General features: G+C 44.5%; 1 protein-coding gene, 1 long non-coding RNA gene and 1 pseudogene across 39 annotated transcripts; 1 reads left to right on the top strand and 2 right to left on the bottom strand.

Annotated features, from left to right (window-relative positions):
- Positions 1–331,943: 331,943 nt before the first annotated feature.
- GFRA2 (GDNF family receptor alpha 2) lies at positions 331,944–742,913 on the bottom strand. Of its 38 annotated transcripts, none has more exons than XM_064368853.1 (31): positions 741,831–742,913; positions 733,299–733,463; positions 731,602–731,694; positions 700,289–700,556; positions 682,202–682,446; positions 680,229–680,383; positions 677,817–677,884; positions 670,131–670,296; positions 657,891–658,068; positions 652,835–653,001; positions 645,708–645,815; positions 644,862–645,044; positions 636,704–636,826; positions 618,676–622,987; positions 612,218–613,941; positions 609,913–610,626; positions 607,945–608,025; positions 577,159–577,285; positions 571,427–571,554; positions 510,571–510,700; positions 508,396–508,458; positions 446,080–446,182; positions 429,337–429,411; positions 423,858–424,172; positions 416,085–416,168; positions 388,230–388,584; positions 348,086–348,195; positions 347,144–347,284; positions 345,008–345,180; positions 335,877–335,930; positions 334,403–334,971 (listed from the first exon to the last, which is right to left on the bottom strand). In XM_064368853.1, exons 23-31 carry the CDS (start codon positions 429,374–429,376, stop codon positions 334,849–334,851), a joined length of 1,395 nt encoding a protein of 464 aa, XP_064224923.1. In that variant the 5' UTR covers positions 429,377–429,411; positions 446,080–446,182; positions 508,396–508,458; positions 510,571–510,700; positions 571,427–571,554; positions 577,159–577,285; positions 607,945–608,025; positions 609,913–610,626; positions 612,218–613,941; positions 618,676–622,987; positions 636,704–636,826; positions 644,862–645,044; positions 645,708–645,815; positions 652,835–653,001; positions 657,891–658,068; positions 670,131–670,296; positions 677,817–677,884; positions 680,229–680,383; positions 682,202–682,446; positions 700,289–700,556; positions 731,602–731,694; positions 733,299–733,463; positions 741,831–742,913; the 3' UTR covers positions 334,403–334,848. The 38 variants fall into 38 exon arrangements, with proteins under 38 accessions (XP_064224956.1, XP_012290780.1, XP_064224923.1 ...); XM_064368852.1 differs by lacking the exon at positions 657,891–658,068 and adding an exon at positions 484,076–484,217; XM_064368857.1 differs by lacking the exon at positions 657,891–658,068 and having other exon boundaries at positions 609,913–609,969; positions 610,491–610,626.
- Positions 511,341–518,319, top strand: LOC135271450 (small ribosomal subunit protein uS19-like; annotated as a pseudogene).
- Positions 742,914–744,986: 2,073 nt separating the features above from the next.
- LOC105705429 (uncharacterized) lies at positions 744,987–1,002,667 on the bottom strand. The gene is made up of 5 exons (XR_010339627.1): positions 1,002,513–1,002,667; positions 782,686–782,873; positions 772,130–772,222; positions 770,842–770,898; positions 744,987–745,043 (listed from the first exon to the last, which is right to left on the bottom strand). It is a non-coding gene; the product is annotated as an uncharacterized LOC105705429 (long non-coding RNA).
- Between the last annotated feature and the right edge of the window lie 150,766 nt (positions 1,002,668–1,153,433).

Raw genomic sequence — 1,153,433 nt, 5'->3', positions numbered from 1 at the left:
AAGGAGAAGCCCCAGCCAATGATCACACCAACACACTTGATGAAGAAATGCCTCACTGTCACAGTAAGGTTCTTGAAGGTTGAATGCAGCCACCTGAGTCCACGCAAGGTCAGCAGATGACCCAACCAATCCACAGAGCCAAGAGAAAGAATAAGCAGACCGGCCAGCGAATCCACAGAAATAATAAGCAGTTGTTGTTTCCATTTAAGCCATGTTTCGGGGGTGGTTTGTTACACAAGATTCTGTTATTGACATAATCCTCCTCTTCATTTTATATTCTAATTCTCTGCTGGATTAAAGGGTTAAATAGTAGATATTGACTACCACTGATGGAAAGGCATGAAGCAGAAACATTTCACAGTTTATCCTTTTCCACAAGACTGGGAAAACTTCATGTAATCCTGGAGAAGCCAGAAATGATTCAACACCATCATTTTACAGATGAAGGCACAGATACAGAAGATGATTTGTCCAAAAAGTCTGCAGGGCAGGTAGTTCTAATAGCCTTATGGATCCAGGTTGATAACAAATCCAGAGGTGAAATATAAGATTCTGACTTTTAATCTAGGGCTATTCTCAGTAATCACATAGTTTTTTTTTTTTTGAGATGGAATTTTGCTCTTTCGCCTAGGCTGGAGTGCAGTGGCACGATCTCGGCTCACTGCAACCTCCGCCTTCTGGTTTCAAGCAATTCTCCTACCTCAGCTTCCTGAGTAGCTGGGATTACAGGCGCCTGCCACCACACCCAGCTAATTTTTGTATTTTATAGTACAGACAGGGTTTCACCATGTTGGCAAGGCTGGTCTCGAACTCCTGACCGTGATCTGCCCACCTCAGCCTCCGAAAGTGCTGGGATTACAGGCGTGAGCCACCTTGCCCGCTCACATGGCTTCTTAACCAAGAAATGTCATTGCAGGAAAACTGGAGTGTTAAAAAAAAATAAAGTTTTAAAAAAATTTTAAAACTTCCATGTTTCCTAAATCATTTAGAAATGTAGGTGACTGAGAGTAATCCAAAACACAACAGTGGTCTAATGAGGTATGGTTTTTTTTTTCCTCTCATAATAAGAATTCATGCCGGGTGCAGTAGCTTACGCCTGTAATCCCAGCACTTTGGGAGGCCGAGGAGGGCGGATCACCTGAGGTAAGGAGTTCGAGACCAGCCTGGCCAACATGGTGAACCCCGCCTCTACTAAAAGTACAAAAATTAGCTGGACATGGTGGCACACACTTATAATCCCAGCTACTCGGGAGGCTGAGGCAGAAGAATCACTTGAACCCAGGAGACAGAGATTGCAGTGAGCTGAGACTGCGCCATTGCACTCCAGTCTGGGTGGCAGAGTGAAACTCCATCTCAAAAAAACTATAAAATTTAAAAATTAAAAAAAGAATTCAGGGTAGCAGAGCAGCTGTCTAGCATGGCTACACAAAACTGTCACCTGCGATCCAGGCTCCATCTATCTTTCTGCTCTCTCATCTTTAATATAGAGCTTTCATTCTCACCCTCATGGTCACAAAAAGGCTGCTGCGCCTCCAAACACTGTTTCTATACTGCAAACGGGAAAAGGGAGATAAGTCAAAAGTATACAATGAAATCTTCCTTCTTACAAGGCTTGGTGTTTTTATCCAGGAATGGAAGCTTTCTCTGGAATCTGCCAACAGACAATTGTCCAGAATGATGCCTCATGGTAATGCTGATAATAAGTGAAGCTAGAAATGTAGGTACTTTATTTTGCTTTCTAGGATCTATAGGACAGAAAGACAAGGGAGAAGGAAGTAAAATAGGCCTTAAGTGAAGCAATCAGTAGTATCCATCATAAATCTTCCAAAAGAGGAAAAGCAAACCCACCAGTGAGAAGAGAAGGTAGGCACTATCCCCCAGTCTTCTGCGTCATTATCTCTAATTCTTGAACTCACCAGGGGATGGCCAGGTGATTTGGATGAACCACTTGGCCTGCCTCCAAAAGGGACTGTATGTGTCATGTGCAAAAAGTCACAGGGGTGGTGGGGAACGGGCACAGAGTTCTACTGAGAAAGGCCTCAGATGCACAGTACTAACGCCCCTACGGATTCATGGAAGCCCCTGCATTATGTATATGTCAATAAATCATCATCGTGTTGGGAGTAAGCAAAGAGACCACTAAATTTACAATAAATTTCAAATTCACCTAAATTATACATGCCTGATAAATGGGACCCTTTCATGAAGCAAGAAGCCCTGTCTGTGAAACATTCAGCTCCTGGTCTCTGGGGCAGAATATAACTTAAGAGGAACACTGGATTGTCAGAGCTTAGTTTCCCACATCATCCTCTAACAATCCCCATTCAGCATCCAGTGGCCTGACCGGATCCCATCCTTCATCAGCACCATTTAGGAGAGGCGCAGAAACTTCTGTTCCTTGGCATATGGCTAACGTGTGTGAATATCAAGATGAAGTGTTACCGGAGGGACAGATAGAAGCTCAAGAAAGATCTACTATAAAAACAAAAAAAGAGGAAGACAGCCAGCTGGGGAGCCAGCAATCATCATTGTATAGTTAATGAGGCCAACAATGGAAAAGCACTTAACTCCGGATGGAAGCTAGAAATTAGCCACATTCCAGCCCAGGGAGCGCAGGCCCGACCTGGGGACCAGTTCCGGGATGGAGCACCAGACCCTGGGGAAGAAGGGACAGTGAATACCTCCTGACGACCTTTCAATGGTCCTTGGTGTTGGCAAGTCACAGGCTCCTGAAAAGCCAGTTGTCCTGAGAGGATCACCTCCAAATGAGAAACATGGAGGTTTTGAGTCATCCATGTGTTCTGCCTCTGAACTCCTCCCAGCACCTCAGCTCCCAGGAAGCTACTATAACCTGCAATTAATAGATGGCACTACTTCCCCACAGCCAGCCAGAGCCAGGCATGAACGAGGAGTAGTCCCAAAAATGCCTCAGGCCTTGTCCTCCCCTCCAGGAGCCAACAGCCCAGCTGGGGTGGCAAGACACACAGCCCCAGAAGATAATTAACAGTGAGCTGGCAGAAGGAACATGGCCCAGGTCAGAAGACTCAACTTCTCATCTCGGCTCACTCACTAATTGGCCATATGACCTTGGAAAGGTCAGACCCTCCACCTCTCTGGACTTCAGTTTCATTGTTTATAAAGTGAGCTGGCTAAACTAGCATCAGTGGACATGAAACTTTGCTAAGAGTGGGACCAATTTTTTCGAGAGGGAACTTTTCGAGGAAACTAATAAATGAAACAGACGAAAGGAAAACTGATGTTTTGAAGCAGGAGCCCACAGCCAGAATGGTGCAGTCTCTCCAGAAGATGGTTTGGAAAGCACCGAAATAGGGTTCCTTCCAGCTCTAAATGGTCTGGAGATCCACCAACTTCAGTCTACTGCAACCGTACATGCTAAATGTGCAGCGATGGTGCTCGAGAGGTCAGAAACCCAACCCACAGGCCACCTGAGCAGAGCAGCAGTAAGCAGACTCCAGGTCCAAAGATTTGGAAGGACACTCATTAATCCCAGATAGACCTTTACCAGCATTACCTATAGATGCAGGGTCCTGCTTCATCCAGCTCAGCTGATCATCTGCTCAAGAGATTCCTCATTCCGGAACACTGTCTAGCTCCCAGGTTCTAGCCTGCCCCTAGGCCAAGTTCTGCTCTCTTGAACACCCCAAAGCAGTGCTGTACAATGGAACTGTCTGTGATGAAGGAATTGTTTCTATTCTGTGCTGTCTAATACAATCCATTCGCCAATATTCACCTTATGTGGCTATGGAGCACTTAAAGTGTGGCTCTTTTCACTGAGGAATGAATTTTTTATTTCATTTTACATAAACTTAATTAGCCACTTGGGGCTAGCAGCTACCACATTGGCCAGCACAGCATTTACAGATCTGTGTTTCCTCTCCAACCCCACCTTCTTTCCACCCTTAATCTAAATTGCATCACTGACAGGCCCACTCAGAAAGCAGTAGTATGAGTCTCCCAGCCCTGGAGTGTGTGGTCCTCAGACCTGCAGCATCAGCATCACCCAGGGGCTATGGGAAATGCAGAATCTCCAGCCTCCCCCCAGTCCTCCTGGGTCATCACCTGTATTTTAACAAGATGCCTCAGTGACTTGTAGCCATATGAACATTGAAGAAGCACCATTCTAGGCCACTGAGGGGGGCAGGACACATGAAGAAACAGGCCCAGACAATGTGAACAGCTCACCAAGACTCACACAGCCAAAAATGGGTTGAAATAATGCTTCTAACCCACATCATCTGATTTCAGTTCAATGGACAGTTTATAGCCTCTCCTTATTTATCTGTCCTTTGCTTCTGCCCAGGAGGAGCCATTATCAATTTTTTAACAGGAGTCATTTAGTCTCCCAGACTGCCAGCTTACCCATTACCACTAAACTGTTAACACTTAAGCCCAGCCATTAACAAAGTTATTTAGCATAAACAGAAGGAGGCGTCCTGGCCTCCAACACAGGAGTTAGTGTAGCTAGACTAGTGGTTTTCAAATGGGGAGATACTTCAGGGGCTTTGCAAACATTTGATTCATATTATAAATAGATATTTAAAATATTTTTAAAAGCACAGTGCGAAACAGCACAAGAATGAAAACGTGTAGCATAATACATCTTAGCACTTAGAAGACCACCAAGACCACTGTGTACATTTGTGACGCCAGGTTAAATCGTATTTTTTCAGAACTCAGAATAATTTCTGCACCTGACAAATATCCAGACTTCTGGTACATGCATTGTTGATTAGGAACACTGTTTTGCCTTGGAGCAATTTTCATGTCGTTTTTTGGTTTTTAACTTAGATCTTCACGTTTCTTTGCATGAGGCAGTTTAAGAAACACATTACTGCTCTGCGTGTGTTCCCCAAGCTGTTCAATACCAGGCAAGGCTCAGGCTTTATGCTGGGGCATCTTGTTTCTTGACATAAGCTTCATGCAATAACTAGTGAAGAGTGATTCGCAGCATTAAGGTAACATCATGCAACGATGGCGGAAGTGCTTGTGATAATTTATGGATGATTTTTAGTTGATATCGAGTCCTTTCTATTGAGAAATTTTCATACAATGAAATGCATAGACCTCCACTGTATAACTGATAAGTTTTGACAAACGTGTAGACACCTGTGTAAATAACAACCAAATTAAATACAGAACATTTCTGTCACCCAAGAAGGTTGCCTTATGTCCTCTTCCAATCAATCCTCATGCCCTATGCCTGATTTCTACTACTACAGATTAGTTGCATTCTGTTCTTGAACGTCATGTAGATGGAATCACACAACATGTACTCTTTTTTTTTTTTTTTTTTTTTTTTTGAGATGGAGTTTCACTCTTGTTACCCAGGCTGGAGTGCAATGGCACGATCTAGGCTCACCGCAACCTCCGCCTCCTGGGTTCAGGCAATTCTCCTGCCTCAGCCTCATGAGTAGCTGGGATTACAGGCATGCACCACCGTGCCCAGCTAATTTTTTTTGTATTTTTAGTAGAGATGGGGTTTCATCATGTCAACCAGGGTGGTCTCGATCTCTTGACCTCGTGATCCACCCACCTCGGCCTCCCAAAGTGCTGGGATTACAGGCGTGAGCCACCGTGCCCAGTCCCAACATGTACTCTTGTGTCTGTCTGCTTTCACTCAGAGAGCCCAGGTCCCAGGTACATTCACTTCTTTTCCCACGGGTTATTGGGGTACAGGTGGTATTTGTTTACATAAGTTCTTTAGTGGTGATTTGTAAAATTTTGATGCACCCATCACCTGAGCAGTATACACTACACTTTACTTGTAGTATTTTATCCCTCACCACCCCCCACCCTTCCTCTCAAGTCCCCAAAGTCCATTGTATCATTCCTATGCCTTTGTGTTCTCATAGCTTGGCTTCCACGTATCAGTGAGAACATATGGTGTTTGGTTTTCCATTCCTGAGTTACCTCACTTAGAATAATAGTCTCCAATCTCATCCAGGTTGCTGCAAATGCCTTTAATTCATCCTTTTTATGGCTGAGTAGTATTCCATCATATATCTATAGCTATATATCTACAGATAGATATAGATATATAGACACAGATATATATCTCACAGTTCATCCACTCGTTGATTGACGGCATTTGGGTTGGTTCCACGATTTTGCAATTGCGAATTGTGCCGCTGTAAATATGCGTGTACAAGTATCCTTTTTGTATAATGACTTCTTTTCCTCTGGGTAGATAACCCATAGTGAAATTGCAGGAGCAAATGTTAGTTCTATTTTTAGTTCTTTAAGGAATCTCCTTGCATTGGGCTTCACTTTTCTCTGATGCCTCCCTGATCAGCTTAATAACTAACCTCCTGAGTTCTTTTTCAAGTAAATCAGGGATTTCTTCTTGGTTTGGATTCGTTGCTGGTGAGCTAGTATGATTTTGGGGAGTGTTAAAGAGCCTTGTTTTGTCATATTACCAGAGTTGGTTTTCTGTTTCTTTCTCATTTGGGTAGGCTCTATCAGAGAGAAGGTCTAGGGCTGAAGGTTGTTGTTCAGATTCTTTTGTCCTATCCGGTGTTCCTTTGATGAAGTACTCTCCCCACTTTCCTATGGATGTGGCTTCCTGTGAGCGAAGCTGCAGTGACTGTTATCTCTCGTCTCTTGCCACCCAGCAAGTCTACCTGGCTCCAGGCTGGTACTGGGGGTTGTCTGCACAGAATTCTGTGATGTGAACTCTCTATGGGTTTCTCAGTCATAGTTACCAGCACCTGTTCCACTGGAGGTGGCAGGGGGTGAAATGGACTCTGTAAGTGTTCTTAGCTTTAGTGGTTTAATGTTCTATTTTTCTGCTGGTTGGCTTCTTGCTGGGAAGTGGTGCTTTCCAGAGAGTATCAGCTGTGGGATTATGGAGAGGAACCAGCAGAGGGAGGGGCCCTAGAACTCCCAAGAATGTATACCTTTATCTCCAACTACCAACTACCAGGGTTAGGCATGTCTCCTTGGCAGGTCTTGCTGCGGCTGAGTATTTGGGTCATCTCCCAGGTCCTGCAGGAGCAGTCCACTTCCTTCAGAGGGTCTGTGGTCCTCTTGGGATTCCTGGTTTGTTCTTACAGTTGTTTTGGAGCTAAAAGTCATGATGTGAGCCTCTGTTCTGTCCATCCCAGTCAGAGCTGCAATCTCGTCCTGCCTCCCATCCACCCTCATGAGCCCCTGAATTTTCCCAGGTGTATTCACTTTATTGTTCAGTCATATCCCATGATATTAATATGTCATATTTTGTTTATCCACTCACCTGGAGATGAATTGTCTCCAGTTTGCGTTCTTGTGACTAAAACTACTATATTCTCTTACAAGTATTTTTCCAAACTTAGATTTTCATTTCCCTTGAGAAAATACCCAGAAACTGAATTGCTAGGTCATAGAAGAGGTAAATGCCTAACCTTGTATGAAACTCTCAAGCAGTTTTCCACAGAGGTTGGAATATACCCACCAAAAAAGTATGAATGCTCAAGTCAGTCCGAATCCTCGCTAGCACTTGGTGTTGTCAGTCTCATTTTTCTGTTTTCCTGGGTACCATGAGGCAGATCATGTGGGGTTTGTGGTTTTGTTTTAGCAAGCACATTTTTGCTATATTTATTGAGCATTTCCATACCTCCTTTTGTGAAGTAGCCTTCATGTCCTTTGCTCATTTATCAGAGGCTTGCCTCTTAACTCTTGATGAATGAGAGTCGTTTTTTAAATGACAGGCTTTTGTCAGATATGTGTGTTACGACTATTTTCTCCCAGTCCATGGCTTGCCTTTTTAACTTCTTAATGGAATTTTTATTTTTTATTTCTGAAAATGCAGATGGTGTTATGTATTGTTAACATTTAACTTTGATATAACAAATTTTTACTCTCCGCTTTCTAAGTCTCTGGAGGTATTCTGAAAAAATAAAGGTAGGAGTTAGTGGGGAAGGAGGGATGAGTAGACAGAGCACAGAGGACTTTCAGGGCAGTGAACAGTGAAGCTACTCTGGATGACACTACAATGGTAAGTACGTGTCATTATACATTTGTCAAAACCCATAAAATGCACAACACCAAGAATGAACCTGAATGTAAACTTCGGACTTTGGGTGATAATGGCCTGTCCACGTAGGATCTTCAGTTGTAACAAATGCAGCACTCTGGGGGGAGGTCACCAGTAGGGGAGGTTGTTGGGGGAATGTGCAGGGGATACATAGAGACTCTGCAATTTCCATTCAATTTGTCTGCGAACCTAAAACTGCTCTAGAAAATAAAATCTATGTAAAAATATTTTAGAATAAAATAAAGGAAATTGTTACCATTTACAACTGTGTATTCATGTAGATTTTTGTAACTGCTCTCGTTGTCTGGCTTTATAAGAAGTCAATAATAAGCTCTTGCCATTTTATCTAACAAAGTAATAACTCTAACAATTTATATATCCTAATTTCCTATTATAATTTATATTAAACCTTCTGCTATTAAAACACACAAAACATTGTTTTTAGTGTTAGATTCAAGGGGTATGTGTGCAGGTTTGTTACGTGGATGTATTGCATGACGCTGAGGTTTGGTCTGCTAGTGATCCTGTTGCCCAAGTAGTGAACAGAGCTTCCCATAGGTAGTTTTTCAACCCTTGCCCACCTTCCTCCCTCTCCCTTTTGGAATCACTAGAGCTTACTGTCCGCATATTCGTGTCCATGTGTACCTAATATTTAGCTCCCACTTACAAGGGAGAGCATGTAGCATTTGGTTTTCCTTTTCTGCATTAATTCACTTAAGATAATGATCTCCAGGTGCATCCATGTTGATGCAAAAGGCATAATTTTGCTCTTTTTATGATTACATAGTATTCCATATGTGTATGTACCACATTTTCTTTATCTATTCCACTGTTAATGGGTACCTGGGTTGATTCCATGTTTTTGCTATTATAAATAGTGCTGTGATAAACATATGAATGCAGGTATGTTTTTGGTAGAACAATTTATTTTCCTTTGGGTATATACCCAGTAATGGGATTGCTGAGGTGAATGGTAATTCTATTTTTAGTTCTTTGAGAAATCTCCAAACTGCTTTCCACAGGGGTTGAACTAATTCACATTTCACCAACATTGTATAAATGTTCCCTTTTCTCTGTACCTTGCCAGCATGTTATTTTTTGGCTTTTTAGGGATAGCCATTATGACTAGTGCAAGATGGTATCTCATCGTGGTTTTGATTTTCATCTCACTGATGATTAGTGATGCTGAGCGTTTTTGCAGGTTTCTTGGCTGCTTGTATGTCTTCTTTTGAGAAGTGTCTGCTCACGCCTTTTGCCCACTTTTTATGGAGTTGTTTTTTCTTAAGTTTTTAATAGAATCTGGATATTACTCCTTTGTCTGAATGTCTAGTTTCCAAATATTTTCTCCCATTGTGTAGGTTGGCTGTTTACTCTGTTGATAGTTTCTTTTGCTGTGCAGACGCTCTTTAGTTTAAGTCCCATTTGTCTATTTTTAATTTTGTTGCATTTACTTTTGGGGTCTTCATCATAAATCCTTGGCTGTGCCAGTGTCTAGAAGAAGATTTCCTAGGTTTTCTTCTAGAATTCTTATAGTTTGACGTCTTACATTTAAGTCTTTAATCCGTCTTGAGTTAACTTTTATATCTGCTGAATGGTGGGGATCCTAGTTTAATTCTGCATATGGTTAGCCAATTTTCCCAGCACCATTCACTGAATGAGGTATCCTTTCCCTACTGTTTATTTGTGTCTACCTTGTTGAAGCTTAGTTGGTTGTAGGTGTGTGGCCTTATTTCAGGAGTCTCTACTCTGATCTTTCAGTCTGTGTGTCTATTTTTGTAGCAGTACCATGCTGTTTTGATTACATAGCCCCGTAGTTCAGTTTGAAGACTGGGAATGTACTTCTGACTTTGCTCTTTTTGCTTAGGATTGTCTTGGCTATTCCGGTTCTTTTTATTCCATAAGAATTTTAGAATAGTTCTAATTCTGTGAAAAATGATATTGGTAATGTGATAGGAATTGTGTTGAATCTGTAGATTGCTTTGGGCAGTATAGACATTTTAACAATATTGATTTTTCCAATCCATGAGAACAGAATGCTTTTCCATTTGTTTGTGTCATCTCTGACTTTTTTCATCAATGTTCTGTAGTTCTTCTCATAGAGATTTTTCACCTCCTTGGTTAAGTATATTCCTAGATATTTTCTGGATGTGTGCAGCTATTGTTGGGGTGTTAGGTTAGGTTGGACACATTGCTTGGTTAGGTATATTCCTGGGTATTTGGGGATGTGTGCGGGATTGCATTTTTGATTTGGCTCTCAGCTGGAATGTTACTGGTGTGTAGAAATGTTACTGACTTTTGTATATCGATTTTGTATCCTGAGAAATTACTGAAGTCATCTATTCTTTTATGCTGAAGTCATTTATTCATTTAGAAATTTTTGGCAGAATCTTCAGGGTTTTCCAGGTATAGAATCATATTAGCAGCAAGGAGAAACAATTTGACTTTCTCTTTTCCTATTCGAATGAGATGACTTTTATTTCTTTCACTCGCCTAATCTCTCTGGCTAGCCAGTACTGTGTTGAATAAGAAGGGTGAGAGTAGACATCCTTGTCTTGTTCCACTTTTTAAGGATAATGTTTCTAGTTTTTGGATATTCAGTATAGTGTTAGTTCTGGGTTTGTCATACATGGATTTTATTTTGAAATAAGTCCCTTCTGTGCCTAGTGGGTTGAAAGGTTTTGTCATGTAGAAATGTTGGATTTTATTAAGTGCTTTTTTATGTCTATTGAGATGATGATATGGCTTTTGTTTTTAATTGTTTATAAAAAAAAACAATTTTTAAGACATCCAAAAAAACATAGGTATACATAGGCTACAGTGTCCACTCTGGCTGACTATAGAAATGTGTTTATTCTCTTCATGCTCGTAATTCTTCTCTTATTCACCACCAACTAAATAAAAACACCTCTATACAAACACACACATTCTGCATCACCATGTATTTCAATTACAGAACACGAAGTAGCAAATGCTTTATGCAGTTTCTAGACTCTCAATCAGTTTGTATGGTTCTTGTGGCCCTGGATCCTTTATTAAGTCACTTGCTGCCAGTCATCGCCAACACCAGCAGTCCTTTCAGGCCTCAACAAGGACAACTTCTGGATTCCAAGGTTCTAAAACTTCTCATGAGGACAAGTTGTGTCTTCCCGACTGGGAAAACCTATTCAACATTGTAAATTCATTGTGTTTGGGATGTATTGATCATGGACCAAGAGAAGGCAGAAACATACTTCAGCCAAACTCTTGGGGTCTTCTCTCTCAAAAATTGTCCTTGACCTACCAAAAATTTAATTTCTCAAAACAGAAGAGCCACATTTTTATGTGGGAGATATATTCTAAAGTCAAAGTGAAAAAGGAAATTGAATATGGACAATATTACCCTTGTAAATTCCTTATATTTTCTATAAAATACATTATTCAGTGTTTGTAAAATGCAGCTGTGTATAGCATTATATAAGCACAAATGGAATATATATATCATCTATGTTACATACAGTATTACATGTAAAATATTACACATAGATAAAATGGCAATGATGGTGAAGAGGTGAGGATGTGGAGCAATGAAAATTCTCATTCTTTGCCAATAAGATTATAAGTTAGGTCAGCAACTTTAACAGTTGGCATTACCTAGTAACTTGAACAGGCACATATCCTATATCCCAGAAATACCACTCCCAAGTAGAACCCTTAATGAACTCACATACAGGTACACCAGGAGCCATGTAAAGAATGCTGACACAGCTGGGTGCAGTGGCTCACGCCTGTCATCCCAGCACTTTGGGAGGCCGAGGAGGGCAAATGATGAGGTCAAGAGATCAAGAGCATCCTGGCCCACATGATGAAACCTCATCTCTACTAAAAACACAAAAATTAGTTGGGCGTGGTGTCATGCTCTGTAGTTCCAGCTACTTGGGAGGCTGAGGCAGGAGAATTGCTTGAACCCAGGAGGCAGAGATTGTAGTGAGCTGAGATTGCGCCACTGCACTCCAGCCTGGGGAACAGAGTCAGACTCTGTATCAAAAAAAAAAAAAAAAAAAGAAAAGAAAAGAAAAAAAAATGCTCACACTAGCATTGTTTTCTATGGTAAAATATTGCAAAGCACACAAATGTCTGTCAACAGTAGAGCTGATGAGAGAATAATGGTGCGGTCATGCAATGGCACAGCATACTGCCACCAAATGAGCTGGCTAAAGCCACAAACCCAGCATAGAGCCAAGAAGGTGGTCACAAAAAAGAATGCAGGCAGCATGATTCTCTTTATAAACCAGACAAAACCGCAAAACACTCAACAATATACTATTTAGCGATATGTGAATAGGTGGGAAAACTGTAAAGAAAAGCAAGGGGATGAGATCAGAAAAGTCACCTAGTAGTTGCCTCAGAAGGAACAAAGGGAATGAGACTGGAAGGGACACAGTGAGCTTTAAGATACAGGCACTAGCCTGTTTCTTAACCTGGATGGAAACGTTGTGTTCTTTCTCCTCTTTCCCCTTCTCCTCCTCCTTCTCCTCCTCCTTTTCCTTATTTTTTAAATTGTATGGGGGAGTCCTCTATACATATTTTCTGATTTTACAATACACAGCAATTCATCATGACATACTATGTCTTAGTTCAGGCTGCTATTACAAAAATACTGTAGACCCAGTGGCTTAAACAACAGGAATTTAATTCTTCATAGTTTGAGGCTGAGCAGTCCAAGATAGAAGTGCTGACTGATTCCAATCCTGGTGAAGACCCTCTTCCTGGCTTGCCCAGAGACACATTTCCTTACTCTCATGTGCCAGAAAAAGGACTCTCGTCCCTTCAATTCCTTATAAGGGCAGCAGTCCCATTATGGTGGCCCTACGTTCATAACTTCATCTAACTCTAATTACCTTGCAAAGGCCCCACCTCCAAATACCCTTGCATTAGAAATTAAGGTTTCAACATATGAATGTGGGAGGGATATAAACATTCAATCCACAGCATGCAGTGTGTGACCAAGGGCTTCCATGCAAACTACAACTTTACAGGACCGTGTCTTTATGCCCTAGAATCACCTGAAACCAAAGCAAGGCTCACGCAATGAGAGGACGAGGGGAGGAAACTGAGAACAACCAGGAAAACCGCGGTTGATGTCTCCCATCTCAGGCTGACTCTGGACATAAGCTCCTTCTGTGAAATGGCTGCTGGAATGGGCTGCATTATTTACACTGCCTCCCCTGAGAGCTTTTAGCAACATTCCTGTACTTTCGATATGCATGTGAGAAAACCTCACGGTGACAGGAATCCTGGTCCTCAAAGCTGCTTAGTCTTCTACTTGCTCCACTGCACAAGGTCCATGAGCTGCCAGCTATGCACAGACTCAAGACCTCTCAGGACCTTTTCCTTCCAAGGGCAGGTACAGCAGAGTATAGAGAGATGAAAGTCAAGACCAGTATTGAGACCCTGGGAATGTCACTTTAGGCCAGTCATACCTCTTTGTGTAATAAAGTCTGGTTTTCATTTCTACCCTTTCTCCTGTTTCTGTGTATCCTCTTTACAGTAAGATACCTACAGCTAGCCACTCAAATGTCCCTTGTTCTACTGTCTCTTTCATGCTTCATGACAGGCACGGTACCGTGCCTACGTGGAGGAGGCATTTGCTCTGCACTGTGGGGCTCTTCACTGCCTTTCTCTACACTCGGCACCTTTTCTGCCCTATTTCTAGATGTCACCACTTGCCCTCAGTTCCCTTTAGATGCCCTCCTCCCATCCCCACCTGCTTTTCCCTCCCTCGACATTTCCCTTGCATCCTTTTTTTTTTTTTTTATTTTGAGACAGTCTCGCTCTGTCACCAGGCTGGAGTGCAGTGGTGTGATCTCGGCTCACTGCAATCTCCCCCTCCTGGGTTCAAGAGATTCTTCTGCCTCAGCCTCCCGAGTAGCCAGGATAACAGGCATGCGCCACCACATCCAGCTAATTTTTGTATTTTTAGTAGAGACAGAGTTTTACCATGCTGGCCAGGATGGTCTCGATCTCCTGACCTCGTGATCTGCCCACTTCAGCCTCCCAAAGTGCCGGGATTACAGGTGTGAACCATCATGCTCGGCCTCATTTCCCTGCTTTTAATAGAGCTCCCCAGGAATTTTCTCACCCCGGATAGGGTCTCCTCCTCTTTGCCCCGTGCCTCTTCCCTTTCTTATCTTACTCTGTCCCAGTTCTGTATTAAGTGTGTTCCATATCTTAAAATTAAATTCTCTCCACCCTAGGGAGCGGGTGTTATTACCCACACCTTACAGAGGAGGATGCTGACATGCAAAAGGGTTGCATAAAACACCCTTGATCACAGCTGGAGTGAAAGCTGCTGTGTTCCAGCCCTCCTGCCGTCTGCCACTGACTGGTGCTGTTGCTTCTGCCACTAGCCCCCCGCCAACAGATCCACCTGGCTCCCTGCGACAAGCACCAGGGGAGTGGCCAGCACATCTCGGGCTGACACCGGCCATCCCAGTGCCAAGTGGTTTGCATCTTTCCCTGGGTCTGTCAACAGTTTACAGTATCTTTTCAAAGCAGACACAATGCCTCCTAGAGCCAGTGTTTCATTTCTTGAAGGGAAAGAGTGCAGCCTTTAGCCTTGGTCTGATCTATTCAATCACCTCAATTTCTCCCACAGCTCAGATCCTTTTCCTCCTGATACAGTGTCCAAAATAAATCCAATTTCTTTGCTGGTCTGAAGCTCACATCAAACTCCTTACTTCCAGGCATGTGAATTACCACAAATAGATCCCTTGGGTCTGTCCCAATTGAGCTACCTGACTCACAGTGCTGACAATTTCGTCTCTTGGAAAGAAAAGGATGTAAGAAAGGAGCTGCTACTCTGGACTTAATTCTGACCAACAAGGAAGAACAAATTGGTGAAGTAGAAATGACGGGAACCTTGGGAGAAAGGGGCTGTGTCATGTTAGGGGTTGCTATTGCAAACAAAAGGAGCATTAGATAGAGTCAGACACGTTGCTTTTAAAAAAGCAGGCTTCAAAACAGTCACACATGCCTGGTGCCACAGACAGACTATTAAAAAAAAAACAGTGACCATATCTCCAAACCCAAAATCAGGATGTGTCATAGGACAACAGATTTCATATTGCAACCAGGGCAACGAGCACTCCAAGAAAAAGAAGACTGGATGTCAAAATGGTGCTTCTAAACACATGCCAGTGGCCTATGGGAATAGCAGTCAGACTATCTCAATATTGGTGTCTCACTTTATGTATATTGGAATATGGAAAGAAATATTGGGAAGCCCTAAAATAAGAAATTCTCAGAATGCAAGTTTAGTGGATGCCAATTGAAAAGACACAGACATCTAAAGAAAACCCAAAGTGTCTGTACAGGGAGCTCTTTGATGAACATTGATTTCAAAAGGATGGGGAGAGGGAGCAGAGGAAGGGATGAGAGGAAGGATGACTTTGGCTGAAAAGCATAGAAGGTACCCACTCAAATTAACTTAAAAGGAATGAAAGGTGTGACACCCTAGAAATTCATCAGGCAGGTGGGCTCCAGGTGTGGGTGGAGAGAGCACAAGATCCGTTTTTCTGTGACTCCCTTGCTCTCGCTCTTATCCTTTCCTGTGAGTTGGCTTCATCCTCAGGCTGCACAAAATTGGACCATGGGGTCTCTGTCAGTTTGAGCTGCTATGATAACTTACCATAGCCTACGTGGCTTATACAACAATTTATTTCTTATGGTTCTGGAGGCTGGGAAGTCCATCAGGGTGCCGGCAGATCCAGTGTCTGGTGAGGGCCTGCTTCCTCGTTTGCAAATAGCTACCTTCTCGCTGTGTCCTCACATGGAGGGGGAGAGCAAAGAGAGAGAAAGCAAGCTGTCTCCTGTCTCTTCTTATAAGGGCACTAATCCCATCATGAGGGCTCCACCCTCATGACTAATTATTTCTCATAGCCCCAGCTCCTCCCATACATTCCATTGGAAGTGGATATTTCAACATGTGAATTTAAGATGGACACAAACATGCAGTCCATAACACGTGGTCATCCCTATACCCATCAATGGCAAAAGCTGTTTCATAAAATCATAGTAGAATTATCTAGGATTTAATGGAAATTGCAAAATCAGCTGCAATAATTACTACAAATGGGCACATCACCAGGGAGAAATGCCAGAGCAGTGTATACCAAAAAGAGCAGGCTCTAGAGGCACAGCTAATAATGAGCTATGGTGACACTAGAAAGGGCGATGCGAATGGTCTCCCAGACACATTTGTACTAATGGGGGAGGGACGCCCTGCTTGGGGCAGATGGCGCAATGTCAACCAAAGGTTGCAGACCAGCACTGCCACTCAGTCACCTCTTTGCCTCTGTCCCTGTTGGAAAGACAGAGCAAACATCAGTCAGAAGACACTGGTCAGGGGATGGGGTAAGAAAGGCATCCCCAGATATTCTCAGTGAGTTTTGGGTTTACATTCGGGCCAATTTCATCACAGAGCAATGAAAGAACTTGCCATTGGGTGTACAGGACCTCTAATTATGTATTTAAAGAATCAAAGATAAAGGCACAAGTTGCTTGATTTTCTAAATCATTTCCGGAAAAGATACGTTCTAGAAATCCACTGCCATGAACCACCAACTTCAATTTTTCAGTAATTCTCTCCCTCACTGTCAAACTCTCCTTCTGCCCTTATTCTTTCCAAATGATTTACAAAAATGCCCTGATATCTCCCATTCTTTAAAAACCCTCATTTTGTTCCTTGTCCCGCTCCAGTTAACACTTCATTTCTGTGCTTCTCTTGAGGGCCAAATTTCTGGCGGGGACTGATAACTCTGTGCCACCCAGAAGGAAGGCTATGAATGACCCTGGCTCCCTCTGGGGCCTCCAGGTGCAATCAACCCTGCCCTGCTGGCTTTCCCAGCAGGAGCATGTGACTTCCCTGAGCACCTAGCATCCAAGCTCCAACAGGACTACATTTTACAAAAGCTGATAAAAAAGCAGAGAGGTAGGGGGTGGCATCCTTCTCCTTGGCAAAACCTAGGATCCTGATAGACTGGAGTACTGCATGGCACAGCTGCAGAACCTCTGCCCATGAATTCTGACTTGTCTGGACTCTTTGCTTGTCCCAGAGGTTGGCTAAAGTCATTTGTGTGGGGTTTGCTAAGTTGCAATAAGGAGTTTGGATTTTATTCATGGTGCAAAGGGAAACCACTGAAAGGTTTTGAGCCAGGAAGTAACAAAATCCGATTTATGTTTTGAAACTCCCACTTTGCTTGCTGTATGGAATGGGTTCTATGAGGATGAGTCAAAGCAGAAGATCCAGTTGGAAGGCTGTTGAATTAGCCCAGATGAGAGAAAGTGGCTGGGCAAGAGAGCTCATGCTTGGAATGGGGAGCAATAAACAAATTCTACATATTTAGGAAGTAGAAATAATATGAGTTACTAATAGATCGGATGTGGGCAGTATGTGGAGAAATAACTCAAACATAAATGCCCAGATATCTGGCTTAAGCCACTGTCCGAGTCAGATATCTGGGCATGATGCGGGGAGTCTATGGGGGTCCCATTTACATAGACGGGGAGAATGAAGAAGAAGTCATTTTAAGAGAGAAAAGAATGGGTTTCCCCTTTATAAATGTGAAGTTTGAGATTATCTGTAAGACATTCAAATGGAGATGTTAAGTTGGCTGTAGGAGGTATCAACATGGAGTCTAAAAGAGGGGTTGGGGTTAGAGATACAAATTTTGGAACATGCATTGTTTAGATGATGAATATAGAGAGATGAGAGTCAAGACCAGTATTGAGACCCTGGGAATGTCAACATAGGTCAGAAGAGAAGACTGAGAAAGCAAGAGGAAAATAAGGAGAGAGAGAGGAAGAGATGGGGAGGGAGAGGGAGGGAGAGAAAGAGAGAGAGAGAGAGAGAGAATCAATAGAAGACTGACTCATGAAGTAAGAGGAAATTCCAGAGTATTAGGATTTAGGAGCATGTTTAGGAAGGAAGTCCTGGTAACCACATGTAATACCAGTAAGACTCAGAGAAAGTGGGGCAGAGAAGCGAGCAGCACATTTTAGAATTTGGATGTCAGACACCTTGACAGCAACAATTTCAGCACTGGGAGCCAGAACCAGCTTGAGGTGGGTGTGAAGAGAATAGAGGAGGAAAAACAGGAGTAGTATACTGCAGGGTAGAAAAAGCAATATATCTTCCTTACCCATCACAAGGTTCATTGCTGACATCCCTATAATAAAAGACAGATTAACAAGAGAAAAGCATAATAAATGTATTTAACCAATGTTTTACATGATACAGGAGTCTTCAGAACTGAAGACTCAAAGACCCAGAGAAAACTCTATTTTTATGTTAAGTCTGATGAATGAAGTATATAGTTGTGCGGGAAAAGAAGAGGGTATAACCTAATGGTAATAACCTGGGGAGAACTTAGCAAGGCCTGTTAGTTTAGATTCTTCTTGGCCTTTGGGTATGGGGCATGGCCCCATTAGAATGAGAGTCTCATGAACTACTTTCAGATGAGGTAGGTTAGAGAATTCCTTTATGACCATGCTTCAGGGGACAAAGGTGGGAGAAAGGCAGGAGGACCCCAGAGTACCTTCTTGCTTCTGTGGTTTTCTCAAATGCCAAGGTGCCATATTTTTGGGTATCATTTTGTTGTTGTTGTTTGTTTGTTTTGTTTTGAGACAGAGTCTAGCTCTGTCACCCAGCTGGAGTGCAGTGGCACCATCTCAGTTCATTGCAACCTCCGCCTCCTGGGTTCCAGTGATTCTCCCATCTCAGCTTCCCAAGTAGCTGGGATTACAGGTGCACATCACCACGCCCAGCTAAATTTTTGTATTTTTAGTAGAGATGGGGTTTCACCATGTTGGCCAGGCCTTGTCTTGAACTCCTGACCTCAAGTGATCCACTCACCTCGGCCTCCCTAAGTGTTGGGATTACAGGTGTGAGTCATTGCACCTAGTTGGGATATCATGTTTTGAGCCCCAAAATTTGTAGAAGATTTTTGAGAGAAGTTTGGCCCTAAAGGGAAGCATAGAAACAAAATGTTAACTGGAGAGAGACAGGGAACTAAATGAGGGTCTTTAAAGAATAAAAGGTATCAGGGCATTTTTGTAAACCATTCAGAAAGATGAAAGAGAGAAGGAGAATTTGATAGTGAAGGAGGGAATTACTGAAACATTGAAGTCAGTGGTTCATGTCAATGGATTTCCAGGACGTATCTTTTCCTGAAATCATTTAGAAAATTAAGCAGCTTGGCTCTCCCCAGGCAGCACGGGGAGGATCCTGCTTGGTGCTCACAGCGTATCCTGCTTGTGTCTGCACAGCCTCCAGCCCCAGCTCAGGACCTACCTCCTTGGTCACAGTGCTCCAGCTCCACTGGCAACTAGTCTCCTTTCAGCCTTCCAACACCAAGCCACCAGCCCCCACCCTACCAGAACCACCAGAACCACCACACCTGCTGTTCTCTCTGCCTGGGGTGCTCTATCCCAGACCTTCCTCGTGACTGGCTCCTTCATATTCTTCCTGCCTACATATTTCCCCTCCTCTCTATTCATATTCCGCATACACGTTTGGGTGGTCTTGGAGTGTGAGATCTTCCTCCCTTTTCTCAGGGGCTCCCCCTCCTGCTCATGGCTGGCTGCTCACCTAAATCAGCTAAAATGTCACCTCTTCAAAAGGCCTTTCCTAACCACCTCCATTATACTCTACTCTGCACCACTCAATTTCCTTCATAACAAGTATCACTACATGTTCTTTCTATTCATTCCTTTGTTTCTTTGCTTAAGGTCTGACTCTCATGAGATTACAAACCCCGTGAGGGTAAGGATCATACGCTTTGCTTTCTGAAATGATGATATGATGGCAGAAAATTTTTTTAAACTTTTTTTTTTTGTAAAACTACCAGTTGAAAAAAGAACTCCTGTTTGTGTAACCCCCCTCATTCTTTATTATTTTTATTGATTTTTACTGATTCACTAAATTAAAATTTCTGGAATCTTTATTAAGATCTTGACCAATCCACTAAATTAAAAATTCTGGAATCAGCAAGGCTAGACAGTAGTACATTTTGGTATATTTATAGTCTAGGCAAATAACCTAGCACACAAAAAAGTAAATAAATTGATAGATGTAAACCTATGTGAAGGACATGAAGAGCTTATGGTCATGAAACATTTTTCATTCACCATAATATTCCCAATGTGTAAGGCAGGTTATCCAGCAGATATTAGGCATTCAATAAATATTTGTTGAATTAGAGAGACTAATGAGGCATGCCTCAAGAATCTGTTTCTACCCCAGCCCTGTACAACATTTTTATCAACATGATGCAACTCTGTTCAATGTTTTTATCAATTAGTTGAATAAAGACTTGGATGGTAAGTCTGTCAAATTCACGGACAATACAGAACTGGGAAGATAATACAGTGAATAAGAAATCAAGATTCAGCCATGTGCTATGGCTCATACCTGTAATCCTAGCACTCTGGAGGCCGAGACGGATAGATCTCTTGAGTCCAGTAGTTTAAAACCAGCCTAGGCAACATGGCAAAACCCTGTCTCTACAAAAAATTTAAAAACTAACCAAATGTGGTGGTACGTGCCTATAGTCCCTGCTACTCCAAGGGCTGAGGCAAGAGGATTGAGCATGGGAGGTGGAGGTTGCAATGATTGAAATCATATCAATGCACTCCAGCCTGGGTGACAGAGCAAGACCCTGTTTCAATAAAAAATAAATAAATAGACAAAGAGAAATCAAGATTCAAGACCTTGTCAGAGTAGAATAATGGGTTGACCCCAACATGATAAAATTAAGTCATTCTTTAGCTTCAGAAGATAAATTACACAAGAATGACACATTATAACATGATTTAAAACACAGTGGCTCCTTCTACTGGTTTAATGAATTACACGAAAAAATGATACTGGGAGAAGTATTACTCAGAAATGTGGGAATCCTCAGTTCTTAGTCTTACTTGGGAGAAAGAATTTAGCCAAGAAACTAATTAGTAATCTAAGCAAAATGTTTATTAAGGAGGTAAGAGGACATTCCAAGAAGGGACCTGGCTGGGAACAGCAGCAGCAGTGTTTACTTAAAGGGACAGTGTACCCTGAAAGATAAGGCAGGGGGTATTCCTGAAAGAGAATGAACCAGCAGCAGGCCTGAGAGTTCTGCATTGGGTTTTTATGATCTTGGATTTTTTCCTGAAGTTCTTCCTTCTGTCTTAAGTGCCTACCTTTTTTTTTTTTTTTTTTTTTTTTTTGAGATGGAGTTTCACTCTTGTTGCCCGGGCTGGAGTGCAGCAGCAAGATCTCAGGTCACTGAAACCTCCACCTCCCGGGTTCAAGCAATTCTCCTGCCTCAGCCTCCCAAGTAGCTGGGATTACATGTGCATGCCACCATGCCTGGCTAATTTTGTATTTTTAGTAGAGACGGGATTTCACCATGGTGGTCAGGTTGGTCTTGAACTCCTGACCTAAGGTGATCTGCCCACCTTGGTCTCTCAAAGTGCTGGGTTTACAGGAGTGAGCCACCATACCCAGCCTCCACCCTTTTTCTTTGTCTAGTTTTCCTGCTCCTGCCTTAAATCTGCCTTTGTACCCACCCAGTTCCCACCCAGGCTTGTGAGATTCTTCCCGACTGTCAGTGGGTATGCATATGCAGCCGGTGTTGGATAGGAATCTACCTAATAGCTGCATTGCTCGTTGCAGTCATCCCAGTTGTGCAGCGATTAAATTCACACTCATTATGCCTATGTATTTCTTAGGAATTTCTTCTTTACCCTCCTCCCCTCCTTATCAGCATGTAGCTGGCTATATTCTAGCAGTTTGACTGCCGAGTGGATGATGATGGGGGCATCTTAACAGACGTTCCTTCCTGCCTACGTATTTCCCTTCCTCTCTACTCATATTCAGCATGCACGTTTGGGTGGTCTTGGGGTGTGAGATCTTCCTCCCTTTTCTCAGGGGCTCCCCCTCCTGCTCATGGCTGGCTGCTCGCCTACTCTACCAGATGGAGCACAAGGGTGTGAGATAAGCTGCAAGACCATAAAGATGATGGAATGAGGGGACTATTGTGAGTGCCGTTGACATGTTAAAGAGTGTTGTGGCTCAAAAAACAACACCCCAGAATGAAAGCCTCCAAAGCAGTCTCAGAAGCAAATTTTTTCTCCAACCTTCTCCTGCCCTCCTGTCCCTCAGTTCCATTCTCCCCCAAGGGTAACCATAGAAACTAGAATTCCTCCTTCCCGAGGGAGGTCATAGAAACCAGGACCCCTTTTCCCCAAAGCCAGCCACAAAACTTAAAAACATGACTCTAACTTTCTCCCTGCCTTTCTGTGTAAAAAGTGATCATAAGAAAGTTATCTGACCTACATTGTTTGGCTGTAGGTCCTAAGATCCCCATTCCAGAGAGGATCCTGCCCCATACCCAGAAGGGGGCAATGCTGCTCAGAGACACCAGGAAGAATCTAGACAGACAGGCTTTGCTGGGTTTCCCCACTCACTCTATTTGCACTAGATCACGCCCTGTTTGTCTAGCCATATTTCTTTTTTTCTTTTTTTTTTTTTTTTGAGACGGAGTCTCGCTCTTGTTACCCAGGCTGGAGTGCAATGGCGCGATCTCGGCTCACCGCAACCTCCGCCTCCTGGGTTCAGGCAATTCTCCTGCCTCAGCCTCCTGAGTAGCTGGGATTACAGGCACGCGCCACCGTGCCCAGCTAATTTTTTTGTATTAATAGAGACGGGGTTTCACCATGTTGACCAGGATGGTCTCGATCTCTCGACCTCGTGATCCACCCGCCTCGGCCTCCCAAAGTGCTGGGATTACAGGCGTGAGCCACCGCGCCCGGCCTGTCTAGCCATATTTCTACACGATTGTCCATATTTGTTGAACCTAGGCATAAAAATGGACAATTTCCCCTACAGTCTTTGGGTCTTCAGTCTGAAAGTTCCCGTGTGTACACATTAAATAAATTGTATGCCTTTTCTCCAATTAATCTGCCTTTTGTGAGTTGATTTTTCAGTGAAACTTCAGAGGGTGAAGGGGAACTTTCTCTATGATCCCTACAAGAGCAGTATCGACACGCTTAGTGAGATTCATCACCAATTCAAGAAAAAACGTGAAAGCCAGAGGGTCTCCTTAGCAGGATTTAAGAAACCCCTAATGTACTGCAGCTACTGAGCAAACAGAGTAGAGAACTGGGCTCAGGAGCTCAAAAGAGATGCAGAGGAAGTCGAATCCCCAGTCCAGTAGGTCTTTTATGCAAAAGTCAGGGCTCCCGTCAGGAACGTTTGGGACCCCGAGACTTGGAATGGGGGATATGAATATTTACGTTTGAGAATCTTGAACACCCAGGTTCCCGAGAACTTGCTAAACATGCAAAGTGGCCCACTCTATTAGAAGAAAGTGAATGCCCCTTGCTTAAAGACCATTCAGGAGCCTCCGGTGAGTCTGGTGCTTTATAATACTTGTTCCTCTCAGGATCTACCCCACCTCCCCTCCCATCAGCCAGACCAAAAACATCAAATCACATAACTGGCAGAACCTCCAAGAGGTCCATCCTACTGACCATAGAGAATGAGCAAGATGTGGCAAGTACAATGGAGGCCTCAGTAAGATAAACCCTTCTAAGATTCAGGGGCCGGATATATCAGTAAGGTTTTTATAGCCAGGGATTTGAGACATACCTGATGCTCTCCAAAGTAAAGGACACATGATTGCATTTCATAATGTCCCTAAGTAAAAAGCACAACCTGTTTATGGGCCTCTTTGAGTTCAAGAGACTGCATGCGCAACCCATTTATTGGGTGACACAGAAACCTATAAGCTCTCTGTGGTGCCTGGAGCAGGAAACGGCTCTGCAGCAGGTTAAGGCTGCAGCACCAGCAGCTCTTGCTACTTAGGCCTTATGACCCCATAGAAGCAAGATCTCCGGAAGCAAGGCCCAAGAGAGTCCTGAAGAAGCTATTTCCAGATGGACCGAACTTACCCGAAGAAGCAAGTGTATGTGAGCAGTGTGAGGGGTGGCTTGAGTGGATGTCATGTTGCCCCACCAGCTTCCCTCTATTAGGCCAAGGTACTCAGCCCACAGCTGCTAGAAATATCAGCTGCTAAGAGCTCAAAGCTGTGTCCCTCAGTGGAATCATTGTTCGGCCCAAGACACTTTTTCACTCAGAGACCAGCCTGTTACCAATGAGGACCTGGAGTGATAAGGAAAAACAAAGGCTTGGCACTCCTTCCTCAATTCAGAACAATTCCGAGGGGCTGTCCGGCTCCAGAACTCCATGTGGGATCTGCTAAGACCTCCGTCGCAGCCACACCACAGGTGAGCTTTCCCTCTGCCCATTTCTGCCTTCCTGGCTTCCACAGAGGGTTAACCCTGAGAGCACTGCAACTAGCCCACTGCACACAACTCTCCCCTGCGGAATCTGTTACAGGCAATGTGACCAAAAGTGGCAGTTCCTGTCACCTTGTCTGTCATCAAGACTATATCATTGCACTTTTCCATTTTGTTTTGCATGATTTCTTCAAGCCACCATGTCACTGTTCCCCGTTACTTTCATTCTAGTTTTACGGCCTTTAATGCGGCTTTCGTCTCCGTAATGTTTTTGTTTCATCTCCCATTTTCTTCAGGAGCTCTACTAACTTACATGCCATTTCTTTCTGTTATTTTTTCTTTGACCCATCTATTTCTTCAAGATATTCTTTGACATTTTCTTCTAAAAATCTTAAACTTTTATCTTCCCTGTTTAAGACCTTTATCCATGTGGAATTAATTTTTTTGTGTATGGAATAAAATAGGAATCTATTTTCATTTTTTTAAGTCTGAATAACTAGTATCCTGTTCTGAAGAGCCTGTCTTTTCCCCACTGATAAACTCTCACCTATCAGTTTCCACATATGCCTGATTTAGAAGCTCTTTATTGTGTTCCACTGGTCTATTTTTCCATCCCTGTCAAAACCTCTCTCTTTATTTCTGTAGCATTAACATTTTGTGCTGTTATCTGATAGGGCAACGATCCCACTCCTCCCTTGTTTTTATTTTTCAGGAATACATGGGCTCTTCTTGACCTTTGGCTTACCCATATAAATTTTAAAATTAGCTTATCAGGTTCCATGAAAATTCTGTTGGGATTTTCATGGGAACTGTATACCAATTTTGGGAGAATTGTTATTTTTATGATACCAAATCATCTTACTTACAATCATGGCATGTGTCTTTTTTTTTCAGACCTCTTTGATGTTTTTCAATAAAATGCTATCATTTTCTCCAAAAAGGAAATTATAGAATAGCAGTTAAGAGCATATATTCTACAAACAGATGTTGGGTTTGAATCCCTACTCTGCAATTTATTAACTATGGAATATAAAACAACTTATGTGATCTCTTTGGGTCTCAGTTTCCTCAGTTGTAAGTGGAACTAATTAACAGTACTCATCTCATACGGTTGTTATAAGGATGCATGGACTTTTGTGTATTTATATATATATAACATACATACACACAAAAGAAAACATATAAATCAAAAATATCATGTAGTTATAAAACAAAATATATCTAGGATATTAAAAGCAAAGACTTTATATGGTACTTGTCATGGGCCATGTACTATTATGAACTATTTTATTTATATGTAAAGTGTTTTGAATAGTGCATAGCCCATTGTAAGTGCCATATAAGTCTGCTTTTATCATCTCTAGATACATTAGATTTTATTTTCCTCACATAAATAGTATTTTAATTGCATTTATGCATTAACTGATTTATACATGTGTCTGTATACACAGACAATTGACATTTTGTTAATCAAAATCTGAAAACTGTTCAGATGCTCTCATTAATTCTAAGGATTCTTGTACATTATTTTGAGCATTTTAGCAGATTATCTGCTAATAATATGGCTTCATCCACTCTATTTCTTGTAAATTTGATTTTTTTTCTTCTCATTGCATTAGCTAATACTGCCATGTATATGGTTGTATATGGTTGAATACAAATTATAGTGGCAAAAATCCTTTCTTGTTCCTAACTTTAAATAAAGATAATTTTATATTTAATGACTGAATGAAATTTTGGCTATAGATTTCAGGTAGATATAGTATATCAGGCTAAGGAGAGTTTCTTCTTCTATTTTGAGTTTGCAAAAAATTTTTATCATAAAAAAATGATTCTTTCATTAACTAATGTGACAAATATTTATTTATTTTTTAAATGTTGGACTAACATTATATTCCTGTAACCATATGAACTTGGTCCTGGTATATTATCTTTGATTTTAGATTCAATCTGCTAATATTTTGTTTCAAAGGTTTAATCAATAATAAACTGTTAAATTGCCCTATAACTTTCCTTTCTTGTACTGACTTTGTTAAATTTTCATATTAAAGAAATGCTGGCCTCTTTTTGATTGACTTTCTGAAATATTATATAAGTTTGCAATTATTTGTTCCTTAAAACATTACCTAATATATAAAACTCTTTGTGCCTGGTGTCTTCTTTGAAGAGATGTTTTAAAATATTGATTCAGTACCTTAATGGCTATAAAATCATTTCTTACTCAGTTTTAGGAATTTTTAATTTCCTAAGAATGTACTCATATTGTCTGAATTTTTAAATTATTATTTGAGTTTTTATTATTTTCTTTACTTTTTAATCTCTGTGGCCTCAGAGCATAGTTATGTCTCTTTCATTCTAAATGCTGTTTACCTGTTTATTCTCATTATATCCTTATCAGTCTTGCAGAAATGTGCCAATTTTATTAGGATTTTCAAAGAAGCAGGTTTTATTCGTAATTTCTGACCTTGTCTTTACTACTTCCTAACTTCTTTCATTTCTATTATTATTTTCTACCATTTAAGGTAGGATGCTTAACTCACCTCTTTTCAGCCCCTCTTTTTTTTTTTTTACAATACAAACATTTATAGCAATAATTTTATTTGTAGGCACCAATTAAGCTGAACCCTCACAAGATTTGATTTATAATATTTTCACGATGATGTTTTTGCTACATATTCACAAATCTTCTTTAATTTCTTTTATGTTTTTCTTCATTTTTATTCATTTATAACATAACTTTGCTGTTGCCTAAGAATGTGGTTTATAAAACATATGTTCATTAAAATGCAGATAGTCTAGTACTTGATCAATTATTATAAATGCTCTATGTGCACCTGAAAAGAATATGTATTCTTCAATTGTTGGTAAGTGTTCTGTATACATTTCTCAAATCAAGCTTGTTAAATGTGTTTTTCAGATCTTCTCTGCCATTGCTGATTTTTTTTTTATCTGCTTGACCAGATCAAAAAAAAAATCACTGAGTCAGTCACTGAGAACAGGATGTGAAAATATCCCACTTAGGTTGTCAATTTGTCAATTTGTCCTTATAGTTGCATCAATTTTTGCATTATATATTTTGAAGCTATATTGTTAGATACATTCAAATTTAGAATTGGTATATATTGAAACTTTATTAATTTGTAGTGAGCTTTTTATCTCTAAAAATGTTTGGCCTTAAAGGCTATTATGAGATTTATATACTATACTAGCTTTCTTTAGCATTTATCTAGTTATGATTTTTTTCTTATCCTTTAATTTCAACCTTTCTCTATTCTTGGATTTTGGTGTATATTTCATAAATAGCATATATCTGGATTTCTGTTTTGTTATGCTTTTTAGATCCAGTTTGGCATTCTTTATCTTTAAACTGGGCATTTGGCCCTTTTATATGGGCCAAATTTGTCATACATTTAAGTTTACCTCTACCATCTTATCTTCAACTTTTTTTTTTTTTTTTTTTTTTTTTTTTTTGGGACGGAGTTTTGCTCTTGTTACCCAGGCTGGAGTGCGATGGCGCGATCTCGGCTCACTGCAACCTCCGCCTCCTGGGTTCAGGCAATTCTCCTGCCTCAGCCTCCTGAGTAGCTGGGATTACAGGCATGCGCCACCATGCCCAGCTAATTTTTTGTATTTTTAGTAGAGACGGGGTTTCACCATGTTGACCAGGATGGTCTCGATCTCTTGACCTCGTGATCCACCTGCCTCGGCCTCCCAAAGTGCTGGGGTTACAGGCGTGAGCCACCGCGCCTGGCCTATCTTCAACTTTTAAAAAACATTTTCTTCCTTCTTAATTTAGTTCTATTTCTATTCCAGTTTTTCTTATATTAGTTTTGGAAGTTACTCATTTTACAGTTGTTAAATGTGTTAAGTTTAACAGTTATTAAAGTGAAAAGCTAATTGTCATAGTTTGGGCTCCCTGATTAACAGAATCTAATACAAGGGCTTGAAGGCAGATAATAAATTTGGCAGGGAACCAAAAAAGCAAAGGGGTGGAGAGTGGTGGGAGGAAGAGGAAAAACCCCTAGCAAGGGTCATTATCAAGTCACTACCATGAGAAATGATAGGTTTTCTGCCATGACAGAATTCTGCCAGGTTTTCTGAGAAACATGAAAAAAGATTTGTAGAATTTCCCATCTGAACGAATGACTTCTAGAATTGTCCATCTAGAAGTACAGGCAGTTATCTATCACTTCCCATTCCTCATTAGTTGAGGGTTTCCCCCAGGGTCAATAATCCCCCAAACCTCTATTCTGCACTTGCACAAGGGCCTGTTGGTCTCCTGTGGCTTTGAAGAAAGTTTTTCAGCATAAAGAGGACAGGAACATGGTGCGTCCAGGTTGCATGCTTTCAGCATGAGTTCAAGGTCATACATCACCATCTACCCCAGCTGCAACTGAAGAGAAAGAGAACAGGGCTGCCTGCTGTGTAAATTATCTTTACTCTTCTCTCAAAAAAAACGAGGATCATAGAATGCTTTAAATTCAACCACTCCCATTCTGACTTATTTGTAATTGTCCAGGATTGTGGTTCTATTTTACTCCACAAATTAGGTATATTGATACTGTTTACTATAGTCAATGTTTGTTTCAATTTACCCATCTATTATTTTCTTGGCTCACCCATCTAACTAGTATTCTAGGCCCACCTTTTAAAATCATTTTCCTTCTTCCTAAATTAAAAATCCTTGCAAGTTCCTTTAGAGAAGGCTGCTGTCAAAAAATGCTCCCTGTGCCTGGTTGTCTGAAAATTTCTTTTTGTTGTTCTTTTTCTTGAATAGGACCCTATATCAAATGATAGGGCTCACCTGTCCTGCATCAATAGAACCCTATATTCAAATGATATATATATATATTCAAATGATACAGGGTCCTATTGATGCAGGACAGATGAGCCCCAAAATTGGGGCTTAGTCTGGGAGAGTTCTTGGCTTCACCCAAGAAAGAATTCAAGGGTGAGTCAGGGTGTTAGACAGCAACTTTTATTGAAGCAGCAGTGCCCGGCAGTGGCAGAGAGACTGCTCCTTGTGGAGCAGGGCTTCCCACAGGCAGTGTGCCCAGAGTACCAGCTCAGAGGCAGGTCTGCACTCATTTATACCCACTTTTAATTATATGCAAATTAAGGGACAGTTTATGAAGAAATTTCTAGGAAAAGGGTGGCAACTTTTGGGTTGCCACAGTCATTGCCATGGAAACATGTGGGGTACCATGGTAACTTCTAGGTGTTGCCATGGCAATGGTAAACTGGCATGGCACACTGGTGGGCATGTCTTATGGAAAGCTGCTTCCACCCTGGACCCATTTTAGCTAGTCCTCAATTTGGTCCAGTGTCTGAGCCCCACTTCTGGAGCAGAGTCCTGCCTCCTGTACTTCATTATGTTGACAGTTCCTAAAGTGTGAAAATCTCATTTCCCTAGGTTCAGAGTTTGATTGTTGGTGTTGAGAGGTTATCACAATGGAATTTTCATTCCTTTAAGGTAATTTGTCTTTTGTTCCTGGCTGCCTTTAAGATCTCTGTCTTTGATGTCCTGTAGTTTTACTGTGGTATGCCTGGGTGTGGATTTACTCAATGTAGGCTTTGATGTCTTTTATCAAATTGGAAAAATTTTCAATCATTGTATATCTCAGAGTAGCCTCTTTCCTCTTCTTTTTCTCCTTTTTATATTCCAATGATAGAGATCCTGGACTCTCTCATTCTACCATCCATGACTCTCAACATCTTTTGCAGGTCTCCTTCAGATCTATCTTTCACTTCACTAATCTTGTCTTCAACTGTCCACTAAATTTTAACTTTATTTATAATGATTTCTTATTTTTAGAAGTTCTATGTGGCTACTTTTCAATCCTGCCTGATCAATTTGAATAATCTCTTGATGGGTTTTAATTCCTTCTTTTACTCCTTCAAATGAATTAAACATCTTTGAACTGAATTATCTTTCTGATAGTTCCAACGTTTACAGTTGTGGTTCTGATTGTACAGTTGGTTGTTTCTGCTGACTCTCCCTAATGGTGGTTTGTTTTCTCATGTATTTATCAATTTCTCATTGTGAGCTTATGTTCCTAGGATCTTTATCTGTGGGAGTTTTCCAGGCCTGTGGTTAGAATTTTTCTCCAGAGATTGTTTATATTTGTTGTTTCAAAATATCCGGGGTCATTACCCAACTGAAAATGAAATTTTCAGCACATCATTTTTCAGGTCACACATGTAAAAAAAATTCAAACCACTAAATATGCATGAAAGCATGAGGGAGGGCTTGTGAATAAAAGATCTCAGAGGAGAAATATTATTCTGTTCTACCTACAGCCAAACAGTCAGGTTTTCTCATTGTCTCTCTCTATGGGGTGGGTAACTTTTTCAGGTCACTCACTGAAAGAATTGGAGTTACCAAGGAGGAGCAATATATAAGCCATTGTGTCCTAATAACCCAGAAGACAATGGATAGCTATCATCTGGCCAGGCTGAAAAACTTAGGGTTGGGGGAGACAAGGGGAAGGCAGGAGAGCTCTGGAAACTAATCCATTATCTAGAGATGGAAAGCGGTAGGGATAGAAATTAAAGAAAGAGACACATATCAGTGTTGGGTATGGGGGGGTTAGTTGGCTAGAGGGTAACAAGAGTTTCCCTAGGAACATTCAGAGGGCATTTGGGTGAGCAGTATGAAGAGATAGACAGGATACTTAATAAAAACCACAGTGTCTTAACTAATGTCCTAAAGCCCATCCCTGCCACAGGGAGAACCATAAATGAAAGGCATGTATAAAATGTGCATATTTCACATTAGAGCCATAGAAATCAACCAGTTTCATTCCCTTAGATAAGGAAACTGGGAAACTGAACGCAGACAGCTGATGATATTTGTCCAAGATCACATTGTGGGTGTTTGAGCCTATGTCTTCAGATTCCCAATGCCAACATTCTTTTTGTCTCCTAACAGATCTCAACATTTTTGTCCCCCAACATGGTGTGTTCATACAGAACCCTAGTTACAGAAAGTATTACAGTGTCATTCGAAAAAAAGTTAAGTAGTCTGATATGACTGGGAGACACCGAGGTGAACAGAATAAAGTACATTTGGGAAGATTCTTTTAATCCCTTTTAGTGTGGAAGAACTGTGATATGTGATGCTCAAAGGTGGGGTACAGGATATAGGCTTTCCCAAATGTATTTAACTATGAGATCTGTTTCATAATTGAACATCTCAAGGGATCAATGTTCAGAAGAAAACAATTTGGGAGATATTAAGCTACGCCATACTGCTCTTCTAATTCTCTAACTTCCAAAATGTTTGTAGAATTCATAACAACAAGCATTTGTTAAGCACAGACCAGCTGCCCAGCACTGCGCTAAAGCAGTGGAGGACACTGGAATGAACAAGGTCCCTGACCCCAGGATGCTTATATTTTCCTAACAATAGTCAGGCATATGCATGTATAATTGTAAGCCTGTACAGAATATGATTAAGTACCTCTGGGAAATTAGGATCATGTTTTGGAGGTTAAAAGGTTGGAAGCTTCACTGCTGAACAGAATCTTCACATCACATCTAACAAACACCTAAAGTTAACTTTTCCAAAACCGAGTCTCTGATCCTAAACCTGCTCCTTCATTAGTCTTCCCCATCTTGGGCCATGACATCTTTCTGTTTTCTCAGGCTAAAACCATTATAATCACCCTTGACTGTTCTTTTATTCTCTTACCGAACAACCAATCCTTTAGATGATTTTGTTGGCTCTAGCCTCAAAATAAATTCAGAATACAAACACTCCTCATCACCTTCATTACCACACAAGTGTACATTATGATCATCTCTCACCTAGGTCACAACCGCCGTGTCCTCACTGGTCTCCCTGCCTCCACCCTTGCATCCCTGTAACTTTCAATAGGGAAGGAGATGGAATCCCTTTAAAGTCCAAGTCAGATCATGTGATCCCTTGGTTCAGAAAAATTCAGTAGCTCCCCTATTCACCCAAGTGTAAGGGCAAGGTTTTACAATGACCTGTATGGTCCTGAGTGATTTGGTCCCATTATCTCTTTGGCCACATATTACTCCTCTCCTCCTTAAACCATTTTCGATTAAAAAAAAAAAAGTGAAGCTCACTGCCAGTGCTCATTTAATTTTACATAAACATAGTCTTTGAGGCTGAAGTAAATCTGACCGATTTTAAATGTGAAAATAAAATATAAAAACTGTTCTTGGAGTTGTTTCCAAACAGAACTTGTCTCTAATCCTAACATAACAGAAATGTATATGATGTTACATTAGGATTAGAGACCAAGAGTATTCTTGGGGAAAACGGAAAATGGGTTAACCCCTCATTCCGGCTACACCATCCTCTTCACTCTTCCTTATACTCTGAGCACACTCCTGCCTCTGCACTGTTGCATTTTCTGCTCCCTCTGCCTGGATCATTCTCCAGGTGGACACACACATGGTCTTTCCTTGCACCCAACGCCGTCTTCATTAAATGTCTTAAAAGTGCTTGAATGTCATCTTCTCAGCAAGAGAACACCTATTTCAATTACAAGCCCCACTCCCTCGCATTCCTTCCCCTGACTTGTTTTTTCAGCAAACACTTATCTAATACACTGAATAATCTAATTATTCATTTGTTTATTGTTTCTCTCTCCGCATTAGAATAGAAGCTTCATAAGAGCAAAGATTTTCATCTGATATGTTTCCTGCTGCTTCTCCTGCACATAAACCAGTGCCCAGCATATAACTCAATGAATACTTGTTGAATAAAAAATGAGCAGAACAAGTTGTAGGTATTGAGAAAGGCTTAATGAAGAAGGTGGCATTTGGGAGAAGCCTGGGAAGAAGGGGCTGAGTGAACAGAATACTGAGAAGTCTCCCGAGCTGCTTGCATCCTGGTACAGCTCTGTCAGGGGCTGCTGTCTGACCTTGGCCAAGCCGAAGCCTCTGTCAGTTGCACTTTGATTGATCAGGGATTTCAGGATGGGATTCCTGATAGGGTCTTGGGTGTCTGGGGAGAAAAGGGAGCATGTGGCCCTGCCCCTGTTTCCAGCAGAGTGGCTCTACACGTCTCTCATGGACAGGTGGCATCCTGCACACGACTGCATTTGAAAAGCATTCCATGGCCAACAATAGAAAGCTTGAAAACCATTGCTATTGGTGGTCTCTAAGGCACCTGCCCCTCTTTAGTATGACATCACTGAACAACCCAGGCAAAGAGGATGAAAGCGGATGGGCCTGCTGGGTGGCAGAAAACTATCCCTTAGATCCGTCTGATTGGAAAGCGAAGGGTTGAAGCCCATAACCTACAGCAAGCAGCCTATGTTCTGAATCCTGAGTCCTGCCACACCCAAGCTACGCACCCCAAAGGCTGGGTGTGGGAGACCTTCAAAGCCAACGTCCCATCCTGTCGCTTAGCCGGGATGAGCAGAGCAGACAGCCCCGCTTGGGAAATTCAGCAGGTGTCAGAATTCAGTTTGTTCAACTTCCTGGATAAATTAAGAGCCCAGGATTCCAGCCTCACACTAATTAAATCATAAGAGAAAATGATAGAGTGAAGAAAGATGACGCTGGAGTGGTTGAAAGCTGCGGAAAGTCGGTGCTAATGATAGCTGATTCTACATTAGCATGAATGCCTTCGGTTGCCCGTGGAAATGTGCTGAAGCAGAGGCTTTTGTCAGGCCAAACACATCTGTGAATAATTGAACAATATTCATGTCGAAGGAGTCAGCAATTTATCACCAACTTGGCCTCTACTTTTAGGAGTGAATAACTTTTGAGAGAGGAGATTAAAACTGTGTACATACTCACATACTACTGTTGCTGCAAAATAAAGTTCAGATCTGACAGCTCTTGTATGTGACAACTTACAATATTAACTTGAAATATTCTGAATTTTATTTATGCAAGACTCAGAATCAGATGCAACGAAGTTGAACACTCTCCACACCTCACCCTCTTCAGCACACATACCCACTCAGAATCCCCTACCCCAGAGGCAGCTGCTTTTGCTGTGTCCGTCTCGGCAACTCAAGTCAACCCCTCCACACACTTCCCCAAGGGATCCTCAGACTGCACGGTCACAGCTCAGGCCTGAAGGACTCTTCCCTAGGTAGAGTGTCCTGTCAGGTGTGCCTTGAGCAGCTGTCAGCACTCAGCTACCGGCCCCCATGCACCTGGGAACTCAGAGGAGGGCATTCCCTGAGCAGCGCTGAGGCCAGCCAGCCGACCAGGAGAACCACTGGGAGGAGCCCGGCTGTGAAAATCAACTGAATACCAAGAGAAGAGACTAGGAATTCAAAGCCAAGAAACATAAAGATCGACTGAGCACAGCAGAGCCAGCATTTGACAGCAGGGGGTGGGGGGTCAGGGAGGGATAGCATGGGAGAAATGCCAGATTAGGTGATGGGGAGGAAGGCAGCAAACCACACTGCCATGTGTGTACCTATGCAACAATCTTACGTGTTCTTCACATGTACCCCAAAATCTAAAATGCAATTAAAAAAAAAAAAGAAACCCAAGGCCTGGAGAAGGATAGTGACTTGCTCAAGGTGCAAGAGGAGCAGAGCCACACGGTGCCCCCCAGCGTCCTCGTGTCGTTCAGACAAACGGACTCAGTCCTCATCTCTGCAAGCAGAAAGGTGTTCTGCAAAGCAGGAAACATTTCACTAAACACTGAACAGGAGAGGTGTGGAAACATCGGGAGGAATGAACTGGAACCTCCTGTACACATGGCAGAGCCCTGGCTGAGCAGGCCCCTGGGGCTCTCAGTAACTCATTCCTGTGGAATGGTTCCCTAGAGGGAGAAGGGAGAGAAAAGGCAGTCCTCAAGTTGACTTTTCCCACCCTCCTCTGTATGCATGTGTGTGGGTTTGTGTATATGCATGTGTATATGTATGCATGTGTATGGGCATGTGTGTATATACACGCAGAGGTGCATATGTGTATATGTATATACATATGTGTATGTATCTATGTACATGTGTGTGCATGCATTGTGCATATATGCACGTCTATGTGTGTGCTTGCATGCCTGTATGTGGAGGGGGCATATGTGTATGTATTTATATCCTTGATCATTTCCTTCAAAGGATCAGAGACAATCTAGACCTTGGGTGAGGAAACTGCCTTCCTCAGGGAGTGATGCTGAGAGCATGACCCTGGTATTGGTCTCAGCAAAGCTTGGTCTTGCCATTCAGGTTGTACAAGCTGCTCCCTCCCTGATGACTCTCTCATGCCTGGTACTACCCTCCCTGGCCACCAACCCACAGCCTATTTCCTCCCAGAGCCACAGCCAGGGCTGCCCTCACGCCCAGCCGCTAATGAAGCTCCTTTCCTCTCAGCTCAGAGGAAGAATGAGAGGCCAAGAGGAGGGGGCCAGCTCCAGATGGAGCCAGCAGTAATGTGATGGGGTAAAAATAGAGGCGGCGGTGGCTGGCTTTAAAAGTAAATCTCTGCAGGGGCACCTTTTGATTTGGGACCTTGGAAGATGTCAAGTCCTCCCTTCCCAGGCTCCACCCCTCCCCCAACCCTACCCCCAGCACTGTCTCCCTCCCTGCTGCCTGCTTTTTCCAAGAAGAATGCCCACATCAGTTGGTTTCCCAACCCAACGGCTCTGTGCCTGGAACTATCAGGCTGGAATAAAGAATACGCCTCCAACCCACTGTGTAGTCCTGGATCAGTCATGGTCCTCCCGGGACCTCGACTTTCATAGACATTTTAAATGAGGAGTTGGGTTCCCACCAGCATTTTCCTCTCCTCCTCTAAATCACAAAGAGTATAGTGAGGGGCCCAGGCAAGGGGCTGCCCTCCCTCTTAGCAGCCTTGGGCTGGGCCTGTCCTCCAGAGCTCCTTTTATGCCACCTTCATCGCCCCACTCTGCTATCCAATTCACCTAGCAGTGGTCATCACTGCAGCCTTCAGAACTCTTTCATGGTTGCAAGTAACAAACCACAACAGAAAGGAGAAAAATAGAACCTATCGCCTTGCCCAATAGAGAGGTCTGAGGATTGAGAGCTTCACACCAGATGCATCCAGAGGCTTGGGCGGCAGCATCAGGACCCTGCTCACCATGTCCAGGTTTGGGAATGATGGTCTGGGAGTCATTCCCAGACAGTCTTCCTTCAGGGTGGCTCTGTGGCTGCTGAAGTCTGTGTATTCTTTCTGCTTCAATTCCAAGAGGAAATAAAGGGCTTCTCTTCCAGGAGCTCCACAAAGTTCTAGATTTGCTGAGTAGATGAGCAGAGGTTGGGAGCCCAGCCCTGGGATAGAAGAGGCCTTAGAGGGAGGAACTTGAGTACACGTCAATGTCATGGCTCAGGATCCCTCAAAGAGAGCTTGGAACCCAGGACAAATAAGCAACTGCTGAAGGGGGATATGGATACTATGACTCTGGGATTTTGGTAATACAATTTTGTATCAAAAAAATGGGAAATGACCTGTCTGAGGCAAAGGGGCCACAGCTACTGAATGAGACCTGGAAAATGAGAACTCTGCCTGATACATGCTGAAGAAGGGAGGTCAGAATCCCTCAGGAAAAATGGCGAGAGTAGGCACCAAAGAGAGGCGCACACATGCACGCACTGCAGAGTGGATGGTGCATTCCGGACCCACCAACAGGGGGCATCACCACTGCTCATCCCTGTTTGCTAACTGGACCTGTGGCATGTCCCTGAACCAGGTGGCTGGATCTTGTGAAGGCCACACTAAAGGCTCCACCACCCCCACCTTCTGTCCCAGTCGGCCACCCTCTGTCACTTGCAGCCTTCCTTCCTGCCCCAGGCAGGGCTGCTCTGGGCTCCTTCAAAGGCATCTACAGCCACAGAGCGAGTGAATCAGAATCGAAAGAAATCTCACTCCAACATCAGACCTGCCTCTTTGCCCAGAAATCTCAATTTGTTTTCCTGCTGAACATTCCAGTTTGTAAATAACATAAAATAAATATATGTTGTTGTTTTTTTACACTTAATACCGTGACAGCTGAAGAAAGCTGAGAGTGGCAGTCTGCACCAGGCAAGCAGCTTACACTTAGAAAGGCAGCAGGGGAAAGCAGAAACACATAACAAGTCTCCAGTGGGGCCGAAGGGGAATTGCTGCCCCGCCCCCGGTCTCTTTGCCCAGCATGCACAGCTTTGATCCCCCAAATAAGAGTCTGCACATCCCCCAGACCTCCAACCAATAAAATACCAGTGGACACATTGGATGGATGGCATCCTTGTCCTTCCCTTGTACTCCTGGCAGGCAACACACAGGCACGCACACACACACACACAGACACACACACACACACACACACACACACACACAGTCTTGCCATCGCATGCTCTTCTGAAACCACATCCTGATATGTTCCTTCTTCCTGCCTCCCCCTTACCCCTCTCCTCCACCATTTTGAACCTTGTCCCCCTGACAAAGATCCTTTCCCAGGAAGCTGCCTCTGCCTTCCCCAGGCCCCAGAGAGTTCATTTCTTAGGAATTCCCATTGCACCTTATATGTGTACACTCCTTCAATGCCTCCAGGTGCTGGTATTTTTCCAGCATCGCACTGCAGCACACACGGGGGCAGGATAACCTAGCAGGCAGAGTGCAGTTAGCTTCACACTGGCCCTGGCTCTGCCATTTCATGGCTTTGCACCCTTGGGCAATTTGCTTACCCTTGCCGGACCTGTCTTTTCATCCGTACAATGGGAAGGATGACACACATGCTACCCAGCTGCTGGGCTGTTACAAGGACTCAGTGAATGACTCTCTGTAAAGCAGTCAGGCCAGCACCTGGCAGGTCAAAGCTGTCATCATCTACCCATTCTCCCAGCCACATTTTCGGCTCCCTGAGGGTTAGGACCCTCTTTCCTGTTGTCTCTAGAGAGCCTTGTTTACAACGCATGCTCAATACGTGTTTGTTGAATAAGCATCTGCCGTATACCTGGGAAGACACCTTGAGGACGCCTGGGTGTGGGGGTTGCGGTTACTTGGGCTCTTCTAGACCATCCCTGGTGAACCCGACAGTTGCTTCAAGGCCTGCTCCCTTGCCCCTCAGGGAGGTGTGCACATCCATTTCTGCCTGGTAGCCCCAGTGCCTTGGGGAGAAAGGATGGTCTTCGTGATGTTTACTTTAGAAGCTGTTTTCTTTATGTGCATCTGGGCCGTGACATCTCCAGCCCACAGAATCGCAAATACACTTTTTTAAATGAGCAGGCTATCGACAGAAACAATATTCATGACATTCATCTGGGAAGGCAGGAGGTAAATGATGAAATTAAAGGTATTCCTGGTGGGAGACAAAGAGCAGAGAAAGCCATGGAGTAGTGCGCGTGGGCTTGGGGGTTCACGGAGGCGGGGGAGCTGTGGGAGGTCTTGAGCAGGTACCCGCTGTTAGGGGATCAGGAACGGAGGCAAACCAGGGAGACGGGCTGAGATGCAAGGGGAGGGGAAGGAAGGGAAGTGGGAACAGAGAGGAAGGGGAGGCAAGAAGGGAAATCGGCACTCATTCCCAGGCAGAGGTTGTTGCTGCAAATTCAAGATCCCTCATTTGCCCTGCAATTAGATCTTGGTTAAGATAGGGTCGAGATAGCGCCAGACTTTGGCAAAAGAGGGGCTAGAGAAACAACAAACCTGGGTTCCCATAAACTGCTTATGACGACTAAATTCATTGTGATATTTAAAACATCCAGAACACAGTCAACGTTATTTACTCATTCTCCATCTCATCATCATTATTGGATTTATAATAGTGACATCTGTTCAGCAAACACGTGCAGTCCCTGTGTGGTGCAGAGACCAGGTATCCAGGACACACATGTGAATAAGAGGAAGTCCCTACTCTGATGAGGGAGGAAAGCAGGTATGAGGAAAGGTCAATCACCAGGCAGGTGAGGGCACAGGCTGGAGCCTGAGCAGGGAGCCCCTAAAGCTGCAGAGGTCGGACCTCTGGGGATGGTCTTTGTAGGATCAGCCTGTTTCCTCTTCTGTGCACCCAGAGCTGGGCTGGCAGAGTCTTGCTGGTCTGGCTGGGGCATTCTATGCCACTCAGACCTGCAGAGTCTGGTCAGGGCCAAGATGCTGCAACCCTTCATCCATCGTGGCTCCTCACTTAAAGCCAGCCTAAGCTGCCCTAGACCTTGGACGGGTTTCCTCTTATCAAGGTTGCTCTGGAAATTCTGCTTTCAAATTGTTTCCCTGGTTCAATCAACTTTCACATTCATAATACAACAGAGATCTACAGGGCCACTGAGCTGAAAGCAGCTGTGGCTTTTCATTTCCTGGCATGATTAGGGGGATAATCACTGTGCTTGGAAAAATAATAAAGCTGAAGTCTGAAGTGGGATCAAAGTGAAGAGTCTGGCCACACTCACAGGCCTGGAGAGACAGTGACACACAGGCTCAAGCCTTCCCCAAGGGGCAGGAGAAGGGGAGAGGCCCTGTCACGCAGTCAGCAGAGACAGCTGCAAATCAAACCTGCAGTTGCCCGCTCAGCACCCGCACTGATGGTTCCACCCACCCATCAAACTGGGAAAGCGGAGAGTTGAGGACAACAGCTAGAGGGAGAATTGCAGCAGCATCTCCACAGCAGGGAAGAGAGAGTGAAGATGAGGGGGCACTGACTGCCATCTGCTCAGCAGAAACTGCCCCCTGGTCACCAAGAAACAAGGAGAAGGTGCCCAGCCGGAGGAGCTGGGGACATGTACAGCTGTAAGTGCTCGGTGTGGGGCTCAGGTTAGCCACACCACACAGTCCCTAGACAAGAGACCTGGAGGTGTAAGTGAGAGAACACAGGAATGTATGCAAGTGCAGGCTCTGACCTTATAAGCAAGAGCCCATGCACCTCTGTTTCATTTGCCTGGTGGAGGGAGAAATTCCAGCCCTGCCTCCCCCATGCAACACTGAGAAGTAAGAAGCCAGACACCAATGTAAACTATTCATCCTGAGGGGCTGCAGGACATGAAAAGGACTCCAGCTGGCTGGCCAGACAGGGCTACTCCCAGAGGAACCAGGAGGGCGAACCAGGAGGGTAGACCATCTTGGGTCAAAGAGAATGCTCACTGGGACCCTGAGGTGGTGCCCTGGGTCTTGGAGGTGCAGGTGGCAGCTAGAGGCCGGGCAGGGAGGGCAGATTCCCATGCAAGCCCGAGGGAAGGACACTGAGTGTGCTGGGTAGGACAGACTGGCCGGAGAGTCAGGGCTGCATATCTAGCTCCTGCTTTGATCTTGACCCCTGCCTCTCCCAGCAAGTCACTGAGTCAGAAGAGCCAGTGCACTGCCAGCCATGTTTTCCTTTCCAGTCCTGGCCTTGGATCCCATGTTTGTGAAATGAAGGGATGTGTGAGCCCTGCCCCATCCAGAGTGTTCAGTGCAAGGCTCACTGAGGGAACTGTAGCTTTTTGGATAAGGCCTCCTTGGAGGGTTGGGGGTGGGGACATATAAATCTCTTCCACTATCAGGAGAGAAATCTGAGGGTCAGAGGCAAACTCCACACATGGTACCGTTCATCCCCAGGGTTAATGCAATAACATTTTATGATGAAATCCAGGCCAGGATAAAAGGAGAATGTGCCTTTAGCAAAACAAGGTCAAGGTTATTATGTCTCAAGGAATAGGGACACATTCACTGTTTTTTTTCCCCTAGGCTGGAGAGAGAAGTCCTCATGTAGCCTAAACTGGGTAGTCTATCAAGAAAATTTATTTTCAAGGAAGCAAGTTACATTTGCCTTCAGGACGCTCGGGAGGAAAACCAGTAGCAGCTCTGTGGGGGGAGACAGGGGTCTGAACTCGAAGCTGCAGAGGCTTTTTTTCACTCGGTGCCTCCCCCTTCCCTTTCTAAAGTAAGCAAAGGCTGAGCAGAGCAAGACCCCACTGGTTTTGGCTGGAGCCCGGGGGAGCAGTTCAAGCAAAGCACAGGGTGAAGCAGGGCTCACACCTGCTCGGATGGTTGTCAGTGAAGACCAGGGTGTCCCAGAGCAGAAGACCAAGGCCTGACTGGGGAGGATGTAGGGCACATTTGAGGAATGTCAGAGCTTAAAATGGAGCAGCTGGGAAAAAGAAGAACCCACTGGAACAAAAAATGGTAACTCCAGCACTTTGTGGGGCTGAGGCAGGAGGACCACTTGAGGCCAGGAGTTCAAGACCAACTGGGCAACATAGTAAGACCCTCATCTCTTAAAAAAAAATTAGCCAGGTATGGTGACACATGCTTATAGTTCCAGCTACTCAGGAGGCTGAGATGGGAGGATCACTTCAGCCCAGGAGTTCAAGGCTGCAGGGACCTATGATCACACCACTGCACTCCAGCCTGGGTGACACAGCGAGACTCTGTCTACAAAAATAAAAAGAAAGCAAAACAAAATCCCACCCTTGCATGAAACAAGGGGGCAAGTCAACCCTTAAACACTTCTATGGTAAAATAAAGGCTCAGGTTCCTACGGGAGGCCAGGGTGCACACACCCTGCAAGGGGAAGCCGGAGGCAGCAGAATTTGGGGAGGGGTAGCTCCTTCCACTCTCATGTGATGCACACAGGCTTAGCCCTGTGCTGGCCCCCAACCAGAAAGTGTTCCTACAGACAGTTTTGCAGTGAGGAGGACCTGGGCCTCAAAGGGTCTCCTCTGAATTTAAGTTTACTCATTCATAAAATGTGAGTGATAATACATGTCTATGTACACCAAGTATAGGGTGAATGTGGTAAGATACAGGGAGGTACTTTAGAAACACAAAGCCACTCATGAATAATGGGAACTATCACAGCAGTTTTCTTCTAAAAGTAGCTTTTGACTTGTTGGGGTTTTTTTTGGTTTTGTTTTGAGACAGAGTCTCACTCTGTCGCCCAGGCTGGGGTGCGATGACATGATCTCAGCTCATTGCAAACTCTGCCTGCTGGGTTCAAGCAATTCTCCTGCCTCAGCTTCCCAAGAATCTGGGATTACAGGTGTGCGCCACCACACCCAGCCAATTTTTTTTTGTATTTTTAGTAGAGATGGGGTTTTACCATGTTAGCCAGGCTAATCTTGAACTCCTAACCTCAAGTGATCCACCTGTCTTGGCCTCCCTAAGTGCTGGGATTACAGGTGTGAGCCACCATGCCCAGCCTTGACTTTGGCTGGGTTTTACAAAGAGAAAGAAGCCTGGGAAGTCCTGTTCTCAAGACATATTCATGTTCTCATCCTCTCTTCTCAGTATGCTCTCCCTGAGGAATCACATTCACCTTAGAGGTTCCAGATGCTCTCCAGGTGTTCTAACTGCCAAATCATCCCAGAATCTGGACAGCCTAGTGGACGTTCTCTACTTCGGTCTATCTTAAGGTCTAGATCAGTCTACTGAGGCTGCCATAACAAAGTACTGTGGACTAGGGCTTCAACAACATGAATTTATGTTCTCACAATTCTGGAGGCTGGAAGTCCAGATCAGGGTGTTGGCAACGTTGGTATTATCTGAGATGTCTCTCTTTGGGATGTAGATGTGTCTTCCATGGTCATCCCTCTGTGTGTGTCCGTGTCCTGCTCTCCTCTTCTTATAAAGACACCAGCCCTATTGCATGAGGGCCCAACATAGTGGCCACATTTTAACTCAGTCATCCTTTAAAGACCCTGTCCACAAATACAGTCACTTTCCAAGGTACTGGAGGTTAAGACTTCCACATAGAAACACAAGGAGAAAACAAAATTCAGCTTCAAGCAAGACCCATCTCTGCTGTCAGCAACTCCAGGGAGGCTTTCCTGAGCCTCCTGTATCAGGAGAGGTGGCCTTCTTGATGCTGCCTTTACATCTACATGGTTTGTCCCCTCCAAATCCCATGCTGAAATTTGATCCCCAGTGTTAGATGTGGGGCCTTACTGGTAAGTGTTCAGGTAGTAAGAGTGGATCCCTCATGAAGAGATAAGTGCCCTCCCTGAGGCAGGAGGCGGCCGGGGAAGCGAGTTCTGCTCTATTACAGGTTCTCACTGGTGCTGCCCCTACTTCTCTCTTGCCTCCTCCTCTCTTGCCTCCTCTCTCGCCGTGTGATCTCTGCACACACCAGCACCACTTTACTCTCCTCCTTGAGTGGAAGCAGTCTGAAGCCCCCACCAGAAGCAGATGCCAGAGCCACGCCATGCCGCTTATACAGTCTGCAAGATTGTGAACCAAATAAACCTCTTTCCTTTATCAATTTACCCAGCCTCAAGTATTCCTTTATAGCAACTCAAACAGACCAAGACGGCATCCTCTCACAGCACCTCTCACTGCTGAGCTATTTCCTGAGCCTGTGTCTCCTGCCGGACTCTGATCATCTGAGGGCAGGATCCTGACTCTTCCCTTCTGGGGCTTCAGCACCTTCCATACCTGAGAGACAGCAGGCATTCAAGACCTTTCCAGGGGTAAATGAGTGATTAAAGCTCCACCATGCCCACCTTGCTCAAAGAAGGAAGCTATCCCATAGCATTTAGAGAATGCCCATTCCCGCACACACTGTATTAGAGCCATGTAAAGGCCAGGTTTGATTTCTTGCTCCCTTTTATTGTGTGATCAATAACTTCTTTAAATCCTTAAAAATAAGCTGCAGGGCAAGACTAGGAAACATAGAAGTGGAGAAGAGGACAACGTCGAAGGAGCCTGTAGGAAGCACGATTAATATGATGTTGGCATTACAAGGATATCAATATTAATAGCAATATTAGTGCCAAGAAACATCAGCTTCAATATTTTGTAGTTACTTATAAACACCTTTAATGGGTGATGACAGATGGGTGATTCCTGGGTGGAACTGAAATGGACTATTATGAAGGCTGATGGGAGATGGAACCCAGACGTGTGCTTCTCCCTGAGAGAACCAGCCTTCACCTGGCTCCCCTATGTCTTCAGCAGACTGCAGGTTCCTTTCAGAAGCTCAGGCAGTATCCTGGATGCCCCCAGGGATTTTCCTCAGAGAGTGAAGGAAAAACAACTATCAATCTATGAACTATCAATGCCACTTGTGAACAAGGTGTTGATTGCAGGCTGAGGATGTGAATGTGGGTGTCCCACTTTAAGCAGGAAATGTGCTCCTGCAAAACATGATGGGGAACGTGGCCTATTTGAAATTGCCTCCTTATTGCACATACACCGGGAGAGGCCTCACCCTTTCAAGAGGTTCTTTAGCAAAATAATTTATATAGCCAAGAATTCTTTTGTGAAATGAATACAGGTGTGCACTCCCTTAAGCAAGTCTAATTTACAAATTCAATTTAATTCAACAAATGTTTATTGATTACTTTTTCTGTACTCAGGGCATTGTGCCAGTGCAGGTGATAAGATATTTAAGACAGGATCCCTGCCCTTCAGAAACTCATATTCTAACAGAGGGAGACAGACAAGTAAACAAATACCTCTACAAATGTGGTAAGTACTAGAGTGAAGACATAATTAAAATGATCTGAGTCTCAAGATAAAACAAACAATTTATTAATAATGGAATAGTCAGGTAAAGCTGCAGGGAAAGCAAGGGACAGTTAAAGGAAGGGGACAATTAGAATGGGCCTTGACATTTAAGTAAGAGTTCACCAGGCTGGAATGTGGCCACATCTCCCATGATAAGGAACCAGTGTGCCTATGCATAGAACACACAGGACTGGTGAAGGAAGGATCACAAAGGTGAAATAGAGGAGAAGGTTTTGGATTAACAGCACACTCTGTTAAAGGATTAGATTCAGCCAGACTCAAACCTCTATCGTTCACCCACTCAGCTGAGGTACCTAAGAAGTCCTCACAGGATTCCTGTAGCCAGACAGCTCTCCTGCTACACTTATGCTATGACTCTATCTACAAAGTGTTGATTTATGTCCATAAAGAAACTTACTGATTTCATGAAAAGAGGTACATTTGTGAGAAAACAATTGCCACGTCTGGGCATTCTCAGAGAATGCCGTAAAAGACGACGCTGCTGGAGCTTAGCGCTTGGCTGCGCAGTGCACGCAGGCAGTCCCAGGAAAGGGAGGCTCAGAACTGGAAAAAAGTCCATTTGAACAGAAAGTCTTCTAAATGTGTTAGAACAGAGTAAGGAAGGCACGAATCCACTCCCGGGAGGCTCATGGTATCTGCGTTAAGGAGATGGCAACCCACATTTCTCTGAATGCTCCTCTCCCCTGCGTGTAAATTGACGTCCTGGTAGATTTCAGACCTCAGGGTTCACAGATTTCCCACCTGTTCTGTTACCCTTTTCTGTCCACTGGCTGCTCTCCCCTATTTTCATTATTTTAAAAATTATACTGACAGCCAGATGGAGCAAAGTCATCTTTATCACTATCATCATGAACATCACCATCACTTTCTTGGCATGTAGTTTGAAATCTACACGCTCGCCCATTTGATTCTGGAAAGGATCCTGAGAGAGATGTACACTATGACCTCCAGGCTCTAGGAGAGGCATCCGTGGCTCAGAGAGATTGCTTAACTTGTCTGAGGTCTCACGGCAAATTATTTGCAGAGATAAACCTAAAGCCAGGTCTAGCAACCATCACAAGCTACCTCCTCTTATTGCACTCTTTCCAGTGAGGGTTGAGTCAGCCTCACAGGACGTCAAAGCAGCGAGCCAGCTATGGGGTGTGGACTGAGACCTTGGTAAGATCTCCTGCCTCCCAATATTTCCCTGTCTAGCCAGTCTCAAGGCATAGAGTTGCCTCATTTGGTATTATGTGTTAGGGGGAGGGGTAAAGATAAATAGCTTCAATTTATAGAGTTTTTAACTTTTCAGAAGTCCTTCTGCATGTTACACCATAAAATTCACCTCATGGTAGGGTAAAGCCTATCTATATCCAAGATGCTTTTCACTGCCAAGTACGAGAGACAGGCAGAAGTGTTCCATGCTATCTGAAACATAGATGTCTTTTATTTTTTTAATTGTACTTTAGGTTCTGCGGTACATGTGCAGATCATGCAGGGTTGTTGCATAGGTGCATATATAACCAGGTGGTTTGCTGCCTCCATTCCTCCTTCATCGATATCCAGCATTTTTTCCCATGTTATCCCTCCCCACCCTCCCCACCCACCACCGTCCCTCCCCTAGCCGCCCCAACTGACTCCAGTGTGTGATGTTCCTCTCCCTGAGTCCACATGTTCTCATTGTTCAACACCCGCCTATGAGTGAGAACATAAGGCGTTTGGTTTTCTGTTCTTGTGTCAGTTTGCTGAGAATGATGGTTTCCAGATTCATCCAAGATCCTACAAAGGACACGAACTCATCGTTTTTTATGACTGCGTAGTATTCCATGGTGTATATGTGCCACATTTTCTTTGTCTAATCTATCATCAGTGGGCATTTGGGTTGGTTCCAGGTTTTTGCTATTGTACACAGTGCCACAATGAACATACATGTGCATGTGTCTTTATAACAGAACAGTTTATAAGAGATGGAGTAGCTCCAGGCTGTCAATAAAGCCAGGCAAAGAGGTCACCCAGGCCTCAAGTTCTTCCTAACTTTCTGTTCTGCATCCTGGAAAGTTGACAGCTCCCCTCTTGGACACACAATGTCTGCAGTGGGTGGTTCCAGGCATCTCTTCCTCACATAGCTGAATCAGAAGGGAAACAAAGTGTATCCCAGAAAAGATGCTTACAGATACCCCCTGCCCAGTAAACTTTCTTTTACTTATCATTAGCTACAGCAGAACAACCGACTCATGCCTGATCCGTCCTGGCCAAAAAAATGGGATTGCACTGACTGGCTTCATCTGATCAGCGTTCTTCCCCTGCAAAAGGCAGGGCTCCATGAAGCCGTTTCTTGAATAAGATCTAGGTTCCATTAGTGGGAGGAAGGTGGAATTGCACCTGAATAGATGACTACCATCGTCTGCCACTTATTCCCAGGTTTCGATTCTTCTAGAGGCCCCATTGAGGAGCTGACACCACCCCACCCACTAGCATGCAGTTAAGCTATTATCAGCTTTACAGGAGCATAATTAAGTGTTGTAACACTATCAGCTATCAAGGCCTATGCTCCTTTATCAGCTATTATTAATCCTATTAGGTATCTGGTTAAAAAAAAAAAAGTCTTGTTGTAATTAATCCCACTAAGTTCTGAATATGTTTCTAAAAGACCACAAAACAAAGTGCCAAGAAGTGGATGCTAAGTTAGGCTGGTGATCCAGAGAACAGAAACCCATACCAAAAAGGGGCTGGGAGGATGTTCAGATGCCACACCATTGCAAAAGTGGCAAGAGGAAGGGGCCACAGAAATGTCACTTCACCCAGCACATCAGCCTAGGACTGACTGACCCCAGGGTACCCCAGGTGGGGCTGTGAAGTTGAGAAATGGAATCAGGTACACATTGATTATAGGAAACTCAGCAACTCTCAGGCCAGATGAAGCCAGACCTCTGGGGCTGACCCAGTTCTAAATGTTGTTGTCAGAACTGCCCTTTTTAATGATAAATACTTTCACCAGCAGCACCATATTACATCTCATGCTTTACCCAGTCCTCCCCTTTGCCTGTGTGCTTTTCTGATATTGCAATGTTGATGGTTGGTTTGAGTCAGGGCCAGCCCCAGAAGTGGAGAACATAACAGGTATAGGGATGCCCCGAACCTCTGGGGTAGAGTTTCCTAATTCCCAACAGACAGTCATCTACACAGTTTCAAAACAAGACATCAGAATTCACAGTAATTTTGGGGAGCACCCCCCATTCATAAGTTATCCCTAGTTTTCATAACACTTCATCTCTGTGTTTTTAAATAATAATGAATGAATACAATAATAAACAGTGAATCATTTTCAGGTCCTCACAGAAGTTTTTATTAAAAACATCATAAATGTTTTCTTATAATCATAAATGGTTTATTGTTATGAAAATATTTTATGACAAGATCATATACTGCAATAAGTATATACTTCAAGATGATATAATTGAAGAGTATAAACCTCAATATGTAAAAATGATCTCTCCCCGATAGAGATGTTTGATGATCAAAAACATTAAAAGAAGGGAAGGGAATATTAGCAGAAAATGAATGCCAAATAAAAGTCACTTAAAAATTTAAGAATGATAGCACAACATTTAATATTTAAATGCTCATTTAAATTCTCAAAATGAAATATTAAAACACACAATGCATTAATTGCCTTACCCAAAAGTTTTGATCTTTTTGTATGTGTGACAAATATTCTGGACAGAAAATGTCTTTCATTTTGTTCTGATGTTTTACAAATTGATAAGATTGTGTCCAAAAGAAACTTCAAGCCAGCATTAAGGTCCATGATGCTTTACAGAAGCTCATTTCCTTTTTAATGGCTAAAGCATTTTGTCTGCCTGATCTGACTTTGGTTTTGTCTTCGAATTCATTACTGCTTTTGCTAATTTAGATTTTTAAATCAGTTTCTACTTTTATGGTGTAGTATTCCCACAACATCCAAATCTTCTCTTTGCATTTCTGTTAAAGTATTTGCAAATAACTGTAATGTAACTTACAGCAAATATTCAAGCCATAAACATTTTGGGGAGTAATGTAATAAAATAACTTTTGGATCTCCTAGCAAGTGCTCCTAACAGCACCACACAGAATCACATGCTGAAATTGCCAATTTAATGACTTATTTCACTTCCAAAACATATTATTTCCTGAAATACCACCCACAGAATTTGTATAAAGTTATCCATGTGTATCAGCTTACTAATATTTATTTTATCTGCAACAAGCACTCACCAATAGCAGCACACAGGGCAAGGAACTCACTCTTCTCACATTGCAAAGACTGTCAGCACCTGGCTAGATTGACCGCTACTCTCCCACCTGCTCCTGTCCAGGTCCTGGAAACTTTGACCTTGAGCTTTAACTCCCAGGGTCAGCATGTCTTGTTCTTGTTTTCCACTTCATCTCAGTAGAGTCTTTCAAAGCAGTAACATCTTTATGTTGACTGTTAAACTTCAATCATTCTTGAAGGAGACCTGTGTAAGTTTTTACCATTTAACCAGTTTCTCAACTAATTTTTCTCAGCATTTGGAAACACATACACATTTCCTGAAAATTCTGGAAAAGAAGTCTTGTCTAGAATACTCTAGGGGGACATCACACCGGCAAGAGTAAAATCTCACCAGACACAGCTGGTCTAAGTCAGACACTGGATGCGGGTGTCTTGAGACCCTCACCCTGCTCCAGGCTGAAGGAAAATAGTACCAGTGTACCCCTTCTTGTTTGCCTCCAGTCCTCCCGCTGCCAAGATTCCTGCCCCCTCTCCAGCCAGTTCACCCAAGGCTCATCCAGAACTGCCTGCCCTTCTTCCCTATTTTCTCCAGCTCAAATTTACCCTGTTCCTTCCCTCTCCAGTCCCAGCCAACACACAAACACCTCCGCTTCCAATATTCCAATTTTCTCAGCAAAATCAGTATCAGCCAGGAGCTTGTCCTAATCACCACTGTGACAATTTAATTAATGCAATTCAGACTAAAGTATGAATCATACATAAATTTCCAGTTACTATCAATACAATGTTGGAATATCACCTCTTCATACTGAGCCTTGGTTTTTGGATCTAGAAAATGGGAGATTAAAATTTCCAGCTCATATTTTTGAGAAGATGAAATAATACAAGTGAAGCATAGAACTACTGTGTGCTCAGAAATTGTGAGTTTCTATCCTCCTTCTCCAAAGTAGTTGAATTTTAAAGGAAGAGCTTCTGAGTGCAAATGGGTCATATATCAGCCACTGGAATTGCAGGCACCATCCTCAGAGCAGAATCAGCTATTTTGTAAATCCAAACATGAAGTGTGGGAAAATTCCTCTCTTCTTGTTCCCCAACAGGTCTATATTTACTAACCCTGGGTCAATTCCAGTAACTTCCCACTCGGCATATTTGCAAAGTACGATTTAGATTAAGAGAATTGGCTCACTAGCCCAATGCCTGGCCCACTGCTGCTGCCCCGAGCGCCTGGACTAAAGTAAATGCACAATAAATGTTTGCCAAATTGAACTTCCTTCTCCCTGGATTAATCGGTGGCAGAAGAGAGGAGCTGGCTCCCTCTGGGTGGCTCCACTGCCCACAGCTTCATGACTCATGTCTTCGAAGGCCTTGCAGTGGCCACCCCCTTCCTTTGCCACTGACCTCTCCTGCTTCTTCAGCATGTTTATGGACATAATTACAGCGTGCTATTGATTTCCTGACAGCCGCCTTGATGTAACTATTTTACAGAATCAAGCTAATTTCATACATTGAGGTTTTTATGGTCTCTGGCAGACTCGACCCAAGAAGTCATTCTGTCTCCTCCCTGGGCGCTCCGGCCCCTTCTCAGAAAGCAGCCACTCCCGGCCCCTCCTCCCCTGAAGCTCTCTGGGCTCCCCTGCCATCCAGAGCCTCTGTCTTCTCTTGCTAGCCCCACCCTGATGGCCACATGAGTCAGCTGTGCCATAGGGAAATGGGGAAGTCTTCGAGGTCTCAGGAAGGCAGGTCAGTGCATCTGGGGGTAAGAGGGGACCGAGGGATTCTTCTCACTTTTAAAACCTGAGTGTGCCCCACTTCCCTCTCACACTCTGCATCTAGTCCTGGGCTCATTCCAACACATACTCTCTCTCTTTCTCTCTCTCTATATTTGTGTGTGTATGTGTGTGTGTGTGTATATATATATACATATACATATATATACACACACACACACACACATATATATAGTATTGCCATTAGGATATATATATGTCATTAGGATATATATCATAATGACAGCTTACAGCAGACCATAAGAGGCAATCTTATCTAATAACATACCAATCCTGTGGGTATGATATTTTGTCCATTTGACAGATGTGGAAAATGAGGCTGGAAAAACAAAGGCCTTGCAATGTAAAATATTAACAACTAGCCTTATATTCACACAAAGTCATCTCATGAGTATTATTCACACAAAAGCATCCCATGAGTATTCTTCTCCAGATAGAGATAAGGGGTTACAGCACCCAGATTTAGAAAACCACCTTCTCACGCCAAGCCCTTTCCTCACACTGCAGCTCCCTGCTGCAGCTAGGTCCCAGGCAAGCACTTCTCCTATACACTGCCTAGTCTTGCTGGCTACACTTACAAATCCAGACACAGCCCTCCTCTGCCTGCCAATCCAACTCTGATCTGTCCCTGAAGTTTCCTCTAGTGCCATCACTACCAGGGAAGCTTCCCTTATAACTACATCCTTCAGTAACCTCTCCTTACTCTTAACACAGTGTACCTGTTGTCTATGATATTAGATAATAAATGTACCAAAGTAGATACTTAATAACATGTAGTCCTATTCCCCTCACCCCTTAAAGTAGTGGACCTGGGTTGGTTCAATCTTCACCATTCATTTCTCCAATGCATGTAAATTGCTCCATTTCCCAATACCCCCTTTTTCTATTTGGGGAATGAGAGGACACCAGGAAAGCTGAATTCACCCCTAGTTCCAGAAGTGAAACCCCTAACCAAGGCCAGGCTAATCAGTACATTCATGTGATATAAGGTGGTCCAGTCAGAGGGAAGATCTAGATGGTTGCAAGGGATGCTGGACAAGAGACTTGCTTTTCCTGCTGGATATGAAAGAGAGAGAGAGGAGAGAGCCTACTTGCGGTAGAGCCAGAACTAAGGAAACAAAGTCAAGCATTGCAGAGAGAGACAGAGAAACTGAGTCTCGGTCAAACATTTTGGGCTGCAAGATCAAGCCTTGCCTGAAGCTAACACAGCCCTTTCTCTAAGACTTTTCAGACACATGAACCAATTCATTTCTCTGTTTAAGCCAACCAGTTTTAGTTAGGATTTCTGCACCCTAAGAGATTGTAGTGCATATACTTTTTTTGTGATGCATATAAATGCAAAGGCAGCATGATTCTCAATTCAGGCTTTGAATTTTTATGAGAATACCAAAATGCATTTAGTGCCATTGATTCTTTTATATGACTTATTGGATTTTTGTTTTATCTGATTACAAAATAGTACATGTTCATTAAAACACTTTAGAAATCCCATCATGGAAGATTACTACTAAAAACCAAGATATATTACTTTTATATTCATCCCATATATTACAAATTGGGATGAATCTCTCTCTCTCTCTCTCTCTCTCTCTCTCTCTCTCTGTGTGTGTGTGTGTGTGTGTGTGTGTGTGTGTGTAATTTTGAATCCTACTTTGGTCACTTAATGTTAGCAAGCTAGCACAACGGAAAAAGCAAAAGAAAGAAGCCAGAATGCCTGTGTTCAAATTTGTCCCTATCAATATCTATGTGACCGTGAACAAGTTACAGAAATCTCACCATGTCTCAGTGACTAGTGTGTGAGAAAAGTATAATGATAGTACTTGATTTAAAGAGGGTTTGCGAGGATTAAATAAGATTAAATTACATATTTAGTGTGGTACCTGTCATATAGTATGAGCTCAATTCTGCACAGGTTGAATCTCAGATGCTTATGGCTGTTCCAGAGTACCCACTGGTAAATATTTCTTGTTGTGGCAGACAGTCCTGGGCATTGTAAGATACCCTGCTTCATGCCTGACCTCTATGCACCAGACGCCTATAGTACCCTCATCTTTACAACCAAAAATATCTGAGACATTGCCAAGCCTCCCATAGAGGACACAATCACCTCACAGCCACCTCATCTGAAAACCAGTGCTGCATAGTGTTTCATTATATAGCTATCCCACAGTCCATTTTAATCCATTCTTCATTGTTGTGTAGCTAGAATGTACACGACACTGTTAGATGACAGTGGTATTGCAGTATCCTTATACTCTTCCAACTTTAATGGAAATCCTTTTTGTATTTTACCATCACATGTAATATTGAACAATTCATTTGTGATAAATGATCATATTATATCAATTTTTATTAAATTTTTACCAAGAAATTTTATGAACAAATGGCATTTTATCATATGTCACTGAGACATCAACTAAAATTTTATCTGCCTCACTTATTCCTGGATTGTATTAATAGAATTCCTAACATTAAATGGCTCTTACGTTCTTGAGAAATGCCTAACTGCATGTGGTATACTATTCTTTTCTTCTTTATCTCTCTCTTTCTCTCCTTCTTTTTTGAGACAGAGACTCTGTTGCCAGGCTGGAGTGCAGTGGCATGATCCTGGCTCACTGCAGCCTCTGCCTCTCAGGTTCAAGTAATTCTCCAGCCTCAGCCTCCCGAGTAGCTGGGATTACAGGTGCATCGCCATGCCCAGATAATTTTTTTATTTTTAGTAGAAACAGGGTTTCACCATGTTGGCCAGGATGGTCTCGATCTCTTGCCCTTGTGATCTGCTCACCTCAGCCTCCTAAAGTGCTGGGATTACAAGTTTTCTTTTCTTAATAGCAATGGATGACATTTAATTTAAGAATTTTTATTCTCATTTCATAAAAGAAATTAAACCATTACTGACTTTTGTTTTATTATAGGATTATGTTGTGTTCATAAAATAATTTTGAAAGATTTCCACTTTCATATATGATTAGAAATTGTTAATCTCTCCTTACAAATTACATATTTCTTGAAATTCAATCAACTGAATTACAAGAAGCCAAGAGCATTTTTTGGAAGGTAATTCTTTAGCAGCTTTTATCTTACAATTTCTTCAAATAATATGAGTTTTCTATTTGTAAGTCAATTTTGGTGATTAATATCTTGCTACAAAATTATGTCCTGTGATCAAAATTTTCTTAAAGTTTAGAATATTATATGTTAATATCATGAAACAGGCTATATTTTCACTGTCTGTAGCTGTGTTCACTTTCTAATATCTAAGGTTTTGTATTATTCTATTTTGTATTAAATATTATTTGTATTATTGTTAACTATTATATTGTAATTTTATTTTTGTATTATTATAATTGCCATTACTTTTAATGGCAAAAAACACAATTACTTTTGCAGCAATCTAATGTATTTGTTTTTTCCTTTTTCCCATTAGACTTTCTAGGTCTTTCTACTGCTATTCAAATTCAAGGATAGCTATCCTGTTTTTTTCTTTTATGTTCAGTTTCTTTGTTGCTTATTAAAATATTTTAATTAGTTCATTTTATTTCCAGTGTAATCATAAAAGCATTTAGCCTATGAATTTGCCCTTTTGTATAGCTTTTACTTTACCCCATAAGCTTTTATATAAATTATTCTTATTGTTTTTACTTTATAAATAGTCTACATTTCTTCTTTAACCCAACAATTAAGGTGAGAAGTTTTTAGTTTCCAAGATCTCAAGTCTGCCTTATTTAAGACTTGGTTATTGTTATCTAAGCTTTGGCTGTGGTCAGTGAATATGTTCTACATAAACACTGATTTTTAGTACTTACTAAACTTTTAAGTTTTTTCACTATTGTAAGAATAGTTGAAAGGAAGGTTTATGATGTCTTCACAGGGTAAAATTTTGTTACCCATTTTATTAAACAAAAGTTACTAATTCCATGGTCTACATACCCCACACTTTCATTCATTTTTTGCCCATTTCATCTGTCATGTTCTGAGAAAAAATATATTGCCATCCCTCCACCATTATTTTTTATTTTTCTCCTTATATTTTCTAATGCTTTCTCTTTGAATATTTTAATATTCAATTACTTTACATCATCTACTGTTTTATTTATGACTGCTACATTTTTATTCGGATTTTATTTCATCAATATTATACAATTCTCTCTGTGCTTCAGATTCTACTGTTGTTATATTAATATTGTCACTACTGCATTTTGTATGTCTTTTCTTGATATCTTTCACCCAGCCTTTTTTTCTTGTCTTCTGTTGATCATTGTAGATTAGACTTACGTCTTGTAAATGGCATAAAGTTGACATTTATTATTTGGCCTAATCTGAGAGTCTCTGTATTTCAATGGAAGGGTTGACCCTTTTATTTCTTGTCATAAATTATACATCTAGACTTAATGCTGTCACTTCATTTTATTATTTCTGCCTCTGAAACTTTCTCAACTTTTTTTATTTTCTTGACTTGTTTTTACCTTGTAATTTTCTTTCTTTTTATAATTTCTATTTACTGGAGAGAATGTAAATTGTTTTCTTCATGTTTTTTCCCCCTCTTACAGCGTGGATGGTGGAAAACATATTTTAAACTCTTAGTGGTTCTTTTGAGTTTTAGAAAATAATTTCTGAACTTTATTTTTCTAATAACCAATGTAAAAAATAAACAGTATCTATTAACTTCTCCCTATAAGATGGGGAAACTAGTATGCTTCTAATGGTTTCATCTTTTTTTTTTTTTACCCCATTCCTGGAATAAAATGTGTTTGGGTTTTTTTTTTTTTTTTTTCAATTTTGAGAATGACTTTTCACTTTCCATTTTACTTTGTAGCTATGTTAACAAGAATTGTTTAGATTTTCCTCCATGTTTAACTGATCTCAGTGCTTACCACTGAGATTTTTTGTTCATTTGTTTTTGGATTTTGTTTATTTGTTTGTTTGGTTTTTAAGATAAAATCTCACGCTGTCACCCAGGCTGGAGTGCAGTGGTGCGATCTGGGCTCGTGGCAACCTCCGTCTCCCGGATTCAAGCGATTCTCGTGCCTCAGCCCCCGGAGTAGCTGGGATTACAGGCACGCATCACTACACCCGGCTAATTTTTATATTTTTAGTAGAGACGGGGTTTTACTGCATTAGCAAGGCTGGTCTTGAAGTCCTGGCCTCAAGTGATCTACCCGCCTCAGCCTCCCAAATTGTTGAGATTACAGGCGTGAGCCACCATGCCCAGTCCCAACCTTTTTGTTTGGTAACTTCCTTGTTCTTAAATTCATTATTCTTTACATATCTCTATTAACTGGAGTATATTCCAGTACTTTTTCTCAGGAAGGAAATAGAACTGTTCTATATTCTGAACTCTTATGTTTCTGAAACTGTGTTTCTCTTGTGTTGATAGCTTGACTAAATTTTAAAAATACTTGAATCGGCCGGGCGCGGTGGCTCAAGCCTGTAATCCCAGCACTTTGGGAGGCCGAGACGGGTGGATCACGAGGTCAAGAGATCGAGACCATCCTGGTCAACATGGTGAAACCCCGTCTCTACTAATACAAAAAATTAGCTGGGCACGGTGGCGCGTGCCTGTAATCCCAGCTACTCAGGAGGCTGAGGCAGGAGAATTGCCTGAACCCAGGAGGCGGAGGTTGCGGTGAGCCGAGATCGCGCCATTGCGCTCCAGCCTGGGTATCAAGAGCGAAACTCCGCCTCAAAAAAAAAAAAAAAAAAAAAAAAAAAAAACTTGAATCATGATTATTTTCCCTTAAAATCTATAGCTCTTTACAGGAGAGCAAGCTAAATGCTCTAACAACCAACCTCAGAATTGCAGTGACTTATCACTCGTCAGAGTCCATTTTGAGGACCAGAGCCAGCCTTCTGTGACAAGGTTCAGGAATCCAGGCCCTTTCCATTTTAACCTGGTCTTCTGCTATGCCTTCGGCATCTGGCTGACTAACGAACAGAGAAAACGAGAGGAAGAAAGGGGGAGAATAGTAGATCTCACAGCAGATTTTAGGGGCTGGTCCAGAAGGGGCATATGTGGCTTCTGCTTGCATGTCATCAGACGGAACTAGTTACAAGACCACTTATATGCCAGGGGGCTGGGAAAGGTTGTCTTCCTATGTTTCCAGACAGAAACCGAAATTGTTTGATGAATACAAAGCCTTGTCTGGGCCACCAAATTACCCAATTGTCCTATATTTGCAGAAAAGTTGGAAGATATTGTCATTTTCATTTTATAACTGTATGTTCAAACTATTTGTTTCTATTTTTTCCCATCTTTGCAATTCAAAAATTTAGCCAGAAAATGTGTTGAAACCGTTCCCTTTAAATTTATTTTGCCTGCATGTTTAGGCCAGTTTGCAATATACATTTTCTTCAATTTTGACTTTGTTCTTTCTGTATAAATTGTTCCGGATTATTCTTCAGCAATACCTATGATTCCTAGATTGTATCTCCTTCTCTCCTCTCCGTTCCTATTATCTTCCCATCACTTTCATCTCTTTATTTTCTTTCCCCTCTGAATATAAGAAGCATTTGTTCTTCTCATCAATAATTTGAGTGTTAGCGGTGTTAACTCCTGCTTTACTGCCTGTCATATGAATTTTGTTTATTCTATTGCATTTAGGGACCCTTCAATTTTACTCATATTTCAGCCATCTTCTTTTCAATATGCTTTCATCTCAACCTATTTTCCTCCTTATTGTTTCTATTTCTCTTGGCATTTTTTTTCTTGGATCCTTGATAACACTTTTTCCCCTTCTGTTAATTCACTTCCAAACACGACATACACCACCCATACCAGCGGTGGCTGCCAGGCAGGACATGCGGTTTGCCCTTGGCCTTGCACAGTTTGGGATTGAGTAGGGTTGCAGAGAGTTTTGACACAACTACCAAATGGTAAGGCTCACTCTTTCATGTCCTATCTGTACTCAGCAGAGCAGCACATAGCCCAGTCTTAAAGAGACATCAAGCACATTCTGACATGAGTCTTTGCCATAGCATTCACCAGTGTCCTGGGCAGAAGCACAAATGCTATGCTGCTTAAAGGATAGGCATCAGCCTGTCAACTCTTGGGCATTTGTAGGAGCCTCTTCTTAGGCATAGCTACAAGCCATGCGTGCAATATCTACCCAACTTCCAGGGCCCCCAGACCATTGAGATAAAAGGTTCCAAGAGTCTCAGAAGGTAACCAAAAGACTTTCTCGGGATCTAAGAAGTTTTCCCCAAGAGTGTCCTCCTGCAAATTCAGCGGAGAGGAGGGGCATAGCTCCTCTGACTAACAGTGCATATCTCTGTGAGCCAAAGGTGACCTTCAGATGCTCCTGAAACAGCACCACACATGGTTGTCCTGCACCTTATTGATCATGTATCAAGAAATACTTACAAGGAGAATTTCATGTCATCAAAATCTGAGTTCACTTCCCACACTTAATATCTTTCTATCTCCATTTTAACTTTCCAGTAAAGTCAAAAATTAATTTTCTTCTGGTTCCTGGATGCTAAACAAACGGCTGCTTTATTAGGACATTGTTGAATAAATGAATGAATGAATGAGCAAGTAAATGAGCTGAGGAAACAAACCAACAACTAAGCCATGTCTGCCTGAGTGTAATGATCAGAGTCGGCTCCCCTTGTTTGTTTCTGTTTTTGTTTTTCTTTCTTGGAAGAAGGAATGAAGGAATCTGAAATTCCTCCTGATGCAAATATCAGGAAGGCCACTCAGAGACACCTCCTGAGTTCCCTCCCAGCTGGAGCATGTGGGAAGCTGGGCCAGCCACTCCTGCCTGCAACCCCAGCCCTTCTCCTAGCCACTGCCGGCCACAGCTGCTCCCAACTCTAAGACCCTACTGCACACAGCATCTGCAGCCGCCACCACTCCACACAGAACTGCCCTGTCCAGCTTCCCAGGGCTGAGGCTCCCTGTCCCTCCCCACCCTAGCTGTAGCCAGAGATCTTTCTCCTGGGTCTTATCCATCTCTCTTCCTGGGGGAAAAGAGGGCAGGGGGCACAAGGAGTGGGACTTGCTGCAGATATCGACACTTGCAGGTGCAGAAACACAAAGAACAAAGGAAAGATTTGGGTCAGGATCAGAGACCCACCATGAAGAATGGTGTGTTCTGTAAAAATGGCAGACTGTCAGCCCCTGAGTTTGTGGATCTGACAGCTAAATATGTGATCAAGGTGCCAAGGTGACATGATGACAGGTGCCTCTGACATAAACACAAGCCAGAATGTAATGAGGATGTCGCCAAACCACCAGCAAAGTCCCGGGCAGGATGCTCTACACAATACAAACTGAAGATCAGACAGGCAGCCCTCCTTCCTGATCAAGGTCACCTCTGCACAGGGTCAGTTAATGAGTTCAGAGGGCCGGGGAGGATGGCACTTTCCGAGCTGATAGGAGAAACTCTGACGGGGAGCGGAAGAACTGACAGGTAGCCCCGGGTCTTCCACTAACTAGCTGTGCAATCTCAGACCCGTGTTAACCCCCAAGGACTTGATATATTATCCCATGAAATGGGAGAAGCATATTTGTTCTATTTTTCATTAATGCCCACCAAGTCCTGTTGCATCTGCACCCTCCACAACTCACCTTTGGAGCTACTTAACCCACAAATGGACCCCTGCCCAGGACTGGCAGCCTACTGTGTCATCCGTTAGTGTCACTCTAAGGGTCCTAATTTAATAACACTAGTGATTGCATAAGAACTGTGACGCTGGCACTGGTCTAGCTGATTGACGTATAAACTAAATTAATCCTCAGAACACTGTGCTAAGGTATGTGCTGTCATTATTTCCACTGGAGGGTACTGAGGAGCAGAGATGTTGAGTAACCAGCCTAAGGTCACAATTAGCAGCAACAGAGCCACACTACACCACGCTGGCTCTGTGCTCTGGAGACTCAGCTGGAGTCAGATTTTCTGATAACCCAGCTCTCACTTTGGGCCCCAAGTGTGATTCCTGTTCTTCTGGCTTCTGCCAGAAACCACATTCCTACCTGATACTCCACATGAAGTAGTTGAATTCCATTCTTATTCCCTCCAGTTGGGACTCTGTATTTCTGATGTGCCTGGGACCCCTGTTCCTCTGAAACTGGGATCCCCTTTTTCCTTTGCTGGTTACGCACCCCACCCCATACCTCATTCAAGGACTGGAGTCCTGCACCAATTAAAGCTGTTCCCTGTGGTCCGCCTCTCTTATATTGACAGCCTCCCCAGGCTGGAAGCTGCTCCTGGTGGGGACTCCATGTAATTCATCCTCACTTGTGGGGCTAGCTCAGCATGGCCCAGGTCAAGGGCTCAGGTGAACTAGCTCAACTGGCTTCCTCCTTGATGCCTCCCCTACCTGTGAGCATCTCCCTAATGCTGGCAGTTCATCTGGCTGCCACCTGTGACCAGCCCTACACAGAAGTGCTTTCTATCCAAACAGTTGGCAGAAGACAGGCTTTGGGGACAGACACCTCTACTTGGGAATCATGTCTGTCTTCTATTTCATCTATTATTTTGTGTTTTATACTTTTTGGAGGTAAAGTTTACTTATAAGATGCATAGTTCTTATAGGTACAATTCAACAAGCTTTGCCAAATAGATACAGCCATGTGACTAACATCCCAGTCAAGACATAGAACATCTCAATATTCCTGGGCAAGATGGCCAAATAGGAACAGCTCTGGTCTGCAGCTCCCAGTGAGACCAATGCAGAAGGCAGGTGATTTCTGCATTTCCAACTGAGGTACCTGGTTCATCTCATTGGGACTGGTTAGATAGAAGGAGGGCAAGCAGAAGAAGCACAAAGGGTCAGGGAACTCCCTCCCCTAGCCAAGGGAAGCCATGAGGGACTGTGCTATCCTGGCCAGTTACTATGCTTTTCCCATGGTCTTCACAATCCACAGAAATACAAATCACTATCAGTGAATACTATAAACGTCTCTATGCAAATAAACTAGAAAATCTAGAAGAAATCGATAAATTACTAGACATATACACTCCCCCAAGATTAAACTAGGAAGACGTTGAATCCCTGAATAGATCAGCAACAAGTTATGAAGTTGAGGCAGTAATTAATAACATACCAACCAAAAAAACCCAGGACCAGACAGATTCACGGCCAAATTCTACCAGAGGTACAAAGACGAGCTGGTACCATTCCTTCTACAACTATTCCAAAATATAGGAAAAAAGGAATTCTTCTCTACTTCATTTATGAGGTCATCATCATCCTGATATCAAAACGTGGCAGAGACACAACAAAAAAAAGGAAATTTCAGGTCAATTTCCCTGATGAACATCGATGTAAAAATCCTCAATAAAATGCTGGCAAATGAAATCTAACAGCACATTAAAAAGCTTATCCGTCACGATCAAGTCGGCTTCATCCCTAGGCTGCAAGGCTGATTTAACATACACAAATAAATAAACGTAATCAATCACATAAACAGAACGAATGACAAAAAACACATGGTTATCTCAATAGATGCAGAAAAGGCCTTCAATAAAATTAAATACCCCTTCATGCTAAAAACACTCAATACACTAGGTATTGATGGAACGTATCTCAAAATCATAAGAGCTATTTGTGACAAACCCACAGCCAATATCATACTAAACGGGCAAAAGCTGGAAGCATTCTTTTTGACAACTGGCACAAAACAAGGATGCCCTCTCTCACCACTCCTATTCAACATAGTATTGGAAGTTCTGGCCTGGGCAATGAGGCAAGAGAAAGAAATACATGATATTAAAATAGGAAGAGAAGAAGGCAGATTATTTCTGTTTGCAGATGACATGATTGTATATTTAGAAAACCCCATCGTCTTAGCCCCAAAGCTCCTTAAACTGATAAGCAACTTCAGAAGTCTCAGGATACAAAATCAATGTGCAAAAATCACAAGCATTCCTATACACAGAGAGCCAAATCACGAATGAACTCCCATTCACAATTGCTACAAAGAGAATAAAATACCTAGGAATACAACTTACAAAGGATGTGAAGGACCTCTTCAAGGAAAACAACAAAACCGCTGCTCAAGGAAATAAGACAAGACACAAACAAATGAAAAAACATTCCATACTCATGGATAGGAAGAGTCAGTATCATGAAAATGGCCATATTGCCCAAAGTAATTTATAGATTCAATGGTATTTCCATCAAGCTACCATGGCCTTTCTTCATAGAATTAGAAAAAACCACTTTCAATTTCATATAGAATAAAAAAGAGCCCATATACCCAAGACAATCCTAAGCAAAAAGAACAAAGATGGAGGCATCACGCTACCTGACTTCAAACTATACTACAAGGTTACAATAACCAGAACAGCATGGTACTGGTACCAAAACATATAGTCCAATGGAACAGAACAGAGGCCTCAGAAATAACACCACACATCTACAACTATTTGATCTTTGACAAGCCTGACAAAAACAAGCAGGGGGAAAAAGATTCCCTATTTAATAAGTGGTGTTGGGAAAACTGGCTAGCCATATGCAGAAAGCTGAAACTAGACCCTTTCCTTACACCTTATACAAAAGTTAACTCAAGACGGATTAAAGACCTAAAACCATAAAAACCCTAGAAGAAAACCTAGGCAATACCATTCAGGACATAGGCATAGGCAAAGACTTCACAGCTAAAACACCAAAAACAATGGCAACAAAAGCCAAAATTGACAAATGGGATCTAATTAAACTAAAGAGCATCTACACAGCAAAAGAAACTATCATCGTAGTGAACAGGCAACCTGCAGAATGGGAGAACATTTTTGCAATACATCCATCTGACAAAAGGCTAATATCCAGAATTTACAAGGAACTTAAACAAATTTACAAGAAAAACACAAACAACCCCACCAAAAAGTGGGCAAAGGATATGAACAGACACTTTTCAAAAGAAGACATTTATGTGGCCAACAAACATATGACAAAACGCTCATCATCACTGGTCATTAGAGAAATTGAAATCAAAATCTCAGTGAGATACCACCTCATGCCAGTTAGAATGGCGATCATTAAAAAGTCAGGAAACAGGCCAGGCACAGTAGCTCACGTCTGTAATCCCAGCATATTGGGAGGCTGAGGTGAGCAGATCACAAGGTCAAAAGATTGAGACCATCCTGGCCAACATGGTGAAACCCCTTCTCTACTAAAAATACAAAAATTAGCTGGGCGTGGTGGTGCACACCTGTAATCCCAGCTACTTGGGAGGCTGAGGCAGGAGAATTGCTTGAACTCAGGAGGAGGAGGTTACAGTGAGTGGAGATGATGCCACTGCACTCTGACCTGGCAACAGAGCGAGACTCCATCTCAAAAAAAAAAAAAGTCAGGAAATAATAGGTGCTGGAGAGGATGTGCAGGAATGGGAACGCTTTTACACTGTTGGTGGGAGTGTAAATTAGTTCAACCATTGTGGAAGACAGTGTGGTGATTCTTCAAGGATCTAGAACTAGAAATACCATTAGACCCAGTCATCCCATTACTGGGTATATACCCAAAGGATTATAAATCATTCTACTATAAAGACACATGCACACATATGTTTATTGTAACACTATTCACAATAGCAAAGACTTGGAACCAACCCAAATGCCCATCAGTGATGGACTGGATAAAGAAAATGAGGCACATATACACCATGGAATACTATGCAGTCATAAAAAAGAATGAGTTCATGTCCTTGGTAGGGACATAGATGAAGCTGGAAACCATCATTCTCAGCTAACTAGCACAGGAACAGAAAACAAAACATCGTATATTCTCACCCCTAAGTGCAAGTTCAACAATGAGAACATATGGGCACAGGGAGGGGAACATCACAGATGGCGCCTGTCAGAGGGTAGGAAGAAAGGGGAGGGATAGCATTAGGAGAAATACCTAACGTAGATGACAGGTCAATGGGTTGCAGCAAAACACCATGGCACATGTATACCTATGTAACAAATCTGCACATTCCGCAAATGTATCCCAGAACTTAAATAATAATAATAAAGATGTAGAATATCTCCATCAACCCAGAAATTTCCTTTGGGATCCCTTTTAGTCAACCCCCACCTTCCATAGGCAAGAACAATTCTGAATGTTAACACTGTAGATTTAATCCAGTCTTGAATTTCCTAAATATCGCATACTATGAAAGAGAATGTTGTCTATTGTGTCAAGCTTCTTCTCCAAAACATATTGCTTTTGACTTTCCTCTCTTATTTTCTTTTTTCTTTTGCTGACTAGTGTCCCATTGTATACAGGAGAACAGGTGCAATGAACTTTGTGATCTTGGGAAAGTTATAGGACTCCCTCATTAATTCATTCACTCATTCATTCATTTAACAAGAATTTACTCTCTGCCTCAGTTTTATTTTCTATAAGATCACCTGTTGTTGTCTAAGCATTTGATCAAGATTACAGAGGCAAGTAGTTACGGGGGGATACTCGGAAGCTAGATGGCCACATTCGAGTCCTGGTTTCATCCTGCATTGGCTGCATGATCTCGGACAAAATACTCAACTTCTCTCTGCTTCTCTCTTCTGTGAAAGGTTTAAATGGGGCTGGATACAGTGGTTCACACCTGTAATCCTAGCACTTTCGGAGGCAGAGGTGAGCAGATCACTTGAACTCAGGAGTTCAAAACCAACCTGGCCAACATGGTGAAACCCTGTCTCTACTAAAAAAAAAAATACAAAAACAAAAATTAGCTGGATGTGGTGGCAGGCATCTGTAATCCTAGGTACTCAAGAGGCTGAGGCAGGATAATTACTTGAACCCAGGAGGCAGAGTTTGCAGTGAGCCAAGATTATGCCAATGCACTGCAGCCTGGGTAACAGAGTGAGACTCCATCTCAAAAAAAAAAAAAAAAAAAAAAAAAAAAAAAACGTTAAATGAGGATTAAACAAGTTAATGTTTGTAAAGTGCTTAGAACTGTAGTTGGCACACAGTAAGTGCTAAGAACATGTTGGCTATTATTACCAATTATGTGACATGCCATGAGCACTCACTAAATCATAGTTTTTGTTATATTATTCTTAAAGATGAGGTAAAATGGATGCACAGGCAGTTACCTGGAGTAGTTTAGTGCTGTGAGAAAGAAATCTATCAGTAGCCATTATAAGTCAACAGAGCGCTACCAGAACGAATGCGGCTACTCATCCCGGGACTTTCCTGGTTAGCACTGAAAATTCCAGGAGCGCTCCCTTAGCCGTAGGCAGGCTGGGAAAACTGGTCACCTAATCTGAACCTCACTCTCCTTGTCTGTCAAATGGCCATAATATACTTCACTGCCCTTCTCATAGGACTGCTGAAATGACATGTGTGAACGTGCTCTACCAAGGCAGTGGTGTTTGTCTATTTTTCCGGGTCTATTAGAAAAAGCACACCAAACCTTGAACTCCACTGTGGATTCAAACTTTAAATTCAATATCGAGTTTGAGTTGTGGCTTCTCAGCTTGGAAGCTGAGTAACACTGAGCCCTCAGCCCGGCCTCCCCTCTGGGATCCCACTCCCTCACCTGTATAGTACGAATGGCCACACTTAGCCTGTAAGGTTGGGGTGAGGTCCTGTATGAGAAAGTGCTATCTGCATTGAAAAGCACAATACAAATGAAATATCAGTTAAACTGGTGTGGGGGCCATGAGGGTAGTTGCCTCCATCCAAGAAGGCCACTCCAGAATGTGCTTCTCAGGGCTCTAGTCCCATTGATCCTGCTGCCTGACTCCAGGTTGCCTCAGCCCATCAGACTCTCTTGCCTATATCTGATTTCCTGGCCTCTGACCCTGACACTGGACCCTGATGGGCCCCGCAACTGCCTAGGCCTGGAGTAGGTTTCCCAGGGCTCAACCTAGCAGCTCCCTACCTACTCCTCCACCAAAGCCTGCAGCACAGCCCAGATACAGTTACTGGAATGGCGAGGCCTCAGCGGTAATCAGTGCATGGAGGCCTGAGGTAATGGAATCACCATGATGCAATTATCTATTGATTGCAAGTATTATGGCTGTCCCTGATTGCTTCTTATTGATACAAATCCACTGGGCTGCCTATTTGGATAAAACCAAGTGAGAACGAGAAGAGACAGAAGAGGAAATAGGAAGAGGGAATGGGAGGGAGGAGTGGGGGGAGGAAGGAGTGCAGCCTAATTGGTGACAAGTCTGTGGAAGCAGCCGAGGTGACCACCACCACAGAGGGGCCTGGGTGACGACACACATGTCAGAGGTTGGAGAGGATGTTTAGGAGTGGTGGCTGCCTCTGCCCACAGCCACAGCAGCCACGCTTGGGAAAAGAACCAAAGGCAACAAGCCAGCAGAACACATGTCCCAACAGGATCAAGGGACCATTAGGGCCCACAATGCAGAAGGGTCAGAGGTCAAGAGGCAAAGATTGCACAATCATGGGAGTCAGAGCGGGCAAATAGGGGGAGGTCTGGACACGTTCAAGAGTCAGCAAGGGACAGATCCATCTTATAAGTGACCCCTAGAGGGCTTTCCCCTACTTCAAGCAGGGAGTACAAATTATTCTGTTCTCAAGACAAATTATTGAGGTCTTCAATTGCACATTTATGTTGATGGGATAAACTCTGGTTTACCAGAGCAATGGTGTCATCCTGTGTCCGGAATGCCCTGGAAATCCTCACTCTGCACTCATGAGAGAACTAGAGTGGAAAAGTCAAATAATATCTCAGTACTATGGAAATAGTTTTGACCTTGTGGACCAGCTGAAGTGGTTTTGGAGACCAAGAGCTCCTGGACCCCACTCTGAGAACCACTGCCCTAGAGGTATGGCCGTCTTGTCACATGAGGCGTGGTGTGGAAACAAAATTGACACCTTGACCTTCAGCCATTAAACAGCAGTATGCACATCTCATCTAATCTGAACTAATTTTTACTTTTTTACACCTCACAATAAAGGGACATAAAAAGCTCTTTGTACTGTTAGATAAGCCAAAATACATACGTACATCATACGTGAATGCATGCATGCAGCTGGTCTTCATTATTCACCAACTCTGTACACCATAGAATTGATTCATAATCCTAAAACCAATGTTCAAAGCGCTACTTGGACATGCACAGAGTGGCAAAAACTTGGAGCTGCTGACATGCATGTTCCCAGTGGAGTTCCAACAAGGTAACAAACACTCTGCCTTTCTGCTTCAGCTCCCGTACTGCAAACAAGTGTCCTCTTTGCGGTCCACTGAGGGCCACGTCTTTTGTATATTCCTGCTCTTCATTGGTGATCTCACTATGTAAAACAGCCCCAAAGTGTAGTGTTGAATAGCTGCCTACAGTTCCCAAGCACAAGAAGGTTATAATATACCTTATAAAGAAATTGTGTATATTAGATAGGCTTTATTCAGCTATGAATAATATTGTTGGCTGTGATTCAATATTAATGAATCAATGATGCAAATTAAATATGGTATCTTTAAACAGAAACACATAAAACAATGTCTTGTATTGACTGATTGATGAAAATGTTATAAACAGAGGTTGTCAGGAACATAACCCTGTATTTCCCCTAGGAACAATGGGTCAGTACTGGCTAATTCTGTGTTCATGGGAACTTTGTAAAAACAGAACTATCATGAATAACCAGTATCAACTCTACAAGCAAACATAACAGCAAAAGCCCCAGAGTCTCCCTGTCTAGCTCTAGTTTCAAAAATAAAGGAAACCTCGAGCTTTCTTGTAAATGAATGACTCCCTAACAAGAACAGCTGTGCCCTGAATTTTCAAACCTGAAGGCTGAAGACTTGTCATAATCTTGGTAAGTATGATACTCATATGAGAAAATTGTTGTTTGTCCACCAAGAATAGACTGTCAACTTGACAACCTCAAAAATCTTGTGCTTTGTTATTTCCCTTTAAATATTGGTGGCCAGTCCTTTAAAAACCTTGTCTGCAAGTAAACTTCCTTCTGCTGTACATGCCTTAAATGCTTGTATCTTTGAGTTTTCCTCAGATTCTAAGTAGCCTGGGAGGAGGTGAGACCATATTAGTGGAAAGTCCACATCAAGCACCCATGAGTTCAGAGGACCCTGAGGCCGCACGCTCTTTGATTCTGTCCATGCAGCATCCTAGGAAATGTCTTGCATACCATAAAGGCATACTATGCAGGACCTCGTCCTAGTCAGGGTCCTTGATTGCAAGCAACAGGAACTAACCCAGTTAAATCAAACAAAAGCAATCATTGTAAAGCTGCTGGGCATCTCACAGAATTGACAAGGCAAATGGGTAGCACCCAAGGTGGTAAGGAGGCCAGACCCCAGCTACAGCCACCCAATGGGACAAGGGGTTTAGGATGCTGCCGACACCACTGCGGGCTAGAATATTCCCCAGCCCATGGCTGCCCCCTGCCTCATTGTGTGAATGAATACGCCGCTGCTGACGCAGCCACTGCAGCCAATTCCAAACTGTTCCCATTTCTTTGCAGCTCTTACTTCAACGTCTAAGTCCCAGATGGGAACATCCAATTGCCCAGGGTCCTAGGAGCACATGTCTAGATTTTTTAGTTTCCATGGGGAAACACTGAGCCTTTCCTCCCACCAAGACTCACCAGGGTGGCCTGGAATAAAGCATTGGTATTGAGAACGGGGAAACATAGGCAAATGGAAAAAACTGGAGAAAGAACTGACTTCGTTGGAAGATTGTCTGGATGTGGAGAGTGGTATGGGATCTGGGGTGATTCCAGGGTTTCTAGCTTGAACATCAGGATGTGGGAGGGTGACAATACTGAGTCAGGGAACACTGACAGACGGGAACAGCAAAGAAAACAGCTCACGTTGAACAACTTAAAGTTGAGGTGCTTGTGGCTGTTCGGTAGGAGCTCTGCAAACTCCAAAGCTCTATGCATTTGGAAAAGATTCTGTTGATGTTATTGATACTATTGCTGTCATTAAATATTCATGAAATGGTCTGGGCACAGTGGCTCATGCTTATAATACCAACACTTTGGGAGGCCAAGGCAAGAGGATTTCTTGAGCCCAGAATTTAGAGACCACCGTAGGCAACATAGCAAGACCCTGTCTCTACAAAAGCTTAAAGTTACCTGGGTATGGTGGTGCATGCCAGCGGTCCCAGCTTCTCGGGAGGCTGCAGCGAGCTATGATCGAGCCATTGCACTGTACCCTAGGCAACAAAGCAAGACCCTATCTCAAAAAAAAAAAAATTAATGAAGTTGCCTTTCTTAAAGAACTAAAGACAATTACTCTAATGAACTGGGAAGATAGCATTGCCTTTGTCAATAGATAAGAAAGGGAAGATCCAATTTTTAATCCTTTTTCTTATTTTGCCTTGGCTTCCCCTGGAAGACAGCCAGGCATCAGGGCAAGGCTGCCCCAGGCAAAATGGTAACCACCAATGACTTGAAAATAGGTAGCTAACAGCAATCACACATGTGAATTGGCAACCAAATCTAAAACTGTTATTTTAAGGCCTACAGGCTTTGTCCACAATGGAGACTATCTGGTGGCCACAGAGAGAAAATAGTCCAAGCATCTGCTTGGATGGTGCAAGGGTCTTAGGAGGCGAAAGTCTCAAGAACCTGTATCCTTCGCAACCCCTCTGCAGGTCAACTCAGAGCCTTCCCGCCCTCGCCTCTTATTCTCAAGGCTCTAGGGCTCACATATGGTGGGTCCCTGCCAGCAATATGGTACAATTATAAAGACTGGACCCTTTAATTTCCCAGAATGATTCTTGATGTAAATATTATAATATTTAATCTCCTCAAATCGTATACCTAGAGTTCTGACTCAGAAAATACGCTGCCCTAGACACTGAGAAAACAGTATAGGTGTCAGGAGACCTGAGATCAAGGTTCTGGTTTCACTACTGTCTGACCATCAGCATATTTTTTTAAATTTCCCAAACTGAGCCAAGGTTCTCTTATCTGTAGAGTGGGGCAAATACACCTACATGTGTTACAGAAAAGCTGTAAGAACCAAATGGGGGTAGAAACGGAGTAAGTGGTGAAGTACTGCACGTATGTTAATTATCTCAGCCTGTGATGGTTCATACCCAAGATCCCTTATTTGGAAAGTATCCTCAAGCTTCCCATAAAATCACTCACCCTGGTAGTAACACTTTTGACAAGAAGTAAATGCACTGGACCTTCTCAGTACAGTCGTCACTGGGGCGAGTTGGGAAGACGGCATGGCAGTATGTGAAATATGACACAGAAAGTTCCAGAAGAGCTAATGCTCTACACTCTCCACTCCCCAAAAAGAGAAAGTGAGAAGAGTGGGTGGCAAGTGGCGGGGACGAGGGGAAGATCTGTGAACTCCTTGCCCTAGTCTTTGGAGAAATGATGCATCCTTTTTTTCAGAGTTGTTTCCAGGACAAAAGGACTTATTTAATTGCCTGAAGTTTTTTTTTCTTTTAATTCTGCTGGTATCGCCAGCAGCCTAATAGAAAGCAGAGTGTGTCTTTAAAGCCAGTAAATAATTCAAAAAGAAATACATGAAAAGAAGTGCTTCGATTTGCTGGGGAAGTCCAATGCTCTCTAAATTCAAGGTGTGGCCTTCCAGTCTCCTGCCCACGGTGCCCAGCACCTCCTAAGTGGAGGTGCATTTCTTGACACCAGGCCATACATGATAGACAGGAGGGCAGAGGCAACTCCCCCACTTTTAACCCACTTCAGGCCTGGTGGTATTTATTTAGTACCTGCCTCCTACAGGAGGTGCCAAGACTCATGCCAGCATCTGTGCGTGAAGGACTTAGCACACAGTAGGCACTCAAGAAAGGCTGGCTTTCTTCCTTCTTGGCATCATGTCAATAGGAGGAGCGGGTATTTCATTCACGTTTGTGCACATCCTCTCCGTAAGCTAAGTATTGAACAAATCAGCTTTTTAAAAAATATTACCTCCATTTATTTTGCAAAAGACTTGCTGACAAGACACCCAGCAGCATCTGAAATTTCATCTAGACAAAGAGGCAGGGACAAGGGGAGCCAGGAGCTCTATTTTCTCATTCCGGGCTCCCCACTGCCTTCTTCCGACACCCGCACAGGCACACACATCTCAGCCCATGTGCACCACCGCGATAAGGAGACTTTCAAATGCCGCAATTCATCACCCTGGCCCTGGCTGGAAGCAGAGCGTGTGTGCGAGTGTGTGTGTGCGTGCCCGTGTGTCACACTCCCGCTCCCGTGCACCTGGAGAGCCTTTGTAGCTCGTCCGACAATGGAGCAGCAAGCCATAGAGCTTACAAAGAGAGAGGAAGAGGCAGGGAAGTAAAGAAAGACGCCCACTTGGGCTGCCTCCCTTCGGTTTTGGCTGCAAGATCTGAGCTGGTTAACCAGGTAACAATATGATAAAGGCTGGCAGAAAGGAGCCGAAGCTTCCAGCCTGGAGCCCTGATGAAGAATGAGATAAACATTAATCACTGCAATCCCGTGTGGGAGCTGGGGGTTTTTTCCTAAGGCCTTTCGGCGGGGAATGCAGGAAGTAGGTAAACGTGGATGTTAGTAATGCAAATCCCACTTCCCAGACTTCAGGGACTTTCATGCTAAACCTTGGCTAGTCAGAGTCAGCCTCACCTGGACACGTGTGCACACACATGCACACACGCACGCACTTGCACAGGCATGCATACGTGCTCCAAGGCCCCCACCTGGGGTGTTCCTCAGAGCCCACCACTTCTCTTTTGAAGATTCTTGTGAAAATAGGAATTAAATGAATATCCAGTTACTGAGACCTGCTCTGAGCCAGACACTTCCATTTGCTTACTTAAAGGCTCACAAGAGTACTGGGAAGATATTTCAGGTTATGACTCCACTTGCACAGACTCAGAAAACGAAGATATAGAGAGATTATGTGTTCTTGGTTTTCAGACAAATTCAAATCTAGGTCTTTTTTTCCATGCCCAACTACACATATGCAAAGTGAAAAATCTGATGTCTTTACATACACTGGTAAAGCCATCACCATGACTCAGATCATAAATATCTCCATCACCCCAAAAGTTTCCTCAAGTCCTTTTATAATCCTTCTTCTCCCTCCACCCCCAGCATCCCCTACACCATCAGGCCACCACTGACCTTTATGTCACTGTAAGTTAGTTTGCACTTTCTGTACTTTTATATAGAATATGGAATCATGCAGTATGTGTGTTTTTGATCTGGCTTCTATTGGTCAGCATAATTAGCTTGAGATTCATGTGTGTTCTTGCATGTATTCGGGTCCCCTTCTACTGCTGAGTAGATTCTATTCCAAGGATATGCCATTCAGTTGTTAGTGAGTATCTGTGTTGTTTCCAGTGTAAGGCTATTCCAAATGAGGCTTCTAGGAACATTCACATTCAAACTCTTAAACCTTAATAATAAGGGGAAAAAAAGTCTAAAAATCAGGAATATTTGAAAAGGCACTTCACCCACAAAAATATATCAATGGCAAATAATCACATGAAAAGATGCTTAACACCATTCACCACTGGAGAAATTCAGATTAAAACCTCAATGAGATATCCCTACACAAGTATTAGAGTGACTAAAATTTAAAAAGACCAACCACTGCAAGTGTTGGTGAGGATGTGGAGCTACTGGAATGCTTGTCCACTGCAGCTGGGAATATAAAATGACACAGCCACTTTGGAAAACACTTACAGTCTCTCAAAAAAGGTCAACATGCACCAATCATGTGAACCAGCTACTGCATTTTTAGGCGGTTACCCAAGAAAAATGAAAGCACCTGTGCACACAAACACCTGCTCATGTTCAGAGCAACTTTATGTTTAATAGGAATCTGTTTTGAAAAACACCCCAGGTGATTCTAATAATGAGGCAGGTTTTAGAACCATTGTGCTGGAAGACTCAGATATGTATGATTGCTTGAGAAAAATCCTCTTATTCCTCAATTAGCTATGTAAGTAGGGAAGGGGTTGAATTCCAAATTTAACCTGTTGGGGAAGGAATGCCATTTAATGAATCTATGTAATATTGGACAAATTACTTTGTTTCTCTTTCAACCTCTGTTTTGTACACTTGAACCCTAAGAGGGAAGTTCAGTGATTCGCAGCCTGCAGGATTCTGTACTTTGATGATCTCAGAGAACTCCATATTAAACCCACTCAGTGTCCCTGACAGGGTGGAATGAATCCCATGGAACAGTATATGGGCCATAGCTTTTCTGCCCATGGAGGCAGCTCTCTGTCCTTTCTGCCAGACACCCAGTCACACAACTAGGTATGCACACGAGTGCATGCACACACACACACGCACACACACGCACGCACACACACCCTACCTTTCAATTTTAAAATGTTAATGTCTCTGAGATTGAGGGTGCCAGAATTGTCATTAAACTATTCCAGACACAAAGGCCCTCTGCTGCTTTGCAGCCCACGTGAGGCTGCATTTTACTTATCTGGATCCCTTTTGTCTGGAATTATTTCTTTCCTTTGAATAACCTGCAAAATGTAAGGCTGAAGACAGAATCGTTGGCCTCCCTTATTTGGAAATGGATTTGTCATTTGCAGTCAGTACCTGTACCTGGGGCAGTTTGGATCAAAAACAGTTTTCAAGTCTTCATTTATTACCACTTTTTAAAGAATTCGCCCTTTGATCAAGAGCCCAGGGATTCCATGCTTTGCCCCCTCAAAATGTGCTCCCACCCCCAAGATCCCAGTGCTGTTTTTGTTTCTTTTGAAAGCCCTGTTTACTTCGGAAATTCAGCAATTGCTCCCGAAGTTCCTTTGATGTCTATTGAATTTAATATATTTCATTGCATTATGGAAAAGCTATTTCAGCTTTTGGTATCAGCTTCTTCTTGATATGCCGAGGGGTCTTTTTGTTGGGTTTTGTGTGTGTGGTTGTTGATATGCATTGTTGAATTTTTTTTTAAGAATGATTTGAAGATTTTTTTCTTTTTACTTTTTTTTAAAGATTAGCCAAAGGGTGAGGCAAACGATGAGACTGACACCTCCTAGAAACTAGATTCTCCACTGAACCAAGGGAGCAATGACAAGAAGAAATACTTTTTTCTGCCTCCTTGTTTTCCCTAATTCCCTTGCCTTAGCCTGTAGCCTCCACAAAAAACCCACAAAGGCCATCATTTTGCAACATTGTATCTATCAAGGATCAACTTCCTACTATGCTACACAAAATTTTATGCTAAATATAAAAGTCAAATAGCTCAAAATGTAATTGAGAGATGAGGTGTATTATACATCTGTACTGAGCAGAATAACATCTCCCTAAAACTTCATGTTCACTTGGAACCTGTAAATGTGCCTTATTTAGAAATAAGGTCAGCTGGGCGCAGTGGCTTATGCCTATAATCCCAGCACTCTGGGAAACTGAGGCTGGTGGATCACTTGACGTCAGGAGTTCGAGACCAGCCTGGCCAACATGGCAAAACCCCATCTCTACTAAAAATACAAAAATTAGCTTGGCATGGTGGCACGTGCCTGTAATCCCAGCTACTTGGGAGGCTGAGGTTGGACAGCTGCTTGAACCAGGGAGTTGGAGGTTGTAGTGAGCCAAGACTGTGCCACTGCACTCCAGCGAGACTCTGTCTCAAAAAAAAAAAAAAAAAAAAAAAAAAGAAAAGAAAAGAAAAGAAAAGAAATAAGGTATTTGAAAGGTAATCAAGTTAAAATGATGTCATGCTGGATTAGGATAAGCCCCTAATCCCATGACTGGTATCCTTATAAGGAGAGGAACATTTAGACAGACACACACACAGGGAAAACAGGCAAGTGAAAGCAGGGGCTGAGATTGAAGAGATGCTGTCACAAGCCAAGGATTACCAGGGGCCACCAGCTGCCAGCAGAAGCTAGAAGCTTCTACTGTAGAGTCTTTGGAGGGAGTGCAACCTTGCTGACACCTTGATTTCACCTTGTAGCCTCCAGAACTGTAAGAGAACACATTCCTGTTGTTTTTAAGCCTCCTAGCCTCCTAGTTTGTATTAGTTGGTCCAAAAGTAATTACAGTTTTTGGCATTTTTTTTTGCACCAACCTAATTAATACTAATTTGCTATGACAGCCCTAGGAAAATGAATGCGATATCCAGTATATTATTAACAAGAGATGCCTATACATATATTATCAGACACTAATCTAAGAGTTTTCACATATTTTATTTTTACAACCTCATAAAGTAGGTACTCTTCTCACCCTGTATTTAGAGTGACCGTATGATCTATTGGCCAAAACAAGACACTTTTGAGAGGAAAAGGGGAATACCATTAATAATTATACTCAGAAAACAGGTGTTAACCAAGAGTGCTGAGGATGTGTGGTTACCCTACCCACTTTACAGAAGAAGAAACTGAAGTACAGGCAAGTTCAACCAGTTGCCCAAGGACACACAGCTAGTAGGTGGCAGTAACAGGATTTGACCCCAGGCAGTCTGCGTTCAGAATATTTTCCCATAACCTCTACTCTATGGCATACTGAGTTTGCACAGCCTTCTGGGAACTAGCCATAAAAACAAAGAGCCACCTGAAAATATGCTTCAGCCATGACTCTGCCATTAGTACAGGCAGCACAACCACCACTGGCCCAGGGGTCTAAGACCTAAGAGGAAACAAGAAAATTCTCCAGGACCACAGTCCTATTACACAGAGTCATGGGACTAGAAGTTAAAAGATGTAGACTGTGGTTCCAATTCTGCCATCAATAACTGTCCTAGGGATAGTCACTTCCCCTCACTTCCTCCTTGCCCTGTACCAGTCTGCTGTCAGCCCTTCCAACTTCAGTTCTGCCCAGATGACCCCAATATGAATCAGTGACCCCAAAGTTAGGCTCAACTCAGTATCCCAAACAAGAAGAGGCCGTTGCAAGGACATTTAGGGGAGGGGAATCCTATTCTGCCTGTACCTGGGCTCTGGAACTTTTCTGTGGCTCCAAACCTAGGTTGTTTTGGTACTTTGGGGTGAACATGGCCTTTGGGTACATTTAAAGCAATAGGTAGACAAGTCTCCTTCCTGAATAACAGAAATTGGGGACAGTCTGAACAATGGGCTACATCCTGGGCCCTACACTAGTTCTGAAGTCAGGCTTGGAACCCTGAATTAGGCTGGGGTCCTCATATCATCATCCCCTCCCTGGGATCCCCTAGAAACTCTAACCCTGTGTCTTACCCTGCTCTCTCAGAATGACCCGTCGGATATCAAGGGGCCTGGACCAGGCATAAGTTTGCTCTGTCTCTGTGAATCTGGTGACTTGGGCCACCGGGGCCAGTGTCTCTGTCTGGGTTAGCTCTGCTTGACCTCTCCTTGCAGCTGGTCTCAGTCACTCTCTCCTCCTCATGGGAGTTTGCAGCGTGGCTCATGATCAGGACTAACAGCTCTGGACAACTGCCACGTCCCCTTGGTCACCACATCCTGCTGAATCTACTTCCCAAGTGCCTTTAATTTTAGACTCCCATCTCCACTCATGTGAGCAAGCGCATGCCAGCTGCTCTGTCTGGCTCTAGTCTCTTCCATGCACTCTCTTTTCATCTCCTCACAGACTCACCCTTCTTACTGCCATAGGAGGTATTACATTAAAACACACCTTGGATTACATCATCCCCTATGTGTAAACCTTTGATACATTCCCAGGGTAAAGTATTCTCAGTATATAGACCAAATCCCTAGCTGGGACTCAAGGCCTTCACCTCCTGGATGCAACCTGCCTTCTGACCTCCTCTTCTCACCTTCCCAGGCAGAGTCCTCCTGCTTCCCCAGAGCACTTCCCTGTGTTCCAGCTCCATCAGAGGAAGCACCGCCCCAAATGCTTCCAAGGTAATGCTTCCTCTGATTGACACGCAATTAGCACCTCCCTTTTCTCACTGCCCAGATGCCATCCCTTCCTTTGGTTAATTCTACCTCCTCCTCACCTGTTAAGGCATATCTCAAACATCACCTCTTGGTGTAGATCTCCCTGGCTCCCTCTTTCCAGTACCCAGCCCTTGTCGGAACCAGTTCCTTGCTGCTCAGCGACCCCAGTGCGCTTTGATAAAGCTTGTTCCTGCTCTCCCAAGCTGACTGGTAGTGCAATTCCCACAGTGCTTCTCTGGCTCTCAGAAACTGGAGCTTTTCTATGTTTAATCCCTGTAAGGCCGGTCGCCTCGCTGGGAGCTCAGACACGCCCAACTCCCTCCCTGCCTAGAAACCACATCACCACTCCACGCCCACTTCTGCACTCAGCATGCAAATCTGCACTCAACACTAGACTGCACTCAGCACCTAGCCAACCGTTGAAGAACCCCGCCAAAATTTAAAAGAAGCCCCGCCGAAACCTGCCCAATAGCATTTTGCCCCATCCAGGTCCCACTCCCCCTGGGTGGCCTGCTCACTGGAAATCCCGCCTACCTGCCAATGGCAGCTTGCCCCCGCCCACGTCCTGCTTCCCCACAACCAATCAAACGCCTTCACTCCCTATAAAAGCCCACGCCCAAGAGGAGTCAAGCGCGACTCATCCGGCCCCTCTTGTTGGACAGCCGAACCTCGCCCAGGAGCCTGTTAAATTTCTTTATTTCAATAACTGGCCTCAGTTGCCTCATTTGAACCTCGCTTGCTTCATTTAAACCTTACAATCCCCACAATGCCCAGCTCAGTGTACAGCACCTATAGGTGTATAGGTTGACTTTTGAGCTAGAGCCAAGAACAAACCTCTCACCTGGCTTCCTCCCTTCATCATGGCCCCTCAATGCGGTACAGGCTATAGGCAGCACCCTGAGAAAGACTCACAAGAGCCTCTGAAGAAACCCACTTAGAGAGGAGCTACGGATGCTATTAAGCTCCAAGATGGGGAAAGAAAGAATAAAAAAGAACGCATTTTGCTTTGTGCATGCCCCCTCCTTTGAAAGCTTTTTGCTGTCAGCCTTGTGGCAGTCTTTGCTGCTGAGTCCCTGTAGGAAGGTTCAGGGTTTTTCTCAACTCCTCCCTCTCTCCAGTGCTGCAGCCCTCTTGTGTTTGTTGCAATTTCGCTGCCAAGACTTTTTCAAATACACATCATTAATTCCGCTATACAGCCCAAGTGAGCTCAGGCATCTGAAAAAGGAAAGAAATGTGGAATTCAAGAGCTGGAGCTGCCACATGCAAAGATCATTGGGGAAAGCAAACCAAAGAGAGCCTTTATTTATTCTTTTGTTTTTCAACAGACACAAGGTCACTGCAAGCAGCAGCCATTAGCCTAATTAGACCTTTGGAATAAGAGAGGGGAGAGAGCACTTCGGTGTGGGAGACAGAGGGGAGGAGACAAAGACAGTAATTGAAGCCAAATAATGAATATCAAACTCTTGTAAGTAATATTTAATTAAGTTATCCTACAATTGAGGCATTTGACAATTATTACCATGGGATTTGAAGTAGTACATTAAGTACCCAAAAAATCACTAAGCAGGGAACACAGGTTGCCTTCTTTTCCTCTAGTCTGCTTAGCTATTTTATCTGTATCAGGGTTCCCTGGGCTGAAGGGTAAGGAGAGTTATAGAAACATGTGTCCCTGAGACCACTGTTCTTGGCCCCTATCCACAGCTCCCACATCACCCAACGTGGGACTGAAGCTTATCACCATATTAAAGTGGAAAACCTCAGCCGCACACAGTAGTACATTCCTGTAGTCCCAGCTACTCAAGAGGCTGAGATGAGAGGATCCTTTGAGCCCAAGAGTTGGAGTCCAGCCTGGGCAACATAGCAAGATTCCTTCTATTTCTCTGAAGACTGTTAAAAGTGGCAAAGACAACCCAAAACTTGAGAAAAGATGTTTGCAAGCCACATAACCAACTGAGGATAACTTTTTAGAATGTATAAAAGTCTATTACTAAAAGAGACAAATGGCTCGATAGAAAAATGGGCAAAAGATATGAACAGGCAATTCACAGAACAAAAAACTCGAGTAAAAATATGAAAAAAACAGAAAGATCCAAGCTCACTAGAAATCAGAAAAAAAAATGCACAATCTGAAATGCTACCATTTCATAACCATTAGATGAACAACAACAAAAGATGAATGTCTTATGACACTAAGTGTTGGTGAATAAAAAGGAAGGATAGGAAGGTGAATAGCATACAAATCAGTGCAATCGCAATGGAGATCAATTTGTCACTATACAATAAAAAGCTGCAGATGTACTGTATTAGCTCATTTTTACACTGCTATGAAGAAATATCCAACACTGGGTAATTTATAGAGGAAAGAGGTTTAATTGCCTCACAGTTCCTCATGGCTGGGGAGGCCTCAGAAAACAAAATCATGGTGGAAGGGGAAGCAGATATCTTCTTCACAAGGTGACAGGAGAGAGAAGAGTGTGTCAGAGCACAGGAAAAACTACCAATTATAAAACCATCAACTCTCATGAGAACTCACTCACTATCACAAGAACAGCATGGGGGAACCACCCCCGTAATCCAATCACTTCCCAGCAGGTCTGTATCTCCCTAAACACAATCAAGATGAGATTGGAGATTACAATCAAGATGAGACTTGGGTGGGAACACAAAGCCAGACTGTATCATGTACATACCCTCGGCTCAGGGAACCCATTACAAGGTATATATCCCAGATTCCTGGAAATGGGCACAGAAACATTTGAGGTAGCATTGTTTGTGGAGCAAAAATTACAAACAACCTGATATTCATCATCAAGAGAACAGAAATATAAATTGCATGCTTATACAATGAAAACTTATTTACCAGCAAAACCAAATCAATGTATCATGTGGATAGATTTTTAAAACATAATTTTGGCAAATATTAAAAACAAAATAAAAAGGAGTATCAGGATATATACATTATGGTACAAATTATGTAAAATTTTTAAATCTGGAGAACATAATATTTGGAGACACATACATATCTGTAAAAAATAAAATGAATGAGAATGATAAACAACAAATTCAAGGCAGAGGTTACCTGGGAAGATGCTGTGGGAAATATAAGAATGCCCAGAGCAATGCATGGGCATTCTTATATTAACCTGTAAAGCCTTTTCATATCTTAAATATTTCATAAAACATTTTTTAAAACATTACTAACAGTCATATTTTTAAAACAGATAGAAATATGCCTCAAGAAGATTATAAGCTTCTTAAGGGATGGAGCATGTAACAGTTATTAAAGAGAAGATCAGGTTTCATTAGTGGCCAAAATGCAAGGCACAGCTAGGATGCAGCAAAGGAGAGGGATTTTAGGAACCATGAAATGTTCTTATGCTGAAATCTCTACCCAAGAGCGAATGTGAATGTCAAATGGGTGGTTTCCTGCCATAGTACTGACCCACACCCAATATGAAGGGGCTGTCACCAAAGCCAGAGCAGGCAGGTTGGCATGGTGACCTACTCACTTGTCCTGAGGAGCAAAAGGACTTGAGGCTAGAGATGGAACCCACAAGCAAAGAAGAATCAATTAGATATTTCTTGCCAACTGAATCAGGATTCCACTTTCACCCTTTTCCCCATTCTATATTTGCTTAATACATATATACAAATTCAACTGCCCCAAAATATCAGAGCTTACAAAAACCTCACAAACCTTACTTATAGAGACGCTTACCATTGATGAGAAGATGGGTGAGATACACCAGAGCTATCAACAGAAATATCTGAGCCTCTTTTAGTTGGATTTAGTCTTGGAGAAGTCTCTTTGAGGAATCACAATAATTACTGCATATTTTTGTAAAAAAACAGCCATGATTATCACATCTTTAACTAGACTTCAGATTTATATAGAATATTATTATTATTATTATTATTATTATTTTATTTTATCCCCACAGAGGGATACCTGCTATCTTGTTTATTTATTGAAATAGGAAATAAATAGACCAGGCAGAAAATCTAATAAATTCTGTTATTAGCTTAACATGACATGTGTAACCCTCTCTCTCTCCAGGCACTAATAACTCCAGTTCTATAATTAGAGGATTGGTCCAGACATGGGACAGCCAGCTAGAGCCTACAGGCCGTTGGCCTGTTGCCTATTTTTGTACAGGCCTCAAGCACTACAATGGGAGACTTGGATAGTTGGGATTAGAGACCATTCAACCTATAAAGCCTAAAATATTTATTATCTGGCCTGTTGCAGGAAAAGTTTGCCAACCCCTGTCCAATAGATTAGATACAATGTGAGCCAACTGTGGGACATTAAATTTTCTGGTAGTTGCCTTAAAAAATAAGCCAGGCATAGTGGCTTACACCTGTAATCCTTGCACTTTGGGAGGCCAAGGAGGCAGATCTCTTGAGGTCAGGAGTTAGAGACCGGGCTGACCAACATGGTGAAACCCTGTGTCTACTAAAAATACAAAAATCAGCCAGGCGTGGTGATGCATGCCTGTAATCCCAGCTACTCGGGAGCCTGAGGAAGGAGAATCACTTGAACCCAGGAGGCAGAGGTTGCAGTGAGCCAAGATCGTGCCATTAAAAAAAAAAGCAGTAAAATAAAATTTAATGATATATTGCATTTAACCCAGTATGTCCCAAAAATACAATGTATAATTAATATGAAGAATTTTTAGGAGATATTTTACATTACTGTTTTCAAAGTCTTAAAACTTGGATTTATCTTTTGCATACTCCAGCGCATCACAGTTCAGCTAGCTACTACATTTCAAGGGCTCAATGGTCACATGTGGTTAATGGCTACTATACTTGACAGCATAGGGCCAGATTATCTCTAAGGTCCTTTTCAGCTTTTACATAATAAGATTATCTAAAATATGAATAGTCTTTTTAAAAATAAAAAATAAACTATCCATTTTCCAGCATCCAATTAGAGTTTGGACTCCTTAAATTCTTTCCTGATTCCTCTGATCCACATCAACCTTTTGCTCATGATATTCCAAGAGTACAGCACCCATCGAGGCATGGATGCCTTTATACCAGAACCCACAGAGGGACCACGGGTGCTCCCAACCTACTTCTGTGCCCTTGTTCATTCTGGCTTCCCTCTCATTCATTCTGCCCCTGACTTTCCCGTGGGTGTGAGCCTCTGCTCTCTCTGGCTCCTGCGCTGCTCTCCTCCTGGAGGTCTCTGCTTAGATTTTCTCCACTTCCCTGCTGTGAGATATCCTAGGAGTCCTTCAGGAAGCTCACTCCCAGCCCTGGCCAAATGACCAGCACCTCTCAGAAGAGGAGGGACATCAGGAATGGTGTAGCTATAGACAGGTAAAATGTGAGATGCAGACTGGGGTTTGAGAGAAAAATAGTCATCCCTCCGTATCTGTGGATGCTGCATCTATAGATTCAACCAACTGCAGATTGAAAATATTTTTTAAAAAAATTCCACAGAGTTCCAAAAAGCAAATTTTTACTTTGCCATGCATCAAGTACTACACTGAATTCTCAGGAATGAAGTGAGGTGTAGGCATTGCATCAGGTATTATGAGTAATCTAGAAATGACTTAAAGTGTACGGGAGGATTTCCTTAGGTTACATGCCAATACCACATCATTTTATATATAAAAAAAAAACTTGAGCATCTTTGGATTTGGGCATACACAGGAAGTCCTGGAGCCAATCCCCCATAGACACCAAGGGATGACTGTACTTAATCTGAAAAGGCAATTCAGGAAATTCAGAATTAAAGGAATAACAAGCTTTTGAGAAGGTATTTTTGGGTGAGAAATGGTAGGATTCCCAGGCGCTACCCAGGAGGACCACTGGTCATGAGTTCAGGGAGAGAACTGGAAATTGAACCAGAGGCAGAAGGAGTAGATCTGGGGCCCAGGCAAGAGAGGTCTGGCTTCTCTGGAGACCCAAAGGCAGCTGGTGGAACAGCCCCATCTAGGACCAGGGATGGGACACAGGGTGAGTCCTCACTGAGGCCTGAGACCCCAAGCTCAGGGGCCCAAGGAAGGAAATGGCACTGAAAGGAGGAGGGGGCAGGGGATGCCCACAAGGACTTAACACACTAGGGCTGGGTGTCCCCAAAGGGTGCATCTTAAGTCCTTCCTACAGAGCCTCTCCTGGGAGAAACATGTGGGGTCAATTAATCAGCCTGTGTGCTGGGCTGCAGTGTGGTGTGCTGGGCTGCAGAGGGTGGTGAGATTCTTTCTTTAAGTAAAATGCATTACTACTATAAAAATAAATGCTCATTATAACTTTTTCTAACAGTACATAGAAGTATAACAGAGAAAGAAATTACTTGAAATTTCTCAACCCTGAAATAATGACTTGGTGGCCATTCTCTCATACGCGTCTTTATGTATTGCCACACTATTTAATAGGATCATATCATACAAGCTCGGTTTGGGGAAGATTTACTCCTTCCCTTTCTCCCTCCACCTTTCATATAAGGAAGGTTGTCATTATTTTACAAAAGGATCATTTTTACACACTTCTCTGCACTTTGCTTGTTTCATATTTTGTAGATTTCTCCAAATGAGCAGCTTTGAAATTAATTTATTTTAATGTTTGCATAATATTTGTGATATGAAATGTACTATAATTTATTCAACTATTCCTACTGATGGACGTTTCCTCTGAGGCAGCCTTGCATATCTACCCTTACTCTTTGGTGCTTTTATTTCTGTGAAATAGGTTCCCAGAAGTGGGACTGCTGGGTAGAAGGGGATATACATTCTTTTTATTTTACAAGCTATTACGATGCCGTTTTCCAAAAAGGCTGAAACCATTTACATTTCCTCCAGCAGCATCTATGAATTCCCTCTGCCCTGCATCCCTTCCAACAATAGATATTATTGGTCTTCTTAATGTTTGCCAGTCTGATGGGTGGAAAGTGATAACTCAATGCTGCTTTAATTTGTATTTTCTAGTGAGCTTGAGCATTTCTTAATGTGTTTATTGGTCATTTAGATTTGCTTCTCTGTGAGCTGCTTATTCATATCCTTTGTCTGTTGTTTTGTTTGGTTATCTTTTTATTAATTTTTAAGAGCTCTTTGTATATTACAGGTATGAATCTTTTATGAATGTAAATATTTTTTCTAAATCTATTGTTAGACTTCATCTTTATTTTTGCAACCAAATTGCAGCACATTTTCTGGTTGACAGGACAGGGTAAGAATATGAGATTTGGAAGGGATAGGAGAGCAGAGGAGTTCAATGTTCCAGCTAGATCCCTTCTGGGGATGCTGTCTCAGTCTGCTCAGTCTGCCATAACAGGAAACCACAGATTGAGTGTCTTAACAGGAATTTATTGTTGCATAGTATGGAGTCCAAGATCAAAGCACCTCTTCCTGGCTTGCAGACAGCTGCCTTCTCATTGGGTCCTCACCTGGCCTTTCCTCTGTGCCCCTATGGAGAAGAGAAAGTTCTCAGGTGTCTCTTCCTTTTCGTATAAGGACCCTGTCCTATTGGATGAGGTCCCAAACTTACAACCTTATTTAACCTTCATTACTTCTCTAAGGGTCGTATTTCCAACTACAGTCACGTGGGTTGGGGGAGGTTTAGGGCTTCAACATATGGATTTGCAGGGGGACACATTTGAGTCCATAACAGATGAGTTCTACAGAAGTAGATACACCCAGAAAGGATGTGACAGCATGGTGCACCAAAGCCATATTCATCCTTACATGAATTTCACATTCCAGCATGGCAGGGAAGTAGCTGGATGGTTCCCATTCCCCAAAGAACAGCAGAGAAAGCAGAGGAGCCCCTAGACTTGAAGGCATCCTGGGCAGGATATCTCAGCAGATGCCTACATTCCAATGATTCAGTACCAGGTCAGGGTAATAGACAAGTCTCATTGAACACCTATGAGGATAGATGCCTATAAGGGTAGTATGACATTGCAATCTAATAAATGCAGTCATGCGTTCAACAGGATACATTCTAAGAAATGTGTCATTGTGCAACATTGTAGAGCATCCTTGCACAAACCTAGATGGTAGAGCCTACTCCACACCTAGGCTATATGGTAAGCCTATTGCTCTTAGGTTACAAACCTGGACAGCATATTACTTTACTGATACTGTAGACAATTATAACACATGTGTATGTTTAGAAAAGGTACAGCAAAAATACAGTATCATGGGAGCATAAGATGGGACCAGGGTCATATATCCAGTCTTCTGTTGGCCTAATCATCTTCTCACTCTACACAGGACTATATATTTTGGTCTTCCACCTGTTTCCTGACACTTAGCTCCTAAAGCCCTTGGAATCTCTGAAGTGAAGCATGCCTTTTTCTATGCTAATGGGCTGATGGTTAGGGCTCCAGGTTAGCCTCAGGATAGGGACTGTGCCAGGGAAACCAACCTTGTGACTAGAGGGTCAGAACTTTCAGCCCCATCCCCGGACCTCCCAGGAGGAAGAGGAGCTCAAGGTTGAGTTGATCACCAATGACCAATGATGTAATCAATCATGGTTCTATAAGGAAACCTCCATTAAAAACCCAAAAGGATAGGGTTCAGAGAACTTCTGGGTTGGTGAACAGGAACACATCAGCACGCTGGAAGGGTAGTGCACCCTAACTCCCTGGAGACAGAAGCCCTGTGCTCAGGACCCCTCACCATGCGTATCTCTTCAACTGGTGGTACATTTGAATCCTTTAAAATACCCTTTCTCATCATTGGTCGAAAATAGTAAGTAAACTGTTTACTGGGCTTCTCAAAGCTGCTCCAGCAAATTATTGAACCCAAAAAGGAGGTCAAGGGGACCTCCAATTGTAGCTGAGTCAGACAGAAGTGTGAGTGACCAGGGAACCTATGTCGGCATCTGAAATGGGGGCCAGTCTTATGGGACTGAGCCCTTAACCTGTGGGGTCTGCACTAACTCTGCTTAGCATCACAATTGAGTTGACTCGAACTGTAGGACACCAAGGTGGTGTCAGAGAATTGGTCAGACTGGTCAGTGTCGGGGGAAAAACTCTCATGGGCCAGGCATGGTAGCTTACAACTGTAATCCAGCACTTTGGGAGGTCTAGGCGGGTGGATCACCTGAGGTCAGGAGTTCGAGACCAGCCTGGCCAACCCAGTGAAACCCTGTCTCCACTAAAAATACAAAAATTAGCTGGGTGTGGTGCTGGGCACCTGTAATCCCAGCTACTTGGGAGGCTGAGGCAGGAGAATCACTTGAACCAGAGAGGCAGAGGTTGCAGTGAGCTGAAATTGTACCAGTGCACTCCAGTCTAGACAACACAGTGAGACTCTATCTCAAAAAAAACCCCCACATGGTTGACCCAAAGATATGTTTAGAAAAATAAAGGCAGTCCTCTCTCTGGAACACCTGTCATAGCTGCTGGGAGTGGCACCAGCAGAGGCCCAGCTGTTAGCTCCTGCGGAGGCTGATCAGCAGCAGAGCTGTATCACTCACAAATACGCCCCTCCCCGGAGTGCCCTCAACACAGTGACAGAAAAAGACCTGGCCATCTCAGCCCAATTCAGGGCAATTCTGTAGGTCATTTCAGCTCCAGGCTGTGCCTTGGGGTCTGCTGAGGGAATCAGTAGGTCACATTACACTGCGCTTTCCCCTCTGCCCAACCCCACTTCCTCCCTGCCCTTCCCCAGGTGTGGACCCCAGGCACCTCTTTAATTACCTATCTGCATCTCAGAGTCTGCTTATCAGGGACCCCTACCGAAGACAGCCTCTCACATGTGACACAGGCAGTGCATCACCAAGGTGAACTTGCAACAGAATGTGATTCAACAGCACGTGAGACAAAGCAGCCCTTGCCTGGGCAGTGCTGGCCTGATGCAAGGGGTGCAGGCGCCCCTGGAGCATGGACATTCAGCCTCCACTTCTCCAAGCAGGGCCTCCAACGAGACACCTCCTAATCTGCATCCACTGTTTCTGAGCCACCCAAGCCCTGCCAGCAATGGCCTTAATAGGAAGTGCAGGCCCCTGCTCCTTCTGCCAAATCTCCCTTGAAGGAACACACGACAAAATGCTTCCATGGGCTTATTTAACCTAACCTTCTAATTTATTTTCCATTAAGATAGTTACGTTAATTTAGTTATTTGTGTCTGTCAGGCAAACACGGAGAGGCCCTCTTGGCTTTGGGATGCAGTTCTCTGCTCCACCACACCAGTGCCCAGGGCCTTTCGCATGGCGAAGCACCAACACCTGTCCATATTTAAGAGCTCATCTGTAGCCCAGCAGAAAAACAAGGCATGATACATATTTGAGGTTTAACATCTTGATTCTCAGGCTTTATAACACTGGATGTTATTAGCAACACCATGAAACAAAGAAACAGGAACTTCTGCCCACTCCTCCAAATGTGACATTAGGAAATCAGCGTAGGGTAGTAAAGCACAAATCACTACACCTGGATTCTGCTGTCCTTGTTCCTTATGTGACCAAACAGGTATGTGATATTTCACAGTACTTCACCGCTCTAGGACTCAATTTCCTCATCTAAGCATGAGGAGAGTTGAACTTAAAGCCCTAATAGGTCAGGAATCTTAGGTTTCTGTGTTTTTTTATTACATCAGTGCTTCAGATATTGAGTTTTTTTCCAGAATTGACACATGGAAGCTCCTGGCCTACTCAGGTCCCTGGAGAAAGCTGAAGGTCACCGGCTTTTGCTTTCTTCTATTGGATCAGACCCATAATTCCTCCCGGACATTTATTTCCTGGAGTTTTACTTCTGAACATTCCAAAATGTTAATGTTTCTTGGAAGTAAGCTCCAAATATTACATCTGGAGCTGTTCTCTCTTAACAGTCTGCCCTCAATCTGAGAAGTTTATCAGTTCTGTCGGAGAGTCCCCATCGTGCTATTAGCATCTGATGTGGATGTCACAATTTGCAAACCTTTTTTTTTTAATCTTTGGGGAAAGCAGAGCAGGGAAAATGAGCCAGATCCCTTGGTCCCTGGCTCAGAGTTAGAAACTGATCTTATTTGTGAAATGGGCTTAATTTCACCATTGGAACAAGCAATGCAGGTGATGTTCTCAGTGTGAGCTGGTGACAAGCCTGCAATCGTCCCTGCGTGTATGAGTGTACACACTCATACACACGCTACACCTCGCGTGCACATGTGCGCACACACCTACCCACCTACTACAAAATGCTCTCAGTGCTATCATCATGGATGTAAACTGGAGTAGGAACATTTTTTGCAGGTCCCTGAGAAAAAACTTCATGGTTACCACAGACAAGGCATAAGAAGACTTAATATGAATCCCGCCCCACACTCACTCCTACAATGCCATATTGCTGGCCAGACATTTCCATGTGCACATCTTTTGACTGTTCACAGCTCAGGGGTACACACTCTTCCTTCTTGGACAATCCTTTTATATACCTGACCACACCCCACCCCAGGTGGGCCAATTTCTCCTTCCCAGATAAATCTTCTCTGACAACCCTATCTAGGTTAGGGCCCTCCCCACCATTAGGTATCGTAGCACTCTGTTTGCTTTGTATAGCATTTAATTACATTTTTTGTGTATTTACTTATTTACCTATTTATTATCAATCTCTCCCACTGACATTATAACCCCTTAAAAGATAGGAATGCAGTCTATCTTATTCATTCTGGATTACCTAGTATCCAAACAATGTCCAGCATACAGTCAATACTTCGTAAAGCCTTGTTGAATAAACCAACTTTATTTGCTCAAGAGTTCTACAGTTATCGTCATTTTCACAGATGAGGAAATAGGTTCATGGACGTTAGGTGACCTGCAAATTCCCAAAAACTGCTAAGTGGCAGAGCCAGGATTCTAATCTAACTTTACGCCATTTTCAGAACATCAAGCTATTAGAGTCAATCTTTGAACTACAAATTGTCCTTTAAACTCCACAATATCTCCCAGTCTCAGGAAAAGAAAAGGAAGTTTGATGTACACACATATGAATACATGCACAGGCACACACATACACACATGCTTTTGACTTTGCCCCGCTCTCCAAGTTTATTATCTACGAAGGACCAGGTGAATTTGACTTTCCCATATATGCTATACTCAAGTGTGCCTGACTTACAAATGACAATGTAAAAACAAGTATCATTTTCAGGGCCCTGAAGATGATGGGAATATATAAAGGAAATATGATAGAATGTTAGAATTAGAAAAAAACATTTTGTAGATAGGGAAACTGAGGCCCCATTGAGTGGGAATGAGTTTTCCAAGGTCATTTGTAGGAGAACCAGGACTAGAACCTAGGTCTGATTCTTGGTCCAGTGCTCATTTCCTAAGATGAATCACAGGAACACAGCAATAAATTATGTCTTGGGCATCCTCTAATCACCAGTAATCAACAATGACAGCTTTCTTCATCTGTCTTTTCAGAGCTTGGTCACAGAATAGTGTGTGCTGGGAAAGCCCACTCCAATTTTATGAAGCTCTTTAACATGTTAAGCTGGAATTCAGATGTTTTCTCAAGTTACCAAATGTCTCTCTAAAGCTACTGCTTCAAACTCAGTTCTTTTTCTCCATTCTCCCAACACAGACCCTCACATCCACCCAGTAGGCAACAGAGCAAGGCACTGTTTCCAAGCATACCTAAACTTTCAATTGATTAATGTTCTTTTTAATTAAGAAAATATAGTCAAAGAATGGCACATGCAAACACACACACACAAGTGCTACAAAGACCCCAGTCTAGACATGCAAAGGAAATCTGAATTGACTTGAGTGTCCTGCGTCAAAGGGTTGGAAGCTAAGAGGAGAGTTCCATAAAGAGGAAGGTGATCTGAAAAAGAACTTCAGAAACTTTGCTTCAGAAGTGTAGGCAAAAGACCCTACCAACTCAAGGACTGGCTCAGGTAGCTGGAGACAAAAGCCAGACTTGACCACACTCAGTAGAGAGGCTCTGTTTTAGGTTGGTGTATTAGTCCATTTCACACTGCTGATAAAAACATACCTGAGACAGGGTAATTTACCGAGAGAGAGAGAGAGAGAGAGAGAGGGAGGGAGGGAGGGAGGGAGGGAGGAGGGAGGGGGAGGGAAGGAAGGAAGGAGTGGGGGAGATTTTAGTGGACTTGCAGTTCCACATGGCTGGGGAGGCCTCACAATCATGGCTGAAGGCAAGGAGGAGCAAGTCATGTCTTACATGGATGGCAGCAGGCAAAGAGAGCTTGTGCAGGGAAACTCTACCTTCTGAAGCCATCAGACCTCATGAGACTTATTCACTATCATGAGAACAACACAGAAAAGACCTGCCCCCATGATTCAATTACTTCCCACTGGGTCTCTGCCACAACACATGAGAATTCAAGGTGAAATTTTGATAAGGACACAGCCAAACCACTTCAGTTGAATTTGAGACCCATTTTAAGAACAAGCATTACTGAGCTGGTGAGGGATCTGCTTGAACTGGTATACTGTGCATGGATGAATCCATTGCTTCTAAGAACATCACAGGCACTCACACATGCACACACCCATGCACACACACTGTTCTGTGTCCCTGTTTCTTTCCTCATGGTGTCACGTCTGCATGGAGCAGCCTTTCTACTTGGTGACCTAGAGAACCTCCTGGAGGCTCAGCTCCTGTGGCCTCTTCTCTGGAGCCCTCCCTGCTTCTTCTACCTCTTCCCAGTTTCCCTCCTCTGCTCTGTAATCCTGTAAAACTCGGTACCATCACCATCACTGTGTTGCACACCATCACCCCACAATTACTTGTCTGCATGACTGTGAGCTCCTCAGGAGGGAGGAAAGTGTTTTGTGTGTCTTTGTGTCTCCAGCACACAGCACAGTGCCAGGCACTGGTAGGCACTCAGCAAACAGTTGTTAAATGATTAAATAAAGGAATTTCCCTGCTTGGTACAGGGTAGAGATGCTAGGATTGTCCCACAGTTTCAATCACACACCAGGATCTGCTTTATCCTAAACCCAGGTAACGTTAACACAACCACCACACCACCAGGGGGGTTTCATCCCAATAAAATAAAGCTGCAGAGTCAAGTTAGGTAATGAGAAGAAAAACAAAGGGAAGAGAGGACATTCTTACTGTGTTCATTTCCTAGGGTGGCCGTAACAAAGTATCACAAACAAGGTGGCTTAAACAGAAATGTATCATCTCACAGAGGGCTGTGGGAAAGAATCTGTTCCAGGCTCTTGTCCTGGGTTCTGATGGTTGTTGGCATTCTTTGGGGTTCTGTGGCTTATGGATGCATCGCCCAGATCTCAGCCCTCACATGGTATTCTCTCTGAGTGTTTTCAGAGTCTTCCCCTGTGCATGTCTATCTCTCTATCCCAATTTCCCCTCTTTACAAGGACACCAGCCATATTGGATTAGGGTCTACCCTAATGACTTCATTTTAACTTCCTGACCTCTATAAAGGCCCCATTTCTAAATAAGGTCACACTCTGAGGTCACGGGGGCTAGAACTTCAACATATTTTGCAGGGGGACACAATTCAACCCCTGACAGTTTATACTCAGAACTGGCAGAACAAAGGCAGGGATGACTCCAAGCATAAGTATGTTCCTTGGAATGAGGCACAGGGGCTCACACCTGTAATCCCAGCACTTTTGGAGGCAAAGGCAGGTGAATCACTTGAGCCCAGGAGTTCGAGACCAGCCATGGCAGCATAGTGAAACCTCATCTCTGCCAAAAACACAAAAATTCGCCTGTCTCATAAGATGGTCTCAAAATAAATACATAGACTAAATTTTTAAAATAAAAATTAAAAAGTTAAAAATAAAATAAAAAGACCAGGCACAGTGGCTCACGCCTGTAATCCCAGCATTTTGGGAGGCCGAGGCCGTGGATCACTTGAGGTCAGGAGTTCAAGACCAGCCTGGCCAACATGGTGAAACCCTGTCTCTATTAAAAATACAAAAATTAGCCAGGCATGGTGCACACGACTGTAGTCCCAACTACTCAGAAGGCTGAGGCAGGAGAATCACTTGAAACCAGGCGGCAGAGGTTGTAGCGAGCCGAGATTGTGCCACTGCACTCCAGCCTGGGTGACAAAGCGAGACTGTGTCTCAAAAAAAAAAAAAAGTATGTTCATTGGCCATCCTCTGCCTCATTTTCCTCATTGGTAAAATCATGAGAGAATTTTTGCTGTACCAAATGGAGAATTTGCTGAAGTTTATTTCTGACATTCTTTCTTCCACCGTCTTTCCCCATATGTGGATTCCTCTGTTACTAGTTCACTGTTCCCTGGTTGCTTACAGTGCAATCCTTCCCAGAACACTTGCATATTAGTTCAGACTCATAAAGATAGAATAGACTTCAAGATCGAAGGAAGTTTCTCCATTATGGTGGTGTTTCAGACACTGAAGTAAAGCAGGTGTGTGTGCACAGGGTGTGAGAGGATCCAGAGGAACACATCATCGAGTAGCACCTGGAATGGCAAGGGCTGCCACGTGAGGTGTGCTCAGTCTGCACAGCTGTCCATGGGATGTGTTAATAGAAACACCTAGTCCCATTGGAGTGTCAGCTCAGAGCCCAGCCACAGGCAAGAACACTGGCCTGGGCTCTGGACATGGCCTCTGGTCCAGTGTCTCCACTGACCTGCTGTGTGCAGCTAGACCAGTCTCTTTTCCCTTCCCCTTACACTCAGCTTCCCTATCAGTGTAATGGGAGAAAGGGTGGCGTGGGAGTGGGATTAGAAGGCTGGTCTCCAGCCTCCTCGTCCCATCCACCCATCCTGTGAGCATCTGCAACCACCCCTTCTTGCCAAGAAAAACCATCGACACAACAGCAAACAGGGAGAGGACAATGAGCACCAGCCAAGCCTTCATCTACTCGCTCACTCTAAACAGAAATCACTTACCCTAAACAGCAATCAGTCCCCAATGGCCTCCTTTCCAAATGCCTTGTATGACAATGAGTGATTCATAACAACATCCAATCAAGCACACCTAACCTTGCTATAATTGCCTGTCCTTTTCAGCGTTCTTAAAAGCTTTCCAGTGGAAGAGAACTGAAGCTTCTTGTCAGACGCAGATTATTATACAGAGGAGAGAGACCCCCCCGCATTCCTTTCCTCCTTTCCAGCCCATCCCTGCACCCACCGGGATCTGCACACCCCCTGCAGAGGGACCAGCATCTGGCTGACATCTCCATGGGTGCAGCAACCATCTGCAGGTGTAAATTTCTCGGCTGTTCCATCCCCATCCAGGATCCTCCCTCTGCTCCAGGCAGGCCCAGCAGATTCCTGTCTTTCCTTACAGGTTGGAAGAGGTGACATCAGTAGCATTTTCAGTTCACACCAAATGTCATTATGAAAATCAGCAGAATGGAACAACAGAAAGGTCCAGGGACAGTCCCTAAGGTCACAGGGCAGGTGGGCAGGGCCATAGCTGAACTCCTCCACAGGCCTGGGTCCCCAACAAGTCACACACCCACACTCTGTGCTCTGAATGAATGGAAAAACAACACTCCTCAGCTGGTCTGGGGGTGGCACAAGTCCTGGGGGATCTCTCAGCCCCACCAACTGCCCTCGTCATCATGGCAGACAACTGTGAGAGCCAGGAGGAAGGCACACAGCTTAGAGACCTGGAATCAGAATCTCACCAAATCATCATCGTAAGAAGGGCAGAGAATGAACCAATGAGGTGGAGGTCCCAGAGGTAAAGAGAGGGACCGAAATTTTCCAAGAGAGAAAATCATAGGGAGACCACATACAAAAATCAGTGGCTGCATCATCTTCATCTGGAAAACACCAGTGATATCTCACTCTCCCAGACATGCCATGCTCACTCTGAATCCCTTGATTTTTCTTTGAACTTCCTGACTCATTCAACAAATGGTCTGTTGAGTCCCTCCAGGGCGAGAAGGGTGTGCTAGACACTGTAAGAAAAGTAGGGGTGCCTGTGCCATGGGCTTGCCCAGCCCTCAGTCTGATAGGGCATGCGAGGCTTTCTTCAGGTGACTAATGACTGATTGAGAATGATCTATGCTTACAAGAGGTACCGGGCCAGGGGCTCTCACAAGGAGAGATGGATGGCAGCAAGCTGGGAAGGGGGGTGGTTGGAAGCATGGAAGTCAGGGAACGGGGTATAGGAGGCACAATAGGCACAGCCTGAGCAAAGGCAGGTGGCAAGGGCTGGAGGCAGGGAGAGAGCACAGAAGAATAGAGGGACAGAGACAGCAATAAAGAAGTCAAAGCCTGTCTCATCACCAGAGCCAATAAGCACCCACAGAACTTCATTCAGACTTGTCCAGCCACTCAGGTGGCATGAAGGGTTCTGCCCTGAGGGTGTCAAAAGGGAAAGAAATGCCTCCTCGGAGTCTTTGCAAAATAGCAAATATTTTTCCCTCCAGATGAGGCTACTTTTCCAAGAATATTTTCCAATCCTGCATTCCCAACATCAGGTCCTATTCAATGGGCACTGGAGGTGAGGCAGCCCTGGACCTTCCTAACTAGTCCGGGAGGGAGAAAGCGTCTCTAAAACATTCCTCCTCCCCACCTCCCTGCACATAGCTGTTCCCTTGGCCTCTCTGCATCCTTCAGCCTGTGGAATGGTGCAGGAACTGCTTTCTCAGCTACTCGGTCCCAGATATCCTCTCTACCATCAGCCAAATCCTACTCTTCCTTTAAGGTCCATCTTCCAGAAGCCTTCCATGCTTGCCTGGTAGCCCAACCCACCCCACCCCACTCTCATCCCTCCCATCCTGGGCACATCTACATGTACAATTTGCACTGCCTGTCTGGCACTGGGTGCACTGTAAAGCTATTACCTAGTAACAAAGCTCCTTCCCCTCCCCAGTCAGACTGCCCCTACCTGTGGGTAGGGGCTTATATTCTACTTCCCTACGCCCTCTCCCCAATACTTAGCGCAGTGGCTTGCTTCTACTCGCTTCTGCTCTGAGTTTAAGAAACATATGTGAATTAATTGGCTGATGAAAGGTGCTGAAGATTGCTGGCAAGTCTGCCTTTTACCCATGGCCTTTGGGCTCAGGAGGGAATTCCACTTTCTTCATAACCTTATCTCTCATGAAAAGTTTACCATTTTAATCTGGTTCCTAAGCACAGTCCTTCCACCTGCCAGCCTTGTGAAGATGAGCACCTTCTCTACCATGGATGTCCATGCTCCAAACTCCTTCCAGGTGCCAGGCCCCTGGTGTTTTTGGAAGAAGGCCCCATAAAAGGATTGCTGACAGAGGCTGCACCAAGCCCAGCATGAGCGTAGTTGCAAAGCTGTTGACGTCCTTTGATGTTTTCCCACCACCACCTCTTACATCCATTCTGTCTTGACCTACCTGCTGCAGGTGGCCCACACTCCTGTTCTCCTATAACCTTCATTCTCTCTTACAGGGAAACAAGCTGGTGAACTCATTTCCACTAATGCCCACATCTGCACCTTTTTCCCCACTCCCAAATCCTGCCCAGGCTCTGAATCCCTTAAAGATAGAGGCTGTGTTTTTCTTATCTATATAACCCAAGAACCATGCATGGTTATTGGCATTAGTAGACACTTGAGAAATGAGGAAGGAGAGAAAAAGAAGGAATGAGTAAGAAATGAAGAAAGAAGCAAGGAAGGAAGAAAGGAGGAGAGGAAGAAATGCAGAGGAGAGGGAGAAATGGGGAGGAGAGGTGAGGGGAACAGAGAGAAGTGGTCCCAGGACTCAAATGATGGCCAAGCTCCAAGCAGAAATCTCTCTCTCTACATGACCCAGGGCAGAAGTCGCCCACATGAACAAGTGTATTAGTCCATTTTCACACTGCCATAAAGAACTACCTGTGATTCGGTAATTTATGGAAAAAAGAGATTCAATTAACTCACGGTTCTGCAGGCTTCACAGGTAGCATGGTTGGAAGGCCGAAGGAAACTTACCGTGGAAATCAAAAGCAAGCAAGTGCGTCTTTACCGTGGTGGAGCAGGAGAGAGGGAGAGCACGAAGCAGGAAGTGCCACACACTTTTCAAACAGCCAGATCTCGTGAGAACTCACTATCACAAGAACAGCAAGAGGGAAGTCCGCCCCCATGATTCAATCACCTCCCACCAGGCCCCTACCCGACAGGTGGAGATAACAATTGGAAATGAGATTTGAGCCAAACCCTATCAAACAGTATCAGTCTCTTTCAGCTTGCCTCTCTGTTTCCCAGTTTCCTAATCTTCAAAAACATGGATAATAGTGCCTACCTGAAGGAGTTGCTGTAAAGCGTCAATAAATGAATGCCTGTAAAGCTCGTTGAGTATCACCTGGTACAAGTTAAGGTATCCAGCCGCACAGGCCCACACCTGGTTACCAGATGCAACCTTCCCTTTCTTTGTAGATCCTTCCTCCAGGTGAAGCTAGGCAGTTTATTACTGCCTCCTATTGTGTGTACTTGACCTCATGATTTATCCGGCATAGCTGTATGTGTGCTTTGTGACTCCTGTCTTAATGATGTCACCAGTAACTGATTGCAAACACAGAACCACAAGAATGCCTGATTTATACCTCTTTGTTTGAAATCAAAGAAGTATTCTGGGTGAGCAAAGCTTCCAGATCACTGAAGATTATGATTCTAAGCACAATCTCCTATTACTCTGACCATTGTTGGTAACTCCGTCATTACCGTGGACCCTGTTGGTGGCAGCTGTGGTGTAGTGGAAATGGCACTGAACTCAAAACCAAAAGACTTGTGGTGAGTCCCTCTGCATCTTAGCATTCGCACATCCTTAAATCTCTCTAGACCTCACTTTCATGTATACAACGATGGCGTGTCCATCAGCCTCATACTTGTGGATGAATTCAAGGGTGTAACACCTGTGACAGGGCTTCAGAAACTCTGAAGTGCTGCGTACATGTTGGGCATCAACTCAGAGATGTCCTCAGGAATTATCAAGCCTAGAAGAGCCATGTGCCCCAATACAAAATAAACCCCACCCTGCTGAGCTACAAAGGAGTTTCTCCTAACTTCTCCATTGCTGTTAGCTTTTCCAGTAGTGTGTCTTCCACTCCCAACCCTGTTGCCCTGACAGTTGGCTTTTGGCATCTATTGCCACCACTTCTAGTTTATCACACCCTGTTCACCTACACAACTAAGGAAATGAGTGCCTAACGCATGAAACATTAACTATGATGCTTTTCCTGCAAAGGCAGAGAAATTGGGCACTCCTAGAGCTAAGCTGGGTCCTGGAAAACATCTAGTTCAATTCTTCAAGATGAGGAGTTGGAAGAAGAAATAACTTATCTAAGATTAAACAGGGAGCAGAGCTAGAACTAGAATTTTAATCTCTTGATTTTCAACCCAAGCAGTCCTTCTCTCTTGGTTTGAGAGAGGCTGTGTGGTAAAGGGCATGGACCTTGTTCTTTCTGTTGAGTTCATATTTATACCCAGGTTTGCAATCAAGATTCACATGGCTATGATGGTGCAACACCAGGAATAGTGAGGCTAGAAACTTCTCAGGCAGCCAAAAGAAGTCTGAGCTAAACTCTGAGGATGAATTCATCTAGTTTAGGGAGTCCTGACCAAAAATAGGTTTTGAACTATTCAAATCCGAGTTCTGCATCCATCCCATGTGTAATTGTCACATGCAAAATTCCCTGCCTAGACTATATATATGTGTGTGTGTATATATATATACCCAAGTTTAAGTCCTTTTAAGAGAACAGGACTTTGTACTAGTAGTTGTCCTGTTAAAGTTAGAAGGAAAAAGTCGTTGAGTAGTGTCAGCAAAGAGGGGAAAACCTCAATGCCTCAGAACGCCAAGGGTCTTCGCAGGATTCAAAAGGAGAAGAGGGAAAGTTGAATTGCTCGAGTTCAAAGCAGAGGATACCCCAGAGCCGAGTCAGGGACCAGGCACAATGGCAATGCTGCTCCCACCCGTGCTTGCAGACAGGCTCTGGGTCACATACGTCTGCACCCATCCTCCAGGGATGTGTGGCCAGCTCCCCTTCCTAAAGGGAAAGGCAGAGAGCTGGACCAACCCACCCTAACAGTAATCCCATGACCTCATTGGCCCTGCCCAACAAGCCAGAGACATGATCCCAAAGCATTGGCAAGTGAGCACATAATTAGGGTGATCAAGATTGTCCTCGTTTTAGCAATGAAAGTCAGGCATACTAAGAAAGCCCTCTGTCCCTAATCGGAACCTCACTCTTCTTACCTGTTAAATGGGCATAACACACAGAGCTGATTTTCTCACTGGGTTGCTCAGCTATATGGGTAAGGTAAGGTATTTGATTACGAACCCTTTACTTTCTACTTAAATTCTATTGTGAAGTGGAAATGAGAGCACAAGCAGAGAAAGAAAAAAAGGGAAGGTGAAGAAAAGCAGGGAATAGAAGGAGGAAGATACAGAGAGAAGAAAAGGAAAATGACAGATGGGAACAGCTCAATGCAGTGAAAAGGGAAGCCTAATGACAGACAGAGCACCTTCAGAGCCCACCTGCCTCTCCCTTTTATCTCTTCAAATCCTATGCAGCCTCCAAAGGCCCAGTCTGAGCTGGCCTCCTCCAAGAAGCCCTCCCTGACCAACAGGCCACAGAGGTCTCTTTTTCTCCTTTGGACTCCTAAAGAATGTAGGGTCTATGACATGCCATCAGCTCTGAGTCACCTACTTTTCTTTTACTCTAGGTATTTTACATATAAATTTCACTTCTCCCTGTCTAGTTCACACATGATTTGCTATTCCTATAGGAATGATAAGTCATTCCTTGTGCAGGAAAGAAATACAAATGATCATTAATTCCCTCCAAAGCATGCCTGCAATTGAGTGTCACATGCCTGCAACTGGGTGTCACCTGCCTGGCTTCACAAAGAAGAGATGACATGCACATGGTCTGGGATTCTGGGAACTTGGGATCCGGCCGAGCTCTTCCACTTCCCCAGCTAGGTGACTTGGGTCAAGCCATGTCCTCCCCTTCCCTGAGACTTCAGTTCTCTCCCCTGTAAAATATCAGCAGTGACTTGATCCTCACTTGTCTATGGAGCAGCAGCATCATCCAGCTGGGTGCTCTTTAGAAATGACAACCATAATCTCCACCCCACACCTGCCAATCAGGAGCTGCACATGGCCCCCAAGTGGCTCATAGGTTCCTTGTAGCTTGAGGAGCACTGAGTTCTCTGATGGCTCTGCATGCACCATTTCCCAGCTTCCTCTTGTCCCATCCTCAAGGACAGGTACAAGAGCCCCTAGAGACCCTACAGGGACTCATGAGCTGCCTGGTCTTCCCAGATCTTGCAAGGCAGTAGATCCGTTATCTGAAGCCTTTCACTTGCCTCTCCTGATGGGGGTGAGGTCGCTTCTCATAGGAAGTTTTCAGGATGAGAAAAGAAAAATTATCTCCTTCTACCGTGAAGAAAGCCATTACCAAAGCATTCAGACAAAAAGGAAGAGTTCACCAGCACACAAACCCCGATAAGCATCTCCACGCTTCCTAGACTTTTTCCATCCCTTACACACAATTCTTAATCTAGGAAAGTGACTTGGCTTTCAAGCGTGTTTAATCATCTCCCTGGGACCTTGTTGGGGAGTGCATGGAAGGTGGAAGTGCAATCCGCTTTCAAAGGATTCAGAGTTCAGAGTCACTGGGACTTCAAAGATTTCTCGAGCAGGGTACCGGGCTGGAGTTGGAGCAGGGCCTGATGTGATGGCTGAGGCTTTAGTGAGAGGAGAAACTCAGGCAGCCAAACTGCTCGCCAGCTGCCTTGTCGAAAGCCCCCAGGAGGAAAATCAGCATAAAGCCTTTATTACCGCTGGATCAGCACCTTCATGTTCTGAGATATTCCCAGATAACTGAAGTTTACCCTTGTAGACCCCGAATTCATTTTATCTTCACTGTTTAGGGTAGGCATTTTCCTAAATAGGATGACACTGTTTTCTGAAACTGAATATAGAGTGCACATTAATTCTGAGGGAGTTGTTCAGGCACATCACCACGAGGAAAGCTCCGTGAGGACAGGAACTTCTGTCTCTCTGCTCCCTGCTGTGTTCCCAGTGCCTAGAACAATGGGCCTGCAAGATGCTCACTCCACCTAAAGGAAGCTCTTTGCTATGCCAGGCACATGAAGCTCTGGCGATGTGGGGAAGAGTAGATGAAATGTCTCTCCTCCCAAGCAGAGCTCAAGGGCCAGACGGGGAATGTTGGAATGTCAGCTTCCAGCCACTGACAAGTGTGAGTTCTGCTGACTTTGCAACCTAGGCTGCACCTACTCTAAGGAGATTGTTTTGTTTTTATTTTTTAGAGATAGACTCTTGCTCTGTCACCCAGGCTGGAGTTTGGTGGTGTGAACATAGCTTACTGCAGCTTCTACCTCTTAGGCTGAAGCCATCCTCCTTCCTCAGTCTCCTGAGTAGCTGAGACTATAGTTGCATGCAACCACGCCTGGCTAGTTTTTTTCATATTTTGTAGAGATGGGTCTCACTATGTTGCCCAGGCTGGTCTTGAACTCCTAGCCTCAAGCAATCCTCCTGCCCCAGCCTCCCAAAGTGCTGGAATTATAGGCAAGAGCCATTGCACCCAGCCTGGAGGTTTTTAAGCCACGGTGTCAGTGTTTTTAAAATTACCTTTCTTTTCTTTCTGTTAGGCTGTCAGTTGTCACTTAAACTTGCGTGGAATTGTAAACGGGAGGGAAAGTTAGAACTCATTCTCAAGAAGAGCAAGCATATGTCACAGGTGCCCCCACCTGCAGCCTTTGGCGTGGAAGTCAGCACCTCTCAGCCAGGACAAGCTACTCCTCCAGTGCCTTGCCAGCCTCTTCCCATCTCAGGCTGTCGCTCCACTTGGAGGCCGTTGGCCTGAGAAGCATTTCATATCCTTGATCCAGTACAAGCACCACATTTGCAGGGTGAGGAAGCTGAGCTCCAGAGATGAGCTAATTTCCCAAGGTCAAGCAGTTAGGGTAGCCAATAAGACCAGGTCTTCTGATGCTTCTGCTCCCATCAGCTGTGTGCCTCCTCATGTTCTATCACATACACACTTCTGATTTCCTACTGGCTGGAAGGAAAAAATATAAACAGATAAATGAGCTTGTTAAAACTATTTCTAGAATGAAAATACATAGGCACTCTTCCTGTTTGCTCAACATCATATGTCCTTAGGGAACTACAAATTAAAACAAGATACCACTGCACATCTATTAGAATGGCTAAAATCCAAAACCCTGACAACACCAAATGCTGGGGAGGATACAGAGCAACGGGAACTCTCACTCATTGCTTGAGGGATGCAAAATGGCACAGCCACTTTAGAAGACAGTTTGGCAGTTTCCTACAAAACTAAATATACTCTTACCATATGATCCAGCAATCACGCTCCCTGGTATTTACTCAATTGAGTTGAAAACTTAGGTCCACGCAAAAACCTGGACAGGAATGTTTATAACAGCTTTATTCGTAATTGCCAAAACTTGGAAGCAACCAAGATGTCCTTCAGTAGGTGAACGGATAACAGACTGCGGTATGTGCATACAATGCCATACTATTCAGCAATATCAAGAAATGAACCGTCAAACCAGGAAAAGACATGGAGAAACCTTAAATGTGTATTACTACGTGCAAAAAGTCAATTTGAAAAGGCTACATACTATATGAATCTGACTATATGACTTCTTGGGAAAAAGGCAAATTACGGAGATAGTAAAAAGATTAGTAGTTCCTGGGAGTCTGTGGGGAGGGAAGAAAGGGATGATTGGTGGAGCACAGAGGATTTTTAGGGCAATGAAACTATTCTCTGTAACACTGGAATGGTGGATACAGGACATGCATTTTCCAAAACCTGTAAAATTATACAACACAAAGACTGTTCCCATACTATAATCTAAACCACGGACTTCAGTTAATAACAATGTGTCGATATTGGCTCACTGACTGTAACAAATGTAGCACATTCATGCAGGATAGGAATAGGGGAAACTGAGTGAAGGGGAGAGGAAATAGATGAGAACTCACTGTACTTTCTGATCAATTTGTCTTTAAACCTACAACTGCTCTAAAAAAGGAAGACTCCAAATTAAAAAAAAAACTATGCCTAAAGTGAAAATACAGAGGCACTGTTCTATTTGTAAAATGCATGGGCATTAGTGTCTGAATCGGTGTCACCTAACGGAGGAGCGGGGAGATTGGTCGTGCTCCAGCCTGGGCAGCAAGAGCAAAACTCTGTCTCAAAAATAATAAATAAATAAATAAAAAAGGCAAAGACCTTGAAATTTGTGGATCTGGGGGTCATTCTCCGAACGATACATGCTCTGCAGTAGCATCGCACAACTGGTCAGGGTCCCAGCTGTAACTGAAGCCAGCCTCTTAATTTTCACATTTGCAGAACTTACACTAAACCACCTTGATACTGAATCAGGAACCCTCAACCTGAGGTCATTCAGTCCTGGGTGCTACCTCCAAAGGACATCTTAAATGTCCCTTCCACCACATCAGTCAGCAGGAGAGATTCCCTCACTTCCCCAAGGAAGGTCTCTCAGGAGCTTATAATTGACAGAAGTAACTCCTGCTGCCTGCTCTGGGTCCCTGCCTGCAGGGAGACTCGCCCTTGCTCACCTCGCTTGATCTTTACTGGAACATTGATAAATAACTACGGGTTGTTCCACATCGAAACCCAACCTGTAGAGGAGGACTGGGAGCCCGACCTCCACGGCAGAAGCCATCGCAGGCTGCACCGAAGCTGCTGGGCTGACGGATCGACAGCAGTCACGTGCAGGCACGAGCATAAAAGCCTCATCATCTCACTAAAGCCCTGTTTATTCGTCCTGTATTTTTCCACACATTTCATTTCCCATCATGGCTGATTGCCTAAAGCATTCATGTGAAAATAGCAGATTTTTGCCTATGTTTGTTACTCCCCATCTCCTCCCAATAATGCAGTTTATTGGATTCTCAGAAATGACATAAACACTTGGCATGTCCGAAATGAAGAAACGAAGAGAAAAAGAAATAAAATAGCAGTGGTACTATCACGGAAAGGGGCTGGGGCCTGGCATTGCTGGGAGCACTGAAGTCAAAGGTGTCATGACTTGCTAGAAGGTCTCTTGAAGATGACCTCATTTTATAAATGGGGAAACTGAGGCCCAGAGAGATGAACTCCCCTAAATTCTGTATGTGGAAGATGATGACTGGTGGATGTTCTTGATGGGATTTCTTTCTCATCAGGCCCAAAATGCATGAAGAATTCTGAGCAGGGTGTCATGGAGTGGTAACAATAACTCACTGATCTATTTTTTTCATTGGGATCTTTTTGTGTCCTCTCTCCTGGCTCTTACTCACGGACTACAAGCTTATGGACCAGTAAGATGAGAGGCAGAATGTGAAGAAAAAGAGACAGGAATCAGCATACCTTGAGCTGCATGTCCAGCCATGGGCTAGAGATATTACATGTGTTAATTCAAGTTCCCAGAATCATCACACAAAAATCTTTCTAGAAAGAACTCCAGACTCTCAAAGCAGGAGACCCCAGGAAAGAGATATAACACTAGACAATATTGACTAAGGGCTTAGTATTTCTAGGCACTGGTTACACACTTACCTGCTCATTTAAATCTCACAGGGACGCCATGAGGCTGGTATATGGTCATTCTCCCACTTGACAGATGAGAAAGCTGAGGCAGCAGCAGGATATAGGACCTTTCTTGAAACCATGGTGGGGTTTCAAACCACCTTGATACTAAATCAAGAACCCTCAACCTGAGGTCATTCAGGCCTGGTTGCTGCCTCCAAATGGCATCTTAAATGTCCCTTCATGGTTTCAGTGAAGCCCATGGCTGGGCTTCATTCCAAAAGTCTTGCTCCAGTGCTGAGATGCTGTGTGCCCCTTTCTCTAGAAATGTCCATTCAACTCCATCTGGGCAGTGGCATGGACCCCTTTCATTGCCAGAACCCAGATGAGTTATTTTGAATGGTTTTTTTTTTATATCTCAGTTCATTTGATTCTCACCATACCCCTGCAAAGTGGGCAGAGCAAAGACAAAGCTTCCCATTTAACAAAGTAAAGAACCAAAGTTGAGAAAAGAGAAATGGGAGTCCCAGATCACACAGCTGTTAAGTGGCCAAGCACAGGTGTGTACCCTGGAGGCTTAACTTCATGGCTGTTTACACCAGGCCACTATGTCCCCAGACTCCACTCTGCCCAGGAGAACACCCCGAGTCTATCAGCAACCCTATGGAGACGTCGAGTGGAAAGGCAATGGAAGAGGCGAAGGGGTTTATCACGAACAGCCACACCCACCATCGATTTCATTTATATTTTCTCAGGGTTTGTTTGAAGAGGACATTTGACTTCACTGGGGCTGGTTTTGGGGAACTCTGGGAGAAAGAAGCCCAGCCATCTGTTCCTCAGGCTTCCCTTTCCTTTCTTTCTCCTCTCATCTTCTGGAGACATGCTTCCTCTTTCCTTCCTTCACAGCCACATGGCTTTTAAACAACCCCTGTCAGCCCGATGTGTTGGTAATTGTGCAGTTTGGGTGACATTTAAATGCACAGTCCTGAAAGAAATCGCATGGATTTGGATACGCCAGAACACTAAATTTAACCAACCTAGAGGACCCTGGGGGGAGTCGGGAAGGAGGAATGAGAGAAAAAGAGTTCATCCTGGGTACAGTTCTGCAAAACACAGGTGCTGGGTCACCCCTGGCCTGCCCTTCTCTGCTATCAGGACTTGGTAAATGGAGCTCCAATCAGCCCACATTCACCTCACACTATTATCAGGTGGTTGCTCTGAAAGGCCCTAATCATTTCCCCTATTGTCTGGTTTAATACAAAGCAGTGCAAAGCAGTGTCAAAGCTGCATCTCTCTCAGCAGAAAACCCTGAGGTATGTTGATATGTGTGTGTGTGCAGACGTGAATTCACACTCACCACCCCCACACATAGACACACACTCACACAGGTTAAGAGGGGATGTGGTAAAGGGAGGGACACAGAACACAACTGCCCCATCCCATCTCTGATCTTCCCTCCAGAGGGCAAGTAGTGAGAAGGATGCCCTGACTGTCAACCCCGCCAGCTCCTCAAACAGGCAGCTACCCCAAGACCCTGCATTGATGATGGGTGACCAGTGTGTCCTCATGCCAATTCAGGGAACATCTGTGGCTTAAGCATGTTAGAATTCAAAATCACCAGGATTTTTCTCCTTGCCTCAGTTTCTCTTTTTGGCCATCAGATCTTAAGCATTGACACAGTAACCCAGGTTCACCTCTTTTCTCCATTCAAGGGTCTCTTGGAAATTAAGCAGAACCCTTTGAAAATAAAGAGAGGCTAGACTTGCTCATAAGATTTGTCAAAGCAAATAAATGATCTACAAAAATGTCCTTTTCGTGTGGAAATGCTAAAACCCTTATAAAATGTCACACCCTGGGCGATGTTATTGCTCAATAAGATGCAAGGCAGGGGCCAGATGTAGCAGAGTGAAACAAATTATTGTCTTAACAGCTGGAACCAGGATGCCTCTTAGAGGAGGAACAGTCTTTGCTTAGAAAAATACTTCTTGAAAGACACGGTGTGATAGATGGATTGTAGTAGCAGCCCCGGCGTTTCACGGCTGTTGCATCCATGCCCTTGGGTGGTGCCTCCCACACTGACTCTGGGCTGAGCCGTGCGACTTGCCCGTGTGAAGGGGATGACAGAAAACTTGATGCAAACAGAGACCTGAAAAAGAACGCCTGCATGTTTCCACTCTCCCTTCAAGGATAATCCACCCAGAACATAACTGGAGGGGTACAGGAGACCCATGGCAGGGGCTGGTGCCCTTCTGGAGGGGTATGGGAGACCCCTGGCAGGGGCTGGTACCCTTCTGGAGGGGTATGTATGGAAGACCCATGGCAGGGGCTGGTACCCTTCTGGAGGCGTATGGGAGACCCATGGCAGGGGCTGGTACCCTTCTGGAGGCGTATGGGAGACCCATGGCAGGAGCTGGTACCCTTCTGGAGGGGTATGGGAGACCCTTGGCTGGGGCTGATACCCTTCTGGAGGGGTACGTACAGGAGACCCATGACAGAGGGGGGTCCTGCCACTCAAGGTTATCCCAGACCAGCTGTAAGGTAAACACACCTGACAGCAATAACTCCAGCATACCCTTAGAATGACCCTGTATGCCAGATGCACCTGAATATGTGTTTCGAGCTAGAAAATCCAGGCCTGGCCAACCTGGACAGGCATTCCTTGTCTATGAGGAATATCTAAGCCCCTGGCCTTTCCTGTGGAACACATGCCAGACAGGGGACTGAGGCCCTGAATTTTGGGTTAAACGAAGGGTGCCAGGTAGAGGTTATTAGTGGGAAGGTGTTCAGTGAAAATGCTACATAAACTGCATGGTGTTTGCAAGAGCTTGTCGCTTTCCTACACAGCCTACCTACCACCAGGGAGCCACGTGGTTTTCCTGCCCTGCCTGCCACTGCTAGGCCATGCAGTTACCTTGCCCAGCTACTGACACTGGGCTTTCTCCCCTGTATGTAAGCCCCTAAAAAATCCCCAAGTCTCCTCACCCCTGTAATCCCAGCAGTTTGGGAGGCCAAGACGGGCAGATCACTTGAGGTCAGGAGTTCAAGACCAGCCTGGCCAACATCATGAAACCATATCTCTACAAAAAATATGAAAATTAGCCAGGCGTGGTGGTACACGCCTGTAATCCCAGCTACTCAGGAGACTGAAGCAGGAGAATCGCTTGAACCCAAGAGGCAAAAGTTGCAGTGAGCTGAGATCGTGCCACTGCACTCCAGCCTGTGTGACAGAGTGAGACTCCATTGAAACAAATAAACAAACATAAAACCACAAACCATGTCTCATCTCGTTGCTGGCTCCGGGTCTCTGCTTCATCCTCTGGAGCCTGGTGCTTTTCCTACTGAGGTTAATACGGGACCAGCACAATACCAGGCACCCCCACAACCATCCACCAGTTGACAGCCTGAGCATAACCAAGCCCAGCCAAGATCAGCTGAGTCCAGCCACAATCAGCAGGGCCATCCCACTGATGCACAGACTCAACTGAAACAATAAATGACTACTGCTTAAGATACAGAATTTTGGCATGGTTTGTTACATGGCAACAGTCAGTTAACACACATGACCTGGGAGGTGAGTCCTGGAGGGCACCAAAGGGGTCACTAAGCTGCAAGGAACAAGAGTTAGGAGTAGAAGAGGAGACAGTAGAGAAGGAAAGAAGAGGGGAATGCCAAGAGCAATGGCAGAAGGAATAAGCATTCACAATTGCTCATATGCAATGCTAATTATCAGTGTTACTTAATACATCCATCCTTTATTCAGTGAAGTCTGCCTCATACATAAAGGCCTTGTGGGTATGAGTGAAGGAGTATGTTTATAAATCATAGAAGGAGGATGAGTTCCACGTCTGAGTCAACGCAGAATGCAACAGAGACATTGAGAAGATCTGTAACTAATTCGGTGGCAGCACAAGCTCAGAAGCAAAAGTGTTCATGAAGATGTAAGTCTTTCTGGAGGTTACAGATGACAGCATCGGCTCTCCGAAAAGCATGGAACTCTATATAATGGAGTTCATGCCAACCTCACCTAGACCTTAAACGCTGGATGCGGCCAGCTGTGGTGGCTCACGCCTTTAATCCCAGCACTTTGGGAGGCCGAGGCGGGCGGATCACCTGAGGTCAGGAGTTCAAGACCAGCCTGGCCAACGTGGTGAAATCCAGTCTCTACTAAAAATACAAAATTTAGCCAGGCATAGTGGCGTGCGCCTCTAATCCCAGCTACCTGCGAGGCTGAGGCAGGAGAATTGCTGGAACCCAGGAAGCAGAGGCTGCAGTGAGCCGAGATCATGCCGCTGCAGTGAGCCGAGATCATGCCACTGCACTCCTGGGCAACAAAGCAAGACTCCATCACAAAAAAAAAAAAAAAAAAAAAAAAAAATGGCTGGATGTTCCAGCTGACACCCAAGCCATGTGCCCAATGCATGCTCTTAGGACTCCTAATTTTGTGAGATCCATGCTAGGTAGGATGAGATTCAGGAAGTACCAGGCCTGCGTCCTCACTTATCCTAGTTCATCCTCCCAATGAGTCCAAAAAGCCAGCAGCATTTATGCAGTATATACACACACACTCATACACTCAATACACACGTGCCTTTCCTAAGCTTTCTGGAAATCTCCCAAACAAAAGGGAATTTATCATAAAACTAGTGAAGCTTAAGCTTCAGAGATCCTCACTACCCCTTCCAAGACCAGTATCCAATTTCATATGCACAATGTATTTTTTCCTTCAAAGATCATGCAAGTTTCAAGCTCCATAAAGCCTGGATTCACCCCTACTCTAAAAGTTCCAATCAAACATCTGGCTCCCAAGCCAAATTATTCTCACTTGGAACCACATGGCAGCACGGAGGGGCACCCCGCCCTGCCCAGCCATCAGGAGCAGGGCACCCAGACCCCTACTCCATGCCCCACATGTCTGCTGACATGTGAAGACATCCTCCATTTCCATCCACAATTAAGACCTCTTACACATCCCCACCCACAGGTGGGTAGAAGCAGATAGGGTCCTAGAACAATCAAAGATGCCAGAAAACCATGGGTCACATTTCCTTTCCCTTTCGCTTCCTTTCCTACCCTCCTCTCTCCTTTCTTTTTGCTACTCAATGCATTTTCCCAGGACCATCTCATTCACTCACATGGCTTCAAGCACATCTGCCCACAGATACCTAAATCTCAGCATATCCACAACTGAGGCATTTCTGCAAACACCTAAACATACTCCTGAATCCCCTCTCCCAGAGAGCACACAAGTCAGCACCAGGCACCCCGTCCATAGGCCTGGAGTGATACACTTCTTCCTCTGCCCCCTGCTCCATGTTCCACCAATGACAAAGCTTTTCCATTTTCTGTTCAAACACTCCTACAGCCCATTCCTACCAGTCCACACCATGACCACCTCTGTTCAGGCCTGCATTGTGTCTCCCCTGGGCCACTGTCTCTTGATGGGTCCCCATGACTTCAGTGTCACCTTCCCCCTCAATCATCCTCCATACGGAGCCAGGGGGCTTTCCCTGAAATGAAATGTTACTCCATCCTCCTGTAGGCAAAATTATTCAGCAGTCCTCCATCCACTACCAACATCCAAGCTCCTTTACTTGACATCAGAGGCCTTTTGTGACTCACACCACCACGACGACACCCCCACTCCCTTCCAGGTGCTGGTATCTACAGCCTCTCATATCCACCCTCCCATCCCCCTCTGGCTCCCGGGCCTCCAAGCTATCTTGCCATTTTCTGTCTCCCTGATACCCCCTCTTCATGAGGGGCCCTGCCCACCTCCATTTCCATTCTATCCATCAAGCAAACTCTTGCCCAACCTTCAAGACCCGACTCAAGCTCAGCCCACTCTGTGCAGTCTTCTCTGATGCTCACCCACACCTCCTTTCCCCACCCAAGCGAACTCATCACTCCCTTCTTTGAGCTCTGGCTTTATCTTGTACCTCTGCCATTATTGCTTCTGGTATTCGATACAAGTTGTGCGAACCACATGTCTCCTGAGATCATCCCTTTAACGTTGGCCTGGGCCCCAGTTCCTGGTTAGTGGAAATCTCAAGCCCACTTTTGGATTTCTATGAATTCCTGGGAAGCTGCATTCTCCTAGTCACCCATGATTCTGGGCTTTTTACCTTTATTGCCCTAAATGAATGACTGCATGTAAATAAATAAATATTCATGCAAATACCGATGAGTATTATACATTATTCCCTGAATGTCTTTCAGTTATACATACCTGGAACTTTTTATTACACCTTCACCAAGAATCTTCAACCTAAAGATTAACACCCATTCATTGGCTTCTATTTCTACCACCCTCCCACCTTCTCCCTCTTCACGTTCCTATCCCTCTCACACCCAGCAAGATTTCCACCAGGAGCCCCAAATTCTCCTCCTCTCATTGTACAGATCACTTCTTCATCCTAGGTCTGACAGCCAAACTCACTGCAGAATCATATCAATACAAAAACACCCACTAAGGGTCATCACTTCCTGAGACCAAAGTGGTGGCTATAAAAAGAAAAAAAATAATTTCCTCTCACACTGCCATCTTCCCCATAGACTCTGCCCTCCTGAGAGCACAGGGAGGTCTCATTCACCTTTCTATCCTCCCTGTATAGCACAGCAGCTGGCATGTAAAATGCATGCAAAACATATTTGTTGAATTAATCAATGAACGAATTCACAAATGATTCTACATGCCAGCCCAACCCTTACGCTTTGGTTGCCTGAACCACAGAAGTGACATGGTCTGAGCAGAGAGTGGAAGTCCGGGGAAAGATGGGTTTGAGATAGGAGGGAGCTCACAGGGAGAAACGCTTTTCCTCCCTCCACCTTCAAGGACCACGATTTCCCCTCCCGAAGAACAGTCTCTTCCCCATCAAATGCATCACCTCGGTCACCTTCAGTGGTGGTTCAGCATATTTCTGCGTGAAATAAATGTTATTTTCTGGTGCACCCAGGTTTCATTAGTCTTCCTGTCAGGGAAAATCAAAGCAAGAGGGGAGAGGCGCCTGGCAGAAAGTGGCTCTTGCTTACGCCAGGCGGAAAAGGATAATGTCACCCATGGCAAGAGAGGGAGGAAGAGAGAGAGAGATGGAAAACTAACTTCCTCATTTAATTAAGTCGAAACATGGATTATATGAGGTTGAAAAACAGTTACCTTGTTCTCGCACCAGTCTCTTGCTCTGTCTGGGGCTATAAAACCCTTTGTGATTTTATCTTTTCATAAACTTTTATTGAATCTGATGTTCAAGGGGCCATGGAGGATCATCCAATTAAACTCCCCCCTCTAATCCTACTCTTAAACTCCAGCACTAAACTGATGGGAGATTAAAAGCTAATAAAGATGACAAATGAGAGGTGATCAGCAGGTTGATAAGGAAAATGGAGTCAGGTGGGGATTTGCCAGAGAGGAGTGAGGCTCAATTCTGCAAAACACAGGGGTGGACGGAGCTTTCCTGGTGGCAAATGCAAAGAATTCTGAACAGATGCAATATGGATGCCCATGGCAAGGTCCTGCTCAGTGATGCTGCCATTTTGGGGTTAAGACAGGCGGCCCAGCGCAGGGTTATGTAGCAGGAAGAGGGTTGGAAGTGGCACAGAATTACCAGGGTTGAAATGACAGTACTGCTCATGCTAGCCATAAAGCCATGGGTGATGCTAACATGCTATTCATTGTACAAGTATTTTATCATAAGGACAGCCATAGAACCGTCCCATGTAAGGTGCCAACCACATGCCAGATGCTATCATATGCACTTTGCATTCGTTCTCCTGAGGATAGAAGTCATGTGTGAGTGGAATGCTCTCCCATTCCATACATTAGCAAACTAAGGTTCAGAGCAGGCAAACCTTTGCCAAGGCCCATCAGTAACTGGCAAAGCCAAGATTACATCCTGTCTTTCTGAGAAAATAATCCCCACCTCATGGGGTTGCATTAAGGATGTCATGAGAAAAGACAATGGTGCAGGCTTTGTGGTAGCCACTGAAAGTTTAGTTTGGTTTCTTAGACACGTATCTTGTGATTTGAACATCTCAGAAAAAATCCATATATTCCTCACCATCACCACTCCCAAAATGCAAGTTTTAACTATGAGGAAAGGGAGAGCAATTTTTTCAAACAGCATGCCAGATAGTTTATATCAATTCATTTACTCATTTTACAGGCATCTATGAAAACATTTCTTTGCCAGAGTGTTTCATAAATATGTATCAAACTAATTCTCACATCAGCCCTGAGAAATAGGAATTATTTCTTCATTTTAATTAATCAGTAAACAGAGGCTTAGAGAATCTAAATGATTCTCCTAGGATCGCAAACCTAGTAAGTGGCAGGGATGAAATTCAGACCCAGGTGTGCCCTGATGCTAAAGTCATAATTCTTTCCACTACACCTGCCTCATTGGTATCTGGTCCAGTAATGGGGGTGAGACAGAGATAGCATCAAATAACCAAATATAGCTGTGTGGCCTGCACCCTTCAAGATACACACAGTACCATCATCGTTTCTCCAAAGGAAGGCATTTCAAAAAAGGGTTCATGCAGAGGGAAGCATTGTTTTTTGGGCTTCTGGAGGTAGTGAGTTACAAATAATAGAGGGAAGGGGGGAAAACAGCATGAGCAGATGCACCGAGAAGGAAGGGGGCCTGTTGTGGGGTTTGTAGTGCCCCAGTGTGGCTGCACTGTGTGGGTTTCAAGAAGGGAAGACTGGGCATGTAAAGAGGTTGGGTGGAACCAGGAGGACCTTGACTATTATGGTAAGAGTTGAGAAAGCAAGTTAAAAGCTCCATGTCAGCCAGGTGTGGTGGCTCATGCCTGTAATCCCAGCACTTTGGGAGGCCAAGGCAGGTGGATCACCTGAGATCAGGAGTTTGAGACCAGCCTGGCCAACACGGTTAAACCCCATTTCTACTAAAAATACAAAAATTAGTGGTGCATGGTGGCGGGTGTCTATAATCCCAGCTGCTCGGGAGACTGAGACAGGAGAATTGCTTGAACCTGTGAGGCAGAGGTTACAGAGAGCAGTGATGGTGCCACTGTACTCCAGCCTGGGTGACAAAGTGAGATCCCATCTCCAAAAAAAAAAAATCTCCATGTCACACCATCGTTTCCTGCTTCTGGGGACATCATGTCTCCCAAGAAACCGTGGCTCAGGTGCCCTAGGAAACGAGCACAAGTGACAAGGCTCCTCACAGTGGGACAGAAAAGGCAAGTTTATCCTGAGTGGAATGAACCGAGCTGTGGTTGGAAATCAAGCAGTCGGGGCGTCCACTCTCAGACCCACCCCTCCCAGCCCACTCACTGTGTCTGCGGCTTTGCGCGGCTCACCACTTGGGATGTGTTCTTTTGTTCCTGTGGAAGACAGAAGGCTGAAGAGATGATCTCTTCTTGTGGGCAACAGCCAGGCCCCTGCAGTCGTCCAAATTCTCTGGCCCACATGCACTTGCGTCTAACAAAGGAAGAGAATCTAACTTTCTCTGAGCCGTGACTAGATACCAAGCCCCATCACCCATATGATCTCATTTTAACATCACAGATGCACCATGTAGCTTTGATTAACCTCATTTTTACAGACCAAAAGAAAAAAAAAACTCCCTGAAGCTCAAGGACACACAGCTAGTTCAAAGCCTCATTTGTCCGACTTCAGAAGCATAAATTGTTTTCACTACATCAATGATTCTCAGTCCTGGCTGGTTATTAGAATAACATGGGAAAGTCCCACCCCGGGCTAATCGCTGGCGGTGCAGGGCAGGCATTGGTAAGCTATAGAAGCCCCTCGGGTGATTCTATTTGCAGCCAAGGTTGGGAACCTCTGTGTTAATGTTTGCTTTTCTCTAAGGCAATAGCCCTTGAGTCTCATGGACCACAACCCCCATCCCTAGCCTCGGCCCCACCCACCAAGTAAACCTAGTCCAAGTCTCTGACTCTTTTTACAAGTTAATATTCATGTCATCACATTTAATTAACACAGGGAGACTGGAGCTGCCTCAGCTTCGCACCCAGCTAGCAGGAGCCCTCGCCTCCCTTGGAGTTCAATCACGGCACTGTCTTACGCAATTAGCTTCCTTCGCCCTGATCTGAAGGGTCCGTGCCCATAAATATCAACCAATTTTATTGATATTTGTAATTAAAACCACCCAACGGGTCACACTCAGTTGAGCAAGTTTGCAACACACACATCCATAATGGGAACATGAGCGCATTTGTATTTGACATTTGATAGATAATAATCCTGGCCATTTCTCATTTCAGAACATCCTGTGGGTACCAGCTAATTAAGCCCAGCGTGTCTCCTGGGACGGACGTTGTTCTTCAGACATACCCCTTTGACTGTCTTTGTTTCTGAAGTTTCAAGGAAACCAAGGACCAAAAAAGTGGGGTGACAGGCTAAAACTGTGGAGAGAAAGCCGCATGGGTACTAGGTCTAACCCTGCCATCTTTTCAAGTTTCTTCTCCAAACTTCTCTCTGTATCCTTCTAAGGATAAAACCAATGGCATTAAGAATGAGCTCCAGGCCACCCTTGGAAGCCCCAGTGCTATTTCTCTGGAGTTATCTCCTGCCTCCATTGATGCCTTCCATTCATAAAATCATAGAGACAAAGCCTAACTCATCTCTGAGTTCCAGTCTTCAGCTGGAGTAAGATCTGCCACCACCAGCAGCACCACAATCTCGTCTCCACGTTGGCCCAGTTGTAGCTACACCCACAGGCTGGTTGAGATCTGGATGGGTGGTTTTTACTGGAAATTACCAACCAGTTTATCTGTGAACTCCCTGGAGACGCTGAGCAGGACACTGCTGAAAGCTCCATGGTGGAGCATAGCCGGTTGCCGAGCATGGGCCCAGCATAGGCTGGGGTTATTACATCTGCCCACTTCTCATTTTCCCTTTGAAATCTCATCACTTGAATATACCCAGTGAGATTTAAGACCTTTTCCCAAATCCCCTAACAGCATTCTTATAAGAAACAATCAGTCTTCCAGTGAGTTAAAAGGAAGCTATTCTATCCTCAAGGGCAGCCTCTTGAGTGCCTTGGCAGGAGGATTATTTCTCTTGTGACCTAGAATAATCCCTGCATTTCCAAACCCCACAAGGGTAGAAGGGAATTCCAGCTGAGAGGAGGCAGGAAGAACAGGTGGAGAGAGATAGTATGGAGACAGATGAAGATACACTGCCAGGCAATGGTGGAGGAGGGCATTTTTACAGTATTATGACTTATGCCACACCTGTTTCCAGAAATGATTTGAGACCATTACAATAATAGGCACATATCCAATAAAGCCATTAAAATAGAAATAAGGAGTACCTATAAATGTCTGCAGAGGGTGACATTGAAGAAGTCATGATTCCCATTATCCCAAGAGCTCAAGTAGAAACAGTAGGTTGAGAGTGAGCATGAGGTGATTCATTGACCACTGGGACAACTAACTCAATTATTCAGGGACTAACGATTCAATTTGTGATTAATCTTGGCCTCTGGCATCAGCCCTTTCTCTCTTCTGCTGCCTAACTATGAGGAATTTTACTGTCCAGCATGCATCCACCCAAACATAGCCATGAAAAGGGATGAATCAGAGACTCTTACAGTTAGAAAGTATTTAATACACCACTTAGGAAGACTTCCTACTAAGCCCAGGAGTTGGTTGTAGAGCTGCTATTTCAGAAAGTTGTGCAGCGTCAATTTGAATACCTCTAAAGAAAGGACACTCACCATCAGATGAGGTATTTCTCATGAAGGTCCATTCTACTGCTAAACAATCCGATTACTAGAAACTTCTTCTTATATAAAGATAAAATCAAATCCCTTAAAAAAATCGAACCGTTATCCCAAACTTGATGAATCTTGAAAATGTCCTGGGATGCTTCTGAAAAGAGATTCTGGTGGAAGTACGGATTAGTACACCACTTTAGAAAACAGTGTGGCATTATCTACTAAAGCTGAACGTATGCACACCTATGACCCTACAGTTTGCTCCAGGACATACACGCAACACAAATACTTGCACATGTGCACCAAGAGGCCAGTCCCAAAACATTCTCAGCAGTGTTATTCGCAATAGTTAAAAACTGCAAGCAATCACAATGTCAACAGTAAAATGGGTAAATTTTGATATATTCATAAAATTGCACATCCTAGAGCAGAGCTGTCCAAAGGAACGTTGTATGATGATGGAAATGTTCTGTTCTGCACTGTCCAAGATGGCATCCATTCATCACATGAGGCCACTGAGTACTTGAAATAAGGCTCGTGCAAAAGAGAAACTGAATTGTTTAGTTTAATTAATTTAACTTCAATAGTCAGGGGTGGCTAGTGACTACTGTATTGGGTAGCACCGTGTTAGGGCAGGAGAGTGAAAAGAACAAACTGACCATACAGAGTAACATGAATGAAACTTACTCAGTGAAAGAAGTCAGATCCTCCCACAACGCCTACTTGTTACGACTACATTTATATAAAGTTCAAAAATCGATCAAATGAAATTAAATGTTTAGGGATGAAAAATTAAGGTCCAGCATTTGGGGATGCCTGCTGAAGTGGTAAACTTTGGATGAGAAGGAACACGAAGGGTCTCAGGGGAGCTCCTGGATCCTGGCAGTGCCCTATTTTGTGGCTGTGTAGGGACGACACAGGTGTTCACTTAGTGATAAATCATCAAGCCATCCTTTGTTCTGAGCACTTACCTACATGTGCTTGAAATTTCACAGTTTAAAAAAAAAGGGCTAAAATACAAACTGCTTTGGCAATGTTTTTATGAATCTAAAATTCTCTTTAGGTTATGAAGACATAATTATTTTTTTAAACATCCATTCCCAGTGCTCTGCTCCAGATGTGTTGAATCAAATTTTCTGGGGAATCCATATTTTTCAAAAGCCCTGGGGTAATTTTGTTGTGCAGCTTGATGGAGAAGCATGGTTTCTGCTCTATGAGGAAGCTCTTCAAGGCTGAAGGTCCCCAGAATCTTCTCCTATTCCTATAACGCTCGTGTTTCCAATCACTAAGCACCCAGGTGTCCCCTCTGGGCTCACTCTCATGGGTAATAACTCACTTTACTCTTCTTGGCCTGGGTCCTGTGGGTTCCTGCTCTGGCTGGCCCCTTCCACACAAGCCAAGGCAAACCCAGATTTGTGTTAACAGCTGGGGAAGGTTGAAAAGGAAGAAGCCTAAGGGTGACTGAGGGGGAGGTTAAAACTCCTGCTTAAAAGGAGAGTTAGGTCTGTTGGGGCGAAATAGGGGAGGGACAATGAGGGGTGGGGAGTTGGGGAGAGAGAACATGGGGAGAAATGGCAGATATAGGTGAAGGGGAGGAAGGCAGCAAATTACTCTGCCACGTATGCACCTATGCAACAATCTTGCATGTTCTTCACATGTACCCCAAAACCTAAAATGCAATAAAAAAAAAAAAAAGAATCTCATTTGTTCTGTGTCCCAGGCCTGATTAACCATAGACAATGGCACAGATTAGGAGTGTAACTTTCGACCCGTCCTCGGAGTGGGCAGATGCACGCAGTATCCTCATTTGTCCTGTGACCTGCTTGATCTTTCCATCCTGGAATCCAGCTCTCCTCCCCATGCGGTAAGTTGCCTCCTTCAAGCCCTTCCTTAAGGTGTGCATTTTCCAGATAAGCCCTGTTGCTCCAGCAAAGCCACAGATACTGGAAATGTTTCCACCTCTCTGTTGCACTTGGAAACTGCAGGTCTCAGGTATCAGGAAGGCAAGGTTGACGAGGAGGAGCAAGATCCAGGATTCCACTAGAGAGGGAGCTGATGGGCATATACCCTGAGCCACAGAGGCCAAAGGTCACACTGTAGGAAAATCAGCAAAAGCAAAGAGAAGCAGGCAGTAAATAATCACTGATCTTGTGTGACCCCATCAACTTGGAAGCAGGCAGGCTGGGCCACTGCTCTGCACAGCTCCGGCCCCCTGCCATCAGTCACAAGACATACTTGAATTGTACAGTGCGCAGCCTGTGCCGCGTATGTGGCTGCTCTGTAGGCTGGGTAGCTTTTTTTATTCCCATTATTAGAGGAAGAAACTGAGGATCAGAACAGCACTGGGCCTCACACCACGCCTCCTGGCTTCAGCCCTGTGCTGTTACAACCGCAATGCCCACTGCCCCACTGGACTCTGTTGACAGATCTGTGCTCACAGTCAGGAAGATGCCCCATAAAAACCCACTGGGCAGTGGCCAGCAACTCGCCTTCTCTAGGAAGGGAGAGGACGGAGGTAATGCCAGGGAGGCAGGCCTTCAGCGGTCATGGCGGCCTCCGTGCCTGGCTTCTGAAAACCATAGCTGGAGGCCAGTCAGGTTTCAGCATTAGGGAAAGAGCCTGGGGAATGTGTGGGGAGGGAAAGCCAGACTCCACCTGCATGGAACACACTCGCTGAAGGCAGAGCAGGGCATAATTAAGCCTAATTGTGTAAGCCCTGCCATGCCTTCGAGTGAGAGGGATGCCAAGGTCTCGTGTTCCCTTCCGTTCCATGCAGCCTGCATATCCCTACCCAAAGGTCACCCTCATTAATGCTGCCAAAAAAAGCCATCCCTCTCCATGTCCACTTGTTCCGCTAATAATAGGACCTCTTGCCTGCTGCCTGGGCAGATTAGGCCAGTGAATGCATGTATGTCGGTGTGTCGGTGTGTGGGTGCCCGTGTGTATGTCTGCGGCAGCGCGTGTGTCTTTCACAGCTGCATGTACTTTATTTTCTTCTGGTATTGTATGTGCTTACATAGTCAAAATTAATGGAATCAGGTTGAGATTCAGATGACATCACATGGGTGACTCACATCTTGATAGATGGATAGATTTTCCTCCTCTGTATTCCTTTCAAGGGACCTTGACTTGTCACACAACCACTGGGGGATGCCAGAAAGAGGGATTTTTTTTCATGGACATTTGACTTGGCTATCCCAGTTAACAATCCTGGCTGTGGGAAAAAGGGCAGGGAGTGAAGATCATGGCTAGTCCTCACCAGGGGCCGAGAGATGGGCTAATTAGTGGAGTCATCGCTCCACTAATTACAGGCAAATGCTGAGTACCCTGTGCCTCCTCTGCAGGTGGGGACCACCAAGGGGCCACTTCAGTGCAACCTGCATTGCTCTCACTCCCTGGAAATGACCTTTCTTCAGCCACCCTTTTTAGGGTTCACCCTTTCCTCCTGGAAAGTAAATAGGTACCGAAGGGGAAATAAGTAGTAACAGCAGCTGGAAAACACTGCAACAACAGAACAAGGTTGCAATTATGCAATCATTTCCGCCACTAGAATTGCTCTGAGGGAAATTTTCATTGGGAAAATGCAAAGGAGAGGGGCTGAGTCATACTCTTTTAAGACTCAACTCGCCCAGAATGCAGGAACCCACAGGTCGGACTGACAAGGCAGGGTGACCTCTAATTTTCAAAGACGAAAGCTACCAACAAAGTCTTTCTCTCTCCGCTCTTTCTGCCGGGTGTTTCTCCGTCTTTGCACCAGCTTACTTTTCCTGGGGCTTACTTTTCCTTCCTAAAACGTTAACTTGCAGACCCAGAGCCAAGTTAAATCAAGCGATCTAGGTTTTTGAAAACAAGCTGCTTGTTTGTTTGTTTTTATGCTAGACTAGCTCTAGAAGCAAAACCGTGTCTGCGTACACACAAGGCAGAGCAGTCAGCCTTTGTCATGCCGTTTTGGGCAATCATCGTCACCCTCATCACCTGGTAGAGAGGACACAGACACTCAGACTCCAGAACTGGAAGGCCTCTTCTGACCACCCCATGCAATTTCCTCTCCTTCCGGGTGAGGACACAGAGAGGTAAAATAGTCACACCACAGTGAGTGACATCTGAAGGATGAGAGTCCTGAGCTTCTGAAACCACCAGCATGGAGTTCTTCCACACATACTGTTCCGGATGCCCTAAACTCTCCACCTGCTTAGCAGCAATGAAAATACTCTGCAGTGACAGTTTCAAGAGCTCCCTCTGGCAAATCCCTAAAAGTGCCAAACTCTGTTTATAGCAGAGGTCAGGAAAGACCTGTGAGAATGAACCCAGAGAAAATGTGTAAGTTCGTCGAGGGGGAAAGGAACAAGTCTATATCCTATCCAAGAGCTCTAATCGAGTCAGGAAGTCTTTGTATTTCTGTCCACAAAGACCTGGCTCCATCAGTCCACCTTTCCCTGAGGAGAAGTCTCATTACTCCCTGAGGCAAGACTTCAGCCTCTGCTCATCCCCTATAGAACCATCAACAAGGCAGATGTCCCCAAGCCCTCCTACTTTTTCTTTCTACCCTTTTGTTGTCACCCCGATCCCACCTCCATGTCATGTATTCCCTGTGTCCAAACTGAAACTACCTTCTACATCTTCCCTGGAATCCACTCCATGCTCTTGACCTGAGCTCAGCCCCTATGTCAATATCCCAGCCTGTTATTAAGACCCGCTGCAAGCACCACATCCTCCCTGGAGCTTCCCTTAGTTTCCCAATTGGAGCCAATATGTCCTTCATTGTGTGTGTCTTGCCCCTTGTGTTTCCATCGTCATGTGATAAGTGGCTCCCCACGCAGAATTGACTTGTTGATGATGACATTCTTTACGAGAAGCTCCTTTCCTGGCCTGGCCATTTTTGGAGGAACCAGAATCTTAAGATTGATTCTCGGTAGCCTCCAACCTGGTAAGGTTCACACACACACACACACACACACACACACACACACACACGCAGGTATTTTCCTTAGGATTTTATGAAAATGACAACTAGATTGGTCAAAAGTGAATTCACACAAACTCTGAGGGACAACCAGGTTCATTGATCGCATATACTGGTCTAGAGAAAATTATCTGGCCATACAGAAATTCTGATATCCGTTTCAGCTTTTGCACCCTACGCAGGTAGGATTACCTTGAGCCACGGCACTAGCAGGAAGCCCCCTGCCCACTCAAGACTCCTTCTGCTGTGTAAAACAAGAGCCAGGTGGGCACCTCTTTCCTCAGGGCCCTCGATGCTGTGACTCAGCAGCTTGGTACTGGCCCCCGTACTTTCCCTTACTACACAATCTTCATCTGATTTTCTCCCCAGGCTTAGCTTGTCCCAGTGTTCCCGGCAAATTTGGCAGCTTCCTGCTTTTCTGAGATGGGAATGGCCATTTGATGCCGTAGCTCTCTGTCTGGGTTTCTGACAGCTCCCTTCTCTCTTCAGCATCCACAAGGTGAGGGAATGTCTAACTTGGTTTGGAAGGAACCCACTGCTTGAACCCTAAGGTGAAACAGATTCCCCGTTGTGCAAGGCACCACTACAGTACACTACCATTTCCCATGAAACATGTTTACACTCCTCCTAGACACAGGAGCTGGTCAGTGGTATTGTGTGTCCCATCAAGGCAAATATTGCTTGTAACAGCACTGAGTATAGTCTGCCCTACATAATAATAATAATAGTAAGTCTCTCCTTTCACTGTTGATAAAGAAATGACACTGCCATCCCATCGACAGGTTCTCAGAGCAGTCCTATGAGATATCAGTATTTCCATTTTACGGTTGACAAAACCCAGGCTCAGAGAGGCTGCATCAGATAGCAAGTGGCAGGATTAGAATGCAAACCCAAATCTTTCTGTCTTCAAATCCTTTATGTCACACTGCCATCTCTTTGTAGCTTCTTGAATCTGTCTTTTCCCAAATCTTAGAGGCCCCAAGTAGCCCCCCCTACACTGATACCATCCCTCATAGCATATAGGTCTTTTCTCTTCCATGTAGCATAGTAGGTCTATGTCTTCTTTAATCCATGTGTGATTCCACAAACATTTACCAGGGACCTGCTATGGAGACCGCACTAGGATAGGTACTGTGGGGCTTACAACCTAGCTATAAGATTCCCAAGGATCTTGAGCCAATAAATAAATCTATCCCCAAATATTGTTGATTGAGAGACAGTGAAGACCTCACCCACCCATGCACCCATTTCCAGGGATATTTTCATTTTAGCAGGGAAATTCTAGCACCCATGAGGACTTCCAGTGATGGGAATTCAGACTCTGGAGTAGGCTGCTGGAGGAGACAATTGGGGAAAAGGCTGCCTTTTAGATGTTTTGGATTTTTTCTTATACTTTAAGTTCTGGGATACATGTGCAGATGGTGCAGGATTGTTACATAGGTATACACATGCCATGTTGGTTTGCTGGATCCATCCCCCCCGTCATCTACATTAGGTAGTTCTCCTAATGTTATCCCTCCCCAATCCCTGCACCCCCTGATATCCCTCTCCTACCCCCCCGACCCCCCAACAGGCCCCATGTTCTCCTCGCTGTATCCATGTGTTCTCATTGTTCAACACCCACTTATGAGTGAGAACATGTGGTGTTTGGTTTTCTGTTCTTGTGTCAGTTTACTGAGAATGATAGTTTCCAGTGTCATCCATGTCCCTGCAAAGGACATGAACTCATCCCTTTTTATGGCTGTACAGTATTCCATGGTGGATATGTGCCAGATTTTCTTTATCCAGTCTATCCTAACTCATTTTATGAGACCAATATCATCCTAATACCAAAACCTGGCAGAGACACAACTGAAAAAGAAAATTTCAGGTCAATAGCCATGATGAACATTGATGCAAAAATCTTTAATAAAATACTGACAAACTGAATCCAACAGCACATCAAAAAGCTTATCTATTACGATCAAGTCGGCTTCATCCCTGGGATACAAGGCTGGTTTTGGGGTTTTTTTACAATAGAACTTTTCTCCTTTTTCTTGTCACACCCTCCACTGGCTATCTACCACTAAGAGCTCCTCTGCTTCTGTGATGGCTGGCCTTTGCTTTCTTTATTTCTGACTATACCCCCAGGGCTCCAGGCTCACTAACTTGGTTTGGAAGGACTCGCTTCTTGAGGCAAGATCTTAGCCTCTCTGGACACAAACAGATGGAGAAACATTCCATGTTCACGGTTAGGAAGAATCAATATCATGAAAATGGCCATACTGCCCAAAGCAATTTACAGATTCAACGCTATCCCCATCAAGCTACCAATGACCTTCTTCACAGAACTGGAAAAAACCACCTTAAACTTCATATGGAACCAAAAGGGAGCCCGCATAGCCAAGTCAATTCTAAGCAAAAAGAACAAGGCAGGAGGCATCACACTACCGGACATCAAACTATACTACAAGGCTACAGTAATCAAAACAGGATGGTACTGGTACCAAAACAGAGATATAGACCAATGGAACAGAACAGAGGCATCAGAGGCAACACAACATATCTACAACCATCCGATCTTTGACAAACCTGACAAAAACAAGCAATGGGGAAAGGATTCCCTGTTTAATAAGTGGTGTTGGGAAAACTGGCTAGCCATATGCAGAAAGCAGAAACTGGATCCTTTTCCTGACACCTTACACTAAAATTAACTCCAGATGGATTAAAGACTTAAACATAAGACCTAACACCAAAAAAACCCTAGAAGAAAATCTAGGCAAAACCATTCAGGACATACGCATAGGCAAGGACTTCATGACCAAAACACCAAAAGCGTTGGCAACAAAAGCCAAAATAGACAAATGGGACCTAATCAAACTCCACAGCTTCTGCACAGCGAAAGAAACAGTCAATAGAGTGAATCGGCAACCAACAGAATGGGAAAAAATTTTTGCAGCCTACGCATCTGACAAAGGGCTGATATCCAGAATTTACAACGAACTAAAACAGATTTACAAGAAAAAAAAAAAAAACAAGCCCATTCAAAAGTGGGTGAAGGATATGAACAGACATTTTACAAAAGAAGACATACATGAGGCCAACAAACATATGAAAAAATGCTCATCATCACTGGTCATTAGAGAAATGCAAATCAAAACTACATTGAGATACCATCTCATGCCAGTTAGAATGGCAATCATTAAAAAATCTGGAGACAACAGATGCTGGAGAGGATGTGGAGAAACAGGAACACTCTTACACTGTTGGTGGGAGTGTAAATTAGTTCAACCATTGTGGAAGACAGTGTGGTGATTCCTCAAGGACCTAGAAATAGAAATTCCATTTGACCCAGCAATCCCATTACTGGGCATATATCCAAAGGATTCTAAATCATTCTCCTATAAAGACACATGCACACGAATGTTCATAGCAGCACAGTTTATGATAGCAAAGACCTGGAACCAACCCAAATGCCCATCAATGATAGACTGGACAGGGAAAATGTGGTACATATACACCATGGAATATTATGCAGCCATCAAGAATGATGAGTTTGCGTCCTTTGTAGGGACATGGATGAACCTGGAAACCATCATTCTCAGCAAACTGACAGAGGAACACAAAATCAAACACCGCATGTTCTCACTCATAGGCGGGTGTTGAACAATGGGAACACATGGACACAGGGAAGGGAGCACTACACACTGGGGTCTGTTGGGGGGACATAGGGGAGGGACAGTGCGGGGTGGGAGGTTGGGGAGGGATAGCATGGGGAGAAATGGCAGATATAGGTGAAGGGGAGGAAGGCAGCAAATCACACTGCCATGTGTGCACCTATGCAACAATCTTGCATGTTCTTCATATGTACCCCAAAACCTAAAATGCAATTAAAAATAAATAAATAAAAAATAATAATAAAATAAAATAAAAAAAAGATCTTAGCCTCTCTGAAGCAAGAGAGCCTATCCTCCCAGAATCCAGAATGATTCTCAGGGGCAGGGCTTCTTAAGAAAGTTCCCTCCAAGGGCAAGCAGGGCATCTTCCACGGGCCTCCCCCTCTCTGTAGCCCCTGCCAAAAGCTGTGTCTTCTGATTACAGGAAGGAGCTGCTTCCTCCTTTTTTCTAACCAAAGCCCTTCTCTGACCCTAATAACAGAGCTGTTCAAATCAGCAGCTCCATTTTACACAGCCAGAACCACAGAAACTCACATCAGCAGGTCAACCACAGAGCCACATTTAGCAAGGGCAGGTAAGATTTAAGGAGAGAAATGCTGTAGAAAGGGAAGTGGGCAGGCAGTCAGCCACGAACTTGACTTCATAATGTTGTCCACAGCTAATGCCGATGATCGCTTTTACGCTCCTTAATAATCATAATAATAATCACCCTAACATTAGAGCTGGTTCCATCATCTTCTGCAATGATCCTGGTTTTTTTCTGAATTTATAATTTACAAGCACTTTGACCCACAGCATCTCATTTAATCCTCATAGCAATCTTGTAAGGCAAATATCATTATGGTTTTCCAAGAAATACAGTGAAAAGATGCAAAGAGCACAGGCCTCAGAGTCAGAGCCTGGGTTTCTGTCCTAGTTCTCTGTCTTTCCACGGGGTCGTTCTGCCTCCCAGACTATTAAAAAACCTCCATTTAATTACTCCTTGGAGATTCGGGAGATAGGATTCAGCTCCTTGCAGCTTAGGCAATGGTTTTGAGGGCTGTGAGACAGAGATGTATTTTGGGCCTTGTTCTTTTGAACATGCACCTGATGGCTTGTTACCACTCCTGGCTGTGTTGGCGTGCAGAACAGATAGGTAAGTATCCGCCTCTCTGCTGATGATAGCTGTTTATTACCCAGCGTGGGCATGGTTGCAACAAACAATCTGTCTGGTGAGCTCGTTTGGGTCAGAAAGAATGGCTTTAGATCAACCCCTCTAAAACCAAAATCATCTTTGCAGGAAAGCATCCTTCAGCATTCTGTTGCCTCAATGATTCTTTACTGCAGTTCAAATGGTTCGGTTACCAGGGAATACAATGTGTAAATAATTCATCTGGGTGGTTTTACCAGGAAACTACCCAACTCAAAATTTAAAATTCTAGTGGGCAGCATATCCCAAAGCATGTTCCAAGGATTCTTTGCAAAGGAGGTTTGCTAGGGGTTGACTTGCGTCCCCCCTGAAAGACATCGTGAAGTCCTACCCTTGCTTTCCCAAGTACCTGTGAATGTAAACTTATTAGAAAATAGGGCCTTTCGGCCAGGTCTGCCGGCCCATGCCTGTAATCCAAGAACTTTGGGAGGCTGAGGTGGGTGGAATACTTGAGGCCAGGAGTTCAAGACTAGCCTGGCCAACATGGTGAAACCCGTCTCTATTAAAAATACAAAAAAAAAAAAAAAAAAAATTAGCCAGGTGTGGTGGCATGCATCTGTAATCCCAGCTATTTGGGAGGCTAAGGCAGGAGAATCTCTTGAATCCAGGAGGCGAAGGTTGCAGTAAGCTGAGATCATGCCACTGCACTCCAGCCTGGGCGACAGAGTGAGACCCCTTCCCAAAAAATAAAAAATAAAAAAAAAAGACGGCCTTTGGAGATGTAATAAAGTTAAGGGGAGGTCATTGTGGATGGAGTAGGGTGAGAGCTTAACCCAATATGACTGGTGTCCTTATGAGAACAGGCAAGAGAGTTACAGGGGACAGCAAAGGCAGAGAACAGAGTGATGCAGCTGCAAGCCTCAGAATGGCAGGAATTGCCGGCCACGGCCAGAAGCCAGGAGAGAGGCCTGGAGCAGGCGTTCCCCTAGAGACTTTGAGAGAGCTCCGCCCTGCCAACACCTTGATTCTGGACTTCTGGTTCCAGAACTGGCAGACAAGGCAGATCTGTTGTTTTCAGCCACCCACCTTGTGGTACTTGGTTACAGCATCCCTGGGAACCTCACACAAGGTCTATGGCAAAGGGAATCTTTATAAATGATGAGTTCACGACTGCCCTGAACCCAAAGAACCTGAGCAAAAACTGATGCCCCATCCCAGACCAGGTCAATCAGAATCTCTGAGGGGTGGATATTTTTAAGTATTTCTCTTTTTTTTTTTTTTTTTTTTGAGATGGAGTTTTGCTGTTGTTTCCCAGGCTGGAGTGCAATGGCACAATCTCAGCTCACTGCAACCTCTACGTCGTGGGTTCGAGCTATTCTCCTGCCTCAGCCTTCTGAGTAACTGGGATTACAGGCACCCACCACCACGCCCAGCTAATTTTTGTATTTTTAGTAGAGAAGAGGTTTCGCCACGTTGGTCAGGCTGGTCTTGAACTCCTGGACCTCAGGTGATCTGCCCGTCTAGGCCTCCAAAGTGATTACAGGCATGAACCACCACACCTGGCATCTTTTAAGAATTCGTTAAGGCTCACTGGGACATTCTGATGCACAGTGAGAGTAGAAACTACTGAGCCACACAAAATGAAGCAGTTCTCCTTGCCTATATATTTTTTGGCACGCTAATATGCTGTAAATTACCAAGAGGATGTATTTAGGATGCAGAACTTCTCAAACTTATTTGATCACACAAAAAAACCATTTTTTTATTGACCATCTTCTTGAAGACACATGCTTTGCCAAACACCCTTTGGAAAACACTGCTACATTTTATTGGGCCTTTTACAGTGTCATGGAGTAACTGGTAACACCTGCCTTGAAATCTTCCCAGGTCAAAATTATTGCTGTGATGATCCATGTTATAGACCTTGGGCCTCTGGCACCTATGTGTGCATGTTCTGGAATAGATCAAAACAAATGGAAGATGCGTGAAAAGTACTGGGTCTGAAAAGCCAGTCATATGGCAGGGCACTGTGGCTCACACCTGTAATCCCAGCAATTTGGGAGGCCGAGCTGGGTGGATCATCAGTCATCAGGTCAAGAGATCAAGATCATCTTGGCCAATATGGGGAAACCCGGTCTCTACTAAAAATACCAAAAAAAACCACAAAAAACAAAAAACAAAAAACAAATTAGCTGAGCATGGTAGTGCGCAACTGTAGTCCCAGCTTCTCGGGAGGCTGAGGCAAGAGAATTGCTTGAACCCAGGAGGTGGAATTGACAGTAAGCCAAGATCACACTGCTGCACTCCAGCCTGGCAACACAGCAAGACTCCGTCTCAAAAAAAAAAAAGCCAGTCATACGTTTTGAACAGATTCCTATATTTTTCATAATATGCCTTGAACCTATTTCTGGTCTCATTGATTACCAAGGCATATGGTTCTGTCTTTAAATACTAATAGTGGCAAGCTATGCTCATCCCACTGAGACCAGAACTTTAAATAGCCTGTGTTCAATCTATCTCAGGCAGAGTTACAAAAATATGATGTATGTGATGTACATGTGGGCACATGCACCACATTTGTTTATGCAAGATGTCTCAGAGCTCATGCACTCCAGCCATCCCACCATACAAATATTCTTAACCTATGGTTTGTAGATTGAGAGAAGCCCATGAACTTAAAGAAGAAGAAAAAAATGTATCTTTCATTTTTCACCAACTTCCTTTAATTATGAATGTAGGTGACATATGACAGGAGGATTAGCAGTGCCTCAGACTCTGTCACAAATGAAAATAGCAGACTTTCATATCTTATCACATTACAGGGGTCGCAGGCATTTCAAAATATCATGTACGCTTGTCATTTCCTGAAAACTATTGTGGTTATTTGACCTGCTGCTAGATCTTGTGATTTAATGCATTAATGAGGAAGCACATGTATTATTTATTACAAATTTATTTTTGCCTAATATTTTGATCATTGTTTTTCAACATAATCGATTTCCTTTGCAATCATGTGTATTTGATTCTCTGCATTTAAAAATATTATTCTGGTTTGTAGGTATCACCTGACTGTCAAGGGTCCATGGCACAAAATAAAAGGTGAAGAATCCCTGTTCTAGATCGCCTCCTATACATAGGATCACCTAGAACACTTGAAAATACAGAGTCCTGGCTCTTACCCTCAGAGAATCCAATTCAGTTGGTCATAGGTGGGACCCAGGAATCTACATTTTTAAAGCATACCAGAAGATATTGGTGCAGATGTCTTGTGGACTGCATTTTGAGAAAAAGTACTCTACTTATTCTTAAATTTACTCTTGGGGTTGGCCAGGTGCAGTGGCTCACGCCTGTGATCCCAGCACTTTGGGAGGCCAAGGCAGGCGGGTCACATGGTCAGGAGTTCAAGACCAGCCTTGCCAATATGGTGAAACTCCATCTCTATTAACAATACAAAAATTAGCCAGGGATGGTGGCAGATGTCTATAATCCAAGCTACTCAGGAGGCTGAGGCAGGAAAACAGCTTGAAACCAGGAGGCAGAGGTTGCAGTGAGCTGAGATAGTGCCACTGCACTCCAGCCTGGGTGACAGAGCAAGACTCCGTCTCAAAAAAATAAATTTACTCTTGGGTCAATAAGATTATCAGAGTCAAGACCTTGAGTAATGCTGTCCTAACTTGCTCATTATTTTGGTAGTTTACACTTCATCATTGTGTCATTGGCACACTTAGAAGATAAGTAGTGGCTATGTGAAATTTGACTCTATGCCCATTGACAATATCTCCACATGTTAATCAACTTCATAACAGCATATTTCTATGAAGATCCCTGGCAGAACTCTTATGCATCTCAAATAAGAAAAAGTCAGGCTACCCCTAAGCAATTTTTTTAAAATCTTTGAACATTATTAATCCTGAAATGATTTTCCTTTTCACATTGGCCACGAGAAGCTTAAACTCAACTTTATGTCTTCTCTCTAGCAATCATATGGCATGCATTTGTAGCCATATAATATTTTCAATGGCTTTGTTCATTCTTCATTCAAGCCATACTAGAAGCCTTCATTTCCTACCTCTGGGAAGCATTGTTATAATTTTCTAAAAAAAAGCCGAGATTCAGTTTATGAGCTTCAGAATAGACTCATGGCAGAGGAAATAGATGAGAAAATACATTTTAAGTCTCATATCCAGGCACGTCAGTATCAAATGCCAACCCTAAAGAGATTATGGCAGAAAGTGTATGCTAGAAATAATAAATATGGAATAACTGGTGAAGCTTCACACTATCCTGTTCTGGAGTACTGTGGAGGGTGGGAATGTGGGCAGAGAAGCAAGCTGGTATACACCCAGAACTCTGGGTTCTGATACCTGTTCTCCTCAATTGGATTGTGGGTGCCAGAGAAGCAGAGACCTTGGTGCAGCCTACGAGGCAGCTCTCCATGCAAGGTCCCCTATCCCGCATGCCAGCATGCTAGGACAGCTGTAATGAAAAATGATCCCATCGCAGAAAAAGAGGGCCTGAGAGAGCTTCCTGGGTTCTCTGCAATTCCAGAACAATAGAGGAGAAGGTCTCAAATGCTCCTGTTCCCCACCCACAAATGCAGTTGACAGGGCTTCCATAGACCCAAAGAGGCAGCTGGTTCAGACAGAAGATGCCTTAGCTAATCCTGGCACAGATCAACATCAGAAACCAGGTGGAAACGTGTTACTGCTGCTAGAGCTTGTGATTTAATGCATTAATGAGGAAGCGCAGGGATTACATTCTCAGGCCGTGCAAGCAGGTATGCAAAAATGGAACTGTCTTAAGTTTTCCTAACTCATTTTCTGTTCCAAGCCTCTATTCTGCCTGGCTATGCAAATTGGCTTCTAGTCAATCCAGATTTTTCCAGCCCATTGGATGTATTTTCCCTCGCTCCCTTTTCTCACTGGGGTTGCCTAGATGTTCTCAGGAGCCCACACAGTGCTGGAGCAGGGAGCAGGCTGTGGTTTGAATATGTGCATCCCTCCAAAATTTATGTTGAAATGTAGTCCCTAATAAAATAGTGTTAAGAAGTGGGGCGTTCAGGAGGCGGTTAGGTCACGAGAGCTCCACCTTCATGAAAGGGATCAATATCCTTATAAAAGGGCTTGAGGGAGGTCGTTTGCCCCTTTTTGCCCTCTGCCTTCTGCCATGTGAGAACACAGCAAGAAGGCACCTCTTTGGGGCAGGGAATAAGCCCTCACCAGTCACTAAATCTGCTGGCACATTGGTGATAGACTTCTCAACCTCCAGAACTGTGAGAAATACATTTTTGTGGCTTATGGATTATCTAGATTAAAGTATTTTGTTATAGCAGCCAGAACAGACCGACAGAAGACGAGGGTCGCATCTATCAATAGCCCTGGTCACCAGTCCAGGTAGTGCCTCCCGTTGCATTCTTGTTTCTGTTGCTTTTTCACCATCACTCACACCCTCCTCATAGCTTCTGCTATGGCCACTGGCCTTACTGGGGAATAGAGCAGTGCCTGACCTCCATGACCACGTCAGCTTCTCCTGCCCTTAGCCTGAGAGAGTTCCGTGTAGTTGGGCTGAACAGCAGGGCTCCCCATCTGTTCTTTCCAGAAACCTTCTGCCCTGCATACTTCAGGCCTTTAACTTTTGATCCCAAGCACCCCCTTTCTCTGAAATGTTAGTCTTGGTTATATGTTTCAAAGATTTTGGAATGCCAGATCTGGCCTCAACGTTGACTGTGTCTCCATCTCTGCTTGTATGGATGGTGACCAGGCTGAGTGTTGGGGGTGGGGACGTAGGGGGTCTGAGCCAGGGAGATGGGAAGGAAGGAGACAGAGGGGTTATCAAGCATAAGACACTTGTCAATTAATGCCTTCAAATGCATTCCTGGTGCCTACCTCTGAGTGTCAGCCCACCCTACTCCTGTCTTTATTACCTTCCTACTTTTACCCTGACTTCATTTTATTCTCTTCATTAAATACATGAATTTAATGCATGTATTCACACACACACGTGTATGTGGGCATGTGCCTGTGTGTTTAACAGAGAGATTTGGCTCAAATCTTTTGCAGATTAAAGTGAAATACAGATAACAAAATGTAACATATCACAGGAAAAGCTCCCTAAGTTGTGGCTATAATATTATCCCTATTTTATAGCTAATTAATAATAGATGTTCACTAAATCGTGAGTATTTTGTTAACTCCCTGTTTCCAGCCAAGGAAATGAATCTAGGTGTTTCAGTGACTCGTTCAACATGATACAGCCCATGAGTGGAAGAACCAGGACACAAAATTAGACCTCTTCTGCCTCCAAACTCACACTGTTTCCACCGTAACACATTTGTCCTTCTCTAATGCTTTCTCAAGTGCTTTTACATGTAAGCATCCTGGGGGTTCATTACACTTTGCTACCTGGGTATTAAGATGGATCTTCAGATGATGTTTCTAAAGAACCTTAAATTTCCCAGGTGAAAATGCTCATTGAAAACAGCTGTATTGTCAGCTCTTAATTATTGGTGACAGCCTGAGACAGGGATAGAGCAGTTGGATGAGATTCATAATTAATACCTCCTTTGAGTCAAGAGTCTCAGCCTCCCTCTCCCATCGCTTCTCCTGCTGGAGCTGCCCACAGGGAGAAAATAATTTCCTCAGAGGCTCAACTTCCAAGACTTAAGCTGCAGAGATCTGTCCTGATCAGATGTCTGCATTAATGTGGCACTGAAACCACCATCCAGAGCAAAGGAGCACAAAGTAACTTAAGGAGAGAGTGGAGTGAGCCAAGGAAGAGAATTTCAAGACACAGTATTTCACCAGAAACAAATGCTCCAACCAATGTTGTGGGTCTGGGCAGAGCCTGGGCTACCACTCACTGTTTTTGGAATTAGTATCACCCTTGTTGGAGGGGAGGAGGGAGCTATCCAGCTGTCAGACACTCTGAAAAGAGTCAATAATCCAAAGCGTCTACCAAACACCTACTTTAGGTTATATTTGGGGAGTTACTGAACCAACCTCCATTTTTGAGTCTGGATTCCAAGAAGGAACCCCCCAAGGTCTTGGCCCGTGACAGTGGGAATGGCAGACAGAGCAGAAAGCTTGCTGCTTTGTTACAGAATTGTTCTTTCCAGAGCCTCAAACATTTACTAAGTGCCTACTATGTGACAGGTAGTGAAACCTATCAATTACTGCAAACACAGGAGTGCAAACACACACACACTCTGGCCTTTAGCATCAGAGCTTACAGAGGGACTAAGGGACTAAAAGGTATGTAATACATCACATATCAATCAATGTCTCCAAGTGCATTCCTGATGCATGTCTCTTGAACACCAGCTTTACCCCTGTATTCATTATCTTCCTCCTTTTCCCCTGACCTGTACCATGGATGCTGAAGATAAATAATCAAGAAGCCACAGGTCATACTAGTACAAAAGCCACACACTGCTCCCTTCTCCAGTTCTCCAGCAGGGAAGCTCATGGACTGTCTGCCTCTGCACTCTGTCCAAAGCTTTCGAATGAGATACAGCCCCACATCTCTGTGGCAGCTTCCCTTTAATCAGCTAACTTCAGCATCCGAGAGGGAATTGGACAAAGACATATCTGAACCCATCATAGCTGATGGCACTGACAAGAATGCAGAATTAATCATTGCAGGAGGACGACGAGCAAAAAGGCCAAGGGAACGACCTGGTCCAGCGCATCTACAGATTCGCCAGCCGCACACGCCCCAGGGCAATCTCACCTTCCAGCTGCTGCTCGCTAACTGGTCTCTGAAAGTCTCTAAGGTCTTAGAAAAGAGGCACCAGTTTCTTTATTTTTAGATCTGCTGTAGCATAGGTGTTTCTGACCTTCTGTCCATCTCCGTGATCTTAGGTGGAGCTGGGGAGGCCTATTCTGCCTCATCCCTGCCACCCATGTGATTGGGACCCAGCTCTGAGGCTGGCACCAGGAAGCTTTGGTTTTATTTCTCTGAAATAAATTAACCAAAAAAAAAAAAAAGACATGTAAATAGAAAATCAACTGTAGAAGGTAATTGCAAGGCTTCCCCTGACACATGTCACTTGCAAACCTCTACCGAATGATAACAGAGAAATTCCCTGGAAGAGGGCAAACGGCAGGCACATGTCCTAACTGTGCCTAGCACTGAATCCCAGTATTGGGTCCATGCTCTACCCAGCTGTTTTCTCGGGGAGTAAGAAATTGAAAGTCTGGCTTATGCTGGAAACTAAACTGAGATCTTCTGTCCCCAAGGAAAAGGACACAGGAAGGAGAGAAACGTTTCACTACCCCAGCTCTGTCCCCCTCTTAAGGACCGTGACCATGTTGATTTGGGGACCTCTCATCCACTGCTGTCATAGGGTATCTCCACATCTATCCAGGCTCTGAACTAGAAACATCAATTCTATCACAAAGCAGCAAGCTTCTTGCTCTCACTGCTATTCCCACTGTCACTGGCCAAGATTTTGGGGGTCCCATCTTGGAGATCCAGGCTCAGAAATGGAAATGCATTAGAATAGCCAAGCTTTGAGAGAAACTAACAAACAGGTGCACCTAAATGCGGTTATGAAACAGTTCATAAACTCCCAAGAGAAAGGAACTCTGAGTCAAACTAATGAAGCCTGATTCTGAACGTCACAGAAAATCCATGTTGCACTGGAGGGTTACAATCCCAGCTGGTGGCCTGATTATCTGTATACTTCTATACCTCTATGGTCTTTCTAAAGTTGTGTAGTCAATTAATCATAATCATGTAAGATAGGATTAAATATACCCTTTAAAGCAATCCATAACACTGATAAATCCTTTCCTCACTCCAGGCTGCCTCTGGACCTGTGTTCCTCAGTGGTCAAGAATGTCATGGAACTTTAGATCTTCCATGGGAAGAGGAAGATGAAGATGAAAAGAGGAGGAGGAGGAAAAATAAGAGAAAGAAGAAGAAGAAGAAAGAAGAAGAAGAAGAGGAAGAAGAAGAAGAAGAAAAAGATCTGTCCCTGGGGTCAGGTACAGTGGCTCACACCTGTAATCCCAACAATTTGGGAGGCTGAGGCGGGCAGATCACCTGAGGTCAGGAGTTTGAGACTAGCCTGGCCAACATGGTGAAACCCCATCTCTACTAAAAATACAAAAATTAGTCAGGTGTGGCAGCAGACACCACCTGGCATAGCCCATTGCCTGGCACATGGGAGGTCCTGGATAAATAATCGTCGAAGGCCACATAATAGAACAGGATGCCTTTACGAATCTCATTCATAGTAGAAGCTTCCTTGTGGTCCCTAATACTCCTACAGGCCCAGCTCCAACTGGGTCCTTTCTATATCTATCCCAGTTGGCCAGAGACCACGTGGGTGCCTGTATGTGGAAAGCATGGTCGGATGCTCTGTATTCTCTGAAATAGTCCTTTATCTGCCTGCTTCATTTCTGACCATCTTGTCCACAAGTTTTGCTTGTTCTCTGATTCTTCTTTTTACCACTACACTATGCTCTATGCCTGTGTAGGAAAGAAAGTATAATTTTGGTGTCAACAGCCATAGAAAAATTAGAGAGAATAGGAAGTTCCTCCCATTTGCTCTTTTTCCTCCCGAGAGGGAGAAAGTAGGGCTCCGAGTCCTAGAAACTGTGCTCCTTTGCCACATGGCAGGTTTAAAAGACTTTTGTTTCTTAAAGTGTATGATGTTGGAGACAAAAAAGTGGGTTTTCTGAAAAGAGGGTAATCCCAGGGGTTGGACTTGACAGCAGAGGGGCACAGTTAGACATTCAAGAGGACGGGAAAGATTTACAAGACTAAGAGGGGACAGAGATGGAGGGATCCAGGGATTAGCAAGGATCCACTTCCTGCTCTCTTGCCTGACCCCTGGGAGGTGCTGGAACCCTGGGAACACCTCTCTGGGATGCATCTATGTAGCTCAACCCTATGGTATGCAAAAGGACCTTGGTCATAGCAAAGGCCCTCGGTGCCAGCTTGCAGAGAGGCAGCTAAGCACCAAGGGACTCTGTGAGCTACAAAATTGGACATGTCCATGAGGACTGGAGACCAGAAGGTGTCCACCAAACATCGTGTGCTTTTAAAATGCTATGATCAACCCAAGGAAGGCATAGAGTTGGGAGAAAGTGTCCCCATTTTGGCTAAGATAGAATCTTTCATTGGCCTGGTAGAATGTGGGCTGGGAATAAATTAAGGAATCGGAGAAGGAAAAATGCTTACCTTATATCTCATGTTGTAGAGTAAAATTCACACCCATTAAACCTAGTTAAAGTTTGCCCCACCACAACCTACACGTGGTTTACACTTTTTATTTAAATCCCCACATGCCTCTGGCCTCATCTCCATTGGTTCTGATCTCAGGAAATGCCCACCCTGTGCCGACCTCCCCAGCAGCCCTGAACAGCCTCCGCAGGCTGATCCCAGACATTCCAAGGCAGATCTGCCTGTAAAATGCACAAGCCAACATTAGTTAGATGTTAACATCTCATGGGTTAACCCATTACTGTGCTGTGGCTTTAGAATGTCAGAGTCTTGAAGCTTTGCCAGGAATGCCGTCCGGCCTCCTCAGGGCCTCAGCTCTGAGCTGGCCCTGACTGTTCAAAAACGCCTTCTCATTTCAGTCTGTTTCTGCCTCAAAATTGCAAACTGCAGCCCTCAGAAGAGTTCGGTTTTGTCCCTGTATTTGCCATCTCTAAGGATTGAATCTGATATGTGATTATAAAGTAATGAGGCTGACTTTTCAACAAATCACAGCCCTTATGCATCCAGATGAGTGCTGGCCTTCAAAGATGTCACCTTGGGAGGCTGGACACACACTTACTGCAATGAGGCAGCCATGCCAGATGCCATGGCTGGAATTTCTTTATGGAAATTGCCTGCAGGGACAATTAGCCAATTACAGAAGAAAACAGAGAATCAGTTGCGCCCCTGGGCAGTAGCCATCACTCACTATTGGGGTTCACTGCTCATGTGTCAGCCTCCCCTGTAGTATGTGTTCCCTTTCAGAGCTTGCCTTGTGCATCTCTGCATACCCCAGGCAGTGCACAGAGCCTGGGTATACAGGAGGCATGTCACAAATCCTTGGCAAATAAACAATGGGCTCCTCATGGCTCAATGCCTTCTTCCTTTCCCCTTCTTTCATCTCTCCTATTAGACACCTAGTTATCTATATCCTCCTCCCTTTCTTGAAGCTTATGTTATAACAGAAAATACCAAGGGAAGAAGCTAGAACTGACTATAGGGCATGGAGAGACTGAGGGTCTGTGTACATCGAGACAGGCTGGGTTATGCTGTGGTAACCAAAAAACTCCTCAAAGTCTCAATAGCTTAAAACTGTAAAGGTTAAGCTATTCTTGGTACAGGTATGAAGTGTGGGGATAAGGATGAGGGGCTCTACTTCATGCAGTCATCGCTCATTCCTTACCCAGGCCAGAAGAAACAATCTCAACAGAGATCTCTGGGCTCACATAGTATGGGAGGAATGGAAAAACTAGAGGTATCCACTCCAGCGACTAAATTCTCTATCTGAAAATAACATAAGCTCTTTACCCACAACCCACAGGCCACAAGTAGTCTGGTCTTATAACTCCACTATAGGGGGGCAGGAAAGTAATTACAATCCTCCCTTAATCCTGGAAGAAGAGACCAAGACCAAAATAGGGATGAGTGTTAGAATTCCCTATTACAAATCATGTCTGGAAGCCAGCAAGAACAGATCAATGAGGATATCAAGAGTGGTAGATGGTTCCATTAATGGCCCCTGAATGGATACTGCCCCCTCAAATTGCATTCCCTTGTTTAATCCACCCCTCACATCAACTTTGAGCTCAGCCAAGTGGCTTTCTTCAGGCCAGTGGGACATCAGCTGATGTGACGCAAGCCAGGGATTTATAAATGCTTGCACACTGAGGTTTGCCCTCTTGGAACACTGCCAAGACAGTGTAGAAAGCCCAGGCTTTCTACTAGAGAAGCCACATGGAAAAGAACAGAGGCACCTCAGTTGCTAGCCCCTGCCAACTGGAATGAATGTGAGTGAGGCCATCTTGATCAACCAGCTCCCAGATGAACTGACAGCTGACCGCAAGCATATGACTGAGCCCAGCCAACATCATGTGGAACAGAGATAAGCCATCCAAGCTAAGCCTGCCCAAATTACTGAACCACAGAAGAGTGAGCAAATAAATGGTTCTTGTTTGAAACCACAAAAATTTGGAGTGATTTGTTGCACAGCAGTAGATAACTGCTAAAGCAATTTGTATCTAGTAAAAGCGCACCGCCATAACAAAAACCTAAAACATGTGGCATTGGCTCTGGGACAAGGCAGCAGATAGGAGCTGGGAAGTCACTGAGTAGGTCGTTACTGAAGGCTGGGAAAAATGGTGAACGATATTTCAGTATGCTAGAAAGGAAGTGAGGAAATTCTTATTAGAGGCTGGAAAAGGGAGCAACCCATGTTAAGTAGCAGCAGAATAATTGACAATGATGTTGTCTGCAGTAACTTGAAAGACAAACAGTACTTAATGAATGTATTGATTTAGTTAAGATCTCTAGGCAAAATGTTAAAAGCATCAGTTAGATGCTTTCAGCTGTGTAATGATAAGGTACTGCCAGAGAGGCATGTGCTAAAGAACCAGCTCTTCAGTTTTCATGAATGTTCTGGAAGAAATATAAAAGGCCCAGAATTTACTGGTTTAGAAAAATTAAACTAGTTCTGATCAAGGATGCACTTATAAAACCCTTTGGTAAACCTCTGAAAGGCAGTGACTAGGAGACCCTCTCCGCTAGACAAAGGGGTTTCTGACAATTTTAAATATATTGTCTCATGATAGATTAACACACCCAAAGAGAAAGGTCTGTTTCAAAAATAATTATGGATAGAGCTGTTGGGGGCATGGAGTGAACCCCAGTAAGATTCACAGGAAACTCACAAAATTTTTAAGGCCTTTTGTCAGTGAAAGTACTACAAGTTGGATTAAAAGTGAAAGAGGTAATTCAAATAGAAAAGAAGACTCTGAGACTCCACTTTCTATTAGCAAGAATCAGCTGGGTAAGCTACTTAGCTACCAACACAGATAATTTCCTATGAGAAAAAAGAATGCATCTCAGATGATAGAGAGCCACAGAAAACAAGGGCCTAGGTATCCCTCTCAGGGAGCAAAACCAGACTTAATCAAGGAATGTTCTCTGACCCTTATAAGGGAAGCCAACATGTAACCAGCTAGACTTCATAATTGCTGTGGACCAGCAACTGCTTTGTGGTTTCTGGTCTCCCCTTTAAATAGGACTGGCTCTTGTGTCTATCCAGTTCCTAAACCACTGCTGTGTTTTAGGGGTGCTGAGAAAGGATGCTTGTTATTTAAATTCAAAGTTTCTGAATCAAGAGAAGCCGTGCCTGGGGAGTCCCACTGAGAGGCCTTATCTACATCTGAACCTAATGCAGATCATGAGGTAACACACTTTAAGCTTGAAGCCATAATGAGATGAAACTTTTGTGGGTCCTGGGAAATGTAAATGTATGTTGCACATGACAGGGAGTGATGTGCTGAGGCTAGAGGGTGAACTGTGGTATGCCATTTCTACAGATGGCCCATTTCTTCCATCCATGTTGCACATCCCTTTGCAATGTGACTTTGAAGTTCCTACCACAGAAAGGTGAGGCTCACTTCTCCACCCCTTTAATCTCAGATGACATTGTGACTTGCTTTGGGCAGTCAAATGTAACAGAAGTTATATGTAACTTCTGAGCCCAGGCCATAAAAGGCTTAACAGCTTCCACTCCCATCTTGGAAAGTGGCCATCAACATGTAAAAGAAAAAAGATTATTCTGCTAAAAAAGGAGAAACCATGTGGAGGAGAACCAGACCCCTCAGCCAAAAGCCTTAGGTAAGGATGTGTAAGTGAGGCCAGACATGTGAGTGAATCCATCCTGGATCATCCAGCCCCAGTTCAGCTGCCAGGTCACTGCAACCATAAAAGTGGGCCCCAGAAAAACCAGTAGAAGAACCAGCCAGCTAAGCCTAGTCAACTTTTAGAAACTGTGAGGAAATAAATGATTGTTGCTTTAAACCATTAATTTTTTTGACACTGTTTGTTATGTATCAAGAAACAGACTAATGGTCCAGTTAACATTTTGTGCTATACAAAATCCAATAATTTGGCCAGGCGTGGTGGCTCATACCTGTAATCCCAGCACTTTGGGAGGCTGAGGCAGGTGGATCACCTGAGGTCAGGAGTTCGAGACCAGTCTGACCAATATGGTGAAACCCCATCTCTACTAAAAATACAAAAATTAGCTTGGCGTGGTGGCTGGCGCCTGTAGTCCCAGTTACTTGGGAGACCGAGACAGGAGAACTGCTTGAACCCGGGAGGTGGAGGTTGCAGTGAGCCAAGATCGTGCTACTGCACTCCAGTCTGGGCAACAAAGCGAGTCTCCATCTCAAAAAAAAAAAAAAAACAATTCATAAACTCTTTTAAATGCACGGTCTCATCTGATTTCCCCCTTGGTGTGTGTTATAGATGTTGCTATTATCTCCGTCTATAGATGCAGAAAGAGAGGCTTAGAGAGTTTAAGTAACTATTCAGGACTACAGAGCCTGTAAGTGAACCAGGATGCAAATTTTCCAATTCCAAAAGCCAAGGTACTACTTGTCTTTTAAATTCAAAGTCTCTAGAGTAAGTGGAGCTGCACCTGAGGATTCATGTTGGGGAAGTTTTATCTGCTGTTGAAACTGATGCAGATTGTGAGATAACGAACCTCAAGTCTGATACTATAATGAGGTATAACTTTTTTGCCATGCCACTGTTGTCTTTTAGATGCTACAGTTGGATAACATTAGTGTAGTCTGGAATGCAAGCCCCTAGAACTTGAAGAGTTTGCAAATAGAAGCTTATCTGTGAGTAGGTGGACTCGTACGAGATGCTAAACAGATAGATGTTAATAGGAGCAGCCAGGACACCCCTACCTTCAGGCCTTTGAACTCGCTCTTTCTTCTGCATGGACCATTCTCCAAGGTACCTCTGAAGCTTGTTCCTTTACCTCCTTAAAGTCTCTGTTCTACGTTGCCTTGTCTGCAAGGCCTTCCCTGGCTGTCTTTGTCCCTGCTTTGCTTTGCCCCATGGCACTTACCACCCTCTGACATGTTTTACTGGTTTACTTGTTAATCAATAGGATGTAAGCTCCATGAGGACAAGGATTTTTCATCTGTCTTGTTTAATAGTGCATCTCCAGTGCCTAGAGCAGTTCCCGGCATATGGTAAGTACCCCACATGCATGTGTTGAATGAAAGAATAAACAGAACCTGCTTTTTCACAGTTTCGCAGTAGCATTTATCTCCATGCCTCTCATGGGATTCTGTTTCGGTAGCCTCTAGTCAAACTAACCTCTCTTCATCCTCTGTCTTCTGAAGGAAACTGCTGCCTGTCTTTGGCTTCTAACAAATGGGGCTCTTTAGTCCTGTTGCCCAAGTATTCTGAGCCCTGGAAACTAGAATTTCAAGGCACTCATTTTTCTCTGTCTTCTTTTCCCGCTTTTCTGTATTTCCATCGGCCTTGGCCACTGCCCCAGCTCTTGTCTAACATGAGCTCCTGGCTCCATATAGAAAGACACAGGCAATGAGGTGATGAATAAGGAAAGGGGGAAACTTCCTTATAAATTCCAAACAATGAACATGGAGAAATAAGTATTTCTGGGTGCTTTCTTCCTGTAGCACAAATGGAGCTCCTGAGAAAAGAGGTGTGGACCCTTGGACAAACCCCGCCATAAGTGCTCGTTTCTGCCCTAGTACCTTTGCTTATGCTGCGCGTGCACACACACACACACACACACACACACACGCACATACCTCCCCCCACACCTATCTGAAATGCCAACCTCTAATGCCAGATCAACCCCATATCTCAAGACCCATGTCTTCCTTGCTGCTTATTCAGATCACACCACCTAACGCTGCATTTTCTTGTTTGAAATGCTCTAACATTTATGGTCTATAGCAATCTCTATCATTGAGGGTCCCAGCAGGAAACAGATGGCAACTCAGCAGGATATTTGGAGAGATGCTCTATGGAAGATCTGTTTACAGAGGTCAGAGCAAGGTTTAAAGGGACTGGATTATTCTGGGTGCTCTAAGAAGAAGATGCCAAGATACCATTAAACATGCAAGCATTTTTTTTTAGGGGAGATGCCTGTGAGAGAAAATGGGAAGGGGCCCAGGGAAAGCTGTAAGAACAGTCAGACCCTGATGCAAGTCTGACCTTAAAGGAAGGACAGAGGAATAGAAGGTTAGATGGATCCTAAAGAATGACACAATCTAAGGAAACTTCAGGAGTCCTCAAGCCAACATTGGTCACCAGAGGAGTCTCATGCCTCCCAAGAATGCATCTTCCTTAGTATACCTGACACATTTGTTCTTTAGCTGAAGGCAGCCCATGGGAAACGTGGCCTCTGTGAAAATGGGATTCTGGATCTCAGAGCCACAGCAGCTGCCATTCTTGGCTATTTGTGTGCCCTATAGTTAGAATTCCCCAAGGCATGTTCTCATGGCTGCTACAGTCCACCCCTTGCACTGAGCAAACCTTCTCCACACAGATTTGGGCAGCAGCTGATTTCATGATTTCATGAGTCCAGTGGGCCTTTCTTCCTAAGTAAGAATCAGTAGAGGGAGGTTAGTAGGATGAACTATTGCCTACTCTTTGCAATTGACCTTAGGGCCACAACTAATACCATTCACCCCTTTCCCCACTGTCCCTTTTAAAGTTTCCTCAACCTCAGCTATCTTGGTGGTTTACCTGGGTTCCACATGTATTCTTTCCTGTTCCCACTGTATAAAAGCAGATCTGATTCTTCCTACTAATCTAGGACACTGCCCCTGCAAGGATCGTGACTCCTCTCCTTGCCTACTGCCATGGGCACAATGAATCCAACCTGTAACTTGTAGTGCAATGGGATACTTCCTGTGACCTCTGGCAAGGGTGCAGCTTCTTCGGCAATCAGAACCTCCAACCCTGCAGACCCCAAGGTTTCAGGGACACAGAGCATCCCCCAGTGGGTCATTGGTATGATGGTAAGTGGAGCTGCTTCTACCTCTACAGCTTGGTTCTGGGGCCTTTGCTTCCTTCTTATAGAAGACATAGGGTCATAAATGCCAAGGGTTTAAAAAATGGACTACATCATGAATAATAATATCTCATTCCTTCAGAATGCTTCCTCTCAGCTGGGGCTTCAAATGTGCCTCTGGAGGGCTGTCCCAGTGTTGCAGTGTTGCAAGAGGATGGCTGCCTATGAGCAGGAGTCTGTGATAAAACCATTGGTTTCCTAGTCATAGTTCCACTCTCACACCTCATTCAGTGTGACATGGATCCTCTGGTCAGATGCTGTGCCATTGTGAGATTCCATGCCTATGAATCAGGTATTCTGAAAGCCCCCAAATAAAAATGCTGGCTGGGGTTTTGTGGGCAGGAAAGGCAAACCCATCCCCAGAAAAGGTATCTATCCATGGAGAAGGATTCACTGGCTCTTCCAGAATGCAAGGGAGCCAATGTAGACAATTTGTCACTAAGTAGCCAATCGGATTCCTTGAGAAATACTGCCTGGTTGAATTGGACTCTGTTGCTGACAATGTGGACCTTCAGAAGCAGCAGTAGCTAGATTAGCCTTGGTAAGTGGAAGTCCGTGATGTTAAGTTCACACATATCTTCCTGTCTAGTGCTGTGGCCACTCCACTCATAAGTCCATCATGTCAATCTGGGGTGGCTGGTGATGAAGGCTGGCAGCAAGGAATTGAATGTTTGTGCACCCCCACCCCTTGCAAAATTCATGTTTAAATCCTAACCTCCAAGGTGAGGGTATCAGGAGGTGGGTTCTTTGGGAGGGTAAATAGGTCATGAGGGTAGACCCCTTATGAATAGGTTAGTTGTTTTATAAAAGAAGCCCCAGACAGTTCATTCTCCTCTTCTACTACATAAGAGCACAGCAAGAAGGCACCATCTATGAACCAGTAAGTTGATCTTTATCAGCCATGGAATCTGCTGGTTCCCAGACTAGGACTTCACACCCTCCAGAACTGTGAGAAATAAATTTCTGTTGTTCATAAGCCACCCAGTTCATGGTATTTTGTCATAGCAGCCTCAACAGACTAAGACACTCGCCAATGTCAACAGGTCAAGTCCTTTATAGCAGATACTTAGCGGTGAGCATATGATTCAAAAACCTTTATACTTGGTACCTATTCCCATACATCTATCACATGCTTCTGCCTATGTCGCCTTGCCTCTAGTCCTTTGCTTTTCTGACCCCCAACCAGATAATTGGCCACTTTCCTTTCCATACAAAGCAGATTATCAGGTTCACTGCTCCAAGCTTCACCCACTGGAAAGATTTTCTCTCTCTACTGCCTTTTGGGGTCATCCTAAGTGTGGGGGAAATGCAGCCACTGTTCATTTTTGTCTTGCACCAATGCACTGAGTTGATCCACCTGTAAACCAAGAGCAAGCTATATTGCCTCCTCTTCCAACTACTCATACAGGATTCCTCTCTATGGCCACAGGCACAAGCTGGGAAAGCAACTGTGGTGGGTGACCAGGAGGTCTAGCAGTTTAGTCATGCCCTCAGGTCCTACTCAAGCTCTACTCCACATGTAATATTTCCACGCCACAATAGACGCCTACTGGGCCTGCCTGACTTTATAACTTGGTAGCTCTGACAGAGCCCAGCTCCTAATAGGCAGCTCTGGATGCACTGTCACTTGGTGTCCATGGCCAAGTGTTCTGTTTCCATTAGGACCCAGTAACATGCCAAGAGCTATTTCTCAAAGGACGCATGATTCTCTACTGCAGATACAGGGTCTCAAGGGCTTGCACTGTGGTTCTCCTGCCGGGGCTTGCCAAGGCCAAGGTCACCCCACCTACCTTTTCACATTTTCCTCACCCAAACCAATACTCCCTGTCCCCTTTCATCTTTTTTTTTTTTTTTTTTTTTAAATCTCAAGACTCTATTCATTGACCCATTTAACATTGTATTCATTTTGTGGGGTTTCTATAACAAAGTACCAAGTGGCTTAAACAACAGAAATTTATTGTCTCACAGTTCTGAAGGCAGGAATCGAGATCCAGGTGTGGGTAGTGTTGTTTTTTACTGAGGACTATGCAGGAGAATCTGTTCCATGCCTCTGTCCTAGCTTATGCTGCCATGCTGGCAAGCTTTGTGTTCATTGTCTTACAGAATCACTCCCTCAACTTCTACGTGAATCTTCACACGGCCTTCTCCCTTTTTAGAGGGATGCCAGCCACATTCGATTTCAGAGCCATCCGACTTCAGTATGACCTCATCATAACTAGTTACAACTGCAGCAATCCTGTTTCTGAATCAGGTCACATTCTAAGGCCATGTAGTTTAGGATATCAACATATGAATTTCAGGAGACACGATTTAACCTATGAAAAGCAACTTGATGTTTTCTCTCTCCCTCTGATGCTTCCTTTTCCCTGGGATGTAGACAACTGCCTCCCAGATCAGCCAGATGTTGCTTTTCTTCAAATGGGAAGCCCTCAGTTGGACTGGTAATGAGCAGGAAGCACCAGGGGCAATGGCCTTCAGAGCCCAGGCCAGGAGTCTCACCCACCACAGACCTCACCCTATCTAGACCCTCTCTATCCCAGGACAGTGGGATGCTGGGCCTCAGCACAGGTAATTCCCCACTGAGGCCTTTCTCCACACTTGACCTTATCATTCCACATTTCAATGTCTTCTTGCCAGACATAGTGTGAAAAGACATTTTGTAAAAGAAACTGGGCTGGGCGCAGTGGCGCATGCATGTAATCTCAGCACTTTGGGAGGCCAAGGCTAGGAGTTCAAGGCAGTGCAGTGAGCTATAATTGTGCCATTGCACTCCAGACGGGGTGACAGAGCAAGATCCTGTCTCAAAAAACTTGATTAAATAACTGACACTGTGTTATGGACTAAATGTCTCCCCTCAGCAACCCAAATTCATTTGTTGAAATCCTAAACCTCTCAGTGTGATGAAATTCATCTCCCCTCAGCAACCCAAATTCATTTGTTGAAATCCTAAACCCCCAATGTGATGATATTAGGAGATGGGGCCTCTGGGAGGTGATCAGGGTGCAGCTCTCATGATAGGATTAGTGCCTTATAAGAAGAAATTCTCTCTTCCTAAGTACCCATCAATGAAAGACTGAATAAAGACAGTGTGGTACATATACACCATGGAATACTCTGCAGCCATACAAGAGAACGAGATCATGTCCTTTGCAGGAAGATGGATGGAGCTGGAGGTCATTGTCCTTAGCAAACTAATGCAGGAACAGGAAACCAAATGCTGCATGTTCTCATTTATAAGTGGGAGCTAAATGAGGGGTAGGAGGAGGGAGAGGATCAGGAAAGATAACTAATGGGTACCAGGCTCAGTACCTGGGTGATGAAATAATCTGTACAACAAACCCCCATGACACAAGTCTACTTACGTGACAAACCTGCACATGTGCCCCCGAACTTCAAATAAAAGTTAAAAATGGCTGGGTGGGGTGGCTCACGCCTGTAATCCCAGTACTTTGTGAGGCCGAGGCGGGTGGATCATGAGGTCAGGAGTTCAAGTCCAGCCTGGCCAACATGGTGAAATCCTGTCTCTACTAAAAATACAAAAATTAGCTGGGCATGGTGGCAGGTGTCTGTAATCCAAGCTACTCGGGAGGCTGAGGCAGGAGAGAGTCACTTGAACCCAGGAAGCAGAGGTTGCAGTGAGCCGAGATCACACCATTGTACTCCAGCCTGGGGAACAAGAGTGAGACTCTGTTTCAAAAAAAAAAAAAGTTAAAAAGAAGAGAAGAAGAAATCTGAGAGAACTCACTTCCAATCTTCTCTCTGTTCTACCACGTTGATACAATGAGAAGACATCTGTCTGCAAACTAGAAAGCAGCCTTCCCCAGACACTGGATCTACAGGCAACTTGATCTAGGACTTTCCAGCTTCCAGAACTGTGAGAAATAGACATATGTTGTTTAAGACAGCCAGTCTGTGGTAATTTGTTATGGTAGCCTGAGTCGACTGAAACAAGCTATACCCCCCTAAAAACCATGCAGCTGGACAGAGCTATGAAAGAGCCCAGGTGACTTCAGAATCCCCACACACACCCTTTCATCATTCTCATCAGGCCTTCAGAAACTCCCATTTCAGGGAGTTGCCTGTCCCTAAACAGCATTATAAACAGGCAGCATAATATATTATAAAGAGAGCACTAAGCTAGGAATCAGGGTGCCTGGGGTCCAGCCCAGGCTCTGTCATTAGGCAGTGGGTGATGCTGGGCAAGTCACTTCAGCTCTGTGATTCTCCTCTGTAAAGCAAGAAGGTAGGCTCATGACTATTCTATGGTCTCTAAGTTGCCTAGCCTATCTGACTATTAATTTGTCCAAAGAGAAAGAGATATATTTGCATAGTCAGGGCAGCTTGCTTTTAAAATTGCCCCTTTTCTCTTAAAGTAATTGCGAAAGTGCAGAGAGAAGAGCCTTTGGTTCTTGTTTAAAATTCAAGATCTTGAATATTTTTCTTAAATATGCGTCCTAGTTATCTATTGCTGTATAACAAGCTATCCCATAATGTAGTGGCTCAAAACAAAGTATATTACCTTCCACAATTCTGTGGATTGACTGAGCTCAGTTGCACGGTTCTCGCTTGGGGTCCCTCATGCAGTTACAGGCAGGTAGAGCTGGAGCTGTGGTCACTGAAGGCTCAGTTGGGCTGGACGTCCAAGATCCCTTCCCAAAGGCTGGCACTTGATGCTGGCTGCCAGGCAACCTCTCAGCTGGGGCACTGAACAGAGCCCCTTCATGTGACCTCTCCATGTGTCCTGGGCTTCACCCACTGAGGGAGGGTTCCGAGAAGAAGTGTCCCCAAGGGTGAGTGTTTGCAGAAAAGATTCGGAAACCACAAAGCTCCTATAACCTGGCCTTGGAAAACCCCAAACACCATTTCCACCACATTCTGTTGATCAGGCAAGTCACTAAAGGCAACCCATATTCAAGGGGAGAGGAATTCATTCCACTTCTTAATGGAGAAGTGTCAAGGTCCTATTGCAGAAAAGTGTGCCCCTCTGAGCATCAAATTCTCCCTTTGCAAAATAGCAACTCTAAGTCAGAATCAGTCTCCCATCCCCTTTTATTCTACCAAGAAATTACTCCTGCCGCTCTTCAATCACCAAGAGAACCCTCTCTCCCTGACTGACTTCCCTGCTCCCCTACACACCCAATGTCACAGGTACCCTTTCTCTCTGCCCCTTCTTAACTTGGGCCATCTCCCTGGTCATCGCCTCTCCCAATGCCCCCTGGCCTTAGAATAAGAGCACCAGCACCACCTCTTCCTGCCTGGGGAGGTTAGGTCAGCAAGTGACTGGAGGCAAGGGTGTAGTAGGCACCTGTGATGGCCCAGGTGTGCCAGCAGTGTCCGGCAAGGCCACCCTTCTGAATCAAGAGCAGAATCCAGAGAAGGAAAGCATTTGTCTGTGATCATTTATTGTATGACAAGAGTGAGTGAGCAGGAAGCTTACGGCCACCATTAGTGTGCAATGAAGCAATTCCAGAGTTAATCTGTTTCAGCAATTTCGCGTCTACCAAACCCTCTGCCCAAGGGAAGCCAAAATCTTGTTCTGTGTGTGTGCGTGCACATGTGTGCTCAAGTTTCAGAAACTCCAAGTGTCTTTGGAATCTTCATATGGATCTAGGAATTCCATGGGGTCCTAAGCCCTAAGCCACATATCATGGAATTCTCTGATCATTGCCTTCCTGGAAGGCCACAAAATATCCAATCTTGCTCGCCGGATGAGCTCCCAGAGTTAGCCCCCCTGGCCAAGCCCTGGGAGTAATCTGATTATATCTCAGATGTCTCAAAAGTGTCCTGGTGAGAGCTGCACTGCCCTGCTAGTTTCAGCAGAAAGGATCCCTGTTCCCATCACCATTTCCTTGTAAAGAGGCCAGCCCCAGAGAATGCTTTTATTATCTAATCATCTTAACTTGCATAATTATTTCCCTAAAACTACAATTAGCAGATACACTTCAGGGATTTAAATATATAGATAGCACAGCCTAATAAAAATAATTGTATCACATAAGGGAAAAGAAGCTGAAAAAAAGAAGAAAAGAGAGATAGCAAAAGATTTAGGTAAAGACACAGGCAGAAGTGGGGAAACAGAGCAGTTGTGAGGAAAAGGGGGGAATGAATGGGAAAGGAGAAAGGCAGAGAGAGAGAGAGAGAGAGAGATGCTTAGAAGAGTAAGTGGTAAAACCCCATGGAAAAGCATTTCCAACCCTCCATCCCAGCAGCTTGCAGGGCCAGAGCCCCATGTGCTGGTCAGAGAACCCCATAAAAAGAATTGCAGCCAGGATCTCCAACTCAGGACACTGCTCCTTTTCCCACCGTCCTCTGCCTCCCCAGTGCCTTATCCCCAGTGCCTCCCTCACTGCCTCATCTCTCCAGGATGACAACATGTCTGATGATGAGGATGCTGCCTCCTAGACACCACCCTCAGTTCCAGAAACCAGAGCTTTTAGAGAAGTAATCTTTCCCACCCCAGTACCCTGGTGGGGCATATGGACACTGCACTGCAGGCTGAGCTCCATGTCCTGGGATCCCATGTGTCTGGGAATGGGCATCAAGCAGCCAATCCCACTTACTCCTCCTTCTTACAGCCCTAGAGAATATGAGCATGCAATTCAATATTGCATGGAGGACCAGAAGACCCATGGCAGTGATGAAGTTCCTCACTTCCTGCAGTCAGAGGAGACGTGGTGAAGACTAAGTCCAGGGTCTGACAGTAAGGGCTGCAGAGCTGTGGAGCCAGTTAATTCTCATCCCTACCAGACTTCTGCTGACAAGGAAAGGGTGCTGGTGAAGAAGCAGGGACACTCAGAAATCAGACGGGGAGTTTTAACTGACAGAGCAGACAAATTCCATCTGCCAAATTCCCCTGTACCTTCCTAGCTCTTCAGAATGGGGTGCTAACAGCTCCATGCAGCTGGCCCCAGGGCCACGCACCATCCAGCAAACGCTGCCCACACTGTTATAATCAGTCCCTTTGCAAATTAAGCATCTTAAAATTATCCCGGGGTGAATATGCCAGCTGTGTCTTGTGGGTGTCCTAACTGATACAGGCGTTAATAAATGTTAAGAGGGGAACGGAAAAGTCATGGCTAAACCTAACCAGGTTTTCCAACTGCAGAGTTTAGTCCAATATTAAAGGTACTGAGATATAAATGTGCTTTTTATTCCTGTTGCAGCAGGAGACTCAAAAGAAGAACTGGAAACCCTAATCCGAAACTAAGAAGTTGGAAGTTATGTAATCTTCCTCTCAGTCTGGTTCCCAGTGCCTCACAGTAGAGTTAAGAGTATTTTATGTTTCCAAGGAAAAACAACAACAGGGGCTGATACCAAACACATGAAAGGCAACCCCCAAGTGAGATTTAGTTCAAGAGGTGGAGACCAGCTAAAGTGAAGGGTAGGATTCCCCAAGCCCTTGGGTGATGTGTGCGGATAGACAGGGGTGGGCATCTTGGAGCAGCAGGACCTGAGCCCCAATCCCTACAGTTCCAGAGGGTAGTCCAAGTTCCCATGGAGGCTCCAGTATCCTGATGCCCAAGGGAAACAGACATGGAGTCAGTGGTCTGAGAACCTTGGCCAAGATCCCTGTGCCCAATGTTGGCATGGAAACAGCAGAGCCATCCACCGTGCAGGGCTCTCATCAGTGATCATGAGAGACCTGTGGCCAGAGGCTCATCCCCAAACTTCCTATGGCTGTCATCTCCCCAGAGACTCTGTGAAATCTCAGAGAAAAAAGAAACATGAATCTGATTGATGTGTTACCAGTCAGAGGGAATCAGAGGTCATCCCTAGATGTCTGGCTAAGGCCCCTGCATTCCATCATGGTGCAGGTGCATTCCATCAAGCCACAGATGCATTTCATCAAGGCACAGGTGCATTCCATCATGGTGCAGGTGTGTTCCATCATTGCAGGGGGCTCTTCTCAGTAGGGCTTCCAATCTACTCAGTTGATTTAATGGCTTAATTCCAATTGGTTGGAAATGTAAGCCCTAATGCAAGGATAATGGGCACAGATTTTAGGGGCAGTGTTCCTTTCTGTATTTGCCAGTCATAGCTCTCACTGTACAGTCCAAATGGCACAGCCCACTAATGTCCAAAACTGATAAATTAGATGCAAAAGCAACCAAGTGTTCCAATCACTCCTCATCAACTAAGATCTAGAAAGAAGAGCAGTTCTTACCTACCCACTTTATGGAAGTCTATTTTCCGGCCCCCTTTCCTCTGTCACAGAGGGATCTTCTGCTCCTTCTGCCCCAGGCTCAGCCTGGACTTGATAGTTCCATGTGGTAGACCTGGAGTTACTAATTAAGTCAACAGGTCTTCATGGAATGCCTGCCGTCTTAGGCAACAATAGGCATGTGACAGATTGCATAGTATTTTTTTTTTTTGTACCAAAATATATACTAGTTTTTCTGATTAAAATGCTAAATTGAACATGTGAAACCCTCTACAGGTACAAGTGTAATGTGATGAAATAAATGATAAAAGCCAGCAGGGACACAGAGAATGAGAGAGGAGTCAGCAGCAGAAAAGTGATTCCAATCCACTTTTTCAAGGTGCAGTGGGAAGAAAAGAGCAGCAACTGTCCTCGAGGAGCTGAGAAAGCTGCACTCCGAGAGCCTGCAGGGGGTGCCTGTGAGGTGGGAGCCGATTCACCCAGCAAAGACTGCAGAAAGTTTGGCATTGGGAGCCACTGGGTACCTCAGGGACAGTGGAGGGGCTGAGCTGAGAAGGAGATGTTGGTTGAAGTCAGTGTGCAGAACAATTAGATCCCCAGGTCTCCTCCAGCCCTGAAAAGCCACCTATTTGTCCTGCCCATATGGTGGAGCAGAGGTTGGTCCTCTACTTCTATTGAACTGGAAAAGCTACAGGTACAAGTGCAGGAACACCTGGAAAAGCAGAAGACAAGAGTCGAGCCTCAGAGTTAAAAACAGACATTAAATTCTCTATCTTGAATAGTGAGAAACATACTCTCTAACTCTGTCTTTCCACCCAGGTCCAAGAATCAAAACAGGTAGGTATAAAAATAACAATAGAGATGAGATAAAAGAAAGAGAGAGAGAGAGAGAGAGAGAGAGAGAGAGAGAGAGAGAGAGAGAGAGAGAGAGGTAGAGATCCTGGTAAGCAGCTGACTTTTCTGAAGAAACAGAATTATTATCCTGTCTCCTCACAACAAAAAATAAAAATATCTATATCCTGCTTGGTGCTTGATTACAGGAAAACCAATAATGAGTTCTCCTCCCTTAATACGCATCATACACACACACACAGAGACACAGAGACACACACACACACAGACACACACACACAGACACACACATACACACACACACACACACAGAGTTTCCAGTCATTTTTTGGATATAGGTGACAATCATGAAATATGGAAAACAACAACCAAAATTAACAGAACAAACAACTAAAGAAAACTGGACATGAGTCCCCTGTTTGAAATGGTTCTCCAATTGCCCAACTTTATAATAAACAAAGGCCTCACATCAAGGCTTCTCGTCATGAAATTTTAGGAAAACAGCTAAAGATAATCTCTTAAATTCTTCCAGAAAGGAAAAATATCACATCAAAAGACAAAATAAGAAAGACAACTGATTTTTCAATAACCACATGGGAAGTTAGAAAAATTCTGAGGAAAATTTATTTTCCACCTAGAATTAAATTTCCAACTAAACCACAAATCCAGTATGTGGATAAACTAAAGACACTTTTAGACCTCCAATGTATATTCAGCATCTCAGGAAGCTCCTAGTTACGTAGCAGAAGATATGGGGAAGAAATCCAAAAAGAGAAAAACATGGATCCCAGGAAACAGGGCTCCAGACAGAAGAATGGAAAAGCCAAGTCCTCAGATGATAGAAAAGGAGAGTCCTAGATGGTGGCTTTACAGCAGGCCCAGAGAGCAGTTCCAGATGGAACTTGTTCTATGGAACATTACAGAATCATAGCAATTGAAGGTCTAGTGTGATTTTCCAGTCTCCTATGGATGCACAGCATTGTGACCTCCATATGTGTCTGTGTTCCTCTCGCATTCACAGCCTTCCTTGATCTCCTTTAACTCTAACCTATTGCCTCTTGCTTCCCCTCACTGTCACCCTTCATAGGGGAAGAAGTGTCTGACTTCAAATTGTCTGGTTCAAAGCCAACCCCTTCACCTCTGCTCTTGATCATCCCTTCCCATCTCAATCACTTGTACCCATTGACTTTGCATTATATAAGCATCTCTCTCCCCACTTGCTCCTTCAAGTCTAAAAATCTATGTCACTTGTAATTGTCACCTTATCTTTCCCTTTCTCTTCTATTCTGAACTTCCGGGGGGGGGAGGTGTCCCCATATTCTTATCTCCTAGGCTTTCTTTTTTTAAAAAAATTATTTGCAGCACTTTACTTTTGTAGTTCATACACATTAATGTTTTTGCTTATTGATAGAAGCACATTGATTCACTTAGTCACTCAACAAATTTTTTTATTATACTTTAAGTTCTGGGGTACATTGTGCAGAACATGCATGTTTGTTACATAGGTATACACATGCCATGATGGTTTTCTGTACCCATCAACCCATCATCTACATTAGGTGTTTCTCCTAATGCTTGACAGGCCCCCGTGTGTGATGTTCCCCTCCCTGCGTCCATGTGTTCTCATTGTTCAACTCCCACTTATAAATGAGAACATGCGGTGTTTGGTTTTCTGTTCTTGTGTTACTTTGCTGAGAATGATGGTTTCTAGCTTCATCCATGTTCCTACAAAGGACATGAACTCATCCTTTTTTATAGCTGCATAGTATTTCATGGTGTATATGTGCTACATTTTCTTTATCCAGTCTATCATTGATGGGCATTTGGGTTGGTTCCAAGTCTTTGCTATTGTGAACAGTGTCACAATAAACATATGTGTGCATGTGCCTTTATAGTAGAATGATTTATAATCCTTTGGGTATATACCCAGTAATGGGATTGCTGGGTCAAATGGTATTTCTGGTTCTAGATTCTCTCACTCTTTAATGTAAACTCCCTGTGATGTGTTTCTGCCCACATCTAGCCAGGAACATTATTCTTGTCATGGACACCTCCCAACTCAAACAAATGCTTCTCAGTTCTTATCTGACTTCATTATTTGGTGCATGTGGTTCTTGTGACAATTCTTTCCTTTTTCTCTCCTTGTGAGCACATCCTTTTTTGCTTCTTTCTGCTTCCTTTTGGACAATCTATCAACTAATCCAGAACACAGTCATTGAGCACCTACTCTATGCAAGGTTGGGCACAGGAGCTCGCAGCCTGATGGAGGAAACAGCCATGGAAACCAGCAAATTCTGTAAAGTGCTGCAGGTGCAGCGATGGAGGTCACAGAGGATCCAGAGAAGCACAGAGGAGACAACTTTTCCCATTTATGGCAGAGCTTCGGAGGAAGCTGCAAGATGACTGAGCACCCTCCAGAAAGTCAAGGAGAGCTGTGCAACCCTGGAGGCATTGCTGAGGAAGCAAAGGTTGGTGGTTCGATATGGCCCAGGACCCCAGCCCTGGGGAGGTGTGTGGAGTGGCTATAGGACAAGGGTGAGAGGTCTTCTCATCCCCTGGTCCTCATCCTACACCAACTCCCTGAAGACACTGTCCCTTCATGGTCCCCCTTGACCCTCTTTTCTTCCCTGCTCAGAATCTACTCCCTGAGTGTCCCTCATTCACCACTTTCTGGATGCATGAAATGAAACCCATTCTCCTCTTGTGCTCTCTGTTATGGTTAATGGTATCATATCTCAGAGTGACCAAAGACACTTAGGAGTCATCTGGACTCCCCTTTCCTTCCACCCACACACTGCCCCAGCAATATCCAAGCCCGTCAATCCCCACATCCCTCACACATTCGCCCCATGGCCAGGCTCTCAGCATTTCCAAGGTGAACTATTATGAAGGCCCTTAAACGCCTCAAACCTCATCCTCCCTCTCCATGTGAGCCACCAGGGAATCTTTCTACAGCACAAAAAGGATAAGACTCGCCCCTTCACTTCCTCTCACTGCAGCAGGCCTCCACACGCTTTCCCGAGAGCTCTCCTAACCTAGCAGAGTTGGGGGCCATACTCTCTCTGAGGGGACCAGACTGGAGCCTAGTCTGAAAGTTCTGCCAGGATCCACCAGGCCGGTTCCAGAGTTATGGTAATACTTTAAATTACCTGTCTACAGAATCCCTCAACCTCCTCCCCAAGGATGTTTAAGTATAATTGATGCTCCAGGAAGATTGCTCTGCATTTATTTCTCCTGGGGCTTTCCATTCTCTTTGACACCCCGCCTCATGCCACCATATCCATCCATTTATTTTCCCCACTGAGGAGCAAAGGAATGCCAGCTTCTCAGACTAGCACACAGCCCCTTCCAGTCTGAACCATACCTGCCACTCCATTACCACCTCTCACCTCTCCCCACCTTGGACTCTGTTCCAGCAATACACTTCTATATCCTCAGACTCTAGAACTGGGCCTGTGTAGAAAAAATTTTCAGTAATTATTCTCTGGTTTGGGAATTGTCTTCAACCAGAGGGCCTCTCTGGCTTTAAAATTTCAGGGCTTCCAGCCTGCAATGGATTTCTAGAACACTCACCATGTTGTATTGTTACTTTCATTAAAGTAATAAATTTCTCACTTTTTATAAAGTATTCATTTTTTTTTTACAAAAGTAATACAAGAAAAAACAAAAAACGCAACAACCCTCAACCCTCAAACCCTCACTGCTGCCAGAATAAACCAATGTTAACACTTACACATCCTTTCAGACCCTCTTCTATTCTCATAGCTGTGTGATTTCTCATGTGTCCATCTGTAGCACAAAGCAGTGAGCTCCTTAGGGGCCTGGTCATACATGCCCAGCACCTGCAGACTGCTTGATGTATACACTGAGGGGTGGGGGCTCCCTGGGAGTCATGTCTCCGGCAGCAGGAAACCCCCTTCCTGCATGAGCCTCCCCCAGTTCATTGACCATCAGCTTTGAGCCTAAAGCCCTGGGCTTCTCCAGTCCCCCAGCTCCACCTCCCCACCACATCACCCACCCTCCCCACCTGTTGCCTAAGTTCTGCTCTGGGGTATAGATTTAGCAGATGAGACTCTGGAGGCCCTTCTAATTACAGGGGAGTTGACAAGGTGGGGTGGAGAAGTGTATATTTTCAGCCCTGGTGAAGAGAAGGGAGATCAAGAGAGAGAATATGGTCTATCAGAACTTTCCTCAGCTCCTTCTCCTGAGCTCAACAGGCTCCCAGGGTCTTGAACTTGAAAAGTTTTGAAATGAGAGCAAGAAAGAGAAAGCTCTGGGGAGCGAGGGGAGGAAAATGGTTAACACTGCTGTCAGAATATTTGTTTTGGAAAAATTTGCAAAACAGTGAAATGTGTTTACTGTTCAATGTGGGACCACTAACATGAAATAGACACAGAGGCAGCATGACGCTAACTGCCTTTGACACTGGTGATGGCCCTTTGGTTGGAATAAATTCACCCAGTGCCGAAATGGATTACTTTACACGTCTATTGTCTTGAGAGCCACCCTTTGCAAATATTCTAATGCCCAAGTTGGTTCATCGGTCCACTTATTGATTTATTTGAAGGCAGATTGGTGTGGAGAAGCATCAGGCAGGAAGAACCCTGCAAGGATCCAGAGCTGGAGGAGGGGAGGATGAGGTCAGCTGGTGGGAATCATACCCAGCTCCAGGCCCTTGGATCAGGTAGGGCATTGCACTCTAGGGCCATCTTGGGGCAACGATTCACAAGAATCATTCTGACCTGCCGGTCAGAACAATGCCATTCATTTAATTTTCACAACTATACAAGGGGGAGGGAACTCTTATCATCCCAATTTTATAGATAAAGAACAGAGGCATAAAGATATAATGTTGCCCAACATCAGTGACGCTGGTTGGTGGCAGAGTTGGCATGTTGACTGAAGTCCTATGCCCCCACTGCCTAACCCTGTCACATATCCTAATCCTTGAGAAAGGAAACCAAAGCCCTTCTCTCCAGTCAACAAAGCCGCACTTTGTCAACACAGCTCATGAAGGCCACACACACTCACCATCTCTCTCTTCCTGAGCCTGCAGTACTCCCCAACAGGCAACTGGACCCTGTTCCCAGTTTTCATACAGACACAGGGTTTCAATTTAAGGGGTCTGGAGATTAGGCTAATACTATTTATGATGATTAGAATAATAGCATATATTTACATCTTTCTAGTGATTGATTTTTTTCAATGCTTCAAGTATGTTTTTGAAAATAGGTAGCTATGATATAGGTCAGGAATGACAATCAGGTACCTACATCCATGACAACTCCCATTGACTGGTTAATAGCTTCCTGAGATGAGCTCTGAGTTGAGATGGGTTATGAATTCCAGGTTCTATGGGAAAGAGTCCTAGAGTTAATGCATACTATCTTCTATGAGCATGAAATGATTAAGGGATGGTTTGAGGACTGCATACAATAGAGTCACATTAGAAACAAATTTAACTCAGATGTATGCAATCGTTCAGATTTTACAAAAGGGCAGAGAGAAAGAGCAAAATTTTTAAGTGTGAGTGATTCTACCTACCCTTACATTCAGTTATCACACCCCTTTGAGTGAAGGAAGAATGGGCTGTCAAACTTCCTACACATCTCCTGGCCTGAGCATCTTACTACATTAAATGGGATTCTGGTGTTGTGGAAGAAATAGCAAGTATTTTTCTAAAACATAACTGATGAAACAAAACTCTGATAAAAGATATCAAAAACTAACTAAAGGAAGAGATGTCCCACGTTCATGGATAGGAAGACTCAAGGTTGTCAAAAAGTCAGTTGTTTCCAACTTGATCTCTACCATCAATGCAGTCTCAATTAGAATCCCATCAATTTGCTTTATGGATGCTGACAAACTGATTCTAAAGTTTATATGGAGAGGCAGAAGACCCAAAATGGCCAATGCAAAATTGGAGAAGAACAAAGTCAAAGGACTAAAACTACCTGACCTCAAGACTTACTATAAAGCTACAGTAGTGAAGACAATGGGCAAATAGATCAATGGAACAGAAGAGAGAATGTAGAAATAGACCCACACAAATTTAGTCATCCGATCTTTAACAAAGGAGCAATGGCAACACAATGGAGAAAAGACAGTCTTTGCAAAGGAGTGCAAATTAAAATAATAGGATACCTACTACCTATTACATTGGAGATTATTTTAATATGGAAGTTATGATAACATGCCTTGATAACAATTTTATAATACACACCATAACTTTTAAAATACCCATCAATTCCACTTTAATTATTGGTGATTTGTGTAATGTAAAATGACAAGAGATGTGAATAAAATTAAACTAATAGATATGTTCACAATAGCAACAATAACAATAATAGAAATTTCTAAAACAACCACAATACCCAATAATAAAAAGACAATTCAATTTAGTACTATGTACACAGTCATTAAAAATGATATTATAAATACTTAACAATCTGAGAAAACATTTATAATCTGGACAAAGCTATATTGCATTGTTGCTTTTGTGTAAATCCTGTAGGATTTTCTACATAGCTATACTGAGAAAAAAAAGTGTTACATCTTTCTTTACAATGTGAATGTTTTTATTTCTCTGTTTTTATTATTGCATTGGTTAGGCCTCTATGCAATGTTAAATAGAAATGGGGAGAGTTAACATAGCCTTGTTCCTGAATTTAGAAGAAAAGCATTTAGTATTTCACCATTCTTTGGCTTGTTCCTGATCTTAAGAGGAATGCACTTAGTATTTTGTCATTAAGTATGATGTCAGTTGTAGGAATTTTGTAAATGCCCTTTATCAAGTTAAATAAGCTCCCTTTGGATCCTAGTTTGCAGAGAGTTTTTATTAGGGACAGCAATGGATTTTATCAAACATTTTTTTCTGTATGTATTGAGATAAGCATATGGTTTTCCTTTTTAAGTTTGTTCATAGTGTGAATTACATTGATTAATTTTTAAATGTGAAACTAACCTGTGTTCCTGGAATAAACCTCACTTAGTCATAATGTTTTGTCCTTTTTATAATTTGTTGAATTTTATTTCTAAAATTTATTTAAAATTTCTTTACCTGTGTTCATGGGGGATGTTGACCTGTAGTTTTGTAATGCCTTATTCTGGTTTTGGTATCAGGGTAATGCCAGACCACAAAAACAATAAGGAAGTATTCTTGTTCTTCAATTTTCTGAGAAAATTTGCATAAAATCAGTATTGTTTCTTCTTTAAATACTTAGTAGTATTTATAAGTGAAGCCACCTGGCCATTCTGTAGAACAAATCTTTTATAATAACTATTTATATTTCTTTTATAGATAGAAAGTTTTTCAAGTGACCTGTTTCTTCCTGAGTAAGCATTGGTAGTTTTTATTTCTAGAAATTTATCCATTTTATCTAAGCTGCTGAATTTATCAGCATAAAGTTGATGATAATAATCCCTCATTATCCTTTTAACAACTGTAGAATCTGTAATGATGTCACCTCTTATTCATTATATCAGTAATACTAGGCTTCTCTCTTTCCTAATCTGTCTGACTAGAAGTTTATCAATTTTATTGATGTACTTAAGAATCCAACCTTAGTTTTTATTGATTTTTCTATTTTTATATTTTCTATTTTTTAAATTTCCTCTCTGATCTTCAATATTTTGTTATTGTTACTCTGCATTTACTTTAGTCTTTATTTGCTGGTATCTTAAGGTGAAATCTGGGCTCAATAATTTGAAATCTTCCTTTACTTCTAAAAAGACATTTGGTGCTACATCTTTCCCTGTAAGTATTGTTTTGGTGTCATCCTATAAATGTTGACATATTCTGTTTTTGTTTTTATTTGATTCAAAACACTGTCTTTTTTTTTTATTATTACTTTTACTCATCAGTTATTTGAAAGTGTATTATTTTAATTTCTAAGTATTTGGGGATTTCCCAAATGTCTTTCTGTTGTTGATTTCTAATTTGATTCTACTGCGATAATTTTAAATATATTTAGATGTGTTTTGTGGTCCATAATATGACCTACCTTGACAGAAGTCTCATATGAACTTGAAAATCATGTGTGTTGTGCTACTGTTGATTACAAAGTTTTATGAATATTAGGTCAATTTGTTTTGTTGTTTGGCTTCTATATTTTTACCGATTTTCTATCTACTTGTCCTGCCAATTATCAATAAGGGGATGTTAAAGTCTCCAAAAAGGATTGTGGATTTGCCTATTTCTGCTTGCAGTTGCTTTATGTATGTTAAAGCTTTGTTATTAGGTGCCTAAGTGTTTGTCTCCTTAAGAAAATGGCTCCTTTATCATATGAATGACATAAAATGATATCTTTACCATTGATAATAAATTTTCTCTGAACTCTACTTTCTCTGATATTAATATAACCACTCTAACTTCCTTTTCACTAATTTAGCATGATATATTGCCCATCTTTTAAACTATTCATTTCTATTTATGTATTTTTATTCATTTATTTATTTTTGTGATGATGTAATTTACTGATCATGTCTCTATATTTAATGTTGGTTTCTTATACACAGAATATTGTTGGATCTTGCTTTTATTCAATCTGATAATCTCTGCATTTTAATTGGATTATTAAGATTATTTACAGAGATCCAAGATGGCTGATTAGACACAACTCCAGTGCACAACACCCAGTGAGAGAGGCACAGAAATTCAGAGATCTCCTAGCTCCAACCGAGGTACCAGGTGCATTTCAATGGGTCAGGTCCAAGGGTGAGCAAAGCCCACTCATGGCAGACCAAGGCAGGGAGGGGTGCTGCTTCACCTAGAAAGTGCATCTGACTGGCAAGTCGGAGGCTCCCCTCTGGTGCTCCAGTCCAAATACAGCGCTTCCCTCAAAGTCACAGCAATACACAGAACAGGGGATCTTTGCCAGTCAAGCACTGGGAATTATAAGCACAAAATTGAATAAGAGCATGCGGACTGAGCTATCGCCCCCTCCCTCCACCTGGAGAGAGAGGGAGCTGTAAGCGGAAGCAGCTGGGCAGGCCCCTACCCCATGACCAGAGAGGAAGCTGGAAGAAGAAGATGGCCAGGTACGGCTGGGCGGGTTCCTACCCTCCCCTACAAATCCTGGAGGACTGAAGCTCTGATTCTAGTGGGTTGTGCAGCCAGTGCCACAGTCTGAGATGAACCCTGAATGATCCAGCCCAGTGGAAGAAGGGCACAACCCACCACTAGAGGGGTGGGACTGGGCTACATATTTTAACAAAAAACACAGGAAGCCTATGTAGCAATGGGACATCGTTCTTGACAACCCAGCAGCACCTACAGGTCAGCGGAAGAGGCAGGCCTAATTGCCCAGTATAAATAAAAAAGACACAGGAAGCTTCCCTAGTAAACCGAAGGAGTCCCTAGAAACCCAGTAGCACCTACACAGGCAGACAAGTGACCTCATCAAGCAACTCCCTGACAACACAGTCAGGTAAATCCACAAAGACGGGAAAAAAACAGGGCAAAAAAGATGAACCCATCAAAGACCAGATCACCTCTTCTCCTTCAAGGGATCACAACTCAACAACACAGGATCACAACTTGACCAAGGAGTATGACAAATTGACAGAAACAGGCTTCAGAAGGTGGATAACAACAAACTTTTCTGAGCTAAAGGAACATGGTCTAACTCAATGCAAAGAAACCAAAAACCTTGAAAAAAGGTTAAACAAAATGCTAACTAGAATAACCAGCTTAGAGAAGAACATAAACAACTTGATGGAGTTGAAAAACACAGCACGAGAACTACGTGAAGCAAACACAAGTTTTAATAGCCGAATCGATCAAGCAGAAGAAAAGATATCAGAGATTGAAGATCAACTCAATGAAATAAAAAGAGAAGGCAAGACAAGAGAAAAAAGAGTGAAAAGAAATGAACAAAGCCTCCAAGAAATATGGGATTATGTGAAAAGACCTAATCTATGCTTGATCAGTGTACCCGAATATGATGGGGAGAATGAATCCAAGCTGGAAAACATGCTCCAGGATATTATCCAGGAGAACTTCCCAAGCCTAGCAAGGCAGTCCAAATTTCAAATTCAAGAAATACAGAGAACTCCAGAAAGATATTCCTCAAGAAGAGCAACTCCAAGGCACATAATTGTCAGATTCACCAGGGTTGAAATGAAGTAAAAAATGCTAAGGGCAGCTAGAGAGAAAGGTCAAGTCACCCACAGAGGGAAGCCAATCAAACTCACAGCAGATCTCTCAGCAGAAACCCTACAAGCCAGAAGAGAGTGAGGGCCAATATTCAACATCCTTAAAGAAAAGGACTTTCAACCCAGAATCTCATATCCAGCCAAACTAAGCTTCGTAAGTGAAGGAGAAATAAAACCCTTTATGGACAAGCAAATATTGAGAGATTTTGTCACCACCAGACCTGCCCTACAAGAGCTCCTGAAAGAAACACTAAGCAGGGAAAGGAACAAGTGCCAGAAACCGCAAAAGCGAACCAGTTGGCAAAGAGCAAAAATGCAATGAAGAAAATGAGTCAACTAATGGGAAAGAAAACCAGCCAGTAACAAAATGCAGGATCAAATTCACACACAACAATATTAACATTGAATGTAAATGGCCTAAACGCCCTAATCAAAAGACACAGACTGGCAAACTGGATAAAAAGTCAGAACCCATCGGTGTGCTGTATTCAGGAAATCCATCTCACATACAAAGACACACATAGACTCAAAATAAAGGGATGGAAGAAGATTTACCAAGCAAATCGGGAACAAAAAAAAGCAGGGGTTGCAATCCTAGTCTCTGATAAAATGGACTTCAAACCAACAAAGATCAAAAGAAGGACACTACATAATGGTAAAAAGATCAATCCAACAGGAAGAGCTAACTATCCTAAGTATACATGCCCCCAACACAGGAGCACCCAGATACATAAAGCAAGTTCTTAATGACCTAAAACGAGATTTAGACTCCCACACAATAATAGTGGTAGACTTCAACCCTCCACTGTCAATATTAGACAGATCAACGAGACAGAAAATTAACAAGGATATCCAGGACTTGAATGAAGAGCTGGACCAAGCAGACCTAGTAGACATATACAGAATGCTCCACCCCAAATCCACAGAATATACATTTTTCTCAGCACCACATTGCACTTACTCTAAAATTGACCACATCACTGGAAGCAAATCACTCCTCAGCAAATTTAAAAGAAGAGAAACCATAACAGTCTATCAGACCACAGTACGATCAGACTAGAACTCAGGATCAAGAAACACATGCAAATCTGCACAACCACTTGGAAACTGAACAATTTGCTTCTGAGTGTCAACTGGATAAACAATGAAATGAAGGCAGAAAAAAGATGTTCTTCGAAACCAACCAGAATGAAGACACAACTTACCAGAATCTCTGGGACACTTTTAAAGCAGTGTCAAAAGGAAAATTTATAGCAATAAATGCCCACCAGAGAAGAGAGGAAAGATATAAAATCAACACCCTATCATCAAAATTGAAAGAGCTAGAGGAGCAAGATTAAAAAAAAAAAACCTCAAAAGCTAGCAGAAGACAAAAAATAACTAAGATCAGAGCAGAACTGAAGGAGATAGAGACACAAAAAAACCCTCCAAAAAATCAATAAATCCAGGAGCTTGTTTTTTGAAAAGATCAACAAAATAGACAGACCACCAGCCAGATTAATAAAATAGAACAGGGAGAAGAATCAAGTGATGCAATAAAAAACAATAAAGGGATATCACCACTGATCACACAGAAATACAAACTACCATCAGAGATTACTACAAACAGCTCTACTCACATAAACCAGTAAACCAGGAAGAAATGGATAAATTCCTAGACACTTGTACTCTACCAAGACTAAACCAAGAAGTTGAAACCCTGAATAGACCAATAACAAGGGCTGAAGTAGAGGCAGCAATCAATAGCCTACCAACCAAAAAAAGTTCAGGTCCAGACGGGTTCACAGCTGAATTCTACCAGATGTACAAAGAGGAGCTGGTTCCATTCCTTCTGAAACTGTATCAAACAATACAAAAGGAGGGAATCCTCCCTAACTCATTTTATGAGACCAACATCATCCTGATACCAAAACGAGGCAGAGACTCAACTAAAAAAGAAAACTTCAGGCCAATATCCATGAGAAGCATTGATGCAAAAATCTTCAATAAAATACTGGCAAACAGACTGCAACAGCACATCACGAAGCTTATTTGTCACAACCAAGTAGGCTTCATCCTGGGGATGCAAGGCTGGTTCAACATACACAAATCCATAAATATAGTCCATCACATAAACGGAATCAAAGACAAAAACCACATGATTATCTCAATAGATGCAGAGAAGGCCTTCGATAAAATTCAACAGCCCTTCATGCTAAAAACTCTCAATAAACTAGGTATTGACCGAACATATCATAAAATGATAAAACATATATATGACAAACCTACAGCCAATATCATACTGAACGGGCAAAAACTGGAAGAATTCCCTTTGAAATCAGACACTAGACAAGGATGCCCTCTCTCGCCAGTCCTATTCAACATAGTATTGGAAGTTGTAGCCAGAGAAATCAGGCAAGAAAAAGAAATAAAGGGTATTCAATTAGGAAAGGAGGAAGTCGAACTGTCTCTATTTGCAGATGACATGATTGTAAATCTAGAAGACCCCATTGTCTCAGCCCAAAATCTGAAACTGATAAGCAACTTCATTCAGCAAAGTCTCAGGATACAACTATATGTGCAGAAATCACAAGCATTCCTATATACCAATAAGAGACAAACAGAGAGCCAAATCAAGAGTGAACTCCCATTCACAATTGCTACAAAGAGAATAAAATACCTAGGAATTCAACTAACAAAAGATATAAAGGACCTCTTCAAGGAGAACTGCAAACCACTGCTCAACAAAATAAGAGAGGACACAAACAGAAGGAGAAACAGTCCATGCTCATGGTTAGGAAGAATCAATGTTGTGAAAATGGCCATACTGCCCAAAGTAATCTATAGATTCAGTGCTATCCCCATCAAGCTACCAATGACCTTCATCACAGAACCGGAAAAAACCACTTTAAACTTCATATGGAATCACAAAAGACCCCGCATAGCCAAGACAATCCTAGGCAAAAAGAACAAAGCTGGAGGCATCACACTGCTGGACTTCAAACTATACTACAAGGCTACAGTAATCAAAACAGCATGGTACTGTACCAAAACAGAGACACAGACCAATGGAACAGAACAGAGACCCCAGAAGAAACACCACACATCTACAACTATCTGATCTTTGACAAACCTGGCAAAAACAAGCAATGGGGAAAGGACTCCATGTTTAATAAATAGTGTTGGGAACACTGGCTAGCGATGTGCAGAAAGCAGAAACTGGACCCCTACCTGTCACCTTACACTAAAATTAACTCCAGATGGATCAAAGATTTAAATATAAAACCGAACACCATAAAAACACTAGAAGAAAACGTAGGCCAAACCATCCAGGACATAGGCATAGGCAAGGACTTCATGACTAAAACACCAAAAGCAATGGCAATAAAAGCCAAAATAGACAAATGGGATCTAATTAAACTCCAAAGCTTCTGTACAGCAAAAGAAACCATCATTAGAGCGAATTGGCAACCAACAGAATGGGAAAAAATTTTTGCAATCTACCCATCTGACAAAGGGCTAATATCCAGAATCTACAAGGAACTAAAACAGATATACAAGAAAAATCAAACAACCCCATTCAAAAGTGGGCAAAGGATATGAACAGACACTTTTCAAAAGAAGACATATATGAGGCCAACAAACATATGAAAAAACGCACATCATCACTGATCATTAGAGAAATGCAAACCAAAACCACACTGAGGTATCATCTCACGTCAGTTAGAATGGCGATCATTAAAAAATATGGAGACAACAGATGCTGGAGAGGATGTGGAGAAATAGGAACACTCTTACACAGTTGGTGGGAGTGAAAATTAGTTCAACCATTGTGGAAGACTGTGGCAATTTCTCAAGAATCTAGAAATAGAAATTCCATTTGACCCAGCAATCCCATTACTGGGTATATACCCAAAGAACTATAAATCATTCTACTTTAAAGACACATGCACACGTATGTTCATTGCAGCCCTGTGTACAATAGAAAAGACCTGGAACCAACCCAAATGCCCATCAATGATACACTGGACAAAGAAAATGTCGTACATATACACCATGGAATACTATGCAGCCATAAAAAACGATGAGTTTGTGTCCTTTGAAGGGACTTGGATGAATCTGGAAACCATCATTCTCAGCAAACTGACACAAGAACAGAAAGCCAAACACCGTACGTTCTCACTCATAGGTGAGTGTTGAACAATGAGAACACATGGACTCAGGGAGAGGAACATCACACACTGGGGGCAGTTGCGGGGGTAGGGGAGAGACCATGTGGGGTGGGGAGGGACAACATGGGGAGAAGTGCCAGATATAGTATGCACCTAAAGTAAAATAAATAAATTTAAAAAAAAGATTATTTACATTTTAAGTGATTATTAATGTGATTAGATTTCATCTGCCATCTTGCTATTTGGTTCTACTTCTATCTGGTCTTCAATCTACTCTTCTTACTTTTCTGTCCTTTTTTTGTATCAAGCAATTTTTATAATTTCATTTCTCTCCTTTGCTGGCTTACTAGCTATAATTGTGTAGATTTTTAGTGATAGTTTTAGAGCTAAAATAATACATTTTAACTTATTATATATTTTCAAATATATACAAGTTCATACATGGTATTAAAACCATAAAAAAGCATACTTTTATTCTCCCCTCCCAATATTTCTGCACAGTTTATTTCTACAAATTTGAGAAACTACACAATACATTGTTATTACTTTTGCATCAAACAATAAAGATATTTAAATAATAAGAAAAAAGACTTTTTTGTTTATCCCTGTAATTACCAGTTCCAGTACTCTTTATCTCTTTGTGTAGATCCAAATATTGATCTGGTATCATTTGTCTTCTGCCCAAAGGATTTCCTTTAACATTTCTCCTGTGCAGATCTGCTGATAATGAATTCCTCCAGCTGTTGTATGTCTGAAAAAGTCCTTATATTTCCTATATTTTTGACAAATATTTTCACTTGATTTAGAATTGTAAATATGAAACATGTTTCCTATATACTGTAAAATAGTATTTCACTGTCTTCTGGCTTATTTCCAACAGGAAGTCTGCTGTCATCCTTATCTTTGTTCCTCAGTATGTAACGTGTCTTTTTTGCCCCTGTCCGCTTTGAAGATTGTCTCTTTACCACTGGTTTTAACCGATTTGATTATTATGTGCTTTGCTGTATTTTTCTTCATATTTCTTATGCTAGGATTTCACTGAGGTTCTTGCATCTATGGGTTTATAGTTTTTATCAAATTTGGGAATTTTTTGGCTATCATTTTTTCAATTACTTTGTCTTTCCCCTACTACTCCTATTTTCCTTTAGGGACTACAATTACATGTCTATTAGACAGCTTAAAATCTTCCCATAGCTCACTGAAATGAAACTTTTTTTTTCAATTATTTTCTCATATGTTTCATTTTCAGTAGAGTCTATTATGATATCTTCAGGTTCATAAATCTTTTCTGCAATGCCCAATCTGCTATTCCTATCCAGTGTGTTATTCATATCACACATTATAGTCTTTATTTCTGGAACTTCAATTTGGATCTCTTTTTATCTTGAATGTCTCTAATGAACCTTATGAATTGTTCTTCTACCTTGTTGAATATATACATACAATATGCTAAGTGTATTAATGTCTCCATCTATTAATGCTACCATCTATGTTCTTTAGGAGTCAATTTAGATAGATTGATATTTCTCATTATTGTAGCTTCTATTGTCCTGCTTTTTTTTTTTTTTTTTTTTTTTTTTTTTTTTTTTGAGACGGAGTTTCGCTCTTGTTACCCAGGCTGGAGTGCAATGGCGCGATCTTGGCTCACCGCAACCTCCGCCTCCTGGGTTCAGGCAATTCTCCTGCCTCAGCCTCCTGAGTAGCTGGGATTACAGGCATGCGCCACCACGCCCAGCTAATTTTTTGTATTAGTAGAGACGGGGTTTCACCATGTTGACCAGGATGGTCTCGATCTCTTGACCTCGTGATCCACCCGCCTCGGCCTCCCAAAGTGCTGGGATTACAGGCTTGAGCCACCGCGCCCGGCCTTGTCCTGCTTTTTTGCATGCCTAGTAAATTTGTATTGAGTATTAATCATTGTGAACTTTGCATAGTTGGGTGTATATTTTCACATTCCAATAAATACTATTGAGTCATGTTCTAAGATGAAGGTATGATAGATAAAAATAGTTTGAATGTTCTAAGTATTGCTGTTAGCTTTTGTTAGGCAGGACCAGACCAATTTTTAGTATAGGTATAATTTTTTCCCATTAATAAAGTAAAGCTCTTCTGAGTACACTATCTTATACTCAATGAATTGTGTAGAGTAGTTTGGTGTGTGTGTGTGTGTGTATGGTGCTGTTGTTTATTTTTTACTCTTTCTGGTGGGAACAAGACTAATTCTGGCCCCCTGTGGGCTTTGATATTGCTTGTTCCTATTTTTTCAGGTCATTCCTTCTCCAGCTTCAATTGTTTTCTCATTCACATGTGCTGACAAGTACTCAGCTGAAGGCTGATGAGTGACCTACTGAAATTTTCAGGGCTCTCTCCCTCACTCCTTTCCGACTTTTAGGCACACCATGTACATGTTTGCGTACATGCACATTCATTCTCTCACTCTCCCCTACAACCCCACCCTGACAGGCACACTCTTTTCTCTCTGGAAATTGCCCTGGCCTAGCTTCCTTGATATCCACCAGCTCCCAGCTTCAAATTCTCAACTTAGGAGAACCCTGGGTTCCATGTGGTTTTTCTTCTCTCTATGCTATGGTCTGAAATCTCTCTTCAGGTAGTAAACTGGGGAACCAATAGAGATTTATCACTTGTTTCCCATCTCTCAAGGTTTGCTCTTGCCTGATCTGATGTCCAGTCTTGAAAACTGTGGTTTTGTATATATCACATGCACACACACGTGTAGATGTATATGTATGTATACATTCCTCCATACAGATGTGTATGTTTCTGTATATATATACATGTACATACACACATACATATAGTATTTTTTCCTTTTTTCCATTTGTTGCGGATAAGAGTATAAGTCGGGAACTTGTTTCTTTAGTCAGAAGCAGAGATCATGATTTGTATAATTTTATTCTTCAAGAGATATAAGTTCTTACAAGCTAATATAAAGAACTTTTGCCAAAGCAATTTTATATCTCAGCTTCTGAAAGAGAAAACCAGAGATTCTTTATGAAAAACTACTTTTGCAGTATACAAATTAGGACTACTTAAAACAGAGGAAACAGTTCAATGATAAAATTAAGGTGGCTGGCCTGTAATCCCAGAACTTTGTGAGGTCTATGTGGGCAGATAACCTGAGGTCAGGAGTTCGAGACCAGCTTGTCTAACATGGTGAATCTCCATCTCTACTAAAAATACAAAACTTAGCCATGTCTGGTGGCACATGCCTGTAATCCCAGCTACTCAGGAGGCTGAAGCAGGAGAATTACTTGAACTCAGATGGTGAAGTCTGCAGTGAGCTGAGATCGCGCCACTGCACTCCAGCCTGGGTGACAGAGCAAGACTCTATCTCAAAAAAGAAAAAATTAAAGTGGATGTAAGTAAAGGACATCATCAAAAAAGACAGTGTCCAGATAATAAAATGGTGGAAAATATTTGTAATGTATAAAACGGAAAAGCTAGTTTATAACTAGAGCTTCACTGTTCAATATGATAATTATTAGTTATATGTCTCTACTGAGCACTTGGAATGTGGCTAGTCCACATTGAGATGTGCAAAACGTAAAAGGTACACACCAGATACAAAACTGGTTGATTGCATATTGAAATTATAATATTTTACACATATTGTAGTAAATAAAATAGATTAAATAAAATATATTTTTGAAATAATTTCACTGGTTTCTTTTTAATCTTCAAATTTCAGTTTGCATGTGTGTACCTCACATTATATTTCTGTTGGACAAAGTTAATTCAGAATACAAAAGAACTCTTGAAAATCAACAATAAAAAGATGGGAATCTCAATAAAAAATGGGCAACAGATACAAGCAGTTTATTTATAGAAGGAAAAATGAAAAAGTAATTCAAAACAAGCATATGACTATCTGCTCAAAATAATTAAGAATAAGAAAAATGCAAATTAAGAAAACAAAAAAAATACTTTACAGACTAGAAAATGTAAGAAAATTGAATAATGCCAGCAGTCATTGGGGATTTAGAGAAGCAGGAACCTTCTCACACTGCTGGTGGAGTGTGGATGGGTGCAGCCATTGTAGTGTACCATCTGCCAATACATAGTCATATTCAGTATATACCTAGGCTATGGCCCCCAGATTCTACTTCTATGTCTATATACCCCAGATAAATTCTTTTTTTTTCATTTTGAGACAGACTCACTCTGCTACCCAGGCTGGAGTGCAGTTGATGCCATCTCAGCTCACTGGAACCTCCGCCTCCTGGGTTCAAGCAATTCTTTGCCTCATCCTCCCGAGTAGCTGGGATTACAGGTGCCTGCCACCATGCCCAGCTAATTTTTTTGTATTTTTAGAAAAGACAGGGTTTCATCATCTTGGCCAGGCTGGTCTTGAACTCCTGACCTCCTGACCTGCTTTGGCCTGCCAAAGTGCTGGAATTACAGGTGTGAGCCACTGCATCTGGCCTAGCCCAGATAAATTCTTATACAGTCACAAGGGCACGTATATAAAGATCTCTTTGCAGTGTTATTTGTGGTGGCCAGGAGTAGGAGGCAACCTGGGTGCACATCACTGGGAAAGAAGACATATGATATGTGGTAGTTATTCACCATAGGGAACTATGCAGCTGTTGAAAGCAGTAGGTTATACTTATATACAGCAATATGGATGATGAAGAATGTATGAAACAATGTATGTTGTATGTGTGTGCATAAAAAATAATACATAGGCCAGGAGCAGTGGTTCATGTTTGTAACCCCAGCACTTTAGGAGGCCAAGATGAGTGGATCACGAGGCCAGAAGTTCAAGACCAGCCTGGACAACATGGTAAAACCCTGTCTATACTAAAAATACAAAAAAAAAAAAAAAAAAATTAGCCAGGCATGGTGGCAGGGTCCTGTAATCCCAGCTACTGGGGAAGCTGAGACAGAGAACTGCTTGAACTCAGGAGGCAAAGGCTGCAGTGAGCCAAGATCTCACCACTGTACTCCAGCCTGAGCAACAGAGTGAGACTCCTTCTAAAAAAAAAAAAAATACACAGTTTCAGGAACATAGCTTAACATATATTAAATCCATTAGAGTATGGCTGCCTACAGGGTAGGGGAAATCATGAGGAATAAAAATAGAGTTTAGGGATAAAGGAGAATAAATAAATAAACATAGGCATACAAACCTTTCTGCTTACAACAGAGGGGCCTTGTCTGAACCAGTAATGATAATGTACCTGGAAATGGGAAATATAATAAATTCAACCCTCTATACCTTTGGTTGCCAAAAAAAAAAAAAAAGTAGGAGACAGCTATTTTTATCTATGTTTAGAAATAATACTCAAGAAATACTGCATTAAATACTGAGCAACTAATTTATCTGAATTTCTTCTCATCCGAGGCAAGAAGAGAAATACTTTGAGTTACAAATCTGGGTTATATCAAAATAAACACAACTATTTGTCAGACAAGTCAAATCTTGTCCTTGTAGTGAATTCCCGGAATAACATCTACCTTAGACTAGCATTAGTGACTTTTATGCTATGAGACCTTTAACAACGGATTGAGCAGGGGCATGTGAGGTGGTGGGTAAGGCAATAAAAAAATAAAAGCAGAGGGAGAGAAAAGACAAGGTCCAAAGGCCTCCAGCTTCCATCTAACCATATTGATCTATTACAGGTATTACATTTCCACATAAGCTTTTATTTGAAGAAAGGATTCTGTGATTAAAAAGGAAAAAAATGAGAGCCATTCTCCTAGGCCTCTATATAAGATATTGAACAACATAATGAACAGTATCTTCAACAGCAGTTATACAAAATTTACAGAGTATTCTTCATATCACTGCTTCTTTTATCTCAACACTAGATGGAAACTGAAAGCATAATATTAGATCACCATTTTCTGAAAAGACATTTCTATGAGAAGCTAAAATAATGTAGTATAGCATGCGTCTTCCTGGTAATGGAACTCGGTAGAGAGAGAATGCGCTTAGAGAACCCAGAATAATTGACGGTTAATGCCCTGTGGACTAACTCCCCAAGGTGCTTGTCAGGCTGCTTTCAGGAGGTTTAAGTAACAGGTAAATGCCCCAAGTTACATATATGTTCAATTGTTGACTGAAAGGGAGCCATCTATTTTAAAGAAAATTGAAATATTAGTAAACACAAAGAACTTTCTTTGTATTCTTACACAAATGGAAAGAAGCTCCCTAGCTCCCCTCAATACACCTACATGCGTGGACATAAACACACAAATCCCACACTCGTGCATGGAAGTGGATTGCAGAGGGACCTGCGGGTGGGGTCAAGCTTCTGGTAGGTATCTGTAGCAGCCTTCCATCTTCACAGGTACTTGAATAGTGGCTCAACTGAAGTCCTGTGAAACACCACCCAGTACAGGGAAAAGATGGGTTTTACCTAGGCAATTTTAAGAACAGCCATAACCAGTTAGTCGCCATGAGACCTAGAGAAGACCCTTGATGTGCCCTCATTCTTCCCATAGATCATCAGAGGGTGGGACACCAGACCCTAGGGTGGTGTCTGAGATGCTGGACTGGATTCAGGGAGTAAACATAACTGGACTGCAGGCTATGTTCAGCCATTTTGTGTTGCTATAAAGAAATACCTGAGGCTGGAGGCCAGGTGTGGTGGCTCACTCCTGTAATTCCAGCACTTTGGGAGGCTGAGGCAGGTGGATCACTCAAGGTCAGGAGTTCGAGACCAGCCTGGTCAACATGGTGAAACCCCATTTCTACTAAAAGTACATAAATCAGCTGGACATGGTGACATGCACCTGTGATCCTAGCTACTCAGGAGGCTAAGGCAGGAGACTAGCTTGAACCCAGAAGGTGGAAGTTGCAATGAGGCGAGAGAATACTACTGAGGTCCAGTCTGGGCCACAGAGCAAGATTCTGTTGAAAGAGAGGAAGAGAAAGAGAGAGAGAGAGAGGGAGAGAGAGAGGGAGAGAGAGAGAGAGAGAGAGAGAGAGAAACAGAGAAAGAAAAAAGAAAGAAAAGAAAGAAGGAAGGAAGGAAAGAAAGGAGGGAGGGAGGGAAGAAAGAAAAGAGAGAGAGAGAAAGAAAGAAAGAGAAAGAGAAAGAAAGAAAGAAGAAAGAAAGAAAGAAGGAAAAACAACCAGATCTCATGAGAACTTACTCACTATCATGAGGATGGTGCCAAGCCCTTCATGAGGAATCTGTCCCCATGACTTATACTCCTCCCACCAGGCCCCACCTTTAACATTAGGGGTTACATTTCTACATGAGATTTGGAGGGACAAACATCCAAACTATATCACAGGCAGCCAAGTGTTGACTCACGAGAGACAGAAAAGTTAGCCCGTGAACTTCAAGCTTGTGGTAATAATACAGCAGTTAGTATTGGACTAACCTCTATGCCAATAACAATTATTAATTCAAGATAATATCTATATTTTTAAAAACCTGTTTAAGGAACTTAGAGGTGTCAAAAACAAGGAGAAACAAGAGAGGATGTGACTTCATGAAAGAAAGTATACTGGTTTACTATAGTGGGTAAAGCAGTTTGGTAAACTGGGTACCTTAGCTCAGGCTGCTACAGCAAAGTGCCCTAGACTGGGTGGCTACAAATAACATAAATTTATTTCTTGCTGTTCTGGGGGCTGGAAGTCCAAGATCAAGGTCCCAGCATGGTTGGGTTCTAGTGAAGCCCTGCTTCCAGATTACAGACTGCCAACTTCTAGCTGTATCCACACATGGCAGGAAAGGGCATGAGAGGCCTTTAAGATCTCCTTAATAAGAGCACTAATCCCAGTCGTGAGGACCCCACCCTTATGACCTAATTACCTCCCAAAGATCCCACCTTCTAATTTCATCACATTGGGAGTTAATATCTCAACATATAAATTTGGGCAAGAATGGGGGGTGGACACAAATATTCAGTTCACAAAACTAGGCAGCTTAAAGAGCAGAAATGTATTATCTCACAGTTTCAGAAGCTAGAAGTCCAAAATCAAGGTACTGACAGTACTGGTCCCTCTCAAGGCTGTAAGGAAGTCTCTGCTGTATGCCCCTCCCCTAGCTTCTGGTGGTTTTCTGGCAGTCTTTGTCACTCCTTGGCTTGTAGAAGCTACTCCAATTTCTTGGTCACTCCTTGGCTTGCAGAAGCAATTCTAATTTCTGCCTTCACCTGCACATGGAGCTTTTTGAGGCATGGGTGAAGAATTTAACATATGAATTTTTGGGGACATAATTCAACTCACAGCAGTAAGCAAACTATGTAAGATCCACGTCACTGGTTTTTCCTCTGAAGGCATGCCCAGTCCATATGACATATGGTACACAGAGACCAAGCAGAAACCAACAGCCTTACTGAGCTGTAAAGTCAGAGATTGGAATGTAGTGTTGTCTAAGTGGATAGAAATTCAGAGGGGATATCTCAGAAAAGAGTGAGTCATTTTGGGGGAGAGTGGCACAAAATATGCAAACACACTGCCCTCAGAACCTTGCCTTGCTTCTGGACTACACATGCATTGAGGTGAGGCACTACGAAATCCAGAAGGTTGTAAGTGGAAGGTTAAAATGGCTAAGAAGATATTTTTTGTAGCTGCGTCATGCTGGGGGAACACAGTTCAGGCTTCAAATCTCACCAAAATTAGACATTTTTGGTAAACCCCAGAAGACTTTCTACTGAAACCCAAGAAGGGCCAGACTTTATGACTAGAAACAGCATTTGAGCCCTAAACTTAGGGGAAAACTGAAATAGAGCCTCCCTAGGAGAGCCTAAAATCAAACCTCCACAGTTTGAGGTGATCTGCAGGAATTTAGTTGCTTTAAAACAAAACTTAACACTCTTCAAAGTAAGAAAACAGAACCAAGGATGTCTAAATTATATCATCCATAATGCCCTGTATATAATTAAATGTTACTGGAAATGCAAAAAAGTAGAAAAATATGACAAATCATTGAAAAAAAATAGTCAATAGAAATAGACCCACAGACAACATAGATGTTAGAATAAGCAGAACTTTTCAATAACTGTAAGAAAAAGCTGGGGCTAAGATCAGATGAGTGAGGCACTTGCTTTGAGTGTAAAATTTAAGGAGGTGCCAAAAAAACTTGACGATCAATATAATACAATAAGGCATTATTTTAACAAGTCAAAATTATGCAAAAGAAATCCATGATGTACAAAATACCAAAATTTAAAATAAGGGCAAGATCAATAACAATGCTATACCAAGCCTTGCTGAAACTGGGGGGGGGAAATCAATAACACTGACCTTGTCTTCATTCAAATTTTTGTGGGAAAAAATGACAAAATGTTAGGCAAAAATTTTCCAAATACAAATAAAACAAACATAGATCCAAGAAACTAAGCAACACCCCCCCCAGAAAAAATATAATGAAAACCAAACTGATACATATCATAATCAAAATGCTGAAACAGTAAAGACAAAGGAAAAAAAAATCTCCAAAGAAGCCCAAGAAGGCACATTGCATGGAGAACAGCAACAAAAATAATGGCTGACTTCTCACCAGAAAGAGTGGAGAACAGAAAACGACAGAAGCATATCTTTAAAATGCTGAAAGGAAAACAAAACAAAATAAAACTTCAACTTTGATTCCACATCCAGCGAAAATATCCTTCAAAACGGAAGGTAATGTGAAGAAGGCATTTTCAGATCACTCAAAGTAGAAAGAATTCATTACTGACAGACCCGCACCACAAGAAATGCTAACCAAAGTTACTTGGGCTCAATGGAAATTATGCCAGATGGAAATTTGGATCTACAGAAAGGAATGAAGAATGCTGAAAATAATAAATACATTCATGCATCACTTAATGGTGGGGATATATGCTGAGAAATGCATGAAATGGTTAGGTAATTGTGTCATTGTGAGAACCTCAGAGAGTTTATTCACACAACCTAGTTAGTATAAACCTATCACACACCTAAGCAGTAGGATATAGCCTATTGCTCCTAGGCTACAAACCTATATAGTATGTTACTGTATTCAATACTGTAGCCAATTGTAACACAATGATAAGTATTTGTGTATCTAAGCCTAACTAAACATAGACAAGGTACAGTAAAAATATAGTATTACAATCTTATGGGCCCACCATCACATATGCAGTTTATAATTGTGTATGAGGCTGGGCGCGGTGGCTCACGCCTGTAATCCTAGCACTTTGGGAGGCCGAGGTGGGTGGATCACGAGGTCAAGAGATCAAGACCATCCTGGTCAACATGGTGAAACCCTGTCTCTACTAAAAATACAAAAAATTAGCTGGGCATGGTGGCACGTGCCTGTAATCCCAGCTACTCAGGAGGCTGAGGCAGGAGAATTGCCTGGACCTAGGAGGCGGAGGTTGTGGTGAGCCGAGATCATGCCATTGCACTCCAGCCTGGGTAACAAGAGCGAAACTCCGCCTCCAAAAAAAAAAAAAAAATTGTGTATGAGTAAATTTTTTAATTATTTTTTTCTCAGAGTCTTTTAAAAAAATGGAGTAAAGTAATAAAAATATATCATGGTGTTTATAAAATATGTAGAATTAAATATATGATAATAGAACAAAAGATATTGTGTGGTAAATAGAATTATACTTTAATTTTTACATTAAACCAAGAGCGGTATAACAATTTCAGAAAGACTGTGATTAAGTTAAAGTGGCATGTTACAATTTGTAGTCAATGATTTTTTTATTTATTTATTTATTTTTATTTTTTTAGTAGAGCTGGGATTTTGCCATGTTGGCCAGACTGGTCTCGAACTCCTGACCTTAAGTGATCTGCCTGCCTTGACCTCCCAAAGTGCTGGAATATACACTTTCAAAAGGTATATATAGAGAGATGTAGCTATAAAACTAATAGAGAAGATAGAATAAAATATTTTAAAATACTTTTTAACCCAAAAGGGGGCAGGAAAAGGAGGCAGAAAAGAAAAGCAGAGACCAAGTAAAAAATAAAAATAAAAATAAAATAACAAAAGATGATTCTCAGTGGCTACCTAAGTAGTGGTCTGAGGCCGATCAGGGTTTAAAACCTGGTTCCACCCCTTACCCTCTGAGTGACCTTTGTAGAGTCTGAACCTCTCAAAGCAGTTTCCTTATCAATAAATAATAGTACTTGCCTCCCAGGATTATTGCATGAAATATTTAAAACTGTGTCACTTAGCACAGCCCATGGCTTTAATAAGCTATCAATAAGTAAACAGTAGAGACAACACAAAAGAATTCAGTAGAAAGATGAAATCACATGAAAGATGAGGGGTAAAAATTATCTTTTCAAGACATTGCTCATATCTTGATAGCTCTGTGAAATCTTTACCAACTCCTCCATGAAGAAATAATGGATTCATTCCCAGGGCTCCCAAAGCATTTTATATATAACTCCATGATAGCACTTATTAAATTGAATTATACTTATTTTCTTTAATTAAACTTTTAATTTTCAGATCATTATGCATTCACATACAGTTGTAAGAATACAAAGAGACCTCAAGTACCTTTTACAAGGGAACAGTTCCTATTAATGGTAACATCTTTTAGAAAACTACAGTACACTATCACAATCAGAATATTTTCATTGATACAATCAAGATACAGAACATTTCTATCCTCACCAGTATCCCTCATGTTGCCCTGATATAGACACATCCACTTCCCTTAGTCCCTGGAACTACTCATTGGTTCTCCATTTCTATAATGTTGTCATTACAATGGTGTTACAAAATGGACTCATATAGTGTGTAACTTTTGGGGACTGTTTTTTATTCACTTAGAATAAATCTCTGAAGATTAATCCAAGTTGTTGTGTTTATCAGTAGATGTTCTTTTTTAGTGCTGAGTAGTGTTCCATGTTGTGAATATGCCACAGTTTAATCATCTGTTGAAGGACATCTGAGTTGTTTCCACTTTGGGACTATTATGAATAAAGCTGCTGTGAACAAATGCATACAGGTTTTTGTGTGGAAATAAATGTTCATTCTGGAATAAATGCCTACAAGTACCAATCTTGAATTGTATAGTAGTTGCATATTTGCTTTTTCAAGAAACTGCCAAATACTTTTCCCACGTGGCTGTACCATTTCACATTTCCACCAACAATGTAAGAGTGAGCCAGTTTTCCAGCATCCTCATCAGCATTTGGTGTTGTCACTATTTTTTATTTTAGCCATTCTGACAAGTGTATAGTGACATCTCATCTCACTGTGGTTCTCATTTAGATTTTCCTAATGGCTAATGAAGTGGAACATCTCTTCATCTATTTTAATCAGTATATCCTCTTGGTAAAATGCTTGCTCACATCTTTTGTCCATTTTTAATTGGATTGTATGAATTTGTTTTAGTTTTGAGCTTTGAATTATTTCTGTATTATAGATACTAGTCCTTTGTGATATATATGCTTTGCAAATATCTTCTCTCAGCCTGTAGCTTCTCTTTTTCATCCGTTTCATGGGGTCTGTTGCAGAGCAGAAGTATTTAATTTTGATGATGTTCCCTTTATCAATATTCCCTTTTATAGATTGTGCTTTTGATGTCAAGTGTAAGAATTCTTTGCCTGGCCCTAGTTTCCAAATGTTTTCTCCTATGATTTTTTAAAAGTTTTTAGACTTTACATTTTACATTCAGATTCATGGTTCATTTTGAGTTAATTTTTGTATAAAGGGTGAGATTTATGTCTAGGTTTAATTTTTTTCCTATGGCTATCAAATTGTGCCAGCACCATTTGTTGAAATGGTTATCCTTCCTCCATTCAATTGCTTTTTCCCTTTAGTCAAAAATCAGTTGGGCCTATTTATGGGGGTCTATTTCTGAGTGCTCTATTCTATTTCTATCTATGAGTCTATCCCCAAACTGATACCACACAGTCTTGATTAATTCCTCATATTTTAGAGGAAAATCTAAATAATAGGAAAATCTAAATAATAGGAAAATCTAAATAATTAAAATCAGTTAGATTAATTCCTCATATTTTACTCCTTTTTATTAAAAATTGTTTAGCTATTCTAGTTCCTTTGCATTTTCATATAAATTTTAAAATAATTTTGTGTATATTTACAAAACCCTTGCCGAAATTTTAATAGGAATTGCAGTAAGCTTATATACCAATTTGGGGAGAATTGATATCTTTAGTATGTTGACTCTTCCAATTCATGAACATGGTATGTCTCTCCAATTTAGATCTTTAATTTCTTTCAGTAGCATTTGCACTTTTCAGCATATTGATCCTATACATGTTTTCTCAGATTTACAACCTAAATATTACCTTTTGGGGGGATCAGAAATGGTATTTAATTTCTTATTTCAACATCATTTTATATTTATCTTATATCCTATAACCTTGCTAAATTCATTTATTAGTTCTAGGAGTTTTTGGTAGAGTCCTTGGGATTTTATAGAGAGACAATTATAAATTTGCAAACTGGGATTGTTTTTATTATTTTTTCCTTCCTAATCTGCATGCTTCTTATTTCCTTTGCTTCCCTTATTGTACTGCCTGTGTCTTCCAGTACTATGTTAATGAGATTGGTGAGATGAGACGTTTTTGCCTTGTTCCTAATTTCAGGGGAAATACGTTCTGTCTTTCACCATTAAGCATATTAGTTGTAGATTTTTTTATTTTTTATTTTTGACACGGAGTTTCATCTTGTTGCCCAAGCTGGAGTGCAATGGCGCCATCTCAGATCACCGCAACCTCTGCCTCCTGGGTTCAAGCTATTCTCCTGCCTCAGCCTTCTGAGTAGCTGAGAATATAGGCGTGTGCCACCACACCTGGCTAATTTTGTATTTTTAGTAGAGACAGGGTTTCACCATGTTGGCCAGGCTGGTCTCAAACTCTCGACCACAGGTGATCCACCCACCTCGGCCTCCCAAAGTGCTGGGATTACAGGCGTGAGCCACCGCGCCTGGCCTAATTGATTTTTTGTACATGCTCTTTATCAAGTTAAGAACATTCACTCTATTTCTATTTATCTGAGAATTTTTAAAATTAAGAATGGGCATTAAATTTTCTGCACTGATACATATGATCATGTGATTACATTATTTTTCATCTTTAGCCTGTTGATATGATGGATTACACTGTTTTATTTTTGAATATTGAATCAACCTTTTATCCCTGGAATAAACCCCACTTGGTCATGGTATATAATGCTTTTATATGCTGCTGAATTCTATTTGCTAATTGTTTTAGTCCATTTATGTTGCTATATATGAATACCTGAGGCTGGGTAATTTATTTTTAAAAAGAGCTTTATTTGGCTCACAGTTCTGCAGCTTGTACAAAAAACAAGGCACCAGGAGCTGTTTCTGGTGAGGGCCTTAGGCTGCTTCCATTAATGGCAGAAGGTAAAGGGGGACCCAGCATTTGCAGAGCTTATATGGCAAAACGAAAAGCTAGAAAGAAAAGGCTTTTTTTTTTTAACAACCAGCCCTTAAGGGAACTAATAAGAGTGAGAATACACTCACCATCACCCAGAGACAGCATTAATCTATTCACAAGCGATTCACCCCCATGACCCGAACATCTCCCATTAGGCCCCACATCCAACACTGGGGATCAGATCTTAGCATTCCACTGCTGTTCCCTCAAAACTCAGGTCTTTCTCATATTGTAAAATACAGTCATCTCTTCTCAACAGTTCCCAAAAGTTTTAACTTCTTCCAGCATCTACTCAAAAGTCCAAAGTCTCATCAAGAGTCAAGGTAAGTTTCTTATAGCTATGAGCCTGTGAAATCAAAATCAAGTTATTTACCTCCCAGAAACAATGGTTGTACAGGCGTTGAGTAAACGTTTCCATTCCAAAAGGGAGAAATCAGCCAAAAGAAAGGGATAACAGGCCCCGTGCAAGTCTCAAACACAGCAGGGTAGACATTAAGTCTTAAAGTTCCAAAACAATCTGACTCCATACCTCACATCCTGGGCACACTGGTGTGAGGTGTGGGCTCCCAAGGCAGACTTGCCCTTGTGGCTTTGCTGAGCACAGTCCACATGGCTGCTCTCATAGGTCAGAATTGAATACCCTTTCCAAGCTGAGGTTGCACGTTGCTGGTGGCTGGGATCTGGAGGGTGGTGGTTCCATTCCCACAGCTCCACCAGGCACTGCAATGGACTCGCTGCAGTGCCCCCACCCCTGCAGCAGGCTTCTGCCTGGGCCTCCCAGGCTTTCCAATACATAGCCTGAAATCTAGGTAGAAGCTGCTAAGCCTTCACCACTCTTGCATCTGAGTGGCTGCAGACTTAGCACCACGGGGACACCACCAAGACTTACAGCTTTTGCTCTCCAGAGTGGCAGCCCAACCAGTACCTGGAGCCATTTGAGCCCTGGCTCCAAAGGATGCCTGAGGTTGTGCAAGGCAGTGGAGCCCTGGCCTTCCCCTAAAACTATTCTGTCTTCCTAGGCCTCTGGGCCTGCTATGAGATGAGCGGCCTCAAAGATTTCTGAAATGCCTTTGGGACATTTTTCTTTTATCTGTGCTAATCTCTCTGGCAAGTGGTTATTCCCAAACACTCTTGGCTTCTTCTCCCGAAATTATTCTTTCTTTCTCTACCACATGGCCAGGCTGAAAATTTTTCAGATTTTTATGCTCTGCTTCCCTTTTAATTATAAATTCCACCTTTGAGTTATTCCTTTGCTGCTATATGTGATCAAAATCTGTGAAAAGCAGTCACACCACTTCTTGAACACTTTATGCTGCTGAGAAATTTTTTCCACCAGATACCCTAGGTCATCATTCTTAAGTTCAGCCTTCCACAAATCCCTAGGGTGTGGACACAATGCAGCCAAGTTTTTTTGCTATGGCATAACAAGGGGGACCTTTCCTCCAGTCCCCAATAAATTCCTCATTTTCATCTGAGACCTCATCAGCATGGAATTTACTGTCCATATTTCTATCTGGATTTTGGTCACAACCACTAAACCAATCTCTAAGAAGTTCCAAACTTTCCCTCATCTATTCTTCTTCTGAGCCCTCCAAACTCTTCTAACCTCTGCACATTGTTCGGGGCCAAAGCCCCTTCCACATTTTCAGGTGTCTTTGTAGCAACACCCTACTCCTTGGTACCAATTTTCTGTCTTAGTCCATTTTGTGTTGCTATAAAGGAACACCAGAGGCATGGTAATTTATAAATAAAAGAGATTTATTTGGCTTACAATTCTGTAGGCTGTACAAGAAGCAGAACACCAGCACCTGCTTCTAGTGAGGGTTAAAGCCTGCTTCCAGTCATGGTGGAAGGGGAAGGAGAGCTGGTGTATGCAGGGATCACAGGGGAGGAGAAGAAGCCAGAGAGAGCAGGGAGGTGACAGGTTTTTTTTAGCAACCAGCTCTCTCAAAAAACAGTAAGAGTGATAATTCACTCACTCACTTCCGCTGCCCTAGGGAGGCCATTAATCTGTTCATGAGAGATTCATCCCTATAACCCAAACGCCTCCCATTAGGTCCCACCTCCAACACTGGGGATCAAATTTCAACATGAGGTTCAGAGAGACAAACATATAAACCATAGCAAGTAGTTGCTGTCCAAAAGTTTTCTGTCTTGTTAATTGGTCTCTTTCTCAGTCCTTTGGGCAGAAGGAACAGGCTTTTGTTGGCTTTTTTCCTTTTTTTTTGCACCTGTTGGCATTTTGAGTTTCTTCATCTCCATGTCTGAGATATTCAAGACAAAAAGAAAACCCAGGAAACTCATCATAATCCTGTCCTTTCTTCTTTTCTTGATCTCTAGCAGTGTGCCTTTCCTCAACCTTTCAATGTCTCATTATTTTTTTATGTACAGTATCCAGGATTTTTCAAGGTACTTACTAGAAGGAATGGGGCAAAGTATAACTGCTCTATCTTCTCAGAAATGGACTGAGCAAATTGCACTTTGCTTTTTTATTTTTATTTTCAGATGGAGTCTTACTCTCTCACCCATGCTGGGGTACAGTGGTGTGATCTCAGCTCACTGCAACCTCCACCTCCCAGATTCAAGCGATTTTCCTGCCTCAGCCTCTGAAGTAGCTGGGACTACAGGTATGCTCCACCATGCCTGGCTAATTTTTTTTTTTTTTTTAATTTTTAGTAGAGATGGGGATTCACCATGTTAGCCATGCTGGTCTCAAATTCCTAACCTAAGGTGATCCACCTACCTCAGCCTCCCAAAGTATTGGATTACAGGTGTGAGCCAGTGTGCCCAGCCTGCACTTTGCTTTTAAACGATTTTCTCATCCACCGAAGTGTTTTGAGAGCAAGGAGCAAACTTTATTTACTTTAATTTCTTCAGCACCTAGCAAAGAGCATGTGTCCAATATACACCTGTTGAATGAATGTATGAATGAGTGTTGTGCCTAAGCACCTGTGCGTAATCCTATGTCATGCCCAGCTACTTCCACTCTACATTACAGCCTCTCAAATACTGAGACTGTGTCTGTAATTTACTTGGACTCTGAGCTTTCCTCATTTTGTGCTCAGGGCTTGCACTCTGGTTTGACCGTGTGCTGTACTGAAGGCCTACTATGGGAGATGAAGACCAAAGACAACTAAAGACCAAAGCCCACAGTTCTAAAGAGGGCACACCCTTGACACCTGGTATAGAGGTGGCAGAAAGCTCCCAGTGAAGAAAACACCAGAAAGTTTTCGGAGTGATTATGCCTGGCAGTTTTCATGTTGTCTCCCCATATGCTACCACTTCCAAAGCTGTTAGGTTGGAATCAGAGAAAACAAAGCACAAGAGCTTTTGGGATTTCCCAAATTGAAACAAAATTGCATCTCATTAAAATGTGCACACACACTCACACAGAGCATACTTGAGTTATGGGTTACACGAATTCCCAGATCACTGGGTAATTTATTTGGTTCCTATTCCTACACTGTTGAGAGGCGCTGAAGTACAAACCAGCAAACATAAATAACCAACAGCTTTAGTGCCTTTATCAATCATAAACATTGTGCTCAGTCCCTCAGGAGAGGCTTGTGATTACATTCTCCATTCATGGTTTGGGGTGCTCAGTCCCTATATGTGGGACTTGAAGGCCAGCCTCACTCCCTCCATGATATTATTCAAAGAGACAGGTCCCAGACCGTGCCTGCTTTTTAACCAAGAGCAGTCAGTCTAACACTCTCCTCCTGTCCTTCAGAGAAATAGATATGGCTAAACCAGGTCTGTACAACAGAAATATAATGTAGGCAACGTTAGGAAATTTTTAACATTTTAGTAGTCACATTTTTAAAAAGTAAAAAGAAATAGATGAAATTAACTTTTATAATACATGTTTATTACCTGTATACAAAATACTGTCATTTCAGTATGTAATCAATATTTTAAAAAATACTGATTACAAATCTTCAAAATCCAGTATGTATTTTATATTTATGGCTCATCTCATTTGAGACCAGCACATTTCAAGCATTCAATAGCTACACATGGCTAGCGGCTGCCATACTGAATAGAGCAGATATAAAACATGAGCAAGGAAAGAACGAATGAGTGAATAAGAGTCAGCAGATGAGTGAATAAATGAGTTAGTGAGCGAATGAATGAGTGAGCAGGAGACTCAGTGAATAAGTAAATGAGTAAGTGAATAAAAAGAGTCAGCAAGTGCGTAAATGAATGAGTGAATGATTTAGTGACTGAGTGAATGAATGAGGAAATGAGTAAGTGAATTAGTGAGTGCATGAGTGAACAAAATATTCAGTGAGTAAGTGAATAAATGAATGGTGAGTGAATGAATGAATGAGGGTCTTAATAAAAGAGTCAGCAAGTGAGTAAATGAATAAGTGAGTGAATGAATGAGTTAGTGATTGAGTGAATGAGTGAGCAAATGAGTTAGTGAGGGAATGAGTCTGTGAGCAAGTGAATGAATGAGTGAATAAAAGTAAGTGAGTAAATGAATAAGTGAATAAGTGAATTAGTAAATGAATAAGTGAATTAATGAATAAATGAGTAAGTGAAGGAATGAGTGAATAAATGAATGAATGAATGAGTGAGTAAATAAATGAGTTAGTGGGTGAGTGAATGAATGAGTGAGTGAATAAGTGTTAGTGAGTGAATGAATGAATACATGAGTGAGTGAAGGAATAAATGAGTGAAGGAATGCATGAGTGAATGAATACCTGAATGAGAGAGTGAGTAAAAGACTCTGAGGTTCCTGGCCAGCCCCTCACATCAATCCCACATGCTGGCTGGAGACATCAGGCAAGAGCTGGAAACTTTCCAATTATTACCAGTGTAAAAATGTCCTACCTTACACTTGTACAGCAGCAATTTACGCCTTCCTCAAGTTCTGTCACACACACTCTTTAGTCCTCATGACAGCCCTGTGAAGTGGGTAGGGGTCTGCAGGAGTCCCAGGATCCCAGCCCTGGCAGACAGCCCTGCTCCCACTCTGCTGCCCTCTCAGCTATGGACCAAAAGAAACGCACCACAACCACACCCACGAAGACCATGTGCTGTTAAAACTCCCCGCTTGGGTCTCCTCGGCAGAAGCTGCTCACCTCTGCTGACTGCATTTTGGGCTCTCCCATGTCTTTGCTTACTTGGAGAGAGACCCCTGGTTTGTACTCCGAAGGCAGCCAGCTGCTATGTGCTATGGAGGAACTGCCTCCCTGGAGCAGGTAACCATTCCCAGCCCTGTGCTGCACTGTAGTTTCCCAAGAACTTCCACACACATCCCTAGCTCCACCACTCCCAGAACCAGCCCAGTCCAGCTCAGCTGTACAAGCATAAGGCTCAGTCTGGAGGCCAATTCCAGGAAGGTTCTCAGAACCCAGGATGGAGTCAGGAAGGGTGTTGTATCCAGAGCGTAGGTGAAGGCCAGTGACTATGGGCAGGCACACAGGTTGGGGATCCCAAAACTCACGCATTTGTAAAACATGGATGAATCTGGAAACCATCATTCTTAGCAAACTGACACAAAAACAGAAAACCAAACACCACGTATTCTCACTCATAGGTGGGTGTTGAACAATGAGAACACATGGACACAGGGAGGGGAGCATCACACACTGGGGTCTGTTGGGGAGAGGGGAGGTTGGGGAGGGATAACATGGGGAGAAATGCCAGACATAGGTGACAGGGGGATGGAGGCAGCAAACCACCTTGCCATGTATGTACCTATGCAACAATCCAGCATGATCTGCACATGTACCCCAGAACCTAAAGTGCAATGAAAAAAAAAGAAAATAGAAAATGGAAAATACATATGAGAGAAAAAAAAAAAGAACTGGACAAAGGTCATATCAGAAGGGAAAACAGAACAAGATGCAGCTGGAGACAAAGGCAGGCCTGGGAAGTAAAATTAGTCCTAGAAATCCTATAGAGATAAAAAGCAGATTACAGGTTGCCATGGGCTGGCAGAAAAGAGAATGGGCAGTGACTGCTTAAGGGAATGGGGCTTCCTTTTAAGGGCTAAAAATGTTTTGAAACTAGATAGTGATGATGATCGCACAGCACTGTGAATATACCAAGTGCCACTAAACTGTAATCTTTAATAATGGTTAAAATAGCAGACTTCGTGTTATGAGTATTTCCACACAATTAAAAAAAAAATAGTGCTAGAACTCCAGCCCAGGGCTCCTCACTCAAGTCCAGCTCTCCTTCCCCAGCAGCTGTGGCTTACACAACCCAGCACAAACTCTTCCCCATGGGTTGAGAACATCTTTTAAGGACAGTCAAAAACAGACAACCCCTGAACGCGCCACCTTGTCTGCAGAGTGGAACACGCAATGAACATCAGAGCTTCTTGGCCAAAGAGACTGAGAATTACAAATATTCAGATCTGGAATATTCGGTTCTGCTCAGTACAGCAAGGAGCTTGCTTACTAAGTGAGTGTCGGATTAAGGGTCACGCCCTAAAATACTGACCTGCACTCTTTGGTTCATTAGGGAACTTTAATCTTTGAAATTTGTAAACGCTTCTTGAGGTTATTTACATGTTCCGCCTGTGCAGTGTCTCTGGGGATAGAGAGTTGCAGGATTTAATACTACTCCCTGAGTAAAGTAGGTTCCCTTTAGATCTCCTAAAATTATCTCCTGTCAAGTTTTACGGGGATGGAAGAGAAGGAGGAATTTAGGACTAAGATGTTAGAATTTTGACATACTCTCTATCTTTCCCAATTGAAAAGCTTTCATCCCATCCTCTCTCAGTCTTGATCTTTCCAGATTTAAGAATCCTAATTGCTGTCCTGTACCTATTGATCATTTTAGTTGCCTTTCCTACCACCTGTATATGTTTGTCCTCTCTCTTTCTCTCTCTGTCTCTGCAGGGGGAGTAATTAGAATGTCTTGAGATATTAGAAGAAGAGATAGAAGCAGCAGCATCTACGATCACTAAATCTACTCTCTGCTTGGCCCAGCAGATTCATAAAGGATTTGGAGACTCACATCCTCTTCCTGGTCCTATAGGCTCCCAGGCAGCACATGACCCAGCTCCTGCCTTGCTCTCCAGCCTCATCTCCATCACTTTGCTCCTCGCTCACAGTGCTCCAGGTGCCCTGGCTTCTTTCACTTTTCAAATGTGTCCAGAATCTTTGAACTTCAGAACTCCAGACATGCTCCTCACTTAACAGAAGCAAAGCTGTGCCTGTTACAGAGAAAATGTGCACCATGTAACAACTAAAACTTGACCCCATTCTGGGCTCTGGAAATTCAGAGATGAAAGAAACACAGTCTCTGCCCTCAAGGAACTCTCAATCTAGAGGCAAAGACAAGAAAGTAAAGCAATGAGCACAACAGCAAGCACCACTGCAGCCCAGTACTGCACTGGAAGCACAGAGTATTCGGGCAGCACAGAGAAAGATCATGGGGCCCAGGTCAGGGGCATCAAGAAAGGCTTCCTGGAGGAGGTGATATCCAGCATGAGCTTTGAAGGCTGAGTAGGGGCTCTCTACTGGTAGAGGAGACCCCTTCCAGGTAGAAACAACTGCATGGACAGAAGCACTAAGGAATGAGAGTGGTACAGGAGCCAAGAGTAAGTGGCCCCAGATGAGCTTAGGGGGAAGGGAATGAGTGAATTCAAGCAGCCAAGTCTTTTCAGAGCTTCCTGTGAGCCCAGCACCAAGACAAGAGCAAATGGGAACACCAGGGCACCTGCCTCCAAGAGCCTGGAGCCGAAAAATGGAGCTGCTGCTATTAACACTGTGGGCTGAGACGCCTTCTTTCATCTCCCCCTGGGGAGCAAACATGCCTTTGTCATCCAGGTCCTGAAGACAGTCGACACTAAATACCCACTTACTGGAGACTCGCAATGTGCCAGACACAAAACTAAGTGCTGGAGAAGATAAAAAGAAAATATTTCAGGGCAGCTTACATATGACACATTCACACACATGCACCCACACTCACATGCACACTCACGTTCACACACACACACACTCACACCATACAGGACCACAGCCTCAACCTCGCCTTCCAAACAGACAAACTGCCCCCTGCAAATGACAGCCAAAAGCCACAACTCCCCTGCTCCAAGTCCCCCACTCACTCCAATACCTCCTTAAAGATGCCTCAAGATCCATTAACCCGGAGAGAAGTTTCCATTTTACCATGAGAAAGAAGGTTTCAACTATAACCATGTGGGTAAGTCAACATCTCAGCTGAACATCTCTCACCCTGTGGTGTCAGTGAGCAAATCAATGATAACTTGATGGTTAAGTGTGGGTCCAACTCTCAAATCACGCTGTACATACCTGGAAGGCAAATCCTCTTAGCCCCCAAATCCACTTTTAGACACTGTCACCCATGTGTCTTGGGCAAGTGAGAGTGTGGTTCTGTGTGCACCCCTCTGCCTTTCTCATTGTCTTCCTGGGTTGCTGGCATCCCTCAATGTCAGACCTCCATGGTCACCACCACTGTGAAGGCCCCATCAGACCCCCTTGATGCTACCGGAGCACCTTGCACAGGCCTCTGCATGGCAAAGGTCCCATCTTGTCACTTTTGCTGATGTTCCCCTCCTAGACGGGCGATCCCCAAAGGGAGGGGCCCTGTCTCATTCATGTCTCTCTCCCCACAACATCAAACACCATGCCAGGTGCACTAGTGTCTTTTCACACTGCTGATAAAGACTGGGGAATTTAGAAAGAAAATGAGGTTTAATGAACTCACAGCTTCACATGGCTGGGGAGGCCTCACAAACATATAAGGGAAACCCCTTATAAAACCATCAGATCTCATGAGACTTATTCACTACGACAAGAATAGTATGGAGGAAAACAACCCCATGATTCAATTACCTCCATGGGGGTCCTTCCCACAACTCATGGGAATTATGAGAGCTACAATTCAAGATGAGATTTGGGTGGGGACACAGCCAAACCAGATCACCAGGCACATGGCAAAACTTGATTTTACAGTGTAAGATAAATGAATCATGCAAGTCAAAGAGGCATTGGTTTCTAGCTTGTCAAAAAGTTGCTGTAAGGTAGAGTCCAGTTCCCCAGTTGCCTCCGCGCCCACAGACCACGGTAGACACTTTTGTTGTAGCTCTGTTAGACAGCATGATTCCTAAAGATGGTAATCTCCGGTGACAGATGGGTTGGTTCACTGAACTGTCTCATACAATGCCACCTTCCTCTAGCAGCAGCAAGACCCTGGGCATGACCACACTGGGTCAGACTCTGTAGCACATAACCCACTGCCATATCCAGAAATAGCCTGAAGGGCTGATGCCACATAGAGGAGCCCATGGGACAATTGGAAGCATTATCCAGAGGGCGTGGCCCCTGCCCGTGATGCCACCACGAGCATCTGCTGTTCTCCTGTATTAGATCAAGGACCAGCACCTGCTAATTCCCCATCTGGCCATCCTAGGACAGAGCTTGAAAGCAAGACAAAGAGTGCAAGTTCAACAGCAAGATGCCATTAGCCCACTCCTCCTGTTTTCCTTCTCAAAGTAAAACTAAATGCTCTGCAAATAATTCAATAGACAATCACAAAAGGACTCTCAAAGGTGGAAAGAGGGCCACATAGGGACCTCAAGATCTGAAAAATGATACCACAGGAAGTCCTCTCAGCTTTATTTTTATCTCCTGCACATGCCAAATTGGGTACTGGAGAGGCCTGCACGCAGGACCACCAAGTATGGACAGAAGATTTAAAAAGAAAGGAAACAGGGGTTGGGTATGGTGGCTCACATCTGTAATCCCAGCACTTTGTGGAGACCGAGGCAGGCAGATCACTTGAGGTCAGGAGTTGAAGACCAGCATGGTCAACATGGTAAAACCCTGTCTCTATTAAAATACAAAAATTAGGTGGGCACGGTGGTGCATGCCTGTAATCCCAGCTACTCGGGAGGCTGAGGCAGGAGAATCACTTGAACCCAGGAGGTAGAGGTTGCAGTGAGCCGAGATCACAACAGGGACTGGGAGGGAGAAGCCCCAGGAGACTTGGCAGAAAAACCCACATCCCGTGGTGATGGTGCCCAACCTACCCACAGCAGCTTCATCAGCACGGCCGGAGCAGCCCAGCCCATCACTCCCCCATTAGGCAAGCTTGGTCACTGTCTACCCCCCTCCCACCCCACTGAAATGCCACACCTCAATCCCCTTGCAGGCGTGTGCTGCCCTCTCCTACCTGTTGGGGTTTCACGCTTCATTCCACAATCCTCCCGGGTCAGATCCCAGCCTGTTCCGGCTGTCCTACTGTAACACACCTGCCTGCTCTGGGTACCTCTTGGAGCCTTTGGGGGTGCCCATGCTGCAGCTGCCACCCGCTCTTATTCCATCCCAGACTATCAAGCTATTATGTTGGTGCAAAAGTAATTACAGTTTTGCCATTACTTTTAGTGGCAAAAACGGCAATGACTTTTGCACCAACCCGATATCTTTCTTCTTAGTGACACTCTTTTGCAGGGGTCCCCCAATTAGAGAATTTAAGGAAATACCCCAAAGCCTCTCCCTCCCCAAATATACGCATGCACCCCTGCCATATGGTTTGGCTGTATTTCCACCCAAATTTCAAACTCTAGCTCCCATAATTCCCATGTGTCATGGGAGGGACCTGGTGAGAGGTAACTGAATCATGGGGGCAGATCTTTCCTGTGCTGTTCTCACAATAGTGAATAAATCTCTTGAGATCTGATGGTTTTATAAAGGGGAGTTCCCCTGCACACACTCTCTTGCCTGCCACCATGTAAGACGTGCCTTTCACCTTCCACCATGATTGTGAGGCCTCCCCAGCCATGTGGAACTGTGAGTCCATTAAACCTCTTATTCTTTATAAATTACTCAGTCTTGGGTATGTCTTTTTAGCAGCATGAGAATAGACTAATACGGAAATAGGGTTGAGGGCTCAGAAATAATAGCCCCTACGCTCACCAAAACACTCCACGGGTCTCTGAGCCTCGAGTCCGCCTCTGAGTGCCTTCCTGGGATCCTGCCAGCCAGAGTCTGTTTTACACGGCTTCCTTTCCCACCTGGTAATTTGTCCTCTGCTTCCCAATCCCTGCTTTCAGTTTACCTGGCATATCTGATCACATCTGAACCTCAAATTTAGACATGGCGATAGTATCTTCCCCTACAAGAAGTTTCTAGCTACCATGTACGTCAGTGGATACAAATTTGATTTTCAGGGTTGCCCTGCAAATACTCCACATACAAAAATAAATCCCAATCTCACCTGCTGGCAACCGTGAACTCCTGCTACATGTTTAGCTTAGGTGGGTTTCTTCATATATAACCCCCATGTTTCCTGTAGAAAATTAGTCTGGCCCTTTAAAAAGGCAAGTTGCAAAGTCAATTCACCAGTCTCAGCTTGAGGAGCTCTTTGGAATCAATAGGAACAGAGTAGCAGCAGCCCAGGATGGCAGGGCAGAGAGGAGCCGGGGAAGATGCCTGCCCTCCCCAGGAAGCCATAGAGGGAGAGTTGCTCCAGCTCACAAGTTGAAAGTCTTCATTTTGAGAAATTTAATTATGGCTAATAGGGAGGATTAACTGCTTTTTACTGTGTTAGTATAAATACTTTCTTCATTTGTCTTTACACTGCTGTTTCAATCCCAAGCCCCAAGTTCATATGAGTATATTAGATAGATGTGTTCTACCTAGCTCACTCCAGTGGCTTAAACTAGATAAAGCAAGACCAGAAAACTCAGGGAGGCTGCTCCTGCCCTGGACTGCTGATGGGTAGCCAGTGACCTCATGTGGAAAGGTCTTGGACCGCTTACACATATTGTTGTAGGCTCACAGGTTTCACAAGTACCACTAAACCCTCTGTGTGCTGTAATCTCCTTTTGTTTGTCCTACAATTATAAGGCAATGTTTCTCAATGTGTGACCTACAGGCTTCCTGCAACAAAAACCACCCTGGGTTCTTGTTAAAAAGGAATATTTCTGGGTGCTACTGAGACCTTCTTAATCACGATCCCTGAGTGCATGGCCAGAACGTGACATTTTAAATAAGCTCCTCGGATATCCTAAGTGTTGGTCTATACTCTCAGTAATTTCTGACTCATGTTTCCTTCTTACAAGATCATGATGATGATGGAGGAAATGGGGAGGATGATGATGGTGGCAGTGATGGAAGATACAATAAAATCCCTTCATATGTCTTTGGCTCTCAACCATTTACAAAGCTCTTTCATTATTTCATTTAATTCTCACAAAGACTTGATTGTTACAATCCTATTTACAGATGAGGGAGGAGCTGAGATTTACAGAGAGGTTAGAAGACTTCTCAAGCTCAGCAAAGCATTTACCCTGGGTTGATTTCTAGAAATGACAGACTTATAGGAATCAAGTTACTCTTATCCTATCCCACCCCTCAAAAACCACAACCTAGGAGGTGCCAGGCCAGACCTGATTGGGTCTCAGCTTAGGCTCAGAGAATTGTTCTCCTGAAGGACTACACGCATGACCCTGAGTCATGTTTTACGCAGCCTGGAAGACTCCAACCTCCTGAGCCAACTGCTACTTATCTGGTAAAGGCCTATAAGCCTCCTCACCCCACACACTCATCAGAAAAACTACATGACAGTCAGAAGAACTGGTGTTAGTTGTGACTGTGCCTCTGCTAATTATGGCTAAATGTGTGTCCCTGGACAAGTCACCTAACTAAATCTCCTATAAAATGACAGGTTAGCAAGATTAAGTGAAAATAATGCTGTTGAATGTTCTTTGCAATTATAAAATGCATAAACGTTAGCTACTCTTATTGTCAATATCATTGCAATCTTTTGAGTTTCATGTTCAGACCTCCTTCCATGTTCTCCCTCCTTCCATCTCTCGCCACATTCTTCCTGGCCTGGCCACCACCATGTTTGCCCAAGCTGGGAGCCAGGAGTCCAGCCTCTCAGCAAAGGATGGCTCACAGTAATTCAAAGGCGGTTTTTCCTCTGCATTTTGTAGCAGTTCAGAAAGGCAAGTCACAGCCATAAATTGTGTACAGAAAGGACAGCCTGTCACCAAAGGGGCCATTACCTCCTTAGAAGTCAAGCAACATAGATTAGAATGAAAATTATTTGGGATCTTCATCAGTCGGCTGAAATTGTTCAAGGCTCAGCAATTCACTGAGGTTTGCCACCGGGTCATTGATTTTAGTAGTGTGTAGGGTGTGTGTGTGTGTGTGTGTGTACACACGCACACACTTCATCTTTTGTTATGGCTCAAAACAAGAAAGAACAACAGAGACCATGACAAGTTCTGTGGGCCTGAGATTGCTCCAAAGATCTGGGTCTGGTGCTTCTCAGCCTGATTTAGTCTAGCAAAGTTCTCCTGGGGGCACAGGAGGTCTCTACGGGGCCATGGAGGGAGAAGGCTCCATATGAGACTCTGAGAAACACCTGCTCAGAACACAGAAAAACCACAGGCAAGGACAGGATGACCTGGAAACCAAGGACATCTTTAGAGATGAGGCTTCAGACTCAGCACCATGGAGCTCAATGTACTCACCCTACATCTCAGTAGAACCTGGAAGCAGAGGAGCAGCCGTGGCCCTACCTGACCCAGGATCCAGCTGTCCAGTCCCATGTGTTGGACTCCTGTGTCAGGGCAGTCATGTAAAAGGAAAAACAAAAATAAACGCTGACGCTGATCACGTGCTCACTGTGTGCCAGGCCCTGTGCTAGGTATTTCATGTGCACCATCTCATTGGATCCTACAAAACCTCTAGGAACTAAATTCTAGTGTTAATACTATCTCCAGTTAACAGATGGGCAAACTGAGGTTCCCAATGATTAAGTGCCTTACTCAAGATGATCGAACCCATCATGGGGAAGCCACAATGCATACTCAGGTCTTCCTCTAGAACCACACACTTCACTCAGTTCTGCCACTCAGCCCTTTATGCAGGCCTTGGCCTAGAGGTTAAAAACTCAAGTTCCGGGGCTGGACTACCTAGATCAATGCCCTACTCTGCTATTGACTCTCTATGCACTTTCACCTCTCTGGACTATTTTTCTAGTTGTAAAATAGGTATAATCCACATCATAGAGCTTTGAATGGATCGATATGCAATGTCCTTCTTAGAGAACATGCAAATGTTCAATAATAGAGCATTTAAAACTGAGTGAGGGCCAGGCACAGTGGCTCACGCCTGTAATCCAGCACTTTGGGAGGCCAAGGCAGACAGATCACCTGAGGTTGTGAGTTTGAGACCAGCCTGGACAGCATGGTGAAACCCCATCTCTACTAAAAAAATACAAAAATTAACCAGGCGTGGTGGCAGGAGCCTGTAATCCCAGCTACTCAGGAAGCTGAGGCAGGAGTATTGCTTGAACATGGGAGGCAGAGGTTGCGGTGAGCCGAGATTGCACCATTGCACTCCAGCCTGGGCAACAGAACGAGACTGTCTCAAAAAAAAAAAAAAAAAAACCTGAGTGAATTTTAAGGAGGCCAAGAAGCCCAACAGAAGCAATGAGGCAACCAGAGATTAGCCATGGCAAACCACCACTTACATCCCTATGCTGGCAGGACAAAGGAGGCCTCTGGATTGAGGGACACAGGGGCCTGGTCACCTGGCAGACCTGTTCACTGGGTGCCAGAAACCTAGGATTGCAGTCAGTTCTGGAAATCTTGTCCAAGGCAGAAAAGGAGAAATGGCCTGGCTTCTTCCTCCCAGCTCCCAGCTCCTGCCAGTCTCCCATTGGCTGAGACCAGCTGGAAACCTGCTGAGCTAGGGGCTAGAAGACACAGTCTATGAGAGTCAGGCCCTGCCAAGCAGAGCAGAGTGAGGCCAGGACATGGAGTGAGTAGGAAAACAGCAGGCTTGGGATGGACACGCCCTGTTCTAAGGACAAAATCCCAACTCCTTAGCATGGTCTTTATAGCCCAGGCTGTGGGGCCCTGCAACCCTGCCTCTCTACTCTGTGGCTCCCCAGAGCCCAGCTCCTGCCTGCCTCGGGGGCTCCATGCATGCCTTTTCCTATCCTGCTTCTCATACACCTAGCTCTTCTCATCCCTACTCAACCTTCAAGTCTCAGCTTAAATGTCACTTCCTCTGAGGGACCTGTTCTCTGCTATCTAAAATAGGTCCCCCTTCCCACAAATTTTCAACTCAGCACTCTCTTTTTTCCCTTCATAGCATTTTTGCTCTTCACTTTTCCCAAACACCTAGCGTAGGGCCTGGTGCAGAACAGGTGTCAACACCTACTTGTTGAGTGAGTGAATGAGTATGGTAACCAGCCTTCACCCAGCAGGCCAGACGCATGCTCAGCAGAGCCAGCCACGGGGCCAGCTTCCCAGAGTTCCCAGGCCCCTGGGCTCCTCACAGCCTCTTTTAAATGCCCCAAGAGCACAACTCTACCTTGGGTCACTCAAGAAATGCCGCCACTCCCAAGAAATGCTGGCTATAGGCCAAGGGCAGAATCAGCTGGGTAGGACCTTCCCTCTCGGCTCATTCTACCCCTCACTCCCTCATTCACCCCCACCCATCCACCACGGTCCAAAGGAAAGCCCTTGGATCCATCACCTCGGGAGCACCCCAAGGCCTTCTCTATTTGCTTATATAGAATGTACCCTGGGTCAGCTTGTGGTCAGGATAATTCAGCTTTAGAAGCTCCTGGGGTCATTTGAAATCTTTGGGGTTCCTAGGAGTGCTGACTAGAGCCCTCAGAGGCCTATAGGGTGTCTTTTCTCATATAAATGGGAGGAGAGAGCAAGAAGAGAGAAAGGCAGGTGAGGGCAGCTGCCAGCTTACAGAGGAGAAGGAGGGATGGAGAGGGAGAGGGCATGCAGGCCAGGGAAAGTTGGAACAGCCTGTAAGTAGGCCAGAAGGGTCTGGGCTGAGCCTGTGATTAGCACCACTAATCATTTCACCAGCTCAGAATAGGTTCTCTCCTCTGAGACCAACCTACCAGGGTCAGCCCAAGCTCCTCATTAACCCAGGTTTCTGCTGTGCTGCTGTGAGAGAAAATAACCCATGGGAGGGCTGGAGGCATCCAGGAATCTAAAGTACCCAGAGGTCATTCCCCCAGCCTCCCAGCACGTCACTCCCAACCCCCAACACAGGCGTACGCTCCTGGGGTCACTGAGCCTCCTATTCCCTGGTGGGGTGCCCTGCCACGGGGTTAGTTCAAGCCCAATCCCACACAGCAGAGCCCAGCCAGCAGGAGAGGTAATTGGCAGGGCTTGGGGCCAGCCCCGAGGGGATAGTGATCTGGAAGAATATCCTGTCTTCCAGATGTCACCCTCACTTATTCTCAGGGTGCTGCAACCCCCAGAGTGCTCTCCAAGAGCTGTCTCACATCTGCTCTCAGAACAGCATCTGAAGTGATTAAAACTACACAGCCCCTCCGTTCACACTCCTGTCATCTCTCAGCTGGCCACCTGTCAGGCCACCAGACCAGACAGCCACTTTCCCTTCTCCTATAAGGACTCTTGTTCGACATGGTTGTTTGGAAAGGGGGGCCCTTGGGTGCAGAGACCCAGAATTACAGCAGCAGTTAATTGCCTCGGTAGCAGCATGGCCAAGGCAGCGGACATGTGTGCTCAGAAGCCAACTCGAGTTCTCTGCTGAAGGTCATTAGGAGGAGGCAGCACTTCAACGTCTTCATCCCATAAGGCCACATGGAAGATGACAAGTCTGCGGCCCAAGCATGGCGCAGCTTCAGATGCAGCAGTGGGCCTCTGCGGGGGCCTCAGGGCACGCCTCTCTCTGAGCCAGCTTCACTTGACGGGCACTATTAATTGGCAGCTGTGAGAATGCAGTGGAAGGACCATTTCCAAAAACATGTTCCTTAACTCGGAAGCTCCACACGCCCTCCTGCCACTCAGCCCTATCCTGCCTGGACTTGAGGGCCCACGTCCAGTCCCATCTCATTCTTAGAGCCTGTCCTGACCATACCACACAAGCTTACAGGGCCATTTATCCACCAGGAGGTAGGCTGTGCCTTTAAAAATGCAGGTAGGGGAGCTAGTTATGTGCTGGAGAAATGGCAGACAGTGTCAAGCAAGTTTAAGGCAAGGGCCAAATGGAGTGTCCGAATTGCCTCTGCCCCAAAGAGGTGACGAGTATGTGGCCCAGACCTTCAGTGAGTGTGGGGGTTGATGCCTGTAATGTGCAGCTGGGGAATAGGGATGTGGGAAAGTGCTACAGGCAGGCCCATGGTCCCAAAGGAGCCATCCACAGGCAGGTTACAAAATTCCAACAGGACCAATAAAGGAAGAGCCAGTAAGAGCCGAGGGACTGCAGGGAGCTGCTTCATGAAGCCCTTTGGAGTGGGTTGCCCAAAAGCCAGGCCCAGAGGAGTGGCCAGGGCGAAAGAGCAGGCAACAGCACCACTTCCCCATCTGCTTCTGTGGCCCCAGGGGAGGTCATCCTCTGAACCCTTAAAGGATATGCAGAGGAGACACCAAAGAGCCCAAAATGGGGTGGGCCAGAAATTGACAGGGCAGAAGACCCCAAAGCCAGGCAGTGTATCTTGGCTGTGCACAAGAGCCAATGCCTTCTGTTCCCTTCTCCCACCCCATCCCAGGGAACTTGGACAGGGAACATCAGCCATGCAGTCTTACCCATCTCCTGGTGAGATGCTGCCAGCCATAGAGCCTGGATTGGCATCTGCCCAGAGCTAGGGGTAGCTGCTTCCCAGTCCCACCCAGGCAAGGTACAAGGATGTCCTGGCAGCCCTTCAAGTGGCCAGCAGAAAATGTGTGTCTGGTGGGGGGGTCCATAAGGGCTGGCTGCTCTATCTAGCTAAGCCTCCATCTCGCAGCAGCGTGACTTTTGCCCCCTGAGATCATTGTTGGCAGGCTGGTCAGGCCAGCTGCTGCTACCCTCTAACAACTGCTTCAGCCAGAGGACAGCGAGGCAACTGACTGTCAGCTAGCTGCCCCAGGGCACACCACACAACCATGGGGCACAGGCATGTGTTTTTGCACACACATACAACACCACACACACACACACAAAATTGTGTAATACAGGTCCCTGCCCTATTCCACAGCCACAACTCCCAACAATGTCTCTCCACACACCGCGCAATGTGTACCCTGCTGACCAGCCCTAATTTCTAGATACTCCATCCTGATTATTTTAGGGATTTTGGTTTCCCTGTGAACTTTATCCCAAATATAAAAGCACCCTTTCAGAAAGCAACATCCCTTCACAATGGCCTCAGCATATAGATGAGTAAACTGGATCAGGAAACTCGTCCAAAACCACAAAAGCCTTTATATAGCCAAGCAAATATGAGTGGTCCAAGCCACTCATCTCTGAGGCATGGCGGGGAGCAGGGGGTGCCTAACATTGAATACTGTGTCAGAGCCCAACAGCTACATCACAGATAGTGTCCAGTGTTCTTGTAGATGCAGCCACAAACACACAAAATTACACTCTAAGGAGCAAAAGAGGTAAAATTAAGTCTGTCTGGAAGGTCTGAAACACCTTCACGGAACAGGTGCCATTGGAACTTAGTCGAGTGGAAGGGCCAGTGTGCAGGAAGGACTTCCCATGCAGCAAACACGAAGGCAGATTGGAATGCCTTCGTGCACCAGGTTTCATGGAAGACAACTTTTCCACAGTCCACGGTTAGGGGCCAGATGGTTTTGGGATGAGACTATTCCACTTCAGATCATCAGGCATTAGTTAGATTCTCATAAGAAATGTGCAACCGGCCAGGGGCAGTGGCTTACACCTGTAATCCCAGCAATTTGGGAGGTGGAGGTGAGCGGATCATTTGAGGTCAGGAGTTCGAGACCAGCCTGGCCAAGATCGTGAAACCCGGCTCTACTAAAAATACAAAAAAATGAGCCAGGTGTGGTGGCACGTGTCTGTAATCCTAGCTACTCAGGAGGCTGAGGCAAGAGCATTGCTTGAACCCAGGAGGCAGATGTTGTAGTGAACTGAGATCACACCACTGCACTCCAGCCTGGGTGACACAGCAAGACTCCATCTCAAAAAAAAAAAAAAAAAAAAAGAAAAGAAAAAGAAAAAAGAAAGCAAGAAACATGCAACCTAGATCTCTCACATGTGCAAGTCACAGTAGGGTTCATGCTCCTATGGGAATCTAATGCCGTTGCTGATCTGACAGAGCTCAGGTGGTAATGCGAGTGCTGGGAATGCGTTTAAATACAGACAAAGCTTTGCTTGCTTGCCCTTGCTCACCTCCTGCCGTGCAGCCCAGTTCCTAACAGACCGTGGCCCAGTACCCATCCATGGCCGGGGGTGTTGGGACCCTTGTCTTAGGGAATCTTCGCCTCATTCCCGTGAGGTGGGTGCTTTCCTGATTTCTACTTCACAGATGAGGACAGGAAGCCTTAGGGTGTGTAACCCAAGTCACGTTGCTAGGAGTAGACCAGGATTTGAACCTAGTCAGGGTGACTCCAGCACCAGCACTCTCGGTTGCCATGTCGTTTTGCATCCCAGAATGGGAAGCAAGAGCATTGCAGGAACAGCTGCCAGGTGGGAAACACGGGGAAGGGTCTTGAGGCAGAGGCAAGACATGTGCAAAGGCCAAGAGTGTGGACATCATGGTGTCCTTGGGAACCTGCAAGTAGGCCAAGCATGGCAAGGGCAGAAACTGTCACTCAAGAGGCAGGTGGCATCAGGTGATGGGGGCCTTGCAGGCTAGGAAATCTGGACTCAGACCTGTAGGTAATAAAGAGGAATTTAAGGAATTTAAGCAGGCAAGTAATATGGAAAATTTTGCATCTTGGCACGATCAGCTATGGATTAACAGGAGGCAAGGTTAGAAACAGGGAAATTAATGAAAAGCTTATAGCCGTGAATAAAGACAGTTACTCTACAATCAGATATTGGGAAAGAAAGTAATGTGAAGGAGTCTAAGATAACTCCTAGGGGCTGGCCCACAGAAGGAGGGGCAGGTTGAAGGAGGGCAATAACATGAGTCCAGGTTGCATGGGAGGAGAAGATTCAGGTGGAGCTATCTAGTGGGAAGTTCAATATAAGGTGTGTGGTGCAGGAGAGAGCTCTGGCCAGGAAAGATGTGTATGAATGGGTAGATGTGAAGTCATGGAGAGCCTTGGTCTGGTGCAGGAAGAATGAGAAGAAAGGGAAAGAGGATCCTAGGAAAGGAAGCTGAGAGATTACAGATGTGTACGTGCTGGGCAGAAGAAGAGGAACCAGCAAAGACACTGGGAGATGCTAGTCAGGGAGCTCAAGGGAGAACCAAGACAGAGAAATGGCTCAGGTCTACAAGGTTTTAAGAGAAGAGGAGTGGCTGACTGGTTAATGCCCCGGGAAAGTCAAGTGAGTTGTGGGCTGCAAAGGACACATTAGGAAATGGGGAGAACCAAGGCAGAGAAATGGTTCAGGTCTACAGGGTTTTAAGAGAAGAAGAATGGTTGATTAGTTAATGCCTCAGGAAAATAAGGTGAGGTATGGGCTGCAAATGGACACATTAGGGGTCACTGGGGGCTTTTGTCATTAGAATAGTAGCTTAAGGAGGAAACAAGAAATAAAGTTGAAGATGATGATCTTCAAGGAAGTTTCATCAAAAGGAAGAACAAGATGTTAGCATGGTTGAAGGAGAAATACTTTTATGTAAGTTGATTTTTTAAATTATTTAGTGATGGATACATGTGACAGAATATGTGTAAAGTACACATGAATGCTTCACTTAACCTAAGAACAAGAAGATCTCCAGGACAGCAGTTCCATACTCCATCACCTCTTTAGTAACTGTCCTGCAGGAAGAGCTTTTGAAGATGGGCTAAGCTGAAGCATGTTCAAGGACTATGAGGAAGGAACAGTAAATTGGGAAGAACTTGTGGAGTGCCTGAAGGAAGAAGAATAGGATAGGCTGTGGGTACGGGAGAGAAGAGTGAACAAAAAAATCATCCCTTGCCCTGAGCCAGGAGAAGAGGAGTGCGAACTGAAGTATATTTGGATGAGTTGAGTGAGAATGAAAATAGGAAGCTGAGACAGCACTTTCCAGATGACCCGCATCTGTTCTTCAATAGGATGATGACGATGATAATAAATGAGCCAGTGATGATGTTAGGACCTTGAGGGGAATAAGCTGACCGGAGACCCATAATGGATTCTTGCTAAGCAGCACCAAGGGCCTGCCTGATGGATCTGTAATGGCTCCTCCCACCCAATTGTGTCATCTCCAGTGGTTCTCAACAAACCCAGTCAGTAGAGGAATTGACAGACAGCTGGATAAACCCAAGATGCACAACTTATCTGGGTGGGTCTGGTCCAACTAGAACAAATACAGATTGATAAAGCAGCTTGTGAGAATTGGGTTGCACAATGCACCCTAGGATATTGGCTACCTAGAGAAGAATAGGAAAGGGGATGGGGCTGGCCTGGGGGCAAGGGAAGCATCAAGGGAAATGTACCTCTAAATGAGGTGGGAGAACAGATGACATAGTAAGGCACTGAGGTAAGTGTCAGATGAGCGCTGTCAAGTGCTAACTGAGTCTGCATCTGGCTGTGACAACTATCAGCTATGTGGCCTTGGGCAGATTTTTAACATCTTTGAACCCCCATGAACTTATTCATAATAATTCCTCTCTCAAGAGGTTGTCACCCTAAGCTCAAAGGAGGGAGCTGTGAAAGTTCATTGTAAGCTGTGTGCAAATGTCAGCAGCGATGAATCAGGCAAGCAGGTAAGACAGTCTGCAGGTTTCCGGCAGGACCGGGACTCAGTAAGTCATTCCTCCCTGTCCTTTGTGCGGCTGCTTTTCCTTTACTCTGCCCTTGTCCTTCCCGAATCTCATTTGGTTGGTTTCTGGCCAATCTCTAAAACCTACTGGAGTCAATTTGAATTCTAATCTGATCCTCCAAGGTGCCCCTCCAGCCTCAGCTGGGTGTCATCTATGAAATTAATGAGCGTGCTCTCTGTTTCATCATCTAGTTCGTCGCTGGAAACATCAAATAGCCCAGGGCTCCAGACTTTGAATTGTTCCAAATGGCCTCTCACGAGTCTCCAGTATTTTTGTTGTTTGGAGACATACACTGGGAAGCCAAACACTCCCTCTCTTGGATTTTAGCCACGACCCCACCACCACTACCACCACCACCATTCTCACCTGCAAATGTGGCCTTTCCATGAGGCACCAAAAAAAGACATCCTACAGTTTGCAATCAAAATAAGGCTCTCTGCACTTTCCTGAAGATCACACCACTTCCACCTCCTGAAGCATTCTTTAGGAGGCCCTGGACTTACTGCCTGGACTGTGGCTCCTGCCAGTGCCCCTGCCCCAGGGGCCTCTGGCCCATTATCCACTCAGTCCATGATGTTTAGTGTATGTCTCAGTCCATTTGGGCTGCTACGACAAAATACTTTCCACTGTGTAGTTTATAAACAACAGAAATTCATTGCTCACAGTTCTGGAGGCTGGGAAATCAAGACTAAAGTGCTGATTCTCCTGCCAGAGGAAGGCCTCTACAGATGATGCCTTCTATGTATCCTCACATGGCGGAAGAGGCAAATAGCTGCCTTGGGCCTCTTTTAAGAGGGCACTAATCCCATTATGACAACAGAACCTCCATGACCTAATCACATCCCAAAGACTCCAAGATTGTATGGGGGATTAGGTTTCAACATATGAATTTTGGGGAACAATAAGGCTCAGACCACAGTAATGTATCAGCAATAATTTACCACTGAGGAAGAATTCTTGGGGCATCACTTTGGAATGTGTTGAACATAAATGAGTCCCACTGATCTGCCTGCCCTCTGCCAGTTCTAAGATCCAGGTCCTGAAGGCAGCACACTTCTCCCACCCCCAGCATCTCTCTTTCCTCAACCTTCCTGTACGTGATATTTGAAGGACAACACCCAGGACTCATTCCTTTTTTATTGGTTACTTTTGAAGTGCTAGCCTCAGTCATCGGCACACAGCCATTAACAAAGGAAACATGATCTCCTCTGTCCCTATGGGTACTTCAGCCCAAACTCTGCCCTGCTCCCTGTCTCCCATGATGTCTCAAAATAGTAATTTCCCACCCCCCAACCCCTCAGATCCTATTTGACAAATCCTACACTGATTCTTCCCCCACGTGTTCGGGGAAAGTCACCTTCCACAGTTGATTTGTCCAAATTCCAGCTCCTGGCTCATGCTTAGTTTTCCACATGATCTTTGTCACCTTTTTTATTCCTTTGTGTGTCTCACCATCTCTCTATCCTGTGCCTAAGCAGGCATTCCTTCTTTTATAGCTGCGACCCTCTGTAGGAAGGTTGAGCCCTAACCAACCCTACTTCTACTTTCCCCTCGGTCCCCTTCTTGCCCACCTTCTGCTAATGGGTTGGCCAACATTAACGTCCATTTGCAAAGCAACTACTCTGAACCACTTGTCTTTGGCCCCACAGGGATCTGGCTTTGTCATTTCTGTAATTGGGGAGGAGGTTTGCCATCAAATTCTGGTGGTTTCCTGCCTCCTACCTAGACAGATCCAGGTTTCTTCTGGGGGAGGTTGGTGAGCACACCCCAGAATTTCCATCATGAGGAATGAGACTCAGTGCTTTTGGGTCTATTTGCTCATCCATCACTCAAAAGTCTTGGCTGTAGCTGTGCCTGACATGGTGCTAGGCACCAAGAATCCAGAGATGATTAAGACACACTATATTGTGTGAGGGTAAAAGAAAGGAATTCTTTTTTTTTTGAATTGAGGATATTGGAATGTTTCAGGGTTGACATGCAGAGACAAAAAAACCAATGGGGAAAGTATAAGCAATGATACTGGTTTTAACTTAGCAATCTGTCACCTCTGCAGATAAATATTTTTTACCTACCCTGCCGGTCTCACTGAGCAGCCGAGACACATGTGTGTGTGCAGGTGTCTGACATAGTTGACTCCATCTTGCTTCTAACCTCCAAGCTGTCCTTGGTTATTCCTGGGCATAGGCCAAGCTAACTTTGAGAGGAATTTGGTTTACAGTTTAACCTTAAAGCAAGGATAATAATAGCCCTTCCCAAAACTAAACCATTTTTGTAAAACTAATGAAAGGCCACAAGTTAGGATTATGACAGGGGCCTGAATTCTACTAAGATGTAGGCATAGTTAAGCAATAATCAGCCATTGTTCCAAAGGTCTTTATTCCCCAATTACTCCTGTAAATGACATCACTGTTGTGGAAACTAAGACTAGCCTTTTGAGATATTTGTTCAGACTTTTAGTTTTTTTTTGTTTTGTTTGGTTTTTTTTGTTTGTTTGTTTTGAGATGGCGTTTCACTCTTGTCACCCAGACTGGACTTCAGTGGTGTGATCTGCAACCTCCACCTCCCAGGTTCAAGTGATTCTCCTGCCTCAGCCTCCCGAGTAGCTGGGATTACAGGCATCTGCCAGCATGCCTGGCTAATTTTTTGTATTTTTAGTAGACACAGTGTTTCGCCATGTTGGGCAGGCTGGTCTCGAACTCTTGACCTCGTGATCCACTGCCTCGGCCTCCCAGAGTGCTGGAATTACAGGCCTGAGCCACCGCACCTGGCTAATTTTTTGTATTTTTAGTAGAGATGGGGTTTTGCCATGTTGGGCAGGCCAGTCTCAAACTTTTGACCTCGTGATCTGCCTGCCTCAGCCTTCCAAAGTGCTGGGATTACAGATATGAGCCACTGCACTCAGCCAGACTTTTATATTTCTGACAACCTGCTGACTCCACTCAGATCTGTGACTCATGACTCAATGAGTCTAGTTGCGTGATCCCACCCAGAAGCTGACTCTGTGCACAAGAACCATTTTCCATACACTCATGATTTCATCCCCAACTAATCAACATTTTCCACTCCCTAGCCTCCCTTCCACCAAACTATCCTTGAAAAACTCTCACCTTTGAGGAGACTGATTTGAGTAATAACTCCATCTCCTGTGTGGCCAGCCTCATATTAGTAATACTCTTTCTCTACTGCAATAGCACAATTTCAGTGATTTGGTGTTGTCTGTGCAGGGGGCAGGAAAAACTCATCGGGTAATTACACAAGTGTATGTCAGCCATGGAAGAAGGGGTTTGTGTGAGAGTTTCCTCTTAAACAATAGAAAAGCCAAAGAGGGATGAACTCAAAGGGTAAAAAGCAACGTCAGAGACCTCTGCTGGTCCCACCTTCAGCACCTCCCTCTCTGTTTTACCCCCATCTAACCAAGAGCCTAAAGGAGACCTCGTCAGTTACACCTTCTGAGCACCTCCTATGTCTTCTCTCTACATTGCTGTCACTACCTAACACAGACCCTGTCGTCTCCCATCTTGCTGACTGTAGCAGTCTCCCAACTGGTCTCCTGGCCTCCAACTTGACTCTTCCAGATGGTTCTCCCCACAGCGGCCATAGCATCCTTTCTAAAGCACAAATAATCCTTTCTCTTCCTCAGTAGCTCCCCAAGTGCCCTTTGCCTAGCAAGGCTCCCAAAGTCTGCCATATATGGCCCCCTGCTGATGGCTTCAGCCTCATATCTCACCACTCCCTCCCCAAGCCCAGATGGAATGTCCAAGCCATGCTGTGTTGCTCTCTCCTGCCTCCATGTCCCCACGCTCTCTACATGCTCCTATTTCCTGAAACATCTTGGCCCTTCCCACCCTCTCACCTCCTCTTTGCATGGCTGATTCATAGTCAATATCAAGGTCTCAACCTGGGCTTCCCTTCCTCTTTCCTGGCCCCATTCTAGGTTTCCTGGCCCCCATTATCATCATAGGATATCATGATTACCTGTTTGATCATCTGATTCTCATTAGATCATAGGCTCAGAGAAGGCAGAAACCACTCCTGTCTTGGAGACTGTTGCATCTGCTGCTCTAAATCAGTACTTGTTGAGTTAGCAGTGCTTGATATTTATTGAACAACTGAATACACTGTGATTCCTTAGTAAGGCTCCACATTCAGCATTGCCATCTCAACTAAAATGAAGCATTTTGGTGGTTTCTCCTGAAAAATAGATAGAGTCCCAAACTATCAAAGGTGGAGAGGACTTTAAAAGTCATCAACCTCAAATCTCAGGTGTCAGCTGAACAAATTGAGTACCAAATGGAGTAACAAAGGGAGAAGTGAATGACTTGGAGCTGTGAGGAAAATGGCCATGAATGTTGCTGTAACGTTATCTGTAGTGATGGGTGGTACCTGCCCCCACCCTACACAACTCAGCCTCCAAAGAGCCTTATCTGTTACTGACTGCAAAGCACGTTCCCACCCATTTTCTTATTTGAGCCACAGGACAACCCTACAACATTGATTGGAAAGGTGATATCAATGCCCCCATTGTACTGATCAGGGAATTGAGGCTTAAGAGCCCAAGTCACAAAAGTCACAACTCCCAGGGATAGAGGAAGGCCCCTCTGAATCCAGACTTCACACTCATCCCCCGTCACCACACAGAATCAGGCTCTGTTCCATCTCCCCACAATAGGATGGGAAGCCAGCAAGGAGCAGGACGATGCAGTCATGGCCGTGTTGCGTGGCTACACGTCTCCATCATGCTGGAGATTGCCCAGTAGGTCCACAGCATGAAAAACAAAGAGTCTCCTGTTTGTAGCTGGGGCTGACCCTACACTGTGCCCAGAGCTGCCTGGGTAGAGGGGCAGGCAGCAGCTCTCAAACTTGCCAGCGTTCAGCTAGGTGCTTGACTTTATTTAAGAAAATTATTTTTCACCCAGTCTCACAGGCAATGGAGTATGCCCTGACTTTTTAAAATGAGACTGGGAAGCTCGAGCTGACCTGACACATCCCTCCAGTTTCCCTGTGCACACTTAAACATTCTGCCAAAACTAATAACTTTATTCCTAAAACCTTCAATTCACATAGGGCAAGCAGTGTCTGCCCATGCTGTACAGAGCATGCACTTCAGTCTTTATATTACCCAGAGGAATGAGCTGCTATTATGAAATCATTAAATTAATAACTTGGTAATATAGGCAGATATATAAAACAATCTGTTCATAGAACAAAAGAAATTACTACGTTCCAAACATTCATAATTTAATTTAACAGAGAATTAAAGTAGCATACATAATTTTAGCCTCAAAATGTCAATAGAATTATGTAAATACAGCACCGAGTCCCATGGCTGTGTGTGTGTCTGTGCACCCGTGCACATGTGTAGTTGTGGGTGTGAACAGAGGGCAGAGTGCAGGCTTAACTCTTCCCTCCTGTAGGCCTCTCTTCTTCACAACAGAGAAGCAACTTACAGGAAGAGATGAGATGCCCAGCTTTTAATTAAGAATTTATTAAACATTCAGAGAGCTGTAGAGAAAAGCAGCAAGCAAGGCATGCTGCTTGCTGCCAGGATTAGGTGCTGAGCAAACAGAAAGAGTCACAGAGGGAAGGGATCCCACAGGGTTCCAGCAGGGCTCCCTGGGGAAATGCAAGCATCAGAGGCCCCTGGGTCTGGACCACGGAATCTAAGAAGCTCTAAGGATTTTACGAGTATGGAGATGAGACGATGGATTGGAGAGCTGCTGGCTAGTGTGACCTTATCTTGACGGAACAAGAAGGACAGGGGAACTATCTGCCTACCCCAGCATGTGACAAGAGCTAGCCTTGTCTGAGGGTGGGTAAAGGAGTGAAGCAATCAGGCAGGGCCCTGTCTCATTTCAGTCAACTCTACAAACCACCTGCCTCCTATGATGCAAAGCAGATGCAACCAGATGCAATTCTGTGCCAGGGATGAGTCACTTCATTGCAGAAGTTTTTGACTCCCCCTTCCTGGAAGCTGGGCACTGGTTCCTATTAAAGCAGGAAGAGTACAGAGGGCATCCTATGTGAGCAGACTTTGCCTCCACCCCTACCTTTTCCTGTTTCTAGGGTATTGTATCAATTGCTGCTGTCATGATTGTTTTTCTAAGGACAATGGGTATACTAGTCTTATGCACTTTCCACATTGGAAGGAACTTGTGAAGTCTAGTTTACCCCTTTAAAAAAATGCATGCATGCATTCACAGACAAAGAATTCAGCATGCAATTTCAAGGGCCTCATGCAGTGCACTGATGAACCCAATGTTAGAAATCTCTGGTTCAGCTGAAGACACTTAGCATGGAACTACCTGTATGAAGAGCAATGCATGTCTGGTGTCAAGGATATAAGATAAACAAGCAAGGCATGAGTTAACAGAGGGCTCCCTGGAGGAAGGAGAACAGGGAAATTGACCTTGAAGAAGACAGGAGGAGAAGAGATGGAGCAAAGGTGAAACAGCAGCCGTGCATAAGGGATGGTGAGTATTTCCGTAGGGGAGCACTAAAAGAAGGAAGAAGGCATTCTATAGGAAAAATCTCTAATAACAAAAAGTTTTGAAACCAAAGCATAGAAAGCTGTTATCCTCTTAGAAACATTGATTTTCTATATATTCATTCTGTTATGCATGAATAATAAACTAGAGGAGGAAAGATTTGGGCCAGGTAATCCAGTAGGTAAACCATTATAGTGGTTTAGGGATGTGGGGAGCTGCAAAGAGACTAAAATACTATAAATATGCATGGGAAGGAGGAGGCAAGGAGACGTATTGTTTGGCTGCTCTGAGAGGACATCTGAATTGCTGGTGGATTCATCTGCACAGGCTAATTGCTATATTAAACAACCACAAATCTAAGTAGCTCAACACAGTAAAGGCTTATTTCTCACTCGTATCACAGGAAAATGTGAGTGAATAAAGGGGCTTGATCCATGCAGTCATTCAGGGCCCAGACTCCTCCTGCCTTGTGGCTCCAACACAGTCCACATAGTCCTCCATGATATCCTCTGCATATGGCCAGAAGATAAGAGTAGATTGACAGCATGGAAGGTTGCATACAAGCTTCCACTGCAGGCCAGAAGATAACAAATACCTCTTCTGCCTGCATTTTGCTAGCCAGAACTCATTCATCTAACTGCTAGAAGACTGGGATAGATAGCCTGGCTGCCCAGGAGGATAAAGGAAAGTTTCCCAGTTTCTATAGCTGATTGGGAGGGAAAGGGACAGGAAGTCAAGAATGCCTATTCCCAGACCTGGGGACTAAAAGATTGATGGGAACATTGATACAAAACAGGAAAATTTAGGGGGGAAGGTATAAGGATTGCAAGCTTGGCATTGTATATCCCTGTATAGTATTTACAATAACCCTAGAGAGTTATAAAATAGATTTTGCTAAGACGTTAGTCACACCATTATCCCAGAAGCTTGGCATCACAATTTGACTCTCATGTGATACAGGAAGTGATGTGATTAGGTATAACACCAAAAATAGAGGCAATAAAACAAAAAATAGGTAATAGAGAGGATATCATCAAAATTAAAAACTTTTGTGCACCAAAAGACACTATCAAGAGAGTGAAAAGGCAACCCACAGAATGGGAGAATAAGAGAAAATATTTTACACATAGCATAAGGGATTAATATCCAGAATACACAAAGAACTCCTAAACTCTACAACAACAACAAAAATCCACACAACCCAATTTAAAAACAGGCAAAGAACTTGAGTTCAACATTTATCCAAAGATGTACAAATAGCCAGTAAGCACATGAAAAGATGCATAACATCACTAATTATCATAGAAATGTAAATCAAAACTATAATGAGGCAGGGCAAGGTGGCCCATGCCTGTATCCCAGCACTTTGAGAGGCTGAGGTGGGTGGATCACGAGGTCAAGAGATCAAGATCATACTGTCCAGCATGGTGAAACCCTATCTCTACTGAAAATACAAAAAGTAGCTGGTCATGGTGGTGTGTGCCTGTAGTCTCAGCTACTTGGAAGGGTGAGGCAGGAGAATCACTTGAACCCAGGAGGAGGAGGTTACATTGAGCCAAGATTGCTCCACTGCACACCAGCCTGGTGACAGAGTGAGACTCCGTCTCAAAAAAAAAAAAAAAAAAACTACAATGAGATATCCCTTAACATCCACTAGAATGGCTATTATCAACAACAACAAAGAAAGAAACAGAAAATAACAAGCATGGGCAAGGACGTGGAGAATTCAGAACCCTTGTGCATTGTTGGTGGGAATGTAACATGGTGCAGCTGCTGTAGAAAAGAGTATGGCTGCTTCTCAAAAAAATTAAACACTGACTTACCATATAATCCGGCGATTCCACTTCTGGGTGTATACACAAAAGAATTGAAAGTAGGGACTTGGACAGACATTTGTACACAAATGTTCACAGCAGCATTATTTACAATAGGCAAGAGGCGGAAGAGAGCCAAGTGTGTGTCAGAGGAAAGGATAAACAAAATATGGTTTATACACACAATAGAATACTATTTATCTTTAAAAGGAAGGATATTTGGACAAATTTGACAACATGGATGATTCTTGAAAACGTTAAGCTATATGAAATAAGCCAGTTACAAAAGGACGACTGTCTGATTCCACTTATGTGAGGCACATAGAGTAGTCAAATGTGTAGACAGAAAGTGGAATAATGGTGTCAGGGGCTGTGGGGAGGAAAGAATGGGGAGTGATTGCTGATTGGGCACAGAGTTTTAATTTGGGAGACAAAAGAGCTCTAGAGGTGGATGGTGGTGACGGTTGCACAACCCTGTGAATGCACTTAATGCCACTGAACCGTACAATCAGAAATGGTTAAAACTAGTGTAAGTGTATGTTAACTGTATTTTACCAAAATAAAAGAACCGATGTGGGTAAGTCCATCTCCCTAAAAGTGCACAATATATGGAGAATACCTGCTCAAACACAATTAGCTAACAAGATGCTCTCTGAACCCTCTCAATGACGTATCTGCTGCACAGTAAATCTATCGTTGTATCAGTTCTTCATCCCAACCCTGCTTCTCCTGAGTCCCTCATCTCTGTTGATATATAGTCATTCTCCCAGGATCCGGTTAGCAACCTTGACCTTATCTTGGCTTCCCCCAAGACCTGGCCCTTCCCTGTAAACCTCCAGGCCAATAGTCAAGTCTCTCAAGTCACCCTCCCCTTTTCTCTCATGGCCCCAGACTTTGCTTTCTTTTTGGCTTCCCAAAACCTTAGCTCACTGCCTCTCACATTGACAGTCCAAACAGCCTCCCTGCAAGACCCCTGCCTCTATGTCTCATCCAGGCTTCCTCTCACCATAGAGTCATCTTCCTACGCTCAGAGCAAGGTCTGGTTTTGTTACTGGAAAGGGGTTCTGATCCAGATCCCAAGAGAGGGTTCTTGGATCTTATGCTAGAAAGAATTCTGGGCAAGTCCACAGAGTAAAGTGAAAGCAAGTTCATTAGGAAAGTAAAGGAATAAAAGAACGGCTATTCCATAGGCAGAGCAGCCACAGGGCTTCCGTTTGGCTATTTTTAGGGGTATTTCTTGATTATATGCTAAACAAGGGGTGGATTGTTCACGAATAGGAAAGGGCAAGGAATTCCTAATACATAGGGTTTCTGTCTTCCTTTTAGAGTAGAGGTCCCCAACATTTCTGGCACCAGGGACGGGTTTCATGGGTTGGTGGGGGGCAGGGAGGGTGAATAGTTTCAGAATGAAACTATTCTACCTTAGATCATCAGGCATTAGTTAGATTCTCATAAAGAGTGAGCAACCTAGATCCTTCGAAGGTGCCATTCACAATTGAGTTTGCATTCCTATGAGAATCTAGTGCTGCTGCTGATCTGACAGCAGGCGGAACTCAGGCAGTGATGCTTGCTCACCTGCCACTCACCTCTTGCTGTGCGGCCCATTCCGAACAGACTCTGGACTGGTACTGGTCCTTGGCCCGGTGGTTGGGGACCCCTGTTTTAGACCATATAGAGTAACTTCCAGATGTTGCCAAAGTATTTGTAAACTGTCATGGCACTGGTGGGAGTGTCTTTTAGCATGCTAATTCATTATAATTAGCAGATAATGAGCAATGAGGACAACCAGAGATCACTTTTGTTGCCATCTTGGTTTGGGTGAATTTTGGCTAGCTTCTTTACCACATCCTTTTGTTATCAGTGGGGTCTTTGTGACCTGTATCTTATGACTGTCTATCTCATCCTGTGACTAAGCTTACTGCAAACTCCAGTTCCTGGACTCAAGAAATCCTTGTGCCGTGGCCTCCCAAAGTGCTCAGATTACAGGCGTGAGCCACCCAGCTGAGCCAGGCAGCTCACATTTAAGATTCAATCTCTCCAATGGCTTACAAGCAAGTGTTTTTAAAGGCAGGGGTAAATTTCAAGAAAGCAGAAGTTACAAGCAAAATTGTAAATTAATACATAGAGGTTAGACATTGCTGTGGCCTTAAAAGGCAGGGTATCTTGAAGCAGGGGCTTACAGGTTATAGGTGGATTTAAGGATTCTCTGATCTGTGATTGGTCAAGACAGCAAAGTTTTGTCTAAAAACTTAGGGCTAATAGAAGGGAATGCTAAGGTCTGGACTGTGGGCATGACTCTCTAGGCCCTTCAGGAAGAAATTTAGAACTTAGAATGGCAGTCAGAGTTCAGTCCTCTGTTTTCCCTAATCTAAGGTTAATGTGCCAGCAAATGGTCTTTTCTATTTGGTGGGTTTTGGTGGTGGGGGGTTGTTTTGTTTTTTGAGACAGAGTCTCATTCTGTCACCCAGGCTGGAGTGCAGTGGCACCATCTTGGCTCACTGCAACCTCCACCTCCCAAGTTCAAGCAATTCTCCTGCCTCACCCTCCAGAGTAGCTGGGGTTACAGGTGCATGCCACTATGCCCAGATAAGTTTTGTATTTTTAGTAGAGATAGGATTTCACCATGTTGGCCAGGCTGGTCTCAAACTCCTGACCTCAAGCAATCCATCCACCTTGGCCTCCTAGAATTCTGGGATTACGGGTGTGAGCCACTGTGCCCAGCCCAGAGGAGTCCAGGTTATTTAAACACAGGGACCTATGTTAGGATGTTGCCTTTTGTTTTTATAGGAGACAAAATGCTCGAGCTTTTTTAGCTATTATTTTATGCCGTTATTATCTTCTTTCTTATCAAGTTGCTCACTTACTTTTTAAGGATAGTAAGGTGCCTGAAATTTTCCTTGAAGAAACTCAAGAATTTCCTTTATTTCTATGTTTGAGGGAGCTGGCAGCCCCCAAAAGGGGTCCCTGCTCCATCTTAGACTGATCCCTTAACCTGTGGGGACTGCACTAATTCCAGGTAGTAAATGACAGAATCGAATTGACTCTTTGGACACCCAGGCAGTGTCTGGAGAATTGGTTATTGGTAGGATACACCCCACACACTTGGTGTCAGAAGTGTGAAAGGAGGGAAAGTTTTCACTTAGATGCCCACCCTGATATCCAAGACTCCTTTAGAATTCATTCATTAAACCAAATGTATCAAGTACTTTCTGCAGCCAGGCTCTGTGTCAAGTCCTGGGATATATTGGTAACATAGATCCCACTCTTCAAACAGTGTCAAGCAAGTGCTATTTTTTGCTCTTTGTCAATGGCTCCTTGGATTATCATGAACAATTTATATGTCTTTGTCACTACATCATGGGCTCCCAGAGGTCAAGATGACATCTTGTTAAACTCTGTGATCCTTTCCTCGTACCTTGATCTTCGTAGATAAAAAATGTATTCAATGAATCAATGTTTGAATGACTCAGTGGGCCCCACTGAACTACAGATCTCATGAAATAAAACTTAGCCTCCAGTGAGGCGTCATGAGCTGGAGGAATCGCCTTTCTGCACAACTGGCCTCTGCATCGTCTCCTAGATTTGCTGCCTTAGTTTTCCTACTGTTCATTTGCATAGCAGTCAACATTTTACATAATATTTTCACATCCATCTTCTCACTTGATTCTCTATGGTTGGGAAATATAATCTTTTGCATTGGCTTGAAATTAATTTTCTATATGTTTCATAAGCATATTTTGATTGCCTCTGATTAAGTTGTCAAATCAAAGACTTCTGAAATTAAACACGATATCCCTAGAGTAGTCATCTGGAGTGAGAGTGCCTGGGATCAACGTGTCTTGAAGCTGAATCTGCATCTGTGAAAAGGGAGCACCAACCTCCTAGCGCCCTCCTTAGGTCTAAGGTAGACAATGGGTACACACAGAACCTGGCCCAGAGTACACTCAATAAAGATAATAAAGGTAAGCTGCCTCTTTACTAATCAAAGCAGCAAGGTGAGAGCTATGTTGCTGAACAGATCAGGATACTGAGGCCCGAAGAATCTAAGTGTAAGTGACTTTCCCAAGTCCACAGAGTGAATTTCCCTTAAAACCAAATGTGAAGGTTATTCTTAGGCCTTCAGTCTTCCCTACAAGCATAACTCCTCATGGAATCCTGCCCATTTCCCACCCGGATCCTAACTCAAGCTCTAGACTACCCTTCCATATTCAAAAACTAACCGCTTCCTAGATCTGAGCGATTCAATCACAAGTTCCAGTTCAACAGACCAATTTGAAAGACATGATGTTTTCCACTGGTTTGCAATTAATTTGCTGTAATTCACACCAGTGTATTTTGATTGCTTTTGATTAAGTTTAACAAACTAAAGAAGTTTGCTGAAATTAAACATTGAACTACACAATCCTTTTGCTGAGGCACCTTGTGCATAATTATCAGCCTTGTCATTCTTGCCAAATATATCCATTATGTGGCAGCCCCTGTGCCTGGGTAGTGGTAATTAATATAGAATCCCAAAATCAATTACAGAGAAATCCTCTAAAATCAAGGGAAGCTCATTTGCATAACTTCTAAAATGCATGAATGAATTGTTTTGAAACCGGGATGAAAAAAAAATGGGCCTTTACAGGTCAGGGTTTCTTTATAAAAATAAATAAATAAAACTGGCTGCACATACTTAATATTGGGTTTGGTTTCAAAGAAAAATAGGTCTTTGGTGGAAAGTATGAATAAACAGGTAAATAGCTCTTTGGAGCTGTCACTTTACAGTAAGCCTCACCAATATTAAGGGCTAATAATTAACCGCCCAAACAACTAATGTGCTGAGAAAAGTTCACAGGCAGCTTTGTAGCATTGCTGAAAATGATGACAATTAAAGTTAATATCATTTTATTAAAATGTGGGAAAATCATTTAAATATTTTTATAAGGGGAATAAAAAGACCTCCCCATGCCTCCAATTATTTGTTTGTTTTCATCTAGGGAAATAGAGGGCAAAACCCAGTGTCTGAACACAGTATTCTTGCTGCAAAACTCTCTCTGCTGCTTAGAAGCTGAGTGACTCTGGACACAGGACCTAATCTGCTGAAGCTCTATGTCCTCATTGAACAATAGGGTGAGCTGGCTCTATGCCCAGCTCATTCTGAGGGGTGGAAGATACCAAGCATGTGAAAACATCAGGGCAGGGCCAGGTGCGAGCTGAGCACCCAGCTAGTGCTCAGTTCCTCTAACTGCAGCTCCTCTCCGTGCACATCAATTATTCATGATAATAATAAGAAACAGAATAACTAATATTTATCAAGAGCTTATCAGACCCTGTGCTAAGCACTTTTCTTGCATTATCGCTTTTAATCCTCCCAATAACCCTATAAGAAAGTTACTGTAAGTATCATCATTTTCTAAAAGTTTAAACAACTTTTCAAATGAGGAAACAAACCCCCAGAGAAAGCAGCTAGCTAAGTGACAAAGCAGGTTTCTAAACACACGGGCTCGTGTATTTATTTATTGTATTACGTGGTGGCCCAGGGGGACAGATTTCCAATCTGGACGTGCATGGATGAGCTTTGGGAGGCAACAAAATCTCTGGAACAATATAGAAAAGTGTTAGTGTGTGTGCATTTCGTGGGGAAGTGTGCAAAAACGTTCATCTGCTTCTATAAGGAGTTCTTGACCCTCAAAAGGTTAAGAGGTCCTGTACTCAATGTTTTCCATTGAACCAGACCCCGTGGCCCAGACTGCTTTGCTATTTGAATTGCGGTCCAGGGAACAGAAGCATCAGAATCATCTGGGAGCAAAGGCAAATCCTGGGCTTCATTGCAGACCCACATTGAATCAGAATCTTCCCAGGAGATTCCCATGCCCCTAATCCAGCCTGCAGGAGCAAGGAGGGCTGCCTGGAGGAAATGATATGTGAAATAAGTCCGAAAAGATGAGACAGAATCAGCCAAATGGCAAGGAGCTAGGTGAGGACATTTCAAGCAAAGGAAAATGCGCAGCCACAGGCATGAGGAAGGCAGTCGCATTCCTCACAACAGATGCTGTGGGGAGCTCCAAGCAGGTTGCATTGCTGGTGTGTGCGTTGTGAGGCTAAAGATAGAGACAGGGCCCAATCTTTTAGGCCATGCTAAAAGCTTGGAATTTATGCAAGGCAATGGGGAGCTGCTGGGAGTGGCTGTTTAAGCAAAAGGCTGAGGTGGTCAGATGCACATTATTTTTTTCATTATTATTTATTTATTTATAGATCCAGAGTCCTGCTCTGTCACCCAAGCTGGAGTACAGTGGCACAACCACAGCTCACTGTAGACTTGAACTCCTGGGCTCAAGTGATCTTCCCACCTCAGCTTCCCAAAGTACTGGGACTACAGGCATGAGCTGCTGCGCTGGCCTCAGATGCACATTTTAGAAACTCATTCAGGTGGCAGAATGGAGGGTGGACCAGAGGGGTGAGAACACAGCCAAGCCTGTGGATGTTACTAAAAAGAATTCATCACTTGTTTGCTCCCTAGCAAACTCACCCACATGGTGTCCAGTTTCTGCTCCCACATATCTATTTTGGAACATCCCCATGGGTCCCTCTGAATTATGACAAGACAGCTGACAAACGCCACAGCTGTTAGTATGGTGAGATGACAGCTCCCTGGGACAACGCCTGTGTCCGTCTCCTTGACCACTGTGTCCCCAGTCATAGAAGAGCGTCCAGCATTTAGTAAGTGCTCAATGAGGATTTGTTGAAAGAAAGAAGAAGAATGCGATGAAGTCAGGGCTTTTTCCAGGAGCACTTAACTTTCCCCGGGACTCTGGGATATGACTGAGGGGTCTTGGCCTCCTCCTGCAGGACTGCAGAATGCAAGAGCACACTAGAAATTCAGCAGACTCTCTGGTGTAGTGCATTTGGCTAGTTAACGAGGGCTGTGGACTTGAGGCTGGAAGGGGAGAATCCTGAGCAAGCTTTTTTGTTGCCCAATCACCCCTGTGGCTCAGAGGCTGCAGTTGGAAGGGTGAGAGGCTACATGGGCCATTTCTCAGCCACCCCCAGGGGTTCCAACTTGTACCCAGTAAGACATACATGTATTATGTACTTCTCATATGATAGGCAAGTGAAAGCAGAAGGCAAAGATAAAAAAAAGTGTGTGTGTGTGTGTGTGTGTGTGTGTGTGTGTAGAGATGGATGGATGGATGGATGGATAGATAGATAGATAGATAGATAGACAGACAGACATATATCTGAGATAATCTTACTCTGTTGCCCAGGCTGGAATGCAGTGGTGTGAACACAGCTCACTATAACTTTCACCTCCTAGGCTCAAGAGATCCTCCCTCTTCAGCCTCCCAAGTATCTGGGACCACAAACATGCGCCACCATGCCAGGCTATTTTTTTTTATTTTCTGTGGAAACGGGGTCTCATGTTGCTCAAGCTGGTCTCAAACTTCTGGCCTCAAGTGATCCTCCCACCTCGACCTCCCAAAGTGCCACAATTACAGATGTGAGCCACTGTGCCCAGCCGAGAAAAATACAAAGAGAAGAAAGTGGAAGTCCCTCTCCTCAAGGAGCCAACATTCACAGTGAACGATGGTGGCATATCCATGAAAAGAGAACGGTTCCTGTCTCCCTCTGGAAGATTCTGAACACAAGCTCCTTTGAAGCCAGCCTTGTAGCTCACCTGCCAATCATTGCCACGGCAGGAACTGCAGATGTTTAACATGAGGTTGGCTGCCTTCCTCCCTCACCTATGAGGCCGCTGCCAAACCAGGGTGAGGAATGGGACTCCCTCCCTCTACGAAGCTGCATTTGCCCTTGCGTGGTGCCCTGCTCCACCCAGAGGACGGTCCTTCTCTAACTCACAGGAAGGCACCTCACAGGTTGGTGGCTGCCCCGGCTCACATGGAACCTTCAGGAAAGACAGGACTCTGCTTGGGGAATGGAAATGAGCAGGAGAAATTTCATTTTGTGAGCATCTAGCATGGGCCATGTGCTGTGCTGCACGCGGTACACGCATTACTTATACCCACAACAACCCAGTGAACCCAGGGTTTTTTCATCTCTGCACGAGAAAAACTGAGGCATAGAGTAGTGGGATGGATTCCCAAGTCGTGGGTGGCTGAAGGGCACTGCTGGGATGGGACCTTGATCCCCCTACTCCAGCCCAGCTCCCGTGTCCCCAGCTTGGCAAGGCCGGGTTCCGCGCTGCTGCTTCCTGTTTCCTCTTTTATAGCAAACTCGAAACGAGAAAGTAAAATCAATGAGAAATAATAAGCTTAAAAAATGGCTCCATAAAAAGGCAAACTTAAAAACAGTAAAAACAGGAATATGGCTTTAAAAAACAATTGGGCAGAATCCACATGCGCACCGGGCGGCGGGCAGGGCAGGAGAGGAAATTCATTTGAATTTTTAAATCTCAAACAAGAAAATTGAGCTGAGAGGCAAGTCAGAGGCCCCGTCCAGGAAGCACGTGTTTTGCGAGAGGGAGGAGGTTTTAGAGGTTGTAAGCTAGTTCCTACCTACCTTCCCTTCATCTTAATGGGCAAAGTTAGCATTCACGGAAGTAGTGCAGGAAGGCTTCCTGGAGGAGAAGATCTTTTAGCTGACCTTTAAAGTTGGACTTCGGTTTTGAAGGGAGGTCTTCTCCGAAGAAGAGAACTATAAAGAACAAAGACATAAAGGCAAGAGATGATGTAAAATTTTAGAGGGATTAAGTGCCAATCAGCATGAGTGGAGCAAGGTATTCCCCTAGGGAAGGGGTGCTACGGAAGGGTCAGGAGTTGTTTTGGAACCAGCAGAGGAGAACCTCAAGCCCAGTCAGGAGTTTGGGTCAAGGTCAGGCAGCTGTTCCCTAGGGAACAAGGATGGAGGATAGACTGTACAATGGAATTCTATTGTACGTGACCTTATGGGGGTCTTTCCAGGAAGCCTGGGGGGCACCTGTGGCTTTGTCCCAGCTGGCAGGGCTGAAGGGCAGACTCACTGACTCAAGGTCACAAACCATGTGAGACACTCAAGCAGTGCCAGGCCCTGAGGGAGCTGAGTCCTTTGCTGCATAAGGACTTGGCCCAGTTTTGCTCCCCCGGAGTGACTGTGTGTCACAAGGATGCAAACCTCCTTTATGGAGGGACAATTCTTCTTGGCAGGAAGTGAGAAGTCTGGCAGGGTTGCTCACTGGCCTCTCCTTTGACCAGGGGATGGGGCTGGGAAGGCAGCTCAATGATGGCAATGGGAGTAGGGGAGAAGGGGAGGGAAATCATATAGGAGATGACGGGAGAGAAGGGACAGAGGGAGGAACGTACCTAGGAATGGGGGATGGGCTTCCAGCAGGTGAGGGTCCTATGGGTAATGTCCCCCTCTTCCACCCCCACCACTCACACACATCTATGGACATGCTCATTCATATGCTCAAAACACACACAGAGACACAGGTTCACCCACATGCGCGCTCACACGCACCATCAGCCAAGCTTCAGCTCAGATTAGTGAGGTTTGCATCGGCCTCAGCAAAATTAGTTACAAAAAAAAAAAAAAAGTCAGTGCAGTGACTTTTTCACAATGCTACATTTACTCAATTTAAAGGACTATATATGTCATTCTGAGATTATGTTTCTCTTCTTTGATTTGGGGTGGAGGGGTGTTAAAGTATTTGTTCTTTTCAGGAAGGATGGTGATAATAGATAGCAAGGGGGTTTTGGTTTTTTTAATCTTTGTGTCCTTTTGTGACAAAACACAAAGCTGGCAACCCTGTATTGATTTCCAGCTATGACTGTTTCTTATGGTCTATGAACTCCAAAGCCAGGAAATCACTGCCCTCAGTGAAACCACAGTTTCTGGAATAGACCAAAGCCCCTCCTGCCTCCAGGCCTTTGGGCTAGAAGCACCTTTTCCCCTTGTCTTCCTCAATCCTGGACTGGGCTGGTACCCTCTGATTGTTAATTCCCTCTGATGTCCCCAGCTCAGAGTGTCTCTGGCCCCTCCGGGAGCCCAGCCTCAGAAGCCCGGCCCTCTGAGCCCACGTCAGCAACACCACGTAAGGGATGGACGGTCCAGCAGAGTCTGCTGGTGATGGAAAGTTATTCCGATAGTGAAGGACTTAGTCTCTTACAGTGATGGAACGGGCTTATTAGCAATCTGACCTCCACATGGTGCTAAATCCAATCTCCCTTGGGGCATAGCAGATCCTTTAATGGCACCTTAGACAGATTCTATAGCTTTCTGGTCGATTTTGATTAGTAAAACCTCAGTTCATCTTAAGTTTCAATCTGGGTCCATTTTAAAGCTCTTTCACTCCCAAGCCCTGGACAGCTTTCAGCACAGGACCTGAAGGAGCAAGAGGATGTGGCTGGCCTTTCTTTTCCTCTCCCTGGAGTCCTGGATGGAGAGGTGAGGACCACCTGAAGATCCCCTCTCCCTCTTCCCCTGTGTTGGGGTGGGGAGGCAGAATGAGAGGCAGTGTCTTCCTAACTGGCTGCCTTCCAAGGGCAGGGAGGTTGTTATGGACCAAACTGAATCCCCACCAAAATTTGTACATTGAAACCCTAACCCCCAATGTGACTGCATTTAGACATAGGGCTTGTAATATGTTAGATTAAAGTTAAATGTGGTCATAAGGATGGAGCCCTCATCCTATAGGACTGATATTCTTTTAAGAAGAAAAAGACAACAGAGATCTCTCTCTTTCTCTCCTTCTGTCTCTTTCTCTCTGAACACACATAGGAAAGATCAGTTGAGGACATAGTCAGAAGGCAGCCATCTACAAGCCAGAAAAAGAGGCCTCACCAAAAACCAACCCTGCTGGCACCTTGATCTTGGACTTCTAGCCTCCAGAACCATGAGAAGATAAATGCCTGCTAGTCTGTGGTATCTGGTTAGGGCACCTAGTCTGTGGTATCTGGTTAGGGCAGCCTGAGCGGACTAAGACAGGGTGCTTCTGGGTCTCTCTCTCTGCCTCAGCCTGGCTCCATGGGCTATGGGCCACCTTTGTCTGAGTGCATAGTTTATTTTAGGGTATTTCACGCCAGTTAGGTCCTTTCTGGGTCACAACCAGATGCACTGAGGTTAGGGACAATTCTACAACATCACATGGCATGAATTAAGGAAACAGCTTTGTTGGAGAAAGGGAAAACTTAGCAAGTCGAAGTTGACCAGAGAAGAGAAGGAAGGCACAGACCTCCTTCCCGTCGCCCCACCAAGGTACCCAGGCTGGACCTGGAAGTGTGTCCCAACGCAGTGGACACAGGCCTCCCAGTATGCTCTCTCTTCGAATTGAGCAGATGTGAGGCAACATGGCTGGTGGTGAAAGAGAGTGCTCTGGTCCAGGTAGGTTGAGGGGGGCCTATTGTTTGCAGAACTGACCAGGGAAGTCAGACACTCAGCATCCAGAGAGCTCCTGGAATCTCTTTCTTGACAGTCTTGCTTGTTGTGCCGTGGGTGTTGTGCAGACTGGTTGCCCTTAATATCCTTCCCCCCTTTTCATTCCTCTTTTCCTTACCAACTCTACAGCCCCCACCCCTCTCCTTGGCAGAACAAATCCACATTTTCTTCTATTGATTTGCTCTCTCTGCATAAAGCGTGTGGAACAAGCACAGTGCACAATGTTCTTTCTGTTGGGCGGCCGTGCGGCTTGATGAATGTGCGGGACAGACACTGGCTGCTGTACAATGTCTGATGGCAGGGCATGCATATCTTCACTATGATTCAGGCGGTGGCATTCAATTGTGTATTTACACAGGCTGAGGATATTTATAGACAAGAGCGTCCACAGACTGTGGCTTATAGTGGCCTTGGCCCTCTGACCTGAAGTCGAAGGGGACCTCACAGAAATTATGCCACCTATTCTTGAAACACTTCTAAAAGGGAATGAGAAGAAACGTTTTCCCTGCTTTTCTAAGCAAAGACTGCTCAGAAGGACAATATTACCAGCTATCATTTATTGAACAGCTATTATGTGCTAGGGTTTTATAGATGTGACATCTAATCTTTTTAACAGAACTCTGAATAGATATTTGTATCCATAGTTTACAGACAAGGTTCAGATAGGTTAAGGAACTCCTCCTAAATCCTACAGAAGTCATTGGTGAGTCCAAGGCCAGAGCCTGTGCTCCTTCTGAAATATCATGGAGGAGGGCTCATATCACCTTAAACACAGAAGCCAGCCACAGCCAGTTTGTCTGTTCCTCATCATGAAATAGAAACTTGCCTCATCTTCATACATCTTTGTATTCTCCAAGCCCAGCACATTTTTCTGTGTATGAAAGATGCTCAATAAATGGTTATGGATAATGAGAACGCCACACAGGCAAACAAAATCTTGATTAACCAGAATCCTGCCAACTGAAACTCTCGAGTAACTAAAATAAAATTGTAGAGCTTCTATTTTAAGTGAAACAAGCAAATCACAGCACAATAAACTTGTGTCTGACTGTCACTTCAGGTCAGTGGACTAGGTAGGCAGTTGAATGGGTACATGGAGGAATGCAGGCAAGCTTGCAGTGGGTCAGTGTCCTGCCCAGTGTGTGTACCCACCCACTCTTATCTTGCTCAGAGAGAACTGATAGATACAAGCCTGACCCCAAGGCCCAAGTAAACTATCATTCAACAGAATCCAGGGTCAGGACTGGAGACCTACTATGTCCTTCAAATTGCGCCAATACGTGAGGGGAGTATGGAATTATAATTACGGTCCTAACATGTACATTACTTTTTAGTAATGGAGGCAGAAAATGGTCAGAGACATAAAGAAGACTTCAATAGTCAGGGTGGAAAAGTGCAGTGTATTGAGTTGATTCTCAGTTAACTTGACAATTCAATTACCCGAGTTAACCAGTCTCAGTTAATCAAGGTTACAATGCAATTGAGATTCACCCTATAGATTAGTTATACCTTGATGACCAAATGTTCCATAAATAAGTCCTTCCTCAATGTAAAATAGAAGTGTTGCTTTCACTTCTCATCAGTTTCACCCACTGGCCGCTTGTATCAGTGGCTCCTCAAATCCCCTAATATAGCTCTTTCTGCCTATGTTTCTGAGTGTGAGGAGGGGGTGAGAAGAGACCAGGCTACAGAGTTAGCCAGGTCTTCTCTTGACCTGGGCTGTCTACTTACTACTGCATGACACTGGGCAAACTTATCTGCCCTTTAGGGTCTCAATTTCCCCACCTTTAAAGTGAGGATGACAACACCCACTCCCTTGAGTTATTTATTTACTCATGTGGATCCTTACCTTGCTGTAGATGGGTTTTAAGGACATCGATGAGATTACATTAGAGCAACAAGCTAAAGGTTAAAACTGAGCAAGAGAAGAAAGGGAATTAAGGTAGGGATAATCAGAGACTGGAATACGAGGCTGGAAAAAGTGAGAATGACAAAGATCTAGGGGTTGCCCACCCACGTGACCCCAAGCATCATAGAAACCAGTGTAAAAAGGAAAGGCTGGGCCGGGCGTGGTGGCTCACGCCTGTAACCCCAGCACTTTGGGAGACCAAGGTAGGTGGATTATGATGTCAGGAGTTCGAGACCAGCCTGACCAACATGGTGAAACCCCATCTCTACCAAAAATACAAAGATTAGCCAAGCGTGGAGGTGCGCACCTGTAATCCCAGCTACCCAGGCTGAGGCAGGAGAATCACTTGAACCCAGGAGGTGGAAGTTGCAGTGAGCCCAAGTTGCGCCACTACGCTCCAGCCTGGGCAACAGAGTGACAAGACTCTGTCAAGAAAGGAAAGGAAAGGAAAGGAAAGGAAAGGGGAAAGGGGAAAGGGGAAAGAGGAAGGAAAGGAAAGGAAAAAGAAGAGAAAAGAAAGTCTGGTCTTTTATACAACTCACAGGGTTCCTAAGAGAAACACCAGGTAATCGGGACAGAGGTGCACTTGACCCTGAGACCAGAGGGGAAAATGCCTTCTTCTTAGACACCTCTGCAGGAGGCCCCTACGTGATGTAATGAGCAACATCCTTGAAGTAAACTCCCCAGGTTTTCATTTCAACCACTCCAGTGTGGGCTGGAAGCATCCCACTAAAGCCTTATTCATTAAAAGCTGCTGAATTCAGGGGAGAGCTCGGGGGAAGGACAGAGTGATGAGATTTCAGTGCCCAGCTCTAGTGGTACAACTTGATCTGGGACACAATTTAATCTATTGAGACTTTACACTCCAGATTGCTACTTGAAAACTTCTTTAAGGTATTGTTTCTCTTAACTGAGTTCTTTTTTTTTCTAGCTCGATATTCAACGATGAGCTCAGTGTTGTTTGCTCCCCAAAAGCACCTGTGGTGCTACAAACCTGGGCTGTACATAAAACCCTTGCACCTCAGCCAGCAGCAGAGCCAAGGGTAAAGGTAAAGTCCTCTTCTTAGAGCTGAGCTAAGCAGCCCTCAAGGAGAAGGGCTGAAGGAAGCCATCCCTCCTCCAACTGACAGTGCCATCCAAATGGCAAAGCCAAGATTTTCCTTTGTAAAGGAGTCTTGAGTCACTTTCAGCATGTAGATGAACAGGTGAGCAAGAACGGCCATAAGGATTTCAGCCTGGAATTTTTTAAAATTTCATTTAGTTTTAAGTTCTGGTATGCATGTGCAGGAAATGCAGGTTTGTTACATAGGTAAACACGTGCCATGGTGGTTGGCTGCACCTATCAACCCATCACCTAAGTATTAAGCCCAGCATGCATTAGCTATTATTCTTGATGGTCTCCTTCCTCCCACCACCCTCCACTAGGCCCCAGTGTGTGATGTTCCCCTCCCTGTGTCCATGTGTTCTCATTGTTTAGCTCCCACTTATAAGTGAGAACATGCGGTGTTTGGTTTTCTGTTCCTGCGTTAGTTTGCTGAAGATAATGGCTTCCAGCTCCATCCATGTCCCTGCAAAGGACATGATCTCATTCCTTTTATGGCTGCATAGTATTTCATGGTGTATATGTACCACATTTTCTTTATCCAGTCTATCACTGGTGAACATTTGGGTTGATATCATGTCTTTGCTATCGAGAATAGTGCTGCAATTTACATATTCATGCATGTCTCTTTGTAATAGAATGACTTATACCCAGTAATGGGATTGCTGGGTCAAATGGTATTTCTGGTTCTAGATCTTTGAGGAATTGCCACACTGTCTTCCATAATGGTTGAACTCATTTACATTCCCACTAACAGTGTAAAAGCATTTTTATTTCTTTACAGCCTTACCAGCATCTTTTGTTCTTTTTAATAATCACCATTCTGACTCAGCCCAGAATGTTTTAAGTTGATGTGCACAGGGGCAAAATGTTAGGCTTTCAAAGCAAACATTTCCATATGCCAACCTACTCTCAGAACCCAACCTACAATAAGCCACCACATAAGCTCACCAAGAAGGTAGGACCTATTACTGTTCACAGTGTACAGAAGAAGAAAACGAGCCACAGAACCACACAGCTAACAAGTGGCAAAACCTAGACTTGAACTCAAGCAGTTGTAACTAAAGTTCATGCTCCTAACCACACACTATTTTTGCTTATTAAGCAGTTGGAATACTAGAAAATCTATCAAAATTAGTAATGTTGCTTTTGTGATTGTTGCTCTGGAGGGCTCCTTCCAGCAGTTTGCTAGTAGCTATCAGACCTCTTGTCTCTCCAGCCCCCTCCAAGTTCAAGGCAGTAGAAAGCGTGATCTGAATATAAACGATGTATGTCTTTCCATTCATCATAGCAGGGGGCTCATGCCCTGCTCATCCAGGTAGGATATCAAATCATTAAGAAACAAATTGAAATGGTGGGGTTCAAAACACTTCTCTGATTTTACTGCTCCATCTACTGTCCCTGACCGTGATTATAAAGTAACAGTACCAAGAATGTTGAAGCATCAAGAACTGTGGGTCTTTGATGAGCTCATGTATTCATTCTTAATCAATATGAAGGCTTGGGAAGAGTCAACGAAAACCGCACATGATCGGATATTGCTCCTGGTGGACTTCACCACCAGGTGGTAATTCGTTAAAAACATGGTCTGTGGTTGAAAGACCTCTCAAAGAGCCTGTCTGCTTCTCACATAAAACACTGGTCTGGAAACCCCAGGCTTTGTGCTCATTCATCAAGCATACATTATCTATAAAATGTCCAAGGGAGAGAGATCCAAGATGGCTGATCACTAGCAGCTCAGGATTGTAGCTCCCAGAGAAAGTGCACAGAACAAGAGGAAGCCACACTTTCAGATGAATTTTTGTTACCCATGGACCGGAAGATTCCCAGCGGAGGAGCCCCACGGGTCACTAGCGCGACTCTTGTGGCTGGCGTTGCAGTTTTGATGGTGTGGTGCAGAGTAAACAGGACTGGGTCCCCTTTTGATCGATGTTTGGAGCTCCGGGAAGGCAGAGTCACCCATTTACCTAATTGAAGAAGGGACTCAAGAGGGAAGCCAGACTGGAGATTCCCAGGCAGAAAAGCACTACGAATCTTAATGCCGCTGTTTGGCTGGTGCAGTGGGTTGCTCAGATTTCGGTGCTGGGAATCAACAAGTTGGACATCCACTCAGAGACCTAATTTGAAAGTAGGCAATTACAAAGACGACAGGTGGATGAACTTACAATGATGGGGAAAAAACAGTGTAAAAAGGCTGAGAATACCCAAGATCAGAATGCCTCTCCTTCTACAGGTGATCACAGTTCCTCGTCAACAAGAGAACAAGGCCTGATGGAGAACAAGTGCGTTCCAATAACAGATGTAGGCTTCAGAAAGTGGATAATAAGGAACTTTAGTGAGCTAAAAGAACATGTTCTAGCCCAATGTAAAGAAACTAAGAACTTTGAAAAAAGGTTTGACGAAATGCTAACGAGAATTGACAACTTAGAGAGGAATATAAATGAATTAATGGAACTGAAGAACACAATATGAGAACTTTGCGAAGTATGCACACGTTTTAACAGTTGAATTGATCAAGCAGAAGAAAGGATATCAGAGGTCGAAGACCAACTTAATGAAATGAAACGAGAAGACAAGATTAGAGAAGAAAGAGTAAAAAGGAATGAGCAAAGTCTCCAAGAAATATGGGACTATGTGAAAAGACCTAATTTACGATTGATAGGTATACCTGAATGTCATGAAGAGAATGAATCGAAGTTGGAAAATATTCTTCAGGATATTATTCAGGAAAACTTTCCTAATCTACTAAGACAAGACAATACCCAACTCCAGCTAGTCCAGAGAACACCACAAAGATATTCCTCAAGTAGAGCAACTCCAAGACACATAATTGCTAGATTCACTAGGGTTGAAATAAAGGAGAAAATTCTAAGGGCAGCTAGAGAGAAAGGTCACATTACCCATAAAGGGAAGCTTATCAGACTCACAGCAGACCTCTCACTAGAAACCCTACAAATTAGAAGAGAGTGGGGGTCAATATTCAATATCCTCAAAGAAAAGAATTTTCAACCCAGAATCTCATATCCCACCAAACTAAGCTTCATAAGTGAAGGAAAAAGAAAATTTTTCGTGAACAAGCAAGCACTCAGAGATTTCATCACCATCAGGCCTGCTGTACAAGAGCTTCTGAAAGAAGCACTACAAACAGAAAGGAACAACCAGTATCAGTCATCCCAAAAACTTACCAAAACGTAAAGAGTATCTCTATAATGAAGAATCTACATCAACTAATGGGCAAAATAGCCAGCTAGCATTAAATGACAATATTGAACTCACAAATATTAATATTAAGTCTAAATTTAAATGGATTAAATGCCCCAATCAAAGACACAGACAGGTAAATTGAATAAAAAGTCAAAACCCATCGGTACGCTGTATCCAGATCTATTTCACAAGCAACGACATACAAAGACTCAAAACAAAGGGATGGAGGAAGATTCACCAATTAAATCGAGAGCAACAAAACAAAACAAAACAAAACAGGAGTTGTAACTTTCGTCTCTCACAAAATAGACTTTAATAGTAACAAAGACTAAAAGAAACAAAGAAGGATATTACATAATGGTAAAAGGATCAATGCAACAACAGGAGTTAATGATTATAAATATATATGCATCCAATACAGGAGCACCCAGATACATAAGACAAGTTCTTAATGACTTATAAAGAGACCTGGACTCCCGCACAACAATAGCGGGAGATTTTGACACCACATTGTTAATATTTGATGGATCAATGACATAGAAAATTAATAGGGACATCTATGATTTGAACTTAGACCTGGAATAAGTAAACTTAGTGAATATTTATAGAATTCTCCACCCCAGGTCCACAGAACATACATTTTTCTCAGTATCATATTACACCTATTTTGAAAGTGACTACATAATTGGAAGTAAATCACTCTTCAGCATTTGCGTAGCATTTTGCAGACTTAGATGAAATATAAGTTGGCTGTTTATTATTTTCTTCCCTTATTCCTTCCTGTCTCCGTTGTTAAGCACAATTATTGGCATAAAAGAGGTTTTTAATACCTATTTTTAGATTGCATTCCAGCCCGGGCAATAAGGCAAGAATCCTGTTCTCTCTCCCCCTTTTTCTTTCTCTTTCTTTCTTTCTCTCATAAAAAAAAAAATGTCCAAAAACTGATCAATATTTTGGGAAAAGTAGAGAGGTCTTGATGTGTGTGTGATGGGATAAAACACAATCACAGATTCAATAAAAGTGAGCAAGATAGTATGGCTTGGAACCCACCTTTCAGAAAGTTTATTGAGGCAGGCACAGTAGCTCATGTCTGTAATCCCAGCACTTTGGGAGGCCATGGTGGGTAGATTACTTGAGGCCAGGAGTTCAAGACCAGCCTGGCCAACATGGTGAAACCTAGTCTCTACTAAAAAATACAAAAATCAGTCGGGTGTAATGGCGCATGCCTGTAACCCTACATACTCGGGAGGCTGAGTCATGGGAATCACTTGAGCCTGGGAGGTGGAGGTTGCAGCGAGCTGAGATCACATCACTGCACTCCAGCCTGGGCAACAGAGTAAGATTCTGTCTAAAAAAAAACAAAAAGAAGAAGAAAGTGTATTAACAGCTCTGGGCACAAATGATCTTTCTCTGGTGTTATATTCAGCAACAGGTTTTAAATCAACTATACAACATGAGGGGCTGGACCAAGAACAAATTGGCCTCTTCAGAAATTGAGACAGATGCTTTTAAACCAGTGCCCCAGAGTCTTGGTCGCCAGGTTTGTGCCACAGGTAATTGTCCTAAAATCTGTTTTTATTGTCAGATCTATCAACCACATTCAGGTCATCTCACTAAATTTTACTACAACTAAATGTTCTCCAACCAGTGTAAAATTTATAACTGACTTTAAATTTGATAAGGTCCCAGTTGGACGCTTCTGGTTTTTTGTTTCCAAAGGTCTTTACCAATTCAGGCACCATTTTTCTACCCATTAAAAAGTTCTTTTCAAACTAGGCGCCAGGAGGATAAGCTCATTTTTACTGAAACACTTGGTACCTAAACCCAACTTGGCATTTTCTACATTCTGCTAGGAGTAAGATATCTACCTTAAGGGCTCACAGATAAAATATGTTGAAAGTCCAGAAAGTCAGAAAGCTCTTCTGCCTGTCCTATACTTCCCAACCTCTTAAACTTTCCAGGACAAAGTTGTGGACGTGTAGGCTCTAGGATAGCCATGCCTAAGGCTGGCACGAGAGAGCCATATTCCCAGGCCGGATGCCATGGCTCACACCTGTAATCCCAACACTGTGGGAGGTTGAAGCAGGCGGATCATCTGAGGTTGAGAGTTTGAGACCAGCCTGACCAACATGGACAAACCCCATCTCTACCAAACATACAAAATTAACCGGGTGTGGTGGCACATGCCTGTAATCCCAGTTACTTGAGAGACTGAGGCAGGAGAATCAGTTGAACCCGGGAGGCAGAGGTTGTGGTGAGCTGAGATCGCGTCATTGCACTCCAGCCTGGGCAACAAGAGCAAAACTCCGTCTCAAAAAAAAAAAAAAAAAAAAGAGAGAGAAAGAGGCATATTCCCTTTCTACCTGATCCAGATCTTACACGCTTTGGGTGCTGTAAACCCCAGATGGGCTGACAAACAAGAGAGTCAGTCACGCTAGAGGTAGCACAGCTGAGAAGAGATACAGGTAAAATTTTTCCCAGATGTATTCCACAATATACAACACCACGGGTTCTATGCATAACTGAGTTTGTAAGGAAACTTTTCTTTCAATGGATCCAACTCTCTCTCTCTAAAGATTTGTCCCACAGAGAAGTGAGTCACCCATCCCACAGGGAGCCCCAGTGAGGCTCAAGCGGACTAGCTGCCAAATCTAATGCTCAAGACCCCCAGAACAATCAGTCCCAAGATGAATAACAATAACGTTCAAGGCTGAAGGCAGTGGCTCACACCTATAATCCCAACACCCTAGGAGGCCTATGCAGGTGGATCATCTGAGGTCAGGAGTTCGAGACCAGCCTGGCCAACATGATGAAACCCTGTCTCTACTAAAAGATACAAAAATTAGCCGGGTGTGGTGACAGTCGCCTGCAATCCCAGCTACTTGGGAGGCTGAGGCAGGAGAATTGCTGGAACCCAAGAGGTGGAGCTTGCAGTGAACCAAGAATGCACCACTGCTCTCTAGCCCAGCCCAACAACAGCAAGACTCCGTCTCAAAAAAAAAAAAAAAGAACATTCAAAATAGCATTTTTAAAAGACCATGTGTCTAAACATGCTATGATGCACTGGCAGGGGAAGCTGAGTGTTAAGACAAATCACATCTAACTTGCCAGGAAACAGGATCAAGACTAGAAAAAAATATCCCTGTGATGTGAGCCAGGCAATCTGACAACATTTCCCCCAAGTTTGACAGAGATAAGAGTGGCCAGTCTACTTTTACTGCTGCCAAAGTTATTTTTTCCCTGATAGCTGGAGAGATAAAAGACCTAACATGGTAAATATGAGCAGGTGAATTTGTAAAATCCAGGTTACTTTCAAACAGAAAAGGTTTATTTAAAAAAACAAACAAACAAAAAGACAACTTCAAAACAGGAAAAACATCCCAGCTGTTCTCTTTAGGGCCCCAAATGGCCACATTCCCAGAAGGGAATTGTAACCACTGTGGAGCTCATTCCAGGATACGAACCAGGTCTAAACAATGCTGACATGGCTTAGGCTGGTTGACTGGGCACCTTCCAAGCTACTTCTTTCTAAGAAGCAACAGGCCTCCTACTTGCCAAGAACATCCCAGCCAAAGGGGAGGTTCTTCAAGGGATTGAGAGAACGCTGGAAGCATTAACTGGGGAGATGAACAGAGGAAAATGCTCACTGGCTCTTACCAGGAAGAGAAGAATCATGCACTCTGCAGAGAAGGCTGAGGGGTGGTAGTGACACCGTCCTCTATCAGGAATGAGCAGAAAAGAGGATATGTGGTTGTGTCTGATGGCAGCAAAGGGGAGGGTGATCACACCAGTTGAATGGTGGGGAGACCACAAGTGGAGAACTTCATGGAGACCTGATGGGGATTTGAAGTATGATTAGGGTGATTCAGAGCTAAAAGTGGATTGAGCTATCTATCAGGGACTCTGTCCTCCACTAGTGAATTAAGCTAGAGAACCCTGTTATTCACTTTCAGAGCTAACCTCATGCAGCGAGAGCACAAAGCACTATGTCTGTGATCTAGTAAAAGGAGAATACTGTCCCCTAAGAGCTGCCAGGAGCAAAGCTGGGAGCAGCCAATCCATTTTTAACAGCCCAAATCAGGATGACCATAGCTCCCATGCTACAGCAAAAGATCTGGGAAGAGCCATGATGTTGGGTGACCCTCCCATGGTTCAACCCAGAAAGGAGATGCAGCAACCAGACAATAGATTGGGGTGACTCTCAGGGATATCAGCACTATCTGGTTCTTCAGCAAGGCTGAGCAAGGGAAGTAACATGCATCTTCTCTCCCGGGATACAACTCCATCAAGCCAATCCTCCTGAATCACAACCTAATGATTGATGGGTATGTATCTTAGTCCACTCAAGCTGCCATAACAAAATGTCATAGACTAGGTGGCTTAAGCAACAAACATTTATTTTCTCACATTTCTGGAGGCTGAAAGCCTGAGATCAGGAAGTCTGAGATCAGGCTAGAAGTCTGAGAACTGACCAACATGGTCAGTTCCTGGTGAGACCTCTCTTCCTGGCTTGCAGACAGTCTCCCTCTCGCTGTGTATTCATACGGTGGAGAAAAAGGGAACAGGCTGTCTTGTGTCTCTTATAAAGGCACTAGCTCCATCATGAGCCCCACCCCCATGACCTTATCTAAATCTAATTCTCTCCCCAAAACTCCATCTCCAAATGCCATCACACTGGGGCAGGAATTCTGGAGGGACACAATTCAGTTCAAAGCAGCATGGTTTTCTGTGAATCCAATTATTCTCTGTGTTATGGGTCTTCACTGATAAGCTACACGGTTTCAACATGCTAACCTTGATGCTAGCATCATGAGGCTTATGGTTCTATGGTAGCATGAGAAGATATAATAGACAAAGCTATTGCATAAAATGTATGTTCATCAAATATTTGTCCCTCATCCCAACTGCCATCCCCTTTTCTTCCACAGCCTGTTTCCAGACCCTGTGTTCTGACCTTAAACCTCAAAGATCTTCCAGATTCTGGACATTCTGGCTCCTGAAAAGTTCAAAAGGGAAAGAACACCAGCCCCTGAAAGAGGGACTATTGGGGAAAACTTGAGCTAGAGGAAGAACAGGGGAATCTATTCACTCACAAGTTATCCAAACAGAAGAGACTCCAACCATCATGTATTTCTTGAGACTAGCCCTATGCCAGGTGCATAGTGGGAAACAGGGGAAGGCAGTCAAAGAGCTCACATAACCCAAAAAGGGGAACAATGACATTGTAACTTACATGGCACTAATGGCTCTAAGTACTAAAGGAACTTGGAGAAAGGAGAGATCTGGGTCAGCCACTGCAATCAGGGAATGAATTATGGGAGAAGAAATATGGGAGCTGGGGCTGGAAAGACAGAAAAACATTTCACAGAGGTAAGAGGAGGGTTTCATTAAGCAGAAACTAGCATGAGCAGAGGAGGACAGAGGCAGAGATCTGGCAGAAGGAGAAGAAATGAGGAGACAAGGGTAACTGGGTATTGGGATGCACTCATCTATTGACTCATCTTTTCATTCATTAATACATATTTATTGAGCACCTATTATATAACAGACACTATTATAGGTGAAAGGGACTCAGTAGTGAACCAAAAAAGTTCTGCTCTCATGGAACTTACATTCTAGTATGAATTTTAAAAACCCAAACAAATAAACATAAAACATCAGTGGTGACAACAATTATGAAGAAAAATAAAAGAAACCAGGGTTTCCAGTCAGAATGGAGTAAGGACCATGACCCTTCTTCCTGAGACCTTCAGATTATTTACAAAATAGAAAACACAATGGTTTTGAAGACACTGAACATTAGGCAACAAAAGACAATGATCCTGAGAGACAAGAAACAAAGTGAGCTCTACAGTAGTCCCAGCTTGAGATAATTTCTAGGTCAAGCACAAGGAGGAGGAACAGATGGAGCCCAGATGACATTTTTAGTTGAAGAGACAGAGAGCTTGGAGTCCAGGGAAACCAAGGCAGATAGTTTCCAAAATGGAGTAGAAACAGAGAGAGATGCAAGGAGAGATAACTTTGGAGATCAGGAGAAGGCTCTTACAGAGTAGTCAGCTGAGTACTGATCAGTACACATGTGTGTGGAAAATGTCCAAGACCAGGGAAAGAGCCATCTGAAAGGATTAGAGGAACAGTGCCACTGCTCATACAGGGCCAGGAACAGTGCCTATGCCCGTCAGCCACACTGTAAAACTTTGTAACTCAGAGTCTTGCCTCAGTAGTGAGGAATGCCTAGACTGAGCATTGCTTTGGTTCCATCTAGCAAACTTTAAGCCCAAGACCCAATAAAGGTCAAACTACTTCCAAGTCACTTGTCTCCATCATAAAACTAAGCTCAAAAATATTTATATGAAAACGCAAATATCCAGTACCTAACAAAGTAATATTTCCAATTACTGGCATCCAATCAAAAATTACCAGGCACACACAAAGAAACAGGAAAATATAACCCACAATGAGAAAAAAAAAATCAATCAAGATCAACTCAAAAATGACATAGAAATTAGAACTAGCAGATAAAAACGTTAAATGGTTATTATGACTGTAATTTGAAGAGTTAAGTAGAGACATAAATGATAAAAAGATAATTGGAATTTTATAGATGGAAACTACAATGTGTGAGATAAAATTACACAGTATAGGATTAATAACCCACTAGACATTTCAGAAGAAAACTGTAGAAAATTTTGAATACATATCAATAAAATCTATTCTAAATGAAACTCAGAGAGAAAAAATGACTTTACAAATAAACATAGCATTACTAAGTTATGGGATAACTTCAAGTGGTCTTATATATGTGTAATTGGAGTCAAAGAAGGAGAGGAAAAAAGGGAAGACAGAAAAACTATTTGAAAAAATAATGGCTAGAAAGTTTCCAAATTCAATATAGTCAAATTGTACAAAACCAACAATAAAGAGAAAACCTTGAAAACAGCCAGAAAAAAACCCCAGATGTTGTACACAGCAGAACAGGATACTACGGCAGCAGTTAGCTCATCAGAAATGATGCAAGCCAGAAAGCAGCGAAGCAATATTTTTAAGTTACTGAAAGAAAAATTTGTCAACCTAGAATTCTGCAGAAGCAAAAAATATCTTTTAAAACCAAAAGCAAAATAATAACTTTTGAGACATGAAAAAGCTGAGAGAATTTATCACCAGGAGATTCAGAGTACAAGGAATGTTAAAGAAAGTCCTACAAGCAGAAAAAAAATGATACTAGATGGAAATAGATATCTAGGGAAAAGAATGAAGAGCCCAGATATGGCAAATACATAGGGAAATATGTAAAATAGTTTTTTATTATTCAAATATCTTTTAAAGATAACTAATTATATAAAAATAATAACAATGTAGTGTGGGGTTCATAACATACGTTAAAGTAAACTGTGTAGCAGCAATAGCACAAAGAACATTAGAAGAGAAACAGAAGTGTACTATTATAAGAGAAATAGAAGTGTACTATTATAAGGCTCTTTTACTATACACGAGGTACTTATAGTATCACTTAAAGGTAGACTGATAAATTCAATATATATTATAAACCCTAAAATAACCACTAAAATAACAAAACAAAGAGTTATAGAAAATCACTTTATACATGGAATAATAAAAATAATCAATTACTCCAAAAGATAATAGAAAAGAAGAAAATAACAAAAAAAAAGAACAGATGAAACAAACAGAAAATAAGTAGCAAAATATTAGATTTAAGCAACTATATTGATAGTCACATTAAGTGCAAACGTCTGAATACTCCAACAAAAAGCAGAGATTTTCAGCTGTACACTGCTCACGAGAAACATTAAATATAAAGGCACAATTACATTAAAAGCAAAACCAAGGAAAAGGAAGTACTATGCTAACAGTAATCGAAAAACACTGCAGTGGCTATACTAATATCGAAGTAGATTATAGAGCAAAGAATATAATCAAAGGTAAAGTAGGTTATTTCATAAGGATAAAAGGGCCAATTCATCAAAAAGACATAGCAGTGCCAAAAAGGTGATGCACCTAATAATAAGGTTTTAAACTAGATAAAGCATAAACTGTCAACACTGTAAGAAGTAATAGACAAATCCACAATTTTAGTAAAGAATTTCAATGCTTATTTCTCAATAATTGGTAGAGCAGACAGGAAACTAGTAAGGACATAGACTACTTAAACAACAGTATCAACCAACTGTATCTAATTGATATTTATAGAAAAGTCCAGCCAAAATAAGTAGAAGAAATGAAATAATAAAGATCACAACAAAAACCAATGAACTAGAAAACAGAAAAGCAATATAAATATTAATAAAATCAAAAGATGGTTCTTTGAGATCAATAACATTGATGAATTTCTAGCCAGACTAATCAAGAAAAATGAGAGAAAACATGAAATACCAATATCAGGAACTAGAGAGGTTATAGAGGTTATATTACCACAGATTCTGCAGATATTAAAAGGATAATCAGAGAATATTATGAAAAACTTTGTGCCAATAACTAGGCAACTTAAATGAAATGGACATGTTCTTTGAAAGACAAAAACCATCAAAGCTCAATGAAGAAAAAATTGATAAGTAACCTTATATCTATTAAATAAACTTCTTCCCACAAAGAAAATTCCAGATGCAGATGATTTTGCTGGTATATTCTATCAAAATATTAGGGAAGAAATAATAACAATCCTATACAAACTCTCCCAGACAAGTGAAGAAGAGAAATAATTCCCAATCTATTCTCTGAGGTCAGTGTTACACTACCAAAACCAGATAAAGATATGTCAATAAAACTACAGACTAATATCCCAACAATTGGATGTCTATAGGCAAAAATAAATAAATAAACTCCAATCTATATCTTAGCATGATATACAACCTGCCTCATTTTCTTGACAGGTTGCATGTAGAAAGGGAGGAGAAGAGAGTCAAAAGGAAAGAAGTCAAAAATGATTCTAGTTAATTAAAAATGGATCATAAACCTAAATATAAAGCCTGAAATTATAAAACTTCTAGAAGAAAATACTATATAGGAAAAAACTTTTGTCTCTGGGTTAGACAAAGATCTCTTAGGTCTGACACCAAAAGCAATATCTATAAAGGAAGAAATTGATATATTAGACTTCAAAATCATGATGAACATCAATGCAAAAATCTTCAGTAAAATACTGGCAAACTGATTGCAACAACACTTCAAAAACTTATCCATCACGATCAAATAGGCTTCATCCCGGGGATACAAGGCTGGTTCAACATATGCAAGTCTATAAACGTAATCCATCACATAAACAGAACCAAAGACAAAAACCACATGATTATCTCAACAGATGTAAGGAAGGCCTTCAACAAAATTCAACAGTCCTTTATGCTAAAAACCCTCAATAAACTAAGTATCGATGGAACATAACACAAAGTAACAGAAGCTATTTACAAGTCCACAGCCAATATCACACGGAACGGGCAAAAACTGGAAGCATTCCCTTTGAAATCTGGCACTAGAAAAGGATGACCTCTCTTACCACTCCTATTCAATATAGTACTGGAAGTTCTAGCCAGAGCAATCAGGCAAGAAAAAGAAATAAAGGATATTCAATTAGGAAAGGAGAAAGTCAAATTGTCTCTATTTGCAGATGACATGATTGTATATTTAGAAGACTCCATCGTCTCAGCCCAAAATCTCCTTAAGCTGATAAGCAACTTTGGCAAAGTCTCAGGATACAAAATCAATGTGCAGAAATCACAAGCATTCCTATACACCAATAACAGAGAAACAGAGAGCCAAATCATGAACAAACTCCCATTCACAACTGCTACAAAGAGAATAAAATACCTAGGAATACAACTAACAAAGGATATAAAGGATCTCTTCAAGGAGCACTACAAACCACTCCTCAAGAAAATAAGAGAGGACACTAACAGATGGAAAAACACTTCATGTTCATGGTTAGGAAGAATTAATATCATGAAAATGGCCGTACTTCCCAAAGTAATTTGTAGATTCAACACTATCCCCGTCAAGTTACCAATGATCTTCTTAACAGAACTGGAAAAAACCATGATAAACTTCACATGGAACCGAAAGAGAGCCTGCATAGCCAAGACAATCCTAAGCAAAAAGAACAAAGCTGGAGGCATTGTGCTGCCTAACTTCAAACTGTACTACAAGGCTACAGTAATCAAAACAGTATGGTACTGGTACCAAAACAGAGATATAGACCAATGGAACAGAATAGAGGCCTCGGAAGCAATGCCACACATCTACAACCATCTGATCTTTGACAAACCTGACAAAAACAAGCCATGGGGAAAGGATTCCTGTTTAATAAATGGTGTTGGGAAAACTGGCTAGTCATGTGCAGAAAGCAGAAACTGGACCCCTTCCTGACACCTTACACTAAAATTAACTCCAGATGGATTAAAGATTTAAACATAAGACCTAACACCATAAAAACCCTAGAAGAAAACCTAGGCAAAACCATTCAGGACGTAGGCATGGGCAAGGACTTCATGACCAAAACACCAAAAGCAATGGCAACAAAAGCCAAAATAGACAAATGAGATCTAATTAAATTTCAGTGCTTCTGTACAGCAAAACAAACAATCATTAGAGTGAACTGGCAACTAACAGAATGAGAAAAAAATCTGCAATCTACCCATCTGACAAAGGGCTAATATCCAGAATCTACGAAGAACTAAAACAGATTTAAAGAAAAAAACAAATCTATTCAAAAGTAGGCAAAGGATATGAACAGACACTTTTCAAAAGAAGACATATATGAGGTCAACAAACATATGAAAAAAAGCTCATCATCACTGGTTACTAGAGAAATGCAAATCAAAACCACATTGAGATACCATCTTCCACCAGTCAGAATGGCAATCATTAAAAAATCTGGAGAAGAGAGATGCTGGAGAGGATGTGGAGAAATAGGAACACTTTTACATTGTTGGTGAGAGTGTAAATTAGTTCAACCATTGTGGAAGACAGTGTGGTGATTCCTCAAGGATCTAGAAATAGAAATGCCATTTGACCCAGCGATCCCATTACTGGGTATATACCCAAAGGATTATAAATCGTTCTATTATAAAGACACATGCACACGTATGTTCATCATGGCACTGTTTACAATAGCTAAGACCTGGAACCAACCCAAATGCCCATTAATGATAGACTGGACAAAGAAAATATGGTACATATACACCTATGCAGCCATAAAAAACAATGAGTTCATGTCCTTTGTAGGGACATGGATGAATCTGGAAACCATCATTCTCAGCAAACTGACACAAGAACAGAAAATCAAACATGGCATGTTCTCACTCACAGGCGGGTGTTGAATGACGAAAACACATGGACACAGGGAAGGGAACATCACACACTGGGCTATATTGGGGGGTCTAGGGGAGGGACAGTGGGGGGAAGGGGGAGGGATAACATGGGGAGAAATGCTAGGTATAGGTGATGGGGGGATGGAGGCAGCAAACCACTTTGCCATGTATGTACCTATGCAACAATCCTTCATGATCTGCACATGTACCCCAGAACCTAAAGTACAATTAAATAAATAAATAAATAAATGAAAACTTCCAATCTTTGAAAGAATGCTGTTTAAAGCAAGAGAAGACATGCCACAGACTGGGAGGAAAAGTGTACATCTGATACAGAATGTATATCCAGAGTATGCAAAGAACTCTCAAGACTGGAAAAGAAGAAAATAGATAACCCAGTAAAACAATGGATTGGACCTCCAATGAGTCATGCCCTGTTTTAATCACCTGCCTTTGAGTACACATAGAATCTGTGACTTGCTTTTAACCAATAGAATATGGCAAAGATGATGGGCTATCACTCCATGATTACCTTATGTTACATAAGGCTCTATCTTTACAGACTGCAAAGAGATTTGCCTGCTGGCCTTGAAGAAGCGAAAAGCCATGTTTTAAACTGCCTGTGGAGGGGGCCACATGGCAAGGTATGGCAGACAACCTCTAGTACCTAAGAGACAGCTAGTAGGAAGCTGGAGCCCTCAGTTATACTGCTGCAAGATAATGAATCCTGCCAACAACCTGATATGCCTGGAAGTGGATTTGTCCCTAGCCTAGTCATCAGATGAGAAAACAGCCTGGCTGACACCCTGATTGCAACTTGGTAAGACCCTGAGCAGAGGACCCAGCTAAACTGTGCCCAGACTCCCAATGCACAAAAACTGTGGGATAACAAATGTGTATTGTTTAAAGCCACTATGTTTGTGATAGTTTGTTATACAGCACCAGAAAACTAATACTCATGTACCACAAAACAATGTTTTGGTCAATGACAAATCACATATATGATGGTAGTCTCATAAGATTACAATACCATGTTCTTACTGCACCCCTTCTACTTTTAATACGTAAACACTTGCCATTATGTTACAGTTACCTAGAGTATTCAGAACAGTAACATGCTGTACAGGTTTGTAGCCTAGGAGCAATCAGCTATGCCATCTAGCCTAGGTGTGTGGGAAGCTATACAGGTTGAATATCTTTTATCTGAAATGCTTGGAACCAGAAGTGTTTCAGATTTCAGACTTCTTTAGATTTTGGAATATTTGCATGTACATAATGAGATATCTTGGGAATGGGACCTAAGTTGAAACACAAAATTCATTTATGTTTTATGTATACCTTACGTGACTAGCCTGAAGGTAATCTTACACATATTGTATGATAATGTCGTGCATAAAACAAAGTTTTGACTGCAACCTTGTCACATGAGGTCAGGTGAGGAATTTTCTACTTGTGGCATAAAGTCAGCCCTCTAAAAAAGTTTCAGATTTTGTAGCATTTCAGATTTCAAATTTTTAGATTAGGGATGCTCAGCCTGTGCCACTTCCGTTTATGTAAGTACACACTATGATGTATTCACAATGACAAAATCACCTAAGAATACATTTCTCAGAATGTATGCCCATCATTAAGCAATACATGACTACACAGGAACAAAAGTTCTGAATAGATGCTTCACCAAATGAAGTATAGGGATGGCAAATAAGCACATGAAAAGATGCTAAAAATAATTAGCAGTTAGAAAAATCCAAGTTAAAACCACCATGAGATATCACTACATACCTTTTAAAGTTGCTGAACGTGTTGGCGAGGACATGGAGGAACTGGAACTCGCTTTCGCTGCTGGTTGATCTGTAAAATGGTATAGCTACGTTGGAAAACGGTTTGACAGTTTCCTAGAAATTAAATATGCACCTACCATAAGACCCAGTCATTCCTCTCCTAGGCGTGTACCCAAGAGAAAGGAAAATGTGTGTTCATACAATGCCTTGGACATGAATGTCACAGCTTCTTTATTTGTAACAGCAAAAACTAGAAATGTCCCATACAGCAATAGGTGAATAGATACATATACAATAGAATACTACTCAGCAACAAAAAAGAATGAAATACCTGCTACAACATGGATAAATCTCTAAATAATTGTGCTGAGTGAAAGAAACCAGGCAAAAAAGAATATGCAGTTTGATTCCACATGTATTAAATTCTAGAAAATACAAACTAATCAATAGTGACAGAAAACAGATCCATAACTGCTTGTGTATGGGAGAGAGGCAGGAGGGAGGATTACAGAGCAGCACGAGTCAACATTTGCGAGTGATGGATAGGTTCATTATCATGATTGTGGGGATGGTGTTGCTGATGTATATGTACATCAAAACTTATCAAACGTAGTTTACTGTGCATCAATTATACCTCAATAAAGCTCTCAAATTTAAAATACAAAAAGAATAACTGGGGACTAGAGAACAACCAAAGGTGGTGTTTTTGATAGGCGGTTCATGGAAAGCTCTCTGGGAAGGTACCATTGGTGTAGACCCAAATGAAGTGAAGGAGTGAACACTGTGACTATCGTTGGAGAAGAACATTTCAGGTAGAGAGAAGAGCAGATGCGAAGGCCCTGGACTGGGAGCGTGCCGGGCACATTAGAGTATGATGTGGCTGCAAGAGAATGAACAAAGGGCAAAGGAGGTCAGAGAGCTAGAGAAGGCCCAGATCATGTAGAACATAATGTTTTTTCACCGACCGGTGAGGCAGGGAGACGAGCCCCAAGGGGCTCTTGTTTCTGGAGCCAAGCGCCCCAGCTGCACATTGGCCAGGCATGGCCCACTCTGGGCACAGTGCCAGATGAGGAGTTCGACTGGGGCGGTACACCTGTCAAACGGTAATGCAGGTGTCCTAACGCAGGGGTCCTAAGATGAGCTCAGGAAGGACAGAAACCTTCCATGGAGGAGAAGGGCAAAAGCTCACTTGATCTTGGTTTTCAGTTTGAATACAGACTGTGAAAGCAGAGCCTCACAATCCTTCTGACCTTTTGGGTTTTAAGCAGGAGGTGTCAGAAAAGTTATCACAGGGATAGACTAGATAAAGAAAATGTGGCACATATACACCATGGAATACTATGCAGCCATAAAAAAGAATGAGTTCATGTCCTTCGCAGGGACATGGATGAAGCTCTAAACCATGATCCTCAGCAAAGTAACAACAGGAACAGAAAACCAAACACTGCATATTCTCATATGCTATGTGGGAACAATGAGAACACATGGACACAAGGAAGGGAACATCACACATCAGTGCCTGTCGGGGGGTGGGGGGCAAGGAGAGGGAGAGCATTAGGACAAATACCTAATGCATGTGGGGCTTAAAACCTAGATGATGGGTTGTTAGGCGCAGCAAACCACCATGGTATATGTATACCTATGTAACAAACCTGCACGTTCAGCACATGTATCCCAGAACCTAAAGTAAATAAATGAATAAATGATATTGAAAAAAAATAAAATGCAATATTTCCTTGCAGAAGAAAAAAATAGAAATATATAGGGAATAAAATCTCAAATGCCTATGGGATGGCCAGTAACATAATACTGTTATAAAATAAGAGACTACAGTACAGTCTATGGCTAAATGCTCTGACTAAATGTATTAAAGTCAAAACAGGAGACGAAACAATATAGCAACCACAATATTTAAGCCAAAGAAAACATATTTGCAGCTTAAATTTGGACCCAAAGGCCACCAATTTTTATCCCTGGCATAGAGGTTCCCAACTAATAAACACTGGGAATATATAACTTATATTACAATAGTATATCCAATGTTGTCTTCAATATACTATTCATTTATGTTGTATTAAATAGTTGTCATTTTTCAAAAAAAAAAAAAAAAAAGAACTTATCCTGAAAGAGATGGGAATGGCTTGAATTGTTTCGCACAGTTGTGACATCCCTTTTATGTTTTAAAATTAACATCTAAACTCTATCATTCCACATTATAAGAAGGAAGGATGGAAGCAAGGAAACCAGTTAGTGGACTGTTGTAATTGTTAGGCAAGAGATCATGGTGACCTGCTCCAAATGACTATGGTGGAGGTCAGGAGAAGGGGAAAGACACAGGATTATTTCAAAGGTAGAGCTGCCTCATTTTTTTTTTTGACAGGTTGCATGTAGAGAGGGAGAGGAAGAGAGAAGTCAAAAATGATTCTTATATTTTTTTGATCTGGACATCTGGAAAAAAATAATTTTCCCATGACAAAGATGAGGAAGTGTGAGTTGTCAGTTTCTAAGATGCACTCAGATTTGTCTATGGTGAGTTCAAGGTGCCTGATAGAAAATCAAGCAGCAACACTAGGCAAGCTGGATATATCAGTCTGTAATCAGGAGAGGGAAGTCAGAGGTAGGGCTGGAGATGAAAATTTGGGGAGGAACCTAGAGAAGAGCTATTAGAACTGAGCGCTCTGGAGAACTCCAGCATTAAAAAATAAGGAAGATAAAGGAAAACCAGGAAAGACGGCTGTTAAAGAACCACAGTGAGCCAAGGGAAGAAAGTCTTTCAAGAAACACAGCGATTAGCTGTGACAAGTGCGGGTAGCAGGTCAGCAGGAGGACTCTGAGTTGACCACTGAAATTAGTAATGGGTAACCTTGCTAGGAGCCATTTCAGTGAGGTGGTAGGAATGAAAACTTGATGTGAATGGGTTCACGGGAGAATTAGAAGGGAGAAAGTGGATATGGGAAGTATCGACAAGTTTTGCTGTCAAAGCAAGCAGAGAAATTGAACAGTAATTGAAGAGGGACGTGGGGGTCAAAGGAGATTTTTTTTAAGATTGAAGATATTATGGCATGTTTGTATTCTGATGAGAACACTGCAACAGAGAGTAGAGAGGTAAAAATTAATGGTGCAGGAGAGAGAGAGGACAACTGCAAGGGGAAAAAAGTCCTTGAGCTTTGGGAGCTGTAGGAGATAAAGATGAAGGAGTGAGAATAATCTACACATGGAGAGCTCTTACTCAAATGTACCCCTCCAGATTTGGACCCAAGTGAAAGGGAAAAGATCAGGAAGCTAACACTGATGAGTGCCTATGACATCTCAGGCACTTCTTGGTTATTCTTCTCAACCAGAGTAGAATGGTTTCCTTTTAGCCTCTCTTTGCAGGTGAGGCAGCTGAGGCTCTAAGAGATGCAGTAACCTTCTGCATTGCCCATGGCCAATCCCAGCTATGCAGACGCTGCAAGAGGTCATCCTGAGCGCAAAGCAGCCTCCTCTTCACCCTCCATACTTCCAGGCCTGCTTACCATGAAGATGTTCAAACACTGAGCCTGGGTCTGAAACCAAGACTGTGCAAAGAACAGTTTGACTCTCCCTGCTTGGGCTGCAGTTCAGCTACACAGTGGGGCACGGACCACAGGTTTTCTTACCATCCTCTTTCCTCACAGCCATAAAACCATCGAACGCTAAAGCTAAAAGAGACCTCAGAGATCACTCAGCCCACCACCCCCATTTTCCTAGAAGGAAACTGAGGCACAAGGATACATAGGTCCAGGCTCAAAGACAAAGAAGAGACAACTGTCATCTCATGGCTCATGAGCTGTCAAACACCATTCCCCTCTCGTCCCCAGGGACATGAGTGCATGCACCCATGTGTACAAGACCGATTTGAAGATACAAATTGCCTACATCCAATTTCATCCAACTGTCCTCGAAATTTAAGAGCTCTGCTGACAAGCACAGAGCAAAGAGGAAATTGTTCCCCTGAGACAAATAGTCTTGGAAATGGCCTCGCCTGTCCCTGTCCAAGGTGCTAGGTGCGCAAAGGCCATGAGGAAGAAGCCTGTGTCTGCCAGGCCCAAATGCAACCTTCTTGTGAAAAGAGAGGGTAGGGAAGGCTAGGTTTTGGAGAGAAGGAAGATAAGGGACTCCCTGAAATCCCTTGGAATTGGAAACTGATTGGCACCTTTGCCCAGGACTTCCTGTGTACCTCCTGCAAGATTCCTTTCCGAGGTAACTAGGTGTTATTGCAGGAGATGCGTGCCGACCACTAGAGAATGTTCTTGCCCATTCCGGGTTTACAGAGAGAGAATGGAAGAAACAGAAGTTTGAAATGACATCACTACTTTCTTTTTATTTATTTTTTCTTACAAACCCTGCAGGTGGCATCTGAAGACAAAATTACTCTCAGGAAGACCCGGGCACATTCTCCATGTGCCAGGGCCTCCAACACAGGGTATTGGCTGCCCCAAAGCCTGACCCTCTGACATGCCAAATGGATTCACCCAAAAGTAGATAAATGAGAACTCCACAGATTAGATCAGTGGTTTTCAGACAGTCTTTTGGAAGGAGAAACATCATTTTAAACCAAATCTGCTCAGAAGATAGCAACCACTAAAGACACTGTGCTTGAAGCCAGAAGGGGGCTACGCAGCCTATGCCCTCCACCCACCCCATGCCTTGGACACACCTCTGTACAATGGTGGGGTTCTCAGACAAGTCAAAAGTCACTTGACTGCCAGGCACAGTGGTTCACATCTGTTGCTGAAACTACTTGGGAGGCCAAGGCAGAAGGATCACTTGAGCCCAGGAGTTTGTTTCCTGCCTGGGCAACATAGCAAGACCCCATCTCTTAAAAAAAAAAAAAACAACTTATTTAGGTTAACTCTCAAAAGGCTGTAGAGCCTGGCTCCACCTCACACTTTAGGAGGCAGATAGCCCTGCCCATTCCCAGTCTGTAACACACACACGGTCTCGTTCCACCCTGAGCAGTAAGACACTACCCTCCAGTTGCAAAAATCTTTGGTCACAAACAAACCTGGACTACACTACGTTTTTTTACATCACACTCTCCTTTTTCCTGTACCCTTCATTCAGTTTCTCAGTGACTGACATGGGCTTGCTTTCATTTCCAGCTTCCACCCTGCCCTGGCATGTGCCTAGGATGGACCTCCTGCCTCTCCGTCTTTGAATGGACCTCTGGTACCTCTCCATAGCAGATGATGCCAATGGCCTGTCCATATCCCTATGTTGGTACATGCCACTGGTATCCTGCTGCAAGCACATATACCTCCCTGCCTGAGAGATTTCTTTCAGTCTGAAAATCCACAGGAAATGCTGAGAGTCAATGTGCTTGAAGCAGCCATCAGCCAATAATCCTTGGGTAAAATAAGTCTGTGGAATGTTCTAATCTATTTCCAGCTTCCCAGTAGAATTGAGCTCAGATTCTCACGGTGGTAACTTATACAATAATACATCATTTTCAGCTTTCTTCCTTCCCCAACTCACTTCCCCACTTACCTACTGTGTTTCCAAGGATCATCTCCTAAATAAACTACATGCATTCGTCTACTTGGCTCAGGAAATGCTTCTCGGAGAACCCAATCTAAGATATTTGGTGCCAGAATAAGAGTAGGAAGCAGATCTTCAGCATAAGGTGCTAGAAAAGGATCACATGCCAACCCGGTGCTAACGGGGACCCCGGTGCTGGTGATAAGTGGGATGGGGTGGAGACAACCCTGGCATGCCGTAGCATCACAATTACTAAAATGCTCACCTGTGGTGAAAGGCACTGAGATGGAGTCCAAGTGGAAGGAGATGCAGTGGCTTATACAGTAGGTCTAGCACAGTGTTACTCAAAGTGTGGTCCATGGGCTTTCTTCAGTTTTTTTTTTAGAGACAGGGTCTGACTCTGTCACCCAGGCTGGAGTACAGTGGTACCATCATAGCTCACTGTAACCTCGAACTCCTGGGCTCAACTGATTCTCTCATCTCACCTTCCTGAGTAGCTAGGACTACAGGAACACATCACCAAGCCTGGCTAAAACTTTTTGTAGAGACAAGGTGTCACTATGCTGCCCAGGTTGGTCTCGGACTCCTGGCCTCAAGTGATCCTCCTGCCTCAGCCTTCAAAGATGCTGGGATTACAGGCATGAGTAATTGTGCCTAGCCATATGTCCTGTTTATTTTGTTTTTCTAGAAATTCATCAGTCCACAAAATATTTCTTAAATGATTCCTTTACAACAGATTGTCTGAGAAGCACTGGCCTGGACTTGAAAACAATGGGAGTAATTTCAGTTATGACTATTGTGAAGTTAGTTAAATGTTGTTAACTGCCCCAAAAGTTTTGAAGGAAAAATATGATAGGCTCAGTTCAACGAAGCCATCAACTTACAATTCAGAAGGTCTCTAGGAGCATATTAAAGAGAACCTCGTCTCCTCCAGCTGAGAGGCAGACTGAACAGAAATCGGGCTTCATGTATGGCCAACAGGGTGACAGAGATGCAAAGGAAGCTGCATTCACAGCCTTCAATGCTCACGGGACAGCCTCCATAGGAAATGAATGGGACCCTGAGACCTGTGATAAAGACATTTAGATTGAAGCACTTGAGAACCTTGAAGTCCCAGATTCTCCAAACCCCTTGGGCCAGCAGAAACACCACCTCCCCCATGCAGAGGAAACACTGTTTATTGGTCTGGATCCATGAAAAAGCCTCACTAAAAGCTAATAACTCAGAAAATGATGCTTACTGTCCTCCAGGGCTGCCTACACTTCCCCTTATTGTTTCTAAACCACTATCTAGGAACAAGTCTCAGCATGACTTGACTAGAGAAGTGCATCACTTCTTACGGAAGGAAATAGATTATTAAAAAAAAAAAAAAAAAAAAAAGAAGAGGCTGCTGCAAATCCAGGAGGAACTTGGAGAATATGCCTGGGAATTCATCTTGAGTGTCCTGGACTGATGGGTGGAATACAAGGTTAGGTTGTGGACAGTTCATTGACATGAGAACACTTTCCCATGACTCAGTACTGAATGCCCGGCAAAGACATTCAGAGCCGGTCCTAATGCACTGTTGGCATGGCTCCTTGAAGCTTGGAAACAATAACAGCCTATAGTATATGAGGTGGAAATGCCAGAACTGCCTCGGCAGGGTATTGAAGAAGGGAACAAAAGGCTCAGAGAGGCATCCTGTTGAACTGAATTTACTGTGTTAGGCCAGGGAACACGCTAACTAACTATGTTCTCCGGGAAGGCCTGGAGGCCATTGCCTTCAATAAAGCAAGAAAGAAATGGGCACTGTAATCAGCAGTTCAGAGGTGACTATTGTCTGAGGCCAGGGAAAGCAGTGGGAGATGCTGCCATGACTCCCAAATGTCAATGGAGCTAGGATTCTAGAATAGCCAGGATCACGTCAGAAGCAAAGTGAATGCAATTACATGATAAGCAGCAAGAGGGGAATGGCAACCAGGAGGTCACGGGGCCAGTAATCCTCCATGTTTCCAGAGGTCAGATAGATGTTTCTTGACAACAAAGGTATTGCTTGGCTTATATAACCTAAAATGATCAAGAGGGGATGAGCAGAAGGCTGATGTCAGTGGCTAGAACATTATAATTCTTCATCCAGTTTCCAGATCTGAGATGGTTCTTGGACTCATAGCCCATTGAGAAAAGAAGAGACCAGGGCTCCTTTGATAAAAGACACTGAAAATGCCACAGAAAATATGTATAGTACCAATGCTCCCATTCCTACCCTAAATGGACACTTGGCCATTTATCAGAGTAACTGTATACTGGGAAAAAGATAATGCCCAGAAATTTCAAAGACTGCCGGATACAGGATCTGCACAGATTGAAACTGATACCAAGGGACCCAAAGCACCATCCTATTTGAGTGGGAAGCATAGAAATATCATTTAATCAATGCACTCCCAGTAGATGTTCACTTCCTAGGTGGTCCAGGGGGATTACAGCCTCACTCTGTGGTCATTTCTCAGGTCCTTGTATGCAGAATCTGGATGAATGCACCTAGAAGTTGGCAGGCCTCTCACATTGGCTTCCTGGCCTGTGTAGTATTTATCAGAGTAGAGAAGGCCAAATGGAAGCCTCCCCACCTCTCCTGCCACCAACACACACCCACACAGTCACACACACACACTCTCACAAACATACCTACATACATACACTCACACCCACACACTTACACACACACACACACGCACACTCTCTTACCACTGCTATAGTTTGAATATTTTTGTCTCCTCCAAATTGCACACTGAAACTTAATCTTTAATCCAACAGTATTGGGAGGTGTGATCTTTTCGGAGGTGTTCAAGTCATGACAGCACCACCCTAATGAATGCATCAGTGCATCTTAAAAAGCCAGGAGTCATCTAATTTTGCTGGTGGAGTGGATTTTCTCTTCTGCTCTTTTACCACGCGGGGACACAGCATTTGTCCTCTTTTTGCCCTTCTGCCTTCTGCCACCTATGGATGCAGCAAGAAAATCCTCATCAGCTGCCAGTGCCTAGATCTTGGACTTCTCAGACACCAGAACTGTGAGAGAATAAATTTTTCTTCTGTAGAAATTGCCCCATCCGTGCTATTTTGTTACAGCAGCACAAAACAGACTAAGACATTCCCATATTCACACCCATACCTACACTCACACACTGAAATGCACACACATACACATAAGCACACACTCACTGGGCCAAGAGAGTAAAACAATACTACATCCTAGATGGAATGAAAAAGAGTAGTATGGTTTCACCTTCAAAGACTTAAAGGATACAGGATCCCCATCAGATCCCCATATAATCCACCAGGAAAATTAGATGACTCCTGGCAGGTAACAATGGACTACTATAAACTTAACCAAGCAGTAGCCTCAACTGCAAGTCTTTTTGCCAGACATCTTTAGTAGCACAGATCTGCCCAGCCTCCAACACTTAGTATGTGGTTTACAATCTGATGAACACATTTTTTTCAGTCCCTCTCAAGTAAGATCAGAACACGTTTGCATTCATTTGGCATGCATAGCTGTACATATGAATGGTTTTGCCCAGATCTATTTAACTCTTCTGCTCTCTGTCACCATACAGTTCAAAGGAACCATCTTTTTCTAAACATTCCACAGAACATCAGACCAGTCTATTATACTGATAGCATCATAATAACAATTCAAATGAGCAGGAAGTGGCAAGTACTCAGAAGTCCTGGTAAGATATGTGCACCAGGGCATGGAGATAAGCCCTACAAAGACTCAGAAGCCTGCCACATCAGAAAAGGTTTTAAAGGTCCAATGGTATGGGGCATATTGAGATATTTCTTCCAAGATAAAGAAGAAATCATTAAGCCTTGAACAGCCCATCTTTAAGGTAGCAGCTTCATATTTGGTACCTTAAGACCTGGCAGACGCCAGGATGCTAGCAGTATCTGCGGTAGGTGACGATGTTGTGTGGAGTCTTGGTGAGATTAAGCAGGGGAGTCACAGAAAAAAACCCTAGGATTCTAGAGCAAGACTGAACTATCTGCAGAAAAACCAAACCAAAGAAAAACCCTCACCATTCAAAGCGCAGATTTGGGCATGCTACTGGGCCCTAGCGGGGACTAATCGCCTGACCATGGGATTTCAAGGAACAATGAGACCAGAGCTGTCCACCATGGTCTGGGTATGTTCAGACCTATCAAGTGATAAGTTGTGTGGACACTGGAGAATCCCACCATTTAATGAAAACGGCACATTCAAGGTCAGTCCCTAGTAGGTCTAGAGGACACAAACAGGTGACGCAGGTCTCATGTCGCCTACTTATGTTGCGCCAACGTGTTTCTTTCAGCTCATGGTTGTAGGAAGTTCTCTATCACCAGCTGATGGGAAAGGAAAACCTTGAGCCTACTTTACAGATAAGTCAACTCCATATTCTGGTTGAACCCAAAAATATACTACTATCTCCCAGTAGCCTGATGCAAGGCCAGCCCTGAAAGTCAGCAGTGAAGGGAAATCTTCCCATTGGAGAGGGCCTTGAACACTTGAACGGATCCCCAACCTGATGTGGTGGAAGAAGGGCCCTGAGGTTATGACAGTCACATGCCTCCAAGTAGTGGAGATTGGCTTAGCTGGTTATGATCAACAAACTGGAAAGAGCAAGACTGCAAAATGAGGAAACATTGTGTGGATCATTCTCAGTGCACCTGGAGAGCATCCCCACAGAGCAGGCACTGAATAACCAAGCAGACAGGGTCCTGAGGACGTCAGCCCGCTGCTGCCCTTAACCTCCCAGTGAACAGGCAAGGAGGCCATGAGCCAAACAGCATGGGCTTCTCCTTACTGAAGACGGTCTAGCTATTTCCAGAGACTCATATGGTCCCTCATTACCAATGCTGAGCTCTCAGTTTGACACCAGCCCTTAAGGAAACCACACAGCCACTTCCTGGCGAGTGGATGATGTCAGAATTCCTCACCCTGGAAGATGTGTTTGGTTCTTACTGCACTGACACATATTCTAGGAAAGTCTTTGCCTTTTGGACTCGTGGTGTCTTGAATAGAACTACTGTCCAAGGGCTCAGAGAGTACCTGATTTACTATATGGAGCTTGCAGTATATCACTGTGGGCCCAGAAATGCACCTTGCAGCGAGAGAGGTGTGGCAGTCAGCACACAACCACAGGACCCGGCAGTCCTGCCATATATCCATCTCTCAGAAGCCGCCAATCTGATAGAGCTTTGGGATGACCTCATGAAGCTTCAGCTAAGCACCAGCTTGGTAATAACATCCACAGGGTTGGAACACCAGTCAAGATGCAGCATACTGTTTAACTAATGACTGCTTTACGGTGTTGTATCCCCAGTGACTTATACACATGGCTCTGAATACCAAGGCTTGGCAGAAGAGGTAGCCCTTCTCAGCACCATTCCCAGTGACCCACTGAAGGAATTCATGCCTTTTGTCCCTGCACCATTAGGATCTGATGAGCCTGGTTCCAGGGTGAGGGGAATACCTGAAGCAGGAGATATAGTAAGGATTCCTCTAATCCTAAAGTGAGGGCTGCTCCCTGGTCATTTTGGGGTCCTCATGCTGACATACCAGCAGGCAAAGAAAGAAATTACTAAATCAAGAGGGGAAATTGACCCGATTCCATGAGCAGTTAGGATTTCTGCTACATCATGGGGGCAGAAAGGAACAGGTCTGGAATTCAGGAGATCCACTGGGGGTGCTGCTTGGTGCTTCTGTGCGCAGGGGTAAGCATGAATGGGCAATTGTCTCAGTCAATGGCCTGACAAAGTCACAGTGGCCAGGGGCTCAGCCTCTCAGGGATAATGGCTTGCTCCATCCCACTAGGCAAGCAAATGTAGCAGAAGTGCTGGCTGAGTGTGAGGAAAACGTAGAACCGGTCGGCGATGGAGGAGCGACATGATGATCATCAGTTACAACCCCAGAATCAACCGCAGCAGCAAAAACTTTGTCTTGTGAGCGCCTTAGTTGCCTTTTTTTTTTTTTCTTTTTATTAGGATCGGTCACATTTGAAAGAAACAGTCAGGATGCAGTCAGGTTAACTGGGCCATGAGGGTATCTGAAGAGTGCAAGGGGTGGGCTACAGTAGACGCTGTCAGTTCCCTGTCCATATCTCCTACACACTTACCGTTCCGGTACACACCATCAGCATCCTTGCACCTGCAGCTCTCCCCCCGAAGCTCGCCTGAAGTGCCGGGGAATCAAGGCACCCAGAGGTGTTGATATGACTGAGATGCCAAAGAGAGGGAGGTGTGGGAGGATTCACACTGGGTTTCCTCACCCTTCTGCATAATGTAATCATTTCACAATATACATATATATCAAAACACCATGCTGTACACATAAATATACATAACTTTTGTCAATTAAGAAAATGATATTTTTTAGGTTACAAATTCTCAGTAGGGAAATTTCAAGCACTGTAACAGGTTAGTTTGATATTTTGGGTTCTTGGGCCTTGCTAGTATCCCTAAAATCACACCACTTAGCTATAACTCACCTATGCCTAAAGCACCTTTAGGGAGCCTTTGAGAACGCATGGCTCATGGATCCCAGCAATGGAAGAAGATTCCACCCTAAATCCAAACACAGAGGGAGGGGATAGAGGGAAACCCTTGAGGAAATGAGTAAAGAAGCAGTGAGGCACCAAGAAGGAAGAAACAGAAGAGGAGGCGCTGGGGTAGGGACTTGAGGGGAGAGAAGGACAGGAGAGAAACTACACGCGGTCATTCACAAGCAAACAAAACCTGCACATACACGCAGTCAAAGGAGAAGCATCAGCTGAGACCGCAAATGAAGTTTAAAGTTGTTATGGCAACCAGAACAGGTGGGTGGGCACTTGTGCCCACTGAATTTACAAAATTAAAGTAAGCATTGCATTTGCTAACTAATTAAATAATGCCTTCTAAATATTTCTAATCCCCCAGACATGAGTCACAAAAGAGGGCAGGGAACGCGAAGCCAGAGCTCTCATTCATTTCCTCCGGGGTCTAGAGAGCTGCCTCATGGGGTGGCTCTTACTGAGGAAGGTGGTGGCTGAGAGGGTAAGGGGCTAGCAAGAGGGGGTGGCAGAGACTTGATGACATCCCTTTGGTCACAGCAAGATAAAGCCAGTTTCAGCCAGAGAGTAAGCAAAGTCTCAGAACACTTTTTTGGAGCCTCCCAGAGGACGGGTGACAGAGGCAGGGCCAGCACCGCACGTGTGTCCTCGGCCCCGGCCGCTCTGCAGTGCCCTCTCTCCCGTTCAGACCAGCGCTGCAACAGAGGCAGGGTGGGCGGCAAGTGGATCCCAGGGGGTTGCAGAGACCAAAGCCCAAATCTCCGCAGAGACACGGGGAAGCTCAAAGAAGCCAGTCAAATAAGGCAGCCGGCTGATTCTTTCAGATGTAGGGGGTAGATTGGTTTGTTTTTAAGAAACAAAAGGAAAAGCAACCTCTGCTAGGAATCAGATGCACCATCTTAGCTGCTCTTCCCTGGGGAAATAAATTACACATAACACTGTACACAAACACGGCTCCACACACAAACCCAGCTGGCTGCGCTGTGGCACTTGTCTCCCTGGGGAAATAAATTCCGATGTCTATATATCTCTATCTATAGATACAGGCACAGAAAAGGTCACACCATGTCTCCTTCAGTGCTCCTTTCACTTGAAATTAAACAATAATTGTTTCCGCGTTTGGTCTCCTGCAAAGGGAAATCGCCACTGGAGTAGCTCACTTAAACACACAGGCAGTGCGGGCCTTCTTGTTCTGCCCCTGGGCAACATGAGGTACAGAGCACCAGGATGCAGAGATGTGGGTGGCATGAGCATCCCAGGGCACCCTGGACCCTGGTGCAAAGAACACAGCCAGTGCCTGGTGATACATGAGTCGCCCCACAAGGAGATGAGGCTTCTCTGATTTTTTTGTTTTCGTGTTAGTGGTAGCAATGAGGGGTGTGTGTGTGTGTGTGTGTGTGTGTGTGTGTCCCTGTCCCCTCAGGACAGGACAGGTCCTCAGCTTTCCTTCCATACTGCAACGAGCCTAGCTTACAACTCTAAATTCTACTGAATTCGAAAGCTTCTGAGCTAGAAGTAGTCTCATTTTACAGATGAGAAACTAAAGGTCGGAACTGGTGACAAAGATACATGTAAGCTCCATGAGGGCAGGGTGACGTGTCTTCCATTTCCCGTTATAAAAGCCACCTAGCCAGCAAACTGCCATGACGTGTATACCTATGTAACACACCCACACATTCTGCACACGTACCCCAGAACTTACAGTATAATAATTTATACAAAGGCACCTGACATGTGAGAAAAGAAGGAAGGGAGAACATGGACCGTGGGCCATTGGAATATCCCCACACTCAAGGGAGCCGTAATATCTGTGCCTTGGTGTCATTCTTCAGAAAGTGGCAGAGGCATGCAGTGTAGACACCTGAAAAACCATTTGTGTTCTTGTTACTGGCACCACAGGTAAGCATTTACTATGGTAAATGCATTACTATTTACGTTTACCCTCTCTCCTTGTGGGCTGCTCCCTCTCCTAAACCTGAAGCCTCCATCAGGACAAACCACAGGGCACAACAGCACTGTGTCAGGGGCTGGAGCCACTGCAAGGTCATGCTTAGATTCTGAGTGGAGTCGGAAGCGTGGTCTTGGTGGCACCAGAGCAAGTAGCAGGATTCCATCCAATCTGGAGGGTTCTTTCCTCTCCTGTTCACAGAACCACATCCTTCAAGTCCCTCAGTGCATGACCCTCCCCGATCACTGCAGCCCATGCTACTGCTACCTTCCAGAACTCCTGCACTGGCCTGCTGCCAATCAGTGCCTTATGGGTGCCACCCTTCTCTCTCCCACGCAAGTCAATGCCTTGCAATAGACCACCGGTTGGATGTTTGTGGGTGTACACATCCGTCCATCCATCTCATCTCTCCAGCAAGAGTGTAAGCATATGTCTGGGACAATGCTGTGTGCATAGAAAGTCATCAACAAATGCTTGGTGGGTTGACGGACTGATGTGTGAAGCAGAGGGGATTTCTGGAGGACAGAAATCAAACACTAAGTAAGTCTCCTGGGAATACCCATTCTGGTTCTGCTATGGGTGTCTGCTCCAATTTGACGCCTTAAACAGCTTCTGGCATATCCAGGTTTGCAGCCTGGTTTTAAAACCATCACAATCATTTCTGCTTCTGCTCAGGAATCCCTCCAAGCTTCCTTTCTGCATACATGTGTAATGTCCTCTGGCACCAGCTCCCCCAGCCACTTCTCTGCCTGGCTGCGCTTCCCAGCTCCTCTTCTCACGTACCCTGTTTGAATTCAGCTTCAGGTGGCTCATCTTGCTTGGATCTGGGCATCTACTGGATGAGGCCACCAGTGGTTGCTTGCATGGCTCCAAAAGTTGTCACAGGGGACAAGCACTTCTCAGCCCCCATCCTGTGCGTAGAAGCCAGGATGCAGTCAGGCAGGGACCCCAGAGCCCCCAGCCCCTGTGCTCTGGGGGAAGGCTATGACCATCAGGACACAGGTTCACTTGAGTTGGGAAATGGGAGCGACACCAAGCCCTTGGGTCCAGGCCTGAATTGAGAGGTTCCTGCAGGCCCCCATCAGTAACCCCAAGGCTGCTAGCCTCAGCTGTCTTGGCCAAGCTGCCTGGGTCTTGTTGGGGAGGGCTGCTCTCACCCTTTTGTCAGTTTGCTCATTCCAGTCAAACTAGGCCTGTCCTTCCCTATCAGCTTCTGGGTCGAGTCCCCAGGGAAGGGGGAAAGAAGAGGTCAAGACACAAGAGGAGATGTCACTTCTTGTCGAAGTCTAGTGCCGAAAGCAGGGAAAGGGGTTGCCAGGACAAGCCCTAACCCTGTCATTGTTGCCTCCCATCCCTTCCAGGCTCACAAGGGTGAAGAGGCGGGACACGAAACAGGCAGAGCAGGGCAGCCTGTCACTTGCACACTGGCAATCTGGCATGGGCGAAGTCCAAGGTTGTATCTCGTGACAGAACTGGACAAGAACCAGACAGTGGGCGGTCTATTCATTCCATTAACTTTGCACATCGGCTCTGTGTTATGCTCTGAGGCTAAACGGGGCCCAGTCGCTGCCCACAAGGAGCTCACTGTCTAGTAACAGGCCTCGGCAGTCCTGTGTGACAGATGTGTTGAGGAGGGAAGGTCAGGGTGCAGTGAGAGTCACGAGGGAGGCCAGAGGAACGCTGGCTCCTGGGACATCAAGGCGCATAGAACAAGGGGGCAGTGGAACACTCAGCAATGCGGCGTGGGGGCTACATGCGTGGGCTTGGGAGGCGCACACGCCTGGGTCTAAATTCTGGCTCCACACCTACTAGCTGTGAACCCTTGGGTAAGTAGCTTAACTTCTCTGTGCCCCACTTTCCTTCCGTAAATGGAGATGGGAAGATAAAAGTATGTAAGTCCCAGGGCTGTGGCGAGAATTAAATAAGAAAGTGAGTTAATAATGTGTCAGTACTGACTTATCAATTGTAACAAACCACTTTAACGTAAGATGTTAATAACAGGGGGAGCTGTTGGGCTATGGGAAATCCCTACACTTTCCACTCAACTTTTCTGTAAACCTAAAACTGTCCTAAAAAAACAAAAGTCTACTTTTTTAAAACAAAATTTTAAAAGGAATAAAGTACTACTATATCTACAACAACAACGACAACAACAAAAAAGAAAGTGAGTCCATGAAAGCACCTAGCCCAGAGTGAGCTCCCAGTCAAGGTGAGCTGCTACCATCATCATTGTTAATAGTATTGTTATTACTGCCCATACAGCACCAGCCACAGTAATGGTGGCAGCTGCGGTTGTCACTGTTGTAACCATCAGCACCTGCAAAGTCTCTCAGCAGCTCCCAGCTCCAGACCAGGGCAGCCTGGGGGAGGTGATATGGAGCAGGAGTGAGGGACTAGCAAGGTCACTGTTTACAGCCCTCAGGACACTGGGGAAGCCCTGTGGATGGGGTCTTTGACACAAGGAACAATATGGGAGCCCAGTCACCAGAGAACAAGGTCACAGTCAGATTAGCTTGTAGGGTGATAATCTGGAATGATTTAAATCACTCCCTCCCCATGGCCAGGATTAGTCTTGGAGACTGGGAGACACTGAGACATTGACCTGCCAGGGGACTGAGAGGTCCCAACTATGGGAGAAGGGAGGGGACAAAGACAGAGCCCCTCCAAGGAAAGAGGGCATTCGCAGGTCGTGACCTGGAGATGGGAAGTGTCCCCCAGCGTCTTGGACCACAGTCTTAACAGGGACCATCTGTTCCAAAGCTCTTAACCTGTTTCCACTTTGGAGCAATTCCAAAGTCTGATTAATGCCCTGGAACTTCTCTCCTCCAGAAAATGCAGGTCTATCTTTTGTAAAAAGTCCAGGCTTGAAAGACCCCCATACAGTCATGTACAAAAAGAATTCCTCCAGGCACAGCACACCAGCAGCCAGGGGACACCCACAAAAATGCTTACCTGTGGTGCCAGTAACAAGAACACAAATGGCTTGCCACGTGTCCACACTGCGGGTCTCCCGCCACTTCCTGAAGAATGACCCCATGGCAGCAGATATTACAGCCTGCTTGAGTGTGGGGATATTCAAATGGCCTATGGTCCATGTTCACTCAATGATCTGCCAAGGTCTCTGGAGCCAGCCTGTCTGTGGCAGGCACTGCAAGGGATACGGGATCAGGTGAACCCTCAAGGCTCTCACAGCTCATGGGGAAAAGCAAACATAAACACAACTAACCCCAAGCTGTGGCCCAGGATAACAGGGGTCCCAGAGGGATGGATGGATTCTACAGGAGAAGAGAGCAATTCTACTGAGGGGTTCCCAGGGGCAGGATGAGGGAAGGACTTCCCAGAAGAGACCCTGATGCTTGAATCAGATTTCAAAAAGCAGAAAGTTTTGTTGAAACTAATTGTAGCAGAACTGCCAGGAATTATATAGGATTTTTTTTTATTTTTTTTTTGAGACAGTCTCGCTCTGTTTCCCAGGCTGGAGTGCAGTGGCGCGATCTCAGTGCACTGTAACATGTGTCTCCCAGGTTCAAACAAAATTCTCCCACCTCAACCTCCTGAGTAGTTGGGATTACAGGCGCCCACCACCAAGCCTGGATAGTTTTTTTTTGTTTTGGTTTTGGGGTTGGTTTTTTTTTTTTTTTTTGTATTTTTAATAGAGATGTGGTTTCACCACATTGGGAAGGATGGTCTCAAACTCCCAACCTCAGGTGATCCACCCATCTCAGCCTCCCAAAGTGCTGGGATTACAGGTGTGAGCCACCGTGCCTGGCCCTCTATGGGACTTTTAAAGACATAAGGTGCACTAACCACATTTTCTAGTTTCTGCATTCGATGCTTTGGCATCTCAGGGCCTTGCTGATACTGGGTGGAGGGTTGCTTCTCTCAGGGCTAGCAAATTCCTGGAGAGAGAAAACCAACCAATCCAGAGTCCATTCATCTACCACTTCCTCTATCATGTTCTTCCACTTCACTCTGGACCTCTCTCCACCTGCCCAACTCACCCCAGAGCCAGGAACCAGACAACTAGGGACAGTCCCCGTAACCCAGAGCTGCTGTAACTATTCAAATAGCCAGCCCTAGGCCTGCCCCCCGGCCCTGCCTGAGCTTTCCCAGGGAAATCACAATAAAGGCTCTTGGCCATATTTTTCCCTCCCTTCTGCCTTGCGATCACCCCTGGTGCTTCCCTCCTGTGGCCCCACATGCTTGGTCTCCCTCCTTCTTCCTTCATGACAGTCATGTCTGGGTCTGGGTCTCATACCATCTCCGATTAAAACAAATCCCAGGTACCCTTAAAACATGAGTCTGCTTCCCTGAGAGAAGGAAGCCTGATTAGGCTCCATCTCTAGTAATCAATGAATGGAAGAAAGATGCAGATTTCTCCACGGGACCAACTCACAAGTAAAGAGGAAACTGTAAGGAAGACAGGCCCAGCCCTGCCTACATTTCAGCATGGTGCAGGAAGAGAGTCCAGAGGATCCACCAAAGACCTCTTCTAGCTGGGGAACTGTACCAAGCTTACGGAGATTCCTAACAGAGAGCTCTAAAAGAAAAATCCCACTGGGTCCATTTAAAGGCAGCCACAAAAGGCCAAAGCGGTCTGCTTGGGAATCTTCCTGGGAGGAAATGCCATCAAACAGGGTGAGGACTGGACCCTCAGTGCCTGTGACAATGCCTGGCATCAGGGATAAGCTTGCTGTTAACCAAGGATGTGAGGCTGAATCCCAAGACACAGGGCTGGTGGAGGCGCAGAATCAATAAGCAAGCAGACCCAATCCCCAGAGCCTGTGAGGAGGACAGGGTTTTACCACTTCACCCGGCAGGAGGTTCAGGTATGTTGTTTCCACAAATCCCTGCAAACCCCAGAGAGGAGCTGTGGGCGAGATGGGTGTAGGAACGGGGTGGGGACGCTGGGTTTGTGCAGGGGGCAGCCAAAAGGATTCCACGCCCAGCACCCGGCCTGACCCCCAGGGGCTGCAGGGAGGGAAAGACAAGGCCCTGTCTCCCCTGCCTTGCACTGTGGTCCAGCTGGACTCGAAGGACAATCCCATGAAGTCAGCAGATGGAACAGAGAGCCGCAGGGCAGAGGCTGGAACACTAGGCCAGTCATGTTTCTCTAGAGTCAAAGCCACAGCGCCGCTTCCTCCCACTCCAGCCTCACAGCCAGGAAAAATCGACCCCTTTGTGCTCCCCAGCTAGAGGTCACTGGGGCATCTCCTCCAAGCTCTATGTTTGGGGCTTGGACCCAGGGCTTCCTGCTGCCTGGGAGCCATCTGGCTCAACAGAGTCCACTGTTTGGGACAGGAACAGGGCTGGAGGTCCTGGGGGCACTTGAGGTTCCAAACATTTAAACCCCTACATCCTGCAGCCGTGGCTGTGACCTCACTCGAGGAGCATATTCTCAGGCTCCCTCTGCGGGGATCCTAGCAGCAGGCTTTCTTCCATCAGCAGTCAGGGGACACCCACAAAAAATGCTCACTGTGTCAGGAATGGGAATAAAAGTGCCTCACTGGATCCCCAAGCTTCAAGCCTCCTATCACGTTCTCAGTTTAGACTTGCAATAGCCCTGGGTGGCAGGTGTCCAGCACCGCAGCGCTGCCCCATGCTGGGCTCCAGGTCTAGCACTCTATGGCCTTGCTTCTGTCTGACTCAGTGCTATTACAAAATGCCTTTCTGCATTCACCCCTACCCTAGCCCTCACCATCCACCCCTGCCTCCAACCTCTGTCACAAAGCCATTCCCTGTACCAGCCTCAAAGGCCAGACGGGACTATGTCTTTTGGCCTCTGCCCGGTAGGGTGGCCATATGTTCCATATACATAGAATAGTCGTTTTCTCCATCCCTTGTCCCAGTTTGAATATTAATAGCATTCCCTTTCACCGGCAGCAGCATCTTCTTTTGCAAGATAAATTATTTGACTGGCCTCCCTCGTGGGTTACATTCAGAAACTCCTGCCTGCTCCCTACCTACAGAGTTCCTGAAACTTCAGCCTGAGGTGGCACCTCTTTCTGGGCTGGGTGTGGCACTTTCACCGTGCCCAGCCTCACTGGGGAAAAGGAACCAGAGGGCAGGCATTCTTCCAGTGAGCAAATGAGAATACTGACGTCAGAGAGAAGGCTATCTGCTCAAATCACTGAATTTGTTCATGGCAAGACTCGGGCTATGCAAGGATTCCATGCTGGTTGTATTTTCACCAAACCAGGCCATCGTCATGACCCTGCTTCCTACCGTATCTCAATTGCAGGCTGGGCTTCCCTCTTGGGACTTGCCTTGTTGTCTGCCATCGCTCTTGAGTTGTTTCATGTATAATGGATTCTCTTGCCCCAGACAATAAAGTCACAGAGCCCAAGAGCTGCGTCTTCTCCTTTTCTTGGCCTAGGTACAGAGGATCTGCTCAAGAAGTATTTGCAGAATACATTTGAATGTTGCTGAGTCCTACAGCTTTAGAAAGCTCTCCAGAGGTGTGACAAGACTTGTTCAACACTGATGTAATAGTGGATGATGAGAAGAGTGCTCTCTCTAAACTGCCTTTCAGCATTTCTGCCATGACCTGTCCAGGCTGTCTGCACCAAGGCCACGTATGGACAAGACCCACCCCCACCAGAAGGACCAAGAGCCCACCGTGGAGGGAAGAGCTTTGTGAACAGTAGCATGGACAGTTGCCATAAAGAAAGGTCCCAGGCCTGCATTCCAAATTTATGCCCACATCCCAAATCCATGCCAAGATTAGACAGCTGGTGTCAACTTTTGAGACAGACCACTGGGATCATGCCCTCTCTCTCCACCCACTGTAGTTTATGCAAAAATAACTGATGCAGTGAAACAGCCTGTAGACCTCCCAGCTTTCCCCACTTAATCCCCACTGGGTATGAGGCCTTGTGAAATGCTCCTTACAGATGAGGAGCCTTAGGTTCCTCATCTGTAAAATGAGAGCATTGGACTAGACCAGTGCTGCCCATTGGAAATGTCATGTGAGCCACAGATACAATTTTAAACTTTCTAGCAGCCACATTAAAAAAGTAGGGGGAGGTGTGCAATTAATCTTAATAATGTATATCATGAACATCATATATATGAGGAGTCCCCAACCCCCAGGCCACAGACTGGTACCTGTCCATGGCCTATTAGGAACCAGGCTGCACAGCAGGAGGTGGGCAGCAGGTGAGTGAGTGAAACTTCATGTGTATTTACAGCTGCTCCCATCACCTGCATTATCACCTGAGCTCCACCCCCTGTTAGATCAGCAGCGGCATTAGATTCTCATAGGAGTGTGAACTCTATTGTGAACTTTGCATGTGAGGGATCCAGGTTGCATGCCCCTTATGGGAATCTAATGCCTGATGTCACTATCTCCCATCACCCATAGATGGAACTGTCTAGTTGCAGGAAAACAAGCTCAGGGCTCCCACTGATTCTACATTATGGTGAGTTGCATAATTATTTCATTATATATCACAATGTAATAATAATAATAGAAATAAAGTACACAATAAATCGAATGCACTTGAATCATCCTGAAACCACCCCTCACCTCATCTGTGGAAAAATTGTCTTACACAAAAATGGCCCCTGGTGCCAAAAAGGTTGGAGACCACTGAAATATACAACATGTTATCATTGCAACATAATCAATAAAAATAAATGAGATGATTTTAAATTTTCTCATACTGAGTTTGAAATCTGGTATGTATTTTACATCGGCAGCACATGCCAGTTCAGACCAGTCCCATCTCAAATGCTCAGTAGCTACAATGTAGTGCTAAATGGCTACCATATTGGACAGTGCAGGACCAGATAACCTTAAGGGCCCTCCTAGTTCAGATAACTTGGGATTTTGTGATCATGGCTGTCCACTTTGCCTGACAGCAGATTCTCCATCGCCAGGCTCTGCCCACCTGCTCTCAAGAAGACACAACTCCACCACCTGGGCAGCCCATACCATCTTTCATCACCCACTGCTGACCTTGAGCTCTCCAGATAGGAAGCTTGGCTTACCTGGACCCATGTTCCAAGCCACAGGAACTGGGTCCTGCCCCAGTGCCTCTCTCAGCCCAAAGTATGAGCTTGGTTTCCAAGTCCAGGCTTCCTGGCCATCCACCCTGCTCAGAACTTCTCTCTGAGTCAGCCACTAGACCTGCACACCATGGCAGGGACAGAGAAAAGAGAGTTAGGAGCCTGCGTATGTGGCAGTCCTCCCCTTGGGCAATTCTGTGGGTGTTTGTTTCATGCCAAGCATATGGCAAGTTCTATGCCAAGTTCAGGGGCACCAAAAAAGCTGGACAGTGGTTGTGTGTTTCCTTAAAATCCTAACCCTGATGTGCATGGGATACACAACCGGAGGATGATATAAAACAATATATGCTGAAGTGTTCCATTGGATACCTCATTGTCAGAAGCCATATCGGTGGGGGTCTCAGCAGGAAACAGATGGTACACTCAAGCTGGATAATTGAGGAGAGTTTAATGAGAATGCTATTTTGAAATATGTGGGAAAGGTTTAGGGAAATCCACAAGAGATGACATGTACAGCTCTCCTGGGCCTGAAGAGGCCAGAGAAAGGTGAAACAGAAGAAGCCAGAGAGGATGGTGGCATGGAGAGGTCCACTTAACAAGAGCTGTAGCAACTGAGGCAACCCCTCAGGGGATGAGTATGCTGCATCCACTCTTCTCCCACCTTCTGATCTCCATTTGGGACATTCCATTGGCTAAACCCAACCTGAGGCCAAAGACAGGGGAGTCTATGGGGGTCGGCCTCCCAGAGCACACAGTAGGGCAGGGGTGAGCATGGGAGACCAAGAGAAGATACCCAGGCCAGGGACTGATATGGGAACATCAACAGTGGTAAGTATGAAAGAGATCAGAGTTACTTCTTTCCTGCTGGGGAAAGCAGGGCTAGGCCTGGATCCCGGGAGATGAGTGGGCTTTGGAGAGATACAAAAGGAGGACCCTTCAGCTTGGATGGCAGAGTCAAGGGCAGATGGCCCAAGCACAGTTGGAGATCAGTGTGAAGTCCTCAGAGATGGGGTAGCCATGATAAATCTCTGCAGGACCTCAAAGTCCCCCTTCTCTCACCAGCTCCAAGATCACGAAATCCCAGGCTTCCTTCCTGGAAAGAATAGATGTGAACCTTGAAAGGCTGAACTTGAACTGGGCCCCAGAAAAAGGCAAGGAAGGCTATAGATATTCAGAGAGGAAAGAGAAGAGTTGATGTTTGACCCTCCCATGGTAAAGTCTGAGAGACAGCAAAGCAGTTTAGATGCTTCATGGTCTAGTATGGAAGAGTCAATAGTTCTGGTCTCCAGATATAGCCAGGGAGGATAGAGGTTTAATAGGTATGACAGTAATAACTAGAATAGGCATGAATATGAGTATAGCACTTTCCATGTGCTCCTTACATACATTAGCTCATTTGATTATCTCAACAGCCATATGGAGGGAAAGAACGGAGCTGGGGAAAGAGGTAGTAAATGCAATGAACACCAAATATATGCCCAACACTGTAACATCGTGTACTTCACGGGTCTACAATCCCATTATTCCCATTATACAAAGAAGAAAACTAGTGATCAAAAGAAGTAAGTGATTGGTTCTAGGTCAGAGAGCCATCAGGTGAAATGGGACTGGGACCCACACTCTGAATCTAAATCTGTATGCCTTTTCCACAATCGTAAACTAATGAGAGAATAATGCATGCCGGCATCAAACGAGACCCTGGGTACTTATCACTTTATGGGAGGACAGAGCACTGGGTGATTGAAGCATTATTGCTACAGAGGTCGGGGGCAGAATTTGGGCTGCAGACAACAGGTGGTGGGGTTCAGAAGACTGCAGCCTAGAAGAATGGACAAGAGTCAGTTTCATGTCAGAAGCAGGAGGACCTTGCGTGCCCAAGTCAGGTTTCCATGGAAACCAAATTTCCTTTTCTGGGAGCCTTGATCCACTCTCTTCTCCTAACCATAATGGGGGGCCCCACCCCCATTCACCCTCTCTGACAGGTCATGATAGGGAGGCTCCCCTCACCACCCAGTTAGCACTCACCATCCAGATTTCTGTGCCATGCAGAAAAACACGATCGCAAGTGTACAGGAAAACATATAGGGTTTAAATGTAGGGTCTGTATGTGCTGCCAGCCAATCCCCACTGACCAACAGAGAAAAACGATACGTAAGCTCCAGGCCACTCTGTCCCACCACTGAGCATAGAAAAGGGGCAATGACATACACGTTCTATCGAGGCCCTTTGCATCTGTATCTTAATTATGAAAAAGAATGCTTCTGAGGATGAACCTTCCTATTTGTAACATCTTTGGTTTGAAAATTCAGGTCATCATTTCTTATTTAGGCTGTGTCTGTAACAGAAAAGCACCAGATGGGGAGAGGGTCAGCCAGTGTTCCTGGCGGTTTCATGACTGATTTAGCCAATATGGTTTGTCTGAGCCTATGTGATCTGGTATTTAAAAAGGGGAACAGGAGGGATGACGGCAACACGACAAAAGGGAATCAATGGACCAGACGGCTCTAGGATGCACTGTGAAGGTGCATTCAGGAGCAGCATTGGGGCGGGGAGGGGTGGGGGCCTCCAGGGCTCTGAACCACACCCCAGTGCACACCAGGATCTCTTCCAGAACCCCTAAGTAGTACTAATCCTGGACCCCACCCTCGGAGATTCCAATTTACTGGTCTGAAATGGGACCACAAATTAATAGTTTTTAGAAGTGCTTCAAGTACAGCCAGGGTTGAAAAAACACCAGTATCAATCCAATTCTACTTTTTCTGAAGCCCACCCCCAACACCTTTTCCCTTCTTCTTCCCCATGCCTACTTTCTGGGGTCATCCATCCCAAGGCAGGGTACAATAAAGCAGTACTCAGGACCACTGCTCTCCAACAAAGAGGGTGACCAACCATCCTGCTTTTAAAACCAGAAGCCCGGCATTCCAGGAAGCCCCTAGCCCCAGACAAACAGGGAGGACCAATTCCTGGGTTGCCAGCTCACCTGAGCCTGACAATCACCATCTTCAACCCCTCTCCTCCCACTGCAGAGCTCAGAGCCTGCATTTCTCTTTGACCTTTCCGGATCACCCTAAGCCCCAGGGACTGTCCTGAGAACCCCAGAGCCCAACAGCCCTGGGACCCCTCCTGCTGCCCTGGCCTGGGACACCCTACCCATTTGAGAAAAGACATAGGTAGGGCTGAGTGCCACCTGGTTGGTACCCTGGGCTGATTTGCCCCACATCTGAAATTGCACCGTTGGTGCTAATGTGCTACTTCCAGGGGTCCTGGAGCTCTAAATTCAGGAGCCATTTACTGAGCAATATTCGTATTTATTTGCGAAATTACATGGACCTTTATAGCACACTTGCAAAGATGAATAAATCCCTGCATGCATGGCCCAATTTGTTGTTCTAACCTGACACTTGCATGTCATGATCACCTTTCTTTTAGCTGGTTATGGCCAAGGCTGTTAGGGATTTATTAGAGGCATTTTATAATGTGCTTTACAAGATGTTGTTGAGGCTGTGGCTTTGTTTATGGGCAAGAGAGGGAAGGATGGAGGAAAAGGGGTGGGGAGAGGGGAGAGAAAGAAAGAGAAGGCACTGCAAGCAGGTGACAGAACGAGCTTCCATGCATCTGGAAATATCGTCCAGGGATGGGTTTAATAGAAACCCTTTTCTCTCCTCCACCCCAACCTCCCGTCCCAGCTCTCCCACCACTTGAAAAACTTTGATCTCTCAATTCTGCAATAGTATTGATCTTCAGAAGTGGAAATTTTTTTTTAAAGACACAGACATCAAGGAGATTTTAAGATAAGACTAGGGATGAAGGGACCTCCTTTATAACCAGTGAAATATCAGACAGCTTTGCTAGAAATGAAGTTTCCACCCTCCACCCTCTGGTTCTTTCCTTCTTTCTTTCTTTTTTTGTAGAGACGGGGTTTCACCACGTTGGCCAGCCTGGTCTCCAACTCCTGACCTCAGGTGATCCACCCACCTCAGCCTCCCAAAGTGTTGGGATTACAGGCATGAGCCACCATACCTGGCCCCTCTGGCTCTTTCTACCAAAAGGAGGAAAGAAGGAGAAAGCAAATGGGAGGCAACCTTTCTCACAGTCTTCCGCACCCTTTCTGAGGGCTGGAAACAGCTCCTTTGGTGGCCAGTTCACCCTTTCCTAGCAAGGGTTAGACTGAAGATGGCTGAAATAATCCAAATGAAGAGTCCCAATATTCACTTGACAAACATTTACTGAGTTTCTTGAACAGTGGCGCTGGATGGGCAAGTCAAGGTTTGCATCCTAGGAGACCTCACCCTGTGAGGAAGAGAAGCACGTTTGCAGGCTCACTATGGTTAGCATCTACAGGGCTGGACGCTGTCATGGAAACACGTGGAAAGACGGACAGGAGCAAAAGCAAAAGCCACAGTTTTCTGGATCACAGGGAATCAGACAGGGCTCCACTCACCTTTAAGTGAAGCCTTAAGAGAAGAAATAAAGTTTTCCAAGCAGAGACAGGCTTCCCATCAGACAGCAGCCTGCAGATGGTGGCACTTGTGCTTGGAGATAGTTGGTCATTCCATAAATGGTTGCTTAGCTTGGTCAGGTGCCAGAGGCTTTTCCAGGGACTGGAAGACAATCACGAATGAGGCAGACAAGGCCGTTACCCTTGTGGCGCTCATGAAGTTAGAGTCCAGGGGCTTTCAGCTAAGACCTGAGCCTGGAAAGGAGCCAGCCAGGCAAAATCAAAGAAAACAAAGGAAGTCCAAAGGTTCTGGCTTAAGAACATGAGTGAGTCCATTGTGGCTGCACAGTGGTTCCAAACAAAACTAAAAAGGTCGCACAGGACCAGATAACTATGGCAAGTAGTGTGCCTTTTATTCTAAGAGAAAAATCAGCGTTTCATTTAGCATTTTCAAAAGAGCATTGGCCCAGTGCCCATGGACACATGCAGCTCCCAGATCTTCCTTTCTCTAAGAAAATGGCTCCAGCACTCCTTGGAATAGTGACTGATTCTAGGGCTTGGGCAGGGAACACACCAGATGAGCCCACAGCATCTTGCAGTGCCAGAAAGCAGGGGCATGCTAAACAGAGGGAGCATGGCACAGCGACACAGGAGCCAACCCCAAGCAGCTCCCCAAGGCCAAAGTTGGAAGAGTTTACACAGTAAGTAAATAAAATAGTATTAAATTGTGACCCAAAGTATGATGCAAATACCCATGAGTCCACACTGATATAAACACATGATGAAATAATAAATAAATGGATGAATAAGCAAGAGAGCAGAAACAGATCTCCCCCATAAAACTCCAAATAATTTAGTAGACGCTCCCCACTCCACATCACGGAGTTCAATTTTCTTCTCTCCTTGCCCCTCAAATGTGAGCTGGTCATGGTGACCTGCTTCCGAAGAGTAGAGCATGGGAAAGGAGGAGGAAAGGTAGCTGCAGAGGAGAAACCTGGCAAACACAACCTCAGCCAGGTGATCAAGGTCAAGGTCAACAGTGAAACACCTCACGATGCTAGGTAGCCTTGATACAATGTGAAGAGAACAGCACTTCACCTCTCCAAAACCCATAACTCCAGCCTAAACATGAGAAAACCATCAGACAAACCCACATTGAGGGGCATTCAACAAACTACCTGACCTGTACTCCTCAAAACAGTCAAGGTCATCAGCAACAAGGAAAATCCGAGACACTGTTACAAGGAGACGTGATGACTGAATGGAATGTGGGATGCCAGCACAGCACGAGGACTTTAGGAAAACTAGTGAAATCTGAATGAAGTGTGGAGTGTAACTAATAGCAATGCACCAATGTTGGTCCCTTACTGTGGCAAGCATAACTTAGTACTACTGTAAGATGTTCACAATAGGGGAAGCTGGGTGAGGGGTGCTTGGGAACTCTTCATGCTACCTTAGAAACTTTTCTGCAAACCTAAAACTAATGTACAATTTTTTAAATTACTTTTTCTTTCAAAGATCCTTGGGATGCCATGTGCAGCTTGAGTTGTGGAAGCAAGTGACTGTGACAGTGGGGATGAGAAAATGGGCAGTGGCGGGGCGTGGACCTGGCCAGGAGACTGGTGTGAAGACGGGGAGGATGGGGATCAAGGATAACCACTGGCGTTCAGCTTCGCAACCGGGGGAGGATCGGGTTGTAGGCAGGAAACACGGATCCAACCTGAGGCTCATTAACCTTGAGACGCTTGTTACACATCCAGATAGAGTGTCTGTCACATAAGCATTTGGACGTATAAATCTGCAACTCGGGGAGAGAAAGGAGCTGAGGATATAGGCATCTATCAGCATCCATACTGTATTTAAAGCAATAAAACGTGATTCATTCTTCCAGCAGATGTTCTCCGAGCACCTACTGGTTGCCAGATTCTATTCCAGGCTCTGGAGTTAAAGCAATAAGCGAAATGAGCAAAGAGGAGGAGGCAGCCAGACGGACGGAGGGAAGCTGCAGTCTCAGGCAGTGGCCGGGGCTAGGAAGAGAAGAGAACAGGAGAGACGTGGGAGCAGAGAGTCTGGATGGGGTGATCGTGGGAAATTCTCTAAGGAAATTGCACTGAAGCAGAGACCTGAACAACATGTGAGGATGAGCTACGTGGATACCCAGGGAAAGAGCATTCTGGGCAGAGGGAACAGCAAAATGTAAAGCCTCTGGTGTGAGATGGGTGATTAAAATGGGAGCCGCCAGCACACAGCTGTGTGCCAAAGGGAACTGTCCCCAGAGAGCAAGAAACTGGTGATCGGGAAGAGGCCACACAGACAGAGAGAAGTCCTGAAGATCACAGAGCAGTCAGGAGTGCTGGCCTTGGAGAGGGCCAAGGACCTTCCTCTAGGCTAATGGGAAGGAAGGCAGAGTGTGGGGCGCAGAGGCTGGCTGTCTTGCAGATTTAAAGGAAGAAGTCAGTCATGGTTTCTGGGCCAAGGTTTTGGGTAAACAATATTTGCTTTGAAAAGATGGTTTGGACCCTTTAGATAGAAGACTGGAGGAAAGGCAGAGGCCACAGTTCAAGAGAAAGGTAATGAGGTCCTGAGCCGGGGGCTGCAGGGAGTTGTATGAGTTCCTGCTTGCTGCTGTAACAAATTACCACACACTCGATGGCTTCAAACAGCACAGATTTATTATCTTACAGTTCTGGGGGTCAGACATCCAAAATGGGTCTCACAAGGCTAACATCAAGGTGCCTGCAGAGCTGTGTTCCCTTCTGGGTGCTTTAAGAAAGAATACATTTCCTTGCTCTTTTCAGCTTCTAGAGGTTGCCCACATTCCTTCACTTGTGGCTTGTGGCCCCCTTTCAGCTTCAAAGCTAGCAGGGTAGATCTTCAAATCTCTCTCTGACCCTCCTGCCTCCCTCTTCCACATTTAAAGAAACTTTGTGCTTACATTGGGTCCACTCAGATAACACAAGACAATCTCTGTGTTAAGGTCAGCTGGAACCTTCATTCCATCTGCAACCTTAATCCCCACCTTTGCCATGTAACCAGTGCATTCACAGGCTCCAGGAATTAGGACACAGACATCTTTGGAAGGGCCATTATTTCACCTACCATAGGAAGGGATCAAGAGCCTGTGCAAGGAAGTACAATAACTGAATTTAGCAAGGTTTAGCAAGGGGGGTGGCATCCCTGCCTGTTGGTAAGGGGTGGGCATTCAGGAATCAGACAGATTGAGTGCATGCCCCATCTCGGAAACCCACTAGAAGGCCAAGGCCAAGCACCCAACCCTCTCCAGGTCTCAGGTTTCTCATCTGTTAAAGGTAACAGCATCTACCTCTCAGAGTTTCTCTAAGGATTAAAAATTAAATCCTGACATAACCTGCTACCCAGGGGTGATCAATAAATAGTAACTATTGATATCATTGGCAACAAAGCTATTGGTATTGTCAAGGGACTTTTGGGATGAAGGGAAAGAAAGCAAAAAAGCAATTTGGGTTACTGAACTGGGCGATGGGCTGAACAGAGCGAAAGAAGTCACTGAAGGAGGAGCCGATGAGGAAAGGGCAGGCAGGAAATAAGTGCAATTTCCCACATCTGGGTCTGGGCTCTCAAGGGACCTGTCGAGGAGCCATGTCACTGGGTGAGTTACTCTGGCTTCACTGCCTCGCCCTTGCAGTCCTGCCTTCTAGGATAATGATAAAGATTAAGCACAATGACCTTCATCAACACAAAGTACAGTGCTTGGCACATAGAGCACAGGCAGTTCACAAACAGCAGTCATATGTACTATTATCCAGGAAGTGCTTGAGTACCACCCCACCGTGGAGCTCAGGGAAAAGGTCTGAACTGGACATGAGGAGATTGGAGAAGCTCATGGATGTAGCCTGCAGTTGGACAGTAACAGCCTAAAGTGGCTCAGTGGCGCTGGTGGCAGCAAGACCCCACTCACAGTCTGTCCCTGGAGCACAGACCACAGACCACGACTTACCATGGGAACAGCAGGGACATGGAGGGGTGCACAGGGGGAGGGTTGTCAGGACTTGCAGAGGACCCAGCCGGGGTCATCCAGGCGAGGCAACTGCCCCTTCTCTGGGCTCACACAGCCAGGATGCAGAGGCAGCTGGACGCCCCCAAGGCACTGTCATGTCCTGCTTCCCTGTCTTCCCCAGAAGCCTGTTGCAGGGAGGAGCAGGAATTCAAGAGCAGCCTTAGGGTTTCATAAGACTGTGAGATGCTTCCAATCAGATAGAGGAAAGCTCTATTTTTTCTACAGGTCAATGACTTTTAATAATTCTCTACAGACTTAGACATCCAATTAAAACTTCTCAAGAGCAAACACGGGGCCTCATTCATCTCCAGGTACCAAGAGCCCAATACTGGGCTGCATTATTAGGGATTCAAAGGAAGAAAAGGAGGGAGAGGGAGAGGAGAAGAAAGGAGGGAGATAGGCTGGGGGAGAAGGAAGGAAGAAGGAAGGGAAGGAGGGAGGGAAGGAGATGGGAAGGGATAGAATGAATGAAGACAAAAATTTTGTGGGGGCTTTTCTGAGCCTGGAGAAAGCACGTCAAGGCCCTTAACTGTTATAAACAAACAGCTCGGCACCTTTCCCCTCTGCCAGTTGATGACAGGCACCTTGGTGAGACAGAACTGAATGGCCAGGCCAGGGTCCCACTGGGGATTTTCCCCAGCCAGAGCTTAGCCCAAGGCCTAAGCTCCCAACCACCCAGCCAGGCCAGCCCTTGAGCCAAGCTGGGAAGTCCCCAGAGGCTTGGGCAGAGACACAGAAGTGTGGAGAGGAGAGCAGAGACCAGAACCCCCACAGAAGCCACAGGAAATGCCCCTGCCACTTCTCCCACCACTGGCAGTGCCATGCCCAAGGTCAGCGGCTGCCATAACCCAGGCTGCTGGGCCCTGGAACCAGCCTGGGGCTTTGCAACTGCTATTTCTGCAAAACACTACTGTTTATTCTCTGGTGTATTTATATTGTGTTTATCATTATTATCATTACAGCAATTTTTAGTTTTCCTCATCTTCCCTTTGAAAATGATGCCACAGGGAAATCGTTTTCCTTTAACCAGTTGGCCAGGTCCCTGGAGACCCAGAACACGCCACTGAACTGTGCAGAAATGGATCATTCATCCTTCTGAATGGAAGACTCCAGCCACCTCCCGATCAGATCCCCGCCCTGATGTTCCTGTCTCCAGGCTGCCTGTCCCCGAGCAGAGCACGATGACATTCCAGGACTTTCTAAAGAGCTTCTGCCCAGACTCAGAGTTCCCTCCCGCACCCTGCAGGCTTAAATCCTGTGATGTAAAGGTGCAAATATACCAAGCCCTATTTAGCAGATGGGGAAACTGAGGCATTGGGCACTGCCTCTGCTTCCCTGAGCTGTGGTTGGGAAACAGCTTCTCCTCCTTCACTCCTTTCACATGCTAAGTCATCCTCCCTTTCCTCCTCACCCCCAAAGGCTCCCGGGTGGCACCCAGGCCTACTCTGGGATGGCCTCATCTGGTGCCTCCAAATCTCTTGAAAAGTACACACAGAATTGGGTGTGTCAGCTGGGTGTGTTGGCTCAAGCCTGTAATCCCAGCACTTTCAGAGGCTGAGGTGGGCAGATCACCTGAGATCAGGAGTTCGAGACCAGCCTGGCTAACATGGCAAAACCCAATCTCTACTAAAACTACAAACAATAGCCAAGCATGGTGGTGTGCACCTGTAATCTCAGCTACTTAGGAGGCTGAGGTAGGAGAATTGTTGCACCCGGAAGACAGAGGTTGCAGTGAGCTGAGATCACACCACTGCACTCCAGCCTGGTGACACAGCAAGATTCCACCTCAAAAAAAAAAAAAAGAATTGGGTGTGCCCCTCTGACTTTCCAAACAAGCTGGAAGGGGCTGGAACCTTTATCCCATCCTCTCCATGGAATGTGTGTCATCCTCTCACAGTGACCACAGTTGGCCACTCTCAGGTGTGACCAGATCTGGCCAGGACCCTGCAGGGCTGCGCTGGGGACCATGAATCTGGGCTGCCCTGGCAGCAGTTGTATTAAAATGTACCTGAGGGGTTTTAACTGAGGTGACTGAGTAATGGCACGTAGATGCTAATGCCACTGGAAGATTTTTTTTATTTTGAGACAGAATCTCGCACTGTTGCTTATGCTGTGTAGTGCAGTGGTGTGATCTCGGCTTACTGCAATCTCTGCCTCCTTGGTTCAAGCAATTCTCCTGCCTCACCCTCCCGAGTAGCTGGGACTACAGCCGTGTGCCAACATGCCCAGCTAATTTTTTTGTATTTTTAGTAGATACAGGGTTTCACCATGTTGGCCAGGATGGTCTCGATCTCCTGACCTCCTGATCCGCCCACCTTGGCCTCCCAAAGTGGTGGGATTACAGGTGTGATCCACTGTGCCCAGCCACCACTAAAATATTTTATGATTATTCCCAGCTCCCCTAGAAATGGAAGGCATCACCAGCCATGGCCACACAGGCAAGCACCTGAATCAGGCAGGAGGCAGAAGCCGGCTCCAGGAAAGCAGAGGCCACACCTCTATCACGTGGCTCTTGGGAAGGCAAGGTGGGGTAGCGTAGGCAGGCCTAGGGCTGGCTCCTCTGAATAAAGTCAGTGGGCTCTGGGTATAAGGGTGGTCCCTAGCTGCTTGGTACCTGACCCTGGAGTGATTCCAGGCAGGGAAATATTGCTGGGTGGGGAAGAGTTAGATAAAGGAGATGATTAGGAGGATGGGCTGGGGAATGGCTGGTTTGGGCATGAAGGGTATATTCACAGGCGAGCTGTTTGCCTTCTCCAGCAATCAGCTGGCCGTGGCGGGAGTGGGAGGGTCTCCTGCAAGATGTCAAAACATCATAAAACACAGAAAATTTAAAAACATGATAAATACAGCAGAGAGGGAAGGAGAGGACAGAGGACACCCTGACTCGTATTCACACCACCCCAAACATAAGAAGTCAACCTTCCTCAGCCTCCAGCTGCCCCTACTCCGAGGCAGAAAGCAGCTCTTTGACACCAGTTTTCCTTCTCAGGCCTCCCTGCACTGTCGTTCCGCTGTGGTCTCACCTGGCTTAGATAGGAGGGGGCACGCAGAGGGGCAGGCAGGGAGATGGACACAGTCTCTCAGGGTATCTTCATCCTGTAGTCCCCATGGACCTTCCAAAAGCCAGACGTCCCCAATAAAGAGTGTCTCACACACACCCAGACATCATGGGTGCTTAAGGATACAACAGTCCCTGTGGGCGTCCTGCCCCTGCCCTGGCACATCATTATCTCCCTGGAAGTCCCGCGCTGCCATCAGGGGTCATGTGCAAACACGCCCCAGGCCTGTCTCACTACACACAGCACCTTCTTCTCAGCAGCCTGGTGGGAGGGGCGGTCACAGCTGCACATGTAAAAGCCACCATGGCTTATGCACACGTGGCTCCAGGAATCCAGAGGCCCTGCTGCTTGGGTGCCTTTATCTCTCCATCCCCTGCCCCCTAATGCTGACAGTCCTCTTTAATTCTTCTTTCCTCTAGCATCAAGTCAAGTTCAAACGCCCACCTCCCTTTATTATTTATAAAATGAGATTCTTTTCTTCATGCTAAGAAGGTGTTGGTTTTGAAGCAAAGCCAACTGGGGTGCAACTCATCTCCACAATTGTTTTGAAAGTCCCTAAGTCTCTCCAAGCCTCAACTCCCTCATTTGTAAAATGGGAATGGGCCGGGTGTGGTGGCTCATGCCTGTAGCCCCAGCACTTTGGGAGGCCAAGGCAAGCAGATTGCTTTAGCCCAGGAGTTTGAGACCAGCCTGGCAACATGGTGAAACCCGGTCTCTACCAAAAATACAAAAAAATTAGCTGGGAGTGGTGGCACACATGTGTAGTCTCAGTTACCCAAAAGACTGAGGTGGGAGGGTCACCTGACCCTGAAAAGTTGAGGCTTCCATGAGCTGGGATGGCTCCACTGTACTCCAGTCAGGGCGACAGAGAGAGACCCTGTCCCAAAAATAAATAAAATGGGAATAATAATTCTATTCTGTGGGATTGTCGTGATGATTCAATGAGAGCATATGTGAAGTTCCTGGAGATATCACAACAGAGGTCATGGTGGCCTGGATGCTCCTAGCCCACTGAAGCACCAGAGCTGAAGGCCCTCAGGGTTTGGGGAGAATACAGCTGGACCTCTGAGGATACCAACAGGCCTGCCATGGAGGAAAGGCCCAGATGGGAAGGCTGGGACCAGAGGCACATGCTCCTCTTCCCAGTTCGGCTGAGGATGTTGCTACTACCTCATCTTGCTCAAAGAGACCTCCCCTCAACAAGAGGCATCCACTCATACCCACTGGATGGCTCTCTAACAATACGGCCAGTCTAGACCCAAGCAGGGATCCCAAAACACTGGCTAACCACTCAGGCATCAGGACTGAGGTTGCATCATGTTTGTGTGTGACACAACCCAACAGGGCAAGAATTTATAATTGTCTTGTGCTGGCAAATTGCATATCAATAACTCAGGATGGATGATATAATTGCACAGTGTGCCTAAATATAAACTACAGTGATGATAATAATTGGATTAATTAACCTGGAAAACACTGAACATAAAGGGATCTATGGTCACTAAACAGCTGCCACAGAACCCAGAGGAGGGGGAAAGGGAGACTGCCGGTCTATGTCAGTGACAAGGAGCCTGTTGGCATGGTGGCTGCAGGTGTCCTCACACAGGGATGACATGTCTACTCACCAATGGTCTCTGGAGGAGCTGTTTCAGCCTCCTGGCTGAAGATGCCAAGAGCTGGGGGATCCCCAAGGTAGAGCCTCTCTCTTAAAAGATCCCGTGATACTCGTAGCAGAACTGGAGGCTTGCCCAGAAATGAGCCAAGAAGGATGACTGTGCTGCTCATCTCTGTGTCATTGGCATTGTTTTGGTGCCCCAGCAAACGCTAGAGACACGGGGACATGCTGCACATTCTGGTGATGAAAGAGCCAGCTGCCTGTCTTTGCAAACATCTCACAGCAGCCAGAGCTGGCTGATCTGGTGGTGATGACTAGCCCTTGTGAGCAAACGCTTTCCCTGGCTGGGTTGTCAGCACTGTCTTGGCACCATGATCTGCTCTCAGCCTACCACGCAGGACACACTCAAGCTCACAACTTTCACCTCCAACTTCTTCCAATCTCTTCAACACTCTAGTCATGCCAAGCAACAGGCAAAGGGGACCAGAAGTCCAGAGGATCCCTGGTTCCAAACGGCCACCTTGGCTTCGCCTCTCCTTCAGGTCCCAACGATATCTCCTCCACCTTGTCCTCCTCAGGGAAGTCTCCCTCTGGACAAGGGCAGCTGTCACAGAACTGATCTGTACGCCCACTGCTCCAGCACTAGGTCCATACCACCTGGCGATGGGACTCCACAGTCTCATGTGCACTCAGCACGTTTCCCAGTTAGAGAGCCATCTCCCACAGGGAGGCACGGTATCTCCTCCTCCTCGAATAGTTTTGGACACAACACAGGTTTTCATTAAACCCTCATCGAGGGCCGGGCGCGGTGGCTCAAGCCTGTAATCCCAGCACTTTGGGAGGCCGAGGCGGGTGGATCACTAGGTCAAGAGATTGAGACCATCCTGGTCAACATGGTGAAACCCTGTCTTTACTAATACAAAAATTTAGCTGGGCATGGTGGCGCATGCCTGTAATCCCAGCTACTCAGGAGGCTGAGACAGGAGAATTGCCTGAACCCAGGAGGCGGAGGTTGCAGTGAGCCGAGATCGCGCCATTGCACTCCAGCTTGGGTAACAAGAGCGAAACTCCGTCTCAAAAAAAAAAAAAAAAAACCCTCATCGAATGAATGAATTATAAATAAAAGGCCCTTAGTGGATTGCCCTCTATCTGCCGAGCAGTGTCACTTTCATTTAATCCTCACAACAACCCTGCAAAGTAGATATTATTATGCCTCTTTACAGATAAGAAACCGAGAAGCAAAGAAATTAATTAATCTGTTTAAGGTGCTACAGCTGGAAAATGGCAGGGAATGGCAGGGCTGGAATGTAAGCTGAGATCTTCCTAATCCCACAGCACCTTTTTTTTTTTCACTACATCTTGGTTGTGGCAGAGTTTTACTTGCAATTTCACTTTCTATAAAACTAGGGATATGGTGTCCAACAACATAGAGGTTAGAATACATTCTACTGCAACAAAAGTGTAGTGAGCCACAGAGATAAAATAAAGATTGTCTCTTTCCAGAAACTTCAAAGAAACTCTGCTATGGTTTCAGTGTTTCCCTCAAAGTTCATGTTGGAACTTTGTTTACGTTTCCTGGGGGAAACTTAATCCCCAATGCAGCAGTATTGACAGCCGAGACCTTTAAGAGGTGGTTAGGTCATAAGGACTCTGCCCATGTATAGATTAATGTAACCCCAAGAGTAGATTAGTTATCACAGGAGTGGGCTTGTTATAAAAACAAGTTCAGGCTGGGCATGGTGGCTCACACCTGTAATCCCAGAGCTTTGGAAGGTTGAGGTAGGAGGATCACTTGAGGTCAAGAGTTCAGGACCAGCCTGGGCAACGTAGTGACACACCATCTCTATAAAACAATAAAATAGGTGGGGGTGGTGGCACACACTTGTAGTCCTAGCTACTCAGGAGGCTGAGGTGAGAGGACCACTGGAGGCCAGGAGTTCCAGGCTGCCGTGAGATAGGATACATTGTATACGCTCCAACCTGGGTGGCAGAGGGAGATTATCTCTTAAAACAATAAATAAATAAAATTATTTCAGCTCCCTCTTGTTCTGTCCCTGGCTTCCATGCTTTACTGCCCTTCTGCCTTCTGCCATGGGATGATGCAGCATGAAGGCCCTCACCAGATGTCATCACCGTGCTCTAGGACTTTCCAGCCTCAAGAACTGTGAGCCAAGTAGACTTCTATTCTTTATAAATTATCCAGTCTGTAATATTCCATTTTAGCAATAGAAATGGACTAGCACAGAAAACTGGTACCAGAAATGGAATTGTTACTATAACAGATACCTGGAAATGTGGAAGCAGTTTGGAACTGGGTGATGGGTAGAGGCTAGAAGATTTTGGAGAAGCCTGCTAGAAAAAGCATGGATTTCAGTAAACAAGCATTAAACATGACTCTGGTGAGGGCTCTGAAGATGAAGAGCTCTGTGGGGAAAGTCTGACTCTTCTTAGAGATTACTTAAGTGGTCCTAATCAGAATTTTGGTAGAAATATGAACAATAAAGGCCACTATTCTGATGAGGTCTCAGATGAAAATGAGAAACAAGTACTAGAAACTGGAGCAACGATCATCCCTGCTATAAAGTTGCAAAGAACTTGGCTGAACGAGGTCTATTCCTGAGGGCTTTATAGAAAGCAGAATTTAAAAGTGATAAACTAGGATATTTGGCAGAAGAAATTTCTAAACAAAAAGTGGAGGGAGCTGCATGGCTACTTTTAACTGCATAAGTAAGATGCAAGAGGAAAGAAGTGACTTAAAGATAAAAGTTATCAGGAAAAGAGAAGCAACATAGGAAGATTTCGAAAATTACCAGCCTGGTCAGATAAAGAATAAAAAAGTGTATTCAGGAGTACAAACCAAGGGTGTAGCAACTGACTATTTGCCAAGAAGACTCGTGTGGAGATCAGAGATCATGAAGACACTGGGAGAATGATCCTAGACACATCTGAGAGATTTTGAAGGCTGCTCCTCTCATCACAGCTCAAAAACTTGAGGAGGGCAGAATGATCCGGGGGGATGTGTGAAGGGTACCTTCCATAGACTCGCCCCCCAGAGCTGCCTTGAGTCACTGCTCCTCACGTCGGATGCAGTGCTCCTTGGTTGCCCCAGCCATAATGCAAATGGGCCCAAATGCTGCTCAACTCGCCCTCTAGAAGGCACAAGTCATAAATTTTGGCAGTGTTCACATGGTGCTAATTTTGCAGACACACCGAATGCAAGAGTTGTGGTAGCATGGCTTCTTCCACCTAGATTTTAAAGGATCTTGTAGACTACCAGACTCTCAGTTTCCTCTGCTGTAAACTGAGATCAATAACACCTAGCTCACAGTGTTGTTGCAGAAATGAAATGGAGCACTCCATGTAAAACTTGGCCTGGTTCATGGTAAGCACTCAATCGTGCTAGCTATTATTATAACACATTGAACTTTATTTAATTTAATGCGACAATAATTGGATGTGATAGGTGTGATGGGTTAAGTTAAGTATGATGGCCAAGGTCACATCCCGCTTTGTGATAAAGCTGGGAATCCATTCCTTATCTATATGGCTTATAAGAAATCAAGAGAGATCTGGTATTTCCTGTACATGGAGACATTTGCAGGGACCCCGGGGAGGACTTAGGGAGCCTGGTGGAAGCAGGAGAAGGAGAAATTAGGCAGGAGAAATTAGAAGCATTTCCTGTGAGGGCCCAGAAGTCTACTCTGGGGGAGCTCAGAAAGCACTGGTCTCAATCGCCTACCCATGACAGGCTAACAGACTGGAGAAGAGAGCAGCAAAGGCAGCCAGGCCTGAAGTCACTGAAAAAACAGGGTATGGAGCAGATGTCTTTTTACCTTACTGATGGGGCCCCAGCCCACTGAGGACAGAAATCACTGGGCTAGTTCCAAGATACCCTGGACCCCTCTCCCAGCAGCAAATTGTCCGCTTATCAGGAGTCTGTTACCAATTATACTTATTATTGTTGATTATGCATCTAGATTAAATATTATGCAAAGTAATAAGCTGTAAATGCAATAACAAATGAAAAGAAAGCTGGTGATTCTAAGTACACCATATTGAATGCTTTGGAAAGACTTGATAAAGGCATGTCATTTTAAATAATGTGTGGGTGAGACCACTAAAACAGACTGGGGCTTGGGGAGCAGGGTGGGAAAGGGGTGGGCATAATTATAAAAACTCTAGAATTCTTCATTGACATTGCTCTGCATAAGTCTTAATGTTCTTATTCTACTTTACAGAAACCCGGGATTTAAAGAAAACTAGAGTTCTTAGACAATGCATCATAGGCGTGGTTGATCCAAGAACAATGAAGGGGAACTCTGATTAGGAGACCCATACTCCAAGAATAGGCTTTGACCCCTACCCAGAGGATTGGCAAATAAGTGCACATGTAGATATTTTAAACTAAAGCGAAATGCTTCAGATGCACGCATATCTTTTTTTGTTATTACAGCACCTGCTTCAGCATTCTTAATTGGATTTGACGGTTGCCAATACCCACTATGTCAGAGAGGGGAGCGTGGCCTGTACTTAGAGGACAGTCAATAGGCTGCAAGGGAAAGGACCCATAAAAGCCTGTGCCACACTCCACCTGTGATTTTTCTGTAATTTGGAGCAATTGGGAAGCCTGGTAACCATGCCCAAAACCTAGCTGTCCAGGACAAGCAGGGAGCTACGCTGAAGCCCGCTGAGATGGGACCTTCCTGTAGGTACCACAGTTTTCAAAGTACAGTCTCCCTCAGAGAGTCGATGCACTAATCAAAGACCTGACCCTCTACTTTAGACCTTTTAAGGCCCTTAGCTTTCCACCTGGCACAGCCGCAGGCAAGACATGCTGCCTTCTTCCCCATTCTCTGCTGATCCCAAGCCAGGGTCTTGTGCAAGGGAGCACAGCAACCCTCATTCTTCCATTTACTCTTTCATTTCACAAATATTTATTGAACATCTATTATGTTCAGGGATTACTTGTGAAATAAAGAAGACAGTCTCTGCCCACTGTGAAGCAGACTAGACAGAAAAAGATTAGAGGTACAATGCAATCAGCACTGCAATAGATACTAAATGAATAGAGAAAGAAGAGAGAGTAGCCAGATATTGTATTGACTGGTTAATACCAAGCTCACTGTTGTGGATGATGATCATATGCATGAGTGCGTGCACACACACACACACACACACACATACACACACACACCCCTCATTCCTCCTACCCTGCAGCCGCCCTCAACAGTTCACAATGTACTCAAGAGCAGAGAACTCTAAATCTCCAAAAGAAAATGAGTTCAAAAACCCAGCTACGGAGCATCACACACTGGGGTCTGTTGGGGTGGGGGGGCAAGGGAGGGACAGCGGTCAGGGGGTGGGGAGGTTGGGAAGGGATAACATGGGGAGAAATGCCAGATGTGGGTGACGGGGGGATGGAGGCAGCAAACCACACTGCCATGCGTGTACCTATGCAACAATCCTGCATGATCTGCACATGTACCCCAGAACCTAAATTACAATAAAAAAAAGAAAAAGAAAAACCAATATAATATTCAAAAAATTTAAAAGAAAAACCCAGGTAAGAGGTCAGGAAATGCCTCCCTCCCTCTGGCACTGCAGTTACTTGAGAGGCAGGCAGAGCTGTCCTGCAAACCACCAAGAAGTAACCCTCCCCAGACCTCCAGAGTGACTCCTTCAGCAACATATATGGAGGAGATCATCGAGTCTCCAGGAATTCCACCAGGAAATCCTCCACATAACCGGCTCCCTAGAGGACATGATTCTGACCCTGTTACTCCTCCATTTGAAACATTTCAATGATTCTGTCATCTACATGACTAATTAAGTCTTTGCCCCTTGACCTGGTATAGAGAGATCTCCATGATTTGTCAAATACTTCATCTATCTCCAGCATTTTATTCTCTACTTCCAATCCACTTACACACACACACACACACACACACACACACACACGCACACACACCTTGTTTTATGCATCCATGATTTTGCATATACTCTGCCCTCTGCCAGGACTTGGTTGGCACTTTTTGTTTCTTTGTTTTACCTTCTGTGGTGTGGTCTTGGCTAACTCCTACTCTTCAAGATTCAACGCCAGCTGCATCTCTTCCTGGAGGCCTTCCTGAAGTCCCAGCCTCTCCAAGTGCTCACATAAAATCCAGTACCTATCCCCACCTTGTTATTCCCCATATCATAACATCTCTTCGTATGCTTATCAAGCATGGATCAGTTTCTCTGGCTATACCAATATATAGTCCAGCACCTAGCACATGATCAGTGCTCGATAAATATTGATCATCTGAGACAGGCAACCTAAAGCAAAACCCACATTCTCTGTGTTATGAAAAGGGCAGGTTTGTAGCTAATACAGTCAGAGCAAGCGTGTAAGTGTGAGCATGCCCGTGGAAGGTGTCCTGACCTACTGCCCTGTTACACTGGCTGCTTGTTAACTAGATTCTAAGAGAATAGGAATGGATATATTATCCAAAATATATAAGGAACTCATACAACTTTGTAGCAAAAAAGAAATTACCCAATTAAAAAGTGGGAAGCTAAATAAACATTTCTCAAAATAATCTTATTTGATCACAAATAGTCAACAGGCATATGAAAAAATGCTCAACATCGCTAATTATCAGGGAAATGCAAATCAAAACCACAATAAGATATCACTTCATACCCCATAGAATAGCTAATCAAAAGGCAAAAGACAAGTGCTGTCAAGGATATGGAGAAAAGGAAACCTTTACCCACTATTGGTAGAAATGTAAATTAGTATAACCATGACAGAAAACACTATGGAGTTGCCTCAAAAAATTAAAAATAGAACTGCCATATAATCCAGCAATCCCACTACTGGGTATATGTGCAAAAGAAGTGAAATCAGCATGTCAAAGAGATATCTTCACTCCCATGTTCATTGCCGAACTATTTACGGTAGCTAAGATACAGAAATAATGTAAGTGTTCATTGATGGGTACATGCATAAAGCAAACGTGGTATAAAAAGACAATGGACTATTATATAACCTTTAAAAAGAGAGAAATTTTGCCATTTGTGGCAACACAGCTGAACCTGGAAGATATTATGCTAAGTGAAGTAAGCCAGACACAGCAAGATGGATACTGCATGATATCACTTACATGTGGGATCTAAAATAGCCAAACTTGGCCAAGCTTGGTGGCCCACACCTGTAATCCCAGCACTTTGGGAGGCTGAGGGGGCAGATCACTTGAGGTCAGGAGTTCAAGACCAGCCTGGCCAACATTGTGAAATCCCGTCTCTACTAAAAATACAAAAATTAGCTGGGCATGGTGGTGGGCACCTGTAATCTCAGCTACTTGGGAGGCTGAGGCAGGAGAATTGCTTGAACTCAGGAAGTGGAGGCTGCAGCGAGCCGAGACTGTGCCACTGCATTCCAGACTGGGTGACAGAGCGAGACTCCACCTCAAAAAATTAAACAAAAAATAGTCAAACTCATGGAAACAAAGAATAGAAAGGGGCTGCCAGACGATGGGAAGAGGAAGAAATAGGGAGATGGTGGTCAAAGGTACATACATGATCTTTCAGTCATGCAAGGTGTGTAAGTTTTAAAGGTTTAATGGACAATACAGTGCACTATACTTAAGAATACTGTATTATATACCTGAAATTTGCTAAGAAGGTAGATCTTAAGTGTTCTCACCACCAAAAAAAAAAAGATAAAGATAATTATGTGAGGTGGTATGTGGTAATTAAATTGACAGAAGTGATCACTTCACTGTGTATCTGCATATCAAAATACCAGGTTGCAGACCTTAAATATAGACAATTTTTATTTATCTACCATACCTAAATAAAGCTGGAAAAAAAACAACAACCAAAAAAAAGAGGTCAAAGGATTGGTCAGGGTTATCACAGCTGGATGATAAGCAGTTATAGCCACCGCAGTGCTGTTGGTCTCTTTCCTTGTCGACTAACTTTCAGGACTGGATGGCTTCCCAAGGGTGGAAAGAGCACGTGCTGCCTGATGACCCTGATCATTCAGTCTTCTTGGCAACTGTATCTCACTGTATTTTAATAAATCAGTGTCTGGCTTGCCCTTAAGACTGTTGAGAGTTGACAGAGTATAAATCAATTCACCCAGACCTGATGGTTCCCTGGAGAAACGAAGAAGATGCAGAGCCTCTGACCTCAAAGTAGAGGACCCAGCCCAGGACACAGTTTCCCGGGAGGCAGGCCACCTAGCCTCGAACCGTTTCCACGTCCGTACTACGCTGTATTACATGCCAACTCTGAATAATCATCAAATTCCTGATTCGAAGTAAACCAATTCGTTAGTCAAAAAAGGAGATTATTTACCATGAAGCGGAGGAGCTAAAAGGGAGCTTAGACATCAGCTAACAGCACGTGGACATTTCACCACAAGAAACTGAAGGAACACCTAGAGTGAATTGTAATCAACCTGGTAGTAAGTGGAATGTAAGAGAAGTCTGTTCTCTTGAAAAGCTTATGAATGGGTTTGGAAGTGACATGCAATATCAGAGAGAAAAGGAACTTTACAGCCAAATAGACAGGGGTTCAAATCCCCGTTCTGCTGCTGCTAGCTGTGTGGCTTTGAGCACATTACCAAGCATCCTCTCAACACCTATTTATTCACCTGCAAAATGGGAATGGTACTGTCTATTTCACAGAGTCATGGCTAATTGAGATATTGTATAGATCATATACCTCTGCTATATTAAGTCCTCAGTAATAGTTTCTTTGCAGGAACAAAAGACTAATATGAGAAGAGTCATTAAGGGCTAAACTGTGAGGCCCACTTCAAATACTAGAAGTTAGAGTTCAAAAAAAAAAAAAATAACGGAAATACCTGCTTGGAGCTTTACATAGAGCAGATTGATGGGTTTGGGGAGTGAGTGGCTCAGACTGGAACATTTTAGGGTTATTTCACACCTATCAAAACCATCTGAAACCTCTGCTGGATCCTACAATCAAACCAACCATTCTATAGTCCATCTCTTCATACCTTGTTATGAGTTGAATTGTATTTCACCAAAATGTATATATTGAAGTTCTAATATCTCCAGTATCTCAGAATGGAATCTTATTTGGAAATGAGGTCATGGCCGATATAATTAGTTGAAGTCACACTGGAATAGGGTAGACCCCTAATCCAATATGACTGGGATCTTATTTGGAAATAAGGTTGTAACAGATGTAATTAGTTAAAATGAGCTCACACTGGAGTAGGGTACAACCTTAATCCAATATGAAAAAAGGGAAAATTTGTATAAGACACACACACAGGGAGATGCCCTGTGAAGATTGGAGTGCTGCTGCCACAAGCCAAGGAACCACCAGGAGCTGAGTTAGGCCTGGAACAGACCCTTCCCTAGCACCGTCAGAGGGTGCATGGCCTTGCGACATCTTGGTTTCAGCCTTCTAGCCTTCATAACTGGGAGACGATAAATTCCTGTGATTAAAGTCACTTGGTCTATGGTACCTTGTTATGGCAGCTCTAGGAAAATAACAGACACCCTATCCCTGCTGCTGCAATCACCATCCTACCATGGAGAAGAACTGAATCCAAGCAGTGGGAACCAAGGTGACCTGTCCTAACACTCTCAGCTCAGGGACTCTGTGCTAAGCAAGCTCCCAGCACCCTCCAAAGCCTCTGGTTTTCTTTTCCCATCTGCCCAAGGCAGTGGATAAAATAGATTGCATTTCAGGTGCGTGGATTCCCAAAGCCAGATACAGGATCACAGAAGCCCCATTAGACAACATCTTCAAGGTCTCCTAGACCTGCCTGGTTCTCAGGTCCACTACAGTTTCCAGCCATGGCTAACTTCTGCTTAACCATAATACTTGTAGGAAGTTTGTTATCTCTTTGAGAGTTCCACTAAAAAAGTTTTTTTCAACTTGGATCAATGCAAAGTTTATCCCACAAATAAGTCAGTTACAACTCTTTCTTCTTATAACTTCTATCCCTTAGCTTGCTAGCTCTGTCCCCTGAGGCCCTGCAGAAAAGAAAAGAAAGGAAAAAATCCAGTCCCACTTTGTGGAAGCTCTTCAGGCACTTAGAGACTTTTACCTCATTCCTTAGTCTTCTCTTGTCTCAGCAAGACCTCCCTCTCTGCTCATGTCCTCCTGGAAAGGGGGGTGGCCATGCAGTCAGACATAATAAAAGGATTTTACCTAGTCTGTGTGTCCTGGTCACTGTTGCTTCCAGTTTGGGGTTTAGAGCTGGATTGTAAGCTCTCATGGCCTCTTGCCTCCACGATTCTTCTCAGCCATGACACACATTAGGTGGGGCCTTACTATAAGCCAGGTGCTAGGAAGCTGGGAGAACCAAGATTGAGCATGGTGTCACCTGGATGGCAGGGTGACCCTGACTATTGGCACAATGTGGGAAACACTTTACTCAAACAGGCAGTACATGAAAATTAAAGGGAGAGAGGAAAATGCAGACAGCCTTCAATGGATGTCAGGCTCCAAAAAAGCTCAGTCAAGGAAAACATCATTTTCCCCAAAAGAGGAAGAAAAAAGAAAGCTGAACTGACCTGCAAACAACCCTGACCTCGTTTGAAAAGACTCCTTTCTTTCAGCCAAGACCCAGGCTCCCTTCTTGGGGTGTAAATTCCCTGAAAAGCCAAATCTTTTTGGGACATGAAACTGTTGGCTGCCCTTTTGAGGACTAAGAGCAAAGAGCTCCGAAATTTATGCACTACATTAAGCGAGATGTCTCGGTATCCAACTAGGTTAAATTGCTTTCTATATTTAAATTGCCTGCTAGCTGGTTAGATGTGGGAGCCACAGCTGTGAAATGGATAGTTCCAGCCAATAAACAGAAAGGCATAAATCCTAATGGATTAATCTGTTATAATTAGACAATTCTGCGTGACTTGACATGGAACCTAACTCTTGGGAGGGAGAAGAGAGGTGCGGCGGCCTTCAGGTGTGGGATGCATGGCAAGAAAAAAGCAGGAGTTGAAAGGTGGGGTCTGAGGACCCAAGGAAACATTGCCAGGCTACAGACAGCATGGCCTGGTGGGGCTGAGATGGGTGGGCAGGGGACTAAGTATTCCTCCTTGAAAAAGAGAGTCACGCAAAACCAGAAATTTGTATTCTAGATAAGAAAGGCAAGAAATAGTGGTGAGCTTTCTCCTTTCTCTCTCCTCTCCCTCCCCTTTACCTATAGAAGTTCTTTACTTCTGCTTCTCAAAGGGAGAAAACCCCCTCGAGAAACTTTCTTGGTACTGAATATGGTGGCTCACATCTGTAATCTCAGCACTTTGGGAGGCTGAGGTGGGCAGATCACCCCAGGTCAGGAGCTTGAGACCAACCTGGCCAACATGGCGAAACCCTGCCTCCACTTAAAATAAAAAAATTAGCCAGGCGTGGTAGCATGTGACTGTAGCCCCAGCTACTCAAGAGGCTAAGGCAGGAGAATCCAAGAATTGCTTGAACCTGGGAGGCAGAGGTTGCAATGAGCCCAGATCATTCCACTGCACTCCAGCCTGGGCAATAGAGCGAGACTCCATTAAAAAAAAAAAAAAAAAGAAAAGAAACGAAACTTTCTTGGGAGTGATAAGAACTCTTGGAGAAACCAACCCAGAGCACTTCATTCTGCTCTTGTCTTCCTCTTGCAACTCCTCCCTCTTGTCAAGACCAGGAAACCCTCAGGAGAGTCACTGCCCAGCAGGGAGAGCCATCTCAGCCACCATCCCAAAGGTGGCCAGGTCCCCAGGGGCCTGGGTGGAAGGTGAGGAGTTGACACTCACGTTGAGGCGGGCTGGAGGGTGGAGCTGGCAGGGAGTGCTGGTCTTTCTGGTGCAGGGTGAGTCCTGGGAAAATACCCCAGCCCAGATCAAGATAAGGAAGACGTCTGGAGTGTAAGAGGAGCTGGAGACACTTCTGACACATTGGGGTCTAATCAAATTGACAAGTTAAGATCTTGTCCACCTGGAATCCCAGGATGGGAATTTGAGCCCCTGGATGCGGATGCCCCCTGGAACCATCCTCTGCCTTGAGACAACCTCCAGGACCAGAATGACCTTTGCACCCAATGTGTCCAACTTATTACTCTTCCCTTCCAATACAAGCCCTCAACTCCAGCAAGACTGACCTCTTTGCTCCAGGAAGACTCAAAGAGAAAGTAGCTAGGGAAAGAAACAGTACAGGTGATGAAGGGTGAGAACCAGAGGATATCCAGGCTCAAAGTTTCAGGCTATCTAGACAGAGTTTCTGAAGCCAACACACACACACACACACACACACACACACACACACACACACACATATGTCATATGTCACACATACAAATGCTAAGAGGTACAACTCTGGCTTTATCTCAAGACAGAGAAGCCAAAAGGGTAGCCCAAACATTTAGATGACGGACCAAGGCCAGGGAATAAGCTGGGTTATTGATCTGTGTAACTTGGCACTGAGAGCCCAGAGACCCTCGTTGGGCATCATATTGAACCATCAGACCTTGCATTTGCCAGCTTAACATGCTGTGTACCCAATCGAGCCTCACACCTACGGCAATATTCTTCCACAATTTTAAAAGAGTACCTCCCTGCACCTGTCTGCCCAGAGGTATGCAAAACCATAAATCCAAAGCCAGATAAACCATCAGAAATGAAGAGAGTGGAAGTAAGACATGAGCAGCAAAAACAATCTAGAAAGAGAAGCAATGCCTGCTATAGGCTTCCAGATCAGGCATGGACACCTTGCGCCTCTGGGCAGAAGCCAGTGTGCCCCACTTAGCGGCCCCATGTGGGGCTCCTGGAGAGAGATGGAGAGTCAAAGGCAAGGACAAATGGGGACAAGATGCTACCCAGCCTCTTTCTGCCTCCCCAGCATCTCTGTTCCCTGTTCCCATCTTCCAAGTGAACCAGGCAGGTCCCCAGCTTTGTATAAATAAACTAACAATACCCTATCAAAAGAGAACTTCAGTAAAGAGATTATATCTACGGATGGGAAAGCTGAATCTTGTAAAGAAGTCAGTTCTTCATATAACACTTTATAAATTTAGTATAACTCCGATCAAAATGCCAGGGGAAATTTTTTTCTTGAAGTTTAACTAAGTGATTCAAATGGTCATCAGTAAAAATTAAGATGCAATAATTTTCCAAAAGCGTTATACAAAATCAGGGTAATATGAGGAACTTGCTATGACAAGTATTAAAACTGACTATAACTACAGCAATCAAATGGCATGAAGCTGATGATAAAATTAATGTGTAGTTCACAGACAAATTCAAGTATGTAAATGAATGCACACACATATACAAATTTATTTTTTAAATAGAGGTCATCACTAAGCAGCCAGAAAAAGATTATTTGGGATGTTTGGTTAAGCATGTGGTTAATAATTGAAAACAAATAATTTTCATCAAAATAAATATCAGATGGATGAATTTTATGATTCATATATGATACGAGATCATAAAATAAGTAAAATATATGTAAGTAGTTTATTTGTTCTTATCAATAATACTGCAGCAAAAAAAATATTTTTTTCTAAGTCTTTGCCTATATCTTGGATTATTATTTGTAGCAGAAAAGACTCTCTAAGCATAAGGGCAGGAAATCGACTAATAAATTTTTCTACATGCAAAACTGAAGTTTGCACGTGTCAAAAACTCCATTATAAACAAAAAGGCAAATTATACATTGGAATAAAATAAAATAAGAATATAATTAAACAATCCTTTTTATGTTATATAGAGAGATCAGACTTAGCAACAAAAAGAAAAACATACCAATTAAAAATAGACAAAGAATATAGATTACTACATAAAAATACAAATAGCCGTTAAACATTTGTAATAGTAATATCTAGTACCATGAGATGATCATTCCCAATTATCTCCGATATGAGTATAAATTGATTAAAACAGAAGACCAAAAAAACGAAGTACACACCCACTCAAATGTTCTGGAAAGCAATTTGACAATATATAAGAAAAGTCTGACTTCAGTACTACTGATAACAACAAAAAATGTAAAATAGTTCTAAAGTCCACCAACTGTGGACTGGCTAAATAAACCACAGTTTATCCACAAGGTAGACTATTCAAGCCATCTTCTATCAATGGGATAGGAAAGGGATTAAAATATAATCTTAAATTTTAAAAAATTAGAACATAGACTGGAATACTATTTAAAATGCATCTAAACATAGAAAAAAAGACTGGAAGAAATTCTTTAACATGCTTATAGCGGTTAACTCTAGGCAGTAGAAGTAGTTATTTTAATTCTTGTCTTCATACCATTCTGTATTATTCACATGTTCTATACTAAACACATTTCACTTTTATAATTAGAATTAAAAGCAATCAAGCTTGCTTTAAGAAAGATTAGTCCTCCAGTGTTCCAGGAAGAGAAAAAAAGGGTGAGGTGCATCTCTTGCAAACATATTTCTGAAACAGGCCTGGTGCTTCCTCCCCCAGCAGTAAACAGAGTAACAGAGGCTTTAACTCGGGCTGACAGCTGGATTATTTATACTGGTGGCCACACCACCACCCGCTCACCTGAGGGGAGCTCCCTGCCGGATCTCCTCCTGCCCTAAATAAATCAGCTCCCGCAGGCCAAGCCTCACTGGCTGCACTTATCCATGTAAATTAGCTTGATTTGATATCCATAATTTCTCTTCTCGATTGCCACATGTGTGAGTACACATGCACCTGCTGCCTCTCCGACGTGGCTGGCACCCACTGAGCCATCACTATCTCCTTCTAGTCTCACCTCAAGCCCTCGGCCAGGCCTGGCTCTCAGGCTCCCACACATGCCGGGATCAATGCGGCTGCACTGCTGAGTTGCTGCTACACTGTTCTCCTGCTGGAATACCACTCTCCCTCCTGGCAGCCTGTCCACCTCCTGCACTTAATGCAAGCGCCTCCGTTGTCCCCTGCTAACACCCTGTGAGCATCTGTTCTATGCCAGTCACTGTGCATGAGACAGAAATGGATAAACATGAGACACAGCCCACAAGAAGCTCACCATCTAGTGCTGTAGACACACAGATAAAGAGACCAGTGAACTCACCAAGAGGAATGCCACGGAGGCAGATGCTGGATGCTAAATGGTCATGGACTTCCTGGAGGATGTGTTTCCTGACTGAGACTAAGGATACGTAGGAATCTGTCAGGAGAAAGCAGTTGGGGAGATAATGGGATAGGAAACAGACTAAATGAAGACCCTGACATGTGGGTAGCTGATGCAATAGGGACCCCCAAGCTGAAAGTTCTGCACAGAAGGAACAAGAAGTGGGAGGGAGGAAACACAGGGAAATGAGCTGGGAAACACAGAGAGCACTGTGTGCTGTGCCTATGAACTCAACATAGCCCAGGACTTCCACAAAGCTGTCTCTCGCTTCCAAGCTCCTATGGGTCTGCTCAGGATCACTTCCTCAGCAAGTGCGCAGCCCCACCCCTAGCTGGGCTGACTCATTAAACAACTCTGGGGTCTAGCAGGATTATTGGGTTCACTCCTGTGTCTGCTGCCTTACTTGGGACTAGCAGCTCCCTCCCTTCTTCTAGACTCCTGATGCCTGGCCTGGGCTGTCACAGAGCCAGAGTCGTGGCTACTGCAGTGACCTTCTTCTTAATCCAGTCATTTCTCTTCTGGACCTCCTCCAATCTGCTTTTCCTCCCTACCCTCCTCCAAAAGGGTTCTTATCATGTCACCGATGACCTCCCTGTTGTTGAATCCAAGGTGCAATTTCCAGTGCTCATTTTACATGACATGTCCACAACACCCAACACAGGGCTGATCCTTCTCCCACATACACTTTCTTCACCTGCCCTCCAGAACACCACAGTCTTCTCACTGTTCTCCCATCTTGCTGGTGTTGCTCTCTCTCTCCTTTTTGGTTCTGTTTCATCCAGAACTCTTAACATGGCAAAGCCCGGGAGCTCAGTGTTTGGCATCCTCTCTAATACTGTTTTAGCATTGTCTTCATGACAACCTAACTCCTGAACTCTTAACTCATAGATCTGATCATCTATGTGAAATTTCACTTGGATGTTCAATATTTATCTTGAACTTAATATACCCCAACCTGAGTTCCCCACAGCCCCTCTCAGACACCCGATCTCAGTGGATAGCAACTGAGGATCTGCACTGCACTCAGGATCATGAGTTAACAAAGATTTCTTCATCACGATACAAAATATACTAACCCTAAAGGAAATACCTAATAACATTACAAATAAGAGCTTCCGTCCATCAAAAAACACCATTCAGAAAGTGACAGGCAATCCCGACTGAGAAATTGTATTTGCATTGTAGGTAATCAAAGGGCTCATGTCCAGAATACACAATGAAATCCTAAAAATCAATAAGAAAAAGACAGGCAACCCAATTTTTGCTTAATGGGAAAAAGACATGAACAGACATTTTTATAAAAGTTAACACATCCAAATGGTCAATATACATGAAAATCTGCTCAATTTTTTTTGTCATCATCAGGGAACAAATAATTAGAACCATAATGAAACACTGCCAGCAGAATTGCTGAAATACCAGCAGAATTGTTGAAATAAAAAGAACAGACAATACCAAATGTTTCCAATTATGTGGAGCAACTGGAATACTCATACATGTTGGCAGGAAAGTAATTACTACAAACACTGTGAAAAAAATGCTTAGCAGAAACCCCATCTCTACTAAAAACACAAAATTAGCTGGTGTGGTGGCACGCACCTGTAATCCCAGCTACTCGAGAGGCTGAGGCAGGAGAATTGTTTGAACCCAGGAGGCGGAGGTTGCAGTGAGCCAAGATTGTGCCACTGCACTCCAGCCAGGGTGACAGAGCAAGACATCATCTCAAAAAAAAAGAAAAAAAAGTCTAAACATATTTTTTGTATGCTATGACCTAGCAATGCCATCCTTAGACACTCTACAAAAATGTGTACATATGTGGTGCAGCAAAAAACAGATACAAAAATATTAATAGGATTATTATTTGTAATAGCCAAAACCTGGAAACAATCCAGAATGTCCATCAGCATTAAATTGGATAAGAAAGCAATGTATATTCACACAATTCAATACTATACAACAATGGAGGAGAATAAATTACCACGACAAACAACATTATGAATGAATGCCATAATCTCAAGGGAAAGAAGTAATGCATACTGTATAATTACATTTATATCAAGTTTAAGAGCATTAGCTGGGCATGGTGGTGCACCCTTGTAGCCCCAGCTACACAGGAGGCTAAGGAAGGAGATTCACTCGAGCCCAGGAGTTTAAGCTGCAGCGAGTCATGATCTCACCACTGCACTCCAGTCTGGGTGACAGAGCAAGAACCTGTCTCTAATAAATAAGTAAATAAAAAGTTTAAAAGCAAACAAAACTAATCTATGGTTTTATAATTCAGAGTGATGACACCCTTTGGGATGAGGCACCAGGGGACTTCCAAGGAGCTGGCAGTGTTTCAATTTCTTGATCTGGACGGTGGTTACATGATTGTTTTACTTTTGTGAAAGTTTATCATCTCCAAATTCCTTAGAGGTAAAGCCTGAGATAGAGGTTCTTGTGGAAGTAGCTTATTGAGGAGATATGCTCAAGAGAAGTGGGGTGAGGAAAGCAGGCAGGCCAGGTGTGTTAGGCCATTCTTGCATTGCTATAAAAAAAAATGCCCGAGACTGAGTAATTTATAAGAAAAGAGGTTTAATTGGCTCATGGCTCTTTAGGCTGTACAGGAGGCGTGGCAGCATCTGCTTCTGGGGAGGCCTTGGGAAGCTTCCAATCATGGCAGAAGGCAAAGGGGGAGCAGGTGCATCACATGGTGAGAATGGGAACAAGAGGTGGGGGAGGGGAGGTGCCAAACACTTTAAATGACCAGATCTCACAAGAACTCAGAGCAAGAGTTCACTTATCACTAAGGGGATGGCCCAAGCCATTCACAAGGGATGCGCCTTCATGATCCAAACACCTCCGACATTGGGAATTGCAATTCACCATGAGGTTTGAGTGGGGCATTCACACTATATTATTTTACCCCTGGCCCCCCAAATACAAATGTCCTTCTCATATTACAAAAAAACAGTTGTGCCTTCCCGACAATTGTGCCTTCCCGACAATTGTGCCTTCCCAAAAATACAATTGTGCCTTCCCAACTCATTAATGCTGGAATGACTTAAGTCCCCCAAAGTCTTAACTCATTCCAGTATTAACTCAAAAGTTCAAAGTCTCATCTTAGACAACGTAAGTCCTTTCCAACTGTAAGCCTGCAATATCAAAAAGGAGTTACTTACTTCCAAGATACAATGGGGGGGTATAGGCATTGGGCAAACATTCCCATTCCAAAAGGAAGAAATTGGCCAAGAGAAAGGGGTTACCAGCCCTATGCAAGTTCAAAACCCAGCAGGGCAGTCATTAAATCTTAAAGCTCCAAAATAATCTCCTTTAACTCCATGTCCCACATCCTGGGCATACTGGTGCAAGAAGGGGGCTTCCAAGGTCTTAGGCAGCTCCACCCCTGTGGCTTTGCAGGGTTCAGCCACCATGGCTGCTCTTACTGACTGGAGTTGAATGCCTTCAGTTTTTCCAGGTGCAGAGTGCAAGCTGCTAGTGAATCTACCATTCTCAGGTCTGGAGGACATGGCCCCCTTCTCACAGCTCCACTAGGCAGCGCCCTATTGGGGACTCTGTGTGGAGGCTCCAATCCCACATTTCCCCTTTGCATTGCCCTGGCAAAGGGTTCTCTGTGAGGATTTCACCTCTGCAGCAGGTTTCTGCCTGGGCACCCAGGCTTTCTCATGTATCCTCTGAAATCTAGGTGGAAGTTCCCAAGCCTCTTTCATTCTTGCATTTGTGCACCTACAGACTTAACACCACATTGAATCTGTCAAGGTTCATGGCTTGTACCCTCTGAAGCAGTGTCCCAAGCTGTATCTGGGGCCCTGTGAGCTGAGGCTGGAGCCAGAGTGGTCAGGATGCAGGGAGTGGTGTCCTGAGGCTGCTCAAGGCAGCAGTGCCCTGGGTCTGACCACAAAAAAACATTTCTTCCTCCTAAGCCTCTGGGCCCGTGATGGGAGGGCCTGCCAGGAAGGTCTCTGAAATGGCTTCAAGGCTTTTTTCCCGACTGTCTTGGATATTAGCACTTGGCTCTCTTTTAATTATGCAAATATCTCTAGTAAGTGGTGGCTCCACAGCCCACTTGAATTCCTCTCCTGAAAAAGCTTTTTTTTTTTCTGCCACATCGCCAGGCTGCAAATTTTCCAAACTTTCAGGCACTGCTTCCATTTTAAATATAAGTTCCCAGTTTAACTCTTTCCTTTGCTCCCACATCTGAGCACAGATTGTTAGAAGCAGCCAGGTCATCTCCTGAACACTTTGCTGCTTAGAAGTTTCTTTCACCAGATACCCTAAATCATCACTATGAAGTTCACACTTCCACAGATTCCTAGGACGTGGAAAAAAAACAGCCAAACTTGTTGCTAAGGCATAACACACGGGACCTTTGCTCTAGATCCCAATAAGTTCTTCATTTCTATGTGAGACCACATCAGCCTGGACTTTGCTGTCCATATCATTGTCAGTATTTTGGTCACAACCAGTTAACCAGCCTCTGACAAGTCCCAAACTTTCTCCCATTTTCCTATCTCCTTCTGAATCTTCCAAACTCTTCCAGTCTCTGCCTGTTACCCAGCTCCAAAGTCGCTTTCACATTTTGAGGTATTTTTATAGCAATTCTCCGCTCCTCAGCACCAGTTTTCTGTATTAATCAATTCTTTCATTACTATAAAGAAATACCTGAGACTGGGTCATTTATAAGAAAGGAGATTTAACTGGCTCAGGGTTCTGCAGGCTACACAGGAAGCATAGTGCTTCTGAGGCGGCCTCAGGAAGCTTCCAACCATGGTGGAAGGCAATGAGAGGGCAGCCACATCACATGGCAAGAACAGGAGCTACAGAGAGAGAAAGTCAAGGGGCAGGACTGGTGTCATGCACTTTTTAATGAACAGATCTCACAAGAACTCAGAGCAAGAGCTCACTTATCACCGAGAGGATGATGTAAGCTATCATTAGGGATCTGCCTTCATTAGCTAAACAACTCCCATGAGGCTTTACCTCCAATATGGGTGATTACAACTCAACATGAGATTTGGGTGGGGCATCCAAACCATATTACCAGAAGAGAGCCTAGCAAGGATGTGGCACAGTTCCTTCGGTGGGTGCATATTTCAACCCAAAGTTTACTGGGGATGAAAGGGAGCCTTGGAGCCAACCTGAAATTCTCTCTTTATTTCAGACCACACACTCCACCAGCAAAACCTATGAACACTACCTTCAAAATACATCCACAATTTGACCACTTCCACGGCTACAGGCTGGACTTCTCTCACCTGGATCACTGTCTTTTTTTTTTTTTTTTTGAAACAGAGTTTTACTCTTGTTTCCCAGGCTGGTGTTAGCTATGTGATGTTTGTTGCCTAGAATGAATTGCAAAGAGCATTGGTCTACTTTGTGATTTTGTGTCCCTGGCACTTAGAGCTCTGTGGAGTTCTTCTGGCACCTTGTAGACCTAACTCAGTATTGTTGAATGAATGAGTTGCCCCTTCATACTGCTCTTGGCTCAATGTCAGAATCTGGACCTCCCACACTCCTCCTTCGGTGAGGACCTTCTGTCCCCAGCATCTCACTCTAAGGGACACATGTTGCATCTGCCACTCAACTGGCCAGTTTCCCTGTCCTAAATAGTACTGTCACAGCATTGCTTCATCACAGATTACCCCTTAGGCTGGAGGTTCTAAGTGAGCAAAGAGTACATCTTCTACATCTCTCCCATTCCCTGCAGGCTCCAGCACAGTGCTGGGCATTGTGGGAAGGATGAAGAAATGTCGTTTCAATTGAATTTAGAACGTAGCCTCAGCAGTAACTTTAAAGGCACTAATGAAGGTATATCATACTCACCCCCAAAGTGAACCTAGGGGACTTCAAAAAAATTTCCCCTTTGACTAGCAAGCAGGTTATAGGTGGGAAGTAATGGTCATAAACTGCCTGCAATTCATTCTGGTTTTAAAAGTTCATTTGGTGCTCACACAATGCTGGCTACAGATAATCGATGGCCAGGAGCAGAGGGGAGAGGTCAGCATCCAACTCTCACGGTGGACAGAGATTGCGTTCCCCTGGCCATGATGGATGGCAGCAACCTTCAGTTTCTAATTGCTCCCAAAGAATTCATGTATGACTCCAAGCCCAAATCACACACATGGGGGGAGGAAGGACAGAGCCAAGGCAAGAGGCTTGGTCAGCAAAATTGGAATTACTTGAGAAATGGAGGAGGAAGAATCCCCCCATCTTAGCCTGCCCTATAAATGCCTAAGTGATGTATTTCCTTCCCCAGTTGACTTTTTTTAAGTGTCTCTCTCATAAGTCATTAATAACTAATTTCACAATCGCTGCATCATGTGACAGTCATAAAATATTGCCTACGCTTTTCCCAGAAAATTTTAGTATTGAGCCAATAATTGAATCCAAATTATCTATTAAGTTAATTCTTGAGTAGACAATATTTTACACCTGAAGTCATTTTTCACCAGTACTCTGGAATGAAGTAATTGAGGAATTAGTGATGACTTTTCCCCCTCCTGAACAAGTAAAAATAAAATTGCTGGGTTCAGCCTGGAGGGTGTCAAGCTGTTATGAATTCTTTTCTCCTCAATTTTTCCTCTTCCTAGTTAGAACTAGCTCCCTGTCCTCAGAAATCATCAGGTCGACAACTGAACGCTGCTTCTCCATGGTCAGGGTCCTAGCTGCAGCTGTTCTGGACCGCCTCATTTGCAGAGCCATGTGTTACCCTTTCTGGCCAGGTTCTGGCTTTTAAGAAATCTTTGTACTTTTTGCGTAGACAGGTACAGAGTGCACTTGGGAAGTCCAGCCAACCCACACCTCTCTTTTCTGAGAGCCAGTCCTACCTAAAGGCATGGTTCCCTATAGCCATGTTTGTTCCTGGAACCCTGTTCCCACCCTTCCTTACTGCCCTATTTCTGGCCAGAAAGCAATTAGACCTGGATGGACACCTGACCCAGGCTGGGGAAATCAGAAGTTGTCTTACAAAATTTTGGACTTGAGTGTAAGAGGCACCAGCCAGTCTCTGCTGGTCTTTTGAATTAAGGATGTAAAATTTTCATGTACTTTGCACAGGATAAATATTGCACCAATCTCAAATTTTCATAGATCCAGAGGAGTTGAATTGAGGGGAGAGTGAGAGCAAGAGGGAGAAGGAAATGAAACAGGGAACAGGCACACAAGTGCGAGGTCAGCGCACAGATGAGAGGACTCGAGGGCCCAGAAGAGGAGGCACAGAAAGTGGGGCATGAACCTACTTCTGATTTGGGGCTGTGAGATCTTGTCTTCTTGTGTGACCTGAATAAAGTGTGGCATTTTGTTTCTTGCTTTATTATAGGAAGACATTGGAAGAAAAAAACCAACACCACATAGCTAACACCAAAAACTCCAGAGATGTAAAAAAATAGCCCTTGACTAAAGGTCCTCTTGAGGAACAAGGGGAAGACAGACTACACCTCACACCTGCAAACATTTCTAAAATTTTCCTCTTCCTAGTAATCCTATCCACACATCAGGATTACTGCCCATACCGTGGAGTGCCACAGCCTTTCTCTCATGGAATCCCCCATTCTTCTCCCCATACCTCCAAAAACTGAGGAGTGAAACATTCATTCATTCCTGGAGTATTAAGTGGTGCCATTTGGAACCAGCAGCAAGATAAGCAGGTTCCTGCTTACCCATGAGGTACCAACAAGATCCCTAATAGCTTAAGAAGACATCATTCAATAGTTTGGCCTTGTCATATCTACCATCAAGTTCCCACTTTTTGCAGAATTGATTTAAGTGGGTTTCTATTATAATCAACCAAAAGGACCTTGCTCCAGAGAAAATTCCAAGAGCCTGCTATGCCTCAGTCTTTGCCCCTACTTGATGGAAAACAGCAGAGGAAGAGCATGAGATGCGGGGCCAGACAGACCCAGGCGTGTGTGTGGTTTCTTCTTAAAAAGCTAAACAGTGGGCTGGGTGCAGTGGTTCATGCTTGTAATCTCAGCACTTCGGGAGGCCAAGGCAGGAGGATCACGAGGTCAGGAGTTCGAGACCAGCCTGGCCAACATGGTGAAATCCCGTCTCTACTAAAAATACAGAAATTAGCCGGGCGTGGTGGTGTACGTCTGTAATCCCAGCTACTCAGGAGGCTGAGGCAGGAGAATTGCTAGAACCGGGGAGGCGGAAGTTGCAGTAAACCGAGATCACACCACTGCACTCCAGCCTGGACAACACAGCGAGACTCCATCTCAGAAGAAAAAAATAAATATAAATAAATAAACAGTGAAGCTCACGTTTCTCCATTCAGTGGCACTTGCTGTGCGTTTGGAGTAAGCAATTTTGCCAGAGTCAGGGAAGTCCACCTCTAGTTCTAGTTTCCTGAGAAATGTATTAGGATGATAATTATTGTTATAAATAGGTATTGAACTTTGTCATTTTTATTTTTATCATTATAAATAGATATTGAACTTCATCACATGCTTTTTATGCAACTCTTGGGATAATCATGTTTTTTTTCTCCCTTGGTCTATTAATGTGGTGAATTGCCAGACTTTCTGCTGTTAAACTGCACAGCATTCTTCCCAGAAACCCACCTACATGATTGGATTCAGTTAGCTAATGTTTTATTTAGTATTAGTTTCATCTATATTTGCAGGTGAAATGGGCCTATCATTTTTTACTCCTGTCCTTGTCTAGTTTAAAAGTAACAATTAAATTAGCTTCATTAAATGAATCAGACCACTTTTTTTCTCCTTCTATTTTCTGGAACAGCTTTTACAAGATGGAGATTATTTTCTCTATAAATGCTTTGTAGGATTTAACTGTGAAGGGATATGCGCCTAGTTCTTTAAAGGGAGGAACTGGCTAGAATTTTAATTTTTTACTCATTACTGGTCTGTTTGAGTTTTTTACTTATTCTTTGCCAATTTTGGTATTTCCTGTTTTTTTTTTAGAAAATTCATCTAATTTTGAAAATGTATTGGTGCTTTATAATATTTTTGTAAGACTATTTTTAAACATTTATTGTATCTATCATTTTCCTTTTTTAATCCTGTTTTCTTTTTTTCTCAATCACTCTTACCAGCGGTTTGTCTATATTATTAATCTTTTCAAAAGACCTACGTTCAGCTTTGCTAAGCTTCCATGAGTTTTTGTTATTTGCTATTCATTTACATCTGCCTTTATGTCTATGATTTCCTTCTTTTTCTTAAAGCTTATTCTGTTGCTACTTTTCCAGCCTCTTGAGATAAGCAGTTGGCTCCTTTGTTTTTGTTTTTCTATGTCTTCTTAGTGATGTATTTAGGCTATCCCTTCTCTCTTAAGTGTTGCTTGATCTATGTCCCACAACTTTTGCCATGTGGCTTATTCATTCATTGAATCCTAAATATTTTGTGATTGCCTTTATTAATTCTTCTTTAATCCAAAGATTATTTAGTATTGTCATTTTTTGTTCCTGGACACACAGTCTTTGGATTTTATTTTAACTGATTTGGAGTTTTATTGCATTTTAGTCAGAGAGCACTGATCTGGTTTGGCTGTGTCCCCACCCAAATCTCAACTTGAACTGTATCTCCCAGAATTCCTACTTGCTGTGGGAGGGACCCAGGGGGAGGTAACTGAATCAGGAGGGCCAGTCTTTCCCGTGCTATTCTTGGGATAGTGAAGAAGTCTCAGGAGATCTGATGTGTTTATCAGGGATTTCCACTTTTGCTTCATCCTCATTTGTCTCTTGCTGCCGTTGTGTAAGAAGTGCCTTTCACCTTCCACCAGGATTCTGAGGCCTCCCCAGCCATGTGGAACTGTAAGTCCAATTAAACCACTTTGTATTCCCAGTTTCAGGTATGCTTTTATCAGCAGTGTGAAAATGGACTAAATATAAACACTGTCTGTATGATGAGTATGATGTTGGTCCTGTGAAATTTATTGAGGCTGTTATTGTGCTCTGATTTATGGTCAATTTTGTAAATGTTCTACATATAATCAAAATGTATTTTCTGTTAGATATAAATTACATATTTGCATATAATAGTACACACACATTTGAGATTATTAAACAAGTTGTTCAAGTCTTCTGTATACTTAATAAATTTTCTCTGCTTGCTCTATAAACTTATAAGAGGAATATGTTAAAATATTCAAATAAAATGGTTGATTTATCTATTTTTCTGTTTCTATAGCTACTTTTTATATGTGTGTGCATGTGTATAAATATACACACATACATATTTAAGGCTGTATTACTAGGTGTGTATATATTTTTCATGATTTTTATAGTTTTATGATCCTTTATTCCTTTTACTTTTCTTATTTTTTTCTTATAAAATGTTTTGGCTCATATTTGCTTGCTATTTCTTCTTTTATCCCTTTATTTTCAACTTCTTGTTGTGTCTCTTGTAGAAAGTATATTCTTAAATCTTGTGTTTTTAATCCAATTTAAATCTCTGTATTTTGAATTATGAGTTTAATTCATTTATATTACTATAAATTGATGTTATATTAAGAGTTATGTTTGCTATCTTGTTTCATATTTCTTATTTCACATTTTCATACTTGTTTTTCCCTCTTTCCACTGGATAGTTAAAACTTCCCTCTGCTGGTTTGAAAGCTCCATGTTCTTTTTTTTATGGTATTGGCACTAATTTCCTCTCATTATTCAGGCCAAAACTGTGGGCGGCATCCTTGATTCCTCTCTTTCTTTCACCAGTCCATCAGGACGTCCTGTTAGCTCTTCCTTCAAATACATTCAGAATCTGATGGGGATCAGATTTTTTTTTTTTTTAGTCGGGGGACAGGGTCTCACTCTGTCGCCTAGGCTGGAGTATAGTGGTTCAGTCATGGCTCACTGCAGCCTTGACCTTCTGGACTCAGATGATCCTCCTGATTCAGCCTCTCAGGTAGGACCACAGGTGTGCACCAACATGCTTGGCTAGTGTGTGTGTGTGTGTGTGTGTGTGTGTAGCACCACCATGCCTGGCTAGTGTGTGTGTGTTTCTTATAGAGACAGGATTTTTTGCCATGTTTCCCAGGCTGTTCTTGAACTCCTGTGCTCAAGCAATTCACCCACCTCAGCCTTCCAAAGTGCTGGGATTACAGGCATGAGCCACCACACCCAGCCTGGCCATTTGTATTAGTCTATTCTCATGCTGCTATAAAGAAATATCTGAGACTGGGTAATCTATAAAGAAAAGAGGTTTAATTGGCTCATGGTTCTGCGGGACATACAGGAAGCATGGCTGTGGAAGCCTCAGGAACCTCTGAATCATGGCAGAAGGTGAAGGGAAAGCAGGCTCGTCTTACATGTCCAGAGCAGAAGGAAGAAAGAGAAGCAGGAGGCACTACACACTTTTAAACCACCAGACCTTGTGAGAGCTCACTCACTATCATAAGAACAGCAAAGGGAAATCCGCTCCCATGATCCTATCACCTCCCACCACTGGGGATTATAATTAGACATGAGATTTGGGGAGGGACACTAATTCAAACCATATCACCCCTGATTTCTCACCACTTCCACTGACAACATCATCTCCTACCTGAGTCAATGACCTCACGTCCCAGCTGGTCTCCAGTGCTCCATCTTAGCTGCCTAGAATGTATTCTGATTTAAAAGCCAGATCGGTGCTTTTAAAACATTAAGACTATATTGTTCCCCTACCCAAACTCTCCATCATCTGCTCACATCAATCAGAGTAGGAGTTAAGCTCATGCGACGGCCTACAGGCACACCCCTCCTGGGAGACACCCTCTCTTCCCAATCTCCCCTTGGCCCTCTACACTCCGGCTCCACTGCTGCTCTTCACACAGCCAGGCATGCTGCAACCTTAGGGCCTCTTCATTCCTCTCTCTTCAAAGAACACTCCTCCTTGAGACAGTCCCATAGCTAACTCCCTCATCTCCTTCAGGACTGGGCTTGAACTTCTCCTTCTCAATGAGACCTACCCTCCCATTTTACATCAGTTGCAGCCCTCCCCACCCTAGCACTCCCAATCCTTCTCTGTGCCACCTCGGGTTTTGCATAGTACTTACAGGCTCCTCTCGTACCTTTATCTATTTATTCATTCATTTCTTATGCTTTCTGAGTACCGTCTGTCTCTCTCACTCCATGAAAACATTAGGGATGTCCACGAAAACCACACGGCTCAGATCTCTGCTGTGGGAACCACAATGGACTCATGGTCTCAGCTCACCCCTTGGGACCCACCACCACATTCATGTTGAGTTCACACTTCCCACGGGCTGTTTCCAGCCAGCAGCTGAGCACAGCAAGGTCATTAACATGGATCCATTTGGCAAAATGAATGATTTCCCTATGACTTTGATTCAAGAATTTCCCGCTGGTGGGGCCAGAGCATTGGTGGAATTGCACTTCAGCCCGAGGTTCTTCTACTCCAAGCCTCCTCCCTTCCCTGTCTCCTCCTGCAGGCATCCGACCTACATCACAGTGTGAGGCTCTCCTTGTCTTTCCTTGCTCTTTCCCCAGGAAATCTCGTCCTATCATGGCATCTTCTCAGTGGACCTGAACTAACACATGGGTTTTGTTCACTGATGTACACCGAGTGCCTAAACTTGGAATGGGTGTGCAGTAAGTATCCACGGAATGAATGTCTAATGAAGGTTAAGGGCAAACCAACAGTATTCACCTTAGGGGCTGCCCCAAGATCCTGCTGTTACACTCCCTTGAATGGGGTCTGTAATAGGGAAGGTGAAGATGTGTCCTTTATAGCCTGGTTCTGACAAGTTAGCTCAATAAACACTAGAATTGAGATCCCAGAGTCCAACTGGGATAACCAATACCTGCATAGTGGTGTAGAATATTTCTAAATACTTTTACACACATTATCATATGACCCTTATTACCCCAATGCTGGGAAGTACAGTTTTCTGTATCTTAGAGTTGATTAAAACACACACACACACACACACACACACACACACACACACACACACACACCCCACCCAGGAGTTATTTGAGTTGCTCAAGATCACACCACAGAGCTAATTGTTTGCCTCCTGGGCCAACCCTCTTCCCACTGCACCACGCTGAAGTGAGCCCCAGTATCAGAGACTGCGAGAAGAGGGAAAGTTAGTGACTTCTGGATAAATCAGGTCAGGGACTAGCATAGGCTCCCAGCTAAGACACAGGGCAGGCCTGGAGAACCAGCCTTAGGGACAGGGCCTCCCTTCTGCTCTGCTCCAGGCAGGGTGGTAATGGTGCTCCATGGAGCATGGAATTACACAGCATGGGGGGTCCCACCAATTCTGAGGCTCAAGGGATGTCAAGAAGACTTAGCTACATAAGAGTGAAATAGAAAAGAGACACAAAAGGAATGTAGCTTTCTCATCTGGCCTGGGAATATGAGACTGGGCATGCGATAAAAGCCTCTAGAATCAAAAGCTCTCCAGTGATGCTCTCCCACCCTCTCCAATTGGAATGAAGTGAGCTGTCTTCCAATCCCATAAACCTGGAAGTACCTTTCATGCCTAACATGATGATAATTCTTTGCACTCAGAGCAATAGAGCAGGAGCTGTGCACCTATCCCCAGCTCTGCTGCTGGTGAGGGGCGAGAGGGTCAGGAGGGCAGGGTGACACTAACAAGACCCTTCTGGAGCAGGCAGCAGAAGGCTTCCAGTAAGTGGCCAGCCAGGCATTCAATCACCAAGGAGCTCCAATGGGAAACTGGAATCTTGGGCAGAGGTGGAACTTACTGAAACCCATGGCCTTGTGTGTCACTAACTAGTTAAATGAGGCCCCTTCTCTCTTTTAAAGCCTAAGGTAGAACCTATCCACCTCTCCTTCTGCTCATCTGAGCCAAGGTCTCCAATCCTTCAGGACTGCATTTGCTTCCAGCCAGCTCCACATTCCCAGTGGGGAGGTGGCACCCAGAGCTTCCCAGCCAGCCTGCTGCAGCACAGTGGTGGGGTAGGAGTAGTTACAGGTTTATAATACATTAATTTCTCCCTGATTTATTCTAGTGTGCCCTGCTAATGGTATCATTTTCTATGCATGCCATGATGTTAGAAGGAAGAAAAGGAGGAAGGGAAGGAGGGAGGGAGGGGAGGAGGGAGAGAGGGAAGGAGGGAGAGAGGGAAGGAAAGAAAAGTGGAGAGACTCTGGAGCTCCCATTGAATCTCCTCTCTCCTCACTCTCTAGAGGTTGCTCCACCCTCCATTCATTCATTCCTTTATTCAACTGAAATGTTCTGGGCACCCACCATGTGCCATGTACATTCCAGTATGTCAATTGCAAACTTTTCTGCCCGGGGAGAGGTTCCCTCTGTACTCAGAATCTGTCTAATGGTGGGCCTCAGACCCCCATCCATAAATTAAGGGACTGAGCCACATGCTGCCCAGGGTCCCTGTTAACTCCAGCATTTCCATGTGGCCAGAAAGGATTCAGGGAATATCAGCACTCGTCTTTCAGCTACTCCTTGCTCCCCTCCCGCTCTCCCATTCAAGCATTAGACCTTCCTTTGGCCATTATAACGGGCAGGAAACTGCAGGACAGAAAACAAACAGGCTGGAGCCTCTTCTAGCCTCTAGTATATCCAAAGCTTGTGTCCTTAGGGACCTGAGAAGACTCGGGGGACCTGGAAGGCAGGAGAACCCTCACCTCCATGGCTGAGGGTTCAAGGATGCCCTCCCACCTTTCTAAATACTATTCACCCGGGCTAAGGGGAGATGATAGACTCAGCCAAACGGGCCAGCTGGGGGAAGAGGGATGTCCCGGTAGCACCCTCTTGGAGATGTGACTACGGCTGATGAGCACAGTGACAGCTCAGGGGACGCCTGCATAGACAGTTGATGTCAAGGACCAGATGGGTCCCCACCCCAAATCCACAGTTCAGCCTAACATTTCCCAAGCCTGAGATACCTGACATGAAGGCAGGTGAGCTTCTGAAGTCCACAGGGTGGAGAAGCAGAGCAAGGAGTGAGTAGCCTGACCTTGACCATCTAAGACCAGTCGGAATGGGGAACTGAGCGGGGATGGGGCCCTAGACCTGGTTAGGAAGTAGAAAGTACCAGAAAATGCATCCCAAGGTGAGACCCAGCAGCCAGTCACCTTCTTCTGAGGCAATGGCAGCCTGGTTGGATTTCAACCTGGATTCTGTGCTCCCCTTCCCTTTCTCAACAGCCGTCCTCAACTCAGACCCCTCTCTGCTCCCACCTCAGCCTCATTCATCCTCAATGCCAGCTGCAGTCTCTGCCATGTCTCGCCAATACCTGTCAGTCAACCACAGGTGTCCCACAGCCATGACCCCAGCAACCCCATGCATCCCAGCCAGGAAAGGCAGAGCCTCGGTTTCCAGATCTGCCTGCCACCCTTGCCCAGGCTGTTCCTCCCTTCACCACCCCCTACTGCCCCTTGCCAATCCATCAGGCAGCCCCCGTCCCTCCCAGGAGCCCACCCAAGCCCCCAGGGGCTGCCTTGTCTATCTCTGGACCTTATTGTGTAGCTCTACCTACCTAACAACTGCAGTGTAATTACATCCCCGCCTCCAAGCTGCCCGCCCCACAGCTCCCAGGGCATTAGGCACTACTTAGGGGAAAGCACTGCTAATAGAAAACAGTAGATGAACAAGGGCTGTTGCAGCACCTCGCTTCCTTCCCTTAATTTACAACAAACCTCTGTTTATTGAGCCAGTAACATATTTGAACACCGACTCATAAGAGGCCCTTCTCGCAGACACTGTATATCTGGCAAATAATTCCCCTTCCACTGAGGTGTGTGCAGAATTCAGCGCAGGCTATTTACAGGGCTGCCTGTGGAGGGCCAGGAAGGGGACACTTAACTGCAGGCCAGGCTGCATAGGAGTGGATGGTAGGGAGCTGTCCTGTAGAGGATCAGTCACCTGTGACATGGACCCCTAACCCCAGCCCGTGAGCAGCTCAGGTGCAGGAGGGCAGAGGTATGGAGCAGGTACGTCTCCAGAATTGGAACCCTTGGCATTTTCATGGTGTTGTCTGGAAACTCTCCCTGCTAAGCTTCAGTGTCTGCTCTCTCCTGTCCCCTACCAACTCCATGAAGAAGGCCACACACAGATATGGCCATCTCCATTCGACTGATGAGAAGACAGAGGCCCAGAAGGCAGAAAGTGAGTGGGGCCAGGCCACAGGGCTTTTGGGTTAGCATGTGTTCCCAGCCCCAGGAGGACGTCCTCTCTCCTTTCTTTTGATAGGGCAGGGAGAAAAGAAGGTGACAGCAGCCCCATCACACACACACCCTGCAGGTAGTAGGAGAGGGAAGAGAAACTAAAGACACTCGAGGCTGTCCTGTGCTCAGGCCCCAGCTAGCCCAAAGAGATGTCTGGCCAGGAGGCTGGCTCCCACCTGTAATCCCAGCACTTTGGGAAGCCGAGGCAGGTGGACCACTTGAGGTCAGGAGTTTGAGACCAGTTTGACCAACATGGTGAAACCCCATCTCTGCTAAAAATACAAAAATTAGCTGGCATACTGGTGCATACAGATAATCCCAGCTACTCAGGAGGCTGAGGCAGAAGAATTGCTTGAACCCAGGAGGCAGAGGTTGCAGTGAGCCAAGATTGAGCTACTGCACTCCAGCCTGGGTGACAGAGTGAGATTCCGTTTAAAAAAAAAAAAAAAAAAAAGACACCTCCCTCACCTCACAAGTACCCTTCAAGCCAGCCCCAGGCTCCCCAAATCCACAGCATACCAGGGAACTGACAGAAGGAAACAGAAACCATGTGGGACCCAGGGTCAGACATCACTCAGTAACTCCATTACTGGGGTGAGTTATTGAAACTCTCTGGGCCTCAGTTTCCTCAACCATAAAATGGGAAGTATAGCAATCACACAGTTGTTTTTTTTAAAACGGATCAGGTGAAAGAGCCATTTATCACTGTGCCTGGTACACAGTGCTTAATAATTGTTCAACTGCTTCTCCTCCTTCTTCACCCTTCTATTGTTGCTAAAACCTAACAGTAAATTATCTACAAAGAGTTTTTCCTCAAGGTCAAGATCCCCACTAACAGTCCCTGATATTCTGAGGCCAGGCTTCACATGCCGGTGACTTTGTAAGGAATCGCTCCCAAGAGAAAACTGGTAGGAAGAGGGGGACACATGACAGGGATGTAGAAGAAGCCAAGCCCAAGTGGAATCTCAGGCAAAGTCCCCTTTAGATGACTTCAGCCCAGTTCCTCAGAGAAGCTCATGAGTGTCAGTTACACAACAGAGAGCCCCCCCAGGGGCGAGGCCAGTGAGCTAGGCTCTCACCCTCCTCCAATCCCAGGGAACAGATGGAGAGCTGGGGGTAGGGTGAGTCCCCGGCACCTGGGGAGACAGCTCCAGTACCCCCAGAGCTGTCTTCCTCAGGGGCAGGCATTGAAAGCAACAGCTTACTGCAGCCAGGAAAGGACTCACGGAAACGGGAAGGAGAACCTGACGGATGTGGATGGAGGGGACCCCAGCTTGTAACTGGTCCCAACCTGCTGACTGGAGTGAGCCCCATGTGACTGAGCCCCATGTGACTGAGCATGTGAAGACAAGTATGGCGGCTAATAGTGAGGGTCAACTTGATTGGACTGAAGGATGCAAAGTGTCATTCCTGGATGTGCCTGTGAGGGTGTTGCCAAAGGAGATTAACATTTGAGTCCATGGGCTGGGAGAGGCAGATCCACTCTCAACCTGGGCGGGCACCATCTAATCAACAGCCAGCATGGCTAGAACAAAGCAGGCAGAAGAAGGTGGAAGGAACAGGCTGGCTGAGTCTTCTGGCCTTCATCTTTCTCCCGTGCTGGATGCTTCCTGCCGTCGAACATCAGACTCCAAGTTCTTAGGATTTTTAACTCTTGGATTTATGCCAGTGGTTTGCCAGGGGCTCTCGGGCCTTTGGCCACAGACTGAAGGCTGCACTGTCGGCGTCCCTACTTTTGAGGTCTGGGGACTTGGACTGGCTTCTTGCTCCTCAGCTTGCAGATGGCCTATTGTGGGACTTCACCTTGTAATCGTGTCAGTCAATACTCCTTAATAAACTCCCCTTCATATATGCCTCTATCCTATTAGTCCTGTCCTCTAGAGAACCCTGACTAATATATCAAGCAAGGATGACTCCTGGTACTTGGAGAAGACCTTTTCAAGTGTTGGGCCAACACTTACACAGATGCTCTAACCTTCTCCCAGTAGCTTTTCAATGACGCCAACAGGGCAGATGGCATTGCCTTCTTCTAGGAAGAAATCAAGGTCCAGAGAGGTGAGACGATTCACCCCAAGCCACAAAGCTAATTAACAGCAGCCCAAATCCAGGTCTCTGGACTCCCAGTACCAGCCTCACTCCAAAAATAGTAAACACACACACACACGCACACACACACACCCCATGTGTTGATCTACATGAGAATCTGGCAGCTTTTCAGAAGGGAGGTATGGGTTGAAACTAAGACGTCAAGGGCCACATGAAGGGGCCTTCCCTCCAGGACATGCAATTAGGTTAACAAGTCAGGTTAACAAGCTCCTTTGTGTAACGTGGAAATAATCTGGACAGAACTAACTTGTACCTGAGACTTGCCCACGTCAGAGAATTTTTTCCATTTATTTCCTCTCCTCCTAAACCATCAGGATACTGAAGGAAGAGGAGCTTCAGGGGGAAGGGAGGGAATGTTTACATCTCTTCCTTCTAGAGGCCTCTGCTGAACCCCACGGGCTGTGCTGAGACCTTGCAGCACTGATCACACAGCTGTCATTGCTTCCTCCATGATCTTTTCCTCCACTCAACCACCAGTTCCTAGAAGCCAGAGCTGGCTGCTCCTTTGCTATGCCCCTTGGCACGTAACAGTCAATCATTGTTTGTTGAAAGAATAACAGCACCTGTCACTTAGGAAGGAATAGGACTCTGTGATGGGGACCTCAAGAATCAGGGGCTTATGCCAACAAGTGTAGGGGGAATGATGGGGTCAAACAGAGAGGAGACCCCAAGGATCACAGAAAAGAACGTAGGAAGTTTTCAGACATATCTTTGGCTGCCCATGAAATAGTCCCCTGCAAGGAGCAATCCCCTGCAAGTACCTATCACACATACTGGCCCAGGGTTGTTCCCCAGAGCCTCTGGGCTCCAGTAAGGATAAGAATGTTCCTCAAAGTGGGGTCTCTCTGGAAGTACCCCAGGCTCCCCTGAGCTGACACTGGAGGAAGGGAAAGGAGGAAAAGGAAAACAGCAAATGGAGGTTGAGCAGAGCGCCTCGGGCTGCGGGGTCCCCAGCGCTCAGCTTGGATATCTCCTGGTGCTTTGGCTCAAGAACCTGGGAGAACTGCCAAGAGCTTGCAGGGGTGGCAGGAAATGGGGCCTGAACGCCTGCAAAATTTACAGAAAATAATGAAGGGAGGAAAAACATCTGTTCCCAGATGGGGCTGAAGGTTGGACGCATTGTTCATTCTCCCTGGGTGCAGAGGGAGTAAAGCCACACAGAACAGACCCAGGAGTGGTGGGTGGCGGTGGTGGGCAGGGGCAGCCAGCCTCCATGTGCTACTGTCAGCCTGTGGATGGGTCTAGTGCCCGTGGGCGCTTCCTGTTCAGGCCTCCCTGCTCTGCATTCTTTATTCTGGCAAAAGCTGCTCTGTCCTCTCTGTCAAGGGGCTTCTCCTCACCATGAATGCCTGCGGGAGAGAGATCCCAGTGCCAGGCAGTGGGCCAGGCAGGAACCAGAGCTCCACTTGGGAAGCCTCTAGAGATGACCTAGGGTAGCTCCTCACCATCCTGGAGAGGAAACTGAAGTTGGCAGAGGAGAGGGGCGCTGCCCCCGGTCTCACAGCTACCTTTACTCCCCATCCAACATGATTGTTGCCATGGGCAACAGGACCTGCAAACAACAGGGCATAGGGGTCAAGGGCAGGCTCCCAGGCAGGGCAGGGCAGTGGAGAGGCATGGGTCTGCCCTTGCCAACACTTCCACCCACTATCTACCACAGGCTGGGTTTGGCAAATCCAGTCTCTGTCTCACAATTCCTAACTGTTAACAGCATGTCAAGAACCCCAAGTTTTTCCAAGACAGGCTCGCATTAGTCCTTGAGGACTTCTAGGGAGATGCAGGAAGGGGATAGACATTGTCCCTCGATACAAAAAAGCAACGATCTGGAAAATCAACGCCAGGAAAGAGATGGGGCAAAGGGCTAGGCTTTAGAGGCCCCACGCTACCATCGAGCTATGTGGCCAGCACTCATGACTCAGAGCACAGCTTTGCAACCATGTTGTTCCTTGGACTGTGGGTCCACAGAGAGCCTGGGTGAAAAGCTACTGGGCCCAGGGCCCTCCTGGGTCCTCCTGACAGCATTCTCAGCCAGCCAAGTGAGTTAAAGGACCAACGCTTGGCACCAGCTCCCCACAAACATCTCCCTAACTTCTAGATAGCCTCTCAGAGACAGCCTCAGACTCTCGCCAAAGGACCAAGACCAGCCTCATTACCCCTGCACCCACCCCATGGTCATGATGTGGCTTATTCCCTGCAGCGCTCCATGGAGATCAGCTGCACTGGGACTCAGAAAACAACACCCCAAAATGAAGTCTTCAGAAACAGCCTCAGAAGCAAAAGTTTTTCTCTGCCTTTCTCCTGCCCTCCTGTCTTTCAGTCCCATTCTCCCTCAACGCTACCCATAGAAGCTAGAATCCCTCTTCCCCAAGGTGGTTCATAGAAAGCAGAACCCCTTTTCTTCAAAGCCAGCTATAAAACCTAAAACCTTGACTCTAACTTTTCCCCTGCCTTTCTGTGTAGAAACTGGCCATAAGGAAATGACCTGACCTAGATTGTTTGACTGTAGGTCATGAGACCCTCATTCCAGGGAAGGCCTGCCCTACCCCAGAAGGAAGGAACGCTGCTCAAAGAGGCCAGGAAGAATCTAGACAGACAGGCCTCGCTGGGTTTCCTATTCAGTCTGATAGCATTGGATCAAATCCATTTAGTCCAATCACATCTCTACATGGCTGTCCATACTTTGTTGAACCTAAGCATAGTGATGCACAATTTCCCCTGTATCTTTGCGTCTTTATTCTGAAGGTTTCCATGTACACATATTAAATAAATTTGCACGCCTTTTCTCCAATTAATCTGCCTTTTGCAAGTTGATTTTCAACAAATCTTCGGAGGGCCAGAGGGAACTTGGCATGGCAACCCCTATCCAGTGCTTGGTCCTAGGCTTTCCGGCTGCATTTGCTCTTACAAAAGGGAAGGGAATGTTTCTCGGGAGGGGAGTTAGCAATGGAGGGATCTCTTTAAAGCATCTTCCATCAGTTTTTCTTCAATGAGGTTTGAGAGTGGGAAAGAAATATCCATTGGAGTTATCAGGATTCCCAGCAGAGGGAGGAGGAGGAGTTTGAAAAAGTGTATTCAAGATTATAGTCTGGCACAGTGGCTCATGCTTGTAATCTCAGCACACTGGGAGGTTGAGGTAGTCACTTGAGGCCAGGAGTTTGAGATCAGCCTGGCCAACATGGCGAAACCCCGTCTCTACTAAAAATATAAAAATTACCTGGGTGTGGTAGTGCACGCCTGTAATCCCAGCTACTCGGGAGGCTGAGGCATGAGAATCACTGGAACCTGGGAGGCAGAGGTTGCAGTGAGCTGAGATCGTGGCACTGCACTCCAGCCTGGGCAACAGAGCGAGACTCTGCCTCAAAAATAAAAAAAAGAAAAGAAGAAAAAATAAATATTATAATATACAGTTGACCTTGAACAACACGGGCTTGAACTGCACAGATCCACTTATACACAGATCTTTTTTCCACTTCCACCACCTGTCAGATAGCAAAACCAGCCTCCTCCTCCCCAGCCCACTAAACCTGAAAACGATGAGAATCAAGACCTTTGTGATGATCCTTCTCCACTTAGTGAAGAGTAAATATATTTTCTCTTTTCTATTTCTTAATAACATCTTTGCTCTGGTTTACTATATTGTAAGAGTACAGTATATAAAACATATAACATAGGAAATACTGTGTTCGTTGACTTTACATTATTAGTAAGGTTTCGGGTCCAGGCTATTAGTTAAGTTTTAGGGGAATCAAAAGTTGTAAGTGAATTTCTTCCTCTGTGGGGAGGTCAGCACCCCTGTGTTGTTCAAGGGTCAACTGTAATTTTATATTCAAAAATAAATGTGTCATTTTTATACTCTAAATTGTGGAAAATAAAATCGGACAAAATACTTTGGCTTGCTGGAGACAGGCATCCGACAGCACAGTGCTCCTCTTGGGGTGGGAGATTGGCCTCGCGGGGTCAGGGTTTCTAGGGGAAGGAGCGGGACTTGCATTCCCTTCAGACTTGTACATGGGGCTTCAGGTTTGAGAACCACGACCCTGTTAAGTGTTGGGACCTTCACAGGGATGGTTTCTTCTGATTGGCTCCTTGTGGCTTCAGCGGCATCAAAAGTATGAGCTTCAACCATTTCCCAAACTTCCCAACCACAGAATAACCTGATGCTCATGGGGAAATGCACATTCCTTGGTCCCACCACCAACAGGAGCCTGGGACTCTGGATTCATTTTAACACATAACCTATGGGATTGCTCTAATCTGGCCAGGACAGCACACAGATTTTTGGGTCAGGTAATACATCTGTATTCAACAAATTCCAAATTCCATATGAAGATACACCCAGAGAAGCCAGGCTCCTGCATCTCCCTAACCCTGACCTCCTCTTCCACCACAGAATACCCTTCCATCCATTTGTTTATCTTCCCCATGTTTCCTTGTGCAAATGCAAGCACAAATGAATATACATATATATATATTCTCATTTCTTCTCTTTCACAAAAGATATACTATTTACTACACATTCTGTTCCTCTCTCTGTCTCCTAGCAAACTATCATGGATCTCTCTACATATCCATACATGGAGATTTCCCTCTTTCTCTCCACTGCAGAGTTTTCCACTAGGTAGATGTACCAGGAGGCTTCCTGCAGTCCCCTGTTGACAGACACAGGGTCATTTCCAGACTTTTGCTATTATAAACAATGCCGCGACAAATGACTTTGTACACGTGTGATTTCACATGTATGCAGGTGTGTCTGTAGGATAGATTCCTAGAGTGTGATCACTAGGTGGTAGGGTAAAGGCATCCGGGATGTCATTGGATCTTACCAGCGTTCCTTCCATAGCGATCTTCCGTGTCACACCCTGCCTGCGTTTGTGGAGGTCACATCCTTTTCCACAATCTCGCCAACACTGTGTTTTGTCAAATTTGTGTATTTTTGCCCAGTCGGAGGGGTGAGAAATGGTGTCTCTCCGTGTAGTTTTGATTTGCATTTCTCTCGTTATAAATGAGTTGCACATCCATTCTATTCCAACAACGAAGGAGCATTTGCATTTTTTTCTGTGAACTCACTCTTCATGTTCTCTGCTCATTTTTATATTGGGTTATGGATCATCTCAGTCGCTATTTCTTGTATTAGAGGGATTTGCCATGTGCAATATGAGGTGCAGATGCTTTTTCCTCAGTGTCACCTGCTTTGTGATTCTGCATGTGGTGTTTTGGGCATGCAGAAATCATTTTTATTTTTACATAGTCAAATTTCTTCATCTTTTTTTTGTTATTGTTTTTGAGACAGAGTTTCACTCTTGTTGCCCAGGCTGGAGTGCAATGGTACAATCTCAGCTCATTGCAACCTCCACCTCCCAGGTTCAAGCCATTCTCCTGCCTCAACCTTCCAAGTAGCTGGGACTACAGGCATGTGCCACCATGCCCAGCTAATTCTGTATTGTTAGTAGAGATGGGGTTTCTCTATGTTGGTCAAACTGGTCTGGAACTCCTGACCTCAGGTGATCCACCCACCTCAGCCTCCCAAAGTGTTGGGATGACAGGCGTGAGCCACCGCGCCTGGCCATTTTTTCTTGCATGGCTTCTAGATTTTGAATCCTAGAAACTCCATCCCCATCCAAAGTGGACACCAAGTTTCCCTGTAGCATTATTAGGTTTGTTTGTTTTTAATGTTTAAATTGTTGCTGTATCTGGAGATTTTCCCCATGCATGATATAAAGTTTGGAGCCAAATTTATCTTTTTCCAGAAATTGGCTACTCTATTGTCCCAATATCCTTTATTAAAAATTCATGTGTACCACATGGATTTGAGATGCCATCTGCATCTGTGCATCACTTCCTAATTCTTATGTTGCTTCTGGGCTGTCTTGGTCCTGCTGTTCTACTCCTCTGTTCTGTCCACCCATGCCAATGCCACGCTGCTTTCACTATCGAGACAACAGTGTTTCCAAATTGTCTGGCAGGGCTAGTCTCCACTCATTAGCCTGTTGTTTTTGTTTTTTAATTTTTAAAGATTTTTTCATATTTCTTGCTTGTTTATATTTCCATATAAACTTTCAACTACTTTGTCTAGCTCCAAGGGAGTGCAGAATGGGAGGAAACCTGTAGATATATTATTGGGATGATGTTAAGTGCATAAATTACCTAGGGAGTACTGACTGCTTGGCAATATTGAGTCTTCTCATCCAAGAAGGTGGGGAGAGAGAATTTGTTCTAGCTGCAGGAGGGTCCTGAGGCTAGGGCAGGTGTGTGACAGGGAACAGCGTGGTTTGTGTTTAACCTGAACTCACCGCAGCCGTCCCTACTATAATAGTATCAGCGACCAAAGTTCACCCCAGTTTTTTCTAGCTCCCCCTATTATTTGAGATTCTGTACGACATAAGGGGCATTCAGGAAGTTTAGCAGGACACACCTAAACACGTGATCTCAGTTCAGAATCTCCTGAACATGCATTTAGGACTGGCCTTGCTCAGCATCACTGCAGGTGGCTGGAGGAAGCAAGAGGAGAACAAAGGAAGTCAAGTTACAAGTAAGTTTAGAGTGCACTTCCTATGAGCTATGACCAGAGAGAGGGAGTTGCAAGGATATAGATCCTCAAACACCCCAGAGCATATAGCTGGACTCAAGCTTGCAACAGCTTAATGCAGGGTGTCTTAGTTCATTTGGCTGCTACAACAAAATACCTTAGACTGGGTAATTTATAAACAACAAAATTTATTGCTCACCGTTCCGGAGGCTGGAAGGTCTAAGGTCAAGATACCAGGAGAATGAATGTCTGGTGAGGGCCTGTCCCCCATAGATAGTGGCTTCTCTGTGTCCTCATATGGCCGGGAGCTCCCTCAAACCTCATTTATAAGGGCACAAATTCTATTCAGGAAGGCTCCACGCCTAAGACCTAATCACCTCCCAAACGCTCCACCTCTCATTACCATCACCTTGGGGGTTAGGTGTCCACATATGAATTTTGAGGGACATATACATTTAGACCACATAGCATAGGGAGTGGAATCATATGACACTGACATCAAAGTATGTAGGGGATACACAAAGTGGGCTTTAAGTGTCAAGGGTTAGACAGCGAGGCATTTGTGGATAGCAAAGATGAACCTCAGCACAACCTTAGGCCCATTATGTAAATTTCCCCTTCTCCTTGCACTTAGGCCCCACCTCCACCCATCTGAGCCTTCCCTCCCAGACCAACGGGCTCCTGTCGACTCTAGGATCCACCATATTGCTGTGCACCATGGTGCCCAGGGCAGCCATCCCTCTCATCTCTCTGCATTTGCACAGGCCACTCCTGCTACTGGGAGGCCCTCTTTCCCTTCTCTGCCGGGCATCTCTTGCTTACTCTTCCAGATTCAGCTCAAGCACCTTGCCACTTTCAGAAAGCCACCTGACCCATCCCTTTATGTGACAGTCACTGATACTCATCCACTGTGATGAATTTCATATATCAACTTGACTGGGCCATGGGGTACTCAGATATCTAATTAAACATTATAAATATTATTTCTAGGTATGTCTGAGGGTGTTCCCAAGAGAGATTAGCATTTGGATCATAAGACAGCATAAGGAAGACCTGTCCTCTTCAACATGGGTGGGCACATCCAACCCATGGAGGGCCTGAATAGAATAAAAAGGCAGAAGACAGTGGAATTTCTCTCTCTCTCTCTCTCTCTCTCTCTCTCTCTCTCTCTCTCTCTCTCTCTCTCTCTCTCTCTCTCTCTGTGCTTGTCCTGGGACTGAGATTTAAACCATAAGTGTTCCTGCTTCTCATGCTTTCAGACTTGGACTAGAATTTACTCTACCCACTGGGAGATGGTAGATGACAGATCATGGGACTTCTCAGCCTCCATCATCATGTGAGCCAATTCCTTAAAATAAACATATGTCCTATTGGTTGTTTCTCTGGAGAACCCTAATACAGAGCCACGTTCTTGAAGCACCCAGTGCTATGTGCTGATGCATCCCCATATGCTACACCCACCTTGTACAAAGACCTCAAGGAAGGTCTTCCCCATTATGCTCTGAGCTTCCCCAGGGGAATAAGATGAACAAATGCACAAATACTACATTTGCATTTCAGCACTGTACATGCAGAAAGCATCCAATATATGTCTGTAAAAATGAACGGGCAAACAAAGCAATGAGCAAGAGGCCCTGGGGGCAAATCCCTGCCCCCACCTCTACCTCTACCCAGCCCCAGAGACGATGTGGAGTGAGTTACCGCCTAGAGTTACCTACCCCACCTAAGTGATCCTGGACAAGGTAGTAAGACCCTCCTAGCCTCAGTTTCCATGCTTGTAGAATGAAGAGAAGAATAGCACCTTCTCAGAGGATCATAATAGGACTAGATAAGATAATGCAGGTTAAATGCCCAGCCAGCATCTGGTGCCTAAAAAGCATTCAATTAATGTTAGCTACTGTCATTGCCATTAAGACAGCAGGCAATGACAGTAGCTAATATAACTGAATGTTTTTAACGCACCAAATACCAGTAGATGAAAAAGAGGGCCAGGCTTGAGAGTTTAGCTAATGGGGTTTCAAGCTTGGGTTTACATTTAACAAATGGATCCCAGGCTGGGCACAGATAACAGGCATTTTTGATAAGGAGAGCTCTTTCCACTGTACTCTGCCCCTTTCCAATAAGTCATCCCCATCCCAGCTGTGGCCAGAGCCAGGTGTGCTGCGCCCTGCCTCTGCAGATGAATATGGAGAGTTTCCTGAATGCATCCTCCCTAAGGGGAGCTGCCTCCACAACAAAGAGTGCCTGAGTGCACCATGGGGGTTCTGCAATCTGGGTTTGCACCCAATGGCATGTGGAGCCCAAGAGGGCATATGCAAAATCAAAGCACCACAGACTTCCCACAGCACACATCAGAAATGCTTACTGAACAGCAAACTCCAACTTCACAGAAGGTCCCACCAGAAAACAGCTGACAAAGGCCTGGTTATGTAATGGAAGCAGCAAATAATTAGCACAAATACTCCCCTAACAGAAGAGGAAGAAACACCCACTAAGGCCTAAGTCATTCTCTAGGAGGAGACCACAGAGAAGTCTGCTTGCATGAGTCCAAGTATTGAGAAGGGATTTGCCTCCCTAGACCAGACTTCATTTAAAATCATCAGAGAACAGCCTGCCAACCTGAAGGGAAAGAGGATGAGCTAAGGCTTGGGGATCTTCCCAGGGGGGCTTCCAAGTGTCTCTTCTCTTCCTGGGATGGTGTAGGGAGGGGGCTGGTGTGCAAGAGTTTATGGGCAACTGTCACTCATACAACAGACAGGAAAGCCCAGGCTACCAGCTTGGCCTCCTCAGGGAGTTTTTGAAGGGAGTTTCTCCTTTGGATTCCCATAGTCAGCACATAGCAGGTTCTGGATGAAAGTCGCTGAATGAATAACTCTGTTTCCCTGCATCTCAGGCTCCCAGCCAGCAAGGAACTCCAGAGGACCAGGAGGGGAAGTAGGTCATCAGGATGGAGGGAGAGGTGACTCAGTAGCATCTCCCAGACCGCCTTTCTCTTACAGGCCTGGGGAGCTAGACCTGCACTGTCCACACAGGGAGACCTGTGTTTCTTCTAGCTAAGGGTTAACACTCAACTCTCAGCAATGTGGAGCGAGTCACTGCCTAGATTATAAATCAGTGAGCGCCGTGTAAAGAGCTGCTAAAGAAATAGGCTATGCTTTAAAAGCCCTTAAATGTGGATTTAATTTTATACTGCGATTCACATTTGGAAAGTTGTTAAATGCCAATCCGTGCGTGTGTCCAGAGCCCGCTCCACACGGAGGCGTGTGTGTATGCGCGCATGATACAGCATCAGAGGCGAACATGGAGCCTTTGCTCTCCACACGCAGTCCTCTTCCCCACCACCATGTTGTTAATGCAGCCTTTGGCAACACTGTCTGTCACAGCTTTTGACTTTGAACCCAGCCCCAGAGACAAATCAAGGCCTTCAAAGTTAGCTCTGGCCTCCCCCTGATGCCATCAAGCCACGACAGTCAGGGACAAAGGTGGACTCAGCAAAAGGCCAGGCCCCCTCACTTTCCGTGGGCTACACTGGTTGGATACAGGCTCTGACCTTCTTCAGAGCAAACTTCAGAGATGGTGCCAACTTCTAGATGCCGTCCCTGGCAGCATCCCCACCAGGCACAGGGCAGAGAGCATGGAGCTGGGGCTCACTGACTGCAGTTCTTATCCCGGCTCTGCCACTAACTAGCTGAGGAAGCTCCAACCCATCACTTAACCTCTCTAGCCCTCAAGCTTCCCATGGGGAATCCAGATGAAAACAGCTGCTCAGCCTACTTTATATCTTCCCTGTGAGGATGAAAAGAGATCATGGCTGTGAAATAGAACTTTGAAAACATGAAGCTCCACGCCTGTGCCACGGGTAATTACTGCAGCCTGGTGTGACCCTGGCCAAGGCCATGTGCTAGGAAGGCTGATCTCCTGGGCCATCTCTGGTTATGGCCAGGTGGAGCAGCACTGTGGTGGAAAAGGCATCCTTGTCTGGTGCCAGGGGCTGGGGTTCCAGGCCAGCACCTGCCTAGACCCCAATTTCTCCCATTTAATGGGGAGTCAGACCACCTGATCTCAAAAGTCCCTCCCAGAGCTATGTGCCATGAGTCTCTGCACCAGACTGAATGCCTGGACCTTCTCTCTAATGATGTCCAGAGAATATATTCAGGGATTTGCAGAGCCAGCATACCAAGCACCAAGCTAGGTGGTCAAGATGACAGACAGGGCCAGGCGCGGTGGCTCATGCCTGTAAACCCAGCACTTTGGGAGACTGAGGCAGGCAGCTCACTTGAGGCCAGGACTTCAAGACCAGCTTGGCCAACATGGTGAAACCTGGTCTCTACTAAGAATACAAAAAATTAGCTGGGCATGGTGGAGCACACTTGTAGTCCCAGCTACTCGGGAGGCTGAGGCACCAGAATTACTTGAACCCATGAGGCGGAGGCTGCAGTGAGCTGAGATCCTGTCACTACACTCCAGCCTGGGGGACAACAGAATAAAACTTCATTTCAAAAAAAAAAAAAAAAAAAATGACATATGAGGAGTGTCACACAAGGTGCCCGGCCTCAAGGAGCTTACATTTGAGTCTCAATGTCAGGACTTAGGGCACATGAAGTCACTGAACCAGAAATCATTTTTTCAGTGATCATAAAAATTTGCTGAGCACTTACTATGGGTCAAGCATTCTGTTACCCTGTTCACTTACGCACTCTTGTTTACCTTCCATGATCCTCTGTGAGAGATATTACTATATTGCTACCTCCATTTTATAAGCAGGGCAACACAAGGTCAGACCGGTGAAGAACGTGCCCAAGTTCATACAGCTGTTATGAGACTGCACAGAATAGAAACGTCTTGCTTCACTCCAAATCTACATTCTTGAGCACTGGGCCATCTCTGCTCATGGTGGAACAGCACTGTGGCAGGAAAGGCATCCGTGCCTGGTGCCAGGGGCCCAGGTTCCAGCCCAGCACCTGCCTAGACCCCAATTTCCCCTGTACAATGGGGAGTCAGACCACCTAATCTCAAAGGCCCCTCCTAGAGCTATGTGCCACGATCTACGTGGCTCACTGCTGGAGTTGGCAAAGAAGACTTTGTGAAAGAGATACGCAGTTGCTTATTCATTTACTTACACCCCAACCCACATAATTCCAAGAAGCTTTCAAGTTGTGTTTGTTTTCTTTTTTTTTGTTTGAGACAGAGTCTCAATCTGTCGCCCAGGCTGGAGTGCAGTGAGGCAATCTCTGCTTACTGTAACCACCTCTGGGTTCAAGTGATTCTCCTGCCTCAGCTTCCCAAGTAGCTGGGACTACAGGCATGCGCCACCACACCTGGCTGATTTTTTTTGTATTTTTAGTAGAGACAGGGTTTTGTCATGTTGGACAGGCTAGTCTCGAACTCCTGACCTCAAATGATCTATCCGCCTCAGCCTCCCAAAGTTCTGGGATTACAGGCATGAGCCACTGCACCTGGCTAAAGGGAATCTATTTTGTAAAAGCCTACTCTATACAGGGCCCTACACTAGACACTTCATGTGCATTAGCTCATTCAATACCCCTAATTCTTCAAAGCAAATGTCACGTAACCACCTTCACAAAGGGAAAAATCGAGGCTTATAGAGGTTAAGTGGCTTCCCAAGGTCATATAGCTAGAGCTTATTGAGGGACCCAAAGACTGAGCTGGTCCACACTGAGACGGCTCAGCTTCGTAAGCTGCCCATCCATACCTTACCTTGCCTAGTCCTTCTAGCTCTCCTGGAGCTGTTTGCTAGGACACCCACTTGGTCCAAACCACTTATTTGACAGAAGAAGAAACTGAGGCAGACAGAAGGCAAGTGACCTAGACCAGGCAGAAACCACAGCCTTGTTTTCCTGACTCCCAGGCAGATACCTCCTTCCCACCCCTGCATCCAACAGAAGGAATCATTCTTCCTGGACAACAGCCAGCTAAGTGCTGGAGCTCCCAGCATCCCTGCTAACAACTGCTTCCCAGTGACAAGGAGCTGGTTCGGGCTCCTCTGCCCTCTGTCTGCCTTCCACCTCAAGGGCACAGCCACTTCATCAGAGCTCTGAGGCCCACGTGCAGAAGCCCCCAAAGGGCAGGCACATCCTGGGCCCCAGCAGGAGGGTTGTGACACCCGAAATCCAGTCCAGGTTGTATGGGCCATCTCCACCGTGCCCAGGGAAGTTCAGGAAAGGGACGGGGAGAGACCCTCCCATCAGTCACCTCTGTGGATGCCTCCTTCTTTCAGTCTATTCTTCCCTTGATTACTCTCTGAGTTCATGTGCAAATAATCAATGGCATTTTTTAAAGCCCAAATGAGAGGCTTAGCAAAATTCTTCACTAGTTAAAAATTATCACAGGGAGAATGGCATCATAGGGCCATTAAAGAAGATGGCCTGGGACAAGCAGGCTGTCAGCCGGCGCCTAACAAGAGAGAGCGGCACCCAGGCAGCAGCATCCACCCACAAAGTGGGCTCCCCAACCCTCAGTCAGGCTCAGTCAGGGCCCTGTGGCCACCTCACGCCACTGGAACAGGGTCAATGCAGGGCCAGAAGGAGGACGCCCAGTCACTTCCAGCCCACTTCCCTTTGTTAGTCAAACAGCTTCTCCCAAAGGAACCCAAGGTTTGGCTCAGAGAATTGTAAATGAATAAGCAATTCCACCTACCTCTGTGTTTGCCAAGGAGAAACTTCTGTGTGTGTGCATTTATCATATATATACACACATACCCCGCATTGTCCCCTCACTGCAGAATGGGAGTATAGGAAACAGAACACACCTGTGGCCCCCTCAATCCAACTGAGCTGCCCTGAACACTCTTCCAGGACCTGCTGAAACTCTGCCTATTTTCAGTTAATCAACAAACATTTACTGAAGTTCCTCTCTCTACCAGGCAGGACCATTTTCAGGGCCTTTTAGACTCCTCCTCCCCAGGAACGACAGCTTGGTGTCCTGTATACACTAAGCATCGTTTGAAATACAAGATTGTTAGTAAATTTAGAAAATTTAAGGTTTGCTCTTCCTGGTTCCTCCCTTCTCCTCTGTCTTTAAAAGTCAGCAACCGTTTGGGAGGCCAAGGTGGGCAGATCACTTGAGGTCAGGGGTTGGAGACCAGCCTGGCCAACATGGTGAAAGCCCGTCTCTACTAAAAACACAAAAATTAGCTGGGCGTGGTGGCGCGTGCCTGTAATCCTAGCTACCCGGGAGGCTGAGGCAGGAAAATTGCTGGAACTCAGAGATGGAGTCTGCAATGAGCCAAGATCACACCATTGCACTCCAGCCTGGGCCAAAAAGTGAGACTCTGTCTCAAAAAAAAAAAAGAAAGCAACTGTGTGAACCCTCCCCAAAGGCAGAGGAGCCCAAAATTTCACTCAGCTAGTCTCATCCTTCCCCTTTGCTTCTGACCCCTGATCTTTGGCCTCAACCAAGGTCCTGCACTCCCCATCACTAATGGCCAGAGAAAGACAATTACCATAAGGAGGCTGCTTGGCCCAAGTAGGTCTTTTATGAAGTGACGCTCGCTCACGCAGGCACACTGGAATCTTTCAGTCTGACCATCTTCTTGAGGTTGTATCTATTTCCTTCCCAATTCAAGAGGCAGCTGTTGATCTCGGTTATAATGGCCCGGTGATTTCCAACAAGCTCCTCTTCCCTCTGCTGATGGCCTTTCTCAATCACATACCTAAACAAGCAAGACCTGATGTTCCTCTTTCTGTGATCATTAGCCCCGCTTAGTAAATAAAACCCACCTGCTACCCTCTTCACCCCTCCCCCTCCTGAGCCTCCTCTTAATGCTTCCAGGCCCAGGCTCAGCACTTGGTAGGTTTTCCTTGGGTAACTTCCCAGTTTGTGTAGCGAGAAGCGACTGGCGACAGTGCACAACAAGCACACACGCCTGGTGCAAACTCAGAAAGAGACATAGACTCGGGGTATTTTTGCGCTGGAACATCATTTTTTTTTTTTAAGTAGGAGGGTGAGGCTGGGTAAACCAGGACATGTAGTTATTTGGAGGGACAGGATGAAGAAATCAGACAGCTTCGAGCTTGATTACGAGACAGGCTTTCTGCAGAGGCACTCAACTAACTTGCTTCAGCAGATGTCCAAGTCTCCCACCACAGTCAGACCCCCACTTGGAGCTTCTCACCAAAACACCCTCCTTCAAATCCTACTGGGTCAAAAGCCTCTGTGCTTTGATGGCTCCACAGAAAGTTCTCACTGCTCTACTGACAAGAAAACAGTTTGCTAAGCAAATTAATCAAAGCCAGACTGTAGGGCATGCATGGGACCCATTAAGAGAAGAAACCATTTTCCAAGGTTGGAGAGTATTGGGCTAAGAAATACAGTCTAGAGTTCTAGTCTCAGCTCTGCTGTTAATACACTGCAGTGTGCCCTTGATTCAACAATACGTAAAAGGTGTCTAAAGCCAGCACTTTCTGCATTTCTGCTTGGGTATGCTAATTCAAAATACTCTGTTCCTCTCCCCATCCCATTTTTCCTCACATTCTACCTGATCACTCTCCCTGGACCCACCAAAACTCCATGCCTACTTTGTCAATAAGCAAACATTTACTGACATTCTACTCTCTGCCACGCACTGTGGTCGGGGCTAAGGATAGAGGTTTGAAGAAAAAAAAAAGAGGAAGCTCTTGCCTGCTTGAAGCTTACATTCTAGTGGAAGGAAGTAGATCATAAACACTTACATACACAGACACACATACGTATGCACATATGTGAACATGTGTGCATATGCAGTCTGATACAAGGTGGAAAGTGCTTTGCAAAAGTAAAGGGATAGAGAATAGGAAGTCCTAAAGTGATGGGGGAAGGGATTCCCTGGAGAGGGAAGGTTTCTTTAATTAGCTGACGTTGGAGCAGAGACGTGGAAGAAGTGAGGGAATTAGCTACGATATTGACTAGGAAAAGAGTGTCCTAGGTAGAAGGAATAGTCACTGCAAAGACCTGCAGGTGAGAATCGGCTGGGGGTGCCAAGAACAGCCAGGAGGCCCGTGTCTGGAGCAGAGTAGGTGGAGAGGGCAGTTGGAGGAGGTGTCAGAAAGGTAGTGATCCAGACCATGGTGGGCCTTATATGGAGGCCTTAAATGGAGGCCTCGTAAGGGCTGGGGTTCACTCTAAACCAGATTATAGTACATTTCTTTGTTTAAGCAAAATTGTGTAATTCACGTTTTTTAATTCATTTAAATGAATCTCCCTGAAAGCCTTCCAATTAATTCAAATGAGAGGAGTTTTGCCCCAGACTGATGGAGAGAAGCCAGGAAACGCACAGAATTCCAAGAGGCTAAAAACTGGAAAAAAAATAGGTAACAATACTCAGGCAAACCACGTGGGTAGAGTGAGGCTGCCTAACATGCTGATGCGTCCCTAGCAGGTTCCTTCTCTCGACTCCATTCCCTAGGAGGAGCGAGGACCCTGTAAGCGCCTGGCCTGGAAAGTGAGAAACACAAGATGGAATCAACAACATGGACCTGGAGAGCAGGTTTCATCCGGGGTTTTGGGTGGATGGATCCCCCAAGATGATGCTCAGTTGGGTCCAGACGGCCGAGAGGAAGAGCAATCCTGACCCGAAGCACAGGACGTGGGGGGAAAACGCCGTTTCCTTCTCCAGGGCCTACAAACACTGCATACAATGCCTGCAGCAGAAGGCGAAAGACAGAAAGCCAGCCAGGCGGAAGAGGTTCTAAGGAGAAAGGATGAAAGAGGGAATTCCTGGAAGAGAATGATTGGATTCCAAGTCTGTGCCAAGCTGAATTTCTAACAAGACACAGCAACTAGGGGTGACCTAATCAGTATGCACACACCATACCCAGAGTCCCACACTGTCATCTAAATCCCACACTTGCACACTCATCTATTTGGTAGTCCCGCCTGACCATAGCGGGTGGGGCGAGCAGAGGAGAAAGGGGAGGAGTCTCAGGGGCAGCTGGTGCAAGGGTGGAAGTCAGAGGGCTTGCAGAGGACGAAGAGGACCCTTAGGGATCCCCCGAGAGAGACTCCTGTTCAGGGGCATCCCTGAAAGCGCTCATCTTGCTGCCAGAAATCCATCTCCCCATCAGTCATGTTGTTTGCGGAGGGAGTAGCATCTTCCTTGAGTCCTCCCACTGTCCTGCCACTGTCAAATTTCATTCTGCGGATGCTCCCAGGGCCTGGCTCTAAGCAGAGCCCTCCCCAGCAGGCACCCTTAGGCTTGCTCTCTGATGGGAGCCTTTTCGAGGTGCAGACTCAGCGAGGCCGATCCTGGGTGGTGGGGACTTCAGAGTCCTGCCAACCAACACCCAAAAAGTAAGGAGGCTCACAGGGCCAGCTCAGCACAACTTTCCACCTGCAGTGGGGACCCAACAGTGTGGCTGCCGGCACAAACACTCCTCAGACTGCCCAGCACTCTTTCCAGACCTGCCCTCTCCAAGACCGCCCTGGGACTGCACATTGAGGTACAGGAGGGTGAGTGAGTTTGAGGGGTCGGGTTGGGGTCATCACTGTTATCACCTCAGACCACAGTACCCTGGCCCATTTCCAGCTGTGAAGATCAAGTCTCCTCCATCTGGAATAGAAGGTTACTCCAGCAGCCGCCATCACCACCAGGCACTCCAGGTAGAAACACCAGAAATACATTTCCCAGAAGATATTTTAGTACAGATCCCTCCTGTCACTGCAGCCTCCCACTCAGCCAGCTTTCTAGCAAAATGAGAATTAGGAGTGATTTCAGGTTGCTAGGGCCCCTGAAAAAGGCCTTTTATCTTCCACTGAGGATAAAAGTGAAGGATGGACTGGGCCAGCTGGGGTCATCCCACAAGAATTTGTTTGGCCAACCAGGCTGGACCCTGAGTTGTAAATGGAGTAGGGTGAGAGCAGACTCTTTCATCTCACAGTGTGAGCCTCCTGTGTGTTAGTGGGCAGGGAAGGAGAGGGGAGGGGTCAGTCCACTGAGCCTGCCTGGAAAAAGTCAAGGAAGAGTTTTTCCTGGAAGCCTCTCTTCTGGCTGCAAGAGCTTCGACACACTGAGTCATGCTCATCACGGTGGTTGTGCAACTCCCACCCGGCACTCACCGCAGAGATGTTTGATGAGATTAGTCACTTTCTGCTGGGGTGGTCCACTCGTAGGAGACTTCATGACCTCTGACTGCAGGGCACTGTACAGGTCAAGGTAGTGACTCAAGTGTCCCCTCCTCCAGGGCGGGAGGACAGGTGGGGGCTGGGTCATTGCTTCACATGGCCCCAGAGGTTGGCTTCCCAAGAAATGCTGTCGTGAAGAAGTGGAAATAGGCCAGAAGATGCCATGCACAGAGCAAGCTCTACAGTGCCTGTTTACGAGGGTGGCGGTGTTGACTGAAAGGGAGATGAATTCTGCCTCCTTCCAAGTCATTTTGCCCCAGGCCGATGAGTTCAGGAATGGCTGGCAGTCGGAGAATCACAGAATGCCATTGCGGAGGGAAGCTTGGGGAGCAGCACCTCTAATCTCTCCCTTTGAAGATGAGGGCAGGAGAGTCCAAGGAGGGTAAGTGACTTGCCCGCAGCAATGCAGCACTCTCAGGAACTTCTGTGTACCCAGGACCCTTGTCCCCTCCCCAGCCCCTGGAGTGGCAGCTCCATTTGCTCTTGGCCACAGGTTCTCCACGGGCACTCACAGAAACTTTGGCACAAATTAGGGAATCATGCCCCCTCCTCAAGGCTGAAGCCCAGGTTGGGTGCACAAATGGGTGAGTTGAGGGTGGCTAGATTTCACCCCATTTGCCCTGCTTACCAGATGCCCCTGAGCAGAGTACAATCTCACAGTGGCATGAAAAATCCCCACCTTCCAGCCCACATCTATGTGTGCCTGGCCCACAGGCTATCTGGTTTCTCTCCTTGCACCCCTGGACCCCATGCAGAACCGTTCTTCCCAGCTTTCTCCTCCACCAGCTCCCCTGTGAGCTCACCTCCTTTTGCGCAATGAGCCAGCTCGCCCTCTCTTCCTCCAGCCTAAGGATGATTTCAGCTCTGTCACCCATCAGTCACTCTCCACTGCCAACACTCTGAGTTCCAAATGCCAAGGATGCACAGCTAGGTCTCTGAAGTCATCTAGAGCAGGGGCTGGCAAACTACAACCCATGAGCCAAATCTGGCCTGTGTCTGTTTCTGTAAATAAAGTTTTATTGGAACACAGCCATGCCTAGTCATTGACATTGCCTGCTTTGGAACTATACCAGGGCAGTTGCTAGTTGCAATGGAAATGGCATAGCACACAAGACCTATCATTTTTACCATCTGGTCCTTTACAGAGGAAGTGTGCCCATCCTTTACCTAACAAACTTTCCAAGGCTCAGAGAAGTTCAGAGACTTAGCTGATGTCACCAGTTGATGGATGGAACGGCAGCATTTGAACCTGGATCCCCTGATACTCTTTCTGGTATATTCCAGACTCCTTGAGGAAAGAAAATGACTTTAATATGTCAGCAGACTCTCACTCCATTGCCAATCTTTTTTGTTTCTTCTTCTTCTTTTTTTTTTGAGATGGCGTCTCACTCTGTCACCCAGGCTGGCGTGCAGTGGCACGATCTCAGCTCACTGTAACCTCTGTCTCCCAGGTACAAGCAATTCTTCTGCCTCAGCATCCTGAGTAGCTAGTATTACACAGGCCACCATGCCCGGCTAATTTTTTTTATTTTTAGCAGAGACGGGTGTCGCCATGTTAGCCAGGCTGATCTTGAACTCCTGACCTCAGGTGATCCACCCGCCTAGGCCTCTCAAAGTGCTGGGGTTACAGGTGTGAGCCATTGTGCCCAGTCCTGCCAGCCTTTTTTCTATACAGAAAAGCACACAAAGGAGAAGTGGCTCCACTTAGAAAATCTCAAGGTGGCTCAGAACTCAAACCCTCCTGGGACTCTCCCTGCAGGAATCTCCTAGGTGCCCGAGGTAGCAAAGCCCGCTCTGCTTTTGCAGTGGGCCTGACAGAGCGACCCCATGCCAGTCCACCTCCCATCAGTGCTGACATTCCTCTCAGCTCAGCTCCCCATCTGATCAATATTTATTCATCATTTTGAGCTGGTGCACTTGCCCCAGCGGCACGTCCTCTGCCTGCCTGGAGAGGGGGCAGCCAGTCAAAGGGACTCCAAAGAGCATGACATTTGGATCTTCTGTAGCCACCATCCCTAGTGGCTCACAGATCAAATCAACTCTGATTTACCAACACAAGGAAGTTTTCCTTTTTTTCTCTCTCTTCTCTTCCTGCCCTCTCAATTCCACTTGGCAATGCCTGCAAGAACACAGCCTGGGGGCCTGATCACAGTCATGTTCTCTTGTCTGCCACAGGGAATCCGTGAAAGCTTCTTAGGCTACAGAGAGGAGGACGAAGGAATAAGATCCAAGCACAGAGCCGAGTGCAGCTTCTCTCATTGCCAAGAGGAGCCTGGTGGCAAGCAGCTGCTGAGGAGTCCTGGAGGCTGGGACAGGGTGGGCGCTGGGCTGAGGGAGTGGCCAAGCACCCTGTGTGCCCGGGCACGTGGCACAGGACTGTGTTGAATCTTGATACCATTCCTTGGAGGCAGGGACCACTATCTCCATTTCACAGATAAGCAAACTGAAACTCAGACCGGACGTGGTCACCCTCTTGGTCAGTTGCCAATCTGGAACTCAAACCCAGGTCTGCCTGATTCCCAAACTTACACACTGTCCCCTTAACCATAGTGCCCCCAAGGTAAGAGCTGTCCAGGCAAGTCCAAGTGAGCAGGATCCTAGCTGGTTGGTCTGTTTCCCGGAAAAGCCACCTTCCAGCAAAGCCATTCCCAGCAAAATCAGGATGGCAAGCCCTGAAGTGGAATACCCACCCCCATCCCACTGTCCCCCGGAAAGGCTCTGGGCAGGGGCCTGTGTCACTGGGCAGCGTCTTCCTCCCATCTCCCTCCTCCCTCGTTTTCAAGTCCACACTGTACTTGATTCAATGAAGTCGCTTATGGAACTCTATCCCCATTGCCCTGTGGGCTCCCTTGTGAAGGTCACAAAGGGGATGCTCAGCCCTGCATCTGTGGATGGGCTGATACTGCCGACCTGCACACATGCAAGGCTGCTGGAGAGGGAAGAGAGGGAGCAGTGACGAAGCCCTGTTAACTGGAGCCCCCACGGTCAGCAGAGGCAGAGCACACAGGTGGCGAGTGTGTTCATTTCAGGGTGGCAGCCTGGCAAGACAGCTAAAGCACAGGACTCTGAGCCAGCCCACTAAGTTTGTCTGAGTGCTGCCACACCCCATAACATCTCGGGGAAGATAGGAGCGTCTCCACACCTCAGTGTGCTCGTCTGTAGAATGGGCTGCAGCACCTGCCTCACTGCATCCCAGTGGGGATGAAACGATGTAACAGTCACAGTTTTGGACTGATGTGTGGCGTACAGCGAGGGCTACGTAAGCGTGAGTTAATTCTTAAACACACATATTTTTAAATATCTACATTTGGTTTTGGTTTGGTTTGCAGTAGGGCTATTAAAATCCTCCTAACATGCTTGATACCATTTTCCTGCTCTGGAAGGTAGAGCACAGAAACTCCACTTCACACTACAAGAGGAATGTGGCAAATACGTCTGGTTAATTGACACTCCGCATGGCCCTGACTGTGTAAACAACATCTTTGCGAGGTTTTCAGAGTCCTTTCTATTTACTCAGTTGCTTGAACGTAGGAGGTAGAGCGATGAAGCTGTACAGCTGGGTTTTTAGAAAACACATCAGACCTTAAAGATTCAATGTGGTCACCTCGGCAGGCTGGGATCACCCCCATCGCTCATGATGCTGGAGGTACACCTTGCAGGGGAGGGGATGCGCTGGGCCGGAAATACCCGGCTGACTGCTTAGTCAGCCTTACCGGCCTCTGTCAATCTCTGTCTGGGTCTCTCTCCTCTCTTCCAGAGCTTGTTTGGAGGTGAGGAGGACTTTAATCATCTAATATAACTTTGTAGGGGAGGCAACCAGGGTTGAACAAGATGGCCTGAAAGTCACCCCGTGACTAGAAACCAGCCCTTCCACCATGTAAACCCACCACAGACAACGTCAGCCTTATATACCAGTTTGGCTTCTAAATGACTTTGGCTTTTCCTAAAAAATTAATCCATTTTTAAAAGATGAATAGGCTTGGTGCAGTTGCTCACGCCTGTAATCCCAGCACTTTGAGAGCTGAGGTAGGCAGATCACCTGAGGTCAGGAGTTCAAGACCATCCTGGCCAACATGGCGAAACCCTGTCTCTACTAAAAAAAAATTACAAACATTAGCCAGGTGTGGTGGTGGGTGCCTGTAATCCCAGCTACTCAGGTGGCTGAGGCAGGAGAATTGGTTGAATCCAGGAGGTAGAGGTTGCAGTGAGCCGAGATTATGACACTGCACTCCAACCTAAAAAAACAAAGACTATCTACCCCCACTGACACACTGACACTCTTAAGAAGTGAGCAACAAACAAGCAATGAATCTGTTCACTTGTATTAACACGGAGTATGGGCCAGGAGCATGGGTCACGTGTGTAATCTCAGACTTTGGGAGGCTGAGGCAGGTGGATCCCTTGAAGCCAGACAATTGGGATCAGCCTGGGCAACACAGTGAGATTCCATCTCTACCAAAAGTAATAAAATGAATAGGGCATGGTGGTACACAGCAGGAGTTCCAGCTACTTGGGAGGCTAGGGTGGGACGATGGCTTGATCCCAGGAGCTTGAGGTTGCAGTAAGCTACGATCACACCACTGCACTCCAGCCTGGGTGACAAAGTGAGACTCTGTCTCAAAAAAAAAAAAAATATATATATATATATATTTAAATAAATATATAAAATTTTAAAAATATGGAGTATGTGACCAGTCCCAGCATACTTGGGAGGGGCAGCCCAATTTAAACTCATTTCACAGATTAGAAAATGCTGGTAAAGAATTTCTCCAGCTGGCAGGGAACACTGGGGCTTTAACCTTCTGCAAGTAAAGGAAAGTCTACATCTTAGGCATCTGATGGCCTGTGGCTGGCAACTAGAGACTAGGTGCATGTGTATGCATGCCCACACACACGTCCCTTTGCCACGAAGTGAAGTCATGGGGCAAGCACACGTACACAATTCCCTCTGGCAATGAAGTGACGGTATGGTCGCATGTACACGTGCATACATACACACACACAAGTCCCTTTGGCATGAAGTGAAGCCATAGCAGGTGGGCTACCAGACCCTTGGAGGCAGGAACCAGCAGGCAGCCGACACTCGGGAGGTTAAACCAGAGATCCGGAGGGCTCCAGTGAGCAAAGAGTCATGGGAGAGTGTCTGGGATGGCCAGAGGTGTCCATCCTGGCAGACCAGGGACCGACATCAGGAAGGTCTCGGGGAGACAACAGGGCACCTCCAGGGCCTGAGCATCCCCGCCAGGGCAGGACCAGCAAGAGCAGTGCTGAGCCTGGTTCTGGGAAACCTGTGTGCCGAGCAGATTGCAAAGACAGGGTCTGAGGTGCCAGGAACTGAGGCGACAACCCTGTGTTTGGTCTTGATGCCAGGCAGGCGCCCTGCTGTGAGGACCACTGTGGGTCAGCATGGGCCTGCAGCACTGTTCCCTCAATCTTGAGCTTCTGAATGGGCCTCCTGTATGGCTTCACACTTGATATCAGAGTCTAGAAAACAGAGTGAACCAGACTTGCAGACAGAGGCATGCCCCAGATCAGGAATCCTCAGGGGGCTGGTGGCAACAAAAGCTAATTTTATATACTTTGCTGATTCTGGGTTAAAGGCACAGGGCCCTGTATTGCATGTGGTTGCAGTCTCCCACAGTAACTCCAAGATAATCTAAAAGTCTATCTCTGGTGGCCAGGCATAGTGGCTCATGCCTGTAGTCTCAGTCCTTTGGGAGGCTGAGGTGGGCGGATTCCTTGAGGTCAGGAATTGGAGACAAGCCTGGCCAATATGGTGAAAACTCATCTCTACTAAAAATACAAAACAAAAACAAAAACAAAAACAAAAAACAAAAAACACAAAAACAAAAAACCTTAGTGGAGTATGGTGGCACATGCCTGTAATCCCAGCTACTTGGGAGGCTGAGGCACAAAAATCAGTTGAACCTAAAAGGCGGAGGCTGCCTGCCGTGAGCCGAGATTGCACCACTGCACTCCAGCCTAGGTGACAGAGTGAGACTGTCTCAAAAAAAAAAAAAAAAATCTATCTCTAGTGGTCCCTACCAATCTTGCCCTGATTCACTTCCTGTTTTCAGTCCCTCAACTCCAATCTCAATGTCTAGATGCAAATGTTTCAATGTTACTAGGATTCATTTACACCATTAAATTAACTAACATTAAGATAGCAACATTTTACTCTTTCAGTTCTATTTGCATATTTTGAGAGAATCACAAAGAACAGGAATCATCTCAACCAAAGAAATGAATACCTAATGGTAAAATTTCAGCCACATGATACTTCAATGGGGAAATATTTTAGGGCAGAGTAAAGCTGGCCAGTATCCATTCCTCCTTTATAATGGCACCTCAATTTCCTTTTGGGAAATTTTCTCTCCCTCATGATGCAGCCCAAGGGCTTACCTCCTATTAGGGATATTAAACATGACATATATATCCTCCCTCTCCCACTGAAGTATGGCAGAGGAAAGGCACAGGCCCAGCTGAGCCAGTTGGGCAACGGTTGGTGGCCATGCATCACAGAGGAGGCAGAATGCTGACCCTGCAGATCCTGTCGTCCAGCCCCTCAGATCCCCTCCAGTTCCTGCCCTCACCTCCCCTGGTGCCCCTACCTCGCGCAGATTCTATGAGCCACTTTCTCCCATAGCCTTCCAGTAAAGTACTTTTTAAGTTAAATGGTCTTTGCTGTTTGCAAAGAACATGGATTCCCAAGTGTGCCATGACCACATCTACTGGCAGTAAGGCCAGCGATGGCTGGACAGAGATGGCTGGCTCACTGCACCCGCTCCATGCAAAGGCTGGAAGGTGATACATCACAGCGATAAATGCCGTGAACAGACGCTGCTCACACATGTACAACCAGAAACAAGCCATCCAGGGGACCTGGAATTGGGAGGTGGGAAAACTGCATCCTGTGGTCCAGTTGAAATGGGCTGGGCTCGCACACAACCCCAAAGGCCAGGCTGACAGTAGAAACATCCTCTTGCCTGCCAGTCCTCCAGTCTCCCTCCTGCCACAGGCATATACTCAGATGTGCCCAGGAACAAGTGCAGGCCTGCACACGCATGCACACACATGCAGGCCCACAGACCTGCACACACTCACACATTTGGCTGGCAGGCATCCTCCTACTCCTATGTGGGGAGTCTCTCTGGGAGACCATGGCAGGCCTAGTGTCCCAAGTGGGGCCTGGGTAGCAAATGGAGAAACAGGAAAGGAAGGAATAGAGGGAGCCCCCCAAAATACGTACGCTCTTTCAGACCCTGACCCCAGAACATTCACAATCATCTCCTCCTTCTCTGGTGGGACCAAAGAAGCCAGGTCACTGCCTTCACAATCACACATCTCAAATAAGCTAGGAGTCCCGGGGGCCATACTGCTTTGCTCTATGTAAGACTATCAGGGCCACCCAGACAACCTCACTATAAAACAGTTCCAACAAGTGATGCCAAGCTGTCGCTCCCCACCATGCCATGTCCACCGCATTCTCTTCCAGTCTGGGAGCCACGGGCATTTGTGCCAACCGGAGAGGTGAGCAGGAGGGAACAGAACAGCCCAGCAGCCTCAGCACAGCGGGGACCCTCAGACCCCCTCGTATCAAACCAGCTCCTCACAGAGCTCCATCTACCCACAATGTGGACACACGGATGAGACACGTGGACATGCACACAGGCACACAAGCACACACATGGACACACTTTTCCCCAGCCCACCGGGAGCTCCACTTAAGCAGGTAACACTGGACCAAGAAGAAAATGGGGACAAAACCCCACGGGACCGAGGCAGAGGCAGCTTGCTTCCTAGAACGTTTATTGGAGCCTTGGTTAAGCGTGGATGCGGGTCAGGAGCCCCGCCAGGGCCCAGCCAGGCCGACTGGAGCAGGGCGCTGGAGGGCAATGTCCTTTTTCCCCGGTATAGACAACAGTATTAAAAAAAATAAACTTTACAATAATACATTTTCGCTCATCTGTTGGGGTATGATTTCCATAGTTTTGTTGCTTAAAAAAAGGAAAGAAAGGGGAAACCACACGATATATGTATATGGATGTGTATATACATATATGTTAGGAGAGGCGCCCCAGTGCGTACGTACAGCTGACGTATATCTAGGAAATTAGGAAAGAGAACGTGGAGAGGAGGAGGAGGGAGAAGAGAGCAGGAGAGCTCGAGGACCAGGTGCTGCAGACACACACCAGGCTGTGGTCTCTCCTCTCCCTCTCCCCAAAGGGAGACCTGCCAAAAGGACCCAAGAGAAACCAAAAAAAGCCACCAAAGGATCATTTCTCTCTGACTTCAAAATTTCTGCCACTGAGAAAGAAGCTGGTGCCCAAGTTTTGCGTGCCTCCCCACGAGGGGCTCTCCCAGGCAGGCTGAGCTCCCAAGTCCTCCTGGAGCTGGTCCCCAGCCCCACCACTCCAGGCTACAGTCAGGGGGAGCCCAGCACGGGGCTAACCCCTTCCACTGGCATCCATGGGGGGTTCCCACACCAGCTGCAGACCCACCAGCTGCACCCAAGGGCAGAGACGGAGGGTAGAACCATCTCCATCCTTGAAGCCAAGGGGCTGAAGGTGGACCCCCATGGCCAACCCCGCTGCCCCATTGACCAATGCCCTCTGCCAGCCCCCAGCAGGTCCCCAGAGTAGACAGCCTGGGGAAGCAGCTGTGTGGTCCTGCCCCCCAGCCAGCCTCGGGCATAGCCCCGAGTCCCTTCCGCTGCAGGGCGCTTGTCCGGGTCTCTGCTTCAGAAAGGTCCAGAGAGAAAAACACCAGGAGAAGAGAAAGTGAAGGGCATTTCTAGAGCGTCGTGCCCTCTTCAGCACCAGGGTGTCCCCAGCCAGGGGACCCCTGCGCCAGCTCTAAGGCTGCCCGCCTGCTTGTCTGTTTGGTTTAGAAAAACTTCTCCAGAGAAGAAACCTGGGAGGAGACAGGTTCAGCGACAAGGTGGGAAAAACAATTTTTTTTTGCAAGGTGTGTGTGTGTCTGTGTGTGTTTCCATTTCATCAGGCAGGTGTTCTTGTCTGCGTAGCTTTAGAAAATCTTCCAACTCAGTTCCTAGGGTCTACAAGGCCAGTTTCAGCATCAGGACAGACAGCATGGTCAAGGCAGCCGATGGTCTGGCTCTGCTGGGGCCTGAGTTAGGTTTGATTACCTTGTTACTCCCTGGGATGATATTTGTCGTGAGCTGAGTCCACAGGAGGAGAGTCAGGAACAAAGAGAGTGAAAACAGAGAAAACAGTCAGGAGGCCTGGGATCAGGTAGAGAAACGGACTCAGGAACTGGAGACCTCAAGCCCCCGCCCCCTCTTATACCAACAGGGACCCTTCTTTGCACTCTGAAGGCAGTGCTGACTCTCCCGGAGCTGGCCCAGGCAGGAGCAACAGGGGAATGCTCTGTCCCTTTTTGTCGCAAGCCCTGGGATTTGGAGAAGAGGGCAGCGGTCCCCAGGAAAACAGGCTGCTCCTCCCTGCATCAGGGCTGCGGACCTGCATCCCAATGAGGAGGGAGATGGTATAAAGAGCTCCAGGAGAAGGAGCTCCCAGGCTCCACAGGGATCTTCTTCTGGAGAGGAGAGGGAGACCACATTCTCCCTGTTCCTAAATTTCTTCAAATCCCTCCTCCTCCATGAAGCCCTCCCTGAACATATTTGTCTGAGTTTCTCTCTCTTCCTTCTGCAAGGTCTCACAATGACTTTTCTTCCCATCTAATTTACTATCTTGGGTCTGTAAGTCACATATATTCCTATGCTGGGAGTTTCTTCAAGGAAAGAACTGGGTCTGTTTCCACCGCTGTGCCTCCTGAATGTCACAGAAACGGTGCTGAGCAGGTAGTCGACACAATTGTCTTAAAGAGTAAGGAAGGTAAGGGAGGGCCTCTGCTCAGAGCAGCCATTTGTCTCTCCCTAAGGACACAGCCTTTGCAGTCCCCCACCCTCACCCCAGCAGAGTAAGTGCCCACCCAGGTCCAGAAGCTCAGCTGGCCCAGCCCACACGGTGAGATTTGAGGGTGCTGGATCTGAGGCTTGCCAGGGAAATGACCCCGACCCCGGCCCAGCCCTCTGAACCCACCCACACTCTGCCCCCAGCTCACCTCTGTGAAGCACATGCTTAACTCTTTGGAGTTGTTGGCCTTCAGCCCCTGCTCCTGCAAGAGAGAAGGCACCAGTCAGGGCAAGCCACCAGGCTTTTCCTGGCTGGGCTTTGTCCAGCAACTTAGATGAGGCCCTGCCACACACTGTTGACTTTGCTAAGCACAGTGTGCCCAGTGAAGAGGAGCACAAAATGCTTCTGTCCCTCTCTGACACCCTCAGCAACTAGGTCCTCACTCCTCTGGCTCCTGGAGAACACAGTTCTGAAGCTCTCAACTGGCAGCATTATATAATCATCAACCATTCGCATGTCTGTCTACATACTCAGAGCAACTCTTAGGAACCGTGTCTTCCTTGTACTGAGTGGGTCTGGTTCATAATAACTCAACAAATATTTCATTCACTAGATGCCTGTATCCATGAATGAGTGAATGAATGAATGAGTGAATGAATGAATGAATGCTGCAGATCAGAAACAGCCTCCAAGAGCCAACTCCTGTTAAGTTGACATGGCTGATGGAGGGCTCTACAGAAAAAGATCATGAGCACTCATCTGGCCTTGAGAGAAAGAGAAGCATGATTCATTAGTGATATCTGCCACTGGTACCCACTAGGTGCATATCTGGCAACTGCACCAGGCCATCTCTGTCCTAAATGGATGTGCACACCTGGAAGCACTGTGGACAAGGTGAGGGACGAAAAAGGCTGGCTTGGTGATGATTCCAGGATTCTCTACCCTGACGTGGCCACCTGGATGCAGGGCCAGAGGATGTGCATGATGAACAGCCTGTGCTATCATCACTGTAATGGAGAAGCATGGGAACCAGCTGGGGTTGCAGCACTTCCATCCAGGCTTCAAATGGTTTGTTCCCAAGGCACTTTCAGGGAAGCTCTGGCCACCAGAAGCAACTGGGAAGCCCAAGAAATTATGCCGAAATCACTGCTCTTGGCCAGGAGTATCAATAACCCCTTGGACATCACAGGCAATCTACCACCCAGGGCATCTGGTCAGCTAAACAAGACCCCAGCTGTCGCGCGGAGACCCCAGCCAGGAGTTGAGTCCCTGCCAATGGTGGAGGTAAGACCACGGTGATGATTAGCACAGCAGAATGGAACCCGGAGTGTCCCCAGATGCCGAGGCGGCACCCGGCCACCTCCCCAGCTGCTGCCCTCTGCAGAAGGGGATGTGCTCTACAGCACCTTCCAGACCCAAGGCCTGGACTCTACTCTCCAGGGCTTGGTGCTGCTCCAGCTAAGACTGTGTGAGGCCACGGGGCTGGGCGGCGGGGGGGAAACAGAGCACGCCCACCCCCTCAGAGGCTGTGCTGCCATCATGGCGTCTCATCTGTCCTCCCACACCCCTTGGCCGATCTTTGCTCAGTCACCTCAGTCCCCACCTGTGACATCCTATGGCCCATTGTGGTCTATGCGTGTGGCCCAGCACGTACAGACACCCAGCATCCCTTCCTACTCTCATTGTTTTGGGTGTGGCAGGCCAGGCCCCGCCCTTTTTGGGAGTCCCTGTCTTATCCCTGTGTCCCCCCCACCACAGGGCTCACTAAACATGGAGCCCACGTGGAATCACAGAGCAGAAGCCTCCTGAACTCAAGGTCCTCACCCCCATCCACCAAAGCAGCTCCACCAAACAAATAAAAACAAATTTTTATTTGTTTTGTATTGAGGCTGTGCATAAAATTGTTTGGAAAATGGTCTACTGCTTAACAAAATAAGGCTTGAGAAAACAACCAAGAAGGGCCCGGGGAGGTGGGGGGCCCGGTACAATGTGCTGTGGCTGTACTGCTCTCAGGGGAGCCCTGGACCTAGACACTCTGCGTCACACCCAAGGTCAGCCCATGCAGAGCTGCTGGCAAAGCACCCAGCGCCCTGAGCACAGCATCTTCCCTGGTCTGGGGGTTCAACCAGGTGTGAAGAGAGAGGATCTGAAAGCTGAGCTCTCTGGAGCAAAGGGGGCCTGCAACTGGATTTTGCTCCTTGGAGTGAACATAATGAGGATAAAGGGGAGGGGATGCTGGCAAGTATTACACAGTAAAAATGACAGGGAAGAGGAGAGTGAGGGAAGGGGTGGAAGAAAGATAGGAGACCAGGTGAAGGGAGAAGAGGAGAAAGGGAAACAGGAAAGAGGGAGTGGGGAGGGGACAGAGGAGGAGGGAGGGGACGGGGGAGAAGGGGAGGGGACAGAGGAAGTGGGGAGGGGACAGAGGAAAGGTGAGGGGAGAGAGAGGGAAGGGGACAGAGGGGGAGGGGACAGAAGAGGGGGGAGGGGACAGAGAGGGGGAGGGGACAGAGGGGAGGGGACAGAGGGGAAGGGAAGGGACACAGTAGAGGAGAGAGGACACAGGAGAGGGGGAGGGGATGGGGGACATGGGGAGGGGGAAGGGACAGTGGAAGGAGAGGGGACATGGGAGAGGACATGGGAGAGGGGAGGGGACAGAGGGAGAGAGGAAGGGACAGAGGAGGGGGAGGGGACATGGGAGAGGACATGGGAGAGGGGAGGGGACAGAGGAGAGGGGGAGGGGAGGGCATGGGAAGGAGATGAAGCCGAGAGGGGAAGATAGCAAGAGAGGAAGGGACAGAGGAACAGAGGACAGAGGGAAGAAATAGAAGAAGGAGGCAACAGAGGACAGAGGAGAGAACAGAGTGGGAGATGAGGGGCCTGAGAATGACCACTGCACCCTCTCATCTGATGCTGATTACTAGGGGACAGCAAAACACCTCCCAGGCCCAGCCCCAAGGGACGTCTGCCCCAAGGTGGGGTCTCTGCCAGGGGCAACAGGGCCCTTGGGTGAGAGACAGGAACTGGCTTCCGTGAAGATCAGGGATGTGACCCTCCCCACTGCAGAGCCATCACCCACATCTAAGTCTTTTTGAGCCCATGGGCAGTTCAGCCGGGCAGGCCTCCAGGGCAGAGAGCCACAGCTGCTTGGTGCAGGTACCTAATAGGCTGCCCTGAGCTCTTCCTTCAGGTGCTCAGAATTGGTTTACAGGTGTTTGACCACGTGGACCCCTCCCAGTCTTCGATTATTTTTTAGACCAAAGGGTCCTAATGCTTGGTGTCTATCATCACAGGACAGCCCCTGGTCTGAGGTAGCCTAAAAATGGAACAAGAAGAAAGGCCAGAGAGGTCAGAGCCCTGGGCTCAAGTCTTGGTTCTGCTAATGACCCAGGGTGACTCCACTGGGGCCTCAGTTTCCTCATCTGTAAAATGGGGTAGACAATGCACCTCACTAAGTGACTGTGACTGCTATGTGTGACCCTGCACATGGCACAGCCACACTCAACACAAATCCAAGGACTCAGTGCTGATCCCACAAGGGATAAAGCTGCACCACGATGAGTTCCCCATCCTAAAGCAGAGCATGAGAGAGAAGCAGTGAAGGGTGGGGAAGGGGCTGCAGGCTGAAACCCAGGGTCAGCGGGTGGCCTGGGCCAGCCTCCTGCTCTCTCCCAGCCTCCTCCAGCCATCTTTGCAAAGTGCAAGAAGTCTCTGCCCCAGATGGACACATCCACCTGATTTCCAGAAAACACAGCAAAGGTCACAGTGACCTCCTCTGATGGCCAACCTGAGGCCCTTTGCCCAGTCCTGGGCACACAGAACCCTGCCTGGGGGGTTGGGGGGAGTGTTATCCAGCAGCTGACCTTTTCTGCAAGTGGCACCTTGTTAGGAATAAAGCTTGGAGTCATAAGGGAAAACGGGCACTCAGACAATGGATTTCTCAGCAAAGCAAATTTACTTCTGTGCAGAAGGGTACCTCTCATAGGGCTGGTAGCCGTGAGAGCACCCTGAACAAAGTAGAGTAGAAGCTTTTATTCCTAACTCGACTCCTACTTTTGTGTCCTTTCCCCATTGGTTGGGGTCTGCCCGCACGATCTAAACTAGGCCTGACTGGCTAAACATTTAAACTTTCTTAGATAAGGTGGATATATGATGGGAGAGAGGGGAAAGAAGGAAGGGGTCATCTGTGGCAAACTTGAGAGTCAGTCCTTTCCCAAATAAGGAAAGGAAAGAGAGCTGGTGCTGTGGCATGCCTGGGCATGTAGTAAAATTAAAAAAAAAAAAAGAAAAAAGAAAAGGAGAAGTAAGTGGAAGTGGGGATACTTGTAATTAAAGAATAAAAGATTGAGCAGACTGTGAGACCTTGCCATTATCTCACACACCTGGTGGGGGGAGGGGCAGAGAGAGCGTCCACCTCTGATGCCAAAACCACCAGTGGCTCAAATTCAGTGCCTCCCTGCCCTCCAGGGGCTTATACTCTAATAGAGAAATAAACTCTCACATATCCACCTAAATCTCCTCTTGAATTGTAGCTCCTGTAATTCCCAAGTGTCATGGGAGGGACCCTGTGGGAGATAATTGAATCACAGGGCAGGTGTTTCCTGTGCTGTGCTGTTCTTGTGGTAGTGAATGAGTCTCATGAGATCTGATGGTTTTATAGATGGGAGTCCCCTGCACACGCTCTCTCTTTATCAGTCACTATGTAAGACATCCCTTTGTGCTTCATCTTCTATCATGATTGTGAGGCCTCCTCAGCCATGTGGAACTGAGTCCATTAAACCTCTTTCCTTTATGAATTACCCAGTCTCAGGTATGTCTTTATTAGCAGCGTGAGAACAGACTAATACAACTGCCTTCACAGCGGATAAATACACAGAGGGGAGAGAAGGCTGCCTGTGAGTCTAAGGAAACAGCCCGGGGCTTACTCTATCCCTACCAGGAGCCTCTCATCTCCTGGAGGCGTCTGTGGCTCAAGTCCCAAAGTGCCCAGGCCTAGGCTTCAAGGATCGCAGGACACAGGACCGCTAACAGCAAATTAGTGTCCTGTTACCGTGGAGGCAGCACCAGGACTCTGTGGGAAGAGCTGACCCCTGAGGGCTGTGCTCTGGGTGCCACTGGAAGCAGGAAAGAAGTGGCCCTTGCAGGTGGCACTGGGGGAAGGACACAGACACAGAAAGGAATGACAGTGGAAAAGGCATGCTTCATCCTTATAGAACTTTCTCCCACTTCCATTGCCCAGGAAGTCAGAAGGAAATTATTGCCTTCCTCCTCTTCCTTGCCCACCTCCTCCCTATCCCCAAACACCAGGCTGAGAGTGCAAGAGCCTTGCTGGTCTGGCCGAGGCGCTATCCAGTGTTGTCCTGCTGGCTGGAGCCATGGCTCTCCTGTGCTCCCTGCTTCTGTCCCTGGTCCTGCCCCTAAATCCCAGTGCCCCTGGCCTTTCTCCAAGACCTAGGCCATCCCTAGTAACTCACACCTCTCACTACTCCACCACTCGCTCCGTACCTCCGTTCTTCCCTTCCACTATGGCTAAGATCTCCTAACAGGTCTTCCTGTCTCTCTCTTGCTAACCACTCTCTACCAGCTGTCAGATTCATCTTCCCAAACCATGGTTCTAGTCATGACTCACACTCTCCTGTTCCAAAGCCTTCAGAGGCCTCTCAACTCCACCTCCACCTGTGGCTCACAGTGCATGTCCCCACCCAAGTCCCCCACCCATGTAAGTCTCTGTGTCCCCAGAAAGCCCACAGCCAGGCCTGCGTTTCCCCAGGGTGGGTTGGCAAAGGCTTTCTGCAAAGGTCCGGAGAACAATGATTTTCGCCTTTGCCAGCCGCATTGTCTCCATCACAATGACTCAATGCTGCCTGTGACAGGGAGACAATAGAGACACACAGGGTGTAGTTGTGTTCCAGTAAAACCTCATTTGTAAAACCAGGCACAGAAGACCCCCACACTCAGTACTACGCGCTGTCCTGACTCTGCCTCGGCTCCGCTGTTCATTCACCTGGGGCAGCCCGCTCACTCCAAGCCCACATTCATTCTCCGGATTCTTTCAGGCCTAGCAGCAGGCATTGTTACACCCACAGGTCTTCGGCTTTCACTCCCAGTCAATGCACTCCCTCGGTCCTCTGGACCCCATCAACCTCTGCCAGTCCTGCACGCAGCAGGTGCACCGATCACCTTCTCCCTCATAGCCATCTGAGCTGCATCCTGTCCAGCCTCCAGCACCGGGACCAGGGTCCTGGCCCGTGAAGCTTGTTAGCCTCAGTGCCTGGGATGCAGAGGTGCAAAATAAGAATTTCTGTTGAGTCAATTAATGAATTGGTCTTTGAAACACATAGACGCCATCCTCCAGGAGAGTAGGGAGTTCCAATGAATCAAATGAACTGGGGACTCCAGGGTCTCTCCTTCCACCTTAACAGAGCACCCACTCCATGCCAGGCACTGTGCATCCAGCTATGCAGGGTGACACAGGAGGGTGAAATGCCACCCTGGCCTCTGGGGACCCTGGCCTAGCAGGGAGAGAACACATCATCATGGGCCAAGAACAAGCAAAGCGGGAGCCCAGAGGAGGCAGAAGGCAGCCTGGTGCAGATACAATTGGGGAAGGCATTCCCAAGAGGTGACCCCTGGGTAGGACTCACCAGGCAGAAACGGGTGGGAGAGGGCAGGGAGAGGTGTTTTGCTCAGAGGAATGGCCAAGTGCAGGCCAGCAGCTGGCTCACCCATCCTGCAGGTGTCCAAGACTGACCTGACACTCAGGTTCCCTGCTCTAGAGGCCAATGGGATGGATAGATGGGCAAAGGAATTCAGAGAAGGTATATATTTGATATACATGGGCCAGGACAGAAGTCCCCAGGAGAGACCTTTCTGCAGACCCCGCCAGGCCTCTCCAAAGTCCACAGAGCCCCAGGCAGGCAGGGCTGCCTGGAGAGGGGGCCACAGCCTGAAGGAGACACTTAGAAGAGCAGGACCTAAGAGACCCAGCCACAGGGCCAATCAGAGAGGGCCCAGCTCCCGGCTCTACTTTGGTGGTGCCCAAGACTCCCACAGCCCCACTCAGTAGCCCCACTCCCACCACGGGAAAGTCTTTTGTGGGAGGTTTGGAGGAGGAGGAAGCAGAAGGTGGCCAAGGGGCAGGGTTCCTGGCCCTTCTCAACTGCCAGCTGGCTGTGGGGCTGTGGACAAGCGGCTGTCCTCACCAGGCCTCTGTCCCTTGAGTTTGGGAAGATGTTGGAGGGTCCTTCAAGTCCTGACATACAGATATCCATGTAGGGACCTAACTGGCTATCATCTCTGTGGGTCCCTAAGCCTTGCCCCAAGGAAGAAGGAAGGACAGAGGAGGACAGAAATGAGTAAAATAATCTTGCCTCTCTCTTTTTTTTGTTTTTTAAGACGGAGTCTCGCTCTGTCACCAGGCTGGAGTGCAGTAACGCAATCTTGGCTTACTGCAACCTCTGCCTCCCGGGTTCAAGTGATTCTCCTGCCTCAGCCTTTTCAGTAGCTGGGACTACAGGCGCATGCCACCACATCCGGCTAATCTTTGTATTTTTTTTAGTAGAGACAGGGTTTTACCATGTTGGCCAAGATGGTCTCAATCTCCTGTGATCCGCCCACCTTGGCCTCCCAAAGTGCTGGGATTACAGGTGTGAGCCACCGTGCCCGGCCGATCTTGCCTATGTCTCCAAGGTGTATCTGGGGTGTACAGGCTCCCCCTACCCTCCCTCCCACCCAGGCTCAGCTCTCTGTCCCTGCAATCACTCAGGGACTCCCTTCTATAGCTATAGGTGTCCCTAACACCCAAGGGGCCCACAAGGGCCACCACAGAGCCACTCAATCAGAGATGGTCCAAGCTAGGGGAGCTGAGAGACAGGAGCAGATGTGGGCTGGGGAGGAGGGGAGGCACCCATGGCAGCCCCAGGTGAGCCGAGGGCAGGGTCGAGGGCTGATTCACTTGACACTTCTAGCTCCCAGCATGGAAGAGAAGGTGCTTGTCAAAAAGATCATAATCAAAACTGAATCAGGGGCCCTTCCCCTTCCATTTCTCTGAGAAGAAACCTGGAGAGTGGTAGTGGCTGACCCTTTTTGAGGGTCTATTTCTCCTCCTTTCCTCCTGGGAGGGCTGTCTCAGCTGTCCTTTCCAGACTGACTTAGTCAGTAGACCCCAGCCACCTGCCAGGCAGCCTCCCCAGCCCCCGGATTCATAATGCCCAACGTTTGTGCAGCATTCCTCCGCTGACTAAGCACTTTGGCATACATCATCTCACACACAGGTCGCTCATATGTCTACTGAGATCACACCAGAATCTGAACAAGCCCCCTGACAGCAAGACCACAGAAAACTAGGCTGGGGCTAAAAGAAACCAAGAAACTGATGCCTTGGCAAAATAATTAAATGGGCCTCAGAATCATCAGGGCTGATGGTGAAGGGGACTGAGGTAAGGGTCCTGAAGCCACAGCTTTGGACTTTATGCCCACAAGGAACCACATGGGCATCCTGGGAAGGTTGCCAGTGTCCTGCCGAGTCAGCCTCTCCCAGGGTGGGCTGGCCCAACAGGCTCCGGACGAAGGGTGCATGCCAGAGGCTGGTAGGGTGCATGCCACGGCCCTGACCGGCTGAGCTGCCCGCCGCTCTAGCATGAAATTGAGCAATTGTCTGTGGAGCAGGACCCCGAGCCCCCTGCTCGTGGCCACTCAAGCATGCCCACTGTCATTAGGAGCTGCCCAAGGGTGACAACAGCACCTCAGCTCCAATCAGGAGGGGCACCGAGTGGAGGGACAGGACGTGGAAGAGCTCCCCAGCGAGCCGCCAGGAGGGCACTTGGAGGTCAGCTGCTACTGAGCAGGGGAGCCCACAAGGGAAGGGGAGGGAGGCAGAAAGAGAAGGGGCAGACTTCCCTAACCGGGACAGGCACGTGCACTTCTGCAATGGGTGCCCAGGAGGGACCTGAACCCCCACCAGGCCGGGGCCTGCTCAAGCCTGCATCCTGGCTACGGATGTGCACTGCTGACCCTGTGAGCCTCCTGCCCCACTCAGACAGGTGTCTCACTGCCCCGCACATGGCCACGACTTGCTCCCCCTGCACCTGTGCCAAGGCTGTGCCCCACTGTCTGCTCTTCAGACCCCATAGCCTGCAGGGCAGGTATAATACTGTGATGTAACAGGGTTTTGCACTTGCAAGATGAATGCCTAAATGAAGGAACTGGTGAAGAATGACCCTCAGGCAGCTCCCCGCTGCTTCTCCGAGTCCCTGATGGAAAGGGAAGCCCCTCCCTCCCCAGCCCCAGCTGAGTCGTTTCCCACATCACTTCCAGCATGCCTCAACCACACCCCCTCACCTGGACAGATGTGCAGGTGGTGATGACGCTGGTCCCCAGGCCGGTGCTGTCACTGAGGTCATCTGGCAAAGAAGGTGTCTTCTCCACCCGAGGGGCCTGGGTGGCCTGTAATGAGGGGCCTTTAGGGGACACATTCACATCCGTGCCGTTGCCAAAGGCCTGGATGGCGTTCCCTGGGATGGGAGTGAGAGTAGATGCAGAGAAGTCAGGACCCACATCCATCACTCCTGGCTCTGGGCTCTGCTCCTCACCCTCCTCACCCTGACCATCCCCTTCCCTGGAATAGCCCAGAAGCCAGGACAGAGCACAGCACAGCCAGATTCCCTCTGCTGAACCTCTTTTTCAGATACCTACAAAGGCCTCATGCCTACAGAATATAGCAAGAGGGAGGTTAAAAAAGAGAAGCCAGAATAGCAAGAAGTGTACATGATGGGGAACACAGAAGAGAAAAGGAGAAAAGGTAAGGGGGTGGGGCGCAGGGGAGCCTTGGGGAGGAGAGGGCCACCTCCTCTGCATGGTGCCACCAGCCACGCCTCCAGAAGCTCCTCACCCCCAGCTCCCTAGTCACAGGCTCTTCCGGCCCCTGTGCCTCCTTGGATGTTCCCAGGTCCCCACCCTGGCACACAAGGGCCCCACACTCAGCCCTCTGCCTGCTCCACACCATAGATTCTCCCTGGGTGGCCTCTGCTCCTCCTGCACCATCTGCAGAGGTGCCCAGAAAATCTCTGCCTCCATATGCCACATGCATGCCAAACTTGTCATGTCTAAGCCTGGGCTGGACGTCTCCTCCTGCCCTTGTCAATGCTCCTTTCCCCCGACCCCTCATACTGCAGCCTTGAAGGTGTCATCTCTTACCTACCCAGCTCTCCCATGTCAGAATCCTGAGGGTCACCATGGTGCCTCCCTGCACACCCGCTGGCAGCCTGCTGAGCCACCTCCTAAAGATCCCTCCGCCCCATCTCCCACCACTGTTCCCCTCCCACTCACTGGTCCACAGCCACGTGGCCTTCTGATGGGCCTCTCCATGTCAGGTCACCTGTCAAAATCATCTCTCTGACCCCCACTGCCTCACACCACAGGCAGATTTGCTTTCTGAGACGTCAGTCTGATCTCAACACCCCCTGCTGACATTCCTTCAAACACTCACACCACCACTGTCACCCCGGCAGAACAAGAAGATCTAAATGCCTCAGGCTGTGAGTGACAAGAGTGCTGTCTACCTGTCCAGATAACTCTGTCACTCCAGTCATCTTCAGCGCTATGTAGCAAGACTACACGATTGGCAGGACCCTCCACCCGCCATGGTCTTCTGTGGAGCCCTGGACCTCTGCCAGGCACTCCCTACCTCTTCAACTGACCAATGCCCAGCTAACCATTCACGGATACATTCTCCAAGAAGCCTTCAGGGCCTCTCTCTTCCTGGCTGACTTGGGCATCCCCACCCTGGACTCCTCAAGGTCCCTATGCAGACCCCTCCCCTAGAGCAGTTCCCCTTGCGCTGGGATCCTGAGTGACCCCTCTGGGTCCGCCTCTATCAGCTACCCGCTCCTTAATGACTTGGATCTCTGACTCTCCAGTGTCATACACAGAGGGAGGAATGGATGGATGGATGGACAGAATAAATAATGGAGGGAAGGAAAGAGGTAAGAAATCTTCAGGTGTGCTTGGGCGGCAATGAGTGTTGGGCTGGAAAGATCAAAGGTGGACTGAGCCGGCCTGTGGCTACCACCCTCTAGCTTTCGGGTTAGGAGTTTGATGATGTGGAATGGAAGTCAATTCCAAGGAGAAACAAACCTGTTAAAGGGAGATATGACAGATGCCAGAGGTCCTCACGAGAAGGCTCAGTCTCCAAGGGAAACTGGCTGAAGCTGTCCCAATAACAGACCAGACCAAATAGCAGGGTTGACATAAGTTCAAGGCCTCTCGTGGTAAACTGAGGCTGACCTACTGACAGTGCTGGTGTGAATCTCCAAGAGCTAAAAACCCAAGGTCCTCATGGGCAAGGTCCATGGCGGAGAAGCCTCATGTACATCAGCAGCCAACCCCATGGGAGCAGATGGGAATGGCTAAGAGAGACTCTGGGGGCGGTGTGGGGGGAGGGCCTGCTGGGGTTGGGGAGAACATCCCAGAACTTACGGAGACATGGGTTCTCGGTGAAGTCCCGGAGGAACTTCTCACACTCCTCCTCCATGTTCCCACTGCCACGACAGTTGCACCAGGGGGACACCACGATGCCAGTGGGGCTGGAGTCCACGTAGTTGGGTGTCATGTCAAACCCTGGGCAGGGAGAAAGGTGGGGGAGAGGAGAGGGGTGTGGTGGGGTTTTCCCCTTGGGCCCACAGACCAACCCCAGGCACAGCAGGGTGGAGGTACCCATCCTCTCACCTGGCCCCCAAACACACATCTGACCCTATCACATTCCTAACTCTGAGCATGATTATCCCAGTGACCATGGGGTCAGCAGGGACAGAGGGGCCACGGCATAGAGGACACTGGGCTCCTCAGCACCAGGAAGGGAGAGAAGGGGCCCTGGAGCCCCTCCCAGAGTGTGGGCCCCTGCTTTCTCCTTTCCCAACAAGCAGCCGGTGTTCTAAAATCAGAGTGAATGACACTCACATCCTGGGATCAGACCCCAGTGCCAACATTGATCAGCGAGGTGAGCCTGTGCAAGTGACTCAACTTCTCTAGAGCCTCAGTTTCCTCATCTATGAAATGGAGATATCACCACCCCCCTAGCAAGAGCTGTTGGGAGAATTCAGTGACAGTCCCTGTAAACTGCTCAGGACAGAGCCTGGAATGTCAGAACCATGCAACGAATGTTACCTTTGCTTCTTATTTCAAGAGGCTTAGAAGGCCCCTGGGGCCCTCCTCCCCCCATGATAAAGAGTGCGGCCCTCCTCCCTGCTACAGAGCTGCCTTCCCGCTGGTTTCCCCTCACAGGTCTCTCTGAATCTGCTCCAGAGTAAGCCGGGCTCAGGCTGTCTCCCCCGGCTGGCTCTGGGCTGGGCTGTGGCCCCTGCCCTGCTAAGATGGGGGCAGCAAGGACCCACAGAGCGCAGGTGTGCAGGAAGAGCTTACCAATCATGCCAGCGTAGGAGCCCAGACACGCCTGGTAATTGTCCGCAGGGCAGCTGGTGACCGTGTGGTAGGAGGCTCGACAATTGGCATGGAAGTCGGCCAGCCGGGACCTGGCATCGGGGAGATGCAATGGTGAAAACAGGGGTTCAGTCTGGCTGCTTTCTGTCTCCTGTGTCCTGCCAGTGGCATCTCCTCCCTGCAGCTTCCCAGGTGGAAGAAGCCAGGAAGTAGGAGGGGAGGAAAGTGGGGGAACCAAGTCTTTGCGGGGACTCAAGCTGTGAGCTCCTTGAGGACAGAGACTTCCCGGAGAGACGGACTCCTAGGGCGGCTTAAGAAAAACCCAGTGATTGGCTGACAAAAATGACCCCAATAAGGCACAGAAACAGCCTGCTCTAAATGGCTCTTTTAGGCAAAGGAACACAGGGAGGAGCCTGTGGATTTGTGGAGAATTCCTGGAGCCCAGGCAGGAAAGCTGGGCTCCATCTTCTGCGGGGCTGCAGTCCTGGATGGGCTTGCGCAAGCCCATCAACACGGCACTGCGAAATCCCACCTGCAAAACGGTGAACAGTCTCTTCCCTAGATGCCTCATAGGATCCGTCTGAGGGTCAAAGAAGCCAGTGGCCAGGGAGGTGAAACAGTCTCCCTGGGTGAGATACGCCACAGGCATCCTCCGCTGGTCTCTTCTGTGTTAAGCCAGCGCAAAGTCTCCTCTGCCATCCCTCCACCCCTTCCCCAGTCCACTGGAAAGTTCCTCCCCTCTTTCCAAATGCTTCATTGCACGAGGAGCTCCTGATTTTGCCTGGCTAGGTTTCTCCAGTTAGAACACACATTCCCAGAGGGGCAGACTCCATGGATTTCCTCATCCATATTCTCCACAGCTGCACCTCTGGGCAGGGACAAGGTGTAGACAGCCGTGCATTCCTTCTGCAAATACACAAGCCCTGCCACAGGGCTAACAGACTAAAGGTGGGAATGTCAAGCATGGATGCAACATCAGAAAGGAAAACGCAGCCAGAGCCACTGGGGACCGGGGTAGCATGCCTGGCGGGCCAGGGGCTGGGGCAGTGGGAGGTCACTGCTGGCTTATCTCCCTGGGGGAGCACACTGCCTGTCACAGCAGACCTGAGAGCCCACACACTCTCTGTATGTATTGGGAGTCTCCCACAAAATGCCAGTTCCCACCCAGCGCACGGGGAGCCTTGTTTCCCTCCTGCAAGGGCAGTTCTCCCATCCCTGACATTGGACCTCAGGACCTTGACTGGCCTCACCATCCATGCAGCCTCTCAAATGTCTCCAGCGCCACAGGCTGGAGAAGGAACAGCAGCATGAATGGGGAGTACATGGCTTCCTGCTGTCTTGCCCTTTGGGAAATCCCAAGTATTTCCCTGACAGGCCACAAAGAGAGCAAGGCCATAGGGAGAGAGGCTGGAGAAGAGGAAACCAGCCAGGAAAGAGAAGATGAAAGCATCCAGACCAAAGTGGAGCTGGCCAGAGGGACTCCTCAGGGAAGAGGAGAGAGGCAGTTCTGGCCGCTGGGAGAGGACGGTCATCTGTCACATGGCCATGCTGTCCCTTGCTCACTGGCTGTGTGACCTTGGGCTGGCCTGTCATGTCTTCAGGGCTCAGTGTCCCCAGTGAACAAACTGGGAGAGCCATGCCTGCCAACCTCCCTCCTTGGGCTGCAACAGAGAGCCAAGAAGACAGTGCATGAGAGCGCTCGGAACGGCAGATGCCCGACGGAGACAGGAGGCGTCATCCTCACCTTCCTTCTCTGCCCAGTGCTGTGCCTGCCACTACAAGTGCACAGCAGAACAGTTTTTCCTGGTGTCTGATACAGAAGGAAAAATAGACCCTCTTATCCAGCAAGGTGGGTCTGGGTCCCACACAGAGCAAGTGAGTGCATCAAGGAGGCGGGGCTCCCTCTCGCTCTCCCGTCCTGCAGCATCCCACTGTCCTTCTGCACGCCATGCTGGGGACACAGGAGGACAAACGCTGCCCTCAAAGCAGGGCAGTGCACACAGGGCCCCCTGGTCAGGCCCCGGGGTGACCACGGACAAGAGCACCCTCTCGTTCCTCTGAGGTTATGACCTACTTCTTTGGCCTTGGAGAGCTATTCATAGCAAAGGGAGGAGGAGGACACAGGCCTGAGGCCCACAGACAGCAAAGGGGATGGCAAAGTGAAGAGAAGCAGCCAAGCCTTCTGTTCCCCCATTGCTCCATCCTCAGCATACAGCAGCCTTGGCAAGACAAAGTGACAAATGGGGCTATTTAGGAGGACATGGAGTCCAAGCCCAAGGCTCCAGGAGGCCTTGGATTGCTCAAGTTTCTCTCTGTCCCTCCATGCATGATCAAGTCCACAGTAGTGGGCTCCCTCTGCCAGCATCAGAGACCACATGATGGCAATTTCCTTCAAGCCCTGGACACCGTCCCAGTCCAACCATGACCCCTTGTCCGAGCCCTGCTAGGCACACTTCTCCAAGGCAAACGTTATCCTTTTCATAATACATGGTGAGCTTGCTGGTGATCTCTGTGCTCTCTCTAGGCCAGATGTCACTTTTCCCTCCAGCATCGGGAGGTCAGTCGTCTCCTGGACTCCCGTCTTGCTGTGGAGAACAGACTCTTCCTGGATCAGCCCCAACACTTTGCAGATTCCTGCCTTTTAGAGCCCTCGTAAGAGAGATGGCATAAAAGAAGGCACGAGAGAGAGAAAGAAGAATAGATAGGAAAAAAGCAGAGAGCCAGCAAGAGAACCAAAATGAAGAGGAGCCACGTCCATCCTGGCTGAGACCAAGCCAAGTCTGCCAGGCGAGCTCAGGGCAGCAGGTGGATCTGGCCAGAAAACACAAACCCTCTCTGGGCTTGTTTCTTTGGCAGCTTTAGCCTGTTCAGTCGCAGGAAAGCAGCAGCAGGAGACAGAGGGAGAGGGAGAGAGACACTTGACCCTCAATTAGATGAAAAGGTTGCCATATTAAACGAAGAACATCTAGGTTCATTTGAATTTCAGACAATGAATATCTTTTGTTAGCATAAGTATGTCCATGTAGTATCTGGGAAATACTTACACTAACAGTTTTTCTTTTTTATCCAGAACACTTATTTAACTGGGCATACAATATTTTTATTTGTTAGATCTGGCAACACTGTTTTTTGGTTTTGTATTTGAGATGGAGTCTTGCTCTGTTGCCCATGCTGGAGTGCAGTAGTGCCATCTTGGCTCACTGCAGCCTCCACCTCTCCATTTCAAGTGGTTCTCAGTGCTCCCCACCCCACCCACTGTAGTCGGGATTACAGGTGTGTGCCACCATGGCCGGTTCATTTTTGTATTTTTAGTAGAGACAGGTTTCACCTTGTTGGCCAAGCTGGTCTCAAACTCCTGACTTCAAGTGATCCTCCCACCTCAGCCTCCCAAACTGCTGGGATTACAGGCATGAGTCACCACAGCCAGCCTGGCAACACTATTTGATGAGTACATAAGCCCCCAACAAAGGAGAAGAGAGAGTAGGGTTGAATGTGCAAAGATCAAATCACACAAGCAGAAGTCATCTAGATTTACGGGGGTACAGGTAGACTTTATATAGGTCACTGGTTCTCAAAGTGTGGTCCACAGACCAACAGCATCTATATCAACTGGGAACGTGTTCGAAATATAGATTATCTTGCCCCACTCCATCTCTCTGCCTGACACCGGACAAGCAATATCTGAAATTCTAAGGGCAGAGCCCAGCAATCTGCACCCTAACAAGCCCTTCCAGTGATTCCGAGGCAGGCTGAAGTTTGAGAACACAGTCATATGGCACAGGTTTCAGAGATGGACTTTAGGTACCTTTCAGACCTCACATCCTAGTTTCAGCTTTAAATATCCCCACTTCATGGCCTAGCCATAAAGGAAAGCAGTGCTTTGGGCCACAGCGGGAGAAGGCTCACGGTTATGTGGCAAAGAGTGCACATGTTATAAACACACACACGCACACACACACATACACTCCTATCCCCACAGACACACCAGTTACACTTGGATCAGTACTTCCCATTGTTATGCTTTGGTCTTCACCAAGAGGAAATATACAGGAAATTGTTATTAATAAAACCTCCCTTGATCCAGGCTGTAAACACCTTCCCAAGAGCATACTTTCCCAAATTTGTCTCATGTAGAATAGTACTGGGGTGAATTACCCTCACGGAACCCCACAACTTTACAATGCTGATCAATACGTGGCTTTCTGGTCGGAAGTTCTTTGTTGTTGTTGTTGAGACAGCGTCTCGCTCTGTCGCCCAGGCTGGGCAGTCGCGTAATCTTGGCTCAGTGCAACCTCTGCCTCCCAGGTTCAAGCGATTCTTGTGCCTCAGCCACCAGAGCAGCTGGGATTACAGGTGTGTGCCACCATGCCTGGCTAAATTTTTTTGTATTTTTAGTAGAGATGGGGTTTTGCCATGTTACCCAGGCTGGTCTCAAACTCCCGGCTTCAAATGATCCACCTACCTCAGCCTCTCAAAGTGCTAGGATTCCAGACCTGAGTGAAGTTCTTGTTTATCAGGTGATACCTGCTATGTTACTGCCATGGAAACCAGGTTTGTCCTGGTTACAGATGTGGAAGAGGAGGGAGAAGAAAGGGAGTTGACATTCACTGAGGACCTACGATGTGTCAGGCACTACTATCTCATTTAATTTTCTGAACAATCCCACAAAGTAGCATAGTTACACAATGAGGACACAGAAGCTCAGAAAGGCTAGACTGCACAGTCACATACCCTGCAGCCAGCACGTCACGGCCAGGTATGGAGGCCGACAGGAACAGGGGCAGCCACCAGCACTACCTGACACAAAGGAATGGGGCACTTGAATATTTCATGGAGAGAAAAAAGAGTTTCCAAGAAGTGCAAATTACTCATGATAGGCTTCATAGACAATTTATGGAAATGCTGAAAAAATGGCCTTAATAGACCCAAGTGCCTCTGGAATGGCTTTCTAACATTCCCTCTGGCAGTGCAGACCTTGGTTAAGTTGGCTCAATGTGATGTGACACTAAGAAAAGGGAAAATGAATGTCACCCAAACGGCTGCTTTCTGACCCCTCCAGGGCTCACTGTGGACAACCTGATCCTCCATCCTTCCCAGCATCCTCCCGCCACCACTTGTTTCACTAAGTCAAGGACCAACTTGGCTTCCTTCCCTCCTGTTTCTTCTTTAACTGTACTGTGGATACTTATTACTCTTTCTGCCCAGAATATCAGCTCCCCTGGGGTGGGCTGGGGAAGAGGACTTCCTCCTTGGTCCAGGTAGTTCTAATAAAGGCTGTCTGCCACCTCCTGGGCCCAGGGCGGGAAACATGACCTGGGCTGGGAAGCCACAGCACCCCTTTCTCCTGGCCACACTGGACTAGAGATAAGGAAATAACATCAGCTAGGTCTTTGTCTGAAGTCTTCCTAATGAAGCAGGCAAGGAAAAACAATCTTCTCTTTCTGGTTATAAGATACCACAGATGTGACCCACAATCCTAGCCTCATAATCCTAATAAGAATACACATACAGCTAACCAGAGGGAGAAGCAGAAACATGGTACAAGAAAAGCAAGAGAGGGAGACCAAGACCTATTTGTACTTGAGTCCCTGGGATTCCCTCCGCCCTTTCTATACTGTATTATGTAAGCCAATCGATTCTGTTGTTATTTTTCTTAAGGTAGTTAGGTCTCTGTCACTTAAAACAGAAACGTTCGGCTGGGCATGGTGGCTCATGCCTGTAATCCCAGCAATTTGGGAGTCCAAGGCAGGCAGATTACTTGAGATCAGGAACTCAAGACCAGCCTGGCCAACATGGCAAAACTCTGTCTCTACTGAAAATACAAAAATTAACCAGGTATGGTAGCATGTGCCTGTAATCCCAGCTACTCAGGAGGCTGAGGCAGGAGAATTGCTTTAACCCAGGAGATAGAGTTTGCAGTGAGCCGAGATCACGTCACTGCACTCCAGCCTGGGCAACAGAGTAAGACTCCATCTCAAAAAAGAAAAAGAAAGGCCGGGCGCGGTGGCTCAAGCCTGTAATCCCAGCACTTTGGGAGGCCGAGGCGGGTGGATCACGAGGTCAAGAGATCGAGACCATCCTGGTCAACACGGTGAAACCCCGTCTCTACTAATACAAAAAAAAAATTAGCTGGGCATGGTGGCACGTGCCTGTAATCCCAGCTACTCAGGAGGCTGAGGCAGGAGAATTGCCTGAACCCAGGAGGCGGAGATTGCGGTGAGCCGAGATCGCGCCATTGCACTCCAGCCTGGGTAACAAGATTGCGAAACTCCGTCTCAAAAAAAAAAAAAAAAAAAAAAAAAAGAAAAAGAAAGAAAAGAAAAGAAACATTCTTGACTATTACTTAGCTTTGCTCTCCAATTCTGCATGACCTTCTCTATCCAAGTTCTAAGCGATCGGAAGCAGCACACACTAGAAAGACCACATGGGCCAAAACCAAAACCCACAAAGGGTCTGTCCAGTCCATGCAAAAGAGCCAGGATTGTAGGGGTGTTCAAGTAGGCAGATGGCCAGAAGCAGGCAGGCAAGGGAGCCCCTGGGAAATGAGGTCCTGGAGATGCTGCCCACTGGTGCTCAGCAGAAAAGACAATGGCTACACTGGCTACTTCTGGCCTTGTGGTTGGGCTCCTCCAGCCCTAAAGGGGATTTACCATGCCATAGCCAGAGATAAACACAGTGGAACTCTCTCCACTGACAAGCATGCATACACCTCCAATAACTCACCCAAGAGTTCTGCTCATTATAATAGTAAAAAACCCACCCTCACGTGGAGATTTTAAATGCCAATGAGACATGTGACACGTGGACTCGCATGTACAATCCTAGAGGACACGTGCCCAAAGGGACCTCCCGAAACATGATTGCAAGTAACAACCCCTCACGTCCCTTCATGAATAATCAGGTAAGATTTTCATGAAGAGAGTCCCCCAGCACTAGCTGCTGCTGGCTCATTCTTCTGAGCAGTCTGCTTGGCTTTGTCCTTCAGAGCGTACTGTCTCTTTAAATAAATACTGCTACTGCTATTTTTCCAGCCAAGTCAGCTGGCTCCTCTCTTGGAGCTTACTTTATCTTTCTTCAAGAAACTCTGCTACTTAACCCTCATGGTGTGTCACTTGGTTGAATTCTTTCTGTCAAGTTAGACAAAAATCAAGAACTCCTGCACTTCCTAGTAACAGAAGCACTTCAAGGAGAGTAACTCTGAAGACAGATGATCATCAAATTCATCAAAGAAGATAGCACCCGGCCTTGGATTCTTTCTCCAGCTTAACTAGAAGGAATGGCTCAGACAGACATTGACACCAGGGAAAGCTACATTGCTATCAAAAATGGCAAGGATGTAAATCATGTCAACATATGAAAATTTAAACATGAAATCATGTTATGTGGTTAAAAAGCAAGAGACAATAGAGTTCATGCCCCCTGGTTACAAATGGAGAAAATGTTAAGTTATGAACCAACAAGATTCAGAAGCATATTTCAAAAGATGCTAATAGAAGATAATGTTCATTATGTTCACTTTTAATAAACTTGTCTTAAGACTGTAATCATTTCTTTAACGTTAATTGAAGTAGGCCTCAGGAATCCAGAGTTATTATAAACATTTCTGTGAGCCTTCTGTTACAGAAAGTGTTATTGGTTCTGGACGCCTCAGCAAATTCAACTGACTCTCTATCCTAAGACAAAGCAACTGAGACAGAAAAGGCACCGTCTCAGAGAAGACCTGGCTCCTCACTCCTGGGCTGCTCCAGATCCGAGGAGCTTGCAGGTTAGAGAGAGAGCCTAGGGCTATCCTGGGAAATGACCACCAAACCCTTCAGGATACAACCAAGACCTCGGGGTGTGGGAGCTGCTGGAAGTAAAAATGTTTTATCTCCTCCCACAAGAGGTCCTGACTTCCTCAAGAACCCCTCTACCTAGACCCTGCACAGAACCATGCCCAGCAATGAGATCCAGTTTCTGAAGTCATACTGACTGTGTCTGAACCTTGGCTCAGCATCTCACTAGCTGTGTGATCTTGAGTAGGTAATTAAAGGAAGCCTCAGTTTCCTCAACTGCAAAATGGAGGTAACAATGCTACTTAATGGCAGACTGTCTGATATGGTTTGGCCGTGTCCACACCCAAATCTCATCTTGGATTCCCATGTGTTGTGAGAGGAACCTGGTGGGAGGTAACTGAATCAAGGGGGTCAGGTCTCTCCCATGCTGTTCTCATGATAGTGAGTAAGTCTCACAAGATCTGATGGTTATTATAAGTGGCAGTTTTCCTGCACAAGTTCCCTTTGCCTGCCGCCATCTATGTAAGACGTGACTTGCTCCTCCTTGCCTTCCGCCATGATTGTGAGGCTTCCCCAGCCATGTAGAACTGTAAGTCCAATTAAATCTCTTTCTTTTGTAAATTGCCCAGTCTTGGGTATGTCCTTATCAGTAGCATGAAAACATACTAATACACAGACCTTTTGAGATTAAATGAAATACCCAGTCAACAAATATGCCTATGTGCGTGAACAGTGCAACACAGTGGGCACTCCATCAATGCTCACTGACGTCGTGATTAACATTAGGGGGCTCCACCACCCAATCCTTAGCATGAGACACCATGTAGAAGGCAGGAGCTATGTCCTTTCAAGCCAAAGGGCCATGTTCTATTAACAAGCACCTCCTGATCTATTAACAAGCACATCCTCTGTTAGCACAGGGCCACACAATGACGGTTCATTACCATCACTGCATGGTAATCTAACAGTTCTCTGACATTAATATCATGGCTCCATTTTATTGGTAAGGAAACAGAGGCATAGAGAAGTTAATTAACTCACAAATAACACAGTAGCAAGGCCAGAAGACAGGTTCAAATCCTAGCCCTAAAGCCAATGAGTTTTCCGGATTTTCCCTTCTGCCGTGCTGCCCCCAGTCCCCGACTCTGCCCAGCCCTCTCCCCATTCCCCTCTACCAGTGTTCTGAAGCCACAGAATGAAGAAGGTTTCTTTCTCTCCTGCAGCCATCCAAGGGAGTCACTGTGGTGCCACCTGCCTCCTTGGCCCCCTTTTCCCATCCAGCCTGGAGCTCACCCAATGTCCCCTCTCTCCTCTGGGGGGAGTCATGAAGGTGAAATGACCTAAGACGGCTGCGGCTGAAGCACTGAACCCCAGCTGACCAGAAGGAGTCAATCAAACCCCAGCCACCACCAACAGACCCATATGCCAACCACAGCACGGGGTCCAAGTCTGCTCTGGAAGAGGGTGAGGAGGGCCTAGATGGGACAGAGGCCAACCCAAGTCCACCTGGATCTTCCCATAAGGCCCAGAGATGGGAGCCAAGGCCAGGTCCTTCTCCATGAGATCGCCATTGGATACACTCCTTCATGTCCTCCAAAAACACAAGCAGATGGGCAGATCCCCTTCTCTCCACTTTCCCCCAATCCCTTCACCTATGTTCCAAACCTCTTGTTACCCAGGAAGAGCAGAAAGAATTAAACGTATGCATCATTTGATTTTAATTGAAGGACTGTTCTATTTCATTGAACTGCTAAGTAAGCTGAACAAGAGATTGTGTTTACATAAGCAAACCCCGAGTCACTATAGACTTGCTGTCACATTAAGTCAATACTTATGAAGGCTCTCTATTTAATTATTCAGTGAGGATTGACTTATTATTGTGTTAAGAGTGTGGTTAGCCTTGAGCTAGGTAGCCAGCCAGCTGAAAGATTTCTTTCAACTTTCTCTGAATGCTGATATGGTTCTTGCTGGTGGTACAAGGATAGGTTTCTTCCCTCTCTCCCTCCCATTCCTCCCCTCCCTCCTGCTCATGAGTAAAAATCACCAGGTTTACTCCCTTAAGTAGGGAGTGGCAGGGAGTGCCCCTGCAGTGGTCAGTCTCTCAAATGGTCTTCCTAGATCAGGAATTTGTCCTAAGACCTTGTCACCTGAAGTCTCATCAGCCAAGTTCTTCTGTTCTTAAATCTGGCAGCTCCAGCCTTCATTCTTCCCATTCCCGACCCTGAGGACCTCCTACTCAAAGACCCAGATCCGTCCCCCAGCTCTGCTACTCCCAACATTGCCTCTCCCTTCAACCTCCACAGAATATGTTTCTCAGCCTCACAATCCATACAAACCCCATTATTTCACGGCATATTGTTGTAAAGATTCAGATAGGTTATTGCATCAAATCACATTTCCTGAAACATAATATATGAAGAAAAGGTCAGAGATGAATGTTCAGCCTAAACTGAGTGGCATTTTAGGCTGAGCATAAACTTCTTCTGAGAGGCAGAAGGCAGAAGGCACAGTGGCTGAGAGCAGACCCCAGGCACCAAATACCCTGGGTTCAAGCCCCAGCTCTGCCAGTCACAAAGGATACAGCCTAAAGCAACTCACCTTTCTGTGACTGAGCTCCTCATCCATAAAAGGAGGCAAGGAGTTTCTGGCAAGAGTAACCGAGATGCCCAAGAAGCACCAGGGACCATGCCTGGCATGCCAGTATTGGCTGTGGTGAGGAGCCCTGTGTATTTCTAGTCTAAGTCCCTGAAAGAGAAGTCCCTGGGCTTCTACAGCCCATCTTTGCCAGCCTGATCCCCATCCATGATCAGGATGTAGTGATCTCTACCATCTCATCTCTCCCATCGCAAACCCTATAGCAACTTCAAACACATTCGTTCCCCATCCGTGATGTTTCATACGCCTTGGTCCTGTGTTGCTTCCCTTGCTGAGAAAGCCTTCCCCCAAACATGTGCTCCTTACTTTCTCCATTTCACCCTTCCAAACGCAGCTCAGGTACCAGTTCTTCCAGAAAACCTTCCCTAAATGCCTTGCCCCAACTCTAATCATGTTTCACAAACTCCAATTATTGCACTTGCATCATTGTATCACAACGTACATTTTTCATATCTGTTTCTCCTATTAAGCTACGAATTCCTTCAGAATAGAAACCATCTTATTCATGTTTAAATCTTCAATGACCAAAGAAGTGCCTGACACGTAAAAGGGACTCAGTTGCCACTGAATGGAGGGAGGAAGAGAATGATTAAGGGAAAAAAATGGAAGGGAGCAAGGGAGGGAGGGAGGGACGGAGGTAGGAACTGGGACTGTGTCTGGAGACATGGAGGACTTTCTCCTAAGCAACAGGAGATCCAAGAAGTCTCCTAACACTTCCCCTTGAATAATAAAATTATAGGCAGATCCTCAGCTAGCAGCATAGCAAAATGTGTCAATGTTTCATTAACCTGAGCACCAAGATAGCTCAGCTCCCAAAAATGCCCTCCCCTCTTCCTCTTGTTCTGCCTGGTGGTGGTTAGAAACTTGGAAAAGTGTCTCTGCTTTTTCTGATAACAGCCATTCACTAAAGGAGGCCCCAGTGGCCTGCGAGAATTAACACACATCTTTAAGCACCACTCTTAACATGAAGAAGTGCCTTGGCAACCTACAGAGGAGAATCCACAGTGTCCCTGTGGGGAAAGCCTGGGTAGAGTGTCCATTCTCAAACAAGCAGAAGGGCAAAGGAAGTCAGAGATAAGGTGGAGGATTTGGGTCAAAACACCCGCTGCTTACAAGCCATCAACCCGGGAAACATGACTGCACCTCTCCATGCTTACGTGGCTGTGATACCCACACAAAAGAGTGTTTGGGAGACAAAGCCAAACCACGCTATGCAAAACTATCTCTGAAAAACAGAATTCACTCGGCCGGGCACGGTGGCTCACGCCTGTAATTCCAGCACTTTGGGAGGCCGAGGCAGGCAGATCATGAGGTCAGGAGATCATGAGGTCAGGAGATCAAGACCAGCCTGGCCATGGTGAAACTCTGTCTCTACTAAAACTGCAAAAAATTAGCCGGGGGTAGTGGCACATGCCTGTGGTCCCAGCTACTCAGGAGGTTGAGGCAGAGGAATAGCTTGAACCCAGGAGGCGGAGGTTGCAGTAAGCCAAGATCGCGCCACTGCACTTCAGCCTGGTGACAGAACTAGACTCCATCTCAAAACAATAAATAAATAAAATAAAAATAGAATTCACTGTATACCTGTTTATGATCTTTCTTCTTGAGAATAAGAAGAAAAGAAAATGGGCCGGGCACGGTGGCTCACGCCTGTAAGCCCAGCACTTTGGGAGGCCAAGACAGGTGGATCATGAGGTCAAGAAATCAAAACCATCCTAGCCAACATGGTGAAATCCCGTCTCTACTAAAAAATACAAAAATTAGCTGGGCGTGGTGGCGCATGCCTGTAGTCCTAGTTAATCAGGAGGCTGAGGCAGGAGCACCGCTTGAACCTGGGAGGTGGAGGTTGCAGTAAGCTGAGCTCGTGCCACTGCACTCCAGCCTGGTGCCTGGCAACAGAGCAAGACTCTGTCTCAAAAAAAACAAAAAAAAAAAAAAAGAAAGAAAGAAAAGAAAAACGCAGTCCAATTGGACCCAAATTCTCTTCAGCTTTCGACACAGGAAGCAAAGCAGGGAGAAAGACAGTGGTGTGAGTACCATGGGCTGGATCTTGCCCACCACATCCCAGACCCAACAGGAAGCAGGGAGGGCCGGGTGTGGCTGGGGTCTGTTCAAAAAAGAACAGAGAAAATACATTCTCAGAGCCACAGGCTTCAGGGGGCACTGAGCCCTCCATGCCAAGCCTTCTAGAGAAAACTGCATAGACAAATATTTTTCCTAGCAGGCAAATATCTGAGCAGCTATGCCACCACTAGGAGTCTTTCTCATTATATAGACTAATGAGAACACTGTGCTTCTCTGGAGCAATTTATCAAGGCAACATACATTATAAATGACATTTTTCCTGAACTAACAAAGGATATGAGACTGGGGGGAACCAGTTAAAAGGAAATGTTTAGCTGATCCCAGAAACCATTCAGAAATTAATTACACACCCCCTTGCTAGCCAGCGCTTTTCCCTCTCTGTGCCCGTCCTCCTACTTGGACTCCCTGCCCTGTCTGCCCACCTCCTGGCCACCTGAGCCAGGAGCCAGGGAAGGGAGCCATGTAGGCTCCCAGGAGTACAGCGCCTTAGGAGGAGGGCAAAGTCTTAACGGCAGCATCACTGGAGCATATAAGACCAGATTATTTGTGGTCCCAACTTGCTGATGCAAGATGAAAAATACAGCAAACTGCAGCTGCTGAACTCAGCTCTTTTCCTTTTTCTTCCTTCTTTTCCCTTAGCTGAGGTTAGTGTTTTACAAAAAGGGCTTAACAAAAACTAAAATCTATAAACTGGAGGGTTCCGACCTGTCAGCTTAAGGTCAGGTGCACAGAATACCGCATCCAGGGAGTAGAGAGCATGGGCCCTTGGTCTCGTCCGCATGCAGTGAGCTCTCACGTGTCCCCACACGCAAACCCACGTGAAGGTCCTGCCACTCCAACAGACGCACGCATGGCCACACAGTGAAAAAGTCCCCTTTCCCCACAATCAGAGGCCCTCTCCCTAAGCCCTGAATCCTGGGTCCTCTCTATTTCTACCCTCCAACTCCACAACGGGTGACGACATTAGATGTCCCTCTGACATCAGAGGACGGGGCGGGGGGGCATGCCCATGGCCTGGGAGCCAAGGTCTCCCCATATAGGTGGTGTGTGCACCAGCGCTGATTACACAGAGCTACAGTCTTGCAACAGATCTGCTCCCACCAGGGCCTCCCCACGTGCAGTGGATTGGATAAAAATCAGAGGGGACACAGCAGACCACTCAGGCCAGGAAAAGTAGACGGTCATTGGGTCCCTCTGGATTAGTTACCAACCTTCTCAAAACCTCTGCTGTAAAGAAATTGGGCATCAGGACCTGGGTGCTTCTGATAATTTGAACTGGAGCCTGTGGCTTCATCCAAGGAGAAGATAAAGCATCCAAATAGACTCTTCCTATGGGGCAGAGAAAGGATGGGGACTCCTGTAAAGTTCTAACACCAAGTAGAAGGAACAAGGAGACTCTTCTTAGCTCATCAAGAGTTAGAATCCATTTATCTTAGAACAAGCAGGTTCAGGCATCTGGCAAAGTTCTTCACTTCAACTCCTGGAGTCCCTCTCACCACCCTGCAGGGCTCTGCCAGGGGACAGGATATAGAAGTACAAGGTACCAAGTGAAGAAAACTCTGAGTCTAAATCCAGACACAAGGAAGGGCAGACTCAGGAAGAGATGGAAGGCCAGCAAGGCCAATGGGACTGCAGAGAGCAGGAAACAGATCCAGCCATGGGAAAGCTTTCTGGAGCTGGAATCGAGATATTCCCTGGAGAGCCTGGATGCATGAGCAGAAGCCTTTCCAGGCACCAGGGCTCCAGTGCAGGGCAGGAGGCCCCTGAGGGGTCCACCACAAACCTCTGATTCTCTTCAGTAGGGGGAAGGAACAGGCCCCCCAGGTCTGCTGGGAAGGCTTTTGGGCCCCCAGGGAAAGTTTGCAGCAGTAGGAAGTTCACCAAGACCACTTGCTCAGTCTTCTGAACAGGCTAGAAACTGGGCTGGCCATAAGATCATTGGCCATGCAGCACGCTCTGCAAAACAACTTCAGTTCCTACATTCCGTGTGTGCAGCAGGCATCGGGGGTGCTAAATCAAAGGCAACCTTGGTGTGTCAGCCAAGAGGAGTCCCCACAGCAGGTGGCAGAAGACAGGGGCTGACTCAACAGACAGGCCCCAGGGAAGGAAGTCAAACAGGGCAGAAGGAATAGGGGGCTTGGAAAGCCAGAAACCATGGCCCAGGCTCATCAGGAAATGAGAGGCCATCTGCCCTCAGAGGGGACAATACCCTCATAGCCACAGCATCTGCAGGGAGAAAAGCAAAGCAGGATGACAACCTCTGACCCCAGCCCCTAGCAAACAATCCTCCACTTCCTACACAGACAGGTAATGTGCCCAGCAGCAGAGCCTGACAGTATCTCCCTGCAGATGGTCTTGCACGGGGGACCTGGCGTTTCTTGGTGTTCCGTTTCACTGCCCCTTGGCCTACTGGAGGTATACCAGATGTCCTTACAGGCAGACTTTCATCCAGATATTGCTGGGAGGTCAGTGCAAGGGGAGTGGAGAAGAGCAAGTAGATTCCCAGTATCACTGCTCTGGAACCGAGCATCCTAAGTTCTGATACATGCAAGTTTGTGGCAGGGAGGAAAGTCGACCAGTTGCATAGCTAGTAGGAGGACTATTCCTTGAATGGCCATTTGATAGACTCCTCTGCAGTAGTAGGTCTGCAAGTAATGGATTGATAAAAAACACTGCTGTAAGGCCTTAGACAAAGCCCTGTAAACCGGAGGCAAACAGGAAATGGCAAGTGGAGACCAGATGGCTGGTGCTCTGCAAGCGAAGGACCTGCAGGGAGTGAAGCCTGACATTTTAATGAAGGTACTCAGGGCCCGGAGACAATGGTTAGGCCATGTGCACAGAAATAACATAAAGGAAACAAGAACAATCCCATCCTAGGAGCATTCAGGAGTTAGCAGGGGATGTGTTAGTCCCCTTGACAACCCCCACAAGCCCCACCCCTAGGCTCAAACACAGGTAGCACGTGGAATGGCATCATACAGAGTCCCTGATGGTGGAAGTCTCTGTGGGACACATACGATGTCTTGGCTAGGCTGCAATGGCCAGCAGCAATAGGGACCTGTCTCATAGTTCCTGGACACTGGCACAGTCCCTGAACACCAGCACAATCCTTGGACACTGGCCTTCCCGGCCACGGCTTCCTCCTACTCACCCTCACACTGCAAACCTTCCCCAAACCCATTCTTCTTGACTGACTCTGATGTGAAAAGCAGTTGCTAGGGGCAGCAACAGACATGAGCGTAGGATGCCACCCGAGCTCCCATCTTCAAAGCAGAGCCAGCCAGTCTGGAGAGGATGAGGAGCCAAAACTAATACCAGTTCATCCCAAGAAGATTCCTGACTTCCTCCCGAAACAGAGACCTCAGGGCTGGCTTGTTCCAATTGAGCTCCTGACAAAGAGTGAGACCTGCAGACCAGATCCTACTACAAGGCAATCCATCAGCAGCTGTGGTCAGCAACAGGGTGCTGAAGGGCCTGGGTGGCTTCAAAAGGAACGAGGCTGGGGCAGAAGCCCTTCACAGAGGCCCAGTGCCCAGCCTGGGGTGGGAGGATAGCTACCAGTATGCTGAGCCCGCCCAGACACGCAGGCTGAAACCTGTACTTTAGAAACCTGTATTTTTATACTGTTTATGTTTTCTATAATTATTTCCTTTTAGTCCTGCCTTTACATTTACTAAGAGACCAACCAAACTCGTAATAAATAACAACAACTAACAATTGTGAATGTTTACCATGTGTTTGCTAAGCACCTCTAAAAGCATTAGTGCATTTAATCCTCAGGAACACCCTGAGACACACAGGTAGTACGAAATTCCCCACTCCACAGAGAAGGAAGCCGAGGCTTAGAGCCACTAAATGATTTGTGGCCCAGCCAGGAAGCGTGGGGCCTGAACTTGAACCTGGGTCTCTCTGCGGTGCAAGCCCAAGCCCCACGTGTCCGCTCAGAGGCGTGCACGGGTGGGGCCGCTGTTCCAACATGCATCCATCATCACCCTCTGGGGTGTGGTGTGGTGATGGCAGTAGAATCCAAGAGACCCCAGGATGGGGGTGACAGTCACAAGGGCAGAGCCAGAGCTGCCTTACCTTGAATGTGGTGGCTCCCTCCTGAGAGTCCCCTGAGCTAGGCACTGGGCTTTGCTGCCAAGAGAAAGACCAAGCCCTTACGAGGAGGCAGACACCTACTCTTAGCCTCTGCCCTCAAAACAGTGGTCTTTCTCCAGTGTCTCTCTCTGCCGAGAACACTACAGTCATCCCTCACCCCACGTGGACTCCACCCCACCCTCTCCAATCAGAGCTCTGGCACCCACCCACTTCCTCTCCCTGTCTTCAGAAATCCCCCTTAGCATTTCCAGGTCTTTCCTGGGCTGCACCTGCACAGCCAAGCTCTTCTTGCCCAGCTCTCAGGGGATATTAACTGTCATGAAGGCAGCTGGGTACCACCCACCTTAGGGGTCACAGCAACATGAACAAGACAGTCCTTTGGCTGGTGATAGCCCTTGGAGAAGCGTAGGACATCCTGCCTCACTAGCTTCCTAGGGAGGCTGTAACAAATCACCACAAACTCAGTGGCTTAAATAACACAAGTTTGTTCTCTCACAGTGCTGGAGGCCAGATGTCCAAGACTGAGGTGTTGGCAGGGCCTTGCCTCCTCCGAAGATTCCAGGGAGGGGCCCTTCCTTGCCTCTTCCGGCTTCAGATGGCGCCCAGCATCCCACGGCTTGTGGCTGCACCACTTCAGTGCCTGCGTCCATCATCTCACCTTCTTCCCCGTATCTTTCTGTGTGTCCTCCCGTCTTATAAGGACACTGGCCACTAGATTTGGGGCCCACCCTACTGCAGTATGATCTTATCTTAATTACATCTATAAAGACTCTATTTAAAAAAAAAAAAAAAAAAAGGCCAGATTCTGAAGTTGTAGGTTTGGAGACATTACTTAACCCACTACACTCATCAGTCAGCTTCTGTTTCCACGAGGGGTTTGGTCTCACTTCCCCAATCCCAGCTTGATTCAGATGCAGGCTGAACGCTCTGTGTGTCAGTGGTCACTCCTCCAAGGACAGGCTTTCACGCTCCAGGGTCACAGGCTCTGTTGCCCACCTGGGGCTGAGCCCTACCCCATGGAAGTGGGGGGACAGGGCATCTCTCACCTCCGCTAGGGGCTTCTCTATGTAAAAACAGAGGATGAGGGTCCTTCCAGGCGCAGTCCCCAGGCTCTGAACCCTGAGTAACCCACTGGGGCACAAGTCCCAGTGTGCTCCTCTCCTCCCTGTGCTCTGCCAGGGCAGAAGTCTGTGGGGCTTGAGCCTCAGTGCACCATGCCTGGACACCACCTCCCTATCATGGTCCCCTGCAGGAGGCAAGCTGGATGACCAAAGGCATGGTTTGGGTTCCCAGATTCCCGTTGCCCTTTGAGCAAGGCCAGCCATGCTCTGGCCCAGGGTTAAAGAGGCCACAATCAGCCAGAACAGTCGGGTGGGCGCTGCTGCTCCTCCTCTGCCAGCAGACAGCAGCCTCCCCACATGGGCCTGTGTCAGTCTTTGAGGCCCAGGCCAATTGTCTGTCCTCTCCTTCCCCCCATCGTGGTCTCTCTGCAATGACAGCCCACTTCCAGGGACTGTCCAGATTCACAGGAAATACTTTGATTATTTTCCAGAAGATAAACCAACGGGGGTTATTTTCATAGCAAAAACGCCAGCTGGATATTAAAATACAAGTTTGTAGATGTACCGTGCAGGTGAGTCTGGGCCGCTCTTCAGCCCAGGCACACTCCTTCTACCATCGGAAGATTCTAGAAAATGCACAGGCAGGGGCAACATCAGAAAATAAACTTCTCATCACACATATTAGGCACATATTAATAGACAGTAGAAAGTAACTGGCCGGGTGCAGTGGCCCATGCCTGTAATCCCAGCACTTTGGGAGGCCAAGGCAGGCGGATCACCTGAGGTCAGGAGTTCAAGACCAGCCTGGACAATATGGTGAAACCTCATCTCTATTAAATATACAAAATTAGCCGGGTGTGGTGGCACATGCCTGTAATTCCAGCTACTCAGGAGGTGGAGGCAGGAGAATCGCTTGAACCTGGGAGGCGGAGGTTGCAGTGAACCGAGATAGCGCCATTGCACTCCAGCCTGGGCAACAGGAGCGAAAGTCCATTTCAAAAAAAAAAAAAAAGGAAGTAATTTAGTTTGTCGGACTCCCAGTCCACAGGCTGCCACACAGCACTGATTACAGGTATGGGCCCTAGTGCCCCAAGGATGACTGTCCACTGTGGTTCTCAACCCTCACTATGAACAGAATCCCCCAGGGAACCCAGGACACAGTGGATTCTCAGGCCCTACATCCAAGGGGTTTACATCCAAACCTGTTTCCACAGGTTTTAGGAAAGACCCAGGAAGTAGCTTTTTTTTTTGAGATGGAGTTTCACTCTGTTGCCCAGTCTGGAGTGCACTGGCACTATCTTAGCTCACTGAAACCTCTACTTCCCGGCTTCAAGCAATTCTCCTGCCTCAGTCTCCCAAGTAGCTGGATTACAGGCACCTGCCACCACAGCTGGCTAATTTTTGTATTTTTAGTACAGACAGGGTTTCACCATGTTGGCCAGGCTGGTCTCCAACTCCTGACCTCAGGTGATCTGCCTGCCTCGGCCTCCCAAACTGCTGGGATTACAGGCATGAGCCACCGCACCCAGCCTGGAAGTAGCATTTGAATAATCACCAAGATGGATTGAGATGGGGGTCCACAGACCACATCTGGAGAGACAGTGCAGGATGCCATGGAAAACACAACCCTCAGAGTAGCCCCTGCTTCAAGTTTCTGCTCGACATTATCACAAGTAAGCCATGTGACCTTGGGCAAGTCCCTTAACATCTCTGATCCTCAGCGTCCTTATCCGAACACAAAGAAATTCTAAGAGTGACAACCTCAAAGTGTTATAAAGAGTACATATGCCCAGTCTGACATGGAAATTCCTAAAATGGTGACACAGTGGCTAACACATAAGAACTCACTCAGGGTCACCTTAGTACTACTGGATGGAGGGGGCAGGTCTCCTCTGCAGCCTTGCTCTCTGGGGTCTGTACAGTAGAATCTGTGCTCGAGTGGCAGACTCTACAGTGGTGCCCACCACATGGGGCAGTTCAAGACCAGAGCAGGACGGGGCCAAGCCAGGCCTGGCAAAAGCAGAGAGCCCAGGTGACTCTGTTCATCTCCTATCTCCCTGGGCCTTTATTAGCAGTCATAAAGCTCTTGGCCTCATCCTGGCTGAGCTGCTGGGCAGGAGAGAGTAGATAGAAGCCAGGTGTGGTGGGTCATATCTGTAATCCCAGCTACTCGCGAGGCTGAGGTGGGAGGATTGCTTGAGCCCAGGAGTTCAAGGCTGCAGGGAGCCGTGATCACACCACTGCACTCCAGCCTGGGCAACAGAGTGAGATCCTGCCTCTATAAATTTTCTTTACAAATGGATAGGTATTCCCACTGGCACCTGAGTATTAAAGGGTAGCAGGGCTGCCCCTCCCCTCCAGGCCCATGGGGAGTGGCCGGGGTCCTCTTCAAAAGATCCCCAAGGGAAAGAAGGTCCCAGAGAGTGAGAGCTCAGCCTGGAGACCCATCTGCCCTTCCTCGCACTTACAGATTTCCTCGCTTCACATCCGTGGAGAAACTGAGCTTCATTGTCATTAAAGAAGATGGCAATCTCCTTACAGAAGGAGCACCCACAATGCTGTCAGAATCCAGACACACAAAGACAAGCTCACAGGGAAATCCATCTCTCAAGCCTACACAAACTCTGGTACAAACCCACGTTCACAGCCCAAAGAATCCACACACTGAGTCTCCCCTCCCTCTCACAGCTACCCCGATGGGCTTCTCAGAGTCACCAGAGAACAACTCTCCTCTCTACTCTTTCAGACCATGAGAATTAAGAGGCTACATCCTGCCCTGGCCTGCCTGGAGCTCCTGTTTCTGGGCCTGAGAAGCCCAAATACTAAACAGAACAGCTGGTGGGTCCAAGGGCCTGCTCCCAGACCCGGGAGGCCTGGGATTCGAGAGGCAGAGATCCCATGACACTTTGGGGAGACAACCCGTAACATACCAGCCCACCCAAGAGAATCCAGGGAGAAGGAGGAGCCGCAGGGTGGACCCCGAGGGCCTCTCTTGTGGGAAGGGTGGCCTTGTAAAGGTGTTTCCTGGATTCTCAGTGTTACGGCACAAGAAGGGACCTTAGAAACCAGGTCACTCGGCCGGGTGTGGTGGCTCACACCTGTAATCCCAGCACTTTGGGAGGCCAAGGTGGGTGGATCACCTGAGGTCAGGAGTTCGAGACCAGCCTGGGCCACATGGTAAAACCCCATCTCTACTAAAAATATAAAACTAGCCAGGCATAATGACACATGCCTGCAGTCCAGCTACTCGGGAGGCTGAGGCAGGAGAATTGCCTGAACCCAGGAGGCGGAGGTTGCGGTGAGCCGAGATTGCACCATTGCACTCCAGCCTGGGTAACAAGAGCGAGACTCCGTCTCAAAAAAAAAAAAAAAAAAGAAAGAAAAGAAAGAGAAAAGAAAAAAAGAAACCAGGCCACCTATCCTCTCACAACAGAAACAAAGGAGCTGCAGTCAGAGGGGTACATGGGTTACCCAAGGTCCCTCCGCAGTCCCTATCTGCACCACAGAGGGAGTGAGGGTTTGAGCGCACAGTGGCAATGCAGAAGGAGAGACTCGCTCCTAATTCTCCCAGTGGCTCCTAATTCTCCGAGTGCCTCTCTAGCGCCATTGCTCTCTGTATCTCACATACATGCAAACACGCACAGGCACTGCACTCAGAAACACACACAGTCCACACAAGCTCACTCAAACTTGCAGAAGCACGACGCAGACAGAATGGCCACGGAACGCACGGCCCTTGCAGTCCCACCTCCCAGGGCAGCATGCACTTACGAATGCCCTGAGCCCTGGTTCTCCTCAACTCGTATCTTCCCTCCTCCCTTTCCCCAAATTCCAGAAATAAGGTAAATCACAGGGTATAAAGCACAGAATTTGAGATAAGTATTAATTATCAAGATAAACGAGCAAGCCCAGAGAGGATCCATGTGTTCCCCGAGGTTTTTGCGGTGCGACAGGGTAGATTTAGGGGTGGGACCCAGGAATTCTGGCCCCGGGCTCCTTCCCATCCTTGTGCTGCAGACACTCACGTGGCTTGCATGTCCCTTCACTTGAAAGGGGCCCTGCCAAGTGATGCCCTCTTCTGCCTGATCCTCTCAGCACCCCTATCTAGATCAAGTGCTACTGTCACCATCACCAACTTGCTCAGTGTCACGTGGTGAGGCAGTGACAGCTTTAGCATGAGAGCCTCATCTTCTGAGTCAATGTTCTATGCTGGTGCCACAACCCCACCGAGACCAAACCATCCTCATCAAACCCCGGGACCCACAGTCTGTGACAAAAACACAGGGTCAAATTATGTTACGATAGGTCACCAAGGAGAGCTGAGGACGACGAGGGTGTAGCCGTGTCATTTAGCAAAGAAACAGAGAGGAATCTTGGAAAGTCCGTCATCCAATGGCCAATTCTAATTCCAAGAGGCCTTCATATGCCCTCTTCTCCCTTTTCCAAAGTCATCATAAAATATATTTTTTTCATCTAAAAGGGCTCCCCCAAAACAGCACATTTGTAGGTCACTCATCCGGCAGCCTGCCAGGAATGAGGAAGTCCCAGGAGCAGACGGTGTAAAGTTTGTTCACCAAAACAGATTGTTCACTCCTAAGAAAATCTTTCATGTCTCCACTTCAAGTCTAACAGCTCCTCGTGCATACATAATTCCAACGTGCTCCGTTATCTGGTTTTCCGTGCCACGGAAAACTAGCAAAAGAGAAAGGGTGATGGAAAGAAGCTCCAAGAGGCAGACAGAACCCGTGGCAAGAAGTGACAGCAAACAGCGAAGGAGACAGAAATACCAGAAAAGCAAACGACAACTCAAAAGTCACAGTATCTGAGGCTAATTAAGGTGGGGGGGCCAACAGTTCTATGTAAGTCAGTGACACCTGAAGGCATGGCGCATGCCGTCTGTGCAACTTCACCCAGAGTCAAGAATAGCACCATGTTACCACGAAAAGGGGAAGGTGCCTTCTACTATCTCTGTTTAAGCAGACAAAGAGCATTTAAGAACTTCACAAGTATTTATGGCCCCTAACTCGGGCCAGGTCCTGGGTCTGATGCAGGGGTGAGTGAATGTGCCACCAGGCCAGGAGCTCATGGCATCACTGCATAGCACATGGTAGAGAAGGAAGCTGGCTCTTACCTTCCTACAGACACAGCAGGGGAGATGGAAAATAAATGAGAGGTGTTTTCCCTTCACCTCTATGTGTCCCTTCCAGGCACAGGATTTTGAGGTTGGGAAGTCTAGTTGTCTCTGAAACTGAGAAGAGGCTTCATTTTCAGAGGCCTTAAGAAGGAAGGTCAAGAGCTGGAAACGCCCAGGGCCTGCCGATTGGAGCGGTCAGCAGGTGGGAAAGGCCACTGTCCTACGGTCCAGATGTGGGTATTGGCAGCTGCAGAACAGGGAGCCCCACGGCTGTGAGGGATGAGTCTGCAGAGAGGGGAAAGGGGTCTCTCTCTGGGCAAGTCCAGGGTCAGTAGAGTTTACAGCCACAGGGGCACGTGTGTGCACCCAGGCAGAGCTCCCAGCAGACACTAAAAGATCCATCAGGGAACCCCCATGAGACCAGCAGGAGGAGCAGGAGCACAGATCAGTCTGGTCTGTGAGTCCTGTGAGCCCAGCCAAACGGTCCTGCAGGGAATAGACAGGGACGGGGGCAGAGGGCATGCTCAGTTCACTGCGGGCTGCATTTCCTGCTAGCCGTGCTGGGGAGGAGGAACTTGTAGGAACTTGCAGGAATTTGAAAAATCGGGAAAAGCAAACACATGCCGGAGTATTGTGGAGCTAAATCCACACACTTAACCACTTAAATGCGTAAGAATAGCTGTGATAGAGAAAAGATGGACAGGCTTCAAAGCCTGATGAATGGGCACTTCCAAGCCAGGGGAACCTGTTCCTACAAGATCCCAGAGGCAGGAAAACCAGAGGCAAGTCACCCTTTCAGGGAGGCCAGCGGTGCCAGGAAAGGCCACTGCAGATGCAGAAGCGGAGGCAGGAAGTCTTAGCACCCAGGTTCTTCTGAAATAGTCGCAAGAGCCCTGGGGTGTGAGTGCAATGAAAAGTTCATTCTGAGGACTTATCTGCTGGCTGCTGGCTGCCGGGCTGTTTGATTGCAAAATCCATTTCCAAATGGCCTGCTCGTTTGTGAGAAGCTACAGGGGACTGTATATCAAGAGACGCCACCCCCCGAAATGTTCCACATCCCAGGCACCCAGCTTTCTTGGGCTGCAGCCGCTCCTGGTCCATGCCGACGCACCCTGCAGGCACCGACCTCCCCTGCCTCTCCCAGGCTCCCGAAGATCATCGGATCAGCAGACACCTACTCCATGCCCTGGCCCTGGCCTGCCCAAACCCCAAGATCAGGGAGAGGGGGCTCCTTTCTCATTAGAATGAGCAGATGACAACTCACTGCATTCTTCCCCAGCATTGGGTTAGAATGAAAGGTGGAAGCACATAGTCCCACCACGGAGGCCTCATCCTGCACCCCAAGCCTGATCATCTGCCCATTCAATTCTAGGAGGAGAGAGAGGGTGAAAGGAGAGAAACCCCTGGCCCCTCCTCGCTTTTAAACACCTGGCAGGTTATCCCAGGCCCAGCAGGACCCGTGGCTGAGCCGGGGGCCACTCACTGGATACCCTGCACTAGTTAAAATACATCTCTCTGCAGCATTCAGAAAATAGCTATCTACAGTATTGCTTTCAGCTATAATGGAAAACTGATGGCTTTTATCTCCCCAACTTTATGACTATTGATGGGATAGAGGCTGAGGTTTGATGACCATTTAATAGCCGACCCCGCGCAGTTAGAGGAGCATCAGAAAGCAATGAAAGCGCCGAGATGATTGTCTGGCAGAGAATCCTCCACTGAGGTCCAGGAAGCAAAACAACCACCCTCCCCAGGCTCCGACAAAAGAAAAAAAATCAAAGTCATCATCATTTCTGTTTCTCCCCACTCCTTTCTGCCATTGACCTCTAGGAGGTGGATCCGCAGGGGAGGGAGTGTGGGGGACCAGAGTGATGCAGGCCTAAGTCCTCATGGAGAGAAAGGGGACCCGTGCTTTCTGAACTGGGGGCCTCTTCCACCGATGGGCTCCCTAACACCCTAACCCCTTCCTGCCCTGCCTGCAGCATAAAGTGGAGCGGCCAGACTTCTGGAAGGAGTGGAGGGGCTCAGGGTCATCTGTTGGGCTCCCTGGGAAAGAGCTGGAAGAAAAGGGAAGGAAGCAGAGGCAGTTTTTCCTTTTGCCAAGGCTGGGCTAGCCTGAAATCCAGCTGGTGTTAGACCTTCTACCCGCCGCTAAAGACCAAAAGCCACTGCCAGGACTCTGCACGTATCCAAGCACCCAGCCGTCCTTGCCCACTCTGTCCCTGCCGGCTTCCGGGGGGTCTACCCAACAGCCAGACCTTTCTCTGGCTAGAACCAGACCAGGTCTGCAGGCCAGCAGAGTCAGAGAGCCACCCTTCCCCACGCACTGCAGGTGCTGAGTCCGGTATCTTTAAGGACCCCCACTGGCCCAACCTCCTTAAAGGTTAGGTTTCATAAGCCAAAATAAAAGCAACAAGAATATGGTCGGGTACTCATTGCTGTGTTGTTTTTGTTTTTCTTGAGACAGGGTCGGTACTCTGTCACCCAGGCTGGAGCATCATGGCATGACCACAGCTCACTGTACCCTTGCCTGGTCTCACATTTTTTAACTTTGCAACATTCCAACTACCTTCACGGTGGTTATCTTTTTTTCTGCGACAACCTAGTGACTTGTTCTAGACAGACTTGATTCTGTCCATTCTTTTTAATAAGGAAACTAAGGGTCAAAGACGTGATCTCTCTCAAGCCTGGGGCACAGGCTTTTGACCCATTGTCCAGTTCAACCTGTGCCATGGAAGCTGCCTCGAAGAACAGAGCACCTGCCCAGGGAGGTGAGACCTGACCTTCTGTCTGGGTCCTGTCACTCCTTAGCTGTGTGACATCAGGCAAATAACCTTACCTCTCTGGGTTTCAGCTTCTTTCGTCTGTCAGATGAAATTGTGCAGTGATGATCTTTTATATCTCCTCTGTTTCAACGTGTGAAAGAAAAATATCTTGGGCGCCAAAATCACTCAGCTAAAAGAAAAATTCAAGCTGGGAACTGTACAGGGCAAACCTGCCTCCCATTCTATTCAAAGTCGTCCCTCCGCTCACTGAGGACAGAAGCTCAAAAGAATGCAACTCTTTGCCTCTCACCTCTTGGAAGCCCTCTCCCCGCTTTGATTTGCCCCACCTTTCCGGACCAAACCAATGTTCATCTGACAGATATTGATTGATGTCTCATGTCTCCCTAAAATGTATAAAACCAAGCTGTGCCCCGACCACCTCGGGCACGTGTCACCAGGACTTCCTGAGGTTATGTCATGGGCTCGTGTCCTCCGCCTTGGCAAAATCAACTTTCTAAATTGACTGAGACGTGTCACAAAGGCGAAGTCACACATCCTGTGGAGTCCATCAACCATGTTTTCAGCCACAACACTGTCTTCCCAGGCCCCACAGCTGCTGGCTTTCTAGATAGCATACATCTATCCCATCGTGAATGTGCAGAAAGAGGTGGAAACCAAGGCCCCCCATTCACCTCTGCCAGACTCCGTGCTATGAACCATGACACCAGCAACCACCTCTATGCCAGTTCTCCTCAAATATACACAGGGGATGAGGCAGAGTGCTCAGGCCAGTGGGCAGGGTGGTCCAGGGCACAGAGAGCCACTGAATGGAGACCCACCCTTCCCCACCCACTGCTGGTGCTGTCTGGTCTCTCTGAGGACCCCCTATTTGCCCAACCTCCTTAAAGGTGAGGTTTCGTAAGCCCAAATGAAAGCAACAATATGGCTGGGTGCTCATTGTTGCATTTTTGTCTTTTTTGAGACAGGATCTGTACTCTGTCACCCAGGCTGGAGTGTCATAGCATGATCATAGCTCACTGAAGACTTGCCTGACCTCCAGGGCTCAAGAAGTCCTCCCATCTCAGCCTCCTGAGTATCTGGGACTACAGGCACACCACATCCAGCTAATTAAAAAAAAAAGTTTTGTAGAGATGGAGTCTCACTATGTTGCCCAGGCTGCTCTTGAACCCCTGCCCCAGCCTTCAAAGTGCTTGGACTCCAGGGATCAGCTAAAGCACCTGGCCACATTCCTGTTGCTTTCAACCAGTAGGAACTGCCCAGAAACACTCCCTCCCTGCTGTGAAGACCACCGGTTCACTCGGGTTCCCTCTCCTCCCCTTCACCTTGGGAAGTCTCACGCTGGGGGCCCAAGAGCTCCCTGAGGGTCTTACTGCCTGCGCATCCCCTTCCCCTGGAAAGCCTAGCACGTGGCTGTTCCCTACCATCTGGCAGGCTCAGGTCCAGACACGCATTTCTTAAATGACAGTGGACGGACAAGTGCACAAAACCAAGCTGTTCAAGACAACCACAGGGACCCAAGCCCATAACGAAAAACCAGACTCACGAGAAGCCAGTGGGGAAATGTTAACAATGCATTTAGAAAGAAAAAAATAGCCTACAAAACAACACATACTGTGTGACGTCATTTTTATTCAAATATGTACATGTACCTAAAAAAACAGCTGAAAGTGTACATTCTCCAAAAGGCTAGCCATGGTTTATTGTGGAGTGTTAGGATTGAAGATAATTTCTACTTTCTTTAGATATACTCATCTTATCAGATTTTTAAAAAAATTTTTTTAGAGGAAGGGTCTCACTCTGTTATCAAGGCTGGAACGCAGTGGCAAGATCATAGCTCACAGCAGCCTCGAACTCCTGGGCTCAAGCGATCCTTCCATCTGAGCCTCTTGAGTAGCTGGGACTACAGGCATGCATCACCGTACCTGGCTAATTTTTTTCTTTGTATTTTCAGTAGAGACCTGTCTCACTATGCTGCCCATGCTGGTCTCTAATTCCTGGCCTCAAGCAATCTTCCTGCCAAAGTGCTGGGATTACAGCATAAGCCACTGTCCTCTGTCCTTAAATTATTTTTATAATGAGCACATAGGGCTTTTATATTCAACAAAAGCAGTAAAGTGAATTTCATTTTGAGAATTAGTTAGAAAAAGTAAGAGAAAAGAAGGAAAAGAAGGAAAAGAAGAGAGGAGAGGGAAGGAGGGGAGGAGAGGGGAGGGGAGGGAAGGAGGGGAGGGGAGGGGAGGGGAGGGGAGGGGAGGGAGGGAGGGGAGGGGAGGGAGGGAGGGGAGGGGATGGGAGGGGAGGGAGGCAGGGGAGGGGAGGGGAGGGGAGGGGATGGGAGGGGAGGGAGGCAGGGGAGAGGAGGGGAGGGAGGGAGGGGAGGGGAGGGGAGGGGAGGCCTCCTAGAGCACATCATCTATTCCTTTCACCTGTCCCAAGAGACAGGTGGTCCGAGTTACACATACTCATAAGGGAACTAAAAGAGCCCCCTTCCCCATCACTTCTCTGATGCTGGCAAGGGGGCCTGCGGCCTCTCCCCTCTGAGGATGGAAAACCCATTACCTAACAAAGCAACTCAGCCTAATTTCCAACATGATCATAGAGTTAGTTTGAGACCAGCCTGGCCAACATGGTGAAACCCCACCTCTACTAAAAATACAAACATCAGTCAGGCATGGTAATGTGTGCCTGTAGTCCAGAAACAGCTACTTGGGAGGCTGAGGCTGGAGAATCACTTGAACCCAGGAGGCGGAGGCTGCAGTGAGCCAAGATTGCACAACTTCAGTCCAGCCTAGACAAGAGAGTGAGATTCCCATCTCAAAAAAAAAAAAAAAAGATTTGAGTTATTGGCAGGGGCGGCGTGAGGATTTAGAGTGACTCCTAACCTAGCACCACTTCCACCTGCCTCTACTTCGTGCTCTTAGCAAGCAACACATTTAGAGACCCCTGAGCCTGCTGGAGTTGAGGACTGGCAGGTGCGGGGCCTGGGAGGGGCAGGGAGCCCCTGCCCACTCAGTGTCTCCAGGACGTCTCAAAGCTCCAATCCTACAGGTGCAGACTCCTCCCGTCCTTTTCTCCCAGAAGCCTCCACCCAGGACAGCCTCCCTCTCCCTGGCGCCAGCCACAGGGCTCCGTCTCTATACTGCTCTCCCTGGCTGTCCCAGCCCCACAGCTTCCCTTCTCACAATGTCTGCAGCGAGCAGTTTCATCCTTAAAACACCCAATTAAACAGGGCCTCCTCTTCATAGTTAATGCTGGTTCACACCGGCGAGCCCTGTCTCCCCAGATGAGCTTAAACACTCTTTGAAGGAATGATGTTTACATGCGCCTGTGTGCTGGGCCCGATACTCACTGCTTTCCATGTGTTATTTCCCTTAATCCCATAATCTCCATCCCAAGCCCCTGCCTCTCTCCTGAACTCCCAGATACACAAACACTTTTTGGATTTGACATTTCCACTTGCACGTTCCAAAGGCTTTCAAACAAGTCTGAAACCCAAACATTGTCTCTCCATACCAGACAAGGACCACCACCTCCCCCTCCTCCTCCCCTCCCCCTTCCCTCCCTCCTGCCCCTCTCTCCTCCCCCTCCTCCCCACCCCCTTTTCCCAAACGTTGTCCCAGACCTCCCCCTCCTCCTCCCCTCCCCCTCCTCACTTTCTCCCCTCCTCTTCCTCCTCCTCCCCTTCTCCCCTCCTCTTCCTCCTCCTCCCCACCCCCTTTTCTCAGGTGACAGCATCACCAACCATCTGACCACCAGGCCACAGACCTTGGCACCATCCCAAACTCTCCCTTTCACTGTCTGCATCCATCAGCCCCTGGGAGCTGAGCTCTGAAGGTCTCTGACTGCCTGCCCTCTGCCCTCTGCCTTGGCCCTGTCTCAGACTCCATCACATTTCAGCTTCCTAAACGGACTCCCCGTCTCCAGCCTTGCTCTCCTCCAACACAACTGCACACAGAGGCCAAAAGGATCTTTCTAAAACACCAATTCAATCATGTTTATCTCTTATTCAAAATACTTCATGGCTGGCCACTATCTTGTGGAGAAAGTCAAACTTCCTGGTCCAGGGCTTTGTGAGCTGGGTTTCTCTTTCCTCTGGGATACCCCTAGTTTTACACACATGTGCCCTCTGCAAGGAACAGAAAGAAGGGCCTCCTCAGAGTACAGGCCTTCCCCTCCTTCAAACCCAGCTCAGACACCACCTCCAAGAGGTCTTCCCAACAGCCCCACCAGGCCTGTGGGGGCTGGTCCCCCATGTCACAGCCAGGGCAAGGCTGAGGGTGCCTTAGGGAAGATCTGCGGTTCACTCCAGCATCCCAGGTGCTAAGCTCCCAGACACAGAGCTCCACGAAAGGCCTCCTCAATGGACTACAGAGCTTCCACGAAGGTGCTACTGTCCTTATTTTGACAAGGAAAACAGGAGCTCCATGCTTGAAGAACATGGCCAGCTCACACAGCTTCTGAGGTGAGCATCTGTCTGACCCCCATTCATCAGGATTCTTCTCCTGGGCATATCTGAGAGCTCAGAGTGCACCCGCATGGACTGGGGGAAGAGGAGTCACATGCTTGGGAGGGCTCCTGACAGACACAAGCAACGTGTCTTGGGCCAAGGAGAGCAGGGACATCAATCCCCAAATTTCCCTCTCCCTCTATATGAGGAGCAAATATCTCACTGCTCTTTGCTCATAAGTCAATGTGCTCATTCTGCTCTAAGCAGGAGAGTGCCAGTGGTGGTCTGATGTGCCCACTCACCTCCAAGACCCCTTCCCCGACACTCCTCTGATGCTGGCAGGGGGACCTTCAGCCTCTGTCTCTGCACCTCTGAGGATGGGGAACCCACTACCTAACAAAGCAACGCACCCTCATTTCCAACAAGTGCAGAGAGTTAGTTATCGGCAGGGGTGGTGTGAGGACTCAGCATAACTCCTAATCCAGGTCTTCTTCCACCTGACTCGACTCTGTCCTCTTATTAAGCAACACATTTAGAGAACCCGAGATAACAGGGCTACCTGCATGAGGCCTCTGAGTCTTCCAAGAGAGACCCGAAAAGGACCCTGAAGCTAAGAGCTGCCTCCGGACACCCAGGCGCCACAAGCCACTTCACTAGAAGGGGAGTGGGGCTGTCACCCCACCCCCGGGGATGCCCACGTGGAAGGCAGAGCATATCCCAAGGCTGCCACGGGAAAGGCCATGTCCTCCAAACACCCTGGGCAGGACTCCCACTGCAGGAGCCAAGCGCACCTCTCAAACACCCCCCAGCGCTGCTCCAAGGCCTCCTTGAAGATGAAGACTGAAAACTGAAAAGCAAGGCTCCTCTGGGCAGCCCAAGAGCTGGCTTCACTAAGGGGCTGGGCCATCCAGCTTGCTCACAGAGCACAGAGGCTTGGAGAAGCCTCTCTCTCCACACCTGAAGGACTCTTGTAGCCATAGCAGGAGAAGCTGAGTTGATGGCAGCCATACCATGGCCCCTCCGAGCCCAGGGAGGACATGGCGGGTGGGACCTTCTAGGGTCGTAAGCACACTGCAGTGGACAAAGTCAGCATCAAAGACCCTCAGGGCTGTGCCGCCTACATTAGAGGCTGTCCCGAGGCTGAGACCTGCCCAGTGCCATGGTGGAGCAGCTGGGATTGGCTCCTATGCGATGGCAGGGTCACCCTCAGTCTCCTGCCTTTGCCTTCCTCGACCTCACCCCACACTTCCCAAAGTCAAACCACCATTGAGCTCTCCTCAGCCATGTCTCCAGCCAAAGGGCAGGCATTTTCCCTTTCCACTGATGTCTTTCCCAGGAAGCTCTAACCAACCAACTGGCCACCATTTCTTTAGCCCTGATCAGGTTTCTATAATCACCAATCCATCAAAACTTCTGTGTCAGAGTCACCAAGGCCCTCCGTGTCCCCAAAGCCAAGGGTGACCCTGGTGTCCTCATCCTTCCAGACCTCTCTACAGCACACAGCACAGCCATCCATTCTCTCTTTTTCAGAACATGTTCTCTTGACTACTAGGGCACCGTAATAACAGCACCCAGCACTACTGGGCACTGACAGGGTGCCAGGCAACTTCCCAGCACTGCCTCTCCTGCCGGACTCTCCCTAGGAGAACCCTACCCATTCCCCTAGCTTTAAGTGCCATAAATATGCTAATGACCCCCAGAATTTACAACCCCAGTCAAGTCTCAAAAGCATCTCGAAATTAACACGCCCAAAATGGAACTCCTGATTTATCTCCCCCTAGGCCTTTGCCATCTCAGAAAGTGGCACCATCACCACTGAGCTGCCCAAGCCAGAAGCCCATGAGTCATCCTCAAGCTCCTCCACCACCCTCACCCCCACAGTCCAGGTATATCATTTCCACCTCCAAAATATCTCCAATTTATCCACTTATCTGTCTCCACCTGGCCACCACCCTGGGCTGAGTGGCCATCATCTCTGATCCAGTGATGCTAAAATAACCTCCCTGGCCTCTCTGCAGTCATTCTCGCCTTCTACCTTAATTCTCCACACAGCAGCCGGAGTAATCTTTCTGTATCACAATTTTCACAATGCACTGCTTGGCTTCAGAAGCTCTTTTCCAACTGTACTCGGAAGTCCAAACTCCCTGCCGTGGCCTGCAAGGCCCCGTGTGATCTGGACTCTGCCTGCCTCGCAACGTTAACCTGAGCCTCTCTCTCTGAGCCCTGATGCCCCAGCCACACTCGTCCCCCCTTTCTCCCCTTTGCAAACTTCTGCATGCACTATGCCCTCTGCATGTGATGCTCTTTCTCCTCTTGGTCTGACACCAGGTCCCCCATTCCTCAGGGCTCAGTTTAAATGTCACCTCACAGATAAACTTCCTGGCCAAGCAGATTCCTCCTCTCTGCCCATTATTCTCTATTTCTGCATCCTGCTCATTTCAGCCACATTATCTAGATGCTTGTCTGTTTGCTTGCTCACCATCTGCCTCCTCCATCAGACTGTCAGCTCCAAGGGAGCAGAGACCACCCACACTGTGTTCTCCAGGGGGCATTCGGTGTCTAGCACAGTGCCTGGCACAGAGTGAGCGCATAACAAATATTTGTTAAAGAAATAAACCGGCTGGGCGTGGTGGCTCGTACCTGTAATCCCAGCTCTTTGGGCGGCTGAGGTGGCCAGATCACAAGGTCAGGAGTTCAAGACCAGCCTGGCCAACATGGTGAAACCCCATCTCTAGTAAAAATGCAAAAATTAGCCAGGCGTGATGGTGCACGCCTGTAGTTCTAGCTACTCAGGAGGCTGAGGCAAGAGAATTGCTTGAACCTGGGAAGCAGAGGTTGCAGTGAGCCAAGATCATGCCACTGCATTCCAGCCTGAGAGACAGAGCAAGACTCCATCTCAAAATAAATAAATAAATAAATAAATAGATAAATAAGCCAATGCGATAGTAATGAAAAATGAGAATATCAGAAAACAGAGGCCTGACTGGGAAGAAAAATATTAAAGGAAAGCCACGTGATGTCACAGGAAGGATACAGACAAGTTCCTCGAAGCATCTGGGAAAGCAGGGGCCAGGAGAAGTTACAGGATGGGAGCCAAACAGGCTTGATGAAGGGAAGTCTAGATGTTATGAATGTAGTGTTTGTGTCTCCCCAAAATTCATATGTTAAACCTCTAATTTCCAGTGTGATGGTATTTGGAGGTGGGGCCTTTGGGAGGTGGTTAGGGTTGGATGAGGTCATGGGGGTGGGGCCCTCATGATGGGATTAGTGGCCTTATAAAAAGAGGAACAGACACCAGATTGATCTCTCTTTCTCTCTCTCTCCTCTGCCTCTGTGTGCACACATCAACAAAGACCATACATAACCAGGAAAAAGGCCCTCACCATGGGGCCTTCATAGGTCAAGGTGCCATCAAGAACCCAGCCTGGATCTCAGATCTCCAGCCTCCGGAACTGTGAGGAGAAAATGTTTGCTGCTGAAGCCACCCAGTCTATGGTATTCCATTACGGCAGCCTGTGCTGACTAAGATACCAGGCAAAGAGACAGTCCATGCCAGTGAGTGGAAGCAGAAACACTCAAGGAGCCAGTGTGAACAACGCAAGACCAGTGTGGCTGAAAGTGTGTCTGCCCCCGTGTGAGCAAACACATACCCAACTGTAGGTGAGGCCTCTGGTATGAACAAACCATGCTGGCTTGCATTCGGATACTCCCTGCATAAGTGACATGTTCTGCATAGGTCACTCCTCCCCAACCACTCAGAGATGCCTGGGTCTTCAAGCACAACTCCACAAGTGGGAGCCTCAGCTGAACAGAGTCTGCATCTCATCCACCTAGGGTGTGAGCCTGTGGGGCCCAGATGCCTCTAGAGAAGCCTGTAAAGTCAAGGTCAAGGCTCTGTGTAGCCCTGCCAAGCGGCAGCAGCCACGGCAGGGCGATGCATGAACCCTATCTTGTAAACTAGAGCTCTGGTTTGGAGCTTCTCTGTGTGCTTATTTCCCCAGAGCCTTTAATAAAGTAATAGCCAGCATTCCAGCCTTGTCACAACATGTCACAGGAAATTCTAGGAAGGGTCACTCGGGGACCCTTGGCCCAGAGTTAAAGAGTGAGCAGAGCCCCTACTGAGACCAGCAACAGCAGCCACATGGGCTCCCCAAGGGGAAGCTGGATCTTAGGGCCTCGGCTCTTTGCAGTTAGGTTCTTCAGGAAGAGGGTGGCCTTTCCACCCCACGCTCCTCTGCACAGCTTTGCTCTGGGGCTGGATGTGGCTGTTGGACTCTGAGTGCTGCTCAAGGCCAGGTGGAGCCCTGGGTGAGATTTTACTTCTGTGTGACTCATCTGCTCTAAGAAACGGCTGCTCTGCAATGCCAGCAGGGTAACCCAGGGTAGACAAGTAGAACTGGGATTTCAAGAGAACCTGAGTGAAAGCCATCATCTACACAACCGTAGCTACAATGGTAGTGGGGGGGCTCCTCTCCCTCCACAGAGACAGTCGACACAGGTACCATCCACAGGCTCTAAGCACCACGAGGACAAGGACCTCTACCTACTTCTTCATTAACTCTCCCAATTGAACACAACTCCTGGCCCAAAGTGGATGACCAATAAAGAGTAAATTAATAAAGAAAATTAATAAATAAAAATAAATAAATAAAAATTAATAAAGAAATGTTCACAGGACCCCCATTTCTCCTACTATAGGTAATCTGCTGGCCCCAGGGAGGACTGGCTGGGTTCCAAGGAGCATCCGTGCTTCCCCTCATATGCCTGTGGCAGGTATCACTAATCAATCACAGCCCTCTTTGCTACTGAGCCAGGAGCCAGACTCAAACCTTCTCTAGGGAGCCAATCCAAGTTGGTCATCTAGAGAAGGAAGAGGTTCCTATGCTTTGGGAGATCAAGTAACCCTTAGAGAATCTAATGAATGCAACAAATTTCTTTCTAGAAAATACACACAAAACTTTCTGTATAATTTCAAGATATTTAAAGACCTCTCCTGTAAAAGAAGGGGATGCTTGAAAGCACCATAGCCCACCTGCCCCTGTGCAAGTAATCATGTGCTGCCATTTAGAGATGATCTGCTAAAAACATCAGCCAACAGATCCTATGGAAAGCCACTAAGCTGAGGGACAGTCCCAAGGAGCCAAGAATCAAGCGCAGACCTGTTCATCCACACTGCCTAAAGATACTGAACACCCCCCATGCTGGGCAAGAAGGAGAGTGTGTGGAAAGGACTCCTTCCCACCCCTGAAGACAGCCTTGAGGGAGGTGAGGCTCAACTTCCTCTGCTTCCCAACAAACCTCTCTGACAAAGGCAGTGTCCATTGCAGGAAAGGGCCCAGGTTGCCAGGGTAGCTCCAGGCTGGAATCTATTTATACACATCCTCAGCACCCAGAGGTTAAATTACAGCCCAGGAGATGGCTCGGGGCCAGCAAGGAGTTATTTATGTTCTCTTGGCAGACTAAGAGGAACAGGGCATTTCAGAGGACCTCTTCCAAATGAGGCCTGGTAGGGACACAGTTCAGAGAACAAAAGAATCATCCTCCCACGACCCCCCAGCCACCACACACACACACACACACCACACACACACACACACACACACAATCTGAGACCATCTTTGCATGACTATAAGCAGACAGATTAAAAACCAAAAGACTATGTTTTTAAAATGTGGATCTTGGCCCACTGTGGGGGCTGGAGTGGATCCAGCCAAATGCCATGGACTCATTCCAAGAAGTTCTCCAGGCTTTCCAGGCTCCTTATCAGAAGTCTTTAAAGACAGCGTCTCTCCTGGTCTATCCCTAGATGCTCACTTAGCTTAAGTCCACAGCCCTAAGGCTCAGGGGATATGAACCAGACAGAGGCCAAAGACAGAGCCAAGGTTCCCAAGATGCAACTTCAGAGCCATGTGAAACTGTCAGTAGAACCCAAAGCTTCCACTCCCAGACGCTCTGTCCTCAGCCACTGACCCCAAACTGCTCTGAGTTCAAAGGATGATGGGAGGACTCAGAAGTGCTTCCCAAAACCCCGAGGCCCAGCAAGCAGATAGCTTTGTTTAACCAAGGCATCTTTAAACCCTAGATCAAAGGAAACCACCAACACTTTATCGTTAGTGACATTTAATAAGACAGCACGCAGAGCCTGCTAAATCTCACACGGGTGATAGACGAGGCCTGCCAGGCGGTGTGCCGCACAGCGAATCAACACGCTTGCTTTCATGTAGTGCCAGGTGAGGTCACCTCTGGAAGAGCTTCCCCCAAGAATCCTGGGCCAAGATTCACCCAGCAAGAAGCCTGGGTGTCTCTGGGCCAACTCCCTCGGCAGGAGGCAGGATCATGGAGACCAAGCAGGCCTGGCTGCATCAGGGCTGGGTGCCATAGCCATGCAGCATGGGCACATTCGTAGGAGATGCCCAAGGGCTGGGGCCTCACTTCCAGAGTTGCAAGCCCAGAGAGGCTTTCCCACGACACCCATCAAGGCCAGCTCAATTCATTAAAGTACCAGCAAAGGCAGGTTTGGGGGTTCTGCAATTCCTGCTGCAAACACCACGGCATTGGGCTCTCCCATTTTCAAAATGAAGATTTCCACCTGCAATCCCCATCCTGGAGGGCAGAAACCTGGAGGAAGTCAAACCAGGGAAAGGAAGAAGTGCACCCCTTCCCAGGCACAGTTGAGAGCCACAACCAGGTTTCCTGCTCTCCAGGTGCCCCTCTTGAGCCACCTGTCACCTCTGATGCTGACAACAGGCATCCATAGGACACCTGAGCACTTTTGAGGATGCTGGGGACAGTGACACTTGGGTCAGCAAGTCAGGCCTGCAGGAGTGTGGAAAGAAGCCACTCCTCTCCTTCCAGGCCCAGCCCAGGCAAGAGCCTGGTGAGAAAGGCCCTTCAAATACCTGCTCCCACACAATCCACCCTGATGAGGCTTATACCAAGAACTCATCTCTCCAGTAAAATAACCTCCAGTGAAGAGGGCAGGAGCAGAGAGAGAAGGCAGAAAGGAAAACTGCTTTAACAGAATCAGAACCATAGACTTAGAAGACGTGGGGGTTCCCTAGAGATGACTCAGTTCAGCATCCTCATTTGATAGATAAAGACCCCCAGGGCATGAGGAGTGAAACGGCCCACCGACGACCACGCAGGAAGCCCCAGACAGGTGAAGAGTAAAGGTAGGTCCCCTGACTCAGCACCACCACAGCAACCTCCTCCACACCTGCAGTCTGCATGTATCTCAGTCTCTGTCACTCTGGATGCACATCTCAATGCACCCCACCCTAAACCTCAACTCTCCATCATGTGCAAAGTTCCCTAAAGGACCTTTCTCCATGCCCCTGCCAGACTCTTTCTAATGCAGGTTCCACCCTCATTCCTTCCCTACCTCTTCGGGACCACATTTAAATCTGCGTGCAGACGGGCGTGTTGATAGGAGATGGGGGAGATGGATTGGAAGAACACCCTGCGTCAAGATCAGGAGCTCACCCAGCCACATCCCAGAGCAATAGAAATTTCCTACTCAGGACCCCAGGCCTCCTAACGTGAGCCATGTACCTAATTCAATAATCCAGACGCAGCACTGTCTGTGGGTCCTGGAGTCGCTGTTTTCATTTATGTCCCAGTGCACGGAGCTCATCTGCTTGGCTCAGCATACCTCGGAAACTGTCAGCCCTCCGCTCCCGGGATTCCTCAGTCCTGACCCTCCCAATACTTAGTCCTGTTTAAATGCCCTCTCTGGTTCCACCATGTGAAGTGTATCACTTGATTCTCCTGTTTCCTAGCTTCTCCCACCTCCAGAAAAAACAAAACAAACAAAAAATGTTCCTTCAACAGACACAGACATTCTGCAAGCCACGAGTCACCCTGCTCCAAATTCACTCATCTCAGGTCCGCAGACCCCATAGGAGCTGCGCACTACATTGTCTTATTATCTATCCTTCCTTAAAGCGATACTAATAAAGTGGGTGTGGGGTTCCAGCCACTCCTCTGCCCAAGATGCGTAGTTCAGACACCTGAGTGGCTTGATTCCTGGCCCCGTTGCCAGCCCCCTGCAATCCTCCAGCTTTTGAGTGAGCCTGGCCCACTCCTGTGCTTGGGTCCTGGGCTTGGGTTCATGATGGTCTCTTCCAGTTCCTTCGAGGCCCAGTTCCCATCTGCTCCATCATTCCACGCAGCTGTGTATGACGCAGCCCCGCAAGGTCATTTTAGCATTCAGAACAAGAAGCGAATGTGTCTCAAATCATGCTCCCGTCTACCCTGTTTGGGGAGTTACGTGGCCCATCAAGCCTCCCCTTTATCCCTGCAACCAGGAAGCTCAGAGCTCACAGCGTGGCCGCATCTGCTCCCTCCTCCTCTCTAAGGCTGGCCCTCCTCATTGTTATGTGCATAGTTTCATCTTCAGTCGCCTCCATCAGTTTGTATAGGCCACAGGATGTGTTTTTTTAAGTAAGCAAAAGAGAAAAACCCACCTTCTTCACAGAGCTTTCCCTGAGCCCTGCAGCTAGCTCTGGGATCAGGCCCTTCTCTGAACTCCAGGAGTGCCTGTTCTGCAAACCAAAGAAGCGCTTCCCCTTGTGCATGCACAGGGCCCCAGCTCTCCCTCCCCATCTCCGGTCTCTCTGTGCCCCTGGCCCTGGCCCTGCTTCCTTCTGAAGAAGGTGGTTTGTACCCAAAGTCTCTACTTCTGCCTCCCTGCCAGGAGTGGGCCCACTGCGGCCCATCTTCCATCACACACACACACACACACACACACACACACACACACACACACACACACACACAAACATGCACACAGGCATGCACACACATGTATACACACTCTGTGAGACACCACAGCTCGGTCACCTCCTCCGTCTGAAGCTCCCTTCTCTTCTAGTCTCATATCCCACTTCCTTTGCCCCTCCCTTAAGCACTGGTGTTTCTAGTAGATTTCTGTCTCCACCATCCACTCCAAGACTTCACCTATCACTTCAACACTCAGAATGCCCAAATCTGCAGGCATCTCCAGCCTAGACACCCTCCTGAGCTCTACCAACCCCTCCTAGGCCATCTCATTTACTTCCGTGGCTTTAATCACCAACAAAGTACCCAATAACTCCCAAACCCATCTCTTCTTTCCAGCCTCATTACTGAGATCAAGATCCACAAGTCCAAGTGCCCCCTAGGTGTTGCCGTGAAGGTGGCAGTGGTCCCCCAACCCCATCAAATGCTGCATGCCCAATACCACCCCCACTGAATGGCTCCATCTCCCTAGAGTTACTCAACCAGGAAACATCCAGACACCATCCATCTATCCATTCAAGTAACCTAATGGAATGTTCACCACGTGCCAGGGTGTACATGCAGGACAGGGCGTGGAGTAAACAAAACAGAAACACTTAACACCAGGGTTCTATCCCCAGGTGACTTTCAGCCAGCCACCTACTCCTATCAAGGCTACCTCTCAATCTCCTCTGAAATAACCCAGTTTTCTCCATACCCAGAGTCACTATCTTAGTCTGGAGCACTAAATAATACTGGAAAGCAAGCAGTTTAGCTGGAATCCCCCTCTGAAAGGTATGGCTATGCGACCTTCAACAGGCTACTTTCTCTGTAACTTGCCAGTTGTTTCATCTTTCAGTCTCTACCTCATTTTGGTAGAGACTGAATCCTGCCATGTTGTACAGGCTGGTCTCAACTCCTGGCCTCAAGTGATCCTCCTGCTTCAGTCTCCTGAGTCACTTAGATTATAGGCATGAGCCACTGCAATCAAAGATCCCTTATTCCAAGGCTCTAGAAGTCTTTGGTTTTAAATTACAAGCTCCGTGGGTTGTTCATTTTGGTTTCCGCAGCTGAGCACAGAGTAAGCATAAGATAAACCTGTTCTGAGTGAACGAATGAACAAATGAATGAATGAAGTAGATGGATGGATGAATGAATGAAATGGACAATTCATTTTGCACATGTCCAAGTCAGTTTTGCCCTTTCTGACACCCTTTCTGCTGGACTCAGGGTCATAATTCAATGCACCTCAAGGAATGCAGAGGAAGGAAAGCACAGTGATGTGAGCCCCCTCCTGCCAGCACCCCCAGGGCTGCCACAGCGCTCACCGGCACAGGTGGTCAGTCCGGCACACACCACGCAGGTCCAGGCAGTTGGGCTTCTCCTTGTCCTCGTAGGAGCAGCTGGGCAGGATGGTTTGCCGGCGGCGCTCGGCGCACGCCAGGTCTTGGCAGGAGCAGAAGAGCATGCGGTAGGTGAACTCGCTGGGCACCCGGTCGAAGAACTGGCGCAGGGCCTTGTGGCACTTGCGGCGGTTGCAGCGCTCGGTGGGCGAGATCTCGCGGTTGCAGATGGAGATGTAGGAGGAGCGCAGCTTCTTGCAGTTGTCATTCAGGTTGCAGGCCTTGGCAGCATCCAGGCAATGGTTGCTCTTGGCGCTGACCACTGGGTCTGCCCCTGTCCCTGGAGAAGGAACGAGACTGCAGGTCAGAGGCCGCACAGGCACGAGGAGGACACAGCTGCCCCCTCGCTGGGAGATATCTCCCAGTACTCAGTATGCTACCATATGCCCATTCTGTGCCTCAGTTTCCCCATCTGTGAAATGGGGATCACTTCACAGGACCTACCTCCTAAAGCTGTGGTGAGGATTCAAGGAGTTAATAGACAGGTTGAGGGAGTGCCTAGGAAATGCCTGGTGCAGGGTGAGCTGTACCATGGCGATTGAGGGCAATGGTGGACATAAAACTCATCGCAAGCCTAAAAGGCAAGCAACTAGATGTGTAAGGCCCTGTTTACAAATATGGGAAATAAAGTGACTGGCTCAGGACCATACAACGATGGGGCCCCTGTGCACCCACCAGCAGGACCCTGGCACTTGGGGTCAGATGATGCTCACGATGCGATCTTCAGCAGCCTGGGTGCAGACAGCACACACAGGCCCTCCCGAGACATTCTGGTGAGAGCCAGATGGGAGATCACCTAACCCAGCCTTGTTATTTTACAGAGAAGGAAACTGAAGCACCATGTGGGCAAGGGGCCTGCCCAAGGTTGCCCAGCACAGGTATCCGAGTCACACCCAGTAGCACAGTTATGCCAGCAAGAACCATCAGCGTTCCTCATCCATTCTTCATCCACCCCAAATGCTTCCCAGTATTTCCTGAGCACCACTCTCTCCATGCAAGGCCCAGCTAGGTGGTGGGCAAGACTAGGGGTGAGGGAGGCTGAGGCCACACGTCCCTCTCACGTGGGCCAGGTGACTGAGCACTTCCAGCACACAGTTCCTAGTGTTCTAATCACTTGCCCATTAAAGACGGATCAGGTCCCACCTCTGCACAGCCCTCTGCTGGCTGCCATGTTGGATATAAAAGTGCAAGAGGAGGGGCCACGCTGGAAGAGCTCACAACTCCAGCCAGGAAACCAAAAGGCAGAACAGCACACAAGCCAAGACATCAGCGTTCAACTCCTGGACCTGATACTCACTGGCTGCGCGACGTGGGACAAACGGCTGAACCTTTGCCTCAGTTTCCCTATCTGCAAATCAGTACCTACCACATAGGGTCTTTGTGAGCATGAATGAGATAGCTTAGCTCATTTTTTTCTCTCTCCCTTATATCATAATTTTGCTGTCTTCTAGACCATTCCTATCAGATATTACATCACCATCTTCAATTTAAAAAAGACGTCCTTGTGACCACACACCCATCTCAAGCTACCACCCCATTTTTCTGCTCCCCTTTAAAGCAAAACCCCTCAATCGAGCTGTCTACGCCAGCTGTCCCTTGCTCTCCTCCTGTTCTCTCTTGCACCCGCTTCAGCCTGGCGTTTGGCCTCATCTGATGGATGCTCAGGAATCTACCGGCCTCATCTTCCTCAGCCCATCAGCAGCACTAGACACAGCGCATTCCTCTCCCGTGCCTCCCACTCTCTGCCGGGCTCCCTGCCGCCTCCCCAGTCTCCTGCTCAGGCTGCTTTGCTGGCCCCATCTTCCATACCCAGGGCTCAGCCTCCTTTTCTCTACATGCACCTGTTCCCTGGAACTCGTGGCTCATCTCATGGCCTGAAACATCATCACTGCGCATCCAACTCCCAGATTTATACCCCCAGACGAGACCTCTGCCCTGAGTCCCAGACTCATCTGTCCACCTGCCAACTCAACACCTCTTGCTGCAAGCCTAATACCTGAAACTCACACTAACACATCCAAAACATCCAAACTCACACCCCGATTTCCCCTCAAAACCTGGGGATTCCCTCCACCTCTGACAGTCTTCCTCATCCTGCTGGAAACAACCCCATCCTTCCAGCAGCCCACGCCAAGACTCCGGACACTTCCTTGACTCCTCTCACATTCACACGCCACAAAACCCTGGCAGCTCTACCTTTGAAACACAGCCAGAATCCAGCCACTTCTCACCACCGCCTCTGCTGCCACCTGGGTCTGAACCACTGACACTGTGCCTGTTAAGAGCCTTCTTCCCCAGCCTCCTGCTCTGCCCTGTGCCCACATACCCCACCTCATGACAATCTTCTCTCATCACAGCAGCTGGAAAGAACCTTCTAGAACCTAAGGCAAAGAGCCATTGCTCCCAGGCTCCAAAGCCCCCCATGGATTCCCCAGCTCCTTTCGGGGGCCTCAGCATGGCCTGCACAGCGCTATGTGTGTGCTGTCCGATTTGCTACAGCAGGACAATTTGTGCTGTCTGAACTGCTGTCCACTCGCCACACACGGCCGTGGAACCTGAAATGTGGTTAGGGCATTTCACATGTTCACACAAGGCCTTGAAACACACACCAGATTTTGAAAACATAGTAAGAAAAAAATAATGTAGGCTGGACATGGGGCTCATACCTATAATCCCAGCACTTTGGGAGGCCAAGGCAAGCAGATCACTTGAGGTCAGGAGTTCGAGGCCAGCCTGGCCAACATGGTAAAATCCCATCTCTACTAAAAATACAAAAATTAGCTGGGCGTGGTGACACGTGGTAGACTACACCCAGCTACACAGGAGGCTGAGGCAGGAGAATCACTTGAACCCAGGAGGCAGAGGTTACAGGGAACCAAGATGGTACCATTGCACTCCAGCTGGGGCAACAAAGGGAGACTCTGTCTCAGAAAAAAAGAAAAAGAAAAAGATAATGTAAAGTATCTCATTAATAATTTTTTACTTTGATTACACATCAAAGGGATATTTGGAATCTATGATGTTAAACAAATGTAGTAATAAAAATAATTTCACCTGTTTCTTTTTTCTTTGTGATTACAAGCAAACGTAGAATTATATATATGATGCATATTATATTTCCATCAGCCAGCACAGCTGTATATGGCCTCATCTCCTATTCCTTTCTCCTGGCTCATTTCACTCCATTCCAGCCACCCCAGCCTCCTGGCTCTTCCTGGAACACCCCCGTCATGGCCTGGCCTCAGGGCCTTTGCACTTACTGTCCTCTTGGCCTGGAGGTCTCTCCCTCCCGACCACAGCCATACAACCACTCTCCTCATCTACTTCAAGACTCTGCTCAAATGTTACCTAATATGCGAGTCCTTCCTTACCTCCCCACACGTAGTAACAATGCCCCATGCACCTTCCATGTAACCCCTACTCTGACCTATTTTTCCCACACCACTCATCGCCATCTGCATGGTATGTACTCACGTACTCATTTGTTAGTTTCTATCAAATACAAGCTCCAGAAAGGCAGGGCTGTGCTCAGTGCTACAGTCCTAGGAGCCAGTGTTTGACACGCAGGTGCTATGCAATAGGTATTTAAGGGGTGATGGAATAAATGTACTTAGGCCAGTGTGTATTTTACAGTAAGTGCTCAAAAAATGTTGACTAACAGTAAGCAAGCAAAATGATGCAGAGTAGGCAACTGTGATCAATACAGGACCATGTGGGGCCCGGCCCAGCCCTGAAACTTGGGGGATGATCAACGAAGACAGAGCCACTCACCCTAACATCTTGTCTAGCCAACAACAGCCCCCTTTTTTTTTTGAGTTGGAGTTTTGCTCTTGTTTCCCAGGCTGGAGTGTGATGGCACGATCTCAGCTTACTGCAAACTCTGCCTCCTGGTTTCAAGCAATTCCCCTGCCTCAGCCTCCTAAGTAGCTGGAATTAAAGGCACCTACCACCACACCCAGCTAATTTTTGTATTTTTAGAAGAGACAGGGTTTCACCATGTTGGCCAACTGGTCTCAAACTCATGATCTCAGGTGATCCACCCACCTCGGCCTCCCAAAGTGCTGGGATTACAGGTATGAGCCACCGCGCCTGACCAACAATAGCCCTTTAAAGGCAAAAAGAGAAAAGTGCCCTCTCTTCTTATTGTAAAAATAAAAGAGGGAGGGTACATCCAGACAATGGAATCTTATTCTGTGATAAAAGGAAATAAGCTATCAAGTCATGAAAGGACGTAGAGAAAACTTACATGAAAGGAAACACATCACACCCTGTGATTCTAACAGTATGACACTCTGAAAAAGGGAAAACAGTGAGATCAGTGGCTGCCAGGAGTCAATGGGGAGTCGGGGAGGAAGAGGCAGAGCATAGAGGATTTTTAGGGCATTGAAACTGCTCTGGACACCATTAGATGTTTGTCCAAACCCACGGAAGGTACAACACCAAGAGTTGTACATTGTATCAGGCTTTGCCTGATAATGATGTGTCAATGTAGGCTCAAGAACTGTAACAAATGCATCCCTCTGTGGAGGGATGCTGACAGTGGGGGAGGCTGTGCCTGGGGAGGAGTACGGGGTAGACAAGAACTCTGTACCTTCGTCTCAATTTTGCTATGAACCTAAAGCCACTCTTAAAAAATAAGCCTTTTACTAAAAAAAAAAAAAAAAAAAAAAAAAAAGGAAGCTAAGGGAAATTAAGGCAGAAAGAGAATCAAGGTTTGTTTTCCTATTCAATCCATTAATATATCTTTATTGAGGACCTACTATGTGCCAGGCACTTCCCCAGACACTGAGGCTGCAACCCTGCCTGAGACACAGCTAGGGACAGGGGAGTAACCATGCTGATGTTGAGTTCTGTGTCAGGGAAGTTAGGGTGCAGAGAGAAAAGCATCCTGTTAAGATTCTGGGGGGTCCTGGAAACACTGACATCTCTGCTAAAACCTACAGGAGGACTCAGAGGAAGCGAAGACAGCAGAAAAAGGATCCCATGCAGAGGAGCATGGGGCAACCACCAGGAGGAACTGCAAGCAATTCAATGCGACTGGACATGGAAGTCAAGACTGGACATGGCTGTGTGGACACAGCCAAGACAGGGGCCTTCAGCCACGTCGGGTTGAGTGGCCTCTCGGGCCATTCCTTGAGCTGCTACCAAAACATTCTTCCCAGGCCAGAAGGACCCCAGAATGCCTGTCAACACAAGGACTATTGTGGGGACACTGTCTCTAAGGGACAAGTTCTCCCAGGCCAGTGGTGGGATGCACCTGTCAGAGGCTGCTCTGCTGGCTGGAGGAGTGGAGTGGCCTGGCGCCAAGGTGGAGGAGAGACAACAGGAGGGACCCCAGAGAGGAGGTTAGCAACTGCAAGGGGAAAGACAGCTAATTTAGGCCTGTGGCTGCCTCCAGGTTCCCCAGGTGCTGCGTTCCCACTCCTCTCAGCAGGTTCCTGAGCTAGTGCTGGTGTAATTATAGCCTCCGTGACTTCCATTTGGAGCTTAAATAGTGAAAGCTTTTGCTAGAGGCAGGACATGTAAACTCCTGGGCCAAAACTTGGTAAATTTCCTAGGAAACAAAAAATCAAGAAACGCAGCTCCTACCTGGTTACCAGGAAGATGCCCCCTCTGATCCTCCCGGCAGGAACCGGATTCGAGTGGGCTGGATGATGAGAGAAAGGCCCCCAGGAGAGGGCCTGGGCTCTGAGACTCTGCCAAGCACCTCGCCAAAGAGGCAGCCTGTGCTGCATTTTCATCACGAGGGAGATGGCTAGGTCAGGGCTTGGCACAGGGCCAGCCACTGTCATTTGCAGCAGGATAGCCAGATGCATACCCCTTCAGAGACAGCCCCTGCCCTGCCATCTACCTAAGGCTCCTGGCCCTCCTGTCTGGAAGGTGAGTCCCCATTGGGAAGAAGGAGGTGGAGGATTCTAAATACAAACTTCACCTGCCAAGACCCCTCACAATTCTCGCCTGGCACTGAGGCTACAGCCCCTGAACTAAAACATGCAAAGGGCGGGGAATGGGGATTCAGGAAACTCAGCCCCCTCCATCTCCCTGCCCGAATCCCTGCACTAACAGCTGAGACCACACAAGACCTGAGAGGGACCTGGGAGCTAGAAATTTATCCCAGGCCTGGGCTGGCCCTGGAGAGCCTGAAATCAACACATGCTCCAGCTCCGCCCCAGTGGGTCTCCCAGGCCTGCCGAGAGCAGCCTTGATGGCCAAGGAGTAAATGGTAAACAGCTGCCCAAGGGAGAGGGAGGCGGGATTTAACCACACTTGGCCTTCTCCAAAACCTCAGTTAAGTCATCTTCCCAGCGCCCTGCCCCCACTCCAGGCCCCAGGGGACACTCTCTGGCTTCTTCTTATCTCCGCCTCTCCTCCTCCCTGGGTGAGGGCCAGGCCCAGGGAGTGCAGCCAGTAGGGGAGCACAGCCAGCAGCAGAGGGGCTGGCCAGCTGGGAGCTGCACAACCAGAAAGGGCTGCAGCTCAGCCTCCCCAGCTGCCCTGCCCCAGCCGCACCCAGCCCAGCCTCTCCTGTTAATTCCTGGGGTGCTGCCCTCAGCCAAGAGCCCATCTGCCCCACTAGGCTGTGATTCCAGACAGTGGAACCCCCCACGCTCTGCAGGAAGGCATAGGAGCGCTCTTTAAACTCATGTTCTTTAAATATTTATTTGACTTTTATATCGAGCTGTGTTTACCTAATTTCTGTTCCCTATCTCGTTTTGGCCACATTAACAGCACCATCTCTACTAATGTTTAATTAATTTTTTCTTTAGATCCCTTAATTATTCTTCTTTTTTTTTTTTTTTTTTTTTTTTGTTTGAGACAGAGTTTCTCTCTGTTGCCCATGCTGGAGTCCAGTGGCACCATCTCAGCTCAGTGCAGCCTCCGCCTCCCGGGTTCAAGTGATTCTCCTGCCTCAGTCGCCCAAGTAGCTGGGATTACAGGTGCCTGCCACCACACCTGGCTATTTTTGTGTGTGTGTATTTTTTAAGTAGAGACGGGGTTTTGCCATGTTGGTCAGGATAGTCTCAAACTCCTGGCCTCAAGTGATCCACCCGCCTTGGCCTCCCAAAGTGCTGGGATTACAGGCATGAGCCACCAAACTCAGCCTAAATCCCTTAATTCCTAAATAATGAATGTGTTTAATTCCTTATTGATTCACCTTTGAAATTTTTCAATACCTATCTAAATTTATCCTAAATGATAACACCTACATTAGTTCTGAATTTTTCTAACACATTAGAATCCAACAAACTTTTAAAAAATACGTATTCCTTGGCCCCATCTCGCATTCTGGCAGTGGCACGCAATGCACTCGGAGGGAAGTCACTGGTTTAGAGAAAGGCGCTTGACCTCTGGTGCGCTTGTGACTCACAGGCCCCACTGAGTCAGGAGCTCTGTGGCTGGTACTCGGGCATCCAGATTTCACAAGCTCCCTGCAATTCTGATGCCACCTTCCAAAGATAGAGAACCAGTGCTTAGGGGAGGGGTGGAGCTGCCCTTGGCCCACACCCCAAACACACACACACCTCACCCAGCACACAATTTAGCAAACCCACCCTTCACAGAGGGTGGTCTGTGGCCAGCTACTGTCACCTAAGCAGGCTGCCCAACTGTTTCATCCCCCTCTGCCACCTCCCAACAGAGAGGATCTTTCAGGTAGACTTTCCAATCGCAAATGAGCCCGTGGGCAGAAAGGAGAAGCTCACCATCCTGTAAAGCTTCCCAGCCAATGGGGACCCAGGCGATTTTTTGTTTGTTTGTTTGTTTTGCATTTTTTTGAGACAGTGTCTTGCTCTGTTGCCAAGCTGGAGTGCAATGGTGCGACCTCAGCTCACTGCAACCTCCACTTCCCAGGTTCAAGCAACTCCCCTGCCTCAGCCCCCCAGAGTAACTGGGACTACGGGTGCATGCCACCATGCCCGGCTAATTTATTTTATTTTAGTGGAGACAGGGTTTCACCATGTTAGCCAGGATGGTCTCGATCTCCTGACCTTGTGATCCATCCACCTCGGCCTCCCAAAGTGCTGGGATTACAGCAGTGAGCTACTGCACCCGGCCGGAACCCAAGCGTTTTAACCGCCCTTTCTGCCCCCGAGGAAACTGCCCCTCATCCCATTTGTAGCCACAATGTCTGTCCCTGAGCCCACCCTGGGCCCCTGTGCCAAGATGTGGAGCTCTACTACGTAACTGGCAGTTAAAGAACGTGGGTCCTAATTCTGTCTCTGCTTCTCCAAGCTGAAGAAGACCCCAGGTAAATCTTTCTCCCTCTCTGGGTCTCATTTCTTCAACTGAATGATGACAAATTTTGAACTGCATAATTGCTTACATTTTGTGCCTCTCCCACTTGCCCACCCAATGCAGCAGTGCAAGAATCTGAGGGATGGAGGGCCAGAAAAAGCCCTGCTGTCTCACCTGGGTCCTTCCAGCTGGAGCCACAGGTCCACCATGGCAGGCTAAAAGGAGCCCACTCTGGTCCTGTGCAAACTCAACCGCATATGTACACACACACACACACAGGCACACACCCAACCACACCCACCCCTCCAGGAGCAGAACCTGAGTCCCTGCATTAGCAGCTGGTCAACAAATACTTTCATATCGACTACATGCCAGGCCGTAAAATCCAGCGGTGTGCAGGAAAGAAAGAATTGTCCCTCTCCTGCAGCTTTCACTCTAGTGAGAGTAAGACTGACAGTAAACACATACATACGTACATACATACGTACATACATACATACATACATAAATAAGGTCTGGCATGGTGGCTCACACCTGTAATCCCAACACTTTGGGAGGCCAAGGTGGCCGGATCACTGGAGGCCAGGAGTTAGAGACCAGCTTTGTCAACATGGCAAAACTCTGTCTCTACTAAAATTACAAAAGTAAGCCGGGAGTTGTGGCGCACACCTGTAATCCCAGCTACTCGGGAGGCTGAGGCAGGAGAACGGCTTGAATCCAGTCCAGGAGGCAGAAGTTGCAGAGTGCCAAGATCATCCCATTGCACTCCAGCCTGGGCAACAGAGCAAGGCTCTGTTTCAAGATAAATAAATAAATAATTTAAAGAAAGAAAAATAAGGGAATTTAAGAGAATGACTGGCTGCGTGTGGTGGTTCACGCCTATAACCCCAACACTTTGGGAGGCTGAGGCAGGTGTATCACTGGAGGTCAGGAGTTCAAGACCAGCCTGGCCAACACAGCAAAACCCATCTCTACTAAAAATACAAAAATTAGCCAAGAGTGGTGGCACACCTGTAATCCCAGCTACTCAGGAGGCTGAGGCAGAAGAATCACTTGAACCCAGGAGGTGGAGGTTGCAGTGAGCTGAGATTGTGCCACTGTACGCCATCCTGGGCAACAGAGCAAGACTCTGTCTCAAAAAAAAAAAAAAAGAGAGGATGACCAAGGAATGAGGGAGGGCCTTTCCAAGGAGGTGACATCAAGTTGAAGTAGAATGACTAAAATGACGGGCAGGAATGGAGCACACACACACACACAAAAGGTAAGAGAATTCCAAGCAAGAGGAAGAGCAAGCACAAAGGTTCTGAGACACCCATGAGCTTGGCACATTCCTAGTCAAAAGGAAGGGTACGGTTGCCAGAGCTTCTTAGAGGAAGTCAGAGGGCCAGTCAGGGGAACCTGGGGGACAGGTAAGAACTTCAGATTTTATTCTAAAATGCAAAGTGCTGGAGAGCATTAAGGAGGTAGGCACATGACCTCATTCACTGACACATGGAAGTGAGGGTGTATCTGAGGGTAGGAGGCAGGAAGGAGACCAGTCACAGGCTGTCTCAGTAGCAGTAAGCTAGTGGAGGCTTGGGTGGGGTGGTGACTGCAGAGAGGGCAAAAAGTGAGCCCATTCTGCATATAATTTAGAGATAAAGCCAGTAGGATTGCTTATATTTTGAGTGAGAGGAGACAGATAAATCAAAAAAACCTCTTGGATTTTTGGCCTGAGTATCAAGTGGATGGAAATATCATTTCACAAAAAAGGAAAAATTTGGAAGGAAAGAAGAGAGGCAGAATGGAATGGACCATTCCATTTTTGACTTGTTAAATTTGAAATGTCTATTAGATGTCAAAGAAAGGGGGGATGTTGAAAAGGCAGAAGGGTCCGCAAGCCTGAAGTTCAGGAAAGAGGTCTGGACTAAAGACACAAAACTTGGCATGGTTGACACTGGAGGCTATGGAAAGCCACATAACTCAGTGAGGATCCCTGGGTTGGGGATGAGAATGAAGAGGAGGAAAGAAGTCAGGACAGCTCTGGGTCGCCATTTATTCAATGGAGGCCAGAAAAGAAGGGATCTTGAGCTGGAGGCAAATCAAGAGATGCTGATTTCATGGAAGGCAAGAGTTTCAAAAAGGAGAACAGTCAACTGACACCCAAGTAATTAGGGGCATAAGGGTGAGTGGAGGGGCAACTCACAATGAGATGTAGAATAAATAAACTCTCAGCAGGGCTACAAGAAAGACAGGAAGGGCAGGTAGAGAAAGGGAGGGGCCAGAAGCAGAGACTCCAGGGAGTTGCCCCTAATCCCAGCCTTTCCTGTACGGTTAAAGCTACCCTGACCACTACCTCCAACTTCATGCTGGATGACTGTCACCTCCACACCTCAGCCTGGATGACTGTCACCTCCACACCTCCTGCTAGATGACTGTCACCTCCAACCTCATGCTGGATGACTGTCACCTCCACACCTCATGCTGGATGACTGTCACCTCCACACCTCATGCAGGATGACTGTCACCTCCACACCTCAGCCTGGATGACTGACACCTCCAAACTCATGCTGGATGACTGTCATCTCCACACCTCATGCTGGATGACTGTCACCTCCACACCTCAGCCTAGATGACTGTCACCTCCAACCTCATGCTGGATGACTGTCACCTCCACACCTCAGCCTAGATGACTGTCACTACCATACCTCATGCTGGATGACTGTCACCTCCAACCTCATGCTGGATGACTGTCACCTCCACACCTCAGCCTAGATGACTGTCACCTCCACATCTCTTGCTGGATGAATGTCACCTCCAACCTAAGCCTGGATGACTGTCACCTCCACACCTCAGCCTAGATGACTATCACCTCCAACCTCATGCTGGATGACTGTCACCTCCACACCTCAGCCTGGATGACTGTCACCTCCACACCTCATGCTGGATGACTGTCACCTCCAACCTCACGCTGGATGACTGTCACCTCCACATCTCTTGCTGGATGAATGTCACCTCCAACCTCATACGGATGACTGTCACCTCCACACCTCAGCCTAGATGACTGTCACCTCCACACCTCAGTCTGGATGACTATCACCTCCAACCTCATGCTGGATGACTGTCACCTCCACACCTCAGCCTGGATGACTGTCACCTCCACACCTCATGCTGGATGCCTGTCACCTCCACGCGTCATGTTGGATGACTGTCACCTCCACGCCTCATGCTGGATGACTGACACCTCCACGCCTCATGCTGGATGACTGACACCTCCATGCGTCATGCTGGATGACTGTCACCTCCAACCTCATGCTGGATGACTGTCACCTCCACACCTCATGGCTGAATAGCTATAATCTCCACACCTCACGCTGTATCTCCTCATGGGGCATCCAACCCCAGCCCGCCCTCAAGATACATTTATATTTTGCAGGTAATGTTTACTGACAACCCACTGTGTGCAAAAGTAAAGCTGGACTGACGAATAAAACCACCAAGTCTCCTGCCCTCCTGGGGCTCGCATTCTAGCTCAGGTGAGAGATCACAAGTAAACAAATGGAAACTTTCCCCTTTGGGTATGGGCTCCCAGAAAAAGCAGAGACCCTGGTCCAGCAGTGGCTTGTGGGGAAGGTGGAAGACCTGGCTAGACCACTATCACAGCAAGTGTGCACAGGTTATATAACGTCTTTAAGCCTCACTTTCCTCACCTGCAAAACTGGGATAGAACACCTACCTGCCTATACAGAAGATGATGCTAAAAGGAAAAGGGGCAATGTGATGAAAACGCCCCTTGCAGTTTCCTACCCATAGTACATAGGCAATAAATGCTTGCTTTAAAAGGTGTCTCCTGGCCAGACGTGGTGGCTCACACCTGTAATCCCAGAACTTTGGGAGGCCGAGATGGGGGGGGATCCCCGGAGGCCAGGAGTTCAAGACCAGCCTGGCCAACATGGTGAAACCCCATCTCTACTAAAGATATGAAAATCAGCTGGGTGTGATGGCGTGCACCTGTAATCCCAGGCACTCAGGTGGCTAAGGCACCAGAACCGCTTGAACCTAAGAGGTAGAGGTTGCAGTGAGCTGAGAGCTCTGGCCACTGCACTCCAGCCTATGTGACAGAGCAAGACTCCGTCTCAAAAAAAAAAAAAAAAAAAGTGTCACCTGGCTAAAAGGTCCTTCCTCTCATCTCACCTCTCTGGCTACCTTCACATTACACTGCCCTGCTAGGAAAAGAAGCCAGTCCCTTGTGCTCCAGGCTCTCTACACATTATGCTGCAAAATGTAAAACGGTCCCCAGTCTTCCCTTCTATAAGCAAAAGATCTTCAGGGCTTCCTCTGCTCCATCCAGGTTGCCTGAGAAAGCAAGATCTCAGGGCATCTTCCTCCCTTCTGGGCCCCCTCACTATCAGGAGTGGGAGCCAGGAGCACCACCATCTAGCTGGAAGCAATACATCAGTGTCCCCATCCCCAGGAGCTGATGAGAACAATCCCAGAGCCTTGCCTCCAGTCCTCTCAGTTGTCAATCAAAGGCTGGGAATCCAATAGGACCTGAACCCTTGTCCCCTATTGCTCTGTACTCAGGGTGCTCACCCTCCTCAAATCAGCCCTGGAAGTCTTAGTCCAAGCTTCCTTATCATCTCAACTTTCTTTCTGAACTTTCTCCTCATTCTCAGCCCTACTATGTCACCGGGACCACCCAGCACTCTCCAGATAAAGCTGCAGTTTTGGAAGCAGACTAACCCGCCAAAAATCAATTTGACAAATGGCAAATACACTGAACATCAATTTGAAAGAAAATCAATTTGGACACTTTCAAATTTCATTTTATATTTTGTCAAATTTAAACCATCCTTAAAATTCTTTCTCCAAGTCTTCAAACTTCAGGTTAGTCTTAATTTTGTGGTTCTGACAATTAAAAATTTAAGTTCCATTCTTTCATATTTGAAGGAATTTTTTAACCACTTTTGAGTGCCCTATTTCTTTTAAATATAGTTTTGGTATTTTGGGGTTTTTTAAAAAATATATTTGGGGCTTTTACCATTCTCATACCAATTCCCACAATGATGAGTTGGGTTTAATTTTGTATCTGCAACCATTAAAAACCAAATTCCAAGCATTTCATATTGATGTGATTAACCTAAATCTTTCCTCAGCATTTTTTATTTGATGGTGTAGAGAATGGACATAAGATTGGAAGCACCCACCACAAGCTGAATTTTTGTTTACTGGTTATGAAATATGCTTTTCTCACCATAAGAAGTCTACATCAACTCATGGTCATGAGTTAGCTTCCAAAAAACTGAATATATCTTAAAATACAGCTATGAAGACCATTTGCAAAAATCTTCAAAAGCCATGAAAACCATTCAATGTGAATTTCTAAAACCATGAAAAATAATTCAAAGACAGTTTGGGTAAACCAATGCATTTTGTAAAATCAGTGACTTTGTTATTCAGCATCCTAATTTTGAAAGAAGTGGCCATTGGGCAGCTCATGGATGGCTAGGGGCCTCCTTTCTACTCCTCATCATTTCTGCCCTATCTGTTCTCCTGGGAAGTTCATACCATCAGCTGCCCTTACTCCTCTGGAGGCTGTCACTCACTCACTCTGCCATTCTCTTCTCTCAGGAATGACCTCACACCTGGCTCACCATCTCCAGTTCACCCCTTTCTGGGCACCATTCCTAGAGGCTTCCACTCAATAGGGATGGTCGGTCTGCACGATACTCTGTCCACCTCCAGTAATCTCCTCCTACCCTTAGCTCCCCCTTGCCGTAGTCATATTCTTGACCTTGACCTTCATCAACATCCAAATCCCCGCTGAAAGGCTGACATCACACATCCCAGTCTCGGCCACCCTCTCCTCACCTTCCAGCCCACTCTCTGGAATTCCCACTCCAGCAAACCCTCAACCTCTCCCAGACCCTGACCCACTGACCTGGCCACTTGCTCTCCCTCACCCATCCCCCTACCCTGTTGTCAGTTCCTCCTTACCCAATCCAGACTTCCCAGCCTGCACGCAACTCCCTGAACTCCTCAGCCCCACTCTTCCTCTATCATAGTCATGCACCGGTTTAACCCCAGTGAAATCCAACCACCCCCACTCCATGCTGGCTCCTGAGCAGGCAAAGGTCACTAGGTAACACACACACACACATACACACACACAGGCTGACTGGTCTCACTTTAAAGTCCTGAGATCAAGCTTTAAATGCCTTAAAGCAGACATTTCTCACCTTCCCCTGTCTGTCTTCCCACTCTGTTTCTTCCCCCCTAGTTCTAAGCTGATTATCTTGTCTTGGTCTGTTCGGGCTGCTTAACAAATAGCATAGACAGAGTGGCTTATAGATAAACCATGAGAAATTCATTTCTCATGGTTCTCGAGGCTGGGAAGTCCAAGCTCAGGGTGCTGGTGAATTTGGTGTCTGGTGAGGGCTCACTTGCTTGTTGACAGACAGCCGTCTTCTGGCTGTGTCCTCACTTATCGGAAGGGGCAAGTGAGTTCCTAGGGTCTCCATTTGAAGGACACTAATCGTATTCATAAGTGCTCCAATCTCATGGCCTAATCATCTCCCAAAGGCCCCACTTCCTAAAACCCCTGCCTTGGGATTTAGGATTTCAACCTATGAATTTGTTGGGCAGCAGGACCAAACATTGAGATTATAGCACCTTAACTTGTATTTGATGAGACAATAGAAGATTTGGACAGAAATGCCCTCACCTTCCCACCCACCAGTGACCGACCTGTCTCACCTGGATAGCCAGCTCTGCCTTCTCTCTGTTGGAAGGACCCAGCTCCAGCCTCATCAAAGGCTGCCCTGCCATGCGTGCTGGTGCATGCCACATAGACCCCATCCCTCTTCACTTATTGAAGACGTCACTCCTGAAATCACCCCCTTCCTGCTTATATCCTTCAATTCTGCCCTCTCTCAGGATCATTCCCAACAGGTACAAACGTGCCACCATCTTTGCCTTTCTCAAGACAGAACAAAACCAAAAACAAAGACCTTCCCTTGACCACCACCCAACCCCCCATTTCACTGCTCCCCTTCCTAGCAAAGCTTGAAAGAGTAGACTTGTGGCTGCTGATTCTACCTTCTCCTCTCACATTTTCTCCTCCATCCTCCCCACATCAACCTTCTAACCTCACCCTCCAAGAAGGCTATTCTAGCAAGATCATGGGTGACCTCCATGACGCTGAATCACAGTCACTTCTCTGAACTTCACTGGCTTGACCTCTGGGTGGCATCTGGACAGGCTAATCACTTCTCTCTTCCTCTTTTTTTCTGACCAGCCTCGAGTGCAGTGGCATGATCACAGCTTACTGCCACCTTGACCTCGTGGGCTCAGTCTTCCCACCTCGGCCTCCCCAGTAGCTAGGACCACCCACATGTGCCACCGTGCTTACCAGTTTTTGTATATTTTATAGAGATGAGGTTTTGCTATGTTGCTCAGACTGGTCTCGAACTTCTGGACTCAAGAGATCTGCCTTCCAAAGTGCTGGGATTACAGGTGTGAGCCACTGCACCTGGCCCACTTCCCTTTTCTTGACACCTCTACTTGTCTTGGCTTCCCTGACACAACTGACTGATTTCTCCCTCTCTTTCTGGCCCTAGTCTCAGCTGCCTTAGCTAGCTCTTCCTCCGCTACTCGGTGAGACCCAGCCTCACTCTCTCCTGACTATACACCCTCCCTCCATGACCTTACCATTCCATGGCTTTAAACATTTATATGCTAATAACTCTCAACCCACGTATCAACCCTGACCTCTCCCCAGAACTCCAGGTCTACATCTAACTGCATCCTTGGCACTTCCAGGGGAGGTCTAATTGGCGTCTCCAGCCTAACCTGGCCAACACAGAATTCTTGATTTCTGCCCACTGAACCTCCCAACCTGTTCCTCCCTTCATCTTCATCCTAGTAAATGGCAGCATCCCTGTTGTTCAAGTCCAAAATATCAAGTTATCCATAAATTCATCCCCGCTTCCTTTCAACACCACCTCCAAAATATATCCAAGCCCTGCATCCTCTCCATCTCTCCCATGATCATCTGCAGCAACCTCCTAACCTAGATCTCTCTGCCTCCACTCTGCTCTGTGCCCACCCCCATGATCCATTCTCCACAGTGCAAGAGTAATCTTTTCACACACATAGATCACACTGTGCTACTCAACTGCCTCAATGCCTCCAACGGTTTCTCATCACTCTTAAAATAAAAGGTTCCAGCCACATGTGCTTCCCTGGGCCTCAGCCTCCACATGCAGGACCTCACCAGGGCCTTTTGCTCGCTGTTCCTTCTGCCATTTCTCTGATCTTCCCATGGCTGGATCCTTCCTGTGAGTCAGACTTGGGCGTTCCCAGTCACCTCTGTCCCATCATCCTATTTTAATTCTCAGCTTGGCATTCATCACTGTCTCACATGTCTTGTTAATTTGTCTGTCGGCTTGTTTTCTATTTTTCTCTGTCTCCAGCTAATAGAAGAACATAAACTCCATACGAGCAGCACCTGCCCCTGTGTTGTTCGCTGATATATCCTCAGCACCTAGAACAAGGCATGGCTCGCAGAGGACGCTCAGTGAATATCTGGGGATGAATTCACACACATTCCATCTGAGCCTAAGTGCCCCGAGTTAACGCAGAAGCCTCCAGACGCAGGACACCCCAAACACACAGATGAAGTGCAGTCCACTCATTCCTGCTGCTCATCAGGCAAAGATGGCCTCCTTTTTCTAATGTCCCTCCCTGTTCACCGCTAAGCCCCTCTTTCCAGGGCTCCCCTCAGAGGATGAAGTGGGGGTTGGGGGAGTCATTTCCATTAGGGTCAGAGCTGAGACTGTTCTGAGTCACTCTGGCCCCTCCCTCCCTGTCCCTCTCACCCTTCCTTCCCTATCCCTTCAGACAGAAGGCCACTGCCAAAAACCCACAGCCACTCCCACCACACACACACTAACACACACACACACACCACACCACACACACACAACACCCCATACACTAACCCATACATGCCTACACACACAGCTACACACTAGATACACTACCCATACACACACACAACACACCATACACTACTCCATACACACCTACACACACACTACATACATTAACCCATACACACCTATACACACACGACACACAACACACCATACACTACCCCATAAACACGTACACACACACCACACACAACACCCCATACACTACCTCACACACACAGTACCCCACACACACCTATACATACCACACACCCAACACCCCATAAACTACCTCACACACACCTATACACACACCACACACACACCACCCCACACATACATTACCCTCACACACCTACACATACACCATACAACACCCCATACACTACCCCATAAACACGTACATTCACACCTACACACACCACACACAACATACACACTACCCCATACACACCTACCCACACACAACACCCCATACACTACCCCTTCATACCTACACACACATACATACACACAACACTCCATACATTATCCCATACACACATACACACACACCTACGCACATGCCAAACACACTATACTATACCCAACACACTACTACATACATACCTATACACACAACATACAGCACCCCATACGCTACCCCATATGCACCTACACACATGCCACACACAAGCACCCCATACACTACCTCACACACAGCTAGGTGCACACACCACCTACCTATGCATACACCACTCCACACACACCTACATACACACCATATATACACCACACCACACATACCACCCCACACATACACCATCCTACACACACCACATACACATCCCATACACTACCCCATATACATCGGCACCCTATACAGTTACACATACCACACACACAACACTGCATACACTACCCCGTACACACCTACACACATCACACACACCTATAACACTAGACCCCACACATACACCACTCAACACACACCTACATACACACCATACACACAACACCCCATACACCACTTCACACACACCTACACATACCACCCCACACCTACATGTGTACACATGCATACCACACAAACAGCCCATACACTACCCCATACACACCTACAAACACATCTACACACCACACAACACTCTTAACACTAGTTCATGCACACCACCACACACATAGCTACAGATATCATACAAACACCACACACAACACCCATACATTACCCTATACACACCAACACACACACCTACACATACACAACCACATACACCACCCCACACACACCTACATACACCTACACACACACCACCCCACACATACACCACCCCACACACACCTACATACACCTACACACACACCACCCCACACATACACCACCCCACACACACCTATGTACATATCATACACACCACACCCAACACCCTATACACTACCTCACACCCACACACACACCTACACGCATACTATACATCACACACCACATACACAACAGCCCATACACACCACACCACACACTTCACACACACCATCCTATACATACACCACACAACACACACCTATATACACAGACACCACACACGACAAGCCATACACTACCTCATAAACACCTACACAACACACTTCCCCACATATATACCACACACATATATGCAACACAACATACACAATACCCCATACACTACCTCATACACACCTACACACACACCACCTCACACACACCTACACACACAGCACACACACACCCCATAACACTACCTCATAAAGACCTACACTACACAGGACCCCACACACTACACACATCCACACACATGACACCCCATACACCAAGTCATACACCCTACACAACACACCACCCCACACATACACACACAACACCCCATACACTACCTTACACACACCTACACACACAGCACCAAATACACACACCCCATATTACTTCACACCCCTACACACACAAACCACCCCCCCACACAGCACTATACACAAACACTTCATGCACATTACACATATGCACACCCCATCCCACACACATCACACACACCAGTACACATACATCATCCCACATCCACACACACGCTAATGCATACCTACACACACAAACACCTACACACACTCCACCACTGACACACACATACTACATACCACACACAACCTACATACACCAACACATACATTACACACACACTGCCATGCACAATACCACCATACACACGTCACAGACACCCCATATACTACCTCACACACCCCGCACACACCACCACATACATCACACACACCACCATACACACACATCACGTATACACACATCAGCACACAATCACCGCCTACACATATCCACCATACTCACACACACATCACATACACAAACATCACTGCCTATACATATCTAGTATCTCTACACACACCCCACCTCTCTCTCTCACACACACACCCCATCATATGCCATGCATATTTACACTCTCCACACACCAGACACACACCCTCGTACGATGACCTTTCTCCCGGCTGTTCCTCGCCGAGCACAGCATGGGGTTACAGGAGCATGCAGACATGGGTGGGAAGGAATGCCCAGGGCAGGTGCTCACATCCTGTTTTCTGAGCCGGAGCGAGTGCAGTTGATGGCTAAGCCAGGGCGTGCTCAAGGAGCACAGACCCCCCCCCATAGCCATCTCAGGAGCAGCACCGAGCAGGGGCCTCCGGCCAAGAGCCGCCCTGCACCCCAGCCGCTGGTGGAGCCTGCCCCACTGTCCCACACACCAAGGGAGAAGCAGGCAGGTGGCTCCCTGGAAGACGTTATTTGAAGCGTACCAAAAAATGCCTTCATCCAAAAAAGCTCATTTCAACCCCAGCACCTGAAATACTACCATGAAAGAGGCTTTGGTTGTTGGCAGTGGGGGACATTAACTTCTGTTCCCTCCTGGCCTTTTTCATAGCAATTTCTTCCTTGGACACAAAGGCAACCAAAGATGAAGTCACCAACACCCTGCTCACACCTTAGTGCCAGCAAATCCTTCTACCCACTCACAAGAGCCTGAGGTCACTGGCGTAGATGGAGAGAGCGAGCAGATGAAAACAGAAGAGGGAAAATGTCGATTCCTCCAGCTTTGGCACCCGCAAAAGGGAAGCTGCCTTCCTCCCGGCGGGCCCCAAGCACCCTGAGAGCCACTCGGTCACCTGTCCCCACTGCCTGACAGCCCACCTCTCCCTGTCCCCACAGCCCCCGCTCTCCCAAACCCACACCCACTCCTCGGCCATCAGACAAATTCTTCCTGAAAGGGGAGGTGTCAGAGGTGACAGAGCTGCAGCTGAAGCCCAATTTTCGTTGACACTCAGAGTCTCTGACAGCTGTTAGAAGAAGAATGTGATTTTGAAATTTAAATAACACACTCTGCATTCGGCTCAGGGAGACAACCTGAGGATAAGCAGTTTATCGCCTGAGCCACCGTGAAGGGGGCAGGGAGAGCCGCTGCTGTTCTTCGGGTTCTTCCCTGCCCTCGGCCCCCTGTGCCCCACCTCATCACAGGGCAGCCTCAGAATGGGGGCTCTGAGAGGCACCAGCCTGACCTGCTGAAACATTAAAGCCTCACCCTCTATTTGTCTGCTCAGCAGCCCAAGGCCTGCACAAAGCCTGGGTCTCCTGCCTCTGGGCCTGGGGCGCACAGAGTGGGGAGACCTGGGGAAGGCGGGGGGCTTCCCTAGAAACCCAGCCAAGCGAAGCCAGGCCCAATCCTCCCCCAGCCCTCACCAGGGCCACAGGGGTATCTTCTTGGGGACTGACTTTTTAGCCGGAGGAAAAGTCTCTCCCCACACAAAAGGCAGCCCAGCCCCTCCCTAGGGACCCAGGCTCCCTCCTCGGCAGTCATCCTGAGCTCTGTCATGGAGAAGTCCTGGGCTGGAGCACCCCAGAGAGGCCACTGTCCTGTCCTGTCTGCCACAAGGATCCCTGTTCACTGTCCCCTGACCCCCAGGCTCAAGACATTTTGGGGTTCCTTCATCACCCCAGGCTCGGCCAGGCCTCCCAGCCAGGATGTCACCAGGGACACCCTTCCCACATCCCACTTTCTCCTCTTCGAAGACTTCCCTGATTTCCCCAGGCATTGGTGGTTGCTGCCTCCCCTGAACTCTCGGGGCAGCACTTGGTCTACACTGCTACTGAAAACAAGCCACTTAGGTAGTGCCTAAGTGAGTATCTGCTTGCTGCATCACACAGTGAGGACACGGTTCTGATTCTCTTACAGCAGTGGCTGACTGTCTCTGGAACACACGGAGCACTCAGTATTTACTGAACAAAACATGTTCTTCCGAGGTCTGGCCCCAGCCCTGCCCCAGTCCCGCCCCTGCCCTGCCCCTTCCATAAGTGATTCCTGCACACCCTGGCCAGGACCCGCCCCTTCTCAATGCCCCAGATACTCCTGAGATGTCACACACACGTGACACCTCACAATTGCATAGCACCTCCCGCAAAGCCACCAGCTCCTTCTAGTCTGCAGATGGCGATACCCATCGCCAGCACCTAGGGTGCTCCTGTGCCCAGCATGCTGTGTGCCAGTGCTTGCAGGCAGCTGGACTGCTCCATCTTACAGAGAAGAAACATGAGGTTCCGGATGTCCAGTAACCCTGAAGTCTCACAGTAGGGTAAGGCCAGGATTCCGAACAAGGACTAGCCGGCCTCAAAGCCCACATTCCAGCCATGATGCCAGGATTCTCAGGATCCTTTGTATCCTCTACACATATTAGATACAAAACACAGAGTCACACACGCAGAGGATGCAGAGGGCGATGGCTGCACAGGACACAGAGACCAGCACGCACAATCACACACATGCCCCCAACATGTGGCAGTGAGCACCATGATAAAGCACAAGCTGCTATGGCACCAGGGGGTGGTGGCGGTCACCTCTCAGGGGCCGTATGCAAGCCTTCTTGGCAAGGGGTAGCATTTGAGTGCAGTTTCCTGCTCTTCTGAGCCTCCCCACAAGAAAGGCCACTGGAGCATCCAACAAGAACACCCCTGGCCCTCTCCAGGCTCCAACCAAGCAAGGTGGCCCACCCTAGACGCGTGCCGGCCAACCATGGTAGCACTGCCATCTCTTCTTCCTCCAGTCCTCAAAGGCCACTGAGCTCAGGCTTCTCACCAGCCTCTATCTGTCCCTGTCACAGCACAGCACACGATGGCCATCCCCACCCAAGACTCCCTCTGAGCCTCAGGGACCCACTGCTCTCTGGAAATCACCTGATCACCTCTACTCCAGTCACCATCAAGCACTGTCCCAGTATGGAAGGTAGCCTCACATCAGCAAAGGCACACACAGTTTCTAGAATGCCGGGTGCTAGGCTGGCCCAGCCACACCCTGCCATCAGACCTTGGAGATATCAGTCTGTACTAATGTTTTAAAAGTTAACATAGCTTAGTGCAGCATGCCAGGCTCAGGCCAAGCACTTACCTGCACTATCTCATTTAGTCCTTAGAAAAATCCTCAGAGGTGAGTATTGCCATTGGCCTCAGGCTGGGCAAGAGGACACTGGCAGCTTTTTAATCCCAAAGCTCTAGTGCGGGATCTTGGGCTACTCACCACAACACTTCGCAACCAGCGTGCCACACACAGGTGGGGGATGCATGTGCCCAGATATTGACAAAGCAGGAGGCTCGCGATGGCCTGAGCACTAAGCTTGTCTGCTCACCTTGCCAATATGGGCTTCGAGGAGGCGCGCTGCCCTCAGGCACACACTGGGCAGAGGCACGACCAGGATTGGAATCCCATCAACATGTGTGCCTTCCCTCTGTGACTGCGTCCCCTTCCGTCAGGTGAAGGGGTGGGCTTCCATGATATCTAAGTTCCCTTCCAGCCTCAGAAAGGAAAAAAGGTGTATCCATAAATATGCCCCTTGCCAAAGCCTCTGGCCACACTTGCACGACGTGACCAGACCCTGGAGACCCTTCCCTTCACTCAGAACGCAGACACAGTGCCTGATGACACCAAGGCCATCTGCCTGCCACTTCTCCCCGTCTTTAGGCATGGCCCCAGTGCCAGAGAGGACCGCCTCTGCCCGACCCGCCCAGTCCTTTTCATCACCACTTTGATGTCCACCCACTTGTCCCTGGCTCCACAGGTCCACACCCCTGCTGGCTCCACACCACCCTTCCAGGTCCTCCTTCCCTCCGCAATCTCTCTCTTCCTGAAAGATCTCTTCTTTCAGCTGGGCGCGGTGGCTCACACCTGTGATCCCAGCACTTTGGGAGGCCAAGGCGAGTGGATCACCTGAGGTTGGGAGTTCAAGACCAGTCTGGCCAACATGGAGAAATCCCATCTCTACTAAAAAGTACATCCACATGTATTTTGGGGCGTGGTGGCACATGCCTGTAATCCCAGCTACTCAGGAGGCTGAGGCAAGAGAATCACTTGAACCGGGAGGTCGAGGTTGCAGTGAGCCAAGATCGCGCCATTGCACTCCAGCCTGGGCAACAAAACTCCGTCTCAAAAAAAAAAAAAATCTCTTCTTTCTTCTCCACCTTGTTCTACCCTCTCCTACCTCCCAGGTGAAACCAGCTGGGATTCAGCATTCATAGGATCATGGAGCATGGGGATGAGAAGGACATTCAACTTCAGCCCCTCAACCCCTGCATCCACCTAAACCTCCTGCCTCCACCAAGCACCCCAGGGAGGCAGAGGATGACCGACTGTGTCAAGCTTGGCTCCGGTCCTGATGCGCCATGGGTACTCTGCCAATATCCATTCCCACCGAAGCCTCTTAGGACGTCACATGCCCATCTTACACACGTAGGCCCCACAGCTCAAAAAGGCCACAGCGAGGCCCAAGATCAGTCACCCCTAAAAAGCCGAGGGACAGTCCTGGGATTCGAACCCAGGACTGTCTAGCTCAAGGCCCGCGCTCTTCCAGGCACCTCCCTAAATAATGTCTCACGCTTTAAAGGGCAGTTTGAATTGCTAGAAACAGGACAAAACTCACTTCTTCTCCATGAAATCTCTCTTCCCACACAGAAGGGGAGGGCAGGACATGCAGACGCGTCCAACATCACTATCGCTGTGGTTCAGGACGCAGCCACACTGCTCCCCACCTGGCCCTGGACTGAGGACTCGCTGACCCACTGCTGACCCCAGGGTCTGTCAGGCAGCACTGGGCAGAGAGGCAGGAAGAAACTGCCCTTCCCCAGGGCTTCTGGACATCAGAGGGTGTTGCAGGAATCCTGGTAGCTTTCTTTGCAACAGAATCCCAGTGAGACTTTCCGAGAACCCCAACCAAGAAAGAGATGAAGAAGAATACACGTTCCAGGAGGCCCCATAACAGGGCCCTGAATTCTCAGACAGGTGCTGGTAAACAGATAGTAGCCACGGAGTCCTGAAGACACTGGAACACCCTCCCCAGTGCTCCAGCTGCAGATGAGTACAGCCCAGAGGTGGCCGCCAAGACTCCATGCCTCCTTCCCTACCCACAGCCTTTCCACACGAGCAGTGGACAGGTAGCATGCAGCAGCAGACAGGAGGGGGTGGGGAGGGGCTTCCCACCAGAATTCGTGCAATCCTACTGGGTGGCAGCCTTTTAATCCCAAAGCTCTAGTGTGGGATCTTGGGCTATTCACCACAAGACTTTGCAGTCAGTGTGCCACACACAGGTGGGGGATACATGTGCCTGGATATTGACAAGCAGGAGGCTCGCGATGGTCTGAGCGCTAAGCTGGGCTGCTCACCCTGCCACATCACCGTTTTCTGTGTGCCTTGATGAGACAAAGATTGGGCAGCACTGCTCCAAGCCCATGTCCTCGTTGTTCAGACACAAGATCTAGAGCATGAAATGAACCTGCCCAAGGCCCTACAGGTGATCTGTGGTGGGGACTGCACGGGAACTACCTCCCGGCTCCCGTTTTCACCTTCTTTATGCTGAGATCCTCACCATGGACAGCTTGGTTTCTTTTTGTTGTTGTTGTCTTGGGAGAGTTTTTTGAGACAGGGTCTCACTGTGTCACCCAGGCTGGGGTGCAGTCGTGTGATCATGGCTCATTACAGCCTTGAACTCCTGGGCACAAGCAATCCTCCCACCTCAGTCTCCAAAAGTGCTGAAATGTGCAGGCATGAGCCACTGTACCCAGCCCCAGCTTGGTTTCTTGGTAGCAAGGCCAGGGCCTCCCCACTCAACCATGTGCCCCAGTCTCCCCAGACAGAGCTGCCTGCTCACCTAACCCTAAAGCTTCTCTAGGTAGAGCAGAGTCAACAGGGGCAATGAGGAGGGACCGGCACAGTCCCCAAGGCCCAGCCCTCATGGCGGGAAGCGGTCCCTGGAGAACAGAAACTGAGTTGCATGGGGCCCAGTTATCTCTGTGCAGCAGGTAAAAGGGGGCTGATTCAGTGAGCTGCAGACCTAGTAATTTCCTCATTTGTCTTGTCAACATCCTGTCCCACAGAGTGTCAAGTCCATTATGTAAAGATTTTCTGCCAGGAAGATACTTAAGTGTGAGTCCAGGAAACAGCAGGGGCTTGGGCTAAGGTGAGGATCTCTGCACTTCAACATCCAGGAGCAAGTCAAAGCTGTTTATTACTGGAGGGAAGCCCAGTGTCACCTTCCACACAGTAGTAATCTGCCAGTACCTGAGCGTCACACAGAGGAGGACATGGGTACATCTGAGGGCCACCAGGGCATGCTCACCATAGCAACCACAGGCCAACGGCATTCTCAACCTGCTTGAGCCCCAGAGCACTGTCTCAGAAGGAATGGTCCAAAGTGGATTTCTATGCAAAACCCATCAGGAAATGTGAGAATCAGAATGCCTGTGCAGGAAGGACTCAGACAGCCCCATCCAGTCCAGCCCTTGGGCAGGACTTACCATAGAGCCGCCATGGTGTCCACAGGCAGGGCCAGCCTGGGAGCTGCTCTGAGCCCAGAGCCTCTGCGATGACTCCACTGGGGGCTATGATGCTGAGTGCCCAGAGTAAGGTGCTCAACACAGCTGCCTTTGAGGTCACCACTCCATTCACCACTGCCCTAACCACTGCCGGCACCCAAGGCCATGCCCAGCCAGCCACCCCATGGCCAGTGCCTCCCTTCCTGGGCATCCAAGATTGCTCCCACCAGGGACACGTGTATCATCATCCCCGTTTCAATCTCCTAGAGTGTGCTTTGTCCACGGGAGGGAAGGATGTCATTGCAAGGGAGCAAAAGCTGGTTCTTGGGTGGGCAAAAAAAAAAAAGAAGAAAAAGGAGATCCTGCAACGGTTTATGCCCTCCAAAACTCAAACCTTCAAGACAAAATTTTATTCCTTGGTATTTAATTTCTCTAGTTAGGAAGAATTATTTTTTCTCCTTGGAAAACAATAATGAAAAAAGAGAATGGTGGAAAAACATGGCCCTAGAGAGCTCTTGATTTGAAAGGGCTTCGGGTCTCACTGGAAATGCTTTCAGCTCACAGCTTACAGCAGTGCCTCTCAGCTTGCAGTGACTGTGCCCCCCAGGGGACATCTGGCCCTGTCTGGAGACATCTTTGTTGTCACAGCTTGCAAGAGCGCTGCTGGCATCCAGTGGGGCCAGGGACGTTGCTGACCATCCTCAGACTCACGGGATGGCTCCTCCCACAAGAAAGAATTACCCAGGCCAAAATGTCAGCAGTGCTGCTGCTGCAAACCCTGCTTTGGAGCCACAGAAACTCCAGAAGATTTCAAAGACTACTACAAAACTATCAACCAGATTTCTGTGCTCAAGATCCCTGAGAACAAGCCCGACCCTGGCCACCCCATGGAGCATCTGTTTCCACCAGTCCCCTAGATGAGCTCACCCCCAACCTCCACAGAGCACTCCCAAGACTGGAATCCCTCCCCAGCACCCAGGCAGGGTGCGCTGCCCTGGGCCCAGGGACTCCCAGATGTCAGAGAGAACAAAGCCAAGAAGAAAGACCCCCCAGAGCTCACCTGGCTCCGACATGTGGAGCCTAGTAGACAAAGCTAGAGCCCAATTCAGACCATCTCACTCTCCAGGGTGGACGGCAGAGGGGGTGGCCTGACCACAGTGGCTCCTGCAGACACCTCCCTTCATGTAGTTCAAGAAGCAGAGCCCTCAAGAGAGAGGGAAAACCCAGGGAAGAACAGATAGTCGTAGGACCAATAATACCAAGCCAGAGCTCATGCTGACCCATGCGGCGTACTGAGCACTTTACCACCCACCGACCCGCTTAGACCTCATGGCAATCCAGTGAGGTAGGTACAGTACTCTCCTATCACAACTGAGGAAACTGAGGTCCAGAGAGGTTAAGCAATGAGACCAAGTGGAAGAGCTCCAAAGAGAAGAGCCAGGGAAAGGGAAGAGGGAACAAGGGTCAGATAGGAGGGTGACACCAGGTTCCAGATTCAAGTCCTACTCCATGATGGCCACCCGACCAGGCAATTTCCATCAAAGCTTTGCTCCATATAAGCAGCCAGGGAGGTGACCATTGGGTTCCTTACAGAGGATTAACTGAGGCTCAGAACCATTAAGGGACGAGCTGATGGGGAGCAGGGCCATCATCGGAAGCCAGGACACGTCAGTCCAAGCCCAGAGCTCCATCTGCCATGCCACAGGAACGAGAGGAGAACTGGTCAAGTCCCAGCGAGAGCTCACTTACCTGAGAATATTGAAGCAAGTCTGAAGATGTCGGAGAGGCGGGAGGTCACTGGCTCGTAGGGGGAGGCTTCGTAAAACTCCTCACCTGTAAGAGAGAACTGGCATCAGACACAGGCTCCTCCAGTCCAGAGCGCTGCCAGCACTTAGCAACTCTGCCCAAGGAAAGCTCTCTACCAGGGCTTGTGCCACCCAGGGGATAAGAGACAGGGTGCCCTTCCCACAGTGAAGAGCACAGGACCAGGGCACGTTAGGAATGAAAGGTTTAGCATTTCATCCGGGCAGGTCTGTCTCCCCACCTAGAGGAGAAGCTCCCTGACAGCAGCCCAGAACTACCTGACGCTTCTCTCTCGTGACCACCCTGCATGGCCACCCCACTTGGAAGGACTTCCAGGTGTGTCTGGGGGAAGTGGAGCAATGCTGACCCATGTAAGGCCATGTATCAATCGCAGGATTTGAAGCCAAAGGGCTCTCCACAATCATTCCCATTTCACAAGAGAGGCTCTGAGGTGGCCCAGAGAGGTGAAGAAACCTGCCTGAGATCACATGGCTACTCCTAGAAGGGCCAGAGCTAGACGCTGGTGTTCTGGCCCTCCCACCAGCATCCTTTCCCGTCACCCCACGCCAGCTCTACCGAGGTCACCGACGAGGACAGAATTTCCTCTTTGTCTCCCATCATGTTGCCAGGAAAATCTTGCCGAGGGGCTGAAGGTCTGCTCAGTGGGTGGCCTGATCCCCAGCTTCCATCTGCATGGTCCCTCTGCTGCAGAGCCCCCTGTCCTCCCTGCCCACCACCTGCAGGCTCCTTGGACCTTTCCTCGAGGCTTTGGGGTGCCTTGGGGGCTCAGGAATGGGAAAGCAAGTGAGTGACAGGAGATGGATGGCCCAGGGCTGCCCTGAAGACCCTACCACCATGTCAGGAATCCCACCTTCCTCTGCTAAGACTTCAGCAGGAAAGGAAATAGCCTCTGGAGACGTTATCAGTGAGGGAAAATTGATGGTTCATCAATCATCCTGCGTGTGTGTGTGTTTGTAATGAGAAGCAGGGCACGGGTGATGACCCACAGCCTCACACACTCATTTCCCATCCAGGCAGGGCTGGGTGCCCAGGCAGGCACCCTCTGCCTAAGGGGGAGCACAGTGGGGCAGCCTCTTCAGGGTCACCTGCAGCAAGGTATCATGCATCTGGAAGAGGGGCTTTGCAATCCCCTGCACGTGTCACCCAGAGGCTGGAACTGGAGACTCAACTAGCCCCCTGCAGACTCACTGAGCAAGGAGGCTGCCAGTTATTCCCGGCAGACCCCCAGGAAAGGGGACAGCTCAAGAGAACAGGAAAGGGGTGCATTGCCTCCATGAGGAATAGCCTCCACCTTTCAATCGCCTCCTAAGAGTATCCCTCATGCCCTGCAATACCCAGGACACACAGCAGGTGCCCAGCTGGAATCTGCCAACAGCCTAATCCAAACAAGACTCTGTCTCAAAAAAAAAAAAAAAAAAAGTCGCACTCTGTCACCCAGGCTGGAGTGCAGTGGCACGATCCTGGCTCACTGCAACTTCCACCTCCCAGGTTCAAGCGATCCTCCCACCTCAGCCTTCTAAGTAGCTGGAATTACAGGTGCATGCCCGGCTAACTTTTGTATTTTTAATAGAAACAGGGTTTCACCATGTTGGCCAGGCTGGTCTCAAACTCCTGACCTCAAGCAATCCATGCACCTCAGCCTCCCAAAGTGCTGGGATTACAGGTGTGAGCCACTGAGCCCAGCTGAGATGGGTTCTTCATGGCCTGTATCTGATCCCATCTTCTCCGTGGGGCCTTTGGGCCCCTCACCAGCCTAGATGATCTCAGCGGCCTCCACTCCACCCACTGCCACTTCACTAATGACTCTCTCAAGAGACTCCTTGAGGTGGGGTTACCAGCCATTGCTATTTATTGAGGCCAAACAATATAGGAACTTAGGAAATCACTTTTATAATAAAAAAAATGTTATATTGCATTTTTTTGGTGCCAGCACTAAAGTGCTTTAGATATAGCTCATTTCATCCTCTTAACCACTCTATAAGGTAGGCACGATTTTTCTCCCAGTTTGACTGATAAGGAGGAACAAGGGGCACAGAGTCGTTAAGTAACTTGACCAAGGTCACACAGCTAACAAGCAACAGAGCCAGGCTTCACACCCAGGCAGTGGCTCCAAAGCCCAAGTGCTTCACTGCTGTGGATATTGTCTCCCAAAATGCACAGTGTTACTGGAACAAAATCATTCCTGCATAAACACTGCTGCTTCCCTTTTCCCAAGATCAGTCTTTTGCCTGCCAGACAGTCCCCCATGGGAAGTGGGGGTGGAGGGGACCTGTCCTTCTCTAGACTTCACCTAGCGCAGTCACAGGCCTAGGTATAGCTAGGCCAGTATGATTGACTAATGGGGTGGCGGTGGAGGTGGGGGGGGCACAGCCTCTTCCGGAACTGGTTTGGAGGGCTTAGCCTCTTTAAGTCAACTCGTGTAGCCTATTCCTGCCGCAGAATTCACCAGTGAGAACTCCCGAGGCCTGAGCCACTGAAACCAGAGCCAGAATGTCAGGTTCTGAGAGCAGAAGAAGCCTTTGCTCTTCACCTTGAAACCAAAGGCCCCTGAATTTCAGTGTCACCTTTGGGGGAGGCAAGAAACCTGGTCTCAAAGCCCCCATGCAGCCAACAATGACAGTCCCTGTGTAAACACTGGGGGAGGAAAATGGGCCCAGGCCGTGGGATCTCCCCTGAGGCAGTGAAAAGGGACCAGGATAAGGAGTTGGGGCCCTGGGACATACCCTGGGTCCTGCCATGAGCTTGCTATGTGCCCTGGGAGGCCATCTGACCCTTCTATGCCTCAGCTTCCCTGCCAGATGGTAGGGGTGAGCCCAAATGACCAGCAGATCCTTGGCAGTTCAGACTCTAGGAGCTCAGCAGCCACACCTTGCAGTCACATTCCTGCCCCAGCCCACTCTCCGTCCTCACCACTACCGCTCTTTACATAAGCTGTGCGCCTGGACTGCATACTGAGAGCTAAGTCCCAGGGAGCGGGAGAAGGTGGAGTAGAGCCCCATGATGAATCACACCTACCAGCAGGGGCCAAGGAGAGGCTGAGAATCAGAAGGAAAATCCAAGCCCACACACATCGCTCCTCTCAGTGATTCTTGCCCTCCCTGCAGCCCCAGGCCTGCGCTAGGTTATTACGTGTTATCAAGGAACAGCGAGGAGGGACTCGAAGCCTTCCTCAGAGAGACCACTCAACAGGCCACGGATGCTTAACTCTCAGGTAGACCCCGCCACTTACAAGACCACTGCCCAAAGGCCTCCTGGCTCCCCGTGGTCAGCCCTGGGCAGAAACTACTTCTGGGCTCCCAAGACCCAGGAGAAGGTGAAATTCCCCTAGGGAGAAAAGATGCAGTCTTCTGTCAGGAAAAGGTCTCCTGTCCTGTCTGCTGGCCAGCACAGGGAACACGGCTCCTACAGTGCCGTTACCTTCTGAGGCACACAGTAGGTGCTCAACAGACGGTTATTGAATAAATGAATGAATAAATCATCTCAAGACTTAGAACCAGGAGGGATGCAGTGGCTTATGCCTATAATCCCAACACTTTTGGAGGCCAAGGTGGGAGGACTGCTTGAAGTCAGAAGTTCAAGGACAGCCTGGGCAATATAGCAAGACCCCACCTCTACAAAAAAACAAGTTAACCAGGTGTGGTGGCACGTGCCTGTATTTCTAGCTTCTCCGGAGGCTGAGGCAGGAAGGTCACTTGAGCCCAGAAATTTGAGGCTGCAGTGAGCTATGATCTTGCCACTGCACTCCAGCCTGGGTGACAGAGTAAGACTTTGTCTCATTTAAAATAAACAAATAAATTTTAAAAGCTCAAGGTCAGGTGCAGTGGTTCACACCTATCATCCCAGCACTTTGGTAGGCCGAGACACAGTATCGCTTGAGATCCAGAGTTCAAGGTCAGCCTGGGCAACATAGTAAGACCTCAGCTCTACTTTAAAAAAATAAAGAAAGAAAAAGAAAAGAAAAAAAGCCAGGCATAGTAGCAGGCTCCAGTGGTCCCAGCTACATGGGAGGCTGAGATGGGAGAATCATCTGAGCCCAGGAGGTGGAGGCTGCAGTGAGCTGTGATCATGCCACTGCACTCTAGCCTAGGTGACAGTGAGACTCTGTCTCAAAAAATAAGATTTGGAACCGGAGACGCCATCTGCATCAGACACTCCCGGTCAAGGGGCCTTGGAAACCACGCAGCAGCATGCAGGTAAACACACACAGCATCATGCTTATTTCCCTGGGACCCCATCGGCACTGTCCTCCTGTGCCCTGACACAGTGATACGGAGGGAGCCCGTGAGATGGGAAGGGCTGTTGGTGCTAAAAGGCCCAGGTGCCCACCTGGCTGTTTTGGCTAACAGTTAGCTCCTCTGTCCCGTCCTCTCCTCTGTCCACTCCGCAGCCCACCCCAACCTGCTGCCTGGTCTCCCTTGGGTGGAAACTGAAGGCTGCCAGAAAGAAGACAAGAAACAAAACTACCCAGCTCAGGCATCGAGCGCTTTAATCCTTCTGCGCTCCCGAGTCCAGCCCCGGGTGAAGACAGCGCCTTATCTCCTGAAGAATAGAGTACAGTACCCTCAGGACCATATTCCTCCCTTGGCTCATGTTAGTTCTAGGAATCCAGGTTGCTAGGGAGAAGTGACCACCTGATTCACGAGGAACACTTTGCTATTAATGATGGTAGTAATTACATGCATTTCTTATTCCTATATTTAGAACACATTCGAGGCATCTCTGACTGGTCAGGGATCCCTCTCTATCCGGCTTCCACACCTGCAGCCATTTCCCCGCTCCCTCCCAGCACCAGAAGGGAGCATTCCTCCTCTGTTCTAAGGCTCAGCCCCTGCCCCACTTTGTACCCTGGACCCAGCCACTCCCCTTCCCAAGGGCACCATTCCACAGACGACCATCTTCTTCATGGCAACGTCGCCATCACTACTGTCTGAACCCAGATTTTAAACTGCTCGATCCTCTCCCATCTTTTTTTTAAAGCATCCTTTGTTCTCTCCTCTTCACACCAAAATTCTGGAAAGAGTCATCTGCATTCAGCGCTCCCAATCCCCTATTCCTGTTCGCTCCCTAACCAGGCTCCTGCCTCCAGCACAAGGGCCCAGGGAAAAGGTCTCCTGGCCCCTACAATGGCCGGCATGGGGAGCGTGGCTCCTCCAGTGTGTAAGACTAGCCTAATTCTTCTTAGGCTCCCATCTTCTGCCCAGTTGCCCAAGACAGGAAACTGGGTGCCCTCCTTGACTCCTCTCTCCCCTCACCTTCTCCTCTCCGGTCAGTCACCAAGACCTGTGGATTCTCCCCTCTGAGACACACCGTAGGTGCCTAAGAAGCTAAGAGCCTCAGCCCAAGGACAGCAGGAACCCTTCAGGCCTCCTGCTTACCCTAAGGTAACTGACCCTGTTGAGGGTCCTCTCTTCTGGAATGAGCCGCGCCTTGTTTTCCTGCTGCTCTTCCCAGCTCTCCTCAGCTCCTTCCCAGTTCCCTGCAGGCTCCCTTCACATCCTTAAATGCTGCGGTCCCCAGGTCTGTTGCCGCCCTCCTCTCATTGTGATCATGCCCGCCCACCGCGCCCTGGTTTCCACCTGCAGGCTGATGTCCATTCCTCAGTCTCCCTCCAGACCCACTTCCTCCCTGAACTCCAGACCTGCACGTCTGCAGGGTGTGGTCAATGAGAGGCATGGGCCCCAAAACAAATTCCCCATAACCCTGCCCTCCCTTCTCCACTCAAAGACTGGCCTGATTTGGCCGGGCGCAGTGGCTGACGCCTGTAATTCTAGCACTTTGGGAGGGCAAAGCGGGAGGATCACGAGTCCAGGAGATCGAGACTATCCAGGCCAACATGGTGAAACCCTGTCTCTAGTAAAAATACAAAAATTAGCTGGGCATGTGGTGTATGCCTGTAGTTGCAGGTACTCGGGAGGCTGAGGCAGGAGAATGGCTTAAACCCAGGAGTTGAAGGTTACAGTGAGCTGAGATGGCACCACTGCACTCCAGGCTGGCAACAGAACAAGATTCCATCTCAAAAAAAAAAAGACTGGCTTGATTCTTCTGAGGCCTCTGTCACCTGCCCAGTTGCCCAAGTCAGGACACTGAGTGCCCTCCTTGACTCCTCTCTCCCCTCACCTTCTCCTCTCAAGTTAGTCACTAAGACCTGCGGATTCTCCCTTCTAATTAGCTTGCCAGGGGCAGTGGCTCACACCGGTAAGCCCAGAACTTTGGGAAGCCAAGGTGGGAGTACCACTTGAGCCCAGTAGTTTGAGATCAGCCTGGGCAACATAGTGAGACCCCAATAAAAATAATAAATACATAAATAAATAGCTCTCAGCCCCATTTCTCCGTCCTTGCCACTGTCCCGGTTCTGCCACGACAGTTCCTGGCCCGTATCGCAGCAGCAGCTTCTCAACAGTCCTCTAATCTACTCTCTCCACCGGGACCACAGAAACATTTTGCTGAAGCACAGATCTGATTATCGTCCTGAAAACCCTTCAGGGATCCTTCCCTGTGCCCCTAATTCTCCTCCCCACTTCCACCACCACTCACCGCCCACCACCATTCTAAGCCACTTGTAGCTCTGTAAACAGGCTCCATTCTCACTCTGGGCTTTGCCATGCTGTTCCCTCCACCTCCCACACTCTTCCTGCCTCCCTTTATCTATGTTCCATTTTGTGAGTCTGACTCACTCTTCAGCCTCAGCTTGGAGCCTGCCTCTTCCAGGAAGACACTTTAGATTTTATAGCAAGGGCATGGAGGCCCCCTCCAAGCTGCTGCCATCAGACCTTGTGTCTTCCCTCTAAGCACTTCTGCCATCAAATGACAGAAGCCCCCTTCTTTATCTGCACCCCACCCAGACTTGGCTCCAGGAGGGCAGAGGCTGTACCAGCTTGCCCTCAACTGTTCCTACAACACCTAGAGTGTAGCAGACAGTAGGCTCTCAATAAATATGTGTTCAATTAATAAATGAACGTCTGGCCACAGTGGCCCACGTCCTAAATAGATGCAAATCCTCCACACCCAGGTCTGGAGGGGTAAGGGATGCCAGGGTGTGTTACTGGTGGAGGGACTTACAGGTTTGCCAAGGGTTGTGGAGCCTGCTGCCTGCACACTGCCCCAAGCCCTGTAGAAGGTGCCAGGCCAGCCATGGGGTCCAGAAGCCACGTGAAGGGCTGGCTTCTTGGCAGCAGGGAGGCAGGAGCCAGAAGGGCGGAGTGGAGGAAGCCAGCTCTGGGCTCAGCTGCGGGGCAGAGCAGCAGCAGTGGCAGCAGAACTGGCTGATTACCCAGCCTGCCCCTTCTCTCTCCTGGTTCTCACTGCTCCATCTGCCTGGTCACCTGTGGTTCACCTGGGACCACTTCACACTGTCCTTGCTTGAATCACGTGGTCTTGCTCCTCCCCAACCCCTGCCCACCTCCCCCACCCCATTCTGCTCCCCACTTTCTCCAGCCTGTGTTCTCCTCCACCACCTCCCTCTCTCCTCCTCCAGCTGTCACTTCTGCCTCCTCTTTGTCCCTCTTGGCCTTCTCCAACACTGCCACCCTCCTAGGTGGGACAGATACTTCTTCTGGGTTCTAGGTTCCCCTGGCAGGTGGACACAGAAGGCCAGTTTGCCCCATCACCAAGACCTCCCTCCTGAACCCCTGGCCCACCAGGCGTCCTCTCTGCCTGCACCACGCCCCCCTCCCCGGGGCCAGCCCCGCCCAGGCTTACCCTCGGTCAGCCCCAGGTGGATGCTCCAGTAGATCTGCAGGCACTGCAGCTCCTTCTTCATGCCCCGCTTGCAGCGGCAGTCGTAGAGCGGGCTCTCCTGCAAGACCTCCAGGGCTGCCTGGCACTCCTTGTTGGCCAGCATGGTGTTGCGGTCGCGGCCAGCCAGGCACTGCCGCAGCGTGCGGTAGCGGGAGCTGCAGTTGGATTCGGCGGCACACAGCTCATTGGCCCGGACGCAGTCCACTGGGGGGCGCCAGCCGTGGAGCTCGGGGCCCTGCAGGGAGGAAGGGCTGGCCAAAGAGCGGAGGGTCTCGTCTGGGTGGTGGGGAGGGAAGACAAGCATCAATGGCGGGCGCCACGATCTCCCACCCAAGATGCAGGCCTGGGGGCTTGGGCCCTGCTGGGAATGTCACACCCACTTCACACCAAAGCACACCAAGTCGACTCTGTGGGACAGCCCTCCTCACACCCACGGGAAAACTCAGGCGCCATCCTCCCCTGCTCTGGGAGCAAGCTTTCTCCGCTTCCACTCCATTCCTCCTCAGCATCGGCCTGGGCCTAGGAGCACAGCCCAATAAAGCTAGGAAGGTCCTCACTCAAGACCACAGTCCAAGATGTCAGGAGCCCAGAGAAGAATGTCACAGCCTCAGCAGAGAGCTGGGGGCCGCACGCTTGCAGGGTGCGGGGAGGAGCTCACTTTCACACCACCCAGGCCTCCTATAAGCCTCAACTCCAGCCAGAGGCCCATCCACAGCGCTGCACTAAGACTTGAAAGCACTGCAAAGTCATTCACTGGTCATAGCTTGTTAGGACCTTATAGACACCATGCCATAGAGTCTCTCCCCACCTCTTACCCTAGGGAAACTGAGGCCCAAAGAAGGATGATGACAACTCAAGGTCACACACAGAGGTGGGAGCACCCCCTCCAATTCCCAGTGCGCTCACTCTGAGTCTCACTCTGACTTTAAAACAAGACAGGGAGAGATGAGCCTAACTCTACCATCCAGGCGAGCCCAGGAGCTACCCCATCCCTCCTCACCCTCCACACCTTCCAGCCCAACTTCACACCAGACGGAGACCTAAACCCTCGCCTTCCACAAGACAAACCCCAGCCCCTCCAACAGAAAATGCTTTTGGCAACCCTGGGGGCATCCATGTCCCTGTCCCCCACACCGCGTCCCCTGCTCTTTCCTCCCCACTCTAGGTCTGCTAGTACCCAGCTGTATCTCGCTCTTCTCTTACTGACGGCCTCCCAAGAAGTCCGCTTCTCTGTCACCTTTTACTTCTTCTCTTTGAATGGCCTTGTTTTTTCTCTCTCCACTCCTTTCTCTCTTTTTACCTTTCTCTCCACCCTCCTCCGAAAATCCTTCCCCTCTACCTCTCTTATTTTGTTCTTCCTCCCAAAAGCCAAATAATTGCAAAAGGAAAAAGCTCCCCTCCTCAGACCCCAGCGTTGCAAATGGAGCCTTGCTCCTCCAGCAACGTGCAATCCCCCCCACAGCCCACCTTCCCCTCCGTGGCCCCCGTGGCCACACCTACTGTGCCTCAGGAGGGAGGGGACAGGGAGGAAGAGAGTTGAACGGCAGGGACAGGCTCCTCCGATCCTTTCAAAGCCAAGCTCCTAAAATGGTCTCCTGCAGATACGGACGTTGTCTTCCCAGCCTCTCTGTCCTCTGCTAAGCCCCCAACTCTAGATCTTGCCCCCAGGAAAAGCCTCACCATGGCCCAGAGCCATGACTGCCCTTTCCTGGACCCAGAGAGTGATGTGGGAGGCTTTCTCAACTCCATCTCGCCCCAGAACATAATAAAATCCTAGGCCAAAAGTCCCCTCCTCAGAATACCGCAGAATCCCCCCCAATCCCCACCCAGAACTGCCGCTCTCAGGCCTTCCCGGGGTAGGCCCTGCTCAGGGGGGGCGCTACTGCAGGGAGACAGCGACACCTAGAGGCAGGGCGCTGCACAGCGGGCCTTCCCTCCCCAGGGCCCCCAGGGAACAAGACTCCACTCCCGACGGGACCAGACAGGAGACCCATCCCCAGGAGACAACAGGGAAGAGCAGTAGGGGTGGGCCTGGGGTACAGAAGGCTTCTTCCAGGCCCAGAGCCAAAGACAGGCCCTTCTCTCACTGACCAGACCTCTGCCCCAGAACAGGAAGGCTAATGGAGGCAGCCAGGCTGAGACTAGACCAAACGAGAAATCCACGCGGAGTGTGAGGCTTCACCGGCTGGAGAGGTGTCCTCGACACAAGCTGAGGCAGCATCTTTCTTTCTCGGCTTCAGCAGATTCCTACCTCCCTGAGCAGGATCCGGGTACATCTGGGCTCCCCAAGAGCAGCTGAGTTGACACGGCCCCGGCCCCGCCTGTACCTGCAGCCCTCAGCCAAGAATCCTTCCTCTGGAAGAAGACAGCCCTGTGTCCTCCACTGACTTCACCTCGCCAACCCCCAGGCTAATCCCCTCCCTCCTCGATTGAACCCAAGGCTGCACTGTCATGGGCGGCCTGGGAATGGAACTTCCTGGCTTCCTTTGCCTTCTGTAGGCACAGAATTCACCACATGCCTAAAGGTCAGATTAGCCTAGGGGATTCAGGCCATGAGGACACTTACTTTGCTTGTCTTACAGGTGGGGCCTAGAACCCCACAGGATGATGCTTACACAATCTTAGGGAGGCTCCCATGCCAAAAGCAAGGGCTTCCCCCATTCTGCCGCCTGGCATGTGTGACCAGGCGAGGGACACACTCTGCAAAGGGCCAGGGCATCCATTCACCAAACCATCCTTGACTCTTCTAGTCCATTTCATGACCCCCAGAACCAATCAAGCCCATCCAGAGAAAAGAATCCCTGCAGCCTGCAGCCTTTAGCCAAAAATCTTAAGAGAGTGAAGGGTAGGGGGTGTCCTGGTGATATTTCCAAATCCTCAATTAGGAGAAAACTTCAATCCAGCAAGATGGGGAGTAGCTGCGAGAGACATGGGGGTGGAGGGGGTGGAGAAACGACACAGAGCTACAATTGCCCTCCTGCATCCAGCAGCCCACCAGAGCTAGAATGTGTGCTAGAAAGCCAGTTGGAAGAGGCCCCCTGGCCAGCCTGAGTCACTTTCCCCATCTCCCTCTCTCCCTGGGTCAGCAATGGAAGTCAAGATGCTGGGCGAGAAAAGTCTCTCTCTCCAGCACGGGTTATCCATCCCAGACCTCACTCAGAATCTCAGTAGGGGCATACCAAAGGCCCTTGCCCCCAGCTGAAATTGCCCACCAAGGCTCAAGTCCCAGAAAACCCTCCCCCTACCCTCTGCCCACCCACTCAGTGGAATTTCCACCCAACTCCCTGCCAGGAAAAGGGGCCCAGGGCTGAATTTTCCTAAACACCAACCCATCCCTCTTTTCCACTGGCCTAACCCAGAGCCTTTCAATATCTGTGGTCGCTCCACTCAGCCCACCTTTGGAAGGGGACTTCTCAAGGGAAGGAAACTGAAGAGCCTGCTGCTCTTCTGCTGTCACCCCTACCTCTCAGCACTCAGCCTCCAGAGTTGCAGACATTGGGTTGGGCCACTCTGACCATCCCCCATGCACACACACACACCCACCCACCATGAGCAGGAACCCCAGTGTCACTTCTGAGGAGAAAGGTGGACTCCTCGGCCTGCCCAGCTGAGGAAAGCTTGCCTGCAATGTCTAGGAGCCCACACTGCTCTTCTCCATCCCCCCGGCCCAGACGTTGCCCACACCTGGGAGCCCTGCCCATCCTGGGGTATGCAGCTCACCAGCAGGCAATCTGGCTGCTTTGCCTGAAATACAATTTATTTTTCCTTGACCCTGATCATGCTTCGACCCAGAAAGCTGGGTTTTCAAGCCAGCAGTAGGAGAAAAGGTCAGATTTTATAGTAGCCCCTTCAGAATGAGAGTCCACTTGCCAGGGTTGCCAGGAAGGGCTTCAGGATCACAGCGGGCCCAGAGCACCTTCCAGCTTCCTCGCTGAGCCCCGCCCACCCCAGAGAGCAGCTGCCTCTGGCTGAGGGAAGCAGGACCTCTAAGGCCACACCCAGGGTAGGGCCTTGTCCTCTTGGGGACTCCCGCCTGCGGGGAAGCGGAGGGGACAGGCAGAGGGTCCAGGGCCTTCGTGGACACCTGATGACGCCGGTGCCCTATCCCATTCTGGTGGGCACTTCTTAGACCACACACATCATTCTGTAACCAGCTCCAACCTCCCCAGTTGGGGCCTTCCCGGATTCCCTGCTGCTGCAGGAGGGAGAAGGTGCAATCATGATTCCACTGGGCAGCCGCGCTCAACACTGGCTACACAGCAAGCCAAGCTGGTAGAGCAGCACCCTCACTGAAGCAGACGTGTGCCCCTTCACACACACACACACACACACACGCACATACTCACACAGAGACAGACAGACAGTAGTTACCCTGCTCCCTCTATGGGAGCATCTACTCCCAGGCAGCAGCCCTGCCTGGGACTCCCGATGGTGCACAGCCTTGCAAACACCCGCCTTTCCTCACCTCCCTCCGGAGATGGCCTTCTCTAGACCCACTTCCCAAGCAGCGGAGAGCTGAGATTTCACCTAACTTAAAAAGGAACGAGGGGCTGGGGATTCTGCGTGGAAAAGAAACTGCGTGGGGCTCAGGGGCTCCAGGCAGCCTCTCCTTCCCGTCCTGGAAGGAGGGGGCTTACGGAAGGAGCAGTGGTCTTTGTTCAGATCCGTTTTTCCTCTCTGCCTCCCACCCTCTTCAACGGAGGAAGCAAACTTTGGCCTCCCTCCCGCCCTTGCCACAGCCACGGGAGTCCGCGGCCCCCAGAGGTGGAGGAGGGAAGGCCGGGAACGGCTGCTCACAACCCTCCGCTCCCGCCCACCCATCTGGCTCGGGGCTGGGTGGGGAAAAACTTGAAAAGTGTTCCGGGGCGTGGAGACGAGGAATGCATTCGCCAGGCGCGGCTGTCAGGTTGGAAGTGACTGCCAGCGCTCCCACGCGATGTCCAAGCCGGAACCACCGGAGAAACCCGCGCCCTCCACCACGACCGACTCTGGAGCCGACCAGGAAAGGCGGACCCGGCAGCACTATTCTTTCCGCGCCTGGGAGCCTCTCCCTATCTCCCCTCTTGCAGATCAAGAGTTAGACAATTTTTTTCCTTAAGTTGCCGCAATTCGAACCCATTATTCCGGAGGAGATGAGTGCTACACTGGCGTGTGAGCGAGCGCGGGTGTGTGTGTGTGTGTGTGTGTGCGCGCGTATGTGCGGGGCCGGTTCAGATGTTGAGTCTCCCTCCCGACCACCCCGCGTCACCAGCCAGCCACGGCTCGGATCCCTCACCCGCGTCCCCGCTGCCCGGTCCCGCTCCGTTCGCCAGCGCCTGCCCGGCTTGCTCCGCGGCGCGCTCTCCCCGCCGGCTTCCCGCTAGCCCCCTGCGGGCGGTCCGATCGCCCCCCTCCCACCCCCGCCTCCCCAGCTTCTCGCCGCCCGCCCGCAGGTACTCACCTAGAAAGAAGAAGAGGCAGAAGGCGTTTGCCAAGATCATGTTAAACAAATCCCACCGTTTTTTTGTCTTTCTCCCTTGGGTAAAAAAAAATAGTAATAGTAACAACAACAACAATAATAGCCAAGCAGTGGTAATCAGCCCCAAATCCAATGCGGAGATCCCAGCTAGTCCACCCGATGAAGATCCCGAGTCCTGCGATTCTCGCCTCTGGCTGGAGGGGGTGGGGTGAGAGGAGGGCGGTGGGCTGCTTCTCGACGCCCCCCTTGCCCGCTACAATCAAATATATGCGTATCTGTGTATCGGCTTTCTAAGCCAACAGCCCGGTCCTGGGGTCAGCCCTCCTCTCCAATCGTCCGAGAAGGCGCGAGTCCCCGCGGGTCCAATTCCCCTGCGCTTCCCAGGAGGGGCCTGGGGAGGTGGGGAGAGAGGCGATTTGCGAGTGAAGGGCTGGAAGGAAGCGGCGAGGGAGGGGGTCGGAATAAAATGCAAATAGGAAAGAAATCCACGAACGGTGTCAGCGCCCAGGAACAATCAGTCGGAGCTTTGAGGACCAGAGACCGGAGTCGCTTCTTTCGCACCAAGACGAAGACAAGATTCAAAAAAAATCTTCCGCTAACCCTTGCTCGGCTCACTTTTTTCTAATGGAATTCCAGTGACCGTGTGTCTCTGCGTGCGTGTGTCTTTCTCTCTCCTCTCCCTCTCTCTCCTCTCCCTCGCTCGCTCTTTGCTCTGGCTCTCTCCAGCTCTCCCTCGCTCTCCTCTCTCCCTCCCCCTTCTCCCCCTCTCCCTGATCCTCCCTCCGCCCGCCCCCTTCCCCCTTCGCGGCTCCCTCGCCGCGGCTCTCGCGCCCGCGCCCCTCTCCTCCGCCCGGGGCTCCGCGCTTGGGCTCCCAGGCGGCTGGCGGCGCGGGGCGCGGGAGCGCGGCGGAGCGGCGAGGCTCTGCAGCGGCGGCGGCAGTGGCGACACGGCGGTGGCGGTGGCGCCGGGTATCGCGGGCCGAGGGGAGAGCCCAGCCGCCGGCTCCCTCGGCTCAACCGCCCGCGCTTCCCGGGACTGACCTGCTGCCTTGGCCGGAAACTGACTGGCTCCCCCGGCTACGGCTCTGGCTCGAACCCACCCAGTAGTCGGCACCCTTCTCCTCCTCCCCCCCGCAGCCCTCCCCACCCCGGGGACTGGCTGAGCCCTCCCTACCCCGACTGCCCCGGCCCCCGCCCTCTGCGCCGCCAGGTCTGGGAAGCCTGGATTTAGCCAAGGCTGGAGGGCGCGGAGTCCGGAGCGCCCGAGACATCCGGGGGCGCGGGGGACGGGGGGCATGGAGCTAGAAAAACCCCAGCCTGGAGGCCTGGGTCTGAGGGGGGCTCCTCCCTCCGTCGGCTGAGGCGTCCCGGCGCCGGTGAGCCGAGGCCGACAGACCATCTCCCCGCTGGTACCAGGGAAAGGAAGGATCCCCTCCTGCGCCGGCCCCGCGCGCCCTGCCTGCCCGGGCCTAACCCCGCGCGCACAGACACGTGTGCTCTCTGCGCGGACCTGGGGAACTTTGCCTTCACGCCCGCGGCGCGCTCGCCTCCCGCCCGCCCCGGCCTCTAGCCCTCCGAGACGCCCCTTCCCCAGTCGATCTCCCCTTCCCCGGCTCGGGAAGAAGCCTGCTGCGCCAGGGCGCCCCGACCGCCTCCTCAGAGGCCGGAGAACCTGCCCGAACCGCCCCAGGGGGATCGGGCTGGAGCCCGCACCCAACCCCGGCAGAAACGCCCCGAGACCGACCCGGGCCGGGGCCCCGCGGCGGGTTGGGCTCTGAGGAGCTCGTCCCAAGGCAGCTCGTGGCTCCTGGCTCCCAAGGCTCCACGGGGAGTGGGGTTTCCTCCCCTAGCCGGGAAGGGGGCCATTGATTCATCTGTCGGTGGGCCGGGCTCACCGGCGTGTTTTAGTCACGGAATTTGCAGTAAACGCCTAGAAGGACCAAAAAGGAAGTGTCTGCCTGGGAAAGGGCTGGAGGAGAGGTGAGGCTGCGGGCACGTTCCGTAGAGAACTGGAGAGGCGCGGGCCTGCGGTCGCGCAAGGGCTCACACCCACGCAGCCGGGCACCCGGGTTTCTCACTTCTGACAGGTCGGCTGCGTGGGAGCTGCCCGGCTTCCCCTTGCCCTCGCGCCACGTTCCTCGCGCGCAACTCGGCGCGCACACACTGTGTACTGGGGTTGGGTACACACAGCGCCTCGGAAACTTTTCGTGCTGCCCAAAACTGAATCTGGGCTGCACGTAAGGTGGATTTAGTAGTGCTATTTAAGATGCATTCCTAAATAACAAAACTCTGGAATCCAATAAATGCTAGAAATTGACTTGGACGAGAAAGGAGGGGTCACTCACGAAACCAGCAGCCTTAGCCATTGGGAAAGCTAGAGGGAGCAACTTCCATCTTGCAGATTTAGGCGGGAAGGCGTCCTGTGAACGCCTCTTTCTTGTAGTCTGTCCTGGGGCATCGACCTTCCTCCCTCCATCTTCTCCCCAAGCCATCCAGTGGTGCCTGCTTAGAGCCGAGGCCCTAGCTGGGTAGTGGCGGGTCTGGGACAAGGGGCTTGGGGATTAGAGCTGGGGAAAGCCCCCTTCAGGCCCGCCCTCCCTGTCATTCCTCCAAGCCTCCCTTGTTCTAAGCAGTGACCTCACATTTGACAAGGTCTCTTGACTGTTTTCCCCAAAACTGGGGAGCATAAGGAACCAGCTATGGATAAGTGTCGGTTAAAAGATAAAACTTGATAGGAATGATACTGCCAGGCAGTCTTGGCCTGCAGGCCAGAGGCTGTGAGCCTGGCCTAAATGAACGTTCTCCCCACTCCCAGCTTTCCGACTTCCAGGGTCTTCTGGTTGTCCAAATACACCCCAACGCCACCCATTTGGGAATCTCACGCACACCTTCCCTCTTCCAAGGACCCCGCTCCAAACTCCGTAATTTCTGCTCAGCATATCCTTCTCCCCTTCCCCACAAAAAAAAGAATTTCACTTTCTTCCAACCTCATTTGAGCATAATGAGGGAAACTCTATCATCTATGGGAGCTCTCCCCTCCCACCTGTCCAGAAAAGGGGGCTGAGAGAGCAGCAGTGAACCCCCGGAGGATGGCGCTCACTGAGTTCTCATGGGAGTATGAGAGTGGATTCTGGTAGCAGGAGGTAAGTGGCCCTTTAGGGACCCAAGACCACCCAGCCAGCACAAGGACAGTAGAGAACACCAGTCACCACCAGCGTTCAGCTCATGGGACTGCAGAGCACTCTGACTTGGGACCCTCTCTTACCTACCGTCTATACAAATGTATCCCACGACATCCCACCCTCTGCCTACCCCAAAGCTCAACCCCAGCTGCTCTCAGATATGGCATCATCCAGCTGGGTGTGGTGGCTCACCCCTGTAATCCTAGCACTTTGGGAGGCCAAGGCGGGTGGATCACCTGAGGTAGGGAGTTTGAGACCAGCCTGTATGGAGAGACCCCATCTCTACTAAAAAAAATACAAAATTAGCCAGGCATGGTGGCACATGACTGTAATCCCAGCTACTCGGGAGGCTGGGGCAGAAGAATCGCTTGAACCCGGGAGGCGGAGGATGTGGTGAGCTGAGAGTGAGCAACACCATTGCACTCCAGCTTCAGCAACAAGAGCGAAACAAAACAAAAAGAGAGAAGAAATGGCATCATCCTTTATTTCCAGAGCATCTGCCATGAGGAAGGCCCCCCTTATGCTGCGACCCCCAGAGGAAACACAGTTGAACACATACTATAACACCTTATAGATGACATGACTTCTGAACTTCAGTCATCTCATCTATAAAATGAGGATTTAAAAAGATAATAAACCAACCTTGTGGAAATTAGATGAGATACTGCACGAAGTGGCTAGTACAAGCCCTGGCTCACATAAAGTTGTTTAGTGCTTTGCTCTGGGTTCTAGAAGAAGAATTAGGGACCTATGACAAGGCAATAAAATCTAAGGGGCAAATGACAAGCAGGAATAAAAACCTATGGGGGTTCAAGGCAACAGAGACTACTCAGCAGATGTCGTAAGAGGTAGTTATGGGGGAAAAGCAAAGTCTCTAGCAGGTAGGAAGCAAGCCCTTAGGCTCACCAACCCACTTCCACACACCCAGGGGTGCCTGGGCCCTTTTACAGCCTTCTGGCTCATTCCAATGCTCCTGAGCTCACAGCCCCTCCTCATCACAGATCCTAGAGTCTGAATCTGCAGGGGAGGGACAGGGAACACGCACCGAGGCCTTCCATTCCTTCCCTTTCTCTCATTTCTCTAGTCCTCCCTGCTTGTGGAGTGGGTTCTCTGGACAGCAGGAGAGGGAAGAAGGACCAGTGCAGGGGAGGGTGTTGCAGCCACAGGCCAACACACACGCATATGCGCACCCAGGCCTGGGCCACACTGCTCACTGACCACAATCTCATTCCTCTGTGAAGGGAAGAAGGCTGAGGGTTCCCTGGCCCCAGAGATAAACATCAACCAGGAGTGAAAAGGTGTCTTGTATCCAGCTAAGACTGTCAGGAGCCACAGAGCTGGCAAGGTGGAAGTGTCCTCGGCCATGAGACAGAGCCTGATCCAGGGCACCCCACAATCAATCCGTCAGCACAGACTTATTGAACGCCTTCTCTAGCCCCAGCACAGGGCCAAAGGCTGTGGGGAATACAGCAAGACCACCCCTCCCTTGGAAGCATTTGTAGAGTCAGGCATGTAGTCCTGAGAAGATGGTGAAAAACCCAAAGGCACAGTGGGAGAAAGGAAGAGTTGGTTACCACTGGATTTCAGGAGTGAAGTTAGAGGGGACTTGCTACGGGTGGGATTCAAGCTGGAGCTGGAAGAATCGGTAGATTTTGGCTGAGCACAGAGGACACTCCAGCAAGGGAACAGCAGAGGCAAGAGCACAGTGGTTAGAAAGGTCTCAGGAGGCCAAGCACAGTGGCTCACACCTGTAATTCCAGCACTTTGGGAGGCAGAAGTGGGCAGATCTCCTGAGGTCAGGAGTTCCAGACCAGCCTGACCAACAGAGTGAAACCCCATCTCTGCTAAAAATACAAAAAAAGATTAGCCGGGTGTGGTGGCGCACACCTGCAGTCCTAGCTACTCAGGAGGCTGAGGCAGGAGAATCGCTTGAACCTGGTTGCAGTGAGTCGAGACTGTGCCACTGCACTATGGCCTGGGCAAGAGAGAGAGATTCTGTCTCAGAAAAAAGAGAAAGATCTCAGGAAAGGAACAGTCCAGTGGGTGGGAGGAGCCAAGGGCACAGGTTGGGGGAAGAGCTACAGGGTCCAACTGAGGTGCTCAGTGGAGAACCAAGCCTTTCAGTCTTCAGACTCATGACCCAGGAGCTGCTGAAGGTTTTTGAGCAGGCAAGTGACATGATGAGAATAATGTTTTAGGAAGATTGATCTGACGACCGTGTGAGGGATGGAGACCAGAGGCCAATTAACAGGCGATTGTAACAGTCCCAGGTGGAGGTAATGAGGGCCCAAGTAGGGGGGCAGTTGTCGTGGACAGAAGGAGAGGGTTGTCAGAGGCAGTGTAAGGATGAATCGGCCTGATGCTGGAACACAGGGAGAGTGGCCAGGCCAAGACAATGTGACCAGCTTAGCAGCTCAGCTTTTGTCCTTGGAAAAATAATAATTAAAGTAGCCAGCCTTATGGCTAGATACATGTTAATACTCCTTCAATTCCTATAATAACTCGATGGCTACTAGGTGCTATTAATAGCCTCATTTTCAAACGAGAAAGGAGAGAAAAGAGAAATGATTCAACTGCCCAAGGTCATACTTTAAGTGGCAGAATCTGGATTCGAACTCAGGCAGTCAGGATCCAGCACCCCACACTGGTCAGTTCTGTGCCTTATATCAACAAGAAAAGTGATGGCTCCAGGCCCACACATGTTCACATTCCTCTTCAGGACACCTGAGATACTCCCTCCCTTCCCCATCCAGCAACAGTGTGAAAAAATCATGAGAATCAAAATTACTTGTTTTTTTTTGAGATAGGGTCTCCCTCTATCACCCAGGTTGGAGTGCAGTGGTGCAATCCTAGCTCACTGTGGCCTTGACCTCCTGGGCTCAAGGCATCCTCCCCACTCAGCCTCACTAGTTACTGAAACTACAGGCCTCCACCTGGTATATTTATTTATTTAGCAGTGATGAGGTCTCCCTATGTTACCCAGGCTGGTCTTGAACACCTAGCCTCAAGTGATCCTCCTGCCTGAGCGTGACAAAGTGCTGGGATTACAGGCCTGAGCCACTGTGCCCAGCCTAAAATTACTTTTAAAATCTTTACTGTGGACCTTGTTTTATTTTTTATTCTAAAAAAAATTAAAGCCAGGCTCGGTGGCTCTAGCCTGTAATCCCAGCACTTTGGGAGGCTGAGGTGGGCAGATCTCTTGAGGACAGGAGCTCAAGACCAGCCTGGCCAAGAAGGTGAAACCCTGTCTCTACTAAAAATACAAAAATTATCCAGGTGTGGTGGCAGATGCCCATAATCCCAGCTACTCAGAAGATTGAGACAGGAAAATCGCTTGAACCTGGGGCGGAGGTCGCAGGGAGCCGAGGTCGCACCATTACACTCCAGCCTGGGCAATAGAGTGGGACTCCCTCTCAAAAAAAAAAAAAAAAAAAAATTTAAGCACATCCTGAGAGTGACCATTTTATTTTTTATTAAAAATAAAACATAAAATCTTTACTGTGGACCTTGTTTTTATATTCTAAACAAATTAAGCATATCCTGAGTGACGATTCTATTTTTTAATTAAAAAAAAAAAAAAAAACATAAAATCTTTACTGTGGACCTTGTCTGGCTAACCCTTGGAGTTCAAGGCTAGAGGCTAGAAACGATCCTGTCAGGTGCCCAGCTCAGTGCCCTGGACCTGGACCATGCATGGCTTCCCTAGCCCTCCTACTGGCAGGTTCACCTCTCACCGACATTCCCTCCACACACTCCAGATCCCAGAGTCCCAGCCTGGAAGGAGCACACGGGTCTAGGAATGGAGACCAGCAGGAATTTAACGAAACCATCTGACCCCAGAGAATGAACAGGGCTGCTGGGGCAGGCTGGGTGAGACTGGGCTGGGAGGGAAGAAACCCATACTGCACTCAGGGCCATTGATTTCTCTAATTGATTTCGGTCAATGTTCTCAGTGCTTCATCATTCTCTTTAGAGGTAGGCACCGGCTCTGGCTTTACCCAGCCTCTCCCCAGGGCCTCACAGACCTCTCTGCAGCCCCACCCATTCCAGGGGGCTCTGCAAGCCCCAGGGTAGCCCATTAGAGAGGGAGGAACCTGCAGCTGCTGCAGCTCCCATGGGAGTGGGAGGGAGTGGGCAGAGCGGGGAAGCAGATAAGTTACTCCGACAGGAAGCTATCAAGACCACCTTATGTGACTACTGTACTTCCTGGCTGTACAAAGCCTCTTCCACATCCATGATCTCGAAGTCCTTACAACATCCCTGGGAGGGAGGCGTAGGAGAATCAGTTTCCCTTCTCAGGGAACAAACTCAAACACACTTTCTTTTTCTTTTTTTGAGATGGAGTCTCGCTCTGTCACCCAGGCTGGAGTGCAGTGGCGCGATCTCAGTTCACTGCAACCTCCGCCTCCCAGGTTCAAGCGATTCTCGTGCCTCAGCCTCCCAAGTAGCTAGAATTACAGGCATGTGCCACCTTGCCTGGCTAATTTTTGTATTTTTAGCAGAGACAGGGTTTCACCATGTTGGGTAGCCTAGTCTCCAACTCTCAAACTTAGGTGATCCACCCACCTCGGCCTCCCAAAGTGCAGGGATTACAGACATGTGCCACCGTGCCTGGCCTCAGGGAACAAACTCACTCTTGAAGGCCACTCATGACACGGCCAAGGTCACAACATACCCAGCAAGTGGCAGAGCTAAGGACTTGTCCAGTGGGCTTTCCAATTCTGACCCGGGCTTTCTCACAGGCCAGAAATCAGACACCCATCTGCTACCGGGCCAGGCTTCTCTGCTGCTTTGTCCATCAACAGGGGATCATGGAGGGCAGGGAAAAGGCACTCAAGTCATCTGGCATCGTCTTTGTGTCATCCAAGACAGACCTGGGAAAGGGTGTTTCTCTGAATTCCTGTTTCACCAGAAATCCCAGACTTTCTGAGAAAACTGTGAAACCTCTTCCCTTGCCTTCCCCCTTCACAGCTGCCCTATGGCAGCAGGAGCTGAGCTAGCAAACTGCCCTTCTGTTGAGCTACTCTAAGCCTAAAATATCCTAGCTGGGTGTCTGGTCTGCCCCTGCTGCCCTGGTGACACTACGCTCCCTCTGCAGTTGGCACCATACTGGCTATGCCCCAGCCTTGTTCTGAAGTTGGTGCTCTGTTTACAGATGCCAGCTGCCTGGGGCAACCTCACAGCCTCTCTCCTGGGCACACACACCCATCTCATCTTTTGGACACTGGCCATCTGCCAGGTTACCCAAGGGCAAGGCAGAATCAAGGAAGAGGGGCAATGACTCCTCCTGCCAAGCCTTGGGGAGCCAACTTCTGCTGCCTGACACCCCCTGCAGAGAGCTCTCAATCCCAACAGCTCCCACAGACAGTATATTTAGCCAAGGGCTAGGTCTGAGCTGGACTGTCACTCAAAAGGCACAGCTCCATCTGCAAGACCGAGAGGGTGGCTCCCAGGGGGCTTTGGACAGAAACAGAGACTAGTGTCTCTCTCTGAGGACAATGCCTTCCCTGGGCCCAACCTAGAGTTTGGCTAGATGAGCACATTTACCTGTGTGCCTACCCCCTCACCTTGACCTTTCATTCTGGAAACTTCTTTTCCCATCATCTAGAACTTTCTCTCCTTCCCCTCACTGTCTGCATGCACTCCTGCTTTCCTGTTATCCTATCTCTCATGCGAGAATAGGAAACCCGGGTGGCGGAGCAATGTTTAACCCCAAAGAATGAATTGCTAATGGTAGAATTTTAGTCATCACCTGCTGTAGGTTGGAAGGAGCCCTCCATGACAACAATAAAAACTACCAGCAAGTTCATGGTCCTCAACAGCCTTCAGTGCTTTTTTCTGCAAGTTTGCCTCCCGTGGGCCTCCCAACAGCTCTCTGAAGTCAAATGGGAAGACGTATAGTCCAGGCATCAAGTGACCTGTCCCACTACGTGACAGCAGTCACACAGGGAGTTGCTGATCTAGGATTGGACCAAGGTGTCCTAGGTAACTCCAAATTCCCTATTTGTGGGTTAGCTTTTGCTTAAATGCTTTAGTAAAACAAAATAAAATACTTTTTAATTTTAAGAACAAAGACCGTTTCATCTCCAGTGACAGGGTCTTGTTTGACTCAGGGGATGCATTCTACAGTCACAGATAACTCACAATTGAGTGGCCTTTCTTTTTCTTTTTCTTTTTTTTTTTTTTTTTTGATAGGGTCTCACTTTGTCACCCAGGCGGGATTGCAGTGGTGCCATCACAGCTCACTGAAGCTTCAACCTTCCCAGGCTCAGCTGATCCTACCCCCTCAGCCTCCCAAGTAGCTCAGACTACAGGCATGCACCTCTAACCCCAACGAATTTTTGTATCTTTTGTGGAGATGGGTTTTCACCATGTTGCCCAGGCTGGTGAGTAGTTTCTCCTTATGCCAATTTGGAATTTGCCTCCCCATAACTCCCATGTCCACAAGGATCCAGCATATGAGGAGGATCCTGAAGTCGCTCAGACTGCAGTGGCCTTTGGGCAGAAAGTAGCACGTCTGCCCCCCAAGTGCTAGCTGTTGTGGGTGCTGTTTGCTTCAGCGGCAGCAGGCTGCTCCTTACCACAGTGATCAGCTACAATTCCCTATCGTACTCCCCAGCACAAGTCACCATAGGGAAGTCATCACATCCAGTCCACACAGTGGGCTCCAGGATGGGACATTCCCAGGGGTACAGGTACCTGCTCCCTCCTTGCTACAAAATGGGTGAGTCCTTCCTCGCTGGGAGGGGAGGGGCAGGCTGGGCTAGGCGCTCTGCTCTCCTCCCAGCAATGAAGATCAGGATTCTGCAGTCTTCCCTTGCCCTGGGATGGGCCCAGTTTTTCATATTCTTCCTACCTGACTCCTGGGAGAACAGCGCCCCCAGCACTGTGGAAAGAGGCTTAGACTAGGGTTTTAGTTCTAGTTTTGACCCAGACTTGCTGCCAGCCCAGAAGAGAGTTCAGCACAGTCTAGGGTAGCACAGTGCCCATGGTCAGCCCTCAGGAAGGATTTCCTAGTGGAAAGAAAGAAAAGGGAAGCATGGGAGGGAGGGAGAGAGGGAAGGAGAGAGAGGGAGGGTCGCGTGTACTGTTGAATCCTGGTGCTCTCCTCATCTCTGCTCCAACCTAACTCCCCGGATTCATCTTCCTCCAGTTTACCTCATGGAATGAACCAGCAAGGGACACTTGGATTCAGCCCCCAGCTCTGCCATCAGCTGACCATGTGACCTTAGGTCCTCTAGGATAACAGTCCTCTACCCTGCCAACCTCACAAGGGACAAGGATGATCAAATGAGACACTGAATATGACTTTGCTTTGAAATAGTGAAATAAGCGATGCCCTGCAGATGCAAGAACCTGTTGACTCTTCCAGGAAGCCCACATCCCATGGTGAGTTCTGGAGACTACCCTTCGCCATCTGTTTCAGGACGAGTACTCCCTGCCCAGTGCACTACTTGGGACAGTTTTTGCTACTCCAGTGACTTGGTGCTCCTTGGTAGAAAGAAACGTTCCCTTTTCACAGGTGAGAATACTGAGGCCTCCAGGTCCCACTGTGTATGCGCCTCTTAGTTCTTCTTGCACCCTGTTGAAATCTCCCATTCTTAACTGTACTTTGCACTTGACTCAAAGCTCTGTTCGGACAGGACCTACATATTCTTCATCACCATAGCCTTGGTGGCTGGCCCATGATAGCTACCCAATGAGTGCAGAATGAATGAATGGGCAAATGATGCCTCTAACCCAATGTAACCTTAGCACAGGGGCTGAGGCCCAGGATCACTGGCCTGGTTCTAACCACTTATCTACTTGTTCGGGACTCACTAGGGTCTAACTGACCCATATAATAAATGCTTCTCTTTCCTTACCTTCTGTTCTCTTTAGGAGAAATTGACACATCTGACCAGAGGATTTTTTTTTTTTTTTTACCATTTAAGTTCTTTTAATTCAAGCTAGATTGACTTAGGCTCTTGACTTTAAAGTCTAATTCTATAAAGACTCAGTGCATTCATGGGAGCCGACTCGCCATAATTCCCGATCCACACAATGAACCGCCTCATTGTTAACCTGTTAGCAGTGTGATCCCCTGCCCGTTACCCTCCAGCCCAGTAAACCTGGTCACTTGTTAGTCTGAAGAAACAAAGGGGTTTCAGTCCCCAGGCCGATCCCCTGAAGTGGGTGATAGAGGCACGACCCACAAAGAGCCGGCAACAGTCCTGGGAACACAGGGCTCCCCCAACAAGAAGCCTGTGTCCTGTGCAGACAAACCAAGCAAGACTCTTAGGGTGGGAGATCAAGAGCTGGCAGCTTCTAACCAGAGGAAAAGGCAGAGCTGGCCTTGTGCCCTCCCACAGGTGGTCAGCGCCTCCATACCTCTGGCCCCCTGGTGTTCCCAATGCAGGGTGTACTCTGGCTAGGGGACACCTCCAGCTTCCAACCTCACCTTCCACCAAACAGATTTGCTCTCCCATTTCCTCTCAGCCAGCTGCCACTTTGGAAGACAGTCTTGTAAACGGATCCTAAGGGAAGCGATCATCTATTTATTTTAAGAGTTACTGGTGCACTAAAATCTTTTTCCAGAACCAGCAAAACTGATAATGGCCCTTTTTTGCAATCAATCTCAATCAATCACTGAATTCTTCAATACCTTTTTGTTACTCCTCTCTCAGGCATATGCATTTTAAAGAAATGTTAACAGAGAGACAAGGCCTTAATGCAAAGTAATGGATCTCTAACTTTAGAAGTCAGGCACCATGAAAAAGGGATTCAAATAAGATTCGAGAAGGTGAATCTGTGGCATTCACGTGCTACTCCTTCTCCTAACTGTGGCAGATATTGTAAGGCTTCTGGATGCAATGCTCCAGGCAGCCACAACCAGTCACTTGGAGTGGCACCCAAGTTTATCCAACCCATCTGCAAGTCTTGGTTCCATGAATTCTAAGTCCCCTCCAATTGTAGGATCTGGGCTTCTGTGAGGTGACTGAGAAGCCCTCTACCCGTCACACCATGGGTGATTTGTGTTATGCCCAGCCATACCATAAGAGTTCAACAGAGGGCCAGTGCAGTGGCTTACACCTGTAATCCCCAGCAATTTGGGAGGCCAAGGCAGGAGGGTGGTTTTAGCTTAGCAGTTGGAGACCAGCCTGGGCAACATAGTGAGACCCCATTTCTACAAAAATAAAAAATAATTAGCCAGGCATAGTGTCTTGCACCGGTAGTCCCAGCTACCTGGGAGGCTGAAGCAGGAAGATGGCTTGAGCCCACAGATTCCAGTCTGCAGTGAGCTATGATTGCACCTCTGCACTCCAGCCTTGGTGACAGAGTGAGACCTGTCTCAAAAAAAGAAAGTCCAATGAGGGCATCCACAAGACTTTTCAGAAGACAGAGACCATCCACTTCCCTAAGGAGAACAGGGAAGGAGATTTATAGAGGAGACCTATTGCGCCAAGAAAAACAATCTGCCCCTGCTGGAATCTGACAACTCACTAAAACAAATCCCTGCTACAGAAGGGCCTCCACATCCCAACAGCCCTGAAGAAGGGGGACACCCCAAGGTGCTGCCCTCGCTGAACTGTCCACACCTGATGCTCCATCCATCACACCCCTTAGATGGGACCCAGGAGTATGAATGGGACTCATGGTCTCATCTCTCAATGAGAAAAGGTCTCCTCTCAGGCCCCCCACCACAGAGGCTGCAAGAATGGGAGGCAGGAGGGCACAGCTAATGTTATGCTTGCTAATGAGCCTTCTGGGAGCGCTGAAATGGGCTGCACAGGTGCAACCAAGAGCCAGACACACACAATGTCATCTGCTCAGCAGTCAACACAGCCCTGCTGCTGTTAGCAAGGGGCCTGAAACAGACACCGTTATGGGCCCAGGAAATTCATGCAGCCAGAGGGAGAGCAGGAAGGGAGCCGGGCAGGTCCCTCACCTCACCCACCCACTTCACAGGCCTGGCCCTTTTGAGTTCAAGCAAGAGCCTTCTTGCCTGCTTTCTCTCGGTTCAATGTAACAAAGCATTGGACACCTACTGTGCTCCAGGCAGAGTGTGTAAAGGAAGTGGGTTTTTAGAGACTTATCCTACCAAGAAAAACCATCAGCCCCTGGTGGAATCTGACAACTCATTAAAACAAATTCCTGCTACAGAGGGGCCTCCACATCCCATCAGCCCTGAGGAACGCGGCATCCCTTCACAGGGGGCTGCCCACAGCTCTTTCCAATCTGCCCACGCCCGGTGCTCTATCCAGCATGCCCCTTGCATGGGACCCAGAAGCATGAATGGGATTCAGGGGCTGGAGAATGAGAAAGGTGTCCTTTCTGTTGTGCAGATGCGGGTGTGGCAGGCAAGGCCTCCTCCCCCAGGGAACCTCCTTCCCGGTGCAATCCTCAACATGCTGCCTTGATCTAGCCAGGCCCTCCTGTTTCTGACACCACCACTTGGGACTCCTGACTGGCAGTTTGAAGATTGGAAATGCAAAAGGAACCAGAATATCTTACCCTTCTCACTCCTCACCCTATACAAAGTGCCCTCACACATCCCATCTCATCTGATGCTCAAAACCACCTGTTCAGTCAACAGCTGACAATTATCACTTGAGGCCCTTTTGTCAGGAGACAGGTCTCACCCGCCTGGCTCTGGGAAAGTCCCTAAATCTGGCTGTACCTTCGTAAAACAGGAACAACCAAACCTACCCTGCCTATTTCACAATTGGTGACTCATTCCACCAACCTTGTAGTACCTACTATGTTCCAGGCTCCTCATCGCTGTCACCGCCTTCTTCTTTCTTCTTTTTCTTCCTTTTCCTCTTCTTCTTTCTTCTTCTTCCTTCTGCTTCTCCTTCTCCTTCTTCTCCTTCTTCTTTCTTCTTCTCTCTTCCTCTTTCTTCTTCCTCTTCTTCTTCGAGAAAGGGTCTCACTCCGTTGCCCAAGCTGGAGTGCAGTGGCTAGATCATGGCTCACTGTAGCCTTGACCACCCAGGCTCAAGTGATCCTCCCACATCAGCTTCCCAAAAGTTTGGACTACAGATGTGCACCACCATGTCCAGCTAATTTTTTAATTTTTTGTAGAGATGAGGTCTCCCTATGTTGCCCAGGCTGGTCTCGAACTCCTGGCCTCAAGTGATCCTCCTGCCTTGGCCTCCCAAAGTGCTGGGATTACAGGTATCAGCCACCATGCCTGGCCTTCTGTCTTCAATAAGACAGGATCAAAAAGCATATAGCCTGGGGAGGCAGATGCACAAACGAATAAGTGCAATAATGTTTGGAAGCTATGGTGGTAGAATTATGGCATAGAGGGGAGAAGGACTGACTGAATAATGCATATACACAGAAATGGGGATTTCAGAGAAACCATTACATAGGAAATAATACTTGCTAAGCTCTTCCCAGGAGGCACCTCCATATACATAATTGTTCTAGATATCAGAAAAGATTATGAGTGTGAACCTATTCTACAATAGACTATGGGGAGTTGCACGGTACAAAACATTCATGTAAAATATCAGACTTCAGTCAACAAAAATGGGATCTGTTAGTTAAGCTAGGTTAAGCTAAGTTTATTGCTGCAGCAACAAACTACTGCAAAGTCTCAGGTTAACACCACAAAGGTTTATCTCTTCTTCATGCAACATGTTCAACGTAGTTTAGCAGGGGGGTCTCTGCTCCACAGAGACACTCAGGGATCCAGGCTGACTGATACATTATCATCTTGTAACTGCTACACCTAGAACACAAGGCCTCCTCAGTCACTGAGGCAACAAGAGAGAGAGCTGGAGGGCAGAGAGCTTGCCAGAAGTAATATATGTTACTTTCACCCATAGCCCATTGGCCAGAACCAATTACATGCTCCTGTCTAACAACAGTGGGACTAGAAGATATGAGGAAACAGATGGAATGTCTGGTGAGCATCAAGACCTCTGTCATAGAGAACAAAGAACTGTCTGTATTTTGCAGAACTGGGGTGTTTGGCTAATCAGAGTCTCCTTTAGGGAACTCTGAATCTGGTTCCCTCAGAGCCAAACAATCCCTGGGGTACATGATTGGAAATGTATTTTTCCTAACTACAAAATGACTCACAATGGCAGAGAACTAAGGAATAACAAGACTCAAGTTATTTCTATGACTCAGAAGAGCACAGAGTCAACACAATAATAATCATAGCTAGCTTTTTCTTTGGAAGAGGCAGGATCTCACTCTGTCACCCAGGCTGGAGTGTAGAGGCACAATCACAGCTCACTGTAATCTCCAACTCCTATGTGCAAGTGATCCTCCCACCTCAGCCTCCCAAGTAGCTGGGACTACAGGCACAGACCACCACACCCGGTTAATTTATTTCATTTTATTTTTTAGAGACAGGATCTTGCTATGTTGCCCTGGCTAGTCTCAAATTCCCAGCCTCCTAAAGCACTGGGATTATAGGAGTGGGCCACTGTGCATGGCCCATAGCTAACATTAAGTGAGCACCTACTGTGTGCTAAGTCCACATCACCTGTATTGTCTTATTTAAGCCTCATAATAACCCAGGGAGATAAATAGTACTAACAGCCCTACTTAATATATGAAGATAATAAGAACAAGTCAAAGGTTCTTCATATCCTTCAATTCATAACATATCAGAGCAGCAAATTTAAAGCAGAAGTCAGTCCCCTGTCTCCAAGAACTATTCACTTTACCACGAACCTATACTACTCCCTATAGTGGAATGTTATCACCAACTTTACATACACACACACACACACACACACACACACACACATGCATACACACAATTTGCAGTTCCAAGATCTGGATTCTCAGCCTGGTTCTGTCACTAGCTACATAATCTTAGTTAGGTCCCTTCACCTCTCTGAACTTCAATTTCCTCATCTGCAAAACAGGAATAATAGAAATATCTATTATCTATTTAATTATCTTACAGAAAAGAGTTTTGTCAACTATAAACTTCTCTGCTAAAAAAAAAAAAAAAAGGGTGCACTCAATATGCCCTAAGGATCAGGCAAAGGTCTGAAGGGAGGTCACACCTTCTGGGTGGGGAACAAAACAGGACAGATCCCTTACTCTGAGGAGTCTTGCTGACACCCCTGAAGCAGCTCCTAACAATAACCAGAGGTGGGCCCACCTTGCCTCTTCCTCTGTCCCCATGCTCTGTTTGGCAGCTCTAGCACAGCCTTAGATTTGTCTGTTTTTCCTGCAGAGGTTTTTGCAGGATTTCTGCTAAGTGGGGCAGCGATGTCAATAAGTTCCATTGTGTCATGAGTGTTATTGAAGAGCAGAGTGTCTGGCCTGCTGGTTCGGGCTTCTGGGCTTATAGCTCCCCTGACCCTCTTTCACCCCTGGCCTCATTGGTGAATGGCCCCTACTGCTCTTTCCAACCCTTTCTCCTGTGTGCTCCAGCCTCCCATTCCATTCTGCATCAGGACCACTCTTCCAGCATGCCTGGTTCACACATCCATCCCCGGAAGTATTCACTATTCATCCTACTCTTCCCAAACCCAGAGCCTTCACTCAAGGCATGCCTTCCACCTAGAATATCCTCCCACCAACTTACCTGTCAAAGTCCTCGGATACACAAGGCAATGTCAATAGCAGTTGTCTCCGGGTGATGAAATTACAGATTATCTTTTTCTTTTCAATTTCCTCTACTTGGAGATCTGGAGGAATGAGCACATGATATTTTTCTCATCAAAAAAAAAGCACAATCAAGTTATGCTTTAAGTTCCTACCTTTCTGTGAGCCCCTCCCCTTCATCCTAGCTTACAATTCTCTTTCTTCTGTGAAATTCTATAGCTCTCAGCCCTATCATAAATTGCTTTATACTCTAGTTTTCTGGGCATGAACATCTGGTAGTCCCAACCAAATGGTAAGCTCCACGAGGGCAGGGGACATATTACATATATTTCCCTATGCTACACAGTCCTCTGCACGGTTCTAGGAATAGCGGAAGTAGTGAGTGAGTAACTTACCAGTTACAGGGGTTATGAAATGGCCCCAGTGTATGTTACAGTAGCGTGGGAGATAGAGTCATGCAAACTAAGAACTAAGGGGAAAGAAACTTCGAGTTTATACAATCTGATGCCCTGTATTCATACAGTTTCTGACGTTTTATTTGCCCCCATTAATAGGGTCTGCTTACCCCAACTACATGAGCAGTCAAACTAGGGCCAGGAGACGTAAGCAATTTGGCCCAAGCATCCAGAGCCCACATCTCCTCTGGTCCTGTCCAGTGCCTTAACCACTAAACTGCAGCTGCCACTCCAACACCTTATTAATAGCCATTTCTCTCCCCAGTCAGTGGCTGGACATGGCTTGCCAGGTTAATAATTTGTTCATTAGGCATCTAATGAATTACTTGTTAATTGCTAACTTGATGAACAGCCAGCAGTCCCCATCTGCCTGGAGAAACAACTGCAAATAACCACAGAAGGGCTGGCCAAGCCCCAGCGGCTGCAGGGAGAAGCTTTGGGCCCCAGAGGGTAGCAGTTTCCTCGGGGAGAATCCTGTCTTGGTCAGTCACCCGGAGCTGAGTCCCCAGGGATGGGCGCCTCTGGTAAACCACCTCTTGCTGGTCCCATAAGTGCCCTGCAAAAGATCAAGGCAGCCCAGATCTTCATCAACCCTAATTCTTCAAGCCTCCTTTCCACAGAACTGCCCCTTTTTGCTTTCTTTTCTTTTCTTTTCTCTGAGTTTCCACCACTTGAAGTCAGAACTACAGAGGGTCTCCAACTTCTATGGTTCAACTTTCGATTTTTTGACTTTACAATGGTGCAAAAGAGATACATTTTCAGTAGAAACTACTTCCAGTATGTATGCAACCATTCTGCTTTTCACTTCCAGAAGAGTACTCAATAAATTACATTAAATATTTAACACTTTGTTATAAAATAGGCTTTATGTTAGATAACTCTGCCCAATTGTAGGCTAATGTAAGTGTTCACAGCACATTTAAGGTAGGCTAGGCTAAGCTATGACTTTTGGTAGGTTAGGTATATTAAGTGCATTTTTCTTTTAGGGGATAGTGTCTTGCTCTGTCACCCAGGCTGGAGTGCAGTGGCACAATCATAGCTCACTGCAGCCCAGAATCCTGGGCTCAAGCGATCCTCCTGCCTCAGCCTCCCGAGTAGCTGGGACTACAGGCATGAGCCACCATATCTAGCTAAATTATTTTTAACTTTTGTAGAGATGGGGTCTTGCTGTGTTGCCTAGGCTGCTCCAGAACTTCCGGCTTCAAGTGATGTTCCCGCCTCTACCTCCCAAAGCACTGGGATTACAGGTACGAGTCACCAATCCTGACCTAAATGTATTTTTGACTTATGATATTTTCAATTCACAATGGATTTATTGGGACATAACTCCACTGTAAATAGAAGGGCACCTGTTCTCAATGTAAACTTTTTGTATCCACACATAATGATATCTCAACATATTTTCTCGGGGTGTTGGTCCTGACTTCCTATCTCAAAGGCAGCTACAATGTCCCCACTGGCCACTTCAAACTTCCTAAAAACAGAAACCACATCTTTCTCATTCATCCTTGTACCTCCTGTACCTAACATAGTCCCATAGTCCATTTTAAGTATTTATTAACGGAGCAAATTACTCATACTTTACTGTACAAATCTGTATTGGTTTGCTCAGGCTGCTGCTATGGTTTGAATGTCCCCTCCAAAACTCATATTGAAATGTAATTGCCATTATAGTGGTATTCAGCACTGAGATCACTGAGATCCCTCACAAGTGGATTAATGTCATTATTGAGAGAGTAGGCTTGTTAATGCCAGACTGGGTTTGTTACAGAAATGAGTTCGGCCACGTCTTGCGCTCTTGCTCACTCTCACCTTCTCTTGTCTTCCACTTTCCTCCATGGGATGACACAGCATGAAAGCCCTCGCCAGATGCCAGCACCAGGCTCTTGGATTGCAGCCTCCAGAACCATAAGCCAAATAAACTTCTATTCTTTATAAATCACCCAGTCTGTGGTATTCTATTATAGCAGCAGAAAACAAACCAAGACAGCTGCCATGACAAAGAACTGTAGACTGGGTGGCTTAAACAACAGAAATTTATACATTCTCACAGTTCTGGAGGCTGGAATTCTGAGATCAAGGCTTCTCTAAGGCCACTCTCCTTGGCTTACAGATGGCCACCTTCTTGCTGTGTCCTCACATGGCCTTTCCTCTGTCCATGCACACCCCTCGTGTCTCTTCATGTGTCCAAATTTCCTCTTCTTATAAGAACTCCAGAGAAAACACAGAAGAAAATGACCAAGTCCCATCCTATAGGGGCTCACAAAAAAGGATACTGGGAGTGAAAGCTACATACCGACTTGGGAAAGTTAACTAATTCCTTCTTCTTCTTCTTCTTCTTTTTTTTTTTTGAGACGGAGTTTTGCTCTTGTTGCCCAGGCTGGAGTGCAATGGCACAATCTCGGCTCACTGCAACCTCTGCCTCCCAGGTTCAAGTGATTCTCCTGCCTCAGCCTCCCAAGTAGCTGGATTACAGGCATGCACCACCACGCCCAGCTAATTCTGTGTTTTTAGTAGTGATGTGTTTCTCCATATTAGTCAGGCTGGTCTCAAACTCCCAACCTCAGGTGATCCGCCTGCCTTGGCCTCCCAAAGTGCTGGGATTACAGGCATTCCTTCTTATTTCAATTCCCTGTCTGTAAGATGGACATCATAACACCTTTCTCCATCGTGGCAATGCTAGAAGGATAAAATGAGATTGAGCTCTGATAAGAAAAATTACTATGCAGATGCAGATTGGATTAGGGCCCACCCTAATGACCTCATTTTAATGTAATCAGCTCTTTAAAGACCCTTCCTGCAAATACCCTCATATGAGGTAGTGTGAGTTGGGGCTTTAACATATGAATTTTGAGGGGAACTAGTTCAGCTCATAACACTTTCTCACTCCACAATGCCAACTTCAGGCCTGGGCACATATTAAATATTTAACACATCCTCCAAAATTGGTAGGCATTCCATTTCCTCTGGGGAAGGGGCTCGTCTTTGTGGCCCGAGTTCCTAGTCCTGCACAGACCCCTGAAAAACTCTGTGGTGGAGTATTTAAGGCAAACCCTCTTGTTATGTCGGCTCCCAAATCCTAATGGCTCTGTTATTTTTGAAATCACTTTAGAGCAGCACTGAATAGAGATGATGATTTCTTGCATTTGCATAGCAATTTTTCTTATCAGAGTACGGTCTCATTTTATCCTTCCAGCTTTGCTATGATGGAGGAAGAGTGCTATGATGTCCATCTTATGGACAGGGAATTGAAATAAGAAGGAATTAGTCAACTTTCCCAAGTCAGGCTAAGCCTAGTATGTGCCTTTCACTGCCAGTATCCCTCCCGTGAACCCCTGTAGGATGGGACTGGGTCATTTTCTCCTCTGCAGCTGAGCCTCCAGCCCAGGTCCAAGCACAAAGAGTATGCTCAGGGGAGGTTTGGCATTAACAATAACACAGCTGCTGGAGGAGCCTCTATACAGAACAGCTGAAGTCTCAGAACTGACCACCACCCAGCCACCCAAACCCCTCCAGGAAAACCAGCCCTTGGGTCCTAGGGCCACGTGGACAGCCAGCTTCCAGAGTATGAGCTTCCCACACCTGAGCTGCATTTCAGTGAAGGCCCTGAAGCCAAGGTTGAATCGAAAATGAGTCTGGAAATATATCTATTATCACTTCCACACTGCTACGAGTGACAATAAGGAAAATGAGTTTACGGTACAATTGCAAAGTGATTTCACATATTATTTATTTCTATCTCTTTATATCACGGGTATTTTTAGAAGCTGCCTCAAATGCATTGTGGAACGAAGCAGGGTATGAATTTTAAAAATACACTCTCTCATTTCCTCCTTGGGGCAATGTTTCAGTGGATAAGGAGTGTAGTGTGCCCATTTGGCAGATGGGTAAAACAAGGCAGAGAGAGGCCAAGTGTCAACCCAACATCATGCAGGGAGTAAGGTGATGAGCAGGTCCTAGACCCGCACTCCATGCTTTTTCCTGTTAGTTGCTGGCTGGTGTGGGAGGAACCCTGAGGAACTGGACCAACAGAGAGCCCTTCTAAGGGCAGGAGAGAAAGGAATGAATGTCTCCCTGTAGATGTATCACCTTTCAAAACATTTTTGAACCATTTGTATCTGAATGATTTCAGTTGAGGCCTGTACCCCCCAGTTCCCTACCTGGCCCCTGCATCATCCCACATTTGTGTTGCTGTCTGGCTGTTAATGGCTCTTGAGTTTGCAGTCTCTATCTGGTCTTTGAAAAACAGCCTTGTGGTAACTTCCTTGGGAAGCTCAATGGCATCAGGGGTGGGAGAGGTCTTTAGCTATAGAACATGGCCCAGGAAGGGAAGTGGAGGAACAGCAAATGCAACGTCACCCACACCCTCACCCAGCAACATAAATTTGCAGCAGCTGATGAGATCCAGTACCTTAAGCCACAGATGCTGCTTCTCCTACAGGAGAAGCCCTGGGCAGGGCTGGAACACATATTTTACCCTCCTTGATCATTCCCCAACACATGATCTGAAATAGGCTGCAGAATAAACAAGCCTTGATCTCTCACCAGCTAGGCTGAGGAGGAGAACTTGTGAGCCTCACAGGCTGCATAAAAAGCCAAATGCAAAAGACACACGGCAGGTGATCCAACCCCTCCCACACCTGAACCACCACCGGGTCACCCTGCTTTCTTCTCTAATGAACACAGGAGCCCCAAACCCAAACTTGCCCCCAGATACCATCCATAACAGTGGCCTGTGGGAGTGGAAATGACCCATAACATGCAATCCTTCTCCACTCCTTTCTTAGCAGGTCTCCAGCTTGGGGGAGGTCAGCCTCCTCCCTCTGCCCTCTCACTGATCGGGAGCCATAGCCCGACAATCCTGTCAAGTCCTCCCCTCCTGAACAGAGTTCTTCCTGAGTTTTTACTGCCAACAGAGATCAAAATCTATGACTACTTGGTGCCAGCTCCTTGGCATGCTCAGAATACAAAAGAACTGGGCCCCAGGGAAACAGAGAAATGGCAGGTCCTGGTTGGCAATGGGGGTAATGGAGGCTCAAAGGAGCTGTCACTCAGAGACCCCTTCTCAGTGGGACTGTGATGGCAGCAAGGGCCCGGGATATGCCATCGTAGGAGTGGGCTGCCAGCACTCAGTGCAGCCAACGTACGGTAACAGTAGGGATGTCAGGTACAGAGCCTGAATTCTCAGGGACTCTATGGGAAAAAAGGAGTTGGTGCAGGCTTCTGGGATGAAGTGATGTAGACACTGAGGCATAAGCCAGGCTCCTGTCCTGGGAACCAGACTTGGTGGGCTGGAGAGGAGCCCCCAGCAACCAAGCAACCCCCAGCAACTGGGCCACCAGCCTATAGGTATAAAGGAAGTCACATTTCCCAGCAACTCTGGGAGAAGCAGCACCTGGGGAGCCACATGGCCTCGCATCAGGACATCAGGGGAAGGGGCTGACTCTTCATAGCCTCGCAGAAGTGCCTGATGCTTCTGTGTTCTCCAGAAAAACCCTTTTTAAATCACACTGATCTCAAAAACAGGCCTTTGGCTGGCCCCTCCTAGGCCCAGGGCGAGACGGGGAGCAGCCTGCGGACAACAGGGGCCAGGACACAGTCCGCATGGGCAGCCACCCACTCCGAGGCCTTCAGAGTCCCTGTGGAGGCCCAGCCAGCAGCATCCTCTGTACTTTCTGCCTCGGGCCTCCCCTGGTACAGAAGCAGGAGTCGGCCTCCCAGTGAGGGATCCTCACAGCAGGTCCTTGCCTCAGCCAGTGCTGGGCTGAGACTGAGAGACAGTGTCTCCCCTGGGGCTCTAACCACTCCTCAGTTCCCAAGCCAGAGATCTTAACATGTGACTTTTCCAGCTCTTAGAGAACTAAGGGTGGGTTTTCCCAGGCCTTTTAAGTACCCCTCCTATAATTAAATCCCCAAGCATTTCTCCCTGGCAACAAGTAACCAAACCTGTAGGCAGGAACCCAAGACTCTGGTGCCTCCCGGGTCCTCCATTCACCTAGCTTACTCGGGTCAGAGGAACAGCCTTGGTGTAAGCTTCACATTCCAGTGTCCTGAGTCCTTTGACACAGGCTCTTCAAAGGCCAGGGATCCTGGCCTTCTCTTGCATACAAGTCCTCCCCCGCCTCCCCCTCAGGCTGTCCTAAAGGATAGCTTTCCTTGCAAATGAATGGATATCTGCCCCAAGCACCACCACCCCCAACCACCTCTTCCAGCCCCCTCATTGCAGAGAAAGGCTGGGAGCTTGTTTTCCTTTAACTTAAAAAACACTTGTGGACTCACAGGAAGTTGTAAAAATAGTGCAGAGCAATCTCACAGACCCTTGCCTATTTTCTCTGAGCAGTTACAATTTACATAACTATGCTACATCAGGAAATTGACTTGTTACAATGTGTCTATAGTTCTGTGCCCTTTCATTACATCACCAACACTGAAACCAAGATTTGCAACTCTTCCCTCTCCATACATCCCTTCAGGCCACACTCCCCGCAACCCCTGGCTATCACCCATCTGTGTTCTGTCATTTTGTCATTTCCAGTCTCTACCCCTACTGAGCGTGTGGTCTTGGAGACGGGGTAGATCCCAGCTGACCAGAGCAGGCAGTCCTGGGACAGAAGTGGCCCAGGACAGAGGGAACCCAGTCTCACTTAGATGCAGACAACTCAAGTACCTGGCACCTGTGTGCCGCAACTCGGCCCTTATCAGCCAGCTTCCGCTGGCCTGATGGCGCACTGTCCCTTTCCAACTACAGACCCAAGACTGCCCTGGCCGGGCCTCAGCTGCCTGCTCCACTCCCCACTTGCGGGCCCCTCCCTCAGCCTGCTCTCTGCTGCCCCCAGCAGGCAGCCTACAGCTCAGAGCATCCCGGCTGCAGGATTTCAATTCGAAATTCTCCCAAGTCATGCTTCTCCCATACTGTACCTACATAATTCACTTTTATTACCTAAATATAGGGCTGAATATTTGGCCCTGTTAAATTTCATCTTGTTTGTTTCAGGCAGCCTTTTAGCTTCTCAGGATGCTTTCAAATCCTCAGCTATCTCTCTGGACTTCAATTATCTCTTCTGTCATCCAGAAATTTAATCATCCTGCTATCTGTATCTTCATCCACGTCATAGACAAAATTGTCAAATTGAGCAGGGTTTAGAACAGAGTGTTCTGGCACAATACTAGGTGGCCCTTCTAAAGGGGAAAGACTGAGTGAGGTTTGGGATCCAAGCAACCCCTTCACAAACCATAGTTGAGCAGCTCTAAATCCACCCAAGTGAGCTGCCAACCGGACTTCATTTTTTCATTTATTCACAGAGCCGCCAGGAATAATTTTACACTGCCTGCTCACAGATGGGCCAACTCAAATAGCTAGGCTCCATCAGCATACAGGTATAAAAGGAGGTCACCTTTCCTTTCCCACCCAACTTACAGTGTCTTTGAGTCCCCCACCCACTTAACCAAGGGTCTAATTCCCAGATGTTCCCAAGAACACCTAGGCTTGTATACACTGGTCTAAAACTCAGACCTTTTGATGCTAAATGGCTGCTACTTGCAGAGAAAGCAGAAAAGAGAGGCTCACTCTGCCGACCGGTGTAGCCACGGATGTCTGCTTGATTTGGGGGGGGCGGGGCATGATGGCTCTGTGAGGTGAGAAGAAGGACATTCATCTGTCTGGGACCTAAGTATTGCACCTTTAATCAGAAGTATGCAGCTTTAGATTAGGGGTGATGGCTCATGCTGGTAATCCCAGCACTTTGAGAGACTGAGGCAGGAGGATTGCTTGAGACCAGGAGTTCAAGACCAGCCTGGGCAACAGAGCAAGACCCCATATCTAAAAAAAAAAAAACATTTTTTTTTTTGACACAGAATCTCACTCTGTCGCCAAGGTGGAGTGAAGTGACACCATCTTGGCTCACAGCAACCTCCGCCTCCCGGGTTGAAGCAATTCCCCTGCTTCAGCCTCCCGAGTAGCTGGGACTACAGGCACCAGCCACCGTGCCTGGCTAGTTTTTGTATTTTAGTAGAGACGGTGTTTCACCATGTTGGCCAGGATGGTCTTGATCTCCTGACCTCATGATCCACCCTCCTCGGTCTCCCAAAGTGCTGGGATTACAGGCGTGATCCACCACACCCAGCCTGAAATTTTTTTTTTTTTAAATTAGCCAGGTATGATGGCCTGTGCCTGTAGTCCCAGCTACTCAGGAGGTTCAGGTAAGGGGGTGGCTTGAGAAACCAGGAAGTAAAGGCTGCAGTAAGCCATGACTGTGTCACTGCACTGTAGCCTGGGAGACAGAGTGAGACCCTGTCTAAATATAGATAGACAGATAGATAATAGATATAGATAGATAATATAGATAATAAACAGATAGTAGACAGATAATAGAGATAGATAATAGATTAGATAGACAGATAGATAGATGACAGAGATAATAGATAATAGATAGTAGAAAGACAGATAGTAGATTAGAGAGATGCAGCTTTTTCCCAAGGCCCACCCAGAGTTCTACCCTGACCCTGGGTCACTGTATAGGTTCAGAATAAAAATAGAAACATAAGAGAAGCACAGCCCACAAGGCCACTCTGTGACACTTAAGTCCCATGTGCACATGTATAAGATCAGGAGAGGAGCAACCTCTGATCCACCACCCACCACCGCCCCTGCCGAGCAGATGTGCCCTGTCACACTGACTTTCTAATCAAACAGCAATCACAAGGAGGAAAAAACGTTGGGGTGATCCTCTTTGTCCTAAGTGAACTCACGCTGGCTTCTAGCAATCACCTTTCTTTTCCAAGAACTCACAAATCATCAGTTTCAGTCATCAGTTTTGGAATTTTGCCAAGAGTCAACGTTGAAATTACTGAAAAATCATTTCCAAAATCAGGGGAGGTCTGGGCTTTCTGGGCCTGATGCACTTCCTTAAGTGGAAGCTAGCTGTTCCTTCCCCATCATGCACCATGAGAATCACACACACACACACACACACACACACACACACACGAAGGCATCCACCAGAGACTACGCTCCACTGACATGGATGTGCCACCAAGCACAAAGACATTCAAAGCCAATGTCCCTGATTCTTCCCATCCGGTCTTCTTTTCCCCTCTTTCAGAATTGCTCCTTCCCCTGTCTCCACCACCCCATCCCTCTGTCCAGAGGTAAGAGACATCTTCATCGCTCTGTAATTGTGACTGTGGCTAAGCAGCCGTGTGATCGCAGGGAAAGGAGAGACAGGCATGCGGGAGGGGCTCGGGCAGGCTCTGACCCATGCCGCCAACACACCTCCATCTGTCAGCGATGGCCCTCCCTGCGTGGGGAGTTGATGGAGCGATGACTGCCAGTTTGCTGACGTCCTTGTCTGCGGACGCTGCAAAGACACGGTTTTCCATGGAGGAATTCTAAGGCTTACACTCGAGTCTTCTCTGAATTATAGTAATTGAAGTTGAGAAGAGCAACATGCCAGAACTCCTCCTTTACCTGTCATTTCTGGGCTGATGACAGGGCTCCAACTTCAAGGTGACTCTGTCCTCCTCCCTCTTTCCTTCCTGCCCCTCGCTCCTCTCCACGCCAGGCCTGATAGAGTCAAGGACCCAACCTTCCCTCATCACAAAAGGGAGCCAACCAGATCCAGGGGAAAGCAGGCACCTTCGAACTCCAGTGCTTGGAATTTCACGTTGAGTCTTACTGGCTCAGTTCCCAGCAGAAAAACATTTCATCCAGGCCCTGTGGGGGCTGGGGATTGGGTCAGAGACAATAATGAGAACTGGAAGAGACTCAACTGCTATCCAGACCTGTCTGTTAATTCCACAAACGAAGAAACAGAGGCTCCGAAGAGAGAAGTAACATGCTAAAGTTCAGCCAAATAGTCTCAGAGTCAGGATGAGGACTCAACTATCCTGACGCCTGGTTTATTCCACCACCCCAGGGCCATTTGTTGAAGCCAGCCCCTGTGCTAAGCGCTTTGCATAAATGATTACTAATTTTCAAAGCAACTTTTCAAGGTATCATTATTCCCATTTCAGGATTGAGGTAATGGAGTGATTTGCCCAAGGTTGCACAGACAGAAAGTGGCAGGCAAGGAATTCAAGTCCATTATCCCATTCTTTCTCATAAATATTCATCAGGGGCAGAAAGAAGCAAGTCTGAGTGGGTTTGGGAATGCATGAGGATGTCCCAAAGGAAGAAGTTCAGAAAGCTACCTGCTGGAATATCCCAGCTGCAGGCTTCCACGGATTATATTCAACTCACCAACAGTAAGGTCCACATATGGCCAGTTGTTAACAAACATGGTACCAAGAAGGGAAAAAGCACCTGAGTACAAGTGCCTGGAGGTTGATCTTCAACAGGGATGATCTAGAAAGGCAGATGAAAGCTGGGAGGACCCAGGACAGACAGAAGGTCAAGGAGAACCTAGTAAAACCCATAGGTCCCCCTTGGGTTTTTGATAGGCGTAAGAAGAAACGCAAACTCCCGATTTAGTTTCCAGATGTCCATCTACCCCATCCATCACCCCGCACATACTCCAAACCCACTCCAGAATTAACAGGAGGACTGATCAGACCTCGCAGAAAATGATGGGATTCTTCTGCTCCCAGAGCCCAAATTCTGTATTCCTCACTTCGACCCAAGGTCTTAGAAAGGTAAGAGGCTTTGGCAGAGACAAATCAGAGAAGAAGCAGGGGGGTCAGCGGGACGAGGGGGAAGAAAGTGGCTTTGTGGGGAAGACCCAGTCCTACACAGCTCAGGAACGGGATAGAGGGCTGACCAGTCCTATAACGCCTTGCCTTTGTGGACTTAGGACTCAACATTTGCAGGGAGGAGAAGCAATGTATTAGAAACCATAACGTTAACTCCGCCACAACACGAAATAACTAGCGTGTCACTGTCATGTGAGTTATACCAACTTTCTCATCGTTATTCTTTGCAAAATGAGGACGATAATAGTATGCACCGCACAGGATGTTTGTGAGAATTAAATGAGATGCAAAGTACCTAGTGTAGTTCCTGGCATATAATCAGCACACAATAAATGTTAGATTTTTATTGTTGTTTTTATTTCTATCCTGATGAAAAATGTATTATTTTTACACTGTTATAAACCTAAGAGAACCATGAGTTGGGTTCCACAAATTTCATTGCTGAAATCATGTACCTTGGACAGTTGTATTATTACATTTGTGTTATTTAAACAAAATTTTCCTTCTTGGGAAAGTTGAGAGGAAAGTACTCCCTACGCCACCCGAGGCAGTGCTTCACTTGTAAAACACTTTTCCCTTTCAAGGTGATTTCTCACTGCTCCTTATCACAAGCTCACGGCGTAATTCTGACGTCGATGGACTAGACACTGTTGAATTTCCTTTATTAGATACTGAAACTCTAGGTAAAGGACGTTTGTGGGGCTGGACCTACAGCCAGGTCCCAATGCCTCTCTAACATCCAGTCCAGCAACACGGAGCACAGGTAACTTGACAGGCTATCTGCGTGTCTGTCCCCCAGCACTCACAGTGGGTCCCACGTGTGACCCGCCCTGCCCTTGGTAGAATCCTACATCTCTCCCAGGCTTCAGCCTGACAGGACCCTCACCCGAGGATGAGAGGTTCACAACCTTGAGAATTATGGAGTCTCATTCTGTCATTCAGGCTGGAGTGCAGTGGCACGATCTCGGATCACTGCAACCTCCACCTCCCGGGTTCAAGCGATTCTCCTGCCTCAGCCTCCTGAGTAGCTGGGACTACAGGCGCCTGTCACCACACCTGGCTAATTATTTGTATTTTTAGTAGAGACGGGGTTTCACCACATTGGCCAGGATGGTCTCAATCTCCTGACCCTTTGATTCGCCCACCTCGGCCTCCCAAAGTGCTGGGATTACAGGCATGAGCCACCGCACCCAGCCCTGTTTAGCCATTTTACAAGACTTCCGGCACCCATCCCTCTTCCACTGCTGTTCACATCTAACCCCTCTCCTTGCCTAGCCCCTTTCCAGCATGAGGGTCAGCCTTACACTAGTACCATTGCCGGAGTAGGGTGGGGTGTGGAGAGTTCACTGCTAGTGCACGTTCTGATTGACCAGAGCCCACGCTGTTCAAGGCGCTAGCTAATTTGAACACCACCTCTGCCTGCTTCCCTATTTCCCATTACTCCCCAGATACCTATCTCCCTACAGAGAGTCTGACCACCATTTCTCCTAGAATCTTCTGTCCCAGAATGACTTATTCTTACCGATCCAGCCCCTACCCATCCTCCACAAGGCAAGTCAAGCATCTTTTCCTCCTGGAAACCCTCCTAGGTCAGCCCCAGGCCAGTGTTCCCCTCCATTTTCCAGCTCCCGGAAGGTTTTTTCCAACTGCAGGTGGTGCTATCATTAGTAGGTCATGGACATCAATTCAGTGCATTGCAATGAGCATTCTTTAACAAAATAGAATACAAACTATCAGGAGATAGCGTCTGTGATAAAAATTGATCGCAGCATGCCTATGAACATACATATATGTGTTGCATACTGATGTGATGTAAAAAACATTCCTTACTGCGTGTTGCAGTCAAAACCTTTTGAAAAACATTGGATATTAATGCCTTCCATCCTAAATAGTACCATGCACCTAAAATCTGCCTAACTTCTCCAAAGACACCAGGAATGGAGTCGGGGAGAAGAGAGGAACGTGAGGGTGTCAGCCAGGCTGGAGCCACTCTGACCTGGGAAAAAAGTATATGAGGACAGGGACTAGGTTTCTCTACTTACCTCTCTCCCAGCACCTACAGCTCAAAAATAAGTGTCAATAAATGGGTAGCACCGGTTAGGCTAGATTACTCTGTGATAAAAGAAATCAAGGCCAGGCGCAGTGGCTCACACCTGTAATCCCAACACTTTGGGAGGCTGAGGTGGGTGAATCATGAGGTCAAGAGATCGAGACCATCCTGGCCAACATAGTGAAACCCTGTCTCTACTAAAAATACAAAAGTTAGCTGGGTGTGGTGGCACATGCCTGTAATCCCAGCTACTCAGGAGGCTGAGGCAGGAGAATCGCTTGAACCCAGGAGGCGGAGGTTGCAGTGAGCCGAGATTGTGCCACTGCACTTCAGCCTGGCGACGGAGCGAGATTGTCTCAAAAAAGAAGAAATAACAAATAGCTATGCATGGTGGCACCTTCCTGTAGTCCCAGCTACTCAGGAGGCTGAGGTGGGAGGATCTCAAGTTCAAGCCTACCTGGGCAACACAGGGAGATCCCCATCTCAAAAAAAAAAAGTCTCCACAGCTTTTAACATGGTTGATTTTTCATTTGTGCAAGTCCACTCTAGGTCTGGCAGCCCTCCAGAGTGGCTGTCCCCTAGGCAGTAGCTCAGAAATCTAGGCTGCTTGCACCATGTCACCCTGCCTGCTGGATCAATGCATGGATAACTGTGGCAGGCAAAGAGAGAGTCAGGGGCTACTCATGGTGACCTGTGTCCCTTTTGCCCCCAGCTACTGGCCAGGCCTGGTCTCATAACTCCCACTTAACTGCAAAGAGGATGGGAAATATAAAGAAGCAGTAAATGTCTCCCTTTCTTTCTCTACCTTCTTCTTTCTTTCTCTTCCTTCTCCTCATCTTTCTTTCTTCCTCTCTCTTTCTTCCTTTCTCTCTCTCTCTCTTCTTCCTTTCTTTCCAGATAGTGTGATGCTCTGTCTCAAAGAAAAAAAAAAAAAAAAAAAGGACTGGGCACAGTGGCTCAAGCCTGTAATCCCAGCACTTTGGGAGGCTGAGGTGGGTGGATCACCTGAGGTCAGGAGTTCAAGACCAGCCTGGCCAACATGGTGAAACCTCATCTCTACTAAAAATACAAAAATTAGCCAAGCGTGGTGGCGGGCACCTGCAGTCCCAGCTACTCGGGAGGTTGAGGCAGAAGAATTGCTTGAACCCGGGAGGCAGAGGTTACAGTGAGCCAAGATCCCCCACACTGCACTCCAGCCTGGGCAACAGACTGAGATGCCATCTCAAAAAAAAAAAAGCTGGAGTGCAGTGGCACGATCACGATCACAGCTCACTTCAGCCTCGACCTCCTGGACTCAAGTAATCCTCATCTCAGCCTCCCAAGTAGCTGGGAGGTGTGCACCACCACACCTGGCTAATTTTTAAAAATCTTTTTATAGAGATGGAGTCTCACTTTATTGCCCAGGCTGGTCTTAAGCTCCTAGGTTCAAGTGATCCTCCTACCTTGGTGGGCCTCCCCAAGTGCTGGGATAGCAGGTGTGAGCTCTAGACCAGGCAAATGTCTCTAGAGTAACCCTGCTCGAGGTGTTTTGCCTCATAACTCTATGTATATAACTTGCCTCCCCAGCTCTTCAGGTAGTTATTCCACAGAACTTCTGGTGGTCTGCTGTAAAGCAAGCACAGTGCTAATATCTGGGAATACAGAAGTGACTGAGACACTGTCCCGGTTTGGACGGCCCCGGAAGCAATCCCCAGCTGAGAATCACGGTGTCCCTGGCTAACCTGGGAAGTGCAGAGAACACCAGCAGGACTAAGGGAAGTAAAACAGGAGATGCATTTTATTAAGCCCGTTACCTCAGAGGATGTCTAAAGCCCAATCCCCTGAAGAAACTCTGGAAAACAGTGTAAAGCGCACCTCAAAATTATCCACTTTAGGGTTGAGGAAGCTGAAGTCTCTGTCAACCCACTCCCCATCAGCATTGATTCAGGCTGCTCCTGAGGGTGTTAGTGCTCCAGTCCTTCCAGGCTGCTCAACTCACTCACGGGGGTGGAGTCACCTTCTAGAAAAATCCCTTATGCAAAAAGATGCAAACAGTGGCAGGTGAAGCTTCCAGAGCAAACGTTTCAGTAAGGGTAAGGTCTGAGGGAAATGAGCAGGAAACTGACAGTCCCAGCTTCCATACTGGTGAACTTACCAGGCAGGAGAAGAAGAAAGAGGCAGATACACAAATAAACATCGACAAAAGAGAAATTGCCAGTCTTGGCTTTCCAGCCTCTCTTGCAGCGGGCAGTGGGCATATCAACTGGCCCTGGTCAGTAAAGGTAGGAAAAGGGGGTTGGGTGCAACAGCTCACACCTGTGATCTCAACTCAGCACTTGGGGAGGCCAAGGCAGGAGGACCACTTGAGGCCAGGAGTTTGAGAGCAGCCTAGCCAACATAGCAAAACCCCAGATTTCTCTGTCTCTCTTTTTTTTAAGGAATAAGAGGCGGGTGTGCCAGGGAGGATTCTGGGACAGCATTTGCTTTCCTGAGCTAAAGGGCAGATGGATTTGTGCTGTCCCTTCCTTTCCTCCTGTCTTGAATGCAAATGTGATGCCTAAAGCCTCTATAGCGATCTTGTGACCATCAGGTATTGAGCATGAGGACAAAAAGCCAAGAAGCTAAAGACAGTAGAGTGGAAAGGGAGAAGGAATTTGGAATTATGACAGACTTCCTGAACAGCCAACGTTTGGCCACTGCCAGCCCTGTTACCACATGAGACATATAAAGTTCTATATGTTTAAGCATACTTACTCCAGTATCCTCTACTCGCAGTCCAAGGCAATGCTAACCAGCCCAAGTGGGAGATATAAGGTGCAATAAACCATGTGCAATGAGCCATGCCTGGGACCTGGGAAAGCTTCGGTTTGGCTGGAGGATGGAGTGTACATTCCACAGTGGAGGGAAAGAAACCACCCAGGAGGTTAGGAGGAGAATAGAAAAGATGCACTTTGCCATGCAAAGTTCAGTGGAGAGGTTCACGAAGCTTCCAATAAGGACATCAGACTATCATCATATTTGGGTTTTGGGAAATAATTGTATCCATCACCTAAGGAAAGGACTTGGAACCCCTTACAGACATAGATGATATCCTGCACAAAGTCCCCGGTACAACTGTGTAGTGTCTACAGCCTCCAATACAGTCACCATTTAATACTCATTGAACTGAATTAAAATTATGTTACCCTAATTATTTCCGTGAGACCCACAGTGCTTCAATCAATTGCTATTCAGAAAGGTTGCAGCCGTGTTCCCAGCTATGACGTCAGCTGGGTCCCTTCCCTCCCCGGGCGTCAGAGTCCTCACTGCACAATGAGAGAAGAGCTCAGCGTGTGGCTGACTCCCTCCAGCAACTAGGAGGCCTGTCCTGGGTTCCATCCTCTTCACACTTTCACAGAATTGGCCGGAGAAAGCTGGTGGGACACTTGATCAAGGTCTCAGACCTCAAGCACTGAGCAGATAAAATGGATCCATAGCTATGCCACCCCCAGCCTGATTTGGGAAGAAAAATTGCAGATCAAATATCCATATTTCTGTAGGTCCCAAATTACCCAGGTCTCAATCTGGCTCTTTCTCTATGTAAAATATATATGCAAGTTTAAGGGTTTGTTTTGTTTTGTTTTGGAATGGAGTTTTGTTCTTGTCGCCCAGGCTGGAGTACAATGGCTTGATCTTGGTTCACTGCAACCTCTGCCTCCCAGGTTCAAGCAATTCTCCTGCCTCAGCCTCCCTAGTAGCTGGGATTAGAGGTGCCCACCACCACACCTGGCTAATTTTTCTATTTTTAGTAGAGAGGGGTTTCACCATGTTGGCCAGGCTGGCTCGAACTCCTGACCTCAGGTGATCCACCGGCCTCAGCCTCCCAAAGTGCTGGGATTACAGGCATGAGCCACCTTTTTTTTTTTTTTCCTCTCATCCAACTATTATTTCAAAACCAAGGATGAAAACAATAAAATATAAAAAAATAAATAAATAAATAAATAACAAGGATGAAGGGAGAGGGGAAATCAAGTATTTTCTCATGTGGCATTCAAAGAGAGTGACCAATTATAATGCTCCCAATTTAGGCAAGCACCAGGGAGACCCATAAAGATGAGTTGCTGGACTTCATGTTCATACACTCATCAGCACTCCGGCCCCAAATTACATTTGACATTTAATTAAAACCCCAAGGCAGCAAAGTCAAGAGTTGAGCTGCTACAGTTCTGGAAAAGGAGCCGCTCTTTAGGATGGATTCATTCAGCTCCTGTCACCAAAGGCATCAATACCCACCTCCCCAGCCCAGCTCCACTCACCACCACTGGTGGAAATACAACAGAGGCATGACCCGGGAAATGGGTCCCCCTCTTCTGCCCTCCCTTTGTCGCCTCCACACACACACTCAGATGCCATCACTGCCAGAGCAGAACTGGTCCTTCCAGGTTCAATGACTCCCAGAGCTAACTTCCCTCCTGGCCACGCACACAGGAAGTCACCCAACCCCAATTCCCCACTCACTTCCCTTCCTAGAGACTGCACTTTTCCCTGTTCCAAGAGCATGAAGGGTTTCAGCATTGAGCTGCCTTTCTTCCCTCCTTGTGGTCCTTCCTTCTTGCCTTGTGGTCTTCCTCTCCTCTTCCTTCTTTCCTTCCTTCCTTCTCTCTTCTCCTTCCCTCTTCCCTTCCTTCTCTCCTTCCCTCCCTCTCTCCTTCCCTTCCCTCCTTCCCTCTATCCCTTTTTCTCTTCTTCCCTTCTCTCTTCCCTCTTCTACTTCCCTCTTCTCTTTCCCTCCTTCTCTCCTTTTCTTCCCTCTTCTTCTGTCCTTCCCTCCTTCCCACCTTTCTTCCCTCCTTTCCTTCTCTTCTTCCCTCCTTCTTTCCTTTCCTTCCTTTCTTCTCTCCTTCCTATCCTTCCTACCCTCCTTCCCTCCTTCCTTCCCACCTTGTTCTTCCTCCCATTTTTCTTCCCTCCCTCCTTCCTTCTCTCTTCTCCTTCCCTCTTTCCCTCCTTCCCCTTTTCCCTCCTCTCCTTCCCTCCTCTTCTCTCCTCTCCTTCTCTCCTCCCCTCCTTCCCTCCTTCTCTCCTTCTCTTCTTCCTTCCTGGCTGCCCACAGGATGCACTGAGCAGCCTCCACATTCTAGCGCCATGCTAAATGCTACAGGCACACAAAGATCCATAAGACAACTCCTGCCCTTGTGATCTTCTGGTAGAGACAAAGCAATTTATGAAACGCCAAATCTCTGTATTAGATATAATAAGACAATGTGTGCCAACGAAGAGTCCGGGCAACAGGGGCTTCCAGATCAGAGGAAGGAGGGACCTGAGTAGTTAGGGAGAGCCTTGCAGAGGATCAGGACTTCTGCTTGACCTCCAAGACCAACGTGACCTAGAAAGATGAGAGGACGAGGAAAGGCACCAGGACAGAGAACAGTACCTGCAAAGGTCTAGAAACAGGAGGTGAACAGGAAATAGTAAAAACCCTTTCTGCCTAGAATGGAAGACCAGGAAAGGGGGTCTAGATGCCTGTTGATGAGGTAGTGGGAGCTGGCGGTGGAGTCTGGACTTTCTCCTGCAAGAAGGAATCATGCAGGCCCCACAGGGATTCTAAGGGCGCTGGTGACTGCAGAGCATCGCAGCAGATGAGACCGTGTTGTTTCTCTGGCTTGCTGGTGACTGGCTGACTCTCTCTCCGAGCTGGATTTTCTTCCAGAGTTTCTTCCGCCTATGAAGTGGTTAGGACCACCCTCATCCCTGCTTCCCTTCCTGCCTTTCAGGACCAGGGCAGTACTAAATGGTTCCATGTACCAAGTTTGGGATTACAGGGAGTGTCCTTGGACCCCAGATGCTGCTTTCTTCTTCTTTTTTTTTTTTTTTTTTTTTTTTTTTTTTTAAACAATACTTCTCTAATGTCTATAGTGTTTGTTTCCTCTTAACTATAGAATTCAAAATCTGATCAACTGTAATTTTATCTATAATTATAGGTAGGCCTGTATTATTTAAATATATCTTTAATTTTATATTATTTCATAAGTTTTCTCATTTCTTTTTTTTTTTTTTTTAGAGAAAGAGAGAGAGAGAATAGGAAGGAGAAAAAAGGAAGAGAAAGAGAGAGAGAGAATGGGGAGGAGGGAGAAGGAAAAGAAAGAGGGAGAGAGAATGGGAGTATTGCTTTCTTGCCCAGGCTAGAATGCAATTTAGTAATGGGTATTGAAAACCTCTTTTATACTGATAATTATACTTAATGATGTAATCAGGAAGGAGTAAGGGAAGAAGATAACAAACAAACAGCCAACCAATATTTAATTTAAACCTATGAAATGCTATGCGATTACTGAGGAGTGATTTACTTCCAATTATATAGTCACCTTTGGAATAGGTGTGAGGTGGTAATGTATGTTTTGTGTATTTGAAGTGGAGAGTACTATAAATATTTATTAAGTTTACTTGTTCCGGGTCTGAGTTCAAGTTCTGAATATCCTTGTTAATTTTCTATCTCGTTGATCTATAGAATCGTTAGCTCTTCTTGTTGCATTGATCCTTTTGCCATTATGTAATGTCATTCCTCGCCTCTTTTGATCTTTGTTGCTTTAAAGTCTACTTTATCAGAGGTGAGAATTGCATCTGCTGCTTTTTGTTTATTAGTTTATTTTTACTCTCTGTTCAATTGGTAAATCTTCCTCCTTCTCTCTGAGTCTTTGTGTATTGTTTCATGTAAGATGGGCCCGGATGCAGCATACCGATGGGTTTTGGCTTTTTATCCAATTAAAATATATGTAAGTTTAATACCAGCATTTGATGCTAGCTGGCTGTTTTGCCCATTAGTTGATGTGAATTTTTTATTGTGTTAAAGTTCTTTGCTTTTTGATATATTTTTGGAAAGGCTGATATTGGTTGTTCCTTTATATGTATAGTGCTTCTTTCAGAAACTCTTGTAAAGCAGGCCTGGTGGTGGTGAACTCTCTAAGTACTTGTTTGTTCGCAAAAGATTTAATTTTTCCTTCGCACATAAAGCTTAGTTTGGCTGGATAGGAAATTCTGGGTTGAAAGTTCTTTTCTTTAAGGATGTTAAATATTGGTCCCCACTCTTTTCTGGCTTGTAGGGTTTCTGCTGAGAGATCTGCTGTAAGTCTGATAGGTTTCCCTTTATGGGTAACCTGAACTTTCTCTTTAGCTGCCCTTAGTATTTTCTCCTTCATTTCAACCCTAATAAATCTGGCAATTATGTGCCTTGGGGTTGGTCTTCTTGAAGAATATCTTTGTGGTGTTCTCTGTATTACCTGGAGTTGAATATTACCCTGCCTTGCCAGGTTGGGAAAATTTTCCTGAATGATATCCTGAAGAGTATTTTCCAACTTGGATTCATTCTCTTCATCACATTCAGGTACACCTATCAAACGTAAATTAGGTCTTTTCACATAGTCCCATATTTCCTGGAGACTTTGCTCATTCCTTTTCATCCTTTTTTCTGCATTTTTGTCTTCTCGTTTCATTTCACTGAGCTGGTCCTCGACTTCTGATATCCTTCCTTCCGCTTGATCAATTCGACTGTTTAAACTTGTGCATGCTTCGCGAAGTTCTCGTGTTGTGTTTTTCAGCTCCATCAATTCACTTATATTCTTCTCTAAATTGTCCATTCTCATTAACATTTCGTTAAACCTTTTTTCAAGGTTCTTAGTTTCTTTGCATTGGGTTAGAATAAGTTCTTTTAATTCACAGAAGTTTCTTATCACCCACGTTTGGAAACCTGCTTCTGTTATTGGAATACCGGTGTAATCTATTAAGCCTTGTTCCGTTACTGATGAGGAATTGCAATCCCCTGTAGAGGGAGAGGCATTCTGGTTTTGAGTATTCTCTACCTTTTTACACTGGTTTCTTCCCTTCATTATATATTTGTCCGTCTGTCGTCTTTATAATTACCGACTTTCTAACTGGGTCTCTGACGTCCAACTTGTTGATTCCCTGCGCCGAAATCTGAGCAATCCACTGAGCCGGCCAAAAGAGCGGTGTTAAGATTGATGGTGCTTTTCTGCCCGGGAATATCCGGACTCTGCACCAAGAACTGGCGTGCTAAGGCACCAGCAAAACCGCCACGCCGGCCACAAGAGTCGCCCTGGCGACCCGTGGAGCTCCTCCACTGGGAATCTCGTGGTCCGTGAGCAACTAATATTCGTCTGAAAGTGTGGCGTCCTCTCGTTCTTTGCGCTTTCACTGGGAGGTACGTGCCCGAGCTGCTAATCATCAGCCATCTTGGATCTCTCTCGTGCTTTCTTCTTCAGATTTTGAGATGTCAGAACAAAATGATGCTTTCCTGATACTGATCACAAACCCAGCACAGAATCAAGACACATTAGCACTGATTCAAACACACATGCACCTCACTGTCATAGAAACAGAGCATTTCAAAACCTCTCTACTCTCCTTGATCACAATTTCATCCCCAGAAGGTTTAGAAGGTAACAAAGGCAATAGCCTTTTCAGGATTAATTCTGATCCACCAGGAAGAAATTACTGGGAACCTGAAATGACAGGAACCATAGACAGAACAGACAGGCTCTTAGAAGAAAGTGAACATGTCATCTTAGACTTCAGAGCAGCCCAGAAAGAGAACAGCAGAGAGACACGTGTTGAAGACTTTAGCAATTCTCATTTCTAGGCATTTAGAGAAAAGGTATCTACAATCCAATAACCAGAGTCTCTACGGGGGAAGACATTTTGAGAACGATGGGTAACAGTTTCTGGAGAGAAAGTTCTGTCTACATAATTGCAAAATACTCCATTGGGAGAGAAAGAAGAACGAAATCTTAAGAAGATAATAACAATTTCAGCTGTACTAGCACCCCTCTGGCTCCAGCAAGAAAGCAGACATCCTAAGCTTTTACCATCTCCTACATGAAGGAAAATGAGCTTTGCCTTGAAAACCCTGTTTTAGTCACAGCACTTCCCAGGACTAAAATAAAATGTTCAGTGACTCTCATTCACCATGAAATGTAAAGTTCAGGAAACCCTCAAGGCTCTGCCCATGTGGACCTGCTCTACCCTCCCAGCCTCAGCTCACCCTGCCCTCCACATCTCACAGCTCCAGGCCAGGGGGCAGCAGGCTGCAGCCTGCAGGCTGAATGCCGCTCACCCTACAGGCTTCTGCATAGTCCACAAGCCAAGAATGTTTTTTTTGCATTTTTTTTTTTTTGAGATGAAGTCTCACTCTGTTGCCCAGGCTGGAGTGCAGTGGCACAACCTTGGCTCATTGCAACCTTCTACCTCCCAGGTTCAAGTGATTCTCCTGGCTCAGCCTCCTGAGTAGCTGGAATTACAGACATGTGCCACTGTGCCTGGCTAATTTTTGTATTTTTAGTAGAGATGGGGTTTCACCATGTTGGTCAGGCTGGTCTCCAACTCCTGACCTCGTGATCTGCCCACCTCAGCCTCCCAAAGCGCTGGGATTACAGGCATGAGCCACTGCGCCCTGCCAGGTTTTTTTTTTTTCTGCATTTTTAAGTGGTGGGGTGGGAGAGAAATCAAAAGAATAGTATGTTATGACATGTGAAAATAATACAACATTTGAATTTCAGTGTATATAAATTGTTTTTGTTTTGTTTTGATTTTGAGACAGAGTCTCACTCTGTCACCCAGGCTGGAGTGCAGTGGCGTTAGCATAGCTCACTGCAGCCTCAACCTCCTGGGCTCAAGCACTCCTCCTGCCTCAGCCTCCCAAGTAGCTGGAATCAAAGGCATGAGTCATCATGCCTAGATAATTTTTTTTTCTTTTGTAGAGACAAGGTCTTACCATGTTGCCCAGGCTGTTCTCTAACTCCTGGGCTTCTGGGCTCAAGTAATCCACCTACCTTAGCCTCCCAAATTTCTGTGATTACAGGTGTGAGCCACCACGCCCAGCCCATAGCAAAGTTTTATTGGAACACAGCCACACACGGCCAGTTATTTGTTTGATAACTGCCTGTATTACCCTGTGAGGGCTGCCTTCACAAAACACCAAAGTAGCACAGACTGTGTGGCTTAGACAGGAGAAACTCACTGTGTCGCAGTTCTGGAGTCTGGAAGTCCTACAGGGAGCTCAGGGTCCTCGTGACATCCCCTGGAGAGGGGATCTCCCATCACACACAGCATCCCTGTGCACTGAGCAAGATGCTGGGGCTAGAAGGAAAGTGGGTTGGAGAGCGGAGGTGGGGCTCAGAGCTCCAGGACCAGCAGGCTGCACTAACAGGCAGGACACCTGGGCACATGCCCTGGGCACAAATGTGCAAGGGACACAAAAATAATACGGCCAGACACATGCCTGCAGTGCTCATGCCTGTAATCCCAATACTTTGGAAGCTAAGGAAGGCAGATTCCCTGAGATCAGGAATTTGATACCAGCCTGGCCAACATGGTGAAACCCTGTCTCTACCAAAAAATACAAAAATCAGCCAGGCATGATAGCATGTTCCTGTAGTCCCAGCTACTCAGAAGGCTGAGGCAGGAGAATTGCTAAACCCTGGGAGGCAGAGGTTGCAGTGAGTTGAGATTGTGCCACTGCACTCCAGCCTGGGTGACAGAGCAAAACCCTGTCTTAAAAAAAATAAATAAAAAAGTGCAACAAATAAGTCATATGGTGCTCAAAACTTGGGTCTCTACACTTGGCTTCTTCAGTATCTTGGTCCCCGCTCCCACTGAAATAGACAGGGATTGGTAGGAACTCCTCCATACACTCCCCTTAAGCACCAACTCCAACCCCAGAGACAGAGCATGGAACAAATACTCAGCAAAGCCTATCTGAAGGGGAGCCAGCACACACCCAACCTGAGCATCTACATGACTGGTCCAGACCCTGGTCCCAGCTCTGCCCAGCACTAGCTATGTGACCTTGGACAGCCGTGTCCTCACTCAACCTCAGCGTCCTCATCTAAACCCAAGGGACTGGGCTAGGTTCTTCCAGACCCTTGCAGCAGTAATGTTCTGGGAGGGATGGCTTTAAGACATTAGGCGTGATATAGGCCTTGTGGGGGCCTGAGCAGATGTGGGTGGAGGCTGGGGAGCAAGAGTGTTGGACACAGCCCAGAACCCTTCACTGTGGTTTGCTTGCTTTGAAAGCTTGATAAGGGTGTGTTGCAAGGAGAAAGGACATTGACCTTGCAAATGGGGCCTGCTGGTGGACCTGTGCTCAGCACACCCAGCTCAGCAATGTGAGAGTACAGAAGAGAGCACACACACACACACACACACACACACACACACAAACACACACAGCGAGAATGAGAGAGAGAGAGAGAGAGTCAGCTTTCGTCATGCTCCCAGATAAGGAGGAAAAAAAGGGTCTCCGCAAGAAACTAGAGCCACAGAGAGAGAAGGGACAGATAGGGAGGCTTTTTTTTTTTTTTGGAGACAGGGTGTCACTCTATCATCCAGGCTGGAGTCCAGTGGCACAATCACAGCTCACTGCAGCCTCAACCTCCTGGGCTCAAGTGATCCTCCCACTTCAGTCTCCCAAGTGGCTGGGACTACAGGTGTGTGCCACCATGCCCAGCTAATTTTTGTATTTTTTGTAGAGACAGGGTCTTGCCATGTTGCCCAGGCTGGCCTCAAACTCCTGGGCTCAAATAATCTTCCCATTATGGCCTCCCAAAGTGCTGGGATTACAGGCATGAGTGACCACACCCAGCCCAGGAGACCCTGTTCTGCTTCAGTTTTGCACAGAGCTAGAGTCCTGGAATAACTGCTCCCATTTTAAAAAGAGAAACTGAGGCAGCCTCACTAAGAGACAGTCTGGAAGCAAGGCAGAGGCCCCGGCTGCTGACAATTGTCTGGGTCTCCTTTTAACTGCTGGCCAGGAGGGAGGGAGGGAGGGAGAGAGGCAGGCAGAGAGGGGAGTGTGGTACCCAACGGCTCAGGCAGAGGGTGGTGCTGGAAAACACCTCAACCTCGATGGAGGAAAAAGCCACAACCAAACAGCTACAATCAGCAGAGAGGAAAGAGAGGAACATTCTGGGCGCTGAGGCCTGTGGTCAGATAAGTGGCCCCAGCCTCACTTCCTCTCTCTCCTCAATTCGTTTTTTCATTTCTCCTTCTCCTCGCCCACATGCCAGCCTCCAAAAGGAGGAGGCTTTGATAACATCCAAGTCCCACGTCTCTCTATTCCTAGCCCTTGTTTTTTTTTTTTTTTTTTTTTTTTTTTTTTTTGAGGCAGAGTCTTGCTCTGTCACCAGGCTGGAGTGCAGTGGCGTGATCTCGGCTCACTGCAACCTCCGCCTCCTGAGTTCAAGTGATTCTGACGCCTCAACACCCTGAGTAACTAGGACTACAGGCACACGCCACCACATCCAGCCGATTTTTGTATTTTCAGTAGAGATGGGGTTTCACCATGTTGGCCAGGCTGGTCTCCAACTCCTGACCTCAAGTGATCTGCCCGCCTCGGCCTCCCAAAGTGCTGGCCTCCCACAGTGAGCCACCGCAACTGGCCCTAGCCCTTGCTGTAAGATGCTTTCCACTTAACTCCCAGATCAGCTCCTGACCTCACTCTCACTCAACCTCCACAGAGGTTTCTCAATTTGTGGTAAACATCTTTTGAAACCAAACTCATGCTTATCTTGCTAAATTCCGCTCTTTAAGTGCAAGCTGGAAGTGAAGTCTAGGAGCCACTCAGGGAGACCAGGCTTCCTCCCAGTAGACATGCACCCCATGTGTCACCCAGGGCCAGTGGGGAGGGAGGGAGTTGGTGCAGCTGGCTTTCCATATGCTCATCCTGAAGCATCCCTCATTCCCCACAGTGTTAGCAGGACCATACTCCCTGCAAAGGCTCTATGGGAGGATCCCTGCTTGCCTCTCCCAGCTCCTGGCAACTCCCAGCATTGGCTGGCTTGTGGCTGCTTCACTCTAATCTCTGCCTCTGTCTTCTCATGGTCTCCTCTGTGTCTCAACTCACCCTATCCTTGATCTTAGAAGGACACCAGTCACTGAATGTAGAGCCCACCCTAAGTCCAGGATGATCTGATCTTAAGATGCTTAATTGCATCTGCAGAGACCCTGTCTTCAGATAAGCTCACATTCCCTGGTGCCAGGGGTCAGGACTTGGACACGTCTTTTTGGGGGGCACACTTCATCCCACTGTACGCATCTGCTGGTCATTGCCTCGCAGGTGATCCTCTCTGCCAAACTGTGAGATCCAGACTCTTGTGTGAGCCATGCAAGGCTCCCACATTCCTTAGCCAGCCCCATTTCTCATAGTCCCCCCACATATCCCCCACTCCGCCAACAGCCCTTTCGCTTTCCCCCCATCAATGTCCTTTTTTAAATTTAAGTTCCGGGATACATGTGCAGAATGTGCAGGTTTGTTACCTAGGTATACATGTGCCATGGTGGTTTGCTGCACCTATCAACCTGTTATCCAGGTGTTAAACCCCACAGGCATTAGGTATTTGTCCTAATGCTCTCCCTCCCCTTGGCCCCCACCCCCTGAACAGGCCCCAGTGTGTGATGTTGCCCTCCCTGTGTCCATGCATTCTCATTGTTCAACCTCCACTTATGAGTGAGAACATGTAGTGTTTGGTTTTCTGTTTCTGTGTTAATTTGCTGAGAATCATGGCTTCCAGCTTCATCCATGTCCCTGCAAAGGACATGAACTCATTCTTTTTTATGGCTGCATAGTATTCCATGGTATATATGTGCCATGTTTTCTTTATCCAGTCTATCATTGATGGGCATTTAGGTTGGTTCCAAGTCTTTGTTATTGTAAAAAGTGCTGCAATAAACATAGGTATGCATGTGCCTTTATAGTAAAATGATTTATATTCCTTTGGGTATATACCCAGTAATGTGATTCCTGGGTCAAATGGTGTTTCTGGTTCTAGATCCTTGAGGAATCACCACATTGTCTTTCACAATGGTTGAACTAATTTACACTCCCACCAACAGTGTAAAAGCCTTCCTATTTCTCCATAGCCTCGCCAGCATCTGTTTCCTGAAATGTCCTTAATCCTAAACTCACTCCAGCTTCCCCCACCCGAGGTCCTCCCTCCTTCCCTCTGCCCACCCTATTTTGCCTCAGAGCCTGCCCCAAACATGGCAGCTCCTATAGGATGCTGGGAAAGAACTGATGTGACCCCAAGGTGCTGAGCACTGGCTGTGTCACTTACCAGCAGCTTGAGTTCAGACAAGCCTCTCAATGACTCTGGGCCTGTTTCTACCCCTAGACCCCCCAAACATGCAGACAATCCCTTCCTCCCAGACTGGTGAGGATTAAATGACATCATGCACATGAAAGAATCTGCCACCCAGTAAACTCCCAATAAATGTGTGTCCTCCAGATATCTGATCTGTTGTTCCCTAAATCTACTTCTATTTATGGCCAGCACTGTGTGTAACTGTTTCATTCTGTTGGTTTCGTCTCCCCAGACTGAACTTCTTGAGGAACAGGAAGGGTCTGGGGCTTCTCTGGAATCTCCCACAGCACCTGGCACAGCCTTCAGTCAGTAAAGTTTCGACGCCTGGAATGAACAACATGGCAATCCCCGCAGGTGTTTATTTCAAATGGGAGAAGCAGGCCCTGTGTCCCTGCAGTCACCTCCCTGATCCACTTACCCATGGGCTGGGGCCTCAAGGGAGGGGCAGGGCCGCCCTGGCTCCTGCAGGCCTTGGACACATGGGGAGGGGGCAGTAATGGAATGAGAGGCCCTGAGATCCAATTCCATAATAATTACGGTGAGAGGGACAAACTCCAGAGGCCAATTGTTGGGTGTAATTGGAGTGAACAGAAAATCGCAATGGGCCAAGAGCCCCGAGGCCAGACAGGCTGGGCCCATCCAGGTCCAGGAGGACCCTGTGGTCAGCCAGGCAGAAGGAGATCTCTCTCCATTAGGTCCTGGCAGGGAAGGGCGAGAGGGCTGGTCTGTATCATCTGGGCGGAGCGGCTGAGTGGATGTGACATAATTGAATGAGGCCTCTGCGTCCTCCACCCAGAGCGGGGGAATTAGCAGGCCCGACCCTCGGGAGACCGCACTCTCCCTCATCTGCCTGCATTGCTTCACTCCACAACGCCTGCTCGGGGTGGGGTGGGAATGCCAGGAAAGGGCTCAGGCCAGGGCTGTTGCAAGAAAGAGGGGGTGCAGGAAGACAGGTGCAGGGAGCTAGGATCAGGTGGGGAAGTCACAGGGGGGCTGTGGGGAGGGGGTGATAGTGATGGGCCAGGGCGGGGGTCCACAGGACTAGGGTTTGCCAGACAGATGGCAAGAAGAAACCCAGAGCGAGGAGGGAGGATGGGATGGACGGGGGAAGAGATGGAGCCGGGCACAGAGCAGAAATGGGAACAAGATAGACAAGGAGATAACATGATAGCGGCCAGAGATACAGGACGAGCTGAGCAATGGGGGAAGAGGGGAAGATAAAGAGATGCTTATTAAGAAAGACTGATCAGCAGCCTGAGGAACAGGCAGACATGGAGACAGGAGCTTCATGGAACATGGGCCTGAACGCTCCCCGCACCGACCAGGGCGGCCACACCTTCTTCTCTCCACTTACTGGGCACTATTCTGAACACACCACATTGTCTCAATGAATCCTCCCAGCACCCTTACAGAATTGGTATGATTTCTTACAGATGAAAAAACTGAGGCTACAGAGGATAAGTCACCTGCCCAGGGCTCCCCAACTAGAAAACAAAGGAGACAGAAGGTGAGCCCCGTTTTCCTGGCCCCACCCTTGCCCTGCACCAGCAAGGCCTTTCTTGGTTTAGCTGCAGGGGAATCTGCAGGCCACCTCCCCGGGATGGGTGGATACAGAGGACCTTCTGGTGGCTGTGGGAGTGGAAGTGGTCAGAAGACTGTCCTTTTTTTTTTTTTTTTGAGACGGAGTCTCGCTCTGTTGCCTAGGCTGGAGTGCAGTGGCACGATCTTGGCTCTCTGCAACCTCCACCTCCCAGGTTCAAGCAATTCTCCTGCCTTGGACTCCCGAGTAGCTGGGATTACAGACACCCACCACCATGCCTGGCTAATTTTCTCTCTTTTTTTTTTTTTGTATTTTTTGTATTTTTAGTAGACACAGAGTTTCTCCATGTTGGCTGGGCTGATCTCGAACTCTTGACCTCAAATCTGCCTGTCTTGGCCTCCCAAAGTGTTTGGATTACAGGCATAAGCCACTGAACCCAACCACCCATTTCCTTTGTGCCCCCTACCCAATCTCCCACAGAAGATTCCCAGCCACAGGCACCAATTCAGAAGGCTCTGCCAGCCAGACCAAGCTCTCCCCAGGAACAGGGGCCTTGCCTCGGGTGGGGCCCACCAACCAACTGCTCCCACTCACCAAAGAAGCTCCCCTGTCCTCCCCGGCTGCCTGCTGTCAGGGTTCAGAGGGGCTTCAGGCTGGGACATCACCCACCTGGCTCGCTGCTGTGCACTCTGTGACCCAGCCAGGCCTGCTGCCCTGACCACTGCCTCCCCAGCAGGCAGTGAGAGGAAGGGAGGTGAGAGGAGGTGGCAGCATCAGCTCATAAACAGCTGTGCCCGGGAGCCCTGAAGGGAGGCGAGAGCTGTTTCACCTTCACGGGCAGTAGCTGCCTAGCAGCAAAGCTGGGAAACTCAGTGCCCAGGAAGGAGGTGCCGATTCACCCCACCCTGGCGTGACAGGGAGCGAAAGCAAATCAGGTTCTCCACCTTGCTCACAGGACATGGACAAAGCAGGCAGCAGGGAGGCTCGAGGGAAAGAGGACAGACAGAAAGATGCAGGCACGAAGCGACTGGAGGAGAGACGCCAGTGATGGAGCCCAGTGCTGGAGGGAGGACTGCATCCAAGATTCTATTTTTACCCAATAAGGACCCTGAGACCAAAAAGGCAAAGTGATTCACCAAGGTCACCTAGCTAGTTGACATTGAGCAGGTCCTCCCCTAGGAATCTCATCATCAGATTCTGATTTATGGCTCCAAGAGGAAGCTAGTGGCTTAGGCACCAAGGGACTGGGAGGCTACCTCTGCCCTGGGAGCCAAGGAGCTGTGTCTCACTCTCCTGCTCAAAAACCCTCCTGGTCTCCTGAACCATCTCCTTCCTGACCTGGCAGTCGATGCCCTCCCCACCAGGCTCCAGCCCCACCCTCTCCATTTTGCCCCTCCCTAGTGCTCCCACACATCCCTGACCAAGTTCTACTCCTTTCGGTGGGAGACACCCTGCACCCTCCCATCTCAGCTCACTGGAAACCCTCTTGCCTAAGTGCCTCTCTCAGGTGTATTTTGGGAGGCCTTCCTTGAGGGTCCTGGCTCAAAAAGGTTAAGTAATTCACACACAATCACACCATTAACTATCAAATCAGTGGTGGAAGCATAAATCCAATCTAGAGCTAACTCAAAATCCCTGTTGTGTTTTGTATTATACTTGCTGTCTATTACCCAGTCACAATTTCTTAGGCAGCGAGTTTCTTGATGAAAGGGCTATGCCTTCTTATCTCTGTATGTCCAGCACCTGGCAGAGTGCTTGGTTCTGATAGGCACTCCAAATAACCATTTACTGGATGCATGGATGGATGGATGAGTGGATGGATGGATGGATGGATGATAGAAGAATACAACATCTCCCAACTGAGAAGGCAGAGATGGCTTGGAAAAGCCATTGCAATCTACAGAATGGGGTTTGGGCACCACTCCAGGCAACAGTCAGCCACCAGCTGATCAGTACCAGCCGACCTAACCCTGCCTGCTCTCTTGAGTCTTGGCATAGCTAAAGATGAATGAAAATCATCTTTGTCCCAAAGGCACAGCTAAGGATGAATGAAAATCCTCCCCTGAGGGACAATATTTGCCCTTCCTCCTCTTTTATTCCACATCCTCCTGTTTACTTATTTTTGTTCCTGACAAATAAAGGAGCTCTGGATGGAATTCCCTACAAGCCCTGGAAGAGGAGAAGCAGCCAGGAAGGCTCCAAAGGCCCTGAACCAGGAGGAAGAAGTGGAAAGCACACGGAGGAGAGAAGAGCAGCTCGGTGAGATCAGGAGGGCCGGCAGCTACCAGGGCTGGAAATGTCCAGGGCACTTGCTAAGAGCATAATGACAGAAGCCACAAGACTGGCCAGTCCCACAGCCTGCAGCTGCACCAAGGGCCCTGATGAAGTCTGCAGAGGCACAGGACTAGGCTTACACTCTCTGAACATTCTCATGCCCTCCCCTCCCTCAATGAGATAAAGCAGCAGCAGTATCCTCCCTGCCTCTCCCCAGCCCTCATCCTGAACCGAATGAATGAGATCCCCACTGTGAGCACTGTTGTCCAGATCAAATTCCACTTGCAACAATTCTCTTTCTCTCCGCCTACCTAGCTCCTTCTAAGCCCACCCCCTCTCCCATGCCAATCTTTACAAACTCAAGGGTATCAAAAAAGCCCCAAATGTCAAGGGCTTAGGGAGGGGAATGAAGAACCACTTGTCTGGCTGACCCCCAGAATGTAGATCAGGACACCTCAAAGATTCAGGGTTCATGCTGGTCAGAGCCCCTGGCAGGAGAGTTGAGATCCAGTTTCTAATTCTGCTCCTGTTATACAGAGCTGTGTGACTTCCAGCAAATCCTATCCCTCTCTGACTCTTGGTTTTTTAACTCGGAAGACTCTGCCAGCTCTGTGTAACCAGTGAGCTGGAGAGATCATGGTTTTGAAGCCAACCTGCTCAGAAGTTGCTGCTGAGGAGTTAGCAGGGGGGACTCTGGGCCCCTCATCTCATCTTGCACCTGAGCAGCCTGGCTTTCATCTGTTTTATCTGTCAGGCTTTCGGTGAGATTGCACTTGGAAAAAAGCTTTGGTGGTTGTTTAAAAAACAAAAAAGCTGAAATGCATTGGCCTAGAGATAGAGTTCTGAGATTCCTTTCTTCTTTCAGTCTTTGTCTGCGATTCAGTCCGTGCACACTTATTTTTTCCTGGCTATCCTAATCTGGACAGTCCTGATTCACAAATTCTCTCCTGCTGTTTCTACAAGATGGTCGTCACCAGGCCTCGTGTCCTGATTTGGGATGGGAAAGTAAGTCCCCACACTTGTAGCTGGGTGTATAAGACATGGGCCCCACCCTCAGCTTCAGGAAACAGGTGCCCCCTGTAAAGATAAACGACCCAGCCAGGACACCTGTGCCAAGTGCTGAGCGTTTTCGCCTGGAAGAGCTACAGAGTCCAAGAAGCAGAGGTGGCTGCGGTGCAAAGCGCAGGCCTCGTGGACGAGGTGGCTTAGGCCAAGACACACAAAGAGTCCACAGTGGGGTTTCACTGGGAGTACAGCCAATGGTCAAATCTGGCTTCAGGGGTGAACAGGGAGCTAAGATGTCAGGACTGGTTCAACTCTAATTCTGTTGCCTAATTGCTACATGACTCGGGCAAGCTAATTCTGCTCCTAGCCTCAGTTTCCCTGCCTATTCTAAGCCATCTCCACATTCCATCCAGCTCCCTCTGCTCCTCTCTCAGGCTCTCTTTTAGAGGTAGCCTTGGTCATGGATTTTCACAGAGGAGAAGGACACAGAGAGGAATTCAAGCTCCGGAAAGGTCAGATGCAGAACCTGCAAACTGAGGACCAAATATAGACCCCAGGCCTTGCCTCCCTGGTTCTACTTCTGCCATACTTCTGAGGACAGTGGGGTAAGAGGAGGGTGGGAGGGAGGAAAGGCAGGATGAAGAAGGAACACATCCCACCCTTTGCCTTCCAGCCCTCCTGGACTGGAAGAAGTTCATTAGCAAGCCTGGAGGAATTCCCAGCTGCTCAAAGAGCTCCTAATGAATATTCATAGTCACCAGAGGATGAGGTCTTGTTTGCATCATCGCATTTCCCAAGTGCCATAACAAACAGCAGCAAATGTCCTCTCTGGCTGCCCGTCTCCTGGGACAGAATAACCTGCTGCCCTAGTCACTGTCACTCCTACAACCCACCCACCTCCTTCACCTCATCTTGTCCTCACCTTCACCATGTGCCCTAACCCAGGCCCTCCCCAAAGCCCCAGCGTGTGTCAAGATCTTCCACTGCCAAATTCCCAAGCTGAGCAAATAAAGATGTCTGAGCCAGGCTGGGGCTGCCAGATCCCTGCAAGGGAAGACAAGCAGACCAGTTTGGCAACGTTGTACAGGAAGAGAGGTGGATAGGGGAGTGCTTAGGACCTGTGGTGTCCCCTCACCCCTTTGGGAAAGGAGAACAGGACGCAAGGAAGAGCTTGGGCATAGGTCATGCCGCCATCTTGTCAAAGGCAGCACCAAAAGAAAGATATGGTGAGAAAGAAGGAAAGAAACACTGCTTAGTGTTATGCCTGAAACTCTACCATTAAGGAAGCCTTCTTCCAGCCAACCATCACCCTCACCACTCAGGCCTCCTGCAAAATGCAATTTCCATTTAGCACAATTCAGAGGTCCATCAGTCCAGGACTCGTCACATAAGTGATGCCTCCCGCATAGCACGGAACATTATATGGCCATTAACAAGAGTGCAATATAGATTTTAAAAATAACAATGTCCACTCTATGTTGCCAGGTGACAGAAGGAAACGGCAGAACTATGCTTAGTAGAGTCCTGCCTTTGTAAAACAAATAAATAAACGGATGGCTGGATGGATGCATGGATGAAGCAAGTAAGTAAATTAGTGAAGGCACCAGGAAAAACATCTGGGAGGACATACTGTAAACAGTGTCTATCTCACGAGGCACAGGGACGGATAAGAAGGGATTTTTTTTTTTTTTTTTTTTTTTTGAGATAGGGTCTCACTCTGTCACCCAGGCGGGAGTGCAATGGCATGATCTTGGCTCACTGCAACTTCCACCTCCCAGGTTCAAGCAATTCTCCTGCCTCAGCCTCCCTAGTAGCTGGGATTATAGGTGCACACCACCATGCCCAGCTGATTTTTGTATTTTTTGATAGAGATGGAATTTCACCATGTTGGTCGGGCTGGTCTCGAACACCTGACCTCAAGTGATCTACCCACTTCAGCCTCCACAGTGCTGGGATTACAGACATGAGCCACCAAGCCCGGACAGAAGAAGGGATTTGTTTTTACCTTCCATGTTGAATCTTTGCTGTTTGAAGTTTGAGTGTTTTACAATGATTGATGTTATAATCAGGAAGAAACACTCTTTCAGTGGGTTGGGGGGATTTCCCACGAATAGATGACAGCACTGCTGCTACCAGGCTGTGTGACTGCAGGGCCATGAGAGCCTGGGCCCCTGGGCTGGTGGAGGGGCTGCCAAGAAGAGGATGTAGGCAGGTGTGTGCCCCCACCTCCAAAACCAACCTGGCAGGCTTTGCTCCAATCTGGCCTTCACCTTGAAATCCAGCCCTGTTTACTTCATTAAGTGTTTGCCCAAGGCTCAGTCTCTAGAGAAGCATATTAACTAACTATTGTGAATTCTTGCCAATTTGCAGAGCACTTACACATTTTCTTGCATTCATTCATTCCTTCAGAAATGTTCTGAGCCTCTCCTACAAGCCAGGCATGAGGTGCTGGGGAGACAGAGACTAAAGAAGCCGCAGTCCTTGGCCCTGGGAGGAGGACCCCATGCACTGCGGGAAAGGCCTTCACCCGCAGTGTTAGTGTTTCATCCTCGGGGCTACGATGCAGGTGTGCCCAGGGCCAGTCAGAGCACGCAGAGGCCCCAGTCCCAGGCCGGTGGCAGTGCTGGGCTTTAAGGAAGCCAAGACATCCATCAAATCAAGAAGGAAGGTGCTCCATCAGCAGAAGAGCAGTCAGCCACCAGACTCCTCGGAGGGCCAGGCCTTACGCTAATGTTACAGGATCTTCAGGGTGTCGCTTTTCCGGCCAGAAATCTCTGTGGCCAGTGGCACCTTTGCCCAACATTTACTCAGGTCTGCTCAGCCCAACATTTTCTCAGGTCCGCCCATTCGGCCTGAGAGACTGTGCTCAGCTCACGTTACCAGCCTGGATCCCATGCCTGCCAAGAACAAGCCAGGCGTGGAGCAGCGATGGGTGTGTGCACGAGTGACGTGGGGTCTGGCCACTGTGCACAGTCAGGCATGCCGGCTGCTGCAGTGGGGCAGGCAGCTCCAGGCGTCAGCACAGGAGCTGGCTCTCTATGAGGCTACAGCTGGACCAGACACACCGCAACAGCTTCCCTGGTGCCAGCCTGGAATGTGGTGGCACCTGGAAGGTCAGAGATGCCAGGAATCACTGGGCCTCAAACAGGGAGCCACAGCCCTGGCTCAGGGAGCTCCCAGGTTTGGGCTCCCTGAAGGGTCACAGATCTCTCCCTCTCTTCGTCCACAACGTGCTGAGCAAGGGGCATGTTTCAGTCCTTTTGTGTTACGGCTCTTCTAGCCTTGCCATTTGCTGGGCCCTGAGCTCTTGCCCTGCAACTAGGAAGAGTGAGGCACAGAGGCAAGTGGAGGGTGAGCAAGACGAAGTGGAGCTTTATTGAGCAGCAGAACAGCTCAGAGACTTGCTGTGGGTAGCTCCTTTCTGCAGCCAGAGTGTCTCAGTGAGTGTTCAGCCCTCAGCAGAAAGGAGGAGGCCTTGGGGTGGGTGGCTTCTCTCTGCTGGCAGGTCATCCTGCTGTCTCTGCAGCTCTTAGCAGGGAGGAGGCCCTGGAGTGGGTTGCTCCCCTCTGCAGGCAGGTCATCCCCCGAGTGGGAAGATTTTCTCTACTGCTGGTCATCCTGACATTCTCTAGCTATCAGCAGAGAGAGTAGCTCATCTCTGCAGCGGGTCCTCCCATCTCCCCTGCTCTGGCTGAACCGGCCTCAGAGGGAGGTAGTATGTGCCAATCCGTTCATGGGCAGCCATGGGCGGGCCCAAGAAAAAGCACCACGGGTTCCCCCTCCAGTCCACATGACTGACAGCTTGAAGGTGGGGCCTCACTGAGAACCCAGCCCCTTCCACCCAGCAGCCTGTTCGCCTCCTGCCACCCTCCATGGCACCCAGGCTGCTTACACCAGGTGGCACCTACAGGCCAGTGCTGAGGCGCCCTCTCCAAGACATGAGATCCCTCCCCATTTCATCTCAAAGGTACAACATCAGCTTGCCAAGCAAGGTACAACCATCAGCATCCCTATTCCATGGGAAAGGATAGATTGGCAAGCATGGGAAGCGGAACGGGAGCTGAGAAGAGGTGTCCGTGGTTCACAGCCAAGGGGAAAGAGGCCCTGCTGGTTCCACTGAGGTCTCTGCAGTGCCCTGGTCTCCTTCCTACACCTGCTTCCACCTCTGGGCTTGAGAAGATCATTCAGAACTGGCTCCCATGAGTGGATTAACCAAGGTGCACTCCCAACTCTGTGTCTCCCAGGCTTCCTGACTCCACAAAGAGCCAGTTTGGCCTCCCTTTACCTTCCATGGCCAGACACTGTACACAAATGGAGTGAAGAATTCTAGACTCCACTCCATCCCAGGCAGATGGGTCTTCAGAGTCCTCTGAACAAATGAGGCTCATGTGCACTTCCACCCTCTCTGTTCATGCTGTTCCCCGGCCTGGAATGCCACTCCTGCACAGCTCTCTGTGCAAAGCAGAAGATGCAAACACCACCTTCGCCATAAAACAGTATTTGTGTGTTCCCACCAGGACTAATTTCTTCTCGGACTGCTTCAGTTACACCCACAGAATTCAAGGGCTTAATTGTTTTTCAATTTCTGTGTGTCTGCGTGTCTGTGTGTGTGTGTGAGAGAAATACCTAATGTAGATGACAGGGGGATGGATGCAGCAAACTACCATGGCATGTGTATACCTATGTAAAAGTCCTTCATGATCTGCACATGTACCCCAGAACTTAAAAGTATATTTAAAAAAAAAAACAAAAAAACGAAACTGCAAATCCCTGAGAGCAGGAATGTGCCCCTGTCCACACCTGTCACAAATCAGGAGTTCTCTATGTCTCCCCCTGTGGCTGCAGCCTCCAACTCCCATGCCACCCACAGAGGGCTCCCTGCTAGACCTAGGGCTCCCTGAGCCTGCATTCTCCGGGGCTGGATATTTAGTGAGTGGTCAACATCCACATGTGGAACGATCCTTAGGTCCTGTGTTGGTGGCTCTTGTATCACTGACTGGCACCATCACCTCCTTGTCCATCTCTCCTGCCCCCGTCCCCTGGCCACCTCCCAAAGGCACCCAGCAGAGGGACGGAGAACCCAGGGACCGAGTCTCCGTTTGCATCTCAGAAACCAAGCAAGGGCTCCAGACCAGAGGGCTGTGTGGTGGCTCCAGGAACCTAGAACACTAAGCCCCTGGGTGGGGGCACTCCTCACCCCAGAAGGCACTCTGTGCCCCAGCCTGGCTTTTCCGAAACACAGTGTAGGGAGCTAGGACTGGTGAGGGAGCCCGTCCTTCAGAAAAATGACTCAGGGAGGTGGCCACAGCGCCTGGGGGCCCCCACTACAAAAATGGGTCACTATGGGGGAAAAAGTGGTTAAAAAAAGCAAAGATCTGTTTCTGGAACCTGGTCTCCGAGCTGGCTGGGAGCTGAGCGGGGTCCCCTGAGGGTTTCCAGAATCTCATGGTTTTCTTTCCCAGAGTCTCTTAAGCCCCCAGTTCTCCAGCCCGGGACCCCCACAGCCACAGTGAGCCCTGAGTAGAAACAGGTGACGCCTGAGGGCCCCTCTCCATGCCTGCCACAACCCAACCAGTCACCCAGGGCCAGTGCTGGGCCCCTGGGGAGGGGCGTGGGGCTGTGTGGGCTGCCTCTCTCGGCTTTCTAGGTTGTTTCTAAACTGCTTCATTCCTGTTAAGTAGGACACACCAGGGAGGAGGGTGCTGAGCTCCGGCAGGGGCAGGGCGGGACTCACGGAGACCACGGCAGGAACCTCAGGACTCCAGGCTAGGAAGGGGCCTCTTGGGGTCATCTAGAGGCAGAGTCCCTCAGGCAAGACCCAGAAAGGTAGAGGGCTTGCCGTGGGCCATTGCACTCACCCATGGTGGGAGCAGGGCTAATGACCACTGCACACAGCTCTGGCGTTCTTGGTGAACATGGAGGAGGGGGCTGGCTGGGAAGCCACAACACCCAGGCCAGCTCCAGGATCAGCCATGGGCAGAGGCCTCAGTCTTTTCATCTCTAAAATGGAAATAACAATATCTCCTTCAAAAGATGTTAGCATGCAAGACTGAATATTCTACACAAATGGAGAATATTTTTATTAGTCCAAGCCATGGTCCTTTCTGTTGATACCTCAAATTGGTCACGTGCTGATAAATGCTAAAGTAGGGTAGGGCTGTGCTACAGACTGAATGTTTTTGTCCCTCCAAAATTCATATGTGGAAATCCTCACCTCTGAGGCCACGGTGTTAGGAGGCGGGGCTTTGGGGAGGTGATGCGGTCATGAGGGTGGAGCCCTCAGGAATGGGATTAGTGCCCACATTAACTAGGCCTCAGGGATATTTCTCGCCTCTTTTTATCCTGAGGACACAGCGAGAAGACAGTTGTCTATGAACCAGGAAGGGCCCCCACCAGACACTGGTTCTGTCGGCACCCTGATCTTGGACTTTCAGTTTCCAGAATTGTAAGAAATAAATCTGTCGTTGAAGCTGCCCAGTCTATGGTATTTTTATTATAGCAGCCCTAACGGAATTAGACAGGGTGGGGGTTTGTGATACTATTCTTTCTACTTTTGTCTATGTGCAAAATCTTCCAAAACAAAAAGTCGGCCAGGCGCAGTGGCTCACGCCTGTAATCCTAACACTTTAGGAGGCTGAGGCAGGATCACTTGAGCTCAGGAGTTTGAGTCCAGCCTGGGCAACATGGCAAACCTCATCTCTAGAAAAAATACAAAAAAAAAATCAGCCAGGCATGGTGGTGCACACCAGTGGTCCCAGCTAACTGGGGAGCTGAGATGGGAGGATCGCTTGAGCTCAGGAAGTTGAGGCTGCAGTGAGCTGAGATCGTGCCACTGCACTCCAGCCTGGGTGATAGAGTAAGACCCTGCCTAAAAAGAAAAAAAAAATTTTTTAATGTCGGCAGGGTGCAGTGGCTCATGCCTATAATCCCAGCACTTTCGGAGACTGGGATTACAGGTGGGTGGATCTCAAAGTCAGGAGTTCAAGACCAGCCTGGTCCAACATGGTGAAACCCTATCTCTACTAAAAATACAAAAATTAGCTGGGCATGGTGGCTTGAACCTACAGTACCAGCTACTCGGGAGGCTGAGGCAGGAGAATTGCTTGAACCTGGGAGGTAGAGGTCGCAGTGAGCTGAGATTGCAGCACCGCACTCCAGCCTGGGCGACAGAGTGAGACTCCATCTCACACACACACACACAAATGTCAGCACAGACACAAGCCTATGTTTCTGAATTTCCACCCGCACAGCCACTGAGGCCTGGATCTATGGCTGCACACACACACGCGCGCACACACACATGCATGTCCAAAGGGGATTGAATGGCTCCCAGAGTGCCACACCCTAGCAAAGGAGGAAAACAAGTCACAGGGGTGCCCACGATGGCCTGTCACTGTGTCATGTGGGACCAGGCTGTCAGAACTACTGCATGTTCTTCCCATTTCAAGAAGACCAAGGGACTAGTTTTAGAGTCGAATTCTGGCCAAACTCCACGTTCTGCCCAATGTGCTTAGCCCACCCTCAGTGGGCCTGGCTTTTCTCCAGTTTGAATACACCTACAGGAAAGACCAGCTTTCATTCCCTTTTCCATGTCTGAGCACAGTTTCAGCGAGTCGGGACCATCATACTCTTCAGTGCACAGCACATTATTAGACTGTGTCTGGTCCCTGCAAGTCCCCCTGTGATTTCTGTCTTTTTCCCTTCATCACTGTCCCTGCCCTGAATCTATCTCCTTTCTGGACATACATTGGTATTTGCAAATTGCCTAGAAGAGTGTCTAAAACACAGCATAGCTGGGCCTGTTGGTTCACGCTTATAATCCCAGCACTTTGGGAGGTTAAGGCGGGAGGACTATTTGAGTCCAAGAGTTTGAGACCAGCCTGGGTAACATGGAGAGATCCCCATCTCTACAAAAAATTTAAAAAATTAGCCAGGCATGGTGGCACATGCTTGTAGTTCCAGCTACTCAGGAGAATGAGGCGGGAGGATTGCTTGAGCCCAGGGGGTCAAGGATGCAGTGGGCAATGACCGCACCACTGCACTCCAGCCTGGGTGACAGAGCAAGACCTTGTCTGAAAAATAAATACATAGGCAGGGCATGGTGGCTCACACCTGTAATTCCAGCACTTTGGGAGGCCAAGGTGAGTGGATCACAAGGTCAGGAGTTTGAGACCAGCCTGGCCAACATGGAGAAACCCCATCTCTACAAAAAATACAAACATTAGCTGGGCCTGGTGGCACTTGCCTATAATCCCAGCTACTCAGGAGGCTGAGGCAGGAGAATCGCTTGAACCTGGGAGGCAGAAGTTGCAGTGAGCTGAGATCATGCCATTGCACTCCAGCGTGGGAGACAAAGTGAGACTCTGTCTCCAAATAAATAAATAAATAAGTGAAACAAAGAAAGAAACTGTAGGCACTACAGGCACCTCCCTCACGTGTTTGCTGCATGTCTTCAACCTGCACTTATCCTTATACATTATGGAGCATTGTTTTGAATATGTGTTTTGAATTTTCATAAATGGTATTGTATTTTGAATGTTTTTCTGCATTTTTCTTTTTCAGTCAACACTGTTTGCTAGCTCTGTCCTTGTTGCCGTCAGTGTCTGGTTGGACGACCCCAAAGCTGTGTAGGATCCCAGAGGACACCCACCACAGTCTGCTTTTCTATCCCCTCACTGAGGGCCATCAAGAGGCCTCTAGCACCTTCTGCCACAACACACTCTACACACGTTTCTTTAGGGACTGTGGGAGACTTTCTGTGGGATCCATTCGTAGGAGTAGGATCATTGGTTTCTAAGTCATGGGTACTCAAATAAGTGAATAATTGTTTGAGCTGGTATTTATAAATTGCCTAGAATAGTGTCTATAACACAGTCAGCCCTATATATGGCATGTTAAATCCAAATCATTTGGCTGGGCACAGTGGTTCACGCCTGTAATCCTAGCACTCTCTGGGAGGCCAAGGAGGGTGGATTGCCTAAGCTCAGGAGTTCGAGACCAGCCTGGGAAACATGGTGGAACCCCATCTCTACCAAAATACAAAAATTAGTGGCAGCGTGTGCCTGTAATCCCAGCTACTCGGGAGGCTTAGACAGGAGAATCGCTTGAATCTGGGAGGTGGAGGTTGCAGTGAGCCAAGATTGTGCTACTGTACTCCAGCCTGGGCAACAGAGTAAGACTCCATCTCAAAAAAAGCAATTCTCCTATCTCAGCCTCCCAAGTAGCTTGGATTACAGGCATGACCCACCATGCCCAGCTAATTTTTGTATTTTTAGTAGAGATGGGGTTTCACCATGTTGGCCAGTCTGGTCTTGAACTCCTGACCTCGTGATGCGCCCGCCTCGGCCTCCCAAAGTGCTGGAACTGTACGCGTGAGCCACTGAGCCCGGCTCATTCTGTCACTTTATTCATTTTCAATATTAGCATCCCACACATTATCTAATTTGATTTTCATGACAACCCCAGGGATGGTCCACCCCATATGACAGATAGGAACACTGAGGTCCGGAAGGGGCTGCAGCCAGTTAGGAAGAACCTCCCTCCCCTTGCTTCCTGAGCCAGGCCCCACGCTCCAGGCCAAAGCAAGCACCTGCACGACCTCTGCTGCACCGCCACATAGCCCTCAGCTTCTCAGTTCCTTCCCATCTCCAACGCTGGTCACTTCCATCATCTCATTTGCATTCTCTCCAAAGCTCTCTGAAAGGGATTATTGGGACTATCATTCCCATTTCATAATAGAGGATATTGACTTGAGAGAAGCCAAGAGCCTTGCCTGAGACCGCCAAGCTCTTAGTCACAGCACAGGCTAGACTGCAGCCACCCTGGCCCACTGTCACCTTGCAAACAGCCCGGCTTCCCTCTCGATGCACCTGCCTCAGGCATTCTTCTCCCTTCTCTAACTGCAGACTTGTCATGGCTCAGCCTGCCTTCTCCAGGAAGCCTTCCACAGGACTCTGAGCTTCTCCCTCTTCACCCATTTCTAACTCCTCCATGTTGGCTTGTCTGAATGCCACAGACTGTGCATTCCACGCGGTAGACACTTGTCCATCTCCTTCGCCTCTGTATCCGCAGCTGAGTGCAGCACAGGCTCTGGCTTGAGTGGCCTGTTTCTTACCTGCTGGGCTTCACTGACCCTCCTGCAACTCTCTGCAGTAGCAGAGCCGGTTCTCACTCACTTCATCAGGCAATGCCTGAGCAGAGGGAATCCAACCCAACAGCTGCAGTACAGGCCGGTCCCCGACCACCTTCCACAAAAGGTCTTCTCCCTCCTCTGCTCACTCCTGGATGTGGCTGGTCCCGTACAACTGCCCGGGACCTCCAAGGTTGGACTGAAGGGGAGGGTGCAGGGCTGGCTTCCCTAGAGAGACACCAGTACCAGGAAGAGCAGAGCTGCAGCAGGGGGACTCGGACCCAGGGTCTGTACCTGGGGAGCAGGCATGGGGGATAAAACACACAACCAAACCTGCCCCTCTTACCACTCCCCAACCTTTTACCTCGGTTACGTCACATAAAGTGCACATTAAACTCTGTCTTAAAGCAAAAGAGGCGGCCAGGCGTGGTGGCTCACACCTGTAATCCCAGCACTTTGGGAGGCCAAGGCGGGTGGATCACAAGGTTGGGAGTTCGAGACCAGCCTGGTCAACATGGTGAAACCCAGTCTCTACTAAAAATACAAAAACGAGCTGGGCGTGGTGGTGCGAACCTGTAATCCCAGCTTCTAGGGAGGTTGAGGCAAGAGAATTGCCTGAACCGGGGAGTTGAGGGTTGCAGTGAGCCAAGATCGTGCCTCTGCACTCCAGCCTGGTAACAGAGCGAGATTGCATCTCAAAACAACAACAACAACCACAACAAACTTTGGGAGGCCGAGGAGAGCGGATCACGAGGTCAAGAGATCAAGACCATCCTGGTCAGCATGCTGAAACCCCTTCTCTACTAAAAAATACAAAAATTAGCTGGGCGTGGTGGCGCACACCTGTAGTCCCAGCTACTTGGGAGGCTGAGGCAGGAGAATTGCTTGAACTCGGGAGGCTGAGGTTGCAGTGAGCCAAGACAGCGCCATTGCACTCCAGCATGGTGCCTGGCGACAGACCAAGACTCTGTCTCAAAAAAAAAAAAAAGGCAAAAGAGGATCTGCCCAAGGATGACCTGGGATGGGGACAAGGGGATAAAGGAGACAAGGCAAATGCATGTAAGTACACATCTCATGAGTGTCCACACACATGCAGGTTCACACACACGTTAGGCCTTTTGTGTTCGTACCGTCACCCCCAGTGCTGGCTCTCCAATTTCCCCGGTCAGTCCTGGAAACAGTTCTGCCAAGGGGACCATTGAGCACCTGAGAAATAGCCTGCAGCCATGATTGCAGAGGCAGCTCTAGAGTATCGGGGCCAGGAGGGCAGGAGATAGGCTCGTAGGGCCAAAGAAAGCCGAATGCAGCCAACCATTCTAGGGAGAAATCACCAAGGATGCACCTGAATAAGAGGATGCAAACTGCCAGAGCTAGGAGTGAAGTAGATGCTTATATGCAAATGAGAAGACCCAGCCTCCATCCAGATTAAGCTCACTTATAGTTTTTAACCCCTTTTGACAGAATTCGTCCTCAAGCAGAGGGGGCAGGGAGTCGTGCTCTCCATTCTGCAAAAGGGAAACTGAGACAGCCCAAGTGAGCTACAGGAAAGCAACCAAGTGCCTGAGCTTGAGGGAGTCTAGTCTCCATCCCAAAGTCTCCTGACCTCCATCAGGAATCTGCTCACAGCCTGTGATGCATGGATACAGATGAGCGCCTATCTAAAGGGCCAGGTCTGCATTAGGCTGCAGGAGTGTGGGACCTGAAGGATGTGAGGACCAGGAAGAGGAGACAGGAAGAAGTCAGGAAAAAAAAAGGAGTAAAGTGGTAAAAGATAACAAAGAAGTGGAGGAAGACAGGCAAAAGAAGCAGAGGCGTCTAGAGCAGTGTCTCCGGTAAACCAGCTTCCTTGCAGTGCAGCATCCTAGAGGGATTTCGCATAGGAAGACATGGGTTCTAATCTCCCTTCTGCAATAGGTGTGTGACCTTGGGCATATCACTTAACTGCCTGAACCTCGGTTTTCATTATCTATAAAGAAGGAGAGTGCCTGGCGCGTTGGCTCACGCCTGTAATCCCAGCATTTTGGGAGGGTGAGGCTAGTGGATTATCTGAGGTCAGGAGTTCAAGACCCACCTGGCCAATGTGGTGAAACCCCATCTCTACTAAAAACACAAAAAATTGGCTGATCATGGTGGCTGGCACCTGTAATCCCAGCTAGCTGGGAGGCTGAAGCAGGAGAATCACTCGAACCCGGGAGGTGGAGGTTGTAGTAAGCTGAGATCGTGCCACTGCACTCCAGCCTGGGCAACAAGAGCAAAAAAAAAAAAAAAAAGAAGGAGAGTGATCCCAGCTTTACCCGCCTCATGCAGTAAGCAAGGTTCATGGTTCACATGAGATAATGGATGTAAAAGGGCCTTAACAAGGCATGCATTATTTCTAGCTAGAGAATCAGCTGGGAGCTGGGGCCAGAAGGGAGATGCCTTCCTGCCTCTGACAGTGATTAGGTTTGTGGGGGGTGCTGCTGTGTTTTCTTCCTAATGTTGTCGACCTCTTCAGCTTCCATACCTGGTGATGTGGGGGCGAGGTCAACCCCAAATGGCCCCAGAATCAGGAAACTTGGCTTCTGCCCAGGCTCTGTACCAATCACCTGGATGGCCTTGGGTGAGCTACTTCCCCTCTCTGGTCCTTTGCTGTCCCATGTGCAAAATGAGAACGTTGAACTGCGTGGTCTCTGGCACATGGCACAGAAGCCTGCTCTTTATGCAAAGCAGAGCCTCCTGCTGAACCCTTGGTTGGTGGGCGACTCGATTTGTGTTTGGTTTTAGTTTCTGCTGCTTTAGCAAGAAATTCTCCTCTGCATCACAGGGAGGAATGGGAAGCATTTTCACTTCCCCCTCAAAGAGGGGAGGATGGGCGTTTGTGCTTCTAAGAACTGGGCCTTTCTCACCCTGGGAAGTGGGTAAACAGGTTTTTGTCACTGACGTGGGGGCAGGGTCCTTTCTGTCTGGCTCTGAAATCCTGCCATGGGAGAAAAACTGGAGGTTGCAGGCACTTGTGGAACGGCCCTAAAGAAAGGTGGGGAAGAAACAGAGGCACGGGAGGGGGAAATGGAGGCAGGAAGTAGAAGAAGGGACCCTGGGTATGTGTTTGGACCCCTGGGCCCCATCCCCCATAGTGCTCCAGAATAGACTGTGGCCCAGAAAATGCCAAGTCTGGTAGACCCAGTCTAGGGGTGCTAAAGGGATACCACGCAAGCACCCAGCTTAATGTGGGAATAGAGAACCCTACCTAGCCACACGATGAGGCTCATCTGGGCCTGTAGCATCAGCACTGCTGTGAGCTGGAGGCTGTCTTGCTGGTAACCACAGACCTCACCCACTAAGCTTCTAGCTGTTGCTCAAGACAAAGCTCTAAACATGCAGGACACTCATAAGCATTGCCGCACGCGAGTGATTCCGATTCACGCTGGCCCCCAGCCTCAGCCATAGACTTTCCACTCTCCCCTTAAAGCCACAGTTCTTCACCTTGGCACTACTGACATTTTCAAGCAGATATTTCTTGGTTGCAGAGGCCATCCTATGTACTGTACAATGTTTAGCAGCGTCCCTGGCCTCTACCCACTAGATGCTAATAGCAAGCCCCCCAGATGTGACACCAAAATGTCTCCACATATTGCCAAATGTTCAGAAAAGAAGTAGGTTGTAACCCCGACCCCAAGAAAGGTGCAGACAGGGCCGGATGTGGTGGCTCACACCTGTAACCCCAGCACTTTGGGAGGCCTAGGTGGGGGGATCACGACGTGCGGAGTTCAAGACCAGCCTGACCAACATGGTGAAACCCCGTCTCTACTAAAAATACAAAAACTAGCCAGGCGTGGTGGTGCCCGCTTGTAATTCCAGCTACTCGGGAGGCTGAGGCAGGAGAATCGCTTGAAGCTAGGAGGCGGAGGTTGCAGTGAGCTGAGATGGCACCACTGCACTCCAGCCTGGGAAACAGAGCGAGACTTTCTTTCAAAAAAAAAGACAGGCACAGGCATTTGCTGTTACAGGTTTTCTCTTCCCCAACCCTCCCAGCCCCACATTCTCCAAAACCAGGACAATTGACACATTTTTGAGGGATGATTAAAATCATGCTTCTCCTGGGTACCATCACTCACTGCAACAAACGTTGGACCTCATGATGGAATCAACTGGTAGAATCTGTGAGCCTCAGACGCAAAACATGCTGGAATCCTACCCATGGGCCAGCAGGAGGAGGAGGAGGACAATTTTGGATGTGAGAGAAGGGACTCAGATGTAGAGCTGCCACTACTACACTCCTGGGCTCAAATCACAGAGCCCAATTTGAGTCCAATCAAGCTGACAGACGTGAGTCCAGCAGATACGGTCTTCCCGAGGAAGTCCTCACTGATTTCAGAGAGCTCTGCCTGGGCTTAAGCAGAATCCTAGCCAGTGCCTGCAGGTGCAGAAAACAGCCCTGGCTTTCACAGAGCCAGCAAAAGCTAGCCAGAGACACAGAACTCCAACCAGCAAGGCTAAGATTGAGGAGGGCATCCTCCCATTGAGGAATAAACTGCAAACCAAGAACCACAGCCAGACTGCCGGACCAGTTATGCCCAGCAGAGCTTGTAGGAAAGCCAGAGCTCACGGGCACCTGGGGATACCAAGGACCCACCTAGGACACACATGCTGGTGGTGGAGGAGCTGCTCATGTCCTTGTTGCTCCCAGATTCAGCAACCGGCTCCAGTTGGAAGGACAGAGCCTGGTGCCTGGCTGAAGAGCCGCAGCACTTACATCTCAGAGCCATGCCATCTGTCTCGACACTGCAGTCTGGGGATTTCCTGGTTGATAAACTGCCCATCCCCCTTGAATGTGGAATTCACAATAAAGTCCTCCACTGTTGTCTCTTCCCTAAATCAAGCTTGACATTTATGGGTCCCAAGGAAAGCCTCCAGTATGGGAGGCTGCTGGATGCAGCAAGAGACAGCATGCTATGATGTGAGTGGCAGAAAGAACCTGGGCTTTGGACTCAGAGGAGCTACATTCAGGTCCCATCTCAGCACGCACAAGCTGTTTGGCTTACAGCAAGTTTCCTCTGAGCCTCAAGGTTCCTCTCTATAAAATGGAAGGCTGGGTAGGATGGTTTATGCCTATAATCCCAGCACTTTGGGAGGCCAAAGTGTGCTGATCACCTGAGGCCGGGAGTTCAAGACCAGCCTGGCCAACATGGCAAAACCCTGTCTTTACTAAAAATACAAAAATTAGCCGGGCATGGTGGCACATGCCTGTAGTCTCAGCTCCTTGGGAGGCTGAGGCAGGAGACTTGCTTGAACCTGGGAGGTGAAGGTTGCAGGGAGCTGAGATCACACCATTGCACTCCAGTCTGGGTGAAACTCTGTCCAAAAAAAAAAAGAAAGAAAGAAAGAAGAAAGAAGAAAAGAAAGGAAGGAAGGAAGGAAGGAAGGAAAAGAAAATGGAGCTAACAAGCAATTCCTACAAAAGACACTGAGATGAAATCATAGAGTTTTGGCACAGTACTCAGCACACGAAGAGTCCTCAACAAGTGTGCTTTATTCTTAAGACAACCCAGCTCTCAGATAATGCAGGAGTGACCTCTGCTGTCCCCATGACTCAGTGCCCAGAGAGCATCGGCTGGCCCAGGCAGCAGGGCTCAGGGAGCACCGGCTCCAGAAGTCTGCATCTGCATCCAAAGACAGAAACCCCTGCCCAGGCTACCTTCACACACTTTGTAGCTTTGGAGGCTCAGAGAGAAAATTACTTTAGAGAAAGGACAACTCTAAGTGCACCCACTGTGCAAATCTCTTGAGGGAGGTGCAGCCCACATCACTTGGAATTCCAGGGTCTTTACTGTCACCTGTCAGGGGAGCTGTGAGATGTGCACTTGAGAACCTGCGCAGCATTCCCAGTGGTGTGGCTCCCAGGTGGCTGTCAGCCGGATCCAGGCACCCTCAAGAATCACCGAGCATGGCTGGGCGGGGTGGCTCATGCCTGTAATCCCAGCACTTTGGGAGGCTGAGGCAGGCAAATCACTTGAGGTCAGGAGATCGTGACCCGCCTGGCCAATATGGTGAAACTTCGTCTCTAGTAAAAATACAAAAATTAGCCAGGCATGGTTGTGGGTGTCTGTAATCCCAGCTACTCGGGAGGTGGAGCCAGGAGAATCACTTGAACTCAGGAGGTGGAGGTTGCAGTGAGCTGAGATCATGCCACTACACCACACCCAAGCTTGGCCTACGGCATGAGACTCTGTCTCAAAAAAATAAAATAAAAAGGAATAATCAAGCATGCCCTCCCAGGGCTCTCCCCACTGCCCTCTGGCGCGGCAGCTGAGGGCCAGCACGCACATTCCAGACTGCAGTGCCCAAGGTGCTCCTGTTACTGGCAGCAACCTCAGACCGGCAGGCTGACCCCTCTGGGAGAAGCCATGTGGGCAGGGCTAAAGCTTCTTGGGAAGAAATCAGAGGCCTACGTTTGCCTTACAACAGCCCAACCAGGGGCAATGCCAGCAGATTTCCTCAAATGTCCTCTGAAAAATGGGCAATTGGGAGGAAAGTCAGGGCAAAGGCTGCCTTGTGGTAGGCACCCATTGCTCACCGTCTTTTTTGTTTTTCTTTTTTTTGAGATGGAGATTTGCTCTTGTTGCCCAGGCCGGATGGCATGATCTCAACTTACCACAACCTCTGCCTCCTGGGTTCAAGCGTTTCTCCTGCCTCAGCCTCCCAAGTAGCTGGGATTACAGGCATGTGCCACCACACCGGGCTAATTTTTTGTATTTTTAGTAAAGATGGGGTTTCTCCATGTTGGTTAGGCTGGTCTTGCACTCCCAAACACAAGTGATCCACCCTCCTCTGGCTCCCAAAGAGCTAGAATTACATCAGAACCCTCATCATGCCTTCTTGTTTATGATCTGTCTCCACCAATCAGCTGTGAGCTCCATAAGGGCAGGGACCATGTCTGACTTGTTCTTTGCTGTATCCCCAGCACTTACCCATGATGTTTGATGAATGAATAAATAAATATCTTCAGAATACAGAAGGTTGAAGTGGTTTGGAAAAGATAAAGCATGAAATATTAAGTTGAGTGGCCTGAAAATATTTCAGAAACCCACTGAGTCTTGTTGATGCTAATGATGCCTCATTGTTTACTTTGTGGAGACCACAGGGCCCTGCGATTAAGGCATTTAAGCAAGCATCACTCAGCAGTGAATCCACTCCCCCTCCTTCTGGACTTTGCCCACGCCTATTAAAGTGAATTTGCCTGTAATCCCAGCACTTTGGGAGGCTGAGGTAGGCAGATCACTTGAGGTCAGGAGTTCAAGACCAGCCTGGCCAACATGGTAAAACCCCATTTCTTCTAAAAATACAAAATTAGCTGGGCGTGGCGGCAGGAGCTACTCAGGAGGCTGAGGCACTAGAATCACTTGTAGCCAGGGGGCAAGAGTGGCAGTGAGCTGAGATCGAGCCACTGCACTCCAGTCAGGGTGACAGAGTGAGAATTCATCTCAAAAAAAAAAAAAAAGAATGAATGAATCCATAGAAGTACTGCTAGGGACGCTCAAATAATTGTCATTCATTGAGGAACATCCACAGTCAAGCACCTTACAATGTAGTTTGTGCTGCCCTAGGACTTCCCCATACATCCAGAGCTCCAGGTGGGGAACCAGAGTTTGAAACTGCCCTAATCTTTATTTTTTTTTTTTTCCTTTTAGAGACAGAGTCTTACTTTGTTGCCGAGGCTAGAGTGCAATGGAGCAATGGTAGCTCACTGCAGTCTCAACATCCTGGGCTCATGTGATCCTCCCACCTTAGCCTCTCGAGTTGCTAGGACTATAGGTGTGCATCACCAAGCCCAGCTAATTTAAAAAAAAAAATTGTAGAAACAGGGTCTCACTATGTTGCCCAAGCTGGTCTTCAACTCCCGGCCTCAAGCGATCCTCCCACTGCAGCCTCCCAAAGTGCTGGGATTACGGGAATGAGTCACCACACCGTGCCTGATATTGCCCCGATCTTGAAATCAACAGAAGAGAAACTCATAAGAGGCCTTCATGAAATCCCGCACCATCTGCACACATCAGGTTTCCTCAGTGAAGAGAAAGCAAGTGTGCAATTGGAGCTCCCTGCCACCTCTTTAGACCATCTAATTAGCCAGCCCTTTGCCTCTCCCACCACGAGGCAGGGTCTGTACAATCCATGATGTGTTTGTTCTCAAAACAAAACAATACCTTCCAATTCAGGAGGCTGAGGTGGGAGGATCACTTGAGTCTGGGAGGTCAAGGCTCCAATGAGCTATGACTGTACCACTGTATTCGAGCCTGGGTGACAAAGCGAGACCCTGTCTCAAAGCGAGACCCTATCTCAAAAAAAAAAAAAAAATACAATAGCTTTCAGCCTTCATATGGCAATTCCATTTTTATGACATGTTTCTTCCTCAAAAAGCAACAATCATAAAACCAATTTAACTCCTACTAGGAAAATGTCTCATGGTATTGGACTCACCATCCTGAGGTCACATCCAGGAATGTCAAGCTATTATAGACCTCTAAGTCTGCACCAGAACATAATAATAAACATAATCCATCTCTGACCAGTGATGCTCCACCTCACTCCCCTGGGGCTGTGCAAAGCCACAAGATGCCAGAGAGTTCTGATAAGCTCATTGCTTATGACCTGAGAGCAACATCATCTGGCCATACACTGATAAAGAAGCCCTAGAGATTATCGCAGAAGTCAAGAAGTCTTACAACCAATTCTATGGCCTTGCAATTAGAAGGCTTTTTTAAAAATCTTTTCTAGGCTAGGCACAGTGGCTCACATCTGTAATACCAGCACTTTGGGAGGCCGAGGCGGATGGATCATCTGAGGACAGGAATTCGAAACCAGACTGGCCAAGATGATGAAACCCCATCTCTACTAAAAATATAAGAATTAGCCGGGTGTGGTGATGAGTGCCTGTAATCCCAGCTACTCAGGAGGATGAGGCAGGAGAATCGCTTGAATCCGGGAGAAGGAGGTTGCAGTGAGCTGAGATTGCGCCATTGGACTCCAGCCTGGGAGAAAAGAGCAAAAGTCGGTCTCAAAAAAAAAAAAAAAGAAAGAAAGAAAAGAAAAAGTCTTTTCTAAGGCAGGCCTTTTCTCTTAATGACACCACAGGTATGCAACCCTGAAATTAGAGGCTCCTGCTCAGCAGTGATGACTACATGTTTATCCCCAAGCTCAAACTCGTACTTTGACATGCTGATGTGCCGAACCACCTGCTGTGCCAGGTTCCAGAGAACTATCCTTGAAAGTAGCGTAGAAAGAAGAGAGAAGGCCACAAAAACAGAAGTGCAGATTAGACACGGCAAGGAGTGTTGCAATCACCATGTGCTACTGAGAGAAATTATTTCAAGAAAAGGAACCCACTCTCCTAAAGGAAAAAGACTACCTCCCCCAACTCAAACAGCAGGACAGACTGAGAGGGGACATTTAGCATCAGTGCAAGTTAGGCCCTTTGAAGGACAGAGGCAGAGAAGTGTAATGCATGCTTCTGTTTTTGAGTTTCTTACAAGCTAACTGGGGGAGACAAGGCACACAAAGTTCCCAGTTCAACGTCTAAATAAATAATGTAGAGTAAGTGCTCTAGGAACTCAGGAGAGACTTGACTACAAGCTTGGGTGGGCACAGGGGGACTTATGATGAACAGGATTTGGACAGAAGGAGACAGGACTTCTAAAAGCACTTTTGCAAGGGAGAGAGGAGGTGTGAAGGGCCTGGGGTGATTGGAAAAGGGCCCCAAATCCCTCCAGAGCAGTAGGAAGAAGGTGGGGTGGAGACTGCCAGAAACCGGCAGAGGAAGCCTGAATGTGATGACCAGAAATGTACACTCCAGAAGCAGGGTAACCAGATGTCCTGGAATGCCTGAGATAGTCCCAGTTCACTGCTGTTTGTCCCTCTGTCACTATTAATAGTTTCCCCTCACACTCTCAAGCGTCCCAGTTTGGATGAAAAATCCTATGGTCACTCTAGTTGGCAGGACCTTTGAGCAACCACCTGCTCTACCCACAGGCCTCTCACAGACTTCGATCCACACCCCTCCCCGTAGGAGACTTTCTGGCCCAGATCTAGAAAACCTTATTCAGGGCACACACCCTGGACATGAATCTATAAGGGACACCAAAACATCAATGCAACAAATAAGTCACATGGTGCCTCAAACTCAGAACTCTACACAAAGCTTCTTCAGTAACTTCGTCCCCACTCCCACTGAAATTGACAGGGGTTGGTAGGAACCCCCGACACACTCTCCTTAGGCACCAACTCCAACCCCACGGACAGAACGTGGAACAAATATTTAGCGAAGCCTGTTTGAAGGGGCGCCAGCACACACCCCACCTGACCATCTACATGACTGGTCTAGGCCCTGGTCCTGGCTCTGCCCAGCACTAGCTATGTGACATTGGACAGCTGTGTCCTCGCTCAACCTCAGCGTCCTCATCTGAAACACAGGGGGCCGCTGGGAGAGGTGAATTACATCTGTAATCCCAGTGCTTTGGGAGGTTGAGGCAGGAGGATAGCTTGAGTCCAGGAGTTCAAGACCAGCCTGGGCAACATGTGAGACCCCCATCTCTACAGAAAGTAAAAATAAAAAGTAGTGGTGGCATGCACCTGTAGTACCAGCTACTCAGGAGGCTGAGGTGGAAGGATCACTTGAGTTCAGGAGGTGGAGGCTGCAGTGAGCCATGATCACACCACTGGACTCCAGTCTGGGCAACAGAGGAAGATCCTTTCTCTAAATAAATATATTTGAGCCCTAGTGCAGGAGGCAGGGGCCTCGTGGGAAGTGTTTGGGACATGGAGACAGATCCTTTATAAATGTCTTGGTGTCATCCTCCCGGTAATGAGCTCGAGCTCTCTTAGTTCCCTGGAGATTTTCCCCCGACTCCCCCGAGTCATTGAAAAAAACCTGGCATCTCCCTTTCCTCTCTCTTGCTTCCTTCCTTTCCCCATGTGATGCCTCCTCCCTTCCATCTTCCACCATAACTGGAAGCTTCCTGAGGCCTCACCAGAAGTAGATGCTGGCGCCATGCTTCTTGTAGAGCCTGCAGAACCATGAGCCAAATAAACATCTTTTCTTTATAAATTATCCAGCCTCAGGTATTTATTTATAGCAACACAAATGGACTAAGACATCATCTCTTAGAAGTCCTGGCTTCCACAGAAAAAGAGAGTTAATTTAAAATTTTTAAAAGCCTTATGCAGAGCAAGAGACTCCATGAACAAATGAAAAGATAAGCCACAGACTGCATACAACCAAGAAGAGATTCATAGTCAGAACCTATAAGAAATTCCTACCTATCAATAAGAAAAAGACAAACAACCCAATAGGAAAATGGGCAAAGAAAATGGATAGACAATTCACACACAAAAAAGAAGCTGAATGGCCAGTAATCACGAAAACATGTTTAACCTCACTAATAATGTTGAAATACAAATTAAAACAATGAGGCTTTTTTTTTGTTGTTTGAGACAGAGTTTCAGTTTCACTTTTGTTACCCAGGCTGGAGTGCAATGGCACAATCTCGGCTCACTGCAACCTCCACTTCCTGGGTTCAAGCAATTCTCCTGCCTCGGCCTCCCAAGTAGCTGAGATTACAGGCATTCACCACCACACCGGGCTAATTTTGTATTTTCAGTAGAGACAGGGTTTCTTCATGTTGGTCAGGCTGGTCTCAAACTTCCGACCTAAGGTGATCCACCTGCCTCAGTCTCAAGCACTGGGATTACAGGTGTGAGCCATTGCACCCAGCCTGAGGCATTGTTTTACACTCACCGGATCACAAAAAATGTGTTTAAGTCTGACAATGTCAAGAGATGACAGACTAACAGATGCTCTCATACCCTCTTTGATAAGCAGTCACTTGGAAGGACAATGTAGCTATCTCCACTGATGTCAAAAATGTATATCCCCCACAGCCCTGCAATTCAGCTTCTTTGTATATGTCCCAGAAAAGCTCTCTACGCATGGTATAAGGAGACCGCTGTCTCCTTGCACACGTAATTCTCAGGTGCTCAAGCATAACAATGAAGAAAATGGGAAAACAATTAAACAACCATTAAAAGTAAAATGGACAAGTGATTCTGGTATAGTCACGCAACAAATATTAAACAGCAGTGAAAATGAATGAACTAGAATTATAAGAACCACATGGCTAAGTCTCAATCTTCAGGGGAGAAAGCAAGTTGCAGATTTATGTAGTATAATACTGTCCAGGGCCGGGCGCGGTGGCTCAAGCCTGTAATCCCAGCACTTTGGGAGGCCGAGGCGGGTGGATCACGAGGTCAAGAGATCGAGACCATCCTGGTCAACATGGTGAAACCCCGTCTCTACTAATACAAAAAATTAGCTGGGCATGGTGGTGCGTGCCTGTAATCCCAGCTACTCAGGAGGCTGAGGCAGGAGAATTGCCTGAACCCAGGAGGCGGAGGTTGTGGCGAGCCGTGATCGCGCCATTGCACTCCAGCCTGGGTAACAAGAGCGAAACTCCGCCTCAAAAAAAAAAAAAAAAAAAAAAAAACTGTCCATACACATTTTTAAATATGCAAAACTATATGTACTTGTATACACATACATTTACATTCTTGTATGCATATGCATATATGTGTTTATATATAGTTTCTGGAACCACATAAGCAGCAAAAATATACAATTATGAGTGGGATGATAAACTCCAGATTCAGAAGAGTAATTATCTCACAGGGAGAAGGCAGGATGATGGGACTGGGGATGGGTATCCAGGGAGCTTCTATTGAATCTATGATTATTCATTTATTTTTAGAGACAGGGTCTTGCTCTGCCATCTAGGGTGGAGTGCAGTGGCATAATCATAGCTTATTGTAGCCTCAAGCTCTTGGGCCCAAGCAATCTTCCCACCTCGGCCTCTCAACCAACCGGTACTACAGGCACATGTCACCATGCACAGCTAATTTTTAAATATTTTTTGTAGAGGCAGGGTCTTGTTATGTTGCCCAGGCTGGTCTTGAACTTGAGCTCAAATGATCCCTCCACCTCAGCCTCCTGAAGTACTAGAATTATAGGCATGAGCCACTGTTCAATGCTCTGGAATCTGGAATATTTTCTTTAAAAAAAAAAGTGGGGAAGCGGGTGCGGTGGCTCATGCCTGCAATCTTAGCACTTTGGAAGGCCGAGGGGGACAGATCACTTGAGGTCAGGAGTTCGAGAACAGCCTGGCCAAGACAGTAAAACCCTGTCTCAACTAGATATACAAAAATTAGCTGGGCATGGTGGTGTGTGCCTGTAATCCCAGCTACTTGGGAGTCTTGGGCTCAAGAATTGCTTGAACCTGGGAAGCGGAGGTGCAGTGAGCCAAGATTCTACCACCGCACTCCAGCCTGGGCGACAGAACAAGATTCCGTCTCAAAAAAAGAAAAAAAAAGATCTGAAGCAAATATGACAAAATGTTAAAATTTGACAAAACCAACTGATAGGTAAACGCATGTTCCTCATATTATTAAACTCTCCATTTTTGTGTGCTTTTTAAACATTTCACTATAACAACAAAGTAAAGCCAGGCATGATGGCACACGCCTGTAATCCCAGCACTTTGGGAGGCCGAGGCAGTGGCATCACCTGAGGTCAGGAGTTCCAGACCAGCCTGGCCAATACGGTGAAACCCTATCTCACTAAAAAATACAAAAATTACCCAAGTGTGGTGATAGGTGCCTGTAATCCCAGATACTCAGGAGGCTGAGGCAGGAGAATCGCTTGAACCCGAGAGGCGGAGGTTGCAGTGAGCTGAGATCTTGCCACTGCACTCCAGCCTGGGCGGCAGAGTGAGACTCCTTCTCAAAACAAAACAAAACAAATTAAAAAAACAAAACAAAGTAAGAATGTTAGTGCACAGGTGGGCATAGGAGGGTGGGTAGCAAAGATGTCCTAAAGAGCAAAGGCTTTAGAACTAAGAGGCCACACGCTGGGACAAGTGTGGCTGCAACTCCCTAAGCTCCTGCAGAGGTGGCATCTCCTAAACAAGCCCAGCAGATCTGGGGTGTCAGCTGGACGGAGACAGGCTGGCAGGTGGGGCCTGTGGTTCCTGTCAGCCTCCCTGTCCCTCTCCTGTCTTTTGCTGGCCCTTGTGGAGCCTTTACTCAACCAGTCTTCATCACCTCAAAATATATATCTACTGAGACAGACCTCCTCTCCCCTTGGTTGTCTTGGGAAAGAATGCAGTTTTTGCCTACTGGGCTGACAAAGATTGAAATGCGTGATACAGCCCAATATAACTGGTATGAATTTCTTCTACAACTCACTGGTACAAGACATGTCACTTAATCATTTGTCTAAATCGAACTGAACTTGGCTATAAGCCCCCACTCTCCAGTATCTGTAAAAAATTCAGCCTTAGTCATGTTCTGGAGGGTTCCTGTCCCACCCAAGGATCGTACTGAAGTGTCGCGAGGATGATACATTCCAAATTCAGTCCCTCATGGGCAACCCTGAGATACCCATCATATCAGCGGCCATGATCCTTTCAAAGGCACCTACTCTCACCCTCCATACCACACTCGGAGAGGGCTCCCAAGTTCACATCGCTTAACATTCTGTCTCCTGGGACCTAGAAACCGTCCTGTCAGAAGTCCAGCCACCTCCCACAGGCCTACATAAGTGGAGCACAGGCCCTGGGACTCACAGTAACCCCATGCCCCAAGCCTACTGTGGGAAGGTGTGATCACTTCCCACATTAAACTCCAAAGCAGCAAAGGTAACAGCCCCTGTGGACACCTACCCTGACATGTTGTCACACTTTGGGGAAAAGTGCTAAGGTTGGGTGTCAGCTCCCAAAGCTGCAAGCCCCAAATCCAGGCAAAGGACACCCCATTCCACCTGTGCCGTGACTTAGGAGTTGTCACGCTGCTAGACTGTGGGATCTGGCTGACCTCTTTATTCTGAGTAAACCCCAGGAATAGAAAAAGGGAGGGGCCCAAGGAGGAAATATTAGATTTACTAGTAGAAGAGGGAGATTGGCCAGGTGTGGTGGCTCACGCCTGTAATCCCAGCACTTTGAGAAGCCAAGGCAGGCGGATCACTTGAGGTCAGGAGTTCAAGACCACATTAGCCAACATGGAAAAACCATGTTTCTAATAAAAATCCAAAATTAGCTGGGTGTGGTGGCGGGCGCCTGTAGCCCCAGCTACTCGGGAGGCTGAGGCAGGAGAACTGCTGGAACCTGGGAGGCGGAGGCTGCAGTGAGCCAAGGTTGTGCCACTGTACTCCAGCCTGGGTGACAGAGGAAGGAAGGAAGGGAGGGAGGGAGGGAGGGAGGGAGGGGGAGAGAGAGAGAGAGAGAGAGAGAGAAAGAAAGAAAAAGAAAGAAAGAAAGAAAGAAAGAAAGAAAGAAAGAAAGAAAGAAAGAAAGAAAGAGAAAGAAAGAGAGAGAGAAAGAAAGAAAGAAAGAGAGAGAGGAAGGAAGGAAGGAAGGAGGGAGGGAGGGAGGGAGTGGGGGAAGGGAGGAGAGGAGGAGGGGGAAGGAAAGCTCAGAGATTGACTAGCCATGAGTCTTGGACAGAAGGTGAACTCAAGGCCAGGCCTTTCTGACTCCAGGCCCTCCCAGCAGATATCACCACTCGAGGATTACATCTTCCAGCACAGAAACCCTCAACTATTGTCTTTTTAGGTGGGGCTTCTATTTCACTTCATCTGAGTCTGGGCCACACTGTCTGCCATTCTAGGTAAAGAGGAGTTAATGAGAGTGGGGAAAGAAGCTGGGTCTGCATGGCTCAAAGCAGTGAGTGTCCTCTTCCCATCTCTGCCAGGCCAGGCCCCAGATGGAGGCCTATGTTTTCAAGGGAGATGAATAAATTCATTTCAGGGGTGCAGAATTAGCAATCTCTTCCAAATAGCAGACTTAAAGCCATGTTCTCCAATAGCTTTCTCAGCAACTAAAAGACGTATTTTGATCTCCTACCTGATTCATGATCAGAACTTGGGCAGGTGCCATCTAAAAACACCTTGAACTGGCCAGGTGTGGTGGCTCACACCTGTAATCCCAGCACTTTAGGAGGCCAAGGCAGGTGGATCACTTGAGGCCAGGAGTTCATGACCAGCTTGGGCAACATGGTGAAACCCCATCTCTACTAAAAGTACAAAAATTGGGCTGGGCACGGTGGCTCACACCTGTAATCTCAGCACTTTGGGAGGCCAAGGTGGGTGGATCACGAGTCAGGAGTTTGAGACCAGCCTGGCCAACACGGTGAAACCCCATCTCTACTAAAAATACAAAAATTAGCCAGGCGAGGTGGCAGGTACCTGTAATTCCAGCTACTCGGGAGACCCTGGGAGGCGGAGGTTGCAGTGAGCTGACACCACGCCATTGCACTCCAGCCTGGGTGACAAGATAAGACTCCGTCTCAAAGGAAAAAAAAAACACACAAAAATTGGCCAGGCATGGTGGTGCACACCTCTCGTCCCAGCTACTTGGGAGGCTGAGGCAGGAGTATCACTGGAGTCTGGAAGACAGAAGCTGCAGTGAGCCAAGACCATGCCACTGCACTCCAGCCTGGATGACAGAACGAGACTCCGTCTAAAAAAAAAAATTCTCCTTAAACCTCAGCAGAATTCAAGTGACCCTGAGGAACTCTGACATCCCTCCTTCTGTGAAACGTGTTGGGTTAACTTAGGACGAGGTCTCCCAACCTCGGCACCATCACTACTTTGAACCGGATGCCTTTATGCTATCAGGGGTTTTCCAGTGCATTGCAGGATGTTCGGCAGCATCTCTGGCCTGCCAATGGATGCTGCTGGTTACTGGCTATCCCCACAGTCATGACAACCACAAATATCTCCAGACGTTGCCAAAAGTCCCTTGGGAGTCCCCAGTTCTAGAGTTAAGACCTGCCACTCTAGAGTTTTGTCCTTCCAGACTTCTCACCCATCACAGTGCATGGACATGAGCAGAAATATCAAACCGAACCATTCAGGACCAGATACAGGGAGAGGGCAAACAATGTAAAAGGAATGGGAGCTTTGACACCAAATCAAGACTCATTACTGAGCAGTCGCAGAGACACACATTCCTAGCAATGAATGGTTAAAAGCAATGAGGAGCCATTCATTCCATGAATCAATCAACAAACACTTGTCTATTCACTGATCGGTTATTGTGTTATTAGGTGCTGGGCTACATGCTGGAGATCAAAGATTGAGAAGACCAGCAGCCTTTACCCTCACATAGCTTATCCCCTGGCAGGAAAACAGATATTACATGACGGATCACAACACAGCCTGTTAAGCGTTGTGATGGAGGAGTACAGGGTGCTCTGAATGAGTTTACTAAAGGTGAACTCAGGGGCTAGAAAGGGGTCCTCTGTGTCATCTCAACCTATAAAGCTTGGCCTATCCAGGCTGGGCGCGGTGGCTCATGTAATCCCAGCACCTTGGGAGGCCAAGGCCGGTGGATCACTTGAGGTCAGGAATTTGAGACTAGCCTGGCCAACATGATAAAACCTCGTCTCTACTAAAAATGCAAAAACTAGCCGGGCGTGATGGCGGGCGCCCGTAATCCCAGATACTCAGGACACTCAGGCAGGAGAATTGCTTGAACCTGGGAGGTAGAGTTTACAGTGAGCCCAGATCATGCCACTGCACTTCAGCCTGGGCAACAGAGAGAGACTCCATCTCAAAAATAAAAAAATAAAAAATAAAAATATCAGCCCATCCAACAAGCTGCCCTTTTCCCACCCCATCCCCACGCCTCCCCTCCAGGCTCAGCAGCCCCTCTTCAGATGGGAAGCCTGGTTCCAGCAGCAGTCACCTGGGACCAGGTAGGCCCCAAAGTAATGAGAAGGCATCAGGATCCAGTCGACTTTGCTCCCAGTTGTAACTTTTGATTCCATTTTGAGCCAGCTAATGCCATGGAGTAATCGAATTAGGCAAATATTATGAGGAAGAAAATGGGCCTGTAAGTAGCTTAAAGTGATGGAAATGACCTGAAGGTGGCCATGCAAATGGTCTGTATAATATCCTGTAATAACCCTGTCCAGGCAGCCCCGAGGAGGCTGGCTTCCAATAATGAGGTGTCTGATTAGAATAATGTTCAGTGGGAGAATGTGTGAGTGTTCACATAAATCAGGCCTGGAGAGCCTCCCCAATTAGCTGGGAAGGAGACAGGCAAGGTGGGTGCCAACCCTGCACTGGGTGGCTGACGGGCAAACTGCAGAGATGGGGGAGGGAAAATAATCATTCTTGGAACAATCCCTGATGTTTTGTAGCACTTTACAGTTTATAAACCCTTTTTTGTGCCATATTTCACCTATGCCTCACACAGTGTTTTAGGTATTAAATAAGATAACTTCTGTTGGGAGATAATGTTGAATTTGAGTTGGGATTTCAACCCAGTACATGGCACACAGTAGTTGTTCAATAAATGGAAATTATTGAGCATCATGTGGCAGAGAGATGATTTTCTAATCATATGCTTTTCCTCCCTGCTGGCTCTGGGGCCTTGAGGATGCTTGTAAACACCCCCAGAGGGCTTCCTTTCCCTTCCTCTGCTTCCCAAACATTAGGGGAGAGATTCATGTTGTTCTCAGGAGAAAGCTACTCAAGAAATGTTTATTTCCTTCCTTACCTGCCCATCTTCACTCCAGCTGACAGGAGCAGACCCCCACCTGCCCAAGACACATCATTCCACTCAATAATTGGATATGGAGTGGCTATGATGTGCCCTTCATTCATTTATGTATTCAATAATAATTACCAGATGCCAAGTATAAACCAGGCTCAGGCCCATGGGGAAAGAGGACAAAACAGAGGTGGTCAACAGCCGTGGGAACGCAGGCCTGGCAGAGGACACCCACTTTGCGGTCATACCACCCCTGTGGGTATCAGAGTCAACAAGCCACAAGGGCAGAGCAGGGAACTGTCCGAGGTCAGGGCCAGGCCATACAGCCTCGGGGGGATAAGAGCTGAAATCCTCTCATCTGGGAGCAGCGGGGCCCTTTACAGGGCTTTGCCCAGTCCCTCTCCTGTCATCCTGCCATCCTGCAGCTCCCCTCTGACCAGTCCATCCTCTCTGTTTCACTGATGAAGAAACCGAGGCCTAAAGAAATTAAGTATCTTGCTTAAGATAACATAGCTAAAAAGCAAAAAATTGGTATCAACCCAGGGTTTGAGGTTTGAAATCTAGTCTTGTATATGTGAACAAATGTATATAGTATCACACTCCTGAGCACACTCACAGTTCCGATGTGACCATTCAGACCTGCATGAATGCTTGGTGTCGACATACACAAACCCACACAGATACAGCCTCACAGCCATGTATGCACCTAAGCCACGCTCCAGAATGGCATCATCGGACCCATTGGGCTTTTTTTTTTAATGCCAAAAAGTAGTAATTTGGGAAGGAGCAAGTAATGAGTCAAGACAGAGATAGAAGAACTGTACCTTGAAATTCTGAGCAAGATAGGTGAGTCCTGGGGAAGTCTGGACCAAGATGGGGAAAACCTGACCCACAGTGACTTATATGTGATCACCCAAAGCCCAGGTAAGTTTAAGGACTCCCTACAGGTAATTCTTATATACAAATGAACTTCCTGTTTGAATGAATGAATAAGTATTTGCTCCTGTCTTAGTTAGCTCAGGCTGTCATAACAGAATACTGCACATAGGATGGCTTCAACACCATACATCTATTTACCCACAGCTCTAGAGGCAATAAATCCACGATCAAGGCTCTGATCGATTCAGTTTCCACTGAGGCCTCTCTTTTTGACTTGTGGACAGCCGCCTTCTTGCTGTGTCCTCTCATGATCTTCCTTCAGTGTGTGTGTACAGAGAGAGATCTGTGGTGTCTCATCTTACAAGGACACTGATCCTATCAGATTAGGGTCCCACCCTTATGACCTCATTTAACCTTAATCAACTCCTTAAAAGCCCTATCTCCAAATAGACTCACATTGGGGATGAAGGATGCAGCATACAAATTTGGAGTGAGGGTCACCATTCAGTCAATAACCCCTCCATACTGTGAGCTGAAGGCAAGCTCTGGGGCATAGGAATGTAGGAACACAGAGGAAGACGCATGTCACACTCACCAAATGAACAGCCCCTCAAGGATTTTGGATGCTGCACAACTCGGATGCAGGTTCCTTCTGCACCTGGAGGAGACAGGCTGTCAGAATCCAGGAAGGCTACAATGCAGACTTTTCCCTGAGTGCTCAGAGCCTTTGCTACTGGCCCCTTTCCAGCATCAAAAGATAGGGCAAGGGAAACAAGTCCAGGAACATCCAGGAACATCAGGAAATTAACCCCTGAGCCCCTGGGTGACCAGCCGCAGCCGCAGCCGCAGCCAAGAGTTGAGCCTGAGAGGAGACATGAATAACCATAACTGGGGAGTAATTTAAACAGAGGCAGAGCTGTCGAATTCCAGCCTGCAGAGCTGAAAGAGACCCTAGAGCTGAGTCCAGCGAAATCTGTTTCATTCTGTTTGAGATGGAGCCCAGGAATCTGCATGTTGCATCTGCTCCACCCCCAGGTGGAACTGGCATGCTTCAAAACTTGAGAACCATGTCCCAGAGTCTGGTCTGCTGCAGCAACTCAGAAACTGCCAAGTGACACAGGGACAGGGAGAGGAAGAAGAGCCAGAGGCAGCATCTCACCATGACATGGGCAAGGAGAGGCAGTCCCTACCTGTAACCAGCACAGAGCTATGAATAGTCTACAGTGGAGGTAAAGGGCCACCCCCCTACTCAACAAGGTCAGCCACATTCACCCTAGTGATCAAGTACCACAGTCAAATTGCCCTTATATCAGAAATATAGGCACGTTCTTTCGCAGAGGTCCCAGGATTCAGTTCAGATGATAGTGGTAACCAGCCAAGCATGGAAATTCTGCCTCTTAACTCAGAAACCTTAAGTACATAGAAGTGTCCCAAACATTTGCACATTACCTCTCCCAGCCCTCCAGAAGTCACCCCCAACAGTAACCAAGCTGTACCGGAGCTGCAAGGCCACCTGATCACCACAGAAGGAAGTGTCTAACTTGACCCTCCTCCAGACCCAGGGACAGTGCATGGCTTGCCTCCCTCTTCTGCTTTTATCTTTTATTACTTCCTTCAGATAATCTGTTTCATGCAATCACTCTCACACTTTCTTTTTTTTTTTTTTGAGATGGAGTCTTGCTCTATTGCCCAGGCTGGAGTGGTATGATCTTGGCTCACTGCAACCTCTGCCTCTGGGGCTTGAGCAATTCTCCTGCCTCAGCCTCCCAAGTAGCTGGGATTACAAGCACACACCACCATGGCCGGCCAATTTTTTGTATTTTTAGTAGAGATGGGGTTTCACCATGTTGGCCAGGCTGGTCTCAAACTCCTGACCTCATGATTCACCCACCTCAGCCTCCCAAAGTGCTGGGATTACAGGCATGAGCCACCACACCTGGCCCACTCTCACACTTTTTTAAGAGACAGGGTCTTGCTCTGTCACCCAGGCTGGAGTACAGCAGTGTAATCATAGCTCACTATAACACTGAATTCCTGGGCAAGCAATCCTCCTGCCTCAGCCTCTCAAGTAGCTGGGACTACAGGCGCGCTCTCCCACACCTGGCTAATTTTTAAATTTTTTTGTAGAGACAGGGTCTCACTATGTTGCCCAGACTGGTCTCAGATGCCTGGGCTTAAGGGACACACCCACCTCAGCCTCTCAAAGCACTGAGATTGCAAGTGTGAGCCACCATGCCTGGCCTCACACACAAACTCTTTTTAATCTCTTCCTCTTATGAGATATCACCTGGGGCTTTCAAACTCAAATGCCTAGAGGGACCAAAAAGGAAATATTTTCTTTTTCTTTTTCTTTTGAGACAGAGTCAAAAGACAGTCTCACTCTGTCACCCACCCAGGCTGGAGTGCATTGGTGAAATCTCTGCTCACTGCAATCTCCATCTCCTGGGTTCAAGTGATTCTGATGCCTCAGCCTCCCAAGTAGCTGGGATTACAGACACTCACCACAATGCCTGGCAAATTTTTATATTTTCAGAAGAGACAGGGTTTCACTATGTTGGCCAGGCTGGTCTCGAACTCCTGACCTCAAGAGATCTTCCTGCCTCGGCCTCCCAAAGTGCTGGGATTACAAGCATAAGCCACCCCACTGCGCCAGGCCTGGATATATTTTAATGAAATTTTTATATCCTGGCAGATGTTTTTTTTTTTTTTCACTTGAAAATGCTATGTAATTCCGCATGGGTAGACCCAACAAAACATACGGGAGGCTCACCCGTTGGTGATGTCTAGGAGAATTCTTGCCTCTCGTCTTTCAGTTTCCGTTCTTCTCTCTCCCACTCCACTTTCTATTGATAAGTTCAAATGCTTATGATGGCTTCAGACACGAGAGACGTAGGCCAACACTATGTCATAGAAAAAATACAATGGTTTAGCAGGAATCCTTGAATTTTTAAGCAAAGTCAGACATGTCAAGAACCTGTACCACCAGCCTCAGTCCAAATCCCTTAAGAAAGCCCAGAAGAGAGGCTGCAGATTCTCCCCCACACGCTTCCTAGACCTCCTCCTCTTCTAAATTAAGCTGCTTCCCTCAAGCACCAGGATTTCGGATAAATAAAAAATGAGTTCTCATTCAATGGGATTGTTTTTCTGTTTGGTTTAATTACTAGTGTTGTCACAGTATTGTTTCCCACCGTTTCCGATGCAAATGTGCGGTGTTTCTGCTTCATTGTGCATTAAGCAGGGTGTTATAAGCCAGCCCTGGAAAGCTAACCATCACTTAAAAGACTACTCCTATGGGGACATAGGTGCCAAATTCCAAAGATCCAACTTTAACAGATCAGCTCTGGGAAGCACAATCTCTGATAGGCTGAAGGCTGCCTGGGAAAACACTGTTTTGAGAGGTACATTTTGCTTTTCACACCACTCTTACTAGAATCACAGACTAGGAGGGTGAGAACCTTGCTTAGAAATCTCTTAGTCCACCCTCTCATTTTAATGATGAGGTAGATGTTTATATGTGAGAAAATAGCAAGATAAAGAGACATGCCCCAATTCTCCCAGCTAGACAGTGACCCAGGTCCCCAGACACTCAGCACAGAGACTCCTGCCTGTTCAGATGATGGGAAACGCCATGGCCGTAAGGCAGCCAAGGAAGAAAAGAAATAAAACATGGCAGCCAACATTTATTGAATACTTGGTACGAGCCAGGCACTATGCTGGACACTTAAGCTCATTTAATCTTCTAAAAGCTCTATCAGGTGGTATAGGTCTTATGTCCACTATACAGATGAAGCTTCAGAGGTTAAGCTGTCCACCCGAAAATGCACAGTGAGTATCACAGCCAGAGCTGGGGGTGAAATTCAGGTCACCATACTCTTCTGTTCTTCTTCTTCTTTTTGAGACAGGGTCTGACTCTGTTGCCCAGGCTGGAGTGCAGTGGTACAATCTTGGCTCACTGCAACCTCCACCTCCCAGACTCAAGTAATTCTCATGCCTCAGCCTCCCAAGAAGCTGTGACAACAGGCATGCACCACCATACCCAGCTAATTTTTTTGTATTTTTAGTAGAGACGGAGTTTCGCCATGTTGTCCAGACTGTTCTCGAAATTTTGGCCTCAAGTTGATCCACCCGACTTGGCCTCCCAAAGTGCTGGGATTATAGACATGAGCCACCATGCACAGCCCAGGCCACCATACTCTCAATCATGGCACTGCTTCAGTGTTACTTAATTTGCGCCCCACCCCACCATACTCTCAAAGGAAGACCTCTGCCATCCAGTTGTCCAGTGGAGATGGTGCATCTCTCTTTCTCTGTTGAAGGAGAGGTGGCCTCCAGTAGGATTTCTCTGTTGAGAAGTACTGATAGGACCTTTCATTTCCAGGTCCTAGGCAGTTTAGATGTCCAGAAAATCCTCCCAGTAAAGATTCATTTATTTTGAAATTCAAAGTAAATGAATTTCATAAATGCATAGCTGAGCTGATAGAAAAGTAAGAAAAATCTTCAAAGGCCAAAAATCATTGCAAAGCCCAATCCCAAGAGGCACGTGCCCACTGAGGCCTGTGGTCGGGTAAGAGGTGACTGGATGATCTCTGTTGACTTGGAGCTTGGCTTTTAATATGGATCTATATGAAGGGAAGGGAGTCAGAAAACGAAACACGGAGAGAAAGATGAGAGACCAAAGAGAGAATGTTTTATCTCACAATCAAAATAAGAGGACACAGCAGGCAGAAAATGAGAAGTGCCTATAGGGAAAAACCAAAGGGAAGAAGTTGCTGAAGTCACTCATAGGAAATGAGAGGACAAGTAGTAAGTAACAATCACAGGGCACTGACTATGAGCTTGACCTGTGCTAAAGGCTTTACATAAACAGATCTCTGTAACTTTTAACCGCACATGAAACCAATCAATCACTGACTGGCTTAGCAATAAGCCTAAAATATCAGAATTGGAAAGGGCATTATCTACCACTTAATTTCATGTTTTCCAAACTGCAAGTCTTATAACTTTTGGTTCAATAGATAGAATAGCATATAAATAATACACACACAAATATATATGCATAAATCTGTGTGTATGTATATACACAAACGTATATGTGTATATATGCATAAATACACATATAAATATGAAAGCATATACTAGGTCTCAATGTAAAACACATATCTCACTACAGATCAAAGTTAAAAATCAAATGCCGGCCAGGCGTGGTGGCTCACACCTATAATTCCAGCACTCTGGGATGCAGAGTCAAGTGGATCATTTGAGGTCAGGAGTTCAAGACCATCCTGGTCAAACATGGTGAAACTTTATCTCTACTAAAAATACAAAAATTAGCTGAGTGTAGTGGCACACGCTTGTAATCCCAGTTATTGGGGAGGCAGAGGCAGGAGAATCACTTGAACCTGGGAGGCAAGGGTTGCAGTGAGCCAAGACTACGCCACTGCATTCCGGGGCTGTGACAGAGAGAAACCTTGTCTCAAAAAAATAAATAAATATTGTAATTAATTAATTAAAATTTAAAAATCAAATGCCTAAAAACATTGATAAAAACCCCAAGCCATCAATATCTTTTGTGGGAAACTGAGGTCCAGAGACAGTGCAAGCAAAGTCAATCACCTGGTTAGAACAGAGTTCAGACGAGTGCCATTTCTCTCATAGCGGTAAGGTGGCACCGTGAGTCTTTACCATGCACAGCTCTGGGCCAGAATGCTCCCTCTGTGCCTCTTGTTAGGGAGAAGGGAAACCACAGAGCGAGCCCAGATCTGTACAAAACTGAGCATTAGACGGTTTGCTTTCAGTGCCTCTAACCTCCCAGTAGGGCTTCCTCCTTGCCCACCCCTTCTGCAGAAGCACCCACTGCCCTCTGCTGTCTCTACTCTCCTACTACCAAGACCTGATATCAGGAAAGGCTTTAGTAACCTTCTGTGCACAAGGCTGGAAATTACTCCCATGCTATCTTTTCCATGATTATTTGGTTTTGTGAAGATTGAAAGTTTCAGCCAAAGACAAGAAATTCTCATTATAGAGTTTTTTCCTGGCTTCAGAAGACCAGCAGTGGGAGAGGGGAAGAACACATTTGGCCTCTTTGGTACCTGGTGAGCCCCATATCTAGTGGTGAGTGATCAGGCACCACCAGGAGACATGGGTGATCCTAGAGGGTGATATAGGGGTTGGCTTTAGTCTTCTCCCATAATCTCCTTTCCTTTGGTAAGGAATCCTCTGGTCCTCTTACTTGCAAGGTTAATAAAGATAATAACAGATAAGATTGCGAATTTGAGGCCAGGTGTGGTGGTTCATGCCTATAATCCCAGCATTTTGGGAGGCCGAGGCGGGTAGATCACTTGAGGTCAGGAGTTTGAGACCAGCCTGGCCAACATGGTGAAACCCTGTCTCTACAAAAAATACAAAAATTAGCCCAGCCTGATGACAGGTGCCTGTAGCCTCAGCTAATCAGGAGGCTGAGGCAGAAGGATTGCTGGAACCCAGGAGGAGAAGGCTGCAGTGAGCCGAGATTGTGCCATTGCACTCCAGTGTGGATGACAGATCTGGACTCCATCAAAAGGGAGGGAGGGAGGGAGGGGAGGGGAGAGGGAGGGGGGGAGGGGAGGGGAGAGGGAGGGAGAGAGGGGAGAGGGAGAAGGGAGGGGAAGGGGGAGGGGGAGGGAGAGGGGGAGGGAAAGGGGGAGGGAAAGGGAGGGAAGGGAGGAAACTGAAGCTCAGAGATTGACTAGCCATGGGCCTTGGACAGAAGGTGAACTCAAGGCCAGGCCATTCTCATTCCAGGCTCTCATAGCAGAGCGAAACTCCATCTCAAAAAATATTTTTAAAAAAAGATTGTGAATCTGCTTTTTTAAACACACTTAGCAAAATTTCTAATTCTAGATAAAGTCTGTGCCTTCAAAGCCATCACCTTGGGGAACACGTCACTTATTTCAATAATCCTTGCACTCATTTCAGGGTCTCTGTTTTAGGAATATTAATAATTACCAATTATGAAATGCCTGCTACAGATCAAAAACTATGCCAGGCACTTTACACACTGTACCTTATTAAATCCTATAAAACAACTGCCCCCTTTTCAACAAGACAAAGCTAGTTTTATTCTATCTGTATCCAACCTCATCAGTGGCCACAAAAACTCTAATCCCTAATTGTATTCATCACACTTGGCTCTAAATGACTTTAGACTGTTTCCAGAAATCAGTCTATCCTTGAAATGCAAAAAGTGACCTCCACAAAGAACAGCCAAGACAGCATGTCACACACCCAGTTGGATTTCCCATAAAGGAATTCCAGGAATACTTTGTTCCATGGCAACATCTTTCCAGTAAGTTCATGGCCTCCCAAGATGACTGCTTTGATGTGTGAATGCACGTATGGGTGCATGTGTGTTGAATCAACCAAAGGGCTTGAGAGATATAGACTATACCCTTAGATCTGCCTAACTGTCTGACCCTGGTACTTTGAGAAGAGAGAGGACAGGTAGGAAGTGTCACAAGTTTCTTTGCTGATGGATGAGGGGCATGGCCTCCTGGCGCACCTGTCTGTCTGGTTCTGGGCCTTCCTTCTTATCCCATCGGCTGTGTTTCTGGTGACCGCACACAGCTAGTGACAGAGGACAGCTTTCTCACAGCTATAGGGTTTACCCCATATGGAAGGCCCTACCAAACCCTTCCCCTACTGATGTAAGACCTACTCTGTGGGGACCTGCAGGGCGACTTCAGGGTTGATTATTCTTCTCCCCCTTCCTTTACTCTTTTCCTTGATATGGAGGACTTATGTTTCTCCAACCTTATGCTGCTGTTTTGTGAGTTCGTTGTCAAGCTCCCTTCCAAGCAGACCCTTCCATCCCTCATAGAGAGAAATTCTGGAGTTGTCACTGATCAAGGGAGCGCTTACAGCTGCTCAACAATCACCACCTTTCCTGAAGCAACTTTTTTGCTCCTTCTCATCTCTCTTCAAACTTCCAACACCTTCTCCCTAACCCTCAGTCTCAGCCCATGATTCTTAAAAAGAGAAGCAATGAACTCCCTGGGCTCCCACCACTGTTATCTGCATCCGACCCGCCTCTGAGCCCACCTTCTCTGCCTTTCCTCCTTTTGCCAATCAGCCACATTTAATGAACAGGGCGAGGCATGCCTCCTCCTCCAAACTCTTTCTTTCTGAAGCCTCCAGGACAACGGTCTTCTCTCAAGTCACCCCTACTCCCTTTCCACTGTCTTTGTTGATTTGTTCTCACAGTCCTGATGGTTGGAGTGCCCCAGGGATCAATCCTTTGACTTCCTTTTTTATTTTGAGACAGAGTTTCGCTCTTGTTGCCCAGGCTGGAGTGCAATTGGTCTCCGCCTCCCAGGTGCAAGCGATTCTCCCACCTCAGCCTCTCGAGTAGCTGGGATTACAGATGTGCGCCACCACACCCGGCTAATTTTGTATTTTTAGTAGAGATGGGGTTTCTCCCATTGTTGGTCAGCATGGTGTCGAACTCCCAACCTCAGGTGATTCGACCACCTCAGCCTCCCAAAGTGCCACCATACCTGGCCTTTTGACTTCTTCTCTTTTCTATAAACACTCCGTTTCAAGGTGAGCTCATTCTGTTTCATGGCTTTAAAATAACATGTAAACACTCATGACAAACTCATACATGTGCATCTCTGCCCAAACCCTCTCCTGAGTTCCAGACACATCCATGCTGCTGCCTAGCAACCATGTTCACTTTGGAGTCACATCTTAATTTTCACGCACTCCACTCAGAACCTCAGTCTTCTCTCCAGGCTCTGCCCCTAAAGCCTTCTCCATCTCAGTCAATGGCCACTCCGTTCTAGCTCAGGTCAAAAACCTGGGAGTCACCCTGAAACCTCCCTGGCAGCTCATGCAGTCAGTAAACCCCACTGGATCTACCTTCCGAGTAGATCCGGAATCGGATCATTTGTCACCACTCACCAACTTCACACTGCCACCCCCACTTCAACCGCCATCACCTTGTCTGCATATTGTGGGAGCTGCTCTCTGCTTCTACTTTTGGCTCTCAAAGTCTATTACTCTCAGCACAGCAGCAGGGTAATCTGTTTAAAACTAAGTCAGATTACTAAACTCAACAACAAAATAGCAAACAACCCAATTCAAAAATGGAGAAAGGATTTGAATAGACAAATCTCCCCAACACAAGTTATGCAAACAGCCAATGAGCACATGAAAAGATGCTAATATCACTAACCATTAGGGAAACGCCAACCAAAACTACAATGATATACCACCTCACATCCATTAAGGTCACACCATCACATATATATATGGCCAGGTGCAGTGGCTTACACCTGTAATCCCAGTACTTTGGGAGGCCAAAGCGGGTAGATCACTTGAACCCAGGAGTTCAAGACCAGCCTGGGCAACACGGCAAAACCTTGTCTCTACAGAAAATACAAAAAATTAGCTAGGTGTGGTGGCGTATACCTATAGTCCCAGCTACTTGGGAGACTGACATGGGAGGATCACCTGAGCCAGGAAGTTGAGGCTGCAGTAAGCCGTGATCACACCACTGCACTCCAGCCTGGTCATCGGAGTGAGACTCTGTCAAAAAAAAAAAAAAAAAAAAAAAAAACCCACAGAAAATAGCAAGTGTTGGTGAGTATGTGGAAAAGTTAGAACACTTGTTTATGCACGTTGGTGAGAATGTAAAGTGGTCCAGCCACTGTGAAAACAGTATAGCAGGCTAGCCACGGTGCCCCACGCCTGTAAACCCAGCACTCTTGGAGGCCGAGGAGGGCAGATCACAAGGTCAGGAGTTCGAGACCTGCCTGGCCAACATCGTGAAACCCCATCTCCACTAAAAAATACAAAAATTAGCCGGGCGTGCTGGCCGGCTCCTGTAATCCCAGCTACTAGGGAGGCTGGGCAGGAGAATTGTTTGAATCCAGAAGGTGGAGACTGTAAGTGAGCCAAGATCGCTCCACTGCACTCCAGCCTGGGTGACAGAGCAAGACTCTGTCTCAAAAAAAAAAAAAAAAAGAAAGAAAAGAAAAGAAGAACAGTACAGCAGTTCCTCAAAAATTAAAAATAGAATTATCACTTTTCTGAGGATCCGGCAAGAGGGAAGAGGTAGAGCAGAAGAAGGAGCGGACCTTCCGCAAGTTCACCTACCGCGGGGTGGACCTGGACCAGCTGCTGGGCACGTCCTACGAGCAGCCGACGCCGCTAGACAGTGCGAGCCAGTGACGGCAGCTGAACCGGGACCTGCGGCGGAAGCAACACTCGTTGCTGAAGCGCCTGCGCAAGGCCGAGGGGGCGGTGCCGCCCGTGGAGAAGCCGGAAGTTGGAAGACGCACCTGAGGGACATGATCATCCTGCTCGAGGTGGTGGGCAGCGTGGTGGGTGTCTACAACAGCAAGACTTTCAACCAGGTGGAGATCAAGCCAGAGATGATCGCCACTACCTGGGTGAATTCTCCATCACCTACAAGCCCGTGAAGCACGGCCGGCCCTGCATCGGGGCCACCCACTCCTCCCGCTTCATCCCCCTCAAGTAGTGGTTCTGCTAATAAAGGCACACAGATCTCCAAAAAATAAAAATAAATAAATACAATTATCATGTGATTCAGCAATTCCACTTCTGGATATACACCTAAAAGAACTGAAAGGCCTCAAAGAGATATTTGTACACCCACGTCCATAAGAGTAGACACAACCCAAGTGTTCAACAACGGATGGAGGGATAACCAAAATGTGCTGCATACTTACAGTGGAATATTATTCAGCCTTAAAAAGAAAAGAAATTCTACTGTGGGAGACTGAGACAGGTGGATCACTTGAGGTTAGGAATTTGAGACCAGCCTGGCCAACGTGGTAAAACCCGGTCTCTACTAAAAATACAAAAATTAGCTAGGCATGGTGGCACAGGCCTGTAGTCCCAGCTACTTCAGAGGCTGCGGCAGGAGAATTTCTTGAACCCAGGAGGTGAAGGTTGCAGTAAGCCGAGATTGCACCACTGCACTCCAGCCTGGGCAACAAAACGAGATTCTGCCTCAAAAAAAAGAGGAAATTCTGGGCTGTGTGCTGTGGCTCACATCTTCCAGCACTTTGGGAGGCCAAGGCTGGAGGACTGATTGAGCCCAGCAGTTCAAGACCAGATTGGACAACACAGTGAGACCCTATCTCTAAAAAGTCTTTTTTTTTTTTTTTAATTAGCCTGGCATGCACCTGTAAGTCCCAGCTACTCAGGAGGCTGAGGTTGGGAGGATAGTTTGAGCCCAGCAGGTCAAGATTGCAGTGAGCTATGGTCGCTCCACTGCACTCCTGCCTGAGTGACAGAGTGAGACTCTGTCTCTAAAAATAAAAAATTTAAAAAGGAAATCCTGACATATACCACGACATTGATGAACCTTGAAGACATTATGTCAAGTCAAATAAGCCAGATGCAAAAGGACAAATACTATATGATTCCACTTACATGAGGTCCCTACAGAAGTCAATTCACAGAGACAAAAAGTAGCCTGGTGGTTACCACTGGCTGGGGGGAAGGGGAATGGGAGTTGTTGCTTAATGGGTGCAGAAATTCAGGGTGATATGATGGAAAGAGTTATGGAGATGGAGGGTGGTGAATGCTGAGCCTTATGAATGCATTTAATACCACCAAGGGGATGGGAGAGACCAGGAGAGGGAGATGGAGTGAAGCAAAGAAGAGGAGAGTGACAAGATGGCAAATGTGGAGGAGAAGGAAGGAGTAGGAAGGAGAATGAGAAGAGGTGGAGAGACCGTGGAGGGGTGAACAGTGGCTGAACTAGTGCCTGGCTCCATCCTTGAATGGGGGGCAGTCAGCAGGAAGGGCCTGGAGACGGGAGAGGAGAGAGCCAAGTCTCTGCTTGTAGGTAAAAGCACAGAGGGCTTGCAGAGGAGGCACCAGCAGTTCCGGTGAAGGGAAGCTGGAGGTCCCAGGGCTTCGGTTAGAGATAGGGTTTAAGAAGGCATCCCTGGGCCAGGTGTGGGAGCTCAGCCTGTAATCCCAGCACTTTGGGAGGCCGAGGCAGGTGGATCACTTGAGGTCAGGAGTTCAAGACCAGCCTGGCCAACATGGTGAAACCCCATCTCTATTAAAAATACAAAAATTAGCTGGGCATGGTGGCACATGCCTGTAATCCCAGCTACTTGGGACACTGAGGCAGGAGAATTGCTTGAACCCGGAAGGCGGAGATTGCAGTGAGCTGAGATCTTGTCACTGTATTCCAGCCTGGGCAACAGAGCAAGACTTCATCTCAAAAAAAAAAAAAAGAAAAAAGTCAGGATAGTACATTTTATGTTGTATGTATTTTATTACAATAAAATAATGGAATAAATAAGTCAGATTCCTGGCTTCTCTACTCAAACTCCTGCCTAGACATTTAATGTGGAATAGATCATTCTTACCCAGGTGGGACTGCCAGGCCCCCCACCTCTCCTTTCCTTCCTGCCTCTTTCCTCTTGCCCACTCTGCCCCAGCCCCACCGGCCTCCTCCCCTGTTGCAAGGGAAGCTTGAGGTGCTCCTGCCTGTCCACTTTCTCCTTACTCTGCAGGGAATGTTCTCTCTCACCTTAGCTTGCTTTATTTTTCTTCTTATCACTCTCACCACCTGGCATATCATCTGTCTGCTTCCCCTCCCCGCACCCTGGCACAGCCCCAGGAGAACAGGGACTTCGGCTGCTTCTGTTCATGAACGTGCTCAACAAGAGCCTGCCCGCCCCTCTGACACGGTCCTCCCAGAGCCACAGCTGTGCCTATCTCAGCGTATAGAATCTCCTCCTCCCGTCTCCACACCTGGCTCACCTTTTCCCTTTGTTCTTCTACCCGGTGCTGCCAGTGACAAGCCCATGAGACCAGACACTCAAGAGAGCAGACAACCAGGGGCATGGGAGACTTTGTCCCCAAGAGGGTCTCAGTAAATGTTGGTGGCTCGTAAAGAATCTATGTGGTGTTGGTTTTATGGTCAATGGAGCTGTTTGCTCCTCCTTAAGGGCACCCACCCCTACTTCAGGGCACGTACTACCCCAGAACCAAGTTACCAAAGACCCATGTAGGTCCCAAGGACGCCACCTGCCTCTGAGAGATTTGGGGAACTCACGGCCTTCTCATAACCCCTTAATGCAGTATGGCTCCAAGGATTCAGGTCTCACTGGTGGCCCTTGGACAGGCATGCGGTGACACTGTCCACACCATGAAAAAGTTCTCACTTTTTTTTTTTTTTTTGAGATGGAGTTTTGCTCTTGTTGCCCCAGGCTGGAGTGCAATGGCATGATCTCAGGGCTTACTGAAACCTCTGCCTCCCCGGTTCAAGTGATTCTCCTGCCTCAGCCTCCGGGGTAGCTGGGATTACAGGCACGTGCCACCACGCCTGGCTAATTTTTTATTTTTAGTAGAGACAGGGTTTCTCCATGTTGGTCAGGCTGGTCTCAAACTCCTGACCTCAGGTGATCTGCCTGCCTCAGCCTCCCAAAGTGCTGGCATTACAGGTGTGAGCCACTGTGCTCGGCCTAAGCTCTTTTTTCAGTGCATTTTCAAAGACCCTTCATGGGTTGAATTGGGTCCCCCCCAGAAAGAGCACTGTGTGCTTCCCAGGCCTGACCCACGGGCAGTCTCCCAGGAAGACCCTACACTTGGCAATCCACTGACTGCCAGCGGCCCAGTCTGATTCCAGTGTGGTCCTTTCTCACTGACTCTCAGCCCCGGACTGGATCCCGGTGCTGTCATTTCTCACTGAGTCTCAGCCCCGGACTGGATCCCGGTGCTGTTCTTTCTCATAGGAGGCTCAAAGATAGGGTAAAGCAAAGTAAGCCAGCAGGGCTGCCTTTCTGTAAGGGGAAAGAGCAGATTGGGAAGAAGAATGGCAGGTACTGAGTAAACCAGTTTTCTGGATACAACCCCACCTTTCCCATTACTTTGCAGGTAGGACCATGATTTTTCCTCTTTCAGCCCAGTACTAGCTCTGGCTTCTCAGGGAAGTCTTATTTATAGAACTAGAATAAGTTGATTACAGGGCTCCATAGGACCTTTAAAACTTTTACTACAAGGTTAACAAGACTAATAATGACTTTTGTGTTCTGTTTCTGGAGGTATAAAAGGGAATAAGCTTAAAGGCTGTTCTTTTTTTCTTCCCTTTTCTCTTTCTTACCCCCTCTCTTTTCCTAATTTACTTTCCTTTTCTCCCTATTTTTTTCTTTTTCTGTCTCTTCCTATGTTTTTCTCTTTGTTAAGTACAAAGATTTCCTAGGTACTTGTTTCTCATTTTTTTTTCCTATCACTGACTCTTTTCCCAGTCATCACACTTGTGGTTGGTTAATTATCTGACTGCTGAATAAAGAAAATAACAGGCTGGATGCAGTGGCTCACGCCTGTAATCTCAGCACTTTGAGAGGACAAGGTGGGTGGACCACGAGGTCAGGAGTTTGAGACCAGGCTGGCCAACATGGTGAAACCCCATCTCTACTAAAAATATAAAAATTAGCCAGGCATGATGGTGCATGCCAGCTACTTGGGAGGCTGAGGCAGGAGAATCTCTTGAATCTGGGAATCAGAGTTTGCAGTGAGCTGAGATCATGCCACTGCACTCCAGCTGGGTGACAGAGGTAGACTGAGTCTCAAAAAATAAATTAATTGATTAAAAAATCAATATATTACTATTATAAATATATATTCCTCATGTTTGTATGTTTTTGAATTTACAAAATATTTATATGCATCTGTGTATATATGTATAAAATATATATAACATTTTGTATGTGTGTATATCTCTCTATATAAAATCTTCTTTGATCTTTGCAATGACTCTTGACATAGTTGTTATTTTCTTGTTTCACAAATGGGAAACTGAGGCTCAAAGAAGCAAAGGGCTCTTCCTCTTCTTCCCCTTTCCTATCCCCTTTAGCACCTTCCCTTCTTGAACAACTCAGTCTTGGAAACGTAGGCAGGACCAAGTCTGGTAAGGATATGTGCCGGGGTAGGGAAGCTGCAGTGGCTCAGTGTGGAGTGTCAGAGCTTGACCAAGTTGCTCAAATATATTGAGTAAATATGTGCAATATTCCACAGAAAGTGTGACTTATGTTCAGGCAAACAAAACAATACATTTGATAGAAACCAAGTATAAGTGGGATCAGATAAGGTATTTAACAGAAAAAAACTTCAAAGCAACATTTATAAATGTTTTAAAAAGGAAAGGAAAGGAGCGATGACAACTATTCAACAAATAAGGAATCTCAATAGAGACAAAACTTTTTAAAAAGAACAAATGAAAATTCTGGAGTTGAAAAATATAATAATTGAAATGAAAAATTTGTTACTTGGGCTTAATAGCAGATTTGAGATGGCAGAAGAAATTATCAGTAGTCTTGAAGTCGATAGAAATCATCCAATATAAAGATAAAAAAATAGGAAAATGAGAGCAGAGCCTTTGAGGCCTGAGAAACATCTTTAAGCATATTAAAAGATATTAAAGATACTAAAAAATTAATATTCCTGTCTGCTACTCTCATTCTTTGTTTCCTGAGAATGTTTTAATTTCAGTTTTGAAGTATGCTTCTCGTGGACATAGAACTGTTCATTAACAATATTTTTCCCAGATATTTTAAGATACTAAAAATTTCAAAGAAACACGGCCCCAAACTGCCCAAATTTTGTATAAAACATTTAACATGAAATGAAAAAGTTCAATGAGGCCCAAGTAGGATAAGCCCAAAGAGATAAACACGTAAACACATTATATTTAAAGTTGGAAGCCAAAGACATGGAGAAAATCTTGAAAGCTACTGGAGAAAAGTGACTCATTATAGATAGAGGAACAACAATATTTTGAACTGCTGACTTCTCAAAAGAAACAATAGAGGCGGGGAGGCAGTGGAAGGACATATTTGAAACACTGGGAAAAATATTGTTAATGAAGAGTTCTATATCCAGTAGAAGGATACTTCAAAACTGAAATTAAAACATTCCCAGGAAACAAAGACTGAGAGTAGCAGTCAAGAAACACTAAAAGAAGCCCTTCAGACTGTAAGAAAGTGACACATAACTAAAATTCACAGCATGAAATGAAGAGCACTAGAAATAGTAAATATGTGGTTAAATATAAAAGGTTGTGTAGATTTTTTTTTTCTTTTCTTCTGTTACTTTATTTAAAAGACAGAACATTTCACAAAGCAGCATTTATAACACTATATTTTGGGATTATAACATATGGATGTAACATATATGAAAATGACAGCACAGAGGAGTAGGGGAAAATGGAGCTATACTGGAGCAAAATTGTTACATTTTACTCTAATTAAGTCAGAATTAACCTGAAGTATGTTAAAATAAATTAAGATGCATATTATAATCCACAGAGCAAGAAAATAACTGAAGAATACATTGTTAAAAAATCTACACTGTAACAATGAGAAATATTAATTCCTCAATAGAGGAATTGAAGCAAAGAGATTAAAAGCAAAAGAAGAATTGAACACGAACGAGTGCTTGAAAGCAGCATTAAAAGGGGGAATAGAAGGAGAAAAATACATGAAAATATAGAAAACAAACATCAAGATGGCAGATATAAATCCAAACATAATAATTACATTACATTTGAATGACCTATATGATCCAATCAAAAGGCAAAGATTGTCATATTGGATTTAAAAAGGCAAAATATAACTATATACTACTCATGAAAGACAAATTTCAGATTCAAAAATATAACTAAATTTAAAGTAACAGATAAAAAAAAGATACAGTATGCAACTAACAACCATATGAGAGCTGGAATGGCTATAGCATTATTGGACACAATAGATTTTAAATATTATTAGAAAAAGAGACATTTCATAATAAAAGGTCCAATGTATCAAGAAGATATCACAGCTAAAATATACATGCACCTAACAAAAAGGGCCCCAAATATATTAATTTAAAACAGAATTGAAAGGAGTAGACAATTCAACTATTAGACATGAAGATTTCAGTGCCACATTCACAATATTTGAAAAACAGGTAAAAAGTCAGCTACGAAATAGAAGACTTGAATAACTTTACCAATCAATGTTAACTGATATTTATAGAACATACCAACCCCAAAGAGAAAATTATATATTCTTTTCAAGAGCACTAAAACATTTTCCAGGCTGGGGGTGGTGTCTCACGCCTATAATCTCAACACTTTGGGAGGCCGAGGTGAGTGTATCACCTGAGGTCAGAAGTTTGAGACCAGCCTGGCCAATATGACAAAACCCCGTCTCTACTAAAAATACAAAAATTAGCTGGGTGTGGCAGTGCACGCCTGTAATCCCAGCTACTCAGGCGGCTGAGGCAGGAGAATCACTTGCACCCAGAAGGTGGAGTTTGCAGTGAGCTGAGATCACGCCGCTGCACTCCAGCCTGGGCAACAGAGCAAGACTTTGTCTCAAAAATGAAACAAAACAAACAAACAAGAAAAACAAACATGTTTTTAAAAAGGGCTATATACTAGCCCTTAACATACATTTCAATAAAATTTAAAAGATTGAAATTATTCAAAGTATGCTCCCTGTTCATAACAGAATTAAATTAAAAACAACCAAAACAAATTTAATAGATCAGCAAATATTTTGAAGTTAAACAAAATGACTTCTAAATAACTTACAGGCTAAAGAAGAATCCACAAGGAAAATTAGAAAATATTTTGAACTGATGGAAAAGAAAATGTGACATATCAAAATTTATAGGATGCAACTAAAGCAGTGCTTAGAGGAAAATGTATAGGCTTAATTGCCCATATTAGAAAAAAGGAAAGGTCTCAACTCAATCATCTAAATACCTACCTTAGAAACCAAAAGAAAAAAAAATAGCAAACCAAACTTCTAACTTCTTTTACATTTTTGGAGAAAGTGACAACCCAGAGCCTATATTCCTGTGTGGAAATACTTGTTTGAGGTTGAGCAGAAATTACCTCCTCTACAGGTATGATTCATGTGTCTAAAGCACCTCCATTTCCTGACTACCAATAATATGGTTCTTCTAAGTGCCTGAATGCAAGATCCCTGATCAGTGTGCAATTCTGGGAGCTATTCCCAGGATTATGTAGCTCAGCCTCTGTGGCTTGTCTTTTCTAAAGTATGAACAACTTTTTTTGCTTTTACCTATAACAATAAGTTATATATATATTATATATGAATTAGTAAGGTTTCCTCTATATAAGATAAATAAATACAAATGCATCATGATGAATATAATTTTAAAAGAGAAAAAAATAGGAACAATGCTTCTGTATACAACTTGATAATAATTTCCCCTAAATCAATCTCTCAAGTTGTCTGAGAGTGAATGTCTCAAAAGGATGTTGTCAGAAACAGATCGTGGCAAGAGAGGAGGCTCAGGGGGAGCATCTGGCTGGTTGAGACAGTGGCTAACAGGTGATACAAATCAGAAAGGCCAGTGGGCAAATCCAGGTAAGGGTGAAAGAAAGGTTCTTAGTAACTAGCCCTACATCCAGCCTCCTCGCAAATTAGGGATAACATCATTCTAAAAAGAGGTCCCAGAAATATAAAATTTCCTAGTGTGTTTGGGGAATTTAGTCATTCAGGAAGTATAATGAGGAAGGGGATGGTCCGGATTATAAAATTATGACATGCCAGGACAGGGCACTGTCATTTATCTTACGGGCCAGGAAAGTGCATGAAGGACATACAGCATGGAAACAGACATGATTAAATATACAAAAGTCAATCACTTTAGTGGCGGTGTGGTGGATGGATTGGAGGAATGGGTGACAGCATATGGCCAGTTAGGAGACTATTGGCATATCCAGGTGAGAAATTTGCTTGAACCAAGGTAGTGACAGTGGATATGGATTGGGAAGAGGGCTGACAAATGAGATATTTAGGAGGTAAAGTAGGCAGGGTTTGGAGACTGTTGAGGATAAGGTAGATGGAGGAGTTGTGAGTCGTTCACAGCTCTTGGGCTTGGAAGATAGTGTGGATGCTGGCGTAACCTGTCAATACAGGGAGTGTAGCGGGAAGGGAAAATTAAATATGGAAATAGGGGATAATAATGAGTACACAGTTTTTTTTTTGAGATATATTGAATTTTAGATATCTATGAGGAATTCATACAAATACATGGAGTATGTGGGCTTATAACCTAACTTTTATCCTTTGCCAATTTTATATCTTAGGAGAGTGATTTTGGAGGGAAATAAGGATATGGAAACCATAAACATCTGGGTTCCCATTAAAATTATGGGAATGAATGATGTCTTGTGAGAAAAGGGTGTAAGCAAGAGAAGGTGGATGAATGCAGCATCCTAAACAGTACAAACACCTAAGGTGTGGAGTACAAGAGGAGGATCCAGCATGCAGGTCAGAGAGAAACACCTGGAGAGAAGCCAGGAGAGACCTGACTGTGCAAACCGAAGGAGGTGAGTTCTAAAAAAGATGCAAGCGGTCAGCAGAGTGTTGAGATGAGGAATGGAAAAGGCTTCTCAGAGTTGGCAATAGGGATGTTGATGATGGATGTGGTTAGAATGGATTCCATGGAGTAGTCATGACTGAAGTCACTGTGATAACTCTAGAAGTGATTGGAAAATAAGACATGGGGACAGCTAGTGCCAATTATTTCTCCAGATGCTTATCTGTGTGTGTGTGTGTGTGTGTGTGTGTGTGTGAGAGAGAGAGAGAGAGAGAGAGAGAGAGAGAGAGAGAGATCGATCGATCAGGTGGAAGTCAAAGGTAAAGAAGCAAAACCAAGCAGTGTTTGCCTGTTTGTTTTAGGGTAACACAGACTTGAACATGCCAATAGGCTGAAGAGAAGGAGCCAATAAGGTCACCTGAAGAAACAGAAGAAAGAAGTTGAAATTAATGAGGAAAAGTCTTGGACCACATGGGCTCCTGGATGGAGCCTGGGGAAGGCAGGACTTGGAAATGTGACTTATTCTCTAGGGCTTTCTGGGAGGTCAGGTTAGGAGTAGGGTCTAGCACAGTCTACCCAGGTGGTGTGGCTGCCATATCTGGACATCAAGGCAAGTGTGTCTGCACCACATCAAGGAGTCTGATTGCTCAGTTCCAGGTGGGCAGACCTAGGAGTCATTGATGTACAGCCTAGTTCCTTGGTCTAGTCCTCCAAATTTACCCAAACTGCATTTTCCCTTTTCATCCACAGGTTTAAGAAAACATTAAAAAACAGGTTAGACTAGTGGGACTAACCCTTAGAAACTAGTTGATGAGTTACCTTTTAGATGAGAAAATGCTTGTCTAAGTAGTGATGAGGCCAAGGCCACATAGCTCGCAAAGTAGGGGTAGGACCAGAACTCAGGCTTCTCGGCTCCCTGTTCAATGTTCTTTCAGTTTCACCAGTTCAGCCTTCCACTGCTTGGGGGCTACTGGCCTAGGCATAGAAGTAACTCTGTTCCCTTGATGATTTATTATCATTACTGTCATTGGATCCCATTTGTATGTTACATAGAACACATATCATTTCTGCTTTGCTCTTGTGTCACTAGACAAAAGCAGCTGCTTGGGCAGATAGCTTCACAAAGGGTTCCCACAGAAATCCTCATTGTTCCTAATGTTCCAGCCTCATTCTTGTTGATACACAGATGAAACCTGACAACAATAATACAAAACTACTATGTATTTCGCACCTACTATGTGCTAGGCATTATGCTAAAGGACTTAATTTAATCCTATGAATAGGTACATTTCTCATGGTCTTTTTTCAAGTGAGCAAACGGAGGCACAGAGACATCTAGCAACTTGGCCAAGGTCACGCAGCAAAAGGGAGGAGCAGGAAACGGAACCCAGGCAACGTGGCTTCATAGCCTACGCATGTAAGCTCATGCAAGCTGGGTGCTTAGGGCTGGCAAGAATACACTTGCTTCCTCCGCAGTGTCCCAGCTCATCAGTGTGACTTCTCCAGCTCAGCCCCTGCCCCTCCCAGTGCTCTGTCCTTGTGACCCTTGGGAACCCATCATTGTGCTTCCTCCTCTTCACCCCCTACTCTCCCTGAACCCTCCTCCAGCTGAAAACCCATCCTGGTGAGTCAAGCCTGACATCTACTGAATTATGTTCCTCCAAATTGCAACATTAATAAGGGCCATGTGTTCCTAGAGGATCATTAATTACAGATACATTTTTATTTCCTGCTGAAATACAACCTGTGTTTCTGCTCCGCACGGCTGAGGCACAACCTTGCCAAACCTGCCTGTGTGTTGCTTTTGACATCTGTCTCTGACTTTCTGACAAACAGTCCTTGCAGTTTTCTGATCTCTGCATCTTTCTTCCTCCTTAGTATGCATCTCTTTCCCCCCATGCTGAGAATTCCTCCATGCAAGCCTGGACGGGGTTGGAGGTCCCCATTTCTCAACCTTCTCCAATCAAAACCCATTGACATTGCAGCTAGGGACAGTGCAAAGTGGCTGGGGTGAAAGAACCAAGCAAATGATGCCCTGCTAATGTTCCCCAACAAAGATCTGAATCCAGGGTGATTCCAATAATTGGGATGCCTGGGTAAGACAGGAGGCACGGGGCCCCTGCCTCGGCCCATGTAGGTTTCCTAAGTTGAATCTACTGATGGACTCCACTTTTAGGCCCAGGCTATGGGTCAAGTAGGACTGAGGCAAAGAACCTGGCAGAGCTCCCTGCTCTCGCTATCTGCTGAGGCTTGGAGGCAGCAATTCTATCACCATGCTCACTCTCTCAGATGTCAGGACTGAGACAGACATCTCCTGCTAGTACAGCCTATGAGTCAAAGCAGTTTCAACCCTCTCTGCAGTGTTGATCCTCAGAGACATGGTCTCCCCTGGTTTTCCACACCTTAATCTACCTGGAAACCTGCTTAGAACTTCAGTCCCCCTCTACATCATTAGATGAGAATATTGATCCCCATCTAATACCATGCTACCTGTTAGAAGCACCTGGGGAAAATTGGGAAAATTTACAAAACACTGATGCCTAGGCTACTCTACAGACCAATTCAGAATCTCGCTGAGACCCAAGCATGTTTAAGGACCATTCTAATCCTTGCCACTCAAAGCAGAATTCGTGTAACAGCAACATGAAGCATTGCGTGGGAGCTTATTAGGAATGCAGAATCTCAGGCCCCACCCCAGGCTGCCTGAATCAGCATCATCTACATTTTAATAAGATCTCCAGGTGATCTGTATGCACTTTAAAGTTTGAAAGGCACTCTAGCTCAAAATGTTTTTTCAAACTTTAGTGTGTAAAAGAATCACCCAGAGAGCTTGTTAAAAATAAAAATCCAATTCAGTAGGTGTGGGAGGGGGCTGGGACTCTGCTCTTTTAACAAGGTCCCCAGTTAGTTCTGACGCAGATGGTCCTGAGATTGTACCTTGAGATGCGCTGCATCTAGGATTTGGGCTCTCGCCTCCCGGGCTGTGGGCCCGCCAAGCTTGATGAGGCTATCCAACCCGAGGAGCAGCCTTGCTCTGACAGGAGGGGTCTCCTGGATCAGGGAAGCCTGTCTGGCTGCCCTCTCCTGCAGCCGGGAGATTAGACGCTCTCGCCCCTTGTCTAAGCTGGCTGAGCTCTTTAGTCCCCACTGAGGCAGGTCCTTTGTTCACTTGTCCTCAGCTTGCCAAGGTCTGCAGTTTTTTAGGTGCTATATGTATTTTTAATTGAGATTTAATTCATATAGCATAAAATTTATTATTTTAAAGTGGTTTTTAGTATGTTCACTATGTTTTGCAACCATCACCACTATCTCATACCAAAGCATTTCTATCACCCCCAAAAGCAACCCTGTTATCCTTAGCAGTGAGTCCTAAGATCCTCCATGCCTGTTCCCTGCCAACCACTAATCTACTTTCTGCCTCTTTGAATTTGGCAAGTCAGGACATTTCATATGAATGGAATCTTACAATGGCCTTTGTGCCTGTCTCCTTTCACTCACCATGATGTCCCCAGACTCATCCTTGCAGCAGCTCACACCAAGCTCGGCATGTTTGCTTTCTCCACTGACCACATGAGGGCATGTTTGGCCTTGAGTGGTCACAGGAAAGCCCCTTCCTCATGTCTTCATCTTACCTCTTTAGCCCCCACCCAGCAAGCCTCCAAAGACAGTGGCATTGGCTATAGGCTGGTCCCACCAGGGACTAGAACAAGAAGCAGTCTTCCAGGCCACGTAGTCCAACTTCTTCATTTTCAGGATGAGGAAACTGAGGGCAAGAGGGGCTTTCCTCTACTTCTGTGCCCCTCCAGAACACGCTGCAGCTCCCCAAGATGGGGAGATAAGGAAGCTGTGGGAAAGGGGAGGAGGGGATGGGAGACCAATGGGCAGAGCAACTGGGACCAAGAGACGGGATACCAGGAGGCAGCCATGCGCTAGTCTGGAACTTCATTTCCCTGAGGAGAGAAAAATGAAGCCCAAAGCTGAGATTTATATCTGCGATTTTCAAGTTTTCAGAAGATAGTGCAGAAAAGACACATTTATTGAGAGATGATAAATTTCCTCTTTGCAGATTTATTAGAACTTGTATAGAGCTGGATCATAGATTTTTTTTGGCGAAAGCCCTTAAACTTTTATGTCCCATCATAATGGTAAATGAAGTCCAGTAAGAAGTTTAAGTAATTCTTGATTAAATGATCCACCCCTGCTGCACGTTTCAAGTTCCTGCCCCGCCAAGGCTGGGCCTGGCCAGGAGGAGAGACATCTGCAGGCCCCAGGGAGGCACAAAATCAGGAAACAGCATCTCTAGCATGGTAAAGAGTTGCTTCTGAGCTAGAATCCAGGGTTTAGGCTCGAAAGGTATGTAGAGTGGGTAGAGTCTAGTGGGTGAATAATTTGATTAAACTGATTTTTAAAACAATATCCACTATATGGTAGGTCTCTTAAGATTTGGTGTCCCATTTAATGCACTGTGAAATAGAATTTTTATACAAATTCTTCCTTATCTTCTCCCTGTCTCTCTTTGTTTATTCTGTTCCAGCCCTATTGGGCTTTTTGCTAGTCCTCAAGCACACCATGCAGTCTGCTGCCTCAGGGCCTTTGCATCTCACCCTGTTGACAAGGATCTTCTTCCAAAAATGCTTATGGCTTGCTGCTGTACTTCTTTTAGTCTTTCTGCTTAAATGTCATTTCTCTGGCTGTCAAAAATAGCCCTCTCTGTTACTTTTTTTCTCCTTATTATGCTGTACAACTCAATAATAACACAAAGAGTTCAATGACTATAATGAACAAAATAATTAAAAATATTTCACAAAAGAAGATATATGGAGAGAAAGTAAGCACGTGAGAATTAGTGCCTAATATAGCTGTTAAGTTGTTAAGAAAATGCCAATTCAAAGCATGTGAGATATCACTACACTACCACTAGACTGGCTTAAATTAAAAAGACTGATTATACCAGAGGTTGGTGAAGAAGTGGGTTAGCCAGAACTCTCACACACTGCTGGTGGAAGTGTAATTTATATAACTACGTTAGAAAATGGGTTAAATAGCTCATGATACATCTACTATTTGGCTCAGTCATTCCACTCCTTAATTTGTACCCAAAAGAAATATAAGCTTATGTCATTTCACAGACTTGCAGGCAGATGCATAGCAACTTTGTTATAGCCCCAAATTTGAAAAGACCCAAATATTCATCAACAGGTGAACTGATAAATAGTTATACACATACAATGTAATATTACCAAGCCATAAAATGAAATGAATTATTAAGATACAAAACAATATTATGACTCTCAAAAATTACACTGAGTTAAAGAAGCCAAGGAAAAAGATAATATAAGATTCTGTTTATATAAATTCTAGAAAATGCAACTGATCTGTAGTACTGAAAATAGATTGCCTGTAGTTGGGAGTGGGTCAGGATGGGTGGCAGGAAGGGATTATGAAAGGAGATGAGTAGTCTTTTGAAAGTGATGAATATATTCTTATTTTGAGTGTGGTGGTGGTGATAATTTTACAGGCATAAAAAAGTGATATAAATTTTAAACTTTTTATATATTTTATTTATGAGATGAAGTCTCATTCCATCACCCAAGCCAGAGTGCACTGGTATGATCTTGGCTCACTGCAACCTCTGCCTCCCAGGTTCAAGTGATTTTCCTGCCTCAGTCTCCTAAGGAGCTGGAGTTACAGGCACATGCCACCGTGCCAGGCTAATTTTTGTATTTTTAGTAGATATGGGGTTTCACCATGTTGGCCAGGCTAGTCTCGAACTCCTGGCCTCAAGCGATCCACCCACCTCAGCCTCCCAAAGTGCTACGATTACAGGCATGGGCCACCATGCCTAGCTAGTTTTAGACTTTAATATGGGCTATTTATAATATGGAAATTATACCTCAGGAAATCTTTGAAGTAATAACTTTCCACGCCTGACTCAAGAACTGAATCTGTAGGGCATAGAGTGGGAGGTCCTGGCAGTAGGGAAGCAGAGCTTGCCTCTGGAATGATAGCATCCTGTGGGTACTGCCTACTCTGAGAGACTTCTAGAATTCAAAGCCATGGTGGCTGTGAGAGGAGATTAAAGATGGCTTATGCTCTCTGTGGTTCATTTTCCTTCACTAATCTAACCTAGGCTACCCTCTGCCTTTGAGACCAGAAATCTCTTGTTGATTTCTAGCTCTTTTTTCCATTCACCCCAGAAATACTGATCTCATGGCTGCGGTATGATTGGCCCAACATGTGCCTCCACCTCCACTCAGCTCAAAGCATTGAAGTTTCTGTTATTGTAGATATATCAATTTCTTCCTGCAGTTCCATCAGTTTTTGCTTCATGTATTTTAAAGCTGTTTTTAGTTGCACAAACATTATAATGATATGTTCTCTTCATGAGTTGACTCTTTCATCAATGTAAACTGACATCCTGTATGCCTGGTAATATTATTTGCTTTGAAATCTACTTTGTCTGGTATTGATAAAGCCATTCCACTTTAGATTTCTTTTGATAAATATTAGCATCTTGGATTTCTCTTCTTAGCTTTCAAATTTAAACTTCTTGTGTTTTTATATTTAAAATAATTTTTTTGTAGGTAGAAGGATATTGTTGGTCTTGCTTGTCAATTTAATTTGGGAATCCACCTTTTAATTGGGGCATTTTTTATCATCTACATTTAATATAATTATTGATATGGTTGAGTTTAAATCAATCTTGAAATTTCTTTTCTTTTCTTTTTTTTCTTTTTTTTTTGAGGAGTTTTGCTCTTGTTGCCCAGGCTGGAGTGCAATGGCATGGTCTTGGTTCACTGCAACATCTGCCTCCTGGGTTCAAGTGATTCTCCTGCCTCAGCCTCCCAGGTAGCTGAGATTACAGGTACCCACCACCAAGCTCAGCTAATTTTTTGTAATTTTAGTAGAGACAGGGTTTCACCATGTCGGCCAGGATAATCTCAAACTCCTGACCTCAGGTGATCTGCCCACCTCGGCCTGCCGAAGTGCTGGAATTACAGGTGTGAGCCATTGCACCCGGCCCTGAAATTTATTTTCTGTCTGTCTGATCTTTTATTTATTTGTTTCTTTTTCTGCCTTCTTTTAGATTAATTTTCATTATTCCATTTTATCTACTTTGTTGGCAGCTTAGTCATACTCTCCCTTTTCTAATGGTTAAAATTAGTGTTGTAGTTTCTTTTTTTTTTTTTTCAAACTATTTTATAATCTGACTTCAAGTAAGATTGCTCCAATTCACATATAGTATATGGACTGTGTAACAGTACACTCCATTTTTCTCATCTTCGCCTTTGTACAAATTATTGTCCTATATTTGTGTTTATATTTAAAACCCATAATATAGTGTTTCTATGTTTGCTGTAAGTAATCAGTTACCTTAAAAAATACCTATAGAATAAAGACAAAAGTATTTTATGTTTACCCACATATCTTATTTTCGATGCCCATCTTGCATTTTGTAGGTTCTAATGATGTCATTAAAGCAACAAGTATTATTATCACACCGACCTTCTGTGGATTTTATACTCTAGTTTCAAGTAGGGGCCGCTTAGCTGGGTAGTTCTGACTCAGGGTTCTCATAGGTTGTAGTCAAGTTGTTGGCCAAGGCTGTGATCCTCTGAAGGTGCCAGAATATCTGCTTCCAAGCCCACTCTTGCGATTGTTATCAGAAGGCCTCAGTTCTTCACCACGGGGGCCTTCCACAGGGCTGCTCACATGTCATGGCGTTTAACTTCTGCCAAAGTGAGTGATCAGAGAGAAAGAGCGAGAGAGACCAAGATCCTCCAAGATGAAAGCCACAGTCTTCTAGTCTTTTTAGAACCTGCCATCCTCATATACCATGGCTTGCACCCACATTGGTCACCCAGGCTAGCCTTAGGACAGTGGGGGAGGGGACGACACATGGTGTGAATACTAGACTGGAGATCATTGGGAGTCATCTTAAGGCTTTTAGGCTGCCCACCACACGACTCCCAGCATGTCTTCTCAGTTCAGGGAGACAATTGGACTCCTTCTGGATGGACCCCTCTTCCCAGCTTTTCTCTTATCATTTGCCCTGGAGGCTTAGCTAGAACAATGATAGGGCTCATCTTGTTTGCTTCCCCTCTCTGAGGGATCGTTGTCCAGTGCTACCAAGTGCCCAGTGTCAGAGAAACATTGTCTTACATGTTTTGTCTGGTTTTTGTTTGTTTGTTTCAGGAGGGAAGGTAAATTTGACCCCTTTTATGCTATCTTGGCTGGAAATAGAAGTCTTCACATATTTTGGTATAAAACCCAGCTGTTGACTAAGCCTTTAATCTGAGAACACATATTTTTTTTTTCTTTTATGCCAGGGACAGTGAAATGGATGGAGGAAGAATATGAAGACTCTGGTAGTCTGGCACCTGTGGTGGACAGTGGTTGGTTGAGGCTGTGGGCCTGGGTGAGGAGCACAGTGAGGAATCAGACTGAGGAACAGACATCTCCCTAATTTTATCAAGGGCTCATCTTAGTGATTTCCATCTCCATCACTTTTGATAATACCTCCTCCCCCATGATATCCCTTTGGTAGGTTTTCATCTCAGCTGTGACAAACTTGACATATAATCTTGTGGTTTCTCATTCTCATTGAGATAATGCAAGACTTTGGGTGAGAAAAAAGACTCAGATGAGCCTTGCACTGAGGTGGGGGTTGGGCAAAAGGGAGGGTGGAGCAGGACTGGAATGGGGGCACCTGAGCTCTGTCAGGGGAGGATGACAGGAGCCTCCCCAAACGGGTAGGAAACTGATGACTGCCTTTGGCATCTAGCTGCCTTCACTGACCTCAGCATCATCTATCAATTTGTTAATTCATTTCTAATTTTTAATTTTGATTGAACATCTATGTGCTAGATCCTTGGAGTACAGCAGTGAACGAAACATGCACACTCCATGTTCCCTTGGAGTTTGTTATATACCAGCCGGGAAGAGACAGTCAAGCACTCATCAACCCTTGTCTACTTCATTGTAATTTTGGTGATTGCCAAGGAGAGCCCTGGGGGCTAGTCAGGCACACGTCAGGGGAACAAGATGGCAGGAGGGAAGTCTGTGAAGAGATCAAGTGCCCAGCTTGTTGCAAGCCTGTCCTCCAGACCCCAGCCCTCCATCTCTCCCTCTCCCTGGTGGCCTCAGGCCTTCCTGGAGGGGCTTTTATAGTGGAGCTATTAACATAAGTCAACACTATGCTGGCTCCCTGGAGCCCAGGTGCTACCTAGGTGGATTCAGCTGCTCTGCGGAGTCAGTTTTCTTGGCAGAGTCAATATGTACAGGATTAAAACATACACGAATTTTGTTTTACAGTCTCCTGGGAGCCTCAGAGACCTGTGGTTTTCTGTGCAAATATAAAGTCAGTTGATTCTTCCTGAACTCTGATTTTATCAACAGAACTTAGATTTCTTTCCCTATATTTAGACAGCCATGCCTGTGGAAACCATGCAGGCCAGATGGGCTGAAAACATTGTGCTGGAGCAGTGTGTGTGTGTGTGTGTGTGTGTGTGTGTGTGTGTGTGGTTGTGAAGGCATGCATGTGTGCCTATGTATTTGTGTATTTTTCTGTGTGTGTGTATGCATGTCTATATCTCTGTGTTTGTATGTATGTGCATGTCTACATGTGTGTATGTCTCTGTGTTTCTGTATGTGTCTGTTTGTACTGTGTGTGTCTGTGTCTGTATAAGTGTGTGTTGTGTGTCTATGCCTGTTTGTATATTTATGTCCATGTGTGTTTGTGCATTTCTGTATGTGTGTATCTGTGTGAGTGCATGTATGTCTGTGTCTGTATGTGTCTAAATGCATCTGTGCATATGTCTGTGTGTCTGTGTATATGCATGTGTGTGTCGCTGTGTCTGTGTCTGTGTATGGGTGTCTAGCTCCATGTCTGTGTGTGCAGTCTGTGTCTCTGTATGTTTGTGCGTGGCCGCATGTATGGAGAGTGCTTGCTCTGATGTGGCCGTTTGTGCAGTTGTTGGGATGAGGTTATGGCTCATTTTCAGTCCTCACTGGATCCCTGATCCGCATTCATCCCTGACAATGTGTGTCCCGTGTGTCTCTCATTTTCGTGCTGTGTCCCCCTCCTGATATCTGTTCTCAGCCATGAGCTTTTTCCCAGTCGGCTCTATCCCATTCAGCATGTCCACTCCCTGCTAACCTGTCAGTTTGGTGCTTCTGAAGTGTGAGTTCATGTGTGCGAAGCTCATATTTAGCACATTTTGTACATTAACTCACAAAAACCAGAGGGCCATTCTGTGGGTGAGTATGAGGATGATCATCACTTTCAGATGAGGGAACAGAGACTGAGAGAGGTTCAGTAACTTAACTAACGTCAGTCAGCTAGAAAGTGGTGGGGTTCAACTTTGCAAGTGGTCTGGCTCCAGACACCAAAATAGCCAGATGTGACATTGTGCAAAGGAAGAGGTGGCTTCTGGAGAAGAAAGCCATCAGACCCATGGAAAGAAGGGAAGAGGAAAATGAAAGCAGCACTTCCAGCCTGAAAACATGTCTTCAGGGAGAGGTGGGGTAAGGACATGACCAGAGAGGGCCTGGGGAGGGTGGGCGGCTGGCCAGGCAAGCCTCCACATTGTGGCTTTGACCCTGACCAGTGGTGTGCCCCAGGAAAAGTCGTCTGACCTCTCCACTGCCAGAACCTACCTTCCAGGAACATGGGCTTGGTCAACCCGAGGTAATGTCGGCTGAGCATCTGGCCTATAGCAGGGATTACCGTGGTATATTCAGTGTAGACCAGTGAAGGGGCACATCTCTCACACTGTTCTTGATCGTTCATAATTTTTTCCTGGTATTTGTGCCTTTCATTGTGCCTCATCTAAAGAAATGCCATTCTGCTCAGATGCAGGAAAACCTTTCATTCAAGCAGTGAGAAACTGAGGTGGTGTGATCAATGGGTTTCAGTGAATTTGTGGAGGGCTTTAGTATGAAACGCAGAGTCCTAGGCCCCACCCCAGATCTACTGAATCACATTATAGGTGAGGCAGTACCTGTGAATCTGCATTTGAGGACCATCATTCCCTCTTCAAAGGGTTAGATTGTTTCACCTTGGGTTACATTTTTCAGCTTGTGAAGGGGTTGGGGGTGCCTTTTCCCCCAAGGATTCTCTGCAGATCTACAGGTCCCTCGGCTAACTCTGGAAGCTGTGTCCTATTTCAACGGGGTAGTGGAAGAAGGGGCAGGGTTGACTTGTACCATGTTCTGACTTGGGGACCATCCTGGGGGGCCAGAACACCCCTGGCTCTGGTTGACCTTTACTTTTCAAACAGCTTAAGATGCAGTGGCGGAAGAATTCATCTCTCCCTTAGGCCTTGTGGCTGTCTGGAGTCTCAGCCCACGGATCTCCTCACCCAGAGAACAACTAGGACGCAGAGGTGACTTGCAGCCTCCCACCCCTCCTGCCAGGCCCTCTAACTGCCCCAGCAACCACAACTGAAGGAACAAGTTGCCTTTCATTCCCAGAGCTGTAGCTGGTCCCCTAGAGCGCCCTGTGTTCTGAGAGCTGGAAGGCTTTTCAGTATTTGAAGTGATTTTTTTCTATGTTGGGGTGGAACCAGCCCACTCCACAAGCAAAATCTATAGCGCTGAGAAGCGGCAGAAAATTGGCAAGGCTTAATAAACCTCATGCCTGATGCGCTCCTGTGGCTATATATCAAAGGGAAAACAAATATATTGACTAATTCCTCTCAGAAGAACATCCATAAATTACAGCTGTTTGAAACCAGCCTGTTGTGAACAAAGGTTACAGATGATGTAATTTGCACCATTATAGGTATAACTGCACCACACCCAGGTTTAACTTTTGCTACCGCCTCTTAGTGCTGAGTGTGGGAAGGCCCAGCATCCTGGGGAATGTGTGGTTTCAGGGAGGAAGGAGAAAAATACCTTACGTTTGATTTCTCAGAGTTCCCTTCTACCAGTAGATCTGGGATGGGGCCAGGACTGTGCATTTCATACTAAAGCCCTCCACAAATTCAATGAAACCCATTGATCACACCACCTCAGTTTCTCACTGCTTAAATGAAAGGTTTTCCTGCATCTGAGAAGAATGACATTTCTTCAGGTGAGGCACAGTGAAAGACACAAATACCACGAATACCTTTGTATGACCCTCCTGACAACCCCTTGGTGAAGGTCTCAGCTTCTCAGAGGCAGCATGAAAACACTGTCTGTTGGCTGGGGAAAACAGAACACACTCATGGTTTAATGACCATGGCCCTGAGCCCTGGACAGAGGGCTTTCGACCAGCCTGAGTGCAGATCTGTGCAGGGCAGCTCTTGCTGCCATATGCCCACGAGAGGGATTGCATGGCCCAGACCCTGCTCTTCTTCTCATAGGCCCTCTTGGGAGTTATTCTGATGGGTCCTGCGTCTCCAGACCCTTTGTCTCCTACGCTCATCTTGGGCATCAAGAACAGGAGTGCTCTCTCTGCTTGTCTTGGAGAGGAGCTATCCTTCTGCCTGCAAATAACCACTGTGAGAGCAATGTCCCAGCAATGCTCTACATAGATCAGAGCATACCAGCCCCCAGCTCCAGTGGTTACGTAACACTCATCTGTTATTCCCATCTAAGAGATGAGAAGACTGAGGCCAGCAGGCTTAGTGCTGAACATACAGAGGATGATGTCAGTGCACCTAGTTCTCCAGTTTCCCATCTCCTTGGCTTACCTCCCTGCCAATAGCTCAGTGGCTTACAAGCTTAGCTGCATATCAGAATCACCTAGGGTGCGTGGAAATGCAGATTCCAGGGCTTCAACCCCAGGGAATCTGCAACTGTGAGTTTTCTATGTTTTTAAACAATATGCAGGTAGTCAGGACATGCCTAGATGAAAAACCCTTGGACTTGGCCCAAGGGTCTTTTGGTGAATGCCAGATTCCTAGGGTCTCCACCTGTCTTCTCTTATTAACCAAGGGTACAGGTCAGTGGTTCTCTTGCCCCCTGACCTGCTGCTTCTCTACACGGCTCCAAATGAACCCCTTTTTCCAGAGCTCTGAGTGCTGACACAGGGGCAGAAGAACTCAGGGGCCTTTCCAGCAGTCAGGCTCTTTGACAGGGAGGAGGCAATTAGGAGGGTCAAAGGGAAGAACATCAGTTGGGCCTGCATCAGGAAACGGGCTTGAATCAAACTTCGTTACGTGCCTGATATTCTTATTGGACGGGTACAGCTGTGAGCCGTTTCCGGGTGTCACATTCTCACTGTATCAAGAAGGGCTTTCACCACCCACACCAAGGTAGCCCACAGAGGCCCTTCCAGCCACAGTCTAAGGTCCCTGCCCTGGGACCCAGCATTTACTGGCTCCTTCACACCAGGTGTGGGGAGCAGAGGCAGCTCTGCTGACGCAGACGGACAACCCCGTGCGTCTGATTGCAGCAATTGCTGGCTTGATGTTTTGTATTTGTCTACATCTACCCCGTCAGTGGCAGTCGCCCACTCAGCTTGGTTTCTCTCAGGAAGGCTCTCACTGTCCTCTCCCATACGCACATGTTCCTACAAACACAAATACACATGGCCACGGGCCCAGCTGGCCCACTCCCGGCTGGCCTCTATTCACAAAGCAAAAATAGCCAGAGACACGCTCACAGATGAGTCTGTACTGCCAGTTGCTCTCCTCCTTTGTGACATCCCTGAGAGCGACCCACCCTCTTCTTGTTTCCTTAGAAGGTGCAGCTGAGAGCTACGTGGGGGTGGGAGAACCTCCGAGTGGGCTCCTGCTTCCTTTTCCCCAGGCTGTTCTAGAATGTCTGCTTCCTGGAACCTTCAGGGCAGATCAGAGGAGGGACAGGAATAGGGCTTCTCTTGAGCTGTGGATTGAGAAGAGAGGCCCGAGTTTCTTGATCGGTGGGTATAAGATGGACCTATTTGCAAGGTAGATTCAGGGTCTAAAGATGATACAGACAGTGGGATTATGCCTTGCACTTGGACTCTGAAGCTTAGCAGCTGCTCCTAGCCACATCCCTGACAGGCTAAGGCAGTTTAAGGGTGCCCTCCTCCCCCTTCACCACTGGTTTATCATTGCTTAGTTTTAGTTTTAATTCAATTTTTAAAAATTCTCATACACTAAAATCGAGCATATATATATGCTAAAATTCATTGAACTGTATACCTTCAACAGATATATAAGTGTATATATATACACATATACGTGTATACACACACATACACATCAGTGTATAAAGACACATATGCGTATAGATCACACATATCTACATATACATAGACGTGTATACATAGACACATACGCATGTGTAAACATATACACACCCATATATACACACATGTATATATACACATATATACATGTAGGTCTGTATATATGCTGTATATATGTGTATGTATACATACAAGTATATGTGTGTATATATGTATATGTGTATATATACAGATGTGTATGTATATATACACACATATATACAGGTGAATATATACACACATATATATAGAAGTGTACAGTTCAATGAATTTTAGCATATGTGTTTTAGTATACGTGTGTATATACATATATGTGTGTGTGCGTATACATGTGTTCATGTAGCCATCATCACAGTCAGGATACAGGGTACTTCTGTCACTTCTAAAACATCCTTGGGTATACCTTTATTGTCACACCCTCTTTTATCCCTGATTTATCCTCTATCACTACGGTTTTGGTTTTTTGAAAATGTCATGTGAATGGAATCATACAGTATGTAAGCTTTTCAGACTAAAGTTACATAAGGCCTCTGGGAGACATCCAAGCAGTTCCATGTATCAACCAATAGTTTATTCTTGTTTACTGCTGTAGTCCGTCACATAGATGTACCATAGTTTCTTCATTCACTCATTAAAGGATGTTTGGATTGGTTCCAGTAATTAATGATTATGAATAGAGCTTCTGCAAACATTCATGCATAGTTTTTTGTATAAACCTCAATGCTTAATGTCCTAGGGTAAATCCCCAAGACTGGGTCATATGGAGATATATGTTTAACTTTATAAGCAACTGCCAAACTACTTCTAGAGAGGCTGTGTTCTTTTACATTCCTACCAGGAATGCATGAGAGTTCCAGCAGCTCTGGATTATTGGTAGCATTTGGCATCATCCATATTTTTTATTTTAAACATTCTAGTAACTGTGTAGTGGGATATCACTGTGCCTTTAATTTGCATTTCCCCAATGGCTAATGATGTTGAACAATTTTTCATGTGCTATTTGTCATTTGTTTGGTAAAGTATGTATTAAGTCTTTTGCCCATTTTAAAATCGGCATTTCTGTTTCCTTACTCTTAAGAGTTCTTTATTTTGGGTCAAGTACTTTATTGGATATATGAGTTGGAAATATTTTCTCCCAGGCTGTAGCTTGTCTTTTCGTTCTTTCAGCGGCGTCTTTTTAAGAACATTAATTTTAATATTGTACAATTTACGGTTTTTCTTAGATCATGCTTCTTGGTGCATGTCTGTGAATCCTTTGGCAACTCCCAGGGTACAAAGATTTTCCCTTATGTTTTCTTTTAATAGCCTTATAATTTCTTATATGTAGATTTATGATCTACTTTGAGTTAATTTTTGTTTATGGTGCAAAGTTTAGTTTGAGGTTTATTAATTTTTACAGAAAGGTATCTAATTTTTTAACAGCATTTCTTACAAAGATTCTTCTTTCTCCCTTGAATAGTGTTTTTACCTTTAAAAAAATCAATTGTCCATATTTCTGTGGGTCTATTTCTGGACTTTCTGTTTTGTTCCATTAATCTATATATTTATCTCATTATAAACACCAGTTTGTCTTGATTATTGTGGCTATATAGCAAGTAACAAAATGGAGTAGCTTGATTCCTTTAACTTTAATCTTCTCTTTCAAAATTATTTTAGTTATTCTACTTCCTTTGATTTCTCCATATAAATTTTAGAATAATCCTCTCTGTTCTGCAAAATATACGCTAAAAGTCTTTCTGGGATTTTAACAGAATTGCATTAAACTGATAGATTAATTTGGGTAGAATCAGCATCTTTACCATGCTGAGTCTTCCAATCCATGAATTGAGTGTGTCCATTCATATATTTAGTTCTCCTTTGAGTTCTTTCATCAGCATTTTGTGGGTTTTAGCATATAACCTCTTTGTATTAGATTCATACTAAAGTATTTCATTTTTGGAACTACTCTGAAGGATACTTTCTTTTTAAGTCCTATATTGTTAGTACATAGATATACAATAGATTTTTTGTGTATTGACTTTGTATTCTGTAACCTTGCTAAACTCTATTATTAGTTTTAGGAGTCAACATCATTATTGTCCTTCCCTCCTCCTCCTCCTCCTCCTCCTCCTCCTCTTCAGTACCTTGGGTTTTTCTACATAGACAATCATGTTGTCTGCAAATAGGGACATTTTAAAATTTCTTCTTTTCTAGTCTTTGTCTTCAATGTACTTTTCTTGCCTTATTGCTGCTGCTTGACTTCTAGTACAATTTTGAATGGGAGTAATGAGATGGGCATTATTGACTTTTCTTGATCTTAGGAGAAGCATTTTTTTCATCAAACATTATGTTAGCTATAGGGTTTTTAATAGATGCCCTTGATCAGGTTGAGAAATTTTATTTGTATTCCTAGTTTGTTGAGAGTTTTTATCATGAATGAACTTTGCATTTTTCAAGTGTTTTTTCTACACCAATTAATATGATCACGTGTTTTTTAGATGGTGCCTATGGTGAATTCAGTTGTTCGCTTTCTCAAATGTTAACCTGGCCTTGCATTCCTTAAACAGACCTCACTTGGTCACAGTACATTATTTTTTACATTATATTGATGGATTTTGATTTACTACTATTTTGTTGACAATTTTCATGTCACAAAAGAACATTTTGTGATTAAAGTTCTTAAAAAATATTAACCTGTAATTTTATTTTTTATAATTTTTCTACTGCTGGTATCAAGATAATGGTGACTTCATTAAAGTAAAAGAGTTGAGAAGTGTTTTCTCCTTATGATTATGTAGAATCCTTAAATGTTTGATGGAATTTGCTGTGAAATCATCCAGGCTTGGAGTTTTCTATTTAAAAAGATTTTAACATTATGGATTTAATTTCTTTAATAGTTATTTGACTATTCAGATTATCTGCCTCATTTTTGCTGAACTTTGGCAGAGAGTGGTTTTTGAGAAATTAGACAATTTCATTCAAGTCGTTGAATTGTTTTGCATAGAACTGTGCGTGAAATTTGTTTACTATCCTTTTAATTTTAATGTCTATAGAGTCTGTGGTGATATTCTCTTTTTCATTCCTAGTGTTAGCAATATGTGACTCTTTTTATTTCCTTTTTTCAGTCTTGCTAGAGGTTTATCATGAAACTTTTTGGCATCATTGATTTTTCTCTGTTGTTTTGTTTTCAATTTCATTGATTTCAGACCTTATTTTCACCACTTCTTTCCTCCTTCCTGCTTTAGGAATGTTTTGCTTTTCTTTTTCTTAAAGTAGAAGTTTAGATTATTGATATGACACTTTTCTTCTTTTCTGACAGAGGCATTTAATGCTATAATTTTCTCTCTAAGCATTGCTTTAGCTACATTCCCACGCACTCTGATAGATTGTTTTTATATATTTCAGTTCCATTCAAACTAATATCTTTTGAGAATTCTTTGACTTAAGGATTATTTAGAAGTATATTGTTTAATTTTCAAATAACTGGTAATTTTCTTACAACCTTTCCATTATTTATTTTAATTTCATTTCATTATAATTACAAAATTAACTTTTTATGATTTCCACTATTTTAATTTGTTAAGGTTTGTTTTATAATCCAGGATCTGGCCTATCTGGATGAATTTTCCATGTGTATTTCAAAAGAATGTCTATTCTGCTGTTGTTGGGTTAAACACTCTGTGAATATCAATTAGATTCCATTTGTTGGTGGCCTGTTCAGTTTTTCTGTATCCTTGCTGATTTTCTGTGTAGGTTTTCTGTTTATTATTGAGAGAGGAGTATTGAAATCTGTAATTGTGAATTTGTTTATTTTTCCTCTTAGATCTGTCAGTTCTTGCTTCATGTGTTGTGAAGCTCTGTTAAGTGTATGCACATTTAGGATTACTATGCCATCTTGGTGAATTTTTTCTCTTATCATTACGTAATGTCCTTTAGTTCTTATAATTTTCTTTGCTTTGAGGTTTGCTTTGATGTTAATATAGCCATCCCAGCTTCCTTTTCCTTTCTTTCTTTCTTTCTTTTTTTTGAGACAGAGTCTTGCTTTGTTGCCTGGGCTGGAGTGCAGTGTCACGATCTTGGCTCACTGCAACCCCTACCTGCCAGGTTCAAGTAACGCTCCTGCCTTAGCCTCCTGAGTAGCTGAAATTACAGGTGCCTGCCACCATGCCTGGCTAAATTTTGTATTTTTAGTAGCAGCAGGGTTTCGCCTTGTTGAGCAGACTGTTCTCGAACTCCTGCCTCAAATGATTTACCCATCTCAGCCTCCAAAAGTTCTGGGATTACAGGCGTGAGCCACCATGCCCAGCTTCCAGCTTTCTTTTTTATTTGTATTTCTTAGTGTATTATTTCCTATTATTTTACTTTGATGGTTCTGTATAATTATATTTCAAATAAGTTTCTTTTAGACAGCACGCAGTTGATACTTAAGTAAATTCTGATAATTTCTGTCTTTTAATCTATAGGTTTAGACCATTTACACTTAATATAATTATTGATATCTTTAGATTTAAGTCTATAATTTTACTTTTTTTGTTGTACTATTTTTCTTTCTGTTTCCAATTTCTTGCCTTGTTTTAGGTCATTTGGTTTATTCACATCATGTCACACTTACTTTTTAAATATTTCAGTACTTGCTTTTTTTTCCATTTCTATATTGTAATGTCCTTGAGGTCAGCGATTGTATCTTGCTCTTCTTCATGTTTGTTCTTTATCTTCTGTCATTGTGGGGGCAAGACAGTACTTCTTATGCAATGGCTGTGCGCTAGCTTTCCATTACATGAATCAATGAACACTGAGTAATTTGAATTTATGTTTGATGTTTATATTTCATGCTCAGGGAGTTTTTTCTTCTTCCAGAGGGGTTATAATAATTTCCTTCCCCCAACACATATGGTTTATCTTTAAAATCTACTGGATTGAAATTTTGGACTTGTTATTTAACCATGTCTGTGGATATCTAAATAAGAAGAAGATGATGTTTCCATTAGCCTTAAAATAAAGTGTCTTAATGAAAAACCTTAGAAATTAGTTTTCCCCTCTGTGTGTTAAAAGACAGTATCAACTCCTGAAGGATTTTGGTAATGGTGTACCGAAAGCTTCCCGGGTTTGTCAGATTTGACAATAGCTTGCCTGAAAATATTAACATGTTAAAGAAAGGTGTTAGTTAAAAAGGGCTGGTGAAAAATGGAAACATAGTAAGAGAAGACTCATGGGACAGCACTGGCAGTGCCCATCTGAGTGTTGTCCAGGAGAGGCATGAACTTTGAATCTCAGGGTTCCATTGGCTGGATCACCTATCTCCAGGTAGTAGTTAGACGCATGAGGCCTTCTTAATCTGATTCCATTAAAAATTCAATTATTTCACCTCTCTTTGTTCTGGTTTTATAATTACCAAGCAAACTTCCTTATAAGCAATTTTCTTTTAATTATGAAACCAAGAACTAGCAGGTAACAACGGGAAATTAAACACATGCATCTCATTTTGCTTCCTTATATAACTCTACTAAATTCACAGTAAAGGGATTTTTCAAAAAGGCATAAAGAAGAACAAGATGGAGTGAGGAGATAACAGAAACAAAACTTTGAAGGTGGAAAGTATACAGATGAATAGTATATTACCACGTACAGGGAACCAGAATATTACAGATGCAGTGAGAAAATGGAGAGCAACTAGATTTATGTTTTTAAAGCCTCAAATGATTTAAGAATTGGATGCAGCAGCATGCCTGTAACAAGGGGTGGAGAGATCCTACTATCGGGAGAACTGGTTTCAAGTCCGTAAGTATTCAGATTCCAAATCTCCTTTTCCTCTCTGTCCAGATTTGTGAATTCCTCACCCCTGCTGAACACCAGAGGTTTATTTCTAGAGGGATAAAGCAGAAGGTCATGGTATTTCGAACTATCCAAGCACATCTGATGGTATGGGCACTGTTGAAAATAGAGGGATCAACCAAGACCCCCACCCTTAGCTTGCTTTTCTACTTGGTTTCCAGGTGTATTTTTATCTTTTTTTTTTTTTTTTTTTTTTTTTTGAGACAGTCTCACTGTGTCACCCAGGCTGGAATGCAGTGGCATTTGACTAGTGGCATTTGATTCACTGCAGCCTCCACCTCCTGGGTTCAAGTGATTCTCATGCCTCAGCCTCCTGAGTGGTTGGGATTGCAGGGATGTGCCATCACACCTGGCTAATTTTTTTTTTCCTTTTTTTTTTTTGTATTTTTAGTAGAGAAGGAGTTTCATCATGTTGGCCAGACTCATCTCAAACTCCTGGCCTCAAGAGATCTGCCTTCCTCAGCCTCCCAAAGTGCTGGGATTACAGGTATGAGTCACCTTGCCCAACCTATTTTTATCTTTCAAGTAAGAGATTAGAAAAGCCTTCACTAGAGATTGCACCAGTTCAGGTATGATGATATAAAGTTACCAAATTGGAGGTTTTCCAATATAACAGGCCAACCAGATTACTCTAGTGTGATAGTGTCAGTCCACAAGACTCATCCACATGGTCAATGCTTTTAGACACCCAGTCTTAAAGATGAGGAGGTGATGAGGAAAGTCAGAGATCTGAGGAAAGCCTCCATCTGGAAAAATCAACACCAGAATAAAGAAATAGAAAAAGGCAACTTGATGGAACAGAGACTACAGAGAGAACACAAAAAATAAAATTATCTAAATATCTTTAGGGAAATAAGAGAATATAGTGCAATCTTAAAACAAGAACATGATATTTTAAAAAGGAACATTTAGAGAACAAGATTTTTTAGAAATGAAAACTACAATGGCCAGGAGATAAAGTTAAGATATTCTCAGAGAAAGTAGAGCCAAAAGTGAAGAGGATGGAAAACAGGGGTGAAAAAAGGAAAAATTAGAGAGCCTGTACTGAGAGACTAATATCTGAGTCATAGTTCCATAGTGAGTGAAGAGAAGAAATAGAACAGATGAAATCATCAAATAATAATTTAAGAAAATTTTCTACATTTGAAAGACATTTACTTTTAGATGAGAAGAGCCAGTGAACACTCAAACAATGAGTGATAGCAGACCACATCATGGCACATCTTTTTAAGAAATTTTAGAACACTGGAACTGAACGATGATCCAACAAGTTTCCAGGGAGGAAAACAAATGGTAGATTATCCCACACAGGATAAGCAAACAGAATGACTTCTGACTCCTCCACAGCAAGACCAGACATTAGGACTACTCAAATTTTTTATGCAATTTTTTTTGTGACCTGGAATGCTGTATCAGTAGCATTGATATAAATTTATCAATTACATGTATGGAGAGAATAAAGATATGAAACATTTCAAGAGATTTACCCCTAAGGTGCCTCTTCATAGGAAACTATTGGGAAGCTTGCTCTGCCAAACTGAGACAGTAAATTAACAGAGAGGAAGACGTGAGTTACAGGAAACAGGAGTTTCTACACAGAAGACAGACAAAAGGAATGGCAGGATGATGGTGAAGGGATACCAGGATACATCAAAGGCAAAGAAGCCAGATTGGAGTAGCTCACAAGGCTCTGAGAGAGAGAGTTCTTTAAGAAAATGAAACTGATGGAGTACTTGATGGGTCCAACTATATTGACAGGAGATTTAGACATTGGGCAGAGAGTTGGGGTGGAAATGTGATAAATACACAGAGATGAATAAAGGAGAAAAAGCAAAACAAAGCAAAAATTAAGACAAAACAGAACGGTGCTGAGAAGGAAAAAGATTTACCATGTACCAGGAGGCTTAGACATGCACAGTGTCTGCATGGTGATAATGGTAATGTATACCCGGTGAAGGTGAATATGCCAACCAAAATCACCATACATCTCCACTGGGGGTACATGGGGACTGGATGGCAATGTGTGTATGTGGTAAGCTTGTGGGGATGGGGGCAAGCTCATGTCTCATACTGCAAGTCAAGAATCAGCCTAGAATTGGTAAAACTCAACAAGTAGTAGATATGCATGTAACTTAGAGAAGTGGAGACAAAAGTAATGGCAAAAACCGCAATTACTTTATCACCAACCTAATACTAAGTGAATCTCCTATAAATGTTGAAGGTGTTGGGTTCCGGTGATTGAGCAATGAGGGAGATGGCGAGGAGAGGGCAGGGGCATTACAATGTTTGCCTTCTAAGCAAGCATGCGATAATAAGCAAAAGCATGTGTGATAAGAACAAAACCTTAAAAATCGTAGGAGAATTTGAAAAAGTCAATCTCTAGCTTCTAATAAAAATAAATAGATAAAAATAAAGCCATTCGTGGCCATTATAGAAAAGTTGGAAATGCTTATAAGTATATAGCTGACACTCCTATTTTCTCTATTCGTGGCCTTTTCACCCCTATCCGCTGCCATGTGAACTGCAGTCCCCTACCTACTGCAGGTGTATAATCCCCTCTCTGACTGGCCACGCCAGCCTTGCTCTGTGAGCTTTTTGGCCAATGGCATGTGACTGAAAGTGACATGTAGCTTTGTAGCAGAAGCTTTAAGAAACTTTCCAATTTCTGTCATTGTTATTTTTCTACTGCTTTAGAATGGCCTGCCTCACAAGGGAGAGGTTTCTTCATCGAGAGCAGAAGACCTGTGCGATAGAGCTACTGTTGCCCCGCAGACGTGTATAACATGTGCGGGAAATAAACCTAGAAAAGAGCTGAGTAATGCAATATGTATAAGCAAACAAAAGGAAACAGCGACACAGCTCCTTCACTCTGAAATAATCACATTGAAGCTTTCGATATTGTGTAGAATGCATTATTGTGCCCCATTCTTACACTCGTAATAACTTGCAGTGTCTCCCCCTACTGGCAAGGTGCATCTCGTTACACCTTGCCTTGGGCTTTGATTCTGTGACTTGCTTTGGCTCGGTGGAATGCGGGCGGAAGTGATGCACACAGAGGCTGGAGATGTGCTCCTGCAGCTGGACGTGTCCTCTTGTGCTTCCTCCATGAGAAGATGCCAGGATAGCGCAGGCACTGGAGAGACGTGTGGAACAGGACCTCCCCTGCAGCCCTATTGCCTCACTTCCCGCAGGAGAGACATCCTGGTAACGTGCAAAAAACAAGTACTTCTTCTTACAGGCTTTGGGGTGCTTTGTTAAACAGCATTTTGTGGCAACAGCTAATTGATACCTAACACTGATACCTAGATTTCTGTCCTTTAAGCCTCCTTCTGTAGAAGCATGTCTGATTTCCCCAGATTGGATCATACTATGATACTATGCTATTTTATAATTTTTGACTTAATTTATCACCTCTTCTTCATGTGCTTATGCATTCTTCTTCTTCTAATTTTTTTTTTTTTTAAATGGAGTCTCATGCTGTTGCCAAGGCTAGAGTGCAGTGGGCGGGATCTTGGCTCACTGCAACTTCCAACTCCCGGGTTCAAGTGATTCTCCTGCCTTAGCCTCCTGAGTAGCTGGGATTACAGGTGTGTGCTTCCACGGCTGGTTAATTTTTGTATTTCTGGTAGAGATGGGTTTCACCATGTTGGCCAGGCTGCTCTTGAACTCCTGGCCTCAAGTGATCTGACTGCCTTGGCCTCCCAAAGTGCTGGGATTACAGGTGTGAGTCACGGTGCCTGGCAACTATGCATTCTTCTATAGCTTATTCTTAAATAGAATTATACCATTGCCTGTTTAAATCATCTACTGCTCAACATTAAACTTTTTCTGCTTTTTTCATTTCACGAATATTTATATGGTAAACCTTCTCATATGAAAATCTTTTATACACTCATAGTTATTTTCTTATATTAAATTACAAGGTATGTGATCAAGTAATAGGTTTTTATAGTTATTTTCAAATTTCTTAGAATTCTCTATAAATGCCCATTTTCCATTTACCAACACTGAGTATTGTTATTTCTTGAATTGTTGGCAAATTCGAAAGATAAAAAATTACGTTGTATTTTAATTTACATTTCTTTGCTTCTAGAGAAGTTGAACAAATATTTTAAAAAATAGCTTTATGGAGATACAATTTACATACCATAAAATGTACACATTTTAAATGTACAATTCAATGATTTCACAATACATTTACAGTTATGCGACCGTCACAACGATCCAATTTTAAAATATTTCCATCATCCCAAAAGCATGCCTTCGACCCATTGGCCGTCCTTTCTGTTCTCTCAGCCCTGGTCAACCTTCTACCTTAATGACTTTTGGTCTCATAAATTTATTGACATTTCCTGTTGTGTGAATTGCCCACTTTGCCCTCTTGCCTATTGGAGTATAGTGCTTGTCTTAGTGATTTATAAGAACCATTCAAAGACTCAATTAAAAGTACGAAAGCTTTAAGTTAGTGAACATAGCCCTGCTTACCTGCCCCATCATCCCCCCTGCAATTTTCACACCTACACCCTGTGCTCCACTGTCCTTCTGGCTGCTGCTGTCACATGCAATAGCGGTCTTCTCTTAGCTTGGGTCCTTACTCCCCGCCCCTGTCCTTGCTCCTACTCATCTTCCTAGTCCCCAGAACAAATAACATGTTCTGAGAGACCTTCCTTGACTATTAACTGGAGATCTCTCCGGTATGACTTTCAACGTTTTGGCTTCAGAGGGACTTATCTCTATATATAATGATTTATTTGAAGATGGTCCTGATTTTAACATCTGTCATCTACTGGGTTGAAAATTCTTTGAAGGTGTAGGTCCCATGTGCTTTGTTTATCACTGTATGCCTGGCCCCAGGTTGCTCTTTTTTTTTTTTTTTGAGACAAGGTCTCAGTCCATCACCCAGGCTAGAGTACAGTGGCATGATCTCAGCTCACTCAACCTCCGCCTCCCAGGTTCAAGTGATTCTCCTGCCTCAGCCTCCAGAGTAGTTGGGACTACAGGTGCACACCATCATATCTGGCTAATTTGTGTGTGTGTGTGTGTGTGTGTATGTGTGTGTGTCCTTTCAGTAGAGATGGGGTTTTGCCATGTTGGCCAGGCTGGTCTTGAATTCCTGACCTCGAGTGATCTGGCTGCCTCGGCCTCCCTAAGTGCTGAGGTTACAGGCATGAGCTACTGCTCCTGGCCTTTTTTTTTTTCTTTTTAGCTTGTTTTTTCCTCTTAATTTTATTTGTGGCATCTTCAGATCTTTATAAGTCTTTAAATGTTTATGTAGTAAAGCTTATAATTTTTTTCTTTTACAGTTTCTTCCTTTACTTTTATGCTTAGGAATGCCTTTTCTACGTGAGAGCAGATAAGTATTCACTTATATTTTCTTCTAGGATTTTTATGTTATTTTTAATAAAAAATTTTAGTGTTTTTATCCATTTGTAGCTTATATTGGTTTATAGTGTGAAGAGTGTAATATAAAGTAACTGTATTTTCACAAACAGTTAACAAATTATCCTAACTTCATTTATGAAATAAATCCATCACCTTCTCACTAGTTAGAAATGCCACCTTTATTGGGTACTAAATTCCTGTGTATGCTAAATTCTACTTCTGGGCTTCCTAGCATGTACCAATGCTTTATTGATTTACTTATTTTAGTGTCAGTGTTATATAGGGCAAGGAACCTTCTAACTGTAGTGATGCTTTGCTTGGAGCATATTGTCATTATAAAGGTAGCGACAAGAGATTCCAATTTTCTGGACCATTTTCTTTGTCATTGCAAACTCATAATTGGACACTCTGGTTTTTGACATTGCTGTTATCAGCTTGGTGAGTCTGAGGCTGCCTCTGATTAAAGATCCTTTCTTGATGTGCTTGCAAAGTCACATTTCTGGATCTGCCAGGCTATAGGTCCTATGCCTCATCTGCAATAATGTATGCTGCTCATCTTTAGAGTACCATATTGGGGTCTCAAATGCGAACTTTCAAAACAATGTTAAGAGTAAAAAGTAGGCTAGATGTGAGACAACAGGGAGAAGTGGAGACTCTGGTATCCGGAGAATCCAAGCTGGTCATTCCAATGATTTAAAAGTGTTCAGGCTGAGCAAAGGATGGAGTTCAAGTGATTCTCCTGCCTCAGCCTCCTGAGTAGTTGGGATTACAGGTGCACACCACCATGCCTGGCTAATTTGTGTGTGTGTGTGTGTGTGTGTGTGTGTGTGTGTGTTTCCTTTCAGGAGAGATGGGGTTTTGCCATGTCGGATTTGGCACGAGGACTACATGTTTTTACTTCTGTCCTATATAGCAGATGTCTTGCAATGAATAATTTATTTGTAGGTTGTTTTATTTGATTGCTACAACAACCCTTTGAAGCAGATACTGCAATGTACCATTTTACAATACACATACTACGTCTTAAAGAGGCTGAGTAACTTGCATAAAGCCTGAGAGCCCACACATCATATTACAGATCCAGGACTCTGACCTGATCCCAGATTATTTTCTCTTTCTTCCATACCATGTTGTGGTGCCATCCACAAAGAGAGCAGGGATAACAGTGAAGCTTGTATGAGCTATTTCTATTATTGAATATGAAAATAGCATTATCTAAGTGACCTACAAAGTACCAATAAGGCAGACTCTGGCTGGATTCCAAACATCAGAGCATAAGACAGAGAGAAGTGACACCAGGCAGTGAGAGTTAGCTTGGCCAGAGAGGCTGTGGGCTGAACAACCCACTGCTTTCCATCCTCTTACTGTTGTAGTCATTTAGGAAACTCCCAGAGAGAGAGAGAGAGGCTGATGGAGATGAGGCAGACTTTTAAATTACCAGTTCATTTCAAAAGCTGGTGTATGCTCTCTCTCTCTTTCTATCCTCTCATCTCTCTTCTTTCCTCTTTTCCCCCTTTCCTGCATGTGTTACCATGGTACTCAAGCCCTCTAAGGGTGGACCACTTCTGAATGTCAGGATTCAAAGCAGGGGAAAGACCCATCTCTGTTTCTAACTTTGAGCCTCAGTAGCTCCAAGTCTTCCTGAATGATATGGTCAAGGTAGATGTGAAGACTCGTGAAAAGAAGGCTGCTATCTTCTAAGCCTGCTATCCCCTGACATAAGGGCTGGGGCAGGGGCTAACCACCAAGAGGGTTCTTTAACTCCATTTGAGAGGAGAGGGTTGGAGGCACTGGGAAATGAGACACTCCTTCTAGAGACCACCTACTTTGTCTCAATAGCTAGAAGGAGGGTCCTGATGAGCTTGAACCTGGAGAAAGGGCATCCCATTTTGCCTGGCACTAACTGCCAGTGTGTTTGAGCTGAAGACCTTCTGAGAGTTCTGGGCACAGTGTAACCAAAGGTTTCTTTCACAAGAAAAAGAAGGTTGACTTCAAGTGAGACAGTGGGATACATCAGGGTCTTGCTGGGCTCTGCAGTAGTTTTCTGACAATGAACAAGTCTTGTTCACTAAGCCTCTGGTTTCTGGCTTGCAAATGAAGTTTTAGACCAGCACATTATAGAGAAAGCAGAAAAGCTGTATCCATACGGAAGAGATGCCAACTATATGGGGATGAAGTACCTAAAGAGAATAGCAATGGAAAGCCTTAGACTGAGGAGTGGTGAGGCACCTCACCGGTACAAAACTGTGAGCAGTCCTAAGACAGGAACAGTTCTTTCTCTTTTTAACTGTGGTAGCATTCACATGACAGAAATTTTACCATCTTTACCATTTTAAGTATATAGTTCAGTAAAGTATATTCACATAACAATGTGAATATAAACAATGTTATATGAATATTCACATGACAATGTGAATATACTTAATCTCCCAGAACTCTTTTCACCATCTCAAATTGAAACGCTGTATTTGTTAAACACATATTTCCCATTCTCCTCTCTACCCAGACCCTGGCAGCAATCATTTTACTTTCTGTCTGGATGAATTTGACTCCTCTAGGTAGCTCATGTAAGTGGAATCATACAGCATTTGTCTTTTTATTTCACTTGGCACAGTGTCCCCAGTGTTCATCTGTGCTGTAGTATGTATCATAATTTCCTTTCCTTTTAAGGCTGAAAATTCCATTGTGTGTATACCCTGCACTTATCTACTCACTTGTCAGCGGACATTTGGGTTGCTTCCACCTTTGGCTTTTGTGAATAATGCTACTATGAACATAGGTGTGTAAATATCTCTTCAACACCTGCTTTCAATTCTTTTGGATGTATATCCAGAAATGGAAATGCTGAATCATAAATTCTATTTTTAATTTTTTAAGGAATTACCACACTTTTTCATAAGGGCTGCATCATTTTATAGTCCCAGCAACAGTGCACGAGGGTTCAAATTTCTCCATGTCCTTGTCCACACTTGTTTTCAGGTTTGTTTTTTGAAAGTAGCCATCCTAATGGGTTTGAGATGGTATCTCACTGTGGTTTTGATTTGCATTTCCCTAATGATTAGTGATGGTGAGTATCTTTTCATATGCTTGTTGACCATTTATGTATCTTCTTAAGGAAATGTCCATTTCAAGAACTGTGCCAATTTTTAAAATTGGATTTTTTTGTTGTTGTTGAGTTGTAGGAAAAGAACAGGTCTTCCATGTTTATATCTTCAGAACATAGAATAACAACTGCCATGAAAAAAATATTTGTTGAATGAATATGTCCTAGGTTGCTTTCATCCAGTGATCTTATTCTCAGATTTGATATAAGTAATGACCAATAGCTAGAGGTGGACATTCATACTGATGGGTAAAATATTATACTATATTTAAAATGAGATTGCTTAAAAGACAAAGAGGTGAATTTTGGATTCTACGACTTAGTTGGATGAATGTGCCATGGACCAATTCAATCTACTTGGCTTCTCCTGGTACTTAAGCTAGACCTTGTGTCCATCAATAATGGTGATGGGAAAGGAAAAAAAAGGGAGACAGCCATTTAATTATTCGTGCTTCTTAGAAACATACATATGTAATAAAGGCAGCATCTCTTCTTAGGAGGTTAAACAAAGCTTCTGCCCATTTCTCATGGTCACTGTCTTTTATTTATTTTGTGACATTTCCTTCCCCCCAAATTCCTCAGATCTTCTCAGTAGTGGCTTAGAAGAAGGATATGTAAAACAATTAGTCTGCACCTTCTATCTTGCCACTGGATGGCAGTACACCTACACCCCTGCATGCCCTTAAGGAGAAATCTTTCTGTGAGCACAGTCTTGACTTGCCCAATTGGAGGAGACTGGAGATTTTAGCAGAAAGACTTTTTTTTCTTTCTATTTCTCCCTGAGGTTCTGTAGTAGAATGTTAACATCTTACTTCTTCATGTTTATCCCATGACCCAAAAGAACCCTGGCTTCAGTGTCATCTCTTCTGATACTTCTTCCCTTCCCTCAAGTCTGATTTAGTTGTCACTCTCATCTTCTTGTAGTGCCTGTGCTAAATAACTACTTAATGACGCTGCCATGTAACCAGTGATTTGTTGGTTTGTATATCATCTTTGGAGAAATATCTATTTCAAGTCCTTTGCCCATTTTTATTTATTTATATTTTTAAAAAATATTTGTATATTTAGGGGGTACAAGTACAGATTTATTACATGCAATATTGTACCATAAACTCCAAGCTTTTAGTCACCCATCACTCAAATAATGAAATTGTACTCAATAGTGTAATTTTTTAACCCTCACTCCCCTCCCACCCTCCTTGAAAAGTAGACACTGAAGACTACAAAAGACTCCATTACTCTGTATGTCCATATGTAATTGGGTTGTTTGTTTTTTTTTTTGTTGTTGTTGTTGAGTTGTAGGAAGAGAATAGTTTTTTTTATGCTCATATCTTTAGAACTTAGAGTAACAACTACCATTAAAAATATACATGTGTCTGTATTTTACTGAGAGGAAGAAGAGGGACTCATTTAACTTGCATCTCTGGCACTTACCATGGTGCCTGTATATAGTGGGTGGTCAACCAAGACTTGTTATTTGAGAGAAATTCTGGAAGAGTGGCATCAGAAAGATGGCAGAATAGAAGATCCCTTGGTATCACTCCCTTCACAAAAATACATCTAGAAAATATTTGAAGACAAGAATATCTTTATAAGTTTACCAGAACTTGGGGGAAAAGTGGAGAAACCCACTGGGCCCACAGAATAAAGAGAAGCCACAACTGGTAAGAGAGACAGTCATTTCAAACTGTTGTGCACTCTCTCCCCAAAGCCAGCATAATGCCACGCATAGAGAATTTCCCTAAACCAACAGTTTCTGAGGTGAGAGGAGGGAATTGCAGGTGTACATTTAATCTCCCTAAAAATCTGAGAATCTTTGCAGAAAGCCCACTCCAGTCCCATCCCACAAGAACCGTTGATAGTGCCAGAAGGGCTAACCCATATGGAGTGAATTGGGGAAAAATAGCAGAGCACTAATTACAGAAACTGGGATGCAGATCTTGGTGGCTATTTGGAATTCCAGTCAGTGGGACGACCATGTAGAAGAGACTGGCCAGCATCAAACTGCTACAGGGAGAATAGTCCATGGGAAAACTCAAATCCCTGGCTGGATTTTTCACAAAGCTCAGGTACTTATGTGGAGCCTTCCCTTGGCTCAGAAAGAACTAAAAGGTCAGGTTTGGGATCTGATGCCTGATCAAGTCTTCTCCAGATGAGCAACAATGGCAGGGCAGTAGTATAGTCCAGGGAAACATTTAACATCCAGTGCTCACTGCAAGTTTTACCCAGACCAGGAAACAACAGCAGGGCAATGAATTAGTTCCAGTGCAGTATTTTAGTTGTGGTGCTGACTGCAGTCCTTCCTGTAACAGGCAGAAACTACAGGCCAGTGTTTAAGTTATGATGCAAAGTAGCATAGGTAAAACACCAACCAAAAACACCTGCACCAACTGGAAGAAGTGGCTCTCTTCTCAAATGCACAAGCATCAGTGTAAAGACAAAAGGATGGTGAAAACTCGCAAATACAGCAAACCAAAGGAAACCAACAAAGTTTTAACAACAGACTCAGAAGAACTGAAGATCTATGAAATATCAAACAGAGAATTTAGAATAATTCTTTTTAAGGAGTTCAGGAAATCACAAGAAAATATGGATAGAAACTAAATACAATTTACAGAACAATCCAGGAAACAAATTTTTTTTCAAAGAAGTAGAAAGTTAAAAAGTACAAACAGAAATCCTAGAAATAAAAAATAAAATAACTGAAGTATAAAATTCATTAACAAGGTTTAATAATAGCCTCAGTCAAATACAGGAAAGAATTACCAAGTTTGAAGACAGAACTTATACTGAAATTACTCAAGTAGAGAAGCAAAAAAAAAAAATGAGTGAAAAAGAGTAATGAAGGGCTATGAGAATTATGGGACATTATCAAGCAAACTAACCTTCACATAACAGAAAGTCCTGAAGAAGACAAGAGAGAAAGAGACCTACAAAGCCTATTTGAGAAAAATAAATTTATTAGTAAAGCTTCAGGATACAAAATCACCATATACAAACCAGTAGCATTTATAAATTACAACAGTGAACAGTCTGAAAAAGAAATCAAGAAAGCAACCCTATTTACAATAACTAAAAAAATCTAGAAATAAATTTCACCAAATAAGTGAAAGATATCTACAATAAAAATTATAAAACACTGGTGAAAGAAATTGAGGAGTATAAAAAAATGGAAAATCCATTCTCATGGATTGAAAGAATAAATATTGTTAAAATTTCCATACTTCTGAAAATAATCTACAGATTCAATCCAAACCTTATGAAAATACCAGTGACATTCTTCATAGAAATAGAAAAAAAAAATCCTAAAATGTGTATGGAAGCACAAAAGACCCCAAATAGCCAAAGCAATCCTGAGCAAAAAGAATAAAGCTGGAGACGTCACACTACCAGACTACAAAACTCTAGTAGTAAACAAAACAGCATGACACTGGCATATAAACAGAAATATAGATCGATGAAACAGAATAGATAATCTAGCAATGAATCTACACATGTACAGACAACTCATTTTCAACAAAGGTGCCAAAAACATACATTTGGGAAAGGACAGTCCCTTCCATAAATGGTGCTGGGAAAACTGGATATCCATATGCAGAAGAATGAAATTAGGCCCCTATTTCTCAACATATACACAAATCAAATAAAAATGGATTAAAGATTTAAATGTAAGATCTGAAACTCTAAAACTACTGTAAGAAAACATTGGAGAAATGCTTCAGTACATTGACCTGGGCAAGGATATTTTGGGTAAGACCTCAAAAGCACAAGCAACAAAAATAAAAATAAATAAATGAGATTACAGTAAACTAAACTTCTGCACAGCAAACGAAACAATCAACAGACAGAAAAGACAACCTACAGAATGTGAGAAAATATTTGCCAACTATATATCTGCAAAGGGATTAATAACCAGAATATATAAGAAACTCAATAAAATAGCAACACAACCACACACAAATAATACCCAAATAATCCAATTGAAATGGGCAAATGATTTGAATAGAAATTTCTCAGAAAAAAACACACATATGGCTAACAAGTATATGAAAAAATGCTCAACATCACTAGTATGAAGGGCAAATTAAAACCACATTGTGCAAATTAAAACCACATTGAGATATTATCTATCCCACTTAAAATGGTTATTATCAAGAAGACAAAAAACAAATGCTAGTGAAGATGTGGAAGAAGGAGAACACTAAAACACTATTGGTGAGAATGTAAATTAGTACAGCCACTAAAAAAAACAGTTTGGAGGGTTCTCAAAAACCTAAACATAGATCTATCATATAATCCAATAATCCCACCACTGGGCATGTATCCAAAAGAAAGGAAATTAGAATACTGAAGAGTTATCTGCACTTCTATGTTTATTGCAGCACTATTCACATTAGATAAGATGGGGAAGCAAACAAATAAATGAATAAACAGCACTATCCACATTAGATGAGATAGGAAGCAAGAAATAAATGGATAAACAAAATATGGTGTATCTACATAGTGGAATATTATTCAGCCATAAAAACAAAGAAACTTCCGTAATTTCAGCAACACTGGTAGTCATTATATTAAATGCAATAAGCCAGGCACAGAAAGGCAGATATTGCATGTTCTCACTTATAAGTAGAAGTTAAAAAAGTTGATCTCATGAAGGCAAAGAGTAGAATGACGGCTACCAGAGGCTGGGAAGGGTAGTGGGGAGAAAGGAATAAAGAGTGTCTGGCTAATGGGTACAAAAACACAGTTAGAAGGAATAAATTAAAGTGTTTGATAGTACAACAGGGTAATGATAGTTAACAATAACTTATTGTATATTTCAAAATAGCTAGAAAAGAAGATTTGGAGTGTCATCAGCACAAAGAAATGATAAGGGTTTTGGGTGATGAATATCCTAATTCCTCTTATTTGATTATTATATATTGTATGCATATAACAAAATATCACATGTACCCCATAAATATGTATAATTATTAATGTATCAGTTAAAAAAGCTAAAAAGAAACAAATGACTTATTGGTTGAACCCATCCAGTAGAATAAACATAGACTGATAAATGACCACTCACTCATTCACCAGTATGTCTAGATAGCAAACACTCCTAAAACTGAACCTAAAAGTAATTTACATATTTCTGAATATACATTTAATACATACAATTTGACTGATGGTAAATTATATTCCTTAGAAATTAATATATCTTTAATTACAACTAATACAGAATATTTCTCAAATGTCTATTTTGATTCTGCCATTTGTGGCTTTTTTTGAACCGTGTCTTTCTGACCTTTGCCATTTTTGTCTGTTGTACACTCATGTTCTGAAAGCTCTGGGATTTCTGAGTGTGAACCTTAACTAATCCCTGCCACTTGGTTCCTGCATTCAATCAGTCACCTTGTTTGTTCATTTTGTTTCCTAAATATCCCTCAAATCTGTCTACAGTGCTTCATCCTTGTGGCCCCGGTCCGGCTCAGCCACCATCATCCTTTCTAGGCATCAGCTCCTCAGAGGTCTGTCTGCCTCTCATCTTGGCTTTTTCCAATTTATTTTCCACATTGCAGCTAGAGTGTTCATTTCAGAGTACAGGTCACATGCCTACTGAAAACCCTTTTAGGGCTTCCTGTCACCCTCGAAGTAAATTCAAGCTTCCTAACCAAGCACCTGGAGACCCTGCTAACTCCTCTAGCTTCCTCCTTCTCCGCACTCCACCTTAAACTTTCTCTACTGCGATGATGAGCATTTGTGTGGTATAAGAATCACCTCCGTGCTGTTTCATCTCCCAGTATTCACATAGGCTGTCATCTCTACCTCAATTACTCTGTTAAAAATCAGTAACAGAAGGAATGTTGCAAACTCTACAAATTCCTGGAAATTAAACAATGTATTCCTGAACAACAAATGGTCAATAAAGAAATTAAAAAGTAAACTAAAAAATTATTCGAGACAAGTGAAAATAGAAAACAACATACCAAATTCTGTGGGATACAGCAAAAGCAACTCTATGATGGAAGATTATAGCAATAAATGCCTGTGTTCAAAAAACAAGCTTTAAATAAACAACCTGAAAATGCACCTCAAGAAACTAAAAAAGCAAGAATAAACCAAACACAAAATTAGTAGAAGAAAAGAAATAATAAAGATCAGAAATAAATGAAATTGATACTTAAAAAAAATACAAAATATCAATGAAACAAAAAGTTGTTTATCTGAAAACTTAAAATTAACATACCTTCTGCTAGACCAAGAAAAAAAGCCAAAAGAATCAAATGAGTAAAATCAGAGACAAGAAGGAGACAATTACTCTTCTGTCCCCTTGTCTAGCTGACATTTCATCCTTTATTCTTCATTTAAAACTATCACCCCTAGAAGACTTTTATGCACCCTGGAAACGAGAATGAGTGGATTTCCCAGCTCCATGACTCACTGTGCCCACTCCGTTTTATTTTATCCCTAGTGTCTAGCACAGTTCCCATCTCATGGTAGATGCCAGATTGACATTTATCAAATGCATACAAGTGCTTTTAGTTAACATGTATTGAGTACTCACTAATGCCAGATATGTGCTAAAGCAGTTTATAGATTTTATCCCATGTAATCCTCACAACAACTCTCTTAGATGGTTATGCTCATTTTGTAGGTGAGGAAACTGAGGCTTTGGGAGATTGCACACAGAAAAGCAGCAGAGTTGCTGACATCTGTCCCCGTGAAGAGTTGGCTGTACAGAATATTGTTTTCCATGTCTGAGGGATCTGTGAAGGTCCTTCATAAGTAAAGGTCATTGAATCTTTATAAGTTCTATTTGTTGGAAATATTTTCCCCAAGCTGTGATGCCTGCTAATAATTTTGTATTTGATTTGATTATCTTGAAGTTTAAAATCTTTTAGTTATTAAAATAGTAAAACTATGGCCCCTGCCACTCTTTTCCACATGGCTTTTCTACGGATTATGCTTTGAGGAGTTCTATCTTTTCTAAGTTGAATTGTTCATTTACATTGTTACTTAATTTTTTGTAGTCTAATTGCTTTAGATTGAACTCTTTAAACCCTTGAAAATTTGTTTTGTCTGTGTAGAGTATGTGATAAGGAACTATTTTCCCTCCAAATGGTAAATTTTTCTGAAACCATTTATTGGAAAATTTAGTGCTTCCTAGTAGGTTATGATACTTCTGTTATTATTTTTCATATTATTTTATACTTACAGCCTTTGGAGAGAGTTTTGCTAGTTGATATGTCAGTTCTTGAACTAGTACCATAGTGTAGTTAATAACTTCTTTTTTATTTGGTGGGATAATTTCTGCCTCTGGTGTGACATTTCCCTCAACGATTTCCCTACCCTGGTTGATCCCACTTACTGTTTTCTTGGATGATTTTTTATTTCATCCTTGAAACATTTACTGGGATAATTCTTTAAAACTAAATATAACACATGTTTATTATATAAAATCAGGGAGTATAAAAAATTAAAATAAATGGAATCCAGAAATATTAACAGTAACATTTTATTTCCTCATGATTTTATTCTAGAGGAACACGGGTAACAGGGTTGGGCTCATATTGAATACAACTTATATCTTGCTTCTGCCTCCCTCCCCAAGTTACCTTGTAAGCATTTTCACATCTGATTAAAGTTTGGAATCACAAGTTTTAATATTGCATGATATTTACTTAAATAAAATTCTGAAAATCCATTTAGTGATGCCGCTATTGGTGGATATTTAGGTTATTACCATTTTTTTCTCCTTCAAACAGTGTTGTAATGAAAATCTGTGTAAATAGATTTTTGTTCACATTTGATCATTCCCTTAGGGTATATTTCTAAATCTGGGTCAACAGGTATGAGCAATTTTAAGGCTCCAAATTGCTTTTTAAAAAGATTGCACCAATTTAAACTCTCACCAGCAGTGTATGAAGATGTCTGTTTTTACCGCCAAAACTAGGGTATTATTATTTCATTGAGATTTTCATTGGGGTTACGTTAAATCTATAAATCAACTTAGAAAAATTGCTTTCTTTACCATATTGATTCTTTTCTTTCAGGATGATAGTGTGTCTCTATTTAATTAAATTTTTATTTTATACCTCTCAGTGAAGTTTTGTTGTTTTACTTATATAAATCCTGCTTATTTATTATCAAGATTAATTCTGAGTATATAATGGCGTTTTACTCCTTTTGTTTTCAGCTATTGTGAGTGCCATTCAAAAGAATTTATATCTTTTACTTTGCCCAAAGTATGTCCTATAATCATCCAGCCTTCCAAATGCTCCGTAAAAAACGAACGGGCTCTGTGTTCAAACTGGTTTGGGAAAGACTATGATCTTCACATAGAAACCGTAATACACATAAAAACTTGAGAATTCCTATTGAGAACAAACCTGTTTAATATTATTTATTATTACACCTAGCACCTACCAAACTTATTTGATCATAGACTATTTACTTCTTATGTAAAAAATAAAATTTTAACGTAAAATCTATTATTGTGCAGTAGAGCTGACACAGTTGCCCTGAGGCTAATGTTATGGACTGACAAACGGCATCGGTCTCCATTTCTCCCTGCAATTACACCGTTCGCTGTGTAACTTGGAGGGTTCTTGTGCTCTGACTTTGAGCTTGGCCATGTCGCTTGGCCAACGGGATGGTAGCAAACATAAAGCACACAGTGGCTTTAAAGTGGTCTTGCTCACCATTGCACTCTTCTATGTCCATGAGAAAGACATGCCTGTGGCACCCTGTTAGAAGATGAGAGATACTTGGAGTGGAGTGGAGTTATGCTAGTTAACCCAGTTGAAACTCAGTGACATCATCCCCAAACCCATCAACCTTCTTCACAGGTATGAGGTCAGTCAAGACTAGAAGAACCACTTAGCTGGCCTTCAGACTCATAAGTTAAACTAATTATGGTTGATTTAAGCCACTGAGCTTTGGGGTGACTTGTTACATGGCATTTTTGTGGTAGTAGATAACTTATAGGCTCACTGTGAGCAGATATAATGTAGGTAGGTTGTTTAAACGTGATAGTTTTTATTATATTAGGAAATTCTTTCATTGTTTTTTTTCCAAATGGTTTTCTGCAAAAACAAACAAACAAACAAAAAAAAAAACCGGTTACTGAATAATTTTGGGGCCATGATTGAGATTATTTTAAGTTTTTCTAATTAATGTGGTATTTTGTATTAATAGACTTCCTAATTATAACATGTTCTGTCCTTCCTAGGATGAGTCATTCTTGGTAACAGTTGATCAATCTTCTCATGTACAATTGCATTCCATATGCTATTATTTTCCTTAGAGATTTAGCATCTATATTCATAGTGGAATTAGTTTATCATTTCCTATTTTGGTTCATCTTTTTCATTTTTGGTACAAGATGTATGCCAACTTTATAAAATGACTGTTAGCTTTTCATGTTTACCGATGCTCTGGATCAATGTTTATAATTTGGAAATTATCTAATCCTTAAAAGACTAATAGAATTCACTGCTAAAGCCATCTGGTTATAGAAACTTTTGATAGTTTATTACCTGCTTAATAGTTTTAATTTTTACCTCTGATGATTGGTCTTAAGGTCTTCTACTTCTTTTTAATTAAATTTTTAGAAATTTAGATTACTTTTGTGATGGCCAATTATATACATCCTGTACTTTCTGTATTTTTGAAAGCTCTCTTTCAATCATTTTGAAATCATATCTGATATAATAAATAAATATCAGACCATTTATTTCAGTAACTGCAATTTAATATCAGACCTAACATAAGTTTGTGTCTTAATACGACCGACTATTTCTCCATATAACAGTATGGCTATACTTGTGGCCATCACATGTTTCTAACTTTTTGGTAGCCGTGTAGTGGGAGTCCTGTCTCACAGTAGTTTGATGTACTTCTTATGGTTGGGGAAGACAGGCTGAAAGAAATATTATGGATTCATAAATGTTGGAATTTTGAATACTTTTACATGATTTCTGACCATAATGTAAAAGAATACTAGAAAGGGAAACTCTTCTAAAAATCCTAGAACCAGGTTGTCATATTTATTGGCCTATGTTATGGTTAACATGGGATTTGAGGTTGAATACACAGTATTTGGGAGCATCTTTTGCTGTCCTGGGCTATTTCCCCAATGGCTTCAAGATAACAAAGGATGGAAAGGCACTTACCAGCCACAAAGTAGGATCTAGCTCTTTGCTCTGCAGGCTCTGCTGAGCTCTGCTAATTATTCAGTTCTCAGATTTCAGGCACTTTGTTATGCTAGCAGCCATGGTAAATATTTATACAGTGCTTATCATGTGCCAGGCACTACTCTAAGCACTATTATTATATCATATCATTTTACTAATTAGGAAAGGAAGCCACCAAAAGGTTACATAATTTGTCTGGGCTCACCAGTTTGTGAGTGCAGATGTTAAGATTCAAATCCAGGCAACTGGACTCCATGCTCTGTGCTGTTAGACACTCTGCATGCTGCCTCTCAATCTTTTTCAGTTTTCTTTTTCTTTTTTTGACATGGAGTTTTGTTCTTGTTGCTCAGGCTGGATTGCAACGGCACGATCTTGGCTCACCACAACTTCCGCCTCCCAGGTTCAAGAGATTCTCCTGCCTCAGCCTCCCGAGTAGCTGGGATTACAGGCATGGGCCATTACACCTGGCTAATTTTGCATTTTTAGTAGAGATGGGGTTTCTCCATGTTGGTCAGGCTGGTCTTGAACTCCTGACCTCAGGTGATCTGCCCACCTTGGCTTCCCAAAGTGCTGGGAATACAGGTGTGAGCCACCGCGCCTAGCCCATTTTGCATTTTTAAAAATCAGTTTGCCAGAGTGCCTGGCTCAGTATTGAGCTTTTAGTAGATGTTGGATACTATAGACCTCTTTAAAGATGAGGATAGAAGAAGTGAAGAAAGAGACAAAACAGTTGAAGAGGAAAGAGTAACGTGGTGTCATGGGGAGAACTTGTGGATTCTGAGTTGAGACTTTGAAACGGGCCAGGCGCAGCAGCTCATGTCTATAATCCCAGCACTTTGTGAGGCTGAGGCGGGTGGATCACAAGGTCAAGAGATTGAGACCATCCTGGTCAACATGGTGAAACCCTGTCTCCACTAAAAATACAAAAATTAGCTGGGCATGGTGGCACATGCCTGTAGTCCCAGTTACTCGGGAGGCTGAGGCAGGAGAATTGCTTGAACTCAGGAGGCGGAGGTTGCGGTGAGCCGAGATCGCACCATTGCACTCCAGCCTGAGTAACAAGAGCAAAACTCCATCTCAAAAAAAAAAAAAAAAATAGAAACAATAAAATATCTTTCTCATAGGGTTACTGTGATGGAAATTCCTAAGCAAAGGGCCTGACATACGATTAACACTCCCTGATACTAATACTAGTGGATCCTAATAAATGATGGTGATGATGAATGATGACCATAAAACCAAGCTCTGCCAGCAATTGGCTCTATAATCTTGCTCATGTCACTTTGTTTCCTGGCCCTCAGTTTCCTCATTTGTTAGCCAGAGGACTACCTCATGGCTCTATGACTGTATTAGTCCATTCTTGCATTGTTAGAAAGAGATGATGAAGATGGCTGATCACTAGCAGCTCGGGCTCCTAGCTCCCAGTGAAAGCGCAGAGAACGAGAGGACGCCACACTTTCAGACGAATATTTGTTGCTCACGGACCAGGAGATTCCCAGCAGAGGAGCCCCACGGGTCGCCAGGGCGACTCTTGTGGCCGGCACAGCGGTTTTGCTGGTGCCTTAGCGAGCCAGTTCTTGGTGCGGAGTCCGGAGATTCCCGGACAGAAAAGCACCATCAATCTTAACACCGCTGTTTTGGCGGGCGCAGTGGACTGCTCAGATTTCGGCGCTGGGAATCAACAAGTTGGACGTCTGCTCAGAGACCTAGCTAGAAAGTCGGTAATTACAAAGACAACAGATGGATAAATATATAATGAAGGGAAGAAATCAGCGTAAAAAGGCAGAGAATACTCAAAATCAGAATGCCTCTCCCTCTACAGGGGATCGCAATTCCTCATCAGTAATGGAACAAGGCTTAATAGATTACGAGTGTGTTCCAATAACAGAAGCAGGCTTCAAAACGTGGGTGATAAGAAACTTCTGTGCATTAAAAGAACTTGTTCTAACCCAATGTAAAGAAACTAAGAACCTTGAAAAAAGGTTTGATGAAATGTTAACGAGAATGGACAATTTAGAGAGGAATATAAGTGAATTGATGGAGCTGAAAAACACAACACGAGAACTTCGCGAAGTATGCACAAGTTTAAACAGTCGAATTGATCAAGTAGAAGAAAGGACATCAGAAGTCGAGAACCACCTCAGTGAAATGAAACGAGAAGACAAGATTGGAGAAAAAAGGATGAAAAGGAATGAGCAAAGTCTCCAGGAAATATGGGACTATGTGAAAAGACCTAATTTACGTTTGATAGGTGTACCTGAATGTGATGAAGAGAATGAATCCAAGTTGGAAAATACTCTTCAGGATATCATTCAGGAAAACTTTCCCAACCTGGCAAGACAGGGTAATATTCAACTCCAGGTAATACAGAGAACACCACAAAGATATTCTTCAAGAAGAACAACCCCAAGGCACATAATTGCCAGATTTATTAGGGTTGAAATGAAGGAGAAAATACTAAGGGCAGCCAGAGAGAAAGGTCAGGTTACCCATAAAGGGAAACCTATCAGACTTACAGCAGATCTCTCAGCAGAAACCCTACAAGCCAGAAAAGAGTGGGGACCAATATTTAACATCCTTAAAGAAAAGAACTTTCAACCCAGAATTTCCTATCCAGCCAAACTAAGCTTTATAATCGAAGGAAAAATTAAATCCTTTGCAAACAAACAAGTACTTAGAGAGTTCACCACCACCAGGCCTGCTTTACAAGAGCTTCTGAAAGAAGCACTATACATATAAAGGAACAACCAATATCAGCCTTTCCAAAAATATATCAAAAAGAAAAGAACATTAACACAATGAAAAATTTACACTAACTAATGGGCAAAACAGCCAGCTAGCATCAAATGCCAGTATTAAAGTTATATATATTCTAATCGGATAAAAAGCCAAAACCCATTGGTATGCTGCATCCAGACCCATCTCACATGCAACGATACACAAAGACTCAAAACAAAGAGAAGGAGGAAGATTATCAACCAATCAGAGAGTAAAAATAAACAAATAAAAAGGAGATGCAATTCTCGCCTCTGATAAAGTAGACTTTAAAGCAACAAAGAGCAACAGAGGCAAAGAAGGACATTACATAATGGCAAAAGGATCAATGTAACAAGAAGAGCTAATGATTTTATAGATCAACGAGACAGAAAATTAACAAGGACATCCAGGACTTGAATTCAGACCCGGAACAAGTAAACTTAATAAACATTTATAGAACTCTCCACTTCAAATACATAAAACATACATTACCACCTCACACCTATTCCATAAGTGACTACATAATTGGAAGTAAATCACTCCTCAGTAATTGCATAGCATTTCATCGGTTTAAATGAAATATTGGTTGGCTGCTCGTTTGTTATTTTCTTCCCTTATTCCTTCCTGTTTACATCAAGTATAATTATTGGTATAAAAGAGGTTTTCAATACCCATTACTAAACTGCATTCTATCCTGGGCAAGAAAGCAATACTCCCATTCTCTCTCTCTCTTTCTCTTCCTTTTTCCTCCTCTTCTTTATTCTTTTTCTTTCTTTCTTTCAAAAAAAAAAAAGAAAATAAGTTGGAGAAGCTTCTTCTGCAATTCTTAAATAAAACATATAGTTTTAACTAAAAAAAAAAAAAAAAAGAAAGATGATTGACACGGGGTAATTTATAAAGAAAAGAGGTTTAATTGGCTCATGGTTCTGCAGGCTGTACAGGAAGCATAGAGGCTTCTGCTTGGCTTCTGGGGAGGCCTCAGGAAACTTACAGTCATGGCAGAATGTGAGAGGAAGCAGGCATATCTTGCATGGCTGGAGTAGGAGGAAGAGTGAGGGGAGGTGCTACATGCTTTTAAACAACCAGATTTCTAGAGACAAGCACTAAGGGGATGGTGCTAAACCATTCATGAAGGATCCACCCCTATGATCCAATCACCTCACACTAAACCCACCTCCAACATTAAGGATTGTAACTGATCATGAGATTTGGGTGGGAACACATATCCAAACCGTATCAATGACCATGTGATCTGTGACCCACAGAGGAGACTGAGCAGGAGAGAGAGTGAGAGAATACAAGGTAATGGCTACTGCTGAGTGGAGTATCTGTTTAGAGGGTCTGGGGGACTCCCCCTGCATCTGGGCAAAAAAGTATGTGTTTATCTAGCTCATGTCACTCACCTCAAGGCATCTTGTGGATGGAGAAGTGAGCTAGGGGTGAGGGTGGTGTCCATAGTGACTTCCTACATAACAATACCTTCATGGCCCATCAAGAATAGGGTTGATTTGCAGAAAGTTGAAACTGGACCCCTTCCTGACACCTTACACTAAAATTAACTACAGATGGATTAAAGATTTAAACATAAGACCAAACACCATAAAAACCCTAGAAGAAAACCTAGGCAATACCAGTCAGGACATAGGCATAGGCAAGGACTTCATGACTAAAACACCAAAAGCTATGGCAACAAAAGCCAAAATAGACAAATAGAATCTAATTAAACTTAAGAGTTTCTGCAAAGCAAAAGAAACAATCATTAGAGTGAACTGGCAACCAACAGAATGGGAAACAATTTTTGCAACCTACCCATCTGACAAAGGGCTCATATCCAGAATTGACAAAGAACTAAAGCAGATTTACAAGAAATAAACAAATAAACCCATTCAAAAGTGGGCAAAGGATATGAACAGACACTTTTCAAAAGAAGACATTTATGAGGCCAACAAACATATGAAAAAATGCTCGGCATCACTGGTCATTAGAGAAATGCAAATCAAAATCACATTGAGATATCATCTCATGTCAGTTAGAATGGCGATCATTAAAAAATCTGGAGACAACAGATGCTGGAGAGGATGTGGAGAAATAGGAACACTTTTACATTGTTGGTGGGAGTGTAAATTAGTTCCACCATTATGGAGCAGTGTGGCGATTCCTCAAGGATCTAGAAATAGAAATTCCATTTGACCCAGCAATCCCATTACTGGGTATATACCCAAAGGATTATAAATCATTCTATTATAAAGACACATTCACAGGTAAGTTCATTGCTGCACTGTTTACAATAGCAAAGACTTGGAACCAACCCAAACGCCCATCAGTGATAGAATGGATAAAGAAAATGTGGCACATATACACCATGGAATACTACACAGCCATAAAAAAGGATCCGTTCATGACCTTTGTAGGAATATGGGTGAATCTGGAAACCATCATTCTCAGCAAACCGACACAAGAACAGAAAACCGAACACCACATGTTCTCACTCATAGGCGGGTGTTATGAGAAAGCATAGGCACAGGGAGGGGAACATCACACACTGGGGTCTGTTGGGGGTTGGGGGTTAGGGGAGGGACAGCGGGGGATGGGGAGATAAAAAGAAACTTAAATCTTTACCTATAACAATGGAAAGTCGATAAATAATATATAAATTAAAAAAAAAAAGTAGGGTTGATGGTCCATCAACTGAGCAAATAATTACTAGGATGCCCAGTAAAATTTGAATTTCAGACAGGTCATGAATAACTGTTTTAAGTATGTCCCAAACAGTGGATGGGCCGTACTTATACTAAACAATTATTTGTTATTTAGACTCAGTTACCTGGGCTTCTCTGCCTGGTCTAATATCCAGATCTCCCAGATGGGGAGGCTGCATGCACTGGACCAACTCGTCCCCTTGAGTCAAAGACCTGGGTTCTAGAATCTCTATCTTCCCTGCTCCTTCTTCTTCTGGAAAAAAGAACAGAATAACTACATGAGGAAATTTGTTTGCCATAAATTGCCAAGAGAAGAGCCTCTCCAGATTCAATAAGGCAATTATGTCCTGAGTAAAGAACACTTGATTATTCCAAACAAATGTACCAGACCGTGCTTTAACAGAAATCTGTATCTATAACTTGTTGTAGTTAAGTCAGAAGTAAATATGTTCTTAATAACCAACTGGTACTTATTTAATGTACAATAACTTGCCTGCTAAGCTTAAACGAAATGCACAGTTAATTAAAACTACTTCTGTACTAAGTCCTCTAGGGAAAATATTTTACACACATTCTGACTTGGGATTTTTTTTTTAACCTTCATTTCTCAACTGAGCCCCTGTTGGTAGCTTTTAATTTGATCTACTTAGAGGTCTGCAGATATTTTTTGCTGGGCAATTCTCATCCTGCTCAGGGATATAGAAACTCCACTTTTTACCCAGAGTTCAGGAATCTTTAGGGAGACCTCAAGGTGAGGCTGCACAGGTTAGTGTCCCACACCTTGCTTCCACTTGGAGGTGGCAGTGGCATCTGAATATACCTACTCACTTGAGGTTAAACTGGGCCCTTCACTTTGCCTCTTTAAACCTGAGTTTTCCAGTCTATGAAACAAATATAACCTATCAGGTGTTTGTCTGACAGGTCAGAAAATAATCAGGGTAGGATTTGAAAGCACAAGCTAACGTTGACTTTTTTTCTTTTTCTTTTTTTTTCTAGATGGAGTCTCACTCTGTTGCCCAGGCTGGAATGCAGTAGTGTGATCTCGGCTCACTGCAACCTCCACCTCCTGGGTTCAGGCGATTTTTCTGCCTCAGCCTCCCAAGTAGCTGGGACTACAGGCGTGCCACTATGCCCAGCTAATTTTTTTGTATTTTTAGTAGAGATGGGGGTTTCACCATCTTGGCCAGGCTCATCTCGAACTCCTGACCTCGTGATCCACCCGCCTTGACCTCCCGAACTGCTGGGATTACAGGAATGAGCCACTGCACCAGGCCTCTTTTTTTTTTTTTTTTTTTTGAGACGGAGTTTTGTTCTTGTTGCTCAGGCTGGAGTGCAATGGTGCAATCTTGGCTTACTGCAATATTGGCATCCCAGGTCAAGTGATTCTCCTGCCTTAGCCTCCCTAGCAGTTGGGATTACAGGCATCCACCACCATGCCTGGCTAATTTTTGTAATTTTAGTAGAGATGGGGTTTCACCACATTGACCAGGCTGGTAACTTTGACTTCTTAAAGGGGTCTTGACTTGTGCCTGTCTCTCCTGTTATGTGAATACAGATTTGGTGCTGTTTACAGATGACTGTGAGATGTTTGTTTATTTATCCACTCATTCATCTTCTCATTATTCGAGAAGTATTAATGCCTAAGTGTCTACTGGACCCGAGGCCTTATGAGCTCTGTGATTCCAGAGACAAAGTCCCATTCCTACCTGTATCTCTTACAGATGTATAAATTTGAATTTATGCAATGCCAGAAGTCATTTCACTCCCCTGAGTTTGTTTCTTTTGCTGCAAAGTGAGGAGAATGCCTTCCCTACAAATCACTGAATGGTTGTGAAGTTCAAATGAGACAATGTATGCACAAATGCTTTCAAAAGTCTAAAGAATTAACATATAAATGTGTATTTCCCCCAATAGCGGTAGTTCTCGAGACTACCACATGGGATTTGCAGATCTTCACAGTGCTGAGGACCGGAGCGTGACAACCTGTGAATGCCAGGCAAGCTTGGCATGCCAGGGGATGGGCAGCCCAGCCTCCCAAAAGACCCCTGGGGGTGAGAGCCAGCTGAATAATTAATAAAGCCTGATGTTCATGTGGGATGTCGAGAATAGAAAGTACTTTCAAAGCCATGACCTCATTTGATTTTTACAGCATCCCTACCAGGATGGCAGAACAGACCTCCACCTTGTCACGGTAGGAGTAACTGAGCCTCAAAGATGGGAAATTACTGGTCCAAGGTCACTCTATGCATAGTTGTGAAAAACAGGACTAGCACACAAGTCATCCCTTTACATCACAGATGCTTTTGAAAGAGCACACGTCTCTTCTCCAGTGGGCTGAGGACCTGAGGGTCTGGCTAGACCTAGACCTTGAGGAGTGTGTGCAGTGGAGGAGGGGACCCTGTGAATGGTTTAGAGAAAGACTTGTTCCATGGTGCAGAGTTAAGCAAGTGAGTTTGGACTGGATTTCAGGACCCCTCATTCCTCACTGGATTCTCTTAGGGGGCAGGATACAACCGTAACAGGAGTATCTGCGGGTCCTAGGTGGGCGGGGTGTTGACTGGCCTGGGTTGCCCCTGAAGGAGGTCACTGGGGCTGCTGACCTTCTAGGGACTACCCCAGGCTTCCTTGATGCTGTGATTGTCTCCATGCTGGTCTGAGGGGGTGTAATAAAAAGTTAATATCTGATTTCAGTGGGAAGCCATTAGCCGATTATAATTACTAGGGTGTGTAATATGAAAGGCTGATGTAATTATGATTCTGAGGTAATGGGGGGAGCTCACTCAGCAAGGTTTTGTGTGAATGTTGTCATTTTTTCCTTTGTCTCTCAAATTCCCTGCATTAATCAGATAGACTTATCTCTTCTGGTCTCTGGGATGGATCTCCTCCCACATCCTTTCTGACAACAGCGGGTATTTGGAGGTGGGGCTTAGGATCCCAGAGGGGACTTCTAGGCCTGCCCAGCCTGTGCTGGGAACCACTGAGTTTTGCTTTTCCAATCCTAAGCCAGAAAAGAACAGGGGGGCGGGAGTGAGGAGCCCCCTTTCCAGTACTAGCTCTGTCCCTGAAATGATCCTGGGGCCTCTGGGTCCTTGGCGCTGAGATTCCCCATATTGGAGGCGAAGAGATGGGGAAAGATGATTTCCAAGGATGTTGTAACAGCATCTTGTGTTTCTTGGGACCCTTGCCCCATATAGGGGATGCCAGACCCAGGCTTCAGGGAAACCAAAGGGACAGGCAAAGGGGATTGGGGGAGCTGGGCTCCCTGGCCAGAGATGGAAAGGCTCCCTCCCTTTCCATTATGGGAGCCACAAGCTACATGTGGCTTTTTAAGTTTTTCATTGTTTAAAATGAAATGAAATGAAAATTAAATGAAGACTTCCATCCCTCCATCTCCCTAGCCACACACACTTCCAGCGCCCAGTAGCTACATGGGTTTGCGGCTCCCATGTTGGAGAGTGCAGATTCAGAGCAGTTCCATTACTGCAGAATGTTCCCCTGGATGGTGCTGAGGATGGGATGGGGCCTCTGGGCATGGAGTGGTGGAGGGAAGCCAGGTTTGGGGTCTGGTCAGGCTTACAATCCTGGATATGTCATTTAAAGATACGTGACTTTGGGCAAACCCCTTAATCCTTCTGAACCGCTCTACAATGGAAATAATAATACCATTTTGTAGAGTATTCTGAATATTAAGTGATTTGCGTATCATTATGTTAAATATTAAAATAAAGCAAATATGCAAAGGAGTTTCTGGTGGGATCACTGCATTATCACCCTTTAGCAGTTCCTGACCCAGAAAGGTATCCTGCTGGGTCATCTTGGGAAGAGGTGACCATGGAGATGACTTCCTTAAATCTCCACATGGCTCATCTGCCTTGATGTTTTTGCAACTCATTACAGTGTTTGGCTATGTTATTTTATTATCATTATTTTACAGACAAAGCTATCACCTGCCCATTTCTTCCTTCCCTCCCCTCATCTTCTCTCTCCTACTCCCTCACCTCCACCTGTCATCTTCTAGGGGTGCCACTAAAAATACAGGATATAAGTTAAATCAGAATTCCAGAGAAGCAAAAAATCTATTTTTTTTTTAGGATAAGTATATCCCATGCATTATTTGGGACATACTTAGACTAAAACATGACTTGTTGCTTGTCTAATATTCTAATTTGACTGAGTGTCTTGTGTCTTATCTGGCAACCCTACTTTCCTTATTTGCCATTGTTGGGCTTGAAGATCAGGTGCCAGGCCAGAAGGTATGTGCCTGAGGTCTGCGGGATGGGTATTGGGGATCCTCTCACATTTCCGTGTGTTTCTTGGTGTGATAGGTGTTGGGGATCCTCTCACATTTCCGTGTGTTTCTTGGTGTGTGTCTGCTTATGTGACAAGGTGCCTGTGAGTAGACGGAATGCAGAGGTCTGTGCAGATGTGGACAAATCTAAGTGGGTTAGTAGTATGGACAGGGGCCACCATGCCATCCTTGTGGGTTCCTTTCTGTGTTCCTGGCAGTGAACCTGTGTTTCTGGGTCCCAGGCCCCATCCTCTTGATGCTTCACAAAGGAACAGAGGAAATGTCTCGCTTGCTTTTGTCAGTTGATTGACAGTTTGACTGCACTGTTTTCTTCCCTAGGAGTGGATGTGACTTGCAAGGCTTCAGCCTCGGCAGGACATAGTCAGGGTGTGGGAGGGGCTGTGGCTCAGGAACATCGTGGGACCCTGCTTCCTGCTCCTACTCCACCCCAGTCCTCCTGCAGCCACTCCAAGCAAGTCACAGCCCTGGGTCCCACTCTGTTCTACTCTGGTCTCTGATTCCATCTCGGTTCCATCTCCTGTTTTGGTGTGGGGTCCAGCCTTGGGCTATGTGCCCTGTATGGAGTGCGGCTGGAGCAGGAAAGGCAAGGACATCAGTGAGCCTCTTGCTGTAGACCTTACACTTGCCCTTCTTTACTTTTCTCTCCCTTTCCCAGTTCCCTTCTTTTCTCTCCATCCCAAGTGGAAGTGGGTGAGAAGCTTGAACAACACAACTCGACCTCTAACACCTAGATAGGTCACACATGTCCTGCTTTTGGGTTCCTTTGACCATATGAGTCTTTGAATAGACTGAGAATGATTCTTTGCTCCTTCTCCCACCATCCCTATTACTTCCTTACAGGAATCCTCTGCTCCCAGGTCATCTATGCATTGCTTCCAGATCCTTGTTGTCCCTCTAAGCCTGCATTCCTCTGCAGACCCCATCCCTTCTTGCCTCTGTAGACACATTTCCTTGTCTATTTTCTGCTTCCTTCATGACTTCCTGTCTTGCAGGCACTGCTCTGGCCCCACTGTCCCTAGGAAGTCTGTGCTGGCCACCCTGACTCTGGCACACACAGACCTGGCCCACTTCCTGGGTGTGTCTTCTGATGAAGAATATGTCCTCCCCTCAGCCCCTTTGTAAACCTATTAAGGGAAGAAACTGGATTTAAAACCTTTAGCATTTCTGGTACCTGTCCAGAGTGTTCGGTGCACAAATATTTGGTGGTGGAATCATAAAAAGACAGGGGGTCCCATGGAGGGTATCATAGTAGTGTCAGAGAGGTGACCTGTTCCTTCTGGTTGGGCCATATTGCTCAGGACACAGTGACTCTAGATTGTGAAACGGGGTTCACTCATGATATTTATTTATGTCTGTGCTTCTAGCTGAAGAATCTCATGTTCAAATAAAATATCATGCAGAGCCTTAGTGTACTGAGCAGGGTACCAGCTCAGCTGCTAGAGAGATGAGTAAGGAGGGTCTCAGCCTGTCCACCCTGATCCCTGTCCCCAAGAAGGTCCTGCAGAAGATGGTTAACACTCCCTCAGGAGATGCCATGTGCTTCCCCACCTCATCATGTTTGGAGATCCACTTCTTGATGTTCCTGGAATGCTTTCTCTCCATGCTTGCTTGACAGTTTCGTTGAAATTTGATGTTGCCAAGTTGTGTTTGGTTTTCCTTTCAGCAGCATCTCTTCCTAAAAAAAAAAAAAATAACGTGGTGAGGACTTAGGACAAAACATGAAGAGTCCAGCGTGTGCTGCCCTCTCTTCTCTCACCCTCTCGGAGCCCTGACTCACGCCTCACAGGGTTCAGGCAACCTTCTGACTGCCTTGTCTCACATCAGCCCTGTTCCTCACCCTGGACTGTAAACATCAAACTGATCTTTGACAGGCTGTGACACACTCCAGTGCTGGAAGAATTTTTCAGCTGTCAGGAGTGGCAGATGGGCATGCCTCTCAGAACCTTTGCTGGGCTTTGGCACATCTGCTGGGGGCTGTGGAAACACCACACCCCTCCAGACAGGTGTTACTTGTGAGCCGCTGCTCATCTCTGCTTTACTGATGCTGGGCTGGTCCTGGTGGGAGCCGGAAGGAACAAAGGATTTGGGGTAAAGCATCAATAACATCTCCCTTTCTGGTGTTTCTGGATATCTGCTTGTCCTCTGCGAAGGTCTGAGAGTAGAACCTAGCCAGGTTGTGATATCAGATCCATCCCTATTGAGAGGACATTGAAGGAATGCTGTTCTTTGAAGTCTATAACCTTTTGCAGATTGCAAAGCTTTTTCTGATGCATTATCCTCTGTATTTGTTAGGAGGTCTATGAGGTAGGTAGGCATGAGCCCTTATTTTATATATGTGGAAACTGAAGTAGAGTTTAAGTGAATTCCTAGTTGGTGGTAATTCTGGGTCTAAAGCTCAGGATACAACTATAAATTAGGACCGATAATATTGAAGGTGAATATTTTTCCTGCCAAGCGTTTCACACATATCAATTCATTTATTTTTCCTTCCAAAAAACTATGATGTAGGTACTTTGATTGTGCCCATTTTATGGAGAAGGTGGGAGAGGTACTGAGAGGTTAGCCTCTTGTTCAAGGTCATCAGCTGGGAAGAGGCAGGGCTAGCATTTGAACTCCAACAGTCCGGCTCCAGCATTCTCTACAGCTTTTCCACTAATTCTTTCCCTGCCTACTTTGCAGAGCTGCCATGAAGTTCAGATGAGCCAATGGATGATAAAGCACTTAGAAAACCATAAAATTATTATGCAAACGTAAGTTGATTTATGGACAGCTTGCTCCTTCACCAGATACTGGGATGACAGTCAAATTTGACTTTTTAATTAATTTGAAGGCAGGCCTGTCAGGTGGAGGCAGGGAACACTGGCCGAATCAGACTCTAAGAACATCTCTGTCTTTTTTGATGCTTTCAGATGGCTTTGGTTTTCTCCTCATTAAATCTTTGATTCCTGGTCTATTGAGAATTTCAATCAGGTATATATTTGTTAAATAGTGAGATAGCCTCATAAGGAGAGTGGGCTTTGAGAACACTGACTCAAAGCCTGGTGAATATTTAACCTGGAATTTTAAAAATAACTATCTATGGACCTGTCATTTATGGCCTTTTCTAGGTCCTTTCAAAATTAATTTCATGTGCATTATTTTTATATCGTATATCATCCTCTTCTAATACAAGCTGTCCACCCAAGGACTCTCATGGAGAACCAACATGGAACTCCAGAATCAATGCAGGTGGGCAGGAGGGGGTCTGGGTGAGAAACAGAGAGAAGGATCTGAGAGGTCAGCCGTGCACATCTCTAGGCATCTCTCCCAGCACTGCCATTGGAAGGCACATCTGAATAATCACAGCAATGAGAACCTGCCGTTTGTACCACCACCCCACCGGGTCCCTACTTGTGACTCAGGTAGAGTCAGAACACATCCGTAGTTGGTCTTCTACCTTTCACAACAGTCCCATGATTCTCCTGAGTGCACTTGGGTTTCTGCTTCTAGTTAGAAAGCTGAAAAGTCAAATAGTACACACAGTCCTTACACATCTTCTGGGGGAATCTGGATGGCAGAATCGGAGCTTGACTTTTCTTGACCTCTTCGCTCCCATTGGCTTGTTCCTGATCTATTCTCACTGAGTTTAGGGTTTCCACACCTGTGTGTGCTTCGCTTCCCAGGGCCATCCATGTTTTACCCTAAGCTTGTTGCTCTGGGATCCTGCCCCCACCTGCCTCTTGGGATTTATCACACCTGCTTGTCCAATCTTTCCTTGCTCTCCACACTTCCGTATCACTATGGTTTGCAAGAGATAGCAACAATAGGGCGTGAATAAACCAGACTGACCGTGAAAGCAATAAACTTGGCTCCATCAGTGATCAAAGAATCACTCTCATCACTCTTGAAGTCTAAAATCCAAATACTTAGAAGGAAATCTGTGAGGTTCTAGCATGTTTCATCTGTTTTTAAAAAGGTTCTTTATTTTCTGTTTTTTTCCTTTTCACCACTGGGAACCTAAACTAAGAACCTCAAGGAAGTACAAATCTTATGATAAGATGAATAAAGTCTTTTAATTCTTATAATTAAAAAATCCTAAATTTGCAATCACAAATGGAGCGTCGTCTGCGTGTCAGACACTATGTTGGGCATGTTACAGATTTCGTCTAGTTTAATAATGTAAAATTGATCGCATGTGAGGTTTACTCAATTGGAAAATGTAAAAGTCAGTCTTCTGTACTTTGGGTAAAATGAGTATTTTGAGTCTGATGTAAGGTCATTGACTCCTTCTGATCACTAAACAAGGAATGCAAAGATTCCACATCCCCCTGACATGGTAATGGAGTTTAGTAAGGTAATGGCATTCCTCATAAAGTACCTGGCATAGGTGGACAATAGAGCAAGGGACAAGAGAGGACCCAGGCCTAAGAGACTCATGTGTGCAACCCACATCCACATTCAGTCCTGAACGTCAGGTGAGGTCAGCAAGCATGAATGGCCAGCCCATGATTTGCTCATTCCTGATTCAGGTACTAGAGAGATAGAAGGATCCAGAGGAAAACATAAGTCCTGACTATCTTCCTTAATGACTTTAGAGAAGTCTTTGAACCTGGGAGGAGGAGGTTGCAGCGGGCCAAGATTGTGCCAGTGCTCTGGGCAATAGAGTCAGACATTGTCTCAAAAAAACAAAACAAAACCACCACAACAACAAAAGTAGATGTAAGTTAGGTGTAACTTTTTTCCAGTGGGCAGACATTACAATGTCCTGGAAGACGAGGAATGGAGTGGAAAGAGCTGGTGAATGGACTTAGAGAAGGCAGGTGAGCTTCCTGACAGCACACATCCACATTCAGTCCTGAACATCAAGTGAGGTCAGCAAGCGTATGAGCCAGCCCATGATTTTCTCATTTCTGATTCAGGTACTAGAGAGATAGAAGGATCCAGAGGAAAACACAAGTCCTGGCTGTCTTCCTTAAGGACTTTAGAGATGTAGCCAACACAGTGGAAATACGCAAAAAGTATTAAAAGTGGACAGAGGATAAAGATCCAGGTAAGTGGGACAGACAAAATGGAACATTTAGAAATCTAAATAAAACTCAATGGATCGAGCTGGCCACATTTCAACAAAACATTTATCAATGTTTCAAGCACCATGCTAAGTGCTTTGGGAATTACCAAAGCTGTAACAGGGGGCCTTTCTCCTGGAAGAATCTGTACTGCCATTGGAATCTGCATCTCATCAGAGAGCCAAAATTCACCTCGACCCACCAACAGATGTGCTGGACTGGGACACACAGACTATAAGGCCAACTGGGCTGTATTCTAGGGGATGATGTCCCTTTAAATTCCTCCTCCAGTCTGCTTCTGTTCACAGATCCTTGGCTGGCACTGATGTGCCCTCCTTGAGCACAACTGGGAAGTCATAGTAGGAGGGGCTCTTGATGCCACCTGCCATATTTAACAGGGACGTAGGGTGGCTGATGAGTTCCACAGCTCATCCTTAATTAGGAAAGCCGCTAAAAACGCCACCAGAGAGCCCTGCCCAGAGCTGCAAAGCCGCCTGTTTGCTAATGCCGAGTTGCTTGGATTGATTGATACTTGTTTTGCGACTCCTTCCGTCAGCTTTCTCGGGTCCAGCCATCTGTTTTCTACCCAACAAGAGGCACGTTGGCTCCAATCCTCGCCTGATTTGCAGCAGAGATGACATAATGGTGGGTTGGGGGCTTAGGCTGGGGGCTTGGCAGTGATTTGTTTTTGGCACAGAATCTTCGCTGAGAGAATGCAGCCATCTTGGGCTGGAAAGACTTCTTGGGCTTTGGGTTTTATTGTCTGAGACTCGGGAAAAGTTAGCAGGTAATCTGGAGCACCTAAGGATGCTCCTTGACCTGCTGTCAGGAAGCTCACCTCCCTTCTCTAAGTCCATTCACCAGCTCTTTCCACTCCATTCCTCGTCTTCCAGGACACTGTAATGTCTGCCCACTGGAAAAAAGTCACACCTAACTTACACCTGCTTTTTTTCTTTTTTGAAACAGTGTCTCACTCTGTTGCCCAGGCTGGGGTACAGTGGCATAATCTTTACTCACTGCAACCTCCACCTCCTAGGTTCAAGCAATTCTCCTGCCTCAGCCTCCCGAGTAGCTGGGACTACAGGCACCTGCCACCACACCCTGCTAATTTTTTTTTATTTTTAGTAGAGACTGGGTTTTACCATGTTGGCTACGCTGGTCTCAAACTCCTGACCTCAGGATATCCACCCACCTCGGCCTCCCAAAGTGCTAGGATTACAGGAGTGAGCCACTGCTCCTGGCCACACCTATTTTTCTTTTTTATAGACTTTGTTTTACTCTCTCACCCAGGCTGGAGTGCAGCCTCCAACTGCTGGGCTCAGGAGATCTTCTCATTTCAACCTTTCAAGTAGCTGGGACTACAGGTGTGAGCCACCACACCTAGCTAATTTTGTCTAGAGATGCAGTCTCGCTTTGTTGCGCAGGCTGGTCTTGAACTCCTGGCCTCCAGTGATTCTCCTGCCTTGGCCTCCCGAAGTGCTGGGATTACAAGGGTGAGCCACTATACCTGGACTCACCACTGCTTCTTTTGAGGCAAAGACCTTTCTTCTCTGCCAATAATAATCTTATTAAAAAATTATACTCGAGGGAAAACAAAGTAAGGCGTAACCTCTGCATTCTGAGAACTTATAATCTTTACTGGAAACACACGCAAACATGCACACACACTTAAAGATCTGAGGAAAATGAAGGAGGGCTTACAGCAAAATCAAGATTTAAATTATGTTACTAGTAGTAGTCCTAAGAAATAAAGAGATCAATAAAGTTTAAAATGGAGAGGAAAGTCTTTAAAAGGGAGGCAACTCATGATTAGAGCCTTAAAGCCTGGATAATATTTGAATAAGTGAAGCAATAAGGAATGGGTGGGGAAGAAATCTATTTAACACATAAATACAGTACATGTATGCTATGCATATGGGCTAAACTTTGCTTTTGAGTAACAGCCTGGTTGTAAAAGAAAGTCAGGCCAGAAAAATGCTAAGTTGCCAAACTGTGTCTGCTAAATTACCTCCCCAGCATCAGTCTGAGGTTGTTGATGGAATCAGCAGAGGAGGACTGGGAGCCCCAGAGGAACAGTCCAGGAAGAGCTCATCCACGCTGGGCAGGGCTGGCTGGGCGAGGTGGAGCAGGAGCAGGTGGCCTGGAGCCACAGAGGGTGGTTGTATTAGTCAGGGCTCTCTAGAGGGACAGAACTAATAGCATATATATACACACACACACACACACACACACACACATATATACACACACACACACACACACACACACATATATATGTTTATTAAGGAGTATTAGCTCACACAATCACAAGGTCCCACAACAGGCTGTCTGTCTGCAAGCTGAGGAGCAAGGAAGGCAGTCTGAGTCCCAGAAGTGAAGAACTTGGAGTTCGATGTTAGAGGGCAGGAAACATCCAGTACTGGAGAAAAATGTAGGCTGGAAAGCTAAGTCAGTCTAGTCTTTTCCCATTCTTCCACCTGCTTTTTAATTCTGGCCAAGCTGGCTGCTGATTAGATGGTGCACACCCAGATTAAGGGTGGGTCTGGCTTTCCCAGTCCACTGATTCAAATGTTAATCTCCTTTGGCAACACCCTCACAGACACACCGAGGAACAATACTTTGCATCCTTCCATCCAATCAAGTCGACACTCAGTATTAACCATCACAGTGGCTGGGCAGGGGAGGCTCAGTGCTGCTCTCACCAGCATGCCAAGTTCTGGCTCCACCCAGTGGAGTCTGTGTACTGAGCAGGCAGAGAGGAGAGTCCAGCTCATCAAATATCTGGGAAGTTTGGCAATAGCATAATTCCAGTCATCGTCACGGGATGCAGGAAGCAACACACAACTGGAAAGGCTCACAAGAATTGAGGGCACCAAGGGGAAGCAACCAGCTTGAGGATCTGGGCACATAACTGGTTGTGGTAGGAATTAAAATCCCAACTAGGGAAAGAGAGGCAGAAGTTCACCACATGCAATGGAAGAGTAGAGAATTATGTGCACCGAGGAATCTGAGGATTTGAGAAGCCAAGGGTCTCCCCTGGCACTTGGCCTATAGGCTCATAGGCGCTAAGACAAATTCCAGGGCACTGGGATGAGGCTGAGGCCCCAGGGATGCATTCTCAGTTCAGTAAGGATCTATTGATTTGAATTACAAAGGCTTCCTGTCCCTGGCAGGGCTGAGCAGAATAAGGGCTGAAGGCAGAGGGCATGGGGTCCTGCTGAGCTGTGGGGAGCTGGGACAGGTAAAGGTAAAAAAGAAGGTAAGGAGAAAGAGCAGTGTCTGAACAACATATTTCTTAAAGGTTTTCTGGAGAAAAAACAACAACAACCAAAAAAAAAAAAACAAAAAAAAGCTCACTCCAAGGCCAAGGAAAACACCCAGTAAGGCGAGGGTGAGAGCTTGTGACTCTTTGCAGGAGTGAAATGCAGGCAGTACTGGCAGGAATGATCACTCAGAATTTAACTGCTTAGAAAAGCTGACAGCAGTTAAAAACAATTGCTAAGTAAGGCGCCAAGTTCAGGGTTTACAAGTCAAGAAAAAAACAGTTCATTTGTGTTTTTACTTAAGTTTTCTTTACTGAAGATTTACCATTACACTTATGGTTGCAAAGTGTATAAACTTCGCTTTTTAAAACTTAGTAGTAAGTTAATTCGTAGTTGACAAATTAACTACAAATTTGCTTTAAAATTCAAAAGATAATGTATATATCTTTATACATATACACATATGTACATATATGCATACATACATAGATTGACAGATATGGTGTGTGTGTGTGTGTGTATATATATATATGCCATGTATATATGTGTGTGTGTGTGTGTGTGTGTGTGTGTGTATATATATATAGCTTGTGTATTTAAATATGCAACCTAAGTATTTCCAAGTCACCTAGTCTTGGGTTATCCTTTCCTTTCTTATGTAAATAAACTGATGTTAGCCTCCTCTCTTTCACACTCTTGAATTTTGTGTGTCAAACCCAGCATTTCAGGCTAAAGTGAGTGTATGTACGAGGGAGATGGGGATGAAGTTTCTCTGGTTAACTTTCTGCTGCAGTCGCAATGCCTACTTGGGTCCTACCTCATGTGATTGTGAAACGACATCATTGTCTGGGGTAAATACCCAAGGTTTGTCATCTCATGCCAAGGAAATCAAGTATGCAGACACACAAGAAGTGGGTTTAGGAGTCGAGGTTTAATAGGCCAAAGAAAGAGAAAGGGGAATAGCTTTCTCTCCTGCGAGAGAGAGAGACTCCTGAATGGGAATTCTGGCCCAGAATGCAAGTGCACCGGATTTTATAGACAGGCTTGAGGAGGCGGCGTCTGATTTACATACAGCCTGTGATTCTCACACATGCAGCCTGTGATTCACACATAGCCTGTGACCACTGAAGTAGCCCTGAAGGTCTCTGTAATGCCTTCAGGGTCGTTCTTCCACTGTCTTAATGAATAGCATCCAGCTTCTCTCCCCCATATGAATCTCCTTATCAAACATTCACTTGAATACACCCTTATTGTTCTCTCCTGAACATGTTTTCCCATTTTTTGCAGGTTGAAAAATTTCCAAATCTTTAAGTTCTGCCTCCATTTGGGTGATAAATTCTGTCTTTAATTCATTTCTCCTGACTTACATTGTACTATAAGCAGTTAAGAGAAACCATGCCTCGTCCTCAATGCTTTGCTTAAATTGTTCTTCCAGTAAATATCCTGTTTCATTGCTCATAAGTTTCTCTTGCCACAAAACACTAGGACATGAACACAACTCAGCCAAATTCTTTGCCACTTTATAATAAGAGTTACCTTTCATTCAGTTTCTAGGAACAGCTCTTATTCCCATCTGAAACCTCATTATGGATGATAAAGAACGGCCTTTATCATTCATATTTGTGCCTTCTGCTCATGACCTTTTAGGTAATCTCTAAGAAGGCTGAAACTTTATCTACAGCTCTCCTCTTCAAAGTCTTCACCAAAATCGTCTTTAACCCATTTATGCCTGAGGTTGCAATTGTTTGAATTTTCACAATCAGACCTTGGTGATGACCTTGAGCAGAGTACAAATAAGTCCCACATGCTTAGTGTTCCAATAATGGAACACTAGGCATGCTTAACTCATGGCAACACAAGCTTTTCCTCTTTCTTTCTTTCTCTCATTTATTTTATTTTATTTTAATTTTTTTTAGAGACAGAGTCTTGCTCTGTTGCCCAGGCTGGAGTGCAGTGGTACAATCTCGGCTCACTGCAACCTCCGTCTCCCAGGTCCAAGCAATTCTCCTGCCTCAGCCTTCCAAGTAGCCAGGATTACAGGTGCACACCACCATGCCCTGCTAATATTTTTCTGTGTTTAGTAGAGAAGAGGTTTCACAGTGTTGCCCGGGCTGGTCTTGTACTCCTGAGCTCAAAAAATCCACCCACATCAGCCTCCCAAAGTGCTAGGATTACAAGCATGAGCCACCACACCCGGCCAATGCAGGCTTTTTCTAGCATGCACCGCCAAATTCTTCCAGCCTCTCCCTGTTATCCAACTCTAAAGTTGCTTACACATTTTTATGTGTGTATTACAGTAGGACCCCATTCTGTCTTGATCTATTTGGGGTGCTATAACAAAATACCTTAAATTGGGTAATTTATAAACAATCTAAATGTCCTGCTCATAGTTCTGGAGGCTGGGAGGCTCAGGATCAAAGTGTCAGCAGATTAGGTGTCTGGGTAGGGGTTGTTCCTCATAGAGAGCATCATATAGCAGAGGGGCAAGCATCCTTCCTCAAGCCTCTTCTGTAAGGGCACTACTTTCGCTCATGAGACTGCAGCTTTTGTAACCTACGTTGGACATGTTTCATAATCCCAAAGGTCAGTTTTAATCACCTCCCAAAGGTCCCACCTTTAATATTATTGCATTGGAGATTAGGTTTCAACAAAAAAGTTTTTTTTGGGTGCAGGGAGTGAACACAAAATTTCATTCAGACCATAGCCTACCCCAGATTGAAAATTACACATCCTTCCAAAAGTCCTTTGGCCTTTCCTTTCCCCCGTTTTCATAACTTACTCTACTTCTTAAGGGCCTATCCTACCTCTTTCTCAGGGCACGTGCCTTCCCGGCTGAGCTGTCAGCCCAAAACACAAACTTCTTCCACTTTACTAAGCAGAGAAAGTTAATTATGTTTGTTTCTGCCTCTTTCTGTCTAGCTTGGCCTGGGCCTTGCCTTTTATTAACGAAGCCATGAATATACATATTTATAACAATAGAGTCATCTATCCTGTTTCCAATTTTAATATCACAAAGGACTAGTTTTGAAATAAACTTTGAAGTAACACATGTGTTTAACTTGTCCTGTATGAAATTCTTAGGCCAGGCTCCTCTTCCAGCAGTACTCTCTTTTCTCATAAGTGGGGACAGTGAATGCTGTAGTTCTCCTTTACCTGGACATTCCCCAGGGGACGTACGTTGGTCTATTTTGTCTCTTCATGCTAAATATTTGTCTGTGCTTGGCAAATGTGAAATTCAAAATTTCAGTTCAGTCATATTTTTTGAGGACACACTATGTTCCTGGTACTATGCTAGGTTCTAGAGAGACAGAAAAGAATAAATAACAGTTGCTGCCCTGTCTGAGGAGTTTGGAGTCTGGTGGCAGAGATGGACTCAAGCAGAAATATCTAATATGACGTGGTAAATGCAAAGGTCTAGAGATGCACAGGGCTCTCCGGGAGGCCAGAGGATGAGATATAAAACATCCTGGCAGTTCAAGTAAGTCTTCTAGGAGAAAACGAAACCTGAGCTGAATCTTAGAGGGTCGTTAGGATTAGCCAGGTGCAGAATGAAGAAACAACAATCTCGGCACATGAAGGTATATAGGAAAAAGCAGAGGCAGGGAGAAAAGGGCCTGAGGGGTTCATTTTGGCAAGATTAGACCACAAAGGAGAAGATGTGGTCTTGTGGAAGATGAGACAGGAAATGAAACCTGAACCAGTCACAATCTTCTTTATCATGCAAAGAATCTTGAACTTTATCCTGCATACAGAGGCAGCTATTAGACAGGAGATGGACCATGGTGAGACGTGGACCTTTGTTCACGCTCATGGTGTGATATTGTGAAATATATGTTTGGTCTTGATCCTATTTCCTGACACATGGCTCTTAAAATCCTTGTAGATGAGGGCACTAGGAGACTCTTTTGTTCTAGTATTTGGCCTTTGATCCCCAATTACTGACACAGAACTCCTAAGACCTTTGTAATTTCCTAGGGGATAGGAGAGTCATTTGTTTTAATGAGGCAACTTTCGGTGGGCTCCTGGATAGCCTCAGGGTGGGCCTGGTTGTCAGGAGATCCAACCATATGTTGAGACTTTCAGTCCCATCCCCTAACCTTTGGGAGAGGTGAGGGGGGCTTAAGGTTGAATTGATCACTGATAACAAATGATGTAACCAATCATGCCTATGTAAGGACGCTAGTTTCCACAAAAACACAAAAGACTGGGTTTGGAGAGCTTCTGAATAGGTGAACACGTGGAGGTTCCTGGAGAGGGGCATGCCCAGTAACCACATGAAAGCTCCATGCATCTTCCACTATACCTTGCCCTGTGCACCACTTCCACCTGGCTGTTCATTTGTATCCTTTTGATTTCCTTTATATTAAGCCAGTAAATGTAAGTAAAGTGTTTCCCAGAGTTCTGTGAGCCACTCTAGCAAATTAATCAAACCTGAGGAGGGGACTGCAGGAACTCCCAATTTACAGCAGTTTGGTCAGAAGTACAGGCCACAACTTGTGATTAGCAATTGCATTTGAAGTGGGGGGCAGTTTTGGGGGTCTGAGTCCTCAAACTGTAGGATCAGACATTTCTTCCAGGTAGACTGTATCCAAACTGAATTGAATTATAGGACACTCCGCTGGTATCTGCTGGGTGCAATTGATTGGTTGCTGGCGGGGAGAAATCCCCACAGATTTTGGGGACCAGAGGTGACTGAGTAGAGAGTAGAACATTATGGTTTTCCTACCTCACAATACATGGCCATAAAAACAATAAAGGTGACTTGGGACAAGATTGGTAAGAGGATAATTATTTTGAAATGTAGTTGCAATTATTTAAACAAGAAGTGATTCAGCTTGAAGGGAAGAGATTTGAAAGATTTTGAGAGACTTAGTTGGCTTTGGCAATCTGTGGGATGTTGTTGAGATGTGTACCTCAGTGGCTCCCCTTCCCAGCAGCACCAGCACATCTCCTGCAGCCTGCAGATATGGGACCAGCAAGCTCCACCCTCAGAACAATGAGACCACAACAAGGCGCCAAGGAAATCCACTGTGAACAATGGGAGTTGGTGGATTTGTTGAGCGCTTTAGGTTGCAAGTAAGAAGATCTCTTAACTCAAATGTGCTCAAACAATAATAGAAGTATCTCATGTGACATGTAATCCGGAGGTAGTGTGACCCACAGCCTGGCTAATCAGCAGCTCAGTAATGTTAAGGGCTCAGCGTTACTTTCCCATTCTGTCCTGCTGTCCTCGGCATGAGTTTGTTTTCGTCTAGCTGTCCTAACCATTAGGTGTTATAGTCATACCTGAAGATGCCCAAGGGCAAACAATGCCTTCTCTCCTCCTCTCTTCCAAAAGGAGGACAATTTTGGAAAAGAATGCCTCCTTTCCTGCTGTCTCTTTTCCTAAAGGAGGGTTCCCAGAACCCTCAACAAACATTCCCTCATCTCTGACTAGCCAGAACTAGTATGTCCATTGTTCAACCATTGGCTAGGGGGATAGGACTTAAATGATTGGGTTAGACCAATCAAGACAAACTTCTTGTACTGGAAAGGCAGCAGGATTGTTCTCCCCTGAAGTGCATGGCTGAATAAAGAAGAATAGCAAACCTGACCATAATCTGATCTCTGTTAGGAAGGACAAGAAAGACAGCTAATATGACTGGAAAGGAAAGTAGGAATTGAGTACACAAAGAAGCAGATTCCTTCATCCCAAAAGGTGGAGTCTACAAGCTTCCTAACCTCTAACGAAGGTTTGGAGGTACAGACCCAGTGGGAGGAGATAGGAAACGGTGACAGATACAGTTGTAGGGACCCATAACACATCCATCTAAGATCTGTGGGTTCTGAGGAGCAAGCAGCTGGTGAGTGGGGCTTGGGAAGAAACCTGAAGCTCACCAAGGAGAGAGTAAAAGGAAACTGGACATGCTTTTGGGAGTTTGAACTGCAGTGACAGCAAAAAGGAAGATGCATTTCCCTGCCATGTAGAAACAGAATCCCAACAGGAAGGATGTCATTTGTGCCGCCACCTCCAGGGCTTAACAATGCTCTTTCTTGACTTAAAGTAGTTTGAGTAAATGTGAAATGAGGAAGAATTTATTGTGCTGTATGTCAATCCTTTGGGTGTCATGTGCTTCACTCCCAAAGTCTCACTTGTGCTTCTTGACGAAGAAACTTCTTTCCCCTCTTACTTTATTTTACAGGTAAGGAAACTGAGTCTTGGGAAGGAGCAAGTGACATAGCTGAGGTCACACAGCTAGCAAATGGCTTTGGCATTTTTCTGAGCTACCGATGACGGTCATGTTATGAACAGAGGCATAGGTGCACTTCTCTATGCCTCTGTTCATAATATGACCATCATCGGTAGCTCAAAAAAATGCCAAAAGTGGGTTTGTTTGCAAAGGAGGAAAAGACAGACCAAATGAGAACAAAGCCCAGAGGCGGGCAGTGAAAGGGAAGATGATCAGTCTCTGCATCCCTTATCTACCTCCACACCACCTGGACTTTATGCTGTGGTTGTGAGTCTTGAAGCCACAACCATCAGAGAAGAAAGAACCTGCAATGCATGTGAGGGGCAGGGGTGAATACCGTATCATTCCTATTTTTCTGTCCCTTCCCAAAATAACTTTAAAATTTCATTTTCTTCCCCCGTTTCTCCTAAGAAGAATAACATAAGCGCACAGCTTTGGCACGTGTCTCCCTCCAGCAGCCCCGCCCTTGTCCTCCCCCCTCCACACAGCCTCTCTCTTTATCCCTTCACACCACACACTTTCAAAGTTAATTTCAAAAAGCTGGGAACACTTGATAGTTTTAATTAATCCTATGCCTGGGGAAATATGATTTTGTGCATCCGAGGCCTCTCAGCTCCTCTCGATAGATAGCTTGTTTCGGATAATGCTAGCATTTCCAATTTAGCTGTGATTATGCCACCAACTCGTTTGTTTGTTTGTTTGTATATTACCTAAAAGAGAAGCTAATGCTGATGTGTGTGTCCTCAGGAAGGGATTTCTAGTTTTCCTAATAATGCATCCTAGTTAAACAGCACTGTAGGCCTTTCATGGTGCTCTCAGAGTAGCATCTTGGCAGGGGCCCCTTGAGACAGCAGGAAAGGCACCATCCCCCACGTAGAGAGGAGGAAACTGAGATTCAGAGCGGTTTGGTGATTTGTGCACAGTCGTTCATTTAGGGCAAGCGAGGTGCACACCAAAGCTGACTAGTTTGTAAATCAGGATTCATTGCACAACAACCCATTTTTCTTTCCGTGAGAATTCCAGTGAGATACTGGGCAAAGCACTGCCAAGAGGGCCAGTTGGAAAGGTGCCTTTTGATCACCTTCACATGGAAGGGTATTTTGCTATTTGGGAAATATTCGCTGCTGCCATGCTGACTGAAGTTTAGGGTGATGAGGCATGAGACCTGTGTCACAATTCTTCATGATATTACCGTGTCCTCTCCAGTCCAGCCAACTCCACTGCACATCAAGAGGGCACATGTCATTTGATTAAAATGCAAGAGACCCTAAGAGTGCAAGAAACACCAGTAAGTAAGTCATAGGTATATAATTCCATATTCTTGGCTGGGTGCAATGGCTTACCCCTGTAATCCTAGCACTTGGGGAGGCTGAGGTGGGAGGATTACTTGAGCCCAGTAGTTTGAGACTAGCCTGGGCAACAGAGTGAGACCCTACAAAAATGTTTAAGAATAGCTGGGTATGCCAGTGTGTTCCTGTGGTCCTGGTTACTCAGGAGGCTGAGGCAGGAGGAATTCCTTGAGCCCAGGAGTTTGAGGTTGCAGTGGAGCTATGATCACACCACTGCATTCCAGCCTGGGTGAGAGAGTGAGATCCTGTCATTAAAATCCTGTCTTTAAAGCAAAACACAAAATGAAACAAAAATGGAATAGCTCTGTGTTCTTGGCAAGGGTCCCAACTTAAGGTACATTTTACAATAGTCCTATTCAATTTTTATATGAGTTAAGTCTCTTTTGCCTTAAAGTAGTGGAAAATCCAACACAACTGGCTACAAGAAGTCCAGTTCTAAGTCTGGTATCAGATGTGGTTTGATGAGGGAGCTCAAACAATGTCTCAGCAATTCAAATTTTTGTCTCTTGGCTCTCTTTTGTACTGCCTCCATTCTCAGGCAAGCAAGCTCTCTTCCGGTAGTTGGAAGATGACTGCAGTGGTTCCAGATCTTATCTGCTTTCAACTTCAAATTTTTGAGGAAAAAGAAGAGCTTCTCCTGGTGGTCCCAGAGAAACACTGAGGATCACTCTGATTGGCTTGCTGAAGTTCTGTGTCCACCAATCTACAATGAGCTCATTGGTTGGGCCAAGGTCATGTGCTTCACATCTGGCGCTGGGGACAGAGTCAATCTCACCCAATAGCTGGTGGAGTAAGAATGGGAAGAGTGTCCCTCAGAGAAAATCAGAACAAAATGATCAGCAGAGGAGGGATAGATGCTGGTTAGAGAGCCCCCTGCACTCCCCAAAGCAGCTCTGCTTTTTTTTCTCATTTTTACTTTGAAGTGAGAGTGACTGGAATAATTACATCCATCTCCCTTAATAACCAAGGAAGCAAAATCTTTTCTGATTGAGTTGTCGGCCCACAGCTGGGTTTTAGATACCTCATGTTAATGTCCTACTTGGATTCCTTCTGCAGAATCTTCCTAAACTAAACTTCCACTTTTCACACCTCTTGGATTAAGGCTTCTACATTTTTCAGGTAAGATAACACTCCTCTCACTTCATTTGAACCCAAGGTTCTCTAGGAACCTTGTTTATTTACAATTTGGACTCTCGGCTCCCACTGTTTACTGTACTTAGGATCACTAGCTGCAACTTAGTTTCTTCCATCCTGCCCTAGCTGGCTCCTACTTTCTGGAGAAGACTCTTTTATCAGGTGGACATCTTTTGGTCTTCTTATTTTTTTTCTCAGAGCCCATTTTTCCTTTTTCTCTCCATGGCCCCATGCATGTATGCACTCTTGGAAATAGAGGCACATCCTGGAGAAATTAGAATAGAACCTTTTCAGCTTCTCTACATGCCCCACTCTAAGGAAATGGAAAATAAACACAGCATGTCACCCACCAAGCTGATATGAATACATGCAATTATTATTATTGGGGCTTTGCCAACTACTTTCAATAAAATAAGCAGGAGTCTCAACTTTGTCATCACATTTCAGGAAATCAGAAAACCATAAGCATGCTTAAGACTTTCTGGGAGATGATGCTACTTTCCTTGTCTATCCATTTTTTTTGTTTGCTTTTTTTTTTTTTTTTTTTTTTTTTTTTTTTTGCCAGTGGCTGGATTATAGGGGCATTGGAATCCTAATAGACCTACTCTAATGAAGACAGCCTTCTGAACACTCATCCCTGTAGGCTCTTAATAAGCAGGGAGATAAGAGCTGTTTACTCAAGCACTCCATTCAAACCTCTAAGATTTATTCACCCAAAGTGTTTTTTTTCTCATGATTTTGATGAATTTCTCCCCAGTTCAAGAGATCATCTCATAGTAGGGAGGGTGTAGGTGTGCATGGGCTTGGAGAGTTTTTTTTTTTTTTAAATAAAGGATCTTGATATTTTTGAAAGAAAAGTGAAAGTCAAGAGGCAAAGGCCAAAAGTGAAGACGAGACAGTGGTGGGTCTTCAGCTGTGATGGAGACAGGTCTGTGGCAGATCCCAGGAGGCCCTGGGGACAGCAGCTTCTTCAATGCAGGTTGACTGGGTTGTAATTGCACACACAGCTCTTCATATTGTCTTGGTGGATAATATTCTGTGTTTACTTTCTTGGACTTAAAATCCAGAATGGCACATTTCTAGATGGTGGAAACAGCATCTTCATCATTGCATTCTCCCAAAGGACTTCACATAGCTGAGAGTTCAGCGGGTATTGATTAATGAAAGAGTGACTTACTATCAGCTTGGTGCAAAAGTAATTGCGGAGTTCAATTATTTAAAGCTTAACTCAGTAATTGTCACACTGACTGATTTTAGGTGTCATGACAGTATCAAGGTTGATAGTCTCATTAGGTCCCAAATTTTCCTAATTTATCAATAAAACAGGTATTGAATTGGACTCAGTGACATATCACACTAAGCAGGCTTTTACAAGTGGCTCTTGTAAAAAAAAAAAAAATGTTCTTCAAGCCCAGACACACCTACACCCTCCCTACTACCAGAGGATCTCTTGAACTGGGGAGAAATTCATCAAAATCTTGAGAATAAAACACTTTGGGAATTCTCCCAAGCCTGTTTGCCATTGCTTTCAATGGCAAAAACCACAATCACTTTTGCACCAACCTAATAAATGCCTGCAAGAACAAATGAATAAATGTGAAGAGAGCCACTTGGAAAAGCCTGCTCTGTGTGATATGTCACTGAGTCCAATTCAACACCTGCTTTATCGATAAATTAGGGAAATTAGGGACCTAATGATAGTATCAACCTTGATAGTGTCATGACACCTAAAAGCAGTCAGATGTGACAATTACTGAGGTAAGATAAGCTTGAAATAAGTAAATCATTTGCTTTTCCTTATTAAATCATATCCTTCTATTAAGGGGGTCTTTTTATGTGACTCTTCCAGCCTCCCAAGAAGGCAGGAAAGTGAAACCAGGTGCTGGGACTCTTTTGTGTATGATGATGCTGTCCTGATTCAGTGGTAAAGATGTCATGGCCCTGTCATCAGCCTAGTGCTGCTTCTGCTCGTGCTGTTCAGGAGTTCTCCCAAGCCTGTTGATGGAGATGCTTGGTGAAGATGGAAGACATCCACATGATGGCACACTCATGAACCCGTATGCTCCTCAGTGAACTAATAAGAAACCTAGGAAAGGGCACTGGTTTGTTTTTGGCTGGGGAAACACTGGAATCTGGCCCAGGGATCCTACTTCTCAGACCCAGAGGTATCCTCCAACCCCTCAGCTTTTTCCTCCGACTCTTGCAGAGCCTTCCTTAAGGCCCTGTGTTGGGTCTTGGGCCTCCACTTTCTAAGAGCAAGGGACAAATGCAACACTCTCCACAGCCTTTGATCATCCTAGCTTAGTAATGGGATGTCCCATGAGAGAAGGTCTCACTCTTACTCTTCCCTCCACCTCTTCCTGCAGGCAATTTGTTCTGACAAACACAGAGAAGCTGGGTAATGGGGAATGAAGCCTTCAGACAGCAGAACAGGAGGATGCGAATTGACAAATAAATAATTGTTGAATTAAACCAGAGATTCAGAACCATCAGGAGGCATGGGACAGAGGAAAGCTTCAGACTTATCCCTGATGATGGCTGAGGAAAGGAGCAAAGTACGGGGTGCAGAATGGACCCCTAGAAACTGTTGTAAGGTCTTGCTTCACTTTTTATTAGCTGTTGCCTTTAGGCAACTCAGTCGACTTCACTGGGCATGTGTTTCTTTATCTTTATTACAGGAATGGTGCCTACCTTACAGGGCTATTGTGGGAATTACCCAAGACAACTCATCATTCATTCATTCATTCATTCAAAATCTATCATCTATCTTCTATCTAATCTCTCTCTCTCTATATATATATAGATAGATAGATAGATAGATATAGATCTATCTATCAATCAATCAGTGTTAGAGAAGTAAGTGCCTATCAGAATTTCAGAGTTCCTGGCAGATATTAGGTTCTGAGAATGATACATTTGCCTTTTTCCTTGGGACCTTGGTTTTCTCCCAGGAACCATGCAGTGATGGTCTCAAAGGACTCATTCACTCTAACATTTAATAATACAGACAATCACCCTCTCAGCTCAACAAGAGTCTGGTTGTGGAAGCCGGGCTTTCTGCTTAAGGCATAAACCTGTCCCAGAAGCCAGTCTCCCACTCTGGTGCCTCTGCCCTGCCCTCCGGCGGGCTTTTGGAAACACCGCACCTGTGCAGCAGTGGTTTGGAGCCAGTTAGCATCAGCTGGCATTTGCAAGCAACATTTAAAGGTCACCTCTGATCCTCCTGCCGGGGAAACAGGGAGGGAAGGAGCAGCAGACAATGTGGACTTGGGTTGAATCTAATGAGCTTGGGCAAGAAGCTAGGAGGTTGCAACAGAGAGGACTGCAGCAGGAAGGGTTTTCCCTAGAACGACTCATGGGATAAACTCAGGAGGGGAGCCATGCCCAGGAAGAGAGGGAGGATCCACTCAGGTCTGAGAAGAACGGGGACCTTGAGTTAGTGACCCTCATCTCCCCTGGTGTGGGTATATTCAGTCCTTGGGTTTGTGTCCTTTAAGAAGTATGGCTGGGGAGGAAAAGGTTGATGGAAAATGCATAAAGAGAGGACCTCTGGGTCCTTCCTTAGAAATCCTTTATTCTGCCTGAGGGACAAGTTCACCATATGGCTAGAGAGGTTCACTGAGCATTTTTTCTGAACCAACAATTAGGACATGTATCATAAAATCTGACTAGCCAATACTCCATTAGGTAGGGGAGACTTAACGGACATCCTATTTGAGATCAAGACTGCCTTAGAAAATTGGAGACACCTGGAACCCATATAAACAGGTGATTGGGAATAGAGTGCCATTGTTCTCAGCCGAAGGAGACAGTGCTGTGGATGGAAGCCAAAAGGGCATCACGTTGATCCCGTGTTCAGAGAGCTCTTCGATAATGAGGACAGTGGGGAACACGTGCCCTCCTGTCAGCCCTGCCAGCTGTAATCTGCTCATTAGCCTCTCCTTTCCTCCTGGAGTCTGGGCTTTCTATGCCTCTGCCTTTCCCCTTACCTATACACACCAAGAGTGACCCCAAGAGTTGCCTCTTCCCCACCATGCTGAAGTAGCATCGTTATCTGGGGTAATACCTGAGATTCATTGCCTATGCCAAGAAAATTAAGGACACAGACACACACAAAGAGTGAGTTTAGGAGTGGAGGTTTAAAAGACAAAGAACGGCTTGCTCTTTTGTGAGAGAGAGGGGCCCCCAAATGGGACTTCTGACCCTGGGTGGAGTATGCTGGATTTTATAGACAGGCTTGAGGAGGCAATGTCTGATTCACATAGGGCCCAAAGATTGTTTGGACCAGGTGTGACGTTTACATAGCGCACGAAGAAACTGACTGCCCCATCTTAATCTTACTATGCAAATGGAGTCTGTATTTGGGTGGCCCCGTGTTGCCTTCTCCTTACTGTGCACATGATTGACAAGGAAAGGGGAAGATGGAGCCACCATGTCGGACATTCCTAGCCCCAGGTAGCCTTTTCCTGTTGGCACAGTTGCCAGCACTCACCCGTGCAAACTTATAGCTTGCATGTTCATGTCTGCGGTTTGATTTTCCAGGCTGCTCTTTGTTAGAAAAGAAAATGACTGGGGGGGCGGCTTTTCATTAAAAGGAAAACTTTACCGAGGACTTCCTTACCCTCACTACCTGCCTAAGTAATTTCTTCTTAACTCTGATATCAATGCCACATGCACCTGTGCCTGTCTGGTCCTGGGCACCCTCCAGCTAGGGAAGGGTCGCCTGCCTAGCATTGGTGCTGATGGCAACTGGGCTTGGTGTGGGGCACAGTAGTGATGGAAATGATCCCTCACCTCTCCCTCTCTTTTTTTTTTTTCTGAGATGAAGTCTCGCTCTATCACCAGGCTGGAATGCAGTGGTGTGATCTTGGCTCACTGCAACCTCCACCTTCTGGGTTCAAGTGATCCTCCTGCCTCAGCTTCCCAAGTAGCTGGGACTACAGGTGCGCACCACCATGCCCAGCTAAGTTTTGTGTTTTTAGTAGAGATGGGATTTCACCATGTTGGCCAGGAGGTCTCGATCTCTTGACCTTGTGATCCACCTGCCTCAGCCTTGCAAAGTGCTGGGATTACAGGCATGAACCACCCCGCCCGGCCTCTCACTTCTCTCTTAAGGGATGCATGTAGGTCTGTTCTGGAGAGGGTGAAAATTGACTCACTTTTCATTTTTTGTATGAAACCTGTCTATTGTCACCCCCTGGTACACCATATTAACCTAAACCAGTGTTGAATATTAAATAAAACACTACCAAGGCTTTCCAGCTTCCCCTCTGTTCCCAATTTCCCAGTCCTTCTCTCCACACTTGAGGTGTGCCTGGAATGCTCAGAAGTGGGTCTCTGGCCGGGAGGGATGATTCATGAAGCCCCTCCATTCCCCCAAGCCCTTTCTCCTGCCCTACCTTGTGCCCACGAGGCCGCGTCATTTCCGTCTGAGGACCCGTACGCTGTATCTTCAGGAATCCCCAACTAAAATGCAAGCATGCTGGGGAGGGTCTAGACTGCATTAAGCTAAAAGCACATTAAGCTGCTGTCAGTTTAGCCAGGACGTTTTGGCGGGGATTAATTTATCAGGCCTCTTTCAGATGTGACACTAGTTGAGAGGGATATGGATTTAGGAGAGGAGTATGGTGGCAGGGAAAAGAGGGAGAGACAGACAGGAGGAGCCCTAGGAGGGGAAGCTGACTGTGGGGGTGGGGGTAGAGGGCGGGGGTAGTGCTGGGAGGGAAGGTAAGTGAAGTGCCCACCTGGGAAGGATAAATGGTGGAGAAAGCTCGCAAGGGCTTCAGGGGCTGGCCTGGCCCACAGCTGTGCTGGGCAGGCCTCAGACTCCGGCAGTACAGACGACTCCTTCCTGGTGTTTTGGGGCCCAGAAGCCAGGACTGCCTAAGGAGTACAGCAAGTGACTGCTGGTCGTGACTCCCCAGAGGCCGCAAGCAGCCGCTGTGTTCCTGCACCCCTTTGTCCAGGGTTTATCCTCTGATCTGTGAAATGCTTTGTGCGCTCTTATTTTTACAGGCTGATCTCTGCGGGGACTTCAGCACAGCTTCTCTCTCACCTTCCTAAGCGTCGCCCAATCCCCGACTGTTCCCTCAGGGCGAGAGATTTTTCAAAAACAGAAACAAAGAGGCTGGAGTCTGAGCTGTCGTTAGCCTTGGCCCTTCCTTGGGGGCATTAGTGACACAAATCTGAGGCAGCCGCCTTTGTGGCATTACACGGAGATCATCCGAGTGACTGCAGAGAGCCAGGTCTCTTGTTTAAAGAAGAGTCCTGTTTTTTTTTTTTTTAAATTTTTTTAATTTATTTATTTATTTTTGGAAGAGAAGGTGGAGAATGAGGTTGAGGAAAAGGAAGAGAGAGGAGGAGAGTGGTGTTTACGGACTTTCTGCTATGTCCCCAGACTGTGGCAGACTTTTCACACACACCTCATTCTCTCTTGCCCCATGTGTGAGATGTCACAGTCATGATCACTCCAGTCCTGCATATGACAGATTCAGTGACTGGCCCAGCTGGTAAATGGGGGCTCTTGTTTTCAAACCAGGGCAGTCTGACTCCAGAGGGGAGGAAATCAATGAGAGAAGAGCGAAGTGGAAGGAGAAAGAAAAGAAAAGGCTGCTTCTGGTAGAATTAAGTCTCTGCCACACTCTGGCCCATGTTTACAGGACAGTGCAGATGGGATGAGGTGGAGATTCTGGGATATCTTCCACTTTAGGGACTCACCCCAAATTCTTTCTCGTCCAAGATCCTTCTCTTGGGGTCTGGATCGGGACCCGTTGCTGATAACAATTCCATCACCCTTCTCATCTTGAGACCTGCGGCATTCAAAACATCTTACTCTTGCCAGTGTGAGCTCAGGTCCTAGGATACTTTCAAGTCAAAAAAAATTTCCTATGGGCTGATACCCCAATAGATAAAATAAAGGGGTGAAGTAGATAAAACTAGGCAAGAAAATCATAACTAGGCAAGAAAATCATGACTAGTCAACTGAGTCATAAGAGGCAGGATCACCTTCCCTCCACAGGGCTGGTTATTAATACTCAGAATTCTTATCCATTCATTAGTGTGGCAGGCACTGTCTAGTGACAGGTTAATTACACAGTTCTGGGTAATTAGAAAGTAAATATATGTTAAGAGAACACCACTGTCAAGATAAAAGCTGTCTATTAGAAAGCCCTCTTGCATGGCAAATTCCACCTTCATCTTTTCGACCTGAAAGGATTTTTTTTTCATTGTTGTCTTGAGAAAAATCTCTGCTGCTCCCTCTAGCTAAGATGTATTTAGGTCTGCTTCTTCCTCATCTGCTTTTCCTTCCACCTTGGTAATGCACCTTGCTCACTTAATTTGGAGCTCTGTTTCTTTTCTGAATAGATATCTCTAGCGTCAAGCCCTTGCAAGTGAGACTTACAGCTCTAGTGTGGTCTAGAGGGGTTTGGGAGAAATTCCTGATTTCTCTGGGGCTGGGTGAAGTGAAGGGCAGGAGGGTAGAAAAGAAGATGACCCCATTGAGCAACAATTCTACTTCTTCTGTTGCTGCATGGCTAGGTGAAATGGAGGAGCCTCTTAGACTGTTCCAATGGAAAGCGTGGGTGCCATTGAAGCAGTGACACCCTAGGAGTTAGAGATCCATTTAGTCATTAATCCTACCCGCAAGGACAGTGCAGAGCTGGTCTCTGCAGGCTTTTCTCATGCTTTCTCTCTGAGGGTGAGCTCCCTTCCATCCACTAGGATCTGGAACTCTGAAGTCATAGAAAGATCCATGGATAAGACCCCACAGGTGTGGCTCTGCCCACCTACAATGGCCAGAGACCACACAATCCTGACTGAGGATTTGAACAACAATCACAACCATGTAAATCAGGCTTATTCTAGGTGAGGTGTAATGAATGACCGTCTCCACCGATAGGAAGCTGCCGGCTACTGTTTTCACAGGAGTCTCAGCAGGAAAGTGCTCTACGGTGTAAACATTTCTGTGTAGTTTTAAGTTATTTGGTTCAAGTTGCTTTAGAATCAGGTTCTAGAGTTTTTCTAAAATACCATTCATTCCTGGTTTGCTCTAGTATAGGGGATTAGTAAGTTCGGCTAAGCTCTCAGGTCTCCTCCATGAGGCATGTATTGGAAACTTGAGTACTTAGCTCAAAACTCAAGTTGGGCCATTTCTGCATCTTTACCTCCCTCCCCACCCTAGCAGGCCTAGGGAATTCATTTTAAAATACCAGGGAAAAGCCAGATGAGTGTCCGCCTCTATCTCCTTTCTTCCTTGAATTCATCTATATATTCAACCAATGCTTAATGAGTTTCAACTGTAGCCAAGTGCTGAGCTATGTGTTGGATACAAAACTCTAAATTGACCAATCACTGCTCTCAAGGAGCTCATAAACATGATGGAAATATGAATAAAGAGGCAGTTACCAGACAGAGTGGTAGGAGGCACTGCTGATGTATGGAAGTCATGAGTGTTGAAGGAGCAGAGATAAAATAACGACCTAAAATCACTTGGTCTACGAGAACACCTAATATTGCCTTGTCTATGAGAACATCTCATATTGTCTTGTCTGGAACTGCTTGAAGGATGAGATGGAATTTGCCCCGAACCAATAACTGGCCTGCTTAAGGTCACAATAGCCACAGAACCAGGCCTAGCACCCAGGTCTTCTCTTTAATTAAGCATGAGGTACCTGGCACATTGTTGGATATCAGAAGCTGGTGCAGAGATGTTGGCTAAATCTGAGTCTCAATTCTGTGTCAGGGCCGCTCTTTGGCTAGCAAGATGCCACAGCTCTACTGGGGGCCTCTTAGCAGTGAGAGAATCTTTGGATGAGGGGAAGAGAAGCTCAGAGCACAAACACTGGGAGATTAGGGGGGTCTATGGCAGAGCTCAGGACTCCCTCTGTTCACCTCAGCACCTCCCTCTCTTTGGGACAGTTCTTTCACCTCACCTGCCTCTGTGCTGTCAGGGGCTTTTCCAAATGTGAACCGACGCTCTCCTAAGCAGCCTGGCTTCATGGTGACATTCCTGACATGACATTAATGGAGAAAATGCCAAAATGCATCCCTTGGGCCCAGACACATTGATTTTTTGTTTAGATCCCTTCGCTAAGCATCAACAGCAGATGTGGCAGGTTTGATTAGGGTTTTCCACAAGGGCTTCAAGCTGGGGAGGAAGGAGTGATCAGGCTCAAAGGAATTGTGAAGTCAGGATAGAGTGGTCTTAATTCCTTAAATCATGGTGTTGAAGTGGAAGTAGGTGGTGAGTATAAAGAGAGGGTAGAGGGCTGCAAGGACTGGATGAGGAGGCACTTCTTTAAGTCTTTTTCCCATCGAGAAAGAAAAATGTATTAAGGCCTCCTTCCAAAGTCAAGTATCTGTCAAAGCTCAGGATGCTGGGATCTAGGATGCCTGTTCCCAAAAGAAAGATTATAACTCTCTTTGGGGGAAAACATTGTTTATGTATTTATTTACTATTCTAGAAAATTATACAGAGATAAGGTCTCACTATGTTGCCCAGGCTGCTCTTAAACTCCTGGGCTCAAATGATCCTCTTGCATCAGCCTCCTGAGTAACTAGGACTACAGGTGTTTGCCACTAGGCCCAGCTAGTTTTTAAAATTTTTGTAGAGACAAGGTCTTGCTATGTTGTTCAGGCTGATCTCGAACTCCTGGCCTCAAGTGATCCTCTCTTTTTGACCTCCTGAAGTGCTGGGATTACAGGTGGGAGCCACTACACCTGGCCAAGAAAACACCATTGAAATGCTTCCCCCTGAAACTGCTCTCCAAACTCTGTTGGTCTCATGCTTTGGCACAGGCATTAGGATAGAACCGGTGAGCACTGATCCTTTTCTTTTGTAACTAAAACTTTTCCTTTAAGAAAAGAAAATATGATAACTAGGAAATACACACCAGAGACTTCCATCCAATTAAAACTTTTCCTGTAGTCGGGTAGAGCTCAATTTGCTCTCCGTCAAAAAAACCTCAATTATTGTGAAATGCATTCCTTGCTCTGGCACCATAAATAAAGCATTTCCACAAAAGAATAATATTTATATTATCACCAGGAATAGAAAAAGAAACACACCCAATGAAAGATGCCAGGAATAATCAGCAATGCCATTTCTATTGTAGTTCTTGAACCTCTTAATGCAGCGACACACCAGCCCCAACCCCCTGGCTCGGCTCTATTTAAATATACATATCTCTCTGTGTGTATATATCTCGCTCCCTGAATATATAGAGATAGATAGATATATATTATCTCTTTAAAATATTAAAATAAATTACATCTTTGCACAGAATACAGACATTAATTCTGTTTCCAGGAGATTTGTCAAATCAGTGGCCTGTGTTTGCATAACAAGCTCTTTGGTTACGCTGTGCAGAATATAAATTACCGTGTTGTCAGCTCCAGATGAAAATCGTCAGATTTTCAGCAGTGTCGCCTCCATTGATTAAGATGAGCTTTATGTCATGTGTCCAGGTAATGCCTGTCAGTACCTCGTTCTTGGAAGTAGTTCAGGAAAACTGAAAATTTCAAAAGCTATGGAATGCGGGGTCATGCTGTGATTGGAAAGCGGCCGTCTCTGCAGCCCCACCCCCTTTTATAGAGAACAGAATTCCTTCTCTTTACCTCATTCATTGAATGTCATTCATGCACACACACACACACAGAGCCTCTTTTCTGGGTTGTGAATTATTTGGTGGAACAGTGGACAACTTCCTGCCAGATTTAGGACAAAACCTTTGCATGCATTTGGATCATTCTGAGGTTTAAGGCATAGAAGGCTCAGACCAGGCTCACAAACTCCAAAATCCCCGGAAACAGAATTTTTTCTGTCTTTAAGTGTTGTAAATAAGCCTTCTAACAACAGTTAATATTTCTTGAATGCCTAGGGTGTGTCAGGCACTCTGCTAAGAGCTTTACGTGTATTATGTTGTCTACTCTAACAATATTATGATAGGCACTGTTTCTATCTACCTATTAGAAATTAGGAAACTAAGAGATAGAAAGCTCAGGTAACTGGCCCAGGGACCAACACAGGAAGCTGTTGATCTGGAAACCGAACTCAGGTCTGTCTGAGTCAAGAGTTCAGGTGTTTGAGGCTTTGACAGGCTCATGGCACTATGCTGTGTTTTGAAACATTCTGCATCTCTGAAGACAGCCTAAGGCTTCTCTTCCGGGGCTCCAGCGTGGTCAGTTCAAATGATAGTTGACTTCCGGCTGCTCTTGTGGGCTTGAATGGGAGATTAGAGGAAAATTCTCAAACAAATTTGTCTACTTAGTGTGGGAATTTGAGGAACTAGAATGATTTAGTAATTTCCTGCTTTTCCCACTCCACTGCCTCTATTCGCCCCAATTTTTTTTTTTTGAGATGGAGTCTCCCTCTGTCATCAGGCTGGAGTGCAGTGGTGCCTTCTTAACTTACTGAAACTTCCACCTCCCGGGTTCAAGTGATTCTTCTGCCTCAGCCTCCTGAGTAGCTGGGACTACAGGCACGTGATACCAACGCCGGCTAATTTTTGTATTTTTAGTAGAAATGGGGTTTCACCATGTTGGCAAGGATGGTCTCTATCTCTTGACCTAATGATCTGCCTGCCTCAGCTTCCCAAAGTGCTGGTATTATAGGCATGAGCCACCGTGCCTGGCCTGTTTACCCAGATTTACATTGCCATCTCTTTAATGTTCAAGAAATTTGGAACTGACAGGACTTCTCAGTAACTGCATGCTCATTTTATATATGAGAATATGGAAGTCCAGGCAAGGCAAGTGACATGCACAGGGCGACTCAGTTGGGGGGAGCGCTAGGGTTGGAATCTTCCCCAGTTTTCTGGGTCCCTATGTATAGTCCAGAAAGAGTTCATCTAGACTGGCTTCGAATGGTGCAGAACCAAGCCAGGACGGGCTTTGGAGACATGCTGAGGGATGCTGTGGGCTCTGGGCTGGAGAAAAACACAGCCAGCCCAGACCTGACCTGATGCTACATCTTTGTGTTCAGTGAGTGAACATAATGGGCATTTGGTTTGCTCACCCTAGATTCCAGCATGCTAGGTCTGTAGGTGATTGTACATTGCCTTTTTACAATTGTGGTATTTCCTCATGATCATTTACAGTTGCAAAATACATCTAGAGCTGTTTTCAGAAGCTCTAAAATTTGTCTCTGCTCTGTTTCCTTTTAGAAATTTTCAGTTCAGCAAGATCAAAGGCCAATGGAGAGAACAAAATTTAACACCGATTTCAGCCATTCTTTTTCCAGTCTTGAAATTTCTCCTTCCAAATTACATTTATATCAAAAACATTTCTGTCTATAATTTTCATGACAATACACAAAAGTCATCTCTTGGTTGAGCAGACATAGGAAAACTTCCTGGGCTTCTCTTCAATGTTCACGGCCACCTTTGTTCCATCGAGCCCAATTGTCCCCTGAATAACAGCAATAGGAACAGCGATCAAAATATGTTGCTTTTATTTTCCCATTTAGCAGCAGGACTAGATTGAGCTGACACCACATGTGTCCAGATGGGTCTGAGGAAGCCTCAAACATGATTTTTAGGGATTTTCTGCTACTGAAAAAGAACATAGACTTAGGAATTAGGAAACTGGTGTGGCAGAGACTCCTGGTCGTGTCTGAAACTCACACTTCCTTTTGAATAGTAAAAGAGCGCAATTTTTAACTGAACACTTTGTTCCCCAGATACAAGGGATTTCCAGGAATCTTTTGTGACTAAGTAAGCCACATGGTTAAGTTCTAGCCAACGATCTGTAAAGGAAAGTGTCAAATAAGACTTTCAAGAAGTCTCATAAAAAGGATGTCTTGACAAAAGTCTCTCTCTCTCTCACTTTTTTTGTTCATTTGGCTGCTTGGATTGTAAAGGTGATATCTGTAGTTCTAGATAACACTTTCCAGAACCATGACATCTTAGAGATAGTGGGAGAAAGCTAGAAAGAACTCTCTCTGATGACTGGAGATGTGCCATGATACCCACTGACTGCTACCTCTCGATTTCTTTTATTTAAAAGAGAAATAAAACTCTACCATGAGATGCTACTATTTTTCAAGCATTTGTTAATCTCAGCTGAGTCTGATCTTGGGTTCAAATTTGTCTTTTTTTTTTTTTTTCAATCTATTCATTTGACAAAGGGCTAATATCCAGAATATACAAATAACTTAAACAAATTTACAAGAAACAACCCCATCAAAAAGTGGGTAAAGGATATAAACAGACACTACTTAAAAGAAGACATTTATGCAGCCACCAAACATATGAAAAAATGCTCATCATCACTGGTCATTTGAGAAATGCAAATCAAAACCACATTGAGATACCATCTCACGCCAGTTACAATGACGATCATTAAAAAGTGAGGAAACAACAGATGCTGGAGAGGATGTTGAGAAACAGGAGTGCTTTTACACTGTTGGTGGGAGTGTAAATTAGTTCAACCATTGTGGAAGACAGTGTGGCGATTCCTCAAGGACCTAGAAATAGAAATTCCATTTGACCCAGCAATCCCATTACTGGGTATATGCCCAAAGGATTATAAATCATTCTATTATAAAGACACATGCACACATATGTTTATTACAGCACTGTTCACAAAAGCAGAGACTTGGAACCAACCCATATGCCCATCAATGATAGACTGGATAAAGAAAATTTGACACATATACACTATGGAATACTATGCAGCCAAAAAATGTATGAGTTCATGTCCTTTGCAGGGACATGGATAAAGCTGGAAACCATCCTTCTCAGCAAACTAACACAAGAACAGAAAACCAAACACCGCATGTTCTCACTCATAAGTGGGAGTTGAACAGTGAGAACACATAGACACAGGGAGGGGAACATCACACACCGGGGCCTGTTAAGCGGTGAGGGCTAGGGGAGGGATAGCATTAGGAAAAATACCTAATGTAGATGACAGGTTGATGGGTGCAGCAAACCACCATGGCACATGTATACCTATGCAACAAACCTGCACATTCTGCACATGTACCCCAGAAGTTAAAGTATAATAATAATAACAAAAGAAATACAGACTGTTATTGCTCAGTTTGGTTTGATGCAGGTGAAAGAACTGACCAGACTTTGAGTTTCTGTCTCACTCTAAGGTTTTTAGCTTCTAACCACAGTGTAAACCATAGCTCTTTTTCACAGTTGCCCTGTTTACTAAGGAAATATGGGCCTTACTGCATGTTTTCTTCAGGTATTACACCTGTAAAAAGGCTTAGCTTTGCTCCACTCAACTTCGTGATAATGTAATTCTTCAAGTCACACAATCTTTACTTGCAGACACTTCTCTGAATTTTTATTTTCGTTTTTGGTTGGTCTACTTCTGCTTAGCTGGATAATTCCCTACTTTCGAGCCCTTTCTGACACGCGCTGACTTTCTAGTCAGAACATCTTTAGGCTGAACTTGCAGCTCCTCCAGCTACAATCTTTTTTACTTTCCATTTCTCTCTGATGTCTCTGTCCTGTCCCACTCAGTTTATTTAATATAGATTTATTTTAATTCAGACATATGATCTGTTTGCAGTGTTCTGCTTTGTACTCACATATAATCTCATTTGATCTTTACAATCACCTTGCTTGGAAAAGGAGGTGGGCACTATTGTCCCCACTTTTGGCACGAGGAGACACAGCTTGGGAGGAGTTAGAACCTTGTACAAGATCACACAGGTTGTTCCTGATGGGGCTGGGCCCAGAAGCTCATCCTCAGATTTCCAGTCTTATGTTCCTTTCATTATGCACCAAAATTTCCTCCCCAAATTTGAAAGCCACTCATGCAGGCTGCCTATCAATCAGACCTCACGTTTCTATTATGATTTCTGCTGCCTTCTCTAGACAGAGATTCATTCTAATCCACATTTATTTTTTGAGGATGAAGGATTTGTCACATTTTATATTTCAATAACATTTTTATACCTTTCCAAGTGCTTTCTTGTACATTATCTTATTTGATATTCACTGTATGTCTATGAAATAGGTAAGGCAAGCACTTATTTTTCTCCCATTCTGCGTATGAGGAAATGAGTGTCTGACTAATCTAAATGATGGGCTCAAGATCACAGGGAAAATTAGTGACAGAATTGGGACTGTGTCCTCTGATTGGAGAATTACTATTTCAAAGGATGGATATGGAAAGTAGCCCCCTTAATTTCCTAGACCTGATTCTATAGTGAATACCGGGTCAGACCACATGTAAGTGAATCAGGGACTCACATACTCTTTTTTGAGGTTCTGTGGGAGAAGACAGATGCTTCCTCTTCCTTACCATTCTCAGGTCAATCAATTACCTATTGAAACACTTGTTTTTATCTTACCTTGTGTCCAGCATTCTTTCGAGTACTATAGGGGCATGGATCAGTAGGGAAGGCCAGATGATGACCAATACAAAGATGACCCTGTCCAGTGCAGAAGTGAGGTTTTAGTACAGTGAAAGCTCAGAGGAACGAAGTAACAGTGTGATACGAGTCCTCAGGGAAGGCTTCATGGAGGCTTGGGGATGGTCTGGCTCTCTGGTCCCTAGAGTCTGTATAAGTTCATGGAATGAGCTCTGAACTGTATGCCAGTACACATAGTTTGAAGCTTTAGCCCGCCCACCAACCTTCTCAGTGGCCTTAGGTAAATCACTTGACCTCCTTAGACCTCAGTTTCTGCATCTTTACCATGAGAAAGTTGGACTAGCTTTGGAGTGCTTGTAATACTTCATTAGGACTGCCAAAAATAAATACCAGAGATCTGGTGGCTTAAATAATGGAGATTAATTTTTCCACAGCTCTGGAGGCTAGAAGTCCAAGTCCAAGGTGTCAGCAAGGTCAGTTTCTCCTGAGGCCTCGCTCCCGGGCTTGTAGACGGCCATCTTATTCTCTTTGTCTTCATACAGACTTTCCTCTGTACCTGTCTGTGCCCAAATTCTCTCTTCTTAACAGGACACCAATCATATTAAATCAGGACCCACCAGAATAGCCTCATTTTAACTTAATTGCCCCTTAAGGGCACTGTTTTAAAATATAATTGTATTTTGAGGTACTGGGGGTTAGAACTTCAATATATGAATTTTTGGGGAACACAGTTCAGGCCACAACAGTGCCCACATTGGACTGATCATCAGAATTACTCAGGAGGCTTTAAAAATAACATTTTTCTGAATTTAGGATCTACTGTCTAAGAATCATAAGTGAGCAATGAAGCCCTGGGATCTGCCTATTTCAGGAGGTCCCCAGGTGATGGCATGCCTGGCCATGTGTGGGACCTTCTGCACTATAGGGTCTCCAGAATACCACCATCTTTAATGACACTTGTGCTTCAGAATCCAGAAGCAGGAGGCGAGGGGACATCCTTGTAGGGGAGCTGTCTTGGAGGAGTGGGAGTGGGACAGGTCATGAGAGATCTCTAGCGAGTGCCCCAAAGGGCTTTCCCTACTCTTTGGTGTACAGAAACATTGAGCCAGATGTGGGAGAGAGAGCCACCCTTCTCTGCTAGTCACCCCCAGGATCCTCCTATTATGTTAATAAAAGAGGCTGAGCTTGGGGCTTTTGATGGTTAATTGTATCTGTTGACTGGGCTAAAGGAGTCCCAGATAGCTGGCAGCACAATATTCTGGGTGTGTCAGTGGCGGCGTTTCTGGAAGTGATTGGCATGTGATTTGGTGGACTGAGTAAAGAAGATGCCCTCTTGCCAACGTGGTAAGCATCATTCAATCCACTGAGGTCCTGAATAGAATACAAAGGCAGAGGGAGAGCAAATTCATTCTCTGTTTAAGTTGGGACATTTGTCTTCTCCTGCCCTTGGACATGGACCTTGACACGCTTGGTTCTCAGATCTTTGGAAATGGACTGAATTATGCCATTGACTCTCCTGTTTCTCTAGCCTACAGAGAGCAGAACGAGAGAGTTTTTGGCTTCCATAATCATATGAGCCAACCCCCATAATAAACTTCTCTCTCTTTCTCATTCTCAGAGAGCACCAATAGGATGTGTAAACACATCCATCTATATATAAACGTAATACATATTACACATTATATATGCATATGTATATCTATATATACACACCCTATTAGTTCTTTTTCTCTGGAGAACCCTGAGAACTCTGATGAACACAGAATTAAAACATGAGATCCCAGAAAGAATGAGAGAAGAGATGCTAGAGTAAAACAGCCAGAGATTCTTACTCAGAGAGTTCTGACCTGTGAAGCAAAACAAGAACTTGGCGGGCAGTTTGTGTTGAAGAGAGCATGAGTTTTGAAGGCAAACAGACTTGGCGCATATCTCATTTCTGCCACTCACCTGTTGTGTGATGCAGGTGACTCATCGGAAATTCCAGAGGCGTGGTTTCTTCAATACCTGAGGGGAAATAATGTCAGATGAGCAGAATGGTTATGATAACTCAATTAGGTGATGCTTGCAAAATGCTTCAGTGCCTGGCAATTAATGGGACCTGCATAACCAACCTGTATTTGCTTTTCTAAAACCAAGTTGATCACACAAACACACACACACAAACAAAGAGAGAGAGAGAAGGAGGGAGAAACAGAGAGCAGGGAAAGAATAAGGAGGAGGAATGGCAGAGGAAAGCAGGCATTCCAACATTCTGTTCCAGATCTGCAGGAACCGCTGCTTTAAGAGGGAAGTGGCTTCCCTTGTTGGGGGCTCATGTTCATTTTGTAGTTGTCAAGCCAAAGGCTTCACCCTCAAAGAGTATACCTCACTTAGTGTTCAGCATATATTCCAGGAATGGGAATATAGTCTAATTTCTGTTCCACTTGTGTTATCACCTTTGACCTGTCAATGCTAACAGCTAATATTTACGTTTAATCCATCACTTTTTAAAACAAATAAATGATTTACTTACACAGTTAACTTACAAAGTTAAGAGCTCTATCTTCCAGATGGGAAAACCAATGTCAGAGGTTAATGTAACACCTTGAAAATAGGGAGCTCCCGATGAAAATCAAGGAAATTGGGGAAAGAGAGGAGGGAAATGGTGCAGGTGGTAAAGCGCTGTGGAAAGAGCACAGAATTCATCTTAAAATGGTTCTCTGGTTGTTCCTCACGTTGGCCTTTTCTCTGCAACTGGGTCATAGATTCCTTGAGGGGAGGTACCATGCCTGGGACATCTGCATGCCCAGTGGCACTTTTGTGCCACTGACACAGAGCAAATGGGCAATGTGCATGCTTGATGGGCTGAGTGAAAGGGACAGGGACACAGAAGGAAGTGAGAGCTGCCCTAATCTTGGAGGCTGTTCCAGGGGTCAAGGTGGGTGGTCCTGAGGAAATGGGCACCCCTGTGTCTGGGAGACACTGCTGTTCTTGCTGATCATGTAGCTTTGGCATCACAAGATGGATGTGGAAGTGAAGCAATATGATGGAAGGAGCCTAACGTGCTTCTCTCTTCATAGCCCCCTCCATGCTGCGTGAGCGCTTCCAAGGAGCCCAAGGGAGCTGGTTACAGTTTAATTTTATTTCTTTTAATTTTATGAGTGAGAACCCCTGGGTTGATCAACATGAAAGAAAATGGTAATTTGCAAAGTTTCTCTTCTTCCCTGTGCACTCTCCCTGGTTGTTTACCCGAGGATAAAGTGTCTTCCTTGCAAGGTGCATTTTCCACTCAGCATATACTCTTCTGTGATTAATTTTGCCTTATTTATTTATTAACTTCTCTTCTTTAGTGTTTTGTGCTTTGTTTGGAGATCATTCTCTTCCCTTTTTATGAATTTAATCTCATTGTGGATCATTCATTTGAGGATGCAGCTTCTTAAGGGTAGGGACTGTATCCATTTGGCTAATAGTGCTGTTAGGGCTAAATGTTTCTGTCCTTCCTAAATTCCTATGCTGAAATCCTAACCCCCTCAAGGTGATGATATTAAGAGGTGGGGCCTTGGGAGGTGACTAGGTCATGGGTGCAGAAGCCTTATGAATGGGATTAGTTCCATTATAAATGTGGGTCCAGGGGAAGCTTGTTTGCCCCTTTTACCATGTGAGGATGCAGCAAGGAGGTGCTGGCTGTGAACAAGAAGAGCAAGTTTTCATCAGACACCGACTCTAATGATGCCTTGATATTGGACTTCCCAGACTCCAGAGCTCTCAGAAATAAGTTTCTGTTGCCTATAAGATACCTAGTTCAGTCTATTCTGTTAGAGCATCCTGAATGGATGATGAGAAGAGCCTCGCATTTGTACTGGCTCTTCCTGGAGTTGCAAGCCCTGACTTTCAACACCGTGTATGTTTCAGATGGTTGTCTGCACATTTTTCTTCTGCACTCCAAGAATGCAGCCTCCTCAACCCTCTGCTACAGTTGACAACCAAACATCCTGGGGGCATGGTACCACCTGTCACCTTGTAGGAGGCTTCAGATAGCCTCCTTACCATCTTCACAGAAATAATGCTTCCCTTTTTCTCTGTCCTCCTTCCCCACAGCCAAGCAGAGAGCAAAGAAAATGGGCTTTAGAGTTACGCAGCCCTAAGGTGGACCTCTTCACTAAACCTGTTGGCAAAGTCACTTTCCCATCCAGTCCCAGTCTATTATTTATTTACAAAATGGGGAAATGCCTTTTTGCAAGTGCAGATAAGGGGAAGACCACAGAGAAATCACCTAGTGTAGCGCACAGGAAGCGTGGACATGTTGCTTGGCAGCTCCCAGGCTTAGTTCGTCTCTTCTTTCACCTTCTTCCTTCTCTTTCAGCTCTTCACCAGCTGGATCTTCTCTCCCTCTTCTGGTTCCACGTGTGACTTAAAATATGGACAAAATCACAGCAAAAGGAACATACCTAGGATGCAGTAGTAAGAAGAGGACAACCCGACATTTCAGGGGAAACGGTGCCCACATTTGGGCATCTGACATTGTGACCAAAAGATGTCTTTAAATCTTCATAAGACCTTCTTACTGCCTCCACCTTCCCCAGTTAAATCCACTTGACTTCAAGCACTGGCACTTGTGATGAATCAGAAACACTGTTCCTTATTCCAAGGGATTACTTTTTTTTCTGTTTTAATTACTAGTATCGCAATGATATTTTTCCTGTCGTTTTTCTTCACAAATCTAAGTTATTTCAGTTACATTATGGTTTAAAAAGCCTTTTGGGTTCTATGTGAAAATATGCTACCCACTTCAAAACAACCTTCTGAAATATGACTGTATAGAACATGGGCTACTTATAAGTTGAAGGTGGTCTCTTATCTTATATTTCCTGAAAGTGATTTTACATGATTTACTATGTTCCTTTGAGCTGGTATATTGGGCTGGGATGGCAGGACCCTGTGGCCTGCAGAAGTGAGGTCAGTGGAAATGAGTCACACAGCAGAGCTGAGCCCAAGTTCCCAGTCTTTGGCCTCTCAGGCCACTGCCCTTTCCTGAACCAGGAGACTTTCTAAATTAGTGCCCACTGGAGGGAACTGTGCATTGTGTCTGCAACTACCTGCCTAGGTTCAGCAGAAAGCGACCCGCTGTGCCTGACCTCTAAGAAGGTCCCTCAGGCCACCACTCCTGCTGCTCTGCTCCATGACCCACATTGCCCCTTGTGGGGAGCATGCTCATTGGTCATGCCATGAGGAGGGCACAGGGCTGCAAGGCTGTGTGTGCTGGAAAGAGATGATCAACACCCTCTCCCACGGGGCCATATCACTGGCTGCTGCAAATGCCATGCTACGCTGGTTCATTTATTCAGCAGATAGTTACCAAAGCCCTGTCACGTTGCTGTGATAGGTGCCAAAAGACACAGCTGTGAGCAAACACGAAGGAGGTCCCCACTTCTACAGCGTTTACAGTCTGTTTACATTTAAACAAAGCAGCCTCACGAATGTCATCCCAGGGACAGATGAGGCTGACGGAACCAGACTGAGTCACGTGACACAGAGGAGGGTACAGTCAGAATCTTTCCTTCTGAGATCAGGGTTTTCATTTTAAAAGTATTAATTAGGCAGTCGCTGTGCCCAGCAATGTGCTAGACGCTGTGTTCGGTGAATAAGACATGATCTTGACTTCAAAGTGCTGACAATTGGTGTTCTACCATCAGTCAACTTCCGCTGTGTCACAAATCACTCCAAAACTTTGTAGCTTAACACAACAAACATTTCTTATATCTCAGGATTCTTTGGGTCAGAGCCAGGGGGTTCTTCTGGTCTGGGTTGGCTTGGCTGATGTCTGTGGTCAGCTGGCAGCTTGGCTGGGACTGGGTGGTCTACCGTGGCCTCACTCTCAAGGCAGGCAGGCAGTGGCAGACTGGCGGGTGCAGGACCTCAGCCAGGTGGCTTGTCTCTGTGCCACATGGTCTTCTCATCCTTCAGTAGGCAGTTTCTTCATGTGGTCATCTCAGGGTTCTAAAGAAAAAAAAGACACCGTAAGCCCCAACACACGCACACACTTTTTATGTCTCTGCTTGCATAGCATTTGTATTCTACATGCTTGTCAAAGCAAGTCTGACGGCCAAGCCCAGAGTTGGGAGAAGAGGGGAATATACTAGAATGTGGATAGAGAGAGGCGTGAACATATTGTGCGCCATAATGCTGTGATCTACCACTGCCACCTGAATTAAAGCATGTGATGAAGGTAAAGAGAGATGTAAGCATGGGGAGACCACAGGGGACCAAAGAGGCAAGAGGAGCGAACACAGGGGAGATTAGGACAGGATTCTCAGCAGAAGCAACTTCCTGTCTGGTGGATGACAAAGAGTTTGCCAAATACAGAGTAGAAGATGGGGCACTGAGCACGTGGATGAGGTGTCTCTTAGGGGAAGGTACGGTCTGGGACGCTCTATTCTCATTCCACCTTTTCTAGCCCTTTCCCAGCAAATGACTCTATGTTCTCCTTGTTTTCATAGAAACTATGTCTTTCAAAACAACCATTTAGCCACTCCCTCATCCCCATTTGTTCAGTATTTCCAACGGAATGCCATGAAAAAGTCTGTATAACCTGTTTATTGAATTGTCTGACGTTATTGAGGCACATTTTTTTGTTTGTTTGTTTTTTTCACTCATTGACCTTAAGAATGTTTGGCAAAATTCCCTTTTAGATCCCTTTATCACATTTAGGAAAGATCCAAAAACTTTCTGATCATTTTCCAACATAAAAGCCTAGTTCATCCAGGAATGCAATATTAAGTGGTCTGCTACTATAATTGCAGTGACATAATACTTCACATTAAATTATACAACTCTTTGAGCATTGAAAGTCTCCCTGGGTAGAAAATAAGTTTTGTGAGGGCATAGACCAATTTTCAAGTATTTACTCTTGAATTCCTAGCACTTACAAGAGTACCTAGCATATAATAGACACTCAAAACCTAGTTGTAGTATGGAATAATGAATATAATTCACAATGTTTAAAGATAGAAATAGAAAAAAAACTATTAAAAACATTTAGGATAGAATTCAAACTTCATGGCCGGGCGTGGTAGCTCATGCCTGTAATCCCAGCACTTTGGAAGGCCAAGGTGGGCAGATCACATGAGGTCAGGAGTTTGAGAACAGCCTGGCCAGCATGATGAAACCCCGTCTCTACTAAAAATTCAAAAATTAGCCAGGTGTGTTGACATGTGCCTGTAATCTCAGCTACTAGGGGGGCTGATGGAGGAGAATTGCCGGAACCCGGGAGGTGGAGGTTGCAGCGAGAAGAGATTGCACCACTGCACTTCAGCCTGGGTGACAGAACAAGACTCTGTTTAAATAAATAAATAAGTAAATAAGCAAATTTCACGATAAACATGCTAATATGGTAGAATAGACAGATATTTACTTAATTTGATAGATTAACTTGCTAGAACATATCTGTATCCTCAAACCGGATTATGCATAGTAGCGTAACACTTAAAAACCTTCACGCTGAAGTCAGGAATAAGATAAAAATGTTCATTGCTTGAGGTACTTGCCGATGTAATTAAATAGGAGAAAGAACTAAGTGGCATAAGTATTGGAAAGAAGGAGGTAAAGTTATTAGTAATCACTGGTTGCATATATTTATACCTGGAAAAGCTTAAAATAGTTTTAAACTCTAAGAGAATTTCATAGAAAGCTGGTAGAAAATGATATTCAGATATCAGTACCCATCATATATAAGAATAACCAGTTAAAGTATATAATGGAAGAAAGAGACAGGTTATAATAATGACCAGCATGATAACATAAAACATAAATATTATAAAGCTACAGTAATTAGAAGAGTGTGGTACATATGAGTAGAAAGATTGATGGATTTGCGTAGAAGGTCCAACACCAGCCCCAAATGCAGAGGGGGAGACTGCAGGCAATAGCAACAACAGGGATGACAGTGGACATGTCGGGAATGTGCTTGCTGTTCTGATCTGACATTTGAACCCTGGCAATCAGCATCCAGAGTTTATGTTCTTAACTGCTGTGTTATCATGCCTCTATTTTTTGCTGTAACATTTGAAATAAATGGCATAAAATAAATGCTTCAGTTAATAGTGTTGGAATACCTGTGTAGTTATCCAGAAAACAATTGAATCTGATTTCTGAATTACCTCCTACTCCAAAATAAATTCACCAGAAGAATTAACAGGAGTTTTCTCTTGTTGTTGTTAATCATCTCAGAGTGGGAACTCTCTTTTAGAGTTTGACACAAAACCCAGTAGCCTTATGAAGAAAAAAAAAAGACTAGAAAATGGGGCTATACAAATCTAATAAATTTCTTCATGAAAAAATACAACAAATAAGATTAAAAAATGACAGAGAAGAAAATATTTGTGACACATCACATATATAGTGTGTACCTAAACACCAGTAAGAACAAACCTTAGTAGTACAAGTCAAATATGAGGAAAAGCTATGAAGAGCTCACATAAAAGGAAATACAAATGATTCCCAAATATTATAATATGATTATTCTCACAGCATGAGAAGAAAAAATCAAATTAAAGTTGTAATAAGGTACCTATCCTACTGACAAAAATCAAAAAGTTTGAGGATGCAATGTATCAGGCAGGTTTTAAGGGGACTCCTAACTATTGTTCATGGAAATTTAATTCATACACTCTTAATCAAAAGTAAATGTACATGCCCTTCCACTCATTGATTCCACTTAAAGGAATTGATCCTGCAACTGCATTTGTACATATGCACAAGTTGTTTGCATCTAGTTATTTAATATATCATTGCATACAATAAGGAAAGATCATGGATAACTCAAATCCACAATAGGGGCCTAGTTAAATAATCAAGATCACCATATGGTGGAATGATCTGTTTCCATTTAGAGGGATGCAGAAGCCTTCAGGTATTGACATGGGAGTATCTCCATAAAATATTGCAACATAGTGGGTTACCATTTATGTAAGAAAAGATGAAGAATTTCTCTATTCATCTATCTATCTATCTCTCTCTCTATCATCTATCTTTGCGTCATCTATCTACTTATCTATCTAGCTATCTACCTATATATCCATATATCTCTCTATCTGCTTATAAACGCCAAGGATATTTCTAGAAAGACACATAAGAAAGAGCTAACAGTAGTGCTTTGGGGTGGAAAACTGGGGGACTGGAATAGGCGAGACAATCACTTTCATATTTTGTACCATTGGAACCTAAAAAGCTGATATAAAATGGCACTTGTTTCTATATATAAATGCTTGGCAATGACCATGCTATGACTCCTCATGAAGTAGTCAGATGCTTACTTTTACTGTAAATGAATAAGTTTGGATTTAAGAACTGATCAGAGGGAATTATGCACAAAAAGGAAAAGAAAATGAAAGATCACAGATATGGGCAAATGCTAAAATGAAAACCACCATTTGGATAAGAATGAACAGACCTTTGTACAGGATAAGAAATAGCAAAAACACGACCTTAAGTAAAATAGAGATAGTAGTCTAAGACAAAGTTTAGATCATCCCAGTGGAAAAATGAGAAAGTGTCTATTTTTGTAGATGGGCAATAGGTCCTACATAAATGTCTGTATGGCATTAGAAGACCACACAAGGTCTGGGGTAATGCTCTGTGTTGTATAGGGCTGTCCCCTCACTACAGAGCATCTGTTACCCCTGGCTCTTCCCTCTAAGTGCCAGTAGCCTAGTGGCAATTCTCAATGATGGCAGCCGAAGACACCCCATCAATTTCCAAAAGCACCCTAGTAAGAACCACCTGCTTGCTTTATGTCTAAGATGCTGAAATGGGCTTACAGGTTTCTCCCTTCCTCCCTTAGGAGCTCCTTCTGTAGACCAGGAGGTGTGCTTGTCAGAGCTGGCCTTGGAGGATGCCTGTGCATTCTGCTCTTTCACACCCAACTCTACCTTATAAAGGCCCAAGGGTTGGGACAAAGAGAATAGGAGCATGGAGGGAGGGAAACAGAGGCACAGAACATGGATTTGCTCTTGCTGAGGTGTGGGTGCATCTGAAAAGGGGGGGTGCAAACAGAGGGGCAGAGGGAGATAAGGCAGCTGGGTTACCCAGACCCACTGGGCATACCCAGCCTCCACCTGACCGCAGGGCTGGGATCTCTGAGAAGTAGACACTAGGTGTGGGGGCACACATGGAGGAGGGGTCTCCTCAGCAGGCCATGTTTGGGAAAGGGGGTGCCTAGTTTTAAAGGCTGTGACAGAAAGTCAATCCAAGAAGGGATGCATTCCCCACCCTCAGAAGAGGAACACTGTCTCACTGTATGAAGGACTCCTGCTTCCTTTCTTGGATGATTTTCCTTTCCTTGTCTGCTGATAAAGAAGGCTTGCAGAGCCCACTGTCAGCAGCTAGCTCCTGCTTGGACGGGCCCAATGTCAGGGATCCTAGCCTGAAAGGATGTGGTCATGCAGTCAGTCCAGTAATGGGATAGACCGTGCCTGGAAACACAGCCTGTTTCCTGTGCTTAGGGATCTGGGGACCCACCAGGGCCCTTCCTGTCCCCACTGCCAGCTGAAGTTGGCCACATCCAAATGGGGTCCTCTGCGTTTGTCTGGCTGCCACATGGTCCATACCTCTTATATCATTTAATTGTATTGCAAATTAAAATAAAGTAACACAAATGAAGTCAAAACTAAACTCTAGTGGTTGCAGTTAAATGCCAGTTTCATACCCAAGTTCAACCTCCTTTCTTTTCCTTACCCTTAAGTAGGCTTTTCCTGTGGATTGAGGAAGCTGCAGGGTGTGTCTAGGTGGGGGATGAATGCCCACTCTTGACTTTTTGCTTCTTCCTCTTTTAGCTTCTCCGGGGTTGAACAGTAAGGACATGGAAGCACAGGGAAAGAGGCAAACATTTTCTTCATTAATTGAGCCTATTGCTGGCTGCAGCTGTCTGGCCATCGTGTCCTCCTCTGCAGTATTCCAGATACTGTTCCCTTGTGGGGGCACAAGTGTGCATCTTGGGAATTCTAAGGGGCTTCTATTGCTCCCCACTTCAGCTCCCTGAACGGGCATCCAGCCCATGGTTTCCTGGGTCCTGTCGTGTAGTTGCCCTTTGCTGTATTAAACAATGGCAAGACAGTATCTCTCAGGGCACACCTGGGTCCGTAGTAGCTGCTGCCTACTTGTCATGCTGTTGGGGCGTCACCTGCCCCACTGCCACTCTCCTCCGGCTCACCTCTCTTCCATGCAAGTATCTTTTCTTCTGCTCAGGAGGGGATGCATCAGTTCAACAAGTTCTCTGCAGAAATCAGCATCCATCCTGGGAATTCAGTAGTAATAGATCATAGCAAATATTTACAGTGCCCTTACTATGTGCCAGGCTGTGCACAAAATTACCATCCATGTGTGTTTGTCTGCTCAGGCTGCCATAATGGAATACCATGGGCTGGGTAGCTTAAAAGCAGAGATAGACCTCATCTAACCCTAATTACCCTCCAAAGACCCCTTCTCTAATTACCATTACATTGAGGGTTAGGGCTTCAACATATGAATTTGGAGAGATACAAATATTCAGTCCATAGCAATATGTCATCCTCACAATAACCACACGAAGTATCTACTATTATCTCAGTTTTGCAGATGGGAAAATGCAGTATGGGAAGGTTTAAGTAACTTGGTCAAGGTTGCACAGTTGAGGCAGCAGCAGAGCTGGGATTTGGACACGGATAGGCTAGCGTCCCTCGGCTTTGCTGGAAACATCTGTGCTATGCTGTCTCAACAGCAGGCGCTATGTCTATAATCACAGTCAATCTCAGCCCGTGCTCCCCTTGGATCCTGACCCCTCACTGGAGGGGATTAAAAGGCTACTGCACAACTGTGTACCTCAATAACTCAGAGCTCCAAAGAGATTCTCCCTCCAGCCACGGTTATCCTACATAGACTGGGAGAGGGGAAGGGCCGGGGGAGGTTAGGAGTGGCTGGTGGCAGTAGAGCCTGCTCTGCAACCTTGCACTAGATCTGGGTAGAAGTAGGGTCCGATTCTAACTCTGAAAGCTCTCTTTATGTATTTATTTGTATCCGTTTATGGGGGTACACCTACAATTTTGTTGCATGCACAGATTGTGTAGTTGTCAAATCACTGCTGTTAGGATATCCGTCACCTGAATAACGTATGCTGTACCCATCAAATAATTTCTCATCCTCTATCCCTTCACCCCCTCACTCTTAGGAGTGAGTCTCCATCGTCCATCATCCCACTCTCTACTAACGTGTGCACATGTTATTTAGCTCCTGCTTATGAATCAGAACGAGTGGTATTTGTCTTTCTCTGGAAGCTCTCTTCAGAACATGGCATTCTCAATGCCTTTTTGTTGCCAGATAGGGGTTCTGGTTGCTAATTCTGGGGTATCAGGAAAAGTCTCTTCTAGCATCCTTTTATATCTGGGTGGGAGAGAGACAGATGGATGTTAAACCCCAAGAACTAGCTCTCTTTACTTGAGGGAATGGAGACAGAAGAACAAGTCAACTTGATAAGATTCAACAGATTCAATTACCTGTCTCTGCTCTGCTCGAATCACATTACTGTGGAGTCCAAACTCTCAGGCTGGCTTCATCCTATTGTTCCCAAGTACTTCCTGTTTCAGCCCGGAATGAAGCTTTCACTCCAACCCAGCAGCTCCACGCAACTCCTTCAAAACCACCATTTTCTGTCCCTCCTTTAGGGATATAAACTTGAAAGGAGATAATGAATTTAAACTGCTTTGTAAGCCACAGGTGGCTACACTAACGATAGCCAGGAACCCAGATGGAGCAGGGTTCAGTTTACAAAGTCTTTTAAATCAAAGTCTCTTACAGCAGCCCTCTGAGGTAGGAATGACTGTTTCCATTTTCCAATTGAGGGCGCTGAGGCTCAGAGGGCTGAGGTGCTTTCTCCAGCCCCCCTGGCCAAGAGTTGCCGGGCTGTTGTCAGACCAGGGCCTGTGACTCCAGACCTTGTGCTTTTCCTCTTAATATCTGGAGAAGGAAAAGAAGGAGGAAGAGGAAGAAAAGGAGAAGGGGGAGGAGGAGGGGGAGGAAGAAGGGGAGGAGGAGAAGAAGGAGGAAGAAAAGAAGGAGCGGGGGAGGAAGGGAGGAGAATGGGAGAAATGGAGGAGAGAAGAAGGAAAAGGGGAAGAGGGAGAGAAGCAGGAGGAAAAGGAGAAAGGGAGAAGGGGGAGGGGGAGGAGAAGGAAGAGAATGAGAGGAGGGGAGGAGAGGAGATGAGGTATAGGGGAGGAGGAGGATGAGAGGAGGAGGAAGAGGGAGAGTCAACGGCCATCTCAGATTTTGTGGTGAGCCTGAAGCTTCTAGAATTGGTTGACTGCTTCATGGGGCGAGCCATCCAGTCTCAGATGCCTCTTTTATGAATGTCATGTTGGAAATTCATGGTTCTTTAATCTCTAGGTCAGGGAATTTTTATTTCTATTAATAAATACGGTGAAAAAAATAGCAAGTCCAGAAAGGGAGCCAGTTGGAATCTCTCAGGTTCACAGTACAGGGAAGATAAAAGCTTGCCAGACACCTAATCACCACGTCAGAACAGCTGCCCTACACCTATGCCATTAAGTTAGGTTTCCTCAGGCCCAACAAGAACAACAGCAGCAGCAAACATTCATCAGGCTAATCACTTTACATGGATTATCTCAATTAATCCTCACAACAACCCTACAAGGTAGGTGTTCATATCAGCCACACTGTACCAGAGGAGAAAAGCTCCATTCATTCGTCCTTGTCCTCTAGTCTGTAATCACTCGGGGTCTGCCCAACAACAATGAAGCTGGTTGTGCAGCTCTGCTCACAGTCAACTCCTGTTGTTTTATGCGGACAGGAGGCAACAGCAGATCAGGTAGTGATGAGAAATGTAAACATCACTTCAATTTAGCATTTGGACATATGCCTTGCCCTGGTATTTGAAAACAGCTGTGTATGACGTTTGGAAAATTCCCAGTGCGGTAAGTGGAAGCCAAATGAGGAAGCTACCTGGTGATGCTCTGACAGGAAACGGATGAGGTCACTGGCCTTCCTCCACCAGGCTTCCTTCCATGCTGGCGATGGTCTAAATCACTTCTCTGTACGCAGTTCCTCCTCTTTCCCTCTTCCCCTTCTCCCCACTCTTTTTCTCATTAAGGTTGACAATATCATGATTAAGGTTGGCAATATTATTCTCCTTATCGCTAAGGTTGCCAGGCCTCAGTGCACACGTGTAATCCCTCTGTGACTGGTCCTTCACAGCCACACTTGGTGTTGGGGCTGGTTCGGGAGAGCTGTTAAATTTCAGAAATCCTGTGAGTCACTTGTTAAACAAACCTGTTACTAAAAATAAAATTATATAAACTTAGAATGAAATAGATTACAGTAAAGACAAAGGTAATAAACACAATAGGAGCGTTAAATATTTACCAGCACACCACTGGAAGTACTGTTATTCTTGTTTGTTGTGAATGAAGGTTTTGGATAACACCCATGTCACGCAGCCGGGAAGTAGCAAAGGGACACCTGAGTCAAGCTATCTCCAAGACTCTGGCTTGAGTTAGCTGCTCTTTCTTCTGGAAGGTACCGGCTGCCACATTTTGGTCCTGTCCAGTTCTGAGGGGTGGGAGTGGTGACTGAGAGACTTAGTTTATAGGAACTACTGCTAGATCTTGATTTGTCTGATAGGAGAAACCACCAAAAAAGTAGACTGTGGCAACAGCATTCTAGCCTTCTCTACCCATGATATAAAAGAGGTTCCCAACTGCTGTACTAGGAGAGAGGGCAAGGGATCAGCTCTCCCGCTTATAAGCATCCATTCATTTTCCCTGATATCTGTGCCTCTCAGTGGGTACTAAGATCCCAGCAATGTTTGGGATCACAAAGCTTCATTCCCAGAGATAAAACTTACCCATGGAGAGAAAGGGTTCATACTCTAGGTCTTTTACGTAGAACAAGAACAAGAGAAGACTATCTCCGGAGGCCATGACAATGTGAAGAGATGGGAAAGAGGAGGTGGATGGTGCCTCTTCATGGCAAAGCTTCAGATGCATAAATATATTCACTGGAATGCAGGACAAAACATAATGTATAAAAGATTGAACAGAAGATATATTATGCTATTGCATGGCAATCCTGTCTGCAGGAATTTATAGCTTCGATATATTCCCCATTAAAAGTGGTTCAGCTAGCTGGTAGAGAAGCTCAATTCATCTTGCATCTTTTACAAACCATCAATATTATGGTTTACCCATTTAAACTGGAAATGGGACCAAATATTTGGGCTATTTATAATGAAAATATGAAAATCTTTGTATTGGTGTTTGTTGCCTAACTTCTACAGTTTAATCAGAAGTCTGCTTATAGAGAGCTCAGAGAAGATTTCTCACTTGTGAAATCTGGAGGGTCTAAGCAGCAGGAATGAGGAGGAACACTGGATTTCAGGTTTCTTTCTCAAAGAACGAGGCAGGTGCCCCAGCATGGTGAACAGCAGTGGCAGTGAAAATCTTTAGTCGCGGGAAAGTCAAGAGGACGTTTCCATAAAGATTCATGCTCCATGTATGACTAACCTCCCCCTTTTGAGTTCAGCTTTCTCAACAAAGAAACCCATTCTCTTTTTTTGACCCTTATTCCCATGCAATGGGCCATCTAGTCCCCTGCCCTGGGTCTGCCTGCTTGCACAGGTCTGGGGACCCTTCTCCTGCTGCTGTGGGCCCCTAAGAGACTGGTTAAGAGTTTTCAGGGGGCCGGGCACAGTGGCTCACACCTGTAATCCCAGCACTTTGGGAGGCAGAGGAGGGCAGATGGTGAGGTCAAGAGATCGAGACCATCCTGGCTAACATGGTGAAACTCTGTCTCTACTAAAATACAAAAATTAGCTTGGCTTGGTGGTGTGCCTGTAGTCCCAGCTACTCAGGAGGCTGAGGCAGGGGAATTACTTGAACCCAAGAGGCGGAGGTTGCAGTGGGCCGAGATCAAGCCATTGTTCTTCAACCTGGTGACAGAGCGAGAGTCCGTCTCAAAAAAAAAAAAAAAAAAAAAAAAAGCTTTCAGGAAGACCTACTTTTATTGGATTGGAAGAACTAACAAGGAACTCCATTTTGGTTACAGGTCCACGGCCAACACAGCCTGACCATTAATAAAGCTGATATTGTGATCCTGGTGGCTCCATTTCTCAAGTAGCCAGTGTCTAGAAGGCAGGAGTCAGTATCTCTCAAAGCTCAATGCATTCTACCCTGGCAGGACTGTGGTGTGAATTAAAGAAAGTGTCTAGGACAATTCCTTTACTAAGTGGTGTCCATTAGTTAAACACATGGAGAAACTGAGTGACTTCATGAGGTCATCTACGCCCACCATTTTATTGTTGACCCTCCTTTCCAAAAGAAAGGTGATCCTTGGAGTGCCCATAGTCTGAGTACATAGTTTTCAGCCTGTTTTTTTCCCTTGAAGTTGTTTTTATTGCAGGGTATGCATTTAATTTTTATAGATAATAAATAGGTAACATTTATTGAGCAACTATCGTGTACCAGGCATTTTCCAGATTTCAAAAATGAAGCACCGGAAGGGTGTGCAACTTCCTCCAGACCACCAGTTGAGAAAGAAGCAGAGCTTGTAATCAAACCCAGGCGGGTAACTGCAGCATTGATGCTCTTAACCATTGTTCTGTCCCACCTACCATATATTAAAGATTCCAAGGCTGAGAGGGAGAATTTAAGATGCCCAAGCTCAACAAGGTAACAGGGAAAGAGCTGGGGGTTGAATTCAGCCCTCTGTGACTTGAAAGCTTGGCTGTGCCTGGCTTCAGTCAGTGTCTTCCATCCCGGGCTATGCCCATCCTAGCACACAGTGGGGAGCCTTCAGGCCTGGCCTCTTGCTTCTCCCTGCCCTGCCACACAGCCAGGGGCCACTCACACCCCCTCCTTGGAGACTGCAAGGCTCTGCCTTGCTGGACCATAGGCCAAAGGAAAAAGAAATAGATTTTCACTTTTTTAAACAAACATCTCCCACCCTCCAGCAGTCCCCAGATTCCCCTCCCATGCAGATGGGAATGAACGAGAAACTAAGTTCCCAGAGACTACAAGCAGCACATTTTCTTCCTGTAAACTGGTTATCAGCACTTTCAGCCAGTCAGAGATTAAGTATTTACTGGCGTTCTCTTCTGCAACTTCCCTCAAAAAAGCTTGCACTGTAGTTCAATCCCCATGCTTGGCCCACCCAGGGTAGCAAAGCAGCTGATGGAGGTGAAGATGTAGGAAACGAAGATGAATAAGCTTGCCTGCTCCAGCAGTGAGGACCCTGCTGGCAAGGAAGGGTGGGTGCCAAGATCCGCCACAGCAGCTTGTGAGGGTCTTCAGGGTTGGGTTATCTGCTTTAATAGCCTGTAGCTTGTTCTACACACACGTATATATCCACGGCATATGTTCCTGGGCAGCTGTGTACTAACAATGGAGATCAGCTTGCATGCATGTGTGAACATGTCTGTGAACCCATCGGGAATATTGGGTGAGAACACAGACCTGTGTAACTACAAACATGTACACGCATAGGAGGAGACAGGTGACTGGGTGTGCGAAGACTTGACCTTTTCACCTGTCTTTGCTGCTACAAGATCGTGGCACAGGGAGCCTACTGTGGCTTTGGGTAGGGCTGGGGTCTAGGCAGAGGGACTGGGCTACAGTCTCTTGTGGAGGTGGAGAGAGAGGCTTAGTCCTGCAGCTCCCTCTGTTCTCCTGCCTATTGAATCCATTTTTAGCTCTGCTCTCTTGTGGAATGACTAGGCTCAAAGAGTATTTAAGAGAAGGGGTCCCCAACCCTCAGGCCACAGAGTGGCACCCGTCTGTGGCCTGTTAGGAAGTGGGCCACACAGCAGGAGGTAAGTCGCGGGCATGTGAGGGAAGCTTTTTCTGTATTTATAGCCGCTTCCCATGGCTGGCATTACTGCCTGAGCTCCATCTCCTTCAGATGAGCAGCAGCATTAGATTCTCATGAGACCACAAACACTATTGTGAACTGCACATGTAAGGGATCTAGGTTGCACACTCCTTATGAGAATCTAATGCCTGATGATCTGTCACTGTCTCCCATCACCCCCAGATGGGACTGTCTAGTTGCAGGAAAACAAGCTCAGGGCTCCCACTGATTCTACATCATGGTGAGTTGTGTAATCATTTCGTTATATATTACAATGCAATAATAATAGAAATAAAATGCACAATAAATGTAGTATGCTAGAATCAATCTGAAACCAGCCCCCTCTGCCCCTACCCTGTCTGTGGAAAAATCATCTTTCACAAAATTGGTCCCCATTGCCAAAAAGGCTGGGGACCACTGTTTAGGAGGATGCATCTTTATTTTTCTGAAGCATGCAGGACCTCCACCCAGCCTTGACCATTCCCACAGTGAGGTGGCTCTGCCGCTGACTGGCTCAAGATGCCCAGGCTCATTCTTGCTCCTGCCTTTGCACCTGCCACTCCCCTCACCTAGGGTGCTTTTCCCGTTCTCCACTCTAGTCCAAACACTGCTGACCTTGCCATGATGACCCCAGTTTAAGGCATCCTCTCCCAGTGGGGCTTTATCTGAGCCCACTAACTCTGTCCATCTTTTCTTTCTTGAATTTAGTGGCCCCCTATTGCTTACTTTAGACTTCCAAATGTGTTTTCTTTTCTTCTTTTTGGAGGCAGAGTTTTGCTCTTGTTGCCCAGGTTGGAGTGCAATGGCGCGATCTCAGCTCACCGCAACCTCTGCCTCCTGCGTTCAAGCGATTCTCCTGGGTCTCAGCCTCCCAAGTAGCTGGGATTACAGGCATGTGCCACCACACCCAGCTTATTTAGTATTTTTAGTAGAGGTGGGATTGTACCATATTAGTCATGCTGGTGTCGAACTCCTGACCTCAGGTGATCCACCTGCCTTGGTCTCCCAAAGTGCTGGGATTACAGGCATGAGCCACCACCAAATGTATCATCTTATAGTATTGGCTGTTTGTTTCATCTGGGTAAGTCCTGTCTTCTGCAAATGTGAAAGAAACTTTAAAGTAAAGCTAATGACAAAGGTGAGAATAGAGTAACTTGACAGTGGAGAAGCCTGGACAACACTTCCTCAGCCTTGCATCAACATCAACAGGGATAAAGCACACACATCAATTGTGTGTACGCTTGATATGCGTCGAGAATGGCTCTTCAGCTCTGTGATATTCCACCCCCAAACCCATACCCTTGGTCTGATCATGAAGAAAACATTAGACAAACTTCAGTTGAGGATCATTCTGTAAGATACCTGACTGGTATTTCTCAAAACTGGCCAGGCCATCAAAAACAAGAAAAGTCTAAGAAATTGTCACAGTCAAGAAAAGCCTAAGAAAATATGATTAATGATGACGTGGTGTCCTGGATGGGATAAAACCAGAAAAACCAGGACATTAGGTAAAAATGAATGAAATCTGAATAAATGGTGGACTTTGTTTAGTAATAATGTATCAATATTGGTTCACTAGTTATGATTAATAGACTAGAAGATTTTAATAATAGGGAAAACTGGGCGTGGAGTAAATGGGAGTTCTGCATTATTTTTCCAATATTTTTGTAAATCTAAAACGGTTCTAAAATAAAAAGTTGATTTTAAAAACATGCTGCAGGCCAGGTCCACACCTGTGATTCCAGTGCTTTGGGACTCTGAGGTGGGAAAAGCGCTTGAGCCCAGGTGTTCGAGACCAGCCTGAGCAAAAGAGTGAGACCATGTCTCTAGAAAAAGAACCATCAGATTTGCCAGGTATAGTCACATGCATCTGTCGCCTTAGCTACTTGGGAGGCTGAGGTGGGAGAATCACCCGAGCCCAGGAGGTTGAGACTGCAGTGAGCCATGACCATACCACTGCACTCCAGCCTGGGCAACAGAGCAACATCCTGTCTATAAAATAAGTAAACAAATAAATTAATTAAAACATACAATAAAACACTATTTAAAAATACTTGTTATCATAGGTGGTATAAAAGTCCCAGCAAATGAAATTAATGCCTATGGGAAAAAAAGCATAAAAACTACAACCCAGCTAAGGATGATGGCACATCTGCTATGTGAGATGCTGTGCTGGGTACTTTAACACATCTTAATTTACTGACCCCTCAAATACTCTCCAAGATGGAGTTCAGGGTATCTGTTTCTTTTTTTAGTAGATGGGGTAGCTGGGACTCAAAGAAGTTGTGACTTGTCTGAGCTCAGGTGGTGAGTGGCAAGGCTAAGATGTTAGCTCAGGTCTGTATGATTGTAAAACCAAGCCTCTCTCACTTCTGCAAGACAAATCAAGTTTTGAATCATTACAGCTGGCTGTTCCTTAACAGCAAAAACCACGCCCTGGACTTTTCCCAGTCCTCTAGTTCTTCTACATTATTGGACACTTAATCCATGCTGAGTTAATACCGATGATTAAATTAGATGAAATGTATTAAAAACACCTAGTACATTGTAAGCCCTCAGGGGGAAAAAGGCTTTTTGGGTTTTATTTATTCTAAAGACATGGAAATGAGCTCCGAGGCTTCGTCTCATATTGAGGCAGTTGGCCTCAGATCAGCTTCCTATTGCTATGCCCTGAATGTTTGTGTCTTTCCAACATTCTTACAACGAAACTTAATTTTTAATGGGATAGTATTAAGAGGTGGAGACTTTAGGAGGTAGTTAAGTAATAAAGGTGGAACCCTCAGGAATGGGATTAGAGTCCTTATAAAAGAGGACCCGGGGATCCTGTTCACCCCTTTTATCATGTGTGGAAGCAGTGGGTAAGTGCCATCTGTGAAAAATGAGCCCTCACCAGCCCCGGATAAGCTGGTGCTTTAATCTTAGACTTCCAGGCCTTCAAATCAGGGCCTAGTACAGTTCTATGTGTATAACAGGGCTCATTTTATGCATTAACCTGCTGGTGAGACCTTGGCACAGATGGTAGGGCCAGGGATTATGTTGACAATATTTAACAATTGGCTCAGCATGGATATGCACCCATCAGAATAAACACTAGTCTTTAAAAAGAAAAGATGGAAAAGTTTTGGCAGCTGCTGGCTAAATGCCAGGCCTGGGTCATCTGAGGCTGTCTGCTCAGGAGCTGTTTAGTCTTTTTGTGCTGCTGCAACACATAGCATGGACTGGGCAGTTTACAAATAAGAGGAATGTATTTCTTACTGTTCTGAAGGCTGGGAAGTCCAAGGTCAAGGCACTGGCAGATTCCATGTCTGATGAAGATGCACTTTCTGCTTCATAGTCAATGCCTTCTTGGTGAGTCCTCATATGGCCAAAAGGGCAAGGGAGTTTTCTGGGGTCTTTTTTATAAGAGCACTAATATCATTTATGAGGGCTCTACTCTCACAACCTAATGATCTCCCAAAGGCCCCCTCTCCTAATACCACCTCGTTGGGGGCTAGGATTCCAACATATGAATTTTGTATGGATAGACATTCAGTTCACAGCAGGAGCCATGACTGGGAGGGACCCTGAGCTGAGAGGGCACGCCCACCTTCACCTTTACTCTGTGCTGATGGAGGCAATGGCAATGCCACATAGTGATACGGAAATAGCACAGTCTTTGAAGGCAGGCATATAGTCTGGGGCCTCATTGTAACATAGATCATTGATTAAATAATGCCTGGTTTCTTCCCTAAAGGATGGGAAGTAGGAGGAAAAAATGTTATAAAAGGTGAAAAAAGTGTGCCTTGGAACCAAAATGATATGCACTTCGAGGTAAACACATATCAGTTTCTTTGCTGTAGAAATGAATAATACCACCTCAAATGGCAATGGTAAGGATTAACTGGGAGTTCGCAAATTATTTTCCTACTTCACAGACTATAAGTGAAAAGTCTACCACAGAGTAGGTCTCAGTTCTGCTAGTGGGGAGAAGTCTGCTGCCCCTTTGGGTGCTTTGGGTTCTGCCTCCCTTTCCTGGGGGCTCAGCCCTCTGCTCTCTCTCCTTTGAGCTCACTCCTCTCTGTCCCGATTTCCTGGGTGCACAAAAGTTAGGAGAAGGGCGATGTGTGGAGAGGTAATGATGGTCTCTTTACAGGGAAGGACGGTCATTGGAAGTGAGGATACCACTTTTGACTCATCAGTTTCCACGTCCTGACTGAGAAGGATCTCCTTGGCCTTCTTTTCTTCCTGCCCCACTTGTGCAATTACAGTAACACGGGACACGTGCTGAAAAAGAAAACCCAGGCCAGTCCTTCGTCTAACAAAAGGTAACACTGAAGACTAAAAGGGAGCACATCCTGCTCCTGGTCAAACAGCTGATGACCACCTGACCCTCCCACTCCCTGGCCTGCAACTTCTCCTCTGAACCACACCTCCTCCCTCTTCCTGGCTTTAGACATGAATGACATTGATGGCAACCAGATGACAAGTGGGATTCTCCTGCGGGCCAGGAATGGGGACAAGGCCTAGATCTCAGTACAAAGGGCATTCAGTTCCCTACCTTCTAAGTACAGCGAGTCCCAGCAGCTGGACCAGTAGACTCCCGCAGGGCTTACTGTGGAGCTGGAACCGATGCCCACCTCTGCCTCCCTAGTGCATGCAAGGGGAAGACGGTGAGAGGGGAAGTTGATTCTGGGAAAGAAGAGGAGAACGATTTTTTCCCTCCATGATGAGAAAGAGAAGCTGTGAGAGAATCATTCACGTAGACCAGAGTCTCTGCGAAGAGGCAAGACAGGCATGGTGTGCCCAGCCTGCATCTGGCTATCCTGCAGCCTGGCTGATCTGTCCCTGTGTGACGCAAACAGGCAGAACCAGAATGAGAGAGAGATGGCCTGTGGTTTCCCCATCTGATAAGGGTGAGGAAGTCTCTGGAGTTCCCCACCCTAGACAGGTGGGGTCAGCAGCAGGGATCTGGTAGCAAGAGGTGAGAGGGGATGGCAGAGCTTGAGCAGAACAGGAACCTTCCCGGGGGAATCAGGCAGTGGAGATGGACCCACAGCATTGCAGGGTGTACACCCCTGGGAACTGGCGTGGTGATGTCTGCTCTACAGAGGGCAGTGGGTGATAGCTGGAGACTGAAGGGCAGACCTGGAAGAAGGCCTGCCAGCTGGGGGTGTCTCTGCTGGGGCCACTGCTTCTCCCTGGGGCTAAAAGGTGGAGATGCCCAGGAGCCAAAAAAGCACTTCACCCCAGGGTAAAATATAGGATGCCCAGTTCAAGTTGAATTTCAGATAACAATGAATATATTTCAGCATAAATATGTCCCAAATATTGCTTGGGAAATACCCTAAAAATGCATTTGGATATTTTCATTCAGTATTCAATATTCATTGGAAATTCAAATTTCACCAAGCACCCTATATTTTTATTTGCTAAATCTGGCAACACAATCCTCTCCATGCCTATTACACACACACACACACACACACACACACACACACACTCCAAGCTGTTATAGCCACAGGAGGGGAGCTTTGATCTGAGTTTGAGATTGAAGTTTTAAAATGAACAAGACTGTGTCTTAAGGACCACTGTGATACTGCTGTAATAAATGAAAGTGGCTGGTAGGTGATGGAATCGGGCCAAGATGCCATTCAGGAAGCCTCTGCCCAGTGAGCAAGTCTGGGCTCTGCAAGAGAAGTGTGGAGGAACATTTGTTAGAAAAATAAAACTGTTTCCTTGTCACGTGCCCCAGGGCTGGCTGGCTCCCCTCTCCTACAACAGGACTCTGCTCTTGGAGCCCTCATGACCTCCCTGAAAGATGCCATTTTCTCTTAAGTCCCTGTTCCTGCCGTGGATGGCAGGTAGCTCTTTTGTCTTGCAGGATTAGGGGCACTTTAAGGCTCCTTGTATTCCCCTCTCCCAGATGAGGGGACCCACACTTCCCTCAGGGTGAGGCTGAAGCTGCAGAAGATGGACAGGAGGTTGCTAAGGGCACACGTGGCTGACTCGACCGTTTTGCTCAGGATTTAACTTATACAAGGCTTAAATGCTAAGAACATGAAGCTCACAGGTGCTTCCACCCAATCCTGGGCTGGAGAATTTGGCCATGCCTCCTCTTTTTCTCCTCTGCCCATTGGTGTCACCCTCAGTCTAACACCTGGGCCGGCTCTCTCCCCTTGGCCCATGCTCTCCCTACCTTCTGACTGCCACCACCACTGTTGTCCGGCCAGAACCATCACCACTCATAGCCTCTCCATCTGCCAGGCTGGCTCTGTCTTCTGGATGCTTGTCCTTGCGAGCAGGCTGCTCCCATGCACCTGAGGAGCCTCCCTGTCCTCTGGGGCTCCCATGTGGTCCTATGGGTACCCCCCCTATTTTTTCCAGCCTCCTTGCCGCTATGCACACGTGCATGTCTGCGCCTTTGCTCTCTGCCTGGTCCCACGGATATCCTGCAGAGGGGAGGGGGGCTCTGGGCTCAGAGCTGAGCCTTGTTGCCCTCCCCTCCCTGTGCAGTACCTCTTATCAATCACTCCTGCCACTCAGCATTTGGGGACAGTCAATGGGCTACAGGATGCTGCTGGACCTGATTTCTAGAGGGCAACCCCCTGGGTGGGGTGCTGAAGAGGGCAGTGGGGGCTGGGTCCAGTGGGCCTTAGCTAGGCTTGACTTGGCCAGAGTGAACCCAGATAGCAGGGCTGGCAGGAACTTCACTAGGGAGAGGAGGCCCCACGGAGAGCAAGAGGAAGTGTCTGGGAGAGAAAACGTGGGTGGGAGCACCCAGAGGGAGGGAAATGCAGACAGTGAGGGAAAAGGGAAGGAGGCATCTGGGGGGGATGCATGTGTGTGGAAACAGGGAAGAGTACAGAGAACACAGGGTAGAGGGGTGTGCAGAGAGGGAGGGACAGAGAGAAAGCCCAGCCGGAGGAGCTGCATTTTCAGAAAGCAGACGAAATTCAGCTGAGCAGGGTATTTTTAAGGAAGAATGTGCCGGCCATGGCCCCAGACTGTGTGTTGAACACATGTGGTGCCATCCCATCAAACCTGCACACATCACTGACTTCCTCCTTCTGAGCCATTGCAGGGGGCAGTGCACCACCCTCCTGGCTCTCCCGCCCCTAAACCCAGCCAGACGGCAGCACCATATGGGTTTCCTGATGTTCCTCTGTGAGGAAGTACAAAGAATCAGCTCTCCCCGACTCTCACTCCTTCGCTTGGCTTTCCAGGGCCGCTCCTGGAGCTGGAGGCAAATAGCCTAGAGGTGCCTCCCTTGCCCTGAGGTTGCTTCCTGCATGGCACCACCAGCGCAGCTACAGTCAGCCTGCGGGAGGGCAGAGCAATGAAAGGGTGCAAGGGCAGATGAGATGATCATGAGGAGTGACTGTACGTATGTCAGGTGTCGGGAGGGAGGTAGGGCTGTGGATGGGCAGCATGATTAACGTCATGAGCCCATGAGATGCAGGGCTCTGGGGACTCACTCAGTTTATCAGCTCCAGGGATATTCCTGCTTCCACCATTGGAGCTTCTGTGGTGAGAAGGGTCAGAGCCTGGGTCCATTGCTTCCAGCCCCAGGAGGTCAGCAGTATCTGAGGCCTCGGTGATGAAACCTACCCAGAGTCTGCCATTCTAGACTCTTCACTTGAAGGCTGACTGCTTTGGCATCATGAGACTGTGATGATTGTCTCCTATGTGACCATGATGATGTTGATGACAAGGGTGATGATGATGGTGATGGACTCTCACTTGATAATTTACCCTGTGCTAACTGCTTTATATGTAGAAACCCAGATAATTCTTACATGCTCCTATGAGATTGCTACTATTCTATACACAGTTATATAAATTATACACACATGATTACACACACACACACACACACACACACATTATATTTATAAGGAAATTGAGGCAGTGGAGATATTGAGTTACTTGCCCAAAGTCACACATCTAGAATGCGGGAAGGCATGATATGATATGCATAGTGTCCACATGTGGAAAACTCCAGTGACCAAGGTCTCCTGCACCCACATGTACACTCCTCCAGCCTGGCAGCCCTGGGCACCCGGGCAACAAGATGGATTCTCTTAGGGACACCAGGATGCATGAACCCTGGGGCCTTCCTGCCGGCCCTGGACAGCAGCACATCCTCTCTGGTTGGAGCTCAGGCTCACAGTCTCCCTACGTGGGAGAAAAAGGACTTCGACCAAAATTAGGATTTTGTCCCAAGGCTGGCTGGATGAAAGAGAAAAGGGCAACTGGCTGGTGGAGAGCCAGCAGATGAGCACCAGTTAGTTGCAGAGCAGGTGAGAAGCCAAGTCTGCCAGGCCTAGGAAGCTCGGCCCTCTTTAGTGCAAGCTGCTGATTGGCTACACAAGTCCCACCCCACCTTCTCCTTTCCTAACAGAGTCTCGACGGAGTTTAGGGATTCACCGTTCTCCACTCAGTTATCTAATTCAGGGCTGCACAGCCATACCCTGTTCTGAGTGCAGACGATGGGCTTTGGCAAGGCACAACTTGTGTGTGTCAAGCATCCCAGGCTGATGAAGCTGTAGGGGGTTGAGAACCCCTGGGGAAAGTCTGTTTTTGTTTTATTGAGATGGAGTTTCGCTCCTGTTGCCCAGGCTGGAGTGCAATGGCACGATCTCAGCTCACTGCAACCTCCGCCCCCTAGGTTCAAGCGATTCTTCTGCCTCAGCTTCCTTAGTAGCTGGGATTACAGGTATGCGACGCCACGCCCAGCTAATTTTGCATTTTAGTAGAGATAGAGTTTTTCCATGTTGATCAGGCTGGTCTCGAACTCCCGACCTCAGGTGATCCACCTGCCGTGGCCTCCCAAAGTGCTGGGATTACAGACGTGAGCCACCGCGCCCGGCCAGAAGATCTGTTTTTTAAAAAGATAGCAAGAATGAATGACTCCACCTCTGCCTCAATGAATGGCAGCTGTCTTGTGACCCTGATGGGAGACACCTGGAGAAGACACCCTCCTCTTGAACATCCTGAATGTGGCAGAAACAGAACAAAGAACAGCCGGGTCCTTGTGAGGACGTGAAGCCAACAGAGCCACATGTCTTTGGATTTTCCATGCTGTGGGATGGTAAAATTTCTGATTGCTTGAGCAAGTTGGGGTGTATGGCCCATGATTGTGTTTTGTTTTGTTGTTTGCAATGGACGCCCTGCCCTCAGAGGAAGTGGGAATGAACTGAGGGAGGGCGAATCTCTGCTGGTCCCTTCCCTAAAGGGCTGGTGAGCAGCTCCACTTCCACATATCAGAGTTCAAAAGATCCTGCCACTCAAACGAGAGCTTGAGAATCATTGCAGGGGATCACTGGATTCCACCTGAGGGCTAAAAAACCAAAAAAATGTGTGGCTTTCTGAATGCCGGTGTCTGTGCTTTCTTTAAAGGGGGATAACAAGTACGTTTTCTCTTGGGAAGACCCTAGAACTGCCTTTACTCCCAGATCACAGAGAACATTCCCAGAAGAAATTCTGCAAGGATTTTCTCTGAGGTTTGACTCCTCCTCCCAAACCTGCTCTTGGTTCCACCTTCTCCGCAGTCCTAGCCCCGAGCCTGGAGCATGCAGCCCAGTCAAATCTCCCAGGATGTGGTGCAGCCCGAATCTCTCATCCGGCGCTTAATCATGTTGCAAGTCCCACAGGACCCTGTTGTAAAATATCAGTGCCGCCGTGTTGTGGGTGAGACTGGGCAGCTATGGGAAAGTAAAGTCCAGGATGCTTCCCCAGAGAGAACCGTGGTCCAAGAGGAATATTTTGGACATCCTCCTCCAGCTGAGGGTGGCTTTCCTAGGGACCATGCATTACTCTAAGAGTGAAAAAGAATTGAAATAGAACTCAGAGGTCCTTAAGTCCAGCTCTCTGGTCCTCAGATTAGAAAGTCAAGGACAAAAGAGGGAGGCATGTTCCCAAGATCCGGAGCTACTCCACCAACACCCTTGCCAGACTGAGCTGTTACTGTTTCCCATGACCACACCCCCATTTCCTGTGTCTTCGTCTCTTCTCGTGCTCTTTCCTCACCTGTGAAGTGGGTGTTTGGACTTTGTAAACTGTGGTGAAGATTAACTGAGAGGCACTCCTAGTTCAAAATCCTGTGCAGAGCTCTGTGCTCACAATAATTGCTCGATGAATGGGTGTTTGGGATTACTTCCCTTGAAAGGTCTTCAGTGAGGGACCTGAACACACATGGCTTAGAGACAAGCATTGTCTCCTCTGCCCACTGCTTGGGTGACCTGGGAACCCTTCTCCCCTCTGGACCACAACTTTCTCAAGAGCAAGAACTGAGCCAGGGATCCGCACTTATATAGCCATGTTCCTGGATCAGACAGTGCTTAAGTCACAACTTAATAAGAATACAGGGTCAAAGAACACATTTAATAGCGAAAAAGAGAAGAGAGAATAGGGTTTTTGCTGTTTTAAGAGGATTGACAGGAGGCAAGAATCAAAGAAGAAAGAAAGTGGGGCAGGAAAGCCATTTCAGTCCTGCCTCCCCAACTGAGCCAGTCCCTCAGCAAGGTCACTGGCCCTCTAGCGTATCTTTCATTGCCACCAAGCAGCCATTATTAAGTGACTGCTGTATATCAAGAAAGTGCAGTGAGAACTGTTCAGCTCTGGATGGACAGAGACAAAAGAACGTAGGCATGAGAGGCAGATGGATATCTAATATCATAGCGAAGTATTAGAGCCAGGGCAGAGGTGGGACAGATCAGTTACAATTGGGGCAGGCAGAAAAAAAGCCTGGGCATTGGCCCCTGGATTCTCTCCAGGGATCAGGGTTTCAATCTCACTGGCAAATCCAGTGTGCAGACTGCATCGACGCATTCTCACAAAAAGATGAAGTTTAGGAACACACTTCTGGGGGGGTGAAACCCAGACAACAAACCTGCAGGTGGTCAGCCTCAGACACCTCCTGAGTTGCTTGCAGGGTGTGGCACCCTAGTCACCAGCCTTCTCCCCAGGGCTAGGGCTGAGCGGCGTGCAAAGGCTAACTGGAATCCTAAGAAACCTGTAAGGAAAAGGTACTGTATCAGAACAGGAACTTGGTACAGGGATCTAGGCAGGATACAAAGGTGGACTACAGAGCAGGTTAGGGTTGTGGGGATGGTATCAGGTATAAGGAAGGGTTCATTTCTCAGCACTGGAGTGCCACCTCCTTCTAACGCTGAAGGTGAATGGAGGCTCTGTCTAAGATGACCTGTATCGTAGTTGGTCATGGAACCTTGGGGTAGCAATGAGCCTGGAGTAGCTCTGCTAAGAGGAGGAAGATGGCTGCAGAGGCCCCAGAAGAACCCATATGATGAACATCTCCCTCCTAAGAGCTTCCAGAGCCAGGCAGGCAGCACAGGCACAGCTCCATGACTGAGTCTTTCTTTTTGGACTTAGGAGTGTTTAAGTCTCTTGTGGGAGGCTCACATGTATTTAAGCAGGAAATGTTCCTAATGAATTAGAAAGGAGCCCCTTATTCTCTCTTCTCTTTTTCTCTATTAAGTGAGTTCTTAGACCCTGTGTCGTTGTTAGGTTGTGACTTGAGCACTCTCTGGTCCAGGAACATGGCTATTTAAGTGGGAATCCCTGGCTCAGTCCTTGCTCTTAAGAAAGTCGTGGTCCAGTTGGGACCTTTCTAATTCATTATGGACATTTCCTGCTTAAATCCTTGCCTGCTTCTCCTACTCTACAAAAGTTCCAAGGGAGATTGCATCTACTCCCAGGGCTTTGGGTGGCTAATGACAACCACATGTCAGGCTGTGCCCTGCCAGGCCTGGCTTCTGTGCCACAGAGCCACCTCCAGGAGCTGCTTTCTCAGCTTCCCCTCTTTGCAGCTCCCAAGCACCGGAGACTCAACCGCTCTGAAAATGAACCTGTTGTTTCCCCTTGCAAATCTGCTTCTGACACTGAATATTTTTATTCAGCAAATGCTATTGTCATCCACCCAGTCACCAAAATGAGTAATTCATGACTACCCCCTCCTTTTCTTTCATCTTCCATTCCTCTTTTCTTCTTCTTACTTCTATCATGGAATCATTTACAAGACCTGAAAATTCCATCTTCTAAACAAGCTCCACTCCCAGACACTCCCCCCGCCCTGCCCCTCTGCCGGGATCATTACTCTAACAACCTTCTGCATGGATTCTCCTCTCAGCGTCAGTCTTCGATGACTTCCCAACCACAATTCCATCTCTCCTCCTTGCAATGGGAGTCCCCCTTTTTCTTTTTTTTTTTTTCGAGACAGAGTCTCACTCTGTCGCCAGGCTGGAGTATAATGGTGTGATCTCAGCTCACTTCAACCTCTACCTCCTGGGTTCAAGGGATTCTCCTCCCTCAGTCTCCTGAATAGCTGAGACTACAGGCACACACCACCACACCCAGCTAACTTTTTGTTTTTGTATTTTTAGTCAAGACGGGGTTTCACCATGTTGCCCAGGATGGTCTCAATCTCTTGACCTCGTGATCTACCCACCTTGGCCTCCCAAAGTGTTGGGATTACAGGCGTGAGCACTGCACCCGGCCAGGAGTCCTCTATCTAAAGCACAAACCTGAACATGTCACATCCTTGCATCATACCCTTCAGTGGCATCCTGGGCTCTCTGGGAGAACATCCAGATTCCTTAGCGTGATGCCCAAGGTGTCACTCCTCTCTTTCATCATCTCTCACTTCTTCCCCATAGAAACAGTTCTTTTTAGCCATATGGAAGTACATGTAATTGGAGAAATATACTCTGTCTTTTAAGTGGCCTAACTTGTGGATATTTTATTCCCTCTACTTAACCTGCCAAAGTCCACCCAGGCATCGCTTCCATAGATGAGCGTTCCTTGGCTCTGAGCAGGGTGTGGCACCCTAGTCACTAGCCTTCTCCCCCAGGGCTAGGAGAAACTGGCCTTTCCTGCCTCACTCTGGGCAGAGCTTGATGTCCTCTGTGCTTTCCATTATCAGGGCATTAAAAGCACGAATTTCACTGCTTGTTGTCTGGTTGTCTGCTTCCAGGTTGTGTCATTTATCGCTGCACCCTGGAGCCTAGCACAGTGCCTGGCACTTGGGAGGCATGTACTCAAAAGCAGATGAATGAATAAATGAGTTCACTGGGCACAATTTTATTTTGATTTCTGTTTGTCCTTGGGGAACAGATCAGGGAAGGGAGATTTCCAGGTGGCTTCCCTTAGGAGGCTCCTACCTGCCAGACACCTACACCTTCCCTCCTCTCCTTGGGGAGAAGGCCTGGATCCTCATACAGCTGCCTCCTTAGCCAGTTAACTCAGAGGACACTCCTACCAGATGCTGCCTGGGTGAGAGGAACAGCTTCTCGCCTCCTCCATTGCAGCAGAGGAGGTTATAAAACTCCACAAAGAGAAAAGGTTGGCTTGTTGCTTCCAGACAAGAATTAATAGGTGCAACCCATAATCCTGTCTTGAGGGAGATGAAGGGAAAAAGGAGAGAGAGAACATAATGGCCAAATCCACCCGTCTTGCTGCCTGAGTGCCTCTCTGGTGTTTGAAGTTCAATGCATAGAAAATGAGCAGAGAGGCTCAGGAGTCAGCACTTTGGGGCAGTCCGGCACGGGGCAGCCTCCAGGGAAGCTCCAGCTCACCTCTGCCAGACAGCGGAGGCGCAGAGGAGATAAAGGGAGCAGAGCTCAGCCTCGCTCTCATCCCACCCACTGGGTGGGCAGCCGCTGGGGATATTTAGCCTGTTCTGGTACCTCTGACCACAGGAGTCAGACAGACAAGTCATTCGATGCTGAAGGAGATGGCTGGGATGCTGCGGTACAATCTCCTTCACCTTTTCAGGTGAGGAAACAGAGGCCAGGCCAGGGCAAGGGACTCTTCCTCTGGAGTCGCACAAGGAGGGGAGGTTGGCAGGGATTGGGGTGTGGAAGGGCTGGCTAGCACACACACAAGCAAACACGATCCTCCCCATCTCGACAGCGCCAAAGCGGCCTGCTCCCCTAGGCCTGTGCCAATGGGTTTGCCCATCCCACTTGGGACTCAGCCTGAACGCAGAGCTACTGCCTTGAGCACCTGAAGTGGTGTGGGGCTGTGCTCCTCCCCGAGTTAGAGGCCCCCACCTGAGCTGATCTGGGGCCCTTTTTAAGCAGGCCTTGCTTCCTCTCCAACCAGCCCCGGTGTCAGCCCCTTATGCCCAGGGATGGCTATGAGGGAAGGGCTCAGCACAGGGGTGTGGATGACTTGGATGATGTTGATCATAATAGCAACTGTCAGCATTTATAGAGTTTACTATGAACCTTGTACTTTGCATATATTACCTCATTTGTTCTCCCCAGCAAGCCATGACAGGCTCCAGCTCTTACGTCTTGGGGATCACAAAACCACCTGCCTCTCAGAGTCAGGGTGAAGACAGAGGGGTAAATACCTGGAAAGTACTTTCACAATGCCTGATACCTAGGGAGTATTTAATAAATATCACTCACTTATTCATCCACTCACGAATTCATTCAATAATTCATTCAACAAACGCTTACTATGTGCTATGTGTGCTCATCTCTGGGGATCTATCTGTAACCAAAGCGAACTAAACACTATGCCCTCATAAAGATCAGTGCAAGCCAAGGGAGACAGATGATAAATAAAATAAAGAAGAAAAAGGAAGGTAATAGGCTACATGGTGATAAGGACCACGGAGAAAGATGAAATAGGCAGGTCAGAGAGGAAGTGCCAGGGCTGGGGTCAGAGAAGTTCTCACTGAGAAGGTAACATTTGAGAAAAGTCACGGAGCAGGTGCGGGACGTGTCCTCACGTGTATACCTGGGGAAAAGGTTTTCCAGATAGAAGGTACTATAAGGGCAAAGGGCTTGAATCTGGAAGGTGAGTGGTCACTTCAAACAGCAATAGGGTTAGACAAGTGTGGCCTGGGCAGAGAGGACCAGTGAGATGAGCTTGAATGGGGGCCCAGTTTTGAGGGCAGAGCCTGTGAGGCCTTGCAGGCCCCTGGGAAGGTGTTGACTTTTACTCTGAGTAAGACAGAGACCTTTTACAGGATTTGAGGGGTGCAAATGACTTACATTATAGTAGGAATATTCTACAACCTTCCTGCAGCTATAAACAGGGAGCTAGGGAAGCTTAGAGAAGAGTCAGGAGCTGATGCAGTAGAGGGGTTGGTACCTTGGAGCAAGGTGGTGGAGATTTAGGTGGGAAGTGGTGGTTTCCTTGATATATTTGGAAGATAATCCTGGGAGACTGGGTTATTGGGCAGGAAGGACAAATCTGCGAACTCTGGCTTGAGCAAGTGGGAGGATGGAGCTGATGTTCACGGAGATGGGGAGACCGGGAAAGGACTGGTTTGGAGTGGGAAATCAGAAGTTGAGTTTCAACCTGCTAAGTTGGAGACTCCTATCTGATATTCAAGTAGCCCTGGATATACCATTCTACTAGCCAAGGGGAAGGCATGTGCTGGAGTTCTAAATTTGAAAGTTACACACTCGCTTTACAGCAAACAAAACTGAGTGTGACAGCAGGTAAAAAACTTGCCAAGGGCTAGTAAGTGCAGTGGTGGATGAAGATTGAGTCTGTATCCACTCTGCTTTATTTCCTACCCTGGGGTATCCTGAGGACAAGGGCTGAGTCTTCTTAAGGATGGGGAAGAAAGTGTAAATGTGACTCAGAGATTATCCAAGCAGGATGAGAGCAGGAGTGAGAGGCTGACCTAGAGCCTGGCAGACCAAGGACAAGGCACTGTCCTAAGAGCACTCCAGTAGTGCTAACTGGATGGGGGCACAGAGGCCTGTTGGTCTAAGCTTGGTCTGTGTGAGAAGTTACAGCAAAAGGATAGGAGAGTATTATTTTTCAGTCTTGCACGCCCCATATGCTGAGGATATATACTACCTATCCAGCATAGTTGTAGGTCCAACGAGAGATGCAAAGTGGTCTGTATGCCTGGCTCTGGCCTGGTACATGCACCATCTTAGGAAACACTTGTTCCCTGGAAGGGTAGGAGTCGGGGGATTGCCTTTCTGTTGTGTGGAGTGTCTGGAGCTAGGAGACCTTCTGGGGACACGCTGCAACCTCTTCTGGTGGATTGAACATGGTCTGCTGCGGGTAGTGTGTGTGCAAACATGTGTCCTTCCTAGGTCTGGTGGTTGGGAGGATCCTTCTTTCAGAAGTCTGAGAATTCCCAAGGTGGTGTCCAGTGGAGTCACCCCTCCACGGCCAAAGTCATGATTGATGGAATGCTTGACATGATTTGAAAGACGTGTGTTAGAGTGTGTTTGAGTGTGAATTCTTAGTATGCGTATGAGTGTGAGCTAGTGTGTGTGTGAATTCTGAGTATGTGCATGACTGTGTTAGAGGGTGTACGTGTGAATTCTGAGTGTATGTATGATTGTGAGATTGTGTGTGAATGGTGAGCGTGTATGAGCTAGTGTGTGGCTGAATTCTGAGGGTGCATGATAACTCACCCACACCCCTCTTTCTGCAGCCACATCTGCATCACTCTGCTCCTGGGGGCCTGGTGCTCCACCATTGTGGCTGCAATCCCGGGTGCTAAGTCTGAGATTCTAAGATCTCACCAAGATCTGCTGCTTGTGAAGCTGTTATGAGCCATTAGTGCCTCTGCTTAAGGAATTAGTGTAGCCAGCTGTGGGCAGGTGTGTGAGGGAAGGTGGGGAGAAGTTCCAGAGCAGGGGTGGTGGGGAAACTTCACCTGAATCGAGGCTTAGGGTCTGCAGGAAATGGGCAGGCTGGGCAGGGGTGCCGTGGGGCAGAGTCTTGGGAGTTGGAAGGAGGAACGTGCCAGAGACGCTAGCGAAGGAGTCATATGGAATCCCCTGTTGATCGTGTTGCACAAACAACCTTGTCAGAGCTGATCTCCCCGTGCATGAGTGTGTATGTTAGTGTGTGGATGTGGGTGGTGTGTGCCCAATCATGTGTCAGATAGTGTGTGGGGGTGTGAATATGTGACTGTGGATGGATGTGAGATTGACTGTGTGTATGTGAATTGTGTGTGTGAGAGAGTGCAGGTGAGTGTGGGGGTCTGTAAATGTGTGTGTGTGTGTAGGACTGTGTGTGATAGTGTGACTGTGTGTGAGATAGTGTAGATGAGTGTGGGCATGTGAACTTGTGAGTGTGTGAATAACTGTGAGTTAATGTGTGTGGGAATGTGTGAGTGGGTACACATGTGGGTATGACTGGGAGATGGGGCGTGAACATGTGTGTGTATGACTATGACATCATATGTATGAATGAGAATTCTGAGTGAGTGTATAACTATCGAGTGTATGACTATCAAGATAGTGTGTGTGAATGGTATGTGTATATGACTGTGTGTGCAAGGGCGTGAACGTGTGTGTATGACTATGACATCATATGTGTGAATGAGAATTCTGAGTGAGTGTATAACTATCAAGATAGTGTGTGAATGGTATGTATATATGACTGTGTGTGCAAGGGGCGTGGATATGTGTGTGTATGACTATGACATCATATGTGTGAATGAGAATTCTGAGTGAGTGTATAACTATCAAGCGTATGACTATCAAGATAGTGTGTGTGAATGGTATATGCCTGTGTGTGAGACTTTGAATGTGAAAGTTGGGTGTGTGTATGACTGTGTGAGATTGTGTGAGTGTGAATGATGTGTGTGTATGACTGAGTGTGAATTCAGAGTGTGAGATTGTAAATGTTGAGTGTCTTAGTATGTATGACTGTGTGAGACAGTGAGTATGAATTCTGAGTCTGTATGACAGTGTGATGGTGTGAGTGTGAATGTTGAATGTGTGTAGATTGAGATACAGTGCTGTGTAAATTTTGAGTGTATGACTGTGAGATAGTGTGTGTATGTTAATGGTGAGTGCATATGTGTATGACTGTGTGAGAGAGTGTGTGTGAATTCTGAGTGTGTATATAACTCAGTGTGAGCTATTGTGTGTGAATTCTGAGTGTGTGTATGACTGTGAGCTAATGTGTGTGTGAATTCTGAGTGTGCATGACTGTTAGTGTTTGTGTATGACTGTGTGTGTGAATTCTTAGGTGTGCATGACTGTGTGTTGGTGTGTGTGTGAATTCTGAATGTATGCATGACTGTGTTAGTGTGTTTGAATTCTGTGTGTGTATGACTGTGAGCTAGTGTGTGTGAATTCTGAGTGTGTGTATGACTGTGTTATTCTGAGTGTGTGTGCATGTGTGTGAATGATGAATGTATGTGCATGACTGTGTGTGAGATAGTATGAGTGAATGTGGTAGGGGTGTGGAAGCGTGGATGTTTGAGGAAGGATGGGTGGACATGGGAAGAGGTTCCCCTCAGGACAACCTTTCACTAACCTGCTCTGGGTGATGCCTCATGGGAACAGGCAGGAGGGGTCCCTGGCTTCTGTGTCTGCATCTATTATTTTGAGGGCTTGCACCCTGCCTCCCTTCCTTAAGAACTCACTTCACACCCTTGCGGAAGGCTCTCCTTATCCCAACAATAAAATAAAGCACAAAAGGCTCCTGCCTGTGTGGGGAGATCAAAGCCAGCCTTCCTAGCCTGGCCTCCCCCCTCACCTCCCATCCCCTCCCCACCCACTCCCTCTCTTTATTCTGATCACTCGCCTTTTCTTCAAAGGCCTCCTTTCTGGAAGAGGAATTGTGCACACTTTGTCTCAAACATGCTGTATTTTTTGTTAACAGCAGCACTGCACCAAAAGAGATCAAACGAGGGGCAGGGAAAAAAAGAAAAAAGAATCCACCCCCAAAATGAATAATTTAACCCTTCCCAACCTGGGAAAGGAGGGCTTGAGAAAAGGAGAGGGTACAGAGACTTCACTCCAGCCCCCTGGGGTCTCCCCGTGCGGTGGCCTAGAGGAGACAGTGAGGGTCTCGGCATCCCAACGCCATCCACTGCTGTTTTACTGACACTTTCTAACTCTGCCTGCCCTCTGCTTCTTGCCTGGAATTTTTGGCTGCCCTGTTTGTGGGTGAGGGAGAGTTGATTAAGGAAGGAAAAGGCATCTCACCTAACTGGTGTCTGCCAGGCCTGGGCTCCCAGCCTTCAGACCCTTCCGTATTCACACACTCTGATCCAGACAGAATTGCATTTTGTTTTTCAAACTTACCTGTCAGTTCTGGTTATATTACCGGGTGTGTATTCTTTTCTCTTGTCTTCTGCCTGAATCCCCTTGTGTCCTTCAGGCTCAAAGAAGTGTGGTGCATCTAGGTTGCAGAGTAAATTCAGCAGCAAGAGTGATTTCCAACTCTTGTAGGATGTAGAGCTTGGGCTTCTAGGACCCTCGGGATTCCTGGCAAGTGAACACAGATGAGATGGGCCTGGGTAATGGGAGTCAGACTACCAGGCAGGCTCAAAGGCACCTGGCCCTGCCCAGCTAGCCCTCTGCTTGGCACAACAGGAGCAGCGTCGTTCCCTGTGGGGTCTGAATTTACACCAGATCCCAAAGGTTATCAGGTGAGTGAGCTGACCAATGAAAGCAAGAGAAGCAAATCATCAATCTCCTCTCTTTCACTGAGCATTTGATACTTTTTTAAGTTACCATGGAGGCCGGGCACAGTGGCTGGCACCTGTAATCCCAGCACTTTGGGATGCTGAGGCAGATGGATTACCTGAGGTCAGGAGTTTGAGACTAGCCTTGTCAACATGGAGAAACCCCATCTCTACTAAAAATATAAAAAATTAGCCGGGCATGGTGATGTGAGCCTATAATCCCAACTACTTGGGAGGCTGAGGCAAGAGAATTGCTTAAGCCTGGGAGGTGGAGGTTGCAGTGAGCTGAGATGGCACCACTGTGCTCTAGCCTGGGTGACAGAGTGAGACTCTGTCTCAAAAAAGAAAAAGTCACCATAGAATTACAGAGATGTGTATGACCAGTTGTCTTAGTACATTCCAGCTGCTATAACAAAATTCCTTAGACTAGGTAATTTATAAACTACAGAAATTTATTACTCACAGTTCTGGAGGCTGAGAAGTCCAAAATTAAGGCACCGGCAGATTCAGTATCTGGTAAGGGCCTGGACTTCATAGATGGCTCCTTCTATATGTCCCACATGGCAGCAGGCTAAGGGAGACAAGCCTCTTTTATTAGGGCACTAATCCCATTTGTAAGTCCTCATGATCAAATCACCTCCTAAGGATCCCATCTCTTGGTGTTATCACTGTGATGATAAAGTTTCAACACATCAAACAACAGCAGCATTAAGACCACAGCAATTGGTATAGGCTCTTTGGGCATGTGTATTTTAGCTGAAAACTTGAGAATGGTAGCAGGAAACAAGACAGGAAGGGACTATGGATCCAGAAGCAATGGGATCCTGGGGGTAATGGACGGGGAAAGCCCCAGGGAGGTAGTGTGTCTGTACCTAGGGTTGAAGGCCTGGCAGGATGTGAAGGTGCATGGGTAGGCAGGAAGTTGGCAGAAAGCATAAAGAAAGACAAGAGTTGAGAAGAAAACAAGGTATGGTAAAAGGCTCCAATGGAGTGGATTCCTTGCAGAGGAGCCAGGAACCAAAGGGCCGATTCTGGTACAGGCAACTGAGCATCCCACAAGTAAATATCACTCTGGGTATTGGAAATCAATGTGCATTTAGTGTTTTGAATAAAGACCATACCCAAGGTCATATAGGTTTTGTCCTGTTTCTCTTTAGGAGTTTTATAGTTTTTCATTCTACATTTAGGCTTATAGTCCATTTTGAGTTAATTGTTGTGAAGGACGTAAGATCTGTGCCTAGAGTCAATTTTTTGCATGAGGATGTTCAGTTTTTCCAGCACCATTTGTTGAAAAGACATTTTTCTCCATTGTATTGCCTTTGCTGCTTTGTCAGAGATCAATGGGCATTTAGTGTTTTGTACATGGTATGACATTCAAATAGTAGAAAATGGTATGTGGAAGTTGGTGAGTCTCATGTGCACCTGTCTCTCAGCTGCTCAGTTCTCTCTTATGGTAACCTGCTTTATGCTTCTTGCATGTCTCAGAGCAATTCTTTGCATATATAAGAACTTATGAACACTATTTATTAATTTATTTGTGGATATAAATGGGTATTAAATACATTGCTGCATATCATTCTTTGTTAATGTTAAAGATTCTTTATTATTTATTTCCATAGGTTTCTGGGGAAGAGGTGGTATTTGGTTACATGAATAAGTTCTCTTTTTTTGGAGACAGAGTCTCACTCTGTCACTGAGGCTGGAGTGCAGTGGCACAATCTTGGCTTTTGCAACCTCCACCTTCCAAGTTCAAGTGATTCTCCTGCCTCAGACTCCTTAGTAGCTGGGATTACAGACATATGCCATCATAGCCAGCTAATTTTTGTGTTTTTAGTAGAGACAGAGTTTCACCATGTTGGCCAGGCTGGTCTTGAATTTCTGACCTCAAGTGATCTGCCTGCCTCAGCCTCCATGAGTAAGTTCTTTAATGGTGATTTCTGAGATTTTGGTGCACGCGTCTCCTGAGCAGTATACACTGTCCCCAATTTGTAGTCTTTTGTTCCTCATCCTCCCCTTCCCTGCAAGTCCCCAAAGTCCATTGTATCATTCTTATGCCTTTGCATCCTCAAAGCTTAGCTCCCACTTATGAGTGAGAACATATGATGTTTGGTTTTCCATTCCTGAGTTACTTCACTTAGAATAATGGTCTACAATTAAATCCAGGTTTGCTGCCAATGGCATTTTTTCATTTTTTTAAATGGCCTGCTATAAACATGCCTGTGCAAGTGTCTTTTTCATATAATGACTTTAAAGACTCTATTTTTAAAGAGAAATTTCAGGTTCACTGCAAAATTGAGAGGAAGGTACAGAGAGTTCCCATATAATCCCTGTCCCCAAACATGTACAGCCTCCTCCACTATGAACATCCCCCACTAGAATAGCACATTTGTTACAATCAATGAATCTGCATCGACACACCATTAATACCCAAGGTCCATAGATTACATTAGGGTTCACTCTTGGTATTATACATTTCATGGATTTAGACAAACGTATAATGACATATGTCTACCATTTTATCATATCAAACATTACGATACATCATCACACGCAGAGCATTTTTACTTCTGTAAAAATTCTCTATGCTGCTCCTATTCATTCCTTCCCAACCCCCAACCCTTGGTGACCATTGATCTTTTTACTGTCTCCATAAGTTTTGCCTCTTGCAGGATGTCATTTAGTTGGAATCACACAGTATATAGTCTTTTCAGATTGGCTTCTTTCACTTCATAATATGCATTTAAGGTTTCTCAATGTATTTTCATGACTTGATAGCTCATTTCTTTTTAGCACTGAATTCTATTGTCTGAATGTATCACAGTTTATCCATTCACCTACCAAAAGAAATCTTGCTTGCTTCCAAGTTTTAGCAATTATGAAACAAGCTGCTATTAACATCTGTGTGCAGGTTTTTGTGTGGATGTAAGACTTCAACTCCTTTGGGTGGATACCAAGGAGTGCAATTGCTGATCATATAGTAAAAGTATGTTTAGCTTTATGAAAAATTGCCAACCTGTCTTCCAAAGTGGCTGTCTGATTTTGCATTCTCACCAGCAAGGAATGAAAGTTCCTGTTGTTCTAAATTCTCATCATCATTTGGTGTTGTCAGTGTTCTGGATTTTGGCCACTCTAATAGGTGTGAAGTGGTATCTCATTGTGTTTTAATTTGCATTTCCCTGATGACGTATGATGTGCAACATCTTTTCCTATGCTTATTTATCATCTGTATATCTTCTTTGATGAGGTGAAGTATTTGTTAAGGTCTTGGCTCTTTTTAAAAAGTGTTGTTTTCTTATTTTTGAGTTTTGAGAGTTATTTGTATATTTTGAACAATAATCCATTATCATATGTATCTTTTGCAAATATTTTCTCCCAGTCTGTAGCTTGTATTCTCATTCTCCTGACATTGCCTTTTGCAGAGCAGAAGTTTATAATTTTAATAAAGTCCAGCTTATCAATTATTCCTTTCATGGATCATGCCTTTGGTGTTGTATCTAAAAAATTATGACCATATCCAAGATCTCATAGGTTTCGTCCTGTTACCTTCTAGGAGTTTTATAGTTTTTCATTCTACATTTAGGCTTATGATCCATTTTCAGTTAATTTTCATGAAGGATATAAGATCTGTGCCTAGATTCACTTTTTTTGGATGTGAATGTTCAGTTGTTCCAGCACCATTTGTTGAAAATACATTTTTCTCCATTACATTGCCTTTGCTGCTTTGTCAAAAATCTGTTGACTTTATGTATGTGTGTCTATTTCTTGGTTCTGTATCCTGTTCCATTAATCAGTTTCTCTGTTCTTCCACCAATACTACATTGTCTTCATTCCTGTAGTTTTATAGTAAGTCTCAAAGTCTGGTATTGTCAATCCTTCAACTTTGTTCTCCTTCAATATTTTTTTTTCTTTTAAAAATTTTATAGATTTAGGAGTATACAAGTGTAGCTTTGTTAAATGGATATATTGCACAGTAGTAAAATTTGGGCTTATGGTAGCCATCACCCCAATACTGTGCATTGTACCCATTAAGTAATTTCTCACCCTTCACCCCTCCCACCCTTTCATACTTCTGAGTCTCCAGTGTCCACTACCACTTGTATGTCCATGTGTACACATTAATTAGCTCCTACTTATACATGAGAACATGCAGTATTTGACTTTCTGTTTCTTAGTCATTTCACTTAAGATAATGGCCTTCAGTTTCATCTATGCTGTTGCACAAGTTATGATTTTACTTTTCATGTCTGAATTTTCTATCATATATACATACATACATACGCACAAACAAATATGCACATACCATATTTTAAAAACTCTTATCAAGCATTGACGGACACTTACATTGATTCCACATATTTGCTGTTGGGAATGGCACTGTAAGAAACATAGGAGTGCAGGTGCTGTTCTGGGTCTTTTGCCTCACTCTACAAAATTTTAAATCAACTTTTAAATATCTATAAAGTAACTTGTTGGTATTTTGATTAGGATTGCATTGAATCTATTTGTAAAGTTAGAAAAAACTGACATCTTGACAATATTGAGTCTTCCTATCAATGAACATGGAACATCTCTCCATTTACTTAGTTCTTTTATTTCTCTCATTAGACTTTTGTACTTTTCTTCATATAGATCTAGTACATATTTTGTCAGATTTTTACCTAAGTATTTAATTTTTTGGAATGCCAATGGCAATGGCATTGTGTTTTTAAATTTTATTTTATTTTATTTTATTTATTTATTTTTTGAGATGGAGTTTCGCTCTTGTTACCCAGGCTGGAGTGCAATGGCATGATCTCGGCTCACTGCAACCTCTGCCTCCTGGGTTCAGGAAATTCTCCTCCCTCAGCCTCCTGAGTAGCTGGGATTACAGGCACGCGCCACCATGCCCAATTAATTTTTTGTATTTTTAGTAGAGACGAGGTTTCACCATGTTGACCAGGATGGTCTTGATCTCTTGACCTCGTGATCCACCTGCCTTGGCCTCCCAAAGTGCTGGGATTACAGGCGTGAGCCACCACGCCTGGCCATGTTTTTAAATTTTAAGTTCTACTTATTCATTGCTGATACATAGGAAAGCAATTGACTTTGTATCTTGTAATGTTGCTATAATCACTTATTAGTTTTAAATATTTTTGTTGTTTATTCTTTCTGATTTTCTACATAGGAAGCAAGTCATCTGACATCAGAAAGTTTTATTTATTTCTACCAATCTTATATCCTTATTTTTGTTTCTTAAATTTATACATAATATTTTTACATATTTATGAGGTACACGTGATATTTTGTTACATGCATGGAATATGTAACATTCAAATTGGTGTGTTTAGTGTATTCATCTTCTCATGTATGTATCATTTCTATGTGTTGGGGCCATTTCAAGTCCTCTCTTCTGACTATTTGGAAATATACAAGACATTGTTGTTAACTGTAGTCATTCAACTCTGCTACCAAACATTACAATGTATTCCTTCTACTTAGCTGTATATTTGTACCCATTAACCAATCTCTTTTCAACTCTCCCCCTCCCTGTCTACACATTCTTCCCATCCTCTGGTATCTATCACTCTACTCTCCATCTCAATGAGATTCACTTTTCTAGCACCCACATATAAGTGAGAATATGTGATAGTTGTCTTTCTGTGCCTGGCTTATTTCACTTATCATGATGACCTTCAGTTCCAATCATTTTTCTGCAAATGACGTAATTTTATTCTTTTTTGTGGCTGAATAGTAATGCATTGGGTGTATATATATCATATTTTCTTTATCTATTTGTCCGTTGATGAACACTTAGTTTGATCCCATAGCTTTGGTATTGTGAATAGTCCTGTAGTAAACATGAGGATGTAGTTATTTTTATTTTGCATTTGAATATTCCTGAAACAATAGTGATTTATTTAAGTAAATCATTATTTAGTTCCCAGCATTAATAGTAATGCTTATATTTTTCCATTAATCATGACGCTTTTGACTTAAGATATATGAAGTTTTATCATAATGAGGAGCTGTGTATTTATAAAACTATTTTTTCATTAAGAAAGCATGCCTTTCCAGCATTTATGGAGGTTCTCTTTTGATCTAATATAGCCAATTATATTAATAGAGTCAAACTATCTTTGCATTTTTGGAATATACATCATTTAATCATGAATAATTATTCTTTTGGTCTTTTGCCTGATTCTCTATGTTACTATTTCATGTAGAATGTACACATTGATATTCATCAAATGAAAGTAGTTTACAGGTTTATTTTGTATTTAATTTGTCAGGTTTTATTATCAATGCTATTCTAATTTTATAAAAGTAATTTGGAAGTATTTTTTTTCTTGCAAGAGCTTCTTGACATTAAAAAAAAAATCAAATTTCTGCCAGACCTGTCTTCCTAGCTACTCAGGAGGCTGAAGCAAGGGAATCACTTGAGACCAGGAGTTCAATGCTGCAGTGCCTTATGATCAGACCTGTGAATATCCACTGTATTCAAGCCTGGGCAACATGGTAAGATCCACCCCTGACCCCCTCTCTTTTTTGAGATGGAGCCTCACTCTGTCACCACGTTGATGTGCAGTGGTGCGATCCTGGATCACTGCAACCTCTGCCTCCCAGGTTCAAGGGATTCTCCTGCCTCAACATCCTAAGTAGCTGGGACTACAGATGTGTGCCACCACACCTGGCTAATTTTTGTATTTTTAGTAGAGATGAGTTTTCACCATGTTTGTCAGGCTGTTCTCAAACTCCTGACCTCTAGTGATCCACCTGCCTTGGCCTCCCAAAGTGCTGGGATTACAGGTGTGAGGCACTGCACCCAGCAAGAACCCCATTTCTTAAAAAAAAAAAATCAAATTTCTTTTTTTGGTAAACGATCTGCTTAAGTTGTTTATCTCCTCTGTGATCTACTTTGGTAATTTACATTTTTTTGGAAAATTGGCCTTTTTTTTCAGGTTTTCAAATCTGTACACATATAATTGGATAAAATTATATGATGCTTTCAGTTTCCTCTATATCAGTTTGGTAGGCTTTTCTTAAAAGTAACCTTATGAGATATTTTAATATGATTAATTAGAAGATGTTTTATGCAAAAGGAAAACAAGTTGAAATGTGAGATATTTGCAAATGGCAAACTCTATCATTATGAAATGAAGGATACAGAGGTGGTTCAATACTACTATCTTGACAGATTTTTTGAGATCTCATCATTTAAGGATCAAAGGTCAGGGATACAGAGTGGTTTGTTTTGCCATTTTAGAAGAATCCTCACCTCCTTTGCAGGTTTCGCCATTCCCATTTTATTGATGGTAGGTAAACAGGCTAAAGGAGTCTCACATAATTTCTCCCACTGAGATGATCTCTTTCCTGAGAGCCACTTAATCCCATGCCAGGACGAGAGTCTCACTTGGTCCTCTACAGTCTCAGGCTGGTCTTGTCTGATCCTTCAAACCAACCTAGGTACCAGTATGACGATCCCCCTCATCTGGCTCTTTATCTCCCCCAATAGCTTCCTTGTGGATCTAAGATGGCTAAATAGATGTGTATCTAAAAACTTCCATTCACCCTTCTCCCAGGGAAGAGAAATGTGAAATGTCAAAAAATTACCTTCTTCTTAGAATTTGCTGGGACCTTCTGGAAAACACAGATGGTTCTTGCTCTTAATTTGCTGAGTGGGGAGGTATTGCCTTTCCCAGCAGATTCATCTTCTCACTCCATCAGGGAGAATGCACAGGATGCTGTCCTGAATTCAAGTAGAATTTTGCCTGTAAGCTCTGAGAGAGAGACAGGGCCAGGATTTTTATGTGTGGCTTAGTGCATCAAAAATAATTGTGTGTGTTCTAATATCTGAACAGTCCTATATGTAAATATGATAATTTGTGTGTGTAAGGGTGTGTGTGTGTGAAAAAACCTGATGGTTTCCAGAGAAAGGTACCCCTCTTTTACCTGTAAATATAACCCCATGTATATAATAAACCATTTTAACTAAAATTTAACTAGAATTCCATTACTTATTTAAATCATTTTAACTAAAAATGGAGCCCTAATACATGCTGGATATTGTGGTGGGTGCTTTGCTACTTATTGCTGGGTGTCTCTGACCTAAAATGTGTCCATTCACAGAAATATGATTAGTATATTTGGGACCAATGTTGCCTCTGCCTCTTCTGTGGTCCCAGGATTTGCTGGAGATGCATGACAAAACAGATGTGCCAGGGCAGCTTTGCCTCATGCCTTCTTAGGGAATCTGTTGTGTGAATCGGCTTGCAGATGAGGGAGTTTACTTTATGCATGTCCGGGAGCACCAGTCAGTTGCCTGGAATCCTTAATCAGGCTGCAGTGGGGAGGGATGGAGTGAGCTAGGCACACCCTGAGCAGGTGATTCCAATTTGTAATTTGGGAGAGCAGCAGTGGATTTAATTGTTCCAACATTCTCTGTGAGGCTTTCTCCTTTTCTCCAAGCTCTGGGCACACCTCCTTGGCTTTTGTTTTACAGCTGATTGAAGATGTTTATTTAAATGAGAAGTCATACCAGAAAGACAAGAATTGAGGCTAGGCTCACAGGCATTATAATTTATGGATACTTCCTTACAAGACACTATACTCAGAAAGACTATAACATAGATTTTAAAAAATTCTGCTGGATTATTCTGATGAGGCTGTGTGTGTGTGGATGAGGTAGGGTCAGGTGGGTGGGTGTTACCTTTAGGTCTCCTAGCTTCCGGAGGCTCCTCACATGGCTCACAGAGAGCTCTGTTCTTCTGCGCTCACTGACCTGGTTCTTCTCTCAGTGGAGGAGAGAAGGAAAGCATCTCGATCATGACTTTCCCTAGCTCATCACTGACCAGTGATAGAGGACCCTTGGGAAGATGGATGGAGCCAAGGTAAGTGGGTTCTGGCATACATTAATTATGAGAGTTGTTCGGACAGAGGATTCACAGGGTGGGGTGCCTGTCGAAGTCAGCGCATGGAGCTGGAGTGATGGGGACATTGAAGAGCAGCGGGGGTACCAGGGCGCTCATGAGAACAGCATGCTGAGCAGCAGGACACATGCGTATGTTTGGGGGTATAAATAATGTCTAATTAGCAACTAAGCTGCGGAAGAAAACTTTCAAGATGGGACTGCAAGCATGGGCATTACTTTCTGTGGATAGAGGCAGGGGAGAGGTAGGAGGCTTAAAAAAGCAAAACTCATCTCTGCCTAAATGAACGGGAGATCCCTAGAAAAGAGTCCCCTGAGTCTTAAAAATCTGAAAGAGATTGTTAACCAGTCTCTGGGTCCAGTCTTCTGTCTCTAAGCCATTGATTGGCAAGGGGCTGAAGCCTAGCAGAAATCAATAAGGAAAAGCTTCCAAAGCCGGCACTAATGACTCAACTGCCAAGACCATTACTCATCCTAGTAAAGGGGTGAGTAATAGTAAAGGAGTGAGTAACTAATTCCTAGAAATGCTGCCCACTTGGTAGATGGCTTTTTCCTTTGGTTTTACTTTTTCCGCTATGTTTATCCACCTCCAAGATGGCAATGACTTCATAAAGCCACCTGGTTAGATCCTTGCAATGCCAGTCCCCAAACCAAAGATCTAGGTGTGAAAGCACAGACATCAGGCCCTCCTCAACCTATAAACTCTCACAGTGAAAATTCCATCACTCATTACTTGGTAAATGAATTCTGCTCTCTGGGAATATCTCCTTGATTCTTTCGAGATAAACATATCCCGGAGGTTCACTTCTCTATCTGAACATTAATTCTTACTTTCATTTATGCATATGACTATATGCATAATATATGTCTCTATGTATATGTATGTGTACATTCTTCTATGTATATATATTTAGTAGAATATATATATAAATTTAGTGGAAAAACACATGTAACATATAATATTATATGCATCTATTTTACATACACCCACTTATGCCCTATTACAAAAATGTACCCATAAAACTGCCCTGCTCTTCTAGTAGGGAGGTTAAAAAGTATACTCAAGGATAAATTATTAGTTAACTGGATAAAGCACATTACAAGGGAAACCATAAAGTCCCATGGTCTAAAAAGTGAGAACAACCAGGATCTGAGGAGGAGGCTTCCAGTGCCTGGGTGATTTTGGAGGCAACACAGAGGAGGAGCATGAGCTGGGCTTTGAAGGATGGGCAGAATCTGTCTATTTGGAGAGCAGGTGGGAGGCATTCATTTGAGTGTTTTGTATTTTGGAGATTATCATTCTTTTCAGAAGCTTTCCCTCTCTACCCTCTAGCACCATCTCTGAAACAGCTTCTTTGGTTCTTTTGTTCCCAAGAGGATGTGTAGCTGTGAAAATGTTTCTCTGGCTGCCTGCTTCTCTTCTGGAATCAGCTCCTCTGTGATTACATATGAGCACAAAGACAGCTTCCTCCATCCAGACAGGGGTCTCAACCTAACGGTTGGGAAGAATTGGGATTGAAGTTGGGGGCTTCTTGTCTGGATGGTCCAGGTGACGCCTCCTTTCACTCTTAAAAGCATTCCTATTTAGATGATAAGTTGAATGTGCCCCTTACCTACAACAGAGAGGAGGAGGAAAAGGAAGGTGAGGGGTATTAGTCTTTGACAGAAACAAACCCTCCTGGAAAAGTATTCAGTCTTGGGGTGCAGCAGTGATAGTCAATACCCCATTGGGCTAAAGATGTAGCAACTATTCCTACAAAAATTCAAGGATGATTCCATTAAAACCTGTATGACTGCCAGAGGTTTTCAAACCTATCTTTCTGTCCCTAGGCCAATGGCACCTGCCCCAGAGATGGCTGTGCTCTGACCTGGTGACATCTGGGCATGGGATATGCCAACCGTGCTCACCTCCAGGCTCTGCCCAACCCAGGGCCAAGACAGGCCCCCAAGGTGTCCTCATCAAGCCACAAAAAGCAACATTGGCAAATGCCACTCATTACCCCACGTTCCCCTCCAACTCCTGCTAGAATCCACACTTCAGAAACCAGATGCAAATCTAAGGGAAACTATACCAATAGTTAGATGTCTGGCATTCTGCCCCTCATTGGCCATGCATTGTTAGGAAAGGAAAGGTCACTTGCTTCCTATGTTCTTCAGTTTTCTCACTGTAAATAACATGAGATAATGCTGCCAGACAGGCAACTGTTTTTTGTTTTTTTGTTTTTTTAGACTGAGTTACGCTCTTGTCATCCAGGCTCGAGTGCAGTGGTATGATCTTGGCTCACTGCAAACTCCACCTCCTGGGTTCAAGAGATTCTCTTGCCTCAGCCTCCCGAGTAGCTTCGATTACAGGCATGTACCACCAAAGCTGGCTAATTTTGTGTTTTTAGTAGAGACAGGATTTCACAATGTTGGCCAGGCTGATCTCAAACTCCTGAACTCAGGTGATCCGCCCGCTTTGGCCTCCCAAAGTGCTGGGATTACAGGTGTCAGCCACCATGCCCAGCCAGCCAGGCAACTTTTGACAGTTATTTGTAATGTCTGGATTTTTTTTTGGTAGTCAATTGCTATGTGGGGTAAGGGCTTAATGTTGCTGGGTTTCTACTAAGATGCTTGGCAAAGTAACTTTCTCCTTTCTAAATCCTGCTCTGGCCTCTGGCAGGTACTGGAGTTATCTCCCTTCCTGATTCAGACCTGATTTGGGGAAAATCTCTTCCACCAGCAACCACTACTGAACAGGAAGGAAAATTCCCAAGGGATGGGGTCATCCTCTCCTTAGAGGTCAGTAAAAGTTTGAAGTTCTAGATTCTTATGCTTATCTCAAAGGATACCTGAGAATCATTTTAAGAAAGTACACTTACTTTTAATTTTTTTGTTTTTTATTTTAGGCTAATATTTATTCAGCATCCTTCAGTGCCAGGTTCTGTGCTAAGATCTTAGCATGCATTATTTAATTTCATCATCCTGATATCCTGTGGGGTGAGGTATTGTTTTTATCCCTATTTTACAATAAAGAAACTGAAGCCACACCCATGATAACTGGAGAGATCAAGGTTCTAACCCCACAACCTTTCTGTTTCTCACGTTTGGTAAAATATTCATCAATTACATGAGCTACTGAACACTTTACTATAAAATAGGCTTAGCGTTAGATGATTTTGCCTAACTGTTGGCGAATGTCAGTGTCACAAGCACATTTAGGGTAGGCTAGGCTAAGTTATGATGCTTAGTTGATTAGGTGTATTAAATTCATTTTTGATGTAAATATTTTCAGCTTACAATGAGATAATCAGGATGCAATCCTACTGTAAGTCAAGGGAGCATCTGTACATGTTTATTCTCATGCAGACTGAACTACTGGTACATTAATGATGATTCCAGGCAAGAAAGTGAGGACCCATAACCACTGCCACTCCCTCCAACATCTTCCTTACCACAGGCTTCCCAAACTATCTAGTGTGGTGAGTCACTAGCACTTTTTAGGTGGATAGTCTAGAGGTGATCTTATTGATCATCCCCAAAAGACACTCTCGAAAGAGAAAGACACTCTGGAGAGACAGAAAGGCTCTGATTATTGAGGTGGCTTGCTCAAAGCTAACAGGTAGTGGCTGTTTCGAGATTTTAATGAATCCTAGGGAAGAAGGAACTTGGAAATTATCTGGACCAGCAAAGACCTTTCCACTCCACCTGAACATTCAGTCGTGAGTCAGGTGGTGTCAGCTCTGTCTCAACTCTTCCCACCTCAGTTCCTGTTGCTTCTCCAGATGCTAAATTCGATTCCAGCCATTCAGACACTGGTCTGTCTTCAAACAGGTCTCTGCTTCTTGGCCTCCATGCATTTGCAGATGCTCTTTCTCTTCCTTTTTTCCCTTTGCTGAATCTTGTTGTTCTTTCAAGACTGCTCAGAGGTCCTCTTGCCCTAAGAAATAAATGGGCCCTGCTCTGCTCCTCCCTCCTTCCCTTTACCTTGAGCACCCCTCAACACACTCACTGCTGGGTGTGTGGGGTTGTCATCCTCTTCCACACTAGATCAGGAGGCGCCATGCCACCATCTCTGCATTGCACTCACCCCTTGCTCAGTGTCTGGCCCTTGAGATGTACATACACACATGCCTGAGGATGCATGTTTACCTCCAGCATGTCCACTGCTCTTCTCTTGCTGTGTTAGTGCTACCAAAGTATGAAGAGTTACTCCTCTTGGGAATATTCGCTTTTTAAAGGAGGAAACAGAGGGAAAGAGTCAGGTATGACCTAAAAGTTGCACTGTAAAAGCTAATCTAATAGCAGCATTTAGGAAAATGACAAGCAGGTAGGGAACTATGTCCTGGTGTGAAGAGACTTAGGGTGACTCCCAGCTCCTTCATGGCTAACACCCATCCCATTGCTCTGGGCCTGTCTCCTTTCCTGCAAAGGAGGACAAAGGGCAGGCTCTGACCCTCCAGGGCTGAGCTGTGCCTCTAGCCAAGGTCTATCCTGTGACAAGCTCAGGTGTCAGAGCAGCTTGTCTGTGTCCACAGAACAGACCTTCACTCCTGCTTATCTTCTGTGTTCATCCTGCAGCCCTCCCACCCTGCTTGCCCTCTTTTTATTTATGCTTCTTCTCTCTTGCTCCCTCTCTGTCCTCTAAGCTTTAATTTCCATTTTTAGGGGGACAGGGAAGAGGCTGAAGACTGAGGGGGCCTGAATCAGAGACTGCCTCCTCACTCGTGAGCCCAGCTCCTCCCCACCACACCTCCAGTCTGGCATGGTGCCTGCTCACCCCTCCACTGCTGTCTGCTCGCTTGGAAGCTGGCATATTTCCTGCTGCAGCATGATTAGATGATGCCATGCAGTCCTGTACTGCTGAGCCACTTCTTAAATCAGATGTTCACTTAGCACAATCACCTCATTATGGAGAGCTTAGCAGTATTGTAATTTTACATGCATGTTGACAATTGATTTTGGGTAAAGGAGAATTCAATTGTTGTGGGGTTTCACATTTTGAGTTTACAGGCATATTACATTTTTAGAAAAACAATTTCTGGCCATGGAGGTATTCATAAGGTTGGATCTCTAACAAGAAACCCACAGCTGGTATGGCAAGGTGGGAGGCTTGCTAAGAGGAAATAAATGAGAGAGCAGGTTGGAAAAAGTGCTAGAAGAAAACTTCTCCTCCGTTTCCACCCCTGAGACCACATGCAGGATCTCTAAATTTGGGATAGGACTTCTGAAGTTTTCACATGTCCCTATTTTACAGATGAGGCCATGGAAGCTCAAGCTAGTGGCACAGTCCCAGAACCACACAGACTCCAGCTAATGCTAGTTCCTCAAACCTGTGTTAAAGGTGGCCCTTCCTGGATGGGTCTCTTGGTTGCTATTACTAGGATTTCCCTGGTAGCGATCTGCCTGGCTACAGGGCCATTCTGACACAGCACAATCTTCAACACTTTTAGAACTGAGCACTTAGCTGCTCTTGCCATGGTCTTTACATTCAAAGACCATGGAGCAAAGTTGTGTCCCAGCTGGTGAAGCTCACGATGCAGAAGCTGGTGGATTTTATTCCTCACTTCTTCATGGGCATCCCCCAGTGTGGATGGTTGTCACTGACTCTCCTTCATCCCTGTTCTCTCAAAATCAGTCTCTTAAGAGTTTATCCCACCGATTTTACCAAGGGTTGTTATTTATTTCTTTGACAGGGTCGTCTTTCCTCACTGCCCCAGCATACCTTCCTGGAACCTCCTTCAATTCCTTTTCCTCTTCCATTTATCCCATCATTTACACATTGTCCACTTCAGGGCAGATAGAAGTTTGGCATAATATCCTAACTTTAACATGCATGGTAAAGCTAGGGTCCTTTTCTAATTTAAGTGAGTCTGAGGGTCCTAGAAGGTCAAAAAAATTCTGAGCACACTGCACTGCTGAAACAAGGGTTGCATTTTCTTATAGGCTCTTATCACCAAACCAAACAGAACTCCTCATAGTGTCAGATGGAGCCCAGCTCTCTGGCTCTCATTTCACAGATGCAGGCCATAGGTGATTTCAGGGGATCTGGGGAGGAGAGGATGGATAGAGCTGTGAAAAGCACTGCACCTGCTGCAGAAAAACAACTCCAGTGCATATGGTGGGGCAGCAGTACTCTCGCATGGGCAAAAATTTATGGAAGGGATGGTGGAATATACGGGGTTCTTGGGTTACAGAGGGGTGATCTCTGTTGGATCCATTCCTTCTAGGAGTGTCATTCCTGAAGAGGATAGATTTGGGAGGAGAGAAGGTCATGTAGGAGATCCAGGAGATCTCACAGAGAGGTTATTGTTACAAGCCAAACTGTGTCTCACAAAAAGACATGATGAAGACTTGACACTCAGTACCTCAAAAAGAGACCTTAGTTGGAAACAGGGTCATTGCAGATGGAAATAGTCAAGATGAGGTCATAATGGAAGAGGATGAGTCTTTAATCCAATATGACTGTTGTCCTTATAAGAAGAAGGGAAGAGACACAAGGAGAATGCCATTTGACAGCAAAGGCAAGGATTGGGGTCATGCAGCTGTAAGCCAACTCCTGCTGAGGATTGTCAGTCACCAACGGAGGGGAGGAGGGTGGTGTTGCTCTTCCAGCAGGTTCTCCTTCAAAGCCCTTGGAGAGAACCACTCCTGCTGATGCTGCTCCTTTGGGCTTCTGGCCTCCAGAACTGGGAGAGACTATGTTTGTTGTTTTAAGCCACCCACTTCACTATGGCAGCCCTGGGGAACTAATACAGTCAGCCCTGCATATCTGTGGATTCATAAACCATATCCAACTAGCCACAGATCAAAAATATTTGGAAAAAAGGAACAAAAATAACAACATAACAATAAATATAATAGAAACAAAAAAAATAACAACTACTCACATATCATTTATCTTTTATGAAGTATTATAAGTAATCTAGAGATGATTTAAAGCATAAGGGTAGAACTTACTCATGTAATCAAACACCATGTGCTCCCCAATAACCTATGGAAATAAAAATTTCTTTAAAAAATAAAGTATATGGGAAATGTGCATTGGGTATATGCAAATACAACTAAATGGAAGTAAAACACTCCTCAACAAATGCAAAAGAACTGAAATTATAACAAAGAGTCTCTCAGACCACAGTGCAATCAAATTAGAACTCAGGATTAAGAATCTCACTCAAAACCACACTATTATATGGAAATTGAACAACTTGCTCCTGAATGACTCCTGGGTAAATTCTGAAATTAAGGCAGAAATCAAGAAGTTCTTTGAAACCAATGAGAACAGAGACAATGAACCAGAATCTCTGGGGCAAAGCTAAAGCAGTGTTAAGAGGGAAATTTATAGCACTAAATGCCCATGTCAGAAAGTTAAAAAGATCTCAAATCAACACTCTAACATCACAATTGAAAGAGCTAGAGAGGCAAGTGCAAACTAATCCAAAAGCTAGCAGAAGTCAAGAAATAACTAAGATCAGAGAAGATTTGAAGGAGACGGAGAAACGCAAAACCCTCCAAAAAATCAATGAATCCAGGAGTTGGTTTTTTGAAAAATTAACAAAATAGATAGACCTCTAGCTAGACAAAGAAGAAAATAGAGAAGAATCAAATAGACACAATAAAAAATTATAAAGGGGATATCACCGCTGACCCCACAGAAATGCAAATTACCATCAGAGAATACAATAAACACCTCTACACAAATAAACTCAAAAATCTAGAAAACAAACGGATAAATTTTTGGACACATACACCATACCAAGACTAAACCAAGAAGAAGTTGAATCCCTGAATAGACCAATAACAAGTTCTGAAATTGAGGCAGTGATTAATAGCCTACCAACCAAAAATGTCCAGGACCAGATGGATTCATGGCTGAATTCTACCAGAAATACAAAGAGGAGCAGGTATCATTCCTTGTGAAACTCTTCCAAACAATTCGAAAGGAGAAACTCCTCCCTAAATCATTTTATGAAGTCTGCATCATCCTGATACTAAAAACTGGGAGACACAACAAAAAAAGAAAACTTCAGGCCAATATCCCTGATTAACATTGAGCAAAAAATCCTCAATAAAATACTGGCAAACCAAATCCAGCAGCACATAAAAAAACTTACCCATTATAATCAAGTTGGCTTCATCCCTGGGATGCAAGGCTGGTTCAACATACACAAATCAATAAACGCAATCCATCACATAAACAGAACAAAAGACAAAGACCACATGGTTATCTCAATATATGCAGAAAAGAACTTTGATAAAATTCAATATTCCTTCATGTTAAAAATTCTCAATAAACTAGGTATTCATGGAACATATCTCAAAATAATAAAAGCTATTTATGACAAACCCACAGCCAATATCATATTGAATGGGCAAAAGCTGGAAGCTTTCCCTTTGAAAACCAATACAAGGCAAGGATGCTCTCTCTCACCACTCCTATTTAACATAGTACTGGAAGTTCTGGCCAGGACAATCAGGCAAGAGAAAGAAATAAAGAGTATTCAAATAGGAAGAGAGGAAATTAAATTGTCTCTGTTTGCAGATGACATGATTTTATATTTAGAAAACCCCATCATCTCAGCCCCAAAATCTCCTTGAACTGATAAGCAACTTCAGAAAAGTCTCAGGATACAAAGTCAATGTGAAAAAAATCACAAGCATTCCTTTACACCTACAATTGGCAAGCAAAGAGCCAAATCATGAATGAACTCTGATTCATAATTGCTTCAAAGAGCATAGAATACCCATGAATACAGCTAACAAGGGATGTGAAGGACCTCTTCAAGGAGAACAACAAACCGGTTGCTCAAAGAAATGAGAATGGACACAAGCAAATGGAAAAATTTTCCATCCTCATGGATAGGAAGAATCAGTATCATGAAAATGGTCATACTGCCAAAATTAATTTATAGATTCAATGCTATTCCCATCAAACTACCTACCATTGACATTCTTCACAGAATTAGAAAAAAAAATAACTATTTTAAATTTCACGTGGAATCAAAGATGACTCCAGAAAATCCTAAGCAGAAAGAACAAAGCTGGAGGCATCACGCTACCTGATTTCAAACTATATTACAAGGCTACAGTAACCAAAAGAGCATGATAGTGGCACCAAAACAGACATATAGACCAATGGAGTGGAACAGAGACCTCAAGAATAATACCACACATCTACAACTATCCGATTTTCGACAAACCTGACAAAAACAAGCCATGGGGAAAGGATCTTCTATTCAGCTAATGGTGCTGGGAAAACTGGCTAGCCATATGCAGAAAACTGAAACTGGACCCCTTCCTTACATCTTATATAAAATTAACTCAAGATGGATTAAAGACTTAAATGTAAAACCCCAAACCATACAAACCCTAGAAGAAAACCTAGGCAATACCATTCTGGACATAGGCATGGGCAAATAATTCACAACAAAAATGCAAAAGCAACTGCAACAAAAGCAAAAATTGACAAATTGGATCTAATTAGATTGTAGCAAAAGAACCTGTCATCAGAGTAAACAGGCAACCTATACAATAGAAGAACATTTTTGCAATCTACCAATCTAACAAAGGTCTTCAGAATTTACAAGGAACTTAAACATACTTAAAAGAAAAAAAAAACAACTCCATCAAAAACTGGGGAAAAGATATGAGCAGACACTTCTCAAAAGGACATTTACATAGACAACAAACATGAAAAAAACTCAACATTGTTGATCAACAGAGAAATGCAAATTAAAACCACCATGAGGTACGATCTCATGCCATTCAGAGTGGCAATTATTAAAAAGTCAGGAAACAATAGATGCTGGTGAGGCTGTGGACAAACAGGAATGCTTTTACACTGTTGGTGGGAGTGTAAATTAGTTCAACCATTGTGGAAGACAGCTGGTGATTCTTGAAGGATCTAGAACCAGAAATACCATTTGACCCAGCAATCCCATTACTGGGTATATACCCAAAAGATCATAAATAGATCTATTATAAAGACACATGCACACGTATGTTCATTGTGGCACTGTTTACAATAGCAAAGTCTTGGAACCAACCGAAATGTCCATCAATGATAGACTGGAAAAAGAAAATGTGGTACGTATACACCATGGAATACTATGCAGCTATAAAAAGGAATAAGATCATGTCCTTTGCAGGGACATAGATGAAGCTGGAAGCCATCATCGTCAGCAAACTAACACAGGAACAGAAAACCAAACACCACACGTTCTCACTCATAAGTGGGAGTTGAACGTTAAGACCATATGGACACAGGGAGGGGAACGACACACACCGGGCCTGTTGGGGAGTGGGGATTAAGGGGAGGAAACCTAGAGGAAGGGTCAATAGATGCAGCAAACCACCATGGCACACGCATACCTATGTAACAAACCTGCACATTCTGCACCTGTATCCTGGTGTTTTTTTTTTTCTTTTGAGAAGAAATAAAGATTAAAAAAAATGATGTCCATTAATTTATTTTTAATTTAAGATTTTTAAATAGTTCTTGAAATTTAAGGCTGGGAACTGCTATGTAAGCTCTTACCAGGACCTCTCAAAGCCTGCTTTCTGCCTGAAGCCTTCCCTGATACTTCCAGACCATTGGGCCTCAGGAAACATTTGGCAATGTCTGGAGACAGCTTTTAGCAGTCACCACTTGCAGGGGAGGTGCTACTGGCATCTAGTAGGTGAGAGGCCAGGGATGCTCCTAAACATCTTACAGTGCACAGGATGGTCCTTGCATGTCCAGAATGTCAGGAATGTCAAGTTTACAAAACTCTGCTCCATTACCAATATAGATTTACTTTTTTTATGGCATTTTCGGCATTTACTGTGCATCCTAAATATGAATATGCACTTATCCTGCATCTTGTTTTATACTGTTTAATTATTTTCGGGGTTAAACAGATGTGAGTTTCAATCCTAGCTCTCCCATGTAACTGGCTGTGTAATTTTGGCCGCCTCACTTAACGCGTCTGTGCTTCAACACTCCATCTGTAAAATGAGATAATGATATTTAACTTGAGAATTGTTTTAATGATTAAAATTAATGCAGGTAAATAATGCAAAAAATGACATTTATTTAGTACTTGGCATGGGTCAAAGACTGTGGACGAAAGATTAGGTGGGATAATAAACTTAAAGCTTTAGAAAAAGAAATACAACTTTATTATCTCACTTAATCTTCAAAACAACTCTGTAAGATGAATATAATCATTACCCTTTGTTTATCATAAATTCAGTCAGTCATAGCCGTTTATGTAATTATTGTTTCTTCTACATGGGTGCTCTGTGCTGGAGATGCTAAGAGGAAGAGGAAGTATGTGATCCAGGTGCTTGACCATGGGCACCCAATCTGCCTATTTGGATCCTATGTCCATGTCTAGAGGGTGTGGAGCTGGCTCAGCCCCATGTGTCTCCTCCTCTTCCTGGGACCAGCGAGCTTACCCAGGCACGTCCTTCTCATGGAGCAAGAAAACGTGCTTCAATAAGCAAGTTCCTTTAAAGCCAGTATTTGTCAGGATTGTCCAGAGAAACAAAACCAATAAGATATACTTAGATATATAGAAAGAGATTTCTTATTAGGGATTGGCTCATGTGATTATAGAGGCCCAGAAGTTCCATGATCTGCCATCTGCAAGCTGCAGACCCAGGAAAACTGGTGGTGTAGTTCCAAACCAAACCCAAACGCCTGAGAACGGGGGTAGTCGATGGTGTAAGTCCCAGTCTGAATCTGAAGGCCTGAAATCCAGAGCACTGAAGTCAGAGAGCAGGAAGAGATAGATGTCCCAGCTCAAGTAGAGAGTAAAATGCCCTCCTCCCACTTTTTTGTTCTATTTGGTACCTCAGTGGATTAGGTGATACCCACCCGTATGGGGAGGGCCGCCTGCTTTACTCAGCCCACTAATTCAAATGTTAATGTATTCCAGAAACACTTTCACAGCCACACTCAAATATAAGCTTTTGCAGCTATCTGGGCATCCTTTAGCCCAGTCAAATTAACACAGGAAATTAACCATCACAAATCCTTAGCCTGCTTTATGTCTGCTAATATCCCATTGGCCAAAGCAAGTCACACGGCCAAGTTCAGAGTCAAGGTGCACTGAAAAGTGAGATGGCAAAGGGTACTGATCAGGAAAAGGTAAAACAATGGAGCCACTAATGCAATCTGCTACAGGGCTTGCAACTCTAACCCATTCAATTCACCCCACTCTGCTCAGAAGGAAGCTCTCAGCAGAAAGAAGAGAACCTCTTGCCCTGCCAGAGAAGTCAGGGGCAGCTTTACAAGTGGTTCTCCCTCCTTTCTTCTCTTCATGAGTTATGCTGCACTCCAGGAATACAACGTTAAATGAAGGTTCTTGGCCAGGGCCCAGTGCCGTCTTGCTAATGCATTCCTAGCCGGGGCAGGCCTGCCTGCTATTTTCTAGGGAACCAGAGAAAGAGAGTCAGGGAAGGTTCTCTCTCACCCCCAGCTAATAAAGCATTTGTAGACATAGGGAGAGATATTAAACCAGGAGGGGGTGAGAAAAAGGCCACTTTGAAGAGCCTTTAGAAAGCCTTCTCTCCCATCTGTTCAGCTCGTGGGAAGTCTCTGTTTTCCATACTTAAAGGATTTGTAAATTCATTACCAACAAGTAAAATGTACAAAGCGCACACAGAGACATTGAGGTCTGATTCACCATCTGCTGGGGAGTTGCATCCACGCAAACAGAGCCGTGCTATTCCCCATCAGGGAGTGGCATGGATGCGGGCCCACCCAGGACCCAGAGATGCCAACAGGAAAGACTCTTTCGTCAAGTTTTACTGCATGTGGGGAAGGGGCTGAGTTCACAGATGCAGGGACCTTTCCTTCATTCCTCCTTCCCTACATTTAACCCTCCAGAGATGGGAGGTGTCTATGGTTTGCCCTTAAAGCACATCATCTTAGCTTCTGCAGGCTCTGGGAGCAGAGGTGGAGTAGAATGCATTTTAAGCTGCTGCAGTTCCTGAGCTCTGTGTTTCAGTGAGTCCAGCTTTGGCTGGATGTTGGTGGGAACGGTTGCTGGCACCATTCTCTCTCCTGCTAAATAGATCCGCTCCCAAAGTCCTATTCTAGCCTCTCTTCTTGCTGGTTCCAGAGAAGTCCATTCAGGGCTGGTCCCTGGGAAAAGTGTGAGTGAGGCAAGTTCATGCTTGGCTCTGTGGTTTAACGGCCTCCTGGCTCCCTATTCCCGCCGCTCTACTTCCTAACAGCTACAGCTGTGGCCACTTGACAGCAACGTGCCAGCTCCTGCTGCCTGCGCCTCTGACATCAACCACAAGCTTCCTGCTGGATGAAAGGAGTGGCTCCCTATCAAGTCCATCCTTGCTCCTCACACCCTGCCCTCACGCCCCAGCTCAGGCATCCCATCTTTGGCTATGCCAACAATTCCACCAAATGCAACCTATGTAGATGTGGCGAGGGGACATGCTGAACTGCCACTCTGGTGGGTGCCCCAGTTCTTCCAGGGTTAGGCCAGCCTTACTCTTGCCAATTCTCCCAAGAAGGAGAGTTATGAACCTAAAGCCCAGATTAGCAGCTAGCGCCTGGGTACTACACCTGACATTGTCTACCCGCCTCTGTTTCCCTTGTTGCTTTGCTCCTCTGCTGTCAGTAAGAACACCCTGTGTGCCTGGATGATCTTTCTGTAGTCACTTGGAATTCATGTACCACCTCTCTCTTTCCTCTTAAGGCTGCTGGCTCAGCTTGCTCCCTGCACTGTCTGTAGAGGGACTGGCCACAGTCCCCTGTTCTGCCCCAGTTAGCATGCTGGTGGGTCTCCTCAGGGCCCACTGTCCTTATGTCCACTGGCTGCGCAGGTCTCCTCGATATGTCACAGTCCCCACGTATTTCTTCTTCATCCCCCTGTTGGAGGGATATGAATGCTCTGTGTCCCAAAAGAGAGGGAAGAGAAGGTCTGGGGTTCTCTGTTAATGCCCTAGTCCAACCACCTACTAACCAAGAGGCATTTCATTCATTTGATCATATACTTGTTGAACAAGATGCCAGGCAAGTTAGGTAAGACTTCTGGCATCAGGAAATTTACTTTGCCATTGAGGGGAGACAGACAATAAAATCCAAATAGGGAGAAAAAACCAGATGGGAATAAATAGTTATATAAAGAAAATAACAGTGAGTCATAGAGGGGGGTGCAGGGGGGCGGTAAAGGGAGAACTTGAGATACAGAAGCTGAGAGAGTTCTCTCTGCAGAGCTGCTTCTCAGGAGATACCTGAAGGATCAGAAGGAGCCAATGAGCTGGTGACCTGGGAAATGAGATTCCAGCCAAAGGGAAGGTGAGTGCAGAGGCCCTGGGGCAAGAATGAGCTTGGTGTTTTCCAGGGACAGAAAGAAGACCTGGGCAACCAGCCCACTGAGTGGAAGGAAGAGAGCTATGGCGAAGGTGGAAAGGTAGGCAGGGGACAGATGACTGGGGCATTAGGCATTGGTAAGCAGTGTGGACCTTTTAGTAAATGCGACGGTCAGCATTTGTCAAGGCTTTACAGGACAGAGATATTACCTGATTTACATTTACTCTTACTGCTGCTTAGGAGGGAGATGCTGGTCTCTGGGGCTCCGAGGTTAGCAGTGAAGATGGTGAGAGGGGGTCTGATAGGGGATAGGTTTGGAGGTACAGACAGCGGGACTTGCCAACACATTAGATATGAATTAGAGGATCAAGGAGAACCACAGGAATGAGAGCATCTCTTAACAGTTATGAATTCTGGTATTGTTGCCATAAAATACAGTAAACCCTCACTTAACGTCATCAGAAGGTCCTTGGAAACTGCAAATTTAGATGAAGCAAGAGACAACAAAACCAACTTTACCATAGGTTCACTGGTATAAACAAGAGTTAAGGTCCTACAGCATATTTCTGGTGATGAAAACATCACCAAACTTCTAAATGAAAACCAGAACACCTCTAATATTAAACAGAGGAATAAATGTGAGCTATACACACACTTAAGAAAGAGCTTAATCATACACAGTATTAATATCTGATTGTGTTATGTATTTGTACCTTATCTCCCTAAAACTTCTATGTCTTTATATGATCCATATTAGGATATTCCTAAGAAGACAAATGTAGTAACTATTCATATGTTACCTGCATTTACTCAATCACAATTATATCTGCAAACATACAGAAAGTAAAGTCTATTTAGTATAAAAAAAAAAAAAGAAAGAGTAATAAAAACAACATAAATACTCATCCAATTTTTGCAGAATCGGTGAATGACAGCGGTCACAGTGGTGGCGGGTTACATCAAGGAAGAAATGTTTGCAAAGTGGGAATTGTCAGGGCCCTCCTCCCACCACACATCACAAACCCATCACAAATCTCGTGGGCTCACTGAGCATCTTCATGCTGCATCGTTTATTGTCATGTGTTTGTCGTGCATATGATCATTATTGTCATGCGTATGATATCATTACCATATACTTTACAAACTTTTATTTTCCAATAATTCATTCATTCATTTCCCAAACTGCTTATTCCAGTTCAGAGTCATGGGCAGCCAGAGCCTATCCCAGCAGCTCGGGGAGCCAGCCTGAACAGAATGTCATCCCCCCATAAGGCGCACTCACATGCACACCCATGCTCGTCCAGTCTCAGAAAATCGAGCAGGTCAGTTTACCTAACATGCTCAGCTTTTGGATGTGGGATGAAAAGAAGAGTACCGGGAGAAAACTCATGCAGACACGGGGAGAGCATGCCAGCTCCACACAGACAGTGGCCCTGGCTGCAAATTGATCCTTTTTCAACGTTATAATGAAACACTGAAAAAAACAACATTATTCAGGGACCTGCTGTCATTGCATATTTGATGGACATTCAACAATATAAGCAGCTACATAATTGAATGTGAACCTGCCCTGCTGATCTGAATCCCATTTAGCAGCAAAACAGGACAAACATGCAAAAAACACACTCATAGTGCCCTAGCCTGTCCACAAGCAATAATTTGGTATGGACTGTTGGACTCACCATGTTCTCGCTCTCCTCTAGGCCTCTGCATGTGCAGTCTTGGAAAACTATTCTCCCTCTTGTCCGTCTTCACCCAGCAAATCTTCACTCATATCTCAGGTCTCAGCACGATTTGAATGTTCCAGAGCTTCCTGAGATGTGACTGGTTTCTTCTTCTTTGACCCTGCTATTGAAATTGCTGGGCTATTTGTCTGTTTCCCTTCTTGGTTTATAATTCTTTAAGGACTGGATCTTAAACACTTAGCAGAGCTTCAACCTATAGCAAATATCACATTTATATTTGATGAATAGGTAGAGAACCCTGTTCTCCCTGTCTTTTCCCTCCTTGCTACCCTACTTTATCTCCCTTTGAGCTAAGCTGCTGCATTTCTCTCTACTCCCAGCACTGCCAGCCCTCTGTGCCTTCTCAAATGCCAGCCATCCTTCAAGACCCAGTTCAAAAGCCCTCGTCCCAGCTCATGCTCATTTTTCTCTTTCTAGAACTGCTCACCTCTCCTTGCCACCCTGTGCAGAGAAGAGTTAATAGAACAAGCCTGACACCACTCTCCTTACAAAGGCCTGATGGCAAGGTTGCCCTTTGCTGGATCTGGGAATGTAACCAGTTCCCTGTGCTCATATAACACATTCCTTAATTGATAAGGGTGACTCACAGTGCCTAGATGGTGTTTATGCTGAACACCTGCTTCCATTCTGGGAAGCTGGAGTTTTGGTACGTGCTAGGCAGATTGTGCCTATGCAATCACCCCCAATAAAATCCTTAGCACTGAGTCCCTACTGGGCTGCCCTGGGCAGAAACATCACCCACGCGTTGCTGCATTTTTATTTCTGAGGGTAGGAGAGAGCATGAGGAATCCTGCACGTGGATTCCACAGACTCTGCCTGTCCCTTTTCCCGTTATGATTTAGCTGAGCATCCTCACTACATCACTATAATGAATATTAGCTGTGAGGACAATTATATGCTGAGTCTCATGAGTGCCTCCAGTGAATTTCCAAATGTGGTCTCAGGGACGCCAAAGCATGCTCATTTGATCACTTAGCATTATTGTACCATTATATAACTATCTTTTACTATTATATAACTGATTCGTGTCATAAAGGCCTTATATTCCCACAAGATCCTGAAGGACAGAAATATGTTTGAAATGCATTTGTATCCCATTCAACTCATTGCACAGGTCTAGACACAGCAGGAACTCACGAAATACCTGTTGACAGATGAGTGAATGCATCAATGAAACATCAAGGCCACTAGTGGGTGGGGCAGTGGCCGTGTGGCAGATTGTGGGCAAGTAGCTGAGATGTTTTAATGCTGTTAGCAGTGTCCCAGCTCCTGGGGCAAAGGGAAACTGAATTGATCAGGCTTTAGTAGGGTTTTCAAGTAATACCTGGCATCATGAGGCAGCAAAGGAAGGCTCTGCTAAGACACCCAGGAGATAGAGACTGCTGTGCACAAAAACAGGAAGAAGCAGTCATAAGACCCCTGGAGCTTCTTGCAAGCTCTATATCTGGAAGCCAGAGACTCATCCTGAGCATTGTACACTGTACCAGAGGGCTACAGAGTAGCTGTTTGTTTGCATATTTGTACCACCAAAATTGTAGGAATGTGGTTACTTGTGTACATATACATAGACATGCCTTCATATTTACTTGCAAAATTATGAAAACGGGTGTATATGTTTACATGTGCATGAACAGACATGTCCTACACATGACTGTGCATGTGCAGGCTCATATGATTTGCTTAGTCTTACAAGCATTATTACATGAGTTCATGCAGTAGAGTGTATGGGCGTGTGTATTTGCATGCACCCATGCATGCCAGAGCAAACCTGTATATATATGTGCACGTGCATATTGATCTCTGCTTATCTGTTCTATGCTGAGCACAGACAGCTGCTTTAATAACGTCGGCAACTGAGTGAATGTGCTAACTGCTGTGGCCCCATCATGCTATCAGAATTGCTTCAGCCCTTTCAGGATTACCAGTGCTCAATGCAGTTTAAATATATCTCCAGTCCTAATCCCTAAACAAAGACGCAATGATTTCTGCTAAATATGATGGATTATTTATTAAGATAAAGTCAAGGGTATGGGAAGCCACGTCTGGCAGAACACTGATTGCCATTCAAGACGGGAGATCATGAAAATAGATGCACCCCCTTGCCCCTGGGGAGAAGGGAAGGAAGTTAAAGGAAAGAAGCCAGTGAATGAATAAAAACAGTCAGTGTCCTAGAGGAAGAAAGGCCAGAACTGAAGTGATAGCTGCTCATGCAAACACACGAAGGTAGGAAACAGAACAACCAGACTTCTCACTAGCTAGGATACAGCTTGGGGTATTCAATAGGGATCAAGACCATGAGCCAGCCTTGAGTGAGAATCTCCTGTGACAGTACATCGAAGAGTACTGTACCTCCTGCTTTAAAAAAATTCCCAGTCAAGGAATGGGCGAGGGGAACAGGAAAAGCCATTGCTAGCCCATACGACACTTGAGGGTAAATAAAGAGGGTGCTTTCAGTTCTCCAAGTGCACTCGGTCTTGTATCAGGAAGCATAGCTTGGTAAGTAGGCCTGGGAGGATGTCAGCTTACCCAGGAATCTTTGTTAGTGAGCATGCATGAGCAGATGTAGTACCCTGAGCACAGAAAAGAAGGGTAGAGGGGTGAAGGTGAGCAAAGCATTGCTCACTCCAGGGAGTAAAGAGGAAAATTAAGGAAGCTAAAGGCATTGCTTTTTATCTTGGGCCCTCCACCTCTGGAGACATGGTACTTTTTCCTCCTCTACCTCATTCTCTCCAGATCACCTGCTGCTATCAACAAGATTTTGGTACACAGAAAAAGCTCAGACTTGAAATCTTGAGAGGGAGTTATAGTCATAAAAAGCTACCGCTGGCCAGGAGTGGTGGCTGATGCCTGTAATCCTAGCACTTTGGGAGGTCAAGGCAGGCAGATCACGAGGTCAAGAGATCGAGACCATCCTGGCTAACAGGGTGAAACCCCGTCTCTACTAAAAATACAAAACAATTAGCTGGGCATGGTGGCACATGCCTGTAGTCCCAGCTACTTGGGAGGCTGAGACAGAAGAATCATTTGAACACAGGAGGTGCAGGTTGCAGTGAACAAACATTGTGCCACTAAACTGCAGCCTGGGCAACAGAGGGACATTCAATCTCAAAAAAAAAAAAAAAAAAAAAAAAAGCTACAGCTTTCTGTGTTAGTTTGGGTCAGTAACTTAACCTTATTAAACTTCCTCTTATGTAGCATAGGAATTATAACATTTTGTTGTAACCAAATGAGATAACATAGTTATACATTATCCAGCCTTGTCAACAAATAGTGCTAGAACATTTGGATACCCATATGCAATAAAATAAACATTGATCCATACCTCTAACTGTATTAAAAAGTTAAGTCAAAATGAATCATAAACCTAAATGTAAGCCCTAAAACAGTTAAACTTCTACAGAAAAACACAGGGAAAGTCTTTGTGACTTAGGGTTAATCAATAATTTCTTAGTATGACATCAAAAGCCTGATCCATAAAATAACAAATTGATAAATTGGACTCATCAAAATTTAAAGATTTGTTATTTACAAATCTTGTAAGACTCAGTTAAATGAATAAAATGCCAAGCCATAGACTGGTTGAAAATATTTACAAAGTGTATACCTAACAAAAGACTTATATTCAGAATATATAAAGTACTCCCCAAACTTAAGAAAACAAAGAAAGAGATTATTAAAAGTTGGCAAGAGATTTTAAGAGACACCTTACCAAAGAAATATATATATATAAGGAAAATAAAGCAACCGAAAAGCTCCTGAACAATATTAATCATTTGGAAAATGCAAATTAAAAGTATGATGGAAAATCCATTACTTACCTACAAACACTGCATACTAACTACGAGTTAAAACCAGAATGAAATACTATCACACATCCATTACAATAGCTAAAATTTAAAAGACGAATTTTACCAAGTATTGGAAAGAATACAGGGCAACTGGAACTCCCATAAATTGCTGCTGGGGATATAAAATGGCAAAATCTCTTTGGAAAACAGTTGAGAAGTTTAACAAAATTAAACATACACTGGCCATATGATCTAGCCATTTTGTTCTTAGAAAAGAAAGCACATAGGCCGGGCGCGGTGGCTCACGCCTGTAATCCCAGCACTTTGGGAGGCCGAGGCGGGTGGATCACGAGGTCAAGAGATCGAGACCATCCTGGTCAACATGGTGAAACCTCGTCTCTACTAAAAATACAAAAAATTAGCTGGGCATGGTGGCACGTGCCTGTAATCCCAGCTACTCAGGAGGCTGAGGCAGGAGAATTGCCTGAACCCAGGAGGCAGAGGTTGTGGTGAGCTGAGATAGTGCCATTGCAGTCCAGCCTGGGTAACAAGAGCGAAACTCCGTCTCAAAAAAAAAAAAGAAAAAAAAAAAAAAGAAAAGAAAGCACATATTCATACAAAGAGTCAAGCACACATGTTCATAGAAGCTCTATTTCTAATAGTGTCAAACTTGCAACTTTCTAAATGTCCATCAACAAGAGAAGGGATAATCCAACTGTGGTATATCCATATAGTGGACTATTACTCAGCTATGAAAACGAATGAATTACTGATACACACATAAACATGAATAAATCTGAAAATAATTACACTGGGTGAAAAAAATCAGATGCCAAAAAACTGCATAATATATGCTTTCATCGATATAAAATTATAGAATATGCAATGTAATCTATAGCAACAGAAAACATGTATTCCTTGGGGTTAGTGGGATGGTGGTAGTGAGGAGGAGCCAGAAGAAAGAAAAGTGTCTAGAGTGGGTAATATTTATGTTCATTATCTTGACTGTGGTGACAGTTTCATGCATGTGCCACATATAAAGCTTATCAAACTGTTTACTCAAATAGGTGCAGTTTACTGTATGTCAGTTAGATCTCAATAAAGCTATCAGAAAATTAAAAAGAAAATGATTGATAGGCTTTAAAAATTTTTAAATTTTTATTTTTATTTTTAATTTTTTTGGGACCGAGTTTTGCTCTGCTGCCCAGGCTGGAGTGCAGTGGCACAACCTCAGCTCACTGCAACCTCCCCAGGTTCAAGCAATTCCCATGCTTCAGCCTCTTGAGTAGCTGGCATTACAGGTGCCTGCCACTAAGCATAGCTAATTTTTGTATTTTTAGTAGAGATGGGGTTTCTCTACATTGGCCAGGCTGGTCTTGAACTCCTGACCTCAAGTGATCTGGCCACCTGGCCTCCCAAAGTGCTGAGATTACAAGTGTGAGCCACCACACGCAGCTGATAGGTTTTGATTAATTGATAGTGAAGGCCAGGAGGCTTATTATAACGAGCATCTAGAGAGATACTCTATCCAGAGAAATCCTAGCTTGATTCACTCCCCATAACATTCAAATAATAAACTGATGCTTTAAAAAAAAGTTCATTTATCTGTACTCTTAGATTGGATGCATTTATTGCACAAAAATTAAACCTCTTATGGGGGAAAAAGCCCAACCAGATGTGAGATTCCAGGATAACAGAAGCCACCAATGATCATTATCAAGACTGAGGTAGATTCCAGCAAATTGAGAAATCTTGAAAAGGTCACTGATTATTAAGCTTTGAGAAGACATTAAATACCTGTTACAAATAATCCCCTGTATTTAGTGTGGGTTGAAGGTTGCCCTGCCTTCTCTGGCTGGCCTGTTAACCACAGAACAGATGCAGAAAGCCATATGTAATAAAAAGGCTATGCAAGCTCTACTTTAAGAACATTATCCTACTTAGACAGGTTCTTTCCCGCTCTACCGGGAAACTGCATACATCCCTAGAAAAACATGACTCTACCATTGGGATAGGAAAGGATGACACTCTACCATTGGAGAGCAGAACCCTAAAATAGCATGGGAGTGACAGTTGCTGGTGGAGACAACATTACAGCGTGAACATAAGATGACAGTTCCTAGCCCTTGGATACTGTTTCCATCTCAGCAAACCTGAAAATGGAAGACCTGGGATACCTAGTAAAGAAGAACATGTTTTCCAGTGTTTGGGGTTTAGATGGGTTTTCAAACCAAACTAAGGTGATTCAAAACACGGGAGCTGTCTAGATCTCCCCTCTGTCCATTTTTATCACGTTGTTTTCCTGACCCCACTGGTCCTTCCCAGAATCTGTAGGGTTTGGCTCTGGTCACCGCCATGTTTCACTTCTCAGTCCCTGCCTGAGTGTATGCAAGTTCTCCTTATTTTAGTTCATCTTACAAAAGTTTGGGGTTTTTGAGAATGAATTTTATTTGAGGGCCCAGAGAAAAACAAAACAGGTCAAAGACAGAAAACAAAAATGCAAACACAAAGAAATGATGTTAATAACCAAGCAGGGATCTTTACCTTTTTATAGTCAGGCCATGGAGGCTACCACTGTTTAATGTGCACCCATGGCCCATCTGACTTGGGGCTAATTCTGCTTTTTTTTTTTTTTTTTGAGATGGAGTCTCATTCTGTTGCCCAGGCTCAGAATGCAGTGGCGCAATCTCAGCTCACTGCAACCTCCGCCTCTCAGGTTCAAGCAATTCCCCTGCCTCAGCCTCCTGAGTAGCTGGGACAACAGGTGCATGCCACCATGCCCAGCTAATTTTTTTTGTATTTTAGTAGAGATGGGGTTTTACCGTGTTGGCCAGGATGGTCTCAATTTCCTGACCTAGTGATCCACCCACCTTGTCTTCCCAAAGTGCTGGGATTACAAGTGTGAGCCACCGTGCCTGGCCTGATTCTGCATCTTGAATCACCTCTTGGGATGCGAGCCCAACAATCGATATCCCCGTGAGTCTCATGGGGTGCACATACATCACCTCTGCCTCTGCTTCCCTCTCTAAGGAGCCTCTTAAATCCTAGACACTTCCCATTTCACCCCAGCTTTACAAGACAGGGGTCAAGTCTGTTCACAGTTCTATCCCTAGTGTACAACACAGCATGCAGTATGCAGTAGGTACCCAGTAAGCGCTTTTTAGATGAAGGAGTGTCCCTGAGCTTCAGCTGCTGCACTATTCAATCCATCTGCCCATTCACCTCTCCTGGAGTCATTTACTGCTTCGGCTGCAAGAATGTCTCACCTGACCTGTTGGGTATACAAGTTGAAACCCGATTTCAAACACTTGCTAGAAATCTGGTTTGATTTCCAGCTCTGCCATGGACTGACTGCAGGATGGGGGTCCTCTGACCCCACACTTTGAGTAGTATCATTTTTCTTACTGATAGAGTGGGTATGACAATCATAATTTGAATCGCTTAGAGGGTTACTTCAAAGACTCCTCTTGTAAATGCATAGCAGTGTTTTGTAATCTGTAAAGGACTACACAGATGTCAGGTGCTGGGGCACAGGACACTTACTTTCCATTTGTCTTCTTCCAGGTCAGGGAGCTCTTGGGCCTTCCTGCCTTCTCGGATGGACAAGTTTGAGAGAAGAAATAGAGCTTGTGTGGATCCACTCCCTCTTCTTTACCTTTCTCAAGCCAGCCTACCCTCAGCTGCTTCAGTTCCTTTCTCTTTTTCTCCTAGTGTGTTTTCTAGAGGCAGCCTTGATTTCCAGAGGGGTCTGAGGATGGGTGGACAAGCAACAGCAAGGGTAGAGTGAAATTAACCACCCGGACAAACCTGTTTATGATACAGTCTCTAGCCTCACCTTTACTGGTAGTAATGAAGCTGTTTCCACACGTCTTCATCTGTCCAATTCCTGAGCCTCTCTCAGTTCTGAATTCAGGTGGAAGAAAGAGACATTATTAGTTGATTCTCTTCAAGTCCAACATTTTTTTTTTTTTGAGACTGTCTCCCTCTGTCACCCAGGCTGGAGTGCAGTGGCATGATCTCGGCTCACTGAAACCTCCGCCTCCCAGGTTCAAGCATTCTCCTTTTCCTGCCTCAGCCCCCAGAGTAGCGGGAATTACAGGCAGCCCCCACCATGCCTACCTAATTTTTCTATTTTTAGTAGAGATGGGGTTTCACCATGTTGGCCAGGCTGGTCTCGAACTCCTGACCTCAGGTAATCCACCCTCAACCTCCCAGAGTGCTTGAATTACACGCGTGAGCCACCATGACTGGCCTGTCATTTTTTATTGTAATTATTAAGAACCTTCCCAGAATTCTTTGTATTCAGAATTCCTAGGAGTGGTATTAAGTAGTTCCCACCCCTGGGTGACAAAACTTGGGACCAAGGGCAAACAGCTGCGTGGTGCAGTGGGGAGGGGCTGGAATAGTTCAGTTCTCTGCTCTCTCTTCCCCATGCTCAACTTCATCCTCCTTCCCCAGCCCATAAGGGTCCCATCTCAGGGTCCAGTCAGGATCTTCTCTTGCACCAGTGCTGTCCCTCTTCTGCTCTTGCCCTCCTCACCTGGAGTCTAAGCCTCCCTTTAAATCTTCCCCAAAGACCTTCCCTTTCTCTTGGCATCTGGTGATTGACTCTCTGGATAAAGTAAGCAGTGCTGATGTGTATGAAGGGCACTCTGCAGAAATAAATTGTGTGAAGGATGAGTGAGAGCTTGGAGAAGAAATGCTGGCCCTGGCAAAAGACATAAGAACCCTGGAGGCTGTGCCCACCGCTCTGTGAGTGATGGACCCATCCAGTCTGAGTTACTACCACATGCCAGATTATCATTTTGAATAGTTCCATACAGCTGCAGGAGGTGCAGGCAGGAGCTCACCACAGCAACTTTCATAATCACCTGATTTTGGCCTAGGGTGCTTGCTGGCATACAGACACCAGAGGACAATTATTACTGTTATTTTTTACCTGGGTGCCAAAAGTCCACAAGATTAGTGAAATTAATTATACCTTGAGCATGTTTGAGATCTTTGCAATTGTGAGGCCAGAGAGTGAACCAGAAAGTAGGTCCCCAGGTCCTCAGGCCCCTGGGGGTTGAGGGGAGCTTCCTTATATCCCCATACTTTGTACCCATTGTAAAAAGCCAGTTTTATGCTAGGTTTATAGGATATTTGCTAGATTTACAGAGAGGCTTGCTTCTGAAAAGCCACATTCAGAGGCATGGTGGTGTGGTACTAAGATTGCTCAACTAGAGGTCAGAAGACAGGTTTGAGATCCAAGATTAGCCTCTGACTTGCTCTTTGACTCTAAGTGAATCAGACCTCAGCAAGCCTCAGTTTCCCCATCTATGAAATGAAAAAAAAAATTATAGCTGCTCTCTCTCACCCATAGTGATGTTGGCTGGATCAAAAGACATAATACATTTGAAATTATTTTCCAAGCTGTGAAACCTTTTTATAAACATGAGACACTGTCGGTGTCTATGTCAATTCCTTTCCCTTTTCTTCTTTTTTCCTCTCTCTCCTTTCTCTTCCTCGGGTCTGCTTTGCATCAGCCTAGGTTGCTCACAGGATGTCTATGGAGGAGTCCTCTGTATTCTGCTTATATTTTCCATGCCTCAACTCAAACATGTTTATTCTATTCCTTTTCCTAGTGGTGGTGGGTTCTACCCCAACCAGGGTAAAGAGCTCATTTAGAGTCAGGCAGTCATGACATAATTGTCACTTTGGGGTATGTGCTACTTCATAGCATGTGTTCCTATGAAGAAAGGGAGCTGTGAATGTGGGAATTTGAGGCAGGAAGACTAAGGTCAGAGCCCCTGAAGTCCCCCATGCCTGCAGGTCCAGTTAGGTGAGGTGAACATAAAGCCCTAGAATCCCTAGAGCTTACTTCTTTCTGGAACCTGACTCCTAGCACCCACCCACCCTGGAGAGCCAAGGACGCTGCCGTGTGCATTAAGCATTTTGGTCTGGGAGTACAGTCTCAGAGCAGCCTTCTAAATATTACATTCAGGTTTGGTCTGCCTTTGAACTTGCTAGTGTTTCCCCGTCCCTGGAATTTCAAACTGAGGCTCAGAGCACCATGCTATATAGTCCAACCTGTAGTTGATCTTACATGCCCTGAGCCAAAGTGCCTGCAACAAAAACTAGTCAAATCCTATATTTAACTTGGTGCATCATTCATACTTTAGAAGATGTTGTGGATCGATTAGAACAGGCAGGCTCTGGGGAAGCTTAGCCCAGGCAAGAAGAAATGGCTTGGAATGCAAGTGAATACCTCAAAGACAGGCAAGAAATCCATCTTTTATTAATCGGTTTATTCATTGATTGGTTGAATCATTCATCGCCTCACCGAAATGCATTGTGGTTTACTGTGTCCTAGGCACACTCCAGCAGGGTTTCGAGGAGAAAGATGAAATGTTTGAACTCAGCCTGGAAGGAAAAATAAATATCTTGCTAGGAAGAGATACAGAAGAGTAACAGAATATGCATACTGGCTAAAGGAACACCAACAGTAAAGGCTACAGAAGTAGATGAAGAGGTGTGTTAGTTATTAAACAGGGAAAATGAGGGAAAGGAGTGGGAGGTGAGGCCAAACGTGGATAGAGTGAGAATTCACTGGACCTGATGGAGCAGACTAAGGGGTCTATACACTTTGCTACAAACAGTGGGGATCCATTTGTATATATATATATTTTTTGAGACAGAGTCTTGCTCTGTCACCCAGGCTGGAGTGCAGTGTTGCAATCTTGGCTCACTGCAACCTCTGCCTCCTGGGTTCAAATGATTCTCCTGCCTCAGCCTCTGAGTAACTGGATTACAGACATGCACCACCATGCCTGGCTAATTTCTGTATTTTTAATAGAGATGGGGCTTCAGCATGTTGGCCAGGCTGGTCTCAAACCTCTGACCTCAAGTGACCCGACTGCCTCAGCCTCCCAAAGTGCTGAGATTATAGGCATGAACCACCATGCCTGGCCCCTCTGTCTGTACTTTGAAAGCTTAGACAGGATATCATCAGCCTGTGTTATTAGAAAGGCAGTGTCAGCCACAGCATCAGGGGTGTGGTGAAGGGGGCAGGGGACAGGATGAAGGCAGGGAGAATGGTTAGAAGGTGAATGCCAGGGAGGTGACAAGGGGCAGACATGGCCAGTGACAATGGGAATGGAAAGGGGGGATGAAGAGATGCTCTGGAGGTGGTGCTGCCATAACCAGGCAGCTGCCTGGATGTGGGATGTGAGGGAGAAGGAGGGACCAGCTGGAAAGACCAGGGGATGATGGCAAGAAAACATACTCAAGAGCAGAAGCAGGTGGTGAGTGGGAAGATGGACTCTGTTTTGGCTACGCTGAGCTTGATGCGAAATCCTATGAGACATTCAAGGGAAGCTCCGAAGCAGGCATTTGGAGAAGCAAGCCTGGAGCCCTTGAGAGCCAACGGCTTCAGGACAGGTAGCTGTGTCTGTACGCGGCACTGTTTGGTGATGCTGGAGTCTTCTGTCGACCATTAGAAGCTCCGAGATGCGGGAAAAAGGTTGGAGAAAAGAGAAGAACTGATGTCTTCCCTCTCCTTTCTTCTCCTTTTCCTACATGGCTTCTTTTCCTTTCCGCTCTGCAGTATTTTATTACTTGGACAGACAAGCCCATGCTGCCCTCTCCACTCAAGCATCTATTTTCCTTCCTTCCTTCCTTCCTTCCTTCCTTCCTCCCTCCCTCCCTCCATCCCTCCCTCCCTCTCCCCCCCGCCCTCTCTCTCTCTCTTTCTTATGGAGTCTCATTCTGTTGCCCAGACTAGAGTGCAGTGTCTTGATCTCTGCTCAATACAACATCCGCCTCCCAGGTTCAAGCAATTCTCCTGCCTCAGCCTCCCAAGTAGCTGGAATTACAGGCATGCGCCACCACACCCAGCTAATTTTTGTATTTTTAGTAGAGACAGGGTTTTATCATGTTGGCTAGGCTGGTCTTGAACTCCTCGGAACCTCAGGTGATCCGCCTGCCTCGGCCTTCACGCCAGCATCTTTCTCTTTTTGTGGAGTAAGTGACGGGAGGCCAGGGACTGAGGCAGCAGTCACAAGATGAGTAGAGCCCTAAGTAATGTTGGAGGAGAGGCGGAAAGGATGCTCCCCTACAGAAGACTACCTGTGGCCAAAAGGAGGCAGCACCCTATAATTAGTACATGTTTCTGAATATTTACTAAGATCATGCTACCACATAAGACCATGCATATTAGTTTATGAGCTGCTCTTGATTTACCTGGTTCAACACACCTTTTCTCTTCTCCCCGGCAGTGGTGGTTTCCACCCCTGGATCTAGAGTCTGGCAAGCCATGTCCACCTCGGCATGTGGCCGATCGCATTTCTCTCATAGGGAAGACTCTTACTGCTTTTTCTCCTCATTGTAAGTAAATCTTAACTTCTTTTTGGGTTCAGCATATGCCCCAGCTTCTCCAGGCCACCTTCCCCAATTAATTCAGCCACTGGGTAAATTCACCTCCTGCACTAAACAGAGAGCATGCCGGTTTGAACGCTGAATCCGATATCCCCTGTATTGTTTCCTAATGATTTTAATAAATTGCCGTCTCCTTCATGGGAGAACATTGCCATCACTAAAATGTTGAGCAGGAAGAACACCTGGAGACTCCTGGTCCTTATTTTCTCCTCTTTCCTCTGTCGTGTGGATTTGGTAATTGATAGAAAGAAGAATGACAAACCCTAGAAAGTTCACGACATGTTCTTTAGAAAAGGCAAAGTGCCACATTTTCTTTATCCAGTCTATCACTGATGGGCATTTGGGTTGGTTCCAAGTCTTTGTTATTGTGAATAGTGCCCCAATAAACATATGTGTGCATGTATCTTTATAGTAGAATGATTTATAATCCTTTGGGTACATACCCAGTAATGGGATTGCTGGGACAAATGGTATTTCTAGTTCTAGATCCTTGAGGAGTCGCCACACAGTCTTCCACAATGGTTGAACATGGAATACTATGCAGCCATAAAAAAGGATGAGTTCATGTCCTTTGCAGGGACATGGATGAAGCTGGAAATCGACATTCTCAGCAAACTAGCACAAGAACAGAAAACCAAACATCACATGTTCTCACTCATAAGTGGGAGTTGAACAATGAGAACACATGGTCACAGGGAGGGGAACATCACACACCAGGGCCTATCTAGGGGTGGGAGGCTAGGGGAGGGATAAAATTAGGAGAAATACATAATGTAGATGATGAGTTGATGGGTGCAGCATATCACCATGGCCTGTTAAGTATACCTATGTAACAAACCTGCACATTCTGCCCATGTACCCCAGAACCTGAAGTATAATTAAAAAAAGAAAAAAAGAAAAGGCAAAGTGCACTCAAGAAGATGAGAACAGAGATGAAAAATGGGTGGCGATGATTTGGATATTGTAGTTTGTCATGACACGCAAAGCTTTAGGGGCATTTTAAAATGATTTAAACTGTTGTTTCTTTTATTGCTATTAATATAAAAAAGAAATTCAACTGTATTTCTACTATAATTAATACAGTATAAAATAAATTGCAAGTAACTTTGTGTCAAGAATATTTTAAACTCTTATTGTCATTGAGAACAGTGAACAATCCCTGGGACATTTCAGAAAAAAAAAAATCAATAAAATTTTTAATGAACATGGATTATGTGCCTTGCTTGTGCTAGATACTGTGGGCAATTTCAAAAAACAAATCAATAAAAATATTATTCAAAGTATTATTTAAGAGGTATTTAAAACATACAAAGGAAGATGGTAGCCACCGTTCATATGGCACCATCCAAAAAATAACATATTAGTCTTCATTTTTAAGAAAAATTACCTTATTTGTAAAAAAAAAAAAACAAAGAATAAATGAATGATTTAGGTTTTAAATGATATAGGAAAACATGGAGATGACTAAAACTCACCCTCAAATCACACCATCCAATAGTGATTATGATTTTGTCTAAGCAAATATCATTCTGAATGTCTTTCTGTACAAATATAAAGATAGAAGGGGCACGGTAAGCTACACTTTTAGGGAAACAGAGTTACATAACAGGCCTTATTTTAAAACAAATTTAACAAATTTATTTTAATGTAACAGAGGGGGAAAATCTCATATTAAACTGTAAGAATCTCTGAACTTCAAATAATTGTATTGTCACCACATGGGAGAGCTTTTCTTAAAAAGATCGCTTTTTGTTTAAAAAGGGAGATTAAAACACGTTAAGAGGTGAGAGTTGGCTTTCTTAAGTGGTGTTTGCCCATTTAATCTCTCCATCTGTGTTTCTGAAATTTAATTTAATTTAATATTTTGGTCATCTACATTGACAATGATTATCTAGGCTACTTTTCCATGGCAGTAATTTGGTTCCCAGAGATGTCTGTTGAGTTCCTTGCTTTTAAATTTATTTAGTGGTGACAAATGATGTTTTGGTTCCCAGTTTTTTCCCCCCTTTTAAGATTTCAATCTCACTTTTTTACGCCATTTTGCTGTTTTATTGTCTTATTCATGAAATCTCATTTTACTGACAATTTCTTATTATTTTGTATCAAGGGCTGGTGAATGATTTATGTAGATGAGGCTAGATATTCAAATATTTTAGGCTTTGTGCACCATACCTGCAAAGCTACTCAACTCTGGCATTATACCTTAAAGCAGCGGCATAGGATATATCAACCAATGAGTGTGGTGTGCTCCAATAAAGCTTTATTTACAAAAATAGATGGTGAACCATTTATGTATGTTTGTTTCCCTTGTTTAGCATCTGCTAATGACTTTATGTGTGTGGGAAGGGGATTGCTATAGTTTGGATATTTGTCTCCCTAAAACTTAGCATTGAAATTTGATCCCTCATTTTGGCAGTGGGGCTCAATGGGAGGTGTTTGGGTCTTGGGGGAAGATCCCTCATGGATCATGTGGTGCTGTTTCCACAGTAATAACTGAATTCTTGCTCCATTGGGTCCCATGAAATCTGGTTGTCAAAAAGAGCCTGATACGTCTGCTATTACTCCCTCTTGCTTCTGTCTCACCATGTGATCTCTGCACACATCAAGTCCCCTTCCCCTTCCTCCATGAGTGGAAACAACCAGAGGCCCTTACCAGAAGCAGATGCTGGTGCTATTCCTCTTGTACAGCCTGCAGAACTACGAGCCAAATAAACCTCTATTCTTTATACATTACTCAGCCTCAGGTATTCTTTTATAGCAACACAAATGGACTAAGACAAGAATATTCCTCTTTAAAAAAGTTTGTTGTGGAATAGGAAGGAGAAAATGTTAGATGCAGTTTCAAGTGATTATTTTAACCCAAATATACTAAAGGTTTTTTTTTTTTAATTGTTGTTTTTTGGGATATTAGTCTCATGGTTATTGTGGTCATGGCTGAGACTGTGCTGAGACTGGCCACTGGCAGAACGGCTCTACTTGGATGGAAAAAGTTAGGCCCACAGAAGTCTAGCAACTTGCTCAAAACACATGGAAGATCAGTCTTAAAGGTGAGATTTTAACATAGATAATTTTTTTTTTTTGAGACAGAGTTTCACTCTTGTTGCCCAAGGCTGGAGTGCAGTGGCGTGACCTCAGCTCACTGAAATCTCTGCCTCCCAGTTTCAAGTGATTCACCTGCATCAGCCTCCTGAGTAGCTGGGATTACAGGCATGTGCCACCACATCTGACTAATTTTGTATTTTTAGTAGAGACGGTGTTTCACTATGTTGGTCAGGCTGGTCTTGAACTCCTGACCTCAGGTGATCCACCAGCCTTGGCCTCCCGAAGTGCTGGGATTATGGGTGTGAGCCACCACACCGGGCCGAATAATTTAAAAAAAATTAATTTTGGTGAAGTTCACAAAACATAACATCAAGTATTGTAAAAAGAACAATTAAATGGTGTTTTGTACATTCACAGTATCTAACCATCACTTCTATTCAGTCCAAAAACATTTTTATTGCCCCCAAAGGAAGTTGTATCCCCATAAAGCAATCACTCTTTACTTTCCCCTCACGCCAACCCCTGGCAACCATCAATCTGCGTTCTGATTCTATGGATTTCACTATTTTACATATTTTATACAAACAGATTTATAGGATATATACTACTTTGTGTCTGGCTTCATTCACTTAGCATAATACTTTTGAAGTCCATCCACATTGTAGCATATATTAGTACTTCATTCTCTTTGTGGCTGAAAACATTTCATGGTATGTATATACCACAGTTTGTTTATTCATCTGCTGATGGATTTGGGCTGTTTCCACCTTTTTGCTTTTTCAAATGGTGCTGCTATGAAGGTATATGTAGATGTATTTGTCTAGTCCCTGTTTTCAATTCTTTTGGGTATATCCAAGGTGTGGAATTGTTGAACCATATGGTAATTATATGTTTAACTTCTTGAGGAACTGCCAAACTTTTCCCCAGGGCGGAACCATTTTATATTCGATGTTCATGTTTTCCAATTTTGCCACATCCTTGGCAACACTTGTCATTTTCTGAGGTTTTGTTTTGTTTTGTTTTGTTTTGTGAACACAGATTTTGACTTCCAGTGTTCTTATCTGAGGAGGTCACAGGATTTGTCTCACATTTTCCACTTGTGTGTTTTTTTCTTTTTGTAATTATAATACCTGGCATATTTCAAGACACATAACTCACGTCATTAATTGATATATATTTTCTCCAGAAAGTATAAATTCTCCTGAAGTGCTCACAGATCTTAGTAACAATAAAATTTCAAAATATTGTTTAAACAAAGTCAGTTGTAATCCATTTTCAAGTTTAAGAATCGCAGTTGAATTAACAGCTGAATCTCTTTATAATTCTCATTCTAGGAGAAATAGGAAGGCCCACATGCCCATCTGCGAGGGTTGATGTGGAGGTGTTTACTTCCTTGGGTAGGATATTGGACAAGATGGTTGCTAACGTCCTTTCCAACGATGCCTTTAAAATTAGAATTTGAATATTTATGGAGGCCTTTCTGAGAAACTACAAAGCCCTGAGAATGTTGTAATGCATATGGATTTTGCTATCTTGTTATATTAGAGGAGAATAGGAGCTGATGTCCCAAAATCCCACCAAGAGGGTGTGTTACAAGTCAGAAGGCCAAGGGTCACTGCTCTTTGTGTTACCAGGGGAGGGTGTCCAGGTTCTTGGCATCTTGAACAAAGAATTGGAATAAATGCACAAACAAAACAAGGAAAGAATGAAGCAACAAAAGCAGAGATTTATTGAAAATTAAAGTACACCCCACAAAGTGGGAGCAGGCCTGAGCATAGGGGTTCAAGAGCCTAGTTACAGAATTTTCTGCAGTTCAAATACCCTCTGGAGGTTTCCCAGTGGCCACTTGGTGTTTGCTTCATGCAAATGAAGTAGTGGCCTGAAGTCAGTTTGATTGGTTGGGAGAGCAACCAATCAGAGGCTAAAGTGAAGTTACAAAGTTACACTTCTATGCAAATGAAGACTTGGCCCCAATCAGAGGTACTTTCAATTTGCCATCTGCCATGCAGAAAAAGTGGGGGTGGTTTGCAAACGGAATAGCCTGTGGTCCTTTTGTTACTTAGGTGTGGAAAGCTGGGGTTTTCCTTTTGGTTTAGTTCTAGGAAGTCAGTGTGAATTAGCCCTGAGTTTCCTGCCTCCAGACCCTATTCTCCTGCCTCAGGTAGAAAGCCTGAGGGAAGAACAGGTAAGCGACTCTTCCGGTTTGACTCCCCAGATTGCCAGCCGCACTCCAGTGTAACCCTAGTCTCCGGCTGTGGTTAGCTGGCCCATTTCCTCAGAATTTGCAATTTCATAAATCTGCCGCAAAACCGGCCAGCTGCATGAAACCCAGGCCTGACATTCCCCCAGCAAGGAGAAACATAAACTCTTGCATCCGAGCCTCCAGCTCTGCTGCACTTGGAACCATCGTGAAAATCACTTCTGGTTTTTGGAAAGGAAATGCTACTTTTCCATTTCTCTATTTCATCTTCTCTACCTTTGACGGTCAGACTTACCCTATGTCCTTATTGAGGACATTTTATTTTATTTTATTTTTTATTTATTTTAATTTTGAGACGGAGTCACTCTGTCGACCAGGTTGGAATGCAGTGGTGTGATCTCGGCTCACTACAACCTCCACCTCCCAGGTTCCAGTGATTCTCCGTGCCTCAGCCTACCGAGTAGCTGGGATTACAGGCATGTGCCACCATGCCTGGCTAATTTTTGTATTTTTTTAGTAGAGACAGGGTTTCACCATGTTGGCCAGACTGCTCTTAAACTCCTGACCTCAGGTGATCCACCCACCTCAGCCTCCCAAAGTGCTGAGATTACAGGCATGAGTCATCTCACCTGGCCGAGGGCATTTTAAAAGGAAACCTTCTTTGAGGTTCACATTGCTCCAGAGAAGGGAAGGTGCTCTCTGAAAGAGATGATGACAGAAAAGCCCCTTTGTAATACGGGGCTGGCTTCTACCTGTCCGGATGCGCAGAGCTGCAAATCAAGTAGGCCTTTTGCAACATATACATATGGAATGAGGTTTATTTATGAGTGGGAAGAAACCTATAAGGAAGAGTTATTAAGTCTAGGAGGGACTGATTTATGTCATAGTAAAATTCAGACTGTAGTTCAGCTAGAGGAATGACAGTCCCTGACAGGTGTCTGTGAATAAATCCCCCTTCTTCTAAAGCATTCTCTTCTCTTCGCTAGCCACTGGCCAAATTTTTCAGCCAGCTTAGAAATTTGCTCAGCCTGCTTTTCTCCTCCTTTCCTTCCCTGTTATGATCTTCACAGGCGACGAGTGCGAGGGAGCCACACACCCAGCCAGCTTTGAGAAATCCTTGAGTTTTCATCACCCTATGCAGGTTTGCAGAGCCTGGACACGGAGCTGTTTCCCTGCGGGCTGGTGGACACTGGCTAAGAGATCTGAGGAAGCCAGAGTAGGTGTCAGCAGAGATACCTGGCTTCTGTCAATAAACGCACAGAATCACAGCATTCCCCTGGGCTGGAGCCGGCAGAGTCCTGCCTTTTAAGACTCTTGGTAGGAACTGTTTAATGAGATCCTGGCCTCCAGCAGGTATGGCTTCTAAGAAGCTCAGCATACTCAGATCTCTGGCCAAGAGTTCTGCACCCAGGGATGCAACAGTGACTGTCCTCTGTGGACATAGACAACTGGGGCTTCCTTGGACTACATTACCTGCATTCAGGTGGATGCAATGTCTTTTCGGCATCTACCGCGGTGGTGTGTGTCTGCATGTATAATTGTTCAGATAGCACAGACTGGCTCTGTTAATGGAGTCAGGGAGCTGACTGCATAAATAAAGTTAGAAGTCAGTCTATCTATCTATCTATCTATCTATCTATCTATCTATCTATCTATCTAATACCAATAGCTATTATCTAACTTTATATTTGTCTATTAACGCACAAAGCAATACAGGGTCCATGGCCAAAATCTCATTGGGAAACCTGATCAAATGGACACCTTTTGATTAACTACAGTCTTTTCTTCCTTAAAATAACCTGATATAGCAGTCTTCATTGCAGGAATGAATATCACACATATGGAAACTCCTTGAGACACCCCTTTTAGCTAACTGTGATATCAGCCTGCTAAAGTGTTCCATTAGCATTCCCAAAGTAAAGGATTAAAAACATTTCCCTCCATTATCCACTTGTGTGGTGCCAAGGCTTTTGTGGGCAAGAATGAGAGGTGGCCTGAATGCCACTGAGCGACTAATCTCAGTGCTCTCAATCATCAGTCAGTCAATCATGACCTATCTGGAAAGGAGGGGAGATACTGCTTTCTGAGGTATGGGTGGAGAAGAGCTAAACCCAGGACCTTGTCTCAGCTCTAGAGTCAACCATTCTACTGCCTCTTCTTAATCCCAGAAAGCTGGCAAATCACTGCAAATTCTGTTACTGTTATTACCCAGAGCTGGGGAAGGAGGAAGCTTATCCTGCTCTCAGCTGGGAGATTAGCCCTGGAGCAGAAAATGTGTGTGGCTTCAATGTGAGAGGTTCTTTCCCAGGAAGGAAGCCTAAGAGGACGTGATCCTCTGCATAAAACAAGATGGACAAATCCTCAGAATTTCAGGTCAGAACACAGTGTCAGATCTCCCTGGCTATTTGGTATCCTCTTTCCCATCTGTGAAATGGGGAAAAAAATCAAGCAACATATACCTGATCTTTTTTTTTTTTTATTTTTTGAGACAGAGTCTCGCTCTGTCACCCATGCTGGAGTGCAGTGACACAATCTTGGCTCACTGCAACCTCCACCTCTGAGGTTCAAGCGATTCTCCTGCCTCGGCCTCCCAAGTAGCTGGGATCCATGCTTGTGCCACCATGCCTGACTAATTTTTGTATTTTTAGTAGAGACGGGGTTTCACTACGTTGGCCAGGCTGGTCTTGAACTCTTGACCTTAGATGATTCGCTTGCCTTGGCCTCCCAAGTGCTGGGATTACAGGCAGGAGCCACTACACCCAACCATATCTGATCGTATAACAGCATTCTAGATATCTTTACCTAAATCCTACCCATATTTAATGGGTTATTTTCACTTATCAATCTTACATTTATTTCTCCCTGATCCCTCAGGGAAAACTAAACTCTTCTTAAGCCCGTAGATCTCTCATGATCTGCTCTAGAACACAACATATATATATGTGTATATATGTTCATCACATACATATGTGTACATATCACATATATGTACACATATATATGTTTCTCTTAAAATTTCACGTTTAAGTCTCAATATACCAGAAAAGTTTCGAGCAGAGCCCTTGTCACATATGCATATCTTGGGGTCTTCTGGGGATCCTAAATTAGAGATGGCAGTGGAATTAATGAGGGCTCTAGATACACGTATTGATGGCATTGATCCTGATAATTCTTTCCAGATTGTCAGAGCTCTAAAATTTATCAACCAAGCCCCATTGTTCTCATGACAGCCCTGGCACTTCCTGATATGCCCAGAAGTCATCATGGAAGATGGCATTGAAACTAGTCATGCCACCTAAGACAGATTCGTGTCTTTACCACAGTCCCTGAGATAGACTCTTGCTTGGAGGGTTCCAGTCATGTCAAAAAGGCCAGGGATACTGGAGTAAAGTGAATAGGGAGAAGGATAGTGGAAGGTGAGGTCAGACAGTTACCAGGAACCAAGCCACCACGGGCTTGGGATCAGATTCTAAGTGGTTGAAAGCCATTGGAAGACTAAGCAGAGGAGTGGTATGATCAAACTTAGATTTTGGAAATCTTGGGTTCTTTTCCTCCTACTCCTTCTCAGCCCTCTCTGGCTCTGGCTGCCCATGGCAGGAAGCAGCCCCTTCACCCCACAGCCCTGACTTTTGCATTCTTCTCCCCACACTCAGGGATGCATCAGGCACAAAAGTGACACTCAGCGGATATGGTCAGTCCCAGTAAAACTGTAGTGTTAACCCAGAGTGTTTTCTATCTCGTTTTTGGTTTGTCTGGGGAATTTTTTGTTGTTGTTAGCATTCACTGATCCCCTTCAAATATATGGGGTCCTTGAACAGTTTGATGATGTCCTTTAGAAAGAGAAGCCCTTGATAAAGTCGTCCACACTATGTTGTTAGAGACAACACAGATAACCAACTATGTAGATGGAGGAAAGAATGGAGTGTTCGGGTTTTAACAGAGGATGGCTGGAAAGGCCAGAGAGGAACGCAAAGAAATGTATCTTATAAGAAGAAATTCCAAGTAGCAGTGGGGTGAGGGGATGCAAGTCTACCTTTGCTGCAGTTGGAATGGTGAGAGTGGCCGTGGACTCTGCACATGGGCCTGCACTGTACCAGGAAGGTGGATATGACCAGACCTCCCCACCAGGGCCCACAGAGCCTTCTGCACCTCTGTTCTCATCACTCGATAACCCAGTGGCCTGGCAATCTCTCCCCTTCAGCACTGGCAGGGACAACATTCTTTAGAGGTGAAAGTACAGTTTAATTTCTAGGCTCACCCAGGCGTGGACTGGGCTGCATAGGACCCGATAATGAAATATTGGTGGTGTATATTTGATAATGTGCCAAGCAGCTCTGCCACACAGCTTGGATGGAATGAATGCATTCCTATGGAGGTCTGCACCCCTGTCTGCCTGGAGGTGAGGAGAGTTCAAGAAAGCCAGGACTTTGTTGCTCGCATTCTTCACATCCTCCTAGCAGTGAGACACCTTCACTCCTCCCAGCCCCTCCTCCCTGAACAAATGTGGACAGAGCGGGAAAGAGAACAGAAGAGCCAAAAGGAACTGCTTCTCCCTCCATTTGCTCTGTTCTCAACTGAGAGCCTACACAGAATGGTATTTCTCTCACTGCAGTTTCCCAGTGACAATGGGGTCAAAGAAAGCATTTTTCAAAAAGAGCTTCTTTTCTCAATTTATGGGCAAGCATCCAGTAGCAAGCAGGAAAATGAAATAGGTCTCTGTTATCTCTCCCCCAAAAAGAGACAGCCCGTACAAGGGAAGGAGATAATTCCCGTCTGGCTTTTATATGTCTCATAAAACGTATTGTGCATGCATGTAAAATATACGGGACTGGGCAGACATATGAAGTAGAGAAAGGTACAGGCCCAGCTCCTCGTACTTTTGGGGTTGGCAGACAGTAAAGTGGAGGGCTTTTTAAAAAATTCTCCTTTTTGTGAGAACAAGGATAACAGCAACAGAAACACCTGCGCATGCCGCCCTTGCTTGGACATTTCATGGCAGATGAACGCATGGGTGTGAAGAGTAATAATAATAATAATATGGAAAAATAGGCTGGGTGTGGGGTCTCACGCCTATAATCCCAGCACTCTGGGAGGCTGAGGCAGGTGGCTCACTTGAGGTAGGGAGTTCCAGACCAGCCTGGCCAACATGGTGAAACCCCATCTCTATGAAAAATACAAGAAAAAAAATATTAGCCAGCCATGGTAGCAGATGCCTGTAATTCCAGCTACTAGGGAAGCTGAGGCAGAAGAGATACTTGAACCCAGGAGGTGGAGGCTTTAGTGAGCCGAGATTGTACCATTGCACTCCAGACTGGGCAACAAGGGTGAAATCCATCTCAAAAATAAAATAAAATAAAACGGGAAACTAATCATATTAAAATGCTTCGTGGATCCATGACTGGGCTTTCGACTTGCTGGGATCCAGCTCTCCCTTAGAGTCTTGTAGTGTTTGGTCTGTCTGGCTGCATATCTGCTCACAATGTTTAGCCCAAGTCATGCATGCTGATTTACACAGGCATACACATGTGTATAGCGTCATCTCAGCCCCAGTTCTCTAAAACTGACTGTGGGTGCTCTTGCTGGAGGTGGCCTCATGAAAATGTATGCCAACTTCACAGCCTTCTTTCAAAAGGGAGGACTGGGGCATACTGCAGGCGCCTGGTCCCCATGTTAGGTGCACTGTCCTTAGAAAATCTCCCACCATGTCCTCTACTCTTTGGTCAAAGGGAATTCAAGAAGCTTAAATGACAACACATATCAAACCTTCCTAAGAACTAGCTGAGAAGCAGGTCATGGAATGAGGGATGGAGGAGGGACAGCATCTGTTCTCTGAAAACAAGACCACTTAGATTTGGACCTGGAATATAATCTTAGTTCGAAAGCCCAGGGACACGGGGCACAGTGGCTCAGTTCTATAATCCTAGCACTTTGGGCAGCTGAGGCAGGAGGATTGCTTAAGTCTAGGAGTTTGAGACTAGCTTGGGCAATATGGTGAGGCTCTGTTTCTACAAGTAATTAAAAAATTAGTAGGCATGGTGGGACATACCTGTGGTCCCAGCTACTTGTGGGGGCTGAGGTTGGAGGCTGGCTTGAGCCCTGAGGTCAAGGCTGCAGTGAGCTGCGGTTATGCCACTTTACTCCAGCCAGGGTGACAGAGGGAGACTCCATCTTAAAATTAAAAATGAAATAAAATAAAATAGCCTAGGGATGAGGGATGAGGACCTCTGGGTTCCTGAGTCAAAACAGAATAGTGTGGCAAAGGTGGATGAGATTATTTATGCTTCTTCTTCTCTCTCCTTCTCTTCCTTACTCTTTCCTTCTAGCCCTTTTAGTAATTCTGAGAAATCGGAATGCATGCGGTACCATGCTAAGGTCTAAAGGCAGCAGAGTTACAGTCTCCTGAGAATCAGTGTTCACTGATTTTTTAGTTCTCTAAGCCAAAGTAGGGGCTTTTAGCAATCCAGACTTACAGTGCCTGCCCAGGCCCACAGCATCAGAACTGCAAAGGGATGGGGTCCAGGACTCTGTATTTTTTAAAGTTGCACAGGGATCCTCATAGGCAAGCAGTGTAAGAACCACTGCCCTTCTCCACTTCTATCATCCCAGAAAGCAGTTAGCTGCCCCAGCCCTGTACAATGAAAGGGCACAGGATTTGAGACCAGGCAGAGCTTGGTTTCATAGGAGTGCTATGATTTTCTGGTGTGAACCTTTGTGAAACTCAAGCTCTTTACTTCTGAAGTGGAGGTGATGATAGCACCCAACTTCTAAGGTTTGGATGGGACCAAATGTGATCATATATGCCAACATGCTTTCTAAACTACACTGGGCTGTGCCTGTGCCTTCCTTCCTCTCCAGCTCAATTCTTTCTTCAGCGCTACCAATTGCTTCTCTTTCCCTCTAGCTCCGAGGATGACCTGTCCCTCCATCTGTTACGCTCCTACCACCAAGCAGAAGCCCTCATCCCCTTTACACTCAGGGGTTCCACCAGCCCTTTTTTTTGCCTACATACATGCATAGATTACTTCATTTTTAAAATCTCTTTCCTCAAAACCACTCTTCTATTAAGCTATCATTTGACTTCTCTCCTTTTCTTCTTCAATAGACTTTGGAAAATATATGATTTCTTTGCTGCACCATTTTATCTCTATCCCCTCATTCCAACTTTTAGTGATTGCAACATGCTGTCTATACCTTGCACTAAAGCTACTCCCCAAAAGGTAACCAGTGGCCACCTGCCACTGGCTAACCAACGGGTCTCCGTCATACTCCCTGCAGTGTTTGGCACCATTGCTCCCTCTCCTTAGAGGCGTTCATCCAGTACGACGTGTGGGCTGCGTCACCTTTTCACCACCTGTGGTTTCAGATGAACCTCTGTACAGATGCTCTCAGGTCTCTGTGTGTGTAGCTTCAGTTCTGTGTGGATCACTGCCCACTCTGTGTATCTATCCATTTATTTACCATGAGGGAACTTCCCACTCAACATGCTTGGCTGGAGGTATCACCCTTTTCTCCTCCTTTTGTGTATCAGTCGGGATGCTTCTGGCTGCAGGTAATAGAAGACTCAACTAAAAATGGCTTTAATGATAATAAAATTGCATGCTCTCACATCCCAATAAGTGTGGGAACATAATAGTTCTAGGTCTGGTTGATTCAGTGGCATCAAGGGACCAGCTTGTTTCCATCTGTTTACTTTTCCATCCTCAGGGTATTAAGTTGGTTTTTTTGGACTGGTTCTCCTTTGGATCCCAAGACCACCACAGCATTTCCAGATGATGTGTAAAGATGCAATATCAAAAGGCAGGAAAAGGGACTGTTCTTCAAACAGCTCTTTTCAAGAGCTGGGAAAATCCATTCCAGTTGACCTCCAGAATAACTCATGTCTCCTTGGATAGAATCACATCATATGCCCTGTCTAAACTGCTCATTGGGAAGGGGACTGGAAAGACCTCGATTGCCTGAGCCTCAAGTCAAGCACTTGGCAGCTTTAAAATGTTCGTGAAAAAGAAATGGAGGCGTGAGATGATGTTGGATAGTCAACCGAGTCAGCTGCCCATCCTCACCATACCCTTAAACAACAGCTTCTCCCATTTTCCCATCCTTACTACACCTACCACCTCTCTCTCTCTATTCCAATCATGCAATGATACTTCCACTTTCTGATCTCAATATGAAGTACTGTGCCTCTATTCTTATGCTGTCCTTTAAACCTGGAATCTGGTACTTTCTTTTGTTATCTACCAACATTTTATCAGAGACTTCACCTGGCAGGGGAGGGAGTGGGAGGCAGGCATCACGGCTCGGGCAACCTCTTTTGTATCTCCACTGTACACTGGACATCTTTCTAGCATCGCTCTATTGCACTCTGTGCGATTGTTACTGTGGACTGTGTTTCCTTTGAGGACAGAAAACCTGCTGATTAACTTCTATATGCCCAATGCTTAGCATAGTGGCAGCATGTAATAGGTTTCAATAAGTGTAAGTCAGATCAAAGAATGAGTAAACGGTTTCATATAGGCAGTCATGCCTGATTAAATTATGCCTCTGCCATTGCAGTCAGCCCACTCCCCATCCCCAGTGCAGATACAGAGTTCTTCCCCAATGCTTCAAAGGCCATTGAGATCACTGGGCCCAGGGAAGATGCCTGACTTTTCCAAAGCCCGTCTAAGGAGCAGGATAGTATTTGGACAAGATATTTTTGGAAAGAAGCTTATAAGCAAAATATAGACCAGAAGGTAGCCTGGCAAGGGTATATTTATCCTCCACAAAATTCACACTCATCATATTCTCTGAGGTCAGAATCCTTAAGAAAATCCTACCAACTGCTATAGTCTATGACATAAGCCACAGAGTATGTTACCCATAAGGGAACCTATAAGAATAAGTGGATTTTTTCCCCAGCAGCATTAACATTTATGATACAATTTTGGGTGCTTCAGAAGAGCACTGCCTTGATGTAGGGCAGGATTCTGTCCAAATGTCTGGGAAAGGTGCCTGCTGAATGCATATGTCTCTGTGATTCATTACTGCCCTGAGGCTGAACCCCTAAATGGAACGTGGGCCCTTGGGCTCCTGGCAGGCATAGGTTGGAATGTGAAGCAGGATGGAAGTCCCTTAGTAGCCCAGCAGGTGCCGTGGGGAACAGCTTGCCTTTATTTATTCAGCCAGATTGATCAGAGCTCCTGCAGGTCAGGCTGGAAGCACCTGGGAGGCCCCCCTCTGCCCTGGTGTGGCTATCTTCAGTTTGCACACTGTCCCCAGGCCAGCCAGGCATGGCTGCTGTGACAGGGCTGTTAGTACTAATAAAGCAATTGCAGCGGCTTATATAGGAAAGAACTGCTGGGAACACTTTGCCTTTAAAGTTGGCTGCCCCCTTGGTGGGCACTTGGAGGTTCACGCCACATTCCCTCCCCTAGCTTTCCAGCACACAGTTTGGCTAATGTGGGTCAGGAAATCTGAGAAACACTCAGGCAGCAACCAAATGAGTCTATAGGCAGGGAATTTGGCTTCAGATGGCCTTCCCACACCTGCCATTTCTGTATTCTTTATCTCTCCTGAAATACCACCTTTCCTCCCCTCAACCCCCTGAGACAGACACTCTGCTGTCTCACCCAGCCAGCACACTGCTGTCAGCACAGGACCTGATCTTTGTCATCATGCCTGAACATGAAGTGAAGACCCCCATTACAACTCCCAGAAATAAATACTTGCCAATTAAACCTTCTACCACTTGTGGTATGAAAAACCTTGTTCCCTGTTCAGGCTTCAAGCCTCAGTGAGTAGACATACTCTATGAGCATGTACACACACATACACACACACACAGACATATACACACCTGCAACATTTAAACTTGGGTGTTTTATAGTCTTTGATCCTCACAACAGAAGCAATATTCTTAGCATCTTCATTTTACAGGGAAAAAAACTGAGGTTCAGAAAGGCTAAGTAATCTGTCTGAGTCACAGAGGGCATCGAGCCGAGATTCCTACAGTTCCAGCCTTGGCATTTCATAGTTTTGCAACTTTGAAAGTGGGGAAGACCCCACTGGGAAGACAGTCCTGTGGACATTCGATGGTAGATGTCTCCACCTCTTCATCCTGAAGCCAGGATCCTCCAAGTGACAAAACTGCATATGACCTTACCCTCCCCTGTGCCAGGCCTGGTATCCCACAAAGATGCTACTAATTGTGGTGGCCAGACAGTTCTAAAAGGACTTTTTTCTCCCTAAACCAGCCAATCTCTTATCAACCTTTTAGGGTAAAGAGATTTCACTTACCCCTTTATATCATTTGGTTTCTCAACATCAGAATTCAATATTCTCACTTGCTCCCAGTTTAAAAGACCCTCTTACTATCTTTGCTCACTTTGTGCAGCCTCCCCAGAGACCAGGTGAGGAAGGGGTGTGGATAGGAGCATCTCCCATCATCACTGGGCATGAGTAATTTGTGCTTGCAAATTTCTGGAGACAACTGGGAAAGGCAAAGAAAAAGTCCTTTTGGAAGCAGAAACAACTGGAGAAATACTGTGCTCTGCGAAACAGATAAGCAGAAGAGCTGTTTATCCCCTTGGTGGCGTGAGGCTCGGCTTTGAGGCAGATAAATCTTTGCTGGTAATACAGTACTTAAACCAGAACTGACACCTTTTTATATCAACTGCAGAGAATTGCTTTCGTGAGGCTCTGATACAAAGGCTGCCGTGGCTCCCTCTTGCATATCAATTGCTTGGCAGCCTGTTGCTTTTCTCAGTCCTGCCCTTTAGGCAGTTGCCCCTGATCTCAATGTGGCATCAAAGTCTGAAAAGTGCAGGGAAGGAGGGATACCAAAAGGTAAGCGACCACTAACGGGATCAGGCAGGCACTGGAAGGAGCTGGGGTGTAACTCTGTTGCAGGGATCTTCCTCTGGGCACCCCTCCTAGCAGGAGCATGCTGGAGCCAGCTGGCAGAGCTGAGCAGATGGGGCTAAGCACAGCAACTGTGCACACAGCCTTTGCCAGGCACCAGGGCCTGAGGTGGCCAAAATAATTTTCAAGTTTGTTCTTTAATTGACCATTAAAACATACTCACTGCAGGTAAGCAAAGAGGACATAAGAACTTTTTTTTATCTATCCTTCCCAGGGCAAATAGATATAATATATAGAGACATACACATTTTTTTTTTTTTTTTTTGAGACGGAGTTTCGCTCTTGTTACCCAGGCTGGAGTGCAATGGCGCGATCTCGGCTCACCGCAACCTCCGCCTCCTGGGTTCAGGCAATTCTCCTGCCTCAGCCTCCTGAGTAGCTGGGATTACAGGCACGCACCACCATGCCCAGCTAATTTTTTGTATTAGTAGAGACGGGGTTTCACCATGTGGACCAGGATGGTCTCGATCTGTTGACCTCGTGATCCACCCGCCTCGGCCTCCCAAAGTGCTAGGATTACAGGCTTGAGCCACCGCGCCCGGCCCACACATTTTTTGAGATCGGGTCTTGCTCTGTCACCCAGGCTGAAGTGCAGTGGTACAAATACGGCTCACGGCCACCTCTGCTTCCTGGGATCAAGCAATCTTCCTGCCTCAGTTTCCCATGTAACCGTGACCACAGGTGTTCACCACCATGCCTGGCTAATTTTTTTGATTTTTTTGTAGAGATGAGGTCTCACTCTGTTGCCCAGGCTTGTCTCGAACACCTGGGCTCAAGCAATCCTCCTGCCTCAACCTCCCAATCCTCCTGCCTTGGCCTCCCAAAGTGCTGGGGTTACAGGCATGAGCCACTGTGCCTGGACTCATATATATTTTTAATAAAAATAAAACTGTACTATTATGGACTGAATATTTGTGTACTGCCCAAATTCCTATGTTGGATTCTCCACCTCCCAATGTGATTGAATTTGGAGACAGGGCCTTTATGAGGGTAATCAAGGTTAAATGAGGGTACAAGGATGGGACTCTGATGTGATAGGATTGGGTCCTATTAGGAGGTACCAATCTCTCTCTTTCTCTCTCTCTCTCTCTCTCTTTTTTTTTGAGATGGAGTCTCACTTTGTTGCCCAGGTTAAAGTGCAGTGGCACAATCTCGGCTCACTGCAACCTCTGCCTCCCTGGTTCAAGCCATTCTCTTGCCTCAGCCTCCTGAGTAGCTGGGATTACCTGTGTGTGCCACCACACCTGGCTAATTTTTGTATTTTTAATAGAGACAGGGTTTCACCACGTTGGCCAGCTGGTCTCAAACTCCTTGCTTCAGATAATCTGCCCACCTTGGCCTCCCAAAGTGCTGGGATTATAGGTGTGAGTCACTAAACCCGGCCCTCTCTCTCTTCCTTGCTTTCTCTCTCCATCATGTGGAGAGGCCATAGAATTCTGCCACTTTTGCCCCCATGTTCTACTTTCATGTGTCGTACACATCTCTCTAGTATGTATACTTTATCACACTGTTTCTACACACACAAATCTCTGACTCTGAGCTTAGCTAGAGGCCTCTTTCCCTCTCCACCTAACTCAACTCTCCACTGGAGGTAACATGAAATCTGCAGACACGATGTTGGCATGGCCAGTTATTAGTTCTGTCACTTTGCCAGGTTCATCTTACTAAGACTCAGTCTCCTCACTTTGAAAATAGGCTAATAATTTTGACATTCTATGAATAAGATACAGATTAAACAGGATAAGACTTACCAGCACAGTGGCTGAGAAATAGCAGAAGCTGAATTTTTTAAAAAGGTGGCTTGTTGGCCTCCAGAATATCCTCTCTGCACTGGTGTCTGTAGCATCCTGTGGTCCACCATGCACGGCCTCTCCTGGGGTCCCTGGCTGGCTAAGGCCTGGTCTGGCCCATTCCTCCTTCCCCAGTGTGTTTGCAGTACACCTTCCTCTGTCACCTGGGCTTGTTTCTCCCTGGCCACTGCTGTCCTCGCTGTCCTCTGGAGCTCTTCAGCCTACAAAGCTGTTGAACAGACAGACACCCTGTTTTTACATACTTCTTACAGTTCCTTAAACAAGTTCACAGGCCCTTTTGATTTTGAGGGTTCACTACCAATTGCTGCAGAGTAGCTGGAAGTGGGTGACAATGGTGTCCACACTAATGAGGACATTTTGCTTTTTTTTTTTTTTGAGATGGAGTCTCACTCTGTCACCCAGACTGGAGTGCAATGGCACAATCTCAGCTCACTGCAACCTCTGCCACCTGGGTTCAAGTGATTCTCTGGCCTCAGCCTCCCAAGTAGCTGGGACTACAGGTGCACACTGTCACGCCCAGCTAATTTTTTTTGTATTTTAGTAGAGATGGGGTTTCACCGTGTTGCCCAGTCTGGTCTTGAACTCCTGAGCTCAAGCAATCCACCTGCCTTGGCCTCCCAAGACATTTTGCTTTCAAAGATATGGGTCTGGGATGACTAGATTGAGAGCCTTCCCTGACCCTTTCTTTTCTGTGGCTCTTAGGAAAGACCTCTCTGGCCATTGTCCCGGGAATCAATGTTAGTCTTTCCCAGCCCAGATCATGGCACCTGTCCCATTCCTGAACTCTTTACCTTCTTCTGAAGCACTAGCTCATTCCCAAGATAACATACCACTTGTAGCACAGAACCTGTGGCTGTGGGTTCTTGGCTAAGCTGTAAACCCACATCCCTGCCAATCCACAGCTTCCTTCCCAAGCAGCTGCCACCACACAATGGAATTAACATAAAACACAACTCAGCAGAGGCACATTTAATTTACAGTGATTATACTATCTATTATACAACACAATTTTAGGTACTACAAGCTCCCTGGAGAACTGGGGGAAAAATACATGTAAAAAGAACCCAACCCTCTCCAAAATCATCACATAATGACAGAAGAATCTCAGTAAACAAAATACAGTTCATGGCATCATAAATAGTGTATTTTAAAGTACTTAACATCTCTCAATTCTCTATTTCATGCCCATCAGGAACTCAGTTTATTTCTAGTGGAGAGAAATGTGTGTGTGTGTGTGTGTGTATATATATATATATATAATAATCAATAATTTTAAACTCTGAGCGACAATTAGAGCCAAATGGAATTTTTTTAGAGGAGACAATTCCAGGGTGAATATTGGGTGGTTTCCAATCAGATAGAACAACTCACCATTGCTTGGTCAGCAGAGACCTAGGCACCACATCTTTGCCCTGGGAGAGCTCTGACCCTCAGAGAGCCGGAGCAACACACTTCCTGAGTCCTGACATCCAATTTCCAGGCCATGGAGCAGGAGCTCTTGCTGTCAGTTCCCCCACACTCCCCGGTCTCCTCCGTGTGAGGGATCAATAGGGAGGACACAAAGAGCAGGAGCTCTGATGCTGGTCCAGTCCTGATCCCACTCCTCACAAACCCTGGGACCCCTGTGGCCCTCTGTTATCTCATCTGTAGAATGGGAATGACACCAGCCACCTTGGATTTGCTGTGAGAATTTGATGGGATTTCATAAAATGGCCAGCCAAGTGCATACAGCATATAACAGGCACTTAGCCACCTTTATTGCCTTCCTGTTTTCCACTCTCTTCCATTCTAGAGTAAATGGAGAGGCAAAGCCTTTCCCAGAGGAATAGGCCATGAAAAGGGGGCTGCCAGGCAGCTCTGGGAAGACCTTGGAGACAAGAGGATCCCTTAGGCCACTTTCAACAGCCCCTGAGCCTTAAGGTACTCTTCAGCCTGGAGGTATGTGGACACCTGACCCCATCTGGAAGCAGAAGACTAGACTGAGTGGCCTCTGGGATGGAAAAGTCACACCCCTACCCCATGGGAGTATTAGGTATATAAGCAGTATGGTGGGTCAGCCTTCAGGGCATCAAGGAAGGAGTCACTGGCCCTCTGGCTCTCAGAGGTGGCGATGTGTGGCCTGTGCATGTGAGTTACAGTCACATCTGAATTCCACTGCTCCAGGCCTTAGGGGAGGGAGGAGTTTCCACCCCTTTTTATAGCTTGTTTAGCAGACTTCATTGCCTAGATAACCTTTATGTTGCTCAATGCAACACTTACAGAGGGCCCTGAGCTGCTGTAGCACACCCCAGGCCAGACACGGAGTCAATGCAAAGAAGAACAAGACCCCACCCTTCCTTTGTAAAGTGCAACTGTCAGAAAATGTGCAGGAGCCTCAAACAATGCAGAGGAAGGCATGTGCCCTCAGAGAGCTGGAGGTAAACCAAGACACTGGGCGAAAGCAGGAGCTCCGGTGCCTCTCGTGATGTGGAGTGGGGACATTTGAGCTGCATGCGTTAGGTCAGTGTGGGGTTGCTGCAGGCAGGGGTCCGCCTAACCCTCATTCTCATGCTGCACTTCCCACTGATTTTCTCAGAGCCAGACTTTAGGGGGGATCCAGACTTTTTCATCATTCTCTATGGGATGTAAGCTTAATGAGAGTAGAAAGTTACTTCATCCACAATCATTCTTTTCTGTATTATGTGAGAGAAGTAGGTATCAATCAGTCCATATTTATTCACTGTGCACTTTATATGTGCCCAGCGCCTGGAGGGCTGAGCTGTGTAGGGGATCCAACATGATCGCCGACATGTACAGTAATTATCAGTTTTAGAAACATTTTAGTCCATAGTTTATTATGCAATCCTCACAATAAACCCATAAGGTCAGGCAAAATCTAGATATTAATTTGAATATAATCTTACATATTATTTTAATCTTCCTTACTATAACCTTTATTTTACAGAAGAATCCATGAGCCACATTAACTGGTAATGTCATGAAGCCAGGTCTTTGGATTCTGTATCCGGTGCTTTTTTCACAGTTCCATTCTGCCTCTTACAAATATATGCAAGCAGAGGTGTGCTGTTTGAAGATTATTGCTGAAATATCTAGAACGGTATGTAGCGTGAATTCCAAAACTCTTGCTGACCCCTGGGTTGCATATATAAATGAAAGAGGAAATAAATCATCCTTTCTGCTACGAAAACACCAAACCCCAAACGTTTACTCATCTTAATGAAGTGCCAGCACAGTCTTGTAGGTTAACCTTTTTATTGGCCTCTTTCTTTCTGTCCCTTCTTTTCCTCCATTGTTTTACAGAGTTGATGCCCTTTACATAAGAGTGAAACTTGGCTCTTTTTCTCTTGGCTGGTTGGCTTTCTTTCTTTTTCTTTCTCTTCTTTCTTTTCTTTCTCTTTCCTTCTTCCTATCTCTCTCTCTTTTTCTCTTCTCTCTCCCTTCCCTCCCTCCCTCCCTCCCTTCCTTCCTTTCTTCCTTCCTTTTTGAAACAGAGTCTATGTTATCCTGACTGGTTTTCTTTTTCTGTTTATTGGATCCCTTTCTGCCCTATTCATCACTATCCTCACATGCCTAATAAAATTATTCTCAGGTCCTCAGAGCCTGTCTGGTATGAGTCTGGAGATTGGGCCAGATTACAGAGATTATAATCCGCGTTATCACTGCTATGGTGGTAAACTGGAAAAAATTGCATTTAAAAGTATGCCATTTGGCTTTGTATAATTACAATGAGATTTTTCTGGAGTTTTCTTCAGAGTGAGCAGAAAAAACCCAACAACCATCCATCACCTAATCTGCATTGAGCACAGAGTCCCACCCTATGGGTTTCTCAGAATTTGGCCAGTCATTCTGGCTGTCAGGGCAATGCTGGGATTTGGGTCTCTGGTCTCCAGGAACCTGTTGGTAGAATACAAGTCTGAAGTAGAAGAGACTGGCTTGTAGTGGATGAGAAGCTAGAGAGAATGGGAATATTAGAAAGATTTCAAATGGAAAACAAAGTATTGTAATCTGGCTCCTTGACAATTTCTACCATGGAAATGAGAAGACTTCAACGTGTAAAGCCCACTGGGGTGTCTGAACTACTTATTTTAATGATCTGGCTGGACCTGCTCTGACCTCATGGTCTTCCATTTTCATATTTACATGTGCTTGGTATACCTTAGGGATTCAGTAAATGTTGAAAGTTTAAAAAGGAAGAAAGAAAAGAAGAAGGAAGAAGGGAGGAAGGGTGGAAGGGATAGAGGGAGGGAGGAAGGAAAAAAGGGAGGGAGGAAGGGAGGAAAGGAAGGAAGGAAGGGAAGGTCATTTCATAAAGACTTGGAGATGTCATGTTAGGGTAAGAACACTAAGAGATCTGCTAAAGTGGTGCCCAAAGGAAAGAAAGCCCTGCAGAGGAGGGCATCATGTCACTTTTTTTTTTTAAGCACAAATGCTAAAAGGGGAACAGAGACAAGAAAAGCCCTTTGAAGAAGAGATTGGTGCAGAAGACTGGTGCAGAGGTCTGCAGCTTTTCCAGAGCCTGATCTTTATACAATAAATGCAAAGGATGAAGAGGAAAATGAGGAGGGAGGAGAGAGAAACTAAAAGAAGTAGAGAATGAGGAGGTGAAAAGAAAAGGAAGATGAAGAAGGGGATATTGAAGAAGAAGAGGCAGGTGGTAAGAGAAAAGAAATATGGGGAAATTAAGGACAATAAAGAGAGGAATAAAGGAAGGAAAGTAATTTGGGGGAGAGAAAACATGGTTCCATTCTAACAATGTTGTCCCTGCAGGCACGCCGGTGTTGTCAGAGAAGAGGAGGGGGTCCAGGCCATTGTGCAACTATTATTATATAATTAAGTCTAATAACAGTAATTCTCTGGGAGAGGTCACTGCCTGCCTTGTGGATGGAATCTGATTTGATGAGACTGTCCCTTCTTGTATTCATGCTGCCTGTCCTGACGGGGGCCCGGGTGATGGGGAGCCCGTTAGAAAAAAAATGAAAGGAATAGAGGATGAGTCAACTTGTTCCCCCTCCAGCTTTCCTGAATACAGGCTGCTCCAGATTCAACCACATTTGATTATTCCCATTTATAACTTTTCCAGTCACAGCCTTGCCTCTCCATTAATTACGGCGATTAGCTTGAACTATTGTTGATGCTAATTAGACTCTGAGAAACGTGTTTGGGCTGCTCATTGGTTGGCGTTCAGAAGGGGAGAAGCGGGTGGGGGAAGTGGGGGAAGTGTCAGGCTTCATCCGTCCAGACTAGGCAAACACAGTGGTGAGAGCTGCACAGCTCAGCCATAGAAGGAAGGAAGGTCCCCGGCAATGACCCTCCTTCCCTGGGCTACCCTTCTGCATCTGTCCCAATTTTGCTCATTGTTTACTCCTCTCATCTCATTTTCCCCTGTACACTGTGCACAGTTGTGATGGGACAAGAAAGTCTAACTCAAGTTGGCATCTTGCAACCACCAAGCTGCTGGATTCTTGCTACTTCTATGGACTCTGAGTTCATAACTGGAAAGAGAAAGGGACAATAAGAGGAATAGAAACTTCCTTATAGATTGTGGTGGAAGATGGAGATAATTACTAAAGGGATGATATTTAGGAATTGTGATTTATTGGATATCTATGTGACTAGCCTTGTGACAGGTTTTGCGGAGGAAGCAAGGGAAGTCTGTGCATTTGTTCATGATGCATCCTCCCTTTGAAACGCTCTCCTACTGCCTTTCTATTAATCCCAAACCGGAAGATTCCAGAGTCTAGCTGATGACCCCACTTCCTCCAGGAAGCCTTTCTTGACCACCCTAATTTCAACTATAATCTCTCTACTAGGAATTCTATTCTTATTACAGTGGAGTAGCTTCATTAAGAACACAGACAGGATTTAGAGTTAGTAAAATCTGCCTTTAAGTTTCAATTCTGCTACTGCTAGCTGTTTGACCTTAGACCAGTTACTGAATTGTAAAAGCCTGTTTTCTCATCTTTATAATGTTGAAATAATAATATTCTCTGCAAGTGAAGCTGTGAGCAGGACTCATGTCTGAAGTCTCTTCTATCCAATTTTTCTCAGTGCTGAGAACATAGATTATGCTTAATAAATCCTTGGAGACTGATCAAAAAACAGATTTTGATATCTCACTATAAGAAAGTTTTGGAAAAACATAACTTTAGATAAGAGAAGAGTTGGGATAGAAAAAAATATATAGGCAATACAAGAATTGCTATTTCATTGCTATTAGGAAATCCTGGAGCTGTGTTTCCTCCATTGTTGTTACTGTCAACATCCACACAGGAGGAAAGACTGGTCCAGAAGTTAGAATAAGTTGTCCCAGGACAAGAAAGTCTTACTCAAGGTTGGCCTCTTGCAACCACCAAGCTGCTGGATTATTGCTGCTTCTTTGGACTCTGAGTTTATAATTAAATAGAGAAAAAGGGAAAATAAGAGGAATAGAAACTTCCTATAGATTATGGTGGAAGAGGGAGATAATCATTAAAAGGATGATATTCAGGAATTGCGATTTATTGAATATCTATATGACTAACCTTGTGATAGGTTTTGTGGAGGAAGAAAGAGAACAGGGCAGCTAGATCTCTGTCCTGGATTTGTCTTCGTGGCTTTCTTTTAATTCATTTGATAAAGATTTTTTTTTTTTTTGAGATGGAGTCTTGCTCTATCGCCAGGCTGGAGTGCAGTGGCGCAATCTCGGCTCACTGCAACCTCCACCTCCCGGGTTCAAGCGATTCTTCCGCCTCAGCCTCCCAAGTAGCTGGGACCACAGGCATGTGCCACCATGCCCAGCCATTTTTTTTATTTTTAGTAGAGACAGGGTTTCACCATGTTGGCCAGGATGGTCTCGGTCTCTTGATCTCGTGATCCGCCCGCCTCGGCCTCCCAAAGTGCTGGGATTACAGGTGTGAGCCACTGTGCCTGGCCCATGTGATAAAGATTCAATGGGTACCTACCACGTGTTGTTTGCTAGACTTGAAAGTTCAAAGTCTCATAGGAAATCCTCTTGCCCTCATGGGCTCACAGTCTGGACAGAATTCGAGCTTTCATAATAGGGTCTGCACAGGTAGGGGGCAGTCTCTTCTGTGGCTTGCTACCCTGCTTAGGCATGTGGTCAGGTGGCTTTGCCCTGGGACTGTCAGAGGCAGGTCCCAGATCTCCAAAGGAGCCTCTGTCCTGGTGGCTCTGGACCCCATGAGGTCATGTGGTCTGTTGTGGCCTTGCTCCAGGACTCTCAGACTTTCCTGGCAGTCACTTCTGGTTTGGGTCTCAGAATATGCCCACAGGGGCTGGGTGGGGTGGCTCACGCCTGTAGTCCCAGCACTTTGGAAGGCTGAGGCAGGTGGATCACCTGAGGTCAGGAGTTTGAAACCAGCTTGGCCAACATGATAAAAACCCATCTCTACTAAAAATACAAAAATTAGCCGGGTGTGGTGGTGGGAACCTGTAATCCTAGCTATTCTGGAGGCTGAGGCAGGAGAATTGCTTGAACCTGCGAGGCGAAGGATGCAGTGAGCTGAGATGGTGCCATTGCACAGCCTGGGTGACAGAGTGAGACTTCGTTTCAAAAAAAAAAAAAAATGCCCTCAGACTTTGATTCTTAAAATTGCCCAGCCTGGATTAATGCTCCTGATGGATTATTTGAACCTGCTTAGCCCATAGATTCACTTCCCCTTTATAGGTTTTCACATTCAGCTCTCCCTATCCCAAGCATCTAATCCCATTAATTAATCCAGGAAGCACTCACAAAGTGCCTATTATAAGCTCGGCGTTGATAGTAAAATACAGTGGTTAACATCATAGGCTTTGGAGCCAGGGCAAATGAGTCTAACATCTGTCTCTTCCACTCACTGTTTATGTGACCTTGAGTGATATAATATATCACCAAGTGATATAAACACTTTGTGCCTCAATTTCCTCATCTATAAAATCAGGCTACCTCATAGGATTGCTGTGAGGATTGAGTTAATACCTGTAAAGTGGTTTAAACAGCTCCGGGGACATACCGTTTGATAAATGTTTACTATTATTACCATCATTATTTCTAAGGATGCAAAGAAAATTAGAATGTGATTCTATAAACAAAAACATGTAATAAAATGTTGCAATTACTACGGCAAAAACCTACATAGGGTATGCTGGGCTTACAAAGGAGAAACGTATTATTGCACCTGGGGGGAGTGATGTAATGAGGAAAAGATTCAAGGGGGAGGTACAGGAAAGGAGTGATGGCCAGTTGGAGGATGGGGTCAGCCAAGGAAGAAGCAAAAGTAAAAATAAAGGCTTAAGGGCACAAAACATCAAGGCAGTCTGGAAATTGCAAACTGGTTGGTGTGACAGGAGCTTAAAATATGATGCTGAGAATGAAGGCTGAGGGGGTGGGGGTGGGGATATCTGCAGAAATTGGGGAGGGCCCTGAAACTGAACTGGGGGATTTGAGTTTTGCTTCACAGTATCAGGAAGCCACTCAAGGGTTCCAACTGTGGCAATACCAGGATCATGTTAGTGCTCTGGTGCAATCACTCTGGGAAGGTCAGTTGGAAAGAAGGAAGACAAATAAAGTATGAGGCTCTTACAGCAGGGCAGATAAGACAAAGCTGGGGGTTTACCTGGGCAAGGGAAGTACAAGTACGACAGTTAGAAGGAAGGTGTATTAGTCTGTTTTCACGTTGCTGATAAAGACATACCCGAGACTGGGTAATTTACAAAGAAAAAGAGGTTTAATCAACTCACAGTTTCATGTGGCTGGGGAGGCCTCACAATCATGGCAGAAGGTAAAAGGCACACCTTACATGGGGGCAGACAAGTGAGAAGTGAGAACCAAGTGAAAGGTTGGTTATAGCACCAACATATCTCATGAGATTTATTCATTATCATGAGAACAGCATGGGAAAGACATACTCCCATGATTAAATTACCTCCCATTGGGTCCCTCCCATGACATGTGGAAATTGTGGGAGCTACAATTCAGATGAGATTTGGGTGGGGACATAGCTCAACCATATCAGAAGGCAAAGACTGAACATGAGGATTGTGGAAGAGAGTGTACCTGGGTGCTGCCAATCTCTTAGAAACAGGGGGAGGAGTAGAGGTTTTAGGGAGACATCTGAGGTATTCTGGGCATATTAGGTTTGAAATGACTATGGGATCTCAATGGCAATGTCAAGTAGAGTGACATAGTCCATCTGGAGCTCCAAAGACTGGTCTGAGTTATTTAAAGATAATGTTTTGGGAGTGCCCTATAGGGGTAGTGGAAACCATGGAAAGAATAAAATTCCATAGGAAGAGCATGTTGGATTGACTTTTTAAAAAGGCCAAGAATAGAAAATTGGAGAGGCCAACCGTAAAGCAGCAAAGATGTGTGAAAACAAGACCAAGAAAGAAAAGTTGGTTAGAGAAGTGAAGGAAGATCCAGCAGAGAGTGGATTTCAGAAGCCATTAGGGAGGAAGTTGGTGTCAAGAAGGGTGTGGTCGATGGTGTCAAATGCCACATAAATAATGTAACAAGAGGACTGAGAAAGTTGTCTATTGTCCTGGTCTAGGTCCGAGGCCAAGGAGAGAATTGCAGACAACTCTAAAAAATTTCCCTCAGCTGTAGAGTCAAGTCATTATGGTCCAATAATGGAGTCAGCCCTGCTGCTTGACATGGTGACACAGAAGTCACCATGGTCCCTGGCCCTTGCCCTTTTTACCCATGGAGCACAGACTGCTCTCAGCTTCTGAGATTTCTATTTTCTTCCACTGGCAAGTGTTGGAGGAAGAGGGATAATAAACTCCTGCTTTGGGTTGGCCAGAACACAGGAGTGCTTCATGCATTAATATAACTCAGGGTATGAGAGAAGCATGGCTACCAAGCCGTAGCTGTTAGTGCCAGATCACAACTGAAGTTTGGAAAAGGAAATCCTGACCTTGAATGTATGTGAAAAAGAACTTTGTCCATGGAAAAGCACTCAGCTAGTGTTGTTACTCCTGTTAATGTTGTTTCTGACTGAGCCAAGATAGCCTGCACCACAACAGGAATCCAAGGCACCAGAAAAAGTGCAGACTTCTTGTTTCTCAGGACTTCTTCCAATAATTAGACTTCTTCCCCTCTTTGAGGTCTGGCTGTACCAAACCAAGGTGTTAAATAGTATGCCAGTGCCAGAGACCACACTCCCAGAAGGCGTGAAGACAGCACATGGCCTGAAGGAGAGAACAGAGTGAAATGCAAGCAGTATGTCTTGCCTGTCTGAAATGAGCCCAGCTGCTGAGCAAATCCAAGATGCCAGTCTGTCTTCATACAACATCTTTCTTATTAATAATGTAAGCATGATGGAGGCTGCTATTGATCTTCGATACCTAAATCTTACTTCTCTATGAATAAAAAATGTAATAAGATCTCAGAAATAAGCTAAAGACCACTGCCTGGGTCTCAATGACAGGGATAAATTGCAGTACACTGCAAAAGACTGAAAAATGTTAATGGATGGCAGTCCCAGTTTGCTTACTAGCTGGCTTAGAGCTGCTCAAAGCTGGAGCGATTGGAAAGTCAGCAGAGAAGATCACTGACCCCAGGCCTTCTGTGGCCTGCAGGATAGCAGCTGATCCATCACTGTCAAGGGCCCTGCAATGGAAATAGTCAAGCTCCCTTGGTTTGACATACTTCTCACTTCCACTTTTACAGGTGTGGGTATGTTTGGGGTGGGGATGAAGAAGAGATTAAAGCTTTACTACTTTCCATGGGATTTAAGGTGTCATATAAAATTAAGTATGATATAAAATGGGAAAATCGAATAGTAAAATACAAAAAGAATGGTGAAATAGACATTGTCAAGTACTTAACATAAGTTACCTACTCCAGCTGTGAGTGAGTTTAGCTGTGTGTTCCATTGCATCTAACACACACACACACACACACACACACACACATATATATGATGCAATGGAACTTATATATATATATACACACACACACATACATATATATTTAATATATATCGTTCACTGAAGGCTGCTTCTCTGTGTTCACGTGGAGTCTTCAGTTGCACTCCTTTTCCTTCCTATGTCCCACTGTGGTACAATCCACAGGTGAGGTTCATTGCTTGGCTTTGGCTGCAGGAGAGGAGTTTTCAAGACATGTGTCTTATCTAATGGAGGATGCAATGTGTATATCAGAAACAGTTAGCTCAGTATTGGCTGAAACTTTTCATTGTTAACACTGCTTCCATGGGTAAGGGCACATATTTAAAGTATAAAGTGGTCCTTTCCAGGTACAGCCTGTTTTCATGCTCCTTTTCTGCTTTCCAGGAAAGCAACTGATAGCCTCTGTTTGACCCTGGCAGAGTGAGGCCATGTCCATTTTGGTAGGCTCTTTGGAGACTCTGTTTTGTGTGTGCCTCTGAGCTGAAGTCTGCAAGACATGCTCAGCTTTCCAGACTTTCCCTTTCTTTCTCTTTCCTCTCTGTCACCCCTCACCCCCTATCTCTGTCATTTTTTGCCCACCCATTTCCTTCAAAGATCCACATTGACTGGACTCACCCCTTTCATCTGCTCTTCCTCATGACTTCCTTCCCTGGACCAGACTATTTTGCCTCTGTTCTCCATTTCTGGTATTGTGACAGATAAAAAGAGCACTGAATTAGGAGGGTTTGTTACTCTGTACTCATGGTGTCTATTACTGGTGTCATTAACCAACTTTATGACCTTGGACAAGTCCCTTCTCTTACATTCTGGACAGGAAGTTGAAGACTTTAGATTTCATAATCTCTAAGGCCCTTCCCAGCTTGAAGAAACAGGTTCTTATCTTCACTGTCTTCCTGAAATTGCTCTTTCAAAGGTTACAATTATTTTCTAATTGCAAATCTAATAACTTTTCTCAGTGATCAACCTACTTGACCTTTGGGGCAACATTTAATTATTGATTTAGTTTTTCTTCTTTTTTTTTTTTTTTTTTTTTTTTTTTTTTTTTTTTTTGAGACGGAGTTTCGCTCTCGTTACCCAGGCTGGAGTGCAATGGCGCGATCTCGGCTCACCGCAACCTCCGCCTCCTGGGTTCAGGCAATTCTCCTGCCTCAGCTTCCTGAGTAGCTGGGATTACAGGCACGCGCCACCATGCCCAGTTAATTTTCTTGTATTAGTAGAGACGGGGTTTCACAGTTTTTCTTCTTGAAATTCTTTGCTTCCTTTCATTTCTTGGCACTCAGTTCTCTTGCTTACTTAAGAATTTTCCTCTGACACTCTTTGCATATCCTCAGTTTTCTCTTCCATATTACCAAATATCAGAAAATCATAAAGTGCCCACAGAATATTAAAACCGAGAACAAAACAAAAGAGAAAACAGAGACTTAAGAATTCCATACTCCAAGAGTTAGCATTCATCTGCGAGAGTCACAAAAAGTTATTTTTAGATGTGGCTCAGAAATTTTACCACCAATTTATCTCTTATGAATTAAAATTACTCAATGAATTGAGGAAATAATGAATAATAATGAATGAAATGATTAAAAATGATAGTTGTTTTAAAATAGAATTACCAGTGAGCAATAAAACTAAGTAAATATAGAATTATATAATTAATTGTTATTGTTATGGCTGTGAAATGTAATGTGAATGTCAAAAAGTCTATTCTTCTAAAAGAAGATGCATAATATGAATAATAATTTAGTGGGGAGAGCAAAACAAGATCAGGCTAAATTTTATATAGAACAAAGTTAATAGTTTTAGTTTTATTATTAATATTAATAAGAAAATTCACTTAATTATTTTAAACATTGCAACTATATAGCCCAAATGTAATACATATATAAGCCAAATCACAGGAGGGAGAGAAAAGAGAGAAAAAAAATCAAAGGAACTTAAAGGAAATAAATACAATGATGTATAAAGCAAGATAACAGAAGAAAGAGAAAATATATTAGTCTTCATAATAATTGTTAGCAATAGTGGATTTACATGTAAAGCACACAATCATAAAACTATTATAATTAAACATAAGAGAAAACCATCAAGACCTAGAAGTTCTTAGATACAAGGAGTTCTTAAATAAAATGCCAAAAGAATGATGCATAAAAAACTGATAAATTGGACTTCTTCACATTAGAAACTTTCATTCCATGCAATGTCCTATGAATTGGATGAAACGAAAAGCTACAGATGGGGAGAAAATATTACTAAACCACTCATCTTACAGTGGACTAGAATACACAAAGAAGGCTTACAACTCAACTATCAAAACCACAAACACGAAATAAGAGTCATGGATGACACATGAAAAGCTGTTCAACATCATGAATCACTAGAGAAACAAATTAAAGCCACAAAATATCACTGCATACCTATTAGAATGGCTAGAGTTAAAAAAAGATATGATGAAATACTGTAAAGGATGCAGAAAAGGAGGATCTGGTGAGAATTGCTGGTGGAAATGTAATATGCTACAGCCACTCCGGAATATAGTTTGGGAGTTGCTTATAAAGCTAAGCATGAACCTACAATACAACCCAGCAATTGCACTCCTGGACATATGTTTATCCCAGAGAAGTAAAAACTTAAGCTCACACAAAAATGGTGCATGAATATGCATAGCAGCTTTATTTGCAATTGCCAAAAAGCTGGAAATGATACAAATGTCTTCGATGAGTGAGTGGTTGAACAAACTTTGGTACATCCATACTGTGGAATACTACTCAGCAATAAAAAGGAACAAACTATTGATACATGCAATCATTTGCATGAATCTTAAAGGTATTATGCTTAGCAAAAATAAGTCAATCTCAAAAGGTTACATGGTATTTGATTCCTTCTATATAACATCCTCAAATTGACAAAACTCTAGAGATGGAGAACGAATTAGTCATTGCTGGGGATAAAGGTGGAGTTGGGAGGTATGAATGTGATTATCAAGGGTGGTACAAAGGAGTTCCTTTATGGTGATGGGACAATTCTGCTTCCTGATTGTGGTGGTTTCATAAATCTATACATGAGGTCAATTTGCATAGATCTCTCTCTCTCTCACACATGCACAAATGAATGCATGCAAAAATGGGTAAAATTTAAATAAGTTTTGTGGTCTAGTTAGTAGTATTGTGCCAATGGAAATTTCCTGGGTTTCATTGTTCTACTATTGTAGAGGTTGTCACATTGGAGTAAGCTGGATGAAAAATTGAAAAGATTTCCCGTGAATCTATAATTATTTCAGAAGTATTCAAAAAATTAAAAATAAATAAATGACATGTATTTCCTTGCTCTTTCAGCTGAGAGGTTCAAGAAGCAATGATACCCCACTAGCAACAAATGTGCAGATGTTCTATTCTAACATCATTCTTCAGTTAAAAGAACCAAGGCTCCTTGGAGAAACGGCTGGCTTTAGGAGTGGGACAGGAAATATACAAACTGAGTCTGTAGCATCTTATCATGCCAGAAAGTAAGGAAGTGCTGAACTAACACAAAACAATGAAGAGATGACATCAGAGGGCCCTGGGGCCAGCTGAAAGAGCTCTAAATGGGCAAAACTGCAAAAACCAGAGCAACAACATAAGTAAAATAATATTGGATTTAGCCCAAAGTATAAAATAAATAACCCATGAATTCATCCTGGTAGAAAGAAATGACTGAATAAATAAATGGAGGAGAATAGACAAATTGCTGGCGTAGAATTCCAACTAATCTGAGTAGATGCCCCACCCTCGAGGAGGGGAAGCATACCTATGTGATCTTTAAGTGGAGGCTGCCCATAGAGGCTTACTTCCAAAGCAAACAGTATGGAAAGAGGGACAGAAGAGTAACTTTACAGTGAAGAAGCTACAGAAACACTACCTCAGCCAGGTGATCCAGGTCAGTATCAACAGTCACAAGTCACTGTGGTGGTGCCCACCCTTGATGTGATGTGACAAGAATGGCCTTTTCCCTCTGTGGTCTTCCTCCCTCAGACCCATAATCTAAGTTTCAGAAGAAACATCAAACAAATTCCTATTGAGGAACATTGTGCAAAAAACCTGACCAGTACTCCTCAGTGACCGTCAAGGTCACTGTCACAGCCAAGATGAGCCTAAGAAGATGGGACAACTTAATGTCATGTGGTTCCTGAATGGGGACTGGGACAGAAAACAGACATTAGGTAAAAACTAAAGAATTCTGCAAAAAAAAAAAAAAAAAAAAAAAAATGCTTAAGTTTAGCTAAAAAGCTAATAATATATCAATATTGGCTCAATAGTTATGACAAATATACTAATGTTAGTTGTTGTTACTAGAGGAAAATGAGGGTGGGGAAAGGAAATTGGTACCAGTTTTGCAAATTTTCTATAAATCTAAAACTATTTTAAAATAAAAAGTTTATACAGGCCCGGCACGGTGGCTCATGCCTGTAATCGCAACACTTTGGGAGGCTGAGGCTGCGGATTACAAGGTCAAGAGATGAAGACCATCCTGGCCACTATGGTGAAACCTCGTCTCTACTAAAAATACAACAACAACAACAAAAATTAGCTGGGCATGGTGGTATGCACCTGTAGACTAGCTACTCAGGAGGCTGAAGCAGGAGAATCACTTGAACCTGGGAGGTAGAGGTTGCAGTGAGCTGAGATCATGCCATTGCACACACTCCAGCCTGGCGACAGAGTGAGCACACTGTCTCAAAAAAAAAAGTTTATATAAAAAAGTGACAAGTAAATATCCATATCAAAATACAAGGATTCTTAGATACGTTGAAAAATGAAATCCATGAAACTGTACAGTACTTTCATGAATATCATATATATAATACAGATGTCTCTTATGTATATCTTTATATATGTGTATCTTATATATCTTATGTATATATATTATATACAGATATATATCTTATTTATATTTATGCCTTTATATATCTTATTATATGTTATATACAGATATATACTATATCTTATGTATATAAGATACAACTTACATAAGATACAACTATGACAAAATTACATGTAAAATTTAAAAATAAAAGTATGTGAAATGCTACATCGAGTAAATACAAATGAGGAAAAGTCATTATTAATAACAGGCAGAGGAGAATTCAAGACAAAAGCAGTTAGGTTAATGAGATAGTTCATCATGATAAAGATATAATGGTCATTAATGTTTCTTTTGTAAATATCACTGTATTGAAAATTTAAAAATGACTTTGGAACACATGAATAATTCTGTCACAGAGAAAGGGGAGCTTTAACATAACACTCTCAGTGTTTTCTATCAATGGATCAAAATGACTCAAATAAATGGGGGTAGTGATGATTGAATGATATAACAAGCAAGGTTAATTTTACATATTGTGTATCAAAGTGTGTCACCTGAGGAAGTACACTTATTTCAAATAGTCATGACATGTTTACAAAAAATTATTCATACTCAAGGTCACAAAATCTATGATAAATTCTTAAAAGTAGATTTGTATGATCATATCTTTGAATTGCCAAGTAGTAAAAACTCAAATCTCAATTGCTTTTATAAAATAAGAAAGAGTAAAAATAAAAAATATCTGGCAATTATAATTGTAAAAAAATGGGATTAAACATAAACACACTCAAGATGTTTCATGAAATTCCAGGAGTAATTCTTGAAACTCAAAAAGATATAATTTTCAGTCTATATTATTTGATTCGAAAATCTCAATGAACTGAATGACTTTCTAGTAAGAAGCAACTGATCAAAATGAACTCAAAAAGAAAAGACAACCTTCATAGTCTGATTCAAAGGAATGGAGACAATTTAAATTACTTTCTGAAATTATCTTATCATTTCATACGTGAACCAAATCCTCTCACTGCTTTTGTTTCTTCTTATTTGTCTCAATCTGGGCTGGCCTGGTTGAGCCTATTCTCCAGCAGCTGAGACCAGGTCAATCTTCTGCTGGAACCATCATAGCTCTTTCAGCATTTCCAAAGCTAGATTATTCTAAAACAAAGCTTGAATGTGCTCTACCTGTCCAAGTCATTGCAACATAAAACTCCAGAACATTTAAAAGATACAACTGGAGAAGGGTCATGAACTCTACCAGAAACCAAAATCATGTTTTGTTTTTGTTTGTTCGTTTATTATTTTTTTAAACAGTCTCCCTCCATCACCCAGGCTGGAGTACAGTGGTGATCTCTGCTCACTGTAACGTCCATCTCCCAGGTTTAAGTGATTCTCCTGCCTCAGCCTCTCGAGTAGCTGGGATCACAGGCATGCACCATCATGCCTGGCTAAATTTTATGTTTTTAGTAGAGATGGGGTCTCTCCATGTTGGCCAGGCTGGTCTGGAACTCCTGATCTCAGGTGATCTACCCACCTCGGCTTCCCACAGTGCTGCGATTACACAGGTCAATCACCGTGCCCAGCCCCAAATCATGTTTTTATTTAATGGGCAAATCTGATTCCCAATCTAAAATTTATTCTATTCAAGTTTATAAGGCTCTTTCTATCCCTGATGTATGGGATTAAAAGCATTATTCATGATTAGGAACCAGGAGAAACAGAGGGTAAGCAAATATGGAAAGGTAGAAAAACATATGAGCAGGATATGAAGTCATCACTGGTTGATAAGAAAAACCAATGAAACAGGTGGAAAGTATCTTTGTAGAACTTATTCCAAATACATAATTTTACTTGAATTTTTCTCTTTGAGTTGGGGGTCGCACCCTGTCACCCAGGCTAAAGTGCAGTAGTGTGATCTCAGCTCACTGCAGCGTCTGCCTCCCGGGTTCAAGCAATTCTCTCACCCCAGTCTCCTGAGTAGCTGGGATTATAAGCTCCAACCACTATGCCTGGCAAATTTTTGCATTTTTAGTAGAGATGAGGTTTCACCATCTTGGCCAGGCTGGTCTCGAAGTCCTGACTTCAGGTGATCCACCCTCCTTGGCCTCCCAAAGTGCTGGGATTACAGGTATGAGCCATCACCCCCTGCCTGATTTTTTAATATCTAAACATTGAGCAATTAAGAACAGGGGCTGAGAAATACCTGAAATTTGCAAAAAGGGATCTGAAAAAAAATAAATATAGAGGCTGAGACCAATGTAAGATAACAACAGACAGATCACAGAAACGTCAGAAGAATAAGAAGGAGAAAAACTTTTACACACTAGAGATATTTCTTTCAGTTACATATTTATAAAAATTTTATTATTATTTTGTTTTTTGTAGAGATGGGGGTCTCACTATGTTGCCCAGACTAGTCTTAAACTCCTGGGCTCAAACAATCCTCCTGCCTCAGCTTCCCAAAGTGCTGAGATTACAGGCGTGAACCACTGCACCTGAATGATAAAAAAATTCGTGACTCCTTAGAGATAAATAATTTAAAATCTATGCCAGAACATTTGCAACTTCAGAACATACAGAAATCTTCTGTAGAATATACATAATTTGTTCTATGTTATTTTATTAAATAAATAGTGGGGTAGGGTAATGTGTGCCTCTATCTTATTGCAAAGTATGGGTTTAATCATTCTCTAATCATCATTTTATTAACATTTTAAGATCTAGAGAATAAAACAAAGTCCTCCAGATATTGTTATTGATTATCATCTTGACTGGGTTTACCCACCTGAGAATTTCAATCATGATATAGACTTATTTCAGAATGGGACTCAAATCAATGTTAACCCATCTGGCAGTTCCACAAACTCAAATATAGTCTGACTTTATTCTCTTCCTAAGTTCCGTTCCTTTTCCTGAGTACACAGAAATACTGCGTTTGTTAGCATCTCTTGCAGTTAGGTTGAGACATGTGACTAGTTCTGGCCAATGAGCTTTAGCATAAGTGGCATGAGTCACTCTGGGCCAAAGGATAAAGAAGCAGTGTTAAGTTTTCTACATATTTTCTCTTCCAACGTTCTGCTTTATTATGGAAGCACCTATATTAAGATTGGAGACCCACACATGGAAAGAGCCTGCATCTCTGAGTCAGTATTTAAAGGGAGCCGTCCTGAAGAGATGGAAGTATCTACTTTGCATGAAGAAGAAATACTTCTTTTCACACGAAGCTCCTGAGGTTTCTAGATTTGTTTATTACTGCAGCCTCACCTAGCCTATTCTGACTAAGAGCTTTTCCTTCCAAGCTGGGCATCACAGTCAATATTATTCTCCATTGAAAATAAACAGCTCCACATTTTAAACAACTCATTGTTTTACTAAGAATGTAGAAATGTTTATTATTCCACATTTTTGCATGCCTTGTACCTCTGTCTATACTGTCATCTCTAACACTAGTCCCAATAAATCACAATTATTTGGGGGCTAGGGAATGTTCAATGAATGTATATATATCCTGTCTTGGAGCCTGAGTTGTTTCCTCTGCCTAAAATATTCTTTCCCTAGATATCTGCTTGGTTAACTCCCTTATCGTCTTTAACTCTTTGTTTAGGTCTCAATTTCTCAATGAAATCTATACTGACTGTCTTGGTTAACACTACCACCTGCAATACACATACACACACACACACACACACACACACACATTCCAAATCCTTCTTATCATACTGTATTTCATTTTTTCCACAGTAAGTTTTACCTTCTTGTATGTTATATAATTTACTTCTTTATTGTAGACATTGTCAGTCTCATATCCATCTGTGTTCTGATTGTAAATTCCATTAAGTGTAAAATTTAAATGTTTTGTTGATTGCCATAAGAGTGTCTAGCAAATAGGCATTCAATACATATTTATAGAGTGAAAAAAACATTGATTTAGAGCAATATCTGGTGCTGGGCACTATGAAAGATACAGAGATCCACAAAATGCCATTTTGTACTTGGTATAGGTGAACTTAAAATCTAGCAAGAGAAATAATGAAGTACAGACATCATCGCTACAATGTTACATATGAAATGTAGCATGTTCAGGAGATAGTAAGAGTACTTACATATGAAATGAGGCATGTTCAGTAGGTGGTAAGATTATTTACACAGGAAATAAGAATGTTTGGGAGATGGTAAGATTATTCACAAAGGAAATGGGGCATGTTCAGGAGATGGTAAGATTATTTACATAGGAAATAAGCATGTTCAGGAGATGGTAACATTAATTACATGGAAAATGTGGCATGTTCAGGGGATGGTTAAGATTATTTATATGAGAAATGTTTCATGTTCAGGAGATGCTAAGATTATTTATATAGGAAATGTGGCATGCTCAGGAAATGCTAAGATTATTTACACAGGAAATGTGGCATGTTCAGGATATGTTAAGATTATTTACATGGTAAAGGTGGCATGTTCAGGAGATAGTACGATTCTTTCCAGCTTTATCCGTGTGTGTGTGTGTGTGCACGCGCACGCATACGAGTATTTGTTTATACCTTATAATGTTTTAGGAGCAGTTTCCCTCCTAAATTTGTCCTGCTCTCTTATACCTTGTAAATTTGTAGATTCACACTGCAGTTAAATGGCACGGTTGTCCCATAACCCTCAAGATTAACAAAATAGGAGTAGTCCCAGAAGGTGGAGAGTGTGTGTAGAACTAATAGCCTGTGACACTCAGGGCTGAGTCTGCTCTACAAGGCTTCTGCAGGATGTTTCTCATTACATCCCAACATGTCTGCCTTACGGGGGCCCTGGGGAGAAATTCATGGAAGGCTTAAGTGTCTGGAATAGTTTTGTATCTGCTGAACAATTGGTCTGTTTTTGTTATACGAAGAGTATGAATTGCATAATTAATCAGGTTTTCTTTTTCAAATAGTCCATTCAAAAGCTTAGAGCCAAATTTGTGTTTCATCAGTTGTGAAGGCATGGTCTTTTCTGGTGTGTGTTTTATACTGTTTTCCTCATTCCTAGCTCCATTTTCTGTCTCTACCCTTGTTTTGCTTTTTTTCCTTGCCACCTTTGTTTAATGTGTGTTTATTATTTATTTTATATCCCTTTAAGCTACTTCGAATCCTTTATGAAAGAAGTTAGGGGAAATATAAAGAGAGCAGTTCTTACACATCTCTTCTGGGCACATCACTGTACTGGGTCTATGGAAAGGAAGATGAAGAAGAGAGGCAAGGAAGAAAGAAAAAGAAACAGAAAGAAAAGAAAAAGATGACACGGTCCCTGCCCTCAATGAACTTGGGGAGTGATGGCCCAGAGCTCTGCACGGCTGCATTGCTCATTGATTTCTCCCCTCTCTGAACTCTAACAGCACTTAGAGTCAATAACACCCAATTTAGCACTTGATGATATACTGCCTGGTACTGTCTGCTTATTGTTTTATGTGGCTAAGTGTTGCCTTTTGGGCAGGGACTTGTGTTAACTTCTCCTGTCCTCTCAAAGTGAATAGTGCAGTTGCTCAGTGGATTGATTGATAGAGAAGCCATCCATACCAGGAGAAGGATCTAGGCCCCTTGGAAGACAGAGACTGGTGCAGTGACACCCTTAGGCCCACGAGTCAGGCAACGGCATTGACTGCCTAATTCATCCTTGCTGGTTCACTGGGTGGGGTCTCTGAGGAAATGGACACTGCATATAGCTCTATATGTCAGGTTTGGGTCTAAATGTGTTATTGTAAGGGGAACTGAAATGGTTTAATAATTATTATTGCATGCAGCAGAGATTTACTGTTTGCTTACCCTGTGACAGACACTGTTTTATGCTTTCGTAATATGTCAGTAAACAAAACAAAGACCCCTGCATTGATGGTGTTTACACGCAGGCAGCATGGGAATGGGGGAAGCAGGTGTTAAACATGAGATATAAAATAGGTCAATTATATAGCATGTTAGAAAAAGGTAAGAGTTATAGAAAAATTTAAAAAGGGTAGACATGAGGATTAGAGATTGAAAGTGCTACATGCAGAGAGGGCATTACAATTGTGAATACAGACCAGTAGTAGGTGCTATGACCTGTGGCTAAATTCTAGAAATACTTTTTGAAGGTGGAAGATACAGTATTTCCCGATGGTTTAGATGGAAGATGGGAGAGCATGGAGTCAAGGATGACTCCGAGGTCTTTGGCCTGAATAAATTAAAGGACAGAATTGCTGTTTCCGGAGCTGAAGAAGACTCTGGGAGGTACAGATGTGAAAGGGAAGATAAGGGGTTTAATTTTGGACATGCTAATTTTTACATATCTATAGACATCCAGGCAGAGATTGGATATACTAGTCTGCTAGTGGAATCCTAGTTAGAAAGAAGTCCAGAACAGAAATGTAAACTTGGGAGCCATTGGAATATAGATGTTATTTAAATCCCTAAGACTGTAGGTCATACACAATGAGAGCTGATAGAGAGGTGAAGAGGACCAAGGAGGGAACTGTAACTTCCATCAGTAACAGGTACAGGTAAAGGGAAAGCATCGGCAAGGGAGCCTGAATAGGTGTGGCCAGTAGAACAGAAAGAAATTCAGGAAAGAGTGATATCCTGAAAACCAAGTAAAGAAAATGTATGGATGAGAAGGGCATTATCAATCGGGTCAGAGCCCACTGTAGGGTCAGTTTAGAGGAGGACAGAAAATTGATTTAGCAATGCTGAAGTTGTTGGCGACCTTGATATGAGCAGTTTCAGTGGATTGGTGTGGCCGAAGGATTGACTGGAGTCAGTTTAGGAAAGAATGCTAAAGGGGGAATCGAAGGCAGTGAATGGAGGTAACTCTTGCAAGGATTTTGCTGCAAAGAGGAGCAAATAAATAGGTTAGTCACTGGGAGGGAAGTGAGAATCATAAGAAGCTGTTTTTTTAAGATAAGAGAAATAGCAATATAGGGATATTTTGTATGCTGATGAAACTGTTTTAGTAGAAAATGAAAAAAATCGATGATGCAAGGGAGGATAGAGAAAGGCAGGAGTGCTGAAGTAATGTTCTTGAATATGCAAGAGGGAAATAGAAGGAGTGCAGAGAGCCTGGCTTGAGATGGGGCAGAGATCTTGGTAGGAGGCAGGAAGACAGAGCATGTGGAAACAGATACATGCTGCTGGTGGGTAGAATGTTGTCGTATGAGAACCACCATTTTTTATTACACAAATAGAATGTGCCAAACACTTAATATCAAAAATCTCAATGAGGTGGTAATTATCCTCCATATTTTACCTATAAGGAAACTGAGGTTAAGAGAATGAAAATCACTTGCCCCAGGTCACACCATGGCTGGCAACTGGTAAATGCCAGAATCCGAGCCCACATTTTCCTACTCCAGAACCCATAATAGTGACCATTGCTCTCTGTGGTTTCTGTGGGGGATGGGCCTGTGGTCTCTGGGAGAATAACTGTGCATCTCATCAAAGATCCTGCGGATTCCATCAGGAGCCACAAGTGAAATGGGATATGGAAGGGCTAGACTTAGGACAATTTGTCCCTTCTGCTTTCTTTCTGTCTAAGCCCCAAAAGAGAAGTCCAAGAAAAGAGCCTCCTCCAAGGATGTCATTAGCATTTAATGTTACCCTCCGAGAGTGGAAGAGATAGGGACTTGGTCCAGAACCAACTAAGAAGATTCAAGAAGGAGATAGGAGATGAGGAGGGAGGCCTGACACAGATCCTCCAACACTAAGCTCTGTGCCATCTGCACTCAGACCTGAGTTTAGTACAGAAACTGAGTCCAGTCTGTTCTATCCTCTGTATCACCTCCTATAGAAGATAAGAGTCAGAAAAGGCTTGAAATGGAGACCACTTAGTCCGATTTCCCACCCAGGGGAGAGTGCTCTCAGGAATCACTCTGCCAGACTCCTTTAAACACCTCCATTGATGGGGATCTCACTGCCTTATTGAACAATTGGCTATATTATTAGGCAGCTACAATCATCAGGATTTTTCCTTAAGCATTGCTGAAATCTGCTTTCTTTTACCCCCCACTAACTGGCTGTAGTGATTAGTCAAACCTGCTGTGAAAGTCAGGCTTCTGAACTTTCTGAACAATTCACCCTAAGTAGCTTCAGTGGAGGCAGAGAATACTTCTTTCTACTAGGTTGTAAGCTCATGTGGTCGTCATAAGAGAGGGAACAGGCAACAGCCAAGGGGTCCCTGCTTCACAGAGCACTTGGCAGTGATGCTTTTGACCTTCTGAGTAGGCAGAGGAAGACTAGATTTGGTGTAAGCTCTGACTCTAGCCCAGTGTCCTGCAACTTGGACAACTTGGTTTCCCTCATTCGCATGGGCCTGCTCTGCCATGATTCTCCTAGAAATGCTTGACTGGAAGATGGTAAACCAAGAGGTTCCCTAATTTCCCTCTCTCTTCCCACCAGACTTCTCTGCTTTACCTTGAGTAGGCCTTGCTTGTAATGCCCCGACCTTGGGGGAACCCTGACTTTATCACTTATCAAAGTGAGCACATAGCTTGAAAGAGAAGCTGTCAACTCTGAAATGCCATCTTTCTTACAGAAAGAAGATCTGTGAAGTGCCAGGGGCAATGGTGATGAATGGTCTGGACATGGTATGTTATTCCTGCCTTGTTACAGAGTAGACAGGAAAAAGCCACTGTGCATAGCTCCCCAAAAGTGCGCTACTACCCCGAGCCCCAGGTATCCCCAGGAAGACCCATTGCTGCACTGAGGTAAAAAAGGGGCATGTTTTCTCCTCCTTTTTCTTCCTGGAATCTCTAAATTGTTTCTACCCATTATAATTTTTTTCTCCCTTAGAACAGCTCTATGAATAAGCCATGAATCAACAGAACATAATGTTCAAGCCATGTCTGTTATGGGCATGAAGTCCTGCCTTTGAAGAGGACACAGAGTGGGGGAAGAAATTCAAATGTTCTGCCCAGCTGGCTGCTCCCTTGCCTCTCCCACAGCCATGCCCCAGACGTTGTAGCCCAGAAGCCAACACTGAAAGGGAGAGATATAGGTAGCTGGGCTGCCGGTGGCCAAAGGATGGTCCACCTAAGTTTGGAAAGTAGAGGAGAGGATGAGATGTATGGGCATGAAAATGTGGGAGGAACATTTCCATTAAAGCCCACTTTGTGCTACCTTCTTGAAAACATTTCCAGGCTGACCTTCTGTGCCTCTGAAAAGACCTGAGTATTTAGTTATCATGCTTGACTCCACCACACAATAAGGAGTAGCCACTGATGGTGCATGGTGCCATGTTTTTGATGGCATGACGAATCACAAGGAAGAAACAAACATGTCCTGAACAAGTACCGTAGCCCAGGTACCATGCTAAATACTTTCACATATGCTAGTACGTGTCATCCTCCTCCTTGTTTAAAGCAAGATATTACTAATCTCACAGATAAGGAAACCAAAGCTTAGAAATGTTGTATAACTTAGTAAAGGGCTGAGCTTTGGTTGATTTAAGGTTTATGAGTTAAGATTGTTAAATCCTAGATTAAAACATAAAGTGTTTCCCCTACATATGTCAAATTCTGTGATAAATTCTAGCAAAGTATCTTGATTCTTCTCTGGATTTTGACTGTACTTTGCACTGTTGGGAATAAATGGGATAATAGGGATTTGACACCTATATTTTGTTTTAGGAGTTACAGGATGTTTTTCCATGGAGTCAGTGCTGTCTTTTGGAGGGTATGTCATGGAGAACGTGTCAGTAAATGCTAGCCTGGAGTAGAAGTGGACCTAAACTTTGCTTTCATTTCAGCTGAATGGGGATGTATTAGGCACACATTGTGGTCTAGCCATCTATGATGGGAGACCAAAGTACAGACATAATCTCTTTCATTAAGCAATTTACAAATTCCTTGAAAGGACACAGGATTCAGCTGTGCAGATACACAGAGCAATGCAGGTGAGTTATAACGAAGGCTCAAGTGAGTCCTGGAGACAATGAGAGCCACAGGAGGTGAGAGGAGTGAGTGATGAATCTGCTGGAAACATTGGATGCAAGAGGGAAACTTGAGGTGAGTTGAAAAAGCACAAAATTGCTCTTGGGAAGAATGAAGTAGAGAAGTTCTAAATGAGAAGAAGGGGAGCTACTTAAATGTGGAGGTAAGACAGTTGAAGATATGATAGGAAAGGCAATCAGACCTTGAATGCTAACTAGAATGTAAACCTTATTCCAATAGCTATGCAAAGCCACAGCAGGTTCTTGAGCAGAGAAAGTCTATGAGGAAAGGAGTTTTCAGAAACTGAATCTACAAGTGGCAAGCAGAGAAAGCAGTGGAGCAATACTAAGAGAAAGGAGATCATTTAGAAAGGCATTGCCATGATTTAGGAGTGTAGTCACAAGCACTTAACCAGGTGAAGGTGGGGAGAAAAAGGAAGGGCTGAGCAGGGCCCGGTCAGGAGATAATAACAGCAGGCCCAGGGACATTCTATGGAGGGAAAGGAGAGGGAAGATGCAAGGGAAACACCGTGGATTAAGTTTGGATAGAGGCAAAGTTATCATTCTCATTTGTGACCAGGCTCCATGTGAAGGGCCGTCTTGCTTGGGAGGTCTGGAACCTTGGGCTGAAGCCTTATCTCTGCGCTAGCTTTAGCCAAGCCACCTTCCCACCCACAGGCTTCAAGTTCTTTCTATGTAAAGCAAAGACAGTTGGCAAAATGCACTTTGGAAAAGTCTCTTCCAGCATCTTCATACAGAGCTTTATATGACAAAGGCCCAAGAAACACGCATCTCTCTGATCCCACCTTACCCCCATGCCTAGCATAGATTAATCTCCAAAAGGACGGAGGCTCCAGTGACCCTACTTCCATGTGCAAGAGGCACCATACTCCATTCTATGCCACCATGGGCTGACTGAGCATTTATGTGGCAGACGCTGAAGTTAACTGATATTCAGAGGGTAAGACTGAGCTGGGGTGTGCCAAGCCTCATTAGCTGTGTGGTTGGGTCACAGTGCCTGCCCATAAGGATGTTAAATGGCAGCATTGTCAGGATGAGACAATGTAACTGTCTCACTGCATTAACAACCCATCAATCCCTACAGCCACACTACACAGCCCCTTTCCCCCAGCTGCGACCTCCTTGGTGAGATAGTGTATGAAGGCTGCAGCTGGCTGTGCAGGAGGGATGCTCATACGTCTTGTCTCCAGCTTCTGCTGATCACAGGGATGGTGCAGAAGACTCAGGGCTTCACCCCATGACAGGATAGCGCAGTGCCCATGTCATAAACATAAACAAGCATACAATGAAAGTGACCTGAGGCAGAACCTAATTTCTACAGCCCTAAGAAGCTTCTTTTGTCATCTTGAGTGATACAGTGACTGCAGGGAAGCAAAGAGCAGAGCAGGTCTCAAATGCAGATGGAGATGCTAACATTTCAAGGCAACAATAGATGGCTGATATGCTCAAACATAAATCCTCTCTGTTTTTAATTGGACCTGAAATTCCCAGTAGCACATATCCATTGCTCTGAGAAATTGAATTTCTGGTCACTAGGTGACGAGTGACCTCTTTTCAAGTTTCTCCAGGTGGGATAACACATTAAGTCTTTTAAAGTATGCCATATATATATTCTTTTCTGGTCTGCTATTAATCATGTCACTTAACATCCACATTATCCTTTGCATAAACATGATAAGTTTTAATATTAAAGCAGTCAAAGAAATATCAATATTAGTCTCAAATTTTAAAAAAGAACAGATCAGATTTACTAAATACCTTATTTCCTACAACAAAATACTCTTTGTTCATAAATTACATGCCTTATAATTATTATATATATTACATACATAATATGGTTTCTCTCCCATTTACAAAAAGCAGCTATTAAATAGATAGCCACACGAAATTGCGGAAATCCAGTGTTGGCCGGCTAGTCCACTGGCAATGCCCTGAGATATGGACTTTGACTAGTTCGGTGTCGATGGGATGGATCAAAAGAAAGACTCAAAGTGTGGAGTGCTATGAAAAGGTGGCGTCGGCCGGGCGCGGTGCCTCACGCCTATAATCCCAGCACTTTGGGAGGCCGAGGCGGGTGGATCATGAGGTCAAGAGATCAAGACCATCCTGGTCAACATGGTGAAACCCCATCTCTACTAAAAATACAAAAATTAGCTTGGCATGGTGGCATGCGCTTGTAGTCCCAGCTACTCGGGAGGCTGAGGCAGGAGAATTGCTTGAATCCAGGAGGTGGAGGATGCGGTGAGCCGAGATCGTGCCATTGCACTCCAGCCTGGGTAACAAGAGCAAAACTCCGTCTCAAAAAAAAAAAAAAAAGATGGCGTCACTGTACTGGGGACCAGAGTAGGTGACCCTGGGCAAGCAGTCTGAAGGCTCTTGGCTGCTTGAGAGTGGGGATAGAGAATGGAAAAGGAGGTCTGAGGTTGCTGACAGTGAAGCCATGCATGCATTTGAGGTTGAGGGCTTGAAATGTACAATTATTTTGTGTAGTATTTGATCTGTCCTCTCTATGATGCCAAGCCCCTACCATCTATGCAGTTGTGTCTTTTACTGAATCCATGGCACAACAGCTTGTATCAACATGTCTCAAATGTATTTGACCACCATGCACTTATAAAAGTGGACTTAACTGATGAGCATCAACAAGAGCTGAATATAATGTGTACATTTTGTTGATATTTCCCTTCTGTGACACACTTATTGGGATGCACTCTAGCATGGAGTTTTAGAATATGAGCTCTGGAGGCAGACAGATGCTCTGAAATTGAATCCTGATTCTATCACAGTCTGTATGATTCTGCACAAGTAATTGAACATTTATGTTTCAGTTCTTCCCATCCCTGTTCCAGCCAAACTTTGGATTTATGAAATCTAGATCTGTATTCTTATAACCTTTGTATCTCAGAATTGGGAGGTATGAAATGTATTCTCTTTGCCACCAATTGCCCCTTCTCCCTTCCTTTTGCAAAAGCCTATAGTCTTTAAGGCTCAGACCAAATCAGCCTACCCCTTTCTCCCCGTTCTTATAATAATCATTTGAGGAGCATCTTGCCATGTGTCTCTATGCATTAAGACTATCTGATCTTTGACAAACTGGACAAAAACAAGCAATGGGGAAAGGATTCCCTGTTTAATAAATGGTGTTGGGAAAACTTGCTAGTCATATGCAGAAAGCTGAAACTGGACCCCTTCCTTACACCTTATACAAAAATTAACTCCAGATGGGTTAAAGATTTAAACATAAGACCTAATACCATAAAAATCCTAGAAGAAAACCTACGCAATACCATTCAGGACACAGGCATGGGCAAGGACTTCATGACTAAAACACCAAAAGCAATGGCAACAAAAGCCAAAATAGACAAATGAGATCTAATTAAACTTTAGAGTTTCTGCACAGCAAAAGAAACAATCATTAGAGTAAACCGGCGACTAACAGAATGGGAAAAAAATTTTTGCAATCTACCCATCTGACAAAGGGCTAATATCCAGAATCTACATAGAATTAAAACAAACATACAAGAAAAAAACAAACAACCACATCAAAAAGTGGGCAAAAGATATGAATAGACATGTTTCAAAAGAAGACATATATGCGCGGCCAACAAACATGAAAAAATGCTCATCACTGGTGGTTAGAGAAATGCAAATTAAAACCACATTGAGATACCATCTCATTCCACTTAGAATGCTGATCATTAAAAAATCTGGAGACAACAGATGCTGGAGAGGATGTGGAGGAATAGGAATGCTTTTACACTGTTGGTGGGAGTGTAAATTAGTTCAACCATTGTGGAAGACAGTGTGGGGATTCCTCAAGGATCTAGAAATAGAAATAGCATTTGACCCAGCAATCCCATTACTGAGTATATACCCAAAGAATTATAAATTGATCTATTATAAAGACACATGCACAGGTATGTTCATTGTGGCACTGTTTACAATAGCAAAGACCTGGAACCAACCCAAAAGCCCATCAATGGTAGACTGGATAAACAAAATGTGGCACATATACACCATGGAATACTATGCAGCCATAAAAAAGGATGAGTTCATGTCCTTTGCAGGGACATGAATGAATCTGGAAACCATCATTCTCACCAAACTGACACAGGAACAGAAAACCAAACACTGCATGTTCTCACTCATAAGTGGGTGTTGAACAATGAGAACATATGGACACAGGGAAGGGAGCATCACACACTGGGGTCTGTTTAGGGGTGGGAGTAGGGGAGGGATAGAAGTGGGTGGGGAGATTGGGGAGGGATGTCATTAGGAGAAATACCTAACGTAGGTGACGGGGATGGAGGCAGCAAACCACCATGGCATGTGTATTTCTATGTAACATTCATGCAAGATCTGCACATGTATCCCAGAACTTAAAGTAAAATAAAATTAAAAAAAATACTCAGTACTGATTCACTGTCTTCTACTTTTTAACTCCTGCCCTCATTCAAGGCAAAGTCAACATCCTTATGGACCCCACATTAGAGTCCTGGCCTCTTGGTTCCTTGAATTTCTCACATTCAATGACCTTTATTTCATCTGAGACATTCACTCTGTGATGAGATGCTGTACCACATCATCCACAGAAACATCTCCACCTCCAAAATCATGAACTTCCAAATTTGTACTAAAAGCTTCTATTCTTCTACCTCAATTGTCCAAATACGTCCACTGCATGAGTATGCTGACCTCAAAACTTTCAGCCCATTCAACTCCATTTCCATCCATCACCCCCTGTCTTCACTTCCCACTTTATCCATCTTTGCTTTCTTATTACATAACTTTAGTCAATCTATTTTCAAATAACTCCAAATCAGTTGTTTGTTGCTTACTTTTTTCATTTCACTTACCTTGAAAAATCTTAATTCTGACAGAAACAACCCACTTTCTTTTGTCCACACCTGAGCAGCTGAGCATAGAAGGAAAAAAATCAGAAAAGTAGGAAGATAGATATAGCTATAAAATAAGGAACACTGTCTTAGGTCAAGTTTCCTGGAAACTAATTCTGATATGGAGATTTGTGTATAGAAGGATTATTGCAGAACGGTCTCTGGAATATCTCAAAGGGAGAGAGAAAGGCAGGAGTGGGCAGAGGGAGAATTTGACCCGTGACACAGTTGCAACAAAGGCCTTGGCCAACCTCACTAGAAGCTCTGGAACCAAGATGGCTCTTCAGAGTTGTCCCAGATTGAAACAACAGGGCTGGGCCTTTGCACCTCCAAGAGGGCTGGGCCTTTGAGTATATGGGATGCCTCTGGGAAGGGAAAGTAGTTAACGTAAACCCTTGGCAGAGAGTAATTCCTGGGAAGTGACTCATCTTGAAGCCATCAGCAGCCAACATTCCCATGGCTAGGGGTTCTTGAGGCAGAGCCTTAGTGGAGCACCATAGAACCCACTTCATCATACCCATTATAGTTACTGGCTCTGCATTCTTCCTGCAGTGCCCTTATCTGTAAACAGCTTCTCCAAGATTCTGGCTGTTCTCATTTCCTGAAAAAGCTTATATCTTCCTACCTTCCTATTTTATATCTATTTCAGATTTCTCTTTCCCTGAGCTAGCACCTCTGCTAGGCTCTGTGACTTACCTTGTGATGTGACTCATATGCTTGTCGTCGAGGGGTGTGAGCCGCTGGTCACCAAACTCCTCTTGGGCTGTAGCTGCTGCACATATCTAGTTACTGTCAAAATTGGGTAGAAAAGTACCAGTAAACACTCCAGCGGATCACTGGAGAAACAAATGTATTTTTCTCTGTCAACATTGTGTAAAGCGTAGCCCTACCTCCTTCTGCTTGTTAAGGGAAATTAACCCGCCTGGAGGGTGAGTGCTTTCAGTGCCTGCTGCTCTCATGATACGACTAGCCCAAAGTGGCCATAAGGAAGCAATAACATAATTTTGTTTTTTTGAGGCAGAGTCTCGCTCTGTCACCTAGGCTGGAGTGTAGTGGCTCAATCTTGGCTCTCTGCAACCTCCGCCTCCTGGGTTAGAACAATTCTCCTGCCTGAGCCTCCTGAGTAGCTGGGACTACAGGTGTGTGCCACCATGCCCAGCTAACTTTTTTGGATTATTATTAGTAGAGATGGGGTTTCCCCATGTTGGCCAGGCTGGTCTTGAACTCCTGACCTCAGATGATCCACCTGCCTTGGCCTCCAAAAGGGCTGGGATAACAGGCATGAGCCACCATGCCCAGCTAGCAATAGCATAAGTTTTAATGACATTCTTGGTCTGTCCCCAGTGAAAAACTTACATCTGGAAACATAAAGGGTCACTGGGAGTGATGGTAAAGAGGGGCACCCCAACTGCCATTCTTCGGTGTCTGAATTTATTTCTATATAAATACATGTAGTATATGTGCAATGGTCATGAACTTAGGAAGCATGGCAGTGTACTGCATGTTAGAAGAGAGGTTCTCCATTCTTTCAGAGAATCATATAAAAACTGGCACCTCACCTGTATCCTCAAAAGACCATTCCATTGCTCTATCGGGTTGTCGATTTCTTAGGTGTCATTGTATGTAGTAAGATGAGTGAATTTCATGGTCATGTGCCCTATCTTCCCTCCCTTGCTGTAAAGTGGGTCTCCTGGCCTAATGTGATGTTGTGCAGGATCTTATGCTGCTGGGTTAAATACTGACAAAGACTTTAGATAGTGTGCTGGCTGAGGCCTGTGGGCAGGGAAGGTAAGCCCAGACCTGGAATATGTGTTTATACTATCAAAATGAACCTCTGCTGATTCTAGGATGGAAGAAGTTCCATGTAACCCATTTGCCATCAAATGTCAGATTGGTGTCCTCTAGGGATGCTGCCATATGGGAGACATAGCATTTGTCTCTGCTGGCAGGTTGGAAATTTGGCAGGGTTAAGAGCTAGAGCAGCTGTGATAAGCAGGGGCTTATGCCCCTGAGTCTGTGCCTTGCATCCATTCCTGCCACCATGGCCACTCCATTTCATAAACCCACTGTGTGAGACAAGACTCTGTTATTAGAACCTGGCTGGTGTCAGCTGGCTTAGTTATTCCCTTTAAATGCTTATTTAATTCTCTTATGGGACAGATGCTCTCTGGAGGGTATTAACATATGACGGAAAGATCTTCACACTTTGGGCCAGTCCCATAGGTCAGTCTGTTAGCCTCCTTGCCATTCTTTCTTGGCTCAGTCTTCTAATCTGTTTTCTTACAGGCCCCTGATCGACTTCCTGAGACAATTATCATTTTCCATGAGGCCATAGAGAGTCCTACTGCAGGCCACTTTTATTTCCACTCAATGTGAACAACTAAATGTCTCACCTGCTGGTAGCGTTTCTCTTCAATACTCTTCAAGGATCACCCCCGAGTGGGGATAGAGGGCAGCAAAAGTTCACTTTCGGTTTCTGCTCACATGTCAAACTAACCCATCCACGCCAATGTTCAATCTCTTTCTCCTGTATCAGGTAGTTACTGTCCAGAGGTGAGCTGAAAGACAGACGCCAGTGTAACTACTGCAAACAGAAGGGTCTGGGCCACCTGCTGATGTGGCTTATTTAAGTCCTTGGGGTCTACTTGTGCCTGGCCCTGGGGTTAGTTTCTTTGAACTGTGGGTCATTGCTGAGCCTGCCTGAATGTATTACTTGGTGGATCTGGTAGAACTCAGCTTACGAAGGGCAGTTCTGGATGCATAGCCACTTGACATCTTCTGGTCAGATGTTCAGTTCCTATCGTGACCTTTAGCTGCTAGTAGTCATTTTTTGAATGGTTTATTAGTCTCTGCTGTACACAGCATGGCCCTGCCACAGAATCCTAGTGGTCTACATTTTGACTCTCCTGTTAGGATTTGCTATGACCTCCACATGGTATATTTTCCCTCCACAGATAACTCTAGTACCCACCACAGGGCCTCCAGGTCTATGGCACAAGCATTAAGGCTGCTTGCACACCTGACTGATCTGGTGCAGTACCCTTCCCTGCTTCAGGCCCCATTTAAACATGGTGCCTTCCATTTCAGCCATGCAATGGGTTGGCACAGTATTCTCAAGTTTGACATATGTTTCCTTTAGCATCGGAAGAGGTATATTAAGCACTGTGCTTCCTTTTTATTGCTGGGATATGGGAGAAACCATCATTTGCCCTTTACTTTGGAGGAAATGTCCTAGCATGCCCCGGACACTTGGACCCCTAATGTTTTCACTAATGTTACAAGTCTCTTAATCTGCCTAGCTCTCTGCAGGCCAGGCTCCTTCTACCCAGCTGCCACATTGACTTTGTCAATCATTATGACATTGCATATACCTTGCTTTGGATGGTTAAATGCCACCACCTGGCTTCTGTTATTTCATGACTCTCATCTCTGTTATTACTAGGGAATTTAGTACTATAACAGCCTCTCCTCTTATAAACTCTAGCCTGCAGAGGACAGCCACCACTGAATTTTTCAAGAATTTTGGTAATCCTATGTATCAGTCAGCTCCAGACTGTCATAACAAAATATCACAGAGTGGGTGGCTTAAACAACAGACATTTACTCTCATGGTTTTGGAGGCTGAAAGTCCAAGACCAAGACTTTTGTCAATTTGGTTTCTGGTGAGGGCTCTCTTCCTGGGTTATAGATAGCTGCCTTCTCACTGTGTGTTCACATGGGAGGAAGGGAGAGAGAGAGAAGACAGACAGAGAGACAGAGACAGTGACAGAGACAGAGAGACAGAAAGACAGAGAGAGAGAAAGAAAGAATCAGCTTACTTGCATTTTTTTAAGGATAATAATCCTATGGGATTAAGGTTCCCTTCATATGACCTCACTTAACCTCAGTTACCTACTAAAGACCCTGGTTCTGAAATACAGTTACACTGTGGGTTATGGCTTCAACATATGAACTTGGAGGCTTACAGTTTAGTCTATAGTATCCACTCACCTATGCATTCCTTATTGCTTTGATAACCTGAAGTGTCCTTCAGGTTCTCCCATGGAACATGGTCAGTGGATCAGTTTTTCTGGCCTTGTGCAGTATATCCATTCTAGCATGGACCTTTGACCATCTGACCTTTGATATCTGTTCTTTCATTGTCTGCCACTACAGTTTTGGCATTTCTGCTTCATTTAGTGGAGCCATCCCTTTTCCCAAGCTTCCAAGAGATATCCTTTTCACATATCAGCACGCTTTCTCACAATACTTGCCAGGGTGTTAATTCTATGTCCTGGAAGGGTGTTTCCATACCAATAAGCTCTCATTTACCCAGCCTTGCACCCTGCCACTCTTGACTCAACACCCTCAGGGCTGATCTAGTGCTTACTTTCCCATCTCCTGCTGCTGCACAGGGGCTACATTCTGCAGCCCCTGGCATATGGCCTTGTCTCCCTTGGTAGACCCAGCACTTCTCCAGTTGACGTTATGCTAACTATGAATCTTGTGTTAAACAGGATACAAGTTAGGGTAACATTTCATACAGAGGGTAGTGGGCATGTTTTTCAAATAAGAGGCCTTTGAAATACTTTTAAGCAAGAAGAGAGGGAGCATCAGCATCTAAGAAGGAGGATGGGGCATCTCCACAGAGAGTTCATGGGCATCTGGGGTTCCAAGGTCCTTGAGTTTATCAACATAGATGTCCCCATCCCAATAGCCATGCTCCCTCCTTCTCAGTCACAGCCCTGACCTTGGTGGAGCAGACTTGCTGAAGTTGAGAATTAAATCTCCTCTAAGGCTTTGCTCCCCTTGTAACTCAGCTTTCGGCCTGATCCTCAGTCTTTCTTGACTCCTGCTGCAAGAGAAGGGGTTTTGCTCTATGCTTCTCAGGAGGCCCTCTGACTTTTACACTTAGCTTAAACTTCATAAATAAACCCCCTCAGCCTTTAATGTCTTTCTCTAATGCATCCATAGCACTCAGCAACAGCATTCCATTCCCTAAATTTGAAACTTACTAGTTACTGATACTTCTCAAATGCTTGAGATATCTCACCTGCCCATACTTGCCCTTCCACTGGTATCTCATCCCAGTTCAACACCAATAAACATTCTAATAACTGTGCCAATACAGCATAACAGGGACTAACAGGACTCCAGCAGTCTCCAGTGATGAAGCCCTCACTCACAGCTGACTCTACAGAGAGAGTGACACTGCTCCGAAATCCCATTTAAAAATCTGCTTCTTTATACCAACTGTCTTAGGTCAAGTTCTCTGAAAACACTTTGGAGATTTGCGTGGAGGTTTATTAGATATGCCATCAAGAGCTACACATGTGAGGAATTGAGGGACGTGGGGCTGGGCTGAAAGAAGGAGTGGAACTGCAGTGCATTTGCAGCAAAAGCCTCAGCCAACCCCACAGGGAGCGCGGAGATGAGATGGCCCTGCGGAGTTGTCCCAAATTAATTTTAATGTAGTAATTATCCATCAGCCTCTCACTTTCTGGTTTTTGTGGCTTTAGAATTACAGTGAAGAAATTATTCCAAACCCAAGGTAACAGATTTAGTTTCTAATACTGTCTTTTATTTGCTTATATATTTACTTCTTTCAGGCCCTGATGGGCAAAATCAATTCATTATCAGTCAGTCGACCAATAAATACAAGATGCCTAACCAATCTAAACATTTAAGTTTTTGGACTTAGTACCTTACACTTCACGGTTATTCCTCTTGAACTCTCCAGGTTGCTGTCGTGATCTATGGGGAATCCTGTATTGTCAATAATTGTCAGGGGACCAGAAGGCCAGTGTCAGGCCCATTTTTGACAAGGGAATAAGAAATAAAATAAAATTCCAAAATGAACGGTAAAAAGAGATAGTTTGAGAATATCCAGAAAAAGAAGCAGAGAATCCTAAGACCTAGAATTCTCTAAGAGCATGCCATGCCAGACTTGTCTATTTATTTTTCTTAGGTAAAGGTATTAGACTGGTAGATAAGGAAAGTGTGTTTCTGGTTTTCATCAATGTATCCTGAAAAAAAAATCATATCATATTATACCGTATCTTAAGATGTATTCAGAAAGGATCAAAGGATTCTTAGGCAGATAACTCAGTGAAGGATCTAAAGATCTGAACTAATGATGAACTGGAGAGAAGTTTCTAGTGAACTTCTCCAGGGTTTGACTTCAGGTGAATGCTAGTAAAAGTTTTAATGAATGACTTTTATAAAGACAGAAGCCAGAGTCATCAAATTTGTGGATGACATGAATTTGGGACTGTTAGCAAATATTCTAGATGACAGAATCAGGTCCCCCCAAGTTCTTGACAAGCTGAAAGAATGAAATGAATCCAAAATGATGAAATTTAACCAAGAATAATGTAACAGTCTATTTTAAAATCTCACAATTACAGAATAAGATCACTAGAAAGGAGGAGCCGTACTTGTGAAGGAATATATACCTTCCTTCCTGGGATTTAGTTGAGAGTAAATTGGTGGTGGCCACCCAAAGCAAAGACTCTTGGCAACATGAATAAAACTGCAATGTCTAAAGTGGTAGAGGTGGTCATTTTGCCATATCTTAAGTGAAATCCCATAAGAAGAAATGTGTTCTAGACTATCAGACCAAGTTTAGAGGAGACGAACTAGAACAATGAAGGGCCATAAAACTTTGCATGTTGGTAATTTTTGGAATTTGATAGTATCTAGCTAGGAGAAGACAAAGTTGAGAGGAATACATAGTCCCTGGCTGCAAATATTTGAAAGAATGCCATCAGAAGAAAGGGCTTGCTTGTTCTTTCTTTGCAAGCATTAGAAATGGGACCATAAATGGAGACCTACAGAGAGACCGATTTAGGTTCAACAAAATGAAAAACCTCTATTCTGATTCAGCTTTTTGAGTGCTCTGCCATGGCATGAGCTGTCTGAAGAGGTACGAGTTCCTGGTAACTTGAGACGACAGAGCATAGACCAGATGATGACATTGTGTGTATGTTTAGGGAGAGATTCAAAATCTACCATTTGGACATTGGACTGGATGAGGATTGAGGTTACTTTCAGTCCTCAGATTCTGTTTTACTGAACGGAAAGCTAGTATTTCTGTTGATTTTAAGCAGGTCATTATTAAAATATAGTCTTGTGCCCAGGGCACAGCACAGCTAGAATGAAGGATGACCTTTAACAGAAGAGCCCTTTTGAAAGATTGTGACCTGTTCATATGCTGTGCCCATGTCTGTAAATGTTTTTGAAATGGAAGCAACAGAACAGAATACTTCACCTCAACTCATCCCCCCTTTGTCTTCTCTAAGGTCCTAAAACCTGCTCTTCTGTCCTTAATTTAAAGCCAAGTATACAAGACTAAAAATACAAGACTCACAATGTTATTTCCTCCAAGAAATAGGATTGTCCAAGGTTAATAACAACTCCTATTTGTTAAATACTATATGTCAAGTACTGTGCTAAGTACTTGATTATTTTTAGTCATTTAGTCTTCAAAATAATCCTATTAATGGATATTGTCATTATGCTTGTCAATATCCATTGATATTGATGGGGAATATCAAGGCTTGGATAGTCAGTAGTCATAGTAAGTGGCAGAGATGAAACTCAAAACCAAGTTGTCAATCTTGTAATAAAATAATGCACATTGTTAACCACTATATGATGCTGCCTCTCCATGGCAAAGAGAAGATTCTAGTTCCATGTAAGAATTCTGATGGTAACGGCATCCATCATGTTTTCAGGAACAGCTGGGCTGACCTAAGTGTGGAGCAGGGCACACTGGAGAAGATGGTACATTCCAGACAAGTAAAGGAGCAATTGCTTAGTGCTGACAACATTTTTGGACTACCAACAGCCACAGTCTGCTTGCATAAATGGAGTCTTATTTCAATTGGCTCATTTGCTCAGAATAACAAGTACATATGCCAATGTGGATAAAAACAGAAAGGCCAGAGAGAGAGAGAGGATAGAAAGGGCATTTTACTGGTATTTCAAGGAAACGCACACACGCGCGCGCGCACACACACACACACACACACACACACACACACACAATATTCTTTTCTCATCTCAAAGGTAATATTTCCTCATTGTAAAACAAATTAGAAAATATAGAAAGCACAAGGAAGAAGATATCATTTGCAATCATCACACTGCCCAGATGCCCAGATGACCACTGAGAACATTTAGGCTCATATACTCTCAGTCATGTAGGAATAGATTCACACATACTTTTTAATAAAAATGTGAATGTTCTCTGCACACTGTTTTGCAGCCTCTTTTTCTCTCTGAATATATTGTTGTGACCATTTTTCCACCTCATTAAATTTTCTTCTACCCAATCATTTTAAATGGCTACATAGCATTCCACTCTATGGATATGCCATAATTGGAACCTCATTTTTCACAAATAAATAAATAAATCATGAGGAAGCTCTCCTGCAGGTCAGGCACAAATGCTGCAAGAGGTGGTGGAGCAATGCTGAGGCCAGGAGGGGAGGGAAGGAGGAGCGCAGGGAGTGAGAATGTTGGTTGGAGTTTTGATTTGAGGATCTGCTGGGGGCTTTAAAAAATGGGAGCTGGTAAGGGACATCTGAAAGAGAGAAATTGCCCGAGAGAGGGAGGGAGGGGAGGTGATAGAATGCATTAGGTTGCTGAGATGGATGATGTGGTTTGGCTGTGTCCCTGCCCAAATCTCATCTTGAATTATAGCTCCCATAATTCCTACTGTTGTGGGAGGGACCCAGAGGGAGACAACTGAATCACAGGGGTGGTTTTCCCCCATACTGTTCTCCTGGTATTGAATAAGTCTCACAAGATCTGATGGTTTAATAAGGGGAAGCCTCTTTCACTTGGTTCTCATTCTCTATTCCAGCCGTCAAGTAAGAAGTACTTCACCTTCCGCCATGATTGTGAGGCCTCCCCAGCCACGTGGAGCTGTGAGTCCATTAAACATCTTTTTCTTTATAAGTTACCCAATCTTGTGTATGTCTTTGTCAGCAGTATGAAAATGGTCTAATACAATGAGAGGAGATACAGGCTGCAGAGACTCTTCTGGGGAGAGAAAGGCTGTTGGGGAGGGGAACAAGAATCCTTGTCTGAATAAAGAACAGAATAGGATCTGGAGAGGACCATGACCAAGAGGGAGAAGCTGGAAGGTACAACTCTGTGTCTAGTCTGCTGTGTAAAATCCTATGCCCACATTGCCCCCACAGGCACTGTGATGGAGTCCTTTGGCCCTCAAAAAGCCTGGACTGTGGCTACCATCCTCATGGAATAATTATTCAAGAGAAGAGCTACAGGGAATGGGGAAGGGTATGACTCTGTGGTTGTATCTCCCTCGGAGATTCCTCAGTGGTGCCTCTCAGCCAGTGGCAAGGACAAGGAGAAGGGCCCATTTGCTTCTCAGATCACGGAGTGCCTGGGAGCCACTGGATGTACTTCCTCCTCCCTGCCCATCCTCCACTATAGCCTAGGGACCACACCATTGTACTGTTCTCTACACCCAGGGCTCATGGTCTGTAGATGAAAGTGAATGTTTACAGGAGTCTCCCAGGTAGCGCAGACTCATTTCTCTTGTGGCCATGCCTCTCAGTCCTCAGCAGAGGAACCTAATGCCAAGGGTCTTATGAGTGACCTGGAAAGGAAGTGGGAGGCCACAGCAGCCAGCAAATGGAATAGGGAGGCACAGCAGGGTGGGATCAAAAGTCCCTCCTTTTGATCTCTGTCTTTACAAAGACAATCTGACCCCATTCCAGCATTCCTTTTACACAGGACTGAGAGGAGCAAGTGCCTAGCCTTTTCAGACTGGGAGAGATCTTTGGAAATCTTCTGTAAAGCTCTTTATGGTGCTGAGGGAGCCTTGGATTGTGTAAAGTCAAAACACCGCGTGCTCTATGACCTTGAGCCATTATATCTTAGCTTCCTTATTTATAAATAGAAGAGGTAATTAAAAAAATCTATATCATACATGTGGGGATTAAACACCTGAATGCCACCTTTCTGAAGAAGAGGTCAATTCAACACCTACTTTTCCCTGGGAGAGTGGTCTGTGGAGGCAGGGTCTCAGGCATCTGATTGCTAGTTTTCTAGATAAATTATCCCTTTTCCAGGTCCTGGATCTTAGCACTGTGTGCTCATCAAACCTGTCCTGTCAACTGAACTCAAGTCAACTTGTTTACGTTAGCAAAAGCCTCAAGAGGCACATGTTGGAACGCTATTACAAGACGGACTGTATGGAAGCTGCTCTGGCTTGTCCAGGCTATTCTTTCTCTGCAAGCAAGTTGTGTGGGTCCAAAACTTATCAGAGCAATGTTTGAGGATCATAGAATTAGAACCAGAGAAAAGAATTCTATGACTCCAAGGTCAACTGGCTTTGACAGCTGAAGTATGTATCTTTATGGCAGGTAACTGCCAGTCACATGAATGGACACTCACAGCAGCCTGGAGGGGCAGGCTTGGAAGAGGACTTTCTCTTAGGAAGGCACAATACGATTGATTAGGATTTTGCTTACTAAATTACAGTCTCACTCCAATATTATCTCCCAGGTGGCCTTGACTGGAGTTTTGGGTGTTTTTAAATCCTCAAGTCACACAACTACAGATAATCTCTGCAATGACTTTTATAGTTGCCTAATAACTTCCACTGTGTGTGGCTTCTGCTAGGTTTCACTTGCAGGTGAAGACCGTATACCCCATGACTGAATTCTTGGGGTTCTCCCTATCTCATGATTACCCTCCTGTAGACTGCAAATGTAGAAGGAGAGCTGAACACCCAAGGGTTATTGTTCTTGAAACACTGGGGTGTGTTATCATTTTGTGTTGTTAATAACAAAAGCCATACCTCAGATCTCAGCTTCCAGACTGGAGACCTCTTCACTAGAAAAGCCACTCTTTTCTCTCCTGGGTATAAGGACAATAAACTATTTTGCCAAAGTGCAGGGAACACTTACCTGACTATCAGTGTCCAATAGTCTCTGTCTAGATTTTGCTTGGTCTCACATAGGCCTCTTATGAAGCTGATATCTTGACATCTGCTAACTGCTAATTGCTTTCAGCATTAATGCAGTGGGTTTATTCCAACTGAAGAGCTGTCCTCTCCTCAGCTAGTACAGAACATCAGTCAGTGAATTGTATAAATATTTCTTTGATGCCTACTCATTAACCAGATAAACACAGAAGGCCATAGACCAGAAGTCATAATCTTTGAAGAGAAAACCTCTGAGCGTTTGGTCAGCAGACGTTGCAAGTGATTCAGTAGACCATAGAATCTTTTTGGGGACTGTGGGGCAAGCTCCTAGGTTGACAGGGGCCCTCCTCTTTTCCTTTCTACTCAGTAGGCTTCTCGCCTCTGATAAGAGATTATCACCAGCAAAATCTCAAAGGCAAGCTCTCTTCAAGTCGGTTCTGATGGTGTGGAGGCAGCTCAGGCTGGGCATTGACAACAAGGCCCCATAGCAGGTTGTGCCATTGCTCTTGGACCCATCTGCTGTCCTCTGTGCCCGCCCCTGCCCACTGGCAGTTGTCTGAAGACTTCCAGGAGGTGGTGTGTTGGCTTCTCTCTCCCCAGTCCCGGCAAGGAACTGCGATCCTCTTCTCCAGTCCTTCCCACCCTTAGGGGTCCATGTTTCATAACTCAGCATTTTCTCTGAGCTGGGAGGCTCTCGGGGCCCAGTCTGTTTGTAAGAATCTCCCTGTGTCCAGTCCTGAACCTTCTGCTGCCACTTCCTGCCTGGCACTTCTGCCTGGACACTTAACAAAACCGGGGCATCTATTTCCACCAAGCAGTGTCCATCGGAGGGTGTGGAGGGGAGACCTCAGTGCTGTTTGTTTCTATCACACACATTAAAATCGATGGCGTTTGCTCATCTGGTGGAATGACAACTCATTCCTCTGGACAGGCTGGCTTCACAATTGCTCGTTCAAGGGGAAATCTGATAAGAAACAATAGTCTGGTCTTTGGGAGCGTTAAACCGTTGTATTCTAATTTAAACTTCAGGCACACTGACTGGTTTGTCTTCTCCTTTATTTTTTTGTTTGTTCCTTTTTTTTTTTTTCATTATTGATTTTCGATTCTTTCTTTTTTAAAAAAAGAAAAAAATCCTCAAAACCGACTGGCCAGATGAGAAAATTCAGTAAGGTCATCACAGACTGTCTGCAAAAGCGAGGTCTCATCCACTCAGCCCAGGCAATATTCAGATGGCAGGAAAGAAAGGATCCTCACACATTTCCCAAGCCTCTTGTGAAGAAAGAGAAAAGGAGGGTCAGACCCATCGATGCCCCTGTTGCAGTACTACTGTTGACTTACGGGGCAGTCTTGGACAAGGCCAGTCTTTCAGCTGCGGGAGGAAGGCTGCATCTATTCTGAGGCATGAGCTGCCAGGATGCACAGATCGGGAAAACCATGCAGAATAATAATAGCAACGTTAAACACAATCCTTATGTTGGTTAAAGTGCTACAGTTTCCCATGTTCTTTCAATGCATTACCTTATTTAGAATCACAGAATTACAGATTATTGTGCAGGAAAGAATGATAGAGAACAGCTAGTTTAAACCATGCTTTTTAAAGAGGAGGAAATTGAAGCCAGGAGACATGAAGTGGCTTGCTGAAAGATTCACTCCCCATAGCAGCTCCATGAAGGGGCAGGACAGACAGGCTTATTTGGTGCTTTTCCATACCTACTGTGTACTAGTCACTCTGTTATGCTCTGGGTATACAATGATGAACAAGGAGGGTGAGATACCCTCACAGAGCTTAGAGATTGGTGGATGAGACCGACAGAGAGACAATTACACCACGTGGTGATGGTTTTTATGGGATGCTGTGAGACTCCTTAAGAAGGGCATCTAACCAGCCTGGTGCTCACGCTTGCAATCTCAGCACTTTGGGAGGCCGAGGTGGGTAGATCAGGAGGTCAGGAGTTTGAGACCAGCCTCGCCAAGATGGTGAAACCTCGTCTCTACTAAAAATACAAAAATTAGCTGGGGGCAGTGGTGGGCGCTTGTAATCACAGGTACTAGGGGGGCTGAGACACGAAAATTGCTTGAACCCAGGAGGTGGAGGTTGCAGTGAGCCGAGATCATGCCACTGCACTCCAGCCTGGGCAACAGTGCAAGGCTCCATCCAAAAAAAAGAAGGGCACCTAACCAAGACTGGGTGTGACCAGGGAAGTTTCCTAGAGAAAGTGACCTCTGCAGAGGACCAGGAGAGGAAGAGCTAAGAGTTAGCCAGGTGAAGGGTGGGGCTGGAGACTGATGTGTGTAACTAGCCATGGAAAATCAGAGTGATCAACTGAGTTCCTCCCCAGGGTTACCTTCTGAGGGATGAAGAAGAATCTAATCCCAAGTACCTCTCTCAGCACAGTAACCAAAAGGGACAAGGATGGTGTGATCACTGTAGGGCATCTTTAACACTGTTGTCACAGCAGCTGTGGGAAGGACATGGAGCAGTTATCATGAAGAGGAAACTGAGTCACAGAGAAGGCTCAGTGATGTGCTCAAAGTCAGACAGTTGAATGGCAATAGAATCAAAGAGAGGTTGCTCTCTTTTAGGGACCCTTAGGCAGACAAACAGAGGTACAAATGAGCTCTCTAGAATCTGGGTTGGAAGAAAAATTTTGGGCAAGAGAAAGGTCAACTTCTGGGTTTTGTCCTGAGCATTAAGCAATTGTGGGCCTCTGTGTCATTCACAAAGTGCACAAGATGAGAACCAGGACTTGACAGAATATGAAATTCTAGCATTGAAACGAGCAGCCTTTATGACCTAGAAGGAACTGTATGTGAGTTCAATACTGGCTGCAAAATCTGTTTCTGAACACACAGAAAGGCTGCAGTTATCCTAGAATGCATTGTGAAACCTTTAAAATAAAAGAAAATTTAAATAGAATCAATTTAAATCAATTTTACTTTTAAAAATTCATGTGCAGTACTTTTAAGAAATGGGAAGAATGCAAAAATGAGCCATCTGCAGGTTTCCAGAGAGACGACGAAACCCTGTTGTTCCTTGCACAGGGTGGGGTGAGTGGAGTCTACACTGGCAGGTAAGAGAGAGCTTCTGTCGGTCTGTGGAGGGGTGTAGGGTGCCCACCCTTCTCTTACCTTCATCTGCAGAAGCTCGGGAGCATGGGCTGTCCAGGATCCATGTTTTCAGAGTGTAGTCTTTCCCCTGAGAAGTCAAAAAAGAGGAACTAAGGAGGATAGCACATATCACTGGGCCTATCTCCAAATGCTGGGCTCTTTCCTCTTCATTTTTATGTCATTCGATTTTTTTTAAAAGGAATGTTTACAGCATGTTGGGATGTATTCTCTTACTTGTCATCACAGCAAAGTGGAAAAAGCTGAAGTTTGCATCCCTGTTCTACCCTTGATTTACTGCCTGGTGAGCATCCTACTTAACTATTCTAAGTTTTGGTTTAGTTGTTATTTAAGCTGGGAAAATGCCTACTTCATAGCATTTCTGTGAAACTTCAGTGAGTTAAGGACTGCAAAGTGCCTATTATAGCATGTGGCACATCCTAAGTGTTTGGCACGTGATGAGTATGATGTTTACTCACCTTCTCTCTGATCTCATGATTTTTAGTACAGAAAGTAGGATGACTACGTTTCTGTAGATGAAAGAACTGTACTCTGAAGAGGTGCAGTGCCTCATACTGCTACTGTGATGAGAGATGGGACTCGAAAAAAAGGTCTTCTGACACTTAGTCTAGGAGCTTTTCAACTCCACATGCTTACAATAATATAAGGCTTTAGCGTCTCTAGAAATCCTTCCTGATTTCCCTTGGAAGCAGTCATGTAGGCATTTACTGGCACTCAGCTTTATTCTAAATTTTGGTCCCAAAATTGTTTTTTTAAGATAACATCAAGAGCTATTTCTGGATGCTAGGGAAAGAGGTTATTTTTCAGACAATCTCTCCAAGCAAACACCACCATGGCTCTTGCAGGAAGTCTGCAGCATGTGCGTGCAGCCAACAGGGCTGAGTGGCATTAGCTCGTGCTAATAAGGAGACAGAACAACAAACCAAGGCACAGCCTACACCCAGACTCTGTGTCATCATAGCCCAGGGTGGCCCAGGGTGGCTGGGCTTCCAGCCTTGGAAGGAAAGAAGGGTAGCTAGGCAGGAAATTCTTATAAGTGTGAATGATTGTCTGTATTCTTACCTTGAAACAGGAAGCTGGGCTCCTTCAGAAGCCCCCAACAATGTGTCTTAGAAAGAAGCAGCTGAAGCATCTACAATATACAGCTGACCTTTCAAGAAAAGGCAGTATACGGGACACTGAACGGAGCTCCTAGGAAAACTGAGAAAGTCTAGGAAAACTGGGACTCTGATGAACTGGGACAAGGAACATAACCTGTTTTATGTAAAATATGCTTAATCATACCTGCTCTGCCAACCTCAGAAGGTCATTAGAGGAATGAACAAGCAGCTAAAAGGTCTTTTGCAAACTGCAAATATGAGGTAGAGCCCTGTAGAGTATGGAGGTGGGGGTATGGTACAAAGATGCCTAAAGGAAGCCAAATTAAAGAATCAAGTAGTTGAACAAGGAGATATACAAACCAGATCTTTAGGGCTTTAAAAAATTAATTACTAATGAATTAACAAGTTAGACAAGGATTTATTTATAGCCTACTTTTTGCATCATGCAGTTTACTAGACACTATAGATTCAGAAGAGAAAGACATATGGCCATGTTCTCAAAGATGCTGACAGATTATACAGAGAAGCCTGTAAGAAGATACACTTTAGTGCATTGAGGTAAAAGCTGTTGTTTCTGTTACCTAATGCCTCGTAACAAAGTGCCCCACAACCTAATGGCTGAAAACACCAATGAGCGTTTATTATCTCTCACAGTTTCTACGGATCCAGAATAGGGGCCACATAGCTTGGTGGCTCTGGCTCAGGGTCTCTCGTGGGTTACAGTCAAGATGTTGACCGGGAACACAGTCGTATGAAGGTCTGGCCATGGCTGAAGGATGCACTCGAGACAATGGCTCACTTGCACACCGGCAAGTTGATGTGGTTGATACGGTCTGGATCTGTGTCCTCACCAACTCTCATGTTGAACTGTAGTCCCCAGTGTTGGAGGTGGTGCCTAGTGGTAAGTGGCTGGATCACGGGGGTGAAATTTTCATGAATGGTTTAGCACCATTCTCTTGGTGCTGTTCTCATGATAGTGAGTTCTCATGAGATCTGGTTGTCTAAAAGTGTACAGCACCTCCCCACTCACTCTCTCTTGCTCCTGATCCTGGCAGGTGAGACATCTGCCTTGCTCTCTTTTTTGCTTTCCATCATGATTGGAAACTTCCTGAAGCCTCCCCAGAAGCAGAAGTCACTATACGTCCTGTATAGCCTGCAGAACCGTGAGCCAATTAAACCTCTCTCTCTCTCTCTCTGTGTATATATACATATATATATGTGTGCATGTGTATGTGTATGTGTGTATATATACATATATACCAATTAAATCTCTCTCTGTATATATACGTATATATATACGTATATATATGTGTGCGTGTGTGTGTGTATATACGTATATACCAATTAAACCTCTCTCTCTCTGTGTATATATACGTATATATATACACACACACACACACATACACATGCACACACACATACATATATATAAATTACCCATATATATACACACACATATATACAGACATATAAAATTTATCCAGGTATTCCTTTATAGCAGTGCAAGAACAGACTAATATATGAGTGTTGGCAGGAGGCCCCAGTTTTGCCCCCTTGGTCTTCACCATAGGCTATTTGCAGGTCCCATAGCTGCTGGATTCCCCAGAGTGAGCCATGAAGGGAAAAGTAGAAGTTGCAGTGTATTTTATAACCTAGTCCTGGAAGTCACCAATTGTCACAGCTATATCCTACTGGCTACATAGGTTATCTTTATTCAGTGTGGACAGGACCATATAAGAGCAGAAATTCGAGGACATGAGAATGACTGAGGACTGACTCGTAGGATGGCATTATGAAAGCATGAACAGCGTGCTTCAGGGGGGCAGAGGAAGATAAATGGATTACCCCTAGGCTGTGAACCAGGCTTTGAGTATATGTAGGAGTTGCTGATTGATAAAGACAGGGAGTAGATTTTCAAGCTGACGTGGAGGCATATCCAGGGGTGCAGAGTTGAAATGGACTCTCAGGTCTGGGGAACTGTGAGATGGGCATTACAGCAGGAGCAGGTCCATGGTGGCAGAGGGCAGGAAAAAGAAGGTATGTTGGGGCCAATTATAAAAGGTCTTGAATGTATCTGAAATCAAGTTGTGTGGACTTTCTCCTGGAGGCAGCAAGCAAACAGGATAACATGATAAGCAGGATTTTAAGGAAGCCAACTAGCAGAGTGTGCAGGTGGGCTCAGTGGAGAAGAGACCAGAGGCTGTGGAGAAGCAAGGGGAAGGTGACCGGCAGCATCTTTTCAGAAGGTGCAATGAGTATGGAGGGAGAGGCCTCCCTGAGAGCCAAACAACAGGATTGGGGGGCGGTTCTGGAAATCACTGAGCTTAATCCTTTTCTTTCTATAGCTGGGGAAACATTGAGGCAGAGGGACATGGTTCATTCAAGGATAATGCAGCTTTTTACTAAAAAAAAAAAAAAATTTAGATTGCTGATTGCAGGCAACAGGGAAGCACTCACAGAAAGAAGTATGTGTGCCAAGAACGCAGAAAGAGAAAGGGTGACACTTTTGGAGGTGGTGAGTGCCCCTAAATGTGAAATAATCAATAATGAAAGGATTGTAGGAAGTCTTTGCTGATACCCTTGGCTGCATTAGGATCCTCTTCTGGCAGTCCCTTCCCACCTCTATCTTAAACTTGTCACATGGGATTATAGTTGGGTCTCTACCTCCCACACTAGATGTGAGCTCCTATTCATTCCCGTCATCTCTGAAACTCTGGTGTCTAGCCCAGTGCCAGGCACACAGAAGGAACGCGGGGTGGACAACTGAAGGAGCATTCAAGCCATAGCTCCATGGTTGGGCTACATGATCACTAGGATTCATCAAGAAGCTTATGAGGAAGGCAGGTTGGCCAATGTGGAGCGAGGAGGATAAAAGAAGTTCCGTGGGAGATGATGGCAGTGGGAAGAGATAATCTGAAGAAAGCCTCGGAGTCTACTTTAAGAACTTTTAATTGTATTCTTACCTTGACTTCTCATTAAGAAAGAAATTATAGTTCTAGAATATCAATCAATATTACGTTGCCAGAAGGAAGAAAGGGCAACTTAGGATTAGGTGAGCATAGGGGAGAGGGAGCTCTGAGGTCCCGCTGTCCAGACTTGGTTCCCTGAGTGGGTTGGGGAGGAGGGAGCGTGGCACAAGTCAGCTGTAGGCAACCCCAACCCAGCAGCATCCTGCCGGGATGACAGTAAGGTGCTCAGTGGTCTTGGGACTCAGACTGAGGCTGGAAGAGCCAGTGACAACTATGGGACCAGGCAGGAGGTAGCTAATATGTATGTTAAACATATGGAAATGAGAGCAAATAGCGGAGCCAGGGAAACAAATATTGAACAGGGTCTGGGCCTGAGACTAAACCAACACAGGGAAATGAGAGGCTGCTGCAAGCAAACGAGCTGCCCAGGGGAGGAGGGGGAAGGGCAGAGGGGAAGAGAGGCTGAGATGGGACCTCAGGGAGTACCCTGCAGGCTTGGGCTACAGACCGGCCAGCTCTGCTGGGTGGCCCCACAAAGACACTGTGCATGCCAAGACAGGTCCAGGCATTTGTCGCCTCTGTTGATGTTTCCCTTTGCACATTTCATTCCTCCTTAGCACCTTGTCCCCAGTTTTAGGCAACCCGAGCCTGTCTCAGGGTGGAAATACACACCCTACTCATTTTCCTGAAGTTGCCATTTGGTTACAGTGACTTGAAGCCCAGCTCCAGAATGTCCATATAACAGAAGTTTAGGGACTGTTATCTGCAAGGAAGGATGGGAAGACCCTGGCTAAGAGACTTGTCCTGAGGCTCAGATTGTAAAACACATATGTTCTTTTTACCTAGGGGATAATGTTTTGGCTGTCACTGTCTGAAGATAGGTGGGTGGGATTCATAACCAACTTTCTTCTCTTCTAGAAAAGACAAGAGTCATGGCAGCTGAAATGGTAGTTCCACCCAATCCATGGGAGAGGGCCAGTGCACCAGCTGACAGAGGAAGGAGGAAGCCACAGGATGAGTGTCTGTCTGTCTGTCTGTCTGAGAGTACAGGACTGTGCCCAGCTGCTTTCTGGGACACTGCGGGACAGAACAATCTGTGTCACAGTCAGCAGAACAAAGCCCTGACCTGAACATGTACGGAGGCTCTGCCATCCAAATACAGGGACTGTTCCCTCTTGTTCTTCCAATGTGGAAGTAACGGTGACCCCTTGAGAAGAGCTTGGAGATGAGGGCATATTATGGGAGGGAGCCCAGGTCCCTCCAAAGTGGTTTTCTGCAGGAGTGTTACATGTCTAGAGTGCTCCATCTAGATAGTAGATACCACCTGGCTGGCCTCATTGATCAGACCCAGTTCCATATGAAATAAAGCCTCAGGACATACAACTCAGAACAGATCGGTTTTCAGTAAGTTGTGCCGTGGGAAGCCTTGTGGGAAGAGGTGCTTTAGAATCAGGTGGTGGCAGGGCCCCTGGAGTCAGAAGCATGGACCTACAAAGGAGGGTGGAGCCTCCCAGTGATAAGTCCACTCCACTGACTGCCCAAGGCCAGCATGGGAGAGTGTTGGCCTTGGGCAACACCGAGTCCTCGATATGGCACCATTCCGCCGGGTGATCAGCCAGCTACTTGGTGGCAGGTTGACTATATTGGACCTCTTCCATCATGAAAAGGACAGCAGTTTGTTCTCACCAGAATAGCCACTCCGGATATGGGTTTGCCTATCCAGCCCACAATGCTTCTGCCAAGACTACCTTCTGTGGACTCACAGAATGCCTATCTTTGGCCTTTACCTCCCAGAAGAGGCAGTGGACCTGCAAAAGCTCCCAGGTCCCTGCCTCTACAGGCCTGGGGCCTTATAAAGTATTCCCTTCCTCCACCTCTAGCTCCTATTACCTATCAGGAGACGTGCAGGCTGATCTCAACTCAATTACCTGCATTAAATTTGTTGTATCCCGATAGGTTCCTTTCACAGGGAAGCGGGTGGGATAAAAGAATAAATAAAGCACTACTTCTTCTGTCCATGAGATGAAGGTTGAGTGTGAGAGGCAGATTCATCCACAAATGGCTGAGGTAAGATCAAACTGGATAAGGACTAAAACACAAGCTTAAAATAAACCAAGAGAGCAGGAAAGGAAGGAGTTAACTGGGTTCCGGCCAGAAACAGCCCCCATGAAAGCACATGAATTAAGGAAGACCTTAACATCGAGAAAGACTTCCAGATAGAGAAAGGGAATGGTCTTCAGGCTTAGTAAACAGTATGAATGGAGTAACAAAGGGGACAACGCAGTGAATACTCATTCCCGGAGACTGGTGGGAGCTAGGAATGAAAAGACAATCCAAACAAGCTCACAGTGACCTTTGTGTGGCTGGATGAGGAATTAGGGTCCATGTTTAAGGCACCGTGCGGTTACTGAAGATTTCTGAAACACAGAAAAATAATTTTCCCCTGCCTGACATCATATCTGGGTTTCTTGAAGAGAACCAGATTTGCCAGACCAGCCCTTTAGGAACTGTTCATTTCTTCAAGGAAACAATACCTGCAATTGTGTAGCTATTAACTCGTCAGCCCAGGTGCCAATTTATGGCCCTACAGGCAAAGGAACTAAGGAACTGAAATGAAGCCTAAGTTCCATTTAGATAATTTATGTAAGTCACTTGCGCAGTGCATTGAATACAGTAAGCACTCAATAAATGTTGTCATTATTACCGAATCTTTATTAAAACTCAATGAAATAGGTTTATTATCCCCATTATATAATATACTAAAGCTCAGACAGGTTACATTATTATTCCAAGAGTACAACTAGTGGGTGGAGAGCTAGCATTTGGACCTAGGTCTGAATCTAAAGCCCATGTTCAGTCCATCATGCCTGTTACCAGAGCAGATAAGCTGACAGGTGAGGGCAGGGGTTCTTGGATCATAGCCAAGAGACAGTAGACAGTTTGAGTTTCCAGGACTAGAGAGCATGGGGAGGAGTTGCTCTCCACTCCTTACTCCTGCAATCAGACTTTAATTGTCCTTGTAAGCACCTTGTGATGGTTAATATTGAGTGTCAACTTGATTGGATTGAAGGATGCAAAGTGGACTTCCACTCACCAAAGCTGATTGGGCTATAGCCACCACTGAGTGCCTGATTTGCCAGCAGCAGAGACCAACACCGAGTCCTGAATATGGCACCATTCCGCCAGGTGATCAGCCACCTACTTGGTGGCAGGTTGATTATATTGGACCTCTTCCATCATGAAAAGGACAGCAGTTTGTCTTCACCAGAATAGACACTCCAGATATGGGTTTGCCTATCCTGCCCACAATGCTTCGGCCAAGACTACCATCTGTGGACTCACAGAATGCCTTATCCACCATCATGGTATTCCACACAGCATTGCCTCTGACCAAGGCACTCACTTTACGGCCAAAGAAGTGTGGCAGTGGGATCACGCTCATGGAATTCACTGGTATTACCTTGTCCCCCATCATCCTGAAGCAGCTGGATTGATAGAATGGTGGAATGGCCTTTTGAAGTCACAATTACATCGCCAACTAGATGACAATACTTTGCAGGGCTGGGGCAAAGTTCTCCTTTGTGTATGCTGTGAATCAGCGTCCAATATATGGTACTGTTTCTCCTACAGGTCCAGGAACGGGTGGAAGTGGAAGTGCACTACTCTCCATCACCCCTAGTGACCCACTAGCAAAATCTTGCTTTTTGTTCCCGCAACATTACATTCTGCTGGCCTAGAGGTCCTAGTTCCAGAGGGAGGAATAAGGCCACCAGGAGACACAACGATTCCATTAAACTGGAAGTTAAGATTGCCACCTGGACACTTTGGGCTCCTCCTACCTCTAAGTCAACAGGCTAAGAAGGGAGTTACGGTGTTGGCTGGGGTGACTGACCTGGACTATCAAGATGAAATCAGTCTGCTACTCCACAATAGAGGTAAGGAAGAGTATGCATGGAATACAGGAGATTCCTTTGGGCATTTCTTAGTATTGCCATGCCCTGTGATTAAGGTCAATGGGAAACTACAACAACTCAATCTAGGCAGGACTACAAAGGACCCAGACCCTTCAGGAATGAAGGTTTGGGTCCCTCCACCAGGTAAAAAAACCACAACTTGCTGAGGTGCTTGCTGAAGGCAAAGGAAATACAGAATGGGTAGTAAAATAAGGTAGTCATCAAAACCAGCTATGACCACGTGTCCAGTTGCAGAAATGAGGACTGTCATTGTCATGAGTATTTCCTCCTTATTTTGTTAAGAATATGTTTGTGCATGTATACACTTGTACAAAGAAAATATCTTCTTTTCTTTACTTTTCCTTTATCATGTGACATTAGATTTCTTGACTTCATATCAGCATTTAAGTGCTATTAACTTTCTGTAACAGCATTTAGGTTAAGAATTAGTACACTTCTGAAGGATAGCTGTATTATGTTAGGCACAATTATGACCTTATTATTATCTTTCTTTGAAGATTATGTGTGGTTGCAGGAGATGTGTGTGGGTTCAATTATACAACGGGTGGATTTGTGATAGTTAATACTGAGTATCAACTTGATTGGATTGAAGGATGCAAAGTATTGTTCCCAGGTGTGCCTATGACGGTGTTGCCAAAGGAGATTAGCATTTGAGTCAGAGGACTGGGAGATGCAGATCCACCCTCAACCTGGGTGGGCACCATCTAATCAGCTGCCAGTTCAGCTAGAATAAAGCAAGCAGGAGAAGATGGAAAAGCTGACTTGCTAAGTCTTCCGGCCTTCATCTTTCTCCTGTGCTAGGTCCTTCCTGCCCTCGAATATCAGACTCCAAGTTCTTCAGCTTTTGGACCCTTGGACTTACACTAGTGATTTGCCAAGGGCTCTTAATCCTTCAGCCACAGACTGAAAGCTGTACTGTCAGCTACCCTAATTTGAGGTTTTAGAACTCAGACTGATCCATCACTGGCTTCCTTGCTCCTCAGCATGCAGACAGCCTGTCATGGGACTTTACCTTGTTATCATGTGAGTCAATTCTCCTTAATACACTCCCTTTCATATATACACATATCCTATTAGTTCTTTCCCTCTGGAGAACCCTGACTAATACACACCTTTATTAGGAAGTCATCAACCATGTTGGCAGAGAAGTCCACCGTGAATTGGGGAACTCTGTGAGAAGACAGCAGATTCAACCCAGACACAGCCATGCCTCTCTACCCCTCTGCAGCAGGCACCTCTTGGGTTAACCTGGCCCTGGCTGACATCAGAAGGGACCACATGAGAGTTCCCCATTCTTATCTGTGGAATCAGTATCTGCAGCATAGCTGGGGCTTGAGACTTGTAGTGTCTCTTTTTGGGGAGAGAAAGCCTCTGTCTTCCAGTAACACTTAACCCAGTCAGGCATCATGGAGGGCATCTTTATCAGGCTTTCTTGAAAGTCTGGCTCTAGCAATGCAGGAGTCAGAATGGCCCACACAGGAACAGCGCTGGATTCCACCTCCATGTGTAACAAGCAATTGTTCACTTTGTTCTCTTTTTTCTTGCACAATGCTCTTGCCTCTACTTTCCTCCTCATCCTTGGTCTGGGGCTACGGGACCACACTCAGGAGCCATCTGAGCCTTACCTATAGTTTAACACCCAACTGACACTCAGGACTGTCCTGCCCTTGGAGTCAACTAAGAGAATACAGCATCAGGGTAGACTTGCTGCTGGCATTGCTCAGACCTTCTACCTTGCTTTAGGATTGCTTTTTGTTGTGATTTCTAAGGCCAAGCCTCCACTGGAATACACAAGCTCCAGCACCTGGGGTGGAACTTTATCTGGATTATTTTCCCAGTCACTACTCCATTGCCTCTGGGCTGGGTCCCCACCTTGCTTTGTTTACAAATCTTTGGGTTGATGGTTGACATAATTTAGATGTTTGTTCCCTCCCCATCTCATGTTGAAATTGTGATTTCCAATGTTGGAGGTGAGGCCTGGTTGGAGGATTTTGAGTCATGGAGGTGGATCTTATGGATGGCTTGGTGCTATCCTCACAGTAATGAGTAAATTCTCAGTCTATTAGTTACTGCAAGATCTGAATGTTAAAAAGAGCCTGGCACCTCCTCTTCTCTCTCTTGCTCTCTCTCTTGTCATATGACAAGACTGCTCCCCCTTCACTTTCCACCATGAGTTAAAGTTTCCTGAGGCCCTCACCAGAAGCAGATGCTGGTGCCATGCTTCTTGGACAGCCTGCAGAACTGTGAACTCAATAAGCCAAAGAAAGAAAAGATCTTTATAAATCACCCAGTCTCTGGTATCTCTTTATAGCAATGCAAAATGGACTGACACAGTGATGGTGACCTATTTGTATCCTCACTTTTCCATATCACGGTCTCTGAATCTCATCACCTACATTCTTTGTGGGTCACTGCTTATTGAGCTGGGCAGTGCCTTCCTGCTGCCATATACTGTCTATTTCCTTTCATCATACTCTTTAGGATCAAACCCTCTCTCCTTGCCCGCTTAATCCTGGGTGGACCCTGAAGCATCAGAGCCTGTCTACAGATCCCTAAATCTCCTGTTCTCAACATCAGCCGACAGCCTAAGCCAGCTCCCTGGACTGCTGGGCATGGGCTGATCTGGAGACCTATTAAGAATTTCAATTTCAAATCCCAGGTGATCTAGACACACATTTTAGGAAAACTTGAGCAAATTTCATATTCTACCAGTATTTGCAAAGTAAGAAAGTCAAGTCATTATGAAATGATATCCTATTAACTTACATTAATGAAAGTGACACAGCATGAAGTCATTTCTCTTGGTCCAGACGGTGCCCCAGCCTGCCTGGTGAAGTTACCTGGTACCCAAGCACATCTCAGCTCTCACTTTGTGCTTGGAGGGGTGTAGGGGAGACATGGCACAGGTTCCAGGCAGCATCAGCTGAAGAGTCCAACCAGGTGGCAGGCAGGAGGAGGTGGGGTGGTAGGAGGTGGGGTGGTAGAAGTTAGGCTTGGTGGAAGGTGGGGAGGAGGTGGGTGGTGGAAGGTGGGGGGAGGTGGAGGAGGTGGGTGGTGGAAGGCGGGCTTGGTGGAAGGTAGGGGGAGGTGGGGTGGTAGAAGGTGGGCTTGGTGGAAGGTGGGGAGGAGGTGGGGGTAGGTGGGTGGTGGAATGTGGGCTTGGTGAAAGGTGAGGGGAGATGGGGTGGTAGAAGGTGGGCTGTCATTTTGGGGCTTTCAATCACCAGGTTTCTGACAGTGACTAGGGATGCAGTCTGGGGTGAAAAGTGTAGTTTTGCCAGCCAATCCAAATACATCTGAGACTCTTAGACTTGGAACCAACCCCTAACATCCTCGTTGTCACAGTGCAAGGCAGTGTCCTTTCCTTCCATGACCACTTCTTACCCCCTTAGAGCTTGTAATGTTAATTTATGACAACTCCTTCTTATTTCTCATCAAGGATAAGGAGCATGGCTATTTTAACCTGATCTGACCTTAGAACAGACAGGTGGGCAATAAGAAGTAACTGGGATAAAGAAGAGTAAGATTTTCCTCCCTCTCACCCAGCACAGTATGGTGTTCAGGTCCTCCAAGAAGGCCTGGGCCAATTTTCCAGCACTATCTAGAATCTACAGAGGACGCAGTCATTATCCTTAGAGACCTAGCTAGACGAAGCCTGTGGCTTGTTTCAGGTGAGACTGACCAACAGTTAAAGTGCCACCTGGTGACATGACAAGTGAGATACTGCCCCAGGGGCTGAGTCGGTGGGGGGGGCCTCCAGGGCCTCCTTTCACCAGAGTCACCTGTGGGCAGTCCTTTCTCCTGGTATTGTAACCCTACAAACCTGCATAAGAATACCTGTCATCAGGTGAGAAGCAGGGAGGCTCAGACATGCAAGTGACCCCCGGAGACCACAGCTCTCTCCACAGCTGGTCCCAAAGACCACTTGCTTAAATGTCATGGTTTTGGTCTTGAAATTTTTTAATTAGAGAGTCAGTCATCTGTCTCAAAATGTCAGAGCTGGAAGTGACTTAGAGGTCATCAGGTACAGTCATTCTCAAACCTTCTCTGCTCACAGACCCCATTGAGAATCTGATGAAAATTAGCGACTGTTTTCCCAGGTAAATGCATATGTACGTAATACCCGTACACAGGAGTTCTCATATAATTTGTAGAGAATTCGTGAGTACTCCAAGCCCATTCATGGGCCCTGGATAAGTCTCTTTTTTTTTTTTTTCTGAGACAGAGTCTCTCTTTGTCACCGAGCCTGGAGTGCAGTGGCACAATCTTGGCTCACTGCAACCTCTACCTTCCAAGTTCTAGTGATTCTTCTGCCTCAGCCTCCTGAGTAGCTGGGATTACAAGTGCGTACCATCATGCTTGGCTAATTTTTGTATTTTTAGTAGAGACGGGGTTTTGCCATGTTGGTCAGGATGATCTCGAACTCCTGACCTCATGATCCTCCAGCTTCAACCTCCCAAAGTGCTGAGATTACAGGCATGAGCCACCGTGCCCAGCCAAGACTCTTTGTCTCTATCTCTACATTTCTTAGACAAGGCACAGAGATGACATGCAACTTGCTCAGTGTCACACAGTCTAGTCTTGGGCAAACCAGAGTTAGGACAATTTCCTTCCTGCCATCCCAGTGTTTATCCAAGGCCTCCTTAAATGCTTGGGTCTTGAACCCTTTACAGGCCTCCTGTGTTCCCTCTGAAAATGAGAATCCCTGAATGGGTCACCCCTTGGACGATGCCACTAACTAGCAGGGTGCTGGCTGAGGGCCACAGGCCAGGAAGACTTCTTGTGTCATCACAGTGAAGGCAGCACAGCTGTGGCTGAGCAGGGAGTCTGCGGTCAGCCAGTTCTAGATCAAATCACTCCTCTGCCACGTGGCTCTCGGCAGGTTAATTAACCTCTCTGCACCTTAGTTTTCTCATCTCCAAAACAGTAACGATAGCCATGTGGATGACATTTGTAGTGGGAGGTCCAGCACCTAGGGGGGTGTTGGACTGAATTGCAGCACTATCTTTTTCACTCTGCTGTTTTTCTGGGGTTGCCTCAGCAGCCCCGGCCACACTGCAGCCTACCACTGCATCCAGAGCTGGTTGTACAAATTCTGTGCTTCCTCTTTAATCCTTCTCCCCTGGCTCAGCCTTCTTCCTGGCTGGCCCTGAGTATTAGGGCTTCTGCTCAGGAAATACGACGCCAGTAGCAGAGAAGTTTGGGCCTTAAATAACTGCCTCCCCTGCAAGGTTAGCCGCTGCCACTCCCCCGCCCCTCCCCGCTGCCTGTCACCCGCTCAGCTGCCAGATGCGAGGACAGCATGCCCCCTGCTGGCCACCTGGCCCTGGAAAGCTGCTGGCCACGGCCAGGCAGCCTTCAGGCTGAAGGGCTGGAGTCAGAGGTCGGCCTCCAGCCGGGGCTGAAGTGGGGGCAGATCCAGGAGGAGGACCTGGGCAGCGCTAGGTCACATTCCTAGGTGGTGCTAGTGCTTGAGGGAAGTGGACTCCTGGTGGTCAGCTGCAGATCCCCTGCCCCCCTCATATTATCCAGCTGAAAAGAACCCCGAAGGGCAGCGTGGTGTCCTGAGAGAGAGGAGAGAGCAGGGAGGTGGAGGCCAGGGTGAAGGGCGGTGGCGGGAGAGGCTGAGGTTACATTAAGGCCTCAGGCTCACAGCCTTGTGGGTGCATGTGTATGGATGACAGAGGGAGAGAGACAGAGATAGAAGCAGAGACAAAAAGAGACAGAGAGAGACAAAACAGAAACAGAAGACAAAAAGAGACAGAGAGAGGCAGACAGAGACAAAGATAGAGACAGAGACAAAAAGAGACAGAGGCAGAGACAGAGATAAGAGAGGGAGAGAAAGACAGAGAGAGACAAAAAGAGACAGAGATGAGAGACACAGAGTCAGAAACAAAAAGAGAGGCAGACAGAGAGATAGAGACAGAGACAGAGAGAGGCAGAGACAGAGATAGAGACAGAGAGATAGAGACAGAGATGAGACAGGGAGAGAGAGACAGAGATAGAGTAAGAGACAAAAAGAGACAGAGGGGGCAGAGACAGAGAGAGACAGAGTTAGAAACAAAGGCAGAGACAGAGGCAGAGAAAACAGAGACAGAGGCAGAGAGCCAGAGGGAGACAGAGATAGGAAAACTGGAATAGAGACAGAAACAGAGAGGGAGGGAGGGAGAGACAAAGAATATCTGTATTTGTTCGGCACATGCCAGCCCCTCCCCTTTGGGCACGGGCGTTGGGGATCCTGCCTGGTGCCCACCACCGGACACAAAGTCCACACCAGTTGAGGCGGGAGGCTGAGCAGGTGAGCGACAGAGACTGCCCAGGGTGGCAGCGCCCCCTCCAAGTCGGAGCTCCCTGATCAAGGGACCGAAGCAAGCACATCTCTTATCTTTCATAAACAGTTAAATTCTCCCACATCAAACACAAACAGAATCCATCCCTGCAAGGCTGGGCTGGCCCGTTCCCATTTAGAGCTGTTGCTTGCCTTTCAATTTGGTCTTAAGATGCGATAGATACAAATTGCAAAGGTTTGGTCAGCTTTTGAGCGGAAAGCAAATTTTACAGCAAGGAACCAGGAGGTGGGAGGTGGCAGGAGGCAGAGGGGAAAAAAAGCTGAAATAGAAAAATTGCTGAAAAGCCTCCTGCAGCCTGTCAGGAGTATTAACTTAGGATGATGTAGGAGAAACGACTAAGTGGTTTTTGTGTCAGCTACACTGAATCAAACTTGTTCAAATATATGCGTGTGAGTGTGTGTGGCAGCCAGCGGAACCCACCTCAGAAATGGAACAGTCTTTTAGTTTTAAGGGTTTCTTATGGTTTGCAAATATGAGAAAAGCTATGCATAAATTAGATTCAAAAGGGAAAGATGGATGGGGATGGCAGCTGTCTCGGGTTTCTGCGGGAGGATGGCAAGGGCTGAGAGGCAAGGTTCCAGTTCCCCAGGACATCCCATCTTCCTCAAGAAGTAAAGAGAGCCAGGGAGCAGGAGGTGGGAGTGGAGGCTGCTGCAGGGTGGAGCGGGCCAGGGAGAGGCCAGGCCTTGAGTGTGAGGGAGAGTTCAGCACCGTAAGAAGATGGGGATGCACTATGAGACCTGCAGGAAGGACAGGTCTTTTTCCTGCACCCTTCTCACCCTTGAATTCCAGGTGCCTCCACCCAGAGCATAAACTTCCATCTCTCTGCTCCCCAAGGGAGGGATAGTGCAGAGAGAAAGAGCACCCTCAAGTCCAGGCTGGGTGCAGTGGCTCACACCTGTAATCCCAGCACTTTGGGAGGCGGAGGCCGAAGGATCACTTGAGGTCAGAAGTTTGAGACGAGCCTGGCCAACATGGTCAACCCCTATCTCTACTGAAAATACAAAAATTAGCCAGGCGTGGTGGCGTACACCTGGAATCCTAGCTACTCAGGAGGCTGGAACAGGAGAATGGCTTGAACCTGGGAGGTGGAGGTTTCAGTGAGCTGAGATCGCGCCGCTGCACTCCAGCCTGGGCGACAGAGCGAAACGCCGTTTCAAAGAACAACAATAGCAACAACACCCCAGCACCTTCAGGTCCAGGGCAGCAGTTCCTGGGCCTACCTGTAGCACTAACCAGCCAATTTCAGTCATTTGCTCCTTTATTCAGTGCTTGCTGCATGATAGTTTTTGTTTGTTTTTGGGAGGGAGTCTCGCTCTATTGCCAGGCTGGAGTGCCATGGCGCGATCTCAGCTTACTGTGACCTCCACCTCCTGGGTTCAAGTGATTCTCCTGCCTCAGTCTCCCAAGTAACTGGGATTACAGGTATGTGCCACCAAGCGCAGCTAATTTTCATATTTTTAGTAGAGATGGGTTTTCACCATGTTGGCCAGGATGGTCTTGATCTCCTGGCCTCATGATCCACCCTCCTTGACCTCCCAAAGTGCTGGGATTACAGGCGTGAGGCCCTGTGCCTGGCCATGATAGGTTTTTTTTTTTCCCAAATGTATTCATTTATTTAAAAAACATTTCATAAGCACATATAATATGTACTACAGACCAGACATTATTCTAAGTGCCTTATAATTAACTGATTAATTCAACCATCATAACTACTGTCATGGAGGAAGCATTGTTGCAAATCATCATTTTACAGAGAAGTAAAATGAGGACCAAGGAGACCCATTTGCTCAGGGACACACCCTAGGGTGACAGTAAAGGAGTCAAGGCCTTGTATAATCCTCTCTCTTTGAGGGCAGGGGAACCTCTGACTTGCTTCTAAGCAATAAAATGCAGCAACAGTGAGGAGATGTTCCTCCACCATCATGTTACATTATATTAGACTGTGTCTGAGCAAACTGGAGAGAGATGCTCTCCTGCATGGCCCTGGCATATGTAGGAAAGGCCACATGGCAGGGAGCTGTGGGTGGTCTCTTGGAGCTGAGGGCCTCTGACCTGCAACCACTGGGTGCTACATTCTGCCAACACCGAGAGAGCTTGGAAGAGCACCCCCAGCTTCAGATGAGATCATCATCCTAGCTGACACATGATTGTAGCCCACTGAGACCCTGAGCAGGGGACTCAGTGTAGGGCCTGGACTTGTGACCCACAGGAACTGTGACATAAGGAATGTGAGTTGCTTTATCCACTAAGTCTGCAGTGATTTGTTAGGTGGCACCAGAAGCCTAATACAATGGCTGAGCCAAGTTTGAGCCCCTGCCTTTATGTTGCCCTGTGCTACTGCTTGCATAGCCATTGTTTCTCACACTCCTTACAGCAAATCTAAAATCTAGGTCCTTTGATTTCCATCTTCTGGTTAAGGAAACTGAGGCTTGGAGGGTTAGTGGACCATAGTCCCACAGCTATGAAGGGCCCCATTCGGAATTCACACATCTGTACTTTCTCCACTACCTGACATTCTCTCTTCACCTGTTCACAGCATTGAGCTGGGGTACCCTCTTCTGTAAGGTTGAAGGCTAGACCCGCTCTGTGGTTCTGCTGATGTCTGCTCACCAGCTGGGTGATTGCATTAGCCCGTTCTTATACCATTACAAGGAAATACTTCAGACTGGGCAACTGATAAACAGAATAGGTATAATTGGCTTGCAGTTCTGCAGGCTGTACAGGAAGCACAGTGGCTTCTGGGGAGGCCACAGGAAACTCTCGATCATGGTGGAATGTGAAGGGGAAACAGGCATGCCTTACATGGACAGAGCAGGAGGGAGAGGGGGACGTGCCACACACAGCCAGATCTCCCGAGAACTCTGTCATAAGAACGGCGCTGGGGGGCTGGTCCTAAACCATTAGGAACTGTACCCATGGTCCAATCACCCCTACTAGTCCCCACCTTCAGCACTGAGGATTACATTTCAACAGGAGATTTCAGTGAGGACACAGATCCAAATCATGTCAGTGATGTTCTTACTCCCCTTTCTCCTTGCTTTTTCTTCAACCTTTTCAACATATTCCCTCTTCTGCCCTTTCCCTGCCCTTCTTCCTTTGTATCCTGCATCCTCCCTCCCATAGTTTCCCTGATGTCCAATTCACTGCATTTTATTCCTTCTTTCACTGAGTACCTCACAAAATGCCAGATGATGAGATGGGGCTGGAAGGTACAGGACAGTCCTCAGTCCCGCGTTTCTCTTTCTCTCTCCACTTCTTTCCTTTTCCTGTCACTGAAATCATGTCTTGTGTTTTGCATCCCCACGATTGGTCCTGAAGGTCAGCAATCTGGCACTAGAAGGTTCTGACCCATCCTGGGAATGCTGTGGGAGAAGATACCTGATTCCAGGGCAGTTCAGGTATCATCCTCACTGCTGGCCTGTTGCTCTGGGCTACCCCTCCCCGCCCTTGGACCCACCTTCACATGATGACCAGCACCCCCATCAAAGGAGGGCCCAGGCCCACCCACCACTCCTCCCCATCTAGTTCCTCTCTGTGGTCACCACTCTGTGCCAGCACGTGACATCACCTTAGCTAAACTGCTGTCTATGTGCTGTTCATTGCAGACTGACAGCCTGGAGAAGAGCCCAGAGAATGGCTGCCCCTCCACTGACCTCCTCCATCTGGCCTCTCTCTTGGACAGAAACCGGGAAGACGGTCAGTGAAGAAACAGTTCCTGGCACCTTCACCAGAAGGTGGGTAAATCCATGCCAAGATTGCTTGTCCCCAGGCCAGAGGATGGGTGGCATGGTGCCCAGGAGCTTTCGAGGGCCCTTGTTATGAGACGAGACAATGAAACCAGTCTCAGCCCTGGATGCTTTGCAATTTGCCTTCTCCATTCCCAGCCTGGAACTCCAAGAGAACATTGCAGTCAGTTCTCAATTCCTTTACTTGTGTGCACACACATGCATGTGTACCCCTACACATACACACAGGCACACACATAAATATACATGTGGGCACATACATGAGCATATGAACACACACGTGCTTGCACACACATTCACATGCATGTGCAGGCACATATGTGTCAGGCCCAGGAACTGAACGCTTTGTTTCCTTCCTGATATTTCTGCAATTTCTGCATAAGCATTAGTTTTCCAGCTTCCCCTCTAAGAAGTTTCCTCTGCACCCAAAGCTCCTTAATTTAAGACTTCTTTCTATGCTCTGAGAAACATACATAGGATAAAAACTCTGAGCTCAACATGCAGTTTTTATCAGGATCAACTGAGATAATATATGAGAATGCATTTTCTGGTATGTAAAGGGCTAGACAAAGTTTGCACCAAGTGTCCTAGCTGAGCCCCAGTTCATTTGCTCTTTGTGTAAATCTTGAGATGAGGATCCAGGTAGCCTGCCATTTGCACACCTGTTCTGTATTAAGGCTTTTAATAAAATATGAATTTTACCCTCTCTTTTCGATCCCAGGAGGTTTATTTGTTTGCATCTCTTATTGCTACTATGGCTGAGCGGGGGACTGATCAGAAGTCATGAGGAGGGCAGTCAGCGTTTTCCTCCTGCCCTTACTGAGTGACTGATTTCCAGTAAGTGAGGAAGGAGTAGGCAGACTCAGAAGCTGAAGAGCTGGACTTGGTCGATCTGGATCGAAATGCTCTGCTTAGGGGCTGAGGGTTTTGGTGTGAGGCATCCCTACCTTGTCCCCTCAAATCAAATGTGGCTTTAGCACCCGGAGGGTTGAGTGTGGGTGCTGTGGACAGACACCCTCTGGGGCACCAGGCAAAGCAGCATGGGGTCTCTCAGGCAGTTATCTCGGGAACCCAGGCTCTTGAGCAGTGCCTCTTTCAGGAGACATGAAACTGTGCTCCTGTGGCATAAGCAGTGCCCCTAGAAATTCTCAGATGTGACCAGGAAGACTTTCAGGGGGCCTTAAGCAGGGATGGTGCTGGCCTGCACACAGGATCCAATCACTATGACCATTAGGGGATTGTTACTGACAGGACCCAGTCCCTTATCCTCACAGGTGGTGACACCCAGGCACTCAGTTATAGAGACATCATACCTAAGGAAGGATGTGCTGAGTCTGAGTCTGCACCTGCACTGTCGGTTCACGAGGTTCTTGGTTTCTCCTAAGGGAACCCCAAACTCAGACTCAGAAATGATAGAATCCATCCTCAGATATTTACTAAGCACCACCAGGGTTCCCAACACCGTCTACACTGGAGGGTGCACAGGAGATTGTGTTGGGTGCCATGGATAGGTGCACATTAGAACAAGGTGCCCCCTTGGGCCAGAAAAAAATGGTAAAATGATGCCCTTAATTCCAAAAGGGAATCCTTATTTGGACCAATCAATTAGAAACAGATCTTGTGGTTTGCAGGTTTCAGTTGCTCCATTGCGTTTTGTTAGGCTCAAATTGCACACCACAGGTGAAAATTCTATCCTTCTCACAGGGAACTCACACTCTGATTGGAGAAACAAGACAGACACAAAGGAAACCACACCTGATTGTGTACTGCTTACAAAGATTTTGTATGTGATGAGGGATGAGGCTGTGCTGTCAGCCTTCTTGAAGGACGACGGATGCCTTGAGAGGGAAAGATACAGACTAGGAATATGGCTTGCTGGACATTTCTCCTTTGACCCAAAGTGGAAACAACAGCCTTCATAATGATTTCAGAAATAGCAAACTGATTCAAATATATGACTCAAAGAGCCCAGGATTCTATCTTCTGTAGATACCTATTTAGAAAATGGGTGTGTTATGGCCTCAGCAGCAGCATCTGAAGTAAAAGTTCTTCTTTGCCCTTCTCCTGCCCTCCTGTCTCCTAGTCCCATTCTCCCCTGAGGGTACCCACAGAAATGAGAATCCCTTCCCCCAGCAGCAGGTCCTAGAAACCAGAGTCCCTTTTGTTCAAAGCCAGACATAAAACCTAAAAATATGACTCTAATTTTCCCTCTGCCTTTCTGTGTAAAAACTGGCCATAAAGAAATTATCTGGCTGGGCACAGTGGCTCACACCTGTAATGCTAGCACTTTGGGAGGCCAAGGCAGGGAGATCACCTGAGGTCAGGAGTTCAAGACCAGCCTGGGCAACACCATGAAACCCTGTCTCTATTAAAAATACAAAAATTAGCTGGGTGTGGTGATGCATGCCTGCAATCCCAGCTACTCAGGAGGCTGAGGCAGGAGAATTGCTTGAACCGGGGAGGCAGAGGTTGCAGTGAACCAAGATTGCACCACTGCACTCCAGCCTGGAAAAAAGAGCAAAAATTATCTGACCTACCAGTTTAACTGTAGGTCATGAGATCCCCGCTCCAATTGCAGAGAGGACCTGCCCCACACCCAGAAGTAAGGAACACTGCTCAGAGAAGCCAAGAAGAATCTAGAGAGACAGGCCTCTCTGAGTTTCCCCATTCAGTCTGTTAATATTAGATCATACCCTTTTTGTTCAATCATATCTCTACACAGCTGTCCACATCTTGTTAAACCTAAGTATAGAAATGAACAATTTCCCCTGTATCTTTGGGTCTTCATCCTGAAGGCTCCCATGTACACACATTATATAAATGTGTGTGCATTTGCTCCAATTAATCTGCCTTTTGCAAGTTGATTTTTTCAGTGAAACTTTAGAGGGCCCTTGGCCTCCATAGGTAAAATATACAGAAAGTTGAAATGCATGAAATTGACATCAACCAATTAAGGTTGTAACTTGAATTTCTCCTGGGAATGGTGTCATGATGTCAGAGCCACAATGCTGATATAATAAATACCAGTATACATAGTATTCTGGTGTACTTACCACCTGCCAGGCACTGTGTTGTATACATAACATTTCATGTAATGCCCATGATCCCCGCTACAAGGTATGTGTTAGTGTATATAACATACTCTTATATATATAGTATATGTAAGGTATATAGATAAAATTTTATAATTTTATAGAAAATTAAACAGGTTCAGAGTAAATAATGATCAGAAAAAGAACCTTTGTATAGTTCTTACTATGTGTGGGCACTACTATAAACCCTTTATGCATATTACTTATTTAATCTTCACAGTAACTGTATAAAATAGGCGTGGTATTTTTTTTCCCTAATTTAAAGATAAGAAAAATGAGGCCCAGAAATGTTAAATCACTTGCCTAAGGAAAAAGAAAAAACTCAAATTCCCATGGCTGGCAAATGAGAACCAGAATTCAAACCTAGGCTGGTAAGTCTCCAGAGCTCAAGCTCTCATGCCTGAATATAGGACAGCATGGCTGAGTTTTTCCTGGACAGAGGCCTAAGAGCAGAGGCATGAACACTTACCCCAGGGGTCTCGAAGTGTTGCCTAAGGCAGCTAGCTGTCAGTGTGAACTTTGAAGCCCTGTTTTATCTTAGAAATTTTGCATTCTACGCCATAATGTGTGTGTGTGTATGTATGTACGTGTATATATATTTAAGACAAATCTCGCTCTGTTGCCAAGGCTGGAGTACAATGGCGTGATCTTGGCTCACTGCAATCTCTGCCTCCCAGGTTCAAGCAATTCTCCTGCCTCAGCCTCCTGAGTAGCTGGGACTACAGACATGCACCACCATGCCCGGCTAATTTTTGTGTTTTCAGTAGAGATGGGGTTTCACCATGTTGGCAGGATGGTCTTGATCTCTTGACCTTGTGATCCGCATGCCTTGGCCTCCCAAAGTGCTGGGATTACAGGTGTAAGCCACTGCACCCGGCTCATAATGTATATTTTTAACATAAAAAATAATGTTTTGAGTTTCACTGTTTTTCTCAAAGCATTGAGGAAGAAAAGATGCTCCTAGAAGCCATACTGTGCTCACCCCATGGCTTTGCCTGCCTCCCAGACCACAGCTTGGTATCCTTGGTTTCTCCATAGGTACCCCACAGTGAGAATGGCTGAAGTTGAAAGAACATGGGTTTCAGAACGAGCCAGATCAGAGCTCAGATCCTGACTCCATTTAGCAGCAAGTTCTGTGCCTTTGTCTCAGAGCCATGGGTTCTCAGCATCTGTAAATCAGAGATAATAATGCATGCTTGTCAGTGTGGGGTGGGAAACCTGTCACTTAGTAGGACTTGGGTAACTGGCACTTTTCCAATTGTCTCCTTATGGCTTGTCCTGCCCTCATCATCCAGCAACTACTATGGGTCCCCTGCCATGTTGAGCAGATCATCTCCATGGCCTTCCAGTTTTTGGATCTTGGTGGGTTTGGAGCTGCTGTTAATTCTCCTTGGGGAGGAACTCTATGGGTATTTGATGTTCCTGTTAAGCCTACAGCATCCATGGCATCCGTGGAGCTTAGGTGAGAGTTGGGGGCTTTCTCTCTTTCTTTTGCTCACATTTAGATCTCCCCTTGGCTTGGAAAAGGACATGTTTCCTGTTGACTGATAGCTTTGCTCAGAAGAAGGATCAGTTTGAGTTGTATTAATAATACACATTATTATATTCACAACACAACATATGCATATTATATTCAAACCTCTGCTTCAAACACTTCTCAAGACCCTCTAAACCTTCAAACAAGGCTTATGCAGAGAGGAGAATCAACTAGTCAGGTGGGATATGGGAGGGGACACAAGGAGTTCTTGTTGTCATTTAGGCAACTTTACACTTGCAGGAAAGCCAGTTCTGAATTGTAAGATGATGCTAACATGGTAAAATATGACCATTAGGAACACTTTATCACACTCATTGCAATGGTTATAAGAAAAAAAAAGTAACAAGTTTGTGAGGATGCGGAGAAATTGGAACTCTTTTGCATTGCTAGTGAGAATGTAAAATGGTGCAGCCACTGTGGAAAACAGTATGGTGATTTCTCAAAAAAAAACAAAAAACTAAACATAGAATTACCATATAATCTCTCAATTCTACTTCTTTTTTTTTTTTTTGAGACAAAGTTTTGCTTTTGTTGCACAGGCTAGAGTACAATGGTGAGATCTTGGCTCACTGCAATCTCTACCTCCCGGGTTCAAGTGATTCTCCTGCCTCAGCCTCACGAGTAGCTGGGATTACAGGTGCCTGCCACAATGACCAGCTAATTTTTTGTATTTTTAGTAGAGACAAAGTTTCACCATGTTGGCCAGAACAGTCTCGAACTCCTGACCTCAGGTGATCCACCCACCTCGGCCTCCTAAAGTGCTGGAATTATAGGCATGAGTTACCGTGCCCAGCCCGCAATTCTACTTCTAAGCGTGTACCAAAAATAATTGAAAGCAGAGACTGAAAGAGATACTTTGCACACCAATTCACAGCAGCATTATTCACAAGAGCTAAAAAGTGAAGCAACCCAAATGTCCATGGACAGATGAATAGATAAACAAAATGTAGTATATGCATGCATATAATTCAGCCTCCAAAACAAGTTCTGACACATGCTGTAACATGAATGAACCTTGAAAACATTATGCTAAGGATATAATTCCACTTATATGAAGTGCCCAGAACATTCAAATTCATAGACACAGAAAGAGAATAGTCATTACCAGGGCCTAGGGGAGGGGCTATGAAGAGTTCCAGTTTAATGAGTATAAAATTTCAGTTCGGGGTGATGAAAAATTTCTGAAAATGGATAGTAGTGATGATTGAATGTCATTGAACTGTATACATTGCAAATTAGTTAAAACGCTAAATTGCATTTTATGTATATTTTACTAGAACAAAGAAAAGTTTAAAGAATGCTTTAAGAATAAAAATAACATGATTGGGCTTGTTTTATTTTGTTTTTCTTTTCTGTTCTTCATTAGAAGATTTGGAAGTTAGTTAAATCTTTCCTTGCCTTTGAAGAAAAGGAAAAAGTAGCTTTAGGCTTAGTAGGGCCCTGGGCTTCATATCAGAAAGCTCGAGCTGGTGTCTGTGGGGTAGTGAAGGCGGCCTGGAAATTGAGCTTGGAAAACTGGCCGGTCACCTGCCCAATCTCTTGGTTAGGGCTCTCATTGCTTGTCCCTGGTGAGCGGTCAGGCAGACACCAGTCTGCAGAAGCCATGACAAGGCCAACAAGAGATAAAAGCTCTGAAAGAAGGGTAGAGGAAGCTTCTTCCCTGTGCTACTGGTGCCTGGTATCCACAGCAGCAGTGTGGCTTTGCAGAAATCTGAAGGCTGGGGATGTGTACCCTCTGCCAGCAGGTGTCATGACCAAGTATTCTCCCTGAGAAACCCTCTGTGATGTGTAGTATGTAGACTTTGGGGTATTCTTGCCTTCGTCTTCTGATGCCTTTGTTCAGTCACTGTTGCCAGTGAAACAATTCAGCAAAGGTTGACTGAGAGCGAATGAGAAGGGAGAAGCAGGGTTTTTCCAAGGAGACAAGAGAGTTGGTATTGGTGGGTACAAATCAATGTCCTGGAGAAGTGCCTGGGAGAGTAGACCTAGCCTTCTTTCTACAGCTTCCCAGGCTGCAGGGAGGAAGGGAGAGGGAATAAATGTATGTGGTAAGACCCTAGGGTCTACAGGTTATGAGGTCATCAGTAGAAATAGAGACAGCCAGGCTGGGCACAGTGGGCTCATGCCTGTAATCTCAGCACTTTGGGAGGCTGAGGTGGGCAGATCACTTGAGGTTGGGAGTTCAACATCAGCCTGGCCAACATGTTGAAACCCCATCTCTACTAAAATTAAAAAAAAAAAATTAGCTGGGTGTGGTGGCACACATGCCTGTAGTCTCAGGTACTCTGAAGGCAGGAGAACTGCTTGGACCTGGAAGGTGGCGGTTGCAGTGAGTCAAGATGATACCACTGCATTTCAGCCTGGTGGACAGAATGACACTCCGTCTCAAAAAAAGAGAAATAAATAGAGACAGTCTCGAAGACCGGCCTGCCCCAAGTGCCCAGCAGGACTTAAGGCCGCAGGGACCACCATAAGGTTCCCACAAGCCACTGGGGAGCCTATTATCTTCCCCAGAGCCTGGCTGTCCTTTCCCTTGTGGTCCGGTGCAGCCGGCCAGTCATTTCTTGGCAGCCAGAACCTCCTTTGATGGCTGCTCAGGAGTGCCTGATCTGAATTTAGCATGAGATTTTGCGCAGTCCTTAAATGAATTACCCATGTGGACATCTCCCAGCCACATGACATGTGGACATGTCCTCCCAGCCTCAGGACACACTGTCAGCCCATGGCAAAGGTCAGTGGGACGATGGACTTTACATTGATTGAGGCAGTGCCTGAATTAAACTTGCTGGAGACCTTCTACAGGAAAGAGTGGTTAAGAATGCCCCTAGGATGATAATAATAACAATGGCAATAATAACAACACAAATGACTTCAGAGATATTGAGAGAATTAAGCAAAATGAGAAAAGGGGTCTTGGCACATAATAGTTATTCAACAGATGTTAATTCACTCTTTCTTTCCCTCTGGGAGGGCACATGCTTCATGAAAACACTCCCCCTCTTTATTGTAATACTCCTTCTTTCCTTTGAAAAAAGGTCAGCCTCTTTTTCCCTTCTCCCTTTCCTCTCCCTGCCCCTCAAGGTCACATCCCACTCACTGTGAGCACAGCTGCCCCCTCCTGCCAGGACATTCACATTCGAGCAGTTCCACTCCCCTGCATAGAAGAGAAAGAGTGGAGTTCATTATCCCTATTCATCTTCATGAGTTTTCTCTTTGTTATTAGAAAGATTTTTCTGTGTGCCACAAGAAAATTCCTAAGAAAAAAAACACCCCCATCCTCAAAAACACGTTCTCCTTGCTCCGTCGGCCCTTATATATTTCCATTTGGATTGCCTACACCACAGCCTGTGAGCTTTTCAACATCAAATTTCAAAACAGAAACATAAAAGGGCAAACATGAAATTAGCAGCTCGATCCTGCCCTCCATGCTGGAAACACGCGTTCTTGAAGTGAAGGAGAGAGGGGCGTCTTGTCTCTCCCGCCTACATCATCTCCTAGGCTTCTGATGCTACTCTTCCTGTGGCCTTGACGGCAGGGTGAGGATAGCATTTTCTGTGATCTGAGCACTATGCTGGGCACCAGAGGGTACCCAAAAGTAGAGGACTTGGGGCATAAACGGATACTGAACTCTCCAATAAGATTCGAGGTGCACAGGCCGGGCATGGTGGCTCAACCTTGTAATCCCAGCAATGTGGGAGGCCAAGGCGGGTGGATCAACTGAGGTCAGGAGTTCGAGACCAGCCTGACCAATACAGTGAAACCCTGTCTCTACTAAAAGTATGAAAATTAGCTGGGTGTGATGGTGGGCACCTGTAATCCCAGCTACTCAGGAGGCTGAGGCAGGAGGATCGCTTGAATCTGGGAGGTGAAGGTTGTAGTGAGCCGAGATTGTGCCACAGCACTCCAGCCTGGGCGACAGAGTGAGACTCCATCTCAAAAACAAAAACAAAAACAAAAACAAACAAAAGATTCAAGATGCATATATGTAGGGGATCAAAACCAAGGGAAATATTGAAAAAAAATCACATTAAAATGCTAAAGGAATACACATAATAATATTCACCACAGCGTGGCTGTAAAGTGATAGTCAGAAACTATGAAATAAGAGATAGGAAGGGAAATGTACCTGAAATGTAACATGGTTGAGTCTGACCTCAACCTTTTCCACTCAAATTTATAGACATTATTCTGTAACAGTCCATGTCTCTGTTAAAGGCAGTTACCATTTATTTAGTCACTGCAGCCAGAAACCTAATTTCTCTTTCTACCTCACCCCAAGCCAAGTGGTCGCCATGGCCTATCGATTTTCTCTCAAATACCACTAGAAGTGGATCTTTCTGTCTGATTCCCCGGCCCCTGTCTCCGCCGACTTTGATCATGGTTACCTGGATAACTGCAAACATCTTCTGGCTGTTCTCTTTGGCTCTCACCTCACCCACCTCCAATTCCTTCTTCTCACTGCTGCTGAAGTGGTCTTTCTGGAAAGCAAATGTGTTTGTGTTACTCACTTAAGTCTCTGTAAGTCAATAAGCAAACTCTTCAAAGTGACATTCAAGGACCTTCATGATCTGACCCCTCCCAACCTCCTGAATGTCACCATTTGCTGTATACCTACACCCACTTCATACCTCAGCCTTTCTTTTCTACTGGAGGTTCCTTAAATAGTCTGTGTTCTCTTGTGCCTGCCTGTACCACTGTCTTTCCTGCTTGAAACAACTTCTCTATACGCCTTACTTAGTTCTCTTTGGCATGGTCTTCAAGGTGCAGCTTGTGCATCTCCGAGGAAGGCCGCCCAGACACCTTCTGCTCTATCCTTTTCCTAACAGGTTTTCTTACCCTTGTCAGATCCCTCATTGCACTGCATGGTACCGGTGGCTGATCTGTGCATCTTTCTCTATCCAGGACCTGAAACAGTACTTGGTTCAGGGCAGGGACTTCATAACAATGGACTGAGCAGTGAACATCAGAAAGTAGCGTGAGCCAGGCCATGAAGGTGGGAATGAGACATAAGATCTCAGAATGCCAGGAACAAGAGAGACCTTGCACATTTTCAAGTTCAACTCTCTCATCCTAGATGATGAAGAATGTGAGGTCTAGAAAGAGGAAGTGGCGGCTGGGCGTGGTGGCTCACGCCTATAATCCCAGCACTTTGGGAGGCTGAGGCAATGGATCACGAGGTGAGGAGTTCGAGACCAGTCTGGCCAGCATAGTGAAATCCCGTCTCTATTAAAAATACAAAAAATGAGCTGGGTGTGGTGGTATGCGCCTGGAATCCCAGCTAGTCAGGAGGCTGAGGCAGGTGAAGCACGTGAACCCGAAAGGCGGAGGGTGCAGTGAGCCGAGATTGTGCACTGCACTCCAGCCCAGGCAATAGAGTGAGACTCGATCTCAAAAAGAAAAAAAAAAAAAAAAAAAAAGAGGAAGTGGCTTCCCAAGTGCATATAGACAGTATTAATGTTAACAGGTGGTTCATGATAGGAGAGCCTTGAAAGCAAGAGGAATCAAAGTGGGTAATGACAGTGAAAGTAAAGATCAAAGTATAGAATTGGTTAAACAATTTAGGAACAGAATGGGATGCAGGAGAAATGATGACATCCTAGAGATGGAAAGAAAATGGGGAATTAGATCAATCCCAGCTGAGCAGCCAAGAGTTCTGAAGCTGGATGACTCCACAGACCAGGTAAGTCCTACTAGAAGCCAGGGAGTGAGAGGTAGCCAGGCATATAGTGAAGGGGCTCGGGGGATAGACAGACTCAGCGAGAGAGAAATCGGATCCCATGTCACTTTTTGAGACATATTCCTCCTATGGCATTGCTTCTTGATGACCCAATCTCTGTCCCTTATATCTGAGCCCAACTCTATGTTAAATTATTGTGCTTCATGACAGGTATTGGGTTGGACCTAATAGCTATCTAGAGATGGAATGAGCTTAGCACAGGGAATATTAGTGAGCCTGGTCTAGTCACATCTAGTGAGCTAGGGAGATAGGATAGTGATACTGATTATTTTGGGAAGGCCTGGAATGTTGGGGTGAATAATTTATATTTTTTGCTATGGAGCATAGGGACTCATTATAGGCTTTTGACGTGAAGAAGGGCTGGTTCCAATCCAGAACCTTTTCATAGATCATTCCTCGGGGACTTTACACTTGCTATTCTTTCTGTTTAGAATACTCTTTTCCCTAGGTGTTCTGTGACTTGCTCTCTTACCTCCTCAGGTCCCCCCTGTTCAGAAGTCATGACATTAGTATAGCCTACCCTGACCACTCTATTTTAATTTGCATACTCTCTATTCCCAGCCTACATGATCCATGAGCTGTTTCTCTATTGTACCCATCACCCTCTCACCTGTTACAAATATTTTCCCTCGTTTATTTGTTCATTGTCTGTCACCACTTGCTAGAATGCAAGCTCCATGAGGGCAGGCATTTTTGTCTGTTTGTTCATTCCTGTATTTTCTGCTTCTAGAATATTACTGGACATGGCACATCATAGGGGTTCATGAAACGTGCTGACTAACCATAAGAATATACACAGGAATTACTGGAATAGAGACAGTTTATAGCATTCTCCTTCCCTCCTCTGTGATGGGATCACAGCAGGAAGACCCAGAGTACCATGCAAGATTACCACTTTGTGCCTGGAAGTAGATACCACTCGCTTCATCTCAGTTTCCTGGTTTTCCATCCTGGGTCTACCCTAACATCTAAGGCCTTCCCTTCCCATTCTAATATTTGTTATTAATTCTGACCAAGCAGGAATTGTCACTAGCGGGTTCTTTCTCACAAATTATACCTACTTAGACCCAGCCTCTGTTTAATTGATGGAGAAGGTATCATTAAGAGGAGAAAGGAGACTCTCTTCTTGTTCCTCTGTAAGTCACATTCTGATGGTAAGGTGCCCTTTTTTTGTTTGTCTGACATAGATGGATTATGGGCAAGGAAGGGGTTTATAAGCAATTTAAAGCAAGGACCACTCCCTTCCGCTTTGTCTCTGTGATGTCTCACAATGCTAGGTACCCACAGAGACATTTGATATGGTTTGGCTGTGTCCCCATCCAAATCTCATCTTGAACTGCAGTTCCCATAATTCCACATGCCATGAGAGGGACCCTATGGGAGGTAATTGAATCGTGGGGGCAGTTGCCTCCAGGCTGTTCTTGTGATATTGAGTGAGTCCTCACAAGATCTGATTTTATAAGGGGATTTCCCCACCTTCCTTTGCTCTGCACTTCTCCTTGCTGTGGCCATGTGAAGAAGGACATGCTTGCTTCCTCTTCCACTGTGAGTGTAAGTTTCCCGAGGCCTCCCCAGCCCTGCAGAACTGAGTCATTTAAATCTCTTTCCTTTATAAATTACCTAGTCTCAGGTATGTTTTTGTTAGCAGCATGAGAATGGACTAATACAACATGTATGCGTTAACAAAAATAAGAGAGCAGTGACCGTGTTCTGGGAGAAAGAGATGCTTGAGACAGGTATTTCCTCTCAGATGATACTGTTCGGGTGGCACCTGCTCTTTCACCTGAGCCCTGGAAAAATGGATCAACTCTTCCCTTCTAGCACATCTTTGCCAGACTTTGAGTGATGCTACCCCTGCCTGCCAACCTTTAAAGTAGAGATCTGGACAGAGATTCTGACTCTGGTCCTTCCTTTTTTAGATTCCTTTTTTTTTTTTTTTTTTTTTTATTGCATTTTAGGTTTTGGGGTACATGTGAATAACATGCAAGGTTGTTGCACAGGTGCACACGTGGCAGTATGATTTGCTGCCTCCCTCCCCTTCACCTATATCTGGCATTTCTCCCCATGCTATCCCTCCCCAACTCGCCACCCCCCCCACTATCCCCCCTCCCCCCCAACAGACCCCCGTGTATAGTGCTCCCCTCCCTGTGTCCATGTGTTCTCCTTGTTCAACACCCGCCTATGAGTGAGAACATGTGGTGTTTGATTTTGTGTTCTTGTGTCAGTTTGCTGAGAATGATGTTTTCCAGGTTCATCCATGTCCCTACGAAGGATGTGAACTCCTCCTTTTTAATGGCTGCATAATATTCCATGGTGTATATGTGCCACATTTTTCCTGTCCAGTCTATCATCGATGGGCATTTGGGCTGGTTCCAGGTCTTTGCTATTGTAAACTGTGCTGCTATGAACATTCGTGTGCATGTGTCCTTATAGTAGAACGATTTATAATCCTTTGGATATATGCCCAGTAATGGGATTGCTGGGTCAAATGGAATTTCTATTTCTAGGTCCTTGAGGAATCGCCACACTGTTTTCCACAGTGGTTGAACTAATTTACACTCCCACCAACAGTGTAAAAGTGTTCCTATTTCTCCACATCCTCTCCAGCATCTGTTTTCTCCAGATTTTTTAATGATCGCCATTCTAACTGGCGTGAGATGGTATCTCAATGTAGTTTTGATTTGCATTTCTCTAATGACCAGTGATGATGAGCATTTTTTCATATGTTTGTTGGCCTCATGTATGTCTTCTTTTGTAAAGTATCTGTTCATATCCTTCGCCCATTTTTGAATGGGCTTGTTTGTTTTTTTCTTGTAAATCTTTTTTAGCTCGTTGTAAATTCTGGATATCAGCCCTTTGTCAGATGGGTAGGCTGCAAAAATTTTTTCCCATTCTGTTGGTTGCCGATTCACTCTATTGACTGTTTCTTTTGCTGTGCAGAAGCTGTGGAGTTTGATTAGGTCCCATTTGTCTATTTTGGCTTTTGTTGCCAATGCTTTTGGTGTTTTGGTCATAAAGTCCTTGCCTATGCCTATGTCCTGAATGGTTTTGCCTAGGTTTCCTTCTAGTGTTTTTATGGTGTTACGTCTTATGTTTAAGTCTTTAATCCATCTGGAGTCAATTTTAGTGTAAGGTGTCAGGAAGGGGTCCAGTTTCTGCTTTCTGCATATGGCTAGCCAGTTTTCCCAACACCACTTATTGAACATGGAATCCTTTCCCCATTGATTGTTTTTTTCAGGTTTGTCAAAGATCAGGTGGTTGTAGATATGTTGTGTCGCCTCCGACGCCTCTGTTCTGTTCCATTGGTCTATATCTCTGTTTTGGTACCAGTACCATGCTGTTTTGATTACTGTAGCCTTGTAATAGAGTTTGATGTCCGGTAGTGTGATGCCTCCCGCTTTGTTCTTTTTGCTTAGAATTGACTTGGCTATACGGGCTCTCTTTTGGTTCCATATGAAGTTTAAGGTGGTTTTTTCCAGTTCTGTGAGGAAGGTCATTGGTAGCTTGATGGGGATAGCGTTGAATCTGTAAATTACTTTGGGCAGTATGGCCATTTTCACGATATTAATTCTTCCTAACCATGAACATGGAATGCTTCTCCATCTGTTTGTGTCCTCTCTTATTTCGTTGAGCAGTGATTTGTAGTTCTCCTTGAAGAGGTCCTTTACGTTCCTTGTTAGTTGTATTCCTAGGTATTTTATTCTCTTTGTAGCAATTGTGAATGGCAGTTCGTTCTTGATTTGGCTCTCTTTAAGTCTGTTATTGGTGTATAGGAATGCTTGTGATTTTTGCACATTGATTTTGTATCCTGAGACTTTGCTGAAGTTGCTTATCAGTTTCAGGAGATTTTGGGCTGAGATGATAGGGTCTTCTAGATATACAATCATGTCGTCTGCAAATAGAGACAATTTGACTTCCTCCTTTCCTAATCGAATACCCTTTATTTCTTTTCTTGCCTGATTGCTCTGGCTAGAACTTCCAGTACTATATTGAATAGGAGTGGTGAGAGAGGGCATCCTTGTCTAGTGCCAGATTTCAAAGGGAATGCTTCCAGTTTTTGCCCATTCAGTATGATATTGGCTGTTGGTTTGTCATAAATAGCTTTTATTATTTTGAGATACGTTCCGTCGATACCTAGTTTATTGAGGGTTTTTAGCATAAAGGGCTGTTGAATTTTGTCGAAGGCCTTCTCTGCATCAATTTTGCGGTTTCACAAGACGAAGAATACATTACTTCGTATTCTTTACATATATCTTCTGAGAGCTCTGCATTACCCTCAGGATGAGCACCTGATGTAGCTGTTGTTTCATGCCAACAACTTCCAGCTCCATGAGTTACTGGGGTGGCATCAGTATTTCCAGGGGCAATTTCTTGCCATACTTTGGCATTAGGATTTAAACCAGTTCCTTTAGATGTTACCTGCGCATTTCACCTTCCTCCCTCCGTGTCCCCACATGTTGCTCTTTTTTTTTTTTTTTTAAGTTATTGTTACCTTCCTTGAAAGCCAAGATCTCATGGTGATAATTCCCAAGAGTGCCCACTATAAAATACTGCCTGCCCCAATTTCCCTTGCCCAAAGCCTTTCTCCAGACATACCCATCAACCTCTGAGCTGCCTTTCCTCTCCCAGCCTTGACTGTTTGTGAGATCCCATACTCTTTTCTTGGCTCTCTTAGCCTTAGCTATTCACAGCAGGCCACTCCCTAAATTCCTCTCATCAATGTAACAGGCGTACATTGAATACCTGTGCCAGACACTGGGGGTATGAAGACAGATTAGCTCTGGCCTCTGCTCTGGAGACTCTTACCTTCTGGTGGAGGAGTAGGCCTGGGATCAGGCGTTCATCAACCAGTGGGCTGGGTGCCGTGGTCCAGGCAGGAAGAAGCACTTTCAGAGCCTGGGGGCACTGAGGCAACAGCATCTCACTCTTCCTGAGGCCTCAAAGCTGTCATAAAGGAGGTCATCTTTGAACAGCGTCTCCAATCATCTAAGTTTCTTTCCTGTATTTGACTTCTGATCACATTTTTGGCCCTTGGAATTTCTAAACATATTTTTCAACTTCTGGATCTTCAACAGGTTCCCTAACAAGACTATTCTGTCTCTTTCTGTCAATTTCAGAGACTTAACACATCTCAGTTCCTCTTTTACTTCATTTCTCTCTGTAATACTTCACTTGTCCCTTGATACATTCAGCCTGGCACTTGAGAGCCTATTTATTTTCTCCTGGGTACTCCACTCGCTAAGAGGATCTGCAGCCATCTCCTTCACATTTCATTTTCTTTGATTACTGTCTCTCTGAGGAGAGGAGCTACAAAGTAGACATGGAGTGCATTTTGCCAATTACAGATGGACAAAATAAAGTCCCAAGGTGTTCAATCACTTTCCCGGTCTTCTACTCATTAAGGAGTTTAGGACTCTAGCACTTGCTTCTAGGTGAATTCCTGGTTGGACATCTGTTTCCTGGTGGAATTGAGGAGTAGAGATGATTCTTTCCTGTTATAAGATCCCAGAAAGCAGTCCTGTAGTTAGTTAGGGAGGAATGGAGTAAGGTCTTCAGTCTAGTCCTGAATGGTGTTTTTTTTTAGTGGTTGCTATTTTTTTTACATTTTTATTTATTATTTATTATACTTTAAGTTCAGGGGTACATGTGCAGAACATGCAGGTTTGCTACATAGGTATACATGTGCCATGGTGGTTTGCTGCACCCATCAACCCATCATCTACATTAGGTATTTCTCCTAATGCTGTCCCTCCCCCTACTAGTATTTCTCCCCTATTAGTATTTCTCCTAATGCTGCCCTCAACCCTTGAAAGGCCCCAGTGTGTGATGTTCCCCTCCCTGTGCCCATGTGTTCCCATTGTTCAACTCCCACTTATGAGTGAGAACATGCAGCGTTTTGTTTTCTGTTCTTGTGCTAGTTTGCTGAGAATGATGGTTTCCAGCTTCATCCATATCCCTACAAAGAACATGAACTCATCCTTTCTATGGCTGCATGTATTCCATGGTGTGTATGTGCCATATTTTATTTTGTTTGTCCAGTCTATCACTGATGGACATTTGGGTTGGTTCCAAGTCTTTGCTACTGTGAACAGTGCCACAATAAGCATATGTGTGCCTGTGTCTTTATAGTGGAATGAATTATAATCCTTTGGGTATATACCCAGTAATGGGATTGTTGGATCAAATTGTATTTCTAGTTCCAGATCCTTGAGGAATTGCCACACTGTCTTCCACAATGGTTGAACTAATTTATACTCCCACCAACAGTGTAAAAGCATTCCTATTTCTCCACATTCTCTCCAGTATCTGTTGTATCCTGACTTTTTAATGATTGTCATTCTAACTGGCGTGAGATGCTGAATGGTAATTTTTAATGGTGGAAAAGGTAACAACTGGTATGAGAGGTGAGGCTTCTGTTTTCAGGAGGTTTCTGTGACAGGTGTTCTTGGAGGAAGGACAGAACTCAACAAGACACCATCTTTTGCTTCAGTCAATGATGGAGCAGTAGTCCCAGAAAGAGGGAACCCATATAGTGAGTTAGGTAGCAAAACCAAGGTTACTTTGGGAACTGAAATAGGACTCATCAGAATGGAGGCCAATTAATATTTAAATCCTTGAATGTGTGAGGTTCTGGCTCATGAGGAGCTCCTGGAGTTTGTGGAGAAGTCTGTAAGTTCCCACCACACCTTGCCATGGGTAGGTGGAGGGCATCGTCTGTGCTCTTTTTAGAGCATCCAGATGCCCTGGAGCCAGGCAAAGTTTAGGTCAAAGGGTGCTGACTCCTTGCCCCTCTGTCAGAATGTCCAGTCAGCCATGGCAGGCTGGTGACCCGTGGACCACACTGGCACACAGATCAGAATCTCAGTGTATGCATGAAAGTGGCCTGGTTTATGTCTCTACTCCACGCTAGGTAAGGGAGCCTGGGAGGAAGGTGTGGGTATGTTAGTAGAAGGAGAGAGAAAGAGCTAAAATTCTGGATGGATACACTAACTCTGAGGCATGAGGTTGGGCTTCTCTGGAGTCCCAGGGCAATGAGGACATTGGATCCTTGCTGAGAAGAGCTTAGAGCTATGTCTTGCTGTGTAATTACTGTAGAGAGGAAGTTAAGAGCAGAGCTTCTAACAGGAAGGAAATTCTATGTCTGGGGAAAAGAGCACAGGTCTGGAAGTCAGGAAATGTGTGCCCCAGTGCAGGTCTGACCCTCAGGAAGTCTGTGGTTTTCAGCAAGCCTCTCAGTGCCTCTGGGTCTCCAGTTTCCTCTTTTTAAAATATTTTATTTCATTTTTATAGAGTCAGAGTCTCCCTTTGTTGCTCAGGCTGGAGTTCAGTGGCAGCCTCTTACAGCTCATTGCAGCCTCTTACTCCTGAACTCACACGATCCTCCCACCTCAGCCTCCAGAGTAGCTAGAACTACAGGTGCACCCTACCATACCTGGCTGATTTTTAAAAATTTTTAATAGAGATCGGGGTCTTGCTATGTTGCCAAGGCTGGTCTCCAGTTCCTGGTGTCACACACCAGTCCTCCCACCTCAGTCCCTAGTTTCCTTTTTTAATGGAATGTAGGGGATGATTCCATGCAGATCACAAGGTTGTCAATAGATTAAGAAAATGAGCTCCTCAGGCACACCTGGTCTGTTCTGGGGAGGTCTCACAACTGTTTTCTTAGCAACTGGATAGAAGGACCTGAAACAGTACTGTCCCACAGAAATAGGCCAACTATAGAGGCAAGCTACACATGTCCCTTTAAATTTTATTTTTTAAACATTTATCTTTTAACTGGCGAAAAATATATACATTCATGGTGTACAGCATAGTATTTTGAAATATGTATATATTGTGAGATGGCTAAATCAAGCTAAGTAACATATGCATTACATCACTGGCTTATCCTTATTTGTGTGTGTGGTGAGAACACTTAAAATCTACTCTTTAAATTTTCGAAATGCCACATTTTAAAATGTAAAAAGGGACAAAGTTAATTTTATTAATAGTATTACATTCTATTTAACTTGATATATTCAAAATATCAGTTCAAGATGTAATAATCAATATAAAAAAATCAATGAGACATTTTACATCTTTTTTCTTTTCACACAAAGTTTTTGGAGTCTGGTGTGTCTTCTACACTTACAGCACATCTCATTTCGAATTTGCCTCATTTCATTTAGCTTAGAGCTACCTCTGGCTACTGGCCTTTATGGTGGATAGCAAAGACTCAGAGGACTGGATCGTAGCTGTTCAGGCAGCTACACAGTTAGCCAATGCTCCCCACTTCTTTTGAAGAGGGCTTCCTGGAAGCGGTGAAGCACGGATTGAGTTTTGAAGTCCAATAAGCAAGGAGAGGGGGCAGAACACGATAGCTCCTGCCTGTAATCCCAGCACTTTGGGAGACCAAGGAGGGTGGAGATGTCAGGAGTTTAAGACCAGCCTGGCCAACATGGCAAAACCCCATCTCTACTAAAAATACAAAATTTGCCAGGTCTGGTGGTGTGCGCCTGTAACCCCAGCTACTCAGGAGGCTGAGGCAGGAGAATTGCTTCAACCCACGGGGTGGAGGTTGCAGTGAACTGAGATCGTGCCATTGCACTCTAGCCTGGATGACAGAGTGAAACCATGTCTCAACAATAAAACAAAATAAATAAGCAAGAAGAGGATCTGAGAGGCTGACTATAAGAGGAAAAATGGAAAACACAAGGGTGGAGAGGCAGCAGCGGGCAGGCCCACCTCCTTGGGACATTTCCTACTCATGGATAAAGGAAGCCCTCATCACTTTTAGAGGCTAGGGTCCAATTCCCCTCCTCACTCGGGGTTCACATCCAATTTGCACTTGTTTGCATCACGTCTTTATCTTTTTTAGAATCTCCCTAGCCAAATGTAAAAAGACCTGATAAGGATCCATTCATTTGGCCCCTGCTTTCTGGTTACCTCCCGCTTGATTCCCTGCAGGCCCTCTGCTACCCCAGTTTGTGCCTCAGTATCTCCTTCTATAAAATGGAGTTAATAATATCTATTCTTGCCTCACCTCCACTCCAAGGAAAAGTGCAGATTCAAGGGAGCATTAACATGTGTGAAAAGTGTTTAAAGCAATGTGGAACAAGAAGCTTCAACACAAAGTGTTTAATTATTCATTTGGTTTTTCAAATCTACACACTCCCTTAAAAAGGTCTGTGGGATGAAGAATTCTAGGGGCCCCATGGAACTGACCTTACAAATAATTTGGGATGTCCTCATTTCACATGCATCAGCTCTGTGGAGATGGCTATCCATGGTGTAAACAGCGCAGGGCTATGTCTGATTGAGGAGAGGGGCTGATTCCACCCCCAGCGTTGTCTCAGGGCCCTGTCGGGCATGCATTTTTCTGTAACATCCAAGCAAGCACTTTCCTCCCTTCCCTGTAATAGAAAAAACCTGTGACCTTTACAGTATCAGCCTCCTGGAAGAATAGTGCCTGTTACCCTTCAAAGCTGTGGTGTGCCAAGCCTCTGCACAGAAACCTACAGCCATGGCCTTTTTTAAAAATAGCATTTCATACAGCCAACATGCTTCATTCTTAACAATTACATTTCTCACCTAGCAGCTTAACTGGATTTTTGTTTAGTAACTTGTACATGTCTTTTCTCTGAAGAGCACTACGAGATTCTGAGAGAGAGCAACAAGATCCGAGATGATGAAAACAGAGATATACAAGGGGTAGGACTCCCATTTTTTTTTTTTTAAAGGAATGGTTTGGGTCCTCAGACTGGGGGATGGGACCCTGTATTTTTAATTTCCATAAAAACGGATGGGACCTTTTACATGCCTTCCCCTACCTTGCACAGATATCTTATGATTCCCGTTAGTTTCTTCACTTATTTCTCCCCTTAGAAGAGAGATCCTCCTGGGTATAACTGAGGAGGGGGATCTTCTTGATGCCGTTTTAGAAAGCAGGATCTTTGGTCCCCGAAGGGAGGACATTGGCTTTAGGAGAAGCCAACTCTCTGATATAAGAGGCTCATAGAGACAAAGCTACATAAGGATTGGTAATCCCTCCTGAGTTCCTGATGCTGCAATTGTAAGTTGCAATGAGGTTATTGAGAGGAATTGTGCCTCCATGGAGGAACTGTGTGGGTACATGTGCGGGAGTTCAAGCTGCACTTTCTCTCATGGTTCATCATGAACAAAGCACATTTGTGTCTACTTTATTCATCACTATGGTCCTACAAGGTAGAGTCAGCCCCATTTTACAGGTAAAGTCACAGAAGTTAAAGAAAAGTAAGGAAACAGTTCCACTTTCATGGTTACCTGGTGGTTCCACTGGAATGAAAGTTAGCTCCTGAAAACTTAAAGGAGGTATTTTCGGGGTATTAATAAAAGGAGAGTTAACTTTACAAGGTGGAAAATGGGCCTGGGGAATCATTTCTTGATGAAAAACAACACGAAGAACCCAGTGTTTTGTTTACTCTTACACACACACACGTGTGTGTTCTTAGATACATGCACATGTATACACATCGTTTATCCATTAATGTAAACACATTTGTGATATCTCGGTGCTAGTGTTAGTCAGATTATCTATACACAAAGTGGAGAATAGGAGGCCCTGATTCATGAAACAGATCAAGGTAGTTTGTACGCAACTATTTTTTTTTTTTTGAGATAGATTTTTGCTCTTTTGCCTGCCGAGGCTGGAATGCAGTGGCACAATCTTGTTCACTGCAACCTCCACCTTCCGGCTTCAAGCAATTCTCCTGCCTCAGCCTCCTGAGTAGCCAGGATTACAGGTGCCTGCCATCACGCCCAGCTAATTTTTGTATTTCTAGAGGAGACAGGTTTCACCATGTTGGCTGGGCTGGTCTCAAACTCCTGACCTTGTGATCCATCTACCTCAGCTTCCCAAAGTGCTGGGATTACAAGTGTGAGCCACTTCACCAGCAGTTTGTATGCATCTTAGCTTGTATTCTAGGCATCTTCCCTCAGGTACCCAGGAACTGTCCTGATACCTCTGGGTGGGCCTTGGTGAAGCCCCTTCTTAAAGATTTAGGCTGCAAGTGGAGATGATCTGAGCTTCTCAAACAGTAAGAGCATGTTCTCTGCCCATGTTAAAGAGCAAAAGGGGCTCCCTGTCTGATGTTCTAGAAGCCAATACTATGACACCAGGTTTTGAGAAAAGAAGCTTTTTGTTCATAGTCAACTTCCAAGGATACAGGAGTCAAGCTCAAATCTGTCTCCCCATACTGGCTTCAAGGCACCATTTATATTAGAAAAGATTCATGAGGTGGATTTTGAGATGGGTAGGTAATTTGTGGAGGGAAGGGGAACGTCTGGAAAGTCCTCGGGCATGCACAGCTATTTCTTCATGCTAATCCATGGGTGGCTTGCACAAATTCGGGAGAGCTGGCATGAAACATGCAGTGGAAAATCAGGCTGTGATACCAGCACACTCGTTCTGTGCAAACTCCAGTCTGCCATCTTGGTTCCAACTCATGTTAGCCAAATCCTTTTTCTTATAAGCAAAGGATTGTACATGTTTCAGCAAGTTGTTTCTCTTCTTATCTGCCATCCTGCAAACTCAATTTGTTAGTCGTGGCTGTCTTTAACCTTTTGGGACACAGTTTCACCAGGGACAGAATGAAGGACACCTCTTGGATAACTGAAAGAGGCAGCTCTGGAACTAATGAAAGAAAAGTTGACTTTACAAGTTAAGAAATTGTGAAAGGAGATAATTGCCCTAAGGGGGACCATATGTAGAGGTGTCTGAGAGGTTTAAGCAGAGATAAGATGAAAGAGAAGAAAGAAAATCCTAGCAAGAGGCCTAAGGCTGCACCTAGCCCTCTGACTTCAATCCTAGGGTAGCACCATGCCAGTTCCTGGGTTTCAGAGGCAGACACTGGGGTGGGCTGTAGACTTTGGGAGTTTTATACCCTTATGCTTTGCTTTTTGGTTGTGGTATTAAAAATTGCATCCAGTTTTTCTTCTGCTTATCTGTTATAACTGAAAGAGAGTTTGGGGATCCCAGGGAGCCCATTTGCTGGGGAGCATCTAAAGGACTGAAAAATGGCCTCAGTACTTCCTTTCATGGGGATCTCCCTTGTTGGTAGAATGAGAGTCATGGGCAGACATTGACTCTTGATAACCAGTTGCTTCATTCGCTTTCACCAGATCCTAGACGGCATCCCCAAAGCAGAGAGCCTGCATCATTATTCTTTGACACTGCTGGAAATGAAAGCTTAAGAGGTCAAAGGATTTACCCTAGACACATAATTCAGTAAGAGGGAAGGGTGCACAGGTAGCCGCATCTCAAGCCTATTCACGCACCAGCAAAGGAAGGAGAAGAAACTGTGACTGCCACTGGGCAAGGGTCCCCACTCTTTGCATTGTCAGCTCACTGGAAATTCAACGTCATGAAAGAGCTGTGACCTAGGACCCTCATGCCCTGAAGCAGCTGAGCTTAGGACCTCAAAGGAAAGCTGGGGCTGGTGAGATTCTTCTGAGAGATCCAGAAAACACGGACTTCATGCACACACACCCCTCGTCAACCCTCTCCTGACACCTCATTACCTGGCACTGAACTCACTACCTTCGGAACAAAAGTGTCTTGCCTTTTCAATATGTTTTCAATGAAGGCAGAAATGGCAGCGAATTTTAAACCCGAGTGCCTAATCCGTTTTCCCACAGGTGGTCTTAGGGAGGAAAAGTGCATATGAAAACTTGTCTAACAGAGATAACCATTACATGGCACCATGAAAATATAGACAGTTGAAGGAACCGCTGACAGATCCCAGACAAATTTGAGAAACATCCTAGTTAGACACATTTTTTGGCCCATTTGTCAAATATTTCCTCTACTTCTCCCTGACCCCCACGCCTTATTCCTGTTTCAAGCAAAGGGAAGATAAAAAGAGGGAAGACACACACACAAAGAAAGAGATGGAAGGAGGGAGTGAAGAGGTGGGGGAGAGAGAGAGGGGAAAGAGGGAGGAAGGTAGAGACAGAGAGGCAGAGATGGAGAGAGAGAAGGAGAGACAGAAAGACAGTGAAAAAGATTAAGAGAGAAAAACACACACAGAGAAAGATGGTAAAGAGGAAGAGAGAGAGAGAGACATGAAAGGGAGAGAGAGGGAGAGACAGAGAGAGTAAGAGAGAGAGACATACGGGGGGGAAGGACAGAGACAGAGAGAGAGAGAGAGAGAGAGAGAGAAAGGCAGAGAGATGGGAGTGGTGGGCAGGGGAAGGAGAGAGAAGGAGAATGAGGCAAAGAGACAGACAGAGAGAATGAGGCAGAGAGAGACTGAGAGATGGGAGAGGGAGGTTTGGTTACTTCTTCCTGCCCCAGTGCTGACCCCCAGCCTGTGTGTAAAGACTGCTGTCAGCAGGAGAGACCATGTTCTTAATCTCCCTGTTTCCCTGTTAGAACCTCCCAAATGGTCCTTTCTGAATTTTGATCTCCAGGCTCTGGAGCTGGATGCCTCCGTTTTGCTCTCAGGCAGCACCACCGCCTCCTTCTATGACCTTAGGCAAATTGCATGACCTCTGTGCTCAGCTTCCTGTGCAATAGGGATAGAAACACCTAGTGGGATGGCTGTGCTGACAGAGCTGATGTTTATTTTGTCTCTTTGTCTCTTTGTCCTCAGCACGGTGCCTGGTATGTAGTACAGGCCATGGAAATGACTGGTAAATGCATAACCCTCTGTGTCCAGGCGCCTTGCCCTACAGGACTTGCACCCTACCCTTGGCCTGGGCTTCCTTCCCTGGACACTGGCTGTCACTTTGATCAGAGGGAACCAAACTGTGCATTTCTATTTTAGTCTTTGAATATCTAAGTGCTGAATTATCTGGGGGTTCTGGGAGGGGATGCATAAAGAACTCCTAGGCCAGTGCAGTGTTTGTCCTAGTCTCAAGTCTCCTTGGTCACCTGTGTGGTCTTGACCCACCTGCCTTTTCCTGCTGGTCAGACCTTGCCTCCTTTCCCTCCTCTGAGCTTTAGACTTTCTGGCTTTCTTTTCTGCAGAGAAATTTCTGCCTGTGTGATTCCTGACAAATTGTTTATCTGGATTCATCTATCCTCATGCACAATAATCTTTTTACATTTCCCTGGATTCTGATCTATTTGTCTGAACCCAAACGTGTTTTCTCCCTGGCACTGTGGGTCCCTGGCATCTGGAGACCCACCAGCTTGCATGTCCAACATCTTCCTGGCCGCAGAGTCCTTGCCTTTGTTATGCCAGTGTGACCTCCATCCCCGCCCCATTGCAAACACAGTCATCAAAGCTGCACAGACAAGATATTATGAAAACTTTTAGCAGATTCTGAGGCAGGATTTATTCAGGAGGCATTATTATCCCTTTAAGGATCCTCTGAGAAGGCTGGGTGTCAGAGGTTGGTCTGTTTTCTGCCTGCTCTTAATAAAATTTTCCGTTAATTAAGCAGGGCAGTATGGGCTTACAGCTCTGGCCACATTATTTGTCTTTTTATTTGGTAGTTACATGGTAGTATCTTCAGTACAGGAGCCTTGGAATTATACACTGGGCCCTAATATTTCAAGACTCAACAGGAACAAATATGCAATTATATAGTTCAGTGGTGCAGCACCACAGCAGCGCAGGGAGGGATGAGAGGCGCCACTTCAGCTCTGGGAAAGTTCCTTTGAAAGGAAACTTGAGCTCTTGGACTTGACTCTTTTCCAAGGCAAGGACCCTGCTCCTGAGGCCAGCAGGAAACTCCACCTGCCTCTGGCCTAAGTGCAGGGCATCCATCCAGGTCCTTCCAGGCAATGGAGGTGTGGGACGGGGGCACTCACCTTCTCTGATGCCATGCACATCTCCCGGCATCTTCACAGCAATTCACTAGTAAGGAAGGGGTAGTGCAAAGAAGTGGTCTCTAGTGGGAAACAGCTGGGTTCATTCGTCTACCTTTGGGGAAGTTTCTCATTCTTTCTGAGCCAGGGCTTTCTCATCATCTAGCAAATGAGGATAGAAATGACCCCTGCATCAAGTGTGACTCAGAGGATCAAATAAGATAATCCAAATAAAAGGTGTTTCTGCTGTTATGATCTCCATTTGACAGATGAGGAAATTCTGGCTCAGAGAGGCTAGGGAACTTGTCCAAGGTCACACAGACAGCAAGTGATGTCAGTCATGATTCTAGTATTTTTTGTGTGTCTGGCCTGCTGTTTCCCCTAAGCTTTGTGGTGGACGCTGAGCAAAGTCAGTTAGTGGCCTGACCTGTTCATAATGGCACTTGACTATAATTTAGAAAGGGAGACACGCTGTACTTAGCTCCATGTGCAAAGGGCAGTGCATTTAGAGTTAAAGGGGCTGGAAGGGATGACCCAGGACATCTTGTACAAGTCCTGGCACAGTCTCTGAGCACTTCATGGATAGTGAGAGCAGGAAAACATGAAGGCTCTAACAGAGCCCTGTATGTGTGTGAGAAAGGGTGAATGTGAAGGCGTTTGTGTAAGTATTTGCATTTGTGTGACTGTGAATGCATGTGTGTGAATGTGTGTGACCATTTGTGTGTGTCTGAGAGTATGTGAATATGTGTGCAAAGGTATATAAGCATGTGCATGTGTGTACATGTGAGTATATGTGTGTGTGTGGCCATTTATGTGTGTAAGTGAATGTCTATGTGAGTGTATGTGTGCAAACACATGTGTGTGAATGTGTTTGTGTGTGTGTGACCATATGTGCGTGTGCCTATATGAGTGTAGGTGTGTAAATGTGCATGAGAGTGTGTGTTTGTGTGTGTTGCAGGGAGGTGTCTGAGGGCTCCAGGAAGGAATCACGGAACCAGAGGTTTCCATGGTAGCTGAGATACCCGCTGGTCCTTAAATAATTAACCAGCCAGAGCTTTTAAATACATTTCAAAACAAATACTCATTTCCCTTTAATGCAGTGCTGATTCCCTTTTTACGCACTGCCTGAGGCTACGCGAGCCTGACTGTAATTCTCCCTCTGATGCAGTGGCAGCATCTTCGGTTGTCATGGAAGGCAGCTCCTGTTGTCAGGAGCCCAGCCTGTGATCTCACCTTATTCAGAGGCAAGAGGGGAGGTGCTCTTCCACGCCCCTTCCAAAGGTGGCGTCTGGGATGTCTAAGAGGTCAGCTGTATCTCCTCCGCTCCCAAACTCCCTTTCACTTGCTAAGGGTCTAGCAGGCAGACTCCTCTGAAAAATTTCCTCCTGCACACACCTCCTAAAAGAGAAGTCTTCCCCGGTGCACAGCCTTTCTGATCATTTTGTTCTCTGGTGACAGTTCACCCTGACCAAGGTGAGAGAACCCAGCTTCTCCTCCCTCCTCTGCATACCACAGTGTATGCACCATCATGGCATATGTACCTAAGATCCATCTGCCGATTTGCTTCCTTAGGAGGGAATCAGCCATCTGACATGGCCGTTAGTTATTTTCTGTTCTTATTTATCTGATCTTCTTATACCCACATCCCAGAGGCCTAGAGCTCCATAGAACTGGGTGTCTGCATGTGCTTGGGGGTGGGGTGGGGAAAGGGTGTGCTAAATATTTTGAATTTTGCCTTGTCTGGGTCTGATGCCTGACTTTTTCAGCCTCAGTGTCATTTGGGTCAGCAAGTGACATTTGGGGAATCTGGAAACCACAGCATCGGTGGAGAGGCCCATAAGCCAGGGTTTGCATCACTGGGGAGGTTGTCCTGGCGTGATGCTCTCCTCCTAGGTGACAGCTGGGTCATCAACTCTGTCATGTTTAATTACCATTCCAACAGGACTCCGGTCAAGGGAGGCAGTGGTGAGGGTTCTGGACTATATGTCAATTAACAATAACAGTGAAAAGAATGCAGCCAGTATTTGTAGAATACTTACTAGCTCAAAAGTTCTGGATTAAGTATTTTACCTGCATGACCTCATGGCCTCCTGACCTTATTATATATGACCAGGTATTATGATTAGCCCCATGTCACGGAGGAAGGAAGCAGGCCCAGAAAGGTTACTTAATTTATCTGAGGTCCCAAGATAGTCAGTGCTGAAGCCAGGATTTGAACCTTGAACTGTATGGTCAATGCTTGTAACTACTATGCTGACTCATGTGAGCAGAGCTATAGCTTGGAGAAAAGCAACCCAACCCAGTCCCTTAAAAAGAATCTGAGTGGACATGAGTGAGGTCTGAACACCTCTAGTGGAAGGACTGCGTTCTAACTGAACCAGGGTCCACCCGCCCACACAGTAAGGCCAAACACCTACACTGACATTTGCAGTGGGAGAAATGAGGGCATTCCTTTGCGGGGCACCATGCAAGGAGAACTGAGCAGCTGACACTTAAGACTCGACCTCTCTGATGGCATACAAGCAAGAGTTCTTAAAGGCAGGGACAATTTCAGGAAAGCAGAAGTTACAGGCAAAATCATGAATCAATACATGGAGGTTTTACATTGGTTTGGCCTTAACGAGTGGGATATCTTGAAGTAAGAGCTTACAGGTTAGGAAGATTAAAAGATTTTCTGATTTGCAATTCGTTAAGGAAGAGAAGTTTTACTTCAAAATTGGGATCAGCAGAAAAGAACGTTAGCTCTGGCTTGTGGGTGTGACTTCCTTTAAGGCCCCTTTGGAAGAAATTTAGAACAAAGTGATGATTAGAGCTCAGGGCTCAGTTCCCCTGTCTGAGGTCTATGTGCCAGCAGATCCACTTGGTGGGGTTTAGGGTTTCTGAAAAACAACCCAGGAACATATGTTGAGATGTTATATTTAGTTTCTGTAGGGAACCAAACATCCTGTGATTCTAATTTTCTTGGCTATTGTTTTAAGCTATTATTGCCTTCTTGCTTATTAAGTTGCCCACGTACTTCCCAGGGCTAGCTAAATGTCTGAAATTTCTATGAATGAACTCAAGATTCTACTTCACTTCCATGCTTGCAAAGCAGTATGTGGCATGGGGAGGGTTAGCAGTGGGCCCTTAAGAGGAACCCCCACTCTGTTTTAGGACCAGGAGCCTCAGGCATGAAGAGAACACAGAGTGACAGTTACAAGGTGCAAAAGGAGGAGACCTGAGGGTACCAGGCTGGAGGGTGAGCCCACAGCAGGTCAAGCAGGGAGGACACAGCACCTCGAGTATGCCTCACAGAAAAGAGCAGGTAGGATGAAAGGGGGTGGACACTCAGGGTTTGTAAGTGGTTGCTTTTCAAACCTCCAGTGTGAGAAACGAGCAGTTGTAGCTGCTAATGATGGTCTCAGTCTGTCCAGTCAGATGGTTGTCCAATCGACCCTATAACTCTGTGCCTGCAGGTGAGGGACGCCATTATTTGCCTGTGGGGAGCTGAAAAAGAAGCAAGAGTTGAGATGAAGAGAAGCTGCCAGAACCCAGCTGGACTGCCCTCTGCAGCCTGTCCACCCTCCACAGCCCTGCCCTGCAGCTCTCTGCACTCCTCTTTGCTATCTTTGTTTCTCTGTTCTCTCCTGCCCTTTTCTTCTCTCAGTCATCCATATAACCGTTCAACAGACATTTGTGGGGCACCCATTATATTCCAGGTAACGGAGATGCAGCTATGAAAGCTAGAGCCTCTGCCCTCAAGGAACTTACATTGTGAAGCACAGAGAGACAATGCCATGCAGTGTGGCCAGTCCTGCAACCCAGAGAAGCAAGGGGCCATGATAGGGAGAAAGGAAAGAGGAGGAGGACAGGCATTAGTTAACCTTGCTTTCAATGGAGGAAAGCAGAAGGGAATGTGATTATTAATTTTAAGTGTTAACTTGACTGGGCTAAGGGAAGCCCAGATGGCTGGTAAAATATTATTTCTGTATGTGTCAGTGAGGGAGTTCCCAGAAGAGACTGGCATTTGAGTTAGCAGACTGAGTAAAGAAGGTGCCCCTCCTTGGTGTCAGTGGCACTGTCCAATCTATTGAGGGCCTGATGAGAACAAAAAGGTCAGGGAAGGGCAAATTCACTGTCTCTGCTTGACCTGGGAAGCCATTTCCTCTTGTCCTTGGACATTGGTGTTCCTCACTCTCTGGCCTTCAGATGACTTGGACTTACACCATCGGTGCCCTGGTTCTCAGGGCGCTGGGCTTGGAAATAACTACACCACTGCTTTCCTGGACCTCCAGCTTGCAGATTTTTTATCTGATCTTCTTATACCTGCATCCCAGAGGCCTACAGCTCCATAGAACTGGGTGTCTGTGTGTGTTTGGGGGTGGGGGTGGAGAAAGGAGGTGCTCAATATTTTCAATTTTGCCTTGTCCAGGTCTGATGCCTGACTTCTTCAGCCTCAGCCTGCGGGACTTCTCAGCCTGCATAAGCATGTGGGCCAATCCCTCATAATAAATCTCTTTCTATGTATCTGTACATATTCTGTTGCTTCTGTGACTCTGCAGAACCCTGACGAATACAGCGGATGAAGCATCTGAGAAACATCTCCTGAGGCTTACTTACTCCTACTGCCTAAACCCAGGGGCACGACCAGGACTCCTCCTAAGAACAAACTCTCTAAGTATCATTTCAAACTCACAGTTTCTCTCCTGAGAGCATCTTATTCTTCCTAGCTTTGCCCACTGCCTAAGCACCTCATCCTGGGCATTCTTGGTTCACTTGCATAAGTCCTGAGGTCTCTGGAAGGTCAGCACTCACTTCTCCCAGGCTGGCCTGGTCTGAAATCTTTCTTTAAACTTCTAAGCATGGCTTGGAGGAGGATGTGCTTTGCCAAAGTTGAATCAAGCACACAACAGCCACCAAATGACCCAAAGTGAAATATATACTGTGCAAGCTATCTATGTACTAAGGGAATCAGTGCTAAAGAGCTTTCTTGAAGAGTCAGGAAAAGGACCTAATAGTAATCACAGTCTGCATTTGCATGATGCAATATAGTTAGTAAATCCCTTAACATGCTCTCTCATTGTTTCTCAATGCAATCGTCTGTGATGGTTGTACAGTAATCCTCATTTGATGGGTGAAGGAATGAGGGTTCTGTAAGGGCCAGTGACTTGCCCAAATCTGGACTCAGCCATGAGGCTTGGTGCAGAGTCCAGATCTTTGGGCCCCAAGTGCTGAGGCCCTTTCTCCCTCACTCAGATAAATCAGTGAGAAGAGAAGAGAAGCAAATCCAAGAAAGAAAACAAGCATGAAAACAGCAACAAATGGGAGTGATCACAGCCATGTGAGAATCACAAGCAAGTTCCCTTCCAACCTGAGCTTATTTAGGCAGTGGGGCTCCTGCCCAGGCTGAGGAAATCTTGAGGTTTAATATGTGATCAAGTCAGATTTTAGACTGAAGTATCAAAATGTTAGCAATACCAAGCAGTAAACACAAAGTCCCACACTGCCTTCAAGCAGTGTCTATAACACCAAACAAATGGGGACAACACAAACGAGAATGTGTAAAAGAGCAGAATTTACGCTAATTTCTCATCTGTCATTCAAAATGTTTTACTATGGAAAATTTCAAAGGTATATAAAAGTAAGAATACTCTTAATTTTTTTTCATTTTTATCTTGATATAATTGCAGACTCACGTGCAGCTATAAGAAGTAATACAGAGAGGTATTATATAGTGTTCATCCAGTTTCTTGAAATAGTAACATCTCACAAAACTATAGAATAAAATCAAAGTCAGGAAATTAACATTGATATGTAACCACTATCCTGGAACCAATCCCTTGTGTGTACTGAGGGATGACTGTATAAACATTTTTCAAGTGACCCCAGAAAATTCGTCATGATAAATTATATCCTGGGCCCCCCAAAAAGTCAACAACACTAAAATAATTGAAATCATGAAAGATATTTAACATCACGAAACATTAGGAAAATTCAAATTAAAATCACAATGAGATATCACCATGTATCTATCAGAGTGACTAACACCAAATACTGGTCACGATGTAGAGAAATTAGATTACTCACACATTGCTGGTAGGAATTTAAAATGGCACAGCCACTCTAGAAAATAGTTTTGGCAGTTTCTTACAAAGTTGAACGTGCATTTATCGTATGATCCATAAATTGCACTCTTGGGCATTTATCCCACAAAATGCAAAACTTATGTTCCTGAACACACCTTTATAAAAATGTGTTTAACATCTTTATTTATAATAGTCAAAAACCAGAACCAACTTCAATTTTTTTCAATGGGCAAATTTAATCAAATTGTGTACATGCCTATCATGGAATACTACTCAGCAATCAAAAGGAACAAACTACTGATGCATGCATCACTAGGATGCATTTCCAAAAACATTACACTGGGTAACTAAAACCAATCTCAAAAGGTTACATAGTGTGTGAATTCACTTATATAACATCTCAACCACTTTTAAGAGGAAATAGTAAAAAATGTTGCTCTAAGCATGCCAACCATCACGTCCAGCTTTTTATAGGAACCATGACTCTGAAACAGATGGAATCCACTGCTCCAGCACCTGGCTTGCCCTTCTGTGCCACCCTTTCATTGTTATTTGGGGGATGTTTCCCCTTAAGGTAGAAATGGCTCTGAATCAAAGCCAATATGTCTCATGCAATTATAAAACAAATTACAGAGTCACAGAATGTTAGAAGGAAAGAAACCTTAGAGATCATCTAGTTCAGTGGTTCACAACTCTGGCTGAACAACAGAATCACCCCAGGAGCTTTAAAATAGACTGATGTCTGGGGCCTAACCTCAAAGGTTCTAGTGTAATTAATTTGAGAAAGTTTCCAGGCATCACTGTTTTTCAAAAGCTCCCCAAGTGATTCTGAAGTGCAGCCAGGTTTGAGAACCACTGGCGAATCCAAGCTCCTCATTTTACAGATGAGGAAACTTTAGGCCTCCAAAGATGAAATAATAGCCCACAGTAGGTCACATGGCCAGACTGTGTTAGAGCTGTCTCTTGAATCTCTCCCCACTATGTGTGTCGCGCTTTTGCATTCATTGTCACATCCATCCCCCTTACAAGACTTTGAGGCAAGATGCACAATTATAATTACTCTCATTGTAGAGGTAACACAAGTGAGGCACACAGAGAGATAATGGTGTGCTTAGGATATTGCAGATTGCAACAGAGAAAAACCACAAGTTTGGCCTCAGCTTCTAGCCCAGTAAGAGGTCCTAAAAGGAGAGTCGAGCACTCATTTATCAAGACGATGTGATTGAGAGACAAACTACAAACCCAAGCATATGGAGGACTACAGAGCTTTCCAAGGGCACCCTCCCAGACCAATTTCTCTTGCATCTGTTCAACATAACTCATTAAAGCATCCCCAATTTTCATAGATCTTCATCTGTTACTGTCAGCACCTATTGGATCTCCATTTGCACCCAATTTATCTCTGCCTTTTACTAGGAATGAGAACGAACAGCCCCTGCCCTTCTCACTTCTGAGGTTGCTTATTTACAATTGCGTTTTAGTGTGAATTGGCCCATTTATTCATTAGTTTTAATGGGTCCTTTTCAATGTCTAGTTACCATCAAGGATGCTATAATCATTCACTAGAGCATCCTGGGTGTCTACATTTTATTAAATATGGTTTATAACAGTGGGAGTGGGGGTGTGGATGTGGAGAGAAGGACACGAAGAAGGCAAAAAGAAGAAGCTAAGCCAGCAACAGACAACTTGGTCCCCTGGGGATCTTGGTGTTTTAGGAGGTCCCTGGCAGTGACTAGTGGAGGACAAGCAAGTCCAAGCGCTGTCTCTCAGGGATTCTCTAAGAGGCAGAAGAAGATGCCCCAAACATCCAAAGAGGAATGCAAACCAACTCCTGTCTTCATGCCGAATACACTTTTTGCCAATTGTCTTGGTGCCATCACTGCTTGGAAATTAAATGCCTTCGTTGTTGTTTCTCAGCTAAATCACTTTAAAAGAAGTGTCTGTGAAACTTAAGATATGTATCAGAAAATGTCATTGGTGAAGTTTTTGGTTTATGTGTTATCATTGCTTTTCTTTTATTCCTTTTATTTTTAAAGTTGAAACTTGTTCTTGTCTTTAAGCCCAGTGAAATGGTGCGTAGTGTTAAAGAAAGAAAACTTTAGCAGGTAATATCTCCCAAAAGGCAGACCATGGTTCTGGAGAAACATGGGACTTGAGCCATAGCCCTGGGTTTGGATATGGCACTTACTAGCTTTAGGGCCATACTCTCCATTTGAGTTACTGTTATACACAAAACCCAGTTAAATCACTCAATGGGACTTGTATGTGTGCTTTAAATACCAACCTAAGAGTAAGATTTTTAAAGTCTGGTTAAAAAGGATAAATTAAGACTCGTCAGGTCCTTTTTAGCTGGGCCTAGGCAGAACACAAGGTCAATTCTCCCTCCTCTGAATTTTTGGGTCACTAATTCTCCTCCACTTCTGGTCCTGATAACTTATTCATCTTTGCATCTTCATAAATATCTATTCTTTCATCTATATGTCTGTCCTTCTATCCATCTGTCCGTTTATCCATTTATTCATTTATCCATCCATCCATCCATGTATTCATCCATCTATCCATTTATCCATCCATCCATCCATCCATCCACCCACCCACCCATTCTGTAGCCCCTATGTCCTTTTCATTTGCAGGAAGTCTTGCATTAGAGGCTTTAAGGAATCATCCCTGCAGCTAGCCACTCCTCTAACCACAATGTAGTTGAAAGTCCCAGCTCTGAAATGATGTTGACTTAGGGCTGAATTGACTTTCATGGGTCTTAGGCATTTATGTTCATAGATGCTTTTAGTTCATTAAAAATTGTATGTGTTTGTGTGTGTGTGTAAAATATTTTATAACTGTGATGGTATAAATACAAATATAAACCAGAATGGATTATATTTATTTTTTTTCTGATTAAAAATAATTCAAACATTTTTGGGGCCCCCAAAAAGTATTGTGGGCTTTTGCTTTTGTGCTTGTGGTAGAAATACAGTCCTAAAGCTGATCTACGCTCCCAGATCCAAAGAATACTCCCACTAACCTTCCTAAAATGGTTGTCTCTGTCTAGTTAGGAGAAACTTCTGAACCTAAAGGTGATTTCAACTTAAAAACTAAAATGTAATGTATTCTGGGTGAGTAGAGGAATGTCTAGCCCAGGAAAATCCCACTGGGAGCCTGAAGTCCAATAAAACATGTATAGAGTGAATGAATGAATGAGTGAATGCTTTAAATGGGAGTGTACATCTCACTTTGCTTCAACAGAGGATAATTTAAAAATTATAATAGAAGGCTTTTACTTAAAAAAATGTCAACTGACACCTACCTAATCAACCAAGTTCAGAAAATATAGGACATTCACATCCAAAGAAAGGATAGGTGAGCACCTAAGGCCAAATGCCAGATATTTTTTTATAGATACACAGAGCAATTTTGTTAGGTTAAAACAATAATGAGCTAATGCCACCATTTAATGGATCACCTACAAAATTTAGGCACTTTAAATGCATTATCTTTCACTCTTACCAAGCTAAATATTTTAACTCCATTTTACAGTTGAGAAGAGGGAGGGAGAGTGATTAAATGACCCGCTCAAGACCAGGGACCCCTATGATGTTGTTGCTATGTGGCCTTGGCTAACTTGCCTTACCTTGCAGAGGTTTTCCAGGTATTAAGCGTAGCTTTGTATGCTATACAGCACTACGCAAATGGAAAGAATCTTTACGTTATTTATAGTTTAAGAATAAATCAATGGTAATAATTATATTTTTGAAACTTGACTCCCCAAAGTTTTGTGAAATTTCTAAGCAAGTCACAAGCAAAAGAATAAAATTTGGAACTGGGATTCTACCTCACCTGTGGAGTGTCTACCCTACCTTACCTGCCTTATCTGTGGAGTGCCTACCTTGCCTGGCCTTACCTATCCACCTGTGGAGTGCCCTAAGGAGACCTTGGAGAGAAGTCATTTAGGGTGACCAGCTTCTTCCACTTTGCCCAGGACTTTCCAAGTTTTAGCATTGAAAGCCTTGTGTCCCTGGAAACCCCTCTGGTGATCCTAGATTTATCTTCCTAACCTGCTCCTGATTCCTACTGATAGTAAAAGTGGGGAGGCAGATTGTTCATTCTCACAGCACCATGCATGCTGCATGTAATTGTCCTCTTATTAGAGGTGAGGAAAGTGAGGCTCACATGGATGCCCAAGGTGACCCAACCGTGAAACAGGGATGATCTCTATCTGTGTCTGTCATTCTCAGAGTCATGGTCTTCCCTTTACATTGTGCTCCGGGAAATACCTCCTGGCCTGAGTGGATTCTGTGCTCAAGTAGCACCTGTCACAGAAGACTCTAGATCAGTCTCCTCTGAAGGGATTCCTGGAGGCAACTATGATACAATCAGGAGATGGTTAATTTGGTGCAGACAGGACATGGTTAATGTGACAAAGGGTTTCCAACTGCAGGATGAAGCCATCATGGTCTGTTATTTTGGGGGAGGAGGGTGGGAAGCTTGCCAGGAAGTGGGTGGGAGGGGTAGATGCTTTGGAGCCTGCCTGCCCCGCTTTATTATTAGGTTAATTGAAACCATAAAAGCAAACTCCGATTTGCATTAAAGCCCTGCATAGCAGATGGCGACAAGTTCCGAGGATCATAAAAAGAGGATTGAAAGTTATAAAGCGTCTTGGGCTCATCTGTGCCAGAGTGCTGGAGGAAAGGCATTGTGGGAGATGGGCTGCAACCCTCTCCAACCCACGAGTCAGCTCCTGGAACTACGTGACCCCAGTCCTGCACCCTGCACCCCCTCCTCGTGTGGCACCCAACTTCCCCACCTGGGACCGGTTGTTCTTCCCAGGTCTCACAAGTCCCAGAAATGTCAAATAGCTTTCCTTTTGCTCTCTCTTAAAAGTATGTCTTCACATCAACTTTCTTTGGGGAAAACAAGGTTTGCCTTTAGCGTCTCTTTACCTCTACTTATGGGCATGAATCAGATGGTGTTGCTATAAAAAATAGATGTGCAGAGATTGGGTGGCTTCAACAATGTGAATGAATTTCCCACAGTTCTAGAGGCTGGAAAGTCTAAGATCAAGGTGCCAGCTGATTCTAGTCTTCTAGAATTCCTTGTTTGCAGATAGCCACCTTCTCACTGTGTCCTTATGTGACAGAAGGGGTGAAGGATCTCTCTAGAGTTCTTTTTTTAAAGGCACTAATCTCATTTATGAGGGCTCCAACCTTATGGCCTAACGATGTCGCAAAGGCCCCACCTCCAAATGCCCTCACATGGGAGATTAGGGCTTCAATATATAAATATGAATAGTCAATGTATACATATAAATATGAAAACTCGACATATGAATTTTGGAATGGGAAACACACATTCAGTCCACAACACCATCTTTCTCCTTTCAACCTAGTACTATTCTTGCCCTCTCATCCACAACAGTGTCCAACTTGTCACTCTCCCCTAAATACCTTTCCTTGGGAGGCCTCAGGCTCCTAACATACATTTGCTGTCTTAGTTCACGCTGCTGTAACAAAGTGCCATAGACTGGGTGGCTTATAAACAACAGAAACTTATTTCTCATAGTTCTGAAGGCTGAAAGTCCAAGATCAAGGCTCCAGCATGGTAGGACCCTGGCAGGTCCTCTTCCAGGTTACAGACTGCCTACTTTTCATTATGGGTTCACATGGCAGAGAATAGAGAGGAGAAGCAGGCTCTCCTCTTATAAGGACACTAATCTCAATCAGGGGGCCTCTATCTTCATGACTTTATCTAAGCCTTCTTACCTTCCAAAGCCCCACCTGCAAACACCATCACAGCGCAGATTAAGGCTTTGACATATGAATTTTGGGAGGGCACAAACATTCAGGGCATAACGTCTTTCTTTTTCCTTGTCCACTGAATCTTCCACTTCTCTCTGCCACTCCTCTTTGCCCATTCTCTGCCAGAAAAAATGGAACCTAACAAAATGATTCACATTCTTTGTCTATGGTAAATACTTCTCTGTGATATCCCCACCCTCCCACAACCTCCTCCTCACTTTGAGTGGATGACTTGCCTCCTAGGTAACTGATAAAACAGAATCCTTTAGACAAGAAGTTCTAAAGATCTCCATGCTGCCAGTGATCCTTCCACCCATCTCAGAGAAGAGGACCCCTGCTCTGCCACACCTCACACCTCATCCCAATTTGTCACATCCCTTCTGGACTTGGCTCTGTCAGTTATCTTCTTTCTCCCACATCTTTGAATTTTTCTCTGTCCTCTGGTCTTTGTCTGTCTACACAACCATCCTAGAAATAAATCCCCATCCCGTCCTGGCTCCTTCTTATTTGATCTTCACCACAGCCTCAAGCCTCTCCACGGAGTGGTTTTGTTCTGCTGCCTCTGCTTTCCTCTTTCCATCTCTGCCATGTCACTAAAATGCCATTCACTTTGCCCCCTTTCAGCGTCCATGGCGCTGTTTGGACAACTCTTATCTGCTTCTTGACCTGCAGACACTTTTTCTAGAAGGTCAGATGTTCCATATGCCTTCAAAGTGTACCAATAAAGACTATTTCTCCCCCCATCATCCATACGTGTGATTGGAGATCTTATAGGACCTCCTATGCACCTCTATACTCAACAACAACAAAAAGGCTATCGTGGCTACTAAAGTGTGATTCTACCCTCCAGGACGCTGTGTTCTTTGAAGGCAAGAGACCCTACCCTGGTCACCCCAGTATTTAGTTCTGGTAAGACAGGAATTCAGAACATGTGTTGTCACTTAATGAAGGGAAGGTCAGAATAATGGCATTTCCATGGCAATTTCCATGCTGATGCCTACATAAAGAGTCTGAACAAAACCTTCATGCCAAGCCCTTGCCATTGTGTCACTGTAAGGTCATTTTCACCAACCTGTAATTTAATGGGTCGCATCTTTAAACTATGCCACAGTACAAATTGAGTTTTCTAAGATATGAAAGGAAGGAGAGGGAAGGGTAGTCATCAATCTTGTGCTGTGTAGGAGCCACCATACTAGTCACTCTATATGCATTCACTCGGGCAATCACTGGTAGGCAAATGTTTTAAATCATATTATTTTAGAGAAGAGGAAATAGAGGCCAAGGAAGGTTAAGCAATTTGGACATTGGGGACAGAGATAAAGCAAGATTGGCTATGTGTGCATAATTGTTGAAAGTAGGTGACAGGCACATGGGGATTTGTATTAGTCAGGGTTCTCTAGAGGTACAGGACTAATAAGATAGACGTATATATGAAATGGAGTTTATTAAGGAGTATGGACCCACACTATTACAAGGTGAAGTCCCACAATAGATCATCTGCAAGCTGAGGAGCAAGGAAGTCAGTCCGAGTTTCAACACCTCAAAAGTAGGGAAGCCGACAGTGCAGCCTTCAGTTTGTGCCCAAAGGCCCGAGAGCCCCTGGCAAACCACTGGTATAGGTCCAGGCATCCAAAAGCTGAAGAACTTGGAGTCTGATGTTTGAGTCTGATCCAGCACGGGAAAAAGATAGAGGCCAGAAGACTTAGCCAGTCTCATCTTTCCATCTTCTGCCTGCTTTTATTCTGGCCTCACTGGCAGCTGATTAGAATGTGCCCACCCAGATTGAGGGTGGGTCTGCCTCTGCCAGTCCTCTGACTCAAATGTTAATCTCTTTTGGCGACACCTTCACAGACACACACAGGAACAATACTTTGCATCATTCAACCCAATCAATTTGATGTTCAATATTAACCATCACAGGGTTTATAATAAACTATTCCTTATTTTTAAATATGTTTCAGTTTGTTCTATAATAAAGTGAGGAAAAAAGTGGCTATCACTTAGCTAGTGTATTAGTTACCTATTGCTAGGTGACAAATTACCCCAAAGCTTAGCAGCTTAAAACAGCACACTTTTATTATCTCACTTTCTGTGGATCAGAAATCTGGGCTCAGCTTAGCTGGGTGTTGCTAGTTCGGGGTCTCTCACAGGCTACAGTCAGGGGCCTGGCTGAGGCTGCAGTCATCTCCAGGGTCAGCTGGGGTGGTGAGGATCAGCTTGTAAGCTCATGCATGTCAGGGCCTCCCTGGCTGCTGACCAGAGATATCAGTTCTTTGCCACATGGCCATTGCCATAATGTGACAGCATGGCAGCTAACTTCCTGTAACGTGGGGGCTCTTAGAGACAAGAAAACAGCACTTGAGATAAATGCCACAGCCTCTTACAACCTAATCTTGGAAGTGACATCCCATTACTTCTACTGCATTCCACCCATTAAAGCAAGTCAAGGGAATGTCCACACTCCAGGGGGAGGGGCTACAGAGCGGAGGGAATGCCAATGGGGGCCCTCTTAGAGGCTGGCTATCAGAGCTTCGGAGCCAGTTAGTGGCTTCACTAGCCTTTAAACTTTTTTCCATTTGACACTAATAATTATGTGTTCTCTACTGCTCTCAGCACCCTCATGGTTCACCACTGACAGGTGAATGAGCTTATCAAATTGGCCCAGCAGAGTGCAGGTCTGTTTGGTGAGTGCGACTTGGAATTTGGTGCTGGTTGGAAACAGGGCTCCAGCATCACATGACTCTAGAGGAGCACCATCGCCACAGCAGAAATGCCAAGTACCAGATGAGAAGCATGAAAGCCTCCACTGATAAGTGGTCCAGTGTGAACCCTCGGCAGCAGAGTGTAAGAAGAGGAGCTTTAGGCAGCGGTATCCACTGAGGGCAGAAAACTGCATCATCTTTTTACCATCAGCCCCCAGCAGACCGTCTAGTAGATGGTCCATTTTATGCATTTGTGGAGCAAACACAAAAGCACAAAATGAGAAGGGGGCATGTTAGAAGTAGGCATGTTAGAAAAGGAGGTGGAGTCCACTGGGAGCAGACCAAAGTCTGACCCACGCTGAAGGTGTGGCCTTGTGGGTCAGATCCACAGGAGAGGGCAGGAATCCTTCCCCAAGGTTGGGCCTCTGCATGTACTAGTGCAGGCTGAGCAGCTTCCCAGGGTCCCTGACCACTTAGTCATGGTTTCCTGTGTCTCCGCAGAGGTCAGTAATTGACCCTGGGACCCAGCTCCGGGCCCTTCCAACATGACCAGCAAAGGGCTTTCTACCAGAGTTTGCAGCATGTGTGTCTTATAGCCCCAGGGTTTGTGGAGGAGGCCCAGGGTTTGTAGAGGTGCTGGAGTCACCTCTACAGAGGGAGGTGGAAAGACAGGTCTCTGGGCTCCTAACTTTTGCTTCCACAGTGGCGTGGTTCTGTGAGTTGCTTGAGAACATAGGGATACCTGGGCTTGCAGGCTTTCTTATTTGAGCCTGCATGGCTTTCAAATTTCAGCTCCATCACTAACAAGCTGTGTGACCGGGGCCAAGAGATGTAACCTCTTAGTGCCTCCCTTGCTGGTCTATAGAAGAGGAATGGTAATGGTATACATGACTTAGGTTTTGTGCATATGAAATAATTCAATTCATGTAAAACACTTAGAAAGCAAATGTTAGCATAAAAATTATAACATTATTATTATTATTATATAGGTGGTCTGCTTTCTCGAGTTGTGTCTTGCCTGTGGGCTGGAATGACAGGCATCTTGTCCCTTCTCAGCAAAGCTTTAAGAAACCCTCCCAACCCAGAGGGGCCCCAGGCAAGTGGCACTTTCTGCTTTCATCTCAGAGAGGTGAAAGGCAGGCACAATTCCAATCCCAGGAGGTGCTGGGGCTGGAGTCGGGGGGATGGATTTCTTCTAGTTTGTGTTGTTGTTTTAATTTCTGAACACATTTCTCCAAGGGTTGGGGGAAGCTGCAGAGCACGGGGAAGTCTGAGCACCCAGGAGCCTGTGCGGCTGTGATTAGATGGCTTAGGCCCAGCAGCAGCAGCTGTTAATCCTGACTATTAATTAGAAGATATGGGGAGAGAATACCAGCCTGCGAGCTCAGTTAAGCCTGAGCAGCACTCTGTCTTCTTCTGCAGCGTAATCCCCTTTGAGACTTGGGAAAGCATGGGCCCCAGGAGAAGCGCCAGGAGGGCCGGCACCAGCAGATACTTGCCATCAAAGGCCCAGATGTCTCTGCACCCAGAAGTTGCCAGCTCTTCCATAGGGACAGCACTTTACAGTTTCCGAAGCCCATTTAAATGTGCTGCAAAGGCCCCTGTCTTTATTGCTGGCCAGTAGGGGAGCCTTGGAGAGCCTGTGGGATTTACAGCAATGAGTATAAGGGCCAGGGCTCCTCCCCCGCAACCCGCGCCAGGGCTTCATGTCCATGTCTTGCTCTCCATGAGAACCTGGCAGGAGAACTGGTGTGTTTCACTTGCTTGGAAATCAAAGCCTCTAGGACCGGCCAATGACTTTGCAAGTCATTGTGTTTGACCTGATATCCTTGTTCTTGCTGGAAGGAATGGAGCCGGCCACACCTATAAAGAGCAGTTTCCTCTCACAGATCAAGAGCTTGCTGTCTAAACTCCACAGCCTGGTCCTCAAGATTCCCTAAACTTACCTCCTGCGGTTCCCACTGCCACCAGTGACCCTGTACCTGGACCCAACTCCTTACAGTTTATAGAGAACCCTAGACCTGATCTCATTTTGTCTTCAGCACCACCATGAGAGAAGTCATGCTAGGAATGCAAGTCTCTTATTCTAAAGGCAGGAAGGCTCAAGGGATGAGATTGCTCAGGTCAGGTCGCCAGAATGATAGCAAGGAGCAGGCTTGAGAAGTGCGTCTGCTGATTCTTTTGTCTGAGTCCGAGCATAGGCATCTCCACTTCCATACTTTCCCTCCAGTGACTCTGGCCTACATGGTTTTCCCCACTCCCCTCTCCCTACAGACATCCTCTCTTCATTCAGGACCTAACTCAAGTCTTTTTTCCAGAAGGTCTTCCCCAACTACATGGCGTCCATTTATCTTCCCTTTTCCTGAACTCTCCTGAATATCATTGATACCAAGGGCACGTACTGCACCAGGAGAGGAAGTGTCTGGGGACCTGCTCCTGGTTGAGAGAGGGAACATGAAAATAAAATGGAAGGCTGGGGCTCCAATCCTGTGTTTCATTTCTGACCAGCTATGTAACCTGGATCAAGCCTCTCCACTCCAGCGGTCCTGTTTCCCCATCTATGAAATAAGCACATGTGTCTGTGGTGGGAGATGAATGAGAGTCAGGAATGTAGGCAAGGAAGGCATGGAAGAACCTATGCAAAACTGCTGATTTCTAGGACTGCATTATCTCTGAGGTGAATTAAAACAACTGCTGAGAGCTGAGATATCTAGAACTGGGATTTCTTTTCTACCTTCTCCTTTCCCATCTTACCAGAAAGGGCTTCATGGAGTTGCCCGGGGAGAATGCAGCAGCTGCCAGGAATTAAGGTCCAGAATGTGAACTTTGAAAACAGAACTTCCCAGGCAGAAACTCTGGCGATGATGATGATCATCATCATCTCAAAAAATTTTTGAATACTCATCATATAGCAGATTTTATGTTAATGCTTTACATACATAATCCCAACTACTCTGCACAGAAAACAGAAACTGTTGTGTTTATGTTTTACAAGTAAGGAAACAGAGGCTTATAGAGTTTAAATAATTTAACATTCTGCCAGCAGTCAGCATTTTGGGTTTTAAATTCATACTTTGCAATTACTAGTGCTTGCACTCACTGCAAAGTTACACGATCTCTTCAAGACTCAGTTTCCTCCCTCAAAAAAAGGAGATAAAAATATTTACAAGTTTATTATTGGTGCTTTGACTAAGTAATAAAACATGTGTGGCACGCCTACTGTTGGACCTGGTCCATTTTAGGATCTGAGTCACAGGCAGCTTCCTTCCTTACTCAAAGGCATGTGTGTGGGTTCATAAGGAAGTGGTCCACATGTCATAAAGCACTTGGAATTCTTGCCACTTTGGGATCAATCTCTATCAGTTATTCTCTGTCCCATCTATGCAGTTCTACATTAAATAGGAAAGCATTTAGAGGTGATCTAGCTCAAATACCTCATTTAACAGATGAGAAGACTGAGACCCAGAAAAGCCAGGCGTTTGCTTAAGAAAGCATGGCCTGTTGTAGACACAGAAATAATATATACCCATGCCTCATGCCCTCTAATCATCATCACATTAGATGCATTACACATCAAATTGACCATATCTTTTTGCTGTTTTAAACTGTTTATTTTGAGATTGTTATAGAGTCGTGCGGTTGCAAGAACTACTATAGAGATTCCTTTTACTTGGTTTCCTCAAATGATAACATTGCATGTAACTATAGGACATATCACAACCAGGGTATTGACAGGTACAGGCAGAATACAGAGCCTTTGCATCACCCCAAGGATCCATCATACCTTTTTATAGCCAGACTCACTTCCTTCTAATGACCCTCTCTTAACTCCTGGCAACCACTCTCTATTTCCATAATGCTTTTCAAGAATGCTCCATAACAAGCTTGTTTTTTCTCACTCAACAGTATTCTTTGGAAATTCATTCAGATTGTTATATGTATTAATAGTTTCTTTGTTTTTATTGCTGAGGAGTATTTCATGATATGGATGTACCACAGTTTGTTTCAGTGATCATTTGCATGTCTTTCACATCTATTTTGTTTCCAGGTTTTGACTATTACGGCTATGGCTGCTATGAACATTCATATACAAGTTTTTGTGTCAAAAGAAACCTCCATTTCTTTGAGATAAATGTCCAGGAGTGTGGTAGTTGTATGTTTACTTTTATTTTAAGAAACTGGCCAAATATTTCCAGAGTGGTTGTATATTGCTTTTTACACTCTCATGATCAATGTGTGCATAATCCAGTTTGTGTCATGGTCAACACTTGGTGGTGACTCTATTTTTCACTTTAGCCATTCTGTTAGGCATCTAGTGATGTCTCATTGTGGTTTTAATTTGTATTCCACATTGCCTACTGATGTTGAACATCTTCTTATGTGCTTATTTGCAAGCTGTATACACTCTTTGGTGAAATGTTTCTTCATGACTTTTTTCTTTTTTTTTTTTGAGATGGAGTCTCATTCTGTTGTCCAGGCTGGAGTGCAGTGGTGTAATCTCAGCTCCCTACAAGCTTGATCTTCTGAGTTCAAGCAAATCTCCTGCCTCAGACTCCTGAGTAGCTGGGATTACAGGTGTGTGCCACCACATCCAGCTAATTTTTGTATTTTTAGTAGAGACAGGGTTTCACCATGTCAGCCAGTCTGGTCTTGCACTCCTGACTTCAGATGATCCACTTGCCTTGGCCTCCCAAAATGTTGGGATTACAGGCATGAGCCACTGTGCCCAGCCCATGATTTTTGTCCATTTTGTAATTAGATTTTTTTTTTTAACCATGGAGTTTTGAGATGTTTTCATATAATGTAGATATCAATCCATTGTTGGATATGTGGTTTGCAAAAACTCTTGCCCAGTCTATAGCTCATATTTTTATTAACAGTGCACATTGCAGACCAAAAGCTTTTCACTTTAATAAGGTTCAATTTATTATTACTATTTTTTGCCTGTGGAAGTCCAGTTGCTCTAGCACTATTTGTTGAAAAGACTGTAATTCCTCCATTGAATTGCTTTTGTACTTTTGTCAAAAATCAATTGGCTTCATCTGTGTAGGTCTATTTCTGCATTCTGTATTCTGTTTCATTTACTTATGCAACTATTCTGCCACAAGTCTTGGTTATTACAGCCGTATAAGAAGTCTTGAAATTGAGTAGACTAATTTCTTCCCAGGCTCAAAGTTGTTTTACCTGTTCTAGTTCTTCTGCCTTTCCTTATAAATCTTAGAATAATCTTATCTACAACTACAAAAAATCTTGCTAGAATTTTGATAGGAATTGAATTAAGCCTGTGTATCATTTTGCAGAGGATTAATATCCTTACTTTGTGAAGTCTTTTGACCCATGAACATTGTATGTCCTTTTAATTATTTATTTAGATCTTCTTTGATTTCCTTCATCAGCATTTTGTTGTTTTCAGCATACAAGTATTCAACATGATTGGCTAGATTTACACTTAAGGGCTTCATATTTTCTGAGAGATTATAAATGGTGTTGCATTTTTAACTTTGTTATTCATGAGTTTATTGCTAGTATATAAGACATAATTGATGTTTGTTTATCTTGTGTTCTGGGACCTTCTGTAAGTTTTTCTGTCATTATTGTTTTGAGGGAGGAGTTGGGAATTACTGTGTAGATAGTCATGTCATCTGCAAATAGGGTCAGTCTTTTCCCCCAAGATTGGGAACAAGATAGGAATGTCTTCTCTCACCATTCTTGTTTTACATAATGCTAGGTGTTCTAGCCAGTACAATAAGGTAAGAAAAGAAAAGACATACAGATTAAAAAGGAAGAAATAAAACTGACCTTATTTGCAGGTGTCAGTCTTTCACCACTAATATAATATTACCTGTGGATTTTTGTAGATACTCATTATAAAGTTGAGAAAGTCTCCTTCTATTCTTATTTCAGTGAGAAACTTTATCAGATGGTTTTATTAAAATATTCTATCAAATTCTTTTTCTGCATTGAGTTAGGTGATAATATGAATTTTCTTCTTTATCTGGCTAATAATGTAGCTCCTTTTTAGCTGGCTTAGAAGGCTGGTTCAAAGTATTGAACCAATCTTGTATCCTTGAAATAAACCCCACTTGGCCATGATGTAGCATTAATTTTTATATATTGCTGAACTCCATATGCTAATATTTTGCTAGGAATTTTTTGTCTATATTTCTAAAAAAATATTATTTTATAGTTCTCTCTCCCTCCCCCCGCCCTTGTACTGTTTTTGTATGGTTTTGCTATCAGGGTAAAACTATCCTCATAAAATTAATTGTGATGACTCTTCACCCTCACCATCTCATTCCTGTTTTCTGGAAAATATTTTGTAGAATTGATGTTAATTCTTTCTTAAATATTTGGTAGAATATTTAACAAAACCACCTAGGTCTAAAGATTTTATTTTTAGGAGTTTTTAAATTACAAATTCTATTTCTTTAGTAGCTACAGGATATTCAAATTCTCTATTTCATATTGGGTGAGTAGTGGTAATTTGTGTTTTCTCAGGAGTCAGTTTCATCTAAATCATCAAATTAATGTGTGTAGAGTTGGCCATAGTATTTCTGTATTATCTTCTGAGGTCTGCAGAATCTGTATTGACAGCCCATGTTTCACTCCTGATATTGACACTTTGAGTCTTCACTTTTTTCTTTGTCAGTCTAGCTAGAGGTTTGTCAATTTTATTCATTTTGTCAGCGAATCACTTCTTTGTTTTATTTATTTTTCTTATTTATTTTTCTATTGATTTCTACTCTTTGTTTTTATTTTCTTCTGCTTGCTTTGGATTTCTTTTGCTCTTCCTTTTCTAAGTTCTTATGGTGTGAGCTTAAATTATAGATTTTAGAGCTTTCCTCTTTCTCAATATATGTATTCAGTGCTATAAATTTCCTTCTCAGAACTGCTTTAGCTATGTACCAAACATTTTGGTGTGTTGTATTCTGATTTTTATTTATCTCAATATATTTTTCAATTTCATGTGACAGTTCCTCTTTGACTCATGGGTTACTTAAAAGTGCATTGTTTAGAAACCTGGAGGAATCACATTACTTGAGTTCAAATTGCATTACAGAAATATAGTAACCCAAACAGCATGGTACTGGACCAGTGGAACAGAATAGAAAATCCAGAAACAAATTCACACATCTACAGTAAATTCATTTTTTTGAAAGCTGCCAAGAACATACACTGGGGAAAATATAGGCGCCTCAATAAATGGTTCTGGGAAAACTGGATATCTACATGCAGAAGAATGAAACTAGACTCCTATCTCTTGCCATATATAAAAATCAAATAAAAATGGACTAAGAATTAAATCTATGACCCCAAACTATGAAACTACTACAAGAAAACACTGGGAACACTCTCCAGGACATCAGTGTGGGCAACAATTTCTTGAGTAATACCCCATAAGCACAGGCAACCAGAACAAAAATGGACAAATGGGTTCATATCAAGTTAAAAAGCTTCTGTGCAGCAAAGGAAACAATCAACAAAGTGAAGAGACAACCCACAGAATGAGGAAAAATATTTGTCAACTACCCATCTGACAAGGGATTCATAATCAGAATATATGAGGAACTCAAACAACTCTATAGGAAAAAAATCAAATAATTTGATCAAGAAATTGGCAAAAGCTTTGAATAGACATTTCTTAATAAAAGACATACAAATGGCAAACAGGCATATGAAAAGGTGCTCAACATAATTGATCATCAGAGAAATGCAAATCAAAATTTTAATGAGAAATGAGATATCATCTCACTTTAGTTAAAATGGCTTATATCCAAAAGACAGGATATTGTGGATATTGTTATATCCACAATAACAAATGCTGGCGAGGATATGGAGAAAAAAAAGAACCCTTGTACACAGTTGTTGGGAATGTAAATTAGTATAACCACTACGGAGAAGAGTTTGGAGGTTCCTTAAAAAACTAGAAATAAAGCTACCATGCAATCCAGCAATCCCAGTGCTGCATATGTACTCAAAAGAAATAAGAATATTGAAGAGATACCTGCACTCTCATGTTTGTTGCATCTCTGTTCACAATAGCTAAGATTTGAAAGTGGCTTAAGTGTCCATCAACAGATGAATGGATAAAGAATATCTGGTACATATACACAGTGGAGAACTACTCAGTCATAAAAATAATAAGATTCAATCATTTGCAGCAACATGGATGGAACTGGAGGTCATTATGTTAAGTAAAATAAGCCAGGCACAGAAAGATATTGCATATTTTCACTTATTTGTGAATCAAAATCAAAACAATTTAACTTATAGAGAGCAGAAGGATGGTTACCAGAGGCTGGGAAGGGGAGTTGAGGGTGGCGGGTAGTAGGAATTGTTAGCGGGCACAAAAAAATAGTTAGAATGAATGAATAAGGCCTAGTATTTGATAGCACAGCAGGTGACTACAGTCAATAAAAATTTAATTGCACATTTAAAAATAACTAAAAGTATAATTCCGTTGTTTGTAACACAGAGAAAGGATAAATATTTGAAGGGATGGCTACCCCATTTTCCATGATGCATTATGCATTTTATACTTGTGTCAAAATATCTCATGTACCCCATAAATATATACATGTACTATGTACCCACAAAAATGCAAAATAAAGAATTCCAAAAAATAAAAAATAAAAAAAATTCAGTGCATTGTTTATTTTCCAAATGTTTGGGGATTTTCTGGTTATAATTTTACTACTGATTTCTAGTTTGATTCCACTGTAGCAGGAGAAGGTACTCCTTTACAATCTGAATATTTAAAGTTTGTTGAAGTTTGCCTTATGGCTCAGGATATGATTTACATTGGTGTATATTCCATGAGAACTTTAAAAGAATGCACATTCTACTATTGTTGGGTAGAATGTTATAAATGTTGATTAGATTCTTTTGGTTGAAGATATCATTGACTTCTTTTATATCCTTGCTAACATTCTGTCTCATTTTTAAATCACTTGTTAAAAAAGGAACATTGACATCTCAAACTGTAATTGTAGGTTTACATAGTTCTACTGTTAATTGTATAATTTGCTGCATCATGTATTTTATAGCTCTGTTGCTGGTACATACACATGGATTGACATGTCTTCTTGCAGGATTGACCCTTTTATTGTTATATAATGTCCCTGTCTGTCTCTGGTAATTTTTACTTGCTCTGAATCCTATTTCATTGACTATTAATATAGCTATCCTTCCTTTCTGTTAATGTTTTCATGATATATCTTTTCCCATCCTTTTACATTCTACTTGTTTATGTAGTATATCTGAAGTAAATTTTTATAGATAGCCTATAGTTGGGTCATGTTTTAATATATTTTTACCAATCTCTGTTTTTTAATTGGTATATTTAGATCATTTACATTTAATGTAATTATTTACATGCTAGGTCTCAAGCCTCAATTTTTGTTTGTATTCTGTTTTCTACTTGTGTTCCTTGTTTATATTTCTCTGTTTTGTTTATCTTGTCTTCTTGTCTGTTAACTGAACATTTTATAGAATTCATTTTTCATTTTTCTATAGTGCTTTTAAATGTATGGGCTCTTTGGAGGTTGCCTTAGGTAATAAGTTAAATAGATTTTTCACAGTCTACTTGAATCATTTTATCATTCCAAATGAAAAAGCTTTATCTCCCTTTCTATCCTTGCACCCTCCCTTGTTTGTAATATAGTATTTTGAATATTTTCTCTACATATGTTCATAACTACTTCATATAGTAGTATAATTTTTCATTTAATCATCAAATACAGTTTAGAAAACTCAAGAAGAAAAGGAAACTATATTATATTTACCTTTTTTTTTTTTTTTTTTGGCCTACCATGTTCTTTCTTCTTCCCTACATAAATGAAGATTATTGCTACAGTCTCATAAATTCCTGCGTATCTGTAGGGTTTTTGTTTGCTTGTTAGATTTTTGTCTTCCAGTATACTTTTTTATTTTTGTTGTTAATTGGGTGATTTTTTTTTTTTTTTTTTTGAGTGGAGTCTTGGTCTGTCACCTAGGCTAGAGTGCAGTGGCACAATCTCGGCTCACTGCAACCTCCACCTCCTGGGTTCAAGCAGTTCTCCTGCCTCAGCCTCCCAAGTAACTGGCATTACATGTGTGTGCCACCATGCCAGGCTAATTGTTTTGTATTTTTAGTAGAGATGGGGTTTCATCATGTTGGCCAGGCTGGTTTCAAACTTCTGACCTCAACTGATCCACCCGCCTCAGCCTCTCACAGTGCTGGGATTACAGGTGTGAGCCACTGCACTCAGCCAAGATTGGGTGATTTCTATTGTTTTAACTTCCATTTCATGAATTCCTTCCTTGGACTCTTTCATTCTTTTGAGTCCATTTATTAAGCTTATTTCAACTATTATATTTTTCATTTCTGAAATTTCAATTTGATTCTCTTTGATAGCTCCTATTTCTTTACTGAGACATTCTATATATATTTCATTTCAAGTGGGCTTATGATTGCTTATTTGAATATTTTTATGATGACTGCTTTAACATCTTTGTCAGATAATTCTAACATCGCTGCCACAACTGCTGTTGACATCTATTGATTGCCTTTTTTCATTAGTTTGAGGTCTTCCTGACTCTTGGTAAGTAATTTTCTATTGAAACATGGATATTTTGGGTTATGTAATACGACTATGAATTTTGTTTAAGCATCCTATTTTAGCTAGCTTTCTTTAATATCATCCAGGTGGGGAAGGGGTTATACCATCTTGCTGCTGCCAACTAGAAATAAAAGTCCAGGTTTCCCACTTGGCTTCTGATGCTACACCCAAGGAGTGTGCTTCTCGTTAGGGAGATGAGAGTTCTGCTCCCTGCTAGGCCTCCACTGATAAGTCCCTGGTTAGGAGGGGTTAGAGTAACTCATTACTATTCCTTCTGTGTTCTATACTGACACTAAGTGGGCAGCAGAATGTGGCTTATTACCCTCTGGTAGGTCATGCTGAGTTGATGTTCAGGCCCCTTACTTGCTCTTCTCTGCCACTACCTCAGCAGAAAAGCTGGGGTGCCTCACTACACCTAACAAGACTGTAAGCCTAGGTTCCCCACTCTACTTCTGCTAGCATGGATGGAGGTGGGGCTACAGTCTTTTCTGCAGTGTTTGACTGAAGTAGAGCAGTTATTGTCTAAAAGTTTTATGTCTTTCTAGGTTGTTCTTTTCCTACTTGTTTGGTTAGAAAAAGCAGACTTTTGTTTAATCCTCGCCTACCTATTGGTATTTCTGGGTTGCTGATTTTTCAGCTCCAAATAGGGGTGTACAAAGCAAAAAGAAAATTCACAAAACTTACTCTCATGTTGTTCCTTAGGTTCTGAAGTCCCTAGCCAGTCTCCCTTCTTTTTTTTCATTTTACAGTTTTCTTATATCTGCTTTATATATAACACACAGGATTTTTAGTTACTTTGTGGGAGGAATAAGGAAAAGTATGTCTAGTCCATGGAAATCCCAGACATATATTTTATCATTGCTGTTGTTGTTTCAGAGGGAAATTTCATTTAAGTAAGAGAATTTTCAAAGGAAAACTTTGTTAGGGATACATGAAATTGTGTCAGGAAATATGGGACCAAGCCTGTCAATCCAGCAACATTTTCAATAGTCTTCCTGGCATCATCGTTTCAGGGAGTCCTCATTTTTCAGTGCCTGTTAACTCATGCCCCATAAACGATCTTCTTCTGGAGTTGTGAGTTGTCTGTAACCTCCCTCTGAAATTATATATAAAGTTTTGTAGTTCATGCATATACGTGTTTATCTATACAGGTGATAAACTTTTTAAAAGAGTCTCCAAGGGCATATAACCTCTCAAAGTTAAGACTCTGCTCTAGGAAATGTAAATGTTACCCCTTTTCAAAACACCATCACCATGCCTCCTGTGCAGGCCACATTACCTCTTCTATACTATGCTTTGGCATTATGCCATTGAGAGGCTCAGATTAACAGTCTAACAAAAGTCATTGTGGGGATTTTGCTAAGAATGTTTTCCTCTAGAGCACAGTGTCCTCTTCATAAGGGCCCATGGGAGAAATTCCTCTTGGGCCTCATCATCAGGAATAGCTGAGTTCTGCTTTTCTGTTTATAACTGGCATTCTTTTAAAGAAAAATTCTTCCTATTATAGGCAGTTTGCTTCTTGTAACCATGTGTTTTATCCTGTCTTTGGTTTGGCTGTTGGGAAACTCAGAGTCACATTTTGAAGCACTCAATTGCCACAATACCAGATCTAATGGTCTGCATTCGATGGTCTGTAAGTTTACTTTTTCCTTTATTTTTATTGCCATATTTTCTTCTCATAGTCTTCTTAACCAATAACTCCCTTGAGTATTTATTTCATTCTTTTATGTTGTGGGCATTTAATACACAGCATCAAATACTTATAGTAAGGAGCAAGAATGGATTTATAGATGGATAGACAAATAGAAAGATAAGTAGACTTATTTCTTGAGCAGTGCTGGGGTCTATTCTGTCTGAATGCCATGGCCTCAGCACAGTGATCAGGGTGCCTCATGCTCAGTCATCATTTTCCAGTTGCCTTTTTACTGTTGCACATACCTGCAAGGGAAGAAGCTTGTCCCTAGGCTGAAGTCCTGCCTTACCCCTAGATTCCCAAGTGGGCTGGTTTGAAGGTGGTAAGAAAAGATCATACCTCCTTAATGGGGTAAAGTGTGTGATAAGTCCTAGAGCCTCCTTCCCATCTCTTTTCATCAGCACCACCTACTTGATGGGCTCTCTTCACTATACACCCTTTAAAAGTAGGTCCAAAATATACAAGTGGAAGAGAGGAAGCTGCCCTATTCCTGTGTTTCTTATCTTCCCTGTAGCTGATCACTCTCTCAAGAGATCATTTTCTAGGATTATTTTATTCTGTTCCCCACTCCATGGTCAAAGCAGGCAGAGCTGCAGTGCTTTAGAAGATCACGACTTCTGGCCACCTGAAGCATGAAGTGGAGTGGTGCTCACATTGGGGCTTCCTGGTTGCCCCCCAAAAGCTATGGAGACCTTGACAACTAGCATATACTCTTTCTAGTGTCTAGACTTAGTATCTTTCCCTGCAGAATAGAGATAATAAAATATTAACTTCCTCACAGGGTTGAGATGACCTATAACTTCACTGGTAATCGTCAACAGTAATCCCTACCTGTAAACCACAGCTTACAGGTGAAGATTTAAATTAGATAATGTCATTAAAATTGCTATGTAAGTTATAGAACATTATGAAGATGCTAGTTGAGATTACTATCATTATTATTATTATCATTACCACAAAACACACCTATTTCTTTCCCACCTTTGAGTCTTTCTCATACTGTTCCTCTGGAGTGTCTCTCTCTCCTGGTCTCAGGTCAGTCTTAGTCTGTCCCTCAAATACTTCTTACTCCCCAGCCTGTCAGTGGAGCATCAACTTCTCCTCTATCTCATTTGTGTTCTGTGAGACTTTAAATAACTAAACTAGTGATTCTCAAACTATAGATAACTTAAGAATCACCAGAGAAACTTGTTAAAATAAAGATTCCTGAACCCTACCCTATTTTTAACAGGAACCTCAGGCATTTCTAATACAGGTGGTCCAATTGCTAAGCCCCTTCCTGACAATGGAGGATACCAAGGGCTGTGATAATAAGGTACAATGGAGGGTATGGCTTAAATAACAGAAAGGTACTTTCTCGTGATTCTGGAGACTGAAAGTCAGAGATCAAGGTGTTGACAGGTTGGTTTCTTCTGAGGGCCATAAGGTCAGGATTTGTTTTCCAGGCCTCTCTGCTTGGCTTTTGGATGACTATCTTCTCCCTATGTCTCTTTATATCATTTCCTTTCTGAGGATATGTCTGTGTCCAAATTTCTCCATTTTATAAGGATGCTAATCACACCATTAAGGACCACCCTCATGAGCTCATTTCACTGTAATTTCCTCTTTAAAGACTCCATTTCCAAACATGGTCACATTCCCTTATGAGGGGTTAGGACTTCAACATATGGATTCTAGAGGGGTACAATTTACTCAATAATAGTTAGACACCCAAGGCAGTATTTCTGATGACCCTTTGGAAAAGTGAACAGGATTTATGTATCTGTTAGGACTGAGTTTAGCTGCAAATAACAGAAAGCCAACAGCAATAACTTAACAAAATAGAGATGATTTTTTTTTCCTCCTGACACTAAATCTCAGGTGAAAGTCTAGGACTGGTCGAACAGTCCATGATGCCCTGTAGGGGCCCGACTCTTTTTGTTATTCTGTCCTGCCAACCTTTTCATATGACTCTCTTTGGAGGCCAGAATATGAATGCTATGTCCATGGGAATCTCTTGTCTATTCTGGTCGGGAAGAAGGGGTAAGAATAAGGCAAAAGCTATGTGTCAGCTGAGTCAGCTGTTGTAGAACTATGTATATACAAATATATTGATATGTACATATATAATACAACAGATTTCCAGGAAGTGCAGCTCAGAGATATTCACTTCTACCTCATTGGCTAGCACTAGTTCACATGTCCATGACAGGTAGAAGGAAAGACATATGCCAGGGGACTCAATAAAATAAAGAGAGATGCAGATGGTAGCACAGACAAGGTCAGATGTTAGAAATCAAGAAAAGCAAACAAATGAAACAAAACTAGGAGACTGCGTCCCAGACAAGAGATGTAGGCAACCAGTGTTCTTTGTGAAAGACCTTGCAGTAAGAACCATGTGTGGCACTGTGGAGCAGCCGTTCCTGTAGATCTAACCCTGGAGCAGGCGTGACCTTCACCTTCCTATGGGGCTGGATCTGCTTTCCCAGGTGTAAGCAATTAGTCACCCTCAGCCAGAATGTAACTGCTAATGCCACCTCCACCTACTCGTAAATTGTCCTACAGTCAACCTTCATCTGGGCTCCAGCTGGAAGCCCACTCCTGCTGTGCAGAAGACACACCCAGTGGTGTTGAAAAAACCCCTTCTGGAAGAAAAATAGACGCCCACTTCTGGTACGTATTCTTTCCCACAATGCACTGGGCTACGATGAGTGAGCAATTACGCCTTGACAGGTTTCTTTCTCAAAATATCCTATGATGACTCTGTGTTTGCACACAGCCTCCTCTTCAGGAATCATGGGAGGTGCTGCTGATGTCTGCCATGATATCTGGGTGGAACAGAATGAGAGCACAGCAAAGAAGTTAAGTCAGCCCAGAGGCTCCTCTCTGGGTCAGCACCTGGAGCTGAGACAGCCTATCCTTCTAGTGGATCACTTCTTTTCAGGTCTCAGACCCATAATCTCTACTGTACAAACAAAACTCTGATACTATAACTGCAGGTCTGTAAACAAATACCTTTTAGATTATTCACCAATTTCTTGAAAGATGCAAAGAAAGATGAGATGATATGGCTTAGTCCTGCAGTCCCTCTCAATTGCTCCAAGTTTGGTGGAACTGTCCTGGACACCATCATTGCTAACAAAAGAGCTTTTCCTACAGGGTAGGCCCTGTGATATGAGGTTCAAGGGCAGCCGATAGTCTTGTTAAAAATGTTTATGGACAAATATTGTCTGCATGAGCACAGATGGATGCCAGATCATAGAGAGAATACCATAAAGAGAACCAGGAAGTCTGAGCTTTGCAGGTTACCTGTGAGAGTCTCCATACCAGTGACTCTGACTCTCTGGTTTGACCTTGATGCTTTCTTCAGTCTCCAGGACATTACCCTCTTTTCCCCACTGAATTTCTGCCCTACATAAATTTTTGGCAATGCCCAACAGGTAGAGGAATGGAGGCAAAGTGATCTAGGACAGGCTAAGAGGTTAGATGTGCAATATTAGTTCAGTAATGATCCAGGAGACAAGAATGCAGGGTTTAAAGGAAGTGATGAGTACCAATCCAAGGGTGTCACCAAACTGTACTGCTTTTCCTACTCCTGCACTCAACACTCAAAACGATACTTCACTTCTGACACCAGATGTATCGGAGTTTACCAAGCAATTCTCCAATGGACCTCAACTGGGTGTCCTAAAATTTAGCTCAGTTCTAACACTATCTACCAGGAGTCAGAATCCATTCCCACAAGTGAAGGGCTCAGTCCCACAAGACTGCCTCCACTTCACATGCCTGTTGTAAGTCCCAGGTTGATCAGCTATACATCAGAGTTCTTCTTTTTAGGTTCTTAGGATGAACCTAATTGGCTAGGATGGCTCACAGAAGGTAAACGAACACCTTACTTCTGTTTACCCATTTATTATAAAGGATATCACAAATGATACAGATGGACAGTCAGATGGAAGAGATGCACAGGGCAAGGAATGGGAGAAGGGGCATGGAGCTTTCCATGGATATGCGGGTAGCTCCTTGCACACCTTGAAGCTGTCCGAAGTGTGACACCCTCTAGGAACTTCCATGCATTCAGCAACCCAGAAGCTATCTGAACTTTGTTCCTTTAGGTTTTGATGGAGGCTTCATTATGTAAGCATGATTGCTTAAATCACTGGCCATTGGTGAGCAATTCAACCTGCAGCCCTCCTTCCCTCTCCAGAGGTTGTAGGGGTGGGAGTGAAAGTTCCAACCCTCTAATCACATGGTGGGTTCCCAAAGCTATCCAGGAGCCCACCAGGAGTCACCTCATTAGAACAAAATGTGCTCCTATCACCCAGGAAATTCCAAGGGATGCAGGGGCTCTGTGTTAGACACTCCTGTCTCTCAGGAAGTTGTAAAGGTCTTAGGAGTTCTGTATCAGGATGTGGGGCCAAAGGCCAAATATCAGAATAAAAGATCTCCCAGTTTCCCTATCCATAAGAGTTTTAGGAGCTCTGTGTCAAGAACTGGACAGAGACCAATATATACATATTTCTTATTATTTCACACTAAAGGACTCAGGGGTGAGGCAGACAAGTTGTTACAGACAGCGGAGGGCCAGCTGTCAGCCTGATGTTAAGCACTGGTGCTTCTGGACTTAAGGAAGTGGAAGAGCCAAAGTAGCCTGAGAGCATCGAAGGAGGAGGGCACAGTCTCCCAGGTCTGGAAGGGTGGCTGACACTGAGACCTCCAGGCAGAGAGCCAGGTTGAAAGGACCTGCCTGATGTAGGGTTTCCCCAAAAATCTCCAAGGTCAAGGGATCTAAAATTCAAATGTCTCCAGGGTCAAGGAAAGTAATAAAACAATGGCTAGGACATCCTAACATAAAGCAAGAGAGGTTTAGGAAAAATTCCCAAGAGCGCTCTATTCGGAAATTAAGCAGCAACAATGTTTCACTTTCTTCAAAAAAATACCTTCTTGCCCTGAACTGAGATCTTCCCTTTCTAGGTCTGTTTTTGTTTTCCCACTTTTGATAGAGATTGTGGAGACAAATGCATACATGTGCTTTGAAGAAATGGTAAATCCTGTTGGGCCTGTATCCAAGTGGTGAGGATTAAATTGTAGAGTATGTCCCCTGACATAAACTGTTTAAAGAAAGCTGATCGCTGTTACTAGATACCCCTAGATTGCCACCACGTTGAACATCGGCTCAGTGCTGTCAGACCTTCAGATGTTTTTTTTTTGTTGTTGCTGTTGTTGGAGATGGAGTTTTGCTCCTGTTGCCCAGGCTGGAGTGCAATGGCGCCATCTCAGCTCACCACAACCTCCGCCTCCTGGGTTCAAGCGATTCTCCTGCCTCAGCCTCCCGAGTAGCTGGGATTACAGGCATGCATCACCACACCCAGCTAATTTTGTATTTTTTAGTAGAGATGGGCTTTCTCCACGTTGGTCAGTCTGGTCTCGAACTCCTGACTTCAGGTAATCTACCTGCCTCAGCCTCCCAAAGTGCTGGGATTACAGGTGTGAGCCACTGCGGCCAGCCAGATGTTTTTAAGAAAGTCAAAATCTGGATTTTTAAATGAAATCTCCAAATATTAAAATGTTGACTTTTAAGAAAAAAAGTCTTAAAATACATACGAAATATGTCAGTTGGCTAAAAGTGTGTGACTTCTATCATGGATGGAGGCATTGGCTGTGGCTTTTAGGAACTGGGGAGTGGCCAAGGTAAGGGTTGACGCTGATTACAGATTTGTCCCAAAATAATAGATTGTATAAAAATACCTAGATTCTTTTTTTTTTTTTTTTTTTGAGACAGAGTCTCACTCTGTCCCTCAGGCTAGAGTGCAGTGGTGTGCTCTTGGTTCACCACAACCTCTGCTTCCTGAGTTCAAGCAATTCTCCTGCCTCAGCCTTCTGAGTAGCTGGGACTACAGGTGCCCGTCGCCATGCCCGGCTAATTTTTTTTGTAAAACATATCTAGATTCTATAGCATCCATTGCTTGATACATTCAGAAGGCATAGCTTTTTGTAGGCATCCCTCAGTACAGCAGGCAGTATTGACAGGTGCCTGAAGACATAAGCTGCCTGGCATCCACAAGAATTTCCCAAGTGTATGTAAGGCTTGGGTGGGAGAAAGTAAAACATTTTGACATTAGGCTGAGCTTCTCTATTTTCCAATATACTATGCATACTATTTCCCTTAGGAATCAATGCTTATGAATTCATTAAGTCCTGGAGACTGTGATATTTGCCGGAATACAAAAAACAATCGGCTCCAACCAGAACATAAATTGCAATGTAGAAAAACTTTTGTAATTTAATTTTCCAGTGAATATAAAGAGGTTGTACGTGACTATAGCTTCAATGCACTAATAATAGGATGCAAATGAGATAGGAACATATTCATTCTCAGGAGGTGGGCAGGAGAAATGGTGAGGGAGAGACAGCTTGCTGGTTGGAAGAAAGGACACCTCTGTCCATTCTGTATCTATGGTAAAGACAATAAAAGGAAAGTGAACTAAGTGTCTAGGCTATTAATTACTGATTTAATAGTAAAATGCAGATTTCCCACTGCTGAGATCCAACTTGGCTAATTTAATACTAAGAGACTCTGTGCCTGTGTGTGTGTAAGTGCACAGGCACACTGTGATTTGTGGAGACATCCAGCCACCTTTGCAGGCAGCTGAGCAAACTGTGCTCTGCTGGCTCAGCCTGTGTCTACATGGGCATCTCTGCTTGCTCATTTATACTGAAGACTCATTAGAGCAGTCAAACAACTCTGGATTTGCTTTTCCTGAGCAATTGAACTGAGCGGATCAATTAAATCTGTATTTTGGCTCAACGTAGGATTAGCTATCCCTTCTCCTAAGGACTGTCTAAGAAAAGACCATCCCTAAAGAAATAAGGACACAGCACTCTGAGGTCCTTGGAGAATCTGCCGGGTATCCCACTGTGCAAAGCAAGTCATGCTGAGGGCCTGATCGTGAGGATACTACCTTCCTACTCTGCACTCTCTCAGACATATCTGCACCCTGGCTCCTGGGGGTCCAGGCTCCCAGGGAATAGGGGCATGCTTTACCCTTTTAAGGAAAAATCCATGTCACAGGGACACAGGTTTGGCAGAGGCCTTCAGGGCCATACTCTCACTTTGTGATGCAAAAACTGAAGGGGAAGGAGGGAGGGAGGGAAGGAGGGAGGGAGAGAGACAGAGAGCGAGCATGGGCTTGTTCAACATCAACTCCTCAACATAAAGCTTCTGATTTCAAGCTAACTCTGTTTACCAAGCTGTCCCTTAAGGAATCTGATCCTGCCATTCCCCACCTTGGTTCTCTAGGGTCAAGTCCACTCTAGGTGGAAATGTTTGAACTTTTGGGTTACTTTTTAGTATCCTCTGGTCTTTGGAGAATGTATGCGTCCAAACTTTCTAACTAAGAATCATCCAGGAGGCTGGATCTTCTGAGCCAGTACAGGGGGCATGCACAGTGTGAGGTAGGCTCCATCTTGCCATGGGGCCCAGTGGGGTGACATGTGAGCCTTTTAGACTCATTTCCCTTTCAGAGTCTTTTAGAGGAGGTGAGACTGTTGCTGGGGAAAATGTTTCTTTCACCTCTGTCCAATAACTCCTTCTTTACCCACCCACAACCTCACCACTTTTAGCTCTCCTTCTTTCTGGAAAAGCAAAGTGCTTTCTTCTTTGAAGATAAACCCAGCATCACTTGATGAATACATCAGGAACCTACCAGGATGGAAGACATAATATAGTGGCTAAGATGCAGGTGCTGGTGTCAGACCCAGTTTGAGTTCTAGCTCCAACACTTATTATCTGTGTGACCCCAGTTAAGTTACTTAGTATCTTTGAATGTATTTTTCTAGACATAACATTGGAAGTAATAATATTCTTGCTTGCTATGAGGATTAAATGGGATAATGCATGTAAAGTACTTAGAATAGTGTCTAGCACATAGTAAGCACCCTGTAAACATTCCTTACAAATGCTATTAGTATATTAGTATACTGTCCACTGCAGAGTCACCTGCATTTTCAGAGTGACCTGGCTGTGAAAGGGTGATACTTAACCCAACAGGATGCTTTGTGGAGGCTGACACCCAGCTCGGCGTCTCCAGGTCCTGATAATGAGCACTTGGGTATCAGGCACCAACGGGAGGTCTTTAATTTGGAAGAGGGACTTATTGGAGCATTTCAGCATTCTCCCACACTGGATCCCTAGAATTACTCTGTGCATAAGATGAGGCAAGCCAAGGTAGCAGATGCCTAGCGAATGGGCCAGAGTTGGCCATCTTTGTGAACCACAAACAAAGTAGTCCAAGAGCAAGAGAAGTCACAGCAACAGAGAGTTTGGCTGGGAGTTTCTCAGGAAGCTGGAGGCAGTCCAGGACCTCCTGTTCCTAGAGCTTTCCGCCTCTCCTCCCTGGACTTCTTCCAGCCCTAAGCAGTTCTATTTTTCAGCTTTGGCTCTTGCCTGACATTTGAAGGATGAGCTATTAACGATACTAAATTAATAACGGTTATAGAGTATATTTGAGAAGATCATAAAAAAATCAGTAATGTCATCATGTCAAGCAAAGTTTCTGATGGTTTTTTTTAAATTATGCAGGTCTTTTATTTTTTTCCCTCCCAACATTGATCCAGAGCTTTCAGAAGGACATTAATCTACCTGACCGCATCAGAATCCTTAATTATTCACATCGAGCAATATATCTAATTCTACAGAAATTCCCTGTGGACTGCCATTGTTGAGGTGGAACCTGGCACCTTGACTCTGTCCATCTGCTCACCCAGCCCAGCCTCTCACACCCCTCAAAGACACAAGCTACTTCCCTGACTTCCTGCATGCTTTAACACACAGATACCCAGGCTTACAATAAAGACACAAGCTACTTCCCTGACTTCCTGCATGCTTTGACACACAGATGCCCAGGCTTACAATAAAGACACAAGCTACTTCCCTGACTTCCTGCATGCTTTGACACACAGATGCCCAGGCTTACAATAAAGACACAAGCTACTTCCCTGACTTCCTGCATGCTTTGACACACAGATGCCCAGGCTTACAATAAAGACACAAGCTACTTCCCTGACTTCCTGCATGCTTTGACACAGAGATGCCCAGGCTTACAATTCAGGGAAGTATAATTTCTCCCAGTGCAATAACTATCGAGGAGGTTTCTCCTTGGGGAAGGACAAGAGGGGGCTGAGGAAAAGGATAGTAAACTTAGGGGGCATGAGACCTCATCTGCAGGACTCTGGAGCTGCGGACGCTGAGCAACTTGGTCATACTTGGCCTCTGCTTATGCCTTAGTCAAATGAACTCTGCGACTACCTCACTGAGTTCAATGCTGATGATAGCCAATTAAAGTCATGGAAAGCCCATTTTAGACCAGCAGAGCTAGGGAAATGCAAAAGAACAAGAAAATACTAAAGCTGCTAATGACAGTCATGACAATATGTGATAGAATCACTCGGTGGCTAGCGAGTCCTTTGCTGGAGAGAGTGGAAAGCTCTTCCAGTTGCTGAGAGGGGCAGGCAAGATTGCAGAACTTCACTGCATAGCTGTCTTTTAGTGGAGAAAACAGTTGCTATTGTGTTGCTTTGAATAAAGTCTTCGTGGGGCAGCTTCCCAATGCTCTCAAGTGGGTAAGGAGGGAGGCCAAGGAAGAACAGTTCAAACTAGCAGTGTAAGTGAACCCATTCCTCTGTCCTCCACAAGGCGATGGGCATGACAGGTATGATCTCAAAATTGGTTCCATTCTGTGTCTCTTTGTCTCTCTCCTCTCTGGCTTACTCTCTCTCTCTTCCCTTTTCCTCTCCCTCCCATTCTCTTCCCCTTTCTTCCTCCCTCTCTTTCTCCACTCAACACATGATTTGTTAAATTTCACTCAACAAGCATCTAATGAGAGTTTTGACTCTGTCATTTGAGGACTGGAAATCACTGCTGCCATTAGGGAGGCCTGGAGTCTAGCTGGGAAGACAGGACTCATTCAGTGCTACTAGGGCTAAAGGATTCACCCCTCATTTCAGGCACCCAGACTTGTCAGGGCATGTTTCTAAAATTTTTTGACTACAACCTCAAAAAATATCTTTATGAAACAAACATTCAAGAGGTTCTGGGAAGTGGTAGTTAACTCTAGAAGAGCTGCATTTGGACCCTCTAATATGGTTGGGCTGTTTCCCTACCCAAATCTTGAATTGTAGCTCCCATAATTCCCATGTGCTGTGGGAGGGAACTGGTGGGAGAGAATTGAATCATGGGGGCAGTTTCCCCCATACTGCTCTCATGGCAGCGAATAAGTCTCATGAGATCTGATGGTTTTATAAGGGTTTTCCTCTCCCTTGGCTCTCTTCTTCTCTTGCCTGCCACCAGGTAAGACATGACTTTGCTCCTCCTCACCTTCCGCCATGATTTTGAGGACTCCCCAGCAATGTGGAACTGTGAGTCCATTAAACCTCTTTTTCTTTATAAATTACTCAGTCTAAGGTATGTCTTTATCAGCAGTGTGAAAACAGACTAATATACCCTTCAACAGGAGGGGAGGGCAGGCATTACTTGGTAGATGGAGAACTGACTACAGGCAAGCTAATGGTGAGTGCTGCCTGGGCCCATGATCAATGGACTGGAAGGAAGAAAGAAGAGAGGCTTTTACTGGGGGCAGAGGTGGGGGTCATCATGATGAACCACTCAAATGTTCTCACCTTAGCCCTAAGTCAACAACTCATTCCTAGTTCCTAGAATACATATTTAGTACATTCTTGTAAGTGAATGAATGAATAATGCATGCATGAAAGGCTGCCTTGAATAAAAGAGGTAGAACAGAGGAAGTATAAGATATGAAAAAGCACAGCGATCCACGGGCCTAAAAGTATTGTAGCTCTAGTAGGGTAGGTTGAATAGGGAGAGAGAGATGGCAATGCCAGCCCCACAGTCGCGTCTGTATCAACTTATGTTTGTAGGAGAAATTGACAAGCAGCTGAAATTCCAATTCCGACTGGGGAGCTTAAAAAAATATTGATGCCTGTATCTCAGCCTCAGTGACCGATTTAATTGGTCTGGGGTGTGGCCTGGACTTTTTACATTTTAATAGGTCTCCAGATGATCCTAGTGAACAGATACATTTGGGAATCATCAGTTCAGGAAGCAAGAAAATAAGACTAATTGAAACTAGAGTTTGTACTGGGAAGTCATGGTAGGATGTTTTATGGAGTGACTTATAATAAACCTACTTTCTTGGCCGGGCATGGTGCCTCATGCCTGTAATCCCAGCACTTTGGGAGACCAAGGTGGGCAGATCGTGAGGTCACGAGATGGAGACCATCCTGGCCAACATGGTGAAACCCCGTCTCCACTAAAAATACAAAAATTAGCTGGGCTTGGTGGCACGTGCCTGTAGTCCCGGCTACTTGGGAGACTGAGGCAGGAGAATCAGTTGAACCTGGGAGGTGGAGGTTGCAGTGAGCTGAGATCGTGCCACTGAACTCCAGCCTGGTGACAAAGCAAGACTCTGTCTTAAAAATAAATAAATAAATAAACAAATAAACAAACCAATCAACCTACTTTCTCAAGAAAATTATAGGCCTGGGAATGTAGGTTTCATCTGAAATGAAATGAGAAGTGTCAGCAAATACATGGGTTCCAGATGCATAGCTACAGTTCCCGTGGACTCCTCTGAGGTCAGCCACATCCTTATATAACCCTAGGCCGGAGTCGCAAAGTCAAGTCTTAGCCCTATAAGGAGCCATAAGACTCCAAGCTGGCAAGCATTAACTTTTACTGCACACCTACTCTCTCAGGCCCAGAGAGGGCCAAATTCACACACACTATATATTTTAAATGTTCCCAGAAACCCTTAAAGGTAGGAACTGCAGGGTAGACATACAAGAGGCAGTAGAGTTCCAGTTTAGATGCCACTTTTTTGGGGGCCTTCACTGAAGCCCAGAGAAGACTTGACTCAGAACTCTCACTGCTTTCCACTTGCTGGGAGCAATCTGCTAATTACTTCTAATTACCATGTTACAGCTTACCATCCTCATTGAAGTCCATGGGAAGAGAAACCTGTGTTTTTCCTTCAACCTCACCTCAGTATCTCCACTGCCTGCCATAAGGGTTGGCTTCAAGTAGTGGCTCTCTAAGCCTTTATAAAGAGGAAGACCACAAATAAATGAACTAATGAATTAATAAATAAATGATTGTATAGTTCCAGGCACTGGCACGAATGGGAATAGAAGCTATTCAGTTGGTATGGAACGCATTCCTGGTGTCACAAATGAGACTACAGGGGCAGCCACTGGGTAAAACTAAGCTGAATGAGTTTGTAGCAAATGTGCAAACATTTGTACATTTCCCCATGAGTCCCTGACAGCCCATCTCCCAGTCAACACTACAGGGCCTTGTGGGTAAAGCAAAGCACTTTGCTTCCCCAGGGGAGTGAGTCTGAGGCTCTCCAGGCAGCAGCTGGCTTTGAAGGCTTTCTGTTCTGCTCTGGGATTAGGGGACTGAAGGAGCCTGGGCCACACTTTAAGGAGGCCCTGACACTCAGGTGCTCATCCTGCCCTCACATGCCACTGAGGGCCAGTGCCAGTGCCTCCTTAAGTCCCGCCCCATAGACACCTGTCCTGTCTCACCCTCATCCAGGCCCTGCTATGACTTCATAAAGAGCACACAGGACTTGGAGCCAAATGAACCTGGTGCAATGAGAGGGTTCAGCCCCCAGCAGCCAAATGCCCTTGATAAGGCCACTTGATCTCTTCCCGGGCTTCCCTTACCTCATCTGAAAAATAATGACTGTGTCTCAAATGATGACAAAGGGGAATAAATGAGCAATGTGTTTTCAATGAGACAGTATCAGTGAGTGAGTCGAATGCTATTTGAATTGGTTTATCAGTTCCACCGCATCCAGTATCTTTCTCGCCCCAGCCATTCCAGAGGAGCAGCTGCTGAGATGAGTGGCAGGTGAGGAAGGGTCTGGGAGAGTTGCTGTTCATAGTGGTGGCTGCGCCAGTCACTTTAGCATTGCTCCATATCTAGCCAAGTTCTCTGCTAGGAGCCAGTACTTCTGACCAAAAGATCGACCGCCTTCCTTTCTCTCGTGCCATTCTGTAGTTCTGTCTGGCTGCTTGCCAGGAACCTCCTGCCCTGCCCACTTTGCTGGGTATCTGGTTTCTAATGTATGTTCCATCCTTTCTCCATTTTAGCAGGAGAAGGAGGCATGGCTTGGCGGCAGGGATGGGTGCTGTGGACCTGAGCCTCGCAAGCTGCCAGGGGAGAGCTCATTCACCAGCATTGAGTGGAACCATGACTGACCACTCATCTGGTCACCAGTGTCCAACTGCAGGCCCAGGCTGGTGCTGCAAGAAGACCGTCACTCAGAACAAGAGGCATTTCCCTCTCTAACACCTCTCACCAGCAGTGGTGCCCAGCAGCTCCATGCTGCTGCCCATTTTCCCCTCTTAGAGTTTCCTTGCTGCCCTTCACATATTTGGTGATTTTTGTGGATAGTCCCAATTTCAAATACTCTCTCCCTCTGGAGCAAAGCTTGGCGAGCTCCTCGCTGAGCCTGTCTTCTCCTTCCTTTCATTCATGCTATCCCTTAGCATGGAGTGCCCCTAGTTCCCGACTGCCAAAGCTAACAGATGCTGTCCATGCCTCATTCGTATCCCATTGGCCTACCTGCCTGTAGTCCTCAGCTCTTTGTGCCTCTTGGCCTGAGAACATTCTCTGGCCAAGGGAATGTCAGAAAGTTCCTGGCAGGATCACCGTCAATTTTATGTGGCACTGGAATGGGCAGATACACACCACAGCTTCCTGGCCCTTCAGCAGGGTTGAGTCCAGTGGCAAACAGGGGTGGCTTGCACAACAACGGACCCTTTCTGGGCCTTGCTGCCTGTTCTGACTCCCATTTTCACTCTCTCCCTTGTACTTGATGAGAACATCTGCGTATCTCTCAGGAAGACTCCTTTTGCCCAGTCTTGGTCAGCCTCTGGAGGCATTCAGGCTGGGACACCCAGGCTGCTCATCCTCTCTGACCCAGCACAGCCTCAGCTCTACAGTGGCTCCCTGATCGGCCTTATCTACAGGACTTTAGCACATTCTGCTCCTCCTCCTTACCCCAGCATGTCACTGAGATGGTGCAGTCTAAACTGTCCTCACTTCCTGCTTAGGGTTACCTTGATGTTATTCTCCAGCCAGGAGCGGCCCACAACTTCTGCTTCTTTGTAATCCCCCAGCACTGGCACTGGCAGTGCATACATGGAGCTTAGGACTACCTTGATTGTAGGTATTCACGGAGGCACAAAGCCCTGCTTGGGAGAAAGGCGATGGTGTATCTTTTCATCTGAATAGGACTTGACCATTTAACAGCATTATTACATTTACTTGTCGCCTTCAATTCCAACAAGGCACACGTTTGTTACTTTTCTCATGTGAAAAGTGAGGTGGATGAAGCTGGAGGTGTGAGTTTCTGATGGCCACATAGCTAAGAGTTTAGAGGCATCTCCTGAGCAGGGGCTCTATCCCTCCAAACCTCCCCTCATTCCACGGTGCTGGCTGCTCCCATCTCACGTGTGAATGGTTCCATGGGGTCCTCATGATGACTCTGCAAGGCTGCTATTATTACACTCATTCTGCAGATGACAAAATTGTGACTCAGAGTAGAAATTGCCAAAAGACACTCAATCAGAAAGTGGCAGCATTAAGACTTAAAACTCGGGGACCATGCTCTTATGCGTGGGAGAAGTACGAGAGAAGCCTTCCCCTCCGATTCCTTCACCAGTCCTCCCTGTTGCTTTTCTAATGGTTTTGCACATGCATGGAGGGGGCTGGACAAGGAAAAAGTGAACGTGGCAATGTAGTCACTCTTAAATCCCGAAAATCAGTTCATCCGGTTGGCTTTATGACACCACAGGGTTTCAAACGTTTTACCTTCTCTCTTTCAACACAACATGGCTTGTGGGTTCTGCGTTTCTCTCCCCCACAAATTTCTACCATGCCTAAGACTGAACAGGTGCTTTCCATTACTGCTGACTTTGCAAAAGCAGACTTCCATGGTGGGACTGGCAGCAAGTGTTCTAGCCTCACCCTCGCAGGGTGTGATACTCACAATTCTCATTTACACTGGGGTAGCATTTCAAGCTATTGGTTTTCTATTTATTTTTTTGATGGAGTCTTGCTCTCTCACACAGGCTGGAGTGCAGTGGTGTGATCTCTGCTCACTGCACCTCTGCCTCCCAGATTCAAGTGATTCTCCTGCCTCAGCCTCCTGAGTAGCTGGGATTACAGGCACCCACCACCATGCCCAGCTAATTTTTGTATTTTTGGTAAAGACGCGGTTTCACCATGTTGGCCAGGCTTGTCTTGATCAAGCTATTTTTGTGGCTTATACCTCTGTGTAAGTATCAGAGCCTTTCTTGGAAAGAGTGACAGGAGGAGGCATTGAGGAAAGACAAAGGACTTGACTTCACATTTTTGTTTTGTTTGGTTCCTAGTAAGGTAGATAGGCAATGAACGTAATTTACCAATGAACTCTTTGATGAAAGCACTTAGCCATTGTTTGCTTGGTATGCCCAGAATTTATTTATTTATTTTTCATAAAACTCCAAATGGAATAATCCAAAGACCAGTCAATTAGAAAAGTGTTTTCCACTGTAGTGGAAAAAGTATTTGAAGTCAGCTCAGCTGACTTAAACTCTGTAATTTGTTCACTGACTTTATTATTTACTCAGTGTGTGACCCAAGGCAGGTCATTTAACCTTTCTGAGGCTCCACACCTCAGATGACAATAGCATAATAAAGCTTACCCCTGGTATAGAGTTGGTTTTTGATACATATTTGTTATATGAATAAATGAATGAATGAATGAATGAATTTCAAGGTTGTTGAGAGTATTAAATGAGATAAATGTGGGTGAACTGCTGTAGATTGGTAACTCATCAATGTTTCTCTTTCAGTCTGATTTAGAAGGCTAAAAGTAGGTAGGTACCACTGAAGGAGATGTTTGTGTGAGGAGAGGATGTATGTGGGTTGGGGGTCGGGTTGAAGAGACTGCTGCAAGCGCTAAGTTCTGGAGGAAGAAGCCAGGTGGGAAATCACTTCTCATGGCCTTTCATGGCCTCTCCAGCCAGTGTCCTCAGTTCTGGCTGTCACATCTTGACAGCCCCCCAAAATCCCAGGGTGAAAAGTTGTTTCCATGACAACACTCCATCTCAAGTAAGAGATCCAGGCACTCACCTTCTCTCCTTCCCTCCCCTTTCAAGCACCAAGTGGGGAGAAATCAGCTTTCTGTATTGTCTTTCCTAGGAGGTAGCTGAGTGGCACAGGAAGGAGAGAGAGGGGATGCAGAGATCCTGGGTAGAGGCAGTGCTTTGAGCTGCTGACCTCTTGATTCTGTTGCATGGTAGGCACAGTCAGAATGTCCATGACTGTAGCATGGTTCCTGTGGGGCTGGGTCTGATGCAGCCATGGACACACTGTATTCTCCATCTTCCACCCAAATGGCAGCTGCTGTGGAGGGTACCATGTCACTCCCATCTCATCTGTTTGGTCTCATCCCAAGTGTCACTTCCTCCAGGAAGTCTTTCCTGACAGCCCCTCCTCCAGCAGACTGAGTAAGGTGTTCTGGTCATGAGCTCCCGTAGCTCCTGATGGCCCTCTTCCGTGGTTGGTAAGGACATTTCAACTGCACCTTTAAGTAAGAAGCTTGTCTGCCTTATTTACAACTGAAATCCCAGTGTCCAGCACAGTGGCTGGTATCTAGTAAGTTCTCAGGGCATGCTTGCAGAACAATGAGATGCGTAAATCCATCTACCACTCCTTTCGTGGCCTTCCCACCACACAGCCAGGGTCACAGAAGAGACCATGTATCAGGAGTTGACGACAGTATCCAAATGACCCTACCACCCCCTTGCTTGTACAGACTACTTCCACTCTTGGTGACCTCACAAGCATATTAGTGGAGTAAAGTGGTACAATGCTTCTAAAATAACGAAAGTGTTGGGTATTCTTGCTGCAGGATGAAAGTTTTCTTGTGGTGTTTCTTTCAATCCAGTTCTTAAGATGAATGAGTTGCTAATATCAATTAATACTTATTAAGCATTTCTAATGGACTAGGCAGTGTGATAAATGCCTCCTGTGCATCCTCCTCATTGCATTGTTACAGTAACAATGAGAGGGAAGCACTACAATATTTTCCCATTTTACAGATGAAGCTCCTGGGGCTTAGAGAGGTTAAATAACTTGCCTTCTCCCATCAGACCTTATATTCATGAAGCTTTCCCCCATCCAGAGGCACAGTGACCCAGATTGCCTTTTGAGTATCTTCAATAGCTGTACCTCTGTTCAAAGCAAGATTTATTGATGGAGCTAATCAATTAAGAAATCGTTATTTATTGAGTCCCTCGTGAATTATTCAGTATTTATTGAGCAGTCTGCGAGTAGCTAGCACTTGTTCAATGAGCCATAGAGGATACAAGCAAGGTATAGGATTCAGCCTACATCTTCAGGGAGCTTGAAATCTAGCAGGGGATCGGAGTGAGGAGGTTGACAATATTAAATTATAAGAAGAAATAAGTACCCACATTTTACATCGATCAGTGCAAATGGCATATTATATTCAAAGAAAGAGAGGAGACAGCGCTTCTCTGTTATTCAATACAGAGTAAGATTCATGAAAACGATGGGGCTTAGTATCCTTCAAAGGCAGGTAGCAGCAGGCTTGGAAAAGGGTGGAGAAGAAGATATTCCCGGTGAGAAAAAAACTGCATAGGCAAAAACACAGAATGTGCATGGGATGTTTCAGCACTCAGCATTGAGAGATTCCACTAAATGGAGGGTGCTAGCTGGGGAGTCGTTCTTAGGGAAAACATTAATACAAGAACACCAGGCTCACTTCCCCAGCACCCAGCATAGTGTGTGACACAGAGTAAGTATTCCTTATGTGCTGGTTGAACAGAGCTCATACGAAAAAAATAAACAAGACAGTCCCTGGCCTGCAACAGGAACTTAGCATCTGGTAGAATGGAAAACACATGTATGTATCTACTTATGGCACAAATCAAAAGTTCTAAGTGCTGTTGGTACTATGATAAACATTTTTTTCCCAGGGTAGGTAATATAATTCCCCCCCTTTGTAAAGCATCTAGAAGTGCTGATAAAATTGAGAAAAGTAACCATATTTTTAAATGCATGCACTAAATTGACAAGAGAACAACAGAAATCCCTAGAAGTAAAGAATGAAATGAAAACACAAATCTGAGAATTGGAAAGAGGACACTTTGGTCAATTTGTACAATGATGCTCCCTCCCTAAAAAATTCCACTTGCCAGCAGAGGCAGCTCATTCTCCTCTACCCAAAACACCAGCTTATCCTTGCTTAAAGACCAGCTAGAGACGTCACCTACAGCAGTTACGAAGCTATGCTAAAGTCTTGGGCTTCTGCCAATCCCTAGTGACTTGGGACCTCTATTTCCATAGTTGTATAGAGGCAAGAGGCACAATCTGGATCCATGCAAGGGGCTAGGGGAGTTGAGTTAGAGACTGTTAGAGACCTCCACACAAAGCCAAGACATTGAGGAATCTGACCCTCGGTGAGAGATGGGCTACACCCATGCTGTGTGGAGTGGCCTCTGATCTCCATAAGGCCTTGTTCTAATTGGTGGACCATAGTAATGTCTGTGATATTCAGGGATTAATGTCAGGTCTCAGTGAATATTTAGTAATCCACCCCACCAAAGTCTGGTTAGTTTCCTTTCTTCCATGCACACGAATCCTGATACGTGGCTATAGGTCTCTGTGGGTGGGTGAAGTTTAGGAAAATGAATATGCAGCACAAACTTGCAGCAGGGATGTAGAGACCTTTCTTAGGGTCACCTAGCCTTTCCTTTAATCAAGACAGGGCAAGCTATTTAACGTCTCTAAGCCCCAAGAGCTTCATCTGTAAAATAAGAAAATATTGAGGTGCTTCTCTCTCATTGTCACAGTGGCAATGTAATGAAGAGGATAAACAGAAAGCATTTTTTCACAATGCCTAGTCCATTATAAATGCATAATAAATGTTATTGATATTAGCTACTCATTAGGCCCTATTGCATTTTTTTCAGCAAAGGTGCCATTGTGGTTTTGTTGGTTAAGGGCGGCCCCTTGGCTTCTACCACTGCTGGGTATCATCATCAAAATTACAGAGCCATCTACCATGATCCATCCTTCCTACAGAGAACAGGCCCTATTGAGCTTTTCAAGGAGGCTGGCTTCCCCTTCACCACTCTATTTTTCAGTGTGTTTGTTTTGTTTTGTTTTATTGTTGCTATTTGGTTTTTATTTATTTGTTTGCTTTGTGGTGAAGCAAGTGTCCTCTGAGCCCTCCAGGGAGATATTAGAGTGAGGATGAGAGGGTCTCACATGCGACACATCCACTCCAATTTGCCCATGTCTTTTCAGATGTTGGATTTCTTACTCTATATTATACCGAAGAAATGTAGCTTCATCAACTGTAGTTCCGCTGATTTCAAGTTGCAATCAACCTTCCAAGCACACTGTTAGGGCACTTCTCAGCTGTTCTAGCTAACACACCCAATCTAGAATCTTCATTAAGTGCACTTGTATCAATAAACTTGACCCAATTCTACAGTGTTTCTTTTTCTCTGATCTGGCACTCCTGAAATCTACTGTCACACATATTCCTCTGTTTTATTATCATTATTATTATTATTATTATTGTATGAATTAGCCTGACCTTGCGAGTCTTTCACTATATAAAACAACATTTCCCTGAGCCCTGTAGGGAATGGGGAGTGGTGAGAGTGGGTCTTAAAAGACTTCAACATACTCATGCAAGGTAACTGCTTCCGTTGGGATCTTTAGCTTGCCTTTAAACAAGGATAGGCTGGTGTTTTGGGTACAGGAAGATGGACTGCTTCTGCTGGCAAGTGGAATGTTTTAAGGAGAGAGCATCATAGTACTTAAGTTCATCCAAACTGACCGACATATCCACCTTCCAAGGCTCATATCCCATTCTTCCTTAATCAGTGCCCTCACTTTTACATAAGAAATTTAGGACAATCATAAATTCAATGTGTGCTGTAATTCTGCAAACTACAAGATCAAATTTTGCAATGAATTTTTAGGTACCTTGGTTATATAGCTATGGTAGATGAGATAATATTTTAGTGCAATTATAGAAACATCTGGTTTCCTGACATTACCTTGAGTGAGAATTTAAAGGACCAAGCTTGTCATTTTCTTTCTCTAAGCTTTTCAGGAGAGTCATATGTATTCAGCCCACCCTACCATCCTTGAAGTTCTCATTTACTATCAAAATCTATTAAGCAACCAGAAAGCTGGGTCTTCATAGCTCTGCCTTAAATAGTAATTCATTTTAAGAATTATAGGTGTTCCCACATGTTCTCACTCATAGGTGGATGTTGAACAATGAGAACACATGGACACAGGGAGGGGAACATCACACTGGGATCTGTTGGGGAGTGGGGGGCTAGGGGAAGGATAGCAGGAGTGGGGAGGTTGGGGAGGGATAACATTGAAAGAAATGCCTGAGGTAGGTGACGGGGGTATGGAGGCAGCAAACCACCATGGCAGGTATGTACCTATGCAGCGATCCTGCAAGATCTGCACATGTACTCCAGAACTTAAAGTATAATAATAATAATAATAATAATAATAATAATAAAAGAATTACAGGTGTTTACCAAGAGACCATAAAGAATTTCAAAAAATAAGCCAAAACTGTGAGAAGATATTTGTCACACAAACTGACAAAGGGTTAGTATTCAGAATATATAGAGAACTTTTATGAATCAATAAGAAATCAGGACAAAGATATGATGAGGCATTTAACATAAAAACACTGGTACAGCCAAGACAATTATAATAAAGATACTTATTCTGAATAGCTATTAGAGGAATAGAAATCAAAACCATGTACCCTTTGATGCCATCAAAATCACACACAGAATTTCCTGAGTCTGACACTATCAAATATCAGCAAGGCAATGAATTTTTATACACCATAGATGACAGTGTAAATTGGTATAAGTACTTGGAAAATAATGTGGTTTTCTGACAAAGCATAAAATGCAAATACTCCACCAGTCAGCAATCCCACTTCTGGAGAAACTCTTGGACAAGTACGATTATAATGGAAATATTTATAATAACAAATATTTGGGAGGAACATCTACCAACAGAAGAAGGTGTAAATACCGTGCAGCAATGTCATATAAGTGCAAATAGATTAACCAGAGCTCCTTCTATTAACATAGATGATCATTACAATATACTTTGCAGTGAAAATGATCGCAAAGTGTGATTTAATTTATAAGACATGTATAGATATGAAAATCCAACAATATATATTTTAAAAATAAATACCCATGTCGCTCATGATGAGTCTGGAGCATTGTGGAGTATTTGCCTGACCTGGGCACTTGCACCCATGTGAACTTACATAAACCTCCATTCTGTTGGTAACAACACCTACACCATAAATGCTATGATCCCTATTTCTGCAAATGAGAGACATTAATCATTCACCTGAGAGTGTGCAGCAGGTGGTAGTGGGAACTAAAATCCAGATGGTCTGGGTCCAAGGTCATGGTTTTTCCCACTGGACCACAGCCAACATGTATGGTCCACCTGACAGCCCACATCTCACTCACCTCTCCTTTTCTGACAGGTAATGTCTCTATGTCTCACTGACTTTCATGCTGTCTTTTATTTTCAGCTCCTCATGCTGCCTCTTGTCTCCAAGCCCAGATCTTAAGGGGGTCTTTGGCAGTGGGAATGTGTTTTAAGTAAATGCTATATTTATTGTGATGTCTAGTACTGGCTTAGACACCAAAGAAGTTCTTATCAATCAGTTAATCAATTCATTGAGGATGAGTTAGAAGGGTGGCTCATAGAAAATCCCCCAGGACTAGAAAAGATTGGGCAGGACATTAAATTTCAGAATGAAGGTGGTCAGAGGCTGGGGGTGAGCATATGTGGTGAAGGCAGCTGAGAAGCTTACATGGGAGAGCACAAAGATCCCTTTGATTATTTAATAAAAGCTACGAACCATCTTCCCCAGAGCACACCCATCTGCAAGCACACAGACACAAAATTTTGTACACACATGAACCTCGGGATAAGGATCTTGGGATATAGCACTGGCCTGGAATTACAGTCAAAGTGTCCGGTGATGTCAATGTGCTTTAGGGACCAGCCCCATCCTAATGAAAGTGTCTTACCAGCGGCATTCGGAGAGAGTTCTGCCTGAAACTCGCCTTTGACCATCCTGGATCTCCTTAGTCTCTGGTTATGTCTCTTTCTCTTTGCACTAGCTTTTGAAATTCACCTTTATCTCTAATCAGGGTTTCACGTATTCTCCCCATCTCACCAACTTTGGCCAACTTTTCTCACTCTGGTTTCCTGCTCACAGCTTCTTAGACTTGGCGCTGTAAACTCTGGCACTCCCTGTCAGTGGACACTTGGCCAGGCTCAGTCTGGGGTTCCAGATTCTCAGCTTCCTTCCCTGACTTGAGTCTAGCCCTGCTCTCGTGAGACCTCCATGGCTGTCCCAACATCAGCACTTTCTCCATCTCTGATCGTCTAAGTAATCTCTTTCATCACCCTGATGCCCAGTTGCCTTGCTTGAGAATGGGGAAAATAACAATGATCTACCTCGCAGCATTATTGAGAACACTAAATGTGAGCTCTGTGCATGTGTGTGTGTGTGTGTGTGTGTGTGAGAGAGAGAGAGAGAGAGAGAGAGAGAGAGAAAGTGTGGGGCTCTGACAGAAAATAAAAAACAGAGTGTGGCACATTTGCTGATTGAATACACCATTTTCTGTTTGCAGCTTATGCTGAATCACAGTGCCATAAAATTATTATTACCATCATCATTAATAAGAAAAGTGGCTGTGGAGTGCCCGAATACTTTTTAGCATATGGCAACGGATGCAGCTTTATTAGTAGAGGAAACACCAGCCCTGAGCACACCTTTCCTGGGAGTGATGGAGGTGTCAAAGAGAAAGATGAAGTCCCATGATACATGACTAGTTCACCTACAGGTGGCCTTAAGCTGCTCCACACTGCATTTGGCAGGTGTGAGGATTCCAAAGCCTAGAAGGACCCCAGGGGCTGGCAGTGCCCAGAGAGGCCTGCCTTTGAGCCCTCTCCCTCTATCAGATCTTAACAAAGGCAGGGGCTGTGCACTGCTCCTGGGTGGCCTATTTTCAGGGTAATTGCCATGCTGCTTTTTTGGGTGTCTTGTATCAAAGATATGGGGATGAAGGTAAAAAATGGGGAGCCTTGGGCTGGGTGTGGCACCTCATGCCTGTAACTCCAGCATTTTGGGAAGATGAAGGAGGAGGATTGCTTGAGGCCAGGAGTTCACCAGCCTGGGCAACATAGGGAGGCCTGTCTTTACCAAAGAAAAAAAAAATAAAAATTAGTTGGGCATGGTGGCTCATTCCTATAATCCCAGCTACTCAGGAAGTTGAGGTGAGAGGACATCTGAGCCCAGGAGTTTATGCCACTGCACTCCAGTCTGGGCACCTAAATGAGATCCTGTCATAAAAAACACTTTGAAATGGGAAGCCTTTTCTCACCTCTATACCTCCAGCTTCCCCACAGATACTCTAGCAGCTTCTACTTTAGTACCTTAGCCATAGCTCTGGGCCTGGCCTGACTCCACCCTGCCATTGCTGGCCTAATCAGAGGCCTTCCCCCTGTTTCTCCAAAGGTCTTCCTGCCTCCTGATCCTGATCACTTGTTCCATAATCAACCCTTCTTTGCTGGCTAACTCCTTCTTTGCCCTCACCCTCTGACTGGTTACTCTATACATTACTCTCTATGCTCTAATCCTTTAGGTTATTTTTAGTAACAATTTAATTGTAGCTATCACCGATCACTAATATTAGCCATCCTTTATAGAGAAAATGCTATCTGCTAAGTCATCTGCTGAGCATCTTAGATGCATTATCTAAACCTTACGTTGGATTAATTATCTTTCTTTTATAGACGTGTTGTCTATAAATGCACCATCTGAAGTAAATTCCAGCACCTGCACACCATGCCAAGTCTGCTGATTTCAAAGTCTTTACCTTTTACAAGGGTTTCTCTATGTGAGAGAGATGTGCTCTCTTTTAAGGGAACAACATTTTGCATGGATCCCCTTAAACAGTTTTAAGACATCTAAAGACATAAAACTAGATATTCATTTATTATACTTAACCTCTTAAATAGTTATAGCACCTGAATCTGTCAGGATAGGCCATAATAACAGAAGTCCCCAAATCTTAGTGGCTGCAAACATTTACTGTTTCTCGGAGTAGCAGGGAGCTCGTCTGACCCAGCAGCCACCAATACTTCTCCAGTCAAATCCTGGCAAGAGACAAAGAGCACACCTAAACTAAAGACTTTGAGGGGCAGTTTATCTATTATTTATTTGTACTATTTACAAGGCAAAGATGGGGGAAAGCAGTAAGTTATAGTTTAGTCGGCTAGAAATGCCTAACCACACTTACCCTGCAGGGACAAGGTGGGGAAGCAGTTACCAGCACTGGGAGAATGATTGACAGAGGGGTGCAGCCACCCTAGACTGACCTGGTCAAGTGCCTGGAGCCAAGAGACTTACTCCCACTCCTTTGACTCCATTCTCCTCCCGCCCTGCAGTCTCCTGCCAGAACGTCCCATTAGCCAAATTCAACCGGAAGTTAGAATGTAAGGGAGACCATGGACCCAGTTTCTGCAGACCTGCTTCCAGAGAAGGCACAGAGGAGTTGGGGCACACCTGGAGCAGCACGCAGATAGAGACAGTGCAATCTCAAACGTTGCTAGAGGCAAAGGCGGTGCTGGAGGGAATCACACTGCAGCTAAATGCTCTGGTGCGTCACCTCTCACTCACAACTCACTGGCCAGAACTAATCATGTGTCCTGCTCAACAGAAGGGGGCCCCAAAGTGCCATTTTCCCTCACGTCCAGAAAGAGAATGGGCTGTCTGTGGCAGCCAAAAAACCAAAACAAATTTACAGATTAAATACAAAGAAAATGACAGAATCCAAACAATTCAAATTAACAAAATTAACTCAACGTTGCAGTCGGTACTGCTTTGCTGAAACTGAGTCAATCACCCGGGACGTGAGCACATCCAACAGGTCCTCTGAGTTTGGCCTGCCTCTGCATCCACGTGCCATGTGACCATTTCATCCTCCCACGAACACACCAACGTCCATGAGGTCATTTGGTTTTCACTTGGCAGGAGTGTGCCATTTACATTGCAATTTCCCTCTGTTCTTTTCTAACTATACAGTGTCAATTACTGTAGTGCTAATTGTTACAGACATGACCACCATGCCAAGGCGAATGGGGACAACAGAATCAGTGGTTGGTTATAAGATCGGTATCCATATGGTCCTGAAAAATGCTTATATTCAATTTTTTTGATTGCCATTGAATCGAAAACAAAGTGAAGCAATTCTCATGGAGCAGCCAGAGATCCCTTATTCTACTTGTCCTTTCTGTTTCCACCTTCTCACCCCAGCACAGGGAAGGCAGAGGTAGTAACAGCCTAGTACACTTGGAAGGTGCATCTCTTGCTCCTCCCACCCTCTTCTGCTTCCTCACCTTCTCCTCTTTGTAGTGTGCCAGTGATTTCCTTAACTCAAGAGCCCTGGCTTTTCTGTATCCCAAGCTGCTTCCTGACTCAGGCTAATCCAGAAGGCTCCGTCTCCATCTTTGCCCACCAGCCCTGATGCCTGGGATACTCTCTTCATCCTTTCCAGCCCCAACTATTTTAAGTAAGCCCTGAGTCACACATCTGAACATGTTTCTGCCATATAACGACAAGCTGAGGTTTCCCAAGAACATTTGCTTACTCACTACAGCTCTCCGCTGATATCACCCTCTCACATCTACATGACCAGAGCAGTCCAGGTCTCCAAGCCCTCTATAGTACACACCTAACTTAGGGGCCTCTGGGTAGGCTTCAAGTGATCTCTTCATATTCTAAAATTGTACACAACAATTTATGTATAGGTATTCAGGTACATCTTGTTTGTTGGAGGAGAGGACGTCCAGAATTTCGTCAGATTCTCAAAGAGGTCTGGGGCCTAATAAATGCTGATGTCTTCCGTTTTACACTGTTCATTTAAAACTTTATGATACTCATTTCCATTTTACAGAAAAAATTCTCTACACTTCTGTTAAAACAAAATAATGTTATATATATGCAGTAGAATGCAGACACTATGCCAAACACTGTCTGTGGTCTACCTATAGCCAGGTGTCCCTTGTCCTTCCTGGAATAGCCTGGTTTTGAATGAGTTTTCATTCTCCAGTGCATCAGATACTTTGGCTTCCTTCTTCTTCCACTGGTTAATCGTGATTTAGCTAAGCTATGTGAGATTTCTACTATTTCACAATAAATTACCACAAACTTAGTAGCTTAAAATAACACGTATGTGATGTCACAATTTCAGTCAGTCAGGAGCCTAGCCATGGCTTAGCTGAGCCCTCTTCTATGGATTTCACACAGCTGTACTCAAGACTCAGCCTTGCTGTGTTCTCATCCGGGAGCTTGACTGAAGAAGAATTTGCTTCCAAGCTTACTCAGGTTGTTGGCAGAATTTTTTTTTTGGGGGGGTTGTGGAATATAGGGTTTTTGTTCCTTGTTGGCTGTTGGCTTGGGACTGCCCACTTAAAGAAAACCTTTCCACCTGGCTTAATTCATCAAGCCAGCAAGCAGAAATCCTAGGGAGACAGAGCCTTATATAAAGTGATGTAATCACAAATGTGACATTCTATCACCTCTAGCATCTAACAAAACATACTCAAGGATGTGACTCACACACCTTTGCCATCTTCCATTGATTCGGAAAAGTCTCATATCTCACTCACACTCAAGATGGAAGGGACTATACAAGGGCATGGATATCAGAAGGTGGGGAACATTGGGGGCCACCTTAGGGTTTGTGCATAATGTAAACCAGTCTGATGATTTTCATTCTCTTGACAGTGACTCATTTATTCACAAGCATGGGATCCATACATGACCAATGAGAACTGAGAGGAGGTTTTACGTTCCTTCCATCTACAGGGCAGGTACAGAGGATCCAGCATGTTATTCTGAAACCCCAGAAGATGCTGAAGCCACTAAATAGAATGAGCATGGATCTCTGAACGTCTTCATGGAGTAGAGCATTCTCCACACTGCAGTCCGCTTGAACCAGAATATGACATGAGCAAGAAATAAACCTTAATTGTATTTGACCATTAGAATTTTGGTGATATTTGTTATGGCTGAAAGTCCATGTTGATTCATACAAAGGGATTCTGTAAAAGCTTTTCTCTCTATTGAAAAAAGTTGCCCAAGGAGTGAAAGGAGAGATATTTTCTATAATTGATTTAAGATGGTCATATTTGCATATTGCATAGAACAGCTACAGCACATTGCAATCATATGGGGTACAACAGAAAGGAAATATTTCCTGCTGTTGAATTAACCAAACTGGAGTTCTTGTTATATAATATAGTAAAATGTCCTCAATCTTTCAGCCACATTTAGTTCTATAATCTATTATTTCTGGTTAAAAGCATACCATGTGACACATAGTCCAAACCCAATTCTTAATAACCTGTATCCACCGTACATTACCACATTTCAAGTCATCTAATACTTAACCACCTAGTTTCTATGATCCACTTACATCAAACATATTCATGTTTGGAAAATTGAGCCAGCATCTACTGCCTTATCAGCTGATGCATAACAATTTACTTCCTCTGTACTCTATAATAATGCAAGTCTGCTTGGAAAGATAACACATGAAGGGGTTATCAGGCCCTAACACCTTGGTATAGATGAGTTTATCAGATCATCTATTTAACCATTTTTGAATCCTTGGCCAGTTCTCTACATTTCATGAAGAGTTAGCATAACCAGTCCAGGAGATATTATCTTCAGGATGTGGTCTGTTGTGAAAAAGAAGATAGTTCTGAGGATCTCTTTCCAGGGAAAAGACACGTGGATTGCTCCAAACATCCTCTTTCAGAGGAAAACATACATACTACAGAAAGGCTAAAGAAAATAAAAGCACTCCCTCATTAACATACTGCACAATCTATTTTGTTGGAATTATGGGCAAATCCTTTTCAGACAGTTGAGTCCAGAGAGGACTGGGAGACTGCCTGACCTGATAGGACGCTTGACAAGGTCAGATTCCAGGGCCTCGTGGAATTGACAAGCTAAGGCAGAGGTGGCTGATGAGCTGTTAAAACTGAATGGTGCTAGTGCTCATGGACAGCAAGTTGAGAGGCTCCTGACACTAGGGATCCCTTCGGAGCACATACAGAGGGAAGGGCGTCCTTCTTTTACACAACCTGAATCACTGGAGAAGGGCCCGCTGGTGTCATTCCCCACATCCAATGCACCTCCACTCCTAGTAGAGGGGAAGGGGGAAAAAGAGATAGGGAGAGAGACAGAGACAGACAAAGGGGTGGGGACAGAGAAAGAGAGGGAGGGAGAGAGACAGAGAGAGAAAGAGATCTCTGTCTCCCTCCCTTCCTTCTTCCTTCCCTTCTCCTCTTTCTTTTCTCTTTCCCTTCCTCTTAGCTGTCTGTGGATCTCTTTAAAGTACTCCTAGAAGAATCTGCAGCTGAAACAAGCCTGCATCTGAATTTTACTCCTGGCTCTGCAACTGATAAGCTACGTAATCAAGTCCCTTCCTTGTTTCCTTCTTTTCCACACACACACTCTCTCTCTCTTATCAAGTGCTTTTTGGGTTCTTACTCTGACAAGCCAGGCATTGTGCTAGTTACAGAAGATAATTTGAAAAGAAAATAGCTCCTTCCTATAAAATGATGGTAGATGGGGTGATCTCACAGGTATATACTGACGACTAGTTCCGTCTTGCTAATTCTGCTCATGCACCTCCCTTCTCCAAATCAGTATCCTTACCTGCCTTCCCAAAGCCCTCTTGCTATTCCTTTTCCCTCTGAAGATCCCTTTTTGGCCTAATATCAAAAGGCATATCACAGCTCTTCCCCTCCCCAATGCCGCCCATCTTCTCCCCCAGCATCAACACCAGGCTGCCCTGAATACTGCACTTTTACTCCTTCCATCAGCATGCAGGTACTAATCTCTTAATGTGACTGGAGCAGAAGTCTAAATAACTGCTCCATAATCCCCTAGTATTTGAGCATCCAAAATAACATTTGCATTCTCATTAGGGTCTTAAATTGTCTGGTGGCTTTCTTTTTAAAAATTACTGAGTAATTTATTTTTTAAAAATTCAAACATATAGATATGTTTATGTAGGACTAGGTAAAGATTTATACTTTCACAGAATTATATAAATGTGATTATATTATACGTAGCTTTTTATATTCTTTCTTTCTTTTCTTTTTCTTCTTTTCTTAGCATCTTCTTCCTCTCTCTAACTTCCTCCATACTAGTAATCCTCAGCCACAAATCCTCCACAAAACCATGGAAGCCATGTTAACCTTTTGTGCATCCTTCCATATTTTTCTGTTTGTCTAGATTCACACCAATGTGTAAGGGTATATGTGAAAGGATGGTTTTGGAGTACTGCTGTTAGTCGCAAAGACACTGGGAACAAAGTGAGCATCCATTTATAGATTGAATGAATTCTGGTACAACATATTTCAGTTAGGCTAGCCTGCGTGTTGATATGGAATAAACAACTCCAAAATCTCAGTGACTTAAAACAATAAAGATGGATTGCTTGATCATATTATATGTCCAAGTTAAACCAGTAAAGGACTCTGTTCCTCAGGGTCATTCAGGGATCCAGGCTGATGAAACAACCATCACCCTAAATATTTCCAGTTGCTGTGCCACAGGGAAATGAGTTCTGGAGGGCCTCAAACCAGATGATTAAATGCTTGAATGCAGAAGTCATAATTCCTTGGCTACGACAAGTCACACGGCCCCATTCAGCCAAAGGTGAGCCAGGAAGTGCAATTCTACTATGTGCCCAAAAGGGAAGAAAATAAAAATATTGGTGAATAGCACCGACAACCACCACACACCCTGCACTGTATCATGTATCTATTCATAAAGAACAAAGAATAATAGTGTGTCAAGCAACTTAAAGGGATTCTATCAGGAATTGTTGAGTGAGAAAACACAGATACAAATAAATGCAGGTAAGTGAGTAAAAGAGTACCGCATTTTAAAACAATGACTCAAAAATCTCTACATATGGATTGCAAGTGTTTATACGAATATATATATATACACACACACACACACACATACACACACACACATATGTATATATATGTATATATAACTGGGCAAGCATCTGACCCAGTTATTCTTACACATTCTTACATCACAATTACCCTGCAGCCCTTGTTAAATGTTAAGACTCCTGGGCCCCAACCCCAACCTAGTGAATCCAATCTGGCCTGTGCATTAGTGAGAGAGCCAGGCTGAGTTCTTTATACCCAAGGCTGAGTCCTTTATTCCACTGCTCTCACCATAGTGTCCCACTCATTCCTAACGACTTCCTCCCTAAAGAAAAAGTATTGATTTATTGATTTATCCATTTGTCCACCCTTTTATCTACCAAATATTTATGGAGCCCGACTATCTGCAAGGACACTGCTAGATGCTAGAGATGCAGTAGGGGACAAAGCAAACCTGGTCCTGTTTTGATCTTACAGTCTAGGGTAGAATAAACATTTAAAAAGTGGACACCACGGGCAGGTTGCCTGAGGTCAAGAGTTTGTGACCTGTCTGGCCAACACGGTGAAAACCCATCTCTATCAAAAATACAAAAAGATTAGCTGGGCATGGTGGTGCGTACCTGTAATTCCACCTACTCAGAAGGCTGAGACGGGATTTGCTTGAACCAGGGAAGGTGGAGGGTGCAGTGAACCGAGATCGCACCACTGCAGTCTAGCCTGGGAGACACTAGAGTAAGACTCCATCTCAAAAAAACAAAAAAAAAAAAAAAATGACACCACATTAATTCACATGTATATACAAATTGTGATAAAGACTGGGTAGGAAAAGAGTAAAGAGTGTCATAATAGAGGGATGACATTTAAATTGGAGAGATAATGATGGTGACTCTGAGGGAGTAAAGGCTAAGTAGAAAACTGTTGGGGTGGAGACCCTAAAGGCAAGGGACACAGAGCTGAGCGTAGAGAATTCCAGGCAAGGGGGCTACCTGTGGGGAGGGCCACAGTAGGGAATAACAGCAGGCTAGTGTGCCTGGAAGACAGTGATGTTGGGGACAATGGTGAGAGATGGCACCAGACCATGCAGGGCCCTGTAGAACACAATGAGGAATCTGGACTTTAAATGTAGTGGGGACTGTTACGGTTAGAAGTAAGCAGGTGAGACGGAGTTGATATATGTTGTCTTTTTACAGCCACTTTAATGAGTAACAACTTACATATGATAAAATGCACTCATTTTAAATGTTCACTCCAATGAGTACATAATAAAAATATATTTTCGGATATATGTATACATGTATATACTCACACAAATGTATATATCTTTATATCCACCACTACAAATCAAGATATAAAACATTGGAGCTGGGTACAGTGGCTCATACCTATAATTCTAACACTTTGGGAAGTCGAGGTGGGAGGACTGCTTGATCCCAAGAGTTTGAGACCAGCCTGAGCAATACAGTGAGACCCTGTCTCTATAAAAACTAAAAGTGTAGGATATTTTTATTATCTCAAAATGTTTCCTCATGCCTTTACACACTTAGTCTCCATGCCTGGCTCTAGACAATCCTGATCTGTTTGCTGTGACTCTCTTTTTAAAGTTCCAGGGTACATGTGCAAGAGGTGCAGGTTTGTCACATAGGTAAACGTGTGCCACAGTGGTTTGCTGCACTTAACCAACATACCACCTAGGTATTAAGCCCAGCATTCATTGGCTAGTTTCTTCTAAAGCTCTCCCTCCCTCTACTCCACCCCCCAACAGCCCTCAGTGTGTGTTGTTCCCCTCCCCATGTCCACATGTTCTCATTGCTCAGCTCCCACTTATAAGTGAGAACATGTGGTGTTTGGTTTTCTGTTCCTGCATTTGGTTTGCTGAGGATAATGGCTTCCAGCTCCATTCATGTCTCTGCATAGAATATGATCTCATTCCTTTTCACGGCTGCATAGTATTCCGCATGTATGTGTACCACAGAGTGGGAGAAAATTTTTGCAATCAGACAAAGGTCTAATATCCAGAATCTACACAGAAGTTAAACAAATTTACAAGAAATCAAACAACCCCATCAAAAAGTGGACAAAGGACATGAACAGACACTTCTCAAAAGAAGACATTCACATGGCCAATGATCATGAAAAAAAGCTCAACACCACTGATCATTAGAGAAATGCAAATTAAAACCACAATGAGATGCCATCTCATGCCAGTCATAATGGCCATTATTAAAAAGTCAAAAAGCAATAGATGTTGGTGAGGCTGCAGAGAAATAAGAGCACTTTTGCACTATTGATGGGAATGTAAATTAGTTCAACCACTGTGAAAGGCACTATGGCAATTCCTCAAACATCTAGAACCAGAAATAACATTTGATGCAGCAATTCCATTATTGGGTATATACCCAAATAAATATAAACCATTCTATTACAAAGATACATGCACACATATGTTCACTACAGCACTATTTACAATTGCTGTGACTACTGATCAGTCTTTTCTAGAGATTGATATGAACATAATCTTATGATGTGTACTGTTTTATGCTTGGCTTATTTCACGCAGCAGAATATGGTGTGAGTAATCCATATTGTTGAATGCATCATGAGCTCATCTTTTTAAATTGCTGACTACTACGACATTACAAACCTATGTTTGTAATTTAAAAAGATGATTCTTGACATGGCTGAATTTAAGTCAAGCTGTGAAGCTCCGAGTTACAGCTTGTTTATTCATTCACCTGTTGATTGACATGTGTTCGAAGCTATTATGACACAGCAGTTTGGAGCTACTGCGTACTTTGTACTTTCCATGTAAGGCTTTTTGGGGACATATGTTTTTCTTTTACTTTACTAAATACTTAAGTGTTTACTTGGCATCTCACATGATAAATATATGTTTAACTTTATTAGAAACTATCAAACTGTTTTCGAAAGTAGTTGGACCACTTTATATTCATACCAGCATCACATGTGGGATTATTGCTCCAGATACTAAGTAATACTAAGGACTATCAGTCTTTTTCATTTTAACTATTCCACTGAGTGTGTAGTAATATCCATAGTAGTTTTGCTTTACACTTCTTCTGATGAACTAATAATGTTGACCACCTTTTTGAAGTCTTGTTGGACATTCCTGTATCCTCTTTGGGGAAGTGTCTGTGAAATCTTTTGCTAATTTTTTTGTTAAGTTGTCTTATTAAGTAGTAAGAATTCTTAATATATGTTGGATATAAGTTCTTTGTCAGATATATGTATTATAAGTATTTTCTTCTGATCTGTGGCTTGTCCTTTCTTAATGGTAGTTTTCAAAGAGCAGAAGTTCTAAATTTTGATAAAGTTCAATTTATCACTGTTTTTTTTTTAATGGTTTATGCTTTTTGTGTCCTAAGAAATATCTGCCTAACTCGAGATTGTGAGTAGGTTTTCTCCTACAGCTTTTTCTAAAAGTCTATAGTTGGCTTTTATATTTAGGTCTAAATCTATTTCAAGTTAAATTTTTAGTATGGTGTGAAGTAAAGATAAAGACTCATGGTTCCTTTTTTTCTTTTCTTTTCTGTATGGACTTCTAGTTGTTCTAGCACAGTTTGTTGAAAAGACTTCCTTTCATTCATCAAATTGTCTTGCCTCCTCTGTTGAGAATAAATTGGACACACATGTATGGGTCTATTTCTTGACTCTCTATTCTGCCTCATTGATATATAAGTCTACCCTATGCCAGTGCTATGCAGTCTTGAGTAAAATAGCTCTTCAGTAGGTCTTACAGTCAGGGAGGGTGGGTTCTCCAACCCAGTTCTTTTTCAAAATCATTTGGGCTATTTTAGATGTTTTGCATTTCTATACATGTTTTAGTACCAGCCTGTCAAATTCTATTTTTAAAAAAGTCTGCTTGAATTTTGATTGTTACTGTGTGGAATCTATAGATGAATTTGAGAGAATTTACATCCTAGCCATATTGGTCTTTCAATCTTGGAATGATATGTAGTTTCTCTTGATGGTTTTAAAGAGGTTGCCCTTCTGCCCATCCTTATGGCTCATAGTACCTCCAACAACTGGAATGGCTCATGTCTTGGAGGTTCAGAGGAGTTCATGGTTATTGATTCTGCAATACTCCTGGGCACATCACACACAAAAGGTTCCTCCTCTGTCAGATTGGAAAGTGGAGCTTACCCATCCAGACCACTCTGCTTCTTACTCTAAACGCCAGCCTTACCTTTAAGTGAAAGTGAACTTATGAGTCTGAGACCTGGGCAGCAGTCTTGGAAGGACAAATTTAGATGAGGCCCAATGACAGGATCTTCCAGAGTGTACCACAGGGGCAGTGTGCATAATAGCAGAACAAGTGGGGCTGGCCTGTCAGTCAGGAAACTGTGTACATATCAGCTCTGCACTTCCCAGGCAGAGAGGTCTTCAACAACCTTGAGCCTGTTTCCTTATCTTTCCAAAGGAAATAAATGTCTTAGCCAGGTGTGGTGGTGTACACCTATAATCCCAGCTACGGGGGAGGCTGAGGTAGGAGAATCACTTGAACCCGGGAGGTGGAGGTTGCATTGAGCCAAGATCACGCCACTGCACTCCAGCCTAGGTGACAGAGTGAGACTCGTCTCGAAAAATAAATAAATAAAATAAAAAGTAAATAAATGTCTCTACCTTTCAGTCACTGTGGGGAATAAATAAGCTGGCAGAGTTAAGGAAGAAGCTGAGGCTAGGGGAAAGTTAAGTGCAAAAGCAATGGTGGGAACAGGAGACAGACTCTCTCCTCCCAGCCAGAAACACCAAGGACAGCCGTTGACAGCCTGAACTAGAACCACATAGAAAGGAATGGGTGAGGCTATGACAGCTGCCCCACCCCCTGCCTCCCTCCCAAGCCCCCTGGCTCCATGTACTTCCTCTGCAATTTTCTTCTGCCCACCTGCCGTGGAGAAGCCCCATCCTGGGCCTCACTGGGGGTGACGCTGTACAAAGTGTGGACAGACAGGGACAATGCCTATGGCCAACTCCGAATTTCATGCAGTTCTTCCCAGCTACCAGCATCCTTTCACCAACTACCCTCCTCAGTGTCCAAGGACTCAGGATGACACAGCTGGACACTGACAAGCCCATCTTGGAATATCCATGAGCTTTTCCTTACCATGTTCTCAGCAAAGATTATGTATGCATGTATCTTTTACATGAAGAAAGGAGAGTTCCTTCTCTTTGTCTTCAAACTTGTCTGGCTTTGTGCAGCCTTGGAACTGTGGGACGTAATGCTGGGTGCTGGGTGTGAGGCCTCTCTCTCAGGCTGTGATGGAGAGGCTAGGTTTCCACCTGGTTGAGATGGGGCATTTCCCAGAAGTCTGGCATCAGAGCAACTCATGATTCTTACATGGGGGTGAGACTCAGCCTTTTGTCTGGGAAGGGCGGGCCAAGTTAGACCTGGGTGATTTGGGGTGGCAGCCAGACTGGATGTATTCACCTTACTTTAAGGATTTTTCTGTTCCATACAAGAGGCCCACCTAGGACTCCTTCCCTTCTATGACTCCTCCAGATGAGGATTCCATTGACCAGACATTTATTTTCATAGCCCTTTGTGGGAATGACACCAAGTGGAATTGGGAAAAGCCACCTGATGAAGGAGGGAGGGGGTTGGAGGGGAATCAGTGGCTCATCCAGGTCTCCTCCCCAGAATCAGGACAGTGGCCCTGACTGGACTTGCCTGAAGACCCCTTGGGGAGAAAAAAAGCAAGCAAATTCCTGGTATCAGCCCACAGGAGTTCTCTTCTCTGTCCCCAGCTCCTTCTCCTCTTTCCTCTGTCTTCCTTGGGCCTCTTCTGAAGTAAGCTTCCAGTCCCTGGGCAGGCTGAGGGGATCCTGGGTAAGGTTTGGCATCTGCCTCCCTCAGGCTGGGTGGAGGAGCACCCTCCATCTTCCTCCCCTCCTCTTCCTCTTAGTGCTGCCTTTTCTTTCTCCTCTTTGGCCCCCTTTTCCCAATCACAGAACTCTCTGATCTAAACAACCTCCCATAAAGAAGACACAGCGCTTCCATGCATTACATTTCCCAGGAGCATGTCCACGTCAGAAGAGGAGCCCAGGGTCTCCTTGGCTTAAACCAGATGCATGATGCCCCCTTGAAGAGATGCTGGTATCCACAGGCAGACATTCCTCCCCAGAGTCCCCTCAGGTGAGGCCGGGGTGGCTTTTCTCCGGGACATGTCCGGTGTTGCTAGCTCTGTAGGACACACAGCTCATGGGGTCAAGAAGGGCAGCACTACACATGTGCCACTGTGTGCCCAGATCAACCCTTGCCCTGTCCACTCTACATGGGGTTCCCCCATGGACCAGGTCTCCCTCCTGTAGTGAAGCAGCCCCATCCCTTATATGGAGGAACACTGAGACCAGTGTCCTCTCTCCTGAGGCCAGGAGACTGAGAAGTCGGGTTCTACAGTTGTCTGCCCCTCCTCCCAGAGCCTGTTCAAAGTGCTTAACTAACAAATATTGGATATGAGGAAGTTGTTTACTTGGCTTCCTCAGGAACTGTTCTCTAAGGAGCTCAAAGCACTGCTAATAGATTTTTTTGTTTTTTCCATCCATCAAACAGCCTCCTCTCTTTCCAATTGCTTCATCCTGAACCCTTAGGGATCAGACTCTCATTTGAAGAACTCAGGAGAGACCTTCTAGCTTCTCTAAGCATCCCTACCCAATAGCTACTATGTCCCCACCCCCGCAAAGTTCTGGGCTCCATTTTAATGAAAGAATGATGAAGAAGGAGCGGCATCTGAGATCCAGGCTTGCAAGGAGAATCGGGTCCTCTCTGCTCTTAGAAACGCTGCTCAGCTGCCCACACCATTTGCATTGCTTTTACTTTGGCCACCCCTCCCACCTGCTGAGAAGTAATCACAGCACCCGGGAACCGCAGCAATCAAGAACAGAACTCACCTGCTGGTCTCTGGCTCCTCTTGGACCACAATCAGCACTTGGGGACCATGGGGTACTATAAATTAGGCAGCGTCCCTTGTACCACTGTCTCAGCCACTGCTGGACTCCACTGCCTGCCTGACCCTTTCCCCTGTAAGCCACATGTCTGCTGTCCTCGCAAGACCCTCTTGGCCTCCAGTGACTTGGCTAGGCTCCTAGACGCCTGGTTTTTGTCCTTTTGGGTCTATCTACTCCCACTGAGGCCTCCAAATTCAGAAATCCTCCCTCTACACTGCACTTTGGTGGAACTTGAGGGTGTGCTTGTAATCAGGGGCACCACCTGGTAGAGACAGGAGGCGAATGGAGCACATTAGCCCAGGATACTGATCTTCATGGCACAGAGATAAATGCTACAATAATCATTATTATTGGTGACATTTATTGGTGCATGCATTGTGTCAGGGAATTTGTATTCATCATTGCATACAATCCTCTAACCCACCCTCTGATGTAAATGCTACTATGAAGTGGTCATGCAACCCAAACACACAGAATTATTTCCTCATGGACTGTAACGTACTATCTATAAACGACTCATTATGTATTTACCTGTGTTTTCAGACATAGAGTCACCCTGCATTATTATGCCAATTTCACAGATGAAGAGACTAAGACTTCTAGACGTCACTGTAATCAGAGAGCTCAGATTCCAATTCAGGTCTAACTCTAGAAGCTGTGCCCTCAAGCTTGTGCTATGTGAATCCACCATGTGGGTGCCAGCCCCGATGACCTCCCCACTCCAGAAGGCAGCCCCACTGTACATGCAGAGAGGCTCAGACAGCCCTGTCCACAACGTAATTCAGGGAGAGACTTCCACAGGGTGTGGGAGTTTTAGAACTAGAGGATCTCAGAATTTAAAAAAACCTTAACCAGAGCTGCATGCAGTGGTTCTGAACTGTTTCTGAAATACTTAAGAATAATGAATGCTATACGTACACATATGCTGTGTGTGGCCTACACTTTGGGATTCTTTGACCCCAAAGAGCCCAGCCTTGGACCATAGTGCCTTGGCTGGCACTCCCCTCCCCCTTGCTACTTTTCTCCATGCATGTACACAACCTGGGGCTGGCTTCTTCAAGCCATTCAGGTTAGATTAGAGCAAGCAAATGAATCCTATCTGGTCTAAATGCCTTCTTGTGCAAAATCAGAACCAGGCCAGAGAAGGAAAGTTCTTTGCCCAATCTCACAAAGTTAGTGGGGCTGGCAGAGCAGGCCTAGAGCCAGGGTAGATCACTTAGGCCAGATCAGTGTCTGGTGTACCCAGGGAGGGCAGCTGCCCCTAGGGGCCCTGAGTCAGGCACGTCGAGGGAGGAGCGAAGTCTCAGTGTGCGGCCACTAAGCTCTCTCAGGGTCTTCTCACTGTCTCCCCTGCAGTCTCCTCTCCTGCCAGCCCACTCTCACCAGCTTTGAGGGCCTCAAATTGGAGCTCCTGGTCTAGGAGAGAGCTGGAGAAGCCATCAGGGAGGCTTTCTGGGAAAGAATGAGACAGACTTGCATGACAGACACTGAGCCCCCCAGTCCTGGGAGCCCACTTTCATTATGTAAAGATCACCCTGGCTTCCCAGAGCTGAGGCTGTTCATCTGGAAACCATATCCTTCTAATCTGGGAATCCTCCCCTAACCCAGCAACAAGGGGCCAACTCCAGCTTGAATCTCAAACCTCTGTGGTAGCACTCATTCCTCTGGTTACTCAGCATTTCTAGAAGCCCTTACATCTTCAGCACTGGCTCAACGATGTGTGCATAGTGGGTGTTCAGCAGACACTTCCACATCCTGCATGGACTCTGAGATCCAGATCAGGAAGGCTTTGGGTACTGCTGGGCACACATCACCCATCTGACCACCCCACTCCCTGCTCCTCCCTCCTCCTCTCTGTGTCTGCTAGAAGGTGGTAACCACTCCAGCTGAGGGGGTGATAGGCTCATTACTGTGTCACCAGGAGCCGCCGATGTCAGCCATAAATATTAACAGCCCTTGTTATGAGCCCCCCTCGGCGAGGCTGCTTCAGTCCAAGTTTACACAGTAAACAGTGCAGTTCATTTATTTGATCAAGGGAGCACTCTTCAGGGGAGCTAATAGCTCTGCCCCCCACCCTCTGCTTCTCTGTTAGCTCAGAGGGCATAGCTCTGCAGTCAAGGGAGGTTCCACTACTGTGGGAGGCCAGAGCCTGCTCTGTATTGACCAGAGGCCGGGCACTTGGGGATAGCAGGCTCGGAGGCACAGGGCTGGGGCCAGAAGGCCTCCTGCCCTGGGAGCTGTGGGGAAGCTCTCCAGGGAAGCAGCAGCCTCCACATCTCCTCTGGGGCAGCCAATTATAAGCACTTATCTGCTCTTGATGGCTGAATCCAATTTCTAAAGTATGAGGTGACATGGACACTGGGGTCTCTCTCTGGTTTAATGGCAACTAATGGAGAGAGTAGTTAAACACGAATGATGATGTTGTAGCTCCTTGCTTTATTTTTTTCCAAAGCTGGCCTGAGAGACTCTTCTATTCCATGTCACCCCAGGATACCAAGAGAGCGCCCCTCACTGTGAAGGGTGCACCGGCACAGGAGTAGGCTTGGTTCTGCCAGGAGCCCAGCGAGGGCTTGGCTAGAAAGTACAGTGGCAGGGCTCAGTTTCCAGATTTGCCCAGCCTGATACTTGGGCAGAGCTGGCTGTGGACAAAAGGGGATTTGAGTGCACAGCTGTGGGGCAATCACAGTATCTAAGTTTGGAAAATTGAAGGAAGTTGCGATGTGCAATGCCGGCCACGAGGTGGGCAAGAGGAAAAAGGTGGGGTGAGATGGGGTGGGGCAGCCCCATAGGGGCCTGGCTAGGGGAAGAGAGAGACACAGAAGCAGCAAAAACCACCCCACTACCCAGAAGGGTGAGTTTTGCCTGCTCTTTTTATGTGTGACAGAGTCTTACTCTGCATTCAAGCTGAAGTGCAGTGGCGTGATCTCAGCTCACTGCAACCTCCACCTCCCTGGTTTAAGCAATTATTCTGCCTCAGCCTCCCAAGTAGCTGAGATTGCAGGGTGGTGGCCAGGCTAACTTTTGTAATTTTAGTACAGACAGAGTTTTGTCATGTTGACCAAGCTGGTCTCGACCTCCTGACCTCAAGTGATCTGTCCACCTTGGTCTTCCAAAGTGCTGAAATTACAGGCAGGAGCCACCATGTCCAGGCTGTTTTGACTCCAGTGTGATTGTTTTCCTGCTGCTTTCTTCTTCCAGTCCCTTTTTTTCCCCAGCCTTCCCAACAGGAGCTGCCGTGAGCGTGTGCAGTCAGGGGAGAGTCTGGAATGAGTCTGGTTGTTGCTTTCCTATTCAGTATATCGGGGCGTGCTCTGGGCACCCACTGACAGACAATCCATGGCCTTGTCCTACCATGGTGCCTCTGCCTCAGCCACCTTGCCTGGCACCACAGCTTCTCACTGATGTTGGCAGCTCCTACTTGGACCTCAGCTGACTTGGCTGGGGCCTGGTCACTATGCCTGGGTCCTATTTGTGTGGCTAGAATCCTGCTCTCAAAGAACTTTTTTTGCCCCCAAAACACCTCCATCAACCTGCTATCTAGTGTCACCAGCTCCCCCATCTTCCTCCCAGCATCACTTGGATCCTGACAGCTACCTGGACTACTTCTGAATCCAACAGGGGCCCCAGATGGCATGCCCCGGCCTGCCTGGCACCTGCTCAGGAGACCAGGGCAGGTTTCCCCAGGATTGGTTCTAATTTTTCCTCATCCTCCATCTCCTGCCTGGCCTGCCTCACACCACCCTAGCTGGTCTCATCTGCTGCACTTTTCTCTCTTGCCTTTTCATAGACAAGAAAGGGCCCTATTTGACAGGCCCTTGTGTGGAGCCTGGCTCTGGCTGCAAAATGCAAACCTGTGATGGTCAGGGAGCTCATGGCACTGTACAGCAGGGGGCAAGTCCATGGGGTACAAGGAGGAGAGGCAGGCCAGACGGCCCTGAGGTCAAACCCTCTCCTTCTGCCAGTTCTTTCACCCTGCCAAGCTTCATAAAATGGGATTCATAATAGCACGTAGCTCACCTTCACTCAGCACATATTTGAGGATCTGCTATGAGCCAGGTCCTATTCCAGCTACCAGGGACACAACGTGAAACACACCCAGGGCCCTGCCTCACCGAGCTTGTTAAGTAGTAGTGTTGGCCTGAGGATTACATGAAATGATGCACTCCATTACTTCAGTGAACATCTGCCGCTTTATGTTTGTGGGGCTCATGTTCACATTTTTCTGAGTGTCATCACCCCCAATTCCTGTTGTGTATAAATCCACCACCACTCTCATTATTATAGCTTGCAAAGTTGCCCACCCAACACCCCATTCCCTCAGTTGCAGACTGGGGCAGGGACCACATACTTGACTCATCCCAGTCTTTGGCTGTAAGGCTGGTTCAGGATGAACCACATGGTCCAGGTCCAGCCTCTTGGAGTTTTTCCCCAAGATCTTCATTCAGAAGCTGGGCTGACAACCTGACCCCTTATCCCTTCGTTCACTACTCCTAAAACCAGGGCCTCCAGAACTGTTGGTGGCTCCAGCTCCCCCTGCAAAGGAACCTGAGAGAATGAGCCCCAACCTGGCCTCAGGTGTGAGGACAGATGCAGAGCCAGGAGGCTGCAATCCCTCTTGCCTTTTCAAGCTTTGGTTGAAGGATCAATGTTTGTCCTTGTTATTTCTCAGCTATTTTGAGTTACTATTTCATCCATTACAAGAAGATGTCTGATGAATACAAGTGGTTTCACATAGTAAGCATTCAAAATGTTCCTCTCCTCTAGAAAGGGTGAATGTGCCAGGGACAAAGTGGGATGGAAAAATATGAAAGATTTGGAAAGGGGGAGCTCTTGGAAGTTTCTGAGTAGCTGGACTTGTGTAGCCTGCATTCTTTACTGTGGCTAGTCTTTAGTTAAATTACACTGAAGCACCAGGACCTCATCAACTTGCTCATTTTTATGTATCTGTAGACATTGACTCTATCTATCTCTCTATCTCTCTATCTATCTCTCTATCTATCTGTCTATCTATCTGTCTATCCGTCCATCCGTCCGTCCGTCCGTCCGTCCGTCCGTCCATCCGTCTGTCTAATCTAATGTTCTTTTTGATTGTGTCACCAATTCCAGCTGAATTGAGAGGGAAGGGATTTTGCAATTCTTCCAGACTGCTCAAGAGAGTGAGAGCTGGGCACCAGTGTGCCTCTGTGAATTTGCTAGTAGTTACAGCCATGGGCCATCTGTAGGAGAGGAAAGGGAAGTTTCTGGGGCATAGAAAGAACTTAAAGGGGATAGAAACTGGACAGCTGAAAAAAATTGTACGTTCCCTCCTATAAGTCTCTTTTCTCCTTTTTTGGTTCCTCCTTTGTTTTTCCCTAACCTCACTTGAATCCTTTTCTTCTCTGCCCACCACCTCCCAGGAGGACATACAGGGGAACACATCAGGCTCTAGTCACCATCATTCTGAACAAACACCTGTTCTTATGAGTTAATGTTTCTCTACTTTTGCCTGCAGAAACCATTTCCATTGCAGGGAATTCTAACACCAGCTTTCAGCCCTGGGGTGGCCAGTAAATCAGTCAGAGTGGCTCAGCATGTCAAAAGCAAGCAGAAGACAGGCAGGAAATAATGGATACTCAGAAGCCTCCTGCTCCCATCTCTCTGGGTCTGCAGCCAAACCCATGGAAGGAAAAGCTAAGGCCCCAGGGCAGAACTCTAGTCTTCCTCCCATTCCCATTCCTGAATGATGAGTGAACACCATACTATTTCAATGGCCTGGGTCCTGTTAGTCAAGACTAGAATTGATAGTAATGAGAGAAGAATCAGGCTACAGCTCACAGGGACATGCTGATAGAACATACATCCAAGAGGAAGCAGTGTGACCCATACTTCCATGGACTCTATGGTGGGGGAGAGGAAAAGGAGGTATGTCACTGAATGTCAAGTCACAGCCTCTCTGAGATTCAATTCTTTGTCTGAAAAAAATGATGACAAGAGTATCCACTTCAAGGGATCAGAATTCAATAAAAACAACCTATGTGAAAACACTCCACATAGTGCAGGTACAGAGAATAAATTGAAACTGGTTATGTCCTATTGACTTATTACAGATACACGCACATAGGCTCATGTGCATATACAACTTCGAGGTGTGACCTGGATTCAGTTCAGATCTTCTCCAATCTCTGATTTTAGTTGCTGGAGAAACAGACAGCATGAGCTGCTCCTCAGATGATGATCTGATGCACCCCTTCCCAAGCATCAGTGGTCAGAGAAAAGCTCAGGCTTATTCACAGTAGCCCCAGGGCTCAAAGGAGTAGACCCCACACAGACTGAAGTTTTCAGCATAGGTGCCAGAACAACATAAAATCTTCTGTCCACTCTGAGTTGACTGGCAAGTCCAAACATGGCATCTTATCTTGTTACTGAGCATTTTATTTAAGGTAAAATGTTCCTGATACAGGAGAACAGAAAGAACTATGAAAAACAACTTAATTAAAAATGCAGTTGTGCTACACACAAAGCAGCAAGGGAGATGAGGATAGAAGGCAAGGTGATATAATCATTTGCAACACATGGGATTTGAAGCCAAATATGAGCTCAAACTCTACAATGCCACCAGAATCCAACTGACCATGCATATGCTTCAGTGTACTCATCTGCAAAATGAGAATGTCAATAACCTTTGTCTATTTTATAAGGTTGAGGTGAGGATCAACTGAGATAGTGTCATTAAAATCACTTTGCCAAATATTGTATAGCTAATAGTTATGACAGTTATTATTCATGTGAAATATGGCCAAAAGAGTTGGAAATCTCAAAGAGCCTACCTATTACCACAGTCAAACCATTTTCTCTTGAATATCTCAGATATAAAAGGTTAGGTGCATAATGGCAGATATCTTGCACACAGGAACCCATTTTCTTGAGAGGAGGAAACTTTGAAGGATTCTTTATTTTCCACCTGTATTCTCCAAATACAGATAAGAAGGAAGGCAAGGCTGTCTTGCTGGCTTCTGGAGTGGAGGATGCTGGGCTGGAGTGGTGCCTACAACTTTGATCCTGGTGGGAGTCAGCAGCCTCTGGTGAGGCTTGTATATTTCACCCAAAGTGACAGGGACCTTGTTAACCATTCTTGCATTGAGGAGCTTGATGGATTGAACTCCTGGGGAGAATGTGGCGGCCGTGATCTGCCATAAAGATGATGAATAACATTTTTTTCTTAAATGATTACTGAAAACTTTACAGCTAGCCAAAGCTGGCTTTCTCACAGCCCCTGGAGGAGAGCTTTTATAAAGTGTCATTTAATTAATAAGGAGGTTATTGATTGCTGTCGTGCATGGAGTACTGCACAAGGGCCAGGTGAGAAAAAAGGGTGGAGGACCACAGGCACAGAGGGGAAGGCAGGGATGGCACAGGGCCTGGAATGCAGCCTAGATAAAAACCAGGCCTCTCAAAACACTCCAGAATGCCAGTTAGGGTCAAAGTAGTCACTGTCTACCACAGATGGTTAGATGTGAAAGAGATATTCTTATTTATAGCCTGATTTAGAAAATTCACTGTCATTTTGAGATAAAAAGAGAGGCAGTGTGCTGTGATGGGAGGTTTTCCTGGCTGAAAGTTAAGGGACAAGACCCTTCTAGTAACCTCTGCTGCGGGCTTAAGAGAGTTGCTTAACTTCTTGGGTTTTAGCATCCTCATCTCTAAAATGATAGAATTGGACTAAATTATCTCCAGAATTCCAACTCAAATATAAGGGGTTCTTAAAAAGCTCATGAAAAATGTGTATTGTGAAAACACTATGCATGGATTTAAAAAACTTTTTTACACCCAAATAAACTCATACTAACTTGTTTTAATATGTCTGAACAGGATCCAGTATGAGACACCAAGGAGAAAATATCAATTTGAAAAGAACCTCTATCAGAGCAACATGAATTATGCTAGAATTGAAGCAAGAACAAACATCAAATTTATGGCGAAGCTTGGGTAAAAGAATGGCAAAATAACTGATGCTTTACGAAAAGTTTCTGGGGTCAAAGCCCAAAAGAAATCAGCAGTTTACAAATGGATAACTCACTGTAAGAAGAGATGAAAGGATGTTGAAGATGAAGCCTGCAGCAGGTGACCATCCACATCAATTTGTGAGAAACAAAATTCATCTTATTTATTTATGCCCTAATTAAGGAAGACCAATGATTAACAGTACAAACAATAGCCATCACTATAGACATATCAGTTGGTCCAGCTTACACAATTATGACTGGAAAATTAAGGCTGAGCCAAGTTTTCCACTAGATTAGTGCCAAGGTCATTGTGCCCAGCTCAGTTCCCAACAAGAGCAGAACTTTCAATGGAAATTTTAAACAAGTGGGATTAAGACCCTGAAGCATTTCTTCAAAGAACTGTGACAGGGGAGAAAACATGGCTGTACCAGTACCATCCTGAAGACAAAGCACTATCAAAGCAATAGCTACCAAGAGGTGGAATGGGCCAGTCAAACCAAAAGTGGACCAGTTTCTTGGGATACTCAAGCACTTTGCTCATTGATTTTGTGGAGGGCCAAAGAATGATAACATCTGCTTAGAAAGAGAGTGCTTTGAGAAAGTTGGCCAAAGCTTTCACAGAAAACCCCGTGGGAAGCTCCACCAGAGAGTCCTTCTCACCATAACAATGCTTCTGCTGATCCTTCTCATCAAATAAAGACAAGTTTGTGAGAACTTTGATGGGAAAATCATTAGTCATCTTCCTTACAGTCCTGATTTGGCTCTTTCTAACTTCATTCTGTTTCCTAAACTTAGAAGAAATGTGTAAAGCATACAGGATTTTCTTAATAATGTAAAATAATTACATTATTAATAATAGTTACATTGTTAATAATAGTTAATAATGTAAAAAACTCTGCATTAACATGTTTAAATTCCCAGGAGCCTCAGGTCTCTAGGAATGGGCTAAATAGCTGATATCATCGCTTACAAAAGTGTCTTGAACTTGATATTGTGTTGAAAAATATATTTTTAGTTTTATCTTTTAATACCACTTTTCCACAAACTTTTTGAAGTTCCCTCATATTCTATTTTATTCTGAATTGTTCACAAGGGAATGAGATAAGGCACAAAAAACAAATCCCATTTTGTCTATGGCTTTCTCTAAAGAGAACATAGATAAATACTGGCGTGAGTTCAACCATAACAATTATAGAGAAAAGAATAGAGTTGAACTCAAAATAAGCATCAGGGGGATATACTGACATTCTCAAACCTTAGGTTGTGTGTACTAAAGTTTGGGGACCCATCTTTTTATTGAGCTGGTGAACATCACCTGTTATGGAAATCCAATTTGGGGCTTCCTGATTCTGGTGACATTAAACATTACCTGACCGAGGACACTAGGTTTCACCAGAGAGCTCTCATCCTGGTCAGTAAGGCATTGTACAGAATGACTTCAGGGGCTTCAAGTTGAAACATGAAACAACTTGGCATTTAAGATAAAGAGGATTGGGTTTGAATCTTGGCTTTGCAACTTATTAGCTGTACAGTTTTGAGCAAGTTGGTGTCGCTGAGCTTAATGATACTAATGCCTATCTGCATGGATTACCATAAGGATTTCAAAGAATGATGTATGTAAAAGTACAGTGTCTAGAAGAGAGCAGGTTCACTAAAATACTGCTTTTCCTTCTCCTTCCCTTCTTTCTTGTTATTTTTAAAACTGTAGAAAACAAGTTATCTACCTGGTGAATGATGCCAAGGCAGCAGAGAGCAGTACACTGAAGGATAACCTCATGCTACTTAAGCCCTCAATCAGCAGCATTAATGACTAAAATAAACCTACTGGGTTTTAACAGCAATTATTGCATGGTTTACATTTGACATCAGATTCAGAAGACTTAAAGTGATCAACGCTTTTCAAGAAAAAAACAACCTGAGGGTTTGGTGGACCACAAGCTCAGCATAAACCAACAGTGATGAGGCTGCTCAAAACCGTTACTGTAACTTTTACCAATAAGTAGCAATTTATGGATCAAGGGGATATAAGCATATCATTGATTTCTGGTAGATTGTAGCCAATTCTGGATGTCACTCACATTTGGTAAAATTGAAGTTTCCTGAGGGTAACATCACAGAGAGAGTTCAGTACATCACAGGTGTTGAAAAATAGTTATTGGATCAAGAAATATTGGGATTAGAGTATCATAAGAGCCATGCCCTTTGCTGGTTCATATCTAGCCTTTGTGCAAAAAAGAGAAAAGCCCCTCTCCACAGAGTGGGGAAAGCCCCATACCAAGCTTCCCACACACTACTCTGCATGGCCATATTCCCTTTTCAGTGTACAATTTACACAATTGTACGTGGCAACCCTGGTGACAGCAAGCCTTGAATTCTTGATGAGCTGCCTTGTGGAAGATGGTGTAGAATTTTTCTGTGCATCCATGTAGACAGAACCTGGGTGACTACTGGGAAGGAGTTATAGCGAGACGGTGTTAGGTTTAAGAGAGAATTCCCTAATGATGACAGGCTAATGACTGTTGTAACTCTATTGGAGGCCTGAACAAATCTAAAGAAAGAGTATGTTGATCTTAAGAAAATTAGTCACAGAGAAAGCAGATCCCCCAAATTCAGCAGCGGCACTGCCAGTCCCATGAATGGGACAGAGAATTCTACGGCAAGGCCCTCCTAATGTGGAATTGGGTACCAGGAGCTGAGGTCAATAGATTCTCTGTATTCTGGGGAACCAGCCTTATTAAGCTTAATATGAGACAGTGATCAGATTGTGGTCGCATGAGCCACTGAATGGGGCATCCTGCTGATGAACTTCTCTGCTCTGGTTCTAAGTTTTCAAGACGTTTTTATTTTGACTTGACTCCACATGCAGTTTTACTACCAGGTGCAGTTTCTGGAAGAATTATACTTCTGGCTATAAACTAATACAATTTCAGCTCATTGTAATTTGGTGTCCCCTGAAACTTGACTATTCATGCTACTATAAGTCAAATTTGGGATTCTGATTACAGACCTTGGCTTATTGGATGCAGTTGCTTTTCAAATGAGGGTAAAGTGAAGCTATGGCATATTAGAAAGAATCCTCCTTCCACGGCTCACACTTGAACTCACTCACTCTAAGATGGGAAACAGGCCATACGTGCTGGAGGACAGGGAAGAGAACAGCGCTGTGTACGCTGGGCGAAGGGACTGCATCTGAAAGGCCTTGTCTTCCAAAGCTGGCTGCTTTTTCCTCTCTGCAATCTTCTATCATTACCCTGAGAATCCCTAACAAATCAGTAACGGGATCCTTCATTGACTACAGTTAAGGCATCTGTTAAGTCATCCCCTCTTGACTTAAATACTCATTTGTTTCCTCCTTTCTTTTTCTTCACCAGGGGTTTCAGTTCTACTCTCAAACACATGCCCAGGCACTTTATCCTTCAATCAGTGCTGATTAGGTCACATTGGAGACAGAGAAAGTGTCCAACCCTGTAGGCCTCCTGACTTCCAGGTAGGAGGCGGCTGTTCCCTTCTATTCTCAAAAACACAACTGAGTCTACATAGCAGCCCCAAGAAGATTCCACTTCAACCACTTGGGGAAAAGCTGCAAGGACTCTGCCAAGAGGTGAATCTCAGTGGTAAATGTTAGGGGCTTATGGATTTCCTGGATTAACCTGCTTCCAGTTTCATCACTGTGTTCACTTCCCAGAAGCCTATTAGCAGCAAGGGTAGGTAAAGAATGCAATTGCAAATATGAGTCAGAAGAGTCGGAAAGAGCAGCGCGTGGTCCTGAACTGGAAAGGAGGGCTCATCGCCTCCTGTGGCTTCAAGATTGAGCAAAAGAACCCAGCCAGTTGGTATTTACAAAAGATTTATTCATGACAAAACATCACTGCCTATGCTGTGAAGATGTTAAACCTTTACAAGGAAGAAAATACTTGCCATCTGAGCTGAGTAGAAAATATCCTCTCTGCATTGGTGGCAGGGAATGATCACAGTTCTGGACTTCGCTGATAAAAACCAAGGCAGTTTCAGTGAAGTGTGAGTCCTTGACTCTGGAGAGTCACAAGTGTCCCTTGGGCTACGGAATGCTGGCCCTAGGCTCCAGAACAAGTTGTGGCTACGGAATTGGTGAAGGAGATGCCAGGAAGAGACCTTTCATGTGTGTCCACTAAAGCAGGTAAAATTCTGGTGCATGTCACCTGGCATCATCACAGCTCCTCTTGAAGTAGGATCCCAAAGAGTATCCTGGCAAGAGAACAATGCCTGTCTAGGTGGGGACCAATGGCCTGTTCTCAGGAGCCAGTAGAGAAAGACACTTGGAGCAAGGAACTTTTCAGAGTCTTTCCTATTTGCTTGATCACAGCTTGATGAGGAGGTGGACATAATGAGATCACTAGTTGTGAAAGAGAGTTCCAGGGGCTCAGTAGCCTCTTCACATCAGTGAATTTCTTTGAATTCTGGATTTAAAATGTTTCTTAAATAGTTGATTGTCAGGAGAGGAAGGGAATTCCTTGGACGACGAAAGTTGAAAACAAAGTGTGAAGGTATGTGTTCCCTGGTGTTGGCCTTTCCTCCTGCAGATCCCTGCTGTTCCAGAGCATCTATTTTATTTTATTTTTTATTTTTATTTATTTATTTTGAGACAGAGTCTCACTGTGTTGCCCAGGCTGGAGTGCAGTGGTGTGATCTCGCCTCACTGCAACCTCTGCCTCCCGGGTTTAAGCGATTCTCCTGCCTCAGCCTCCCAAGTAGCTGGGATTACATGCATGCGCCACAACACCCGACTAATTTTTGTATTTTCAGTAGAGACGGGGTTTCACCACATTGGCCAGGCTGGTCTCGAACTCCCAACCTCTGGTAATCTGCCCACTTCAGCCTCCTGAGGTGCCAGGATTACAGGTGTGAGCCACTGTGCCCAACCTCGAAGCATCTATTTTAATAGGCACTGGAGCACCAGGGGGCAGGATATGAAGCCTAGGGCCTGGGCATGGTGGGATGTTCAATACGCGGCTCCTCTCTCATGAAGCCAGGACCCTTGGAAGGACACTCAATAAGCAGGGGTATCAGGTATCTATTGCCACAGCACTACTGTGTGGGAAACAACCACATCTCCTCAGTGACATGCAAGACTAATTGCTTCTTACTCACACATCTAGTCAGGCAGCCAGGCAGTTCTGCTGATCGTGGCTAGGCTCACCTGTACCTGTGCAGGTCATCCGGCCATCCACTCAGACACTAATGGATAGAATGATGGGATGACTCTGCTCAGCTCCATGTTTCTTTCAGCCTCTGCCTGAAACTGGCAGGAGGTCCCTCTCAGGGCAGTGGCAGAAAGCAAGAACAGCAAGTGGAGATGCCCTTGCACTTCTACAAGTCTCTGTACCATAGCAAGAGACATTCTATTGCTTAAAAATGTCACACAGCTGGGGGGAACATCAGAGGGGGAGGTCAACGTAAAGTTCCATGGCATAGGGTATGTGTGTGGGAAGGTATGATGGGCTGATGAGCACCCCTCAAAACTCACATCCACCTGCAACCTCAGAATGCAATCTTATTTGGAAGCAGGATCTTTGCAGATATAATTAGTGAGGGATTGCAAGATGAAATTATCTCAGATTTGGAGGAGAGGGAAGCTAAGTCCAATGACTGGTGTCCTTATAATAAGAGAAGAAGATTCAGAGAGACCCACAGGGATGAAGACCCTGTAAAGATGAAGCAGAGATGAGTAATGCGGTCACAAACCTAGGATTCCGAGAGCCACCAGAAGCTGGGAGAGGCAAGGAAGGGTTCTTCCCTGAGCCTTTGGAGAGAGCACAGCTCTCCCAATGCCTTGATTGAGACTTCCAGCCTCCAGAACTGTAAGAAAATACATTTCTGTTGTTTTCGCCCATCGGCTTTGTGATAATTTGTTGCCGCAGTTCCAGGAAAACTAATTCAGTAAGGATGAAGAACTGGGGCCCTGAATACAATCAATTGGCCACAGAGGGTAAACTTCAAAAATATAAATTTGCTAAGCAGAAACAATGGTGGGGACCAGGGGCTTTCCTGGCCTAGTATTTGGCTAGAACAAAAAATAAAATTTCCCCAGAGAATTTTTAACTACCAACTTGCCTTCCTGTGAGTGAAGGGCTGAAATTCATGCAACCTCTGTACAGTATAACACCCTCTACTCCCACCAAAGAAGCCCCACAAAATCCAAACTCAAAGTTTAATTAAATGGCCACAAATTAGAAGCACCCCAGATGCCTCCCAGAAGCAAAGGTGAATTCTCTCTAGAGGAATGTATGTTAGACACAGGCCACGAAGAATTCCTATATGTAAGTTCTAAAGAACATACTTTTCCAACAGAAAAACACTCATTTTGCAAGACAACAAGCAAGAATCAGCAGAAACATTCAAACTGCAGAGTTAGACCAGTGAAGAACATAGTTATAATTATAAGAAACAGAAATACACAATTTAAATTGTGTTATGAACTGAATGTGTCCCCCAAAATTCGTATCTTGAAGTCAGATCCCTATTCCTTTAGAATATGACTGTATTTGGAGTCATATTAAAATATGACTGTATTTGGGTTTTTTGTTCTTGTTTTCTGAGACAGAGTATCACTCTTGTTGCCAGACTGGAATGCAATGGTGCAATCTCAGCTCACTGCAACCTCTACCTCCCAGGTTCAAGTGATTCTCCTGCCTCAGCCTCCTGAGTAGCTGGGATTACAGACGCCTGCCACCATGCCCAGCTAATTTTTGTATTTTTAGTAGAGATGGGGTTTCTCCATGTTGGCCAGGCTGGTCTCAAACTCCTGACCTCAGGTGATCCACCTGGCTGGGCCTCCCAAAGTGCTAGGATTACAGGGGTGAGCCACTACACCTGGCCAAAATATGACTGTATTTGGAGTAATCTTTAAAGAGATGATCAATGTAAAATGGGGCTGTTACAGTGGGCTCTAATTCAATCTGACTGGTGCTATAAGAAGAGGAAATGTCAGGTCACACAGACCCCGGGGGATGCCTGTGCACCAAAGAAAGACTGTATGAGGACATGGAGAGCAGATGACCATCTGCAAGCTGAGGAGAGAGAAATCAGGAGAAATCAACCCTGCCACCACGTTGATCTTGAACTTCCAGCCTCCAGAACTCTGAGAAAATGAGTCTTTAATATTTAAGTCCACAGTCTGTTGTATTTTGTTATGGCAGCCATGAGAAACCAGTAACAACATGTTTAAATAAATAAAAGTGGGGTTTGCAGGTATGATTTATTAAGCAAGATATTATTAAAATCAACCCCCCAATTTTACTAAAACAACCAAAAAATTCTGGAAATTAAAACCATCCTAATTAGAAACAAAATAAATAGCAGATTCCACCTAATCATATAGTTGGAGCTAGATCTAAAGAATGCCAGAATATAGCACAGAGAGACAGAGAGATATAAAACAGAAAAGACTTTGTGACATGAAGGTAGAATGAGGAAGTCTAACATGTGTATGGTGAGAGACACAGGGAACAGATAAGAAAGAATGAGGGATCTATAATTAATCATTCCTGGTTGAGAGGGTGGCCCATCTCTCCTGGAGGTTGCTGGAACAGGCATGACACAGGTGGTGATGTTTGATATAGACCTGCCTCGTGACAAAAAAAGGACAGTAATGGAAGCAGAGGAAAAATATAGATACAGAGACATGAGAAAGCAGGTTATATCCCAAGTGTGAGGAGTTGTGACAGTACTGTAGGGTGTGTGGGCATGTGGCACCTCTGCAGCCTGGGGACCAGGGATTTGGAGGCAGGCAGTGGCAAGGGGTCAGATGGAAGGGCTTTTCCTATTGCCCATGAGTCTCAGACTATGTTCCATAGGTGACAGGAAGTCAATGGACATCTCTAAGCAAGGAAGTGACATGATCAGCTTTGCATTTAGGAAGACAAAGCACCTAGAAGAAACTCAATAAGTGCTTGTGGTTTGATCAATGTAGGCTGCTGATACTGATCCTTTTGTTCTTGGAAGGCTGTGGTTAGGATGAGCATAAGGCCTTCTAGATCCATCTTGTTCTGCAAAGAATGGATTTCTGAGGGAGTCTCTGCCTTTGAGCCCACTGGGGTTCAGGCAAATAAAAAGCTATGACCTTGGGTGCTCTGGAGCTGTTAAGGCACCTTTGTAAGACAACACTCAATTCTTCCCAAGCTTTCCTTCCATGAGAGAAGCTTGGACTAGGGAAGCTCTGTTTCCTCTACCTAATGCCAGGCTCTTCCTGACTTGACTTTAGGGCCACATGGTCCAGTTCGAGGGCAGGCCCAAAATGGCTCTCAGAAACCCTCCCTTATTCTCATTCTTCCAGGCAATTCTGGGCTCTTCTGGTTTGGTATTTCCCTCTCCTATAACTTGGCCTTTTGTTGGTAAAGTGGAGCTGGTAGGTGGACAGAACTAATATTTACTGAGTATCTGCATATTGCCAGAGCTGTCAGAAGTCTCCGATGTGCATCATCCCAACTGTTCACCTGGCAGCCTCAGACTGTTCACGTTATTATTCTTATTTTATGAAAAAGGTTGAGCCATGTGCCTACATTCCCGGCTGCAAGAAAGAGTGAGTTTGGGATTCCAACCCAAGTGAACCAGTCTCAATCACTCCTCACTGCTCCAGCTACGTTTCTGTGCTGAGTTCTTCAGCAGCACCTAAAAAGCCAGCTACAACTGGCAAAATTGCACACTGTGGGTAAGCCTCATTCCCCGCAAGCTGCTTTCTTTCATCCTTTTGTCTGGTTAAAAGTGGGTCCATGTCACGTTCTCTCCCACACATAGACACATTTGTGTTGGAGGCATCTTAGCTTTTATTTTTTAATCACTAGCATTTATAATTTACTTCTATAACTGATCTTTGTTGCTAATTAAATGCCACATTGCTACTGTGAGTGACCTGGTCTCTGACACAAGCAAACAGCCCTGTGAGTGAGGTCAGAGCACTGTTGTGTCCTGACTGGTTAACCACATGTGTGGCCTCGACTGATTTCAAATTCAGCCCCAGATATTCATTACCTGGAGAGCAGTTTTCTGTAACTGGTCTTGTATGGAGGCTGTATTATTTGACTCTGATATTTTTCCAAGTGAATAATTTGGACATCTTCTACATGCAATGTCTGGCTGAAATTATCTCTGGATACAGACTCCAAAACAGAGAGTCTTCCTCTAAAAATGAGCTGATGACAGGTGCCCACTTCTGTTGTGTCGTGTCTGAGGAGAGCATTTATGTGAAAACCATAGACTTTTGGAATCTGAGCCTCTGGAAGCAGTAGCCACCAATCTAAATGTAACCCCAATCCCTTGTCATTCTTATTTAACCAGCCTCATATTTAAGAAACACTTGGCAGGAGAAACAAAAGAAGAAAAAAAAAGGAGGAAGGGAGTGGAGAACATATGGTTAATAGAAGAAATAAATTCTAGTGTTTGACAGTACAGTAGGGTGATGATAGTAAATACTAATTTATTTAATATTTCAAAATAAGTAGAAGATAGTATTTGAAATGTTCCCAACACAAAGAAATAACAAACGTTTGAGGTGATGAGTATCCCAATTACCCTGATGTGATCCTTACACATTGCATGCATATATTGAAATATCATATATACCTCATAACAGCATACAACTATTATGCATCAGTAAAAAATAATGGAATTTAAAAAATATCCATTAAAAAAATGAAAAGAAGGAAGAATGGAAAGAAGGAAAGAAGGAGGGAAAGTGGGGGAGGGGGTAGAAAGAGGAACTTGGTTCAAGTCATCAGATCATCCCAAGCTTTGCTTGAGAAAATACATAATTCACCTCTTCTCTAGCCTCAGCACAGCACAGAGCAAGGAGTGGGAGCATCATATATATATATTTTTTGATTGATAGGTAGGCATTGACAAGGGAAGATGAGTTCATGTGGTGTTCAGCCTAGGGCTGGAAGGGGCCCTAGAGGAATGTGGCTCTCAAGGGGTTGATGCCTTCCTCAAGGGTAAGCTTGGAAATCTGAGGAGGTACTATCATTTATCACAATGATGAGGTGAGATTACTGGCATTCGTGGTATATAGAAGGCTAGAAACCCTGTAATGTGTTTGGAAGTCTTCCCAAGGCGGAATTGTTCTTTACCCCACATGACATCTGAATGTTCTATAGGTGAAAAACTTGCTTATAATTACCCAGGCCCAGAACTTAACTTCATTGCATGACATAAAACCACATTATGTTTTAAAATATGGTTTTAATATAGACTGTATTTTCCAGAAATGCAACTTCCTTGTAAATCAAGGAAAGACTGTGTTGTTCAGAAGTTTACCAAGAGCTGTTTATCATTTGGGAAAGCATGTCATTGATGGCATTGTGGTCTGTGCTATTTGAATTGATACAACCTACCTAGAACAGTCCACATTTTCTTCTCTTTTACTGTGACCTGAGAAATAGTGACAACCTTTAAGTTCTACCTTATGGTACTTTCAAGTATAAATATGCTGATCACATATATATTGAAAACCTTACATTATTATAAATTACTTTTTCCTTATTCTTCCTTTATGTCACTCTTAGTACATTATACTTACTTTGTAAAATATAAATATAGACAGATTGTTTTATTTTTGAATTTCAGTTTAGAGTAATTATGGGGAATTGCAAAATATTTGCTATGATAGGGTGGAAAGCCACTGATCAATACTCACATATTCATCAATCATAATTTGGAGTCCGAAAAGGTAAAAAGACTTATTCAAGGTCAAGCAGTGAAAAAGCTAGAACAGAGAGAGCTAGAAGCCAGCCCCCTCACTGCTGATCAAGTGGGCTTGTCATAATGTCTCACCTCTCAGTGATCGAGAACACCTTTCCCACAGCTAGAACCCTCCTATGCCACACTTCTGAGTCATGTCTGCCAAAGCAGGTACAGAACTGGGTGAGACCTCTTCAGCTTCTTCTGCCTCATATCTTCTCTGATATGGTTTGGCTGTGTTTCCACTCAAATCTCATCTTGAACTGTAGTCCCCATAATCCTGCGTCATGGGAGGTACCAGGTGGGGATAACTGAATCTTGGGAGCAGTTTTCCACGTCCTGTTCTCACGATAGTGAGTGAGTTCTCATAAGATCTGATGGTTTCATAAGGGGCTTTCTCCTTCCCTGGGCTCTCATACTCTCCTGCCATCCTGTGAAGATGTGCTTTCTGCCATGATTGTAAGTTTCCTGAGGCCTCCCCAGCCACGTGGAACTGTGAGCCAATTAACCCTTTTTCTTTTAAAATTACTTAGTCTTGGGTATTTCTTCATAGCAGCATGAGTACAGACTAATACAGTAAATTGGTACCACAGAGAACTTCCATAAAGATATCTGAAAATGTAAAAGAGACTTTGGAATTTGGTAACAGGCAGAGGTTGGAACAGTTTGGAGGGTTCAGAAAAAGATAGGAAGATGTGAGAAAGTTTGGAACTTCTAGAGACTTGTTGAATGGCTTCAACCAAAATGCTGATAGTGACATGAACAGTGAAGTCTAAGCTAAGGTGGTCTTGGATGGCGATGGGGAACACGCTGGAAACTGGTGTAAAGGTGACTCTTGCCACGCAAAGAGACTGACAGCATTTTGCATTTGCCCCAGAGATCTGTGAAACTTTGAATTTGAGACACATGATTTAGAGTAGCTGACAGAAGAAATTTCTAAGTGCAACACATTCAAAAGGAAGCAGAGCATAAAAGTTTGGAAAATTTGCAGCCTGATGATGTGATAGAAAAGAAAACTCTATTTTCTGGGGAAAAATTCAAGTTGGCTGCAGAAATCGGTATAAATAATGAAGAACCAAATATTAATCACCAAGACAATGGGGAAAATGTCTCGAGGGCATGTCAGAGACCTTCATGGCAGCCCTTCCCATCACAGGCCTAGGAGGAAAATAAGGTTTCTTGGGTTGGGTCCAGGGACCCCTGCTGTGTACAGCCCTGGGACTTGGTGCCTTGTGTCCCAGCCACTCCAGCTATGCCTAAAAGGGGCCAAGGTACAGCTCAGGCTGTTGCTTCACAGGGTGCAAGCCCCAAGCTTTGCTGGCGTACACATGGTGTTGAGTGTGCGGGTACACAGAAGTCAAGAATTGAGGTTCAGGAACCTCCACTTAGATTTTACAGGATGTGTGGAAATGCCTGGATGTCCAGGCAGATGTTTGCTGCAAGGGTGAAGCACTTATGGAGAACCTCGGATAGGGTAGTGTGGAAGGGAAATGTGATGTCAGAGCCTGTACACAGAGTCCCCACTGGGGTACTGCCTAATGGAGCTGTGAGAAGAGGACCACCATCCTCCAGACCCCAGAAAGGTAGATTCACTGGCAGCTTCCACTGTGTACCTGGAAAAGCTGGAGACACTCAACATCATTCTGTGGAAGCAGCCAGGAGGGAGGCTGTACCCTGCAAAGCCACAAAGGCAGAAATGCCCAAGGCCCTCGAGTGCACCTCTTGCATCAGTGTGACCTGGATATGAGACATGGAGTCAAAGGAGATCATTTTGGAACTTGAAGGTTTAATATCTGCCCTTTTGGATTTTGGACTTGTATTGGGCCTGTAACCCCTCTAATTTGGCCAATTTCTCCCATTTGGAATGGAAACATTTACCCAACGCCTGTATCCCCATCATATCTTGGAAGCAATTAACTTGCTTTTCATTTTACAGGCTCATAGACAGAAGGGACTTACCTTGTCTCAGATGAAACTTTGGACTTGGACTTTTGAGCTAATGCTGGAATGAGTTAAGACTCTGAGGGACTGTTGGAAGGGCATGATTGTGTTTTAAATTGTGGGGACATTGGATTTGGGAAGGGCAAGGGATGGAATAATACGGTTTGGCTGTGTCCCCACCCAAATCTCATGCTGAATTATAGTTCCCATAATCCCCAAGTGTTGTGGGAAGGACCAGGTGGAGACGATTGAATCATGGGCGCAGTTTCCTCCATCCTGTTCTCATGATATGAGTTAGTTCTTATGAGAGCTGATGGTTTTATAAGGGGTTTCCCCCTTTGCTGGACATTCATTTTCTCTACTGTCACCCTGTGAAGAGGTGCCTTCCACCTTGATTGTAAATTTCCTGAGGCACCACCAGCCATATGGAACTGTCATTACACAGTGTTGGGTATTTCTTCATAGCAGAGTGAAAACAGACTAATACATTCTCCTTTTTTTCTTTCCTCATCAGACCTTCTCAGACTGGTTATTATCTTCTGATATCTAAGAGACAGGTAGAAACCCAACAAAAAGGACAGGTCCTCATTCTAGGCTTATTGATGATGTATTAGTTTGCTAAGGCTGCTGTAACCAATTATTGCAAACTTGGTGGCTTAAAACTGCAGAAATATATTCTCTCTGAATTCTGGAGGCCAGAAATCAGAAATCAAGGTGTTACCAGGACCATAATCCCTCCCTCAGCCCTAGGGGGAGCCCTTCCTTGCCTTTTCCTGGTTCTGGGGGCTCCAGGGATTGCTTGGTTTGTGGCTGAATCCCTCTCATCTCAGCCTCTGTCTTCACATGGCCTCTCCCTGTGTGTCTGTGTTTCTTCTTCACTGCTGCTATAAAGACTTGTCATTGCACTTAGAGACCACTCTAATCCAGGGTGACCTCATCTCGAGATCTTTAACTTTATGACACAATCACAATCTAGACACACAATCACCTAGATAAAGGTGTCACTAGTCAACCGCTACAGATGATATTATCAAATAACAAGTGCCTGACCAGATAAAGCTTCAGACTCAGAATTTAGATTTCACATTTCCTAGCTCCCGAGCTGTGGATTCCCAAGTCTACTCAGTCATGGAGATGTTGGGTAGAAATCACATAGAGTTGGGAAATCCGTGAGTTTACCCAGTTCCACTCCTCATGTTAGAAATGAGTATGCAAAAGTCCAGAGAAGAAAAGTGACTGACCTAAAGTCACTCAGAGATTGGGGTCAGAGCCAGAACCCAGACCCAGGTTTCTGGGTTTACAAACTGTGCCTTGTGTGAAGCTTGTACCTAAGACAAAGTGAATACTGTTTCCTGAGCCCTCCCCACCAATAACCCTTACTATATCACAGAATAAAAGCTCCTATCACCCTGAGATTTGGGCACTGGTCCTTAGCCCTTCCCTGGGAAGGCACAGACTCACTGAGCGACTCACTCACTCTTCTGCAGAAGAAAGGAAGCTTCTGCAGATTCCTGGGGATTTACAAGATGCAGAAAACTAAGGCAAACTCTTTCTTTTTGTGGGGAGGTGAAGGGGATAGGATCTCATGCTGTCACTCACGCTGGAGTGCAGTGGTGGAATCACAGCTCACCATAGCCTCGACTTCCTGGCTCTAAGCGATCCTCCTGCCTCAGCCTCCCACATAACTGAGACCACAAGCAGGTGCCACCACACCCAGCTAGTTAATTTTTTTTTTTGTAGAGACATGGCTCTCACTATGTTGTCCAAGCTGGTCTCAAACTCCTGGGCCCAATCTATCCTCCCAGTTCAGCCTCCTAAAGCTCTGGGATTACTGGTGGGAGCCACCGCACCCAGCCCGAAGCTCTTTCTTGCCCTAGGCTGCCTTTCCCTTCACAGACTCTTGTTCCATATTTACATTCCATTTATGTTGCCTCTTGTTTATCTTGTTACCTAAGTACTTGGCACAAAAGTAATTATTTTGTTCCAAAAGCCACAGCAGCAACCGGCAAAGTTAAAAAAAATAAAAAAATAGAAGATTTTGACTCCGATGCAGAATTGTATAAATAACTACCCCAACAGAGACGTGGGAAATTATGCTCACTCTCAGCCACCATCACCACTGTCAGACGATTCCGAGGGTGACATCTTGCCATTGTGCAGAGGAAAAAGATCACTTCTTAGCAAAGTGACTTTTGCAGATGCTCACAATGCTGAATGCTCTCTCCCCACACACTCCCCTCCCCTCCTCCAAATGATCAGTACAGTATCAATTCACATTGCGCAGCATGCAAAGCAGATAGAAGGCAACTCCCTGCCGAGTCTCCATCCAGATAATTCTCTCTCTTTCATACCAAAGCAAACAGTGGGGAGAAAAAAAAGGACATTTTTCCTTGGGGAACCAAAAACGACCTTCCTACCCAGATGAGGCATGGTGGGTTTGGAGGCTGCACCCAGGCCCACACAGGCAGGCGCGGGCGCATACTTTTCCCCTCCTGACACTTACTTACAAAGCTATTTTTAATTAGATAGACTTCATTTGACTATAAGCAAAATAGCAATTGCACTGTTTTTGGAGAAGAAGGGAGAGGAAATGGAGTGTGATCTGCTGGGAATTGAGGGGGATAAGTGTATTTCTCTTCCTCCCGTGAGAGTTAGATTTAAAGGAAACTGTGTCCCTCCCATCTTTTTGATGATTGAGCACAATGTCAGCTTCCCTGCTCCCCCCATTCCACGCAATGTGTCCAGAAATTCTCGCACTGCTCTTTTCTCTCCGCCATCTCTGCATCCTCTCCTGTTCCTGTCTCTTCATATGCAACACCCTGTGTATCTCTCCACCTGTTCATTTTTTGGAGGGTCCTCTTGTTTCCTTGCTCTTTCCTGTCTCTATCTCTGGGGTCCACTCCTCTGAGCCACCCAGTTTCCCCCTCCCCCAGGCCCTTGTGTCCTGGTCACAGATGATTTCAAAGCTCCCTTTCCCACAGGAATTAACAGGGTGGGCTGGCTGGGGTCCTCAGAAATAAAGGGGCTGGCAGAGGCTGGGGTGGTGGGTGAGAAGGGCTTGGTGGATCTGGACTGCAGGATACCCCTTTGCAGCTCCAGGCCTGGACCACTCCACCCTCCCTTTTCTCATTAAGATCAGAAACCCTTGAGCAGGGGTTCTCCAAACTGTCATTTGTCACTGTGATTGGGCACCAGAGTGGTGGCAAAGAGGGTTCCTGCTAGACAAGAGAACTGCTCTGTCTTCATAAGAGAGTTGAAAGAGAGAAAGAAAAAATAAAGAAAGAAAGAGAAATCTCACATCTCATGAAATACGAGTAAGAGAATTTGCCCTTCTCAGCCCAGTTTCTTTCTGGTTGGTATCCCAGAGGGGCATGGAGGAGGAGGCAGGGAGAGGATGGTGATTACCACAGTTTCTCCATTTCCTCATTCCCTTGATGTCCTCAGAGGTTCTTCGTGGAGACATGGGCTGCTTGCTGCAGACATGTCAGTCCTGGAAATTTCTTAACCAGCAAGCCTTCATGTCTGGACTCACCCTCAATCTGTGAAAGCACTGAGCTCAGATGTAGGCATGGGAGGCACATTTTGTCATACTGGTACTGTGAGAAGACATTTTCTTTTCTTTTCTTTTCTTTTTTTTAGAGGGATTCTCACTCTGTCACCAAGGCTGGAGTGCAATGGCTCAATCTCCGCTCACTGCAACCTCCGCCTCTGGGGTTCAAGCAATTCTCCTGCCTCAGCCTCCCAAGTAGCTGGGATTACAGGTGCGCATCACTATACCCAGCTAATTTTTGTATCTTTAGTAGAGACGGGGTTTCACCATGTTGGCCAGGATGTTCTCGATCTCCTGACCTCGTGATCCACCAACCTCGGCCTCCTAAAGTGCTGGGATTACAGGCATGAGCCACCACGCCCAGCCAAACGGTCCATTTTCAAGGTACAATAAATCTAAGTACTGGCAGCCAGTCTGAAGACCTGACAAACTACATGGCTCATGCACCTAGAAAGTCAGGCTAAGCGAACAGAATGTAGAGGAGGGGTCAGGCCATAAAAGGGAAGAAAGTTTTGTTATTGGGAAATCGAAACTTAAGTGGGAAGGGGACCGGGGTCTAACCTCATAAGGGGGATAAGAAAACTTAGGCAATGTCTGGGAAGATTGTTACCCCATAATCCTCGACCAATGAGGAACTGGGGGAGGGACTTGCCTGCTAGGAAATAAGCTACCTGCTGTGCCTACCCTGGGTGTGCCTTCCTACCAGACATCTGATCTTGCAAGGCCGCCATCAAAAGTCTCACTTCTGCTGTTCTTCGTGTCTCCAAGTCCATTCTTTGGGTTTGGACAGGTGAATGTGTTTATCACAGTACCCAGAGTGGGCTTCAAGCCTCTAGGAAAACACGAGGTACAGTCACACAATGTGGACATCTACCTGGACTATCTCAGAGCTCTAAGTCTACCCTGTCCCTGTCCCACCACTGCTCCCTCCTCTTCTCATCAATTTCAGACCCTTCTTATTCCTGTAAAGTCCCTGCCAGCTCCACCTGGAGATGCTGGCATCCACCTAACCATGCTGGTGACCAGGCCAGATGCCTGGAGTGAGGAAGTCTCTGGGCTTTGACTGGTGGCCTGGCTTACTGTGTGCCACCCTGAACAACTCCCAGCCTTGCTGAGATATAACGTCCTCTTGTTTAGGATGAGACAATAAGTGAACTTTGCTTTCTCAGAGTGTTGCCCTAATCAAGCATGCCCATCCCCACCAAGTTTCATGGACACCGAAGAACATAGCCCCTTCAGGAGAAATGATTTCATCATTGAAAAAACCAGCACAGATGGATAGAAAAGGCTGCTTTGAGGCAGTTGAGTGCGTGTGTTTGTGTATAGAGGGAGGAGGGATGCAAGGTCTTATGAAAAGAACTGAGAACCAGTGAAAAAGGAAAAAAAGAATAGAAGAAACACAGTGAAACCAAGGAACAACAACTTGAAAGTGGGAAATCTAAAAGCATCCAAAGAATGTGGTTTGATGCATAACTTATGGAGAATCCATGAAAAGAAAATGAATGGGGTCCCAGGGGACACGTGAAGATAATGATGCTCTCAAGTATTGCCTGTGCCATTCTGCTGTCTGTTTCTGTAGCAAACGATTAAGGGTCTCCAGGGATCTAAAAAACCTACAAAATCTTATTGCTCTGCCCTTCCACCAAAAAATAAAATTCACGCCCAAAAACTTCACTACCAACAGCAATACCTTTCCACTAATGAGGCAATAATTGAGTAAAGCCATTTTAACCATTTATGGGAGCTCCGTTGAAACTGCATAAACAGTGTGTTTATTTGGATAAATGAAAATGGTTAAAAATTTTAGGGTGCTGTAGTTTTGATCTGGGGCAGGGGAGGGTAATGACTATTTTCTACAATTCTTTTCATGGAATATTTAAAAATCTCAGAAAGGATGCCTGATCTTTTTCCCCCTGCCCAGTTCTGGCTCCCAGCCCACATGGTTCCCTAGAATCCCATGGTGAACTGCGATCAGCACGTATGTCGTCCGAGACGGAAGAATAGACCTGTCCAAAAAGTAACAGTAAAAACAACGACGACAAAACCCACTGTCGAAATTAATGTCTAGTGAGGATGGACGAGGAGAGAAAGACTCCAGCTTCACACGCCGAAATGTGTTTTCCAGACCGGCTAAATGAAGCTCGTGGTATTAAAGGTGTAAATCAACCTCACAGCTGTCTAGGCTCTACGTGGCCAGGTCTGCTTATGAGGCAGATGCCATTGCAGAGCCAGGTTTCTAAAGGAGGGTCATAAATGTCCCATCCTGAGGCTGGCTCCCCAGGGACCACCTAATTTGTGTCCCGGCTGGTGGAGTTAAAGAGGTTGAGATGGTATGATTTTTGCCAAGCACATTGCACTATGTCACTGCCCCTCTTTGGAAGGTGAGACAGTGCTAGGGGAAGAGAAAAAGCTAGAGTCAGTCTGGATTCTGGGTTGGGCCCAGGGTGGTCTTCAGGTCGTCCTCCCCCTACTTCTAGCAAGTGTCACCCATCACCAGCCTCTGGCCCTAGCTCTCCAGTGGGCTAGCCCATCTCAGATGTTCTGGGCACCACCTGTCTAGATTCAGTGAATTCTACACCCCATGCATTGGTGGAGAGCACAGTTCCTGACTTGGAAAGCATCCACAGAGAAGGCTGGAGACTCATCTCCCTTTGCTGTGCTAAGACCACAAAAAAGCAGCCTTAGGTGTCAACACACAGCCTAGAAAATTGAAGCCTGGGGTTCCAAGCACTGTTCTAGTCATCATTATTTGTGAGAATCTGTAGGCAACCATTTTCCTCTTGAGCCTCAGTTTCCCCATCTATCTAATGAGGGGGTTAGGTACTATGTGATCACTCAGGAGGCCCTGTTCTATTCCAAGATTCTTGGGAGTCATATCTATGCCATTTCAGCCAGACTGTCATCTCCAAAGGAACTGAACGTCAAAAATTGTCACACCATAAGTCACACTCAAAACAGACATCAAAATAAATGTTCTCAATAGTCTTTCCCATTCTACAGGATGCCTCATGCCATCATGACTCTGTTAAAGAGACTGGCCTGTGGCATCAGAAGTAATACAGATTTGAAGCTCTCCTTCTTACTGGCTGTGTGACCTGGGGCAAGATGTCTGATTGGCCTCCGTTACCTGATTTTAAAAACATGGTTGACATTTTTGACCTCTGAAGGGCATGGTGAAGAGTTGGTGAGATGAGGTGCATGGGAATACACAGCTCTGAGGCATGCTGGCTTCTGCCCCTCTGCTTGGCATTCTTTTTCCCAAACAAGCTGTTCAAATAAATCAGCCAGGAGAAGCCTAAGCACTGTTGTGGGTGGAGGAGTCCAATCACCTATCCCCCAGCTTCGTCACGTGGTGTGAGGTGACAATGAGGAGGGTCAGCCCCTATGGGCTGAGCAATGAGAACCTGTGCTGTCATAAGAGATGCTGAAGAATCAGAACCTGGCGGGCTAGGGGGCCAGGGTTGCTTGGACCAGTAAGTAGAAACCAAAAGGAGAATTGTTGGATGCCCCCCAGTCACAGTAAATAAGAGCTGACCAGGCGAGGTGGCTCACAACTATAATCCCAGTACTTTGGGAGGCCAATGTTGGTGGGCAGATTGCATAAGGCCAGGAGTTCGACACCAGCCTGGCCAATGTGGTGAAACCCTGTATCTACTAAAAACACAAAAATGTGTTAGGCTTGGTGGTATGTGGCTGTAATCTCAGTTACTTGGGAGGCTGAGGCATGAGAATCACTTGATCACAGGAGGCAGAAGTTGCAGAGTGAGACTCTGTCTCAAAAAATAAATAAATAAGAGCAGTTTGGCTGCATGTAGATGGGGCTACAGGTCTAACCCAGAAGGAACTAGTGACCTTCCAGTCTGAGAACCACCTGCATCCACTTACTCTTTCACCATCACTGACTAGGCCCCTCCCATATTCCAGGATAAGGCAGTAGACAATAGGCCAAAATTCTCTGCCTTCAAGGAGCTAACCTTTTAGCAAGAGGAGAGTGATAAAATAAAGACATAAGCTGCATAGCATCTCTGGAAGTGACCTGCACTGCGAAGCAAAGCAGAGCAGAGTAGTGTGACTGGGGCCAGGGGGTACAAGGAGAATGTCCTTTGGCCTTGAGAACTGTTTGAGGATTATTGTCCCTGCAATGGGAAAGGGTCATCCAGGCATCCTGGCCTCCTTCAAAAGCTGATGTAAAGGAAGAAAGGGATAAAGGAGACTTGGCTTTTGTCCTTATGGGGCCAAGGCGAGGGTGAAGGTGAGCTGTGTGGGGGTAGATGGGACTGTCCTGAGACACACTAGGGCTGGGACCACCTCTGTTTCCTGGCCATGGTGATGCGGAGGCTGCAGGAGGGGCCATATGACCCAGAAGGCAAGTGGAGCTCTAGACTTTCCTGGGGTCCTGATAGTCCTCTCTTCTTTCAATCACTTAGTGATCACTTTCCATATTCTAGGCATCGTGGGAGCCACCAGATACAGGGCTGCTGAGAGGAACCACACTGCCTGACACTGAAGCACCTCCCAGTTTAGAGGGGAAGATACCCAGCTGCTTCCCATGCCAAGTGATAAGACTGAGGGGAGGGATTGGGACCACAGCAAAGGGAGACTGGATCTATCTGGCGGAGGACTGAGCAAATCGGCCCAGATGAGGAGACACGTGGGCAAAGGGGACATTTTAGGAGAAGAAGGTGCATTGTCAAAGACACAGGTGGTATCCAGGAAGCTGTGAGAGGTCAGCAGAAGGATGATTGAATTTTACCCTGAAACAGGACTAAGGCTGGTTCAAGAGTACACTTGTGCACCATGCATGTGAATTTTGTTCAGAGAACAGAGGAGAAGGGTTGAAACATCAAGGTTCACTTCCATTCCAAATCCCACCTTCTAGAAACATGAGGATCACCCTCTGTCTGCCTCAGTTTTCCAGGCAGCCTAGCACTAAGGCGTGCCCATGAAGTTGGAGAGTGAATGAACACAGAACCTCATCGCAGGCCCAAAGTGGGGAGTGGATCCCCCAGCCCTGGCCCTGGGCTACTGATTGAATTTCTGCTCTCAGTCTGGTGGTTGGTGGACTTTATGGTGAAGCCTCTGGAATTTACGAATTCATACCCCTGTAATGTAATTACTTCCAGCACAAATGAGGAAAGACTCTATAAACACCGCAATTTATAGACCTTCTGTAGGTATAGGTCACCTCGGATGCAATAACTGGTATCGTTCCTGGAGGAGAGTGACTTCGTTTTATTGGTCCTGCATGAAATTTACACTCCTCTCTACCTGTAGCAAGACAGTTTTACTTCTTAGCATCTCATGCTATTGTAACGTATTTGTTCCTTTCCTAAGGGATTTGAGATGTGTGTGTGTGTGTGTGTGTGTGTGTGTGTGTGTGTGTGTGTGTGTGTATTTGGGGGCTAGATTGAACCCAGAAGGTGTTTCTCAGATTCATTCACTGAAAGTTTGTTGTATTTCTCATCCAGTGGCTTGAGACTGCCGTCTTCTAGATTGTCCCTGCTGCCTGCTGTCATTGAGGTTGACCTGGGGGGACTTGCAATTTCAAATTAAATGGGATAGGCCAAAATTTCTTTTCAATTTTGAGCTGTTCTTAGTGTTTTCATTCCCTCACTTCCCAGGTAACGGGCATCTGACCTGGCTATTTTATTTTCCGCAACTTGGCTTAACTCCCAGAGGATGCTCTTGAAACAAGCCTCTTTCCTCTTCCCACTCACTGTCTCCGTTTTCTTGTTTCAGGCTCTTTGCTGCAAATGCTGCCTCAATCCATTCATCAGCCCAGCCATGTGTCTCCATATATCTATAGCAACAAAACCCATTTCAGCAGTTTCCTCCTTTTGTTCCCTTTGTTTTACGGCTGCTACTTGTCGTAGAGTTCTCTTTCCCCTTCATTTAACAGAAAGGCTTTCACATTAAAGGAACATTTTAACAGTACAAACAAGAAATAGAAATCCAGTTTACTTTTCTCCAAGCTTCTCTCAAATCTCCCAGCTGTTTCAGTTCAGCCTCTGCACTAGCTACCTGGCTTTGCTCCATACTCAGCCCTCTCCCTCCACTCAGCACTGGGGACCAGAAAGCTGGGATAGCAGAGGAGGCATAGAGAGGAAAGGAAGTAAGGAAGGAAGGGCTGGGGACACTGCACCTACCCCCAGCACCTCCGGTGCCAGCAGCCTTCACATTGTTGCCTGGTCCAAACACCCTGTTCCCCAAATTTTACCCTCCTTTTCCCATAATCCACCATCTCATTGGAAGACATTGCCCACTGACCATTCATTGTTTCTGTAAAGCTGCTACAAGATACATTCCAATCAGTCATTGGCTCTGTCATGGGAGAAAAGTAGCCTGCCTCTCCAGAAAATACCATTTTCCCTTCTATCAAATAAAAGTTATCGAAACTTATCACCTTTCCCTTTTTGCTTTGGCTAAAAGGATGCTTCTAGACATCTAATTTCTTAATCCATGTTAGTCAATGAGTGTAGCTTATTTGCCCCTGCTCTCCTTTAACAGCTTTGCTTTTTCTATGTCTAGTCTAAAAATAGCATATAGACAATGAAAGACATCCACATTGCCAATACCACTGGCATACAGGCAGAGGCGAATGTCCAAGGTGCTGCCTGTAATCAAGCTATGCTTCTCCATTCACTGTCTTGGTTTCTGTTCCTTTGGCACCTGCTGGGTAACAGAGAAGAGATGCTTATTCTCTTCCTTCTGTGAGTAGGGAACAACAATCTCCTGACCAGCTCCTTGCTCCATCCTTATCCTAGCTCCTAGCTAACATGGAGCAAAATGAGCTCAGCTGGTGTTGTATGTCAAGGCCACAAGGCACCATGCCTTGACTGTGTTCTTGCAGAACAACTCTAATAAGCAGTACCAACTGACAGAGGCCTGCCCAGCCTGCTAGGAGAAGACAGTGGGATGACCCAATAACTCAAAAGTGAAGACAGATTTGGGCTTGGTGGCCCACACATGTAATCCCAGCACTTTGTGACCCTGAGTCAAGCAGATCACCTGAGGTCAGGAATTTGAGACCAGCCTGGCCAATATGGTGAAACCCTGTCTCTACTTAAAAAGAAAAAAAAAAAGCTGGGCAGGGAGGCAGGTGTCTGTAATCCCAGCTACTGGACAGGCCAAGATAGGAGAATGCTTGAACCTGGGAGGCAAAGGTTGCAGCAAGCTAAGACTGCACCACTCCACTCCAGCCTGGGTGATGGAGCTGGACTCCATCTCAAAAAAAAAAAAAAAAGTGAAGACAGCTGTCTGTCATGCTGAAGGCATAGTTCCACAAGAGAATTGGTTCTAGTGTCTATGGTGTCCTCCCAAGAAAACCTGTCACCCTGCCACAGAGTAAGAGGAAGAACACTGTATTTCCTAGAAAACCCTCACCAGCAAAAGCCCTTTTCTACAAGTCAAGAAAAGATTTTGAGCTTCCAGGATCCTCAGCACTTGGTTCACATGGCTTTCACTTCTCATTCTGGAAGTTTAAAGAAAGAAAATGTGAAATCAGCAATTCATGAGCTGTCAGAGCAAAAGGTCCTTCTGAGAAACTCTAGTTCATGTTCTTTATTTTTTAGGTAGGGATGATGAGAGGAGCAGAGAGGGAAAGTGATGAGTGCATGACCAGGTGTTATAGAGAGAGGGGTGTGTTCGAAGGTGTCTGAGAAAGGAGCTAGCAAGGTATTGAAGTGAGAGGAGAGAGGGGATACAGGAAGGTCAGCGTTGGTTTGCAGCATTTTGTAGCACACCTGTTGCTGTCCTGGGTAGGTAGAGTCTTAACCACCAAACACTTGTGCTCCCATACTGCACTGCTGCCCAGGTGTGTTGCTCCCTGAGCCCACATTCTGGGATTAGAGACCCATACCAAAGCCTGCATCAACCTTCTGACCGGAAGTTTGGCAATGTCTGAAAGGATAAAGGAGGAGGAAAAGTTGTGCATTGTGAGCCCTCATATGGCTGGATCTGATGGCCCAGGAGAACAGTGGTTCCCTTGTTGAGAGCTGGAGTAAACAGCCTCTTAGCAGCTGCAGAGTCACCCCAGGGATGGAGGAAGGCCTTGAGCCACACATGATCCTAAGGAAGGGAAAACAGCAATGTTCCACTCTCTTAATAACACCTGGTCAGGATAAGAATTACAGCCTCTTATTGGCTTCTCAGCTCTTGAATATCGTCCAAGGTAGCTGGGCTGTGGTTCCAGTTTTACAAGTGTGGAGCACTTGGAGGGAGACAGAGAGAGAGAGAGAGAGCTCATCAGCCTGCTGTGTGCTTCTGCCCTCTGACTACAGGAATAATTAGAAAATAATTTTTCTTAATGGCTTCAAATGTTCTCAGTTTGTCAAGAGACATCCATGAACACTGTTGGAAATGAACACTCTCGGATGGAGAATAATTTGGTTGCCTGACACTGACAAGCAAAACTAACTTAGCAGATACTACTGGCCCCTATTCCTCTGCCCAGAACCCACCAAAATGCCTGACACTGAGAAGATTCTTATGTTATGGGACACTGGTTCAGTAGACTGCAGGGTGTACCAGATGGGCTGTGGTTCAGGACCGTGGCCATGGCTGGCTCCTGAAATCTCCCAGAGCAACTGGGTATGCTTCTGCAGGTAGTCTAATTTGTGCTTCCCAGGATAATAAGTTCTTTTGCACAATTTGGGCAGAGGGCATGAAATTAGGAGAGCAAAGGTACTCCTGTTTTCTAGTAAAGCCCTCATCCCTAGGGAAGCAGCCAGCCTTTGCACAAGAATGGATGGGATGCCGCCTTTGAGATGAACTGAAATCCTGCTGGTGTCTGCAGAGAGGGAGGAAAAGGAGACAATGGCATCTTCAGGGAGGGCTTTACCTTCTCCTCCCAGGCTTCCTGACCTGCACTGCTGAATGCAGTTTCCTCCCACTGGGCAGCACAGGAGAAAGGCCATGTGCCCAGGTGTAGGATGCTCTGAGGACTGTGCTGAGATGCCCAGGGAATGAATGGCACTGCCTATGCAGCCTTCTGTCCAAGAATTTTACCTTTGGTGGCTCAGGAAACAGGGATACCCAGTTCCTTTCCAATGACTGCCAAGCACAGGATACTCTAACACTATTTAGAATCAGTGCCAATATCAAAGTCATTGCACCAGAGCAGGTTAGCCAGACTCTTAAATATGGACATGGTGTTGGCCAGTTGCAGTAGCTCATGCCTGCAATCACGGCACTGTAGCAGGTCGAGGTGGGTAGGTCACGAGGTCAGGAGTTCGAGACCAGTCTGGCCAGCATGGTGAAACCTCGTCTCTACTAAAAACACAAATAATAATAATAATAATTAGCCCAGCATGGTGGTGGGCACCTGTAATCTCAGCCACATGGGAGGCTGAGGCAGGAGAATTGCTTGAACCTGGAAGTCGGAGGTTGCAGTGAACCGAGACTGAGCCACTGCACTCCGGCCTGGGTAAGAGAGTGAGACTCCATCTAATATATATATATGGACATGGTCTCAGTACTAATAAGACCTGATATTTGCATGGTGCTTTAGCCCTAACTGAGGACTTTCAGGTTCATTTAAAAAAATGTTAACATGCACAGCAATGCGTTGGAGATAGGCAGAGCTAAAGGCCCCCATTTCAGTATTAAGGACAGTGAGATTCTGAAAAGAATTACATAACTTGTTCAAAGTCGTGCAGTTAGGAGGTAATGAAACTGTCCACAGCTTCCTCTCCAACTGCAGGGCAAGGCTCTCTCTTCTAACATGCTGTATCTCAGAGGTGGATCAAGTTAATCCTTCCACTCAGGAACCCACTGGTGCAGGTGGGCAGGCCACAACATTTCCTACAACTGTCACGGAAGGTGGAACTCTGCAGCTCAGTGATGCGTTAAACAGGCACTCCCTCTGCTTTGGAGCCCTCACAGTCTGGCCTCCCCGTGGAGGGCCTGTGCTTTCGATTTGTTCTTCCTGAGCATGGTGAGTTAGCAGTGAGCTGGGGCCAGAGAGAGAGAGGGGAAGTTGATGGAGAGATTGCCTTTGCAAGTGAGAGCTGTGTCAGCCTTTTCTGGCTTCCCTCCAATGCCTGCATCGAATAACTGAGTTATAGTTTTTCATTTTGATGAATTTATCTGTTCCTGGGGTTTTGTTTTGTTTAGCCTTTGAGAAGTCATAGAGTTTTAAAGCCAGAAGGGCCCTTAGACATCATCTCATCAACACTTAGTTTGACAGTAGAGAAACAGACTCAGAGGAGGGAAGGGGATCTTTTAGGACAGGGCCACTAAATGCCAGAGCTGGTGCTGAGCCTGTTACTTGAGGCCAGGCTTTCCTTGATGCCTGTGCCTCAAGATATGGAGCAGAGGAGACAATGCTTCCTCCCTGAAACCAGGCACACAACAATCATAACAGGCTGGAGACAGAGCTCAGGGATGGAGCCCGGGAGTTCTTTTTTTAATAGGAAGAGGAATCCACCCATGATGGGTGTGCCTAGAGGAGTATGGGAATTCCCAGATAGCAGGAGCTGGGCAGCCAGGAAGCAAGGCATTGGCACCTCCAAAGCAGGAATCATGAATCTTATTACCTTTCTCCTCCTTTCCCTCCCTCCATGCACAAGACAGTGGGTGGTCTGCACACTGAAGCAGATGCAAAGAAGTTTTTATATCTTTCCCCATTTAATTTCCTACAAGAGCCCTGATGGGGTAGTATTGTTAATCCCATTTTACAGATGGGACAAAGCAAGCTTAGATATGTGATATAATTTGCCCACAGTGACACAGTCGCACATTGCATGAGCAACAGAGCTGGGATATGGTCTAAGATATGCCTTGCCCCAGGGTCCTTCAATCAAGCAGATGGCTCGAACAGAGTCCATCAGCTTCCAGCCTCACTCTGTATAATTACGGGACATCTATACTCTTTTCCTTCTCAGCACAACTGATCAGAGGAAGGGCTGTGATAATGCTTTAAGATTCCACTTCCTGGGCTTCCCATCAAGGTACTAAGTCTGAACAATCCAAGGATTGAAGTTCTTAGTGGAATGTCAGTTTCTGCCTTTATAAATGGGAAAAGACATGGAATCAATTTCCACTCTTAAAGGTAGAAACTGACATTCCACTAAATTTAAAAAAAAAAAAAGAATGACAATTGTCACCATGCACTGCTTTCTCAAGAGGAGGCTGCCCCACAGCCAGCTCATTATCCTAAATTTGTCAGTGGCACTAGGTGCCCCTGGCTGGCTGCAGATGCTGAGTCAGCTCTGTAGGACCATCTTTGCAAATGTCATCTTGTGAAAAAACAATAATTATCCTGTCTGTCGCTAGAGAGCTTTAGCATCTACAAAGTGCCTCAATACACGGAGCCTTATAAATTATTATCTCTGTGATAATGGATGGGGAAATGGTGACTTCATGAGGCCAAAAACCTTGCTGAAAGTCACACGATGTGATAAGGCTGGATGCAAACCTTTTCCTGCTAGGCTCCTCAAGGCCATGCAGTCTTCACGGTACTGTGGCAACCTCACAAATAACCACTGGTCAAAAATATCTTGGTACCAGTGAATAGACTGGATTGACCCAACAGATGCAAAGCTCCCAGAGAAAAGGAGACAGAGCTGGTAGAGTTGAGGAATGCACAGTGGGGAATCCTGAGCAACTTGAGGGGCAGAGGGTTAACTAACAGGTTGTTGGACTCAGGCATCTGCAATGAAGAGCTCTCCTCCAAGGCAAGGACGGTGCTTAGCCCAACTCTGGACTTCCCTAGAGACTGACACACAATAGGTGTTATTTCACCTTCAGTTTCATTAATCCAATCCCTTTAAAACATGAACAAATTCTATTTTATAAATTAGGAAAGACTATCTCAGAGAGATCAAGTGGCAGACAGGGTTCATCCATAATAGAGCTGACAACTATTTCCTCTCTATACTCAGGAATGCCTTCTATCTTTTTGTATAAATTTAGGGGATACATGTGCAGTTTTGATACATGGATAGATGGCTGTCTTTAGTCTGAGTGTGCATAATAGACACTCAAAGGCCTAACCCTGCACTACTCTCATATACACAACTGGATTACAAGTATGAAAATTATATGCACTGAAAAAATACGGATTAAAGATATCAAAATAATGATAATAATACATAATATCAGGAAGATAGGCTGCATGAAATTCAGGGCCTGGGTTTAGCTCAAGCCTTGCCATAAACTTGCTCTCATAGACCCTTAAGCTTTTTGAGCCTCAGTTTCCCTTTTTGCTCTCTGGAAATGACACATTTTATTCCTGAGAATACCTATTTCTTAAGTCAACAAAGTATTAAGTAAAATGAACTATGAAAAAACCATTAACTTACTAATATTTAAGCATGGGCTTGTCTGCTTCCAAATTCTATGCCATTTATAAGAGAAAACCATTGCCTCCATTTCCTTATCTGTTATATGAAAACATTATTATTTATCCTGCCTAAGTCATTTGTGGAATGAAATGAGGAAAGCTCGTGAATGCATTTTGTTAACTATAAAGTGTCTAGAACTCTGCCTAGAACAGAATTTGCTTCACAAGCAGCACCTATTAAGATGATCATTAATGAAAATGAAGTAGTGTAAAATATCCATCTTATTGCTTGTTCTTCATGAGTATTTGCTCTTCCTGCAAACCTGCTAGGAGTGCTGCACATACTTATTGAGTGCTGACCTGTAGCATTGGTGACCCTTGATAATGACCTGTCTCAGTAGATTCCTCTCTCCTGCAAGCTCCAGGATGGGGTCTCCTAGACTAACAGCCCTTGGGAACAGAGGTGAAAACTGCACTTTGTTTATCCAGCCTCCCTTCCCCGCAAACACAATCCATCTATCAATGGACATGTTTATTGAACACTTGCTCCTGTTAAATTGCCTACAAACCCACTTCCAAGGCAGGTCTTTAAGAACTTCGATGATCAGCAGGGCAAACATATTTTGACCTCTGAAAAGAAGTAATATGTCCAGCTCTGAGGATCACTGATGGGCCAAGACTTTGATGCTCAAATCTGCCATGGCTTTCCCCAAGACTATCAAAGCTGGTCACTGTCAGAGCTCTCTGGTTGAGTCCAATTCCCTACTTTTACACTTGAAATAAAGCCCCTTCCATTGTTTTTATACCATTCTGGGGAAGGGTGTTATCTCCTCATTCAACTGGAATTTTCTTGAAGACAAGATTGCATATTACATTTCTCTGATAATTATCACAAATTATCCATCACGATGCTAAGCACTTGTGGTATTTTCCCAATTTTCAGACACAAAGCAGAGTATATCAGTCTTTAGAATACAAACTTGATGTTGTGACATTTGGAACATTGCTCTGGATTTTCAATTTCTCATCTTCAAAACGTAGGGGACGGGACTAGACAATTCCCAGGTTTTATAGAGTTCTGAAATTCTAAGTTCTTTACTAATTTGTCAAATGACACATAATTTACCACTACAAGGTCAATGACAAATTTTACTAATCAATGTCAGGACTAATTCCTATGAAATCCAAATTCAACTTTAATCTTCAGAGCATAGGCAACCACTGATGGCTGCATGTGAGTTGGAGCATTTTGCCATGACGACACCCAAACCCTTTCCTCTGCAGTGTCATGTTCACTCTTTAATCTCTCTGACTCTGGTAAGATCTTTTCCTACTCCTTCTCCTTTCTTCATTGCTCAACACATCCTACAATTCCTCCACTAAGAATAGAATGACTTTAAACATTAACTTAGGTGGCCGTGACTCAGCAGGGTCTCTATTTCCATGGGATTTGCCTTTTAAAAGATGTTCGACAGAAAATATTTGTAATGTACAGACAACAAAGGGCAAGTATCCAAGATGTGTAAGAATTCCTAAAATTCAATATGTGAAAAAATAGGCAACCCAAAATTCAAGAATGGGAAGGGACACAATAGGCATGTTACCAAACGGGAGATTCAAATGGATAATAAGCATATTAAAAAGACACTCAATTGAATGGGGCATCAGGAAAATACAAAGTCAACTTACAAGGTGATAGCCCTTCACAGTGACCCGAATGCTTAAAATTACAATATTAAATGTGGATCAGGGGCAACTGGGATTCTCATACATTGGTGGTAAAATGCCAAATGGCAGAAGCACTGTGAAAAACAATTTTCATTTTGTTTGTTTGTTTGTTTTTGAGACAGAGTCCCTCTCTGTTGCCAAGCTGGAGTGTAGTGGCACGATCGTGGCTCATTGCAACCTCTGTCCCCTGGGTTCAAGTGATTCTCCTGCCTCGGTCTCCTGAGTAGCTGGGGTTACAGGCATGCACCACCACACCCAGCTGATTTTTATGTTTTTAGTAGAGATTGGGTTTCACTATATTGGCCAGGATGGTCTCGATCTCTTGACCTCATGACCCACCCACATTGGCTTCCCAAAGTGCTGGAACAACAGGTGTAAGCCACCATGCCCAGCCTAATTTTCAGTTTTTTGTAAAGTTAAACATGTGCCTAACCTAAAACTCAGTAATCCCACTCTTAGGTATTTATTCAGGAGAAATGAAAACATAAGCTCACACACACACACACATACACACACACACACACAGACTTCAACAAAAATATTTATAGCAGTTTTATGCATAATAGCCCCAAATAAAAAACCACCCAAATGTCTGTCAGTGTATGAATAAACACATTGTGATATATGAACAAGGGAATATTCTTCTGTAGTAGAAAGGAGCAAACTACTGATACACGTAACAATGACATGGATGAATCTCAAAAATAATATGCTGAGTTGAATAAGCCACACCTGATATGGTTTGGCTGTGTCCCCACCCAAACCTCATCTTGAATTGTAGCTCCCACAATTCCCAAGTGTTGTGAGAGGAACTTGGTGGGAGATAATTCAATCATGGGGGTGGTCTTCCCTGTGCTGTTCTGGTGATAGTGAATACATCTGACAAGATCTGATGGTTTTTTTTTTTTTTTTTTTTTTTGAGACGGAGTTTCGCTCTTGATACCCAGGCTGGAGCGCAATGGCGCGATCTCGGCTCACCGCAATCTCCGCTTCCTGGGTTCAGGCAATTCTCCTGCCTCAGCCTCCTGAGTAGCTGGGATTACAGGCACGCGCCACTGTGCCCAGCTAATTTTTTGTATTAGTAGAGACGGGGTTTCACCATGTTGACCAGGATGGTCTCGATCTCTTGACCTCGTGATCCACCCGCCTCGGCCTCCCAAAGTGCTGGGATTACAGGCTTGAGCCACCGGATCTGATGGTTTTATAAAGGTGAGTTTCCCTGCACAAGCTCTCTCTTGCCTGCCACCATGTAGGACATCCCTTGCTCTTCTGCCATGATTGTGAGGCCTCCCCAGACATGTGGAACTGTTGAGTTTATTAAACCTCTTTCCTTTATAAATTACCCAGTCTCAGGTATGTCTTTATTAGCAGCATAAGAACAGACTAATACAACACCCAAGAGTGCACAGACTGTCACGATTTCATTTTTATGAAATTCTGAAATAGCAAAACTAGCCTGTGGTCATAGAAATCAGATCTGTGGTTGCCTTGGGGTGGGTATCTGGGTGTCAAGGGGCAAAGATTGGCTGTGAGGGGAAACAACTTTCTGAGATAATGAAATGTTTTCTATCTTGACTGGGGTGATGACTACCAAGAAGTATATACTATATTTGTCAATAATTTATCAAATTGCATATTTAAAATGGATATATAATTTATGTAAATTATATCTCAGGGAAGTTGATTTATAAAAAGCAATAATAAATACTAGGAGATATGAATACCAATATACACTCACCATAATGGATAAAATGTAAAAGATTGACAATATCAAAACAAAGGTCAACAAAGATATGAAGCAAACAATGCTCATTCAGAATTGTGGGGAAAAAAGGCAGGTCTATGCACTTGGGACAGCATGCTGCCTGTCTGGCTGTATGTAATGAAGCTAATCATACACACACACACCTTCTGGTTCAGAACTTTACTTCTACATATATATCTATCAGAAATGCATCTATACCAGAAGATACATACCGAAATGCTTATAGCAGCATTATGCATCATAACTATAGTTCAAGAATAATTCTACAGTCCATCAACAGTAGAATGGATAAAGATTGTATGGTATCAGACACTATAGTCTTTTTGTATACAATTTTTAGCATCGTGGAGGCTAAAACAACTCCATCTTGGATGCTAATCTGCCCTGTTGGTTTCTGATTAACCTATGTTCCAGGAAGGCCTCCAAGATTTCTTGTTGATCTGTTGTGCCTTGTGTAAAAGCAGGTACTTACCATAAATCTTACCCTTAGGTCAAACAACCTAGATGTTATTATGCTTCAATTATCTTTATATCCCTTCTAAACAACCCCTCCCCTGTGGTATATAAGCCCCAAGTCCTGAGGGGTAGTAGTATGGGGATTCACCATCTTGTCTCACTGCCACCTGAGACACAGAGATAGCTTCTGTTCGTAAGTCCCTATTAAATGTTTCCTTATAGGAAACCGGATTTGCCAACCTTTTTTTTTTCTTCAGCCTTTTAGCTTACTTGGACTTTGGGCAGGTTTGCATAGACCTGCCCAGCACAAAACAAGCATTCAAAAAGATTGTAAAAAATATGAAGAAACAGGAAAATGAACATGACTTATAATCAAAAGGAAAACAGTCAGTAGAAGTAGACTGACTAGTGATCCAGATAGTGAATACACTAATACATGATGTGACATGGTTGTACCTCAAAACCATTATGCCAAGTGAAAGAAGCCAGGCACAAAAGGTCATATGGTTTTTATTTCATGTATATGAAATACTCAGAATAGATAAATCTATACAGACAGAAAGCAGATTGGTGGTTACTAGGATAACTTTATAGGTAGGAGGAAATAGGGAGTAAGTACTTAATGGATTGGGGTTTACTTTTGCAGTGATGAAAATGTTTTGGAACCAGCGGTGATGGTTGGACAACATTGTGAAGGGACTCAATGCCACTAAATTGTACACTTTAAAATTATTTATTTTATGTTTGTGTATTTCACTTTGACTTAAAAGAATTCTTTGAATGTATTTGATACTTGAATTAAGACAGCAGCAGAGAAGAATGGGGAACTCAAAAATAATGCAATAGAAACTATCCAATTGAATAAAGTACGTAGATTAAAAAATGATGGAAAAAGAGGAAAAAAGCATGAGAGTTTTGTAGGAGATTGTCAGCCAGTACAAAAATTTGTGTAATTAAAATCTCAGAAGAAAAAGAGCAAGAGAATGAGGCAGAAAAAAAAAACCTGTTCAAAGAGATATTGGCTGATAATTTCTCGAAAGCAATGACAGATAACAACTCATAGATCCAAGAATTTCAGAAAACCCCAAGCAGGATAAAAACAAGAAAGCCATACCTACGCACATCCTAGTCAAAAGACAATAAAGAGAAAAACTTAAAAGCAATCAGAGCCAGGTGAGGTGGTTCATGTTCTTTTTCAGTCATGAATATGGGTGAGGAGTAATCACTGCAAACCAATTAGAAATTGAGCTAAGTTGGCACTGGGCTGTGGGCTTGGTTTCATTCAGTTCTAACTATATGTCTTAAGCACAAAATTTGAAAAACAGATGCTTCCCTTTTGGTAGAGAACCTTTTCTCTACCCAGCCTGTGTCTCTGATAAATCAAGGGACTGCAGGAGATTTATCTCTGACTTTCTAGCCCAGACTCTTAGGCTCCAATGCCATCCCAGTGCTTAAGAAAAGCCAGTGGGGAGAAACCCAGGTGAGACCTGACAGCAAGTTTGAGGCTCCTCCAAATTCTGATCTTTCATGTCAGTCCATGAGGCTGTCAAAAGTTCTACTTCTTTTATCTCCTTAGCAGAGTCCCTCTGCCTATGGCAAAAAACAATTCTCAGCCCATATCCAGACTTGGCAGATGCCCCACAGAACGAGAGTGGTTGCTAATCTCCACACACATAGAAAGAATTCCTTCCCCTCACCTTCTGTATATATGTATATGTAGCTATATGTGTATATATTTGGGTGTATATGTGTGTATACGTGTACATATGTATCTATATGTGTGGGTATTAATGTATATATATGCATGTGTATATATATACACATACATACATACATACATATATTAGCTGTTAGAGTAGGAGGAAGGTTTGTTTCTACCTTCTATATCCTGCAGGGTTGCATTCCATCACATAAGGTAGAAACTGGTTTATGAGATTAATTTTATTAATTCATTAAACTAATATTTATTGTTAACCATCTATGTGCCAAGTATTGTTCTAAGTGCTGCAGCTATTTCAACATTTTTAGCTTTGACAACCGTGTGAATAGTTGCACCATTCAGGGAGATGCAATACTGGGGATGGAACCAGTTTTTGCATGGGAGGTGTATCAAGAGTTCTGATTTGGACAAGCTCAGTTTGACATGCCTGTTAGGCATCCAAGTGAAAGTATAATGCAGGCAGCTAGATACACCATTTAGGGAGTCCCAACCTGAATAAATTGTGGGGTCATCAACATATGGATACAATTCAAAGCCATGAGTCTGAATGAAATCTCCTAGGAAATGAGTACAGTAGGAAAAGTTTTCCATGGTACTGAGCCCTGGGAAAACCCAACATTTAAAGATGCAAGAATTAAAATCAGCCAGCAAAGGAAACAATGAGAGGGGAGCCAGTGAAGGAGAAAGGACACCAAGACTAAGGTTTAACAGAAGCCAAGCGGAAAGCAATTCAAGAAAGAGGGAATGATCAACTGTGTTGAATGCTGCTGACAGGATAAGTGGAGACAAAAAGGTGGCCATTGCTTTGGCAACTGGTGGTCTTAGAAAGAGCTGTTTCAGCAAAGTCGTAGGGCCAAAAGCCTCAGTAAACCGGGCTAAGGAGAAACACTGGAGGTAAAGCGGTTATGGGACCATAGGTCCCTGGATGACCTTGGCCAACCCAGTTCTTCCCACTCCTCCTGGAAGTTCTTGGGATAACTGCAGAATGTACTAAGAATTTAACATCCTGAGATAAGGAGGAAGTGTCTGAAACAATCTAAACTATGTTTTTGTTCTGAAACAATCTAAACTATGTTCTTGTTTTGAAACATTTGTGCTCATTGAGACAAGTGGTGCCCAGGGTATATAAAACCCAGGGCAAACTGCTTTTGGGGTCACTCAGCTGTGGTGCAATGTGAAGTACATGCAAGACAACATTCCAATCACCTTGGGTACTTTCCTAGGCCTTGAGGGAGTATCTCACCATGGATTTTAAGCCTCTGTTTATCCTTGATGCCTATCTTTGAGTAATAAATCAGCTTTTCCTGAGGGGAAAAAACATTGTGGTATGATCTTACAATGAAATACTATACAGCAATGAAAATGAGTAAACTGCTATCACAAGCAACCACAATTTTGAAACATAATGTTGAATCAGTGAAACTAAGCAAACGGGAATGTCCTCTACCATTATTGTGATAGTAATGATCTATGAAAAGGAAGTGGGGTAATAATTAGAAGGGAGAATGAGGGGCCTGATGGAGGGCTGGGAATGTTCTTTTTGTTTTTTTATGTGAGTGGTACTTAAATGAGCATGTTAACTTTGTGGTAATTCATCAACCTATTTTCATGTATGCTCTTTTTTAGATATATACTTTAATAAATATTTTATTTATTTAAATATGTTTTCATAAATTTAAACAAATTTATTTATATTACATACTTTGATAAATATTTTATTTATTTAAATGTTTTAATATTTTATTTATTAAAATAAAAATATTTTTAAAAAATTTATTAACAGAGTTTTTATTTTTAAAACAAACACCAAGAGCCCCTATAGGGAGGAGCTAAAATTGACTTCATGGGATGCAGAGATAATGGAGGATTTGGGGGAATTACAGCACGAAAGAAAGGGGAAGATTTCAGGGCAGAGGAGCTGCCTTCCTCATCATTCACCAAATCATATTTGGTAGACAGAAGTCTAAGTTGCCTGCATATAGCGCCAAGCCTCCATGCCTCCTTCCTACCCTCCTGTTTGAGAAATAGGGAAAATCTCCATGTCTTTACAATTCGCATAGTTCCAATAAGGGGCTTACAACAGAGGGATGATCTCTAGAGCTCTCATGCCCTGGTTCCCTTGGAGGAGACTAACTTGAAATTCATTAGTCTCTTATTGCTAGTTCAGGCTGATAAATGGCCACGGAGCAGTTTTACTTTCAGCAGAGAATTGCACCACTACTCCCAGCAACAACTCTGTTTTCTTTCCACAGCTGAAGCGAAGCAAGGGGGCAGTTGTCTGAGAAGTGATCTCTCCTCACCAACCCTGATCTCTAGCAACAAATCAGAAAGCTGTCCATGAACATGCTGTCATGTTCTAGAGGAAGCACTCTTTCTGTATTCCCACAACATGGGCATCATCTCCTTGGGTACTTTAATTAGCTAACTCCCTCTGTGCTCAGACTAGAATCTGTAGGATTATCAGATTTACAGTGAAAATATCTCCATAGTTCTAGAAATTGAGACTGCAGATTTTAAGTTCCATGAAGAATCCTGCTCTCTTTCTCACCATTATGTTTCCAAACTCTGACCCATAGTAGGTATGCAACATTTTTGAATCAATGAATGAAAGGAGGGATGAGGAAAAAAGTCCTTTTATTAGGACATAGCCCTGAGAAGGACTATAGGGCTTTCCCCTGGTTGGAGAGGCTCCTGCCTTTTCCTGGAGTGACCACCTGCCAGACTTTAATCACTCACTGACCTGATGTCCTCAACTTATTTAATTGACTTTCTGGAACTGGAAACTAGACTCAGGCTCATTGCTCCCTAATTCTCTCCCTGCTACCAGTGATATGCTGCCTGTCATCTGGATTCAGGATGTCAGGATTTAGTGGAAGGAGCAGAACGTCATGGCCAGCTTGATGCCCGTAGTGCTTGACTTCACCTTTGTAGCCTTTTTGCTCCAAAATAATCCATCTAAGTTCATAAGCACTGTATCGGAGAGCCATGTTCTCTCAACTTCAACCCCTCCCTCAAAGCAATTAAATTAATACTTGCCAGTTGCTGTGTCATTTATAAATCTGCAAGATGAATGTAACAGACTGGCTGATGGGGTAGAGGCTATATTTTTAGACATTTTTTTTCCTTTTCCTTTTTCCAAGAGCAGTGCTAGCACTACAGTAATGCACCATTTGATATTTTAGCATTTCAGATATTTTACAGTAAATTACTTCAGTTTATGGCACTTTGCTTCCTTATATAATTGTTATAAATAACCTTCAAATGACATAAAAGCCATAAACATTGCAAAACTGAAAAGTAAATTATAGATATTTCAGTGCATACAAGTAGGAACTCAAACACGTTAAGGCAAGCGAGGAAGGTAAGTTTGTTTGTTCTCTCCTTCCCTAACCATCCATCTCATATTTCCACAATAAATAATCCACAGTAAATAAATGCCAAGGAGCGGAAGGGATCCTTAGCATACTTTCTTAAAGACTCAAGTGGCCCTGCAGGTGGAGGCCGGCTCCAGAGCCGTGGAGCTAGAGATCTGTGCTCAGAGAGGCTGTGTTTAAGGATGCTTCACGGCTTCCAGGAGGCTTAAAAGGAGAGCAGGATGGAGACTCAAGAAAGGGTTTGGTGACCAGGCAAATACTCAGTCTACACGGTGCTCCCCAGGGTGACTTAGAGGTGTTTACAAGGGCTTGCTGAACTTCAGGCTTGCCCATACATCATCACCAGTGTAATAGCTACTATTTATTGAGTGCTTAGTCGCCGTGTCATGCCAGGCATTTTACAAACATTTTCTCATTGAATCCTTTACCACACAGAGGATGTGCAGCACAGGAGGACCCAGGTAGATAGGAGTTTAAAGGAAAAAGAGCCATTCAATCTGACCATCACTTTCATAACAGGCCTCAATGGTGCTAAATGATATTACACCCGTGTGTTATGTAACTGAAATATTAGTTTATTAAATGTAGATATATAAAATATGGTCTGATTTTTGTTAAACTTGTTCCACTTATTTTCATTTGCTTACTTAACCAAGAGAGTCAAAATGAGGATATGGTTTGTATTGGTCTCAAATGCTGAGAGACTTTCATTATATCCCCATTTCACACATGAGAGCACTAAGGGATCAGGGAGGTGAAATTACTTGTCCAAGATTCAAAGAGGTGAGGAGGGAAGCACACCCACAGCCAGTCCTGTCTATCTCTAAAGCCTGTGATTTTTCTCTGACATACGTGCTTCAGGAGAAACTGTCTGAAACACCTGCTGTGTGAGTCCCCTTCACACAGTAGGGCTGAACTGTCTGGGTCACTGGAACCAGGGTCCCTCTCTAATGAGTGACAATCTGTGCCCAGAGTCGACCAGAATTTATAGTCAGGGTCTAGTGTGCTGTAGAAAGGCAGGCACCCTTCCCTTCACCTCTGTATCATCACAGAAACACACTTAGGAAAGATGACATCTTAGACTCAATAGAATGTCAGAGTTGGAAATGACTTGCAATTTGTCCTCAGGTGTAATGTCCTTGTTTTACAGATGCAGAAACTGAAATAAATAAGAGTGATTTGCCCCAGGTTACATTGCACGTTAGGAGCCAAATTAGAATTCAACCCCAGAGCTTCCAACTGTTTTTGGCCAGCATGTTTTATAGTGTACCTTCTAAAATTCTTTCTCTGGAACACCTAATGGACATTCTAGAGTTCTTTCTCTAGAATATTTCATTTAAAGTGGATTTCTTATTTTCAGTGGATAATGTGCTTCTTTGGCCCAAAGATTTAAATAATTTTATACCAATTGAAGCATTTAAAAATCATACTGGGAGAGAGATCCAAGATGGCTGATCACTAGCAGCTCGGGCTCGTAGTTCCCAGTGAAAGCGCAGAGAACGAGAGGACGCCACACTTTCAGACGAATATTTGTTGCTCATGGACCAGGAGATTCCCAGCAGAGGAGCCCCACGTGTCGCCAGGGCGACTCTTGTGGCCGGCGCGGCGGTTTTGCTGGTGCCTTAGCATGCCAGTTTTTGGTGCAGAGTCTGGAGATTTCGGGGCAGAAAAGCACCATCAATCTTAATACCACTATTTTGGCCGGTGCAGTGGATTGCTCAAATTTCAGCGCTGGGAATCAACAAGTTGGACGTCTGCTCAGAGACCTAGTTAGAAAGTCGGTAATTACAAAGACAACAGACGGATAAATATATAATGAAGGGAAGAAATCAGCGTAAAAAGGCAGAGAATACTCAAAATCAGAATGCCACTCCCTCTACAGGGGATCGCAATTCCTCATCAGTAACAGAACAAGACTTAATAGATTACGAGTGTGTTCCAATAACAGAAGCAGGTTTCAAAACGTGGGTGATAAGAAACTTCTGTGAATTAAAAGAACTTATTCTAACCCATTGCAAAGAAACTAAGAACCTTGAAAAAAGGTTTGACGAAATGTTAACGAGAATGGACAATTTAGAGAGGAATATAAGTGAATTGATGGAGCTGAAAAACACAACACGAGAACTTCGCGAAGTATGCACAAGTTTAAACAGTCAAATTGATCAAGTAGAAGAAAGGATATCAGAAGTCGAGAACCAGTTCAGTGAAATGAAACGAGAAGACAAGATTGGAGAAAAAAGGATGAAAAGAAATGAGCAAAGTCTCCAGGTAATATGGGACTATGTGAAAAGACCTAATTTACATTTGATAGGTGTACCTGAATGTGATGAAGAGAATGAATCCAAGTTGGAAAATACTCTTCAGGATATCATTCAGGAAAACTTTCCCAACCTGGCAAGGCAGGGTAATATTCAACTCCGGGTAATATTCAACCTCAGGTAATACAGAGAACACCACAAAGATATTCTTCAAGAAGACCAACCCCAAGGCACATAATTGCCAGATTTATTAGGGTTGAAATGAAGGAGAAAATACTAAGGGCAGCCAGAGAGAAAGGTCAGGTTACCCATAAAGGGAAACCTATCAGACTTACAGCAGATCTCTCAGCAGAAACCCTACAAGCCAGAAAAGAGTGGGGACCAATATTTAACATCCTTAAAGAAAAGAACTTGCAACCCAGAATTTCATATCCAGCCAAACTAAGCTTTATAATCGAAGGAAAAATTAAATCCTTTGCAAACAAACAAGTACTTAAAGAGTTCAGCACCACCAGGCCTGCTTTACAAGAGCTTCTGAAAGAAGCACTATACATATAAAGGAACAACCAATATCAGCCTTTCCAAAAATATATCAAAAAGAAAAGAACATTAACACAACGAAAAATTTACACTAACTAACAGGCAAAACAGGCAGCAAGCATCAAATGCCAGTATTAAAGTTATATATATTCTAATCGGATAAAAAGCCAAAACCCATCGGTATGCTGCATCCAGACCCATCTCACATGCAACGATACACAAAGACCCAAAACAAAGAGAAGGAGGAAGATTTATCAACCAATCAGAGAGTAAAAATAAACAAATAAACAAAAAGCAGGAGATGCAATTCTCGCCTCTGATAAAGTAGACTTTAAAGTAACAAAGAGCAAAAGAGGCAAAGAAGGACATTACATAATGGCATAAGGATCAATGTAACAAGAAGAGCTAACAATTTTATAGATCAACGAGACAGAAAATTAACAAGGACATCCAGGACTTGAACTCAGACCCGGAACAAGTAAACCTAATAAACATTTATAGAACTCTCCACTTCAAATACATAAAACATACATTACCACCTCACACCTATTCCATAAGTGACTACATAATTGGAAGTAAATCACTCCTCAGTAATCGCATAGCATTTCATAGGTTTAAATGAAATATTGGTTGGCTCCTCGTTTGTTATTTTCTTCCCTTATTCCTTCCTGTTTACATCAAGTATAATTATTGGTATAAAAGAGGTTTTCAATACCCATTACTAAAATGCATTCTAGCCTGGGCAAGAAAGCAATACTCCTATTCTCTCTCTCTCTTTCTCTTCCTTTTTCCTCCTCTTCTTTATTCTTTTTCTTTCTTTCTTTCAAAAAATAAAATAAAATATATAAACAAATAAATAAAATAAAAAAAAGAATATCCTTGATGAAGTTGTAAAAATTACTTTCATTAAATCTCAAATCCTTTTAGAGTGTAAAAAAAAAATCATACTGAAAATAAGTATCATAGCATAAGTGATACTTAACTAGGATTATTTCTTGATTACCTCATAAACAGCCTACCTCAAAGCCACCAGGTTAACTGACTCCAAACAAAACCAGAACCATAAATCTCCAACATACATGTGCCATCTATAGCCTCAACCCTGAACTATTTACTTCAACTTACTCCTGGCAGCCAGCCCACCCCACTCTCAATATTCCTGACTAGGACTGGCTAGCTATGGTCTTCACCCTTCATTGCTGATGTTTTTCTTTTATTTTCTTTTGAGATAAAGTATCTCTCTGTCGCCCAGGCTGGAGTGCAGTGGTGCCATCTTGGCTCACTGCAACCTCCCCCTCCCAGGTTCAAGTGATTCTCTTGCCTCAGTTCCCAAACAGCTGGGATTACAGACATGCGCCACCACACCCAGCTAATTTTTGTATTTTTCATAGAGATGGTTTTTCACCATGTTGGCCAGACTGGTCTCGAACTCCCATCCTCAGGTGATCTGCCCAGCTCAGCCTCCCAAAGTGCTGGAATTACAGGCATGAGCCACTGTGCCCAACCCATCGCTGATTTAAATTTGTCTTCCGATTTGACACACACTGTTGTTTCCCTGACTGTGGTCTTGCCTATCATGAACAAGTATGTCCATCTCTGATAACCCTCGTAACATAGCCAGAGAATACCTGGGTAATAACCCTTTCTGTAACAACCTGGCCTCAAAACCTCTCACATTTGTGCTTCAATTAGAGTCTGACCTCTAGTTAGCATTAGCTCAACTGGCTGAATTTTGTAGAACCAGAAAATCTTTCTGCTCTACCCATCCCACTTCCACTATGTTATAGCAAAACAGTATACCATAGACATGTATCCTCTGATTTCTAGCATTTTGTGTAAACTGCAATCTAGATACAGACATTGTAATTTATACAAAATAGCGTATTAGTCAAGGGTAGGCTAACTGCCATAACAAGTAATTTCAAACGTCACTGACTTAACACTTTACAATTTTATTTCTGTTTTGTGAAATACTCCACTGTAAGTATTTCTGGTCAGGCAGTTCTCCTGGGTGGCTCTTCTCCATGCAGTGATTCAGGGACCCAGAATCCTTGTAAATTGTGACCTTTCTATCTCTTGCAGTCCTCTGCTGCTTGCTCATATTCAGCCAGCAGACAGGGGTAAAGAAAAAGTGTGATGAGATGTGCAGAGTGTTTCATAGCGAGGCCTGGAGGTTACATCCATTTGATCTGCACACATTCTATAGGCCAGACTCAGTCACAGCAGAGACTGGGAAATGATGTCTAGCTACGTGCCCAGTAGGAAAAGAAACAGAACTTGGGGAACACAGAGAACTCTCAATTTAGCAGAAACTGCAGGGTAAGGACAATTACTTGAACACATAGTATGGCAGGTAATGGAAAGATACATTTAATAAAACACAAGTAACTTAAGGGATACAGATAATCTTCAAAATAAAACTCTAGGTTATGAATGTAGATTCATCTCAAGGATTGATGAATTCTGCCATAGAAACACTTTTGCATTTCAGATTTCTAACCACACTGTGTAGAAGGAGACAGATGTAGACTCTACCTCTGTTAAATTTGGAGAACATTACAATGGCTTTAAACTCTACTAGGGATTATGTTACATGGTAAAAGACTCTTATATTCTATTCAAATAGTTTAGTTACATACAGTTTCAGGGAAACCTCATTGTCTTTGTGCAAAACCAACTGGAAGAATGGTCTTCTAATGCAGTCTGCAGCAATGATCTGACACGCCAGTTAACATATAAGATTGGAGCCAAAACTAACCCATAAAAAAGGTCATTACACTCTCTGATTATTGGTTGATTTTAAAGGGAATATCGTGAGTGGTCATGTACTGAGTGAAATTCAATATTACTGGTCATTCTATTCTGCTGAAATATATTCACTTCTTTATGGCACCTTTAGGTACCTTTATGGTTTTCCAGGGACCCTATTTCTTAAAAGAAGAATAGAGAAATTGTTCTCTTGCCAGCTGACAATTTTTGGGAAGTCATAAGAGCTGGTTTGTCAGTGGACACAGATCATGTATGCTTTGCATTGCATGATCCCCGAGATTCCCTACAAGGGCAAAGATTCCATAAGGCAAAATAACCCCTGAGAGGGTGACACTCAGCCTAAAAGCCAAGAAGAGAAAACCCTAATATAGAAGAGGGAGGGAACTGGAGATGAACATTAACATGACAACATAACATAATACAATATAATGAACACAAAGTGATGTTGGATGGCTGCTCTCTTTCTGGGTAAATCAGATTAGAACTGTCTATCAATGTCTCATGCCTGTGATAATTTGGGAGAATTTTCAGGAGGAACAATTACTGGTTCAAGCTCTTATGCTGGTTATGACACTGCTTCTTTGACATCTCCCAGCCCCATGAAAATGCTTTGATATGGAGAGGCAGTTATGAGATATCCTGGCTCAGTCTTTCTTAAACCCCTCAGTGTCTCTGGGAAACACAATTTGAAAACGCAGTCTAGAGCAAGTGAGCCTGTGGGCCTTGGTGATGATGATGACGATGGTGACAATGATGATAATTTCAAATGAAGCATCTGTGTGTCCTCAATAAGGCAAGGGTTTGGCTCTAGGTCAATGGCTGTGGCACTAGAGCCCTTGTGGGTGGGCTAGGGGCACACGGCAAGCAGAAGCTACCTGGGTACGAGATCTCTGCACATTCCTATCTGGGTGAGATGAATAAGAAAGTCAGCTGTGCTCACAGAGGTGGGATAGGATACTGAATCAGCCCCATCTCTTTAATGGTTTCATTTACTTTTGCTAAAAGTTTAGCAAAATCTTAAAAATTGAGCTCTGAGACTTCTGCATCTCTTCCATCAGTTTATTATTCCTAGATTGTGTCTGGAACCAAGCTGTTGCTTCCAGAATGAAGTCTTCAGTGGCAGACAGGCTTCTCCCAGGCACTATGAGGGAGAAGGTGGACTCAGACGGGGCCTCCAGGCAGTGTCTGGAGGAGGTTTTGCCTACACTGTGTTCCTTGACCTCAAATCAGAGAAGTTTTCTAGACCCAAGCCTGTCCTCAAAAGCGGCAAATTCAAAGCCCCCTTGTCTGTGTCTTCCCTGAAAGCTTTATATACCTTTAAAGCCTTCAAGATAACAAAACAAAACAAAAAATTAAAAAAAAAAACTTATTCTGACTAATGAGAAAGGGAAACCCCATCCTTGTCTATTGAGTATTGTGGATCTTTTTTATATCATTCCTGCCCAGTGTCATCCAGTCTCTGCCTAAATGCGTCCTCAGTGGAGACTTCACTGTAATCTTGGGTGGCCTCTTCCATATTAGAGCAGTTTTGTCTGATAAAACATTCTAATTTCTGTTGACCTGAAATCAGCTTCTTGTTAACATGCAGTTCCCAGAAAACTTCTAATAATAGTATTTTTATTTTTAAGACACTGAGGAGTTTTCTGTTTGTTTGTTTGCTTGTTTGTAGATAGGGTCTCACTGTCTCTCAGGCTGGAGTGCAGTGGCACAATCACAGCTCACTGCAGCCTCAACGTCTGGGCTCAAGCAATCCTCCCACTTCAGCCTCCCGAGTAGCCAGGACTACAGATGCACATCATCACACCTGATATATTTTAAAAATTTTTTGTAGAGATGGGGTCTCATTATGCTGCCCAGGCTGGTCTTAATCTCCTGGCCTCAAGTGATCCTCCTGCCTCAGCCTCCCAAAGTGCTGGGATTACAGGAATGGGCCACCATGCCTGGCCAAGAAAATTAGATTTTAAGATAAAATAAAAATGCTGAAAATAAGTCAATGTTCCACCCAATAGGAAAATACACAACAAATACATTTTTTCAATCAACAACCCTTCAGATATTTAGAAATGACCTCATAGATTCCGTTTGAGCCTTCCTTTCTTTAGTTAAATATGTCCATTCTCTAGTTCCAGGCCTCATGACAAAATTTACAACGTGCATCTACTTATCTCTAGTCCTCCTCAAATGAGACCCCATGAATAACGCAGATGTAATCCAGCCATTTATTGTAGATCTATGTTTTAACTTCTCTCCTTTAATACTAGATTTTGATTAATAAAGGCATAGTATGTATTTGCTTTTACCAATATGGTCAAAATTGGATAATTTCTACCAAACAAGGTAAGAGAATTTTTAGTATACCAAGCAAAGTTGTTTCTTTTTATCATTTGGGGGGAAGGAGAAGTAAGCCTCTATAAGTGTTATCTTTATTGTATAAAAACAAAAAGAAAGGCAGCTTACAGAAGGGGATGTCATGAAGGATGGCTTCAGCCAAACTCCTACGTCTCTGTCTATGCTAATCCAATCTTTGATATGAACAGGCAACATTTTCTCAATCTTACATAAAGTAACATGAAAACCGTGTCAAGAACCTCATTCCAATCAGGCTGTTTTCTCTAAGCCACTTGTAGAAATTCAGGATCCCTCACTTCCAAAGATCTCAAAATGGAATGCAACTGTTTTCTTTTATAGGCAAAGGTGTGAGAATTGATGTAATAAAAAGTAAAGTCCTTCTTGTTACTGAGGAATCAGACAAGTTGCTGTCTTCTTCCTTCTCTAAGCCTTAGTTTTTCCATCTGAAAAACGAGAGAATGAATCCCAGCCCAATACCAGCACTATGCAATAGAACTTTCCCTGATTGATGGAATGTTCTGTATCTGCACCGTCCAATATGGTGGCCACTGCACCCTGGAGTCACTTAAAATGGGATTAATGAGATCGATGAACTAAATTTTAAATTAAATTTGATTTGATTCTTTAAAACTGAAATGCCACATGTAACTGAATTGCCATATGGTGACTACCATATAGGACGGCATCAATCTGGATCTTCTTGTAATTACATCTGTAAGGTTACAGGGGTCCTCTGAAGGGTGTTTTATGATAGCTTTGATCCAGAGACTTTGCTGGACTGAGAGGTCTTATGATCTCATCTTCTCCATTTCATCTCTTGGTTCTATATGAGGACTCCTGACATTAAAAGAATGAGATTCTTCTCTGGAATTCATCGCTAATTGGCTCTGAGTGCAGCTTCTCCTCTCCGGGCTTTATTTTCTTCCTCTATAAAGCCAGGAACTTGTTTAATTTTGCTGAGGCCTTTCCATCTTAACTACCTGTGGACCCTGAGGAGACATGGATGAGTGAGACATAGGCCTTTGGAAAAAAACACAAGCAGGAGGAAGCTAAAGGCCTGGATCTTGATGCTGTGACTGCCAAGAGTCAGGAAGAGCCTGTTACTGTGGGAAGGGCAGGGACAGAGGAAGAGAAGAGTAATAAAATGTTACCTGCACAGGATGGTCTCTGAGGCCACCTGGAGGGCCAGGCTGTAAGTGTATGCAGAGGCCCTGAGGGGCTTTCTCTTTTGCATTTTCGACCCCTTTAATAATTGGAGCCTGTGCCCTCTCTGAACCAATGGGACCCTGAGAGAAATACAGTGTGTCAAATCTGTTGCTTATCTGATAATCCCCTGGGGATGCCAGCTGGCAGTGCTACCTTCAGGGAGGAAAAAAGGAATAGCTGCTCTCATCTACGGAAGAGCAATATTTTGCCCTTAGAGTTCTACTTTTTTTTTTTTTTTTTTAAAGACGGAGTCTCGCTCCATTGCCCAGGCTGGAGTACAGTGGTGCAATCTTGGCTCACTGTACCTTCCACCTCCTGGGTTCAAGCGATTCTCCTGCCTCAGCCTTCTGGGTAGCTGGGATTACAGGCATGCACAACCATGCCTGGCTAATTTTTGTATTTTTAGTACAGACGGGCTTCGCCATGTTGGCCAGGCTGGCCTCAAATTCTGACCTCAAGTGTTCCACTGGCCTCAGTTTCCCAAAGTGCTGGGATTACAGGGATGAGCCACCGTGCCCGGCCTCCTTCTACTTTTAAAACTTCCCTTGCCTCCACTTTTTCAAAATGAAATCAAGTCCTCATAACCACCCAATGAGCAGCCATTGGTACCTCCGTTGTCAGATAAAACAGTCATGCATGAGGCAAGAGCCTCTGCCAAGGCCACACATTGACCAATGCAGACAGGTTTAGCCCCCGGCAAGTGCTTGAACTCCCAGCCCAGTCCTCACAGTGCTGCAATGCAAGGTACCACAGCAACGTGCCTGCTTTCTTTCAGACCTGCTACCAGGTAAGTTACTGCAAGGCCTGGAGGCTGAGCCACTCACCCTGGCTTCCCTGGAGGAAGCTAGACAGGGAACAGGGAAGCAGACCTTCATGATGCCATGGGTAAGACCTGGGCATGGTTGTGCTTGGGACAGTACTTGGAGAGGAACAAACTACTTAGCTGTATTTTAAAGAATGGATAGAGTGTTCATGCCAAGATCCCCGTGGAACCAGTGTCAGCGAACACCCTCCATGCCTTCTTCCTCAGCCCCTCCTTACAGGCATCTCAGCATCCTTCTAGGTAGCTACATGAATCTAAGCCTCCAGTCTCCGGGGCTGCTTTCCTAGTCCCCGCCTGGCCCCACTAATGGCTGTAGTCTTTGCACTGTCTGAATCAGCACGGCCTGCCAGATGCACGACCAGGGCCTTCTGATACTAATGGCTTTGGATTAAGTTCCAAGAGCTATCCCCAGCGGGGATCTCATTCTTGCTGTGCTGGGCCTGGGTGTCTCTCGGGCAGATTAGTTTTTGATGGGGCAGGTACTGCACCATTTCCATTAAGTACCATAATGCAGACATCATTATCGGCAGGTGCCCTGACCTCTCCTTGCTAATGAGTAGCCATTGATATGTAAGCCATGTAAGCATTTTCCCCTTATGAACCTTCCTTCTTGCTGCAACACCCCCCATCCTGTCCCCACACACCCTCCCATCCCCTCCCTCTCCTGCTGGATGGAGCCAGGACACTAGAGAGCTTGAAAAGAGGATGGCCAAGTCACTTAGCTTCCTAGAATGATGAAAAAGCACTGACCCAGGAGTCAGGAGACAAAGGTCCCTTCTCAGGGGACATGGAGTAAGACACCACTCATCTCCCTGGGTCTCTTTTGCTCATTATTCAAATGGGTCTAATAATGTCTGCTCTACCTACCTCGCAGGGATTTTGTAAGGATCAAATGAGATTAAAAGTATGAAAATGCTTTGAAAAGTTAAAAGCTCTGTAGGGCTAAATGGGATTGCTTTTAAGCCAGATGTAAAGGAACTCAGGGTTTAAAAAGTACTCAGGGAAAGGAGAAACTGGAGGTAAAAAGGAAATTGAGGGGTTTCCATATCTCTGATACATGGTGGGTCTTGCAAATGGTAGCCATGAGATGAGATGCTGTGCACCAGTCCTTCATTCTATGGTGTCCCTGAGTAGAAGCAAGGTGGTCACGACAACATAGTCTGAATTCTCTTGCTCAGGCAAATAGTTTAATGACAAGTCTCGTCCAGATCTCCCTCTGTGAAAAGCAGAGTGTCCAAGAAGAGGATCTGGCACCAGGGTGAGGATCACTTGTTTGTGAGCTCAGCACGAGAAGCTGAAGGGGATGAAGCCAGTGAGTAGCAGCACCTTGAGAAACCAGAGCCAGGTAGGGCTTCCCACAGAGCTGACCATCTGAAGCAATCAAGTGATGAGGAGTCTCCAGATTTGAGAACATGGTGCAAAATAAGGAAACAAGGAGAGAATGCAAGAAGGGCTTCCTGACCTAGGAAAAACTTGTGCAATAGCTTTCAAGGGAGTGGTGGGGGCTTCTGCTGGGTGGGAAGGGAATCTCTAAGGCTCTTGAGGACAAGGCTTGCAACTGTGACCATGCTTGGTTAAGATCATTGCCAAGGTGGCAGGAGGGGCCCTTCTCACTGACTCATTCTCTCCTCAGTCTGGAACATGGAGATCAAGGAGAGGAGGAAGATTCTAAGGAGTAGAAACTAAGGCAGAGAGGAAAAAAAGAGAAGAATGTGATCAGGACCAAGCTGCTAGGTATTGAGCAAAAACAGCAAAGGGCCTTAGCTTTTTCAAGGCAGTGGAGAGAATTCTTAATTTGCATGACTCAAATTTCAAATCAAGTGCAGTTCATAATCACCAACTTTGCCTCCTCTATGGTCCAGTGTTGTACTAAAAGCTATGGCAGATGCAGAGATAAGTAAGTGATAGGATCTGCCCTCAAGGAGCTGATAAAATAGTCAAGCAAATTAAATATTCGAGCCACATTTTATTTTTATTTTTTAATTTTTTTTGCAGTAAAGAGTTTAATTAAATAGCATTTTAATGGAAAAGTAAATTTCCATTATAACACATGAAATGTTACTTAATGAGATAATCAGTGATAGAAATCTTTGTGAGCTAGAGTGGCCCAGGGACAATGTACTAAAGGACTTTAGTAACGTTTAGAATTAAATCCAGTGTGAACAATGGAGTGAGCAATGAGGTGGAGGCCAGGATGGGTTTTAGTGATAGAGGAATAGATGAGAATCATTAATATCTCCTTTCCCTTCCTTCCTCCCTTTCTCTCCCCCGTCTCAACTAAACTAACTTCCTTCCCTCCTTCATTACTTTCTTTCTTCCTCCCATCCAGCCATGCTTTTTTTCTCTCCAGCTCACTTGCCTGCCTTTCCTTCTTCCTTCCCTCCCTCCCTTCTTCCCTATTTCTCTCTCTCTCTTTTCTTTCTTCCCTTCCCTTTCTCTCTGTCTTTCTCATTTCTTTCTTTTCCTTCCTTCCTTCCTTTCTCTTTCTTTTCTTTCTTTCCTCTTACCCTCTGTCTCTCTTTCTCTTGATACATTCAATATTATCTAAGTCTTCTCTACCTCTGTTAGGGTTTGATTTCCCCTTCAGAGTTCCATTTAGCATCCATCTCATTCATCAGCTTGTCTCCACCACGTCTCAGCTTCCAAGTTAGGACATCTCATTACTGTTATCTGCTCAGCACTCGGGAACCACATATCCACACATCCCACCCGGATGCATCCTCTACACAGTGTGTGCACAACACCAGTGGCACTTAACAAACATTCAGTATGATATGTTACCCTCTTCCACCCCAAAGGATTTCAGAGAAAAGAGCCTAATGCAAGAACCGCCCCTAGAGACACATATTTGCAACTTGCTGTGTACAAACTCAGACCCATTAGAATGCAATCTCCACATTAATTATTTTTAAACAGGACTCTTAAAGCTGCATGGTGTTAAAACTGTCTTGCCAATAAGCCACATTAACCAGCTCATCAATTTTTTCCCCTTGCCCATCCTCCCCATAGGCAGTTCCACTGGTAGTGAAATGAGCATAATCAATGTATGTTTATTTGTTGACTCACAATCCTTTGTGGATTACCCATCTCCTTGATGTGGCAGCTGCTCCTGCCTGCAGCCTGCTGAGGGGCCATTCTCTCTCTTTTAGCACTTTGGCCAGACAGTGGGCAAGAGGCTCAGAGGACACTCAACATCAAGCCATTAGTGATGTCAACTAACAAAAGAATGACAAGGAGCAAGGCGAGGGTACTTGCCTGCCAAGACAGGGCTTGGGGAGCAAGTATGGATGCTTCTGTCACCACGAGTAACCAAGACAGAGCTGGAAAACATTCCTTTCAGTGACCCCTTATCTCAAATAAACTCATCCCGGTTGGCATAGGCTTTATTGGGGAAACCAGGTAAAAGTCAGGTGTGTAAAGGTAAAGGCTGAAATGTGAACCCTGGAGAAGCTTCTTGAGTGATGTAAACACAGATAGAAATGCTCGTGCTCTGATACAAATGGTATTCCCACCACCACTTCTCCCAGCACTTCACCAGTTCCCCTGGATTGAGCAGAATTCTTTTTTTTTTTTTTCAGGTTTGGTCCATGAAAATCTCTAGCGCACTCTGGCATATTATGGGTGTGTGAGGAAGACTTCCAAAGCTCTGGTTCTGGTTTGTTTGATTCCTGGGGAAACTGGTTGCTGGACCTGGCTAGCCACCGGTAGGAATCTAGCATCTCACCTAGCTGCATCCTCTATACATCCACCATGTATTCAGATTCTCCAGGGTCTTGGCCAGGAACAAGAGTCTCTGAACTGAGCTTTCTGGAGAGGAGATAAGCCAAAGGGAGGGGCCAGAGTCAAAGGGCACAGGTGCCATCATCTCAAAGAAGCCCAGTGGCAGTCCCCTTCAGGAGGCAGTGATGGGCTTCTTCATTGCTTTATTCCTTTAGCATGAGCCTTAGATAAGCCTAAGAGTCAGGCAGCATCTCCTGCCCAGATGCTCTTCAGAGAGGCTATAGCCCATCACAGTATACCTGCCACCTCCTCCTGGGCTTCAGCCACCAACTGGGATTCTGCAGGACTTTCTCAACAGCACTCAGATCGTTTTGGTATGGACAGATTTCCAGGATAAAGTGCTCTATGGTGGCAGAAAATGTGAGAAGGTGGCAATGAAGCGGAGCACTGTTGCTACAGAAGGAATGCTCCACTCCAGAACGCAGTGAGCGAGACCAGGCCATCAGTGGTGCGGAGGCTTAGTGTTAAGAGTATTTTATTAGAACCATATTAACAAACTCCAGTGCTCATCTCTCTCTGAGTGTTAAGTTGTAGATAAGAACCTGAAGGACTTTGGTTAATATTCTCCCAAACCAGTGTCCACACTTAGGGCTTCAGTTCACTATTAGGCACAGCTTGGAGATAAGGGGAAGGGGCCTCTACAAATGCTTGCAGCAGAAGAAATGAGCAAGGACCACCATGCAGGTTAAACATAGCATTTCCAGGAGGACACCCTACAGAATAGTCTCACAGCCACATAAGTTGTGGGACAGGCGAGGGGAGGTAAGCAAGGAACAGGTAACCATGTCCTGGATGTTTAGGAACTGGGAAAGGAGTGCAATTTTACCTTGTGTTTAAGGAGATTCTTTTGGTGTAAAACTACAGAGAATCCACAAAGTCACTGTAGGCCTTGTAGACTGCTGGTGGACTGTCCATGACCATCCCCAGTGAAGTAAGGGACCCTCATGTTCTTGGGCAGGGCCCCTCCTTGACATCAGAAATATTTAGCATTCCAGCTTCCCAGCATCCTTCAAGGTGTCTCTTTCCCCATAAGTGTAACATTATACTCAGGTCCTCACCTGAGCCCATGCAGGATCTCCTCTGTTAGGGTTGCTAGGTCTCCTGAATCTCTCTAGGGGAAGGAATTCCCAGGGCGGGTATTCATCCACCATCCTCTTACTCTGTGGTATAGTTTGGATGTTTGTCATCTCCAAATCTCATGGTGAAATGTAATTTCCAGTGTTGGAGGTGTGGCCTGGTGGGAGGTGACTGGATCATGGAGGTGGATCCCTCATAAGTGGCTTAGTGCTATCCCCATGGTGGTAAGTGAGTTATCTCTCTGGTGGTTCACATGAGATCTGGTTGTTTAAAAGAGCATGGCTTCTCCCCTCTTTCTTGTTGTCTCTTGCCATGTGATGCTCCTGCTCCCCTTTCACCTTCTACTGTGACTGTAGCTTTCTGAGACCCTCACCAGGAACAGATGCTGGTGCCATGCTTTCTGTGCACCCTGCAGAACTGTGAGTCAATTAAACCTATTTTCTTTATAGATTACCCAGTCTCAACTATTCCTTTACAGTAACGCAAAAATGGACTAGCACAGTCTGGCTCCTGGGTCTGGATATTAACCAGTTAGTTTGGGTTGCCTTATGCCAAAGAACTGTCAAAGCCCAGGAGGCCTAAAGGATGGCCATTGGGCCTGGCAGCACTAGAGGTCCCAGGTCTTCCTTGGCTGCAGAGGTATGAGAGCTGAAGTAATTTCCCCAAGCCTTGAAGATGCTCTGGAGTGTGAATAACTCCAGTGGGGAACAGGAGATGATCTGGGGCAGAGGGAGCTGTGAGGACATCTGGATGTTCTGGAGTTGGGAATCTCCACCGAATGACCTCGCTCCTGCCACAAAGTGGGGCAGCAGTTTCCCATGGTGTAGTGAGGACTCAATCTTCTGATTTATTTTGCAAGAGAAGTAACAAATCTTTCTTTTCTAAATTGAAATATTGACTCTCCACACAAAGCTATAGGTGGTGGTGAACAAAATCTGTTTTCCAAGTGCACATGGCCCCTGGGACCTCAGTTGGCAATATCTATTTAGAGAACACAAAGTCATATCGAAGGAAACAAACCAAACCAGGATTAGGGGCGAGGAAATAGTGGTTTTAACAGCATCAGCAATAAAAATATGATTTTTTTTTCAGTATATAAGCAGAGGACATCCAGCAAATATGCTTCTTCAAAGCCATCATAGACAACTTCCTCAAAATCTCAAACCTCAGACAGAATCTACCAATGACTACTTGTTTATTTATTTATTTTTGCTGTCCCTGATACAGCTTGCATCAGCATCTTGACATGTATGTATCTTTATAATACATTCCTTATCTGGGAGGCTTGATTGGACTTGCAAGGTCTTGGAAGATGAACAGGACCAGGTGGTCATTTGCAGATAGCTCAAACTCCCTGCAGGAAGGAGGCTTCCCTCGCATGGGCCATAACACACAGATATTTATACTTATGCTTCAATATGTATATGTGCATACATATATAACTACTGTAAAAACACACAAGCAAAGCCACCAGCCACAGGCAGAGTTATGAACTTTGAGCTGGCTTGTGAGTTGCTCCATAAAAAGAATAAAAAAAAAAGGAACAAACATTTTGAGGAGAAACCCAGAACTGCAGCAAAGCTTGGTGACATCAGCTTGCATTTCAGATCCCAAATGGAATGGAAATCAGCAACGAGGCAGCAGCTTTGGAGTGGGATTGGGGAACAGAATAGAGCCTCTCTTCCCTGAGAAATGAAGAGGAGGCCTCGATTTTGCAGCTAATCATGAGATTGTTTGTAGTAGGCAGAGGATGGAATGCCTGCATTCTTTTTCCCATTAGCCACCCTCAGAAGCCACCCTGCTGAGTGTATCAGCCCTCCCAGGCCTAATGAGGCCCTGCTGAGAGAATCCAGAAAACTATTGGGGAGCTGAGCCTTTTACATTCCCTGAATGGCACATCACGAGGTTGATTTATGTCAAGCTCTGCAGAGATAATTCATTGCCAAGGCAATTTACTAATCCTTTAGATTATGCATTTTGTGTGTCACCCAAATTGGCTCCTCCGTGCAGCGTGGCACTAGGGGGACCGTAATTTGTTTGTGCATATTCCAATCAGGAAGAAGATTCATAAGCTACTGTTGAGGAAGAATGGATCACTTGCTTTTGACTTTAATGCAGAGAGGTTGGCTCCTGGGATTTTGGAATAAATATTTGATCTTTAAAGATCATTTTGTAGCTTGTAGCCGTCAACCCAGCCAGGTTTTTAGTGTTTGTTTATGGTTTACACCATATGATTCAATAAACTCTGCCGGAGACACATGTGCATAATTAAGTTTAAAAGCCAGCCCCAACTACACTGCAGGACCTGCTGCTCAAATCACAGTTTATGCACCAAATTCTATTTATTGCTATTGAAATTCTCTCCCCCACACTCAATGACTCAGAATCTGGAGGACTGCATGGGCATCTCTGTTTCCTTTTTGATGGCAGTCTTTCTCCTGATGTGAATGCTCCTCACACATTCTTCCCCATTATGCTAATTTCCAGTGCCAGACTTAAAAAAACACACATGTCAGCATCTCCCCAACCCACTAAAGAGGGCCCCTATTTCAGACACAGCACTTACTATGTTGTGCTCAGTATCAATATCATACAAAAGAGAAGTGGGGGTGTTGTTTACTATTTCCACTTCATAATCTTATAGGATGAGGTCTAAGAAACATAGTAGCTCATTCTTTTTTTTTCCTTTTCTTCAATCAAAGCATCATAATACATCCTTCTCGCACAGTAGTTGCTATGTTCCAGGCTCTGTTCAAAGTGCTCTACCGAGATCAGCTCAGTTAATCTCCACCAACAATCATGTAATGTAAGTGCTAGTACCCTCTATGAGGCAACTGAGGCACAAAAGGTTAAATGACTTAAGCTGATCTCTACGTTAACCGCTGTGCCATATTGTCTTTCACAGGACCAAGCAATGAAAACAAGCATCACACGGTAAAGCACAAACTCTAATCACCTTAGCTTAGATTCACCTTACTTTGTAGGTCAACCACAAGAATGAGCTCAAGAACGTGCCCCACCAGAGCTTACAGTTTCATTATTAGAAAACAGAGGTTCTGAATTCAGTTACTCTCTTTCTGTTTACTCCTTAAGAATAGAACACTTTCTGGCAGGGATGGAATATACCTCCTTAACAACTTATTTATAAGATCCTAGTGAATCTCTTCTCAACTTAGATGAGATGAGGAAAGTCAAAACCATTCATTCACTCAACAGATATTCATTGAAAACCTATTACATGCCAAGTCCTGGGCCAGCCACCGGTGACCTGGTAATGTGTAAGACACAACCCCTGTTCTCAAGAAGAGTCCATCAATGGGATCCTCCCAGTGCTGGCTCTGTCCAGGACCTGAAACGCATGCTCCAGAGGCTGGAGCAATACAGGGGAAGAAGACAGGGAGAGCAGGCACCATCTGAGAAGAGCAGGGTGACTTCTAGTAGTGAATGCAGTTTGCCAATATTGATCCTAAAGTTCCAGGGGCCAGCTATACTCATTGTTTGCTTTGTCTCTTTTGGGAACTTGTCTGAACCTCCTCACAGATGACTGCAGGGGAAATGAAGAAGTGTGAAAGTAAGGCAGTACAGACACCAAAATGAGGAGCTGTCATTCCATCTGCACTGTCATAAGTATGCAAGGCAAAGGATATGCAAAGAATAGCAATGCTTGCATTGTGTATACAGAAAAGAATCATGGAATTGCAAGAACAGGTGACATTGTCTTTCTCTTTCTTGTCAATATTTATTTCTCTCTCCCTTCTTCCTTTCTCCTTCTCCTCTTCCTTTTTCACCTTCATCACTCTGTCTTCCTTCTTTCCTTTCTTTCTCCCCTCTTTCTTTCTTTTTTCCTTCTAAACAAGCAACTTGCCTACATTCTGTGTACTCTACCAAATTTATGAAATTCCACTGAAGATTATTTTTTATATCTGTAATATTTCCACATGACTAATTGCATTTAGCGAAAAGCTGACACTAGACAATTTCTTGGGCTCATTCAATGTTGGATTTATTAAAGCCCCAAATCATCCATCATCTCAAAATTTGGCAGGTTATGTTTATAAATAAATTAAATTAACAAGTGTGTGCTGTGTTGGGTATTCGCATGTGGGAGGGAATGCAAATACAGACATGTAGACACCCATCTACATCTGGGAATCTGCTCCACAGTGAAAACGCCCTGACCCGCACAGCCTCTAGAGTTAGCTAACGCACAGTGACTTCTTCAAAACAGATGAACTCAATTTGCAACTGAGAACTAGATCTGATTTAATCAGAACGCCCAACTTTTCCATCCAAAGGTAGATTGGATCTCACTGGCAAGTGTGATATAATGAAAAACAATTGGCCTGAAATTAAAGTCGCACACAGCGGCCAGGAGATCTTGGTTTCAGTTGTGCTCTGACACTGACTTCCTGTGCAGACCCAGCCTCACTTTCTCTGTTTGGGTTTGGTTTTGTCAACTGTAAAATAAAGAGACAAATACCAGAAAGGTCATGAGCTGAAAGTTCAACAGAGAAAAGAAGGTGTCTAGCAAAGATGGGTCGATATGAATACAGGGAATAAATGGTTAGTGCTTCTTTACATGTGTTTACTCACTGGTAAGAGGACCAGTGTCTTTCTGTCAAAAGTGAATTGACAGACATCAGTGCAAAAGTTGGCCCTTGTCCTTCTGACTGACATATGTCAAGAACTGAAATATCACTTTAAAAAGCTACCAGTAGGCTGGACACGGTGGCTCAGGCCTGTAATCCCAGCACTTTGGGAGGCCGAGGTGGGTGGATCACCTGAGGTCAGGAGTTCAAGACCAGCCTGAAATCCTTGTCTCTATTAAAAGTACAAAAATTAGGCATGGAGTGCTGGCAGGCACCTGTAGTCCCAGGTACTTGGGAGGCTGAGACACGAGAATTGCTTGAACCAGGGAGGCAGAGGTTGCAGTGAGCCAAGATCATGCCACTGCACTCCAGCCTAGGCAATGGAGTGAGACTCTGTCTCAAAAAAAAAAAAAAAAAAAAAAGAAAGCTACCAGTAATGGGCTTGGTGTTTTAGGGAGGTCAGGGAGAGAGAGGTAAAAGATGAATGGTATACTTTAGCAAGCTAAATAATCATCTTCATTTTATTACCAGGAAATATAGGGTGGCTTCTTCTTATTATTATTGATAGTCTTAATAATAATCACCATCATGGCCACCATCAATAATATTTCATCAGCAGAAAATATGGGGCAAATGGAGATCTCATGATATACACAGGAAAATAAAAACTCTACTAGACAGAACAGACTATTTTTACTAGACATTGCAGGCATATTTCATCAATTAATTGTGATATTCATCCAGATCTGGCAATAGCAGTTTGGGGATACAGTGTTAGATTAATGCTATCATTGACTGTTATGGAACCCAAGCATTAGAAAGGGCTTCATAATAACATCTCGTCCATTCCCCCATTTCATCTAAACTGACGATGGCAAATATATTTTAATATCGCATGCCACTCTGATGGATTGACAATGGCTGCCTAGAGGGCTTCATTGAGAAGTGTTTTGAGGCTGCTTATAAGCTCTAAGAGAGAGAGGACTGTGATCAATTAGGTGTGTCTGCCATGAGCATCCAAGGGAAGATTAAACACTCATGCTATATATTTGCCGTTCTCTAACATCACTATTCTGAGAAACAAGAATTATTTTTTTCTGACTGTAAAGTTACTCTTGAAAAGACCCTGTTTCTCTCTAGAATTCTTATTGTATGGCTTTCATTTTGAGAAGATGCCTCTTTATGTAGAACTTTAGTCAATTAAGATACAATTTAACCTGATTTTTCTCTTGCATAATTCTCAGTGAGGATGGAATATCCCTGAGCACATATGCCTCCTGAGAACAGAGATTGTTTTATTGATTTATGGGCTCAAAATCCCAGTGTTGGTGTCAGGCTCTCCAGCACATTCTGTGAGTTGCCCATATAAATCTTGGTAGAGTTGTCCATTCAGATGTCCCTTTTCTTGTGGGACTGTGGAGGCTTTGGGGAAAAAAGAGATGCTAAGGGAAGAGACGAAGGGACAATTAAGCTTAGTCTGGTAAGAAAGCCTTACAGATGGTAGAGCAGGGATGACTCTGAGAACCACATGATACTTCCCCTTACAGCTAAATCCCAACCCAGCCCACTGTAGACTGTTGTCTGAATCCTTATGGCTGGGGAAGAAAGAAATCCAGGTTACTGAAATCAGGGTTTCCCTTCAAACTCTGTAAATTACCGGCACACAGGAGTTCTTCATTGATCTCCCATCTGACATGCAAAATGCAAACAGAAGAGTGGTATTTTTTCTCTTTCACAGCAGTGTTGGTAAAACTCAATAATCTCACTGATGCTAACTGAACAGGAGCACACTTACTGAGAGGCTATTAAGCACTAGGTACTAGGCTAGGTGTTTACATACCTTTGATCGTCATAACAACCTTATCAAATATAAAACATGTTTACATGAGGTGTAATTTAGTTCAGGTAGAAAAGGACAAATCAAGATTTGAACACAGGGTGATAGACTCTATAGCGTATATTCTTGATGCTGCTCTCCTGCTTCCAGGAGTGGTAGCAGCAGAAGCAGTAGAGCTATCCAGTGGGTGGGTTCTGCTAAATGGGCTCAGGTGGTGGAAGGGAAAACCCTGCTTTGCAGTGTTTGCCCATTTCTGTGGTGTACATATTCCACTATGGCCATTGTCTAGCTACCAATGTGAATGTGGAATCCAGGGAGCATTCCACTCTCTGAGCCAGCGCCTGCCTGTCGCTGTGTCGCATGGCCCTAATGGCACCCTGAAAAGCTCTGCGCAGGCAGTGGGTGTCAGCAGAAGTGAGGCTGGTGCTGCAAGAAAAGGTGGCGTCTGGCATCAAGCTGAAGGCAACTGCAGAGAACAGGCTAAACACGCTGTATGCCAAGAAAATGGGAATCGTCAAACACAGATGGGATCTACAGAAACCCCTCATTATTTAGAGGAGAAACTGAGGTCCAGACAGAGGAAGCAACTTGTCCAGGTGCTTTGTTTGATAAAGCTTGACTGGAAGACAATGAGTATGTTCCTTACCAGTGATTTCTTTTTTTTTTTTTTTTTGTCCCTTCATACTAAAAAATCTCAGGAGGTTTTTAAAAGCCTTTTTATAGTTTCTATATAATTTGGGAACTCTGCCACCCCCCATATTTTCCATACTTCTCTTCAGGTTTCTAAGATGCACTGTCTTCAAATGGACTCTAAGAATCCTTCTGAGCAGGGGATGCTGAGAAAAGAGGAATCCCTGCTGTTCTTGGCCGGAGACTATTGACTCTGCACATTGATCTAGGCTTGATACCCGGCTTTCCAGGCTCCAATATTACATCTCTATAAGAGAGTTTGAATTTCTGGACTCTCCTCTTAAATCTACATTGTCACGGCTTCCTGCCTCCAAAGCAGGACTGCATGCCTCGCTGCACCCAGCTCCTATGGCCCAGACTTCCAATATCCTGCTAGATGAAATGAGTTAGAGACTGTTTCAGCCTGACTTCACTCAGGGGCTGGTGATTTCTGAGATGGAGTCAAGCCCTTAATGTATCCTGCTCCTGCTTTCCCAGTCTATTAATTCCTCTTTGTTTCCCTCCAATACTGTGCCCTTGACGCAGCTGGTTGCAAAAACAACTGGAGCGAGAGGGAAGAGAGAGGAACAGTTAGTTTAAAGGAGTTGATTGGATGTGTCCTCACTGGAATGTGATAGGCAGAATAATGGTTCCCCTGAGATGGCTGTGTCTGATTCCCGGAAGCTGTGAATGTGTTACCTTACATGGCAAAAGAGACTTTGCAGATGAAATTGAGAGTCTTGAGATGGGGAGACTATCCTGGATCACCAGTGGTCTAATGTAACCACAGGGGTCCTTAAAAGTGGAAAGGAAGCAGGCCAGAATGATGCAATGAGAAAAGACTGGAGTTGCTATTGCTGGCTCTGATGCTGGAAGAAGGGGCCATGAGCCAAGGCATGTGGGCAGTCTCTAGAAGTGGGAAAATACAAAGAAAAAGATTCTCCCCTAGAGCCTCAGGAAAGAATGCAGCCCTGTAAATGTATTGATCTTATCCCAGTGAAACCCAAGTCAAAATTCTGACCTATTGTATGGTAACCAACTTGTATTATTTTAAGCCTCACATTAAGATAATTATATAGTCATGAACTTGTATAGTTTAAACTACCAAATTTGGATAATTTGTTATGACAGAAATAGGAAAGTAATACAGAAAGCAATGAATTCAACTCTTGCACAAAACTGAAAGTAAGTGTTGGGCTACTATGCCCTCATTCTGCTATTGTCCCGGGAGTGGAAAGGAAGTTGTCTGTCACCCAGCCAGCTCTGTTACTCTCTTGGCAATGTTTTGAAACTCATCTCCAGAGAGATTTTTCCCAGTTGCACAGAATTGAATTAATAATAATCTTAGTTTATGCAACACTCTCATTTTTTGGCATATGCATGGTTTCTTTGTTTTCTAAATTAGTATTCCAATATTAGAGTGGCTAGGAACACTGGCCCAACAGAAAATGATGGGAAGCTTTACAGTGTGCATTTCACAGGGTATTTCTTTTACCTAACAGATGCCCTAATGCCTTATAGTCCAACTTGTGACCAGGAGGTCCCTTGCACAAGAAACTTGTTCATACTGGCACATTCCCTTGTAGCTCTTGGGTGACTCGTGTCCAGTTTATGCCTGCCTGACCATTGCTCTGATATTGGGGGCCTGGCTGTTTTCTCCCTGGTTTCCCAGTTAATCCCTGCCTGGGGTAGCCCCTCGTTCTTGAGATTGAAGGTGCAAATTCAATGCACCAATATGAAATAAGTTCAATAATTTATTATTACTTACAGACCTGGGGAGGCACAATGAACTAAGAGGGTCCATTTCTGGGTCATGAGAGGCAAGAATGAAGACTCAGGGAGAGTAAGAGAGATGGAGCACACACTCAGTTTGCTAGGTGAGAAACATGCCTCTAAATTCTCTCTGGCCACCAGCTTGAACCATTTGAGTATGTTCTCCTTCTAATGCATAGGCAGCAACATTTACTGTGTTGTTCCCCTTACATGTTTTTATTTAGTTAGCTAGTTCTGTTTCATAGTGTGACAAGCACCTACAAATCCTCTACCCCAAACAAACAATAACTCAGCTGCACCTGCATGGTGCCCCCATTCCCATTCCACACTAGAAGTGACCATCATTCTGAATCATTTTTCCCTTTTGGCTTTCTTTGTATATGATTTTATTATAACTATATATTTTCCTCAAGAGTAATTATTTGTTGATATCTTTATAAGCATGTTGTGCTGTATGTAATTGTTTGGGATTTATTATTTTGGTTAATACTAGATTACTGAGATGCATTCATATTGCTATGTGTCACGGCTATAGAATATTTCACTGAATGGACATCCCATGCTTTATTTATCCATTGTCTCACAGACGAGCATCTGGTTGTCTTCCGGTGCTTCTTTTGTGAATGGTGCTGTTATGACTGTTCTTGTCCATGTTGCCTGTGGCATATTCACAGGAGTTCTTTTAAACAGTAGATGTAGAAGGGCAATCTCATGAAAATCCTTTTGCATATATTTTGGGTGCTCTAGGGCCAAAGTTAATGGGTGGGGGGGGGCACTGGGTGCTTTTGCTGAAGATGGAAGCAGCTGAGGTTGAATAGCTAAGACAGTCAAGGAGGCAGAGGAAATTACCACTGAGTCAATTCCAAGGTCTCAGTCATATTACAGAGGCTCCCTCCAAGATAAAGAGATGAAGGAATTCCATTTGAGAGCATCCAGAATGAAGAAAGAGACTTTCTTTCTTTCTTTTTTTTTTTTTTTTGAGACAGAGTCTCACTTCGTTACCCAGGCTGAAGTGCAGTTTTGCAATCTCCAGTCCTGCAACCACCATCTCCTGGGTTCAACAGATTTTCCTGCCTCATCCTCCCAAGTAGCTAGAATTACTGATGCATGCCACCACACCCAGCTGTATTTTTAGTAGAGACAGGGTTTCGCCATGTTGTCCAGGCTGGTCTCAAACTCTTGACCTCAAGTGATCAGCTCATCTTGGCCTCCCGAAGTGCTGGGATTACCAGTGTGAGCCACTGTGCCTGGCCTGAAATAGATACTTTTAAGAAAGAGTTGGGATCTCATGCCAAGGAAAGCAAGGCTGGTAGCACTTTTGAGGCAAACCTTACAGACCTTCTCATCCCTCTTGTCCCTCAAAAATTTTATCAGAAACCCCTATGCATCTGGCTTTACTCTAAGCACGAGGGGGCTTAAAAGAACATGGGGAGAAATGCCAGATGTAGGTGACGGGGGGACGGAGGCAGCAAACCACATTGCCATGTGTGTACCTATGTAACAATCCTGCATGATCTGCACATGTACCCCAGAACCTAAAGTACAGTTTAAAAAAAAAAAAGAAAATATGGTGCTCATTCACCAATTGCGGAGTAGTCTCACTGTAGCTTCCAACCAGTGGGAAGGCCAATTCTCTAGTTCTCCCAATTGGAAGGCCATAAGAAATCTCTTATTAACTGTCTCATGCTCAATGCTATATCATCATGGCACCAATGAATAGGCATCTTTCTTTGCAGGTTTCCAGTCACGCCATCTGTCTCCCATTAGAAGCAGCATCTGCAGGCATCAAGGGCATGATAATCCATGAGCACGAGCAGCAGGTGCTGCTCCTCAGTGCAGGAAAGATGCATCTGGACAGGAGCACATCCTGCCCACTGCCCTCCCAATCACCCTCCCAATGACCACAGCTGAGCCTGCCTCGCTCTGCTCCTTAACATCTGCCTGCATCATTCCACAGTCCACTGTCTATGAGCTGATAGCTTGCTTCCCTCTGTTGTGGTTGGAGCAGGCAAAGGGTTCACAGAAGCACAGAGGCTACATGACTCTGGAAAGCCATGATTCTCTGGGGAAGACAAGAGAGTGTGGTCACTGCTACTCTAAAAGAAATGCTTTGCAGTGCTTGTATCTTTCTTTCTTTTTATTCTCTGCCCCCCTTGACTCTCAACTGCTACTCCTGTCCCACCTCCATTCCCCCCAGGGCTGCCACGTCCTCACCTCAGCAGCCAGAAGTGACTAGAGGCCCTGAATATTAATTCCCTAAAAGATGCCCATGAAGCAGGGATGACCATCCCACCGCTACTCCCTCTCAGAATGTCAGCAGCCACTGTGACAGTTCTGGGAAATTGGGACCAAACCGGAGAGAGCACTATCAGACTTGTGAATATTTTTTTCAAACAGGGGACAAGATCAGACTTGGGGATGCTTTTTCAAACAGGAGAAAAAGTCTCCTTGGGCCTGGGCTATTTGACCAAGTGGGATAATTTGAAGGGCTTAAATGCTGGCTCCCTGCTGGAAGGTGCATGGCTGGGGGTCTCAGGACAGTAGGTTGGAGCTGCCAGAGAATGTTGAACTTTGGAGAAAACTTCTGGCTTCTGGGCTCAGGCTGTGATGGCAGCTGTTCTGGCATGACCCCTGCACACCCCACCCCTGCCATCCTCCCTATGCCCTTCCCCATGCACACCCTTTGAAGATGACAATGCGTGGGGTTTTGTGGATTCAAGGAATGGGAAATCTGAAAAGAGCTTTTGGGATATGGTTCCTGATTATACTGGTTAGAAAACCAAACACAGTATTAAGATAATGTGCCAGAGATTGAGTGGTTGCTTTGGAGCAGAGAGAGGAAAAAGGAGGTCCCGGTCACCCAGCTGGTATGCTCTTTTCTGCTTTTGACACCTGGAGAGCTCACAAGGCAGTTTTGCTGTGGAACGAAGCACCACTTCCTACAACATGAAGAAAACTACTAGACATTGTGCTTGTGTCTCAGGCACTAGAGAGAGAGACCCAGGGGAAAGAGATTTGGTGCCAGGTGTGAGAAAGGGCACAGGAGATCTGAGCTCTGGATCTCATTCCTTCCACAAATATTTATTAGGTTTTCAACATCATGGTAGCACTTGGCTAGATACAGTGGTGAACAAAGCACTGGGCGGCAGCACTGGGTCTCTTCCTGTGTCTGTGGCTCTGGAGATCCAAATCCCTCAGGAAGCTTACTGCTTAATCAAGGAAAGGAAGCCATTGAACACTCATTCTGTGCCAGCCGCTGGTAGCGGTGTCATAGCCTTCATCTGACATGTGTCTACACTTCCATGAGACAGAAACTGTTATTCCCAAGAGGTGAAAATCAATGCAAGACACCCAGCTAATAAGTGGGCAGTGAGCAAAGCCAGCCAAGACTTGCCTGATACCAAAACCTGGAGAACATTCTAGCCAATCCTGAGCAGTGTTTAAGGAAATGCCATGCAATTTGTGAGTATAAAGAAATGAACAGGATAGAAAAATCTAGCTGGGCACATATATAGGAAGGGTGAGAACGTCATAGAAGATCCCGCAAACAAGTCACTGAGTGTGATTCTTAATTACTCCTGCCTTGGTTTCCTCACTTGGCCCCGTCCCATTCCTCCTCTCAGCATCCTGCAATTTGTAGATCTTGATAAGGAGCTTTATGCCGTCTATGGACTGCCCATCTAGTATGTCACTTGGACATACCAACTATCATGAGAGAAGACTAGGAGGAGCATTATGCTGTCATTACAGAGGACTAGGCTAACACTCAATTTCCCAGGCTCATTCCGCTGGTTTATAATAAACATAGAGCAAGAACCCAAGTCTCTGACATCCTAATCCAGAGCTCCTTTCATTAACCTGGAACGTTTCAAAAGCCCTGCCTTGCATTTTAGTACATGCCCAGTGAACCTGTTCCTGTCCTATGACGGCTCATCTGTCTACTCAAAAGACCCAAGTCTCTGCAGGTACAGTGCATATATATTAAATGTGTCCAAATTGTACCGCTTGGTAACCATTTGTGGTAGACTGAAAAACATGGCTACAGTCTTCTGCAGCTCCTACTGTCAAGCAGTAATATTTATTCCCCCACTCCTTGAATTGAAGTTGTCCTTGTGACTTTGACCCACAGAATGTGGTGGAGGTGATGTTATAGAAGCCCCAGAGCCAAGGCATCATGGGGTCTTACAACCTCTATCTTCCTGTAACCTGAGGCCACCATGCTCTGAAGAAGTATGAGGGGATATCTGAAGGACAAGAGACCCATGAACCGAGACAGACCCTGGAGACAGAAAGGTCTAGCTGAGCCCCCAGGCCTGCAAGTAAAGCCATCTGAGATGAGCACAGACAAGCCTCAGTTGACCTATATCCTGCTTTTCATTGTTATTATGATTTTTGTTATTTTAAGCCTTTTGACAAGCATACCACAGTCTTCACTTTGCGCCTACCTTTCCTGAGTCCTCATGCTGGCACTGCCATTGTCTAGCTGAGTGACTCAGCAAAGCCAGTTCAGCTCCTTGGGACTTTACTTTCTTACCTGTGTATTGGGGCTGTTAATAGCATCTATCTCATGGGATAGTTTTGAACATATAATGAGATAATCCATGGGGAAATGATTTATAAACTATTAAACAACACAGAAATAAAAGGCCTGGCACTACCAAAGCACCTGGAATTCCCACTAAGATCAAGTGATCAGAATTTATGAGTTTTTCATAAACTAACTGACAACAAGACTAATGGGAAAATAAAGAGAGCTCACAGCCAGAAGCTGTTAGGCCTAAATCCTTAACACATCAAAATTACAGGCTTTTATGCATAATTGGGTACAACCTAAGACCCTTTCCAGGAAATGCCTTGTGTTCAGCAGGGAGGTGAAGGTTTGTAATATTCAGGTGGGACAGAGAGAAACCACTGAAATTCAGCAGGTGAGAGGAGACCCTTGTAATTATAAATTAGTAAATATCAAAACGGCTACTTGAAATGGAAAGGGATGGTGATAGCATGCATATAAAATGGTTCAGTGTTTGTTTAATACAGAATTAGAGATCACTCATTTTTGAGACCTTAAGTTTTTCCACTGACTAACCCACGATGCTGGCTTATTAGGAAGGAGCTGATTTCATCATCATACCTTTATTTTTTCTCTCACTCTATTTTTTATCCTTAGTCCAAGAGAGAAAAATCATACAAGTGATCCTGTGCAGCAAACCGTTTCATGGGGGAAGAATTAGAAGCTGATTCCATCAACTAACATTACTTTTTATCAAAGTGAGACCAAGTCTGATTCCTGACTTCATAGGTACAAAGAGGGTTAGTAACTTGCCCATGACCACATTGCTAGTTAATAGGAAAAGGGTTCAAAAACCAGGTTTTTGCCCACTTGATTGGGCCACTCTGGAAGAAGACGAGGCACGTGACTCCAGGATTTCCAGTTAGATGATAAAAAGAGCAGGAATACCATTCAGGCAGAATTAGGACCTGTCATTTCCTAACCAATTACTACCTTGATTCTGTTAGCTTTTGTCTGGGAAGGCAGCAGAACACTGTTTATGGTGAGAATGACTAATTTCATACACAGTTTAACTAGGTGGTTCAATCAAACTGTTCTTTCCTATGAAATTTGATGGTGGGAAATGATTACCATATATAAAAGGTTTCACTCCGTTTGATTGAGTGATTTCTATAAAGCTTCTATAGCATAATTTCATGGCTGTGAACGTTAATTTCACAACAGCCAACTGTAATTGGGTTCCCAGGCAGAAAAACGGAGCCCTCTCATTTACAGATACTGCCTTTCTGGTGTGGGGTTGAGTGGAGGAGGGGACATGGCAGGGAGGGAGTGGAGGGAGGTGGGAAGGGAGAATGGATGGAATCTCACTTGAATGTGCAGATAAAAGTTTAACTTTCTGCTCTGAAAACTCCTGCAATAAGAAACAATAAATTGCAATGCTGATTCGCTTCTGTAAGTGATGAGGAGCTGCAAACACAGGCTCAGCTGGGTTTATTTACAAGGGGAAGAAAATTGTGCACTGGATCACCCAGGGAACCTGACCACATTAAAGATGACAACATGTGTGCAGCTTCTTTCCTGCCTCTCATTTCCTTGGAACCTCTGGGTCTTACTGGTAGGAGGGGTACCCCTGAACCACGGGGCTGAGAAGGACTCCTGGCATCTGCTGTCCTCAACACTAAGGGGCTAGAGGGTGATTTTGAGCAAATATTTGCCTTAAATAGCTAATCTCCCTACCCAAACTATACTGCCTACCTATTCTTCTCCTGCCCTTTAAATACTGGGGTAATTCACAAGGAGAGATTGAAGAATACGTTCTGATTTATGAAGATAATTTTGTCCAAAGAGAATTGCCTGACTTACAAGGGTACTTTGCCATCTTCGTTGTATTGGAAATATATCAGGAGGGAGACTCAGACACAGAGATGCTGAGGAGATTCAGACCCATGGCTTTTGCAATGAGCTCTAGAATTCTCTCTTCTCCCCAAGTCCTGGATTCACTGCTTTTCTTCATCCCAGAGGGGCAGAGCAGCTGGTGACTGAGGATGAGCCTTTAAAGGGTCTTACAGAACCCCGTGCACAAAATTATCTCCCAACCACTATTAATAATTCTGTCAGAAGAGCTTCGTTCTCTCAAGTTTAAAATGATTTTTGGTTTTGAAGAACTGTTTTTCAGATGGCAAACATCCCTAGAAAAAGCAAAAACTGTAAATCTTTCTTGGTTAATTCTAGGTCCCTGAGAAATGAAATCCAGGGCTGAGATGTGGTTCTGGGGAGCTGGGAACTCGAATGTGGAAACAATGCAGTAAGAAGATGGGTTGGGGCAAATGCTGGAAGGGAATGCCATTCAGCTCCAGTTACCTGTTGGTGAACCAAGGCCAGTGGACTCTCCCTGCCAGCCCTAGGCCACCCATCTAGAGCAACTGGGTGGAGGCGGGGCAGGCTGAAATCGGTTGACTCCTTTCTTTGGTTTCCAGCTGACCTCCGCTTATTCTCATCAAGCAGTCCAATGAGACGTTCTCCTGAAGGATGCTCCCAGCTCAACAGCCTGAATGGAGAATTCCATCCAACAGATTTCACAGTGCCTGCCCCTCCTTTGTCAAAAGACATCTGCAACCAGGGAGGGTTTGAAACCCTTCCAGCCCCTCCTCTTCCCAGTCCTCCTCTCTCTCTAATCTATTGTCATTGTTGAAAGTGAATCCTGTAAACAAACTTTTTTTTTAATCTACAGTAGCCCTAATTGAATTGTCTTGCCGCATTGTTATGGAGAAACAAGGGTAATTTCCTGTCAGTTATTGAGCTACTTAGCAATTATTTCTTATCATTAGTTTGCAAATTCAAACAGTGTCAAATTCTGTTTGCCAAGTTACAAAGGCATGGCATCACAGGGTCCTCTTTGCAGAAGCCAGGCCCATTCATTCAGGCATTTTCAGTCACTATCTCCTTCCCTCCTCCCCTCCTCCCAGGCCCACTGGTCTGCAGCAGCTTCTGCAGGAAAGGTCAGGCCCCAGAGGAAATCTGCCTAATGGGTATTTGTCTCCCATTGGCACTCTCATTAGCTAATGGAGCGAGCTGTTTCCCATGGGACTGACGGCCCCAGCAGGGAGCTTGGAGTTGGCATGTACATCTGCCATCCCTGGGATTGGGTCACCTGGCAGGCCAGCTTCTACTAATAGCTAGGAAAGATGGGGATGTGAGCATTCCACATGCCAGCTTTCTCAGTCTGTGCTCTCTGCTTACACGAAGGTCTGCCTCCCTAAAAAGGCGTTTTCTCCTGCACTCAATCGCTCATGGCATCCATGTCTAAGAATGCCATAGGAGTGGTTCTTGTCACTAGGGACACAGACATGGGCTGCAGAAGAACATTAGTGCAAGCAGAAAACAGTCAGAAGCAGGCTGTTTTGCAGGGAAAGGGATGGCATTAAGCAATTCTCATCAGGCTTTTGACCTACAATACTTGCTTTCAAGTGAAATTAGGTCAGATATTCCTTGAAGACAGCCCTAGAGAGGACAGGGGTCACAAAATCCACTCTTTATGACACCATAAGAAAGAGCGCAACTATTTCCTTGCCTTGGTGATGGGGCTAAAAGGAATTTGTGGTCTGAGGGAGCTACTATTAACTTGGTATCAAGTGCTAAAACCAACGCTTTTTCTCCCACCCACTGCCTTCTTGAATCACTGGGAAGCTGCCTGGTTGAATCACAAGGTCGTCTCTTCTCTCTACCCCACCCACAGCCCTCACTCCCAAAGACGCAGTCAAATGCTTGGTCCATGTAGAAGCTGAAAGTACGAGAATTAGCAATGCAGACAAGCAAATGGTAGTGAGGGTGAGTTGGGTTATTTTTGCTTACTCTATTCACTATTTCTGTGTGACAAATTACTCCAACATTTAGCATCTTAAAGCAACAAAAATATTTTATTGTTTCTATGTGTTAAGGAACCATGGTAATTTAGTTGGCTGTGTTTGGCTCAGTAATTAGGAGGTTGAGGTTAAAGTCAAGCTCTTGGAGGCTGCAGACTCATGGACAGTTGACTGAGTTCAGGGTACCTACTTCTAAGTTCATTCATATGGAGGTGGCCATGTGGTCAATCCTGGTACCTCGTTCTAGGGTCTTCTCTCTGGGCTGCCTCACAGGAGGGTAGCTGACTTTTCCTAAGCTGAGCAATAAGGAAGAGAGCAAGAGAGGGTGCCCAAGAAAGAAGCCACATTTGCTTTGTCACCCAACTAAGAAGTGATAACCCATCACTTTTCTCATAATCTATTTGTTAGAAGCCAGTCACCAGCTCCTGCCCACACTCAGAGGGACAGGCTTGCACAAGGATGTGAATATTCAGAGGTGGGACCACTGGGAGTCCCCTTAGAGGCTGCCCACCATACTGACCTTCAAGAACTCAATGTACCTCTGGATTTTGTGCTCCTATTTTTTCCTTTCCTTAATTAACTAATTTAACAGTAATATATGGAGCATCTACCACATGTAATGCCCTCTTGTAAGTACCGTGGAAAATTCGACACTAAATAAGAGAGCTCCTTACTTCCCTTACGGGACCCAGGTTTATGGGTAAGATGAGTCTATCCACAAGCATCCCGAAAGTAGCTTGAGTGCTCAGCAAAGGAACACACGGTGCTCTGGCAACTCTGAGGAATAAAGGGATTCTTTGGGGAAGTGTAATCAGGGAAGGCTTCCTTCAGTCTTTCCATTTCACAAACAAGAAGAAAGGAAGAAAGGATGGAAGAAAGGAAAGATAGAAAAAAGGAAAAAGGGGAAGGGAGGGAGGAGGAAAGGGAGAAAGGGAGACAAAAGAAAATTGTGCCAACTTTCCTTTTTTTTTGAGACAGAGTTTCACTCTTGTTGGCCAGGCTGGAGTGAAATGGTGCAATCTCAGCTCACTGCAAACTCCACCTCCTGGATTCAAGCGATTCTCCTGCCTCAGCCTCCAGAGTAGCTGGAATTACAGGCGCCCGCCACCACACCCAGCTATTTTTGTATTTTTAGTAGAGATGGGGTTTCACCATGTTGGCCAGGCTGGTCTCGAACTCCTGACCTTAAGTGTTCTAACCACCTCGGCCTCCCAAAGTGTTGGGATTACAGGCATGAACCACTGCACCTGGCCCTCCATTATGTAATATCTTATAACTTAGATGGCATTGAAAGTTTTCCAACTATTTCTTCCATTACATTCCCCACACTGCTCCCCCTCCCCCTACACACACACTTAAATGGTAATAAGTAATAATTGATGGATCCAGGATTTTAACCCGATCCTGCCAGTTTCTAAAGTTTGTATGGTTTCTACTATACTACCCAGCTCCCCAAATCAATATAACTTGACAACTAGTCATGGGTAGTGAGAGAAAAGAACAGTTTGAAGGTCACTTCAGAGTCTTTGCATGGAGTATCAGGAAGTGGTAATGCCTCTGCTGGAGGTGGTGAGGTTAAAAAGAACAAGGTGTTGAAGAGGTCATTCTGGACTTAGCATGCTCTTTCAGATTCTGACTGGACCTTTGAAAATTATGGCCTGAGGTAACAGTGAGCTTGAGGAAGACTTTCAGAGCTGTTTACAGAAGTGATAGCTAAAGTTATAGGAGTTGTTGAAATTTCCAATAATGAAAAAAACCAATGTTGATAGTTTATAGCTTATAAACTATATTTGTGGGCCACATATAAGGGATCATAAAAAGGTTAAGCCACAGAACCCCAGGTGACTGCATTCAGACAGACGTTGTTCAATATAAAATAGAAGGTAGCCATGGAGAAATTACTTTTCAATAATCAGAGGACTCTTTCTAGTATGACTTAAATTGGAAGGGGTTCTCTCCCCACAAAACACATGGAAATCCATATCCAACTTTTTATGACTTCTAGTGGACAGCCTCTTAAATGGCCTCCAGTGATCCCCACCTTCTGGTAGTCACACCTTTAAGTAACATAGAGACTCCATCTCTACAAAAATAATTTAAAAATATTAGCCAAGTGCGGTGGCACATGCTTATGGTCCCAGCTACTTAGGAGGCTTAGGTGGGAAGATCGCCTGAGCCCAGGAGGTAGAGGCTGCAGTGAGCCAGGATTGTGCTACTGCACTCCAGCCTGGATGACAGAGTGAGATTCTGTCTCCAAAAAGAGGAAATATACAGAGCTATGAAAGTGCATCTATTTAGCATCATGGGCATTGCTGAGTTTGGCCCATGTGTCACAGAAAACAGAAATGCTGAATTCCCCACAATTAAACAGCCCCAATCCAAGGCTAAATATATATTGACATGAACTAAGGCTGACAAATGAAGCAAAAGGAAAGGATTCAAACAAGATTCCAGAAAATCTCAAGTGAGAAGGAGTTGGAAATAAAACCAGAGTATCACTGTACTTACATCTAAGTATCAATTAAAATGTGTGGTTCATATAGCAAGAATCCCAAAACCAAACCGCAATGTCTTTCTACCATGATGTGAGTGTCTAAACAGCAACCTATTATATTAGCCTGGGTATGATATAAAAAAAGAGCTAACCTGTGTATAAATGCCTATTATATGCCAGACAGTCTTTCAAGGACTTTACCTATCATCAGTGACCTCATGAGGCAGATCCAATTATTATCTTCACACTGCAAATGAGGAAATTGAGGCACAGAAACTTTAAATAACTTGCCCAAGTACCCAGCCAGGGTGACCAGGGTGGGGCCAGGATTTATATATGCGCAGCCTTTGGAATTCATGCTGCTAACACTATGCTGAGATACGTTTCTAATGCACCTCTTTGTGGAGTGGTGAATAAAGGAGCTGAAGGCTGTAAACGAAGGATACTTCTTAGCTTTCCAGAGGGTGTAAAACAGAAGAGAAGAGCTCACCCTTTGGGAAACAGAGGGAGGATAGGCTGTACTTCTATTGCTTCTCCAGATCTGCTCTCTGCCCCTATCCACCCAGCTCTGTGCTCTGGAAAACTGAAAGGTATGAAGTGAAATAATTTTCTCTCTCATCTTGACTTCCTGTTGATTTGATCTTCTAGGGTCTTCTCTCTGGGCTGCCTCACAGGAGGGTAGCTGACTTTTCCTAAGCTGAGCAATAAGGAAGACAGCAAGAGAGGGTGCCCAAGAAAGAAGCCACATTTGCTTTGTCAGCAATCTCAGAAGTAATACCCCATCTCTTTTCCCATTGTCTATTTGTTAGAAGGTAGTCACCAGTTCCTGCCCACACTCAGAGGGAGGGGCTGAATGAGATCAAATGAAAGATGTGGGAATTTGTTACCAGTGAAAGGCACTTCAATTCCTTGCTTACCACAACACTAACTGACTAATTTTCTTTCTTCTCAAATTGTTTATTCTACTTCATCAAAATTTTGACTAAAATGCCAGCTATGTAGAACCCATTTTCCTTATCAGTACATATTTCCTAAAGGAGCTATTTCACTTCTGAACATTATACAAATTAACAGTTGCTTTCAACAGCATAAATACAGATAATGTTAGCTTCCCCAGGGCCACCAGAAAGCTGACATGTATGAACTGCAACAACTTTCTTGTCCTCTGGCTTTCTGTTTAGATTTGACCAATGGGAGGCCAAAGGAAGCTGTATGCAGATTTATTACCAATGAAAGGCACCCAAATTTCAACAGTGGTAATGAGAGGAAGCCTGCAGCTCCCTCTTTGTTGGGTCATTATGAGTTGGTTGCATCCCCTCTAGAAGATCACAGCTCCTGCCTGGCAGCCCTGTCACAGTTACCTGCTCCAGTACCTCATAACCACTCTCTACCTCTGCTCCTTAAGTCCCAGGCTTGGGAGCTAGTTCTGATGGTATTGGACTATCCCTCGTGGGTCCCCTAACTCTGCCTCTTTGTACATTTTATTACGATCCCTTTGTTAAACTCTCTTCTCCCCTATGAATGTGTCAACTGCCTTCCACTGTGACACTGGGTAGGTCTTAGGGTTTATTTACCACATCCAGGAACCTTGCCTAGAGGTTTAGAGGAAGAAAGATTTCAAATGTAGCACTGTTGAGCATTACCTGCATTATCTTCTCATTCTGCCCTTCTGGGTCTTGAAACAAGATGGACATAGGGCTCCAATATGAAAAGGTATATTATCAGAGGCGAGTGAGAAAACAAAACAAGAGGTGACCTGGTGACCAACTGGACAATTGCAATAGCTACTCAGGGGCGCCTTGCAGACAAGCCCAGAGCTCCATAAATATAAAAATTAACATTTGTAGAGCTGTTTCTCCAGCTCTTTTGCTGGAAAAGACTATAAACCAGAGAATATTGTCATTGTGACCAATTTCCCATGATTATGCTCTCAACTGATATGACCCAGGGGAAACTAACATTATATGTATTTATGCTGTTGAAAGTAACTGTTAATTTGTATAATGTTCAGAAGTAAAATAGCTTCTTTAAGTATACTGATAAGGAAAATGCATTATACATATGTTGACAAAAAAAATCCAAAACCCTAAAAAATATTTGAAGAGGTTTATTCTGAGCCAAATGTGAGGACCGAGCCTCAGGAGGTCTTAAGAACAGGACCTTAAGGTAGTTGGGTGACAGCTTGATTCTATAAATTTTTGGAAGACAGAAGTTATAGACAAAGACACAGATCAATACACGTAAGATATACATTAGTTCGGCCAGCAAAGGTGAGGCATCTCAAACCAAGGGCTTCCAGGGCATAGGTGGATTTAAAGATTTCCTGATTGGCAAACAGTTGAGAGAGTTAAGTTTTGCCTAAAGAGTTGAAGTGAGCAGAAAGACATGCTTGGGGTTAAGATAAAGAGGGTTGTGGATGCCAAGGTTCTGGTTATGTAGATGAAGCCTCCAGGTAATAGGCTTCAGAGAGAATGGATGGTACAGGTCTCTTAGCAGATCTTAAAAGGTGCCAGACACTTAGATAAATCTCTCTTGGATCAGGAAAGGACCTGGAAAGGGAAAGGAATTCTCTGCAGAATGCAGTTTTTCCTCCCTCAAGAAATGATTTTGCAAGGCCATTCCAAAGTATGTCAAATAAATATATTTTGGGGTAAAATACCTTGATTTCCTTTAGAGCCTGTTATCTGTCATGTTATGTTATACGAGTCAGGTTTGAGTTGATGTCTTATTGCTACAAAATGTCTGTTTATTTAGTCTTAGGCTTCCTAAGTCTTAGGCTGGTCAGCTGTGTCTGAACTCCAAAAGAGAAGAGAGTATAAGGAAACATGTCTGATTGCCCCATCCCCTACCATTTCCTGTCATGGCCTGAACTACCTTTTCAGGTTTCTTTGGAATCCCTTTGGCTGAGAAGGGAATCCATTCAGTCAGTTGGAGAGCTTAGAATTTTATTTCTGGTTTACACACAACTAGCATTTTAGTTAAAATTCCGATGAGCAAAAATAAAAAATTTGAGAAGAAAGAGAATTAAATAGTTGGTATTATGGTAGTCAGGGACTTTAGGTATCATTCACCAGTAATGTATCTCCACATAACTCATGTGACGAAGGCCAGTATTAGTCATTTCATGGAACATCAGGAGCTGGAGCATAAAAAGGGTAAGGATCAGTTCAAATTCACTCAGAAATCTTTGACTCCACTGTCTCAGTCTCACTCTGAAATACATTTTTATAGGCCAGGGGTCAGAAAACTTTAACCAGCAATCCAAATCTACCCCAATGCCTATTTTTTATAAATAAAGTTTTATTAGAACACAGCCACACCCCATTGTTTATATATTGTCTATGGCCACTCTCCACACTATGTCAGAGTCGAGCGGCTACAATAGAGACTGTATGCCCCACAAAGCCTAAACTATTTGCTATCTGGATCTTTACAAAAAATATGGTTTGACCCCTAATCTAGTCCACCAGTAGGTTTGTTTCTTCCTGTCCTTCTTAAAATTCTGATCACAAAATATCAAATAATAACTTTCCCTTTTTTTCCTTCTTCTCCTTAGACTCTGTAGAGATAGATAATCTGCACACTGTGGAACTGGACTCAACAACTCGGAAACAGCAGGATGGACAAGGACAAAATCTGTGTCCACCTGGTTCAAAAGGAAATTTTACTTTCCCTAAGCTTTTATTGGTCCCAAGAATCCCTTCAAGCTCTAAAATTATGAATGTAAAGAGTCTAAATTATAATTTTTGTAAATAACTACTGTGTGTTAAGAAAAGAATGACTTCTTTAGAAAAAAATAACTGATAGCCATGGGATCATTGTCTCAAAACTGCCCTTTCAGATAAATCTTCTGCTCATATTTTAGGCAATACCAATATTCTACCCAAGGCATTAAAAAATTTCTCCTGCCCAGTAATCTAGAGCTAGAGATATATGGATTTTAAAAAAAACACCATGAAAAAATAGTTATAGAAATAACTCTGTATTATTATAAAATTTATGCAAAATTTGAAATATGAACTACGCATTTGTAGGCATGCATTTAAAACTATATGCATATATGCATGAGAAAGATAAGCATGGAATTTCAGAAAGACACGTCTGGTTGGGGAAGGAAAGGGAATATGATCTGGAACAGGTACATGGGGAACTCCGACATAATTTGTAGTTTTTTAATGGGTAATAGATACAAGATGTTTGTTATTTTATTCATTCATTAATTCATTCATTTTTTTCATTTAACCTTTTTGTGTACATGAGTTTTTTTAATTATAAAATATAAACTCCTGAGTCCTTGCTGGCCATCTACAAACTCTTCTAGTCTCATTTCCCAGCACCCTTTACCTCAGTCATGCTAACCTATAAGCGTAAACTATTCCTCATTTCCACTTCGAGTACGAGTACTTCTTTTCTTGTAAATTTCCTAAGACTGCTATACAATCTGCAAACGACTTCCCTTATGCTTTTCCTATCTCTGATGTTTTATATATTTTATGGGATTCCCAGCACAGAAATAATTGTTCCTTTTTTTTTTTTTTTCCAGCAACTATGATGCCTGTTCTCTAAGGCAACATTAGGCTCCTAGCAAAGAAGCTATAGGTGATAAACTCTTTCAAATAATGGGCTCCATATGCACATGTCTATAACTCCCATAATGACTCTTAGATTTTAGAGCCTTAGCAGAGAACAATTAGAATAATAAATATTCTAAAAGTGCTTGAAATCTCATTCAATTGTGGCTTTGGTTCTTTCCCCTTGGTTCAGTGGGTTTGGTACAGACAAGGCTTCGGGGCTGCCCATGCCCAAAGAAGCCTAGTGTTGCATGCAGTCCTCAGGAGATGGTATCTCAAGGGAACAGTCCCTGTGTAAAAGAAGCTTTCTGGTGTAGGTTGGATCCATTTTGTGTCCCTCTGTGCTCTGTCTTTCTGGAAAATACCTCTACAGAGAAGAATGATGTCAGGGAAGATGGCATAATAAGAAGCACCAAGAATCCATCATTCCACATAAACAAAAATTGTACTGACAAAAACTGTCTGAATTATTCTGCAAAGAGGGAGTCTATTTGAATGCTTACAGCATCCAGGTAAACTGCAGTTAATATCAGTAATTGCTAGTAAATTGCAATTAATATCAGTCAAATTAAGCCTTCAGTTCATAGTGGTTACCCATCACCCAGAGCAGGTAGCTCTGGGCACAGCAATTCACATTCCTGGTGTGGCTTACTGAAGCCAGGGTAGGCAAGAAGGACCTTGCCCCCTAATATTGGGGTTCTGTGTTTTGATTACTGGGATGCAGCTGTAATGGCTGGCTGGATATGATTTCAATTTCCACAAGATAAAGTGGCTACCAGAGAATTTAAAGGAACTTGATTTTTTAATTTGATGATTCAAAAATATCTGCACATATGGGGACATTTAGAAAGCCACTGTGCATGGCCAAGGAAGGATACAGGCTCAGAAAACACCAATAAGACTGCAAACTTTCACTTCAGGCTGATACAACCTGTAACAATTAAAATCAGAAACAAAGAAACAGCAAACCCTGGAGGGAAAGGGGAGAATTCTATTTCCAATATTACCACAACATAAGAGTCAACTTTTTTTTCAACAATAACAACAACAACGTTAAGGCATACAAAAAAGTGTAAAAATATGCTCCAAAGGAACAAAATAAATTGCCAGAAAATATACCCAAGGAAGTCTAGATGTTGGATTTACTAGATAGATATTTTAAAACAACCATCTTAAAAATATCTAAGAGCTAAAGAAAGCATTGGACAAAGAGAGGAAAACAATCTGTGAACAAAATAAAAATGCCAATAAAGATATAGAAAGTATAAAAGGGAATCAAAAAAATTATGGGGATGAAAATTATAAAAATGGATATTAAAATATACTGGTTCAAAAGTAGATTTGAGTAAGCAGAAAAAATGGTCAGCAAATTTGAAGAGAGGACAATTGAAATTATTGAGTCTGAAAAACAGATGGTAAGAATAGAAAAATAAATGAACAGAGCCTAAAGACCTGTGGGTCTAAAGAATTAATATACTCATTGTGTGAACCTGGAGGAGAATAGAAGGGGAAAGGGTCAAAAAGAATATTTAAATACGTAATGGATGAACACATCCCAAATTGTACAAGCCCAAAAAACTCTAAGTAGGATAAACTCAAAATCACTCACATCAAGGCACATTTTAATCAAACTCTTGATAACCAAAGACAAACAGAGAATCTTAAAGGAAACAAGAGGAAAGCCACTAGTTACATCTAAGAAATTTATAAGATTATTATCCAATTATCATCCAAGAAACCTTGGAGGCCAGAAGGTGGTGGGTTGATACATTCAAAGCTTTAAATCATATATAACATTCCTGTCAACCAAGAATGTTATATATGATAAGACTGCCATTCAAAAATAAAGAAGAAATCAAGACATTCTCAGATTTTAATAAAAAGGCTGAGAGAGTACATTAGTACCAGGACTGCCCTTCAGAAAACTATAAAAGGAGGGCTACAAGTTGAAAGGAAGCTAGACAGCAACTGGAAGCTGTGTGATGAAATAAATATCTCTGCAAAAAATAAATACAAGCAATTACAAAAGCTAGTATTATTGTATTTTTGGTTTACAAATCTACTTTTTATATTCTACATTATTTAAAAGATGAATTCATAAAAACAATTGTTAATCTGTTGTGGAGCACACAATATGTAAAGACAATCTGTAACACCAATAACAGGAAGAGGTGAAGAGGAAAACTGTATAGGAACAGAGTTTTTGTATGCTATTATAGTTGTACAAAAAAATCAGTGTTATAACTTCAGGGTGCTAAATGGAATCTTTATGGTAATTGCAAAGAAAATATCTATAATGTATAAACAAAATGAAATGAGAAGATAATAAAAATATTTCAACATTAAAAAATTAAACACAAAATAAGGCAATATAGAGGAAATAAGGGACAAAAAATGCTTTAAGACATGTATAAAATAGCAAAATGGCAGAAGTAAGTCCCTCTTCATCAATAACTATTTTAAGTGTAAACGGATTAAACTATCCAAGCAAAAGATAGATTTTCAGAATGGAGTAAAAAAAAAAAAAGAACGTGATCTCACTCTACACTATCTATAAGAAGCTCACTTTAAATCCAAAGACACAAATAGGTTGAAAATGAAAAGACACAAAAATCTAGTCCATGCAAATTGTAACCAAAAGAGAGTTGGGATGGTAATACTAATATTAAACAAAATATTGGGAGGCTGAGGCAGGCAGATGAGGAGGTCAAGCGATCAAGACCATTCTGGCCAAAATGGTGAAACCCTGTCTCTACTAAAAATATAAAAATTAGCTGGGTGTGGTGGTGCACACCTGTAGTCCCAGCTACGCAGGAGGCTGAGGCAGGAGAATTGCTTGAACCCAGGAGGCGGAGGTTGCAGTGAGCCAAGATCACACCACTGCACTCCAGCCTGGTGACAGAGTGAGACTCTGTCTCAAAACAAAAACAAAAACAAAAAAAACCTCTCTCTCTCTCTCTCTCTCTATATATATATATATGACTTTAAATCAAATGAAGTAATGACAGACACAAATGAATCATATATTAACAAAAGGTTCAATATAGCAAGAAGATATCACAATTATAAACATTTATGTGCCTAATAACAGGATGTGAAGAAATTGGAACCTTCATGCACTGCTGGTGGGGATGTAAAATGGTACAGCCACTGTGAAAAACAGTTGGGCAGTTTTGCAAATACTTAAACATAGAACTACCATATGATCCAGTGAGGCAGGAGAATAGGTTCTGAAGGTAGAGAACCTAAAGCCAATTTGTGCTGATTTCCTAGAACTGAATCGAAAGGAAAACCTCATCTCTCCCCACCTAAGTAACAAAAGAATCAGAGGCTATTCCCTTTGCAACCCCCTTTCCACTGCATCACAAATGAAAGATGGAAAGTACCTCTGAGTCATCCCCTTCTACAATCAATCAAACTTGGTCATGGGTCAAGCCTTCATTTTCAAAGGGTGTAACAAAGTAACCAATGAGAAACCTCTAGAGGATACTTAAACCCCAGAAAATTCGGTAGCCAGCTCTCTTGAGTCACTTGTTCAAGCCCACTCCCACTCTGTGGAGTGTACTTTCATTTTAATAAATCTGTGCTTTCCACTTTGGGAGGCCGAGGCGGGTGGATCACTAGGTCAAGAGATCGAGACCATCCTGGTCAACATGGTGAAACCCCATCTCTACTAAAAATACAAAAAATTAGCTGGGCATGGTGGTGCATGCCTGTAATCCCAGCTACTCAGGAGGCTGAGGCAGGAGAATTGCCTGAACCCAGGAGGCGGAGGTTGCGGTGAGCCGAGATCGTGCCATTGCACTCTAGCCTGGGTAACAAGAGCGAAACTCCGTCTCAAAAAAAAAAAAAAAAAATCTGTGCTTTCTTTGCTTCTTTCTTTTGTTGCTTTGTTTGTGTATTTTGTCTAATTCTTTGTTCAAAATGCCAAGAACCTGGACAATTCATAGTCAAGAATCTCCAGCAGTAACACCAGCAACTTCACTCCTATATATATATGTATGTGTGTGTATATATATATATGTGTATATATATATACACACACACATACACACACACACGTATATATATACACATATATACACACACACATATACATATATACACATATATATACATATGTACATATATACACACATATACACATATATACATACATATATATACACACATGTATATATATACACACACACATACACACACAAACAATATATATATATATAAAACTCCAAAAGAATTGAAAGTAGAGACTCAAACAGATATTTACATACTAATATTCCTAACAGCATTATTCATAATAGTTAATAGGTAGAAATGACCCAAATGTCCAATAGATGAACAAAATGTGTTTATGTGTGTGTATATATATGTATATATATACACACACATAAACACACACACACACACAATGGAATATTATTCAGCTTTTAAAAAGGCATGAAATTCTGAGATATGCTACAACATGAGTGTACCTTGAAAACATTATCCTTAGCAAAATAAGCCAGATACAGGACAAATATTGTACAATTCCACTTATATGAGGTAGATAGACAAGGAAAATTTATAGAGACAAAAGTAGAATCACGGTCATGAAAGACTCAGGGGAGAGAGAATGGGGAGTTTGAAAAAACAAAATAGTTTTTGTTGAGGATGATGAAAATTTCTGGATATAAATAGTGGGGATGATTACACAACATTATGAATATATTTAAAGCCACCAAATTTTATGCTTATGAATGGTTACAATGATAAATAGTATATTATGTTTGTTGTATAAAATAATAAATAGTATATAATATATATTTTACCACAATTTATTTAAAAAAGGTGTCTTTGGGCTGGGTGCAGTGGTTCATGCCTGTAATTCCAGCACTTTGGGAGGCTGAGGCGGGCAGATCACGAGGTCAGGAGTTTGAGACCACCCTGGCCAATATGGTGAAACCCTGTCTCTACTAAAAATATAAAAATTAGCTGGACATGGTGGGGTGCTCCTGTAGTCCCAGCTACTCAGGAGGCTGAGGCAGAAGAATCGCTTGAACCCTGGAGGTGGAGGGCTACAGTGAGCCGAGATCACACCACTGCACTCCAGCCTGGGTGACAGAATAAGATTCTGTCTCCAAAAAAAAAGAAAAAAAAATGGGTGTCTCTGGAGCAGAACAGACAGCCTCACAGCATAGGCGGATCACCCCTCATGTGGGGAACAAAAGGTCTGAGGCTGGTGCAGTTTGAGAAAAAGTTATAATTGCTTAGAAAACACAAGTCCTCCTTACCATCCCTGTCCAGATCCTGGCAGAATGTCTACAAAAACACATCTTAATCTGAATCCATCTACAGCATGCAATAATAAAGATACTCTGCTTCAAAGAGCTAACAGCAAATCTCTATAAAAGTTAATGGTAGAGAACCTACTATGTAAATTGATTTTTGATACAAAAATCAATTTTAGTGTGGAATGGAAAGTCTTGTCCCCATTTCTGGACAAGTCACCAGAAGATAGAGGAATGATGGACGATCAATGGGAAGAGAACGCGTTGTAAAGCTGTTAGAACTGGTTTTTGAATCCAGTAAACCTTCTCACCTCTGCGTATTTATGGCCATATCTCCAGCATCTGGTAGAATGTTGGCATCACTTAGAGACTGAAAAAATATCTCCTGAATGAAGAAATGGCTTCCACTTTAAACTCCTAAAATAAATAATAGTATATTTATGTCCACATAGATAGTATTTGATTAAGTCACTCATGGGTAGCTGTGCTCTTGGTATACATGTCTTGAGTAATTTCCTAATGTGGGAAATGGGTGAAGCCAGTTAGAATCTTTCTCAGATAGAATACTTGGGTGAACCACTTTGAATGCTGTTAAAATTGACTGGTTAGGTTCCATAGTAACTGGACTTCGGTCTTTATCTCTGTGCAATGTCAGTATCCACTTGTCAATTACATTCTGCATTGACTCCATCATGAGATTCTTTTGTATATTTAAAATTTAATAATTTTGTTTTAATTTTTATTAAAAACAATCTTTAAACAGTATGGAAGCAAAAGAATTAATTTGCACTCATGCCTGTATATAGTTACAATGCAATGATAATGATTTAAGATCCTGAAAGGAAAGAGACAGGAATAGGAAAGGCTTCTGTAATGAACAAGTGTAATTCTAATGTACTCTTAGAATTGAAGTCCATCTCAACCATAAGAAGAAAATGCACATTTTATCAATATAACATTCCATTATTGCTATCTCACCTGCAATCTATGTCATAAAACCTTAAGAGTGAAAAGTTTTAAACTATATTCAGAAATCAGGAAGATCCTGCATAAACAGAAAGAACAGGTAGGCTCACGCAAACAGGCACATATATCGGAAAGCTGACATGTACAAATATAGACAGCATCCAAAGAGGGCTGTAAGGAGAAAACCATGTCAAAGCTGCTAAATTATTCATCATCTGTTCTGCAGAGTGAACACTATCAGGTAATGATCTGTAATTATTAATAAATAATTTAAACTTTAATAGCTCTGAAATGAAATGCTTAATTGCATCACAACATAATTAATGGAATTAGCTGCAATGTTTAAAATGAGAAATTTTTTACCAATCTTTCTTTTCACATTTTCCTTGTTCCAAATTCTGGTAACCCAGAGGATAAATAGAATGATTAAACTTTAAATCTGTGTGTGGTGGTGATGGTGTGTGTGTGTTTGTGCATGTGTTTCAGCATGGGGATGTGTATGTGTGGTTTTATTCTGCAATTCTGGATATTGAAGGCATTCTAGGAAGTAGAGAAATGGACCTGGCTAACTCATCTCTGTCAGTAACCCTAGCAGTGATTTCCCTGCAGGTTGGTGCAATATTTTTTTCAGTAAATAGAGAGGTCCTACCATGTATCAACCTTTGTGGTAGGCATGGAGGAGGGGATGATCTGAAAGGAAAGGAAAGGGTGGCAGCCACAAACATATACAGGATGAATTCCTGGCCCTTTGGGGTTTATGATCTCCTGGAAAAACAGTAGTTATTAGATGCAAAATACAGACTCTAATTTACAAACTTTTTGGTAAAACTGTAAAGGACAGAGACTAGGACCATGAAGACACAGATCACTACATACAAGATTGAATCTTGTAGGCCGCAATAGCTCATGGGGCTCCAGGTTCCACTCAGCCCGTGGTTCCATTAACTTTGTCACTGTAGGGCTCATAGTGGGTCACAGAACTGTAAATATACCCACATTAGCACTGGGCTTCCAGACTTCTTCTACCTTCCCTTCTTTCTGGGAATCCAGGTTTCCTCCTCCTCCTGACTATATGCTCCCAAAGCATATAGGCCTTTATATGTTGACAAGCCTTGAAGGAGGCCCAAAGTCAATAAATGATGAGGATGGAGCTCACTGGGAATGTGTTCCCTTGAAAATGGAGAGTCAGGAAGGAAGTGAAAAGGAGACCTAGTGTGACTAACTTCATTTTGCTTCTAACCATCACCCATTACATCTTTTAGGTGAACTGCTTTTGCTCATCTCTGCACATGGGTCAAGCTAATTATGGGCAGAATTTAGTTTGTAGTTCAACTTTAAAGCATGAATGATAATAGTCCCTTCCCAAAACTAATTCCTGGAGAACTAAGGGTGTACACACACATAACAATTTTACGTTAAAATTTCACAGGAGCGTTGTGATCAGACCAAGGATAAAGAAGTTTACCTTCACTGCTGCTCAGGTTTCTATGGTCATCAGTCACCTTTTGACATTAACCCCTCCCTCTTCCCCTTTCCCCTAATATAAAATGAACCCCAAATTCATATTAGCTATGGCTCTTCAGGACATGAGTCCACCATCTTCTTGGTCTGCTGGCTCTATGAAATAAAGTCACTTTCGTTGCTCCAACACCTTGTCTCTCAATTTACCGGCTGTCATGCAGCACGTAGTACGAGTTTTGGACTTGGCTACAGAAGGCATGTGCATGCTTCCCTATCGTGCAGCTTTGGGCTTGGCCCTGTGGCTCGTGTTGGCTGATGGGATGTTAGTAAACCTGACTTGAGCAAAGGGCTGAAAAGTGCTTTGTGGTTCAGCATACTCACTCGTGCTGCTTTTCTTCATGAGGAGAATATAATCCAGGTAGCCACTTGTTCTAAGACATTGTAAGACATGTAGAGAAAACCTGGACCAACCTCTCTGCTGGAAATCAGAGTTGGCCAACTCACAGATGAGTTGACACACAGTGCCCTGCAGTCTCCAGGGACCCACAGATACTTAACCTGAAAGAGACATACCCCAGCTGACCTGCCTAATGGTTATATGCCACTGACATTTTGTGGTTGGTTGTTATGTAGCATTGTTGTGGCAATAGCTGATTAACCCTGCTCTACCACTGCATCCTCAGGCATTCTCAAATATGGACATTTAATTCTTTTTAATATTATTTACAGTGGCAGCTTCAAGACAAGTTCCCAAGCTCTTAGTCCAACCAGATGGCTTCCCTCAAGCACTTTGGTACAAAAACTCTGGAATAACCACAGTACAGCTAACAGTTAGTAGAGCTGGGATGCAAATCCATCTTTTTGACTCAGAACCCTATATCTCAGCCACTGAATTAGAATATGAATGCCCCATCAAATATGAATGAACCTCTGCCCAATTCCCCAGCTGCAAGGGCCTGCCAAGGGTTTCAGGCAATAGTCCTCTGCCTTGCTATTTTTCTATACTACCTCTAAGTCACTCACAGTTCCTTATTTTACCTCTTATTTCTCTGAAAGCCTTTGTTTAGCTGTGCCTTGATTCCTATTCTTCATCTAGCCCTGAAACACAGATAGCTCAATTTGAAATAACTTTCCATCTTCAGTTTCAGCATCATCTCTGAGATGCAACTTCTAGGATTTCCTCTTCAGCCCAAACACACTTTAGTCTCAGGTAAGAAGCTTTCTTGCCTATAAAATTGCTCCTGGACTGGCCCTCTCTCATTCATCTAGTTCAGAGGATGAGAGATCTTAAGCAGAGAGACAAGCTCAACTCAAACTCAGATTCTATGCAGAGTATTTAGCACATTGACAACTAAATCAACAACCCAGCTGTATAGTCAAAAGGGTTTTGTGTCATGCAACAACGGGGTAGGGTAGTTTGGGAGAAGCCAGGATAGAGAATACAATTCAGCAGATATTGCAAGAGCCCAGATGATCTGTCACACTTATGTACAGGCAAGAACCAAGAGTCAGGAGATTCGATTCAGATTCTGGAAGACTAGAAGGACACTAGGCATGGCACCTGTGAAACAAGACTAGAAGTTCTGCCATATCACCCAATGGGTCAGACTGGTAATGGCTATGGGGGGACTGGTCTGGCCAAGGCAGAGGCAAGGGTAAAGATTAAGAGAGACTGCATTGTGGCAGGGACCTTGCCGTCCTGCCTTATTTCCCACACTGGCCATTTCACCCTGGCAGATGACAGAGGTCGATTGGAGTGAGCCAGACCATCTCTAGAGGCGCCTGCCTGTCTTATCTGGTCACGACCAGTCCCCACACCCCACTGGTTTCAGCATGGCTGGGATTATTTTCTCGCATTTCCATACCCTCTTATATTTATATTTATAGTGCAGCACTCAATCATTTTAATTCAAGCTTTTAGTGCTGAAAGTAAAAGAGGTTATTGGATTTCTCTTCCTCTGTACCAGTCAGAAGCATATTTCCCTTTCCCTTCTTCTCAGCCAACAATAAATTATTATTACTATTATTATGAAAAGAAAAGTGTATGTAGGTCCAAGATTATATCTAATTTAAGGTGTGCTTCAAATATGCTGCACACATTATCCCACAAGATCTACTTTCTATCCTTGTATAAAATAAGCTACTGGAGGGTAGATGAGATTTTTCCTAAGGTTATCCTAAAAATGGACAGTGTTTAGAATTCACTCCTCAGCCATTCTTGAGCAGTATTAGTTCAATGAATGCAGTTACTGCTACCCTGACCCTGTTAGACTGCAATTATTCACATAAACAAACAAAACCCTTTTACTGGCATATCGGAACTGGACCCTTGAGAAGTTCTAGTCCAAGCTCTTTATTTAGTGGTATGGAAACTGAGGTTCAGAAAAAGAAAGGTTGCTTGGTGATCTGGAGGTTCACCGGGACTCTTCTGTTATTGGGCAGTGGGGGAGGGCAGTGTAGTTTTTAGGAGCTTGGGCTTTGCAGACAGAAAGCTTAGGTTTGAATTCTACCTCTGACACTCACTAGCCTTGGGCAACTTAACCTCTCTAAACCTCAGATTTCCCATTTGTAAAATAAGGCTAAAATGATATCTCTCTTATAGGGCTATTGTGATGTTTAAATAAGATAACTCATTTAACATCTTCACCATAGTACCTGGCCTATTATAAGATTTTAATAAATATTAGTTGCTTATGAATATCCTGTAATGTGTCCAGGGGAGGGTAACCAAGATGCTAAGGAGGCTGAAATCAAGCCTTAAAGACAGGAGGGTTTTTGTTTGTTTGTTTTAAGAATGAAGATACTTAGCTTCAAGATAAAAGGGGAAGAGACCACCTTAATTAAACATTTTAGGGGTTATTCTGTTCAAAGGGCTTAAAGTTATTCTCTTGGCTTCAGGGGACAGAGTCGATGTTCACAGCTTTGATCCAGTTACTCAATGATTAAAACCATCAAGAATTCTTGATGATCTATGGGACCAAATCCAGTTAATCATCCATGATCCTTGGTGATCTGGTCCTCACAACAGTTTCCAACCTCTGTTCATTTTACTTCCCTTCATGGACTTTGTGCCTGTGTCAAATGGAACTATGTACTTATCCAACCTACGGTTTCTCCTCTTCACATCTTTAACTGTCCTGTTGTTGCTTTGCTCTCACTATTTCCACTCATAAGTCTCATTTCTTCTCTCCAAACCTCTCAACCCATAGTACGAAATAACTTTGCACCTCTGTGGTCTCCTGTAGCATTCATTCATGCATTTGTGGTGCCTCGGCCCTTATACATTAGCTTATTTCAGTTAATGCATCCCTCACCAGTCTCTGAGCAATGTGAGGACAGGTGCTGGGCCTAACCTCTTCCTTTCTGGTTCCCCAGCAGTATCTGACATAGTCTCTGGAAACCACAGAAATTCTTGGAGTTGGTAACAGCTGCACTTCCCACTGGCTCTTCCAGTTACAAACTTTGACCTAAAGACATTTCCTAAACCTCTGTAACCCTAGCCCTCCTCGATGAACTGGGAGTCATGGAACTACTTTTGCACTTGGCATGGCTTGTAGAAAGTGAATTCCTGCCTTGGCCCCTGCTGCCACCCTGTTCAGTTCTTGAGTTCACTCTTTACTCCTAGCGAGGTCTCTATCCAAATATTTCTTGACTCTGCCTTCGTAAACTGGGCAGAGGTATGCATAAATCTCATGTGTATTTGCATACTCATTCTTCACTCTTAAGTCCATATCAGAGTTAGATATGAGCAGATTACTCAAGCCCTCTGTCCCTAGATCCACCGTAACACCCAGCCTCTCACAAACCATACAAAAGGTGAAGGAAGCAGAAGGAAGAAGAAAATATTGAATTGAATAATTTGTTCTTCCATGGTAAAGAGCTATTCTCTTACAGCAAGGCCTAATTTTTTGTTCTTTATCAACTCCTTCTGTGTGTGTGTGTGTGTGTGTGTGTGTGTGTGTGTGTGTGGTGTGTATACTCTGCATTATTAATGTGGACAATTTGATTAGGGTTTTCAATATCATAGGATTACTATGATTATAAAATGAGATAATTAATATGAAGTAACCTTTACAATACAGTGGTAGCAAGAAGAAATTGAAGTCATGTTAATTTTCTTCCTTACTTTGAATTCATAGGCACTTAAGATATGTCTCTTGCATAGATGAACTAGTGACCAGTGACTGAAAATGAACTATAGCCAATGGTTAGGAGTCACGTGAAAGTACATTCAGTTCAATACTGGGAGATATTCCAAAACCAAAAATTGCCCCCAGAGGAAGGGGCTCTTCTGAATGAATGAATTCACCCATTGGAGGTGCTCAGGAAGAGGCCAACCAAGCGTTTGTCAGCAACACTGTAGCAGACAACCATTTTTTGAGAGTGACATTTTGCTTCCAGGATTCTTGGATTTGTACAGGAAAATAAGCCAGGATCATCCAGGAACCAAGGCTCGTGTAACAAGTATCCCTGGAGCAATGTTTGGCTTGGATCCTTTTTGCGTGTACCTATCTCAGGTAACTGCTCTTCCATAACCTTTAACTTCAACTAAACGAATCTGCCTAGCTGATTGTCCTTCCTTCCTTCCTTTCTTCCTTCCTTCTTTCCCTCCATCTCTCCCTATTCCTTCCTTCCTTCCTTCTTTCCCTCCATCTCTCCCTTTTCCTTCCTTCCTTCCTTTTCTTTCTTTCCTTTTCTCCTTCTCTCCTTCTCTCTTTCTCTGTTTCTCTGTCACCCAGGCTGGAGTGCAGTGGCACAATCTTGGTTCACTGCAGCCTCCTCCTCTCAAGTTCAAGCCATTCTCCTGCCTCTGTCTCCCGAGTAGCTGGGACTACAGGCACACGTCACCACGCCTGGCTAATTTTTTGTATTCTTAGTAGAGACTGGGTTTCACCATGTTGGCCAGGCTGGTCTTAAACTCCTGGCCTTAAGTGATCCACCTGCCTCAGCCTCCCAAAGTGCTAGGATTACAGGTGTGAACCACCACACCCAGCCACTGATTGTACTTTCACATGCTGTGTCTTTTCCACTATCCGACATGGCTTCTCTGTTTTTTTTTTTTTTTCCCCATCACTTTTTATTGTACTCTATTGAAGATTCAACTAAAAGTTCAGTCTCTTTGGTGAGCTCTTCTTAAATTACACACCATTGCACTTTGAAATCTGAATATTGACATCCCCCCAAAATTTATGTGTTGGAACCTAATATCCAATGTGATAGTATTAAGAGTGGAACCTTTGGGGAGTGACTAAGTCATAAGGGCTTCACTCTCATTAATGGGATAAATGCCCTCATAAAAGAGGCTTGAGTGAGCTCCCTTCCCCTTTCCACCATATGAGGTGCCAGCAAGAAGATCCTATCTTTGGAGCAGACAGTGGAACTCAAGTCAACTTTTGATTTGATGAGCTTGGAATACTATGCAGCCATAAAAAAGGATGAGTTCATGTCCTTAGCAGGGACACGGAGACTTGAGCGAGCTTCCTTCCACTTTCTACCATATGAGGTGCCAGCAAGAAGATCCTATCTTTGAAACAGACAGTGGGGCACTCAATAGACGTCAAATCAAGTGGTGCCTTGATATTGAACTTTCAAGCCTCCAGAACTGTGAACGATACATTTCTGTTGCTTATAAGTTACCTAGTCTAAGGTATTTTGTCACAGAAACCTGAACAGACTAAGAAAAAATTCTATCACTTTGTATATTCAAAATAAACCCATCGTCTGCCCTCTGCTCTTCTCCATGGCTACATCTGGTCCCAACCACCATCATCATCTCTTTCCTAGATTACTGTAATGCTTTCTAACAAGTCCCCGTGTTTTGCTTCTACCTCCTGGGGCCAGGCACAACAACTGGAATAATCATTTTAGAACTTAAAAGGTCATGCCACTTTATTTTTCTCAAGACCCTGCAACTGTTTCACATTTTCCTGGGAGTAAAAGCCAAAATTGTTCTGGTTACCTGCAGAACCCTACAGGAACTGGCCTCCAGTTTGGCATTTCCATTTGGGCTTCTTCTCCTACTTGCTCACCTTCTGCTCTGTTTTATCATTTCCTTTGCAAAGCTTTCCTTAAAACCTCTCATTGAGGGGAATTTGGGCTTTGCTATTGTGAACATACATGTGCATGTGTCTTTATAACAGAATGATTTATAATCCTTTGAATATATACCCAGTAATGGGATTGCTGGGTCAAATGGTACTTCTATTTCTAGATTCTTGAGGAATTGCAATGCCCATCGAAGACAGACTGGATAAAGAAAATGTGGCACATATACACCATGGAATACTATGCAGCCATAAAAAAGGATGAGTTCATGTCCTTTGCAGAGACATGGATGAAGCTGGAAACCATCATTCTCAGCAAACTGACACAAGAACAGAAAACCAAACACTGCATGTTCTCACTTATAAGTGGGTGATGAACAATGAGAACCCATGGACACAGGGAGGGGAATATCACACACTGGGGCTTGTCAGGGGTAGGGGGCTAGGGGAGAGATAGCAGGGGGTAGGGGGATTGGGGATGGATAGCATTAGGAGAAATAAATAATGTAGATGACAGGGTGACGGATGCAGTAAGCCACCATGGCACATGTATACCTATGTAACAAACCTGCATGTTCTGCATATGTACCCCAGAACTTAAAGTATAATAAATAAATAAATAATAAATAAAGAAAAACTCTCATTGGCTGCCCCTTCTAACCGAGATGCTCCCTCTAGATGAGTACAGTCATCATCCCCACTTGTTTAGAGTCTTCACTCACCTACTTCCATCTAATTGAGGCCTACCCTGATGGCCCCTGCTATGGGTTGAATGTTGTGTCTTCCCTCCCTAGATTAATACTTTGAATCCTAATCCTCAATAATGGTATTTGGAAGTGGGGATTAGGAGGTGATTTGGTCAGGAAGGTGCAATTCTCTTGAATAGAATTAGTATCCCTATAAGAAAAGAAAGAGACAAGAGCTCTCTCTGGGTCATGAGTGTACAATGAAAAGGTGACTGTCTTCAGACATGCAGTCTGTTGGCACCTTGACCTTGGACTGCCCAGGCTCCTAAAACTGTAAAATGAAATATCTGTCATTTAAGCCTGCCAGTCAATGGTATTCTTCTTATAATAACCCAAGCCAATTAAGACATCCCAACATATTTAAAAGTTCAAAATATCCCCTTACTACTTTATATTACATGATTAACATATTTATTATGTTTACTTTCATTATTTAACATTTCCCATTTTTAAATGCAATTTTTCTAAGTAGTTGGTAAGCTTCTAAAAGATAGAAACTCTCTCCTATTAATCTTTTAGGATGTATCATAGTTTCTCAAACTTTAAAAGCTCAATTAGATTTATTGCTAAGATGATCTCATGAAAATGAAGCAGCTGTTCGGAGTGGCTGGTTTAAGCAAGAAAGATTCATTTGTTGAGCCTTTGAGAGGAAAGCAGGGCCATCCTAGTGAGTCAGCATTTATTGAGCACCTAGTGTTAGCCAACTTCTGCCCCAGACTCTGAGATAGAACTTGCTAAACCACCCGGTATTTCTGTAAAAAAAAAAAAAAAAAAAAAAAAAAAAGTTGAATCAATCACATGGATCATCCAGGGCTTGGTATTTTCCTGTGCCCAAATTTCTGAAACTAGAATGGATGCATTACCTGGACAATTTAGAAACATATGTCTGTAGAAGATGACAAAGATTCTTTGCTTGGCAAGACTTTAGTTAGACTTCTAACCCTTCTCCTAGCCCACTGGTGCACTTGCTTCTAAAGATTCCATTAGTAAAATAACTCTGCCAAGTCAGTTTAGCCAGAACTCCTCATCTTTGATATTGGATCATCCTCAATATCTGATCAGGCTCCTCCTCCTTTACCATCTTCCAGGTGATGTCTGATCACTCTGGCTTGTTGATATGGTTTGGATGTATGTCCCCTCTGAATCTCATGTTGAAATGTGATTCCTAGCATTGAAAGTGGGACCTAGCGGGAGGTGTTAGGGTGGCTCAGGGCCCTCTCTGCAGTAATGAGTGAGTTCTTATTTTCTTAGTTCCCTGGAGAGCTGGTTGTTAAAAAGAGACTGGCACATCCTCCCCTCTCACTGGCTTCCTCTCTGAACACGTGACACAACAGCTTGCCCTTCCCCTCCCACCCTGAGTAAAAGCCTCCTGAGGCCTTACCAGGACCTAAGCAGATGCTGATATCATCCTTGTACAGCTTGCAGAACCATGAGCCAAATAAACCTCTTTTCTTTATAAACTACCCAGTCTCAGATACTCCTTTATAGCAATGCAAAATAGACTAATACACCTACCTTCAGCAAGAATTTTGTTAAGCTTAACCAGAATCTTCCTTACCCTCGGTATTTCCTCTTAGCAATTTTTCACCCACTGTCTCCCACACCGCTTCTTGGCTATAAATTTCCACTTGCCCATGCTGTGCCTGGAGTTAAGTTCAATCTCTTTGCTTCACTATAAGACCCCATTACAGTAGTCATTACAATAGTCATATCACAATGGTTCTGAATAAAGTTTTGTTTAATATGCCTTAAGTATCACTGAATATTTTTTCTTTAGCAGAGGAGGGTTGTATATTTTCTGAATTGTTAACTCTAGATAATTGTTTGAATTTTCATTGCTATTGAAACCTTAAGTCAAATTCAGTTGCCTAGGGCATATGATCAGAGTCTCATTTAATGAGTGTTGGTTTCACAGTGGCTATCAGAGAGATGAAAGTAAGACATTATTCTGCCTGTGAAAACATGCTTTCATTTCCTGAGAAGAATATAGAGCTGTCCCACCCAACTAAGCAAATTCTAAAACTGAAAGAAGAAAAGCAGGGGATCTCAGCGGACCACGTACTGTATGAACTTTGTCTGCCTCGCCAGAATGCTCTAACACTGCTTCTCATCCTGGCCCATTTTCTGACCCCAGAGAGTCCTCTCTACACCAGGACATAGGACTTCTTTCCCCCAAAGCTCTGTATTCCAATTGACTTCTTGGTTGCCACAGAATATATTGAGGTTTAGGTAAGAGGGAGAAGATTACTAATGTAGCAGCTACCTGTATATGCAGGAATTAACATGTTATTATTAATAATCACAGGAAACATTTATTAAGCGCAAGTAGAATATTTGACACAGACCAGGTACAACAGCTCATGCCTGTTATCTCAGCACTTTGGGAGGCCAAGGCAGATCACTTGAGCCCAGGAGTTCAAGACCAGCCTGGGAAAGATGATGAAAACTTCATCTCTATAAAAAATTCAAATATTAGTGGGATGTGGTGGTGTGAGCCTGTTGTCCCAGCTACTCAGAAGACTGACATGAGGGGTTCACTTCAGCCCAGGAGGTTGAGGCTGCAGTTACCCATGATAGTGTCACTGCACTTGAGCCTGAGCAACAGAGGGAGACCCTTGTCTAAAAAAAAAAAAAAAAAAAAAAAAAAAATTGACACAGACACATCACAAAAATAAGGGCAGTTTCAACCTCATACCTAGTGAATTTACAACGTACGTTCTGCCTCTGCACAGCTGCCACTGCAGAACAGCCTTCCCCCCAAAATACAGTCCCCAAGACCTCTGACAGTTGTCATTTTGGTTCAGGAAGTCTCTTGTTGAATGTCTCTAAGTTGCTTGACTTCTCTGGGATTTGTGATTTTGGCTTTTTTTTTTGAGACGGAGTCTAACTCTGTCGCTGAGGCTGGAATACAGTCGTGTCTTGGCTCAATGCAACTTCTGCCTCCCGGGTTCAAGTGATTCTTCTGCCTCAGCCTCTCGAGAAGGTGAGATTACAGGCACCTGCCACCATGCCTGGCTAATTTTTGCCTTTTTAGTAGAGATGTAGAGAGGGGGTTTCACCATGTTGGCCAGGCTGGTCTCGAACTCCTGACCTCAAGTGATCCACCTGCCTTGGCCTCCCAAAGTGCTGGTATTACAGGCGTGAGCCACTGCGCCCTGGTCAGTTTGTGATTTTTAAACACTTTGTTTAAATAGCTAACACGCATGTATTTGAAAACAAAACGAACCCTCCTGCCAATATATATAAAAACCTTGTATTTTGCTCAATGACCTGTGAATGCCCACCCTAAACCTCCACTACCTGCATTCCCCAACCCCTCTTGGTCAGACTCAAGGTCTGCATACAGCTTTCACACCGCTATCTGGCTCTGGCTCCTCAGTTGCCAAGCACCGGACAGTGGAGTCTTGGACTCCCACTTGTCTTGGCTGGCAGTTATGATGTCTTCCAGAGCACATTCCATACTACTCGATTTCAAAATGTATCACTTTGTTATTCCTATTTCCTTATTTGTTTGCATACTTTATGTTATTCTTATTTCCTTATTTGTTTGCGTTACTCAGTAGGCTGTGAGATCCTCAAGGACAGAGAACATGTTTTATTCATCTTTCTTTTTCTTACAGTGCTTATTATGATGCCTGGCCAGAATAGGTCTCAATAAATGCAGGTTGAATGAATGTCCCTATGAAAATTGCCTGCATGTATGCAGTCTTCCAGCAGACTCCCGATGGCTTCCTGCTTTTTTTTTTTTTTTTTTTTTTTTTCCTAAGCCCCTCTGCTTTAGTTCTGGGTTGAGACAGAAAGGGTAAGTTTTCACAAAAGCAGTAAAGTGCTTAAATCGATGATTCATATAGTGGCCACTGAGTAAATGCACGTCGACGAATGAATGCCTGACGAATGGATTTGCTGACGAATGAACGAGATTTCATGGTCCCTCCCTGTCTAGAGCAGCCACTTCTGGCTTCTGTCCTAAGGGTAATGCTGCCTCCTGTCATTTCCCACTTAGTAATCTGTGGGTAGACACCCGCAGGCTGATGTGGCCAGCTTTAAAAATACCCTTTCTCTGCCAAGACCACTTGATTCATAAGGGTGACCAAGTGGTTTCTTCTGTGTGTCCTAGGACTTCCGGCACCTTCAGCTATCCTAGGAACCCCTGGAACAAGTCATTAGTAGGACCAGAATGAAATCTGGAGCCTGAAAGCTAATTCTTGATTATCTGAGAGTTGGACGCACAGGTATACACAAAAAATTAAAGGTTTGCAAGCCTCCTCCAGGTAGTGTGACTTCTCTAAGAAGTGCTTCCTATGTTTTTTGTGTCTCTTAAGCCTTGAATATCAGCCAGTCACTAACTCTCAAAGGCTTTCATCACAACCCCTTTCACTTATTTCCTCCCTCATCTTCTCCCAAGGAAAAAGAGTGAGTCCTAAAGCAGACAGCAGTAGAGAAAGCTGCAGTAATAGAAGCCCTGTGTATTCCATAAATTCCACAGTATGACCTTGAAATAAGAAAAGCAAAACAACAGAGTGCTCTTAATAATTATTACGTTCTCATCATGAGTGAGGCATAAGTTTTAAATGTAGCATCTCATTTCATACTTTTAATAATCACTTGGAGTAACTGACATTCTCCCCATTTTGCAGATGAGAAAAGTGATTTTTAAAGATGAAAGTTTTAGAGATTTTTGCAGACGAGAGCACTGTTTTGCTAATGGTTAAACAGGTGATGAAAAGCAAAGGTAGGCTTACTTAATAGCCTCATAGTGGCCTCCTGTGCATCGCAATTGCCCTCTGCAAGCATTGCCCTCAACCCTATCCTGAGTCACGATAGTTCCAGATACAAGTACTCTTCTTGGTAGAGTTAGTTTTCCACCAAATTGAGAAATGGAAAGCTTTTGCTTTTGAAACCACACAGCTTTTCTGTCACTGCTTATGTTAGTCTTCATGCTCAGTATTCCTCAGAATTCTTGAAGTCATCTCCCCAAAATTCTCTGCTCTGGAGTACCACTCTCCACCTCCCAGCCCACTCTTCCTTGGGCCCCCATGCCCAAAGGCCATTTCCTCCAAGCAAGTCTTGAGTGACCTGGGCCCTCAATTCTAACCCATTAGAAGACTGGCCAATGTGTTGCAAAAATGTCCAATAAGTAGCTGAAAATTTCCCAGCAAGCAGCTGAAAAGTCACTCCTTTCTGGCTTATGATACCATATCTAAACCCATAAAATGAATTCTTTAGTACTGGGCCTTTTACGTACTATTAACAATTCTTGCAATGTTTACACATCTTTCTTTCAAGTTTCAAAGTGTGATTTTCATACCATATGTATTCGAAAAAGACAAAGGAAAGAGAGAAGTGGGAAAGCAGGGAGGGAAGCGGAGAGGACGTGGATGGGAGGGGAAATTCATGTGGGTAAGTTTTCCTTTTCCTCCTTGTAGGAAAACAGTAATCTGGATTTCTCATTATATTAGCCTCTTATTTTCCTGCACAAAGTAGTTCTATCCTATTCGTTCTGGAGTAGAAAAAAAGATGCTGCACAGCCACACACCCTGCCAGCTTGGGATGCAGAAATGATAGGGGACTATCTCAGCAACACAGCGGGAGGAGTGCATGTCAGCGGAATGCAATCAGCCAACGTCAAGTCCAGCGAGGAAAACTCGAGTTAACAATGCCCCTCTGCTTGCAAAAATTGTAGTGGCTGGAAAGGAAAATGCATTTGAGAATATAGTCAGTAATAAAGTGGCTTCACTGGGAGGCAAGTTATGAGAAGAGAGACATTGTGAGTTAGATAATAGGGTTTAAGGTCCAAAGGTCTTCCTGGCAGAGACAAGGAAATTCAAGATGGGAGCTGTCACTGGGAGACTGTGTGGTGCAATGGAAAGAGCCCAGGCCTTGGATAGACCCTGGGATAAAAGTCAACCCCACGGCATTATATTTGGTGGACTACGCAAATTCCTTAACTTGTATCAGACTTAAATTCTGGGTCTCTAAAATAGCGACAATTATATTTACCTTGGAGGGAAGCTTGATGATTAAATGAGTTAATATCTGAACAGCTTCTGCTAAATATTAATTGTTTAATAGCTGTGCCCTATTTTCCCCATGAAACTAGGCATAAATGTTGTTTTCCCACCTTAGCACCACATGAGCCAGAATTGCAAAGTAGAGAGATGAAGAGTTGGAGCTAAGAAAAAACTGAAGGGCATCTAATTCAATCCTCTCATCTCATAAAAGCAAAAAGAAAAGTCCAGTGTAGTAACATGACAGAAAACTTCCCAAAACCCCAAATGATGAGTGCTTATGTGTAACAGTTCAAACAGTGGGAGACCCAAGGGGCGATTCTGGAGCAGGAGGTCCCTTCCTATTTCTCAGGCTCCTTTAGGATCCCATGCCAGCACACAAATCCTATTATTTCTGTAGAAGCATTTGACGTGGTTACAACACATACCACTTTAAGTTTGGATGGTGATAGCCATTCTTAGGTCAAAGGTGGTCTCAAGATACGGTGGGTTATTTCCACTTCATGGTGCTGAGACACCACATTAATGGATCTGAAGCCATTGTTTGGGAACCAGCTTTGAAACTTACAAGCTATAAGACCTCAGATAATTTAACTGACCTCTCTAAACCTCACCTGCAAATTTGGAAATAATTATATTACCAACCTCACAAGGTTTATTTTAGAATCAAATGAGATCATACATGTGTCTGCATTTTTTCAAATTGCAGAAGTCTTATAAATGATAAAGTACTGTGCAAGTGCCATCAGGATAAACAATTTAGTATGACATCTGATTCAGAGTGTCCAACTGCAAATCAAATGGCCCAGAATTTCAAACATTAGATGGTCTTGGTGCCTCTTGTTTTAATCAATAAATGAAATACTTGTCAAAGAAGAAGAGATAGAAGCAAAACAATTCAATGATTTCTTTTATGTCCACTAAGAAGCCTGTTTTGTATCCTGAGATGTATTTCAACACCATCAGGTTTTGTTCCCTGTGTTTGTAACACACCTGGCACATCCCCAGTCCTCACGGAACTTTCCAGACAGATTGAACCTCCTGTTTTATTGCTCTGGCTGGCTTACCAGCTACTGCCCTTGTCTCTTTATTGCCCAAGGAAGCACAGGTGTTGCTGGGTCTCAGGTCAGATGGATCCTCCGATGAGACCCACTGACCAAATAGTTGGCCTGTACTGAATTCCCCAGGCCATGGGTCATTTGGGGTGGAAGGTCACCCTTCCCAGTAAGGAGACTGCAGTGATAACAGGTGTTAATAAATGCAGATCCATGGCCAGCGGCCGGCTTGGAGCATTTTATTAGGCAATCATATATTTTCATTAGTGATAGTGATGAAGCACTTAGGTTTTTATGGGGTGTTTTAATGTTTCATTTTGCCACCATACTTTATTACCACGCCAGCCTACTGCCTGTTGGGGCAGGCCTTGCCTGCTCTTTTCTTCTGTGCAGAAGGCCTTCCAGACATTTCTTTCCCCAAGCTTCAGCCATAAGATTACCTCCCATCTGCTTAAGGAGACAGCAGGGCCATTAAGGGCCATGAAGTCAATGACAAACCCAGCTCATAATTTTTATGTCCTTGTTATAACCTGACACCCCCCAGAATGTTATCACGAAGTTAATGGCTTAAGTGAAGCAGGAACAATCAGAGAGTCTCACAGTGGGTGCCTGGCTCTTGGTTTGCGACACTGACTAGGCTGAAACTGCTTGGGGAGTAGGAGAAGGCAACTTATTTCTGCTACCTATAGAAATGAAATGAGAAATGTAGTGTTAGAAAGGTAATTGGAGGTTATCTAATCACCACAACCCCTCTCATTTGACACAAGAGGGACCTGGAAGCTAGGATGGAAAATGACCTGCCCAAGGTCACACAGGATGGAAATTCAGACTTCCAAGTCCCAGACTGAGGTTTGTCTCCTGGGCTATGCTGTCTTCACAGTCAGGCAAGGTTCAAACTCTGAGCTTCAGTAGGCTCAAAAGAAGCAGTCTTCATCGGAGGCTATTAGAGGAGACTTAAAGGATTGGCCAGCTCACCCAGCTCCAGGTTTTGCCGAAAAGGAAATGCAGCCTCTGCTGCCAGTCAAATCAGTTCCCAAGGCAGACGAAAAACACTGTCTATTCATAGGGGAGCAAGGAGTCTGGCATGACTGGGCCCCCATGAGGAATGTGATGTCTTTATGAAGTACTTGCAGTTCAGAGTACAACTTTATCTCAAAACATTTGCAAGATTCCATTTCTGTGCCATTGCGGGTTACATATACAATCACAGATGAGTTATTGCAATAATGACTCTGCATTTTCTGGACTGTCGTAAATTGAGAGAGCCAACACTTTACAGTCACAGAAGCAAGGGTTCAATTCTTGAATCTACCCTGTACCAATAGGATTATCTCGATTCTAAGTTTCCTAATCTGTAAAATGGAGATAAAATCTGTCACCTTAAAAGTATTGAGAAAATTCAGCCAGGCAATGTGTGTGAAAAGTTTTGCCACCAGCATAAAAACCACAAAACATATGATAGTTACTGTAATTATTATAATCACATATAGAGAAGAAAAGAATTAGGATTGTGGTGTATGTGACTTTCAGATCCCCTTCATAATCAGGGGTTTCTTTCATTCCTATATGCTTAAATGGAACTATATTGGACATGAAGAAGTTATAAGAGCCCCTTGACTTTGCAGTCTCTGTAGCTATGGATACACAAATTCCAACAACATATAATGTTTAAAATAAGTTGGTGGGGGTGACGTTAGAGAAGGAAGCGGGGTAAACTGGGAGGCTGATTTTCAGAAAGGTATTCAAGGTGAATGCATAAAAGAGGAAATCAAGGCAGCTCATGAAAGGAACTCTTTTGTTCTCCTAAGCACTTAGCACAGTGTTCAGTATATTGTCAGTGGCCACTAAATGTCTGTGAAACACTGAATGAAGCAGGCTGGGGGACCAGGAAAGTTGTCCCTGTCCTCTTTCCAGAAGGGGCTGCAGGAGAAGAGGCTTGGGAGGAGGCCAGGAGAGAGTCTCTGTTTCCTTGTACAGGAAGAGCCCTAGTCACTAATAGGATCCAGAAGGAATTAGAGCTGCTACCATATGTTGCACTTATAACAGGGTAACTTTTCATGGAAACTTCTGAGATATAAGACAGCAAATTCTAAAACTCTCCAGGCATGGCCGTATGTGCCTGCAGCCCCAGCTACTTGGGAGGCTCAGCTGGAAGGAATGCTTGACCCCAGGAATTTGAGTTCAGCCTGGGCAACACAGTGAGACTCCATCTCCAAAAAACTTTTAATTTTAAAAAGTAGATATACTGAAGCAAACTTATAAAGATTGGTTAACAGATGACACTCTTTTACACTTAACCTCAATTACATATAAGGGAAGACCACCTAGAGACACAGAGAGATCTTGGAGCCTTAGTCTGCAGACCCAATCACCTTACTTATCACCCATGAACCTGTGATACTCTAAGCTTTTCCTAAGTGAATATGAAAGCCCTTAGAGAGCATATCTTTTGCACAGGGCTCTATTGCATTTTCAACCATGGAAATTTATACCCTGTCTGCTCCTGATCCTTCTGCCTGTTATCCCCTCATTTCCTCCAAGGAAGCACCAGCTTCTGTAGCTGTGGTCCCACTTACCTGCCACTGAGGACCTCAGTCATCGTGCGAGAGGCTGGCAGGTGTCCACTCCCACATTGCTGAAGGGAGAAACTAACAATCATCTGCCAATATACCCATTGGTTTTCTACTCTAGAACAGAGTTGCTGGTATTCTCTATTCAGTACTCAGGAACTCTGTGCTTTTCAGTTTTCCAACACTTCTCCAACCTTTGATCACATACGTGTTGGTACCTTTCATGTTGTACCTCCTCATGGATACAGGATGCCCCCTGAAGCTCCATAGAGAAAACTTAAAGTTGCAAAGCAAAAAAGGGTTAGATTCTAGGGAGCATTAGTCACCTATTCTGTCTAGTCATTTTACCTGCCATCATTTTGCTGTTCTCAAAGGAATGCTTTCCATACTGAAGTCCACAAAGGAGCTCATCAGATGGGTCAGCCATGCTCCTGCCAATTTCGACTTGCCTATCTACTCTCTTCCTGCCTGTGCCAGGGAGGAGGTTCTTAAGCGGAAGGACAGACATCTTTCTGGAGTATATTTTGCAACATGTCCTTAAGTTTTGAACTTAAGCAAAGGCTTCTCTCCTTAGAAAAGATGCCTACCTTTCAGCAGAGGGCTATTGAGGATTCTCATTCACTCTGTTTGTTTTGAGACAGAGTCCCGCTGTGTTGCTCAGGCTGGAGTGCAGTGGGACAATCTCTGCTCACTGCAACCTCCACCTCCCAGGTTCAAGCAGTTCTTATGCCTCAGCCTCCCAAGTAGCTGAGACCATAGACACGTGCCACTGCCTGGCTAATTTTTATATTTTTAGGAAAGACGGGGTTTCACCATGTTGGCCAATCTGGTGTTGAAGTCCTGGCCTCAAGTGATCCACCTGCCTCAGCCTTCCAAAGTGCTGGGATTACAGGCATGAGAGAGAACACCTGGCCTCTTATTCATTATGGATTAGGATGGATTATGTCCTCATATAACCATCAACACATTCATATTTTAATACAGCAGTCTATAAGAAACATAACCAGTGAATATAATTTGTACAAAAATAAATAAGCTGACTATGTATTCTTGAGAGCTTCATGCTGATGGTAAAGATGGGTCTGACAGTCATTACCAAGTTCTCATTGGCACAGAGACTTTCAAACATCATAGCGACTAGTGAAGCTGAAGGCTTGCAAGATCTCAGAAAAGGGAATATTGAATGGAATAACTTGCTACGATTTTTATTTTCCTAAATTGCACCACCAACAGATGTCTAAAAATCACCCAAACTATTACTATTACTAGCTAGTCTGGATTCTGGAGGTGACATTTATTTATGTGTTCTGGCCCTTTTCACTTCAGATACCTTGGCCTGGTGAAGAAAGCTGCTTCTGCCCTACCCGGACATGCAGCCTAACCTTCAGATTGCCTTTCACTCTCTTGACCTGCACACCAAAGAACCTTTCTTCACCAACTAGTAACTTTTGCTCGATCTGAAATATGCTTTCCTTCTTGAGAATGATTTCTCAATGTTTGATTAGTCCTTTCTTGCATTCCTTTCTCCTCTCTTTATCTAGGGTTAAAGCTACTTCCTTTCAATCCCCACATAAAACGTATCACCTCTTTCTCTAAAATGAAGATCCAAGTATTTGTTTGGCTCGATAGCTACTTTTTAGTTTACCTTTAAAATCACAAATGCCAAGCCTGCAAGGTTTATGCAAATAATGTAAATGAATGAAGAAAACCACCACATATAAGACAATAAGAAATGGAAATCTATAGAGCATATGTCCCTAGAAAATGCATGCCCCATCCAAAGATATTTGAAATAATTTTTTCATATCATGTACCCCAAAAAAAACACATATACTGTCTGCAGGCTCTAAGTTTGCAACACCTGGTCTAAAGTTTCTGATGCAACCATTGCCAAGGGGCATAATAAATATCATTCTCATTTATTATCAGGATCTCTGTTCCTTATGTGGCCAAACTGTAAAAATAACTATGCATCATGAAAAGTTAGGATGAGAGTTGTATAAATATTCCTGAATGTATGTAAGCATAGAATAGGACATATGTTCCAGGAACTCAGAGAAAGGAAGGATTCATTTTGATTAACAGATCAGAGAAGATTTGCCACACAAGCATCACTTAAAGAAACAAAGATCTATGTGCTCCATCAACTTCTGAAGATACTTGGTGATCCAAACATATCATGGTTGTATGTTCATTTCTCTCCATCTGATATAGTTTGGATGCTTGTCCCCTCCAAATATCATGTTGAAATATGATCCCCATATTGGAGGTGTCTGGGTTATGAGCATGGACCCCTCATGAATGGCTTGGTGCCTTGAAAAATGAGTGAGTTCCTGCTCTATTAGTTCAGGAGAGAGCTGGTTGTTTATAAAAGCCTGGCATCTTCTCTTGCTCACTCTCTCACCATGTTACACACCTGTTCCCCCTCCACTTTCTGCCATAAATAAAAGCTTCCTGAGGCCTCACCAGAAGCTGAGCAGATGCAGGTGCCATGTTTGTACAGCTTGCTATAGCATAAGCCAAATAAACCTCTTTTCTTTATGAATCACCCAATCTCAGGAATTCTTTTATAGCAACATAAAACAGATTAATGCACCATCCATATTCTAGGTATATGTGAATCTAGATGGCATTTGCTTCAGTCTTCTCCTATAACTTAGACATAACACATATGTCCTTAGTTCCATTTTGAGTTTGTCTCTGATGCTCTGTCTCTGATGCTCTTGAATTTCAGTAACTGTGTCCCAGTCACGTGTTGAATTTCATACACATTGCTCAAGTGTCAGCCATTAATATTTACCAATGTTAACATCTCTTTATCCACATGGCAATTAGCACGGTCACAAAACCCATGACCTAAGTGTATAAAGATCAACATGTTCCATTTACTTCTGCAATTGTCTGATAAACCTTCAGGGTGTGAGTACTTTTTAATGGAAAATTTTTTAATAGAGTCCAAATTTCCAAATACTTCCATGGCAAGTTTCTCAACATTCTATTAAAATGGGACTCTCTTTTTAAGTGCCCCTATTTCTGGCCCAAATTCCTAGTCTATCCCACTAAAAAGGCAAGTAAACAGACAAGTGAAGTCCAGTCACCAGGAAGCTGAGGATGCTTTCCAATCTGAGGCTACGACTGCCGGGGTATCTCAGAATTACAAATAATCCAGTGACCCGTATTATGGAGTACATTCACTCCAGAACTTGTTTCTTTAAATAACTCAATTGTTCACATGGCCTGTTTCTCTACCAGCTCTCCTCCCTGGAATATCTTACAGCTATTTACTGGGGTTTGCCAACTATTTGTTTGGCTCAAAGTGCCCTTGAGTCACATCTGTGGTTTAAGCTAGAAACAAAGACAGGTCTTAAAGTGAGAGGATGTGAAACCTTCATCTGCTTCCTTGTGTGTGTGTGTAAATATTACTGAATGTATATAAGCACAAATGTCAGTGCATTCCCGAGAGCTTATTCTGCAAAATAAACAATTTACAATAATAATAGCTATTATTTTGGCAGTGCTTAATACTTGGTATGCTCTGTCTTGAGCACTTTAGACACAAGATATTACTTAATGCTCATAATACTCCTGTAAAATAACAATCATTATTTCAATTTCAAAGATTGAAATTGAGGCTTAAGAGAGTTAAGTAACTTGCCCAAGGTCACGTAGCTAGGAATTGGAGAGGCTAGGATTAAATCAAAGATGTTCTGGCCACAAAAATCTGAGTCTTAAGTACTGCATTTCCCATTTCTCGGTTCCTAATCCTACGAGAACCAGCTAAAAATGAAATATTCATATTAACCATGGATATGAAAATTAAAATTATAAGATTCTACTAATTTTGAGTAATTTTTATTTGCTTATGTTTCATTCTTATATCCTCTTTAATAAAATGACTACTTTACCATTGAATTGTTTGTTTTATTATTTAGTTGTAAGGTTCTTTATGTAGACTACATACAAGTCCTTGGTTGAATATCTGATAGACAAAATTTTCATTTTTTGTTGTTTATTTTTGGAAAATTTCACTGTTGTGACCACATGAAAATACAATTGATTTTTATATAACAAGTTTATCTATCAATCTATATAAATTCTGGCTTCATTCATTAATTTGAAGTGTTTTCGTAAATTTTTTAATTTTTAAAATATACTTCATATCATCTGTGAAGTATGACAATCATGCCTATCCTCTAGTCTTGTTTTTAATTTTTTTCTTTTCTTATTGCATTTGCTAAAAACTCCTAGAATCATATTGAGTAGAAGTAGTAATGGTTGGCACAACTTGCTTATATTTTCATATATTTTTATTTTTTTACCCTAAGTATATTTTATACATTTGTTGTAAACTATTCTGTATGGTATTAAGAAACATTCCCTGCTCATTAAGAGATTATGATGAATGCATGCTAAACTTTGTCAAATGCTTTTTCTGTGTATGCTAAGATGATCAAATATCTACAAAAGGGCACAGCAGAAGTGTGGGTTGATGAACTTTTCCATATCCTGCTTGCTGTTCATATGACTGTATTTGTTTGTAAAACTTTCATCACTACACATTATAAAAGGTGAGTTTTACTGTATGTATCTTAATTTAAAAATTGAAAAAAACATGAGTGCAAGAAATTTCTTAAAGTCAACCATGGATATTTTTCCACTTCTTTAAAAAAGGGAACCTAAGTTTTCCCAGACTTCACACACCCATGGGACTGATGGTGTCATGTCAGTAACACTCCACATTTCACTGGCTCTTACCTTGTGCTGCTTGCCTTATAACTCACTTCCCAGCAAAGTCCTCAGGGTTCTCTTGAAAACACTGCTACTATGAGGCTCTTTGTGCACCCTCTCCTCCCCCGACACTGAAGACTTCACAGTAAAGTTGCCAAATTTAGCAAATAAAAACATAGGATTCCAAGTTAAATTTGAATTTCAGATAACGCACAAAGAATTGTTTTAGGGACATGCTCATGCTGTCTGTGACAGGGCAGCCCGCCGTCACGGTGCAATAGCCATGGAAGCTAGTGCTGACCATGGGAGTCAGTGTTCTTCTCTGTTATGCTTGGATCTAGGAGTACACAATCTTGTGTCTCAGTGGCACATAGGGTTTTCGCAGTTTTTATGTGCCTCATCATCCCATCTGCCTGATAAGAGAGGTACAGTGAGTCTGTGTGCCCCACTGGAGGCACCACCACACATTCTTCATACTTGTCTTCCCTGAACATGAAGGCTTTGCCACCCAGCCAAAATGTCCCTCTGGCAGATTTTCCTGGCCCAGAGGGTCATTTTGTGGACCAGATACACCCATACATGTCTGAATCAAAGTAAGGCTTCCACTGGAAATTCCACATAGCCAACACACACAGTGACATGGTTCAAAACACACAGTTTACCCCGTAACTGCATTAATTTTTATGATTGGCCCCTCTATCAGTCTGCAAAGTAGATCATTACAGGTGCAAATACCGGAAGAGGTTTAATGCTGGAAAGGGCATCCCAGACAAAGCCATTCAACATCGACTCCATCTTTGTGTAACATAATTTCCTGTGACTCAGCCAGCCAACCATGGTGAATGCTGAGAACATGAAAAGGGGCTTTCAGTGACAGCTTATCAAACTGAGACCAAATACAAGCTGAGCTTTAAAGATATGACAGACAGCTGGGCACGTTGGCTCACTCCTGTAATCCCAACACTTTGGGAGGCTGAGGCGGGCAGATCACGATGTCAGGAGTTCAAGACCAGCCTGGCCAAAATAGTGAAACCCCGTCTCTACCAAAAATACAAAGAATCAGCTGGGCATGGTGGCAGGCACCTATAATCCCAGCTACTCGGGAAGCTGAGGCAGGAGAATTGCTGGAAACTGGGAGGTGGAGGTTGCAGTGAACCAAGATTGCATCACTGCACTCTACCCTGGGAGGCAGAGTGAGACTCCATCTAAAAGTAAATAAGGAAATAAATAAAAATAAAACATAAAGATAGGACAGACTTCAGGCACCTCCAGTGGCGAGAGACCAGGGTCTGTCTGTATTTCTTATCTTTACCTCTCTATTTTGCTGTTGTTTTCTACTGGTTCAACTTGACACTTGGAACACTCCTCCCTTTCAGGCCTTTGAATGCAATAAACATCTCAGAGAACTTATGCTGATCCAAAAATCCTATGCATTTCACTCAGTGATACCTTTGCTTACTTGGACCACTGACTGCAGCTAGCAATGCCTTGGGTAACTGTGGCCAAAGGTATTCTCCATGACCAGATTTCAGAAAGCTTCTGAGACCAAGTAGTTTCTGGGAACACTGTCACCAGTGCCCTAGTCACACAACTATTATTCTTCCTAATATCCCCACCAAGGAATTTCACTGTAAGGTAAGCAGGGGTTCAGTCGTGTATCCTTCCATCTCAGAATTAAGAGACCCAAAGATTTTCATAGCACTCAGAGCACGCAGGATGCAGGATGCTTTCTCACTATCATCTCATTTTATCCTCATTATCCTGCAAAGAGAGAAGTGCTATCAGCATTTTTAAAATTAGAGGTTCAAGATTCAAAGACCTTAAGGTCAAGGTCAAGGTCAAGATCAATGCTCGAGGTCAGTGGTTGTCAGAGTTAGAACTTAACTCTTGGGCTTTGGGTTCCAGATGCATCCTTTTTACAGCCAAAGAGAGGCCGAAAAGCAGAAATCAGCAACTACATTTTGCTTGGCAACTACAGTGTTTCAAATACATTTGAGTGAACATTTTGAGATTCGAAGAAGTCATGGAGAGCCCTGGATTTCTACTTACTTTTGAAAAAGAAGATTTGGTGATGTCAGGCTTATATTCCTGCTCGTTAACAATTGGCTGGAGCTAAACAGCAGCTTTCCCCTTTAGTCCGGAATATAGGTTCCAGTCTGGTACTGCGCCCACCACTCCTTATGGTATCCCTGACACTGAGAACAAGTGTTAGCTGCTATTTATTATGACATTCTGTCAGTTTATAGGAAAGAAATATTATAAGAAAGAATTTTTTTTTTTTTTTTGCATCCATGATTCTATTGAAATCAGGACAATGACCAGAGAGCGAGAGGACTTCATGCTTCTAGGAAAAAGAACAGAGGTATTTCTTTATGTAAGGGAAGGCTAGTCTGACGTGTTTAACCTGAAAACAAAGTGTGTCTGTGGAAAGAATGTATCTGGTTACCTTTTCATGTGTCAGGAAGCTGCCTGGCTCTGTAAGCTTGCAGTCTTTACACCACCCCAGGCTGGTTCCTGAGCAGTTGCAAGAGGTTCATAACAAGCCACTAGGTCTCCTGACTCTTTCCACGTCAGCCCAGTTACACACAGACTTTTACTCATAGGACACCCTTGCTCACAATTGTCAATGGCTCCCCACTGCTCTCAGGATAAAGTCCAAATTCCTGGTGTTAACAATTACGGGCCCACACTTTTCCTCCTTAGACTCCTGCTGGCCATAGCATCTCAAAATCTAGTTGCAATACAATCTCATTCCACTCGATGCAATGTATATTTATACTGCATGCTTGCTAAATATAAGGCAATACACCTTATATTTGGTGCCAATACGTCTTACGTTTGGCCCAATGGCAGGGAGAATGAGATGCTCCTCAGTGTGTTAGAATCCTATAAGTAAAGGTAAGTCTCAAACTCAAAGAATGTAAGTGAAGGAGAAGGTCATGAGCATTAAACAGGGGTGCATTCCAGGTTTAGAAGAGAAAATACTACTTTTAAGTGGTGTGGGAATCTCTCCCTTCCATCTTCTGCTGCTCCTTGACGTGAGGCTGTGCCAGTTGGCTGATCATTCAATAGCCATCCAAGGCCTTGTGTAATTCCACCACCATACATTTGCTCTGAACATTTGCTGTGTGAATGGTCCTTTCAAGCAGCTTTTTGTCTTTCTGCCATAACTTTGGTCTGCCTAACCCATTAGCTTTCCCTGATTCCCTCTAACCACAGTGTCCCCTACTAGCTCCTCCAAGGACAGTGAGGAATACATCTCGGTCTGGATTTTGAGTTGTGTCTTAATGGCATGTGCTGGGCCTCCCTTCCTCAACCCAAAGGAAAGCTGCTGGAAGGCACTGAACATGTGTGTGGTTTCGCATCTTTAATATAGAAAACAGACAATGAACCCAATAAAAACATGTTGGCTTATTAATCATTCTCACCACAAATCCCTATAGATACAAACAGCTTCGATGCTGATTGAGACAGCATTTTTTCCAGGGTTCTGTCTCAGGCCAAACTGACATAACAACCCACCAAGCTGTTCTGCTAAAAATAAACCTCCGAACCTCAGTAACCACATATGGCGTGTGTCCTCCTTGGGCCTCATGGGCTCCGGAGCTTTCATTTGCTAGGATAACCAGAATGTTGTGGGTGCTGAATTACAGCTATTTCTGTGACTTATTCTGTCTTCGTGCTACATTTTGTCCTGCTGTGGGCAAAACACTAGATGGGCAGTTTCCTTCCCCGCTTTTTCTTCCCTCCCTTGGACAAGGCTGCAGTTGAGCTCTAAAATGCTAAGCCAATTTGAAAGGGGGATGTCCAGTGGTTTGTGTATTATGGGTCTGGAATGGCAGCACACATACAAAGTGACATAAAGCAGGAGATCAAAACAATCCCTGCCCCTAAAAATGTCCTTTGTGTGTAGCTCTCACCCTGAGATTTTCTTCCATGATGCTCAATCACATGCTAACAAGCACAGGATGCTATGCAGGACTGATTTCAAGGAAGATGGGCACATAACATCCTAAAGGAAAGAATGCAGGGAGATGAAGATGTAGAAGAGTAAAGAACCATCCTGCCCTGAAGCCATCAGGGGACTGAGAATGATATACCTCACAGAGGCAGAAGCCACAGGTGCAATGAGCTGTCCTTAGTGGTCTAGGGGATAGATTCAGGGACTCAGAGGAAGCCATATGGTTATTTCTATAAAGGCCCAGAAAAACTCCGATATTTGTCTACTTTTAGAGTTAATTTAAATCATGGATCTCAGATCAAAGGCAGTCTCCGTTTCCCATTTATAGAATGATTAAAGTTGGACATTGTATTCTTTGAACCCAGAGATGGAAAGAGACTTCATTAAGGTGAGTGTAGAGATTACAATCTTAATGTTTGTGGTTCCCCAAAATTCATAAGTAAGAATCTTATCCTCTCCCCAAGGTCATGGTATTAATAGATGGGGACTTTGGAGGTGATTAGATAATGAGGGGAAAGCCCTCATGAATGGGATTTATGTCCTGATAAAAGAGGCCCCAAGGAACTTGTTTGTCTCTTCTACCATGTAAGGACACAGCTAGAACGTGCCATTTATAAACCAGGAAATGGCTGTCACCAGACCAAATATGTTGGTCCCTTGATCTTGGACTTCCCAGCTTCCACAACTGTGAAAATAAATTTATAGTGTTTACAGCTACCCAGTCTCCGATATTTTATTAAAGTGGCCGAAGAGACTAAGACAGTATGGTAACACTCATAAAATATTTTGCTGGCTACCTTGCATTTTGGAAACTTCTGCAGTTGGTGGGGCCTCATAACTATCTCTAACCAATGAAACATGAATGTTCATTGCTTCCAGATTGAGGCAGCAAATAGCCCTAATGCCATTCTCTAGTCTCTCTCTTCCCCTACCAATGCAACCAAGAGGGCTCCCAGATGGTGTAGCTACAATATAGCGGAGCTCCTGCCTGCCTGAGGCTCTGAGTTACTGTGTGGAGTGGAGCCCTCCCAGCTTACTCACAATGGACACGTGGAAGGATGAGAAAAAGATTTCTCTTATGTTAAGCCACTGAAAACCCAGGAATACTTGTTATTGCAGCAAAATCTAGTCTCTCTTGACAGCTGCAGCAAACTAATGACTAGCAGCCTAGAGGATAGAATTCAGGTTTGCAAGAAACACAACTCCAGGAATGTCACATGGGAGAGAAGCCAAAGACAAGTAATCTCCTCCACTGAGACAGGAGAGTTTCTTCACCAATTCATTCATTCGTTCATTCACTTGCTCCTCAAACAAATTAAACCTACATTCGCTGAGAATCTGCCATGTATCTGTACCAGGGCAGAGGATACAAAGGTGAATATGGAAGACTGTGCAAACTGTGCTCACAAGTTTATAATCTGGCTGGGCAGGGAAGGCTGGTATGTAGACAAGGGAACAGCAGGCAGGAGAATAAGCCTTGTAAAGGCCTCTGAGGGTGGTGCTGTGAGAGTGTTGTGGAGGTCCCGAGCTGCTTCAGAGCAGCAGGCAACACTTCCCAACTAATTTGTCCTAAGGGATAATTATGATTTAGTCAGGAAGGTAGAAAAGGAAAAGATGCTGTAGTCAGTAGGAACAACATTTAAATAAGCTCAGAGGCCTGAAAGAGCAGGCTCCTCTGGTTTATCCAGAGAGGGAAGCACAACTCAGATCCTAATGAACTAAGGAGTTCAGATTCTACCCTTTGGGCCATGGAGAACCATTGGAGGATTTTAAGGGAAGATACACTGGGGCACCTGTCAGGAGCTCCTTGCAAGACCAGACATGTGATGACAAGAATCTAATCAAAAATGATAACAGAGAGCACAGAGAGGCAGGAATATTTCTTTTCATTCTATAGTACTTATTAGGAAGACCTTAGGCTACTAGGTTGTATCAGGGAAATTTCTCCCTTGGAGAACAGCCAGGCCAGCCTCTCTCCAGCAGGGTTTAGCGTGGCCATGTCCCAGGTATCATAAATGTAACGGCTCAGAGATCCTGGGCTGAGATCTGGCTCCCTTCACCCAGGCCATGGTGGCTCTGCAGGGATGGCCTGGAAATAATGAAGCTTATGAAAGTCTCCAAAAGCAATCAAATGTGTTGTCTCCTGGTGCCGTGTCCTCCTCATTAACTTATTGTGGAGATTCATTAATCCAGTGTAAAACTGTAATTAAAAATAATCTCCTTTTCTTGGAGAGGTCGGGATGAAAGGGGTTCAGAATGAAGCAGCAAATAACTAGGCCGATTACCACAGTCAGAACATGATGAGAGCAATTCACCTTTCTCTCCCTTTCAGTAAATTTCTCTTTATTGGGGAAGCTGCATGCTCTCGTATTGAACTATTTTCCTTTAAATAAACTTGTTTATGGCTTTACAGTGTTTCGACTCCCATTTCCCCCTCAGTCTCATTTGCTTCTCTGACCCTATCTGACAGGCCAGTGGGGGAGGTTGTGGTGACCCCCATTTGGCAGACAAGAAACTACAGCCCAGCAACAAGTGAGCATATCCACGGTTTACACAGGTGATTCTGGGGGAGGCCACATTGCTGCCCCCCTGGATCTCAGACCAGAGCCCCATTCTGCTTCGCCAAGCTAGTACTCAAAACTCAATGGTGGTCTCACTGGCACTGCAGGGTGAGTATATGGGCCTGCAGCCCTGCTCCAAGGTGGGCACATGTAGAGACAGAATCACACGCAAATGCATGTGGAAAAACATGGGTTTTGAGACCAGGGAGATGTTTTTGGATCCTGCCTACCCCACTTGCCAGCTATATGACCTATAACCATCAATAAATATTTCTGTGCCTCAGTTTTCTCATCAGGAAAATGGAGCTATGAGTCCTTATTCATTCAACACATGTTTATTGAGCCCACTCCCAGGGACCTCACATGTTAATGGGGCCACTAGTAAAGAAAATCCAGAAGACTTGAGGAGAAAATCTGGAACCTTGGACTTTCAGGTTATGTGACAGGCCCTGGGGATCTAATTTGATGTCCCTACCTCATCTGCAAATTATACCATGAAGGTGAGCATCTGGTGCCCAAGGGCAGGTGTCCCATTATGATCCATCATGATCATAGATGGAAGAGCTGAACAGAACATTGGGAGAGTCAGTGGTTTTCAAGCTGAGCCTCTGGGAGTGCTAGGGGCTTTCTAAGGATCTTTCATGGGTGAGGAGAGGAGGGCAATGACCAAAGAACCTGGGGCTGGCTCCATTCTCTACCTCCGTCTACTTCAAGCAGTGTTGCAAACCAGAGTTCCACAGTGATTCTGTTGGGGTTCTGAAGTTCTAACTTCCCAGCCAGGTTATTCCAGCCTGGACCTTGACATTCTCCCTAAAACTCAATCACTGGTGGAGATACAGTCACAGAGCACAGACGGCAGACTGAAACCACAGCTCCCACGACTGCAAGCAGGATATATTTATACATATATCCCACACCTGAAATTAACTGTGAATGCCCAAAGTCTTGCCAAGTGGTCAGGAAGTTTCCTGCCTGGCCATGGGAGCAGGATTCTACTATCAAGGAGTAAAGTCTTTCACTCTATCAGGTGAGCTCAGACTGAGACACAGAAGCCTCTGGCAGAGGGCACCAAGAGCCAATGACCTTGTCTTTTCTCTGAGGCCAGGAACAGATAAGGACAACATGAGATGTGTTACTGACTGAGGAAAGATGCCCTGGAAAAAAGCAAGGAGAGAAGACACTGGATGCCCCAAAGACAGGCCATTTGCTTGGCACTTGAATCCTGACAAAAGGCTTCCCCTATTATCTATAGAAGAAAATTAACTGCCTTGAAGATGCCCTACATGGCATATTTTAATTCAGTAAAGATTCATTTAGTCTCTATAAATGCCCAGAGCTCAGCAAACCCTGGGAGATACAAAGACACAGCAGACACAGACCCTTCTCTTGAAGAGCTCAGCTATCCATCAGAGGACAATATGAATTTGGGAAAGAGCTAGAGATCAGCTAGGGAGCTCTTGCTCTGTGACATGCTCTCTGGTACCTAGGGAAATTGATTCAACTTCCATGAGGCTTAGAGACAGTCCCAGTAAAGAGAGAATAACCTGAGCTAGCAGTTATCGAGTACCAACGTGCCTCACCCTCACTATGCAAGATTATGCCGGATAGCTGCAAAAGTGTGGTATGCAGGATACTACTATTATTGCTATTATTATTGCCATTGATAGAAGACCAAAATGAGGCTTTAAGGGATTAGAGAGCAGTCTAAGGTTACCCAGTCATGGATAAAGGGATAAGCATCACACCTAGATATACTATCTCACAGAGGCTCAAAAATATTTCCAATGAGCAAACCATTGTACATTCTGAAAGATAAAAAGCAAGACAGCTTTGCTAAATCCCAATGATAAATATAATGGATTTGATTCTCATTTAACAAGGGAAGGAGGTTGAGACAAGAAACTAAAATGGCTTGACCTCCAACTATGTGCCTGGCACTCCACAATGCCACTTATATGTATTATCTCATTAAACCCTCACCCCAGCAATATGTGAAGCAGGCATTGTGTTTTACAGGCAGGAATCAGAATCCGAGTGAAGACTTCGCCCATGATCCCACAGGAAGAAAGAGACAGTGCAGAGATTCGAACCTAGACCTGGTGGTTGACAGGAGTGTCAGAAGCCTTTGAACCAGAGTGACTCCATCTTGAATAGGGGCTGGGTAAAATGAAGCTGAGGCCTACTGGGCTGTATTCCCAGGTTAAGGCATTCTAAGTCACAGGATGAGATAGGAGGTCAGCACAAGATATAGATCATAAAGACCTTGCTGATAAACAGGTTGTGATAAAGAAGCTGGCAAAACCCACCACAATCAAGATGGCATCGAGAGTGACCTCTGGTCATCCTTGTTGTTCATTATACACTACTTGTAATGCATTAGCATGTTAAAAAGCACTCCTACCAGCACCACGACAGTTGACAGATGCCACGGAAATAACAGGAAGTTACCCTATATGGTCTAAAAGTGGGAGGAACCCTCAGTTCTGGAAATTGCCCACCCCTTTCCCAGAAAACCCATTAATAATCCACCCCTTGTTTAGCATATCATCAAGAAAAAAACATAAAAATGGCCAACCAGCAGTGCAAGCTTCTGCTCTGCCTACGGAATAGCCTTTCTTTATTCCTTTACTTTCTTAATAAACTTAAGAATTCCCTCTAATTCTTTCTTGCAGGAGATCCAAGAACTCTCTCTTGGGTCTGGATCAGGACCCCTTTCCGGTAACAAGAGTACTTGTTAAGTTCCATCCTTGGTGCCTTGTGCAGTGAAACCAGAAGGAATTCTACGTATTGTCTGAAGATCCAAACAGGCAGTGAAGACTTCCTGGAGGAGGTATGGCTGGGCTTAGCTTTGATGCTTGGCTGGTGCTGAGGTGGGCAGTGCAGGAAGGGAGGGCAGGTCATTCACTTTTCATGCTCAAGCCTACCTCAGCAAGAAGGTTGGCCATCAACTACAGACGACTCCGTGGCTACAGGCAAAGTATTTCTGAAGGCACTACTAGCAAACAGCTTAATTGCACCAGGCAATCCCTGCCATCCCTCCGATAGACAAATAGCTTCCAAAGAAGGCATTAATTGGAATGGTGTAAATAGCTGTTGTTTATTTACTATCACAGAGCCGGCAACTGTTTGAGCACCCAGTAGAAAGGCGTGCTTGAATCTCCGCCCCTAACCCCTTTTCCTCACCTCCCCATCCAGCCCAAGTCCCTCCAATCTGACTACCTCCTCCTCCCCTCCTTTTGAGAGCTGTGCCGGATCAGCGTTTTTATTTTATGTTGCCTGATTTATCTGTTCTGGGAAGCTTTCATTTCAACTTGGAGAATGTTCAAAGTAAAGCTCACCCTGTTACAGACTTAATTGGACCATATTTCAGTCCTAGTGCATCTGTTCAATGTGGCTTCTTTATCCTGGGTTCATAAACTTTTATTAAGTTATATATCAGGGAATATACATATATATTCCACTAACATGTTTGGGGTCTTTTTTCTTCTTTTCCCTTTTTCCCCCCTCTCCTTTTCTTCATGTTGTTTTTATTTTCACCACTGGGGAGGAATGCCCACGGGCTCAGAGGGAGATGGAATAGAACTTACTAGATTTCCCTATCTTTGTTTAAGCCAGAAAGGACAGGGTCACATTAACCTTAATTTAGTACAGCGACTAGATGTCAGAGTCGGGATACTGCTAATTTCTATTCGGTTTATTGAGTATGTTTGATATGCTAATTCTCAACACCCATCTCCCCAACCTCTCCAGGAAATTTGCTTTTCAACAGCCCAGCTTAAGCCGGGGAGGGGAGAGAGATAAGGGAAAGGGATAATTTTGAAAAAGAAAACAGATTCAAAGCGGAACAGCAAAAACGGTTTGCTGAATCGTGTTTAGTGATTTGAAATAGAGTTTTAAAACAGATGCGAAACGCCAAGCCACCTGGAGGAAAAACGTATCATCTCTGCCCTCAGGCCCAGGGGTTTCTGTATTGCGCAGTCTGGGTTGAGCGCTCTGATTGGTTGACCTGGAACTGACGTCACAGTTGTTCAACTTTGCAGGAACAAAAATTCCTCCCCTGGAACGTTGTCTTAGATCAACTCTAGTCCTCGGATTTAGATCTTTCTGAACCAGGTGACAGAGGGTAATGGAGAAAGGTTTTCCCAAGAGAAACTCTGGGAAACCGCTATCAGAAAGCGCGCAGAGTAGCAGAGTGCTGGCGGTCATGACGCTTGCTGGTTCCACGTGATGAGAGCTTCCTGCTTTCCAGTGTGTGCAGCAAAACTCAGATTAAGCTTGCATCCATGATTTAGGTATTGTTGTCCACTGAATTTTAGAAGCTCATCAAAATTCCCAAGGCTGGGTGCAACCTTTTCTAGCGTGGCTCTAACTTGCATCTATCTAAGCACCAGTAGGCCCGTTGGAACCGCAGCTCAACTTCAGGCCCTTGGGGAGCATTTTTCTAATAGATTTTGAGATCCCACTGTGCCTTCACTAGGACTCACCGTTCCACTCCCCCACGCTGCCCCCACGTATTTACTGACCTTCTTAAGTCATTCTCTGGTTTTTTACTCCCTCTGTCAGTCAGCACCGAGGGGCTCTTCACTTACTGTTCCTGGAACCTGATGCAGGAATCTGCCATTCGCATTCAGAAGGGCTCTCCGGGTCCTCCTCAACAATATCTTCTTGGATGACCTTTACTTAAAGTTTGTAGTTAAAGGAGAACTTACTGGATAATCAGGCAGCCTTGGGATTGAATCCCAGCTCCACCATTAGTTCTGAGGCTTTAGACAAGTTATTTAACCTCCCTGAGCCTGGGTGAAATGGATATAATTTAATTACTCTACACAGTATCTTGAGGTTTAGTGATAGTCTATGTAAAAGCATTTAGTGCTTATGGATTTTTATTGAAAGTATCCAGGATCTTATTAATATAGATACATTAATAATATTTTAAGAGGATCATTATAGCATTACTATTACCATGACCATATTGTTTTGTTATTACTATGATTATGTTATATTCTTATTTTATTATAATTATGACAGTCATGTGCCACATAACAACATTCAGTGAGTGATGGACCACATACATGACAGTGGTCCTATAAGAGCTCAAGTTCCTGCCCCTGCTTTCACTGTTATGTGTCTGCTCCCTCTTTGCCTGCCACAAATTTGGTGTACCCTAACTGTACAGTGTTTCTAAAGCCTACAGTGTTGTACAGTAATGTCCTAGGCCTTCACATTCACTCACCATATACTCCCTGACTCACCCAGTGCGACTTCCAGTCCTGCAAGCTCCATTTATGGTAAGTACCCCAGACAGGTGTATCTTTTTACATTTTTACTGAACCTTTTCTGTGTTTAGATACACAGATACTTACCACTGTGTTACAATTGCTTTCAGTATTCAGTATAGTAACCTGCAGTACAGATTTGTAGCTGAGGAGCAATAGACCATATCATATAGCCTAGGTGTGTAGGAGGCTATACTCTCTAGGTTTGTGTAAGCACACTCTACGGTGTTCAATGATGAAATTGTCTAATGGTAAATTTCTTAGAACATATGCCCATCATTAAGTGACATATGACTATAATATTATTATTATTATTATTATTATTTTACACATGAAGAAACTGATTTAAGAGTTTCATTCCTCCAATGTCAATTCTAAAATTTTGTTTACTGAAAAACGTAAATTGTGGATATGCCCAAAGCCCTGTGTGAGGTGTTGGAGCTAGAAGACGAACACAGAGATCCTTCTGACTAGGAATTCTGGTGTAGTGGCTGAAGGGGATGAGGCAGGGGGGTGTGAGGGAGGGGAATTAGAGGGTGGGGAAGGAGCATGAAAGGAGCACCCTTCACCCCTGTAACCCACCACGGTACCATAAAGTGCTCTAAGCGAAATCAACCGAAGCATCTTGGGAGTGTAGAGGAGGAGTGGCTGCCTGGTGGCCTGAAAGTGCCATCTGAACAGTGGTGCTATTACAGATGGGTTTGGATAAAGGAACATATGTTACCAGGTCACAAATTAATAAGTGGCATCAACAGCAGAAATAAATGATATATACAAAAGTCTGAAGATGAAGGATGTGTTAGGGACTTGCTAGAAGGTCAGTGTGAGGAATATTGGGTATGCAGGTATAATAGAAGAAGTGGTTAAAAGGTGAGGTTGAAAACCTAGTGTATTAGTTATCTATTACTGCTTAATAAACTGCCTTAAAACCTGGCTTAAAGCAAGAGACGTTTATCATCTCATAGCCTATGTAGAACAAGAATCCAGGCCCACTTTGGCTGGTGCCTCTGGTTCCGGCTGCTATCTCTAAGGAGGCTGCAACTGAGGTGTCAGCCAGGGCTGCAGTCATCTCAAGCACCTGTGGATGTGAGGGAGATGATCTGCTTCCAAGCTCACTCAAGTGGCTGTTGGCAGGGTTCGGTTCCGCACTAGCTGCTGGCCTGAGATCTCCCTCAGCTCCTGGTCATGTGGGTCTCTCTATGGGGCAGCACCCAACAGGACAGCTGTTTCTAGCAGAGTGAGTTAGCAAGAGATCAAGAGAATGATCTGGTGCCAGCATGATGGAAGTCAAGGTCCTTTCTAACCTCACAGGTAACATCTCACTCTGCTTGCCATATTCTGTTTGCTAGAGGAGTGTACCTAGATCCAACTAATACTCCAGGGCAAGGAATGACACAGGGCTAAATACCAGGAGAAGGGGACCATTGGGCCACCTTGGAAAACTGTCTACCATGTGTAGGTGGGGAGAAGCTCCTAAAGGAATGTATATGCCTGACCAAGGAATTTATGCTTTACTTTAAGAGGCATGAGTAGCTACTAAAAGAACTTAAGGGATGGGGAGTGGAGATTGACATTTTAGGATGGATCACTCTTACTGAACGGGGAGAGAGGATTCCACTGGGAGACATTGTAGGGAGGACGCTAGTTGGGAGCCTGTGGGATTAGAGGCAGGAGATGATGGGAGCTTGACCCAAGGCAATGAGAAAAGAGGCAGAGAGAAGGGTTCAGGTTGCAGAACATTTTGTAAGCAGAAAAAATAAATCCGTCTTGGTGACTGGCTGGGGAAGAAAAGTAAATCAACCTAACTCCAGGTGGATGAACTGGGTCCCTTATTCATATCCAGGGAGACTATGACCAGGAAGCACTGAAGGATAAGCAGTTCTAGGGTAGAAGTGAGCAAGAAATATTAGGCTCTGGACTAATCTCAAATTCCCAGGTAGTGACAGCAGGAACTGGGCCTGAGGCAGGTGGGCAGGTGCCTCCTTTCCAGCCTTCTATTGTGATATTAACAAGCTCAGACACAGGACATAGATGATGTGGGCCCAAATCCCGGGGACATTCCTCACTGATGATATGACTTAGGGTGAATTACTGCCTTGTCTGAGTTTCTTTAGTATAAAAGAAAAATTGTGCTGGGGCTTACCTTACAAGATCATTGTGAGGATTAAATAAGATAACATGCTTAGAACAGTCTCTAATATCTGGCAAGTATTAGCTAGTATGAATATTTTCAGGCATTGTGGCACTGTGTGGGTATCTCTGTTATGCTGGGGTTCATTTTTTGTACCCTCTAAATCTTAACATATGTTAGCGGGGCATGGTGGCTCATGCTTGTAGTCCCAGCTACTCAGGATGCTGAGGTGGGAGGATTGCTTAAACCCCAAAGATCAAGACTGCAGTGAGCTGTTATAACACTACTGCACTCCAGCCTGGGTGATAAAGTGAGATCCTGTCTCAAAAAATTAAAATGAATAAAATAACACAAAACAAAAATTTTCACATATACCTGCAGGTGAGCTGGGTACTTTACCTACAGTTAAGTTAGACCTCTAGCCCTGGCCTTCTCTGACAGCTGCTGCATATTAAAAGCAGTCACTTTTAGTTAGATCTCTGTTTATGTTGTACTGTATTTGAGTGTTTTTGCCTCTTTAGAGGTTGGTGTCTGCCCACTCCTATCTTCAGTGGGGCAGAATTTTTGAATGCCCCCTCTTACACTTCCTTGCCATCCAGAGAGCCCAGAGAATCTTCTAAGTGGCAAGAAATGCCTTCTTTAAAAACAATCTCTTTTTTGCTTCATTTATTCAACAAATGTGTATTGAAGATGGACTGCATGCCCAAGGCACCCTGCAGGCACTGGGATGCAACAGGGAACAAGACAGATGGTTCCTGAATCATGGGCCTTAGAGTAGGAGAAGTGAATCAGATACAAAAAAAAATAGTGCAAGGGAGGAAATAAACAAGAGTTTTGGGATGAAGACTAGCCATGGAGAGTCAAGAAGGCCTCTTTCAAGGGGTGACATGGGAGCTGAAGACAAGATAAAACAGCCACCTAAAGATCAGGGTGCAAAGAATGAGGTTGGAGATGGCTTCGCATGTCCTAACAATTGACAGAAGTCCATGAAACAACTCTATTCCATTGAAACAAATGTAAGCCATATATGTGATTCTGAAATTTGTTTTCACAAAAAAGAGATAAAATCAATATAATCCTATATTTGACATCACCCAATACATCCAAAATATTATCATTCAACATGCAATCTATTTTCCATTAGTGACTTTAACAAATACTTTTATTCATGCTAAGTCTTCAAATTTCAGGGTGTATTTTACACTATGAGCAAATCTCAGTTGGAACTGGCCAAGTTTCAGGGACAATATGACTAGAAAAATATATGATCATATTCTCCCTGAAACTTGGATCAAATACAAACTTCATGTTGATGTTCCCTCGCTTACTCTAGGGCAGGAATATTCAAGATGGCAGCCACTGGCTGTGTGGCTCCACAGCACATTAAGGGCTTGATGGTAACATACGGCCAGTGGCTGCCATCCTACATATCTCTAGAGTAAGTGAAGCGGCATCGTGGAAGCTGAGTTTGAAGAGATAGATAGACACGGCTGGTCGTGCAGAGCCTGGTGGAGTGTGGTAGGAAGGTGGGGGCATGGCAGTCAGTCTCAGTGTAGTGGAAAATTTCAGTGCAGACAATGATTTATAAAGGAGCAAGGAAGGAATCTTAAACTTTAGGTAGGAGGCTGTTGTAACAGTGTTGAAAGATAGTGAGATGATAAGGGTTTGAACAAAAGCACTGGCAATGATGGTAATACTAGCCATACTTTGTGTTAGTTTCCCAAAACTTTTACCTGGGTTAATTTGTTTAATCTTCACAATGCCCCTATGAGGAAGGTACAAATTTTATCACATTTTCCAGGTGAGAAACTGAGGCAAAGATAGGAACAGAGCAGGGATGGAACTTCGGTAGCCTGGAGACCTGATCCTGGTGTTCCACTGCCTTTGTGGTAGGCAAGAGGACCCATGTGAATGTGTCTATCTGTTGGAGGAAGAAGGAGGGAGGGCCGCTGGTGGTTGTTGGTGGAGACTGAGGAAGTAGGGGCAGGCCTCTGTAAGGTTATCCACCTTTCTTGAATGAGCAATCTGGTAGATGAAGATATGTATTGGTGATACAGAGAAAGGAGAAACTGGAGCAGAAACAGTGTGAGGGGTGGGAATCGAGATGATGTTGCCAGTGCCCATGGAGAAGCCTAGGAGACAGGCAACCGGGGACATCAAGTGGTGGTTAAATCTGAGGCTTCACTGTGGAGTGGTCTGGCCGGAAGATAGACATTCGAGGGTCCTCAACATGTAGACGATATTGGGAAAAGGATGAGTGCACTTAGGGAGAGAGAACAAACAGAAGAATCGAGGCCCAGCGCTGAGCTCTGAAGATCTCCCACATATATGGGTGGGGAGAAGTGTCCAGTCAATTATGGAGGCTGAGAAGCATGGCCACTTCTTGCATTGCTGCTTGCCTAGATCCTTGTGCTATCCTTTCTACTGGACACCCTTCCTTTCCTCTGCCTGCTCACGTCCTGCTTGTCTAGATCCAGCCCAAAAGTCATCTATCTCCTCTCGAGTTTTCTTGGTACTGTCTGAGGCTAGGTTGACCATTCTCTCTTATATTCATTTCTTATGGATGCTATGATATATTCTCACAAACATAGTGGCTTCAACTACAGGTTAAGAAATTTAAACAGAAATTTATTCCCTCACACTTTGGAGACTAGAGGTCTGAAATCAAGGTGCCAGCAGGGCCACGCTCTCTCTAAACACTGGAGGGGAGAATCCCTCCTTTCCTTTCCCAGTTTCTAGAGACCTTGGGTGGTCCTTGGCTTGTGACAGCATCACTGCAATTTCTGCCTCTGTCTTCACATTGCCTTCTCCTCTGTATCTTTGTCTCTCCTGTGTATGTCTCTTATAAAGACACTCATCATTGGATTCAGAGCCTGCTTGGATAATCCAGAATGAGATGCTTAATTTAAGGACATCTGCAAATGCAATTGGTAAAAATACCCAATAAGAAAACATTCCCAGATTCTGGGGTGAGAACATGGGTGTATCTTTTTGGGCCACTGTTCCACCCACTACAGGTCCTCTGAGCTTATTTTTATCTTTGTAGCTACTTTCAATACAGGAAGGAATAGAAACACATCATCATTTGCATTCCAACCAGAACATGCATTCTCAACGGGACAACATCTTTTCTAAGGGGGAGAGTATTGGTTGATGAGAGGAAAAAGATTATATATACAGTATATAAGCAAATATACAGTATGCCCATGATATTGACATGTCATGGGGAAGGCAGTTAGAAGCAAATGTCTAAGAAGGCTCTGGAGATGGGGGATGTGAGTTGATAATGGAAAAAAAAGGTTGGGAAACACTGCACTGGAGTAGTGTTCCCCAAAAGTAGGTATCATGTTATATTTACCTCTGTATAAGTGAAATGCACACTTCCACCCCCTGAACACACACACATACTCTCTCTCTCTCTTTTTTTCTCTCTCTCTCACTGCTTCAACAGCACAGATCGGGATGAGCACAGCAAAGATGGCACAGAGGCATTAATGGCATGTGGATCTGCCTTCTTCCTGCTCTTAAATGTTTCCTTAAAGTGGGAGTGGCCAGTGCATCACAGGGTAGAGTCAGGTCTGCACCTGGCCTCATCCTCCAGTCCATCCATCCTCCATCTGTCTCTGCCCCACAAGTGTATGATGGAAGCATCCTAAATTATGGACTTTAATAGGCGTCTGTTTTACAGCCTAAAGTCACAAACTCTAACAATTTGAAATATCACTACTGCAGCCGTCTCTCCTTTCAGAACTCTACAACAGAATTTCACTTGCCAGAAAAAAACTCACCTTTAGAGAGGAAAAGGGAGGAATGGGGATGGGAAATCCATTGATTTAAGGTTTTATCAGGAAGAAGGCAGTGTGGAGAGAGCTTTGCTCAACATCAAATGGGCTCCAGCGTTGTGAATTTAGCTAGGCAGGGAGCAATGCAAATTGGAAGATTTAAAAGCCTGAAGTTTAAACATCACTCTTGTTTTTCTAGGCCCTAGATATTAATAATACTATTGTGCAAATTATAAGTCTTGCCTATTTACGAGATGAGGAAAATCAAACATTTGCATCAACCAACTGATTGCAATTCTGAAGGCAGATATTTCCAAGTTCTCTTTCCTCGAGGCCAGTTCTCCTGGTCCTAAGAATGGCTTACCTCTTTACAACAGACCCCTCCTCAGCTGCCCTGCATGGTGTTTGAACATCTGTCCTCCAGAATCTGTCTTGCTTGTTCCTACAAGAAGGAAACTGCCAATGCCCTTGTCTATGTCCTTATCACCATGCTCCTGAAATGCAATTATTAACTGGCTTCTTTGGTTTTAGCTTCTCCTTTTTTTATGTTTTTGAGACACAGTCTTACTCTGTTGCCCAGACTGGAGGGCAGTGGTGCGATCTCAGCTTACTGCAACCTCAACCTCCCAAGTAGCTGGGACTACAGCTGTTGCCACCATGCCCAGATAATTTTTGTGGGTTTTGTTTGTTTGTTTGTTTGTTTGTAGAGATGGGGTTTCACTATGTTACCCAGGCTGGTCTTGAACTCCTGGCCTCAAGTGATTCACCTGCTTCAGCCATCCAAAGTGTTGTGATTACAAGTATGAGCCACCACACCTGGCCTTAGCTTCTTTATTCTTTAATCCATCCTGAATATTCCCCCCAACCATTTGTCTGCTAAACTATCTTTTTCATCATGACACTTCTCTGTTCAAGAATCTGTATTGGCTCCCTGCTGCTTATGAAATAAAGCCCTAATTCCTCAGCTGAGGATTCAGGGCTCTCCATGTGTCCTGGGATGTGTCCCATGTCCCCTGCTCCTGGGTACTTTCCCAATTCCCTAGCCAAGCCAGAAGCTTCTCTACCCCTCCTCACACACCGCCCTCATTCACATGTCCAGGTCTCTGCTCCTGCTGAGTCATCCATCTACAGTGCCTTCTCCTTTCTTTCTATTCATTCTTCTCTTTCCTCTCCTTCCAGGGCCTGCTCAGATCCCACCTTATTCAAAAGCTTTGGAGTCTCCAGCCTACTCTGAGAAGTGGAGGTTAACATTAAATTTGCTCTGCCCCAATACTTCACACACACCATTCATCAGGGAGATTTCTAACTGGCAAAAGAATTAGCTGATTTTGTATGACTCTTGTGTCCTTCACAGTTCTATACAAAATGATAGGAAATATTGTGGTTGCCTTGTCCATTTATTATTACCATTAGTAGAACTGCATTAGCCACCGGTTATTAAATACTTACTATAGGTCAGTTTACATATGAATGTATATCCTTGAATCCTCCCCAAGTAGCTCTGCATGGTAGTGATATCTAATCTTGAAATATAGAAAAGAGCAGGATAATGGGGAGGAAGCATGTATATGTTTATCTCATCCCACCTTCGTCCTTTACTCAATATGGAAAGCTTCATAGTTATCTCATTTGATCTCTTTCCATTCTATCATTAATAGCCACATAGTTCGATCCTATTTTTCAGGTAAGGAAACTGAGGCTCACTGGGGTTAACAAATTGCTCCAATGCAATGACCAGTGACTAGTGAGTACAGAACTGAACATCGGATTCATGTCTCTCTGACTCAAAAGTTGCACTTCCAACACTCTGTGCTCCTGCAGATAGGCAGCCATTGCTTCATGCAACACTTCCCTTTTTCATCCATGGAATGGGAAGAATCACTCTGTGTTTTCTCAGTTTTGCTCTAAAATGGAGATTGTGCTTGAAAATCTCTCAAGGATTATATGTTAGCTTTTTGATGAATACCATTTGGCTGGTACTGAAATCCAGACCCATTCTTTCAAGCTGCACAAAACACCACAAGCCTCGCCCTACTAAACCTGTAAACATCTTTCAAATAATAAAGAGCTTGGTGGAACACTGCTTACTTCTAACTTGATGGCACATGAACTGAGACAACTGTGCCTGCCATTGTACAGTACTTTAAACATATCTTGAAGTCTTAACACATAAAAGCATACTTAGGATGCATCTGATGTGCAACTGTGTGTGTGTGTGTTAAATAAGCAACTAGACACATTTTTCTCTTAATTAGAGCCACTGGTAAAATATGGAGTCATAAAACTTAGTGCAACAACAACAGGAGAAATCAAATTCTACCCATCAACACACAGAGAACAAACCATCAGGAGGCTATTCAGGGATTCCAGTGGCAATAGACTCTGCCTTTTTATCTCCTTCTTTCTTCACATGTTGTATTAGTCCATTTTCACACTGCTCTAAAGATACTACCCAAGAGTGGGTAATTTATAAAGGAAAGAGGTTTAATTGACTCACAGTTTTGCAAGGCTGGAGAAGCCCCAGGAAACTTACAATTCTGGTGGAAGGGGAAGCAGGCAGATCTTACACGGCAGCAAGCAAGAAAGAGTGCATCAGAGTGCAGGAAAAACTACCACTTATAAAACCATCAGACCTCATGAGAATTCACTCACTATCATGAGAACAGCATGGGGGAAACTGTCCCCATTATTCAATCACCTCCCTCCCTTGGCACCTGGGATTACAGGCCCCTCCCTCGACACCTGGGGATTATACCTCGAGATGAGATTTGAGTGGGGACACAGAGGCAAACCATATCAAATGTGGAGCTGATACTGTTAATGCACCGGTTTTACCATCATGTGTTAGTCTGTTCTGCATTGCTATAAAGAAATACCTGAGACTGGATAATTTATAAAGAAAAGAGGTTTATTTGGCTCATAGTTCTGTAGGCTGTACAAACATGGCACCAGCATCTTTTTCTGGTAAGGGCTTCAGGAAGCTTCCAATCATGGTGGAAGGCAAAGGGAGAGCCTTTGTAACATACTGCAAGAGAGGAGCAAAAGAGGGGGAGCAAGAGAGATGCCACATTCTTTAAACAACCAGCTTTCACATGAACTAAGAGAGAGAACTCACTTATCACCAAGGGGATGGCACTAAGATATTCGTGAAGGAGCTGCTTCTATGATCCAATACCTCCCCCTGGGCCCCATCTTCAATGCTGGGAATCACATTTCAACATGAGATTTAGAGGGGACAAACATCCAAACTATATCACATCATCACTTGATGCTTCTCATCTTTCCACAGGCAAAACCATTCACACATATAGGGAAGGAAAGCATGGCTTATGACAGTGAGTTTCTTAACTTTTACTATTTAGCAAAAAAAAAAAAAAAAAAAAAAATTCCTTTATTCTCAAGTAATATCTAATGTGGGATCTTAGCACATAAAACAGAGAAAATAATATTTTGTTGTGTATATATATGAGTTTAAATTTTTATCAGTCACTTACTGTACATTCAACCCAATGAGAAAGTTTTGATAAAAACAAAAACTTGAAGTCAGGATTATGGATGACAAGAGTGTAGTCATATGCATCTCAAGAGTCAATTCCTATATTTTCTTTTGGATGCACAATATTGAGAAAACCCTAATCTAAAAGGAATAATAAATAGAGTACATGTAGATCTGAATTAAAATAAAATAAAAAGCATAAAAATAATGTTGAGCTACAATTATACTAATCACCGATATAGCCATAGGAATTTCAAATGCTTTGCAGAATACAGGGTGACAAGCTTTATTTTGAAATCTTCCCCAAAACACATTAGCCTAGCAATCCAACTTTACATGTGACTACGTTCTCACATATTATCATTTTGTACATAAAACATTTGAATTGTGTGTGTCTTGTGTGTGTGTACATGGGCATATATGTGTTTATTTCAGGTTGAAACAGAATAAAGTAAAAATTTCAAGAAGTGGAAATCCAATTAATATGGAGATTTGGAGTTAATAGTCTCCACTGAACCTTAAAATTCTGGACAATACAATATGAAAACACTGATTCTAAGGTATGGAGAGGCAGCTGAAATGGATCTGAGCTTAGTGTAAGCAAATGTGGGCTTCTATACCAGTTTCAATCTCAGTGGTCTACACTCAGAGCACCATGACACCATAGACCCTCAAGTGACTAAGGGATGTACAGCAAATGCAATTTGTCTCTCAGCAAGACAGGACAAATTGTACAAAGTTGCATTCACCATGGGTCCTGATCATGCCACTTCTTTAAAACCATCAGTGGGGCCCCCAATGCATGCATCAGCCTGTCTCAACTCTGAATCTTGCTATATAAGCATCTTCACAATCTGGCCCAGGCAATAGCTCATGCTGTGACCCCATTTATGTTTGTATCCCTTGTCCTCTGAATTCATCTTCTAATTTATCTTCATATACTTTATTGTTTAAGCAACTTCAATGTCCTCTTCTCTAAATAAATTTTCCTAACTCATCCTTACCATAAAATCTAGGCAGAAATATTGTTGGAGTAGTTTTGTTCATTTATTATTACTATTAATAAATTTGTGTTAGCCACATTTATTAAATACCTACTATAGTCCAGCTTACATATAAATTTATGTCCTTTTATTCTCCCAGGGAACCCTGAATGGTAGCAAAATTTAATTTTCTTAAGTTCAGAGCAATTATATAGCCTACCCAGATGTCAGGCATGGGCAAGGCAAAATTCAATCCCTTGTCTGCTAACTGCAAGTTCTGTCATATTTTCACCTACTATGCTGTTTTCTTTTTCTGAACTTAGTCTGCTAGACCTCAGTACATAGTTCTGGGACAGCTTTATCAAGTTGTATGGCAAGTAAGTATTCTCATGTTATTTGTCTCCTTCATGAAATTCTGTGAACCTTTTGAAGGAATAAATGGTGTTGAAACCAAACCCCTAGGTATGACCCATAGTTGTAGCTCAAAAAGTTGTTGAATTTAGTCTAAATGAATAGAACCATAAAACTGGTAGCTCAAAGTGATACTCTCATTGATTTAGCTACCTCCAGGAAAGAATTTCAGAGAATCTATCCTAGATAAAAAAAAGTTCCTGCTTTTAATGATTATGACTGTATATTAGTCCTAAGACTGTTTTGGGGTCTACACGAGCAATTCTCAAGTTAAGGTATTACTTAGGGGATGAAATAGGGTTTTGTGCCCACAAATATTTAGAAAATTCTGCATATCAAACTAATCCTATTAGAAACATTATCCTTAGCCTACTAAAGACTCTAAGAAGTAAAAAACACTAATTAGCCCCATTCAGCCTAGTATTTCTCAAATTTGTATGCATGTCATAGAATTTTTTCAGATAACACCTATTAGTAGTTGTTGTATCCAGTGTTCTGCAGAACTCCTTTTGCAAAGATTAGGTCTGGCCTAATTTTTTATTGATTGATAGTCTATCATGTTCCGAAAAGGCTTTATGGTGCTGAGTTGTACTTCAGTTTTCATCCATTTCATCTCCATGTTCAGTAGGGAACTAAGAACCATTTATAAATGGTTCCCTTATAAATAAGAGGACTAGTTTTTCCAAACCTTGGTTCATCAGCAGAAAGCCGTCAGGGTCATTTCACTTTCCACACACATTTAGGATTTGCGGTATCAGAGTGATCTCAAGGGAAATTAAAGCCATAACAACCCCCTCCATATTAAACAAACAAGGTCCATTTAGGAATGGAGGGCTAAACCATGGCTTCTACGCCTTGCTGGAGCACTGCGCCTGGGATGGGATTTTCCCACCAATTTTTGCCAAGTAAGATATAACATAGCACTTCATTCTCCTCCAGAATTCGCATAAGCTCGTAGACTCTCACATATTATTTTATTTAAGTGATTTTCCTGGAGGTCAACAGAAATTTGTACAAAATCTTGAGTCATGGGACTTTCTACAAAGTCCTCTATTATATGTGTGTAATAATTGTGATATGGTTTGGCTGTGTCCCCACCCAAATCTCAACTTGAATTATATCTCCCAGAATTCCCATGTGTTGTGGGAGGGAGCCAGGGGGAGGTAGTTGAATCATGGCAGCCAGTCTTTCCCATGCTGTTCTTGTGATAGTGAATAAGTCTCATGAGATCTGATGGGTTTATAAGGCGTTCCACTTTTGCTGCTTCTTCATTTTTCTCTTGCTGCCACCATGTAAGATGGTGGTGCCTTTCACCTCCCGCCATGATTCTGAGGTCTCCCCAGTCATGTGGAACTGTAAGTCTAATTAAACCTCTTTTTGTTCCCAGTTTGGTGTATGTCTTTATCAGCAGCGTGAAAACGAACTAATACACACTGATATATATGTCAACGCAGTGATTCTTCAGAGGATAGAGTAGACACCATTAATTCCAAAACCTTGACTTCCTCTTTTTCTCTCACATTCCACAGCTAATCCAACAGCAAGTCCTGAGAGCTTGGTCTTCACAAAGAATTCATAAATAGACTGCTCTCACCACATCCATCATTGCCACCTTTGTCAAGCCTCTATCATCGCTTGATGACCACTGCCACAGCTTCCTAACTGGTCCTCCTGCTTCCACATTTGTTCTTCTACAGTCTATTGTCAATTCGTATGAGCAGATGATTCTTTCAAAACTTAAGACAGACCATCTAACGCCACTGCACCCAAATACCAAACTACCATGATTTCTAACAGTAGAAGCCAATGTTATCTCAATGATTTACAAGGCTCTCTCTAGACTTATGTCTGACAACCCACCAGTTTCCCCTGCCCAGCCAAATCTGGCCTTCTTGCTGGTCTCTGAGCATGCAAAGCATGTTTCAGTCACAGGAACTTTGCATTCCCTACAGCGTCAGCCTGACCTACTTGTTCCCCACTAAGTGTGTATATATTGCTTTCTTGCCTCTGTGAACCCCAAAAATTGAGACAGGTCTCAGTTAATTTAGGAAGTTTATTTTGCCAAGGTTGAGGACACACACCCGGGAAGCAACCTCAGGAGGTCCTGATGACATGTGCCCAATGTGGTCAGAGCACACTGATTAGCCTTTCCAAAGGAGGGGATCAGATATGCATTTATCTCAGTGAGCAGAGGAATGACTTTAAATAGACTGGGAGGCAGATTTGCCCTAAGCAGCTTGAATTTTCCCTTTAGCTTAGTGATTTGGGGGCCCAAGATATTTTCCGTTCACATCTCTTCAAGTCTTTGCTGAAACGTTACCTTCTGAAATCTTACCCTATCAACTGCAACCTTGCCCTCAGGAGTCCACACCCTCCTTTGCTATCTGTCTTTCTGAAGCACTTATCACCTTCTAAGACACCCTATAATTTAGCTGATATTTTATTTGTTTTCTGTTCCCTTCCCTTCCACACATACTAGAATGTGAGCATGATGAGGGCAGGAACATTTGTTCATTTGATGCTTACCTAAATCCCCAGAATGACTGCATCTTAGATGTTTAGAGTTGGATAAGAGCTTTGAGAGAGTGGACAAAAACTGAGAGTGAGTGGGCACTTTGGAGATTCCCAACCTGTTTATACAACTCTGGGGTTGGGTACAGATAGTGATAAGGACTGGCGAGTTATTGTTAATATTTCACAAAATCAAATGCACTCCCCTCATCTATCCATTATGAGGCTACAGGACAGCCTGAAGTATCACATGTCTTTGCTTCTACTTGAAATTATTCTAGCTCAGTGTGTTAACCCTGGTTATATAAACCTGATCAGAATCTCTGTCTACAAGTTACAAATGCCTTTGATTTTTGGACTTGGGGAAATGAATTAATTATCATGTAATATATGCAGATTGGTAGACGTTTTTGAAAACATGGATTCCATGGTTAGGAGAGGGGCAATAAATGAGGGCAAGCCATTGATCTCTTTCAATCCTTTGTGCAAGATGAGGACTTTGAGGCTCTGGGAGATTAAGTGACTTTCTCAAGGTCACACAGCTAGTCACTGGCAGAACAAGGACTAGAACCCAGTCTTTAATTCCCAGTCCTGTGTTGGTACGATCAAAGGCACACTTTGCTGCAGAAGAGACATATATATGCTGTATATAACATTTGCATAACATATTACACTAAAGACAGCGTCCCAACTGAGATTCTCAGCAGGAAAATAACAATTATTTAATCAGGGTTCTATTTAAACTTTTATTGTGAAGGTTAGGTTAAGATTCACTGGCTTGATTAAGGGTGCTGCCTACACATCAAACTGTTTACCGAGCTAAGCTCCCTGGAGTGAAATTCAAACAAACTTGTGACATCTAAAGCACATTTTCATGTCCTGAAAGCCATGAATATCGTTATTGAGAGCCAAATCTTTTTCTTAAAACAAACAAATGGGTATCCTTAAGGATAAACTATAAACAGAGTCTGCCAAGACACGAAAAGTCCTCTCTCTATGCCGACAGTGGCATTTCATAGTGAGTTTTAGTCTTTAAACCTAATGAATATGAATATATCTAGATACACAAAATGAAAAGCTTCTGTGTATTCAAGAGCATTATCATGTGCATTACACTATTTGATCCTTAGAATAATCCTGCAGGATTGGAAAAGCAGATATTATTATCTCTGTTTTAAACATAAGGGAGCTGAAAGCACTCAGGGGGTTCAAAGATTGGCCCAAGGTCTCCCGACTTATTAGCGAAGGAAAACATTAGAATGGGATGGGGCATTTATCCTCGTGCACCACAGTGCCCCTTATGGTGCAGCACTTTATTACTGAGAAGCGGATGGGGAAGGAACACTCCATGGTATTTCACTGTCCCTCTCCCACTGATAGCACCAAGGACCTGAGACTTGAGCCAAAAACAGGAAATGGTTTCCATTTTACAGAGCAGGCAGGAAACTAGAAGAGACCCTCCAGGATCATTCAGTACTGTGATGTGGAGTTGGAAGTGTAAGGTGAGGCTGAGCTCTGTTCTGGCTCTGCTGCCTTCTGTGCTTGCCTGGGGCATTGTGCTTGATTCTTGAGCTCTGCAGGCTCGGCTGGGAGCTGAGCTCTTACATGTGGTCTTGGGCCAGTCACTCCCCACTCTGAACCTCTGCTTTCTAATGGGTAAAATAGGGCTTGCAATACTTACCTCCTGGCATTTTTATGATGGTCAGAGGAGAAAAAGTACCCTGGAAGTCTAGCTCTTGGTCTGGCAAGCAGTGGGAGCCCATAAAATAAGGACTCATTGACCTTTGTGGGTTCATCATCCATTCATCCCATGTGTATAGGGGATTTCCTGCAGCCCCAGCCCTGGGTTAGGCAATATAGGAAAAAGCAGAAACACAATCTCCTCACTGAAGACTGGATACACACACTGACATCCCAAAACTTAAAAATCCCTGGCAGGGCTACTACTAATTTTTAAAGAATAGTAAAGGAAAGGTATCGTGTGATCAAAATATCAGTAAGTAATGTCGGCATTCTCAGAAGTACAAGATGCACATAGAGGAGCTATGTGGGGTCACTAGACCCTGACAGCCCAACCTCTATCCCGAAATCACTAAGTCTGGCCCTATAGATGAGAGAAAACAGGTTCCTAGCTGCACCTCTTCCACCTGCCCTTTTGTTTCCAGTTCTTAGCAATGCCAAGGAAGGACTCTTTCAGCCATGCCTCATTGACCCCCGCCCTGATCTAGTCTGCATGCCTAAGTCCCCAGAACCCCTTTGCAAAGCTCCTCTACCATTCAGGTTCAGGCCTCCCCTGCTTCAGGCCCCAGCTCCAAAACATGCTTCTGTCTCATTGGCTTTCACTTTTCCTCTCTCCTCTCTGGCAACTGAAGTTTCTTTAAACAGACAAGCAATTACTGGCGTGTTATCCACACTCGACTGTGTGTTGGTACAACATCCGCTGATGTACAGTAGCAGGCGGCTTGATAATGGGACGTATTTAAGCTGATTGCCACTGGAGATAAGTGATGCCTCTGAAAGGATGCACTTTTGTTAAACTTCTGAAGGCAGAGGGGACGGGGAAAGTTTTATTATATTTTCTCTTTTATTTAAAAAAAATAGCGGCCCTTTTGAGAATGGCTACACCTCCCCCGAGATTCTCATTTCAGATTAGGCTATATCAGGTATATGGTGCAATTGGAGGCTTTGGCTTCCTCTGGAGCCTCTCTGTTTGATTGTCAAGACTTCCACAAGATCCTCCCTGAATGACTGACACTCCTCACTGACACTCCTCCCTTGCTAGCTGGCTGGCTGGCTCTGTGTCCTTGAGGATAGCTCTATTAAACTGAGGTCTCTCTCTCCTCTTAACTCCTCCCCTTTCCCTTCTCTCTTTTTCTCCTATTTTCTTCTTCACATCCTCTCTCTTTTCTCTCTTATATTTTTCTCCAGCCTGTTTCCCCCTTCTCACCTCATCTCTCCCCTTCTCCTGCTGTCTTTGCATTTCTCGTAGTCTTTTTGAGTCTATGCCTGTCTCACCTCCATCTCTCTCCTTCCTGGTCCTACTGCAATTGCTTCTCTGAATCCCCTGGGAAAGCCTGGCCTTGGGGAGGCTGTTAGGGTGCTAGGATGGTGAGTATTGTCTTCTTAGAGCAAGAAAACTGGACAAACTCACTTAGGTTGCATGATTTGCTCACCAAGAGCTAAATCTGAGGAGGAAGGCAGGTGGTGCAGGGCAGAGAAGAGCTCAGTAGGTTGCTGGAAGTTGGACTAGGAAGATAAACGGGGGATTTGGGGAGAAGACAGCTGAGTCAGGGAGAGGCAAAAGGGAGCTAGAAAACAAAAGAGATGTTGGCAACAATTGCCTGACGTCAGAGCAATAACAAGGGAAAATTCCATTAGTTACAGATTGAGCTGCTCTCCAGCCAGTCACCACCACACTGTTTAGATACAAAGGTACCAAGGAGAAAGCAAAGCACCAATCAATCTCTTAAAGGGGCCACTTGCTGGCATGTAATATCCAGATAAGTGGCAGTGGGAGACAGGTGATGACCACCTTACTGTGGGTCCTTTAGTTAGTGAGTGGAGAGGAGCGACTTTATAAACAAATCACACCTCATGGGGAGTGGGGAGAAATTCAATTAGGTTCGAATGAGAAAGGTAACTTGAATATCAATTAATTGTCTAATTGAAGATAATGGAGACCTGGGGGCACCCTGCCAGGTTGATTCCCATACCCAAATCCAGAGATCTTCTCAGGGATTAAAGACGAAATTTAATTACACATTTCTATTAGATTAGACTCTGATAGCATTCGGCAGTCTGAGTTAATTACGTAGTTAATTACACAGCCAATAACTCCCCGTTCCTAATAACCCTGCTGGATGTGGGCTGGTGCTGCAGAAGGGGGATCCTGTGCCTGTAATGGGAGCCCTGGGAGCCCAAGGTGGAGGGAGACACCTTCTGCCAGGGGACATGTGAATACTAATAGGGAATTATTCTAATTGTCCCTTGTTCTTGATGAACAGTAAATTATTCTAATAACATTTACCATTGTATCCATTCATTATCTAAGGGTAATTACAAATGAAGGGCTTGTGGGGCCTCTCCTGTGGCACAAACAAGGCTGCACTAACTGGGATTGTCTTCGTTTCCCACCCATGTCAGGCGCCTCCAAGGCAGCCTCCCCTTCTCCTTGCTCTCCTGGACCCACTTGGGACTGAACTTTGCACTTGACAAACCACTTGCCCATGATGCATCTTCTTTGATTAGAAACTGAGCTATGAGGTAGGTTTCAGTTTTCTTATTTTATTATCTAGGAGGCAAAAGGGGTCTTGGACTGGGAGAAAGGGCATCCACTAATTTGCCCAAGGACACAGGGCAGGCAGAGGTGGTGTTGCTCACTGGGGTCTAGGTTTGACCCCAAAACTCCCTCTTGTCCTGTGCACTTCAGGGCCTCTCAACTCAAAATACTTCTTTCTAGTATTGTCTTAGTCCCTTTGGGCTGCTGCAACAGAATATGTAGACTGGGTGAATTATAAACACCAGAAATTTCTTTCTCAGAGTTATGGAGCCTAGAAGCCCAAGGTCAAGATGCTTGGCAGATTTGGTGTCTGATTACGGCCCACTTTCTGCTTCTCAGAAGGCTACTTCTTATTGGTTCCTCATATGGTGGAAGGGACAAGAGAGCTCCCTGAGGTCTTCATTTATAAGGCTGCTAATCCCATTTGTGAGGACTACATCCTCATGACCTAATCACCTTCTACAGGCCTCAGACATGGATGATTAGATCTGAATTTTGAGAGGACACAGATGTTCAGTGTATAGTGGATTTTAATTCAAGGTTGAGTGCCCTTGAGTTTTAGGTACAGACTAAAACAGAATTCAACACATCTGGTTGACTGCCTGATGGTACAACTACCCAGACTAAAATACTCATTATTCCCAAGATTTCTAGAATCATCTCTCAACTGGGTCACACAGGGACATAGAAGAGCATGCATGGAAGGGACAGTCTCCTAGCCACCTGCATAGCTGCACCCACTCACCTAGGCCACAAATAGCAGCACCCCTAGTGAAAATGACAACATAGGATGTTTGATCTACCATAACCACTGTGTGTTAAAGAGGGAATTATATGAAAAAGCCTGTCATCAGGCCAAAGGCAGAGAAAGGAGAGGAAAAGCCTATCCCACAGCCTTCCAGAAGTTTCCTGCAGGCAGTACACATCGGCAGATGCCTAGTGAGGCAGCCCAGGCCAATCCACGTGAAATGGTAAACACGAACACATTAATGATCAACCAACCAAGCAACCAACAAAAAAGCAGCTATGGTTTCCAAACACTTCATCCCCCTCCATTGACCCTCCACTCAACACATGTTTATAGATATATTAGCTTTGCTTATGTCATTTCCTCTGCCTTTGCTTCACTATCAAGATGTAGTTCTTGTGAAATCATTTCTTTTGCTGCAACATGGGTAGACTTAGAGGAGATTATCTTAAGTGAAATAACTTAGAAACAGAAAGTTAAATACTGCATGTTTTCACTTACAAGTGGAAGGTTCATATGTGGACATAGAGTGTGGAATAATAGACACTGGAGGCTCAGAAGGGTGAGCAGGTGGGAGGAGGGTGAGGGATGAGAAATTGCTTAATGGGTACAGTGATGGTCATAGCAAAAGCCCAGACTTCACCACTATGCAATATATCCATGAAAAAAAAAACTGCACTTGTACCCATTAAGTTTATACTTATAAAATCAATCAACAAATTAAATAAGTATTAAAAAGGCATCTGTCATTCAAAACTCTTCTCCGAAGGATGTCTTGATGCTGTATTTTCTTTCTTCTACCTCTCTCCCTTACATAGGGTCCTGTCTCATGTAGCACACTGTAGTGTGATGTCTGCTGATATGCCCACTACCCCATAGAGAGGGAAATATGTGAGCTTGTCAGCTTTTTCTTCTCCATCTGTGTCCAGAATGGCCTCAGCATATGGAAGATACTCAGAAAGTATCTGAGGATGGAACTTTCTGCTTTGCTGTAGGTATTTGGAAAATTGGATATTCAATCACACAGCAGGCTTGTCCAGCCTGAATTTTCCTCATTGAGGTTTTGATGATATTGTTACGACCAGCACAGCCACTCCTGGACGTAACTCTCGAAAGGGTTTTGATAGCCAACAGCCTTTCATAGCTCTGCAGTCTTTGGGCATCAATCACCAGGGGAGTCTTGGCAAGATCGAAAATGGGGAAAAGGGCTGTCCCGTGTGAGGTGCTCTTCCTCCACTTCCATCTCCCTATCTAGGCTCTCCACCTCCTTCCTAGAACCCACAAGGCTTTCCAGCTTCCTGGTGCTGTATGCTCCCTGGGTACCCAAGCCTTTCATCTGTGTCCTCTCACCTTTTCTCCCAGTGAAGCCCATCCACCGAGCAGGTTCTGATGCTAAGAATTCTATCCTAAAGCTTTTCTTGCAAAACTAACCTCCTCGATGCCCTATATAGCAAAGGATCCTGTTTTCTGTTACAGAGAGTCTAATAGTCTCAATAAGGATTTAGCATTAATAGTTAACAAAACCTCAGAATGCTCAATGCGTTCTTTGCATTCAAACAAAGGCTTCTTTAAACTCCTTAACTTCCTGTCTCTCAGTGAGGATAGTACCATCCCTACGCTTCCTATAGAAATGGTTCAGGAGTTCTGGATTGTCACAATGACTGGCTGAGTCACTAGCATTTAAAGGGCTATGAACAAGGACATTAAATGTTTTGTGCTGCAGAGTATAGTCCTGCACAAAGAAATGTCCCACCCGAACTGGTGATAGCACTTGTTTAGGAGACACTGCACTGAAAGTTGGGGTGAAAAATACCAACTGCAGCAGAGTCCTGACAGAGAGAGGGGAGCTGCTCATTTGGAGGAAGAAGGAACCTCTTGAGAAGTGGCTGCTTATCATACCTCCATGTATCCAAACCTGCTTCACAGCCTTCTCTAGTCAGATTTAGCGCTTGGTGAGCAAATCACACAACCTTTGTGACTTTGCCCAGTTTTCTTGCTCTAAGAAGACAATATTCACCATCCTAGCACCCTAACAGCCTCCCCAAGGCCTAGTTTTCCCAGGGGGTTCAGAAAAGCAATTGCACTAGGACCAGGGAGGAGAGAGATGGAGGTGAGACAGACATAGAGACTCCAAAAGACTATGGGAAATGGAAAGACAACAGGAGAAGGAGAGAGATGAGAAGAGAGCCTCCCCTGACCCTTCCCTCCTCTATTCCCGGGCCCTGGTCCGGAGTAATGCCATGTGTAGCATCTCCACTGGTGTGTGGTCTCTCCAGCTAAGGATAGAATTGGGAAAAGAGACTCAAAAAGCTCATGCTCCTTCTACCTAACTCTGTGGCCTGAGCAAGGCTCCCACAGGGAGAGCAGTCTTGTGTCAGGGTAGCAGGGTAGGCGATTGCAGTTGCTAGATGTAGCCCAAGGGTCCCCTTCAGACCAGTCATGGATGTTTTAATGACTCACTTGACCAAAGGGAGCCCACAGCAGCTGTGCATTGACTCCTCCTCAGGGAGCTCTCAGTCATTTAGGAAAAAAAAAAAAAATTCCATCTGGAGAGTTTTACTTTCCAGAGGGAAGGTAGAGAGAATGGCTCCTAACCGACATTTCAAGTATGCGTGCTAAAGCCATCAGTCTGGACGGAGGCAGCTGGCCCACACTTCCTCTGCTCCAGGGGCCTTTGGATAGGTGGGGTGTGGGCTCAAATCCGCCCCTCTACAGGTGATGGATGAGATAGCAGAACAGAAGACACAGTTCTGTTCTAGGGGTCCTTGGTTTCGAGCAACTGAAACTCATACTAGCCAAGAAAGGAATTCATCTACAAGGTATTGGGTACTTAAGCGATTTGTCAAAATGCAATGAAGGCCAGGTTCAGAAAACAGTGCAGAGCAAAGAGAAACTGCAAAGCCATAGCCCAAATCAGACCACATCATAGCCAAAATCAGACCTCCACTGCCATTGCCACCCAGGGAGGCTGCAGGCTGCTCTGCCACACTGGACACTGGGTGTACCACTGGCTCCACCATCATCCCAGCCCCTAGAGAGACCTCATGCTGCTGCCATCACCACTTTCAAGGCAGCCACACTCTGGTCCTTGCTTGTTTGTGCAGCAGCTCACAAGTCGGGTAGAGGCATGTGATTGGCCAAGCATGGGTCAAATCCCTGCATTCTATTTCAAGAGAGGCTGGAAATATGCCTGGTCTTTTTAGCGCCTACCATAGAAGGGATTCTGCCTTCCACGGCAGTATATATGATAGGAAGTACCCCAAACATTGGAAAGATATTCAGATGCTAGGCTGCCAAAAATGGGCAAATATTCACTGCCCCCCAAAACCCATAATGCAAGTGGCTACAGAAATTGCTATTACAAGAAAGGCATCCAGACCAGTCATGAACTAAAGTCACTGGTATTGATGATCAAGACAGGAAAATGTGGACATGAGATAAAATACTAAATTCTGCGCCCTCAGGCGGAGACAATTGAGAAAATAAGATTTTTCTTACCCTCCCCTCACAGATTCGAAGAGGACTTAAATTAACTAAAATCACTTGCCTACAGTGACAATGCCAAATAGGAACAAGCAGAGACTAGAATCTACCACCCACCACCATGCCCCAAGCACAGTTCACCAGGTGCCCTGCCAGTTTTGTCAGTAAACACTGCCCAGTCCTGCGAGAGGCAAGCCCTGAGCATCCTCACTGAGAGGGCACAGACCTCTCCCTGAGTTTGTTGCTTTCATCCAAAGCTCAGTCTACAAGAGGGTTGAGCAGTTTCATCTATGCTGGGGTTTTTTCCTCTTTTTAAAAATTCTTTTTATTATACTTTAAGTTCTGGAGTACATGTACAGAATGTGCAGGTTTTTACATAGGTATACACATGCCATGGTGGTTTGCTGCATCCATCAACCCGTCATCTACATTAGATATTTCTCCTAATGCTATTCCTACCCTATCCCCCCACCCCTGCTCTGTCACCCAGGTTGCAGTGATCTCAGCTTAATGCAGTCTCAACTTCCCTAGCTCAGTGTGATCCTCCCACCTCAGCCTCCTGAGTAGATGGGGTGACAGGGACATGCCACCATGCCCAGCTTAGGCTGGTTTTGGTAAGAGAATAATGAGCCAGTGTAGTGCATATGGATGTGCTGAATTGAATTACTGTTCCCAGTTCTTCACCTTTCCGTGTATGCATACCCTTCCCACGGCCTCATCTTGAGTCTTGCATATTTCTACTTTACTTATATCTCTTGTGCCTCAGCTATCACCATGAGAATATGCCCCACACAGCAAACTGGCTCATGCAGACTCACAGACAGGTGGAGCACAGCTTTTCCAGCAGATCCCAGGCAGATCAGCTGACCACTGGCCATGCTGCAGGTGAGCAAACAAAAATAAGCCATTACTGTCTTAAGCCACTGAGTTTTACTAGTGGTTTGTAATGGGTTAATTACTGACCAATACAATAAACCCTAGATCCTTTTTTAAACACCTGACTTACTGTTTAGAATCCAGCAGCCTGGAAATCAACCCTCTCCCAACACACGCGCACACGTACATGCACATACTTTTGTTCACACATGTACGCACACATTCATGCAAAGCACAACCAAGAGAAACCTCAAGTTTGCGGCTCCTATTCTACCTAGAGCTGGAGGAGCTCCTATGATGTACCAGAAACCACTCTGTAATTGGCTTTCTAGCTTTCTCTCTCTACTTCCAACCCTCTGAGCATCTCTCTTGCACATTTCATTGATTGTCAGTCCAGGGCCTGAAAGCACTCTACTCCCAGCCATAGAAAGAAGGTGAGGAGAACAGCAGGTGTCCAAAACCATGATGTGACTGAAGATCTCCTGTCACCTATAAGTCAACAGCCAACCACCTGGTCACTGAGGTTGAGTGGCTGCTAGAACATGCCAAGTGCTTCTCAGCATCCCCAGAGGTTTCCAGATAAGTGGGTCCTGAGGGCTCGGGGCAAACATCAACATGGACATGCCGCAGAGATTGACACCGCATCTTGGGGAGGAGGCCCAGAGTGTGAGAGAGGGGAAGCAGCCAGCCAGAAGACAGCCCTATGCTGGTGGAGACAGTGAGGAGACAAATGAACAAAGCAGTGTGGCATCTCAGCAGCGTATGCACTCCTGGTCGTGAGCTTAGTGGAGTGTCTGACACAAGCATTTTATCGTCACAGAGAGCTAACCTACAGCTCTCCTGTGCGTTAGATAGAGGCTTGAAACGAACTCCATAAACACTGCAACATCCCACCACCCCTGTGCCTATAGCCACGCTCCCTGGTGAAACTTCTCTTTTGCTTCATCTTCCCTTACTACAACCTAAGTCACAGGCAGGTAGGAACCTCCTGCCAGACTCTGTGGATCCTGGAGAGCCGGGAGGCTGAGAGAGGATGAAAATTCTCATGGTGAACAGAGCACCTGATGGCTGAGCCTACGCCAGATCTCTGGGAGCTCTGAACCATGAAGGGAACATGAGGAACATATTCCAAGCAAACACTTTATCACTGAGAGACAACATATTGATCATGGATTCCGGGCAGCTGATTTCTCAATTTGGGATGCAGTGAACGTTTTAATAAATTCCTTTCCTGCTGAGAAAGTAGAGATCCCAGGTTTTTGAAAGCTGGCTGCAAAGGGAGGGCAGTCCACAGATTTCTGCCAGAGCATGGAGAATGAGGGGCTGGACTCCAGCTGACCCTGGGACTCTGATCTGGGATTTGAAAGAACTTTTGCCACAGGAAACCTCCCTACTTGACTCTAAGTTTCTGCTAATTAGCAGGCATTTTGTACCTTACCATTGCCTTTCCATACATTATTTATTCCAGCTAAATCCTCTTAACATTGTGAGGTCCTTCCTCACTTGCTAAACATTTCAGACTATGGGGTTAATATGGGACGTGACACTGGAAAGCAGAAATGAAAATGATGGATCAGTAAAGGATGGGGCTGAGGGGTGGCTCCCAGCTGCTGCTACCTTTTCTTTCTAGGAGGAAAAGCTTCCCATGGGTCCTGGGCAAAAGAAATTTAAGAAGTACATGTGCCATTATGAAATCATGGCTGCAGCCTGGAGGAGAGACACTGGTGGCAAAGGCTCAGGAGGCTAGGGCTGTTTCATGAACTCTCAGTACTGGAACCTTCTCATTTTACAACCAACGACTCTAAGGCCCAGAGAGGTAAAGTGATTTGCCCAAGGTTGAACAGCAAATGAGGTCATATCTCAGGCCTGCCTTAAAAAAACAGTTTTATTTTACTTTCACCAGACCACTTCTGATTTGGGCGGTTAGAGCTGTTAGGACCAAATGCTCCTTCTTGAAAAAAAGCATTGTTTAGGAGTCAAACAGGACTTGGCTCAAATCCTAGCTCTGACACTTATCAGCTGTATCACCTTGGACACTAGACTTAACTTCTCTGTGCCTCTCCTTTCTTATTACCAAAATGGGGCGGCTATCAAAGCTGATCTCAAAAAGTCACATAATAGGAGATAACGCACGAACTCCTTAGCACAGTAACTGAGATCTCCTAAGCTAATTATGGAGTTTTAATGATATTCCAAGTAGTACTCTGAGTATTTTACATAAATTATTTCATTTAATCCTAACAATCTCTTATGGTAGGAACTGTTACTATCCTCATTTTTACAGACAAGAAACCGAAAGAAGCATGGAATAGGTAGGGAGCTTACCTAAGGTCACACAGCTGGTACTTGGAAATGCCAAAATTTCAACTCAGGCAGTCTAAGGAAGCACCTTGCATTGTTACATTCTCTTGTACTGCCTGAATCCAGTAGTCATGATCATCCTCGGAGGAGAGGAACCTGGAAGTAAGAATCCTAAATAATTCTTCCTGCTGCCTTTTGATCCTTCTCTTTTCTTTTCATCTTATCTCTGGGTTGATTCCTTATCATCTCAATGAAAAGAGTTAGAATTAGAACAAGGACAACCCCTAAGGCCATCAAACACTATAACTAAGTTATCGAAGACCTTGAGTTTGGTCATAAATCAACAAGCTTCAGCTGGAGCTGTCCTTTGTCTGGGAGTAATTTGCACACCATCAAGGAAGAAAAAGAAGCTGTGAATGAGTGATCTAGTAGTTAAAGAAATTAACCTAATACTTGGGGCTGAGTTGCCCTATGGTATCTGGGGCAGCTGAATAGTTCAATGCCTGGTATCCAAAGGTCATCAAAATCAAGTATGCAATTTGGCAATGCAACTTCAGAACCCCAGCAGGCCATGGCATCCTTGGTCTAAGTCTGGGATGCCAATAACAAGTAACTCCTGTTGTCATTCTAACTCCAAGTCTCACGACAGACCTTACTAGCTGATCACAGCACCATTTTTTGCTGGGTCTATATATGGCCTTGAAGAGAATCACGTTACCTTTGTCCTGAATGTTTATGAGTAGAAGAAGCAGAATCTGATTGCAAGAGCATAGCTTGACTATGAGCTTAGGCAAGGCTGGAAACTCTAGGGCAGAGTCCCATTCTCCTAATGAACTAGAAAAAAGACCAGGATAGGTTTGAGGACAAGATGCTAGGGAGAAGCAATATGAAGAAGGCAACTTAGACAAACAGGGCTGAGCCTCACTTAACCCATATTGATGTGTTTAGATAGCAAGACCTACTTTCAAATACCTTCCAGAGGGCTGGGCTAACATCCCTGATGTACACTTGCACCTGTCCTGGAAGCTTCATCTGACAGCTGGAGGTATCAGCCAACTTCACTATGAGTATCTAGGGTAGGCAAGGTGGAGAAGATATGGCATGAGCTGACATTGGTACCATGGAGACATAACCATGCCCAGGGGTCTAAGCCTATTCCCGTCAGCCACAGAACCAACTCTCTGGCAATAGGAGGTTTGAGGGCTTAGCCTAGTTGTTGGCATGCCTCGCTGTGGGGAAAGGGAACAGTTGCAGCAAAACTAACTGAGGTGGCTCTGAAATTTGAAGCAGTCTTTGCCATCCAGAGGTGAGAAGTAAAGTTCTCTCTAAGCCAGTGGAAGCCAGTCAGTTAGTGATTCAGAACATGGATTCAGTTTGATCCTGGTACCTGGTAACTTGAGTAAGTTAAACCCTCTCTAACTCTCAATTTTGTCATTTACAAAAATTAACAATTCTAAAAAACTTGTCTTAATGGTGGTTGTGAACCTCACATGAGATAGTTATACTAAATGATTAACACAGTAGTACACACAGTGCTTAAGTATTTTTATCAGTGAATACTTCAAAGAGAAGGTGGCAGTGGAGATGACAGATGAGCATGTGTATTGAGCATTTACTGTATACTCAGATCCTAGAGAGACAGGGTCACCACATGTCACAAGGGGGCCACATGGAAACAGAACCAAGGGAGTGTGCTTAATGGAGCAGGTGGGGATTCAGGAAGGAGGGAGGACCTGCAGGCAATGCCTTTATTGAGGGTCAGGTTGGAGAACACAGCAAAAGGTGCAAGGGGATTCCACTACTGCACGTGAACATCACTAGGTCACAATCAGTGGTGTGCAGGAAGAACTTGTGGCAGAGGTCAGCTTTATCACCCTGGTGCAGCTGACACCCAGGCAGGGTGCTCACAGCCAGCTTATAGAGATATTAAGGCAGCAGAAAGATATGAAGTTTTGAAATTTGCAAGACAACATTATTCTAAGTATTTTACATGTGTTACACATTTAATCCATTCAATAACAAAGAGAGGTTGATTGCACTGATGACTCTCATTAATGGACTCCTTCCATCATTTTATTTTCTAACATGGCTTTCTGTCTTAAAAAAGATGGAGTCTGTTTTCCTACCCTTTGAACCTGACCTAAACTTAGGTCTCAACTTCACCATAATACAGTGTAGAGCTGATGTGTGAATTCTAAGCCATCCATGCATTCTGTCTTTGGGAATCCTGCCATTGCTGTGTAAACAGGCTGAGACCATCTGAAACAAGCCATGAGCCCAGTTGTCTCTAGTTGATACCTCTAGATAAGTCTAGAGCCAGTTAACTTGCAAGCATGTGAGAGAGGCTCAGACAAGATCAGCAGATCCACCTCCCTGACCCCAGACACGTAAATGAGACCAGAAGATTGACCCCACTGACCTGGAGAGTTATAAGAAATAATAAAGGCGTATATTTCAAGCTATGAAGCTTTGAGACAGTTTGTTATGCAGCAATCACAAGCGATACAGTAAGTTTATGAAGTGAAGTTGAGCAAAAGAAGGTTAAGCAACTTACATAACACCCAACACTAGTAAGTGTTGGAACTAGGGCACTATCTCAGGCTATTTAGCTCCAGAACCTGCCCTCTGAATCAGTGTGCTACAGCAATCCCTTAGAGATGCCAGCTTTCTCCTCTGCTGTAGAAATACATGAATGATTCCCTCATTTCTAAAACATTGTTTAAGCAAGGATGCAACCAATTCTCAGTAGATTTCTCATTCTGAGGCAGTCAGATGGGAGCTGGGGGTAACTTATCAGTACTTGCTGAGATAACTCAGTCCAGTCAAGAGACTGGCAAGGTTTCAGCCTGGCTGGATATTAAGCACTGTATATTTACTAGTGAATGTTTACTACTTTATATTTGCTGCTTTAAGTTACCACTTTATATTTTCTATATTTAGAAATAGAGTTCTATGGTCTTACACTCGATGGCTGAAGCATTGCATTAATTGGGATAATCTAGGCTTGCTCATGGGAATAAACGAACATTCAAATCTCCGTGGCTTAATACAACAAAGGTTTATTTCCACTTGATATCACATGTTGATGCAGATCAGGTGGTCATGCCTGATAATCCCTGAGAAAGAGCAAAAAGATCTATGTAAGGAACAGTCCTGGAATTTGCCCATGCCCTGTTGGCCAGAAAGTGGACCCAATATAACTTCAAGAAAGGCTGGAAAAATGTAGTCTTCCTGTGTGCCCAGGAAGAGAACATGGCATATCCACCTATGGCATTGTCTTCGCCAAAGGGATCCTAGGCATCAACTTTGCAGATGCCCAGGACCTCTAGAGCTCCTATGTGTACCTGGGTCTCTGCTGCCAGCTGGAAATGCTGCTCTGTAACAAGAGGCAACTGAGCCTGAACCCCTGGCTTAGCTCCTGCCGGCTTTCCCTGAAGCAGACCTACTTAGAGTCTGACTTTGCTGAGCTTCCAGGTCACAAGTTAGACTTACATTAGCGCTCCAATTGCCTTAATTTCTGACCTGCCTCCTACTCCCCACGCCATTTCTTTGTTATGGATCATCCTCTAATACTGAGGCTTCCCAGGAAATTGACTTGATGAGGTTACAGGTCCTTACCTTCCCCATTTTTAAATGACTAAACAGACACACAGAATATTTCACTGTATTTCAGGGGGCTCACAGCTCAGCAGAGAGCCACCAGGTAAGGATGTTCTGCATAAGAGACCATCACCTAGCCCACCCTTCTCATCTTGTGGGTGGAGCCCACACTACTTTAAAAACTTGCTCAAAAGCAGAATGCTTTCGCTCTTGGCAGGAGTAATGAGGACATCCATCCTAGGACTGAAAGATGGGGTTTGTGGGTGGAGGAGTCCAAAACACTGGGCCTTTCCCCATTCCCACGACCCCCTGTGTCAGCATCCCCAGGACTGACCAGTGTGTATCACTGGTAGAGGCTCATTAAATGTATGTTTGCTGTTGAGGAAGAAAAGAAACTTTATATGAGGAGTGTGAGCCTGCTCTAAATTACTAGGCCCAGAGAGGCATTAAAATGAGGCAGCAATCCTCTTTTGTAGAGGGGCCTATGGAAAGTGGTTCTGTATGTGCCTGGTGAGTGTTTAGTAATTCAAATATGGATGGGAACTACTAACCCTCTTTCCTTCTGTTTTTTTGAGGCCTGCCAATGACACTTCCTTCTTGAGGTTGTCCTGAGAGGGTCAGCTGATTGCTGCAGCCTAGAGGGAAGTGGAGAGAGGTGATGGGCAGGTGCCCGTGGAGGCGCTGGGACCACAGAGGACCCCTCAACCAAGAAGATGAGGTATTCAGTGAGGAACAATGGAGAATAACTAGGGAGAGGAGGATGTGACAAGCCTGTTTCCAAGGAGACAGCCTCACTGCTTTCTTCCCTACACACCCTATGTCTCTCATCTACTCTCCCTCTGGAGACACCAGCCCTTCCACGCCAAGGCCACTGAATGATATTCAAAGCCAAGACTCCTTCTCCCTCTCTGGTCTCACTGACGGACATCTGGCCTAGAACAAGGTCAACAGTAGACCTCCCTCAACCATGGTGGGGAAAGGGAGGCTTCACACACAGCTCAGGGTCATTTTTTTCTTGGGGAGAATTAAGCTAAAATGAACACTAGAGTAACCATAAAGAAACAGGAAGCAAAGAAGAAAGGGAGTGGTGGGGACAGGAGGAGACCAAGGACAGAGAATGTTTTGCTTTAGTGGAAATTGTGACAACCATAAGGGGAAAGGCAATTGGCTGGAGCTTCCTGAGCTTGCAAATGGACTTTTTAAAGGCCCAATCTCATTCAGTCCTCATATCCGTTTCATGCATGAGAATACCGAGGCTTTAAAATAACAAGGAACTTGTCCAAGATCACACAGACAGTTCTGGTAGGAGCAAGTCTCAGACTCAGAACTGGCATGAGCCCAAGGTCCACTCCATCCCATGGTGTAGAGGGAGGTGGTTGTGTTGACTGGGTACTGGGTGTGAGTATGAGTTTGTTTTTAAGGAACCAGCCTGCAGTAGTACAGAACCTTCCCCCAACCGCATCAGGAGGCCCAGTCATCTCCCCACCAGTTTGACCGCTTCTTCTCAAACAAAAGTGTGTGATCACTGGACTCTTTTTGTCCTGTGATGACAGTGTTTTGTGTCGGTGTGCACATGGGTGTGTGTGTGTAGCAATTGGGATGATGGTAGGAGTTGGCTCAAGGCCACTGTCAAGGATGGATGAGAGGTAGGACAAAAAAGATAAAGAGAAAAATTACTGATGCTTCTCCTTCTAGCCTGACTCAGACCACAGAAATGTCAGGACAGAAATGTCCTGAGAGTCTGAAGCAACAAGGTGGAATCTGTAAGGACTTAATTACAGTTGCTCTCATCGCTGCAGCCTGAAAGACCTAACAGTTTCCTCCGGAGCCTGGATTGTTTTCACGGAAGGATAGAAAAAGACCAGAGGGAGAGATTGGTAATGGTGTCTGTGTGTGCTCTTGCCAGGACCAAGAGCTCGTGCCAGCCTACTCTGTTATTTATCATCTGGAGAGCTTTTCAGGAATGTCAAGGGCTTAGTTATCTTATGATTAGCCTTGAGCTCTGGCAATTCCAGGAGTGAGGTCAGTTCCATTTCAGGGATGGGATAAACAAAGGCACAGACTGAATGACTTGGAAAACATCAGCTTGAAGGTTGCACTATTTTAAAATATTTTTCTGAGTACCAACCACACACCATGATCCAAACAACGGTCCCAAATGTCCTTTATGACATGCACTGGCCTGAGAGTACAGGAGCTGTACTGGGCAGTGTGGTGTGCTGACAAGCAACCCCTAGATCTCAGTAGCTTCAAACAGTGAAGGTTTCTTTATTTGTGTACTTATTTGGTTGCTTTATTTGCCCTTTGCAGGTTGTCTGAAAGTTGTGCACCCCATTATTCTCATTTTAGGACTCAGATATTGCATGATTTGAAATGTTGCTGGCCACTGCGATGCAGAGAGAGCTTGAGGAATTGCATGTTGGCTGTTTCCACCTAGAATTTTCACAGGTCACTTAGCTCACATACCATTGGCCATACCTAACTCCAAAAAGCCAGGCAAGTGCAGTCCTATACCACACCCAGAGGAAGAATCAGATGTGTCTGTGACTAATACTGATAATTACAAAAACAGAGTGTATTTCTGGGCTATAGAATCATAGAATATTAGAGATGAATGAAGCTAGGAGATCATCCGATAAATCTGTCTTAAGTTATTGAAGACCAAGTCTCAGAACAGACATAGTTTACTCAAATTTGCAGTAATCTATCTTGTTGTTCCCTTGCTTAAAACCCTTCAGTGTTCTCCATCACTCTTGGGATAAGGAACAAACCTTTCATATAACCCACAGTCACCCAGCAGGGTTGGCCTCTGCCTGCCCGTCCAGCCTCACCCCTTCCTATTCACCTTCCTGCTCTCTAATCTGGGCACAATGGCCTTCTTTTCATTCCTCATATCTGCATTATCCTCCCACCTCAGGACTTTGGTTCTCCCCATTCCTTCTCTATAGTAGTCCTCATCCTTGTCCCTTCCCCTGGTAGATTCTTATCTCTCCCTTCTCACCTCAAACCAAATGTCACTGCATCAGGGAAACCTTTTCAAATTCCCAGATAGAATCAAGCTCTCTCATAAGCATTTTACTTCTCCTCCATGGCTCTTATGGGGTTTATATTTGTTGTGTATTTGGATATGATAGGAAAGTCTTCCTTCTCCTCTAGCTAGTATGTAACCTGCATGGATGCAGGGATGGGGTCATGTCTGTATGTTCACCTTTGTGTAACAAGAAGGTCTATGGATGAGATATTGGCAGTTACTCTGATCCTGTTTCCTAAACATGGATGAGATATTGGCAGTTACTATCAGGTGTTTAAGTACCGTGGGTTAAGTATCATGCCCACTTCTATTTCGCTAAGGATGCACACAGCAGGGACAATAGAAATCAGATGCCTGTGAACACCACTAAGCCATAAGCTGATATTAGGTTGATGCAATTACTTTTGCACCAACCTAAAAGAAAGCAGGACAAATTCCTTATTCACCTTAGCATCTTCAGCACTTACCAGTGTCTGTCACTGGTAGGAACTCATTAAATGTATGTTTGGTGTTGAGGAAGAAAAGAAACTTTATCTGAAGAATGTGAGTCCGCTCTAAATTACCAGGCCCAGAGAGGCATTAAAATGAGACCTCAGTCCTTTCTAGACTGAATGTCGCCACTAATAGCTACAAATTAACCCAACAATGCTGTATGCTAGACACCATGACTCATATCCTAGAGTTCAACAATGTACTGCCAATCACTAATCAATGTCAATACTGTAAATCTATGAGGATTCCTGACAAACAACTCTTGCAATCAACTCCTCTTCTGATTCTTCCTGTTTTCTTTAAAAACTCGAGCTGTTCCTTCATTTTCTAGAGTGGTTTCCAATGTAACCTGGAAGTGTTCCCAGGCTGCAGTCCTCAATCTTGGCCCAGATAAACTCTCTACCCATATTAATTTCACCTCTGTTTCCTTCTTTAGGTCAACCCTATTGTCATTGAAATCCAGAAAAGTAAAAGCCAGGAGGCGGGTTTTCAGTGAGAGTGTATTGACAAGTGTGAAATATTCTCCTTGCACACACTGCAGACAGTGGTCACACAGGAGGCAGGTGCGTAGCTGGTGCTTGGCCAACAGAACTGAGCTACTGGCAGATAATATCTACCCAGCCAGCCTGGAATGTTCCTCTCTCTATTCCTTTGCGCTATAGTCTGATGGATTGCAAGTGAATTAGCTAGTATATTGCAGGTGGTTAGTTGATTTGAATAACCATTAATGCTTTGGATTGCCATTAACTTTTTATCACCCATTATCACCTTGGTGTGAATTACTAATCAAAGACGAGGACCCTGAGGTAAAGGAACAGGAAGGACAGCTACGACCTGGCAGGATGAAAGCAGACAGTGGGTAGGAGCCATGGGTATGAGCTGGGCCTCCTTGATTTGAGTGGCCACTTTCTAAATACCTGGGGGCTGGGAAAGAAGAAGCAGGGGGGCGGGAGCAGGGAGACACACAACACCAGGCATGGCCTTCCCCTCACCATCTGCAAAAGCTCAGTTTAAGGTGGGAATTTAGTGCCTATTTTGCAATGTTGGCTCACACAGAGCATGATCAACCAAAATTTCAAATCATAGCCCTTTGCTGAGAACCATGAATTTATTTCCATCAATCTCCTTCCTTAAACCTTTACCGCAGCAGGAAGTAGAAAACATTTTAACTTGAGCATCTCATCTTCCCTTCCAGCTTCCTCCCTCCTCTCCCCTTAGCTCCTCAACCTCATGGCCCACAGAAAAGTTATCTAGTGCTTCCAATTACCCCCTAATTAGTCCTGCCTTCCCTACGTGTCTTCTTTATCATCTCTTGCACACAGAATGGGATGGTAAATTTTAAGTGTCAACATGACTGGGCCATAGTTCTGAGTGTGCCTGTGAGGGTTTCTGGATGAGATTCACACTTGAATTATTAGACTGAGCAAAGCAGAGTGCCTTCCCCAATATGGGTGGACCTCAGCCAATCTTTTGAAAATCTGAACAGAATCAAAGGCTGAATGAGAAGAAATTCTTTCTCTCTGCCTGTCTTTGAGCTAGGACATCAGTCTTCTCCTGCCTTTGGACTAGGACTAGGACTGGAACTTACACCACCCGCTCTCCTGGTTCTCAGGCCTTTGAACTCAGACTCAAACTTATACCATCAGCAATCCTGTGTGTTCAGTTTCAGTTTGCTGGTAGCAGATCCTAGACTTTTCAGCCTTCATAAGTTCTCTCTCTCTCTCTCTCTCTCTCTCTCTCACACACACACACACACACAGACACACACACACACACCCCTACCTTACATCTATTGCTTCCAACTGTCTGGAGAACCAGCAGGCAATGCAGAACCAGCTGGTGATGGCAGGGCTGACCCTGCTTCTTCCTCTTAACTCTGATAGCAGTGGCTGGTTCCTGCAGACTTAGTCTGGTCTACATAGAGAATAGACCAATCCAATGGTAGATCATTGACCAAACCAGCATCTAGTTAGACTTATGATGGTTGAACACTTTCATCTCTCAGTGACTTGGAGATTTTCTTCTACCACATCAAAGCTTGGCTTTCTTCCAGGCTTGCATTCCAGTTCCATTATGACCTAGTGGCCTAACTTGGGCCCCATATTCAGTATCCCCATATTTGGGCTTCCAATCCTTGCTTTTAGACATTCTAATGCCTATGCCCCTACTCTTAAGCCTGGGCTAATTCATATCTGCTGGCAGAGATCATCAAAATGGGATTTTTTCCATGTGGATCTTCTATAAACAATGCTCACAGCCTTCCTGAGTGGATCCTTGAACTGACATTAGATTCCAGTCCCTGGCTGCAAGCCTAGAATACCAATCCCTGGACAATCCACTGTTTCTAAACCAGCTCCACACAATCCTGTGCTTTTCCTGGCTTCCTATCCCAGTGTAGCCAAAACCCTGGCTTTATCAGTGTATTGGCATATCGGGATTAGATTTAGGGAAGTTTCATTTTCTTAATTATATTCTTGGAAAGCTTAAAGGAAGATACAGATTGGTTGAGGAGAATTTTTTTTATCATAGGAGAAAGCTCAGGGGTGAGATTGGACTTTTGCTTTTTGGTATCATTTTGTTAGCACTTTTGTTACAGAGCTATAATTACGTACAGTAAAATGCACAGATCTCAAGGTATAATTCAATGAATTTCAGCCTATGGATGTAGCAACTACCTCAAAACCCCATGTAATCAAGACCTCGATCAAGATATAGAGTATTGCCATCATCCTAAATTTCCCATGCTTTCCTTTCCAGTTCCTACTCCTCCTCTCACCCAAAAGGCTATCACTATTCTAATTTCCATTTTCATAGACTAGTTTTGCTTGTGGCTGAGTTTCACGTAAATGTTATCACACCTAAGTACAATTTTTGCATCTGGCTTTAAAATTTAATTATTATGTATTTGAGACATATATATGTTGTGTTGTATATTATTAGTCCATTCTTAGTTGCTGAGATATATCCTATTACATCACTATGTTACAATTTAATTATCCATTCACCTGTTGTAGACATTTGGGTGATTTCCAGTATTTTGCTATTATGAATAACACTGAAATAAATGCTCTTATACAAGCCCTTTTGTGGATATATGGTTTTACTTGTTTTGGTAAACATCTAGGGGTAGAATTACTGAATCATAATAAATTTTCAAATTGTTTTCCACAGTAATTGTACTATTTTATACCTCAACCATGTATGGAATTTCTAGTTGTCCAACATCTTCTTCAACATTCCAAACTATTAATTTTATATGTAAAAAAAAGCTCCTGAATTTGTTCCTCAATCTCCTTCAGTTCAGCTCTGATTTTGGTTATTTTGTCTTCTGCTAGTGTTGGGATTTGTTTGCTCTTGTTCTCTAGTTCTTTTAGTTGTGATGTTAGACTATTAACTTGAGATCTTTCTAACTTTCTGATGTGGGCATTTAGTTCTATAAATTTCCCTCTTAACACTGCCTTAGCTGTGTCCCAGAGATTCTGGTACATTGTATCTTTGTTCTCATTAGTTTGAAATAACTTCTTGATTTCTGCCCTAATTTCATTATTTACCTAAAAGTTATTCAGGAGCATGTTATTCAATTTGCATGTAAGTGTACGGTTTTGAATAAATTTCTTAGTCTTGATTTCCAATTTGATTGCTCTGTGTTCCAACAGATTACTATTATTTCAGTTCTTTTCTATTTGCTGAGCAGCATTTTATTTCCCATGATGTAATCAATTTTACAGTATGTACCCTGTGGCAATGAGAAGAAAGCATATTCTGTTGTTTTGAGGTGGAAAGTTCTGTATATGTCTATCAAGTCCATTTGATCTAGTACTGAGTTCAGGTCCTAAACATCTTTATTAATTTTCTGTCTCAATGAGCTATCTAATATTATCAGTGGGGTATTAAAGTCTCCAATGTTGGGCCGGGCGCAGTGGCTCACGCCTATAATCCCAGCACTTTGGGAGGCCGAGGTGGGTGGATCACAAGGTCAAGAGATCGAGACCATCCTGGTCAACATGGTGAAACCCCGTCTCTACTAAAAATACAAAAATTAGCTGGGCATGGTGGTGCACGCCTGTAGTCCCAGCTACTCAGGAGGCTGAAGCAGGAGAATTGCCTGAACCCAGGAGGCGGAGGTTGCGGTGAGCCGCGATTGCGCCATTGCACTCCAGCCTGGGTAACAAGAGCGAAACTCCGTCTCAAAAAAAAAAAAAAAGTCTCCAATGTTAGCAAATGTGTTGTAGAATCTCATTTCGATTTTTAATTTTCATTTCACTGGTGATTAAAATTGTTGAGAACTTTTTATGTGCTTATTAACTAATAGTATATATACTTGTATATACTAGAAGACTTTTCTATATTCTATGTGTATATACAAGTTTTTTATATCTTTTTTCTGTTTTTATTAGGTTATCTTTTTATTATTGGTTTGTAGGATTGGTTTATATATTCTAAATAAAAGGTCTACATTACTATTGTTTTCCTCCTAGTCTATGGCTTCCCTTTTATTTTTATTTTTTGTGTTTATTGTTTGTTTTGTTTTTCCTTTTATTTTTAAATGGTCTTCGTTTTTTCAGAAAAAGTTAATTTTGACAAAATTTAGTTCATTGTTTTATTTTTCTTTTATGAGCTTTTATTATTCTCTCTAAGGCATCTTTAGCTAACCATAGATTACAAAATTATTATCCTGTGTTTTTGTCTGGAGGTTTATAGTTTTTGTCCTTATATAATCTGTCTATAATCCATCTCCAGTTAAATTTTTTGTATAATGTGAGGTCTAGGTCAAATTCATTTTTTTTCTTATATAGATATCAAATTGACCTAGAACCATTCATTAAAAAGACATTGTTTCTCATAGAAGTAAATTCTTATGTGTGGATGTATTTCAGTTTTACTGATCAATTTGCCTACACAAATGTGATTATCTCATTGTCATGGTTATTATAGCTTATTAGTCATTCTTAAAATCAGATAGTATTTATCCTCCAGCTGTTTTCATTTTTATGAATATCTTGGGCATTATTTTGAAATTCTATATAAACTTTAGTATCAGAATATTTATTTTTATAAAAATACTTCCTAAGATTTTGCTTAGTACTGTTTTGAATCTATAGATCAATTTGCAGAGAATTGACATTTTTATAGTGTTGTATCATTTAACTCATGAGCACAGTATATCCTCCTGTTATTTAAGTAGTAATTACTTTTTTGTCAGTAACACTGTGTTGCTTTCTTTTTAGAGGTCTTTTGCATCTTTTCTTAAATTCTTTTTCAAGAATTGTATGGTTTTTATGCTATTATAAATAGTGTTAATTCTTAAGTTTCTTCTAATGCTGGTTGCTAGTATATAAAAACATAATTTTTTTTGTATATTGATCCTGTATTCTTAGTCATTGCTGAATTTACTTATTAGATCTAGTAGTTTTTATTTTTGTTTTGTTTTCTTGGGAGGTTCTTTTGGATTTTCTATATATGCAATTATGTTGAACTTTTTGTGTACTTTTATGCATCTACTGAATTGATCTTAGGTGCTTCCTTTTTTGTTGTTGTTAATATGATAAATTGTATTCATTGGTTTTCAGCTGTTAAACTAATCTGACATTCTTGGAATAACCTTCACTTTGTTTGACATATCAGACTTTTAATATATCAACTTTTGCATAACGCTGCAAGTTGATTTGCTAAAAATTGTCAAGAATTTTTATTTTATCTGTAGGTTCACAAGAGATAGTAGTGTTTAATTTTATTTTCTTGTAAGGTTTTTATCAGGTTTTGTTATTACAGTGGCTTCATAAAATGAATTGGAAAATTATTCCTCTAGGTTTTGTGAAAGAGTTTATGTGAAAGAGTTTGTGTAATATAAGTATTTTTTTGTGAAACATTTAAGTGAATTTTACAGAATAGCCAGCTGGGCTGAAAATTTTCATTGTGGGATTTTAAATTATCACTTAAATTGCTCTATAGATCTAGGCTTATCCAAGCTGCTCTCTTACTGCCAGTTTTGGTAAGTTTTGTTTTAAAAGAAGATTTTTCATTTCTTATTTGTTGTCAAGTTTTTAGCACACAGTTGTACATAATTTTCCCATATTCTTTCAATATGCATAGGCTTTTTGGTGATATTCCTTTTTTACAATTTCCGATTTTGTTATTTTCTTTTTCTCTTTTTTCTTGACATGTCTTCTCAGGGATATTTAACTTTCTTAATATTCAAAAAACTGAGTTGGATTTCTTAATGTTTTTCCCCATGTTTTGTCTCTCTTCTGTTTCATTGACTTCTACTCTTTGTAATTTTTAATCTTTATAATTTTCTTCCTTTTACATACTTTTGCTCTCTTTATTCTGGTTTATTAAGGTAAAAACGTGTCAGTGACTTTAGACTTCTGTTATTTTCTAATAGAAACAATTTAAAATACAAATTTGCCTCTTAGAAGTACATTAGCTGGATTCTACATATTTTAATGTTACATTTTATTATTGTTCAGTTCAAATATTTTTCACTTTTTTACATATGTTAGTTTTCTATTGCTGTTGTAACAAACTGTCACAAAATTATTGGCTTAAGACAATAAAAATGTATTATCTTACAGTTCTGGAGGGTGGAATCTGAAATCAGTATCGTTGGTCTAAAATTGAAGTGTTGGCAGGCCAGCACTCATTCTACAGACTCTAGGAAAGAATTCATTCCCTTGCCTTTTCAGGTTTGATAAGATGCCTGCATTCCTTGCCCTGTAGCCCTTTCTTCAATTTTCGAAGCCAACAGTCTACCATCTTCTCTTCTTTTCTGATATATGTTTCTGTTCTTATGTCTTCTCTTTCTGATTCTGATCCTTTTGCCCCCCTTTTAAAGGTAATTTGTTGTTACCTTGGGCCCAGCTGGATTATATAGGATAATCTCCCTATCATAATACACTTAATCATATCCATAAAGTTATTTTTATCACTTAAGACAATGTATTCTGGGTTTCAAGAATTAGGACACAGACCTCTTTGCCAGGCCATTATTCTGTCTATAGTCTATTCCACGCCATATTCCTTTTTTCTCTAGTGAGTTCAAAATATTTTCTAATTTTCCTTGTGACTTTATTAGAAGTATGTTATTTTGAAAAACTTAGCTACTAACCTAAATACCTGGATTATTTGGAGATCTGCTTCTATTAAATGTTTTATCTCTTGATTTTAAGTTCCTTTTCTCTGATTCTTTGCATGGCTAGAAAATTTTTTTATATAAAAGAATCATTGATGAAACATTTTAGAAGTTTATATTTAACTGGGTTAATTTTGAAGAGAAAAATACATTTAAAGTGTAAAAATATACATTTTAATACTCTGAGGTTATATTTCTAAATATTAGACATAGACAATTTGAGATAGATGGAGATTCTACCTCAATAAGAAAATCTATTAGAAATTATCTTCCAAGATCAATTATCTCCCAGGATCAGTTCTGAATCTATCATATTTTATTTCTTCATTATCTAATGTGTAAACATCCTTGTCCACTGTCAAACCCATTATGTGTGTCAAAGTAGCTAGCCATCTTGATGCTCAGAAAGCCTGGTTCTCTGTCCAAGTGGAGGTTGGGCAACTAGATAGAGGAGAAGGGAATGCATGTGTCTATCTAAAAATACTATTAATATAATGAAAATAATGGCCTTTAAAAGTGAGGTTCTGGGGAATTTCACAGATAGCATCTTGTCTAGGTGAGGGAGTCCAGGTTATCACTTTAGAATAATGGAACGAAGACTATTTTAAAGTTATAAAGTGAATCTGTTAGTTTTGATTGCATCCAAAGCATCTGAAAATTAGAGGCTTAAAATAACAGCCTTTTATTTCACTTGTGATTTTGCAGACCACCAATTTCAGCTTAGCTGAATAGTTAATTCTGTCTCAACTCACAAGTAGCCTCACTCATGGGTCTACAATCACCTGGATTCTCTGGAGGCCAGCTGACCTAGGATGACCTCAGCTGAAATGGCTTGCCTCTACCCTGTCTGGCCTTTCCAGCATGCTATCCTGAGCATGTTCACATGGTGGTTGAGAAAGGTTTTAAGGGAGAGTGGGGTGTCCATGTCCTTTGAGGCCCTACACTTGGAACTAGCACATTGTTACTTCACTGCATTTTAACCAGTCAAAGCAAGTTACCAAACAAGCTCATATTCAAGTGGAGGGGAACATAGTTTTAATTTATTGATGGGGGAAACAGTAAAGTCATTGCAAATGTGTATACACAGGGAGGAGTAAAAACTATAGACATTTTTAAAATCTAATATATGGAAAGAAGAGGTATATTTCTGAAAAAAGTTTTAGCTTAGAAAAAGTTGGAAGACTGTGATGATCTTATTCCACCTACAAAAATTAAAAGCACACCCCCTTTTTAAAGCTTCTTGGAGAGAGAGCATATTGTAATAAAAAGTGTATGGACTCTGGAGTCAGATAGATCTGAGTTACTGGCTGCATTGCAATGGGAAAAAAACATTAACTCTTTGAAGTTCATAACAAGTGAAACTAGAATTATCAATACCTACTCCAAATGATGGCTGAGAATTAATCGGCTAATAGTGCAATATGCTTGGTGTATGAAAATCACTGAAACATAGTAACATGGCCATTATTCATTCTGAGTCTAGTTTTCACCTCTGTTCCACATAGATGTCTCTCTTTCCTGAATGCTTATTAGTTATAGCAATGGAGAGCTGGAAGGAACACAGAGACCTTTTATCCCTGATCTTCATTTAGAGGTGAGGAAACTGGAGCTGAGTTAGAACTTCTCCAATGCCTCATGGCTTAACTAGGACTCAAACTATTGACTTCCTTTATTTATGACCTATAACTAGCTTGATATTTTTAAGTTTGTGTTAACATTCTCCTGTAGCTTGTGAGCTGCTTGAGAGTAGGGATCACACCTAATTTTTTAGGTATCCTCTGTACACCTAACAAAATGGCTGACACAGAATAAGCACTTTTGAAATGTGATTGGATGACTAGATATGAAGAGTAAAGGGCAATAACATCTTGCCAGGTATCTGAAATGATCAGTGAGATGCAAGTTATTCATAGGCCTGATAAAAATTAAGATAACAGAAAGTTTTATTTATCTATCATATTCTCTAAGCTGACTCAGGTTGGGAAGAAATACTAGGTTGGTACAAAAGCAACTGCAGTGTTTGTCATTACTTTCAATAGCAAAAACCATAATTACTGTTGCACCAACCTCATAAACACAGACTCAAAAATATCACTAATCAGTATAGTTCTGACTAAAAATTTACAAATACTTATAGGGGTCCTGTAGTATATATATTTTGGCTGCACCTCTAAATTCACTTTCTCCCTTGTCCAGCATGCCTAGGAGACAAGCCTTGATAAGCTATTGTCTCGCTAAGGTGACCAACTGTACCAGTTTGACTAATTGTAGCACTGAAAGTTCTACATCTCAAGAATATCTGAATTTCTGACATGCTGGGACTATTGTTCACCTTATTTCTTGCCTGCTCCCTCCTTGTTGAGTTTGGCCATTGGAAGCTACCAGCAGAAGATCAGAGGTTGGGAGCAGATTAAGATTGGGATTTTTTTCCTGGGCTTCCTCCCTGCTAAGTCATTGCTGGTTGACCCCTTCTTTTTACCAAAGCCATAGTTGTTGAATGGCATCCTCCAAATAGCTACCCTTCCAAGGTTCTGCCAGCCACCACCTGTTCCTTCAGGCCCAGAGGTGGCAATGGCTCCTCTGAGCTGCTAGACCTGGGATTCTTCACTTTCCCATTTGCCTCCTCAAATCACCTGCAGGTCTTTGTAAATCTTGCTTTATTAAATTCTCCTCTAATTTGCAAAAAATGCTACTCATTTTCAGATGGCATCTGATTGACACTGGTGCAGCCTCCTGTGACCTGTGCTTGATACTATGACAGATATAAGAAAGGTCTAAAACATGGTTCCTATTTACACTCCACTGGGAGGAAATAATTTGTAATAAAGTCATTAGAAAGCAATGTAACAAGATCCAACCCTCAGTTCTCTTCAGCTGTGAAATAAGGGGATTGAACTCAAAACATGCTTTCAGAGATTCCACAAAGCAAGAAAATACTGTCTTCCAAAATGTTTATCTCACTAATCATCTTTATCACTGTCTTACTGGTATTTTATTAAACATATAAAAAAATTTCAAGGTAGTTTCTGGCTCCAACACTATAAGACTGCTGACTTCTTAATGAAGTGCTAGATTAAATACAATCTTCAGGGCTAGCCAAGAAGAGCAGCATGCAGAGCTAGTTTGACATTGTCATGGATGGTGCCGATGAGAAGTAGTAGTAGTCTGGAATACAGAAAAGCCAAAGGGATCTGGACATTCCAGGTTTAAGGCAAGACTATGAATTAAAGCAAGACATGAAAGGAAGCCTTGTGGAAGGCAAAGAGTCAATGGAAAGGCTAGTGTGATTTGTTTAGGATGTAATATCATGGAACTGGATTTCAGGAGCCTCCAATGCCAGGACATTCTGAGAGGTGTAGGTGTCCTGTTGTCCTGGGTCAAGCAGGAAAAACAAGCCATTCTAAGAGTATAAGACGTTAACATAATCACCTCCCTTCTTAAGTGGAATTTTCTTTCTTTGTGTGTGTTTGGTAAATTCACATAAAAATAATCGGAGGTTACACCTCGTATGTTCCCATGGAAGCAAAGAAAATCTACAGAAGATGAGGCTCCCAGATGGGTGTGTTATTTTTACCAGACCCAGTTTTGGGTGTCATTACTTGGAGGGAGACCTCAATATTAAGGTGATTTTTCAAATATGTGACCTTCAAAGGACCTAGTTCTATCATTTAGAAAGACCCTCCTCATCTCTACCTGTTTCCTTGGAAGAGGATTTCCGTAGCAGGGAGGTTCCCCTGACAGAGTTATTTGGTGACTGTTTACACATTTACACTGTTAACATGCCATTTAGGTGTAAATAGAAATCAGCCTAGGGAAACACATAATTAAGTAGCAGCAACGTGCAGTGGGTTTTAAAAGGGCCACCAGTGAGGGGTTAACCTGCATCCTTGTATGACACCAAATGCATTAACAGTCATGCCAGACAGAGGCCCGCAGAATCGCCAAGCTCCCAGAATGCAGCGGGGGGAGGCTAGCACTGTGGAGTTATTCCCAGGTGACATGGTTTGAATGTCATTTAAAGTTCACTTTCATTATTTTAATTGTCACTGTAAAAATTTCCCATTCAGGACTGATTATGTTCTAAGAGAAATCAGAACTTAAATTCCAATCAATCATAATTGAACATGTTGTTGCAAGTGGCATAGAAAGCTGTGGCTCGGATGTGATTAAGACAAGTATTAGTTATTTGTGAAAAGCTGCAGGGAGATTTAGGAGCAAGCAGGATTAATTATGAATAATTTACATGGCCAAAGCTATCAGACAAGGGATGGAAATATTTTATAGATGACCCGGCATGCCCAGAGCAGGGCAGGGCTGCTGCTTGGAGCTCAGCTAGGAATCAGCAGGAACATGAATGACGAGAGGCAGCTGCCTTGCATCGAGGCTTGGGCTTCATCAGGCCATCTGGGATCTGGTCTTGGATCTTGTGGTTACTGGCTAAGTGAAGGGAAGGCACTCAACTTCTTTGAGTCTCAGTATCTCCCTCTGTAAAATTTCTGCCCTAGACATTTTAGAACAAATTATGTTTTAAATACCATCATGTAAAAGCACCTTGTAAAACAAGATGCTCTTGAGTGTTAACTTAAATTTTTATTCAGTGTTGGCTACACAATAGGCATGACCTTGGTCCAGAAGTGGATCAGCTAAGCACCAGTAGGGTGGACAGAGGACGGCACTAGTGTGGGCCTCAGGGGAGCCAGCCCAAGACAATGTGTCTTATTAAGGAGTCATTAGGTCCTAGGGTCAGAGCCCAAGCCAAGAGTGGTCTCCACTCTTCCTGCCTGTGTCCTTTTCTCCCCCTCCCTGCCCAGGTCCACCTGTGCACATGGACACAGGCTAGATGGGCTAGCCTTGGATTCTTTCATTGTATAGAATTGGGAATTAGACATAGAGTGTCTTGTCACAGAACTGGCACAAAACTCGTCCCTTGAACAGAAGGGAAATGAAACTCACAGGCTTTAGAGTTAGGCAGATTAATTTGTCAAATTTTGTAATCTCATAGACCCAATATTTGGATCTGGAAAATAGGGATGAGAGCTACCTCATGGGGCTGTGGAAGGATAACCCAGTACCTAACAAGCTGCAAGCTGAGACATCAATCACCACCTGCGGAGGTCTGTCCTGCAGACCCTGACTTAGCAACAGATGAATGAATACACGCACACCCAGTACAGCGATTTGAGTGGGCTAGGAATGGTTGTCAACTGCTTTTGGAGGGCGACTGCAGCTAACTGACGCTCACTGGCTGCTCCTCCTCACATTTATTCAACATAAATTTAATAAAAGAGGTTCTAAGTCAACATGCTTGTGGATAATTAACATGGATAAAAGAGTGGTTTTACGAATGATAAAAGGTCTTGGTTCCGGCGCCCAGAATAAACAAATAGGTAATTCTCCTATGACCTCCCTCTAAGATGGTCATCCAACACTAAGTTTACATGAGTAAATAATTTAAAGTAGGAACAAAGGAATGTAGGGCAGACAGACTTAAATGGAGAAGGTTTTATTATTCTAATCTTTACCCTGTGACTTAAAGTTCTAATGTAAGAACTGGCTGCCTTCAGCCAGTCTCACTGAAAACTTCTGGACTTCCACAAGATTTGAGACTATAATCTATAATTTCCCTATATTTCCCTTAATATTTTGCCAGCCATCCTGAGTGAATCCCAACAGCAAGCTCTCACAAATTGTAGCAATCGTTGCAACCCTCAACTCATCAACAAAACTTTAGGATTTGTTCAAGGATTTCAAAATGGAAGCCAAAGAGCAGTGCCCCTGGTTTCTGCTTCCCAGGAGGTTGTTCACAGATGAAGTGGCCATGGGGCTGCTGTCCCTTGGGGCTGAACCTAGACTCCAGGGTGTAGAAGGGGAGAGTGACAATCTGTTAACAATTCTGACTTCTTGCTCTACATCCTGATGTCAGTGGCTCTTCTCATGGCAGGAGGCAGGAGGCAGGAAAGAGAGCAGGAAATGACTTCCCTGCCTAAGAGGCACCAACAGCCTTTGGTTCCGGAACCTCCCAGAAAGAGGAGAACCCCCATGTCTTTCCTCCCGCTACCTTCACATATAAACCAACTTTCTTGGAAAGAAAAGTCAGGGGAACTGGTAGGAACCTAATAAAGGTCTCTGAAAACAATGTTTCTCCATCTGAAAAATAAACTATGTCTTTAAATGCATTAACTCTGTGGGGAAATAAATGTAATAAACCAAATTCAATCCCTGACAAGATTTGTTTTCTTATCTATGTAGAATCAATATACTTGTTGCAATTATGTCTTTGAATAAATCCTCCCAAAGTCTTATTTTCTCACAAGATTTCTTGCTGTACTTATATTCATTGCATTTATTTTCCATCTAGAGAAGTTGTTTCTTGCATTTTTGAGCCATCCAGTTTCCTTGAAGACACTGAACTGCACCCTCCGTCCCACCCCACCCCCACACTTTAGCTCCTGCTCTCTTCTGCAAGGGCTGTTTAGGCAACAATTACTTTAATTGGACTGTGGGATTTGCACTGATGAAAACAGTCCTCTTTGGTGGAGGGGTGAATTTTCCAGCCAGGACTGGCCTCTGACTGTTCCTCCTTTCCTTGGTCCTCACAGGGCGACATGGGAAACTGCAGTTCTTCCCTCTCTAGGATGTGAGCACGTGGCCATTTTATTAGGGGATGGATGGTGCTGCTGCAGTGAATTCTTCAAATAGGAATATTTATTATATATTATTATTTATTTATTTATTTATTTAAAGAGTTTCACTCTTGTTGCCCAGTCTGGAGTGCAGTGGCACAATCTTGGGTCACCACAACCTCCACCTCCCAGGTTCCAGTGATTCTTCTGACTCAGCCTCCTGAGTAGCTGGGATTACAGGCATGCACCACCTGGAACAGCTAATTTTGTATTTTTAGTAGAGGCGAGGTTTCTCCATGTTGGTCAGGCTGCTCTAGAACTCCCAACCTCAGGTGATCCACTCACCTCAGCCTCCCAAAGTGTTGGGATTACAGGCATGAGCCATCACATCCGGCCTATTTAGTTTATTTTTTAATGGATACGTGTGTACTCTTGGGTCTTCTATCCCTGCCAAGCTTAGGAATTGGATTGCAGCAGGCTAAAACTCAGAGAATCTTCGAGAAGAGCCTGTGCACCCACTCCACCAGGCCCTGGTGTGATGGCAATCCCATGAGTAAGGGTGCCAGCAGCTCCCCTGATACCTGCACACAGTAGGTCCTCACTAAAAAGGTCACTTCCCTCCAATTGCAGAGAGCAGGAAAGTGATTCAGAGAGGACTCATCCCAGTATCAGCACTGCACTTGGATTTGTGGCTCCAGATGCAATGTCACATGTTATGCAGTTTTGACACTGGTCTCCAGGCAGCTTCATGACTTTCCTTTCTCTCCTACTTTCCAGGTCAGGTTACAGAGGCAAAGCCCTGTCTCTCAGTGTCTTCTACATTCTCCTCAGAGCTGTTTTCCACAGGTCCTTCCTTCCCTCCCCCCATTCCCACTTGATCCTCTCCCAGGGCCTTGCCCCAATCTCAGAGGAGGAAGCCAGAGCTGGCCCAGCCCTCCCCACCTGCCTGCTGCACTCCAGGGCATGGTGCAAATCAGCTGCTGGTTTCAATGATTCCTCTGAGTGATTGCAAAGACACCAAGCAAGCACTTGAACCATCTCTCTCTTGCCAAATGTTGTTGACAGTGACAAGACAGGAAAAGGCCATCAGCCCAGAGAAGCCCAGGAGGCAGCGGTACAACTTGAGGAGTGGAGGAGACAGGAGATGAATCAGCTGCCAGAGACCCTGGAGAGACAGGATAATTTAACTTATTTACACTGAGGAATCAGCTGCTCTGAGTAAGTTTTCTCAGGTTCCAAGTCCAAACACCATGTTGAATGGAAGTGAGTGACCCTAGCCAGTCAAAGAAGACTCAAAAGAATAAAAAGAGAGAGGATGCTCAAGCTTTCAACCCTTCCTTGTCAACCTCTGTACCTCTGAGGGGAAGAGGTGGCTGGCAGGGAAAGGGGCTCAGGGGGTGGCCTAATGTGCCACCCACTGCGAAGGAGTCTTTCCTGGGCTGGGAGATCACTCTTCCACTCCTCTTTGCTGATTGGTGAGTATGACTCAGGCCGCCAGGGGCTACAAAGCCACCACGCTACAGGGACCAGGAGTGGCTTCCTAAGATGTGGCCAGAAGCTACAGAGGACTGGAGTCACGTCCTGCAAACGTGAGAGGAGCTCACTTGAATATTTGTAAAACCCTGGGTGGGATGCCCCTTCCGACATAGGAATTCAGTAATTATCACTGGGAGGACATTTGCTATTCATCTCTGTTCAATTATTCACCAGCAGGAAAGGCCAGGCATGCATGGAAACCCAAGCACAAGCAGTTAGCCAGGTCTTCCCCAGCATGGGAGGCCCCAGCATTTGCTGAAGACAGGACAACACGAAGGTACCAGGTGTCCCTCCTTCCAAACTCACCCAAGGCCTCTGAATCTACTCCCAGGAAAAGCAGGCTGGGGTTCAATGGAAATTTCACCATAGGCCTTGGCTTGTAATGTGGAAGTGGAAATTCTACCCTTGCTTAAAGATCCTTTGGGCTGGGCGCTGTGGTTCACACCTGTAATACTAGCACTTTGGGAGGCTGAGGCAGGTGGATCACTTAAGGTCAGGAGTTCAAGACCAGCCTGACCAACATGGTGAAGCCCCGTCTCTACTAAAAATATGAAAATTAGCCAGGCATAGTGGCACGTGCCTGTAATCCCAGCTATTCAGGAGGCTAACAGGAGAATCACTTGAACCCAGGAGGCAGAAGTTATAGTGAGCTGAGATCATGCCACTGCACTCCAGCCTGGGCAACAGAGCAAGACTCCATCTCCAGGAAAAAAAAAAAATTTAGAGTACTCAACTTCCTATTAAAGAAAAAAGGAAATACATTCCCTGGATCAAGTCCTGTGTCTTACAATACAGTGGGAAAGGCTTCAGTCCCTAGGCCAAGAAAATTCATAAAGATTTTTTGTATCTGGCTGTCCGTACCACCTGGTGGATGAAACAATAAACCCTTCTAATTCCAGAAAAGCATACATTTCTTGAATCCTTTCTATATCTTCCATACTCCTCACAAGGATCTATCTAATACAGCACCAGCTATCTCTGTGGTGTTAAACCAAAATTGTGCTTGCTGGTGGTGCAAAGAGAATGTGCCGTCCAAAGGCACATGGCTTGTTAGAATGAGCCTTGAACTTGGAATCAGAAGTCTTGGGTTTAAATTCTGTGTCTACCACTTACCAACTGGTGACCTTGGGCTATTCATGTTACTCTGTTATCCTCCCTGCAGCTCTGCGAGACAGATGGTATTACCCAGATTTTTTAGTTGAGGAAATTCAGATGCAGAAAGTTCTGGAGGGCAAAACACTGAGCAATGATAAGCTTTTGTTATTCAGCCATGAAGATGATGCCATGGAGTCTCAGAAAGGTGCGCGTGAAGGTCGTTTTTGAGTGGTGGGAATGGACTTTCACTAAGCCCTTCCCCTTCTTATGCTCATTCCTTGTTAAAGGCCATGCTCGCCATACAGGACAGGCTCTCGTGTAGGCAGTGTGGAGCCAGTGTCCACCCAGCCCACAGGTTGCCTGGGCTTGTGGTGTAAGCTGCCAGTCAGGACCCGAGAAGAAATCAATGTCGAATTAAAATAATCCAAGAAGAGCTTAATATAAAGACTATTTACAAAGGTGTGGGCAGGATTTAGGGATATCACTACAGATAGCCAGCCCCTCAAAGTGAGAAACTGTGGAGTTCTGATAGTCCCACCAGGCCTGACACAACCACGGAAGGAAGCCGTTCCTGGAACCTGGAAAATGTTGTGTCTGGCAGGACCTGAGACCTTTGGGAGAGGGATGGAGTCACCCACTGCCACCTCACAGGGAAGGAGCTGGAGTAGGAAATACACCTTCGTCTTTCTTCTCACTTTGTTTAGCTGAATTCACCCTGAAACAAGGGAGCCACTAATGAAGGTCTCTGTTCCTGGGCACAAAGCAGGTAAAAAGTGGAGACTGGATCAGGAGAGGCCTGCAGAAGGCACCCCGCATACTAGTTGACTGTTAACTCAATACACACACTATGCAAAGCCAAATGGGTTTCCATAAACATCACCCAATGCAGGGCAACTGATCGAAGGTCTCCAGCCTCTCACGTACCTCAGTGAATGGATCAGTTATTTCTCTGCCATTTTTTCTGAAGCTCAGACATTGGAAACCAAGTTAATAAATTGGACCGCTAGCAGTGAAACCCCAATGGCCTCTTTTTTGGTGCTCAATCCACTCAAATTGTCAATGCATCCAACAACACATGTTTGTACTTTTCTCCTAGGGACTTGTGTTGATAAAGTCTCAGGACAGCTGGTCAATTCAGCGGAGTAAGAAGCCTCAGCAGCAATCTGACAAGTTTTGGACAGCCAATTGATTCAGTTTTCACTTTTCACTCATTTGCTTGGGGCATGGTACAATGCCAATCAATGACTTATGTCTGCTATTCATCCTGGATCCTACACCTAATATCCCACCAAGGCTCAGGAGATTCCCCAGGTCTAGCTGGGCTCAGTTCTAGCCTAATGCTGACTAATGCTGCAGTGCAATGGGAATCTTGTCTACATTCACTGATGAGATTAAGGATTAAACTTCTGCCTTGCTGGTTAATTTCTTTTGCTTGACAGCCAGATCCGTGTCTTCAACAACAACCCTGGGGGACTAGATTGGCTAAATGATGTAACTTTCTTTTTATTCTCCCTCTTCATCTACTGTGTTATCTGAGTCAATGGGGCAAGTCTTATGCTTTGATCTTCACCCTTACTCATTGATTCATTCAGTATATATGAGAACCTATTATTTGGGTCACTTCATCCTGCTTAGTCATCTTGTGTGGTAGTCTAGGTTATCCTTCTAGGAATGGAATTCAATATAACCCTTGCCTCCCACTTATCAGTCTATTGCCCTTTAATAAACATTTCTTGGGAGCTGACTGCCTGTCAGTTTTCCAGAATTCCAGGTATAAATGGATGCCTAGCCACTTGAAGATATACTTGATATACTTTCTTAGCTAACTGGAAGCCACTTTCTGCCTGTCTTACAGCTGCCTTTATCACTTCTTTCCCACTCAGCTGACCCTTAGGATCAGCATTTACAGAGGGGCACATCCAGGTCTAGGGTCTCACTTTCTCCTGGTTGTGATGTTTTGGCCCCAGTCCTCAACCCTTATTCATGACAGTAGTTTTCTATTTTATAGTCAAGGTCTTTTAGGACATTTCTGTGAAGACTTGCCTGATCCCCCTCAATTAAAAAAAAAAAATCTGCTATTTTGCTTTATCAACCTCCAGAAAGGTGCTGTTTTCATTTTTTATGTGTCTTTCTTTTCCATATCTCTGTGAGGGCAGTGCCAAGTTGTGTTCACAGCACTTAGCATACAATTGATGAGTGTATTAGACTGAATAACTGTCTGCCCTGGTGACTACTGGTCAGTGGGAACATGTGAGATGGTATAGACACTGTCTTTGTCCTTAGGGGTTTACAGTCACTGATACAGTGATCAAATAGAGACATCGGCATGAAATATGCTCCATTAGACTGCATGTTAAAGGTAAGTAAATGCTAAGTGAAGGCACAAGTTAAGAACCCAAGATCCTAAAAGAAGAAGAAACATTCTGTGTTCAGAAGACCCAGGGAAGAAAAGGATTCCTGAAGGAAGACCAACATACACTCTTCTCTGTCTCTCTGAAGAAGTACAATGAGTGCCCTTTTGAGGTCCTAGTGGGTCTTGGGATCTTGAGCTGCATTGGTCATTGAATTTTCCCATTCTTTGGCAATGCTGGTATGAAGTTTCACAAATAGATGTATTCTAAGTGAATCAATGTTTTTTATCAAGCTGTACAATGTTGCTTCCACTGTACTTTCTATATGTTTCTTCCCAAGGCAACCAGTATAAGTGGGTCTGATTTATCACTAGAAGTTCAGAATAAATTATTTGCTTGTATATCAAAGATTACCCAGGGAGAGAGAAAACCAAAGGAGTGAGTCAGTAAAGTTAGAATTCCGACATGGTGGAACCTGATTGGTACAGTAGGTTCTTATTTTGGGGAACAGAGGTACTTCTCTCAGCCACTCAGATAACAGTAGGTGGAGAATACATATAATCGTGCTTTGTGAAGTGGGGTTCATTTAATGTCACCAATCATACAGCTTTGATTCTTAAATGCCTTCAGTAATCCTGGAAATAACCTACACAGACACTTTCCCTGTTCATAAATGAAAGATCACTTTCCCCTTTTGCTCACAAGACAGATGTGAGAATGTGGAGAGTCCTCAGCATAGTAAGAGAACTGCTATTCTTTCAATATTGGGTAGGGGCATCTACTTGAAGTTGAAGGCTCAGCACCCAGGGCTCACCATGCTCAGAGAATGACTCAGAGTTTACATTTTTATAGAACAGCCATTTCCACTTACCTAAAACGATCTGCATCTAATAATAACAGAGCTGGCTGAGTTGCTGTTCACATCACCCACAGACCATCTTGGAGATTCCTATTTTAAACTCTTTGGCACATCCTACCCAAACACGAAAGAAAATGCCACCCCTTTCCAACAGCTCATTATCTAGAGAATAAGACATTTCCACCAAAGACTCAAGAAGTCTCAAAATTATGGCTCTTGTATAGGGAAGTGATTCTGAGATTTTCCATAAGCTCAAGTCTTTCCTTCTCTACTGAGCTTTCTCTGATCACTCTAGTTCCATTGATATTTAGCTCTGTAAAATTAATTTTCTGCAGAATACAGTTGACAACATGAACTACTTTGGGACTTCGCACATAATGGTGTAGTCTTATTTAGTTTTTATTATGAAATATAACTTTTTCATTGGTTAGTCTTGCCTCCAATGTTTTCATAAATCTTTGAGACCAGGAACTGTGCTTTTGTATGTAATTCTTTATATACTACATATCTACATGTATCACATAACATTTTGCTTAAGAAATATTTAGGCAAAGAGAAGAGTAAAGGCAGATATCTGTCCAGTTGGGTTGGAAGCGTATCTTTATCTTTTTAATGTACCTGATTTTTACCTTTGTGTTCCATTACTGTATCTCACTACTTTAACATAGTGCCTGGCACAGAGTGGGTGACCAGTATATACTCAGGAGGTCATTAAGTATAGGAGAGGATTCAGAATTAAATGATGTTTTTTTTTCCCAACTTCATCCTCAGACCAAAGTAAAACAAAACTCAATTTGCCTCTAGAATTCATAGACTAGGGAAAGATTTGGAAGACGCTACTTTTTGTATGGTTCACAAGCAGAAATATCCTTCACAATGCCCTGAAATCAATAATTGGGATGCTCATTACTTTTCAGAGCAGCTCTGTCTATCTAGAGACTCCCTAACTATTAGAAACACTTTCCTACGCACATTTGATCACCTGAGAATTGCTGACCAGAGCCCATTTTGACTATTCGGGAAACTGGCTGCATTAATGATGAGTCAAAATCAGACTCTCTCTAGTTTCCACCCATTGATCCTGATCCTTCCCACTAAAGACATCATCTACAACATCTTTTGCACAAGGGCCCTTCAGGTACCAGAAGATAGCCTATTTATCTTCTTTGAGCTGGGTATCTGACATTTTTGTTAACTGTTCACTTAGGCCAAGGTTTCTAGAAATCTCATTGTTATAGTGGTTCTCCTTTGGATATTCTCCGATTTGTCAGGATCTGTTTACAATTATGGTAAGAGGGAGTGAATCTAGTATTCCTGGAGGCATCTGGCCAGGACAGAATAAAGGAAAAATATTTTTGCCCTTGATCTGAAAGCCATACTTGCATACAAATTCTGATTAATTTGGCTAAAAATTAACATTTGCAGATTCCTTACTTTGCATCACATATTATACTAAGGTCTTCTCTTGTACTGTATCATTCAGTTCTTACAAAAATTCTTTTAAAGACTTTCTCTTTTGGCCAAGATAGAGTAACACAAACCAGATTTATTATCCCATCTAAAATAACTAAAAAAGCTGGACTATATATATGAAAAGACAGTGGGACTAAATATTGGACACCAAGCAATAAAAGACAGTGCTCCCTTAGAGGCAGGAAGCAAACAAATAGAGCCATATGATTGTTCTGACTTACTATGTAGAGAGTTCTGAAGCTCATGGAGAGGTGGAGCCCAGGCAAAGCCAAATGGTCTCATTCAGTTAAGGAGATAGAACTGGGAATCAGGCAAGGCTCAGGTGGCTGAAGTTCACAAGACAGAGACCAGGAGAAGACAGAGCTATACTTAGAACTTGAGATCTGTAGAAGACTCCTGTTGAGCCTTCAACTAAAATTTCATTTGCACAGGCATTTGAGGAAGATGCTCTAGGCTGGGAAAGGAACCACCTGAAAAAATTAGAAGGAACAATTCTCAGACTTCACACAGGGCCAGAAACAGTGTCTGAGAGTGGAAGAATTCGTAATTCACCGAGTACTGAGTAGAGTATTAAGAAGGGTTTACCTCAGTAGCAGGAAAAAAATTAGCCCTAGACTAAATGTATTCATGTTTTGAAAAGATCAAATGGTTTCTGTATAACCTAACTGTGTCTCAGAACAACACTTAGAAATATTTTTAGGAATAAAAAATATATTCAGACAGCCCAGGCATATTGGCTTACTCCTGTATTCCCAGCACTTTGGGAGGCTCAGGTGGGTGGATCACTTGAGGTCAGAAGTTTGAGACCAGCCTGTCCAACATAGTGAAACCTCATCTCTACTAATATAACAAAAATTAGCTGGGTATGGTGGCACACACCTGTAGTCCCAGCTACTCAGGAGGCTGAGGCATGGGAATCACTTGAACCCAGGAGGTGGAGGTTGCAAAGCTGCAGTGCATTGAAATTGCACCACTGCACTCCAGCCTGGGTGACAGAGTGAGACCTTGTCTTAAAAAAATTATATATATATATATATATATATATATATATATATATATATATATAAAATATGAAACAAAACCAGAAAAGACACAAATGATATAAATGAAATAATTCGTAGGCAACTGCATCAAAACAGGTATTATAACTGTGTTAATATGTTCAGGAATCTAGAGGAAAAATTGAACATATTAAGTAGAGCCATGAAAGATACAAGAAAGGTCTAAATAGAAATTCTAGAGATAAAAACTATAATGCCTCCAAAAATAAAACACACAGGAAACAAAACCAATCGAACAAAAAAAACAGTGGATGGGCTTCATGGGAGATTCGACATTGTAGAAGAAGAGACTAATGAGCTTTAATGCTTATCAACAAAACAATGCCAAATTGAACAGACAGAAAGGAAAAGAGATAAAAGAAAGAAAGAACAGAGCATCAGTGAGGCATGAGGAAACTTCAAGTAGCCAAGATGTTCCAGAAAGGTAAACAGGCAGAGAAAAAATATTTGACAAAATAATGGCCAAAATGCTTCTGAATTTGATGAAAAGAAGCTCAACAAAATCCAGGCATAAGAAACATGAAGAAGGTTACACCAAGGTATATCAGAATCAAATTGCTTAGAATCATTGATAAAGAAAAAGTCTTAAATGAGCCAGAGTAAAACAACCTGAGTCATACAGAAGAGCATATAGAAAGATGACAGCAGATTTCTCAGTGGAACCAATGCAAACCAGAAGACAATGAAGCAAAATCTTTAGAGTTCAGAGGCAGAAGGGGTAGGTGGAGTGAGTGGCAGGGGGCACAAAACAAAAGCTAGCAACCTAAAAATCTGTAGGCAACAAAAATATCTTTCATATGGTGAAGGCAAAATAAAGTCTTTTTCAAGCATACGAAAGCTGAAATAATTCATTAACAACACACCTGCATTACAAGAAATGTTAAAGAAAGTCCTTCCAGCAGAAGGAAACAGTTTCAGATAGAAAAATATATCCATACAAAGGAATTAAGAGCATTGGAAGTGGTAACTAAATGGCTAGTATAATTTTTTTTCTAATTTAAATCTCTTTAAAAGAGAATACATTGTTTAAATATAATAACAATGTATTATAGGGTTTATAACATGTAAAAGTAAAATATATGGCAACAATGCTACAAAGACTAAAAGGGGGAAATGGAAGGACACTGTTGTATGGTTCTTATACTATATATGAGGTGGTATAATAATACTATTTGAAGATTGATTGTGATAGTTAATGATTTACACCACAAATCCTAGAGCAATCCAATAACATTAAAAAGAGTGATAACTAACAAGCCAATGGGGGAGATCAAAGGAAATCATAAAAAATAATCCAGGGGAAGACAGGATGAAAGGAAAAAGGAAACAAAGAACAAATAGAAAGTAAACAGTGTTTTGATAGATTGTAACTCAATCACATTAATAACCACATTAAATCTAAATCTTTTATATACCCCAACTAAGAGGCAGAGATTTGATTTAGAAAAAGCAAAACACAACTGTATGTTCCTACAAGAAAGCCATTTGATACATAAATACACAAATTTACTACAAGTGTAAGGATAGAAAAATATAGCAATCTAGTACTAATTGGAAAAAGAAAAGAAAAAAACTGAATTGGCTATATTACCATCAGACAACATAGATTTCAAAGCAAGATTACTTCAACCTGCTAAAGGGGTCAATTCATCAAGAGGACACAATTCTAAATGTTTGTACATCTAATAACAAAGCTTCAAGATACATGAAGCAAAAACTGAGAAATAAATGCAAATTATAACTGGAGATTTCAATATAGTTCTCTTAATAACTGACCAAACAAGTAGAAAGAAAATCACTAAGGATACAAGTGGCTTGAATAATACTATTAACCAACTTGGTCTAATTTTCATTCACAGAACATTCCAGCCAACAACATTCAACAGCAGCAAACAAATTCTCAAGTGCACATGAAACATTACATTTGCCAAAATAGAACATATTCTGGGCCATAAAAGAAGTCTTAATAAACCTGAAAAGAATTAAGTCATACAAAGTAGGATTTCTGACCACAATAAAATTAAAAGCCATGTATAAAAATATCTGGAAAAAAATTCAGGAAAATACTTGTTTGCTAACTTACACATGTCCAAATAACTTTTAGATAAAAGAAGAAATCAAAAGGCAAATTAGAAATTATTTTTAATTGAATGAAAACAAAAGCACAGTATATAATTTGTGGGATGAGACCTGCTATGGTTTGAATGATGATGTTCTTCCAAAATTCATGTTGAAATTTTTAAATAAATTCATGTTGAATTTATCCTTACACTTGTAATAAAACTTCAACATGAATGAAACAGTATTAGAGGTATAGCTTTTGAGAGGTGACTAATGTGGACCATTCATGAGTGGAATTAACACCCTGTAAAAGGGCTCAAATTGAAGGGAACATCTCTCCTGCCCCTCCACCTTTCACCATGTAAGGATACAGCAACAAGGCACTATGTTGGAAACAGAGAGACACTCTCAGCAGTCACCAATTCTGTTGCCTTGATCTTGGACTTACCAACCCCCACAACTATGAGAAATAAATTTCATTCTCTATTAATTGCCCAGTCTAAGGTATTTTGTTATAGTAACACAAATAGACTAAGACAAGACCTATGTAAAATATAAAACCACAAAACTTCCAGAAGAAAATATAATAGAAAATCTTTGTAATCCTGGATTGGTCAAGTATTTTTTAGATATGACAATGAAAGCACTATTCAGAAAAAAAAATTTTAAGTTAGACTTCAATGGTTAAAAGGAAAGAACTATTGATATATGCAACAATATGGATAAATCTCAAAATAATTTTGTTGAGTGAATAAAAGCCAGAAAAAAAAGAGTACATATTACATAACTCCACTTACATAAAATTGTAGAAAATGCAAATGAATCTACAGAAAACAGATCAGGAGTTGCCAGGGGAAGAGGTGGAGGTGGGGAGGGGTGTGAGGAAGGGATGACAAAGGAGGAGATAATTGATATACTCATTATCTTAATTATGGTGATAGTTTCCTGGGTGCATATGTACTTTAAAATGCATCAAACGAACACTTTTAAAAAGTGTAGATTATTGATTTTCAATTATACATCAGTGAAGTATTGATAGGTTCTCTCAGTAAAGCCATCTTACAGATGCAAAATCAGAGCCCCAGGTAAGTAGGTGCTATCTCCCAGATTTTAAACCTACCTGTGGCTGGACCAATATTTGAACTCAATTACATCTGACTATAAAATTCTTCTCTAAACTAATTTATTTATTTTAACTGTAGAAGCTTGCCTCAGCATTCACGAGGCCCATCTTGAGCTAATACTTGGCCAGATAAATGAGGATTTTCTTAGATGCACTGCTTTCAGGTTTGAACTCTCCAAAACAGAGGTAATGTAGCGTGAACATATGGAGGAACATGCAGCTCAATGTGAGCTTTTGTGAATTCTCTAACTGTATTTTATCCCTGAGTAATATCAGTCAGTCCTGTAGCTGGAAACCTCATCTTCATATTTGATAACTTTCAAATTTGTACCTTCATCCCTCAGTTCCAGGTTTGTCTACCCTATGACAAAAAAATAAAGCAATAAAAAATAAAAAAATAAGAACTACTATTAACAACAATGAAAACAGGCTAAAAAACATGTATTCACAGAAACGTGGGGAATCCTTTAATAAAGCAGATGAGTTTATAACAAGAAAAACCTGTCCAGACTTTATTTCATTAAAGAACACTTGGAATTGGATAGGAAAAAATTTTCTTATTTCCTTGCCATCTTTCTTATATCTCAAAGACCTGTGTCTTCTACCTCTTGATTGAGAAAGCAATGCTTCCATTAGCAGCATGGCCATGCACTGGGGAGGAGTGTGATCCACATATCCTGGGTGTTGTCAAACTCTGAATATAGATGGTGTGCAGCACATTTGGAAGTTACACTGAGAACAGAGTCAAAGCAACATGTCTTGATGACTCAGAGGAAGAGCAGTACTCCATAAACATCTACTGTGGGATGAAAAAAGGAATTTCAGGAAACCGTTTGACATTTTCAATAGAATACAAAAGAATTGGTTTCCAAAAAAGCCAGGACAAATAAGAAAAGAAGTAAAAGAAATAGAGGCAAAAGAACCAAAATGGTACAATGTATAGTAGGATGAATTGAAAGAGAAATGGATAATATACAAAAGAATTACAAGAAGAGCTAAAAATAAGAAAACAAATTAAAATTTTTCTTTGGGATTGTAAAACTGCCACAGAGCTCAGGAAACTTAAGGAGATACATGATGGCAAAATGCATTGTGGGATCCTGGATGGGATCCTGGAACAGAAAAAGATAATAAAGAAATATGTAGGAAACATGAAATTTGAATAATTGGGGTTTTGTTGATAATAATGTCTATGTGATAGGCAGAATAAAGTCCTCCTAGCCCCAAGATACCTATCTCTGAGGTCCTGGAATCTGTGATCTCTCTTGGCAAAAAGAACTCTGCAGATGAGATTCAGGAGTCTGAGATAAAGAGCTAACCTGGATTATCAGGAAGGGCCCAGTAAAATCATAAAAGGTCCTTTTAAAAGGAAAATGAGAAGGTCAACATAAGAAGGAGATAGGATAACCTCTGAAAGCAGAAGTTGGAGTGATGTGCTCTGAAAAAGAAGGAAGAGGCTGCAAGACAAGAAATGCAGGCAGCCCACGGGAACCAAAAAAGACAAGGAAGCTCCTTCTCCCCTCAAGCCTCTGACAGGTCACACCTAGACATAGACTTCTGACCTCCAGAACTAATCATCTCTGTTGTATTTGTTACAGCAGCAACAAGAAACTAAAACATGTCCCAATGTTGGTCTCAGAGAGTGACAAATGAGCGAAGATAATGTAAAATGTTGACCTATGGGGAACAGAGTGAGAGTGGAGGGAACAGTACATACTGTCTTTGCAACTTTTCTGTAAACGTAAAATTATTCCAAAAGAAAAGCTGATTTAAAAACTCTTTCGGGCCTTAAAACAGAAATTGATACTGCAGAAATCAATTAGTGTAGAAGACAACTCAGAGTCTCTCTCTCAGACTACAAAAGAAAAAGACATAAAAATGGTCATCAATATGGAAGGCAAAGAACAAGAATATAATGCCTGGGATTTTGGAAGAAGAGATCCAAACAATATAAATAGAAACAATAAACCTATTGTGCTAGAAGAAATTATTTCTGAACTAAGGAAAAACCTGGGCTTCTAAACCCATTTTGGCATTAAAAAAAATAATAACAGGAATAAAAATCTTGAAAAATTTCATCCAGAAAAAAACCAGGTTACTATAATGGGGCATCAGTCAAACTGGCTCAGGGAGTCTTCAGTACACATAGGTGGATTTCCTGCCTGTTGGAGCTCAACATTCTGCCCAAAGCTTTTTTATATTTTGGTAGATACTTGGCTCAAGCTGGAAAAGGTTGATTCGCTCTTTCAGAAATCAGAAACCTGAACAGAAACACTGAGCTGTTGGACATGCTCAAACTAAATTTCCTTAATAGCATCACCCTAGAAAGATCCATAAAAAACTGATAGTAATTATTTTGACGTTTCTAACCTTCCCAATGTTTGAATTTTAGCCATTCCTTCAATTTATAAAGTGATCCTTTCAATAAATGCCTTGTTTTCTTAAGCTAGGCACAGTCATTCTCTTTCTCTTACGATCAAAATAACTTTAACTTGTACACTTCCAGAAGGTCCAAGTTGCATGGCCTCAGGAGTCTCTTCTGTAACACCAAAACCCAGAAGATAACAGAGCAACTTTACAGTAATGGAAACAATGTATTACACACAATTTTATAGTCATTAAAATTTTCTTGGCAGATATGAAAGTACCCAGAAAAGATGGGTTGGTTAATGGGTACAACTATGTAGTTTGATAGAAGGAATAAGATTCAGTGTCCAGTAGCATCATAAAGCGACTACAGTTAACAATAATTTATTGGATATTTCAAACTAACTAGAAGAGTAGATTTGGAAGGTTCCCAACACAAACAAATGATAAATCTTTCAAGTGATGAATATCTCAATTACTCAGATTGAATTATCACACATTGTATAATTATATCCACATACTGCATGTACCCTGTAATAATGTACAACTATTATATGCCCATAAATTTAAAAATTAAAAAGAAAAAGAAAATATACACCCAACATAAAAAATTACTTGAAAAGACAACTTTACAATGCTGAACAAAAGTTAGCGCTCAAGGATGGGAAAACTATAGTGTAGAAGGAGATAGTGAGTCCTGCAATTAGTAAAACAGAATTGTCTTAAAATTACAAGTCTGGTTCAAAAGGAATGCAGGCATTAAAGTGTTTTCTGAAATAGCAGATATGTATTATAGAATTTATTACTTTTAAACTATTAAAGTAGCTGTAGCTTTATTAATAGATTACATCACATTATAGTAACAAAATTATATTAACAAAAACCGCAAAGGTGAAAGGGCAAAAGTAAAGCAAGTTAAAATGATGCCAAACTCTTGACTCAGGGGTACATCAACATAAGTCCTGTTCATTTCCAAACAGATTTGGAAAATGTTTTTGAAAAACTTCAAAGAAATCATCATAATAACAAGTTAGATAACTTCATAAATAGTGGGCATGAAAATGAACAAGCTAAATATAGTCCATATAACAAAAGACAATAAGAAAAGAGAAGAGACAGCAGAGAAACTGTATATAATAGGATCATGAAAGTGAGACTGAAATTTTAACTATGGCTATAAAGGTAAAACTGGCTCAGCACAGTGGTTCACACCTGTAATCCTAGCACTTTGGGAGACTGAGGTGGGCAGATCACAAGGTCAGGAGCTTGAGACCATCCTGGTTAACACGGTGAAACCCCATCTCTACTAAAAATACGAAAAATTAGCTGGGTGTGGTGGCACGTGCCTGTAGTCCCATCTACTCCAGAGGTTGAGGCAGGAGAATCACTTGAACCTCAGGAAGCAGAGGTTGCAGTGAACCAAGATCATGCTACTGCCCTCCAGCCTGGGCAACAGAGCGAGACTCCATCTCTGAATTAATTAATTAATTAATTAAATGTACTAGTCTCCTCAATTAAGTCAAAGACATGTGGATTGGCCTGAGCTGTAAAGTAAGTTATACAGAATATTATAAAGACATCACTAAGACAAAACTAAACAAGACTAAATGAAACAAGAAAAAATAAGGGAAAAGAATAAACATATTGAAAAAAAATTTAAGCAGTAGGAGTTATAGTTTTAATATTAGACTAAGAAAATGTTAAGGCAAAAAAATGGAATTTCTATGTATCAATACTAAATTCTTCCTCCTATTAATGTAAAACATCTTTTTTAATGCTTATGTAACATTATACAAATTTATCATATAATGGGAAAAAATTCAACAAACAACCACTACAGGTGATATTCTCTAGTAACAATACCATTCTCTAAAATAATTTTTAAAGTTCATATTTAAAAATCCCAAATCACTCATAAAATTAAAATTTAAGAACTCCTAAATATCTCTCAAAGAAGAAACAAAATGTAAATTAGAGTAAATAACAAAGCAAATATTTTATATTAAATTTATGTGATATAGCCCAAATTGTATTAACATTTTACATTCCTAGCTTTAAATAATTCTTTTTTAAGTTTTGAAATGATGAAAATAAATTAATTGAATGTTTGGCTAAAGAAGTTTTCGGAGGGACATTTTCATATGAAAATCAGGAAGAAGGAATTTATAAAGTTTTTTTAAACTGCTGAATTTGAAAACTATAAGTCCATTTTCATACTGCAATGAAGAAATACCTGAGACTGGATAATTTATAAAGAAAATGAGGCTTAATGGACTCATAGTTCTACATGGTGGGGGAGGCCACACAATCATGGTGGAAGGTGAAGAGCAAAGGCACAACAAACATGGCAGCAGGCAAGAGAGGGTGTGCAGGGGAACTCCCCATTATAAAACAATCAGATCTTGTGAGATTCATTCACTATCAAGAGAACAGCACAGGAAAAACCCACCCCCATGATTCAATTATCTCCCACCAGGTCCCTCCCACAAAACATGGGGATTATGGGAGCTACAATTCAAGATGAGATTTGAGTGGAGACACATCCAAATCATATCAAAAATAGAAAGAAATTTAATATGTTTAGTCTATATATGCTCTTTTCCTTATATTGTACTTTTATATTATGGAAATCGGCTGATTATGAAGTCTAGTTTTTAGTTTTATGATATTTGCATTTTCAAAATGGTCTGAGAATATATTCTGGGAGCAAACTGTCAACTAGATATTGATAGAGTGTTGGTTGTTGGGCAGCAATGGAGTGGGAAGGGGAAGCTTCTACAGGAACTGAAGAATAGCGTGACCAAAAGTATCTCAGAATCCCCTGGATTCTAGGTAATACAATGGAATAGCAGTCTGGGATCTCCAAATCTCATGTACCTGTTTTTATCTCTCAATACCGCCTCTGTGTTACTTGCTCTTATTAACTACACTTCTCAAATATTATAAATATTTGAGAATATAATATTTTATAAATATTATAAAATAACAATTATGCCTCACTTTTGCCAGGTTGTATCTTGCACTTGCTGTTATATCCAATACTGTACTGTCTGAGTAGATTGAGAATTTACCCAGAGCAACAGTAAAGGGCCCCCAAAATCATTTGTTGATGAAGAACTGGACATCTGTCATTTTAGAAAAGTTATTAAAATACTCATTAGGTTTTTGCTTGACTTCCTTACACTTATTTTACAGTTTAATGTTGGCTTCATTGAATTACACAAGTGAGAACACAGTCTCAATTTCTAGGATATCTCATGGTTCTAACTGGGCTGTCTTTGTAAACATTATCTCCACAGGGCTAGTAGTGGGAAGACTGTGATCTCTGGAGCCACAGGGCTCTGGCTGCAAGTCCCAGCTCCACCAATTTCAAGTTTTAAGAATCTGGTGATGTTTCTTCTCAATAAAATTAAGTTGGCTAGTATTCTCAACTGTAAAATGAAGACAATGTAATCTATTTCCAATTTCCTAGTCTGGTGAGAATTAAATGAGATAATATAAAGTGCTTGGTACAGAGCAGGAACTTGGCACTTGTCCATTTCCTTTCTGTTGATCATTCCAGCCTTCGGTGCTCTAGGTGTTACCCTGCCCATTTTATAGAGGAACATGGAGAACATGCTCCCCAAAATAAGAAATTTTAAACCCTCTTCGGTATTTCCAATGAAACTAAGAACAATGGTTTCTCACTCCACGTTTTCCCTCAACTTCCTGTTGCCTTCAACTCTAATGAGCAAGCTGAGGATTGACTCTTGGAAAGTTCCAGTGAGAATAAAGACCTGGAATCCCAAAAGCCTCTACTGACAGGGTCAATTTCTGGCATATCCCTTGGCTTCTGCCTCTTACCTGCAGCCAACAATACAAAGCTTCTGCCTGCTGCTTAGTCAGTCCGCTGCCTCCCACATCTCTCTTGGGAGCTCCAACAACCTCGTAAGCAACTTGTGTCAATTACCATGTCCACTATCTGTGAAGTTTCATAGCCTCTCCCCAGATTTAGAGCCCTCAGTTCTCTAACATGGTTCAGTGTTTTTCAAAATTAGAATACTTTCTCCTTTTTAAAAAATTCCTGGCTATTAAAAATATCTCAAAGAAACTTCTTGCAACAAAAAGTCTTATAGGACATTTTAGTAAGATAATTCATTTCTCAATACCCCATGTCCAGAGCTTCAGAAAGGTATAGAAGGTGGATATTGGAAAGAGGACAGAGCTGGTCAGGCACAGTGGCTCATGCCTATAATTCCAGCACTTTGGGAGGCCAAGGTGGTTAGGCTGAGCTTGAGCTCAGGAGTTCAAGACCAGCCTGGGCAACCTAGTGAAATCCTGTTTCTACTAAACACACACACACACACACACACACACAAAATTACTTAGGTGTGGTGGTGCACACCTGTGATCTTAACTACTCAGGAGGCTGAAGTGGGAGGATGGCTTGAGAGATGGAGGTTACAGTGAGCTGAGAGATCACCACGACACTCCAGCCTGGTGACAGAACCAGACCGTTTCCAAAAATAAAAAATGAAACAAATTTTTAAAAATGACTAACAAATTCAAGGATTTAATTAGAATTTTCCTTCCTGGACCAAGCTTACAGGCTTGGCCCTTTTTCTAGAAGGATGAGTTTTCTCCGAGGAGAAGAAACAGATTTCTGATAGTCTCTTGTCTATCTGAATCTCCATGATACATGCAGCCAAATCCCTCATGTTTTGCTCACTGACACCACAAACGTACTCTGCTACTGACTTCTCTGCAAGCTCCAAGCCTTAATAGACAGGTTACTCAACAAGAAGTTTCAGAGCTCGTTAGGAAAGTAAAACTTTATACCAAAAAACAGAAAACAAAAGGAATAAATAACATAAGGTTAAGTAGGAAGTTTAACATTATTATTGATACCTGTTAACTGTAGCTACATCGAGAAAAATAAAATTTTCAGCTCCGGAATTCTCCTTACGTTTTCCTGTTACAACTCACACCATCCCCACTAAAGGTAGTCATTATTCCAATGGTTTTGATAACCACTTACTTGTTTTATATTCTGTATTAGTTTCCCAGAGCCACCATAAACAATGACCACAAACCAAGTGGTTTACAACAACAGAAATTTATTTTCTCACAGCTCTGGAGGCTAGAAGTGAAATCAAAGTGTTTACAGGGTCATACCCTTCCCAAAAGCTCTAGGGAAGAGTCTTTTCTTGCCTCTTCCAAGCTTTTAGTGGCTCTCAACAACCTTGTCATCCCCAAGCTGTGGACACATGGCAGCAGTCTCTGCCTGTGTCTTCACACTTGGTATTCTCCCTGTGTGTGTCCACAGAGTCTTCTTTGTTTATTGGGGCTTTATTTTTATTTTTTGATGGAGTTTTGCTTTTGTGACCCAGGCTAGAGTGCGATGGCACAATCTTGGCTCACTGCAACCTCTGCCACCTGGGTTCAAGTGATTCCCCTACCTCAGCCTCTCAAGTAACTGAGATTACAGGTGCGCACCATCACACCTGGCTAATTTTTGTATTTTTAGTAGAAACAGGGTTTCACCATGTTGGTCAGGCTGGTTTCGAACTCCTGACCTCAGGTGATCCACTCACCTCGGCCTCCCAAAGAGCTGGGATTACAGGCGTGAGCCACCGCACCTGGCCACACACAGGACCTTCTTATAAGGACATCACTGATTTAGTGCTCATCTTAATGTAAGATAACTACACTGTAACACAACTGCATCTGCAAAGACCCTATTCCCTGCCCCCACAAAAAGGTGACATTTACAGGTTCCAGGTAAATATGAATTTTGGAAGGATACTATTCAAATCAATACATATTCTTAAAACTTCAGTATATAGTTATTACTGAACATTCTAGCTTCATTTTGCCTGTTTTTGAACTTTATAAAATGGAATCCTACTATATGTATTTGTAACCGGCTTCTTTCACTCAAACTTAAGTTTGTGATATTCAGTCATGATACTACATGTACTTGAGGCATGTTTATTTTCATTGCTTCATGATATTCCATTATATGAATATATTTGGTTTATCTAATACTCCTGATGGGTATTTGGAGTATATCCAATATATACCAAGTTTGGGTTTATTATAAATATGTTCTCTATACCTTCTTCAGCATACCTTTATTTGCCTATGTATGCATATTTTTGAATACATACCTGCAAATGTTATCCTACTTGAGAAAAGGGTTTTTTTGCAGACCTGATTAAGGATTTTAAAATAAGATTATCCTAAATTAGCTAGATAGGCTCTAAATGTAATCAATCACAAGCATCCTTATAAGAAAGAGACAAAGGGAGAAGAGGAAGAGGTGATGTGACTATGAAAGCAGAGATTGGAGTGATGTGGGCTTCAGTCAAGGAATGTAGCAGCCAGCAGGAGCTGAAAAAGTCAAGTGCCTGATTTTCCCCTAGAGTCTCTGTAGGGAACATGACCCTCTGTCTCTTTAGCCCTGTAATACTAATTTCTAACTTCTGGCCTCTTGAACTGTGAGAGAATAAATTTCTGTTGTTTTAGAACCACCAAGTTAGAGGTAACTTTTGACAGCAGACACAGGAAATAATATAATACCTAAAAGTAGAATTGTCCAAGCATGGGTATGCTTATTTTCAAATTCAGTATATAATGCTAAACAGTTTTTAGAAAATAATTACAGCAACAACAGAAAAACTTAAAACTGTTGTAGCAACCAATGAAAGTGGTTGTAGCCCTACACACCATCAATGTAGAGAAGTCTCTATCACTCCATGTCCTCACAGCTGTTGCTAAAGGCAGCTAAGATACAATGAAGGTATTCTGTGTAGGCTGTAGAGGTTTCAAGCCAGAGACAGCTGCTCAGCATTTCATCTGTCTCTTTTCGAGAGTATTCTCTTTTGTGAGAAATCTCTTCAAAAATTAAAAACAGAATTACCATATGATGCAGCCATGCTACTTTCAGGTATTTAGCTGAAGGAAATGAGCTCAGTATGTTGAAGAGATAGTTGCACTTCCATGTTCCTTCCAGCATTTTTCACAGTAGTCAAGATATGGAGTCAACCTGAGTGTTCCCTTACGGATACATGGATAAAGAAATATGGTATGTATACACAATGAAATACTATTAGTCCTTAAAAAGGAAGGAGATCCTATCTTGTGTGACATCAATAAACCTGGAGGGTATTACGTTAAGCAAAATAAGCCAGATATAGAAAGACAAACACCACACCATCTTACTTATTTGTGGAATATTAAAAAGTTGAACTCATAGCATGTCCTTTACAGGGACATAGATGAAGCTGGAAACCATCATTCTCAGAAAACTAACACAAGAACAGAAAACCAAATACTCCATGTTCTCACTCATAGGTGGGAGTTTAACAATGAGAACACATGGACACAGGGAGGGGAACATCACACACTGGGGCTTGTTGAGGGGTAGAGGGCAGGAGGAGGGATACCACTAGAAGAAATACCTAATGTAGGTGACGGGTTAGTGGGTGCAGCAAACCACTATGGCACATGTATACCTGTGTAACAAACCTGCACATTCTGCACATGTATCCCAGAACTTAAAGTATAATAATAATAATAATAAGAAGAAGAAGTTGAACTAATAGCAGTAGAGAGAATGGTGGTTACCAGGGACTAGAAAGAAGGAATTGGGGTAATGTTGCTTAAAGGATATGAAGTTTCATTTGGGAGGAATACATTCAAGAGATCGGTTGTATGACATGATGGCTATAGTTAATAACAATGTATTGTATACTTAAAAATTGCCAAGAGGGTAGATTTTAAGTATTCTCACCAAAAACAAATGATAAGTATGTAAGGTAATGCATATGACAATTAGCTTGATTTAGCCATTAAGATGCATACATATTTCAAAACATCATGGGTACACATATGTGAGATTTAAACACATGTAAGTGCGTGTGGTATATTTGTTATTTCTGTACTATCCTCTCTTTCTCTGAATCATACACAACACGGTTTTGTTCACTAATTGTCATCTTGTGTCCTAGTCCAAATTCTAAATCCTCTGCAGATATGGCCAAATTAAATTGCATAGCTTGGTTATTTCCCTTATTTACAAAAATGACATGATGTAATCCCTAAATTAAGATAAGCCTACCCACAGAATATAAGATATACAGCTTGCAGAGTCGAGGCTCTTTCCAATGAGTGGTAACTTTTTTTTTTCCTTCTGTGTGGTAACTACTATAACCATATTTTCTCACCCCATCCCCTCCAAAAAAATAGGAATTCATTTTTTTTTTTTTTTTTACACACAACCAAAACTGATGCTACTTTTGGCAGGGCAATCTGTGATGCATGAATCATTTGCTAAAACTTCAGCTGTAGTGTGGGTACAATGAGCATTTTTGAAGAACACGTAGGACATCGTGTCTTTATACCTGTATGAATCTGACTAATCACATAATAGATACTCAATAAAGACTCACTATGTTACTTGAAATTGCAACTCAGGACCAAGAACTCTTCAACCTTTGTCACAATGAACTTTGGGCTGTCTCCTGTTAGCACCTGCCTGCTCCTTTGGCTGTGAACGGAAGCACTTGGGGAATGTCACTTCTCCATTACCCATCAAAGCCCAACTCTGATTAGGGCTCTGAGGCCACAGCAGACTTGTTTTTGAAAGTGTATCTGAACTAATGAGAATTTTTTCCTCTTCAGTTAAGTTATCATGAAACTATACGTTTGGGTTTAGAGAAAGATGACAGTATGCCAGGAGTAGCACACGGAAAATATGACAGTTTTAAAAATACTAATTACATGGATTTAAGGTGACTCTATAAATATGAACATCAAAAAAAGATGAGATAAAAGTTAAAATATTCAAACGAGGACAATGGGGAAAAGGCAATGTCAAAATAGCAAAAATAAGATATTGGAAGTGGTTAGCACGCATGATACACATTGTATATTTAGTAAAGGCATAAACAAATTTGGCTCTAAGCTATTCAGCATCCAAGCTAGGAAGAAAAAAAGAAAAACTGGTATAACTTTTAAGGAAAGATGTAAGAATAGGCTAGAGGAAAAGAAACTATTTATTCAGCCACTCTTCCATTTAATCACAATGTAAATTCTATGCAAAAGGTGTTGGCTTCCATTCTGAAGATTAGGAAACTGAACGTCTAAGCTGTGTAAGAAATATTTTTAAAATGTTCTCAACCATTATGTGTAAACCCAAGTCTCTAATACCAAAGATCATTCTGTTTCTATTACAGCATACTCAAAGTTCCGTCTAAGAAAGCCTTGATTTAGGAAAATTACGCAAAAATGTGTTGTGTGCTTAAGGCAAGATATTCTCCCCCTATTTCTCTTGATGAATCTCTTCTTATAGCAAAGACTGGGTATTCTCGGAAACCCCATCAGGATGGTCACGTGCTCTAAAATCATTTCACCTTCCCAGGGTGGTAGGAACAGGCGAAGACACATTCTGTTCTAGTTACTCCTTCTCGACCCATGTGTGGCCGTGAATGGAGGAAGAAAAGATAACAAATGATAGAACCCAAGGTATTTCTACAGAAAGCTTAAGGCAAGCAAATTTTAAAAATAATACATACTAAAGGAGGAGGATAATGAGTTGTATCTAAAGGTATCATGAAGAGACTTTCTCTTCAATTTCGTGGTAATTACTATCCTTACTGGCAGTGAGTTACCTTTTAATAATTAACTGTATTTATTGTTGTTGGCAGTGACTATACAGTAAATCAAGTAATTAACAGCCTCCCAGATTACACACAGAAGAGAGGTAACAAGATGCCAAACAGATTAATTTCTTACCTGATTTTCATTCAGCACTTCTCTTTTCAGCGATTTGGCCTTCGTGCTGTTCCTAATGTGAGAATTTGGACAGCACAGGTGGAGCTTTGAGGTCCTCTGAGGAGTAGGATTTGGCAGCTGGAATGTCCAATGGTCTCAGTCAGGAGGAGCTGAAGGCAGACACTGGGGGTAACAAACATGAAGCAACAGGTTGAAACAGGAAATGGGGAATGATCTTACCTAGTCTTGTTTCTTTTGTTAGAACATCAACCTTATGTCACCTTATGTCATAGATCACTATCTATCACAGGAAGACCCTCCTCTTCCTACTGATTCAAACTGCTAATAAGAAGTTGGAGTGTCCAGAATTTTTTGATTTCTTTTTTATTTTTGGAGTTGGGTTCTAGCTCTGTCACCCAGGCTGGAGTGCAGTGGCATAATCATGACTCCCTGCAGCCCTGACTTCCTGAGTTCAAGCAACTCTCCAACCTCAGCCACCCAACTAGCTGGGACCACGACAAACAACACTATGCCTGGCTATTTTTTTTTTTTTTAATTTTTTTGTAGAGACAGTATCTTGCTATGTTGCCCAGGCTGGTCTTGACACCTGGGCTCAAGCGATCCTCCCACCTTGGTCTCCCAAAGTGCTGGGATTACAGGCATGAGCCACTACACCTAGCCTAGATTTCTTAAAAACTAGAGTAATTGGGCCATACTGGAGGCATATGTGACTTTAAGAAGAAGGGATTTGCCCATCTTCTGGAAAACTCTCTCCCTGGGGATACACAAAATCTCCATGGTCGTCTTCTCCTAATTAGCTGAGGTTCCTAAGTCATATAGTGAGGTCCCAGCTTGTGACAACTCTGCTTAAATGTCTATCACTTCACTTTAGGTGCTGCTTAAATTTAGACTGACTATGGAAAGGGAGAAAATATCAGAATTCTCAGCTCACTACAGAATTCCCCCAATAGATGGAGGGGGTTCAGTTATTGTGTGGTTAAACAAATGCCCATGAAATGGAAACAAAGGGTTCTACTAAAGAAAATAAACGTTTCATCTGGTGGTTTGCATGAGTTTCAGATAATTTTTTTCCCAAAAGTATGGTTCTTTGCCAGCATGTGTGTATATGTGTTATAAAATTCCTGGAAACCTATCTTTGAATAGTTTCTAGTTTCTATCACAAACAGACACACACACACACACTCATCTAGTTTTTTCAGAATATCTTCATCTAGCGCTACCATAGGCTTGATGTCCCTAGTGTTCTTCTTGTCTCGCTTTTAAAGGCCAAACAAAAAGAGACATCTCATCAACCCCAGGCCAAATGCACCTGGTAGTTTCCAGGCAAAGCTGGGTTTGGGAATCACCCTGGGGAAGAGACAAACTGTGAAAGTCTGGGATTTGCAAATTGCTGAGTCCAGAGCCTTGGCTGGGGATGATAGATCTCAATCAGGGAGGAGGTACGGCTCATAAGTATGCATGTGCTTACCATATGCCAAATGTTTTCTGACTCAGATACCTCTCCGTGAGTCTGCTAGGCTCTAATGGTTGACAACAACTGATACAGACAAATTGGCTTAGAAAAAGGGAATGACAGCTCTTAATGACCCTATTCCAGGGCCTTGTTGAAAGGCATCTAATCATCCTTCTAGTGTGAGAAGAGGCTGTGATGAGTGGCACATGTGATATCTGCCATGTGGCAACTGCTTGCAGTCAATGGGAGGAGGTGGTGATAGAGGTGGAGGCTTGTTTAGAACAGACATGGCATGAGAGATGTGTGAGAAAAGCATGCTGTGGAGAAGTGGGTGGGGTGGGTCAGGAGTACAATGGGCCCCGGAGTGGAGGCTCATATGCCAGGTGCCGCCTTGCTTTCTAATACTTCAAGTCTTTCTATCCAATCACCAAAACATTTCCAGCCTAATGATTATATGGCTGTCAAGCTGTTTTCCCTGGTCTGTGTGATAGATTTGGCTGGATCATCTGAGCACTTAGGTGTCTCGTCCATAGTGAGAGAATTTGTGGACAGTACCTGGCCTCTTTCCTAAGAACATATTTAGAAGAGTAGAGACTGGTGAGGGGATTCATACTGACCATAAGGGCTGACCCTTATTATGCTCCATCACCAAGCTGGATTAGTTTATCTGGCCTCCCTTTCCATTCTGTGCCACATTACACCATCCACATTTCCATTTCAGGCCCCTCCCCTCAGGAATAAATCCCCCATGGCAGTTGTGGGCTTCTGATCTCCAGAAGGAGGCCAGAAAGTGAGGTGAGACTAATTTGTGGACCATGGATGATCAAGGTCTTGTAGGTCCTGGAGACGGAATATTTTGATGCCTGGGAAATGCATTCACCTAACAAATAACATGTTCAAAAACACTTCAAAAAGCTTAATTGTTGTTTTTTCAAAACTTCAAATCATTCTTTAAATATTGGCCTTTATGACATAAGAGATGTTATTTGAGATCAACTATCTTCTATTCATTCTCATTCCCTCCCCTTTCTATTTTCCCTTCTCATATCCCTGTCTCCTGTCCTCTCCTCTCCTCTCCTCTTCTCCCCTCTCCTCCCCTCCCCTCTCTCCTTCCTTCCCCTTCCCTTTCCCCTTCTCTCTCTTCTCCTTTCTTCTCTCCTTTTCTCCTCTCCTCCTTTATCTTTTACCCTTCCCAAATCAAGCCTTTCCTTCAGTGAAGGCCAAGTTCTGAACAGCCTGCTCTAACTGGCGTGGACCAGGACACTCTGAGTTCCAATCTGTTGCTTAGCACCAAGGTTGCCTGGATACATCTCCTGGTGACAACTGGCCTTTGGCTTCGACTGCTTATGCACATAAACCATGCAGTGAGCATCTCTGTTCAGAGGGGCACTGGGCCGGAACCAACTTCCACAATCTCCTTTTGAACCACCTGGGTGATGGTGGGAGGGGGAGCTTGTTTTAAAGGAAAAGAGACCTAAATTTTTATGCTGTGCTACAGGTAAGATTTTACAGTGATAAAGAAGACACTACAGAGTGATAAATAGAATAAAATCTCCTGTTGACCAAAGCTCTGGAACTGACTTCATACCAATATATAAACAAGTCAAGGGAAATACAGTCAGACTCTTTAGAGGAAAATAATTTCTGTTCTTTCACCTTGTGAATTTTCACCTGTACCTGTGATTTATATTAAGAAAAAAAATGTTGTGGAGTGTGTGTGTATGAGGGTGAGGGGTGTATGTGAAGGGAGGTGAGAAGAGAGAAAGGGAGAATCAACTAGTATATTTTGACAAAAGCCAAGGCAAAGTAAAGAACTAGAGTCTCGTAAATCTGTTTTAGTTCTTTGTAGATTCTGGATATTAGCCCTTTGTCATATGGGTAGATTGCAAACATTTTTTCCCATTCTGTTGGTTGCCAATTCACTCTAATGACTGTTTCTTTTGCTGTGCAGAAGCTGTGAAGTTTGATTACGTCCCATTTGTCTATTTTGGCTTTTGTTGCCAAGGCTTTTGGTGTTTCGGTCATGAAGTCCTTGCCTATGCCTATGTGCTGACTGGTTTTGCCCAGATTTTCTTCTAGGGTTTTTATGGTGTTAGGTCAATAAAAAAACAAGCCCATTCAAAAGTGTGCAAAGGATATGAACAGACACTTTACAAAAGAAGACATATATGAGGCCAACAAACATGAAAAAATGCTCATCATCACTGGTCATTAGAGAAATGCAAATCAAAACTACATTGAGATACCATCTTATGCCAGTTAGAATGGTGATCATTAAAAAATCTGGAGACAACAGATGCTGGAGAGGATGTGGAGAAATAGGAACACTTTTACACTGTTGGTGGGAGTGTAAGTTAGTTCAACCATTGTGGAAGACAGTGTGGCAATTTCTCAAGGACCTAGAAATAGAAATTCCATTTGACCCAGCAATCCCATTACTGGGTACATATCCAAAGGATTACAAATAGTTCTACTATAAGGACACATGCACACGAATGTTCATTGCAGCACTGTTTACAATAGCAAAGACTTGGAACCAACCCAAATGCCCATCGATGATAGACTGGACAGAGAAAATGTGGCAGATATACACCATGGAATACTATGCAGCCATAAAAAACAATGAGTTCGTGTCCTTTGTAAAGACATGGATGAACCTGGAAACCATCATTCTCAGCAAACTGACACAAGAATAGAAAATCAAACACCACGTGTTCTCACTGATAGGTGGGTGTTGAACAGTGAGAATGCATGGACACAGGGAGGGGAGCATCACACACTGGGGTCTGTCAGGGGGAACTAGGGGAGGGACAGAGAGGGGTGGGGAATTGGGGAGAGATAGCATGGGGAGAAATGCCAGATATAGGTGATGGGAGTAAGGCAGCAAATCAGACTGCCATGTGCGTACCTATGCAACAATCTTGCATGTTCTTCACATGTACCCCAAAACCTAAAATGCAATAAAAAATTAAAATAAATAAATAATAATAAAATAAATTAAAAGAACTAGAGTCTCCGTGCATGAAGACACCAGGCAGATAGAGACGGTGCTTAGAGTTTGGAGAAGCCGTTATTCCATGGACTTCCCAGACATCCCCTCCTGGATCTGTTTGGCAATGACTTCTTCCACCACCCTATTCTTAGTTATGTTCAGAATCCACTTGTGCCTAGAAACCTTAACTCAACCTCAGTGTTCCATTGTGTCAGAGAGACTGTGGTTGGGGATGAGAAGGACAAGGGAGAGATGGCTATGCCTGGAATGGTCTGCAGTGGTGACAGTAAGACCAGTCTATGCAGGACACTTGGCCAATGATGCAAGAACAACTCTAGCAATCGTGTTCTGGAAAAGGGAAGCCATGGGAGAATGCTGAGAAACAAGACATAGGGCCAAGATGGAGTGAGAATCGTTTTAGTTTTGAGGAATATCCTCACATCCTGCCTGCATGTAATGTGTTAGAGTGGAAGGAACCCATCTAGCAGGGTGGTTTGCACACCTGGAAACTCATCAGAATTACCCGAGAAGCTTGTTATAAATAGAGATTCCTGGCCCATAGCCTCAGATATTTTGATACCATGTCTTAAAAGAGCACTGGGAATGTTATTTTTAACATGTCTCTTAGGGGATGTACCCTTTAGACCTTCCAAAGATAAGGAAACTAGCCCCAGATGGAAATTGTTCAAGGTTCCATAAAAGTTTAGCAAGAAAGTTTGTTGTTAATGTTTCTTCCCCTCCACCTGTCTCGTGCGTCAATAACAGATCTTGGTAGAATCCGAAGGAGAAAAAGGCAACCTTAGTCTCTGTGGGAAAATTTCCCTGCTTGACTTCATACTAAAGAACTCATCACCAGGGTCAAAGAGGAAGTCCTCAGACACAAGAGGTAGGCAGCTAGAGCACCCATCTAGAAGCAATGTACCCATGTTTCCTTAATCCTTATCATTTGGACCTGTTGAAATCCCAAATCTTTATAAGTATTTCAGTGTCTCCACCTGCTTCCAAGTGTCTTGGAACTCAGACTGTGGACAGAACACAGGTTTGGTATTATGGAACCTAAGTTGGGAACCCAGCTCTCCAACTCCTCAAAATAGCCGGGTGACTTGGACAAATCATTTGCCCCTTTTAAGCATAGCCCTTCATTGATCATTCACAGGGCTGTGATTTGATACAAAGAAACATGCACCAATGGTTTGTTCAGACACCATCTGGTCATAAGAATGGAGCAAGGAAGGAGTGCTGCTGATACTGGTAAAAGCCATCTCAGTTTTCTTCTCTGCTGTACACACCTCTTCTCTCCCAGTAATTCCCTCCTTGGGAATTAATCTCCACACTTAGGAGGTGCAGGTGCAAATTATGGGCACAGGAGGGTAGGCACCACAAGTCACACTGTGAAGTCCATGGGCTGACTTTCTGATTCAAAAACGCACAACCATGGTACTATCTTAGAGCCATAGGTTGTGAAGTCTGGTGGGGGGCAACTGAGGTCATCTAGTGATTCCATCTTCCCTTTCCTTTTCTGAAGCCCAGAAATGTGAGTCCTACTCAATGCCACATCACTAAAACTCCTCTCTTCTCCCAATGTCAATCCCAATTCTCTTCCTCCCTTCCTTGCCTACCCCATCTCTTTCCTCTGTGGACTCTTGCAACATTCTTGTCAGGCACACACCACCAGGATGTTCTTTACATGCAGCTTTTTCATTTCTGCACATCTTGTCCCTCTGACAAGGCCATCAACAAGGCAGGGACTGTGCCTTTTGTGTGTCTGCTGTATGAAAGGCTTCACACACAGTAGATGCTGAATAAAGACATATTAGCCTGAAAAATGCAGGGGTGAATATTGCTTTTGGCAAAGAAAGAAGAGTGCTGTATCAAGCATGTGGAGCATTAAGAGAGGTGTGCATGTGTATTAAACTCTTTAAGTGACATCAGCATGCTTCTCCCCTGCCATGCTTACCCCTGCCAGTCCCCTTGGAATGTCATCCTCCACCCTACATTTCACCTTGCAGCTCATTAACTGCTTTTCCATTCCCTCCCTCACTCCATCTTGGCCCTGTCTTGCTTCTCAGTACTCTCCCATGGCTTCCCTTCTCTAGAACATGATTGCTAGAGTTGTTTATGCATCGTTGGCCAAGTGTCCTGCATAGACTGGTCTTACTCTCACCACTGCAGACCATTCCAGCCATAGCCATCTCTCCCTTGTCGTTCTCATCCCCAACCACAGTCTCTCTGACACAATGGAACAGTGAGGTTGAGTTAAGGTTTCTAGGCACAAGTGGATTCTGGACAATTCTATTCTCTGGGTGTCCTCATCTAGAAGAGTAGTAGGAGAACAAGAAAACAGCAGATTTAAAGGCAAAAATTCCCTGGGGCACTGTTTTTTTTTCTTTTTAAGTTTCATGCTTAATGAGATAGTATTGCTTCCTGGCATTGGGCCAACCCTTGTAAACTGAATAGTCTGAACCCATATTGCTCTTTGTGTTTATTTCCTCTTGTATTCCCATACCCTTTAGCAAAGTCTTGTATGAATGTTTCAGCCTGGTTGCAACTGTACTAAAAGTATTATGGATTGAATTAAACAATTGCTGGGTTGCGAAGGAGAAGTACTGCCCCGCCTCCACTCCCACCCCTAGCAGAGGTCAGAATGATGAGGTCATAATCAATGAAACACTCCAAGAAGGTCAGATTCTGCAGTAAGAGGCAATATTGAATATCTAGTTGTCCTCACCCCAAAGAGATCATTTTGCAGTTGTTTGCCTTAGAGGTCATAAAGTATATTTTCATTAAAATATACTCTAGAAAATCCCAGAGGAAGGAAGTGAAGATAATCTGAGCTCTTCTGCCTACTGAGGAGACATTGGCATGTCAGGACATGGATTGTGACCTTGAAAGAGTAGAGAAGAAGGTCTTGTAGTTGATAGATGCAGCCTGGGTCACCGGGATTAAGCCTTTCACAGAGCATAATCCAGGCAAGCAGATAACTCACCTGAGGCCAACACACCTGTGCTGTTCCTAAACCACAGTCTGGAAAGCTCTGCAATCCACAATGAGAGAGCCATCCTACCACCTTGGCCAAGACATGTTCCAGATTTCTCAAAGAAAGAGAGACCTTTTAAAAATAGAAATGAATCTCTCTGATGAGAAGATAAAGAGTACTTAGGAGGAGGCTGGCTTTCTTCCCCAAGTCAGGGCAATAATGATGGCTGTAATGCGGACCAGGTATGCTCAAACTCACACCAGGGCCAGAAAGCAACAGCCAGAAGCTGCTACAGCTCAGGATCAGTGTCTCAGGATTATTGGAATGGTCACTGTCAGAGGAAAGATGGGATTTGGTGGTATGCGATTGATGATTAGAAATACTATAACTGGCCGGGTGCAGTGGCTCTCGCCTGTAATCCCAGCACTTTGGGAGGCTGAGGCAGGCAGATCACAAGGTCAAGAGATCAAGACCATCCTGGCCAACATGGTAAAACCCCATCTTTACTAAAAATACAAAAACTATCTGGGTGTGGTGGCATGCACCTGTAGTCCCAGCTACTCAGGAGGCTGAGGCAGGAGAATTGCTTGAACCTGGGAGGTGAAGGTTGCAGTGAGCCAAGGTCATGCCACTGCACTCCAGCCTGGTGACAGAGCGAGACTCTGTCTCAAAACAAACAAATAAACAACAACAACAAAAAAAAAACAAAGAAATACTATAACTTTGACTCTTCCATAGTTTTCCATGTACTCTGTGGCAGTAAAGCAAACTGATAGTTCTATGATTCTTTTCCATGATTCTCCTTGGTCCTGAGAAGGTGGTTGTCCCAGTGGAGGGAAGTTCTTGAGGAAGGCCAGTGAATCACCAGTCATAGGCAGTGCAGTCCCTCTGCTGTTGGCCATCACCTGCGATGGTGTGTGTATGTGTGCACGTTTACGTGTGCACATGAATGCCCAAGCACATGCCTCTCTCACATGCATGCACCTGTGTCCACATGGTGGGTGCTCCTGGCTGTGGTGCCAGGTGCAGCACCTACCATGCACAAATAATGAGGCATATGGGCCTGCCTTCTGCTCAGGGTGTTTTTCCTCCTTTATCACTCACATTAAACGTTACAGGCACTTGACTTTATGACTTCTTCATTCTGCATATTAAGCAGCTGACACAGGCAGCCTTCTCCAGATAGCAGTCTGTACAAGCCTGCAGCATTATTTAATGTTCTGTCTTGAGAAATACGAGACAGAAAGGGTCTGTCATGTCATGCCAGGGAGTCCCTTAGACCTCAATAGGACTCCTCCCATCTCAAAGCTGCTCTTTTGTCGGGGAGTTGGGAGGGACAAAAAAGAAAGAATCAGGACCTAAACTTCTTGCCACTTCCACAAAGTGGCACAACCAGCTACTCAGCTGCTATCTTTGCTGGTTCTCTTAATAAGACCTGAACTGCATGTTACCTAGGAAGGTCAGGAATGCTTTTCAAAGCAGTTCTCATACTGCTGTTGGATGTGACAGCACCAACATATATGAAAGGCAACAAAGCCTCCATCAGGAAAGCTGCTCTTTGCCAATTACAGTTTGGGAACTGATTCTGGGAAAATATAATTCCTTCCCTCGTCTTTCTCTTTCCCCTTCTCCCTCCTTCTTTCCTGTTCTCATCTCCTCCCTTATCTGCACCCCATTTGACTCTCACTTTCTCACCTTAGTATCTCTTCTCCTGTTCTCTGACCAGGATTCCCTCTATACTTGCTAATGAGGAATTCTGGACATTCTATACTCTGAGTTGAGAAATGAAAGAAGGGCCAATTTCACATCTCAAAAGCAAAGAAAGGTGCTCAGAGTAACAAAGGGCCACTCTTGCCAGATGTTCTTCCTTTGTTGCGGATGTTTTCCCATCTGACCCGCCATTCCCCCTCTTCCTTAGCCTGCCTGCATCCTTAGGCTGCCTGGTCCTCACTCTCCTGCCTATTTCCACGACTGCTCAGTTTGTGTTTTTGCAAATGTCAAGTGTGATTGAGAGGCTTGGGGACCAGCTGCCGGGTAGGCATTCTTGCTTTGCGTTCCCATTTCCCTTCTCTCCTGGCCCAGCAAGCAGGTATGAAAACAACAGTGCCCTAGGTTTACACAGAACCTCTCATCCAGGAAATCTCAAAATGCTGTTGCCAGCTAGTCTGATTACATTCATTTTTTTCTGGTGGAGGAAAGTATCTTTTCTGGAAGTGAAAATTGCCAGAGGCTGTTCTAACTGCCCCTGGAAGAGCTGCAGGGCGGGCCCAGGCTCTGTTTCCACTGGCATCCTAGGTCTCCTCGGGCTGGCCCTGTGCTACCTTTGCAGGTATGAATTCAGATAATGGGGACCATAGGAAAAAAGTCTCTTCCAAAGCCAGGATCTCAGCCCTGAAACCACAGGATGAGGCAGGACACGGCATCTCCCTACATAGTAGTTCCTTGTTTTTCTAGTTAAGCAAATGATATTTAGGAGCGATTAGAAACTCCAAGGCCCCTATTCTCATAAGATTCCATTCAGCTAAACTCCATAATCCTGAGAGAGAGGTCTTCCCTCTCATGAGTGCTCAGTGTCTCCCCGGATTGTTATTCTCTTGTTACTCTGGACAGCCCAGGGGCAATGCCAGAGTCTTTCTGTTCCTTTTACAGGAGCATAAACACTCCTTAGATTGCTTCCCTGTGGCCAACCCTCTCACTTCAAGCTGAGAGGATAAAGGCCTATGTATTTTGGGTGAAGCGAACCTTGTATGTTTGCACTCATAAGTGGGAGCTAAGTTATGAGGATGCAAAGGCATAAGAATGGACTTTGGGGACTTGGGGGAAAGGACGGGAGCGGGTGAGGGGATAAGACTACAAACTGGATACAGTGTATACTGCTCAGGTGATGAGTGCACCAAAATCTCAGAAATTACCACTTAAGAACTTACTTATGTTATTAAACACAGTCTGTTCCCAAAAACTTACAGAAATAAAAAGTATTAAAAAAAAAAAAAAGGAAAGGAATAAGGAGGAAGAGAAATAGAAGAAAGAAGAGAGGGAAGAGAGAGGAGGTTGGAAGAGAAGGCAGCAGAAGGGGAAGGGAGGGAGGAAGAGGAAGGGCCTCCAGTGAGAAGCAGGTGGAGAGGAAGTGGGAGGGAGAGGCAGGGCCTCTGCATTTGCAGGGATCATGCTTGATCCTATGCCAGGAGTTTTAGACACTGTATTTGTTTGCCAGGGCTGCACCAAGTACAACAGACTGGGTGGCTTAACAGAAATTTATTCTCTTATAATTCTGGCAGCTGGAATTCGGACACTAAGGTGTCAGCAGGGTTGGTTTCTATGGAGGTCTCTCTTTGTGGCTTGCCGGCAGAATCTTCTCTCTTCTTCCCATGGTCTTCCTCTGTGTGTTTCCAAGGCCAAAGTTCCTCTTCTACTAAGTATACCAGTTCTTTTGGCTCAGGGCCCACCCTAATGACCTTATTCTAACTTAATCGCCTCTGTAAAGACCTATGTCCAAATAATGATCACATCCCGAGGAGGGCTTAGAATGTCAATATACACATTTTTGGGGGGTTAGAATGACAACATACATTTTTTGGAGGGAAACACAATTTATCCCATAATAGACATATTATTTCTAATATTTATAACTCTCAGGGGTATAAACTGTCATCCTCATTTTAAAGACAAAGAAAATGGCAAACAGGAGAGGTTGGACATAGTGGCATACACCTGTAGTGTACGTACATCTAGCTACTCGAGATGCCAAGGTGGGAGGATTGCTTGAGCCCAGGAGTTCAAAACTACAGTGAGCTATGGTCACGCCACTGTACTCCAACCTGGGCAACAGATCAAGACTCTATCTCTAAGAAATAAATGAATAAATAATAAATTAATCAATTAAAAATAAGATAAATTAGACAGCATGCCCAAGGTTTTTCAGTTAGTAAGCAACAGAGAATCGCTTGAACCCAGGAGGCAGAGGCTGCAGTGAGCTGAGATTGTGCCATGGCACTGCAGCCTGCACAACTGACTCTGTCTGAAAAAAAAAAAAAAAAAGTAAAGAACAATTGAAGGTATCTCCTAAGTCTAAAGATTGATTTCAGGGTGCCATGGCATAGTTGAGGTTCAAAATGAGATAAATCCTACAAACCCAAGGGTTATCGCCCCTAGCATCCTATCTCAAAGAAGTCCTCTAACCATGCTGTGTATATAATGTGTCCAGAGTCCAGAGTAACTCTAGTTCCTAATGTTCTCTACAGGATAATCTGGGCCCATCCCAGGCACTAGCCATGACCCACTACAGAAAACGAATAACATCTCCAGCTACAGAAAACTAGTAACCTGCAACTCAGATGCCTTTAGGGCTCCTGCGACTCACTCCCAGTGGTAGGTTGCTTAGAAAAGTATTTTAAAAACCTTTCCATTTAAAAGGACCTTTGAGCAAGGTCCTTGGGTAAATATAATCAGGAAGTGGCATGATAAAGTGGTTTCTTAAGTGGGCAGCCCAAAGCAGAGCCAAAGGGCAGCCAGGAGTCTGAAAGAGCTTCTGGAACAGCTGCTTTCAAGGGAAATGCGGTTTGGTACAATCTTAAGTGGCAGAATCTCACCTCACTCTTACTCCTACCCAAAAACACTGAGCACAGCTCAGTGTCTGGGGGACATTTTCTACCTTATTAATGGTACATTCTCCCTAACACACTTCTGAGGTTGGGTAAAGTGGGACATGACCAGATAGAATGATACTTAGGTAAGGGATTATACATGCACGCAACAATAAAATAGTTATCCATGTGTTTATCTCTGTGTTTGTTAAGAATATGCATCTTCTTACAAGAACTGAATGTGAATATACTCTGGAACTACAAATCAGACACATCATTAACCCAATAATGGTTGTAAGATTTGCAGATCAGAGAGAGAGCCTTCCACTTCTGCTTCTTTCAACATGAACTTCAGAGAGTCACTTAATCTTTCAGAGTAGCCATTTTTCATTTACAAAAGTGGGGTTAATGACCCTTTCTTCAAAGGGTTTTGGTGATGAATAACAGAGATGATGTACTTGTACTTGGCAAGTAACTTTTCAATAAGTTAGCTTCATTTCATGCAACGGGAATGATGAAAACAGATATTGTCAGTGTTTTGCAGAAACTTGACTATGCAAAAGCCTGGAAATATGGGGATTCTGCACCTGAAGTTTTAGCCTCTGGAAAGGGGAGTGGAGACCACAGCTGTAGTTGTATTTGGTCACATGGATATTGATCCTTCCATTGATGATGTCTGAGGAGCAGGGCAGAAAATGAGATCTTTACAGCATCAGCAGCAGAGGGTCCCTGGTGGCCATGGAGAGTGAGAACAAAGAGAGGCAAACAGAACCAGGTCCCATAAAAGCCTGTGGGCTCTGGCAGTGGCTAACTTGGTAAGTGCATCTTCACAGCTTAGGACACAGTCTTTCTGCAAACCCACCCAGACTTGTGCCTGTTCTAGTAGGTAGGCTGGGGCCACAGCAATAGAATCCCACGTTTGGAAGAGGTATCAGACCTTGAATGTTATTTTTAATATACCACCTCTTTGACAACTTTTTCTTTTCTTTTTTTTTTTTTTTTTTGAGGCAGAGTCTTGCTCTCTTGCCCAGGCTGGAGTACACTGAAGTGATCTCGGCTCACTGCAACCTCTGCTTCCCCTCCTGCCTCAGCCTCCTGAGTACTGGGACTACAGGTGCCCATCACCATGCCCAGTTAATTTTTGTATTTTTAGTAGAGATGGGGCTTCACCATGTTGGCCAGGCTGGTATTGAACTCTTGACCTCAGGTGATCTGCCCGCCTTAGCCTCCCAAAGTGTTGGGATTACAGGCATGAGCCACCACTCCTGGCCTGACACCTTTACATGAGTTAAAACGATAGATGTTTTGTCATTCTCATTAAACTATTAACAGGTTGAAGTAGTGAGTTCTTCCCTTGAAAGACAACCAAGGAAGCAAGAAGATGGGATTTCCATGAGGGAATGGAACAGAAGATGCTGAAGACTTGATGAGGAGCAGATGAGGGATGGATTTGGTACGTGGGAGGCTGCTTGGTGACAGCAGATATTTGGGGAGAAGGAAGATCGTGCCACAGCTTTGCTTAATGTTTGTCAATGGCAACTCTAAGCTTCCTGGAGCTTACCCTAGCCAGGGCTTCCAGCTGAATCATGTGATGCCCTGTCCCATGCACCTGCCTCATTCTAAACTGCTTCTCCAAGCACACCACCTCCTCCTACCCCAAGGCCTTTGTCCATGCTATTCCATCTATCTAGAGTTCCAATCCACAGCTTGTTTCTCTGCATAACTCATTTATTTTTTCAGTATTAAACTTAAAGTTCTACTTTTAGTGAGAAGCCTTCTTGGATCCTGAGGTGCTCCTTCTCAATGCACCGCCCAGATATCACTATGATTCTCTCGCACCTCCTTCTCCCCTTTGGCTGTGAGCACCTCAAAGACAGAGACCATATAGCTATCACCTAGCAGAGTGGCTGCAAAGCAACAGACTCCAAACCTTTCTGAGGAAGAAGCAGTGAGGAGGAGAGAAAATGGTCTGTAGGAGTGGATTTGGGCTGGTGCCACCTGGGTTTTTCTCAGTCTTCCTGAGACCAATTCCCATGACAGAGCAATTTGCCTTAGGAGCAAGAAAATCCACTGGGAAAGAAGTAAAAGTTATTTGAGTCTATCAAGTGAATTATAAAGGACCCAGAATCTCTGGCACACCCATGCTGGGAAATGAGGAGGGTGAGATTTACCACCTGCCTCCTGCTTTAGGTTTTTATGACCTTCATGTTTGGAAAATTCATGAGATCTTTGAGAAGTGAGGGTAGAATCCTTGTCCTTCTTTCTTTGTTTTAGTGAACATCCACGGTTCTCAAGGCCTCCTAAAATCAACTATTCCACAGAATGTTAGATTGTGAAAAAGACATTTAATCCACCTGCTTGCCTTTTTAGATGAACATAGTATCTAGTACATAGTGCACACTCAAGAAATAACTGTTGAATGAATGACTGAAAAAAATGCAAGGAGCTCCTGGTCCAGAGGGAAGAGTAATTTCTCTGAGACTCTGCAGCTCATTAGAGACAAAGCTGGTTCAGAACCCAGGTCTCTTGTCCCTCACTTAAGTTCTCCTTTTTCTAACATACTATCTGACCCTCATTGCAAACTCTGTCTCATTGCAACTACTACATAGAGCAATCACATTCTTTTCCATTCAAGGTGCTATTGTGTGCTATTACAATTTCTTTTTTTTTGAGACCGAGTTTCACTCGTTACCCAGGCTGGAGTGCAATGGCGCGATCTCGGCTCACCGCAACCTCCACCTCCTGGGTTCAGGCAATTCTCCTGCCTCAGCCTCCTGAGTAGCTGGGATTACAGGCACGCGCCACTATGCCCAGCTAATTTTTTGTATTAGTAGAGACGGAGTTTCACCATGTTGACCAGGATGGTCTCGATCTCTTGACCTCGTGATCCACTCGCCTTGGCCTCCCAAAGTGTTGGGATTACAGGCGTGAGCCACCGCTGCATCATTGAGCAACAACAACAAAAACACTCTATGTGTTGGAATCTCAGCTTATTTGCTATCAGGTAGACAAACACCATTCGGTGAATAAAGATATAATCCCAAGTGCAGCCTTGCCTAGTTCTTGAACATCAGAATCATGTAGCAACCAAGGCCACCAGGGTCTCTGAAGGGAGGAGGAATACGAAGGTTAGGGAGTATTTCTGCTTGGGAAATCTCCCGAGAAATGGAGGCCGAAAACCTCAGGCTTCCACTCTTATTTTTGTTTTAAATATTTTATTGAAGTAATAAAGGGCCATCCCATCAATCTCAAGGCAGAACAAAGTATCTTGAAAACACATAAAATAATACTGTTCTTGAAACGTATCCTTAAAAAAAAAGATCCCTCTCAATCAGTCCAGGCAGTGAGTGGATGGCAAGGGAGGGTTTCAGAAAAGTGTCTGTGATGGGGTAGAGAATGGAACTAAGCTGTCATCTTCAGGTCCAAGGGGTGAGAAAAGTGCAAGAAATAAGCAGCAGCACACACAGGAGAGAATCTCAGAGTCTCCCACTGGGCTGGAGTGGGCGAGAGGGATTTCCAGGACTGCTGTGCTGGAAGAGTACTGTGTGTATGAGCACATTGCAAATCTCTACTGACAGTGGACATGATGCTGCCCACAGCGCTGCTCTCTTGCATAAGACCAAGACCAGGAAAGCTGTTATAGTGACTTAGAGCTCCATCTTGACCCAGGAACTTGGTCCTCCCAAGGCTGGGGGTGTGCCTGTGACCCTTTCCTCAGCCAGTCGACTCAAAACCACATGCTACCATCACCTGTGGCCCTATGCAATAGAACACATGGGAAATGTCTGCTTTCTAGGTTCCAAAGCTCTCATTATTTCTCCATAAACCCCTGCTCTTTCACTTCTGGCCTTTCGGGTGACCTCACTCCCTGAAGCCCAGGACATTTATGCCATCTCCATCCTTTTCCCTTATCCCAGCCATCTCTAAGGAGACGGCGCTGATCAATAAATTTGCCATGAGATATAAAAGACTAATAAAGTTTAATAACTTGCCTCTCCCAGGAGGATTTGCATTTTAACAGGGGAATCACAGCCTAAGCTATAGGAATTAGGTTGTAATGGTACAATTTCAGGCACCATCAAGCAGCTGAAAGAGGTGTTTTTTGGAGGCAGAAGGACCTCCCCAGGACTTCAGGGACAACCCTGCTGGAGGCTGCCTCCTCCAAGGTCGGTGAGCTGGTCAAGAGGGAGACAGAGCAAGCACACCTGTGCCCTGGGCCCTTCTTACAGCTTCATTCTCAGCACACTCCCATTGGCTCATCTTTCCAGGGTGGTGTGGTCCTTCCATCCCCTTATTCTCTCATTTGCCTTTTGTTTTGGTCTGCAAACATTGACCAGGCCCTACTATGTGACTGGAGACTTTCTATGTGCATTGAAAGTTCCAGAGACCCAGCCATAACTTAGGGGCTGATAAAGTTTGACTGTTTGTCCCCCGATATCTCATGTTGAATTTTAATCCCCAGTGTTGGAAGTGGGGCCTGGTGGGAGGTGATTGGATCTTGGGGGTGGATCCCTCATGACTTGGTGCTGTCCTCAAGACAGTGAGTGAGTATTTGTGAGATCTGGTTGCTAGAACGTGTGTGGCACCTCCCACTTTCTGCTGTCTTTCTCTGTGTCTCTCGCTCCTGTTCTTGCCATGTGATGCACCTGCTACCACTTCACCTTCTGCCATGAATAAAAGCTCCCTGATGCCTCTCCAGAAACCAAGCCGATGCTGGTGTCATGCTTCATGTATAGACTGCAGAATCATGAGCCAATTAAACCTCTTCTCCTTCCTAAAGTACCCAGTCTCCAGTATTTTCTATGGCAGTGCAAAAACGGCCTAACATAGGGGTCAAGAGCACAGCTCTGCAGTCAAGCTGCCTGGACTCCTGGCTGACTCTGCTCCTTGTGGCTGTGACCCTCCCTCAAGATCCTTCTCTGTAAAATAAGAACAATAACATTATTTACCCTAAAAATGAAACAGGATTCTATGAGCAAAGTTATATAACCATTGCTTGGTAAAATATTGGATATTATCATCAGATCTGTATTAGTATCTGTAGATTTCAAGAGCCCACTACTCAGAAGCAGAGACACAAATGCAAATAACTCTAAGGCACATAAGAATTTCCTCTCTGTCTTCCAGGCTAATCAGAGACCAAAGCCATGCTGCTGGAGTAGTTAAATCTGATGAGGGGCAGCAGTAGGAAATGTCCACAAGGAACAGCTAGTCTAGTGTCAGCAGAGCAAAAGCAGAGAGGAGGATGGAGGTAGATTTCACAAGACCTTGAATTCCAGGGAGTGTTCAAAGTCTTCTTAAACAGTTACCACACCTGTGCTTTGAGAAAACAATTCTGGCAAAGTAGGAGATGAACGTATGAATAAGAGAGCAGTGAGGTAGTTGTTAGCAAATCGTAGGTCTGACACGGGCCACTTGATGGATTCAGGGATGGAAATGTGGGCAGATGAGCAAAACGGGACTTTCTCATGAGGCTGCAGCTCCCTCTCCCATACTGTTTGAAACATTGTCCCAAAAATGCATTCATATTTAAAGACCATATTTAAAGTACACAGATGTGGTACCTATTTAAGGAAACCTTGAATGCTTCTTGTAATTCAGGATCCTGCAAAATCTACCTCCAGCCTGCTTTCTGCTTTTGCTCTGTTGACTACTTCAGCAGCATGGCTTTGTTCTCTGGATAGCCTGGAAGAAGGAGAGGAAATTTCTACATGCCTTGGAGTTCTTTGCATGTCTGTCTCTGTTGCTTCTGGGCTATGGGCTCTTAGAATCTACAGATACTAATATTATAATAATGTCCAACATTTACCAAACAATGATTGTATAACTTTACACATAGGATTTCATTTTAATCTTTAAAGGTAAGTAATGTCATTACCCTTATTTTACAGAGAAGGATCTTGTGAGAGGGTCACACAGCCATAGGGAGCAGAACCTGCAGGGAGCCCAGGCAGCTTGATCTCAGGACTGGTAGAACTGAGTGTTAATGTGTGAGGGAGCTGTCTCCATTGAAAACATTTTAAAAGGGCTTCCTTGTGTTCTCAGGAAGTCCCCATTCCCTCCACTCATGCAGCCCAGTTTGTATTGAGTTTTTCCTTTTCCTCACTCTTGATCTTTCCCATTGTTTGCAAGCTCCTTCCTGAAGTAACTTTTGGGCCAAAGTATGTATTTTTCAAGAGCTACCTAGAAAATATACTTGTATGTGTTCCTTAGTCCCTCTCAGTATGCCTTCTTCCACCCCAGCTAATCTTCAATTGGAGTTGGAGGCAACTCTACAAAGAGCATCTGCTTCTATTATTCCTAAAAGATGGGTCCATCAGCTCCCACCATGCTTTCCTGAGTTCATGGGACCCTGCAGGGCCTTAGGAGCCAGGGGAGGGGTTTGGGGCAGCCTATGGGGTATATATAACAGCAGGGGTACCAACAGGATTTGGGACAGAAGTGGCCCCCCCATCCCCTTCCCAGTGCTGCTCTCACGAGCAAGATGATGGGTTGGAGAGATCCAAGTAGAGACTGAGATAAGGAAGTCTCCATTTCAGCACAGAACACTCCTCAAATACTTCATAGTGTCATGGAAAATAAGGGCAGAGAGAAGTATTAAGGAGAGGCAGAAATCCAATGGGTTGTTCATACCATCCCAGAGTGAGGACCACTCAAGGGCAAATGCTGGGGCTTGTTCATATTTCTGTCTCCACATCCTAGTACCTCAATGCCTTGCACAGGACAGGAATTCAAATGAGATCATTGGAAAGTAGGGGTGGGGTGAGAAAATATCAGCAACGTACATCCCCAGTGCCTTGCAGGGTCATTTACAACTTTCATACCCTCATCCAGTGTCTAGGCCAATTTTGACCAGAAGAAGCAATAAATTAAGCACCTGGGCCTGCCAGGGGATGAGATCTAGAATATTCTTATCAATCTAAACCAGGTTTCTGATCTATCTGGGGGGAGTTCTGGGCACTGGGTTTTTCAAACCCCCTAAGATTCTTGCTGTCTTTCCTTTCTGGGCTCACTTAGTCCCCATGACTGGCAGCTTATTTTGTTTGCTGTCTGGCTATTTGGGTCCCTGGTGGGCCTGGAGGCCTGCTCTAAACCCTAGCCTTCTTGCTGGACCATGAATCTTTTTCTAATTAAAAAAAATAGACTTAACCCTCTCTCTCATATCTGAGCCACCAAAACAAACCGCCAGGCTCATCTGGCAGAGGACTAGCTTCCAATTCCAATGGCCAGCTGCCTCCTACAGACTCTGTTTTAGTCCTTATGGATACTGATGACAGCCCAAGTCAAGCCAAGGTCACGAAGAGTTGTGCATTTAACTATATGTAATCCTACCTGGGTCCCAGCCCAGCTCACCTTCAGGGTCCTGCAGTGAGGCACGGAGCAGGCAGGGAGGGTTCTGGGGAGGTGTGAGCCCCCACTCCCTCTAGTCCCCGAGAATCAGTGACAGCCTCTCAGAGGGGAGTAGTAATGGAGTTTTTATTACTTATGCTTCATTGCATTTGATTCTAATGCCAGGAGGTTATTGTTCTGAATTTTTTTCAGGTCAATGCTAATTAACTTTATTAATGCATTTTTGGTGAAAGAAAAGCAATGGAGCTAAGTTGTGCTCATATTTGTTTGGCTCTTACCATCAAGCAGCATTGGACTTGCATTGTCCATTTAGAATCTGGAGCTAAGGGGCAGTGACCTTCTAGATGGTCCAGAAACTGAGAGTGGAACCCACAGGTTCGGGAGAGGGCTGTCTCCCATGGAAACGAAGGAGGGAGGGGAGAAAGCAACACAAAAGAGAAAAAGGCAAAACCCCCTTGGTGAAATAGAAGGGAAAGCAAAGCACCATGCTGGAAGGAGCCTGAGTTCAAATTCCACTTCCACCCTATAAGCACTGTGTGTGCCTTTGGCCAATCACTGAGTTTTAGTTGCTTCCTCCATAAAATACTTGCCTCAAATTGTTGTTAGAAAGACAGCATTCACTGAAGTGCAAAAATATAGTACTTAGCTTGCAGTAAGTTCTCAACATATGTTAGCTGAATTTTAATGGAATCTATACATCTGAGGTGTGGGCATCTAGGTTCATTCACTCTTTCTTTACATAAACATTTGCTTAGTATCTACCATGGACCAGGCACAGCAATAACTGATGCAGCATAAGCCACAAAATCATCGATCCTAAGATGCTCTTATACTCCAGAGAGTGCTGAGTACTAGCCCAGGATAATCTCATAAAAAGGACCTTTTACGTTTTTATTGCTATTAGGCTTTACTTAATCACTATCTTCCCAGGTATACTTTTTTATCCCATAGGCTAGAGACTATATCTTACACCCCATATGTCACCACCTTGAGCCTCTGGTCTGCATGTAATATATAATACACTCTCAATAAAAATGGACAGACTCCCTTCTACTAATTCCAGACCCAAAACAGAGACATAGCTTCTGGCCAAGGAACCCAAATGACTTAAAATCTCTCATAAACTGCCTGTATACCCAGCTACTGGCGAGGCTGAGGTGGGAGGAACACCTGAGCCCAGGAGTTCGAGGCTGTGGTGAGCTAGGATCACACCACTGCACTCCAGTCTCAGTGACAAAATGAAATGCCATCTATAAAATAAAAAGATCCCTCATGAAAGTCTCTTTCTTTAACCAAGTTTATTTCCCTGCAGTCAACCCATAGAACCAGTCCTGCTATCTCCAGAGAAGACGGCATGGAGGTCAACTGAAGTTCAGAATCCTCGTGTTCTCTCAGATGGGATCAAGACTGAGGTCAAAGCCTAGGTTTTAGAAGTTAGGGTCCACCATTTCAGAAGGGACTTGAGCTGCATGGGTTTGAGAGCCTTTGAGTTCTCCCAGACCATGTGTCACCTGTGCCTCAGAGCAATTCCCTGAGAGATTCTTGTGAGCTTTGTCAAAAACCAATCTGGGCTGGGGAGGATCTAACATTCTCCTCTGCCTTGAGACAAGAAAAGAAGAGGGGCTTTGGAGGGAAGGGATGGCTGTGAGGGAGGGAGGTCCCTGGTAAGAACAGAGTATACCTCACTACAGGACAACATCAAAACCAGGCACCTGTGGCTGATGGACTCCGAGGACTAAGAGCTCTATGTCACTGTACATTTCCTTTTCCAGTTAAAACAAAGGATAACAAAGCTCAGGATTTCAGAAGTTACAGGACATTTCAGTAGGCACTTTCTCAGTATTTCACACAATGTCTTCACTCTCTCTTACCCACACACTCTCCTTCACACACAAATGCAGCCACTGGATCCCCCCATACAATTCCGCACAAACTATCCTCAACCCCAAATCTCATAAAGCGTGAGACCTGTGTGAGAGTGTGAGACCAATGTGCACACACACATCTCACGCACACCCACAGGCAGAGCCTGGTGAGGAAACAGCCTTCAGGGGGCTCTGGTGCATTATTTCCATTTTTGGGGACAAATATATAAACAATAAAATCATAATAAAAACTCCATTACAGTTCATCTGCTGACAGAGAATGACTCATCCCTGTAATTCCTCTTCTCATTCCTAAGAGGCTCGATAGATCACTGAACAGATTAAATGTCCTTCTCTGTGATGGAACATTTGCACCACTGAGGACTAACTGTGCACTGAAATGCCAGCCCTGCCAAGTGTACAGCTACAATATTGAGAAAGCACATGGGCCTGTGGTCAGATGCCTGGGTTCAAATCCTGTCTCTGCCATTTCCACCTCCCCTAACCTTAGATAAAGCATTTGGCCTCTGTTCCCTGGGGTAGGAAATAGGAGTAAGATCTTGCCTCCTAAGGATTCAATGAGGTCATCTTTGTCAGTGCAACTCTCTTGCACGGTAAACAAATTAACCTTCTAATCCTTTCCCTATGCCTCTGAATAGTAACATTATTAACCTGGGGTCCTTTACTTGATTTCAACAGTTCTCCTTAAAATTGTAGTATTTCTATTATTTGCTTAAAGCAATCAAAGATAAATTCTTTTGAATTATGACAAACAGCTAAAGATACCCTAGGACATCTGAAAATTTAACCTAAGAAGATTAAAAGACTCTGAAATCAACCGGGTGTGGTGGTTCACGCCTGTAATCCCAGCACTTTGGGAGACAAGGCAGGTGGATCATGAGGTCAGGAGTTCAAAACCAGCCTGCCCAACATTGTGAAACCCCGTCTCTACTATAAATACAAAAAATTAGCTGGGCGTGACAACAAGTGCCTGTAATCCCAGCTACTCAGGAGGCTGAGGCAGAAGAATCACTTGAACCTGGGAGGTGGAGGTTGCAGTGAGCTGAGATCACACCACTGCACTCCAGCCTGGGTGACAGAGTGAGATTCTATCTCCAGAAAAAAAAAAAAGACTCTGAAACTTTATGGATCTAGATAATAATTCCTAATACTTGTATAGAAACTTTGCTTTTAAGACAGTTGTTCATGTCGTAGGTCCTCAAGACCCACAGTGAGGAGGGAAAAGTTTAGGCAGCCAAGCCAAAGTAGTGACTCCACCCAGTCAGTGCCCCTAACAGACTACAGAATGTGCCCCAGGGTGTCTGAGCCAGGGCAGAGTCCAGTCTGTCTCCCAGATCCATTCTGACTCCAGTAGACAATGCTTGCAGCAGGTGGATGGAAAGCACTGGCATTGTTTGGGCACTGCAGTGTCCTGGAGCATGTGGGTCTACAGTGCTGCCCATCTCTGGGCACTGGCAGCTACAGTGCAGCAGGTTTGCTCACAGAAGGAGCCTGGAACACACCACCTACTGCCTCTGGCTTCAGACACCCACACACTTGCCAGGCAACTCCCATGGGTCAGTCTCAGTTCTTCTCCTTTAAATCCTTTCAATTCTACAACTCCCACCCACAACCCTGCCACACACACCCTTTCTGTCTCTATGTCTTTTAAGAAGTGGAATCTTGGATTAAGAATATGTTTAAGGCTTTTGATGGAAATATCTCAATTGCTTCTCCTAAGTATCAGTGTATGAGAGTGTCTGTCTGTCTCACACTCTCACCAGCACTGAGTGCCATTTGTGTGTGTCGGGGAAATGGAGTAGAAGGTGAAGAATCTTAATTAGGGTGCCAGCAGGAAATACACCTGGGTGTGGCTTTCTGAACCCAAAGAAGAAAATGGAAATGGAGACATGAACATGATCTCCTGACATGAAAGGGCAAGATGTCAGCAAAGTGCTGCATTTTTCTAGACCGATGATGTTGTAAATAATTGTAATTTGATGTAGAATTGCTACTTTCAACTACAAGGATCATCATTTCAGAATCAAAAGCTTTACGTATTGCTCAAATAATAACAATAATTGTAATTTGGTGAAACCTAGATTATTCTCCTGGACTGGAGAGTTGGGGAGTGTGTACTTGGGCTGAAAATAGCAAAATACATTCCCCTCCTGCTTCTCTGTCCCCCAAGCAGAGAATGATCACACTGGGGAAGTTGAGGCAATGCTGTTGTTTTAAAGTTTCTCTTCCTTTTGCTCTGTCTTTCAGGACCCTTTTAATACAGAAATATTTTGATTAGCTAGAAAGTGAAGAGATGTGTTTTCTGGTGATGTAATTTTCTGATTAATCAAGCATTTATTTTATTATTTAATATATGCTGATAACGTGTTTGTGCTATGTCAGGTGCTGTGCTAATCACATTGCAAATATTAACCCATTTCAGCCTCATAGAAGACCTATGAACAGGTCCTGTTATATCCTATTTTTAAAAAGATAAATCCAAGTATCACTGTTTAGCTTCTTATCCAGAGGCCACATGGCTCATAAGAGTGAGCTGGGAGTTGAACCCAGTCTCCCAGGCCCACGGCTCATGCGCTTAACATGACACAGGGCTTTGGCTAACATGCTTTGTTTTAGTATAAAATCACGTTATTGAAAAGCTTTAAAAATTTTTATATACGCTTCAGCTAGTGAAGTAGGATGAGGAGCACAGAATGTGGCTGGCATAGCTTGAGAATCCCATAGGATACTGAGGTCCCTGTGCTGAATTCTGGGTCTCCATGAACTGGCCTGTAAATTGGCCAAAAATAGGTCCAGTAGCCTGGGGAAGGCGTACCCTGAGACAAGAACCCCACCCCTCCCACAGAATTTTTTTTTTCTATTTTCTTCTAAATTGCAATTGTGAATTTGCTTTTGGAAAGGGACCAGATTTTCAAGTCAGAAACATCTCCCAAAATTCCTGATCCACTAACATACTGACATTAACTAGATAACCTTACACAGCTTACTTATCTTTTGCAAAAATCTTCACTTTTCTATGTAAAATAGGTTGTTGCAGTTTTTGTTTATTTGTTTTTTGAGATGGAGTCTTAGTCACCCAGGCTGGAGTGCAGTGGTATGATCACAGATCACTGCAACCTCTGTCTCTGAGGTTCAAGCGATTCTTCTCCTGCCTCAGCCTCCTGAGTTAGCTGGGATTACAGGTGCCTGCCACCATGCCCTGCTAATTTTTCTCTTTTTAGTAGAGACGGGGTTTCACCATGTTGGCCAAGATGGTCTCAATCTCCTGACCTTGTGATCCACCCACCTCAGCCTCCCAAAGTGCTAGGATTACAGATGTGAGCCACCATGCCCTGCCAGTTGTTGCAGCTTTAATGGTTAAAGATATGTTGACTTTTCCTGCAAAGGTCCAAAGAGTAAATATAAGGTTCTGCAGACCAAGTGGTAAAATCGAGGGTATCATGTCAGTATTATTAACATAACAAGAGAGAAAACAAGTTTGTTGTTTACAAACTTGTTCACAAAATATTGAATAATATATATTAAAAGATTAATAATAATTGTGTATCATTTATAAAAATACATGTCTATAATAAGAACACTGAATTATTTGCAAGGGGGATTGCGCGTCCTTGAATTGGGGTTTCAAAGTGAGTTTTTCCTGCCATCAAGTCAGTTGCAAATGTTCATCTTAACATTCACAGGCTATACAAAATCAGGTAAAGGGCTGATATTTGGTCCTCAGGCCTAGTTTGCTGGTCCCTGATCTAAATTAACTTCTAGGACACAACAGATAATTGACATGTACCTGTTACTCTTTCCCTGAAGGAAGCTGATAACACTGGTTTGCTGGACCTCATACTCCCTTCTCAGTGATCAAGTCCCATAACTGGTTCCAATTCTCTGTGATATGGGTTTTTAAAAGTATACCTGTGTCTCAGTTTCTCTCTTCTAGAAAATGAAGACTAAAGTGTTCTTCAGGTTCCTATAACTCTGCCAGACTAATGTTAAGAAGTGAGAATGGTATTGGAAATGCAAAGAGGAGGACAAATTGTGTTAAAGTAAGTATCTGTTGAGAAAGCAATTACAAACTGCCTATCTAATAGATTCGTATCCACAATATATAAAGAACTCTCAAAATTCAACAATACAAATACAAATAACCCAATGCTTAAAATAAGCAAAAGATTTGAACAGACACATCACTGAATAAGCTGTGCAGATGACAAGGAAGCACTTGAAAAAGGATTCAATTTCCTAACATTAGGAAAATGCAAATTGAAATGTCAATGAGATATTGCTGCACACCTATCAGAAAATCCAAAACTAAAAACAAATGAAACAAGTGCAAAAAACTAACAAACGTTGTGGAAGATGCAGAGAGCTGAAGCTCTCATATCTTTCTGGTGGGAATGGAAATTGGTACAGCCACTCTGGACAATAGTTTGTCAGTTTCTCATAAAGTTAAACAAATGCTTACCATGTGACCCAGCCAATACGTTACCTATCTATCCAAGACAAATGGAAACCAACGCTTACACAAACATTTGAAAACAAATAATTATAGTAGTTTTATTTATATATGTCTCAAATAGGAAGCAACTCTATGTCCATCAGCCAGTGAATGGATAAACTGACATGTCCACACAACTGAACAAGCACTCAGCAATAAAAATGAACAAATAATTGATACAAGCAATGACATGGATGAAATGGAAATACATTTTGCTAAATGAAAGAAGCTAGACTCGATAGCCTGAATATTATGTGAGTCCAGTCATATGGCATTCTGGAAAAGGCAAAATTGTAGAGACAAAACAAAAATCTCACAGTGTTTGCTGGGGGCTAGGATTGGAGGAGGGGTTGATCACAAAAGGGTGACAGAAATTTTCTAGATCTTGACTGTGGTAGTAGTTACATGACAGTACGCGTTTTTCCAAACTCACAGAACTATACACAAAAAAGTGTGAATTTTACTGCATGTAAGTTTAACCTCAATTAACTTGACTCCAAATAAAGTAAACACGTATCATGTAGTGATGACAGGCTCTGTCAGGAATAGTGATGGGGACATTGGGTCTGGGTGACTTGGAGAATGCAAGCCGTCAGTCTAAGCATTTCTTCTGGAAGAGCATTTATCTGCTCACCTCTTTTCTTCTCTTGGCCCTATTCCTCTTTACTGATCCTCAGCCCCAGTTCTGCAGAACAACTCCAGATTACCTGTATGCAGTGCTACCTGCCACCTCAATCCCCTTCTAGGATTTGGACCACTTGGAAGAGAGGCCTCCCCATACCTGCCCCAAGCCCAAGAAAGGGATCCTTTGTGTCTAGGGAGAGGAGAACCAGATGACAGATTGAGCTGCCCAGGGTGAATCACACTGGCTCCCAGAAGGCGTGGGTGATGGAAATGGCAGTCAGTGCATAAAAGTCACAGAAAGCATGAGGTCCTATCCTGTCTAGGCCAGGGGTCTGAAGAGCCCAGCTGATATTTGAGCTACATTTTGTAGACCTATCTGGAATTATTTGAACTAAGGTCAATAAACATCTACATTTCCAATGAAATGACTGCCTGAGAACAAAGCCAGGAGGGCTCTGTCACCATGACTGGCAACCCTTCCAACAGAGGGGTCGAGGGAGTGGGAATGGCCTAGAATAGACTTGGGGAGCCTCTGACAGCCTTGGGGAGCCCCCTTCTGCCTCCGGGAAGCTGAAGAAACTTTATTTTGTGTGTGTGTGCATGTGTGTGTGTGTGTCAGAGTTTCCTCTGTCACCCACGCTGGGAGTTCAGTGGTGCAATCTCTGCTCACTGAAACCTTCACCTCCCTGATTGAAGCAATTCTCTTGCCTCAATCACAAAGTAGCTGGGATTACAGGCATGGGCCACCACACTGGGCTGGTTTTTGTATTTTTAGTAGAGATGGGGTTTCACCATTTTGACCAGGTTGTTCTCAAGCTCCTGAGCTTGGGTGATCTGCCCATCTTGGCTTCCAAAGTGTTGGAATTACAGGCGTGGGCCACTGTGCCCGTCCCCTGGAGAAACCATTGTAAGTCTGGAAGTCCAGCCTTTTAGGGGATGCCTAAACAATTAGGTGTTCAGACACAGGGCATGTCCTGTTAACTTTCTAGAGTCAGTCAATCTGAGACCCTCAGAAGCAGCAGGTGAGACACTGATGATGAAGCAGGCCTCTCTAGGAGGACAGAGCTTCAGTGACAGCACTTGCCGTGGTGCTCAGGCAGCCTGCCCCGGCCCCACCTCTGCCTCTTCCTGCTCATGTCACCACAGACCCACTCAAAAATTTTTCTGTGCCTCAGTTTCCCCATTTCTAAAATGGAATTACTAGGAGCACCTCCCTCAAATAGTTTTTGTGAGAAATAAATGATTAGCAAGATGAAAAGCTCTTAGAATGGTGTCTGACACATAGTAGACACTCAAGAAAAGAGCTTCTGCTGCCATTTACTGCTCAGATTCGGATTTCAGAATATGAAATCTGGGCAGCACTTAGGCTTTGGAAGCAGCATTGTGGGGAAGGCAGGTGGAGATGGGGGCATTTTGGGAAGTGCATCCTATCTGATCTCCTTCATAGAACTCAAGGCCAAGTGTGATGGGTTTTCTTTGTAACCTGGGTTGGTGCTCCCTTGACTTTCCCTGACCATGGGTGCCTATTCCCAGACAGAGTGACAGGACAGAGGCTGACAAAACTTCTGACGGTGAGAGAACTCCTCTCCCTGCCCAGTGGTTTCTTACAGCCCCAGTGCAAGCATCTGAGCTCGTTTCCATAGCTCTGGTTTTCTGATACACCCTTGGCCTTTTGGGAATTTGTACAATCTGGTCAAGGTGAACATCAAGGCAGTTCCAGATCCCACTCAGAGTGCTTGCTTGCCTTGTGTTGCAAGTACTCCAAAGTCCTTCTGAAGGCTGCATGTCCCTATACTGAAAATGAGAAAACAGAAGCAGTATAACACATACACACATACATACACACACACACACACACACACACACACACACACACACGAGGCTAAACATGGTCTCCTGACCTCTACTTCAGTGTTGGGGAAACCCATTTGTGAATCAGTGAAGGATTACAGTCTCAGACCAACGGCCACCACCACCCACAGCTGATGTCAATGCTACCACAACTGCCTTGTTCCTGTTCATGTCCACTGGAAAACATCAGCATGCTGGGGCCCTCTACTGTTGCTTCCCTCATTTGATCTACTTCCTTGCCTCACTACATGTCTCACTCCAATCTCTTCTGTCCAGCCTAAAGAGGACTTCAGTGCCACAGCTCTAATTTGGACTGAGATAGTATTTCCTCATAAATTACTGCCCTAATGCACCCCCAGATTTCTTGATTCTCTTATTTCTGCAGCTCATACTCTTGTGCAATGCATAGCAAATCTTCAGGAGCTGGCTGTGCTGGGGAAGTTGTCAGTTGATTCTTGCTGACCTTGACCTTGACCTTAACCCTCCTCCCAGTCTTCCCCAAGGCAAGGATTGAGCCATTCACACTTGGTAAATTTCCTTTATTGACCCTACTCCCTGCCCCACTCCATTCTTTTCCTCCACTTCGATGCCAACCTTTTGTAAAGAGTAGATCCACTTTTTAATGATTGACCACAGAATACTATGCAGCCATAAAAATGAATGAGATCATGTCCTTTTCAGGGACATGGATGGAGCTGGAAGCCATTATCCTCAGCAAACTAACACAGGAGCAGAAAACAAACACCGCGTGTTCTCGCATATAAAGCCCTATACGTTCCATTTGGAATTCCGAATAAGTGGAATTACAAATAAGTGGGAGCTGAACAATGAGAACACATGGACACAGGGAGGGGAACAACATACACTGGGGCCCATTGCGGGAGGGAGGGAGAGCATCAGGATAAATAGCTAATGCATGTGGGGCTGAATACATAGGTGATGGATTGATAGGTATGGCAAATCACCATGGGACACGTTTACCTATGTAACAAACCTACACATCCTGTACATGTATCCTGGAACTTATAACAAAATAAATATTTTTTAAAAAAGGATTCACAGGACCAGGCGCAGTGGCTCAAGCCTGTAATCCCAGCACTTTGGGAGGCCGAGGCGGGCGGATCACAAGGTCAAGAGATCGAGACCATCCTGGCCAACATGGTGAAACCCCGTCTCTACTAAAAATACAAAAATTAGCTGGACGTGGTGGTATGCGCCTGTAGTCCCAGCTACTCGGGAGGCTGAGGCAGAATTGCCTGAACCCAGAAGGTGGAGGTTGCAGTGAGCCAAGATTGTGCCACTGCACTCCAGCCTGGCGCCTGGCAACAGAGTGAGACTCTGTCTCAAAAAAAAAAAAAAAAAAAAAAGGATTCACAGCCTGCCTTTGATTGATCATTTTTCATTCTACACATCAGCCAACTCCAAGTGATTTTCTGCCATCACCCTCACTTCATCTCTTTGAATCCAAATAACCAGTGGCCTCCATGTTGCCAAGTCTACTGGACACTTTTCTCACTTGGCTTTACTTAACATTTTTGTAATATCTAGCATGATCAATTACTCTTCCTCCTTTAAACTCTCTTCCCTTGGCTTCTGTGGATGTCACATCACAACCCCCTAGATTTTTCTTTTATATTTTGCTGCTCACTCTCAGCCTCCTTTGCAGCCATGCTCCCCAAGTTCTAACTCAAGTGTCCTGAAGAGAACTGCTGTGGCCACTTGTCTCCTGGGTCTCCCTGGGTTCTCAGCCGTTCTCTCGGCTTTAAGTGCCTTCTGGAAGCCAACAACTTCCAAGTTTATATCTCCAAGGCAAACCACACCTTAACCTTGTATATTTAATTTTCTACTTGACATCTCTAGTTGGATACAGGGCTCGTTAGGCTTCACATGTCTAAAACCAAACTCTTGAAGGCCCCCCCCATCTCAGTAAATGGGACAACTTCCCATTAAGCTGCTCAGGCCAGAAGCCTGAGCGTCACTCTGGATTTCCTCCGTCCTTATTTCCTGGACCCAATCTATCTCCACATCACTCTTACCATCTGCTAAGACTATTGCAATCTCTCTCCAACAGGTCTTCCAATATTCTCTGTGGGTGCTGTCAAATCCATCCCTTACCTTAGAAGACTCTTTTGGAAATATCATATTTTTATTGTATTTCTGAAAAAGACTAACCTGGAGACCCACTTTTGACCTCATTCTGTCCCACCTTCCTCTTGCTCATGGGCTCTGCCCATGTTGTCTTCTTTCTATCTCTCTAATGTACCCACCCTTTCCTTAGGCCCTTTACATCTACAGTTTCTTCTGCCTAGAAATGGCTTACCTGGGCCTTCATGGGCTGCCTTTTCTTATTTTAGGAAAAGGTTACATGTTATCTCTTCAGAAAGTCCCTTTTGGGTCACTTTACCTACATAAGTAACATTAACTCTAATCAGTCTCCCTATAGGAACCCAGTTTGTTCTCTTCATAGCAGTACTCCGTTTAAAACTCTTACTGGTTTATTTGCTTATTTATCCTATGGGGATAGATACTTTGTTTAAATTGCTGGGTGTGCTTCACAATATATGTTGGATAGGAATGAATGAACAAATACTTCCCCGAGGGCAACCTTACTGTAGTACATGTGTTATCATGCTTTTGTGACTAACTCACTCCTGGGTTTGGTGGCCCAATTAGGAATACCAGCTTCCTCTCAGCATTCCTTCAGGAAGCCTATATCCTTTGTGCAATTTATGCTACAACATGACGGAGTTCTTAGGCAGTTATGCAAATGGCACCCTAATGAACAATGCAATGTTGACTTACTCCTTTATTACTAATATCAAGAAAAAGAAAGGAAAAAAGAAATCAATCTAAAAATATTCATCGAACCAGTGCCAGACACTGTGCCATCTGCTTATCTAAGACTATAGCAGGGAATGAGACACAGCTCTACCATCACGTGTCTTACAGTCCAGCTCACATATGCAAAATGCTTAAGTGTCTGTAAGTCCCTTTGCCATCCTTTTATTTTCACTTTTTCTTCATTTTTGGAATATTTATATAGGTGAGAATATTTCCTCTGTACTCTTTTTATGCTATGCAGTTTCTCACTCAGTGGAAAACCTGTCTGGCAGCCAAAATGTGTTGATCTGCTATCAGACTTGGGTCCCAGTTTGTCTTTTAACTCTTCTTTCTCAGCGTGTTGTGGGGTTCCAATGTAGAGCTGGGTGTTAATCCTAAATCATTCATTAGTTCACTATGGAAACTTAATTGTTTATAGAGGATATAAAAGAAATTGAAAGCAGTGGTTGCTACCAACTCCATGTTATTTTGTGGGAGGCATGTGGGAAGCCCCAACTCTGTCCCCAAACAACTCTCCCAATAGCTTGTCTCCAACATCCAGAGTTCCTCCATTAGAATCCTTCATGTGTCACTGTCTCCAAGGGCAGCATCAACATTGGTTACCTGTCATTCATAATTCCAAATGGAATGTTCAGGGCTTTATAAAAGGGACATCTAGCTGGGAAGATTTAATAGAAAAAAGGAAAGAGCCTATCACAATGGACTCGAGGGTCTCAAGATGAAGTAGGGCAGGATTGGAAATTCAGGGTCACTAGCGAACGACAGGTGAGAAGATGCTGCTGTGGTGGGCAGGGGAGGACCAGAGGTACTTACAGGTCACACTCAGGACCTGCTCAGTGCTATCACAGACCAGATGGCTTCTCTTTCAACTAGACAGTTTCTCTTCTTTCCTTGATACTCACCAGCCTGTTACTTCTTTCTCCTCCACTAGATTATAAGCTTCTAGTGGGCAAGTATGCTTATCCATCATGCCCCCTCCACACTGCTTATGGTGCCCATCATGTAGCATCTCCTCCTTAAACATTTCTTGCATTTGTGAATGAAAGGCTGCTATGTACTATGCCAGGAACAGGCAGGGGTAGTGATATCAGAGACACAGGGTTATAAGTGGATAACATTATTATGCATCTGTTGATTCCTAAGAATGTCTTAAGGAACTTCTATGTGTCTTCTGGTACCCATCAAATGATGAAGAAAATCCAGTGCTAAGTACAGCACTCCTGACCTCCTTGATCTAACCAAAGACTTAGAAGTGGAGATGAAGTGCAACATTTTATGCAGTAGGATTTCTGAGAAGATAAGATAGGGATGAGCTGGACACAGACCTACAAAGGAGATGACACTTTAAAATTTCAGAGAGAGGCTAGGGAAAAAATGACATTTTAGAAGAAGAAGATGAGGAAACAACCCACACAAAGATGCAAAGATAAGGCTCAGTACAGCTCATGTTCCAGGCAACAAGGGGACCCACCTCAGAATCTGAATGGAGTTAACAGGTTGGGCGCCAGGCGAAAGAGAACAGGCTAATCTGGGTGGTACAGATGACTGTAGGTGTAAAGAGCTAGGCCCAGGCAGCTGGACTTGGTGAAACAGCCAGGGCCTAGAGGAGGGAAAAAGACCTAGCATCAGAGCAAGATGCTCAAACAACTGGGTTTGATGTCTGGCTATTACTTTAGTTTCCCAATTTATTAAAATAAGAATTTAGACTAGGAGACCTCTCATGCCTTTCTCAGCTCTGACTTTCTCAGATGCTCGACTTGGAATCTGTGTTAAGTCTTTCCAGAAGCACAGCTTTGGCAAATTCATGCCTGTGCAAAATGGCTAAGAGGGAGGCTCACTGGACTTAATGGAAATGCCTCCAGTGATAACCCCACCTGCCGAGGAGGCTTGTGATAGCAGTGAAAAGGCAGACCAGGAGTCAGAAGATTTGGATGTGTCTCTTATTTCATAGCTGCATGAGCTTAAATCAGTCACTTCATTTCTTCAAATACCAGCTTTTCATCTATAGATTCAAAATACTAGTGAATACCTGTCTCCCTAAGCTGGAAGCATTCAATGAGAAATCATCTCTGGAAATGCATTACTGAGTGCTCAGCAGAGACCCACTGCCCAGCAAGTGTGCAATGCAAGTAGTGTTGTTGCAGCAAGTGACAACAATCACAATGGCATAAGCCTCATAACACACCTCTGGGTGGAGCTCAGGATGCTGACTACCCGCCACCAGAAAAGGACCCCCTCATTCAAGATGTGCTATTGTTCTTTTCCACTCTGTTAACCCCATTGTTGGCGGTGACATGGCAGCCAGCCTATGCAAGGGCCTCCTGTCTGGTGGCCATGCAGAGAGTCAGAGACAGTGATTAATAAATGCCCAGCATGCCATCCCTTCTGAGGAGGGTGCTGCTGCCTCAACATGAATATGCATGTACTGCTGGGACTGACTTGAAGCCAGGAGTGGGTGAGAGGACACCGTGGGCTGGCCCAAGCTGAGAGCAGCAGGCAGGCTGGTCACCGGGGAGACACGACAAACCCTGCTCTGCTCTTCGGCGGGTGGAGTGGAGCAGCGGCTTTCATCAGCTGTGCCATCAGTCCTGCTGTCACCTGGCAAGACAGGCTGGCAAATGTGAACATAAATACATCCCACTCTTGCCTCACCTCAGTGCCCTGAGGAGCTATTAGAGACTTAAAATTACCATTTCAGCAAAAGAGGAGAGAGAGAATTGAGGGGGAAGAGGCTGGCTGTGTTTGTTAACTTGGGAGCATTGTTGACTCCAGTTGGAGTCCACCCTAGGGAAGGTGGACAAACTCTGGTTTTCAGAGATGCAGGAGCGACATCTTCAGAGCTGCCCTGTCCCTTTCTGCATCCCTTTTAGGGCTCCTGACTTGCCCATAGGCAAAGCAACACCCCAACATCATTTCAGAGTTTTCTGTGATTCTAGAAAACAGTAAAGGCATCAAGTCTTGACCCCACTCCTACCCCTGCACCCTAAGGAGGTGGGCTGGAGGCCTGAAATCACACAATTAGAGTTTTCCATCTCTAAGTCTTTGTAAATCTTACTGGTTCAGGGTAAATGTTTATTTCATTTGAATACATAAATGTTAGATGTTTAGAAAATATTTGGTGATTGATGATTGATTGGATCAAGCCAGGCACTTTAATCCCCATAAAAGAGCAAACTCTCTGGAAGAAATCGCCTGATGTGCTGTAGCAGTTATTTACACCTACATATCCTAACTTAGGTGCGGGCTTGGGTGCAGGAGGAAAGAGGGACGCACATGACTCTGCACTGTGAGACACCTAGAGACATTGCTGGCTCCACCTGCCGCCTGCCTGTTTCACTTGGCTCTGTGTCCCTCATCATGCATTTCAGGCCCATAGGTATTGACTGACAATCTCTGCTCCATATTGCTCTGTACACAGGGGAGCGAGAACAAGCTAGGTACAGGTGTGTCCTGACCACATTCACACATGCAAGGGGAAGCCAGAAAATAAGGAAATAAACAGGACAATGACAAGTCTTAATACGCCCCCAAATTCGTGTCTTCCATTCTGCAAACTGGATTTTCTCCCCAGACCCCATGAACAGTTAAAACAAGGAGAACTGGTATCTGGCTTTCTAGGGTTCATCGCCAAATTTAATCCTGAATTCTTACCCGATCTGGCTTTCAACAGATCAGGGTGAGTCTGCCTGCCCGGGTAGGAGAGAACAAAGAAGCTGATCTTGGCCACATGGCAGAGCCATCACCTGGGAAGACCAGCCCATAGATGTGAGTTTGGAGTCTTTTCATAGCCTAGACAGTGTATCATTGAGCTCCTCTTGAAATTTGGTCAAGTATTTCAAAAGGATGGGTATGGACTGAGGCCTAAAATGAATTTCCTTTTCCTTCCTTGTGAGGGAAACATGAACAACCTTAGCCTTGGGCCTTGGGCTTAGCAGGGGCCCTCACTTGGTTTAATGATCTGCAGTCACCATCTTGAGATGTTTAATACCTTTGGAAAAGGGGCCCAGCATTTTTCTCTTGCAATACACCATGCAAATTTTGCAACTGGTTCTGCCTTTCAAGGATTGCAGAGAGCCTGGCTTCAGGGCCATCCATTACCTTTCAGAGTCCCACTCTACTCCTCTAAAATATAGAGTGGTGTTTACTTAAGGCTCCTTCCAGCACTGAGGCCCTAAGGCCCTGGAAGGAGTCTCTCAATGTCAGCTGCAGGCTGAGTCTCTTATACTTAGAGATCAAGCTCTTGAGAACGGGCAGCCCAAGACCAGGACAAGCAAAGCCTGTCAAACCCCACTCCTACTGAAGGTGCTTGTATAATCCCTGCATCTCTCCACTTCCTCTGAGATGCTAGGAGGTTGATGGGAGCAAATTAGTGGATAGGGATCCCAATGTCTTTACCAGGGGAATACAATAAAAAACAAAAACAAACTCAAATAAAATCCCTCTTCTGTTCAGAACTCTCCACCTCCTGAGCTGAATGCCATCTACTAGGGAATAAAGCAGATCAAGATTGAAAAAGGAAGACAGAGAACTGTGGTTTACTGTTTCACACCCTTCCATCTGATTGGTCTCTCCTGAAAGCTAGAAGCAGATTCTGTCAAGAGGAAGATTCTGGGTTCTAGATGCATTTAATTTTGGCAAATGAGGCAAGAGAAGCGTGGCTGTGCAGCAAGGTTTGTTCTCCCACACCTGTGTCCAGTGAGGGCTGCTGGGGCACTCTTCTCACTCAGGTTTCTCAGGTCATGGCAGGCACTCACATAATCACTGCAGCAGGGGAAGGGGACCAGGCAAGGTGTACTCCAGATCCTAGAACTTCCACCCAGATGTGACATATGCAGGGTCTGCTCACATGTTATTGGTCAAAACAAGTCACATGGCCTCAACCTCAACCTTTTCTTTTTTTTTTTGAGATGGAGTCTAGCTCTGTCACCCCGGCTGGAGTGCAGTGGCCAATCTAGGCTCACTACAACCTCAGCCTCCTGGGTTTAAGCGATTCTCAAGCCTCCGCCTCCTGAGTAGCTGGGATTACAGGCACCCGCCACCACGCTCAGCTAATTTTTCTATTTTTAGTAGAGATGGGGTTTCATTGTGTTGGCCAGGCTGGTCTTGAACTCCTGACCTTGTGATCCACCCTCTGTCTGCCTCCCAAAGTGCTGGGATTACAAGCATGAGCCACCCTGCCTGGCTGGCCATAACTTTTATTGCAATCCTACCATATGTACAAAAGGAGATAGAACTAGAAATAACTGGTGTATAAAACCAGCAGCTACCACATGTGTCAAGACTGAAGATTCCACTTCCCTACTGTACCTGGCATCATGGGAAAAGAGACAAGGACAAAATTCCACCATGTGTGAGCTGAGCAAAGTCTTACCTTTCTCCCCTTTCTATAAAAAGAGCTTAAACGTCTCCAGCCCCCTCAGAGATTGAGAACCAAGTAAAATAATAGATGCAAAAATAAAAGATAACTCTCATTGAATAGTAAGTGCCAGTCACTGTTGTAGTGCTATAATCCTCACAACAGGGCTACGGCAGGGGTCAACCATTCGCCTGGCAAATGTGGAAACTGGGGCAGGAAGCATTATGTAACTAGTCTCAGTAACTGACTCAGGAAGACCCAGACCTTTTTGCTTTTTGGAGTCTTGCTCTGTCATCCAGGCTGGAGTGCAGTGGCACTGCAGCTCACTGCAACCTCTGCCTGCTGGGTTCAAGTGATTCTCCTGCCTCAGTCTCCCGAGTAGCTGGGATTATAGGCATGAGCCACCACACCCAGCTAATTTTTGTATTTTTAGTAGAGATGGGATTTCACCATGTTGGCCAGGCTGGTCTTGAACTCCTGATCTTAGGTGATGTGCTCACCTCGGCCTCCCAAAGTGCTGGGATTACAGGCGTGAGCTACCATGCCTGGTCAGGAAGACCCAGACTTTGAGCTTTGTTCTTAAGTGCTTTGCTGGGAAGTTCTACAACGTGGAGCTTCCAGGCGCTGTGCTTTCTCAGCCTGCACCAGGGCACTCACCCCTTCTTTTTCTGGCTTTGCTTGATTTGTCAGACGCCTGTCAAAAGAAGACACGGAAGCATTATCACTTTTTCCCAGGTCCCTACACTGAAAAACAAGTATTTGGAGGTCCAATGGCACTGGTCAGATCTCATCAATCTGTTCATGAGCTCAGAGGCCAACACAGGGCTGCCTGAACACTGAAATCTTCCAGACGCCAAGAAAAGCAAAAGCAACTTTCTTCTTCCATATTCCCTGAACCCCATGAGCTGGAGAAAACCAGCCAAGGGTAGAGCCTCGTTTATCTCTCCCTCCTCCCCCAGCTTTCCCTGGGTGGCACTTAGGAACTATGCATGGCACATCTCTGGGGCCACGTTCTGTAAAATAACATGTCATTGCCAGCAGCCATCAGTGGGGCTGGCATGCATTGGCTCACTCTGCCACTCACACATGGCTCCAGAATGGAGGGCACTAGAAAAGATGCCTGGGAAAGTCTCTGAGGGGCCAGAGCCTCAAGAGTGTGGAGGATGAGCCCAAGCAGGAAACAGGGCCAGCCTTGTTCTCAGGATGCTCCAGAAGGTGGAATTGTTCTCATCGGCAGCTTTGCACTGTGTCCGCCCTGGCTGTGGGTTCCTCTGATGCAGATCTTCACCTTCCCTACTCCTGCCAACCCCACTGTGCCTAGATCCGTGACTGCTGAGCTCAAGTACCATTTCTAGAAAATGGGTGATGATAAGGGAGAGAAGATATGTATGCCTAAAAGCATAAGCCAGACTTCACAGCCTCAGCTCATAATGTCCAGAGTAATCCCCGCTGCCGCTAACACACACATAGAAGAAAAGATCATAGAAGGGGCAAGAATTCCTCTATTTGGCAAGATTTGAGGGCCACCTGCAGTTCTGTGTCCTCCTACATATGAAATTCAACAACTGGGTTCTCAGAGACCTTCCTTTGAGTGAATCATTGCCTTCTCTCCAGATGTGCTTTTTCAAAGTACAAATACTCTCACTGAACTTCCCCCAACCCAGTGTGAATACACTACCAGCTGTCTCCCCTTCCATCAGGTGGGTGTAGTCCAGGTAATATGAGAGCTCTGGAGGAATTCTGGGGACAGGGAAGAGAAAGAGCCCTGGAGTAGTAGCAGGCTCTGAGCAGGCTGAGCATCTGTCATTTAGGATGGGAACAAGCATTCCTTCCTGGGACACAAGGATGTTCCAGAAACCACCGGGCAGAGTCATCTGCAAGGTGCCTGGAATGAGCTCAGCAAGCCCAACAGTGTTGGAAAGAACATTGCAGTATCTAGTATGGTCCCTGCATTGAAGGAGGGGAAACTAAGGCACAGGGAGAGCAGCTAGATCACTGCTCTTGGCAGACCAGACCCTAAGTCTGACTTCCTGGACCAGTGGATGTAGCTGCTGCTGGGCCCTGAGGCACCTAGAATGGAAATCTGGAGAGGGAGGCTAAGATCAGGGCTCAAGGACTCCTCTTGCTTCTCCGGGCACCTGTCACAGCAGCTGCTTCCCAGCCACATGGAGGACAGATCCCATCCAGCCCCTGGCCGCCCCAGGAATGCAGAGGCAGAGCCTATGAGGGCCTGGTCCCAGGTACCAGATTCTGGGCAGCCCCTCTGTGGGTCTGCAGTGGCCAGAGAGGGGTCAGTTGGTGGCTGACCAGCCTGGGTCATTCATCTCATTAATTCTGGCAGCCAGTGGTAGAAACAAGTACAGGAGCCTGGCTCTGATCGAGAGGGGATTTCAGGGATCCATTTAACCTAATTGGGCCAGAAAAACCATGCTACAAAAAGCCAGGCACGCCGCCCGTTTTGTTCCACTGCTCGCTTTGAAGTCTCGCCTCATCGAGTTTTTAAACACGAGATGCAGCCATTTGGTTGCTCATATTTAATATGTAACACAAGAGATCAAAGAGCAGATAAGAGATGGGAAACATCAGGCAATAATTAAGAATTACTCTGAGAGCCTGGCTGGTTCCCCTCGTCTCCCCTCCCCTCGCCAGCCCCTACTCATTCCAAAGCCCCTTCTTTTATCTTTTTCTCAGGCTCCTCCACTCTCCCCATCCCTACTCATCCCCTCTCCTCCTTCCCACCTCTTCACTTCTCCCTTCATTGGCCTTTCACCTTTCATCCCCTTCTGCAACAACCACCATTACCCACCTAGCTGCTGCTGTTTCCCCCAAAGACTTCCACATCCTCCCAGAAACTCCCTCCCCTCTGCTTCTCTCTCCCTTCCTCTCTTCCTCCCTCCCTTTGCTTTCTGTCATCTCCCCTCTCACCTCCTTTCCCCCTTTCCCCTCCTCCCTCCCTCTCTCATTCCCTCGTCTTTTGCACCCTTTCTCTCTGCCTACTAGTGGAGTCACCATGACAACAGCCTCCATGACAATTACAGCCCAGGCAACAGAGCCTCTTCCCATGAGGGACTTCAATACTCACTTGGAATTTTTTCCCTGATTTCTTAGCCCAGGCAGTGAATTTTCCTCACCCCCCAAGTTTCCCCAAGGCCACAGGGAATAGACTTGGTAGCCAACCACAGCCCCGAAGTTGGGAGAAGGCAAAGAAGGAAGAATGAAGCATGGGAAAGAATGAAAAAGGAGAGGGGGAATTGAAGCTTTCTTTCTGCCTCCTCTCTGGTAGAACAGAAAGGACTCCAGCAAGTGAGAAGGGGAATTGCAAAGGCTGGGGAAATGGGGCTGGGTATGCAAAATAGTGTCTCTTTTCCTATCTTGAAGCCCCTGCAGAAAGGAATTGTTTCCTTCAGGTCAGGAGAAAAGAAAAGGGATGCAATAGCTAGTTCCATGTGTGCTGCAACTTTCTGTTTCACTACGGAGGAGTGGAATCAACACAACTCCCAAACTGCTTTGCATGGTTCCTAAAACACTTAGTGACTATACCTTGGCTAAGAAGGCACCTCCTGGCCACGTGCATATGGGACATCTACTTCATATGCAATACAGAGCAGGTGGCAACAGAATGCACAGAACACAACACACTGTGATCTAAGAAAAAATACAGGTAACTGAATACTTACTACTAAACACTTAAGACCCAACTATATAAGTAGCAGGTCAAAATAAACAGATGCAAAGAGGTACAACACAACTACTTTCTTCACAAAATGGGAAGTAAGTTGAAGGACAGCACTATCCCTTGTTCACCTGGCTCTTGGAGCTCTGGGGAGTTGATATGGTTTGGATGTGTGTCCCCACCCAAATCTCACCTTGAACTGTAATCCCCATAATCCCCTTGCACCAAGGGAGAGACCAGGTGGAAGTATATGAATCATGGTGGGTGGGTTTCTCCCATGCTGTTCTTGTGATAGTGAGTGAGTTCTTATGAGATCTGATGGCTTCATAAGCATCTGACATTTCCCCTGCTGGCAATTCTCCTTCCTGTCACTTTGTGAAGAAGGTCTCTTGCTTCCCCTTGGCTTTCTGCCATGATTGTAAGCTTCCTGAGGCCTTTCCATTCATGCTGACCTGTGAGTCAATTAAACCTCTTTCCTTTATAAATTACCCAGTCTTGGGCAGTTTTTTATAGCAGTATGAAAACAGGCTCATACAAGAGTAGAGCAGGAGTGTGCTCTGGAAAGTTGAGTAAGGCCTGAGGAGCAGACAGATGAGCTTGGAAGGTCGGCCCATGCAGACCAGAACAATCACTTAGCCACGTCATGAAAAGACTTGAATGCACAGGCTAATTAGTTTCAACCTTATCTGATAGTTTTCAGAAAAGCACTGAAGACAGATTGCAGTTACTTACCTACATACTAAAAAGTCCAGCACATATGTTATTCATTTTATAAAAAGTGAATGTCACTGAAAGATAGTAATGGGAATACTATGCACTGGGTGGGATGGAGGGGAGAAAGGGAGTCCTCATGTGGCTACGTGTGGATATGACCGCCTCAAACCATGCAGGTTGGAGCCCGCTGCTCTGCTGACATCATTCCCCGGCCCTGGTCCAGTGACAAAATCACTCAGCCACTCAGCCTGCTTGCAGCAAGACCTGCTGACTTCCTGACTATTGTTATGCCATCTTCCTGCTTCCAGCTTCAGGTTAGATTGAAGAGATGAGGTTTTACTTGAAACGTTTATTTTCCTTTCCCAAATGCCTCAGATAGAATAATAAGGAGGTGAACTTGAGAACTCAAACCTTGTAAAGGCCGATAGTATCCTGTTCACAGAGAATACAATCAGCGTAGTTATATAAATTTCAATCACAAAGCAGATGGAGATGAAGCGAGGTCAAGCCAGCTTCCCTGAGAGCTGGGTGACGTAGCAGAAAGGAAGTACAACCAGTGGGGGCAGTGTTGGGGCCTGGCGTGCCACCTGCCAGCCAAGGAGCCTTACAATATCAGGTAATCTCACCTCCACATGTATACCACCTATACCCCATGGCCAGAATCAAACAAGGCCTGTTCATCTCATGGGGCTGCTTCTAAGACAGAGTGAAATAATTGATCTAAATGCCCGGAGGTGGCTAAAAATACTTTTGACTTATGGAATCCCTGTGTGTCTCTCAGGGGTGGTGGTGGTGGTGGAAGCAACGTGACCCTTAGGTGACCAACATATCATGGTCAGAAGTCTGGGCTGAAAAGCTCCTCGGTGGTGTGGACAGAGACGTGATCCACTTGGATCTCAATTTCATCATTGGTAAAATGAGAAGGTTGGATCAAAGTCACCTTTGATGAACTCCAGCAGTGGAGTTCATTTTAGGGGGAGCATACATATAATATTAAGTCACATTTAATCCTGAGTGAGAAATTGATCTCCTCTTCAATTATCTTTCAATCCTTCAAGTCTCAGCTTGGTTATGAGTTTTCAGTTAACACCTCTCTAATGTCTGCTAATTTACCTTTTCAAGGAAGAGAAGGCAGGCCTCAGGCTTAGAACCTTGACAAGCAGCACTATCTCACTAGAATTTAATGACATTGTTGAATTTGCATTGCATTTCTTTTTTTTTTTTTTTTTTGCCTTCTATGTATAGGAAGTGATATTAGTTTTTCATTTACAGTAATAGTCCAAAGTTCTTTCTTCTATACACGTTTAAGTAAAAAGGCAAGTGGTATTAAAGGAAAATATTGCATCAATAACTGCAGAGATTGTGCAGATATGGCAAAAATCGTGGAGACAGCAGGAATTGGAGAACTGCTGGGCTAGCTGACCCCTAAAATTCCTTCAAGTGTCAATGTTACCTGATACTTTCACTTAACCTCCTCATATGAGCTCAGTTTCCTACAGGGCTTGTCTCTGCCTTGGGAGTCAGTGAGACAATAATGATTTAGACTCCCAGGAGACCCACAGTTAGTACAAAGGCAGCAGTGATAAACCACGGAGGCCCTTAAGATGTTTCCCCAATACATTCATGTAGAATCTCCCATTTGATCTTACATTTGGCAAATAAGGAAAATGGACCCGCACCCACCCACCTGCGTTTACATGATTTTCCCAGAATCATGCTGCTTGATGGTTACTCAAAGTTCTAGCTAAGTTTCTCCAAATCCCTGATTCTCTCCAGAATCCCTTTTTGTTTCTATACTCCCACTATTTCTGGCTATATACAACAATGGCAATACCAAAAGCCTCTTTTGTGTCTGAAAAAAGTCAATGTAAATTCTTCAGTTCAGGGAAGAATTTGAGTCCTTCAGACACAGCTGTGGGATGGGTAACACCCACCTTGCCTCAACGGGATGAAAAGAGAGACAGTCCCAGCCCTCTAACCATGAACTCTTTCAGTGGGAATAGCAGACAGAACAGGTGAAAATGTTGTAATTGGCATTGTTCATTGGCATCACCACTTCCATCTTAGGGAACCCTTTCTGTCCCCTAAGACAGAATTGGACCAAAATCTTTTTTTAGCTCACCAAAGTTTCTACAATCTCTTAAATGAATCACAATGAAAGGATCATTTATTAACTCATCTAACAAACATTGAGCATCTACTGTGTGCAAGGACCTAAAACATACGTCATGAACAAAAAGATTACGACCTCACAGGATGGATTACAATTAAACACGAAAGTAACTATAACACAGAGCAGACTGTGATGATAAAGATTGTTATTAGATATCATTGTAAAAAGCACATCAATGAAGATTTTACCATGTGCCAGGCACTATTCTAAGAACACTGTTTATGGGTTGTTTTTCAACATGTAGAACAAGTCTATGAAATACTAGTAATATGCCAACTTTTCAGATGAGATGATTATTAGATGAATAACCTGGTCAAGGTCAGTTAGCTCCTAAGTGGCAGAATCACACTCAAATCCACCTGACCCCAAGGCACTCACTCTCTCTGCTAGAGCAGCATTCTGGCCTAAGCACTTTTATTCACTATCTCACTTTTACTAATAGGTAATGTAGCAACGCTGTGAGAGCTCAAAAGTGGAAGTAGCCTGCCAGGGTGGAATCCCCGTTCTGCAACTTCTAGTTTTGGGATGTTGGGAAAGTTGCTTCAATTCTCTCTGCCTCAGTTTCAGCACTAAAGAGGGTTTTGTTGCAATGGTTCAATAAGTTAACATGGGCAGCATGCTTAGAAGGTTACTCAGCACATGCTTTAACTGTAACAGTGAAGCTGTTATTACAATGATGTAGATATTATCAGTCCCATTTTACAGGTGAGGAAACTGACCCTCTAAAAATGAGCTGGCTTATCTAAGGTCTTGTATCTGAGAACTCTTTCCCTTTTGTAAATTGTGTGGTGTTTAGAAAAAAGGATAATTAACTACAATCCAAAGAAGAGTATAAAGGGAGTTCAGAGTCTGGAAAGGCTTTTTTTTCCAAGTAGAGACAACATGAGGAAACCGCCATAGGGGAGGAACGGTCAAGATAGCCAAAGGCCAGGAGGTTCATTAGGCTACAATATGGGGCCCTAGGAATGAACAGTCATCTCATGGCTAGAATGACACCAGACATGGCACACCTGAAATGTGCAAGCAGGAAGACCTAGAACACCAGACATGGCAAATTACTGAAGGCTCTGAACAAAGAAACAGTACCAGAACCAGCAGCGGTGTGAAAGACAATTAAAGGCAGAGAGATTAGACTCTTATATACTCACTTACTAAGAAGACAGTAAGACACTGAATAGACTCCATAGGTAGGGACAGTAAAAAACAGATTGGAATTTATTTAGATATTATTCATTCAACATAAATGTATTGAGCATCTATTAAACACTAGACATAAGGGATGCAATATGTGGTGAGCAAGATAGAATCCCAGTCTGCAGGGAGGTAGAAAATCAAATAGGTAACAATTAGATAATGTAGTAAGTGTCAGAGAGCCATGTGGAAGCAGAATCTGACCTAGCTTGGAGGGTCAGAAAATACTTCCTGGAGGAAATGATACCAGAGTGATGAGGAGGAATTAGCTAGAGGGAAAATGTGGGCAGGTTGCATTCCAGGTTAAGGGGATAACATGTGCAAAGGCCTTGAGGCATAAGTCATGGACCCTTCAAGACACATAGTAAGTTGCTGGGTATTGGATAGAGCTGGAGATGGGATAAGGGATATAGCAAGAGCTAGATCATCTAGGGCCTTTTAATCAGCATTAATGAATTTCTATTTTTATCACAGAGACCAAGGGGAGCCACTGAATAGTTTCATAAGCTCAGGTTTATTATTTAGAAAGACCACCACTGTGTGGATTGGAGGAGGCAAGAGAGATTGCAGAGACACTCAGCAGTGGGGTAGAGTAGTAGGTCTTATTAGAGAACATAATAACTTTTATAGGAACATAGTGATCAAAATTTTAAAAAAGGATAGAATTTAAAGTAAGTTTAGAAGGTAAAACTGACAAGATCTGGCAATGACTGGATGTCAGGGATGAGCAGGAGGAGAAAGGGTGAGTTAAGGCACTGGGCAGATGGTCCTGCCCCATCAGAGAGAGTGAATCCAGGCAAGAGCAATGGGAGGTGGTATTAGCATTCCATTCTCCAGAGAAACAGAGCTAAGAGGATGTATATATTTATTTTAAGAGAGAGATTTATTCTAAGAAATTGGCTCACAACATTATAGAGGCTGGCAAGTCTGAAATCTATAAGCAGGAAGGGTCAATGTTGCAGTCTCAAGTCCAAAGACCATCAGAGGCAGAATTTCTCCCATCTCAGAGTACCTCCCATTGTCTTCTTAATACCTTCAGCTGGTAAGATGAGACCCACCCACATCATGAAAGGTAAACTGCTTTACTCAAAGTCCTCTGATGCGAATATTAATCACATCTAAAAAATACCTTCACAAAAACATCTAGACTGGTGTTTGGCCAAACAACTGGGCACCATAGCCTAAAGAAACTGGCATGTAAACTTAACTATCACAGGGAAAAAGACAATTTGGTTTTAGATCATCCCTCACAGTGGAGCATCCTAAGGAGCTGTTTGTAAGGTTGATTCAAGTTCACAAAACAAGTCATTGATTTGGGGGGTTTTGTTCTTAGAAGCAGCTGTTGGAGGGAACTATGCCTATGTGAGCAGCAGTGAGAAGAGAGGAAGAAATGAAGACAAAGGATGTCATCCCTATCCAAGAAGGAAGAAGAGTCAGAGAGGAAAACTAACATCAAGGAAAGAGACTTTTAAGCTAAAGAGAGGAGGGCAGGAGCACTCAGAAAATTACACAGGGTTTGGATTTTTTAGTTGCTGATTCAACAAGTTTGAAAGAGTGAATCTGAGTTCCTCCCATGTGCCAGGCAGTGTCTGGCCAGTGTCTTGTCAACTAGCCATAAGTTCCCAGGCATATTCTTATATTTCCAGCCACCCAGAAGTTTCTGTTGGTGCACCATGCATCCTAGTGGGTCCTAGGAAGCCTTCTAGGTCAAGCATGTCCAAAGCCAGCTCTTCCTTTCTGGAAGGTACCCTTGGGACCTTGTGTACTTCTGCTGTGTTAATTTGTACTTCTTAATGTGCTCTACACATTTTATGGATACAATTGACTCTAATTTCTCCAAATAGACCTACTGGCTCCTCAGAGGGCAGAGATTGTGCCTTTTATGCTGTCAGAGCTCAGCACCCTCCCCAGGCCACTTCCACACTCCTTGGTGCCTGGCAGAGGGATCTGCATCCAGGAGGTCCTACTCATATGACTGGCTGACCCACTCCCTTCCCAAACAGCCGCATCCCACTCCTCCCCTCCACAGGCTGCCTTCTCAACTGCTGCTGGAGGAGCAGCCACCTTCATAATTACAGGGAGTATCACCTTCTTTCTTTGCCTCGATTCCTTTGCAACATCACCTCTGTGAAAAGAATACATCTAACTCTCCAGTGTGTCTTATAATAGCCCTTCAAAGTCTGGCCCGAGCCTTCTCTCCTTCTGGTTTATTGATTCAACATTCTTTCAACAAATATTTACTGAGACACAGACAGTGAAGACAGAGTGATTGAGATAAACAGAAAAAAAAAATGCCTGCTCATATGGGCTTACATTCTGGTCGGGGAAGAAAAAAATAAATGAATAAATATTGACTTTCATTTCAGAGCAAGAGAAGATAGAGTGAGTGGGCTCCACTTCATAGAGAGAGGAAAGACAGCCACCCTGGAAAGGTAGCATTTGAGCAAAGACTTAGAGGAAGTGGGGGTAAGAATTTTGCAATATCTGGAAAGTGGAGTTTGGGCAGAGGAATTTATTAGTAAAGGCCTAGAGGTGGGGTAGATACTTACAATGGTTTTTTCATCCTCTGACTTCTCTTTATTTAAAGTGGTTGGAAAGCTTACAAACAACTATATTTCCCGCGCAGTTAAGGACTGGGTATGTATAAACAATATTTTCCAGTTATCTACACTTGCACGAGATTTGCCAATTACCCACCCTTGCACAAGGTTCAGAGCCAGTCACTTCTTCCAGTGTTTCTGATAGCTGCTCTGCTCCGGGAGGTTCAGGTTCTATGGTGGCTGTCTGTCCTGCAACCTCTCAAGGTCCAGAAGTTGCTTTGGTGATGGCTGCTGCCTCTCAGGCAGCTCCTTCCTGCAGCCAAAGCTCCAAGAGAAACACTGCCTGCTCTTCTGGTTGCCCCATAGGCTTATGGGAAATAAAGACTTCTCACTGGGCTGGATCCTGTGGCTCACCACGCCTTTTTGGTTCTCCTAAATCTGCCCATACTTTGTTTAATAAAGTCTCTTCATTAAACACTCCATTACTCTCTAGGTACACTGTCTACTCCTTGAGTAGATGTTAGAGGAAATATATGGACAGACCACTGAGGAGTCTGGGGAGTCTGCCCCCCGACAGGTCAGTGCATGTACAGTGAATTGGTCAAAAGGAGTGAAGAGGGTTTGAGGAGGTGAGAAGGAAAGGAGATATTGAGGTACATAAAGCAAGGGTGAATGACATTGGATGTGATTGGCAGGGTCTGATGTGATGCTGCAGGACCCGGGAGACCAAATAGACAGTGAGTGACCAGCCAAGCCAGGAACCAGGCATCCGAGCCTGCAGGCAATGCTCATTCCAATTCTATCCCATTGTAACTCCTGGTTCCTGTTCTATTTGCAAGTCTCCTCCTTTCTACAGCATTCTCCCTTCTTCTTCCTTTGTATGTTTCCCAGAAATCCCATAGTGATGAGTGGGTTTAAAGAGTCACCTGGAGCCGGGTGTGGTGGCTCACGCCTGTAATCCCAGCACTTTGGGAGGCCGAGGCGGGTGGATCACGAGGTCAAGAGATCGAGACCATCCTGGTCAACATGGTGAAACCCCGTCTCTACTAATATAAAAAATTAGCTGGGCATGGTGGCGCGTGCCTGTAATCCCAGCTACTCAGGAGGCTGAGGCAGGAGAATTGCCTGAACCCAGGAGGTGGAGGTTGTTGTGAGCCAAGATTGCGCCATTGCACTTCAGCCTGGGTAACAAGAGCAAAACTCTGTCTCAAAAAAAAAAAAGAGCCACCTGGAAAAAATGAACATAGGACCCAGATTTCCCCAACACTGCTACTATCCTGATTTGTCACATGGCCAGGAGAAAAGGCTCTGAAGCTTTGAATCTTGCCTGCAGTATTGCAGGGAAAGGTACAGGGAGATGTGGTGATGAAATTCACAACACCATGAGATCTAGCTGATTTCTTTCCCTTCTCCTGGGATGCTGAGGTGCACAGTTCCCTCACATGCCCAGGGACTGGCCACACTGCCAAGGCTGCCAAAGCTTCTTCCCGAAGCTCTCTTTGGTTTTTCTAACTGTGCCTGCCACCCACAACTGCTCCTCTGAAGTACCAACAGTGACGGTCATTTCAGGTGTGCTTGATTCTGTTGCTCCTTCAGCTATTAAGGCACTTGGGCATGATGCCATATTTCCTCAGAGTCTTAAGAGCTATCATCAAGACTCTGTTTATAACAGAAAGGTTCCCAAACTGCTCTTAAAAGCCTAAATCTCAGCATCATCTGCAGAGACATTCAATGGAGTGTCAGTTAGTTAGAGGGGAGCCATGTATTTTCAGGATGGAAACTCTCATTGATACCGCACAAATCAAGAAGAGACAAGGAGCCCCAGGAGCCCTGGAACCCCTCTCCTTTACTTTGCCCCACGTGACTGTGTTTTGAAAATCTTTCTTTGGTTGAGTTGAAATCTCTTTAATTCAGAATCATTACCATTTTAAAGTAAATTTGAACTCTGAAAAGTCTAAAATTGGGGAGTGTCAATGAATGCAGTATATTCCTTTTAAAGTACTTAGAGCCCCTCTCAATCTGTTCTCTGCTGTACTGAACATGTAGGTATAATGTAGAATCTGGATATTGGAGTTATGGGAAGAAAAGACTCAGGGATTGTCAACATATTAATATTTATGTTATTTAGGAGACTTCCCTGCAATCCTGATCAACATTTTTAGGTTTTTTTATATTTATTTATTTATTTTGAGACAGGCTCTTGCTCTGTCACCCAGGCTGGAGTGCAGGGTGTGATCATGGCTTCCTGCAGCCTCAACCTTCTGGCCACAAGCAATCCCCCGACCTCAGCCTCCCAACTATCTAAGACCACAGGTGCAAACCACCACACCCAGCTACTTCTTTTCTTTTTCCTGTAATAGAGACTACCCATCATTTAAGCCCAGGCTAGACTCAACTCTTGGGCTTAAACAATCCTCCTTCCTTGTCCTCTCAAGTGCTAGGATTAAAGATGTGAGCCAACATGCCTGGCCATTTATCAACATTTTCTTCCACTCTTTCTATCCAAATTCTGCTCATCCCTCTGGGCCAATTCGAGTCCTGCTTCTTCCCGCATATTCCATCAAGATGGTTCTGTTCTCACTGATCATCCCCATCATGACTTGCCATTGAGTTTATTATCCATCCCACTCATTTGGCTCTGAATTATCAGACTAGTAGACTGATGGAGCTTCAAACATGATAACCTTTTAATGGGTGAGGTATTTTGAAAACACATGGGGGTATTCTTGGTTGCATAATAATTATAGAGCACTATTAGCATGTGCTGGAAAGAGAAGAGAAGTCCTACAGTGCTGGGACAGTCCTGCAAAACAAGGAACTGCCTCATATTCTACATAAATCTCAAGTGCCCCACCAGAAAACCAGAGACTGAATGAATGCATGCGTGCCCTGACATATGGTGGGACCTCACATGGGAGGTGCATGTTCCATGATGCCTTGTCACTCTCCCATCTCCTGTCACAACATCAGGCATTATTTTGACACCATGTTTTAAAATCCCAGCTTATCTGTAAGACTATTCATTTTCCCTACTTCTACATGCCACTCATAATTAGAGTTGGCACAGTGTCCTTGCTTCAATTAAAGCTGTTTCCCGCTTTCTCTTTTTATGTACAAATAAGTCTGGTCTATTACTCACTACACTTACATGTGTATTAGTTCTAGAATATAAGTGTGTATACCTCTGCTCCTTTATTTACTGTACTTCTTGCACAGACTGCTTCTGATCTTCTCAACATCTCTTTAGTCCAAACTTATTTATTGTAAGTAGGTGCAACTACCCAAGTACTTCATTACATCTTCTATTATAGCAATATCTGGAAATTTACATATTAAAGTGCATATTATTTATTTTAAAATGCTTGCTTTTTATTTCTTCTTTATATTATAGTTAGGGTATTATACTGATTTTTATTACATATCTAACTATAATATCTGCAAATTTCATTTTAGTTTGGTAAATGAGGCATTACAAATTATTTGTTATAAAAGGGATATTAAGTGCAATAAGTTTGAGAACCACTGATCTATTACCATCCCTCATTTTACAGAGGAAAATAGTGAGGCACCAAGAGATTAAATAGCCCCATTACTAAGTTGTGGATCTGGAATTAAAACCCTGATCTTTCAGTCCAGTTCTCTTACTTTGTTCTCTAATTTTAGCTGAATATTGAGTCATTCTTATTTCTGTAGTAGGATTATACTCACAATCTCCTTGAGAACAGAGCCATTTTGCACAATTCTATTTCTGCAATCATCACAGTGACTAACACAGCATTAGACATATAGTAGTTACTTAATTCATACTTAATATATCAGATCGAAGGGAACTGAATTGCGCTGAATTGAAATGAAGTGATTTGAACTGAATAGTGGGGTGCTAATGTTTTATGGCAAATAGTGGTTTCTAGTGGGAAACAATCACAGCCATATGTTCTGGGCCAGGGAGCCACAGCTGGCATAGTTACATCGGATTCCCCTCTTTACCTCTTCCCTGCCCCTTACCTGTTTCCAGGCTCTCACCATGGACTGACTACATTTTTGCCTCCCCTTTTCCCATAGCTGCTGACCATCTCAGTCTAGTGCCATTTTAAAGGCCTAGCAACATTCATCTCTGGCTGTCCCTTCACCAGCCATATCCTTAGGATACAGGTTGATTCCAATGCTGAGACAGGTCCTCCAGGCCCTACAGTATTTCCAGGGAAAAAGCTAAAAGTCAGTTGTCCCCCTTTCAAGTTTTTCTAGTTCTGAATTACTTCTTTTCCTGGCTTTTCCTAAATGTGTTAACAAAGTTGGTCTATGGTGGGATGCTTTGTTGACATGACACAGGAACTACTCCTACATGTCAGTGGGAATGGCATGAAAACACTGACTCAGAAGCCAGATTCTAGAGTGGATACATTGTTGTATCTTCCTGGTGAGAGAGAGAGAGAGAGAGAGAGAGAGAGAGTGTGTGTGTGTGTTTACACACATAAGCAGGAAAGAGAGATAAGACCCCACACCTAATTCAGGGCCAAAATTGAAAAGGGGTTCCAAGGAGGTGGGAGACTCATAAAAGAGTGCTAAGAAGTTTGTGCCAAACTATAGAGCCATGAGGGTTGTGAGAGAGAGCATGACCTGTAAGGAGCAAATTATCTGGGAGCATGATGGAAGAATATGTATCATGGCTCTAGACACTACATAGAGTAAGCCAATTAGACATACATCTTGGTTTCCTATATGATGTTCAACTATAGAGGCACACAGCACCATCAATAACCAGAAAATTAACAACAACAATGAGCAAAATGCTCCTTCTTTTGATTTAGATTTTTTTTTTTTTTTGAGACAGAGTCTCACTCTGTCACCAGGCTGGAGTGCAGTGGCAAGATCTTGGCTCACTGCAACCTCTGACTCCCTGATTCAAGCAATTCTCCTGCCCCAGCCTTCCAAGTAGCTGGGATTACAGACATGTGCCACCATACCCAGCTAATTTTTGTATTTTTAGTAGAGACGAGATCTCACCATGTTGGCCAGGATGATCTTCATCTCCCAACCTTGTTGTGATCAGCCCGCCTTGGCCTGCCAAAGTGCTGGGATTACAGGCATGAGCTACCATGCCCAGCCTTGATTTAGATTTTAAAAGTTATGAGATTATCACTTCCACCTAACTAACAAGAGAAAATATAGTACTAAAAGCCATTATAGAACTAAGAATACAAATAAATCTAAATGAACTAAAAATAAGAAAGAATTCCCAAGGCATTCCAGCTCTTCCCAAGACCTTCAAAGGCTGGAAGAACTACAACAGGACTGAAAGCAAACTCCCCAGGTGCAGACAGCAGTGGGCAGGGCTCAATGGCAAAGAGAATGTATTAATGAAGTGAGAAAGTGCGCTATTTGACTTTCTGTGCCTAGCTTGTTTCACTTAAGACAATGACCTTCTTTTTAAGGAGATGGCCGATTAGGAGCAGCTCTGGATTGCAGCTCCCAGTGAGAGCATGGAGGGTGAGTGGACACCACATTTCCAGATGGATTTTTATTGCCCATAGACCAGGACATTCCCGGGTGGAGGAGCCCCACAGGTCGCCAGCGCGGCTGTTTTTGCCAGTGCGGCGGGTCTCCACACAAAATATTCGGGTCTGGGCGCCGTTTTAGCTGGTGAATGGAGCACCTGGGAGGAAGAGTCGCCCATTCAACTGATAAAAAGGGGACTGAAACAGGGAGCCAGGCCAGGAGATTCCCAGGCGAAAACACCACGAATCTCCAGCACAGCTGTTTCAGCTGGCACAGTGGGTCACTGCATGGGAAATCACACAGATCCCAGTGCCTTTTCAACAGGCGATTGGAACGCCTGGGAGACAGAGTTGCCCATTCAGCTGATAAAAAGGGGACTGAAACAGGGAGCAAGGCCAGGAGATTCCCGGGCGAAAAAGTGCCATGAGCCCCCCAGTGAGGCTGTTTCAGCCAGCAAAGCAGGTCTCTGCACAAAATCTCACACAAATCCGGGAGCCATTTCAACCGGTGACTGGGACACCTGGGAGAGAGAGTCGCCCATTCAACTGAAAAAAAAGGGATCTGAGGCAGGGAGCCAGATGATCAGTCTCGGCCGGTCCCACCCCCACAAAAAACAGCAATCTGAATTGCTCAGGATTGAGAGTTTCACAGCAAGCACAGCTGAACCCGGGATGGTCCAGCTCTGTGGGGGAGGGGTGTCTGCCATTACCAAGGCAGTCCACCACTACCGAAGTAGTCCACTATTGCCAAGGCGGCCTGCCATTACCGAGGCAGTCCGCCATTACAGAGGTGGGCTGTCATTGCCGAGGCAGTTCTAACTATACCCCTATAAACAGGACTGCAGGGGCATTCACATGGCAGCTGGGTGGAGCCTACAGCAGCTCAGTGAAGCCTCTGCAGGCAGACTGTGACTAGGCTGCTTCCTCGCTGGGCAGGGCAGCCCTGAAAAAGGCAGCAGCATGACAAAAATGTATAAATTAAGCCCTACCTTCCCAGGGCAGAGCACCTGGGGAAAAAAAAAGGTGTTTATGAGTTTTGCTGCAGGAGACTTAAACGTACCTGCCCAGCAGCTCTGAATGGAACAATGGAGCTCACAGCTCAGCACTTGAGCTCCTATAAAGGACAGACTGTCTCCTCAAGCAGCTCCCTGACCCCCATATATCCAAAGAGTCACCTCATAAAGGAGAGCTCAGACTGACATCTGGCGGGTATCCTTCTGGGACAAAGATAACAGAAGAAGAAACTGGCAGCAACCCTTACTGTTCTGCAGCCACTGCGGGTTATCTCCAGGCAAGCAGGGCCTGGAGTGGACCACCAGCAGTCCTACAGCAGAGGGACCTGACTGTTAGAAGGAAAACTAAGAAACAGAAAGAAACAACTTCATCATCAACAAACTGGACGTCCACTCAGAGACCCACTCTGAAAGTCAACAACTACAAAGACAACAGGTAGATAAATCTACAAAGATGGGAAGAAACCAGCACAAAAAGGATGAAAACACCCGAAACCAGAATGCCTCTCCTCCTACAAGGGATCACAACTCCTCACCAGAAAGGCAACAAGGCTGAATGGAGAATGAGTGTGATGAATTGACAGAAACAGGATTCAGAAGGTGGGTAACTTCTCTGAGCTAAAAGAACATGTTCTAACCCAATGCAAAGAAACTAAGAACCTTGAAAAAAGGTTTGATGAAATGCTAATGAGAATAAACAGCTTAGAGAGGAATATAAATGAATTGATGGAGCTGAAAAACACAACACGAGAACTTCGTGAAGCATACACAAGTTTCAACAGCCGAATTGACCAAGCAGAAGAAAGGATATCAGAGGTCAAAGATCAACTCAATGAAATAAAACGAGAAGGCAAGATTAGAGAAAAAAGGGCAAAAAAAAATGAACAAAGTCTCCAAGAAATATGGGACTACATGAAAAGACCTAATCCACGTTTGATAGGTGTACCTGAATGTGACGGAGAGAATGAATCCAAGCTGGAAAATACTCTTCAGGATATTATCCAGGAAAACCCTCAACCTAGCAAGGCAGGGCAATATTCAAGTCCAGGAAATACAGAGAACCCCACAAAGATATTCCTCAAGAAAAGCAACCCCAAGGCACATAATCATCAGATTCACCAGGGTTGAAACGAAGGAGAAAATGCTGAGGGCAGCCAGAGAGAAAGGTCCAGTTACCCACAAAGGGAAGCTCATCAGACTCACAGGTGATCTTTCAGCAGAAACCCTATAAGCCAAAAGAGAGTGGGAGCCAATATTCAACATCCTTAAAGAAAAGAACTTTCTTTTTTTTGGTTTTTTTATTTATTTATTTTCATTGCATTTTAGGTTTTGGGGTACATGTGAAGAACATGCAAGATTGTTACATAAGTACACACATGGCAGTGTGATTTGCTGCCTTCCTCCCCAAAGAACTTTCAACCCAGAATTTTATATCCAGCCAAAATAAGCTTCATAAGTGAAGGAGAAATAAAATCCTTTGCAAATAAGCAATTACTCAGAGATTTCATCACTACCAGGCCTGCTTTACAGGAGCTCCTGAAAGAAGCACTAAACATAGGAAGGAACAACCACTACCAGCCACTCCAAAAACATACCAAATGGTAAAGAGCATCGACACAATGAAGAAACTGCATCAACTAACAGGTGAAACAGCCAGCTAGCATCAAAATGGCAGGATCAAATTCACACATAACAATACTAACCCTAAATGTAAATGGGCTAAACACCACAATTAAAAGACAGAGACTGGCAAATTGGATAAAAAGCCAAAACCCATCGGTGTGCTGAATCCAGGAAACCCATCTCACATGCATATGCAAGTCTATAAATGTAATTCACCACATAAACAGAACCAAAGACAAAAACCACATGATTATCTCAATTGATGCAGAGAAGGCCTTTGACAAAATTCAACAGCCCTTTATGCTATAAACCCTCAATAAACTAGGTATTGATGGAATGTATCTCAAAATAATAAAAGCTATTTATGACAAACCCACAGCCAATATCATACTGAATGGGCAAAAGCTGGAAGCATTCCCTTTGAAATCTGGCACCAGACAAGGATGTCCTCTCTCACCACTCCTATTCAATATAGTATTGGAAGTTCTAGCCAGAGCAATCAGGCAAGAAAAATAAAGGGTACTCAATTAGGAAAGGAGGAAGTCAAATTGTCTCTATTTGTAGACGACATGATTGTATATTTAGAAGACCCCACTGTCTCAGCCCAAAATCTCCTGAAACTGATAAGCAACTTAAACAAATTCTCAGGATTCAATATCAATGTGCAAAAATCACAAGCATTCCTACACACCAGTAACAGTCTTAAAGACAGCCAAATCAAGAATGAACTGCCATTCACAATTGCTACAAAGACAATAAAATACCTAGGAATACAACTAACAAAGAATGTAAAGGACCTCTTCAAGGAGAACTACAAACCACTGTACAATGAAGTAAGGGAGGACACAAACAGATGGAGAAACATTCCATGCTCATGGTTAGAAAGAATCAATATTGTGAAAAAGGCCATACTGCCCAAAGTAATTTACAGATTCAACGCTATCCCCATCAAGCTACCAATGACTTTCTTCACAGAACTGGAAAAACCACCTTAAACTTCGTATGGAACCAAAAAAGAGCCAGCACAGCCAAGTCCATTCTAAGCAAAAAGAATAAAGCTGAAGGCATTACACTACCTGACTTCAAACTATACTACAAGGCTACTGTAATCAAAACAGCATGGTACTGGTACCAAAACAGAGATATAGACCAATAGAACAGAACAGAGGCCCCGGACGCAATGCCACACATCTACAACCATCTGATCTTTCACAAATCTCACAAAAACAAGCAATGGGGAAAGGACTCCATGTTTAATAAATGGTGTTGGGAAAACTGGCTAGCCATGTGCATAAAGCAGAAACTGGACCCCTTCCTGACACCTTATACTAAAATTAACTCCAGATGGATTAAAGACTTAAACATAAGACCTAACACCATAAAAACCCTAGAAGAAAACCTAGGCAAATCCATTCAGGACATAGGCATAGGCAAGAACTTCATGTATAAAACACCAAAAGCATTGACAACAAAAGCCAAAATAGACAAATGGGACCCAGTCAAACTCCACAGCTTCTGTACAGCAAAAGAAATAATCATTAGAGTGAATCCACAACCAATAGAATGGGAAAAAATTTTTGCAATCTACCCATCTGACAAAGGGCTAATATCCAGAATCTACAAAGAACTAAAACAGATATACAAGAAAAAAACAAACAAGCCCATTCAAAAGTGGGTGAAGGATATGAACAGACACTTTTCAAAAGAAGACATACATGAGGCCAACAAACATATGAAAAAATGCTCATTATCACTGGTCATTAGAGAAATGCAAATCAAAACTACATTGAGATACCATCTCACGCCAGTTAGAATGGTGATCATTAAAAAATCTGGAGACAACAGATGCTGGAGAGGATGTGGAGAAATAGGAACACTTTTACGCTGTTGGTGGGAGAGTAAATTAGTTCAACTATTGTAGAAGACAGTGTGGTGATTCCTCAAGGACCTAGAAATAGAAATTCCATTTGACCCAGCAATCTCATTACTGGGTATATATCCAAAGGATTATAAATCGCTCTATTATAAAGACATATGCACATGAATGTTCATTGTGGCACTGTTTACAATAGCAAAGACTTGGAACCAACCCAAATACCCATCAATGATAGACTGGACAGGGAAAATGTGGCACATATACACAATGGAATACTATGCAGCCATAAAAAATGATGAGTTAGTGTCCTTTGTAGGGACATGGATGAACCTGGAAATCATCATTCTCAGCAGACTGACACAAGAACAGAAAATCCAACATCACATGTTCTCACTCATAGGCGGGTGTTGAACAATGAGTACACATGGACACAGGGAGGGGAGCATCAAACACTGGGATCTGTCGGGGGGGAACTAGGCAGGCAAGCAGAGGGTGAGGAGTTGGGGAGGGATAACATGGGGAGAAATGCCAGATATAGGTGATGGGGAGGAAGGCAGCAAACCACATTGCCATATGTGTACCTATGCAATGATCTTACATGTTCTTCACATGTACCCCAAAACCTAAAATGGAATTTAAAAAAATCAAAAATAAAATAAAAAACAAAAACAAAACAAAAGACAATGACCTCCAATTACAACAAATGGAATAATTAAAGTGCTTAAAAAAAAAAAAAAACTATCAACTTAGAATCCTATCCAGTGAATATATATAATATATATAGTATGTGGTATATAACATACTACATATATTTGTATGTAAATAGGTAGATACATAATTACATTTAATATGTATTTAATGTATTTAATACATGTTATATACATTAATTTAATATATATTTAATAGATATTTATATATGAATACATATATCATAAATAATTCTATGTATGATTACAATTGTATTTATATACATAAATATATTTATATGTTCCATATGTAATGTGCTTTTATATATAAATAATGAAGTATACATCCACTGGGTAAAATTCTAAGTTGCCACATAAATACACCATATACAATATAAATGATTATTAACTTTTTAAAGCAAAAACAATAGCAATGAACCATGAGCTTGTAGCATATATAATAATGCAATTTAGACAACACCAGCACAAAGTATAAGAATTAAAGGAATTATACAATGATAGATTTCTCCACTCTCATAAAGCAGTACAATTTATTATTTCTGTACTAACTCATAATGTATTATTGATACTTTTTTGAGAGAATGATAAATAATAAATTTCAAGAAGGGTTAAGGTGAGGTTGACTTTCTCCTGCTTTTGGTTCTACCTATGCAAAGCCCACATTTATATTGTTAATCCAAAGTATATTTTCTTTTTCTTTTTTTCTGGCCGAATGGAACAGCAGAATTTAAAAATAGCATTTCTCAGCAACTTGTTAACATGATCAGCACAGACAGATTCACTATAAGATTCCTAGGTAACATGTTGCAGTATTTAATTTGAGGTTGGGCGGCCCAAGGCCCAAGTCCTGCCTCTAACTGCACTGTGCCACCTTAGGCACGTTACTTAAACCTTATAAGCTCATTTATCTCATTTATAAATTGAGGCCAATTATTCCCAATCTACAGGATCATAGAGAATTAGGTTAAATAAAAACATAGGGGACCAAGACACAATGCCAGGCACATCTCAGGAAATGTCAGTTTCCCAGTCCTCTGTAAGCTCCAAATCTATGTGGCAACCAAGAAAATCTGGTTGGATTCTGTATGTGCTGATTGACTTGGAACTTCTAAGGATTTGTCTTTATTCCCTTTATATAAAAGTCAAGGCCAGGTATGATGGCTCACACCTGTGATACCAGCACTTTGGGAGGCCAAGGCAGGTGGATCACTTGAGGTCAAGAGTCCAAGAACAGCCTGACCAACATGGTGAGACCCCATCTCTACTAAAAATACAAAACTTAGCTGGGCATGGTGGCACATGCCTGTAATTCTGGCTATTCAGGAGGCTGAGGTGGGAGAATCGCTTGAACCCAGGAGGCAGAGGCTGCAGTGAGCCAAGATCGTGCCACTGCACTGCTGCCTAGGTGACAAAGTTAGACTCCATGTAAAAGAAAAAAAAAAGTCAGGAAGTGGAAACAAAATAAGTAGGTAAAAGAAAAATTAACATTATTTAGGACAAAAGCTGCATATGAATGAGCCCTAGCAAGGACAATGACTCAGAAACAAGTACATTTTTCTCCAGATGCTCCTGAAGTTCTCAAGTACTTGGAGGTCAAATCTGGCAAATTTATAGAAAGATTCATTAAGTCCTAAAACATTCATTAAGTCCTTGGAGCATATGAGGGAGGAAGGGAAAGTGGAAACATCTGTGCTTGCCTCATTCTGTGCAACCTGGGCAGGGCACTAAACAAACATTCAGAGGACCTCCCCCCTGGAGAGAGAGGACGACTTTTGCAAAAGATCCAGGCAGGCCTATTTCTTTCTTTCTATTTTTTTTTTTGAGATAGAATCTCACTCTATTGCCCAGTATGGAGTGCAGTCAGTTGATCTGGGCTTGTTGCAACCTCCACCTCCTGGGTTCAAGTGATTCTCCCACCTCAGCCTCCCAAGTAGCTGGGACTACAGGCACATGCCACCTTATCTGGCTAATTTTTGTATTTTTAGTAGACAGGGTTTTACAATGTTGGCCAGGCTGGTCTTGAACTCCTGACCTCAAGTGATCCATCTACCTCGACCTCCCAAAGTGCTGAAATTACAGGAGTGAGCCACCTCACCTGTTCAAAGCAGGCCTATTTCTAAGCCCCTTCTCTTCCATCTGTGTGGCTCCAAGCAAAGTCCCTGGATGTTTCTGACCTTCAGTTCCTTCCACTATCAAAACAGATAATAAAACCCATCTTCTAGCATTGGTGAAAGTAGTAAGATCAAACATGTAAAGCAAAAGTTGAAATCTGGAACACTTTGGACCAATCTGGCTAGCAGATGTACTTTGCTTAGCCTGCAGAATGCTGCATGTTTTCTATTTTTTGAATTGTTGACCAATTGCTTATAAATAAGAGATTGCACATTTTAAAAATCTATATTTCTATATGCTCTTGAAATACTGGAAGATCTGGCAACCTCGTGCCTATCTTCTTCTAAGAAATTAACCCCTTAAAGCTAAGTAGTAACCATTTCTGGTATACAGAACTAATTTTCTCCAGATTGCAATAGGCCTCACCATTCCTTATTGTATCACTTGCTGAAAGTCAATTCACTCATTGATATTACCTGCCTGCCCTATGGAAATTCTTTTGCACTAGGGATGTAAAGTGTCTAGCTCTACAATTAAGGGTTAATAGATATCCTCTTTCCAGAATTTCCTCTACCTTGAAGGTCCCATGGCCAAAGGAGATTCAGAGAGGAACACAACTGGTGGATCATATCCTCAAGAGTCTGACCCTTCTCTTAATCTTGCACCTCATCAGCTATCCTCATTTCAAGAACATAAACGGGGAAAGGAGGATGGATAGAACTTTCTTAGCCAAAAGACACAGAGCTCTTTCTCAGCAGACTGGGCTTAGTGCCGGCTACACAAAAACATAATGATGCGTTAAAATCACTTTAGAAATTTTTTCCAGAAACCTAGGGTCTGTCTCTGAGACTCATTATTAAAATGTGATGTATTGCAGCCATAAAAGGGAGGAATATGGACTTAGTGCCTGAGGGTCAAGAAGAGAGGTGGGGCACAGTGGCTCATGCCTATAATCCCAGCGCTTTGGGAGGCCAAGGTGGTCAGATCATTTGAGGTCAGGAGTTTGAGACCAGCCTGGCCAACATAGTGACACCCCATTTCTATTAAGAGTACAAAAATTAGCCCAGCGTGGTAGTGCATGGTTGTAATCCTAGATACTTGAAAGCATGAGGCAGGAGGATTGCTTGAACCAGGAGGCAGAGGTTGCAGTGAGCTGAGATGGTACCACTGCACTCCAGCCTGGGTGCTCAAAAAAAAAAAGAAAAAGAGGTGGGAAATCAGAGGCAGGTCTCTTCCAGCAACCTTTGAAATTCACTAGGCCTTGACTCTTCTAAATTCATCAGTGCAAGCTTCATGAAGGGAAATTGCAATTCTCTAGAGGGCTAGATGAGAGGGAGAGCTGTGGATTATGAAGAGGAGAAAAGTTGGGGAGCAGGGATAGGAGTGTGGTATGGGCGTGGCTTTCCAAGGAATCCAACTCCTTTCAGCAAATGAGCTTATTGTTACAGCACAAAAGAACCAGAATGTGTTTGAGAAGGGGCGAGGCCACTGGAAATTCTGTAACTCAGCCTCCAGCTAACCGCAGCTGACAACAGATGTATAAATCATATGCAGCAGGTGAGAGAGAATAGCTGGGAGCCAGCAGCAGGTTGGTTAAGATGAAAAGCATTCATAAATCCCGGGCTTCAACATCTGCCACCTATGATTAAAAATTGACCAGAGGCATCTGACCTTTCCCTTGCCCCAGAGCAGCCAGCTGTGGATGCCAGGGACAGCCAGGGTCCCTTAGGGGACAGGTGAAGCTGGCAGAACAAGAGACATGGAGTCTAGGAGAGAGTCCTTAAAACCAGGGCCAGAGGAGACCCTGTAGGGAGGAAATGTGACTTCTAGGAACCTTACTTTCCACACCTGATATACTCCAGTATCACGGTTGGAAAAAATTAAGAGGATGGATAGTTCAACATCTTTTATCCAAGTTTTTCTTTGTTGTTTTTGTTTGCTTTTGAGACAGGATTTTGCTCTGTCAACCAGGCTGGAGTGCAGTGGTGCAATTTTGGCCCACTACAACCTTCACGTCCCAGGCTCAAGTGATCCTTCCACCTCAGCCTCCCGAGTAGTTGGGACTGCAAGCACATACCACCATGCTTGGCTAATTTTTAAATTCTTTTGTAGAGATGAGATATCATTATATTGCCCAGGCTGCTCTTGAACTCTTGAGGTGAAGCAATCCTCCTACCTCAGCTTCCTACAGTGCTGGGATTACAGGCATGAGCCACCACCATGGCCAGCTTTATCTAGGTTTTTATGGATGAGGAAATAGAGGACTGCAAAGAACCAAGTTCTTTCTCAAATTCTCATGGTAAGTTAGGATAAGAGCTAGTGTTAGAACTTCTGCCACATGATTATCTCAATAGACGCAGAGAAAGGCTTCCGACAAAATTCAACAGCCCTTCATGCTAAAAACTCTCAATAAACTAGGTATCGATGGAATGTATCATAAAATGATAAAAGCTATATATGACAAACCTACAGCCAATATCATACTGAATGGGCAAAAGCTGGAAGCATTCCCTTTGAAATCAGGCACTAGACAAGGATGCCCTCTCTCACCACTCCTATTCAATATAGTATTGGAAGTTCTAGCCAGAGCAATCAGGCAAAAAAAAGAAATAAAGGGTATTCAATTAGGAAAGCAGGAAGTCAAACTGTCTCTATTTGCAGATGACCCCATCGTCTCAGCCCAAAATCTTCTCAAACTGATAAGCAACTTCAGCAAAATCTCAGGATACAAAATCAATGGGCAGAAATTACAAGCATTCCTATATACCAATAAGAGACAAACAGAGAGCCAAATCAAGAACGAACTCCCATTCACAATTGTTACAAAGATAATAAAATACCTAGGAATATAACTAACAAAGGATGTAAAAGAACTCTTCGAGAACTACAAACCACTGCTCAACGAAATAAGAGAGGACATAAACAGATGGAGAAATATTCCATGGTCATGGTTAGGAAGAATTCATATCGTTAAAATGGCCATACTGCCCAAAGTAATCTATAGATTCAATGCTATCCCCATCAAGCTACCAGTGACCTTCTTCACAGAACTGGAAAAAACCACCTTAAACTTCATATAGAATCTCAAGAGAGCCCGCATAGCCAAGACAATCTTAAGCAAAAGAACAAAGTCAGAGGCATCACACTGCCGGACTTCAAACTATATTACAAGGCTACAGTAATCAAAACAGCATGGTACTGGTACTAAAACAGAGACATAGACCAATGGAACAGAATAGAGGCCCCAGATGCAACACCACACATCTACAACCATCTGATCTTTGACAAACCTGACAAAAACAAGCAATGGGGAAAGGACTCCATGTTTAATAAATGGTGTTGGGAAAACTGGCTAGCAATGTGCAGAAAGCAGAAACTGGACCCCTACCTGTCACCTTACACTAAAATTAACTCCAGATGGATTAAAGATTTAAACATAAGACCTAACGCCATAAAAACCCTAGAAGAAAACGTAAACAAAACCATCCAGGACATAGGCACAGGCGAGGACTTCATGACTAAAACACCAAAAGCAATGGCAATAAAAGCCAAGATAGACAAATGGGATCTAATTAAAATTCAGAGGTTCTATACAGCAAAAGAAACCATCATTAGAGCAAACCAGCAACCAACAGAATAGGAAAAAAATTTTGCAATCTACCCATCTGACAAAGGGTTGATACCCAGAATCTACAAAGAACTAAAACAGATATACAAGAAAAAAACAAATCCATTCGAAAGTGGGCAAAGGATATGAACAGACACTTTTCAAAAGAAGACCTATATGAGGCCAACAAACATATGAAAAAATGCTCAGCATCATTGGTCATTAGAGAAATGCAAATCAAAACCACATTGAGATACCATCTCATGCCAGTTAGAATGGCAATCATTAAAAAATCTGGAGACAGATGCTGGAGAGGATGTGGAGAAATAGGAACACTCTTACACAGTTGGTGGGAGGGTAAATTAGTTCAACCATTGTGGAAGACAGTGTGGCAATTTCTCAAGGATCTAGAAATAGCAATTCCATTTGACCCAGCTATCCCATTACTGAGTATATACCCAAAGAACTATAAATCATTCTACTATAAAGACACATGCACACGTATGTTCATTGCAGCCCTGTGTACAATAGCAAAGACCTGGAACCAACTCAAATGCCCATCAATGATAGATTGGACAAAGAAAATGTGGTACATACATACCATGGAATACTACGCAGCCATTAAAAACGATGAGTTTGTGTCCTTTGTAGGGCTTGGATGAATCTGGATACTATCATTCTCAGCAAACTGACACACCAACAGAAAGCCAAACACTGCATGTTCTCACTCATAGGAGGATGTTGAACAATGAGAACACGTGGACTCAAGGAGAGGAGCATCACACACTGGGGGTAGGTGAGACAGTATGGGGTGCAGAGGTGGGGAGGGATAACATGGGGAGAAATGCCAGATATAGTATGCACCTAAAGTAAAATAAAAATTTAAAAAAATAAAAAATAATTTTAAAGAAAAGAACTTATGCCTCTCAGAGCAATGTCCCTTATGACTCCCGGCAGCCTTCCATGGCCTCTTCCCTTGCCTGTCCTCAACATCTTCATGCCTAGGCCTAGGACTCATGGGGTGAATCTCAATGACTGGGATAAATATCCCAGGCACTCACCAAAGGACTAAGATCCTGATGTGGTTCTCACTTGGTCTGTGGGGCAGGGACAAGGGTAGAAAATGTCAACTGAAATTAGGCTGCAAACTGACCCCTGCCCTCTGGAAGCTTCCTAAGTATTTCGTCTTCCTACTTGCTCACACCAGGAATGAATGATCTATTGGGTTTAACACACATCAGCCTTGAGGCATTCCTGTATTTTTATCAGTCTTAGTGCTTTCCTGATGCTATAGAAAGTTTTGCTTTGTTGTTCTTTTTCCCCATCTAGGCATTTTGTCTCCCAGCTGGAACTGTTAAGTCAGAGACTCTGAAATGTCTACATTTTTTATTCCTCACTCCACCCTCTGTGCCTGGCATGGCATCCATGACTCTTTATGGCTGAATGGATGAATGCCTCCCTTTGGCACTGCACCTGCCTTGACTGACTTCTCTGGGATGGTCCAGGGAAGAGTTTGGCTTCTCAAGGTTTGAGTGGAGGACCCTGCTCTCAGGGAGCTTCTGCACATTGGATGTAATTAGTCTCACTTGTGTTCTGTCTCCATAGGGGTCATGAGGCCCCTATCTCCTGATCCTGGAATCCAAGGCCTCCATTGATAGCTGGAATTAACCTTAGTAATAAATCCACCTGTTATTTGTGGATTACATGCTGGGTATCAGGCACTGGGCTACACTGATCGGTTTTATGTGATCCTCATAAAAACTGCAGTGAGTGACCATGCCCACTTTATAGCTAGAGAAACAAGCATGGGTAGTAACTTACCCAGGGTCACACCACAGGTAACCAAGAGGTACCCCAGGTCTGCCTGAAGGTAAGTCCATGCTCTCAACTCCTCCCCATGCAGGGAATGCAGGCTCTCCCCTCCTGCCTTCAGATATGCTCCTCCTTATCTACTGGTCTCCCTGGGTCCCTCCACCAATGGTGAGGTGTTTACTGTCACTCATGGGAATGATTCCCCACAGGTCCAAGGGGGGTGCTTCTCGTTACTTCAAGGTCTCCAAAAGGCTGCCTTCCTTTTCTTTCCTACCACCTGGTCCCCACTCAGTCCTCACTATTCTCATCCCTCCCACTAGCCACCACTCCCTCTAGTCACCAAACTGCTCTGTCGGCTGCTCCTGACATCTCAATAGAAGGCCAACACTGCTTCTTCCCTTCCCTTCCTAAGCATTTTTATTTATTTTTGCTCTAAGTCATATGATAATTATAAAGGCAGGTCCCTGCCTGCTGTTTCTATAAAATACTATTTTTTTTTTTTTTTTTTTTTTTGAGTCGGAGTTTCACTCTTGTTACCCAGGCTGGAGTGCAATGGCGCGATCTCGGCTCACCGCAACCTCCGCCTCCTGGGTTCAGGCAATTCTCCTGCCTCAGCCTCCTGAGTAGCTGGGATTACAGGCACGCGCCACCATGCCCAGCTAATTTTTTGTATTTTTAGTGGAGACAGGGTTTCACCATGTTGACCAGGATGGTCTCGATCTCTTGACCTCGTGATCCACTCGCCTCGGCCTCCCAAAGTGCTGGGATTACAGGCGTGAGCCACCGTGCCCGGCCCTATAAAATACTCTTATATCTTCAACAACAAAGTGGAGAGAGAAAGCCTTATCACTTTAAGAGGTAATTTCTGCCTGCACTGATGCAAAGTCAGATGGCCAAGCCATGCAATGCTTACACATTTAAGTCTGACCTCAGTTACCAGGCAAATGGAAGAGAAAGTAATTAATTTATTTAATGGCTCAGAAATATACCCAAAAAAGAGGATGGGGGTGGGCAGTAGTGAGTATTTAAATCAGCAGGTTGGGGAGTTTAATTTCTCTGCATTCATTAAGCTTTAAGATCCATCTGACATGCTTTGTTATAATACAGTGGCCCGCTGGAGGAGGACTATTATCAAGTTAGAAAATGATAAATTAGAGGGACAAAGATTATTTGTTTCTTGAGGTGCTGTTTGAAAATTCTGGGCATAGATTTCTCTTTCAAAGGACAAAAAGGTGAAGATATTTGTTTCCCCCTGTTAGGCAGCATTAAGAAGAGAAGGTGAAATGTTTTCCCCAAACCACTCTGACAATGTCACTCAGCAGGTGTGCCTTGCTCTGAGTTCCGAGCCTTCCTCTAAGATTGATGACACTGGCGAGAGAGCTGGCCTGAGCTCCCTGGGGCTTGACTCCTTCTAAGTGCCCTCAAATCAGGATTTCCAGAAGTTATTAAAGAAATGAGGAAATGAGAAGTCTCGCCTATATTTCATTTCATTTTTAAGGCAGACAACGCAGTACAGATGGAAGAATGTGTACTGGGATTCCGTCCCAGCCCTGCCATCGACTGCTATGTTGAATTGATACATCACTCAGTATATTTTACGCTCTCTCCCCTGTTAAACAGGAGTACAAATATCTTGCAAGAGGGTGGTGGAGAGTTAAAATTTTGCATGGAGTATGTACATATACCTCTATGTAGTGCAGCACAATCCTTGACACACAGTGAGGTGCTCAAGTAATCCCAGCTACTCAGGAGGCTGAGGCAGAAGAATTGCCTGAACCCAGGAGGCGGAGGTTGCGGTGAGCCGAGATCGCGCCATTGCACTCCAGCCTGGGTAACAAGAACAAAACTCCGTCTCAAAAAAAAAAAAAAAAAAGAATTGCACCTGATGTCTGCCTTCCCTATGCTGGGTCCTGGCTCCTTTCTTAGGCCCAGCTTGAGTCTGGGGATACTAGTTGGCCGTCTCCTCCAAAATGGTGCATTAAAAATCACGTAGATTTCACTTATATTTCATGGGGCGAGAAGGAAGAGATTTTCCATAGCACACAAAACAGCAGAACTGTCATGAAATTTCCCATCAGACATTTCCAAGAAAATTGCACATCACAGTCTACATGATGGTGGCCCTTGGAGATGTGAGGTGAACAGCCTTCTGCTTGTGCCTCTGTTCTTTCCCTGCAGCTTCTCTCCTAAAGGCAATGATCTCATGTCCTCTCCTTTTAGAGGAGAACTTCTAAAATCATTTCTAGTATACCATCCCATCGACAATGGATATACCTTCATACTTCACTAATAGATGGTTCACTAACTGATCCGGGGAGACCCCTCTGTGATTCTCTCACATCCTTAGGGTGTCCTCCCCTCACCCAGTGGTTTACCAAAGTATTTGTATAAGACAAACATGTCCCTTAAAGGAGAGTAGCGAAGCTGGTGGTATTGGGAGTATGACAACATCTGAGAGAGTCTTTTCCATATGGCTTACTCATACCCACCAGAGAGGCACAGAGTGCCTGCTGAAGGTCTGCGGGCTGATAGAAGGAATCTTTGCAGCACTGAGTTCTGAGTGTGGAGACAACACTGCCAAAAGAGGATGAACAATTCTAGCAGGTGCAGCAACAGCTTCTCAGGGACCCACAGCCGCCGGGCAATAATGGCCCAAGGCTTGTGGCTCTAGGCAGTGTGAAGAGAGTACATATCAAAGTTGGAGCTATAATCCATTGAGCCTCAGAACCACATAACATTACAGGGGACCCTTTCAGTTTACAAAGAAGCTTGTTTGCTGCTGTTTTGAATAAACCTCAAAGGAGAGAATATATTTGGAAACAAAAAATTTTGGAATTTCTATTTTGTATAAAGAGCATTTTACCCTGCAACAGCCTTTTCGTGCATCTTTTTTTGTTTTGTTTTGTTTTGAGACGTTGTCTTACTCTGTCACCAGGCTGGAGTACAGTGGCGCGATCTTGGCTTGCTGCAACCTCCACCTCCTGGGTTCAAATAATTCTCCTGCCTCAGTCTCCTGAGTAGCTGGGAAGACAGGCACGTGCCATCATGCCCAGCTAATTTTTGTATTTTTAGTAGAGATGGTTTTACTATGTTGGCCAGGATGGTCTCGATCTCTTGACCTCGTGAGCCACCCGCCTCGGCCTCCCAAAGTGCTGGTATTACAGGCGTGAGCCACCACACCCAGTTCTGTATCTTATTTCACTTTCTTTTAACAAAAATTCTGTTAAGTTTATTGTCACTATTTTATGGATGAAGAAAATAGTGTTTAGTAACTTGCCAGAGGATATATATCCAGTAGGATATTCCAAGCCTAGTTTCTTTCTTACAGTCTTACTAGTCTTAAAAACTTATATTAGAGAACAAATACAAATCTAACAAAGTGATGTTTGTAACTCTTACAAACACCAGTGGTTATGTTAGTTCTCTAATGCTGTACAATTAATTGACACTGGCCTAGCCACTTAGGGCAGTACCCATTTATTATCTCACGGTTCTGTAGGTAAGAAGTCTTGGGTGGCTGGACTTGGTCCTCTGCTTGGGGTCTTGAGGTGTCAGTAGAGCTGCGTGCTTTTCACAAGCTCATTTAGTTGGTGTGATGGTTAATATTACATGTCAACTTGATTGGGTTAAAGGATGTAAAGTGTTGTTTCTGGGTGTATCTGTGAGGCTGTTGCTAAAGGAGAGTAACATTTCAGTCAGTGGACTGGGAGAGGAAGACCCATCCTCACTGTGGGTGGGCACCATCCAGTCAGCTGCTAGTGCAGCTAAAAAAAAGCAGACAGAAGAAGGTGAGATAAGCTGACTTGCTGAGTCTTCTGGCTTTCATCTTTCTCCCGTGCTAGATACTTCCCGCCCTTGAACATCAGACTCCAGGATCTTCAGACTTCAGACTCTTAGACTTACACCAGTGGTTTACCACGTGCTCTTGGGCCTTCGGCCACAGGCTAAAGGCTGCACTGTCAGTTTCCCCACTTTTGAGGCTTTGGGACTCAGACTGAGCCACTACTGGCTTCCTAGCTCCTCTGCTTGCAGATGGCCTATCATGAGACTTTACCTTGTGATCATGAGACTTCGCCGTGTGGTCTTTCACCTATAAGTCAATTCTCCTTAATAAACTCCCTTTCATATATACAGATACCCTGTTAGTTCTGTCCCTCTGAAGAAACCTAACTAACATGGTTGGTCGGCAGAATTCAGTTCCTTTGTAGGACTAAGGTCCCAGGTCTTTGCTGGCTGTCAACCAAGAGCTTGTCTTTCAGCTTCTTAAGGGTGCCTTCATTCCTTCTCATGTGCCCTGCTCTATTTCAAAACCAGTAAAGGTTAGAATAATCCCTTCTGCCAAATCTGTTTGACATCTTTTGCCTTTTAAAGGGCTCCTACGATTAGAGAAGTTCCACTCAGATAATCTCCATATTTTATTTTATTACTTAGAGACAGGGTCTTGCTCTGTCACCCAGGATGGAGTGCAGTGGCTCAATCTCAGCTCACTGCAACCTCTGCCTCCCGGGTTCAAGCGATTCTCCTGCCTCGGTCTGCAAAGTAGCTGGGACTACAGGTACCTGCCACTATGCCAAACTTTCTGTATTTTTAGCAGAGATGGGGTTTCACCGTGTTAGCCATGATGGTCTTGATCTCCTGTCCTCGTGATCTGCCTGCCTCAACTTCCCTAAATGCTGGGATTACAGGCATGAGCCACTGTGCCTGGCCTAATCTCCATATTTTAAAGTTAACTGACTAGGGGCTTTAATTCCATCTGCAAAATCCCTTCCTAGCAGTACCTAAATTCATGTTCGGAAAACCAGCAGCAGGTATTTTGTTGTGGGGGTAGGGGGGGCATCTGTAAAATTCTACCCATCACCATGGTTCTCCACCTTTAGTTAAGAATCACTGGATTTCCGGTTGTCAGTGTCAATACTTGGCACTATTTCTAGAGATTCTGGTTCCCCTATCTAGGACAGAGCTCAAACATCTCCACTCTTAACAGGCTCTTTTCCCCACTCCTGGCCCTACTGAGACTCTGATATGGGTAGTCCTGCACCATGTTTTGAGAATCATTATTCTCCATTAAGCTATGCCTATGATAATTTCTCAAACCTACCTAAGCACCAGGCCTCATCCAATTCTACAAGTATTAACTCATTGAATCTTTACAACAAACACTCTTGAGTTTGATACTGCCATTAGCTCAATTTTACAGGCCCAGAGATTAAGCAACTTGCTTAATGTCACACAGACTGTAATTGATCGAGCTGGATCTGAACTTGAGCAGGTGGGCTCCAAAATCCCCGTCCCTAACCATTACACTCTACTATAAATTAGAACATACCTTTGTTGCATGAGACCTGAACAAAGTACAGACCAGACTGGGAACCAGCTCAGAAGACCATTTTTCAGGTGTTACTGACATCTGGTGTGGGTGAGTGTGCAGGAATATTTTAAGGTGAAAGGATGAAAGGGCTTGGTCAGAACAATTCCAGACCATCTCAGATCTGCCACCAGCCCATCAGTGGAAAATGCTGCAGACATGCACTTACATCATTTCTGATGTTTGCTTTACTTAGCTTCTGGTCTTATCAAAATTTATGACTGGGGGATGACTGTAGGAAAGCAGTATGATAAAGAAGGTGTTTATCCTTAAGAAGTCAGGTTTTCCCAGGATTGAGGAATCCGTGCTGTCTGCAAGGTTCAAAGATGTCCTCCCATGGGACACTGACCAGAGCGTTAGCTCAAGAACTGGCTTCCTTCCCCAACAACGGACAGGGATCCAATATCACACGACTGCATCTAATGTCATCATCACTCACTCACTTACCTCCACGAGACTTGCACAGTTTCAGCTTCCCCTGCATCCATGTTAGTGGACATCATCCCCATCCTTCTCACCACAGCATGGCAGTGGAACAGGGGCTAAGACTTGGGGTCATTGCTTCTACAGAGCTACTCCCCCCTGTATCCCATGCTTGCTGAGTTGTTCTGATTCTCTTGGTGACAACATCAGGGTGTTCTTTAGCTGGCAGGGCCATAGCCACGTGGCTCCATATGTGGCCCTGGAAATGCTGATGACTGGCAAGAGACTCCCAGCTGAAACCTAGACCCAGAGCATAGGTAGCGGGTTCTTGGGTGTGGCATCCAGCCCTCAAAGGGACCCTACCAGAAAGAACCAAGGGCTCTGCCCTCCTTACTGCCCATCCTCAAACACCACACACCTTCACTTCACAGGTGGTCCACACAATGTTCTGCCTAGTAACAGGTATAAAAAAATAGTAACTTGAATAGCTTTAAATTGATCATGATGTGATAAATGATCTGTTTTATTACACAGTCTCTGCAGGGACTCATCTTTAAAGAGCCAAGTCCTACCACCAAATAGTAATTAGGAAGGAATCATAAGCATTATTTACATCTCTTGAAGACTGTGAAAGGGATCTAATTAATAAGCCACAGTAACTCTTTTTAAAGCCCTTTCTTCTGTTATCCAATTCTCTCCCATCCTACAGAAGCCTGCACACAATCCCTAGAACTCCCCCCAGACTCACAGCTGAGCAGCTTTCTCTCCTTCCCTTCTCTCACAGCTCCTTATCTCCTTATCTCCTTTTCATGTAGGTCAATGTAGCATCTCTATCCCACCCAATCCCTTCCATTTCCCTTCTTGGGCCAAGTCTCTTTCTGTAGATTATGAAAGATTTAGAAGTCTGCTGGCATAAACTTTACTGTTCCCTAGTGAACAGTAAAGGAGGTGTGTGTCTGTGCAGTGGCACAGTTGTACAGGTAAGGGGTTGGGGAATGGAGCACTAGTCTAAGAGAAAAGCCAATCCCTGTGTTATTAATACAAGTGAAAAGAAAGGAAAAATATAAGATAAAACAAAAGCTAAGTGGAATACAAATTGCAATGCAAAGTTTATATATAGCTATAATGTACTTAGCACTTTCACACCTACTATTCTATTTGGTTCTTACAGCTTCCTTATAAAATTGCTCTAGAAAATATCCTTAATACACATTTATCAAGAAGATACTGAAGCCCAGGCAGCTAACAACTCATCCAGACTTGGCTAAGGGATACCTGGCTAAGAAACTTCCAAATCAGTAACCCCTTTAGAAAGAGAGAGAGTGAATGCATTTGGGCATATTTAGAGAAGAAGAAGGTGAATGAAGAAATCTTGGGATTCAGGAAAACTATTGGAACATGAAAGTGATATTATAGGAATGATTAAAACTCAAATGAATGAACATCCCAAGAAGGAGTCTGTCCTGCCTCACACACCTCTGGCCTTACTGCCCAATACACTTTGCTTTGGCTGCTTGAAAGGCAGAACCACTTCCTGAGCCTTCCAGCTGCACCTGCCATACAGGATATCTCAGGGAAGAGAGGGAGGTAGGGCAGCTGAGAGGGGGTCTCCATCGGAGCCCTACTTCATGCCCTGTCTTTCCAAAGCAGCTATGGCACAGACCAGCTCCTCCATGCCTCCATCCTTTCCCTTCCTGCCCTACCACACACACAAGTGCACACATGCATGCACAGACACACACACAAACAACTTGCATGTAGGCTCAAAGAGGCTTGTGTGCACATGTCTGTCACCAAGGATTAATTGAAGCCAATTCATAATTCATGCCTAATAGCACTTTGTGTCAAAATTAGTACCCGGCAGCACCACAAAGCTTCAAAAGCCTCCTTATTGCCTCTTGACCCATCCTCACCATCTCTCCATGATCCCACCCATCTGCTGGTGACGAGCCTCCATCTATCTGCTTCTAAGCCAGATAAGTAGAGACTCTCTCCGTGGCACAGAGGCAGAAGGTAGCAACAAGCCACAAACCTAGACTCCAGTATGTGTCCTGCAGAGCCCTTTAGGCATGCTGAAAATGTACTACACAGAGTACTGGGCTCTATGATGAGACGAATAGGCTACTCCCTCTGTAGCTGAGAACAACAAAACCTACCCAGGTAGAAAATCACTGCATTTGCTACAGTTAATCATCTATCATCTCAGACTGTGGTTTCTATGCCAAATGACTAGTACAGAAATTATATCATGGAGGAGCTGAGAAGAGACCAAGCACATGTGGGCAACTGGTTTCTCTGAGCCTTAAATAAGAGTAGAATTTAGTATCAGGAGAGGTGGGGAGTCTGTGGGCAGGATCATCTTTGGAATGACCCAGACAAGGGGTGATGAGAATGTAAATAAGAGAGACGATTGTAGAAAATCAAAGAACTAAGAAGAACCAGGTAAGGTTTAATACAGATCCCAAGGGGATGAGGATGTTGATATTGGTTAAATCATTGTATTGTCTGAGGTGGCCCAGAGTCAAAGGCAATCGAGAGTGCCTGTCTTCAGAGAGGGGGACAAGTAAAATGTGTGGAGGCATACCATCTCAGCATGCAGGAGTTCAAAGCGATGAGCTGACCTAGATGCCTGCAGAGAAAATGTAGCTAAATCTAAATGCAAAAAATTAGAAGCAAAATAAGGCTTATTACAAAATATTGTTTATGTCAACCAAAGCACATGAACATGCACAATACTAGAAGGACACGTATCCAGCACATCAGAGCAGGTGTCCAGGCAGGTGAGGGGAGTAGGAATGAGAATCAGAGAATGAACAGGGGAAAATAAATGGGAGAAGGGTCTTGTGGTGAATGATGTTGGTAGTGCTGAGAACTACCAACTGTGATTAACTTAACCCTGTATGAGCCCAAAAGGGAGACAAAAAATTGCGTATATGCATACATCAATTTATGCTAACATTGAAACATACAAGCAATAGTTTGGAGGGCGTTATAGAGAACTGCATGCAGGTGAAGGGGAAAAGGACTCCAGGTGTTGGCACCTGCATGACTGACACTGCTCTTGCCTCTAAAATTAGAGTGGCATCTTCTTTCCTTCCAACTTCAGTTCTATGAACACTTGCCTTGACCAGTTACCAGATTCTAAGAAAATAATCTTTGTCATCAGACTGATTGGTATACAAGTCACTTATTATTTTCTGTATAACCCACAAAATTGTTTAACCTCTTCATATCTGCAAAAAGAACAATAATACTTCACATAGTGCTCATAGGACTTCCATGAGCTAATTTAAGTGGAAGAACTTTGTACAGAATTTGGCTCAGTACATGAAATGTTTTTTATCTGATTGCCCTGGACCCAGGGACCATAATTTTTGGCCAGTGTCCTCTGCGTGGCCAGTAACAAAAATAAGAGCAGAGCTTTGTGGAAGACAGTGATAACCTCAGCTAAGTGCTGGAAGGCTCTGCTTTTCTGGACGAAGATGGACAGAAATAGCCCACCGGGCTCAGAGCAGACCCTCATCTCCTCCTTGGCCTGTGGGAGGGCAGCATCCCCAACTGGCTGTGTGCCCACGGTCTAACAAAAATCCATTGAGAAAGGCTGGGCTTCTTTACACCCAACATAGCTGCACATTTTCATCTTTTTTATGTGTTTGGGATGTTACACTAATTGTGATGGATGTTCTCTTTGTGCTCACGCTGAGGGGTGGATGATGAAGCCATAATGTAAGGTAATATGTCTATTAAAGATTTAAAATAACCCGCCTGCTGGATGATTCCTCACTCCTCTGGCAGATTCAAGCTTCTTGGGAAGAAGTTGACTCTAAATTAGAGAGGGAGATGGGGTGAGGGGAAAGCCAGGAACCCAATGGATATTCTCTAACTTCTGGAACGCTAACTGGTCTACCTTTTCCTCTCTTAATTAAGGAACATCTACTGAGCACCTACTACATGCCAGGCTTCAATCCTAGCTTTGGATACATATGGATGCTCAATGACTTTGGGATCTCTCAATTTAGGAGAACTATTACCTGGATTTCATGAACAAAATCATAGTACCTAAAAGTCATGAATTAATTATCTTTATCTCTGATGCCCATATCAACATTAGACCTCTGAGCTGTGGGTGTGTCATTAGAAGTGGCTCTTGGGGCAGCCTGGTCCCCAAATTACAGAAGCAAGATGAAACTTGGACTCATAGAACCAGGTGATCTCCCAGCCACATCTATCTCTAACAAAACAAGAACCTTAAAGAAACACCAGCCAGAACTGTGGTATCTTCTGCATCTGTCTCCTCATCCTGTGGTCTCTATTTTACTAAAGAGGAAGAAATAGCAAGAGGTGTGCTTTACCACAGCCAGAACCTCAGTGCCATGTGGCCATGAGGCCATGAAAGCCGACAGTTTCATGGCTGGAGAGATAGCATGCCAACAGAAGAACTCACAGAAGAGCATCGTAGGTGAAGACCAACAACCCAAATATTCGTACTAGCTCTACCACTATCTATCTCAGTTCTTCCTGGGCTCCAAAATCCTATGACTATCCACAAAAGTCTAGCTTCCTTCCACTGTGGCTCATCACCTATGACTCACTTTACTGCAAACCAGCCCCTGCCTGCACTACCTCCTCTTGCTCATCCCTACCTCTGCTCCTTCTCTCATTTAGCCCTCTGCCTGCAGTGCCTGCCTGTCTCCCATCTGCCTCCAGAACCCTGTTTTAACTTCCAGATAGACACGATTAATGGAGGAAGATAAACAATATCCCGTGCTATTACCTATTGAAACTAACATCGATAACAACATTTTCATCATCAGCAACTGGAAATAATACGATATGATCTCATGTCATAAATTTTGAGTAGTGGTTGCCAAGAAAATCAAGAGGATATTTGGGCTGGGCATGGCTTATCACAAGTCCTAACTCCATCCTTCATCATTTATGCACCAAACAGGTCACATGAGGCCGACAATGTCGTTCATAAAAATCTCAAGAATACAACCCCATTTGAAAAGACATAGAATTAAAGTGTGAGTATGTAGGCCAGGGCAAAGATAAAGAAACATTCTGTGAAAGAGAAAATCCATTTACTATTGCAGTAAAATCATCACTCCTAACATATTTTGAGTATCTATTAGGGCATGACAATAACCCAGTACATGCAATATTCTATTTAAACCTCAAAAATACCGGGCCGGGCGCGGTGGCTCAAGCCTGCAATCCCAGCACTTTGGGAGACCGAGGCGGGCGGATCACGAGGTCAAGAGATCGAGACCATCCTGGTCAACATGGTGAAACCCTGTCTCTACTAATACAAAAAATTAGCTGGGCATGGTGGCGCATGCCTGTAATCCCAGCTACTCAGGAGGTTGAGGCAGGAGAATTGCCTGAACCCAGGAGGTGGAGGTTGCGGTGAGCCGAGATCGTGCCATTGCACTCCAGCCTGGGTAACAAGAGCAAAACTCCGTCTCAAAAAAAAAAAAAATACCTGTGATATTATTAGCTGCATGGTGTACATAAGAAAACTAGGGCAAGTTAATCCTGACCAACATGCCATTTTAGTAGAGGCAGAAAAACTACTTGGATTTACCATTTTTTTAGGATTCTAGTCTAAATTAGGGGAATATTCCAAAGGACAGGGTATTTCCCGACATAAGTAAGATGCACCTTTGATCAGATTTGGTGGTCTCTGATGGCGTATTTTTTAAGAATATCAGAAAACTAGGGCCCAGTTTATCTAACTAACTGTCTCACAGCTCTAGCTCACCTTTTCTATTGGCTCTGAACCAATGGGAAACTGAAAGGCAGTAAGAACATAATACCTCTAGAATTTGGCTAAAGGGGAAGCCAAAACTGTCTCAATAAAATGGGAAACATGTGGCCGAGCGCAGTGGCTCATGACTGTAATCCCAGCACTTTGGGAGACTGAGGTGGATGGATCACCTGAAGTGGGGAGTTCGAGACCAGCCTGATCAACATGGAGAAACCCCGTCTCTACTAAAAATACAAAATTGGCCAGGCGTGGTGGCACATGCCTGTAATCCCAGCTACTCAGGAGGCTGAGGCAGGAGAATTGCTTGAAGACAAGAGACAGAAGTTGCAGTGAGCCGAGACTGTGCCATTGCACTCCACCCTGGGCAACAAGTGCGAAACTATATTAAAAAAGAGAAGAAGAAAGAATAAAGGAGGAAGGAGGAAGGAGGAGAAGTAGGAGGAGGAAGAAGAAGAAGGAAGAAGGAAGAAAGAAGAAGAAGAAGGAGGAGGAGGGAAACATGTTTAGAAGCATTTGTCCCAATGTACCACGGCAGTCAGAGTTCCCCACACTTACATGAGCAAGAGGATGAGGTGGGCATGTCATGGTGGCTGTGGAACCTATCACAAGAAAACCAGGAAGGAAAGCATGGGCTACAGGAGACAGAGAAACAACTCATCAGAAAACATAACCCAAGAAACAGAAGAAAAGTTCTAGCAGGTGCTTCAGGCTATGGAATAACTTGATAATATTAATAACATGCATTCTGTGTTTTATAAAGGGCTTTAAGACAACATGCCAAGAGACCAGAATGAGAAGAAAAGAGAGATTGCAGAACTAAGGGAACTAATTGAAGACCACAACAATATCATTACAGAATGAATAATTAGAGCAGCCAAAAACAGAATCGACATGGCTGAAATTTTAATTAAAGTCTCAAAATGAAATTCCTGAGTGAATGCAAAGGGAAGGAAAGGGGAAGATAGGATGATTACGGATAAAGTAACAGATATCAAGGGAAGACAGAAATGATACAACATATGGGTAAAAAGTGTTCCTGAAATAGAGAACTCAAAAAATACAGATAAGAATTATTCAAAGATATTTTAAAGCTAAATTTCCTTAAATGAAGAAAGAACTGAAGAAAAGGGGGTAAATTGAAAAAGCACATCCATTCACAGGAAACACTTATTCTGAATGACTAAACCCAAGAGATATCCTGCTTACATTCTCAAACTTCAAGGATAAAGATGGGAATTATTTAGTTAAACCTGAAGAAAATCAAGAAGAGCAACCAAAGCTGTCTCCAGTTCTCTCCAGAGCAACATCCAGTGTCCGAAAAGAAAGGGGCAATACTTCCAAATTCTGAGATGAAAAAATCATGACCCAGGAATATTATACACAGACAGAAATCCTAAAATATAAAATGCCATCACAGTTTGATGTGATGAGGTCCAGCACCCATCCCACCTCCTCAATCTAAACTTTCATGACCACCCAAGCACTCATTAATCTTTTTCTATTCTTATTTCACATGTGTCAATCTCTTCTCTTAGGCTATGCTATAAGCTCTGAACTTTCTATTGTGGCGAATGCACACACACACTAGTGCTCTGGAAACAGTTTGTTTTAGTATAATGAAAATGCTCAAGAAACTGTAAAATCCTGTACAGATGAAAAAGACTGTTATCATTGGCTGTGATCCAAATCTTAGCTTTTACCATCCTTCTGTCCCATCCCTTGTCAGCCTTCCTCTCATTATTCTTCCTTTCCAGAAAGCAGATCTGGAAAAATCTGTAAAGAAACCAGCCAATTGGTTATTTTGTTTTGTTTGCATGTGAGTGAAGTGTTGCTCACAAAGGTTAAGTGACTGGCTTAATAAGGTCACAGGCAAGAAGTAGCCAAACTGAGATTAAAACTCAGCTCTCTTTATTCCTTGCACAGGACGAATGATTTTGGAAAGCCTCCAGCTTACCTTCCTGCTAAAGATACTATCTGAGTAATTTTGAAGGCTGAGGCCAATATATGGCACAAATACAGCTAAGCACTTCTGTGATCTGTATGTTCAGATGTGGTTGTACTTGTTAAAATACTGAAATGCCTCTGAACCAGTTGATACAGAGCTACTGTCTTCTGGGACCTTCCCATTTCCTCAAGATCCAATAATCACAAGAGTAGTGCCTGGCATAGCAGGGGACCGCAGGGCTCTTTCGGAGTGCCACAGCCTATGTACATTCTGATGGGTGATTGTCCAGGCTACCATGGTCATTAAATATTGTGAATGTGCCCCTGCAGACACATAGTGAATGTGGATATAGATATGGCTATGGGCATATAAGGAGACAGAGTTAGGCCTCAACCACATTCTCTTGTCCCTAAACCTTTGTGGTCTTCCAGAGACACGGCCTTGAACACAGGGGCTCTTCTTAATCTAAGATCTATTTTCATGGCTGGAGCCACTCTAAATGTACTCAGCTAACAGGCACTTTCATATTTTCTCTGGGAACATAACAGAAAGTCCCCTGTCAGAGAAGTCACATTGCAATAAATTTCAAAAAGGTAGAAGATATTAAGACTCATCCCATAAAGTTCTGTTATTGATCAATGAAAATGAGAAGTACAGAGAATGACTCAGGAATGTGTGAGCTTGTATCCTCACAGACACACATACATCCATACTTTGTGTGCTTACAAACTCCCCACGTGTATCATCTATTCTAATAGTTTCAATTTTAAAAAATTCCTATTCCATCCCTTTCCAAGAAGTGGTAGAATAAAGGATACAGGTGTGAATCTCCAGTAAACAGAATTCTTACTGTTAAATGTTATCAAGTTTGTAAGTTTGTTTCTTTAAGCAATTACAGCCAGAAAAGTAAACAGTTTACAGTTCAACCACTGTGGAAAACAGTGTGGCGATTCCTCAAGGACCTAGAAATAGAAATTCCATTTGACCCAGCAATCCCATTACTGGGCATATATCCGAAGGATTATAAATCGTTCTACTATAAGGACACATGCACACGAATGTTCATTGCAGCACAGTTTACAATAGCAAAGACCTGGAACCAGCCCAAATGCCCATCGATGATAGACTGGACAGGAAAAATGTGGCACATATACACCATGGAATATTATGCAGCCATTAAAAAGGAGGAGTTCACATCCTTCGTAGGGACATGGATGAACCTGGAAAACATCATTCTCAGCAAACTGACACAAGAACACAAAATCAAACACCACATGTTCTCACTCATAGGCGGGTGTTGAACAAGGAGAACACATGGACACAGGGAGGGGAGCACTATACACGGGGGTCTGTTGGGGGGGAGGGGGGATAGTGGGGGGGTGGGGAGTTGGGGAGGGATAGCATGGGGAGAAATGCCAGATATAGGTGAAGGGGAAGGAGGCAACAAATCATACTGCCACGTGTGCACCTGTGCAACAACCTTGCATGTTATTCACATGTACCCCAAAACCTAAAATGCAATTAAAAAAAAAAAAAAAAAAAAACAGTTTACAGTATATTCTTTAGAGTTGTTCATATCAGGGCTGATCAACAAGTGTTGCCAGATCTCCAGATTCTTCCACTTGGCAATCCCATTTAAATCCAGATCCATGTTGGAAGGAGCTGACTATGGTGGAACAAGTCTAGAATTTAGAGGAATAGGAGGCACCCTTTGGGAGTGGTTCTAAATCAGGGTGTTGGGCATCCCTCAACTTATACAGCCAGATAGTGAGGCACTGAGGACATTTATAGGATTTGTTTTGGGGGCCTGGGAAGAGGGAGACTGAAATGATTTATCTTTTCAGTAAACACAACCTCATCTCTTCATTCCAAATGTTCACTAGACACTCATGTTTAATGGTTAACCTGACCATTCAATTCAATTTAATAAGTATTTTGCTGTCTATTTTGTGCAAGAGAGTGCATGGTGCTGTGACTTTGTGATGGATAACTGTGTTATAGTCCATGGTATTGTTAGATTTAAATATAAAACACTGTGGCTATGGTCAATATCTGATTGTTACTGAATTTGTGGTTTACTATGACTCTCAGAAAAAAGCAGTTATCTAATTAGAAACCAAAATGAAAAGCAAAACAAAATGAGAAGACATCAGAAGCTGAAGAACCAGGGAGTGAAATAAGGAGGCAAGGACTGGACAAACTGTGGTCCAAAAAAGAAGACAGACACAGGTGGGATGAGGTGATGCATGGAGGCTGAGAAGCTCCGTCTGTCCTGGTAAGAGACTCAGATTAAAACCATCAAGGTCACTCTTTAGCAAGCCTGGGACTCATGAGGGCCTGAGTAAAGAGCTAGACAAGCAAGGTCTGCCATCTGTGGAGAAAGAGCTTCCTCATGTATGGTGAGCTTCAGTTCAGAGGAGCCTCCAAAGTCCTCTGGAACTTCACTCTCCATCTGTAACATGAGGACTAGTGAGTGTCCTTCTCTGGTCGATGTGGTAGATCTTTGGAAGTAGCAAATAAAACAATGGATGCCTAGTCAATTGTTAAATACATGAAAACAGTCTGATTACCATCCTCAATTGCCTGAAACTGCAAGAGAGATTAGTTTTATTTAACAAGAGACCTCCTTTAAAATGCAAATACATTTCACTCAATTAAAGAAATCAAGTTTATTCTTAGTTTTTGTGATAGGTATGCTATATAAAGTCTCTGCAAACACTTAATTAGCAAATATTGAGCCATTGCTCCTAGGGGAAAAACAAGGTGAGGTTCCTACAAGCCTGGGGTCACAACCTTGTCAACCAATCAATACATAACTTTGTTCTACATACGTTTCTGTGTAAAGACACCTTTTATATGTATTTATATATAAATATCTTTATATAAGATATAAATATATATAAATATAAATACATATATACATAAATATATATATATAAACACTGAACTCATGGCCAACAGCACTATAACTCAAGCATGAACAAAATTTATTTAACATATTTTTTTCCACAAAGCACACCAGAGCCTTCTTGCAGTTAGAAACATTAGACAGCACTTCAGCATTCTTCTTGGAGACCAATTTAAACAACAAGAACACCAACAAATACCACAAAAACATGAAAAAGACAACACCAAACAGACAATGAGAAGACCCTCTTTTACAACGTGAGAGCTGTGGCAAGATGGCAGAGCATTGCCTTGTTACCCTGAGCTGGAAACATCTGTGCCAGGCAACTTAAATTTTTTATTGCTCTGTGTGTGTCTCTGAATGTCCACAAAAGTAGAATATGTTAATTTGGGGGTTACAAATAAGTTCTATCAAATATGTGAATTTGCAAATACAGAATTCATGGATAATGATGATCAACTGTATTCGATTAGCACTTAATACTTTTAGACACTAACCAGTCATTAAGGTTATGACAATGAAAACAGACTATGTGTGTGTATATGTGTATAGGCATATGTATGTATATTCTCTAACAAATAGATTATTCATATTTATTATACAACAATTAAGACAGACTATATGTGTGTGCATATATATATTCTCATATATATGAACCAAATATATATATATCTCATGTATATATTCTCGTATATATATTCTCTAATAAAGCATGCATTTAGGGAGGGGAAAGACTATATAAAATAAACACAAAAAATTTTTTTAAATTGTCCTGAAAAAATTCAGCATAGTAAGGGGTATTTTAAACTGGGTAGTCAGAGTGGACCTTAAATAGAGAGTGAGTTTTCAACAAAAACTTGAGTGTGGAGAGGAAATGAGCCTTGCTGTTACCTAGTGGAATAATGCTCCAGGCAGAGGAAATAACCAGTACAAATGGCCTGGGCTATTTGAGGAATGGGCTACAGAAGATTGAGAGGAGAGTCACAGGAGGCAATAATAGAGAGGTAATGGGTCAGATTGTTACCCCGTGCAGGGCATAATACTACTAAGTACTTAGACTCCAGCTGAAGTGAGCTGGAGAGCCGTGGCAGGGTTTTAGCCTTGGATCATGGGAATGGCTCACTCTGGCTATCATATTGAGAACAGACTATAAAGGGATGGTAAGAATTAGAACAAAGAAGCCATTAGGAATCTATTACAAAAAATCCAGGCAAGATGAGAGTGGCAGTAGAAGAGTTGGTGAGAAGGGGCCAGGTGGTGGATATATTTTAAGGAAAGAACTAACATGATTTCATGAAAGGTAGGAGGTAGGATGCAGAGTCAGGGATGACACCTAGGTATTTTAGACTATGTTGATAGAAGGATGGAGTTGCCATGAGCTCTAATAGAGAAAAGCATGGCAAAGAAGGTTTGGGGAAACATCATTTGGACATGTTATGTTTGCTATTTCTATTAGACATCACTGACAGAGCAGGAGCATCATCTTGGACAAGCCCCTACGTTCACATTATTTAAAAAAACCACCTAAATCCAAAGGGCATCAGCTTAATGGCTAAGGTCATCAGGACCATAAGCCACAAATAACATCTCCAACCAGAAATATTCCAAACTCCTCCCTGAGCAGAGTCATGCTAGCCTCAAGATATCCCACCAGCCAGAAAGATGTCTGCCAAAAATAACCTCCCCTCATCCTAAAGACATTCCAACTCTGCCATAAAACTTCTCCCTCACAGAGAAACATTCCAAGCTTGTAATAAGCCCCTCACCCTAAAATCAAGATATTCTCTTATGTAGGAGAAAGTGCTCTTGACCAAAATCGGCCAGAAGTCCCTCTCAGGTTGTATCTAAAAAAACCTGTCTTTGACTATTAGGCCATGTTTTGTGTTTCCTTCCTCTTTCTTTAACTCTTATAATCACTATCAAATAAGAAGCTGGATGGAGTCAGGAATTAAGTGGCAATATCTGTACCTGTTAGGAGCATACTGGTTGGATTTAAAGCCATGGGACAGGATTACATCACCCAGGCAGTGAATGTAATAGAAAAGAACAAGATCTAAGAATTGAGCCTTGAGGCACTCCAATAATAAAAGACAAGGGTAAAAAGGAGAACACAGAAAAAGAGATTAAAAATAAAAGTAGGAGTAAAACCAAGTATGTGGTGTTTAGGAAGCCATGGGATGAATGTGTTTTCAGGAGTAGGGAATGAATAACCATGAAATGTTTACTGAGAGGTTAAATATCAGGTTTAAGAATTGATTATGGATTTAGCAGCATCAAAGTCATTGTGACCTTAAATGTAGGTGGTTTTGGTGGAGGGGTTGAGGGCAAAATCTTGTTTGACATGGGATTAAGAGAAAATAGAGGTAGTGGGTAGAGGCAGATATTTTGAAGAGTATTAATGTAAGGTGGAGCAGAGAAATAGGAGGGGCAGTGAGATCAAAAGACATATTTTTAGAGACTTTATTTTTTAAAGCAGTTTTGAGTTCCCAGCAAAACTGAGCAGAAGGTATAGAGATATTCCATATACCCCTCAGCCCTATTCATACATAGCTTCCCACATGATCAATTTCCTCCACCAGAGTGGTGCATTTGTTACGATCAATAAACTTAAACTAACACGTCATTATCACCCAAAGTCCATAGTATTCATTAGGGTTCCTTCTTGGTGTACATTCTATGGGTTTGCACAAATGTCTAACGGCATGTACCCACCATTATAGTATCATAGAGTAGTTTCACTGTCCTAAAAATCCTCTCTGCCATAATGATTCATCCCACCTACTTAAAACAACTGATCTTTTTACTGTTTCCATAGTTTTGCCTTTTATAGAATGTCATAAAGTTAGAATCATACAGCATATAGCCTTCTCAGATTGGCTTCTTTCACTTAGTAATTTGCATTTAAGGATTCTTCACGTATTTTCACAGTTTATTTATTAGCTTATTTCTTTTTAGCATTGAATAATATCCCATTATTTGGATGTACCACAATTTATTTATTCATTCACTAACTAAAGGACATGTTGGTTGCTTTAAGAGACATTTTTTAAGATGGGAGAAATAAATACATTGGGCATGATAATGATAATGATTTTGTAGAAATGGAAATATGGATGGTATAGGGGGAAGAGGAAAGAAATGCTGGAGTAATGACCTTCAGTAAGTGAGGGTGGGTGAAATGTGTGGTGCTGTGGCCTTAGAGAGGTACATGGACAGTTCACCTCCATGGACACTTGGGAAGTTTATGGGTATAGATGCTGATAGATGGGTAGATATGGTGGTAGAAACATGTGAAAGTTTTCTTCTGATTGCTTCAATTTTATCAGTGATGTAGGACTCAATGTTGTCAGCTGAGAATGATGATGAAGAAACATATGGTGAAGGTTTTAAGATAGAGGCAAATAGATGGAATGTAGTGTGAATGCCAGGGAACACTGTAGCTCAACTTTTAAAGCAAATTACATACGGCCCAAGAGGGACTCTGTAATTCTATATTTGAGTCCTTGTGGATGAACTGTAGCCTAACTTAGTAGATAGACAAGACTGAAAACTTAACTTGGGAGTATGCATCTGTACAATAGCTGAGTCTTGGCCAGTCTCAGCAGCCATACTTCAATCACTTCTGCACTACCAAGTGTTCAAAACTGTTCAAATAAGGCAAATGCTGAGCTGTAACCAATCCAGTTGTTTCTGTCCCTCACTTATGATTTCCATACATCACTTCCCTTTTTTTGTCTATAAATCTTCTTCCACCATGTGGCTGTGCTGGAGTCTCTGTGAATCTGCTGTGATTCGGGGGACTCCCCAGTTTATGAATTATTCATTGCTTAATTAAACTCTTTTAAATTTAATTTTGCCTTAAGTTTTTCTTTTAACACAACTTAAAGTTGGTAGCCATAAATTGAGAGCAAGATGATCAGCATGTTTATGTGTTTTTCTCTGTTTGAGGTTAGCTGCATGGGTGTAGGTACAGAGGTTGTGGTGAGTTTGCTTAGGATCTTAGTTCTCCTGAGAGAGTATTAAAATGGGACAAAGAAGTTGAGGGGCAAGGGATGGATATAATGAGTATAATAATGTATTTTAAGCTGAGTTTCAAGGGTTTATTGAAGTCAGAGTACTAGAAGACATGAGCTACAAAAATAAAAGGTGAGGTCGAAAGTGGGCTCTTTTAGTAAGGCTAGGGCAGAATGCAGCCAGGAGATCAAGTGGTGGAGTAGAACAGAAAGAATGCATTCATTAGAGAAAAAAGAAATTCAAGGAACTAGAAGGTCAAGAGTTAAAGGGATTATGTATGTATATATGGAAATCACTCAGCATTAAGATAGGAATAAAGTCGGAGAGAGGAACAGTAAGCCAGGAGCTAAAATCACTGAAAACTAAGACATAACTCTGGGATTAGAAGTTAACTGTAGTTAAAAGCAGAGTCTGAAGACACAAGATTCAGATCTGCAGTTTTAAAGGGAAGATAGGAGAGGACAAATTAGAAGCAACAATAAAGAGCAGGAAGTATCTTTAGCTTTCCTCCACATCCCATTGTCTAAGGGATAAGGGCAAATAAATAGCCCTCACTCCAGAAAGATCCAGAAAATCCTGTTCTTGGGGGAAAGCTAGGCTTTAGTTAGGGCAAGAAAATGAAGGGAGAATTCAGACAAGAGGTTTAGAATACAGGGAGGTTGCTGCTGATGGACCATGTGCTCTAGCAGATACAGTGTTCAAGAGACGGGGAGGGCAAGGTGGGAGATGGGGACAGAAAAGACAGGGTACAGAAGGTGGCATAGGTCTGGGGCTTCTCACAGTGACTCTCATACACAGGGACATGAGATCAGCCTGGATGGACTCAAGTCAATCAAAAGTGGCCCACTCTGTTTGATGGGGTGGCTAGAAGTGGGATCTAAGGCTCCCTCTTGATTCTTGTAGATGGAGGATAGAAACTTTGGAGAGGCATAAGTTATCCATCAATATTTTCTTAAAATTAATATGGTTAGAAAACAAATGAAGAGGCAGGGCTGAGAGGAGAATGATTTGGATAAGAAGGGAGGGGAGGGCAGGGAGGGTATGGAGCATGGTTCACACAGAGGCAGGCAGGAATATGTAAGCCATGGCAGTGGGGCTGGGAGAGGCTGGGGTGGCTGGGGTCCTGGGGAGCAGAGAATGGGGCCCAAGAAGTATAAAAGGGACACAGATGCAAATGACAGGCACAGGTTGTCAGAGCAGAAAGGGACCTTCCAGACCAGTCATGTTCAAATGTTATTGCTCATATGCCCTGAAAAGATTTATATTCATGTTCTACACCTCTGTCTTTATTTCTTACATTTTAGTAGGCGTTAGCTCTCAGAAGATGTATCCCTTTGAAAGAAACGGGATTGGAAGGAGTTTTATTACAGCAATGTCAGTTTCTAAAACTCCTTCTATAAGCTGAAAATCACTTGAACTATTATTAAAAATTACTTTTAGTGATCTAGCACAGGACAGTTTGATTAGGCTCCTCTTCACTTTCACTGACAGCAAAGAATTGGAAACCACCTGAATTGAAAAGTGTGTGTGTGTGTGTGTGCATGTGTGTGTGTGTGTGTGTACTAGTTCATCTTTGCACTGCTATAAAGAAATACCTGAGACTGGGTAATTTATAAAGAAAAGAGGTTCAATTTGCTTGCACTTCTTCAGGCTGTAGAGGAAGCATGGAAGCATTGCGGGTTCTTCCTGAAGGAAGGCCTCAGGAAGCTTTCAATCACAGCAGAAGGCAAAGGGGTAGCCAGCAATTCACATGGTCAGAGCAAGAGGAAGAGCGGGGAGGTGCCACACACTTTTAAACAACCACATCCCAAAAGAACTCACTAGCACCATGAGAACGCCAAGGAGGATGGTGTTAAACATGAGAAACTGCCTCTACGGTCCAATCACCTCCATCGGCACTGGGGATGACAATTTAACAAGAGATCTGGACAGGGACACAGATCCAAACTATATCAGTGTATGTATATTTTTGTTCATTTACTTAAAAAAAAATCTTTAAGAATCATTTAGTCTCCATACCTGGGAGAAATACCAAAACAACTTTACCAAAACTTACTGAGATACTATTATTTGTGTGCATTACTGTTTTCCATGGAGATGCATATTTTTAGTACAAAATACCCAGATAGAATTCCAGATAGAATTGACAAATTGGAAATACTGTTAATTTCAGTACGTCTTTAACAATATAATGTTTTACAATAAACTTCTTTTACTTTATCCTATTTTTTAAATATAACTTGGCTACTTGCAAATGGGACAATGTCTGCTACATAACCTAGTTAGTAACATCAGTCATGACTCTCAAGTGATCACCCCAATCAGACTCACTTTCTGTCATAAAATGTCCAAGTTCACTCTTGAATTTAAGTAAACATACTAATATACATTTCAGAAATACTGTTAAAAATTACTCAGCAATAGATTGTGGAACTTGTGTTTTTTAAGGTAGAATACTAAAAGCAGTCAAATCAAGATTATGCTGATACAAAGCTAATATAGTCTCTTCTTATAATTTATAAAAACAACAATAAATCCTCATACTACTTCTCACTACTTAATTTGAAATAATGCAGTGTAATCTGCAGCAAATGTGTTATTTATGGAGCAAGAAGTATAAAACTCTTGTTAGTGCTTTGGTAAATGTGGGTGGCACACATGAACTCAATCTGCCTCTCAGCTTTTGAAAATCATTAAATAAGAATTATGAATATAATTTCAGAAATAATGCCATTAATTTTGTGAGACATTATGACCAAGATTTTCTCATCTATTTAAAGAGAAAGGTACACACTGGTAAAAAGAAATTGTTGTTACAGCTAGAGTGTCATTTTATTCTTCATTAATCAGATCTAGAAAATAATAAGCATTTCATAAGAAGAAATAAGCTGAGAACTGACTGACACAAATAGTTCGTGATACCATTTGATAAAATAGGTTTTAACTAACTTATTGAATAACACACACTGTATTTAAAAGAAATCAGCTAAAGCTTTATTCACATACTTTTTAACATTTACCAGTCCTCAAAAACATTCCCATTGCATTGAATAGACTGTGTCTCTAACCTGTACATTTTCAGCTGCTCCAAGGTGCTTTTCATTAAAGAAAAAGCATCATTAATGCTTCCCAGGAATGAGTATCGAGAATAGCTGAACATAATTACTTGTGATTACATTTGTGTAAGAAGGTCATTTTTAGCATCCACTATTTCTTCCCAATTCTCTTCTTGCTTTGCACCTACCATATTATCCCACAATGGCGGAGCATCTCTAACAACAGTCAGGTCTTAGAAGAGGAGAGATCATGAAACAGAATGGTCATTACTACCATTGCCTATGCCCTTCCTAAAAGGTCCAACACAGTCCGTATCTAACACTATTTCTTAAAGGAAAACAGTAAAGAGAGGCACTCTGTGAGTTTCTGCTGCTTTGATGAATACAAGAGGTTTGGCTTTCTGGAGGTAATTACCCCCTAGAACAGTGTGCCAAAGGAAAAATTGGGAACAATGAGTGTCTTGGTTTTGTAAAATGGGAAATGGGTTTTTTATGAAATGGGCATGAGGCGGGACAGCAGGGAGAACCAGCAAGAGACCAGCAGACAATAGGTGGAAGTTGAGGAACTGAAAGTCAATGTCCTAAAAACCATCAGTACAGTCACTCCTGGAACTAAGCCCTCAGAGTTCCTGATGCAACTGCTGCACTTTCCACTCTTCAGGAAATGGGCTAACAAGAGGTTTATGTTAAAGACGGGAATCAGAGGAGAGGGAGGCCATAGTCCTAGAAATTCCCCATCTTCAGAGTGTGGCTATAAAGGCAACAACTCTGTAGCTATCCTGTTGGTCTTCAGAGTGTATGAGGAGAAGAGAGAGGAGGAAAGGAGAGGAGAGGCGGGGAGAGAGACAAGGGAAAAGAACAGAGAAAGTTCATGGAGGAGAAAAAGCAAAAGGATGGAATTAAAAGTTCAAAATTAGCATCCCGATTCATTTCTCCTAGAGCACTGGGTAGTACATGCCAGAATCAGTAACAAGTGCAAGGAAAATGAAGACAGGAGCTCATTACACTCTAGAACTGCTCAGGGAAAGGGAATTCTTTTGAGGCTCCTTCACACGTGCCCCCAGGCTTTGCCACTTTAGTAGAGATGCTAACTCTTGTGGCACAGGGTGCAGGCATTCCCTTCCTCCAGCAACCCAGAGATAATGTGTGTGGTTTTATTTTGTTTCACATGGACCAAGCAAACAACACAGAATGTGCACTCTTGAATGATAATGTTTAATAATGATGTGCATTTGTTAGTAAACCACTGCCATATCAACAGTCATTGCCTGGCCTCATAGAAACAGGAACTCAGGTCTCCTTACCACTGTTATGCGGACTGGGACCTTCTTTGGGGAGGCCTGATGGAGATGCCAGGTGGGCTGTAGAGAGCCATGGGCATCACCCTCAAGGCTCTGAAGCCCACAGATGGGGCATTTGGTCTCTCTCTATGCCAGGGATGTACACTCCTTTTCCAAACAAGCCCAGACCACACTGACTAGCATGAATCTTTCATTTTCTTTTGAAGTGGGAAAGGAAATAAAATGTTTTTCTTGACTGTAAGGTAAGATTCTGGGAGTAGTGATTCAGAGGATAAGGGAGAGGCTGCATAAGCACAGTGTAATCTCAACCAAGGAGGAGCTCCAAGAAATTCCAGCTGTTCACACTAAAGAATGGGAGGGAAGACACTTTTTCCATGGCTGTCATAATCAAACCATGACAGGTAAGCCATGGAGTCCATTAACTAGGAAGACTATACTGTGCAGCCACTATGGACCCAGCTCTTGGGTTCTGTGAGGAGGAAGATACTTTTAAGTATCATGAGGGCAGTGGCCCCTATCCTTGGCTACGTGTGGTCTCCAATGAGTCAAGTGGCCACCACGCCATAGGCACATTCTGATTTTATTCCATTTTATTCTGATTTGCATGTATGAGCTAAGGTACCTATTTATACCTGTGTGTAGGACTAATTGGAATGTACATGTGTTATCACGCATCCACGTAAGATGGCGTGTTATCACGCATCCACGTAAGATGGCGTGTTATCACGCATCCACGTAAGATGGCATGTTGGCACATGCACATATGCATATAGTTGTATGTGTATGTATTTACATCTATACATATATATTTGCGTGACTGAGTGTAATTATATGTGGTCTTGCGCCAGTGGATGTGAATGAGGTTTATGTATACAGACGTGTGAACATGTACACATGCATAAATATCTTCCTGTATATCTCTTCCTTTGTATGCAGTGAAGTCCTTCAGCCCACCTGATAAACAGGCCTCACATGATATTTACTTATCTTGATCAGCTTATCAGGGTCCCTATTAGAGAGATAATTACATCTGTGCCTGAGAACAAAACGGCTCCAGTGCCATCACTTGGTAATCCCTCCCCTGCTGCCAGCACTTAGCTGGTCTCCTTCTCACTGAATCACAACTTAAAAAATCCCTCTATCCTTCACTGGGCAACACAGACCAGGGAAACTGGAGCTCTCTGGCTCTCAAACTCACCATGCAGCCCTCTCCCCCAGATCATTTAATTAGCCTCAGAAGAGAAATGGAGGCTTTTCCTTTTTTCTACTCTTCCCTTCTCTCTCCAGGACTTTTATGCTAGGCCTTCTTTTTCCCTTTGTAAGCTGCCTCTGACAGACCAAGCATATGTAGGCCAATTGTGAGCTCTATACATGTGAATGGCTTACCCGAATTGTGAGGCATGCATGCCTGCACTAGCAGCAGGCCAAACCTTGTATAAATGGCCATCCACCTCATGGAGAGGGCCAACTAATTTTAAGAAAAGAAAAGAAATTGCTAGGCTGGGCGCGGTGGCTCATGGCTGTAATCCCAGCACTTTGAGAGGTCGAGGTGGGTGGATCACGAGGTCAGGAGTTGGAGACCAGCCTGGCCAACATGCTGAAACCCCATCTCTACTAAAAATACAAAAAATTAGCCAGGCATGGTGGTGCATGCCTGTAATCCCAGCTACTCTGGAGGCTCAGGCAGGAGAATCGCTTGAACCCAGGAGGCAGAGGTTGTGGTGAGTGGAGATCACGCCATTGTACTCAAGGCTGGGCGACAGAGCAAGACTCTTGTCTCAAAAGAAAGAAAAGAAATTGCTGTCATAATCTGAAGCAAGCTGGGCAAGTGAAAATAGGTGTGTCCTGGTAGATGCTCACATTCACCTGCAAGGCTTTGTCAAAGTCAGTGTTGGACCATGGCCACCCTGTGGTCACTGTAATCACTATTTTTGTGTTGTCCTTGGGAGAAAATGTTAAATCCCCTAGTCCTCTGAGTGGAAGTTAAGAGGAGGCTAAACAAGGGCTCAAACCCAAATAAGGTAAGAAGTGTATAAAAGGGAATCCTAAGTTTGGGTGGGAGTCTTGAGTTTTGGGGGAAGAGGAAGAGAGGGCTACAGTGGGGGACAGAGGAACAGCATTTTGGGCTTTGTGTTAGCAACACAAAAGAACTGGGCTTTTTGATCAAGCACTGAGAAAAGAAGCTAGTTTTTCTCAACCCATATGGTCATGTAGTAGGTTTTGTCTGCAAATAATTCTGGAGCTACTCTTGTCCTGACTGTCCTTCCCAAAGTGGTGCATCATTTCAGATCTGCTGGTGCAAGGTCAGTCAGCCTGTTACTCAGTGTCCTAGGCCTACCTGGGGGGAGATGGAGAGCCTGTGGCTGGCTTCCACTGGCATGTCCCCTTGCACCTAAGGTTCTGAGGCTTCAATGTTCCCAGCCATCACCTAGGGTGCTTGTTAAAATGCAAATTTCCAGGCTTGTAATCCCAGCACTTTAGGAGACTGAGACGAGTGGATCATGAGGTGAAGAGATTGAGATCATCCAGGCCAATGTGGTGAAACTCCGCCTATACTAAAAATACAAAAATTAGCTGGGCATGGTGACATGTGCCTGTAGTCACAGCTACTCGGGAGGCTGAGGCAGGAGAATCACTTGAACCCAAGAGGCAGAGGTTGCAGTGAGCTGAGATAGCACCACTGTACTCCAGCCTGGCGACAGAGCAAGACTCCATCTCAAAAAAAAAAAAAAAAGCCAATTTCCAATACCCAATAGAGTGGTAGAGAATTGGGTTTGGGCCTTAAATAAACAGCAAGGGCACAACCTAGAGGCAATGAAGAAATAAACCAGAAAATTGTGTTTAGAATTTGAATCGAATGGCAGGAGATGCTGCAGACCCAGAGGAGGCTCCTCAGTCTTCATGAGAGGTGATTATCAGCCTTGGTTGTGGTAACCATTCACCACATGACATAGGGTTAGTCATCTCCCCTCTCTGAGCCTCTGTTTCACTCATCTGTAAATGAGGATGCCTTTTCTGACATTTTGGGATTCTAAAGTCATCAAACCATTGCCTCTCTTGTATTTATTCTCTCCTTGTTCAAATACCTCCTTGAGGCTTCTGTCTGGGTTCCTAGGACTGGTAGAGAATTGGAAACACTGAATTTTGTCATTCATTTCCTTCACTCAATAGTGCTTCTTTCTCCACTGTGTGGTGCCAAGTAAAACAGATGTGTGCAGCTTTGTGGATGGCCTTGAACCCTCAGCCAGGGACAACTACCTAAGGGCTGAAAAGCTGATGCACAGGATGAAGGCAAATAAAGAAAAACCAAACTTTAGTTGTAATTTCTTTTGTGATGTAAGCATCAGCAATTCCAGTCCCAGATGCAAAAGGCTTTTACACTTGCAAGAAACCAGGAATACACCCTGTTACTTGAATTGTTAGAGATACAGTCCTTTGGATCATGGCCTCATTTTTTCTTATTTCCGTGGGAAATGACCAGCCTAACATGGGTATGTCATTTTAAACTATAGATACCTTTGAGTAGATAATATTTCAAATGCATTCATTTGTAATCTCTTGACATAGGCTTACACATGAAAAAGATAGACAAAGAAATGATTTTTTAAAAGTAATTAGAGAGGAATGGAAAGAAGCAGAGGTGCTGCTGTACCACAGTAAAGATGGTGCAGTCACGTGTAGGTGCTAGAAATGGACACTACATTTGGCTCTAAGCTTCCTTGAAGGAAAAGCATAAATGGAAATAAGTTTGCTCACAACATGATTCGTTTAAGATGTTAGTAGCCATACTGTCTAAGAACTAGAGGGCTCTTGATTTATTTAATTATTTTTATTTTTTTGACGAAGAATCTCATGGGCAGGCATGGTGGTTCATGCCTATAATCCCAACACTTTCAGAGGCCAAGGCAGGTGAGTCACTTGAGGTCAGGAGTTTGAGTCCAGCCTGGCCAATACGGTGAAACTCTGTCTCTGCTAAAACTACAAAAATTCTCCAGGTGTGGTGATGCATGCCTGTAATCCCAGCTACTCAGGAGGCTGAGGCAGGAGAATTGCTTGAACCTGGGAAACAGAGGTGGCAGTGGGCCAAGATTCTGCCACTTTCAACCTGGGCGGTGACAGAGCAAGACTCTGTCAAAAAAAAAAAAAAGAAGAAGAAGATAAAGCATTGTACTCTGTCATTTAGGATGGAGTACAGTGGCACAGTCATGGCTCACTGAAGCCTCAACCTCCCAGGCTCAAGCAGTCCTCTTTCCTCAGCCTCCCAAGCAGCTAGTACCACAGGTGTGAGCCACGACGCCCAGCTAAGTTTTTGGTTTTTTTGTAGAGACAAGGTTTCACTATGTTACCCAGACTGGTCTTGAACCCTTGGGCTCAAGTGATCCTCCCACCTCAGCCTCCCAAAGTTCTGGGATTTCAGGTGTGAGCCACCACGCCTGGTCCAGAGGGCTCCTTAAACAAAATCTTGTTATGCAACTATTATAGGTCACCTGCACCCATGTGAGGGCCTGTGAGGGATCCAGAGAGTGGAAGTCCGTGCTCACAAGGTATCAATAGGCTTAGTCATGGAGAAAACACACCCATGGATGAGGATAAGCTCATTGCAAGACGTGTCACATAGTTGTATGCTAGAGATACAAAGTTTTCAGGAAAGGAAGACTTGGCCGTGCCTGGATGGCCTGAGGAGATCTGTGAGGAAGCTGGACATCGTCCAGGTCCTATAGAATCACGTTGGCTGATGAGGCTGGGAGGAGGCTTAGAAGTTAGAAAAATTCAAACTCAAGGGAGATTCCAGCAGACCTGATGAAACCAATCAGGCTGGAAAGAAGCAATTTTCAACATGGCCATCCCCTGGCGAGAGCTTTTCATGTCTTACCTAAACCACATGTCAAGAAAACATTTCCTGGACTGGTCTCCATGTAGGAGGATGGGGGAGACAGACCCACATGTAATCTCATCAGCCGATGCTGATTAAGCACCTACATTGTCCCAGGCATTGCGCTATGGGGGCCAGGTGGGGAAGCAGAAGAGATATTTGTCCTGTCTGTCCACTTTCTTACCCTTTGTGGGAACTCCAAGTCATTTAAAGGACAAGGAGGGTCAATTTCTCCTTGCAGTGAAGACAAATGGTATATGTCCAGAGAAGCCAGGTTACATTCCATAGAGCCTGTCTTGAGAACCCACTGGGAGAATACGTCAGTCTATTTTTAAAAAAATAAAAGTGAACATATACAAATATATGTGAGTCAGAATGATTTCTACAATTACAGGCTTTATAAATTCCAAGAAAATGAGAACAGAAAATTACTCCACTTCTCTTACCTACAGTCAATGGCCTAACTACAGAGACTTTTTCCCTCTCTATATTTGAGCAAACACATGCACGTATTCATTTCTCCATTTTTTATTTAAGTACCCTTGTGAGGTTTTTTTCATTTATGTTTCATTCGATTATAGAGTCCTCAAGAGTGACAAAGAGTATGTTTTAGTTCTAATATCTCCCACTGCTACAAATCTTAGGAGACAAAGTGATTTAGAGAGAGAATCACTAGGCTCCAGTCCTGGCTCTCTTATCAACTGACTTGCGTGACACTGGACAACTGATGTCACCTCGCTAGGCTCCCAAATTCTCATCTACACAAGACTATTGACTAGATCCACCCTAATCATAGTAATGACTTCAATTTCTTGTGCTCTTACAATGTGCCAACCACTTTATGTAGGTTCTTCCTGTTTGTCATAAGAACCCTAAGAAGAACTCTATTCATTTTGCAAAGAAAGATTCTTAGTGTCAGAAGGTTAAGCAACTTGCCAAGGTCACACAAATATTAAATCACTAAGGTAGGACTGCCTGACTCCAAACTCCAGGCTCTTTCCTCTACCCCCACATAGTCTAACATCTTTCTGGCTCCTCATTGCCATGGTCTTATGCTTTCCAACCTCAGGTTCCCTTAGAGCCCAGGCCCCTCCACAACACAGAAGAAAAGACAATGAGTGACAACAGAAAGTTCAGGTGCCAAAGGGCAAATGTCAACACTCCCTGGCTGAAGTCAGCTCTCTGGGACTTCAGAAGGAATCTGGCTTTTCCCAGATGGAGGCTGAAATATGTGCATCTTCTTGCCTATCTCCATTCCACATCCAGGCAGGGAGTCTCATGACTGTGTATAGGCCATACACTCATTCTTGATCCTCTAGGTGAGCTGGTGAAAAATATCCAACCCAAAGTGTGTGTGCCCATGTAGGAGAAGATGATGGAGACTAAGAGCTATTGCTTCCCATGGATTTAAGGTTTAATCAGCATCTGGAGATGTAGTCACGGTACACAAACACACAAATACATAATAACTTTGTAGGCACACACACATACATCCCCACAAAAGACTGTAATAAGAGTTGTAGTGTGAAAGTACTTTTGAATCCTTGATTTATTTTTTCCTATTATAGAACCATCTTTCCTAAAACAAAAATCAAACAAATGATCCAACACACAGTAATCATTTAGTCTTATGATGCACAAACAGAATTGTTTCCAATTAAAATGTCTCAGAAAATAGGGGCATGTGGAGTTATCCTTATGAGAGGAGTTTATTTCTCCGTAACCTTACTCTGCCCTGCTACAAAGTTCAGAACCCAAGGTAGGGCATATCTTGAAGGCAACTTGTCTCTTTTCCTAGTCTACCTATGGACCAAGGCTGTGAGCGCTTTTAAGATGTTTGTTCTGGGAACTGGGATCTCGCCTGAGAAGTTATTTTTAGCCTTTTCTTTTGACAAAATAATCTATTTGGAACCCATAAGTTGCTTTCTTTATTTTTTTCCCCCCACTCTGGCCAAGAAGAAGAGTAGTCCTTGGAGAGAAATGGATTTTCAGCAGGTTACCTTGTTTCTCTAGGGAAATGTGCCTCTGCTGTTACGGAATAGGGTAACCCCAGGCACAAACGAAGACAAGAAAGTAGCAAACGCACTGCCGCTGCTATGAATCAGGCAGAATGAACCCAAACATAAGTGGTTGTAATTACTGGAGACAGAAAGCATGCAAGCTGGAGGATGAATAATTTAGAAAGCCAGGCTTAGGGGCCCAAAGAGAGGGCCTGTAGCCCACATCAAGCATTATGTTTGGCAAGTGACAGTGTATCAACTGCCTGAAAGGTCCATGTCACTTCTCAACAGGGAGGAAGAAAGCTCTTAGGGCATTTAAAAATGGATTTATATGTGAACAACGGACATATCAACTAGCTATTGAACATTTGAGTGGGCCCTACTATTCTTGACAGTGTAGAAGGGAAAATAAAATGTAAGTTCAGAGACACCTGGTTCCTCCTGTCAAGGATCAACTTGGTAGAGCCAAAAGAACATGGGCTTTTAGGTGAGATAAAATGGAGTCTGAATCTCAGTTTGGTCATTTACTAATTATGTACACCTGGAGGTCAACATGTTTGACCTCCATAAATGTTGGTTCCCCCGTTTGTTAAGTACTAAATAATACCTCCTTCATAGAGCTTTTGAGAAGTCTAAATGAGCAACATGTGCAAAGGGCCCATCTGCAATAGAGCCATTAGAAGGGGCTCAATAAATGTGGGTCAGAGAAAAAAGCCTTTGAGGATCTCTCCATTAAGAAACTGCTGGCCCTGAAGTTAACAACCTACTCAATGGTGAAAGACTGAAAGCTTTTCCTCTAAGACCAAGGATAAGACAACATCCTCTTTTGCTACCTCTGTTCAGCATAGTGCTGGAAGTCCTAGCCAGAATAATTAGGCAAAATAAATAAATAAATAAATAAAGATTAAAGATATCTGAATTGGAAAGAAAACATAAAATTATATTTTTTTCACAGGTGTCATATACTTCCATGCAGAAAACTCTAAATATTTCACACACACACACACATTAGAATAAACAAATTCAGCAAACTGTAGGATAAAAAAGATCAACATGCAAAAATCAATTGCATTTCTATGCAATAGCAGTGTGCAATCCAAAAAGGAAATTAATAAAATAATTCCATTTACAACAGCATGAAAAAGAACGTAATGCATAGGAATAAACTTTACCAGGAAATGGAAGATGTGAACTCTAAAAACTACAAAACATTACTGAAAAAAAAATCGAAAGAGACACCAATAAGTGGAAAGACAGCCCATATTCATGGACTGGAATAATTAATGTGGTTAAGATGTCAATACTACTCAATGTGATCTACAGATTCAATGCATTCTCTATAAAATTCCCAACAATGCTTCTATAAAAATAGAAAAATGTACTGTAAAATTCATACAGAATTTCAGAGTACCTCAAAGTTCAAAAAAGTCTTGAAAACACAGAAGTATACTTCTTGATTTCAAAATGTATTCTAAAGCTATAGCAATCAAAACAGTGTGGTGCTGACATAAAAGTCAGACATATATACTAATAGAATAGAATAGAGAGCCCAGAAATAAGCCCTTGCATATATGGCCAAATGATTTTTGACAATGGTGCCAAGACTATTGAATGGGAAAGGAGCACTTTTTGTTTTTTTTTTTTTTTCAACAAATGGTGCTTGGAAAAGTAGATATCCACATGCAAAAGAAAGAAGTTGAACCTCTCTCAAACACCAACAAAAATTAACTCACAACGGATTAAACAGCAACAGCTAAACTTACAAAAACTCTTAGAAGAAAACACAGGGGAAGAGCTTCACGACATTGGATTTGGCAAAAATTTCTTGAATATGACAATGAAAGCACAGAAAACAAGGGAAAAAATAAATAAATTGGGATACATAATAATTAAAACCTCTATGCATTGAAGGACACTATTAACAGAGTTAAAAGACAACCCATGGAATGATAGACAATATTTGCAAATCATATATCTAATAAGATGTTAGTACTCATAATATATAAAGAACTTCTGCAACTCAACAACAGCTAAAAAACCAAATAACTCCACTTTAAAATGGTCAAAGGACTTAAATAGACATTTCTTCAAAGACATATACAAATGGCCTAGAAGCACACAAAAAGATGCTCAATGTCAGAAATTATTGCAGAAATGCATCAAAACTGTGATGACATGCCACCTTCCACCCATTAGGATGGCCTAGGAGCACACAAAAAAGATGCTCAATGTCAGTAATCATAGTGGAAATACATCAAAACCACAATGCAATACCACCTCACACTTATTAGGATGGCTGCTATTAAAAACCAGCAAACAAGCAAACAAAAAGGAAAAAATAAATAAATAAATAAATGTTGATGAGGATGGGGAGAAGTTGGAACCCTTGAGCACTGTTGATGAGAAAGTAGAATGGTACAAACATTAGAGAAAGCAGTATGGCAGTTCCTCAAAAGATTAGAAAGAGAATTGCTGTATGATTCATAAATCCTGCTATTGGGTATATACCCCCCAAAATAAAATTAGGGTCTTGAAGAGGTAGTTCCACACCCATGTTTATAGCAGTACTAATCATAATAGTCACCAAGTAGAACTCAAATGTCCATGAATGGAGGAATGAATAAACAAAACGTAGCATATATAACAGACTATTATTCAGCCTTGAAAAGGAAAGAAATCCTCTCACAGGCTACCACAATGATAAAACTTGAGAACATTATGCTAAGTGAAATGAGCCAGTCACAAAAAAGACAAATACTGTATGATCCCATTTATATGAAGTATCTTATATAGAGTAGCCAAATTCATAGAGACAGAAAATAGAATGGTAGTTGCCAGGGGCTGGCAGGAAGAGGAAACGGATAATTTTGGTTTAATGGGGATAAAGTTTCAGTTTTGCAAGATGAAAAGAGAATGAGAGTGATGGTTGCAAGATAATATGGATGAAGTGGCATTAAGCCAGTGAACTGTACACTTAAAAATGGGTGAAAATAAATTTTGTTGTATCTATTTCAGTACAATTAAATTTAAAAAGAAGGAAAACTACCAGTCAATAAAAACAAGAGCAGTCCAGACACAAAACACTATGGGAGGTTACGACAGTGAGAGAGATTTAGAAAACGAAGCTTTTAAGAAAGGGCATCATGGAGGATTTGTGAATGATTCGAATAAAAGAATGAAGAGGTGAGGGGACATTAAAGACAGACAGAGAGTATGAGCAAGAACTTAGGGAAGCACTAATGTGGCACATCAGAAAAATACAGAGGGCATCAGCCCCAGTATCTGGAGCAGAGGTGTCAAGCTGAGAAAGTGAGACAAAAACCTTAAAGTAGAAATATGAGGTCAGAATGCAAATAGCCTGGCAGAGTTGTTGAGCCAGACTCTGCCCCTCTTGAGGGGTGAGGGACCCAAGGGAAGATGTGATCGTGTGTATTTAGGACCTCTCACAAAGCCAGGAAGAGAGGAGAAAGGAAGGAGTGAGGGAAACAGTGGAAAATCTAGTATATTTGACATATTTGATACCTGAAGCAGGTTGTGTTTTAACATCCTTCTCCTCCTTGATACAACAGTTATTTTGCCAATTGTAATGAAATAAATATATTTTATGTATCAATAAAAATTTGGACTTACCAAAAAAAAAAATTATTGAATTCCCCAGTTCTCATTCTGTTTTGCTATTTTAAATTATAGCCAAAAAAAATTCCAAGGGCTCGTGTAGAAGGACAGAACTGAAGCGGCTCATTATATTTCTTTATCTTAACAATCACTGTGTTATTATCGTTTATTTCTTATCCACCGTTCAAACGCAAAGTTATGTTCTACCACTGACTGTGTACCAGAGCACGTTTCAAGGTTCGTAACTGTTAAACATTGACTCTGATAATAAACAGGCATACTCAGTCTTCATGTGTCAGAGGCCAACTGTATGCTAGGAGTTCCACAAATTAACTTCTATATGGAATACAATATTTGCTAAAAGACATGTTATACAAAATATGCTAATTTGAAGCTCACATATATAATTAAAACTCAACAGTAACTGCAATAATTATTAAGAATATAGATCAATAAAAGAATTATTGAAAGGAAGGGTGTTTTATCACTGACATTGGTTAGAACTGCCAGTGCAGGTCGGGCACCAGTGGCTCACACCTGTAATCCTAGCACTTTGGGAGGCTGAGGTGGGTGGATCATGAGGTCAGGAGATCTAGACCATCCTGACCAACATAATGAAACCCCATCTCTACTAAAATACAAAATATTAGCTGGGTGTGGTGGCGCGTGCCTGTAATCCCAGCTACTTGGGAGGCTGAGGCAGGGAAATCACTTGAACCTGGGGGGCAGAGGTTGCAGTGAGCTGAGATCATGCCACTGCATTCCAGATTGGCAACAGACTGAGAGTCTGTCTCAAAAAAGAAAAAAAAAAAAAGAAAAAAAGAATTGCCAATGTGTAGTAATAACAAAAAGTAAACCTATTTTTAGTCATTATTACTGTTTTTAAATTCTCTGCAGATGACACAAATCGTTATTGCCTCTACCCAGTTGGAGACCACTACCACTGCCTCTCACTCCCTTGGTATGCCTCTCAAGGGAAATCAATTAGATGATGCAGAAGAGGAGTGAATTTATATCTGTATCCTATTTCCATCAGTAGAAGTTAGTTACACCGTGTACCCTTCAACTATGACAATACCACACTGGCCATAGGAGTTACTTCCATTTGGAGTTACTTCCATTTGGAGTTCCATCAATTCATTCAGCCTCGTGTATACTTTTCTGGCTAATTCCTGGGCTAATAGTCACAGCGGGAAAACACACACAGGAAGTTCATCTGTTTATGCTTCAATTTTCAAAGCTAATGGTTCATTTAACTAGCAGGTTATTTCTTGATTACAAGCCACTAATAGGCTGCAGTTGTGTTTGGATTTCATGGATTGAATTTCATAAAACTTGCCTTTTAAAACAATATGTCAAGTTCAGCACATTCTTACACAAATCTTTTTAATCAAGGCATGAAGAATAAGCTTTTATTTGTAAATAAAGCTGCAAACACATCAGCTTTTAGATGAGGAGAATAACTACACATATATTTCTTCTACAAAGAAGGGCATAATGTAGTCAGTGCTTGAGATGCAAAACTGGTGAAAATAAAGCCCCTTGTTCACAGGGGTTGAAAGTCTAGAAGAGAAGGTTGACAGGTGAGGACAAATCAACCATACTTACCATTTCACCACTACTGCCACCTCAAAAGCAAAACTGCAATGTGTCTGAGCCTGCTTAGTCCCTTTAGGAATTCTTACAAGCACCCTGTGAGGGCACCAGTGGCTCTGCCCCAGGCCTGGAGAAAGTGCAGCAGCCTGCCTGGCCGTGTTTCTTGATCAATTCTCCTGCCTCTGACTGCTGCCACCCTACAAAATGATGACTAAGGTAGTTTTTTTTAATTCCAATTTGAAGTCCAACTCAGTCTTTCAGAGCTTTCTAGTTCCATGATCTGTAGCACAGGAGTGCCATGATCTTCAGTTATTAAATGAAATTCAGACATGGCATGTATGCTAAGTGCAGAGCTGTATGAAAGTACAGTTGGGGAGGGTGGTTCAAAAGACAGCATGGTCATCTCTATGCAGGCATCATTGGTAAGCTTCATTCCATCAAAATTCAGCAAATATTTATTGAGCATCTAACACATGCCAAGCAATGTGCTAAATTCCTAAGATAAAGCAATAATATAAAGACAAGGTCCCTTTCCTATGAATATAACAATTTTCATGAAACTCAAATAATAAAGGGGTAACTACACCTGTTTTATTACCAAAAGGGAGATAGAGGCCATAATGGAACCATAAAATAAGAGGATTTAATTTACAGTGGAGGTGGGAGAAAGAAAGACGTTTTGAAGGAAACAGAATCTACTCTGAGATTGAAGCTTTAGTAGGAGTTTAACCAAGTGAGAAAGGATAGTGACAGCAAAGGGAACAGTGAAGGCACAAAAGAGAACATGACACATTTGGGGAAATATAGACATTTCACCATGGGTGGAGTCAGAGATTAAAAGAGGGACAATAGTGCTAGATGGTGCTCAAGAGGTAAGCTGACTATACAAGCTATGCTTGAATTGAGTCTTAAAAGACAAATAGGGTTTTGGTGATATGACAAAGGAGGGAGAATATTTTAGAACAAAAAAAGAGCTGCATATGCCACAGTGTGTGTGGATGTAGAGCCCTGTGCCGTGTTTTGGTAACAACAGATGGTATGGTATCACTACAATGTTTAGTGTAGTGGAGAAGAATGATGCTAGATAAGTGGGCAGAGATCAGATCATAAAAGATGACCAAGTATCTTTACATATATGTTCTGAAGTTTGACTTTGTAGTGATGGATGGAGGGGCACCAAAGGGCTTCCATTAGAGAAAATTCATAAATGAATCTGTGCTTCAGGAAATGGTCTCTGTGCCAGTAGAGAGCATAGATTCAAACCCAGTTAGAAGTGTGTTGCAATATTTGGGGGAAAAAAGATGAGAGCTGAAGCTACAGTGGCAGTTGTGCAGAGGAAGGAGAGAGGAAGAATTTGAGAATGCTGTAAGAACTAAAACTGTCACAGCTTAATGACTAATTCTTTGACTGGAAGGAATGAGGTGAGAAAACAAGAAAAAAGTACTGTTTCCAGACTTGAATGATCGAGTTGATATTGAGACCTTTGATCAGGAAAACATATAGTGGAAGAGAAGTAGGTTTGAAGGTCAAAAAATTCAACGTTTCTAATGTAGACATTTCAGGTTGATGTAACAGGCAGTTGGATGTGTTGGACTAGAGTCTTATGAAAGGTGTTTCAAAAGAAAGCTACAGTCATGAGAATAAGTGAGACTTCATAGGGAATATATAGATTAAGAAGCAAGAATGCCCAAAATATGACTCAGAAAGCATGCCTTTATACAGTGAGAAGAGGAGATATCCAAGACACATAACAGGAAGGAAGAGGATTAGAAAATGTGTAGGCTACCATATAAATGGCAAAGGAGAAGACATTTTTATTATACAAGATATGATCTACAGGTTCAAATGCAAGATCACACAGGAAGAAGAGGAGAATTTGACGATTAGGAAGGAGGTCAAGACGATCCCTGCCAGAATTTCCTTAGAACTTCGGTGACTGCTGAACAGAAACATGTTGAAACTAAGCACACTGAAGGCTTGAGTGAAGTGGAGGAAAGAAAACTGTGGATGGAGAATGAGGCATTAGAGTTTTAGATTGCAGAGGTGGAGTCTATCAGCATGTGGCCAAGGGAGGCAGTATGAGTGGGGACTAGGGGTGTCAATCACTCAATTGTGGAAGTCAAGGAATTACCAGCATAGGCATTGCAGCCATTCAGAATGAAAGCAGAGATGCTGGAGAGGAGTACTCTTAGGCAGAAGTCTTCCCCCTTGAAGAACGTGAAGGACTAGCCCCAAAGGTTAGTGGAGTAGAGTGGTGGGAGAAAGTGGGGCAGACAGTGATGAAAGCATGCATCTCTGGAGAAAGGTTTCGCAAGTGGATGCAGGAATAAAGCTTGGCGGCAGTAGAAATAAATGACTGGCAGGTCAACAAGACCTCCTACTTTGTGACTGAGGTCTTTAGAGGATAAACAAGTTTCACCTGAGGAACTGCAAGGACAATGGTATCATCAACGAGAATGCCTAATTTTATTTTAGGAGATATTGAAAAGATTTTAAGATTTTTAAATAATAGAGCAGATTTCTCAAGGCACAGCAGGAAGCATTTAGATAAATGTCAGAAGTTCAAGAAAAAGTGAGCCAAGGGGGGGAAAAGCACAGGACAGCAAATGAGTGAGCAAAGGAAGTTTTATCTTGGCCCAGGCCAAGAAAGGCCACAAGGAGGGAGTAAATAGGAACAGCTTCAAGACACACTTTCAGATGGAAATCTGTCATAAATTGTTTTATTGCCCAAAGAACTAAAAATAGAACTACCATTTGGTCCAGCAATCCCACTATGGGATATCTACCCAAAGGAAAAGAAATCATTTTACCAAAAAGATACCTGAACTCATATGTTTATCATGGATCTATTCACAATAGCAAGGATATGGTATCAACCTAAAAGCCCATCAGTGGATGATTGGATTAAAATATCTACATATATTAGAGATATAATATCTATTATAATTATATTATATATGAAATTTATATATTTATATATTTCATATATTATGTATATTTTATATGTAATATAATTATGTATATTACATATATTTATAATTATACTATAATTATTGTATATAATTATATATATAATATTATATGTATAATGTTGCCACCCTGCAAACTGATGATTAGGATAGAATTTTTACAATTCCAATTTGATATCCAACTCAGTCTTTCAGAGCTTTCATGCAATCATCACCCAAATAATGTAAATGGTAGCCATGAGATAATTTTCGTGTGTATCTATACATACACACATACCACACATATATATACATATACACATATAAACCATGAAATATTATTTAGCCACAACAAACATAATGAAATCATATATTTGGCGGCAACACAATTAGAACTGGAAGCCATTATCTGAAGTGAAATAACTTAGACACAGAAAGGCAATACCACATGTTTTTACTTTTAAGTGGGAGCTAAATAATGGGTACACACAGACATAGAGAGTGGAGTAAGAGACACTGGAGACTTCAAAAGGTGGGAGGGTGGGAGGGGCATGAGGGATGAGAAATCACCTAATGGATACAATGTACATTATTTGGGTGATGGTTACACTAAAAGTCCAGGCTTTACAACTATGCAATATAGCCATGTAACAAAATTGCACTTGTGCCCCATACATTTATAAAAATATTTTTAAAAATTTAAAAAATCATTTCATGGCTGAAAGCACATGAGTGATCTGGATGTGAAACTTGTGGTCTAATTCTGAAATTATTCTTTCACAGTCTGTGTTGAGTCAGAGGAATAATTCACACATTTGCTAAGTATCTGTCCTTGCCATGGAAGTAACCTGTATTGCATCACTGGCATGTCTGTCTCCCCTTTACGGATGTATTATGTGTGTCCACATGGGCATAGCTCTGTACATCCCAAGCTTGTACTGTATTCCCTAAGAATATTTTTATCTTCAGTCTTAACCCATGTTAACATTTCATGCAGATGTGAGTTTTCCTATTCATTCGGAATGGCAAAATTACTATAAAAATTATAGATAGGATGAACACAGCTTCAGAATTTTGGCCAACAAATGCCACTGAAACCACATTATCTCTTCCCTTTGTTGAACCTCAATGAAAAGATATTTTGACATTTCTATGAGCTACTCTCATTTTTTTAAAGGAAAAATAATCTGGGTATTTTTTCCCTAGTCTCTCTACATTGGGTAAGTTCCATTTCTCTTTCTGATTTCATTAGCTGCCAGAGCACAAAAAAACCCTTTCATTTTCCTCTCAAACCACCCACTTGGTATCTTTATGCTTCAGCAATCTATACACATCACTCCCGCAACATGGGTGCCTCATTACGGAATTCAGAGAGAGGGACTCCGAACCTCACCTCCCAAAAGAAGAACCAGAGCAGTCACCCAGCCCGTCCCCTGTGTTTACAAGGGGATGGTTTTACCCCAACCATCTACAGAGCAGCCTTCTCATAGCAACTCAAGCATGTCCCACGTGTCAGAATCTGTTTGGATTCACTGGTGAGATCCTTAGACAGAGAGAGCACGTAGGGAGCAAAGGAGAGAAAGGAAGAGTAGATAACCGGAACCTTATT

This window comes from Aotus nancymaae, unplaced genomic scaffold (assembly GCF_030222135.1).
Source record: "Aotus nancymaae isolate 86718 unplaced genomic scaffold, 86718_ANA_hifiasm-v0.15.2.pri h1tg000079l, whole genome shotgun sequence".
Classification (NCBI taxonomy): Eukaryota; Metazoa; Chordata; class Mammalia; order Primates; family Aotidae; genus Aotus; species Aotus nancymaae.
This window is presented reverse-complemented; position numbering and strand designations above follow the sequence as displayed.

What these genes read in the sequence shown, in the direction of transcription:
- GFRA2 (XM_064368864.1), bottom strand. Translation starts at nt 429,376, where the DNA reads ATGATCTTGGCAAACGCCTTCTGCCTCTTCTTCTTTCTAG. An exon ending in ACTTGCTTCAATATTCTCAG is followed by an intron (nt 388,585 to 416,084) that starts GTAAGTGAGCTC and finishes TTCCTTCTCCAG; the next exon opens with GGACAGGGGCAGACCCAGTG. An exon ending in CTCCTACGCTGGCATGATTG is followed by an intron (nt 347,285 to 348,085) that starts GTAAGCTCTTCC and finishes CTCCCTGCCCAG; the next exon opens with GGTTTGACATGACACCCAAC.